General features: G+C 39.3%; 3 protein-coding genes, 2 long non-coding RNA genes and 1 pseudogene across 10 annotated transcripts; 4 read left to right on the plus strand and 2 right to left on the minus strand.

Moving 5' to 3' along the window:
- The first annotated feature begins 4,274 nt into the window (after positions 1-4,274).
- LOC307192066 lies at positions 4,275-24,516 on the plus strand. The gene is made up of 4 exons (XR_013829956.1): positions 4,275-4,579; positions 15,888-15,965; positions 19,171-19,278; positions 21,604-24,516. It is a non-coding gene; the product is annotated as an uncharacterized lncRNA (long non-coding RNA).
- A 92,280-nt stretch (positions 24,517-116,796) lies between these two features.
- Positions 116,797-811,575, minus strand: SUGCT (succinyl-CoA:glutarate-CoA transferase; the record flags this gene model as incomplete). 4 transcript variants are annotated; one of them, XM_079931161.1, is made up of 15 exons in its annotated part: positions 116,797-122,160; positions 171,471-171,608; positions 223,772-223,835; positions 517,208-517,310; positions 569,884-569,981; positions 581,390-581,461; positions 677,954-678,049; positions 720,774-720,917; positions 744,517-744,608; positions 786,380-786,500; positions 794,005-794,055; positions 795,140-795,225; positions 799,018-799,091; positions 799,759-799,810; positions 811,096-811,575. In XM_079931161.1, 15 exons carry the CDS (start codon positions 811,358-811,360, stop codon positions 121,997-121,999), a joined length of 1,620 nt encoding a protein of 539 aa, XP_079787287.1. In that variant the 3' UTR covers positions 116,797-121,996. The 4 variants fall into 4 exon arrangements, with proteins under 4 accessions (XP_079787287.1, XP_079787288.1, XP_079787289.1 ...); XM_079931162.1 differs by lacking the exon at positions 171,471-171,608 and having other exon boundaries at positions 811,096-811,570; XM_079931164.1 differs by lacking the exons at positions 116,797-122,160; positions 171,471-171,608; positions 223,772-223,835 and adding an exon at positions 326,437-326,609 and having other exon boundaries at positions 811,096-811,572.
- Positions 647,055-649,485, plus strand: LOC307191637 (dolichyl-diphosphooligosaccharide--protein glycosyltransferase subunit TMEM258-like; annotated as a pseudogene). Its single transcript has one exon. The product of its transcript is annotated as a dolichyl-diphosphooligosaccharide--protein glycosyltransferase subunit TMEM258-like (transcript).
- Positions 811,576-811,598: 23 nt separating the features above from the next.
- On the plus strand, positions 811,599-816,145 carry MPLKIP (M-phase specific PLK1 interacting protein). The gene is made up of 2 exons (XM_079931165.1): positions 811,599-812,025; positions 813,026-816,145. Exons 1-2 carry the CDS (start codon positions 811,687-811,689, stop codon positions 813,224-813,226), a joined length of 540 nt encoding a protein of 179 aa, XP_079787291.1. The 5' UTR covers positions 811,599-811,686; the 3' UTR covers positions 813,227-816,145.
- Positions 816,146-835,708: 19,563 nt separating this feature from the next.
- Positions 835,709-945,414, minus strand: CDK13 (cyclin dependent kinase 13). 2 transcript variants are annotated; one of them, XM_079931980.1, is made up of 14 exons: positions 944,047-945,414; positions 915,535-916,194; positions 909,769-909,939; positions 908,240-908,379; positions 905,976-906,146; positions 876,108-876,297; positions 874,691-874,747; positions 863,798-863,899; positions 863,627-863,704; positions 848,240-848,356; positions 847,530-847,661; positions 841,470-841,675; positions 837,756-838,028; positions 835,709-837,125 (listed from the first exon to the last, which is right to left on the minus strand). In XM_079931980.1, the coding sequence occupies exons 1-14, from the start codon at positions 945,267-945,269 to the stop codon at positions 836,275-836,277; spliced, it is 4,371 nt and encodes a 1,456-aa protein (XP_079788106.1). In that variant the 5' UTR covers positions 945,270-945,414; the 3' UTR covers positions 835,709-836,274. The 2 variants fall into 2 exon arrangements, with proteins under 2 accessions (XP_079788106.1, XP_079788105.1); XM_079931979.1 differs by having other exon boundaries at positions 837,756-838,208.
- A 24,521-nt stretch (positions 945,415-969,935) lies between these two features.
- Positions 969,936-990,581, plus strand: LOC307191794. The gene is made up of 3 exons (XR_013829835.1): positions 969,936-970,219; positions 988,608-988,704; positions 989,537-990,581. It is a non-coding gene; the product is annotated as an uncharacterized lncRNA (long non-coding RNA).
- The last annotated feature ends 87,426 nt before the right edge of the window (positions 990,582-1,078,007 follow it).

Consider the following 1,078,007-nt stretch of genomic DNA (forward strand, 5'->3'; position numbering starts at 1 on the left):
AAACCAAGCACGGGGCCCTTCTCAGTGCGGGACAGCGTGTGACCATGCAGGTCAGGGGGCCCAGGAAGCCAGCCCTGGCCACACGGGTATGTCAGGCCAAGTTGACAAAAGCAGCGCACAGAGACTGGAGCTTGCTCGCTTCTTGAGACCTTTAAACCCAGATGAAGGCCCAGCCTGGATGTGGTAGGAGGTGGCCTGGCCTGCTGAGGGGTCAGCACTAAAGGGCCCCATCCTCTGCTGCCTTTCTTGGGGTCCACCCCTCCACCGCTACCACCTGCTTGCAGACTTACAAATGCAAACCTGTTCAGAGAGCCTGAGCTCAGCTGCACCTTAGTCTTTGATAACCTGGCAAGGAACTTTTCCAGAAGTTGCGGGCACATAGGTAGACTCAGGGTAGAGACCTAATACATCTTCCTTTCTCGTCCTTCCATTCTAAAACAGAATGCATGTCTTTCTTACAACCATAGTATTAAATGTTTTCACCTTTTTTTATACCTCATTGTATATTTAACTTTTTGTTTATTTTATAGTTTGTTATTAATGTTTCATTTTAAAATTTTTATGCGTTGATTCTCTTAAACATACAAAAGAATTACATTTCAAATAGAATATACAGACCTCCAAGTATATTTAACCTTAGATTGAATAAATGATGGCATCTGACCTATTTCTTTCAGATCCATATCTTTGTTTTAAGAAGGAAATCTTGCAGATATATTTGAAATGTTCCATATACTCCTTTCTCTTTTACCCAGAATTAACCACAGTCTTGAAGTTTTTATAACTTTCCCATCAAAAGTTTTATGTTTTGGGCTTCCCTGGTGGCGCAGTTGTTGAGAGTCCGCCTGCCAATGCAGGGGACATGGGTTCGTGCCCCGGTACGGGAAGATCCCACATGCCGCAGAGCGGCTGGGCCCGTGAGCCATGGCCGCTGAGCCTGCGCGTCCGGAGCCTGTGCTCCTCAACGGGAGAGGCCACAACAGTGAGAGTCCCGCGTACCGCAAAAAAAAAAAAAAAAAAAAAGTTTTATGTTTGGACACTTAAGTAGATGTATAGTATTATTTTCTTTTTCTGTTTAATTTACCAAAATCATATATTTGCAAGTTGTTTCGTTATTCCCTCAACGTAGAATAGATCTATGTTGATACACTAGATCAAGGAGTATTCATTCTAACTGCTGTTTAGTAAGCCCCTATACGTATGAAGGATAATTTATTGATGCCTCATGTATGAGTCTGTCTGTTTCCTTCTGATTTTTTGTTGTTGTGAACAATGTGCAGTGAGGGTCCTGCTCTTTGGGTCTTCGCGCGAGCAGGTACATTTCTCAAGGATCTGTATCTAGTGGTAGAGTCTGAACATCGCCAAGTTGGGAGCAGCTTGGTGATATCCGTCAGAGGCTGTTCCCATTTACTCCCCACATCAGATCTGAGAGTTCCCAAGCCTCACATCCTCGCCCACACTTGTTATGATGAGACGTTATTCTTTGGTCTGGCCAGTGGGTGTGAAGAGACACTTCATTGCTGACTGAGTCTCCATTTCCCTGCCACTGATGGGATTGCTATGTATTTCCATATATTTATTGGTCACTAGGGTTTTCTCTTCTGCTAAACACTTATTTATATCCTTTGTCACTTTTTTAAGAAGTGGATTGTTTTCTCTCTTTTACTACTGTGAGGGAGTTCTTCATATTCTGAATATGGATTCTTTGTTGGTTGTAAGTGTAGCAAATATCTTTTCATGGTCTGTGGTTTGCTTTTTCACTTTGGATTGCCTTGTGTTATACAGAGGATTTTAATTTGAATGTCACTAAATGGATCATTCTTTGTTTTTACCATTTGTGGTTTATGTGTCTTGTTTTGGGAATTCTTCTCTAATTCATGTGTATAAAGATACTCTCCAATGTGTTCTTTTGTTTAAACTTAACTTCATAATTTTATATGGATTATTAAGTATTTGTCCATAAGCATGTATTTTTTTAAAAATTGTGGTAAAGTACACATAGAAAATTTAGCATTTCTCCAATATAGTCTTTGAAATATTTCAAAATTTACTCTCCATATTTATGTCTTTAATCCTCCTGGAGTGTAATTTTCTGTATTACAGAAATAGGTAATATTTCTATTAGGTAGGATGTAATATTCCTGAGTTAGTATTTCTAACTTTTTTTTTTCCAAATGGAGTTTTCTCAGGATTATCTATTTAATCGCGCATTCTGTCTCCACTTACTTGTAATGCCGTTTCTGTCATATATCAATTTCGCATATGTGTATGTTGTCTTTCATTGGTCAACTCGTGTGTTTCTTCACTAGTACGTTGCTGTTTTAATTGTCATAACTTGATCATGGTTACTGATACCAAATAAGGCAAGTTCATCTTTGTATTGTTAGGATGTTTTGGGCTGCACTAATACTGACATAAGAAATGGGGTTTTATAAAATGCCATATAATAATAAGTCTGAAGGGAAATGTCTAGTTCTACTTCCAACCATCACTTTCTCATGAAGTCCCATTCAAAGACAAAACGAGTCCCATTCAAAGACAAAACGACTTAAAAGGCATCCCTTGATTTTTATTAGGAAAAAAACTATCCTTTCCCAGAAGCCCTGGTAGGGATTGCTCTTTACATGCCATTGCTCAGTTGCAGGTGAAATAGACAGCCATCCACCTGTGCCTGGCAAAGAGAAATAAGATTGCAATAACCGACATATTATTGTGGCTTTGTCCATCTCTCCTTGTAATTCTGTTGTCCATTTTGACTTCATATGTTTTGGGGCTGTGCTGTTAGAACTTTAAAGATTCAGGATGATTATCTTCCCGGCAGATTGTTCCTTTTATTCTGATATAAGAATTTATTTTCTACTTTTCTTCTTTCCCCTTAATAATTGTTTGTTGTCTTAAAGACTATTTTACCTAACATTAATATTAATATGCTGGTTTTCTTTTGATTAGTGCTTTCCTCTATCTCTTGTCTCATCTCTTTCCTTTCAAATTATATTTCTTTACATTTTACATCTTTCTCTCACATGTATCAGTGAGGATGGGTTATGTTATGCCGTGGTAATAAACAGTTCTAACATTTCAACAGCTTAAAACAACAAAGATGTATCTCTCTCTTTCAAGCTGCAAGTCTCACAAGGCACCATGGGCAGCTCTGTTCCATTTCATCCTTCCCCTGGGGTTCAGAGCAGTCACTCTCCTAATCAATGCTCATGGTTGTAGCAGAACGGGGGAAAGTGATAACATCACACACTGGATGTGAAGGTTTCCACCCCAGTGTGGCACACATCCCTCCAGCGTATGCTTTACAGGTCGTAACCAGCACCTTCCCCTCATTCCTAGGGAGCAGGCAAATGAAATCCAAACCATGAGTTCAGAAGGAGAGTAAGAAATATTTAGTGAACAGCATTAATAACTATCATAAGTTGTATTTGAATTAAAATTCAGTTTGAGAGTCTGTATCAATTGGTAAGTTTATTTTATATTTACTATGAATGCTGATATATGGGATGATTTGTGTTTTCTATTTATTTCCCTTACCGTTACTTTTTTTTTTTTTTTTTTTTTGCGGTACGTGGGCCTGTCACTGCCGCGGCCCCTCCCGTTGCGGAGCACAGGCTCCGGACGCGCAGGCTCAGCGACCATGGCTCACGGGCCCAGCCGCTCCGCGGCATGTGGGATCTTCCCGGACCGGGGCACGAACCCGCGTCCCCTGCATCGGCAGGCGGACTCTCAACCACTGCGCCACAAGGGAAGCCCTCTTTTTTACTTTCTAGCTATTCTTCAGACCTTCTCCTTGTCTTTGCTGTTCCATAGCTCCACTACAATGTGTCTAAGGGAGGATTTTCTTTTAATCTATCCTGCTTAGGATTCACTGGGATTCTTACATCTGAGAATTGATGTGTTTCACAAATTCTGGGAAATCCTCCGCCATCCTTTTGAATGTTGCCTCTCTTCACTCTATTTTTTCTTTCTGAAATTTTATTTTTATTTTTTAAAACTTTTCCACATTCTAGTATTTTATTTTTATTTTTAATTTTTTGACCATGTCGCACGGCATATGGGATCTTAGTTCCCCAACCGTGGGATCAGACCCACAACCCCTGAATTAGAAGCACGGAGTCTTAACCACTGGACTGCCAGGGAAGTCCCCCATTCTGAAATTTTAATTTGACATATTTTAGACTGCCTACATCTATCCTGCTTATTGCTTAACTTCTCTTTTACCTTTCAGGTATTTCCAGATGCTGCATTACAAGTAATTTCCCAGATTTTATATTTTTGTTTGTTGATTCTCTTTTCTACTATATTTAATGTGGTCTTTAGTCTATCCTTTGAATTTTTTATTGTATTTTTTTCTCTTTGTAGAAAGAAGCTCAGTTAGTTCTTTTGTTTAATTAGATTGTTCTTTTACACAGCGTCATGTCTTTCATCATGTTTTCTATTTCTTTTAAATAAAATATCTAATAATTTTAGGTAATCTTGTTTTCTGGTTTCTTTTCAGATTGTTCTGTTTCTTCTGGTTCTTGGAGGGACGGGAGACATTCATCCTCTTTTGACTGTCCCTGTTGACTTTCCTGTGGTGAGTAATTATTTGTATTATGTGCAGTGTTTTTCTTGCAAGTGCATCTTGACATTTTTCAGATTGGCATGTTTTCTCCTGAATGGTGATTTCTTACATAGAAAGTAACTCATTGTCTGATTCTAGCAACATGTAGACCTAAACTATTGCAGACTCACCTTCAACTACAAACATACAAAAATTTTGGATAAACTATAACAACAGCACAGTTTTAAAAACCTATCTGAGGGGGAAGAATAGAGGGCATCTCTTTTTTTTCTCTGTAAGTCCCTTTAGCCCTGAGTCCTTAATGGTTTTGTGTTTTTAAGATACCCAAGCACTTCACCTGGGTGAGAGAAGCTTTCACGTTAATTTCTGAGTTGAGATTCTGCACTAGCTACAAGTGTTCATTTGATTGTCACTGTGCATGTGGCAGGCTGGACACTTCTTTCTTTCTTTTTCTGTTCTTCCCTGAGCCCTGGGCAGAGCAAGCTAGGTGCAGCATGCCAGGTTGGTCCTGGTGGTTTTTCTGTGAAGGTCTTTCACAGAGTCAGTAACCTTCTAGGGTTCAATGCCAGTCTCAATTCAAGCACCATGCCTCATGGGGCCAAAGTCCACGTTTCCTGTCAAGGTGTGAGCACCAGTATTTCCGCCCATGAATGGTAGGACACCTTTCTAAATCTTATTACCTCACTACCACATCAGGCTGCCTCTTCGTTAGGTCTGTGCTGGCTGGGAGTTCTCTTTTCATTTCTGGCAACTAGAGATTCATTTTAATATTTATTTGCTCCCCTTGATATGTTTTAGAAACTACTGTGTTGTTATAACATCCAGAACTCTTATGTTGTGGCGAAAGGTGCAATAGTTCAGTGCCCCACGTTGCTAGAACCACTCGGTGCTCTATTTTCTGTGTGAGAAATCACTGCTCAGGGAAAAAAATCGCCAACCTATAATTACTTTTATAGGAGCTTATTAAAACATTGAATTTTCATAATGACAAAAACCTGGAAATACATATGTGAGTGTGTCAGAATGGCATCTACACCTCCAGGTAAGAAAAGTGTTCTCCATTGCATCAGTCACTTTTACCTTTTGTGTGTTAGTCCAAGGCCACGTTGTTTTAAACCTGTGTTTCGATAACGAAACTTTTCAAAATTAACATATGGAACCACGCTTTTGCTAAACTATTTACTTCTCATTTCTTGTTTCCAGGTTTAGTTTAATATTATCCTTCACTTCAGCTACCATACTTTGTAGAAAATGCGTTCTCTTGCAGAGCCAAAGAAATGTAAAACAAAAATGACACACACACATGTCCCAAAAGTGTCCATCTGTTCATTCACCCTTCTGGAATTTAGGGATTTTTTCATGTACTAGTATGGAGACTTTTCCCCTTTAAGACTCATGTATTTGATATTCTGTGGGACCTGGTAAATCCATAACATAACCTGAGATAAGTTCCAGGGAGTAAGATAACATTTGTTATTTACAAGCCATTCAATCCCCTTGACAATTGAGTGTTATTTTCTCTCTAAGAGAAATGGTAAAACGAATGAGAATGAAAATTAAGTGCTGGGAGTTGGCAAAATAGGGCTCTCATGTTGGTGAATATTGCACACGGGGAGAATGACAAGTGACAGCCAGCTCGGAATTACATTTCATGGGAAGGTACTGCATAGCCAAATATAGACAGAGGAGATTACTGCTCATTGAAAGCCTGTTTTGAAATATTCCTTAAGATTGTTAAGAGATGTGTTTGTTTTCCTATAGCCAAAGCCCCCAGAAAACCCATAGCAGTTCTATTCCTTGCACCGTTCAAGACGAGAACCGTTACCAATAACACCCCCTCAGCCAGAAGCTACGTTTACCGAATCAGCCCTAATTACAGCTTTAGCTGAGGTTGTGAGGTCAAGAGAAGCAGTCACATCTTTCTCAGAAGGAAAACATGAGGTTGGAAAATTTGATCTGCAGAATTTGTTTTCCCACCCCAAGTATAGGGGATCTATCCAAGATATACAAATGATGGTGCGTTTTCAGTTCTCTCTTGTAATCCTGAAAACTACAAAAACAGCGTTTAGGCAGCTGCTAATACATGAACAGGTTGGATCTCTGAAATGCATTCATAAGTATAGGAACAAGAATGAAGGGAAGACCAGCTCAAAAGCTGGGTGACAGTTTAGTCCTTTGAGAGTCACATTGTAAATCAACCCACAAGGGATCAGGGTCAGGAGAGCAAGGTCACTTTAAGACGGCAGAACTTGAAGGTTCCAATGTATCTATGACAGGTGCATGCATGGATGACACGTAAATTGTTGTGATTCAGCAATTTATTGCTAAAGTTTTCATCGTGAATCTTAACCTCGATCCAGTAACCTGGCAAGTTGTGCTAAAGAGATCCTTAAAGATATACAAAGTAATCACATCAGTGTTGTTTATAGAGAAAAATAAAAAAATAACCAAAGGTCAATGATGTTGGTTAAAGAATTGTTAATACTTGTTCACAATTATTTGTAATTGTTAGTAATTTCAAAATCATGTTACAATATAGTGCACGAAACCCAGGGAAATTCTTCAGTTAGCATCTTTATTTTTGTCTTCCACAGCTTCTTCCGACTTTATTAGGTAGGGGGAATTCTCCAGATGGAAACTTAGGGAGCCCCATGTTTTTTTGTTTGTTTGTTTGTTTGTTTTGCGGTATGTGGGCCTCTCACTGTTGTGGCCTCTCCCGTTGCGGAGCACAGGCTCCGGACGCGCAGGCTCAGCGGCCATGGCTCACGGGCCCAGCCGCTCCACGGCATGTGGGATCTTCCCGGACCAGGGCACGAACCCATGTCCCCTGCATCGGCAGGCGGACTCTCAACCACTGCGCCACCAGAGAAGCCCGGAAGCCCCCATGTTTTGTTTTAACCATTCTTAGCACGTAATTCTCAAATCTTAACACCTGGTTTTTGTTTTTTTTTTTTAGCACCTGGTTTTAATATAAAACTTCTCTATCTAACTCGGACCCTCTGCAGGCAAAAAGTCTGGAAGGGCTGGTGGTTCTTACTCATTCTCCACTCTGTCTCCTCACTTTCCCCCCATTTTCCTGAACTGTTCAGGGTTTTGGTCAGGGAGGGCAGGAGGAGGGAACAGGAAAGCTTTTGACTGGTTCTGTAATGAGAGGAGCCCTTCTCCTGGAGCCTGTTTGGAGGTCGAAGCTCTCTTTCTCTGGTTGGCCCTTTGCTGGCCTTTCCTGAGACCCACCACTGGACTTGCTTAATTGCATTTCTCTTGATTCTGTCATGTGTTCCTACCACTTGGCCACTCTCTTCACAGCAGCCCACTAGACAGAGACTTTATCAAGTCCCAAGGCCCCCAGGAAATCCTCTTGGGCTGCATTAAAGATGGTCTGACCAGCTTTCCCTGACTATGAGGCCGCATCTGGTCCATAAGAAACATGCACCTTCCTTTCCTCTGAGGGCGGGTAGGCTCAGCCAAGTGCCCAGCTCCGCTGTTCAGTTTTCCAAGCAAAAGCCAGACATCAGCCTAGTGTATCTCCCCCACAGAGGAGAACACATACCAGATCAATTCTGAGTGGTCCTTGAAGATTTTCTCTTTTTCTTAAATTTTTTTTCGGTACGCGGGCCTCTCACTGTTGTGGCCTCTCCCGTTGCGGAGCACAGCCTCCGGTCGCACAGGCTCAGCGGCCACGGCTCACGGGCCCAGCCGCTCCGCGGCATGTGGGATCTTCCCGGACCGGGGCACGAACCCGTGTCCCCTGCATCGGCAGGCGGACTCCCAACCACTGTGCCACCAGGGAAGCCCAGAAGCTTTTCTCTTTTAATCAAGAACTTGACGTGGAATGGAAAGCATCCCAGGCCCCATATTGGGATGCAGATTCTTATAGCTCCCTAACTGCTCTCTTCATTGAAGTCTTTCTAAAACCTTTCTCGATCTCCATGCTTGTCTCTTTATATACTTGATGTGAGGAAGGGGCCTAAGAACTATGAAACTCATTTTTTAACATCCCCTTTGAAATCCCCACCATGTGGAATGTCTTATTTTCACTCTCTTGTCTTTGCCATGCGTTGCATATCTGTATCTCAGTGGAAACTTCATGCCACATCTGGGGATGTGAACGGCCCTTATCCAATAACTCCAGCCCCTTTGATAATGTCAGTGTTGAAGTTTTGGGGGAGACGTTGTGTATAGAAAGGGAATTCCTGAAGTTAAGTTTGTGGGAAAGGTCTTTAGTCAACTGAACTGTTTTGTTAGAGGGGAAAAAAAAAAAGTGAAGAATATGATTTCTGTTTGTGAGAGGGAAAAAGCAAAAAGAGATTGGGAAGAGGGGAGAAAGTGCACGGCTGAGTAACATGGCTTAAAGACCGATGGTCCCTAAGGAAAAGGATGTCTGATATTCAAGTGTAATGGCCTTCACATCCTGAACTTGAAGTCAGCTACGCATCAAACAAATCCTTGTTGGGATAATTTGTTGTTACTCACCAGTCAAGCAAAGAGCCTTATTTCCACATTTGGGTCTATGGCCAAAGCAAAATAAAGGAAGAGCTGTAAGCTAAAGAGTGGAGAATGGAATTGAGAAGAAGCAGGAAGTTAGAGTCACAGGTGATCATTAGAATGTGAGACCTCGGGAAGTTGCCAAAATCCCGAGGAAAGCAATGAAATGAAGGACCAAGGCCTCTTATCTAGATCACAAGGAGCAGAGAGACCCTGCTGACACCTGGCTTACGCATACAAGTGTACATATTAAAATGTCTGGAAGATGTTAACTGCGGTTATTGCAGAATGGTGGGATTATAAAAGATCACTATTTTCTTCTTCATTTTTTCCCACTAATATATGTTTCTTAGATTCTTCTACCATATTTTTGTAATTAGAAAAAAAGCAAAGTTGGGTTTAAAGGAAAAATAAGAGAAAAAATATGAATCAGAACCAGGTGAGTCAGGGAGACAGGAATCCATGGGCTCTACCTTGGCAAGTCCATTCTAGATGTAATGACCTGTTGGCCATGACACATTTAAATGTAAAATGGTATATTTCTGTTTTGTTTTATATATGCATCAGTCTCTGAGATTAGGTAACATGCATCCATCCTGAAGGTACCTACCAAACAATAAAAATAAAGACAAATAATAATTTTCAAAAATGTATTTCCCTGAAGAGCCAAGAAAGCTAAGGAACAAACATCAAACTGTAGTGACTTCAATAAGGAAAATGTTCTCTTACAGGGCCTTTGGATAGCCAACCGCAAGCTTTGCCAAGATACATCTTGGTGGGTGTTGGGAAGGTGGGGACATTTTGTCCCCTAAGAAGAAAGCCAGGCATAGTGGTGGGGCTGGTCCTCGGGTTCCAGCCTGGCAATGGCTCTCTGATTTTCACAGAACCTCCCTCCACGTGTCTGCTGTTTCCTAAGGGGTATAGAGGGGGAGGGTGGCTGCTTAGGGGGCAGGTCTTCCAATGGTCATGGCAGCTGGTAGCCGAGGCTGTAGGTGCCAATGGGCAGAATTGTTTGCAAAGCTAGTGCTACTTGCAAACGAGAGTGGTCCCCAGGTAACCACACTTGGAGAGATGAGGTACATCTTGCCTTGTGTATGGAAAGGTCTTACTCTCCACCTCGATCAGAAATATAGGCTTAGCAGGGGACATGCCAGTGTCCTGGCTCCTCCTGGAAAAGGGCCTTGGGTTAGGTGAGTAGACTTTCCTTTACTAGGGCATCCTAACAGATGGAGAGAAAAGGAGGAGGGCGGGAGGAGAGCAGTAGAGAGCTGTCACTGGTTCAGTCTAATAAAAAAAAGTAGGTTGACAGAAGTGACACCCAGATAATACAGTGGTACAAGGTTGGGCTCCAGAGTTTGCTTGAATCTGAATCGTGGCCTTGCCACTTAATGATCAAGAACACATTTCTTTCTTTTTTTTTTCTTTTTTATATTTTTATTAGAGTTAACTTACAATGTTGTGTTACTTTCTGCTGTACAGCAAAGTGAATCAGTTATACATATACATATATCCACTCTTTTTAGATTCTTTTCCCATACAAGTCATTACAGAGTATTGAGTAGAGTTCCCTGTGCTATATAGTAGGTCCTTGTTAGTTATCTATTTTATATATAGTAGTGTGTATATGTCAATCCCAATCTCCCAATTTATCCCTCCCCCCTTCCCCCCTGGATAACCATAGATTGTTTTCTATATCTGTGACTCTATTTCTGTTTTGTAAATAAGTTTATTTGAACCATTTTTTTAGATTCCACATATAAGCAATATCATATATTTGTCCTTCTCTGCCCGACTGACTTCACTCAGTATGAGAATCTCTAGGTCCATCCATGTTGCTGCAAATGGCACTAAATTGTTGCCCTTTATGGCTGAGTAATATTCCACCACACATATGTACCACATCCTCTCGGTCCATTCCTCTGTCGAGGGACCCCTAAGTTGCCCATGACCTGGCCATTGTGAATAGTGCTGCAATGAACATTGGGGTGCATGCATCCCTTCGATTTATGGTTTTCTCTGGCTATGTGCTCAGGAGTGGGATTGCTGGATCGTATGGGAGCTCTATTTTCAGTTTTCTAAGGAACCTCCACACTGTTCTGCCCAGTGGCTGCACCAGTTCACATTAAAGAACACATTTCTTAACCACTCTCATTTGTGAAATGGGGATCATCAGGGGGCCAGTCTAACAGGTTACTATGAACATTAGATACGCTATTGCAGGAAAGCACTTACCAGGGTGCTCAGCACAGAGTCCATGATCAATGAATGTCAGCTCTGAGGACAGGTGTAAAGGCCTGTGGGTGGGTGGTCATAAATCTCTCTCTGCACCCACCCCTCTACCCCACTTCCTAACTTGCTTTCCCTCCTGGGTCCTCCCTTGTTGACCACCAGGCACCAGTCTTCTTGCTTCTTATCTGAGATTGGCGTTCTCGATTTAATGAAAATCATCAGGGTTAGCCTGTTCAGTCAGTACTAAGCTGCCAAGTCACCCAGATGTTTTGCACTGGTCTCCACCAGCCAGGAAGAGGGATAATTATACAGGCTGTTTTTAATTGAATCCACTCAACAAGCTCCTCAAATAAGTATTATTATTAGTCTATTTTTATAAAATGTGTAAACCAAGGCTCAGATAGGATAATTTACCCAAACACACATAGGAAAAATAACCCAAACTAGTTTTTTCTAATTTCAAGATGAGTGTCTAATTTTTGAAAATAAGACTGGAAAAAAGATAGGTTCTTTCTTCTTTTCTCTTCTCTATGAATATGTGAAAAAAAACACCAATATTATTTAACTTACCACTTTTTGAGTGTAACATTATCTAAATGCCGTTGAAGAATCTCTAGTTCCACAAGAAGTTAATGCATAATAGACAAGAAAGGGGAAAAGAAAAATGAAAACAAAACAGATTTCCAGATCAAAGCCGTTTGGGTGATGTTGGATTAAACCAAATGAGAAAAATTGACTTACTGTGGGAGTTCTCAGACTCTTCCACATGTAGATCTCCAGAACTGTGGTATGAAATACTATATTACCCAAACTATTCTGGGGAGTTTTACATAGGAAATCCTTCTTGTTAATGGGAAATCTTTCTGGATTAATATTCCTTTGAAGTTCTAATCTATTACCATTTGGAGAAATTTTCAAATATATTTGACAGGTTCTGTACAGAACATTTTGAGATGACATGGAAAAGGGGCAAAATATGATGAAAATAAGTTTCTGTGTAAGTTACTGTTGTTAATAATAGAGTTCGTGATATGAAAATCTAAAAGTAGTGACCCCAGTGAAAACCAGGTGAGAGGTTTCCTGAATCCTGTGCGTGTGTATGCGTATGCATGTGTGTCTAAGGATATGTTTTTGTGTTTTAGCACAGAGGTATAAGAGCTTTTAATTTTTGCATTATTTATTGTTTTGGTCCATGTTCTTAGAGGAGCATAAAGCATGGTATTAAAAAGGTAATACAAGAATTGTTCTTGAGACATGATCACTCTGAGATGAGGAAAGGTAGAGGGGACAGGTGTAAGTAAAATAAATGAGTGTAAGGGGAAGACCAGAGTAATAATTTCTCAGTAGACAAAGTGGTTTTTCATGGCTATGGCAGGAAAACAGCTGTAGTAGGGTTTCCTGGCACTCACTTTTTAAAAATTTTAAACAAACTTAAAATTTTTTTTTAAAGTTTTAGATTTATAGAAAAGTTATGAAGGTGGTACAGAGAGTCCCCACGTGTCCCAGACCCAGATTCCACTATTACTGGCATCTTACACTCATATGATACACTTGTCACAATTAGTGAACAAATACTGATACCTTGTTATTAACTAGAGCCCACACTGTATTCAAATTCCCTTAGTTTCTATTTAAAGTCCTTTTCCAGGGTCCCACCCAGGACACCACGTTACATTTACCTGTCATATCTCTTTGGGCTCTTCTTGGCTGTGACAGGTCCTCAGACTTGCCTTGTTTTCGATGACTTTGGCAGCTTTGAGGAGTCCTAGTCAGGCATTCTGTAGACTATCCCTCAGTTGGGATTTGTGTGATGTTTTTCTCATGATTAGTCGGGGGTTATGGGTTTGGGGGAGGAAAACCTCACAGATAAATTCATTCTCATCACATCATATTTTTAAAGAGATGGTGGCAAAGACTATGTGTTCACCAAAACCTGTTTCTATTTTTACCTAAGCACATAGCTAGCCTACATTTCTTAGCCTCCTTTGCTAAGCGAGGTCATGAACCTGGGCTCTAGCTAACAGAATCCCCAAGCTTTAACCACAAAAAGCGTCCCATGGATTTTCCATATTATTCCCTCATTCCTCACCTGCTGGTCTAATGCAAAGACTTCAGTGGAGGACTCTGAGACCCTGGGCAATGGCAGAACAGTGAGAATGAAGGATCCTGGGTCCCTGAATGACCCCGTGGAGCACAGCCCCAAGTGGCTTGCAGTACACTGGGATGGGAATAAGAAGTTAACCTTTGTTAAGCCACTGAGGTTTGGCGACTAAGAAACAGAAGTTAACCCTCCCTGAATCATATAGAGTTGATCAGGGTGAAGCTCTATGCTGGTCACAAGGTTGAGAAGAATCCATTTTTGAGTAAAACCCCTTCCCCTTTGTCAATCTGGCCGGTCAGGGTGTTTTCATAAAGAACCAGTCTTATGAGTACCCATTCCCTTTAACAACAAGTCCTTCCAGTCTGGAGGACTCCCTGAAACACAAGATCTTGGAAACCGTTCTAACTGAATGCAGACACCGGGCTGAGAAGGGGTCTGCCCTGAGGGCCTGCCTCCTGGCAGACACACTCCTACTGCCACACACAGCCTGGGGACTTTTTGTGTGGTGAACTGTTGGCATTCAAGGGAGGAAGCAGGAAAGAGATTTGGGGGGATATGTGTAAATGGATTCCTGGGTTAAAATAGACAAATCTAGAAATAAAGTCACTCTGAATGTGTTTCCCACACAGCGGAGAGTTCACACTGGGTCTGCCATTGTCTCTGGGAGTTCATTGTCTGAAAGGCTCCACCAGGAATGGCCCATGGACAGTCTTGTTACCTCAGCGCAGTTGAATAGAAATGGCCTAATGCCAGTGTCACTTGAAGGATGGGAAACTGAAACATCCATTCATTCCTACCTAGTTCTCCAAACCTGAGTGATACTAAGAATCATCTGGGGAGCACTTAAAAATCTAGAATTTAGGGCTCTACTTTCAAAGATTCTGACTCACAAGGTCTGGAGTAGGGCCTGGGAATCTACGCTTTAAAAACACTACAGGAGGTAAGGATCAGCCAAGTTTGAAAATCTCTGATCACAACCGTTTGCAGTAATCATCTACACTAATTTATTTTGCTGCATCAATCGCTTAAAATCAGCATGTGTACACACACACACACACACACACACACACACACACACAAGCGTGCACACGCCATCAAACCATGCAAAGCAAAAAGCCTCCATTCACGCCACTATCAATTAATCAGTCTTCTTTCTGAGACAAGAGGCTCTTATTTGAGTTCCAGCTCTAATTCATTGTCCGTCTTTTCACTCCTGACTCCTTCAATGACCACCAGACTGCTGGGGAGAAAAAGTCTTCTCAGTGTTAGGGATCCACATCAATATCTCCTGCCTGTAACTGTATCTCTCCTTTAATTAAAAAGTTCTGCTTGCAGTAATACTTGTCCTTTTGTTTAAAAAAAAATTCACAATTCTGGGAATTCCCTGGCAGTCCAGTTGTTAGGACTCCGCACTTCCACTGCTGGGGGCCCGGGTTCGATCCCTGGTTGGGGAACTAAGATCCTGCAAGCTGTGCGGCACGGCCAAAAATTTAAAAAAAATTTTTTTTAATTAAAAAAACCCCACAATTCTCAGGTATGTTATTGGGAAATGAATAGATTTCCAGTATATGCCATACGTGGGCTAACCTATGCTCTCCATTTCCATTTGGTCATTCCCAGTTTCTCCAACCTGCTTCTCTGGGTGCTGTGAGTGCTGTGTCAGATCCCTCAGGTATTATGTCTGCCATCTTCCTTCATCTACCAGTAAAAGAAATCTAATGATAAAAACAGAAAGGGAATTCAGAAAGCTGAGTAAAAGTTTTCTTAGGGATCCTGTGTGGCCGTGCAACTCTCCCTAGTTTCATTTTCTGTTGTTTAAAAAAACATCTCTTTAGTCATCAGTTCAAACTGATTCCTGGGATTAACGTCAAGTTTGGTAGCTTTTCCCTTCAGGGATTATCACCTCCAGCCTGGCAGTCACACCCCCAAGCCCTCTCAGTAGCCTGGAAGAAACTGGAACCCACCAGGAGAGGCTGGGATTCTTTTACCGTTTTCAGATCCCTTTTATCGATACTGATCATGGTTTTCCAGTATGAAAATGCTACACATTGAGGTGCAAGTAAAATGCCCCTTCTCACTTCTTAAATCTGATGTGAGACTGATGGGGCGGCCGTGAATTAATTAATAAAAATATCTAAATTTGATGTTTCTTTTTTAAACAGTAGCTAATATACGTAATGATCAAACTTTCATTAAAGAGTCACCGGACGTCCCACCAGAATGTTGGCCATTGCAACTCAATCCATTCACCACATCATCCACCCCAACACACACACACACACACACACAGACACACGTTCTCATATACAGCCACTTATAATTTTTTTGGAAACAATTAGATTCACGTGCAGTTGCAAAACTTCACAGAGAGATCCCGTGTACCCTTCATCCAGTTTGCCCCAATGTTTTCGTTTTATGTAACCACAGTTCAGTAAAACCAGGAAACTGGCATGGGTACAATGTTGTCACACTTTAAAATATATATATTATTATCTGCTTCTCCAGGCAAAGGCTCCTTCTCAGAAGCCGCTGACTTTCGCCAAATCAGCATCAAATCACAACTGCCCTCCCGTGTGAACCCAGGTTGGTGGATTCAGTCACATGTTTTGGTTTGTCTTGGAATTAGATTACGGTTCCCCCAATTTAAAAAAATTCCCCAAAGGGAAAAAAAAATCATCAAGCTAATTTCACATGGTGTGTACTCCAGTTATCCGTTGTTGTGTAAGAAACCACCCCCAAATGGAGTCACTTAACCACATTTATTTTGCTCATAAATCTGCGATTGGGACAGGATTTGGTGGGGACAGTTGATCTCCGCCCATCTGGATGAGTCTGTCTCGACTGGAAGGCTGGCTGCACCTGACATGGGCGAGGGCAGCGTGAGGGTAGGGCGCGGGGTCGTCTGAAAGCTCCCTCAGCCCCGTGCAAGTTTACTGCCTCAGCTGAGAAAAGTCAGAGAGCTGGGAGCTGGACCCCTGCGCTTCTCGGGCACGGCTCCCTCTGCAGTGTGGTCTCTCCTCAGGTTGCCTCCAGCACGGCAGCTTCAGGGAGCGTGTACTTTTTTTTTTTTTAATTTTTATTGGAGTACAGTTGTTTTACAATGTTGTGTTAGTTTCTGCTGTACAGCAAAGTGAATCAGCTATGCATATACATATATCCCCTCTTTTTTAGATCTACTTCTCATTTAGGTCACCACAGAGCACTGAGTAGAGTTCCCTGTGCCATAGAGTAGGGTCTCATTAGTTATCTCTTTTATACATAGTAGTGTGTATAATATAGGTCAATCCCCATCTCCCAGTCCATCCCACCCCGCCATTGTCGCTTGGTATCCATAAGTTTGTTCTCTACATCTGTGTCTCTACCTCTGCTTTGCAAATAAGTTCATCTGTACCACTTTTCTAGATTCCACATATAAGTGATATTATGCGATATTTGTTTTTCTCTGACTTACTTCACTCTGTATGACAGTCTGTAGGGCTGTCCACGTCTCTGCAAATGGCACTATTTCATTCCTTCCTATGGCTGAGTAATAGTCCATTGTATGTATGTACCACATCTTCTTTACCCATTCCTCTGTCGATGGGCATTTAGGTTGCTTCCATGACCTGACTATTGTAAATAGTGCTGCAGTGAACATTGGGGTGCATGTCTCTTTTTGAATTATGGTTTTCTCTGGGTATATGCCCAGGAGTGGCATTTCTGAGTCATCTGGCAACTCTATTTTTAGTTTTTTGAGGAACCTCCATACTGTTCTCCATATCGGCTGTACCAATTTACATTCCCACTCACAGTGTAGGAGGGTTCCCTTTTTCAGGGAGGGTGTACTCCTTACATATCAGCTCAGGGTTCCCAAGACATGTGGGAGAGAGGCTGAAAGAGAGAGAGAGAGACAGAGCGAGCAGCTGTAAGCTCGTAATGGTGCAGCCTCAGAAGTCATGTAGCCTCACATCCATGATATTTTATTCACTGGGGTAGTCACAGAAAGGCACACTTTCAAAGACAGGGGATTTAGGCCTCACCTTTTGTTGAAGCGTTGCAAAGTTTTGGAAGAGCGTGTGAGACCAGAAATGTTGTTGTGAGAGATCAGGAGGATAAACAAACCAGTGGAAAAAAAATCTAAAGAGATGTTTCTCTTTTTTTTCAAAGCAAATAACCTATGTCGTGATCAAAATTTTATTAGGTAGCCCCTTGAAATTCTTTCAGAATTTTTGCCTTCCTCCATTAGCTCATAACTACAGCCACAAACACGCACACGCACACACACGTGTACACACATGTACAGACAGAGCTTGATGATTTCAGAGCAGACAGAGACCAAGAAACCATGGCATTGAGTGTGCTGAGTCCAGACAAATGATATTTACACACACATCCAAATTGGAAGAGAAAGTGTATTTCTTTAGGTTTCAGACACTGTAATAGATATAAAGCAAAAATGAAAACCCGTTGCAAAGTTCTAAAAAACAAAAATACATGCATATGTATACCTATGCACACATGCACACACAGACATCACTTTTTTTCTATTACTGTACTTTTAGCTCTGTCCTCAGCCAAAGCTTCCTTCTCAGAAGTCAGAACTGACTCACTGGCTGTCCATGAATCCAACATCAAGACACTACTGTCGGGACTTCCCTGGTGGTCCAGTGGTTAAGAATCCACCTTCCAATGCAGGGAACGCAGGTTGGATCCCTGGTCAGAGAGCTAAGATCCTACATGCCATGGGGCAACTAAGCCCATGCACTCTAAGGCCGGCGCGCCACAACTGGAGAGCCTGTGCTCTGCGACAGTGACCTGACGCAGCCAAACAAGTGAATAAATATTTTTTAATGTACACTTAAAAAATAAAAAGACACTCTTGTCCCCTGATGTGGGCTCAGGCTGGTGGGTTCAGCCAGATTGTTTTTGGTTTGTCTGTGAACTGGGCTGTGGCTCCCAGGAGAAGGAACTAAAATCATCCAACTAATTTCACGTGATGTACTAAGAACGCAGCACTACATGAAGGAGGTGAGTGATTAGTTTACCAAGCCATCCAGCCCTATGTAAATGACCTGTGATAAATGACTGGTCAGCCGAAAGAGCAGAAATCATGTCATATTTCCAAGTTTGTAGTGAAGTGCCATGTGTGTTTATCATTGTTATGAAACAGCACAGTCGACTGCATGGGACAAAACTTTCTGCAATCACAGAAGTGACTTTTTAGTTAAAAAAACAAAATCACAGTGTAAGATTTTATCAGACATTCTTTACTTGGATTATCAATGGTGGCTTGCAGACGGCCTTAGTGTGCTGACAGCCGTGTAATCCGCTTATACAGATATTGACAAGAGTTCTGAATGTGGAAATACTTAAACAAGGTCGAGCTCTTTTGCCTTTTATTTAGGATTTTCATCGTAGATCCTGAGAGTCAGAAAGTACACCCACAGCTTCATCATGGTACACTTCCTGACTCTGCATTCTTTTACTGGATTTTTCTTTCAGTTTCTCTGCATATAAGAGTAGTGTAGTTGAATAGACAATCTTCTCACCTAAAACCTACATGAATCTTAGGGTAGCCCTGTCCAGAGAGAAGTGAAGTAATCACAGTATAAATGAGGCATTTGGATAGACTAATGCTTCTTGTAAGTCAAGATTATCTAATTTACCATCAAAGGCCCCAGCTAGCTGTCACTTATCATTTTTTGAGCACTTGCCATGGGCAGGTGCTGTGCTGACAGCTTTAGGTAACATTGCCTCTTTGATAATGACGAATTTCTGTGCAGCTGGTATTATTATTACCATTCTACAGGTAAAGAATCTGCAGCTCCTAAAGACTGAGGAACTTGACCAGGGCCACAGACACCTGGAGCCAGGAGGAACTCAGATTCGTCAGACGTGAACTGCTGCCCTAAGTCAGGTTAGTGCCCTGCCCTTGACAGAGACTTAAAAACTACACAGAAAGGCAATAAGGAGCTTTTGAGATGATGGGAAGAGGCACAGTGGAGTGTGAGCTAATCGAGTGTGGACCCTCCTGAGGAGTATAAGAAAATACTTACGAGTGATGGAAAGCTCACTGGAACTAATGTGGGAGGGTCCCTAGGCCCTGGAAAGAGGTTGGTTCTGAGAGATTTCCACACTTGAGAAGCTGGGGAATCATTATTTTTCCAGCTGAACGGCAAATAACTGTGGTTCTAACTGTCTTGATTTGGCTTTGCCAGTTATGGGTTGACCTGGGGCTGCACTCAAGAAAGATTCAAGAGTGGAGTAAGAAGTAAAACAGGGAAAGAACATAAAACATAATTGATGAAAGGAACTGGGTGTAATTCAGGGAAAAGACAGTAGCTCTGAAGTCATACTGTAAAGAAAACAAGCTGATCTGAGGTTGGACACAGCAGAAATTCTCCCACCGATGCATTCCCAGGGACTTCTATCTGTGTGCACAAGTGTACATCTGTGAGTCTTGAGTCTCCATGGTTGGATAGAAGTGGGTGGGTCTGCAGTAATTCTTGTAAACTGTCCAAGTTCCATTGGCAGGGGGGTGGGACTACTTATGCTGCTTCCTGTCCCAGGGGATTACAGTCATTCTCTCACCTCTAATTTTCTCACCTCTAATTTTATCTTATCTACTTTGCTCCAAATCTTCTGACACAGCGCTTCTCAAACTTTAACATGCTTATGAATCATTTGGGAAAGATTGTGAAAGTGCAGCGTGTTCCTTATAAGTCTAGGGTGAGGTCAGAGTCGCTGTATTTCTCAGAAGCCCCTGGGGGTTATGGATGCCCCTGTTGGGGAACCACACTTTGAGTCATGGGGTTCTAAACAGTGAAATCGTCCTAGCACAGGAGGATGAGGACGGTGACTGTCTCAAGAAAACAGCATTTTTCTCTGTCTTCCCACTCTTGTTGGGCCACTACACACCATTTTATAGGTTCTAATTTGTGGCGAGGGCTGAGGAAAGGATGGGCAGTAGGTGCCACAGTCCTAGGCTTGCTCTCTTGCTTTCTCTCCCATCCTCTCTTTGTCTGATCCCATCTGGATGGCTGGCCTTCCTTCCCCTCCAGAGGGAATTCCACTCAAACAGCTGCTTCCTCCTGTGTCTCAAGCAGCGTTCTTACAGAAGAGTTAGACTCTAGAGCTTGGACTCGAGCATGCAAAATCAACTGGCCTAGCCTTCCACCCTCATTAGCGGGATGTCTAAACCATTCAAAGGGAGAGAGATGCCTATTTTCCTCACCCAAACCACCATCTTTTTTTTTTTTTTTTCTTCTTAGCTGTTCATATTTTCAAACATTGGCGTGGGCCTTTGTTCAGCTGGAGACTCGGTCATCAAGACCACATTTGGATTAATTTGGTTCCAGGTCAAACAGTCCAACTTCACACATTTATCCCATGATTTCCTAATGCTATTGAATGACACATCATTTTATTTTTCCCTTTGTTTTTCTCTTTCAACTAATTTATTTAATGGGTCCAAAATGGGGGACTGGACCATAAAAACATGTGGTATTCTAATTGGATTTTGAAAATGTGTAAACATGGCCCTTCAGTGGCTTCGTGTTACCATCTGGACCAAATAGAAACTTCTGACCCTTGATTCCAACTTGCCTCCACTTGCTCCACCTCGGTGTCCCATCTCATGTGTTCCTTCTCTCCAGGGTCTCTCTGCTCCAGCAAAGCTGGGCTTCTGATTTTTCAAAACCCATTTCTCAATTTCTGCCTCAAGGCCTCTGCCTGAATTAGTCTACAGAGGAGCAGCAAGTTTCTACTTTCCATTCTCTACACCTTTCAGAAAGGTTTTCAGATTTCAGCTCAAGATTGATGCCTCTAGGAATATTTCCAAAATCCACCCCAACCACTCTTCAACCTTCTGTGATCCCTAGTCCATTTCAGTGCCTTCTGATTATTTTGGCAAAATTTGTGTTCTACTCATATATATTTATGTGTGGGCTTCCCTGGTGGCGCAGTGGTTGAAAGTCCGCCTGCCGATGCAGGGGGCATGGGTTCGTGCCCCGGTCTGGGAAGATCCCACATGCCGCGGAGCGGCTGGGCCCGTGAGCCATGGCCGCTGAGCCTGCGCGTGCAGAGCCTGTGCTCCGCGACGGGAGAGGCCACAACAGTGAGAGGCCCGCGTACCGAAAAACAAACAAACAAAAACAAAAACATATATTTATGTGGCTCACTGAGTTCTTTTTTTTTTTTTTTGCGGTAACAAAAAATTGTGTTATAACAATTTACTTGATAGCAATCAGGACACGGAGATGGATGAATGGATGGTATAAGGACGGAAGGAAAGATGGATGCGTGGGTGACCCAAAGATCTTTAAGCTGGAAGCTGGAAGCTGAATTCAGGGGGCATGTGATACAACATACGCTCATGACTCTACCTTTATCCGTCCTGTGGCTCTATGCCTGCGATTTGGGAAGGTGAGCTCAATTCAGCCTCTTTTCTCTAATTTTCGTGAAGAAAAAGCTTATTCTTTGAGCCCCAAATATAAAAAAAAAAACTGGTTTAAACAGGGTATGTGAAATGTAATCTTTCATTCAATTGCCCATCACTTACCATAGAACTTGCATTTTTTGGAACCACATTTCCCCCCCAAACAAGTCACTTTTAAGTCATGTCCAATTTTGTTAGTATAACAAGATATTTAATACCATTGGAATCAGAGGTACCTTCATATTCTAACAAGACCCGTAAAGAAACCATCGTGCATTAGGACCGGAAACTACACTTTAGGGTGTCTGAGAGGCAGTAGGATGGTCCCACTGCCACCAAGCACCATCCTACCAGGCCCTCCCCAGTCTAGAGGAGATGGCTTAGTAAGGGCGATGTGGGAATTACAGCGCACTGGTACCAGTCTGTTCTCACCCTAAGCCAGGGGCTGGGAAGAGTATGTTTCCACTTCTGAAACAAAGTGAGGGGGGGCTCCAGAAGAGTCATTTATAACGACTGGGGTACTTGCAATAAAGGGGAATTGACATTTCATTCTTTAATTGGAGGCCTTCCGAACCTCCAAAGGCGTCAGACCTTCCCTTAGGATGTTTCCATTGAAGGGTGGCCACTAGAGCTCTTGGGGGAGCTTGGTGTGCAGCCCTGAGGGGCGGCAAAGCATGTAGGAATATGCAATCTGTGACCCTCTTCTTAAAATAGTTTTAAAGATTTTTTTGATGTGGACCATTTTTTTTAAGTGTTTATTGAATTTGTTACAATATTGTTTCTGCTTTATGTTCTGGCTTCTTGGCTGCCAGTCATGTGGAATCCCAGTTCCCTGACCAGGGGTTCAACCAGCAACGCCCCACAACATTGGAAGGTGAAGTCCTAACCACTGGACCGCCAGGCAAGTCCCTGACCTTCTTTCAGCCTAGAAATTTCTGAAGGCATGAGTATCAGAGCTTGGAGGAACTGTGGTGGAAATGCCTAGGAAGGGCAGGATGGTCCCCAGCCCACCTAGTTTCCTTCCATTCTTGGATGATGTGAAAGAGGCCCCCTGCCTTTCACTGGCTCCACCTGAGGGAGCCCAGATATTAGTGGAGGTGCTGGGTGCAGGAGCCATGGGATTCCTTCAATAGTCACCAAGTCAAGACCTGGGATGGAGAGCTAATGGCAGACATGGCTGAATTGGGGAGGGTGGGGGGAAGCTTAAAAACCCACATACTCCACCTGTGGTGAAACCACTAGTAGTAGATGGAACCAGGAAGAATCAGAACAATGTCCAGAGGTACCTCTCTCCCAAGAATGAGTGGACATTTAAGGAAGGATTCTTGAGTTCCCTAGCCCTGCTTCAGGCTCCCAAGTATCTAGGTCTAGAGGAAGAAGAGGACAGCATTGATCCAGAGCCAGATCTTGCCCCCATCCTCTTTCTAAACAGTCAGAGTCGCAGCTCTAGCTGTAAATTGGATATGCAATTAAGGGTTTAAATTAAGCCACACTAAGTTTTAATTACCAAATGTGACCAGGAAGTTATGGAATACACCCAAGATTTTGTTAAGGGAGGAGAAAATAGTGGCTTCTACATAGCACAATTGAACACAGAGATTTAAAAAAAAAATACATACGGCTATCTCATTTTTTCTTTGGATCTCAGTTGCAATTCCTTCAAGACCCCATTGTCATAGAAGGCTTTGCTGAAAGCAATTTTCATGCTCTCATGGTCAAATAATCCAAGAATGTTTATTTTCTTTTCCTGACTTTTTGCACACTTCTGGGATTGCATAATGCACTTTCACTCATCGATCACCCCATATTAAATCTTTCCTTAAAAGTTCAAAGTCAAGGGCTTCCCTGGTGGCGCAGTGGTTGAGAGTCCGCCTGCCGATGCAGGGGACGCGGGTTCGTGCCCCGGTCCGGGAAGATCCCACATGCCGCGGAGCGGCTGGGCCCGTGAGCCATGGCCACTGAGCCTGCGCGTCCGGAGCCTGTGCTGCGCAACGGGAGAGGCCACAGCAGCGAGAGGCCCGCGTACCGCAAAAAAAAAAAAAAAAGTTCAAAGTCAAGTATTTGGTCATTTGCAAGAGAACCTATCTGGCATTGAAGGCTAGGGCTCCAGAGTGATGGGATTAGAAGACAAGCCACAGCACTGTATCCTAAGGCAGGCACACAGCAGAAATGATGCTCCGGCCAGACTTGGAGAGAAGCGTGTGAGCCCCCATTCTGAGCTCATGCTTGAGTTGACCTTTTGTTTACATTTAGTCACTCTTGTATATACTTAGCTTTATTCTGGATTAAGGAGGCCTTGACTTGATGTAAAATGCTTTTAGAAAAGTCTTTTCAATGAGGGCAATCTCCACTGATCAAACCAGACTGTGCAGACTGATCGGTAGGTTAACAGTAAGTCGGGTTAGTGGACAACTTGAGGCACGAGACCCACCCTTTATTTTTATCTGATGACTCTGCGAAAATCTTTGTTTTATTGTTACCAAGGTTAAAAACAAATACGTTTGAAAATGAAATCGTATTTGTGTTTCTATTCTTTAATTTAAAAAATAAATTGTGAATCTCTAATGCTAATATTTTTCCAGATCAATAAAATAATATTTTTTTTCCCAGGAGCCTCCCCGAGGCCCCTCTTCTTTGAATTTATGTCATCTAACAAACTAATGAAGATGCATGTTATAATGGATCCCTTCACTTCAGGGGGTGATTATGTAACTTTCAGAAATCATTCCACAATCTTAGAACAGTCATTCTTCAATCAGCCAAGATATTCAGTCAATAAATGCCATTCCATGTGATCATTACTATGGCTGCCAAACTGTGCAATCTTAAAATGTAGTGGGGGGGAAGAAAAAAAGCAAGAAGGGTGAATATCTAGGATAAGACCAGGTATTTTGGGGCAGGAGGCTTTTCAGGTAGACTGGTCAGGGTCTACCTAAGTCCATTCCTACCTGGAAGTCTTCATCGTTGTCTTAAGCCTGCAGTCAACGACCATCATCCCCCTGAGAGTCTGAAACCTGAAACAAGCATATTTCTTTAAGCACCTTTGCAAAACTGCTTAATTTTCCATGAGAGCTCATTGCCTTGACCTGGCTCCTGGAATTCAAGAAAAGGGTGGAAAGTCGAGTCCAATAAATGACTAACTTTCAGGAACTTCAAACTTCATTATTTCTGATGGCAACCCAACGCGTTTTCCATTGTAAAAAAGGGGGGGGGGAAGGCCAGGTATTTTGTGCTCAAGTAGCTCTTTCTGAGCGAATGAACGCACGCAGTCCTCTTTACCCTGGTTGAGAGCCTCACATTCTATATCTTGTTGGCTCAGACCGTCTTTGTTTCAAGTCCAGCCCCTGGTTGAGGGTCAGCTAACAAAAGACAGAATGAGGTTCAAATTCTTTAATTAGTTTTGTCAGTGATTCTCTGTGGTTGGCAAATAAAAGAAATACTTTCTGGGAGATCAGGTTCTCACACTGGAACTTTGGACAGGATAAAGCACTTGAAAGGCCAAGATCATTTTCAGCCCATTGTCCTAGCCTGTCTCTGAACTGGGCTTTTGCTAAAGAACTCTGGAGCCAAAATTTTTATGTCATCCCCAAAATCATGGCCCACAGGTACCAATAAGAATCTCTCTTTCAGATATTAAAGCACAGAGACCTGCCGTCTTAGAAGGGCTTCACGAAACAGTGAACTCCGTGAGCCAATTGGGAGAAAAACAGTTTTTCTTGGTGAAGGTTTGTGAATGAGCACCGTCTGGGATACAGATTTCCTGAAATGCTCAGAGGTTGAGTCCTCCAAAGTGAGAGTACTTACAGCAGGATGAGGGCAGCTCACCAAGGATGCTGAAACTCGCTTAGAGGTCAATGTTGAAGGTGGAGGGAAAAAAAAAAAAGGAAAGAAAAACTTTCAAAGAAGCATCTTTGGCATGACCATGCCCTTTCATACCAGAAAGTTCTATTCTTTAAACTCGATGTAGGTCCTTCTACGACTGACCACATACCCTGATACAAAGGCAATAACTAACCTTAAAACTATGCAACTTCGTTGATATGGCCATGTCCCGAGACAGAAATTCTTCGTATAGCACAGGATAAAAACAGGATTCCAGTTTTATCTCAAAAATGGGACACTGCAAATTCAGGCAAAAGCCACAAAGGAGAAGTGACCATGTCTTTCCGGCTTATGCAGCAGCTGGAGCATGTCTGGAAGGAACCACACCCGCTGCCTCTTCTCTGACTCACCCCCTCCTCCCTCCTTAGGGAATACCCGCCTCACTTCCTGAGCAGGAATAGGTTTCATAGGGAGGCACCTATTCTCTGCCCTCTGCGTCGTCGGGGCACGGGGCAGGGAGAAGGTGTCCAATCTTACCCTTTCACAAATGTCTCTCTTGGGCAGTCTGACTTTCCTCTAAAGGCCTCTAACAAACCCAGATCATACATTCAGTTGAGGGGGAAGTACTTGATTTCAGTTGAGGGGGAAGCATTTGATTTTCCTTTGAACTTGACTGTCTAGGAAAAAAAAAAAGTAATTCCTTGGCTAAAATAAGGGTACAAATGAACTTATCTACAATACAGAAATAGAGTCACAGATGTAGAAAACAAACATGGTTAGCAGGGGTAAGGAGGGGAGGGATAAATTGGGAGACTGGGATTGACATAAACACACTACTATATATAAAATAGATAACTAATAAGGACCTACTGTATACACAGGGAACTCTACTCAATACTCTTTACCAATATGGGGGAAGAATCTAAAAAAAAGAGTGGATATTGTAAGGCCAACTGGCCCGAGGCAGGGGAACACAATCAGATTCACAGGTTGCATCAGACCGAAATTCTCCAGACCACCCAGTTCCAGAAACTGCCCTGGAGACATTCCGGACCACCCAGTTCCAGGAACTGATCTGGGGACTTTGAACCCAGCCCAGCCTTCCCGCCTTTCGAGGGGCGGGACTAATGGTCCCCCAGGATACGCGAAAAGACCACCAAATAAGGAATACCCTGCGCCCTCCCAGATTCACCACACCCCTTGCCCTTCTTCCCCTATAAACTCTTGCCCAACCCTCGCCCGGGTGCCACTTCTCTGGCCCCTTTATCTCGGACCAGTGAAGCTCGCCCGGGAGCGCTCCCTAATAAAGCTCACTTGAAGCTTTCCTCTGTTTCACGGTGCCGTTTGTTAAGATCCGACCTTACAGATATATGTATAACTGATTCACTTTGCTGTACACCTGAAACTAATACAACATTATAAATGAACTACACTCCAATAAATTTAAAAAAAAAAGTAATTCCTTGGGAGTATCACTTCAGACTTGAGGCACCAGATGACTCTCAAAACCATCTTGGGACCACATCGTGTTCACTGAATGAGAAATTCAAACATCAAGACAGAAAACAAGAGCAAAGAGAGAATAGAGAAAGTAGGCATTTGTTTACCACTTTTGGAGCAAAGGCTCATCAATACCTGTTTCTCCCACTGGAGATACGTATTTGACGTGACCATCAAGGGCTGCATCCACCGAGGTCACCCACATCATGTCATCCGTAAGTTCCATTCCCAGCCTGCCGTATCTTGGGAGTTTTCTTCCCAGTGGAAGGGATCAGGCACTTGTTTTATATTCAGAGGAACACTGAGATACAGGCGATTTCTTTTCACAAGGGCAAAGCACTACACACGTAACTTGCAGAATATTCAACTGCACGGTGACTTTTCTGTGTTATTATCTGCCTCTTAATCCAACACACTGGACAAATGTTCCCAGAGGGCAGAGAAGACAGAACTTGTAGCTCACTGATGGGCCCTGACAGCTCTCCTCTTTCGTACCCTGCCCGCTGGGCCTCTGGTTATATCCGCAACGGTTACTTTATGAACCCAGTGGTATTTGTGACTCTGCCCACGATGTCACCCGTTACTGATGTCTGCACATCAGGCTGGCCTCTTGGCTGCAACAATTACCTCCCTGTGCCCCAGTTCTGCAGCAGGGTTGGAAGTTTTCGTGCTGGGTCTTTTAAATTATTTCTTCTGCCTCCCCTGCTTTGGATTGCTCGAAAAAATAGCAACTAACAACAGTAAGGCTGTCTTAAATTTGCCCAAAAGAAATTGCCTGGGACTTTTCAGAAGCCACATTCAATTTATGAATAAATGAAATGGATCTTCTCGACCAGCCATGACAATAGGCACTGGCCTACATATTCAGGGCCTGAAAGAAGTTGAGGCAATGGGCCTAATGAGAAGCAGTCAGCGAATCTAATGAGAATCAGACAGAAGGCCTAATGAGACATTTAACATGCTCCCCCTCTCCCTCCTCTTCTGTTCGGTTTTCATGGGAATCTGTGTTTGGGGAGCTCAGTTGCACTGGCTACAACAGATACATATGGCCCTAGTGGGGTGATCCAGGAAACAGTAGAAAGGCATGGAGATGGCCAGGGATGGGGGGAGGGTGAACTTGGAAAATATACCCCCAGGCCATGATAATGTGGCAGGGCGGGGTGGGGGTGGTTAGCTGTTTCTTTTACTTATATTTTAATTGTATCTATGCCTTTTCCAGAATACCATAGAGTCATTGAGCTATTGGTGATGATACAGTAAACAGGCAGAGATTTCAATCTCATTACATCACTGCTTAGAGAGAAATCAAGAGGAAAAGTATGCAGGGCTGTTTCTGCGGCTGACGGTGGCCATTCAGAGAACAACGACTGGAATGTAGGTGCTGCACAAAGGGGGATGCCCGGAATAGAGTCCTGATGAGGCAGCGTTCCTTGGAACACTAGGTATTTTCATTTGTTGACCTTGGATGGAGGTGGCAGCTAGAGAAATAGCAGGAGCACAGACTTTCCTGAGTTACAGCTCTGCGTGTCAGTTACCTGTGCTGGCGGTAGGCAAAGGAAATACGTATGTGTCCGAGCCACCGTTTGAAATGTTGTCTGACCCATGGATCTATCAGTTTTGTAGTATAGCTTGGCTTTGACAGAGTAGGCAAGATTTCTGTCTCATTATTTAGCTTGCAAGCCCAAGAAATTTGCACTGGTCCTTGTTGCCTGCCTATCCCATAACAGTCTCTGTGGATACACATACTCTTTGTTTGATTTGCTTGCCCCAGTACATGATTGAAATGCAACACTGTCCCTCTCTCTAGCCACCTATTTATTTATTTATGACAACTCTTCTTTTGGTTGTCAAGGTCTGACTTCCACTGGCCCACCTATATCTTGAGTTAAGGATCTGAAAGTAAATGAAACAGTCTTGTTCTTTAGTGGCGCCACCTAGTGGCCTCACATGGCAACACAGTCTCAGCAGTTAAATGACTAAGGATTTAGAGATCAGATTATCACCTGGGTTAGTGGGGCGTGGACAGAGCAGATGTGCACCAGCATTAATGTGTTCCAGGTACCAGGCTCAGAATTCACATATTTCAGCTTTTTAAAACTTTACAAAAATTCTATAGAGTAGATGATATTATTCTTGAAATGCGGCTGTTCATATTACCTAAAATTTCCTATGGGCAGAGGACTGTGCCAGATGCTTTACATAACATTGCCTTGTTTTTCCTAATAATGATATTATGAGGTGTGAATTATGTGGTCTTTTGAGTCTAATTGCTTGGATCTGTAATGGGCTCCAGCCCCTACTTGCTGTGTGACCTTGAACAGATTACTTAACTTCTCTGTACCTATAGTAACAGCGATATAGTAATAGTACATATCTCATAAAGTAAGCACTTGTAAAGTGTTTTAAAAAGTGTCTGACACATAGTAAGCATTCAATATATACCAGCTAGTACTATTATTAATAATAGCAGCCACAGCTAGTGCCTCAGTGCAACTAAACATTGCTGGACAAAAACCCCACTATAATGACTGGTCTCATACATTTCATGTCCATAAATCTCAAATGGACACTCAACAGTGCTAGACCATCCTACAGGTATTTCCTTTCCATGTTCACTTTTAAATTCCCCCAAACAACTATTTCCCACTCCTCTATCCTCGTATCATTTACATCATGACCACTTCCACACTCAGCTGATGAACTTGCCTCATTATTGAGAAAACGATTAGCTAGGAGCTTTTTCATTTCTCCCCAGCCATATCTGCTGACCTACCTGTTCTCCGCCCTCTGTCTTTCATAAGGGATGAAGTTCCCATTCCCATCAAATGGTAACGGCTCCAGTCACACACACACCTGGATCTCATGTCCTCTAGTCTTTTCAAAGACTTGGCTCCTGTATTTGCTAAATCATCACAATTTCCCTTTCTCCTGGATCACTGCCATCAGCATACAAACATGCATCCTTAAAATAATCCTGCCTCGAGGTTATAACCCCTCCAGTTAACTCCCATTTTCTGCTCCCCGTTGTTCTAGATACAATGAAGATAAAAAACAATTCATTCTAATAAGACCTCTATTTCCACCAAACCCATTAGTCTGCCTTGGTCAAGGTCAGCCATGACCTCTATGCCACCAAATCCATTGGCGGCCTCTCTCTCCTGGCTTTACCTCTCAGCAGAATTTAATGCATCTTCCCTGAGTTGCTGGGACACCAAGCTCGCTCTCCTGCTTTCACTCCCCACTCACCCGCCTTCTCAGAGGAACCTTCATGTGTGGATGGGCTCACCTGAGAGCTCCATCCTAGCCCTCTTCTACTCTCTATCTGTATCTTTAACTTAGGAAATTCACCCAGATCCATCACCTTAAATATCACTTTCATAAAAGTTGAAACAAGATCTCCCCAGTCCTGCCTTTCCTTGAAACTCCAGATGCAGATGCCTCCTCCTGACTTGTCATTTCCATTGGAAACATACTGGTACCTCAAACTGCCACAACAATAATTTTGATACCATCTTCAAACATGGTCCTTGTCCAGTTGTTTTTTTTTAATCGTTTGATTTTTGGTCTTTTTTGTCAGTAAGCAGCATGACTGTTGACCAGTTCGTCATGTCAAAAGCCTGGGAACGTCTAGGAGGAGACTTCGATGCCGCTTTTCCTTTCTCGGCCTTAAAAACATGCTCTGCTTCTGTCCATGGCTCCCTACGTGGACATTTCCCACTAGCAAAACCCAATCATTCCTTACATGGCGGCCAAAGTGTGTCTCCTAACTTACCCTGATCTCATCCCACACATTTACAACCTACTAGCCATGCAGCAGTTACAGACGTTATCTGAAAATATAAATCAGATCACTTCCATCACTTCTCTCCTTTAAATCTATCCCATGGCTTCCTGTCACATTGTAACTTAGCCCAAATTTCTCACTCTGGCTTTCAAAACACAATAGAGCAGAGTATCTTTAAGAAAAATGACATGAGGCTTTTTCTTAATTCTGAGAGTTCTCCAGTAACTTTCCAACAAATTCCTTTCTTAACCTAAGTTAGCCAGAGTCTTAGTTGCTTACAGTTGAAGAACTATAATTATATAGCCTGGGACTAGAATTCCATTGAATGTCTGGCTCTTCACAGGAAAACGTTTGGGATGTGGGTAAATTATGGACCTATCAAGCAGATTGTGTACGTGCGTGTGTGTGTGTGTGTGTGTGTGTGTGAATGTGATGAGAAGGTATACAGGCACTCACACACATAGTGATACTTAATAAGAACTTGTTGAATTGCTTTGAATTTGACTTATAATTTCTCTATGAAATCTGCCTTCTCCCAAACCTCAAAAACAAAACAAAACAAAACCCTCCCATCTTGTCCTGGAGAGGAAAAGAACTGGCAAATAAAGGCCTTTAGTATGAGACTAGGGGACAAGAGGCACATTGCCGAGGGCCCATGATACTTTTAGGAGCCCTCAAAAATGTTTTACGTTCTTTTTAATCAGAAGAAAAACATAATATAATAATAATGAATATATAATACTGAATACAACTTGTATTATGTTCATCTTTATACTAAAGCAGTCATAAAATGTAATTTTTAATATTTTTTGTGGAGGAAGGGGTCACTGAAGGCAAATATGCTGGCAAGGCCCCCATGAAGGTCGTACTATTGTCCTGTTCCTGGAAGCCTTGCTCTCTGCAGAAAAGACTGGGGAAGGGGCTTCGAGCTTTCTGATCCCACTTGAATTTCAGTGATTGGGGAAGGCCAAATGAAACCCAAATGGACACAGAGAAGCAAAAATAAGAGGCTTTCCGCTACATTTATTTTTTTGTTTGTTTAACAGACACTTATCTAAAGCTCCCTGGATGCAAGACACTATTCTAATTGCTTTGCAATCACTAAGTCACGTAATCTACTGTCTCCTGGGTGAATATGAAGTGAGTGTCAAACACCTTCGCTTAAGCTCTGCTAGGCTACTTCCTTCTTAAGGTGGATGTTCTTCCAGGACCAAAAGGAATGTAAACACAGAATTTCTGAACTTGTAACTGCAATGTAGCAGGCATGAAATAGCTGAAAAACAACCACCAAAAAACTGTTTTTAAGCTTAAGCTATAGTGTCCAGTGTTGACATACTTATAATGTCCTTAGTGATATCCATCTTGTTTCAGGAAAACAGAAAGAAAAGAAAGAAAGAAAGAGAGAAAGGAGAAAGGAAGAAAGAAGGGAAGGAAGGAAGGAAGGAAGGGTGAGCTGTGAGCAATCTGCGAGTGTCTTGTGTCTTTCAAGGAGCTCCCTCACCCTAGAAGATGTCCTCCAACCTACCTTAATGAAGACCAGTCTCCAAGTTTTCCCCAAATATGAGATCAAGTTAAACATGTGTCACTTCAGCAGGTCACAGCACAGCAACGCCTGTCACCCCGCATTCTCTGGAGGTACGCACGTAACGTGTCATACTCACATTGGGTTTATATTTACGTGTGCCAGTGCCCATCAGTGATTAAATTAACTGTTAGAAAAATGTAAATGTGATCCTTCTGTAGTCTTTTTCTTTTCTTTTCAATGAATTCCTCTCAGTGAAATTTCAGGCTGAAGCATCATTTGAAGCTGAGCTTTTGTGAAGCCCACAGTGAACCAGACTTGCTCTGGCTGGAGAATCAGATGGGAAGCAGCTCTGCAGACCATCCCATCTCAATCGTGGATGCTCAACAAACCAGGGGGCTTTCTAGAAGATCCCAACACTCAGGCTCTACCCAGACTGATGAAATCAGAGTCTTCGGGATTGTACCTGGGCATCAGCTTCTCTAAAACCTCCCTAGACTATGCTGGTATGCAGCCAGAATTCAGAAAAAACACTGATTTCTGTTTTGTAAATAAGTTCATTTGTACCATTTGTTTAGATTCCACACATAGGCGATATCACGATACTTGTGTTTCTCCATCTGACTTATTTCACTCAGTATGACAATCTCTAGGTCTGTCTGTGTTGCTGCAAATGGCACTATTTTTCTCTTTTTTATGGCTGAGTAATATTCCATGGTATATATACACCACATCTTCTTTATTCATTCGTCTGTCAATGGATGTTTAGGTTGCTTCCATATTCTCTTTGCAGCATGTAAATAGTGCTGCAAAGAACATTTTTTAAATTATGGTTTTCTCCAGATAGATGCCCCCAAAGAGAAATAGAGTCACAGATGTAGAAAACAAACTTGTGGTTACCAAGAGGGAAAGGGGGGGGGTCGGCAAATTGGGAGATTGGGATTGACACGTATACACTACTGTATGTAAAATAGATAACTAATAAGGACCTACTGTATGGCACAGGGGGAGAAAAAAAAACAAACAAAAAACACTGATTTCATACCAACTGAGTACTAGGACTACTAACGTCCCAGCTCTTTGTATCAACGGGGTGCTCTACAGCTGTGGCCTCTTCCATGTAACCCTACGTTTCTCTGTCTTTATTCTGGGAGGACTTTTTAATTTAAAGTGATTATCTACTCAACTCACTAGTCCTAGTTTCAAAGTCATTTGGGAATTAGATCCTCATTGAAAAAGTGTCTTAGAACCACAGAAAGGCTACTGAGAGCTCAGGGCTGGATCCCAGGACAACTGAGAGGTCCCCTAGGAGTCAGGATTGAAGTGCTCATTCACCAAGACACCAAGAGCAGCATCACCAAAGGGCAGTCTGCACCACTGTCAAGGCAGGGAATAAAGCAAGTCAAGGGATCAATGCAAAGAATACTGGTTTAGGGGGAAAGTGAAGATAATCATTTCTGTCCAACAAAGATTTCTTGAGGACCTACTGTGTTCCAGATATTGCACCAGGCACTGTAGGTACAATCCTACTGTCTAGGAGCTGAGAGTTTAAGGAGGAGATATCATCAAATAATTTCAAAATTACATGGGAAGCTATGAGCAGAGTGAGAAAGGATATTTGGTCCCAAGTGATGCATGTGAGTAGAACTTCTAGAACATACACCCTTACACAATCCTTGAGAAGTGAATGTCAGTGAAGCAAGTTACGGATGCCCAGGAAGTGGACAAAGCAAGGGCCAGGTGAGAGGTGGTGGGACCAGGACAGGACCAGTGCCACTGTGGTAAAGGTTGGTGTGAATGAGCAGTCAAATCATCAGAACTTCAGGACTGATGGGATGTGTGGCTTGAGTGGGAGAGAGTAGACTCTAAACTAAAAAAGTCAGGCGCCGGGAGAATGCTGCTCTCGGGACATGGATTCTGAAATGGGTGGAGACGGGCAGTCTAAGAACCACATGAGGGTCAGGGGTGCCAGCTTTTCATGGGGTGCCAGCTGTGTGGCTCAGGTGGTGCAGCCTTGAGTGGTCAAGCTGGATGCGGCGTCTGCAGAGAGTGAGGTGGAAAGCTAGGTGCCTGCGTCCTTCCCTTTGATTCTGTACTTTACTCATCGCATTGACAGTTGGGATTAGTATTTTCCTAATTCAATTGTTTTTGTAAGTCCCCATTGGTCTGATGATTGATTACAGGTGGCTATAACCTAAGAAATGGTGGAGCGTGGCTTAGCCTCCCCTTTCTCCTTCCCTCAGCAAACCAGAGGCCTGGAAAATCTTGGGGTTGCCTTGGGAAACGAAATGCACTCTAAACAAGGAGCTCAAGGAAGGTGGAACCTTTAAATTAACCTCCAGTGGAAACCCCAGCCTACTTGTTATGGTCATTCTTGGCACCAAAGGCCTCCCATATTGGCTCAAATCCAGTAACACAAAAATGGTAAAGTTGCAGGACAGAAAGTTGGCATGGACCATGTGGTGATTTCCCTGTCCCACTGACTCCCCTGCCTTGGAATTCTGTCTAGACTTGGCTTCAAGGCACATTCCTTCAGCGTTCAGTAGGCAGGGGTGTCCGGCTCTTGCAATGTGTACATGATTTTAAAAGAACTAAGAACAGGCTCTCAACCACTGCTTTCTTTCTTTTTTTTTTTTTTTTCCCAACCACTGCTTTCTAAAGGTCAAATCTCACTGCTCCAAGTGTGAGCGGGAAACACAAATATATTCCAGATCACACAGCCCACAGGTGCAGAAGGGGAGTTCTGCAAATTTCATGTGCAGACTGGCGGGGTCCTTTCTTTGAGTCTCCAGATGCACAGGGAATGTTTTATGTACAGGAAGACAGAGGCTACACAGGGACAGCTGGGCTTTGGAGAAAAAAAGTATGGACATGTAGTTAACTCTACCACAACTCCCCATATTCAAGCCACCAAGATAGGAGGGAGAAAGGAAGCACGCAGGGGGATTTCATCCACACATTCATTCCAAAAATGTGGAGTGTTTACTATATGTCAGACGTTTTCCAAAGATATTTTCCTGCCTGTGACAAAGTTGCTCACACTAGAGAAATGTGTTTCTTGCCACTTAGAAATCACTATGCAATTCAGGGAGTTAGAAGATCGGCATACTGTTTGCCTTTGATTAATGACATCACCAGGAAAGTGATTTTATGACTTTCCTTTTATCTAACTAAGCTAGTCACTTTTCATAAATGCCCTGGAGAGAAACATACCCTGAGAAGTGGGTTTCACGAAGGAAGCAACCTGCCTGAAGGAGGTTGGGAAATGTCTAATTTAAGTGCAATTATTGGTCTCTCTTGTTCTCGATGAACAATTGCCAGGAGGCTCTTGCCATGGACAGCCATGGTCTTCAAATTCTCCACAAATAGAAATGCAAACCATTTTATGTGATGGTTATAGTAATGATGATGATGATGATGATGATGATATGATGATGATGGTAGAATAGGCTAAGGAAAATATTGAAGGAGGTAAGAAGAGTGAGAAAAAAGCACAATAATCTAAAACAATAAGGTGAGGGCAATGTTCATGGACATTGATACCAGGGTATCATTCATTCAGAGGTATTTATTGGGCACCTGTTATTTTCAGGTCATGCTAGGTGGTGGGGATATAATAATAAAGAAATCATGGAACTTGCATTATAGTGATGGAAGAGAGAAAACAGAAACAAAACAAAACATAGGATGCCAATTGCTGAGATAGAGGAAGAGGTACGGGGGAGGCCATGTGTGTACATGTCTAGAGGTGGGTGTTAATTTGTTTAATGGTGTTGGAGAAAGAGACTCCTAGAAGATAACATTTCAGCTGATTCCAGTGGCTAAAGGGAAGAGTCATTCTTTGGGCAAACAGAGCTGATTCTTTGACTTCCTCAGCATTTCTTTTCCTAGACTTGGAGCTGAGCTGGTGTACCCTTCATGTTCAGTATCATCAGTTTCATAGGGAACACCTTTTGATTGTGGGACCGGGTGGACTGAGACACAGGGAGAATTTACAACCAGTGCCTACCTTCTGTGCTCTCCTCCGGCCACGTCCCAGATCTCCTGTTCTGTATGCTACATAGTTTCTGAGCTATTCCCTGCTTCTTCCCAAAATGTCAAGAAACCTATCCAGAGCTTGTGCACCAATCTCTTCAAAATAAGGCCATGGGGTTTGTTAATTCAGGTCAAGGAGCTGGAAAAGAATAATGGTAGGAAGCTGGCAGGCTTCCAGAGTGGGTGTAACTCCTTGGGAGAAGTGGGCCGTGAATACTTTCTTTGTTCTTTTCCCTCCTTACATTGGATTGGGTGTGTGTGGGGGGGGTATTTTCATTTTTAGTATCAATGATACGGAAGAAACTGGACTCCATCCTCTTACTTGGATGTGCCTTGTTAAAGTGGGTAGATGTCTTTACCTTTAAGCTGAGTGCACCCTGCACACAATTTGCAGTCTGGCCTTGGCTGTCCCTGTCCTGATTAGCGTCCCAACCTTGGGGGCAGGAGTGACCACACCATGTGAAAAAGGAGGGTACATGACAGATTTCCTGAGCAGCTTACGCACCTTTCTCTCTGCTTTGCCCCTTCCTCGGGTATATTTAGGTCCCACCTAATAAGATTTGACAGTCTAGGACATAATCCTATAGTCAGGCAATTGGGTAGCTAAGCTGCTTTAGAACCCTTGTCTCAATAATCCTTTATAATTGTATAATGTTTTATTTGTTTGTCAAAGTTCTCTCCTATTTTCTCACCTGTTCTTCACAGTACGGTTGTTAGAAAGCTTGTACTATTTGAAAATCTCTGTTTTACAGATGAAAACTCTGGTCTCAGGGAAGCTGGGTTGCTAGTCCAAGGACATGAGAAGGTCATTTGGGAGCCCTGAGTGACATCTAGTTCTTCCGACTCTGAATCTGTTGCTCTTCAGCTGCATCTTAAATGTGCGGAACCCTGGGATTGGATCTCGGCCACAGGTGAAAATTCTTGCCAGTGGGAAACAAGTCACCTTCTTTCCTACCTTCTACCCGGGGAGTGATTTGATCTCCCTGTACTCATGAAGGAAACTGCAGATGAAGCTGTTTCCTGTGCAGTGAGATGGGAACATCCAACAATGGTGAGAACTGGTGACACCGAGAGCCTCTCGTTTCCCACCTCTCCTCCCCAGAAACCCTCCACCCAGGGCTTGGCCACGATTCCACCAATGCTTTCTGACTCAGGAGCTCAGCTCCAGGCGAAGGAGTTTCCAGTTAAGCTACACAGGATAAGCAGAGGTGATGGGGCATCCCCTTCACCTGCCATGACTAAGCGTTGTCCTCTATGCAGTGAGCAAATATAGCACACAGAATACTGAACACATCCAGGAGTGCCATGTCATGGGTGGCAGGGAGGGCTTCTAGGGAGTGAAAATAAGGGTGATGAGGTCCAGCTTCATTCGTGACCTGACTACCCAAGTGCTCCACAAACCGGCAGGTCAGCATCACCAGGAGGTGGGGACTACAAATGCAGAAACTCAGGCTTCCTCTGCAGCCTCTGGAATTGGAACCTGCATTTTAACAAGATCCCCCAGCCCTGACCCCTCTGTTATCTTGGTGTCTGTCCGTCTAACTCACAACACTTTTGCTCTGGAATATACTTCTGGAATTCCTGCAACTTGCAGACATTTTCTTTTCCCTCTTTATAGACAGAGAGCACTTCACTAGGGTTAAACTGCCAGTAAGCGTGACTGTGCCTTTGTCTGGTTCACTGCAGAGCCAAACCTCTCCCCTCAATGACCAGAACTCTTCCACACAAGGCCTCTCTGGCCCACTCTTTCCAGGGAAGCCTTTTCAGAACAAGGGAAAAGCAGTTTCTTCAACTGTAAATACCTACTTCACAGGGTTGTGGTAATGGCTAGAGATTCTACACATGGAGCATCTAGCCCAGTGCCTGAAAAAACCAGATGTCCTCAATAACTGACGGATTATTGCGGTGGGGATACGGGAATGTGTATCATACCTGGGGTGGACTTTTGCCATAAAGCTACGCGACATCATATCTTCTTAGTATTTTGGAGGAACCATGGGGGACAAGAGGAAGGCTCACCTTCCACTGTGAGGGTTCTAAGGGAGGGTCCCTGTATGTGTGTGTGGGGAGGAGAGGGGGTAGGGGACACGTGGCAGAACTCAACCAATCAGAACCTCTGCCTGGGGCTCTGAATCTGGAAGTGACTGGCTGTAGGGGCACTGCCCAGCACCCATCCCATCGGCCCACAGGAAGAAGCCTTCCTCCATCAGGTCAGGGCTCCCCCTCCGTGATCAAAACATGGCTGAGGGGGGCTTCCCTGGTGGCGCAGTGGTTGAGAATCTGCCTGCTAATGCAGGGAACAGGGGTTCGAGCCCTGGTCTGGGAAGATCCCACATGCCGCGGAGCAACTAAGCCCGTGAGCCATAGCTACTGAGCCTGCGCGTCTGGAGCCTGTGCTCTGCAACGGGAGAGGCCGCGACAGTGAGAGGCCCACATATCGCGATGAAGAGTGGCCCCCACTCACCGCAACTAGAGAAAGCCCTCGCACAGAAACGAAGACCCAACACAGCCATAAATAAATTAATTAATTAATTCAAAAACAAAAACAAAAACATGGCTGAGGGAACTTCACAAACTTCACCACTTCAGACACCATCCAAAGAAAGAAAGGCACTTCTGATATCCCCTTGTCCTGGGATCCGTTATCACTCATTGGCCCAGATTGTTTCATTCCCATTATTATACTGATCACAGGGCTGAAGGTGGAAGCACTGACAGATATAAACCACTTAGGGCACACTCCTAGGACTGCAAGTGGCATCTTTCCACCCAATGTCATGGCTCAACAAGAGGAAATAAGTCCCCCCTCACCCTCACCCCTGACCCCAAATCAATAAGGATACAAAAGGTGAAATGAGGATATATGCTGAGGAGGAAATCAAAAAACCTCTACAAAAATTAAAACTGTGCTAAAAATATTTTTATGGACAAGGTCGTATATTAACTGGAAAAAAAAAATCAAGTCGTAAAAACAGGATTTTCAGCATTCTTCTGTTTCTTTAATTATCTATCTATAAAACAGGATATATAAAAGAATGCTAAGAATAATAGGCTTATGGGGGATTTTTATTCTATTCTTGATGCTTATCTCAATCTTTTACTTTTTTCTCTATAACAAACATATTTTTAAACACGTACTTTATTTCTTTAGCATCATTATTATCCTCAGCATCAGTTTCCACATTTTAGGACCCATCCAGTTCTACACTATTGTATAAAATTAGTTTGGGGGTTTTTTTGGTATCATTTTACTTTTTTTTTTGCCTTTTTAAAAAACATTTATTGGAGTGTAATTGATATACAATGCTGTGCTAGTTTCTGCTGTACAGCAAAGTGAACCAGTTATACATATACCTGTACATATTTCCACTCTTTTAAAGATTTTTTTTCCCAGGTAGGCCATTACAGAGCACTGAGTAGAGTTCCCTGTGCTATACAATAGGTTCTTATTAGTTATCCATTTTATGTATAGTAGTGTGTATATGTCAATCCCAATCTCCCAATTTATCCCTTCCCCGCTCTTACTCCTGGTAACCATAGTTTGTTTTCTATATCTGTAACTCTATTTCTGTTTGGGGGCATATACTGGGAGAAAACCATAACTCAAAAAGATACATGCACCCCAATATTCATTGAAGCATTATTTACAATAGCCAGGACATGGAAGCAACCTAAATGTCCATCGACAGATGAATGGATAAAGAAGATGTGGTATATATATGTACAATGGAATACTACTCAGCCATAAAAAAGAATGGAATAATGCCATTTGCAGCAACTTGGATGGACCTAGAGATTATCATACTGACGGAAGTAAGTCAGACAGAGAAAGACAAATACCATATGATATCGCTTCTACATGGAATCTATAAAAAGGGTACAAATAAAATCAGTTTTGTTGAAACATCTCTTTGCGATGTTATTTTCTCAGTAGCTTAGTCCCTTCTACAAAAGATGCCTTCAAGGAAAGCACATCTTCTTTTAGAAAAACAAAGCCCAGAACCTGTTAGCCCTAGAAGGAGAATCTTCTACATGGCGGAGGGGTGATGAGGCAATTAAGTCTGCCTTCCTTTCCCTGGGATCTGCCCTTCCGTAAGGCCTCAGCCCCACCTACCACATCACATCCACGGCGCTCTTAGACTTTAACACTTGTGCTCACGTTCAAACCAAACAACTTCTCATAGTTGCCTCTTTGCACAGCTGAAAACATGCTGGAAATTTTACAAAGAAAATAAAAGAATTTACCAATGAATGACAAAAAAATGAATAAACCCAAAACACCATGATTCTATTACACATACCCAGCTCTTTAGGGAGCAGAGACGGAGCTCACACAAGTTAAACCATCTAGAACAAGAGGGTGGCATCCTACTCCTTGGATCCACCCCAGCTTTCTCCAAGCTTCCTTTTCTGTTCTTGAGAGAGAGAGAGAGAGAGAGAGAGGTTTCAAAGTGTTTCAATTAACCTCTCAGTTATAAGAATGGCTTCCACATAGGCCTCAGAACATCAACAAAAGTACTTATTTTATTTCTATTGGCTCCTCTGAGGGGATAATATATAAAACGTAGAATTATGGTTCCTGCTCTAAGAAGCTTACCATTTCCAGTGGGACTATCCAGCAAATGCCTGTAATTCTCGTTGGAGCCCCAAGAAGGAAGTATGGAAATGTTCCCCATTTATCACTGGGCTCATGGTTGGACGGTCTGTCTCCTGATCACTGCTTCCTCGACTCATACCTGACCCTTACAAACCAGGTGTAGTGGCATCTCTTCCACGAAGCCTTCTCTGATCCCCTGCTCCAAAATCATAGGATTCCTTTTCTTCTGAACTCCCCACATATACTGTGTTTTCTTGGGAGACATTTCACAGTTTAATGAAACGATTCCTCACTGGGGGAAAGAATGGGGGGGGACACACTCTCTGAGAAGCATAAAATCATAGTGACAAGAACAATAAATGCCCTGTATTGAGAACTTATAACCTGGAATAATATAAGTCTTTTCACAGTATCTCACTTAGTGATAACATCGTATAGGCTTCAAAATGATTATGTAACTCATCAAAATCACACAGAGAGAAGGTCCCATGCTTTAACTCCTGTCTGCTTTATTTATTCCAAAGGCCCTGCTTTGAATCACCAATTCCTCCTGAGAGTTTTCAAACACCTCCCCAGACCTCCTCTCCTTCCACCCCTCCAGCCTAGGCTGTGGCCAGCACGTCAGGTCCGTACACGCTTTGTCAACCAGTGGGTCCCCGGGCTTGGTGGCAGGGGGCTGCCTTCTGCTCAGATGCTGAGCTGAAACAAGACTGAAGACCACGTTTAGATCCTACTCATCTGCCTTGTCCCCCCTGCTGGGTTTGTACCCCTGCAGGGAAGTACCTTTTTTCATCTATCCGCCACCTTCCACATACACCAGCCCTGTGAAGTCTAGAACAATGTCTCACTCCTATTATTTCTGTATGAGTTTTTTAACTAACATATTTGAGTATGGGAAAGAACACAGAATAAACAGATTATGGAAGTGAAAATAATGTCAAGTGCATGTGATAACGTTTACCAGGGATAGAGAGGCTTCCTGGAGGAGGTGATATTTTTCATTTCTTTTGGCTGGGAGGATCCTGACTTAGGAGAGATGAAGATGAATGGCAGCCCAGTTGGGGAGGATTGCATAATGGTCTGATGTAAAACATTTCTCGATGTTGATGAGAAATGATGATGCTGATAGAATTCCTATGACCATAGAACAGATGAGCAAAAACATTTAATTCTGGGAATTTCTGTTTTCCATCCCAGGGATTATTCCTTGGGCCATTATCGCTTCAGTGGACGAAGGTACTGGTTAAAAATAGGCTACTAATGTTTTCCTTAGAATTACAGCACACGTCAGAAGAGACTAATGACCCAACGCTGCACTGTTTTCTTTTCATTTCAGTTGGCCTCAAACAAATAAACCCGATAAATATTATCAGAGTCACATATGCTCATTAAGGGTTATAGTCAGTGGCTGTGTTTGTTTTACTGTGTAATAGATGATGAAACCATGGTGATGAGTGGAGTAAGCTGGGATGGTTTTCATATTTTCCCATCTTAACACTGGAGACTGGCTCATTGTTTTTTTCGCTGGCTTGTATTAGAAATAGAACAGCTTACTAAAACACTTATTCATTTTGACATGTCTTAATGCAGTCCACACTCACATCTTCCAATCTACTTCAATGATACATGATAGATGTTTGAAAGTGGTCCTTAAATATAGCGTTGAATGGGAAATAAGTACTTCCAGGGCGTGGACAACCAGTGTAAAAGCTTTCTGTTAGGAATTAGTATTCTTTAATAACTTATTAATTATCCATAACCAAGGATTTTGTTGTTCATCATTTTATGGGTTAGAGAACAAAATCTGGCTCATGCTATATAAAATTTATGTTCTAAAAAGTCAAGATATACTGGACTGGCTTACTGTCCTTTTTCTTTTTTTTTAAGATTTCAGGCCAGTAAAAGAAAATAAGCACTGCAATTATTTCCTAATGAAAATACTACACATTTTCCTATCAGATCCTTACGGGCTTCATATTTTTAAGGAGACTGTGAAAAACGATGTCTTCTCATTCCTCCATAAATTCTTTCCAAAGTGGTAAAATTGTACCTGTAATCTGGCTATCTGTAAAGTCTCCTGTCCCCTTCTCGCTCTAATTCATTATTCTGTCAACAGAGTGGTCTTTCTAAAATACAATCTGATCACGTCCCTCTCCAGGTGAAAACCTTCAGTGGTTCACTATTAACGTAATCCAAGCCCCTTGCAGGACATATATGACTATTCATATCATTGCCTCTTTTAGCTCCTTTTCAAATTCTCCTTTCACTCTGTTATTACTCCCTTCCTATGTAATTCACAGTCATCCTGAACTCTGTATGTCTTAAAAGTTGCAAACTTTTGCCCTTCAGCCTACAAATAAACTCCCACTTAATGTTCCAGTTAAATTGTTTCATTACAACTCCACTCAAACGCAACTTCTATGATTTTTTTTTCACCTTTACCCCCAAACATCTAGTCATTCCCTTCTCTGTGCTCCTCTAATACATTCTTCAGGCGTTCATAACATATTGCCATCACCCTGCATTTTCATTACGTTTTAATGTCTACTTTCCCCCAGCCACACCCCTACACCCCCTGCTGAGGATTTTGTCTTTTTTGTAAGTAAAAGCTCAACACTGATATACTTGCTGGCCCCAAGCAGGTCCTCCATAAATGTCCACTTACAGCACAATTAAATGAATGAATTACAAACCACCCCTCGTGAGGAAGAAACACACCCAGAGCATATGCGTTTTAATGCCCTGATGCTAGCTGCTGTTCCAGACAGGAGTTCCAGACCAAAGCCAGAGACATGGTTCTGAAAAGTGTCCAGGGAGCTTTAGTTTCTAGTTAAAACCACATGTGCCCGAGACCGCATCAGGGGTGATCACTTGAATGACGCCCACCTCCCAACTTTGTCCACATTAAAGTGGCGTGAACACGTACACTGTCTTCTTTGAAAAAGTTCCTTTGAGTCTCCGCTGAGAAGTATTCATTTAGAAAAAGAAAGGGTGATTATTAGCATGTCACCAACCAGACAGCAGGGACTGTAGGTTCAGCAGCCACTTCCACGGGGATTCAGGCCTGTGGTTAATTTCCAAACAGATTTCAGGGACCTGATTTGGGAGGTGAGGTACGATCTTCTGGGGAAGGCTGCATAAGGCCAGAGAAAATGGTGTCACACTTGACACTGATAAGGGTTCCACCAGCATCATCCAAACCTTCTCTGCAGTTATGCACTCAATGCCACTTTAAAACGGTAACCAACAGAATATAGTTCTAGAAACACAGAATGACACAGATGAAAACCTTAGAGAGAAATCTGTCAATACCCTCTATTATTCAGATGCGGACATAATAGTTTAGAAACAAGTTCTATCTGCATAAACTACTTGGGATATGGAGAAAAGAATTTAGGTGAAAATAATACACAGAGGCGGCAATTTGATGGAGTGGACAGGCCACAAGTTCTGGGGTCAGATCATCCTGGGTTCATCTCTTACCACCCGTCTGGCCACAGGCAAGTTACTTAACCTCTTCAAGCCTCAGTGTCTTCAACTGTAAAAAGTACTTCCTGCTATTTACTTCACAGGGTTGTGGTAACGACTAGAGATTCTGCACATGGAGCATCTAGCCCAGTGCCTGAAAAAAACCAGATGTCCTCAATAACTGACGGATTATTGCAGTGGAGATAGGGGCATGTGAATGATACCTGGGGTGGGCTTTTGCCATAAAGCTACACAACATTCAAATCTTCTTAGTATTTTGGAGGAACCATGGGGGACAAGAGGAAGGCTCACCTTCCACTATGGGGGTTCTACGGGAGGGTCCCTGTGTGGGGGGGGGGGGAGGAGAGGGGGCAGTGGACACGTGGTAGAACTCAACTGATCAGAACCTCTGCCTGGGGCTCTGAATCTGGAAGGGACCGGCCACAGGGGCACCTCCCAGCACCCTCACCAGTCTCCTGCCCTGACCGCATCCTGTATGAGGACCAGCTATCCAGACCCCTTTGGTTCCTACCTATGCTCTGAGTCTGAAAACCCGGGAGCTCTCTGATGTCCTCCAGCAAATTCCTCATTTGTTTAGGTTAAATCAACTTGATTTCTATTTCTGACTAGTAAGACTCTCACTATCGATACAATTCCGATAGGGGCAGACCGATTCTTACCAGTCTATTTACCGCCTGCTGTTAACACACTTTGCACTATATCATTTCCTCAGTTATAACCACGGCTTAATTTTCTGTGTTCATGGAGGAAGAGTAGTCTACAAAAATGAGAAATTGGGAGATTAGGATTGACATATACACTCTACTATATAAAAAATAGATAACTAATAAGGACCTACTGTATAGCACAGGGAACTCTGCTCAATATTCTGTAATGACCTATATGGGAAAATAATCTAAAAAAGAGTGGATATATGTACAGGTATATGTATAATTGGTTCACTTTGGTGTACAGCAGAAACTAACACAACATTGTAAATCACCTACACTCCAACAAAAATTAATTTAAAAAATGAGAAACTGTGAATGAACCACAAAGTTTACCTTGAGTCACAAAATGAAGTCATTATATATACAAACCTAGGCTGAGAGCATCTCTGTATACTCTGAGTTCAAGGGTCTGATTGAAATGGCAGTGGGAGTGGGAAAGGAGAAGCCCAAGATATCCAGTCTCACTGAGTGAGAGCCAGTTACAAAAGAAATGGTCATCTAGGGCAGACATCACTTTGCGCTAAGTAACCGGTGATTCTCCAATGGTTTTAAGTTGGAGGGAAATATATGACAGATGTGTTGGTGCTAGAAACAATAAAAACATCTCCTTAAATCGCCAAGAAGTGGGGGGGGGGGGGGTTGAGAAGGTAACACAATACAGGATAAATCAGGAGGGAGCGGGCAGGGCTGTCTGTTATGGTTGAGGGTAGCAAGGGGATGATGTGGTCGGTAGCAGTAACCAAAGCAGAAAACTGCCCTGAACCCCACCCTGAAGGAAAAAGATATACAACTAGAGGAACACAAGAGGGATAAAACGCTAACAGAAACTCACATGGGGCAATAACATTAAAGCACATACAAATAAATTTAATAAAACATAGGGAGGGAAATAATGACTCAGTATCCTGTGCTGAGTTCCCTGGTGGCGGTGGTTCTCAGCATCTAGGGTACATCAGAATGAGCTGAGTTAAAAATGCAGATTCCCGGGTCTCTTGCCCAATAGGGGCCGCTATAGTGCTTTTTGTGGGGGGCCTCGGATGTGTATTTTTAACTGGTTCAGAAGTGCTTCTAGTGCAGGTAGCATTACTTGCTCCAATCACAGATAAGCCCAGAAAGTTTTCTTGGTTTCCATAGGTACAATGTCAGGTTCATATTGTCCTGGGGTCGGGGGGCAAGGCTGCCTTTACGTCAGTTTCAAAGATCAGGATTGCCACCCAGCTGCACCCTCGCAGACTGCCACGTGTGTGGGCTTACTCCACTGATCCCTGGAGGCGACGCTGCCTCTCCGCCTCTCCCGTGGGCTGGAGTGAAGGATCAAACCAAAGAGGATTATGCTCGAGCTTTAAGAGCTAATGAATTTGCCTTGCTAGGTTTTGAACCTGTTTGGGACCTGCCAGCCACTTCTTCCTTCTAGTTTCTCCCTTTTGAAACGGGAATGTCTATCTTCTTCCTGTCCCACCAATGTATTGTGGATGCATGTAACTTGTCTGGTTTCTCAGGTTCACAATGGAAAATAATTTTTTCTTTTCTTTTTTTTTTTTTCTGGCCTCACCGCACGGCATGTGGGATCTCAGTTCGCTCCCTGACCAGGGATGGAACCTGCACCCCCTGCATTGGAAGTGCAGGGTCTTAACCACTGGACTGCCAGGGAAGTCCCTGGAGAAGAATTTCACCTCAAGATGAATTATGCCTGGGGTCTCACCCTTATCTGGTTTAGGTGACATTTAGGTGAGACTTTGGGCATCAAACTTTAGAGTGGATGCTGGAAGGAGGTAAGACTTTGGGGGCTACTGGGGTGGAAGGAACGTATTTTGCATGTGAAAAGGTTGTGATTTTGAGGAGCTGGGGCAGAATATTACAGACAGAATGTTTATGTCCCCCTGAAATTCATGTGTTAAAGCCCTAACAACCAACGTGATGGTATGTGGTGATGGGGCCTTTGGGAGGTAGTTAGGGTTACGTGAGATCATGAGGATGAGGCCCTTATGGTGGGATTAGTGCCGTTGTAAGAAGAGACACCAGAGCACTAGTTCTCTCCCTCTCTCCCTCTCTCTCTCTGTCTCTCTCTCTCTCTTCCATGTGAGGACACAATGAGAAGACAGCCATCTACAAGCCAGGAAGAAGAACTTCACCAGAACCTGTCCATCTTGATCTCAGAACTGTGAGAAATAAATCTGTTGTTTACCATAAGTTGCCATCCAGTCTATGGTGTCTTCATACGGCAGCTCAAGCAGACTACGACACATACCTAGGAAATGGCTGCGTTGGGATTTGCACCCAGAAGTCTGATTTGAGGACTTTTCCCTCGACCAACGACACTAGACTTTCAATAACCCTTTTTGCCAAACGATATCTAGGAAGCAAGCCTTATCTTTTCTTAGAGTATGTTTCAGTCTACAACATTTCCTTTATACCAAGGGACAGAGAAAAGTGTGACTTGATTGAAGGTTCCAGGTGCTAGGATTTCGTCTTCCTTCTGTAGCTAAGTGGTGGGACAGAAACTCCCCCACCTTTCCCCTCATGAAGCTGTGTAGACAGGCCACCAAGGCAAGGAGCAACTGAATCTCTCACTACAGGACTCGACCATGTCACCAACACCTGTGCCGAAATGAAGTTTCACCAGAGGTAGCCTGGCCCCCAAGGGGACCGCATAGCTGCCGTGAATCCAGGAGGGCCCACGGATGACGCATACTCCAAGCAATGCATCAGACCACTGTGCACTGACCTTCTGTGGTCTGCTAAGTAGGGAGCACTTGGAGAAAACACAAATATACATTTAGGTATAAAGGTAAAGCATTTTGCAACAGCATTCCTGGTCTTTAGATTAACAAGTACAATATATCAGGTTCACAGGTATTTGGGGGCCAGATGTGCATCTTGGTAAAGAGTTGGTGCATGGTTATAGGGTGGTGTGATGAACATCTTGGAAGATGTTCACTGAGTATTTACTGAGTGAATGAATGAGATGAAAGCCTCTGTGACAAGAGCTGAGCTATCCCTGTGCGTGCCAGGATGTGGCAGTCCCCTGACAGGAGTCAAAGGAGCCTGGAGAGTAAGCACTGCCTGACTTGCCCCCTGGCCGACCTCTCGGTGACACTTGGGCTGGAGGGCAAAGAGAAAGGTGTTGCCGCCAATCAGGGCCACGGCGTGCATCCACGTGCAGTGCAGGGGTGCACCTGGGGGCTGAGGACCAGCCTGCGTGCCACGTGCTGGCCGTGTGCCCTGGCTCAGCTGCCTCAGTCCGAAGAGGGATGCTTTCTAGTCGGTCTGCCAAGAGCTGGGAGCCTTCGGTAATTCACACAGAGACACAGTAGGGCCGTCCAGGACCCTGTCAATAACCCAGGGGAGTGCAGACCAGCAAGCCAGGTGGGAGCAGAAAGAACTTGAGTCTCAGGATGGCTGAGGTTTAAGCGTCAAGTGGCCGGCCCATCAGGCTCCAGAGTTAGCCTTTAGAGCACAGAAGGCCAGCAGCCGGATCCAACATGAAAACTTCCCACAGAGGCAAGAGCTGGTGGCACTGAGTAGGAGTTCACTGGTCACGTTAATGCACTCTGGCCCTACCTAATTTGGAGAGAAAAGCAAACACCAAGGGAACCAGAGAAACAAGACAAAGGAGAGTAACCTTGTCTTATTTCTTTATCAAAAACAACATGCTGATTGGAAGGGGTGGTTTCCATTTCTGGTCAGAGTAGCAGCTTCATAAGTTTGGGTCCTCCTCCCCCCTCCCCCATCAACCCTAAGCATCTTGTCACCAAAGCATCCCTCCTTCCTTTATATTCCTTTTCCCATGGGCACAGATGGACCCAGGGAAAATGAGCACATGCAAGTTATGAATTTGCAAAGACTCATGACAGACTTTAAATAATCTACCCCAAGGGAAAACTAAGGGGCTGGAAACATTTGCAAGGACGTTGCCATTCTTTCTAGTGGTGGTGCTGGGTCCGGCCCCTTCAACCCCAGAGCTTCGTTCTCTGGGACACAGATCAGCGGCTCCCTTCTGCAGACGGTCTATGGCGTTTGCTGTTATCAGCGACATTGCAACCTGTTCCCTTTCCCCTCCCTCCCAGCAGCAGCCGGAGTATCGACCAGTCAGCCCTTGAGAGAGGAAAGCTGTCCCAGGCATGAGTCTGCGGCGGGTTGTCTGTGCGTCCAGACCTCCGCCTCGTACTCACTCCATCCTGATGGGGGCAGGAGGTGGAAACATTGCTAGACAGTCTGTTTCTGAAAAGGATCAACCTGCTGCTGAAAGATTTATCGTCGGGGAACTGTGAGGCAGGAGAAGGCCTTTCCTTGAGCCAAAATTGGTCATTCAGAGTTCATTCTGTAACCTGATCATTTATTTATATTTTATGCACCTTCTCCCAAGGAGAAGAGGATGCATGTGGGACCATGACCTCATTGAATGTAGCGTGGTCAAGTGACTATCTCACCGGACAGCCTGTGAGATACTTTTGTGTGCAGCTCCTTGGAACGTTGCTTTAACCCTTTGGGTTCTGTGTGAGCTCCAATGAGCAGGGGAAGATCAGGTTTTGCCTCCTCTACTCACATACACTACAAATGATGACACACAGCTCTTGGTTCCAGCAGACGCACGCTCTAGACACAAATGTATCTCTCCCCATCCACTCCTGAAAGAGGACATGGCTGGTGAGAAGTGACAGAAGGCCTGGAAAAACTGAAGACGGGTTGTGGGAAGGAAGGTTCCTTTTGTAGATATTAATGGCCTGTGTTCTCGTGAGATCACATTCAGTGACATGAAACATATCAATGGCTGGCAAAGGCAGTCACAACTTGGCACTGTTCTGGAAATCATAACAACACCTTCCCTGTCCACAAAGCTTTCGGCCTGTCAGAGGGTGCTTATTCCATTTCTATCCATGGGTATTTCTAGTCTTACTTCATGCAGGAGATAACGGAGGTCTAAGGAATGAGCTGCCCAAAGTCATTGGCCAGAGCTGGGATGTGAGCTTGTTTTTGGATGCTAAGACCAGAGCTCTGTTCTTCAAGATCCCTAAAACCACCTCAGGAGGATACTAGGGGCCATCGGTATCCTCAGGAAGCAATCTTGGAAGAAGCTGCTTGCCATTCCCATTCACCCCCTCAAGGTTAGGTGGGCCCCCTGGCTGGCTCCCTGACTCAAAATGAGCCTCCTTCTCTGAGAATAGCCATCAATTCATCGGGTGACCCCGTGATCCCACGAATGAACCGTCCAACTCTGACCCTCAGCTAGCAGGCCCCCTAATCATGATTAGCTCACGTCGGGACAGACACCTCATCCTGGGTTGGCTGTTTAGGTTGGAACAAGGTGACACAGACTTGGGCTTCCGTGGAACTTAATTTAAAATGGCTGAGAAGGGAATGCCCATAATCTCTTGTTGCTGCATCTCAGATGCCACTCTTATCTCCCTGTCTCCAAGTCTCGTTTGGGATTCTCCAAAAGCTTCCTCTTCTTCCTGGAGATTGTGTGGAAGACAGTGGAGGTTGGTTCAGTTAACACACATTCTCAACCAAGCCCTTCCTTGCATTCTTCTTGTTCTTGCATCTAAGGGGAGCTACACTGTGGAGTTCTTCTTGTTCTTGCATCTGAGGGGAGCTACACTGTGGAGTTCTTCTTGTTCTTGCATCTGAGGGGAGCTACACTGTGGAGTTCTTCTTGTTCTTGCATCTGAGGGGAGCTACACTGTGGAGTTCTTCTTGTTCTTGCATCTGAGGGGAGCTACACTGTGGAGTTCTTCTTGTTCTTGCATCTAAGGGGAGCTACACTGTGGAGTTCTGGCCAAGGAGGTATAGGCCAAAGATGTGCCCTTCCCATTTCTGGCTGACTGGGAAGCAGATGTTATGCCTAGAGGGGCAGAAACCATCTGGAAAACAGCTTTTTAAAGAAGCTGCACAGCTGAAAGATTATTGAATCAGGATATCAGCCCTGGAAAGCCTACCGTAGACTCATAACATATAGAGAAAGGAAAATACAACTATCAGTTTACTACCTTGTGAGTTGGGTATTCTGATATCTGCAAAAAGAAGAAGTAGCTTCTTGAGCTTAGAACAGAGCCTTGCAATCCCTTTTAAACATAGCAAGCTGACTTAAATGATCTGAATATCTCAACTGTGACATGGGGACCAAGGAAGCCATCCATATGTAGAGATCCAGTGGAACCCACTGTGTATTTAAGAAGGATAGCCCCCGAGATGCCTGCTTCTACATTTTCATTCCTTTACAGATTGGAACTCGACGAAGGTATCCTGGTCAGGCATCTTTAGGCTATTTGAAAAGAAATGTATAAAAACCTTGGGTAAAAAAGGTTATTGCGAATATAGAAGAAATGTGGAATGATCTGGAAAACTGACCAGACACTATAGTCAGTTTACATTCCATTTACTGCCCATTCATTCATTCATTCATGGATTTATTCATCTTGCAACTAATGTTTATCAACCACAAATAGTAATGCCAGGTTCAGGGCTTCAAGGTAAATATGATTTATCCCCTTTCCGAAAACTTTAACGTCTAGATCTGAAGGCAGATGACCCAGCAGTTACTTCCTAAAGAGTCTGATGAGCATCTGGGTAGCTGGAGTCTGCATATGTTTCATAGAAAGATGGAAAAATAGCTCAGCACGGCTAAGAACAAAAACTTCGAGCCCGCATCATCACCTTTTTTTGTTGTTTTTTTTGGCTCACCTAGCATTTGTGCTTTCCCAAGAAAAGATTCGAGAGGACTGGTTTGAGACCAGTCAGGGTGAAATGCCAATCTTGGAAAGTGACTGGATTCCCTCCTGCCCAGTCATGGTGGCTGTTTCTGGAGTGTTTACATGACTTTGCCAGGGCTGCTCCGGCTGCCATGACAAAATACCACAACCTGTGTGGCTTCAACAACAGAAACGTCTTTTCTCACAGTTGTGAACATTAGAAGCCCCAGATCAAGATCCGGCAGGTTAAAGTTCTGGCGAGAACTCTCTTTCTGATTTGCAGACAGATGCCTTTTTGCTGTGGTCTTACATGGTGGAGAGAGAAAGCACTGCTATCTCTCCTTCTTATAAAGGCACCAACCTTGTCAGATTAGGGCCCTACCCCGTGACCTCATTTAACCTTTTTCACTTCCTCTCAGGCTCTATCTCCAAATACAGTCACATGGGGAGTTAGGGCTCTAATGTATGAGTATTAGGGGCGGGGGGGGGGGGGGGGACAGAAACAGTCAGTCCATAACAATGACTCTTCCTGCCTGGAGAACATTCTTTATGGACATTACCGCAAGATCAGGAAGGAAGTTAGGGCCAATTTTCTTCAAACGTGGCTCTTTAGGTACTATGGACTTTTCCTTCAAACATTTCAATAGGAAAGGATGTGCTTCCCTGGTGGGCGGACACAAATAAACCACCTGGAGGGCACAGTCCTCAGGGTCTCTTCCCTGCAGAGCATCCAGCTTATCCACATTAAGGAGACACCACATATGGCCAACAGGTATTGCAAATGATGTGTCCTCATGTGCCAGGACGCGCATGGCAAACCATGAAGAGTCACTGCTGGCCGGGGGCCTGGGGGTAGGGGGTGGATTAAGGAGGGGGCACCCTGTGGAATACAAAATGTGCCTGACGATCTACACTTGAGTCTCACACACATAAATAAAAGCCAGGGCTTCTGAGGTGGTTCTCTAATGGAGGTCAGGGTCAGAGATTCGCATGCTCATTTGACAGAAGAGGAAACCAGAAAGAAGTGAATATACCAAAGTCATGGGAAGAGTCTGTGATAACAACAGAATTTCCCATATGGCCCAGACCACTGCAGCCACTACCAGGACGCATGTACCAGAGTCCTCGCCCAGGGGAGGCTTTGATCCAAGGACAAACCTTCCGTCCTGATGTAACTCTCTGATGGTTCAGTCTTGATTTTAGCAGCGTTAGCTACTGCTCCAGGGTCCTCGCCCGAAGTTTTCCTATATATTAAAGACAACACACCCGGAAAAGAGCGAGCACTTTCAGCAATAAAATTCAGATTGGCATAGACCAAGAGCCCCCAGGGAAGGATAGTAAAAAAGTAAGAATTGCGTATTTCCACATCTGTTCCCAATGAGATTTATGTCAAATATTTTTATTATTTGACAAAAGCAATCCAAAGAATTATTTTGTTTTTCAGGATGCCTTGAAATGTCATTAAAATTCACCTACAAGCGCACAGATACAACATACCACCTGTCTGCACTGTTAGATCAAATGAGAAAACAGAGCCCTGGGTCTCCTGAATAGGAAGAGACTTGACCTGCTACAGGCAGGGTAGGCTGTGGGGAGGAGACGCTGTTGCTTATCTTAGCATTTCTGTTCCCACCAACCTGGGGCAAGCAGTCTATTTTCAGCTTGACACCAATCAGGAAATGGCTCTGCTAAAATATCCCCCCTGTTAATACAACGAGACACATCCCTGGAAAAGCGGAGAACACTGACATGGGCCTGAGCGCTCAGCTGAGAGGAAGTCATTCCTGGGCCAACATGGGAAACGCAACAGTCATTTTACAGAACACAACTGAGAAAGCAAACCTGCAAGAGGAAGTTTCTAGAAGGTCATCTGGTAACAAGTACAGAATGTCTACAGCAGTGCAAACTCTTTGGTTGAGTGATTTCATTCCTCTGTATTTACCCTAAAGATATTTTTCCATCCTTTTTTTTTTTGGGGGGGGGGGGTCGTGCTGAGCAGCTTGCGGGATTTTAATTCCCTGACCAGGAATTGAACCCGGGCCCTCGGCAGTGAAAATGCCAAGTCCTAACCACTGGACGACCAGGGAATTCCCTCCTACAGATATTTTTAAATGTATAGGAAAGGATGCTTATTGTTCAGAGACAGTCCTTCACCGTTCTCTCGTGCTCCTGCACACCTTGCTGGGTATGACAAGAATGCAAAATCCTTACCACTCTTTACCCAGGCCATTTCTCAGACCTGCGCTTAAAACAAGTGACCTTGAAGGATGAGGTAATGTCTCCTCCCGGCGCAAAGAGCGGACTTGCTTACTGCTTACCCAGCAGAAGTAGATTCCCTAAGCTCGATATTCCTCAGCTGTAATGCCAACCCACTACAAGCACAGCATCCATCTGGGTCCATGAAATCACTGCTGTGGGGTTTGGGGGCCAATGGAACCAACGCCACGCTGATACTCTTGCTGTATGTTGTGCTGTAGGTAATAAAGTCCCTTGTCTCTGATCCAGGAGTCTTGTGTCATCTGCCAGCATCCACAAGACAGCAACAACTTACTTCTGAGCTGGTAAGTAGGGTAAAATCGAATTCCAAACTTGACACTTAAGACAGTGTTGTTTAGTAAAGAACAATGAAACTAAATGGCCCCAAGGAAAAACTGATGAGGTTAATTATGGTACATATGTACCCAAAGTAGGATGCAGGCATTTAAAGTGACTTCAAGTTGCATATTGATTGACATGGAAATAATATAACTATTTTTGAGTGAAAAAAAACACTCGAGGCATCATGCTAAGTGAAATAATCCAGACAGAGAAAATCAAATTCTGCATTGTATCACCTATATGTGGATTCTAAAAAAAAAACAAAGCTCACAGAAACAGAGAGTAGAAAAGTAGTTGCAGGAGCTGGGAGTTGGCAGGAAATAGGGAGAGGTTGGTACGAGTGCCCAAACTTTCGGCTACAAGATGAATAAGGTCTGAGGATCTAACATAAAACATGGTGACTATGGTTGACAGCACTGTATCATGTTCTCACACGCAAAAAAAGATAAATATGTGAGGTGATGGGTGTGTTCATTACCTAGATGGGGGGAGCGCTTGCCCAATGTATATGTGTAGCAAATCTCCACAACGTACACTTTAAATATCTTATAATTTTATACGTCAATTATCCCTCAGTAAAGCTGAAATTAAAAAAGACGAGATCTGCCACCACTATGAATTATACCATAATTCATCCACAAAGTCTGAGAGTCGGCCCTCAGTCTTGCTGACTCATGGCTACGTGGATCCTTTTAAAATCTCTTAGGTGCCTCCCCTCCAGCTCTGGCCCGATCTAGGTCCTCCCCAGCATCTTCCTGGAGATTACAATCACCTTCGAACTGGTCTCTGTCTCCATTCCACATCTCCCTAGCCCATCTATAACTCTGCTGCCATATTAATTTTTCTTAAAAAAAAAAAAAAAGCCCAGAAATCAGAGCATGTCACTTAAAAAAATTTTTTTTATTGTGGTAAAAGTCACATAATATAAAACATACTATTTTAACCATACATAACTGCACAGTTCAGTGCATGTCCCTCTTTTGCTTCAAATACTTCAGGGCCTCCCAACTACTGACAAAAAGTCCCCCATCATCTGCTCCTGCTGGCCTCACCGAGTTTCTTTGATGTTGTCCCCCTCGCTCGGCCCCCCAGATTCATTCCTTTTTAATTCCTTGCCCCTTCTTTATGGAACGTCCCACCCCGACCCTGTTGGGCAAATGCTTATTTCAAGATTCAGCTCCCCTGGGGAAGTGTGTCAGAACTGCCTCCCCAAGTTGAAATCCCTCCTCCTTGGAGTCCCAACGAGATCATATGCAAATTCATCAAAACACTTACCAGGGGTTTCCCTGGTGGCGCAGTGGTTAAGAATCCACCTGCCAATGCAGGGGACATGGGTTCGAGCCCTGGTCCGGGGAAGATCCCACGTGCCGCGGAGCAACGAAGCGCGTGCGCCACAACTACTGAGCCTGCGCTCCAGAGCCCGTGGTCCGCAACAAGAGAAACCACCGCAATGAGAAGCCCGCGCACTGCAATGAAGAGTAGCCCCTGCTCGCCGCAACTAGAGAAAGCCCGCGCGCAGCAACGAAGACCCAACACAGTCAAAAAAACAAAACAAAACAAAACAAAAGTTACCATCCTGTGTCCTATCTTTCTCTCCTATTGGCTTGTGAGCTCTCTGAGGGCAGAGACCACATCTTATTTATATCATCCACATCTAGTCTACTCTGGGAACAAAAAGACTATACATAAATGAAAAAAATACAGTGAAAACTTCAGAGCCCGAGTTCACTCATACTATCAAATCTTAACTCTGAAAAGTTCTAAGTTGAGGACCCCACCTGATGGACTCACTGTGCTGCCATCAATATTTTGCTGCCCGGAAAGGAATAAAGCAGGTGATTCCCACCTGCAAAGAATGTTGCTCTGGAAGTATTTGTTTCTGTCTGACACAGGGTGGCCCCCTCTGCTGCCATTAGAGGGAGAACAAACACCTTGGCAAAGTCCACAACCCTGGGACAAAAGCCATGGGGAAAAACTGACCCTGGAATGGCGTACTATGCGTCATGAGATTATCTTAGGAACTGAGCATACTAAGATGCTTTAAGCCTTTTCAATAATTTATCATTAATGAAAACATTCAAAGACAGAAACAAATGGCAACCCGGGCAGATCAAAGCAGGTGTGGGAAATAAAACAAGCAAAAGCCTTCAGACAGAATGAGTGATCCAATAGGACGTGAGCCTGAAACTGGACAGCAGGTTTCTAGATTCCATTGAAAACGTATCATTTGGGACTGGACTCTAAAACACGGACCAAATGTAAGCTTGAACTATATTTCTTCAGGATGACCCCTTTATCTGAAGCAGAGCATCACGTACGTAACAGTGCTTCCCAAAAGGTTTTAAAACGTCAAGACGGATCCTGTGATAGGCCTTGACAAGCCATTTCTAGCACGAGGATTTCTGCCAAGAAAGGCTCTCCAACAGCCAGTGGCGTTTACAGAGCTCTCTCTTAAGTTAGGAGCAGGACAAGCCATCCTGACACCCATGTTGACCTGAGCTGGCCTCTCAGCTGGTTAGAGCAGGAGCTGGAAGGAAGGCATAACAGAGGGGCTGCTGGAAGGGACTGAGTCTCTGGGGGTGGCCCAGGACCCACAGGGCTACAAGCAGGCCACCAGAGAAGCTCACGAGGCGAGCTTTAAACTCCCTTAGGCCTCCATATTGGCAGCGCTTAAAGTAGGAGTCTTCCGACAACCTGCGGTGGGTCTGTGGCAGCCAGCCCTTGAAGATGGGGCAGCAGCAGCCTTCTTGCTACTTGAGGTTTTGCTTCTGAAAACGCTTTTGCTCACCCCGCTTTGGATGCCTCCATCCTGGTTTACCAAACATTGAGTCCTGAATCCTCACTCTACCTTTAGCAAGCACAGCCTTTTGTCTTAGGATCAGCAGGACTTCTTTTCCCACAAGCCTTGGAGGACTTCGGTTATCTGAAGTCTCTTTTGGCCTCAGGAGCTGCCCCTCACCTTTGAGGTGGTCTCATCAAGGTTGGAAACTAGTAAGTCTGGACTCCACACTGCATCAGTTCCTCAGCCACCCAGAGCTAGAAGCACCCTCCGAACCACATATACAGAAGTGGCATATTTCACTGATGGTGACTAACGATGCTACCGCGGTCTGAGCTCAGCCATGACAACAGGGGGAGACCGACCTTGAAGCACTTGTCACAGCTGACAACGGCAAGCTCAGTGCCATTCTTTGATCCAGAGTTATGGGCACATGAAGAGGACGGTTCAGTTTGTGACCTAGTCTGTGAGTGTTGTAAATGATTTGTTGTACACGGGTTTATTTCATAAACATGTCAGAGATAGTTAGATTATCTTACCCTATGTCGTTCATTCTAGTTTCACAAAAGTAGGTAAATAAGACTCAGAGATAGGGACAGAAAGAGGAATTTGTTCCAACCCTTATCAGGTCCATTGTTCATAGAATAGCGTGTGTTTCACTTGGAAATTTCCTTAGTTTAAGGAAAGAGGAAAAAAATGGGTGGGTTATAGAAAAATCTATTGAAATTATTAAAATCACGCTCCACAGATTAGAAATAAACATCATATCCATTTTTTCTTCATTTGATTTCAGTCGTAGGCTCTATACTAGGGAAGAAAATGTGGGGGAGTGTCTTTTTATGGTTATTTCATGTATTTCTAGATGAGAAATCACTGTATTTTATTTCCAGAAATTCCCATGATTTGGGAAAGGTTATTCAAAGCTGCACAGCCAGAATTTATACAAGTATATCATCGACTTCATTTTGATTGAGGGTGGGGATGTATGATATCGGGAAATGGGGAGGAGGCTATTTTATTTTAATTGCTTGGGTGGGAGCGGATCTGGTTATCAGTTTCCTATGAGATGCGCTCCGTGCTGAGGGGTTCTTGCTTGTCGCGGTCATTCAATGGAGATTCTGCGCTTCTCTCATGACTTACACATGAACTTGGTGACTTACAATAACACTTTGTGATCCAATCTCAACTTGCTCTTTTCCATCTGTGACAAGGATAACATCCCCGGCTCTGGGGGGGCCTGGCAGCACCTTTTCCCTGCCAGTGAGACTGAGCTCTGACCCGTGCAGAAGCAGCAGCTACAGGAGGGAGAGCACAGGACTCGACAGTAACAGGAGAGATGGCCCAGGGCATGTCCATTCTCACCCCATTTGGGCAACATGTAGCTTGTCTGAGTAACTCCTAAGTTGTGCTCCACGGACATTGAGCTTGGAGAAGGATATGCTCGGTCACGTCCAGGGTCATGGGATGGTAAGCACCAAACTTTCCAAAAGATGGCAGAAGGGAAGTACTACCAGATAGGATGGATCCACAAGTTCATTTTTATAGATAACAGATAAGGAGCTAAGTTAAACACCTCTGGTCTGGTTGAAACAGCTTCTAGAACAGTTTCATATGTTTTCTCTCCATTTGTTCCTTCAGAAACTTTTTCAGCCAAACCACGAATCTCTTTCCAACACAGAGCAGTCCTATTGCTCTATGGTTAAGTTAAACTTCTGATCACTCCTTAATAAAGTCCTTAACTTCTGAAGGGGTGAAAGAGGACAATCCATTACCAGTAAGAAAATATTCCTACCATAGGATCACTAACGGATGCCCAGAGGATGATGCGAAACAGTGTCGCTTGTTTATTAGTTTGTTTTCCATTTTTCCATTAATGCAGAATCCTCCTTGTGAGTCCTTTCTCTCCTGTTCTCTCTTCGGAGCCTTTGTGCTCTGCTTCCTTCTTCCCAGAACCCTGCCTCCCAAGTAGTTGTCCAATTTACTTTTCCACCTGTAAAGTCTCCATCAAAAATTCAGGGTCCTATTCGTCTTTTAGGTTCTTCAAAATTAAAACGCATACGATAAACCTTTGTCTTGTTAATGCTACCCACTTCTTATTGCAGGACCCTGATGTTCTCTGCATCTCTATTCTCTGACTAAAAAGAAAGAAAAGTTTCTGAGTAAGAAAGTGGTGGAAAAGGAAAGGAAAAGCAAAAGGGAAAGGAAAGAAAAAGAAAGGAAAGGAAAGGAAAGGAAAGAAGGAGCGAAGAGAAAAAAGGAAAGAAAAGAAAAAGGGGAGTGACAATAGGGGGAAAACTCTGTTCTGTGACATTTGAAACTAGGCCATTACCGTGACTAAATTCTTACAATTGTTTTGATTTTCAGCCACTGTTTTTTTTCAGTCATAGTATCTGCAAATTAGTGACGTTGAGCTAATATAAATAACTTTTCTTTTTCATTTTTTATTCTTTGTTTTAAAATGAAGGATTCAATCTCTGATAGTAGCTGCATAGATTATCTGATTCTATATCAGTTCTTTCAAAAGGGTGTAATATGTCTTTCAGAAGTAGAATTGACAAATTCCTGAAACTTAAATCTACCAAAACACAAAAGTGTTTTTTTATTTTATCTACTATGTTTTAATGTAAATATATAATACTTTATAAGAAACACGATATGCAGCTCAACTAATATGATTCATAGTGTTGTCATTAGAAATTGGCCAATAATCATGTTGAGGTGAAACAATCTTTACTTTGAAAATTACCAAACATTGTTCTACTTTTTAACAATAGTAATGTATAGGGCTTCCCTGGTGGCACAGTGTTTGAGAGTCTGCCTGCCAATGCAGGGGACGCGGGTTCGTGCCCTGGTCTGGGAAGATCCCACATGCCGTGGAGCGGCTGGGCCCGTGAGCCATGGCCGCTGAGCCTGCGTGTCCGGAGCCTGTGCTCCGCAACGGGAGAGGCCACAACAGTGGGAGGCCCGCGTACCGCAAAAAAAAAAAAAAAAAAAGTAATGTATCTCTGCCTCTTTTCTCACAGTAATTGATGAGGGTAAGACTAAAATAAATAAATTCACGAAGAAAGGAAAAAGAGAAAGAAAAGAAGGAACAATGATAAAAGAATGAAAATACAATGGCCACATGGGCTCATATAGCCACACACATAAAAATTTGGCTTGAAGTCCCCGGGCAGCCAAAGCAAAGAAAGGGAGATACAGTCTTATTATCAGATAAGAAGAAATGTACTAGTTCCTCAGGGAAGCAAATGTATTTTCCTCAAAGGTGAGGGGCAGCTCCTGAGGCCAAAATGTATTAATTTCACAAGGAACTCATGCTGGTGGGGTCTCATCTGGGGAACACTGAGAGATGAGTTCTACAGGCGAGGATGCCACACAGAGTCTCCCCTTAAAAATTGAAAGTACAGCATTAAAACACAACCTAATTTAGGCAGTTTTTAAACCCAAGTGTGAAGCTTTCTGTCCGCCAGCTTGAGTGAAGGCACTAACGGAGTGCTTAACCTTTAGACACTCTTGTTGAGACTAGATCACAGGCGGTTTACTATTGCCTTTTCAGTGCGGGCGTGGAAGGCCAGCAATGTGATGAGATAGTTGAAAGCAGATCCGTGGTCTAGACCAGAGAAACTCAACCAACCACATTCGGGGCTCTTACCACCAACCACATCCGGATCTCCGGCAGCTGTTCCACTCATCCGTGGCTGCCCCACTCCCCCCAGAGTTAGGCCCTAGGGGTAAATACGGACACAACTTCTCACAGGGAGTTATTTCCAGCATATAAAGGATTGAGTATGCGCCTTCTGCAAACAAGGAAGAACATATTCTTGGGGCCTATGCAGTTGGGATCATCCCTGTGGAGTTGCAGAGACTGAGACTGGAACAGCTCTAGGGGACGAAGCATCCTCACCCATGCTGCACACCACTGATGACGCTTTACAAAGGGAGCTTTGTCATGCAGGGTGACTGGGTCCCAACCAGAGGGGGCCCAGTGCCTACGGCATTTGAGGCACTTTTCCCTCCCCAGAATCTGGGTCTCAGAGCCTACCCTCTCACTGGTCAGCACAGCACTGGTCCCCACAAAGATCTGATTTACTTCTGATTTTAGGATGTAATACAGTGTTTAAAATCAAGTTTAAATTTTAGTAAGTTCCTATCTGTTTCCCTTCATATACTGTCCTTTTGACCTAAATGGGGATTTTTGCACCCCAAAAGACCTTCCCAACCAAGAACTAGATAAGCAAAATCCACGTTTATTCAAACATAGTGAGACAAACCTTTTTCAATCTATGGATGGTTCACTGATAGGAAATGAATAATGAATAGGGAAGTTAGTAAGACATTTCAATATCTTCACGACGACAAGAAATACTACATAGAATATGAAAACCTTTCTGAGAATTCCTAAAACCACTTGTTTGATTTGTCATTTAGTGGGCTGAGAGACATTGCTTCAAGGTGAAGGAAAAATAGTTGCTCTGGACAAGTCCAGGAAATCTCTCCTGCTCCTAAGGTCCTAATCAGGATGGATCAGCTTCACGTAAATGTGATCTAAACCTGCATTTGACATCTCTTCAAAGGATCAAAATACTGAACAGCATAAAACGTTGCTGGGTTTGGCCTCACTCATTTTTAACTTCTATCCTGATGCTTTGGAATGGCTTCTAGATCATCTAGATGCACATGCCCTGCCAGAAAGAATGAAGAGAACGGACACACGCTAAGGATCGCATATAACCAGAATGAGCTGTTCTAGACTATTGATATATGCAAGTAATATTTCCCCATATTTATCCCATAGAGTGCCATTTAACATTATTAAATTTTGTACGCAAATGCATTTGGAAAGGAGTGTTCCGTTTAGTTTAACACAGCTCTCCTTAAGGAGAACAACACAACACACAAACATTTTCCCCTACAAATTGGCTCCAGGTAAGGCATGAAAGCGTATCCTACTGTTCAGGCTTCCAGAGACAATTCCAGAGACACATTCTTAAAAGTGGAGGAAAAAAACTGATGTCAAAAAGCTATCTAATTGGAGCCTAATACTGAAGTCAACCATGCATTAGTTGCATTGGAAAAAGTAAAAATCAATGAAGAACATCTCCATCTCATTAGGAAGCTGACTTGGGAGGCTACACGGTCTTGCTCAGTGGGCAGAGGACCTTGGTGACAGCCTGCACTTGGCCAGCCAACACTATATTTATATCTGTTAAAAACATCTCTCACTTCTGGGTACACAAACCGAAATACTTGAAAATGAAACAAGTGTAATACGTACGTGCGGGAATAATTCAAATAATTAAGAACTGGGTACAATTTGAAATCGTATAACTTAGAATAAAGAACTTGTGGAAATTTCCAGCAAAGGTGCCACAGATGCTTAAAGTACAATCCCTTTGGTTTGGTCAGTTTCTTCTTGGCCATTATTAGAAGGGGAGGAAGCTGGAAGTACACTCATCTCCAGATGATCCTCCTGGAAACCTGCCTAAAAGGGCGACATGTAGATTTGAAAATAAACAGGCTGAGGCCGATTAGGGTAGAAAAGTTTCCAGGAGCTGATCTGTGACATTTCTATCTAACAAGAACATTGAACTCTGCCATGTTCCTTATCGAAAGTCAACCTGGAGCTATTGTGTGATCTGCCCAGGAAGGGCCAAGTCACCCACCTATTTCCCATCGAAAAGCATGCTATTTTCATTACATTGATGGTGGACTTTTCAACTTAGAACTCCTCAAGCAGTCATGCAAGTGTGCTGTCACCCAAGCAAAACTCACTATTTTCTTGCGTGCTGCTGTTATTGTTGTTGTAGTTGTGTGTCTTCGTGTATCTTTATGTGTGCGTATGTGTGTGTGTGTGTGTGTGTCTTTGAAGGAATCCACATGGTAGGGGCTGGGAATTCTTGGGGAGGAGCCTATTGAACTGGGTGTCACTCAACTCGAAAGATCTGGAGACACCAACTGGCCACTTGAGGAAAGAGGACGGCAAGCACCCAGCTCGGTTCTATCTTAGGTTTGATTGTATTTGAAGCAAGTATAGAAGAGCTGGAGTCTTCTGGGTCTTCCCCTGACTCTTCATCAATGAAAGGTGGGAGAAGAAGGCCATCCTAGCAGAAGCCAAGGCCAGGGAGTGGAATGACTGATAACAAAGGAGAAAAGCAAGAGACAGACGACAGGGTCCTGGAGGCACCATGGAGTCCTCAGTGAGGGACTTCTTGGTCACACTTCTTCATCTTCTTTGCAGGGCAGGGAGGGGTGTTGTGTATGAACCCAGCTGCCTTCAGAGCCTTCACTGAGAGAGCACCAGTATGTAGACAAGAAGTTTAGCCTTTGAAAAAGAGTTAACTTGGACTTGGTAAACTATTTCAGTTTGAAGCCATTCAAGATTTTTTTTTTTTGGCCTCGCTTTGTGGCTTGCGGGATCTCAGTTCACCCCAGGGATTGAACACAGGTCACGGCAGTGAAAGCCTGGAATCCTAACCACTAGGCAACCAGGGAACTTCCGCCATTCAAGGTTTTTCAAGTATTTCTAAATACTTTTTCACTATGTAATTGAAAGTGACCTGATACGGGGGACGTGGGGAGAACTCACATCCATTTACAGTAAACCCGGATAGCGGTATTTCCTAATATCATCTGTGTGTACACAGTATTTTTCTCTTCTAAGAGAGCATCCAAATCTTGCAAGAATAAACATTCACCTTCAAAAATCCTTAGGGTAAGTTAATACTTTTCAGATGTGCCAGCTCAGATGTCATATCACCATTGATGTGTGTACGACGGCTGCGGAACACTCACTGAAACACATATATATGTGTGCGAACTGATGCGTTAAAGTTAGTACATACATGATGAAATATAATACTGGAAATTTCATTTAAAAAAAGAGAAAGGAATTCCCTCGTGGTCCAGTGGTTAGGACTCTGTGCTTCCACTGCAGGGGGCACGGGTTCCACCCGTGGTTGGGGAACTAAGATAGATCCTATATGCCACATGGCATGGCCAAAAAAAATTAAAATAAAATACAAAAAGAGAAAATATGTAGAGGCATTGGAAAGACTGAAAGAAGCACAAATGGAAAGAGACACTTCAAACTTCTCCAAGTTGATGTACCATACATTTGTAATGTTTCTCTTTAAAATAAGTATTTTTAGTGCCACTAAAGATCAGTCCTCTGAATTTCCAACATCTTTTAGACTCATGGGGCATTTGAAAGTATTTACAGTATCTGGAAAGCTTGTGTATTGTGCAACACTTTCTCTGGTTTCAAACAGCATTGTCTGGGCCTGGAAGCAAAATAGAGTATCTTTCTGATGGCACTAATGGGACCCTCCTTGCAAATACTGATGTCATTATGTACAATGGCTGCAAGAATTAATTTATATGGGAACAAAAGACTGACATGAACACAAAATCTATATATCTCAAGTCTCAGCTCCCAAAGAAATAGCCAAGACCACTATGACAAACAGCCTTTGAAGTGGGGAGTGCAGATGAGGTGCTACGCCCTTTTGTGGGTAGTTGTTTTTCCCCACCACACGAAGGGCTCATAATCTAATGGTTATCACTGGCCGTTGAGCAATGGAACATCAAAGGTTTCTGGGGGAGTAGAGTTACTGCCAGATTTGACACTAAGTCTGTTTGTGGGTCATATTCCAGTGTGAGTGACATGAATAACAGAATGATGGAGAAAGTTATCCATTAAATGTTGCGTTAGTGATCTATCTTGCAACTACCTTGGAACACAATCACGGGTGGCAATTCTTTCAAAAATTATAGCCGTGTTGGTAATTTCATGTGTAGAAGGAATGGCATGACTATAACAAATAGATAAACTATAAAAACTATTTTCTGTTTCACATTCAGACTTGTGCAATGTCACAGTACATGAGGACCTCCAAGATATCCATGGGGTTGCTTTGTAGAAGCAAACTAGCCTAAGGATATGTCTGTACTTTGCCAAACACAGAATGAGAAAGGATTAGCCATTTTTTTGCGGTCTTCAAAATGGCAATGGAGGCTTCACTGGCTAAAGGAGAAGAAGCTGTCTTGCTGCATACTGGATACGATAAAACTCAGACATTCCTGCTGTTATTCTTTATTCTACCAAGACACTGCGAATGAACTTGATGCTCTACAGAAGCAAGAAGAGATATAACAATTATAAACACATGCACATACAATCAGAGCCCTAGAATACATAAAACAAAAACTGACATAGCTAAAGGGAAGAACATACAATTCATCAATAATGGTTGGAGACTTTGATACAACACTTTCAATAATGGTTACAGCAACCAAAAAGAAGAATAACGAGAATATAGAAGATTTCAATAACACTGTAAACTGACTAGATCTAACAGACAACTATAGACGTCACCCAGCAACAGCAGAACACACATTATACTCAATAGCCATGCTTATCAAGAAAAAAAGACAGAAGACTCAAATCAATAGAATTAGAAATGAAAAAGGAGAAGTAACAACTGACACTGCAGAAATACAAAGGATCATGAGAGATTACTACAAGCTACTCTATGCCAATAAAATGGACAACCTGGAAGAAATGGACAAATCCTTAGAAACGCACAAAATTCCGAGACTGAACCAGGAAGAAATAGAAAATATGAACAGACCAATCACAAGCACTGAAATTGAAACTGTGATTAAAAATCTACCAACAAACAAAAGCCCAGGACCAGATGGCTTCACAGGTGAGTTCTATCAAACATTTACAGAAGAGCTAACACCTATCCTTCTCAAACTCTTCCAAAATATAGCAGAGGGAGGAACACTCCCAAACTCATTCTACGAGGCCACCATCACTCTGATACCAAAACCAGACAAAGATGTCACAAAGAAAGAAAACTACAGGCCAATATCACGGATGAACATAGATGCAAAAATCCTCAACAAAATACTAGCAAACAGAATCCAACAACACATTAAAAGGATCATACACTATGATCAAGTGGGGTTTATCCCAGGAACGCAAGGATTCTTCAATATACACAAATCAATCAATGTGATACACCATATTAAGAAACTGAAGGAGAAAAACCATATGATCATCTCAATAGATGCAGAGAAAGCTTTCGACAAAATTCCACACCCATTTATGACAAAAACCCTCCAGAAAGTAGGCATAGAGGGAACTTTCCTCAAAATAATAAAGGCCATATATGACAAACTTAGAGCCAACATCGTCCTCAATGGTGAAAAACTGAAACCATTTCCACTAAGATCAGGAACAAGACAAGGTTGCCCACTCTCACCACTATTATTCAACATAGTTTTGGAAGTTTTAGCCACAGCAGTCAGAGAAGAAAAAGAAAAAAAAGGAATGCAAATTGGAAAAGAAGAAGTAAAGCTGTCACTGTTTGCAGATGACATGATACTATACATAGAGAATCCTAAAGATGCTACCAGAAAACTACTAGAGCTAATCAATGCATTTGGTAAAGTAGCAGGATACAAAATTAATGCACAGAAATCTCTTGCACTCCTATACACTAATGATGAAAAATCTGAAAGTGAAATTAAGAAAACAGTCACATTTAGCACTGCAACAAAAAGAATAAAATACCTAGGAATAATCCTACCTAAGGAGACAAAAGACCTGTATGCAGAAAATTATATGACACTGATGAAAGAAATTAAAGATGATACAAATAGATGGAAGAGATATACCACATTCTTAGATTGGAAGAATCAACATTATGAAAATGACTCTACTACCCAAAGCAATCTACAGATTCAATGCAATCCCTATCAAACTTCCACTGGCATTTTTCACAGAACTAGAACAAAAAATTTCACAATTTGTATGGAAACACAAAAGACCCCTAATAGCCAAAGCAATCTTGAGAAAGAAAAATGGAGCTGGGGGAATCAGGCTCCCTAACTTCAGACTATACTACAAAACTACAGTAATCAAGACAGCATGGTACTGGCACAAAAACAGAAATAAAGATCAATGGAACAGGATAGAAAGCCCAGAGATAAACCCACGCACATATGGTCACCTTATCTTGATAAAGGAGGCAGGAATGTACAGTGGAGAAAGGACAGCCTCTTCAATAAGTGGTGCTGGGAAAACTGGACAGGTACATGTAAAAGAATGAAATTAGAACACTCCCTAACACCACAGACAAAAATAAACTCGAAATGGATTTAAGACCTAAAGGTAAGGCTAGACACCATCAAACTCTTAGAGGAAAACATAGGCAGAACACTCTATGACATAAAACACAGCAAGATCCTTTTTGACCCACCTCCTAGAGAAATGGAAATAAAAACAGAAATAAACAAATGGGACCTAATGAAACTTAAAACCTTTTGCACAGCAAAGGAAACCATAAACAAGTCGAAAAGACAACCCTCAGAATGGGAGAAAATATTTGCAAATGAAGCAACTGACAAAGGATTAATCTCCAAAATTTATAAGCAGCTCAATAACAAAAAAACAAACAACCCAATCCAGAAATGGGCAGAAGACCTAAACAGACATTTCTCCAGAGAAGATATACAGACTGCCAACAAACACATGATAGAATGATCAACATCATTAATCGTTAGAGAAATGCAAATCAAAACTACAATGAGATATCATCTCACAGCAGTCAGAATGGCCATCATCAAAAAATCTACAAACAATAAATGCTGGAGAGGGTGTGGAGAAAAGGGAACCCTCTTGCACTCTTGTGGGAATGTAAATTGGTACAGCCACTATGGAGAACAGTATGGAGGTTCCTTAAAAAACTAAAAATAGAACTACCATACGACCCAGCAATCCCACTACAGGGCATATACCCTGAGAAAACCATAATTCAAAAAGAGTCATGTACCACAATGTTCATTGCAGCTCTAGTTACAATAGCCAGGACATGGAAGCAACCTAAGTGTCCATCAACAGATGAATGGATAAAGAAGATGTGGCACATATATACACTGGAATATTACTCAGCCATAAAAAGGAACGAAACTGAGTTATTTGTACTGAGGTGGATTGACCTAGAGACTGTCATACAGAGTGAAATAAGTCAGAAAGAGAAAAACAAATACCGTATGCAGACACATATATATGGAATCTAAAAAAAAGAAAATGGTCAGAAGAATCTAGGGGCAAGATGGGAATAAAGATGCAGACCTACTAGAGAATGGACTTGAGGATATAGAGATGCGGAAGGGTAAGCTGGGAGAAAGTGAGAGAGTGGCATGGACATATATACACTACCAAACATAAAACAGATAGCTAGTGGGAAGCAGCCGCATAGAACAGAGAGATCAGCTTGGTGCTTTGTGACCACCTAGAGGGGTGCAATAGGGAGGGTGGGAGGGAGGGAGATGCAAGAGGGAAGAGATATGGGGACATATGTATATGTATAACTGATTCACTTTGTTATAAAGCAGAAACTGACACACCATTATAAAGCAATTACACTCTAATAAAGATGTTTAAAAAGAAAAAGAATGCAAAAAAAAAAGAGTGCATAGAAAATTCTACAGGATACATCATGTTAGGCTATAAAAGGAGTCACAAAAAATTTAAAAGGATTGAAATCATATAAAATATAACATTCCATACAATGAAACAAAGTAGAAATCAATAACAAAGAAATTTGAAAAATTAAAAAATATGTGAAAATAAAACAACACGCTCTTAAACAATCAATGGGGCAAAGAAGAAATCACAGGGGAAATTAGAAAATATTTTGAGATGAATGAAAACAAAAATACAACATTTCAAAATATATGAGACGCAGCTAAAACAGTACGTAGAAGAAAATGTATAGTTCTAAATACATATATTTAAAAAGGAGAAAATCTCAAATCAATAGCCTAACTTTCCATCTTAAGAAAGTATCAATGAGACTTCCCTGGCGGTCCAGTGGTTAAGACTCTGCGCTGCCACTGCAGGGGGCACGGGGGTTTGATTGCTGGTTGGGGAACTAAGATCCTGCATGCCACAGGGCGCGGCCAAAAAACAGGACTGAAAGGAGCAAACTAAATCAAAGCAAGAAGGAGGAGGAAAGTATTAAATAAGAGAACCTAAATAAATGAAATGGAAAACAGAAGAATAATAGAAAAACCAACAAAGCTAAAAGTTGGTTTTTTGAAAAGATCAACAAATATGATAAACTTTTAGCTAGACAGGCCAATAATAAAAGAGAAAACTCCAATTACTAAAATCAGGAGTGAGAGAGGGGGCGTTACTACTGATCTTAGAGAAAGAAAAAAGGATTTTAAGGGAGCACTACAAACGACTGTATGACAACATTTTATATAACTTAGATGAAATAAGCAAATTCCTAGAAAGATACAAACTGTCAAAACTGAATCAAGAAGAAATAGCCTAACAGTTCTAGAGGCTGGGAAGTGTAAGAGCAAGGTGCCAGTCAATTCAGCTCCTGGTGAGAGCTCTCTTCTTGACTTGTAAATGGGTGCCTTCTCACTGGGTCCTCACAGGGCAGAGAGGAAACCAGCAAGATCTCTCACGTCTCTTCTTATAAGGACATCAATTTCAACGTGAGGATCTCATCCTCATGAGATCTTATCACTTATCACCTCATCTAACTCTTATCACTTCTCAAAGGTCCCATCTCTAAATGTTATCACATTGGGGGCTAAGCCTACAACACATGAATTTTGCATGGATACAAACATTTAGTCCGTAATGCAAAACAAACTACTTGAACCTAGAAAATTTCTGATTGCCTTTATCCCCGCTTTTCATTGCTGCTCTTTCACATTCTTCTGGTTTCTATCAGCAATTTCAGGAAATCACCTGATCCACTATCTATAAAGAGCCCATAGAGAGGAATTCTGTGGATGTTTGGCAAACACCAAACAAAGAGTCTAAGAAAAAGACAATGTTACTCAATTCTCAAGAGCTCTTTTCTGTTTTCCATTATAAGCTAAGAAGTATAAGCCTCAAGATTCCCATTATTATTATTGAAATATTGAGTAACAGCATGGCCCTGTTTAGAAAGAGTCAAACTGTACTAGATAGTATTTACTCAGCGTTAACTAGCTACTGTTAGTTCTTAATTAGAAAAAGGAGCAATGGAGTGGAAATTTTTAAAGGATAATTCATCCAATGTTCATTTTGTTAGGCTTGAGTATTACGCTCCCTGAGTTCTGTGCTTCAAGGAGAACACCAAAGTTGCACTGTGAAGAGGCCACTTTGAAGGCAGTAAGAAGCCATCCAGTTTCATTACCTTGGTCTCTGGTGCAGCTACTCTGTCCTCTCCACTCTGAACTGGAGGTCTGCCAGTCTCACGCAAAGCACAAACCCCAAAGAGCTATTTTTGCTCATGAGTGCGTGTGTTGAGCTCTATCTGAAGGGCTTTGCAGAACAGAGAATGGTAACACTTGGAATAAATGGTGCTAATATCACAGGAAAGTTGAAAGCATGCCGTGGTTTGTCACAATGGTTGTCTCTGGGAAGATAATATAGATGCGGATAACTGAGGGAGATGAATGCACTGTGATTGCATCTATTAAGTGTATTAAAGGGTAAGTCAAACAAGGCTTATTCCTTTCCCTGAAGCAATTCAAATTGCAGGAGTCATGCAGAAACCAGGCTTTACATGGGGGAATACCAGGTGGGCTCATCCCGTAAGATGAAAAACCATTCTCAGTGCGAAAGTTAAAAAAAAAAAAGGAAGAAAAAAAGCTTTAATAAAAGAGTCAGGATGCACTTAAGAAAAAAATAAAATGATTCCAAGGGAAAGTCTTGGAATCATAAGCTCACTCATAACCCAGAGACATCACCAATTAAGCTTGGCAAGCTGTGGTCTGCTACAGTTCTCTTCTTCCTTGAAACAGAGACCACAAAGAGCTCTGGGCATAAACACTAAACTCAGAGAAACTTACATGCGGCCCACAAGGACTATTCATAGCAGCATACTGTCCATGTGACTGGAGAATGGATAAATAAATTATGATGTTACGATAGAATATTATATAGCAGTAAAAATAAGTGCGCATGTAACACCATGATAGCGTCTTAGAAACTGTGAGTGCAGAAGGTTCACCTTGACTTCACCGAAGTATTGATGGCACAGAATTAATAAGCAACAGGCACTCTCCATGTTTCCTTCCTCTGTTCACATCACCTAGAGAGACTATGCATTTCTTGGGCACGTAGACTGAGTTTTACGCAAGGCTGTGTATTCGAGCCCCAGAGGTGGTCTTCCCTGCTAAATGTGCCCTGTAATGGGCACCGAGGTGAAACAGAGAGCTGAGGTCCTTGGACCTAGGCTGATGGCTGATGGGCTAATCCTCCCATCCAGTCCAGGGGGATTTTCCTGCAGGGTTTAAACTTGGCTGAAGGCCAAGTGAGGAAGTTTATCACCAACAGGGAAAAGCCTCCATTCACAGTTCAGGGAGATCAGGGTCCTCGGCCTCAAGAGTGACTTGACTGAGTGAAGATTAGAAGAGAGACCGGGATTCACTTAAGCAGAGAACGTAACTCAAAATGGGATATGCAATACCAAATGCCAGATTTTTGTTAAGGATGCAAGCGACAGTGCTGGACTGGAGAAAACTGCAGATTTACGGAAGAGATTTATGGTCCCAAAGAAGAACCTTGACCAGTCAATGCTCGTGTCTAGGAAAAGGGCAGATTGAAGAGCCTTTGGGTTCCTTCTGAAGCTAGAAATTATAACACGTATTTTCTTCCTCTTTGGATTAAAGTAAAAGCACATGCTTCTTTTCCATCATTTATTGATGGTAAGTCTCTGGCTAAGTTCTTTATATGTGTATGTGCTGTGGATGAATGAATGAGGCAAAAATGTGGTTCATTATCACCAATGAGCAAACTAAAGTCACTTTTACCTAGAATTTGAGTCAAAACTGCTTAATGACCTTGATTTTCTGATTCTTCAAGGGCATTTTCCAGACCAAATATCTCTTGCATGGAATATCTTCAACATACAAAGCATGCGATTCTCTGATGGCTTCTGGCAGTCACTTTTTGCTAAGCAACTCTCATGTTTTTAATAGATACATGTATAACTGAGTCCATTTGCCATACACCTGAAACTAATACAACATTGTTAACCAACTATATATTCCAATATAAAATAAAAAGTTAAAAAGAAAAAAATCCAGGCATGGGACCAGGGGTTCTGAGTTCCCAGATGGAGACCCCACAGGGTACACATCCTGAAGGAAACATTACTTATCTCTTTCTTTTCCTTCTACACACCCTCAGGCTAAGGAGTTTTCTTAAACTCCTTATATAGAGGCTCCAACTGAATCTCGAGTGTACCTGCCATGCCGTCCACCTCCCACCCTGGCTCACTTTCTGACCTTTCCGAGAGCACGTATGAAATGACCTTGTACCAGAGTGCCTGCTCCGGGTCTATCAGTAGAGCCAAGGGCTGGGGCTTCCATGACAGCTCAGGAAGCAGATCTCCCACTGGTAATTACTTCATGTTGCCCATGCCTGTGTAGAGCAGGCAAAAAGCAGTAAATAGCAATGGGACACACAGGGGACGTAGAGGCCGATAAGGGCAGCTACGTGTTCATTTTCCTGCAAGGTAAATGCTACTCGCTGTTATCAGCAAGTTGCTAACTTGAATCCCGCTCATTTGGGGATGAGATGATACATACCGGCGGGCTCTTTCCAGGGAAGAGACAGTCATGGGGGACTTGGAGACAGTGAGGAAAGCCAGAGTGCTTTGCTTCTTTACAAGCAGGCGTGTGATTTCAGTTTTGCCTGAGGCTCTTGCCTCCGGCTCCTGAGTGAAAACCGAGAACTCTGCCCCAGGAGTCAGCACCCGACCACCAAGGTGTGAACTCGAAGGCAGGCTCCAAAAGCCACCTGACGGAGAAGGAGGGCGTTTCCTTCTGAAGCGCCAGGTCTGCAAAAAGGGCTGAAGGGCTTCCTGATATCTGGGCTGGGGTGCTGGTACTTCCTCCACCAGGGGTGCAGCTGGATGACATCTCTACCGCTGGTCAATTCTACGGAGACGCTGGGGTATGTGGCAATCATTTCACTAAGCCCCAAAGGGATCCCTGGGAGACATATAGTCCAATTCAGAGAAAAGTTAACCTTATTCATCAAAGAGCCCTACACTCCTCTAAACCCTGGCATAAAAATCAAGTGTCTCCCCTCACAGGTGTGGATAACCAAGAGGAAACAATTCAGGTGACAGCAAGATTTTTTTTCTTTTTATCATATCTGAGCTAATACTGGAACACCTCGAGTCTCCTTTGAATTTGCAAATTAACTGGCTCTAGTGGGGTTTATATTAATATTGTGGAAATAGATCACTTCTCCAGGTTGGAGTGGAAAAGACGGTAATATCAGATTTTAATAAATGTCTGGGGCCTATTGTGAAGTTGCTCTTTTCTCCAGTCTAAAATCTTCCTTCGATAATCACACACACACACACACACACACACACACACACACACACACACACACACACACACACACACACACACACACACACACACGTCTCCCTTTCCAGCTGGGGCCCCTGCGAGTCAGGAGGGTACAACCACCACTACTCCTGGAAGCTTCTGGAAACAAAGGCCTCTGCAGCAGATGCTGGCTGGGGAAAGCGGAGGCATTTACTCCTGCTCTTGGGCCCTGACTGGGTCCTTCTTTGCCCCTGGGGAAAGTCTAGTCTCCTCACCTGGCTACAGTGGCAGTTGTTCGAGGTGAAAGCATTCCTGCCCACACTAAACCGGCCTCCAGATGCTGCCTCCTCTCCCCTAGGCCTAGAACCTTCCTTCCCCTAGGGGCTGGTCAGAGCCCCGTGACACCTCAGAACCACTGTTCATGCAGACGTCGGCTCAGGAGAAGGGGCACCGAGCCCAGCCTCTCTCTAGCGCCGTGGAGATTCCATTCCAGAGGCCTTGTAATTCCTCTTCCCCAGGACCTTTTTAACTCAGACAGATGCCAACAACTTTGAACTTTAAAAACACAGGGTTCAGGGCTTCCCTGGTGGCACAGTGGTTGAGAATCTGCCTGCCAATGCAGGGGATACGGGTTCGACCCCTAGTCTGGGAAGATCCCATATGCCGCGGAGCAACTGGGCCCGTGAGCACAACTACTGAGCCTGTGCATCTGGAGCCTGTGCTCCACAACAAGAGAGGCCGAGATAGTGAGAGGCCCGTGCACCGCGATGAAGAGTGGTCCCCGCTCGCCGCAACTAGAGAAAGCCCTCGCACAGAAACGGAGACCCAACACAGCCAAAAATAAATAAATAAATAAATAAATAAATAAATAAATAAATAAATAAATAAACAAACAAAAAAACACAGGGTTCAAGGACCCGTGCCTCCTGGCTCTTAGGAGGGATCTGCTTTCCATGTGCAAATTTACCCACCATTCTTTGTAACAACAACTCCTCTTGGGAGAAAATAAACAAAAATAACAATTCCACCTTGCTAGCACCTACTAAAGCGAGTCTTGCAGGCATTAATGTTTTCGGTTTATGTTAGTGCATTTCCATCCATATCTCTAGAGCGCTGGCATTGGAAGCGCCAATATTGCCAGACCTATGGTGGGAGATGCACAGAGGCTGCCCGAGGTCCCCAACCAGGAACAGTGACCCTGAGGTCCACACCAAGCTGTCCACTTCCGGCCTGGTTCCTTCTTCAGAGCGGCTCAGAGCGGGAGTGCTCATCAGAGAAACACGACTGCAATTCAATTACCATCCGAATGAACGTGTTTGACTTTTCTGTTCTAAATTTCTCTCCAAGACTTTCAGAAAACAAAGCTATTAAGTATTTCAATCTTAAAGCTGCTGATTTTTCATTTACCTCTTGGCCACATCTTCTCACACTCTTTCTCTTTCTCTCTCTAATAACATCTGAAAAGCTGCCATCCTTTCTCTTCCATCTGAGGATTCTGGGACACCCCTGAGATGAAAACAGAAGATCTGCCAGTTCTGGGCCTGATGATTTTCTTGCAGAGACAGGGCAAGAATAGCAGAAGAGGGAGAAGAAACAAGAGTGACCAAGACATGGTTCCTTCCCCTGAAAAAAAAAAATAACCATCTAGCAGGTGAGCTGGACCCATACATCATTTCAATGCCAGGTCATAAGTGGCTGAATTCTAGAACGCCTAGGACACTGTGAGGTCCCATGGAAGGACCTTTAACCCAGAAGAGGAGGTGGGGGAAGGTAGTCGAGGACAAAAGTCAAGCACCAGAGAAGGTGCCCCTAGGCTGAGTTGCACAGGACAAGTAGGGGACATTGTAAGAAAAACCATGGCGGAAGAGAGGAGGAAGACCTGCAGAAGATGAATTCAGAGAATCAGGGGAGGCCAGACTGTGGAGAGCTGAATGCACTCTGGGGCGGGCAGGGCTTTGTGGGTGAGGTAACAGGGAGTCACTGAGAGGTTTTGCATGAGGAAGTGAGATGGTCAGATGGATCCTTCTGGCAGGAATCTGGAAAATGAATCTGGAGGAACGGCCGGTGGTTGAGAACGCTGGGACGAGACCTGTCAATCAGTTATTACAATATTTGTGGCTAAGAGGTAATAAAAAGTGACTTAAGAACCCCTAGGGGTGGGGTTATTTATGAGGCAAAATTAATAGGACTTTTTGAGTGATTACATGGAAAATGGGGGTGATGGAGGATGCAAAAGCAACTCCCGGGTGAGTGACTGGATGGACGATGGCCCCCAGCAATAGCATAGAGAAGGGAGACGGAAGCTGATTGTGAAGGAAATAAGGACATCAGGCAGCTTGTGTTGGAAGTTCCCGGGGACTTCCTGGCGGATGGCTGGTAGGCACGGGGCATAGGAGTGTGGGGCTTGAAGAGAGGTCATAGTGACAGAAATAGATGTGTGAGTCATCTGCACCTAAGAGGGGGATGAGGGCATGCGATTCAATGACTCACTCAGGAATGAGGAGAGGGGAAAGGAAAAACTCTGGAAAACCTCAACAGTGAAGCCCAACGCTTTCCATTCCTCTGAATTACATCAGAGTGTTTAGGGTCACTTTTGTCCCATCGCCAATTTGGGGGGGACTTTTTCATCTATTCAGAACCCCGCCCCCAGGCACCTGATCTTTCTGACAATGCAAAGAAAAAAAAAAGATTTGCACCAAACAATAGTATAAGAGATTAAAAGCATAACCCCTCCTTGTGAAATTTAGACTCTAAGGGACTATGGCTGGTTGAGTATTTTAATGCCAAGGAATGAATCACTAAGAATGAAATTTCAGGGGCAAACAGTTTTGAAGGCAAGGTGGGCAGCAAGGAGTACATTCCCTCTCCTCTCCATTCTTGCCCCATCCTTTTATTCCAACCTTCTCCTTCCAGGATTCTGGTCTCATTCAGGGGATGCTGTGCATTTCACCCTGGAGAACAGCTACAAGGTCTGTCAGAGTGAAGTGTCTCTAATACAAGTACATCATCCTCGTGCTAATTTGGGTCTCTTCTGGTAAGCATAGCCTTGATGCTAAAATAAACTAACAGAGTTTCTATATCATTCCCCTTCTTACTAAAGATTTCAGGAGGGTGGGGTCATGTGGTGGAGACTATTATTTTTCATCCAATTTCATTCTCTTCTCTCTAGGCTCATGGCTGGGCAACACTTCGCACTTCCCCTGGCAATGGCCAACTGACTAGGTTCTCTCCAATGCAAAGAGCCTGACACTCCTGCACATAGCCCTTCCAGGATGTGGACAGGCTTCTCCTGTCCCCACTGCAGGTAGAGCCTGGGCATGGCTGCGCCTCAGACTCTACCATGCAGACGATGACAAGACCCTAAGGAACAGTGTGGTCACAAGATGAAAGGAATCTGGGTGCCTGCTTGGATCCCACCAACCTTGAACTCTCACCTTGAGCTTTAGAGAAAAACAAACTTTCTGTTCTTTGAGTCTCTAAATTTGGAATATCTTTGCCAAAGCAGCCTACCTCCCCTAACTAATGGAAGATAGAAGTAGTGGGTACGATGGGTAATAAAACCAAGATCTCCTCCTTCCTCTCAGGGGAGACTGACCATTAAAAGAAATTATAGAGAACACTGGAAGCCCGTTTAATAATGATTAGATGTCAAAGATATAAAGAAAGTTTACCAGATATTTGATAGCCATGCATTTTTGTCTGAAGTTGTCCCTATGTGGGGCTAATGCTTCTCAACTCAGAGGAAGAGAAACGGAAATTGTATGATGGAGAAGCTCTTGATGTTCCTAAATGAAGCCTTTGAATAACTGTTTGAGTAACTGCTTTGCTTATTGTTGTGTCGGGTATTTCCAGGCTATTCTCAGTACTTGACAAATTCAGTCTCTGAATTTCTCCTGTCTTTTCTGACTCCTTCTGTACTTGAACCGATAGCTTCTGCCTTTTTCATTCTTAGTGATGGTCGATCAAATATGTGTCTTACATCCTACAACTATTCCAGACTCCTTACGGTTTTGTCAATAGCTTCATATATGGATATTTAAAAAGTATATTATCTGTGTATACAACGAAACAAATGAATAATAAATGTTAAAAACCTATACTGTATCACACTCAAAAAGTACCAGTAGCATGTCTCATCTTTGCTGACATATACAGACACCGAGTGGTGGCATGTAATAAAAATGACAGCCCACTGGTTCAGTAACAGAACCATTCCAGGGTGGACGTAGCTTTGGTTTTGAGAGCATGCCATGACTCACATGATGTTAGTAAGATTCAGTTTATTTCTCTTTATCTGCTTGGCTCTATTCTCAAAAGGACTCTTCTCTCATTGTCACAAGATGTCAGAAGCTCATGGGGCTGCATAATCTTAGGTTCGAATCCAGTGTGGTAACGCACAAGGGTCTTCCCTAGCCTTCTCAGAGTCCTGGGATTTACTTTAATTGGACTTGTTCTGCTCATATCCATCCCTCAATCAACCACTGTGAGCAGAATGCAACACAGTGATTGGATCAGGCCTCCATTCCTAGGCATGTAAATGGATCCATGCCCAGACTGTGTGGACTGAGAGAGAGGAAGGAGTGGGCCCCAAACAAAATATTAGGTCTGTTCCTGAAAAAAGCCGAAACAGGTAATAGACAAACAACAACCCTCTACTATGATACACTTCTTAGCTGTCCAACATTCATATACAATCTTAGTACTGCTATTTGTGTATATATATATATTTTTCCTTCTTTAATGTCTACATTAACATACTCAGTCCCCAGAAAAGGAAATTAAAGTCTCATTTGAAGGCCTGAACCCCACTTCAGGTTTGGGATTACTGGGTGATGTGCAGTCCTCACAGCCAGGCACCCAACACACGCAATACAATACTGGAGAAAGAACAGAAAATCAGAGTGGGTGGGAAACGTGAGTAGTCGCTGCTTCATTGCACATATAAACTTCTGTTTTATTTACTCATGTAATTCTATAACATTGGGACCTAGTAGGTAACTAGTGTTGTTGAATGAATGAATGAATGAATACTCAGCTGGACAGGAAGAGAAAGGACTTCCTGTCCCAGCAGTGGGAATGAGTACTTGCTCAGCTGGTCTAGCCATCCCTGTTCTCCTCTCTGAGGGTGACTCCAGTCCTCTGCCTTAGTGGCCAACCTCTCTGCCCTTTGATAGAACCTTCCTGATCTACTGTCCTCTGTGGCCATATCTTGTTATGGCATTGATGAAAATGCCCCCATATAAGCCCACTTTTTTGTTGCCATTTCTCAGATCTGAGGGCTTTCTTAGAAACTAAACATTCATAAACAATGGCTCTGGTTCCTCCTTTAGAAATGTTTCAGGTTTTACCCAGTTCCAAATAGAACTGCCTAGGCTAGTATCCAAAGTCAGAGATCTGGTTGGGTCATGGTCCTTTAAATTGGAACCCCACCGGAGAATTTCTGTTTCTCAGGAATAGGATAGGTGCTCTTTCCACCCTGAAGTCCTTCCTTTAGTAACCTTCATCTTTGTGCTGCCCAGAACAATCTGAAACAATTGTTGAGGTAAGAAGACTCCTCTGGCACTCAGGCAGCAACCACACATGCCTTATCAGTGGGGATCATCCTCCTCTTTGTCATGTAGGAAACATACGACAGGAAGAGCTTGGCAGTGATATGAAAATAGGTTTGCCTCGTATTCTAATAATAACTTCTGATATGGTTTCTACCTTTCTGACTTGCTTTGCACTAACTTTTCGATCAGGGTAGAGAGTAAACTTTACTAACCCCCCCAGAGATCCAGGGTATCCAATTCTCAACTTTCTTTTTTTGTTTATTTTATATGGAGTATAGTTGATTAGTAATGTTGTTAGTTTCAGGTGTACGGCAAAGTGATTCAGTTATACATATACGTGTATCTATTCTTTTTGTAAATTATTATTATTTATTTATTTATTTTTGGCTGTGTTGGGTCTTCGTTGCTGTGCGTGGGCTTCTCATTGCGGTGGCTTCTCTTGTTGCAGAGCACAAGCTCTAGGTGCGTGGGCTTCAGTAGTTGTGGCACATGGGCTCAGTAGTTGTGGCTCACGGGCTCTAGAGCACAGGCTCAGTAGTTGTGGCGCACGGGCTTAGTTGCTCTGTGGCATGTCGGATCTTCCCGGACCAGGGCTCGAACCCGTTTCCCCTGCATTGGTAAGCGGATTCCCAACCACTGCGCCACCAGGAAGTCCCTCTATTTTTTTTTTAAGTTCTTTTCCCATTTAGGTTACTACAGAATATTGAGCAGAGTTCCCTGTGCTATACAGTCGTTCCTTGTTGGTTATCTACTTTAAATACAGCAGTGTGTACATGTCAATCCCAACTTTCTTATTCTACAGCTTTCATGCAGAAGCTCATCTTTCAGCAAAATTGCACTTCCCTTCATTTTTTATTTCAGATGCACCAGCTTCAACATATTTTTTTAAAATTCTGGTGGGACCTTTATTTGTATTTTTTAAAAGGCCACTAAAAGTGGTTCTCGTATTCTAATATCCTGCATTTCTCCTACCAACTCCCCAGTGAAGCACCTGTAGGCATCTGGTCTAAGGTCCAAGATGCAGCAGTTTAAGAGACGGCTCCCCTACGGAATAACTTGGTTCGCCAGTTCCCTGCCGTGAATAAGTTCTCAGTGCTTTACACCGTTGACTCAGCTCAGCATTTTCATACTTTAGGTCTGTTACTTACTATGCCTCACTCCTGGTTTCTGTGTCAGTCAAGATAGTATCTGTGCTTAAGTTCCTAAATATAAAGTATAACAAGTAAACACGTTAATCGACTCACAAAACTTGGGAGTCCAGAAGAAGGTATGGCTTTGCATATGACTTAAAAAAAAGTGAGTCCTTGTCCCAGCTTTAGCAACCTGTCCTAAGACACACCAGTCACTGCGACAAAGGGAAAGCAATGTGCTCTCTGGGTCACGTGCTGGACTCCCACTCTTGGGATGAGGGTGGAATCCTCCCCAGACACTCAGGACTGAAAGGGCGGGAGGGGAGAATCCCTGGATGAAAACTGGATATGTGGAAATAGCAGTGTTGCCTGGGTTAACTCAAGAATGAGCTAAAAAATAATAACCAAAAAAACCCCACAAAACTCTAACAGGTCTTTCAGTCTCTTTTTCAAACGACTTTCTGTGATAGTTTGAATTATTATTATTATTTAATTATTTTGTTCAGCAAGTATTTCTTTCTTTCCCTTTCCTGTGTGGGTGAAGTTTATTTTCCTGCCCCACTGGTGCTTAGCTTGGCCCTATGTTTTTCTGTAGCTAATGGAACGTCGGTGGACAGGTCTTCAATGAGTTTGTGCATTTTGGTTTGGCTCTTCTGCTTTGGGAATCTTCCATGAAAAGAGCCTGCTGCAGATAGAGAGGCCCTTGCAGCCTGGATTCCAGAATAAACACAGGTACAGAGGACCTGAAGCCAACTCACAGTGCCTAGAGGAGCCCGTTTTAGATCAGCAGCCGTCAGCCTGCAGAACTGTGAGCAAAGAGGGCAAAGCCTGGTGTTATCAGCCGCAGAGCCTTGAGAGAATCACGCAGTATTATTTTGGCAACAGCTCATTCAGACATTCTCGCAGTAGATGGACCTGAATTTCTTTCTAAAAGCAGAAATCTGTTAGGAATATGGGACAAAGGAACTTATCTTGAAGTTGCCTTTACAGAGCAAGGACACTGTTCTTATTTAGATTGTATATTTACTTGGGGCAAGCTAGTTGAGATTCGGGGATGGTGTGATGGTCTTAGTTCTAAAGTGTACATTCTTTTCCACTCTAACATTGCTGGACCAGGATGTGTTATAAAATCAACGTGCATGTGGCCTTGTGGTCGATGAGAGAGTTTCTTCATTTCCTCAGCCCCACCCTCGGTGTTGCGTCCTTGAACGGTAGTATCTTGCAGCCCAGCAACTCAGAAGAACAGTAGGGCTGGCAGGGCTGGAGCAGATCAGGGGTGTGCTTCCAGACCAGGGCATCAAGAGTTGAAAAAGCATCATTAAATATTGACAGAGTACAAGTTAACTGAAAGCAATGGAGCATTCTGTTGTGAAAACGAAAGTCCGCATTGGAATATGGTGAAGCCACCTTTTTTGGAGAATACGCTTAATGGCCTGAATGTAGTTTTTCAGAATCCAGGTTACTGTATCATGTAGTAACAGAGCAATTATTTTCAATTTGGAAATGTTTCAGAACAATTCTTACCAATAGGCCATCTTGAGCATAAAAGCAAGCGTGGCCCCACCCAGCATGGGGAATTGCACCGCATCAGTTCATGATAGATGGGGTCACTTAGTTCTTGCCTCATGAAAGTTGGAGACTGTCAACTGAAAATTTTCATTTTAGTTTATCTGATATTAAGCTGCTCTTTTTGATTCTAGCTAGTCAACAGTTTCAGCTGCTGAAGTTTTCCCACGGAACAATGTTATAATTAGTTGGATAATTGGAAGTTGTGTTCCTGACCAAGGACTCAGAAGCAAATAAATCACAGATATAACCAACAATATGTCATACGAGCAAGATACAGTTACCAGAAACCTCCAAAATCATTTGCATTAGTAAAATTATGATCCCAGGCCCATAAAATGGGCAGGAATTTACAAATAACATAAAATACAGGCCTAAAGTATCATAAATTTGGCCAATCTGAAACTAACAGAAAGAGAGCTATTGTAAACTTTGAATTAAGACTTTCGTAGGATAATGTGTATGGCCTGGGTCTTCAAGGAAAGAAAAGCAATTTCTCACAGTAAGTTTAACCGATGCATTCTTTATTCCTCAGTAAATTCTGCTGCTGTAAATATGTCAAATAAAAGCCAATACTGTTTCTTGAAATGCAAGACCTTGGGGAAGACTGCTTAGGACAAAACACCAACAGATCTTAAATTTTAATTATTGATACGCCCATCTATCTCCGTATATAATTAGCTGGCTCGTGGGACATGTGTGAGCACGCGTGCGTACACACACACACACACCCTCCCTCCTCCATAATTCCTTTAGGGTCCATCTCTAAACACTGGAATGTGAGAAACACCACCAAGAAAACTCCTTTTCATGGTTCCTTTACACCAGCGGTTCTTAATTAACATGAATTTTCTTGATATTGAGTATGTCTGGAGACATTTTTGGTTGTCAAAACTGGTTGGTTCTACTGGCATCTAGTTGGTAGAGGCCAGGGATGCTGACAGATAACCGACCACGCACAGGGCAGTCCCCTATAACAAGGACTTGTCTGGCTCTAAATGTCAGTGTTGCCAAAGTTGAAAGACCCTGCTTTACACAAAGGTTCGTATTGTAGAAGAAAGGCGGATTCAGCCAGTCAGCTTCCTTGGATAATTCTTGACCATCTATCTTACTGTTCAGCAGGAAGTGCCGCTCATCAGTAGCCCTACGACAGTTAACGTGCAAAGAGAGCAGGAAACTGGATTATTTTGTTCATGCCCAGTGTCTGGCCTGTTAAGGTGGTTTAATGATTATTTGTTAAGTAAAGGAAGAAAGAGGAAGAAAGAAAGGAAGAAGGGGGAAAAAAGGAAGTGGATGGTGTTAGGACCAAAGTTTGCTCGATTTTGGTGAACTTGCTTCCCTTTCCTTTACCGTCTTCCAGAAAATCAGTAGGCACAGGTTCAGCTCACAATTATTGTTTACTAATTACTGCCATTAACGGCATATCGTATTTAACTTATTGTGTTAGTAGTAATTAAAGGACTGTTACTGACGATCACTATACAAGGGTTCTTGTAGCAGCTCACAAATCGAAGATTTTTAAAAATAATGTCACTGACTTTCAATGGTACTCAAAATTTAGAAGATTATTTTCAAAAGAGCAATCACAGCATCTAAAGAACCTAGGACTTCAAGTTTTTGGCGGGTCGTTTGTTTGTTTGGCATTGTTTTGCTTTGTTGTTTATCCTCTTTGGTCTTCTGGGTTTTCCCCAGCCATAAGCAATATCCTGGCAAAAGAGTCACCCTGGCTACTTTGAGGGAAGTGTACGGGAAAAACTGGAAAGTTATGCCTGCTAGTCATCTCACAGGGAAGCGGCTGGAAAGGGGAGGGGGACACGATGATATATATTAATAAAGTCCAGCCTTATTTTTAACACCTATTATCAGAATGCCTTCCTTCTTTCCCTAAATCACAATCCAGTGTCAGCATGGTCTCTGTCACAAGAAAACAACCAAAAACTAATAAACAAAACCCCACAGGTTTCTCTGTAAAGGCATTTTGACTTTGTTCAGGGCCTACCATAGTTTCTATGTGTAAAAGTCAATCATTAAATAAATGCCAAAATACTGAATGTATTTGGGATCTACCATGTGCTATCGGCTATATTGGGTACTGGACACAGAGAGAGAAAGAATGCTTCTTGAGAAGGGAAACGTGGATTACCATAAATAATGAAGCGCTGATCCATAGCTGGAAGAGCAGAGGAGCAAAATTGGAAGGCAATACAGCAAAGGCTGATTAGAACCGTCAATTTCACCAAAAGAACTGCATCCGTCAGCGCACTAAAATTCTTGGTCAACATTAGGCGCACAGATAGTTATTCTTACTTCCTATCCCTTCTAAATGCCCTTATGTCGCCTCTCAGTTTGCATTCCAACCACACTTTTAAAACATGAATCAACTGTCAAGTTTATATCTCATTATAAAAATGGTCCATATTTTTATAGGCATCTATAGGCAGGCATCTCAATGTCTCTTAAACCCAACACGTGATAAATTAACTCTTTTCTGCAGATAGCAAATAGCAACCTAAGTTTATAATTCTTGCTACCCTCCATTAAAAGTTCATCTTCTCAGACTGGGCATTCTGCCATTCTTCTCATATTTTGACCTAACATCCATCATCCTTGGTCTTAATCTTCCGCCTACAGTTTAAGATATATTTCTGGTTAAGCCTATGATTGCTTCCTGTCTCAGAGGCTTCATCTATTCAATGGGCCCTTTATAGGCCGTGCAAGAGCTCTTTCCATGTTGAACACACACACAAAACCTCGACAACAACAACCAACAAAACCCAAAACACCGGGCATCCAGGTTAATACAAGAGCAGCTGGATTAGATCGGAATTTTCCAACTCTGGTTGCTTCTCTTCTTGTCACGAGCTTCCAACAAGGAAATTGAAAAGTAAGTTAGGCCGTTGAACCCCAAATTAAGGAGGCAGCTGGCAATGTGAGCGCGTCCCTGGAGGGCGCCCTGGGGTGGACTCCTGTCTAACCAGGCTGCTGTTTTTAGACTCAGACACATTGGCTCTAAAAGCCACCACTCTGTAGGAATTTCGCACCGATGAACTGCCTCTTCTGGAAACGTCCCTGACAAAGGCACTAGATGAGTCCAAACTACCTCATAACCTTGGAAGGTGCCAGAATAACCAGGCAAGTGGCCTCGTCAAAACCTCTCATGAAATATCTGGAAGCAGGTAACAAGGAGAAAACGGAATTCCAGGTGAAGTTATACAGAAAGAAAAGCCAAGCAAAGGCAACCACGAGTGCAGGAGACCGAGGATGCTTCAGCATAAATTTCCCTCCCTCCCTCTCCTTCCTGGGATGTTGCGGTGAGATCAGCAGTTCACACCTCTGCCGTCTTCATGTTTCATTGCATCTAGTGACCGGCTCTGACTGTCATAAAATAAAACAACACTCAGCAAGTGCGCACTGGCCCACGGCCCGAGACCAGGAGCTGAGTGAACCCAGGGTGACACGCAGCTGCCCCGTGGGGTAGTAAGTCAGAAGCAGGTGGAGGGACATCCCGTTTGTCCAAGTCACACTCGGAAAGCAAACCCAGTGTCCAGCAGCCTTGCTCCCAAGTGATCTATGGCTTTCCAGACCTCAGCCTGCCCTGGGCAGAGCCCTGGCCCAGGTGACCCGAGGAGGAACTGTTGATTTTGGAAAAGGCTGGGGCCGTATTTCTGCCACAACAAATGATCGGGTCTCCACTCTCTTTGACTTAATAAAAATGTTATTACTATGCTTGCAGTATATGTTCATTTTAGAAAAAACACATGAGAATAAAGAAAAAAGAATAAGTGACCACACAGACATAGTTTTGTGGGATTTTAGGGTATTCCGTTCCAAAGATTTTTTTCTGCATAAGACAGACTGGTGTATATTCTTCAGAATTGGAACCCTACTATCCAGAGTACTGTTTTTAAATGTAAATAAAACATGTATACAGAAGAGTGCACAGAAACGTGAACAACTCAATACAATCCCTATTATGCTGTAAATCCTTCCTTCTTTAATAATTCATTGTGGTTTCTACAGCTACAAACAGTCCGCTGGGTTTTAACAGCCACTTGGTATTTAATTAGAGGGATCTTCCAACATTTGCTTAACCAATTTTTTGGTCCATATTTTTAAAGTGACTTTCCTGATGATGCCTTTCCCATTTTTCTCTTAGACTGAGGTTAAGTGTGAGTCTTTTTCTTACTGATTTACATACATATCTTACAAAAAAATAGTTACTTCTGAACATTTTGAAAATATAATGAAACTAGACTTCTATTTATTAAAGTTAAGAATTAAAAGTAAGAATTGACTCTCCCTCATAAGATAAATTAATTAACAGAGTGTTCTTGCTTTACTCTTTCAGTTGTGGTGAGGATGCCAGACTTATCTCAGGTTATAGCTGTAAAATGCAGTGTGTTTCAAGCATCATCCACATACCTTCTCGTCTTTTACACAATTCCGAGTCAAAGATCCCATCCAGAAATAACATCGTGGTTAACTGAATGGGCTGTGATGTTAAACAACTCTGGATTCGAGCTCTTTCTGTGACCTACTAGCCGTGTGACATGGGCAATATAATGTACTTAATCTCAGTTTCAGTTTTTTCAGCTGTGAAATGGGAAGAGTAATAACGCCGATTTCATAGGGTTTTTGTGAGCATTAGATGAGGCAACTTGCATAAAAATAATAAAAATAATAATAATAAACTACATTTAGGCACAGCTTTAGAGTCATAACGCCTGACACGGAATGATAACTTAATACGCAGTGGCTGTATTACACTCGTATTATTACACCTGTTCTTCACGGGCTCTAATGATTAGAATGAGAAATTCCAAGCCCAGGGAGGTAAAAGCTAGATTAAGCACCACCTGCTATAGAACTTTGTCTCAGTGACACTGATTTCTGTCTGGGAGTGCGACACAGAACATGCTAGTAGGTAGGCTAGGTCAGGGTGCAGAGATTGCATTTCTGAGCTGAGAAAGCATCTAATCTTCAGTGTGCTCAGGACGGAGTGCAGAAGCCAGCAAAGCTCATGATCAACACACCAGAAAGCCAAGTCCCCACTCTCACAAGTCTCTCTCTCTCTCCCTCTCTCTCTCTCACACACACGCACACACTCATACTTAGGACAAATGTTTCTCCTGATGAATAGATCCTTACTTCCAACAAAGAAAATATTTAACAATTGTATTCCCATTAAAGTTTCTTTACAACTGAACTTCTAACTCCACAAATTTACCATTTTACAGAGATTGAAGTTGAAAGTGATGACATTATTTATCCACAAAAAAATACTGTCATCTAGGACTTGGAGGGCATTACCCTCAGTGAAATAAGTCAGACAGAGAAAAACAAATACTGAACGGTCTCACTTCTATGTGGAATCTTTAAAAAACAAAAAAAAACTCATAGAAAATGAGTAGAATGGTGATTGCCAGGGGCTGGGGCATGGGGGAGAGGGGGAGAGGTTGATCAAAGGATAAAAAGTTCTAGTTATATGATGAGTAGATTCTGGGGATCTAATATTCAGCATGGTGACTAGAGTGAATAATATTGTATTATATACTTGGAAGTTGCTGAAAGAGTAGATCTTACATGTTCTCACCACACACAAAAAAGTGTAACTACATGGGCTTATGGATGTGTTAACTAAACTTAATGTGGTAACCATTTCATAATTTATATGTGCAGCAAATCAGCATGTTGTACACCTTAAACTTACAGAATGTTCTATGTCCATTATATTTTTTTAAATTGGAGTATAATTCCATTATATCTTAATAAAGCTGGAAAACACCAAAAAATAAATAAATAAAGCTAACTCACACAGATCTCAAACTTCTCTCCACCCTTTTTATTCCTTTCTGTTATTCTGAGCTTTATTTTCAACACATGGTAGGAATTTTTATTATTTATTTTATTTTGAAATTTTATAGCTGTTCATCGATAGCAATTCATGGGCAGAAAGGACCCCTTTAAAAAATGTAAAGTCTCATTTTTGCTTTTAGGTGAGCAAACTTAGACTGAAACTTACTAAATATCTGGCCCAACTTCTAAGATGAAATACCTGAGCATTTATCTGATTCTGGAATACAGCATAGAAAATTGTTTATGTGCATAGTTAAAATGTTTAGTACTTCTAAATATGTATAATTTTGTTTTTGCCTTTGCTTTTTGGAATAGGCCCACTGAAAAAGATATATCTGTTACATAAAATCATAAATGTTTAAACTCAATAATTCTACTTTTGTTCCATTTTATATTAAACAATTATCCCTATCTACAGATCATTTAACATTGCTTTATTCTACTTTAATTACATTTGTTTAATTATAAATTTTAAAACGAAGTTTAAGTTTAGTTACAGTTATTATTATTTATGTTTAATAATAAGCATTATTGAGGATTGAAAAATAAAATAAAAATAAATAAAAATGCCATCTTCCACTGTTACTCAGGCAAACCTGGCTGAAATGATAAACCTAAAATGTTTTAATTGTCTTATACTAACCCTGGATATCAGTGTTATCAAAGACTAGAACAGGAAGCTAAATATGTGTTTTAAGAAAGGGGTTACTATATATATTGTTTTTTCTCCAATACAAAATCTCTATCCTGTACCTGAAGACAGTAGTATATGTCTTCATCTTCCAAATAAAAAAAATGTGTTGTGGTAATATACATTAACATGAAATTGCTCATTTTTAAGTTCAGTGGCATTCACACTGTCGGGCAGCCATCACCACCGTCCATCTCCAGAATTTACTTTATCTTTCCAGACTGAACGCCATACCCCTTAAACAATACCTCCCCATTCCTCCCTCCCCCGCAGCCCCTGGCAACCACCATCCTACTTTCTGTCTCCATGAATTTGACTATTCTATATACTCTATAGAAGTGGAATCGTACAATAGCAAAGAACTTTTTTAACTGCAGTGGAATTATCTTAATTTTAGTACAGCTAATCAAGCAAATTATGTCCTTTAAACTATAGCATCAACCCATCCTTGGTACATATACGAAGACCTCATGGTTTGGCAATGGAATCTAAGCCTCGGCCCGATGGGGCCCTGCTTCCATCAGGCAAACACAAAGCCCCTTCTTTACCCTATTTAGTTGAACCCTAAACAGTCTGACCGGCGTTCTGGGTTCTGCCTATATGCTTTGTGTTTCTGATGGTGCAAACTCAGTCATAAAAAAACATCTACAGTACTCGCTTTACAAGTACTTGCTGCCACTTAACTGTAAACAGCCTTGTAATTTGGCTGTAAAAATTCACGACTTGCTGAAAGGAGCTGTAATAAAGTCATAATGATTGCTGGTGTGAGCACCGTGGGAGAGGCCGGGAATGGTTGGCTGGCCACGAAGCATGGTATGTCCGCTGGAAGCTGGGCGAAGAGTGGGTGACAGCCACACGGGACTGCCCTTAGAGAGGTTCACCTTTCCCGTGATCTCCAACGCCCAACTATATCAAGTGCTAATGAGTTCACGGTCGTTGGCCAAATGGGTCGACATGATCAGCCTTACTGGGGGGACAGAGGCTCCCTTCGAGACCCTCGAGTCCTTTGAACGCTGATCTTTCTTTTTGACAAAAGGATGTGGAGCAAAATTTGGAAATGAAGGCTAGAGACGGAGGCCATTTCATGCTAAAACCTGTTCTGATCGGGAGTCTAGATGCCGTCCTTCACCTTTTGTGTGACGAAAGAAAGCTTCTCCTTTCTCCAGGGATGGCCAGAGGAAGGTTTAGCCAAGAAAGAAGGTTATTTCTATTTTTTCTGAGGTGGGGGGGATATAACCAAAATGCGAATTGTGTCAGAAGTGACTTCAGGACCGGAAGTGACCTGGTACCAGTGGGCCTGTGTCTGCTGTGCAGGCTCGGTGTCCAAGGAAGTTCTCAGAGTGAACCTCAGTCTCAACAGACCAGAGTCTGAACAGAGCTACAATCTCACCAAGACCACCCCTCTCTTCCTTCCCCGGAGCTCCTTTCTCCCCTTCTCAACTCTCTCTCCCTCACTTTCTGTGAGTCTCTACCCAGGGGACAGTGTGGATGTGGGGTCCCCTGCACTGGGAGCTGTCCCTCAGGTGACACTCGTTCTGGCTGAGGTCCATATAGATTTACTTCTCTCCCCAGAAACAGCTGCACAGCCCTTCAGAGGAGGAGAGTTTGACTAAAGAAAACGGCTGCCTTGGGACTTCCCTGCTGGCGCAGTGGTTAAGAATCCGCCTGCCAATGCAGGGGACACGGGTTCGAGCCCTGGTCCGGGAAGATCCCACATGCCATGGAGCAACTAAGCCCGTGAGCCACAGCTACTATCCATTTCTCACTAGTGACCTCCCCAGCCATTGGTCACTGAAGTCTCTGGGTGACTATCCCAATTCTTTGTAACCAAGCTCTGCTTACAATTCATGTCAGAGCTGGAAGTCATTTGGAATATCTACTCTGTAATGGACTTCAAGCTTCCCAAAGCCAAACGGAGTATGAATCACAAGATGAAACACCTGAAACAGCAAGGTCAGAGTCGGGACACCCTCCCCCATCCCACCCCTGCAAAACACACACACACACACACACACACATCCTTCCAAATGTATTTATTTCTTTATGCCCAATGGACCAAATATAATCTCCGGACTTATTATTATATGTATATTTGCCCTCGTTTATCATGTTGAATTACATGTGCTTTTGAAAACCACCTAAAATCCTTTGAGGAAAAATAATGTACAGACCGATCACCTCCTAAATGAAAAATCGACAAGGTACCATTTTTCTGGCGAAGGCCCCCTCGCCCCTGCCCTGCGGTTCTCACTCCGTCCTGAGTTCCTTCAGCTCTCTTGGAAGCAAGCTTCTCTGCTCCCCATGGTTTCACGCACACAGGTAGTTTCCTGAGAGGACCCCATGCTCTCCGTGGACGAGGCCCCTCGTATTTCTTCTGCATTTTTCTCAGGGTCCCTTGGCACCGACCCAGCCCAGGCCTGGGCCAGGAATATTCCTTTGATAACCAAACAAGCTCTATTGTTTTAGCCAGCCAGATCTGTAGAATGACCTCTGGAGATCAACAGCATCAAAAACTAGTTTTCTTTCACATCTACTAGGCCCACGGTCATGGTTTAAGTAATAGTTGTTGAGAACCAAGTGAGCATCTTTGAAGAAGGTGGTAGTGAGTGAGACAGCACGAGTTGGGCAGCCTGCTTCACAAAGGCCACTTCCCCCCGGAGAAAGCGCTGTTCTTTCCAGTGTCCTGGGCCACCAGGGGACTAGTTAAGTATGGGAATTCCCAGCTCCCCTCAGGGCCTGATGCAGAAGGTCCATGCTGGGTTCAGGAGTCTGCAGTGTTAAGAAGACACCCATCTGATTCTAAGCCGGGTTTTCCCAGCAAAACGGGTTAAGGGTAAAGAGTAGCTTGGAAGGAAAGTCCTGTCCTCCTGGGAAGATGACACCTCCACCCCCAAGCCTGATGCCCTCAGAACTGGGCAGGAGGTGGGTGCTCTAACCAACTCCACTGCCATTGCCCGGTATGAGCTTGGACCCATCACTTCCGCTTCACGGTTGTAAGATGAACAAAAACAACTGTCCACATTAACCTCCAGCAGGGCACACATAAGGCTGGACGTGGAGAAAAACTTAACAGTTTCTTCAGGAAAACCAAAATCTCTCCTTTACCGTGAAAACACACTACTGAAACGCAGGAAAGATGAAAACTCAAATGAGCATTATTCACTCTCATTTCAAGTAGGATGCTAACCAAGCGCACACTCAATAGCCCTGCAATACCTGATGTCTGCAGGATCCAAACTTCTCTATCTGCAAATCGCTGAGAGGCGAGAGTGGGCAGTAGAGGCTGAGGCTTTGGAGACGGATGGACGTGGGGTGACCCCAGCCACAGCTTCTCCTCACTGCAGGACCTTGACAAGCTACTTAACCTCTCAGGGGCCTTGGTTTTCTCACCTGCAAAACGGGAGCGATAAAGCCAACCCTCTTGGGAGGAGAGAGGAGATACGATCCCAGCATAAGAAACAGAGGTGACCAATGCCGAGAAAGAAGTGCAAATAAGCGATGAGCTTCCGCAAGAGGCTGTGAGCTCGTGAAGTCCAGGGCCCCCACAACTGTGTGCATTTTGGTCCTCCCAGTGGCTGACAGGACGCCGGAGATGAGGAAGCAACTCAGGCAGATTGCACTGGCTACAATCATAGGCAATGAGGATTGAAACTCAGCAGGGGCCATGCCCCAGGCTAAGTGTTTCATGGGCACCATCTCACTTAATCCACCCAACTAGTTCACCTTACAGGCAAGGTTCAGTAATCTGTCCAACATGGTGGAACATGGCCGTGAACTCCGAATTCAAAATCTGAACTACAGGTTTGCACGGGGGCAGAGAGGGGCCGGAGGAAGAAAAAGCTGGGGGCTTGAAGATGGCTTCGCGGACACCATGGTGCTTGCCCTGGACCTTGCAGGACAGCAAGATTTGAGATGAGCAGAGATGGGGAGAGGATTTAAGGAGAAGCACAAGCCAACTTGGCAGAGCTAGAAAGCACAGCCTGTCCCGTGAGGGCTCTCTCCTCCTGGTGCACGCGGGGCAGCAGCTCCACAGTGACAGAGGCTGTGGTCCCTGTGCTACTGTGATCCCCAGCCCTGGTGCGCAGCTGATGTGGAAGCTCCTCCTTGACTAGGCTGCCCTTTGTCTTCTGAATCAAGCTTAGTCTCTGCTTTGGAGCACAGCGATATGTAACAGTGCGCACAGCCGGGCTCGGGGAGGGAGGTACCAGGTTAAAGACTCAATTTCCTGGCCTCGCCACTCTGCGTCACCCTTTTTAATGACATTTCAACAGGGAGAGGGCTTCTGGTTTGTTTTTTTCCCTCTTTAAATTAAACATACAGTAGGTGTTTTGTGTTTAATTTCCTTAAGAAAAAAGTGTATTGTGGGGGTGAAACGTTAAAAAAAAAATGTAGCAGGGAGTCTTGGAAGTTTATAAAAACTGTATTGTGTGCTCGAAGGACTGGGGTTACCTTTTGGGAGCCTTTTCATTCTCTCGGGAACGCCCATAATGTAGTCTTATGAGTTTTGTTTGTGGTTGTATTTTTGCCTTCATTCTTTCTCTCCTTTTCGGCCAGTGCGTTTAGTCACGCCCTGAGTCGCTGGTCTTTTTATGTATTTCTCCGAGAGGTGTGCTGCTGACACAATAGCCCGGAGCCAGCAGGCTTTGAGCCACTTCTGTTCCATCACGTCATTACCTTCACACGGTGTATTTATAGCAGCCGGGGTGCCAAGGGGGGCTTGGAGGTGGATGGAGGGCCAGGACGGGTAGGGAGGGCCTCACAGAGCACTTCTGTCCTGCCCATCAGGCTGGGAGGGGGCCGGGGTGCCAGTCTGTCTGCAGAGAGAAGGGCGGAGCTACACACTGTCAAGCTCTCCTGCCCTGCCCCTCAGAGCCCGGGGTGCTGTCAGAGTGGCTGGGAGGCCACAGCTGGGGAGGAGAAGTACTGGGGGGACCTAGTGGAGGGGGCAGGCCTGGCTCTGGACCCCTTCCCCGGCCCCCAGTGAGAGCCACTCCACTTTGATCTGACCCGTCATGGAAGTTCTAATTTTGTTTGCAGAAAGTCTTCTTCAGTTACCTAAAAGGTTTGTCCCTTATCTATGGGAACTCTCCTCTCCTAAGAAATGAACCATCTCAGGGCCCCTTGAGGCATCACCAAGTTTGCTCTCTGGCCCCCCTACTCCATCCCCTTCTCTGCTTCCCGCCCTTGAAATCCTCCAGGCCTTGTCCCTCACTGAAGGCTCTTGGTGACCTGCTGCAACGGTCCCCCATGGGCTCGCTGCTTCTAGGAGATACAACCCACTCTCCCCAGCCACTGGAGTGATCATTCTACAACACAACTTAGATCCTGTCCCCAAACAGGGTGAAGCTCCTCTGTGGCTCAGCCACCTCCTAGAAGGTCAAGACCAACCATATTCACACAGAACCAAGGGCCTGCACACTCTGAGCCTTACTCGCCTCTCCAGCTGCTCCCCTGCTTCCCCTTCATCCCCCAGTATAGCAACCTCACGGACCCTTTATTGACCCAGTGACTGATTCGTATTTATTGAGCAACTATTATGTGCCTGGCATGCTGTCCATGCTGAATGAGAAATGGAAAGATGCCTGCCCACATGGAGCTTGCCTTCCACAGGAGAAAAGGGACAGAAACACGACCACACAAATCATATGGCCGGCAGGTGTTTCACAGAAAGCAAGGTAGGGGAGAAGAGAGGGGCCATTTAGTATAGAGTGTGAGACTAGGACTCTTTGGGCAGGTAACCTGTGAGCAGAGACCTGACAGGTGAGCAGCTAGGACAGGATCTGAGGAGGCAGCATTCTGGGGGCCCAGAAACAGGAGAGGAAGCCAGGGAGGTGGGTGGGGTCAGAGCCAGGGCAGACGGTTAGGACTGGTCTGATTGTGAAAGGAAACCATGGGAGCATTGGAAGCAATTTCCATTTTTTAAAGATGGTCCCCCTCCAAGTTGCTGTGTGGACTAAAGTGATAGAGGGGGATGGGGAAGGGGTGGCCTATTCAGGACCCCAGGCCTGTGCACCAAGGGGAGGGAAGCATGGGGAAGATGCTTCACAGCCCCCCTTCCTTCCCACCCCTGCCCACTGGCAATTTCAGAAGAGAGGAGCTTGGGCCTAGGAACGAATGGGAAGTAAGAACGAGGGGACAGATCTTTCCTGAAGTTTTGCTGGGAAAAGGCCTCGTGAAATAGGACTGTATCCAGCAGGCAATAACAGAGTCAAAGGAGGTCCGTTCACTTATTTTTTGGTTGGAGGAGATGTTGGTGATGGTGGGCTGTACTATGTGTACACGCGGGATTCCACAGCAAGGGATCTGAGTCTGTGAGGGCAAGAGCCCCCTCCCAGGCCCCCAGGAAGTGTGAGGAGTGGGGTGTGAGGCCTGGCCATCGCTCTGTTTCAGCTTCTAAAGACAGCGAGGGCTCGTGTTCAGACAGCGCAAGGGTCCCCAGGAGCCCTCGTGTCAGGACTGCGGCGCTCAGAGACGAGGTATGAGCATCCCAGGGCCCTGTTTCCCAGCCCGCTCCTCTCGGGAAGGCCGGCCCCGCAGAGCACACAGCCCTCAAGTCTGAAACTAGCTGTGCTCCCAGGGAGCCCTGCAGGCCGTGTGCTTCCAGACCACCTGGCCCAGCCAGAAGCCACAGATCGATGGCCCCTGCTTTCCAGATGTCCCCCTGGGGCCACGGTGGCCGGTCAACCCACCTATAGGTCAGGCAGGGCCCGCATCCCTGCCCACTGGGCTCCGCGCTGCCAGCGCGGCCTGCGGACCTGCCTCAGGTCGCAGCTTAACGCCGGGATCTCCCAGCTCCCTCTGTCACAGTGTCACAGTCAAGCTCTAGTGCGACTGCATTTCCTTCCCTGCATTATCTTTGTGCCACAATAAAATCAGTCAAATGAAACAATCATGGGGCATCAGGCCACAGGCTGTTTGTCTCAGCCTAACTCACTCTGACAGCTTGGGGAGGAGGGCAGCAGCCAGGGCTCAGGGTCCGGGAGCAGAATGGCCGCCGCCCTGCCCCAGCTGGATGCGTTCAGTACATGCAGGCTGGGTCACAGGGCTCTGCTCAGGCTTCTGCCGGGCACCTGGCCCCTCCTGGGCCTCCCCAACTCCAGCAGAGGCAGTGAGCAGGCCCATCTGGGCTGTACCTTCTTCCCTCTGAGGTCCGGGAACGCACAGGTCACCCCATCCATCCATCCTTCCATCCATCCATCCATCCATCGGGTCCCCGCTGAGATATTCCCAGCTGCCATCCCCAAAGGGCATCTGGCCCTCAATATTCTGTGACAGGGTTTTCAAGAAACCTATGTCCCTGCTTTAAAGCATAAGGCTGAGAATGTCATTCATCGTTGCATCCTACGCAAATCAAGCTTATCTGGATGGCCCAAAAACACTGCTGCCACCCTCACGTTGGGTGTCTCTCTACTCTGTGGTTCAAACTTCATGGAGAGCCATTTCTGTATCTTCCCAGAGCCTCTCAATCCACACTGTGGGCAGAGGGGGAGAGAAGGGCTGCTGTGGGCCAAGAGACATGGATTTAAGAGCAAGGAAGCCCCCATTTCAACCCCAGCTCTGCCACTTCAGGGATCAAATAGGATGCTTAGTGCCAAACGCTTAGAGCCATGCCTTCCCAGTGAGCACTTAGGGCACCTGGTCCTGTGAGAGGCCGGCCACGTGGGAAGGCACTGACCCCTCCCACTTCCAGATGCCACACCCCCTTGCTTTTCATCCAAACTCTCTGAACGCTTCTTTTCCGTGTCCTTTGCCTCCCCCTCCCAAACATGAAATTTCGGAGGTACTGGGAGTTAGTCCCAGAGCTCTGTCCCTTTCCTCTCCCCTGGGAAGCTCGGCCCTCCCACTTTTGTGTCTCCAGCCCACACCGCTCCTGAGACACCAGAAGGTCCTAGATAAACAAATGCCTCCTTGAGACACTATTGAAATGTCTCAAAAACAGAACTCTTTATTCTCCTGCCAAAGCAGATCCTCAAGCCATATATTCCATTTCAGTCAATAATACCACTCACGGCCTGATGGCTGCATCTAGAAACTTAACAGATTGTGTCGATTCCACCCTCTCTGTCTTCACTACTCTTCTAGTCCATTATTGAACTCTGTGGTTCTATACCTAAAATAAATCTGAATCTAGACTTGTCCACATGACCCCCGCCGCGACCCTCTCAGCAGTCTAGATGATCATCACCTCTTATTCCAACCACCGCAGTAGCTTCCCAGCTCATTTCCAGCTTCCGGTCCTGCTACCACTCAGCCCATCTTCCAAACAAGTGTGGTCTTTCTTTCTCAAAAGTCAGATCATGTCACTCAGCCACTTCAGTCCCCCTGATGACTTCCTCATTATACGCAGAATTCAGTTCACATTACTCTCCAGGACTTGGGATGCTCTATAGCATCCAGCCTTTGCTTTGCTCTTCAACTTCACCCCAAGCCACTCTCCCCACCACTAGCTATGCCCAGTCTCCCCTGGTCCTCTTTCCCACCTCGAGGTGACAATCTGAGCCCACCTCTGCATGACTCTATCATGCACTGTCTTAGCTGTTGCATTATTTTGCCTCATTTACAAGCATGGCTTTCTCTCCCACATCCCTTGAGACTCATCTTCACATATCCTAGGCCTCCACGCCATATGATACACTGACACTTTTTGGACAGTGCACTGTTAATAGGCTGGTTTCTTATTGTGCTTCTGTAAAGTGTTTTAAAAGGGAAAAAAAAAAAAAAAGGTGAGGGTCCTTCCACAACAGCATTCACATTTTGTTGTAATGAGAAAAAGTCGGGAAATTGATATCTAAATGTTCCCAACGCCGACATTAGTTTAAATTCTCATCCACACCCTGGCTGAGGCCGGCCACACCAAGTCAAGTCATCCTGCCCTTTGCAGCCCATTCATTAGAGAAGGGAAGTGTTTACATGGCCTCGGAATGATATAATGATTGCCTTCCCTCCCAGCAGGTCTCACCTTGTCTCAGGAAGACATCAGGGGTCAGCATCAGGCCGGGCTCCAGGCTGATGAGTCACACTGGGAGAAGGCCAATCATCACAGGAGGAAGGTTAGCTCCAGAGGACTGAAGAAAGGAAATGGTACCTTTCCCTTGGAGGACTGAGGTGGAGTCTGACCTCAGTCTGATGCCCTGGAAAACCACCTGGTCTGTCTGGCTGGGGATCCAGGAAGGGGAACGGGGGTCCCCAGAGAGGAAGACTCAAAGGCCAGGCTCTAGCCAGGGCTCTTAGGAAATCTTCACTGCCAGGTCTCTGAGGAGCTCAGGTGAGGCAGGTGTTGGGAATATTGACCCGTCTTACTTTTTTCCATTTGTAGGTCTGGTTGCATGAAAAGCAGGCAGAAGTGGCGGACAAGTGTACTTTGGAGAAGGCAGTAGAGGGGTGAAGCCAACAAGCTCTGGTTCTTCTCCAAGCCAGTACCTCTGCTACGGCACCCTTGAAGGACCATTGAATCAGGTGGTGAAAAATCTAGAGCTTACTTACATTATTGCCTCTTCTTCCTCTGACGCTATGACCATCACCACCACCTGAACACCGTCATCACTGCTCCACACCCCCTCCACTACCATCACTGCCACTGGCTACCCTTTAGTGCCACTGAATTATTTGGCAGGTACCATTCGAGGTGCTTCGTGTTTACTTTTCATTTAATGTATCTTTAATAATGAGGAAACCAAGGTCTAGAGAATTCAGGCAACCTGACCACGGTCTATATCATGCAAGTGCAGAGCTGGAATTCTCACCCAGGTGTGTCTAACACCAGGGCTGTGCTCTCAACAACTGTACCAGATGGAAGATTCCCTTCAGGGCAGAAAAGAAAGGTTCAGATGAACAAGCAAACAACCATAAAGCAAAGGCCAGTCCTACTGCATGCCTCTCTTTCTACTCACTCATATGTTCGGTGACTCCACCGCACTCTTTAGAATGACCAGTTGTCTTCCTGTCCCTTGGAGCCGTCTCTCCCTTGCCCGCTTCTACCAAGCAAAAGGTGCTCACCACGTTTCTACTAGTCTAAATTGCCACGGCCATTCTTGCATCCTCAGCAGGTCACTGTGACCTCTGTTTGAAAATTTCAGGAAAGAATAGTTCCTTTCACAAAAGCTCCCCACCATCTAGCATAGCAGGAAACACGAGCTGAACCTTAAAAGTTGAGGAGTGAACCAAGCTGAAGGGCATCCGCCAGCCTCAGCTGTCCACTGAGCTGGGACTGCACGGTCCGAGGGAAGGCCCATCTCTCCAGGAATCCCAAAGCATTGGTTCCCTCACTGGAAGGTTACAGGCGAGGGAAAAACAGACAAGTCAGGAAGCCTAGAGTTTTATTTTCAATCATGAACTGCAAAGAGTTAATGTTGACACAGACCCTTCCAGGGAGATAAACAGTCTGTGGAAGGTTCCTGAGTGTTTTCTCTGCCTATGCCGGCAATTAAAGAGAGGATCGGCCAGGTAGCAGCTCCTGCTGCTGCCTTGGAAAATTTTCCAGTGGGCTTATCAGGCGTAAACATCTTGCAGTGAGTCTGATCCCAGTTAAAGAACCAAATGTCAGGAAAGACAAACATAAAACTTGCCTCGGGTAGGGATTCCTTGACAGTCAGATTTTTTTTTTTTCACCAGGTTTACAAGAGAGAGGATGTGAAAGGAAAGCCCAGTCTGATCTTATGAGCCATAATCATAGTATTCCTCTCTCTGGAACACAGAACTTTTCTGTTATTGAAGCTCCTGGAAACTGAACGAACTGGAGACCATGTCTGTGGTTGTGTGTCTTGCTTCCCCAGTCGGGTGCCAGGTCAGTGGGACCCTCCCTGGGGTAAGCAGACAAGGTTTTTCTGTCCCTTCAGGGCTGAGGAAGAACTACATCAACTGCCTCAGTTATAGGTAAAACTGACACAGAGAGGTTCAGAAACGTTTCTAAGGTCACACAGAATATATGTCAGAACAAAGGTGTGATCTTAAGGCAGTTGGATTCCAGGGTCTACGCGATTAACTTCCATGTAATGTTGCCTCTGGATCAAAGCAACTGACTCTCAGTGGAACTGCTGATCCCACATCCTTAAGGTCCTCAAGTCACACATGGAGTTGAGGATTAATAGCAGCTGAGTGACTAGAGCCAAGGTCCCAAACCACCAGAGGCATGCTGCTTGGATTCCAAATACACATGGGAAAGGTCTTCTTCACCTCTTGCATCTCATGAGCTGGATGGACACCTAATTAACCAGCCTGTGTTGTTAACGAGCAAGCATGGCGAGGCCTAGTGAACTGACCACACAAACTCAAGTCGGGGACGTCAAGTTCTGATCGCCATGGTGTAAGCTCTTGCTTTCAGTGAGGCAAGACAGCTGAGCCACGAGGAGGAGACTCAGAGAGCCAGTTGTGAAGATAATTCTCACTGGGCACTCTGTTGTCTGAGCTAAGGACTAGGTAGTGAAAAAGCTCTGCTGAGAAGGAGCAAACCAAACGACCTACATAATCCAGGAGGGTGGAAAAGAGCCAGGGAGATACGGGTCCAATTTTTTGAGGCCCCAAACCACAGGGAATCTTTCTAAGAAATAGCCAAGGACAAATGAGTGGTTCTAGAATAAATGAAGTAAGATGAAACTGGTTTTACCTGCTAAAACACCAATTCTGATCACTCCTTTTTCTCCCCTTTAAAATTAGACTAAGAAATCGGCGACTTTATTGTTCCGTTTATGCAACAAAATGGATACAACTTCAAAAAGGCCAATGTTGCCCTGTAGCACCTTTATTATTTTTAAGTCAACTTTAACCCGAATTCAATGGGAAGCAGATTTTACATGCCCTTGGTGTGACTGACCCTCTAAGAGCCTTATTGTTTGTTCTAATAGTGAGCACGTCTATGTTCGTCTTCTGTTTATGACACTGGGGATCTTGAGAGCTCACTCAGACACACACACACACGCACACACACACCCTTGACGTGTGCTACAAATAATATAAATTCTACAGTGATCATTGGGTATTGCCTTCCATAGGAGGAAAGAGGATCTGTTTTCACTGGAGGAAATGGCTAAGGCAGCTAAGATGGTCCATTTATAACCCGACCATAAAGAAATCCCATCAGTTGATTATGCCCCGCAGAACAACTGGGTCATTTTGACTGCTTTGGACTAGGAGTAAATAGAACTTTATGTAAAATTGTTTCTACTGGCCAGACTTCAAGAACTTAAAGTTTAGTGTTTGATATTTCATAATCTTCATAAATTAATGAATCCCCCCCCCCCCCCAGTTTCAGCCTGATGGATCATCCCCTGATGCCTGGAGGGTAACAGGAGAACTTCCTGTTGGTGGCAGGTCTAGCCAGTTGCTTTCGTCTCTACAACGACATTTCATAGCTTCCAAGACTTTGTCTAAAAGGAAACTTGGAAGCAAGCAAAGGTGTGAGAAAAGGAACCTTTCTCAGGGATTGAGACAATAATTAGAACCAGTGTTGGTTTACTTAGCAAACCAAGTGACTCTCTTTCTCTGCTGGCTTTTGCATCTACCTTTTTACTACATTAGCCCTTAATGTTGCCTTAGATTATGCCACTTCCCAAGGCTTCCCAATTCAGTTTTTCCTGCTGCTCTTTCTGCAGTCGGCTTTCCCTAAAGTGGGAGCGAGGACCTCAGAATAAACACAATCCTTTTAACAACAAGGTTCCATCTTGACTCTCTCCAGGACCACCCTATTTGGGAGAAGCCAGTGTCAACTTCCACATGGAAAAGGATGTCTGGAAAAGACATCCGAGGTTATCTCCCAGCCCGCTGCTTTACTTGGCATGACTAGAGTCATGGCAAACTCTCATGTTAAGAAAGGGCGTGACAATATCCTCTTTCATATCGGGACACGGGGCCACCAGCATGTCCAAGCTAAAGCAAGAGAAGGAGCATTTGATAGGCAATAAAGTCGACTGTCATTCAGATGATCCAGTCTCCTAAACCCCATAAACAGGTGCCTGAGTCACAAGAGAGGAAGCAGTGGGTGCAACTGGAGAGGGCTGTTTCACTCAAGTCCCTGTACATCATTGAGTGCCCAACAGAATAGCTTTTCTATTTGTGTAATAAAATGGAACGTAAGTATGGAGGAAAGGAATTCTTCCTACTTAGAAGGAGATCAGAGCAGCACACCAGGGAGTTCAGAGAATACAGCAGAGCTGTGTTCTTCAGGAGTGGCAGGTGATGGTTTCAAAGCAGCCAAGGCTTTGGGTGATGGGTCATGAGTGAATGACGGACACCTCCATGTTTCTGAGAACATGGGAGAGCACGTTATCCCATAAAACATGGGAATAGTTTCAGGGTACTTTAGAGGAAACTAAAGGTCCCATAGTAGACGATGGGAGGAAAAAAAGGGTAGAGGGTATGTTTGCTACGCTTTTTAATCCCAGTGTTATATCTTACATACTTGTACAACTTGGCATAAAAATCATTCTACATGGCTTCTAAGAACTGAAGACTTGAACGTCATTCTCCCTTAGGTCAACAAGAGGCTGATGGCCAGGGGGACCGTCCATGGCTTCATCATAATCCAGTCTCCTCCAGAACAGAGGGAGAATCTAACTGGCCACCTTTGTGCCATCATAACAGAACCTCTATCAGCTGGACTTCTTTGTCCTGTCATGAAACAGTGGTTCAGCACAGGTCATTGAATCATAAACCATTAGCGCTGGAAGGTACCCAAGAGATCCTCTGGCTCAATGATTTCTAAACTGATTTTGGTAAAATTTTTTCAAATGAAATTTTTCTTACACCTAAAAATATAAAATAAATACAGTAGCTATAATTCAATATGGTAGTTTGACCATAACTTTTTATTATTCTTATCTAATAAAGATAGATTTAATTAGGGAAAAAATCATTTTACAGTCACCAATGAAACAATGGATCTAGGCAATAATCATAAATAGATGCTGAAAACGTAAGATGGGAGGTTGATGGGGAACTTTTCAATGGAAGGATTAATTCAACTGAGCCCATGGGTCAAATTTAGCCTTAGTAAAAGTGGGTTAATCAACTATATTGTGACTTCAGAAGGTGGTGTGACAGGAAGTACGTATGAAAAGTATCTATGAAGTACTCTTGCCTAAAAAATATTGAACCCTAATCTAATTAATCCTAAATATCAGTTTCCAGGACATAAAAAATAAATCAAGCAATACCATGAGGAAGCAATCAGCTAACTTCAGACTGTAGGACAGTCTGGCTTAGTCTCTCTGCTTGATCAAAGGCATGTGCAGTGGACTTTATTATTTCCCAAATATTCATTCCCCCTTCCTGTAAGAGGAAAGATTATACATTTGCAAGAGGATCATACATTCATGCCTACTGCCTTTTGGCTGGCCACTCTCCTGGTGGAACTGTATACCTTCCTGCCCCATCAATCTTGACGGGGCCTCATGACTTGCCTTGGCCAATGGCAAATGAGGAAAAGAGACTATGTCATGTCTAATCAAAGCTTTGCCCGTCACTGCATGATCAGCTATGTTGCCCTTTCACAAACAGCCTGGGTCCCAGAATAAGAAGACCCATGGAGAGAGGCTGAGTCACTGCCGACCTCTGAAGACAATGTACAGTGTGAGCCAGAAAGAAAAACTTGTCATCTTTTTTTGTTATAGACATTGAGGTTTGGGGGTCATTTGTAACCATGTGAAGCTGATAAATTTAATACCACACACACACACATACATACACACACACACTCACACACACACACACAAAGAAGAACTGTTACAGAATAAAAGAAGCTTAATAAATGCAGTCATTGAAGACATGTTGTGGACCATGATTGGACCTCAATTAAAACAACTCAATCTATAAAATTATTTGGGGATAACTGAAGCAATTTGGATAATGTTTGTGTACTATGTAGTGTTAAAGAGTTATTGTTAATTTTGTTAGGTGTGAGAATGCTCATATATGCATGTATTTCTCAGGTAGAGATGTATACTGGGGTATTTATGGGTCAAATGGTATGGTGTCTGGGTTTTCTTTTGAATATTCCAAGAAACAATAGTAAGGGAAGAGATATAATGTTCACAAAATACTGATAACTGTTGAAGCTGGGTAATGAGCACATAGAGGTTAATTACACCATTATCTCTAATTTTATGTATATTTTAAAATATTCCTTACAAATAAGTTTTAGATCATATCAAATAATTAAAAGGCATTAACAAACAATGTCAGACAAGACATGATGGGAGTCCCCTGTAGACAAAAAATTCCAAAATTTCTGGACGATGTAGTGTTGGGAAGAGTGGTTATTTAGAAAGTAAAGTTGAGAAAGTGTCATTCATGTGTGTGTGTGTGTGTGTCTGTGTGTGTGTGTGTGTGTGTGTGTGTGTGTGTGTTGGGGTTTGACAGGGAAGAGTATCCCTAAAATGAGTGTGACTTTAAAAAAAAAAAGAGTGTGACAACAATGGGTGTGAGAGTCTACAAAAGCAACAGTTTATAGTATCCACCCAGCCACACACCTACAAACAGAATGAATAATGCCCAATAAAGTGTTTGTCTTCCAGGTGAAAAACAGGCTTCCAAACCAAAACAAAACCTGCTAATGTAGGCACTGATGCCCAAGAGCAAAGCACTCCAAAGTCTGGCATTTTCAGGTCATGGTCAGCTCGCCACATATTCACCCTAAAGTAGAGCCTAACAGTTAGACAGTCATCCCTGCCCAGAGGAGGACCAACCAGGTCACCATTGCTTCATTCATAAATGTGAGCAGACTACTAAGGATCTCACTGTCCAACTAGAGAAAACGTGCAGCGTGACAGAGATAAACACAGAGGAAAAATGACGCAAGAGAAAACAGAAATAATTAGGAAACAGAGGACAATTTGTTTCTAAAAAAGGAAAAACTTTTGGTGAACAGTCTTCAGAGATTTGAAACAAGATGGCATCCAGAAAACAAGAATAGGTTTCGATGAAAAAGGAAAAGTCAGAGACAAAGAAAGTACTGTTAGAAATTAAAGTGCAACTTTAACCCTCACTCTGTCCCATCCAAACAAAGAAGAAAAGATAAAAGAACATAATGTAGGCCCTACCAGAAAAGAAAGAGAAATAGGATACTCTCCATCACTGGGAAGGTGAAGGAAGTATTGGGACACACAGAAGAGGGATAAAACTAAGTGAATAAGAGGAGGGTGGAATAGCCATTTATCTGTGAGAACAATGGACACCAGAGCTTTGTTTAGATATTTGGTGTTTTCACCATGTCTGGTTTGTCACCATGCATTCTCTGAATATATGGCGCACACATGTGCAGAAACAATTTAATGTGATGAGCATATTGCAGAAACGTTAAGCCAAACAAAAGTCAGTGTCATAAGAAGTAAATCCTCGAGTATCTAATAACTCAGCCAGGCTTTTATTTCTAGATCCGAAAATCTCAAAGTCTAGCCTCTATATTAATTGTGAGCACTTGGTATAGAAAGGTTAAGGTTCCAAAACAAATCTAAAATTCTCTCACATTGAAGTCAATTCCCTAGAGAAATTTCTGTGATCTTAGTTTTGAAAGTTGGCCGTTTTCGGAGGAGAGTTATGTTTGAAATTTTTGTAAAACAAAAAAAGTTACATATTGAGAAAAACTCTACTCACACCCTCCGCCACCACCCCCCCGACTCACGGAGTACACATTCATGCCTTCCGTACATTACTGAAAATCCACAAAACATGTCAAAATTACTTTCACACAGGCTTTGTCTAAAAATGCTTATCAAAGTGTTAGAACCCACTTGGTAATGTCTGGGGAGAAAACATCCAGTGATGAACCTTGAAATCGCATGTGATTTCCAGTCAACGCACACAGACCCAGACACACATGTGGATATGACACGGAAGATATTTTCTGGAAGCTCTCGCTAAATTGTTTATTACATTTTATCTGAAGATCATTTCAAGTTTTGATGACAAGCCGTAACTCAAGAGAAACTCTGTTCAACTGAGACCATCCTTTGGCCAAAGGAGGCTTCAAGCTGGTTAAAATGATCAATACACAAAAGGAAGTTATCCCTTAAAAAAGAAATCACAAGTAGCCCTCAACTTTAAACGTTTTTGAACTTCATCCAGGCTCTAATTTAAAAAGGGGGTGGGAATCCCTGTATATATTGAAGAAGAGAATGTTTTTTATGAATTCTGGGGGAGGGTACTGTCAAAAAAGGAATGGCTGACCCAGGGGAAGTTAGAAGGCTGACAACGTGGAATCCTGGAACGGCTCCCCCGCAATGGCTCCAGGAAACACAGGCCCCTCCAGAAGCAGCACAGACAGTGTCTGTTCACAGTGGGGACCCTGGTGCTGAGCAGCATTTGTCAAGCGTGGCAGCCCTGGGAGGGACGCACGCTCACAAATTCATTCCGCGCAATGATTCACTCACCCAACCCAAAGGGCTTTACTATCCCAGCAAACCAAGTCCACCTTCCACGGGCCTGAGACAACCTATATGGAGTTTGCAGAGGAACGTCTGATTTACGGTGGTGAAGCTTTCTTTCCTTCTCAAATAGAGCTCCAGCCTGCTGGGAGGAAAGAAGCCAAATAAAACACTTTCTGTATGTAGACTTCTAAGTCACAGGTGGCATCGGACGCTTAGTTATGTCTTCAGCTTGGTACAGACACATAATCCCCTTCCCTTTAATGTGTTAAAAAAGACTTCCTAGAAATTCAAACATGCCCAGCCTGTACATTTTTCTTGTTTTTTTCCTGTGGAATAAATTGACAGACAGCTTGACTCTAGCATAATGTTTAAGAGAGTGGGGTTCCTGAGTACAAATGACAGCTCCAATGCATAAGTGCTCCATGACTTTTGGAAATTTGCTTCAGCAATCTAATTCTCAGTTTCCTCCCCTGAGAAATGTGGATGAAGGTCGTATCAACGTTGAACAGTTACTATGAGGATTAATTGAGATAATCTTCATAAAGTTAAAATACTCCCCTGCCCAGAGGTATTGTGGCTGCAAACAACGGAAATAGTAACTCAAACTGGCTAAAACAATAACTAAATGTGTGTTTCATACAGGCTGGAATCCAGAAGAGCAGGCTTCCAGCACAAAATGATTGACAACTTGATGGACTGTCAAAAACCTAGGTTCTTTCCCTCTGCCGTATGCTATTCTTGGCATGGGTTCATCCCAAAGCTGCTTCCTCTCCTGGTCACATTTTGGCTTCCTATGGCAACTAGGACTACATTATTTCTGATTCATATTCAATAAAAAAGGGCAAGGTAAACCTTGCAGAAGCTTCCAGTAGGATTCTCTCATCCCATTGGCTAGAATTGGATCACAAGCCCATCCTAAAATACTCAGTGCAAGTAGAACAGGATCACCATAACCAGAATAAAGTCATCTTTGGAGAAGAAAAGGATGTAGGGAAAGATCATTTAAATACCTGTAAAGGTTGCCTCTTATTAGCATTATTGTCCATGTTATGTTGCCCCTACAGTTTTACAGACAGTTTTTCCAAAGATGCAACTGGCTATCGCTTCAAAGGTCTTGAAATAGAAAATGGATTTGTGTGTGTGTGTGTGTCACTTCAGGTTTATTTCTAGTAGTGGTCTACAGTGATGCTTAAGAAAGATTCTGAGATGCCACCTATGCCAGGGAGGGGAAGGTAAAACAATCAGTTATAGGAATTGGCCAAGGGTGCAAGATATGGCTTCATCAATGCCAAGGGTAGAACTGAACAGCTGGGCATGCCCACTTGCATGCTTTCTCTGCCACTTTTTAACCTTTAGAACACACAGGACTACCTCTTCAAGACTTTCAGACTAAAACCAGGAGTGCATCTTCACCGCTGAAGAATGAGTTCGGCAGAATAGCTGGTCGCCCACATTTCTGAGAGTGTGAGCTTTCTCAGCAGACCAATTCAACAATATTCACTGAGCACGAACTCAGCTTCCTATTTTGTGCCAGGTGCTTAGCAGAACCCAAAAGAAGTGCAAGACACAAACTCTGTCCTTAAGAAATGTCCAATCTATCTCGGAAAAGAAAGCATATGGACAGTCAAGTGTTAAATAGTAGAACAAGGCAACCTAGAATTCAGGGTCCAAGGAAATTGCTAGAGCCATTTTAACTGGCCATGACTAAACTAACCAGGGAGAATCCCATAATTAACTGCAGCGCTGTTGTGCAGATTGGCATATGGGCTCGGCCTCAATCTGTACGAGGGACTGGTACTTTCCACGGAGCAGGCAGACAGATGGCCTCAGAGTTTTTCAGACTTTGCGTCAATGTCTCCCATGCGCTAACTGTAATCACAACCTTGACTTTATATAAATACATTTTCTTCCAGAGAAGGATGAATCCTGAAGCCTGATGAGGTGGTAAGTTTCTAGAGCTCTGAAAGTGTGGCAGTGGTTTCTCAAGGCTCTATCTTCCAACAAACCCTCCGGATTCACAGCTTGAATATGATTGATCTGATCTAAATGGCTCTGTACCCTTGGCCCTAGAGAATATATTACATAGAGAATATATTGGAAATCACAAACACTTACGTGATTGCCCATCCCGATGCTGTGTGTTTACAACCTACGCGGAGCAGCTAAGTCTGATAAAAATGTATCGAGTAATAATAACATTTACTCACCAACAGACAACTAATTCTGAGCACTGGATAGACAAGAAGGGACATGCTATAAAACTAGGGAAATGTATTTCTGGTTTACAAGGAATTCATAATCTGATTAAGCTGATATGACATAGATGTATGGAACACTATGTATAAAGCAACATATAAGATTGCCACCTCTGGTCCAGGCCCTTACTGACTCACAGTCAGATCATGGCAGTCAGTCCCTTTGAACCAGTCCTTTTATAATCCGTGTGCTCTATCACATCCACAGGGCCATCTTCCCAAAGTACAGCGGTGGGCAAGTCACTTCCTTGTTGGAACAACTACGTGGCATCCCAGGGCCCACCAAAAAATTACCCTCCTGGCTCTCCAGTCCTCCAGCTACCCTCTAATAGCTGCTCCTCTCCGGTCTTCCAGTCTATTGCCAATCGAGCAGCCCTCTTTCACTAAATTCATTTACTCAAGGTCTCTATTTCCAAATATGTCATGGCTGCCCTGCCTCCAAAGCTTGCTCACCTGTGCATGTAATACTGTTCCTGCCTTTACTTATTTAAGTCTCACTCTTCTTTGAAGAGGAAAATCTGTTTCCTACCTCATGACTTTCCTAAACACACTGGATTACAGAGACCATTCCCTCCGCTGAAGTCCAAGAGAACTGGCATTTCTTAGGTAGCACTGTGAGTCATTCTGCATCAATCTTATATAAGGGTCCTGCCTTCCCATCTAGGTTTCCAGTTCCTGGATGTTTAGGCCCTTGTCCCAAACCTATTTGCCCAAAGCTTAACAAACACAAGATCTTCAACAATGCTGTTGACGGCGACATAGTCAGGCACTGACTATGGAGCAGAGTAATCAGTTACAATCAGAATAGACTAGAATGAATTTTAAAAAGCCTTACTAGGCAGGTGACTTTGCAAACTGCGTTTGGAAGAAAGGACAGGAATGGCAGAAGGGCAAGCAAGAAGAGTGTGGGTTAAAATGGAGATGGTGGACATGGGAAGGAATGGGTGGATCTGAGAGCCTGACCATGTTCTGATAATTGAGTAAAATCAACAGATCGGTACGGAAGTCTGGTGGCCATATGCCCTTCCCTTTGCATATCTTCTAGGTGTAACTTGCTTAGGGCCATAGAGTTGGCAATTAGGGCCAAGGAAAAGTCATCATCTAGGCTTAAATTCTATCTTATGACCTTTAAATGTGCTGCTTCTATTTAATTCTTTGAAATATTATTTCCTTGGGTGAGGTAACTTTTTCCAGTGGGAAACTGGTTCGCGAGTTGTTTGCTCCTCATTTTAACCTTGTCAGAACAACTGGGCAGAACCGCAAATGCTGATTACTCTTTTGCACACATACTTATTCTGCCTTTCATGTCCTTGGGTCCCCCTCGAAAACTCCACGTTGTAGCAAAGACCCCGTGACATTCATATCTAGGTTTTCAGGGGTGTCAGGGGATATCACGGGGCATGTGCTGCTCAAGGGGTCAGCTGGGTTCCACTGAGGCTGAAACTGAGATCCAGTCCACTAGGTCTGACCTGAGATCCTTCCCATGCAGAACACTTCAACCTCAATCTCATCTCAACTCTTCCTCGAGTAGCCATCTACCGGGTCCATACAGCAAAGAGAGGAAGATGTGCTGAGGAATGTGTGGATCATATCCTACTTATTTGTTAACTTTGCAAACTTTCTACTTCTCTACAGTTCTGGATCACCAGATACCCAAAAGGGGTCCTCTTAATTCCTCATTTAAAGTGTCTTTCTTCTTTAAACAGTATTATTCAAACCTGTCCATCAGTTTTGTCTATATGTATGGCATTCTCCGTGCATCCACAGTATGACCCTAAATGAAAGAACCATGGAATGCAAGAACTTGAAATCTCAGAAGGATCTCAGAAATCATCTCATCAAAGCCCCTTCCTCTGTAGAGTCACCTACGGCGCCGGAGGGAAACACGGCCTGGCCCCTCTCACCTGAGCATGTTACAGTTCTCCGATTCTATTAAGGACTAGTACTTTTTTCCTACAATTTGACCTGTGTCCTTAATGCAACTGTCCTTGTGAAGAACAACTGAGTTCCCTCCGTTAACGAGAATGTCTTGCTCCCTCCACTATAGAAGCACACTTACTGCAAGAAGTCAAAACAAGGATTTCACATTTCCATCAAAAAAAAAAAAAAAAAAGAAAACACATGTAGGCTTTATCTGGAGATCGTATTATAGCTCAGTGAGCCCAATTCCCTCCTCTCTTAAACTTACATAATGTAAAAGAAAAAAAAGGACATAGAGGTGATGAGTCAGACACCTGCTCTTCTCTCAAGTATCAGCTTCCTTCAGAACACTGTTTCGCAACAGCATTCCTATTAGTATTTCAGGTGAACAATTCTGTTGGGGGCTGTGCATTGCTTGTGTTTATCACCATCCCTAGCCTCTACTCACTCCCTCACCAGAAGCACACTATCCTTGTGCTGCCCCTGTTATGAGAACCAAAAATGTCTCCAGACATTACCAAATGTCCCATGGCGGAAAAGCTGATCCCATCCTTCTTGAGAACCAGTGGGTCTAGAACACACCATGAATGCGGAGGTGACTCTGAGGGGTCCTTTCAGAAGTTTCTTGTCAGTATTTGTGTTCCACAGGCTCCCACCTGCCAACTCTGACATCACTGCTATCATTTCCACCCTGGACTCCCACAAAGAGGCCAACACACAGCAGGCAACTCAGTCCCTTTTTCTCCATAATGCCTCCTCACAGGGCTGTACAGGTGTATCACACTTAACAGGGGAGATAACTGATGAAAATCATCACTTCAAAAGGTCAAAATTGAACGTCACATATTAAAAAATGACTTTTTGCCATAATCTAATGGGGAACTGTATTTGTGATCTCTCGCTGTGTCACAAGTTGCCCCAAACGAAAGCTAACCTAATCTATTAAAAATAAAGCTGAAACAACAAATATGTATTATTTCACACAGTTTCTGAGGGTTGGGAATCTGGGTTAGCTGCACGGTTCTGAGATGTCGGTACGCTGTTGGCTAGGGTTGCAGTCATTGTCAGGCTGTACTGAGGCTGGAGGATCTGCTTCCAAACTCACTCGTGTGGTTCTTGGATTCACTTCCTCATTGGTTGTTGGACAGAAGCTTTAGTTCTTTGTCATGTGGGACTCTACATAGGGATGCCTCACTCCATGGCAACTGGCTTTCCCCCAAAGTGAGCGACAGAGAGAGACAGGGACAGAGAGAGGCAGACCGAGAGAGACAGAAACAGAGAGAGGCAGAATAGATGCTTCAGTTTTTTATACCCTAATCTGGGAAGTGACGCACCATCCCCTCTGCTCTATGCTGTTGTGTCCACAGACCACCTTTGGTACAACACGGGAAAGCACAGCGCACGAGTGTGAAGCAGGGGTGAGGCTCACTGGGCTGCCAGCTTAGGGGCTGCCTACTGTGGAAACCCCTCAGTAACTTAAATCTTTCTGGAGTTTAAGCTCTTCCCAGATTGAGAACACGACAATTTCTGATCATAAGTGTCCTCAGTTTCACCTGAGGGCGGGAAGGAATTTGCATCTGGTCAGAACGATGACCTGGGGCACAACATCATCCAAAGAAACACATTCCGTTCCTTCCAGGACAATTAGTGGGTCAATTCATTTTAGAAGAATTTTCAACCAAAGCCAGGTTTTTGGTTGCCCTCTTTCAATAGGAAAAAATAATTAAAAAACCATAGCACATATTATTCGCTATTTCAATCAGTGACGGTGCTGTAAGAACATCAGGGTATAAGTAGCAAGGCCTTTCCAGATCCATGGTAAAATAAAGGGCATCAAGCTTAGCCTCCTAGAAGAGATGGTCTCTGATCTGTCTCCTGGCCAAACACAGACTTGTGAGAAGGACTCTGAAAGCACTCAAGTAACAACAGAGGATCCAATGGGCTCTGGTCCCTCATGCCCTCCCTATGTGCTGCTCTGTGGATGGTAACTTGACAGTAAGCTGAGGGGAACATCCCCTAGCCCCGTCTCCCCATCCCTATTGCTGCATGCCCCTCCCCATGGCTCAGCCTCCACTCCAGAAGGAGCTGATGTTCCCAGAGGCTGGGCACAGTGGAAATCATAATAAAAAGATTGTGATGCTAAAAAAAAAAAAAAAAAAAAAATCTCTTCATCAAGCAACATTTAATATTGAGATCCTTCTCTGAGTTAGAACTTTGCTTATAACAAACCACATCACAACAGTGGAATAAAACCACCTTAGTTTATGTGGGTCAGAAATGTGGGTAAGGCTCAGCCGGGCCACTCTTCTGCTCCACGGGGTAGTGGCTGCTTTCGATTACTCAGTTGTATTCATGTGATTGCAGAGGCGGGCTGGAAGTCCGGGAGAGATTCACTCACATATCGGGTGTCTTTGGGCTCCTCGAAGTGGCTCCTCTCTGAAGAGAGTGGCATGGGTATCACGGGATTCCTCAAAGGACAGTGGTCAGAGGCCTTTCATGGTGGTCGATTTCCAAGAGCAAAAGAGGATGACGCTAAGCCTCTTCAAGGCTCAGCCTAGAACTGGCACTGTATCACGTCTACCCCATTCTGTGGGTCAAAATGAGTCACTTCTGAAAAGGTCTCTCATGTCAAACCCCCTTTGTGCTTAAAAATCCCTGGCCTGATGTCTCTGACTTCTAGACTCAGACTTAAAGGACTCATGTGATTAGGTCAGACCACCCCCAGACAATCTACCTATCTTATGGTCAACTGATTTTGGACCTTAATTATAGCTGCAAAATCCTTCCACAGCAGTACTTAGATTAGTGTTTGACTGAATAACTAGGAGAAAGTATGTGTACATCAGGGGCTGGGAATCTTGGGGACTATAGAATTCTGTCTACCAAAGTGAGACAACTGGTAAAATCTGAATAATGTTTGGACATTAATTAAGAGTATTGTATCAACAGCAATTTGCTGGCTTAGCTAATTTTGTACCTTGGTTACATAAAATGTTAATATTAGTGGAAACTAGGTGAGCAGTATATGGGAATTCTAAGTATTAATAGTTTTTGTAAATATAAAATTATTTAAAATAAACAGTTCAAAAAAAAAAAAAAAGCAAGTCACCAGCCCAGCCCAGGTTCCAGGGGAAGGAAAATAAGGTGCATCCTTTGATGGGAAGAGAGGCATGTGCCTACTGGGAGGGAGGAGCTGATGGTGGCCATCTTTGAAAAGTGTTTATTACAGGCACTGTGAGTTAAAAAAAGAATGAACATAACCAGTTCTTATCTCATAGAACATGTAATCTGGTGAGTGAGAGCATGTCTAGTGGGCAGATATTTACTGTGTGTCTCCTACAGAGTAAGCATCATGGTAATCACTGGAGATGCAGTGGTGACTAAGATACCCACAATATTACAGTTAATAGGAAAGAGCAATTGGTGACTAGGAATTATAACTCAGTGTGTGATAACTGTTATGGTCAGATAAACACAGAGGCCTGAGATAGCAAACAAGATGCAGAAATCACTTCCAATTGTGGAGATCAGAAAACGCTTTGTTCGTGGGTGAGGACAAACACCAAGAAGTACTCCCCTCTCCCCTCTACTCCAACCCTTTGAAATTGCTCCAAACGAATCGAGAGGAGTTATCTGTATGGTTCACTGCTGTATCTTTTATTTGGGGGGAATTACATTTTTCACTGAATTTGCTTATAGAGTAGATTTTTACACAAATGAGTATTTTCCTACTAATAAAAACTGTAATTCAAGCTGGAGTCATAATATATCATCCTAGATATCTGTCGTACTTCTTTCATCTGTCCAAGGAGAATCTGAAATTTCATTGGAAATGGGTGTCACTCATTTCCTGACGTTCAGTACCTCTAATAAGTTATCCTTTGTTTACACTGACGTCTCTCTCTCTCTCCAGGTCTAGATTTCAGCAGTGTGCTGGTTGTTCTCTAGGGCACTAAATGGTGCCCCCTACGTGGTTAAGTCCAAGTGTTCTAGGCTCTATCATTTTTCCCAGCAACGGCCTTTGGGAGAGCTGCTTTTGATCCTACTGCATCAGCAACCTTATGGCTCCACTGAACCTTTAAAAAGCTTCACAAATGGCAGGCTATCTCTGTAAATTCATACACAGAAAAATCTTCTGGAGTGGGGGGAACATTTTCAGGTCCTCTTTGGTAGACGTATATGTTCTTAGGATGTTTGACAGTTGAAAAACTGTGATATCTCCCTGAGACGGCAGCCTGAGGAGACTTTCCTGAGGGTTTTGCTGACAGTGTTTCAGTTAAGCTGATCCTTTTGGAAACCCTGTTATTTCTAGAGCATTTGCAAAGGTTGAAATGAATGGATTAGGGTCTTTCTGCTCCTGATATGTCTTGCCCTTTACCCCTTTGAAGATCCCCAAGTCCTGGGGTGCAAGAGGTTTAGGGACACAATCTGAGGGTAGTGTCCGTGGTAATGACGGCAGGGTATCACTTAGTCACACTGAAGGTGATGGAGCAGAGGACCTGTGAGTGTGTCCACTTTAACATGATGACCTCCATCTTTTTCTTTTTTTTCATGGCTATGCCATGCAGTATGTGGGATCCTAGTTCCCCGACCAGGGATCGAACCCGTGCCCCCTGCACTGGAAGCATGGAGTCTTAACTGGACCACCAGGGAAGCCCCGACCTCCATCTCCAGGCAGTAGCCTTCAGGGCTTCCCAGGCACGTTGAATAAGTGCATTAGTACATATAAATCTATTAGGACAGTGCTTTACATATAAGACCTTAACAGATATTGTTGTTGGTGTCATTATTATTATTATTAAGCATCAAATTTAACCCCAGTCACAGAACTCATAAGATCTTCCAGTATTGCTGAACTATATCTATCATGTATCCTAAGAGAGAGAGAGAGAGGAAAAAAAAGAATATAATAAGAGCTCTTATTTCACGCGGATGCAGAGTAAGTCTACTTCAACTTTGCACAGGAAATGAAAGGTACTAACTCTACCAGCAGAATCCTCTTCCTCCCCCAGCTGGGCCTATTCTAGCTCTGACTGTTCATTCTCCCAAGTTAAAAAACCTTCCCCCAGAAATGTACCCACACAGAGGCCCACCAAGCTACTCATTTCACCACATGTCACCTGGGTCGTATGAGTGTAGCTGCACAAACTTATGAGTTTTGATCACTGTCATCTCTGCAGGGTTTTGCCGGTGACTTCAGCTAACTGAGTCACTTAGCGAGGCCTGAACACCACCTCTGCTCGCGTGCTGGGCCCGCAACCTTTCACTTAGGTTTTCCCAGAAAGTAAATTTGGAGAACCAGACAAATGTTTGGGATGCAGAAGATGGGAAACGGGCCCAGAGACGGAAACCCTAGTGACTGGATATTTCCAACTCTGTCATATTTTTTAAGAATGGAACACTCTCCCATTTGCACAGTTCAGCAAATCAAGCTGAGAAGATTCAGGGTCCTGGGTCACTGGGCACTGTTTCCAGAGGTGACCTGTGGGTCACTGCATTTCTGTTCTGCCCCCTCATCTGTGTCAATGCCATTGCAAGCATTTGGCTATCTATAATGACAATCCTGGAAATATAGTTCATTTTCTACCCCCCCCTAAAGAGTGAATCTTTAGCAGTCCCCCCAAAATAGACGCTACAATTTTCTTGACCCTCTGAGAAGAAAGAACACAATAATGTCCATTAGTAGTATATTTCAAAGCTTTGATCAAGAACAGCCAGGAAGTCCTTTGTAAAACCTACAAACATAAATCCAAGTCTACTGGGGTGAATGTGTGTTACACATGTTGCCATGTCCCATACCAAGAGATGCTACGGCAATCTGAATTCTTCTCTAGGGTTCAGAAGGAGGTAAAGGGGAGGACAGAAAGATATTTTCCCGTGGCCGTTTTCCATTAATTTCTCTCCTCTCAGTTGTGTGTTCTGAAGCTATGTCTTGCTTCATGGGCAGCATTTGTGCACAAGTTCTGGGTGACAGCAAGTTGTGCTCATTCTGCAGATGAGCAGCAAGAAAGCTTTGCTCCTCCAATCTCTGTGGTCAGGAGCCAAAGAAACCAATATGAGTTGAACAGACTGTCATGTGGTTCATTTGCAAAGAAAAAGAAAGGGGTGGGGGGAGACAGGAGGGGTGCGTCTGAGTGTTTTTCATCCTGTTGAAAGAAGAAAGCAAAGGGAACTATGAGGACCCAGGCTGCCTGTTTCACAGATGGCAAAACCAAGGTACCGCCTTTCTGGAGGCCGTTTGACAGCAGTGATTAGGGGCAAACTACTAATCCCCCTTGAAGGCGGAGTAGCTGCCTTCTCCAAGAAAAAGCAAGAAACAAAGGGACTTCCCTGGTGGTCCAGTGCTTAAGACTCCACGCATTTCCACTGCAGGGGGCACAGGTTCAATCCCTGGTCGGGGAACATAGATCCCACGTGTGGCAAGGCCAAAAAAACAAAAGAAAAGAAAAAGCAAGAAACAAAGGCCAAGGCTGAGTGCTGGAGCAGAAACATCAAGCTTCATGCCCTCCTTCCCCCTTCTCTGATGAGAACTCAGTCACAACAGCAAGACGCCAGCTGTCACAGAGTCTAGTCTCTGCTCTGTATTACATTTTATTTATTTATGTTTTTCTTAGCACTGGGGGCATGTGACAGGTAGCAAGCCCGAGGGCTCTGCCCCAGACTGGGGTGACATCTGGAACACTCCTTCACTTCGTTCCCTGAGTTTTGAGGGAGAAGGAGAGGGAGCCAGTTATTCAGGGCTCACCCCGCCCATGGATTAAGCCAAAATCGCTTGTGGAGCTGAAGTCATGGCCAGAATTACCACTAGTTATCCTCCAGATCACTGAGCAAGTCCTATTTTTCTCGAGGTCAGTGGTGGCTTTTGGTGTCCATGCTTATGTAACATGGACAAAAAGAGAGAAAGAGAGAAAGAAGCGGAGGAGGAGGGAGAGGAAGATAAAGGAGAGGGAGAAAGAAAACATTATTGTAGAGAAAGGATGGGGAAAAAGTGAAAAGTCAAAAAGGAAGTGGAAATAAAAAAAGAGAAAGTAGAAAAAAATGGACTTACAGGGAGGTGTCAATTAGTCACTTTGCATGGCAACGATTCTCCTGTCACTTTAGACTTTCAAACCAAGGAAGAGCAGCCTCCATATTAGTTTCCTATTGGTGCTGTGACAAAATATCACAAACGCCGTGGCTTAAAACAGCACAAATTTATTAGCTTACAGTTCTGGAGATCAGAAGTCCCAAATGAGTCCAAACTAGGTCTCACTGGGCTAAAATCAAGCAGGACTGCTTTCCTTCTAGAGGCTCTAAGGGAGAGTCCTTTTTTTTTTTTTTTGTATTTTTCATCTCCTAGAAGATGCCTATGTTCCTTCATTCGTTTCCATTCTCAAATCCCATAGCAATCGGAAAAGTCCTTCTCCCGTCATGTCACTCTGACACTGACTCTTCCACACTTAAAGGCCCCTGGGATTGTATCAGGCCCACCACAGGGCCCACAGGCCCCTGTGATTGTATCAGGCCCTCTTGCCATGGAAGGTGGCACTATCCACAGGTTCTGGGAATTAGGATGTGGGCCTCTTTGGTGCATCTATCACAGCCTCTTATTAAAAAAAAAAAAGGATACAAATGACCTTATTTACAAAACAGAAACAGACTCACAGACTTAAAGAATGAACTTATGGTTACCAGGAGGCCAGGAGGGAAAGGTAGGCGGGGAGGGATAGATTGGGACTGACATGTACACACTGGTCTATATAAAACAGATAACCAACAAGGACCTACTGGACAGCACAGGGAGCTATACTCAACATTCTGTGATAACCTATATGAGAAAAGAACCTGAAAAAGAATGGATACATGTGTAACTGAATCACTTGGCTGTACACCTGAAACTGACACGGTTAATCAGCTATGCTCCAATATAAAATAAAAATTAAAAAAAAAAGTTGCAAAGGGTCAAGAGGCTGGGTAGTCCCTTTAATGTTAAGATCTTAAAGAATGGGAAGAAAGAACTATTTCTCCAGAAAAAAAATTTGAGGTGGGTGAGTTCCGTCTCCTGGGTAGCATTTGAGCTCCCCCCAGTGCCTGTCCTCCCTCCCGGCATTCACACGTCAGGTCAGGCTAGGCTCACGCTGCGATGGGCTCGCCAGGGTCCCCAGGGCCAACACACCCTTGGGTCACCCTGACCTGGGCGTGCTCTCTCTTCCCTTCCACCACATCAAATTCACTTATTCCAACTCTCCTCCCTTCAAAACTCACATTCCCTCCCCCTAGTGTGTAGAATAAATATACGGTTTCAAAGTATTTGCATTCATTTGTCAATAATACATTAACTTCCTGGAGTGATACTAAAAGACACGGTTTTGAATCAGCTTTGGGGGAAATGTGTCTGTTGGAGGTGCTTATACTCCACGAATCCCACCACATAAACCTGTCCTGCATAGAGCCAGCTCAGGTCCATTTGTGCCCAGAAGATAGCCTGGTATGTCTACACAGAGAAACCATTTAAGCATCATATGAGAGTAGGAATTTATAAAACACTGAACCCTGGTATTTCTCTACTAAGACTGTAAGAAGTAACACAATTTTATCCTGATGTCTGAGAAAAGTTCTACATTTCCCCTGTGATGTGTTTTTTATTTTCCCAGCAGCTGTTTGAAATGGAATTATGTACCTTTTTTTCCAGAACCTTTTCATCCTCCTTATCAAATAATGATTGTACCACAAAATAGAGAGGGAAAAGAAGTGAGCTTGACATTCTGGCCTCCTAAGTGTCATTGATACTACAATCAAGGTGAACCACCATTTTCTGCTGGCATCCCGTGTCTGAAGAATCTCATGAATTTAAGGACTCACTATAGCGGATATTCTCCCATGAACAGAAGCAAATGCAAGAAAAATCTATTAATCTTTGGGGATGAGTTTGAAAATGAATAGCCCAGGGCCAGGGAATGGAGGGTGAGGACTGTGCCTTTCTTTCCCTCTCGTCTCCTTTGCCACATGAGCTGTCAGAGCAGAGGCAGACGATCTGGACCTAACGTTCTTTCTCAGCACCTGCTGGCCCAGGATCTGGAGAACGGGTCCTGTGGATAAAGGCAGCATTGAGCCACATGGGACAGTGACAAGCAAGACTCACATGCCGACGTCATGGGACCGAAGGGTCAGTGGTGAGCTACCAAATTCAGGTGAGATACAAGCGGGTGTGAATTTCCGTGCAAAAGGCTGAAAGCAGGGGTCTTGAAGTCTTATGCAAAAGCCCCCCACTGTGGGGTTATCTAAGAGGTTAACCCCACATAGTCTAATAGTCTAATGAGCTAGTATGAAATAACCTATGTGAGACCTCCCTTGTTTTTCTGTTTTTTTAAATCATGACTGGGCTTCTAACTCCTAGTAGATGGACTGAACACGAAAGAACACCAAGTAACCCGGGGGAGTCACACAAAACTGGTCAATGTTCATTTCTCTTCTTCTGGGGAAACATTCAGCATATCAGAATGCATGACGGAAAATATGCTTGATTAACCAGAAAATCATGGCAGCAGAAAGTTTAAGAAAAAAATCAAGGGAAGGAAACCAGTTGCTCGTGGACACACATAATGATTAACCCGCGAAGTTTCAAAGAACTTTCTAGGCCAACCTCAGACACAAATCTGCCAGAAGGTAGGCCTTGACACAAAGTGAACTGGAGCATATGGTATCTTAATAGTATGTTTGGCTTTGGAAATGCATAAGATGATAGGTCCTGATAATTAAAACAGCACATTGTTTATAGGTATAACTTGATCTGGGACATGTTGCTAGAAATTGTAGCAAGCACAGTGTTTCTTGCAGGACTAATTATCTATCTGAACTTGAAACATATTCTAAATTACTTCTCTCACCTAATCAGTTGGGTAAGTGCTATCTGTTGGGTAATGAACAGGTTCAAAGTTCTCCTGGATCGTTTTGAGGTGTGTAGGTGGAAATCTGGACAGCTACATACACGATTACACTGGAGACGGTCTCCAATGGCAACTCTGCTAGGGACCAAGACTGCGCAATCAACCAACCGTAATTGATTTCAAGGTTTTAGAGGCATTTTGTGACCCTGTCTAAATGATCAACATCCTGCTACATATGGAGACCCAGATATTTAAGGGTTATTGCTCAGTAACCAAGTAATTTGCATTTCAAGACATCTACTTGGCTCACTAGGAGAAATGGTGGAGAAACGTCTTTCAAGGTATGTGTTTTGCCAATTCTCTGTCATCCAGTCTTTTACCATTTTCATTACTAATTGTATATACATGGAAGAATTTCATTTAGATGTCTGGCCTGAAGTGAATGTCTCCAAATATATATCTACGAATTAGCCACTGGGGGAAAAGTACTGAAGAAGGTATCAAATTACCCTTGCATGATGAAATTCTAACTAGTGGGATAACAGCAGGAGTTCTTCAGAATAAGTTGTCCACAAAGAGGAAAGCAGAGAGGACAATAAGTGTTTCAAGAATTAGTAGGCATTCCTCTAGAAAGTCCCAGGAGGCCTCATGAGAAGACAAACTTCCTTTGGAGTCCTTGATTCTACAAACACATTGGGGCTTACAGCATGCATAAATGGCTTGAATCTTCCCAATAAAAAAGAACACCATAAGAAAACTAGCTCTAGGGGCTTCCCTGGTGGAGCAATGGTTGAGAGTCTGCCTGCCGATGCAGGGGACACGGGTTCGTGCCCCGGTCTGGGAAGATCCCACATGCTGCAGAGCAGCTGGGCCTGTGAGCCACGGCCGCTGAGCCTGTGCTCCGCAACAGGAGAGGCCACAACAGTGAGAGGCCCGCATACCGCAAAAAAAAAAAAAGAAAACTAGCTCTAAATCACAGTTTGAAAAATGAACATCTGTAATTTAACTTTCAATGACCACTTGGCATGTAATGACATGGCTTTAAGATATATGTGCCTAACAGCGTGAATTGTTTTCATATGAGGATACTCATCATGGGGTCATCTGATTCCTTGGTCTGTACCTGGGCTTGGGTGATTGGCAGTCTGAGTGACAATTCATCCTGGAACATATAGGCAAATCAGCTACCACCTTCTGGACAGGAAGATGTTTCTATATTTCGAATTCACTGACAAATACTTAAATGCAAATACTTAATATTAAGGCATGATATATTCTTCTACAGTGGATACTCAGATCACAAAGAAATATTTTCCTTTCATTCTCCAATTTATCATTATTTAGACGTTATTTAATACCGAGATAGTCATCTGACATTCATTTAAAAACCTGTTGCATTTGTACTTGGCTCAAAATAAGGTACCAATTAAAGAACCACTCTTCACCCCCTACATCCCAAAATTCATTGGTGGAGACTGATTTTCTGCCGTGTCTCATGAAATAATCAAAGAAATACAACATAAAGCCATTATTTACCCCCATGGGGGAGAACGGAGCTCAGTTTTATAATGGACATTAACAAATTCCATGGTTTAAATTACAGATTAACAAAGGGTTCATGAGCTCAAAATTAAGTTATTCTGTTTAAAATCAATCACCGAGACTGTCATTCTGCTTATTGCTTTGACTTCCTAACAAAGGTTTAAATGAGGACTTTATGTGCAAGTAAAGAACGTCAAGAGATCTGCTCTTTTTCAGACCTGCGTGGGCTGGAGGGGCAAACGTTTAGGCTATTAACGTAATTAGAATGAGGAATGTATTTTTCCAGAAAAAAAAAAAACTTCACCCAAAAAAAAAAATCCCACAAATCCACAATTTATCTATTATCTGGGGGTAAATGGTAAGGAATCAAAGGTGGGGTGCGTTTAGAAAGCACTCGATTCACTGATACCAGCGCCATTCTGGAGAGGCCAGGCAGGAACTCTGGAATTCCTCTAACTCTTCCGTGGCAGGCACCAGAACTGGGGAGCAGGGTCCGGAAAGGCTACTTTACCTTTGCTAGCAAAACGCATTCCAACTGTGGTTTTGCAAAAAAGCGTATTTCCTTTGTCACTCAACCTCATGTTGGGTCACCACTCCAGCGCTGAGCAGCTCTGTGATGGCCCTGTCATCGTATCTGAGGACCTCCTTCAGGACGTGCGTCGTGTGCTGCCCAAGCAGGGGGGGCGGGCTGGCCTCTGACATCTTTAACTCACTGTATCTCACAGCTGGGCCTGTCAAAGGGGAAGGAAGGCAGGAAACCTGTTAATGACTAACCCTCAGAAATTCATTACCCAAAAAAAAAACAAATTCATTACCCAAGCAGCCTGGGGTGTTTGCGATGAATGCCAGGAACATCACTGCCGGTTACACCCTTGCAGACGGACCATCATTTTGGAAAGAACTGCATTTGCACACATGGCTTTTCTTGACTTAGCTTTATCCAACTGTGCAGTGGTCATCTGACCTGCCCACCACCATGCAGGGGGCCACATGAATATGCCTGGCCTGTCACAAAGACCCACAGGGGTAGGTCACTCAACTGAGTTGACTTTCTGGGTCTCAGAGAACAGTGGCCATGGGTACATAGTGTCTCTCTGAAGCTGGAACTCTGACCCCAGGTGAAGGGAACACAAAGGTTTACTACTCAGCATCTACTGTAGGGTTCCAAGATTCAGTTCAACAGACCACAGATCCACTACACCTCAGCCAGACCCGGGGTGAAGCCTTTAGGTGGTAGAAGAGGTTATGGGTGCAAGCTTCATTGTCAGAGAGACTTCTGTTTGGATATCAGCTCTTCTACTTTCGAGCAGCGCCATCTCGGACTAATTACTTAACGTCTCTGAGCCTCGTGTTCTGCGACTAAACTGGGTATGATAAAGTTTACCACATAGACTTGATGTAAGGATTTAAATGAGATAATGGACAGAAAGCACGAAGTAAGCATCCCCTAACCCACAACAATGCACAAAACCTGCCGGCCACTATGATGACAAAAGCTGCCCCATCACCTCCCTTGATGCTTTGCAGTGCAAGGGGAAAAGGATGTTTATTGTCAGCTCTTTGCTGAGCACTGAGCCACTGCAAACAGGGTAACTCAAGAAATGCTTTCAACACCTGTTGGGAATGGATTTTATCCTCCCCAATCTTCACATAATGACACTAAAGTCCCCAAAGCTAATAAGGTTTTGCTCAAGGTCACATGGCTAATAATTAATAGCACCAGGAAGCAAATCCATGTCCACCTGAGCTGTCTCACATTGAAGACCATGTACTTTCCATAACCTTAGCAGCCTCGTCTTGCTTCTCACTCTTCCATGGACAAGCTGGGGAACATGCTGTTTCAACAGATTTTACTTTTGTTGCCTCATTCAATAAATGGTATTTATGTTGGCTGTCCTTTACGTCTCACTTGATTAGGCTTCGGGAAAACAAATTAGGGAGTCACAAGGAGACTACAAAACAGTACATTTCTATCTCATAAAAATTCTTCCAGCCTCCTCTCGATTTGGGGAGCTCATAGGAAGAACAAATAAAACCAAAGCACATGTGGGTAACAGAATGTCAGTCAGTAAAGCAGCAAATGTGCTCCCGGCTCTTCGGAGAATTCCATTCAGAAAAGGTCATGTTGAGGAAGCCATTGTTGATGGAGAGAGAGGACACAGACCTCCTAAAACCATCAAGCCGCCCCTGTCTGTCACCCATACCATGCACGCCAGATAAACGGCAACTTCCAACTGACTGCACAGTCCTTCTCTGAAGCTCAGGGAAATTCCTTTTTCTTCCCCTTCTCACACTTCCCTTTAAATGCTCCAGTGTATGACTGTTTTTTCACGGGTTGGTCCCTTTTCAGGAAAGGAGCACACATTGGGAAGCAGTGCCCCCTACGCTCCCGGGAAAGCTGATAATTTGGTATTTTAGGGATGTGTTCCATTTTGACATTAACCATGGTTTTCATCTAAAACTTGTCTTTCAAAAGAAGGACTCTGCTGAGCGAATACAAGGCTGAAGTCGAAGTCAGGTATGTGTTCTTTTCCTACTGGAGGACCTGAAGCAAGACGATCAACTGGAAAACAGTCACTTGACTATTCAGGAATCTGGGTTGAAACACAGCTACCATTTACTGCTATTGCTGCTGCTGCCAGGAGTATTAGCAGTGGTAGCTACCGTTTCCTAAGAATCTAGGATGTGCCAGCCACTGTGCCAAAGGTTTTACATACATGATCTCCTATAATCCTCACGGCAATCCTGTATGGATGTTGCCGGAGGTTTAAGGTAAAACGGTTACAGTTAGGATCCAGGTTAGAAAATGAGAATAACTTGCCCAACATCATACAGCTAGGAAGTTGTCAGTTTCCAAGTCCAGGTCTGTTGGGTTTAGGAACTTGGAGTTTTGTTAAAAAAAGAATGGGTTGAGGTGAAATTCACACAACATAAAATTCACCATTTTCAAGTGAACTATTCAGTGGCATTTAATACATTTGCAATGCTGTGTGACTACCACCTCTATCTAGTTCCAAAATATTTCCATCGCTCCTGAAACGGAGCAGGACCCCACCTGTGGTCCTTGGCCCCCATGTCCTCCGCCTGCCTTTTGTCTGTGGAAAAACTTTAACCAAAGAATAAGTTTAATCAGAAAAATGAGAAAATGCAGAAACAAAGGAAAACCGTACAACAAGACTAAATAATAATAGTTTAGTCATTAAGCGCAGTTAAGGACCTTTAGTTCCTTCTCAAGGGCTATAGATAATATTCTGAGCCCTATCCTGTGAGCTGTCTTATAGACGCTGAAACCCCATCAGGTGGAAGAAGTTAACTACGTGATGGCCAGACTGTAGCCGTGACATTAGCTGCCACAATTCCAAGAATTGGCCTCAAGGAAATGGGAACAAACCGACCCTGGAACTGAAGATTAACCGTACTTAAAACAATCAGGATGACGCTGGTCAGACCAGCGATGACCGATTTCAGGATGACTGTCAGAGCTGACTGTGCTGTTTCTGCATGTAGCCCCTTCCTTCAACCTATAAAAGCTCTTGCCCTCTGATTGTGAGGGGTGGAGTCGGCCTTTGGACAGGCATCCGCCCTCCCTCGCATGGCCCCCCCCCCTTCGCCGGCATGCAAAATCAGGCAGACTTTCCTTTCTGCCAACCTTGCCTCTTTACTGGCGAGCAGCCAGACCCCACCTTCAGTTACACTCTCAGCAAAACCCTCATCCCTTAAGCAGTTTCTCTCAATTCTCCCCTCCCCTCACACCCCTGGCAACCACTAACCTTCCTTCTGTCTCTAGGGATTTCTCTATTCTGGATATTCCATATCAATGAGATCATACAGTATGTGACCTTTAAGTGTCTGGTGTCCTCCACTTAGCATAATGTTTTTGAGATTCATCCACATTGGAGTACTGTGGTATTGGTACTTAGAACTTGGACGTTTAACCTCCCTGCAGGGATGATGCATAAGGGAATTCTTCAGGTCCAGCCATAGGAAAGGGCAGTTCAACTTGTGTCACCCTCACTATGCACCATCCTTTCCTGGGAGCTTCCAGATCCACACCGAACACTATGCTACCAAGTCTGGGATGAAGGGCATTTAACACTTTGCACAAAAAAATCTTAGAGAATTTAGGTTGGTGGAATGGTATTACTTGGTAATTTTTAGACTTGCTAGGATAAAGACACCTGGAAGATACTATACATTTGGAAAGCTTAGGCTTCTTTAAATAAATATAAGTTACTAAGTAAGCCATATTGCAGTTTATGAAATTGTATATACTTTTTCATATGCCCCTTCAGAAACCAGGTATTTTGCATATGATTGATTTTAGAAAGATTCTGAAGCTGGGGTTTATCCATGTAATTTAATATCAGAGTATGGTATAGGTATCTGTACTGTACTGGCCGTTTTCACATTGTAATTTTCTATACGTTTCTTAAATACAGCAGTGCTCCCTTATCTGTAGGGGATAGTTTCCAAGACCCCAGGTGGATGCCTAAAACCACAGATAATGTCAAACCCTATGTATACTCTTTTTTCTTATCCACACATACTTATGATAAAGTTTAATTTATAAATGAGGCACAGTAAGTGATGAACAACTATAACTACTGATAACATAGAACAATGATAACAATATACTATAATAATAAGTTATGTATAAGTGGTCTCTCAAAATATCTTACTGTACATATTTAATGCTTTTTCCATCTTAACTAAGCACCTATGACACACTGTGGCCTTAACTTTTGCAGTTTGAGGCGTGACAGCACAACCAGCACCAACTTCTTTTTCCTTCTTCACCATTTCACGGATAGAAGATGCGCTCTTACTGTAGATCTCAGCGACCTCCGCTTACAGTTTATTCTTCTTTCCTTATTAAGTTGAGAACTTTCACCTTTTCACTTAAAAGCAGCTCTTTACAGCTTCTCTTTGGCATATCCGAATTGCCAGCATCACTACTCTTGTGCTTTGGGAACATTATTCAGTAAAATAAGGGTCACTTGAACACACGTGCTGCCACCGACGGACAGTCAGTCTGATAACCTAGAGGGCTACTAAGTGACTAACGGGTGGATACGCTGGACACACGGATGATTCAAGGGACAGAGGGGGATGGCAGGAGAGTTCATCACTCTCCTCAGAATGGCACACAATTTCAAATTTATGAATTATTTTTTTCTAGAATTTTCTGTTTAATATTTTTAGACCACGGTTGACAACAGGTAACTGAATCTTTGGAAAGTGAACCTGGGGATGGGGCAGAGTGAGGAGCTACTGTGGAGGATCATTTTGCCACATGGTTCATAAAACCCAGAAATTTACAGTCCCTTAAAAATATAGACACGCACAGTGAGACAAGGAAGGCAATATCTAGATCCCAGAGAAAGCTAAGTTCTCATGGGTCCATTGAATCCTGTCCTTGTAACCCTGTGCAATAATCCTATGTACCTGGGACGTCCCTCCCAGTCTAGGCTTTGCATGGAGGGTTCTTCAACTATTTGTTTCAAGAAGTAGAACATGTTTGACATAATTATTTACATCTAAGGTCCAGAAAGAATGATCTGATTTTCTGTTTAAAAAAAACGATGAGCAGATAAGTCACATGTTCTTAAATTACTTTTTGGCAAAGCAATATCTACACCCGCATATGCTTTCAAACACTTGAAAGCTGTGTGATCTTGAGAATTCTTAAAAGTCCCTGAGGGCTTCCCTGGTGGTGCAGTGGTTGGGAGTCCGCCTGCCGATGCAGGGGACACGGGTTCGTGCCCCGGTCCGGGAAGATCCCACATGCCGCGGAGCGGCTGGGCCCGTGAGCCATGGCCGCTGAGCCTGTGCGTCCGGAGTCTGTGCTCCGCAACGGGAGAGGCCACAACAGTGAGAGGCCCGCGTACCGCAAAAAAAAAAAAAAAAAAAAGTCTCTGAGTCTCAGTCTATAGATTTCTAAAGTGAGGCTGGCAATACCTACGGAGGATTGGTTTGAGCAGTTGGGTAATACAATATGGGTAATAACATCAGTAATAATCAAATAAATGTGTATGAAGATAATGAGCCCCAATTTTGTTTATAAAACTAGCAAATCATCTTGTGGATGTCATCTTAGCGTGTGTTTAAGACGTCCGTGATTGGGACTTCCCTGGTGGTGCAGTAGTTGGGAGTCTGCCTGCCAATGCAGGGGACCTGGGTTCGAGCCCTGCTCTGGGAACGTCCCACATGCTGTGGACCAGCTAAGGCTGTGCGCCACAACTACTGAAGCCTGTGTGCCTAGAGCCCACGCTCTGCAACGAGAAGCCACCGCAGTGAGAAGCCCGCGCACCGCAACGAAGAGTAGCCCCCACTCGCCGCAACTAGAGAAAGCCCGCGAGCAGCAACGAAGACCCAACGCAGCCAAAAACAATAAATAAAAAAAAAAAGAGGTCTGTGATTGGTAGGAATGCAAATTGGTGCAATCCTTCTGGAGGGAAATTTGTCAACTCAACATCAAGAGTTTTAAAAGTGTTCACACACTTAGATGGAGAAATCCTGCTGAAAAAAATTTTTTTTTCTATGGATGTAATCAGGAATATTGACAAATTTTATTGGCAAGGATCTAAACAAACAACTTTCTAAATCTCCTTAATACTCTTAATACCTCTCTCCTTCCCACAAGGCTTTCTAACACACAGCCTGTGAGGGTTCTTTGTGGGGCATTCTGAACTTAAAAAAAAAAGAAAGAAAGAAAACTTTTCCATCTTTTCGTAGCTTCCAAAGGTTACCTTGTTAAGAGTAGGTGTTTAGCAATCATTCCCTCATGTACTGTCCTCAAAGGCCTATCTCTAACCGCTTCCTTCTAGATAAAGAGGTCAAATAGTTGTAATACTGAAAAAAAATTAGGAAAATATGTCCAAAACTTTGGCACTGGTTCAATAAATTACAGTAACTCTAAATGATGGCAAACTGTACTATAATTTCAAGTTGTGTATTTTGGGGCTTTGAACAGCTGTAACTGCCTTCACTCTCTCCTGATAAGCCACTGAAATAAAAGTACATGAGTTAAACAAACAAACATAAAACTTCATATGAGGAAAAAGGATGGGAGAGAGCATTACTAGTGAATGGGATATTCCAACAAATTTAAGAATGACATGGATGGGATCATGTTGATGGGGAAAAGAGGCAGAGAAAGCTGAAGCACAGAATATTCTACAAGGACACTGAGAGGAAGTCGATGCCAATTGGTCTATTTCACCTCCCCAAAAGCCTCTTTTTTAAAAATTTAATATAATTAATTTTTTTTATATTTTTGGCCACTCTGTGCATGGCTTACGGAATCCTAGTTCCCCGACCAGGGATCGCACCCGCACCCTTGGCAGTGAAATCGCCGAGTCCTAACCACTGGACCGCCAGGGAATTCCTGAGCCTCTTTTCTTAAAATCAATGGTTAAGAGAGAGACAGATCTTAGACTAGAAGTAGGGCTGAAAGCAGAAGGATTAAACACCTCAATATAGACTAGTCTCACTGGTTTCTACTAGAAACTAGAAGAAAGTGAAGCTTGCTTTCAAATTTCTAAACGGAAATGACATTAAACCTAGAATTGTATATCCAGTCAAATGGTTAATCAAATATGAACGTATTTTCGAACTTTCAAAGATTAAACTTACTAAGTATGTTTCTTGAAGTTGACTCCAGTAAAACACTGGAGTAAATGAAATAAGAGGAAAATGTTGGTACGCACAGAGGACCAGCCAGGAAGTGTAGGGAAGGAAGGTCCCAGAACGACAGCTTGGACAAGGCAGAGATGGAGAAGGACAGAGATCTGCAAAAGGGGGAGTCTAAGGAGGCAGAAGAGCCTTAACTGTATAATCAGTATGACTGAGAGGTTGGAAAAAGTAAAATAACCAGATAAGGCTACATACGCAAGAGAAAAAGTAAGAACTAGGAACTCTGGAAAAACACAAAATTTGCCTAAGAAAATCAAGATTCAAATATGAAGCAAATTACAATGTGGCAAGATTTTAAGTAACTGATGGAATATAAGTAAAGAAAATCCATTTGACTTTGATGCCAAGAACATTCAAGAAGCGCTTATTATCTCTGTATCCTCTATAATGGCACAAAGCATAGTGCATTAGATTGTCTATTAGTTGCTGTTTGCCCTATGCCGGCAGGAAAATGCCAACTGTATTTGCTAATTGGCCCTCAATGCCTTTTGTGGTCCTTCTAATGAAGATAACAGCAAGCATCTTCTCTTGAACACTTGTGATGACTGTGGACTCTGCTTTTTATTTGCATTATCTCACTGGACTTTTCAACTTATAAAACAGAGAGCATTATAACTCGCATTTTACAGATCAAGAAATCGAGACCCTTTAAAGGGTTAGTTTGTCTAAGGTTACCCAGTTAAGTAAGAGAGAGAACCAGGACAAAATGTCCTATACGTCAGACTCCGCGGTCCATGCACTGTCATTCAATACAAATGTGGTGAACTAATTATTGCTAACAATTAAAGATATTTGAATAAATACTATTTATATTATTTTATTAATTCATTTATCCACTAATTTATTCTACATATAATTTGTGAGTATCCCTGTGTCAAGATCTGAGCTATATAATCTAGATATATGTTAGCAAACAAAATGTATCTAGACACTCCTTTCATGGAATTTACATTCTGATTCGGAAGACAGACAAATAGGCAAACAAATAAATAGTTTTAATTTGATAGAAATTATTAAATGAGTAGAAACCTAGCTGAAAAGAGGAGAATATTGCAGGCACGGTGGAGAGGGGTCATGGGGTAGTAAAGTCAGTCCCCTACATCCGAACCTTCAATTTGTGAACTTTCAAAGATGTGAACGTGCCCCTGGATGCCAGCTGTTGTACTGGACTACTGTACTTTTCAAGGTACTGTACTGTAAGATTAAAAATGTTTATTTTTGTGCTTGTTTTTTATGTGTTATTTGTGTGAAAAGTATTATAAACCTATTACAGTACTACAGAGCTGACTGTGTTAGTTGGGTACCTAGGCTAACTTGTGTGAACAGGCTTGATGTTCAAGGCACTGAAAAAAGTTCCAGGGTGGCTCAAACATCATTTGGTAGTTTCTAGATGAAGTTGGAGGGAGAGGCACAGGGATTTATAGGCTATGGTAGTAAACTTGGATCCTATTCTGAGTTCACTGGGAAGCAGCTGGGGCTTTAAGCAGAGCAGTGACAAGACTTAAATACTCCCATTGCTGGGCAGAGAATGCGATCAAATGAGCTTGGAGGCTGTTCTGGGGAGATCAGAGGAGACGATGGTGGCCTAGACTAGGATGGTGCCTACAGAATTTAAGAAAAGTGGATGTATTTGAGGGCTATTCGGTGATAGAATGAGAGGGCTTGCTGATGAAGTACAAGGCCCACCCAAGGTAGTTGAGGAGGGAGGGAGAAGGATCAAAGGAGAACTCCCCTTTCTGAGTTGAGTAACTGGTGAGGCCATTTACCAGATGCAGAAGGCTGAATGGATTCACAGACAAGCCTGGGTGGAAGCAGAAGTCAAATTCTTTTTTGAAGATGCTGTTTGACTTGCCAATGAGATATCTGAGGAGAGAAGCCTTTAGCTATGCAAGTCTGGAATTCAGGGAAGAGTTTGGGCCAGGATATGTAAATGTAGAGGTCATTTACCATCTAAATGTCTTCATTCCAAAGCAGTATATTTCCAAGGCAATTGTATTTATTCCAACATCTCTGATGCTGAGGTTTTAAATTCGTTATTCAGGCAGCCTTTCCTCTATTATCTAAGTTCTATATCAAAATCTATTGCATCAAAATGGTTTGTGTCCCCAGGAAGCAAATTAAATGAATGAAAAATTAATTTGTATAGCTCATAAATTCGGAGATAAATGCATTTCTTGCAAAGAGGAATTCTTGGCCTTGAACAGACACATCTCCACTGACTCAAGGGGTAGAAATCAGGGCAGTTTTACTTGTGAAAGAACTGTGGACGCTGTGCTCACAGAAAGAGGCAGAGAAAGAAACGCAGAGTTCTCTGAGGCTGAGTCATAGACACTCAGGGATTCCCAAAGGTGTGGATGTTTTTGATCTGCATTAATAAAGGCAATCAAACCAAAAAATGCTGAAAGAAATGTACACCACAGCAAGCTCCAGCACTTCAGCTGGTACCAAACCTGGAACCGCAAGTGCTGTCCTTGTGAGGAGTCTACCTAGTCTAAGGATTGGTGGGCAAAGCCCTCACCAGGAAGGGGGTTGAGTGGCACAGCTTGTGGGTTAGACCCATTTCTCCATGAGGACTGTGTGTGAACTGCCCTTGGTCCCTCAGGAACAGTGTGTCAGAGTCTAGGAAAGTGACAATGCCTTTGACCTCAACTTCTGCGGATGCCCGTTCTTGGGAGGCGGAACTAAAAAACCTCCAGGAACCCATAGGTCAAGAGCTGGAGGATGACGAAATGCAAAGGTAGATGAGGAGGAACCTGCCCCAGTCTCTAGTCATACACGATGACATTGGCAACTACTACTTAGTGAGCCCTTACTGTATACCAGGCCTGGGGCGAAGAGCTTTGTATTTGTTAATCTAATTTGATCCTCACAATAACCTTAGAGAGTTTTTGCATTTATCAGTGCCTTTTATTCCTATATCACAGAAGAGGAACATGCAGCTCAGAGAGGTTATGAAACGTGTACAAGGGCACACAGCACACAGCAGACGCACATATAGATCTGCTGACTTCATAGCCATTGTTTTCGAGAAGTGACATGGCAAGGGGGTTAAGAGCATGGGTTTGGGGAGCCAGAGGGTCTGGATTCACATCCTGGCTCTGCCACGTACTGAGTGTATCTCCTTGGGTAATTTACTTAAGCACCTGTGCCTCAGCATCTTTCTCTGTACAATGGGGATGAAAATGGTCCCTTCCATATAAAGTTGTGAGGATTTTTAGAACTTCTTAGAACAGAACCGAGCACACAACAAGCACTCAATACATGCTAGCTGCTGTTGTTACCTTTCCTTCTTTGCTGCAGTGCTGACCTTAGCAACCTAGATTCCTTAAGTAGAGCCTTGGTCACCTGTTAATTTCAGACTTCTACTTCCCAGAACATGGACAAGTGAGCTGCATTTCAGATTCATGACAGCAAGTTGGGGATAAAAGCCTTAACTTTTAAAAATCTTTAACAGTCAAGGATAAGATTATTTAAAGGAAAAGGAAAAGGGAGGAAGGAACACTTTAAAAAAAAAAAAATCAATTCTATTCATTCATTTTAGTTAAGGGCAGCTTTTTTTGTCTTCAAATACTAATTTTTAAAAAAGTTTTATTTTATATTGGAGTATAGTTGATTAACAATGTCATGTCAGTTTCAGGTATACAGCAAAGTGATTCAGTTATACATATACATGTATCTATTCTTTTTCAAATTCTTTTCCCATTTAGGTTATTACAGAGTATTGAGCAGAGTGCCCTGTGCTATAAGGAAGGAACCTTTTCTTAAGCAGCACTTTTCAAATGTTTATTTCATGTATTCCTCACTACAACCCCTTGAGATAGGTATGTTTTCCTCTTCCTACAGGTAACAAAAGGGAGGCTAAGGGAGGTTGAATGATTACCTGATCATCTGATAAGTACATACTTACTATCTCCAATGGCATCAGAACATACACCAGAAATTAATTTTATACTCTCTCGAATTTTAACTAGTTATGTTAAAAGGAACTTTGGAAACATGGGACTTACTTAACGAACGCTTACTCTGTGCCAAACACTATTATATGTGCTTTGCACATTTGATTCATTCAGCCCAGAAGGTACTACTATGATCCCCATTTGTAAAATCGGGAAAACTGAGCAACACAGCAGGGAAGTCACAGAGCTAAAAGGGTCGCAGAGCTAAAAGGAGCTGAGCCAGGATTCCAAGCCAGAGAGTCTTGCTCCAAATCCCGAATCTTTGCCAATGGGCCACGCTGCTTCCCAGTAAAGAGGAGAAAGCAAAAGAAGAGAGAATTATCTAAGCTGGAAAATAAACTCGGGGTCTTGGAGTAGAACATGCCAGCTTCACATTCTGTCTTCTGACAGTCGATTCCCTCTGTGTTTCTAGATCACAGTTCTACCAGATTTCTTATGCAATAGGTACTCATTACTACTTCATCTTTTCACATTAATTTGTCATACTCCGCCTATTTCGTTGTAGGAGGTCCTGGAAACACAGCAGCATCGATACGTTCTGATTTCTCATGTTTCTGAGTCAGGCAATGCTCTCCAAAGCTTTCCTCTCTACCCACCCCAAAAGGAATGAAGCCTTCACTGTGTTCTCTGTGGAAAGTTATCTGGTTCAAGACACAGGGAGGGCCCAGTTCCTGGTGTGCCAGAAAATTCCTCAGACTAGCCCTGTGTCGTGTTTTCCATCTGTGGTTTGAGGCCCTTTGGTAACAAGACCCTGACTATTCCGTCTCATCTCCTCTTAGAAACCTTCCACGATTCTCTTAGGCTGAAAAGGGAATCTACCCCATAGATGCAAACATCCCAAGCTACTCTAACTATACACAGAGTTTGAGCTACGTTTCTATAATCCAGACCAACTTAATAATGTAAACAGTTTCAGGAAACAGAGGTAGCCAAAAACATGTGGGAAACCATAATGAATATTCAAGTAATGGGAACATAATATCACATCATCACGAGGGAAGGGACCTCAACGGTCCTTTTTTCCAGAACTCCATGCACCTTCCGTCTTCATGATGCATTTCTAAAGCAATGAAACAACTTATTGCTCAACCTCACAGCAAACTGGCAAAGGATCAGTACTAAGGGTTAAATTAATTAACATAGCTGGCCGTCCAATCATAATGGAAGAGAGAATGAATACAATCAAGTGTGTGGGTCTCTTCATTTGTTGTTGTTTTTTTATGTCTGATATGGGTGTCAACTTTTTTTAAAAAATTAAGAATACTTAAAAGCAAACATCTGTTTCATAATATATGAAATGCTGTATCGAAAGTTTTTATTTTGACTTCTCTGGACTATTGCTAAGATACGTACTATAGATACCATTTAATCTTCAAGGCTTACTAGTGTAATAAGAAGCCAAACTTCATTTCACTGAAAATAATGATAGCTCCAGTACCAAGTTATTCCACAATTTCCCCTCCACTGCTTGAACTCATCATCATAACAATAACAATATTTTTTATATGGTGCCTCTCTGCCATGGCGTCCAGGGCGCCAAAGGGAGCCACACAGTTAGAACACATTAAGCCCATTAGATGTGAGATAAAAACAGATAAGCCATTTCAACTAGCATGGAAGAGTGAGAAAAGGCCATAGAGAATAAAAATGGCTTTGGACACCTTGAACAGAAGGACTCAACTGATGGCACTGCTCATATGGTCCGGCATCCCAGCAACTCGAGGCAACATGTGGTGTGTACCACCAACTTGGATGAGTCACCCACTCTTGCCCAGGGTTCAGAAGCACCATATATCACTACTGCTGTGGCAGACGTTAATTCATTATTCTGAGCTCAATAAAGATGCCTCAAGCCCCACTACCTACGAGGTAAGAGTATATTTTCAACTATGTCTATGGTCCTGTGGTAGGCATCAGTGTTCATCAGATGTCCAGTTTCCACCTTCCAGGGCCACGATAGTGTGACATGTCCTGACCCCTTTGTGTGAGGCCATGGGATTGGTCAACAAATTGTGAATGGGAGGGAAGTGTATGCCCCACCTCCAGGCCAGAACACTCAATGCCGAGGTAAGCCCCTCCAGGTCTCTCTGCTATAACAACTCCACCTTGCAAGCCATAATGAACATGGGATGTGAGCAAGGAATCTACTTGTGTTGTTTTAAGCCAATGTTATTCGGGAACTGTTACTACAGCATGATCTAGCTTATGGAGACTGATTCTATGCCTCAATTTTAAAACAGAGACCTATTTGCCAGAACCAGAGGAGGGACTCATTCATCTAGTCTCTCAGCACTCCTTTCAAAAGCATTCAGTTCAGATGTTCCAAATACTGTGAAACTCTCATTGTGTGTGGAGTCAAATTTGACCAGTGGAATGATGAGAACAGCTATTATTTATTGAGTACTTACATGTGTTAGGCGTTTGGTGGAATGCTTTTCACATATTATCTTGTTTGATAGACTAAATGACTTTTAAAAGTAGGACGATTATTATACCGTTTTATCAACAAAGGAAAGTGGGGTTAAGTAACGTTATCAAAACAACACAGTCAGTCAACTAAAGAATTTTGTTAGAATCGAGGCTGGCTAAATACAAAGTGCATGCTCGTTAACACTAGGATATATTTCCTCTCTGCATAATGTGGAAGAAAATCTGTTCGCATATCAGTGGCTGAATAAATACCATTCTTTGGCAGATGGTGTTATAAAGCAGTACTGTATTATAAATACTTATATATTTCATGATTGCTAATCCATTAAGGCATTTATCTTTCATTTGATAAAGAAACAGGGTAACTTGCATTTGATTTATCTATCTTGTTCCAACCCACTGAAATGTCATAGTAGATTATCCACTTCCTGCTGGAAAAAATATACGGCCCATAAGGAAATGCTATCTATATTCATTAGCGAACACGCCATCTCCCCTCAAAGGGTGCTCCCCCAACTTTCAGCTGAGGTCTTTGAAAAACGTCGGGCTGGAAGAAACTACCCCCGGAGTGCTTCTTTCCAACATTTGTGTTTGCTTCTAATTATTTTCAAATTATTTTCAACACTTCTGAAAACGCTACGAAGGGTGAAGAAACACCTTGCTGACAATGTGCTCTTTGCCAAAATAATCAATCCTCCAGCTTCTTTTGCTTTCTAAAATTCTAATATTCAATACAAGCTCTTTGGGCACATTCCCAAGATTTTGTTTGGTTCGACTTCACCATGGAAAACAAAATTGGTTCAGCTGAAGTCTGTAGCCAGAACGTTTTAAGCTTCATAGACCTTCAAAGTAGTGACCTTCTCCTCACCCCCTCTGCCTCTGTGCTCCATTAAGGAAAATACCGGAAGAAGTTTCCAGGCAGAGAAGCCAGACTGCATTTCGGTTCAATTTTGAGAGGAGGAACTGAACAGAGCTGGAGCAGGTAGTTATTTGTGGCTCTTACCTCAAATGAGCTTTGAAAAGTTCTTCTGTAAACCTTGGAAGGTCTTTTTAAATTTAATAAAAATTGCCTGTGCTTCTTAGCCTTTTATCTTAAAGGAATAAGTCTTATATCTACCATATTCTTTCCTTTTCCAGGACTTTCTTAGATCACACAAATCACAGTCACAGCCCAGGCAAATAGAGGATCAAGCAAATTAGGTCCTCAAACCTGCTGCTGGGAAAATGGGGGTGCTCATTATTTGTCACAAGAATTGATCTTAGTTTTTCTCTTTCACTTTGTCTCTGCAGTCCAGATGGAAAGACTATAGGAGAAGGTCCTTTCCCTCTATGCCCATGTTTCCGTTTTGGCATCACCAGCCTCTCAGTAACAGCACCCTAACCCTCAGCCTTCCCTTTGAGACCTTGTTACGCCAGTGGTCCTGTCTCTGAAACGTCTCTCACACCTCCCCACACTTCTGATCTTTTCTCCCACCTCCTTGGCCCAAAGCACTCTGAAATAGGAGGACCACTTGTCTAATCTTTTTGCCCAGCTGTTCCCTCCAGGCAACCTGTCCTCATTCCGCCTTGGACTGGATGCTGTGCAGGTCCCTGTGCCCACCTAGAAGGCGTCTCAGGTTGGCGATCCTCAAACCCAATTATTCTGAAAGTTCTGTTCAGGCTAACTTGATGCTGAGCCTTTCCTTTTCTTCACAGTGCAAAGGGACAGCTCTTTTCTCTGACTCCCTATAAATCTGATATGCTTCTCCTTTACGGTATATCTCCACGTCTAACAGTATTGCCTCTTGTGATCTTTTTTGAGACCATAATCAATGTTTTGCTCATCTTCCATCCCCCACTGCACCTACCACACGGTGAGTGTTCAGTAAATAATTAGTGGAAGTATTAGACCAAAAAATCCTAACATATTCCTAGATTAGGAAATGAGACTACTAGAAATATGTGAAATACAGAAGGAAAGAGACATGAAGACTTGCAAATTAATATATTTTGCCCTAGGCGTCTAAATGGAGTCACCTTGACTCTTCTCTTCCTCTCACATCCCATTACCAACCCATCGGCAAATCCTTCTGGTTCCACCTTCAAAATATATACAGAATGCAACCACTTTTTACAACCAGCCTATTCCTTGCCACCATCACATCTTGCCTGGATTTCTGTGAGAGCCTCCTACCAGGTCTCCCTGCCTGCATGCTTCCCTGCAGTGTATTCTCAACAGGGCAGCTGCAGTCACCCTTTAAAAACATAATTCAGATCAAGCCACTCCTCTGCTCAAAATTCTGCAAAGTTATACCTTTGTAATTTTTGATGGCTCAGAATTTTGTTGAAGGATAGCCATCTCTCCTCCATAACTGTAAAAAACATTTTCATATTTGGTTTATAAACCCCAAACAGAATGATGGATCCAATTAACTTTTTTCATTTCTGTATCATCTGTTTCCTTGTAAGCACTTTTATATACACACCAGACTTCAGGATTTGTCCACTTATGTACCATATCAAGTGAATTTTGGTGCACAAACATCAAAAAAAAAAAAAATCTGCAAAGCTTTCCCTGTTTGACTCTTGACAATGGGCTCTGAGATTCCAAATAACCTTCTAACCTTCCCACTAAGCAGGTACCCCTGTGACCTCCCCTCCTGCATTCCTGCCCTTACTTACTCTGCTCCACTGTGCTGGTTTTCTTAACCAGGCATACTCATCCTTAAGGGACTTTGCTCCAGCTTTTCTTTCTGCTTGGAACATTCTTCTTTCTGATATCTACATAGATTGTTTCCTCAAATCCACCAAGCCTTCACTCAGTGAGGTCTACCCTAACTAACTACCACCTTTAACATTTCTACTTGCCATTCTGACCCTGTCACTTCCAATCATCCTCACTCTGCTCTACTCCCTCTTTCTTCCATAGTACTTTTCAAATATGTCTGCCATTCTTTGTCTCCCTCTGCTAGAATGTAAGCTTTACAATGTCAGGGAGCTACGACTGTTTTCCTCAACAATATATTTGCTGAATACAAATGTATGAATGAATAAGTGAGTGCTTTAGTCCTAAATTCAGCTCTCCGGTTTCTTAAACAATGAGGTCATACCCTCAGACCTCAAGATTCTAGAAAACGAAATCTTATCAAATAGACCCAAAAATAAGGTGAAGCAGTGTTACTATGAACCAAAATAGTCACATGTAAGCAGAAAAGTGTTCAATGCAATGTGTCTGTTCTCACTGAATCTGGTCTATGCAATTGTGCAACTTGCATGTATGTTACCCATGAGGACAGACACCTGTGACATTCTAAAGATGGAACATTCCAGCAGCTGTGCGGCATTTTTGAGTACAGAGATTCATACCACAGATTGGATGAAAACAGGTGTTCAGGAGAATTATCAAGCTCCGTGAGGGCAGGAATCATATCTGTTCTGTTTGCACTGTCTAGAAGCCAGTAAATTGGGATGCTCAATACATATTCGTTATGTGAGTGTAGGAATAAAGAGAAAGGATCCCTATTATTTTCAGAAATAAACAAGGCAGTAAAAAGTAATTTTGTATTCACACAAAGGAAGTATTCACACAAAGGAAGGTTTTACTACCTGGACGCTGGTACAATGATACCAAATTTTACCTCAATTTAATTTGTTTAGAAGTTAATTTTTTATTATGACAATAATATGGGGGACTCTATGAACAATGTAAAATAGCTCAGAAAACACTGACAGACTTAAAAAATTGTTTATTATTCCTTCTTGGAAAGACAGAAGTTCTTTTGGATTTTTAATGACTGCTTTTCTGTTTCAAAAACGTAAGTCTTGCTTTTATTTATATGAGACTATAATTTTTACAATTGCACGTTAATTTAATTTTGATTCCCATGTTCCTCTTTGTTAGTGGGTGTTGTGAATTTCACATAATAATAATAATACATGTCTGTTGTGGTGTACAAACACTTTCCTATTTATTGTTTCTTTCCTTTCCCACATGCTCCTCATTAGCTATTTAGAGTCTTACTTACAAAATGCCCTGCTGACTCTCTTGCACATGAATTCTGTGGCTATTCTTGCCTGGTATCTTTCGAATTACTTAAAAGCATTTAACAACAGTAAAAAGGGCTAATAACTACTGAATATCTGAAATGTTGTTTTCGTTTTTTACAGTTTCACTGTAAATTTGAAGATAGTCATTGACTTTTTATATATTAATTAAATGCACGAGTAATATTCTTTCCCCTCATGGAGCTCTTTGCACAGTTTCCAAGAACACAAACTTGGTTCTCTTCTTCCGCTAAGGGTAGGGCTGGCTATTGTCTATGAAATATGTTAGGATATCTTCAGTACATGCTGAGTTAGAAGACATTCTTACCACATTGGAACTTCATTAATTTTGCCTGAGTAACAATCCAGCTTAAGTAAATGAAAAATATGAAAACTATCATTTCTTACAAATAAATGAAACTAGGCCAGAGATGTCTTGTAAATCCATAGTAAAACTTCCTTAATAATATACACAAGTGGATTGTAATTAATAAATCAATTCTTTGTCCACAAAAGGTACTTCTTTGTTTCAGCATGCTTATTTTTAGGAGCAGTTGAAACATTTCCTCTGTAATCATAATTAAGCCAATAATTCGTTCAGGAACTTTTTTTAAAAACAAGATAGCACAAAGATAAACCTCAAAATTATCATCTAAATATCTAAATGGTCATATATTCCAAATTAATGAGAACCAAATTTAAAATGTTACTCTTCTTAGGTCTCTAAGTTCACAAGGTCCATAAAACCAGACCTGGTCCCAGATAATAATTTGTAGATTATCATGAATAAGACGGTCCTTGATGAGCAGTGATATAGGAATAATTTATCATCTGTATCCTTAAAAAAATAAATAAGAAATACTCCAGTGAAAAGGTTTCTACGTGACATTCTGAATCCCGGAGAAAAAGTCTAAACAATAATAAGTTTAAGAGTCCTCCCTGGATTAAACTTTCTCTGAAAGTTTTTGTACCTTAAAATTACATGAAGGGGGGTTTCCTGGTGGCACAGTGGTTGAGAGTCCGCCTGCCGATGCAGGGGACACGGGTTCGTGCCCCGGTCTGGGAAGATCCCACATGCCGCAGAGCGGCTGGGCCCGTGAGCCATGGCCGCTGACCCTGCGCGTCCAGAGCCTGTGCTCCGCAACGGGAGAGGCCACGACAGTAAGAGGCCCGCGTACGGCAAAAAAAAAAAAAAAAAATTACATGAAGAGGTATAAAACAGTTTATGTGAGGAAAGAGACTATTTTTGTTCACTAGGAAAGGATTTGGAGGTGAAACTCTACATAAAGAATATTATGGACTTGAAAACATCCAAATACATGATATATATGTTAAGGAGAACCACAATTTTGTTTCCTATGAAACAGAACATTCAAAAAACCTTTAAGTGGCCACTCTAAAGTGAGTCCCATTGCCCAGCCCAGTGGTATGATGGCGAATGTGTAGTAAACTGCACAAAGCATGTCTGAGAACGCTCTGAGCATCTCCTTGGGCAAAATCCAGAAAAGGGGAGCATCTCCAAATTCCTGTTTTCTTTAGAAAGAAGAGGTGTGCTTGTTTACTCCACCCTTTGTTGGTCAAAGCCATCCTACCAGAGACAAGACAGATGCCTCAGTGCCTTGGGGTTTGTCAAAGTGTGAGAAAAGGGCTTCCTCCCTCAATTTTCCAGCTTGACAAGTCAAAAATGCATATTGATGGGCCTGGCCTTATACCTAGTACATCAGAATCTTTGGGAGGAAGGCTTGTTATCTGAAATGGAATGAACATTGAACTTGAATCACTAAACTGGAAAAGCCTTGCTACTTCCTAGCTTTGTGGATTTGGGCAAATTACTCAACCTCTTTCAGCAACAGTGTCCTCATCTATAACATGAGGGTGATAACCGTATCTAGTTCATAGGCTAGTTTGGAGAATTAAATGAGAAAATGCCTGCCAAGCACTTAACCCAAGCACCTATTAAGCCCTTGCAAACTGTTAATTCTTCCAATTCGTCCTGTTGTAATTAACATCACAGGGTCTGAGGGGCAGGGGCAATGAGAATTGAGTTTCTGCTTCATGATGGCTACTAGCAGTGATTCAAACTCATGCTTAGGATCTAGTCTGAATTTTAGTACAAAGAGACTCTTTCTAAAGGGAGGCTGTTGATTTCACCATTAGGAAATGGACAGTGAAATCTTAAAAATGTATTACATAAAAGAAATACCTTAGATTTTCATTTCTGCCCTCTTTCCTCCCAAGTCCTTCCTCTTGCAACTAAAAAACTCTGGACATAAGGCAACAAAAAGTATAGGAAACAAGAATATGACTGCCAAGAGATCTTGAGACTTGAGGAACAACACTGAGGAGATTTTTCTGGGTTTCTTTGTGGCCTCCCATACATCCTGGACGGGACACTACAAAATCCACCAGCCCCAAACCACCAACAGACATAGACTAAATAAACGCCAACAAAAGCCTATTCCTCCTAGCCAGGAGACTAGGAAAAGGGTGGCCTAATGAACCCTAAACATTTTTTGTCAATGTCTGCTGTACTCTGGCCAAACACCAATGAGGGAGACCCCTCTATCACCACTGCTTCATGGTTCCAGTGGAGCCAGGCTGAGAGCTGATCTTCTATCCTACCAGCCTCACCCTAATCCCACAGAAGCAGGCAGTGGCTCTCTGATTTCCCAGCTCTGTAATGTCACCAAGACCAAGGGTGAGCAAATCTCTTATCTCCCATCCAATAGGGCAGATGGTAATCTACTTACTCTGCCAGGATAATGTCATGGAAATCGGGAAGTGAGCTGAGTGGGGTTGAGAAACCCAGTGGGAAACTAACCATACACACCAACTTGGCCTTCACGCTATACCTCAACAGGGGGATAGCCTGCTTAAAAAAGGGAAGGTTGAATAGGATACAAAATCTCAGAATACAATGTCCAAAATGCCCCAGATACAACTGAAAGTAACTCATTATAACCACAACCAGCAAAATCATAACTTGAATGAGAGAAGGCAATCACCAGGTGCCAATGCCAAGATAAACCAGATGTTGGAATTATCTGACAAGGATCATAAAGCAGACATCATAAAAATGCTTCATAAATTATCATGGGTTCTCTTGAAACAAATGAAAAAATATAAAACTCAGCAAAAATAGAAATCATGGAAAAGAACCAAAAGGAAATTGTAGAACTAAAAGACACAATAATCAAAATAAAAAAACTTACTGATGGGCTCAAGAACAGAGCGGAGATGACAGAGGACAGAGTCAGTGAACTTTAAACCAAATCAATAGAATTTATCAATCTAACAACAGAGAGAAAATGTATTTGAAAAAAATGAAGAAAGAATCAGGACAATAACAAAAGAGTTAACATTTCTATCATTGGAGTCTCAGAAGAAGAGAGGGAAAGAGTGGGATGCTTTGAAAAAGTATTCAAACAAATAATGGACAAAACTTTCCAAATTTGGTGAAAAACACAAGTTTATAGCTGTAAGAATTTGAACAAACTTCCAATAGAACAAACCCATAGAAACTCATGCCAAGACACATCATAATTAAACTTCTGAAAACAAAAGACAAAAAAAAAATAAATCTTGAAAGCAATCAGAAAAAAAAAAAGCACATAACCTATAAGGAAAAAACAATTCAAATGATGGGATTTATCATCAGAAACCACAGAGGACAGGAGAAAGTGGCACTTTTAAAAATTACTGAAAGAAAAGAACTGTCTACTGTAAATTCTATATCTGGCAAAAAAATATCCTTAAGAAATGAAGAGGAAATCAAGCCATTCTCAGATGAAGGAAAACTAAAAGAGTTTGTTAGTAACAAACCTACCCTTAAAAAATAGCTAAAGGAAATTCTTTTAACAGAAAGGAAATAATAACAAAAGGAGGCTCTGAGCTTCAGAAAGGAAAGAAGAATATCCGAATGGGTAAAAATAGGGGTAAATATACAGATAGTCCCCAATTTATTGTGGTTTGACTTACTTACAATTTTTCAACTTTACAATGGTGTGAAACTGATACATATTCAGTACAAACCACACTTTGAGTTTTGAATTTTGATCTTTTTCCTGGCTAGCAATACATGACACAATAGTCCTTTGTGATGCCGGGCAGTGGCAGCGAGTCACAGCCCCCAGTCAGCCACACAATCATGAGGGTGAACAATCAAGACATTAACAACCATTCTGTACCCATACAAAATTAAAGGACTTAAATGGAGTGAAGGTCTCTATACCTCACTTGAACTAGTAAAATGTCAACACCAGTAGACTGTGATAAGTTATGTATGTATTACATAATACCTAAAGCAACCAGTTTAAAAATTCTATACAAAGATATACTCTAAGTAAATGAAAGCGGAATTCTGAAGATGCTCAAATAACTCACAGAAAGGCAAGAGAAGAGAAACAGCAAAAACAAACAGAGAAAAAAATTCTTAAGCTGTAACATATCCCTAATTACTTAAATGTAAATGGTCTCAACTCACCAATTAAAAGACAGAGATTGGAAGAAAGGATAAAAAAAAATACTATTAGAAACTCATTTCAAATTTAATAACAGAGGTAAGTTGAAAGTAAAAGGTCAGATATATATCATGAAAATACTCCTTTAAACAAAAGCAGTTGACTATAGTAATATCAGACAAGGTAGACTTTAGAGCAGAGAAAATTACTAGATACAAAAAGGGAAATTACAGTAAAGATGAAAGAATCAATTCAACAGAAATACATAAGAATCCTAAACGTGTATACACCAAACAACAGAGCAGCAATTACACAAAGCAAAAACTGATGCTACTAAAAAGAGAAATGAACAAATACACAATTAGAGTTGAAGACTTCAACATCCCACTCTCATAAATTGATAGAACTAGACAGAAGATCAGCAAGGATACAGAACTGAACAACTCAATCAACCAATGTACCTATATTAACATATATAGAACATGCCACCCAATAGGAGCAGAATATACATTTGAAAATTAGTAGGTTCAGTCCACCATACCAACGGGTTAAAGAAGAAAAATGTTACAATAACATCAATTCACATAGAAAAAAGCATTAGACACCTATTTGTGAAAAAAATTCCTAGCAAAATAGGAATACAGTATACATCCTCAACCTGATAAACAGCATTTGCAAAACCCAACAGCTAACATCATATTTATGGTAAAAGACTGAATACTCTCTTCTAAGATTAGGGACAAGGAAAGATGTCTCATCTTACCACTCTTATTTGACAAAGTACTCTAAGTTCTAACCGTCATAATAAGGCAAGGAAAGGAAGTAAAAAGCATGTGAGTTAGAAAGAAGGAAATAAAATTCTCCCTCTTTGCAGATGACATGGTTGCCTATGTAAAAAATCCCAAGTAATCTACAAACAAACCAAACAAAAACCTCTCAGAACTAATAAGTGAGTTCAGCAATGTTGCAGGATACAACATAAATACACAAAAAGTCATCACATTTCTATGTATTAACAAGGAAAATGTGGAAACTAAAACACAATAATGTTTCCAATCACTCCAAAGAAAATAAACAAGTAAACTCAACTTGTACAGAAGAAGTATGCTGAAAATTACAAAATGCTGATGAAGAAATCATAGAAGAACTAAGTAAAAGGAGAGATATACTGTGTTCGTGAATTGGAAGACTCAATACGGTAAAGATGTCAATTCTCCTTAAATTGACATATGTGTTCCATGCAATTCCTATCAAAATCCAAGAAAGTTTGTTTTTTTTGTTTTGTTTTGTAAACACAGGCAAGCATACTCTAAATTTTATGTGGAAAAGTAAAATATCTAGAATAGCTAAAACAATTTTGAAACAGTGAAGTGAAAGGAATCACTGTACCCACTCTTAAGTATTATATACAGCTATAATAAAGACAGTGTGGTATCAGTGGAGAGATAGAAACATAAGTCAATGGAAATAGAGAATCCAGAAATAGACCCATACAAACATGACCAACTGATGTTTGAAAAAGCTGCACAATGAATTAAATAGGAGAAAGATGGCCTTTTCAACAAATGGTGCTGGAGCAACTGGCTATTATAGGCAGCCTAACCTCAACCTCAACCTAACCTCAACACTCTATAAAAATTAACTTAATGTAAAAAAAAATAAATAAAAAAGTTAACTTAAGTCACAGAAATAAATGTAAAATGTGAAACTATAAAACTCAGAATAAACACTTAAAAAAAGTCTTTGGGACCTAGAACTGGGTGAATAGGTCTTGACACCAAAAGTAAAATTCACAAAAGGAGAAACTGATAAATTGGACCTCATCAAAATTAATTTTTTTTTCCATGAAAGACCATGTTAAGAGGATGAAAAGACAAACTACAGACTTGGAAAAAATAGTTGCAAACCAAATACTGACAAACTGAAAAACAGGAAATATCAAACAATTCAATTAGAAAATGAGCAAAAGACATTTCACGGAAGAAAATATATAGGTGGCTAATAAGCACATGCAAAGATGTTCAATATAATCAGTTATCATGGAGATGTAAATTAAAACTGCATCAGAATGACCAAAATAAAGAATAGTGATAGCATCAAATCCTGGTGATGATGCAGAAAACTTGAATCGCTCATACACTGCTGGCCGAAATGTGAACTGTTAACACTCACTCTGGAAAAAAGTATGACAGGTTTCTTTCAAAAGTATACATACATTTACCATATGATCCAGCTACTGTACTATTGTACTCCTGGACATTTATCCCAGAAAAATTACAATTGGTGTTCATCCAGAAATCTGTTTGCAAATGTTCAAAACAGCTTTATTTGTAATAGCAAAAGCTGAAAATAACCCAAATGTCCTTCAACGGGTGAAGAGTTAAACACTGTTACCATAAAATGAATGAAGTACTGATACAAGCAACAGCTTGGATGGATCTCAAGGAATTTATGCTGAGTAAAAAAAGCCAAAATCAAAAAGTTACATACTGTATGCCTCCATTTATAGAACATTCTTGAAATGACAAAACTATATAGATGGATGGAGCGGGACAAAATTCTTGAAATGACAGAATTATATAGAAGCGGGAAGGGTGGGAAATGGCAGTACCTATAAAGAGTAGCATGAGGGATCCTTGTGATAGAGCTGTTCTGTTTTGGCCTCTGTGGTGGTCACATGAATCTACATGTGTGATAAAACTGCACAGAATTAAACACACACACATACTAACAAGTCATGTAAACTGGTGAAATCTGAATATGATCAGTGAATTGTATTAGTGTTAGTTTCCTGTCTATAATTTTGCCTTATAGTTATGTTAGGTGTTATCATTGGGGGAAACTGGATGAAGGAATTATTTCTTACAATTTCATATAAATCTATAATTATCTTAAAAACATTTTTAAAAGCCGTAAAAAGACAATGAAAACAAACAAAAGCAATAACTTACATTTGATTAGTGATTTTCATTTTTTTTTTTACTACAAATTATTTCCTATATAACTCCACATCTCAAGAAAATGGAAGATACTAATGATTTCTTCCCAATAGAAGATACTGGATATTTCTCTAACCTAACTGGATGGATCCTGAAATTGGGGCATGGAGAAGTAATTTTTCTGGACCAGAGGGCTTAATAATAGGTCAATGAAGATGTACATCAAACCAAGAATAAACTTTGCTTTGAATCCAAAAAGATGTTTTATCTTTTTTAAAAATTTGAAGCCAAATGAGAATATACAATACAACCATCAAATATGTTCTCCTGCTGAATTGTTGGGAAGCCTTGGGCGATGCCTACCATGTCATACAAATCTGTTCATACTGGGTTGGGGGCAGTTAACGCAGGTCCTTTCTTGGAAACACTCTTTCTGAAGATCTGGCAGCAAAATGTGGGTGCAGTCAGAAGGAAGGTACTAACAGAACTTAACATTAAGTTAACTTAATATGGATTGCAGAACTTCTGCAATCAATATTTCAACATGCAAGAAACGAGGGAAGGTGTTTCGAAGCAGATAAAAAAATTTGAAGAACTTAGGAAATATTCAGAAGCAATATAAAAAATAATAGTCCACATTTAATAACCTGAAAATTAGACATTAATTCTGTTACACATTTGCTTTTAAATTTTTCAGTGAATCTGGATGAGACAAAGGACCAAATTCCAAAGCTGTTAGCAAGGATACCACCAAAATAACAAAAACAACAACAACAAAAATTAAATGCATGTTTCAGGTGGTCAGAATATGAAAGATTTGCCTTTTCCCTTATTCTAGATATTATACCTCTATTTTTACAGACTAAAATCATATGGTATCTTTTAGTAACCCCACCAATCAGTTTATTTGCACTGAGTTTTCAGTCAAATAAAACCCTGCAATAGGGTTAATGTGGACATTGCTCTAGCTAATTGAATTTTTTTTGTATCCTAATTCTAATAATGTCTCCATGAAGTGGACCACTTGCATACTTGTGAATACTTCAGGCGCCAAATTCAATTAATGTCATTGGTTTTGTAACAGATGCAAATTTATGGCCTCCTACATCTTTCCTGATGTAACTGATAAAAATGTTGACAACAGGAACGAGGATATATCCTTGGAAAACTCTCACCATCACCCACCCCTAGCCCCCAAATCATCACAGTTTGGATCCAACCATCCTCAACTCAGTTGGACTCTAATGGTATCCAATCCATTCTACTCTGTTTTATCCACAAAGACTTTCCTGGTAATCGAGATTTTTTAATTGAATTTCCTACAACGTATGTTACCTTTTCCAGAAATCTAAAAACAGATGCTGAATTTTTTTTTTTTTTTTTTTTTAGTTTAAGAAAAGTAAGAGGCTTTTACAGCCCAAAAGACAACTCATCAACCCTGGAGAACAGAGGATGCACTTAAGAGTCTTGGCACCCCAGAGCGGGCAACTGTCACATTTTATGTTAAAACAATTCTGAGAACAATGTCTAACGATCCTACTGATTTTCAAACATTAATAAAGGTGAGGTCCTGCTAACCCTCTTGTACAAAACTATCTGAACTGGCAGTAGGAGACTACACACTGCCTTCACCACTGTCCAGCTGGGATGTTTTAGAACCAAATCCCTTATTGACACATTCAATCTAGAGACAAATAGAGCAGCCGATCTCAAAGCAGGCAGCTATACGGTAATGACGTAGCATGTGCCGCCATCCTGAAAGGCATGCTTGTAGAGAAACATTGCAGGACACTATTATTTTTAACATTTCTCCAGCTTGAAAATGGTTTGTGTCCATGACTTCAGTTTTCAAAAGACACAATGCAGTCTGAGACTTTAAGAGAATGTGGCTAATTAACCAATAAGTTTATGAACACATGTTGAAGTGGCCAAGCACTAACGAGGTTGCATTCTCCTACAGAAAACAGTCATTTAAAAGGAGTCAATCAAGTCGATGTTTACTTTCCACATAGAATTTTGCGTCACAAACTGGAGAGAAATAATTCTGCAGGTAGGAAAAAAAATGCTTTCCAAATAGGAAAGCTTCTTGAGTTCTTAATGTTTCTTGCTCTGTCCAGGGTCTTGGAATACAAACTATCTCAATTCAACATTCCTACATTTGGCATTTGGATAAAGATTTGTTTTTCCTCCAAGAATCTGCAACTAAAATGTGATCTGTTTGATTATTGTTTGGAGGATTAAAAGCATAAAGGACTATGTATTAGATTCTCCTCTAGCAGGACAACAAAGAAAAAACAGGCTGTTGGAAAGGGAGATTCTGCTAAAGGAAGAACATGCAGCCAACAGAGCACAACGTTGTGTGTTCTGAGGCAACCTCGGCAAGTAGACGTGGAGGACCAGAGGTAGAGTGGCCGGAAATGGAGATGGTCTGGAACAAATGCGGTGTCTAGGCCGAAATCTTCCTCTTCAGATAATTCTCTGTTGCTAGGCGTGCTTGAAAAAAACCACCGTAGATGGATGGAAGTTTGTGCATGTCCCTCCCTTCTTTGTTTTGTGTCAGGACAAAGAATACTGGAGTTTTGGAGACCGTGTATTCTACTGTGTAATACTAGATATAATACTAATATAGCATTGAACGGGATAGGAAGTGTTTTCACACGCATATCACAACAGATGCTCACAATGACCCTGTGGAGTTAAGGGTGATTATTCTTCCCACTTAACGTTAAAGGAAAATAAGGCTCTGAGAGGCTATGTGTTGCCTAGAGTCCCCAGTTAAGGAAGCAGAGCCAGGACTAGGGCCTTAGGAGGGATACCTGTTCTGGGTACTTTTCGTGACTCTGCACTGCCACCCACATCATCAGAACTTTCCAGAGATGTCAGGACATACACATCGGCCATGCTCCCTACTTACTGTTCACGTTCCGTCATGACTCAGCCTGCTCAGGTCACTGTACCACATTACAGAAGACCCTCCAACACACTCTGGGCCCTGAAACTGGAGCCACTACTACACATGGGTTCTAAGCACAGGCTACTGCCCTGCCAGAGGACCCTACTTTGGGAGTCCTCTTTTGCTCCTGGAGCCCTTTACTCCCCCCTCCTTCAAAAGCCCAGTATCCTCTACCACCCGAGGCTGACGGACAAGCAGCCCTGTTGAATCCAGCTGGGCTGGGGGCAGTGGCAAGGAGCATCTTACCCAGAGACAGGAGCACGAGCTGAACCATGTGAAGAGAAGTGGCCCTGGTGTCCCCATTTGGAACTCAAAAGCCTATTTTCCTGCAGAATCGATGTGACGGATGCTGACTGGCTAGTGAACTTCAATAATTTTGGAGGATCTAGTGGTATCTTGGTTGGACATTACACAGGGTTTCATGGATGACCCCAAGACCCCATCCATCATTGATAATATTGTTTCTAAGGGGAAATGTGTTTCGAGTTTCACATGACAACCCCTCCAAAGAAGTTCTAGCAAACAAACCCATTTGCAAGTCGGGCACCGTCTGTCTTCCAGTACTAGCTGTTCTCCCACTTGTTCCCCTTGACATAACCTGTGTTCTCACGTCCAACTTCTGGGTGGCCCACGAAAACTATTGCTCCTCTGAGACTACAGCAGGTGTAAGCAATGAGTAGAAGGTGAAAGTTCTGGGGAAAGGTCTCCGCAGTAGAGGGAGGGAGTGAGGAGAGGGGAGAAGGCAGAGTTGGACTCATTCACGGGACAGCAACGATGGATCAGTAAGCCTGTGATGTTGACAAGCTACAGGGACGGCCTTTTACGGGAATTAAAATGGAACTTTCAGGCAAGCAGGATGCATGTCATTAAGAAAGCACAGGCTGTGGATGAGGCAGGCCCAGGGTACATCCTGTCACTGAGGAGAATGGTCATTTTAAGCTAAATATTTAACCTCTCAGAAGATTCAATTTTCTCATCTCTAAAATGGAGATAATGTTTGCTTCTCAGAGTGTTCGTGAAGATCATAATAATTTTGTAAACGTGACCAGCACAAGCCCTGGCAGCAGATAGCAGGGATGTTACTTTTTCTAGCTTTCCTTGAGAGATGCAGTGTGATGCAGGGGACGATTAGAGTAAAAAGGAGTGGGTTCGAATTCCACTCTGGAATGGGCACCAGTGAGAGCCTGTGGACATCCTCTGAGTGTCAGTCATCTGTGCTGCTCCAACAGGACTTCCTCAGAGGGCTTTGGTGGCTAGTAAATGAATTAATGTGTGTGTGAATGCCTGCCACCAGCTGGTGCTTGAGAAGGATTATGAGTTCAACATCTCAAGAACTGTGTGTTGACTGCCCAACCATGATCTAGAAAAATGATTCTGGAGTGTGGGAAAGAAAGCCACAGCCTGTTATGTTAGATGGGTGGCAGGGAAGTTTCTCTGAATAGATGAGATTTGAGCAGACACCCAAATGGATAGAAGGAGAAAGAGAGAGAGAGACAGAGGTAAAGAGAAAGAGAGCCGTAAAAATATCTAGGTAAAAGGATTTCCCCGGCCGTCCGGTAGTTCAGACTTCGTGCTTCCAATGCAGGGAGCGCAGGTTTGATCCCACAGTGCAGCGTGGCCAAGAAAGAAAAAACTAAATTAAAAATAAATAAAATTAAAAAAAATATCTAGGTAAAGAGGCGTTCAGGCAGAAGGAAGACCAAGGCTACAGGCCAGGCCCCTGGGGCTTGTGTGGGCCTGATTGAGAATCAGCGAGAAGGTCTCAGAAGGTCATGGTGATGGGGAGCAGGGAGCAGGGAAATGATGGGCATTGGAGGCCCCGGTGGCCCAGAGACTGTGCACTCTGCAGACACAGAAAGGACTCTCTACTCAGTTCTGAGCATAGGGAGGCCCTGGGAAGGTTTCGAAGAAGCCATCTAGAAAGGAGACGGAGTGGCCCAAGCACTGGGAGGTGACGGCCGTCAGTGGTGAAGGTCAGAGGTAGCGGTGCTGGACCAGGGGGGCAGCGGCAGGAGGCCCAGATGTGTTCTGGTCGAATGTGGATTTTGAAATAGAGCCAGTAAGATTTGCCAGTGGGTTGGTTTGGAGAGGGACAGAAAGAAGGGTGCTAAAGACAGAATTGAACTGTTTTCACTCTAAAGGTGATGCTATTTACTGTGACGGGAATAGCTTGCGGGGGATCAGTGTTCTATTTTGAGCAGGTTGCATTTGATGTACCCTTTGGCGGTCTGTGTAGAGAGGTAAGGCAGACCCTGGAGCGTGGGGAAGGGTGCAGGTCTGGAACAGACACTGTGGAAGCCTCAGCAGGGTAATGGTCTGAAAGGCAGGGACCAGACCCGGTTGTCTGAGAAGTGGAAATAGAGAAAAAGGAAGAGGACTGAGCCACCCCGGGGCAGCATTAAAGGTCTGCAGTTGGAGGGGACACACTCCATCAGTGGAAATTAGCAGAAGGGACCCTTTCTAACTAAAGGTCTGCATGTTTCTTTTGGTTATTGCTTTTGTTTTCTTTTAACTAAAAAACAAAAAAAAATGAAGCATTTCAAACATACTGAATACCAAAAATAAAATGACTGACACTCCACCCCAATTTGTAATTTGTGAACACTCTGCTATGTTCGTTTCAAATACAGCAGAAGTCACGCCCTTCCAGCCCCACCCCCTCCTTTCCTTTCCGGAGGCTTCAGTGAGCCAATGAGCCTGGCATGTGGAAAGTGCTCAGTAAAGGTCAGGCACAGTGATGCTGGTGAGGAGTGACGTGGTTGTTACCGTTATGATGACACCGATGTGGATCCTCCTCATGCAATTTCTAGCTTTCATTACATAAATATATCTTCATGACAGTGTAGAGTACAGTTCGGTGTGGTTTTTGAAATTAACATAAATGGTTGATTTTTGGACTATATTGTTTTGTAACTGGCTTTTTTAAACTCAATACTGTGTTCTTGAGATGTCATTTTTTTTTTTTTTTTTTTTTTGGCCGTGCTGTGTAGCATGTAGGATCTTAGTTTCCCAACCAGGGATCGAACCCGTGTCCCCTGCAGTGGAAGTGTGGAGTCTTAACCACTGGACCGCCAGGGAAGTCCCGAGATGTCATTTCTTAATCTATTAAGTCAGACACAGTTTAGGAAATAAGAGGAAGAGGAGGAAACAAACTCTGCAAAGAGAGTAACGTGAGGGAGCTTTGGAAATCCCAACAGACACACCAGCTCCCCAGCACCTTTGTCCATCCCTTCATTCTTTTCCTCCCTCCTTAACTGTGTAGCTATTTCAGGGGAAGGGGGTCTCACTCAATGTTGAAGCCATATTAAATGCTAGCTTCACAAGCACTCAAGCCAGGAAGGAACCCTAAAGACCACGCGGTCCCATAGCCCCCAACTCGCTCCACTGCCCAAGCCCCAACTGTTACCAACTAGAGTTCTTGGCCTTCCCCAATCAACAGAAATTGACTAGAGGCCAGACAAGAAATTCAGGCAAGGCTTTACTGGGGTCCCTGCTGCAGCAGGGGGGAGCGAGAACAAACCACAGGTTCCCCTGCTTGCTCGCTCCCTGAAGTGGGGGCAAGCTTGTTTCTTATATGGGGTGAGGGTAGGGGTGTGTCCAGGGGTCTGGCCAGAGGGGTGGCTTGGGTGTTCTGCCCACCCCTTAGGTGGTGTTGCGTGCGGGGGGCATGCGCAGTACCCTGCTTTTGCTCCTGACACCATTTTTTGCTCCATGTTCTTCAAAAGTGGCAGTTGGGTTTTTTGGTGTCTTTGTATCTTTCGGGTCCAGAATTTGCCCCAGCTGGGCATGCACACAGTTATTTTTAGTCCCATACAGTTTCTTTGTATTTTGTTCTCCAGGAGAGGTGTGTCCAGGTGCAAGTATTTGCAGCAAAGGGTCCCAGATCCCAGCCTGTCTCATGACAAAGAGCCATACAGCGGGTGACAGAGTCCTCACCCCAAGGAGTTTCTCGCGCTAAAGCAGCTTCATTTTACCCATGAATTGACGAGCACACTCACTTCTGCCAGCGAAGTAAAACTGAACATAGAAGCGATACTTGCTGGTTACTGTTATTCTTCTGCTCTCCCATATTCCAATTATGTTTTATTTTTATTTCAGAGTCTTCATGGAACAGGCAATGTTTGGATTTCAGCTCCAAAGAGACATGGGGAGACAGAGGGCACATTCCACATAAGGATCCAGGCATGAACTTCCAAGTGGCAGTTTGACCCTCGTCGTCGTGGAGCTGAAGCTGGAGGACACGACTAGTTTTCAAGCCCCTGCTGCCAACGCGCATTGGAACGGCAACCTCTACGCTGGGGGTATCAAAGCAGCGCGAAGAGACAGGCGAGCCCCTCTGTGGCTGGAGCGTCTCCATGGTGTGGCGGAGTTTTGTTGCTGTTGCTCTTGTGAAGTTCAAGTTCTTGTGGCTTTTTCCCTTTTGCCAGCCTTGCTTGGGCCCCAAGGAGAGTTGGATGGTAAAGACTCCCTTGAGGACAGGCTGGGCATGAGAGCTTTTAACATGTTAACTGATTAGAGAAAAGCCCGGGCGCCCCAAATCAGAATCAGCTTGCGGCTGGTGAGCAGAGAATCAGCACTTTGGCCCCTAAATGGGAGCAGCTCCGTGGGCCCCTAGCCTGTGCCAGCCTGGACTGTACCTGCCTCTTTGCTCCCTCCCTCCTGCCAAGCCACTTAAGGCTTCTCTCCCTTTTCCTGAGGCTCCAATCTTAAAGCAGCAGGTGCCTGATTCCAGTGGGATCTTCCCACCATGGAATGTCTCAGAGCCAAGCAGCACCTGCCTCCCATCCACCCTATCACCTCTGGTCCTTTGCCACACGCACTTGTGGGTTTCATCTGACCTTCAACCCTGACTTTGCTCCAGAATCTGTGTCTTTGTGTTTTTCTTTCCTATGCTTTTCTTTCTCTCCTGTTTACTGTGGCCCAAGCTCTGGAGCTTCTTTCTTTGTTTGTATGAAGGGGGAGTTCCTTTAAGTCCCCTGTTTTGTTTTTTAATTATGTATGACACAAAGATGCGTCCAAAAGGAAAATAAGACAGGAGAATCTAGTAGATTTGGCGGGGGGGAGGTGAAGAAAAGCAAACTTGCATCCCATTTTCCCAAACCTCGACCATATTTCTTTTCTTGGCCACATTCTCAGTTACTCACCAAAGTCCACTTATTTTGTGCCTTAAGGGATAGGCAAAGATGCCTTCCTGCTCAGCACGCACTTAATACTTAAAAGAAATGCCCTTTCTTTGTCTGGTGAGGTACTTGTTGCCAGCAGTGGAAAGTCAGGGCACCCAAGAGGCAAACTCTCTGGAAACCCGGGGCCAATTCCTCTGAAGATGGACGCCTCATGGGTGATTCAAAAACAACCCGAGTCCGAATGAACTGCATTCCCCACATACTGTTCAAAGAATAATTCTTTCTCTTGAGCTGTGTACTTTCTGAAAACCATTTCTCTGGCCCGCAGCAGGCCCGGGCTTTGGTTGTGAGGCCCAGAGGTCTAGCTTCTTCACCCAACGCTTGCAAAATATTTATAGCAAATTCAAATACCTTCCATAGATTACTCTGATTCTCCGACTGATTTCTCCGCCAGCTGTTCTCCGCCTGATTCATTGTGCAGATTTCTTCCTAGTGCAGTGGATATTCCCTAGTCACCTCCCATAATACTAGGTCTTACAGGTGTAGAGCATGTTTGTAATGCTTGTTCATACACTCTCAGGGAAAAAAAACCATAAAATACAATCTTATGTGTAATTTTCCTGAATACTAAGTGCTTTGCCCTAAACTTTAAGATAGTGTATCAGTTGAAGGATGCCAGGAATGACTTCACCTCGTGTACATGTACCTGTTATAAATTATATTCATTTTGAAATTAATTTCAAAGCCAGCTGTTATTGTTGCTAAAAGTAATCTCTGATGGTGTGCTTTAGCAACTACCATTTAAAACTTAGAGACAACTAGCTGAGCAATCTGAGGATTTAAAAATACACAGCCTCTGCATTGCTTATTACGGTTTTACATTTTGAGTGTAAGTTTCCTTCTTAATTATGTTGTCTGCAGCACTTAATAAAATGAACTTTTATGGAAAAGAAGAAAATACATATACATAATGTTGGAACTTTTGAGTGATTTATTTTTCCTTATTTTTTCTACCACACTCATTTAATTATCTCTACAGCAATGCTAAAATCGAAAGGCTGGTTCCTATTCCACGGGAGTTTGTTGGAAGTTCTAACTGGCAATGCAAGTACCTATGCAATCTTAATCCAAGGAGACAGCTCCTCTAACTGGAAGGTTGTCTGTTTTGACCATCAGAAAGCTGGGCAGGATGGGGTACCTTCCCTAACTTACTCAATGAGCCGAGTCAACTCTGACAGTCAGAGCTGGGAGGAAGTATCTCCTTCAAAGTGAACACACATTGAATTCCACCCACCATTTTCCCTTATTCATGGGGAGTGGTAGTACTTTTGAAAAGTCAGGTTTTTCTTTTTTCCTTTTTGAATGTAATTGACACAATGAATATATGTAATATGAAAGATAAGAAAGAAAGGAAGGAAGAAAGGAAGGAAAGAAGGAAAGGAAGGAAGGAAGGAAGGAAGGAAGGAAGGAAGGAAGGAAGGAAGGAAAGGAAGGAAGGAAGGAAGGAAGGAAGGAAGGAAGGAAGGAAGGAAGGAAGGAAGGAAGAGAAAGGTGCTTCCCTGGTGGTGCAGTGGTTAAGAATCTGCCTGCCAATGCAGGGGACACGGGTTCTATCCCTGGTCCAGGAGGATCCCACATGCCACGGAGCAACTGGGCCCATGCGCCACAACTACTGAGCCTGTGCTCTAGAGCCTGCGAGCCACAACTACTGAGCCCGTGTGCCACAACTATTGAAGCCTGCATGCCTAGAGCCCTGCTCCGCAACAAGAGAAGCCACCGCAGTGAGAAGTTCATGAACTACAACGAAGAGTAGCCCCCTCTCACCGCAACTAGAGGAAGCCTGCGTGCAGCAACGAAGACCCAATGCAGCCAAAAATAGAATAAAGTAAATAAATTTTAAAAAAAAAGAAAGAAAGGGAAAGAGGGAGGGAGGGAAGAAAGAGGGAAAGAAGAAGGAATGTTCACCTTATGTTATTCATTTCAAATTAGGTCTCCTCAGAAAATCTGAGGAAACTTTAAAAATGTTCTTCACTCAAGTCATAGAGAGATACAAATAATAAGTATATAGATTCAAACTCTTTTAAGTAATGCTAAAAACAAGGCAGCCGATGCTCCAACAAGGGCAAGACCTCACCCGGCTCTTATCACTGTCCATTTCAGCTTGACAAAAGCATGACCACATGTCAAAGACAATGCCATATGTTCACCAAAAACAATTTCGTTTCCTCCTGGGCATACAGGAAGCTACATTTCCCAGTTTCTTTAGCATTTAGCTTTGGGCCATGAGTCTGAATTCTATCCAATGGAACACAAGTGAGGGTTTTGTATGCCACTTCCAGAGCTGGCCACCAGCCTCTCTCCCCTCTGCCCCTTTAATAGTAACCAGGGGACCACATATTGAAGGTGGATAAGAAGAGCCTAGATTCCTGAAAGACTGCATGAGATGATGTCATTTTCCCCATCACCACATTGGACTATAACAGGGGCAAACAAGAAATAATTATTTGAGATCAGGGTTTGTTTATTATAGCAGCTAGCATTATTGCCCAAATAATGCACACCATATTCTACCACACATGTTCTCTGTGTTGTTTATTTCCTGCCTCGCCCACAGTCATCATTTTATGATAAAAAATATAGGAAAACTACTTCATCCACACAAGTGCTTCTCCCTACCTGATGTTTTTCCTCTTTTTCTTTCCTTCGTCCTTGGCTCCCCAACACACACACACACACACACACACACACACACACACACACACACACATCTTTACCTTTACACACCCCTTTTCAGTTTTGAATTGGTATGCAGGCTTGTCAGCACAGATTTCTTGGGCTTTCAGAACATCAATCAGCTTCATAGCTATAGGCAAAGTTCTTTCCTTAGGGAACACTTTTTATAAAGCAAGGGATATATTTTGCTTTCTCCAGTCAGAGTAAAGTTAAGGATGTAGCTAGCTCCTTGTCATAAGCCTGAATAAGAGGGAGAAATTTTCTGCTCACCGCTCACTGTCATTTTCTCTTTCTGACTTCTACTTCCCCTGAATTATTGATTCATCTAGCAATTACCCAGTGACCACTTTAATGTGAGTTCTTTGAGGAAAAGGACCAATGCTTACTGCCCGTTTATCCTCAGTATTTGGCACCTACTAGGTGCTCAATAAATGTTGGCTATTCTTTAATGATAACATTATAAATCAGGAAACAGATCAGCTTCAACTCTATCAAGAGGAATTAAGACAATTTCATGGGACTAGGACAGCTGTCTGGCCCTTCTCATGGTTATTTGAATCCCAGATCTGAAACTGAAAGGAAATGAAATTTTAAATATAAATACCACTTTTTAATTCATCTTCAAATAACTTCTCTTTCTTTTTCTCTCCTCTCAGAAGAAAAAGAAGGAAGAGGAAAAGAAAGAAAAGGAAAGGAAACTTCTAAGAGGCTCATTTTCTTCTCCAAGCAGAAAATGGAGGTCTCAAATGCTTACAAAATCTGCCGCTTCCATCTCACATTTACAGTCAGCAGTGAAGTAGAGATAGGTGGAGGAAATGAAAAACTACAGGAGTAGAAATTGCGTTTGCCGAGTACAAATGTAAAACTCCAGTTTCCACCCTTCATTCTCCGGTGTTAGTTTTTGAAATCCCCATAGTAGGAAATCCACTTGAAATACGTTTGCCTTTGGATCTATTTTTAAATGAAAAAATCTTAGTGCTTCTGGTATATGTATGTACTAGAGACAGTCTTAACCTAAGACATTAAGAGAGAAGCCTGGGGGCAATTTATCAATGACAGAGCCCAACACCAGAAGAGAAATTCTAATGGCTTTTTAACAAAGGTTCTATTTTTAAGACCTAATTGGCTTATCCACAGGGATTATTTCTGGTATTAAAGTTTTCAAAAAGAGATTGTTCCAAGAAATTCAGACAGGATGTATGGTAAAAATCATCACTAAGGTGATACAACAGCAGTAAATATTTATTGATGCAGAATAAGAAGCTCTGGAATATCTGGGGACTTGCCTGCTATTGTTGTGAGTTATGAGAGACATCACAACCAAGGCCTGCTTTTGTTTTTCTTCTTGCAGCCAGAGAAATAAACGCAACCCTGAGAGTCATCAGAACATCCAAGGGGACTCATGACCTGTCCCTTGGGAATATTTGGTCAAACTCCTGCCTACAGATTCTTCAGCTTCCCAGTCTTCCTCTTTTCCTATTCCCTTTACTCCTCCTAGCTGTCCACTGGCATGGTATTTCTCCATTTCTTTAACACACTCACTTTTACATTTTAGTCCTTCTTCATATTGCTCTCAGAATTTCTCCACACCCAGTAATATCTGGCTGCCTCAGATAGGTGAGTCCACTGGGGAGTGTAAATACGGATCAGGTGAACAATGGTGCTCTGCCAGGTTCCCTTCCAGCTCTTTAGGGACCCTGGACTATTAATCACCTTCTCCCCTGTATATGCACCCTTTGTTTCTCTCTACTCATTTCTTCCTATTACAAGTATCTTCTATTTTAAAAGACAATCTTGTCTTGAAAGCATATATTCTATTAGCTCTGGTACTGTACCTTCCTACCTTCTTTCCCACAAAGACTGGTCTATATTCCCTGTCCCTACTAGCTCACTTCCCATTAACTCCTCAACCTACTAAAATCCAAAACCCGGCTTCTGTCTCCACCATTCCACTGAAGCTAGTCCCCTTGGTAGACCAATACTTCCACGTTACCCATGTCCACGGTACTAAAGAAGAGGCTTTAAAACAGGTAGCATCTTCTGGATCCACTGACGCTTGCTGAAGAAAGCAGTTCTTGGTGGTTCCTTATGAAGAGGTAGTTCATATTGTGGGTACCACATTACCTTGCCTCCTGGCTACAGCTGACCCCAGGGGGTGGGTGTATACCAGTGACCCAAAGACTACCAATCTATAGACTAAGAGGTCCCTGTCTAATTAGAAACATGGGGATGAATTAGCCCAACTGGAATCTGTCCTTGAAAGACTGGTCTAGAGATGGAATATGGCAGTGCAGCCAAAGCACGCAGACCTCCACAGACAGCCAGAGCTAGGCTGATGGTAGGCAGCCTAAAGAGAGATCACGAAGCATCTCCTACACAAAGGGATTGTGGAACCTCCTCTATGTTCCCAGCGTTTTTTTCAGGAGGCAACAAGATATCCTGAGTGCAAGAGTTTATTTGTATCTTGAATGGACTTCTAGTTTCTGGACTGTCTTCCATACTCTACAAGGCCTGACTTTTCTGGAGTTCCTATTCTCCCTAAACCTGGTTGCATAACTAGGGCTCCTGTCTACTTCATTTTCCTGAGTGTGTACTTACAATAAAGCCACTATTGCTTCATAAAACTTGAAGGAACATAGTCTTTGGTAGCAAAAAGCCCACATAAGTAATAGAGACACCCAGCAGACATTATCTTATGTCTGTGATATTTGACTCTGCTGATCACTACCTCCTTCTATAAGTTCTTTTTCCCTTGGCTTATGTACAATTCTTCTTGGTATTCGAATTCTATGGCTCTGTCTTTTCTTTCTTCACTATCTCTATTTCCTCATTTCAACCCTTAAAACTGGTTATTCCTCAGGCATACCATGATCCACTTTTCTTCAATCTATCAATATATACTATCTCTCTTAATAAGTATATACATTATTCAGTCATAAAAAAAGAATGAAATAATGTCATTTTTAGCAACATGGATGGACCTAGAGATTATCATACTAAGTGAAGTAAGTCACACAGAGAAAGACACATACCATATGATACCACTTATATGTGGAATCTAAAATATGACACAGGGACTTCCCTGGTGGGGCAGTGGTTGGGAGGCACGGGTTTGAGCCCTGGTCCAGGAGGATCACACATGCCACAAAGTTAAAAAAAAAAAGAGTACATACATACATAGTCATGGCTCCAACCTCCATTTAAATCCTAATGACAGCTGCTTGCCGGACAACTTATCTTCATGGCATGTCACACAAGATCCTCCAGTTCCACATGGTGAGAACCAAAGTCACCACGATTTTGCACAAAATACCTCTTTGTCTTGAATTCCTTCCATTAACAGATGATACCCTTGTTATCCTAAGAGCCCCAGCCAGTAACACAATTCTAAATACAACACGGGCTCTTTATTTATTTATTTACTGGTTGGCCATGCCACGTGGCATGCGGGATCTTAGTTCCCCAACCAGGGATGGAACCCATGCCCCCTGCAGTAGAAGCGTGGAGTTTTAACCACTGGACCGCCAGGAAGTCCACTCCATGCTTTAATTACTTCCCAATAGATCTTTACCCCGGCCCTCCTCCACTGCTGCCTTGTTCTGGTTCTTCTCCCCTGAGCCCCCCTTGATCATTGCTCCTACTGGGTACTCCCACTGTGCCTTCTGTACACCTTCCACAGCATCAACCTGCTGTACTGACAGCTGCTGGCTTCCCCATCTGCCTCTGTTAAGACTGCAAGCTCCTCATGGGTAAAGATTCAGGTTTAGTCTCATTTGTACTTCTACCACTAAGCACAATGCTGGCATACTACAGGTACACATTAATGTTGAGTAGCTAATAAATAAATGACTAAACAAATAAAAAGTCAGACTTGCCTGCACTGTTTCAGCCTCCTAGCTGCATCAAAACCCATTCAACTAAAACTGGGAAATGTAATATTGAACAACAGAGGGGTTAGTTCTGTCGACTGAAAAAAAATGCATAACCTAAAAGTTGAGAATTAGGTTTTATTTGGTGGTCTTTCTGAGGACTTCAAGCCCGGGAAGCAGCCTCTCAGATAGCTCTGAGGGATTGCTCCAAAGGGGTAACGGAGGAGCCAGGATATACACGGGGTTCTGCAACAAAGACCAGGCAGTGGGAACATCAAAAGATTACTGTTAATTAAAGAAAATCAGACATCTCAAGTTAAGGAATTTAGCGCTTTTCTATGTATGGAAAGATGCAAGAGTCTGGGTTCATTGAAGTCATTCCTTCGGTGTACAGCTTAGGTATCTAGGGCTGGTATCATGTTCCTTCCCATCCTGAGTCCCCTCAGGGCCACTGCTGCAGGTGGCTGCAGTGGCTGAGGGCTTGTGCAGCAGACATATTTCCTCTGTAGTTCATAATCTCCAAACCTCTCCCCTCAAAAGGGCCTCTCTTCTCAAAAGACACTAGAAGACAAACACGTCCTCTTGACTCCCATCCCATCCCCTTCTCAGAGTCTCTCCTTACAAGACCTTCACGCAGCTCTTATTTGACTTATTTGGGGACTCCTACCAAACAGGGCGTGGCTCTGAAGTTAATGGCCATAGCTAGTACTGTAGAGCTGTGATGACCTCACTCGTCAAGGCTCTGTTCATTCCATATGTAGGGAGGACCTTTACTTTTGCACACAATGGGGTTGCTGAAGAATGGCCTTAACAACCTCCTTAGTCTGAAAACTTGAACTGTTGTCTTCATGGGCCATTGGTTCAAAAGGAAGGATTTGTGAAAGAGCTCGAGGAACGAAATACTAGTATGATGCCTCTTTACCTAAGTTAATCCTAGACTCTGTTGATGGTAGGAAATCCAGTTACCTTTTGCTGTGTGTGTGTGTGTGTTTGTGTGTGTTTGTGTGTGTTTGTGTGTGTGTGAGAGAGAGAGAGAGAGAGAGAGAGAGAGAGAAGGAAAGAGAGAAAGGAAGAAAGGAAGGAAGGAGGAAGGAAGGAAGGAAGGGGGAGGGAGAGAGAATACATGTACGAACACAAATGTACTTGTATGCGTAGAATAAAATATAGAGTCACCATTGCCCATTTTGATTTGCCCCCACTAACGGAAAAAGGTATTAGCATATATGGTGGAGAAAAATAGATTTATATAAAATTTTACATGAAAAACTATAGATGGGAAAAATAATATGAGCTAAAATTTATTTAACACTTATAATATTCAGATACTATTAAGAACTTTACAAGCATTATCTTTTAAAAATTCTTATAACAACCTTGTTTATAGATAAGAAAACCGAGCCTCTGATGTAGCTGAGTCACTTGGCAAAGTAACAGAACCAGGATTTAAAATTAGGTGGATTCATCTTCAAATCATGTTTCAACAGCTATAACACGCTGCTGATCAAATTTACCTTATCAAGTCCAACTTGCTAAGTTTCCAGATAACAAAACTGAGGCCCAAAGGTGTGAAGCAGCTTGTCCAAGGTCACACAGTTGGTTAGGGACAGAGTCAGGACCAGCCATGAACTACCTACGGGTAGCTTGCCTAGCCATGGAAACACGTGATTCCTGAAGACCGATAACAATGAATAAGAAAGAAAAGTCTGGAAAGTGAGCAAAATAAAGTCAGATGCTTTCCGCTTCTGCCTGACTTTGGGATGGCCTGCATTCTGTTTCCTATAAAATTGCCAAGAGACAACAAATACACTCGTGGGAAGGAAAAACAGTCTGTTTGAATGACACATACAAGAGATATTTTTGCATAAAAGCAGGGAATTGGGCCACTTACAGCCTCTTAAAGATCAAAAGGCCCTTGGAAGAATGTTCTTCCTCACCACCAGCTCCTTACCCCAACCCACAGCTGACTGACTTCCTTATTAGGCTTGGACAATGGAAGGGCAAAAAATTTAAACCAACTAGGCCTTGTGAAGCTCAGAAGAGTAAGGCTTGGGGAATGGAGGCAATGTCCCCTGGGAGCATGGCTGGAAGTAGACCGTTTGGGCCATGAGGGTGGAGACAGTGCCCAAGCACATGGAGGCCTCTGTATTCAGACCTGGCTGAACACAGCCCTCTCAACTCTAAGGCTTCCTAGTTTTCTAGATAGCTCTTCCCACTTGTCCGAGACCCCAGGCTTCTGCTGCAGGCTATCTGATATCCTCCACTTACAGGTGAGGCTGGGGGCCGGTCTTCAAGAAAGGAGTCCTTCCAATGCTCCCAGCAGCTCTCTGGGACTTGGAATCCACTGCTAAGCCTACTCCAGTGCTTTCCCTTGCTGGCACACAGGGTAAGGACAGGGTGGCCTAGGGACATGTCCAGTATAGCTATATGGCCCTTCCACCCTTTCATCAAAACTCAAACTGCCCCCAAGTTAGCCTCTTCATGGTACGGAGCTTCTGTCTGGCTGTCCAGCTCCCTCCCATAGACCCTTCCTCAAGGGCTATTATCCTTTCCTAAATCTCAGCTCATTGACTAAGTTTTAGTTATATGACCTGGTCCTTGGGCAGTCTGCTTACTTCTGCTGAGAAACTGAGTAATTTCCTCCAGACTCTACCTGCCTTGGCACTGAGCTCTCCATGGATTCCTCCTCCTCAGTGGCCCTGGTTTACTGGAAATCTATCAGGTGAGGCCTCAAATGCTAATAGAACTGGCCTGTGGGTTGCCAGTGATTCTCTCCAATTTGTGAGATTATAAAGAAACAGTTACTGCAACCGCTGCTAAGCTCCCATGACTTCTACTACTACCATTACTAATTACCATCCTTTGGGTGATGGGCATTGTGCTAAGTGCTTTGCATGCATGAACTCATTTAATCTTTACAACTTTAAGAGGGAGGTAGCGGATATCCATCTTATTTCCATTTGGTAGATCAGGAAACTGATATGTAAATGGTGAAGTGGTTCTACATGGAGAATAGCTTAGGAGTCTTCTGAGATATTCATCATCTCATCCCTTAAGGCAGCTGGGCCAGACTCTCTGGCCTCTGCCTCAAGCAGCCCCAATTGTTTACTCCAGGGTTCTCACCCCAGCATCTGTACAAATATTATCATTTTTAAACGTATTCCATGACATTAAAAATGTTGCGAAGCCCTAGCTTAAGCAACTTGGTTAAGTGGTAGAGACGCTCTGAATTCGAATCTGTGGAAATCAGAACCTGAGCTCAAGACAAACATTCATAATGATTTTTTTCCTAGTGAGACAAATAAAAGGGGAGGGAGTAACAAAACCAAGATATAATTCTCCAAGGATGAGTATAAGAGAGCAAGATTAATCAGAATCACCATAGTTTCAGTAATTTTATAAAATTGAGAGAAAAGAGTGACAAAGTCCAGAAAAGAGAGGAAAATCAGGTTGAAGAGGGAGGTTACAATGATGATGGTTGAGAGGAGAAGGCTAAACCTGTCTTGAATAGAATCTCAGGACTCAAAGAGTTCCTCAGGAATAAGTTACACTCAACGTTCATAGAAGCATGGACAGGATAAAATAGATTTAAAACAGGGTGGACTTTGGGGTGAACATCTGTTAAGTCTTGACCACGAGTCTCATGAAACCCTGAAATTGACTCTTCAGGACCACCTGGAATCCTTTGAGAACAAAACCCTGTCAATACTGCAGGGTTTAGACATCCTCCTTCTTAAAAGCTGGAATTTAGTCCAAAATCTCTAGCCCTAGGTACTTATAAACTTGAAATTTCTTTAAGCTTTTAGTTTTATTCTATAGACAAAAGATCTCATTAAACTTAGTGGTTTTCACTTGGATGTTTGATATTTTTGAGGGTTTGGAAGTATATCTACTCATTGCTTCTCAGGAGGTTCCCCAAATGCTTTCCACGATGCATGCGCTGTCTCAAGGAGCCTTTTCTTCTCACTGCTCTACACTTCTGGTGTTTGTCTCTGAGGCTCCTTAGATAACATTACACACACACACACACACACTGATTTTAGACCAAGTCAGAGCAACACCCTCATTTTATGTTACTACAATAGCTTGATAATACACATGGAACCATTTACTATGTTCAAAAGCAAAGCACTAGCATTTTTATATTACAAGCAACCCCAAAGGAATATGTGCTCTTTTCACAAGGACGTGAAACAAATGACAGCTGCCATTAAGTCAACTGCACAGAAGAACTATTGATTCCTGACAGTGGAGGCATTAACAGTTTCCTAGGCTGGATTCACGTTTGGATGATACCAAAGTGATTGCGCCCCAAATGGTTTCCACGAACTTGAACTTTGTAAGAAAAGCTTCGAGAAGGTTCAAACCAGTCTCAGTGTCTTTGTCATACCCTCATGGCCACAAGAGCTTGCATATACCCCTCTCTGCATAAAAGCAAGTCTCGTTGCTTTTAAGGTGTGGTCAGGTTGGGGGTCAGCTTGAGGTGAAGTGGAGAACCCCAAACATATTTTGGCTTCCAGACAGGAAACCAGCAAATGGTTTTCTTTCTAACTGAACCCAAGTAAGAAAAATGTTCACGTCTGTTTTGATGAATGAGTTATTCAGAAGCAGTGAGTTCATCTGTTTTGGCGTCCAGAAATTGGTGAAGACCTACAAAAATAGTAAACAATGCCTTTCTAGATGTGTGCCTCAACCCAAACATGTTGAGGCAGCCAGCCAGAGTCTACCCGTGGACATACCAGGATGAGTCCCACTGTAGCCAATGAAAATTATGTGAGAATTTCTGGGGGGCAGAGTTCAGCTAGGGAGCTATGCACGAGGATCCAAGGACAGGGTTTGAGCCCAGAACTTAGCTCAATGGGTTGGATGCATGGGACTTTCAAGACAATGCCTTTTTTCTTTGCAGTCTATTAACTAGCATGCTTCATGCAGGCATGGGAAAACTGATCCAGGAGCCAGTGAACCCTAAAACTGTCCAACTGTCTGAAGTCATACTATAACAAGACAGAGTCATTTTACTTCTGATGTGTGCTTTCGTGTAGACATATCTAAGCTGACCACAAATAAAAGTGAAAACAGATCCAGGGTAAGTACAGCAAACAATGGAAAACAAATGGATTCTGGAGTTCAGATGACAAGACTGGTTTCGTATGCCCCCATATTTTGCTTTTTTTCCCCTAAAACTGTTTTCTTAGCATTTCTAGCATTATTAATGGAATTAAATTATTCCACATGGGTGCAGAATCAGTCCCACGCTGCCAACATTTGTTCTCTGCACTCCAGCTGGGAGAAACACGGCACTTCCACGACAGCGGCCCTGATCTTTTATTACGGCAATTTAGGACTCGGTGTTTACCCATGGGAAGGTGGGCATCATTCGGAACATATAAATGACAAGGACTTTGTTTGTGAATACCTTATCATGTTTTCTAACAGATGCTTTCACTTAAGATATTCAGTCCTTGAATCCCCACAATGTTGATTACACTGAAAGAATGTGTTTGTTTGTCTGAGAAGGGCAACTGCCTGGACAGTCATGTTCTTAAGAAGAAGAAGGAGGGCAATCCCACTCTTGCCCCCCCCAAATATAGAAACAGATGCAGGGCGAGGTGCAGTATCCCCTAGATTCCTTCTCTTAGAGTTCACATTATCTAAGAAATACTTATGAAGCATCTTTTACGTGCCAGCTACTTTTCTAGATGCTAGAGAGATAGCAATTAATTAAAAAATTACCAAGGGACCTCTCTCACGGAGCCTACATTCTATTTGGTGTGGAGAAGATAAACAAATCTATCAATACTTCATTGCTCAATTCAGCATGTGCTTACATTTTTGCTCAGCATCTCTTCTCCAGCTTTAAGTCCAATGCTAGATTTCTGCACTAGGTGTATAATGCTGCCAAAATGTGTAAGCTTTTGGAAGGCAGGATGAGAGGTCTAGGTGCCTTTCTTTTCCAGGCAATCATCAATTCCTAAACGATTATGATCAGCGTCTTTGAAACAATGAACAAACTACTATTGTCTCAAAATCTCGTGTTCCATTTAGTCACTCTACTATATGGATTAAATTCTGTGCAGTGAAGTGGATCTTTTTAAATGACTAGATGGAAAAAGTCATAGAAATCACTCTTTTCTTCCTCTTCCAAAAGCAAATGTAATCAATGCACCACTCTGCCCACTATGGATTGTCATAATATGCTGTATACTCTCAAATAAAACGAGCATTTGAAAAATACCAAATGCGATAGCATGAATGTGCCAAAAATGGTTTTCAATTTACTATACGATTTTCTTTAGAGCTACTGCTCGATTTCTTTCGGTTCACCTAAAACAAACCTCTCCCTAGGTGCGTGACTATATTGTGTATGTGACTATTTATATAGCTGGCAAAAAAATTAATGATAATAGTGTCTACAGTTTTTAATAGTTCAAAAATCTTATTTTGGAAGATACTCTTGTTTCCTTCTTGAGGATGGAATAAGAAGACACGACGTGAGGGAAGGAAGGACCACAGGAAATGTGATTTCATTAAGATTTAAATGAAAATGTGTCTTTCTGAGGCATATGGCAGGTAGTTAACGACACAGGCTTTGGAGTCAGAAAAAATTGGCTTGACTCCTGCTACACCAGTTGTATAATTTTAGGCATAGATGAACCTCTCTAAGATCAATCTTCCCATCAGTAAAATGAGAACGTTTTTCTTATAGAGATAGCAGTTGTGAGGGTAAAATGGAACAACATCAAATGGAGGACTTGGAGCAAGGTCTGGCATGTCTGTAAGTACTCTATACATGGTAGCTGCTTGTTATTATTACTATCATCAGAAATATTGTTATTTTATTTTACTATTACATGATAGAGAATCTTGCTTGATCTTGACCACGTGCAGCAAGGAGAAGAAAAAGTATAATAGAAAAGTTTTGTCTTCCAAAACAAAATTACAATTGAAAATAAAAATTGATATTTTTATTATATCTCGCTATGATCAACAACCTGGACTAAATATCTTTTTAAGAGAAACATGAACCAATTTCTAACTTCCCATAATCAGGGAGTGAAAGTTAACATGTTTAAATGGAAAACCATAAGTAGTCTTTTAATTTCATTCGAATTTCTTATTGTAGCGGACACGAAATAGAACAAAAAAATAAATGAAATCCAGTCATTTATAGATCTTCTGGTGCAAAGTGGGCTGAACTCTGAATAGGAAGTAGGGCAAATGGTTACACTGAATGTCCCCACTTTGAGCTTCAACTTCACAAGAAGTTGGCTCTTCAATATTGTGCTTTCTACCAGCTAGCCATGAAAGTATGTGCTGCCCAAGGGACGCAAAGGATGCCCAGTGGTTTTATGCTGGGTATTTTTAATGAGCCTGATGAAATGTACAGCTTCTGTATATCCCCACTTGATGGGAGTTGGGTTATCCTCTTGGTTCCCCAGTGGGTCTCAGAGAGGAAGCTCTTCTGCTTACTACTTGGAATCACTAGGACACCTTGGGGGAAGGTGTATACACGGCTTTAAAAATGACAAAGGGGAAGTCGGAAGGATTTTATAGCCTGAACAGAAAACCTAATCCATAATGAAGGAAAAGGGGGATCAGAATAGACAGTAAATGTAGACCCATCAGTAGAAAGAGGCTTTTGAAGTTTTAAAATGCTATTTTGGTGATGATCAAATTGAGAAGGCAGAAAGGAGACAATCTGAAAGTGCGTGACTGTGTGTGTGTGTGTGTGTGTGTGTGTGTGTGTGTGTGTGTGTGTGTGTGTGTGTGTGTGTGTGTGTGTGTGTGTGTGTGTGTGTGTGAGTGCTGACACCACTGAGGAAATTTCCATAGGGGATAGAGAAAAAATTCATTCACCCATTCTCTACAACCCTGCCTCTCACAGCGTATCTTCAAGTCATTTGTCTGGTCTAGTTTGAAATGACTAAGTGATGGGGTTTCCAAAATGTTCCCAGAGAGACTATTCTACAGTCTACAAAATTTCACTGTTTCCTCTTATTTAGCTTAATTTTACTCTACTTCAATTCACTGTTTCTATTCAAGGGGGAAAAAAAGGAAGCCTGTTCTTTAAATTCATGTCATAGGAAACAGTTTCTGTTTTCTTTTCATTTTAATGATTGGGTTTCTCTGAGGCTATGCCTAACGTTTGCTAGAAGGGATACAAGACTATAAGCCAGTTCTTTTCTGGTTCACAAGAGCTGTACTGGCTCACGTGTGAGGTCAAATCCTCATCGAGCTCAACTGTGAGGGCATTTTTAGTTGCATCTACCCTGGCTCATAGGGGCCTGAAGAACATCTGATAAACCATACATTACATAACATCTTTAGGGTTGCTTTTTTCCCCATTCCTATGCCCAAGATACATAAATAAGAGTTTAAAGTTCAGCCCAATTTGAAATGTCCACAAGCTTTCATTTCTAAACTTACTTCCTCAGAGGAGCACACTGACATCTGCTGCGTCTCCCAGAAGAAGGGGCATCCTCTCTTGAAAAAAATCAAGTCTTCATTTTCCTGGTTAAGATCTTAGACTATTGCCAACTTCTTCAAACGCCTTCCCTCACTGCCCAAGTGAAACCTGCCCAGGAAGATGAACTTGAATTCTACCAAGTTTCTTATCTAGGACACCTCCAGAAGACAGGGGAGAGGTTTAGGATAAAATTTTAGTTTCTTTCCATCCTCTCTGAAATAAACCAAGCCTGTGAGTACAAGGCACAGGTCTCTAATGAAATATATCTCAGGCGCCCTCAAGATGCTCTGAATTGATGGGAGTGATTACATTAATGTAGATCCCAGGCTCCAAGACATGCTGGATCAGAAACTCCTGCAAATGGGGGCAAAGCTAGTAAATGCCCTGGGGGATGTGTATGCACACTCAAGCACGAGGACCTTGATGGAATCAAACTTTTTGACTCCACCCAGGAGAGTGTTTAGAAACTTTTGATATTTATGCACTTCCTTACATGTGTTGTCTTTCCCTTTTCCCCTATGTATACTCACAATGGAACCATCCTCCATGCGGACAGCTGATCTGGTTCACATGAAATGCAGACAACCAGAACCGTGGGACTGCTCTAGGTCAGCATAGCAAGGGAGTTGGGAACATGAAGCCAGCTGCCACTTACTGGCTGTGTAACCTGAGCCATGCCGTCTAACTGCCCGTGTCTCGGTTGCCTCATCTCTCGAATAGTAGTAATAATAGCAGCTACCTCATGGGCTAGTGTAAGGACTATATGATTCACTTAATTAGTATTTGTAAAGGGCTTAAAATAAAGCCTGAGATACAGTAAACCACTCTCTATAATTGCAGACACGGTAAATTTAGGACTCTGTGGTTTCAACGTCTGTACACAGTATAGCACCGTCTGTAAACCCTGTACACCTTCTTGGGTAGAAAATAAAGAAATAGAGAAACTTGACTCTATGGTGAGCAGTGGCAGAAAAAAAAAAAAAGCAAGCTTGGTCTCTGTGGAATCTAGAAGGAACAGCAAAGACCTTACAAGGACATGAGTGCAACGCCCCAGACCATAGACACCCTCAGACAAGGCCACCCCTACCGTTCAGGGCAGAGAACATTAGCAAGAGGCTGCCAGACAGCTCAGACCCCACCATCATGTAAAGGAGAGGAGTACGTCCTGCTTTTTGGCTGGGTAGGCAAGAATGAATCTTCGGACACTCAGGACAAAGACTCTTGAATGTCAGAAATGAAAACCAATGTCTGCCTGGAGCACAGTGTCATTTTCGAGGCCCACGGTGACTAAAGCCACCCTCGCACTTGTGCTAACAAAGAATGCCCCTTTAGACAAAAAGATTCTGAAGGAAATCTTGCTGATCTTCCGGAAGAGAGTCCTTCCTAAATTTGTTACCTGGCTTTGTCTGTGACAGGTTCGCGATGGTAATGACTTTTTCGCGGCAGGTATTCAGTATTCTGCTTGTTTCACAAACTTCCATCACTGTGTTTCGCAAGCTACTGCCAAGGGTAAGGCTTCTCCATGCCAGGTTTTCTGAAAAATTAATAAATCTACTGCCATAATCCTTACTGCCTCAACTGACAAATGTAATAAACGACAGGATACAAAACCCAGGTTTCCTAATGGGATTGCTTCCCCCCCCCCCTTTTTTTTTCTGTCTTTGACAAGTTTTACAGAGTAGCACTTCTGAGACGTGGTCAAGTGCTATAAACCTAATCCTTAGCAATTTCCTCCTTAGCTCAAATAATCTAAATATTTTATTAATGGTAAAGGGTTTCACATGTCAACTCTCAACCAACCCACCCTGGTCTATCCCTTGCCTCTGTCTCTTCTTCTGGTTGTTTGGATAATTTTCTTTAAAAAAACATACTTCTGTCAATATTTCAAACAAAACACACAGGGTATTTTTTCATACCCTTTCTTTAGAAGTTTTCAAAAGTAGCACGCTATTCCTAAGCACATCTATCAAAATGTTGCAATAACCTTGATGTCGGTTAAAATGAAAACGTGTTGGTTTAAGTGTGTGGATGTGTCAGAGGGCCAATTCCAGGAGATCCAAAGGGCTTTATGGTACACAAAGGGAAGGGGGCGGGTGGCTCCAGACTCCCTGCGTGGGAGAAGCAGTTCTGGCAATCTTTCGGGACTCTGGAGATGTGACTGGAGATGGGTTTGGGCCCAGGATCTACTCTGCCTTGTAGGAGTCGCTTTGTCCAAGATGGCTGTGGGCACCCTCTAGTACAGCAAAGCTATTCATCCACGTAGGCAACAGCCATCTTCCTATAGCAAAGATCTGCAGAGATTTACAATGGTGCCAGGGTAGTTTGTAATAAGGAATGACAAGTTATTACCTATTTGTGAACCTAACGTTTTGGGGGTAGAGTCCATTTAACAAAAAGATTTTTTTAAACAAAAGAGAAAGCAACATTTATTACTAAGTGCTATGTCAGCCCTGTCTGAGGAACTTAGATATTTTAGCTCCTTGGATCCAATGATAATTATGATAATTCTGTGAGATAAGTTTCATTTCCCTCACTTTAAGGTAAGGATTATGATGCTCGGAGAGATTAAGTAGCGTTCACAAGGCATGTACGATAAAGAGAAAATAAATGGTGGTATTTGAACCCTACAGCATTAGAGAAAACAATGTATGTTCATTTAAAATCCAAGACACCAAAACACTTTGAAATGCTACCCACTAGCACTAGGAGGTATTGTTTCCTAAAACGGATTAAAATTCACTTATTTTGATTAACGCTATGTTAGCAAGTGATGAATGCTGACTTTACCTTTTACTACAGTTAACTTTAAACTATTTTTCCTATATCTTCTCACTATATTAATGTTCTGCCTCAGCAATCCTAAACACATAGTTTTTTTATTTATGTTTAGTCATTTGTACAGATCTCAAAGTAACTCACAAAAAGGAGTGCACCACATAAAACAACAGAATTTGTATCAAAGGTGCCAGAGTCATTCGTCATAATTAATTAATCTTAGCACACTCGTTCATTCGACATATGCATTAATTGATCCAAGCTTTATGCAAGGAGCTCAGGATAAAAGATAAATAGAATACGGGTTTACACGCAAGAAAGTCACTGGGTAGAGAGGAAGACATAATAGCAAGTTATTATTATAACACAGTTTGACAACTGCTAAGAAGTGTGAGGAGTGTAAGGCAGCCTGGCGAATCTGTGTGTGGCTGGGGATTCCGTCAAAGTTGCTGATGCTTGAATTTTGAAGGAGGGATTACAGCTTTCCTGATGTGCACTCCAAGCAGAGGAAATAACATGAAGCCATGCATCTGCACAAGGCTGCAAATATGTCTGAGTGGCTAATGCATGCAGCAAGAGTTTGGGAGTGGGGCAAGACAGGCAAGGAAGGTGGACAGGGTCCTGCTTATGAAGTCTTTGTACTCTAGGCCATGGCATTTGAATTCTGACCTGTAGGTCAAGGGTATACAGGGGGGCAATCTAATATTGAGAGGTCCAGAATCTTACAAGTACCTACCACTTATTTGCATCACTTCTAAGCAAAGCAACCACTGGTCATTCCTTCCGGGATCCATGCTTTTTATCGTGTGATCCTGGGAGCTTGAAAACAATAAACTGGGTTGGGAATCAGTGCCTGACTCAAACCAGTGGACATGAGAAAGTCCATTCGCCTACCAGGTAGATAGGATGGGAAATTTAGGGATGGAGAGGAAGGGATCGATTTGAGAGGTGTATAGGACTTGGAACTGAGGATTCTGTTGACCGGATGGATGTGGGGATTGAGGGGAAAGAAGCAGCTTAGGGTGGCTGCAAAGTTTCTAGTGACAGTGACTGATAGGACCCATAATTCAGAGACTACGCACAGGAAGAGGAAGGGATTTCAGAGGATAGATGACCCGTGTAATCTGAGAAATCTTGAGTTAGGAAACCGAAATAACTGAGTTGTATATTATGAAGAGAGTGGTTATACTTTCCAAATAAAAAACTGGTTTATAAGGACCTGCCTAGGATGCAGGGGATTTTGTGAGAAAACAGGGAGGTACATATTCCAACTTGGGCTATTACGAGAGCCCACTGCTGTGTACTTTAAATTAAATACTGATATCAAAGGTTAGTTTTATAGTTTAAAACATCAGTTCATGTTGTGCTATTTCATAAACACTAGCCTAAAATGCATAGAATTAAGCTGTGCATCACCTACTCTGCTCTCTATCCTATCAGACATAGGAAAAGTTATCACAGGACTTAAATGAGACCCCTCAGTTTGCCCTGTTGGCTACAGATTGAGGAAACTTAGTCATGACCAGCAGAAAATGCTTTTGCAGAAATGTCCTGATCTGCTTACGACTTTGCTCACACCCCAGTCAGCCCTGGCTCTACCGTGCCTTTTGCTCTTCAGATGTTCAGCGTCCAGGCTGCCCCTGGCTCATCCGCAGGGACCAGCCAGGGGCACAACCATTGCTGCTCTCCACTCACCACCATCCTCTCTTTTCAGCACCTGCCTCACGCCCAAACCGCTGGGGTTACCAGTTGGCGCCAGGCTTTCACTGGTTCACTGGTTTCGAGTCACTGAATAAAGTCAAACTCTTTCTCCAAAATGGCAAAGACATAAAAAAAGATATGAACTGTAGCCACACCTGCTGTAGAAGGCAATACAGCTTTGTGATGAAGACCGGGGCTGTGGTGTCAGAAAAAAAAGTTGGGTTCAAATCCCTGATCTGCCATTTATGGTGTAAGATTCTGAACATGTTACTTTAGCTTGGTAGTTCTCTAAGCCTCGTTTATAAAATAGGGATAATGATGATAGAAGCAGCCTCCTAGCTTTTGATGTACAAATACAATAATACGATGATATATGACCACTGCCTAACCTGGTACCTAACAGAGAGTAAAAGTTCAATATCTCTTCTTCTCTTCCTCTTCTGTTTTCTCATTATTATGAATTCTCCAGAATATGCTTCCTGTTAATGCAAAAATCTACCAAGTTGCCATCTTACAAAACACCTTCTCAGAAATGCTGAGGTCACTCCCTACCTTTCAGTTAGAAGTTCTCTCCTTAAAACATCTGTAATGTTTTCATCCCCCTGGAATCTCTTTGTGTATATCCACTTGTTTACATGGGTTTATGGCTAAATGGGACACCAACCAACTGGATTCCAAACCCAATACTCACCCTCACCCTCATTGTCCTATTTCAATGCTATTAGACATCGTTTACTATTTAGGGGACTCAAGGCACCATCTTTTTTTTTTTCCCTGAAAAGTATTTTTGGTACACAGACAAACAGAGAAAGGGAAATTCTGAAAGGAAAGAATTCTGAGGTCTAGGATCCAAAGGGGTTATTATAAACAACTAAGAGTGTTTAAAAAAAAAAAAAAAAAAGAAACATTTAAAAGAAGTCGAAAAATTACCTCGACAGGACCCTTTTCATTTATACTGCTTCAAGGAAAAGATCACATATTCAAAATGTTCCTATTAATTTTCATACGCTGCACTCACTCAGAATGCTTGACTATTTCGCTTCATAATGTTTTGGCACAAAAATGTAAATAACATTGCACTTCACCTTCCCAAGTTCCCAGAGTCTATTTTCTGGGTAATAGAGGGAAGAATACACTAAGAGTCAGAAACTGTGCACATTCTGCTGGTTGGAATCCAAAAGTAGTTTTTAAAAAAGTTTTCTGTCACAACTTGTTCTTGGGAGTTTGCTCCCTGCCAACTAAAAACTATGATTTTCAGGAGAGCACAAACCCTCTTAAAAATCAGACAAGATGACAATATCTCTGCATTGATTTGAATGGGAACCCTATTAAAATATCAATTTTCTACTTCAGGTTTTATTTTCCTTAAGAACTTCTGGAGCATTCCTAGTTAGCTGTTTTCGGGAATGGTGCCAACGTTCCTGTCACTTAGCGAAGGACAGGCTCTAAAGGCATCTCAATTTGAGGATGGGGTACTACTGGAAATAGTAGCTACTTACAGAATGTTCCATTGTCATAATAAAGAGGAAGGGAAAGTTAGAAGAACTGGGTTCTAGTCTTGATTCTGCCATCAACTACTTCTTTGGTCTTAGGGAGGTCATTTTTACTTCGTGCCAGCTTTCCTCAAGTGGCTCCGGAAGCACACCCATCCTATGAGTTACCCTACTCTCAAAGATGCACACGCGTATGACACACAATTTCTTCACTAAGGAAATCTGTAACTTTTTTTAACTCAGTGTTTCCCAAGCTTATTTGACCATGTAATTACAGATTAGTGTTCCATAGAACTCACTTTGGAAAGTAGTATTTTAGGTATACTCGATAGAAAAAAAAAAAATAAGGGTATTAGAAAAGATGTACAGGCATACCTTGTTTTATTGCTCTCTGCCTTACTGCACTTTGAAGATAATGTGTTTTTTACAAATTGAAGTCTGTGGCATCCCTGCATTGTCAGATGATGGTTAGCAATTTTTAGTAATAACGTATGCTTTAATTAAGGTATTTTATTGTTTTTTTAGACATAATGCTATCGCATATTTAATAGACTACTGTATAGTGTAAACATAATTTTGACATGCACTGGGAAACCAAAAAAACCCCGTGTGCTTCACTTTATTGCGATATTTGCTTTACTGCAGTGGTCTGGAATTGAACCTCCAATGTATGTCCATATGTTAAGATTTCTATAAACTTTTGCATTGCCTGATTTCTCAAAATGTCTGTGGCATGAAATGAGAATTGGAGAATGAAAAAAAACTTTTAATTAAATTTTAAAAAGGACATGGAACTTCTGGTTATGGAAATAAGGTGGATTAACTATCATGAAAAAAACCTCTTGATAAAAGATATTTTTAAATGTTAGGATATATTTTTAAAATAGTTTACACGTATGGCTGAGTTAACAAGAAAGGACAAGAAATCCTTTGGTGGGGGGTAGGGAGGGCTTGGGGGAGGTAGGGAGGACCCAATAAACAGAGAACATCATAAAAAGTTAGTTCAGTGAATTCTGAAGCCAGCAGCTGCCCCAAGAACATTTACCATTGCTTACTGTCCTACAGTTGTGGTATAAATGACCACTAAATAATAGAAAACATAGCCTAAGGGTTGTACAAGGTGAGAGGTCATATTTGGGCCCCATATTCCATAAAGCTGAGATCCACCCAAACTGTTATAAGCTCAATAAAATGGTAAATTAGCAATAAAACTCCACCTCACATGGCACAATGGCAAGCAAGATTCTAGGTCTTATACTGATGAAGATTAATAAAATAATTTCCTTGAGAATGTACAACCACAAGTCAGTCCTCATACAGGTTTGAAGCTTGAATTCATACCATTTTGACAGTCACAAAAACTATAAGGTGAAATGTAGCTTAAAGAGTCATTAGGTTTGAAGTACTGTATGTCTACCAGAATCCAATACAAAGGAAAGTGCTCTCAATCTAGGCCTTGGAGAATTCTGACAAAGTCCCTATGAACACAACACACACAACATACCTGAAGATAAGAGAGCAAAACAAGCAAACAAAGAGACATTCAGTTATTTCAGATATTAGATTATCAGGTGCAGTATATAAATACGTTTAAAGGAATAAAAGGAAGAATCAAAGTTATAAGAAAAAAGCAGAAGTCTATAAGAATGATCAGAAGTATTTGAAAACATACCTCCTAAAAGTGAAAAATAAAATCATTAAATTAAAAACTCAGTGGAAAAATTAAACATCATTAGACACAGCTGAAGAGGCATTTAATCAACTGCAAAACAGAACTAAAGATACTACTCAGCATACAATGGAAGGAACAAAGAATTTAAAAATATGAAAGAGAAGTTAAAAGACATGAAAGATAAAGTGTTAAGGGTTAACACACATCTAATTGGAGCTCCAGAAGGAGAGAATATAGAGTCAACACTGGAAGAATTTTCCAGAATTGGTGAAAGACATGACTTCTCAGATTCAGGAAGTCTAACCAATTCCAAGACAATAATGAAAAAAAATCAATAAATCCATATTTAGACACAGCTCAGTAAAACTGAAAGAAAGAAAAAGGCCAAGAAAAAAGTTTAAATTGAGCAATAGAGAGAGAAAGAGAAAAAAATTCCTGCAAAGGAACACAGATAGCCGACTTTTCAAGAGCAAAAAATGAAGCCAATATTTTCCCATGTAGGCCATTACAGAGTATTGAGCAGAGTTCCCTGTGCTATACAGTAGGTCCTTATTAGTTATCTATTTTATATATAGTAGTGTATATATGTCAATCCCAATCTCCCAATTTATCGCTCCCCACCACTTACTCCCAGTAACCATAAGTTTTCTACATCTATGACTCTACTTCTGTTTTGTAAATAAGTTCATTTATACCCTCTTTTAATATACTTATGTGTATAGCTGATTCACTTTGCTGTACACCTGAAACTAACACAATACTGTAAATCAACTCTACTCCAATAAAATTTTTTTTTAAAAGTGAAGCCAAGGTATGCTACTAGTCGGTGCAAATGACCACATAAAATATTCTGCAATCATGAAAACAAAGTAAAGCAAATGAGAAGCTGATCAGTTAAGTGACTAACTACAGATAGGATATCATTAATGTTGCAACCATGGTCACACGGACCAGATAGCTACCTTAAGTCCAGTATATTCCATCAGCATATTTTCTTTTGGGGAATTGATAGGTTGCTCGTGAATGCAGAATCTGGACAAGGGGAGTTAGGTCAATTGAAGAACCCTTGAAATATTTCTCTCACCAAAGGGATGGTTTTCAATACAAGCTCAGAATATTCAAGTCTGTTGACAATGACCAGTGTTGTGGACAAGGTCAATGGCTTCAGGAGCCTCCTGACAATTGGGCTGACGGTACTTGGACGGGATTGTGATGGGCACAGGTGACACTGCCTCTGTAAAACTCCCTAGCTCTCCACCCTAGCCCTGTTTCAGATGAAAACGTTTTTAATATACATTGCTCTTTTCTATTCTAAGACAGGAGCACATGTTCATATTTCTAAAGTCATGATGTGTCTTAAGATAGATGTATAGATTTAATGTGACTTTAAAAAAATCACATCAATGCAGCTCTGGCCACCAGACAAGAACTCTCTCTTCCATTGTAATTGCAAAATTTCATGTATGCCTTCTATTTACCCGTCTCAGGTCAACCCTTAACCAGTCAAGTGTGGCCAGAGGGGCAGGATCAAACTCGTTGTTCACAATCTCCATGTGTGGGGGAGGAATTTCCCCAGAAAAATGAAAGACTAGACCAACAAGACAGAGAAGTAAGATAGAAGTGTGTAAGACCAAACAGGTGCTGTGTTCATAGTATTCTTAATTCCAAAGGGAGCATCTGTCAGAAACAAACCAATTCATTAAAGTAACATGTTTATAAGAACAGGGTGGCAGCCCAGGTGTGATCTTAAATATATTTTTAGATTGTTTTAACAGTAAGAATTTGAACTGAGGTAAGACAAAATGTAAATCCAGGAATAATATTTCCATTTTTTATTCCTTCCTGCCTTTATTAAACATTGGCCTTGGGGCTTCCCTGGTGGCGCAGTGGTTGAGAGTCCGCCTGCCGATGCAGGGGACACGGGTTCGTGCCCCGGTCCGGGAGGATCCCACACGTCGCGGAGCAGCTGGGCCCATGAGCCATGGCTGCTGAGCCTGCGCGTCCAGAGTCTGTGCTCCACAACGGGAGAGGCCACAACAGTGAGAGGCCCACGTACCACAAAAAAACCAAAACAAAACATTGGCCTTGACTGCAAAAACTTGCCAACATTCTACTGTTTGTTTACATGGGACCTATGGAAACAGTATTAAGAAATTTATTCCTTCAAACTACCATCTTGCTCTCAAACAATTCTAATGTGCAACATTATGGTTACTCTTTCAAGCATACCAACTTGACCTAGTTAGCAAGCCTTACAGACCTCTGATCACTAAAGTAAATCCACAGTCCCTGCATTTATGGAATAAAATATCCAGCATGAAATAGTAGTTCCTGGAAACAGATCAGTTAGAACAATGGTTAAGCAAACTAGCCAGTAAAAACATTCTTTAATTTTTAATAATTTTGTTTCCATCTTTAAGCAAAATTACTCCTCTATGTTGTATAGACAGTAAAGAGTTACACAAATAGCTTACAGTAACGGTTATTTGATGAAGACAAATTTATGTTACACTAATTTTAATCCAGTGGTCTTACCTTTATCATAACAACTTTTATTTTCTTAATTGAAAAGATACATTTTATGTAAACAGCAAATGCATTTTCTGTCAAATATAATTAATGTCTTATAAATAAAGTTTATGAATTTTGTAAGAGAAAAGATTTTTGTTTGGCTTTTGAACGATCTTTGCAAAATAGCTTTTTCTGCTCTTTTGACATCTGTTAGCATCTCCATATCCTGGAAGCATTAAGTGTATTATGCTTTCAGCTGGAAACAAATAAGAACAAATCTCAGCCACCTCATTTTATAAATCTTTTCGATCATTCGTAATATTCTTTGACTAGCATATAAAAGGACGGCATCAAAAAAGCAATTTAATTCATTGTTTATAGGTGGAAGTAATGACCATCAGTCATTGTCTGAGGACAGAATACAATGCTCTATTTAAAACAGATCACACTCATACAGTTTTTCATCACCCTATAAGTTGGAGTGCTCCTGAAAAAATCACCGATGATATCTCAAATTTATATTTTTCCAAGGTAAAGTGATCAGAGTTGTGCACATAAGTAAAGATGTAGTGACATAATATTCTTGAATTATTTCACTATTTCAGTGAAATTAATTTTATTTGTCTGAAAATAATTTCTACTGCCCATCCTGTTATTCTATTATCCACTGGAATTGTTCTTTAAATCTGAATTAGAATTTCAGAGCAAAGATATTTTAATAAAATCCTTCTCTTTATATGTTGGCTTTTTACTAAGTATTTGGTTTTTCATATTAGTATATATCTAAAAGTTGTGCAACAAGCAGTGCAAATTCAATGATGGAGAACTTACTTGCAGTACATTTTATCTTCCTCATATATATATATATATATATATATATATACAGATAAATCTTCCTTTGAAGGCAGTCTTTGGGATCAGCCATTCTGACCTTGAATTTTACCTCCGGCATTTACTAATCAAGGGAACTTGAACACTTTCCTAACCTTTCTGAGCATTGTTCTTTACTCATTTGTTCAGTGTGGAAATCACACTCACCACACATTGAGTTTTATGGGGATTAGGTAAGTTGATCAGTATAATACCTAGTGCAGTGCTTTGAAACAAAGGGTACAGGATAAAAATCAGTTTCTTTCTGGGACTTCCCTGGAGGTCCAGTAGTTAAGACTTCGCCTTCCAATGCAGGGGGTGCAGGTTCAATCCCTGGTTGGGGAGCTAAGATCCCACATCCCTCACGGCCAGAAAACCAAAACATAAAACAGAAGCAATACTGTAACACATTCAATAAAGACTTTAAAAAATGGTCCACATCAAAAAAAAAAAAATCTTAAAAAAATCCATTTCTTTCTATATTTTAATCAATAGAATTATAATATAAAATAGATATTTTCTCTTTAGAATTCTCTATTTTGGGGGGGGGCTTTTTAAGAAGCAAGTGACCTAACTCAAAACGTAACTCAAGCCCCTCTCCTCTGGCAACCACCAGTTTGTTCTCTGTTTCTGTGAGTCTGTTTCTGTTTTATTTTGGGAGACAAGCAAAATAGGTGAAGAAGATTAGGAGGTACAAACTTCCAGATGAAAAAGAGGTATCTTTGCCAATAGTTCCAGCAAGAATTCCAGAATTTTCTCTGATTATCTTATCTGGTTATGTGTCTAACCCTGAACTAAATTCTTTGATCAGGAGGCTTCAATAGACTCATGATTTCTCATTGACCAACAGAGAAGGCAGCAGCCCTACCTGAACCACGATGAGAAGGAAGAAACATGAGAGGGACAACTGGGAAGTAAAAGCTGACACAAATGTGAGAAATGTCTGAATTTGAATATATACCCCATCCCACACAGAGATTCATCTGAAGAGAATGGAAACTTTATAGGCTCAATACGTTTTATCATTTCCCTTTGGTCCTTCCTTATATGTTCTGTTTCTTTGCATAGATGTCTATCTCATTGCTAAGATTTTCTACTTTTTCCTTGCTTTCAAGTGTGTTTGCAATTGCTTGTTGAAGCATTTTTACGATGGCTGCTTTAAAACCTATGTTAGACAATTCCAACATCTGTGCCTCTTCAGTGCTGGCGTCTGTTGATTGTCTTATTCAAGTTGAGATTTTCTTCATTCTTGGGATGCAGAGTAATTTTTTATTGTATCCTAGACCATCATGGGTATTACAAGACTCTAGATGTTATTTAAATCTGTTATGGCAGGGGAAAGGAGGTACTGCCTCATTACTTCAAGGTGGTGGTGGAAGCCCATATTCCCCTCTTGGTCTCCATTGACACCTTGTGGTGATGGCGGCAAAAGAGATGGGAGAAATCTCCTCAATACTGCTAAGCAGGGGTGGAAGTTCAAGTTCCCACTAGGCCTCTGCAGATACCACTCTGGCCTATAGAAAAAAGAGTGCCTGGTTACTCCTATCCATGTAGCTTCCAGTGACATGGCAGGTGGAACGGGTGGCTTACCATTACTGGAAGATAATTAAAGTTCAGGCTTTCTACCTGGCCTCCTCTGACACCACTCCAGCATGGATGGGGAAGAATGTCTTGTGACCACTGGGTGGGAATGGAGGTCCATGTTCCTCATGGGTCTCCACTTTCACCATGGGGGCTGTCTTCATTACAGCCAGGCAGGAATGAAGGTCCAGGCACCCTTCCTGGCCTTCTCTGACACCAACCTATTATGGGTGTGTGTTGTGGAAAGGCTCTCATTTCAGCTGGGTAAGGGCAGAACTCTAGGCCTCCTACTTTGTCTTTCCTGACAGAGGCGGGAGTGGGATTGTGTGTGTGTGTGTGTATGTGTATATGTGTGTGTATTTGAGTGAAGTAGGGAGGTTACTGTCGAAAAGCCCGAAAAGCCTTCTGTCGTTCTGGTCTGCACCTTTTCTAGTCCTTTGGCAAGAGAGAACAGGCATTTCTTGGGGCTTGTTTTTTTCGTTTGTGGGATTTTTTTGTCTTAGAATTATTTGGTTGCCAGCTTCTTCAACACCCCACTGGGAATACATGAGGCAAAAAGAAATCCCAGGGAACTCACTGCCATGTCGATCCCTGGGTCCCTAGATCCCTAGCTGGTTTGCCTTCTTTTGGCCACCTTTTAGTCTTCTTATGTTTATCTCTAATATTCACTTTTCTCTGAGATTTTGGCCCCTTAATGCAGACTGCCTTAAGAATCCCTAAACTCAAACCCAGTAAAACTGGTGAAAGCTCTAAGTAACCACTTTCTGGTGGGCTTCTATGCTGTGCATCAAAAATGGTACTTTCTTAGGTGGGCAAAATGATCCAGTGTATAGGTGTCACTTTAGTACATTTCCCTTCCCTTTGAGATGTTGACCCTTGAAGTCCTAGCCTTCTTGGTAGTTCCTCAGTGCTTTTCAAACAGATGTTTTAAATTTACCAAACTTTTTTATTATTTTTATTATTCAACTGAGGGTTGGTAAACTACAAGCTAATCTTCCCATTACCAGAAATGGAACTCTCAGATATGTCCAAAGGGTGTTTATATAGCATTGTACCTGGTATTTTCTTTCTTTGTACCTGCCCTGGGCTAATAAATTAAAACTGATGGCGAAGGCCACAGTTAGACAGATTCCATTTGTAAAGTTCACTGGGAAATGAATAAGACGTTTACTAATGGGTCAGTAGGTATTTCCTTATGGCTGATATTCAGCTCGTGTGCACTGGTACATCCATACTGGTTACTAAAATATCAATATATTCATTACTCAATAATTGCTGCCCTCTATACCTCCTTGGGATCCCACGGAACTTTCTAATGATCCAAAATATAAAGGTCTAACAGCTGATCAGGGTGTACCTTCAACAGTACTGCTCTGATGTCAAGGCTAGCATCCTACCATTTTTGATGAGGGTCCAGGCTTAGCTGTGGTTAAGTATTTTGAATACCACTCCTGCGTACACAAGAGCCATGTTTGTTTTTTCTTTTGTTGTAGGGATTAATTCTATTTTCCTCTTGGTTATTTCCATAGAGAATTGTTTGGCATGGCTTTTTCATTTATTTGAATGATATGCAACAATATAATTAGCAAAAATATTCAGAATTGTTTCTGCTAATGAACTCTGTTTTAATTTCTAGTCTATGAATATCTTTACCTTTCAGTAACATAATTAAAATCAAACCTAATTGCCAGGTTAAGGCAAATAATTCCCGATAAGGCCAGCCTCAGAGCTGAGATAGTTTTTTCTTGTTAATCAAAAATGCTATGCTGAACACATGAAAATAAGAACACTCTGTAACACGTCTTACAGAAAGTAATCGTTGCAAATTCATTAATAGTGGCCATCTTTATTTTTCTATTATTCACAGTAATTACTTCTCAAACTGTGGTCTCAGTGTATTAGTGCCATTATGCTTCTGTGATAACATGCTCAAGTTTCACAAGAACATATGAGAATTTTGTGTTGTGTTTCCTACCAGCCTTAATCAATATTTCACTTATTAACTTTCTATAGGGAGATTCAAGGCATTCATTAAGCTAAATTATTTTGCTTTGAACTAAAATACAAGCAGAAGCCTAAGTAATGATTTTGCTAAATTGTAATTCAGTGGCAAAATCTCTGCTCCCTCATATTTTTTCACGCTGAAACTGACCCATTTAGAGGATATTGCATGCAATATTTTAATGCCTTAACTTTTAAAACTTTTTTCTTCATATGCAACTTTGGAAATGGTGTCGTGCACTGCAAGTGAAAGGGCAAAGTGCTTATATATGTATTACTAGTGCCCACTTTTTTTCACTATTGTGAAAAAAAAAGCCTTGGAGGCTTTTCTTGGATCTACCTCAAGTTCCTGGTTACTAATTGGGTGCAAAGGAATCTCAATATCAAATTTATCCTGTCTAACTAGGACTAAACTTCTTTGTGACTGACATATCTGAAACTACTGTAATGATTGGGTTACTAGATACAGGAAGACTGCCAGCTGGTCAGAATTCATTTCATTGAGCTAATTTAGTCATGCTTCCTACCCCTAAAGAATTAGTGAAAAACAGGTAGTCAGACCAAGTGAACCTGAGAACAGCCCTCTTGTCCGTGGACAGTAAAGCAGTTTATGCTTCCTTACAGACGAAACATTCATATCAATTTTGTACACATTCTGGTTCACTTTGAGAGGCAGTTTTCAGCTGATAAAATGTACACAGAAAATGCAAAATTTATCAGTATCAGGGGGGCCTGGGAAGAATGGCAAGGCAGGAATTGACAGACTAAAACCACCTAGCTGATGGCCATGATTAGAAATGTGAATGTTCCCTTCTAATTGGTCTCTACAAAAATATTTTGCCATCAAGATGTAATATGCACTATTACCTTGTCTTTATGGGATCCTATAGATAGATGTATGTTAATATTATTGGTTTCTTACAGTAAGTAAAGCTTTATTTATTTCAGAGCGAGGAAATGGAAGCTCAGCCTAATTGGTGACTTGTTCAAGGTAACAAAACACGTAAGTAGAAAAGCCAGATTCTAACTCTTACTTCAATGTCCTTTCCATTTGACCACAGTCTGAGTAATAACTGCATATACTCTAATCACGTCTAATAATGCCGTTCCAACAATTAACAAGGCATTTCTAAGTCATTTCAGTATTACATTCATAATTGTTTTAAACTTATTTTTTCCCTCAGTCCTTTTTACAGAAAAGATGAACTAGACAGAGGTCAAAGAAGGGGCACCCTCTGGTCAAAGAGATCAGGAATTCCCAGGGTATTAATAAGGGATTAGTCTATGAGAATTCCTCCCCAAAGCAAGTGAATCTAGTCCTCCGAATTTAATCTTTAGTAATGTAGGATTTTAATGATATAAAAGTGTTAGAAATAGCTGTGAGAAGAGAATGACCTAAGCAGTGCTGAATGGTCCACTTGAAACACTGAAAATGAGAATGACAAGAATGCTGTTAGCCCTGTCCAAGGGAGACATCATCAGAGGAGCTTAAGTCTCAGATAACTATAAAGACACACCGATGAGTGGAGCAGAAATAATCTTTCACAAGGTTCTGAGATCACTCTCGCCCAACAACTGCTCTAAACTATCTGCTTCTATTTGCTCTGAAACCAGGCTAATACCAACTTGCTAATACCAACTTGCCATACTAGGTTTTTAGACTAAGAAGAAGGTGCTAAAGGCATGGATAGAAATATCCAAGCATTGTAAAAGGCTTTTCCTGCTCAACAATTTAATACATATTCATTCAACAAACACTGATTGAATCACACACCCATGCTCAACACTGAGGCATCAAAATAAAATAAAATAAAATAAAGATACCATTGCCCTTTACAAGCTTAGAATCTAACTGGCTTTTTGGTGCAAATTACTTTTATGTGATTTTAAAAGGCATGAATCAATTTTCTCAGGCCCTAAAACCTCCTGTGTGAGTAAATCATAGAGATCCAGGTCGAATAACTGAGGAAAACTCTGAGAAGCTCAGAGGCGAGAGCAAATCTAGCATCCCACCCTAAATATACTGACATTCAGTCATATCCACATCAACACTGGTATGTTTTCTCAATAATTCACCAAGGGCCATTTCCTTTAGTAGGACATAGTCAGGGGCCTTCAGAAGTTAGCACCGAACAGAGAGTACCACAAGGAAGGGGCATCTTACTACTCCTCCTGGGCACCGCTTACTGCCTCTCTCTTTAGTGCCCTAAAATAGACATGAACCAATTAGTTTTGTTCATTAGTTTCAGCTAACACTGGCTGAAAATGTCTGAAGTTTCCTTCTCAATATTAACGAAGAACAAAGGAGAAATAAGAATATTAAACATTCAAAGTTTTTTATTCTTACCATTTTCCTTGGAGAATATTTTATTTTTCATTTTTGTTGTCATTTTGTTATTTTCAGCTTTTTTTCTGTTTTTTTTTTTATTTAATTATAGTTGATACACACAGACAAGCTGATTAGGAAAAGCTTTCTGTGTCAGAGCCAGTTGGCCTGTGGGGTTTGAAAGTCCTATCCCCTTCTATATGGGATTCCCTGAAAAGGGGGTGACTACTTAGACCCCAAGAACTAAAGCAACTCCACCAACAAGGAAGCCCAACGTCCCCTTCCTAACACCAGCTGGCCTCCACACGTAAGCTTCAGAATGTTGTCCCCATCCAGAGTTTTTAACAAAAGACACAATTTCCATTCCAGTTTCTGGCTGGAGGTCTGACTAATCATTGATACCAGGAAGAAACCCCTGATCAAGATGAACTTTCCTCAGGGCAGAAGCAACCAAAACCCGTATCTGACAACAGCATTGTAACCACACAGCCCTGGTGTGGGAAGAGCTACACATGGGAACTTATCCCTTCACTCATTCCTCTTGACTGTTGCCCTTTTCCACAAAGGCATGGTAGGGAAGGAAAAGGCAACTGGTTGTTAGAAAGACTAAATGAAGGAGGAGAATGAAAGTGCTTGAGTTTGCTGGACATCCCAAGCTACTGGGGTAAAAAGAACCTTCATCGTGAAATAACTGTGTTCTTCCAGTCTCCTGTTGCTCTTGCTAAACAAGAATGTGGCAATGTCAGGAGATGGATTTAGTCTGGAAAGGGGCAAAGAATGAGGCCCATGGCACTACTTTTAACCTTGACAACAATGAATTTTTTTCTGGATTCTCCTTATTATTTTCAGACCCAATGAACCTGTGTGCCAATCCAAATACATGCAGCCCTGAAATTTTTTTTTCTAGGCTTTTTCTAGTGCTTTAGTGTGAAATTAAAAGCAATGATCGAAGTTTGGTGGCTGCAGGAGCACTTCTGCTAAAGATTTTATTTGAATCCTTTGGTTAGGAAAGGAAGGAAACTTACAAATCTCATGTATTTACTGTTTAGCTTCTTTATGTCATACACCACAGACAATAACCAAAATAAACTGGTGATGATACCTGAAAGTTTTTGCATAGGTTTATCTTACTAGACTGTCTGAAAGTGAAAAGAAAGGAAACAAAGCAAAAATATTTATACTGGCAATAAAAGTATGAGAAAACTTAAGAATTAGAAGTTATTGATGAATTGGTAAAGCACACTTAAAAAGTATGGATATAAAAAAATAAATATAAGGATATAAAGGATACAGTAGCACTATGTAAAACCCTGATAAATGTGTATTGAGAAAAAATAATACTTTAAACTTTCTAGGAAAAACAATGTTCTATTTATTTATACTGTACTTCTAAAAAAGGTATATACCTTTTTCTCTTGTTTTTCTGGAAATATTTTTTTTCTAAATGTGAAAGTAATATTGTAAATATTTAGAAAAAAATACTGAGTAAACTAAAAAAGTTAAAAATTACCCATAATCTTGCCACCCAGAAAGAGTTGTTATCCTTAACATCATAACACTATTATTCATATTTTGATGTATTTCCTTCTTCTAGACGTTTTTTTGGGGAAGGCATAAACATTATATCAATTATACAAAAGCTTGAATATTACATAACAATCTAAAAATTGAGTTTTAGACAAATAACAAGCTCTAACACCTTGATACGAAAGAAGATTAAAATAAAAGAGAGATAACTACCATTTGATGTTAAAAAGTCAGCTAAGGAAGCTAAGGAAGTAGTCTTGCCTGCGAAGCTGGTAGACTTGCTAATTCAGTGGTAGGGAAACAATTGCTAACTCATTACTGTACGTTCCTCATTACTGTACATTCCACTTGGGCCACATTAGCCCTGAAATTTTAAAGAATTCCATTCATTCTCAGAAAACATTTATTCTTTCTGTTTTGGTCTGAACTCACACAACTACTGGTATGCCAAAGCCTCAACCCATGCTGTACCTCAACACTCCATTACAATACATATATGTGTATATATATACACACAAATATATGTGTGTACCGATGTGTGTATAAGTATATATGCTATGTGTACATATATATGTGTATATATATATGTGTACATATACATATATATATATGTATATATATACACACCCTGTACCAGAAACCAGAACATTTTATTAGAATTTGTTTCTTAGTCCTGGCTCATCCCTAGTGCTGGTGGACAACTGAAGCATTTTTCCTGAGCCTGAAGATTCGATTGTTATGTAAGTTTTATTATGATAACATGGCTATCATTGTATTAAAGGAGGAAAGGTTATCAATTCTGATGATGTCCTTTTAATTCCAAGGGAGTGTAAGATGGAAATGTATTGTCAGAAGCCCAAGGCTAAAAATATGCAGTCAGAAAGCCTTGAGAATAACTATCTTGGGTATATATAAACAACACTGCTACATTATGTGCATAACTAAAGAGAAACAGCTAGCTGATACCACTTCAAGGAGAAGGAGACTATAACTGTACATGGAGAAGAAAAACTGAGATGAGCTCTCTTCAAAAGCCCATGTGCCACCAAAACTAAGTAACAAAGTCTTTAACATGAGGAACCCAATGCCCAAAGAATGCAGAAAGATAAAATCAGTGATGTTGTACTTTCTTTTTTCTTTTGGTGAACTTCATCCTTGGAAATATTTCCCTTCTTCCATTTCGAAGATTTATAATGTAATCCTTTATGCTTTAATGAACTTCAAACTGTTTCCCCAAAATGTTTAAAACTTTTTGACGTTGGTGTTTTTAAATTTTTTAAAGACAAGAAAATTTAAAAAAATAGAAAAGAAAAGAAAAAACCCACACTAGGAACTCCAAGTCCTGCCAATTTTTCCTTCCTGCCAAGTCCTATTAGTATAAATGAAGGGTTTATTTTAAGAAATGCCTGATAAATTACTCTACACAATCAGTAATGAGGGTACTGTCAGTAAAGGAGAATCATTTCCAAAATTTTCCTTGGCATTAAGGAGCTAGAGCCTTCTAAGCTCAAACTGGGTTATGTGGCCCCAGCCCCTGTGGACTCTATAAATCTCTCCCTTCTCCTCAGAGGACAGAGGAGTGGGCTGATATGTGTAACTACCGAGGTTTCTCTGTGTCAGCTTACGGTTTCTGAAAACTGCAACGAAACACGGTCATTTTCAAACTTTCCCCGTCAACAGTTTCTACCACTCTTCAGCGTTCCTTTTCTTCTTGGGCTTTGCCCCAGAGGAAAATATTAAAGACCTTAGGTTTTTATAGTAAAATGAAAAATACAGGCCAGGATGAAACAGAAAACCAGCATGATGTAAAAAGGAAAGGGGCAACGAGCTTCATATTTCTTTTAGGCCATAAACATTCACTCGGTGCACCCGACGTGACTTCGGAGAGATACAAAGGGTAGTGATGTAGAGACCACAAGTCACTACTCAAACGTAAGAGCAAAGGAGGGCAACAAAGGACCACTTCTTTTGGAAAAAGGAAGAAAGAAACATGCATCAGTTAAAGAATCTGTGGATAACGAAAACCACGATGGTTATCATTCAACAATGGGAGTCGAGAATCATCTTCATGGCTTCTCCGCAGCCCCCCCATGGCTCTCTGTTCCTCTTTACTCAGCCAGCGTGTGAAACCCATTGCATTTTTATTAATGAAAACCCTGAACCGAGAGCTCAGAAATAAGAGACATGCAGTGGTATCCTCTATCCCTAAACACTAATGGAAAATTCCCTTGTCCTAAAGTTTTATTTTTCTAAAGGGAGAAATAGGTGGATGTTCTTTTTGATTAATTACGGCAGCAAACCCCTACAAAGCTGTTGGGGGATGAAGAGTTTAAAGTTTGGAGTCTGTTATCTGTAAAGCTTTTTTGTGCTCTTTAGAGGAATAGCATTATAAAAGTTAATGTGCAAATAAAATAAACAAATACCTCCAGGCCTTGCCCACCCATGAGCAGTGCAGACTGGTCCCCCTCAGTTTTGCTTGGCCCACTTATAAATCCCCCAGTGATGGGCTTCCAGTACTTCTGCTGTAAGACTATCTTCCAGCCACCGACTAAAAGACTTCCACTTACTCTTAGCAGCATCTGTATAATGTTTGTGGTGACCTTGCATCAAAATCTTGTTAGGCCTCCAAGTAGGAGACCAAAGTGTTTCACACAATTTATACTACTCATATTTTGTATTTAATACGTTTAAACACTAGGATCGGAGTTCAGCGTTTAATGCAGTGCAGTCTGTACACAAGCTGACTAAATTACAGATGAACAGAGGAGATGCTGCATACTTCCTCCAATCTTCTAGCAAGAGCAAAGATACCAGCTCTTCTTAGGAAATATTTATAAGTTCCAAGCATTCTTAGCATCATTAATAGCAAACCTCACAATGGTCCTTAGAGGTCATCGAGAGGAACTGATTCCCATTTTGCAGATGAGGAAACTGAGACCTGGAAAGAGGTTGGGTGACTTTTTCAAAGGTAAGGTCAGAAACAGAGACAGAACAAGCAGGACCCCGCAGGATCTCAGACCCCTGAGCCATCCTGCCTGATCTGTTTCTTCAAGGATGCTCCTCACAGGCTCACTGTGCTACTTACGTCCTCTTCTCAAGGTAGGGGGTGAGAGTATTGGTCAATGTCCATGTTAACATTTCTTAGGAGGCTGGAAGGAGGCCAGAGGGGCTGGATAAATGGCCTGTAATCATGGCTTGACTTGTACTTGGTAAAAGCCATCCAGAACATAACAGTGGAGTGGAAAATCTCCGCCGTAACCAAGACTCTCAGCCTCATCTTACCTACCACAGAAACATGTTCCTACAAAAAAAGAAAACTGACTTCTCAGGTCTGATCCCTAGTTGCTACTAACATCATGTATCATGAATTAGAAAGGTCAGGGTAAGAAAAGCATAAGCTTTTTACCAAGCAGGTCCACAATATTAATTAATACTCCTCAGCCTCCAAGCCTATGATCCACTGATTATTTTCTGATCTTTGACAGAGTGTACAGCAGAATGCAGAGTCCTTTCTTTGTAGTCTCCCCTTACCTTTGGGTGACAGAGAGCATTCCTAGATCATTAAATTATGAGATAAGCCAATGGCAATACTTACAGGAAAAATGAGTGCTTCTGAAAGGATTCTATCTCAGCCAGAGGAAAAACATAGTGAAGATGGATGTAAATTTCACATGGTCTAAATTTCTAAACATAACTTTAAACCTACTGTCAACCCTCTGGAGCCAGCTTTGGAAGCGGCTGGCTCCTGTACTGTTACACTCTTCCCCAGGCAAATCCAATTTGTTCTTACGATTCTAATTCTGGCCTTGGTCATTCTATCCTCATACCTGTAAGGGTGCTGGGAGCACTGGTATCCTGAAGAGGCTGCAGAGGCAGCTATGATGTGTATGGTCTGATTCTGCAACCTCTGGCCATAGCTGATTAAACCAATAGAGCCCTGACTCAAGGGGAGCTAAGGGGTCTCCGTCTGTGTGACATTATGATCAGTGGGTCGGCTTGGAAAAGATAAGTGGTCTAAGTCCTCTCTGTGGAATCAGAGGTGGGAAGCTAAGCCTTGCAACTAACAGGTAGCGGTAGGCGGAGCTGGGGTGGCCATAGGGGTCAAGCATCTGCTGGATTTATGAGTGGAGAGTGATTACGGATGCACAGAGGAAGCCAGGTGGGAAAGGGAGAGGAGAGTAAGGGCATGATGATTCAGAGAGACAGAGATGCCAGGTTGGTGCAGCTCAGCTTCTGCCCTTGCTGAAGCTGGTCATTCAGCTTCTCCCACGCACAAACTTTCAATAAATCCTGCTTCCCATGAGGCAACTTAAGTGCATGTCTGTTTCTTGTAACCAAAAGAGCCTTGAGAAGAACAAAGGCCCCCAAGGAAATGATTAAAGACCTTCTGGGATAGTCAAACCTTTGCATCCACCAACAGGCACACACAGCTCTCCCCAGGCCCAGGGCAACGTCAGGACTCCTGGAAGAGGGCGCCCCCTAGTGCAGCTCCTGGTTGCTTAGACTACTTCAAGCCATTTGGTCATTCTTCCTCTCAAGTTAACAAGAAGTGTCACTGAAATGTAATACTACTCATACTTAGATTAAAAGATGACAAAAACAAAGCCAATGGATACGAAAAGAAATCCCACCAAGGAGACACAGATAGGGATATAGCTATTCGTTTTGGATCTGATGTCTTTTTACTCTAAGACTTAACAAGAATGTTAAGTGGTTCATTTTACCACTTCCTAAGGAGTACTCCTGATGCTCACGGAAAAGGTAACAGCGCCCCATCTGATGCATCCCTCCATATGTGCCTTTGTGTTCAAGCTCAGGAGAAAAAAAAAAAAATAAGTAGGAACAATCCCTAGAGACTAATATCTGGGTCCAGGCACAAGGATATGAGATCTGTGAGTGTTTGGTGAGTGTGAATCCAAGCAACCTGTCCCGATGAAGTGTAACGAAAAGCCATCTACAGTGGAAAAGCAAATACCTCCTCATCCTTGCCTCTGCTAGTGAGATTTTTAACTCAAAACTTCATTTCTTCACAAGGTATTTTTCATAGATGAGCTCCCCATGACACCCTTCTAGAACTTTTAAGAACTTCAGGGCCTTCTCAGTGGATTTCTACTCTACTACAAAGTATCTTTTCAGTAAGGTTTCAGCGTGCTCCCTGAGGAGAAAAATCTGTTTGTCTTGGTGTTTATTACACAGAGCATGGTTCCACGAATGGCAAATTGATTTTATCCTGCATGCCAACTCCAAATGATTGTTTGAGCCCTGTGCAAAGAAGGGTTCTTTAAAGCCAAATGGTCTCTATGCTTGGTAAGAAAGAACCCAGGATCGATTAGCAATGTCCGGCACAGGCAGGGTATGGAAAAGAGCCAGCATGCTAGAAACTGATCACCTTCAGTTTACACCTTAAATGTATCGGCAAGTGTTTGATTTAGCACACTGCATTTTTAAGCTGAGCCCAAAACTTTTCTGCTTCAACTTTCCCTTCCAGATAGGGGTGCTGACATTCAAAACTAAAATAATATACAGAAAATAACATTGATACAAAATGTTGCCTCTAAGTTCTGAAAAAGTAACAGTAACTAATTAATAACTGAAACTTCCAGAAGAATATGAAAACTCAAATCCAAGAAGGTTTTTCTCATGATTTGAAAGAATCATATGCCAGTTAAAGAGAAATAACCATAAAAATGAGAAAAATAAAAAGTAATGATATAATAAACTTGGGCTTAAGTCCTAAAACAACTCAAAAATTCTCTCACTCCAAGGCTAAGTTCTCCCTTCAGAACATATGTGTTTTTTTTTTCTTTTTTCCTTATTTTGATAATTGAGAAACTGAGGCATAGTGAAAAGGAAAAACTGATTCAACGGTCCCGATGTGAATCAGTAGCAGATTCTGGGCATAGAATATAAGACTTGATTTGGAGCTGACTTGTTTTAGCTCTCAGACACCTGGATTCCACAGCTGACTTTGACAGAACAGGATCAAGGCAACCGCTGGGCACCTCCTTGAAAACTGCAATATGGCCCGGCAGGAGACTGGCAAAGGCTCATGGTGGGCGGGGCTCAGGTGAGTGGTCAGGAAATTACTGGTCTGAAGGACAGTGTATCTCAACTGAATAGAGTCTTCAGAGTAGAAACTTTAGAAACAGGAAGAGAAGTGCAGTAACAATTCCAGAAGCTGAACCATTTCTGAAAGCCTCATCTGTGTTCAAAATATGTATCGAGCCCCTCCCTCTGACATTATATGATGACTTGATTCTATGTTGCTGCTTCTTCAAAGGAACTGGGAAGACTGCACCTATACTGGCTTATTTATACTTTCATGAGAGGGGATAAAGTACAGAAATAATCCACTTACTTTACACTTAAGCCGGAGACAGTTTAATATCTTCGGCTTGCCCTCTGAAAGGATAAAGTGCATCTGTCTAAAATCAGACCAGATTCTCCCCACTGGAAAAGGAAAGCAGAAGGTTGGTACAGTGCAGTGATTACAGAATCAGACTCACTTCAGCTGGAATACTGGTCCTGTAGCTCACCAGCTGTGTGACCTTAAACATATCCTTAATCTGAACCCTGGTTTCCGAATCCCTAAAGCAAAGAAAATAGTATCTACCTTGCAAGATGAAAGAATATTTTTTTTAAATAGTGTATGTTAAGCATCTGATCCAATGTCTGACAGAGTACTCAATGCATAGTAACTATTAGCATATAGATACAACTCTTAGTATTGTCAACTGAGAATGCTTGTGGATGTTCGCTTTCCAGGAAGAAAAACTGGGACTCCATGTCCTGCCAAAGCCTTCAGGTATAAGTCAGTGGTTACACCTACTTGTAAGTCAGGTATGTAACTGGACCAAGGACACCCCACTCATTATGAGCACAGCTCATTAGAATGTGCTGGCCCTTAAGACCACCTCCTTTTAGTACAAGTTACATTAATGGTTATTAATGGTAAAGTAGGTTATTTTCAAAACCTTCAGAGGTATTCGGGCAACTCTTATGGCTCTCAAATAAATATTTTTGTTTTTTGATCTGTTTGTTTTTGCTATCTCTTCCTTGCAGAAACAAACCCCAGTAATACCACAGTTGAAATTGCATGGTATGGGACTTCCCTGGTGGCTCGGTGGTTAAGAATCCACACGCCAGTGCAGGAGACATGGGTTCGAGCCCTGGTCCAGAAAGATCCCACATGCTGCAGAGCAACTAAGCCTGTGCGCCACAACTACAGAGCCTGCGCTCTAGAGCCCGCGAGCCACAACTACTGAGCCCAAGCGCCACAACTACTAAAGCCTGTGCGCCTAGAGCCCATGCTCCGCAACGAGAGAAGCCACCACAATGAGAAGGCCACGCACCGCAACGAAGAGTAGCCCCTGTTCACCACAACTAGAGAAAGCCCGCGCGCAGCAGTGAAGACCCAACACAGCCAAAAATAAAATTAATTAATTAAAAAAAAAAGAAATTGCATGGTATGGCAAGCTGTTACCAAAAATAAGTATCAAATTGTGAAATATGTGAAATAACAAGCATTTGGTCCATTTGAAGCACCAAATTGTCTTGCAATTTAAAAGATGTGAACCATTTTATTTAACTTTTCCTCCCTTCTTTCCTGAATGCTACTAACAGGAGAACACTAATGACCATGAAAATTCAAGATACTTAACATCTTGAGGATCAGGACAAATCTGTGTTTTTTGCCAAAATGCCTTAGTTGTTATATTTCACAATTGCAGTATTTGGGGTAATTGAAAATATGAAATTTGTAGCAAAAAACAACATAAAATCAAAACCCACAAGTCTTTTCAAGGTTTTATAATCTGTATTCAAATACCATCAACACCAGAAATAACTGTTAGGAAATTTAATTGCATTTGGGCAAGACACAGTGTCTTTGACCTACAGGTTCTATGTGAGCATCTTCTAAAAACCAAACTGTAGCAAAAATCCACATGATCAGCTGTCTCCTCATCTCTATAATGAGATGAGAAAATGCCAAATTAATTTCCTGGAACAACTGACATCTGGGAAACTTTTAGGGTTAATGTTTAACATCTATTTCTAAAAGGCAACATATATATATATATATAGAGATAGATAGATAGATATAGATATAGATATATAGATATAGATATATACACAGATATATATTAAATAATCTATATAGTATTTGTGAATCATCTTAACTTCATATAATACTTATATATAAATATGATATTTATAATATGTAATATATTGTACTTACTGAGTTCTCTTTTATATAAATTAGAGCCAATCTTTCAGTTTTTGTTTTGCCTGCTACTTTTGAAGGCATTCTTTTGGCAGCAATAATGTTTGGGCACTCACTAGATAATTTAAATCTACTTTATAGAACTCCTTATGTCCCCTGTGACTTGTAGAAGGATTGTTTTGTGACCTTTGATAAAAGGGAAGCAAGACTGATTTCCAAAACTCTGAAATAATCACAAACTTTACACAATTTTGGTGAGTCTTAAATTAGGGGAAGAAAAAAAAACCCAAGTGTAACAAAAGAAAGATTTTGTTTCCCAGATGGATTAGGCAGTATTGTGGAATCCTAAACTCTAATGTAGTACATTTGCCCTCACTAAAAGTTGTTCAACACATTTCTGTATGAAACAGATTTATAGCATCCATTTTCACTCTGATTTCCTGTTTCTCTGTCCATCCACCAAGCAAGTATTTGGAAGACTACAATGGCTATGTGGAGTGCTTTAAGAGTTGACCTAGGAAGTGAGCACCCCTCTGGGAGCGATTTGATTGGTTAATAGTAGTTCTGAGCCCCATATGTGAATCTTTATGACCGCACAGCTTCAGGAATGAATTACTTGACCTCAACTTTCTCCATAGGGGTGCACACCTTAATTTTCCACACTAATTTTCAAATGGAATTACAAAAACACTTTACTTATCTAGAGGTCAACTATTCTACAAACTTAACTACCTGGAACACAGACAAAAAGCAAGCAAAAATGTCTCCGTGCAGCCAAAAGTGATGTCATAAAAACCCACAGATTTTCCCCATCATAGTTTCATTTACCTGGATTTTATTTACAGTTCCGATCACTATACTGAAGTTGTTTTTGAACCTGCAGCAGATAGCAAGAAACAACTCATAAGGGCAAAAGAGGGACTGTTTGAAGCATTTAAGTAAGAACAATATGCTAATTTTAAAAAGCACTAATTTAAGATTATAGCAAAAGGACAAACAACCGCATATGCCTCCTAAGTCTATGAAGACATCACTTATTTAAAACATAATAATTAGCATTCTTAATGATTATAAAAACAGAAAACTTTTCATTTTATTCAAACCACATTAATTAAGAAAGCCAACCAAGCATTTAAGTCATTTTATAAAATTTCATCGAATAAGAAAAACACTTCAAAAGGATTATCAAAAACGATAAGCTCTGGCGATTTATCTATCGTCCATCGATTGATAAATCAATACAGGATATTCACCTCTGTACAATAACTCATTCCCTCAGGGGGAAAAAAAAAGATTTTTAAAGGCCAAAAGCTAAATTAATTACAGTAGATCGAATTACTGAATTTGGAAAAAGCATATCTATCCAGTGCTGGATGATCTAATAGTAATTTAAAGAAATGTTTTTTTGTGAACTCAAACATGGAAATCTTTTTTTTAAACCAGAAGCACGTTTTCCTCCAAAGAATAAAGGCTTTTATCTACAAACCACAGGAACTTGAAACAATCTGCAAGGCTTGAGTATGGGCTAATACTCAGCAGGTGGTAACAGGAAAATCCGAACCACAGCCAGAAACTGAGCTTTCAGGAAGAGTAAGTTGCCCTCTTTCCTAGTCTTACATGCTTTTGGTGTGGAAAGGGAGGAAGAAGGGAGAAGTGAGGGACGTACATCCTGCTGAGGATGGAGAAGCAGGATATGTACGGCCGACTCCAGGGAGTGAAAGGGGCACTACTAATGATCATGCTGAGACAACAGGTGTACATTGAGACAGTCCCAGGCAAACTAGAACATATGGTCACCCTAATTTTAAGGAGCAAGTTGAAAAATACTCTGCTAATTAACTGTACTCTAACAATTCTTGAGGTAGAGGATCGTGGAAACATATGAACAGGTAATTCACAAAAGAATTCCATAGAATACCCTAAAATATGGTCTCCCAGATTCTTATGGTCATTCAGTCATTCCCTCAGTTAACCTCAGTTGATAGCTACTGTAACACATTACCATTTTAAATAAAATCTCTCTTCCCTACTAGATTACAATTTTTTTTTTTTTAAGATGTTGGGGGTAGGAGTTTATTTATTTATTTTTGCTGTGTTGGGTCTTCATTTCTGTGCAAGGGCTTTCTCTAGTTGTGGCAAGTGGGGGCCACTCTTCATCGCGGTGCGCGGGCCTCTCACTATTACGGCCTCTTTTGTTGCAGAGCACAGGCTCCAGACCCGCAGGCTCAGTAGTTGTGGCTCATGGGCCCAGTTGCTCCGCGGCATGTGGGATCCTCCCAGACCAGGGCTCGAACCCGTGTCCCCTGCATTGGCAGGCAGATTCTCAACCACTGCGCCACCAGGGAAGCCCAAGATTACAAGTTTTTAAGAGCAAGTATCATGTCTTTTTTTTTTTTTTATTACATTGACTTTCAAGTCTGGTGTATTTTATTTCTTCAGTAGATGATAAATATCTGTTAATGATCAAAAGAGTATCCTTAAGAAAAATGAAGACCTGTATACTGAGAACAATAATGACACTTCTACTGTCCCATCTAATCTTAATCTTACTAGGGTCAAACTAGTTGTTTGAACTGAAAGAGTGCTATAGGATTCTAGATTTCTCCAGACCATAGTACCTTTCTAGTATTTATGATCTCATGACACTGTTAAAGCACATTTCAGGAAAGAGGGATATCAGAAGAAAGATCGCTAGAAACAAAATTATGCATTTTTATCACTCAACAGATTTTTACTCAATAAATTTATTAGTCTACCTCTTAACTGGATAGTGTTACAGTTACCTACATAATTTGGTTACATTAATACAGATTAGGGTCCACATGCAATCTGCTGCATTTTAATGGATTAAACTGACATAAACTTCCCTTGATCACATTTTTTTCTAAACTATCTTTACAGGGAAAAGTGAGGTGGGAATGTAAAGGAAATCTAAGTACAGTATCACCATCCCCTTCTCCATGGGGGATAAGTTCCAAGACCCCCAATGGATGCCTCAAACCTCAGACAGTACCAAACCCTATGTATACTGTTTTTTCCCTATACATACATACCTATGATAAAGTTTAATTTATAAATTGGGCACAATAAGAGATTAACAATAATAATAGGGCTTCCCTGGTGGCACAGTGGTTGAGAATCCGCCTGCCAAGGCGGAGGACATGGGTTGGAGCCCTGGTCCGGGAGGATCCCACATGCCGCAGAGGAACTGAGCTTGTGCGCTGCAACTGCTGAGCCTGTGCTCTGGAGCCCGTGAGCCACAACTGCTGAACCTGAGTGCCACGGCTGCCGAGGCCCGCATGTCTGGAGCCCGTGCTCCACAGCAGGAGAGGCCGCCGCGGTGAAAGATCCCCAGTTGCCGCAACTAGAGAAAGGCCCACGCGTGGCAATGAAGACCCAACGCAGCCAAAAATAAAATAGATAATAAATAAATTTTTAAAAAATTCACACTTAAAAAAACCCAATAATGATAAAATAGAACGATTATAACAACATACTCTAATAAAAGTTATGCAAAAGTAGTCTCTCTCAAAATATCTTATTGTACAAATTTAATCCCTTTTCTACCTTAATTGTGGCCATAACTTTTGCAGTTTGAGGTGTGACAGAAAAACTAGCAGGAATTTTTTTCCTGCACAATTTCATGAATAAAAGATTCGTTCTTACTGTAGATCTTAGCAACCTCAAAGAACCTTTTTTTTTCTTATTAATTCGAGAACTTTGAACTTTTCACTTAAAGGAAGCACTTTAGGCTTTCTCTTCGGCATATCCGAATTGTCAGCATCACACGCTTGTGCTTTGGGGCCGTTATTAAGTAAACTAAGGGTCACTTGAACAAAAGCACTGCAATACGAGGACAGTGGATCTGATAACCAAGACGCTACCAAGTATGGAGCAGGATACGCTGGCCAAAGGGGTGAGTCATGTCCCGGGCAGGATGAAGCAGGATGGCACGAGATTTCATCACTCTACTCATAGACTAGCACTCCGTTTAAAACGTATCAATTGTGCAGGGAACTCCCTGGCAGTTCAGTGGTTAAGACTTCATGCTTCCACTGCAGGGGGCACGGGTTCGACCCCAGGTCAGGGAACTAAGATCCCACATGCTGCACGGTGCAGCCAAAAAACAACCAAAAAAAGTATGAATTATTTATTTCTAGAATTTTTCATTTAATATTTATTGACTTCGGTTGACTGCGGGTAACTGAAACTGTGGAAAGTGAAACAGATAAGGGGGTACTACTGTATGTCTTGTCATATGCAGAATTCTAATTTTTAGAACCATAAAATACACACACACGGCTGCATTGGCTACATGTTTGGATGTACACTCTTAAATAATTTCCTAGGAATTGTTGCAAAACTATTTTAAGAGCATAAATTACAGTACAGCTTAAATTAAAGTATCTCCTCAAATCTCAAAATTTCTGGATGCTGCCATCTGAAAACTCTGGGGTTAATCTATTCATTCACTCGATATAAATAAATTTTTATAGCTACTTTGCTAGGTAATACAGTGACAAAAACCGAGTTCCTGCCTCAAATTGTTCACATTCCCATGTAACAGACAGCCAAGGTAATAAAGGCATTTGACACAGGTAAAGTATTCACAGGATGTATGGGAGCACAGAGCAGGGACAACTAACACAGTCGGGGTAAGGAACATCTTCTCAGAACAGGAACCACATAATCTGAGTTTTAAGTGATAGTGTGACAGATAATGGTTCGTTGTCAATTAATATCCCTTTCTTTCCTCCACAAAAATAGAGCATCTGGTTTTTAGTATGGTCGATGCCATCCCTCACCCCAAGATAAAAACCACATTACCCAGCCTCTTTCCAAGTGACTAAGTACTTGTTAATGTATGTGAGTAGAGGTATAATTTGATAGCTTTCAGGAACCTTCCCCCAGAAGACAGCTGGAATGTGCTCCTTTTCCTCTTTGTGCTTTCCTCCATCTTTCTGACTGGAATATAGATGTGATGGCTGGAGCTCTAAACACTATCTTGTACTATGAAGACTAAGACATACTCTAGGGGAGGCAGAGCAATGAGCTGGAAGAAGCCTGATTTCTTGTGGACATCCCAGAGCTGAGATGCCACACCAGTGCCAAACTGTCGTCTTCCGAATTGTCACAGGAGAGAATTAAATTTCTATTTAATAACGTTGTTATCTGGGGTCTCTGATATAGCTAAACATAATCCTGATGGAGACGAGTAGAAGTTATCTAGACAAAACAGAATATAAAAGCCATTCACTACAGACGAAACAACACATGCAAAATAACAGAGGCAAAGTAGCATGGTGCTTTAAGGAAACTTGTGAAGTGCAGCATGACAGGGGTTCAGGAAGGAAATAGATGGGCAAGTAGCAGGCTTGATCGTCATGCTAAGACGTTTGGATTTAATTACACATGCATAGAAGTCATTCCAACACATATGTAAATTAAAAAGGAAAAAATCCATCATAAAGGAGCAACTTTACATAAGGCTCAATCTAAGAACCTATAACTGGTATTGGGGGAGGAGAGTGAGACGGCTATATTTCTTTCACTGACATATGTATTTTGGCCTTGGCTAGCTTGCTTAGGGCTCAAATAAAATTCCAAACACAGTCTAGAGAAAGGTAGGTATATTAGTTTCCTGTTGTCACTGTAACAAACGATCTCAAAATTAGTGGCTTAAAACAACCCAAATTTATTTTCGTACATTTCTGGAGGTCAGAAGTCTGAAATGAGCCTCACCAGGGTAAAGTCAAGGTGTGGGCAGAGCTACATTCTTTCTGGAGGCTCTAGCAGAGCCTTTTTCAGCTTCTAGTGGCTGCCTACATTCCTTGGCTTGTGGCCCATTCCTTCATCTTCAAAGCACATCACTCCCACCTCTGCTTCCACCATCACATCTTCTCCTCTGCCTCCAATCCCTCCTGACTCCCTCTTATAAAATTATCCTGAGGATATTCCAGGATAATCTCCCTAACTCAAGATCCTTAACTGAATCACATCTGCAAAGTCCTTTTTGCCATATAAAGTAACATTCACACGTTCCAGGAATTAGGACATGGGCATGTTTGGGGACAACTGTTCAGCCTACTACACAGCAGGGAATCAGGCAAAAAATTCAGATTACAAAATGGAAAATTCACTCACTTTAAAAGCCATTTAGGTCAATTCTCTACTCTATACTTAAATATAACATTCCCGCTAAGTCCCCACCCACTGTCTACTTTGAACTCTACACTTACTGCCATGTTCACTATCTTTCCAGGAAATCTACACTCCCCTCTCCCCTTTTTCTTTACTGCTCCACAGGTAAAAAGTTTGTCCTTATTTTGAGCCCAATTCCCTACCCTATAACATCTCACAGTCTCAGCTCTGTCCTCCGAAGGCATATGCCTTGCTAAGTTAAACACTGTATCCGAGATGTCTAGTAAACTTGCCCAGGGCAGGACCTGAGTTCCAGGTCCTCACTCTGCTGCCTGCTCTCTCCTTACAGAACAATTTGTCACACATGCCTCCCCCGTCCAGGTACACTGTGCGGGAGTCCGACAGTGCAGGGTGCTGATGCTTGTTTGCATGCATGATCAGGCGTTTACATACAAAAGGAATGTCATAAACAGATCAGGGGTATTATGAATGTGTCACCAGCAGCATAAACCATACTGAACGTGAAGGTGTTTGGATTGTAATATGGCAAACGCAACGTTATTTGAAAGTAAATAAACTGTAGGGCCCCATTGTTAAGCATCCAGCATGGTCTTCACAGCAAATATTCTTTTAAAGAGCACCATTCGGTCTTGTTGAACACTTCCTAGAAATGAGGACAGAAAGATAGGGTGATGTATGGGTTCTTTAAGACATATTCGTTGTTGGCATCTAGCTATCCAAATAAACTGAACAGATTTCTGGGTGGTTTTGCCCTCTGGTCAAAAGGTGACTCCCATAGAGTGGCCTAGGAAAGCTAAAACTTCACCTTGATATCCTGCAGAGAGATCAAGAGTCCAGGTAGCTATTAAGGACCCCGGGAAACTCCTGGGGACTGGTTCAGGGTGCAGGAAACAGCCTTGAACTCCTGCACACTGACTGCCAGGATCCCTCCAGGAGCAGTTACTGCTTCCACTGAAGCTGAGAAAGTTCTGAGAAATAGCTTGTTAAGCAGCTAGAGGCCAGCGCCTCTGAACTCTACTGAACAGAGAGGAAAACGCTCAAGATGAGCTGGAAGCAGGTTCTGGGTGATGCTCTGCTTGGCTTTCTGTCCCTTGATCCTCTTCCCCCACCTCTGCAAACTCTGGGGACTGTGCTCAGAAGATGCGGAGCTGGTCCAGTCCTCACTGCGTGCTGCACCCATCACTTGCTCGACTTTGCCCTGAAGCCAAGTCTTGCCTTTTTTTTTTTTTTTTTTGCGGTACGCAGGCCTCTCACTGTTGTGGCCTCTCCCGTTGCGGAGCACAGGCTCCGGACGTGCAGGCTCAGCGGCCATGGCTCACGGGCCCAGCTGCTCCACGGCATGTGGGATCTTCCCGGACTGGAACACAAACCCGTGTCCCCTGCATTGGCAGGCGGACTCCCAACCACTGCGCCACCAGGGAAGCCCAAGTCTTGCCTTTTGCTCAAGTTTTGAAGAGTAGCTTCTGCCTTCTCCCCGGGAGCTTCGTTCTGTCCTTAAAACCATTCTGGCCACCTTGTCCTTCCAGAATCTGGGAAAATCGATGATTCCATCTTGCTCTTGCCTTCTTCCTTCTTATGCCAGGATTTGACTTCTGCTCCTGAGCTCCAGCCCTGTGGCTGAGGCCTTGCCAAGCAGAAGGATCTACCTGAGGTCCACTGCATACTGTTTGCTTGGATTCTGTGATGTTCCTTGAACCTACAATCTCTGTTTGTGTGTTTTTGTCAGGGCCCCTTGCCATCTCTTGGTAAATCGACACCGTATTTACCAGTTATCATGCCCCTCCTGATGGGCTGGCATTCTCTGCATTGCCCATGGACGGGCTGTCCCCTGCCATTCTGCTGGCCCACCCCACTGAACGTGTCCAGGTCCAAGTTCTTACATCACTGGGCTGCTCCATCCTGCTAGGGTGACCAACCCTGCCACTCCGCTCTGTGGTTTGATGTAAGACCCAGGGATCAATGAACGATCCTTCAGATTAATGGCATTTTTCGAAATGCACCATTAAGATAGTTTTTGGAGTGCTAAGGCTTCGGAATACCATACAATTTTCTTTTATAACACATGATTATATAATTTTCTTTTATAACACATGTGGTGTGATGAACTGGGAGATTGGGATTGACATGTATACACTGATGTGTTTAAATGGATGACTAATAAGACAAAATAAATAAACATAGACAGGTTATTTGTGAGTTAAAAAAACAAAACAAAACACATGATTTACATTCTAGATGCACATCTTATGTGTATGGAAGTATATAAGGAGGGTTTTTTTTTTTCCAAGTAGAGGAATCAATATTATACTTTTTATTAGAAAATTCTATGAAGAGACCATCTATGTTATTAAAAAGAAAAAAGATAGGTTAATTTCTACTAATCTACTTGTTTTTAGCCTACTAATCTACTTGTTTTTAGCCTACTTGTTTTTAGTTCTACTTGTTATTAAAAAGAAAAAAGATAGGTTAATTTCTACTAATCTACTTGTTTTTAGCCTTATTAGTAGCCTTCTACTAATCTACTTGTTTTTAGCCTTATGGTTTAGGTGAACTTTTCTCTTCGCAAAATACAGACTTAAAGGTCTTAACTCACTGAAACATTTTCAAAAGCACCTAATAAGTAAATAAGGCAGACAGTACATATTCAAACATTTCTTACTTTAGTGGTAGAGATGTTGTATTATACAATGATCATTATTAAAATAAGGTCTCCCTTAAGTACAGACTCCAGTTTTCATGCCTACATTACTATGCCCAGTCCGTTGTCTCCAGCTAACATCACTAAATTTTCCCCAGCACAAAGTAGACCTCGCCTATATAACAACAACAATAACTGACATTTGTATAATACTTAAAATATTTAACACAACACTTTCAAATACATCACATAAATACATATACACTTCAAATTGGGTATATTAGCCAGAAGTATAGGATTGGATTACTTCTATTAAAAATATGTATATGTATATCCGATAAAAATATGTATATCCACTAAAGTCTAAAACTGACAGATTTTCCAGACAAAGACAAATATCATAGGGTATCACTTACATGTGAAATCTAAGAAAATGATACAAATGAACTTATTTACAAAACAGAAACAGACTCACAGACATAGAAAACAAACTTATGGTTACCAAAGGGTTGGGGGGAGGGATAAATTAGGAAGTTGGGATTGACATACACACACTACTATATATAAAACAGATAATCAACAAGGAGGTACTGTATAGCACAGGAAACTCTACTTAATACTCTCTAATGACCTATATGGGAAAAGAATCTGAAAAAGAATAGATATATGTATATGTATGACTAAATCACTTTGCTGTACACCTGAAACTAACATAACATTGTAAATCAAACACACTCCAACATAAAATTTTAAAAAATTTTAAAAAGATATTTAAAAAACTGACAGATTTTCAAATAATCCAGTAGTCCTAATAGAGTGTTATAGGGGGAAAAATATGTTTCAAAGGCTTAATTCTCACTAACATATTGAGATATACATTTTTATTAGAAAAACAAAAGTAAATTGACCTTAGGATTCGCAGGAATGTAGATTTAGGGGGAGACAAAAACCCAACAGGCGTTAATACCTATAATATAAAAATATAAAACTGAATTTTGTTGTTAACACCAGGATCGGCACCAGAATTTGTCTGTGGATGGTATAGATTGCTTTTTCTACAGTTTTTGGGGTGTCATGGTTTCAACTGCCTTTTAGATTTCAACCATATATTACACTGCAAAGATACGAAGCTATAACAGAGTTCCATGTGTTTAAGTAGAAGAGTACTGAAATAAACTTCTCCCTTTTTCCCACCTCACACGAAAGTTTAAATGTTGACCTTCCCATTCATATATGTGAAGTATTTAATAAGGGTAAAGAAGAGTGGTCCAAAGAAAATACATGGCTGAAAACTTAGAGGGTGATGCTTGACATTCAGGAAAAGCACTGGAAGAGGCTGGGTTGTCAGAGCATTTCCCTGCATATAAGAGAAGGTGCACTGCTTGACAGAAGTGAAAGATTTAGACCATTTCAGAAACTGTTCAAATATGTGTATCCACTCTATTTTTTCCCTCATGAATTCCAGTTTTTTTTTTCCCCTTTATTTGCCTTTCTTTAGTCTTCTTTGTTATTACCGCCTATGCTCCTTTAAATAAAGACAATGGAAACCAATGGTAAACAGGAGTCAAATGTGCTTTTTACATTGGTTTGGAAATCTCTGATTCTAAAGTTAATTTTTCTTTTGGCTCAAATACTCAAATAGATGATATGAAGGCCTAACAGTAAGTTATTTTCTATTTCAGGGGAGACACACAGTTTTTGTTTTCTTTTTTAAAACATCCTGCCCCTGAAAGCATCTGTATCCAACTCTGGATCCCAGGCAGAGGGTTTGAGGGATGACTGAATGCAAAGAGCCCAAGAATCATCTTCAAGCAAAGTTTGGTTCGGTTTTGTTTGTTTTTTTTTAATGAAAAGAATCCAGTGTCATAGAAAGTATCTTGGTATTTCAACTGGAATGGCTACCTTTGGTTTGGAGTTCCTATAGCTTTGGTTTAAGACCAATGTGTTTAAATGACACGTCTTTTGTTTTTTTGGACTTACTGGAAAATTTCACAACTCAAGATGTAGGAAAATAGAACAGAAAGAAAACTGTCCGTAATTCACTGCAAATGAAGGGACATTAACTAATTAAAACTCATGGATCTCAAATGTCAAATATGGAGTAAGCTGTCACTTACACTTTCTGAGGACTCAGGGACCCTACTGCTATACACAGGCAAAAGATACTGAGGAAAACCTTGGTGCCATTCGGAGTATAACTTGAGCTACCATAAGCACAAAGAATAATATATCTACAAAACAGAAATAGAGCCATACATGTAGAAAACAAACTTACGGTTACCAGGGAGGAAAGGGGGGAGGGATAAATTGGGAGATTGGGACCGACATCTACACACTACTATATGTAAAATAGATAACTAACAAGGACCTACTGTGTAGCACAGGGAACTCTACTTAATACTCTGTAATGACCTATATGGGAAAAGAATCTAAAAAAGAGTGGATATATGTATATGTATAACTGATTCGCTTTGCTGTACAGCAGAAACTAACACAACATTGTAAATCAACTACACTCCAATAAAAGTTTTTAAAAATAAATAAAACTGGAATAATAAGTTCTCTCCTCTGAAAGAGCACGCTGCCACAACCCGTGGTCTGCTTTAAAGAGCTGGGTGAGAGTCCCAGCTGTAATCTTGCTCATGTCCAAGAAACTGACAGCTCACCTTAAACTCCAGGCCACAGAGGGAGGAAATCGGACTGGGGTTACTTCCACGGGAAGCGTTGACAGAGTAAAGGCCTTACCGGTTCAATTCAGTGAAACGGCTCCAATTAAATTTCATTTTAAAATATAATCTTCAGGATTATATTGTCTTGTTTTTAAAGTCTACTCCACCCTACTCTCTTGAATGATTCCAGAAGAATTGTTTAAGTAACTTATTTTTTTTAACCTTCCTGTCAGATCTGGTTTTTCCATCAGTCTTAATATACCGTTCATATTTTTTTTTTTAAGAAAAGAAGAAAGCATTATAAAGATAGCCAAACAAGATGATATATATCATCTCTGCTAAGGTCCTGCTATGGAACTGAATTCCTTAAGTTTGAAATGCGTTCCATGAATGTAAAAGACATAAGCAGTCAGTCCTGATGGCTAAAAAAGGCGAATGAGGTAACAGCAACACGGATGGCTGTTTGTCTCAAATGTCCTATAAATAGGAATGTGAAATTAATTTTTTTTCAATCTACATTCTCTCTATTGAAGGAAAATGCTCTTCAGTGGTAAGCTGAACTTAGGTGTTTAAATTAAAATTTGAGTTGTCATTTCCATGCTTGTCATTTGGGAACTTCTTACTGAAGTAAAAACGATACCAAGGTGCACGTTTCCTAAATTTCCTGTAAAACTCTTGAATGCAGGATGCCACTTTGCATCTTCTAATCGGGTCTACTGGATTTATCTCCCCCTGCTGTATGTGCGCTGCAGGACAGTTGGAAAGAGGGCTTACCCGAGGCCTGCTATTGTGACAGCTGGTGGCTTTGGCATTTTCGTATAAACATGCAAGCCGAAGAGAAATTTCTCCTTTATAATTGGCCCCATTTCCCCCTTCCTGGGACATTCCACAATGCCACCAACAATGAAGTGCTCAGAAAGGAGGAATTGTTTCTGTTTATGTGAAAATCGATCTGAACTCCGCGAGGCAAGGGAAGGAATAACAAAAAGCTTCAAAGACCACAAAGAGAAGTTATAATCAAATCTGGATGCTGTTTCTGAGATCTGACAGAGCTGCTCCATACGCCGCTCTGAATGCGCAGGGAGCTAGGACCAACTGCCTTTTCGTCTAGCCCTGCCTGCTTCGTTCCCTGCATTGCCCTGGCCAAGCTGCTTGGGGAAGCCGAGCCATGGCCCTGCCTGGGTTAAGCGCGGGTAATGCTCTTAGCGACCACCCAACTCTCAATCGCAAGCGAAGCGCCTCACACGCTAAGCCACTGGTCGCCAACTTATAAAAGCGATGACCAAAGAAGCCTTCAGAAGGCAGCAAGAGGACATGGATGTCTGAGTCACTCGGAATTGAATGCAAACTCACCGCCACTTACTGGTCCTGTGACCTCGGTCAGGTTAGGTGATTTCTCCGAGGCTCAGTTTGCTCATCTGTAAAATGGGGATGCTAGCGTCTCTCTCAGAGTGTCCATAGGAAGATCAGCATCTATATAGGTAAAGCACCTAATGCAGAGTCACAAAGAGTTCGCTAGTTTCATCAAGCGCTCTTGATGGTAACTATCCTTACTACGTTTCCCATCATAAGCTATATCTCCACACACAGTGTAACAGAATGCACAGATTTTCTATGATTCTTACCAGCCAGGATATTACTATAATTCAGCTTAAGGGAAAACACATGTAGAGGCTTGAAGCAATCCTAAGTGTTTTTACCATCTCACAACATCCTGGAGCAAATTAAATATTGTGCTCTATTCTTCAATGTCTGCCCCTAAGAAACATGAAATGTATGCATCCTTTTTAAAGGAAAAAAAAAAGGTTGACACCAGGATATAAGAAAGAAAAGTTTCATCTGAATCTTTATCCAAATAACTCCACTGACTTCCGCTGTGATGGCAGTCGAATCACCCTTACGGGTAAATACTGTTTCCCTGATAGGCTTCAATTCAAGCTTCCCTTTTGGTGCTTAAAGCCCATTTCTTCTCATCTGCCACATTAGGCAATTAATTGGGTCTTTATAGGCAGCTATCATACACCCCACTGTCATCGCTACTCAGTCATACATCTTAAATTCTCCACATCTTGCTACTTAAACCCTACCCCTTAATCACCTCATCATCTTTGTCACATTTAAAAAATTTCCTTCCACTTAATCAACTCCATTTTCTAAGCTAGAGTACGAACAATTGTGCAGGATTCTACTAAAGCAGCTTTCCTGAGGCTCAATGAAGAGGAAGCATTTTCTTCTTAAGTGATTTCTTTAGATCCCAGGATAGTTTTTGCTTCTAGTGCAAGAGCATCACCATGTGAGCTGTTCCTGATCTGCACTTCGGTGTTGCCCTCAATCCATTTCCGTTTTTAATGCCTTTGAACAAGGCTCTCACGGGTGGAGGCTGCACCAGCTTGAAGTAAAGGTGCCCCACTCCCACTCCAGCCACTCAGCCACCCAGACAACCCCGTGGCCGTGCTCCTGGCTGACCCTCTCCTGCCCGGTGTTCGTGGGTGTTCAGCCCTCACAGGAGAAAGAAACCTCTCCTGACATTCTTCAGGACCCTTGGTCCCTCGAGCTAAGAAACAAGAAAAACTTCTGATCCTCAGAAGATGGGCAGCTTTCTATTTTGACTTCCCTCCCCTTTTGTTAGTGTCAACTAGCCAATTTCTCCAGTGAATGACCATTACAACCTGTTCCATGTGGCTCCAAGGGACACACGTGCTCAGTGGAGTGACCCACAAAATGCTTTTCCATGGGATCTGAGGAAGAGCTCTGGAAAGAAAAGGGCACCACTGTCAAATAACTTCAGGAAACATGACATCTCCCTCTTGGAGACTCAAAGCTGTCTTAGAACGTTCATGGATCTGAGAAATGCCAAGGTAGAGAAAATCCATGGACCTTTGTTTAAGGCAGTTTCCCAAAGGTGTTGGACAAGAGAGTCATTTCTTGGTGAGACAGCTATGAGGACGTCAAGAAGCTGTAGGTGTGCAGAGTGTATTTTGGAAATGCTGCACCGTTCTGCGGTCTTGCTCTCATTCCCCCTAAACAAGCTGTTACATTCTCATCTGCAGTCTCTGAATCATTTTCACCTGCACGATCTGTCTAGCACAGTGCTGTTTCTGGAGGATGCTCTCACACCGCTGTGGTCTCCACTGACGCTGTGTACAACACATTTATCCAAGAGTTCCAAAGCTGGTTTGGCCCTACACACATATCTGGCAGCGACGGTTCAGGGTTCCCCGGTCCCCACTGCATTTCGTTTGATTGGTCACTGTCAAACGCCCCATTAGACGAGCTCCTTGTCAGTCAGCACTTGGCACAGAGTAGATAAATGTTCAATGAAAGAATGATTTGTTTTACTGTATTTCTTAGAGAAATATGCATGATTATTTCAATGTCCCATGTTTGAAAAATAACTAATAATGTGGCTAGTTTTATTTTCCCCCAAGAGTTGTGGCTACCGTAGACACTGCTGAGAGTTTATTAATTATCTACAACGTGCTTCCACTTACTCCTACGTGCTGGGTCCTTGGCATGAATTGTTATTTAATTATCGTAATTATCTTAAGTGTCTGATCTTTATATTGCAGAGAAGACAGATGTCACTGAGACAGGTCAGGAAGGCTGATCAGGAAGGCCTAGTATCGCCAACCATTTCTGGCAGAGCTGAGTTTGTACTCAGGTCTCCCTGACGGAGCCTAAAGGCACTCCTCTCTACACCACCCATATACGCCCCGTGCACATGGGAAAACAGCATAGAAGTTAGCTGATTTTTTCTAGTAATCATATATTTTATTGCGGTAATATATATAACACAAAATTTATCATTTCAACCTTTTTTCATGTGTGCAATTCAGTGGTATTAAGCACATTCACACTGTTGTGCGACCATCACCACCATCCATCTCCAGAACTTTTCCATCTTCCCCAACTGAGACTTCTCACCCATTAAACCCTAACTCTCCATTCATCCCCCACCCAGACCTGCGGAACCACCCTTCTACTTTCTGTCTCTATGAATTTAACTACTCTAGGTCCCTCATATAAGTGGAATCATACAGAATTTGTCACTAATATATATATATATCTTTTGGCAGCACCATGTGGCATGCAGGATCTTAGTTTCCCAGCCAGGGATCAAACCCGTGCCCACTGCAGTGGAAGCACTGAGTCTTATCTACTGGACCGCCAGGGAAGTCCCTAACTTTTAAATTCCTGCTCTGAGGGGTGGGATAGGGAGGGTGGGAGGGAGGGAGGCGCAAGAGGGAAGACATATGGGAACATATGTTTATGTATGACTGATTCACTTTGTTATAAAGCAGAAACTAACACACCATTGTAAAGCAATTATACCCCAATAACGATGTTAAAAAAAATAAAAAAATAAAAAAATAAATTCCTGCTCTGGCCATAGTATCAACCACTCACTTGGAAAAAATATCACTGTAACGTTCTTGTACCAGCACAACACTGTTTGCAGGTTAATTAAAGTTGCTTGAAGGGAACTGGCTTTAACTTGAAAATAAAACCAGCCCCCAGTGAGCAGGAAGAAATTTGCCCACATAGTACCAGTGCCACAGAAAGGTCACTGCAAAGATGAGAAATCTGGGTAAGTCAGCGTGGCAGCTTAACATCACGGGTCTTTTGATGATTGAAACCTGCATATATGTCCCAAATATTTCCACCCCCCCCCCCTTCAAACTGCTTTTCTGTTAATGTGTGAAAACAGCACAACTTGAGGGAAATGTAATCCACATGTTTTGGTGCATTTACACTTATATGCTCTTGAGAATATCGAAATGGCCTAACAATATATTTTCTGATGGCTTTTTTTTTTTCATAAAAACACAATAATAGACTAAAAACCAAACTTAATCCCCAAAGGACGGAGGCTCAAAGTTTAAATTCTTGAATTTTAACATTCTTAAATAAATTTCCAAGCTCCTCTTTCAATGAAACATTTAAAATATGTTAATCAGCCTTTAGACTAGAGACTAAAGTTGTAAGATAAAAAACTCAATAACTGGCTCAACCTTCCTTTTGGGCTCAACTTTAGGAGACGGTAGGAAATAGGAAAAAGAGGACACATTTCAGAGATACTCAGATCTGGGTTCCCATTGGTGCTGCAACACTTAGCAAGTCTCAATTTTCTCAACTGTAAAATGGACGTAATAATGTATGGCTTACTGAATTTTCCTAGAGGTTAAACAAATCATATGCATAAAGGGCTCAGAGCGAGCGAGCGAGAGAGAGAGAGAGAGAGAGAGAGAGAGAGAGAGAGAACTACTCAACAGATGTTCACTTACATTCCCTTGTTTCAAATTTGAATGTTCCAAGGCAATGAAGCTATTAAAATCTATTCACAAAATACCTTATATGCAGTACTGTAAATTACATTTTTCCTTTAAACTGAAAGAATGCAAAAATCAATGTCATCAAAGCAAGACAAGGCACTAAAAGGTGAAATCAGTTACTTAAGTTCACGTATCAACTTGAAGGCCCAGCAACCAAGAGAATGCAGTTTATGAAGAGTTTATGGGAGGTAAACTGTTGAGGATATTCTGTAAGTCTATGTGGGGTAGTAGTTCTCTAGCTTTTTGTGGCTGCAGCATCTTGTTGATGCTTTTATCTCACTATACTCTCTTCTGAAATCCCCCAAATGTCTTGTACTACCTTATTTTTCATTTTTAATCTAATTAAAATCAGGTTTTCTCTTAATTGCTTGAAAAGCATATGGCTTCTTGCAATAAGCTGGAGTATAGGGTTCATTGGGACACTTTCAACAGACACAGGGTTCTGAGTAGTTTTGACTAATGGGTCACCCACCCTGAGAGTCACATGGCCACCATGACTTACATGATGCTCTGATGAAGGACAAGTTGGGAAGCATTTCAAGGCCCCTCATCCCTCCCCCTCTAGGCAGTGTCCTAATCTTACGCAAAGGATGAGCCCAGGGACACGGTGACTGCTAATGCCATACCAGATAAAGATATGACTACAGGGGGATACGGTCCCAAAAAAGTCGGTACACAGCGAACACAGAGAAGACAGCATTCACTCCTGCTGAAAAGGAGATAAGCAATGAATTTCAAGACCCAGCTCAATGCCAAATAAATCCTTAAGGTTTGGAGGCGATGGCATAAGTGGGATATTGCACATGACCCCTTGGTTAGGTTAAAATATCTGAAGGTTCTTATTTAACCCTTTTACTACCATTTCTTCACCTCCACCAACACTTATTAATATTTACAGTACAGTGTGTGCCTCGTCAAAATTAAACTATAATCCTTTGATATAAGAAGATAGCTAACTCTACTGATATTTTCTCTGGCTAAGTCTTCTTAACAGGAGTAAATCTTGACATCTTACGGAACCATGCTTAAAGAAAACAATTTTCCCCTGGGATGCAGCCCACTTGTCATCTCTTCATGGACCACAGAGTCCCTACCTGGCAATGCTGGAGGACAGCAAAGCCATTCCTCTCTCAGAGAGGACTAAAATGACCCCTTCTCCAACCCTAAATAAACCCGGCAATGAGGTCAAGCAACTCCTCCCGGCTGAAGCCCACTTGGAGGCAAAGTTAATGTCACTTCCTAATTATCCAAGTTAATTCCACAACACGGAAGTCCAAACTGGAAGATAATTTCAAGCCTTTTGTATTTAGCTATTACATAGTATCCGATTCTACTTCTCCAGCCAGTTCACGTGCCTAATTACATTTAATTAATTTATTCTTTAAAGATCTAGCATAAAGTCAGTATTTAAATTAGATCCAGAAAAAGACTTCTCTGGGTACCCAATGAAAGCTGGCAGCAGCGAATACAGCAAGGACTCAAGAATTGATCCCAGAAAATGTCTGATCCACCTTTTAAGACAAAAATGACAAGAAATGCTTTACCATCGTTGAGACTTCCACTCTTCCGGTGCTTCCTGTGGCTTTTTATTTTTGTTTTTATTTTGCTTTGATTTCTATGTTTGGGGTGACATTCAGTGGTCTACTCAGATGATGTCAAATACACCTCTAACCTCAGGGGTCATTCTGCATAGTGATACTTGAGAAAACACCCCAAACAATGTAGAAGTCCAATTAAGTATGCACCCCGGAAAATTCTTTAGCCATATTTAGAAATATGAATTTCTAATAGTGAAAACAACTCTGCACCCCAGAACTTCACTGATAACTCAGGACTGATTTGGAACATGAGTTTCTGGCCTTTTGGACAGATGCACTTATCTTAGCGCCTCGGTTGATGAAGATGGTTGAAGAGGAACAACTGAGATCTTGGCCACCTTCCCAGTCCCGAGTAACAGGAACGTGAATTCCCTGAGCGTGAAAGCCCAGCTCTCACTGAATATTTCTTCCTCATGGCACAGATAAGCATCGTTGATGGAGATCCCTAAGTCATATCAGCGATGGTAACTTGCCTCTTAGGGCTTCTCCAGTTCCTGATGGAAAGACATTCCTGGGGATGCTATTCCCTCCTCCTGTTTCCTCCCTGCTCTCCTAGGAAGGAAAGTCACTCTGGCTATTCATTTCTCACTGAACGGTAACAATGTCTACGACCCCGCCTCATGGGAACGGGATTTCCAAGGAAGGCTGCAGGCACTCTGTCAAATCACCTGAGAATATGCTGATTTATTTAACTCTCAGGGCATTGCCGTGGGTTAAGGGTTTAATCAAGTTAAAAATAATTGAGGACTTTGGGAAGTACCATGGCTAGTCTATTTGAAAATCCACTTCCCTGCCAGCTCTCTCTCATTCTGTTGACAGACTACAGACCCTTCTTTTCATCTCTTTCCTCTTTCTTACCGCTTAGCCTGGTCCCTGAAGGAGTATGCTCTTTCTAGAACATAGATTATGCACTATACACAATGTGAAAACTTTGCACACTCTTCCTGTTGTCATCTGAAAGATTTTTCTACCTGGAAGGAATAACTTATCTCACCTTTCACTCTCAGATTGGTTTCACTTAGAATTCCTTATGAGAACCAACATATTTAAACTTTACAGAGGAAGACAAGCTGAAACTTTTGTGCCTCTTTAATTTGTCTTTTTCCCTAGTAAGATTTGTGACAGCTTTCCCCATTGCTGTTATCCATTATTGAAGTTTAACTAAACTTTGAGGATCTGTGATTTCAGAAGCATCATCTAATTTTCTATGTAAAGGGGAAAAAAAGCTAAAAGTAACAGGGAAAGCTGAAGGCATGTATAGCACAGGGAGGAAGATCTGCAACCATGCCAGAGACTAGGTGGTGACTCCGTCTAGTATATGTACTTCAAACTGGAAACAAACTAAGAAGTAAAACAGATCTCTTTCAGATAGCTTCCACAGGTAGTCAATCTGTTCATAAAAAAATGCATACTGCTTTAAATTGTCACAAATCATCTTTTCAGTTATTTTTCATCTAGTAGCTTTTTTATCCTAATCACCATCCAGAAAACGTCTGTTAGGTACTTCCTTGGTACAGAGGGTGCTGGTTAGAGTTTAAATGACAGCATCTTTGCCCTGCAGGAGCTTTACAAAAGAAAGGTGTCTTAGATCATCACTTATAAAAAGTCTTGCAAAACATCTGGAAATACAGTATGTTAGATAATCAAATAAAGAAGTACATTCAGCTTCTTAGAAAGTCACTATAAAAATCCAAATGTCAATATTCGAATACTTTGGTTTGAGCTACATTAATTCATAGTGGTGACTGTTCTTCCTGTATCCAGCGCTCACTAGCTAAAATTTGTTGCAGGTTCCAAATATTAAAATACTGTGGGGGAAAACTTAAGAAAAGTTTTATTTAAAAGAACTTAGAGCTGCTTTCTGAAAACACAGATCAAGGGACCAGCAGGCAAGGGTAATTCAATTTAAAATCATTTTGCACGATAGAAGACGGCTTCCCTCTCACAGCCCTGACACACTCACCACTCAAATACTTCCCAGAAGTGCTGCTGGAATCAAATGACCACCGTGCACATTTACGGGGAGGTATTGGTAAAAGGTTATGGTGAGAAACTAGAGGTATGCATCAAACTCTATTTCGGTGACATCCTTTGAAGTTTGGAACTCAGCACCAAGGCTGTTCTGGCATCTACACAGTACCCGGAAGGACAACGTGTTCCTTTCTGGCTAAAAGGCCAACAGCCAGCGGTATTATAAGAAGATGCAACTAGTGAATGGCTCAGTGGAAAGTGGCAGTCTTTGGAATGTGATAACTAGTGTAAGATCTTCCCACTAAAATCACAAATAACGTGATGTTTATATGATGGCCCATCTCTTATTGAGGAAATGTGGTATGACCTGTAATGACCTTCTTCACCTCCGTAATTAACAAATGAGAATTTTATCAATTTCACAGTTTAAAATTCAGGACATTAGAAGTTTTATAAAAATTTTCAATGGAGTTAGAAGCATTTTAGAAATTACACCTAAAAGCAGTCAGTGAGAACACCTGCCAAACCACGTTTGAGATTCCTCCCAATTTCCTCCTCTGGGTCCCACTTCACCCCCAGAGAGTAGAGACCTGAGACCTCAGCATAGATCTCCTTTACATTTTGATCTGTTTGTAATGTGACCATTAGCTCTATCTGAGGTCTTATTCTCCTGGCCTCTGGCTACCTCTCCAGGGTCATCTCCATTCCTGCCCTTTCTCAGCTCCTCCAGCACCACGCTCAGCACCTCCCCGTCCCTCCCTCAGCCCACAGCAGTTTGGCCCAGATGACAACTGGTCGTAGGTCACGTGTCTGCTTACATTTCATTCTCAGGGACACCTTTGCTGATCCCACGCTCTAGGTGAGGCCTCCCTCATCTGCGCTTTCAGGCCATCCTGCTGTTGCCTCTGGTTCTCCACGGAAACGCCCATCTCACTTTTCTGAATTTATTATTCAGAACAACAAAAAAATTTCCTGGCAAACTGTAAGCTCCATGAGTGACTGGGCCCGGCCTGGGTACAGCCCTAACACCAGAGCTTCATATAACGTATGGGACACGGTAGGTTTAGTGAGTTAAGTTGTGTGTGTGAGTGTGGGTGTGTTTAAGGTTTTAGCACTCAACCAGGTTACCTTAGTTAATTATGAGCAAATTAGTAGACTGTGCCCACTGTGCTGACACTTCTGTCACTAAACGAATGGTGAGCTGAAACTACTGACTGACTACTCCACTCACCAGGGACTCACAGAACACCAGATTACTTAAGCTGGGCAAAGAGATATGATGCATCTTCTCATTTATACTCCAATTAATAACTAGTTTTCTTTGTATCTTTCTACCTTTAACTGTAAAATAGGATTTAAAGGTCGAATGAGAGAGTAGTTTAATAAACAAGAATGAAAGAATGATAGTATTAGCAGAACTACATTTCATATTTAGAGATAATTCATGACTATTAACTAGTTTGCATGTTTTAACTATGACACGTATATACACAAATGAAATTTCTGTCTTAACTGTTTACTGGAGATTGGAGGTGGTGGGAAACGATATGAAAAGGGAGCATGTTACAATAGATATAAATTAATAAAGGAGATCGTCTGGACTATGCTACTTCATTTATTATTTCAATATTGGTAATGGTTACAAATATTGGAACAACGTATTAAGTGCTGACAATAATTATTTAAGTAGCAGAAAGAAATTCTGAAGAGGTAAATAATTTCCCGTTCCTGTTCAAAGTGTCTTCAACCTTGGTGGACGAGCACCTTTAAGGTTTTAATCAATGAGCACTCGCCTATACAGGAATTCTAATGTGAGAATCTGAGGGGCTGCTGTGGATCTACACATCTCTAAAAAATGTGCCATAAACTCTGTTCTCCAAGAGACAAATTTCTCATAATGACTAAGATGGAAAATCCTTCAGGCAAATTAGTGCGACATGTAGAAAATTCAGTCCTGTTCACAAGAGATTCATTAATAACAAAGGTAATATAAATAAGTAGTTTTAATTATGATTTTCACTGTAAATGTAAAGATGCAGACATACATGTAAATCAGCAGAACTACATTTAATGAATCCCAAAATGTGTGTCCACTGGCTAACTAGGAAACAGTGCAGCATAAACACCACTTTTAACTACAGCCACCTGTCCTGTTTTGGCGGATTCGCCTCACTGAGGCATTGTGGGAGAATCTGAGTTATTTCTACAGCATTCATGAGGTTCCCAATGAGGACATTCCTTACAAAAAAAGGCGGAACTATCATCCGTAAATAATATCAATGAAGAGGACAAAGCACGGGAAAATTTTAAATTATTTACTGATAAATTCTCTTTGCATTTAATATCTCATCCTGTCTGAGTGGTCTCTTACTGGGATACACTGAATTAGGAGATACAATAGCAACTTCTTATCTTATGTCTATGAGCAGAATTGTCTCTCCCCTTCATGGGGAGTCCGGATGTGCTGCCCTCTACAGACACCCAGATACTAATTCCAAAAATAATCTAAACACATCCATTTCATCTCAGATCTGAGACTTCCTTTGTTGGTAATTCTATAGGGAGAATATAAGGTCAGTCAATAAGATAGATATACCAACAAGATGCCTAAGCCCTATAAAAATTAAAGAAACAAAAATAAAAATTTGCAAAAGGAGATTAAAAAGAGATTGCTGTAGACCTGAGGATTATATTGTAGTAAATTGTATTTTGGGCCCTAGTTATTTACCCCTCCCTCTGCCCATGCCTTCACCATGTAACTTTACAGTTTCTCTTAAAAAGAGAGATATATTTTCCCCAACCCCATATAGCCTAACACTTGCTTTGGCCAATGAGTTGTGGGCAGAAGGGTCTGTTAGTCCTGCAAAAGCTCTTAAGTGGCATTGGGGTTTCTGTTTGCCTTCTTGCTCTTCTGGCATTGCCATGAGAAGAAATGAGAGGCACATGGAGCAGAACTGGGCCTAACTCACACTGGAGCCAAGTCCAGCCAGACCTCCATCTAGAAGCAAAGCCACCCAGGCAAGTCCAGCCTAGATCAGTCATCTACCATCCAATCCACATGCACGGAATAAATAAATGCTTATGCTTGAATGTTACTGAGATTTTTGTGGTTATTTGTTACACAGCATTATTGTGAGAATAGCTAACTGATACACATACATTAAAGTGAGCAAAAGAGGTATGCATTCTCCTTTAGGAGTCTGAAAAAATATTTCCTTCTTGATTGATTGTTTATTTATTTACCAAGGAAAGTCAGTAAATGCACATCTGACTGATAGAGAGTTACATCCAATGAGTTCATTCTAGGTTGGCCTCTGACTTACTTTTTTCCTTACTATCATGCTAATAACTGTTATTAACTTTCAAATGTTTATCTTATTCTCTCATGTGTTGGGGATATCAATGTGGTATGACCTCATCTGTAAACTTGTGGAATTAAATTAGCTCGGTGTTTCTTGAATTATTCTTTAGGGACCCATGGTTCCAAAGAGGTGTTTGGAGGAGTATAATATGATGAAAGCAGGGGAAAAAAGGTAAAGAGTTGGAGTGCTAACTTATCAATTGCAAAATTCGACTTTGATCTGTTTTAGATAGTTAGACTTCATTTGAGAAATCAGTTCCACTGTTTAAAAATTAAAGTCAAAAACGACTGGACAAAATGCTTTTTAAAGTCTTCTCATACTGAAAGCACTATGATCACATTTTTTTGCTTTGACTACTCCCTTCTCTTTCTCGCTATTACCACGTCCTTAATTTCAGATGCCGAATGTAACCTGAAGTCTTGTAATAACTTCCTAACTTGACTCCCTGCTTTAAGTTACAAGTTGTGTCATTTCACTCCTCTGCTTAAAACTAGAGTAAAACTAAACCTAGTGGGGCCTTGAGGCTCTGCTTCTCTCTTCAGTCTCCATTCCTGCCCCTCTTTATTCACTACTTATTTATTTATTATTTAATTATTTAATTATTTAATTTTTTTATCTTTATTGGAGTATAATTGCTTTATAATGTTGTGTTAGTTTCTGCTGTACAACAAACAAAGTGAATCAACTATGTGTATACATATATCCCCATATTCCCTCCCTCCTGAGCCTCCCTCCCACCCTCCTTATCCCACCCCTCTAAGGTGGTCACAAAGCATCAAGCTGATCTCCCTGTGCTATGCAACAGCTTCCCACTGTTGCATTTTACATTTTACACTTGGTAGTGTATATATGCCAATGCTACTCTCTCACTTTGTCCCAGCTTCCCCTTCCCCTCCGTGTCCTCAAGCCTGTTCTCTACATCTGCATCTTTATTCCTGCCCTGCCACTAGGTTCATCAGTACCGTTTTTTTAGATTCCATATGTGTGAGTTAGCATACGGTATTTGTTTTTCTCTTTCTGACGTACTTCACTCTGTATGACAGACTCTAGGCCCATCCACCTCATTACAAATAACTCAATTTCGTTCATTTTTTTATGGCTGAGTAATACTCCATTGTATATATGTGCCACATCTTCTTTATCCATTCATCTGTCTATGGACACTTAGGTTGCTTCCATGTCCTGGCTCTTGTACATAGAGCAGCAATGAACATTGGGGTACATGACTCTTTTTGAATTTTGAGAAAATTTGAATTTTCTCAGGGTATATGCCCAGTAGTGGGATTGCTGGGTCATATGGTAGTTCTATTTTTATGTTTTTAAGGAACCTCCAAACTGTTCTCCACAGTGGCTGCACTAATTTACATTCCCACCAACAGTGTAGGAGGGTTCCCTTTTCTCCACACCCTCTCCAGCATTTATTGTTTGTAGATATTTTGATGATGGCCATTGTGACCAGTGAGAGATGATACCTCATTGTGGTTTTGCATGTCTCTGAGTGATGTTGCGCATCTTTTCATGTGTTTGTTGGCCATCTGTATGTCTTCTTTGGAGAAATCTTTCCTCACTTTCCGTTCTCGTTTAAAGCATACCCAGCTCTTTCCCACCTCAGAGCCTTCTCATAAGCTGGTCCCTCTGCTCGAATGCTCTTCCCCTATTCTTCAATGTCAACTTCTAACTCTCCTTCAATTCTCAGTGTCCAAGTCATCCTCTCAGAGAGGCTTTTTCTGATCAACCTAAACGATCACAGGTTCCTCTGTCCCCGTTACTCTCTACGAAGCACACTGTTCATACCCCTTCTTTGCACGTATCATGACTTACAGTTACAGAAACATTTGTTGGTTGCTTCTACTATATGACTTTCCATTGAGTATGAGCTTCATGTGGCCAAGGGCCAAGTTGCCTGGTTTTTTTTTTTGCATTCCCAGGACCCAGAGCCTGGCACATAGTACATACTCAATAATATAAATGAATAAATGACTTTCTTAGCTTTTATCAACATGCTTTTTTCCCACTACTTTTCTATGCCATATAGCATTTCCCTGTAAACATGTGATCCCAGTTTCTGATATGCTTATACCTGCTCTCTCTCTTAGTTACCTCCCTTAATTCATGTATAACGTTCCTTATACTCCTGAATATCAGAACTTTCTCCTTCAATTTGCCTTATTCATCATACTTCCTTCCTCTCATTCTTTTTGTTGGCCAGTGGCCATGATCTGATCTGTTCTAGGACATTATTATCCAGCTGATCCCAAATCTTACAATTAGGTTATACCCACAACCAACTTAACAATAGCAGTTATTCAAGAAATTGAGATCTGATACCTATAGAAGTAAATACTTATGTCGTTTGACAGATGTGACTGAGGGATTTGGGAAATACCCAAATTTCAAGCAAGGCGACCAGGATATAGTTTCAGGAAAACAATGACCAAAGTTATATTCTAACTAATTTCCTTATTCTCTGTCAAAAGAAGAGGAAAAAAAATGTGTATGATTTGTGTATAGCCTACAAAATAGGGATGCGATGGACAAGAATGTGGAGTGTCTTTCTAACAATGCCCAGAGTAGAGACAGCAGATCTGAGGAACGGTAATGTCACGATCACTAGAGAAGCGCAGTCTGTTGGGGCCAATAGGTTGATCATAAGCTCTCACTACAGTTTGGATGCTCTGAGAGTCAGGCCTGAGGTTTCTCCCTAGAAGTGAAAAACCTGGCACTCTGGCTTAAGGCCAAAATGTCTTCAGTGAGTTTGTTTGGTATGAGTCAAGTTACAAAAATTCAATATATTCTGAGTTTACTGAAAACATTCTTGATCGACAAAGCTAAGATCCATACCTTAAACCACAGTTCAGAAAAAAAAAAAAAGAAAAAAAAAAATGCCCTGGCCTGAGCAGTCAGTAGCCTTGCTTGGACATCACCTCTATGGTGCCTGCCTTTCTTTCTCATTCTCATACAAACCAAGCGTAACTTCAGAACATTTTCCATATCTATCGCCATCTATCTGTTGGCCATAAAGCACTTGTGTGAGTACGTGATTCCACAGAATGGAGCTAGGAGTACAAGCATTTTTTTGTCACCCAGACAGAGTGAAGACACAAGTCCACAGCCTCAGCAAACACGCTTGTGGGTGTGATTCTAGGGTTCCCCTTTTACCCAAAATGAAAAGTTTAGATAATGTCTTGACAAGTTGTTTGGAGGGTCATCAACTACTTGCAGTGATCAGCACAAGGGACAAGTTCATGAAGGAAGGAGTTAAGAAAAATAAAAATTTTCAAACCTGGGACTGATATCTTCCCCACAGTCGGATGTTTCATCTCCATAACGAGGCCATTGTGCAACACCTTAAAATGTAAAAACAGAGAGAAAAATAACTTACAAAGTAAAATTATCTTCAATCTCAAGGAATATGCAAAGCCACCTGTTCAATCCATTGAAGAAAGATATTGCAAAACAGATTTGTTTTAACATCTTTATTGGAGTATAATTGCTTTACAATGTTGTGTTAGTTGCTGCTGTATAACAAAGTGAATCAGCTATATGTATACATATATCCCCATAACCCCTCCCTCTTGCTTCTCCCTCCCACCCTCCCTATCCCACCCCTCTAGGTGCTCACAAAGCACCGAGCTGATCTCCCCGTGCAATACAGCTGCTTCCCACTAGCTACCTATTTTTCATTTGGTAGATGTATGTCCATGCTACTCTCTCACTTGAAATGTTACTTTGAAAGTAAGTATTTGAGGTTAAAATGTTTCCATCTTACATTAAACCCAGTGAAGCCAAAAAGAATTAGAAGACTCAAGGGCTAGCAAACTTGACTTTTATAAAGTCTTCCCACCCTTAAAAATGTTATTTGCTCCTAAATATAGGGTATGATTTTCCCCCTTTCATCTATGCTTGATCCTCTGAATATTAAAGGTCAGCCTTTGCCTGCATGACCTCATAGCAGGATTGGGCCAAGGTCAACTGCAGAAAGACAGGATGGGAGGAACCAGGAACTGGAGCCCTGGAAGTTTATTCAGCGGAAGGGGTGGGGAGTCAGTCCAGTTTGAAAGGTGAATCAGAGTATCCAGAAGGCCCAGTGACTGTGGGAAGTAGACAGATCAGAGCTGCTGTGACAAGCAATGAGCAGAGACAGCTGACAGGGAATACAGCGTAGGACCAGGTCAGAGGCCTGAGCAGAAGACTGAAACCAGAGATGTTCTCAGTGGTAACAAGGTCTTACTCATAAGACTAGGTTTCATAACTAGGACTCCACTACCCTGGAGTCAGGGGGATGGAGACAACTGAGAAAACAAAAAGCCAGGAACCCCATCCTAGAGGGCTGATTCGATCTCATACATTGGACCAAGATAGGTATTTGGTGTCCCATCAAGAACACAAGGTAGACTTGACCTCGGGGTTAAGACTCAAGGCAGTTACTAGGACAGGGACATTCTAGCAGAGCCCAACCAAGAGAAATGTGACTTGATGCTGAATTGCTCGGCTACAGAAACAGAGCTACTTAAATCCTTGGCACCGTAGTTTAAATCCTTTAAACTACATAAGTCCTTGGCTGTAGTTTTTCCCAGGGGGTGGGCAGGAAAAGAAAATCTGCCAGAGATCAAGTGCCCTCCAGCTGTAGGTAAAGGATGAGATGAGGGTATGGAACTAGATTCTAGAACATAAAACATGAATTACTGGAGGCAAAGTGTTCTGTCATACGCAAAGGAAAATGCTACGAAGTTGTCTTCTTTTGTTAGTTTAGTTTTTAGCAACTGGAGGCTACCTGAGTATACTGTTTCAAAGAACCCCCCAATTCAGTTTTTTATTACTATTACTGGATCTTCGGTGAGACACATCTGGGTGACTTACATATGAATAGTGCTTCACCTGCACTATCTACCAAATGCAGAGCTTCTCTCTTCCTGTTCCATACAAAGAAGTATTTCAGTGGCCCTGTGAACCTGTGGACCACAATTTCATGCTAATATCCCAAAGAGTAGCAGTAGTAATGGTTCTCTAGCATTCTGAGCCTCAGGTAAAAGCAAGATCTGCACATGCTTATCCTTATCATAATCTTTCCACAGAGCAAAAGAGCACGAAATAAATAAACCAATAAAAATGTTTTCTCACTTGGAATACTCAGGGAGAGAGGACACATTTCTTGGCTTTCATCTATTTCCGGTGAGCTTATTGGTCACGTTACGGAATAAGCCATCCATACGACAACCTCCTGGATGACTTTTTAAGGTTAGAACTATAACTCTGCTATGGCTAAACATCCTGGCTTCCACTGTTTACTTTGGGAATGGTCGCCACTTTGGGGGTGATGCTCTTGACACGACCATGTCAAACCTCCCCATTAAGGGTGATGCCACACCATAAGGAGATCTTTCCGGGGACGCCTTGCCTTTCTCTTGGAATTGCCAGTTTTGCACCCAAGAGCTGGCCAGAGAAGATTCTTGCCGGTGTTCGAGCTGTGCTATGATTTAATTCTGGTGTGCCTCATTCTCAGCACCCGCCCAGCACAGCCTCCTCCTTCGTGGGGGTGAGGGCTAAAAGCCAACGCGAGGTGCTAAATCTCAGTTCTACTGAGGACAGGAACAAAAATACCACGCTAAATTTCACTCGAAACAATTATCTGCACACTGAATCATTCTTCTCTTCTCGTATCTCTGTTGCCCTCCTGACTACCTCTTTGTAATAACGCTGCAGTGCTACTCACAAAAGACAAAAGTGAGTGTTCTCAGCTAAATATAACTTAACTGATAGTGTTAAAATTAATTAACGCTGAATTTTAATCATGTAGCAAACGTTAAGTGTCAAACGTGAAGGGGTAGTTGTTAAAGGTCAAGGGACATACGTCAAAGTTTGTAAAGCAAAAGCTAGCAGTTGATTGAAGTTTTTCATGGAAGCAGCTTAAGGAGTGTAGTTCCTTCAGCTCTAACCCTCACTGCTGTCTATAGGTGACAATCCCAATATGAAACTTTCTTATCTAACTGGATCAATTCCTTTGCATTGACAATTGTTCAGTTTTAAGCAGAAATGCAAATTCTTCTTACGCTTGAAAGGAAGGTAACTGCAGCCTCTCATTTGCTGTAGTATTTTATACAATTACGAGGCAAATGGGCTAGTCTGAGCTCCCTTCTTCAGAAAGAATTGACTTATCTCCCTGCTTGGTTGCCACCCACCTTTATATGTGAAGTCTGAGGTCCAACAAATTCCATTGGCTTTCTTCATGCATCAGGTCAGATTATCTCAGAACAACTGAGGCTGTGGCACTGCTGTCCCTGGAAACCCTGCCTGATGACTCGGAACCTTGGAAAACTCTCCAGCCTTGTTTGTGGGGCAAGTCCTGCTCTGCTTCATAACATATTCAAGAATCTCAGAACCCAGGCAGTCTGTCTGAATTTTCACATAACTCTCTCCCGCTGCACTTCAGGCCTGTGTCGCATCCTAACTTCACCGGAAATGCAGGAACTGCCACTTGTCACCGTTTGTACGACATTTCTTTGGGAATAGTTACTAAATGTTTCCCTTTCCTTTCCTCATCCAGGTGCAACGCCCCATTCTCTACTACCTTAACCAAGAAATTCAAATGCAAAGTGCTTCTTTTTCTGACCACTAACAACGGAATGGGGACCCTCAGCCTTAGGGACCTCAAACTGCCATTTTCCTTGAAGGGAATTTCATGCCTGGATCCGCAGTCTGGCCATTCAGGATATTCTTTGTTTCATAATTAGTTATTTTAAAATAAGGCAAGGGGCCTTCCCAAGAACTCTGATGTGGATTTTGTCCTTCTCTAACTTATTTTATCCTCCTTCGATCTTTCATGGATTGGTAGCTCTTCTAAATTTCATTTCTTCTTGAAATTTCAAAAGCCTATTCTTGACAAGAATAGAATTGTAGACACTGCACCCATCTCTCCAGCACAGTATCAGGCCTATTTAAAATAAGGTCTCTCTTCTTCAAGAGTTTAACAGATTGACAGCCTAATGACAGAGTCAAATGGTAATGTATTAATGATGGGGGGGAAGAGAAAAATGTATACCTTAAAGCAATGTGGGAAGTAAAATTTGAAGTGGAAGTGAGAAAGTCTTTTTATAAAGTCCTGTGGCAGGAATGGCAGCAAAAAGTCTGTAATACAGCAGTAGCAAGAAGAAAAACGTTGAAAAAAACAAAAATCAATACTCACTATATAAGCAGTGAAAATCTCTACGGAAAGCAAGAGATCTGAGTCCAGAGTAGAATTAGCAAGCCATATTCAAATAAAAAGAGTGCCAGCATTAAAAGATGGACACAAATGATATGGGTGAAGACCTCATCAAAAATCAATGGGGACTTCCCTGGTGGCGCAATGGTTAGGAATCCGCCTGCCAGTGCAGGGGACACAGGTTCCACCCCTGGTCCGGGGAGATCCCACATGCCGCGGAGTAACTAAGCCCATGCGCCACAACTACTGAGCCTGCGCTCTAGAGCCCGCGCACCACAACTACTGAGCCCGTGCACCACAACAACTGAAGCCCGCGTGCTCTAGGGCCCGTGCTCTGCAACAAGAGAAGCCACCACAAGTGAGAAGCCCACGCACCACAATGAAGAGTAACAACTAGAGAAAGCCCACGCGCAGCAACAAAGACCCAACATGCCAAAAAAAAAATCAATGTAATACCCTCAATGACATTAACAATGATGCACAAAAGATAATCGATCTACCCATTCACTATGAATAGAGACATGACCTATCCATTCAATTTGACAAACATCATAGAGCACCTACATACTAGACGATATGGAAGGGCTGAGACTAAAAAAGATGAATGAACTGGCATTCAAAGTGCCTATAATTGGAAGGTAGGCAATGAGACTTGAGCCAATTTTTATAACAGTTCCATAATGAAGGAGTAATATCCAATGAGCAAAAAGTAACTAACTCTGTCTACCTTGGAAGGAAGCTGAGGTTGTAGGTCAAGGAGGTCAGTAAAAGTCACAGAACAAAGAAGATACTGAAATAAAACATTAGGTTGACAATTACAATGATAAATATAATAATGGCGGCTATCGCTCAACAAAACTCCTTAAGGGTCAGGCACTGTGTTAGGAGCTAAAGAGTTACCTCTTAGTGAGACGATTAACTAGACTAGGTAGAATTACTATCACCTGCACTTCCACTGATAAAGTGACGGAAGCCTAAAGAGGTTAAATACTTGCCCAAGGTTTCATAATTAATAAGTGGCTGACCTTGGATTATAATTTAGGCGTATCTGATCCTAAACTCTCAGCCAGCTGGACACTTAGTAAAAGAAAAAAGTAGATGAGCGTAATTTGATTTACCATTAAAATAACTAGCTGATGTGGTCAATTCTGTAAAACAAATCAGTCAGTTCATTGTGGGGAGGGGACAGGTAATCCGCCAAATGGCTGGCTTTGCACCATGCAGCCCAATTAATTAATGAACTGAAGTGTTCCCTTCTAGGTAGCCAAGGATAGTCCGGCTCCCACAGAAATAAAGGCTGTGGAAAGAGGAAGGATTTTGGTCCCAGCCTAGCGCAGATGTTGAAGGGGACAGACCTAGAGGGTGACCTTGGGCAAGACACAAGTTCTCTGAGGCTCAGAACCCTCCTCAGTCAAAAGGGGGCAATGATACCTGTATCTCAGGCATTTGTAAGGATTAAGAGAGATGAGGACTGTAGAGCGGTGAGCACGGTGCCTTGGACAGAGTAAGCTCAAAATAAATGGCAACTGTTTATCATTATTGAAAGACCAGGTTAAACTCTGGCTCCACCAAGGATGAGCTGTGTGGCTCTGGGACACATTCACTCATGCAACAAACAAACGTTAAATGTATTAACGGTCATGATTAATAGTAAGTATTAAATGCATATGAATGTGCTGGACATTGTTAAGTGCTGAGGAAAAGAAAAACTGGCTCACAGAACAAGCAAGGTCCTTGCCCTCAAAAAGCTTATAGGCCTGTAAGGGAGACTTCTGAATTAAATGATACACACTGGTCTATTATTATTACATAATATCTGTTTAGTTCTCTGTTATATTTCCAGTGCCTTGAACATTATCTGGCACTATCTGGTAGATGCTCAATAGTATTTCGTAGGATCTATCGAATTAAATTTATTTATTTGTTTGTTTGTTTAATTAAGTAGCAAGTAGCTCCTCCTGGTTTCTTCATTATATGGGTGGGCGCGTTGTAGGGAGTTCTCTGTTTTAAGCTTTTAATAAATACCTAAAGTTCTCAAGACACAGAACTATTTTACTGGGCTTCCAAAATATATTCACTTTTAAGAACTTAGTTTTTAAGTCCCATTGTTGCCCTGCAATTCCCTCAGTTTCCTAAAGCTTTCCAGGTGATGTTGAATCTGTCCTAGATACTGCGCATTCCAGAGGCCATGCTGAAGAAGCTCTGCAAGGATCATGGCCATTAACCATGAAGAAAACCCAAAAAGGGTGACCTATGAATTCAGCAGAAACTACGGGCACGCACATTACACATGTACAGTCCATCTGCCACACTTGAAGACAGTAATCATAGCATTCTTATTCGTTGGGAAAACTCAGAAAACCATTTTCAAAATATGCAATAGCATCTTAGGAAGCAAAAGAAGCACTGGAGTAATCTCATTTATTGTATAGTATATTTTATCAATGTAGTCATTCCTTTAGCTCAATAGAAAATAACCTTGGAATAATACTTGGAAAGTTACATAATCAAAGGCATAACTTACAATTAACAAATTAAAAGTTAATTCAACTGTTACTGAAAACTATGACTACAAAAAATGCAAAAATAACATAAATTCATTAAACAACTGACATGTAATCGCCTAACTTTACTTACATAATGGAAATCAGATTTAAATGCTGACATTTTCGGTTTTCTTATTTCTTTTGAAACAACTGCTGTAACCTTTTTTCTGGTGCTAATGCACACGACTCAGACTTTTCCTTCTTTTCTCTAATTAAAAATATGAATATTAATCACCCAAAGAGGTATTATAATATATATTATTGTTTGAGTGCTAACAAAATGAACACCCATGCACCCAACACCCAGCTTAAGACACAGAACATCACCAAAATGTTTAAAGCCCCAAGTTTGTCCCAGTCCCTCCCTCCTCTATCACCAAATAATCACTCTCCTAAATTTTTTATCATTTCCTTATTTTTAAAATATTTGTACTCCATATTCATTTTCTCTAACAATTTAGTGCTTGTTTCCACCTATTTATAACATGTGTATCAGTGAAATCATGAGTATGTATTCTTCTCTGATTTGCTTTTTCTCTTAACATTGTTAGTGAGATTCATCTATTTCGAAGCTTGTGGCCATGGGCCAATTATGGCCATTAATGTAAAGTATACTATTATACAAATGTATCGTAATGTATTAATTCATTCTGCTCTTACGCTGTTTCCAGTTATTTCACCATGACAAGCAATGCTGCTATTAACCCATCTCTTCATGCAACATACACCTAGAGCTAGAATGGCTAAGACTTAGAGCACATGCATCTCAACTTGTCAGGTAATTTCAACTTATTTTTCTAATTGGTTTACCAACCATTCCCACCAGCAATGAACATTATTTTCAGTTGCTTTACATCCTTAGCAAAACTTGATATCATCAGAGTTTTTAGATTTTGCCAGTCTAATCACTGTGAAATATTATCTTATTGAGGCTTTAGATTTTATTTTCTTGATTACCAATAAGGTTGAGTATATTTTCCCTGCTTAATAGCTATTTATATTTCTTCAGTGAAACGCTTGTTCAAGTCATTTGCATGTTTTTCTATTGGCTTAATTATTTTTTTTCTCATTGATTCATAGAGTTCTTTACATATCCCAGTTATGAATCCCTCATTGGAACATAAATTGAAAATATTACGGCTTTATTTCTCACTCATTTGCTGATGAAAGAAATCAAAGGGGACTTAAATAAATGGAGAAGCATACCATGTTCTTGGACTGGAAGACTCAAGGCAGTAAAGATGTCAGTTCTCCTCAGATTTATCTATAGGTTTATGCAATTCTTACCAAAATCCCAGCAAAGTTTTCTGTGTATATAAAGAAGCTTATTCTAAAATTTATTTGGCAAGACACAGGACCCAGAATAGCTTAAATAAGAATAAAGTGAAAGGGAATCGGTCTACCTGATATTAAGGTATACTATATAGTTGCTATATACTTTAAGAGAGTATGGTATTGGCACAGGGATAAACACATAAATCAATGGAACAGAATAGATGTCAGACATATAACCACACAAATATGCCCAAATAATACCTGACAAAGGTGTAAAGGAAGAAGGATAGACTCCTCAACAAGTGGTATTGGAACAATTAGGAAGAAAAAAAACAAAAAAACACCCCAACCTAAATCTCATCTCATTAACTCATACAAAAGTTAACTCAAAGTGGATCATGGACTTCATTGAATAATTTAAAACTATAAAATTTAGAAAAGAATCTTTGGTATTGCTCTACAAAAGATCATGTTAAGGGGATGAAAAAAGCTAAGACCAGGAGAAATATTTGCAAGCAATATATCTGATAAAGGACTAAAATCTGGTATATATATAAAGAATTCTTACAACCTAAGAGTAAAAAGCAATCTAATTAGAAAACAGGCAAAAGACATAAACAGACATTTCACTAAAGAGGCTATACTGATGGTAAATAAGCACATGAAGAGATGTTCAATCTCATTAACCATTAGAGAGTTGCAAATTAAAAGCACAAGGAGATATTACTATACATCTATCAGAATGGCCACGATTTTTTAAAGTGACAGCAAATATTGGCAAAGAGAAACTGGATCACTCATACATTTCTGGTGAGAATGTAAAATGGGGTAGCCATTGTGGAAAACAGCTTGGCAGTGTTTTAAAAAGTAAACGTGCAGCTGCATACGACCCAGCAGTTGCATTCCTGAGCATTTCTCCTTGATAAAGTCAAAGTTATGTTCATACAAAAAACTGCACTTCAATGTTCATAGAGCTTTATTTGTAATAGCCAAAAATTGGAAACAACACAGATGTCCTTCAACCAGTGAATCATTAAGCCAACTGCAGTACATCCATAGTATGAAATACTCGCAGACGATGAAAAGGAACAGACTATTGACTCATACAGCAACCTGTATGAATCTTGAGGGAATTATGCTGAGTGAAAATGGCCAGCCCCCAAGGGTTACATAGTATATAATTCCATTTACATAGCATTCTTGAAATCATAAAATTCTAGAAATAGAGAATAGATTAGTGGTCAAGGTTAGAGAAGAGATGGGAGTGGAGGAGAGGAAGGTGGGTGTGGCTTTAAAAAGGCAACAAGAGGGATTCTTGTGATGGAACTGTTCTGTATCTTGACTGTATCAATGTCAATATCCTGGTTGGGATGTTGTAAGATAGTTTTGCAAGATGTTACCCTTCCCGGAACCAGGGTAAAAGGTGCATGAGATCTCTCTGTATTATTTCTTACAACTGCGTGAGAATCTACAATTTTCTCAAAATAAAAAGTTTTATTTTCAGATGTTTTAAATTTGGATTTCCATAGTTTGTTTTTTGAAAAACTGAACTGAATTTTGTGTATAACATGAAAAGGAATTTGATTTCGTTTTTTCCCTTAGAACAATTTTGAGCAGTCCTTCTTTTCCTTCTGAATCTGCAATACTAGCTCTGCTGCAGATCATTTCTACACATGTTGGGCTCTTTGTCCTGTCCTAAGGGTCTGTTTGTCTGCCGCACTGCCGACACCACACTGACTAAATCACTGTAGATTTATCGTAAGTACCAGTGTTTCATTTGTCAAGGTCCTCACCCAACCCCTGCCTTATCCTTTGTCTTCAGGGGTTCCTGGCCCTTTACTCTTCTCTATAAATTTTAACGTCAACCTGTCAAATTCCAGGAAAACCCCATTGGGCAGAAATAATAACCTTACAATTTTAATGTTACTGTACTCCCCATTAAACATTTACTTTAATAATTTCCATTTATTTAAGTCGTTTTTAATATTTGTATAAAGTATAAGCATTTTTCCATAAAGGATTTACACATTTTTCGTTAGCTTTATCCCTAACAAAAACAATCTATTTTAGCTGATACGGTAAAATGAATCATTTTTTAATAGAAAACTTTGTTTATTGCTAGCATATAGAAATGAAATTAACTTTAAAATTTTTATTTTATATCTGGCAAACACTCTTTTTTCTTTTTTTTTGCCTGCTTTGGGTCTTCATTGCTACGTGAAGGCTTTCTCTAGTTGCTAAGAGCCGGGGCTACTCTTCGTTGCAGTGTGCAGGCTTCTCATTGCGGTGGCTTCTCTTGTTGCGGAGCACAGGCTCTAGGCACGCGGGCTTCAGTAGCTGCAGCACACGGGCTCAGTAGTTGCGGCACGTGGGCCCTAGAGTGCACGGGCTTCAGTAGTTGTGGCTCACGAGCTCTAGAGCACAGGCTCAGTAGTTGTGGCACACAGGCTTAGTTGCTCTGTGGCACGTGGGATCTTCCCAGACCAGGGATGGAACCCATGTCCCCTGCATTGGCGGGCGGATTCTTAACCACTGCGCCACCAGGGAAGTCCTAAACACTCTTATTAATTTGTAGATTCTGTTAGGTTTTCTATAAAATTAATTATATTATCTCTGAATAATTATAGTTTTGGTTTTCCGTTCTAATTCTTATACCTTTTATTTGATTTTTTTATATTGCTAGCTAGGATTTCCAGTAAATTGGTGGAGTCTTAGTAGAAAGCATTTTTATCTTTTTCCCAGTTTTAAAGGAAATACACTTAATGTTTCATCATTATGTTTGCACCAAGGTATTGTAGGCACACTTTATTAGGTTAAGAAATCTATTCCTAGTTTGTTGAAAACTTGTATCATAGACGTTGACTTTTATAAAATTATCTTAATCCATTTATTAAGAGGATCATATAATTTTTCTCCATTAATCTGTTAACATGAGGAATTAACTAATTTTCTAATATTGAACCAAACTTACATTTCAAGAACAAACTAATTTTTGAGTTCTGTTTGCTAAGGTTTTGTTTAAAATCTTCTTGTATCTATTGCCATGAGACTGGCCTGCAATTTTCCTTCCTTGTATTGACCTTGTTTAATTTTAGTATCAAGAGTAACTTTAATTCATAAAGGGAGCTACAGTAATCCTCCTTTTCCTATTTTCTGAAAGTGTTTATATAAGATTGGAATTAACTGATCCTTCCTTCAATACCTGGTGGAAACTTACCTACAAACCACCTGCAAGTGGTGTTTTATTAGTGAGAGTGTTTTTAATTATCAATGTCTTCTTTTAATCATACAGGGCAATTCAAATGTTCTATTTTTTCTCGAATAAGTTTCAATAATACATATTTTGCAAGCATTTTACCACTCCACTAACTTGTCAAATTTACTGTCTTAAAATTGTTTATTACTTGTCATATAATTTTAGAATTCTTATATCTTCCTGGTGAATTGAAATTTGTATTATTATGCAGTTACTTGTTGCAGAATAATGCATTTTTAATACATCTTTATTGGAGTATAACTGCTTCACAATGCTGTTAGTTTCTGTTGTACAAGGTTAATCAGCCATATGCATACATATATCCCCATATCCCCTCCCTCTTGAGCCTCACTGCCACCCTCCCTATCCCACCCCTCTAGGTCATCGCAGAGCACTGAGCTTATCTTCCTGTGCTATATGCTGCTTCCCACTAGCTATCTACTTTACATTGGGTAGTGTATATATGGCAATGCTACTCTCACTTTCCCCAGCTTCCCCCCTCACCCCCGCCACGTCCTCAAGTCCATTCTCTACATCTGCATCTTTATTCCTGCCCTGCCACTAGGTTCATCAGTACCGTTTTTTTTTTAGATTCCATATAAGTAGTGTTTTTAAGTTATACTAGCTTAAATTTGGTTTCTATTTTCTTCATATATCATTTTATGCCTATACAGTCAACCTTTCTAAGTTCTAAGTTTTAGGTGTGTCTCTTGAAAATAGAAAAATCATAGTCTTTATCTTATTTTTTCTTTGTCTTTTAACTGGAGGATTTCACACATTTACATGAATTGAGATTACTAAAATGTTTGAATTCATTTCTAGCATCTTAGTGCCTCCATCTGTCCCACCGTTAAAAGTAAAGTCCCATTTTGCCTTGTTTGAGATTGATTGAGATTTCCCACATTTGAAGATATATATCTATACTTTCACTATTCTTTTCCTCTAGAAATTTTAACATGCATATTTAACTGAACAAAACAGAAATCTGACCAACACCAATCCAGTTATCCTCATGCCAAATTACATGCCAGTTGTTCTCAGATTTTCGCAGTTCCTGGTATGTCTCAGTAATTTTTTCACAATGCTCCTAGGCAAAAAAGAAGAACCTTTTGTTTTGTTTATTAAGTGATTATGTCAAAACAACTTAACACATATTTGTGTCCTAATAACGTAGCAGCCATTTGAAAAAAGGAATAGACATAAATTGAAAGGAAAGGCATGGCACAACTTCTCAGATCTTGGAATAAAACTGAATACTTTCACTCTCATTTCTTGATTCATATTGATTTTATCTTGGTACTTTTTTTTCACAGAAACATCCATCCAAAAACCCAGTTTCAAAAAGAAATAATGTAATCAAAAGGAACGTAGTACAATTCAACACTGAAACCATAAACTGCCTTGAGCTAGCATTCCATGCTGTACAATAGATATTGCTGTGTCCCTTAGAAAATGTTAACATCTTCTGGTACCCCTGTGCATTTATGGGGATGCCACAGGTGCCTCAGCATATAGATTGGGAACAACAATTATATGCTATTGTTCAAATTTTTGGTTCTATCTTTTTAATTCAAAAATTAGACAGTATTAATATTGTTTTCAATGTTTTTAACTAACATCATGTCTACCAGATTTTTTGCTCATTTTTTTTTTAAATCATAGGACTTCCTTCCATGGTTGCGTTCCCTCTTCCTGTAGGATAGTCATCTGTTTAGAGTAAATTCCCTTGGTTTTATCTTCTTAGAAGTTACATTATTTTGCTCTCATTCTGAAAGACAGCTCTACTGGTTACACATTTCTAAGCTGACAGTTTTTTTCTTTTGGCACCTTGATGATATTATTCCACAGTCATGTGGCTTTCATCATTGTTTCAAGAAGTCGGCTGTTGGTCTAATTGCCACTCCTTTGTACCTACAGATCTACCTCGACTTAACGAGGCAGTTATGTCCTGATAAAGTCACAGTAAGTCACAAATGCATTTAATACACCTAACCTGCCAAGCATCACAGCTGAGCCTCGCCTACCTTAAACATGCTCAGAACGCTTATGTTAGCCTACGGTTGGGCAAAAGCTTCTAACATATTGCCAATTTTATAATATAGGGTTGAATGTTTCACGTAACTTATTGAATACTGAAAGTGAAATACAGAATGGTTGCCTGGGTACAGAATGGTTTTAAGCCTCTTGGTTGTTCACCCTCGAGATCTAGTGGCTGACTGGGAGCTGTTTGCTGCCGTGGCCCTGAATCACAAGAGAGTATCTACTGCACATCACTGGCCCAAGAAAAGTTCAAAAATGCAAAATTCAAAGTACATTTTCTATTGAATGCCTATCACTTTCATACCATCATAAACTGAAAAATCTTAAGTCTAACCCTAGTAAGTTGAAGACAAGTCTGTAATCTGGTTCCCCAGCCCCCGCTCCCCTCCCCCCATGGCTCTGGGTAATTGAAAAATCTTCTCTATGTTTTTGGTTTTCTACCATCTTTCTAGGCCTCAATTGCTTTTTCATTTAATCTAATTTTTATGGAATCAATTGTGCCTTCAATACTTCATGAATCTGAGGAATTAGGTCTTCAAAAGTTCTGGAACACACACATATGGTCACCTTATCTTTGATAAAGGAGGCAGGAATGTACAGTGGAGAAAGGACAGCCTCTTCAATAAGTGGTGCTGGGAAAACTGGACAGGTACATGTAAAAGTATGAGATTAGATCACTCCCTAACACCATACACAAAAATAAGCTCAAAATGGATTAAAGACCTAAATGTAAGGCCAGAGACTATCAAACTCTTAGAGGAAAACATAGGCAGAACACTCTATGACATAAATCACAGCAAGATCCTTTTTGACCCACCTCCTAGAGAAATGGAAACAAAAACAAAAATAAACAAATGGGACCTAATGAAACTTCAAAGCTTTTGCACAGCAAAGGAAACCATAAACAAGACAAAAAGACAACCCTCAGAATGGGAGAAAATATTTGCAAATGAAGCAACTGACAAAGGATTAATTTCCAAAATTTACAAGCAGCTCATGCAGCTCAATAACAAAAAAACAAACAACCCAATCCAAAACTGGGCAGAAGACCTAAATAGACACTTCTCCAAAGAAGATATACAGATTGCCAACAAACACATGAAAGAATGCTCAACGTCATTAATCATTAGGGAAATGCAAATCAAAACTACAATGAGATATCATCTCACACCAGTCAGAATGGCCATCATCAAAAAATCTAGAAACAATAAATGCTGGAGAGGGTGTGGAGAAAAGGGAACACTCTTGCACTGCTGGTGGGAATGTGAGTTGGTTCAGCCACTACGGAGAACAGTATGGAGGTTCCTTAAAAAACTACAATAGAACTACCATATGACCCAGCAATCCCACTACTGGGCATATACCCTGAGAAAACCAAAATTCAAAAAGAGTCATGTACCAAAATGTTCATTGTAGCTCTATTTACAATAGCCCAGAGATGGAAAGAACCTAAGTGCCCATCTTCGGATGAATGGATAAAGAAGATGTGGCACATATATACAATGGAATATTACTCAGCCATAAAAAGAAACGAAATTGAGCTATTTGTAATGAGGTGGATAGACCTAGAGTCTGTCATACAGAGTGAAGTAAGTCAGAAAAAGAAAGACAAATACTAACACATATATATATGGAATTTAAGAAAAAAAAATGTCATGAAGAACCTAGGGGTAAGACAGGAATAAAGACACAGACCTACTGGAGAATGGACTTGAGGATATGGGGAGGGGGAAGGGTGAGCTGTGGCAAAGCGAGAGAGAGGCACGGACATATATACACTAACAAACGTAAGGTAGAAGCTAGTGGGAAGCAGCGCATAGCACAGGGGTATCGGCTCGGTGCTTTGTGACCGCCTGGAGGGGTGGGATAGGGAGGGTGGGAGGGAGGGAGACGCAAGAGGGAAGAGATATGGGAACATATGTATATGTATAACTGATTCACTTTGTTATAAAGCAGAAACTAACACACCATTGTAAAGCAATTATACCCCAATAAAGATGTTTAAAAAAAAAACCTTTATCTTCAATAAATGATTAACTCCCCCCCCCCCAAAAAAAAAGTTCTGGAAAAATCTCAACTATGATCAAATACTGCCTCTACCTATATACTCTCTATCTTCTCCTGGAACTCCAATCAGATATATATTAGCTAGATATCAGACTTGATCACTCTTATACTTGCTCTCTCTTCTTTGTCTCTCTGGGCTGAGTTCTAATTAACCTATTCATATCTATGTACCAGATCACAAATTCTCTCTTATGCTGTGTCTAATCTACCATTTAATGTGTCTGCTGTTCAGCTATGCTTTATCCAGAGATGATTTGCATTTGTTTCATCCAAGTGAAGCACCAGCAAAATGGGACCACATTAAATTAAACTTCATGCTTAGAGATTTAGAGGTCCTGAATGGAATTAATTCCTGCCTTATATGCAGGATGCTACTAGGTATGTGGCTAAGACATCTCATGAGAGATTTTTTTCTCTCCATCTCTCCTGCAGAAGCCAAAGTCAAACAGGCCAGAATCCCTACTGTTTCCCTCTTCAGTCTTCCACACAGGTTTTAAATTTATTTTGTTGTTGTTGTTTTTTTCACCTAGTTCATCCACTGAGAATGCTGACTTTTGCATGTCCAAGTTTTATTCCGAAGTCCAACTCCCCACCTAGTGTGTGATTCAGGATTTCTGTCCTAGCCTCATTTCTTATGACCCAGGAATTTCAAGTTCTAAGCCCACAGGTGTCAGTCAGTGTACACTTCCATGCAGGTGTGTCTTCTAATGACTTCTGTACCAGCAGGTTTTCTCTGCTCACATACTCCTCCACTCTGACAGAAACAGAGTTTCTTATGATGTCATCATGTCTTCTCTAAGCTATACTTTTCAGGCTTAATTTGCTACTCCAAACTTTCCCAATATTAATTAGCCTGGGGAATAAGAAAAATAACTATTAAATGAAAGAGAATATAATAGAATCTAGTGAAATATAAAGGTGATTTATGAACTTTAAAGTCAGGATATTAGAAGTCCAGACTTACGTCATGTATTTTTTATTTTTTGGCTGCACCTCGAGGCATGCAGGGATCTTAGTTCCCCGACCAGGGATCGAACTCGTGCCCCCTGCAATGGAAGCACGGAGTCTTAACCACTGGATCGCCAGGGAAGTCCCCAGACTTACATCCTCCTTGGTACTGGGACGTTTAATGAAATTATCCCAGAACCAGTTGCTATAAACTTTGGTGAAAGCTGAGAAAGTATTCTTTTCCCTCCAGCACAGGGGCCTGCAAAGCCCTATAAAAGGAACCATTCCAAGAGGTGATCAGCAGGGTGATTGTGTGTGCTGTCTTCACTTAGCATGAACCAAATAATTCCTTCTTTTTTAGGAATTATTCAACTGCCCCCTGGGAAAAGTGAGTTTTGATTAGTTCTAAGAACATGTCAGGAGGCTGTGAATGTATCATCTTTCTTGCTGGATGTAGTCCTCTGCTCCCAGGACACTCTAAAGATGCTAGGCAAAGTTCAGGTGTCCAGCCTAGGATACATACATAACCTGATCTACTTTATTTAGTGAAATAGTTCTTGATCTTATTCAATATCGTGCAAGTAAACGTTTTTCTTCTTAATATCCATTAGTTGATCAAGAAATCATCCCTTAAATGTGAATCACTGCCAACCACTCTCCTCTTTCAGAGAACAAAGTAACAAAAGAGTGTGAGAAGGGAAAAAGCCAGTTGGATGAAAATATAGCATGACCATAAAAAATTATGTGGACCCTCTGAGTGGGCAGAGTTTTCTAAGTGACATGTCAAGGTTAGACAGTGTAAGCAGCATGAATGTAAAGAAAGGACAGGGGTGAGTGTGAGGAAATAGCCCTGCCTACCTCATACAGGGCAATGTGCATGCCCTGTCTCATTTTATCCATACAGAAGCCGAGTGACATGGGTGTTATTATCTCCATTTCTTAGATGAAGAGACAGACTTGGGAAGGTAAAATGACTTGATTAAGATCATAAATAAAGCGAAAGAGTGGCACACCCATGTCTCTCTGACGGCAGAGCCTACACTCTTTCTATCACATTATGCTGTCTCTTAAGTGTTCAACACCACTTCCCACTACAGTAAGATTCTAGTGTTCCTGATCTGGGTGCCACACAGATATAAGGGGAAGGAATCATTGGGGACACCAAATATTCCAGATGATTAAGCAATTTGTCATTTCTTCTGTTGGCTTGAGGGCCACCTAGAAGCTTGGATATAGTAAGATGCAAGTAATATTTTATTGGGGGGCTTCCTTTCTGCCTCCCTGATGGTAGTGTGTTGTAAACTCTACTTGGGATCTAGTGACAATAAGACATCTCCTTATTTGGAGTTGTAAAGTGTTCCCTTAGTAAGTCCCCAGGAATAGGAAGGACAGCAGGGTGTAACAAAGCATCGGCATCTGGTTCCTTAATGATCTCTTCTTTAATAAAGTCATGCGTGCCAAATGTGTTTAAGACTCGTTATCACTCTTTACACAGTATGATATAAGTTTAACCAGGAAAGGTTTTCAGCATCAGGAAACCACAGAGGAAATGATGTGGCACACACGATATCTAAACAGCCACAGAGCAGAACACCAGTTGATAAATGTGATTATCCAGTCCTCTACCATGAGGAAGCAATATCATGTGTTTACTTTATGTCAGACGTTCCAGAGAACCACAGCCACCCAAGAGGCAATCAAGGGACAGTCCTATGGCTCCAGAAAGATCATGGGTGCTGCACACCACATCCTCCTTGTACCTGATCCATCAATCACGGAATCAGCTCAGGTTCAGAAAACAACAGAACTGTTACGATAATTAGCATGTCTCTAAGCACAGACCACTGAGGTGGTGGTTCTAAAATTCACTGAATTCTGTGCTTTCATTTTATATTTTGGTTTGGTTTTCGCAGGAACTTGTGTTGGTGGGGAAATATCTTGCTTGCTGCAGGCGGATGCGCGTTTGCTGTAGGGCAAGAGATGAGGAGAACTATTTCAGGAAGGAGCCTGGATGGCTATGGGTGGGGGAGCTGATATTGATCCCTGGAGAAGGGTCACTGATAACTTTGTGGGCAATTGACCCTTGGAATACACCAAGAGATTTTTATCATCCAGAAAGGGCTGAGTCTCTCTCTCTCTCTCACACACACACACACACACACACACACACACACACACACACACACACACACACACACACACACACACACACACACACACACACACACGTATATATATACAATTTTGGCTTGAATTAGCTGGAGCGTAGGATGGAGGGGTAGGGATGGTCATACACAGAAACTAAAACAGAAGAGACATGAACCCATTTGAGAGTTAGGCCTGAGCCCCTTTCAGACACATTTGTTTTCCCAGCTGACTTTTTGCATCCAGTGGCTCCTAATTTCAATCACACATTATCAACCTGCCTCACAGGCACATTTTCCAGCCTGGATAGTCACAGCACTGTCACATCTCAATGGAGCAGCCAGAAAAGTGGTTCTTGCCTCTGCTTTGCTTAACTTGAGTATCATGGGAAACACTGTCTAATAATTCTAGCTGTGTGATCCATCTTCCTATTTATAACCTGGCTTTATCTTTTGGAATTGACACTTGACACTACTATCCCGATTTGGTCATTTTGCTTCTGCTCACAACGAAGACTTTCCTTCAAGCTGAGCCCTGTGGTCAAATACACATCTTGTTTTTAGCCCAGTCCTTGAAACAAACCTTACATTGTATGTAGTAGCCACTCAAAGATATCGAGTCCTAATGCCTGGAACTTGTAAATGTTACCTTATTTGGAAAAAAAGAGTCTTTGCAGATGTGATTAAATGAAGGATTTTAAAATGGCAAGATTACCCTGGATTATCCAGGAGGGCCCCAAATGCTATCACAAGTGTCCTTGTAAGAGAGAGGCAAGAGGAGACAACACCAACACACCTACGAGGAGGTGGCAATGGGACCAGAGAGGCTGAAAATGCAGTGAAGTGGCCGCAAGCCAAAGAACACCTGGAGCCGCCAGAAGCTGGGAGAGGCAGGGGAAGATTCTCCCCTACAGCTGTCAGAGGGCCTGGCCTTTGTGCCAAACACCTTGGACCTAGAACTGTGAAAGAATAAATATCTTGCTTTAAGCCCCCCAGTTTGTGGTAATCTGATACAACAGCCCTAAAATACACAGTACCTATCTCTTGAGTTAATCCAGATACACCGTCAGGAGCTAGAATTCTCAGTTTAGTTCATGCACCCCAATCTAAACATCAAAATTCTGCCTGATCTTTATAAATCTCATTTATAAAGCCAAATGGGACTCAGAGTTTCTACATAAAGGAGACAGGAATATTGTGAGCAGCATGCAGCCATGCTTCGATCAACTAGATGGTATTTGGCTGAAATTATTTTCATGAAGGAGTATTTTTTAATCCTGTTTTTGCACACTTTTGGTGCTAGCTTTGCCACTTTCAATAACCTGGGAGAAACTTAAACCTACGCACTAGTTCCACATAAAGTATTTCTTTCTTCCACTTCAGTGATTTGTTTATGCAAATTACCTGACCTCAGGTACAGGCTGGTGCTTCGTGGGGGAATGTGCACCGTATAAACGAAGATACTTACTATCCTCACTATTTTGGTTCATTTGTAGGACGCAGTTATTTTCCGATGACTCGCAAATATTGACTTCAAGTTTTTCCTCAGTGTGTCAAGGCATGATTTGAGATGACTGTATAAGATATTCATAAAGTCTTAGACAGCTTCTGGCACACCGTAAGCATTAAATACACTTAGCTGTAATTATTATTATTGTTGCTAGTATTTTGTTATATAAAGCCTTCTTAATGAAGCCGTCTCCCTTGGGTAACAAACCCACGAACTGGACGTACAGAACTGCACTCTAGTGAAACAGCTATATTCTGAGGGGTCCTATTTTACTTACATAAGGTAAAAAAATATATATATTCAAAGAAGTTGTAAAGCCCCCTTTTTTCCCATAGGTGAGGCCTTCAGGAAACTCCTCTTTTAAGTTCCATTTAATCCTAAACAAATATACTTAATAGGAGAAAAGCCATGCTAGTTAAACATAAGCAATGAGATACTATATGCCTAAAGCAACAATGAAATACCATATTTTATTGGCAACCTTTGTAAATATGTATATTCTTAAACAAGGAGGTACCTTTCAAGGGTGAAAGGAGACACATAATTTTTACCTTGAAGGTAAAGATCTAAATGTATGTATCTTTTTGAGAAGGTTTTAGTGTATATATATATATATATATATATATATATATATATATATATATATATAAGAAGAACTTTAAAAAATATACCATTTGACCAAGTAATCCTAAATTCTGTGCCTCTGTTCTAAAGAAACAGTTTTTTAAAAGGAAAAAAACCTTACACGTAAAAATGTTCACCTCAGCACATTGTAGCATTATCAAATTGGTAATAACCTAAATCTTCAAATACAGAATAATAAATAACAATACAAATATATAGGCAGCTATTAAAATTATGTTCACAAAATTGTTTAACGACACAGGAAAGTTAAAAATTCAGGATACAAATTTGTATGAAGAGAGTCCCAAATATTAAGGGAAAACAAAGAATGAAAGGAAATATACCTTACTTATTTTGTACGCAAGTGTCTAGAACCTCAGCATTCCTAGGGTATGCAAAATTCTCTCTCTGCCTATTGTAATGAAATATTTCATCTTTATGACTCATGCAGAACTAGATTAAAAGGTTATATTAAATTTATAGTGACATTGTCAAGAATCAGAGTTTGAAAACCTCAGTTCTCACCTGAACAGACTAATTTGGAAGAAACCACACCTATGTGGAAGAATATGGTATTTCTTGCTGAGCCCTAGCACAGCTATCAGATATGAAAGGCATAACTGAATGTTTTCAATGGAATGGTCTACATTTGTCAAAGTACGAGTGTAGGATGAAAAAGAACTCTAAAGGCCCTTGGGACTCACCTAAATGAAAAGTGCTTACGAAAGAGGAGAGCAGTCCAGTGGGCCAGATTCTATTGCTGAAGATGAAGAAGGTTGCCTGGAAAATAGTTTCCAGAATGTTGCAGCTTTATATCCACTGAGACTTTGCATTCTGGGAACTAGATTTTGCATTCAAAAATGAATTCATATCTCTTGGATAAGCCAAAGAATAACTTCCAGGGGACAGCAATAATAAATTTCCTACTAAAGAAATCATGGCATGGAAAAGTATACTTGCGAAAGGCAAAAAGAATCTCAAAGGTCATGAAATCCTCGTATGGAAAGTTACTGCCTTAGCTAACAGTGAGCAAAGGAGTCACTAACAATAACATGATACCATCCTACTAATCTATTATTCAGTATTTGACAGCCCACGGGGGCCTCACCTGTTTCTCCAAACACAATATACACAGTCAGTGCAGCCCTTCAATCACACATACTGCTCTGTCTCAAGAGCTTTGCTTAAGCACCTCATCCATCTTTCACCTGCCATGCAAGTGTTGTGCCTTGTTTATATATCATTCTTTGTTTTCTTAGTGCACAGGCTTTTGGCTGTAAGCATTAAACCCTCCCCTGATGATCAAACTTGTTCCTCGCATGGAAATGCCTATTCCAAGCAGCACCTGTGGAGTCCATTATAGTGTGTACCACCATGGTGGTGGCGAGCCAACCCAACACCAAGGTCCTCCAGAAAAAGACCCTGGCAACTCAGCTGGTAGATTACTGCATGGTTGTGGAGCCTCAGCTTCTCTTTTACCCCGCTCTAAAGGTAATCTCACTCCATGAACTATTATGCTGGAATAAAAGATGTTGACCTTTATAGACATCTAAAAAAGAGTTTAGTACCTGGGGCATGCAGATTAGTCTGTATTAGGTAACAATCGCCAGTATTTAATAAGTGCTTACTGTGTGCCATGCATTTTGCATGGATTATTTCCTTTCACTGTCTGTTAGCCCCATTTTACAGACCAAGGAACTGAGGTACAGAGTCTATGTAATTTGTGAATGTCACCCAGCCAGTTTAAATGGCAGAGCTGGGATATGAATTGAGCACGCCTGGTGCCAGAGCCAAAGCTGCCAACCCCTGTTCTATACTGTCTTCCACTTACTGCCTTCCTGACTATAAAGTTAGCTATTATTTTTCACCAGGAGTTGCTTGCTGCCCCTCTCTGTAAAGTTCTATACTCTCCTTGCTCCCTCTGGTGGGTTCCTTGCCTAAAAAATTTATTGTCACAAATCAACACTGTCAAAGGGTTTGAGGTAGTAGAAAATGGAGGAAAATCCAATTTCTCCATGGAAAGAGTCTGGGACTTCCATCAAGAGCACAGCAATTCTGGGAACTAGAGACCTGGATTAAGTCTGCGGAGAAATGGGATTGTAACGTAGCTATGAACGATTAATTATAGGATTCAAGCGGTTATCTCTAGGAGAGAGCATATCAGCCAAGCACTAGGACAGAAAGTTTTGGTAAATTCTAATAGTTAAAAGAGAGAGAAGAAACAAATGGAAAGGCTTGGAAAGGCTGTGGGAAAGGACACGTCTCTACCCCATCGTCTTCCATGACTCTTAGTGTGTCATACTGGTCACCTACTTAATAGGTAGGATTTTAATCTAGAAGAAAATACTTTTACAAAGAAAAGTCTAAAGAGGCTAGATCTTAATTATTCTCACCACACACACAAAAAGAAATGATAATTATGTGACGTGTTAGAGGTGTTAGCTAACACTACAATGGCAATCATAGTGTCATATATAAATGCACCAAATCAACATGTAGTACATCTTAAATAAATGTTATATGTCAAATATATTTCAATTAAAAATGAAAATAAATAAAACAAGATCAGATTTTTTTAAAAAAGAAAAGAAAAAAGTGAGCAAGCAGGAACTCAAAAGATTAAAAGATTAAAAATGGGTAAGACTTCTAAGCTGGTCCCGCTCTACCAGGACAGAAAATGAATTGTATAATTTAGATATCAGCATTCTAAGAAGAAAGTTTCAGATAATACATAGCTGTAACAGAATACTCTAAAGAAAGGTCTCCCATTTTTCGATCATCCATTCATTCATTTACTCATTCACTCCTTCATCTACTTAGGCTGAAGTGTGCTCTCGATCAGTGCTTCAAACCCTAGCATGCATAAGATCCCCTGGAGAGCTGGTTTAGAAGATTTACATTTCTGAGACTACCTTCCTAACAGGCTCCCAGGTGATGCTGTTGTTGCCAGAACACACCTTGAGTAGCAAAACTCTATATAACTGCATGAGAAGACCACTGGATGTGCACATCCTGGGGGGTGGGAAACAAGGCCAGGCTGCAGTGATTGGGGGAAACCGGAGCTGGAAGGAGTCCACAACAGCTCCCATCCGAGAAGGCACTGCTCTAGTCAAGCACTTTTCTCAACCACTCTAAGTCCTTTTAGAGTTTTAACAGGGCTGTAAAAATGGGCTACTGGCAAATGCAGCCAAAGGCGTTTTTTTTTTTTTTTGTGGTAAGCGGGCCTCTCACTGTTGTGGCCTCTCCCATTGTGGAGCACAGGCTCCGGACGCACCAGCTCAGCGGCCGTGGCTCACGGGTCCAGCCACCCCGCGGCATGTGGGATCCTCCCGGACCGGGGCACGAACCCGTGTCCCCTGCATCGGCAGGCGGACTCTCAACCACTGCGCCACCAGGGAAGCCCCAAAGGCGTTTTTATCATGGCAGAATAGATGTTTAAAAGGATTTTCCTTTTGTTTTCTCAAACCTTAAATAAAATGAGTTTGTTAATGTTTTATCTGTTTCCAATTTGTGTTTTTTATAAATAAAGGATATCAAGTTGATTCCAATAGAAGTCTGGCCTTCATGCATATAAGAGAAACATACATATGTTTTGTATGTATAAATTTATATATATATACATATACTCTGTATAACATGTCACATGCATAATAAACATATATATTACACATCCAATACATATTCAAACTGCATTGTACTAACTTCAGAGGAGAGATTAGTAAACTACTTGCGTAGTTGGATCTCAGATTCCAAGCCATTGCATTCAGCCAGCCCCAGATCTTCTTAATAGGAGAGAGGAAGGACCAAGTATGCCACATACACACAAATAGGCTCAGATGTGGCAAAAGCCATCTGTGTCATGTCCTCCCACTTGCTAGCGCTCCCATGTGAACAAATCCTCCTTGTATGTTTTGGTTTCTCAGGTTAAGAGAACAACATAGTCAATCATGTGCTCATTTTTTTGCCTCAGTTGAGAGTTAAGTCTAGTGCTCAAGTGATCTCATCCCAGGCCCTGGCCCTTGGAATAAATATCTTTTCATTTTCTTTGCATGGTGTCTGGTCTTTTTCTTATTTTAATTTTGTTTTGTTGCCCATGTGTTTTGTTACCAACTGCCTTGAATCCTTTAAGGAAATAGAAAGGAAATACATAAATATTGATGCATTTATTCATTCACCAACAACTGCCAAGTGTCTATTAAGCGATAGGTACTGGGAATGAAGAGGGGGAAGATCTCCTATCATGAAAATGCAAAGAGAAAACAGATGATTGCAATGTGTAGTGGTTAAGGGATCAATATCCTCAATGTATGTCTCAAGTAATGGGATATAGTGTGTTATTCAATAAAAGGAAAATCAGTTATTACATTATTTGCCTGAAGGAACACGGTCAAATAAATGTAGACTTCCACATGTGAGATTTTTAGAACTAGAAGCCAAGCATCTTTTAGGAACACCTAGTTTTCTCTGTCTTCATTGGCATGATAGATCATTGAGCACCATTTTTATAAAGTGCACAAAACTATTAAAATGAATATGCGTATGATCTTTGTAGTTCCCTCTCTGAGCCAAGAAACTTCAAAATGTTGACCTTCTAGGAAAGAGGATTAAATTATCCGTTTGGACCAGTTTCCCAAGTGATAGATGTAAAGTAGTACCTTTCAGCGATTCGCGGTTTGTTTTAGGTCAGCTTGAGGAGGCTTTAAAAATGCTAAGAGGATTTTTGATTGTTTTGTTTTGCTTTTTGTGTCGAGGGCCAACCTAATCACAGCTGGTTTAAGCATGGCCAACTTAATCATTGCTGGTTTAAGTAAGGCTAACTTAATCACCAATGGTTTAAGTAAGGCTAACACCAAAGCCCCTCAGGAACAGACACACTAGCTGTCTCTGTCTGCACTCATCCGCCAGGAATCTTACACGTTTGATTCACACTTGTACTCTGCTGCATTGTTCTCATGCCCAAGCCTGTGCATTCTAGTATGCTGAAAACCGCATGAAGACTCGGATTCACTTTTTCCTTAACTTTCATTTGTCTCATTCATCAGGTGAAGGAATCAATAAATAAATCACTGAGTCTTGCCCATCATTCATTGGCTGTCAATCCAGGAAGAAGCAACTCTATGTGGTTGGTCACTAAGAGTGACATTGTGAGCCCAGGTGTCTCTCCTCTAACGCTACTGGCTGAAATGAAGCCATCATCAAGGTTTATATACAAAATAAAGGGTGAGCCCTCCCCAAATCTGACTTACTTTCCTCATGAAGTTAATTCCTTGTAAGGAGAAACTCTTGCCTTGGCAGGACAGTTGCACATAGCCTGCGTTCCAGACTCACCAGCTGTACAAGGGGTGAAACTTCTGTGCCCAGGGTTGTGGGGAACAGAACACTCTCTGGCCCTTTGCCACACCCTGGCCCAGGACCTTCACAGCACCCATACTACAACTCATCAGATCCAAGAGAGACCTGCTCTGATCCTGCCTCCAGAAGGGGACTGTGAGCATCTTAAGAAAATGCAGATTCATCAGAGCTCTTTCAGGGCCACTACATCTGGAGTGGAGAAACACGTGGTGTTAGAATGGTCCTTCCATCTTCTGTCTCTGTGGATGCGACTCCAAAACAACCAGTGGAAAAGTGAAAATTTCATTTTCATGCAATTGGTTTGACTGCTTGGTTGGAATTGACTATATTTGGTCTAAAACTGACTGTTTTCTCATTGAATGAGCCAACATTCCCAAGGAGCATTTAAATGAGCTCTGTCGTCACAGCATGGGAATGGCTGAGCCCTGCACCAAGGTCTATTTTCACTTGATTATATGTGTACTTATTATACAAAAATAGAGCAAAAGTATGATTCTGCCAAGAGACTCTCCTACATTATAGTATAAGAGTGAGCTACGATTTCTTTAAATTGAAGAGCTGCATGCTTGTTTTCACAGCTGTCAGCCTTCTTTCTGTTTAATTTTTTTCCCAATTGGTGTTATTCATTGTGGTTAATATTTAGGAGAATTTACTGGTAGCAAAATGTGCTTGTTGGCAACCCAAAAAGAGGAAGTCCTCTACTCTGTCAATTTGTGGTGGATGGAACTGTTCATATAAAATAAAAATTGACTGGGAAAATGACCCTGAACACAGGCCAGCTTTCTTTGTATTTAAGTGGATAGGTTTTCTTGGTCATAGGCTTCTACAAGGCCTTGCTTTCATCCTGGAACAGAATTATATATGCAGTTCTAAAATCTCTCATGAAAGGGCAGTCTTGAAATGCTTCCAACTCTAGAAGTCTCATTGGGAATCGTATTTTCTACTTCAAGCTACGCAAAACAAAATTTCAAAAGCTTCCACCCCTTCACAGATTGTACACATATGCCTAAACAGTGATAAGAAACTTGATCCCCACTGTATCAACTGCAAACCAGAGGACACTCCTCTGAGGCAAAGAATGCCCAGGTTATAGGAACGAAATGAAGCCGTTGAAGAAAATGGTCAGTTATGGAATGTTCTGTGCATAAGTATGTCCATTAACTAAGAAATGAACTGAAATTACTAATGGATTTCATAATGGCCACCAAGCAGCTGCCAGTTGGCTGTAGCTTGGTGACAGATGGTAGTGACTGATCTGGACTAGATTTGACCTAGAGATAGTCCATCATTTATTAAATTGTAGTCCCAAATACATTCCCTGCATTGCAGCATTTCACCATTATGTCTCACAGTGAGATGCACTGATAGCATTCCTTATCTGCCACCGCTGTTGCAGACAGCAAACTATTCAAATGACTTCCATGTAACACTCAGTAAAGCAAGTCCATAATGCCTCTCAAGAGATGGAGAGAAAAATGCAGCTTGAATGAGTGCCACTTGAGCGAGGTACAGGATAAAATGAAAGCACCGTTTTGTGCTAATCTGGTTTGTTACCTCCCAGCACCAAGATTTACCCCTCAGCTTTTTTTTTCTTAATCAAAGCGTTCTCATTTACGGAGCAACTGACAGGTAGTGACTGTTTAGGTTCTGCTTTCACCCATCAACACATCCTCAGAGTGAAGAGAGCTGCTGCAGACCGGCTCCAGGACCTGCCTATTTAGGGCTCTTGCATAAACAGTCACTCAAGTGGGCACATCAAAAGCCCCAATTACTGTCACCAGACTCATTGTTGGAGTATTTGGGAAAATGAACCTTAGCTGTGCTTTTGGAAGCTCAAGTTCATAAAGACCAGGAGGGAAAAAATTTCTATTGCTATAAATCCAGGTAGAACCTAGAAAGACACAGAGAAAATACAGGTCTGTTTTAAAATCTTTTATGTAACATGTGATAGACCTTCCTTTGTGTTGTCAAAACACCATGTAGCTCCTTGTGCTATTTCAAAGATGACAGGTAAAAGAAGAGCTTTAATATAAGATAGATGCATTCAAGAAGCAAAATGTAAAATAGGTAAGTGGTATTTGGTCACAGTAAGGTTACGTTTTACTTGTTTCAAAGAAAGAGAATACTACTATTAACAAAGCTTATACTTAACATATTACCCTAATCCTTTTATTAAAAAAAAAACAACAACAAAAACCCTTCTTGTTTAGCTGGAAGAAGGCTGAGTAATAAATGCTATAGTCTCTGTTCTCACATGTGTCCACTGAAAGGCCCCAAATGGTAGAGAGGAATAAACAGGGATCCCTCAAAGATTTGGGGGAAAATCCTACGGCGGCTGACCATGGATAAAATTTCTTTGTAATCTCACACCTTACCCTACAACTGTATTCAAATTTTGCATTTGACTCTACTGCATATCCATTTTTCTATGGATTAAAAAAATACTATTTAACATTGCCTCACTACATAAAATTAATGCTCCAAGCAGCTGTGACATCTTTATCCTATAGCCCTGTGAACCCCTGCCACGTCCTCTTGCACCTCTGGATATTTCTGTGCCAAACTTTGACAGAGATCTAACCCAAGTTGCTCAGTTGATAGATAATAGTTGAGCCCCAAGAGTTTGTGACTTAACCAAGTCACATGACTCGAAAATCACATGAGATTAAGTGACTTGCCCAAGGTCACACATAGCAGTAGAGAGACTGGAATCTAGATTTACGACTGTCACACCAGCATTGCATGTGCCTTGTGTGGTAACCAAAGGCTGCCTCGGACATTTCAACTGAGCTTGCGTGTCCTTGCACTAGAACTCCATGCCTTCCTATTTCAGGAGCTTGATTGCCTCTTGCCTCAACTTGCCCATCAGGTTTTCTTATTTATCCCAATTCTCCCTCTGTATTCACCCAATTCTCAATCTCATTCTGCTTTCAGGTTTTCTGTTGTGGTCTTTGGTAACTCTTTGCCTGACCCAGTTTTCAGCTTTGCTGTTCTTGAATCGGTGGCTTGTAGAGGTCCCATACATCTCGAGGCCCCCTGACACATGGCTCTTCAGGGCTAGCTCCAGCTAGGTATGTTAACAAAGGGACCAAAGCAAGAAGAACAAGAGGAACCAAAAGCTCCCAAGGGAGATCAGAAATGGAGAAATCGCCTGGATGCAAACACCAGACAGCGAGAGCAGCAGAAGAGTTCATGATGATGATGATGATGATGATGATGATGATGATGATGATGATGATGATGATGATGATGACGGTGACAGATGAAGCAAAGAGCCTGGAACAGACTGGGAAATAGACTGGGATACAGAGGACTGGAGAAGAGGGAAGGGAAAGAATAGCCAGACAGTCTCAGAAAGAATAGCATGAGCAAAGGCCCACATGCCAGAGAGCAGGGTACAGCCAATGCCCTAATGGAAGCCCTGCCTGGTAGAAGGCAGAACGGGATGGAGTCAGTGGGGGAAGACGAGCTTAGGAGGCTGACAAGTGCCAGATCATGTATGGCTTTGTAGGCTGTGTTAGGGAGCTTGGACATTATCCTAAGGACGATGAAGGGATATTAAAAAGTTTAAACATGCAGTAACTCAGTAAAATTTGCATTTTAGGAATGCTGCCTAGGAATTCTCAAGATCAACCTTAATTGCTGAAGGAACCATATTCAATCACCTTTCCAAAGTGGTCTCCTTTCATATCAATGGGTTGTTTTTTTCTTTAAAATTTTATATTATATAGTCTTTGAGAAGGAAGGAATATTTTTGTAGTCTCTAATATTATAAGAATTTGTTCCCAGAGTTTGTGGCAATAGTGTGCACAGTGGCTCAAACACAAGTATGTGGAATCCATTTCAGTAAGTATTACTTAAAATACTCAAAGTTCTTTCACCGAAAAAAAATGTCACTGCAGAATCACTTAAAAGTGTTTACGTAGGGCTTCCCTGGTGGCGCAGTGGTTGAGAGTCCGTCTGCCGATGCAGGGGACACGGGTTCGTGCCCGGGTCTGGGAGGATCCCACATGCCACGGAGCGGCTGGGCCTGTAAGCCATGGCCGCTGAGCCTGCACGTCCGGAGCCTGTGCTCCGCAACGGGGGAGGCCACAGCAGTAAGAGGCCCGCGTACCGCAAAAAAAAAAAAAAAAAAAAAAAAAAAGAGTTTACGTATATACCTAAATCTCCAAACTGCAGATAGCAATTTTAAATAAAAGACCAAAAGCTGTACTATTATTAACGAGCCAGGAAACCTAGCAGTTCATTTATCAGAGAAAAGAAGTGTATAATGCTTGACAGATGAAGGCAATAGCCATAATGTTATGACTTTATTTGAATTACATTATATAGACAAAGCATGCTGACCCATCGGCCTCAAGTTACTACCCGGTTACCTATGGTACCAGATATTTTCCTCATTACTTAATAATACCAAATCTCAAATAAGTATCACAACATGAAAAACAGATGTTAAAATGTGACACTCAAAGTCAGGTTACATCAAATACTTGTTAATTTTTAAGTGCCTGGTTACTTCCCAAGAATTGTTTCTGAAAATTTTCACAAGAGTTTGTTGGATTTGGTTGCAGGGGTTAGAGTCTTAATAGGTACAAAAGACACAAATACGAACTTGACTTGTTATTAATCAAAGTAGCAATAAAACAGGGAGAAACTAGTTTTTATCCCAGAAGGCTCACTACTTTGCATGCAATATGATTTTAAACAAATGACTGAAATCAAGGGCACAGTTTATATTTTAGGTTCTATAACTTTCATTTGTATTCTCCCCTTAATATTTCAAATAATTTTAAATTATTAAAGGCATGACTCTCATTTTAAACAGAAAATAACTTTTCATTATTATATAGTTATAGATGAGTTTTCAAAATATATAAATAAAAAGAGGATATAAATAAAATCAAAATATATAAAAAAGAGGAAAATAGAATTCTCCTTATGGCTCCACCCTCAGTAACCACCTCAAATACAAAGTTAGTTTCAGAGTTTTTTTCTCTGTATTCACATATATATACTTTTTTCTTGGAGAAATGGAATCAAACCAGCAAAGATCTTTCTATGCCAATTAATCTTCATCAACAGCATCATTTTTAATGACTGAAACAGTGCCCTGATGTAGATATGCTATAGTTTGTTTAACTAATCACTGATTCCTGAACACAAATCATTCCAGTGTTTTGGTTTTATAAACATTATGGCAATGAACAAATATGTAGCTTAATCTTTCTACACATTCTTGATTATTTCCTCAGCGTAAATTCCAAGAAGTAAAATCTGTGGGTCAAAAGGATGCATGTTTTAAAAACTTTGGTACATAACTGCTAAATTGCAGCCAGAAAGATTGTACTGTTACTTTCCCACTGGAGGTGAGTAAATGACATTTTTCTGTCATGTTGTTTTTTTTCTAGTTTGCTACCATACTTTCTTGATCCCAAGAGGCACATTTTCTCATCCTTAAAAACAAGTCACATTTTACAATTGATGGCATATCATATTTGTTAATTCTGTTTTTTATTTTTTCCCTTTCTGGTGATACTTATAGTGTTGTATCATATTATCAATGTCTTAAGTGTCACAAAATTTAGTATTTGCCTTCATATGTGTGGCTAGGTTTAACAGATACACAGAAGATTTTAGTTTTTGTATAGTCCAATAGTGTCTTCATTAGCTGTCACGCTCATGATTTCTCTGATTTTGTGTAACAGTCACCTGTGTTTCCTCCTGTTATTATATTTTGCATTTAAATCTTTAATAAACTTGAAAATTACTTTTTCACAAATGAATTAGCCAATTACCCCAATGTTTACTGAATAAATCATTTTTGCTCATATATCACCAACCTTTTTCTATTTGAATATTAATAATTCCTATTATTTCACTGTCTCAAACACAACCATTTAATAGATTTTCATTGGTTGATTAATTAAATTTGTAGAAGCAATTTGTAGAGGTTGCTCTAGGTTCAGGTTTTGAGCTCACATTTTAGCGCTTCTGAAGGGACTCTGGTTTTAGGAGTCAAAAGCCAATCGGGGGCTGCCCTGGTGGTGCAGTGGTTGAGAGTCCGCCTGCCGATGCAGGGGACGCGAGTTCGTGCCACGGTCCGGGAAGATCCCACATGGCGCAGAGTGGCTGGGCACGTGAGCCATGGCCACTGAACCTGCGCGTCCAGAGCCTGTGCTCCACAGCGGTGAGAGGCCCGCGTACAGCAAAAAAAAAAAAAAAAAAAAAAAAAAAAAAAAAAAAGGCCAATCGGCCATTTTGACTCCCTGACCTATCACTGCTTCACTCACATAATATATAATAGGATCCAGCAAACTGAAAACTAGTGTTCCTCCTTGTTGGCATCCATTCTTCTGGCCAACCGGAGTCAGTCAGGAGGGCTTACTGTGCAGTGCTGGAAAGTCTCTGCTTTCAGTACTCAACAAAACTCCACAGGAATGGATCGAGAGCCCACCAGGGCAACACGCTAAAGTCAGAACACACCCCTCACCCTGATCAGCAGCTGCATTCACTAGTTCATCTTTTACAATGCCTGCATCCAGGCAGTGCACTCAACTAACCTTTGATGAGCAGCTATTCTGTGCCTCGAATTAATGACAGGCAGATAGGTCTGAAAATGTTTCTCAGAGACCAGCCAGTAAAGTGCTATAAAATCCAGTCCTTAGTTTACTAATGTACAGCAGAACAAAGGAGTAAACAATGGTCCAAGAGGAAGGGAGGAGAACAGAAAAACCACATGGAAGAGGAATCTGAAGAATCAGAGAAATCTGAAGATGTAGAGTGGGGATATGAGAGCTTGGAACACCTTAACATGTAGATATGGGGTCTGTATCAGCAGGCTGTTTGGTTGAGGAAACTGCAAGCAGACCTGTGGGCTTGGGCATTGAAATGACAGTGAGGGTTAGGGTTAAGTTGGGAGAAACTGAAAAAGAATCAGACAGAAGATACTGTGAAGAGGTGAAATTAGGACTTGACAACTGATTGAATATGGAAAGGAAGGGACAGAGAGAAGTCTGGGCAGATTATCCATTTAGTAGCTTGTATGCTTGAGAACATGCTTGTACCCATCCACTGAGACAGAAAACACAGGAGGAGGGGCAAAGGTACACTCAGTTTTAGACGTGTTGAGTTTGAGCCGCTGAGGCAGATATATTGTAGTAGCTACGCTCAGCTCACAGTTGGGTTATCTGGAGCTCAGGAGAAAGTCAATCACATCCAACTGTAAATTACTTTAGCTCATTTGCTTTCCTAGTGGGAGCACCCTTGAGAAATGAGAGTTGAGCTTTTTTGCTTGTTTGTTTGTTTTGTGGGAAGCAGAATCCATGGATGGAGTAGACATTGGGTTCCCAAAAGGCAGGAGAGGGGAGGTCAGAAAACAGGAGAAGGGGCTTTAGGAAGGCAACAAAAGCAAGCCAACTGTTCTTTGCAATTGTGCAAATTAGGCCACAGATGCGAAATTTCCCCATCTCATCCCCCGCAACCATTAACACCTCTGTTGTGTTTGCTGTGCTGTCCATAAACTACTCATTCTTCGCTGTACAAATGAAATAAGTGCTCAAGAATGACCTGTTTGTACTAGGTTAGTCTGTTTTAAGAACAAGAGAGAGATTTTTTAAAAGATACTGTTTCAATAGTATTAAAAGTGTGATTTTCATAATCCAAGTCACACCCCTGTAATTCTTCTTTTTCAAGACAATCTTAGCTCCTGGCAAGTGGAAGGAGGAGGCATCTTCACAACTCAGTAGGTGTACAGACCTGTGATTTGCAACCCGATTTCTGGAATATGATATAACTCCTCTGTGAATTCGATTTTTCTCCCGTTAAAGTAAAGAGTCAGAAGTAACACTATCCAGGGTGGGAGTTTCAATTGATAAGTTGCCTTCACGAAAGGAGGAAAGGATGGATGGGAGCTGTGCAAGTATTAAGTATTTCACATACATATTAGTTTTATATATTATCCTGTGCAGTTTGACTTGTAAAAATTCAAAGATTTTCTCGCTTCCTCCAGGGTGTTACAATCGGCTTTAAACAGGTCCAGAGTTAAATTTGCTTCTGAGAACAAGTGTTAATGTCACTTAATTGATAACAGCCAATGTGAACCTTATTATTTAAGACCTATGCATTACTAAATGGTTTCATTAAATAATGGAGAAGAACTTTAAAAAGAAAAACAAAGAAAACCCACACAAGCACATGGTTTTCATTTGGGGAGTTAGGGCTGGAGAAAGGCTCAGCTCTGAGGCTGACTTCATGGCTTCGGGCAAAACTGGGAGATTAAACAGAAACTACAGCAGAGCCACAGCTCTCGGTTTTCAGAGACACTGAACACAGTATATGACAAATCTCAGGAAATCTTTTGTCTTTTTGGAGTGGGGGGGAGAGTGAGTAGCTGTATTTCTTTTTTGTTTTGTTTTGTTTTCAATAATTAATGTTAGCTAAATAGTTTCACCACGGGAAGTGAAATGAAGTTTAAAATATTTCTTAGTTTAATAACTTTGGAGAGTTTTCTACTGGCAAAAGGGAGGTGGATACCATATTACATCCCCTTATGTGGTCAAAATGCCCCCCTTCCGAACGAGGAAAGAGAATATGAAGAAACACATAAAGCTTGAGGGTCGGGGGAGAGGTAGGGGTTTGAGAAGGTGTGGAGCTGGAGTTTCAAGGAATAAGTGTTTGAAAGAATGATTCAAACATTTCTATACACAACTGATACTTCCCAGAAAAATACTCAGACTGACCACTGCTAGATCCCTAAGTCCAGAGCAGGACCACATGTGCTACAGGATATTAAAGACCAAACAAAGGTGAACACAAAATAAGAGGTTGCTGTGGTTCTAGACCACCTCTGTAGGACCTGCAAGGAGGTAGCAAAAATTAGCTTTGTAACTCTTAATAGCCAGCAATGAAATGCTGGCAAATGATGGCCTTTATTGTAACAATACCCTCTGGCCATGTAAAAGTCCTCTTTCCCTCAAGTTTAATAAGAGAAGTTTAAATAAGACAACTAAGAAAAGAGGAAAGGTTTATTATACCTGCTGGGTTCAGAGGCTGGGGCTGAGGAAGCGCTAACCGATCAGGTGCAGGGAAGGCACTGTCTGAGCTAAGGGACCCGTGGTCAGATTTTCTGGGTGGGAGACTCTGAGAGTAATTCACGACAGCACATCATGAGAGGGTCAGCTGTGAGCTGTCTCCAGGCCCAGAGGGTCTACACCAGATCATCCAACACCAGTCAAGTGAGGCCTTTTCTGCCCTACTCTCTCCTTGGGTCCCTCTCCTGGCAAGAATGAGGGTCAGGGGATAAATGACCGGTGTGGAAAGGCAACCAAAGCCAGCCGTGCGTCCCTCTTCTGTCCCCCACCCCAGCGGACTTCTGAATCAAAGTGGGCCAGGGCTAGGGGGGATATAAGAGTTATCGTTTTAAAATAAGTTCAGAGATATTATTATTCCACTGTCATTGACACAGGAATTACATTTTAGATGAATCTTGTGATTGCAAGCAATGTGGGAGACTTCTTACTAGCAGATCACTGAAAAAGTGATGGGATCTTCCCAAGATGCAATGGCAGGAAAACCCAAGGGTTTAAAAAGCACAGAGGTGTGACACCTGCTCCTAAGTTTAACTCTAGGGAGATGTGAGGCCTGCAAACGCCAAGGGCTCCACTGGGTCAGAGCCTCCATCCTGTGAATGAGGCACATTCGGAGGCTCAGTGTTGAAACTGCGATTCAACATACTTTTTTGCAAGGATACCATATAACTAGAAGTTATAATAAATAGAAGAAAAACAAACATACTTACATTTTAGTATATGGCCAGAATTTCTCTACAAGTAAGAGTTGCATACTCAAACCAAGTTTTATATGATCCTAAATTCTCTATTTTTCTCTACATAGGCAATTGGTAGTTTTCCTTCCACACTGCTTTATGCTATGGGGGCTTTTACATAACATCCTACCACAAATTAGGAGGAGAAATCAACTGACTTAGGCTACATAATGTCAGATACACACTGCTTTCTAGTTCTGGCTGAGGAAAAGCAATATGCTGTATTTGACTAGAAAATATAGCTGATCTGTTCTTATAAAATTACTTGTGGCTAAAAGGAAGTAGGTTATATTTTTCACCAGACCTCACTAACCTCCTTCTCTCTTAGTATCCCCCCTTTATCAAAGAGCATATCCTAAAAGTTACAAGATGACTGTCTAGCAATCAGTATAAAATAATTTGAATACTCCATCATTGATTCATCATGTCAAATCCCTATTTACCAGGCAAAGTAGCTATAGTCTATAAAATTGGCATGGACTTGAATGTTTGTCCCCCCCACCCCACCCCCAAGATTCCCATGTTGAAATCCTAACCTCCGATGTGGTGGTATTAGGAGGTGGCGCCTTTGGGAGATGACTGTGTCATGAGAGTGGAGCCCGCGCGAGGGAGATTAGTGCCCTTATAAGAAGAGATACGGGAGAGCGGCTTCCTTACTCTGCTCTCTCTGCCATGTGAGGATACAAAGAGATGACCCTCTGCAAACTAGGCAGTGAGTCCGACCAGACACAGGATCTGCCAGTACCCTGACCCTGATCTTGGACTTCCAGCCTCCAGAACTGTGAGAAATAAATGCCCGTTGTTTAAGCCACCTAGTCTGTGGCGTTTTCGTTACAGAAGCCTGAGCTAAGACGTTCACATAAGAGGGCAACAAAGTCTAAGTCAATTTCAAGTGCCAGCTCCTCCCCTTGAGACTGGGCCACCTTGGAGGTCAGGCAGGCTTGCTGAGGCTGTGTCCTCCCTTCCATGTGGGCCTCTCTTACTGTAGGGCCATGGTAAGGACCCCTGCCATATGGTGAGGACTACCTATATGTAAACCAGGAACCTCCCCTGCACACGTCAAGGTCTGAGTCCCTTCAGGGTAAGTGAGAAAGACAAGATTGGATATTGTGCCCAAAGGGTTCACAAGCTTCCCATCTCATTGGGGATACAAAGAGACATTTAAACAACATCCAGATAAAAACTGAATTCACAAAACAGTGTCAATTCCAATGAGTGGCTCAAAGAGTTAGTGCCAGGATTCCACAGGAGGAAGTGAAGGATGTGAGCAGAAGTGTTCGGGTTTCAAACGACGCGGGTGCAGAGCTTGGGGAGGGGGTTGACCTGGCAAAGAGGAACAGGCATGGGAAGGTTTAATATGGACGTTGCAAACTGGTGGCTCAGCTGTAAGATTTCACAACAAAATCTGATTTCGAGCTTCTCTTCTAAACACAGAGGCTGAGTCTGAGTTGCCCCCAGGAGAGGAGGTGTGCCACCCTCTAGCTCCCCACAGCAGTCTCCGGCTGAGCTTCTCCCAACCTTCGGCCTTCCCTGACCAGTGGTCCCTGACTGGCCCTTGTAGGTACCTGGGATTGCTATTCTCTGAGTTAGCAATGTCACTGACCTTGTTAAACAGTGATCCTAACCTGACTGAACATCAACCTACCCAGGCAACCACCAGCTACTTCCTCTTCCTTTCTGGACCCCATTCCACTGGCAGGAACTCATATTCTAACACCTCAAGGGGTGCGTTCCGCACTCTGAACATAGAGAAACTATAGGCAAAGCTTGAATTTATTTTAGATAGCATCTTTGCAAACAAAAATTCTTAAAGGAAATTTTCTTAAATTAAGATCCCACCGAAAAAGAGAACCAAATGATAATAAAACCTCTGAGGAGGAGTAGGGCTGAATTTTCAATAAATTGATGATTGTTAGCTAGGCTTCTCCACTCCAATAAAAGTATCTAGTTTCAGAATCTTTTTTTTTTTTCCTGGACTATAAAGTTTTTCTTATCCTTTTTTCTTCAAGCATGATTTTAGAAATCTCTCTTAATCTATCTCTCTCTCTCTCTCTCTCACACACACACACACACACACACACACACACAAATCCCTAAAATCATTCCTTTTATCAAGATCTAGAGGAATGTAGCATAAAACATTGAGCCTCACCCCCTTCGGTGCCCCTTACTCATCAGCTATAAAATAGAGGCTGGCACTGTATCTTATTCTTCCCATAAACTGTGAGATGGATCACAAGTAATTTGTTCCTAAGGCCTGTAGAATAAAAATGTACTAATAACTTGTTTCTATAGAAATAAACAAAAGCAAATTTAAGATTATGTGTGTAGTACTGTGTTTCTGTCTTGCATTCGACAACACTTTCTGGAATGGGAAAGAGGTGTCCCTCCTTACAGCTAACACTCAGAGAGTGTTTTATAACTCACGGAGAGATGGCAGTTAACAGTGAGAAGTAAAACTTTGAAGAGAGGAACAATACCTACAAATTATTTCGTAGGAAGTTTGCTGAATGTGATGTAGTGGACATACATCCCTACCCCTTCTTCAAGAAAATTTCAGTAAAGATTTATATGACTTCCAATGCCTTTTGGAGTTAAGATTTGGGTTTCTTTGTCTCAGGATGACTTCAAGGAAATCTTCAATGTGATACATTCTCAAAGTTGTTCTCCCATCCCTGACTAGCATCAGCAAAACCTGGGAACTTGGCCCCACCCCAGATATGTATCAGAAATTCTTGGATGGGGCCCAGCAGTATGTATGTTAAGTAGCCCTCCAAACGATTTAGATGCATGCTGAAGTCTGAGAACTACTGCTACAACCTACGGCGAGTAGCCATTATGGAGGATCCGTGTGTAGTGGAGACGTTGGTGTCCACCCATACAGACCCCCTTGACCAGCCAGTGCACCCATCCTCTGGCTGCTTTGAGGAGTAAAGCTGAGCACTTACTCCTGTGACTTTTTCCAGGGATTTACCCGTGGCTGACAGAATGAGGAGAGATGGCTGGGAAGCCACCTACCCACCACCCTCACCCCTGGGGCAGCCAGTGACCAACTGACATAAGAAACTGAAGCTGGACCCTTTGAAGGGCAGGACAGCTCATGCCTGTGAGTCCTGTGCTTCAGGCCAAAGCTAGACTTTACCTAAGACCACATCCTTCTCCTCCCCTATCTTGACCTCTTCACTCTCTCACAGGGTTTTCCTAAAGACTACTCCCTCATTAAATCAGTGCACCCAAATCCCTTTCTCACATTCCGCTTCTGGGGAACCAGACTAAGACATTATTAATAGTGTTAATGATTAGAAGTGATTGCAAAGCTTTTCTTAGGGCCATGACAGGTGGGAGTAGTTACCGTTTGGTGAGGAGAGGAATGCCTAAATAGGAGATACCCATAGGAGTCTAAGTATAGTGTTGACTAGACAAGACTGAGATGAAGACTTAACATCTTCCAGGCAAGTTTACTTACCTAATTAATCATTTACTTACTTTTTAAAAAGATTTATTTATTATTTATTTGTTTATTTATTTTTGGCTGCATCGGGTCTTAGTTGCGGCACACGACTTTGTTGTAGCGCACAGGCTTCTCTCTAGTTGTAGCGCACAAGCTTAGTAGTTGTGGCTCGCGGGCTCTAGAGCGCAGGCTCAGTAGTTGTGGCACATGGGCTTAGTTGCCCCGCGGCATGTGGGATCTTAGTTCCCTGACCAGGGATCGAACCCGTGTCCCCTGCACTGGAAGGCGGATTCTTTACCACTGCACCACTGGATCACTAGAGAAGACCCTAATCATTTACCTCTTTAATTCAGTGAGAGCTCTGAATGGCCCTCCAACATGTGCACACTCTAGGCAAATCTCCTTCCTTCTTTACCACAAGCTGGAATGGAAAGGAAGGACTTACGAAGGCATTGAGTCTCAGCCATCCAGACTGAGTTAGGAACAGGACATCATTAAAGTACTTTCTGTGCTTTAATGACCCAGGAAGGGTTTCAGTCCTGGTCCCCCATGATGACATTAGCTTGCTTATATTTCATAAAACAGCTCCCTGGTTCCTATCGTTGTGTGGATACTGTGAAGTTCTGGAAAGTTTCACTGAGTCCAAGTCCTATTCTCTGAAGCCACAATGTAAGGAACAATTTATTTCCATCTCATTTTATTCAAAGTACATAAATATTATTAAACAATACCATGAAAGAAGACATTTGATATCATCTATGCTAAAAGCTAAAAATTTCTACTTCATTTTTTGCTTCCAATAACACCTATTCTTTGCTAAAATTTTACTGTCAGTTTTTAAATGCACGGAAAAAAGATTTCATTTACAATTTATAATCCAGAGAGTTTTAACAGAGGAAGTCAACTCTTCAGAAAGGAACAAAACCCCACCAGAGCTTACTTAGAAACAATATTTAAGGCTTACATCCATGGAGATTTCTAATACTTCTCTTCTAAGTGGAATTCAATTTTCCCATTTGTAAGCATCCTGGTGTCGGTGGTTGTGGAGTATGTGCCTGTGCTCAGGTGGTTTAGGGAAAATGAGAAGAATGAAGGTGCTGGTTTTAAAATTAAACCTGAATCTTTCACATGCCTTGAGGATCGTGTCCAAAAAGAAATTGCTTTCCTTGAGACCAAAGGTACTATCTCACCATTCAAATGCAAAGCACCAGAGGTTTATTTATACCTTCTCCATGATTTGTTTCCCAGATTTAGCTTTCTACAAGCACTTCCTTCAGGAAAACACACACTTTTCCTTTCTTGCAGCCCAATTTCCTGGAGGAGCGCCTCTTTAGGAAATGATAATCACAGCATCATTCCTGTGTTTTATAGGGGCAACTTAGAAGCAAAACACTCATATATGCATATACAAAACACCTCCCAAAACAAAATGAGGATGAAGCAGGAAAAAAGAGAAGATATTTTCTTCTTTTCCCAAACTGCCTCTCTTTTTTTTTTTTGTTTTTAAGAGGAGTTATTGCAGTATTTTCATAGCTTACACTGGGATTTCAAATCTATACCCTTCATTTAAAGACAGATTCTTCCTATAGTGTGAGACAGATTCATGTAATCTGAGTCACTATTAGAGTTTGGTTCAAAGAAGCTCTACCTAAGGCAATTACAGAATACCCAGGGCTGCTCTTGGTGCTGGTGTGTTCCAAGGTGAAGATGAACAATGAGGGTGAGTAGTTTTCTAGGTGTCAGAGCTGTGTCATGACCACAATCTTTGTAACAACTCTCTTAAGGAATAGGACTGCTCATCTGACCTAAGTGAGAGTCTCTGGGGCTGTATCCACAAAAGGAAAAAGAGCGGGCAGCAGGGTTACATAGCCTAGCTTTCTGAACACAAAGCTACCATACAAAGCTATCTTGTAAACCCTGACAGTGCTGTGGTTTCCTCTAGATTAAGCCTTAGCAAGGTCCCAAGAGACAGCTGCCCACTGGGGGTGGTCTCGGGAACAAGGCAAGCTGTCCTGCTGTTGAATGGATATTACTACCAATAGAAGAAGCTACTGCCATGAAAACACCACCCAGGGAGGAAAGAGGAAGTTTCCGATTATTGATTGCTATAGACTGAATGCATGTGTCCCCCCCAAATTCATTTCAAAACCTAATCCTCAGTGTGATGGTATATAGAGGTAGGGCCTTTGGGAGGTGATTAAGTCATGAGGGTGGAGCCCTCAGGAATGGGATTAGTGCCCTTATAAAAGAGGGCCTAAAGAGCTTCTTCTCCCCTTCTGCCCTGTAAGGACAGTGAAACCATGGCAGTCTATGAACCAAGAAGTGGGCCCTCACCAGACACTGAATCTGCTGGTGCCTTGATCTTGGACTTCTTAGCTTCTAGAACTGTGAGAAATAATTTCTGTTATTTATAAGATACCCAGTTTATATTATTTTTGTTACAGCAGCCTAAATGGATTAAGACATTGATCATCAACTTCAACCTCACTCTTATAACAACCATATTTTCCCTCAATTCTAAGACTCTATCATTCTGACCTTTCAAGAGGGAATAGGAAATACCATCAAGATTGAAGGCACTTACCAATATAAATAAATAAAGACATATTTGCCATAAATAAAGAAAATATTATATTGTTGGAAATCATAATGATCATAAAAATATCAGACTACATTGAGCCCTTCCTAGGCTATATATCCAAAGGCAACAAAAGGAAAAATAAACAAGGGGGGCTACATCAAACTAAGAAGGTTTAGCAAAGGAAACTATCAACAAAACGAAAAGGCAACCTATGGAATGGGAGAAAATATTTGCAAGTCACATATCTGATAAGGAGTTAATATCCAAAATATATAAAGAACCCATACAACTCAACAGCAAAACAAACAAAGAAAACAACAATTTGATTCAAAAATGAGCAAAAGATCTGAACAGATATTTTGCCAAAGAAGACATACAGATGGCCAACAGGTACGTGAAAAGATGCTCAACATCACTAATCACCAGGGAAATGCAAATCAAAACCACAATGAGATATCATTTCACATCTGTTAGAATGGCTATTATCAGAAAGATAAGAAATAACAAGTGTTGGCAAGGATGTGAAGAAAAGGGAACCCTTGTGCACTGTTGGGGGGAATGTAAATTGGTGCAGCCACTATGGAAAACATTATGAAAGTTCCTTAAAAAATTAAAAATAGAATGACCATATGATCCAGCAATTTCACTTCTGGGCATTTATCCACAGAAAATGAAAACACTAAATTGAAAAGATATATGCACCTCCACGTTCACTGCAGCATTATTTACAATAGTCAAAATATGGAAACAAGTTAAGTGTTGATGGATAAATGGCTAAAGAAGTTGTGGTATATCTCTTGCACTGCTGGTGGGAATGTAAATTGATACAGCTACTATGGAGAACAGTATGAGGTTCCTTAAAAAACTAAAACTAGAACTACCATGTGACCTAGCAATCCCACTACTGGGCATATACCCTGAGAAAACCATAATTCAAAAAGAGTCATGTACCACAACGTTCATTGCAGCACTATTTACAATAGCCAGGACATGGAAGCAACCTAAGTGTCCATCGACAGATGAATGGATAAAGAAGATATGGCATGTATATACAATGGAATATTACTCAGCCATAAAAAGGAACAAAATTGAGTTATTTGTAGCGAGGTGGATGGACCTAGAGTCTGTCATACAGAGTGAAGTCAGTCAGAAAGAGAACAAAAAATACCATATGCTAACACATATATACGGAATCTAAAAAAAAAAAAGGTTCTGAAGAACATAGGGGCAGGACAGGAATAAAGATGCAGATGCAGACAACGGACTTGAGGACATGGGGAGGGGGAAGGGTAAGCTGGGACGAAGTGAGAGAGTGGCATGGACATATATACACTACCAAACGTAAAATAGATAGCTAGTGGGAAGCAGCCGCATAGCACAGGGAGATCAGCTCGGTACTTTGTGACCGCCTGGAGGGGTGGGATAGGGAGGGTGGGAGGGAGACGCAAGAGGGAGGGGATATGGGGATGTATGTGTAGGTACAGCCGATTCACTTTGTTATAAAGCAGAAACTAACACAACAATGTAAAGCAATTATACTCCAATAAAGATGTTAAAAAAAAAAAGAAGTTGTGGTATATATACAATGGAATATTATTCAGCCATAAGAAAGAGGAAATCCTGCCATTTGCGACAACACAGATGGCCTTTGAGGGCATATGCTAAGTGAAATAAGTCAAACAGAGAAAGACAAATACCATATGATCTCACATGTGGAATCTTAGAAAACAAATGAACAAACAAAAAACAAGCTCATAGATACAGAGAACAGATTGGTGGTTGCCAGAGGTGGGGTGGGCAAAAATGGGTAAAGGGATTCAAAAGGACCAACTTCCGGTTATAAAACAAATGTCATGGGGCTGTAATGTGCAGCGTGGTGACTGTAGTTAACAATACTGTGTTGCATATTTGACAGTTGCTATGAGAATAGATCTTAACAGTTCTCATCACAAGAAAAACAATCTGCAGCTATGTACGGTGACAGATGTTACCTGGACGTATTGTGGTGACCCTCTCACAATATGTACAGATATTGAATCATTATGGGGTACATCTGAAACTAATACAATGTTGTATGTCATTTATACTTCAATAAAAAGAGAGAATAAAAAGAATTACATGTAAATAAATAAATAAATGAAATACATTGCCTCCTTAAACCTTCATAAAAATTAATAGCCCTGAGGCAGATATAAGTTTTCTCATTTTACAGATGGGGAAGCTGAGGCTGAAGAAAAATGAAGGAAATTAAGAAAAGTGATGGAACCTTGAGTTTTGTGACTCTGAACTCATGCCCAGTCCCTTCTGAGTTTCTGAGATGTGCTACCCTAAAAGGAAGACACCAGTAGGTGCAGCAGGTGGTCCAGCCCTCCCCGCTGTACCAATGAGACTCATGGATAAATTCAAAGAAATAAAGGCAATCATTTCACAACAATAGCACAGTTAAGTAGCCCAAGACCCTGATGTGAGCTCTGTTGTTTCTCATGGCATAAAAATCAAATCCCACTTCTGCCATGACCCAAATTTTAGGAGGTAATGTAGTAAATTGGAAGAACAATTGCCCTGAGCTCTGAAAGATCTGGGGTTTATAATCATTCAGTGCTGGAATATAAGGGTGAAATTTCTAATTAGTGTCAAATGATCATCTACAAAATAAATGGTTCTGAGAAAATTTGAAATTAGAAGATAGATTCCCTACCTCTCAATAACACCAAAATAAATTCCAGATGAATCAAAACATTTTGAATAAAAATTAAAGCATAAAAAGCTTTGTGATGATGGAATAATTTTGCATCTTGATTGGAGTGATCATTACATGAATCTGCACATGTGATAAAGTGGCACAGAATTATGCACACACATTGTACCAATTCCTGATGTTAATAGTGTGCTATAATTATGTAAAATGTAACCTTTGGGGGAAATTGGGTGAAGGGTACACAGGACACCTCTGTACTATTTTTAAAACTTCTGGTGAAGCTCTATCTCAAAAAAGAAAACAAAAATAAAAATAAAAATTGAACATAATCATAAAAGAAATAGAATAAGGTAAAACTGAGTGGCTGAACTTGATGTGGGCAAGGAAGAATTCATTTTTTTAATTGATAAATTTAACCATATAAAAATTGGAAATTTCTGAATGTCCAAAAATACGAACTGGAAAGGCAAATATTAAGATGTTTTCCCCATAGCTGACAAATGAGAGTTTAGAAGTATTAATATGATTTGTATAGTGGTTAAAAGTGTGGACTCTGGAGCCAGACCGCTAGGGTTAAAATTATGACTCTTATCACTTGATAGCTGTGTGACTTTAAGAAAGTTACCCTCACTGCCCTTCAACTTTACCATCTGTGAAATAGTATCTGGAACACAGTATCTGAATAGTATCTGGAACATAGTAACACATGCAGTATTAGCTGAGTTAGTTGTTGTTGTTATAATAGATACAATAGATACAAAAAAATGTTATAATAGATACAATTCAGTACAAAAAAAAGATAAATCCTTCTGTGATGCCAGGCTCTCTGCTATTCAGGATCCGGCTGGCTAAACTCATTCTGCATAAGACTGGACAGACTGTCCTGATAGAACGAAATCCTCAGGCTGAGTCAGGCCTGGACATTGATCCCAATAGCTGATGATCTGTATTAAGTGACCTCTCCCCTGTGGTCACCTGTGAGCTGGATCTCTTCTCTCTTCGATGTGTCCACCTCTGTGGTTATGCGCCCACTTCTCTTCTCGTGCTGTGCCTCTAGTCCACTGTAATTTCGTAACAGGATAATTGGAAGAGGCCCCTGGTGTCAATAACCATTGTCGTAACCCGCACACTCCCATACATTAGCTCTGTTAACCCTCACAGTGTCCTTAGGTAGATATTACTACTATCTCCATTTAGAGAAAAGATGGTAACTCACAGAAGTCACTGACTTGACCAAGATCACACAGCCAGCAAGTAGTAGCACCTAAGCTCAAAACCACTTTTTTCTTGCATGGGCTTTTGGACAACCTTCTTGACTCCTGACTTTTTTCTTGCTGTTTCTTGTCAGTGTTCCAAAAAGTAGTACACACCATACAAGTCTCATCTGGACAAGTCAGCTGCTCCTATAGTTGGGTCACACTCTATACAGGAATACACATTGCTTTCCATGCTCTTACGATGTTTTAGAGCTCTGTCTCCCCAGATAGATTGGAGGCTCATAGAATACAGGGACCACGTGTTGACATTATCTGGTACCCACTCAAAACAATTAGTGCCGTGGCCTGTAACTTCAGATCGTCGGCCCCCAAATCTGGAACAGTGTTTTAAAAAGATGATCCATGTTTCTGTTTGAGAAACTCTTGTGTGTATGAATGACCACCTGGGATTATGAGTATGGAAGCCTGAGTGTCAGGTAGCCTGATACCAAGAAAGAGGAAGAGGATTTGCTTTATTGCCAGCTCTTGGGACCAAGAACAAACTTTTGTAAAATCACTATTTAGTGTGACCTTGGGCAAGTGGATAAACTTTACTGGATCTCTCTTTGCGCAATGTAAAAGGAATCTATCACTCTGCAGGAAATCTACTCTATAAGATGGTACCTCCAATCCCTCCAATTGCCAAATAAATTTGAGTATCTATAGAGAGAAAGGGGAACGTGGGAGGAGAAGAGGGCTCAAAAAACACATTCTGAGGGAATGCTATGGACCAATGTAGAGCTTCACCTGTGCTGAGCTCTCCAGGGCAAAATTCTTTGAAAGAACCACGTCACTTGGACCCAGGCAATAACCACCACGCATAGAGGAGACAGGCCGACACAGGTATACGTACACATATTCCCCCCCCCCACACACATACAGAATGTATTCTTCTCCTGTTACAATACTCGATGTGGATATCATTTAGATGCTTTTCCTTGGGATAACAAAAGCGGGTACAGGAATGTTAGAATGGCTGTTATGCGCACAGAACAGAACCAACCTCTAGTCAAAATCTTCTTGCACAGCATGTGGGATGATTTAAGAGTAGCATGGTTTTTGACTGTAAAAGAATTCCATGTTTAGCTCTGGTTTATAAGTGAGGGCCCTGCAGGATAAGAAAGCAGCCTGGAAAAACGCATTTCAGTGGTCTTTTATTGAGCTGGAAATCCCACACTGGAGCTAGCAGGGTATTAATAAGAACGAACACCTCACCCCACAGTTCTCTCAACCCCGAAAGCGGGAAACAAGACTAAATTTGATAAATTACTATGAAACTGAAAGCAGCTTTACAGTAGGCCGACCCTTAAAATAGGAGGTTAAAGTGAGGTGGACTCAGTGCCTTTAAAATACGCATAAATCTACCGTACCAACACCACACGCTCGACACTGCTGATCGCACAGGAGGAAAATGAGGATGGACGCCCGTCAACCAGGAAGCTGAGAAGGTAATCTGAAGCTCTTAGAGGTGATGAATAATGAGTTAACTTGGCTGTCTTGACTTTGATGTTTTTATGGAAAAAGTCACATGAAAATGGGTTTCTACTCCATTATTTCCCTCCTCGGAAACCGTGCCAAGTTTCTTTCACATTAGAAAAAAATACCTCAACAGAATGAAAGGTTAGAAACTTGATTTTAAATTTCTCCTTACTTGTTCTAACAGCCTGCCTGCCCATCCAGCCCAAGTAGTAAGATGCAAAAGAGACCGATCTGGTCATTGATAATTATCTCTTTGTCGCCACCTAGGCAATCAGAGGCAAGCCAGCTGCCTTCTAGCTGCCCTGCGTCCTGCAGAATCCTCAGGCTTTTGGTGGCGGTGAGGGTTATTTGGGGAAGCTAGTCCTTGGCTGGATTTAAAGAAAGGCTAATGACAAAGAGAGAGTCGCATCCTGTGATGATGTAACCCAGGTGGATCTCACACTAATCTCTGAGTTTCTTCTGCATTTTGACTGCTTCACCTTGGCAAGCCTGTGTCAGCTAAGGGTTATAACTGTGCCCAGAGGTACAGCAGGGGCTCTGAACCCGAGGCTGAGTTTCTAGAACATCTCCCACTAACTCACTGTTTGGCTCCAGGCCACACATAAATTCTTCTACAGGTCAGTTTCCTCTGCTGCAAGGTAGAGGGAAGCTCCCACTTACCTACTTCACAGAGCTTCTCAGGGGAGATACAACGAATCGAAGTGGCAGACCACGCTACATTTTTAGAATTGCTCTAAAGATTCTCAAGAGTCGAAAACACACAGCTACTAAACGCAGCTCACGAGATGAAATATGGTAGAATGCAGATCTGGAAATTCACCTTCTACCGATGCTGAAATGGCTCGAGGGCTTTGAAAAGCTCCTTCGATCTCTATGTATCTATTTCCCTAAATAAATTGTGGCATTTTTCAGATGCTCATCTGGAAAATGCTCTGCATACATCAGGCGTATAATCAGTGTTTTCCAGGATACCTGTCTTTCCGAAAGCAGGTAGCAGCTACCTCTCTGAAAAGTGCAGTTCCTCTCTCCGGAGCAGCCAGTCTGCCCCGCAGTGCTCTTCACAGCTGCCCACACCTCTGAACACTGGAGTGAGCGGGGGGTGAGCTCAGCTTTCACAAGTGGCTGGAGTGGCTGAGATACCAGTACCCTGCCACACTCACGTCCCAGGACAAGTTCAGCCAAAGCCGCATTGAAAGGTGGTTGCTTAATGTCGGCAGAACTTTTCAGGAGGCACCAAATGAGGGTGCGTGGGTAGGGGAGTGGGCAACTGTGTCATAAATTGAAAAATCTGAACACATGTTTCCTGTCCTCATATGTAAAATCTCTGAGGGAAGAGGGAGCTGGCCTCAGGGGCCTGGGGCTTTCCTGAAGCAACTATCCAAGGAAAGAATGATAAAAAAGAACCACAGTTTTAGCAGGACCACTACCAACCAAACCAAAGAGGGGCAAGAGAAGGCTCCCCCTCAACCCCAACCTTTGCTTATAATTTTCAGACAGGGTCTGCTCTAGGAAGCTCCTCAGAAGAGACATGAGGTTCGGTGTAGTTTCTGGGATACTTCTTTTCCTCAATAACTGATTACAGTGGTACCTGGTCTTCTCATGCTCCCACGATAGATCCATTTAAGAAGCTCAGTAAGAATCAATGGGGGCTTCCCTGGCAGTCCAGCAGGTAAGGTTTTGCCTTCCAATGCAGGGGGTGCGGGTTCGATCCCTGGTCGGGGAGCTAAGATCCCACATGCCTCGTGGCCAAAAAACCCCCAAAATACAGAAGCAGTATTGTAACAAATTCAATAAAGACTTTAAAACCGGTCCACATTAAAAAAAAAAAATCTTAAAAAAAAAAAGAATCAATGACTTCATTTTGCCTCACACACCTCCTAGTGATTCTAATAAAATGTCCTGCCTGCTCAGCAAGTATCCCTTGCTAAGAAACTGATTCAAACGGAGGCTATAACTTAGACATAAAACCATCAATATAGTCAATGAACACATTTCTTTCACTTGATTTCCAGGACCAGGGAAAGTCATGAAGCATTGCCTCTGAGATCTGTCAATTCTCAGTCACAACAAAAATACGAATAATTGATTTGAAGCAGAACAACTGGAAAATTGTCCAAAATCCTCAGACAGCATGACTGGCCTATTTCCTTCAGCATTCCAACTTACTCAAGCACTAGTCTGTTGGGAAGGTTTCCCACAATGAATACCCTGCATAGATTCAATGCTTCATTTCTCATTTCAAGATCACTTAAGTCCTGCAATATAAGATTCTACTCAAGTAAGGCCTGAAAAACCCATCAGTTAAGAAAAAGCTAAGTTCTCCTTAATGCTTTAAGAGTCTCCAGTCCTAAGATGGGACCGGAGACGTGAGTGCAGGCCCACTTAGCTGAAGCACGCACGCGGCGTAATTTAAAACGCAGCGTGTCAGGAGGCCCTTCAGGAGGCTCCAAGCATCTTCAGAGTCCCAGGAACTGTATTGGACTCACAAAATTTAGAATCGTCCACCCACACCATCTTCTTCTCGTCCTTGTTCCACCCTCCTCTGTGAATCGAGAGACACGTGCAGCTGCCGACAGCAATCACAAAGATTTCTCCAGTGAAGCAAATCCCAGCAAAAAACGAAAAAAAAAAAAAAATTCCAGGAACACTCCCAGAATTTAGTGGTTCAGGGGTTAAATCAAATAGCCTGGGTTCCAATCCTGATTCTGCTGACAATTAAACAACGAAGAGCATGTAACCACCCTTTTATATATTTCCAGTTCAATAACAGGAAGCAACATATGTGACCTTCACAACAAACCTCTGAGCGAGAAGGGGAGTCTCTGGCATCCCGAGCTGACAGATGAGCAAGGTCTGCATGACTTGCCGAAGGTCCTATTTCTATCTCGGAAGAGCTGTTGTCACACACAGCCTTCTTGCTGGGTGTCCGTCCCGTGTGGCCTGAGCTCTCTGTCTCCCCAGGTCACTACTGCTCTCACCTGCACACACATACCTACTCACTCTCCACCCTCCGCACCCCTAGAAGCTGGTCTCACCACACCAAGCGCTGTCACTCAGTCATTTGTGTACTTATCTTGTGTTCCTAAAGGTTGGAAACTTCGTTGAGGACAAGGAAACTGTGAGGCCCATCTCTGATGGTCAGAGGAGGTGGTATCACATCTTATATGCAGCACGTGCCCCATAAATATTTGGCAGATTGAGCCAAATGTAACCAATCTGATAAAATTGCAAAACAGGTCAATTTTGTGCTTCCCATATCCTGTAACCTCTCGTTCTCAACCTCAACTCCTATCTATCAAAACCTACTCAGAGATCTTTCAAACACATTAAAAATACTGTGTGACTGAGAAGAACTTAAAATGTTGTACACCACTGCAGATAATGAACTTGAATATAAATGGATGTGGCTCTACTAATTCCAGGCGTAGCCTGAAAGTCAGGGACGACTTGGAAGTGTTAGGGCTTTCCCAGCAGGCCAGAAATCACACTGAGAGCACAGCGGCACTTCATTCAGCCTGTGCCAAAATCACAGGCATCTACAGTCACCCACCTTGGTTTTCTTCATCTATGAGTTGAAAAGTATGAGTCACAAACTGTTGGAAGTATTTTTAACTCACCAATTATTTGGATAGTAAAATGTAGTGCTTCAACCCTCACTGAATGCTAGAGCCAATCTCAGCAACCAATTAGACAGAGTTGACTTTGAAATCAAAGTAAAAGTCCAAGCAACAAAGAGTAAACTATTTAAAAATATGATGTTGATATCCTGAAATGTGTAACTCAAAGCATCTGTGAACGCTCCACACAAATCATGGGGTGTAACTGCTTCTCTTTTTTTTTTTTTAACATCTTTATTGGAATATAATTGCTTTACAATGGTGTGTTAGTTTCAGCTGTATAACAAAGTGAATCAGCTATACGTATAGATATATCCCCATATCTCCTCCCTCTTGCGTCTAGTCTCCCTCCCACCCTCCCTATTCCACCCCTCTAGTTGGACACAAAGCACTGAGCTGATCTCCCTGTGCTATGCAGCTGCTTCCCACTAGCTATCTATTTGACATTTGGTAGTGTATATATGTCCATGCCACTCTCTCACTTTGTCCCAGCTTACCCTTCCCCCTCCCCATGTCCGTGTTAGCATACGGTATTGGTTTTTCTCTTTCTGACTGACTTCACTCTGTATGACAGACTCTAGGTCCATCCACGTTTTTATGTCTGAGTAATATTCCATTGTATACATGTGCCACATCTTCTTTATCCATTCATCTGTCGATGGACACTCAGGTTGCTTCCATGTCCTGGCTATTGTAAATAGAGCTGCAATGAACACTGTGGTACATGACTCTTTTTGAATTATGGTTTTCTTAGGGTATATGTCCAGTAGTGGGATTGCTGGGTCGTATGGTAGTTCTGTTTTTAGTTTTTTAAGGAATCTCCATACAACATCAACAAAACAAACAACCCAATCCAAAACTGGGCAGAAGACCTAAATAGACATTTCTCCAAAGAAGACATACAGATTGCCAACAAACACATGAAAGGATGCTCAACATCACTAATCATAAGAGAAATGCAAGTCAAAACTACAGTGAGGTATCACCTCACACCAGTCACAATGGCCATCATAAAATGTCTACAAACAATAAATGCTGGAGAGGGTGTGGAGAAGAGGGAACCTTCTTGCACTGTTGCTGGGAATATAAATTGACGCAGCCCCTATGCTTCTTCCTCTTTGATGTGGACCATGTGAACAGGCCCAGTCCTGAAGGAGGCAACACCCTGAGCTCCTTCTCAGCCCTGAGCTTGTGTTCCAGTTACAAATGGACTCGCTAAGGTGTCTGCATACCATCCTGAAGATTCCCAAGACTCAGATCAAGGCAAGTCCACCCTCTAGCCTCAGCCTTTCTGCTTACACTGAGCCATCCATCCTGCCCCTGCCACCTCCTCCCTGGCACCTCCAGCAGCCTCGGTTCAGGCCACCAGAACCTGCGACTCTCATCGCAGCGGCCTCTGAGCCACCAGCACCCGTGCCCCAGCCGTGCCGCACTGGCTGACGTCTCCTCACAGCTCTGTCTCCACCTCCGGGACTCACTCATGCTGCACCTCCCCTGGTACCCCCACCCCAGTAATTCCCACTCCTCCTTCAAGGCTCAGCTCACACAACCTGCAAGTCTCTACTGACGCCACAAGGCTGAGTTGGAATCCCTTCCTCTCTGTTTTCTGAAAATCCTGGACATACACCAAGCACAGCATTTATGACGCTGACTAGTACTTCCTCTTAAGTTCTCTACCTTGTGTCCTCGGAGATCCTGCAAGGGTCCGGCACATTGTGAGCACCAAGGAAAGAACTCGTTGGCTGACTGATTAATCGAATGAATTGACAGCAATAAGGTGCAGTCTGAGCCATCACCTCGGGCCACCAGGAAGAAACGGCCGAAAGTTGTTTGAGATGTTCCTCTTCCTCAGTGCCTAACACAGAGGAAGTGCACGTTATCCGTTAGTTAAATGAGACTGAACCACATAATTCTTGCCTTGCCTTCTTTATTCATTCGACCATCATTACTGATCATCTACTAAATACATGTATTTCACTAGGCAGTGTGGAAGCAACAGCCAGGTCAGCCAAGGGTCTAGAGGTGTGATGGATTCATAGACAGAGAAGTCACAGAGGTCGAAGTGAAATGCCAAGTATTCTCTGCAGGGGAAATACGGATGATTTAGCTACAGAGATGAGTTTTGAGGCAGATCTTAGATGATGAGTACAGGAATATACACTTTTTCTGAGCCTTTTAGCTGTGTGTGTGTGTGTGTGTGTGCGTGTGTGTGTGTGTGTGTGTGTGTGTGTGTGTGTCAGTGTGTGCGCGCACACGCGTGTATTTTGGATATCTGCTACTACCATCTGCAAAGTACCCTGGTATGAATATTTATGCAAATGTTAATTACACGCTATAACCTAAAACTCCCCTTGTTTATCTTCTGCCAACACAATGTCCTTTTGCATGTCTAACATTTTAGCTGTTCTTCGGATGACAGTTGTTTTACATTCCACAGACCCTGGTTCACCATCCCTGAACTGCTTCCTCTCCAGAGCCCTGTTAATCTCTCATGTTTATTATCATTTTTTCAGCTGCAGTCATTGTGGACAGTAGTGTTTTCCCCACAGTAATAAATATTCATGTATTTATGAAGTAATGAAGAGTTGATGTCAAGTCAGCAGCGAATGAAACACAACATGAGATCGATTAGCATTCTCACACCTTCCTAGAGACTCAATTGCTTCAGACAAGAGGCCGAAAGTTTGGAGGCTTTGATAATGACTACAGGATGGGAAGAAAAATAAAAGTTACAGTTGGCTAGTTAATGCTCTGGGTGTCATTTCTATTTCACAATAGGAAATGGGTAGGAAGTCTTTTCATCTTATTTAATTTATCCTTTGGAGACTGAGATGGTCTACTTACCCCAAACACAAGATATAGTCTGGGCTGTGAGAACTAGAGTCCTCCTAGGAAATGAGGAGTTGCCTGCAATGCGGACTCCTAGTTTGAACTCAGACCCATACCTCTGACCTCAGACCTCCACTCAAAGGCACCTACTGGCTCAGAGACAGCTATTGTAGGGACACAAGTGTACGTTTCTGTTTCTACGATTCCTGTCTGATGGTGTGTGAAGATTAATGCCGAGTTTGTTTAAGAGAGCTTTGAAATATTAACAGATATTTGCTGGACATGGGTGCATCCAGGTGTGCACACACAGTGTACTAAGCAGATGTTCATTAGACGTATGATATTAGACAGAAAAAAGAAAAGAAGAATGAGGATGGTTTGATGGAGTAGTGGTGGTATAGGGTGGTAGATAAATACTCTGTACTTGGAAAAGATTTGTAGTCCTAGCTCTGCCACTTACTAGCTGGCTGACCTTTGGAAATCTACTCAACCTCTCCAGGCCTTAGTTTCATCGTGTCCTTAATGCAATGCTTCTTACCTGGGGGCAGTTTTGCGGGGGCCATTTGAGTGCAGATGGCAATTTCAACCCCCTTCAGTAATACCTCATAAGTACTCATCTTATGGCCAATGTTGACCTTAATCTCTCCTGAAACCAAGACTTAGATCATAAGACAAAGGGGTGATCAGCACAAATGTGTGCTGATTTTCAAGCCAAAGCCACTAGAACTGACCACGTGACTCATCAGCGTTGGACCATCCGACCGCACAAAATATTCCTAGGCATATGGTCCAGATTCTTCCTGCTACTGCTTGAGGCCAGGTGCTAATTTTATCTTAGAAAGTGCAGCACCATTTCCTAGGCATATCTTCTGAAAGGAGAGATCTGGCCCCTGAACAATTCTGGTCAAGAATTGCTTTATGTCTTCTTTGGTTTGTTTGTTTACCAAGACCAAAAGAGGACAAATTCTCATCTTTCTCACTGACTTAACCAAGGGCAAGGCTCTAGATAGAGACCAGCAAGAACAATGTGGAAATTGTTCACTCACACTGTGAATCATTTTCAGACAATTCCCAGAAAATCTGGGATAAGTTAGGTGTAAGAGAGATAGATGACAGTATGTGGAAAACTTTATTTATGAATGTTAATAAAATTTCTCTTGCAAAGGAAATACTAGAGACAAAACTGAAAAGCCCTACATTGAGAAGTGAAGCTTATTCCAGCCTGACTCTGAGACGCAAGCAAGCCAAAGACCGATTCATTAAGTGCCAAGTTCAAGAGAGGGATGGCAGGCTACAGCCACAGCTGGAGAAGTTCTCCTCCGCAGGGTTTTGCCAAGAGCCTGATCACATGCTTTGCAAACCACGATAGATATGTAGGGCAGCCCTGACACCCTCGCTGAACTTCCCCCACGTCAGATTTTTGCAGCATGGAAACAAGTTGGTAGGTTTTGGATGAAAGGCAATCTTCCTCATTCACACTTGGGGCCTCTGACAGAAACTTTCAAAAATGCAAAACAACAGTGGCAGCTTGTCAAATTCAAGATTTTAATTCTTACAACATCTGGAGATCCCTTTGGAGGACAATGGCTGATACAACCAGAATGGACTTGAACTTATATAAATATGCGCCCCAAGAAATATCCAGATCCGTGTTGGTTATACGATGGATACTGACGCCTCTGATTTGTTTGAGCTGTGGGAACGTTTTCCAAAAGTATGATGAGAACACAGCAGGATGATGTTTTTGTGATGGTTTGATATACTGACTTCTATTTTCCACAGGTTGGGATAAAATCATTTTAAAACAGTTAACTGAGAGAAGTACCACTCCTTAGAACTTTCCAGGTGATGGAAAGAGTAACTTTTAACTACGTACATGTATCTGGGATTTGTGAAGAAGTGAATATCAGTTAAAGGGGCATCAAGGTTAAGATGAGGGTTTCAAAATTCTAATACTGAGGAATATGCTGAACATGAAAAAGGTTTTCTTTAGCTGGCTAATCTTTATTCCATGATTATACCTTCCAGCAAATGTGCCCAATGCTCTACACTCCTTGGTAATCAAAGAGTATGACTACTGAAGTCCAAAGGTCTGTGTTCAAATCCCAGCTCTGATACTTGTGTGACTTTGGGAAACTTATTTAACCTCTCTGGCCCTCAGCTTCCTCGTTGGCTAAATGGGGACGATAATGGTATCTGCCTTATGTGGTCATTGTTTTAAAAATTAAATGAGTGAATTCATGTAAAGCATTTTGAAAGAGCAGGACCTGATATGTTTTAAGAGTTCTATCAAATCTAGCCCTCGTTATCTAATGTCATCTTCACACAGATTTCATGAGGTAAGTACTATCCACCACTCTCATCTCACAGATGATGAAAGTGAGGATTTGATGGGTAAATAGAGTTGCCCAAGGTCAGACAGCTCAGAAGGGGTAGAGCCAGTTCTTGAAATCTCTCTCTCACAGCTCAAGCTTGCAAGCACTCACTCTATAATATATTTGGGAAAGTAACTGTGAAGAGCAAGGGTTGGTCTTTCCTTCTAAAGGAAATAATAGCTGCTAAGGCAGAGATTAGGAACGTTCTTAGTTCAGAAAGTAGCTCTCCATAACCCTCCGGGGGCATCTACGATGCCTTTCCTCTCCCCAAAGCACTTATAATAGGATTGAAAAGGTTTGATTATAAAGACAAACCCTATCAAAACTCTTCTTCCTTCAATTTAACCAGGTCATTCCTTAACACTTAGCAAAAGCATGAATATCTGAACACCATTCTCCTCTCCTTCCCCAACAAACTTCTCGTCACAATTAAGTCTGTTGTCGGTAGAATTTTGCTGACTGAGTCAACTTCAGCTGACTTCTAGGTGAAGGCAAAGAGGCCTAGCAGGCTCTTGCAGAATTTTTAAATGAAGGTTAGTGTTGGTGCCTGAGCCCTATTTGTACTTGCCCTTCTTCTGGAACCCTCTCTCCTCTATCACTCTCCCTTCCACGCCTCCTCCCTCCCCAATACACAACACCCATCCCCAATACACAACACTCATCCCCAATACACAACACCCATCCCCAATACACAACACCCATTCCCAATACACAACACCTATCCCCAATACACAACACCCATCCCCAATACAAGCTCTATGAATTGTTCTTGGGTTAACGAAAGTGTCCATTGTGGTAGCATAATCACATCGACAAATTTTTCAGCTCTATTTTTCTCATCCAGTTTCCCCTCAGTGAAGGCTCCCATTCTTAGTACACGTTAAAAGAGACCTTCGGCATTTTCCGTGACTGTGCCGTGGAAGTCCATAAATCAGGACCTTCAAGCTTTCAAATTTTTGCTTTTGCTGTTCTTATTTCCTAGACCTGAAATATCTTTTTTTCCCTACCCTATCCTCCAGCTCTTTGCCTTCTTAACCTGGCAAACTCCTACCCCTACTGTAAGGGGAAGACAAACGCCATGCTGTCAGCGCAGTTTTCCTAGACCACGTGAACATCTGTGTCCCCTGCAAGGCAAAACTGTGACCTTCTCTGCATTCTTCAATTACTCACAATCCTATAGCATTAACACACTTTTCATAACCTTTCTCTGTTTAGCACCTAGTATAGTCTTGAGATATAATAAACACTCCGTAGGGTTTATTGAAAAAGACCCTTAAAGTGTGACTAAGATAGATGAGGCAGAGAATGGTATAGCGAGAAAGAGTATAATTTTTCATATCAGAGAGATATAGGTTTAAATTCTGGTTCTACCACCCCCTAGCTATGTGATGGCAAGACCTACCTCTATGAACCTCTGTTTCTTCATCTATGAAACAGACAGTAGAATTAAATAAGAAAGGGATATAAACATTTTTGCTGCATGGTGCCCCCTTAAATTTTTGTGTCTCTCTTGGCTTTTGCGCACATTATCTTCTCTTTGTAATCCTCCTCCCATCCCCGCCCCCACCCCATTTCTTCTTCTTAGAACAGAGGAATGCCACTGTTAAAAGTTTGGATAAAGGGGAATTATAATGACATGTTATAGGAGAGTCCCTCCAAACAGAGTCCAGAAGGGAGAGATCCATCTGACTTGACTACCACAAACCTGATATCAGGGATGGTCCTAGTATGAAGATGAATGTAGTATTCTTAAGCCAGTGGACTTTAATGATTTCTGGCCCCACTGACAAAATCAAAATCATCACCATCATGGAGCAGACATAGCAGGATATCTTGGTTGGGCTCCATGAAATGTAATGCATCTAACATGGTTATTCTGACTCCACACTCACCAGGAATCTGGACCTGCCTTCTGGGGAGAATTATGGATCATAATGACTTTGCCTCTTTCCACACTCCTATGGCTGTGATAGTTCACAATCAGAAAGCAGCATGGCTTCTGATTATGATCTGGCTGTGAGGAGAAAATCTCTGGTCCTATTTCAATCCTAGAGACAAGAAAAAAAGTCTTCCACATAAATTAATCAGTTTTCTGGAGTCTACCACAGAAGCATATACAGTGCCTCTCAGCATGAGACAATACTGATTGACCTTAAACACAAAAATGACTTCTTGCATCTTCAAGGAGAGTCTAGATCACTCTAGGACTTCATTAAACTTTGTTTTATTTCTCCTGTTCCTATGGACTCCATGTGTATTCTTTGAGATCCTTAGCACTCCAACAGAAGAGAGCCCCAAACTCTGTTTTTCCTAGGTCCTCATCTTCTGCCCCCAAGAGGAAAAGTCGGAGAGCCAAATGCAAAAGACCCAAGTATATTTGGTCTTTATGGACTCTTGCCTTTGCCACTGGAGGAGAAACAGACCTTGTCAGTGACTTATGGTCAAAATGTTTAGGTCCTCCTAAAGACTCCAGCTTAAACGTTTATATGAATGAATCTCTCTTACTCGTCCATCAATGTGACTTACAGCAAGACCTATGAAAATGTAGCTTTTCAACAATTAATGTATAACTTAATCAGCCATTAGAAGTCAGCACTTAAGAAAGAGAATATTTGATTTATAGAGCGCATATAAAGGTGACTAGGAAGAAAGTCTAAAGTCTAAAACATTTTCTTGTTCTAAACTTTTTTGAACAGAAGTCAACTCATGTCACAAAAATGTTCATGTTCATATATATGATGAAATTGTAAATACAAGTTTTAAAAAGAGCTGTAAGGCAATAGTTGCAGATAACCAAATTGTAACCATTATGTTTACCATGTTGGCCTAAGTCCCAACCTCTACATGTTTCCGGCATCGTTTTTTTGACTCAACAATAAGGGCACAAACGTGAATATTTTGTTGCTATTCCAAATGCATAAGAGAACAAATCCATTTATCTAAATATGAATTTGAAACTCTTTGGAGTGTGGTGGCCATATGCACCAATCCTTAGAAAGTAAAAGCAAAATATTAATTTCCCTTTCTGTTGGAACACTTGAGGTTTCTGACATGAGGAACTGATCCTATTAAGTGGTAATTTACAGTGGCTACTTATTGCTTAAATGTGGAAAATCCACAGGGGTAAATCATGGGAATTAAGCAAGAGAGCACCGTGAGTAAAATAATATGCACAGCTAATCCTCATCATTCATTCTGTACCATTCTCCCCATCCAATTCCCCAGCCACTTCTTCACCTTCCACTCCATCCATCTGATTCCCTGACTACTCAATTAAATGAGAAATGCCTGGTGAAGTTTGCTACAAGAATTTGAGTTGCACCAACAGACTTGGTCTATTTATAAGAAATGAGCCTTCTGCCATGGTCTCCGAGAAAGAGCCCTGCCTTTGCTATATGAGGCCCTTCACAGAGTGAGAAGGAAAGAGCTATGGATCAAGGGAAAATTTTGTCTTTATGAAAGCCAGCAGGCCAGTAGCAGAAAGGCTCCATCTGAAATTTAAGACAGGTATTCCATTAAGTTTGTTAAATTATCTCATTAGGAAATCACTCATAATAATCTTCCTTGTCCTTTGAGAGTGACATTCTGAACAAACTATGCTGCTCTCTCTTTACTTGGAAATGTATGATTTTTTTTAAAAAAGTTCGGATGTCAAAGATAAAATACTGCCTCCCCATTATCTTCATTTTCCCCAGAACTCGAAGGTTCATCACTTGCCATTAATTGGACAGTTAAATCTTCTCTAGAACAATGAGATGTCTGCTCTAGCAAAGCCTTCTTTTCAATTAATAGGCCTAAAATGAGTAAACAGAGAGAAAAATGCAGGGCAGTGGAAACTGGAATACATATTGATTGATTTGTGGCTTTCTGAGCAAGTCTTAGTTATGTTTTCAAAGAAACACCAAGTTGAGTCATTGCTTCATGGAATTACGTAAGTTTCTTCCTTTCCTTCATTCACTGACAAATTATATACTCAGGCCCCACAGTCCTATAAGTTAGCCTTTAAATAAATCTATTTAATTTCAAAATTCCATAGTGGGACTTCAGAATGTTTATGCCCCCCAAAGTTTCTTTAAAATATGAGTAGAGAATTTAAATAATCTCATCCACAAATATATCATTTTAATTTATTTATATCACATAAATTATTATATGATAATATAATGTATATTATATACTATGTGTTACATATAAATTATTTTTTAACTAAAAAAGAATAAAATTTCATTATAGGAGATTTGGAAAATGCATAAAATTTTTTTAAAAAAGGGAACAGCTACTCATAATCTCTTTCCCAAACACAAAGAGTGTTAATATTTGAGTATATTTCCTTCCAAACTTTTTTATTTTGCATATTAACTTTACTATAATTGTGGTCAAAGTGTGCTAGAAATTTTGTATCTTACTCTCTCCTCTTAAATATTATATACTTTAATGCTTTGATGATAATCTATTATTTAATACAACTATTTTGGGGCTTTGGGAGTTATTTTAAATTTTTTATTATTAATGGTATCTTGGAGACAAACATAATTTCAAGATAAATAGAAGTTCCATAGCAACTATTCCAGTGATTGGGATAGTTGTTGCTGTTTTTTTATTTATTGGGGCAAATCAGAACTCAGAAGCAAAATGGCTAGTAGGTCTTAAATCATCTCACTTTAGATGTCTGGCCACAGTGACCCTTTTTGGACCCTGCAGATTCAGCTGAAATTTTGGTAAAAGAGGGAGATTGGGTCTCTAATGCCATCTATTGCAATACAGATATAAGCAAGAAGCCTCAGTCTATGGGACCAAGATTCATTGTACCATGGAACTCCAAAGGTCTTTACTTACACAGCAGTAATATATACCCACCATAGCCTTAAGAATTCTTCTAAGATTTTTGCATTTCTATGACACCTTCTGGGTTAAGTCTTAACATCTCAAATGTTTAATAAACTTTACTGAGGGACAAAGAGCTCCATATTACCAAATCAGTTCCTCAGTAAATAAGCTGATGGACAAAAACAAAACAAAACAAACAAACAAAAACACTTCTGGGCCTGTAACTCCAAATATACACAAAAGAAATGGATAATTTATCTTCTCCACTTCTAAGTACAGCCACCTCCCCTCTGCTTGAGACTTGTTGACTTGTAGAATCTGGAAGATCCTCTGTGAAGGCCCTCAGAGGATCCTCGTGGGAGAGTGCCAAAGAGCTTGACAAAAGTCTTGTGAAGTATGTGTGGGTAAAAATAACTGAAAGTAGAGGCTGATGCTTGAATCTCATCTAGTGATTACTGAAGGAGGGAGGTCTGTTGCAGTGGCCCATATCAACAGAACATGAAGCTATTGCAGTGTAGTATGGTGTTGGCTGGAAGAAAAAAGTGTAGGCACCCCCATTCCAGTTCCCCATGGGACTCTGAAGCTGTGGAAGAGGAACTCAGTTGTTGCTGAGCTGCTCAAGAAGGAACACAGAGGTTAGAGGAGCTGTGAGAGCTCTGGGGCTCCCAAGAGGACACCAAAAGAGAAACTAGGAGGCAATGCAGGTAGAAAAAGGATTGGGGTGACATCAACTACTGGTACAGCTGGAGGGAAATGAATTTGCCACTGTGAGGGGGAGCTGGAGTAAAGCTGAAAGTCACCACAAGATATCACAACCACTACATGAGCAGAGTCCATCGGTCAGTGAAAGTAAGACAGAGCCAGATATAAGAATACCTGCTCACAACCAACAAGTGTCCACTGATGTCATATCTCTGCTTTCCCATCTCTCCTCCTTCACCAATGGAGCCAGGCCTTGCCTGGAAAGGGACAATTAGACATGGTAGGTGGAACACACACATGTTTACTATTACTCCCTTCTAATTCTCCACAAAAATGATCATAAAGGAATTTTTTAAAGGATAGACTTAGAAGGACAAAGAGAAAAGAAGAAAAGGGACATAAAGTAAGAGATGGTAGCAACACTGAGTAAGCTGAAAATGCAGTGGATGAGTGGTCATTAACTTAGAGATGGGAAAAAGCTAAAACTGTGGATTAGAGGGTGGGGTACAGTGAGAAACAAGCCAGGTTAAGCTGAAAACATCCAAATCCTGGAACTCAAGGCACCAGCAACCTCCAAAGAGTGGGGATGTGGGGTAAAGCTGAAAGCAAGAGCATTTGTAGATGGTTGACTCTTGGCTGCCCCTCCTCGTGCTTTCTGGAAAGGCTGAGCACCATCCACAGCTGAGGACAAAAGAGATAATCCATGCAGCAAACTAGGCAATTCAGAAAAAGGTCTGCACGGCCATCATGAGACTCCCTAGCCTCCTTCCCCCGCTTTGCCCATAGAACACGGACACCCAGGCTTAAACCCCATAGGCAGAGATTTGTAAGATTTCTCTCTAGAGAACTGAACAGACCAAGGATCTAGATCTGTAGATGTTGATATGTGGAGCCCCTCAATGAAAAAGCCTTCTTATCAGCCCATGCGTCAACAAGGCTTCCTCAGCTTTTTACTGTCACATTCTTCAAACTTATGGTTACCATGGGATAAGGGGGAGAAGTGATAAACTGGGAGACTGGGATTGACATATACATACTACTTTATATAAAATAGATAACTAATAAGAACCTGCTGTATAGCACAGGGAACTCTGCTCAGTACTCTGTAATGGCCCATATAGGAAAAGAATCTTTAAAAAAAAAAAAAGAGGGGATACATGTATATGTATAACTGATTCACTTTGCTGTACACCTGAAACTAACACAATATTGTAAATCAACTGTACTCCAATAAAAATTTTTTAAAAAACAGATAGCCAATGCTGTCTTTCTATGCACCAAGCACATTTTAATTTTTTACGCAAATTACTTCATTTAATGCTGTATGCATTTAATGTTTTGCACATATACAGATAAATTTATTTAATCATCATAAAAACTATAAGGTAAGTACCGTTATCACCCTCATTTTTTCAAGTAGGAAACTGAGATATATAAAGACTAAAGTAACTTGCTCAAGGTTACAAGCTACAAGGTAGTATGGCCAGTTTCACAAACTTTCAATATGGACCCAGGGCCCATGCTTCCAATCTCTACAACATACTGCCCCCAAATGAAAGTAGAGACAAAGTCAAGGAAAAAGGAAAAAAGGGAAACAATGCAAACAGGCAACCAGGGACCAGAAGAAAAGGGTAAATCAGTTATAACACACTTACTCAATTTACTCATTGCATACATCAAAAAACAAAAGAAAACAAAACAAAAACCAGAAAACCAAGATGTTCTCTCATTCAATGAACAAGAGAATATGGGAGCAGAAGATTCAATACATGTAAAAGAATTGTAGCATTAAAAGACAAAAATAGAAAACAGGAGAGAAACCGAAGACAATCTATCTAGAAAAGAACTGTGGTGATATAGTTATCAAAGAAATATATAAGAAAACTTCCTGATTGAATGAGTTCATGAATATCCAACTAGCTTAACCAATGATAAAGGATTCACATTAAGAAATATCACTAACGAGACAACCTACTGAATGGGAGAAAATATTTGCAAATGACATGGGTGATAACAGGTTAATACCCAAAATATATAAACGGCTCATACAACTCATTATCAAAAAAACAAAGAACCTGATTTAAAAATGAGCAGAAGAAATGAACAGACATTTTTCCAAAGAAGATATACAGATGGCCAACAGGCACATGGAAAGATACTCAACATCGCTAATCAACAGAGAAAGGCAAATCAAAACCACAATGAGATATACCTCATACCTGTCAGAATGGCTATTATCAAAATGTCTACAAATAACAAATGTTGGAGAGGATGCGGAGAAGAGAGGACCTTCCTACACTGTAGCTGGGAATGTAACTTGGTGCAGCCACTATGGAGAACAGTATGGAGGTTCCTCAAAAAACTAACAATAGAACTACCAGATGATCTAGCAATTCCACTTCTGAGTATATATATGAAGAAAATAAAAACACTAACTCAAAAAGATATATTCATCCTTTATATTCATTATGCTAGTTGTATATCCATGAACTCATTCAATCTGGAATGCATATATCACTGCAGCACTACTTATAATAGCCAAGATATGGAAGCAAGCTAAGTGTCCATCAATAGATAAATGGACGAAGAAAATGTGGTGTGTGTGTGTGTGTGTGTGTGTATATATATATATATATATATATACACACACACACACACACAGTGGAATATTACTCAGCCATAAAAAATATGAAATTCTGCCATTCACAACAACATGGATGGACCTAGAGAGTATTAAGTTAGTGAAATAAGTCAGAGAAAGAAAAATACTCTGTATTATCACTTTTTGTGGAATCTAAAAAATGAAACGAATATATATAATGAAACAGACTTACAGATAGAGAGAACAAACCAGTGAAAGAGGGAAGTGCAGAGGGGCAAATAGGGCTGTGGGATGAAGAGATACAAACTGCTATGTATAAAATAGATAAGGAACAAGGCTATATTGTATAGCACAGGGAAACATGGCCATTGTTTTGTAATAAGGTTAGATGGAGTATAAACTATAAACATACTGAATCACAGAGCTATACACCTGAAACTAATACAGTATTGTAAATCAACTATACTTCAACTAAAATAAATAAATAAATGAAGCATTAAAAAAGAGCAACATGGGAATGCATATATCTTTCCAATATCTTCTTTCATTTCCTTTAGATATATACCCAGAAGTAAAATTGCTAGATTATATGGTAGTTCTACTTTTAATTTTTTGAGGACCCTCCATACTGCTTTTCATAGTGGCTGCACCGCACCAATTTACATTCCCGCTAACCATGCACAAGGGCTCCCTTTTCACCACATCCTCACCAACACTTGTTCTCTCTCATATTCTTGATGATAGCCATCCTAAAAGGTGTGAGGTGATATTTCATCATGGTTTTGATTTACATTTCCCTGAGGATGAGTAATATTGAGCATCTTTTCATGACCTCTTTCTTAACTAAAACATCAAAACCATTTGGAATTTACACGGAGTAACTGGGAAATTGCTTTTGTTAAAATTTCCAATCACTGAAAAAGTCCAGGATTTTTTCTCAAGCAGAAAAATCATCTACAGTAAATTCTGAAAGAATAAATCATTGATATAAACTACTGACAAACTACAAAATAAAAAAGAATCCTATTTCCACCCCTGACATGTTACAAGGTCTAAACTCTGCTGAAATAATAACAGTAACAGAAATGGAATTGATTCTTTCAATTTTCACACTATATATTGACTCTTCATTTTCAGATCTTCTCCTTTTGGAGACATCAAAAAATCAGAATGAAATAATATGAGGTCTACATTCACAAAATGAACAAAGAATAAAAACTATTTCAAGCTAGATTAAAAAACATACAAACAAAAAAACAAAACAAAACAAAACAAAAGTTCTCTTCCTCCTCCCAGGGAGAGTAAAGGGACTTTTTTTTTCTCTTTTGCCTCAGTTTTCTTTTTTTTTTTTTTAAGAGAATTTATTTTTTATTTTATTTATTTATTTATCTTTTGGTCACTCCATATGGCATGTGGGATCTTAGTTCCCTGACGAGGGATCTAACCCGTGCCCCCTGCAGTGGAAGCGTGGAGTCTTAACCACTGGACCACCAGGGAAGTCCCTGCCTCAGTTTCCTATGTAACTCCCTCAAGGTCCCCAGTACGTGGGGTGTACTTATAGAGAGGGATCAGATGTCTTGAGGTTAAAGTCTCAGAGGAAGTCTTCAGTTGTCCTTTGCTAGTGGAAAGGTGCACACACTTAAAGTTTTGCTTAAGTTTAAAGAAAATGCAAGGACTTTTCTCATGTAAGTGTGAATGTTACCTCATGTTGAATGGGTCACGGTAATAAACTGGACATGGTTCTTCATCTCATTAGTCATTACTGTCTCTAGAGCCTCACTTACTGTACTACTACTTTAGTACCAGACTGTCACCCCCAGAAAGAATGACCTTGACTACACTGCCACGCATCCCAGATTTGGATCTGGGCACCACGGCCTCGATAACCAAAGAGAGCACACAAAATGCAGAATGGGAGATATGTGATTCCCGATCATAAATGTCAAAATGCCCTCCAGATCAGTTTACCAATGTGAAATATGGAATTTTTTCCCTATAAAACCTCACGAAACAAGGAGTGGTTATATCCTTTGTTGGAGGTGGGGAATATAATTACCTTTGACAATAGGATGTATCCTGGGGCTTTCAAAGCAGAACTATTATGCCTTTTATTATTCTTTTACGTTTTGTGTGTGTGTGTGTGTGTGTGTGTGTGTGCAATCCTCTCTTAAACATTTGGTCTACAGATGGATAGACCTGTGATTTTAAATGGCCTAATGAGCCTCAGACAGACTTCTAAGTAACACTCATGAATAAGCCAAAGAGAGAGTCTCAGATGCTAACATTTACCGTACTAAGAACTTCTTTTCTGTTTGCAGATCTTTTTCCCTTTTAAAAAGTTAACACTTACTGAACATAATACATCCTGAATCTTTGGCAGGTGTTAAGCAGCTGACTTTAATTTTTTAAAGAACCCAATCCATCTATTACCAAACCAAAAAAAAATTAGCTCTATTTATTTAGGTTATTTTGACAGTAAATCCTTCCTAGGAAAACGATTGCATTTCTCTGTAAAAATAAACTTTCCGTGAAGATTAAGACATGAGCTCATGTGGACTTAACTCCTTAAAACACTGAAGGGTCCAAAATGTGACATTACATTTTCTTTTCTCTAACCCTTTAATTCAGGATGGAGGGACACAAATCAGCAATACTGGCTTAAAAATGAAATAGTATATCTTTCTATAATGGTACGAAATGCTACGGCACGGCAAGTGGCTTTAAGTTAAGGCATTGTCTAGACTGGATGTGAAATCCCCAACATGGGAGAACACTGCAGTAAGAAGGGATCAATCCCAGGAGAGCAAATGAGATTTGGAAAAAGGAGGGGAAAATTAACAAAGACAAACTAAGTTTTAATTCGTGAAAGGTTTGACCTTGGACTCAGGACTCTACCCTAACATCTGGGCTTTTTTTTTTTATCATAAATTTGTCAATGTTTTTGCTATTTTACCAACTGGCTGTCTTCCGCTGTCTATGCCAAAGTGTTCTCTGCCTTCAGTCACCAAAATAGGGACTAAAACAACAAAATAGGAACAGGTGCCTGGAGTACTACTCATTGTTAAAAAGGACCTTGGCTTCATTGAAGGGACTGGCATGATAAAGGCTGGTTGGTGAAGTGGGATGCAGACTTGTCCAGTTTTCCAATGAGTTGCTGCTCTGATATTATAACTTTCTTTTAAAGTATTCCAGCATGGACAGGTGATGTATCCATGTGGGTTCATTTTCATCTATACCCTTGGGCTGGTCATCTGTGCTAATCAGGAGTACACACTCCAGGCTGGTTAGCTAGCATGGGAAAACATCTTAATCAAAAGACAACTCCAGATACAATTATCACAAGAGAGTCCTCAGCTATCTCCAGATCTGATAAATACCAGGGGCTTTGTTCATTAGCATGACGGATATTTTTTTAAAAAATAGAAATATTCTTTAATCAATGAAATTAGAGGCAAGATATGTGATAGAAATACTGTAATGGCATTTCTACCTTCCCATAAATGAGGTTTAGGAATCTGGTAAAAGCTCAACTGTCTAAACTCTTTAGAATGGTGGCCTTGGCTCTCTGAAGAAGTCTTGTGTCCAGCCTCTGATTTGAAAAAGCATTGGTCACCACCTTCTGGAACTACAGGCAGCTACCAGGTCAACCAGAAATCACCTATGATTTATGAATAGCCAAATTGGCTAAGGTCCTTTAACAACAGTGGTCAAGAGACCTTCCTAAAAACCTGGGGCAAGGAAACCAAACTGGTTAGTGTAGGATTAATTGGATCAAAATACCTATATTTTCTTCATGTCAGAAAAAACATTTGTCTGCCCCTGTGTCTCATATAGATATACCATATGAGCAGATCACCCCTGGAAAAAATAAAAATAATTCACACCACTCACTCTGTGCTATTGCAGTGGAAACTTTTCTTATTATTTTGTTAAAAATCACCCAGTGATGTCTGGCTTTTTTCAGTGAATTTACTCAGGAAGGGAAAGAAGGATTTCCCATCGATACCCTGTTTGTAGATTGTTTTCTTTCATTTGGTGACTGGTAGTTCAGAAGGATTTTCCTGGTGAAGTAAGGAGGTATGGAAATGTTTTCTTGACAGCTAAATGTAACTCTAGATCAAGCCTTTTGTTTACTTCATCACACATTCATTCATCCCTGCTCATGGATAGGGAGCAAAGAAAGTGGTAAAAAAAAAACAAAAACAAGGTCTCCATGGTTGCCAATAAAACAGTGTGAAGCGGGAGATGAAATAGGAGCAGTACCTTATATTTTTGCTGCTGTGGCAGCCTGTCTCCAAGATGGCAACCAATGATCCTTGCCTTCTGGTATTCATGCACTTGTGTGGTCTCCTCCCATATTTTGAGGGCTGACCTGCATCATCAATAGAACATTATAGAAATAATGGTGTGTGAACTGAGAGGAGATCATAAAAGATACTGCAGCTTCCGCTTTGACCTCTTGAAGCTTTTTCTCTGGGAAGCCAGTTGCCATGCCCTGGGGAGAGGCCTACTGGAGAGGAACAGAAAGCTACCACGAATAGCCTGCACCAGTTTGCTGGCCGTGTTTCTGGGTCATCTTGAAAGCAGACTATGCAACCCCAGTCAAACTTTCAGATGACTAGAGCCCAGGCCAACAAGTAACCACAAACTCATGAGAGACTCCAAGGCAAAATCGCCCATCTAAGCTGCTCCTGAATTCCTGACCTACAGAAACCATTTATTTTGTTTAAAGTCACTATATTTTGGAGTAATTTGTTACGTAGCAACAGATAACTAATACAGCTGCTAACCCAACAGCATTTTTAACTCTATTTTCTTTTGACTGCCATATACTGTAGAGATTTTAAAAAGCAAGATGCTAATTTTCTTATTAGCCTCCCTTGTAGCTACAAGCAGCCCAGGAACCAATTTTGACCAATGAGACATCAGGAGACGTCTACTAAGGTAGTTTTCTTATAAAAGGAACTGTTACAAAGGGAGAGTCACTTACACAGCTTCCGTCCCCACGCTTCTGCTTTGAAAATAACGTCTTGAAGCTGAGGCAGCTTTCTTATAGCTGGGCTGCAGTAGGCATAAGAATGAAAAACTAATAGCAAAGGCCTGTGGGGCAAACGGGAGAGAGCTGAGGTTCCCGATAACACTGCTGTCCAGGTGAACTAGTGCTGGCTACATCCTATCACCTTGGTAGGTGATTAAAAGAAACCCTATTCTTATAGCACTACTAGCTGGGGTTTCCATTAGTTGCAGCTGACAGCATTCCTAATTGATGCAGACTCTGAATCGAAGAGGGAGGGCTTTAAAGAACAGACCCTAAAATGCTGAATTGGCTGATGAGAAGGGAGAGGACAACAGGCTATGAGATTCCAAGTATTCCTGTTTGGAAAGAGGATTACCTTGGTTATACAGTGATGAAGCATTTGTTTTAACTGTTGCCTGTTGGGATGCATACTGAAGAAAAGAGGTAGTATTAGGGGAAAATGTAGAAAAGCTGGTTGTAATAGCTTATTTTTCCAAGCACCCTATTTCTTCATATTTCAGAATGTTTAGAAAACTCACATGGGGAGGTGAGTAACTTTTCTGGGCACTTTACGGCATGTCAAATAGTAAGAACTTTTACACACATACACACACACACACACTGAGTGGTCAGGTCCTTCTGATGGCTTTGGGTTTGTATGCCTGGTTTACATACAATCTTTGTATGAAACTAAATAGGCAACTTTAAAACATGAGGTATTTTTTTTCCTTTTGGCTTTCCTCTGTTTTGATAAATACCAGTCAAGTAAACTTTTTGTAAATTCTGATTTATACTTTTCCCATTTAGCCCATGAATGGGAAATAAAAATTGGCAGGCATAAGAGCTCATAAGACTTATTTCACTTTTTGATCTACAATAAAATAACAATCATTAGAAGAGTAATAGTGGGCTTCCCTGGTGGCACAGTGGTTAAGAATCCTCCTGCCGATGCAGGGGACGTGGGTTCAAGCCCTGGTCCGGGAAGATCCCACATGCCGCGGAGCAACTAAGCCCGTGAGCCACAACTACTGAGCCTGTGCTCTAGAGCCTGCAAGCCACAACTACAGAAGCCCGCGTGCCTAGAGTCCGTGCTCTGCAACGAGAGAAGCCACTGCAATGAGAAGCCCGTGCACTGCAACGAAGAGTAGCCCCCATTCGCCACAACTAGAGAAAGCCCACGCACAGCAACGAAGAAAAGAAAAGTAATAGTAACCATATATCAATCCTGTACTGTTTTAAAGCACATTATATGCATTATTTTATCCAATCTTCACAACAACTCTGTAAGTTTTAACAGTCCTTTTTGCCAAATGAGAAAACTGAGGATGCTTACAAAGCAAGCCCAGCCATCGTGTGGCTCCAGACTTCTGCTCTTAACATTATGCTCTAATTCCTCCTAATGTTTCTGTTACTGTTAATTCTACTGCTTGAATATTTCTCAAGGTTGTCTCCTTCCCTGATGGCCTCCACCTCCTCACTGGTCTCCCTGGCTCGCCTCCAATCTGACTGCAGCCACAGATGTCTTTCTCGAGTCTATACTTGCTCATGTTTACACACTGTCGTTTAAAGAATTAAGTCAAAGCTCCCTGACAGGGCACTTCTGAGTTCTGTGTCACTCACCCTTTACTTGCCCCCCAGCCTCTACTCTGCATTCCTCCCTGTTTTGACACCTCTTTATACCTCCTCTTAATACTCATTTGATGTCCTATCCATGCTGGGTTTCTCCCACTTACCTAAGCTTTTTCTGTCCCAGACTTTTGCAGTCAATGCCGCCTCTGCCTGGAGCACTTCCTCTGACTCTTTTGGTCTGAACTCTCACAGGCTTTTCCTCTTAGACATCACTTCTGAAGCACCGTGTGCTTCTATAAATTTCAGTCCTCACTGGCTTGTCTCTCTCTTAGCTTGAATGTATAAATAATTTTCACCACTGTGCTCCCGGTGTTCAATATAGGTTCAAGTCATTCATTCTTTAAAAAAAAAAAAAAAATGCTTGTACCCTCATTTAAATAAAAATTGACCAAGACACAGCCCATTCTAAAGAGTGAACAATTGCTAAGGAACAAAAGTGAAGCTGTACTCCATCCATTAATTTATATTACAACTAGCACCATCTTATCAAAGTAAAGCTTTGTTGGCACACTGCGTGCTACCCACACATATAGACAACATTCTGCTAGTTTCACAGATACAGCAAAGATCCCAGGCACCTGGCCTAACTAAACTTGCACATTTAACTAGTCATTCTCCTTGTAAAATATGCCAAATTTTCTACACAGGAGAATGTATGTGTATATAGCCAATGTACATTTTATACATGTATTATGGAACACATGGAATTACACATTAGAATATTCTATATATATAATTATATAGTCTCTCTATATAACTAATTATAATTATCTAACAGAACAGATTCCCTTTCAATGTTAGAGTTATGTCAGCCTAATTCATGTCCTCTATCACCTTCCTAAACTCTCTTGAGTAGACCAGATTCAATCAAAACTTGCTTTCCCAATATTTAGCATCCCACTGCCACCTTCTACTCCATGGGTGAGAGAACACCTCCTCTTTGTCTAATAAATCACCAATTTAATTTTCTATACTTCTTACTATCACCAATACAGATTCTAATACTGCTATGTACTTAAATATTTCTTGAAAACTATCCCTGTATCAACACCCCCCAAAAAAATTAACCTGGATCTCCCCTTATCTATTTTTTAATGATAGTCATTTTTTAAAATTTCCCTGTTTAAGATTTATTTTAATTTTTTATTTCCCATTGGATGAAGCTATTCTTTCTCAGAAATTCAAGTCTGTCCACAGAGGCCAGAATTTTGGGTCTCCATCCAACTTCCTTCCTTCTGTGCTTGATGGACATCCTCTGTGGCTATCAAATGGTTCACTATTATCTTCGGTTTTCGTAAGTGTTTGTCTTTTCTTACATCTTCATGAGTATTTGAGTTAGGAAAGGGCATATCACGAAATGTAAATATGATGCCATTTTGAAATGAAAGGCCCTGCCTGTCCTTCAAGGATCTCTCCTTCTGCCGTAGGTGGCACTAACCAGCTGTATTTCTTGGAAGAGAAGTGACAAATTAGGCAACAGGGCACTTGGCACGGCAAGGTAAACAAAGTTTCCACAGACTAACTCCTGTGGTCAAAGTCTCCATTTTACGCAGTCACTCTGTATAGAACATTCACTCCTCCTAGGAAGAAACAGCATTCAGTACTTTAGTAACAAACTTGTTCTTTCAGAAAAAGAAAGAACAGCCTCACATTTTAAGCCTTTTACATTTCTTCCCTTGATAATACAGTTTAATTTTTAACTACTCTTACTCTCCAAACTAATTTCAGTAGAACTTTTGAAGTTTAAAATCTGTGACTGGTTTTCATTGTCGTTACTATTGTGGTTGTTTTGTTATTGTTGGGTTATTTTTTTGAATTTTATTTTATTTATTCTTTTGTACGGCAGCAGGTCCTTATTAGTGATCAATTTTATACACATCAGTGTATACATGTCAATCCCAATCTCCCAGTTCATCCCACCACCACCCCTCCCCTGCCACTTTCCCCCCTTGGTGTCTATTTCTGCCCTGCAAACTGGTTCATCTGTTGTTGTTTTAAGTGACTTTGGCAGGAAATCAGTTTGGGGAGTAGAAAAGGTATCTAGAAAGATATCTGTAATATCTTCTAAGGTAGCAAAAACTTGTGCAAAATTGGGGGAGGAATTATCTCCAACAGGATTAATAAAATCACAATGCATACAATTTTTGGCACTGAAACATAAAATTGGCTCCAAAGCACAGGTAATTTTGTTTCAAAGACCAGCTACTGTTAATAATATTGCAAGGAATCTGCGTTTGCAAATATTTCATTGAGATAACTGTTTTCAATTATTTTGAATATATGCCCAGAAGTGGGATTGCTGGATCATATCCTATTTTTAATATTTTGAGGAACTGCCATATTATTTTCCAAAACAGCTGCACCATTTTACATTCCCAGCAGCAGTGCATGAAGGTTATAATTTCTCCACATCCTTACCAAAACTGGTTATTTTCTGGTGTTTTGATAGTAGCCATCCTCCTGGGTGTGAGGTGGTACCAGCTGTGGGTTTGATTTGCACTTCCCTGATGTTCAGCATCTTTCATGTGTGTTGACATCTGTATATCTTCTTGGGGAAAGGTCTATTCAAGTCCATTGCCCATTATTTGGTTATCGGGTTACTCGGGTTTTTGCTGTTGAGTTGTAGGAGCTAAAAATGAACGTTTTTCCATGTCATTTGTATATCATCTTAGCTGAAGTATCTGTTCATGTCTTTTGCCCATTTTCTAATCAGATTTTTTTACTGTGGTATTGAGAATTTTTGTGTGTTTGCTTGTTACTAGAGTATTAGTCCTTTGTCAGTTATGTGGATTGCAAATGTTTTCTCCCATTCTGTAGCTTGTCTTTCATCCTCTCAACAGGGTACTTCAGAGAGTACAGTTCCTAATTTTGATGAAATTCATCTTACCATTTTCTCCCTTTATGGATTGTGCCTTTATGTCAAGTCTAAGAACTCTGTGCTGAGTCCTAGATCCCGAAGATTGTCTCCTGTTTTCCTAAAAGTCTTATAGTTTAATGTCTTACATTTAAATCCTGATACATTTCGAGTTAAATTGTTGTTTATTCTGTTTGTTTATTTGCCTATGGATGTCCAATTTATCCAGAACCATTTGTTGAAAAGGTCATCTTTCTTCTATGAATTGATTTTGCATCTTTGTCAAAAATTAGTTCGGCATATTTATGGGGGTCTATTTCTGGGTTCTTTCTTCTGTTCTATTGATGTATGTTGTCCCTCTTCCAATTCCACACAGTGTTTATTACTGTAGCTATATACGTCTTGAAATTGAGTAGATTAACTTCCCCCACTGTATTATTCTTTTTCAAAACTGTTTTAGCTAATCTATATCCTGTGCCTTTAAACTTAAAATTTAAAAGAAGTTTGTCTGTATCTTGCTGGGATTTTGATAGGAATTGCATTTAACCTATACAGTCATCCCTCGGTATCTGCATGGGATTGGTTTTAGGACCCCTCGCAGATACCAAAATCCAAGGATGCTCGAATCCCTTCTATAAAAGGGCATAGTACAATTGGCCCTCCATATCCATGGATGGAACACACAGATACAAAGCGTCGACTATATATCAGTATTGAGACAAGTGACATCTTTTCTATGTTCAGTCTTCTAATCCATGGACATGGCATGTCTCTCCATTTAGTTAAATCTTCTTTGATTTCCTTCAGCAATTTGTAGTTTCAGCATACAAGTCCTATACGCGCGTTGTTAGATTCACATTTAAGTATTTTATTTTTATTTATTTATTTATTTTGCGGTACGCGGGCCTCTCACTGCCGTGGCCTCTCCCGTTGCGGAGCACAGTCTCCGGACGCGCAGGCTCAGCGGCCACGGCTCATGGGCCTAGCCGCTCCGCGGCATGTGGGATCTTCCCGGACCGAGGCACGAACCCGTGTCCCCTGCATCGGCAGGCGGACTCTCAACCACTGCGCCACCAGGGAAGCCCTATTGTTATTTTTGAGAGATTGTAAATGGTACTATATTTTAAATTTTACTGTCCAAAGGTTCATTGTCAGTATATAGAAATACAATTGATTTTAGTATGGTTAACATGCATCCTGTGATCTTACTGAGCTCACTTATTAGTTCTAGTTTTCTGTAGATTTCTGATGATTTTCTATGTAGTCAATTATGTCACCTGCGAACAAAGACCATTTTATTTTCTTCTTTCCAACACTTATGCTTTCTATTTCGTTTTGTTGCCTTATTTCAGTGGCTTGTACGTGCAGAGCTTTGCAGACACTCTTCATTAAGTTGGTAAATTTCTCCTCTATTCCTATATTTCTGAGAGTTTAATTATGAATGTGTTTTAAATTTTTGCCAAGTGTTCTTTCTTCGTTGACTAATATGATCACATGACTGTTCTTCTTTAGCCAGTTAATATGGTGGATCCATGGTAATCCATAGATTGGAGGATTCAACATAGGAAACATGTCAGCTCTCCCCAAATTGATGTATAGGTTTGACCCAATTCCTTTCAAAACTTCAGCAAGACACATATAAGCTTGTATTTTCAAATACTGTACCTTGCATCTCTGGAATAAACCCCACTTTGTCACAGTGTATAACTCTTTCTACATATTGCTGAATTCTATTTACGAATTTTTTTTAAAGATATATTTACTTCTATATTCATGAGCAATATTGATCTGTAGTTTTCTGTACTGTCTTGTCTGGTTTTGGTATCTGAGTAAAACTAGCATCATAAAATGAACTGCAGTGTACACTATCTTCTTTTAATTTCTGAGAGAGATTGTGTAAAATTAGGGTTCTTTTTTAAACACTTCCTTGGGGGAGTTTTAAAATTATGACTTCAGTTTCATTAATAGTTATAGGGCTATTCAAATTATCTATTTGATTATTTAATTATTTTATATTGGGTGAGTTGTGACAGTTTGTGTTTATTGAAGAAGTGGTCCATTCCATCGAACTGTCAAGTTTATATTCATACAGTTGTTCATAGTATTCCTTTATTATCCTTTTGGTGATGTCTGCAGGGTCTGCAGTAATATCCATTCTTGATATTACTCGTTTCTGCCTTCTTTCTTTTTATCTTTGTCTGTTTTGTTGAGGTTTATCAATTTTATTAGTCTTTTAAAGAACCAGCTCTTTGTTTCAATGATTTTCTCTATTGCCTTTTCTATTTTTAATTTCATTGATTTCTGCTCTTACCTTTATTAATTCCTTCTTTCTGCATCTGTTTTATTTTGCTTTTTTCCTAGGTTCTTGAGGTGGGAGTTTACCTTATTGATGTGAGACTTTTTTTTTTCTCATGTTTGCATTTAGTGCTAAAAATTTCCCTCTCAGTGCTGCTTTAGGAGCATCCTGCAAATTTTGATACACTGTATTTTCATTTTCATTGTGTTCAGTTTTTTGTTTGTTCTTTACTTCTCTTGAGATTTCCTCTTTTATCCATGGATGATTTACTTATTTACAAGAGTGTTGCTTAGTCTTCCAGCGTTTGGAGAGTTTTCTATTATCTTCCTGCTATTGATTTCTAGTTTAATTTCAACGTGGTCAGAAAGTACACTCTACGATTTCAATTCTTTTAAATTTGTTGAGGTTTTTCTTGTGTTCCAGGGAATAGTCTATATTGGTATACGTTCTGGGGACACTTGGAAAAAATATGTATTCTGCTACTGTTGGATGTCAGTTACATACTATTGGTTGACGGTGTTGTTGAGTTCTTCTATTTACTTGCTGGTTTTCTGTCCAGTTGTTCTACAGGTTACTGAGAAAGGAGTGTTGAAATCTCCTACTATAATTATAAATTTGAGTATTTCTCTTTTCAGTTCTATCAGTTTTAACTCACGTATTTTGCACTCTGTTGCCTGCTACTTACCCATTTAAATTTGCTATCTCTTCTTGATGTATATACCCTTTTATCATTATATAATACCCCACTGTGCCCTGATAATTTGTTTCGCTCTTAAGTTGACTTTATTTGCATATTAATATAGTCACTCTTGCTTTCTTTCGATTAATGTTTTCAAAATACCTTTTCCCATCCTTTTACTTTCAACTTACAAATTTTATTATATTTGAAGTGAGTTTCTTGTAGTCATGTTTTATAATCTGCTCTGCCAATCTTTATTTTTTAATTGGTATATTTCAAGCATTTATTTACAATGTAGTTTTTTTATATTTTAGGACTTGAGTCTACCCTTTTGTTTTGTGTTCTGTTTTTCTCTATTTCTTTTTCCTGCCTTCCTGTGTATTACTTGTATATTTTTTAAAATTCTATTTTGGTTTAGATATGGTGTTTTTATTTTATCTCTTTATATAGCTTAGGTATAGTGTTTTTGAACTGTATCTCTTTATATAGATATTTAAGTGGTTGCTCTAGGTATTATATATGCCTATTTTTAACTGTCCACAGGTATTGTCATTTTGCCAGTTTAAATGTAGAAACTTACTACCCTTTACATCTCTTTACCCTCTTTTGTTTATAATGGTCTTACTTAGTTCCTCTACATATCGATACATTTAGAACCAGCTCAGTGTCTGAATTTTTGCTTTAACACTCAACCATAATTCAGAAAATTCCAGAGAAATCTCATGTATTTACCCATAGTTTTACTTACCATGTTCTTTCTTCCTTACTTATGTTCCAAGATTTCTCCTCCTCCCTCCTCCAACTTTCATTTTTATTTAGAGAGTTGCCTTTAGTTATTATTTTAGGGTAGGTCTGTTAGTGACAAATTTCTCTTAGGTTTTTTCAGCTGAAAAATGTCTCTATTTTCCCTTCATTCCTGAAGGATTTATAGGAGGTTCTGCATTGACAATTCTTTTCTTTTAGCACTTGAAAATTATTGTGCCAATTCTTTCTTGGCGTCTATGACTTCTGATGAGAAATATTCTGACATTTGAATTGTTTTTTCTCTATAGGTGAGGTGTCATTATTTTATGGTTGCTTTAAAGATTTTTTTCTATGTCTTTAGTTTTCGGAATTATGATGTGTTTGGCATGGATTTCTTTGGTTTTTTTCCTTCAAGATTTGCTTAACTTCTTAAATCTCTACATTTATGTCTCTCACCAAATTTGGGAAGTTTTTAGTTATTATTTCTTCCAGTACTTTTTCAGCCTCACCCTTTTTATTCTGTCCTTCCAGGATGCCAATAACAAAGAGTGTTAAATCCCACAGGTCCCTGAGGCTCTGTTCACTTTTTTTTTTCCAGTCTATTTTCTCTCTGTTCTTCATATGAGGTGATTTCTAACATTCCATCTTAAAGTTTATTGATTTTTTTCTCTGGCCCCTCCACTCTGCTGTTGACTCCATCCGCTGAGGGTTTCTTTAAAAAAATATTTTATTATTTTTAGTTCCAAAATGTCCACTGGGTTTTTTTTTTATATCTTCTATATCTTTGCTGAGACTTTCCATTTCTTTGCTTAGACTTTCTATTTTTTTCTTTTGTTTCAAGCATTTCATAATAGCTAGTTCAAGCATATTAATTATGGCTGCTTTAAAATATTTGTCAGGTAATTCCAGCATCCCTGTCATCTCAGTTTTGGCATCTACTGATTGTCTTTTTTCATTAACCTTGAGATATCCCTAGTTCTTGGTATGATGAGAGTGATTAAAACCTGTGCAATTTGAGTATTATGTTATGAAATTCTGGATCTTATTTAACCCTTCTGTGTTAGCTGGCTTTATTTACTCTCTTTCAGCAAAACCCTTTCCTCTCCTCCCTCCCTTCCTTCTTTCCTTTTTACTGTATTTATTGGCACATGGAACATTAAAATGGATTGAATTATTAAGTCCAAGACATTTCACATAACCCTCTCCTACTCTGCAAAATCCCAGCAGTTTGGAGGGGAATAATCCCACCTTTGGCTTCAGCGGTTAGCCTCCTTTAGCCTAAGCCATTTTCAGGTGCCCCTCTGCCCTCATCAGCATTAAAGATTTGGGGACAGGCACATAAGCCAGGCTTAAACCTTTCAGCACCTAGTGACTCTCAGGCCTTAGCTATAGTTTATTAGAAATGTCCTAATTGGCCCAGTCAAACTAAAGCAAAGCACCCTCCTTCTCCTCTGAAGGTGACTTAGGAAACATGCAGCCATAACTGCTGCCGGCAGCAGCTCTGTGACCTTGTAGAAAGTCTTCTGAGGACAAAACAAACATATGGAGAACAGACTCAAAGTCCGAGCCCTGATTCACCACACCCAGGGCCCACACTATGCAGGATTTTCAGTTACTTAAGTCAATAAATCAGTAGTTCTCATCCCTGGCTGTCCATTAGATTCCTCTGGGAAGCTTATGGATACCTGAGACCCATCCTGTTTAAGTGTTCTGAGCTAAGTCCCTGGCATTTATATTTTTTAAAAGCTCCCCAGATGATTCTAACACTCCTCCAAGGCTGAGAAGCACTACAATCAATCCTCTTTATTGTTGACGACTACTGAGTTAGGTTTTCCCTTACTTGCTCTTGAAAGCATTCTAACTCCATATTTCCAAAATTTAACATGCATACAAAAATCACTTGATGATTTTCTTAAAATGCAGATTCTTATTCATGGCTCTACAGTTAGTATTAGTTTGCCAGGGCTACTATAACAAAGTACTACAGCTGAGTGGCTTTAAAAAAGAAATGTATTCAAATTCTGGTATCTGGAAGTCAAAAATCAAGGTATTGGTAGGGTTGGTTCCTTCCAAGGATTCTGAGGAGAGGATCTGTTCCAGGCCTCTCTGCCTGGCTTGCAGACAGCATCTTTCCTCTATGCATGTCTCTCTGTGTCCAAATCTCCCCTATTATTAGGATACCAGTCATATTAGATTAGGACCTACCTTAATTACCTCATTTGGACTTGATTACCTCTGTAAAGACTCTATTCCAAATAAGGTCACAGTCTGATGTTCTGGGGGTTAGGATTTCATATAAGAATTTTGGTGAGACACAGTTTTCATCCAAAATGGGTGGGGATTGATTATTTGTATTTCTAATGAACCTCCAACTGATGGCCATACTGCTGGCCCATGGATCACACTTTGAATAGCAAGGTCCTACCTGATATGTTTCTTATGCTTAAGACTGAGAGGAATTGAAGCCCTGCTATATTCCAAGATGAATGGCCTTGCATCTACCTGAGGCATAACCAGCTAGTGGGCAGAATGCTAGAAGTGGACTACTGGTCATGGATGTGGTATGGATTAATTTAAGAACACATGTACAAGAGACCACCTCACTCACAGAGGGTCTCCTCTAAGAGAGCTAGTTGGGAGAAGGACCTTTAAGTAACCAAACACATACAAATTCACTGTACCAAAAGGTCAGAAATAATTTTCTCTTGATGCCTTTAAAAATAATACTTTTACATAACTTTCTTTTTTCACAATTTTTTCAATATTTTTGAAATATGTATGTATTATATTAATAAGTGGAAAGAAATGTTAATTTTAGAAGAATTATCCTTAATTAAAAAGTAAACAAACGGAAGCAATAACATCGACCGGGTCTGTATCTTTATGAAACAGGGCAGTGATTCTTTGCTGCAGTATTTGAGAGACCCTGGTATGCTAATGTTTTGCCACTGTTTGGACACGATGCTGAAGTTTTATTAATGTCACTTAAAGTACTAAAGTCTTCCTGTTTTCTATGTATGGAAAGAAACCAAGACTACTGCTCATGTGAGATTTTGGGGCATAAATTTGAAGTGAGTCTGGTCAGTGAAGTTGCACGTTTTTTCACTAGCCATGTTCAGCTTCACAGATACAGGTGTGACATAAGTAGACAGTTGGATTTAACCAGACTTGGGGTTTTGCCAGTCAAATACAAAGAAAGGAGAGAGAAGTAAGGAACATGAGATTGCAAGAAATGTCATACTGCTGGGCAATGGAATCCCGCCAGTAGGCGGAGAAGTGAAGGCACAAGGAGCATAAGGAACAGCTGAAAAGAGACACAGCAGAGATTTTAGTGGGAGAGTCCTCAGGTAGAGCTGAGGGAGTGAGAGCTAGAGACACAGGAGGTGATGGCCATTCTGGGCTGTTTTTATGAAATCAAGTTTTCTGAAGTGGTACAACCTCTAGGATATCACTGCCTGAGGGAGCTGCCAACAGGTGGTGGTAGAGATCATGGAAGCCAAGGAGATCAAGAACAGAGAACCCTGCATGTTGTTCGAATTATCTGCTTGGATGTGGAAACTGCTAAAAATAAAAGGAAAAGTGGTCACGAGTGAGATAATGACCCAAATGCTGACATCTTCAATAGGTAAGAGGGGCCAGGAGGCCAACAGATGACAACAGAAAGGGCTAAGAGTAATAAAGTCTGATGACATGCATGTCAAAGACAGAAGAGGGAAAGACAATTTAGAAGCAGAAGACAGAGAAAGGTGATACCTACCTGGACTTCTAGCCCGGATATATGTGGAGTAGGCAGAAATCAGAGCTATCATTGGACAGGTCTTGGAAGAGAGGCAGTGTGCTCAGGAGACAGCCAGGTTGGGTTATAGTCAGAGCACTTTCCAAGCAAAGGCTGAGACTGTGGGGAAGTTGATGATGAGAGATCACGATGGGGAAGTCAGGAGAGTGAGGGAGCAGAGTGTGGCAAGTGGGACGAGACTGAGACGTCACAGAGCAGTGGCAGAGGTGGAAGGTGGGGAGTTCTGAAGGAGACTGAGGATGTGAGGGCTGATGGGACCGATCTTGGGTGTGTGCACTCAGTGACAGGCAAGCCCGGGAGGCCTTGTGGCTGCTAGATACTACAGCCCAGGGAATGTGGTCCAATACCTACAGGGAGGGGCTCTTTCCCAGAACATCTGGCTGTGCTCTCCTCATGGGTATCCCGCTTCACATGTGTGCCATGTTAGATTTGTGAATGCCGTCCTATGACAGCAATGACTAGCTGTCTACCAAAGGTTCGTACTCTCCTTTCTTACTGTAGGATGAGAAGCAGCTTCCTAACCTGAGACTACATGTCCCAGATACCTCCCCTCACCAACCCTGTGAAATTAGATGGAGGCATGAAATAGGTGCAGCTAAGTTCTGGACAATATGAACAGGAGTGATGCATGTCACTGCAGGCCTGACCCACAAATACTTCTTTCCCGTGCTTTCAGTCTTATCCCATTCACTGGCTGAATGTAAAGGTCATGGTGACACTGCAGGCCTCCTATTAAATACGGCAGAGCCTTTCTCAGCCTGAAGGACTATACACAGCAAGTCTTCTGATCAGGAGACTTTATGTGAGAACAATCTAAACTTATGTTGAATAAGCCCCTAAAATTTCAGGGTTTATTTACTACAGCAGCTATTGTTACTTTGACCCATATGTATCTATCATGTGTCTCATAATTGGACCCAGAGACCTCTTCAAAAATTTACTAAGATGCAGTGTCCCTACCATGCACCAACCATGACCCCATACCCCCTCCCTAGCTCATGTAAGGAGAGGACTAAGAAAAGGCGGGAGGTGAATGCTGGTTTATGAGGAGTACAGCATATGTAGGGAGAAGGAGAGACAGGTATGCCGCACACCCAAAGCCACGCGAGAAAAAAGTAAATATGTGAGGTGATGGATGTGTGAATTAATTCAACGGTGGGAATCCTTCACAATGTGTGTGTGTATATATATCAAATTGTCATGTTGTACACTTTAAATATATTACAAAGTTATTTGTTTATTTATTTGTCAATTATACCCCAATAAAGCTTAAAAAATATAAGATATCTGCCTCTGCTATTCCTCCTGCCTGACCCCAACAGATAAGGATCGAAGTCTAGAAGAGGGTGGGAAGAAGGTAAATCACACCCTTCCACTCTAAAGAAGTCTAGCCTGTGACAGGAGAAAGACAAGGCTTTAAATTGAGTATGGCGTTAGACTAATATTTAAAAAACTGGAAATATTTGGAGTCATTCCAATATGATGTTAAGAGATGGGAAAGTAGGAGAGGGGTCCAACATAACAGCTGGTAAAAATCAAGACCATTTTCTGTTTCCATCTCAATGAGTTGAGATTCCTCAATATAGGGGTGATATACATCATATAGTCACTCTGACTTGTAACTATTCAGAGGTTAATGGAGAAATACCATATAGAAGAAATATGTAGAAGTCAATAGATAGAAATGTATGGGTTAACTGAAGACCTGATACATACTAATAGAGGGACAATGTGGTTGACTGCTTGGGGCTTTAGAGTTTTGAATAGTGGTGCTGCTGTGCAGTAAGTCACTGGGTTTGTTGTTAATAGACCGAGGATCGCATCCCAGCTCTATCACTTAAGAGCTACAAGAGCTTTACAAGTCACCTATCCTCTTTGACCTTAGTTCCTTCCTCTGGAAAATGGGGATTATGAAAATCTACTTCATGAGATTACTAATTAAAATGCACTAGGGCCTAACTGAACACTTGATATAGAATATGCAGTCCTGAGAGACACTTAAATCAGAATTTGATAACTGGACATTTATATAAATGGTAGGATAGTTTTTATTCTGACCTTGTTGTCAATGTCAAATACAGCACAGATACAGTACTGACAGAGTACTACCATGACCAAATTATTCCTGGGCTGACAACAACAAAAGAAATGGTCCCTTCCTGACTCATCAAAGGGGAGAAAAAGCATGATACACACACACACACACACACACAAACACAAAAGTCTATAACAGTTATACGTATACATATAACTATTTTCATGGAAAATTGATTTATAGCTTTAAAGAAAAAAACAGCCTTAAAACCATGTAACCCCTAATGCATCCTTTCCCTAAAGCCATAAACACACCTCTGGTTATCCCGTCCAACAAAAATATACCACAGCAGGTGGAGTCACAAAGAAGTAAATGGTTTCAATCTTTTCATTCATTTTAGTCTATTCCCTCAACAAAAACTTCAACCTGCAGGTGCATGCAGCATACTTCTGCAATGACAAGAGCAGTGTATCTTTGTAACCGGGGCTTTGCCTAATGATGTGTGAACTAAATGTTAACTGCAGCAAAATGACTCCAAGCCAAGAAAGCCCCTGTCGAGGGTCTCGCCTGGAAGAGGGGCTAAGCCACAGGAACACACCAGAGTAGGGTTGGATCTTTGGTCCCTGGGAGATCATCATTACTTTCCTTACCTTCATGTTCTAATGTTTTGAGGGCAGTGTGTGAATTAAATTGGAATTTTCAGTTTGCAGACATTCCTCACTTGAGGGTCCAAATTTGATTTCAGGCTGGAAACGAGCATCTAAATGAGTTTGAGAGAGGAGCAGGTTTTAAGAAAAGTCAAACCAGTCAAAGTAAAACACTAACCAATTATCGTAGGGAAGCAGTTTCACATCTGGAACTGGTTATACGTGGAACAGAAGGAAGAGTTTTCTCAGGACAGTTGGTTTGATTATATTTTTAAAACAAAAGAGAGTAACCTAGGAATGCCAGCTCATCTCAAATGCAAACAGGTCTCCTCGAGCTAGTGAATATATTTGTTTATCATTTCAACGAGAATCATTAGTACTCTATCCATAAGAGGTTTCTATCAGTTGTTGATCAACAAGACAAATTTTCAAATGGCCCTTTGAGGTGCACAATTTGTCTGGGAGTTTTTGTGTATTAGGGTCAAATCTAGGTGTTCAGACATCTTGTCTCTTTGAAAAATGAAAAGATGCTGTGAGCAGAAGCATGGTTTTGGCATCAGACTGACCTAGATTTTAATTTTATTAGCTGTGTGACTTTGGGAATGTTACTTAATCTATCTTTATCTTTTCCTTATCTGGGAAATGGGAATAATTCCTATCTTGAATAGATCTCTGTTCCGGTTATTACATTAAATCATATAGCATATGTAAAATACCTAATGATTATGGGACTACGTGGCTATAAAAAGTATTCCACAAAAGTTAACTCTCTTGACTCTCCCTTTCTCTCTTTCCTCTATCCTTTATTAACTTATTTTTCTAAAAGCAATACATTTTTGGCAAATACAGTGAGACAGGAGGTTACATGTTCCCTATGACTTAAAATTTCAGTAGCATAGCACAAAAGAATAAGAAATGAAACACACACATAGATTTCAAAGTGTTTGCCTTTGGATATCTCAGAAAAGTTTATCACTGTAGTGAAAGGCATTTCATGGAATGTATCTCCTGACATGTATTTTTATGACTGTAGCAAACTGTACCTTTATGCTTTCTCCGCTGTCTACCCCCAACCCACCAAAAATTGTCCACAGTGGCATATTACAATTTTTGATTCATCAAAATCAAGGCAATCACAGGGCCCTGGGGTTACAATACATCTTGGAACTGCCTTTGTAATCCATCTCTTTCGAACATTCGGGGTTACCAGTGGACAAGTTGGCAAACAAATACTTTGCCCAGCGTGGAGGACAAAATTCTGCTTTGCAATGAAGAAGTTTAGTGTAGCTAAGAAAGATGCTGAAAAGCAACGTTTTACTCCCGAGGAGCAGGTTATGACCTTTCAAATGAAACTCAGCCAGAACATTTATATCACATTAACACCAGTGAATGGAAAAGAGAGAAAGGTCAAGGATATAAACTTATTTGTGAAGGCCTCGTGACATGGGTCGTTTGTATTGCCTTTCCCTTACGTTTTTCTGAGGTTGATAATACATTTCATGAAATTAATAGTAATCTTGAATCCTTTCTATTTTCCCCACTTGAGTCCAGGTACAGGAGCAACGAGGATGAGTTCGGGGACTGAGAGTGGCCTGGTGCTGCTGCTGGGACCAAGGAGATCAGGGTGACAAGTAAAGATGATATCAAAAACACCAGATGCTACCGACCCAAAGCGGTGGAACAATGCATCCATGCATCCGAATTATCAAAAGAAAAGAGAGATGTTTGTCCACATTTTTAAACCCCTAAGGACAGTTCTCAGGCACTTAGACTCGGTCTTTGTGTGTATGATGCACAGAGTGCGGGGAGGAGATAGAGTCGATACTTAAATGACATGCGAGAGAAGGGAGCCGCTTGATGTGGTTGAGCATTTGCTCTCCTTACACTCTGTTCTGTTTATAAACATTCCAGCTATGTGAATAATAAAGAGCCAAGCCCAGGCCTTTGTCATCCCTCCATGATCTTTCTGGTACCGAAGGGGCTCCGGAGGAGGTGTTGAGTTTTTGTGTGCTAAAGCTTGTCAAGGGCACATCAAAATGTAATAACGAAATCAACTACCAGACAGATTGGATGGCAGATTTTGGCAGCTAACAGGGAGCTTTCTCGTTATAGGACGTGCAAGCTTGTGGGTTGCACTGCAATTAGAAATGAATTTTTTTCTTCTTTGCCTGAGCTCTTCTTATACTTTTCATTCTCATAAGTGACAACAGCAAAAGACTACTTCTCACTCCCTAATGTACTCTATCCATCTCCGTGTTGCTGAAGTGACTGGTATCTTAGCATCAAATTTTAAAACATCAAATCAGTGTTCTTCAGTGTTTAAGAGACTGTGATACTTCAAGGAAAAGTCAGGGATATACTGCTTAAACTAATTCTCTTGAATTTTTTCTGTGGGTGCAAAATATCCTTTTGGTACTTTTTGTAATTGTGGTGGTGGTGGTTTTAACCATATGTCTCCAGTAGGAAAGCAAGATCTTTGTTTCTTAACAGCTGATGTGTACTTGCTACTGTGTCACACCGGAGTCCATAATACTGTTAGTGACAACTAAATCATTTCCACAGAAGCTAATTATAGCATTCGGGAAGGGAGAAGCAACACTAATTTTCTGCCACTTAATAGTCAGATTTCATGTGAAACAACCGAGTAAACCAGGTCAACCTGTTTTTCAGAGGTTAAAAGTGGGACACCCAAAGTGGTAAAGTGTTTCCCCCCAAGATTTACAGCCTAGCTGGGCCAACATTAGGAATACATGCAACTGATCAGGCGACTCCCAGATTATCCTGGTTGTTGAAACCATAAACAATCCTGGAAAGGAGTGGAATAGGAGCTGAAGGTGAGGGGAAAGGGGAGAAGTGATTGAATTTAGCCTTTTAAATAGACTCAAGGACTGTCCATTCATGAGTCAGCTACCATCTTAAGCCACTGAGCCCAACAGGAAGGTTGATGTATCCAACTGTTACAAAGAGGAGATGTAGAGAACAAATGTACGGACACCAAGTGGGGGGAAGGGGGGGTAGGATGAATTGGGAGATTGGGATGGACATGTATACACTACTGATACTATGTATAAAATAGATAAACTAATGAGAACCTACTATATAGCACAGGGAACTCTACTCAGTGCTCTGTGGTGACCTAAATGGGAAGGAAGTCCAAAAAGGAGGGGATATATGTATACGTATAGCTGATTCACTTTCCTGTACAGTAGAAACTGACACAACATTGTTAAGCAACTGTACTCCAATAAAAATTTAAAAAAAAAAAAAAAACACGAAAGAGGAGGTAATGGACAATAAAGTCACAATGCAGTTTATGGGTTTTTTTTTTAAACAGGATCAGAGGTTTCCATTTTAGTCAACAACAACAATAAAACCTCAAGAACTGGATAGTAAATCCTTAAGAGATAAGAAGAACTAAAGAGAGGAACTAGCCCGTATATTTATCACTCTTTTTATTTTACTGGGAGCGAGAGGGAATTTATTTACACATTCAAGATTTCTTTGAATCAGCAACAATTTTTTAATGCATTTAATATGTACCGGGTGCTATACTAGTTTCTGGGATTACAGAGGTAAACTAGAAACCTCCTCTGCCCAGCCATGATCAAGTAAAAGTAATGAGGAGATAGAGGTGCCGAAACCAACTCATGCACAAAGATGGAATTATCATGTCTCCTCTTCACGGAAACGAATCTGGACCTGAGTCTTGAACAAGCATTTTTAAGACAAACTTGAATGAAAGGACATAATAAGCAGAGGGAAAAACACCAGTCAAAGCAAAGAGGGTTGGAGTACAGCGTGAGGAATGAGGCTGGAGACTCAGGCAGATGTGAGATTTTGAAGAAGATCAAATATTCCATGACAAGGAGTTTGGACAGAAAGAACATTCAGGGGCTTTAGGAAGGGGATGACATGATCTATGCCTTTTATTAAGAGCTTTGGGCAGCACTGTAGCAAACGCATTGAAGAGGCTAGTATTAGTATATCAATACAGATTTTTCTTTCAAAACGATGTTTGGTAGCAGCCACTAGTGCAATTCCCCTAACTTATTTCCATGAAAACACAGCAAAAGTAAAAATACACCTAAAACCAGTATCAAGAGACAATGTCCAAATCTAAGAAAACAGGCAATAATTAGAAGATAGTCGAGCTACAGTGAGATATGCCTATCTCCCTAACATCTCCCCAATATTCTACTGCAGCCAGAGACTGAAAACCAGAAAGCCATGGTAGTAAACATAGGGGGAGAAGGTCTAGAGGTAGAATAGTAAATTCTGGAACACAACTCTGGGATCACAAATGTTATAGTGTTTCATGTATTTAATCAATTCATAAAACCAGAAAAAGAAGGCAGGGAAGAAGCCAGTTGTTCCTTCAATGGGACAGAGGTTCATTATAATTTAAGCCTGTTATGAAATGGGAGACAAATACATAAACCTGCCTTCCATGTGCAGAACTAAGAAATCAACTTGGTCTCAGGGTATATAAAGGAAATTCTAGTTGTCTTGTTCACTGAAAAATACTGAGTCATGACCCTTGTTTGAAAATAAGTGAGAGGAAAACCAATATGGAGAAAATAATTTTCAGAAAAAGGGAAGAAAACAACAGTACCCATGAGATAAGAAAGAAAAAAAACACTTCATAACACTGATTTCTAGGCTGAGAAGAAATTTCAAGAAAATGTTTGATTTCCTCAATGAAAGACAAGAAGACAACTATGAATAGGAACAAATCATCTTAAGGAAACAACAGGCTAAAATAAAAAGATAAAAGGACAAAATTAAAAGGGTAATAACAAAATGAAAAAATATTGCAAGGACACTAAAATCACATACTAAAATTAAAATAATATTTAAATTTGCACTGAGGGTAGGGCAGAAGCAATGACACAAAAAACTCAAATAAATTATGTGGTGGTGGGCATTGAAGTTTTCTTAGTACAAAGGAAAAAACCAAGCAGAAAGAAGGAAATGAGAGCTACAGATGATCAAAATTATAAAGCCAGTTGAGGCTGAAAGGTGTTTCTGAAAAAAAGGATGAAATGAAAGAAAAGCAGCAATAATCAAAGATATAAGAAGATTCGGTTTCCTTGAGATGAAGAAAGACCTGTGTAACCAGACTGCAATGGGTGACAGTTTATAGTTCACAGGAAAACAGATGAAAAATTACATGTCTAGGCACATCCTGATAACATTTTTAAAGTAAAAATTAGGTGACAAAAACTCCAAGTTCAGGAATACAAAGCAACAAATTTTGATCACTCTTAGCAATATCCTTTGCGATGTTAAATACCAAATGACACTGGAGGAACATCTAATTTCTTGCTAATATTTGGTTAAAACATGTCCATGTAATCCCTGCTAACCATTTCTGCCAGAAACAGGTTATAAGAGGAAGCAGAACATTTCCCCCAGAAGCATATGCCCAACAGCAGTCTAAACCTTCAGCTTCCTGTAAAAGATCTCAGGTGATTCAGACTTCCTCAGAAGTATAATTTTAAAACATTATCTATGAGCAGAGAGCTAAAACCAAGATGTGGTAGGAAACCTCTAAGATGGCCTCTGATGATCCCCATCTCCTGATCCCCATCTCCTGGTTTATGTGCTTTTGTGGAATCGCCTCTCCTTGAACATAGATTGAATTTAGTTATGCCTTTCCAAAGCATTAAATGTGACAGAGGTAGCAGAATGATACCTCCAAGATTAAGTTACAAAAGACTTGGCTTCTGTCTTGGGATCTCTCATTTTCTCCCTCCCTGAGGATTCCTGCTGCGACGTTGTAACCTGCGCAGTTGAGAGGACCACTGGCAAGGAACTGAGACAGGCCACCATCCAAGAGCCTGTGAGAAATTCAGACCCTCAATCCAACAATTTATGAGGAAATCAACCCTGACAACAAAACTCAGCTCCCCAGTAGCCTTCAGATGAGAATGCAACCCTGACTAGCATATCAACTGCAGTCTTGTGAAAGTCCTTCAGCTAGAGGCACCAATTAAACCATGCCCAGATTCCTGACACAAGAACTGAAATAAGAAATGATTGTTGTTTTAACACATTTTTCACCACAGATGTATTATGGCCACAGACGTTAGTTTCTGCAAAAGTCCCCTGGTCAATAACGCGTTAAACCACAAAGTATTGGGTAATTTGTTGTGCAGCAGTAGATAACCAATATATAACAAGTTGATACTGAGTAAAGAATAAGGAGATAGAAAGTAAATCTTTGACTGGTCTCTGGGTCACTTCATGTTCTGAAATTTCTACCATATGGCCTGGTTTTAAGTAACAGAAAATGAGTCTTGCTCTTGAGACAGGAGTCACCTCTGATCTCAGCAAGCACTTAATACAAGCCCATCAAGTCTCTGACCATGGGCTACACAGACTAATCCATCAATTAATACATCAATCAACCTATCTTTGATACTAAAATAAAATGTACAATAACATCTTAAAATAGAAGATATAATTAATGTCGAACATCATAATCTAGATCTAATCTAGGTCTAAATCTAATTAGGTCTAAAACCTCAGAATTTATTTGGAAGGCCTGATAGTACAGTGGTAGAGAACATAGCTCCAGGAGTAGAAGACACTTGTTTGAGTGATGGCTCCAGGAAGGATACCTAATTAACCTTGGGAAAATTCCATAATCTCTCAATGCTTCAGTCTCCTCACCTGTAAAGCAGAGATATGCTATTACATGTATAGCACTAGAGCATGTTACTTACTCAGTAAATGTGAGGTATTATCACTATATGTTAAGGGCTAACAATGGAAAAGGGAAAAAGTAAATTTGCTCAACTCCTAATCTCAAGTATAGGCAACTCAAATACTGTTGTTTCAATCTGAATTCTGACAATTTGAAAAATGTAGGTCAAGAATGGTTTGGAAAAATGTAAAGGTAACAGAATATAGATATTTCAAAACACTGGAGAAGATATAAGCAAATAAAAAGACCCCCCCCCCAAAAAATGTAGGACAGGAAGCATATAAAAACATTAAATAAATCAAAGACATGAGACTAAATACATTAATGATAGTAACAAATGAAAATTAGATTAAACTCTCCAACTTTTTTAAGGAAAATGTTTTTCAAATTCAGTCAAAAAACAAAATATTACTACTGTATTCATTTCCTAGGGCTGCTGAAGTAAATTCCCACAAACTGGGTGCCTTACAACAACAGAAGTGCATTCCATCACAGTTCTGGAGGCCAGCACAGGGTGAGCACTGTCTAGAAAGAGTCCACCCTTGCGTCTCTCTAGCTTCTGGTGGTTGCCTGCACTCCTCGGCCTCCCCGTCTTGTAGTTGCAGCTCCCTGATCCCTGCTCCCATCTCCAGGTGGGCATCTTTCCTCTGTGCATGTGACTCTGTCCCTAAATCTCTCTCTCCTTATAAGGACACTAATCATTAGATTTAGGGCCAACCCTAATCTAGTATGACTTCATCTTAACTCTAGTATGTCTAAAGATCTTATTTCCAAAGGAGGTCACATTCACAGGTACCAAGTGTTAGGAATTCAACATATCTTTTAGGGGACAGTTCAACCCAGAGCAGCTATGTGCTATTTACAAAAGCACACCTAAAAGTAATCAGAAACAATTAGAATATGTGACAATAAGGAGATAGTCAAATTAGCATATATTCATATAATAAAATATTTAAAACCTAGTAAATATGCAAATATTTTCTCCCATTCTGGGGGTTGTCTTAGTTACAAAACATAAACAGACTCACAGACTTAGAGAAGGAATTTATGGTTACCAGGGGGTAAGGGTGGGAGAGGAGGGATAGTTAGGGAGTCTGGGATTGACAGGTACACACGGCCATATTTAAAATGGATAACCGACAAGGACCTACTATACAGCACAGGGAACTCTGCTCAATATTATGTAACAACCTAAATGGGAAAAGAATTTGAAAAAGAATAGATACATGTATATGTATAACCGAATCACTTTGCTGTATGTACATCTGAAACTAACACAACATTGTTAATCAACTATACTCCAATATAAAATTAAAAGTTAAAAAAAACCTACTAAAAATCAGATTATGGAAGAATAATTAATATGTGAGAAAATGTTAGTGATATGATATAAAGTATATTAAAATATAAATAGATAGTTAAGTCGGTAAAGAGATATAATAACTTCAAATCATCTACGTACATATATATATATATATATATATATATATATATATATATACACACACACAGAAAATGCACTAAAATATTAATAGTGGTCAACATAGGCTGGTAGGATGAGAGGTAATTTTTTTATCATCTTCATAATTTGCTATACTTTCAATATTTTCTTACAGTTAGAATATTTTTTTTAGACTTTCATAATCTGTTTTTCTTTTTAACAGGAAAAGTAAAGTATATTTCTCATAACCATCTTCAAATGGTTGTGGATATGCCTACGTGTTTTTTGAAGGAATTTAATGAACCTCCAGGACTGGATGGGATGTGGAGTGGTTGTAAATCTACAAGCAATGTTAAGATCACACAGCAAATAACCTGGGTTTACAGTCAGAATATGGTACTTCCTGACAGTATGAACTTGGGCAAATAACCTAACCTCTCTGCGTCTCAGAGTCCTGACCTCTAAGCTGAAAATATAATAGGACGTTATTTAGGACATCAGAACATTATTTTAGCAAAGTTTTTCCTAATATAGTCAACAAAAATGACAGGTCAGTGGCTTTCTATCTACAATCTGGCCAGCAGTTTCATAAGGTATATCTGATAGTGTTAGTAGGAATAGAAGTGGTGGTAGTAATACTGAATCTTCTAAATAGTCCATGTGTATAACCTAATTGAGTGTATTTCCCTAAAATGCAGTATGATGACTTTAATGACACACAAGACATAGAGGTCCTAAAGTGATTGTACAGTTCCCCCTGCCCCTCCCCTAGCAAACACACCAGTTAAGTCGGATACACTTCCCAGTATTATTTGATATCCTTCAAGTGCCTTGATCTTATAATGATTTAATGTTACAGACTTTCAGTTACTTGTCCAGCCCCCAGCGAAACAGGCCACAGAAGGTGCTTGAAGGCCCTGATATTACCAGTTCCTATCTGTTCCTGCCTTGCCCTGTCAAACTGCAGGTGCTGAAGGCCTGGGACCTCGGCCCCGCCCGGCCTGCTGAGCCGTGTGTTCACAGCACTCTCCGCAAGAGCAGGGCAGTCTGGCATTTGCCCACTGCACTAGCAGCCGCGGAGATGCTCAGTTTCTGAGTCAGCACCACCACCTTCCTCACCCTGACCCACACCGGGTTAAATAAGTCAATCATGTAACAAACATTCACGGAATACAAGGACCTGTACTAGATACTGAACAAAATAGCACCTGCCCTCCTGGAGCTGAGTGAAGTAAAGCGCTAAACGAATACAGAGTTATGCATGGTGATTAGCAGCACGAAGGAAATAACAGGGTGCAAAGAAAGGGAAAAAAGGACAGAAAGAGGTGACCCAGTTAGACTGGGGAAGAGGGAAGGCCTCTTGAAGGAGGTGACAATGAAATAAAGACCTCAATGATGAGAGGAACAAGCTAGGCAAAGTGTTGGGGTCGGGAGACGTTAGGGAATGTTGGATCAGGGTCCTGAATGGGAAAGCAACAGACGAGTTCAAATAATAGAAATGAAATCAGCGTAGCGGTGCAGGGGAAGGAGGAAAGATATGGGTATGGGTTAGATAAACAGAGGCCAGATCTAGCAGAGTTTGGTCTCGTGGGGCACAGTAAGAAATACATTTTGATTCTGTTTTGACAGTAAGAAGAAGGCACTGATAGGTTTTAAGCAAAGGAACAACAGTTAAACGGTTATTCAAATTATATTTTTATAGGATTGACTGTTTTCCGGAATATAGAGAGAAAATAGAAAGGAGTGGAAATGAGGGGACCAATAAGGAGACTAAGTTCCGTATGAAGTGTAATTAAGCCTTCAACTAGTGTGGTGGCAAAGAAATGGATGCATTTGAGCTTTAGGCTGGGCAAAAAATGACAGAGCTTGCTACTCCTTTGTATATTGGGAAAAGGAAGGAACCAACGGTCACTGCTGGATTCTTGCTTGAGCAAAGTGGCTGGATGGTAGGGCCACTGACTGAGGGGAGGACAGACTTGGAGAAAATCTTCTTGAGGGGCTGGTGGTGATGGAGTTGAAAACAGGAATGACAGCTGAGTTTTCCAAATGTGATATTTGAAATACCTGGAAACCTAGTATCCACAGGGAAATGAAGGAGGCAGTTAGACATACACATCTAGAACTGAGATGTGGGGTCTGAGCTCAAGATGAAAACGTGAAAGCTGGTCCGTGTCAGAACTGCCCAGACCTTGTGCGACAGTTCCCACCTCGACCAGAGCCTTGGCCTGAATGCCAGCTTGGTGGCCTGGGGGACTGACCTCCCACCCACCGCTCACCGAGGTGGCGGCCTTGCAGCCAACTGAGGTCTACCCTTGGATCCCGCTGGGTTTCCCCTCATGCAGACTGAACTGACCTAGAGACGCCCTGCCAGGATTCCAGACCCCAGATCTGCCTCCTCTGATGTGGATCCAGCCTGGACCGGACCACATGCCTGCACTTTACCAGGGGCTTGCATTTCAAATGAGATGGTGGAAAGGCAGTGCCTCTCGGCAGGAGATAAATCACAGCGTCTGAGGGACGTGAGGGTGGGAAAAATCTTGGGACGGATGGTCTCCTTTGTGTTCCACTGAACAGATGTACGCTCATGCAGTGTGAATGGAGGGGTATACGAGAAACGTAGTCCTGAGAGTATTTCTTTCTTGCCCACATAGTCCCTGGCCCTTTGTGCACAGCTGGCCCTGCCACACCACACAGCAACCAGGAGAGAGAAGAGAGCCACGGTCAACAGCACCAGGCCCTGGAGTTCCTTTAGGACCATCCTCTCCCCTGCCCTCTAGATCAATGACTCCCTGTCTTGCTGACCAGATCCCTGAGGGCGGGAAGGGCATTTGGGGCAGAGCCCCTAGGAGGGAAGGCACAGAGTTCAGACACAGCCTGTGTGGGAGCCTCACACTAAAGTATGTGCTGACTTGGTGACTGAGACGGAAAGGAGCAGGACGTAGCTTGTGGCAGCAACTGCGGCCAGAACAAGGTTGACTCACATCGGTTCCAATGCATTAAAAAGCCCAGTGTCATTCTGACTGGTGTGAGGTGATACCTCATTGTAGTTTTGATTTGCATTTCTCTAATGATTAGTGATGTTGAGCATTCTTTCATGTATTTGTTGGCAATCTGTATATCTTCTTTAGAGAAATGTCTGTTTAGGTCTTCTGCCCATTTTTGGATTGGGTTGTTTGTTTTTTTGATATTGAGCTGCATGAGCTGCTTGTAAATTTTGGAGATTAATCCTTTGTCAGTTGCTTCATTTGCAAATATTTTCTCCCATTCTGACGGTTGTCTTTTTGTCTTGTTTTGGTTTCCTTTGCTGTGCAAAAGCTTTGAAGTTTCATTAGGTCCCATTTGTTTATTTTTGTTTTTATTTCCCTTTCTCTAGGAGGTGGGTCAGAAAGGATCTTGCTGTGATTTATGTCATAGAGTGTTCTGCCTATGTTTTCCTCTAAGAGTTTTATAGTGTCTGGCCTTACATTTAGGTCTTTAATCCATTTTGAGTTTATTTTTGTATATGGTGTTAGGCAGTGTTCTAATTTCATTCTTTTACATGTAGCTGTCCAGATTTCCCAGCACCACTTATCGAAGAGGCTGTCTTTTCTCCACTGTATATTCTTGCCTCCTTTATCAAAGATAAGGTGACCATATGTGCGTGGGTTTATCTCTGGGCTTTCTATTCTGTTCCATTGATCTATATTTCTGTTTTTGTGCCAGTACCATACTGTCTGGATTACTGTAACTACCAACAATAAATGCTGGAGAGGGTGTGGAGAAAAGGGAATCCTCTTGCGCTGATGGTGGGAATATAAATGGACACAGCCACTATGGAGAACAGTATGGAGGTTCCTTAAAAAACTAACAATAGAACTACCATACGACCCAGCAATCCCACTACTGGGCATATACCCTGAGAAAACCATAATTCAAAAAGCGTCATGTACCACAATGTCCACTGCAGCTCTGTTCACAATAGCCAGGACATGGAAGCAACCTAAGTGTCCATCAACCGATGAATGGATAAAGAAGATGTGGCACATATATATGATGGAATATTACTCAGCCACAAAATGAAATGAAATTGAGTTATTTGTAGTCAGGTGGATGGACCTAGAGACTGTCATACACAGTAAAGTTAAGTCAGAAAGAGAAAAACAAATACCGTACGCTAACACATACATATGGAATCTAAAAAAAAAAAAAAAGGTTCTGAAGAACCCAGGAGCAGGTCAGGAATAGAGATGCAGATGTAGAGAATGGACTTGAGAACACGGGGAGGGGGAAGGGTAAGCTGGGATGAAGTGAGAGAGTGTCATGGACATATATACACTACCAAGTGTAAAATAGATAGCTAGTGCGAAGCAGCCACATAGCACAGGGAGATCAGCTTGGTGCTCTGTGACCACCTAGAGGGGTGGGATAGGGAGGGTGGGAGGGAGACGCAAGAGGGAGGAGATATAGGGATATATGAATATGTATAGCTGATTCACTTTGTTATACAGCAGAAACTAACACACCATTGTGAAGCAATTATACTCCAGTAAAGATGTTAAAAAAAAAAAAAAGCCCTGTGTCCACTGGCTCTCTCAGCTGGAGTAAGTTTCACACGCCAGCAGGAATGGGACACTGGAAGGAGGCGGGAAGAGGAGATGGGCAGGGAAGCATTCTGAAATGTATCATGCCACAAGCAGGGGAGACAAGCTAAGACAGCAACGCAGCAGTGCAGCTGAGGAAAGGCGTAGGATCTGCCTTCCCCCTGGACCCAGGTGCAGAGATGAAGATGGACCCACAAAGGGACCCTGGTGGACACCACGAACCAGTCTGAGAAGGGCACATCGCGGTGAGGGCAAGTGCCGCACGGAGTCTGCCCCAGAGGGAAGTAAAGAGACAAAGGAACGAAGGCAGGGGCTTCCTCCTGGAGCTGCAAACTTCATGCCAGGAGGCACAGTTCCCTGACAGCTTGCAACTGGCAGGCACATCTGCTCGTGACGGAACGGAGAGAGGGATCCTGAGATGAAAGGGTTCCGCATGTCTGAGCACAGAACACTGTGCTTGAGCCAGTTGCTCTTGTCAACCAAGACTGAACTCCCTGCTTTCTGGTAAAGACCAGATCCACCTATGACAGTTCACCAGACTGTGAATTAAACTGAACTGCAGGCAATGTGAAGAAAAGCAAGGCACCAGGACAGAAGAGTGCAATCAGTAATGAGATTTGCTTATTAATCCAATGTGCAATTATTGTGCACCAGGTGTAGGCACAGCCCAGAACAAAAGAGGCAGTAAGTAGGGAGGGAAGAGGCACACAGCAGGACAGATTCTTAATCTAGACACGGAAGCCACTGCTCTACAGGTCAAGAGATTGGTGGGGCAGTGGGGAGATGGGCTCTCTACCGGGGAAATCTAGAATTAATGGCCAAGGAATAGGACTTTGTTTGTTGGAGTTTCTCCAAGGAAATTTCCTCCATCTCCCGTCACTCCTACAGTTTCAGAGAAATGGATACAAGGAGTCACACCAGGATCGGTCTGTCAGCTTTATTACCAGTAAAGCTGCGCCAGAAACCGTGGCTAGTACCTGAGGTCGCATCAGGCACCCATCCCAAACTGCAGGTTTTCCCCACACCCATCCCAAACTGCAGGTTTTCCCCAATGCAGGGTCACAGCCTACCCCAACCGGTTGCCACAAGGGGCAAAGAACAAGCCCCGCCTGTAAGCAGACTGGGCTGACGTAAGAAAACCCAGGGGGGCTGAGCCACACGAAGTCAGTGACTCTCCCCCAATCAGGCAATGAAATAAGTCCCCCTCTCCTTTGGGAAGGGTCTGGAAGGAAGGCTGAAAGTTTCCTCCCTTCCCAGTATTTCCAGAAGGACAGATGTTTCTATTTTATGGGCCTCAGTAGGGATGCCTGGAAAAGGAAGAAAATTACTCTCCCTGCAATGTACTGGCATATACTGTCAGATTGTACATTTTGATATTTAGGGGAAAAATTCTAATTCCTCAGTGAGCTAGAAGAGGGCCTAAAGATCATTTGGTCCAGTGGTCTTCAAATTTTTTTTTTTCTTTTAGTTGCTGAACTCTTTCTTTGAATATAAAACACAAAAGACAGAGCTACTCTGGCTGAGAGGTAAGAGGTGTGGAAAACCCAGGCTGGACCAATGAGGATGGCTCACCCTCCCCAGCAGCCATCCAGAGGTAACTCAAGAGGATCCCTAGGACTTCCCGCTATAGTTTCTAAACCTCTGAAATGGTTTACTATGCTAGGAAAATGCTAACCAGAGAAGTTACATGACTGCCCGAACTGTGCAGCTGAGTCAATGGTGGAGGTGGAGCTACTAGAATCCATCATGGTACCCTGCACCTCGACAAGGGCTTGAAAATAACACAGAGAGTTTCGACTCATGTGGAAGCGATCCTTATTAGTACTGGTCTCATTTCTTTTTCTACTACCATACATCTCGTCTACGAATGTCCACTGGTCTTAGCAGAGGCTATACTCAGCAGAGTTCACACTGAACACCGCCATTGCTGCTGACAGAGATCTTTGCCAAAGGGTAAATAATCATCATCAGGATGATTCAACTGAAGGAAAAAAGGATAAAAGGAGCTTCTGGGGTGACCTCCAGCACTATAGCTTGAATGTGTCTTTCTGTCTCTCCTTCCCAGAAGGGACCAGTCAACAAAGATAACAGATGTCTGTCACAATAGACAGCTGCTGGTTAGAACTGACTGTCCCCACTGTAACCCTGGCCCTCCATGAGAAAGGGGTGGTGAAGGGGGTATTTCCAAACCAGAAGGATAAAACCTATTTGGCTAGTGAAGACAGAATTAGGTTGAATCATGAAATCAAGTGAAATGAAAACATTGAATCATATACGCTTTTATAAATTATAAATGGCTAAATATTGGCTCTTTTATGTGTTTCAACCTGTATTTCACTGGCCGGATCCCCAACCCACGTGGACCTCCTCCCAGTATTCCAGGCAATAGGCTCTGGTCCATGTTCATCCCTGATTCTACTTCTTAACTTAGGACCAGGACCAGAAACAATGGCGTGGCCTTTGATGTCAGGTTACATGTGTTCTACCAAGGACAACTGTGCATGTCAGAGGCATTCTCTCATGCCCTTCCTCTCCCTAACACTGGCTCCTGACCATCCCCCTCTTTCCCCTGACCCTCAGTTCATGCCCACACACCTGCATCAGAGACTGCACAGAGACTGCACTGAGACCACCAACTGGTTTCATACTGATTACTGAATGCTTACAATGCAACTTTCACTACTGTTAGAGGTCACAGAAGAGCCAGGAACCAGGGTTAGAATCTCTGCATTTGATCACTTACCCTTCCCAAGAACATTCTCAAAAGTATGTAAGAACATACTTATTTCTATTATCCCTCTCTTAATTATATCCAGGGCATAATCCCTGCAAGGCACATGCACGGTTTAACAAGCCACTCTGTGAGCGTCAGGGGAAATCACATCATCACATGTTAGCAAGCCAGAATATCACTATTACTAAACTTACTTTACAAAACAAAGTGGGGGTAAAAACCAGGGGAAGGGAACTTCGAACATCAAACAGGATTGATGGGCTTATCATCATTGCGCTACATTACAGGGTGACCTCGGCAGACTGGAAATTGGGTTACATCAACAAACCTTTCACTTTAAAGTGTGAGATGAAAGAGTGCCTCCCCTCACATTTGCAGTATTACTGGCTCAGGTTTAAAGAAAGTATGCAGCCAGGTACGCGTGTCACATTTCAATCTGTGATATTGACATGGATGTGAAAACCCAAGCCTTTGAAACTGAGCCTTTCATATGTCGAACAAAAACCTGAAACGCACTCTGCTGCAAAGACCTGAAGGAGAGAGAAGGTAAGATGATAAAGGGGAAACCTTTACACATGAAACATTTCTGAATTCTCCTGCCATGGGCCGTAACTCAAGTCTGCTAATGTAGAGCTTAGTTCAGATAATTGACGTTGGTTTGTTTGGTTTTCCTCAATATCAAGGCTTACCTGCCTTGAAAAGATTCCAAAAAGTCAGCGATGTGTGGCCAAAGTAAGGAAAATTATTTAACAGAACCAGCCTTCCTTAAGATCAATTCAATTATAGTCCCTGAGTGCCACCCACCCAATAGTACCACCTTCTCGTTTATTTGTTTAGTTAAACTGGTTTCTACAGTATTGCCTCAGCAAACCCCAAAGCAAGCAGTGAAGAGCTCATATACTGTATGCAAGCTTCACTAACCCTCTGCCAATGATCTCTGTATTTTTTCTACAGTATTCCAAGAGGAAAACATCTCTGCCTTGTACTTTAAGTGTTTTACTAGTATTGTATTTTTGACCTAGAGGTTAACAGATATCAAGCCATATAGCACATCCTCTGGCTTAATCAATAGGTACATATATAGGAAACAGAGGAAATACAGACAGGGGATGTCTTAACTTCCCATAAATCATTTTAAGCAAGGTCCTAAATTCTGCCCAGTCATGACCTTCAGGTTAAGGTAAAGGAAGGGTTAACAGATATATCACAAAGAGCATTTGAACTCCTTGTAAACAGGAATGAAAGGCGATCTGCTAGTAGGTGATGATGCAAAACAACAGTAAAACACAAAGATGCCCTAATATTTTTAAAACCTTGAAAACATCTCCAGCCCCAGGTCTTTCCTTGGCTTCCGGCCAAGGAAACAGAACCCCAGGATGCATTACCCTTCCTAATTCTTCATAGTCTGCTTCACTTGGCAAAGGGCCTAAACCTAACCACAACAGTTAAAAAGAAAGGCTTACATTCTACTATAAAATATACAAATCATGAAATGTATACAACTAACAAAAACAGTCTCAGCACTACTTGATGAGAGGAATTTCGCGTGGGTTTTTTTTTTTTTTTTAATTCGGCATTCCAGTAATGTGAAACCACTGTTTAAGGTAGAAAATCATTTTTCAATCTCAGGAAACATCGTTACTAACTGCCAAAAGTCAATCCACATAATAAGAACTATTTGCTAATGCTGAACACCTGCATTTTTATAGATAGCCTCTCAGGACAGCTGTAGCCAAGTCTTCAAGTCTACTGATACAGCAGCTGAGCAAAAACACAAAATTTGTAGATAAGAATGCTTGCTGAATTAGCCATGCATGCATCTCTACTAAGTCTGGTGTATTTACTGGTGGACTCTGATAGTCATTAGATACAATAAAGAACATACAAAATATGTCCAGGATAAGGATCCCAGCTGCTAAAAGCTTACATCTTGAGGTGGTAGGATACACAAATCAAAACATACTAAAGGTATAAACATATATCATGCTTATGGAAGCCATGTGTAAATATTTATGTCACTTCCCATGGTTAGTTTTAGCTTTTTTGGTTTCACTGTTTGATTTTCTGACTTACTAGGTATAATGGAAAAAGACAGCCACCAGAAGTTGGAAGGAAGGGTTCATTAAGAAGGTGCAGGGCTTCCCTGGTGGCACAGTGGTTCAGAATCCGCCTGCCAATGCAGGGGACACAGGTTCGAGCCCTGATCCGGGAAGATCCCACATGCTGTGGAGCAACTAAGCCCGTGCGCCACAACTACTGAGCCTGTGCTCTAGAGCCTACAAGTCACAACTACTGAGCCCGTGCGCCACAACTACTGAAGCCCGCGTGCCTAGAGCCCGTGCTCTGCAACAAGAGAAAGCCACCGTGATGAGAAGCCTGCGCACCACAACGAAGAGTATCCCCCGCTCGCCACAACTAGAGAAAGCCGGCGCACAGCAATGAAGACCCAATGCAGCCAAAAATAAATAAATAAAATAAATACATTTATAAAAAAAAAGAAGGTGCACACGTTGCTTTATATTCTTCTGAAATGAGGACTTTCTAGCAAGCATCTTAAGGAGAGTTTACACATTCTCACATACTTGTTCAAACATAGTGATGTTGAATCATCATAGCTTTTTCACTGCAGTGGTCTCTTCTAACCAATAAAACAAGAACCAGAGAAAGAAGATTTTCATGTTATTATTACAAATAATAAAAGCATTTATTCAGCACCTACTAAGAACCAGAAACGGAATGAAGTCCTTTATAAACACTGTCTTTAATTCTTACAGAATCTGTATCATGCTGCTTCTTCTGCCAACATTTAGTTAGCACTGACTTTTTGCCAGGCATTGTACTGGAAATGGAGTAGTTAGTAGAGTAGATGTGGTCCTGCCCTCACAGTTTACAATCTTGCCAGGAAGACATACATACAAGGAGTACTAACAAGGGAAATGGGTTATTAAGGAGGAGTAGAGCATGCCAGGGAACGCAAGCTAAACCTGGCCAAATGGTACCAATTCTGTAAACTGCACCAGAACATTCAGAAAAAAACTTGCTGAGTAATCACATTCATCCCCAGAACTTTAAGTCAGCCCACTGTTCACTCAATTCAATCTCTATATCTTGACATTTCTATTTAAATAGGATACCATGCAATCAGTTTTCTCTGGTTGACTGTGATTTCAGCATGTTAATAAGGTGAGAGGTACTGGAAGAGCTCTTAAATGCAAAGAAAAGAATAACTGACTTTTCTTTCCTTGGATTTCAAGTTTTTCTAATGCCCTCCTCTCTAGCACACGTCCTACCTCTATCGCCAAAGCAATCTGTTACTCCCTCTCCCTTCACCCAGCCATGACACTTTTATCTCCATCACCCTTCTCCAAGGTTCTCTTATACCCCAGGAACTGCATCCCTACTCCATCCTCTTCCTAATACACACCCCATTTCCCCTCCTCCCTTACTGAGCTCTAGAGCACCTCTGCACACTAGGATTGCACAACTCCCAAAGGCAGAAAGGACAAACTCATATAATTCTCTGGTATTCAGTCCTTGCCTCACTTGAAGCAGAAAAGAACTTTTCTGGAAGGACTCTTATGCAGCTTTCACCACTTTGGGACATGTGCTCAGTCATTTTGGTCTTAAGAGTCTTCAAAAGCAGGCGCCAGTAAAGCGCCAAACTAACCAGAGTTCTTCGACGTACACGTGATGGATGATCAATCACATGGGAGTGATCCAGTCACAGCTTCTCCTACTGTCTTCTGTCGAGAAAGCACTGCAGAATACATGTGAGGAATGTTATTAAAGGGAAAACCTTGAATCTGCTTTTTTACATAAACCACTCTAAAATTTCACTTAACTAGTAGTAACAATTATCTAGGCTTACAACACACCTTACAACTAAGGCGTCGTGGTTACAAACCTGCCACCAAAAATAACTGCAAGAGGTTTGAAGACAAGGACTAGTTACCTTGCCTTCTAAAGGCAACTGACTTACTTTTAAGGAAATTTACTATATGATAGAGGTAAACTTCCAAAATAAACAAAATAAAGACACACATCAGCTTTTTTTATGGCACATGATCTGAAGGCACGAGTAGGTCTGATAAAATATAACACATGTGTTCAAGTATTTACCCCGTAGCATTTTCTGAGAAATTCAAGCAGTATCACCACAAATAACAATAATGCTATCAAATACTTCCGAAAACTCCAAAATAGTCAGAAGAAGGAATACTATGAAACAGCCCAAAGTTCTCCTTTCCACATTGGCTGACTGTGTTCAATTGTACATCTACTAAACCTTTCCTTTTAAAGAATCTTCCGACCACTATACTGCATTCTCAAAGGAGTACATTTCATGCTGTTAGCATAATAATCAATTAGTTAGCAGGAGGATGTTATCACCGTTGTAAAACTAAGAAACCACAGAGGTAACATATTAGAACAGTTGTTGAGGTCCTCAATTAGTGGCAAAACAGGAAGAAACCAAGCTCTGGCATTCCTAATAAAGAACCATCCCACTGAAATGGGGACAGCCACTTTTCTAAGGGTAGTGAGCCATGTGCTGCGGTAGCTTACTAACTAAGGTCTGACATTAAGGAATTAACCACAAATATACCAGAAAGTCATTTCTGTTTCTGGGAATGGCCTAGGGTCTAGAGCCATACAAAAGATCCCAGGGCTGACTGCCCACCTCCATTCACTATTAAATACTTTCTTCTATTACTTTTCAGAGATGCTGGTTCCTATATCTCAGCCACGCTTCTCCTTGATACCAGACACTGAACTGAAATGCCTCAGTGGAGGTGCCAGGTGCCACAAGCCAGAAAGGTTCTGGGCCTGCTGCTCACTGCGTGGTCAGTCTTAACACAGTGTTCACGGAGTCCCAGTGCAACTTTGTGAGTCATTGAGTCTATTTGGCTTTTCCTGCCCTTGATGAATAGAAAGAGGAAGCTGGGTTTAAAATGTTGAAAATCTCGGGCTTCCCTGGTGGCGCAGTGGTTGAGAGTCCGCCTGCCAATGCAGGGGACACGGGTTCGTGCCCCGGTCTGGGAAGATCCCACATGCCGCGGAGCGGCTGGGCCCATGAGCCATGGCCGCTGAGCCTGTGCGTCCGGAGCCTGTGCTCCGCAACGGGAGAGGCCACAACAGTGAGAGGCCCGCGTACCGCAAAAAAAAAAAAAAAAAAAAAAAGTTGAAAATCTCCACTATAACTTCCCTGTTAGTGAGTTCTCCCTGGAGTGAAACAAAATTTCACTCATCAAACATAAATGGAAAAACGTGTGCTTCATCAGGCATCCTTACCTATTATAAGTAGCTCCCCTGTTGGGTTGCTCACCAAATAAAATTGGAAATAGCTTATTCCAAACTTTTCTAGATCTTACAGCCCAGTGCTAGCAAAAGTCAGCACTCCTTTCATTAGTAGTATTTGCCTTTGTGAAGTCCCTGCCAGGAAAAGGAGGGGTTAGGAGTTCGTACCTTTCATGAATACTTTGGGGACATACATGCATTCAGAAGGAATATTTAAAATACATTAAGAAGACTTCCGGGAAGATGGCGGAAGAGTAAGACGCGGAGATCACCTTCCTCCCCACAGATACACCAGAAATACATCTACGCGTGGAACAACTCCTACGGAGCACCTACTGAACGCTGGCAGAAGACCTCAGACCTCCCAAAAGGCAAGGAACCCCCCACGTACCTGGTTAGGGCAAAAGAAAAAACTAAACAGAGACAAAAGGATAGGGACGGGTCCTGCACCAGCGGGAGAGAGCTGTGAAGGAGGAAAAGTGTCCACACACTAGGAAGCCCCTTCGCGGGTGGAGACTTCGGGAGGCGGAGTGGGGGAGCTTGGGAGCCGCGGAGGAGAGCACAGCAGCAGGGGTGCGGAGGGCAAAGCGGACAGACTCCAGCGCAGAGGATCGCGCCGACCGGAACTCGCCAGCCGAGAGGCTTGTCTGCTCGCCCGCCGGGGCGGGCGGGACTGGGAGCTGAGGCTCCGGCTTTTGTCGGAGCGCCGGGAGAGGACTGGGGTTGGCGGCGTGAACACAGCCTGCAGGGCGTTAGTGCACCGCGAGAGAGTCCGGGGAAAAGTCTGGACCTGCCGAAGAGGCAAGAGACTTTTACGTCCCTCTTTGTTTCCTGGTGCACGAGGAGAGGGGATTAAGAACGCTGCTTGAGAGAGCTCCAGGGACGGGCGCTAGCCGCGGCTAGAAGTGCGGAGCCCAGAGACAGACATGAGACGTTAGGGCCGCTGCTGCCGCCACCAGGAGGCCTGTGTGCGAACACAGGTCACTAGCCACACGCCCTTCCGGGGAGCCTGTGCAGCCCGCCACTGCCGGGGTCCCGGGATCCAGGGACAACTCCCCCGGGAGAACGCACGGCGCGCCTCAGGCTGCAACGTCACGCCGGCCTCTGCTGCCGCAGGCCCGCCCCACACTCCGTGACCCTCCCTACCCCCCCGGCCTGAGTGAGCCAGAGCCTCCGAATCAGCGGCTCCTTTAACCCCATCCTGTCTGAGCAAAGAACAGACGCCCTCCGGCGACCTACACGCACAGGCGGGGCCAAATCCAAAGCTGAGCCCCTGGGAACTGTGAGAACAAAGAAGAGAAAGGGAAATCTCTCCCAGCAGCCTCAGGAGCAGCGGATTAAAGCTCCACAATCAACTTGATATACCCTGCATCTGTGGAATACCTGAATAGACAACCAATCATCCCAAATTAAGAAGCCCTGTGGATGAAAGGCTCTTGGGGCTGCAGCCAGGAGTCAGTGCTGTGCCTCTGATGTGGGAGAACCAACTTCAGGACACTGGTCCACAAGAGGCCTCCCAGCTGCACATAATATCAAACAGCAAAAATCTCCGAGAGATCTCCATCTCAACGCCAGCACCCAGCTTCACTCAACGACCAGCAAGCCACAGGGCTGGACATCCTATGCCAAACAACTAGCAAGACAGGAACACAACCCCACCCATTAGCAGAGAGGCTGCCCAAAATCATAATAAGTCTACAGACACCCCAAAACACATCACCAGACGTGGACCTGCCCACCAGAAAGACAAGATCCAGCCTCATCCACCAGAACACAGGCCCTAGTCCCCTCCACCAGGAAGCCTACACAACCCACTGAACCAACCTTAGCCACTGGGGACAGACACAAAAAACAACAGGAACTACGAACCTTCAGCCTGCAAAAAAGGAGACCCCAAACACAGTAAGATAAGCAAAATGAAAAGACAGAAAAACACACCGCAGATGAAGGAGCAAGATAAAAACCCACCAGACCTAACAAATGAAGAGGAAATAGGCAGTCTACCTGAAAAAGAATTCAGAATAATGATAGTAAGGTTGATCCGAAATCTTGGAGATAGAATGGACAATAGAATGGACAAAATGCAAGAATCAGTTAACAAGGACCTAGAAGAACTAAAGATGAAACAAGCAATTATGAACAACACAATAAATGAAATTAAAAGTACTCTAGATGGAATCAATAGCAGAATAACTGAGGCAGAAGAACGGATAAGTGACCTGGAAGATAAAATAGTGGAAATAACCAATGCAGAGCAGAATAAAGAAAAAAGAATGAAAAGAACTGAGGACAGTCTCAGAGACCTCTGGGACAACATTAAACGCACCAACATTCGAATTATAGGGGTTCCAGAAGAAGAAGAGAAAAAGAAAGGAACTGAGAAAATATTTGAAGAGATTATAGTTGAAAACTTCCCTAATATGGGAAAGGAAATAGTTAATCAAGTCCAGGAAGCACAGAGAGTCCCATACAGGATAAATCCAAGGAGAAATACGCCAAGACATATATTAATCAAACTGTCAAAAATTAAATACAAAGAAAACATATTAAAAGCAGCAAGGGAAAAACAACAAATAACACATAAGGGAATCCCCATAAGGTTAACAGCTGATCTCTCAGCAGAAACCCTACAAGCCAGAAGGGAGTGGCAGGACATACTGAAACTGATGAAGGAGAAAAACCTGCAGCCAAGACTACTCTACCCAGCAAGGATCTCATTCAGATTTGATGGAGAAATTAAAACCTTTACAGACAAGCAAAAGCTGAGAGAGTTCAGCACCACCAAACCAGCTTTACAACAAATGCTAAAGGATCTTCTCTAGGCAAGAAACACAAGAGAAGGAAAAGACCTATAATAACGAACCCAAAACAGTTTAGAAAATGGGAATAGGAACATACATATCGATAATTACCTTAAATGTAAATGGACTAAATGCTCCCACCAAAAGACACAGATTAGCTGAATGGATACAAAAACAAGACCCTTATATATGCTGTCTACAAGAGACCCACTTCAGACCTAGAGACACATACAGACTGAAAGTAAGGGGATGGAAAAAGATATTCCATGCAAATGGAAACCAAAAGAAAGCTGGAGTAGCAATTCTCATATCAGACAAAATAGACTTTAAAATAAGGACTATTAAAAGAGACAAAGAAGGACACTACATAATGATCAAGGGATCGATCCAAGAAGAAGATATAACAATTGTAAATATTTATGCACCCAACATAGGAGCACCTCAATACATAAGGCAAATACTAACAGCCATAAAAGGGGAAATCGACAGTAACACATTCATAGTAGGGGACTTAAACACCCCACTTTCACCCATGGACAGATCATCCAAAATGAAAATAAATAAGGAAACACAAGCTTTAAATGATACATTAAACAAGATGGACTTAATTGATATTTATAGGACACTCCATCCAAAAACAACAGAATACACATTTTTCTCAAGTGCCCATGGAACATTCTCCAGGATAGATCATATCTTGGGTCACAAATCAAGCCTTGGTAAATTTAAGAAAATTGAAATTGTATCAAGTATCTTTTCTGACCACAACGCCATGAGACTAGATATCAATTACAGGAAAAGATCTGTAAAAAATACAAACACATGGAGGCTAAACAATACACTACTTAATAATGAAGTGATCACTGAAGAAATCAAAGAGGAAATCAAAAAATACCTAGAAACAAATGACAATGGTGACACAACGACCCAAAACCTGTGGGATGCAGCAAAAGCAGTTCTAAGGGGGAAGTTTATAGCAATACAAGCCCACCTTAAGAAGCAGGAAACATCTCGAATAAACAACCTAACCTTGCACCTCAAGCAATTAGAGAAAGAAGAACAAAAAAACCCCAAAGTTAGCAGGAGGAAAGAAATCATAAAAATCAGATCAGAAATAAATGAAAAAGAAATGAAGGAAACGATAGCAAAGATCAATAAAACTAAAAGCTGGTTCTTTGAAAGGATAAACAAAATTGATAAACCATTAGCTAGACTCATCAAGAAAAAAAGGGAGAAGACTCAAATCAATAGAATTAGAAATGAAAAAGGAGAAGTAACAACTGACACTGCAGAAATACAAAAGATCATGAGAGATTACTACAAGCAACTCTATGCCAATAAAATGGACAACCTGGAAGAAATGGACAAATTCTTAGAAAGGCACAACCTGCCAAGACTGAATCAGGAAGAAATAGAAAATATGAACAGACCAATCACAAGCACTGAAATTGAAACTGTGATTAAAAATCTTCCAACAAGCAAAAGCCCAGGACCAGATGGCTTCACAGGCGAATTCTATCAAACATTTAGAGAAGAGCTATCACCTATCCTTCTCAGACTCTTCCAAAATATAGCAGAGGGAGGAACACTCCCCAACTCATTCTACGAGGCCACCATCACCCTGATACCAAAACCAGACAAGGATGTCACAAAGAAAGAAAACTACAGGCCAATATCACTGATGAACATAGATGCAAAGATCCTCAACAAAATACTAGCAAACAGAATCCAACAGCACATTAAACGGATCATACACCATGATCAAGTGGGGTTTATTCCAGGAATGCAAGGATTCTTCAATATACGCAAATCAATCAACGTGATACACCATATTAACAAATTGAAGGAGAAAAACCATATGATCATCTCAATAGATGCAGAGAAAGCTTTTGACAAAATTCAACACCCATTTATGATAAAAACCCTGCAGAAAGTAGGCATAGAGGGAACTTTCCTCAACATAATAAAGGCCATATATGACAAGCCCACAGCAAACATCATCCTCAATGGTGAAAAACTGAAAGCATTTCCACTACGATCAGGAACAAGACAAGGTTGCCCACTCTCACCACTCTTATTCAACATAGTTTTGGAAGTTTTAGCCACAGCAATCAGAGAAGAAAAGGAAATAAAAGGAATCCAAATCGGAAAAGAAGAAGTAAAGCTGTCACTGTTTGCAGATGACATGATCCTATACATAGAGAACCCTAAAGATGCTACCAGAAAACTACTAGAGCTAATCAATGAATTTGGTAAAGTTGCAGGATACAAAATTAATGCACAGAAATCTCTGGCATTCCTATATACTAATGATGAAAAATCTGAAAGTGAAATCAAGAAAACACTCCCATTTACTATTGCAACAAAAAGAATAAAATATCTAGGAATAAACCTACCTAAGGAGACAAAAGACCTGTATGCAGAAAATTATAAGACACTGATGAAAGAAATTAAAGATGATACAAATAGATGGAGAGATATACCATGTTCTTGGATTGGAAGAATCAACATTGTGAAAATGACTCTACTACCCAAAGCAATCTACAGATTCAATGCAATCCCTATGAAACTACCACTGGCATTTTTCACAGAACTAGAACAAAAAATTTCACAATTTGTATGGAAACACAAAAGACCCCGAATAGCCAAAGCAATCTTGAGAACGAAAAATGGAGCTGGAGGAATCAGGCTTCCTGACTTCAGACTATACTACAAAGCTACAGTAATCAAGACAGTATGGTACTGGCACAAAAACAGAAATATAGATCAATGGAACAGGATAGAAAGCCCAGAGATAAACCCACGCACATATGGTCACCTTATCTTTGACAAAGGAGGCAGAAATGTACAGTGGAGAAAGGACAGCCTATTCAATAAGTGGTGCTGGGAAAACTGGACAGCTACATGTAAAAGTATGAGATTAGATCACTCCCTAACACCATACACAAAAATAAGCTCAAAATGGATTAAAGACCTAAATGTAAGGCCAGAAACTATCAAACTCTTAGAGGAAAACATAGGCAGAACACTCTATGACATAAATCACAGCAAGGTTCTTTTTGACCCACCTCCTAGAGAAATGGAAATAAAAACAAAAGTAAACAAATGGGACCTAATGAAACTTAAAAGCTTTTGCACAGCAAAGGAAACCATAAAGAAGACAAAAAGACAACCCTCTGAATGGGAGAAAATATTTGCAAATGAAGCAACTGACAAAGGATTAATCTCCAAAATTTACAAGCAGCTCATGCAGCTTAATAACAAAAAAACAAACAACCCAATCCAAAAATGGGCAGAAGACCTAAATAGACATTTCTCCAAAGAAGATATACAGAGTGCCAACAAACACATGAAAGAATGCTCAACATCACTAATCATTAGAGAAATGCAAATCAAAACGACAATGAGATATCATCTCACACCAGTCAGAATGGCCATCATCAAAAAATCTAGAAACAACAAATGCTGGAGAGGGTGTGGAGAAAAGGGAACCCTCTTACACTGTTGGTGGGAATGTAAATTGATACAGCCACTGTGGAGAACAGTATGGAGGTTCCTTAAAAAGCTACAAATAGAACTACCATATGACCCAGCAATCCCACTACTGGGCATATACCCTGAGAAAACCATAATTCAAAAAGAGTCATGTACCAAAATGTTCATTGCAGCTCTATTTACAATAGCCCAGAGATGGAAACAACCTAAGTGTCCATCATCGGATGAATGGATAAAGAAGATGTGGCACATATATACAATGGAATATTACTCAGCCATAAAAAGAGACGAAATTGAGCTATTTGTAATGAGGTGGATAGACCTAGAGTCTGTCATACAGAGTGAAGTAAGTCAGAAAGAGAGAGACAAATACCGTATGCTAACACATATATATGGAATTTAAGAAAAAAAAAATGTCATGAAAAACCTAGGGGTGAAACAGGAATAAAGACACAGACTTACTAGAGAATGGACTTGAGGCTATGGGGAGGGGGAAGGGTAAACGGTGACAAAGCGATAAAGAGGCATGGACATATATACACTACTAAACGTAAGGTAGATAGCTAGTGGGAAGCAGCCACATAGCACAGGGAGATCAGCTCGGTGCTTTGTGACCGCCTGGAGGGGTGGGATAGGGAGGGTGGGAGGGAGGGAGACGCAAGTGGGAAGAGATATGGGAACATATGTGTATATATAACTGATTCATTTTGTTGTGAAGCTGAAACTAACATACCATTGTAAAGCAATTATACTCCAATAAAGATGTTTAAAAAAAATAAATAAATAAAAAAAAAATAAATAAAAGTATGTATTTTGAATTAAAAAAAAAAATAAAAATAAAATAAAATAAAATACATTAAGACCAAAAGTCAGGCACTGATTCATTAGAATGGGTGCAGACTATGTTATTGTGGTGGTAAAATACACATAACGTAATAGTTACCCCTTTAGCCATTTTAAGTGTACAATTCAGTGGCATTAAGTACATTCACAATGTTGTGCAACTATCACTACTATTACTTCCAGAACTTTTTTAGCATCCCCAAAAGAAACTCTATAGCTCTTATACAAAAACTCCCCATTCTCCCCTCACTCCCAGCCCCTGGTAATCTCTACTTTATTTTGTATCTCTATCAATTTGCCTACTCTATGTACCTCCTATAAGGACGATAGGGGTTTTAATGTCTATCACTCTTTGATACTGCTGCTCATCAAAAGGTGAGTCTAACTTGAATATGGATCTGCCTTAGTGACTCACTTCTAATTAACAGAATGAGTTAAAAGTGGCCTTGAGGAAACCATAATTCGAAACGATACGTGCATCCCAATGTTCACTGCAGCATTATTCACAATAGCCAGGACATGGACGCACCCTAAGTGTCCATCAACAGATGAATGGCTAAAGAAGATGTGGCACATATATACAATGGAATACTACTCAGCCATAAAAATAGAAAAAAATAATGCCATTTGCAGCAACATGGATGGACCTAGAGATTGTCATACTGAGGGAAGTAGGTGAGACACAGAAAGACAAATATCATATGATATCACTTATATGTGGAATCTAAAAAAAAGGGTGCAAATGAACTTATTTACAAAACATAAGTAGAGTCACAGATGTAGCAAACAAACTTATGGTTAACAGGGGATAAAGGGGTGGAGGGATAATTTGGGAGATCGTGATTGACATATACACAGTACTATATATAAAATAGATAACTAATAAGAACCTACTGTATAGCACAGGGAACTCTACGGAATACTCTGTAATGGCCTATATGGGAAAATAATCTAAAAAAAGAGTGGATATATGTATATGTATAACTGATTAACTTTGCTGTACACCTGAAACTAACACAGCATTGTACATCAACCATACTCCAATAAAAATTTAAATAAATAAATAAAAGTGGCCTTGGGTGACTTCAAGGCTAAGTCACAAAGACCATGCAGTTTCCACCTGGCTTCCTCTCTGTCTCTTACCCTTGGAATCCAGCTGCCATCCTCCAAAGAAGCCAAGCAGCCACATGGAAAGATCAAGTATAGGTATTCTGGCCATGGCCCCAGCTGAAGTCCCAGCCAATAGCCATCATCAACCACCAGACATGTGAGCGAGTCTTTAGATAATTCCAGCCCCCAGCTTTGGAGCCACCCCAGCTGACACCAAGTGAAACAGAGATAAGCTGGCCCCATCAAACCCTCCCCAAACTTCAGATTCATGAGAAAGATAAATGTTTTAATCATTCTATGTCACTAAATTTTGAGGTAGTTTGTCATGCAGCAATAGATAATTGAAACACCAACCAATCAGGGTCAGTGCTGGCCAGTAACATCACATAGGTGTGTATCAGCTGAATATCAGTCCTCTAAGTCTCCCGTAAAATAGATCAAGCAAAAAAATCAGAAACTCACTCCAGGAACTCTTGGAGACAAGATGGCTTCGGAATGTTCAATTACATGAGTTCATAGTAACTTAGACCAAAGTTAAGGAAGGAAGGAATCAACAGTCTTGAATGAACTAGCGATACCTGAGTATCTGCACAATAGCTAGTAATATTCAAACCTTGGGAGAAAATTAGAAAATACTTAACTGAGCATTAGATATATTCATATTATTGATGAATACATATAATTATGAGAGAAAACATCAACGATGAGAGAAAACAGTGGATAGAAAACTAATCCACTGGCAAAATCAAAGTATATTTCTCCTTGATAAGAAAACAAAATTCAGATTTTGGCTATTTTAATCACATGCCCCTTAACTTAATAAATACTGTTTACAAAAACAGGTTAATAGATGATCATGGTGGCAGAAAGAGATAATACAAACAAACTCTGTCCTGCCTGGCAACAACATGGCTAAAAAAAAAAAAATAATGTTTCAAAATATTACTTCAACTTAAAGGTTCCATAAAATGTGTTTACAAGTAGACTTTTGTTGTTTTGTGTTAATTTAACCTGATTGGCACTCTGTGCTTTTTCTAGCTATGAACTCATGGCTTTCTTCAGTTCTAGAAAATTCTTAGCTGTTATCATCTGTTGTATATTGTCTTTTCGTCATCCTATCCTTCTGGAACTCCTATTAAAAATATATTTCAATGTCTCAATTCATCCCGACTCTTCTCTTTCATATTTTTCATTTATTCCTTCTTTCTTTTCTTTTCTATCTTCCCTTCCTTCCTTCCTCAATATTCTATGTAACCTACTCAGTTCTATTTCCCATTTCACTAACCATTGCTTCTACTGTGTCCAATCTATTTATTCTCTTCATTGGAGTCTTTTTTTTTTCAGTTTTTAATCTATACAAAAAATTCATTTTCAAGATTTCTAATGGGTTCTTAGATGCATCTATCTACACTAGTTTCAAATTTTTTGATTTTTTTAATTCACAATTTCGAATTACTGTTTAAGTTGGATACTAGTCCTTTTTTTATTCTTTCAAAGATATATAAAATAATTTTATTGAAATCATTTGACAAATGCTTTATTATTTCTTATTCCTCAAGTGTAATTTCTCCCACTCGTTGGGTACACTTGCTATCTTTCATAATCTTGAAAAAATTCATTCATAATGAATTTCCACATAGTCTTAAATTTGGGCTTTGTGAGTTCTCCTTGCCAGGGAAATTTTATTTGTTTTGTTTCTTTGCTTTTATCCTTTCCTAAACTCACATTCGTATAGTGGGCAGTTTCACCACTGCCTCAGCCTGACCCGAGAGTCCACAGCTCAGAACTAGGTCTTATTCTAGAAGCTTGGGACATTGCCCAATGGGGAGCTGACAGTCCCAGTCTGCGTAGTAGCAAATGAAGTCATTATTGGAAAATCCACTGGAATGAGCAACTAGCTCTGCTTCCTCTCCTTGCATGTCATTTCTAATTCAGCCCCTGACATCATGGAGGGCATGGGCCCCTGTGACTCACCATGGTGGGTACATTTCTTAGTACCTCATGGGGCTTGGACTACCGGGCCTGCTCCCACTTTCCAGTTTCAGTGTCCTGGGTACTTCAGCTCCTGCTTACCATGTGGATTTTCTTTCTATTTTTGTTCATCAGAGATTTTTATTTTAAATTCTGCTTTTAGTGAAACTCTGCTTTAAAAAAAAAAGTTGTTTTTTTTTTTTTTGATTTTCTGTGTTCCAAATGAATGGGGAAGTATACCCATTCTGTCATCTTGACCACAGAAGAAACAAATTAGGATAAAAGGAATTCTGTTCTTTTCCTCAATTTTGAATGAAAATCCCTATAATTTTCATAGTTAAAAATTTCATCTTTATCATGAAGAGAAGGTAAAGTGAGTCTACCACTGCATAAAATAATGTATTTGCTCTGAAAATACTACTATTAAGCAAGTGTTCTAGGTAACACAGGGATCTGGCGAATATTTGATTCAGTACTAGTACTACCGAAAGAATACAACTTTTAAATACATGTGCATATTTGTGCAAAAGCAGAGGACATGTAACACACGTTACACCCTCACATGGGAAATAAACCTTTTGCAGATCTCCACAGCTCTGTTTAGGAGCCTTTAAATCTTTTGAATTACTGAGTTTTGGTGTTTTTTTCAATTTAATTTTATTTTTTATTGATTGATTATTTATTTATTTATTTATTTTGGCCGCACTATGAGGCTTGTGAGACCTTAGTTCCCCAGCCAGGGATTGAACCAGGGCCCTCAGCAGTGAAAGCACGGAGTCCTAACCACAGGACCACCAGGGAATTCCCTATTTTTTTAATATAAATTTTAAAGGTTACTTTCCATTTAAAGTTATTACCAAATATTGGCTATATTCCCCGTGTTGCACAATACATCCTTGAGCTTATCTTACACACAAGTTTGTACCTCTCACTCCCCCACTTGTTTATTGGGCCCTCCCATACTGGTAACCACTAGTTTGTTCTCTATATGTGTGAGTCTGCTTCTCTTTTTGTCATATTCACTAGTTTGTTGTATTTTTGAGTGAATTTTGCTTTAGATTCATAGCATAAACAAGCTCATAGGCAAGTGACAACTGGCCCTTCAGCTCTTCTAGTTTTCAAAGACAAGTTCTGATTATCTGATTTTGCACCAAGTATCATTTTCCTGGCTGGAGGTGCAGATGATTCAACACATACACTGACAACAGACTTCATACAAACACTTGTCTACATGTCAGTTCAATGGGAGCAAACTTTAATACATTCAAAAACTCTGAGCTGAGTCAGTCCATTTCGGTGTAGGCTTGTCTTTCTACAAAAAGGTCAGATTCTGCATATGGGACACTGCATTTATAGAAAGTTTGTTTTCTTTAAAAAGGAGAGATTCTCTTTTAATCCTTACTATTAAGTATTAAATAGATTTGAAAGGAAAAAACAGATACTTTTGATTTCAATTTTATTAAAATATGTCTTTATAGGAACTCAGAGGTAAAGTTACTGAGTACCTTCACCGGGTGATACAAAGAATGTGTAAGACACAATTCTTCCTCTAGCTGATTTTATAATATTTACACTATAGTTGTTTTATAATATGTGAAGAAACCCTTATAAATCTGTCTCTCTCTGATTCTCCCCCCTCTCTCCCTCCTCCCCTCCCCTTCATGGTTTTTGAAGATATTCTCCTAGAGATACACTTAAAAAAAGTTCCCTTAGCTGAAGAAAACGCTCTTTACAATGCAGTCTGTATCCAGTTTTATGAAATGTGCAGGTTATTAACAGTAATTTTAGTGGAATTTATAAATACTATTGTCCTTCAATTTCAAGAGAACTCATAAACTAGTCATTGTTGTTTAATATTTATAAATGAGAGATTCTAAATCTCTTTTATGAGGCAGAAAAAAAATCATACTTTCAAAAATTTGTGTGGCACAGTTAACACTCATTAAACGTTTTTTGAATAAATTAACATGATTTTACACAACCTGTGTGGAAACAGCTACATAACTTAATATTTTTCTTCTTGCTCAAGCATAGAAGGGCAAGAAAGAAGAAAAGAATTGGTGGGGGTGGCTCTACACTGTTTTTAAATTTTTATTGGAGTGTAGTTGCTTTACAATGTTGTGTTAGTTTCTGCTGTACAGCAAAGTGAATCAGCTATACATATACATATATCCTCTCACTTTTGGACTTCCTTCCCATTTAGGGCACCACAGAGCATTGAGTAGAGTTCCCTGTGCTATACAGTAGGTTCTCCTTAGTTTTCTATTTTATACACAGTATCAATAGTGTATATATGACAATCCCAATCTCCCAGTTCATCCCACCTCCCCCTTTCCCCCCTTGGTATCCATACGTTTGTTCTCTACATCTGTCTCTATTTCTGCTTTGTAAATAAGATCGAATATGCCAATTTTTTCAGATTCCACATATATGTGTTAATATATGATATTTGTTTTTCTCTGACTTACTTCACACTATTTACAGTAGCCAGGACATGGAAACAACCTAAATGTCCATCAACAGAGGAATGGATAAAGAAGATGTGGTACATATATACAACGGAATATTACTCAGCCATAAAAAGGAACGAAATCGGGTCATTTGTAGAGATACGGATGGACCTAGAGACTGTCACACAGAGTGGAGTAAGCTCCACATTTCTTTTTCATGTTTGCCTAGTTTCTCTTCATGCTGAGTGAGGATGACTAGGAAGTGAAAAGTGAATTGCAGAAGGACAAATGCTTGAACAATAACACCCATGGCCATCTCAGAGCACCTAAGAGGGGACACAGAGGTAGAAGATTCAGCTGAGAAAGTTTGGCATTTACTAGCCATAAGCTTTATGCCAGGCCCAAGACAAAAGGGCATTAATTCTCATCTTTCAGCAAAAGGCAAGCAAAAGAGTATATCAGAGCTTCACTAATAGACGTTTTTCTAAAGAAGATAGTCAAATGGCCAAGAAGTACATGAAAAGGTACTTGACATCACTAATTATTAGGGAAATGCAAATCAACCGCAATGAGATATCACCTCACACCTGTTAGAATGGCCATCATCAAAGAAACAAACAAGAACAAAACAAGAGAATAACAAATGCTGGCGAGAATGTGGAGAAAAGGGAACCCTTGCGCACTGGTGCTGGGAATGCAAATTGGTGCAGCCGCTATAGAAAACAGTATGGAGTTTCCTCAAAAAATTAAAACTAGAACTACCAGATTATCTGGCAATTCCACTTTGGAGATATATCCAAAGGTAACAAAATCACTATCCCAAGGATATCTGCACCTGCACATTCAATGCAGTATTATTTACAATAGCCAAGACATGGAAAGAACCTGAGAGTCCATCAGTGAATAAATGGATAAAGAAAACGTGAATCCAGCCATAAAAAGCAGGAAGAAGTTCTGCCATCTGCGACAACACGTATTGACCTTGAGAACATTATGCTAAGTGAAATAAGTCAGACAGAGAAAGGCAAAAACTGTGTGATCTCACTTATATGTGGAATCTAAAAAACCAAGCTCGTAGAAAAAGAGATGTTTTGGTTGCCGGAAGTGGGAGGTGCTGGATGGGGGAATTGGGTGAAGGCAGCAAAAGTTACAAGCTTCCAGCTATAAGGTTGTATATTTGAAAGCTGCTAAGAGACTAGATCTTAAAAGTTCTCATCACAAAGAAAAAATATTTGTAATTATGTGAGGTGATGGACGTTAACTAAACTTGTGGTAATCATTTCACAATATATATGTGTATCAAAATCATCATGTTGTACACCTTAAACCAATATAATGTTATATATCAAATGTATCTCAGTAAAACTGGGAAAAAAATTCAAGAAAAGGAAAAAAAAAAAGGCTTTGCTGTGATGCTGACATATGGCCAAGAATGGAGGGGGACTTCTATCCCAAGAGGAAATCAGTCTCAGGCTCAGATGGATCGTCCTGAGTGTCTAGTGGTACCAACTTTATTACACACATACTTATGAAAAGCACCATTCCAGGGATACTGTGATGAATGAGGTCCTCCTTCCTTGGAGCTAGCATTCCAGTAAAACAGAAAGGGCTCTGGGCTGTGGGCATCTGCAGGGGGTAAGGTCAGAGTCTAAAGAAAGAAGCCAGTAACTTCAACAACCATGCTGGGTTAAAAGTCAAAGGTGGGTGCAAATGGGGGATAACTCCAAGTTCTCAAAGGAAAAAGTTCAAATCCCTGTAGAAATAAAGCAGACTTCTATTTTCCTAGAGAAAAGAGAAAGGCCTGTCCACGAGCAAGGGAATCTCAACTCAGTGGTCTTCTCGCTATGTCTGTCATACTCTACCTGGAATTTTGAGATAGAACTGGTCTTTGGTCTCAGAAGTGGTGGACATCTACAAGAAGAATCTCATCCAAGAACTCCATGGTATTACCTTCCTGATTACAAAAAGAAAAAGTCTAAAATCGAATCACTTTATCCCTCCCACAGTTACCCAGATGCAAATTCAGGCACAGTGTTTCCGATCGTGAAACAGCTCTTTTGCCAACATGTAGGCCAACTACTGATTTGGTTCTTTGATGAGTAAAAACAACCTCTTGAAGGTTCAATCTGTAAAACTAAATCTAAACAGCTGGTGACAGGACAACAAATGTCCCAGGGTAATCTCATCCAGGATGCACACTACATTAAAAGACCCATTAACATGCATATACGGCCAAAGTTAGGAAGAAAAGGTGTTATTAAACATAAATCAGGAGTGCCTGTTTAAGGCTAAATGGTTTCTTGTTACATAGAAACAGTGCTGAGAGAAACCCGGAGTCATGCAGAGTAAGGCTGCACAAGACATCTATGTTACAACAGAGTGCTCATGATAACAAATACTGTTTCCTAGCTCCACTCCCTTGTTCTTTTCTACCATCCTAGATCATGGGGCTATGAAGACAGGAGACAGTAAAGTGAAATAAAACAACTCTGGACTTTGGACAGAGTTGGGTGTGAATGTCAAGGTAACCACTTGCTAGATAACCTGGGTCAAATTACACAACCACGCTGAGCCTCAATTTTCTAATCTGTAAAAGAGAGATATTAATGACTATCTCAGAGGAGTTTCATGGGAAACAAATGAGATCCCCTCTCTCCCTCTCTCTCAGACACACACATTCACATATCCACACATGCACACCCCAAACAATTAATTCCCATTCTGTTAGCTCTGAATCTTGTGTGTACGCTATTACACAACTTTCAACATATTTGTTATAAATTGGCCTTCTCTACTAAACCAAGAGCTCTTTGGGGACAGAACATATATCTCATGATCTTTCTGTCATGAGGATTCAGAAAGGTCTTAGCATAGAGCAGGTACTCAAAAAAAAGTTCCTTTTTGGCTCTGTTTTTCTAACATTCACTGTGTTCATGTCACAAGAGCCCTCTCCTCCATTTAAGATAGGAAATGAGAACAAGAGAAAGACAGCACCTGAGTTCCAATATCACAATTGTGCACATGCAAGATCCTTTTACCACAAATGATGTTACAGTGAGAGATCTGCTATTTCTACTTTCTGCTTATCCTTGTTTTGTGGTTACTCCTTTCTAAGAAACAGTATCTTGGTTCTCAGATACTGGGTTGAGCAACTGTGGATGGAGAGCAGGTATTTTATCATGCAAACAGAAGCAGGAGATAATGAAGAAGCAGATCTCCTCCCCCACTTCCTGAGTGGAGCAGGATAAGGGGTTTCCTTCTTCAGTGTGACCTGACAGGTTGCTGGCATCAGAGGACTCTAGGTTTGGTCTGAGAAACAGCTACTGGAGAAGCAAAAGGGAAGAGCAAGTGAAGTCGGGGAGTTGCTGGCAGAGCAGGGGCTTCCTGAAAGCACAAAGAAGGGGGCAGAGGAAATTTTGGGAAGCACAAAGTGTAGGACTGAGCTGACCAACTGAGGGGGAGGTAAGGGCCGTTCTGTGCCTAAGTGTAGGTTTAAACGGAGAAGCAGGAAGCTGGAAGTCAGGGGGAATAGAGGCAGGCTGCCCCTGAAATCTTCCTCCCCTGAAGTGCTGGGGTTTTATTTCTCCCATTGAAATTGGCCTCAAAAATTTAGAGATGGTTTTCCCCAAACTCTGTAGCTTCCCATTCTAACTCTGCAGTTCACAAAATGGAGCTCTGCTTGTGGACTGACAGATCTTTTGAAGGGTCATTATGTATTTTACATGTAATATCAATTTTATATTTGGATAAAATATATAATCAGATTTCAAGATTGATAACTCTTGATACATACATAATCTGACAGATGAGGCAGTCGAACTCTGGTCACTACTTCTGAGCAATAACTTTCCTGGCTCATTCTCAAATAAAATAACTTGATTCTCCACTCAGTTACTACAGACTATGTGACTGTGGACAACACAGTCAAGGTCAAGGTCAAGGACAACCTTCTCAAGGTCCTTCAGAATTAACCCTCTCCTCCTTCCACACTCCCATCCCCTTTTCTAGCCACATAGAATTCCTGGTGGTCCCCCAAATCATGTTCATAGCTGGAGTTTTGAAGTCCCTCTACCTCTTGACAAATCGAGTCTACCTTCAAGGCCATCCTCAACGGTCTTCATCTGAGCACTCTGAGGGCCCTCGGGAAGAGAGGAACAGAGAATCTTCTCTCTGCCCTTAGTTTATGACTTACTCTCTATATGAGGGACACTCTGATTTCAAATGATTGGCTGAATTATTTAGATCTCACATGTCCTGAGGGTGGCACACAAGGTTCTTTCTTTCTGGACAAATATATAGTTCACTGATTTAAACCACATAAATTATGCTCAGTAAACATCAGGCTGTGTGTTGGGCTGGGCTTCTGTTCCTGATCTTATGGAGACCACCGTTTAGCAGAAAATGATTAAACAGGTGGGGAAATGGAAAATCATACTGTGATGAGGCGAGTACTACGATAGAGAAAAGCAAAGGGTGCTGAGAGATGATGTGGAAGGAACAAGTCCCAGACAGAGGGGTCAGGAAGGGAGGAGGGAGTGGCTCTGGAGCAGCATCTTCAGGGTGAGGACACCTGGGGCAGCAGGAGCAGGGGGGTGGCAGTCCCTGGGCCACGGATGGAGAGCGTACACTCTGGGACCGGACGTCGATCCATGGGAGCACAGCATGGGCAGTGAGAGGACAAGAGGAGCGAGACGAGGGTTTTCAGTTTTGTTCTGGAATACTGAACTCCATTCCATGTATAGCTGGAAGCTGTTGGGGGATGGCTGTAATTGGAGAGACCTCTTAGGATGCTATTGTTATAAAATGTGAGAAACGATGAAGGCCTAAATGAAGCAGTGACAGTGAGGGTAAAGAAGGGAGGGTGGATTCAAGGAAGCTATTTTAAAAGTTCTCTCTGGGGAATTCCCTGGCATTCCAGTGAGTAGGACTCAGGGCTTTCACTGCCACAGCCCCGGGTTCAATCCCTGGTCGGGAAGCTAAGATCCCACAAGCCGTGTAGCCGTCAAGGTTCTCTCCGTGTAACTTAATGACAGGTTGAATGCGGGGGCTAAGAGAGAGCCAGGTCAAGGGTGACCTCTTTGTTTCTGACCTGAATGTCTGTTATTGGTGAGCTACAGAAAGAAAGGCAGATTCAGGAGGTGAGAGACGGAAAGATTACGAGTTTAGTTTGGCACATGTTTGAGGTCTTGTGGAACAAGGCAGAGTTTCCAGATGACACGGGACTACATGTGTCTGGCCTATAGTAGAGAGACAACTGGACTGAAAACAAGAATATTGGAAATGCTGGCATATATGTGGTTGCTGAGTTCTGTTTAGAAGCAAAAGAAGAATATATAGAATAAGAAGTAGGTCGTGTGTGTTATGACTATGATGGAAATCTATTAAGAGATATTCAGAAGCCAGAATCCTAAACTTTGTCTTGCCACCGAATTCCCAAGCTCTACCCTTTACCCTCAAACTCCCATCACAAGTTCCTCAAGGAAATACAAGCTTAGAGGTCAAGAACTAAGATGAGGCCAAAGTGTATGCTTTCCCACTGTAACACTCCACCACTATACCTTCACCAGTATAGAAAGTCTCTGGGTGAGCGAGACTGGACCATCCATGCTCTAAAATCAGAGGCAGATGCAAAGGATCTACAACACATGCAAGAAGCTGAGAGGCAGCTTAGCCCATTTGCCCTACACTGAAACACAAGTCTCAGTCCTCTGTAACTGACCACTCTGGTGTCAAGGAAAACTGTGTCAAAGGAAAGGCAAACTGAGGTAAACAAGAGGACAAAGCAAGGGGTTTTGCCATGGTCTAGAATAGAGACTGTTTAATCCAGACACCAAGGTATTCTCCGGATAAGGTATTTCCCTAGCAGTAATGGCTCCAAACCTATATTGCTCCCAGTATCATGGGAGGAAGAGAGGGACTGTCTAAGGGTAATAATCAAGAGATAGAGAGTGAGAGACTCCCCTGCACGTGGTTCTAATAAATGTCATTGCCCTTGATCCCACTTAATCATCCCTTTTCCTTGGGGATGAAGTTAGGATTCAGAAGTTACTAAGACTTGCCAAGAGCTCCCATTGAACCCAAAAGACCAAACAAAGGACCCTGATAAATATCTAAATTTTAGGAACTGACAAAACAAAGAGGAACTTTTAAGGAGGTGCCTGAGAAGGAAGACTAAAAGGGCAGAAGGAAAAGTACAAGAGAGTGTACATTTCTAGAAATCATGAGAGGATAGAATTTAGAAAGGACAAGTAGTCAAGAGTATAAAATGCTATTGGATATGACAACTACAAGGGTCATAAGTGGCCTCAGTATAAATGGTTTTCAGTGGAGTAGTATAGGACCAGAACCTCTGACAGTGGCAAACAGGAAGGCACACAATTCTTATATATGCTAAGATCTGCATGGGTTAGAGCATGGATTGAGAATTCCACTTTTACATGACAGCTAGCCAGCAGTCCTCAGAACTGGCTAATGGCCAAGATATAACAGAATTCTCAGCTAAGTTAGAAGGTACCTCAATAACATGGTCTTTGCTTAGTTAGTGCCCAGATGGCTCATTTGAGTTTCTGACCACCAGATGGTGAAGTATCACAAGAGTGTTCTAGTTTTTGATGAGCTGTGAACCTATACATTCTCCTTTCCTGCTTACCATTTGGACAAATGTGGGTTAGTATTTCTTTTGGAGCTGTAGATGAATAAACTTTTTTATCTTAAATTTCATGCTAAACAAAGATGAGAAGATAAAAGAAGGCCCCATAGGACATCAAACTCAACATGTCCAAAACACACACACACACACACACACACACCAGCAAAGAGGCAGAAAGAAACAGAGAAAACAAATTTCACAGTCTGGTATTAGATTAAAATAAAATACCTACACTAAAGTTACACTAATATTAATTTTGTTAGATGATTTGAGTCCTAGATTCAAGTCCTGGCTGTGCCACTTACCAGCGATGGATCTTGGGCAAGTTACTTATTCTCTCTTAGTTTCAGTTTCCTTTTTGGTGAAATGGGCTGATAATAATAATAATATCAAACTCATAGAGTTGTAAGAATTCAGATTAAGAACACATACATATAGCATGACTCCTGGTGCAAAGTAAGGGCTCAATAAATGTTATCTACTCTAATTGTTATGGCACTCAGAATCTGGCTGGGCCTCCAGTGGATCCTTATGGACCTCAATACTAATTATAGCATATGTACGATTCGAGATAATTTGCACTCATAGAATACACATAGCATAAACACCTATACATATGCATATACATGTGTGTAACAAGATAGTTTCTCCAAAAAGGCAGTCTCCACATTATAAAGAGCTTCAATCTAAAAATATATTGATACGAATGTTCTTTGATTCTAGAAATGTTTTTCCCCTCACAGAAACACTGACTATAATAAAATAATCACAGAATTCTAGGACCCAAATTAACTTTATAAACAATGATACTAAGGAAAACGTAATAAAGTGAAGTGAAAATATTCAAGCTTCAAGGGAATTACTGGATGCTGAGAATATATTGGTCCAAGATCTATTCTAACTCTCTTCTAGTTATCAAGAGACTGAAGAGTTAAAACGTGGGGGTAAAAATCCAAGACACTCCTGTAACTAGGGGTCCAGGCAAGACTTAGTTCTTAGTTTTCACCAGTCAGATGAACTTACATGAAATTTTTTAGAGTCTTTATTGAATTTGTTACAATATTGCTTCTGTTTTATGTTTTGTTTTTTCGGCCGCGAGGCATGTGGGATCTTAGCTCCCTGACCACGGATCGAATGCGCACCCCCTGCATTGGAAGGTGAAGTCTTAACCACTGGATCTCCAGGGAAGTCCCTTACATGAAATTTTGATTTTGAATAGTGAGTCATGTGGAGAGAGAAGCAGAGTGTGAAGCATTCCACTTTCTATGTGGTTCCTGAACTGAGTTTTTCCTGGATTAGTGGTCACTGTTGCTTTCCTAAGGGCAGCAGAAGAAGCAGACCTCTGGGAGCAATGGCTTCCTTATCATCAGCTTCCTACAGAGGTGGTGGTGGCCTCCTTGATTGCGCACAGTAGAAGGGTTCTGGGAGCTTGTCTCTAGGACGTCAGCCTTCTAGTCCAGCTCTTCCAACAGTTTTGAAGCACCTAATCCCCTGAATCAAACCTTCATCTACTTAAACTAGCTACAATCGATCCTGCTGTCTGCAGTGGAACTGTCCCTAAACAAGAGAGATGAGCAGAGTAAATACGGCTCTGGATCAGGGACCAGGCACTGCTCATGCAAATCAGACTTTCTGAGATCCCTGCATTAGCGGGATCTAATTACCTAATCAGCATTACCTGTGCTGATTCCCACTGCTGAATTCCCTCCACTTCAGAGCCCACAGAAACTAAGGATATTTGCAAAACAACTTTCTATCAAAAAACCACATGGGATTTCGTTGGAGGAACTGAGGAGAAGGTGGAAGAACAGAGAACAGAGACACTTCAGAGGTAGAAAAGGAGGCATCTGTATGTATTGGTTGTCTGCAATGTAGCTATGTGAAAGATAGGCACTACCTGTAGTGGAAATACTCAAGAAGCAGCTTTGGAAAAGCCAAGCTTCTCGGATTCCACCCCAAGTTAACTCAATCAGAACCGATGAGGGGTGGCACCTAGGAATCTGACAACTGTGCTGGGGAGTAAGGTTTGAGAACCAATACCGTATAGCAAGCATGCTTAAACAGAGAGTAAATGTCAACATTTTTACAACTATTCACTTTCAGAACTAATTTAGAACCTGAAAAGAGAAAGATCACTTTATGTAGGACACACGTTCCCTTCTGGCTTGCAGTTATTGATGCTAAAAGGAGCAGGATTTGCTGTCAGGTGAGATCTCTCATTCACGGTGACACGGTGCCCTTGTGCAAGCCAGAGAGCCTGCGGGCTGTGGATGTCTCACCTGACGGGAACCACCGACTTAAGGAGAAATTAAATGGCATCCTCTGATGATTCAATTCTATCTGCCTGATCAGTGCTTCTAGAGAAGCACAGTGGGGATGTTTTGCGCTTCTGGTTGAGAAAAAACACGTGCACCCCAATGTTCATTGAAGCATAATTTACAATAGCCAGGTCATGGAAGCAACCTAAATGCCCATCGACAGACAAATGGATAAAGAAGATGTGGCACATATATACAAAGGAATATTACTCAGCCATAGAAAGTAATTAAATTGGGTCATTTGTAGAGATGTTGATGGACCTAGAGATTGTCATATAGAGTGAAGGAAGTCAGAAAGAGTATATTAACTCATATATTATATTATACTCTCATATATTAACGCATATATGTGGAATCTAGAAAAATGGTACGGATGAACTGGTTTGCAAGGCAGAAACAGAGACACAGATGTAGAAAACAAACATATGGACACCAAGGGGGGGAAAGGCAGGGGGGGGATGAATTGGGAGATTGGGATTGACATATATATCACTAATATGTATAATATAGATAACTAATGAGAACCTGCTGTATAGCACAGGGAACTCCACTTCGCTGTTCAGTAGAAACTAACACAATACTGTAAAACAACTATACCCCAATTAAAAATAAATAAATACATAAATGAAAAGAAGATATCTGCCAAATTATTGGATCGGTACTAACCACCCAGCCTCACTGTGGTGAGCACCTTGCCTTTGAACGAGCCCATTTAAGCAACAAAGCATAGTACATTTGGATATAAAATCATTCAATATAGTCAATGCTGATAACATAAAAATCCAAAATCTAAAAGTCAGTAAACTGCTATATCCCAATGAACACAGGCACATGATTTCCCTTTGAGGATGTGAGAACCGTGCTCACTCCTTCATACATTTAGAGAGACGATGTACCACCAACCCTCCTCTCATGGGCTTGAAGTCACCTCCATCTCTTGTCTACATGCTTTTCAATCTTCACCAAAAGTAGGAGCTGGAGAACAGGCCTCTTCCTCTTGGCATTTAGAAAGAGCTCTATTTTCATTTCTTTTTTTAATATGTAAATAAATGTTTATTTCATTAAAGTACCCCCAAATTTTTTTCCAGCTCAAAATGGGCCTTCCTAAGTGTGTGGGTTTTAAAAAAATTTTTATTGGAGTATAGTTGATTCACAATGTTGTGTTACTTTCTGCTGTACGGCAAATTGAATCAGCTATACGTATACACATATCCACTCTTTTTTAGATTCTTTTCCCATATAGATCATTACAGAGTATTGAGTTGAGTTCCCTGCCCTATACAGTAGGTCCAAGCAATTATATGCAAATAAAATGGACAACTTAGAAGACAAGGACAAAACTTAGAAAGGTACAACCTTCCAAGACTGAACCAGGAAGAAAGAGAAAATATGAACAGATCAATCACAAGTACTGAAATTGAAACTATGATTTAAAAACTTCCTACAAACAAAAAGCCCAGGACCAGATGGCTTCACAGGCGACTCCTATCAAACATTTAGAGAAGAGTTAATCCTTCTCAAACTATTCCAAAAAACTGCAGAGGAAGGAACACTCCCAAGCTCATTTTATGAGGCCATTACCACCCTGATACCTAAATCAGACACAGATATCACAAAAAAAGGAAATCACAGGCCAATATCACTGACGAACATAGATACAAAAATCCTCAACAAAACACTAGCAAGCCGAATCCAACAACACATTAAAAGGATCATATACCATGAACAAGTAGGATTTATCCCCGGGATGCAAAGATTCTTCAGTATACGTAAATCAATCAGCGAGATACACCATATTAACAAACTGAAGAATGAAAACCATATGATCATTTCATTTCTTATGATAAGAAAAATGTACATAAGAAGCTAAGGAGAACTGGAAAAGTAGAATATATGCATCACATCACCTTCCCTCCACTTCTAATGTTGAAACCATCTGATATTTTGAACAAATACTAAGAAAATCGGCTGATGGGAGAATTTCAACTAGTAATATAAAGGGAAAGAAACTGATATTTATTGAGCATTTTCTGAACACCAAGCACTATGGTAGGGAAGTAGGTATTAAGGGAAGATCAGCAAATGGCCACGGGACACACAAGAAGATGTCGAACCAGGATTAGGCCCATGACTGTCTGGGCCCTTTCCCTATGAGCTCACTCATTATTGTTAAAAAGGGGAAAAAAAGAATGTTTACTTAAGCACATTTCATTTAGAAATACAGATATCCAAACATACACTTAACATGACTTGCAGATTAAGCTCCGTTCTTTGCTGGATACTGGAAAAAACACATATTCCCAGAAGGGAGCTGAAAATAGTTGCATCTCTCAAATTCTATGAAGAGTCTCTCAGGAGGCAGAAATATGACACGGAGCCTGAGGAACTGCCCCAGGGGAGCAAGGATGCCAGAAGGTGGACTAGAACATTTAGGAAGAGAAGTGTTCTTCTGACCACTAGGTGGTTGAGTAGCGCAGTACTGTAGAGAAGAGCTTGGAAGTGCCAGTGCCTGGCCCAAGCAGGACCCACTGCTTTCTAACTCTGTGCCCTTTGGGCAAGTTGCTTAACCTGTTTTATTACTTAAAAGAAAATACAAATATGTACTTCACAGAATGTGAACATTTTTTTCTTTTTTAATTTCTATTGGGGTATAGTTTCAGGTGTACAGCAAAGTGAATCAGCTTATACATATACATATATCCACTCTTTTTTAGATGCTTTCCCTATATAGGTTATTACAGAATATTGAGTAGAGTTCCCTGTGCTATACAGTAGGTTCTTATTAGTTTTCTACACAGGCCCCTGATTCTTCTCCAACAAGGGTGATAGCTAGCCTCTGGTTTGGGTCTGCTGCTCCGCCTGGGTCTATCCCTCCAATAGAGCTATACTGTGTTCATGTAGCTGGGGGGAACCTCAACTCAATAGTGTGCACCAGGGTTCCTCCTGGAGAGAAAACTGTCTTTGTTTAGAAGAATACCCTAATAAGTTGTTTGGGGTAGAAAAGGTGAGGTTCTGGGAGACATGGTTAAGAAAGAGGCAGCAAACAAAGCCTAGCTGAAGAATGGCCAGGGATTCTGAATTGAGGGATGACAAGAAGAAAGGGAGGGGGTTGAATGAGTAGGAGTGGGGGAGGGAGTGGGAGGAGGTAGAGGAGCTGAGAGGGTCTGGACTTGGAGTGGCAAAGGAATGCAGCCAATAGGAACTTTCTGGTGGCAAAGTGGCTTAAGAATGTTTACGAACAAGGATGCCTCATACTCTGCTGAAAGGTTTTGCTGGGATATAAACCCTCTCCTGTTGCCTGCAGGTCTGCCTTATGGAAGAGTGCCATGTGGGCGTGAGCTGGGGATGAAGCGGGGATGCTGGTTCAGGGAAGAGGATGGAGTTCCCCTTGGGGTCAGCCTGGAGCACCGGGAGGGAGCAAGGTGGCTGGGGGAGATAAGATACGGGAGGTCAAGAGTTCACAAGGAATTGGGAGAACTGGGTCGAGAATGTGCAGAAGTCTAGAGGATGGCACTGGAACCTTCCAGGAGATTGAGACAATTTTATTTAAATCTCAAAGGACAGGGCGAACTCAGAGTCAAGGACGACCTCCGCTAACATCTGAGTCATATTAGCAATTCCAGATCAGGGGGCGGGCGGGGTGGGAGATAAAACACTATGATAAGTGGGATTGTAGAAAGCAGTAATTTTCAAGCCTTGTTTGTATTTTACAGAGAAAGTTTTTTCTTCATATGAAACATTACTTGGAAGTCCAGTGTGAAAACAAATAAAAGATCATCTGTTCAGCTTGGTGTGTGTGTGCAGATGCATGCGTGCGTGCCTGTGTGTGTGTGTGTGTGTGTGTTTGTGTGTGTAAGAGAGAGAGAAGAAAGAGGGGAGAGGCAGAGCCATATCTACTTGCTTCCTCCACTTTTCATTTTCCTCACACATATCGCAGTTCTTCCCATGACTGGGGAACATCATGGTTTTAAAACCATATATAAAGGTGCACCTGGCTATTTTTCAAAGAAGGAGTGCATGAGGTAAGCAAGCAGGTCTCAAATCAGACAGCCTTTACTCCCTGTGTGAGTCTAGACAAATTACCTTGACACTTTTTTGTTCTTCATCCACAGAGTGGGTATTTAAAAGACCTCACAGGATGAGTGTGATGATTAAATGCAAAATTATGCATAAAGTATACTAAAAAGTGCTTAACCATTACTGTTACTGTAATACACTTTCTTTGCACAGGAATAAGCAGATGGTTTATCAAACAATTTCCAGGTTGGCAATTACCCAAAAGAGATCTCAGTAGAGAGATGGTCCACAGTGAAAGGAAGCTACCTGGGAGACACACCAGGGGTGGGGGGCTCTGGGGCAGCCTCAAACCAAGGGGAGAGTGAGGGAATCTCCAAGGGGAAGGAAAGTCCTCCGCCCCATAAGAGTAACCACCAGACACCACGCCAAGTCAGAGGGCGTCTGACTTATAGCACACAACCTAAGTTACTCCATTAATTGTTCAACTCAAGTCCACTGGATTGACTTACTAAGAACCCCATGCTGACTCTTCCTAGTATTTTAAAGGACGCTTAATTATCGTTAGCAGAAATAAACTGACTAAAATATCAAAACCCAATGTCCAGTGAGACATGATGTCTTGAGACAGAAGGCAGAACAAAATATCAGTGAGAAAAAAATATTCACGACTCTACTGCTCCAGCCTTATTCTAAAATGCGGAAAGAGCAATCATCAGGAATCTAAAAGTTCCTTACAAAACATAATTTTCTCTCATGCCACCCCACCAAATTCTTGATCACACACTGGGATGTATGTGTGTGTGTTCCCAAAACTTAAAAGACACATACTATCTGAGCAAATAATCTTCTAACAAAGTCCAACAGCTGAAATAGTGCATGTTTCCTACCAAAAAAAAAAAAAAATTCTCGGAATTGTATTGCTTTTAAAAAAATTTATTAATCATTTTCTATAAAAGAAGATGTTAAAAAGTAGATGGAGTATAAAAATGATTTGTGTAGGCTCATAAAACAATAAACTGTACTTTGTAGAATGCAGAAAAATGAGAGAGAAATTTAGCTTTCTTCTACTTACAGTAGCCATGTGAAATCCAGGGCAGAGTCCAGTTCTGCACAGTTCACACTGCCCAGGCAATTTAGTTCTGTGGGGTATGTATTTGGGGACAAAGTTTGGAATCCTGGGGAGGGCTGAAATAGAATAGCACTGCTGATGTGTTTTTGGAAAGAAAAGTAAGACAGTAGTACCACGACTTGGGAAAACAGCCCATAGTAAGACTCTGGAGTCCCTGGTACAGGGAGGTGGGCAAATGGAGAAAGAGAGTTAAAAGCCTGAAGGATAATGAAGTGTAGCCTTCCCTTGTGGAACCAAGGAGTGGTTCCATATGTCTTTATTGGCAGGGAGATTTCTAGAAAATCCTGTTATCAAGCATCAGAGAGTTTGGACAGAGATCAAATGAATTGCCCAAGGTCACACGCTGTGTCAGGGCAGACCCAGAGTTAGAACTCTTAGCCCTGAAGTTTCCAATCTATTGCTTGGCTCCCTAAACCACAAATGCTTGTCAAGGAAAAAGTCTCCCTAGAGCCGAGGCAACACAGCTGGAGAATATTAACCCACAAGTTTAAAACAGACAGGATTTCACTGCATCACAGATCCATAACCTCTTTTGGTGGATACACGGGGAAAGCTGGAGGGCAAGGGGCTGGGGGCACAGGAATGGCTGAGAAAACAGACAAGCTATATGAGGTGATCAGATAGTCCTATATCAAACCATCACCCTTCAAACACACACACACACACACACACACACACACACACACACACACACACACACACACACACACACACACACACACACACACACACACACACACACACACACACACACACACACACACACACGCCACATTCTATTAAACGTTCCCAGTTGAAAAAATTGAAAATACTTGTCTGAGAGAAGAATCATTGCTTTAGAATAAGTCATTGGTGTGTGTGTATGTGTGTGTGTTTTCCTTAAACCCAGAAAAAAGACTCCTATTAGGTCAATAATTAGTTCTGATCGATTAGAAGATGAAAACAAACAAAACGAAACGAAACGTGAAGGCAGTGAAGTCTAAGACCACTGAAAAAAGTACCTTTCACCTTCGTAATGATCTCCTTGTATTTTCTGGCCTATAAGCCTTGGGTTTGCATCCTTTCTTGGCCATTAACTCCACTGAGAACTTGATTAAAGCTATGGTCCTCTCCCAGGGAATAGTTTATGGACTCATACTCAGAAGTTTAATATTAAAATTTTAGAAGTTCAAAGATTCCTTAAGTCAAAGAACCCCCTTATGAGAAGTCCTGTTGTAAGAGGCTTTGCAATGCTCAGAGGAAGATGTGAATAGCATTGACTGGTCCACTGGTTTCCAAAAACTTGTCCATGAGCCAGCTGCCTTGTGTCACATACGTCACTTGTTAAAAATACAGATATCTGAATATCTTCCAGATCCTAATGGATCTGAATGGGGGGGGAGGCTACAGGGGTGGAGCAGGTGCCATAGGAACCAGTGTTTTAACAAACGTTCCAGATGATTCTGATACACAGTCAGACTTGAGAACCACTGCTTTGGACAGTTGTTTAGTGATGCTATTAACTATTTGGAAACTGAATGTGATAAAGGTGACAGAAGTTGGAAGAGAGGTGTGTAAGAACAGTGATCATATTTTCCATTCCTAATTTGGGACTAATGGCCTAACAATGGCAAAAATAGTTGAAATCTGGCCCATCCTAGGAAATCTGGGACATATGGTCATCATGATATAAGATGAAAAATGTCTGAGAAATCACTGCTTTAAAGATAAGATGACCAGATGGTCTACATTAAGACGGAAAGTTCCATCATTTGATTTCACATCCTGCATCTCTGATTTTCCCTTGCCTGTTACCTTCTCCTCAAGCTATCGAGGCACCTTCTTCCTTTCATCACCAGATTTCTCTAACTGCTCCATATGTCAGGAAACCGCACTCTAGCCCCTTCTGATCAGCCTCAGGGCTGATGTGCAGGTCAAGACCAGCCTCCCCTGTTCTCCTTTGCTTTATAAGCAAAAGCCCCAGAGATTTAACCTAGTTCCTTCTCCTTAGGTAGCTACTTCCACCCACTCTACCCTTGAGATTCTGTCCTCTCAAGAAACGAGCAAAAGAGCAAAATGCAGCTCAGCATCTCCAGCTGACTCTCTGAGAGTATTCACACCAGCCCAGTTTTATCACTGATCATCACAAGGAGAAGTCAGGAAAAATGAAAATAACAAACACGGAAAAGCTCTCTCATTCACAGTGATCTTCCTGTTGTACTCACTGGGCTATAATTGCTGATTTCTTTATGTATCTTAAATTTCTTGCTTCCCATTTATTTCTCAACCTGTTACGATAATAAATATTATAATCATAATTATATAGAAAATATATATTATATAAATAAATATAATAAAATTGTCTTAGAAAATAGAATGAATAAAAACACAAAATAAATCGTTGGTGCCTACTTACAGAACTGTTTACTGGGACTTCCCTGGAGGTCCAGTGGTTAAGAGTCCACACTCCCAATGCAGGGGGCCTGGGTTTGATCCCTAGTCAGGGAACTAGATCCTGCATGCATGCTGCAACTAAGAGCCCGCATGCCGTAGCCAAGATCTTACACGCGGCAATGAAGATTCCACGTGCCACAGCCAAGACCAGGCGCAGCCAAATAAATAAATAAATATTAAAAAAAAGAAAAAGAACTGTTTGACTCACTGTTTCAGAAGCAGCAAAAGGAAATGGGCTGCAAAACACAAAACACACTCCTCACTGGACTTACCATGGTGGTTTGCCGTATGATACATACTGAAATTAGATGCTGAATTAAACCAAAAAAGTCAAAGGCTAACACAAGAAAGAGCTTACCAAGAATGTGTCCACCTAAAAATAGACATTTCTCCCAGCATTTTGCCACCTTGTTCCTCGTGCTACTTACTTAGCTAACAGTGACTAAAGCAGTCCTGTAAATTAATGTAAACAATCTATTTGAGTTTGAAATGATTATTTTTATCATTATCATTATTACAGCCATTCATTAGTGCTATGTTAAAAGCTGTAATTATGTTATCTCACGTAATTTTTTCCAAAAAGTTTGTGAGGTAGGTACTAGCTTCCCACATTTTAGAGAAGTGGTAAATGAGGCCCAGAGAGATTAAATATGTGAGCAAAGTCACACAAATTAAGTATGCCTGAACCAGTGTTGTGTTTACCAACCAGCTCTTTGGGGTCAGGGGAGAGTTCTGGTTTGTAATATTTGCTGCTTCCCATGGTGTAAATACTCCCAGCAAGGGATTTCAAACTGCCAAGGTGATGTTACTGAACATGGAGTTGGAAAAAGATGCGCATGGTCCCATCTTGTCAGCTGTGACATCGGCCCCAGCACACCATGGCTTGAATCCAGGACAGCCTTATCCCAAAAGTGCTAATTCATTCGTTGCAGCATTCCTGTGATCATACATGAGTTTGGAAATTGGACACTGGCCATGTCTCTATCCTGGCAGTACCAAACAATCTGTAGAAGATGGCATATTTTTTAATTCACTGAAAAGGTAAAATATAGAAGAAAGCCACCAAATTACCCTGTTGTTACCGTATAAAGACAGAATCAAATGTGAAAACTCTGTGGACAACTTTGAAAACTGAACTGGAAGTAATATAGCCAAGAAGCATCATATAAAGTATGATGAGTCTACTAATGGAAAATATCAGCATTCTTTGCATTTCCTTCCAAAACCAAACGTTATAATCCAATAAAGAGAAGTCATACTACCCAGTGCTCAGCTGCAACACCCAGGGATTTTTTCCTTTGTTTCTTTCATCTGTATACCACATTGTGCTAAGACCATTCAAATGTCTTTTACTGGTTACTTTCCAAAATACCCTAATATTCATCTTCTAGGGCAAAAGTTATAAATCAAGTCAATGTCTACAATTCCAGTCTAACTCACAACTACTAATGAAAGAGAAAGGAGAAAAGCATATCAACCTTTTGAAAGATGAGCCTAAGTCATCCATAAGTGACTTTTCCCAAATAAAAAGACAGAGTAGAGGAAAAGGCAAATCTCCAACATCAACTTTAAAACCAATCATTACCCTGGTGAATTCACAAATTCATCACAAATGAATCTGAGGGAAAGGAATTTTTAAAAGGCTTTGCTTGGCTGAAAAAATCTATGAGATAAAAGGTAAGAATTACTTTATGTATGATTATAAAACTAAAATAAATCTTCCTTCTAGAACAGATTCCATAAAACATATCATGAAAATATGTTCTCTTATATGTTAAAAATTTCAAAAAAAATCATAAACCTGATGGGAAGACCACTTATATCAATGTATAAAGATTGGCAAACACAAAAACAAATCATAAAATTGTCAGAAGTGATTTGCTTTGAGATTTTAATATAAAATGTTGAAGTACTCTAAATGAAGAAAAAACAAGAAAAATTAATAGACGAATATCATTTGGCCATGTGAAATACAGAATTTATTTTCTCAGCCGTTTGTCAGGAAAGTTCTTCCATTTTAAATATACTGGGTGAAATATATAGGATGGAAAAAATAATACAAATATTAAAGAATTAACAGACAAGACAGAAGGAGTTATGACTAATAATTTAGCAGTTTCAATAATTTAACAAAAATTTAGTAGTTTCAGTAATTTAATAAAAAGTAGCTCTATTAAAATGAGAATGCAAGAAGAAGGCCCAGCAGTATCTTTGACATATGGGTTCTTACAGAAGCAAACATGCCCACAGGCCTTTATAAATGACAGAATTTCCTCTCTGAAAGGATATTTGGAAGGCATTCCAAAGACTTACCTAATCAATGTGGAATCTCCACAGGATCCCTGGCCAGGGTGGGCAAGTTGGTGGAGGAGCAGGGGGCTTGGGGGAAGTGGGAAGAGACCCGTGTCTACCCCAACACTGGCCCGGACAGAAAATCTGCCATCTCTGGGACACATTGTGACGTTAAACACTAATTACAAGATGTGTATACGTTCAGACTACTGGTCCTAATTATGCCTCCTAGAAGACAGAAGACAAGCAATGCAAAGAGTATAAGATTTAGAAACAGAACAATCAGACTCAAATTCTGATGTCATCACCATTAACAAGGATAGGCCGAATCATTTAGATGCTGAGCCTCGGTTTCTTCATCGGCAAAGCAGTGACATAAACAGCCACCTAGAAAGATTATGAAGATCAAATGAGATAGCTATGAAAAGTGCTTTATAAACTGGAAGTTGCCGTATAAATGACAGATAATGTGAACTCCAACAATTACTTCTTACTATTTCCATCTATTTGACAGTCCCTAAATTATTTGAAAATAGCTACCAAATGCTGCCAAGGGTATCTGATGGGAGATAATTTCATGTTCGAATCAGAATGTATCAAAACATGCTACCAGCCTAGCTGTCACCTCTTAAGTGTTTCTGTTTGTTAACGATAACAGAGTCATTTGGTCATGTACAATTCTGAGACAGTAGTATGCCTACCACTTCAGTGGTAGCACATGGTTACAGTAAAGGTCTGGTTAGATTCTGATATCTTCTGGCAATAAAGCATTTCCTGTTGGATTAGATGTACCGTGTGAGAGAGTCAAGTGTGGTTCTAAGAATTCTGGCCTGAGCAACTGGAAAGATGAAGTTGTCATTTAACAGAGGAAGTGAGGAAGGAAGCCTGTGCACACAGCAGGTCTAGTGAGAAGATCAGTTAAATTTGAGATGTTAATTAAACAACTACAAAGAGATGTCAAGTAGTGTTCCTACAAAATAGGGATGAAAAGACCTATTAGAAAGACATTAGTGGTATATAATGTCGAAGCCAGCTCAAGAGTTCTTTGAAAATAATTCTTGAGATGTTAGCTTTGCAACAGGCCTTAGGAAACAACTGGTCAAAATTAAAACAGGAAATCAGTGGCAATCTCCAAGAACAATGCCTTCTAGAAAAAGAATGTAAAGGATTACAAGAAATACACGGTGCAATCAAGGAGCAGCGTTACAAAAAGTAGAAATAGGGGCTTCCCTGGTGGCGCAGTGGTTGAGCGTCTGCCTGCAGATGCTAGGGACACGGGTTCGTGCCCCGGTCCGGGAAGATCCCACATGCCGCAGAGTGGCTGGGCCCATGAGCCATGGCCGCTGAGCCTACGCGTCCGGAGCCTGTGCTCCGCAACGGGAGAGGCCGCAACGGTGAAAGGCCCGCGTACCGCAAAAAAAAAAAAAAAAAAAAAAAAAAAGTAGAAATATATTTTTTTTCTCTCAAGTATGTAAAAGAAAGGCAACTAAAAACCGGAAGAAAAATATGATCTGAGACAATCTAATGTAGTAAATACGAAAAACCTGAAGTAAGACATGATTTTGAGCAATTGGTACAATGTAAGAAATAATAATTTATTTGGCATTTTTTGAATAGCACAGAGGGGATGTCAGTGAAACCATCAAGAAGAAAATACAGTCATAGTTCTCCACTAAAAAATATATATGTAGTTATTGATTTTCAATATTTACAATCAATTTATAGGCAGAGACCTAAAGGTTATGAAACTTCTGAGATATTTTGACTGAAGTCTTCCAAGATTTTAAAACTTAACTCTTTAATACCACTAACAGTTATTTTGATATATGGTATCCTTAGAGAGGATCTACAGTTAATTTTTTAAGTAGCCAAGTTTCTTTTTTTCCTTGAAGAGCTGGTCAGTGAATAATAATTTTTTTTTAAAGAACTCTAACCAGTTGAATTTATATCTGAATTTTACTGGACATCTGAGCTCTTTTACCATGAGAATCAAAACTTCTTCTTTAAAAAAATATGTCAAAAGCATACATTTCATGGGCAAACTTCAGATAGCACAAAAGTATAAAGCTTCAAGCTTGAGAGAATCCTTGGAAGAGATCTTATTCAAAGCCCAGGACTAGATGACCTTTCAATGCTTTCATCTAACCTTGATCATCTAAGGGTTTTCATTACGACCCATATGACAAAGGTGTTCTAGACATTAAAATGGTGTTCATCCATCTTTTAAAGACAGAATTCCAGGCTTTAGGAATGACTTCTTCAAAATAGTAAGAAGTGCGTAGACGCAAATGCCTTTGGAATTTTTTTTTTCAAATATTAAGCAAGAAGTTAAAAAGAAGTTGAAAAATAAAGTCTGAGTTAAAAAAAAAAGACATAATATTCATTTGCCTTGTAGCATGATATAAAAAAAGTCATAAATATTCCTGACCTTCAATCCGCTACAGATAGGCTTTTCATATTTGAAGTGGAAGTATTTGCTATCTGGGTTCATTTATATGCAAATGGAAAATCTAGATTTTTGCCATGACAACCAACATTAATCAAATAAAAATGTGTTGCTCCCACGCCCACAACATTCAAAATGGAATGTCACCTGAAGCTTTCAACTCCCCTCAAGGTGAAAGTTGGAAGGGGGGCCACACCCACTTCTACTGAAGACTTTTGCTCAAGGACCATAAGAGCCCTTAGTCCACTGCTACCTTCAGGGTCTTTCCTCTTCCTATTAATTGCACAGTGACATAGTCCACAACATGTTTGAAATGGACTATTTATTCCTGAAATAATTTTCTTCTTCTCTGAGGGTGCCTAGGTTCGTATTCCTATTCCATCATTGACTAGCTCTTGGATCTTGCGCAAATCACTTGAACTTCAGCCTTGATTTTCTCAAAACTAATTTATCATACCTAATTCTTAGGTTTCTTTAAAGAATAAAGAAGATAGCATATGTAAATATATAAACGTATTGTACAGTATCTGGTACATAATAGGTATTTAATAAATATTAACTGCATTCTGCAGTCATATATTTATATTTTTGACATTTTAGATAGTGATCCTGAAATCAAAAGTATACAGAGACGTTTGCAGGAAAAGAAACTGCTCCCGTTTCTAAGAGTTAATTAAGGGCATTAATTAAGCCCTAATGATATTAAGCATTTTAAATGGTATGGGTAACTTTCAAGAAAGCAAATTCTTCTATATCTCCAGCAATAATGATTTGCTTTACTTTCTGTGCAGAGAAGAGCCTCACTCTTTAAATGTGAAAGCATGTCATGTACAATCAAAAGAACAAAGCTGAAGTGGGGAGGAAGACTCAATTTTTAAAATAAAGTTTATATTTGTAATGAGGTGGATAGACCTAGAGTACGTCATACGGAGTGATGTAAGTCAGAAAGAGAAAAACAAATACTGGATGCTAACGCACATATATGGAATCTAAAAAAACCCGGTACTGATGAACCTAGTGGCAGGGCAGGAATAAAGACACAGATGTAGAGAATGGACTTGAGGACACGGCCGGGAAGGGGAAGGATGAAGTGAGAGAGTAGCACTGACATATATACCCTACCAAACGTAAAATAGGTAGCTAGTGGGAAGCAGCTGCATAGCACAGGGAGATCAGCTTGGTGCTTTGTGACCACCTAGAGGGGTGGGATAGGGAGGGTCAAGAGGGAGGGGAAATGGGGATGTATGTATTCGTATAGCTGATCCACTTTGCTGTACAGCAGAAACTAACACAACATTGTAAAGCAATTATACTCCAATAAAGATATAAAAAATAAAGTTTATACTAGGTCTTATTATTATACATAGCAATCTAAAAATTGTATTTGCCCCCAAATGATCTTTACATGTTCCCTAAACAATCAAGAATTACAGAATACCACAGAACCCACATTTCCATGCTCTAAGGAACCTAAGAGGTCATGTATTCTGCCCAACCTCTTTGAACAGATGAGAAGTCAAAGCATAGGCAGATGAAGTTCACTCCACAAACAGGTGTTGGGTACCTGCTCTGTTTCAGTCAGGGAGCCCATCTAGGTCTGAACTTAACAAGGTCACCAAGACCTTCTGATTTCCCGTCCCCTATTCTTCTAGAATACCCATATCCTGAGAGCGAAAATTAAATTTATTCTCACCTAAGAATTAAAGGGTGCAAATTCAAACACCACCATAATAAGTAATCCTGTTTACTACAGTACTAGGATTAAGAGGTTCTGGAAAAATGGTTTTCTGGGTACCTAAGGATGTCCAGAAATAGTTTTGTTTTCATCCCTATTATAAAAAATTATCAGTAATTTACTAATCGATATTGTACTGCCTTGTATTTGTAAAAAGAAAGAGGAGGAGGAAGACTAAGAGGAGGGGGCACAGGTCGGGGAGGGGGAAGAAGAACAGCTTTGAGGATTGAGGAGCTATAGCACCCTTGACAACCTGACTGTAAATAGGGTATGTAAACTATTAGATTAGATTTCTGATGGATGCAGGATTCAGTATAGAATTAGAGAGTGTTTTTAAGCTTATTCTGTTTTTCTTTTTTCTCATTTACCTTTTTCTGTCATCTCCTCAAGTTTGATACAAAGGAAAAACACTCTAGTAAATTCTGAATTTAGGATTTTCTTGTTGTTGATAAGCTGTGGTACGATATTTATTTAATCTTTTAAAAATAACAGCACAATTACCATTAAGCTGTGGCCACCTTTCCTTATTTTTGTCTACGAAAATGACTACTGTATAAACTAGCGTTTCCCAAAGCATGGCCCTCAAACATTAACTGTAAGACGTTGCAGGAAATAAAGATGCCAGTCACATAAACAGAGTTTATGATCATCTCTTGGAGACTGACGTGTTCATTGGGTTAGTAAAGGCTCTACGAAGTCCCGCAGAGGAGAAACCTGGTTATGTTGCATACGCCAGTGCTTCCCAAACTAATGTAAAACATTACACGTTTTCAGCGGAGTATCTATTAACATCCTCTTAAGTGCCATTGTACAAAACAGACCGAGGAAGAAGGCTGTAGCCACGTGGAAACCTGTTGTATTCTTAAATGTAGAATTCAACAAAAGGAAGAGAAAGCAAGAAAAATGAAGCAACATCCCTTAAAGTCAACTGGATAATGGAATGGGTTTTGAAACAAACACTGCCTTGGGTTTGTGTATGGTTTTTGGTTTATCTTTTTCCTTGCTTCCCAGGGATATCCCCTGAAGGAAACTGTAGGCTTTCAGACAGCAGAGACTGTAAAAATCCTAGGCATATGAATTAGCATAGATAAGGTATTCAAAATCCAATGGAAATAACTTAAAAATTAATTAAATCAGAACTATAACCTATAGCATTCACTACTGTACTATTTAGAAATACTGGGTGCATGATAGGACTGGGAGGGAACAGCAAACATGCATGTCAGCTGTTGCAAGAAGCCTACACCACTTGGCTTATCTTCCAAGAACAAAGGAATCAAAGACGACAAAGGCATAGTGTCAAGAAGTCATCGCGTGTGCTTTTTTTAAAAAAATTAATATTTGTTCAGTATAGTTGATTTACAATGTTGTGTTAGTTTCTGCTGTACAGCAAAGTGAATCAGTTATACATATACATATATCCACTGTTTTCTAGATTATTTTCCCATATTACAGAGTATTGAGTAGTGTTCCCTGTGCTATTCAGTAGGTTCTTATTAGTTATCTATTTTATATACAGTCGTGTGTATATGTCAACCCCAATCTCCCAATTTAGTTTGGTAACTTGGTAACTATAGGTTTGATATTTTCTACATCATCTCTGACTCCTTTTCTGTTTCGTAGATAAGTTCATTTGTGTCATATTTTAGTTTCCACGTATAAGCTATATCACATGTATTTGTCTTTGTCTGACCTACTTCACTCACTATGACACTCTCTAGGTGTGCTCTTTGTCACTGTGTGTGTTCTTTGTCATTCTCTCTCTTCTCAGTCTACCCCAGGTCTGGAAAATAGTCATGATGGGGCTAAGTGAACTCTGATGGAAATAAACTGCCTAAACACAATACTAAGGGCCCAAAATAAATGTAGCAATCATTCTGGCATTTTCATCCGGTGCTCCCACTATCAACTCCAGCTGTGTAAGCAGCTTCATCGAGTCCTTCCTAAAGCCCTGTGATAATAGCCCACGCTCTGACTTTCAGTGTAAGACAGTCACACACACAGACTTTCAGTGGGAGTCTGGTATAGCTTATAGAAGTATTCATTGAATTTGGCTCCCAGGATTTAATCTGTGACTCCAAAATTCAAAGTATAATTGTGAATTACAAACGTAATTTTATTTCTAATAGCCATAATAATGTTAGCTAATCTTATTTGAGTGCTACCATATGCCAGGCACTATACAAAGAGCCTTAGATAGGTTTTTCTCCTTCAATCGTCATGGCAACCCTGTAGACATAATCATCCCCATTGTACAGATGAGAAACCCAAAGCACAGAGAGTCCAGGTAGATATCCCAAGATTGCACAGCTATCAATAACTGTTTACAGATTCACGGAGATGATACTCCAATCTAGGCAGACTAACTCCAGATGGTTTCCTCTAAACCCTGATAACATGCTGCTTCCCATAAGTAAAGCAAAAGCTTCAGTTCTGATTGGCAAATGGAGCAAGTAAAAACAAAAGAATAATTCATAAAGGTCCTGATTTTTCTTGGTTGTGTGGTGGTTGAGTGTGTGCTCTGGAGCATGCCTGCCTCGGTTCAAAGCCCTGCTCTGCCTCTAAACAGCTATATGCCTGTGAGCGAGAAGTTAACCTTACTAAAGTCTCAGTCTCCTCATCTGTAACATAAGGATAATAATAACTAGCATTTATAGAGCACTTACTATATGCCATGCATTTCATATACTTTGCATATACTAATATATTTAATTCTATGAAGTAGGAACTGTTATTATCCTTAATGATACTTAGGTAATGGCAGAATTAAATGTTTTAACACATGTAAAGAACTTTGAATGATGCCTGACATACCATAATCGATAAATGTTAGCCATCAAACATATCACCACATACACTGAAACTTCACAACACATTATTACAATCATAATCATCATCATAACAGCATCAAAGGGATGCTGCACAAAACCAGTGGTATATTATTTTTTAAAAGGAGGGGGTAATCTAGGTCTCCAGCAATGCTTTACAATATAAATTCATAAAATAATAACAATAAAAAATGAGAACTGATTATAAGAAGGCGGCTCTATGATAGTGGTTAAAGCAGCAGCTCTGCATACCGGCTGCCCAGATCGGAAGATCACCTTTGCTACTTAACAGCTGTGAAGATCACCTTTGCTACTTAACAGCTGTGTGACTTTGGGCAAGTGGCTTACCCTGTCTGTGCCTCAGTTTATTCACCTGTAAAATGAAGATAATAAAAATACCTGCCCTTAGAGGGTTGCAAAATGAAGATAATAATAATATTTGCTTTCTAAGATTATGAGGTTTAAATGAGATAATATATGTTGCATATTTATAAAAAAGCTTGGCAGACACTCAAAAAACAGCTAGTAGTAGTAGTAGTAGTAGTAGTAGTAGTAGTAGTAGTACTATCACTACTATCATTACAACTACTGCTGTGCAGTTCTACTACATAACTCAGTATATCTTGTGACTGTTTTCCTCATAGGATTATTGCCCCAAGAGAAACAATGGGGCACATATGACATAGGGATAGCATCTGATTTAAAATAAACCCAACACTCTGCATGAAGATCCAATATCTCCATTTCCTGAACTTTGCAAAATGACATCCAGTATGTTTTGGTTCTCTTTCAATCACATCTCAAAATCAGTGATCTAAAATGGAAAACTTCCTAGGGTATTGTTCTTAATAAGTCATTACCAACCACCATGATATAGCACAGGGATATAAATGACACTTTAAAGAAAACTGAATTTACTGATAAATTATGGTAATTGTTTTACTTGAACAAGGGAATAACTGTTCACAGATTCACAGTCTCATAGCCTTTTCATTTTCAATGTTGGAAAAGGAATTATACCTCAAAGCATATGGTCATTCTGGAGTTTAATTACTAAATCTGATGTACCTTGATTATATAAAAGTATGAGAAAACAAGAATGTACAGCAAGTATACATAAAGGTGTCCACGTGTACTGTTAACAACGGGACATCAAGGCCTCGTGGGGAACCAAGCATGCTTAGGGGAAATGTCTAAAAGGCACGGCCTTGCCTAAAGTCTACTTCCTTCCCCAGCCTTCCCAGTTTTGGATCAGGGGAGGAGTGTTGATCCAGACGGTAACTCTGACCTGTACTCAGTTGCTTTGAGAATTACCATAATTAATCTTAAACTGACATGGGGCAACACTGAGGCTGACAATGGAATTTGAAGCCAGGAGCACGAATCAATCCCCTTGGCCCAAAGTGGAGGCACACACACTACGCTGTTAAGTCAGGATTATTCTTCAAACCAGCACTCTGATCCCAAGGGGAGCCCAGAAACCATGGGGATTTGCTGGTCTCTTCTAACAATACCCCATTTCCAAACACTCCGTTTGGGATGTGCCAAAACAAATGCATTTTCCAGGAGAGAGCAGATGAGGTAGGTGTAAACTGACCCAGGTTTTTCTTACCCATTACAAGTCAAATGTCTGGCTCATTTAGGAACTAGATCTCTTCTAACAGAAGAGTTAACTAGATTTTTTTCTTATTTATTTATTTGTTTGTTTGTTTGTTTGTTTATTATATGAATACTCCCCCCTACTCAAAAAACTTTATGAGATCACTAATAAAAACCACATTTTAAAAATCAGGGCCAAAACAACTAAGACCCCAGCTAAAATATCACAAGGTGAACATAATTTGGGCGACAGATTCAGTTTTAAGCTTCCTGATGTTCAATGCAAGAAGGACAAAAGGTCTCCAAGAATTAAGTTAAAGGCGCTGAAGATAAGCAGCCAGATTTAAACGATTATTCCAAAATTACAGGTCAGACTATTCCAGCGAATGTGTGTCTACTGAAGACTCACAGACCTATGCTACATTAATTGTTTCAGAGCAACATCCGGTTGCCCTTTCCCCCAGAAAAACCTCTAGGTTCTATAGAAGGATGGTCTCCACAGACAATATTTCAGTTCTTAAGATAGGTCAATGTTTTGATTTTAAACCAAAGATATGGATTATTACCAAGTAATGGCCACTATATTGCCAATAATGCACTCTTACTTTGCTAAAAACGAAACAAAAACAGAACAAATGAAACAAAAAACTCCCTGTTTTGTACTGTGGACTTATCAAGATTTCAGAAAGAGATCAGTTCTCATTAGTTAGTCCAATGTATTTGCGTGGCAAAAGCTCAGTAAATGTGCTGAGTCAAATTAGGCCCAATTCTTCAGGTATCAGATATATTATTATAAGCCACAGCTGTCCTTTTCATGTTATTTATTAAGGGTTTTAAGTGCAATTTTAGAAGTGTCCATATTTATGTAAAATAAAGTGTATGAAAGAATAAAATCATTGTAATATATATTTTATAAGGAAGAAGGAAAAGAATTTAACATGTAGTGAAAAACTACCCTGTATCTCATTCTAGTCTCTAATACTTACATACATTATCTAATTTACTCCCCACAATACAGGCATAATTTGGAGATATTATGGGTTCAATTCCAGACCAGTACAATAAACTGAATATTGCAATAAAGCGAGTTTCAACTTTTTCGGTTTCTCAATGCACAAAAAATTATGTTTACACTATACTGTAGTCTATTCAGTGTGCAACAGCATTAGTACTTTTAAAATGTACATCCCTTGAGCCCTTGTGGCTGATGAGAGAGTCAGGAAGATGCTCATGGGCATGGACCTGCAGCGGGTCTTTAAAGGACTGGTAAGAAGGGTGATGGCCTGGCAGAAGACCGTTGTCCCCACAATCGTATCTTGTGGCTTATATTAGGCACTTGGTTCCTTCATTGCCAGACACCCTGGGACTTCAGGGAGGCGAGTGGTCCCCTCCTGGAGGGCCACCTCAGCCGTGTGGATGCCGACAGCTCAGGACAGCCAGAGAAGGCATATTTTCTTAGGTCACATACTAAAACATAAGCTATGTGGCTGACAGGGTCCTGGTGCTCCAGCTGGATATCAGGCCCGAGCCTCTGAGGTAAGAGAGCCGAGTTCAGGACACTGGTTCACCAGAGACGTCCTGGCCCCCTGTAATATCAATCAGCGAGAGCTCTCCCGGAGAGCTCCCATCTCAACGCTAAGACCCAGCTCCACCCAACGGCCAGCAAGCTCCAGTGCTGGACGCCCCATGCCAAACAATTAGCAAGGCAGGAACACAACCACACCCATTAGCAGAGAGGCTGCCTAACATCATAATAAGTTCACAGACACCCCCAAACGCACCACTGGATGCAGCCCTGCCCACCAGAAAGACAAGATCCAGCCACACCCACCAGAACATAGGCACCAGTCCCCTCCACCAGGAACCTTACACAACCCACTGAACCAACTTCACCCACTGGGGGCAGACATCGAAAACAATGGGAACTACGAACCTGCAGCCTGTGAAAAGGAGACCCCAAACACAGTAAGTTAAGAAAAATGAGAAGACAGAGAGACACACAGCAGATGAAGGAGCAAGGTAAAAAATCCACCAGACCAAACAAGCGAAGAGGAAATAGGCAGTCTACCTGAAAAAGAATTCAGAGTAATGATAGTAAAGATGATTCAAAATCTTGGAAGTAGAATGGAGAAAATACAAGAAACGTTTAACAAGTACCTAGAAGAACTAAAGAGCGAACAAACAATGATGAACAACACAATAAATGAAATTAAAAATTCTCTAGAAGGAATCAATAGCGGAATAACCGAGGCAAAAGAACGGATAAGTGACCAGGAAGATAAAATAGTGGCAATAACTACTGAAGAGCAGAATGAAGAAAAAAGAATGAAAAGAACTGAGGACAGTCTCAGAGACCTCTGGCACAATGTTAAACGCACCAACATTCGAATTATAGGGGTCCCAGAAGAAGAAGAGAAAAAGAAAGGGTCTGAGAAAATATCTGAAGAAATTAAAGTTGAAAACTTCCATAGTATGGGTAAGGAAATAGTCAATCAAGTCCTGGAAGCACAGGGAGTCCCATACAGGATAAATCCAAGGAGAAAAACGCCAAGACACATATTAATCAAACTATCAGGACAGGAATAAAGACACAGATGTAGAGAATGGAGTTGAGGACACAGGGAGGGGGAAGGATGAGCTGGGATGAAGTGAGAGAGTAACATAGACATATATACACTACCAAATGTAAAATAGATAGCTAGTGGGAAGCAGCTGCATAGCACAGGGAGATCAACTCTGTACTTTGTGACTACCTACAGGGGTGGGATAAAGAGGGTGGGAGGGAGACGAAATAGGGAGGATATAGGTATGCATATAGCTGATTCACTTTGTTACACAGCAGAAACTAACACAACTCTGTAAAGCAATTATACTCCAATAAAGATGTTTTTAAAAATTAAAAACAAAGAAAAAATATTAAAAGCAGCAAGGGAGAAGCAACAAACAACATACAGGGAATCCCCATAAGGTTAACAGCTGATCTTTCAGCAGAAACTCTGCAAGCCACAAGGGAGTGGCAGTACATATTTAAAGTGATGAAAGGGAAAAATCTACAACCAAGATTACTCTACCCAGCAAGGATCTCATTCAGATTCGATGGAGAAATTAAAATCTTTACAGAGAAGCAAAAGCTAAGAGAATTCAGCACCACCAAACCAGCTTTACAACAAATGCTAAAGGAACTTCTCTAGGCAGGAAACACAAGAGAAGATAAAGACCTACAATAACAAACCCCCAAAAATTTAAAAAATGGTAATAGGAACATACATATTGTTAATTACCTTAAATGTAATGGATTAAATGCTCCCACCAAAAGACTGGCTAAATGGATACAAAAACAAGACCAATATATATGCTGTCTACAAGAGACCCACTTCAGACCTAGGGACACATACAGACTGAAAGTGAGGGGATACGATATTCCATGCAAATGGAAATCAAAAGAAAGCTGGAGTAGCAATTCTCATATCAGACAAAATTGACTTCAAAAGAAAGACTATTACAAAAGACAAAGAAGGACACTACATAATGATCAAGGGATCAATCCAAGAAGAAGATATAACAATGGTAAATATTTATGCACCCAACACAGGAGCACATCAATACATAAGGCAAATGCTAACAGCCATAAAAGGGGAAATCAACAGTAACACAATCATAGTAGGGGCCTTTAACACCCCAATTTCACCAATGGGCAGATCATCCAAAATGAAAATAAGTAAGGAATCACAAGCTTTAAATGACATATTACAGAAGATGGACTTAACTGATATTTACAGGACATTCTATCCACAAACAACAGAATACACTTTCTTCTTAAGTGCTCATGGAACATTCTCCAGGATAGATCATATCTTGGGTCACAAATCAAGCACTGGTAAATTTAAGAAAATGGAAATCGCACCAAGTATCTTTTCTGACCACAACGCTATGAAACTAGATATCAATTTCAGGGAAAAAAAATGTGAAAAACAGAAACACATGGAGGCTAAACAATATGCCCATTTATGATAAAAACTCTCCAGAAAGTAGGCATAGAGAGAACTTACCTCAACATAATAAAGGCCATATATGACAAATCCACAGTCAACATCGTTCTCAATGGTGAAAAACTGAAACCATTTCCTCTGAAATCAAGAACAAGACAAGGATGCCCACTCTCACCACTATTATTCAACATAGTTTTGGAAGTTTTAGCCACAGCAATCAGAAAAGAAAACAAATAAAAGGAATACAAATTGGAAAAGAAGAAGTTGTCACTGTTTGCAGATGACATGGTGCTATACATAGAGGATCCTAAAGACGCTACCAGAAAACTACTAGAGCTAATCAATTTGGTAAAGTAGCAGGATCCAAAATTAATGCACAGAAATCTCTTGCATTCCTATACACTAATGATGAAAAATCTGAAAGAGAAATTAAGGAAACACTCCCATTTACCATTACAACAAAAAGAATAAAATACCTAGGAATAAAGCTACCTAAGGAGACAAAAGACCTGTATGCAGAAAACTATAAGAAACGGGTGAAAGAAATTAAAGATGATACAAACAGATGGAGAGATATACCATGTTCTTGGATTGGAAGAATCAACATTGTGAAAATGACTATACTACCCAAAGCAATCTACAGATTCAACACAATCCCTATCAAACTACCAGTGGCATTTTTCACAGAACTAGAACAAAACATTTCACAATTTGTATGGAAACACAAAAGACCTGAAAAGCCAAAGCAATCTTTGGCTGAGAAAGAAAAATGGAGCTGGAGGAATCAGGCTCCCTAACTTCAGACTATACTACAAAGCTACAGTAATCAATACAGTATGGTACTGGCACAAAAACAGAAATATAGATCAATGGAACAGGATAGAAAGCCCAGAGATAAACCCATGCACATATGGTCATCTTATTTTTGATAAAGGAGGCAAGAATATTAAATGGAGAGAAGACAGCCTCTTCAGTAAGTGATGCAGGGAAAACTAGAAAGCTACATGTAAAAGAATGAAATTAGAATAGTTCCTAACATCATACACAAAAATAATCTCAAAATGGATTAAAGACCTAAATGTAAGGCCAGATGCTATAAAATTCTTAGAGGAAAACATAGGAAGAAGATTCTTTGACATAAATCACAGCAAGATCCTTTTTGACCCACCTGCTAGAGAAATGGAAAATAAACAAATGGGACCTAATAAAACTTAAAAGTTTTTGCAAAGCAAAGGAAACCATAAACAAGATGAAAAGACAACCCTCAGATTGGGAGAACATATTTGCAAACGAAGGACAAAGGATTAATCTCCAAACTGTACAAGCAGTTCATGCAGCTCAATATCAAAAAAACGAACAACCCTATCCAAAAATGGGCAGAAGATCTAAATAGACATTTCTCCAAAAGAAGATATACAGACTACCAACAAACACATGAAAGGATGCTCAGCATCACTAATCATTAGAGAAACGCAAATCAAAACTACAATGAGGTATCACCTCACACTAGTCAGAATGGCCATCATCAGAAAATCTACAAACAACAAATGCTCGAGAGGGTGTGGAGAAAAGGGAACCCTCTTGCACCGTTGGTGGGAATGTAAATTGATGCAGCCACTATGGAGAACAGTATGGAGGTTCCTTAAAAAACTAAAAATAGGGCTTCCCCGGTGGCGCAGTGGTTGGGAGTCCGCCTGCCGACGCAGGGGACACGGGTTCGTGCCCCGGTCCAGGAGGGTCCCACATGCCGCGGAGCAGCTGGGCGCGTGAGCCATGGCCGCTGAGCCTGCGCGTCCAGAGCGTGTGCTCCGCAACAGGAGAGGCCACGGCAGTGAGAAGCCCGCGTACTGCAAAAAAAAAAAAAAAAACTAAAACTAGAACTACCATACGACCCAGTAATCCTACTACTGGGCATATACCCATAATTCAAAAAGAGTCATGTACCACAATGTTCATTGCAGCATTATTTACAATAGCCAGCACATGGAAGCAACTTAAGTGTCGTTCAATAGATAAATGGATAAAGGAGATGTGGCACATATATACAACGGAATATTACTCAGCCATAAAAAGAAATGAAATTGAGTTATTTGTAGTGAGGCGGATGGACCTAGAGTCTGTCATACAGAGTGAAGTCAGTCAGAAAGAGAAAAACAAATACCATATGCTAACACACATACATGGAATCTAAAAAAAAAAAAAAGTTCTGAAGAACCTGGGGCAGGACAGGAAGAGAGACACAGACATAGAGAATGGACTTGAGGACACAGGGAGTTGGAAGGGTAAGCTGGGATGAAGTGAGAGAGTGGCATGGACATATATACACTAACAAATGTAAAATAGATAGCTAGTGGGAAGCAGCTGCATCGCATGGGGAGATCAGGTCGGTGCTTTGTCACCACCTAGAGGGGTGTGAGGGAGACGCAAGAGGGAGGGGATATGGGGATATAGGTACACATAGCTGATTCACTTTGTTATACAGCAGAAACTAACACGACATTGTAAAACAATTATACTCCAATAAAGATGTGTAAAAAAAATAAAATAAAACATATATACCTTAATTTTAAAATACTTTACTGCTAAAAAATGCTACCCACCATCTGAGCCTTCAGCAAGTCGTTATCTTTTTGGTGGTGGAGGGAGGGTCTTGCTTTGATGCTGATGACTGATCAAATGGTGGTTGCTGAAGGTTGGTGTGGCTGTGGTCACTTTGGTTTTTTTTAATTAATTTTTTTATTTTATTTATTTTTGGCTGTGTTGAGTCTTCGTTGCTGAGTGCGGGTTTTCTCTAGTTGCGGCGAGCGGGGGCTACTCTCTGTTGTGCTGCACGGGCTTCTCCTTGCGTTGGCTTGTATTGTTATGGAGCACGGGCTCTAGGCACATGGGCTTCAGCAGTTGTGGCACATGGGCTCAGAAGTTGTGGTACACAGTCTCAGTAGTTCTGGCTCGCGGGCTCTAGAGTGCAGGCTCAGTAGCTGTGGTGCATGGGCTTAGTTGCTCTGCGACATGTGGGATCTTCTCGGACCAGGGCTCGGACCCATGTCCCCTGCATTAGCAGGAGGATTCTTAACCACTGCACCACCAGGGAAGCCCCTGCAACTTCTTAAAATAAGACAGCAGTGAAGTCTGCTGCATTAGTGACTCCTCCTTTCACGAATGATTTCTCTGGAGCAGGCAACACTGTTTGACAGCATTTTACTCACAGTAGTACTGCTTTCAAAATTAGAGTCAATCCTCTCAAACCCTGGCTCTGCTTTACAATTAAGTTTATATAATATTCTAAATCTTTCATTGCCATTTCAACCACCTTCACAGCATCTGCATCAGGAATAGATTCCATCTCAAGAAACTGCTTTCTTTGCTCATCCATAAGAAGCAACTCCCCGTCCGTTGAAGTTTTATCCTGAGATTGCAGCAATTCATTCACATCTTCAGGCTCCACTTCTAGTTCTAGTTCTCTTGCTATTTCCACCACATCTACAGTTAAGTCTTGAATCCCTCAAAGTCATCCATGAGGGTTGGAAGCAACTTCTTCCAAATTCCTGTTAATGTTGATATTTTGACCTCTTCCCATGAATCACAAATGCTCTTAACAGCATCTAGAATGGTGAATCCTTCCCAGCAGGTTTTCAATGGACTTTGCCTGGATCCATCAGAGGAATCATTATCTATGGCAGCTATAGCCTTACGAAATGTACTTCTTAAATAATAAGACTTGAAAGTTGAAATTCCTCCTTGGTCCATGGGCTGCAGAATGGTTATTGTGTGCTAAGGCAGGCATGAAAACAACATTAATCTCATTGTTCATCTCCATCCGAGCTCTTGGGTGACCAGATGCACTGTCAACGAGCAGTAATATTTTGAAAGGAATCTTTTTTTTCCAAGCAATAGGTCTCAACAGTGGGCTTAAAATATTCAGCAAAGCATGTCATAAGCAGATGAGCTGTCATCCATGCTTTGCTGCTCCGTTTATAGATCAAGGAGTAGATTTAGCATAATTCTTAAGGACCTTAGAATTTTTGGAATGGTAAATGAGCACTGGCTTCAACTTAAAGTTGCATTAGCCCCAACAGAAGAGTCAGCCTGTCCTTTGAAGCTCTGAAGCCAGGCACAGACTCTTCCTCTCTAGCCATGAAAGTCCTAGATGGCATCTTCTTCCAATAATAAGGCTGTTTTGTCTACACTGAAAATCTGTTGTTTCGTGTGGCCACCTTCATTGATTATCTTAGCAAGTTCTTCTGGATAACTTGCTGTAGCTTCTATATCAGGACTTGCTGCTTCACCTTGTACTTTATGTTACAGAGACAGCTTCTCTCCTTAAGCCTCATGAACCAGCCTCTGCTGCTTTTCTCCTGTAGCTTTCTCACCTCTTCCAGCCTTCACAGAGTTGAAGAGAGTTACGGCCTTGCCTTGGATTAAGCTTTGGCTCAAGGGAATGTTGTGGCTGGTTTGATCTGCTACCTAAACCACTAAAGTTTCTCCACATCAGCAATAATGCTGTTTTACTTTCTAATCATTTGTATGTTCCCTGGAGCAGACATTTTAAATTTCCTTCAAGAACTTTTCCTTTGAGTTCACAACTTGGCTCACTGTATGGGGCAAGAAGCCTAGCTTTCAGTCTATCTCAGCTTTCCATGTACCTTACTCACTAAGCTTTATCATTTCTAGCTGTTGATTTTAAGTGAGGGACGTGAGACTCTTCCTTTCACTTGAAGACTTAGAGGTCACTGTAGGGTCATTAATTGGCCCAATTTCAACGTTGTTGTGTCCTGGGGAATAGGGAGGCCAGAGAAGAGGGAGAGAGACGGGTGCTTGGCCAACTGGGGGAGCAGTCAGAACACACACAACATTTATCAATTAAGTTCACCGTCAGATACGGGCACTGTTCCTGGCACCCAGAAACAGTTACTACAGTAACATCAAAGATTACTGATCAAGGACCACCACAACAAATATAATAATAATGAAAAGGTTTGAAATATTGTGAGAATTACTGAAATGTGACACAGAGACACTAAGTGAACGTATGCTGTTGGAAAAATGGTGCCAGTAGACTTGTTCGATGTAGGGTTGCTGCAAACCTTCAATCTGTGAAAAACACAATACCTGGAAGCACAACAGAGCGTAGTGCAATGAAAGGAGTTATGCCTATGAGTCTACTGTGTAGACACTATCATTATCACTGTTTAACAAATGAGGAACCAATGCTCAGAGATTCGATAGTTTAATCAAGATCACAGAGCCAGCAAGAGAAACTGACTCCATATATATGTCACTGTGAAGCTCATGTTATTCCCAGCATTCTCAAAAGAACCCTCACATAGCAGGGCACAGGACCGTAGGCCCATTTTCTAAGTGAGGAAACCAAAACTCAGAAAGTCAAACTGCCTTTCTAGTGTACGCTGGAGCCGAAACTAGAAGTTACAGTTTTTCTACCACATCACACTTGGCATGATCTAAAGAGAATAATTTGTAATAGTGGTTTCACTGATAGAAAGTCTGCAACATTCTGAAGACAGAGCTTAAGTTCATAAATAAAAATAATGTGTTTTCTTTCTTTCCTTTCTTTTTTTTTCCCTACCCTTTTTGGCTCATTGGTAAATAGACTTTGTAAATTTATTTTATTAGTGAATTCAGCTATTGTACTAAAAGTACAAAGGAATATAATTGAGATAAACTAAAAACATAATAAATGAACTAAAAATATACCATTTTCACAAGGGAAACCACAATTTTCTAGGCTACATTCCCTAGAGCTAGAGAATATACTTTTAATGAGCTTTGAGTAATCACATAAATTGAAAACCTAACCTTGTAATGCCTGATAGTGATCTAAACTACTTAGCTGTGTTTTGTATTATACCACAAAACATTGGTTTGTTCACGAAATGTAACAAAATATCATGTGTTATTCATACTTTGGCCTTAGGCTTACATGTGTTGAAACCATAATCCCCGACGTATTTCAGAGTATGTTTGGACAACCAAAGTTACTCTATGAAAATGACCCAAAAGGAAAACCCTATTCCATTAAAAACACAAATTGCTAAGAGTTAAATGTTTAAGTATTGCCTAGAGTGTATAAAGAAGATTTAAAATATAGTGCTCATTTTTCCCACTTAAAAAAAACAAAAAAGGAACATTCAGGAACCGTACAGGAAAGTTGTAAATTAGCTATATCCTGATCTACTTCATATATGTTGCATTATGTAACGTGGAAGAAACGAGATACTACATCCCAACAAAGAACTGCTTGATAGCAAGAGCTTCAGATTCAGAGAGAAAGGGGTTACCCTGGCTGCTAATCTGGGAGACTTGTCAGGGTAATGTCAAGGGTTAACATTAAACATCACAGTTTGGAGGTTCTCAAGTCAAGATACCTGAAGCCCATCTTGGGGATGTTTGTGGACATTTTTAGGCTGTAAATTCTCCAGGGGCAGTGTTGTCATAGTTAAGAATGTGAACAATGTGATCAGAAACTACATTTGAATCCCAGTTCTGTAATTCACGAGGTCCATGACCTTTGGAAAATCACTTCACCTCTCTGAGCCTTAATTTCCTCATTTCTTATATACTCAATACTCAAATACTACTCACTTCCCTCACTGGGTTGGGAGGATTAAAAGAGATGGCATATGTAAAATACCAAATTTCCTAGCAGCTAGTAAGTACTCAAGTTTTAGCTACTATTATTATTATTATTGATATTTTATGAATAATCATTGTGTTCTTAGTACCTAACACAATGCCCACAAAATATTAAGGAATAAATAATGTCTGCAAACTGAACTGAGCTTTGTGGCCAAGAGTACTCCACTTAATTACAAAGGAAACCTTTAAAGCACCGTTATTCAAAGTCTGGGAAATATTGGGTTGGTCATCAAATAAGACTGGGAAATCTAAGTTAAACAAAATCAGTATTTTCTTTCCCGCAGAACTTCTCAGAGCCTTTAATGTGACGATGTGAGTTATGAATCCTCTAAAGAGGTATAAGATACAGCCTTCAGTGCTTCTTAAATTTACTGTACAGTTTCCTCATCTATAAAACTTAAGATTTTACAGTATGATTTCTAAATTTCTCCCTCCTTGTTGAGAGGTTAGAATTATAGGCATTTTTCAGAACTAGTTATGCATATGAATATGCATAAAAAATGAATGTTGAGTCCTCCTTGAGATCAGAACAAATTGGATCTTTTTCCATTTTCCCATTCCAAAGCCCACCCCAAATGAACACGATCTTTGACACTTTATCACATATATAACTTAATACTGGCTTTAACCTGAATAGATCAAGTTCATGGAGAGTTTATTTTTAAGTCGTTTCTGATTTAATATGATTTTTTGAAAAACACCTTGACATTAAATCCAAGATGTTAAAGCTAACAAACTCCACAATGAAGACTCAATCATGTAGGAGGACATTAAAAAACAAACAAGCTTTACTTCTGAATAGATTTCTCATTAAGATCAACTGTTACCCAAATCCACATCCTTGACAACATTTGACATTTAAGAACCAGGTAATGAAATTGTCACTTTACTGAGTAAAAGAGAAGCATGAGATGCTCCAATTTTGCCTCTCCCCCCTCTCCACACGGAGACTCTTCTTGGCATTCTCACCGATTCCTCGGGCTCCACGTGGTGAGTCCCAAATCTCCCCCATTAGCCATGTTCTCTCTTTAAGCTCAAGACCCATACCCATATTTAGTGCGTATCCTTACATGCAGTCACCTCAAATTCAAAGTGAAACACCTTATTGCTACGAATCATTTTCTGCTCACCCTGGAATCACTGCCGGATCCACTACTCAAGTTTTCCTCCTTCTTCCATCTTCCTCATCCTCCATATCTAATCAGTTTCCACCTCCATTTTCCAGTTAATCCTTCTCCCTGGATCCCCACTCTCATTCTTTTTTCTTTTCTACTCCAATAGTTTGTTAAATAGCCTCCTATTTGTTGGTATTTGGACATTCCCTCACCCACTATCCCTCTTCTACCTTCCCGAGATATTTCTAAAATGAAGAGCAGTCATTATACTCTCCTGCTACAATGCTTCCATGACTTCCCATCTCCAGTTGTACAAAATCCAGTCTGCTTAGCATGCTAGATAAGGCCCTTCACAAGCCGGCTCTAAACAACCACTCTAGCCTCGCTCCACTCTCCTCTCCACTTCTTGGGCTCCAGACTCTCAAGAGACTCTGCCTTTCTCCTTTTTTTTTTTTCTTTCCTTTTTTGCAATTGTAATCGCTGAATAAATGTAAATTTATTTTATGATTTAATGTAGCATTTCAAAACAGTTCCCATTATCTTTAGTCGTCATTATAATTATATATTTTCCCCTAGAACTATTTATTTATTTTTTGAATGAATTCAATTTCTTTTCCTTTTTCTAACTTTCGATTTTATATTGAAGTATACTTGATTAACAATGTTGTGATAGTTTCAGGTGTACAGCAAAGTGATTCAATTATACATATACGTGTATCTATTCTTTTTCAAATTCTTTTCCCATTTAGGTTGTTACATCATACTGAGCAGTTTCCTGTGCTATACAGTAGGTCCTTGTTGGTTATCTAATTTAAATATAGCAGTGTGTATACATGTCAATCCCATGCCTTTCCTGAGTCACACACAGTACCATTCTTTCTCTACCACCTACTATCTGCTATGTCCCACTTTGTCCAATGGGCAAACACACAAACATCTCTCAGTATTCACCTCTCCCATCCTATGAAGTATATCTTAACTTCTGCCCCTTCGAGGTGCTGTGATCCCGACCTTGTTGTTTCCCCAACAACATGCACCTTTTTTTTTTTTTCCCCCGGTACGCAGGTCTCTCACTGTTGTGGCCTTTCCCGCTGCAGAGCACAGGCTCCGGACGCGCAGGCTCAGCGGCCATGGCTCATGGGCCCAGCCGCTCCGCGGCATGTGGGATCTTCCCGGACCGGGGCACGAACCCGTGTCCCCTGCATCGGCAGGCGGACTCCAACCACAGCGCCACCAGGGAAGCCCCCGCGCCTCTTCTTATTAATGTCTTTTTATGTTGAGAGTCTCAAAGTCCCGCTCTAGACTGAGCTTCTCAAGATTCTAGGCATCTCTTTCATCCCCCATCTCCTAATGTCCTACACAACCCTGCACGGTGCCTGGTATAGATAATGTTTGCTGAATGACAAAAATAAATAAACACATGAAATTCAAATACAATTTTAAGCCCTGAAATTGGAATATTAAGGTTAAAAAGAACTATGTTAAACGTAAGGAAAAGTGTTCAAATATGTCAAAAATCTTGTACTCCCCCCACAACGTGACATTTGTTAAATAGAAGGTGTGAGTTAACAGGTGATTCTCCTTGTGATTCCAATCACTCTGAACACAAAGACATACACTTTGGTGTAACAGCGCCGTTGAACTGAATGCCATTAGAACAAGATTAAAGCCACATCGGGCACAGAAAGGAAACGGGTGCGTATGGAGTCGACCGGCGTAGAACATAAAATGAGTTTGTGTCTGTTTACTTGCTCAGATTAGACTTGAAATTACACTAAACAACCCAAGTCTCTGTTTTCATGACCATCATCCTGCACCAGCAGAGCATCACCCCTGAGAAGAAAATCTGCCCCTGCGCTGGCAAAAGCTTGAACTCCACTAGGCCAGGTGCTGCGCGGCGGCCGCAGGTGTTGCTCTGCCCAGCAGAGGGCGCGCAGCCCCCAACACGGAGCAAGGCGGGTCAAGGAAGCCGGCGAAGCCGGGGTGAAGTTCAAGAAACCAAAGCCTCGGAATCCGGGTCAGCGCGCTGACCTCCTGTCCTCGCCTGCTCCCTGGCACTCTGTTCCGTTCTTCCCACTCACAGTGAGGTGTTAGTGAACTTCCAGATCTCAGGCACACCAGTTTTGGAGCAAATGGGGAGAGGGCAAAGGGGAGGCTGTTCACGTAGGGACGTGGAAAAGGAAACTTTAACTCACTTCTACTGAGCATCACAGCTACAGAAAGCATCCCAAACTGGTTCTATCATACATTCGGGTTCCTCCCTCCTAAGAGTGAATAGGGGAGCACAGAAGTGGAGGCTTTCAAAATGCCCCTCCCCCCAACTCGAAGGAAAATGATTTTCTGCCCTTAATGATTTAGTTCGACATTTTAGGCATCAGAAGGATAACATTAAGGTCGTCAGGCTATTAAAAGGCTGAATGGGGGTAAACTCCTTCCCCTAAACATATATTTACATTTTATGAGGTATCCCTAGTATAAGAGGAGAAAAAAATACTACATCCTCTCACATTCTAAAGACAGATGCTTATACCCCTAGTATAAGAGGAGAAAAAAATACTACATCCTCTCACATTCTAAAGACAGATGCTTCTGGTGTCCAACTTAAGAGTAAAGGCCACTGATCTCGAAAGGCAAACTAAAAAATACAAAATAAAACAGATTCATGTGGCTCTCAAGGAACCCACAAGTGTCCTTTCTGTGCTTTATTTGAGGAGAACAAAGGAACATCACAGTCCTTATGGGGAGCTCGTTTGTCTGCTCTGTTAACCCCAAAACGTGTTGAGAGGAAGCAGAGAGCAAGGGCTACTTGTTAACACTCAGAAAGGGCACACGGATTCACTTTGTTATACAGCAGAAACTAACACACCATTGTAAAGCAATTATACTCCAATAAAGACGTTAAAAATAATAAAATAAAATAAAAAGAAAGGGCACACAGAGTATTGTCTTATCCCTTCAAAATACACCTCAGGCAGAGAGAAGTCTTCGTAGAATCTTACCCCTGCATTGAGGAGCCTCCGTCCCCTCCTGGGCAAGGGTCTAGGAGCAGAATGGGAAGTGACTGTTGAAAGGCTGTGGGTGCTTCTGGCTGCCTGGAGGACAGAGTAGGGAGCTGGGGAGCGGTGAAGGTGAAGCCTGGCATAACTCACTGTAAATCACGCTAAGGGGTGTGATTATATCTTGATGCCGTAAGAAGCCATTGAAGAATTTTAAACAGGGAGTGACGTGATTAGATTTGCATGGTGGGAAGATCACTCTAGAAATAGCAGATAGTGGGGCAAGCTTATACAGATCAAATATGAAATGCTCAATCCGATGTCATGCTTATTAATTAGGATAAGGCATAGCAAGATCATGGATTGGTTTTTGAAGAACAAAACATACCAAATAAGAGTGGGGACTTCCCTCCATTTCTAGTCCACTTGCCTTACCCTAGACTCAAGTCCCCATGCTTTGCACAAGCTTAAGGGCCACCATTTATACAGACCACAAGGCCTAGAACCACTTAAACTCAGAATAAAATCACAAGCGAACCGACTTGCAATCCTACTTTCCAATTATAAAAGTATCATTTGTTATACAGGAATTTAATTTAATCTCACAAATATTTTTGGAGCAGCTACTGTGTTGAAACCATCGTACAAGACTCTGCTGGGAACTCTGAGGTTAATAAAATGCAATCTCTTTCTTCTAGAAACTCATAGACTACCTCAAATCAAGTAAAAAGGAAAACACTTTTTTTAAATGTGTTATCTTGGGCAAATAAAAATACTAATGAAAGTACTTTTTGTTATTATGCATTTGTAAAATATATTCATATGTATCTAAGCTTTTTTAGTCTCTAACACCCAATTCTCCAAGCATAAACATACAGTTTGCATTTAGGAAAATCAAATTTAAATCAATATTTTTTCTATATTCTTAGGTTGTATTTCTCCTAAAAATAGAGGCTGGATATTCTAAAAGCACATCACACCAAGTTTGAGAATAACAAAATGAAAAATGTATCTAATTTCTCCTAGAATTTAAATTTCTCCTAGAATTTAAGAAACTCAGACTATAGTTCTTTTCTTTCGGACCCACTTATGCTTAAAATGATGTCAGCCCACTTGCTCTGAAATCCCATCACTACTGCTGGTCTGAAAAGCAGCCACCTGGAGCATTAGGGAGACTCCTGTCATTTCCACCAAGCAACTGGGCAAATCCTAAAGCCACTGTTCTGTTGTGAAGGATGCTGGGACTACTACAAATAATGTCTAGAATGGGATTGCTAATACTATAAGGGAGTGAGAGTATACCTAGAAATAATTGAAGTGCATGACAAAAAGAATGAAATATCTCAGAAGGGAAGGAAATAGTTCTAAGTAGGTTCTCATGAGGCCACTCTGAGTTCCTACTGCTTCAATGACTCAGGCTTTGGGTGTGTTTGTTTGTTTGTTTGTTTGTTCATTATTCCCCATGCCTGGAGTAAGTCTATACCCATAGCTTGAGGGTAGACCTACAATTTAATCCTGTATTATAGCAGACAACACTGAGGGAGAGAGGAAATCTACTTCACTCAACAAAGTTGAGCTGAGACTATTTAAGATGAAACCATGCTTAAAATCCTAAGTATTGTTATACGAAGAGGACTTCAAAATAATGACATAAATTAACGTTTTTAGCTCCAGTACAAAATTCAAATAGTTTGTTTATAAAAGGCCAAAGGAACTATTTCTAATTAGATACGCTAGATGCTTTAAAATGAAAACTTTCAGGCAAAGGGCAATTCTGGATTTTTAAATACACTTTGAATTTGGCCATTTGAATGTTTGATCTTATTTTGTGTGATATTTTATAGGCCAGGGCTTTCTTCAGCAGGGCTGCTGTCATTCAATACTGGAAGGGAAAAGGGTGAGGTTACTGTGATATCATGGAATTTCGTAATAATGAACCACAATGTGAAGCCAGGGTTTTGTGTGGTTAACATCGTTATTTCCGCAACGGACTCAAAACCTTCAGAAAAATGCTTCTAAGTAGTAGTGTTGTGTCACTCAGAAATCCACTGCACTAATAGCACACAGATTTGTGGCAGAGACATATGCGCTTGGCGGTTACACTCCACAAGGGAGCCTGGTGTCTGCAGGTCCATGACTTCTCCTGTGGTTCCTGAGCAGATGAGCTAGGAGCTTCAGTCAGCACAACAAGACAGAAGATAAACTTGAGCGACAAGGAATTTTTAACGTGTACCTCCAGATGTCGAACACTACATATTCCTGATTCGCGTAATTATTACCCTGGAAGCTACGTTCTTCCTTTCATATCATCTGAGTGCAGGACCTTACACATGGCTTGAATGTGCTCGTTTCCCTACTACCATGAGCTGTTTTGAATTTCATGTAAATATGTGACCTAAAAAAAATAGCCCCTTTCTCCTCTTCCTTTCTAGAACTGACATCAGATTCATAGAGTTCCATTTATGTCGCTATATTAGAATGACAGTGGTACATGTCATGTTTCAACCAAAAAATACTGGAACAAAGTATTGAACATAGGTACTGAAAAATGCACTTAAATACCACCTATATCAAAGTAAAAATGGATTTCTTTGAACTGTCTTTGATTAGAGGACTTTGAGCACCATCCTCACCCCGTGGACATACCTTCTGAATGCTACTCAATGGAACCTAATCCACAAGACTTATGAGGAAAAAAACATCTCTAATCTTGATTCTTTAGAAATTCTGAACGTGTACGTCCCCTTGACCAAGAAAAGAAAAGTGGTTTACTCACTTTAATGAATTCTATTTTTTCCCAAAATGTTTGAGGCTTGATTTTTCCAATCACATAGGAAGTCAAGTATTAAGTGTCCTGTGTCTCCGGCCAGAGAAAAAGGAACAAGGATTGTTACAACTTTATCTCCTGAACTGATGGGAAAGCCCTGGAGATTCAGCTGATGCACAGAGGTTCTCTTGTAAAACTTCTGACATTTACAAAATTAATACCTTGGATGACATTCTGCAAATACGTGGTAACATCAGCCTTGATAACTCATTCATCTAGCGACAAGGATGCACTGGATTCTGAGGGAGGGATTTTCAGCACGTGCACTTCAGCTTGGTTAAAAAAAGACTTGCAATGAAGTAACTTTTTTTATATGTGCAGGGATCCAGCTTGAGTCTAAATTGGGGTTTACACACAACTGATGAATGGATGGATAAGAACTCTGGCATTTATACTTTTGTTGGAATTTTTTTGCTTTTATTTGTTTGTTTGGGGGGCAGGTTCCTGAAAATGAATAATAAAATGATTTTGTGTACATGTCCAGCAAGGGACTGTAACCGGCAGAACAGTCTCTAGTCTCTTGCAAGTACAGCTCCCAATACCAGTCCTGCAGAAAGAAGGACTGCAGGTAAAGTTGATAGGGTGCTTTCCTTGATGGGCACAAGGAATTTGCTCCAGGGCCCAACAGACAAAGTATAACTGCAGAGAGGAAGAGAGACATTCTCCTCACTGTGTGCAGCCCAGTATAGCTTCCCCCACAAGGGGACATGCGGGGACCCCAACGCCACAGTCACCTTGAAGAAAGAGTTTGAAGAGTGCGCGGTGCCAGCTCTTGTGATACAGACACCAGTATTCCTACAGCAGCCCTGGCACTGCCTCTAACTGACTTCCTAGGGTTTGGACCCCAACAAGGGGGCCTGGGCTAGAGTGGGAAAAATAAGAAAGGACTGTTTAAGCACTATTTACAACAGCCAAGACATGGAAGCAATTTAAATGTCCATCGAGAGATGAATGGATAGATGATGTGGTGTATACACACACACACACACACACACACACACACACACACACACACACACACACACACACACACACAGAGTGGAATATTACTCAGCTATAAAAAAGAATGACATAATGCCATCTGCAGCAACATGAATGGACCTAGAGATTATCAAGGTAAGTGAAGTAAGCCAGACAAAGATATGATACCACTTATATGTCGAATCAAAAATATGATACAAATGAACTTATTTACAAAACAGAAACAGACTCACTGACATAGAAAACAAACTTATGCTTAACCAAAAGGGAAGGTGTGGGGAGGGATAAATTAGGAGTCTGGGATTAGCAGATACAAACTACTATATATAAAATAAATAAACAACAAGGTCCTACTGTATAGCACAGGGAACTAGATTCAATATCCTGTAATAAGCCATAATGGAAAAGAATATGAAAAAGCACATATACCTATATCTGTATTTATATATAATTGAATTACTTTGCTGTACACCAGAAACTAACACAACATTGTAAATCAACTATACTTCAATTTAAAAAAAAAAAGAAAAAAAAAAGAGAAAGGACTTTTTCTTAAAGTCCTTAAGGGTGGCCCTCTTAAGAAACCTGGAGTTATAACAGTGAGCAGCGACGATACTACATTTCATTAGTTTCATCCACAAGCTGGTAAGCCTAGGGAAACGGTTCAGAAATCAAAAACAATTGGACTTTAAGTTTGTTTCTAGAAGGAACAAGAGAGTCTTGAAGAAGAAAATCAGATGGGCACTTTGGGGGAAGAGAAAGACTTGCAATCAATAAGATTACTTGTATTACTCAGAATCACGCTCATACAGGAAATCTTGTAAAACAAACCCTTCCGGCGGAGACTTAGCTGCCTTCTGAGGGACCGGCTTTGGTGCTGAAGTTAATATGACCCCCAAAGCAAAAGCAAGTAAACCGCTGCAATTTGGTGTAAACAGCATAGCTATCAACTAACCTCCCACGCTTCATTTCCTCAACATTAAATAAAGACACTCCTACCTCTCCAATTTATAGTCAACAATCTAATTTCCTAATTAATGAGAAGGCACAAGCTACCCACAAACTCCTCAGAACATTTCCCCAACCCCGTGGTATCCGGTGGTGAGGAGAACAACTGGTGGCAAGCCAATCTCAAGCACCAGCCTCTGAGGCTTCCCTTAAAGTGCTGGTTTCAACCTCCCTTTCTTGCGTCTGACTGCAAAGCAGGGCTGCTTCCTGTGGCAACTGAAGTGGGCAGCAGGAACCCGAGATGGCATTTTGTTCAGAAGGGAGTGAGGAGGAAGGTGAGCCACTTGGGCTTCTCTTACGATCCCATCTCGACAGCCACCACCATCTTTAGAATTGTGGGTGGAAAAGGATACAGTCCTGGAGATGGAGATGATTCTCTTTAGAAACCACTATTCCTTTATGAGTATTTGCAAAGTCCAACATGCTTCCTCCCTCCAACTCAGTTTAAAGAGAATACTCTCAGTTCTAGAAGTCATGTATCACATGTGAGAGGTTTGAAAATTGGTACCCTATACACAGCAATGCTGGGTTTGGGATGATGGCTGTCATTCACTGGTCGAAGTTACCATCTTACATCACCTTCTTTACCATCTTGTTTTCCAAATAATATCCTACAGTTATTTCTTACTCCCTGCGTATCCCAATAAGCTCCTTCCCAAATGGATGTCTCATCAGAGCCCCACCTGCGACTCTGGGTTCACTACTTCCCTAACACTTTCATGTCTACAAGAACAGTCTCAAAACGCCGATCAGAGAATTCTTAGTGAGATTTATCATTCTTCCTGTATATGACAATTCTATTGAGCATTTTGTTTCTAACTTTTCAAAGTTTCTGAATAGCTTTATACTAATATAGCCATAATTATGATATAATTTCATGAATGTAAGTAAAATTTTCCTTTAGTTAATTCGCCATTTTATTTGTTTGGTGATATTAAATAATAATTTATTTTGGTTTTGCACATTTATGAGATGAGGAAGAACTTTGCATATCACCACTGGTGAGTTTTAACCAGAATTAGAATTTTTAAAACTGAGTGCTAAAATACCCTTTACAAATCATATCATTCAGTAAGTAAAGAACCAAAAGCCTAAAGCTGCACTGTGCAATATCATATTACCAGCTGCAGAGCACCTGAAATACAGCTAGTCCAAACTGAGATGTGTCTTAAGTTTAAAATGCACACTGAGTTTTGAAAACTTAGTACGAACAAAAGAATATAAAACATCTCATTAATAAATTTTATACTGATTACATGTTGAAGTGATAATATTTTGCTCATATTAAATAAAATATATTATCAATATTAAAAAAAAAAAAGTCCCTCTTCCTGTAATGCCTTTCTCCAGTTTTCTACTAGAAAAAAAAAATCACATACTTTGAGGCTCAAATCAATGATCACTTCTATGAAGTGGAAAAATAAGAAAAGTATTTCCTGTATCAGTCAGGATAGGTTAGATTATGCTACAGTAACAACAACCCCAAATCTCAGTGGCTTAAAACAACAAAGATTCCTTTCTTTTCCAGGCTAAATGACAACTTTGGGTCAGGAGTGGACTCTGCTCCATTTAATCACTCAGGGATCCAGGTTGACGGAGGAGCAGCATCTCCAGCATTTAACAGTCCACTGTGCCAAAGAGAATGAGAACTCTGTAGGGTCTCAGACCAGATATTAAATGCTTTGGCCCGAAAATGACAGCCTCTGTTCACACTTTGGTCAGATCTAGTCACACAGTCCCATCCCACTATAAGAAAGCCAGGAAGTACAATTCCACCAATGTCACCAGGAGGCAGAAAGCTTGGAATATTTGGTAAACAGCACAGATGACTACCACATGACCTTATTTGCACCCCAAGCTTGTAAAGTAGTTAATATTTGTTACAATAAATTGAATTATATTTTACTGAAACAGGTTTTCCTATTGATTTAGTTTGAATTAATAAAATGCACATTGTTTATCAATGTTATAGGAGTCTCTGTATCCAGTCTGAAAGATTCTAGAAAAACCTATTTGAACCTGAAGGGACACAATGCACAATTACATCTCTAAGAGCTTCTGCTAGGACAGACCAGTTCTTTGTTTGATAAATATATTGGGAAAAATTAATTCAACTCTTAACAATCATATATTCATAAGTTAATAATTTTTTTCAAAGGAAGCAGAGTCTGATGAAAAATAAAGGTTGATTAGAATAACAAAAAGATATAACATCTAATGCCTCACCTTCTACCTACCTGCTGTTTAACTTAAAAGAGTCTCATAAGCTCACATGCTTCAGTTTTTCTCTCCAGAAACGGATAGCATTAATTCATCCAAGTAACAAATATTCATGTAACATCCACTGGATACAGGCCCTTGGCTGCACTGTTAATACAGCGATTAAGAGGCAAAACTGCATGTTCCTTGACCTCATGAATTTTATAATCTGTTTACCACTAGTGGTCAAACTTGGTTCTAAATAATGGAATGTGGTAATACAGGTGTGGATAAACATAACAGGAAAATTACTAAGACTTTCACTAATCTGTTCAATGCACTGGTATATGAGCCCCCATGAGGAGGTAATGGGAAACGTAAAAGATAGGTAGATGAACACTTTAATAGCTAAATAGAATAGCTGAGAGAAGATCTCAACCATCCCTGACTACTGGACCTCAAGCAGGCAATGAAACATATGTCCAAGTATTAAAAAACAGGCAAAGTTGAAGCTGTCAGTGGGGGGCCCCTTCATGGAGGTGAAGCCTTATGTTTCCTTGTCTAGCCCATAGGGCCTTAAAGAGTTCTCCTTTGACCCCCTAGGTATTTGACTTAGAATAATTTGTGCATATTTAAAGAATTCAATTTCCTAAACAACCTAGGAAAACTTAACACTGGCAGCCACAACATGCGACATTACCAAAATGCTCTTGATACGCTCACAAAAGCCGTTGGAGAATTGTGTCCGTGCCTCTGTGGTCCTTTTACTCTCGGCAGTATACCAACGTGGCTTCCAAGGACGTGGTGTACTCACAATGCCTACTGTAGTTTTATTTTTTAGCTATTTTTATTGGAAAGAGTAAACTATTAAAATACAAAGGATCCTTTTAAAGCCACAAAGGAAATGTGCAAAAAGCCATGAAAAGGATAAGAGATGATTTCTAAATTGAACAGTTGGTTTTATTAACAATAACAAGAAAGTAAGTCACACAGTTCATAAGTCCTCCCAGATGAGACATGTGTGGGATTCTCTGGTCTGAAAAAGAAGCTTAGCTTATAAACATGTCAGCCATGTTCTGAATAAAATGAAGATTTCACACTATGTGGGAATGTGACCATTTGCCCTTAAATGTGTCCAGGATTTAGTGTTATTTTAAGCTGCTTTTCCTTCCAATTATTTGTCCTATTTAGGACATTTTCCCATCAACTTTAGGCAGGGGAAAGGTACCAGTAACTGCTTTTGATGAATATAAATTGTTTAAGCTACTAAGCTTAAGATCATAGGTTATCAACCATTGGTACAAATTCTAAATCCTACCCAGCTCACAAGTATAAATAGTCACAGGTATAAATAGGTATAAATATAAAAATGTTTTAACATTTGTTGGCAAAGACCATCTCTATATTCTGGTTTCCATATTTCACGTTTAATGAGTTGTGGTAGCTAAGTGATTTGGAAGAAGAGAGTGGTGGGTGATATAGCTGTAGCTAGTTCCTAACATTATGTTGAAAATTTACTGTAGTCTTCTTTTTAGGGCAAAAAAAAAAAGAAAAAAGAAAAGAAAAAGTAGAGGGGGTATCTAGTAGCCCATTGAGATACAGAGCATGAAGGGAGTTGCTAAAAGTTCCCAAAGTTTCTCTTTTTCCAGGCCCCTGTCCAAGAAGTACTGTGAGGACTTGTCCTCTCTTTTTTTTTAATTAATTTTTATTGGAGTATAGTTGATTTATGATGTTGTGTTAGTTTCTGCTGTACAGCAAAGTGAATCAGTTATGCATATACATATATCCACTCTTTTTTAGATTTTTTCCCATATAGGCCATTACAGAGTATTGAGTAGAGTTCCCTGTATTAGTTATCTATTTTATATGTAGTAGTGTGTATATGTCCTCTGCTTCTTAAATGTTGTCAGTCTTATCAATCTCAACTTGCCAATTAACTAACTACTCCCCACTTTCTACAAAGTGCTTTTTTCCATAGGCTCTACTCCACTCACTTCTCTGCTCAAGGCATTAATGGATCATAATAATATATTATAGCAGAAATTAAAGAAGCACAATACATTTCCTGAAGCCTCCATAGATGGAAAGGCGGAATGGAAAGAATGCAGCCTATAGCGTCATCCAGATCCATCACTTCATAGCATTATGACGTAGGCCAAATAACTTCACCTTTTTGGGCACTCATTTTCATCAACTATAATATGCAGGATAACAGGTTCATCAGAGAATTGAGGCAGATAATATATATTTAAAAGCACCTGTCTAGCTCACTGTAAGCTTTAAAATTTTTGGTCTCTTCCTTAGAATATTAAATACATGGAGAATAGGGTTTTTTCCCTAATATCTGACAAAAATTCCTTCTTTATTTCATTATCAATGCCAATGGCTGCTCTAAAGCAAAAATGATTCAATGATGAGACAGAAAAAGGAGACTGGCGATAAATTACTCCTAGGGGAAAAGATGCTTTAAACATGTAATCTTCTTTCTAAACCTAGCAGAGTGGCCTGAGGAGTTGCTGAGGTGGACTTGGGGAAGCCCAAGCCAACGAGACTTTGGGTTGCTGACCTGACTTAAACCAACACAGCTGTACTTTGTTCTATTTTATATTGACCACGTATAAACACTGGATTTAAGAAATGCACCAGGTAATTCCCTGGTGGCACAGTGGTTAAGAATCTGCCTTCCAATGCAGGGGACACAGGTTTGATCCCTGGACCGGGAAGATGCCACGGAGCAACTAAGCCCGTGCGCCACAACTACTGAGCCTGTGCTCTAGAGCCCGCGCATCACAACTACTGAAGCCTGCGTACTCTATGGCCTGCATGCTGCAACTACTGAGCCTGCATGCTGCAACTACTGAAGCCCGTGTGCCTAGAGCCCATGCTACGCAACAAGAGAAGCCACCGCAATGAGAAGCCCGCACACCGCAACGAAGAGTAGTCCCCGCTCGCCACAACTAGAGAAAGCCTGCACGCAGCAATGAAGACCCAATGTGGCCAAAAAATAAATAAACTTTAAAAAAAAAAAAAAAAAAAAGAAAGAAAGAAATGCACCAGTGATGGCCTACTTATGATTTTCTCGTTGGTGCCACACAGGTCCTGATTGTAATCCTGTGAACAGAGAAGGGGTTTCCCAGAAGGGGACAGCTGTTCTCACTACGAATAACCCTGGGAAAGTTTCATAGTAGGGCAGGTAAATCTGGGGTCAGTGTTTGACCCAGATTCCCAGCCTGGAGGCCTGAGTGGTTTTGGCGGTGGAGGATTAGCTACCCCTGCCTTGTCGGGGAGGCTGAGAGAGGTCAGCAGCTGGCCTGGAAAGAGTCTCGGCTGGATCTGGATTTGTGCTGCTATCGAGAGTTATTTTCCTGTGTTGTATTCTCCCTCTGTTATCCCCAAATCTTTTACATGTCTCATACAAAGTGATAGGGTAGGCTCTGATGGACTGGGGTGATTTAGCTAAGGACCTGTGTCCACATGTGAGAAAAGGAATACAATGTCTTTCTTTGGAAACTAAAGTGTGGAGTGGTAGTCACTGTCACTGGGAAAAGACACCTAGCCTTGCACACTCTCCCAAGGCAACCATTTGGTGACTTGAAGAGCCTGAACTAGATAAACAGAAAACTAAAGGGGGTGAATAAAAAATGTTGCCTAGAATCACAGTCTTGAGGATACACACACACACACGCGCACACACACACACACACACACACACATATTTAAATAATTCTATGAGATTACTGAACAGAGTGACAAGTCACAATGATACCGATTACTGGTTTTGTATCAGTTCAAAAGCAATTTTATTTATATTATTTTAATTAGATCACTATGAAACTTTGTTATATGTAGATGTAGAAATTTAACTATATATTTCTTTGTAGTGCAACAGAATTATTTCCTAGCTAGCAAAAACATCAGACTTCAGTTTTCTCTGCAAATGTATGCATTGTACTACTCAGGATTCTAGGAAAAAATGGCAGACAAATGACTGAAAGATAAAATCAAGGTAAAAAATAATAACATTCATTCAGTGCTTTAAGGCCAGCAAAGCATCTTCATATTCATTATTTCAGATTTCACATTAGTCAATGCAGTCTATTCTTAGAAAACAAACTTATGATTACCAAAGGGGAAAGATGGGAGGGGGGATAAATTGGGAGTTTGGGATTAACATATACACACTACTATATGTAAAGTAGATAACCAGCAAGGACCTATTGTATAGCACAGGGAACTCCGCTTAATATTCTGAGATAATCTAAATGGGAAAAGAATTTGAAAAAGAATAGATACATATATATGTATAACTGAATCACTTTGCTGTACACCTGAAACTAATGCAACATTGTTAATCAACTATACTCCAATATAAAATAATTTTTTTTAATTATCTATCATATGTTAATAAAATAAAATAATGTGTTCACCAAAAAAAGTAAACGCAGTCTATTCAAAGAATAATACATCCTGTAATTTACACTTTCCCTAATAAGAATATTTTAAGATTAATCAGGATTATTTAACTATTATTATATATGATGCTAATAAAGCTTGAACCTGGAGAAAACCTAACGGCAGAAAACCAAGAAAAATGCTTAAATCGTAATCATTAATTAATCTTGTTTATAGTTCTTTATTAAGATTAATCACTCTTTGAGCATGAAACCCCAAGCATTAGATATGTGACTATGGGAAAGTTACTTAACTACTATGTATATCACCTCTTCAGTTATAAAACAGAGATAACCCCTAATCTGCTCATAGACAACGGAGTGGGCTGTAAAATATTTTGACATCCCCTCTGCCTGAAAATTACACATATCTATGGTTTTATGAACACACAACAAAATGAGTGAAGACAGAGTCACGTAAGCCTTTCAGATGATTAATTCTGCATGACAGTTTTCTTGGAAATATTACAGGAGGAAATAAGTATATGCAAAAAGATATCCATTGTACTATTGTCTCATACAGTGGTTTTACTGTAAAAACAAGAATTACATTATGCATTGGGAAATTTTAAAGTAAGCTTTCAAAAGGGCTGATGACTTCATATGGTAGTTATTTTTCACTTAAATAAAAGGAAAATGGGATAAAGCATATAACATCCTACCATTCAGGTCTAATTAAAATATCTCTTCCTCTTTCACCTCCACCCTCTTTCCCATGCTGATGGCAAATAAACACCAAGGTGAATACACACTTACTGTGTCAACTCATGTTAAATACAAATTTAACTGCTTTAGACAAACACACACACACACACGTTTCTTTTGAGTCTTCAATTCCTACATCGTTTTTCTGTTATATGTGTGTATATACATATCATAAATATGAAGATATGTTTAGACACAAAAAAATTTAGAATTATTTATTTTTCAAAATAGCCTAAGTCAGAATAACCAACCATATTCCCACCTGCCTTTGTGAAAATAAACTTGGACCTACTTGTAAGCCTTTCTTTCCTTTTCAGTCAAGTTTATTGAAGTGCAATTTACATATAGTAAAATTCACCCTTTACAGGTCACAGTTCTATGAGTTTTGACAAATCCATAATCATGTAAGCACCACTACAATCAAAATATAGAATGTTTTCATCACCCCCACCCAAATTCTCTTGTTTCACTGTAGTTAATCCCCCCTTTACCACCAGCCCATGGCAGCCACTGATCTGTCTTCTGTCCCTATAATTTTACCATTTCTGGAACATCATATAAATGGAATCCTACAGTATGTAGCCTTTTACATCTGGCTTCTTTCACTTAGCATTATGCATTAGAGATTCATCCATGCTGTTACATTTATTTCTAGTTCTATTACTTTTTATATTGCTTAGCAGTATTCCATTGATTGGATGTATTCTGTTGTTTACCCATTTACCAGACGAAGGACATTTGGGCTATTTTCCACTTTTAAGTCTTTCTTAACATGTCAGAGCATGAGACAATACAGTATGTCGGTATAAGAGCTTAGGTTTTTAAGCTAGACACACTTTAGCTCAAATCCCAGGTCAGCCATATGTTAAATTGCACCCTTGGGCAAATTACTTATATTTTCTGAGTCATAATATTGTGAAGATTAAATTAGCATGTGACCTGTAGTATCAATAAGTAGCTGCTATTATTATTACTATGATCTCTAGTTCTCAAACTCTGCTTTACTTCAAGTCTTCAAACTGATCCTAAACATAACATCTTTAATTACCTCAGAGCTTCTGCTGTATCCTTTCACTTAAAATACATCCCCCCTTCTTTCTGCGTCCCATCTTAAAGACCCAAGTGCATCTGCCTCCACGAGAACTTTTCCAACTCATAGTCCACACCTACCTTTCCATTCTCCACGTTCCTGTAGCAGGCATTACTCCATCTGGTAGCCACTACCCATACATGGCTTCTTAAATTTTAATTAATTACAGTTAAATAAATTTTTTTTTTTTTTTTTTTTTGCGTTAAGAGGGCCTCTCACTGCTGTGGCCTCTCCCGTTGCAGAGCACAGGTTCCGGATGCGCAGGCTCAGCGGCCATGGCTCACGGGCCCAGCTGCTCTGCGGCATGTGGGATCTTCCCAGACCGGGGCATGAACCCGTGTCCCCTGCATCAGCAGGCAGACTCTCAACCACTGCGCCACCAGGGAAGCCCCAGTTAAATAAATTTAATCCAACTCCTCAGTCACGGTAGCCACATTTCAAGTGCTCAGAAGGAAAATGTGGCTAAAGGCTACCATACTGCGCAATGAAGATAAAGAGTATTTCAATCCTCACAGAAAGTTCTATTGGACAGCACTACTCAACATTCAAAACTGTATAGTTCCATTTAGAACTAGGCTATAGGAAATGGAAGATGGTGGAGGAGTAAGACGTGGAGATTGCCTTCCTTCCCACAAATACATCAGAAATACATCTACATGTGGAACAACTCCTACAGAACACCTACTGAACCCTGGCAGAAGACCAAAGATCTCCAAAAAGGCAAGAAACTCCCCATGTTCCTGGGTAAGGCAAAAGGAAAAAGATAAAACAGAGACAAAAGAATAGGGATGGGACCTGCACCAGTGGGAGGGAGCTGTGAGGGAGAAAAGGTTTCCACACACTAGGAAGCCCCTTCGCGGGCGGAGACTGTGGGTGGTGGAGGGGGAAGCTTCGGAGCCACGGAGGAGAGCACAGCCACAGGGGTGCGGGGGGCAACGCGGAGACATTCCCGCACAGAGGATCGGTGCCGACTGGCACTCACCAGCCAAGAGGCTTGTCTGCTCACCTGCCGGGGTGCGGGGGTGGGGGGCTGGGAGCTGAGGCTCGGGCTTCAGAGGTCAGATCCCAGGGAGAGGACTGGGGTTGGCAGCATGAACACAGCCTGAAGGGGGCTAGTGTGCCACGGCTAGCCGGGAGGGAGTCCTGGAAAAAGTCTGGAGCAGCCGAAGAGGCAACAGACCATTGTTTCGGGGTGCGTGAGGAGAGGGTATTCAGAGCGCTGCTAAACGAGCTCCAGAGACGGGCGCGAGCCGCGGCTAACAGCGCGGACCCCAGAGACGGGCATGGGACGCTAAGGCTGCTGCTGCCGCCACCAAGAAGCCTGTGTGCGAGCACAGGTCACTCTCCACACCTCCCTTCCGGGGAGCCTGTGCAGCCCGCCACTACCAGAGTCCCATGATCCAGGGACAACTTCCCTGGGAGAACGCACGGCACGCCTCAGGCTGTTGCAACATCACGCCGGCCTCTGCCGCCGCAGGAGTGCCCCACATCCATACCCCTCCTTCCCCCTCGGCCTGAGTGAGCCAGAGCCCCCGAATCTGCTGCTCCTTTAACCCCATCCTGTCCAAGCAGGGAACAGACGTCCTCAGGCGACCTACATGCAGAGGCGGGTCCAAATACAAAGCTGAACCCCAGGAGCTGTGCAAACAAAAAAGAGAAAGGGAAATCTCTCCCAGCAGCCTCAGGAGCAGCAGATTATATCTCCACAATCAACTTGATGTACCCTGCCTCTGTGGAATACCTGAATAGACAACGAATCATCCCAAAATTGAGGCGGTAGACTTTGGGAGCAATGATATATATATTTTTTTCCTTTTTCTCTTTTTGTGAGTATGCACGTGTATGCTTCTTTGTGTGATTTTCTCTGTATAGCTTTGCTTTTACCATTTGTCCTAGGGTTCTGTCTGTCCGATTTTTGTTTGTTTGTTTGTTTTTTTAAGTATAGTCTTTAGCACTAGTTACCATTGGTGGATTTGTTTTTTGGTATGGTTGCTATCTTCTTTTTTTCTTTCTTTTTTCTAATAACTTTTTAATTTTTTTAATTTTAAATAATTATTTTTTATTTTAATAACTTATTTTTTTTCTTTCTTTCTTTCTTTTTTTCTCTTTTCTTCCGAGCCGTGTGACTGACACGGTTTTCATGCTCTGGCCGGGTATCAGGCCTGTGCCCCTGAGGTGGGGGTGATGAGTTCAGGACACTAGTCCACCTGAGACCTCCCAGCTCCACATAATATCAAACAGCAAAAGCTCTCCCAGAGATCTCCATCTCAATGCTAAGACCTGGCTCCACTCAACAGCCAGAAAGCTCCAGTGCTGGACGCCCCATGCCAAACAACTAGCAACACAGGAACACAACCCCACCCATTAGCAGAGAGGCTGCCTAAAATCATAATAAGGTCACAGACACCCCAAAACACACCACCAGACGTGGTCCTGCCCACCAGAAAGACAAGATCTGGCTTCATCCACCAGAACACAAGCACTAGTCCCCTCCAGCAGGAAGCCTACAAAACCCACCGAACCGACCTTAGCCACTGGCGGCAGACACCAAAAACAATGGGAACTACGAACACGCGGCCTGCGGAAAGGAGACCCCAAACACAGTGAGTTAAGCAATATGAGAGGAGAGAAAAATATGCAGCAGATGAAGGAGCAAGGTAAAAACCCACCAGACCAAACAAATAAAGAGGAAATAGGCAGCCTACCTGAGAAAGAATTCAGAGTAATGATAGTAAAGATGATCCAAAATCTTGGAAATAGAATGGAGAAAATACAAGAAATGTTTAACAAGGACCTAGAAGACCTAAACAGCAAACAATGATGAACACCACAATAAATGAAATTAAAAATTCTCTAGAAGGAATCAATAGCAGAATAACTGAAGCAGAAAAACGGATAAGTGACCTGGAAGATAAAATAGTGGAAATAACTACTGCAGAGCAGAATAAAGAAAAAGAATGCAAAGAATTGAGGACAGCCTCAGTGACCTCTGGGAAATCATGAAATGCACCAACATTCAAATTACTGGGGTCCCAGAACAAGAAGAGAAAAGAAAGGGACTGAGAAAATATTTGAAGAGATTATAGTTAAAAACTTCCCTAATATGGGAAAGGAAATACTGAATCAAGGCCAGGAATCACAGAGAGTCCCATATAAGATAAATCGAAGGAGAAACACGCCAAGACACATATTAATCAAACTATCAAAAATTGAATACAAAGAAAAAATATTAAAAGCAGCATGGGAAAAACAACAAATAACATACAAGGGAATCCCCATAAGGTTAACAGTTGATCTTTCAGCAGAAATTCTGCAAGCCAGAAGGGATTGGAAGGACATATTTACAGTGATGAAAGGGAAAAACCTACAACCAAGATTACTCTACCCAGCAAGGATCTCATTCAGATTCAATGGAGAAATTAAAACCTTTGCAGACAAGCAAAAGTTAAGAGACTATAGCACCACCAAAGGAGCTTTAAAACAAATGCTAAAGGAACTTCTCTAGGCAGGAAACACAAGAGAAAGAAAAGACCTACAATAACAAACCCAAAACAATTAAGAAAATGGTAATAGGAACATACATGTTGATAATCAGTTTAAATGTAAATGGATTAAATGCTCCAACTAAAAGACACAGACTGGCTGAATGGATACAAAAACAAGACCCTATATATGCTGTCTACGAGAGACCCACTTCAGACCTAGAGACACACACACACTCAAAGTAAAGGGGGGCTTCCCTGGTGGCGCAGTGGTTGAGAGTCCACCTGCCGATGCAGGGGACACGGGTTCGTGCCCTAGTCTGGGAAGATCCCATATGCCGCGGAGTGGCTGGGCCCGTGAGCCATGGCCGCTGAGCCTGCGCGTCCAGAGCCTGTGCTCTGCAACGGGAGAGGCCACAACAGTGAGAGGCCCGCATACCGCAAAAAAAGTAAAGGGAAGGAAAAAGATATCCCATGCAAATGGCAATCAAATGAAAGCTGGAGTAGCAATCCTCATATCAGACAAAATTGACTTTAAAAGAAAGACTATTACAAGAGGCAAAGAAGGACACTACATAATGCTCAAGGGATCAATCCAGAAGAAGATATAACAATTGTAAATATTGATGCACCCAACATAGGAGCACCTCAATACATAAGGCAAATGCTAACAGCCATAAAAGGGGAAATCGACAGTAACACAATCATAGTAGGGAACTTTTAACACTCCACTTTCACCAATGGACAGATCATCCAAAATGAAAATAAATAAGGAAACACAAACTTTATGTGATACATTAAACAAGATGGACTTAATTGACATTTATAGGACATTCCATCCAAAAACAACAGAATACACTTTCTTCTCAAGTGCTCATGAACATTCTCCGGGACGGATCAGATCTTAGGTCACAAATCAAGCCTTGGTAAACTTTAAAAAATTGATATCATACCAAGTATCTTTTCCGACCACAATGCTATGAGACTAGATATCAATTACAGGAAAAAATCTGTAAAAGATACAAATACATGGAGGCTAAACAATACACTACTAAAGAACCAAGAGATCACTGAAGAAATCAAAGAGGAAATCAAAAAATGCCTAGAAACAAATGACAATGAAAACATGACGACCCAAAACCAATGGGATGCAGAAAAAGCAGTTCTAAGAGTGAAGTTTATAGCAATACAATCCTACATCAAGAAACAAGAAAAACCTCAAATAAACAACCTAACCTTACACCTAAAGCAATTAGAGAAGGAAGAACAAAAAAACCCCGAAGTTAGCAGGAAGAAAGAAATCATAAAGATCAGGTCAGAAATAAATGAAACAGAAATGGAGGAAACAAAAGCAAAGATCAATAACACTAAAAGCTGGTTATTTGAGAAGATAATAAAAATTAATAAACCATTAGCAAGACTCATCAAGAAAAAAAGGGAGAAGACTCAAATCAATAGAATTAGAAATGAAAAAGGAGAAGTAACAAGTGACACTGCAGAAACACAAAGGATCATGAGAGATTACTACAAGCAACTCTATGCCAATAAAATGGACAACCTGGAAGAAACGGACAAATTCTTAGAAAAGCACAACCTTCCGAGACTGAACCAGGAAGAAATAGAAAATATGAACAGACCAATCACAAGCACTGAAATTGAAACTGTGATTTAAAATCTTCCAACAAACAAAAGCCCAGGACCTGACGGCTTCACAGGCAAATTCTATCAAACATTTAGAGAACAGCTAACACCTATCCTTCTAAAACTCTTCCAAAATGTAGCAGAGGGAAGAACACTCACAAACTCATTCTACGAGGCCACCATCACTCTGATACCAAAACCAGACAAAGATGTCCCAAAGAAAGAAAGCTACAGGCCAATATCACTGATGAACATCAATGTAAAAATCCTCAACAAAACACCAGCAAACAGAATCCAACAGCACATTAAAAGGATCAAGTGTGGTTTATCCCAGGAATGGAAGGATTCCTCAACATATGCAAATCAATCAAGGTGATACACATTAACAAACTGAACGATAAAAACCATATGATCATCTCAACAGATGCAGAGAAAGCTTTTGACAAATTCAACACCCATTAATGATAAAAACCCTCCAGAAAGTAGCCACAGAGAGAACTTACCTCAACATAATAAAGGCCAAATATGACAAACTCACAGCCAAGATCGTTCTCAATGGTGAAAAACTGAAACCATTTCCACTAAGATCAGGACCAAGACAAGGCTCCCCAATCTCACCACTATTATTCAACATAGTTTTGGAAGTTTTAGCCACAGCAATCAGAGAAGAAAAAGAAATAAAAGGAATCCAGATCAGAAAAGAAGAAGTAAAGCTGTCACTGTTTGCAGATGACATGATACTATATATAGACAATCCTAAAGACGCTACCAGAAAACTGCTAGAGCTAATCAATGAATTTGGTAAAGTAGCAGGATACAAAATTAATGCACAGAAATCTCTTGCATTCCTATACACTAATGATGAAAAACCTGAAAGAGAAATTAAGGAAACACTCCCATTTACCATTACAACAAAAAGAATAAAGTATCTAGGAATAAACCTATCTAAGGAGACAAAAGACGTGTATGCAAAAAACTATAAGGTACTGATGAAAGAAATTAAAGATGATACAAATAGATGGAGAGAGATACAATGTTCTTGGATTGGGGGAATCAACATTGTGAAAATGACTATACTGCCCAAAGCAATCTACAGATTCAATGCAATCCTTATCAAACTACCAATGGCATTTTTCACAGAACTAAAAGAAAAAATTTCACAATTTGTATGGAAACACAAAAGACCCAGAAAACCCAAAGCAATTCTGAGAAAGAAAAATGGAGCTGGAGGAATCAGGCTCCCTGACTTCAGACAATACTACAAAGCTACAGTAATCAAGACAGTATGGTACTGGCACAAAAACAGAAATATAGATCAATGGAACAGGATAGAAAGCCCAGAGATAAACCCACGCACATATGGTCACCTTATCTTTGATAAAGGAGGCAGGAATGTACAGTGGAGAAAGGACAGCCTCTTCAATAAGTGGTGCTGGGAAAACTGGACAGGTACGTGTAAAAGAATGAAATTAGAACACTCCGTAACACCATACACAAAAATAAACTCAAATGGAATAAAGAGCTAAATGTAAGACCAGACACTATAAAACTCTTAGAGGAAAATATAGGTAGAACACTCTATGACATAAATCATAGCAAGATCCTTTTTGACCGACCTCCTATAGAAATGAAAATACAAACAAAAATAAACAAATGGGACCTAATGAAACTTAAAAGCTTTTGCACAGCAAAGGAAACTATAAACAAGATGAAAACACAACCCTCAGAATGGGAGAAAATATTTGCAAACGGAGCAACCGACAAAGGATTAATCTCCAAAATACACAAGCAGCTCATGCAGCTCAATATCAAAAAAACAAACAACCCGCTCAAAAAAATGGGCAGAATATCTAAATAGACATTTCTCCAAAGAAGACATACAGATTGCCAACAAACACATGAAAGGATGCTCAACATCACTAGTCATTAGAGAAATACAAATCAAAACTACAATGAGTGGCTTCTCTGGTGGCGCAGTGGTTGAGAGTCCGCCTGCCAATGTAGGGGACACGGGTTCGTGCCCTGGTCCGGGAAGATCCCACATGCTGCGGAGCAGCTGGGCCCGTGAGCCATGACTGCTGAGCCTGTGCGTCCGGAGCCTGTGCTCCACAATGGGAGGGGCCACAACAGTGAGAGGCCCGCATATTGCAGAAAAAAAAAAAAAAAACTACAATGAGGTATCACCTCACACCAGTCAGAATGGCCATCATCAAAATGTCTACAAACAATAAATGCTGGAGAGGGTGTGGAGAAAAGGGAACCCTCTTGCACTGTTGGTTGGAATGTAAATTGACACAGCCACTATGGAGAACAGTACGGAGGTTCCTTAAAAAACTAACATTAGAACTACCATATGACTCAGCAATCCCACTACTGGGCATATACCCTGAGAAAACCAAAATTCAAAAAGAGTCATGTACCACAATGTTCATTGGAGCTCTATTTACAATAGCCAGGACATGGAAGCAACTTAAATGTCCATCGACAGATGAATGGATAAAGAAGATGTGGCACATACATACAATGGAATATTAGTCAACCATAAAAAGAAATGAAATTGAGTTATTTGTAGTGAGGTGGATGGACCTAGAGTCTGTCATACAGAGTGAAGTAAGTCAGGAAGAGAAAAACGAATACCATATGCTAATACACATATATGGAATCTAAAAAAAAAAAAAAAAAAAAATGGTTCTGAAGAACCTAGGGGCAGGACAGGAATAAAGACGCAGATGTAGAGAATGGACTTGAGGACACGGGGAGGGGGAAGGGTAAGCTGGGATGAAGTGAGAGAGTGGCATGGACTAATATATACTACCAAAATGTAAAATAGATAGCTAGTGGGAAGCAGCCGCATGGCAGAGGGAGATTAGCTTGATGCTTCGTGACCACCTACAGGGGTGGGACAGGGAGGGTGGGAGGGAGACACAAGAGGGAGGAGATATGGGGATATATGTATATGTATAGTGATTCACTTTTTTATAAAGCAGAAACTAACACACCATTGTAAAGCAATTATACTCCAATAAAGATGTAAAAAAACAAAACAGGTTATATAATATAGTCATAGTCTCAGTTTTCCTGTGCACACAGTCTTATATTCCATCCAAAGCTAATTAGGAGCAGCTCTTCTGTGCCAGGCACTCTGCCAAGAACTGAGCATCTTTAGACCTGCCTTCTAAGAGCTTATCATCATATGAACATTAAGCGATGAGGCATCATCTTTCAGGTGATCTTTAGCCACCTGGACAACAAATGCTGAAGGAATTTAAAAGAAGAAATGATTACCAAGGTCTGGCTGGTAGAGAAGTGGATCATTGAACGTTTAGGACATATATGAGAAGGAATATTCCACGTAGGTGGAAGAGTGGGCAGCACCCTGATACTTTTAGTATGCTGCTTTAGATGCTTTCCAGAGCATCAAGTTCAGTGCTAGACACAGAGGGGCATAACTAACACACTGAAAGTGGAGGAACCAAATGACAAGGAACAGGAATAAATGCAGGTATTCAAGCTGCAGAGGGGGACACATGACAGTCATGTGACGAGGATCCAAACAACAGACACTCAAAGCAGATCCAACTAAGGGCAGATTGGCAAAGGTAGGTACAGAGCAAATCCAGAGGCAGGGGCTAAGAAGCAAAGTCAAGTCGAGTTGAAAGAAATGAAATAGATGAATAGAGAATAGGCAATCAAAGTGATCCTGCGATAAACACAGGCTCAAGAAGGACGGCAGTGTCCAAAGGTTAGCACAATGCAGCCAGAAATAACTCATCACCAGAGAGACTGAAGGATGAGAGAGCGAGTGCCCATACAGGAGGCCAGACTGGGGAATGCAGCCAGTTTGGAAACACTGTTCCAGCTATCTTTTATTCCTGATGGCTCCACGTGGGATGGTTTATCTTCCTGTCTCAAATGCTCAACTGACATATGGAAGTCATATAAATCTTTTGGATAGGCTGTGTTTATCGGCTAAAGGCAAGATAGCTGAACTCTTCATATGAATAATTTTAAATTAAGCACAAAGGTAAAAATCTGCAAAAAGTATACTGAAATGTGAGGTAAAAAGTAACATGCTTAGGTTTACTGGCTTTCTGCAAGGCCCTAACTGCCCTAATGGTGTCCGTCCATTTTTCCATTGCCTTAGTTGGGCTTATATTTGGCTTGAGTGATCTGCTCAAGAAGCTGCTTACAGAGACATGGTTTCAATTGCTCGTTGTTGGATTCCACCACATATGTTTTGCCAAAAGATTGAAAGAGTCACAGAACAGTGTTCTTCCTGGCTTTGTCTAAAGTTAAAGGAATATCAAAGAAAGTATGAACTTTTTAAAGACTAAACCTTTGATGAGAAATCAAATGTGTTTTTAGAGGAAGAGGCAATAAAACAACAACAACAAAACTCAGCAGCTGTAGCACAGTCAATTCTGAATGATCTGAACACTGTATGTTTCAAGAATCAATCCACATACTATATCACTTACCCCTCAGGCACAAGGCCATGACTCACTGTCTGAAACCACAATGCTCATAGAATCTTCAGCGCTTCTAGAATAACCACACTTGGTCCAAGTCAGCAAAGGACAGGAAGCCCATAAGAATTCCCCATTTTCCCCACTACAGTCTACAACCAGGAGAAGCTACCTACGCCACTGGCAACTGGTGCCTGGATCATTCCAATCACATCTACTCAGGGAGGATTCTGGGAACTGCTGGAGGGTGACTTGAAAGACAAACCATCAAAGTCAGTTTAAATATCATGAAAGGATTAAGCCGTGATATCATCTGCAATGTACTTGCATTAGAAGACGCTGGTTTTCGAATTTCGCAGTTAGACAAGGACGTCAGCAGTCCCTCCCGAGAGGGAGCAGAATGCCATGTTATCCTGGGAAGCCAGAGTCACTGCTGTTACATCAGAGACAGATCTATAATGGTAGGAGAAAAGCAACCAGCATAAAGATTCTGCCACAGACGCATGGTACTGTAAATAGGACACCAGATTTATATCAAGATCCATATCGAATCCTAGCTTAGAATAATCCCTTAATTTCTCCTGTCATCAGCTTATTCATCTGTAAAATGGGATAACACATCCCTTAATGACTTTGGTGGGGTTTTGCTACAATCAAATGAGGTAATGGCTGGGAAAACGCTTTGTAATCTGCAGATCACTACACGCACACGGGAGCCATTATGTGGTCTTTTTCCCTAAAATGCTGTTCCTTGGAACTCACTTAGCCTGGGGTTTTCCAACTGCACTTCTAAAAGAGCATTTTTGGAGCTACTCAAATGAAGACTTACACAAAATATGAGTATCTGTTTTCTGCTTCTTTTTCTCTGATCCAAGGAACTTGCTTCCTTTCACAGATTTAGCTCTTTATGTCATTAACTAAATTTAAATCATGCCTAAAGACTTACTTGTTTGGCATCACAGTTTCATATCCTGTTTGGTTTAATTTTTTAAATTCTTTTGTAAAGCACTCCAAGATGTTTGCATGAAGATCATTCAACAAACGGAAGCCTCTCTTGAATACACACACAAGGACACACCCACATCGAGGGGAAGAAACATAATACAGATTTTTGTTAACACGGTAAAACAAGTCTACAGAAAACAGTTCCTAAAATTACATTTGCTGCAACACTGTATGGCCATTTCTTGGCTGAGAGATCCTTAACTCACTCAAAACCAACTGGGAAGGATAATGTGATCTTCTAGAACCCAAGTCTACCAAGGCATACAGACAGAAGATATCAGGGTACAGTTCAACATAGACACAGTATTTTCCATGAAGCAGGCATCCTGGCAAGAGAATATTCCCTAGTGTTTCACCATTTATCAAGAGACTAGCCATCAGGTCCTGAACTGTGTTACATAAGCACAATACCCTTATTGTTAGCAGCTGTTCATTGGTCAGCATTACACAACTGACCAGGTGCATGGCAGGATGGAGTTTTGTCTTTATCCAAAGATTCAGGGTAGCTGGGCTCAGGACTTGTTCAATGATGGTGAAACATTGGTTCCAAGCCATCAGGATTATTATAGCCTTTAAGGTACTTTGCCAATGTACACATATGGGGTAGAAATTAAAGCATGCTGCAGATACAAAAAGAGCCATTGGTTTAATTTGGAAACATTCTTTTTGATTTTGTATGTTTAAGACTTGATTTTAAGCTTAATTCTCTGGATGTTTAGGAAAAATCATTGACTCAGTGTCACTAAAGGTCATCAGACAATTCTAGGGAAGGTATATTTTGAATTATCAATGGCAAGGATGTTTGATTTTTAAATGATCACTTTAAGATAAATATATAATGCTAAAATGTGTTTATGAGAAGAATCAAGGAAAGATCTATCCATGTAGAACTGTTTTAGAGCACAAAAAATATCCACCTCCTTCTATAGTCAAGAAAAAAAATTATTTCACTTTAAATTAACCATGAAAGTTCAGGTTTTTATATTAAGACAGGAATTTCCAGGCTATTTTTTTCACCTTTTCTCTTTACTTCGTTTTGAGTTTTTCAAAATATATCTTCCTTTACTGGTATACCTCTTTATTTAATGAACCTGTTTTCGGAAGTTTCAGATAACCAGTTAACTGTTATTTAAGAGTAATATGTTGTAAAGTAAGTTATAGAGCTGCCAATTTTTGTGTTCAATAAATTGTATTTTCCTAGTAAGTTTTTTGTTTTTGTGTTGGTTTAGTTTTCTAGTAAGTTATACCTATCTATAAAATAGAGCTGTAAGTTGATGCAGGCTGTATGGAAAACAGTATGGGGGTTCCTCAGAAAACTAAAAATAGAATTACCATATGATCCAGCAATCCTGCTCCTGGGCATATATCCGGACAAAACCATAATTCAAAAAGATACATGCACCCCTATGTTCATAGTGGCACTATTCACAATAGACAAGTCTTGGAAACAACCTAAATGTCCACCGACAGATGAATGGATAAAGAAGATGTGGTATGTATACACACACACACACACACACACACACACACACACACACACACACACACACACAATGCAATACTACTCAGCCGTAAAAGAATGACATTAATGCCATTTGCAGCAACATGGATGCAACTAGAGATTATCATACTAAGTGAAATAACTCAGAAAGAGAAAGTTGAATATCATGATATCACTTATATGTGGAATCTAAAATATGGCACAAATGAACCTATCTATGTAACAGAAACAGGCTCACAGACATAGAGAACAGACTTGTGGTTGCCAAGAGGGAGAGGGGGTGGGGTAGGGATGAACTGGGAGTTTGGGGCTAGTAGCTGCAGACTATCACATATAGAATGGATAAACAACAAGGTCGTCCTACTGTATAGCACAGGGAACTAGATTCAGTATCCTGGGATAAACCATAATGGAAAAGAATATAAAAAAGAATGTATCTATGTGTATAACTGAGTCAAACCTGCTGTACAGCAGAAATTAACAGAACATTATAAATCAACTGTACTTCAATAAAAAAATAAATTAAATTAAATAGAGCTAACCTAAGGCTCTTTGAGGGAAAAAAATGACAGTATCTAGGAAAGATTAATAATATCAGATTTATTATAGAAAATGCCATATACTGACATCATTAAATCACTGTTCTCCTAACCTTTTTGGATAGAGAGCTAATACATACTAAGCATGTGCTCTGTGACAGGCATGAAACTGAGACATGTGCCCAATGCAAGAGCTGCCATCAGTCTCCCCAACGTAGAGATGAAGGAACTGAGGCAAAGGGTTTAGAGAAAGCTGGAGACACCTGACTGCAGAGACTTGCTCTTACCCAGCAACGTAATTTTGTCTTGGCAGCAATAACTGGCGGGAGAGGAACAGGCCTTCAATAAAAGTCCTTTGCTGTAGCAGTATAAACAGATCCTATCTCAACATCTGGGCCACAGTGGATCTTCAGGACAGATGAAAAACTAGTATCCACAAGAAGAGGACTACCAAATATTCAAATTATGAATTATGTGTGTAGCACTTTTATTAATGAGAAACACTCTTAAGACCCTGTGGCTTGATTATCCTGTTTAGTGGCAAATAGTGACTAAATTTTGGTTCTGGTTGTGAACTATAATAATGGCATTCAAATACATCATTGTTGAGAGACACTAAAACAATTACACAATTTGTTAATATGCCCTCAATTAGGAAGTGACATTTAGATTCTATCAGTGAAGCGTACACTTCACAATCCTGCCAGTGCTGCCATCTTGAAGGGGATGGCTCCATTTTCAGACCAGGCTGTAGGTGTAGCGTTATAGCCTGTGATGATCTATTTTCCATGTAAGGAAAATAAGCATGTTTCTATGTTTGCTTGTTTCCTGAAGGAATCTCTTCTAGTGACTTTTCCCTCTTTATGCTCATAAAGAATGGTGTATGTTTGTTCAGGACTGGAATTTACAGTAGGTTCTGTGAGAGGTTGCGTGTGCATCCCTGTTCAGTACTTTCAGTACCAAAGTGTAAAGAAGAAAGATTATGCTCCCTGAAGTTTTGTTACCCTAAATTAGACATGCAGGAGGAGGAACATTCACTTCTGTGCCCAATGGTTTCTTGTCTTTAGTTTCATGGACTAGTCTTTACAAACATGGAGGTGATTTGGGAAGCTTCAAGATTCTCTCGGCTTACTTTCCAGGTGGACTTCTCCTTCCCCTACTGTAAATGGCAGGCTGAGCAGAACCTCCCTAAATTAGGTCCTATTTGTACTACATCTTGCAGAAATTATTCAAATATTCTAGCCTGTTGGGTTTTCCTATTTCTTATTTCCTGTGCACATACAGTATTTTACTCGATATGCATCAGGAAAAAGATTATACACACACATCATTTGGGAGGCAGGGTATTAAATGTGTGGGATAAAATCACAATTTTGAAACAAAAATAAAGTAGCCCCCTTTTAGGCTTCCTCCACAATTATCATATTTTAGGAGAAAAATTAATTTCTATATCTTTCTCCAAGAATACAATAAAACTAAAACAAGTTACTGTCCATCTTCTTCCTTTAGTTTTGAGAGTAAAACATAAAGTATGAGAGGTTTACAGACTTTCTGGAAACTCTGAAATGTAAAGTACTCTTTGGCTGGCTAACTCCCTCTAGGCTTAAATGTCGTTTAGCTGCCCTGCCCCATCCCCCATTTAAATTATATCCCGACATCAGTCTCTCCTTGCACCCTTTTCAATCAAGTAAGAGCATTCCTGTAATTATAAAGTGTAAAATGCCCGCCTCCTCTACTTAATTGTAAACTTAAAAAAAAACTGTAACCATTATATACCCAGTGCCCATCACAGTACCTGGCACATAATAAATATGGATTAAATTAATGATTAAATAAACAGGAAAATAAACAACAGGTTTTTTTTAACAAGGCTGTTTAAAGAAATAGTCTTAATTGCATTATCCTTTGCTAGTGCAAGTACGATTTCATACAAATCCACAATTACAAATTCATCAAGAAATATCATGTGCCTCCCTCCTGACCCATCACATTTGAATGCCTCTGCTTTGTGGAGTCACAGTGGGCTGAGTTCTTACTTCAGCTCTAAACAAAGCACAGGGCAGGACTAGATACACCTCCTAGGATGTTTTGGGATTCTGGTTGGGCCTTTAGCAGAGTGGCTTGGGTATCTGGCCTACACAGCAATTTAAAAGACAATGTAATGAGGTAGATGTTATACCTGGACAAACTACAAGTCGTCTAGCATTTTCACTGAACTTTTTTCACTAAAACATAAATATTTTAAATGCTTATAGGGCATCTTTTCAAGTAGAATAGTCACTACCTTTTGACAAACCAAGAGTCTGTCATCTCATTTAGACAGAAAACCAACAGACAGATATACGATATACACCATACATGGAAAACTATGTCTTGTTCGCACTCAGGTTTCAATTAACTAATGGATTTCTCTTTATAAGTTTGTATTACAGAAACAAAGCTCTCGACTAAGCTTTTCTAATGGCTTAATAATTAAAGATGTAATAAATCTAGATAAGCGAGTCAAAGCTGAGGTTTGTTCCTTTATGGTGTCGACCATGACTGTAAGTTTGCTTCAAATGGCTGAATAAGTTACCACATATAAGTTATGTATAAAAGTATCCCTTTTGTCTTAACTCAGAGAGGTGAATTCTCTCAGAAGGAAAGATAGCATGAAGAAATGCTAACTCCACCTAATCCCTAAGCCACTCTGCTCCAGTCGGGCAGAACTAAGATCAGCAAAAAGCACCTACGTGCTCTGGCCTTGTGTTAGCTAAAGTCCATTAGACTTTGCACACAGATCATCATCTGGCCTGCAACGCTCTAGTTCTGATCTCCAAACTGAGTTCCCCCTTCACTGCAGTTTCTGCTGTTGAGGTTTAGTCACTGTCTTCTGACTAAACCCTCTAGAATCCAGACACTCCATGTGCTAAGGCATCCCCACACCATTTATGTCTGTTTCCATAAAAATGGATGAGTGTACACTTGTTTATGTGTTTTCTCTGTGTGTGTTCTTGGGCCCTTTCATGTGTCTGTCTGGCTGAACTGAGGGACTGCAGAGTACTTCCTGCGGCCCAACCACAGCAGGAAGGCTCGGCTCTGTTCTCGGACCTCCAGGAGGATGCCACCGAGGACCTGCTGCGCGGGGGAGGAAGCTGCACAGTCTCACGGCTCCCTGGTAGCACTCTGCAGCGAGGGGAGGCTAAAGGAATTGCACAGCCCTGAAACCACAGCTCAGGTTGTTATGAGGCAGGGTTCAAATGTCATTTCAGTTTCTACAAATCACTGAGTCTCTGAAACCATGTAAATGTGTTGCTGATACTACAATGAAAAGAAGAGATGCTAGTGGCAGTCATTATATGGTGAAATGTTTCCCCTTTATTTGTTTAACCATTTACCTCTCTGAGGTTCTAACAGAATAATACAAAATGTTAACAAAAAAATGTAGTCCACTAGGTTGTGAGCTCTATGAAGGCAGAGAGCACTACATTTTGGGGGCAGGGGTCGTTGTTGTTACTGTATTTGTTGTTCATTACTGTACTATCCCTGGGCCCTCACACAGTGCTTGGTACATTGCAGGCCTAAATTGATATTTATCAAGTGCTTACATGTTCTAGGATCCATTCTGAGATCTGAGGATATAGTGAAAAACAAGACAGAGCTCTTGCTTTCATGAAGCTTATATTCTATTTGGGGGTAGGAAATAGAAAATAAACAAATAGAGAATTCAATAAAGAAGAAAATATCAAAAAGTAGTATGTGCTATTAGAAGTTGTTAGAGAGAGGGGCTGAGGAGTGAATTTAGATGGAGTGGGTAGGATGGGTCCTTTTCCCTGAATGACAGCCAGGAGAAGACCACAGTACTTCTCAATCTGTCTGCCCATGAGAATGACTTGGAGAGTTAAGGAATCAGAGACTCTGATTCCACTGGGCTTAGGTGGTGGGCCTGGGCATCGGTATTGTTTAAATGTCCCCAAGCCAACTCCAAATGGTCAGTCAGGAATGAGAGCCACTGAAGAGGAAGCACCTTCCAGGCAAAGAAAGAGCTAATACAAAAGCCTTCCCATGGGACTCAGCAATGACTAATAAACCTCTGATGAGAATCACCTAGGGAACTTTTAAACATCCAGATGCTGTTACCACACCCTAAACCCATTAAATAAAGACTCTAGGGCAGGGAGGGCCAAGCATCAGTGTCTTGGAAAATGTCTCAGGAGATTCCAATGTACAACTAAGTGTGTCTGACTTAGGGTGACCAGTCATGCTGGTTTGCCCAGGACTGAGGGATCTCCAGGGATGTGAGACTTTTAGCGCTTAAAATGGAGCTGTCCCTGGTAAACCAGAATGGTTGATCACTCTAGTTAGACAAGTGGTTCTCAAAGGATGGTCCTAGTGAGTCAGAAACGCTGGGGGTGAGGATGTGCAGGCAACAATCTGTGTTTTAAGAGACCTTCCACATCATGGAGGCTAAAGTTTAAGAACCATTACATTAGGGCAAAAGAAAACTCTGTGTCTACAATACAGATACAGTTAAAGAAGCAGACAATGGTAAGAAGAGTGAATGAAGGAAGGGAGAGATGAATGAATGAATGAACTCACCAGGATATCTTCTAATAATGCCCCTACTATGGGACGAATATTAAAGTCTCTTTGGATTTTATGAACACGTAAGCCAGCTGAAAGGCATACTGTGCTCAAGCAATAAAACAAATGTTCATAGGCTCAAACTGCTGTGAAACGCCTAAGAATACAGTACCTTGTTAATAGAATGCCGAAAGAAAACTACTCACAGTCCGAAAATGCGTACTCGTTACGATCTCCTGAAAGAAATCAGAAATGAGAAGCGCTCTGTCTTGCCATCAAGGCTGCCTTAGTACTAGAAATGCAGTGGCTTAATCCATCGCTCTCCACTCCCAACTCAAGCGTTTGACTTCTGCCAAGCAGGTGGTGAGGCCAGCAGGGGGTGTCACACTATAGATATGTAAAAGGGATTGCTCCTCTTTGGACCCTCTTGCTTCCCTGGAGATCAAACAAGGAGAGTCTCTGGACTTGATTCTGAAAAGCTGGCCCTACTGGGATCCTTGGAGCCCAAGATACTGAGGAGTACTGAACAGGTAGGTCGAAGTGGTCTCCCACTGAGGCTGACAGACAGTGTGGAAACCAGGGAACAGAGAGGCTTTCTGGTGTCTGGACATGAAACTCACCATCTGCTTGTTGCTGCACTGAGATCAGAGGCAACCTGCCCTCTACCGTTCCCACGCCCACAACTACCTGTGTTACCCTAACCAGAGGATTTAAAAAACAAAACCAAAAAGCACCATAATCTCTAAATTTAAAAATTTGTTATGTAAATTGAAGGAGAGGTTGGTCTCTGTTGAGAGTCAAATTAGTAGCCTAGAAAATCAAAGAGAAAACACATGAAGAGATAGAAATTATGAGAGAAGGATAAGTCAACTAAAGATAAATCCAGGGACGCTTAGCATCTGAATAATGGGACTGGGGGTCAGGGGAGGGACAGTAGGAGCAGGAACTAATAGAGGAAAAATAGTTACTAAACAACAACAAAAAAATCCTCCAAGAGGAAGAAAGCCTTGAAAGAGTCCACTGAGTTTTAAATAAAATTGATGATAAAATACATTTAGACATATATTATTAAAAATTCTTTAAATCCAAGACTTAAAAACAAAATTTTATATTCTTCCAGATTGAAACAACAGTTTCTTTAAAAAAAAAAAGAATCAGCCATGTATCAGACTTCTTAAAGTTGGAACTTGGAAGACAATAAAATAATATCTATAGATTATCTAAAGTAATGAATTGCAAGCCAAAGAACCTCCACTTATTATTAGGCTGGAAATAAATTCATATCTTTAGATATGCAAATATTCAGGTAACAAATGACCTATACATCCAACTAAGGAAAATACTCAAAAAAACAAATCCACTGAAACAATAAATATGAACAGAAGCCTCAAGAGAAGATTAAGAAAGGAGGAAACATTAATGAGAAATAAATACACACACACAAATATATATATTTATGCACATATGTTATACACATATAATTAAATCTGTGGATAATGATACATTGACAGACTGTCTAAAAATGTATAAAACACATGCTAAATAAGGACTACTGACTAGGAATGTAATGTACAGTATGATAAACATAATGAGCACTGCTGTATGTCATACATGAAAGCTGTTAAAAGAGTAAATCCTAAGAATTCTCATCACTAGGGGGAAAAATGCTCTTTTTCTTTTATTTTGTATTTATTTGAGATGATATGTGCTCACTAAACTAACTGTGATGATCATTTCATGGTGTACATAAGTTAAATCATTATGCTGTACACCTTAAACTTAGTGCTGTATGTCAATTATGTCTTAATAAAACCGGAAGGGAAAAAGTAATAAACAAACAAAAAATAAGTAAATAAATAAATACTCCTGAGATAAGAGATCTACCATGAGAGAAATTTTAATAAATTCCAGAACTTAAAATATTACATTAGCTCAGTACAACCTAGAGTTCAGGATAAGGATATATGGAAAAGAGGAATAGATAGTAAAGGTTTTCTATAGGCTTTATTCATCTACCTGGAAGAATAGAGTATATTGGTAAAAGAAACTTTGGTATCTTGATTTCATGTGGTAATCAAGGAATACATATAAGATTATGAGTACTGGAAAGTGAAGACAACCATTAGTGGAATAGGAAACTAAGAAAGGGGAATAAAGTAAATAAATTATGACAGAAAATTAGCATAAATTTTTCAAAATGGGGAAAGGAAATAAATATTAAATGTAAAGTAAAATAGGGGGAAAAACTACTAAATATATCAGTGGTAAAATAAATATGAATGGCCATGATTCTCCCAGTTAAAAAGAGACTGACAGATGCGATTATTTTCAAAAAAAATTTTTTTAACATCTTTATTGGAGTATGATTGCTTTACAATGGTGTGTCAGTTTCTGCTTTATAACAAAGTGAATCAGCTATACATATACATATATCCCCATATCTCTTCCCTCTTGCATCTCTCTCCCTCCCACCCTCGCTATTCCACCCCACTAGGTGGTCACAAAGCACCGAGCTGATCTCCTTGTGCTATGCGGCTGCTTCCCACTAGCTATCGATTTTACATTTGGTAGTGTATATATGTCCATGCCACTCTCTCACTTTGTCCCAGCTTACCCTTCCCCCTCCCCGTGTCCTCAAGTCCATTCTCTAGTAGGTCTGTGACTTTATTCCCATCCTGCCCCTAGGTTCTTCATAACCATTTTTTTCTTTAGATTCCATATATATGTGTTAGCATACGGTATTTGTTTTTCTCTTTCTGACTTACTTCACTCTGTATAACAGACTCTAGGTCCATCCACCTCACTACAAATAACTCAATTTTGTTTCTGTTTATGGCTGAGTTCGATTTTTTAAAATTAAAACAAAGTAATAAAGATTTAATATAAATAAATGAACAAAAAGATAGGCAAATGCAAATAAAAAGAAGGAAAAAGTACCAATATTAATACAAAAATATGGTGAACATAATGACAGGAAAATTTAGTTTTAAAAAATATATGAATACCAGTCATGAATCTGGATATATGAAACCACAACATAACTAAATATTTAAAGCAAAAGAACAGAAACAAATAAAAAATGGTCAGATGCATGAGAGGAGGATAAAACTCTCATAGAAAACTTACAGTCTCAGTCTTACTGGCCTGAAGAGCCAGAGGACAGAACACAGGGAAACTACAGCTACTGGAAAGTGAAGGGAGATCCGAGAAAGGAGAGAGCCAGAAAGCGGGAGCCCATAAACCTGATCTCATGGGTGATGACCCTGAGCTATGCATATCGCACTGACAGCTGAGGCTAAGAAGAACTGAACCAAGATTTGAGATGCAAGGGAGACAGGGTTTGCAGTTTGAATCCAGCAAAATTCAGCACCTGTTTTTAAAAATCAGCACTCTTAAAAAAAAAAAAAAATCAGCACTCTTCAGGGAAGTATACCAAAATAGAGTCTCTACTACAGATCATTCACAATGACCAGAAAACAATCCAAATTTACTCAATATACACCTTCTCCCACCCCAAAAAAAATTTTTTTAAGGAAATACAACATTTTTAAGAGAAAGAAACAAACAATGGAAATGACTCAGATATTAGAACTAACATTCTGAGAGGTTCCCGCTCGATCTTCCTTCCTCTCTCCTTTGCTCAGGGTAGACATGCACGAGTCTGAACAGCTCTCCCAGCCTTGCCCGGCTCCTGCTCCATTCTCTCTCACAGGTGCTTTGTCTGCTAGAAGCCTTGTAAATTCAATCTCACCTTGGTGTCTGCTTCTCTGAGGACCCAGTTACACAACTGATCTGAGAAATGTAAACCTCTGAACCGATGCCCTGGTGACGATTCTCAGACTTTGGTGCTCTTGACACTTGCAGGTCTTATGAGAACACAGATTGCTAGGCCCTACCTGAGACATTTTGACACTGAATTTGCATGTCTAATAACTTTCCAGGTGATCCTGATGTCACTGGGGCCACACTTTGAGAACCACTAGACTACATTTCACTCCCCTTCGCCCCAGGGCAACAGGATGACCAGGGAGCTCACCGATGATATTTCCAAATGTGATTGTATGGTTTCCAAACCATGTCCTGAAGAAATCTGATGCTTGGGGATCTGCTATAGGAGGAAAGGTGACGCTTAGGAGGCCGGTGTCCACCCCTCTCCCCTACCTCAACCAAAACAACTCTTAAAACCTGTTTTATATACTGATCCTTCATTTGATAAAAGAGTTCAAATGATGAGAAATATATTTGAAAACAATGGCTCTAACAAAAAAACTCAGCCAAGCCTTTGCCTTTAAAATGAGGACACCACTGACAACTCCTTCCTTCTGGTCTGCCTGGCTACCTGTACTACACTGCCCAGCAGCTATTCTGAACAGCCTTCCCTATGACCTCATTCTAACTTTCACATTCTAGGTCCGCAATAACACTCAGGTCTCCAAGAGCCTTCTGGTTTCCCTGATTCACATGTTCTCTGCTCCCAATGGACTGGAAGTAGCTTTCTTAGAAGCTTTTAAATCCTATCTGAGAAGCATTTTCCTCTGGTGAGGACAGACCTCTTTATCTTCTTTCTCCCTTGCCTTTTCAAAACCTGCCACTCTCATTTGACAGCTGCAAGGCAGAAGACAAAATAAAGTTAATAACCAAAAGCTGCAAAGCTGCTAACATTCAACCTTCAAGCTGCTGCTCTACCAAAGATCAACACTTTTCATTAGTTTTAATCTTTTTAAACACATTCCTGCTCTGCCACTAGAGCCGAGTTGCTCAAAAAGCTAAATGAAATTTATGATCCTTATTTTTTATCTTTATGTAAATAAAAGGGCCCATCTTTTACCGTTAGTACTAATTGACAAACGCTCAACACGTGCAAACAATGAATTATAAAAGGCTGATTGTTCAGCAATATGGTCTAGTTTCCACAACCCAGGACAAGCATTACACATGACATAACTATTCGGGTACAGGTGATTCAACTTGAGGAAACCTAAGAGATTTTTAAGTTCTCTTCCTCTTTACTATTCTATATATGGCCACTTAAAGAACCGACAGGACTTCTGAGATAAAAAGAAGGAAAGAAAACGAGTTGACGTTTATGTTTGATACTGATTAGAAGTTCTGGCAAAGAATTTAGTGGGAAGAAGCGACAGGACAACTTCTATGTTTTGGACCAACTATCAACTCAAATGTCATCTCCTCTTCTCTGTGATCCTTAGATAATTAAGAGCTATCTTCCAGGGGTTAGAATACTGAACTCATTTCTATTATAAAAAAATACCGATGGTAAGAAGTTAACTCAGACAAGTTGTACATGGAAATAAAGGCAGCAATAACAAAGAAGACTGAGGGAGACTTAGTCCCCTTCTTTCAAAAGTACAATAGTTCAGACATTTTTCATATGGATGGCAGTGACTTTTGAACAAATGTATGTGAGGCAGACAATCCAACGAATTACCTGCAAACTTCCAAAATTTCTCCCAACTCCCCCTCAACTACCGACCATTCTTCTACCTTGTTGAAGTATCAGACATACTGAGAAAAAGTGCTTAATGAGATAAGGATGGATGTAATGAGGGGAGAAAAAAACCTTGAACATTAATTCCAACGACTGGGTTTGAATTTCAGATTCAACCACTCAGTAAACTCCAGATGTGCACTCATTGCGTTTCAGTTTCTATATCTATACATAGAGTAGGACAACTTAACTTCCCAGGACTGCTGTGAGGATTTAATGGGATGATATCTATAGGAGTAACTCCTACGGTTATTTGTAATACTAGGTGCTCAATCAGTGTCTGTTAATTGAAAGTAAAAACCGATTCACCCATAATCTGTGGGGAGAGTGAATAGGACCTCCTTCAAGATGACATACATGTTCAGAAACGTAATTAGGAATAAAAGTTAAAGGGGTTTAAAGTTATTTAGAAGTTTGTCCTATAAAGAATTCCATTTTTCTATATTATGGAAATGGGGATAAAGAGATATAAATGAATGAATGAATAAATAAATATAACACAATGTAAAGAGTGCTCATAGCCACACACACACGAACAGTTGCTAGGGTACACAGAAAGAACAAGCTGCCGGGGGTGAGGGGAGGTGACTGTCCGGGGAAGGCTTTACTCGGCACACAGACGTGCAGAGGACTTGAGCCTTGGTTATAAGTGTGAGTTCATCAGACAGATGTAGTGAGAGGAGGCGGCTGGGGGGAGAGCAGTGAGCATACCACACAGAAATCGTGTGTTCATATAACATATGATTTCAGAATTATATAATTTCATAAATTCACCATGAAAAACAAGAAGAAGGAAACATCATAGGTGGATAAGACAAGCCCATTTATTACGTATAATTTTAAGCGGAAGAAAACAGGTGAAGTAAGACATCGGAATAAAGCTCTCAGATCACATGGTCCAGGGGAAAGAGCACCAGGAGTTCAATGGTCTGGTTCAAGTCGAGCCCTACCAGCGATCACCTGTGTGATGTGATCTGGGGTAAATCGCTTCAAACGCTGAGCCTCAGTGTTCTCATCTCTGAAAACTGAGAGTTGGCTTATCAGGTCATTAAAGTATCTGTCATCTCTATAAACCCTAGGACACAATGAAAATTGAAGCCCCATTTTTACATACCTATTAATAAAAAAAGATCAGTAAAGCATTTAGCTCTTATTTTAAAAAAAACTGCTGTTTGAAAACTCCACAGTACAAAAAAAATTCATACACATAAAGTTTATGTGTGTATGTGTGTGTCACGGCTTACTACTTAAGGGAAAAATAGACTGGATTAAGTCACACCTGGTTAAGGTGAAAGGGGTGGGAGAGAAGGGAAGGAAAAGGAATTTGAAATGTCTGCAGACCTCATTAGTGCCCTGATACCAAATGATTCAAGGACATCTTTGGCTTTGATTCAAACAGTTATTCTGTTCCAAGTAACATGACGACAATCTAAAGATCCACAGCTGGACTCTGGAAAATCTTGTCTGATTTTTTCTGTAATAAAAGTAACAAATTTGCTGTATAGGTTGTAGGACACAAGACCATTTCAGAAAGAATCCTGTCAAAGCCCAGGGCTCAGAGGACCTGCTTTACGCAATTTTGGTAAAAGATGTGATTGTTTTTAAGTTGCTCTGGTATTAAGAAAGGCTGAGCAAGCAGTTTGTAGAGGTCACAGCTCAAGTTAAAACAAAAAGTGAACATTTGTGCTCACATATTGTGATGGGACGCATTTTTGTTACTCTAACCTTCCTCAGTCCCGGGGTTTCTCAGACCACTCTCCAAACAACACCGAGGACAGATCTCTTCATCAAGATGAATCACTTACCCACATGGCTTATATCCCGTCTCCTCTTGTTTCACAGAGGTTTGATGCCACAACGGATGCTACCAATGACACCACTTGATTTCGAAATAAGGGGACATGCCAGATCTTTCTCAGATACAGCCTTTACTCTTCATTAATCATAGCATCACTGAAATCTAAAGCCAGCGGGGACCTCACACATCATCAATTTAGCCACTTATTCTTAAGGAAGAGTTAATAATTTAGACACCACAGTAATATGATGAGGTTAAAATCATACATTTCTTCCAGAAGTGTTAAGCGTTTTTCCCACATGCCTTTTTCCCCCACTGCTCTTTAAACTAAAGATAATCCCCATTAAGTTTGGGCACAGATTAATTCAGTAAATAATGCCACTACCTCCTCATGATCTGCAAGGATTGTTGTAACACAAATGTACCTGCAATCCAAACAAGGCCTTCTACTCCAGCTCCCCAACTTTCCTTCTTTGATCCCCACGAAGCTCTCCAGAATCGTCTGACCACTGATGAATGAACCCCAAGCCATTTGAGAACCAGTGATCCCCCAATATTTCTAGGAATAAATTTACTTTTCAAGGCTTCCGGGAAGATGGCGGAAGAGTAAGACGCGGAGATCACCTTCCTCCCCACAGATACACCAGAAATAAAGCTACACATGGAACAACTCCTACAGAACACCTACTGAACCCTGGCAGAAGACCTCAGACCTCCGAAAAGGCAAGAAACCCCCCACGTACCTGGGTAGAGCAAAAGAAAAAAGAAAAAACAGAGACAAAAGAACAGGGACGGGACCTGCACCAGTGGGAGGGAGCCATGAAGGAGGTACGGTTTCCACACACTAGGAAGCCCCTTCGCGGGCGGAGACTGCGGGTGGCAGAGGGGGAAAGCTTCGGAGCCGCGGGGGAGAGCACAGCAACAGGGGTGCGGAGGACAAAGGGGAGAGACTCCCGCACAGAGGATCGGGCCGACCGGCACTCACCAGCCCGAGAGGCTTGTCTGCTCACCCGCCGGGGCGGGCGGGGCTGGGAGCTGAGGCTCGGGTTTCGGTCGGAGCGCAGGGAGAGGGCTGGGGTTGGCGGCGTGAGCACAGCCTGCAGGGGTTAGTGTGCCACGGTTAGCCGGGAGGGAGTCCGGGGAAAAGCCTGAAGCTGCCGAAGAAGCAAGAGACTTTTTCTTACCTCTTTGTTTCCTGGTGCGCGAGGAGAGCGGATTAAGAGCGCTGCTTAAAGGAGCTCCAGAGACGGGCGCGAGCCGCGGCTATCAGCGCGGACCCCGGAGACGGGCATGAGACGCTAAGGCTGCTGCTGCCGCCACCAAGAAGCCTGTGTGCGAGCACAGGTCACTCTCCACACCTCCCTTCCGGGGAGCCTGTGTAGCCCGCCACTGCCAGGGTCCCGGGATCCAGGGCCAACTCCTCCGGGAAAACGCACAGCGCGCCTCAGGCTCGTGCAACGTCACGTAGGCCTCTGCCGCCGCAGGCCCGCCCCGCACGCCGTGCCCCTCCCTCCCCATGGCCTGAGTGAGCCAGAGCCCCTAATCAGCGGCTCCTTTAACCCCGTCCTGTTAAAGGAGAACAGACGCCCTCCGGCGACCTACACGCAGAGGCGGGGCCAAATCCAAAGCTGAGCCCCGGCAGCTGTGAGAACAAAGCGAAAGGGAAATCTCTCCCAGCTGCCTCAGACGCGGCGGATTAAAGCTCCACAATCAACTTGATGTACCTGCATCTGTGTAATACATGAAGAGACAACCAATCATCCCAAATTAACGAGGTGGACTTTGAGAGCAAGATTTATTATTTTTTCCCCTTTTCCTCTTTTGGTGAGTGTGTATGTGTATGCTTCTGTGTGAGATTTTGTTTGTATAGCTTTGCTTCCACCATTTGTCCTAGGGTTCTATCCGTCCGTTTTATTTTTGTTTTTTTAATTTTTTTCTCTTAATATTTTTTATTTTAATAACTTTATTATATTTTATCTTACTTTATTTTATTTTACTTTATCTCCTTTCTTTTTTTCCTTCTTTCCTTCCTTCCTCCCTCCCTCCTTTCTTTCTTTCTTTCTTTCTTTCTTCCTTCCTTCCCTCCTTTCTTCCTTCCTTCCTTTCTTTCTCTCTTTCTACTTCTACTAATTCTTTCTTTCTACTTTTTCTCCCTTTTATTCTGAGCCGTGTGGATGAAAGGCTCTTGGTGCTGCAGCCAGGAGTCAGTGCTGTGTCTGAGGTGGGAGAGCCAACTTCAGAACACTGGTCCCCAAGAGACCTCCCAGCTCCACATAATATCAAATGGCAAAAATCTCCCAGAGATCTCCATCTCAACAGCAGCACCCAGCTTCACTCAACGACCAGCAAGCTACAGTGCTGGACACCCTATGCCAAACAACTAGCAAGACAGGAACACAACCCCACCCATTAGCAGAGAGGCTGCCTAAAATCATAATAAGTCCACAGACACCCCAAAACACACCACCAAACGTGGACCTGCCCACCAGAAAGATAAGATCCAGCCTCATCCACCAGAACACAGGCACTAGTCCCCTCCACCAGGAAGCCTACACAACCCACTGAACCAACCTTAGCCAATGGGGACAGACACCAAAAACAACGGGAACTACGAACCTGCAGCCTGCAAAAAGGAGACCCCAAACACAGTAAGATAAGCAAAATGAGAAGACAGAAAAACACACAGCAGATGAAGGAGCAAGATAAAAACCCACCAGAACTAACAAATGAAGAGGAAAGTCTACCTGAAAAAGAATTCAGAATTATGATAGTAAAGATGATCCAGAATCTTGGAAATAGAATAGAAAAAATGCAAGAAACATTTAACAAGGACCTAGAAGAACGAAAGATGAAACAAACAATGATGAACAATCAATAAATGAAATTAAAAATACTCTAGATGGGATCAATAGCAGAATAACTGAGGCAGAAGAACAGATAAGTGACCTGTAACATAAAATAGTGGAAATAACTACTGCAGAGCAGAATAAAGAAAAAAGAATGAAAAGAACTGAGGACAGTCTCAGAGACCTCTGGGGCAACATCAAACGCACCAACATTCGAATTATAGGGGTTCCAGAAGAAGAAAAAAAGAAAGGGACTGAGAAAATATTTGAAGAGATTATAGTTGAAAACTTCCCTAATATGGGAAAGGAAATAGTTAATCAAGTCCAGGAAGCACAGAGAGTTCCATACAGGATAAATCCAAGGAGAAATATGCCAAGACACATATTAAACAAACTGTCAAAAATTAAATACAAAGAAAACATATTAAAAGCAGCAAGGGAAAAACAACAAATAACACACAAGGGAATCCCCATAAGGTTAACAGCTGATCTTTCAGCAAAGCAATCTAGAGAACAAAAAATGGAGCTGGGGGAATAAGGCCCCCAGACCTCAGACTATACTACAAAGCTACAGTAATCAAGACGGTATGGTACTGGCAAAAAAAAGATCAATGGAACAGGATAGAAAGCTCAGAGATAAACCCACGCACATATGGTCACCTTATCTTTGATAAAGGAGGCAGGAATGTACAATGGAGAAAGGACAGCCTCTTCAATAAGTGGTGCTGGGAAAACTGGACAGGTACATGTAAAAGTATGAGATTAGATCCCTCCCTAATATCATACACAAAAATAAGCTCAAAATGGATTAAAGACCTAAATGTAAGGCCAGAAACTATCATCTCTTAGAGGAAAACATAGGTAGAACACTCTATGACATAAATCACAGCAAGATCCTTTTTGACTCACCTCCTAGAGAAATGCAAATAAAAACAAAAATAAACAAATGGGACCTAATGAAACTTCAAAGCTTTTGCACAGCAAAGGAAACCATAAACAAGACAAAAAGACAACCCTCAGAATGGGAGAAAATATTTGCAAATGAAGCAACTGACAAAGGATTAATCTCCAAAATTTACAAGCAGCTCATGCAGCTCAATAACAAAAAACCAAACAACGCAATCCAAAAATGGGCAGAAGATCTAAATAGACATTTCTCCAAAGAAGATATACAGACTGCCAATAAACACATGAAAGAATGCTCAACATCATTAATCATTAGAGAAATGCAAATCAAAACTGCAATGAGATATCTCACACCAGTCAGAATGGCCATCATCAAAAAATCTAGAAACAACAAATTCTGGAGAGGGTGTGGAGAAAAGGGAACCCTCTTGCACTGCTGGTGGGAATGTAAATTGATACAACCACTGTGGAGAACAGTATGGAGGTTCCTTAAAAAACTACAAATAGAACTACCATATGACCCAGCAATCCCACTACTGGGCATATACCCTGAGAAAACCATAATTCAAAAAGAGTCATGTACCCAAATGTTCATTGCAGCTCTATTTACAATAGCCCAGAGATGGAAACAACCTACGTGTCCATCATCGGATGAATGGATAAAGAAGATGTGGCACATATATACAATGGAATATTACTCAGCCATAAAAAGAAACGAAATTGAGCTATTTGTAATGAGGTGGATAGACCTAGAGTCTGTCATACAGAGTGAAGTAAGTCCGAAAGAGAAGGACAAATACCGTATGCTAACACATATATATGGAATTTAAGAAAAAAAAAATGTCATGAAGAACCTAGGAGTAAGACAGGAATAAAGACACAGACCTACTAGAGAATGGACTTGAGGATATGGGGAGGGGGAAGTGTAAGCTGTGACAAAGCGAGAGAGAGGAATGGACATATATACACTACCAAACGTAAGGTAGATAGCTAGTGGGAAGCAGCCACATAGCACAGGGAGATCAGCTTGGTGCTTTGTGACCGCCTGGAGGGGTGGGATAGGGAGGGTGGGAGGGAGGGAGACGCAAGAGGGAAGAGATATGGGAACATATATATATATGTATAACTGATTCACTTTGTTATAAAGCAGAAACTAACACACCATTGTAAAGCAATTATACTCCAATAAAGATGTAAAAATATATATATATTAAAAAAAGAAAAAGAAAACAGAAATTAAACTCTCTGTTTGCAAATGAAAAATAATAAATAAAATAAATTAATATCATTAATAAAGAAAAAAAATACTTTTCAAATATAGACTATAAACCTTATGGATTTTTTGTTGGGGAGACAAAAGAAATATTTTCGCTGCTGCCCAACCAATAAATGTTCTATAGCCCCCCACACACACACCCTGAATTTTTAGAGGCAATTTTCTACATGAAAATTTGCATGCACAGTGCAAACTTTCGGGCTTTCCTCCTGGAAAGCCGATTTCTCATACACCTTCCAACAAACACTGACCACATCCCGACCAAAGCTTAAGTACTGTGTAATGCTAAGCAGACCTGGGCCTGCAGGAAATAAGATGCCACATTCAGGACAGCTGTCAGCACTTGTGCTGCACCCAGCCTTCCACACATTCCTCCCCTGCAATTAGCCAGAAGTGAGGTTTGGAGGTAAGCAGACAGCTTCTGATCCCCAAAACAAGGGAGAAAGTCACTGGATTGCTGTTTTGCAAATACTTTGCTGAGGTTGACCACTGGCTGAAACTATTTCATTTCTATGTAAGTGTTGCTTACTAACCCATTTCTCCTGAGACATCTGAAGATCATCTTACACATTCCTACATAATCCCAGAGAATTCTAGAATACCACAAATTCACGCCTTATTTTTAAGAAACTGGTGCCTGACAAAAGCTTTTCTGAAGACCAAAAAGCATCTAGATGATGAATCCTGATGCGTTTAGCAAAGGCTCAAGTCCAGATTCAAGCCAATGGATTTTATTCATTTATGCATTCACTCAATGAGCATCTTCTTGATCATCTAATTTGCTCAAAATACTGTGGCAAATGCTGAAGTTGATATGAAAATAGAAGAAACAGCTTCTCCCCTCAAAGAGTTAATAGTTGTGTGTCCATGTACAACTGTGCACTCCTGTGTGCAGGAAGTTTAGTCTAGAATTTTGGGATAGGAAAATAATTACATGCATTTCCAAACTTCAGAAATTATTAGACATGGAGCGCAAAACTCCAGTTTTCACTTGAGCTCCCATTTTCTCACAATGCATTTTGTAGTCAGATGAAGAAAAATGTAATAGAATAGATGATTTATAGTTAAATATTGATCCTCATTTAGACAGTGATCCCCAACACTTTAACTGTTTAGTTTCTCTTAGTCAATATTAATGCATTGGGGGGGCTATTATTTGAAGAAGTAGTTAACACTTCCAGATAATTAAAATGTGGTAAGCTTAACTATGGGAAACACAACAAATGCAATTAATTTTTAAAGATCTTTTATAAAACTATTATAGACTGAATTACCAACTGAAAGGGCATGGACGTGGTGTTCTGGTCATTAACCAGCTTTTATACAGGAGGACACTGAGGTCTAGAAGGAAAGCGGTCCATTTATAAAAGCAGATAGATTTGGCCCAGAGGAGACTGTTTATGCTCCAAATTCATGGCTCTTTTACTCTCACTTTTAGACACAATTCTAATTAGTTTGGTTATGTGATTCTTCAACCCAACAGAAGGCAAATTAGAAAGGAAAGAAGATCAAGTCACCAGAATCAGATGCAATAGTTGCTGCAAAGTCAAAGAATGAACAGCAGTGAAGGAAGAAGTAAGAGGAAATGACGTCAGAACACCACAAAATAAAGACATCACACACATCACAAAATGTACAGCAACCTGGTGACATTAAATTAAGGACAATAGCCCTATGCACATTAAGAACCCCTCAAGTTTAACTGCATTTCAGTCTATCACTTTCGCTCTCTCGTTCCATTCTCCTCCTCCCTCACCAAGGTCTAACCACCCTCTTCTTCAGTTCTGCAAACTTGCCAAGGTCTTTCCCACCTGAGGGCTTTGCTCACGCTGTTCTCTCTGCTTGGAACTCTTTTCTTCCCATCATTCACATCCTCTTTCTTGAAGACTCAGTTTATACAATAACTGTCACTGGATGGGCACTTAGCAAATATGTGTTGAATAAATTAATGAAAGAATAAATATCAATTATGTTAACCCTGTGTCTTTCAGAAAAAGCTATCTTTAGTATATTCTAGCTAAAAAGCAAAGAGTGAAATATATACAGTATGTCCACCAAAAATGTTTACAATGAATCAGTCTCAAGAATAAAAGCAGTAGCAACTCCAGGTAACTAGAAAAGTTCTATTTTCTGAAACGTAATACAATCGCCACTGAGCCACTATTCCAATGCAGTCATTTCTCTTGAAACCTACACTTTCCTTACTATGCAAGCAAGGTTTGATGACAATGTAGTGATGCAGCCTTCATTTTTATGGAAGCAAGCTACACATCATTAACTCTGGATACCATACTTCATATATTGGGGGGAGAATAACTGCATAAGTTTCTGCCTATTAATTTTTCCAAATAATTAAATGAAAAACAATATTAACTTTATGATTTAGGGATTAAAGATTTAATAAGATTAAAAGCTTTCTGATGCCATTTTCTGTTCCGAATAGACCACAAGTCAAAGGGATCAGATGGTTTGATTGTTTTTTATAACGTAACTCTCAACTATCAGTGAATTAATCCAAAGTTCATTTTTTTAATGATCTTTCCACATTCAGGTAATTGAGATCTTACAGAAGAAATTCAAACCCACATTTGTATCCTCTCAATGATCTGTCAGTCCCAGTTGCTCAGTTCACAAGTCTAAGGAAGATTCCTCTCTGCCCTAGCTGTGCCAATTCAACCCAGAATGGGAAACATTGAGTTCTGACACCCTTAAGAGCTACCAAGATTTTGTGATGGAAGTGAAGCTGACAGTTCTGTCAGGGATGTGAGAATCAGAATCAGATCCAGCTCATTCCTGCAGAGATGTGCTGGCTCTAAGGACCTGAAGATAATAAAAGCAAGTTTGGTGGGTAAAGTGAGCAGATACAAGTCAAAGACACACGGGAAGAGATATTGAACAAAAGGGTGATTTTTCACACCTTACTAATTGGGTGAACGGTGACTTTGCCAAAGGTTCTGCAGCCACTGGAAGAAAAGGAAGGGGTGGGCGTCTGCTTAGGGTTCTGCTGCTCCTTTCAAGCTAAACTTCCTGCCCCCTAAATCTCATCTCCCTTATTTGGTATGTCAGGTAATGGAGTTACATGTCCCTGGTGGTATAAATGTCCTACAATGAGGCTTTTCATGATCCAAAGTCCCATTACTCTCATAAATTAAATATATGATTTTTTAAAAGTCATCTTGGGCCAATACATATATTCCCTGCAATCTCTTAAACAACCTTCAAGGTAGATGCTATTATTTATGTTTTGCAGATGAGAAAAACTGAGAATCAAAGAGAAAAGTTAACTTACCCAAGATCACAGAGCTAGTAAGTAGGAGAGTCAGGATATAAACCCACATTCTTCAGAACTACACTACTCTCTTGCTTTCTACTGTTGCTGATAGAATTCCCTCACTGAGAAATTTAAGTGTTTTCTGCTAAAGGAAGACATATTCCTTTTATAAAATGTCAATTAAAGAAAATCTCCACATATGTATGTAAAACACTTCTGTACGCTTGAAATACATAAATAATAACTTTACTTGAGATAATGTCCTGGGTTTCCCAAGAGCCTTATCATGTCTACAATGCCATTGCCCAGCCCATGTCTGAACATGCCACGTCTCATGCTGATGCCCTGCAAAGGCAACATTGCTGGCCTGCAAAGGTGACATTGCTGGCAATGGCGGCATTGAAGCAGCCAACCTCTGGGAGCTGAGAAGCAAATTCTCTTTAAAAGGGTTTTTGAGGCAACTGCTAGAACAGATTTTTATTTTCTTTAAGTTTTGTTCAAGAAAGACCTTTAAGATAAGGAGAGACTCCTTTACAAAAAAAAGTTACAGATTTCTAGTTTTGGGTTTTGCATTTGCTTTTGTCCCTGGCTTGGAGGGGTGTGCGTGTGTGTGTGTGTGTGTGTGCGCGTGTGTAAGACTGATAAGATAAATAAATATATTTACTGATAGATAAATAGTCTTACACATATACTTATTGTGTACCCAGTTGATTAATTTAAAATGAAGAAATGTGGTCCAACATCACAAAACAGCCATTTGACTAACTTTCCACTGAGTTAAAAATGCTAGTTTGTCCATTATACCCAGAGAGACGTGATCTTTCTTCCTGGCGAAATAAAAGAAATACAGATTTTAGGTTCTTCCCTCACCACGTAGCCTCTCTCAGAGGCTGTGTCATCATTTGCAATGCAGAAATCTCTAAAACCCCAACTTCAGAAAGTTACATCGAGGCTCAAATGAAATCATTTGTGTGAAGACCTTTTGTAAATGACAAAGTCCAATAAGCCCTCATATTAGCCAGTGTCTTATCTAACTCAAAACCTACCTTTTTATACTATCATAAGGGAGTCCTCTCAGCAGAAGTCTCTGTACCTTCAAAAGGTTGTCGTGTTGCTGAATTTGACATTTCTTTTGATATTTTACATTTGGGAATATCTTTTTTTCCCCAGGAGTTACCATGATTCTGACCTGAAGACACAAATAATTTGGAGAAGCCTACTTGCAGGTGTGGTGGCTTCTATGCTCCTGCACAAGGGTGAGAAGCTACCTTACAGTGTATTAGAATGTTGGCCAAAGGAAGAAGAGAGAATGAGAATGACTTTGAAAGCAAGACAGACTTAAACTGGATTGATGTTCCCTGAATCACTTCCTTCAAGGCTCTCACGTTAAGATCAGTTGGACAAAAGGCCTAATGACCAGGAGGAGGAAGTATGATGTCCATATTTAAATGCCCAGAGTGCTGGAGGAAAACCCTATTCATGTTGCATTAATATTTTCAGTAACTTTTCAGATAATATCTAGGCCTATAATGATTACAGTGTGGTTAGGAAATGAACAGTAATGAACAGTGTTGAATCATTTCATCTTCTAAGAAAAACATCAAGAACAAAGTCTAATGATTATCCCTAGCAAGTAAAATATTGCAGACCACAAAATAGTTTGCCATTCTAATCCATTTCAGGCATAAACAAACACATACTTGCATGTACACACACATACCCCTACACGGAAACCATCGTCAAAAGCTGAAAGAGTTAATTTAGGCCTTGGAGACAACCGGCTTTAAGTACTGGTTCAAAAGCTCTTAAATAGCAGAAAAATCAATACACTTTTATCAGACTTCAGTGTTTATAGAAGCAATACAAAACAGGATTTTGTTAAATGTATATATTACGCCAGATCAAACTGTAAGTTAAAACATCTGTGTCCAAGTTAATCTCAGATACAGCATGGAGATTATTTGAATTGTGTGTTTCCTTTTGTGACCTTTTTAGATGTGGCTTTTGGGGGGTACAGATGGGGAATAATTTTCTTAAGCTTTTAGTTGCCTGCAACAGTGCCAACAGTTGAACATAACAGTAATACTTTTTTAAGTTACCCAGATGAATAACAAAAAAAGAAAGAAAACCCCTTTAGTAATTTCAAAATAGTGTTGTATGGGGAATCTTAAAAAATAAATTATAGACACATAAATATAGGTATGTGCATCTAAGATTGCTATAGGCTATCCATGACATAAAATTTTCAATTAAAACCACTTTTATGAGCAATAATCACATTCTGAAAATGTGATTATACACAACTTGCTAGTGGATTATACTACTTCCCCGATGAAACAAACCTTGAAACATAGGCAAATAGAATGTACTTAGTTTAACATGCACCAATGTTTTTAACACAATAAAGTCTATGGAAAATGTCTTATACTAAAGTCCTTAGTTCTTGTTTAGAGGAGACAAGGAAACAAGAACTGAAGTTGATGGAAGCTTTCTTTTCTTAGATCTGTTTTTAAGGGATGAGACATCTGTAAATCAAATCCATTTTGACTGAAACAATAAATTTGATTCAATTCTGAAATTTCATTTCAAAAGTGTAAGAGAGATATGCATGGGACCCCTCAAGGTTAATGACAAGCCTGGTCTCTGAAATATGTCAGGAACACATTAGCACCATGTAAAAATAACAGCAGAGCCAAACCAAAGTCACAATGGCCAAATATCCCGAAAACGGGGCTCTAGGACAGGAACTTGCAGATCTAATATTAGTTGTATCTTCGGTAAGTAACTAAGACTTCTTATGATTAAATTCCCTTAATGAGTATTTTTGGTATAGTAATGCTATTCCGTCTTTGTTTAGTTGGACAAAAGACATGAACCCAAGATTAAGAAGCAGAGTCATTCGACAATCTACAGATATTGATTAAATATATATTATGCCCAGGCTCTGTTTTAGGTGCTAATAATATAATGAACAAAATAAAATACCTGACTTTATGGAGTTTATACTTATATTCTAGCAGAGAGAAAGGCCACACTCAGTATTTATATAATACCAGGTGATGATGAGTGCTATGAAAAAAGATGAAGAAAAGGGAACAGAGAATAAAGAAGTACTAGTACCATGTCAGGTAAAGCCTTTCTGTTGAGGTGACGTTTGAGCAGAGCCCTGAATAAAATGAGGGAATAAGCCCCACGGATGTCTACAGAAACAAGTATTCCATACAGACAGAACAGCAAATACAGGATTCCTAAACATGCGCTTGCTTAGTTTGCTTGAGGAACATCAAGCAGGTCAGTGGGGCTGGAGCAGAGTGACAAAGCTGGACAGAGGGAGGAAATAAGGTGAGAGAAGTAACCTGGGTGAGATGCTGTTCAACCCCGGAAACCCCGCTGATGGTGATGGAAAGCCACCGGAGGATCTGAGCAGAGAAGGGGTGTGAGGATCATGGTACGCAAAGACTAGCACAGGCCACATCAGCTTCTACCTAAAGCAGAACTATGAAATCCTCAGCACAATGCCTAGCATATAACAGATGATCAATCAACATTTGTTGAATGAAAGAAAAAAATGAACCAATATAAGATATGGTGGTGACAGCCTATGCCCCAATAAAAACTTATTCACCATTTGACCTTTATTCTTTTAATCAAAACCACGTTCCCAAGCCTGCACTCCAGAGCCCACGAGCCACAACTACTGAGTCCGCGCGCCTAGAGCCCGGGCTCCACAACAAGAGAAGCCACTGCAGTGAGAAGCCCACGCACCGCAACGAAGAGTAGCCCCCGCTCACCGCAACTAGAGAAAGCCCGCACGCAGCAACGAAGACCCAACGCAGCCAAAAAAATAAAATAAAATAAAAACTTTAAAAAATGTGGTAACCCTATTATCTGTATCAATTCTCTAACTCAGGGCTAGCAAACTGCAGTCCTGACATCAAATCCAGCTGCTGCCTGTTTTTGTAAATAACGTTTTATTGGAACCCAGCCACACCCATTTGTTTTGTATTGTCTATAGATGCTTTTGTTCTACTACAACAGAGTTAAGTTGCAACAGAATAACTGAGACAGAGACTATACGGCCTGCAAAGCCTAAAATATTTACAATCTGGCTGAGCCTTTACGGAAGAAGTTTTGCTGACCACTCCCTCCCTCCAATCTAATTTGCAGAAGAAAAGTACTATGTATGTGTCCAACTATCTCTTCTTCCACCTTTATCTTGGCTTGGTTAGGTTTTTAATTGTCATGGTATGAGTTTCCAAACCAATGAGTCCATATTAAATTATTAAAGGTTTAGGAATACACCACAGTTTTGTTTTGTTTTGCATTTTGCTTTATTTAGCCTCAGTTGCAAGGTGGTATCTTCAAGGTGCTGACAGACACGAGAGACAGTAGGTAACTGCAGCCTAGTGGAAATAGTTCTGATTTGGGGAATAATCTAGAAAAGTCTATCCAGTATACCCAGATTCCTACTATGAATTTCTGAGGATGGATACCACCAAGCTTATCTCTTCAGCATCCTGGAGAGAGCACTTTCTAATTTGCTCTAAATACCTGCCAGCAGCTGTCCACAACCCTGCTTCTCGGATCATGTTCTAAAGTAACTGTCAGCTCTTTAATTATCGAAATTGATTCCATGCTTCCACTTGGAATGTAGAAAGCCACAAGAGGTCCTTACCCTCATAATGAGAAAACCCAAAAAACTTACAATGATTTTTCTTGAGCACATCTTAGAGCTGAACTAGCAAGGGAACCAGATGAACCAATTTCCAAAGAATTGACAAGCCCTTCCAAGGAGAAGTGGGTCATAGAAACTATTTCTCCTTTGGCAGAGCATAGGATGAAGGGGTGACGGCCATAAAAGCAGCTAGGAAGAAAACAGCTAAAATTTTAACAAATCCTTCAAGTCCAAGGACAGGACGGAAGCCACAGATAAGGACCAGAGGCTGGAGAGAGCCCTTCCAGTGGCACGTGCATGCAATTGGCATCAGCTGCCAGTAGCGGGCAAGCATTAAACCCCGCTCACTTCCCTGGACCCTTCTCTCATGAGAGGTAAAAGCCTTAAGCTCCCAAGAGAAGGGCAGGAAATGCTTGGGCTACCAGAGCAAAGGCCAAGATGCATACTTCCAATATATTCCACGCTAACCTCAAATTCAACATGTCCAAGCCAGAACTCATTTTCTTTCTCTCAAACCTCTACTATATTCCCTAACAACAAACAGTGCTGCCACCCACCCAGTTAGCACACCACAAACCGTGGAATTCATCAGGACTCCTCTGTGGCCTTCATTCCTTACAGTGAAATTGGTTCTTCTTCCTAAATATCTCTCAGACCTAAAAAGGACAGCCTTTTAATTCCCACTGTTAGGACTTAGTTCCAACTCTCACAATCCTCTCCAAGCCTGTTAAAATAGCTTCTTATCCAATATTGGTATCTTCAGTTTCCTCAGCTTCTGCTCATACAACATTGATCAATTTCTGCCCCTTCTTGAAATTTTTTAGTTTCTCCATATCCTACAAGATGAAGTCCAAACTCCTCAGCATGGCAGAAAACACAGGGCCCATCCTGAATGCCCTGTCCAGCCACACTGAATGAATTACCATCACACCAACATCCTGCACCCTTTACACCGCAGTGCTTTATATGGGTCACTTGCTCATCCTAGAATGTTCTTTCCTGCCTTTCCTACCTGGTAACCTTGCATTCACCTTTTAAGTTGAAGCGTCTACTCCTCTGTGCAATCTTCCCTGTGCTTCCTTGTGGCTGAGCACACCTTCCTCAGCTCTGGTGTGCTACCTGTTACCTCCTCGGCTAAGTTATGATGCTCTCAGAGCAGAACAGTTGATGCCACTGTGTCTCACTCCTGTCAGTAACTTCAGCTCCTTGCACAATTCCTGGCACACAGTAGATGTTCAGTATGTGGGCTGACTAAATTTTAAGCCAAAAGTGAAGACAGAGACAGGACAACTCTTTCCACGTCTCACTTTCTTGCTTTTTTCTTTCTTTTTTTTTTTTAAAGGATTAGATTGATTGACTGGTTTTTGGCTTCGTTGGGTCTTTGTTGCTGCACACAGGCTTTCTCTAGTTGTGGCGAGCGGGGCTACTCTTCATTGCGGTGTGCGGGCTTCTCATTGCGGTGGCTTCTCTTGTTGTGGAGCACGGGCTCTAGGCCCGCGGGCTTCAGTAGTTGTGGCACATGGGCTCAGCAGTTGTGGCTCACAGGCTCTAGAGTGCAGGCTCAGTAGTTGTGGCACATGGGCTTAGGTTGCTCCGCGGCATGCGGGATCTTCCCGGACCAGGGCTCGAACCCGTGTCCTCTGCATTGGCAGGTGGATTCTTAACCACTGTGCCACCAGGGAAGTCCCTCACTTGCAATAAATGATTAACTGTTAATGATTAGTACTACTAATGAGAGGTAACTCAGTTCTCCATATCAAATGAAATATATTCTTCTGTTTCTACTTAGACCTTCTGAAGGAGATTTAAGGAAAAGGGAGCTAAACTTTCTCATTCCATTTAGAGAAGAGAAAACCCCAATAAAGGCTTTTATCGATGGTTTTTGCACTCCAGCCTTTGGTAAAATAGATGTGCTTCCTCATGGTGGCATGGCATTGCTAGAGTTCTGTAGCAAGCTGCTTTTTACCTACTTGGGCAAAAAGGCTTGTATCTAGGTCTTACCCATTTGTGAGTAATTTCTGCAGGATACGTGTTCAGTGACAGCATTCCTGAGTCCGAATACTGGCAATGCTTTAAGGAAAGGACAATGTGGTGATAATCACCATTTAATTTCAAGGGTTGCATATTTGTTTCAACAAATTTCAAAACATTTCCCAAGGGATTTTAAAGAAAGTCACCAAGTATGTTTAACAAACAACATATGGAATGCTAATTTTGTTGTGATGCTATACTCTAATACAGTAAGAAACAGATTTTTCATAAAATCAGCAGATTTGCAAACACTAATTAAGAAACATTGAAAACTATCAAGGTCAATTTAAAAATCCATTTGAAAACAGATATTACTTGTCTTGTTAGTTCTAGTAATTTCTCACTAGGGATTCACTGCACATCAACAAACTTCCACGGTGCAAGTTTTTCAATGAAGGTAAATAAATAAAGGTTTACTTTCAACTGTCAATACAAAGCCAGCCAGTGAGGTTTGGAGGGTTGGGTGGAAATAACCAATTTGCCTCTATCAGTATAATCTCTAATCAGGAATCTAAGATTCTTGGGGTATAGGATTTCCACTTAACTTAAGATACATCACTCCTAAGAGACATTCCACGAGTTCTGTGCCTGCCATAGGGGAGTATGCTCTGATACTGTTAACTCTGTGTGTGAGAATGATTCTCTGCCTTGTGTGAAAAGAGCAAGGAAAAGAGCTAAGAAACCACTTTTACAAGTTACACTTCAATGCTGCCTTTTGCCCTATGGCCATTCCTTTTTCTGTCTCTCTGTCCATTGACCATGTCGTTGTTTGTAAGGTTCTCCACCCAAAAAGTGGAAGGAATATATATATAAGTATACACATATGTATGCATGCATGTATCATGTGTGTGTGTGTGTGTGTGTGTGTGTGTGTGTGTCACTTTCCAAATGCTCAGATTTTAACCAGTGAGTATTGACTGAGCATTCACATGGTCAACCTAGGTATATGTACCACTCATCTCTTGTCAGACTTAACTCCACACACAAGGGACGGACAGATGTATTATATTTACACTCTTCAAGAACAGATCCACCAGTAACATCAACCTGTTTTAAACAGTATAATTTATAACACACCACTCTTTCACCTAAGAACCCTAGACCAACAACAGAAGAAAAGCTGATGTGAATCCAAGTAGCAAATATAATACGACATATCCAAAGGCCAAAACTTTTTGTATTACTTTGACATACTATTGTTCCGTCTCTTTTATACTTGTCTTGTTTCAGAGAAGATTTAAAGTAGTTTTGTGTGAAATAAATGTGAGACTGGCTGAAGTTTGGAAAGTTGTTAAATGGACTTTGGCCTTTTGTTCCCATTACATTCCTTTTGATGAAATTTGACGTAAAATAACGTATATTTGAATGAGTCAGTCCTCTGTCCCACAGACTCCCAACACTGCCTAAATGAAGATCAAAATGTCTTAAGATAAAGATGTAAAAGTATGAGAGGCAAAGGCAAAAATATGTCAGAGTAAATGTTACGGAGATTTGTCAGATGTCATCTGGTTTCCTTGAGGTACAGCACCTCACAAACAAATGCACCTTCTCTTTTTCTTCCTTCTTTCATTTCACTTCACTATTTATGATAAAATGAGGAGAATCTGAGGCTATGGGCTGGGAAGGACCATCTTAACCAATGAGTGATTGAATTTATTCTTGTGTGATTTAATTTATTCTTACATCTAGGGCTTTTGCCTATAGATACAGAGTACAGCAACTAAGACACAGACACTGGAAGTTTTAAAACACTATTTATTGCTAAGTCTAAAACACTCAAATACCATAGTACAGTGATTGCCAAATCTGAATTAGAGTTTGTGGGGTTTTTAAAAGTTACTCTTCAGGGGAACATTCCAGCTCTATGGAGAGGTGTGATACATAAGAAGATGGAGTATCTGGCTGGAGACCAATTTGCCTATGAGCCCAAACCAAGTGGACTCATATGGATAGCTTTTATAAAATCATAAACGGTAAAGCTGAAGAAAACTCTAGGCTCGGACTGCTTTATGGCATCAGTAATTAAACCGGACTCACTGCACTCGTGGGGTTACTGCAAATTCTGACTAAACCTAAAGAATTTTCAAATAATCTAACTATTCCTTTATTTATTCATGTTTATCCACAGTGTTCTTTTGTTTCTCTGCTTTTAATTGGATGTTTAAAATTTTACAGCTCTTCAGAAACTTTGTTTAAATTCTCACAGACAACTTACATGTACTTCTTTTGTGCGAGAGAAAAGAAATGTTAGTGAGACAGATATTAAAGTCCCAGAGGCAGAACAGCAATAACAAAACGAAAGACTAGAATTAATGCATTCTTTTTTACTCTGGTATAATATATATAACATAAAATTTACCATTTTAACCATTTTTAAGTATACAACTGCATTAAGTGCATTCGTCATGTTGTACAAACATCACCACTATTTATTTCCAAAACTTTTTTAATCATTCTAAATAGAAACTCTGTACCCATTAAACAATAACTCTTTGACCATGAAATAAGAACTCCCCACTCCTTCCCCTCCTAACCTCTACTCTACTTTCTGTCTCTAAGAATTTGCCTATTCTAGGTACCTCATAAATGGAATCATACAATATTTATACTTTGGTGTCTGACATTTCACCTGGCATAATGTTTTCAAAGTTCATTCACACTGTAGCATGTTTCAGAGTCTCATTCCTTTTTATGGCTGAATAATATTCTATCATATACAACATTTTGTTCATACATTCATCTGTTGATGGACATGGGTTGTTTCCACCGTTTGGCTATCGTGAATAATGCTGCTATGCTCATTGGTGTGCAAATATCTGAGTGTTTGCTTTCAAGCCTTTGGGATATATAACTAGGAGTGGAATTACTGGATCATATGGTAATTCTATGTTTGGTTTTTTGAAAAAACTGCTATACTGTTTCCATAGCAGCTGTACCATTTTACATTCCCACTTAGCATGAGGGTCCCAATTTCTCCACATGTTCACCAACATTTGTTACTTTCTATTTTGTTTGTTTACAATAGTCATCCTAATGGGTGTGAAGTGGTATCTCATTGTGGTTCTGATTTACATTTCTCTAATGACTAATAATGTTGAGCATGTTTTCATCTGTTTATAGACAATTTGTATATCTTCTTCAGAGAAATGTCTATTCAAGTCCTTTTTTGAATTGGGTTGTTTCTTTGTTGTTGAGTTGTAGGTGTTCTTTATATACTCTGGATGTTAATCCTTGTCCAATATATGATTTTCAAATCAGCATTTACTCTGTGCCAGGGAACATTTTAAGTGCTTGACAAATATTGATATATTGAATCCTCATAACAACCCAGTGAAGTACCATTTTAACTCCATTTTACGGGTAAAGAAACTGAAGCACAAAAAGGTTAAAGCCCAAGGTCTCACAGCCAGTAACTGGTAGAACTGGGACTTACACTCAGACAGTCTGGCTCCAGGGTCCATGCTCCTAACTATGACGCTGTACATCTTTTCAAGCACTCATTCATTCAACAAGCACTTACACAACACCTTCCAAGTGATTTATTAAGGAAGTGCTCCCAGGAGAAACCCTTTAAGGGAATAAGAAAAGCAGGATACAGAAGGGGAAGAAGCCAAACAAGGGTTTGATTTCAGGTGAGGCCCCTGCCTCAGCCTGATCCTGTGAGCGCTGTGGAGCTTCCAAGGCAAGGGAGCTGAGCTTTCATACTGCTGCATCAGTCACTTAGCTACAGGTCACTGTGCTAGGGATGTAAACTCCCAGACAATTCCAGCTCTCCACATGTCTAAGTGAAGCGGCTCTAGTAGTTCAAGTTTAGTCCTCTGAAGAAAGTTACAAGTACAAGTTGGTAGGGACAAAGTGTGCAGAAGCTGGAGGATGGATACACAGAAGTGGTCAAGTGGATCCAAAGGAATCTGGGTAGAGAACCAACAGAACCTTCTGTTTATAAGGCACTGTACTGTACTGAGCATGTGAAGAAGCAAGATAAATGAGACTAATATGTTTGCCTTCAAAGAGTTTATATGTTGGTAGCAAAGCCAAGACATGCACCCTTTATACAGAATTGATGGCAGTAAATACTATAAGAGGGCAAACAAATTGCTAAGAAACTGGAGAGAAGAGACCATACAACCACTGTTTTATGCCCTGGCTGAGGGAATCATAAAAGATCACTGAAGAGGTAGCATTTGACCTGTGTGTTACAAATAGCAAGATCTGGGGAAAGCCTTCAAGATTAATCACACTACATGTGCAGCCACACAGAGGTATGAAGGGACACACAGTGCTCAGCAACACTGTACTTCCAAACATAATGCACTCCCAAAACAGTGTTAGAAATGCAAAACCTCAGGCCCCACCCCAGACCTACTTCATCAGACATTCAGGGATGGGGTCCAGCAGTCTGTTTTTTTTTTTTTTTTTTTTTTGCGGTACACGGGCCTCTCACTGTTGTGGCCTCTCCCGTTGCGGAGCACAGGCTCCGGACGCGCAGTCTCAGCGGCCATGGCTCACGGGCCCAGCCGCTCCGTGGCATGTGGGATCTTTCCGGACCGGGGCACGAACCCGTGTCCCCTGCATCGGCAGGTGGACTCTCAACCACTGCGCCACCAGGGAAGCCCCAGCAGTCTGTTTTAATAAGACCAGCAGGCGACTCTGATGCACGCTCCCACTGGAGAGACACTGTTGTCCCACCCCCTGGACTATAGCCTGGGGAAAGCGCAACTGAGCTGCATGTGCACTAGGCCACCTGTGACCCTGCTGCCTGCCCAAACCATACCCTCTCACTCCCTCTCTGGAGTGAGTAACAGCAAGGCATGAAAGTGGACTCGATGAAGGGACAGCCATGCTGAAGAGCAGCCTTTTGTGATCAACAGGCTTAAGGCCCAGATGATTCAGAGTTCCATGAGGCCCATTCAGTGAGAAAAAACATTACAGAGAGGAGCAATTTCACTGATCAGAGGGCAGAGTGTGGACCACCATGAGAGCCATCTTCCCCATCCATCTCCTGGAAGTTCTAGAAGTTCTTGCTCTTCCTCCTTCCTTGAGGACTGGGCCAGCTCCAGGGGCTCACAAATACCCACCTTACTCCAGAAGATGATAGGCTAACGGTTTATGCCAACGGAGGATGAGGCCAGGCAGCACAACCAAAGTTTGAAATCACATATCAAACAGCATTTAGGAGACCAGGTCATTCCTACAGACATGAGGAAGTGATTCATTCGAAGAGACCGTGAATATGTAATATGTAAAAGTATACTTTATGAAAGAATAGCATAGTTTAGTGGGACAGGACATACAGAAAGGAGTCATGGAAATATGATTTGGGAGGACAGGCATCCTAGGTCAAGGTGAGGAACCATTGGTCCTGGGAGTGAAACGAACAGAGACTGAGCTTTAGGTAAGTTTCCTGGAAGAAGAGAAATCTCTTAGGAGGCTCAGAAGCAGAACTATGGAAAGGTAGAAAAATTTACGAGAAATTGTCAAATATTTGGCTAAAGAAAGATAGGGGACAGTTTTCTGCAGACTGCAGTTATCAATAAATATGATAAACCTCTTCTACTGAAATCTGAATTTTTTTTTTTTTTGGCTGAAACAGAAAATTTATCCTTACCCTCAAAACAATGGTCATGAAAATCATCCACCCACCAAAACACAGTACAGAGAAGCTGTAGCCATACATATGCTGATTAACTCTCATATTTATCATAGAAGAGTTCTAAAACATGGACAAGCTAAATGATTCCAGGTGTCTTTAAGACAAATACATGCAATCACACTTTTAGCTTAAACCTACAAATACACTCATTCCCTCACAAAGTTGGCAGGTTATAAGTCAACAAAATGCTACTTGACATGCCACTAAACTCTCCAGATCTGTTGTTAGGATAGGTTTAGAGAAACCATTCCCCCTCGGAGTTAGACATGGTCTTATTGTTGGCTCATCATAAAAAAGTTAACAACTGCATAGTGTTTATAATTTAACAATAATAGCGAATATTTATTGAGTGCTTACTATGTGCCAGGCCCTATGCTCTTTACATGCTTTACATCATTTATTGCTGAGGCACAGAGAATTAATTGAAATGCCCAAGGTTACACAGCTTTTACACAGGAGAGTCAGAATTCAAATCCACATTTGCTGACTCCAGAGCCAGAGTTCAAAGTACTAAGCAATGTCTCTTTACACGTGATCTCTTTTCATTTAATCTTCCTAAAAATGCTTTACGGTAGTCATTATCACCATTCTACAGGTGAGGAAGATGAGACCCAAAGTAGTTAAGTGTCAAGTTCAACAAGAGTCCACCAGGAAGATCTAACCAGAGTTAGCTATTCCCAGGGCATTCTGCTCTACTACCTGTGAAGGAGTTACTCTGATTGGGGGCGTCCTCAGTATTCCTAAAACATACCAATATTTTCTGAGAAAGAAGTAGAACATTTGAAATACAGCGTAGCTGAGAGCACTGAAGATGGACGTTGCAGACACATACACACACACACAAACACACACACACACACACACACACACAATGTGGCAGCTTAGTAAAGGTAATAGTGGTGTGGGAAGAGTCTACACTTAGCTCTCCACCATCATTAATGTAAATATATATTTGTATAAATATATACAGCTATATATGTATATAGATATAGGTAAATATATAGGTAAATATATGTTTTCAGAAAGAACTGAGTAATCACATGGACTAGCTGTGATTTCTAAAAATCCACGGAGGAATTATTATCTGTTATTATAAAACATAATCATCTTGATAAAGGAAACATTAAGCATTTACAATGGCTTTAAACAAGCGCTGCATCGTTCAGCCTCAGCTTTCCTGGTCTTATTCTATATGATGCAACATCTCAGAGACAACATCAATCTAGAGAACAACCATATAAATTTTGCTAACTAAATAAAGGCCTTTTGTGTTATCTGAATGTAGTTTTTCTAAAAGAATCATTCCTCATAGTTAATTCCGAGTTATTCCCTAACTTGAGGCCATTCCCCCAATCCGTATCTCCCTTTCTTTAAGGCACCAATATTCATTTTGAAGAGAAGTATAACATGCCAATAAACACTGCAAGGTATTCTTTAAAATCTGGAACACAAGCCCAAAGGTATTACCCATCCAATTACTTCCATAAACTATTGTTGCCATTATGAACACTGTTTGTCAATATTGTTTTAAACAAAATGCATTCCGAAAGTAAATTATCTCTGCTTCCCACACAAGCAGAGATACTTCATCCCCACTCTTCAGGAGAAAATCCAGAGCCATCTCAAACCCTGAATACAGAATGACAGATGTGAGCGCAGGCAGGTACAAAGTCTGCAATCACAGCCATAGCTTCGTATAAACAGAAATCAGTATTTCCCAAGTCCTGTGATTAGGTCAGGAAATCTCAAATCCCTGAACCAATTGATTAATACGACTATGATGGGTTCAGGAAACAAAGCAAGGGGGCTGGTTGGATGAGGCTGTGCAACAGAGGTCGTACTTAAACATAATTTGCCCTTTTCCTTCCGTGCCTTCGGGGAAAGTGTAATGGAAGACGTTACCCAGATAGCAGCCTCTGTGTCCGGGCAAAGTTCTAGGTTATCATTTATGTATCCTTCTTGGACTTTGATCTGACAAAGAAAATGAGTGGAGCAAGCCGGGCAAACCCCCAATGCCTGGTAGTCGTGACGGATGAACACAGGGTTGAACAGTTCCATCTGGCCTGGCAGGCCAGCACCAGGCCCCGCGTGATCTATTCGCAGCGTGAGCCCAGGTGTAGGGACCAGGCTCCAGGCTCGCCGCGTGCAAGCCTGGCCGTTAACCGATGTGAGCATCGGGGAACTTATGAGAAAGCATGCAACATGAACGTCAGTCAGGAAATGGTTACAAATTAGAAAAAGAAAGAGGAATCCTGGGCAAAGGGGCCTCTTATGCCACAGTAATAAAAATAACTTCCTCTTTTCCCTAGTTTCAGAACCACAGAGTAGAATTCTCTCCATATGAAATTCCTTACAAGTCACATGCTGCACTAAACCACTGCCTGTCCCCTTCAATGTACTCACAGGATAGTCACATAGAAACAGATGTTCTGGCTTTGCTATCATGCTGTGAAGGGAAACTGTCCCTGTGACATGGGAAACGGTGACCTATGTCCTCTCCAGAACAATTCTCAAGCACCTCAAAGATGCTTTTGGCCTCTAGACAATCTGCATCCTGAATGTTTGATAAAGCTCTCCGAGATCCTGTAGCTCAAGTTTAATGACTCTGATAAAGTGTGTACGTGAGCTGAAAGTGGCCCCTCACAGCTGGCAAACCAGGGGTGACGCTGACCTGTGAAATAACAGTCTTTCTGTCATTCTCAGGCTGGCTAACTGAGCACCACTGCAGTGCATTAGCTTCCTGGGCTGGGTCATAAGTATTCACTCTCTTATCTGTGTTCTCAAGATTATTTGCATGTGCCTATATTATGGCACTCATCCTGTCCCACTGTAATCACCCATATTTATGTTCGTGTCTCCAACTAGACTGTTACTTATTGTGGACAGAACGTATGTCTTCTACTGCCTCGAATCCACAGAACCTAGCACATACAGTATCCCATTCATGTATGTTCAGTGAATGAATGAATATACTTCAGTCTGAATTGTCAATATTTATTATAACCTAGCAAAATATACATTTATTTCTCTTTCTATCTATTTTAGATTGTATACTTCCTTGTGATTTAACGAAACCATTTTTCTGTTTACAAACCTTGTGAGAGAAAACTTAAATATGTTTGAACGTTATATGTGAGTACAGGTTGAATATGTTTATACAGGTGATAGTATTCCTGGTAGCATTCAGCCCAGAAGTCAATTCTTTCCCTCCAAAGAGAGGGAATATTTGGAGGGAAAATAAGAAGGACTTCAAATTCAGCAGAAGCTGTGGGGAACAGGAGAGCAAGAAAGTTGTAATCCATAAAAACAAAAGTGGCCCAAGCGAACAATCAGGAGGGGGTCCTAGGAGTGCCTATTAGCCAAAGAGCATGCCCGCTTGAATGTAGAGGGCCTGAGGCAGCGGAGCGAGGGCCTCCAGGCAGCAAGCCACTGCAGAGACACAGGACACTGCAGCCCGATGAAATGGAGCAGGCTGCCACGGGAGGAAAAAAGCGCAGGGGAGGAAGAAAAGGAAACAGGCCAAATGAGTAAAAGAGAAAGCAAGAGGAAGGGAAATGCCCCAGTGAGACTTTCAAGCCAGATCAGGAGAGCTCTAGTAACACAGTAAATAGGTCCTGAGGAAAAACAGGTGAAATGTATGGCAACCTTGCAAAACATCTAGAGCACCTTGAAGGACAGCAAGAGAGAGCATGAGGGTAACAGGGAACGGGAAAGGAACAACGACTCTTCCGGCTACAGTTGGGTGCCAAAGAGAAGTTATGTTAGTATATGTGTATTCGTCTGTAAGGCTCAAATAATCACTTAGTAAATTTAATGTTTTCTCCATAGCGTAAGATTACATGGTTCTCAACTGAATCTTTATTGGTTACAAGTCTCAGGGTAAGACCGCTGTTAGGATATTGTTATTATAACAAATGCCTCAGTGTGAGGGCCACAATAACCATCCTCTCTCCAAGCAGGAATAAACAGTTCTTGCCTGGATCTGCCTCTGCTCCTGCCTTCCTGTCCAAGAGTAGAAGAGGTGGAATGGAGCAGAATTTGTCCCTCAAAGCAAACGCAACCTCATAAAAGATAGGTATTAAGAGAAGATGAAATCCAGACTGTTAGATATCAGGAATACGTAGTACCACTAGCCACACCTACCATATAAATACTCCCTTCTTATAAAAAGAGATGCAACCAATAGCAGAAGAGAAGATGTAAGACAGTGATATCCCATAAAACTACTGGAAGACCCAAAGTCACAGATGAAATCCAGGACAATGTAAACTCAATTAAAGTGTCCCTTCATCAGGCAATAGAGCCACTATTATAGATAACCATTTTTTCCAGTTTTATTGAGAAATAATTGACATACATCACTGTATAGTTTAAAGTGTACGGCACGAAGGTTTGACTTACATATATTGTGAAATGATTACCACAATAGGTTTGGTAAACATCCATCATCTCATACAGATACAATAAAAAGAAAATTTTTTCCTTGTGATGAGAACTCTTAGGATCGACTCTCTTGGCAACTTTCTTATATATCATTAAGCAATGTTAAACTACAGTCATCAAACTGTACATTACATCCTTAGTATTTATGTATCTATAAATAGAAGTTTGTACGTTTAACTACCTTCCTTCAATGCGCCCCCCTCCATGCCCTGCCTCTGGTAAACGCAAATCTGATCTCTTTTCTATGAGTTTGGTGGCATTGTTTTTGTTTCCTAGGTTCCACATATAAGTGAGATCATATAGTACTTGTCTATCTCTGTCTGACATTTCACTTAGCATAATGTCTTCAAGGTCCATCCATGTTGTCACAAATGGTAGGAGTTCCTTATTTTTTATGACTGAATAATATTCAATCGTATATATATTATATATACATCTCAGAACTTTTTTTTTTTTTTTTTTTTTTTTTTTGCAGTACGCGGGCCTCGCACTGTTGTGGCCTCTCCCGTTGCGGAGCACAGGCTCAGCAGCCGTGGCTCACAGGCCCAGCCACTCCGCGGCATGTGGGATTTTCCCGGACCGGGGCACGAACCCGTGTCCCCTGCATCGGCAGGCAGACTCTCAACCACTGCGCCACCAGGGAAGCCCTCAGAACTTCTTTATCCATTTATCCATTAATGGACACTTAGGTTGCTTCCATGTCTTAGCTATTGTAAATAACGCTGCTATGAACATGGGGGTGCATACATCTTTTCAAGTTAGTATTTTCATTTCCTTTGGATATATTCCCATAAGTGGAACCGCTGGATCGTACGGTAGTTCTATTTTTAATTTTCTGAGGATCCTCCATACTGTTTTTCACAGTGGCTGCACCAATTTACGGCCTCACCAGCAGTGCACAAGGGTTCCCTTTTATCCATATTCATACGATCATTTGTTATCTCTTGTCTTTTTGGTGATGGCCATTCTAACAGGTGTGAAGGGATATCTCATTGTGGTTTTCAGCTGCGTTTCCCTCATGAGTAGTGATGTTGAGCATCTTTTCATGTACCTGTTGGCCATTTGTATATATTCTTTGGAAAAATGTCTATTCAGGTCCTGTGAGCATTTTTAATTGGATTATCTGGGGGGTTTTACTATCGAGTTGTATGAGCTCTTTATTTATTTTGGAAGTTAACCCCTTATCAAATATATGGTTTGGAATTTTTTTTCCCATTCTGTAGGTTGCTTTTTCAATTTATGACTACGGGTAGTCATCCTAAACTATTGTTTATAAAGACTCTCAACCGTTCTCTCACCTCAACTGTCTAGTCCTTGCAGTCTATCTTCTGTGACAAACTCAGAGTACATATCCCAGGAGAAACCCAATTATGCCATCCCCTGCTTAAAATCCTCTCCTCATTGCCTGCAATACCTATAGAATGAATTCTGAGCTACTTAGGGTGGCATTGAACATTCCTCAGAATCAGACTGCAATCTACTTTTCCAGTTTTATCTTCTACCACTTTCCTCCTCCGTCATCCTCTTTTTTTTTTTTTAATACTAAACTAGACTCTTCAACATTGCAGGATCAAATATGTATTTTCAGATGTTCATACTGCCCCTTCATCCCATCTCCACACTTATAATTCACTTCCTACAACTCACACAACAAAATCCTACCTTTCAAGGTCCTGCTTAAATGTCTTTTCCTCAATGAATCTTTCCTCAGTCTTTTTAGTCACAATAATTGTTCTTGCCTATATCTTTGAATAACATTACATTAATGGCTAATTACATCCTCACAGGAAATTGACATACTAGAGAGTGGTGTGTGTCCAAACTTCCAGCTGGATGATAAACTCCTTAGGCAGAAGTACACTAATGATGATCTTTACATTTTTCTCCTAAACAAAATTTCAGCCAGTTGCTTGCAGTTCTTTAATGCTTGCTGTACTTTCATACTCAATTTAAATTTAGAGATCATTCCAAGGCTTATTAGGGTATATTTAGTTAATACAAAAAAGTGCCCTATTTTTATTTATTTATTATTATTATTTTTTTTTGCGGTACGCAGGCCTCTCTGTCGTGGCCTCTCCTGTTGCGGAGCACAGGCTCTGGACACGCAGGCTCAGCGGCCATGGCTCACGGGCGCAGCCGCTCCACGGCATGTGGGATCTTCCCGGACGGGGGCACGAACCTGTGTCCCCTGAATCGGCAGGCGGACTCTCAACCACTGCGCCACCAGGGAAGCCCTAGTGCTCTATTTTTAGAACTCAATATTTTCTATCCATAATTCATTAATCAAGTCTATAGAAAGTCTAGATCAGACCAAATATCGAGTAAAAGCCCAAACAATAAAATGACAGTGAATGTCTTATTTACAAAGGGCCACATCCATGTCATTAATTAAATGGAACAATTTTCTCACAGAACATCATACCAGGGCAAGCACAAGAGTTTCCCAAATAATTTTGTATCTATTGTATATGACCTGGATTGTTAGCTATATGTTTACATGTGAAAATAGTGTCTCCTGGGTTTCATTGCACTTTCAAACATAACGATTGCAATAATCTACACAACTGCTCAATAACATGCGTCAGTTGACAGAAAGATTGAGAACTTTACTATTTACATTTAAATTGTCTTGTGAGCTATCAAATTTTCAAAGCTGATAAAACCTATACAAGATAATTTCTTTAGGTTTTAGACCATGGAACTGAAAATAGTCTAACAATCCACAATAAATTTACTAACAACTCAAATCAATTACTATATATTTGCTTATACATACAAAAAAATATAAAATATGGTTCTTCCCTTTAAGAAGCTGAGAGCTAATTTGAGGACTAAAATTCACACATGAAAAAAGAAAAGAATACAAGGCAATATAAAACTGAGGTCCCTGAAATAGATTTGTTTTAGAAACATGTAGAAATCATAGTTCGGATTAGAAGGTGAAAATGAGGCAAAAGAGTTCAGAGTTAGTAGGATAAAGAAAATTAAAATTCACCAGTAAGGATACAAAATCAATGCACAGAAATCTCTTGCATCCCTATACACTAATGATGAAAAATCTGAAAGTGAAATTAAAAAAACACTCCCATTTACCATTGCAACAAAAAGAATAAAATATCTAGCAATAAACCTACCTAAGGAGACAAAAGAACTCTAGGCAGAAAATTTTAAGACACTGATGAAAGAAATTAAAGATGATACAAATAGATGGAGAGATATACAGTGTTCTTGGATTGGAAGAATGAACATTGTGAAAATGACTATACTACCCAAAGCAATCTACAGATTCAATGCAATCCCTATCAAACTACCACTGGCATTTTTCACAGAACTAGAACAAAACATTTCACAATATGTATGGAAACACAAAAGACCCCGAATAGCCAGAGCAATGTTGAGAAAGAAAAACGGAGCTGGAGGAATCAGGCTCCCTGACTTCAGACTATACTACAAAGCTACAGTAATCAAGACAGTATGGTACTGGCACAAAAACAGAAATATAGATGAACAGAACAGGATAGAAAGCCCAGAGATAAACCCATGCACATATGGTCACCTTATCTTTGATAAAGGAGGCAAAAATACACAATGGAGAAAAGACAGCCTCTTCAATAAGTGGTGCTCGGAACACTGGACAGCTACATGTAAAAGAATGAAATTAGAACACTCCCTAACACCATACACAAAAATAAACTCTAAATGGATTAAAGACCTAAATGTAAGGCCAGACACTATCAAACTCTTAGAGGAAAACATAGGTAGAACACTCTATGACATAAATCACAGCAAGATCTCTCCTAGAGAAATGGAAATAAAAATAAACAAATGGGACCTAATGAAACTTCAAAGCTTTTGCACAGCAAAGGAAACCATAAACAAGACCAACAGACAACCTTCAGAATGGGAGAAAATATTTGCAAATGAAGCAACTGACAAAGGATTAATCTCCAAAATTTACAAGCAGCTCATGCAGCTCAATATCAAAGAAACAAACAACCCAATCCAAAAATGGGCAGAAGACCTAAATAGACATTTCTCCAAAGAAGATATACAGATTGCCAACAAACACATGAAACAATGCTCAACATCATTAATCATTAGAGAAATGCAAATCAAAACTACAATGAGATATCATCTCACAGCAGTCAGAATGGCCATTATCAAAAAATCTAGAAACAATAAATTCTGGAGAGGGTGTGGAGAAAAGGGAACCCTCTTGCACTCTTGGTGGGAATGTAAATTAATACAGCCACTATGGAGAACAGTATGGAGGTTCCTTAAAAAACTAAAAATAGAACTATATGACCCAGCAATCCCACTACTGGGCATATACCCTGAGAAAACCGTAATTCAAAAAGAGTCATGTACCACAACGTTCATTGTAGCTCTAATTACAATAGCCAGGACACGGAAGCAACCTAAGTGTATATCAACAGATGAGTGGATAAAGAAGATGTGGCACATATATACAATGGAACATTACTCAGCCATAAAAAGAAACGAAATTGAGTTATTTGTAGTGAGGTGGATGGACCTAGAGTCTGTCAAACAGAGTGAAGTCAGTCAAAAAGAGAAAAACAAATACCATATGGTAACACATATATATGGAATCTTAAAAAAAAAAAAAAAAAGGTCACCAAGAACCTAGGGGTAAGATGGGAATAAAGACGCAGACCTACTAGAGAATGGACTTGAGGATATGGGGAGGGGGAAGGGTAAGCTTGGACAAAGTGAGAGTGACATGGACATATATACACTACCAAATGTAAAATCGATAGCTAGTGGGAAGCAGCCACATAGCACAGGGAGATCAGCTCAGTGCTTTGTGACCACCTAGAGGGGTTGGATAGGGAGTGTGGGAGACACAAGAGGGAAGAGATATGGGGATATATGTATATGTATAACTGATTCACTATGTTATAAAGCAGAAACTAACACACCATTGTAAAGCAATTATACTCCAATAAAGATGTTTTAAAAAAATTCACCTGTAAGAGTTTTTCCTAAAAGAATAATTACCCATCTGCACAAAGCTGCATGTGCAAAGTTGTATCTCAGCATAAAATGGAAATAATCTTCGTATCCAGGGGCTGAATTACTTCACAAATTATCGGACATCCATAAAACAAATAGAGTTGACACTTCAACAACTCGAGGGTTAGGGGCACCAGCCCACCCGCAATGTAAAATCCACATATAACATTACAGTTTGCCCTCCATGCCTGAGGTTCCACATCCACGGATTCAACTAACCACGGATTGTTTAGTACTGTAGTACATATTTATTGAAAAAAACTTACATGTAAGTGGACTCGTGCAGTTCAAACTGGTGTTTCTCAATGGTCAACTGCACTATGAAATAATCTAAAATAACCCTTTCACAGGCATATGTGTATGTGAATGGAAAATGATAATATATCAGAATAAACATTATATATAACATTTTATAAAGCTAATGACACACATGAAAGCCTAAAAAGCTATAAAAGAGGTTACCTCTGATCCTCGAATTAAGGAAAATATTTATTTCCTTCTTTTGTTGATCTCTATTATCTGCATTTTTATGGTAAACATGTATTTCTTTTATAATAAGAAAAATAAACACCAAAACGGTTTCTTAGTACCTCAGAGCAATCTGGCACTCAAAGTCAGCATTCCCTCCTCTTTCTGTGTCCAAGAGAAGATCTAAAAAGGTTAAAGTCCATGAGAAAGTTTTGAAATGAATTAAAATCCTCTACTAAAAAGAAAAAAGAAGACAGCCATTTTAACTCCTTAAGGAAGGTACAATAGTTAACTTTATGTGTCAACTTGACTGGACCACGAGGTGCCCAAATATTTGTTCAAACATTAATCTGAGCATGTCTGTGAGGAAGTTTTTGGATGATGTTAACCTTTGGATCCATAGACTGAATAAAGCAGATTGCTCTCCTTAATGTGGGTGGCCCTCATCCAATCGAGACCTGAATTAAACAAAAAGGCTCAGCAGGTGGGAACTTCGCCTGCCTGACAGTCTGAGCTGAGACCTTGGTCTTCTCTTGCCCTCAGACTAGAACTTACACTATTGTCTCTCCTGATTCTCAGGCCTTCAGACTCAGGCTGGAACTACACGACTGGACTTCTTGGGTCTCCAGCTTGCCAACTGCAGCCCCTGGGACTTCTCAGCCTCCATAATTATGTGAGTCAATTCCTTATTTATATGTTTATTTATTTATTTATATCCATCTGTCTATCTCCTACTGGTTCTGTTTCTCTGGAGAACCCTGAATAATGAAGATAAGGGATATTTAATTTTTAAATATGCTTAAAGAAGGTTAATCTTACAGTTGTGTGCAGGATGGACTAGAGTTGGGGAAGGCCAGAGGCAAGAATCCAGCTGGAAAGATGACTGCAGAAAGTGGGTAAAAACGATGAGAGGTTGGAAGACGGCCAGGGATGAAGCCAGTGAGAAAGGGAAGCTTTTGGCGCTCAGAGAATCAATAGGACTGAGTTCTAATTCTAGCTGGGCTATTATGCCCTGGAGTAAGTAAGTCACTTCCCCTCTCTAAGACTCTGATTCTCGCCATCTATAAAAGTGATTTGTTTACACCAGAAATCCTCCAGGGTCCTTTTCTGTTCTATAAATCTAAGATTCTACTATGACAGGAAACAATATTTAGATGCTTTTATTCAAACCGTGAATACACTGGCTTAACTTTGTTCTTATACTATACTGAATATTCCATCAGTGCTCAATAAATAATACATTAAGCAAGCTCTTTTGGACATCACGGTTTAATTGTAAGGCCTGGAAATGCCCTGCCTTTTGGCAAAGTCTTTGCAATATCAATTACTTTATTAACTTTGCAAACATATAATGGAAAAATGGGCACATTACTTTGAAACAGGCCTGTTTTAATCCAATCCTCTTTCTTAATCATGGAAAAAGCCAATTTAGAGGAATAACACATTTCATATCAGATAATTTATTTATAATGAAACATTAAGTCACTTTAGGACTTGAGGCAATTTGAAGTTATTGCACAAGCATTAGGTGAGGTTCCAGTAGACCAGACAGTCATGCCAGTTTGATATGTGTGCATTCCCTTCCCATAGGTCTGCTCTGCTTAATGGCCTCCTATATCTGAGTCTAAGCTAGCCTAGGAGGAAAAAGCCTTAACTTTATTCCAAATAGAAATCTCATGTCAAAGTTGAGAAGCACCTGAGTACTGTATCTGAAGATTAACTTCCTCGGATGTTGAAATTCATGTGATCCACATTACATATGAATCTTATATATAAAATAAGATTATATAAAATTCGTATATATAAAATTCTATCTATGAATTTTATAGATACTCATGGTTAAGCCCATCTGATCAAATTAGGACAATCTTACAAACAAATCACTAGGCCACAGAAGAAGTAAGAAACCCACAGAGAGTGTACTGCCTCACCCACATTCACCAACACCACCTTCATCCAAATCATACAGTTTTCTGGGTATTTCCTGAGTCAGAAGTTTGAAAGAACACACCCATGATTCTTCTGTGGCTAGCATACTACTTAGTTATTCTCCGTATGCCTGGAAAAATCAATAGAAAAAAGAAAGATGGAAAAAGGGACAGCACACTAAATCTCTTTTCAGCCTGTTGCCTGATCTCTTAGAACGTGGACAAATGGACCAGTCCTTCCTTTCATAAAGTCCTTTTCCTTCCTTTGTCTTGGGTGCTTTTTTTTTTTTTTTACAACTAAACCTGGATCTAACAGCATTTAATGTCCTGAAGCTTTCAGGTAAGGCCATATTTTACATCATATTTTATTTCTGGTCTTGGCAGAAAACTTGGAATTAAGCTATTAAGTCCGGATTTCTCATCTAGTCAACTCCAGGAAAAAGTACAATAGAGAAAGGAAGAAAGAGCCAGAGACCCTGACCAACAGGAACTATACTAAACCAGAAGAAAAGTATTCTACTTGTGATCCAATAGAAAAGAAAAAAGAGAGCCTCAACATTTCCATCAAATGAGGACTCCTTCCAGGGGAGGGGCTCCGTGGTGAACCTTTCCCTGACTTTTATCCAGTAATACTGAATATGTCATGACTCCTTTCAACTCTATCTCCTCATTCCATGCCATTAATTGAGGTTTATGTGCTCTAACCTATTATTTCTAAAGAGGGAGAAAAAGGAGAATTTCTTCCCAAAATCTCTGGTTCTCCATCCCCACCTGCCTTCATTTATAAAACAAGCCATCTAAATCTCTCAGGCTATTTTTCCACCAGCTTGTTTATAATGTGGTAATGATTATGCTAATACCAGCTGGGAATACATCTATGTGGACCTGCTGTGTGAGTGTGTGGAGTGGGGCAGGGCTCTATAAGCGCCTGAGGAGAACAATTCAATAAAATTATAGTACATGTGTAGCCCTTTTCCCATATTTACTAGTTTGTTGTAAGCTCCTTCTCAAATGGGAAATAGACCATGTTTCCTTTGCAGAGGGATAGTTATTGAATAACTAAGACCATGTGTTCTGCTACATCTTATTCGTCTGAGCATTCTGTAGCTATTTTCTAAACCAAATTAATAACAGTATACTAAAGTTATTTCCCCAGTGAAAACTTCTGGCTACCAACGGTGTCCGTATATGCACCTCACCGTCCCCAGGAGCACAGGTAATCACAATGCGACCAAGTCCATGGTGCACCCAAGCAAGGAGAATGCAGCTTTCATGGTATGCGAGGGAAAACGACACCCTCTAATTAAATAATATCGTTTATACAAGCCATAGAGTATTACATCACTTTCGCTACAAAGAGAAGAGAATGTGAAATTTCAGAAAAGACAGATAGTTATTTAATGTGTAACTTGTCACCACGGTCAGCTTCAGCATAATAAAATGCACATGGAAAAATCGCTTGCAGCAAGCCCCTTGCATAGCAGATTCTTGCTTCGTCTGTGTTCGAGGGTGAGTGTGTGTCTCTGAAGGAAATGATACCTCTCCTTTGCTCACACACACACACTTGCTGCACAGTGAGCTTCAAATAGCATTTCAGAGATGTGTCTGCTGGATGCTGGGGGCACAGAGGCAAGAGGCTGGCAGTGCGCCTCCTGTGTGGCAGGAGAAGCAGCAAATACCTCCTTCCTGCAGATCAAGGAAATGCACATCCACATGACAGTTAAACACTGGAGAAGCCAGTATGCGTACAAACTGCTCTTTTTTGTTTTTACCCCCAAGAGCCAAGTAAATTGTAAGCAAAGACAATACAATTCTGGTAGCGAACTGATCACAAAAGGGATTTCCAATTTTTCTACTACTTTATTCCAAATGACAGTACCTCCTTACCCGGGATGATTTTTGCCACATCAATGCATTTTTCGGCACCCAAGCTTGGAAGAAAACAGAATCCTGTTCTTTCAACAAAACTTTCAATGAATGTTGCCACGGATGGAGGTTTTGTAACATGTTCCTATTTCAAATAGGGTGCTTTTGTTCCCAATCCAATATATAAGCATATATGCTTATTATTCCAATGCACTCTATAAAATCCCAATTGGGGGGATTTTAGTTCCATTTGGACATCACAACTCAAACATTCAATTCATTCCACAGCACGTTCTCTCTCTCCAACTAAAAAATCTTTCTGTTGTTTTGGATGTAAACTTAAAATGTTAATTATAATTCACACATGAGAAATCTTTGTAACAGTTGGAATCAGAAATAGTAAGGGTTAATGGTTTAGTCCAGCAGATAAACTTTTGCAGGTTTCCATCTGAAAGTCATAACATAACCTTTTATTCTGTGTGTCATTGGTACAGAAGGTTTTTCAAGGCAGAGTTCTTCAAACTGCAAGATGTTAAACAGATGTACTGTAGAGTCTTCCAGGTCTAAACTATGAAGAGTCTGTTTTCAGTCTGTGTGTGGAGTCCTCCATTTGTTTTATTCTTTTATAAAGATCTTCAGGTTTGGGTATCTCTTCTGTTATAATGATTTTGTTGTTATTGTTTCTTAAGCTGCATGTTTGTTTAGAACCAGATTTTAAAACATACTCTTTTTGAACTAAATAAGAAATATTAATTTAAATTCTGCCATTTAAGAGCATGTTTTAGCAGGAAAATTCTGCTTCCTATAGCAGGTGCTGGAAGCCCAATCCCAGATGTTGTGATGTGTAAATAGCAAAGGAAGAATTTGAGAAATGGGTAGAGATGCAAGAAAGAGGAAGGCATAAATGAAAAACAGACCTTTTGAAACTTCAGGTCTCATAGGCTATCACTAAAAGCCCCTTCTAAACATTTTGGCTTTTGTTTTCCGTGGGTGGACTTCTATACATAACAGTTTCTCATGCTGCAAATGTCACTTTCCAAAATGTGGGAACAGTCACAGCCACTGGCCTGGCTATTCATTTCCAAAAACCAAATATATCCCTATATCGACCAGAATGAGATGTCCTATATTCCAGTTCAATAAGCTAAGGCAAGGAACCCTGTCTTATAGATGTGGCCATTTCTCCCATCTTTAACTGCATTGAAGTCTGGAGTTTAACAGTATCAAGGCAGCATGATAAATAGGGTTCTCTGTAGCCTAACCCTCTGTCTTTGTAGTTGAAAGGCCGTTTTGCCCCTTCTGTTCTTACCCATTTGTTACTTGGAGGGATTTCAGAAGGCATAGCTCTAACAGGGTTAGCAGGGCGCTTCTAAATGTTCTCTCCTGACGTAGCTTGATGTTGGCACTGGCCCCGCCATCGTTTCAATGAGAGACACATGAGCAGAAAGGCCTTTTTAAAAATACGGGCAGCTTCCTTCTCGAACATCCTTTTGCTATCAAATTAATCAGCAGTAAGGGATAATTAAAGCCATACATAGCATAGGGCTGAGTTTGGACTACTTTAACCACTTCACTACCCAGGCCCCTCTGCATCTACCCTGACGGAGGAATAGAGAGCATGGCCGTGAAAGGAAGTCCAGCATATGGGTTAAGAGCACAGGCTCTGGGGTCAAATATAACTGGCTTTTCGTCATGACCAGCACTTATAGGATGTGTGGCTGGAAGGTTACTTACCTCTTTAAGACATGGTTTCCCCATCTGTAAAGATGGTGATGATGGTGGTGATGATGGTGGTGGTGGTGGTGGTGGTGGTGGTGGTGGTGGTGGTGGTGATGAGTAGATTACAGATGTGATATGGCCATTGTGAGGATTAATTAGGAAAGATGCATAAAGGACTCAGCAAACAGCCTCACACTTAGTCCTACACGTTAGCTATTATTGCATTGCCGCACCTGTACCCTATGTTCCAACCAAAGTGAACCCCTCTCTCCTCACTGAACCCTTGGCCCCCGCCACTGTATTGCCAAGCATTTGCTGGTCCTGATGCTATTCCCTGGAAGGCTCTCATCATACGTCCCAATATGTACTACCTGTAGCAGCATCCCATCTTTTCCAATCTCTGTCCAAATTTACCCATCCTTCAAGACACAGATCAAATGCCACTTCCTCATGAAATATTTCCTGAACTCTTCAAGTTCTGACCTTTTACTGCCTTGAATCCCCATGATTTTTGCTATTTCTGCTGTAGAGGGTTGAATTGAACATAATACTCATTTACTATCACAAATTATAATCATTGCTTCATGAATAGTCCCTGAATTATATTTATTTTCCCTTTTATTCCCAATCCCCATTCCTAGTCTCCTCTTCCCATAGGAAAACATTCTAATATACTAAGTTTGTATCTTTTTATTAATAATTATTCTTGGAAAATATGTATTGTTTTTATGCACACACAAACTTATTTAAATGAATACTGTGATCGATTTCATTCTGGTTCTTCTACTTCTCCGTGCTCTTTTGTGATCCTTCTGTGTTGCTATGGGTATTTCTAACTGCTGCATAATACTCTATGATGTGCATTGCCTACATTTTACCCACACTCTTGACAATGAACTCCTGGCCACCATAAAAGAATATCTTCATACATGACCCCTCATGGACTTGTTTGGGAATTGTTATTGGGATATAACCAAACAGTAGATCATACATGACCCCGCATGGACTTGTTTGGGAATTGTTATTGGGATATAACCAAACAGTAGAATTGCAGGGTCACAGTAGTAAGTCCTCTACATACGAACGAGTTCTGTTCTGAGACCACGTTCATAAGTCCAATTTGTTCGTAAGTCCAGTTAAGTTAGCCTAGGTACCCAACTAACACAATCGGCTATATACTACTGTACTGTAATAGGTTTATAATACTTTTCACACAAATAATATGTAAAAAAACAAACACAAAAAATAAAACATTTTTAATCTTACAGTACAGTACGTTGAAAAGTACAGCAGTGCAGTACAAAGCTGGCTACAGGGGCTGGCACCAAGTGAACAGGAAAGAAGCGTTACTGACTGGAGTGGGGAGAGGAGGTGGGAGATGGTAGAGCTGAAGGATCCTCAGCAATAGGAGATGGAGGGCAAGCTGCAATGTCACTCATGCCTGATGTTGATGGAACGCATGTTCGCATCTTTGAAAGTTTGCAACTTGAAGGTTCATATGTAGGGGACTTACGTAATAGGTAAGTCTTATCGACCAAGTACCGTCAAACCATTCTCCAGAATGTCTGCACTAATACGCACTCTCAACAGAGGTGCACATTGGCCCCTACATACCCACATCTCTGCCAACATGTGGCTCTATCCAGCCTTCTAAGTCTTGCTACGTTATTCAGTGTAAAATGACATCTTATCATTGTTTTCCCTTGCATCTCTCTGCTTACTAATGCATTTACTCTTCATGGTTCTATTTTTCTTGGGCATTTGGCTTACATAGCCTGAAGATTTTTCATCTGAAACTCTTGTCTTTCCTCCTCGCTCTCTGCAGGATCATAAATTCCTTTAGGAGGAGCATAAGGTAGGAGCATAATTATTGTTCTAATTTTTGCACACAATAGAGAGGCTACCATAGCACCTGAAGAAAGACATAAAACATGTACACAACAATAAACTGAAAGCATGGGAGTATGTGTGGATAGGAACAGTTACAGAGAAAAATGAGTGCTTTGAAATCTAAAATAAGAGGGATATGGTTCATCCTCTTCTTGCTAAAACCGTGATTTCCCTTGGTCAGCTGAACTGAAAATGACAGCACCCATTTACTACCTCAAACACCATAGTGAAGGGTGGGAAGAAGCTGCTAATATGCTGATTCTCAAGTGGAGATTCTACTGTGACATCTACAATCAGTCCCCCATGATCAGATGTGCAAGTGCATTCCCTTCATTACTCACTTTAAGGACCTAATGGAAATTACACTGGCAGCTTCATCTTAGGAACCCCCAAAGCCCTGCTCTTAAATACAAGATACAAAATCTGGTTAAGAAGATTCTCCTGTTTGCCAACATTAATTTGCCCTAGAGAGTACGTAGGTATTCACCTAGTAGCCCATGCAGATAGCTATGCTTTCTATAACTTTCCTGATAAGGGTAGAGCAACAGTGGTCTCACACTTAATTAACTCTACCGTCAAGCACACTGGCTTGATTAATATCATGAAAGCTGACAAGCCACACAGCATGATGATCAAGAACAAGGTCTTTGGAGTCGGCCTGACCTGGTTAGAATTCTGACTCTGTCACATGCCAGCTCTGTTACTTTTTTATTTCTTCTGCCATCAGTTTCTTCATTTGCAAAATGTGAACAATGAGACTGGCTTCATAGGTCTATTGTAATAACCAAATGAAATGGTACAGTACTTGATAAATGGAAGTGATTTTATTATGCTTATCATTCCCCCAACCTATTCTACACTATCAAGATGAAAGCAATCGACGAAAATATGCTACTAACATATGAAATAAGTCTTGGAAAGAAAGGTCTATGCGTGTGATAAATGATTAAGTGAGAGGTTTTCCTTGCAAAATTGAATTGTATTTGCTGCAGTGGGGAAAATACACTATCCTAAGAAAGATTTGGTTCTAGTTTGAGTCCCAACTATACCACTTCCATGCTGTGTGAGATTAAGCAAGTAAGTCTCTTGACCTCAAACCAGTATGCAGACTGCTCTCAGTAGGGAAAATACTATCTACGCTGCAGACACACTGTAAAAATCTGATGTGATAATAAATGGGAAAGTACTTTGCAAACTGCAAAACAGCATCCATAAAACATGTTCAGTATCATTGGTTTCCAAAGTCTGACAGAACCTTGGTTATTATTGGCAGTTAGTTGGTGCTCAAAACAATAATCTATTCCATGATTCAAAATGTCAGAAGCATTTTTCTAGGGATTAAATAATGTCGGTAAAATTTTTTATCTTTCACCTTATCGTTGAGAACTTTCATTTAGTACTTTGGAAATCAGAAGATTCTACATAACATTTGAGACAAAAGGAACGAAACCACCATTTCCCTAACTCTATAAGGACCAACAAGAGAAATGTGTCTCTTTAGTGCCAGTGAAGAATTTTGCTTCTCTAGAACAATTGTTTACTTTGGTCTTATGAAAATCCTGATGCTTGTAAGTGATCTGGTTTCCTTCTTTTTGCTGGCTGCTAGAAATCTCAGAATGAAATTTGAGATCACTTCTGAATGTGTCAGGCTACATAGCATTTTACATTTTGTGTTCTCACCTCTTTGCAGACATATTTTAGTATGCCTACACATACTCTTCTTTGCCCAGATTTTCCTACTTGCTCTTTCATCTTCTTGAGCAAGGAAATTAAAAATAAATAAACAGAATAATCTCAGTGACTAGGGAGAAGTGAGTTTCGGGCTTCACTTTAGAGCTTTTTAAAGGAGAGCCATCTTTTATCTGTGTGTCTTGCTCCTACCCCTGGGCAGAACCAAAGCATCTCACTCAATCTTTCTTCATTTGCACACCCACTTTACAGAGACAGGGGTCTTATATATTCAGTCTTTGCTCAAGAAAATGTCCCTGGTGAAATTTTAATGCTTACTGCTCACCGTTCCTTTGTGTCTTCAGCACCTAGCCTTAATCTTTGCTTTGGTTTTTGTGGAGAAGCGTTTCTTGAAAACATTACCCAGACTATTAGCTTTCATATTCTAATCTTTAATATTCTGAACTACCTTTAAAACTAAACCTACCTTGCCTACATGCAGTGCTTATATAACAGTGGTTCTTACTTTGTTTTACAGAGCTTCAACCTCTAACTAGGAACCTAGAGGGGAAAATGCCCTGCTCTAATTAAAAAAACAAAAACAAAAACAACTTTGGTGACCGGAACTGTAACCTTATCTAGTTAAGTGTATTTTAGGAAGGAGGGGAGAGAATATTTTGACTGTGAAGATCAGGTCATAAGCCTGCATTTTCTACTGTAGGCTGTACACAAATGCTAAACTTTTTATATTGTTTTATATCTTCCATACCAGGACATTTATTTGGTAATCAGTAATAATCCTAATGGTTTCATCCTTCAAACTGTTCTCAAACATAGTCTCAAAATCCAAGCATTAAAAATTAATACTAAATGGATAAATATGTTCATTACCTTGATTGTGGTGACGGTTTCTTATGTCAAAATGTCAATGCTAAATGATGCAAAAATAATAATAGTTATCATTGTCATTAATCATAGTGATAAATTTGAACTACCAAAACACAGCATGGTGTGCTTTGCCATGGATGTATTTTCTTACTTGACTTATTATAAGAGCAACATCAATAATACAATTAAATTGATCACCTACAGATGAATGCCGTTGAGGCTGTAAAGGGATTAAAGTAAATCAGGTAAAGGAAACGATATATTTTGTAGGTATCCTTGGTCATTAGTCTAACAACAGGAGGAAAAGACATTCAAATATATGCAATAGGGCACATTAAATGACTCATGATGATTAATCATATAGGACATATATATTATTTTCCAAACTTCCCCAAATAGAAATTCCCTTGTTCATAACATAGTCTGAAGTTAGGCTTATGCTACTGTGTTTTGACTTTTTAAAAATCTCTTTAAGAATATTAAATTTTTACTATCTGGTAGTTTCCCATTTATATTAAACATTATTAGAAAAAGTGTTTAATAGTCATTTGGATTATACTAAATTCAAAATCTTCAAGATCTCTGTTAAGAGGCCAGTACATTTGAATGTTAAAGGTACCCCACAATGAAGAACTTATAATGCTTTATCTATTCAGAGCTGTATAACCACAAAAATTATTTCTCAAACAAGCACATATGATTTAGTCTCCATCCACATCTAACATTCTAATGCATATTTGTTTTCTACTGTTTATAAATTACTCACTCTAAACACCAGAGTTGCACATGGTGTGTACTTAGAATTATATTGAAGTAGTTAGTGACTACTTGGTTAATCACAGTGAAGCTTTCAGAACTAATGAAAAAAGCCTTAAAAGTACTCAACTAATTCACAAGAAAAACTCCTGATAAGTTTTAATTGTAGATTTTATAGTTTTATTCCAAATTTTAACAAAAATATGAAGAATACCAGTTTTTGGTTTTGTTTTGTAATGGTAAGGCAAGTATTTCCCATCAGATTCAGTGGCCAGATTCGATAGGAAATGTAGCTTTCCTGCACCTGGGGCTCAATAGTCTGCCACACTGCTTTGGCAAAAGAAAAGTACTATTCCCAAAGGGACACAGGCTTATAGGTAGGATGGTATGCAACTGCAGGAGAAAGAGGCTCCTTTCTCAAAAATGTAGAAAGACAAGGACCCTGGTGGCATTACTTGAACCCCTAAATGCAACCATTCCTGAAACCAGAGTGACTCCCAGACATTAGCAATGGTGTGAATCTATAGCTTGATTCTTTCTTGTCTTTAATCTATTTTCAATTGGATTTTGGTCACTAACAACTGAAAGAGTCTAAGATGTCAGTGGGGTTTTTTAGGGGTTTCTTTTTTTGGTTTTTTTTTAGCTTTTGTGGTTTATGTCCTATTGTTCTGTCAGATGTCATCTAGTGCATAACTTAGACCTTTAGAATCTTCTGATGTTAATTTGCTTGAAAACTAGATCATCGTGTCTCAAATGCATAAAGTAAAGCTAAAAAGTAAAGTAAAGGTCTAGGAAAGTCTCCTTTAAGAGAAATTTATCAGCTTCTCTCTTCTCCCCAGGCTGAGAAAGACGTCCCTCCTCTCATCTCCCACAGCAGCACCACATGGAAACTAGTGACTTTCATATCTGTAAATTCCTTGGGGACCAGGACCAGGTCTTTCACCTCTGTATCCCCAGAGCCCAACCAGATACTTAACAGGTAGCATGCCTTCAGGAAATGCTAGTTAAATTAATGCGTCTCAGCATCACCCAGCTAACTACCTCCCTGGCCCTAGTTGGCTAGCTCACCTCCAATTCTGAGAACAGCCATCCCAAAACTTCCCATTCTCACATCCCTCACGATTGCCTTGCTTCTCCTCTGACCATTCACAAATAATTTTTCCTCCTACTTAATTGAGAAAATGAACAAAGCAGGAATTCCCTCTGCTTCCTGTCCCTTCACCTTTAATCCACCCCTCTCTCTCCCTTCTTCCTGGCATTCTCAGAGCATAAGGTACCTTTTCTCCTAGGTTCAGAATATAGCTCTTCCTATTTCCTTCATGTTCAAGATCTTACTCAATTTGTTATACTCTTTCTTTCTCTAGAATATGCAACCTCTTCCTCCTCATTGTTAATGCCTTCTCTGAAATGTGCAAGTCTCCCTATCTTTGGTCCAACATCCTCCTTTAATTATCCCTATGACCTTCCATTTACAGCCAAGCTTCTGGAAAGATCAATGCAACTGGTTTCCTCACTCCTATGTACACTTAGACCCATTCCACTAGGGCTCTGCCTCTCCCATTCCATGGACACCCACACAAACAACATTTGTTGGCACTTGTACAATTTTGCAAACTTATCTCCTCCAAGAATTCGATCTTTAGTCAATGATGTGGGGTTCTTATTAACTTTAGTTACTTGGCAATAATGTTAAAATAAAAGTCTGAGTTATAATATTTCACAGAAATGGGAAAGTCAAGCCATAGTGCTAATGGCAATTGGGTGAAACAACTGCGTATCTTCTTCATAGAGATGTGGCGTCAAGGTATTCATAGAGAACACTGTTGTTTTAAGCCTGGATTCTGCATACAGCATGAAATTCAAAAAATTAAGTGATACTATATGTAAGAATTTAGCTCAAATAATTAAAATTTAAAGACAAATATATTTTAAAGCATTTTACTATTTAAATAGATAAATGATAATTGGGATACTACACTTTAAATCAATACAAATGTGTCCTGTCATCAAAAATTTAATCTAGAGGAACATCACTCACAAATCATTGAAAATATTCATTAAGTACACAAAAAAGTATATTTAAAATAACTGCAGTTTTGGAGTGAATTCCTTTGTGATCAACTGTCACCAATAAATTATAAAAATATGTTAAGAAAAACAGAGAGTAGGTGAAACTCATGGTTTGCAAACATCTTATTTCTTGAAAACATGTTTACCATTAACATGGCATAAATAATTTTTCAACTCTGACTAAAAGCTTTCAGAAATTATTGGAAAGAAAGATAAAGAAAATCATTTTAACTTAAGACTTTGTGATTGGATTCTTACAAATATGTCCAAATTCAATATGAAATCATTGGTATAATAAATTCTTATTGAATACTGTTAATGAGATTAATGTCCTTCAGTTTATTCAATATCAGATATGACAAGAGGTAGTCCACCACAAAAACAGAATCTAGTTGTAAGATACATTCAGTCAGCATCAGCAGCCATCTTAAACAGAAATTGTGGAGAACAGTGAAATTGTCTTACATAGTTTTTTTTTTAATTGCACCAATTCAAAATTACTTTTCTAAAAATTTAAATCAGGCTAACATCATGCCATTAACACATGTAGACATTTTGCTGCAAATTTAAGTGTATGTATTCTGTCATACATATCTTTTGGATTTAAAAGTGATAACGTTTTCAGAGGAAATGGTAATTAAAGAACTACAAACTGTCCCCAATATGATCAATTCTTTGTATGCATCTGCAAAATGATTAGCCATTATCAAAATATCGAAAAATAGAGATTAATAATATGCAAGAAACACAGATGCAAAATTCCTCAACAAAATACTAGCAAGCAGAATCCAACAGCACATTAAAAGGATCATACACCATGATCAAGTGGGGTTTATCCCAGGAATGCAAGGATTCTTCAATATACGCAAATCAATCAACGTGATACACCATACTAACAAATTGAAGGAGAAAACCCGTAAGATCACCTCAATAGATGCAGAAAACGCTTTTGACAAAATTCAACACCCATTTATGATAAAAACCCTCCAGAAGGCAGACATAGACGGAACTTTCCTCAACATAATAAAGGCCACATACGACAAACCCACAGCCAACATTGTTCTCAATGGTGAAAAACTGAAACCATTTCCACTAAGATCAGGAACAAGACAAGGCTGCCCACTCTCACCACTATTATTCAACATAGTTTTGGAAGTCTTAGCCACAGCAATCAGAGAAGAAAAAGAAACAAAAGGAATCCAAATCAGAAAAGAAGAAGTAAAACTGTCACTGTTTGATACTATACATAGAGAATCCTAAAGATGCTACCAGAAAACTACTAGAGCTAATCAATGAATTTGGTAAAGTAGCAGGATCCAAAATTAATGCACAGAAATCTCTGACATTCCTATACACTGATGATGAAAAACCTGAAAGAGAAATTAAGAAAACAGTCACATTTAGCACTGCAACAAAAAGAATAAAATACCTAGGAATAAACCTACCTAAGGAGACACAAGATGTGTATGCAGAAAACTATAAGACATGGATGAAAGAAATTAAAGATGATACCAACAGATGGAGAGATATACCATGTTCTTGGATTGGAACAATCAACATTGTGAAAATGACTATACTACCCAAAGCAATCTACAGATTCAATGCAATCCCTATCAAACTACCACTGGCATTTTTCACAGAACTAAAACAAAAATTTCACAATTTGTATGGAAACACAAAAGACCCCGAGTAGCCAAAGCAATCCCGAGAAAGAAAAACGGAGCTGGAGGAATCAGGCTCCCTGACTTCAGACTATACTACAAAGCTACAGTAATCAAGACAGTATAGAACTGGCACAAAAACAGAAATATAGATCAATGGAACAGGATAGAAAGCCCAGAGATAAACCCACGCACATATGGTCACCTTATCTTTGATAAAGGAGGCAAAAATACACAATGGAGAAAAGCCAGCCTCTTCAATAAGTGGTGCTGGGAAATCTGGACAGCTACATGTAAAAGAATGAAATTGGAACACTCCCTAACACCATACACAAAAATAAACTCTAAATGGATTAAAGACCTAAATGTAAGGCCAGACACTATCAAACTCTTAGAGGAAAACATAGGCAGAACACTTTATGACATAAATCACAGCAAGATCCTTTTTGACTCACCTCCTAGAGAAATGGAAATAAAAACAAAAATAAACAAATGGGACCTAATGAAACTTCAAAGCTTTTGCACAGCAAAGGAAACCATAAACGAGACAAAAAGACAACCATCAGAATGGGAGAAAATATTTGCAAATGAAGCAACTGACAAAGGATTAATCTCCAAAATTTACAAGCAGCTCATGCAGCTCAATATCAAAAGAACAAACAACCCAATCCAAAAATGGGCAGAAGACCTAAATAGACATTTCTCCAAAGAAGATATACAGATTGCCAACAAACACATGAAAGAATGCTCAACATCATTAATCATTAGAGAAATGCAAATCAAAACTACAATGAGGTATCACCTCACACCGGTCAGAATGGCCATCATCAAAATGTCTACAAACAATAAATGCTGGAGTGGGTGTGGAGAAAAGGGAACCCTTTTGCACTCTTGGTGGGATTGTAAATTGATACAGCCACTATGGAGAACAGTATGGAGGTTCCTTCAAAAACTAAAAATAGAACTGCCATATGACCCAGCAATCCCACTACTGGGCATATACCCTGAGAAAACCATAATTCAAAAAGAGTCATGTACCACAATGTTCATTGCAGCTCTGTTTACAATAGCCAGGACATGGAAGCAACCTAAGTGTCCATCAACTGATGAATGGATAAAAAAGATGGATATATACAATGGAATATTGCTCAGCCATAAAAAGAAACGAAACTGAGTTATTTGTAGTGAGGTGGATGGACCTAGAGTCTGTCATACAGACTGAAGTAAGTCAGAACAAGAAAAACAAACACCATATACTAACATATATATGGAATCTAAAAAAAAAAAAGAAACAAAATGGTTCTGAAGAACCTAGGTGCAGGACGGGAATAAAGACGCAGATGTAGAAAACGAACTTGAGGACACGAGGAGGGGGAAGGGTAAGCTGGGACGAAGTGAGAGAGTGGCATGGACTAATACATAATACCAAATGTAAGACAGATAGCTAGTAGGAAGCAGCCACATAGCACAGGGAGACCAGCTTGGTGCTTTATGACCACCTAGAGGGGTGGGATAGGGAGGGTGGGAGGGAGATGAAAGAGGGAGGAGATATGGTGATATATGTATACGTATAGCTGATTCACTCTGTTATTAAGCAGAAACTAACATACCATTGTAAAGCAATTATACTCCAATAAAGATGATTTAAAAATAAGTAAATAAATAATGTGCAAGAAGCTACATAATTTTTAAAAACATGTTAGACTTGCACTATGGTGCATTACTGGGTGTGACTGAAATGTTTCCAAAGGTTATCGAAACAATGGATGTTGCAGAAAATGACTTTTCAATCAAATAAATAGGTGGCTGGTAAATCACAGGATTTGATGATACTACTTTGTAAATCTGAATTTACATTTGGTTTAAAAATTTTTTATCATATGCTAAGTTATAAGAATTCTTTCTAAAGAGATTAAACATAGGATTTTAGAATTTTCTTTACTCTTAAAAGTAGAAGTGGTTTCAAAATAGATTTGCCAAAGGGTGGAAAATATATCAAAAAATATTCTCCAAATGCATAAAAATCAATAAAACCTTCAGCTCAGAGAAGTTAAGATTATAAATTTTTTACTTATACCTTTCTCCATATCTTTCATAGAAAGATAAATACTGATATTTAATTACTATTCGAAAACTGTATTGCTTAGATTAGATTCAATATTATTAAATTGAAATTTACATTTTGAGGTCAATAATTTGAGCAAAATAAAAGGAACTTCAGAGCTACTTTTTTGTTTGTTTTGTTTGTTATTTTTTTTGCCACGACACGTGGCTTGCGGGGATATTTGTTTCCCCACCAGGGGTCAAACCGGCCCCGGCCGTGGAAGTGCGGCATCCTAACCACTGGACCACAAGGGAATTCCCCAGAGCTACTCTTTAAAAGAAATAAACACTTAAACAATTGAGGATGTGCAAAAATTTTATGGATCATGCAAACATGATTCCCAGATTTTAATTTTATTGTTCAACATAAAATTAATTAATTTTTTTATGGTTGAATCATCTTTCTATACTCTGACTCTTTATTTAATACAAACTTTATAACAATGCTCCTTGCATTTCATGGCTATTACGTGGTATATTACTTTAGCTTCTAGGGTTATTTAGTAACTCATGTTCTATTCTCAATTACCCAAAAACATTTTTGGAGTGGAAGGAAGGGTTTATCAAGAGATTTAGTAACCCTCACAAATTTTAAAAAGCAGGAACTGCTAACCTTAACCAACTAAACTGAACTAAAATACCACAGTTCTATTCATCTGCACAAGCAGAGAGACTAATGATGTGGTACTGATTTAATTTCATCATAATTAAAATATTGTGTTTAAAATTCACATGTTAAACATTATAGGTCTGAAAGCTTTATTGTTCTGGAACAAAATGCTGATACTACCATTTGGATGACATGATGGAATCAGTATGTTACTTTATGAAAATCCTTCCTTAATATTAAAAATAAAAGTTGTCAAATGTTAACATGAAATGTCTTCTAAAACCTCTTGCATGCTTACTTAGGATCAACTTTGGAGAATTCAACACTACAGATTAAAACTAATCTGAGGCCACCCACAAACACGCATAAATACACACACACATATACACACACACACACACACACTCAGTTTGTGGTGCCACACTGGAAATGTCTGTTAATTTTTCATGCTTTATTGGGTCCCTTTAAATAATCTTGTTACATATTAAAGAAAAAAGAATATAAGGAATCCTATAGGTTCCCTCCCTCCATTTCAGATAAATTACATACACACATACACCTGGCTAAAGCCTAACATGGACCTCTCCTAGGGAGAATGGGCCCTAGGTTAATCAATTTGCCCTTAAAAAAGATTATTCCATATGTGTGGTCCCCAAAGGAGCATAAGACATGGGTGAATTTTGTCTTGTCTTGTTTTGTCTTGAGTTCTAAAATAAATTCTTTTAATGTTTCGCTGTTGTAAAGGCACTGTAAGACATTAAACCATTCAGTAGTATTGGATCCTTATTCCTGAAGAAATTAAGCAGTGATTTTGACCAACCTCATATAATAAAAATCCACATGAGGCCACCCTTCCAGTCTGCCCTATCCTTTAGGCCTGTTCCCTCCGCTATCTGATCTCACCTTCCAGGCTTCTGGACAAGTGGGCATTCAGAAAGACTAAACTAAGTACTGTTCCATACATGTGGTAGAAACAGTTTTAAAATATCTCATGCTCAATACAAACTATAAGCATATGGCTATGGAGGTAGATAGGAACTTCTTACCTGTTACAATAAGAGCAAGAACTATTACTACTATTAATACATTTTTTATACATCTTTATTGGAGTATAATTGTTTCACAATGCTGTGTTAGTTTCTGTTTTATAACCAGGTGAATCACTATACATATACATATATCCCCATATCTCCTCCCTCTTGTGTCTCCCTCCCACCCACCTATCCCACCCCTCTAGGGCTTCGCAAAGCACCGAGCTGATCTCCCCATGCTATGTTGCTGCTTCCCACTAGCTATCTACTTTACATTTGGTAGTGTTTATAGGTCGATGCTACTCTCACTTCACCCCAGCTTTTGAGTAGTTTATCTAAATAGCATTGTTCATAACCACAATGCAATTCTAATTCAATACTCGCTCACATTTTATGACTGATCATATTTTATGACGGATCATACTGTTAAAAACAAAAGTGGCCATTGAGAAGTCCAATAACTCCTTTGCTGTGGTAGTGAGAAAAGCACTGGCTCTGTGGTCAGAAGATCCAACTCTGCTGCTTACTGTGTGGCCATAGGCAAGATGCTTAAGCTCCCCAAGTCTGTTTCCTCATCTATAAAACAGGAATGACACCACCTACCTGACAGAGTTCTTGTGAGGTTAATCTTGAGATAGTTTATGATCTGGCTTCCACCCTACTTTTCAACTCTCATATCTAGCCACTTCCTCAACATGCGTCTTATGTTCTGATCACTTCAAAGTCTTTGAGATTCTCTAAAGGTGTCACCTTCATTCTTCCCCTTTGTTTTGAATGCCTTCTTCCTCTGTTTACTTAGATAATATGGATTAATTCATTAACACTCAAGAAACCCTTCCCTGACCACCTCCAAGTTGAATCAGCTCATCCTCTAGGCCCCAAGATCAACCTGTATAAATCTTTAACCTAATATTTACCTGTTTATTGGTCCAACTCCCTGACTACTCTTTACACTGCTTGAATTCCTAAATTACGCCTTCCATCTCAACATGTGTACCTAGCACATGTAACCCATAGTGGGAAAGAAAACTGAATGATGATTAAATGAATGCATAACATAACACAGCAGAATTGAGCTTAGTTATTTGTGATAGAGTAGGAATCCAGTTTAGGTTAGCTGAGTCTGAAATGTAAGCCCTCAGAGATGATGCGTCCTATGGTTCACCACGATGTAACTTCATTTTCGTGACTTAAACTTCTGAAAAATAACCACCCGTGGTCCTGAGATAGGTTTTATAAAGAAAATGAAAAGCATCATCAAATGAATCCCACATATGGTCAGCACACTCTGTGAAGAATATTTTTTCTTGTTTGTATTAAGTTAGCATCAAGAACTTTCAGCTTACAAATCCCATGAAACAGGCAAACTGACACACAAGACTTCAATATACCACAAAGCTAAATTGTAAGCATGCTTTTCTCAAGTTTCAGTGTGGTCATTGAATTCGACTGCTTAGCAGTAGTAGTTGAAGGGTTATATACACTTCCTGCTTCGGTCAGCTTGATTCTTTATTAAAACAATTATATCTTCATGTCAAAAAATACATATTATGTTTCAAATAACAGTAAAGGCATAGGAAGAAAACTGATTCCAAATAGTCATCTTCTGTGGCTAAAAATTACAGAACAAACTACTCCCAACTTGCTATGTTATAATTAGAACTGTTCAAAAGGAACAAAAATTAGCAAGAAAGCAAGAAACAAATAAACCTTAAGAGTGAATCACAGTCCTTCTAGGTATAAACAAATGCATCTTTGAGCTTCTTGAATTAGGAAACTAGTTGACGAAAGAGGCAGACTGCAGGCAGATGATTATGTGGGCAGAAATATGCAGGATAGGATTTAAAGGAGAGAAATTGGAGTCAGGTGAACAATTAGGTTAAAAATCTCCAGACACTAGGGTTCTGGGGGCATGTGGTCCACACTGGGCTGAATGAACTGTGTTTATAAACTGCCCCATTTCCAGACCTTGGAAAACGCAACCTTTTATGTACTTTTGAACACAGAATGATTATATTAACTAATACTTTCTGTAGTGGGGCTGAAATTTATATTCTACAATCACTTTACTTTCTATCCCTGATTATATTTTCTTTATAAGCCTCATTCTTACTGATGGCAAAACAAAAATTTTTTAACTTGACAATTAAAAGGAAATCATTCTTTTTCCTCTTCCTTCTTCCCCAGACGGTATTGTCTGTGTGAGGAGGAGCAACTGGTTCCTTTATCCTCTGGGTTCTCTCTGGCTTCTGCTGAGATGTCCTGTAATTTGCCCAGTCTACTGGGAATCCTCTGCTAGTGACACTGATTTCCCTGGCTTGGATTTTTATGGTGTCAGGTTGGCACCCACTGTTGTTGACCATGGAACTTGCCACTGTGCCTTGGTGGTGAGGTCTCCACGTTCTGCATCCTCCCTTTGGTCCACTGGTCCTCCCAGGATAGGGATAGTGGAGAGGGAATGGGGAAGAAGAAGCCTTCAGCTGATCTCTCTGCTGCACTGTGCAGGATGCAGGACTCCACCCACGAACCCTCAGCCTCTCCCATCAGTCATTGGTCCTCTACCATTCCAGCGTGATGTTGGACATTTTGCCACGACAAACATTCTGCAACCTCCCAGGCTTTTCCCAAGTAAATGGGAGTACCGACTTTCAATGTTCTTGAACTCAGACACATCTATAAATATTTTACTTCTCCCCTCCCAGTTTCAAGATGCCACCTTAAGGTGGTAGGATACAGAGCTGAAGGTATTCTGTCAGCTTTCTTGAACTTCTTCTCTTGCAATGATTCTCTCCAGTACTGGGAGGTTTTGTCCTTCCCATGTTATGGGAACTTCCCATATGTTCTGACCTGTTCTCTGCTCTGCTCTGTTCTACTCCATGATCCCCACTCCAAATTCTGATTTATAAGAAAATCATAACACACATCCGTTTTTTTTTCTTTCTCAAAAAAGAATGGCTTTTGCAAGCAAACGGTGCTTACTTCAAGACTATCATCTTGCTATGGATGTGACCAATTCTATTTGAAAGTTCAAAGCCGAATGATGACTGTATTGCTCTCAGCTGGGTCATTCCTTCCCCAAAAGTAATGGATATTATTGATTTAATGAGTTGGAAGACCCAAGGAACAAGTAGAAACTTGGGTTTATAAGTAATCTAGACCCACTATTTTAGTCTTTCCAAAATATCTTCCATGTGCAACTCAAGTCCAAATATACAGTTCAGAAAAATTCCTTTATGTGAAGCTATATTTAACTTGAGCCATTCTTAACAGTTTCAATATAATTTAAAAATTATCCTTTTTCATACAAACTTTTCATTCATCAGAGAAAAGAGAACAAAAATAAAAATCACAGATCCTTTCTCATTAAGCAAAAGAATCTAAAATCTACTGGCCTGAAAGAATTTTCTGTTGTTAATGTATGAGGAAATTACTGTGATGGAACGTGGTTTCTAATATGTAGAAATATAACCCATGACCAAAATATCACATACTCAGTTTTCATAAACATGGGTCTGATTTTATAATATTTAAGCCATTTTAGGTCTGAACCATTCCCAAATGATGTTCTAAATAGCAATTTACACTGAAGTTATCATAATCTTCTCTCTTTTGGGGAAATAGTCAATCAAGGAAGTCCACTCAAGGTAAATAGTAAAGGCTAACACTGATTATGCCTATTATGTGCCAGGAACTGTTCTAAGGGCATTAATGTACTATTTCTTCTCTTTCAAGGGAAGTATACTCATTATCTTGATTTTCCAAACTAGGAAATGAAGGCACAGAAAGGCTTAGTAGGTTTCTCAACATCACTCAATGAATAAGCACTAGAGTCAGAATTTGAAGCCAGGCAAACTCACCCCTAGTCTTTACATCCAACCACTATTCTGTGCTGCCTCATACGTAAAGGACATGTGGGGGGCATTGAGTTTAAACTGCAAAAAGGAAAGAACTAGGCACAAAAGACTCTGCTGTCTTTAAAAGGACAAAAGAAGGGACTAAGATTCCATATTTAGAGCTGGCATGCAAAATAACTCCCAGAACCATATGTTTCATATGACCCAATCATTGGGTCTTTCATTTCTGATCATTTGACATTTTTAAGCATGAATCATCTAATGAAAAAATTACAGGGCTTTCTTTTGAACACACTGTTTATTTGTCACCAAGAGATCTCAGATATACTTTAAACAAATTCCTGCTATAAAGGAAAGACTACATACCCTCATGAATGGCACAATCCAAAAAAAGAAATTATTTAAAACAGCTCTAACACCTTTTCTAAATTTCCTACATTGTGAAATGACAGCAGTGTCTCCCTTTCAACACTGCCTTCTAGTCAACGTAAAAAGAAATAAACCATCCCCACATGCTCATATTTGGTGTTTACTTTTCCGTCAGTCATCTAAAATGGGACGCGGGAAAAGGGATGTGTCTGCCTCCGTTAGAAAGAGAAGAAAAGTGAAGGAAAGAAAATCTAACGCAACAAGAGAGTTGCCAGATTTGAAACTGATTGAAAGAGTTTTGTGTCACCAAACATTTTTCAAAGACCTATCAATCTGCAACTCTTTTTATAAACCAACCTGTAATGACTGGTGTTTCCACACATTTTCTTCACACAGTTGCTTCTGCGTTTGGCAGTGCCTTTGATTTGAAAAGAATTTCAAACTTTAGATGATCATACAGAACCTTTTTGGCATCATGGAAAAGAATATTTAGATCATAATGACTTAAAGGAATGTAAGCTAGAGTTCCAAGTAGTTTAAACTTTCATTACAGAGATGCCGAAAGCCACATTGCTGTGCTTACAAGTATAAGTGATGCCACTTGTAACTCTGACTAATTAAATGAGAATTAAAAAGGGTGAGAAAAAAAGCACAGATTAAAATTACTATTAAATGACAAATATACATTCTACAGTATATCAAATACCAAGATAGACCCAAACACCATCATCATGTTCCTATTCACATCTTCTGGCATCAAGGGAAGTCCACCTTGGAAAAACCAACAAATCCTTAAAATAACAGAAAAGTGCCAGCACTAACAGTGGTACACTTAGTAATCCCCGGGAAAATTCAAAGAAAGTGGAGTAATGAAATTTGTCACCTGCTGACTGCTTTCTGCTGCTTCAGAAAACAAAGTGTACAGCAGACTGGGGTTCAGGATGTACAGCCAGAAGAGAATGGAATTCCTAACTGCAAAGTAACTGAATCCATTATGAATACAAATCTCATTCCCCTCTTCCCACCCCCAAAACCACTGGTTCTCAAAAATTCAGCCCGCAACCAGAAGCACCAACATCATCTGAGAACTTGTCAGAGTTCTCAGACCCCAACTAAGATCAACTGAATAAAAAATGCTGGGGATGAGGCCCAGTAACCTGTGTTTTCATAAACCTAAAGATTATTTTAATGCACACTAAAGTTTGAGATCCACTGCCTTAAACATCACAACCTGATCAGTAAAAAAGTAGAGATGCCCTTCTTCAGTCTGAATCCTAATAGTAATAAAAATTACAATTATTGAGAGCTTACTATGAGCAAAGTACGCTTCATGACCCATTACTTGTATCTGCTCATTTAATCCTTATGCAACCCTATTAACTACTATGCCCATGCAACTCATTAGCTAGACAGGACACAGTGAAACTAAGTTACTGAGAAAAGACAGTGCTATTATAAGAAGAATGAGTTTCTTGAATGTACATTTATCAATAGCAAAGGAAGCATAAACACTAGGAAGCCTGAAAAGAAAATTCTTATGTAGCTTTAAAGCAACTCACTGGTAAAAAAATCTTCATAAAAATTTGAAATTTCTCTTGATAGACGAACAGGTTGAGGTCTAGTTTTTTTCATGAATTAACTTCTTGAAACGGTTCCAGTCGGATATCCTTCATTACGGTCCAGAATGGGAACTGGACTGAGTCCAGCTAGCCAGCTGCACTGAATACTTTGGTCACAAGTAAGATGGAAGATATTTCAACCAGATTGTTCTCAGGTCTGACCAGCACAAAGTTCAAACACCATCTTTTATGACCCTGCTCTCATCCTCTCAGCCTTGTATAATCAATGGATATTCTTAGCATCAGCGGACAGGAAATATAAAGGAACTCAAGATATAAAACATGACTGTGTCTAAGTGTTTAAATGACAGCTAAAATCAGGAAATAAACAGCTGCCTCTTTTTTATTTCCTTATTTAGTTCTATTACCTCTTCCAGTAACCCAGGCTTGAATCTTTGTGTGTCTACTTGAGCACTCCTCTTTCTTCACTCTCTCATCCAAATCACTAAAGCCGAAAATTATTTGTTCAGACTCTTCTATATGTCACTTTCCTTCCATTCCAACTTCCCCTACTTTATCTCAGGCTCTTATCACCCTATGCTAGATTACCAAAATGTTCTCTTAATCTCTTTGTCCCTTATATTTATTATGGAGACCACTGTCAAATAAAGGCGCTTTGAACATCATGCTTCCTTCCTCAAAACCCATCAGAAATACTCCATTACTGACAGGGTAAAGTCTAAACTCCTTAAACAGAAATATAAACATCTTCACAGCCTGTCTCCAGCTTTATCTCCAACTGTTTCCTTACGTGAATCCTAAACACGAATCACAGTTCTATGGTCACTGTCTCTAAAACATGTCATGAATGTTCCAGCAACTCTTCTCCAGCCCCGGCCACAGCTTCAGACAAAAGATAATAGATGTAAAATGCCAAAGGGAGAACAGGCATTAAAGCAGAGAATAAAGTCTGTTTACTAGCCAGGATTTAATTATAGATCAGAGCTTCCAATTTGATTATTCTGCTCTATGGAATTTACAACTGTTAGGAAAAAATAATAAGTGTCTAACAGAGGTCTTCGGTTAACCTACATAATAGCATTTGGATTAAATATTAAGCAAGTGCTATTCCAGATGCCAAGGATAAACACATTTATAAGGGAAGAGGCTCCAGAGGCTCACTGAAGCACTCTCCTTTCTCTCTCCATAAAACTGCTGTTGGAACCACAGTTCCTGGGATTTGACCAAATTCACTGCTGACGGAATAGGAATTCCTATTTGCCCTTAGGAAATAACCCTCCAACTATCAAAACCATTCAACTGAGTCCTTCAAATATAACTATTAAAAAACTAGGAAGAGAGGATCTTCAAGATGGTGGAGGAGTAAGACGTGGAGATCACCTTCCTCCCCACAAATACACCAGAAATACATCTACACGTGGAACAACTCCTACAGAACACCTACTGAACGTTGGCAGGAGACCTCAGACCTCCCAAAAGGCAAGAAAGTCCCCACGCACCTGGGTAAGGCAAAAGAAAAAAGGAAAAACAGAGACAAAAGAATAGGGACGGGACCTACACCAATGGGAGGGAGCCGTGAAGGAGGAAAGGTTTCCACACACTAGGAAACCCCTTCGCGGGCGGAGACTGCGGGTGGTGGGGGGGTAAGGTTCGGAGCTGCAGAGAAGAGCGCAGTCACAGGGGTGCGGAGGGCAAAGTGGAGAGATTCCCGCACAGAGGATCGGTGCCGACCGGCACTCACCAGCCCGAGAGGCTTGTCTGCTCACCCGCCGGGGCGGGCGGGGCTGGGAGCTGAGGCACGGGCTTCGGTCGGAGCACAGGGAGAGGACTGGGGTTGGCGGCTTGAACACAGCCTAAAGGGGCTAGTGCGCCACGGCTAGCCGGGAGGGAATCCAGGAAAAGGTCTGGACCTGCCTAAGAGGCAAGAGACCATTGTTTCGGAGAGCATGAGGAGAGGGGATGCAGAGCACCGCCTAAACAAGCTCCAGAGACGGGCGTGAGCCGTGGCTATCAGCACGGACCCCAGAGACGGGTATGAAACACTAAGGCTGCTGCTGCCACCACCAATAAGCCTCTATGCAAGCACAGGTCACTCTGCACACCTCCCCTCCCGGGAGCCTGTGCAGCCTGCCACTGCCAGGGCCCTGTGATCCAGGGACAACTTCCCCAGGAGAACACACAGCACACCTCAGGCTGGTGCAACGTCATGCTGGCCTCTACTGCCGCAGGCTCGCCCCACCTCCATACCCCTCCCTGTCTCGGGCCTGAGTGAGCCAGAGCCCCCGGATCAGCTTCTCCTTTAACGCCCTCCTGTCTGGGTGAAAAACAGATGCCAGAGGGCAACCTACATGCAGAGGCAGGGCCAAATCAAAAGCTGAACCCCAGGAGAGTTGTGGGAACAAAGAAGAGAAAGGGAAATTTATCCGTGCAGCCTCAGGAACAGCAGATTAAAACTCTACAATCAACTCGATGTACCCTGTGCATCTGTGGAATACCTGAATAAACAACAAATCATCCCAAAATTGAGGCAATGGACTTTGGGAGCAACTGTAGACTTGGAGTTTGCTGTATGAGACTGACCAGTTTCTGATTTTTATGTTTATCTTAGTTTAGTTTTTAGCGCTTGTTATCATTAGTGGACTTGATTATTGCTTTGGTTGCTTTCTTCCTTTTCTTTTAAATTACTTTTTTTATTTTAGTATTTTCTTAATATTTATTTTAATAAATTTATTTTATTATTTTCTTACTTGTTTTCTTTTTTTATCCTCCCTTTTCTTCTGAGCCATGTGGCTGACAGGGTCTTGGTGCTCCAGCTGGCTGTCAGGCCTGAGCCTCTGAGGTGGGAGAGCTGAGTTCAGGACATTGGTCCACCAGAGACCTCCAGCTCCACGTAATATCAAATGGCAAAAGCTCTCCCAGAGATCTCCATCTCAACGCTAAGACCCAGCTCCACTCAACGACCAGCAAGTTACAGTGATGGACACCTTGTGCCAAACAACTAGCAAGACAGGAACACAACCACACCCATTAGCAGAGAGGCTGCCTAAAATCATAATAAGTTCACAGACACCCAAAAACACACCACCAGATGTGGTCCTGCCCACCAGAAAGACAAGATCCAGCCTCACCTACCAGAACACAGGCACCAGTCCCCTCCACCAGGAAGCTTACACGACCCACTGAATCAACTTTACCCACTGGGGGCAGACACCATAAACAACAGGAACTACGAACCTTCAGCCTGCTAAAAGGAGAACCCAAACACAGTAAGTTAAGCAAAATGAGAAGACAGAGAAATATGCAGGAGATGAAGAAGCAACATAAAAGCCCACCAGACCAAACAAATGAAGAGGAAATAGGCAGAATCCCTGAAAAAGAATTCAGAGTAATGATAGTAAAGATGATCCAAAATCTTGGAAATAGAATGGAGAAAATAGAAGAAACGTTTAAGAAGGACCTAGAAGAACTAAAGAGCAAACAAACAATGATGAACAACACAATAAATGAAATTAAAAATTCTCTAGAAGGAATCAATAGCAGAATAACTGATGCAGAAGAACAGACAAGTGATCTGGAAGATAAAATAATGGCAATAACCACCGCAAAGCAGAATAAAGAAAAAGAATTAAAAGAATTGAGGAGAGTCTCAGAGACCTCTGGGACAACATAAAACGTACCAACATTCAAAATATGGGGGTCCCAGAAGAAAAAGAGAAAAAGAAAGGAACTGAGAAAATATTTGAAGAGACTATACTTGAAAACTTCCCTAATATAGGAAAGGAAATAGTCTATCAATCCAGGAAGCACAGAGAGTCCCATACAGGATAAATCCAAGGAGAAACAAGCCAAGACACATCTTAATCAAACTATCAAAAATTAAATACAAAGAAAAAATATTGAAAGCAGCAAGGGAAAAGCAACAAATAACATACAAGGGAATCCCCATAAGGTTAACAGCTGATCTTTCAGCAGAAAATCTACAAGCCTGAAGCGAGTGGCAAGAAATATATAAAGTGATGAAAGGGAAAAACCTACAACCAAGAATACTCTACCCAGCAAGGATCTCATTCAGATTCGATGGAGAAATTAAAAACTTTACAGACAAGCAAAAGTTAAGAGAATTCAGCACCACCAAACCAGCTTTACAACAAATTCTAAAGGAACTTCTCTAAGCAGGAAACACAAGAGAAGGAAAGACCTACAATGACAAACCCAATACAATTAAGAAAATGGTAATAGGAACATACATATCGATAATTACCTTAAATGTAGATGGATTAAATGCTCCAACGAAAAGAATAGACTGGCTGAATGGATACAAAAACTAGACTCGTATATATCCTGTCTACAAGAGACCCACTTCAGACCTAGGGACAAATACAGACTGAAAGTGAGGGGATGGAAAAAGATATTCCATGCAAATGGAAATCAAAAGAAAGCTGGAGTAGCAATTCTCATATCAAAAAAAATAGATTCTAAAATAAAGACTATTACAAGAGACAAAGAAGGATACTACATAATGATCAAGGGATCAATCCAAGAAGAAGATAAAAAATTTGTAAATATTTATGCACCCAACATAGGAGCACCTCAATACATAAGGCAAATGCTAACAGCCATAAAAGGGGAAATCGACAGTAACACCATAACAGTAGGGGACTTCAATACCCCACTTTCACCAGAAGACAGATCACCCAAAATGAAAATAAATAAGGAAATACAAGCTTTAAATGACACATTAAACAAGATGGATTTAATTGATATTTATGGGACATTCCACTGCAAAATAGCAGAATACACTTTCTTCTAAAGTGCTCATGGAACATTCTCCAGGATAGATCATATCTTGGATCACAAATCAAGCCTTGGTAAATTTAAGAAAATTGAAATCATATCAAGTATCTTTTCCCACCACGACGCTATGAGACTAGGTATGAATTTCAGGATAAAAACTGTAAAAAATACAAACACATGGAGGCTAAATAATATGCTACTAAATAACCAAGAGATCACTGAAGCAATCAAAGAGGAAATCGAAAAAATCTAGAAACAAATGATAAAGAAAACACAACGACCCAAAACCTATGGGATGCAGCAAAAGTAGTTCTAAGAGGAAAGTTTATAGCAATACAATCCTACCTAAAGAAACAAGAAAAATCTCAAATAAACAACTAACATTACACCTAAAGCAATTAGAGAAAGAAGAACAAAATACCACAAGATTAACAGATGGAAATAAATCATAAAGAACAGATCAAAAATAAATCAAAAAGAAATGAAGGAAACAATAGCAAAGATCAATAAAACTAAAGCTGGTTCTTTGAGTAGATAAACAAAATTGATAAACCATTAGCCAGACTCATCAAGAAAAAAAGGGAGAAGACAGATCAACAGAATTAGAAATGAAAAAGAAGCAACTGACACTGCAGAAATACAAAGGATCTTGAGAGATTACTACAAGCAAATATATGCCAATAAAATGGACAACCTGAAAGAAATGGACAAATTCTTAGAAAAGCACAACCTTCTGAGACTGAATGAGGAAGAAATAGATAATATAAACAGACCATTCACAAGCACTGAAATTGAAACTGTGATTAAAAATCTTCCAGCAAACAAAAACACAGGACCAGATGGCTTCACAGGCGAATTCTATCAAACATTTAAAAAAGAGCTAACACCTATCCTTTTCAAACTCTTCCAAAATATCGCAGAGGGAGGAATACTCGCAAACTCATTCTGTGTGAACACCACCACCCTGATACCCAAACCAGACTAGATGTCACAAAAAAAGAAAACTACAGGCCATTATCACTAATGAACATAGATGCAAAAATCCTCAACAAAATACTAGCAGACAGAATCCAACAGCACATTAAAAGGATCATATAACATGATCAAGTGGGGTTTATCCCAGGAATGCAAGGATTCTTCAATATATGCAAATCAATCAATGTGACACACCATATTAACAAATTGAAGGAGAAAAACCATATGATCATCTCAATAGATGCAGAAAAAGCTTTTGACAAAATTCAACACCCATTTATGATAAAAACCCTCCAGAAAGTAGGCATAGAAGGAACTTACCTCAACATAATAAGGCCATATATGACAAACACACGGCCAACATCGTTCTCAATGGTGAAAAACTGAAACCATTTCCACTAAGATCAGGACCAAGACAAGGTTGCCCACACTCACCACTATTATTCAACTTAGTTTTGGAAGTGTTAGCCACAGCAATCAGAGAAGAAAAAGAAATAAAAGGAATCCAAATAGAAAAAGAAGAAGTAAAACTGTCACTGTTTGCAGATGACATGGTGCTATACATAGAGAATCCTAAAGATGCTACCAGAAAACTACTAGAGCTAATCAATGAATTTGGTAAAGTAGCAGGATACAAAATTAATGCATGGAAATCTCTTGCATTCCTATACACTAATGATGAAAAATCTGAAAGAGAAATTAAGGAAACAGTCAAGAAAAAGAATAAACCTACCTAAGGAGACAAGACAGCTGTATGCAGAAAACTATAAGACATAGATGAAAGAAATTAAGGATGATGCAGACAGATGGAGAGATATACCATGTTCTTGGATTGGAACAATCAACATTGTGAAAATGATTATACTACCCAAAGCAATCTACAGATTCAATGCAATCCCTATCAAACTACCAAAGGCATTTTTCACAGAACTAGAACAAAAAATTTCACAATTTATATGGAAACACAAAAGACCCCAAATAGCCAAAGCAATCCTGAGAAAGAAAAATGGAGTTGGAGGAATCAGGCTCCCTGACTTCAGACTGTACTACAGAGCTACAGTAATCAAGACAGTATGGTACTGGCACAAAAACAGAAATATGGATTAATGGAACAGGATAGAATGCCCAGAGATAAACCCATGCACATATGGTCACCTTATCTTTGATAAAAGAGGTAAGAATGTACAATGGAGAAAAGACAGCCTCTTCAATAAGTGGTGCTGGGAAAACTGGACAGCTACATGTAAAAGAATGAATTTAGAATACTCCCTAACACCATACACAAAAATACACTCAAAATGGATTAAAGACCTTACATAGGCCAGACACTATCAAACTCTTAGAGGAAAACATAGGCAGAACACTTTATGACATAAATCACAGCAAGATCCTTTTTGACCCACCTCCTAGAGAAATGGAAATAAAAACAAAAATAAACAAATGGGACCTAATGAAACTTCAAAGCTTTTGCACAGCAAAGGAAACCATAAACAAGACAAAAAGACAACCCTCAGAATGGGAGAAAATATTTGCAAATGAAACAAGTGACAAAGGATTAATCTCCAAAATTTACAAGCAGCTCATGCAGTTCAATATGATAAAGCAAACAACCCAATCCTAAAATGGGCAGAAGACCTAAATAGACATTTCTCCAAAGAAGATATACAGATTGCCAACAAACACATGAAAGGATGCTCAACATCACTAATCATTAGAGAAATGCAAATCAAAACTACAATGAGGTACCACCTCACACCAGTCAGAATGGCCATCATCAAAAAACTACAAACAATAAAATGCTGGTGAGGGTGTGGAGCAAAGGGAACCCTCTTACAATGCTGGTAGGAATGTAATCTGATACAGCCACTATGGATAACAGTATGGAGGTCCCTTAAAAAACTAAAAATAGAACTATCTAATGACCCAGCAATTCCACTACTGGGCATATACCCTGAGAAAACCATAATTCAAAAAGAGTCATGTACCACAATATTATTGCAGCACTATTTGCAATAGCCAGGACATGGAAGCAACCTAAGTGTCCATCAACAGATGAATGGATAAAGAAAATGTGGCACATATATACAATGGAATATTACTCAGCCATAAAAAAGAAACGAAATTGAGTTATTTGTAGTGAGGTTGGTGGACCTGGAGTCTGTCATACAGAGTGAATGAAGTCAGAAAGCAAAAAACAAATAACTTATTTTAACACATATATATGGAATCAAAAAAAATGGTTCTAAAGAACGTACGGGTAGGACATAAATAAAGATGCAGACGTAAAGAATGGACTTAAGGACATAGGAAGAGGGAAGGGTTAGCTGGGATGAAGTGAGAGAGTGGCATTGACATATATACACTGCTAAATGTAAAATAGATAGCTAGTGGGAAGCAGGTACATAGCACAGAGAGATCAGCTCGGTGCTTTGTGACCACCTAGAGCGGTGGGATAGGGAGGTTGGGAGGCAGATGCAAGAGGGAGGGGATATGGGGATATATGTATATGTATAGCTGATTCACTTTGTTATACAGCAGCAACTAACACAACAATGTAAACAATTATACTCCAATAAAAATGCTAGAAAGAAAACAAAACTAACAAGAATCACCAATATTTTAGGGAAACCAACAGAGTGATAAAAATGTTCCAAACAGAAGTAATCCCTCAGAAATAAGAATTTCTGAAACAGAAAGAACTTTTAAAAGGATTATAATTATTACAATCAGTCAACAAGACTAAAGAAAATATTTGCATGTTTCAAAAAAAACACTGTTAAAAGAAAGAAGCATAGAAAGAAAAGAGGAAGAGAAGGAAGACTAGGAAGAGAAGAAAGGAAAGAAATAATGAGTATTTCTGAAAATTAAAACGACTGTGACTGAAATGAAACAAATCAACAGATGAGTAAACATTAATATAGATATGGATATGGATAAATATTCCATTAGTGATTTGGAAGATCGTTAAGAACCCTCCCAGAGTGTAGTAAAAAGGACAAAAAGTAGGCATTAGCAAATACACTAAAGATAAGAAAAAGACATAAGGAATCAGCATTTGGCATAGAAAACAAAATGAGCATTCTTTACCAACAATTTGATGTCCAGAGAAACACATAGAAAATTATTCAAATAAATGAGTTTAATCATCCATACAGAAACAATATCAACCTATAAAATCACTAGCCATCTTTCATGTCAGCAATCACAAATTAGAAGATGAAACCCTTAAAAATTTCATTCAGAATTCAAATAATACTCCCATGATAACTAAAAGTAATGATAAAGTACATGTACAAAACGTATTTTTAGAAAAACTGTCAGTCTTAAATCCTTGAGAAACACCATACTCCTGGATGGGAAGATTCAATATTGTGAAAGTGTAAATTTGCCCCCAAATTAATCTATAAATTAAAGAAAGTCACTAATGTCATTCTAAAATCTATGTAAAATAGATTCATGAGATGGGCAAGAACATTTTTTAAAAAGAAAAGTTGGTCTAAATACCATGCAAATATAGTAATTAAAAACCAGCAACAAACTAATCCAGGGATTAGTTTATCTTGGCACAAGTAAGCCAAGATAAATATGAAGATGTTCATCTTCTCACTATGTGTACTGTCAAATGTTTCAAGTCACACATGTACCATCTAAAGGAATTTCTCATTTCCATATACCAATGCACATTCTTTGAAAATGATTATTTAAATAATTAGTAAAAATATAATTATAACATATAAATAATAATTTATGATTTTACAACAATTAAACGTAATTCTTTATAAAATGAGAATTGCCTACCATAGCATTGTTTACCACTGCACTATACCCTTAACCATTGCATAATAAATATTTACATGGAAATTTTTTGTCCCTACTTTTAGGTACAAAGTGCAACTTTATTGTGTCCATTGAGTCAACAGAGGAATGAATAAAGAAGATATATACAATGGACTATTACTCAGCCATAAAAAGGAATGAAATTGGGTCATTTGTAGAGACGTGGATGGACCTAGAGGCTGTCATACAGAGTGAAGTAAGTCAGAAAGAGAAAAACTAATATATATTAACGCATATATATGGAATCTAAAAAAATGGTATAGATGATCTTATTTGCCAAGCAGAAATAGAGACACAGACGTAGTGAACAAACATACGGATACCAAGGGGGCGGTGGGAGGAATTGGGAGATTGGGGTTGACATACATATACTATTGATACTATATATAAAATAGATAACTGATGAGAACCTACTGTATAGCACAGGGAACTCTACTCAAGGCTCTGCGGTGACCTAAATGGGAAGGAAATCCAAAAAAGAGGGGATATATGTATATGTATAGCTGATTCACTTTGTTGTACAGTAGAAACTAACACAACACTGTAAAGCCACTATACTCCAATTAAAAATTAAAAAAATAATAATAATAATATTGGTTCTCTGTTTTAGACTAGTACAGCAGGCAGAATAATAACCCCTCAAAGATGTCCACATCCTAATCCCCAGAACCTATGAATGTGTTATTTTACACAGCAAAAGGAGTTTCCATGTGTGATGGGGTCAAGGAGATTAACCTGGATAATCCTGGTGTGATCACAAGGGTCCTTACAAGAGAAAAAGGGAGGCAGCAGAACCAAAGTGATGTAGTATGAGAAAGACCCAACTGGCCATTCCTGGCTTTAAAGATGGAAGGAGGTCGTGAGCCAAGGAATGTGGGCACTTTACAGAAACTGGATAAGGCAAGGAAATGGATTCTCCTTTAGAGCCTCCAACTGATCGGGACCTATTTCAGACTTCAGACCTCCAGGATTATAAGATAATATATTTGTATTGTTTTAAGCCATTATGTGAAAATTTGTTTTAGCAATAATAGAAAACTAATACAATCAGATACTGTATTAGGTTATAAAAATACTAAGATAGCTTTTCGCCTTTGAGATCACAGTTCTTTCAGTGGAGGAAATAGACAGAAATTATAATTCTTATGATAGATGTTAAATGTCAAGGTATAAGACTTTCTGATTCTTTTAAATTATGCATAATTTCATTATATCTGCTGATAGTCTCACGTTAGAAATCTGTAGATGTTCTAGATGTCTGGGTGTTAAATAAAATTGACTTGGGGGGTTTGATGTTATGGATTGAAGGAAATAAAACTTACAACTTTGTTCTAAATATCTCAGTCATTCTATTAGAACATTCTTCATGTCCTTCTGAATTCTACTGATAATGTTATAAATTATTTATTATTGAAATAGGGATAAAAAGGGACATATTTTCTATATTTCATTGTCAGCTTCACTTAACAGTTTGGCAGGCATTAATTATGACACATCACTGAGCATTTATGCATAAAATAGTTTATGTAATAGATTTTGAATCCTGAAATTTTTAGAAGGTAAGCAAAATGTTTGTGTCAGTTGGAATTTCTTAAATGGGATTTAATCAATAAACAACATGGGAATTTACTACTGAGGAAGAGAATTGCTGGCATTGCCCACAGGTGTTTAGAGCCTCACAACAGTAGTGTGAACCAGTAGGCAGTAGAGACAGAAAATTACTTGTAAATATGCAAATAGGAAGAACTGTTTTAGCTTGTAATTTGGGGGTTATTCCTACAGCACCAGCAAGTAGGTCTACTCATCAACCAAAACTAAGAGGGAATAGGGCAGCTCAGTCTAGACACTCCCTTGATGGAAAATTTCAAATATTTATGAGATGTTTTCCTTCGTGGTACATTTAAAATTTCCTACACCAAGTTTTCTCCAAATTAAATTGTTTCCATAAGACTTTCAATATCAGTTAGGGTCAAGTCAGAAGACAGAAATCATACTGTTTCTCTTTTCAGAGAGAATCTAGAAGAATTCTCCACCGAAGTTGTTAGCTAGGTAACTGAACAGATATAAGGGAACTCTAAGGCATTCTAAAGGTAGCAACTACAGGAAGCAGTTACCCACTCCTAGGGCTAGAGGAAACAATAGTTATAAATTGTTAGGGATTGACATATATACACAATTGATACTATGTATAAAACAGATAATTAATGAGACCCTACTCTATAGCACAGGGAACTCTACTCAGTGCTCTGTGGTGACCTAAATGGGAAGGCAATCCAAAAAAGAGGGGATGTATGTACATGTACAGCTGATTCACTTTGCTGTACAGCAGAAACTAACATAACATTGTAAAGCAACTATGCTCCAATAAAATTTCTTTTAAAAAATTAGAAAAAAGAAAAGAAATTGTTAGAATTATCAAACTTAGAACCTGAGAGGATGGGGCCATGGAGCTAAAACTCAGATCTCTGAGCAGTGCTGGCGAATTACAGCTGGTTTCTCTGAGACAGGACATTTTGAAGTTAATTCTGCAAGTGTTGGGAAAACCTCAAGCTTAATTCAGCTGCTGCCACCTGGAAGAACTGCTGCTGCCAGGGTGAAGAAGTGCTGTTGGGGTGATCATGGGGAACCACAAACGAACCGGAGTCCCCGGAAAGAAAGCAGAAAAAAAATAGGAAAGAGAAGGTCTTTCCTTCCTCTCTCTACCTTGCTGACTCCCTCTAGTGTCTCCTCTAAGAGTCCAACAGGGAGTCAGGTTGCAAAGTAGAAATGTGGTTTAGAATCCCAACTCCAGCCTCACCAAGCAGTATAGAAGGGTGGATATGCAGCTGAGAAACGACTTAGTAACTGGTCCACTGCTTTTGACAACTCCTATCCGTGAATACCTTTTCAAAAACAACAACAACTCTACTCAATGTTTCCAGTTAAAAATCTGGATGCAAATGAAGACATGCTTTCTCCAAACTCAGTGGAGACAAAAATCTCAAAAATCATGATATCCATCCCTGTGCAACGTTTATTCCCCAAAATGAGTCAATCCCCTTTGAATTTTCTCTTACCTAGCATTAAATGGAAAATAATCTCTGAAAATCTATAAATTAAGAAAAAGAGACAGAAGAAACTTAATATATACAAATATATATATGTATATTCATACAAACATGAAAAATAAGCAAAGAGGAAAATACACATAGCTGCTACAGTCACATTTATGTAACTGGTCAGGAGCCTGTCACTGATGTTTATAACTTCCTTTTTTCACTATCTATTGAACATGGAAGTACTAAGAGGCTCCTAAGAGAATGCCCTGGGTTTCAGACATAGTTTTCCCTGCCCCCATTCTGTGGTACCAACTCTATTTTCCCTTGGTATTCAGGATCAATTACCCCTGCCAGCACTAACCACATTGGTTCAGTGAAGCCTGTTGCTTCAGTGGGATTCAGAGAATCCCCAAATAGTCAGGTGGAAGTCTCATCTTCCATTCAATGAATTATTACTGCATCACCTGGTAGAGGCATTCTTTCCTTAGGAAACAAGATCATCAAAACAGCAGAGCTTAAAGTGGTGGAGAGAGCAGCAAAAATTCTGAGAATGTATATTATTAGATATTATAGTAATTTATAATGGTATCTACTTACAGAACTCCATGGATTATTCAAAGATATGTGAACTCACCCAGCGACAGTGAGTGGTATATAAGAGACACTAAACAAATAGTAATTAGTAGTAGTGACAAGAGTAGTAAGTATAATAATAGCTTACATTTATTAGGCCTTATTGTGTACCAGATACTGGACTAAGAAATATTTATGTTATCTCATTTAATCATCCCAACAACCCTACGATTGCCAAGATTATAGTCACCATTTTACAAATGAGGAAACCAAGGCTTAGAGAAGAGTGACTTGTTCAAGATTACACAACTAGTGACAGAGACAGCTACTGATTCCAAAAGCCATGTGCTTGATTAGTAAGGAAAGAGACGGGAGAAAGGGAGGGAGGGAAGGAGGGTGAAAACAAGAGACAGAAGTCCTTGAAATTAAATTGTTCAATTAGTAATGGCAACACTTTTGATCTTAAAGACTGTGCGACAATAAATGCACACGTACCCCCCACTTAAATGCAGAACAAGTGAAACAAGAGAATTGCTTCTATCCTGACCACTCCCAGTTTTACTTTTATCATAATTTTCCCTAATCTAGGTTTTTCACCTGTATTCCTCAGAGCATGAGAATTCCAGGTATTTTAAATCCTTTATCCACTCTTGCAACAAAATTATTTACTACTTCTGGGTTGAAATCTTGTTTTAGAACCAAAATATTAGCAATTATAACTGAAGTTATCCAATCTGAAGGATAACTATAAGAGAATGTGTTGCCTTTATACTTTTCCATCCTTTCTCCTGCAATGTAAATTGTGGTAATAAACACCTCCTTCAGCGACTCTGCCGCGGCACAGGATTGAGGTGTCAACTTCTGAAGGCAAAATGATACCCTTGATTCAAGTTATTTTACCTGGGATACTTTGGTCCACAAACCGGAAGTACTACAGAAGTGAGAGCACAGACGTGGTGGCGAGTTCCTCATCTCCAATTTGGTTTGTCTAGGCCAGGAATTTGTTCTGTTCTCCTTCCTACTGAGCAAATGACTTGAAAGAGTCCTAGTTGTTTAAATTTTGTAACATTTTCTTAAAAATATAATGACAGATATCTTCCAGACTGATACTTTCATATCCATTATTTCACTTGAGCTCATGATAACCTTGGGAGATCAATATTATCACCATTTCACAAATCACAAAGCTGAGGTTTACAGGGGTAAACTTACTCAAGATTGTAGGACTGAAACTCAGATTTTCTCACCCACATTTCTTCCAAACCATGAAAGCCCCTGGAAAGTTTAACTTTAATTGGCACCAGAATTTCTTCAACCTGTCTCATCTCTAGCCTTTCTAATTATATCAACACTATATGCTGACAGTTACACGCATTTTAGTGTTGTAAGAATATTATATCTCTTTTTAGTATTTTGTTTTTATTCCACATGTCTAGGAAACTTGCTATTGCTATCCCTCCCTAAATACAAATTGGCTGACAATACTAATTTGGACTTTTCTTTTTCTTCTAGCTCAAGAAAAAAATTCCTTTTGATTATTCTTTCTGTCTATATTAAGTAAGCCGATTTCCCACTTTTTAGTCCCAAACTTTAAAATTAGAAGCTATTCAGCTTCCTTTTCAAAAAATTAGTCTAAATTCTAAAGCATCATATAGTATAACAGAGTCACATGCTATTGGTAACTGTCATTTTCTCAGTACCTGGAATGAATTAACAGTTGAATGAGTTTTTCAACAAAGTTGAAGTTTGTTGGACACCTTTACAAATCATCCTAATTCTGCACTAGAGTTTCATCAAATTCACACTGCCTCTGTCTTGGCAATGTAAACCTCCCCTACTGGAAGGAAAATCCATTTGTATTATTAAGCAAAATAATTTGTTATTATAAGGGAATAAAATTTATCAATAGCCTGTCATCATTTATGGATTGACCCCATTATAACACTTTTTATTATAAATTCTACTCTTCTAACAATTTATTTAAGAGATTTAACTCAGACATATGCTGTCAGGATTTTCTCAACCTTTTCCTATCCTCAGCTCAAAGAATTTTTTGTATCTACTCTCCATATAGCATCTTACGACACGTCTTACACAGTGTCGTTTCATTGTATTTTTGTTTAATTATTTAAATTATCTACTTTGAAATAATTTCAGACATACAGAAGAGTTGTTACAAAGTTACAAAATAGTTACAAAGTTTCTGTGTACTCTTTACCTAGCTCCTTCTAATGCTAACCTCTTACGTAACCATGGTACAATTGTCAAAACTAAGAAACTAATATTGGTACGATACTATTAAGTGAACTATAGACTTTATTCAGATTTCACCAACTTTCCCACTAATGTCTTTTCCTATACCAGAATCTAATTCCACATTACTACATTACTATTACTGTTATTATTACTACTGGTGATGCTACTGGGACTACAGAGTTAACGTGTGTCTTCCAGTTCTTTCTGCTGTGAAGTTATTACTCTTCATATTGTAATTAATGAATATTTGGAGGGGAGAATGGTGATGTATTGCAAATATCATGTTTCTCATTAAACACTTACCCACTAACTTAAGCACTCACTGGTGTATTTTGCCTACAGTAATCATTACTGTGATGTTCTAATGGTGATTTTCTATTTCCTTCATTCCTTCTACACTTATTAACTGGACTACTTTTGTAAAGAAGACTTGTCCCTTATCACCCATTTATTTATTTATTTACTCATTTATTATGCCAATATAAAAAAATGGATATTTATTTTATTATTTGAGTTGTAATTCAAATAATTTTGTGTTTTTTGCTGTTGTTTGAATCATTTCTTGTTCAATTTGTTCTAACTTTGGCTGCTGGGAGTTCTTTCAGGTTAGCTCCTATATCCTTTCGATGTCCCCATACTTTTTTTTTTTTTTTTTAGCATTTCCTTATTTTCTGGCATCACCAGACGTCCAAATTTATCTTAGATTTTTTCCTGTGCAAGCCCTGGAATCAACGGCTACTCCAAGAAGCTCTGATACTTTTTAATAGGAGAATGATATTTAGAAAGCAAGACCTGGAAGTTAAGTATGTTCATGACTACTGGGGAATCACTGCTTCTAGGACATCATGTGTATGCATATTAACCAATGCATGCACACATATCTATAATTACTTCTGTATCTATGTATCTGTGTATATTAAGAACACATGGATTGATACTGATATCTCTGATTTCAATCCAGCACCACATGTCATTCTATTATTCCTACCATGGTTAGTGACAACCTCTTTTACAACATAAAAAATCTGGCTTTCATTATCTACAATATATTTACTTATTTGTTCAACCCTAATATACATGTAAAGGAGTTTGAGAATCGCTAACCCATGCTCATTTGAAAAACAAATTTACCAACTACATAGAGTACATTGTTTGTATGTGATAATTTTTGTCTTTACCCTTACAGTATCCAGTCAAAACACCGTTTCCCAAAGTTTTAGGTCAGCTCCGTTCCTCCCTACTCCTTTCAGTGTAGTTATGTCATTCACTTGTCACAGTCTAGATTGCATCTTGGGTTTTTTTGACATCCTGGTTGATTTTTTATTAACGCACATACTCTTTACAGTGTAGAGTTGAATGGATTTTGACAAATGCATAAAGTCCTGTATTGACCATCGTAGTACCATACAAAACAGTTCAATAACCTCCAAAATTCCCTTGTGCTGCCCCTTTGTAATCAATCTCTACCCCCACTCTTAACCATTAATCTGTTTCCCAAATCTATACTTTTGTTTTTCCTGGGATGCTATATAAGTAGAATTATATAATATGCAGCCTTTTGTGCCTGGCTTCCTTCACATAGCAACACGCACTTAAACTTTGGCAGGTATGTTGGGGAGGGTGGAGGGTGGTATTTGGTGACTTCCAGAATGATGACATGAGGAGCTCCACAGATCCACTCCTCAGTGAAACAACCACAGCTGGTGAAAATCATTACCAAAAACAAGCACTGAAAGTTTCTATAAATTATACTAAAAACATAGAGCAAAGGAAGAAATATTTATTCAATTAAATCTACTAAATCTCAGTAAGAACAGAAAAATTCTGTGGCACTTGAACCACAACTTCACCAACTCCCCTCTCTTAGTGGCTCCTGAAATCAGCAAGATAGAAGCTCTACTCCGAGTGGGTGCATTCAACAATATGGGGTTCCTGATCCACCCACCCAGCTCCCAGTGAAGGGCTAAGGTGTCTCTTCAGAAAAATGCATGCCAACAGCACTTCTCACCTCCTACTCTATCCCCCAGCTCAGTATTGCAGAGTCTCTGCTTCAGGCAAGAACTTTAGAGGTCCAGGGCTGGCTTCTTCCACCCAGCAAAGACCCATAGACCAGAGGCTCTACCTCAAGTATGACAGGCCAAGGATATTGAGATCCCAGTTACTCTTTTCATAGCTTGATCATAGAATAGAGGTTCCACACTGGGAAAGGCAAACAAAGAAGACCAGAAGCTACCACTCCCACCCAGTGCCCCGCTCACAAAGCAGGGGTGTCACTCCGAGAGAAGTGACCACTGTCCCTGTCTCCAACTCCAGAGCAGTGCCTCAGAGACTTTACCTGACGAGAGAAGAAGGCAATAAGAACAGAAAGCTCAAGAGTTCTCCAAAGGAACTGACTATATTTGGCAAGAGAACGGGGAAGTTCATGAGTAAGGATGCTCTCCAAAACAATAGAGATGTGCTGGTAGGCAATTAATAGGAGGCTAGTAGCTACATGAAAGAAAAAAAAAAAAAAGTAAACTGAAAGCCAGATTATTTACCAGCAAGTACCAGGGAAAAAGAAAGCTAAGTAGATCCCTCCTGTGATCAGGACAAACCGCAAAGACTGGCCTCAAAAACCATCCCTGCAAAGGGGGACCAATTTAATTGGATCATACTGTGGAGTTATTTATGCTCAAGGGCATTGCTAAAAACAATACAGAAACAACCTGGAAATTAATGGAGCCTAACAGCAGGCTGGGAATGTGATAGCAACAGAGGCTTTTGAAGAGATTAAGGAGAGGCAAAGAGAGCTCTGTTAAAATCACTGTAATCCCAGGGTGACTCTACACATGTCTGAGGCTATACCTTCTGAATGGAAACATTAGAGGCCAACTCTGTGTGTGGGGGGGGCGGGCAGGGCAGGGGGAAGACCTCAATGAAATCAGTCCAGGAAAGTCATTAAACAACTAAACAAGAAGCATTGCAGAGGGCTGGTGGGGGACTCCATATCCAAAGTTGCTACAATACATTATCTAAAATGTCTAGTTTTCAACAAAAATAATGAGACATGCAAAGAAACATGAAAATATGACTCATACACAAGAAAAAGGGCAGGTAACAGAAACTGCTTGTGAGAGTATTCAATTGTAAAAACTTAATGGATAAAGACTTCAAAATAGCCTTATAAATATATTCAGATGGATAAAGACTTCAAAATAGCCTTATAAGTGTATTCAGAAAACTAAAGGAAACCATGCTTAACGAATTATAGGAAAGAATGATGAAAACATCTTGCCAAATAGAGAATATCAATAAAGAAAAAGAAATTATTTTAAAAGGGCCAAATAAAAATTGTGGAGTTGAAAAGTAAAATAACTAAAATAAAATATTCACTAGAGGGGCTAAAAAGTAAATTTGAACTGGGAGAAGAAAGAATCAGCAAACTTGAAGATAGGTTGATAGAGATTATGCAATCTGAGAAACAGTGAAAAAATAATGGGAAAAAAAAGACAGTAAGAAGTACAATACTATTAAGTTCACTAATTTAAAAAAAAAAATTATACCTATACATATATGAGGCCAACTCATTATATAAGTTTTCAACTCATTATATGAGTATTACCCTGAAACCAACACCAGACAAGACATAACAGGAAAACTACAGACTCTTATGAATATATAAACTACATCTCTTATGAATATAGACAAAACAAATTCTCAACAAAATACTAGCAAACCAAACACAGCAACACATAAAAAGGATTATATACTATGACTAAGTTCAATTTATCCCAGGAATGCACGTTTGGTTTGACAGCTGAAAAATCAATTAATGTGATACCACATGTCAATTAAAAAAAAAAAGATCATTTCGACAGATACAGAAAACCAACACATCTTTATGATAAAAGCATTCAATAACAAATTCAAAGTAACTGCCTCATCCTAATAATAGGCATCTATGAAAAGACCACAGCAAATGTTATACCTAATGGTGAAAGACTGAATGCTTTGCCCCTTAGATCAGGAACAGACAAGGATGCCTGCTCTTGCTACTTCTATTCAACATTGTACCAGAGGTTCCATCCAGGGAATTCTAGCAAAAATTGAGAAGGAAACCATCCAGATTGGACTGGAAGATGACATGATCTCATATATAGAAAAATCCCAAAGAATCCCCATCCTTCCAAAAAGAAATGTTATTAAAACTGATAAATGCATTCAGCAAGATTGGAGGATACAGATCAATATACAAAAGTCTTTTTTATCTCCATGTGATAGTAATTAAAAATACGAAAGTAAAATTAAGAAACCAATTACATTTACAATATCATCAAAAAGAATAGGATACTCAGGTAAAATTTAACAAAGAAATACAAGTCTCATACAACAAAAACTACAAAATATTTTTGAAACAAAGAAGACTAAATAAATGGAAAGACATCCATCTTCATGAATCAGAAGATTTAATATTACTAAAATGGCAATACTACCAAATTGATCTGCAGATTTAACACAATTCCTTTCAAAATCCCAACAGACTAGGAGAAATTGGCAAGATACTCCTAAAATTCATATGAAAGTGCAAAGGGCCTGGAAAAACAAAACAACCTTCTAAAAGAAAACCATAGTTGGAGTACTCACACTTCTTCTTTTCAAAACTATGACAAAACTACAGTTCAAGACAGCGTGGTAACAGCAAAAGGATAGATATACAGACCAATGGAACATAAATAAAGCCTCACATTTACTGTGAAATAATTCTCAACAAGGGTGCCAGAAAATCCAATGAGACAAAGAACAGTCTTTCAACAATTGGTTTTGTACCATTGGTTATCCATATGCAAACGAAAAGAGTTAGACTCCTACCTCACCCCATATGCAAAAATCAACTCAAAATAGATCAGAGAATTAAATATAAAAGGTGAAACTATAAAATTTTTAGAAGAAAATATAATCATAAATCTTTATGTACTTGGATTAGGCAATGTTTCTTTGATATGACACCCAAAATAAAAACAAAAGAAAAAACAGATAAATGACACTTCACCAGAATTAAAAGCATTTGTGCTTTAAAGAACACCATCAAGAAAATAAAAAGACAACTCACAGAATGAAAGAAAATATTTGCAAGTCATATATTTGATTAAGAACTTGTACCCAGAAGATGTAAAGAACTCTTTGAACTCAATAATAATAGACAAATAACCCAATTTTTAAACAGGCAAAATATGTGAATGGACATTTATCCAAAGTAGACATACAAATGGCCAATAATCACTTTAGAGTATTTTTAACATCGTTTTCCTTAGTGAGATGCAAATCAAAACTACAATGAGATACCACTTCATACCCAGTAATGTGGCTGTAAAAAGAAGGAAGGAAGGAACAAAAGAATGAAGGAAGGAAGGGGGGGGGGAGGAAAAGAAGGAAGGAAATAAATAAGGAAAGATAGATAATAAGTGTTGGCAAGAATGTGGAGAAATTGGAACCTTCACACATTGCTTGTGGGATTGTAAAAGAGGGCAGCCACTTTGGAAAAAAGTTTAGCAGTTCCTCAAAAAGCTAAACATAGAGTTACCATATGATCCAGCAATTCCACTACTTGGTATATACCCAATGATATAAAGCCTTATGTCTTCACAAAGCTTATATATGAATTTACAATAAAAGCAATATTCAAATATGGATATAACCCAAATGCCCATCAACTGATGGATGGATAAGTAAAATGTGGTATACCTATACAATGGAATACTATTCAGCCATATAAAGCAATGAAGTACTGACACATACTACAACATGGAAGAACCTTGAAAACATTATGCTAAGTAAAATAAACCACTCAAATAAGGACACATGTCGAATGATTCCATTTATATGAAATGTACAGAAAGGCAAATCCATAGACACAGAAAGTATATTAGTGGTTACCAGGGGCTGGGGGAAGGAAAAATGGGGAGTGAATGCTAATGTGGTTTCTACTAGGGGTTACGAAAATGTCCTGAAATTAAACCCTGGTGATGGTTGCACAATTCTGTGAATGGGCTAAAAAACATGGATTTATACTTTAAAAGGGTAATTTTACAGTATGTGAACAATATTTCAATAAAACTGTCATTTTTTTAAAGTCACATGCTGTATGATTCCATTTATATAACATTCTTGAAAGGACAAAATTATAGTGATGGAAGACAAATTAGGAATGAGGCAGTTGTGGTAGCATAACGGAGATCTTTATGGTTATGGAACAGTTCGGTGTCTTGACTGTGTTCATGGTTACATAAATCTACGTACTTGTGTATTAAAATGGCATAGAACTGTATACATACACTGTACTAAAGTCAGACTCCTGGTTTTGTTATTATACTATAATTATGTAATATGCAATCATTGGGAGAAACTAAGTGAGGAGTCCACAGGACCTCTCTGTACCATCTTTGCAACTCCCTGTGAATCTAACTACTTCAAAATAAAAAGTGGAAAAAAATTCTGAACTCCAGCGATCTTCAAATCTCATCTTTATCAACAATAGCCTAATTATTAACTTAGCTCCCCATGAGTTCCTTAATACCAAAAAATTATACCCTAGGAAGTAGATATAACATATTAAAGGCTTTGAAGCAAATACATTTCTCATAGCAAAGAAATAACTTGGTCTTCCTGTTTATTAATTAGTCTTATATTTGCTTAGAGTCAACCAAGTATTGCTATTCTTTCTCTCCATTGTTTAGCACACTAATTTGCACACAGTTGGCACTCATGAAATATTTGATCATGAATGAATTCTGAATCTTCAGGTCTCAGACAACAAACTGAGCTCCATTTCAATACTATAAAGCCTAGTTTAAAGGTAACATCAACATTGTTTAGGGAATCTTCTTTTTTCCATATTTAAAGGCTTCATTTTTTAGAGTAGTTTTAGGTTTACAGTAAAATTGAGAGGAAAACAGAGTTCCCAGGTACCCCAACTCCCACACACGCATAGTCTCCCCCATTATCAACATCTGCCACCAGAGTCCCACTGCTGCAACTGAAGAACTGACAATGACACATCATCATCATAACCATCTAAGGCATCCTCTTTTCCAAGTCCAAGTTTCTCAGACTCTGAAAAAATATAGTCCTTATTTAATTGTACTTCTAATATAGTTTGTATATACTTCTCTGAGCCTCTATACCTTGCAGCCACCACTATCTGTGTGAGAATTTTCTAATTTAAATAAACCCTAGATGCAGTCATAAACTTTTACGGGATAAAAGTTAACTTTTTCAATGACATGATGGCACTGTGTGCCTTGGGTCAGAGGATCCCAGAGTACAGAATGGCATCACGCTTAGCCTGTGTCTGCCCCTGCATACGGGTGTCCCCACGCAGTCAGGTCCTGGCTTCCCCCTGCTTTAGTGACAATCTGAGGATAAGTAAAATGGAGCTCCATGGGACTAGGAACTGAATCTTATCCTGGGGAAAGCTCTTTAAAACAGATTTCACAATCCAAGATGGTTAGGAGTAGAGCTTAGAATGGGATATGTCAGTCCAGTTGCAGTTCAATAAATACCATTCCCCAACATGCCCGCACACATCTATATATTAACGTAGCTGACTTCCTGTAACCTGGGGCGTACTTCTTCCCAGTGCTCGTTCACTGGTCATATATAGTTTGATTAATACCCGAATTAGAGTTGATGAGAGGTTCAGTCCCAGATTTATGGCTGACAAGGTATAAAACAAAGAATGAATAGCTATGATGATTAAGTTCCCATTAACCTGAAAATGTATTTTTTCTGGTAGGCTGTGTCAAATATGGCTTGGACCTTAGAACTTCTACTTTCTATACTGAAACTCTACTCTGGGACTAATAGACACGACATATGTCGTATATAGGTGTACACAGGCATACCTACATCCTACATTCTCCTGGGCTTCATAGCTACCCAGGATCACCAGAATACACTGCTGCTGGTATGAGTACATCTGCTCTACTTCCAGGAGCTGGCATCATACTACATGTTCTGACAGACAGTTTGGATACAGATCAAACTCTTCAGCATGGCATAAAGTATTCCATAAAACGACTCTTGGGTTCTCCATTTTTACCTCCTACCATATCTCATCCACACTCTATGCTCCAACCATAACACACCACCTGCCCTTCTCACATTTCCCCAGGCATTTTTCACATATCCCATTCCCTTGCTTGGTTGCTGCTTCTGCCTGAAATACCTTCCCTTCCACTATGGCATTTTCCAGAAAACATCTAATCATCTTAAAAAACTAATCAATAAACATTGCCTTCACTTTAAACACTTTATATGCACTATCTTCTCTCATTGAAATATTAAAAAAAAGATGAGGTCAAAATCATTAAAACATCTATTTTATAGAGGAGTAAACTGAGGCATATGAGGGTTGAGTAATGCCCAAAGTCATCCAGTGAGTAAGTGGCAGAGCCCAAATAAAACTCAGGTCTGCTTATCTAACAATATAAACTGCATACACCTTTTTTTCAGTTTGGTAGGCGTTTTCTATCTTATCCTTTGCCCATTTTTGTCATGTTTCTAAATTAAATTCATAATTTATTTGTGGAAAAAAAAAAGTCAGGTCTGTCGCAACTAGAAAGACCATGTTCATAACCATGACAGTCTCCCCTCTCCAAAGCATTCTACATTTCTACAGTACAAGCCTTGGGGAATCTTCTAAAAATCCAGATATCCTTAACTCCATACTGACTTGTGTTATCAGAATCCCTGATGCTAGAGCTCCAGGAACTAGATTTTGGAAAAGTCCCCCAGGTGACTCTAACGCACATCCTGTTTGAGAATCACTGCCTGATGATATAAAAGGGCTTACAACAACTATTGACACTTCGTGTACCACTAAGAAACTGGATAGCTTCTGAAACCAATTGTGAAAATTTAACCATTTTTCATAAAAGTTAAAAGAGACATATCTATTTTGCAAAAATGAGAATCTGTAGAGAAGTATTTCCAAGAGTAACTGCATTCTGGTAACATTTTAATTACATTTTATAAATTAGCAAAAATCTGTTTTCTAAAGAAAAATGAATTTAAATTATCTTTCATTTAAATTCTTGACAGGGGATCAACTACAGTTGTGTGAAAAAGATCTGAACATTTGATTGCGTGTGTTGCTGTCTTAGTGGTCCTCAGGCATCAGAAATAAAATCTCAACTATGATGCAGAAATATCAATAATAGTTCAGGCTTCATACTACTCAGAGTCTCACGTCCCTGTACAGCGAAGAGAGAATTATTATAATCAGTCAATTTGAAATGTGAGAAAAACAAATGCAATGGCATATAAGAGCCCTCTGATATTTTGTAAGCATTGTTTTTAAATGATGGACACCTGAGAAGCAATAAAACTTGAAATTTTATTTTGCATGTTCTATAGAGGACTCCCCTTTGACACTTCACACTTTCATTTTTTTAATGCAAGGCTCTTTACCTCTGTATTTATACAATGTGAGGTGTTTGAAATAAAATTTCTGTGTTCTTTTTTTTTACTTTTTATTTTGAAATAATTTTAGGTGGACAGAAAAGTTGCAAAGCACGGTTCTCAAATATTCATCACCCATCTTCTGCTATTAACATATAAGCTGTTAATAGCAGATGTTTGGTTATCAAAAGCAAAAAATTAAAATCGAAACAATATCACTAACTAATCTCGAGACTTGGAATTTTGACAAGTGTCACACTAATGCCCTTTTCTCTGGACCAGGATACAATCTAGTATCCCACATTGCAAATAACTGTCATATTTTTTTAGCATTCTCCAATCTAGGACAGTTCCTCAGTCTTTGTCTTGCATAACCTTGACACTTTTGAAGAGCACTGGTCAGGCATTTTATAGAATTTCTCAATTTGAGTTGGTCAGATATTTTCCCACAATTAAATTTGGGGCAAGAAAGCGATGCTATGCATCATAACGAAAGATTCATGATGTTGTCAGATCTTATTACTGGTGCTACTAACTTGAATCACTTGGTTAAGCTGATGTCAGTAAGAGTTCCCCATGGTGAAGTTCCTAGTTTTTCTTTATAACTGAGAAGATAAAGAGATACATTGAGATTATACAAAGATCCTCTTGTCCACCATAGTTTTAGTACCCTTCAACAGTTCTTTGTTGCAATAATTATTACTGTGATGTTTACCTAAAGATAATTTCCTATTTCCCTCATGCTTTTATGTTTATTAGTTGAAATTCTACAATCTAAAGAGTTCTTTGCATTCTTCCACATTTACTGACTGATTCAATTATTTATTTATATCAGTATGGAGTCATGGATATTTATTTTATTCTGTGGATTATAGTCCATTACTATAATTATCTTATATTTGTTTTGTTATTCAAATTGTCCTGCGTTGGCTACTGGGGCCTCTCTGAACTTGACTCGTTTGTATTAACGCCTTTGCCACACGTTCCCATCATTTTGTGGGCACTTCCTTACTTCCTAGCACCACAGGAGGTCCCAGCTTTGTATTATATTTGCCGTGAAAATTGGTGAATGATTTAGTACTGCTCAGAAACAAGAAAACAGACTCTTTCTTAAAAAAACTTTTGCCCCGTCTCCCTGACCATTGCAGGCTCTGATACCTTACTCCTCTTTCTGAGAATTCTGTTTTCCTTCAGACTCCAAAACATTGCATTTGCCAGAGAATGCTGAATAAGTGCTAGGTAACTGTCAGATGACCAACATAGAAAATTGACATTTAAGGAAAATAGTTTAAGGACAACCTAACCACTCATTCCCATAGGTCAGAAGACGTTCTTTCTTTCCTGTAGCAGGAAACACTTTACTTTAACAAAAAACTAAACAAAATCCCAATATATGAAGAATTCAAAAGCAATAATGTATTAATCTAAATATATTCATATAAATGTTCAAAACTATAACATCTGCTTACCCGACAATCAGTATAAAAGTTGGAGTCCACGTAGTTCCAGTTATTTATTAACCTCTTCATTCAATTTATTTCTATATTTTGTTTTGATTAGACATTTCCTAAAAATTCTAATTTGCATGAAAAAGTAGTTGCAAAGTACATGAACTTTCTGAGTTACTTTAACTTAACAACTGTGTTAGGATTCTCTTCAAGAAAAATGATCTAGAAACTTTTTTTTAAATATTAAGAAATGTTTGCTTTAAAGTTGAAATGTTCAGGTTCCAGGTACTATGTAACAATAAGTATACTCTACATTGTCTCCCACTGAATGCAGCTATAAAACCTGGACAGAATAAATGAAGCAGCTTTTTAAGGACTCAAAAGTCAACAGCAGCAGACAGAGAGGGGAAGAACAGAATTCAAACACTACCATATAAGTGGAAAGTTTACCAGTTTTTTTTTTACTGTTGTATCCCCAGGTCTGAACCCATCACATAGGAAACAAACTGAGCACTGGGACGCTGCTATAGATAAATGTTTGTGCACCCCTGGCCAAATTCATACATTGAAACCTAGTCCTCCAGTGGGATAGTATTTGGAGATGTAGCCCTGGGGAGGTGAGTAGTTCAAGAGAATGGAGCCCTCAAGAATGGGATTAACATCCTTATAAAAGAGACCTCAGAGAGCTCCCTCACCCCTTCCACCATGAGAGGATCAAGTGAAAAAAATGGCCGCCTATGAACCAAGAAGTGGGTTCAGATAGTGAATATGCCAGTGCCTTGATCTTGGGTTTCCCAGCTTCCAGAAACATGACAAATAAATTTCTGTTGTTTATTAGTAACCCTGTCAATGGTATTTTTGTTATAGCAGCCAGAATGAAAATAGGTGCAGACAAAGAAAGCTCCAGGAGAAGCCTCCTAGTTCTGGCTCAAGGAATAGGAAAGGGAATGCATAACACTCAAAGAGAGCGTGGAAATCTCCTGGTTTTTGCTTTCTTTTATCCATTTCCCTACCCCAGCTCTCAGGCAGTACTGAGGTGACAGTGGTAGCAGCAGCTTTGACTAGAGGAGGCAATGGGAACCAGCAAAAGCCAAAGTCCAAAGAGAGGGGAACGTCCCTTTAAGTTTGATGGAACAGCAGTTTCCAAAAAGTGGAGTTAAATCCATTGTTCTTTTCCTATCTCTGTCCGGCTGCCACCTGGTCCCAAAGACAGGAGCAGTTATGGAAGTGCACAGGAGAACAGGATAACTAAAGCCATAGCATTCTGGCCAGAAGACCAAAAAGAGGCACCCCAGGAAACTGGAAATTACCAAGGAGGTCATGAGAAAGGAGCTTGGGAATATAACTGCATAAGGCTGTTTATGAATTTCTGGGCATACGCACATACTTAATTCAACAAACCACACTTTGAGAACTGAACTAACAGATACAACACCACCCAGATCTCAGGCTGGCTATTAGGTGGTGAATACACATCACAGATTTGGATAGCTCTACAGAAGTTTGGAAAACTGAAGTGACATTAGAACCATGGCCCACAGAAAGCTAATCAGAACACGCAGCCTGAGCCCAATCACCTTGAAACCGTCAAGTGTGATATTCCGACTCAATGGCTTATGCCTGCCCAGGAGTGATCACTAGGTAAAAGATAAAAACAAGTGGAACCAATCTGAGCTGGGACATCAGAAGCTGTGAACTGCAGATAAAAAAGACTTCACAGAATTAGCACAGCCAAATCACTGTTGTTTGACCTAGTAAGCAACAAACAAAACAACCTCTGGGGTAGGGGGATCTAAAACGTCCAGATATCAACCAAAAATTATGACACATGCAAAGAAACAGTAAACTGTGTCCAATACACAGAAAGAAAGAGCTGGCAATAGAAACTGCCTTTGAAGAGGCCCAGATGGTGGACGTAGCAGAAAAAAACTTCAAAGCAGCTATTATATACATGATTGAAGAACAAAAGGAAACCATGCTTAAAGAATTAAAGGAAGATATGAAGACAATGTCTCATCAAAGAGATAATATCAATAAATAGATAGAAATATTCAAATTATTAAAAGGAATCAAATTCATATCAAATGGATTCTGTACAATAACTGAAATGAAAAATTCACTTGAGGGGCTCAATCATATATTTGAATTATCAGAAGAAAGAATCAGCAAACTCAAACTCAGAGGCAGACTAATAGAAATTATTCAATCTGAATTTCAGAAAGAAAAAATAATTAAGAAAACTAAACAAAGTTTCAGAGAAATGTGAGACACCATTAAGTGCACCAACATACACATAATTGGGGTACCAGAAGAAGAAACAGATGAATCAAAGAAATAAAACTTTACAAATTTTATGAAAAACATTAATTTACCATCCAAGAAGCTCAATGAACTCTAAGTAGGATAAATGTAAAGAGATCAACACACACCCAGACACATCATACTCAAAATGCTCAAAGACAAAGAGAAAATCCTGAAAAGAGCAAAAGAAAAATTACATCACATAAAGGGAACCCAATAAGATTAACATATAACATCTCATTAGACACCATGGGAATTAGAAGGCAGTGAAGCAACATACTCAAAATGCTGAAAGTAAAAACTATCAAACAAGAATATTGTATCCAGCAAAACTATCTTTCACAAATGAAGGGAAACTAAAGATAATCCCAGATAAACAAAAGCTGAGAGAATTTGTTGGTAGCAGACTTACATTACACTGAACACCAAAGAAAATTCTTTAGGATGAAAGTAAATGACCCATACAGCACTACAAATCCACACACTGACACACCTAAAGCATACCAGTTAGATAATCATGTAGGCATTTACAAACAACAGTGCAATTGCATATTTCTTCTCCTTTCTTCTCTTGACTTATTCAAAATGCTACTGCAATAAACAACATGTATAAAAGTGTACTGTTGAATGCATAACATACAGAAATGTAATCTATCTGACAATAAAGAGCACAAGGGAGGTGAATAAGAGCAAAACACATGTGTTGGAGTAAGGAAAGGACATCAAATCCAACTTAAATCTAGAACTCAGGTCAATGAGAAGAAATTAAGAGGGCAAAATAGCATATATAAAATTAATATTAAAAATTATATAAATATAAATTAGCTCTCATTTCTTTCATCAGCTTCCTTGAAAGACTTAATATTACATAACATTTATAGAGTAACAATTATAACTGTATTGCTGAGTTTATAATATACATACATATCTATAGGAGTTATATAGGAGTAAAGTTTCCATATTTCACTGTAACTAAGCTGGTATAAAACTGAAGTCAAACCTGATAAGTTAAGATATACATTATAGGCCTAGAGAAACTAATAAGAAAAATTTCAGAAATATCACCAAAAATCACTAAAAGAATTTAAATGTTACATTAGAAAATACCCACTTAATGCAAATGAAAGCAATGAAAAGGAAATAGAAAAATAAACACATGAAACAGAGAGCAAATGTTGGCTGGAAATCCTATCAATAATAAAAGTGAGTGTGAACGGTGTAAACAATTCAATCAGGTTCTTTGAGAAGATAAACAAAACTGATAAACCATTAGCCAGACTCATTAAGAAAAAAAGGGAAAAGACTCAAATCAATAGAATTACAAGTGCAAAAGGAGAAGTAACAACTAACACTACAGAAATACAAAGGATCATGAGAGATTACTACAAGCAACTCTATGCCAATAAAATGGACAACCTGGAAGAAATGGAAAAATTCTTAGAAAAGCACAACCTTCTGAGACTGAACCAGGAAGAAATAGAAAATATAAACAGACCAATCATAAGCAGTGAAATTGAAACTGTGATTAAAAATCTTCCAACAAACAAAAACCCAGGACCAGATGGCTTCACAGGTGAATTCTATCAAACATTTAGAGAAGAGCTAACATCTATCCTTCTCAAACTCTTCCAAAATATAGCAGAGGGAGGAACACTCCCAAACTCATTCTACGAGTCCACCATCACCCTGATACCAAAACCAGACAAAGATGTCACCAAAAAAGAAACCAACAGGCCAATATCACTGATGAAAATAGATACAAAAATACTCAACAAAACACTAGCAAACAGAATCCAACAGCACATAATGGATCATACACCATCATCAAGTGGGGTTTATCCCAGGAATGCAAGCGGATTCTTCAATATATGCAAATCAATCAATGTGATACACCATATTAACAAACTGAGGGAGAAAAACCATATGAGTATCTCAATAGATGCAGAAAAAGCTTTTGACAAAATTCACACCCATTTATGATAAAAAACCTCCAGAAAGAAGGCATAGAGGGAACTTACCTCAACATAATAAAGGCCGTATATGACAAACACACAGCCAACATCATTCTCAATGGTGAAAAACTGAAATCATTTCGACTAAGATCATGAACAAGACAAGGTTGCCCACTCTCACCACTATTATTCAACATAGTTTTGGAAGTTTCAGCCACAGCAATCAGAGAAGAAAAAGAAATAAAAGGAATCTAAATCAGAAAAGAAGAAGTAAAACTGTCACTGTTTGCAGAAGACATGACATTACACATAGAGAATCCTAAAGATGCTACCAGAAAACTACTAGAGCTAATCAATGAATTTGGTAAAGTAGCAGGATACAAAATTAATGCACAGAAATCTCTGGCATTCCTATACACTAATGATGAAAAATCTGAAAGAGAAATTAAGGAAACACTTCCATTTACCACTGCAACAAAAAGAATAAAATACCTAGGAATAAACCTACGTAAGGAGACGAAGACCTGTATGCAGAAAACTATAAGACATGGATGAAAGAAATTAAAGATGATACAAACAGATGGAGAGATATACCATGTTCTTGGATTGGAACAATCAACATTGTGAAAATGACTATACTGCCCAAAGCAATCTACAGATTCAATGCAATCCCTATCAAACTACCACTGGCATTTTTCACAGAACTAGAACAAAAAATTTCACACTGTGTGTGAAAACACAAAAGACCCCGAATAGCCAAAGCAATCTTGAGAAAGAAAAACAGAGCTGGAGAATCAGGCTCCCTGACTTCAGACTATATTACAAAGCTACCATAATCAAGACAGTATGGTAGTGGCACAAAAACAGAAATATAGATGAATGGAACAGGATAGAAAGCCCAGAGATAAACCCATGCATATATGGTCACCTTATCTTTGATAAAGGAGGCAAGAATACACAATGGAGAAAAGACAGCCTCTTCAATAAGTGGTGCTGGGAAATCTGGACAGCTATATGTAAAAGAATGAAATTAGAACTCTCCCTAACACCATACACAAAAATACACTCAAAATGGATTAAAGACCTAAATGTAAGGCCAGACACTATCAAACTCTTAGAGGAAAACATAGGCAGAACACTCTATGACATAAATCACAGCAAGATCCTTTTTGACCCACCTCCTAGAGAAATGGAAATTAAAACAAAAATAAACAAATGGGACCTAATGAAACTTCAAAGCTTTTGCACAGCAAAGGAAACCATAAACAAGACCAATGGGAGAAAATATTTGCAAACGGAGCAACTGACAAAGGATTAATCTCCAAAATATTCAAGCAGCTCAAGATCAAAAAAGCAAACAACCCAATTCAAAAATGGGCAGAATACCTAAATAGACATTTCTCCAAAGAAGATACACAGCTTGCCAACAAACACATGAAAGAATCGTCAATGTCACTAATTATTAGAGAAATGCAAATCAAAACTACAATGAGGTATCACCTCACACCAGTCAGAATGGCCATTATCAAAATGTCTACAAACAGTAAGTGCTGGAGAGGGTGTGGAAAAAAGGGAACCCTCTTGCACTCTTGGTGGGAATGTGAATTGATACAGCCACTATGGAGAGCAGCATAGTGGTTCCTTAAAAAACTAAAAACAGAGCTACCATATGACTTAGCAATTCCACTACTGGGCATATACCCTGAGAAAACCATAATTCAAGAAGAGTCACGTACCACAATGTTCACTGCAGCTCTACTTACAATAGCCAAGACATGGAAGCAACCTAAGTGTCCATCGGCAGATGAATGGATAAAGAAGATGTGGCGCATATATACAATTGAATATTACTCAGCCATAAACAGAAATGAAATTGAGTTATTTGTAGTGAGGTGGATGGACCTAGAGTCTGTCATACAGAGTGAAGTAAGTCAGAAAGAGAAAAACAAATACCGTATGCTGACACATACACAGGTAATCTAAAAAAAAAAAAAGTGGTTCTGAAAAACCTAGGGGTATGACAGGAATAAATACATAGACGTACAGAATGGACTTGAGGACATGGGGAGGGGGAAGGGTAAGCTGGGACGAAGTGAGAGAGTGGCATGGACATATAGACACTACCAAATGTAAAACAGGTAGCTAGTGGGAAGCAGCCGCATAGCACAGGGAGATCAGCTCGGTGCTTTGCGTCCACCTAGAGGGAGGGGATATCGAGATATACGTATACGTATAGTTGATTCACTCTTTTTTTTTTTTTTTTTTTGCGGTACACGGGCCTCTCACTGTTGTGGCCTCTTTCGTTGCGGAGCACAGGCTCCGGACGCGCAGGCTCAGCGGCCGTGGCTCATGGGACTAGCCGCTCCACGGCATGTGGGATCTTCCCAGACCGGGGTACGAACACATGTCCCCTGCATCAGCAGGCGGACTCTCAACCACTGTACCACCAGGGAAGCCCTGATTCACTCTTTTATACTAACACACCATTGGAAAGCAATTATACTCCAATAAAGATGTTAATAAAAATAAAATTCAATCAAAAAGCAGATATTTGCAAATTGGATTTTAAAGAAACAGGACCCAACTATATACTATCTATGTGAGAGATACTTTAGATTCAAATATGCAAACAGGCTGAAAATAAAAGGATGGAAAAAGATGTACAATGCAAACCACAACCATAAAGAGAATGGGTGGTTATATTAATATATATATATAAATATCAGAAATATCAGAAAATAGATATTAAAAGAAAACATGTTATAGAAGTAAAGAGAGAGACATGATGATAAAAGGGACAATCCATCAGGAAGATATAACCATGATAAGGATATATGCACATAACAACAGAGCCCAAAAATACATGAAGTAAAAACTGACTGAAAGGTTACACAGACAATGCAAGAGTATGAGGTGGAGAAGTCAACACCCAACTTTCCATAATGGATATAATGACTAGGCAGAAGATCAGCAAGAAAATACAAGAGTTAAACAATGGTATAAACAAGACCTAACAGACATCTACAGAATACTTCAACAAAATATACATTCTTCTTAAGAACACATGGAACATTCTGCAGATCGATTCTATGCTAGGGCATAACATAAGCCTCCATAAATTTGAAGAAGTTGAAATCACACAAAGTATGTTTTTCAAACACAGTGAATACAATTAGAAATCAAACTTAGAAAGTTTGAGAAATTCACACAAATATGAAAATTAATCAAGACACTCTTAAATAATCAAACTTCTGAAATTAACCTTTCTTTAATAGCCAATGGATTTTGAACAAGAGTGTCAAGAAAATTCAATGGGAAAAGAATAATCTTTTCAACAAACGATGCTGGAACAATGAGATAAATTCATACATACACACACACACACACACACACACTCAAAATGGATCATAGACCTGAATGTAAGACTTAAATATTGTAAAACTCTTATAAGAAAATATAGATGTAAATATTCATGTCCTTAGGTTAGTCAGTGGTTTCTTAGTACAACACCTAAAGCACACTGACAAAAATAAAAGAGATAAATTGCAAATTCAGGGTGCATTTTTAACTGCTGAGTTCTCAAAGAACGTAGAACTCCATTCCAAGCTCCCTTTAGGTGACAAATACACCATTTTGTATCTATTCCTCCTTCATTATTAATCATTTTAGAAAAGTTCTTAAAATATCAATAGTGCTCAGTCCTTGTCAATCATCGTTCATGTTCAGTACTACCAATAGTACAACTAGAATGTTTCTAATGTATGTAAATAACTATAACAAATGATACTTAAAAGCATCTTTATGGGCAAAGGGAGTCAAAAAGTACAAACTTCCAGCTATAAAATAAATAAGTCATGGAGATGTAATGTACAGCATGGGGACTATAGTTAATAAGCTATATATTTGAAAGTTGCTGAGAAAGTAGATCTTAAAAGCTCTCATCATAAGAAAAATTTTTAACTATGGATGGTGATGGATTTTAAATTGATTTATTGTGGTGATCATTTCACGCTATATACAAATATCTAATCATTACGTTGTACACTTGAAACTAATATAATGTTATATGCCAGTTACACCTCAATAAAAAAGTATTTTCATTTGAATACATATGTGAAATCATAGCATTCTGTATTGGCATCTGTTTTAACTATTTAAAAATAACAAAAATTCATTTTAAATTTCCACTTAAGAAACTATTTAAGCTATAGGAATATTTAAACCCTTTATTTTCCTGATTACAAAGTAACATATGATTGTTTTTAAGAGAATAGTTTTACAAAATTGAGGTCATACAATATACACAATTTTGTATGCTGCATTTTTATTTTTATAAATGAACACTTTCCATGTCATTCCTCAAAACCATGAGATAAAGGCAATATATTGTTCTACTGTATTGATAAACTTCAAATTATTTAATGTATACTTCTATTAAAAATGGGCAAAGGACTTGAATAGACATTTTTCCAAAGTAGACACACAAATGGCCAACAGGTACATGAAAAAGTACACATCACTAATCATCAGACAAATGCAAATCAAAACCACAGTGAGATATCACTTCACACCTGTTAGGATGTCTATCATGAAAAAGACAAGAGAGAACAAATGCTGACATGGATGTGGAGAAAAGGGAACCCTGTGCTCTGTTGATGGGAAGGTACATTTGTACAGCCACTATGGAAAACAGTATGGAAGTTCCTCACTGTGATTTTTATTGGCACTTTCCTGAGATTACTCTTTCTTGATTCCTATTTTTTACTCATCAGAATAATAAATTATGTATTTGGCTTGAAAGTTCAAGGCTCAGTAAAAGTCAATGCTTATACTATGAATCTCTACTCTGAAATAGGAGATAAGTGGAGCCTGATGAATAAACTGTGAGAAAGAGGAGAGACAGACAGAGAAAATAACTTTTGCCAAAAATAAAAAAGTCTTCAGACTTTCTCAGATCACAAATATCTTCAAAATTACTGAATAGAGTTGAAACCCTCCATTAAATTCCGCTTAATCATTGAGAAGGAATTTAGTAGTAATATGATAAGCTAATTACAAAGAGTATTTAAAAGGATAAAGAGTTCTTTGGTAAATTTCATGATTAAGACATTTTGCAAGTCTTTGTCAGATTTTAAGCTTTTGTTAATTAATTAAATAGGAGAATCTCATGATGCTTTATACCTATCATTTCTTGCTACTAAAAATACCCAGAGCATTTTTGTGTAACTGTTCTGTGACACTGGACACTTTCTACCTTAAACTGGACTGTACAACCTTCCTGAATGCTTAATAGTTTCATCTTTGTCCTAGTGCTTCACTGTTTTCCTTCATCCCTCCCCTGGCCAAATACCTAATACAAGACCATACAGGACTTCCCTGGTGGCACAGTAGTTAAGAATCCACCTACCAATGCAGGGGACAGGGTTCGATCCCTGGTCCGGGAAGATCCCACATGCCGTGGAGCAACTAAGCCCGTGCACCACAACTACTGAGCCTGTGCTCTAGAACCCACGTGCCACAACTACTGAGCCCACGTGCTGCAACTACTGAAGCCCGCGGGCCTAGAGCCCGTGCTCCGCAACAAGAGAAGCCACCGCAGTGAGAAGCCCGCGCACCGCAAAGAAGAGTAGCCCCCACTCGCCGCAACTAGAGAAAGCCCGTGTGCAGCCACAAGACCCATCGCAGCCAAAAATAAAAAAAATTAAAAGACCATACATATATAGCAGGCCAGAAATTACTACTTGCTGAACAAATAACTGAGTGACTGACAGAATGAAAAAGTGACTAGTCTCCTCTGCCCTGAACCATGCCTTTCATGAAAATAACAAAAAGAGAGACTTTTTTCTTTAACATAAATTCTATTACCTTTTCTCCATCAATGTCAATCAGGTAATGTCCAAGGCATTCCAGTTAGATATCTAAATATGTAAGTGTGATAGCTTAAAAAAACCCGATGCATCCAAATTTCCTAGGTATACATAAAGAATGAACATAAAATGCCAGTAATGTAATACTGAGACCTTAACTTTTATTTGACATTTCAATAGGTTTCCTCTTACATGATAACGCATGAGGTTTTTCTGTATTACGATTCTTTTCAACACAACAAAATAAAATTGGATATCATTGTCTTATATTTTAATATAAAATTGAATCCTTAAACTTTCAATTTTTATTTCATTTGATCACTTACGTATGAAACAGATTATTTTTTCCAAAACTGAAAATATTATACCCAGGTATCACAGAACAAAATGTCTGAATTTGTTCACTATCTGAAATGTGTCATATATACTCAGAGATATACATAAATTTTATTTTTGTATCTCTTTTGTCTACTAGGAATTATTTCCAGACACACTGTTTTACCTCAGATCTTCATCAACTGTTTTCCAGTTACAGGGAGCACTGTATGTATGTATTTCCCAGCAGTATTAGAAACAAGGATATAATTTTGCTTGATTTGTATGACCCTCCCAGGGCTATGCAACTGCATTTCAATAAATATTAACTATTCAAAAGGCAATCTTTAAAATGCATCAGTAGTGCATGTGTGTATGTATGTGTGTGCATGTGTGCACATGTGTGTCTGCATGTATAGGTAGAAAGGACTTGAAAAATAGCTCTGTATTTTGGGGAGCTTCTGACACTTACTATATGAATCCTGAAGGCTTTTTTCCCCCAGATGCTCAGATATTTTGCCAAAATGTGCTAAAACAAAGTCACTTGGAGAATATGAGCTAGCCTAGAGATTAATAAAGCCTCCAACTTCACAGGCTTCCACAAATAATGATATGAAAACAACAGATAATTTTAAGCTATCAAATATTTCAAGACTTCACTCTGTTTCTATGACATATTTATCCCATACGAAAGATTGGCTACAGGAGTTATAATGGCCTTCTGGGACAGGAAGAATAAGGTTTCTGTAGAAAATGTTAAATTAATCTTGATGGTGATGCAAAGTTAAGGAAGGGTTGTTAAGGGCTGGCTTGCTGCCACAGGGTGGGGTTTTATTTTGGTATCCTTTTAGAGTCTGCAGGTGTTTGGCACCAGTTAAAATCAGGGCCAGCTGTGATATTTCAGTTCTGATATTTCCCTCCCAATAGTTCTCAGAAGTGATGCTTCAGGGTGATGTCTTACACCTGATGGATTCAACTTGTGTGGTATAAATGTGAAGACTCTGTTAAATAACACCAGTTTTGCGACATCCTTTGCCCTCTCTTCCCCACCCACAGGTCATGGCATCAAGGAGAAAGAAAAACATTAATCAGAGGTTCAGTCATTCACATACACATATATTTTTTAACTGAGCATTTCATTCAAAAATGGTGATACACTAGAAGCGCCAAATTTACGGTCTTGAGCAAAATAGAAAAAGCAGGATAACACATTCTCTTTTGATTCTCATGGTAGATAATGATGCTTTTAAACCCTCTCAGTGGTGAGATCCATACCTATTTTTGCAGGAATTTGAATAGTTTCTATTAAAAGCTGCATTTTCTTTTAAGTCTGTTTGGGTTGGAAAACCTCAAACCACAATGTATTTCATGCACATGTTCCCAAGGGTATGTTAAATAGGACCATACTGAGGTCATCTAGTAAGTTTTTTAAACTTTTTAAGAATTCCTTTAATGTACTACACAATCTTGGCCTGATTAAAAGAAGATATTTTAAGAAAGCACTTGGAAACATGACTATTAAAATCTATATGCAGATAATCTATATTATACTTCTACAATGCACAGAGTTTTCCACAGATAATTTATCACTGAGGGAGAAAAAACAATAAAACTACCACTAAAAGGGTTTTGGATCAAAATTTCTCAGAGATAGCAGTAAATACAGACCAAAATCTCCTGTAGTATTGCTGATGGACTTAACAGTGGATGCCTGCAGGATCATTTTAACTGTGCAAAGGTCTGTAGCATATAATCAGAGGATAAAAGGTAGACACCCTTGCATCTATCCCAGAAAAAAAAGAATCATTTGTTGTTTCGGTTGAGTCAAAAAGGCAAGTTTTCTCAGAACATGAGACTATGAGGAAATTATTTTGGTTAGGAACAGTTTCGACCATCAAGCCAATTTTTGTTGCCTACCACGTTCAAACCACAGATGAAACATAAATGGTCCACTTGATAAGTAGGCCCACAGAAAATTATCTCCTGCTCTTTGATGCTTCTAATCTTTTTTCTTCTTTCTTTTTTTGGTTAGACATACCCCTTTCCACTTCATCAAAGTCTCACTTCCTGCGCCATGTTCCAGGCCTTGTACTTCACCCAAATCAATTTTCAGTTGAACTAGCAGCTGTGCTGGCACGGCGCACATGGAGAGCTGGGCCACGAGCGCCAGCGGTGCAGTCCCACATCTGAACAGAAGTGGCCGGTTCCATGTACCCAGGGCCAAGAAACTCCACAGCTCATCAGGGGAAAAACAAGGGAGGACACCTTGAATGGAAATCAGACTTTTACGGAAAACAAAAAGATTTTCAGTAATCAGAAAAATTACTGAAGGGCTGAGAACTTCTTGGCACAAAGTCTGCAGACAGATTTTCTTAAAAGGATATTAGTTAGACCTTGATTTTAAGCTAATGATCCCCATCCCTGCAGCTACACTGGATTTGCCTCTATCCACTAAATAATAAGTAAAAGAAAGTGTTTTTTAATAAAAATATAACCATAAAGGGCACCATAACCAGAGCTATTACCATTTACTAAACTTTTACCATCTAGCAATCCCTACTATGTGCCTTTGATAAACATTGTCACATTTAACACTTACAATATAGAGAAAAGATTCTATTTCATCACTTTACCATTGAGGAAACCAAAGCCTAGAAAATATAAAACTGCCCAACACTTCTGACTCCATGGTCTTACTACTGTATTTATTTTATACAAATTTTTTTTAACTCCCTGATTTTTTCAGCTTCTACATTCCTTTCAAAATACATAATGACAGGGAATTCCTTCTAAAAGAGCCAAACACTTCCAGGCATATAAAGATGGTGCCCTTACGTCTTGTGCCAAACAGTCCTACGAACAATTGCCAGAGTCATCTTTGCTTATTTTTACTTTTTTCAACTTTTTATTTCATATTGGAGTACAGTTGATTAACAGTGTTGTGTTACTTTCAGGTGTACAACAAAGTGATTCAGTTATACATACACATGTATCTATTCCTTTTCAAATTCTTTTCCTGATTAGGTTGTTACAGAATATTGAGCAGGGTTCCCTGTGCCATACAGTAGGTCCTTGTACTAATATTACACTGCTCTCTAGTCTTTCTAAAAATCCAGATAATTTCATACACACATTTTGGTGTTTAAATTCCAAAGAAGAATGAAATGGTATATAAGAGACCAACTCTACGCTATTGTCAATAACTATCACTGTATGATTAAGAATTTTTGATATTAGAATTGTAACAATTAGAATCTACTTTTTGGTGGATAAGAAGGCAGTTTTCAAAGACTTTTGGGGTAGTAGGAAAAGTTGGTATCCTGACTTAGAATATCACTATTCTCCATTTGAAAAATTGGTTAAGAACTAAAATAAGCCATAGACCAATAATAGAAACTTCCTGCAGGTCCAAAAGAGTTGAGATACAAAAATTAAAGTAATTAAAGTGAGCTACAAGGGAAAATTGGGAATGAAAATCCTAATTACCCAATATTCAATCCGAACCAGCCCATAAAGTGAACAATTTTAAGGATGGGACCTTGGATCCTTGTTTATCAAAGCCTAAAAAATAAGTAACACTTGAATATATCTAATAATTTTTAAAATAACATTTTTTGCTTTGGTGCCTTTATTCCTGATGAAACACAGATGGAGCCAACAGAAGTGCTGATGGAAAAACCCTCAGGAATTCTCTCTAGAGAAATGTGCCCTCAAACTGAGTTAAATAGGAAGTCCTACACATCTTGGTTCTACTTTTAAGCAGGAAAATAATGGTGAAACCCACCCATTCCCCTACAACAGCTTAAAGCCAAAGCTTGAAGTGAGAAAACTGGCCCTCTGGTCTACATTCAGGGTGCACAAACTGCTACCTCATCACAAGGGATCACCAGCATTAATCACTGATGTAGTGGGGACCCTTTCACAAAGACTCAGCCCATATCAAGTGGGCACCCTTTTCTCCAATTCTTATTGACCATTCTTTCATTAGGAACAAAGTGTTGCCATACTCACAATCTTGGCAGAAAAAAATAGCACAGAGCAGAATTCCTGCATTCATTCACCTTTTTTTCTCCAGTAAACATTATAATCATTGAATTGAACACAGTTCAATTATCCTTTAAACAGATATTCATGTAACATGAAGGTACCAAAGTTAGAATTGAGTCAGTTTGCTCCCTTAAAAAAGTATATTCCATTTTCAACAAATCATTTCAAAGAAAAATCTACCGCTATAAAAAATGAAAAGAATGAAGAGAAAAACTATAATTTTGAAATGACGGAAGCTGACAGATACATGAATAATCACGGCGAAAGTTTCATAGAAAAAAGCAGTTCCTCTACATTGTGGGATTAATATGTGAATCTGAGAAATGGTAAATTGCTTGCAGTGATACTGATTAAAGTAATAAAATCAAAACTTATTATTTTGACATTATCTAAAAAAAATCATTGGAACAATGTTATAGAAGAAATATTTTTTCAGAGGATCCTTATTTCTGTACCCCAAGAAGGAGTCTGTAAGCAATGTACAGCACGAATCTCTATTCAAGTACATTTATTCTCCACGAGTAATGCACATTAATCAAAGCATACAGAAAGCCCCTCATCAGCAGAACTAATGATGACTTGCTTTGTACATTTTAAGACAGCCATACGATGAGAGGGGGACTACAGCTGTGAAGGTCCTCCCATTTCTTTCTGCAGAGAATGATCTCTGCGTGCCTGACTCCAACCTTTCCATTGTCTATATTTCTATTTTTCGGGGAAAACACATGCCCTGACCTTGGATACTTTATGGCTGCTGAAGAAATATGTTCGATCAGATACATATAAAAGTATGATTGTAGGCTGCCAGTGCTAAATTCTGATAATTTTTATTTCAGACCCACACTTTAACGTAAGAGTAAAAAATCACGTGATGTGACTTAAGCTCAAGATCAATGGCTAATGTACACTTACATGGATCAGTCTGGATAGAAAAGAGAGGCAAATTCTTGTGGTTTTAACCGAAACATACTAAAAATTTCAAAAAACAAACCTGGGGTTCTGCAAACACATTCTTCATGTTGTTAATTGGGCCATACGGGACTCCACTGCCTTCGAAGAGGTGTAACCACTTGCTGGTCATTTCTTCTTCAAACCTAGGAAGAGACCAAAAAAGGATGCGCTTTTATACTCTAAAGAATGTACACAACCTGTTTTCTCCTGTGGCCCTCTTTGAAAGCAACTGATAATGACAAAAACATGTTTCTTTAACTTTCCTTGTGCCTAGTTTTGAGAGAATGTTGCCAATATGAAACAACTTGAGTTGCCCTGTAAGTTATAAGAATAGCCACTCCCATCCCCTTGTTTGCAAATCCACCATTAGAGTTGAAATTCCTCCTATTTCTGACCCTATGAACTTTTTGACAGAGAGACCCTTGAAGAAGAGAGATTATGTAGAAAATGGTATTAACTGAGCTTCAAATGTGGTATTGAGCACTTGATGAATTTAATGATGATAATATAATGTTACTGAAGTTTTGAGTATAACGTCATTGTGCAGTGTTTTTTAGGTCTCAGGCAATAGTACATGAGGTTAAGATAGACACAGATATGCTAAATTATTCCTCAAAACAAAAAATAAACTAATGAATTGGTTTTAAAAGAAAGCTGTATGTTTTACCTCCATTACTCTTAAAGCACACCAGAATTAACAGCCACAACCACTGGCCTAAAAAAAAAACTTAATTACTTATTTACTTGCACTGTGGTTTACCAATTAGAACAAATGGAGACATGTAAAGACTAATACCTCAATTTAGCCAACAACCCTCAAATTCATCCAAGTCCTTTACCTCTGTTTTATTTTTACTATAATTTAAAATTGGACTTCACAGACACAAAAGCTTATTTGATTTCCTTTCTTTTCTCTATTAGGTCTTAAGGAAAGGAGACCTAATTCATTAATGAGATTTACTGTTTTTTAGTTCTCTGTTAAGACAGTGAGCCCAGAAACAAAATCTTGGATCCTCAAAGACAAATAAACACTCATAGCTTGTAATATATGAAGAATTTGACAACTGTTAATTGTTAAAATAGCAAACTATTTTTAGTTAAGTAATAATCTAGGTTAAAAGAAATTTTTAAAAAGCGTTAGCTATAGTAAATTATTGGCAGCAAGTAAAATGCTTCACGAATATGGGAGGGCTAGTGGAAGTGTAGTAGAAATAGTTAATATTCATGGGCTTCTATTCAGCTCTCTCAGACATAGCTAAAATTAATTTCAGATCAGCAGATTCTATGGGAATTATGTCAGAGGAATGCACTTTTTCCACTATTTAAAAAAAAGATTAGAAAGTGTCAATACTTTGAGAACACTTCTCTGATTGCCGTCTAATAGATAAAAAGAAAAGAGAAGTTTGAATTAACATACTCTAAAAGACAGACTACTATATGAACAACTATGTTCAATCATGTAAATTTTTTACATAAGAATCTGATAAAAATTTTTAATGAAGGTAGTATACATTTCACTAGGAGTATAATTAATCCTATTCACACATCCACTTATTCTACAACCACCTGAGGAGCGTCTACTCTACACCAGGCATTGATTTTTGTCTTTAAAAATAATGCCTTCCCCCTTTTCTTTCCATTATGATAAAAATTTTTCATTATACACATTAATTATGGCCCAGTAATGTTAACTATCCCTATTTAGTACACAGTAAAAGACTTCACTTCTAAATATTGAAAAATATTCTTTCATGGGAACGCCACAATGCAAGATTATATGTTTTGAATTAGTCAATTCTTCGCATCCACATTTTCTTTTCCATGACTATTAAAGTCGTCTCCTGGCGGAGACTTGCTAAGATATATATAGATATATATCACCAGAATGATATATGTTGAAAGAATAAAAGAGGTGCTTTGAACCTGGAGCCTTTTAAATCAGGGTGTTAATTATTTAAGTTTTCATAAACAGAGTGTTATAATGGTTACTCTGATGAATTTTCAAGACATAAATTTATCACCACTGGACTCACCCAAGCGGCCTGAAAGATCCGCACAGAAAATGTATGTCAATATCTCAACAAACCCAGAGCTGCAGGCTTGCCAACAGGAAACTCAGGGGAATAGTTGAAGTTTTAGTATTTATATAAGCTTTTCACCACTGGGCAAAAGGGAGGGATTTATTTCATGTTATGGAAAACAACGGATGCACTTTGGATATGAGACTGGGGAGAGAGGCAGCGTCTGGAGCTGCAGTTGTGACCACTGTTTGTGTATTTGAGTGGGTGTGGGCGTGGAAGTGTTCACAAATGCCTTAAACTCAATCAGTCAGAGACGAACATCACTGCATTCCGTTACTCCCAGAGGACACATCCATCATTTTCTTCTGAAAATCTATCTCTTGATCTAAATCTGATGTAGAATCCTTTCCTTTATCTACGCAAGAAAATCTGTAAGTGCTTGTTTTTATGAACCACAAAAATTCTGCTAAAAAAAAATGGAAAGAGCTGATTTAACTCACTCAGGGCAACACAATCCTGAAGATAAGACAAGAAGGGTGTCCCTGGATCTACTGTAGTAGGCCTCAAAGCTAGGGCCTCCTCTGGGAAGTTCCTTGGAGACTCATAAAACAATTCAGACTTAATTGTAAACTTACTAAATCAACCCATATATTTAATTCTAGATTTTTGTTGAATTCACTTGATGCCGAATGGTTATTATTAATCAGATTACATCATTTAGGCAGATGAAACACTGCTGCTTAAAGATAGACTTGAGTTTCAATTTCTTAACATGAAAATTTAACTTAGAAAACGAACCAAAGATTCTTCTCTTTTGAGAATGGATTAAAGTTGCAGCCAAATCCAAGGCCAGAGAGCAACTAATAAGAGATCCATGCCATGAAGGTGGGAGTTGAAAATAATTATAACATTAATGATTAATAAATGCTGGTCATTAATTGTTTGATCTATATTTTGTAGATTTTATCCTCATAAGCACATTATAAAGTAAGTATTATCCTCCTTTGACCAATAGGAAACTCAGGTTCGGAGAAATTAACTTGCTCAAATTCATATAGCTTCGCCCACCCCAACTTTTTTGAGGTACGATTGACAAATAAAAGTCATATGTATTTAATTTGTACAACATGATTTTTTAAGGTGAGCAATGTGACGATTTAACGTACATATACATTGTGAAATGATTACCACTATCACAGTTACCATCTGTGTGTGTGTGGTGAGAACACTTAGCAACTCCTCTCAGCAAACTTTAAGTATTTGATACAGTATTATTACCTATAATCACAATACTGTACATTCGATCCTCAGAACTTTTCATCTGACAGCTGAAAGTTTGTACCCTTTGACCAACATCTCCCAATCTCCCGCACACCCTAGCCCCTGGCAACCGCCGTTCTACACTCTCGTTCTATGAGTTTGACTTTTTTTAGATTCCACACGTAAGTGAGATCATGCAGTATCTGTATTCCTGTGTCTGGCTTATTTTGCTTAGCACTAAGATGCTTCTTCACTTTCATCCTATATACCTCATGATATATCTCTTTACATTAATACTCACTCATTCATTCCTGATGCTTTTAGCAAGAGTTTTTTTTTTTTGTGCCAGTCATGGGGATTACAATGATAAAAAAGAGACAGTCATCGTATCCAGAGATCATATAGTCTAATGGAGAACAGAGCTATCGAAATTTATGAATTACAGTGCAGGATGCTGAGACAAAAATATGAATGAACAACTTGCAGTCGAAGCACCAAAGAGGGAGACCTGCACTGGGCCTGGGGAGTCAGGAAAGCATTCAAAAATGAGGTGACATTTGAGCCAGGTGTTGAAGGATGAGTTAGAATTTTCCACGTGAAGGGTGGGAAGAAGGATCTTCCAGGCAGAAAAAGCAATGTGTACAAAGACTCAATCTGGAAAGAATGTGAAATCTCCTGTGCCTTGAGCGGCAAAAGAGGAAATGGAAAAGGGAGGTTAGAACCAAGAGCGTGAGGCATCTGGTGAGCTATGCTAAGGATATTGGATTTCCACTGGCAATGAGGAACCCAGAGAGGTCTTTCAGTAGGGGACTGACATAATCAGCATTGATACAGAGAAGGGAAGGATATCGATGAGACTAGAGAAAAAGAAACTTGACAGGAGGCACCATGCTGTCTCCCTCTGATGCTTCTTAAACCTGCCTCTCCATCAATATCTTCCATATTACTGTCAACCAGAAATAATAAGTTTTTGTTTGAAAAAATAAGTTTTCCAGGCATTCTTACCCTTTTTTGTTACTATCCTATTTATGTTTCCAGTCTATCATTACTGCTTGAGCCTCTGATATATGACTTGGCCACCAACACCTTTTCTTACCCAGTCTCCAAGGGTCTCCAGTGACCACTTGGGTCTGCCAATATTCTGTTCACAGTCCGAATCCCACCTGCTTTCTGTGCAGTATTTGACACTGTTGACTATCTTATCTTTAGGTCCTATGATACCTTCTTGGATTTTTAATACCTCTTTGGCCATTTCTGGTTTTTTTTTAATTAATTCTTTTACCTTTTCCTTCCAGTCCCAATATTCTTCATTTTCTTTTAAGCACTTAAGTAATCCTGTCATCTCTGTGCAGATGATACCCAAATCTATTATTTCTAGCCCTGACCTTTCCTCAGTTCCCCTTTTCTAGTTACCATAGAATATTTCCACTCAGATGTAGTATCATCCTCATAAACACGACTTGCCCATGGATGATTAAAATTTCCATTTGCCCCATAAACCTAATATTCTCCCTTGCCTGAACTCAACCCTTGGCTAAATCTGGAACTCCTTCTTCTCATCATTTATCATTTATACATAATTGCCCTGTAGAATCAACTTTTCAAAAGTTAAGTTTTATTCCTCTATTCCCACTATTACTACCACAGTTCAAGCCCTTGATTCATCACACATGGACTATGGCAATAGTTGATTAAAACCTTACTGCCTCCAATTTTCCCCCTTTCCATAAATCACTCATTTTAGATATGTCTCAAATCTGTCCAACTATTTCCTTCCCCAAGATCATTACCTTCTCTCACACTAGAGAAACAGACGATTTCTTGACTGTTATAGCCCCATAACTTAAAATACAGTTGGCACTCAATATTTGCTAAATGAATGAATATATGACTATTTGGGAAGAATAAGAGAGTCTTGTTTGTTTGCCTGGTGCGTCGCAAGCCAAACGCTGAGACGATGAGGTTTGCAGCACAGAAAGGGTTTATTCCTGAGGCATCCAAGTCAGGAGACGGGAAAAGTCTCAAATCTGTCTCCCTGAAGGTGAGGGGCTGGGGATATTTATGGTATAAAAACTGAGGCAGGGGGAGCATGGAGAAAGGTAATTTGAGATAAGAAAAAGGAGAGGCAATCGTTGCTCTGTGCAGATGCAACCAAGCCACAGGTTTCTGCATGGGAGACATGCTCAGAAAACGGCAGCATTAGCATGCTGTGAGGGTGGAGATTCTGGCCCTCAGACATCAAAAGGTCACCGAATGGACATTTGCACGTGCCCAGATGGAGGGTGGGAGGTCTTAACCAGTCTTAATCATCTCAAGCTCAAACTGGACACAGCTGACTCCAAGTTCCTAAAAAACAACTTGGGCAAACATCCTATTGCCCAGGCTATGTGACCCTTGGAGGACACACAAGCTTTTATAGAAACAATCAAAGTAAGCCTAACCAGTGAAGGCAGGTTACAATTCACCATTTATCAATGGCTAACTGATAACTACCCTTGGTTTCATCTCAGTCACATTAGCTTGAATTAGTGGGGTGGAGTATCTTCTCCTGAAACCTTGCTGAGACTAGTTTTATTCAGATACTGAGGTTGGGAGAAGGAAGACAATTTGAGGCCCTTAGCTTTTTTTTTTTTTTTTTTTTTTTTTTTTTTTTTTTTGCGGTATGCGGGCCTCTCACTGTTGTGGCCTCTCCCGTTGGGGAGCACAGGCTCCGGACGCGCAGGCTCAGCGGCCATGGCTCACGCGCCCAGCCGCTCCGCGGCATGTGGGATCTTCCCGGACCGGGGCACGAACCCGTGTCCCCTGCATCGGCAGGCGGACTCTCAACCACTGCGCCATCAGGGAAGCCCGAGCCCCTTAGCTTTAAATGTAATATCACAGCACCTCCTTTTCCTTCTTTTTCTACACTGGTCTCTAAATTCTGTATAGAAGTATGTCTTATGGAAAATAGATCGCTAGTTCCCAAAGACCAATTTACAAGTAAATGCTTCAGACATAATGTTTCAATTTAGGGACTTCCTATGATCCAGAGAATCATAAGATCCCAGGAATTCAAAAGATCTTAAAAATCATCTATTGTTTTCTATGATCCTACAAAGTCATCATATTATGTATACTGAAAATATTTCTAGTAATAGGGACCATACTGGCAGTTGTTACTGGAAGTATTCAAACACAAGAAGTGTGCTACAATAGAACAGGCATGAGATGTAGATAGATTTGGGATTGAGTCACAGCCCCAGCACCTCCTATCTATATGACCTTAATAAAAACATCAATTAAAAACGTTCACAATTTTTTCAAATCAAAGCAAACATTTACCGATTGCAAGGCTCTGTGCTAAGCAGATTACACACATTATTTCATTTAATTCTCATAACAATCCTGTTAGGTAGGCACCATTATCTTGCTCATTTTAAAGATGGAGCAAACCGAGATTTAGAGAGTTTAAGTAGCCTTTTCAACTCATATCAACATGAAGTAGTCAAGCTAGAAGACTATCCTGAGTCCAAAGCTCATGTGTTAACCACCACTTTCTACTGCCTGACCCTGGGCAGCAGAGTACAGGAGAGCAGATCAGACAAAGTCTTGTGAGTGATGTGCTGCTGAAGACCTGTCCGACAAAGGGCTTGAAAAGGCAGTACAGCATCTTAGTGCTACTGTTAACTGAGAGCCTTTTATAATATGATAATATGTACTGGACACCACAAGAAATACTTGGCATATATTATTTCTTGTCCTCATAATCCCATGAGGTGAGGTTTATGATCCTCATGGTTGAGGAAACTAGGGCACAGAGAAGTTGAGCAGAAGTGTATGGATCAGAAGGCTCGAAGCTATAAGCTGGTGAGGTCTTGAACTGGTCTTTGTCAATGCTCCTTCAGTAGGGTAGACCCAATAGATGTCAGTGTCAATCCAGTCAAATCTAGCACACAGTGCCACCCTTAGGCCATTGGCAATTCAGCTACTGTTTGCCCCAGAGCTGGGGGAGGAAGGGAGGTTAACTCTATACTGGGTAAGTTGTCTGGGTTCCAACTATTCGTGACTTCCTTCCCACCAACAACTGATCAACCCTGTGGTCTGATAAGGTCTCGTAATATTGGCCACCATTTTTTAATCTCAGCCTTTCAAGAACTCTATGAGAAAGGACTCATTACTCTTATTTTGAAGATGAAAAAATTGAGACTCACACTCAAGTCCACATTTCAGGCTCAGAGCTCATCTCACTATAATACACTGTTGCCATTTATAAACGATAATCAATAAATAAAATTTATTGAAAAGACAAGCCTGATTTTTAATCCTAAGCTCACCTAACTTTGTGACCATGAGTAAAGTTGTTTAACTTCTCTGAGCTCCAATTTTCTCTTCTGTTCTAAGGAAATTATAATCAGTTGTAAATTGCTTAGCACATCACCTAGCATGTAGTAAGTACTCAAAGTGGTATTTACTTAGTTGTAAGGTCACATAACAAAAATGAATACAATAATAAAATATGTCTATAACTTCAAATCCAAGGAAGGAATTTTAACAATTTATATAGCAACTCCTACATTTTGCTGATCATAGCTCAAATATTTTCTGATTATAAAGGTCTAAGCATACTAATATCAAATCATTCCTATGTTGTACACCTAAAACTAATAATATATAATATATATCAATAATCTCTCAATTCTAAAAATTTAAGTCTAAGCTTTTGGGAGTTCTAAAATATATTAACATGTTACTTTGTTGTTGTTTATTCATTTCTTATTCTAGAAAATATCAGTGTTTGCACTGAAGCCTCTGGGGAATTGGTGATGATACCAGTGTCAGGAATCCCCATCAGTCTTCATTACACTTAGAGATCCCATAGGAGGGAGTGACAATACAGAGATTTCAAACTAGGCAGGGAGTAATAAAATAAACACATTTTACCAGGCTAACAATCAGCATGGTTGAAACAATTTAAAGAGGTACCAACATCAATATAGCTTGTGGAAAAGCCACAGAAGTTAAAGATCTTGTATTTTTGCCTCATTCTAATGGTTAAGACAAAGTCCAAGGCTTCGGTTCCTATCAGTGATAAAAGAAAATGCCTGCTATGGCTCATGCTGTGTCCTTACCTGGACAAGGCCTCATTTCCCTAAAAGGCCCAGGGTGCTCCCTGGACAAAATCTGGTGCCTTCTTAGAGGGATGGAATGGGGAGGGTGGGAGGGAGACGCAAGAGGGAGGGGATATGGGGATATAGGTACACATATAGCTGATTCACTTTGTTATAGAGCAGCAACTAACACAACATTGTAAAGCAATTATACTCAATAAAGATGTTAAAAAAAAAAAACAGTCAATGACAGCAACTTGGAGCAAATGAAAGGTTTTCTTTACCCTTATCTCTTGCTAGACTTTATGAGATGCTCAATGACACTTTCCTCCATGACTTTTCAAGTTTCCGGAGCAGAAAATAGGGTAAGTGTGGGGCAAAAATGAAATCATATCCCTCTTGGTTTCATGAACTCTTCTCCACTTTTGGGTCAGAACAGAAAAGGATTTCAAGGAGATTCTTTGGTAATATTCTAAATCTTTGAATCCTGGCATTTTACCACATAAAATTTCAGGGCTCCAATTTGGAGTCTAGTTAGTTGTCTTTTCATAGAGGTTTTATAGGAAAATTCAAATGTAACATACTAACATATTAGAATATGACTTTATGTTACAAAAGTATTCTTTAATTCACACAATGATTTCTTCATATAATTGGAAATATGAATCAACTTTCAAAAAAGTTTTGTATATTTATGCATAAGTAGAAAGGTATACCTGTCTTGTTGCTATACTATCTCTACGGTAGAGTTGTGGACTTGCCAACTACAGAGTTCTAAAAATAAGTTTGGATGTTTATACACCCGAAACCCAAAACCCATCAATCTTTTTAAATTTGCACCTATTAGTTCCATCCCCTTAAACAAATAAAATACAACTACAATGGTGGACTCCCCTATTAGACCATGAGGGTGGCTCTCCAGGATAGTGGAGACAAAGCTCTCCTAACACACCACCTTCTTGATATACAGAAACCTAGACCCAGAAAAGTGTGTCTTTAAATTCAAAATAATTTTGTGAAAAACCCAGAAAGCTAAATAAATATCTTGCAGAGACTGAACAAAAGCATTGGAGAATTACAAAATCCATTACTCTGTAAGCCAGTGAGAAGTGAATACAAAACTGTGGAAAGACACACTGTCCATATAACATAAAAGTTTTGGGATGAGTTTATGTCAATATCATAGCAATGCTTCCCAAAGACTTTTTTTTAAAATTATGGTTGTTTCTGAAGTATTCTTCTTCTCCAAGTACTGTCTATTTTACTCAATGTCTCTTTTTTTCTTTTTTGGCCACCCCATGTGGCATGCAGGATCTTAGTTCCCAACCCCAGGGATCAAATCTGGGCGCCCTGCAGTGGAAGTGCAGAGTCCTAACCAGGGAATTTTCCCCAAAGGTTTTTAAAAGGAAATTTAGGAGTATTAGCCACTAGAGTTAGTTTATAGCACAGGGAGATCAGCTCGGTGCTTTGTGACCACCTAGAGGGGTAGGATAGGGAGAGTGGGAGGGAGACGCAAGAGGGAGGAGATATGGGGCTATATGTATATATATATATAGCTGATTCGCTTTGTTATACAGCAGAAACTAACACACCATTGTAAAGCAATTATACTCCAATAAAGATGTTAAAAAGAAAAGAAGAAGGAAGATAGTAAGCAAAAATATAGGTAAATACAAAAAAAAATTATTAAACTTATTTATTTTACTGTTGTGAAATATTTCAAATATGCCAAAAAGTATAGGAATAAAAAGTATAGAGAAGGAAATAACATAAATACTTATGTGCCCTCACCCACTCACATTGTTAATGAGTCTTAGCATATTTGCTTCATATCTTTAAGAAACAAAATGTTACAGATACAGGCAAAGCCCCTTTGGTGCCTCTCCTTGACCTTTTTTCCCGTTTTTCTTCATGTCAGAAGTAACCACCATCCTAGAGATCTTGTGCATCTCTCTGTTCATGCTACTGCACTTATATTACATATCTGTGTATCTGTTTAGATGAATCCATAGGCATTATAAAGTATCATGTTGTGTGTTTTTAACCTTTACCCTGCAACTTGCTATTCTTATTGAACATTTTAATTTCAAGATCTATACATCTGCATGCATATAGATTTGACTCATTTATTTTACCCACTGGGCACATCCCTGTGTGAATATTCCACAATTTATCTTTCCTCCTATTAATGATCAATTGTTTTCAATTTCTTACTATTGCATACAATGCTTCAGTGGAACCTTATACATTTCTCTGTTTGGTCATATGGGATTGATTCCCCAAGGTATATATACAGAGGTAGAACTGCTGAGTCATAAAGCAGGCACATTGTCAGCTGTCTTCGATTTTGCAAAACTGCTCTGCGATGTGGTTGATGTCAATATCTGCTTCTACCATGCTCCATATTCTCACCAACTTTTACGGTCAGAAGGAAGTTTTGCCAATCAGATAGAGGTGGAATGGTATCTCACGGTTACTTTAAGTTGTATTTCTCCCAACTGGAGAAATTAACCATTTTTTCATAAGCTTAAAGGCTATTAGACTTTTGTTTTTCTTTTGTTTCTTTCCTCTTCATATCCTTTGCCCCTTTTTCAGATGAAGTGCTTTTCTTTCCTTATTGACTTATAAGAACATTTGCATAATCTAGATACAAATCCTTTATTAGTTACATGCATTGCAAATTTCTTCTCCTAGACTATAGCTTGTCTTTTGGCTTATCAGTATTTATTTTTTCATGTAGAAAAAATTAACTTTAATGTAGACAAATTATGATTCTTGTCCTTTAAGGTTTTTGGTTTTTGTGTTGGTTTAAGAAACAGTATCTAGCTCTTAACTTTGTCATGAGGAATTAGATGAATTAATACTTTGAAGGTATTTAGAACAGTGTAATTGTACAATTAAGTGGTACATAAGTGTTAAATAAATAATACTACACTAACATTTCTGGGGAGGCAAACTTGGCAGGAAGAGGAAGAAACCAGAATAGAAGTTATAGAAACAAAAATTTGGTACAGGGCTACATTCCATAAATATATTGCCTATAGGAAATGTGTCTGGACAAATCTGAGTAAATCCAAACCAAACCAATGGGATTCCATAACAACCAGGCTGGAGTCTACAATGCAGCAACTATAAATAGGCCTGTGACACTTCTATAACCCACAGAGAAACAGCTGGAATTTGTTGGTCGGCGTTTCTACCGTAAACAGAATCACAGATTTAATATTTCCTGTAATTTCCTTAGACCTTATTTCCTCTTAGGAATTTATCTCTACATATTACTAATAAATTATGGTTAAAGTTATCTTTTTTTTTCCCCGCTAGTATTCACTAGCTCTCTCCTTTGTCTGCATGTCGATTCACAGGCCACACAAAAGATGGTAAAAGAGTCCATCCAGGGACTCCAACCACTGCTTTCTAGAGCAGGGTCATTACGGACTTTTCATACAACTTGCTCTTAAATACAACAGGACACTTACTAAGCTGATGAGCCACTATGTCTTACGAGTCAGACTAATTATTATCACCACATTAATAATTCAGGTCCATACTAATGATCACTCACAGTTCCAAAACATGTTCTGCTTTGCACAGATTTTAAATGAAGAGTGGATCATGTATGATAATGGTTTGGACTGACCAGCATTGCTGTGACTGTCCCTACAGCCTCAGTAGGGGCTCAGCACCACTGCAAATATGATGCGGGAAAGTTGCCCACACTGCCAAGGTCCAGCAATACCTCACACCAGGGCTCCTTATATCAAAAAATAAGCCTCTTGAATCAAGATCTCTTTGTAAAAGACTACTAATAGGGACTTCCCTGGTGGCACAGTGGTTGGGACTCTGCCTGCCAATTCAGGGGACACGGGTTCGAACCCTGGTTCAGGAAGATCCCACATGCCACGAGGCAGCTAAGCCCATGCGCCACAACTACTGAGCCTGCGCTCTAGAGCCCGCGAGCCACAACGACTGAGCCCACATGCCACAACTACTGAAGCCCGCGCGCTCTAGGGCCTGTGCTTCACAACAAGAGAAGCAACCGCAATGAGAAGCCTGCGCACCACAACGAAGAGTAGCCCCCTCTCGCTGCAGCTAGAGAAAGCCCGTGTGCAGCAACGAAGACCCAACACAGCCAAAAAAAAATAAGTAAAAGTAAATAAATTTATTTTAAAAAAAGACTACTAATAAAGCAATACATAATTATTGTAGAAAAATATTTAAATGTCAACAGGCACAAAAGAAGAAACAAAATCAACTATAACCTTACCACACAGAAATAATTTTGATTTATGCATATCGTTTAGCATGTTGTATGAATTTATATTTCTTAAAAATTTAAGAGATCACAATGGTTTTTTCCCCTTTTGACTGTGTTAAAATACGCATAACATAAAATTTACCATCTTAACCGTTTCAAGTGTACAGTTCAGTGGTATACATTCACATTGTTGTGCAGCCATCACCACCATCTGTCCCCATAACTCTTTTCATCTTGTAAAACTGAAATTCTATACCTATTAAACAATAAATCCCCATTCTTCCCTTCCCCCGATCCCTGGCAACCACCATTATACTTTCTGTCTCTATGATTTTGACCACTCTAAGTACCTCTTATAAGTGGAATCATATAATATGTGTCTTAGCATATGTCTTCAAGGTTCATTCACATTGTAGCATATTTTCTTCCTTTTTTTTTTTCTTTTTGCAGTACACAGGCCTCTCACTGTTGTGGCCTCTCCTGTTGCGGAGCACAGGCTCTGGACGCACAGGCTCAGCGGCCATTGCTCACGGGCCCAGCCGCTCCGCGGCATGAGGGATCCTCCCGGACCAGGGTACGAACCCGTGTCCCCTGCATTGGCAGGAGGACTCTCAACCACTGCGCCACCAGGGAAGCCCTATTTTCTTCCTTTTTAAGGCTGAATAAAAATTACAAAACATTGCTGAAAGAAATTAGACATAAGTAAGTGGAAACATGCCATGTTCATGAATTGGAAGACTTAATATTGTTAAGATATCAATTTACGCAAAGCAACCTATAGATTCAATGGAATCCCTAAAACCCCAATGACGATTTTTTGCAGAAATAGAAAAACCAATCCTAAAATTCAATACACAACCTCAAGAGACCCCAAATAGCAAAAACAATCCTGAAAAAAAAGAACAAAACAAAAAATCACACTTTGTGATTTCAAAACTTACCACAAAGCTACAGTAATCAAAAGGGTATGGTATTGGCATAAAGACAGACATATAGACTAATGGAATAGAAGAGGGAGTCCAGAAATGAACCCACACATTTATGGTCAAGTGATTTCTGACAAGAGTGCCAAAGCCATTCAATGGGGAAAAGGACAGTTTTTTCAACAAATGATGGTGGGAAAACTGATATGGTATATCTACATGCAAAAGAATGAAGAAGTTGGACCCTTACCTAACACCATATACAAAAATTAAGGCAAAATGCTAAAACTAATGCTTTTGACTATCTGTTTATCTTGCTTTATAAAATGCCTGATTATATTCTTCCAACAATTATATATTGAGTTTTCCTTTTTCTTATTAATGTGTAAAAGGCCTTTTATATTAAGAATGTTACACCAGTTTTGTATTGATATTTACCTTAAACTTTTATTTATAGTCTACAGAATTCTTAGAATAATTCTGGTTCTCAAGGACATAGGTGATAATAGAATTAGAATATCCCATGATTACTCATTTGCTTTATTCTACAGCACATAAACAATAATCTCGAATAACTATCTTAATCCTACCAAAACCAGTTATGATTCTGTAAAAAATTTTGATTATGCTACCCCACTTCCACCCTCATGCTTAACATACCATATTTATGTTTCTACATGGTCAGAATATATAGCCACTGCATATTATCCTCTTTCCCTATGATTGTCATTTAGTTTTATATATATATATATATATATATATATATATATATATATCTCACCACCAGTCATTAGGTCATTATCTCTCAGTCATTTTCCTTATCTGAAGCTTATCCTTTAGCAGATTAGTCAATGCTTGCATATTAACAACAATTTGTATCCTTTATACTTGAAGGTCAGATTTGGTGGTTATAAAAATTCTTGGTTTTCTTTCTTTGAGTGTCTTAAAAATATTACTCCCTTTTTTTCTGGCATAAAGTGTTGCTCCTGAAAAAAAACCTCATAATTTAATGTTCTTTCCCTTGTAAGTTATGTGTTCTTTTTGCCTAAATGCCTGAAGGATTTTTTTTTCTTTGAAGTCCAATAATTTTACTCTGTCTTACTATGTTTTAGCATTGATTTGGGGGGAGTCAGTTTTCTCAGATACATGGTGGACTATTTCATTTTTATTTTCAGTAGCTTCAAATCCTTTACTTTTTTGTTGTTGTTGTTTTTGCGGTACATGGGCCTCTCACTGTTGTGGCCTCTCCCGTTGCCGAGCACAGGCTCCGGATGCACAGGCTCAGCGGCCATGGTTCACGGGCCTAGCCGCTCCGCGGCATGTGGGATCTTACCGGACCGGGGCACAAACCCCTGTCCCCTGCATCGGCAGGCGGACTCTCAACCACTGTGCCACCAGGGAAGCCCAATCCTTTACTTTTTTTTTTTTTTTTTTTGCGGTACGCGGGCCTCTCACTGTTGTGGCCTCTCCCGTTGCGGAGCACAGGCTCCGGACGCACAGGCTCAGCGGCCATGGCTCACGGGCCCAGCCACTCCACAGCATGTGGGATCTTCCCGGACTGGGGCACGAACCCATGTCCCCTGCATCGGCAGGCGGACTCTCAAACACTGCGCCACCAGGGAAGCCCAATCCTTTACTTTTTTAATTCCATGAAGTTTCCTCAAATTTTAGTGACTATCTTAAAAGTGTGGAAACATAGATAATATTATTATGGTTTTATATACTGAAAATGTCTCTTATAACATTATATATATTAGCTGATGCTTCCAGTAATTATAGACATCCTAGTGTTTCTAGCATTTGTTCTGTTCCCTGCTTTGGTTTTGTTCCTCTGAAACTCCTATTATTCATGTGGTAGATTTTTGTCACTCTCTTCAACATTTGACACTTTTCCTCCAATTCTTGTTTGAAATATATTTTTCCACTACCTTTTAATTTTTTAAATTGTCTTTATTTTCACTCTCTGTTTTCCTGAAGAATTATCTCTTGTTGATTCACTCTTGCGTGCCTTCTAATTTAATCTTGATTTTTTTATCCTTTTGTGTCTTAATATTTTCCTGAGTTCTTTTGCTTAATTTCTGTGTTTTTCTAATTCTGAGTCAAGTTCGTTTTTTTAATGTCCTATATCATTTTTAATTTTTTTGTTCATTTTTATCTATTGCATAGGCATGTCTTTATGGCATGTTTTCATTACCTATAGAAATATTATTCTGTTTATTCCCTTTTTAAATTCTTATAATAACTTTGTGTACGATTTGATCTCAGCACTTTTCTCTTGCTTTTTCTTCTTTATGTAAAATTAGTTTTCCTGAACTTTTAGAAGAAGGCTTGGCTCAAATAGCCTTGCTAACTTCATAGAAATCTTTCTTAGTTGTGTGTGTGTGTGTGTGTGTGTGTGTGTGTGTGTGTGTGTGTGTGGTGTGTGGTGTGTGTGTGTGTAGTGTTAAAGAAATATGTGGTAGGCTTACTTTTACAAATTTCCTGGCTCTATTCGCCTCTGTCACTTTTATCTGTATCTTCTCTGGCCTTATCTCTCTTATCCATACCCTGCTGCAATTTTTACTTCACTCCCTGAAGTTTCTCAATGTGAAGCCCTCTCCTGGAGGGTGGTTTTCAAGAATTCATAGAGGCTATACTGTCCCAGTCTCTTCAGATGTTCCCAGAGACCCCCTGCACTCACCGCCTAGTTTTAGTTGCTATTCTCAGAATTGCCCTGTGCTTTCCAAAGAATATCTGTAGATGATTTTGACACCTCTATTTTTCCTCTTACAAATGCTGATATTGTTCAGATCGCATGGCTTTTGATGGTTTGTTCCCACTCACTTCTACTTTGGAATTCAAGAGGATTCCTTGTCATTTTTTTGTTTTCCATGTTTTTCTCATTTTGTTCACTAAAATGTAGCTCTATTTTTAAGGAGAGATTTGGGAAGATCCAAAAACTATCTACCACAGCCACCACCATCTTCCCAGAAGTTCAAGGCTATTATTTTAAGAAAATTGGACAGGCTTCCTTACAGACACTAATAAGGTGCCATTTTTAGCTCAAAAAACAATCACTTATAATTCAATTTGTATTCCTTTTCCTGGGCCAAGTTTAACCTCTTATCTCCTGACCAACACACACCTTTTCATTACTTCCTTGCAGTCTTGCACTGGATTAAAACGTATCACCCGAGTGATTTATGAGGTCCACCTCTCTAGTTCCCAAAAGCCACTTAAAATGCACATTTAGACCATCAGCATCATATCATACATAATCTAACTCCAAGTATATGGTAATAGAAAGCAACACACCATTAAATGCAAGCCTGCAACTTCTCCTTCATTTTCCTGTTTTTAATATGTCTCCACTGAATGTAATTTAAATATATTAAACAAAGGAAATTTTCAAATGAAGTATGAAAATCTACTGCTTCACAAATCTACCCATTTTCTCATCTGGTGTCTTCATGAATAGCCTTACAAAAAAGAACATTATTTTGTTACTGTACATAATACACTAACATGAAAATGGCATAAAGAAAAAGTTATAGGCTATACAATGCTATTTCTGATTTCAAAGGATCCCAGAGGCGGAATGAATTTTTCTGGCAATTGCCTCCAATCTTTGAAACCCAGAAGAGTGGTCATCCAACCTGCTTTGGCAGGCATACAGTAGAGGAGGTTCTCAGCCAGGGAAGACAGCACTTTCAGAAGCAACTCACCTCATATTTGGGAATCTCTTAATAAGAATTCCAGCTTCCCAATCTTTCTGCGCTTTCTCATTTTCCCTAATTCCACTCACACTAGTCTCCTTGCCCTGTCAGAGATTCTAAGATCCCTTCCAGGTAAGAACCAGTGCTGTAAATGTTAGAGCAAATGTTCACATTCATCCTAGAATCTGCCCCTGGAAACTTCCTACTATTGATCCTTGCTGAGTCCTGAGGAGCCTCATGTTCTTCCCCATAACAGTGCTTCAGTATTTTAAAACAACAGCCATGCCCTTCTAAAAAGTCCTCTCTTATATAATTTAACCAACCCATAGCTCACACATCAACAGAAGAAATATTTCATTCCAAGGGAAAAGATGAAAATAAGTCAAAACAAGAAAACAAGCTCAATCTCACTTATAATTTAAGAAATACAAGCTAAAATATTTGAGGTGTCATTAGATACTGTAAGAAATGGCAAAAATTAATGGTTACATATTACTGAGGTGTTACAAATTAACTCAAATTTTCTTGAAAACAATTGGTTAAGAAGTAATAAGAACTATAAATCTGTTCATTCAGTTTGAATGACTCCATTTGCACATTAATAACCAAATCAAAGACTTCAATAGCAGCAAAAACATTTTATAAACCCTAAATGCCTAGAAAATAGCAAAATACCTTCGTATGCTGCAGAATATTTATACAACAGATTAGTATACAAGCAACTTAAAGTAAATATATAGCCAATATACACTAAACGCTTTATATAATATACACAAAAATACTTTAGCAAATGCAAAAACAGAACTCACAATTATATGTGCATATAATTATATCTAATTGTGTATATACATTAACAAAACTCCAGAAACAATTTGGCAAGATATAAATAGAACTAAATGTTCATCACATTCTCTTTCTTTTCAAGATTTTTCAAACCCTTAACAACAACAACAAAAAAGCAAGCAGATTTGATTAAAGCAGTCTCATGGCTTCATAGAGCATATGGGGATTTCTGTAAGTACTACAGGACAGGAAATGAGTCTGGCTTGTTCCCTGTTGTAGCCTTTTACCAGGACAGAGCCTGACATTTGACAGTTGACATTTATATGGCATATACTATGTGCCAGACACTATTTTAAGCACTTAACATAGATTACACATTGAATACAACAACCCTATATCCATAAATACTATCGTTGTTCCCATCTGCTAGATGAGGAGCCTAAAGCACAGACAGGTTTAAGTGACTTGCCAAGATCACACCTTTAGTAAGAGTTAGAGCCAGGATTAGAACGTAAATAGTATGAGCTCCAAAACCCAAGCTCTTCCCATCCTCCTCCCATGCTACACCACCTCAATAAATGAGGTGAGTAATAAAAGGTGGCTTGAATATATGCATATCTGGATGAATGGATGGATGGCTTGATCGAGCAATGGATAAATGAGTTATTTGGGTTTAGTCTCTTGGAACCTGGGAAAGGACACGGATATATTGAGCACCTTCTCCACTCTGGCACGTGCTAGGTGCTTTCATAAATTACCTCGCTAAATCACAGTAATAACTTTGCAAGGATGCATGATTATTGCCTGTTTTTGAATAAGAGGAAACTGGGTTTTGCTCAGTAGATGTTGAATATTGGAAAAGTAAAACCCTGGGACTCAAAATGATGCTTGACAGAGTGGGAGTTCAATATACATTTGTTGAATGAAGGACTTTAAAGTACCTTTTTTAATACTGAGAAAGGGAAGTAGTATTAGTTAGCCAATATGGTTTTCTTAGAGGAAAATCACACCAAGCCAATCTCCTTTTCTTTTTTGATTAGGTTCTACACAGGCATGTGAGAGAAATACAACGGGCAAAGTGTTCCTTGATTTCAACAAGGCTACTAACAAGGTCATTCAAAATATCTTCATGGATAAGATGGAGAAAATGTAGTTTGTATAATGACGTAATTGTGTGAATTGGAAACCAGTAAAGATATACCCAGAAAGTTCAGCTTCAATCGTGGGGAGTAAGGGTGCTTCCTGTTCTTGAAGCTAAATGAGGGTTTGGATGATGTCACGTTGGTCAGATTTGTGAATAACAAGAAGCTGGTTAAGACAGCTATCAAGTTGGTTTCAACGGAGCCAATTTTGTTTTAAACAAAATTAATTAAAAATATACGTAAGTCCAAAAATAATAAATGCACAAAGAGAAACAAGGCTTAGGAGCCGCCAAGATTTTTTTTTAAAGGACGTTTTTGTGGTTACTTAATACAAGTCAACATGCCACATGGCGGCCAAATAAGAGTGAACACAAACTTCAACAGAACTCTGTTACTCAAATTAACTGCCACCCCACTATACTGGCCCCCAGCGAAATCCCTACACTAAGTAATACTTATCAAGTGTTTGCCATTTGCCAGGTAAAGCTGAGGGCTTTACCTATATTTACTCATTTGCCAGGTAAAGCTGAGGGCTTTACCTATATTTACTCATTTAATTCTCTCAGTAATTCTAGAGGTAAGGATTATTATTACCCCCAATTTACAGATAAAAAAGATATGAAACACAAAAGTCATACAACTTGCCTAATATCTCATAACTAATAAGCCAGGGCAAGTATTGAAAGATGAACAGTCTAATTGGAGCTTCAACTTATCTTAACCACGATTCTATTCAGTCTTTCGGGCCCTCTGACACCAATAGTTGTAGAGGCTGTAGACGGCACACTCCATGTGCCCTTAACCAACATGAATGAGCTCTACAGCAGCTATAGACAGTTTCAGCCTGCTGACAGCTTCCCATATCAAATGCTTGCACCTCTTCTTCATCTGTGAGCTTCTCACTGCCTCACTTTCCTCCTTGCTGATTGTATTTCTTGAGATCATTTCCCTAATAAATTACTTGTACCCAAGTCCCTGGATCAGGGTCTGCTTTTGGGAAAACCCAACCTAAGATACCACTTAGGTTGAATAAGTGGTTAGTGAACCTACTAACTTAACTAAGTATTTACTTAATTTAATTACTTTAAGAATTTAAATAATTTATAAAGTATACCATAGACAGCTCTGGCATTGAATATACATTATTTGATTGTTCTATGTTCTGACCTACACTAGAGCATGACTTGGAGGAAAATAAAAGGTGCTAACATGATTTTCCTGTAAGCCACCAACCAAACCCAAAGGCAGCTGAGAAAGAAAGAAAAGGGAAAATGGCAAAATAATGGGAGAGGAATATGAGACAGGAACTTTGAATTTAACCATTATAACTCAAGTAAAATTTAGGTCTTTGCCCACCCATGGACTCCCAGTGCCAAATTATAAAACTGGCTCATTCTCAAGAATATTTCTGAGAGGGGAAGTCCTTAATTCCTTAATTCATTTTCTTTTTGGATATGCTCAAAGGAAGTTACTGGTACTTAGAAATGTAAATCAAACTGGGCTGGTAATACTGGAAAACCATTTCTTGGTCCTTGGTTAAATTATGCTACCATTTGTTACTACATCTGTAGATCACAGTCCTAGTCTTCTAATTCCAGGAGTACTTTCAGGAGGTGGTAAAAACTGCCATTGATAAGCCAGTAATGCTAGGGTGCTGCTATCTTACAGAATGAACAATTCAGACTTAGAAACACTTTGGAAATGGGAAAAACAAAGGCTACTTAAGGAGGTATCCTAAATGCGATCTTACTTTTTAGCTATTTCATTATATTGGAAAATAGTATTTTAATAATTGAATGTCACATTCAACTGCTATTGTTGCCTGAGAAAATTAAGGTAACCAATTATCATAAAATTATTGACACTTCTCAAATATACAGCTTTTGCATGTACATGTTGCTTTAAGATGCTTCATATGGTTACAGTTAAAATAAGTATGTAAGTTTTATTGAACAATACAGTAAACAACCACAAAAGGCATGCGTAAATTGTTAGTAGATTCCGCTACGTATGGCAGAATTCATTGGTGGACTGTGTTTCATCAAAACATTCTCTTTCCCACTGAAAAATGAAAAGTTTTGTAGCACGCAAACAAAAGACGTGGGCCTTTTTCTTCTTACCAAGTTTACACTTTCCCTCACCGTAAGTCAAAGCAAGAAAATATACAACTTTCTCAATGAATTTATAAAGGAGAAAACTACAACTGAAAACAAGTGAAAAGTATAGGACATTATAATAAAAGTTTAGGTATTTATCCACAATAACATAAAAGTTAGAAAAATATCAGAAATACCTTTGATTTTGATATTCATGCTAAAAGAAATTAAGAATATAAATTAATTGACAAGAAATATTTCCCTAAATAGCATAAACTTCTTACATTTATTTTGACCTCTGTGGTCTGTGTTCTTCTTGGCCCTTAATGACCTAAAGTTTATAATAAAATCTCTTGTATGTCTACCAACTAGGTCAGACCGCAGATTTTTTTTTTATTTTGTGGCTATTTTTGGTATCATGTTGTTTGCGCTCTTAAAAATGGGTGTGTACTGCAAAGTTATTTGTTAGTTTTATCCATTTATTGATCATTAGTATGTTCATATTAGAAAATTTGAAAAACAGAGAGAAATGTAAGGATGTGAAAACAAATCTTACTTATAATTCTACCCAGAGACAACCACAGTTAATATTTAGCTATGCAGCTGATCTTCAAACAATGCAGAGGTTAGGGGCACTGACCTTGTGCGCAGTCAAAAATCCAAGTATAACCTAGAGTGGGCCCTCCCTATAAGCAGTTCCTTCATGTCCTCAGTTCTGCATCTGTGGACTCGACCAACCGTGGATCATGTAGAACTACAGTATTTACTATTGAAAAAATCCACATACAAGTGGACGTGCACAGTTCAAATCTGTGTTGTTCAACAGTGCTTTCTCTTTTGCTGTTATTCCTTCTAGTTGTCATTGTTAATATAGTTTATCACTTTGCCTTTTCAAATTAATATTATATAATAAACATTTTCTTTCCTATGAAAAATTATCAGTAAATTTAATTTTTGGTGAACGTACAATATTCCAAAGTATTTGTTTCCCTAATGCTAGATGTTTATGTGCTTTGCAGTATTTCATTATTGTGTACAACTCTGCAAGTGTATTTATCTTGATTCCTCTAAAGTGTTTTACTAGGACATCATAGATGAATATTTTGAAATAGAATTACTGAGTCAGTAAGAATGAACACTTTAAAGCTCTATATGCCTATTGTCCAATTGCTTTCTCCCCACCAGAGTATGAACCTATATATCTTACCACACATTAGGCAACATTGTTTATATTTACTAAATATTTGAATGATTAAAAAGAGGAAAAACCTATTTGTGCCATTTTTATTTGAATATATTTAATTACTAGTAACACCAAATACTTTTTCATATTTGACACCAGGATTTCAGCTTTTACGAATTATTTCTTCAAGTTAATCTACTGTAGGTTTTTTTCTGATTTATTATTTTTTGTAAAATAGCTACCATTACCTTTAGTTATTGTTGGAAATATTTTCCCTACTTTGTTGGTTTTTTTTTTCAATTTATTTATGGTGTTTTAACACTAGAGTTGTTCTAATATATAGTGGGGATTGTCCTCTCCAGTAGTTTTTAATAATTTATTTAGTCAATTTATTCTCAAGATAAACTTTAGAATTTATTAAGTTGCAAAAATAACCCTGTTAAAATGGTGTTTGGAATTTTGGTAAACTATCAATAATAAGAAAAATTGACATCTTAACAATATTTAGTCTTCCTAGTCAAGAAATTTTTACAGTTTTTTTTCAGGTAAATCCCATACATATCTTGTTACTATTTTCTCTAGTTTCATATTTGATGTTGCTACTTTTAACCATGTATGGAATCTCTCCTTCATTAAATTTTTGGATTAAATAGGAAAGTACTATTTTCTATACACTGACTTTGTATTTGGTCACAAGCTTAATTCTCTTAGTTGTAAATTTTTCTTAAAAATATCACTCTTTTAATTTTATATGCAGTATTATTTTTTAATACTTTCTTTTTTTAGTGAATCATTTTCATAAACAAGCTATACTTGGTAGTACACATTCAGAGACCAACTTTATTCTCTCTCCCAATTTCCAACCCACTCTCTGGATTTAGTATTTCCCAAACCCTGGATAAAATTTGGGAAAGATCCCACAGTCTTTCCAATCTGTCTTAGGTAATGAATGCATAGTCCTTTTGCTCTGGTATTAAAATAATGTAGTCCAGTCCAAGAACTACATAATTCTACTCTAGTGTAATAAAACAGTAAAAGTCAGAACTCCTATGCAAGTTCAAGTCCTAAGTTTTCTATAACTTTAATACCCAAGATAAGCTCTACTTAAATGCAGTGATTTATTCTTTCAATATAATATTATATTCTACCTGATACCACTTTAGTACATATTTCTCTAAATCAGATTAGATTAGATACTCTGATTTCCCAAACTGTGTTCCAAGGCACACTAGGATTCCTTGACATGTTAACAGGAGTTAGGATTCGTGGAGTAGGGAGGAGCAAGAAACTTCCTCTGGCCACATATGCTTGGAAATCACTGCTTGCTACATTTCTCCAAAGAGATTCATAATACACATTAGCAAATTAGTTGTCTTCAGTGTGAATCTGCACTGGGCTCATGACTCATTTTGAGTAACGAAATGTGATGGAAGAGACATTGTGCAAGTTCTAGAGCCAACACCTCAAGAGGCCCTGTCGCTTCTGCCTTTGCCTTTTGAACCAGTGTCCAAAGATCACCGTGTAGGAAAGCCTCTCTAGCCTGACAGGTGAAAAAGTTGAGGAAGGCATCCAAGTCACTCCTTGTGGCCAGGAGCCAACCCCAACCCGTCAAATGAGAGAGGCCATCCTGGGCTTTCCAGCCCGGCTGACCATCTAACTGAAAACAATCACATAAATGGGTTCCTCCAAATCCAGCAGAACCACCCAGTCAACCCTCAGAATCATAAAAAAATAATAAATCACTGTTGTTTCAAAACAGGGGTTGGAAAACTGTGACCCTTGGGCCACATTTTAGTCCACCTCCTTCTGTGAAACCCTTGAGCCAAAAATGAACTTTAGAAGTGATGTCATTAAGAGGGTGATATAGATTGTTCCGGACTTCACTCCCCCTCACTGGAAGAACTAACAACTATTCAAGAACAAGCCACCAATGAGAGAATTCTAGAGTCTGAAGCACTCACCAGTACCACAGAAACCAAGACAGACTGCATGAGAAGAATAAGAGAAGCAGCTGTACACTGACCACACTGCCCCTCTCCCAGGCCAGTGCAGCACCACACAGAGAGGTCTCTCCTGAGCCTCTGGTTCCTTCAGTGGGAAAGAGAGCTGGGGAGACAACCAACCCCGACCCCAGCATTGCTGGTTGCTTTGAAGGAGTCCCTACTTCGATCTCACACCACGGGGATTGCAGGGGAATCTTCAGGGCTCAGCCACTGGGAATCTGACTGTGATGAAGAAGGGGGAGGGTCCTGCAACAACCAGTGCACTGATCTGGGCAGACTGAGCTCATACCTGTGGTGCCCACATAGTACTCCCAACCAGCTGCCTTGCTCATCTGCAGAACCAAGTCAGGGGTGTGCTCTGACCAGGAAATTCAGAGGGGTGCAGATCTGTCTGATTCATATCCTCAAATGAGGAGTTTGGATAGCCCCAGAGCAGTTTGCCCATGCCCAGGCAAGGATCTGAAACACAACCCCATGCACTGTGGAGAGTGTCTTTGGCCCCATCTGACCAGAAGGGCTGGCAACAACTCCTGGAAGCTGTGCAGCAGGCAGAGCTGATCACCCCCAGAGCAAAACCAGTGTGGAGCATCCCCATGTTATGCACAGGCAGGGACATTCATTCATAACTAAAGCTGAGAGTAGCTCCTCCCAGAGGGAGGAGAGCCTGTTTAGGAAATTGAGGGTATCCCAGAGCTATTCCTCCCCTTCCTGCCCAGGCAAGGGAGCTGAGATATAGCCCCACTTGCTGTGGAGTGTCCTCTGTCCCCATCTGACCAGAAGGGATGGCGACAACTCCTGGAAGCTTTGTGGCCCAGCAGCACTCAAGCCAAGAGTGAGGAGATAGAGCTGACAGTTTATAGAAAAAGCCAGTGATCCTGTTCTGTCAAGGAACTTGGGATGTGGGTAGGTTTGAGTTAGATAGCAAAAAGCTTTACCAGCTTAGAGCTTCCCTGGTGGCGCAGTGGTTAAGAATCCACCTGCCAATGCAGGGGACGTAGGTTCGAGCCCTGGTCTGGGAGGATCCTACAGGCCGCGGAGCAACTAGGCCCATGAGCCACAACTACTGAGCCTGCGCGTCTGGAGCCTGTGCTCCGCAACAAGAGAGGCCGCGATAGTGAGAGGCCTGCACACTGTGATGAAGAGTGGCCCCTGCTTGCCACAACTAGAGAAAGCCCTTGCACAGAAACGAAGACCCAACACAGGAAAAATAAATAAAATAAATTAAACTCCTACCCCCAACATCTTCTTTAAAAAAAAAAAAAAAAGGAGAAGCCACCGCAATGAGAAGCCTGCGCACTGAAACAAAGAGCAGCCCCCGCTCACCACAACTAGAGAGAGACCGCACGTAGCAACAAAGACCCAACACGGCCAAAATAAATTAAATAAATAAATAAATAAATTTATTAAAAAAAAAAAAAACTTTACCAGCTTCAGAGTTGCCTCTCTCACTGCACCCGGGAAGGGAATCTAATTCATAGACCTGCTCATTACTGACTACAGCCTTCAGCCTGTCCAACCAGGGAACCTAACCAGAACACATGAGAAGCTGCACAGCCTATTCAACAGCCCTATGTACATTAGTTCTTGAACAGAAAGCACAGTCCGTGGCTTCCCCCATGTGCAGAGCAAAACTGGTGGTCTCACCTGACCAGGGAATTCAGTGCACACTCTGGCCTGATTTGAGTCCTCAAACAACAAGCTTCACAGTCCCTGGGTCCTGTCCTGCTGCCCTGCCAGGGCACAGAAGCTAATTTATACCCCCATTTACTACTGAATATTGTACCCATTCCCAACCAACTAGTAAGCTTTACCAGAGAATCCAGACAACTGCAGAGTCCATCCTACGGCCTCATTTGGGTAGGAAACCAAGCCAGTAGTCCTATCGAACTCTTATGAGCCAGTGGAACACACCACCATCCCCATCCTCAGAAATGGAACAGATGCCTTGCCCCAAAACAGAGCATCATATCAGGTCCCACCTGCCCAAGAACATTACCAGCAACACACCCAGAAAACCAAATTGAGCTAACTGGTGAAGAACTGTCTCTGCCAAAGCAGAACTTTGAAGTCTGGAAGAGAACCCTGATTACTCAAATGCACAGATACCAGCATAAGAAATCAGAGGTCATGAAAAATCAGGTAAACATGACACCACCAAAGGAAATTTAAAAAGCTCTAATAACTGACCCTTAAAAATTGGAGAAATATGAACTGTCAAATAATTCAGAACAGTCCTCTTAAGGAAGTTTAGTAATCTACAAGAAAATACAGACAGACAACTAACCAAAATTAAGAAAACAATGCAGGAACAAAAGACGAAGTTCGACAAGGAAACAGCAAGCATCAAACAACAAAACAAAACACGGAAATACTAGAGTTGCAAAATATAATAACTAAACTGAAGAATTCAACAGAGTTTCAAAAATAGACTTGACCATGCAGAAGAAATAATCAACAACCTGGAGGAAAAGACATTGGAAATTACCCAGTCAAAAAAGCAAAAAGAAAACAAAAATGAAAAAGAGTGACAGAGCAGAGGAGCTTCAAGATGGCGGAAGAGTAAGACGTGGAGATCACCTTCCTCCCCACAAATACATCAAAAATACATCTACATATGGAACAACTCCTACAGAACACCTACTGAACGCTGGCAGAAGACCTCAGACCTCCCGAAAGGCAAGAAACTCCCCCACGTACCTGGGTAGGGCAAAAGAAAAAAGACAAAAGAATAGGGATGGGACCTGCACCAGTGGGAGGGAGCTGTGAAGGAGGAAAAGTTTCCACACACTAAGAAGCCCCTTCGCAGGCGCAGATGGGTGGTGGGCAGGGTTCGGGGGAAGCTTCGGAGCCACAGAGGAGGGTGCAGCAACAGGAGTGCAGAGGGCAAAGCGGAGAGACTCCCGCACACAGGATCGGCGCCGACCTGCACTCACCAGTGCGAGAGGCTCGTCTGATCACCCACCAGGGCGGGCAGGGGCTGGGAGCTGAGGCTCAGGTTTCAGAGGTCAGGTCCCGGGGAGAGGACTGGGGTTGGCGGTGTGAACACAGCCTGAAGGGGGTTAGTGCACCACGGCTAGCCAGGAGGGAGTCTGGGAAAAAGTCTGGAGCTGCCGAAGAGGCAAGAGACCATTGTTTCGGGGCCCGCGAGGAGAGGGGATTCAGAGCGCCACCTAAACGAGCTCCAGAGATGGGCACGAGCCGCAGGTAACAACGTGGACCCCAGAGATGAGCATGTGATGCTCAGGCTGCTGCTGCTGCCACCAAGAAGCCTGTGTGCGAGCACAGGTCACTATCCACACCTCCCTTCCGGGGAGCCTGTGCAGCCCGCCACTGCCAGGGTCCTGGGATCCAGGGACAGCCTCCCCGGGAGAACACACGGCACCTCAGGCTGGTGCAACGTAACACCGGCCTCTGACGGCTCAGGCTCGCCCTGCAACCGTACTCCTCCCTCTCCCCGAATCAGCTGCTCCTTTAACTCCATCTTGTCTGAACCAAGAACAGACGCCCTCAGGCAACCAACATGCAGAGGCGGGTCCAAATACAAAGCTGAACCCCAGGAGCTGTGCGAACAAAGAAGAGAAAGGGAAATCTCTCCCAGCAGCCTCAGGAGCAGCAATTTAAATCTCCACAATCAACTTGATGTACCCTGCATCTGTGCAACACCTAAATAAACAACAAATCATCCGAAATTGAGGAGGTGGATTTTGGGAGCAACAATATATATATTTTTCACTTTTTCTCTTTTGGTGAGTGTGAATGTGTATGCTTCTGTGTGTGATTTTGTCTGTATAGCTTTGCTTTTACCATTTGTCCTAGGGCTCTGTCTGTCCGTTTTTTTAATTTTTGTTTTTTATTACTTAAAAAAGTTCTTTTAATAATTATTTTTAAAATTTTTTATTTTAATAACTTTATTTTATTTTATCTTCTTCTTTCTTTCCTTTTTTTTTCCTCCCTTTTATTCTAAGTCGTGGGGATGACAGGCTCTTGTGCTCCAGCCAGGCGTCAGGGCTGTGCCTGTGAGGTGGGAGAGCCAAGTTCAGGACACTGGTCCACAAGAGACCTACCAGCTCCAAGTAATATCAAATGGCAAAAATCTCCCAGAGATCTCCATCTCAACACCAGCACCCAGCTTCACTCAACGACCAGCAAGCTACAGTGCTGGACATCCTATGCCAAACAACTAGCAAGACAGGAACACAACCCCAACCATTAGCAGAGAGGCTGCCTAAAATCATAATAAGGCCACAGACACCCCAAAACACACCATCAGATGTGGACCTGCCCACCAGAAAGACAAGATCCAGCCTCATCCACCAGAACACAAACACCAGTCCCCTCCACAAGGAATCATACACAACCCACTGAACCAACCTTAGCCACAGGGGACAGACAGAAAAAACAATGGAAACTACGAACCTGCAGCCTGCAAAAAGGAGACCCCAAACACAGTAATTAAGTAAAATGAGAAGACACAGAAACACACAGCAGATGAAGGAGTAAGGCAAAAACCCACCAGACCTAACAAATGAAGAGGAAATAGGCAGTCTAACTGACAAATTTCAGAATAATGAAATTTCCAAAATCTTGGAATAGAATGGAGAATAGAATTTCAGAATAATGAAATTTCCAAAATCTTGGAAATAGAATGGAGAAAATACAAGAAACATTTAAGAAGGACCTAGAAGAACTAAACAGCAAACAAACAGAGATGAACAACACAATGAATGAAATTAAAAATTCTCTACAAGGGATCAATAGCAGAATAACTGAGGCAGAAGAACAGATAAGTGACCTGGAAGATAAAATAGTGGAAATAACTACTGCAGAGCAGAATAAAGAAAAAAGAATGAAGAGAATTGAGGACAGTCTCAGAGACCTCTGGGACAATATTAAATGTACCAACATTTGAATTATAGGGATCCCAGAAGAAGAAGAGAAAAAGAAAGGGACTGAGAAAATATTTGAAGAGATTATAGTTGAAAACTTCCCTAATATGGGAAAGGAAATAGTTAATCAAGTCTAGGAGCACAGAGAGTCCCATACAGGATAAACCCAAGAAGAAACATGCCAAGATACATATTAATCAAATTGTCAAAAATTAAATACAAAGAAAAAATACTGAAAGCAGCAAAGGAAAAACAGCAAATAACTCACAAGTGAATCCCCATAAGGTTAACAGCTGATCTTTCAGCAGAAACTCTGCAAGCTAGAAAGGAGTGGCAGGACATATGTAAAGTGATGAAGGACAAAAACCTACAACCAAGATTACTCTACCCAGCAAGGGTCTCATTCAGATTTGATGGAGAAATTAAAACCTTTACACAGAACCAAAAGCTAAGACAATTCAGCACCACCAAACCAGCTTTACAACAAATGCTAAAGGAATTTCTCTAGGCAGGAAACACAAGAGAAGGAAAAAACCTACAATAACAAACCTAAAACAATGAAGAAAATGGTAATAGGAACATACATATTGATAATTACCTTAAATGTAAATGGTTAAATGCTCCAACCAAAAGACACAGACTGGGTGAATGGATACAAAAACAAGACCCATATATATGCTGTCTACAAGAGACCCACTTCAGACCTAGAGACACATACAGACTGAAAGTGAGGGGGTGGAAAAAGATATTGCATGCAAATAGAAATCAAAAGAAAGCTGGAGTAGCAATTCTCATCTCAGACAAAATAGACTTTAAAACAAAGACTATTACAAGAGACAAAGAAGGACACTACATAATGATCAAGGGATCAATCCAAGAAGAAGATATAACAATTGTAAATATTTATGCACCCAACACAGGAGGACCTCAATACATAAGGCAAATACTAACAGCCATAACAGGGGAAATCAACAGTAACACAATCATGGTAGGGCACGTTAACACCCCACTTTCATCAATGGACATATCATTCAAAATTAAAATAATTAAGGAAACACAAGCTTTAAATGATACATTAAACAAGATGGATTTAATTGATATCTATAGGACATTCCATCCAAAAACAACACAATACACATTTTTCTCAAGTGCTCATGGAACATTCTCCAGGATAGATCATATCTTGGGTCACAGATCAAGCCTTGGTAAATTTAAGAAAATTGAAATCTTAGCAAGTATCTTTTCCGACCATAATGCTATCAGACTAGGTATCAATTACAGGAAAAAATCTATAAAAAATACAAGCACATGGAGGATAAACAATACACTACTTAATAACCAAGAGATCACTGAAGAAATCAAAGAGGAAATCAAAAAGTACCTAGAAACAAATAACAATGAAAACACTATGACCCAAAACCTACGGGATACAGCAAAAGCAGTTCTAAGAGGGAAGTTTATAGCAATACAATCCTATCTTAAGAAACAAGAAACATGTCAAATAAACAACCTAACCTTACAACTAAAGCAATTAGAGAAAGAAGAACAAAAAAACCCCTGAAGTTAGCAGAAGGAAAGAAATCATAAAGATCAGATCAGAAATAAATGAAAAAGAAATGAAGGAAATGAGAGTAAAGATCAATAAAACTAAAAGCTGGTTCTTTGAGGAGGTAAACAAAATTGATAAACCATTAGCCAGACTCATCAGAAAAAAACGGAGAAGACTCAGATCAACAGAATTAGAAATGAAAAAGGAGAAGTAACAACTGACACTGCAGAAATACAAAGGATCATGAGAGATTACTACGAGCAACTATATGCCAATAAAATGGACAACCTGGTAGAAATGGATAAATTCTTAGAAAAGCACAACCTTTCGAGAATGAACCAGGAAGAAATAGAAAATAAGAACAGACCAATCACAAGCAATGAAATTGAAACTGTGATTAAAAATCTTCCAACAGGGGCTTCCCTGGTGGCGCAGTGGTTGAGAGTCCACCTGCCGACGCAGGGGACATGGGTTCGTGCCCCAGACCAGGAAGATCCCACATGCCACGGAGTGGCTAGACCCATGAGCCATGCCACTGAGCCTGTGTGTCTGGAACCGGTGCTCTGCAACGGGAGACGCCAGAAGAGTGAGAGGCCCGCGTACTGGAAAAAAAAATAAATCTTCCAACAAACAAAAGCCCAAGACTAGATGGCTTCACAGGTGAATTCTAACAAACCTTTGAGAAGAGCTAACACCTGTCCTTCTCCAACTCTTCGAAAATATAGCAGAGGGAAGAACACTCCCAAACTCATTCTACAAGGCCATCATCACCCTGATACCAAAACCAGACAAAGATGTCCCAAAGAAAGAAAACTACAGGCCAATATCACTGATGAACATAGATGCAAAAATCCTCAACAAAATACTAGCAAACAGAATCCAACAGCACGTTAAAATGATCATATACTATGATCAAGTGGGGCTTATCCCAGGAATCCAAGGATTCTTCAATATATGCAAATCAATCAATGTGATACACCATATTAACAAATTGAAGGAGAAAAACCATATGATCATCTCAATAGATGCAGAGAAAGCTTTCGACAAACTTCAACACCCATTTATGATAAAAACCCTCCAGAAAGTAGGCATACAGGAAACTTACCTCAACATAGGAAAGGCCATAAATGACAAAACCACAGCCAACATCGTCCTCAATGGTGAAAAACTGAAAGCATTTCCACTAAGATCAGGACCAAGACAAGGCTGCCCACTCTCACCACTATTATTCAACATAGTTTTGGAAGTTTTAGCCACAGCAATCAGAGAAGAAAAAGAAATAAAAGGAATCCAAATTGGAAAAGAAGAAGTAAAACTGTCACTGTTTGCAGATGACATGATACTATACATAGAGAATCCTAAAGCTGCTACCCGAAAAGTACTAGAGCTAATCAATGAACTTGGTGAAGTAGCAGGATACAAAATTAATGCACAGAAATCTCTTGCATTCCTATACACTAATGATGAAAAAGCTGAAAGAAAAATTAAGAAAACACTTCCATTTACCATTGCAATAAAAGGAATAAAATATCTAGGAATAAACCTACCTAAGGAGACAAAAGACCTGTATGCAGAAAATTATAAGACACTGATGAAAGAAATTAAAGATGATACAAACAGATGGAGAGATATACCATGTTCTTGGATTGGAACAATCAACATTGTGAAAATGACTCTACTACCTAAAGCAATCTACAGATTCAATGTAATCCCTATCTAACTACCACTGGCATTTTTCACAGAACTAGAACAAAAAATTTCACAATTTGTATGGAAACACAAAAGACCCCAAATAGCCAAAGCAATCTTGAGAATGAAAAATGGAGCTGGAGGAATCAGGCTCCCTGAGTTCAGACTATACTACAAAGCTACAGTAATCAAGACAATATGGTACTGGCACAAAAACAGAAATATATATCAATGGAACAGGATAGAAAGCCCAGAGATAAAACTACGCACATATGGTCACATTATCTTTAATAAAGGAGGCAAGAATATACAATGGAGAAAAACAGCCTCTTCGATAAGTGGTGCTGGGAAAACTGGACAGCTACATGTCAAAGAGTGAAATTAGAACACTCCCTAACACCATACACAAAAATAAACTCTAAATGGATTAAGGACCTACATGTAGGCCAGACACTATCAAACTCTTAGAGGAAAACATAGGCAGAACACTCTATGACATAAATCACAGCAAGATCCTTTTTGACCCACCTCCTAGAGAAAGGGGAAAAAAAACAAATGGGACCTAATGAAACTTAATAGCTTTTGCACAGCAAAGGAAACCATAAACAAGACCAAAAGACAACCCTCAGAATGGGAGAAAATATTTGTAAATGAAGTAACTGACAAAGGATCAACCTCAAAAATTTACAAGCAGCTTATGCAGCTCAACAGGAAAAGAACAAACAACCCAATCCAAAAATGGGCAGAATACCTAAATAGACATTTCTCCAAAGAAGATATACAGATTGCCAACAAACACATGAAAGAATGCTCAACATCATTAATCATTAGAGAAATGCAAATCAAAACTATAGTGAGATATCATCTCACACCAGTCAGATTCGCCATCATTAAAAAATCTACAAACAATAAATGCTGGAGTGGGTGTGGAGAAAAGGGAACCCTCTTGCACTGTTGATGGGAATGTAAATTGATACAGCCACTATGGAGAACAGTATGGAGGTTCCTTAAAAAACTACAAAGAGAAATACCATACGACCCAGCAATCCCAGTACTGGGCATATACCCTGAGAAAACCATAATTCAAAAAGAGTCATGTACCACAATGTTCATTGCAGCTCTATTTACAATAGCCAGGACATGGAAGCAACCTAAGTGTCCATCAACAGATTAATGGATAAAGAAGATATGGCACATAAATACAATGGAATATTACTCAGCCATAAAAAGAAACAAAATTGAGTTATTTGTAGTGAGGTGGATGGACCTAGAGTCTGTCATACAGAGTGAAGTAAGTCAGAAAGAGAAAAACAAATACCGTATGCTAATGCATATATATGGAATCTAACAAAAAGGTCATGAAGAACCTAGGGGCAAGACTGGAATAAAGACACAGAACTACTAGAGAATAGAGTTGAGGATATGGGGAGGGGGAAGGGTAAGCTGGGATAAAGTGAGAGAGTGGCATGGACATATATACAGTACCAAACGTAAAACAGATAGCTAGTAGAAATCAGCCGCATAGCACAGGGAGATCAGCTCGGTGCTTTGTGTCCACCTAGAGGGGTGGAATAGGGAGGGTGGGAGGGAGAGAGATGCAAGAGGGAAGAGATATAGGAACATATGTATATGTATAACTGATTCACTTTGTTATAAAGCAGAAACTGACACACCATTGTAAAGCAATTATACTCCAATAAAGATGTTAAAAAAAAAAGAGTGACAAAGTCCTGTGGGAATTATGGGACACAATGAAAAGAAACAATATTTGTGTTATGAGAATTCCAGAAGGAGGAAAGAGAGAGAAAGAAACAAAGTATATTTAATGCAAAAGGGTTGAAAACTTCCTGAATCTGGGGAGAGAAATGGACATCCAGATCCACGAGACCCAAAGGACCCCAAATAGGGGTATAGTGAGACGCATTATAATTACATTGTCAAAAGTCAAAGACAAAGACTTTAAAGAGTAGCAAGTGTAAAGAGTGAAGCTACATAAAAGGGAACCCCCATAAGAATATAGGTGGATTGCTCAACTTTCCAGACCAGGAGCGAACGGGATGACATATTCAAAATATTGAAGGAAAAATAACTGCCAACCAAGAATTCTATACCCAGCAAAGCTGTCCTTCTGAAATGAAAGAGGGTAAGGTCTAACCCAAACAAAAGCTGAAGAAGTCCATTATCACCAGACCTTCCTTACAAGAAATACTAATGGGAATTCTTTGGGTGGAAGTAAAAGAACACTAACATCATAAAAGCATAAAAAGGTAGTGTAAATCTCACTGGTAACGGTAAATATATAGTCACAGTTAGAGTCTGCAATATGGTAATAGTGGTGCATAATTCATATATGACTCTAGTTTGAAAAATTTTTTAAAAGAACATAGTAAAGATAACCAAGGCTACAATAATCTGTTATTAGCTACACAATATAAAAGCATGTAAATCATAATAACAATAACCTAAAATGGGAGGAGAAGGAGACGTAAAGTGTAAGGTTTATGAATTCTACTGAAGTTAAGCTGTTATCAGTTTTAAATAAGTTTAAGATATTTTACATAAGCCTCATTGTAACCACAAGAGAAAATTCAGTAGTAGTTGCACAAAATAACACAATGAAGAAGTCAAATAATACTGATATTAAAAGACATCAAAACACAAAGAAAAAGACAGCAGGATAATAAACAAGGAACAACAGATCTACAAACCAACCAGAAAAAAAGAAAATGGCAATAGTAAGTCCTTACATATCAATAATTACTTAAAACATAAAGGGATTACTTTCTCCAATTAAAAGACATAGAATGGTTGAATGGAATTTAAAAAACCATATCCAACAATATGCTGCTTACAAAAAACTCATTTTAGCCTTAAAGGCACACATAGACTTGGGAGTGAAGGGATGGAATACCCCCATTTTAAGCAAATGTAACCAAAAAAAGCAGAGGTAGCTATACTTATATCAGAAAAAATAGACTTTAAACTAAAAATGATAAAAAGAGACAAAGAAGGTCATTATATAATAATGATAATATATCAAGAAGCTATAACAATTGAAAATATTTATGTGGCTAAGACTGGAGCACCTAAATATATAAAGCACAAACTAACAGAGCTAAAAAGAGAAATAAAGAGTAATACAACAATCTCTGGGGACTTTAATATCCCATTCTCAACAATGGATAGATCACCCAGGGAATTAATAAGAAAACAGCAGATTTAAACAGCACTATAGACCAATGGAACTTAGCAGACATATACAGAACATATCCAACAACAGCAGAATACACATTCTTCTCAAGCACATGTGGAACATTTTCTAGGATAGACCATAGGTTAGGCACAAAACAAGTCTTAGCGAATCTAAGAAAACTGAAATCATACCAAATATCTTCTCTGACCACAATGGCATGAAACAAGAAATCAATAACAAGGGGAAAACTGCAAAATTTACCAAGTCATGGAAATTAAATATTAGTCTCCTGAACAACCAATGAATCAAAGAAGTTGTTAAAGGGGAAATAAAAAAGTTTCTTGTAACAAATGAAAATGGGAATACAACAAACCAGAACTTATGGATGCGTCAAATGCGGTTATAAGAGGGAAATTCATAGTAATAGACGTCTACATTAAGCAGCAAGAAAGATCCCAAATAAACAATCTAACTCTATGCCTTTAGAAAGTAGAAAAAGAAGGACAAACTGAGGCCAAAATTAGCAGAAGAAAGAAAATACTAAAGATTAGAGCAGAAGTAAATGAAAGACAAAAAAAAAAAAATAGAAAAAGATGAACCAAAGCACAAGTTGGTTCTTTGAAAAGATAAACAAAATTGAAAAACCCTTAGCTAGACTAACCAAGGCAAAAAGAGAAAGGACCCAAATCAACAAAATTATCAATGAAAAACTGAGACATTACAACTGATGTCACAGAAATTCGAAGGATCATAAGAGACTACTATAGTCAAATATACGCCAACAAACTGGACAACCTGGAAGAAATGGAAAAACATTTCTGAGAAACATATAACTTACCAAGACTAAATCAAGAATAAATAGAAAGTCTGAATAAACCAATTACTACTATGGAGATTGAATTAGTAATAAAAAATCTCTCAACAAACAAAAGCTCAGGACCAGGTGGTTTCACTGGTAAATTTTACCAAACTACAAAGAAGAATTAACACCAATCTTTCCCAAACTCTTCCAAAAAATAAAAGGGGAGGGAACACTCTCAAACTCATTTTATGAGGCCAGCATTACCTTGGTACTAGAACCAGAAACTGATACCACTAGGAAAGAAAACTACAGGGCAATATCCCTCATGAAAACAAATGAAAAACGTCTCAAAAAATACTAGCGAACTGAATTCAGCAGCACATTAAAAGGACCATACACCATGATCAAGTGGGACTTATCCATGGCATGTAAAGATGGTTCAATATATGTAGATCAATCAATGTGATAGAAAAAGAATCATATGATCATCTCAAGAGACGCAGAAAAGCATTTGACAAAATTAACATCCATTTGTGATAAAAACTCCTAACAAATTAGACATAGAAGGAACATATTTCAACATAATAAAGGCCATAAATGACAGGCCCACAGTTAACATCATCTCTTATGGTGAAAAGTTGAACACTTTTCTTCTAAGATCAGGAACAAGACAAGGGCACCCACTCTCACCACTCTTATTCAACAAAGTACTTGAAGTCTTAACTAAAGCAATCAGGCAAGAGAAAGAAATAAAAGGTATTGGAATTGGAAAGGATGTAGTAAAAGTGTCTACCTTTGTAGGTAACATAATTTTACATATAGAAAATCCTAAAGACTCAACCAAAAAACTGTTAGATCTAATCAACCAATTCAGTAATGTTAAAGGATACAAAATTTACAGTCAAAAATCAGTAGTGTTCTCTACACTAACAATGAATTTTTCAAAAAAGAAATAAAGAAATTAATCCCATTTACAACAGGATCAAAAACAATAAAATACTTAGGAATAAATTTAACTGAAGAGGAGAAAGATCTCTACTCTGAAAACTACAAGGCAGTGATGAAAACAATGAAGACACAAATAAATGTAAAGGTATTCCATGTTCGTGAATTGAAAGAATTAATATTGTTAATATTAATTAATGTTAATATTAATTAATATTAATGTCAATACTATCAAAAGCCATCTATAGATTCAATTCAATTCCTATTGATATTTCAGTTGCATTTTTTACAGAAGTAGAAAAACACTTCTAAAATTTACATGGAGCCATAAAAAATGCTGAGTAGCCAAAGAAATCCTGAGAAAGAAGATCAAAGCAGGAGGCATCATACTTCCTGATTTCAGACAATGCTATAAAGCTATAGTTATCAAAGCAATATGGTACTGGCATAAAAACAGAGAAATAGACCAATGGAACAGAATGCAGAGCCCAGAAATAAATCCAAGCACAAACAGTTGACTAATATTTCACAAGAGAGCCAAGAATACTCAGTGAAGAAGAGATAGGTTCTTAAATAAATGAAACTGGGATAACTGGATATTCACATGTAAAAGAATGAACCTGGATCTGTATCTTACACCCACTCACAAAAATTAGCTCAATATGGATTAAAGACTTAAATGTAAGACCTGAAACCATGAAACTTCTAGATAAAAACAGAAATAAAGCTCCTTGACATGAGTCTTGGTAATGATTTTTTTGGATATGACACCTAAAGTACAAGCAACAATATCAAAAATAATAGAAAAAGGTACAGGTGAACCTATTTGCAGGGCAGATACAGAGATGTAGAGAACAAGCATGTGGACACAGGGGGGAAGGGGATGGTCAGACAAATTGGGAGATTAGGACTGACATATATACACTACCATGTGTAAAAGAGACAACTACTGGGAACTTGCTGTATAGCACAGGGAGCTCAGCTCGCTCCTCTGTGATGACCCAGATGGGTGGGATTGGGGGAGGGAGTGTAGGAGGGAGGTCCAAGAAGGAGAGGATATATGTGTACATATATCTGATTCACTTTGTTGTACAGCAGAAACGAACACAACATTGTAAAGCAATTATACTCCAATAAAATAAAATAAACAAGTGGGACTACATCAAATTAAAATGCTTCTGCACTGTAAAAGAAACGATCAACAAAGTGAAAAGACAACCTATGGAATGGGGAAAAAAAATTTGTATACCATATACATGAAAATGGGTCAATACCTAAACTATATAAATAATTAATTAAATTCAACAGCAAAAAACCCCAAATAACCTAATTTATAAACAGGCAAATAGACATTTCTCCAAAGAAGACTCATAGATGGCCTGCAGACACATGAAAGGATACTCAGCATCACTAACCATCAGGGAAATGCAAATCAAAACCACAATGAGATATCACCTCATGCTTGATAGAATGGCCATCATCAAAAAGAAAGAGATAACAAATGCTGGCACAGATGTGGAGAAAAGGGAACTCTTGTGGACTGTTGGTGGGAATGTAAATTGGTACAGCACTATGGAAAACAGTATGGAGGATCCTCAAAAAATTAAAAATAGAACTATCACATTCCAGATCTGGGATTATATCCAAAGGAAATGAAAACATTAACTTGAAAAGATATCTACATCCCCATGTTCATAGCAGCATCATTTGCTATAGCCAAGGCTTGGAAAACATGTGTCCATCAATGGATAAATGGATAAATAAATTGTAGTATACATAGAAAATGGAGTATTATTCAGCCATAAAAAGTGAGAAAGTCTTACCATTTGTGCAAACATGGGTGGACTCTGAAGGCATTATGCTAAGTGAAATAAGTCAGACAGAGAAAGACAAATACCATATGATCTCACGTATATGCAGTACTAAAAAAAAAAAAAAAAACCTCATAGAAGAAGAGATCAGACTTGTGGTTACCAGAAGCAAAGAGGAAGAGGAAGGGAGATTGGAAGAAGGTGGTCAAAAGGTACAAACTTCCAGTTATAAAATAAACAAACACTAGGGATGTAATATACAAGGCAACATGGTGACTATAGCTAACACTGCTATATGATATGTAGGAAAATTGTTAAGAGAGTGAATTCTGTGAGTTTTCAAGAAAAAAATGCATTTTACATTTTTAAATGGTTGAAAGAAATCAAAAGAATAATATCTCGTAATGCATCAAAAATGTATGAAATTCAGCTTTCAATGTCCATAGATAGAGTCCTTTTGGAACACAGTCACACTCACTCATTTAAGTATTGTCTATGGTTGCCATCTCGCTGCAACAGTAGAGTTAAGTAGCTATGATGAAGACCACAAGGTCCGCAAAGCCTAAAGTATTTACTATCTAACTCTTCATAGAAAAAGTTTTCAGACACATTTTAAAACAGTCAGTTTTAGGATGATTTGCTACACCACAACTGTTAACTATGATTTTAAATTTTTCATCCCATATTAAATTTTTTGGCTTACATGCTGTGCTTTATAGTTATATCTATGCTTGTATATTTAAATTTGTTATTAATTTTTAGAATATTTCATTGTGGTTAGTTTTTCTTTCTTGAAGCTTACTAATATTTTCTCTGTAACCTAGTCTGTAATCAGTGTTTTTAAATGTTCCATAGACACTAAAAACGAATATGTGCTCTCTGTTAGCAGGGTATGCAGTGTGACATATGTCTACTACCTCCACCTCATTAAATATGCTAAATAAATCCTCTTTTTATTTACCTATATTAGAAAATAGTTAAATTATTACAAAATGATTATGTCTCTCACCGTTTCTGTTTCTAATAGTTCTGAATTTCTATATTTTAGAATTTATTTCTATATTCTAATGTGTTTAAAAATAGCTTGGAACCACCAATTACTCTTATTTTCCAAATATAGTATATATCAATGGCCACCAAAAAGGGCCAATCCCAGAGCCACAAAGATCCAGGCCAGCATTCTGATTTTCCTTTTTTGTTTCCCTTCATTAAATTGAACAGAGTGCTGAGACTTAAATAAACTCAGACATTCCAATGTCTGGATTTTTCTTTTTCCAAAGTTAGCAAATGAGAAAAGAAAAACAATTCACAATAGAGGGAAGAAAAATCATTAAGAAAGAAAAAATGCAAATTTAAAAATTGAAAGATTAAAAGTTGTGTGTGTGTGTGTTCGGGTTGGGGGGCGTGCAGAATGTTCACTTAACTTCTTTTCCTACCTAGGATTATTCGAAATACAAAATTTCTAGTTAGAGAAAAGGAAAATAAGTGATTGGCCCAGGAGTACGGTGGAAAAAGGAATCAGGAGATTCCAATTTGAGCCTCACACACCAGTGAGCTGTGTGATACTGGGGAAAACATATTAAACCAGAACTAAGGTAGGTCCAGTCTGCCTTTGGAAGCAGTGAGCAGCTTGCCAAAACTACTGTGGATTGTCCAGGTGAAGACGGCCAGGAGCAGCTGGTCGCTAGGGAATGTTCCAGGATGCTGGACAGCTGGTGGAAATCAAGGCTCAGCAGGGATGTCAGCTGTCAGCACTGGGAGAGAGGTGGAGTCAGCTCTCACTAGAAACATCAGTTGATGTCAGATCAAAGGCCCAAGGAAGGCCTACGCTGGAAAGCTGAAGCTAAGAAGAGATAAGAATAGAACCCAAGTGGGGGCAAAGTAGTTGCAGAACAGAACTCAGTCTGAGCCAAAGGCAGGCAGGAAATTGGGCAGGGCAGGAATGAGTCTGGGAGTCTACGGAGCAAACCGAGTGTCAGGAGACCGAGTCAAACTCCAGCTTCTCTATCCAATTCAAAAGTCAAGGGCAAAAGAAGGTCAGCCAGCAAAGTCTGGAGAGCTGTGCCTACACCCTCCCAAAAGGAAGGCCTTTCGAGTTGGCTTTGTGGAATCTCCCATCAGATTTCAAGGGGTCTCTAGACATGATGCTGTTAAATTCTAAGTTCTTACACATAGGAAGGGGTTAAGTTCAATGATATCCCAGGTTCTATCCAGCTCCCCAAGTGTTTAGGGCTCTATCATTCTATAAATCTAAAAATATACATTAAGTTCCAAAGGAGATATGAGGGTATTAAATGTTTTATCCAGGGAAATAGAGTTTACTGGACTCCCTCCCGCCACCATCCTCACCCCCCCTGCACATACATATAAATATCCCACCACTACCACCTAATTCTTTCTACTAAAAGGCAGTGTGGAATGTCTTATAGCCCTTCTGGAAAAAAGGAGGGGGAGAGAAGGAGTGGGATGACATTCCATTCCATCCTGACTCACTTAAAGATATCATTTGATTCTCAGTCACAAAGAATTCTCTTAACAGGGTAGAAAGAGCCCTGGTCACGAGGAGCTTGTTTGGAGTTGCAGTGGTTCCCTTTGCATTCTGTAAGCCAAAAGGGATGCATTCCAGGGCTGTGTTTCTTTCATTCTTTTTCCCTCCAGGCTGATTTTATAGTAACAACAAATAGCCACGTAAATCTATCTCCAAATGACCAACATTCAGAAAATGTACCACATAAAATATAGACATTTTACAAGGGACCATCTATTAGCTGATAATGGCAGAGCTGCCATGGAATGCATAAGAAAACAAATGTGACCCTCACCAAACGTCAGATCCATTTATCCAAATCAGCCCTCTGCAGTGGATCCCAGATAAACCTACAATGATATGATTCAAAGCATTATGAAAGGTTGGGGGGAAGGTTACAATAAACTAAATATGTAGGTTGAGGATATATAAAAATCACGTGAAATGCAGCCTCGTTAGATACGAGCAGTAGGCAGGAAAAAAAAAAAAAAAGGCTGGCAGAAGAGATTTTAAAATGTGATCATATGGGAAAGAGAATATTAGACCAACAAAAAAGTTTCCGTGGGAGAAAACAATAAGTTTCTCTATGTATATTAAAAACATGTAGACATGGGAGAGTCGATGGTTGCCAGGTTTAGAGGGGAGGAATTAATCCGGGTTAAAAGAGACTCCCATAGCCTCCCAGCCCTGGCAAAAGTGTCAGTGAGGGGAACTTAATCTCTGGGGCTCCTGACTGCTCTCAGCCTCCATTCTGCTTTTCACTCACCTTAGGCAGGGCTTTGATGATTTCTCCACTTTCCCCGTATTAAAATCTAGTCTGAGGAAAGGGCCTGGGGAATTTTATTTACTCTAAGGAATATGACTACATGCTTTAACACCCCCCAGCCCTGTGCTGTTTGAAGCTTAAGAGCGGACAAACTTTTAAGCCCCTAAAATCTATAATTGCAGAATTTCTGAAATCAGCAAACTATGTGTAAGGAAGGGTTATATTCCATGGAATAGAGGTTCTGCCCAGTCCTTCTAAATTATATCATATTCGTGGCCACTGATAAAACTCTCCCTCTTCTCTAAGCAAGCCACTTTTTCAATGAAGCCTTCCTGCAAGTAGCTAAAACCCACCTAGGAAAGTGGTAAGTGATATCCATGTATTATTTAATTGTAAAAGAGTTCAAATTGTGAATGACAGGATAAGGACAGGAAGATGGGGGGCGTGGAAGGCAGGCAGGAGGGAGGATTGAAATGGGGATTTAAGATGGGGGGTAGGGGAAGGGGCAAGAGATAGAGGGCTGTCTGAGGTGAAATATGTGGTAGTTTTACTTTCTACTAAAAATGAAAATTAAGGATATTATAGATATTATTTAAGAGAAAAGTAAAGTCAACAGTTTTCAGGAAGGCCAAAGATACCCATTAAAACTTTGAAAAACTTAACCATAAAAATGACAGAGGAGAACTCATGGATGTATTTTATTTCAGAGTTCAAAGACCCTGACTGAAGCTTTTCATAGAGTCTATTAACACAGCATAGCAACTCAGGAACACACGAAAGTGCTTCATTCTTTATGAGGGTACAACCACAAATGCATGGAATAATTTAAGTGGAATGTTCACAAGTTCCAAATTCATTGCCCACACTGAGAAACAGTGTTTCTTGAAAGAGAATAGTATATGAACTATTAAGGTCCACTTTGGGTTTGAAAGAAAAGAAAAAACAAGCACTATTAATAGCCTTTATTAGGAGCACTGTACAAAGTTAAATGTATTCCTGAGTCTTGTAAGCTATTTTTCATTTTTTTAAGAAGTTGAACAGAAATCATTTGTTTAGCTGCAAAAAGGTCATACAGGCCAACTAGAATGTCATGCTTTACGTCTGCTAGAATTAAATCAAATCAGTACAATAACACTAGTTATATCGTCCTAATCAGGATCTGATTGGCAGTTAAATGAAACTTTATTAAATAAAAATTGTGGAAGGTAATTCATATAATAATTACAGTTTGGGAGAGGAAAATCTCTCAAAACTTGGCATCCATGAATAAAAAAATGCCATAGGAGAACTCTGATGGCAAAAAACGTGGGAACTATAATTTCTGATTCTTGAGGATTGAGGTTCTCCTCAAATATACTGAGCACTGTTGTTTGCTGAGGGCTATGCTGGCTGCTTTCATGCCTCTTCTGTTTTTTAATTCTCACAGTGATGCAGGTATTCTTACACGTACCGTATATATGAGAACCGGAGGCTCAGAGAAATCAGAGGATCTGCTCAAGACCACAGAGTTAGTGGAAGGCTCTGGTTTCAAATTCAGGCCTTCTGACATTCTGTGATCATAATACAGGCCTCCTAGGTTAGTTTAGAAAAAGTTCTCATTTCTAGCTACCACTGCTCTCCTCTTTTTATTCTGACCTGACATTGGGTCTCTTCCCTTTGGCCAGTTTCCCAAATTGGGATAGCTTTGCCCCTCACTGGTTCATACATTCACTAACTGAAAGAACATCTAGCACCAGGGAACCAAAGAGGCACCAGAAATAAAAATCAAAAAAGACAGTCTCTTACGATGTGCATAGTCTCTTACGATGTGTCAACGTAGGCTCATCAGTTATAATCAGTGTACCACTCTGGTGAGGGATGTTGCTGGTGGGGAGGCTGGGGGAGAGGGCAGGGGTTGGGGGGTAGCAGAGGGTACGTGGGAACTCTCTGTACCTTCCTCTCAGTTTTGCTATGAGCGTAAAACTGCTCTAAAAGAAACTGTCTCTAAAAACAAAAAGATAGTCTCTGCCTTAAGAAGTTTACTGCTGCGTCAAGGTGGAGGATTAATGACAGCTGAACGCAATAGATGCTTTGATTCAGCAACATAGGAGGGGCCGCTTTAAACAGACAAACGAGACGGGAAGAGCTCCCAAAACTTGTGCTCATTTTAAAAGACTAGTAGCAGCCAGTGAGATGAAGAAGCTTCATCATTTTAGTGAAAAGCAATGAGCCTGTGGGAAGACACAGCAGATTAAAAGACCAGGCCAAATTATAAGATGGTTATAAGGTAAAAGTGGGAGATGCAATTACATGTGTTAAGATAAATAGTTTAAACTTTATCTTCAAAGCTGTGGAGACTCCCTGAAAGACCTAGGCAGGGAAGTGGAATGACCAAATTTGTCTGATGGAACCAAGATGTCTGTTTTTAAAACTTAACATTATATTTAGGCATCTTTGAAGTTACGAGCCCTCCATGAACAGCCCAAAAATGCTCCAGGTCCAGCTCTCCAATATTCTGAACAAGTATATTAAAAATAACTTGACACCAAATTTAAAAAGGTGAAGCCCTTTAATAAGTTCTGGATTCAATTCAACAAATGTCTGTTTAGCATCTCTGTTTAGAAGGCCGTGAACTACAGCATTTAATTTCACAGTATTTTAATACAGTAAACTGTGAAAATAAGTAGATATTCAATTGCATACCAGAAACTTGACTTCAGAAAAACCAGATCATTCAAAACCAAAAATAATTATTTATTTTACTAAAGGTATTGCCACAGTACTTTATTTTTTTTTAAACAGTCCATATGTGGGTTTTTTTCCCACATCTTTATTGGAGTATAAATGCTTTACAATGTTGTGTTAGTTTCTGCTGTACAACAAACTGAATCAGCCATATGTATACATATATCCCCATATCCCCTCCCTCTTGAGCCTCCCTCCCACCCTCCCTATCTCATCCCTCTAGGTCATCACAAAGCACCAAGTTGATCTCCCTGTGCTATGCAGCAGCTTCCCACTAGCCATCCATTTTACATTTGGTTGTGTATATATGTCGATGCTACTCTCTCACTTCATCCCAGCTTCGCCTCACCACCCACCCCCATGCCCTCAAGTCTGTTCTCAACGTCTGCATCCTTATTCCTGCCCTACCACTAGGATCATCAGTACCGCTTTTTAAAATTCCATATATATGCGTTAGCATACGGTATTTGTCTTTCTCTTTCTGACTTACTTCACTCTGTATGACAGACTCTAGGTCCATCCACCTCACTACAAATAACTCAATTTCATTCCTTTTTATAACTGAGTAATATTCCATTGTATATATGTGCCACATCTTCTTTATCCAGTCATCTGTTGATGGACATTTAGGTTACTTCCATGTCCTGGCTATTGTAAATAGAGCTGCAATGAACATTTTGGTACATGACTCTTTTTGAATTATGGTTTTCTCAGGGTATATGCCCAGTAGTGGGATTGCTGGGTCATATGGTAGTTCTATTTTTACTTTTTTAAGGAACCTCCATACTGCTCTCCATAGGGGTTGCATCAATTTACATTCCCACCAACAGTGCAGGAGGGTTCCCTTTTCTCCACACCCTCTCCAGCATTTATTGTTTGTAGATTTTTTGATGATGGCCATTCTGACTAGAGTGAGATGATACCTCATTGTGGTTTTCATTTGCATTTCTCTAATGATTAGTGATGCTGCACATCTTTTCATGTATTTGTTGGCCATCTGCATGTCTTCTTTGGAGAAATGTCTATTTAGGTCTTCTAACCATTTGGTGTTGAATTTTGTCAAAAGCTTTTTCTGCATCTATTGAGATGATCATATGGTTTTTATTCTTTAATTTGTTAATATGGTGTATCACATTGATTGATTTGCATATATTGAAGAATCCTTGCATCCCTGGGATAAATCCCACTTGATCATGGTGTATGATCCTTTTAATGTAATGTTGGATTCTGTTTGCTAGTATTTTGTTGAGGATCTTTGCGACTATATTCATCAGTGATACTGGTCTATGGAGGCTAAACAGTGCGCTGCTAAATAACCAAGAGATCACTGAATAAATCAAAGAGGAAATCAAAAAATACCTAGAGACAAATGACAATGAAAACACGATGATCCAAAACCTATGGGATGTAGCAAAAGCAGTTATAAGAGGGAAGTTCATAGCAATTCAAGCTCACCTCAAGAAACATGAAAAATCTCAAACAATCTAACCTTACACCTAAAGCAAGAAGAACAGAGAAAATCCAAAGTTAGTAGAAGGAAAGAAATCATAAAGATCAGAGCAGAAATAAATGAAATAAAAACAAAGAAAACAACAGCAAAGATCCATAAAACTAAAAGCTGGTTCTTTGAGAAGAAAAACAAAATTGATAAACCTTTAGCCAGACTCATAAATAAAAAAAGGGAGAGGACTCAAATCAATAAAATTAGAAATGAAAAAGGAGAGGTTACAACTGACACCGCAGAAATACAAAAGATCATTAGAGAATACTACAAGCAACTACATGCCAATAAAATGGACAACCTGGATGAAATGGACTAATTCTTGGAAAAGTACAACCTTCCAAGATTGACCCAGGAAGAATTAGAAAATATAAACAGACCAATCAAAAGTAATGAAATTGAAACTGTAATTAAAATCTTCCAACAAATAGAAGTCCGGGACCAGATGGCTTCACAGGTGAATTCTATCACACGTTTAGAGAAGAGTTAACACCTATCCTTCTCAAACTCCTCCAAAAAATTGCGGAGGGAGGAACACCCCCAAACTCATTCTACGAGGCCACCATCACCCTGATACCAAAACCAGACAAAGATATCACAAGAAAATTATAGACCAATATCCTGATGAACATAGATGCCACAGTACTTTAAAAGGTAAATTTGTCTCACACTGTTAGTTTTATTTATGACAACTTAGGGTAACCAACATTTTAGGAATGCCTTCACTAGGACTATACTGATATATGCTTCCCTAACATGTGTAGCATTTTTCAAAAAGCAATTTAAAAGTTGTCATCAGTTTCTCTCCAAGCTACTTTTTTTTCTTCTATGATTTATTTTTTCCTCCGTATAAAATTACACTCAGTTTGGTATTTCCTCCTTTGATGTGAACTATCTTTTTTCCTCACCTGCCTAATTTTATTTGTCCTTTAAGACGCATCTCAACTGGAAAAAAAAAAAAAAAAAGACTCACCTCAGCTGGCACTGTCTGCAGGAAAGTCTTCCCTGACTTGCCCAGATTGAGGTAGTCGCCCCTTCTCTGGGCTCCCACCACCCTGTGTGTATGTGTATAGTGGCACTTCACACACACTACTTAATTCATTGCTTTACTTGTTTGTTGTCCTACTTAGACCAAGAGCCACCTCATCTTTCATCTCTGTATCTGCAGGACAAGGGCACACAGTCAGTGGCCATTAACGCTGATGATGAGAGGAAGCAGGAGGAATAAAATGAATTGTATTTCTATTTTCCCTATTATTTCTCTTTTCCTTCATCCTCATTTCATGCCTTCCTATTATTTCTCCCCAACTACTAAGACATCATCATAATCCTTCTATTCTCAATATCAATACACATCATGATTTTTAGTCTCTCCCGCGAGGTCTGAACTATTGCAAAAATGCTGGTCCCGTGTGTGGGTAGCACAGGTTGAGGAGTTTGTTGCTCCTTAGCTTTGCAAAGGAGGGGTTTGTTGTAACAGACCCTGCATTAGTCTCGATTTTATCTTTTCTTCTGTGTTTTAGCTGGGGTCTTTGAACATGCTTTAGTTTTGCCTCGCTTTTGGTCTTAGCAGCTGGGTAAACAGACTTTCTGAAACACCCTGGATAAAATGGCAAGTTCAAGGGGAAAGTCTTCCACCTTTAAATTAAAAAAAAAAAAAAATTTGCTCACGGCCACAGTTGGGGAATAGTAACACCTGAGAGCACCTGAGAGGGATGGTGTTTGTGCTGGCTATGGAAAACTCCGCTGATGACAAAAACATGCAGCTGCCTTTCCAAGTGAGGCCGACAACTCTCAGGGAGCAGCATCAAACTGCATTTAGCAAGAGTGACAGAAGAGCGAGGTAAATGACTGACATTTCTGGTAGGCACTTTCTGAAGAGTCTATGAATTGCAGAGGAGAATGCGAAGAGAATCACCTGATTCTAAAACACTTAAATGAACGCTTGCCATGGGCAGGAAAGTTACTTTGGGAAATTACTCAGGAAATTAATCAAAACTTAGGAAAAATACTTTGGAAGGAAGATTTTGAAACACAAGAGGGAACCTTTATGTGTATTTAGGAGAGCAAACTTTGTAAAAATCCATAAATGCTTCTGTTTTCACTTTTGGATATCGAATTGGATGAAAGGGGTGCGACGTTTTGTTTTGTTTTGTTTTTAAGGAACACCATGAGTCCATCATCGCTAGAGATTTTTTAAAAGTTGTCTGAAGTGCACATTCTCTCTCACAAACCCCTCTACATTTTTATGTATTTTAAAGATTTTCCAAAATAGAAATATAGGCTGAGGAAAGTGTCTATGAGCATTAAAGGGAAGTTTTATGATGTAATGTTTAATAGCAGACAACAGGGAAAAACATGGTGTATTCACATGGTAATGTAGCTACTGTTACCAAAAATATGCTTTTCTATAGAAATGACAGGAAAACCACACACACACAAAACTGTAGCACGTGCACTGTAATATGCTCACGAAAAGACAAAAAGACAATAAGTTACTAACAGGCACAGACTGTAGCTGCAATACTTTTGTAAAGCAAAATTTACAAAAAGTTTATATGAAAAATACGCACAGCTAACTTCTTAGGCATATCAAAACACATGTTTTTATGGAAGAGGTCTTAAAGAAAAGTCTTCTAGAACGTCTACAAGGTTTACTCTAATGAAAGTCCAGGCAGGCAGGGAGTTTAGCTTTGTTTTGTGTTTGAAGCCATCTTCCTTGTGCCCAGAACAGTCACTGGCACATAGTAGGCAGTCAATAAATACGTGTTAAATAGATGAGTAAGAGAAGGAACAAATGAGAAGCATGTTCCATTGAAACTCTTGAGTCCCTAGGTCTCTTCAGGTGTGGAAGGAAGTTTTTGCTGGTTCTAAGTTGCTGGAAAACTTCGAACTCTACCAGGTAGAGTATTCCCTTCAAGATGTCTTTTCAGGGTCGGGGGGAATGGGTGAAGGTGCTCAAAAGGCACAAACTTGCAGTTATACGATAAATAGGTCCTGAGGATGTTATGTGCAGCATGGTGACTATAGTTAATACTACTGTATTGTATATTTGACAGTTGCTAAGAGAGTAGATCTGAAAAGTTCTCATCACAAGGGAAGAAAAAGATTTGTAACTGTGAGGTGACAGATGTTAACTTACTAGGGTAATCATTTCAGAATATATACATATATCAAATCATTATTTGTGTGCCTTAAACTAATGCAACATTATATGTCAATTATATCTCAATAAAACTGGAAGAAAAAAAAAAAAGACCTATCATCAGGTTACACAGAAAGCAGAAGTTGTTGACAAGCTAACTCATTTTATGGCCAAAAACTTTCCTTTGTTTCACAAGTTTCAGAAACTCCTTTATCATAAACTCTATTATAACTTTTACAGCATGATTTTCCTGCCAACTCCCCCTACTCTCTCCCTCTGGACCCACCTCCCTATATTATTCCTTTATATTGAGAAAAGGTGGAAAGGAAAGGTCATGTCAGATTGTGGAGGGCCATGATGTCAGAATAAAATGACCAGATCTAATCATGTCATTAATATAGAGCCATTAATATTTTGAATATTGGAAAAACATAAAATCATATCATGAAAATGAGACATTTTACAACATTCACAGAGACTTCTGAAAGCCCAACACGTAACAGTACTAATGAATCCAGGGATATTTATTCAGAAAAACAAATGATAAGGTTATCGATGGGACTGAATCAATATCCTAATCTTCCCTGGTCATCATTGTTTGATCCACCACGGAGGAGAAGAGACCTGAGCTGGAAGAGACTGTAGAACTGCATCCCACAAGACACCACCAAAACACGTCCACACACCAGCCCAAGAGAGCAGGGACCCTGGCCTCTGGGCACCCAAGGGCCTCTCTGTGGTCTGTGTTTTAACAGCAGGATGATGATGAAGGCAACTCCCTTATCAAGTTTCCTCTCTTAAGACTACCCTCTAGTCTCTTCTTTACAAGTTTGATTCCTTAAGTCTGAATAAAGACATAAGAACCTATGGGTTCCAAAATGCTGAAACTCCCACTTCTGGGTATATATAAGAGGAGAAAGAAGAAGGTGTTAGGTTATTTAATTCACCCCAAAAAGAGAAATTTGAAATTAAACTGTTACAGATGCTGCTAGAAGTCTGTCCACAATAGAATTCTATAACAGAATTTAGCAAGGAATACAGGTTTTAGGACACAGGAAACCAATAATTTAACTCTGTGGTTCTTAAAGTTAGAAGAGTGCTGGCAACTCAATAACAAGATGACACGTATCTGCCTAGGTTTTGTATTTTCCTTCGGTCCACTCTTCTCACAGCATGGATGTGATTTATTTAGACTCTCCAAGAGCTTTTGATAAGGTTCTCACAAGTGCCTGTTATTGAAACTTGGTAACCGTGGTGTGAAAGGAAAAAGTCATATCAATGAATTAAATGAATCAAAAACTGCTTGAGAGGCAAAGAGGCAAAAAGCAGAGATAAAGGGCCAATTCTCATGGGGTGAAATGTTAATGACTGAGGGCTCTCCGGCTTTGCAGTAGAATCTGAGTTTTATTTAACTAATGACCAAGAAAGGGGAGCCCAATTCTCATTCCCCTCTTCTCTGTATATCAGTCCCACACACAGAGGCCCCATTGGTTGAAGGAGGAGATACAGGCAGCATAGAGAAGAAGTGCTTAAAATCCAGGAAAAAGCAAATAGGTAATGAATGCAGACTCATGCAGAGGTCCCCAAAGGAGAAGGGAGGAGGAATAAACATAACATTAGCAGAAGTTTTTTTCTAAGAACTTTCGCTTGTTTGTTAGTTTTTTAATACAATTTTCAAAGGTTACACTCCATTTCGTTATTACAAAATATTGGCCATATTCCCCGTGTTGTACACTACATCCTTGTAGCCTATCTTACACCCTATAGTTTGTACCTCCCACTCTCCTACCCCTGTATTGTCCCTCCCCCACCTCCCCACTGGTACTCAGTTTGTTCTCAATATCTATGAGTCTAAGAACTTTGACATATCTATGCTACATGGAAACACAAGGGCATTTTCAAAAGACAAGATATTGTATTTGAACAAAAGTTCTTAATTTATTGGTTTGATGACAGCAAATGTTCCATACTGAAGAATGGTTCACATGGGCATTGAGATCCACAAAAACCACAATCTATTCCTATAGATAGAGAACTTAGATGTAAACAAAAGTGAAACTGATAGGAAAGAGTAAGAATTATTAACTTTTTCTGAGGCAAACTTGAAAAATTGATACAGGTTTTAACAAAAGTATAACCTGACATGAATGGAATAATTTGAAAATCAAATACTCTAATTGGTCAGCATTAATCCTTTATGACTCAATCTGCCATTTTCAAAACATCAACATGACAAACTACACAGAGAGGCTCAGAAAAGCCAACAAGCTCTTGACTGAACCTCCCTTATCTCAGTTTCCTTATCTGTAAAATGGAACTAATAGAACTTCCCTCACGGGATGATTATAAGGGTTAAATGAGATCATGTATGTAGAGCGATTCATACAGTAAATGTAAAAAATGATGTTGAATTATTACTGTTAGTATTTATGATAGACTAAACCCAAACACTTACATGCCACAGAGAAGCAACTAATGCAAGCTATTGTGATGTTCTTATTTGTATCATTGTTATGATGCAATACTTAGAAAGACATGTGAAATACTTTCAAACGCTTTCAAACAAAGAAAAACATAGCTTTAAAATATATTTCCACTAACGAATTTTGTAAAATGAAAGATAATTATAAGTTAATCTAAATAAGCCAAAAAGAGCACCACAAAATGCCAGATAAATGCTAATAACATATTAATTCTTAAAGGTACAAACAGTAGAGCCAAGCTTACCGTGTCGATAGTATTTTAATAAGCTCTTTTCTATTCTGTACCCGAAGGTGGTTAGTTCTATACTTGGAATCATCAATCAGTTCAGGCAAATTCAAGATCTAAAAGGGAAAAAGAATTTTAAAGTGTAATTCACAAAATTTTTGTGTACCTGCCTGTGGGTACTAGTGTTCAGGACCTACCACTCCATCCTCAAGACCATTCCTTGCTGGTCTTTATACTTCTTAACACAAGGATATATGGAGGGAAGGATCATGCAGTTAGGATGGGTCATGCTGGTGACTGGTTTTCTCATTTATAAGAAGGTTTTACTACATTTAAGCATGCGCCTACATACAGGAAAACCGAAAAGCAGTTATCAGACCCCCCGTAATATCTTGTACCCATTTATGAGAATATAGGAGAAGAGTTATCAGATTCCCACAGTAAGTCTTATCTAGAGGAAACAGAGATAGAGGTACAAATTGGGTAAAACTGACCTAATTCTAAGAACCAATAACATAAGTGCAAGTCTGCACTTACATCAAGCTCATAATCCACATATATCTTGTAGGTACATTCACTTATTTGTTCCACATGTAAATAAAATAGTATTATCTGTCCCAGTAGTCCTATCCAGGATGTTGTACAAGGTGCTAAAATAAAGGGGAAGCATACACACTTGCCCCAAATGCTTACCGTTAAAACAATGTCAAACTAAAAGATACTCCTCCTATAGAAGTGTCCCTATTTTTCTTTACTATGACTCCCTGAAGGAATAACAAATAGAAGTGCTTTTATATACTTCCTCTTTCGCTCCTCCTCAGTAAAGAGAAAATCTATCCTGGAAGTCCCAGTGGACATCTTGCAATTTTAACAAGACCATAATGAAAGTACCAAGTGGATTTGGAATGGAAAAGAAGTTTTAAGAAGAATGTGTGGAGGCAGTGTTTGGCACTTGTGTTGGAAAGTCAGAAGGAGCATTTATGGGCTAGGGGCAGGCCATGTGGCCTACAGAAAGCTTCACTACCTCTATTAATGTATTTGCCTTAAATATAAACACGTAGTGGTTTCATTTGTTTCCCACAGTTTAAATAAAGTCAATCCATTAATCATCTTACAAAGGAGAGAGAAGTGAAGAAGATTCCCTGAAGTAAAGAGAGCATCTCAATGGTGTAATTTCTCTTTCACATGTTTCACTTATTCATTTCCTTTAGGAATAATAAAGACAGCATTACTCTCTCAGATTTTAAAAAGTGACACCACATACAGTGCCCTTTCTAGAAACCTCCCTGTCACCACACCTGATCCAAGAATTGGCCTCAAGGCTTATCCAGGAATCAAAACACACCCTCCCCCACCAAGAGTGAACAAGTCATTTCAAGAAAAAGCAAGTGCCTTCACTAGATCACATGTTAAATTTATAAATGTGGCCTCGCCCAGAATACAGTGTAAGCTACACAAAAAACTACTCAGTGTTTGCGCTCAATGGTAACTGGGGTGCACTCATGTCTCCTTCTCTGAATATGACTTATTGGACCTCTTTTCTCTTTGAAAGTTGGTGTTAAATAGTGGGTAAAGTAATTATCCTTCTGTCTTCAACTATGCCAGCATTCAAAATGTTTCTAGAGAGACTGCTTCAAGAGCTGTGGTCATAACCATGCTTTAGGTGCTTGAAAGAGAATGCTGCCTGGGACAAAATGAAACAATGTAAGTGAAAGTGCTTGACATATTAAGCATTAAATAAATGTGAAATATTCCAAGTAGGTACTGTTTCTCCCCAAAGAGATAAGAAAGCATGTGTTTGTTCAAAAAAGAAGAATGGGAAAGAAGGGAGAATGTAGGGGAGGTTATCTACTTAACTTTCATTTCTTAAGGATATTCCTATTGGATATAGAATTCTGCAGTTACGGTTCTTTCCTTTCGGCCCTTTAAACATGTTGTGCCACTTCCCTCTGGGTTCTGCCGTTTCTGACAGGAAAGCTGCAGTCAACTGAGTCAGTGTTCCCCCAAATGTATCAACAATACGTCATTCTCTCTGGGTGCTTTCAAATGCTGTTTCTTGGTCTTTAGTTTTCAGCAGTAATATTTTGATGTACTTGGGCATGGATTTATTTGGATTTATCTTATTTGGGGTTTGCTGAAATTATTAAATCTGTATGTTTTTAATCTTTCACCAAATTTGGGAAGTTTTCAGCCATCGTTTCTTCAATGGCTTCAATTTTTTTCAGTCTGTTCTCTTCTCTCCTTCTGGGACTACAGTGACATAAATATTAGATTTTTTTGTTATTGTCCCACAGGTCCCTGAGTATCTGTTCTTTCTTTCATTTTGGGGAGGGGACTATCTTTTTTTCCTTTCTGATGTTCAGACTGAATAATTTCTATTTATCCATCTTCAAGTTCCTTGACTGTTTCCTTTGTCACCTCCATTGTGCTACTGAGCTCATTCAGTGAGGTGTTTGTTCCTGTATTTGGTGGTTGTATTTTTCAGTTCTAAAATGTTCATTTGGTTCTTCTTCAAATCTTCTATTTCTTTTCTGGACATTTCTACTTTTCTATTTATTTTAAGTGTCTGCGATGCTTGTTGGAGTATCTTTATAATGGCTGTTTTAAAGTTTTCATGAGTTAATTCCCACATCTGTATCATCTTGGCATTGGCATTTATTGATTGTCTTTTCTCATGCAGGTTCTGGTTCTTCATACGCTGAGTAATTTGGGATTGTATCCTGGACATTTTGAATATTATGTTATGAGCCTCTGAGTCTTGTTCAAATGCTACAGAAAATTTCTGTTGTTATTGTTTTTAGCAAGCAGTTCACCTGGTTAAGTTCAGTCTGCAAGTCCCAACTCACCTTCTATGTGCTTTGCTTCTACAGTCGGTTCAGTTTCCAAAGCCTTTGCAATTGCTTTTTGAACCTGTGCCCTACTTAATGGTCATGCTGCAACCTGGGAAGCTGTCTATTTGTTAATAGTTCTCAACATCGTCGGTGTCCTGATTAGGACCAGATCAATGCATGTGCAGCCCAGGGGTGAGCGCAGGGGTTCACAAACAACTTCAGGGATCCCTTTCTGAAGCTTTTCCCTCTCTGCAACCTCTTTCCGGTTCCCTAGAGCTCCCTCTAGTTACCCTACTCCCCAGCATACTTCCAGGGCAGAGGCCAGTCAGTGGAAGGGCAGAGGAAAAAGCATCAAGGACTCAGTCCTGTCTTTTGGGATCACAGCTCAGATACAAGAAAGGGCCCCTTCCTCGGAGTCTGGCTGCTGCTCACCCACCGCTGCCGCTACAGGACTGCTTGGAGGCTGGGGGGTGAGAAAACGAGAGGACAAAAAGGGAGGATGTCCACACTCTCTCTGACATTAGACTCCACTTTTATGCTCCCCGCACCAGGAATGAAGGGCATCTCCTGGAACTCAGCTCTGTTCCCTGGGGCCCACTCCCAGGTTTCAGGCTGTGTTCATGTAAAGGAATAATCAGAGGGAAAAACCGGCAAACATACTGCCAGTTTAGAGGTATTTCAAATTCTGGTATTCCTTCCCAATTTTCCTGCTATTACTTACTTTTCACAGTCCTCATACAGATGTTCCGTGCATTCTGTACAGGTTTTATCACTGTGTTCCGTGGGTGGGACAGGGAGAAATGTGCTTACTCCAGTTTACCCAGAAACAGAATCTCCACACCTAATTGCTAGAAAGACCATTTATTAAGTTCATGCTGTGAGCCAGGGACTGAACTAAGTGTTTTACTTATCTAATCTAACTTTTAAAAAACCCCAAAAGTTATATATTAGTATAGTTATGTATTATAACCTTCCTTTCATCATGAGGGCACTGATGCTTAGCAAAGACTAAGTGCCTTTTGCCAGAGATCACCTGACTGGTTCCAAGATTCACAGAATGCCCTAGAATTCAAATGTCCTCAGACCACCTGCTCTAAAATCAACTATAGGGCCTGTTAAAATTGAAGTTTCCCGTGCCCCACCTCACATACTAAGTCAAAATCTTTGGGACAGGGGCTCAAGGAGGTTTCCTATGCATGCTAAAGTTGAGAACCAATGTATATTGCCTCCAATAAAAGAAACTTTCAGTCTATATGACTTTTAAAAGGATGTCAGTGTATTTCAAATAGGAATGCCCATTAGTGTTGGCATCAATCAGCTTAGAATAGCTTACATGTGCTCATGTTCCCTACCCTTCCATATCATGTTAAGGGACATAAAATAGGGTTTGTTATAAGCCAAGGTTCACTTTATGTGCAAGAAGATTTTCTGAAGCCCAAGCCTTGAACCCAAAGCTCTTACTACCACTCTGATCCCTGACAGTAAGAGTATTCTAATAGGGCCCCTCCCAACGAAGGTATTAGTCAACCAGTATATCAAACTCTCTTTTGGAAACAGATTGGGCATAAGTAAATTCTACTCATTTGTCAAACAATACTGCCACATTTCTCCCCAGGAGGTAGAGCAGCCCTGTCTTTCATGATGGACTTTACGTGGCAAAAGAATAATTTTGATACGCTCATTGTCTAACTTGGGGTCCTCCACTTCTACAAGGCCAGCCTGAACTATAATACCCTCCGTAATAGATAGAGCTGAATAAAAAGTACCTAGAAAAAGCTCGCTTGCTATATATGGGAAGGGGGAGAACCTTGCATCAAATAAGGAAACAGATGATTTTTTTCCCTTAGAAAAGGTTTTTAGGACAAGTTTACATGTAAGGGTATAATTATGAAGGTGAAAAACTCAAATCAGATTGCAACGTTTGCTGAAGATGCCTAGTAAATGATGTAGATAACAGTAAAATCCTATACACATAAAACTTTTCTTCTGAGGATCTCAAAGAGTTTTATAGACATTGCCTTAATGGCTCATAACAGGGATTATCATTCCTAACTCACATATGGGAAAAACAAGGTCAAGTATGCCATTCTCCAAGGCCCTCTGCTAGTCTCCTTTTTAAAAAATGTGTCATAACACACCATAACAATAAGTCATATTTTAGTACTAAAACTGATGGCAAATATTCTGCTTTGATATAAAAATCTTTTTCAAAAAAAGTTCTTATGGATATTTATGAGGAAGTTCAAAAGTTTTAAATTGATCAGCAGTAATGAATCAAAAATAAAAAGAATTCAGTGCAGCTATTTTCAACAGTGAAGAATATATCAACCAGTAATTTCTACCCCCTCCCCACCCTGATTCTGGAGAGAGAAAACTCCAAAACATATGGCCCAGGAAGAAAATCTGTCCTTGTTTATAGCAATGAACTGGCTTTTACATCTCTGCAGCTAGAGTACGCAAATGACTTCACAGGCAACAGCTTCCGTATGTTTTATATTTTTAACATTGACCGTTCATAATAAAGGTTCTTTGATCCCAGATCAAATGTTTGAATCAATTTTCTCTACACTTACTCAGAGTCACCATTATAAAAGCTCCCCTCTTTCCCACCTCAGATGTTCCAGCCTTTCCTGCAACTGGAACTATCTCCATTTGTCACCTTCTCTGAGGTACTTCCCACCCCTTTGCTGTGGTTTTTAGCTGTGCTCGTTAACCTCTCATATGAAAGAGGCACAGCAATAAATAATTTTTGTACATAAGTTAACTGCAGTAAATAAGGTTCCTCTAAGGAATTCACAGGCATCTTTATTAAAACTGAAAGCTCATGGTACAAGGAAAAAGAAACCTTTCCCAACCAGTAAAAAATCCTCAACAGGTAAGGCCTTTCTCTACATGTAAGAAAAATAAACTTTTATATATATATATATATATACACACACATTTAAACTAGATTATTTGCCTGGGATTAGAACTCTAAAAAGTGAACTGAAAACTAAAGCCTTAAATAAAAACAAAAGACCAGAGTCTGGATAAATGATAAAAACATCAAATTGAAAAAAAATGTCCAAGCAAGGCTAAAAATTGAGAATATCTTCAACATAAAATTACTTTAAATAATTCCAAGGCCTTTATTTAAGGCCTTGTTTAGGAACAACATTTTTGTTTTCTTGTTTTTTTAGTTTTTGACTGTGTTGGGTCTTCATTGTTGCATGTGGGCTTTCCCTAGTTGCAGCGAGCGGGGCTACTCTTTGTTGTGGTGCCCGGGCTTCTCATTGTGGTGGCTTCTCTTGTTGCAGAGCACGGGCTCTAGGCCCACGGGCTTCAGTAGTTGTGGCACGTGGGCTCAGTAGTTGTGGCTCGCGGGCTCTAGAGTGCAGGCTCAGTAGTTGTGGCACATGGGCTTAGTTGCTCCCCGGCATGTGGGATCTTCCCGGACCAGGGATCCAACCTGTGTCTCCTGCACTGGCAGGTGGATTCTTAACCACCGCATCAGGGAAGTCCCCAGGAACAATATTTTTAACATGACAATTGCTAAAAACTTAAAACATGAATTTTGCAGAAAGGTACTCATTAAACAGACTAATTTGAAGAAAAAAATTAATTTTCTAGTGGTAAGAAAATAAATTTGGTAGTAGAATAACTATATTTGGGCCTAATTATATCTTGTGGGGTTTGAAAAAGGAGAAGAAAAAGAAAGAAGAGAAAAAAATCTTTTTCCTTCCATATCTTGGCTATTATACGTAATGCTGCAGTGAGCATAGGAGTGCATATATCTTTTCAAGTTAAGTGTTTTCATTTTCTTCAGATATATACCTTTAAGTGGAATTGCTGAATTGTATGGTAGTTCTATTTTTAACATTTGAGAAATCTCTATATTGTTTTCCACAGGGGCTATACCAATTTACAATCCCACCCACAGTGCAGAAGTGTTCCCTTTTCTCCACATCCTCACCAACATTTGTTGTTTCTTGTCTTTTTCATAATAGCCATTCTGGACAGGTGTGAGGTGAGATCTCACTGTGGTTTTTATTTGCATTTCCCTGATGATTTGAGATGTTGAGCACCTTTTTTTTTTTAACTTACTACTATTGGTTTATTATAAAGGATACAACTCAGGATTAGCCAAATGGAAGAGATGCACAGGGCAAGGTATGAGGTGGGAGGGTGCAGAGCTTCCATGCTCCACTACCCTCCCATCACCTTGCTGTCTTCACCAGAAGCTCTCTGAATCTTATAGTTCAAAGGTTTTCATAGAGCTCAATCTCCAGTCCCCTTTCCCCTTACTGGAGGTTGGTAGGTGGGGCTAAAATTTCTAACCCTCTAATCACTTGGTCTTCCTGGTGACCAACCCATCCTGGGGCTACCTAGAGACCCCACCCTAAGTCACCTCAGTAGCATAAACACAGGTGTGATTGAAAGGAGCTTGTTGTGAATAACAAAAAACACTTCCATCATTCAGGACATTTCGAGGGTTTTAGGAACTCTGTGTAAGAAATCGGGGACAAAGCCTAAGTATATTTTTGTATTTTACCACTTCATAGAAGGAGAAAGAAAAACCCACTTCTATCCTACCACCCAAATATGGTCTGTATTAGCATTATGGAATACTTCCAGGCTTTTTTGTGAATTTTGAGTACTATATTTATATTAGCATGGCAAACATTTTATGCTAATATTTATATTGAAAAAACGTATTGCTATTGCTTTATGAATGTCACTCAGATCTCATCTTAATGTTATTTCTTCAGAGAGACTTTCCCCTGACAACCCAGCCACTATTTTAACACAGTAGCCTATTTTAATTCTTGGCATGGCACTTACCATGGATCATTTTGGAGTTTTGTTTATTTATTTATTATCACTCTCCCACTGAGCATCTTTCATGTACCCGTTAGCCATCTATACGTCTTCTTTGGAAAACTGTCTATTCAGAACTTCTGCCCATTTTTTAATTGGATTGTGTGGGTTTTTGCTATTGAGTTATATGAATTCTTTACCTATTTTGGGTATTAACCTATAATCAGATATATGATTTACAAATATTTTCTGCCATTCAGTAGGTTGCCTTTTCATTTTGTCAATGATTTCCCTTGCTGTGCAGAATCTTATTACATTGATGTTGTCCCACTTGTTTATTTTTGCTTCTGTTGCCTTTGCTTTTGCCAATAAATCTTCACCAAGACTGATGTCAAGAAGCTTACCACCTATGTTTTCGTCTAAGGGTTTTATGGTTTCAAGTCTTATATTGAAGCCTTTATTCTATTTTGAGTTAATTTTTGTATATGATGTAAGATAGTGGTCCAGTTTAATTCATTTGCGTATGACTGTCCATTTCCCACCACTATTTATGGAAGAGATTGTCCTTTCCCCATTGTATATTCTTGGCTCCTTTGTCATAAATTAACTGACCACATATGAGTGAATTTAGTTTTGGCTCTCTATTCTGTCCCATTGATCTGTGTGTCTGTTTTTATGCTAATGCCATACTGTTTTGATTACTATAGCTTTGTAATATAGTTTGAAATCCAGGAGCATGATGCCTTCTCCCTATTTTTCCTTGTTCTTCTTTCTCAAGATTACTTTGGCTATTTAGGGTCTTTTGTGGTTCCATATAAATTTTATAATTGTTCTATTTCTGTAAAAAATGCCACTGGAATTTTGATAGGGATTGCACAGAATCTATAGATGGCTTTTGATAGTACTGACATTTTAACAGTATTAATTCTTCCAATCCATGAGGACAGAATATCTTTTCATAATATCTTTTCATTTATTTGTGTCTTCTTTAATTTCTTTCATCAATGTCTTACAATTTTCAGTGTATGGGTCTCTCACTTCCATGGCTAAATTTACCCCTAGGTATTTTATTCTTTTTGGTGCAATTGTGAGGTTGTTTTCTTAATTTCCATTTTTTATAGTTTGTTATTAGTGTACAGAAACACAATAGATTTTTGTATATTGACTTTTATATCATGCAACTTTGCTGAATTCATTTACTGTTCCAATAGATTTTTGGTGGAATCTTTAGGATTTTCTAACTATAAAGTCATGTAATCTGCAAGTAGAAGTAATTTTACTTTTTCCTTTCCAATTCTGATAACTTTTCTTTCTTTTCCTTGCCTGATTGCTCTAGCTAGGACTTCCAATTCTATGTTGAATAACTCTGGTGAGAGTGGGTATCCTTGTCTTGTTCCTGATCTTAGAGGAAAAGCTTTCAACCTTTCACCACGGAACATGATGTTAGCTGTAGGCCTGTTATATATGGCCTTTATTATGTTGAAATATGTTCCTTCTATACTTAATCTAAGAGTTTTTTATTATGAATGTTGAATTTTGTCAAATACTTTTTCTATGCCTATTGAGATGATCATGATTCCTTTCTTTCATTCTAATAGTATGATATATCACATTGATTGATTTGTGTGTGTTGAAACATCCTTGCCTCCCAGAAATAAATCCCACTTGATGATGGTGTAAGATCCTTTTAATGTATTGTTGAATTAAGTTTGCTAATATTTTGTTGAGAATTTTTACCTCTGTACTCATTAGGGACATTGGCCTGTAGTTTTCTTTTCTTGTGGTGTCCTTGCTGGGTTTGGTATCACAGTAATGCTGACCTTGTAATATAAATCTGGAAGTGTTCCCTCCTCTTCTTTTTTGGAAGAGTTTGAGAACAACTGGCACTAATTCTTCTTTGAATGTTTGGCAGAATTTACCAATCTGGTCCTATGCTTTTGTTTGTTAGGAGGTTTCTGATTACTAATTCAATCTCCTTACTAGTAATCAGTCTCTTCAGATTTTCTATTTCTTCATAATTCAGTCTTGGAAGGTTGTACATTTCTAGGAATTTATTCATTTCTTCTAGGTTGTCCAATTTGTTGGCATATAATTGTCCATAACAGTCCCTTGCAATCCTTTGTATTTCTGTGGTATCAATTATGACACCTCCTCTTTCATTTCTGATTTTTTTTTTGAACCTAGCTAAAGGCTTGTCAATTTTGTTTACCTTTCAAAGAACCAGCTCTCAGTTTCACTGATCTTTTCTATTGTCTTCTTAGTCTCTATTTCATTTATTTCCGCTCTGATCTTCGTTATTTCCTTCCTTCTACTAACTTTGTTTGTTCTTCTTTCTCTAGTTCCTTGAGGTGTAAATATAGGTTGTTTATTTGAGATTTTTCTTGTTTCTTGAGGTAGCCATCTATCGCTATGAACTTCCCTCTTACAACTGCTTTTACTGCAATCCATAAGGTTTGGTATGTTGTATTTCCATTTTCAGTTGTCTCAAAGTATTTTTTAAATTTCTTTTAATTTCTGCATTGAGCCAGTCATTTTTATAGTTGTATGTTGTTTAATCTCACACATTTGTGATTTTCCAGTTTTTTTCTTGTAATTCGTTTCTAGTTTCATACCATTGTGGTCAGAAAGGATGCTTGGTATGACTTCAATATTCTTAAATTTATTAAGACTTGTTTTGTGGCCTGACACATGATTTATCCTGGAGTATGCTCCATGGGTACTTGAGAAAGAATGTGTATTCTGTTACTTTTGGATGGACTGTTTTTATATATCTGTTTAGTCCATCTGGTCTAACTTAAGACCAATGTTTCCTTATTAATTACCTGTCTGGATGATCTATCCATTCATGTAAGTGGGGTAGTAAAGTCCCATACTATTATTGTATTGATGTTTAGTTCTTCCTTTAGCTCTGTTAATATTTGCTTTCTATATTTATGTGTTCCTATGCTGAGTGCGTAAATATTTACAAATGTTATATACTCTTGTTGGACTGACCCCTTTATCAGTATGCAATGCCCTTCTTTGTCTCTTATCACAGAAGTCTATTTTGTTGGATATAAGTATTGCTACCAGAGCTTTGTTTTGGTTTCCATTTGTATGAAATACTTTTTACATACATCCACTTTCAGTCTGTGTATGTCCTTACATCTGAAGTGAGTCTCCTGTAGGCAGCATACATATGGGTCTTGGGTTTTTATCTATTCATCTACTCCATGTCTTTTGAATGGTGAATTTAGTCCATTTACATTGATAGTAATTATTGATAGATATGTACTTATTGCCATTTTGTTAATTGTATTCTGATTGTTTTCTAGTTCCTCTGTTCCTTTCTTTTTCTCAGAAAAACAATCCTGGTATTAAAAATCCCTTTAAAATGACTTTTCCCTTTTTGTTTAGACTAGTAGACAGGTCAATTTTTAGCATAATTTAAGCTACTATGATTCTTCATTTAAAAATACAGCCAGAGGGCTTCCCTGGTGGCGCAGTGGTTGAGAGTCTGCCTGCCGACGCAGGGGACACGAGTTCGTGTCCCGGTCTGGGAAGGTCCCACATGCCGCGAAGCGGCTGGGCCCGTGAGCCATGGCCGCTGAGCCTGCGCGTCTGGAGCCTGTGCTCCGCAACAGGAGAGGCCAAAACAGTGGGAAGCCTGCGTACGCAAAAAAAAAAAAAAAAAAAAAAATACAGCCAGATACATCAATTTTACAAAACCAGAGTGCTAATTTAGACCCTATCCTTAGGATTTGTAAGCATAGAAAAAGCATACTTTTAGGTGCTAACACAGGGAGCCTTGAGTATAGACTTAGCAACATTGCTCTAAGCAAAACTGAATTTTCCTGGCTTTGTGCAAAATAAGTTGTTGCATATATTATCCACCCATCCCAAATATTATAGATTACCTTGCACACAGTAGCAAACTGTTGGTTATTTCCTGCTCCAACTACGAGATATCCATCCTTGGTTTTAAAAGCCTAAAATAAATACATACATACATAATTATATAATTTTACATATTGAGAATACCACAAAAATTGTCTTTAATTTTTCAAACTTTTATATAGAATCCTTGTTCTAAAGTAATGTTATTAGTTAAATCAATATCAACTAATTAGTATATTTTTCTCTTATATTTGCATAGTTGTCATTTGAGGTTTTCAAAGCACTTCCCATCTCTTCCACTAACTGTTATATCATTGGAAGCAGGGGGGAAAATGTGTGACTTAGAAAAATAAAGAAAATATTGGATTTTCATAACATCAAATTCTATATTCATTATAGTATGGATTAATGTTGGATTTTCCCCAAACTTTGTGTTTTGTTTGTTTCCAGTTTTTCTCATCGGGCAAAAAGAATGACGGTACATTGTTTTCTACAAAGCATACGAAGAATACATGGAAAAAAGGAAGGAAATAAGGGAGGGAGGAGAGAAGGAGGAAAGAAAGGAAAGTGGGGTGGAAGGAAGATGAGTAATGGAGCTATATTTTTCTCTTTGAAAATCTTAGATATAAATTTTTGGGTAATTTTCACTTTCTAGTAAGTGAAAAATGACACACCTGGACCTCGTGTGGCCTTATGTATCTGAGAATGCCTGTTCCTTTTAGGAGACATGGTCATTTGGTAAAAGCCAGAGACATATTAGTGACTGATACCCCCACCTCCCATAGCCTTAGCCCCATGGAGTACTTTGCAGCCTCCCTGATCCACATTTGATCACAGTGATGGTCGGAGGAAACAAATTTTACCCTCAGAAGGCCTCATTCCTGCTTTCTTTAAGTAAATGAGTTGCTTTAGTTTCCTCTCTATGTAAAACTTGCTCTGTATCTTCAACTACTTTTTCTTCACTTACTCCTGCCTCTGAGAAAGATAACTCCTATCTTCCTTGGCACATCTTACTCCTAGGCTAATGACCTTAGTTTTACCTTCACTCACATCCTTCAGAACCCTGCTCAATTAACTTTTATGTCTTCATTTCCACTGGATCCTTTTCTTCTGTTTACATGTAAGCTCGTGCTTACACTAAAAATATTAGAAATAAAATAAAATTTGGGGCTTCCCTGGTGGTGCGATGGTTAAGAATCCACCTGCCAATGCAGGGGACACGTGTTCGAGCCCTGGTCCAGGAAGATCCCACATGCCGCGGAGCAACCAAGCCCGTGCGCCACAACAACTGAGCCTGTGCTCTAGAGCCTGCATGCCAAAACTACTGAGCCCGCAAGCCTGGAGCCCATGCTATGCAACAAGGGAAGCCACTGCAATAAGAAGCCCATGCACCGCAATGAAGAGTAGCCCCCACTCACCGCAACTAGAGAAAGCCCGTGCATAGCAACAAAGACCCAATGCAGCCAAAAATAAATAAATAAAATAAATAAATTTTTTAAATAAATAAATAAAATAAAATAAAATTTGCATCAATCCCGACACCCCTCTCAAGCTATCTTGAAATTTTCTCCCTTCCCTCTATCTCTAAATAATATTAAAGTGCCAGTTCTTCACCAACCACCACATTCCAATGCCCTTTGTCATCAGGATTCTTATCCTAACACTACACTGAAATAATTCTTTCTTGACCCCTCTGTATTATTTGGTACTGTTAACCATACCCTCCTTCAGGAAAGTGTCTTGTCTCTAGGCTTTGTCTGGGTTCATCTCCAATCTCTCTGACATGTTTTCCACATGCCCCTTTTACAGGATTATCTTCTCCTAACCTTCAGCATTACTTAAGCATCTGTATTTGGTCTTTTACTTCACTGGCTTCTTATGGTAGCCACTAGCCACATGTGAGTATTAAATTTAAATAAACTAAAATTAAATCAGCCAGTCACAAAAGACTACAAATTGTGATTCCATTTATACGAAATGTCCCAAATGGGCAAATCAATGGAGACAGAAAGATTAGTGCCTGCCTAGGGCTGAGGAAGTTGGGGAAACTTGGAAAGTGACTGCACTAGTACCGGCTTTCTTACTGAGGCAATGAAAATGTTCTAAAATTCACTGTGGTAATGGCTGCACAACTCTGTGAATGCACTAAAAACCACTGAATTGTACAGCTTCAATGGATGAATTGTATGGTGTGTGAATTATATCTCAATAAAGCTGTTATTAAGAAAAATTAAGTTAACAGTTCAGTTACACTGACATACTAGCTACATGTCAACCATTCAATAGCTATATGTGGCTAGTGGCTGCCATGTGAGACAGTCCAGATAGAAAACATCACAGAAAGTTCTGTAGTACAGTGCAGGTAGACTCAGTTGGTTGACTGTATTTTTTTTCTTTTATTCTTCCTATACACTATGTGGTATCTGAAGAATTGGAGGCAATTAATAAATGGTTATAAAATGTTAACAAATCACTCAAATGGTTGCTTCCGTATAATAGAGTTGTGGCTAAAATGGATCTCAAGCAAAACACTATAATCGGGTTTTATTCTATTTACATTTTTGCTTGATTTGGAAATTAATGCTACTGAGATATTACATGAACCATTTTAAATGTTTGTATTCCCTTATCCACCAGGCAAGGGAATATAAAAGCAAAATTAGTGTTATACCTAATGCATTAGTGTTTCTTAAACTGCAGAAAGGAGGTCTACAACACAGTTATGGCGGAGGACAAGGATTTTGAGCAGAGATGTCTCAACAAACCACTGATAATTACGAAGTTACACGGGTTGTTTGTTGGCTTTCTTTTTTATGGGGAAAGGTGAGTTGGGGAGTGGATAAGTAATGTGAAGTAACAACGTGTGTTGCCAAGTATAACATGAAGAAAGGTTTTCAAAATTTTGGATCAGTGACATGTTCAATGAGTTTACATTTTGGGGGGTGTTCATTTCCTTTTAATTAATAAAGAAGTGCCTGTTTCTTCCTTAAGCCTGAACCATAACATGAAACATATTTTTACCAATATAATTTTTTTTTAAATTTTAAGCAGAGGTAATTAGTTAATGACCATTGGAAAGTAAATACTGAATAGCAGCTCAGCCACCAGGATATAATTAGACTAAGGCTCACCAAGTAGATTTATTAGGATGAAGGTAAGATTATGAGTTCTTTACATGATTATTTGTTCCCTGTTATTATTGCTACAGTGTTTATTTAATAACTATATTTTAAATAAGAATTTTAAAGTACTATATTTTGCTATATACTGAATGTTTATATCCTCCGCAAATTCATATGTTGAAATCCTAACCCCCAGTGAGATGGTATTAGGAGCAAGAACACAGCCATCTCCAAACCAGGGAGTAGAGGCCTCACAAGACATCATATCTGCCAGCACCTTGATCTTGGACTTCCTAGCCTTGAGAACTGTCAAGAAATAATGAAATAAGAAATAAATGTCTGCTGTTTTAGCCACCCAGTCTATGGCATTCTGTTATAGCATCCCAAATGGACTAAGAAATTGGTACTGAGAAATGGAGTGCTGTAGCAAATACCTAAAAATGGGGGAGCAGCTTTAAAACTGGGTAATGGGTAGAAGCTGGAAGAGTTTTGAGGTGCATGCTAGAAAAAGTCTGCATTGCCGTGACTGGACTCTTAGGGGCAATTCTGTTGAAAGCTCAGAAATAAAAGAGAGTTAGTTGTAGAGAAAGCCTCAATCTTCTCAGAGAATACCTAGGTAATCCTGAACAGCATGCTGGGCGTAAAATTCATATTGATGAGGTCACAGAAATGAAGAACATGATACTGGAAACCGGAAGAAAGGTGATCTTTGTTATGAAGTGGCAAAGAACTTAGCTGAATTGTGTTCATGTTCTAGCGTTTTGTAGAAGGTAGAACTTGCAAGTGACGAAACTGGATATTTAACTTAAGCTATTTCTAAGCAAAATATTGAAGGTGCGACTTGGCTCCTCCTGACTGTACAATATAAATAAATATAAATATAGTGCAAGTTAAAGACAAGCAAAGAGGAAGCAGAAATGAAAGATTTGGAAAATTCTCAGCCCATCAATACTGTAAAAAATGAGAAAGTATGGTCAGAAGGAAACACTAAGGGGATGGCCAAGTGACCGTTTAAGGAGATGTCCTTCAGTAGGTGAATGGGTAACGCACTGTTATACGTCCAGAAAATGGAATATTTTTCAGCACTAAAAAGAAGTGAGCTATCAAGCCATGAGAAGACACGGAGGAACCTTAAATGCATATTACTAGGAAGCTAATCTGAAAAGGCTACATACTGTATGATTCTCAACTATATGAAAATCTGGAGAAGGCAAAACTATGGACAGAGTAAAAAGATATCAGTAGTTGTCAGAGACCGTGGGGAGGGAAAGATGAATATGCAGAGTATAGAAAATTTACAGGGCAGTGAAAATACTCTGTATGATACTATAATGGTGGTAAGTGTCATTTGTCTAAATCCATAGAATGGACAACACCAAGTGTGAGCCCTAATGTAAACTATGAATTTTGGATGATTATAGTATGTCAATGCAGTTATACCAATTTTACATGTGGAGGCTGTGCATGTGTAGGGGGAGGAGATATATGGGAAATTTTCTATACTTTCTGTTCAATCTGGAACCTAAAACTGCTCTAAAAAATTAATTTAAAAAAAAAGAAAAGCAAGAAGCATCCTCGTGGTGATGATAACGTTCTGTATCTCAATGTCAATATCCTGGTTGTGATATTGCACTAGAGTTTTGCAAGATGTTACCAATGGGATAAACTGAGTAAAGGGTACACAGGCTCTACCTCTACTATTTCTTAAAATACATGTGAATCTACGATTATTTCAAAGTTTTTCTTAATTAATTTTTTTTAAAAGATGATGGCATATTAGATTAGGGCCCCGACAACAGAGGAGGAAGAAAATGGGTTCAAGAAATATTTAGGTGGTAAAATGTACGCATTTGGTAATGACTTGACTATGATGGTTAAGAGTTGAAGGCTGAGGAAGAAGAAGGTGTCATGGGTAACATTTAGGATTCTGAGGAACTTTTGAGATACTCCAGTGGAAATTTCAAGTGAGCAGGACTTGGGGACCAGATGAAAGGCTGAACTGTAGATAAAACTTGGGAGTCACTGGCTTATAATCTATAAGTGAAGCTATCACGTAGATGAAGTCATTTAGGAAGAGAGTTCAGACTGTAGAGCAGGAAATAAAGGGAGCCAAGGGATAATCTGAAGGTCACCCCCATTTGAAGCCCAGGCAGAAGAGGAGTTAGCCAGGGAATAAGATGAGGACTGAAGAATGCCCACAAGGTGGGCAACTCAGCAAGTGCTGTGCTGGTGTCACAAAGTGGACAGAATGCAGTTTGAAACGGATCAAGGATTAAGGAACAGTTACGGAGATGGAGAGAGAACATGTGAACATCTGTTTGAGAAGTCTGGCTGTGAAGGGGAAGAATAAGCAAAAGACTGAGAACACAGGATGGGCATGGGTGCAGATACAGGTCCCCGTGATGGTCTGGTGATGGGAGGTTGAGGAAGTTCCCAGTGCTTCTATTTGCTTGTGAACTAAGGGGTGAAGTCATCAGCTGAGAGCAGCGTTGGGATAAATGAGACTGGAAGACCAAAAAGAGTGGAGACGTTCTGATGTATCATTGAAGAGAAAGGGACAGAAAACTGGCAAGATAAGCATAACTGGAATGCTGAAGTGCTGAGAGCCCAAATGAGTGACTTTCTCCATCGTCTCTCAGTTTCAGACATAGAATAAATGGATATTTGCATTCTCTAGCGTTTTGTCAGATGGATATGACAAAAGATACAGGTGTAGGAAAAGTAGAAAACTAGCCAGAAGGTTATTGAACCATGAGCTATGGACTATCTAGATACGGAAGAAGGTGGTAGAGATAGGAGGAGGTTATGGATAGGGCAAAGGGAGAGGTGTCAGTGGATAAGAAATCCTGATGAAGTCAAAGACCAACCATAGTGGGAGTAGTTGAACATGCACAGTGGAAGACAGGAGACTATATGGATGGTCAAAATGTAAAACGCTTCATTTAGTGTTTACTGAAGCGAAGCAGTTTCAATGTGAAGTGAGAGCTACAGTGTGAGGCAACTAGAATAGTTGCTGATAAAAGGTTAAGGACTCAATAAATATCATTATTATTAAATAGTTACTAATATGCTGGTTCCTACATAAAAGGAACTCCCTAGTGCATTCTAACCCTTTGGATCTTGATTCCTGGGCCCTTATCCACTCTGCAAACTCTCTTACCTCATTGCCTTGGTCACCTCACTCCCCATACCAGGCAAGATTAGTGACCACATGCTATGCACACACACACCTCTAGCAGGTTTTCCATCACAGGGAGAACTCAAATCAAAAGCATCAGACTGGCCCACAAACACTCAGGGCTGGGATGTTTCTCTTGTAAAGAATTTAAGCCTCTGGGGCTTCCCTGGTGGCGCAGTGGTTGAGAGTCTGCCTGCCGATGCAGGAGACACGGGTTCGTGCCCCGGTCCAGGAGGATCCCACATGCTGCAGAGCGGCTGGGCCCGTGAGCCATGGCCGCTGAGCCTGTGCTCCGCAACGGGAGAGGCCACGGCGGTGACAGGCCCGTGTACCGCAAAAAAAAAAAAAAAAAAAAAAATTTAAGCCTCAAGAGGAAAGAAACAATTGCTTCTGCATGAAATGATGAGAGAAAGGGCAGCAAGTGTCTGTAGTTTTGAAAGGACAGGCCAACACCAAGCCTTTCCTCAGAGGAGACCAGATTTCATTATTCCTGAGAAAATAAACACCTCTCATTGTGAGCTGTGCTTATTCAAGGGTGACAAGTTGCACTGGTAGGGAGACCACACAAATTGCATGGTTCTCTTCACATTCTAGTCATAATCAACCCGGACTTCTAGAAGTTCTGCATCAACTCAATATATTATCAGACGATCAAATGGGAAAAGGAAAACAGGAACTTCCTCCGTCACCCTCTCAAACTACTGTATCGGTGCATCAGTATTCTCTCTGATCTAAAAAAGGTACATACAGTTGGTAGTGTGTCTACTTCAAAAACAAGAGCACCAACTTCAAACCCTCCTGGAGCTACTTAATTTTTAACAAGATTTTCTTCCACAAAAGGTAACCATTGCTAAACGACTTCATCACCCACTGGAAAGAGACATTCCATGAAGTTTAACTCATGGCCATGAGAATGTTTTCTGGAATGTCAAGAAGTTATGACTTTGGGTCTGTGCTAGTACATCGTGACAAATTTAGAGCACTATTTCCTACCACTAACAGTTCAGTTCACCTTATGGCTGAGCCAGATGGCAATGAGACACAAACTGCTTACAGCTCAAGAACAGTGTCATCTATGGGACGGAACTGTGCAAAGTGGTAAAGGAGCCCGGGAGGCCCTAATTTCACCTACTACCTACTTCTCTACACATTTTTTCATGGGGAATAAGCAGTTTTGAACACCCATTTCTGAATACTAAATACAAGCCCTTGTCCTGAATTCTAGAATAGCTTTGAAAGCAATATTATGTACTGATTTCCTGCCACCCCAGATCCAGGTCAGGATTTTCCAATACCATAGGAAGTTTGAATGTTCCTTGAGCTCCTTCAAATCAATTAAATCCCATTTCAAATAAAAAATATTTAGAATTTTCAATCACTCATTATTTGATACTAGGTGTGCAGGCAAGGGCAAGAAAGGAAATGGAAACTGTCCTATTTTGCATCTTCTTCACAAATTATCAGTGGATATTATTTTTCTTAAAAAAGAAGTCCTTTGTGAGGAAAGCCGGCTGTTATTCAAGAAGGCAGCCATCGTGTATCTTGGACACAATGTACAATGGCACACGGGGTTGCTTTTCCTGGAAAGTATGGGTTAGAAACCAGTTTTGATGATTCTGAGTTGACTGTTTTATAAATTGATTGTTTTAAGCCAGATTGTTTGGAAGAGCCTGCCAAAAGCACCTACTATTTAACGGAAAGTAACAAAAATTTCTGGACAAGAGTCCACACTGATTTTTCAGGAGCACTTCAAGGTAAAAATTCCTTGACTGTGTTAAGCATTTTCTAAGTGCTCTTTGTTTTATCTCCAACGTGTTACAACAGTCATAGTTCCGTACTAGTTATGTACCATACATGAGAATATCATTTCTGACAATGAGCCTACATTTATCTAAGACTAGTTAAAAGCATTCATAGGCTAGAACTTTATTCAGGCTGTCACCATAACAGTTCACCTTCAAGCAAAAAATATAGCTAGAACAGAATATTAACCACAGTTACAATAACAATATTATTGTAAAGTGGATTATAGAGTGGATTGCCAATAAGATTTTTGAAACATATTTTAACTCCATCATGTCTCAAGATTTATCAATGACAAAATGTAAGGCACACACGGTGCGACTGGGATTAGGGGAGAGGCCTGACATTAGACCTCCCCACTAGACCTGAAGAGGCACTGGGGTACCGGTCCAGTTGAAAGTGGAATTTCAGCCCAGAGTATAGAAAGTGTGAATAAGCATGGCTTAGGAAGGCATTCAGCCAGATAAAGTATGGGGGTATAGGAAGGGAATGGAGTAAGAAATTTTGACAGACTAATTCTTGAAAGTCTGACAGTAGGCAGTCGGCTCCTGAGATTTATAGGCAGAGGCTGCAGGATCCCAGTTATGGGAATGAGGTTCAGAGACTTGCCTCCAAATTCCCACATGAAGAATTGTGAAAGAAAGCCAAAGGGTGGAGGGATAGTAACCAGGTAGTTAACTAGATGAGAACCTCAGAGAATATAAGCAAAAGCAGAAGCCCAAGCCTTTGAACAAAGACATATGAAGCAATGGCAGTGACATCAGGTGAGCATGGGAGCCTGGCTGGCAGATAAGAACTTAGAGCCTGCTGCAGCTACACCAAGCATCTAGGACAATATCTGGCATAACAGAAGCTTAATACATTTTATTAAATCAAAGCCGATGTATTAATGCTCGATCACAGCAAACCAAGCAATTCAAGAAATACTAGACAGTATACAAAAGGCTTGCTGGCAAAACTAGGAAACGTGAAGTAGGAAAGAGGAGGAAGTGTCAGGGACCCAAAGGTGAGGACTCACTGAGAATGACAAACATGCTCAGAATTGATTCCCACAACAAACTTCCTTATTCACAGGTTATTGCCTAAGTTTAAGGGTGAAGATAAGTTTAAAGGGAGATGGAGACTATAATTCCATTAGGAGTTCCGGATGTATCCTGTAGTTGGAACAATGCAAGACTCAGTCCCCCTAATTAAGCACTTATTCATTCTACCATGGTCAAAATTTTGCCCATTCACAAGACAGCCCTCCCATTTTCAGAAGCCATTTAGTTGGCCTGAAAGATCTCTTCCTTTACCTCCCTAACACTCAAAGCCAAGGGTTTGTTAACCCATTGCGGTGTTTGGAGGCAAGGAAGTTGTTATCCTATAGGATGGTGAGGAGAAATCTCCTAGCATCTCACCACAGGGCAGGACCATCAAAGATGCATTCATACCGCCACCACCTCCAACCATCAATTCCATCATCATCTCCCCAAACCGGTACCCATAGCAGATGTTGCTGTGTAACTCTGGCACTCTGTCTTGAAGCATATAGGATCAGCCTTAGTATTCTTTCCAACAAATAACCCAGATAGCTACTACCAAATAATTGAACATTAACTGGAAGTAAAATTTCTTTTGCATCCAAATATAAAATGGGTTCCTGTACAGAGGCTTGGAATCTAAAGTATACAGGTTCGCAATACATCTTTGGGCTTGGCCCAAAGATCATGGGAAGAACTAATGGCTACTCAACTTATGCAGTGAAGAATAAGTGCTTATGGTAAGGCCCGGCTGACTCACAGGAACAAGTGAAATGTAGTCCTCATGGGATAACCAAGTATCTTAAACAAGTCAACTCCAGGGTCCGAAGAAGCTTAGAGGAAGGCTCCATTTTAAATATTTATAGACATCTCTAACTAAGGAAAGTGATGGAAAAGGTGGTAGGCTGCAAGCAGCTGGCAGGACCTTGATGAGATGGCCACATTCCAGGATCTGAACCAGTTCTTTAAAGGACTCATTCCTTCTTCTGTGTGATCAGGACCTGGGAGCCTAACCCAGGCCATCTGTCATGCATGTGAGATTAAGGAAGAGACCAGAATGATGAATTGCTACTGTAGTGAGAAATAACTATATTAGAGGCCAGAATCTTTGAAGACTAAATGATCAATGAATTCTCTCCCTGGGAAGCTAAAAATCAAAAGGCAAAATTAACAGAATTGAGCATGGATTAATTGTTTCTTGTCTCAAGTCCTTATGAATCTGGAAACAGTGAAGCCTGAATCTGTCGATGGAAAGGTCAGTAGACCCTTCTGTGTGTGCCTCTAAGAAGAAGGGAAAAACGAGCCCAGGCTTTTCAGCAGAGGGAGTCATGCTGAATTGCTAGAGGACTGAAGTCTCAAAATGTACCTCAACTATTTCCATTTCATGACATACAAGAAAAAACAATATGTACTCTGAATATTATTCTGTACATTCCTGTTTCAATCACTGCTGACCCAAAAGCGCTGGACTCACTCACATGGGCACATACACCACAAGTGAGGTCATGGGAGTGTTATGCAAGGTTCTTTTGCATCAAAATTTAGACCAACTAGGAAGTTGTCCCTTCCAAAGTAATTTAACATCAGAGCCATTAGAAGCATTCTTCCAAAACAACCTGAAAAAAATTTTTCAGTAAGTCCTTCCAGTAGGTCAAAAGGTGAAGAAAGCAATAATTCTTTTCTCATCTCCATAACCACTTAAGAAAAGGTATTTGGTATTTCTATGACCCCTGCCAACATTAACAGGTCATATTAGCTAAAAGGTCAGGGGTTACAGGAGATTGTTTTATTTCAGAGTTTATTCTCTGTTTGAATAATTGTTTCATTTCAGTTCCTCTGGGATTCATGCTCTGTAAATAAAGATGGGAGCTAGTTAAGCACTTTTATGCATAATAGAATGTGCTGGAAATAATTTACCATTGCTTGTCTTCTCAAACACTAAAATTCTTCATCCCAATTACGGTAAATGTTTAATTTGCACTCCTCCCTCAACACCCCCGAAGCAGCAGCTCTGTACATGGCGTGACCGACCACTCCTCATCCCTGGTTGACGAGACTCACGTGGGTATTACTCCCAAGCCAGCCAATCGATTCACCGATCAGGAATCAATTATATCAGCTTGACAATTCAAAAGGCCACTTGGGGGTGGGGCTGGAATGACCATATAAGGCTTAAGTAATTAAGTAAGAAAGCCTCAGAAAGACTAAAACTGAGACAAAAGACGAGACTACACCAAAGAAACAGACAAGGACTAAGCAACTGCCGCACGCCCGATGGCATCCTGATTCTCATGAAATGGAACTGTACTTTCCTTTCTGCAAAATCTCTGTAGCTTTACAATAGCCTCCCCTTATCCACCCCCCCCATCCCTGTTTATGAGTTAGTTTGACTGCATTTCTGCTTGTTAGAACCAAAAAAGATTTCATCCTAGATTTCCTAAACTGTGCTATAGGATGCAAATTCAGGGTCGGTATCTGACTGAAGTTCTCCTGCACACTGGAGTTTGGGGGAGTAGTGAACAAGAAGGCTGGGTCTATATCTTATGGACTTATGATCTGTTTGCTCCACACAGGGCCTGACATATAGCAGGATCTCATATTTATTTGAAAATGGATTTTTACAGAAGATTTTAAGCCAGCATTTCCCAAATTAGTTTCACAAAACACTGTTCCGTAGGGTGTTAATAACAATGTTCCCTCTGTTTTTCTCTCTCAGCACCACACACACAAAACTTTTCTTCACTTGAATAAGTTTGAGAAATGCAAGCTCAACAGCTTTTTTACTCTACTCTTCAAAACCCTTAATGTGCTAGCAAATTTATGAATCTCCAAAAGGGGCCTAGAATTTTAAAAAAGGAGTTTGCCAAATTAGTTTGATCATGAAACTCTTTTGGTAAGAATGCCAATTAATTTTTCCCAGAAGAGTGTTCCACAGAAAAGTTTAAAAAGGGCCAGGCAAACTGTCAGGCCTATACAGGAGCAAGGACCCTGCTGACATCCAGAAGAATCTATAGAGTGTGACCTTTCATTTTCTTCAGTGTTGTTTCACAAATTAACTGATATATTTAAAGTGTGATTTAATATTATCCCCTAAAGAATAAACTATGTTTGCAATTTTATATAAGTCCCTAAATGAAGGCTTTGGCTAAACGCCAAGAGAATACTGATTTATTTTGCCTTAATCCATATTTTCCATCCAATAAAGTTCCGTTTTTTAAATATGATAGCTAATTATTTAGACAGGGTGTCTTTTAAAAAATGATCATGAAATCTCATTCATCAGGTGTTCTGAGAAGAAAATGACATTTGCGAAGACCAAATAGTTTAAGTTCTTCAGGAACCTCCCTCCACATGTTGTTCAATTAATACTCAGTTTTTAATTACGTAACTATATATAATAAATTATTCTGCTCTCAGATAGTAGTCCGTCTCTGCTTCCATTCCCTACCATTCATTCATTCCTCCCTTCCTTGCCTGGGATGGCTCCTATTCAGCACTTCACCAAATCTACTCTCAACTGACATCTTAATCACAACATTTTTTTCTCAAAGTCCTCACTTTTTTTGATCTCCTTGCCCTTCCTAACCACCTTCTCCTGTTTTACCCTGGAGAGAAACTATGCAATCTTACTTCCTTCCAATCCAATTCCTCCTACTCTGTGGGATTTCTGTGCTTTTCTCCTCAGTCTCTTTCTTCTCCTTCAGCTCTGTGATTGAACCATGACTTCTACAGGAATTCTCTTTGTAACACTGACCCACTTCCAAATTCTTGTCCTAAATTTTTCAAAGTTGGTAATCAAAACTGAACCACTTAACTACCATCTAAACCAGGACTGTGACAGGTCAGAAAAGCCCCTTGGGAAACCATCATAAAGCTGGAACACATAAAGGGTAAAAGTGTAATGAGAAAGACCCATTCATGAGAAAAGGTGGGAGGAAAAAAGACTTCCCTGAATAATCCGAATCATGGCTTTTCCTTAAAGAGGTTCAAATCTATCACTAGGGTCTGAATAGCGAAAGCCAAAAAAATGGTCCCTGCTTTCCATTAGGTCCCTTAGGGTGTCATGCAAGAAGTAAATACAAACTCTATTCAGAAGAACACCCTCAACCTAAATTGAAAAGGATTTACACTGAGATAGCCCAATTATCTTTGAGCCCACAATCCAACATTACCCAATATACAAGGAAATAAGCTACTATGAGCAGGAGTTGGCAGAAACAATAAAGAGCAGAATCAGAATCACAAGATCTTCAACTAATGGTGTTTCCAGATAGAAAACATAAAATAACCATGGCTAAAATGTTTTTTAAAATGAGGGGTAGATTCAAACATATGAGAAAAGTATAAGTTACTCTCAAAAAAGGTACATTTTTTAAAGAACAAGAAAGAATTTTTAAAAATAAAAATATAATTGATATTTAAAACTCATTGGACAGGTTACAGAGCATATCAGAAAGCTGAAAGGAGAACTGCTGCCTGGAATAGAGGTTTTTAAAAATTAGCTAGAATTCATAAAAAAGAAGAGATCAAAAACATAAAAGTGATATTAAGAGACAAGGAGGTTAAAATTAAAGCATCCAAATGGAGTTATAAATGGAGAGAACAGAGAAAATGAGGGAAATGCTATATATGAAAAGATAATGCCTGAGAATTAATTCTGTAAACTCAATGGATCCCAAGTGGAACAAAGAAGAAGAAACGTACATCTAGATAAACCATAATAAAACTGAAGAATATCAAAGACAAAATAAGAATGTTAAAATCATCCAAATAAAAAGATAATCTGTCCTTTTTAAGAATGTCATTTAGATCGGTAGCAGAAACCTCTATAGCAATAATAGAAGTCAGGTGATAATTCTGAGATATAATAACAGGCAATATAGGATTTCTTTTCCACATAAAAGTTTATACCTAGCTAAAATATTCTTAAAGAATAATCTTGAAATAAAGTCATTTTCAGACTAATAATGTCCGAGAGAGTTTATCACCACCAGATCCTCACCAAAGCAATTTCTAAAAAAATATGCTTTAGAAAGAAGGAAATTAAACCTAGAAAGAATGAGATACAAAAGGGAATGGTGAGAAAATAAAGTAAAATATAGTATTTGAGTGAATCTAAAACACTAATATTAAAATAATAATAATAATTAGTAAGGCAGTAATGGGGATGAACCACTAAGATCTCCCTTCAAGAGAGAACCTGATGTGGGGTGACATCAGCAAGATGGCAGAATAGGAAGCCCCAGATCCTCTTTCCCTCAACAACAGTACATAGACCAATTCCCTTTATGAGAAATCCAGAAAATGGTTAAGAGGCTTCTGCATGTCAGGTCCCCAGGCAAGTGTGAAACCAGTCACATCAAAGCCAGTAGGAAAATTTGTGGCACTCATCTGCCATACCCCCCCCCAACCCCTACTCAGTGCATCATTATTGGGAGAAAACTCCCAGTTGCTGGCTTCTTCCTGGGGAGGGAAAGAGAAGACTGAGACGTACAGCCACTGTGCAGACTTTTTGAGACGCTGCCTGAGGGACAAGGTTTCTGTCTCACTTGTCTCAGAGAACCTACAGGACACAGTATACCCTAGATGCCTGGGGGCTGCTGAGGAAAAAAAAGAGAGAGACAACTGGGTGGCATCTACTATTCCAGAGGATCCACAGTATGACAGACAGAGGTGTACAACGAAGTGGCCTCTCACTCAAACAGGGAAAGAGACGAGTAAAGTATGCATGCACTATTCCAGCTCTTCAGGGGGCTGCTTAAGCAACTGGTTTCTGCCTCTCCAGTCTCAGAGCACTTATGTGACACAACATACACTAGATACCTGGGGGATGCTGAGAATAAAAGAGAGCTGGGAGTTTGCTGCACATCTAGAGAACCTGCAGTACTGCAAACAGACACCAGAGGGAGGAAGAGATTATGAGATCCTGAAAAGAGAAAGTGCAGTCCAGGGAAGATGCGTCCACCAAAAAAGGTTTAACAGGCCTCCAGAATCTCTAGCTAGGCTGATTGGTAAAGGTCTTTCCCTTTACAGAGCCAGCACATAAAGACTGGAAAGGTGGCTGTGGTTTTCCAAATGCATGGATCCCAGCACAAAGTTGTAAGGCACATGAAGAAACAGAAGCATGGCCCAATCAAAGGAACAAAATTATTCTACAGAAAGCGACCCTAAAAAGACAGGTTGCTATGAATTACTTGACAAAGAATTCTAAATAGCCATCATAAAGATGTTTGATGAGCTCACGGAAACTATGCATGAATAAAATGAGACTATCATTAAAGAGACAGAAAATACAAAGAACTAAAATGAAATTTTGGAGCTGAAGAATACAGTAGCTGATTGAAAAAATTCACTAGAGTTTGTTGTTCACTACGTTAACCAACAGCAGACTTAACCAGACAGAAGAAAGAATCAGTGAACTCAAAGATGAGCCATTTTAAATTATCCAGTCACAGGAGCAAAAAGAATAAAGAATGAAGAAAGCATAAGGGACTTACGAGGCATAATAAAGCAGACCAATATACACATGTGGGAGTCCCAGAAAGAAAACAGAGAAAGGTGCAGAAGGACTATTGGGAGAAATAATGGTTAAAAACTTCCCAAATCCAGGGCTTCCCTGGTGGCGCAGTCGTTAAGAATCCGCCTACCAATGCAGGGGACACAGGTTCGAGCCCTGGTCCAGGAAGATCCCACATGCCACAGAGCAACTAAGCCCATGCATCACAACTACTGAGCCTGCACTCTAGAGCCCACGACTCACAACTACTGAAGCCCGTGCACCTAGAGCTCATGCTCCACAACAGTAGAAGCCACCGCAATGAGAAGCCCATGCACCGCAACGAAGAGTAGCCCCTGCTCACTGCAACTAGAGAAATCCTGTGTGCAGCAACAAAGACCCAATGCAGCCAAAACTAAATTAATTTAAGAAAAAAAAACTTCCCAAATCTGGGGGGAGAAATGGATATCTAGATTCAAGAAGCCAAAAAAACCTCAACTAGAATGAACCTAAAGAAGCAAGTCCTTCCCTATCAGTAATTACTCAAAATATAAATGGATTAATCCCTCCCATCAAAGGCATAGAGTGGCTGAATGAATAAATTCCAAACTGAAGTTCAAGATAGAAAAAAAGAATATTATTTATTGACTTCTCTATGAATTCACTAATTCTCTCTTGCTGTGTACCAACTGTGGTTAAATTTATCTAGTGGGTTTGAATGTCAGATATATTTTGGTACTCTTTAATGCCTATTAATTCATTTCATATTTCTGTTGAAATATCCTATCTTTTTATCATCATTTTGTCCATCTTTTCCTCTGTTTTTTTAACATATTAATCACGATTAATTTTGAAGTCCTTGTCTATTAATTCCAGTATCTGGACCATCTCTGTGTCTGCTTCAATTGATTATTTTATACCTTCCTTACCAGTCACTTTTTCCAGCTTTTTCACATGTCTACAAATGTGTCTGTTAAAAATTATAAAGGATATTGCAAAGGTTCTGGATTATGTTAACTTCCTATAATATTCTGGGATGTTTCTGTTAAGTTTTGTTCTGATGGGCAGGTTGAATTACTTAAAAGATCACCTTGATCTCATCAAGAATTGGCTTTAGCCTTTGTTAAGGTTGGTCTATTTCAGTATTGTCCTTACTCCTAGACTTTGGTCCTTACTCAGAGGGTGTAGTCTTTCCAGGTTCCCAAGATAATAGTACAAAGGTATTGACAAAGCCTACTTTTAGCAGAGCACATCACAATTTATAAAGAATTTTCATAGATGTTATTTTATTTGATCAGACAGGTTCTCTTACTAAGAGAACTAAAAGAAAGGATTCAGCACATACCACAAAACATCCAAAAGTTCTCCAGACATAATAAACTATTCCTTGTCCCAGAATACTTATTCAAGTCACCAGTATTCATTCATTCAATACATATCTATTGTTGACCTACTATATCTTCTTCTGGGTAATATATTAGGCACAGGGGGAGACAAATATGAATAATATACTCTCAAAAAGTCCAATATAAAAGCTTATGATCTTGTGGATAAAGGAAGAAATGAGAGGGCTGACAGAACCGAAATGTCTTCTGTCTCATTTGGTTTCAACATTTTCTTTTCATGGTTGTATTTTGGCTTACAAAGAGCATACAAATAACTGTTTCTTATTATTGGTGAATTTATTTGTGTTTTCTCTATTAATCTTTAATGCACAGGCTTGGCATATATCATGCCCATGTGATCTACCCCCTCCAGCTGCTTCAGGTTGCACAGATTTCCCACAAAACTCCATGATCAAAAGACAGAAATTAAGATGTATAAAGAGCTTAGAAAAAAACAAGTATTTCCAAGTCTATTGGAAGACATCAGAAATTTATGGTGGGGACAAATTTCTTGCTCAGGTTTCTGGAATTCAAATGGATTTTCAAATGGCCTTATCGAAACCTGGAGCCACATTTTAGAACTGAACTGTAAATACAGCTGTAGCCAGTCATCGCATCAGTTAAAAACTCATTCTGAAGCAGCAGAAAAAAAAAAAATCTTTAGAAAATGTCATATCTAGGGGCTTCCGTGGTGGCGCAGTGGTTAAGAATCCACCTGCCAATGCAGGGGACATGGGTTCGAGCCCTGGTCCGGGAAGATCCCACATGCTGTGGAGCAACTAAGCCCATGTGCCACAACTACTGAGCCTGCGCACTAGAGCCTGCAAGCCACAACTACTGAGCCCACGTGCCACAACTACTGAAGCTCGTCTGCCTAGAGCCCATGCTCCACAACAAGAGAAGCCACCGCAATGAGAAGCCCGTGCACTACAACGAAGTGTAGCCACCCACTCACTGCAACTAGAGAAAGCCCGCATGCAGCAACAAAGACCCAACAGCCAAAAATAAATAAATAAATAAATTTATTTTTTAAAAAAGGAAAGAAATGTCATATCTAAAAGAAGATGTCTACTGGCCATCAATGATAAGTTTTAAAGTAGCTAATAACAATAGATATTAACTTGGTGTTATTTAACAGTTATCTTTGTATGAGTCCAGGAGGGAAGGCCACCAGTGATCTTTGAATCTAGTCAGGATAAGCTCATTGAAATTTGTCTTACACTCTGAATCTCTTTTGAGTCTGGGATGTACCCAGCTCACTTGTATACACTGGAAAGCGTAATATTCCCTGTGTTGCACTCCTTGAAAATACTAAATACCCACCTTGTTGCCCTGCTCAGCAAACAGGTTTCTGTCTCAATTTCTCTATTACGTACCTCTTTTCTCTGTTCAGACTAGAATGTTATCCTAAATTGTGAGTGACTTTTCCAGGACTCTGAGAACCTAATAAGTTCTCTAAGTACTTCTGTCTCAAGGGATAGAATTTTCTCCCTGTAACAGATCTCCCACCACGAAGAGCCTGATCACTTGGGATTATAGCGATAGCTATTCTTTACTAAGTGGTTATATTCGTGCCGGACTCTATGCTAAATTCATTTCATGAATTACCTTGCTTATCAGCACATCCGTAAGATGTAGATAATATTATTATAAAGTTACTGTAGAGGAAACTGAAGCCCTGAAAGATAAGCAACTTCCTCAAGCTATTAGTTAGCAGAGCCTCCCTGGAGCTAAGGTGCTACTGCTTTTCTGACTTTGAATATACCACCCCACTACTTTGATACCTACCTGATGCTTGCCTTTCTGGTTCAACCTGACATCCTTAGATAATTATTACCTGATCATAACCAAGATCATAATATCCTTTATAAACGGTGTATGGGTCCATTCAGGAAATTTCACGAGGGCCAGCCTCTGCCACCCAGGTAAAGGTCCCTTACTTTAAGCCTTACCCAATCTTTTCTTTCAGCTATATGCTGAATGTCACACAGATGTATGCTGAGGGTCACTTTGTAGAGCCCCAGTGCCACCTCTCCTAAGTAATAAAAGCCTCAATTTTGTCCGGATCCAGTTGTCATTTCTCACCCCTGAATGTTCGGTCTTGGAGACAAAAGACCTAGATTCTGCTACTAACTTACTATACAGCCTTAGGCAATCACTTAAACTTGTCAGGTCACAGCTCCCTCACTTATAAATTTAGGGTGTTGGACTGGTCCCTTCCAGCTATTAAATTCTGTGATTTTAAGATCAAACATGAAATCCTGATAGGAGGACTATAATAAAACAATGAAGAAGAAAGAAAATGGTCTGGTCTAGAAGATCTTGCTTATTTTATTATGAGTGTTTGGGGCTATTTTATACATGTTTACATGCACTTAGAGACATTTAAAATGAGGACATTTTATAAGGTAAGAAACAAGAAAGCCCTCACACACATGAGATTTAAAATGTAGCTTCAGAGTTCACAACACCCTCATCATGTATAAATAGAACATAGAATTTACAACCACTTGCTCTGCAATATATTTCTTTTGGCTGAGAGGTAATGTCAACTACGTGAGCTTCTGAGAACACTAACCTTCATTCTTTATGTTGCTGAGTAAAGTAATACTACTTTGTAAAGACACAGTGTCCTTAGGCACTCAATCTAATTATTACTGTGGGTTGGTTTTTGTTGGTGGTGGTTTGTTTTTGTAAATAATTATAATTGTCCCATTCATCAAGCACCCACTATTGGGTCTGACTCTATGCTTGGTAATTTACAGGCATAATCTCATTCTTCCAACAAGCCTGCAAAACATGTATGACTATCCCACTTTACTCATAAGAAAATCAGGTCTCAGAGAGTACAACAGCTTGGCTAAACACTGTTAAATAAGAAACCAAGACAAGAACCCAAGTGTGTTGGGCTCCGCTCTGCCATTCTTCTCAAAGTAACTTAAATCTGCTTGCTATTTAAATAATAATAGTAGTAAAGTTTTTTGAATCCTTATTGTGGAATAATGCTTGTAAGAGTCCCAGCAATCTTCTCAGTTAGACACTATTATTATCTCCATTTTACAGGTATGGAAACTGAAGCATAGAGAAGTTAAGTAATTCGTCCAGAGTTACACAGTTTTAAAAGATCAGTGCTTTCAAACCCCTTCCTGCAAACCACTTACAATGTGGCAGAGGCTCTAGGTCTAGAGGGAAAGTACTCATTTCTTCTCAAGTTTCACAAATTGATATGTACGATGATTAGACTGATAAGGCAATTATTATAGAGTCTCAAATCACGGAATTCTTCCACATCTACTATTTTTCCACACATCTACACATATATCAAGTATGTATAAAAAGAAATTACCTTCCAGCCTTGCACATGTTCGCACATTCCTGTCACCATCTCAACTGATTCCGTTCCCTACACCTTGCTTCCCTTCTTTATGAAAAGTGCAAAGGCAAGTTTCTCTGCCCATACCAGTAAGGCCAATGATGATGATGATGATGTTATCTTTTTTTTTCATTTGCATTTGATTTTTATTGAAACATAGCTGACTTACAATGTTTCAAGTGTCAGCAAAGTGATTCAGTTTTATATATATATACACACACATATACACACACACATATATGTTCTTTTTCAGATTCTTTTCTATTATAGGTTATTACAAGATATTGAATGTAGTTCCCTGTGCTATACAGTAGAACCTTGTTGCTTATCTATTTTATATAAAGTAGTGTGTATCTGTTAATCCCAAATGCAAATTTATCCCTCCCCACCTTTCCCCTTTGGTAACCATAAGTTTGTTTTCTATGCCTGTGAGTCTATTTCTGTTTTGTAAATAAGTTCGTTTGTATCTTTTTTAAAGATTCCACATATAAGTGATATCATATGATAATTGTCTTTCTCTGTCTGACTTACTTCACTTAGTATAATAATCTCTAGGTCCATCCATGTTGCTGCAAATGGCACTATTTCATTCTTTTTTATAGCTGAATAATATTCTATTGTGTATATATACCTCATCTTTGTCCATTCATCTGTTGATGGACACTTATGTTGCTTCCATGTCTTGGCTATTGTGAATAGTGCTGCCATGAACACTGGGGTGCGTGTATTTTTTCAATTTAGAGTTTTCTCCAGCTATATGCCCAGGAGTGGGATTGCTGGATCATGTGGTAGCTCTATTTTTAGTTTTTTAAGGAGTCTCCATACTGTTCTTCAAAGTGGCTGCACCAATTTACATTCCCACCAACAGTGTAGGAGGGTTCCCTTTCGATGATGATATCTTTTAAATTCTTTCATTATCAGCTATTTCTAACATTTGACACACTACCCCACCATGGCAGAGTATACTTTAAAATTTAAATGTCAAAAAAATAATTTATGAGGGATAGTGTAGGTTGGTCACCTAAGACTTGTTTTTACTTACTGAAAATTGAGTGTAAGTAGTCTGGTACCAGCCCAAAGAGAGACACATAACAAATATGTTGTCCAAGAAATGAGAAAAACTTCAAAATAGGGAGCATAAATAATATATGGCCAGTTGTAAAATATGTTTTAAATATCATTAATTCCAAATAAAATCCTTGATGTTGTAAACATACACTGTGCTAGAGTGTTTAAATATATATACACAGAATCAAATTCTCCACTGCAACATTAATTTTCCATTACCTTTTCAATAGTATCCTATGAAAACATACACATATTCAAGACGGATACTTTATAATAGTAACACATTGGAGCCAGTGTAATGAGGTTTATGTCAGTATTTCCATTTAAGCTACTTTTTTCAGTAGGCTAATGACTGGACCATAAAAATGCAGTTAAATGAAATCTGGCCTGTGTGTTCTTAGTAAGTAACATTTTTAAAAGTGAAAAGAAAAAAAAAGCAACCGTTGACCATTTAGAAGATTTTTTTTTCAATTATTTTGAGGAGCAGGTACTATAAAAGAAAGTTAAACCAAAGCTTTTAGCAATTAGATTTATAAATATATTTTGAAAGTCTGTTGCTAAATATAGTCTTATCTTTTTTTACAAAATAATCTGTGATTTCAAGTACTTTGATATACATGTTCTTACCAGATACGACATGCCTCAGCAGCAACATTAATATTTTTCTACTGTCTCTAGTCACAGTATTTGGGAGTCTAGGTATTCCTAGAAGGGTAGTATGCCAAAGAGTAATAATGGAATTAAATGTGAAATGATACTCCACTTAAATGTTTACCTGGCTATCTGTTGACAGAGTTGCAAATATGGGCCAGGCATCAAAGACATATAGGTTAAGGTGTCAGCTCTGTTGTTTGCTACTTTGTGCGACCCAGGCAAGGTATCTAACCTCTCTGTGCCTCAGGCATCCCATTTTTAATCTGATAATAATAGTACCTATCTCATAGGATTCATTCATTCACAAAATTGAGCACCTACTGGGGCAAATATCTATAAACTAGATTTCTTGGAACTTGCTTTATTCAAACAGAGTTTATGGCCTTCTTAAATCATGGAAAGTTCTCAAAATAAGGACTAGTACTAAGAATTAGTGATTACATGTTCTAGAGAGGCTGTTTGTTTTCACTCTGGTTAGTTCTTTAAGACGGCAGGAATGAAGTGCAATGAACAGTCTTCAATCTCATTGATTATTTGGCTACTGCAGAACATCTGCTTAGTGTAAATGAGATAAGGTAGCAAATCTACCCAAAGCACCTGATGCTTAATATAACTAATATTCACTGAGCATCTACTTTATTTAAGGACAGTGCCAAAGATCATATTCAGTATAAATTGACGGGAGTGTCTTGAAGAGATACAACTCCAAGTGTAGGACTCTTTTTTTTTTTTTTTTTGGAGTGTAATCGCTTTACAATGTTGTGTTAGTTTCTGCCACACAGTGAAGTGAATCAGCCATACGCATACACACATCCCCTCCCTCTTGGGCCTCCCTCCCCCTCCAGCCCACGCAACTAGGCCATCACAGAGCACCGAGCTAAGCTCCCTGTGCTATACAGCAGGTTCCCACTAGCTATCTATTTTACACGTGGTAGTGTATTTATGTCAAACCTAATCTCCCACTTCATCCTACCCTCCCCTTCCCCTGCTGTGTCCACAGATCCATTCTCTCAAGTGTAGGATTTTGATGTGAAGAGAAAAGAATGAATTCTAAGGACTTCCCTCGTGGTCCAGTGGTTAAGAATCCACCTTCCAACGCAGGGGACACGGGTTTGATCCCTGGTCGGGGAACTAAGATCCCATATGCCGCGGGGCAACTAAGCCTGTGCGCCTCAGCTACTGAGCTCGCCTGCTCTGGAGCCTGTGCACCACAACTAGAGAAGCCTGCATGCCACAACGAAGATCCCACATGCTGTAACTAAGACCTGATGCAGCCAAATAAATATTAAAAAAAAAAAAAAGAAAACAAACAGAATGAATTCTACATAAAGGAAAAAAAGACATATGCTAATACAGCACGGAAAACAGCCAGGAACTAACTGTCACAAAGGGTTCAAAGATAGTGGAAAATGAGTCTGAACAAGAAAGTATAGGCCAAATTGTGAAAATCCCAAGAAAGTGCTTATACATGATTCAATGAAAGATGTTGACAGTTTTTCCAAAGGTTTAAATGATTAAATGAGATAATACATATGATAACTTTTAGCACAGTGCCTGCCACGTACTAACCACTAAAAAAAATACTGGCAAATAAATAATTTATTAAAAATTTAATTACACTCCATTCTTAACACTAACAAAATACTACCAACATAAACATGGAATCATGCAACAAATTTCTAACCCCTCCCCACCTGCTCCCACCATCTTGTATGTATATTATAAATTTAAGACTAATTTAGAAGCATTAAAATCCATTTTAATTATATTCCACCAACTTCCAGGAATCAAAAGAAAAGATACAAAGAGTTCTTCAGGTCACCTAGACCTGGTCTTGATAAAGGAACAAATAACACAAGTGGTAGATATTAGAATTCAACTGTTAGGCACCAGATCACCAAAACATGGTCAATATTTTAATATCTAAGGGAGAGAGCTGGGGCAAGATTAAGGGCTCAAGGCTAGAAGAACAGAGCCCTTCTCTGATAACTGCTCAGAAGGACCTGCCACTTTCTGTGAATGAGTCACAACTCAGTGCGAATGCACAGTCTTAGGGATGGTGACAAGTATCAGCTTTGGAGAATTCTCAAGGAAGCACTTCCTGACCTCCTTAGAAAGCAGGATCATACTTAACTGTTTGGCTCAACACTAGGTCTCCAGTGCCTGGCACACAGTAGGTAATCAGTAAATATTTGTTGGAGGGACAGATGATAAAACAAATCAACAGGCACATGGAATTAGGGCCAATCATCCTTCCAGACTGGAGGGCAGGAGGAATGGTGAGCCTGGATTCTGGTAAAGTACCCTGGAGCCTGGTCTGGTCAGGACAAGAGGTAAATTGTCACTTGCCCTTGGGCACTCAATGAGAATGCTGATGATGCTAGAGGTGAGGTATTGGGGAGAAGACAAAGGAAAAGGCAGGCAACAGATCTCCAGGAACTTGACAATAAGATGGAGACTCAGATAATTAGGTGAAGATGGAAAGTAGAAGGTTAAGGCTAGAAAAAAATCCCCAGACCTGCAAAGGATAGCTCCTAAAGATCTTTGAAGGGTCCAGGGGTCTCAGTGGGTTGATATGCATCTACTATTACAGCTCTCTAGCTGGCTGGATAAGATAGACTTTGCAGATGCAAAGATGGGGGAAGATAGAGAAGGGGACTCCATGAGAGAGCATAGGGGGGAAACTGAACTGATCAGATAAGAACAATGGATTGATAAGAACATAGGTTAAATAAAGGAAATACCGAAAATACGGTCAGAAAAAAGTCTTGGATTCTTTAACAGCTTCCGGGTTATGGAAGCTGGATTTTAATCAATAAACCTTACAGAGCCTCTGTAAATTCGTGAGCAGGAGAGAGACCTGATCAAAGCTCTGCTTCCAGGTTCAAGAGAATATATATTAGAAAAAAAGAGGAAAGGGTGTGGCTTGTATAATGGTTCCAGGCAAATGAAAATTAGATAATAAGGTAGGGTTGTGTCCATGGAAATGGTGATGCAAATCACAGCAGCACAAAGAGCCAGTAGAAGAATCTCCCCCATAGTACACTTAGAGACTCAAACGAAATGTGCAGACATCACCTTTGTAAAAAGCAGTTGACATCATTTGATCTGACTCCTGCCCACCTCTCTACCTCCGTTTCCCATCATCGCTCTCGAGAAACTTTTACCACAGAAAGGAGCAGCAATACACCCCATCTAGTTACCTACCCACTTAACTTCACAGAATGCTATTACTTGTCATCAGAATGTCCTATCCCTACCCTCTTCATTTATCCACTCTTTCTCATGTTTCAGAGTTCACCTCAGCATCTGATTTCCCTAAAGTTCTCTGATCTCCCTGCAGTCCATATACTCCCATAGCAGCCCTCCATATCTCTATCGTGGTGCCTACCGCGTGCTAAGTGTTGTTCTCCCTGGTTAGAAGCACAGGCTCCTGTTTCTGCAATATATCAGCTACATAGCATCCTTGGGCCTACTCTCTTCTGTGAAATGCAGAGAATATCTATTGTACCTCACAGGAATACTGCAAGAAGTATATGGAACAATAAATGGGAACTGATTAATACAGTAACTGGCATGGCAGAAGTATTGAATAATACAGCTCTTTCATTAACTCTTCTTGTGCACTGCAGATTAAACAATGAAGCAGACCAGGCTATTTGCCTGAGGTGACCCCCCAAATCAATGACCAGACAGACTTTCTACCAAGACCTCAGTCTCTCCACCCCCTTGCTTCCAGATATGCCTCTTGGCACTGGACCTCCTCAACAGTGGATCCAGACTGTAAATTCACAAGGAGACATGCAAGTTCTTGAATCAATTCATCCTTTCCTCCCACAGATATCACACAAGAAAAAAATGCAATGAGAGAGCTACCTAAAGAACAAACTGAACTTAGCATATCTTTGTGGCCAGAAAAAAAATCAGGGGAAAGTAGCTTTTTACAGACTAATAATTATAACTCTCCTCCCTTCCCTTCTAATTCAAGCCAAAATTACATATTTTCTTTCTGTAATAAAACAGGTGATTCATGAGTATATTGGGGGTTCTGTTGAGGCTTAGAGTTGCCTAAGCAATATACAAAAGTGGACGTGGTTAATTAAGTAAAGGAAAAAAAAATTAAATTCCTGCTATCAGATCTCTCTTTACATTAGTTTTTAGTACCTTTGTCATCAGCCAAAGAAATTCAATCAGCAAAACCCATGAAGAACTATCCATTTACAATATCCATTTGTAATATGTAAACATGAACCTTGCCTTTTGTTCCATGCAATAGGAACTCACTGCTCCGTGAATGACCACATTCCGTTATGATTCTGCTGCATCTCATTACACCAAAAAACTTAGTGAACATACTTTACACTGATGTTCTTCTTTAAAATTATATCTCTTGCCATAATAACTTCCAAATATATTTACAGGACTCTACTGTAGGCAGAGAGTAAGGCAAAGAATTAAGCATCATTTCAGGACCCTGGAGAATGTTAAAAATTCTGGTTAGAAAAGTATTACAGTTTATGGGTTCCAACACTTAATAAGGCATTGTAATTTCTTTTCACTATTTCAGAATTAAGTTGTCCAACACTCAGAGAGCAAATGGAAAAATGTCACTTCCTCTGCTTTACAAATGAGAAAACTAATAAAAAAAGACAATGCTTTTCATTTAAAGAAGCTCTTGGTAACTGACAGATTATACAAGTAATGCTGTCACTACCTATCCAGATCACACCTCACTTACTATAATCTGCCTGCCTATAACACCTGCCCCCAAAGTGGCTTAGTCCTCTACCACGGGATCCCAACCTTACCATAGTTGGTGGGAGTTAGACAATGGCACTCATCCAGAGGCTAGCCAGTGGCCTATGCCTGACCAAAACTTTGAGCTGGTCCAACCTCATTAGTCTCCCAAACACCCGATACTAGGAAAAGAAGAGAGTGAGCCATTTAAGAAGCTGGTAGTAAAAATATGCTATGAAAGTGAGTCAGGGACATGTCAAGGCAACAATACATGCACCCCAAAATAAGAAAGGGGCAAAAAGAATACTGAGTAGTTGGTAAGGAAGCCAATCAGTGGAGATCACAATACCATCCAAAGAGAAGCAGAGAGGCAGAGGGACCAGTTCCCAGAGAAGACCACTCTCCTGAGACTTCCAATCTGTGAATCCTTACAATAAACTTCCTTTTACAGAGTAGCTCTCTGCTTGCAATCAGAAACATAGTGACTTCTGACATAGTGTCTACTGGATAATTAGTACAGCTCTTCCAGAATTAAAAAAAAGAAAAGAAAAGAAAAAAGACTGTTTCACAGGAATGTAAAATTCAAAACCATAACCAAAGGGAAGAATTTGTTCTGTTTAAACATCAAGAATATATACAAATTTAGGGTTAGATTGACAAAAATATATATATATATTTGTCTTAAACCAGTTGATATCACATGAAGCTTGAGGCTCATATGAAATACACAATGCTTATGAGATATATTAATTTTCTCTGCTGCATAATAAATTACTATTAACTTAGTGGCTTAAAACAACACTCACTTATTATTTGATAGTTTCTGTATGGCAAAGGTCTGGGCACGGCTTAGCTGGGTTCTTTGTCCAGGGTCTCAAAAGCTAAAATCAAGAGGTTAGCCAGGCTGTGTTCTCATCTGGAAGCTTGACTAGAGAAAAATCCCCTTCCAAGCTCCCTTAGCTTATTGATTCATTTTCTTGTGGTGGTAGGACTGAGGCCCCCAGCTAGCACTCTCTTCTTTTTAAAATGCATTCTCCACTAAAGTATTTTATAATTCAATAGCTCAACTTGTTAATAAAATTTACTTCTGATTTCGACTAATGCATCAAACCTCCAAAGATTTTTTAAAACTTAAATTTTGTGCCAAATAAGAAATTTATTTGCTTCTTTATATCTGAAATTACTCATACTAGTACAGCTCTATTATAGCAGTTATCACACTTCATTTTAACTATTGTTCTACTTCTCTTTCTAATCTCCTATAGTGTTAATTCTTTCCAGGCCTTATCTGTCATGCATAGCCCTTAGCAAAGCTTTTGGCCCATAATATTCTCTCAGTAAATGTTTATTGAATTGATTTAAACAATACAGAGACCTTGAATTTAAGGGATTTGAAACCATATTCTAAAACTTTTTACCAGGAAGTCATGGCCTAAACAAATATTACTGATGCCGCTTTCCCCCCAGCACCTATTCCATGACTTCTCCAGGGCAAAGAGACAGCCAGAATGGTCGAGCCTGTCAGCTCAGGGCAGTAATTCAAATGCAAGACTACAATGAAATCTCTAAGGGAGAAATTAGGCCTAGGACTTTATTCTACTCTGGGACAGGGGCCAGCAGAAAAGATGCCTGTGGCATCATTGAGGATTCCACAGCTCAAAGGCCGGCCCAGGAGACTTGGGTACCTCATGGAACAGAGATCATCCCTTAAGTATGCTGTCCCAGGAGGACCCACCCAATCTCCTTGATCCCAGAGAAACTGTAGGAAAGTCATGATGAGAGGTTAACGTAGCCCCAACCCACTGTATGTAAGAAAGGTGAAACATATGCAACCAGGGAGACCTGGGAGCAAAGAAACGTGTCATCACAGAGCTTCATCAGAGGACCAGCAGCTGACTAGTACAAGGCTGGTCTCCTCCCTACAACCACATTCAGGTCCACTGTGATCTAAACACTTGACCTGCCCATTGAAAGTGAACAGAGTCATGAGCAGACAAAGAAAAACAATAAAGTTTCCAAGAAGGTATAAGGAACTAGGATTAACACCAAGAACACTAGAACAGACAACTCCTGGAGAAACAAAACGGCTAGAAGAGGCAGATGACAAGTTTTGAAAGAAATAAATATAATAAGAAGACTGAAAGAGATTCAATTATAAGGATTTTCTACACATAAAAAACATAATGGTTGAATCACAAAAGTAAGTAGATGCAGAGTGGTATTGGCAGAGGTATTGATACATAAATCGATGGAACAGAATGGAGAATCCAGAAACAGACCCCCACAAACATATTCAACTGACTTTTGAAAAAAGTACAAAAGCAGTTCAGTGGAGGAATGACAGCTCTTTCAACAAAAGGTCTGGTGCAATTAGACATCCCTAGGTCAAAAAAAGAAAGAAAAAGAATCTCAGACTGTATAAAAATTAACTCAAAATGGATCATGGACTTAAATGCAAAACATAAAATGTAGAAAATAGCATATAATAAAACTTTCAGGATCTAGGGCTTGGCAAAAAGTTCTTAGGCTTGACACCAAAATCACAATCTATAAAAGGAAATATTGACAAATTGGACCTCAAAATTAAAAGTTTTTGCTCCAAGAAAGACCCTGTTAAGAGAATAAAAAGGCAAACTGCAAAGTGTGTGAAAACATTTGCAAACTACATATCTGGGAGCTCTTCAAAATTCAACAGTAAAAATAAATAAGTAAATCACACAATCAAAAGAGAAAATGGGCAAAAGACAAGAGACATTAAAGAAGATCTACATATGCAAATAAGCATATGAAAAGATATTCAACATCATTAGTGACTACAGAAATGCAGATTGAAACCACAATGAGATATCTCTACTTATCTATCAGAATGGCTAAAATTGAAAAATGGTGCTCACAGCAAATGCTGGTAAGGAGGCAGGGATTCTAGACCACTCATGCATTGTTTGTGGGAATGTAAAATGATACAGTCTCTCTGGAAAATAGTTCAGCCACTTTTTAAAAAACTAGGCATGCCACTACCATACATCCTAAAACTGCACTCCTGGACATTTATCCCTGAGGAATGGACACTTAGGTTCACAAAGAAATCTGAATGAATGTTCTCTTAGCAGCTTTATTCATAATACCCAAAAACCAGAAACAACCCAGATGACCTTCCAAGGGTGAATGGTTAAAAAAATTGTAGTATACTCACACCATGGACTACTACTCAGAAATAAAAAGGAGTAAAGTATAGACAGATGTAATAACTTGAATGAATCACCAAGGAATTATTCATAATGAAAAAAGCCAATTCTGAAAGTCACATACCATATGATTCTATTTATATAATATTCTTGAAATGACAAAATGAAGATTAAAAAAGTAAATGTCAGAAATAATAGATGATACAAAATTATATTTTGGGACTTTCGTGGTGCTCCAGCAGTTAAGACTCCACGCTCCCAATGCAGGGGGACCGGGTTCGATCCCTGGTCAGGGAAATAGATCCTGCATGCTGCAACTAAAAGATCTGGCGTGCCGCAACTAAAAGATATGGCATGCCGCAACTAAAAGATCCCACATGCCGCAACTAAGACTGGTGCAGTCAAATAAATAAATAAATTTTTTAAATTATATTTTTAGATAAATATTTTATACCCAGAAAACTCAAAAGACCCTAAAATTAAAGCTACTATAATTCGTAAGTTAATTTGATAAGGTGACTAGATATGTTATACACAGAACCAACATTTTATACCTAACAAACACCACTCAGATATTAAAATAGAAAAAAATTGCTATTCACAGAAGGAAAAAAATACTATGTAGTTATAAAATTTTATTCTTAAATACAAAATCAGATTTGAACAAGTAGATAGGCAAACTATGTCCTTGGAAAGGAAGATTTTATGTCAAAATACTATAAATGTATATCCTTCAAAAAGCATATACTTTGAAAACAATCCATTTGAATTACAATCATTTTGAATTATGTTAAAATGATTTTAATATTCAAATGGAAGAATAAATGTCTAAGAAGAGAAAAAATGTGAAAACAATTTTAAGTTGAGGACTTCCCTAACCATCTACTAAAACTTACTAAAATATCATCTTAAACAAGAAATACACAAATAATTTAGTGGCATGGAAGAGAATCAGTAGTACTTCCCAATATATACAAGAAGTTAATATGACAGAGAATTTTAATTTAGTAAGAAAAATCTATTTATTCATAATGCTGTCAAAACGATCCATTTGTAAGTAAATTAAGTTGGACTTTAGTTCCCATCATAGAAAGAAACGTATTTCAAATGGGGTAAAGATACAATTGTAAAACATAAAACAAAAATAGAGTAAAATTTAGGGAAATAAATGTTGCGTAGAACTTTTAATCAAGGCCTTTTTAATCAAAGGTAGAAAACCCAGAAGTTCTAGGAGAAAAACCAAACACATTTGACTATATAAAAAATAAACACAATCAAAGATGAAAAATGGATTGGAAAAATATTAAATAAAATATTATTAATATAAGAAGATTTCTATATATTGGTAAAGAAAATATGAAAGATGGATTGGAAAATACTACATATTAAAAATTTAATAAAATATTAGTAGTAGTAGTATAAGATTTCTACATACTGACAAAGAAAATATAAAAGCAAACAAAAAGATATATGAGTAGGAAAAGCAAATATCCACTAAACATATAAAAAGAGAGTCAAACTCAATAAGGGTCAGAGGACTAACAATTAAAACAGCAGAGCTCTTCAATTTCTTACCCATTCAGGTGGCAAAAAATTTTAAGGGTGGTAACATCCAGTATTAGAGAAAATTAAAAGTAGGATAAGAGCACTTTCATATACTGTTGGCAAAAATGTGAATTGTGGGACTTCCCTGGTGGTCCAGCGGTTAAGACTCTGTGCTCCCAGTGCAGGGGGCCCAGGTTCTACCCCTGGTCAGGGAGCTAGATCCTGCATGCTGCAACTAAGACCCAATGTAGCCAAATAAATAAATAAATTTTTTTTAATGTGAATTTATTCTTCATTCCCTTAGTTATGACAATACCACTCCTGACAATCTCTCCTGTAGATATAATAGCCATAGTTTATTCATATATAAAAGAATGTTTATTGCAGCATTTATTATAGTAGGGAAAAATGGAAACAATATACTGTACATCAATAGAGGAATAAATCATGTTACATCCAAGCCATGAATTATTAGGCAACTATTAAAAAGAATGTCATGGAAAGAGAAACTTTCATGATGTACCAAATAAGTATTAATACCCTTTCTTTCCATTTATCCATAAAATAAAGAAAATTGTAATTCATTGCTGTGATTTATATTTATTTGATTACTAATGCTACTAAATGGCTTTTTCATGTTCTTATTGGCCATCTGTATTTTCTTTTTTATGAATCACCTCTTAATGTTTTTCATTTTTCTGTTTGAACTTTCATACTTTCCTTATTGGTTTACAAAAATTCTTTATACATAAGGACTCACTCTTTGACCATCAAATCATGTTATAAACATTTTTATTTGCCATATAATGGTATATGGAGTGAGCTTCCTCGCATACAGATGTTATACACATTTTTAAATAGTTAAATCTATCAGTAATTTAATTTGCCCTCACATTGGACTTAAAATGTACATTGCCACCCAAAGTGTACAGAGATATTTTACCATATATTTTTCATAGTTTTATATTTTTTTACATGTAAATCTTTAATCCATCTGGAGTTTATTTTGGTGGATGAAGTGAGTTAGGAATCTGACTCTCCCATTGAAGTAGGGCTTTTGCCTGAAACAGCAGGCAGGAGCTCCAGGAAGGAGGTCAGACATAGCCAAACAGTACTTTTGAGGGGAAGCCAGGAGGTAAAGAACTAGCTATGGAAAGCTGACCCACAGCACAGCAATTTCCCCATGTACAGAGAATAAACCACGCAGAGGAAATTTCCCTGCTTGGATGTCCCTTGCCTCCAACTTCTTCCAGATTGCTAGGCCACTAATATAAATTTACCCTACCCACCATTCAACTGTAGCTTTTAGGAAAGGATCCTAACATCTTACAAGAAAATACTAACAAAACCCAAAAAGAATCCACCCATGCTATTTATTGGCAAAAACAAGATCAGAATAAATCTTTTTCATTTAAGAATGTATAAATAGGACTTCCCTGGTGGCGCAGTGGTTGAGAGTCCGCCTGCCGATGCAGGGGACACGGGTTCGTGTCCCGGCCCGGGAAGATCCCACATGCCGCGGAGCGGCTGGGCCCGTGAGCCATGGCAGCTGAGCCTGCGCGTCCAGAGCCTGTGCTCCGCAACGGGAGAGGCCACAGCAGAGAGAGGCCCGCGTACCGCAAAAAAAAAAAAAGAATGTATAAAGATGAAATGATACCCATAAAGATATTATATCCTACCAAGGGAAATAAATACAGCATGTAAGAGGTAAAGAGAATATTTTAACGTAATTATGACAGGAAACATAAGTAAATTTTAGAAACCATTTATCTATGCTCTCAAGGAAATCAAAGAAAACTGTGCACTCTCTGAACAAAAGGAGTAAAGATGAACTAAGAAAAACACTTATACAAAAAAAGGAAATTGATAGATTCACTAAAAGAATGTAGGGAGGAAATAAAGAATGCCTTTAATAGAATTTAAAATTACACTAAAATTTGTAAAGCTCAGACTCTAAACTGCAGAAAATCTAATAAGTCATGCAGAAGACAAACTTATAAATCTAGCTAACACTGTTCAAAGAAAGGGACAAAAAGAGTAAAATGGTCAAAAATGATAAAAAAAATATGGAAGATATAAAATGGAGATTCAATATATAAATAATGTATTTGATTAAAGAAGAAATCTAAACAAATGATACAAAAGTATCTAATATTGCATGAAAAGGGGCTTTCCTTAAAAGAATAGTTGTTACTGTTTTTATTTTTTATTCTTATCTTGGAAGAATGAAGAGAGGAGAATAAGCATCAGCTAGTTTTACAAACTACAATTTCTCTGGTCAATAACAAGAATTTTGTCTTGGTCAGCACATTCAGCCACTAAAAGATTTTAGTTCCTGCTTAAACTTTGTCTTCCTAACAAGATAAAGTAGATGCACCAGCAAGAATTAAGCACTCTATTTTGAGTCAAACTTAGGAGAAAAAAAAGCCAATGAGGGCTTCCCTGGTGGCGCAGTGGTTGAGAGTCCGCCTGCCGATGCAGGGGACACGGGTTCGTGCCCCGGTCCGGGAGGATCCCACATGCCGCGGAGCGGCTGCGCCCGTGAGCCATGGCCGCTGAACCTGCGCGTCCGGAGCCTGTTGCTCCGCAACCTGTTGCTCCTTAACGGGAGCGCCCACAGCAGTGAGAGGCCCGCGTACCGCAAAAAAAAAAAAAAAAATGCGAGGACAGTGGTTTCTGATGTGATAGTCATGAGGACTTTGGATAACCATCAGAGTCTCTGGTCTAATAGACAAGATTTTGTGGGTTGAGAACACTATAAAAGGAATAATCAGACATGAAACCCTACCGGTGCCCTCTGACTTCCACTTTAGAACAAGAAATCATTTACATCGTATTTGCCATCAACAATGCCCAACCAGAGGAACGGCATTTGAGCACTTGAACAGGGTTAGGAAAAGTGCATGAGGTTGGGGGAAAGGGGGTGGGAAGAATACCTTGCCATATTTTTGTCCATGATACCCAGTAAATTTCCTTCTATAAATGTCTGATTCATTGGCTTATGTCAGTGGGTTAGGGAAGAGTGAGAAGAGCCATTTTGCCCAGTCTACATTTTTGTAGCTTAATCAGCGTTTTTCTGTAACAAAATTACTGAGCTGAATAAAAATCTGTATCTGCTAACCAAAAAACTTCACCCTATATAGGACACAGCTAAATAAACCTAGATGAAACCTGATAAATATTTTTAATAGTCTTAAAAAAAGTATTTTTTAAAACAGAAGATTGGCCTAGATCACGTCTTCACAATACTACATATGGAGTAAAATATATAGCCTTTTAATGGGGAAAGGCTGCTTCTCAAGAATTCTATATCCAGACAAACTTTCACTCACTTATAAAGACAACAGAAATATATTATCAGATATGTAAGGGTTTATAAAATATACCACCCATGTATGCCTGAGGAAAAATAAAATGCTTGGAGGCATATTTCAGTCATGGACAGGTTAAGTAAGACAAAATAACTCATGATATGCAAACAGTGCTATAAAAGAAATGGGAATGAGTATTGCCACCACTTAATCTCAGAATTACATCCAAATAGCTGCTAAAATATAAACAGAAAAATAGAATAATTATTATTGAAATAAAAGATACATGAGTTAAAAATAGCAATTTAAGTAGTAACTGAGATCAAATAAGATATGCAAGCAAAAATCTGCAAGTTGTGGGGTAATGAAAGTAAAAGAGGGCAAATTCTTTCAATTCACATCAAGGGAGACAATATGGTGTTTCGTAATGTGGGTAATTAGAAAAGTATATTTTCAAGTAAGGTTTTTTAAAACAGAAAAACAGTCTTTAGAGCAAATACAGACCCACTAAATTACTAGAAAGAACAAAAAGGCAAAACAGCAATGTTTCAAAAGACACCAAAGAAAGGAAACAGCAGAAAAGATTTTCATAAATTCAAATCACATATGTGAGTAGAATGAAATATATCAGTAATATACAAATAAGTATTCAAAGAAAAAAACGACATCTCTTTGCCTGTATGCAGCTTCAAGTTGATAAAGAAAAATGGTTGTATCGAACTCCTCTACAGATGTGAAGGAATGGAGTACTAGAGTCAAGCAAATTTTCTGCAGATTATCACAAATCCATGAGCTGTGTAACTGCAGCTTGCCAAATCATTCTGTTTCTGGGTCTGATGTAGTTCCTTTCCTGCCTAATTTCGAACTAGTGAAGAGAAATAATAAGTCATCAAATTACGAGTTACTATGTAAAAGAAAAAGGGGGTTTGTGGATGCTGAGGTGATTCAGTTCCTTCTTACAGAAGTATTAATTCACCGCTACACTAGAAACACAGCATCTTAGTGGGTAGGTCTTTTTCTTAAGCCTCCATGGCTCCTTAGATTAGGTTGTTATTAGAAGTACATTAAAACACTGTAGTTTTAAAAATGAAAATAGTTCTATAATCAAGGTGTGTTGATGTATTCTAAAGCTAGTAAACTTACCTAACCTTTTGATTGCCCTTCTTTGGATCCTTCCCTTGTAGTGGGTTTTCTTCCATTAATGGTGAATTTTTCTGTTTAATTAAGATACAATATATTTCACACAAATAACTAACCTTGCCAATACAGTGTTTTTTTCATACCAAAACACGTATTAACAATCTTGGCAATTTGGGGCATTAACTACAAAACATTTTAGCTTACATGCCAGATTTGACATTATTTTTCTTCCTTTGAAAGAAACTCAGCTATTTCAAGTTTTATCTTTATTTCCTTCTCTAAATGTTATTATTAAAGTATCTAGACAGCTCTTTCAGAAGGGCTCCATATTGTTGGAAGACTATATTCAGGGTAGTCCTAGCCTCTTTCAAAATATTCTGAATAACTACGGGCAGAAGAGCCCCAGTGCCAACTAATCAAAAAGCAAAAGGCAAGGCATGTTGGAAATGTAGTACTTGAACTATTCACTATCCTAAGTGTTATCGGTGTATCCTATGTAAATGGAAGCTGAACTTGAAACCTGGTGCTTTTAACTAGGCACAAATGAAATGTCCTCTCACTGCAAGCACAGCATACCTATACCTCTAAAAGTATAATGCAGTGAATAGGCCGTTTTGAACACTTGTTCCTTGGGGTGTTTATTGAAGCTTTATGGAAACTGTTGATGTTTCCTTAGTATCCTTAAAGTTATGTCCAGGCTTTAAAAAGTTTCTCTGTAGGAGAGAAATGGTATTTATACCATGTTTTTAAATTCTCTAAGATGAGACATCTTAGCTGCTTTCCAGGCTTTTAAACTATTAAGGCACTCAACTTGCCTACATGTTACTGGCAATACTTTTAAAGCTTGTGATGTGGTCATCTAGAAAGGCCTTTTGGGGAAACTTCACAGTCCCAGTGTCAGTGCCATACAGCTTCATTAGAATTCCTGAACCACAGCTGAAATGAGGCTATTATTTTTTAGTTCCCCCAGATACCACTTAGAACTTTAAAACTAAAGGCGGTAGGTAAAAACTTAAGGAGTCTTTCCATTAACTTAGGTTGCAGGAAACTTTGTAGTTTTTGAGGTTTAACACGCTGTATCTCCCTAAATTAACATTAATCACTATGCTAATGAGTATGTAAAACATTCATTTGCATTGATGCATTTTGTACCTCCCTCCATTAAAAGTATAACAGCCAAAAAAATAAATTAAATAAAAAGCATATCTAAATCAAAATTATTCTCAAAAATTTAAAATAAATATAAGAATAATAACAATAATAGCAAATACTTATATAGTGCTTAGTATGCTCTAGGCACTATCACAGGCATTTTATATTTAGTTACTCATTTAAATCCTCAAAACATCCCCATTTTATAGATTACAAAACTGAGGCATAAACTGGTTAATCAACTTGCCTATGGTTATATAGGAATTAAGTGCCACAGCCATGATATACATTGATAACCAGGAGCATCTGTCACTTAAAAGAAAGGAGTATTAACAAGTATTTAAAAGTAACTGTATTTAAAAGAAAGCATTTAAAAGAAACTGTAATGGGAAAGTTACTTTCAAGTCAAAGGACTCCTCTAGAAACATTGTCCTATAAAAAAGAAAGACATCACCTTCAATTTACCTCCTAATTTTTTTTTACATAATGACTACCAAAAGATTACAGGAAAGTACATTTGATTTGAATGACTTAGAAAAGTTTCCTAGCATCAAAATCAACAAATCGTTAGTATCCTTCCAAGGAAAATAAGTAAAACAGGACTAAAGAAAACATCTGAACTCAGGGGTAGGTTAATGAGTTATGGTAATAGAAAACTATTCCGGCCTCACTAGGGAACGAATCAGATGGCTCTTATTTCAGAGAATGCTTCCTGTTTTAAGCTAATATAGTCTAGTTTAGAAGAAATACAAATGGAAATGCTCTTCTGGTCTATGTTGCCAATTCTTCTGTGTGCATTGAGAAATAAACTGGGGGGTAGGGGGTGGAGCAAAAAAAGAGCACTCCTATTACCCATATTCCTGTAAAAGCCTTCTAAAAGCTCAGACCTGCCAAATTCTTTTGCTGAAGATTGCCAAAATTGAACGAGGAAAGGTCAAAATCAAAGTATTGTCAATGTTTTCCATTCTTCAGTCCTTATAGACTGAGATCAATGTAACTTTTTAATTCTTTTCTTGGCATGGTCTTCTTAAGTTCTGAAGCTATTTCTATCCTTTTATGACTTAAATTAAACCACTTTTAAAAAATATATCAGATAATAAATAATGACATTCATTTTGTTTTTTAATTTTTGCCACGTTTTAGTACACACAAAATTTTATGTCTTCATTCAACTTAAAAGTTATACGATTAAATGAATGTTCACCTTTATTTCAGATAATATACTGACAAATGCTTTCTGACTTTTATTGTTTTAATAAAACAAAATAACTGGAATAGTTTTTAAACTTTAAAAGCCATTTCATCCAGCCCTTGAAATTATCACATAGCTACATTTATTATATTTTTATTCAGAGCCAAGTAACTCAGGAAAAATGTGGCTTGAATCAACAAAGAGATGTTGACAGCAAAATTTTATCTTATGACATTAAGGTAAATTGTAAGTATTTTTCTATACACTTTTGAATTTGAATTCTCATTTTCATTCATATTTCCTGTTTTCTTTGTTGTCTTTCAAAAGAAGGTCTTAAAGCTCCTTTTGTTCTTTTCTTTCTTCAAAAAAATGTATTTAAGGGCTTCCCTGGTGGCGCAGTGGTTGAGAGTCCGCCTGCCAATGCAGGGGACACAGGTTCATGCCCCGGTCCGGGAAGATCCCACATGCCGCGGAGCGGCTGCTCCCGTGAGCCATGGCCGCTTAGCCTGCGCGTCCGGAGCCTGTGCTCCGCAGCAGGAGAGGCCACAACAGTGAGAGGCCCGCACACAGCAAAAAAAAAAAAAAAAAAAAAAAGTGTATTTAAGTTTTTATTTTTGTGAGGTAGACTTTTTCAACATGTTTTAAACTAAGAACCTAGACTATCATTATATTTCCCAGTTTTCTGTCCATATGTATAATTTAAAGCTCAGTAAAAATAGCAAACGAAAAAGAGAGGGATCCTTTGTTTCTATTCCCAAGCCAAATGATCATTGTAAAAATTCAGAATTCTCTAAGCTGTCATTGAATATGAATGAGCACCTAAAAAATCAGTACATTTTGCTATATTATTTACTCTTTAAAAAACTTCTCAAAAGACTAGGACAGATTTTTGGCATATTTATCCCTGAGCTATATTTTTATGACCAAGTTACAATATTCTGAATAAAAGAGATTTGTATAAATTAACTCAGAATTGAACAAATCCTAAACAGATTAGCTCTCTAGTGAACCTAAATAAACCACTTTATTTTCCTAATGGCATCACAGTTACAATATGCTGTGAGAGCATTACAGGATTTCATAAATTGTAAAGGATATTCCCTGATTGTTAAAAATGCTAATTTTATAAAATATTTTCTATAATAAGACACATCGATATTATAAGAAGCAAAGTAAATGTGCTCTGTAATACTTAAAACATTACATATTCAAATGCTAATTTTAAAGCAGGAAACATATTATCTTAATGGTAATGAAAAAGGAAAAGACATTATCCTCATTATGAAAATGGAGAAATTGAGGTTCATAGTCATATAACACATCTCCTATCACCCTTATATCACCTATCACTTTAAAACCAGCATAAAACACTGAATGCATTGTGTTCACCTGGGGATAAGGTCACTGCATCCTCACAATTGGGACTCTCTTACTCCCTACAGCCCTGTGACTAGGTATCAACAGACTGATGCCACAGCCTTGTCTGAACAGTCCAGGAGGAGGCCCTTCTATTAAACTCTTCTGCTGCTCTTGGGGAAGTGCTGGGGGCACTGAGGGGGGAAGCAGCTCTCTCATATCTTTGATCTCCTACGTGGCTTGCAGAAAGGGGATGAGGTTTAGTGTTGGGTTTTAGGTGATGAAGAGGCCTAGAAATTAAACTACATACCCCAGCTCAGCATACCAGAGAGCTTTGCTATGGTGTTTTAGACTAAAGCCCAGCTAATTCTATAAAGATACCAGAATTGCGAACAGGTACCACTTAGTCCCAGCACTGCTAAGGCACATTCATCTGTCAGCAGTACAGACCTGGCAGAGCATGGGATGATCCTAAAGAGTCTCTGTTGGCCTGGAAAGTATTTTTCTCTATGAGAAGCTATGTTATCAAGACACCAGGACATCAGAATCCCCTTTATGTGCAAAGATAGACCAACAAATGCAACTAGAGACCTCTCCCAAAGGAATGTCTTCCTCAGACCAAGGAGGACAAAGAAGAACAACAAAGATCACTGCTGAGGTACCCAAGAGCCTTGCCTGGCTTCCTAATGAGAAAGACCAACGTCACTTTCCCTCTTTTACATGATTTTTATCATGTCACTTCCCCTCTTTTATCATGGAACAGTAGCTCTGTAAGGAACCTCAATGGCTCTAATTCTTCATCTCTCTGATGAGAAAACTTAGCCCTAGCGAAATTCAGCAACTTGAACAAGGTCACCCAGTCAGAGGTAGAGCTTCCTGAGACACAGGCAGGGGCTCTCCCAAATGCACAGAGCAGTGCTCCTGTGTCTGCCTCAGCTCCTAAGTGACCTGTACCCATGCACTTTGCATTGGGACCCTGAATGAAGCCAGCGCAGTTCCTCACCTGATCCCTGCCTTATCTCCTTTTCCTGTGTTACTAAAACCTGAAAAAGACAGCTCACAAAAGAAAAGAAATAAGTAGCCAAGACCAGAATGCATGATTCCATCTAGATTGATTACCTTTCATCAGCCAGCAAGCTAGTCAAAAAGAATCTCCAGGAGCAGATGCTGCTTCGAAAATTAATCTTCAAAGAGATTAAAAGGGCACGTTCACACTGTAAACTCAACCTGCTTGCCACATAGATAGAGAAAACAGGAAAACATGCTTCCCATCAAACTGTGTCAAGTGAGTTCCATTCCCCTATGAAGAAACTGAGTACAAATAACGTATGAATCATCTAAGCACATCAAAACCAGAGGCAAGGGCACACTCAGATAGAGATTAAAAGTTTTAGCTACTCTGACCTGTGTTCAGGTCACAGTGACCTGTTTGGATTGTGTAAACATTCCTCCTGAATCTTAGAATGGCTCCTGCATTTTTATGACTGTGTAAGTTTTCCCTTTTTTGCTCAACATACTCACAGTTTAAAATACAGTTAATGTTCCTTCTTTGCAAACACTATTCCTCTGTCCCTTTAGGCTTGCAAAAGGGACAAAAGTCAATGTTCCTGAAAGTGTTATCACTGTTTTTAATACAATGAGATAAATAAGTTGTACCACATCCAAATATGTGATGGATAAAACACTATCCAGCTTCACTCAGCATGACAAGTCTTGTCTTATTTATTAGCGAAAAAGACTTGCATGGGACTCTTTACTTACTGACAGAAGGATTTTTATATTAGTTGGCTTATCTATTTCCTTGTTTTTTATGCCAGGTCGGCAGCAAAAGCACTTGCATTTTTGTACAAAACCTAATAAAATTACAGAAAATGACAGCAAAAAGAAAATTATTATGCTTAACATATAGTTTATAGTCCTCTACTTCCCAAAGGGAAAAATAGAAGGAAGGTGGAAAAATACATGTAAGAATGAACATAGGATGTGAGGAATATGGTTACAGTTTAAAATGTAACACAGATATAGAGACCAGATAATGCCTCTATGCATACAACCATGCCTCTAGCCCTTTGGAAATTGCAAAGTACAATGTGAACTTTCCGGTAAACTCTCTGGTGTTCCCACCTAAATCCATGGAAGACAGTAGTCCTCATCACTAAAACCACACATAAATCAGCAAGTTGGCAGTACTTGTTCTGGAGAGTACAAGGCTTATTAGGCTGTTTGGAGACTGAACTTCCTCTCACCCTAAGGAGGGTGGATCCTACCTGATCACGATGAAGCAATGAGACAGAACTTTTTAAAAGCTTAGAAGACAGAGACAGACAGACAGATATTTTACTTCCAGAACCATTTAAAGTATTGTAGCTCTTCATAAAATGCATATATGGATTCCCATCCCAACACAATTAGGCTAGATACATTCTCAAAAGTGGATTTTTAGGAAAGAACAGAAAGAAAGTAGGTGATAAACAATATCTGCAAAACAAAGAAAAATTTCACTGTCTTTGTATGAGTACATTGTTATTGGGCTTTATTTTTCTACCTTATCATCAGTTTTATTTCAGGGAAGTTTATAAAAAGAAAAAAGAAAATATGTTCTTCTCACAACAGAAGTTGCCTGTCTTAATTGAAGCAGGTGATTTCCAGGCCACAGGGTGTCAGAAAGCACAGTAAGAGCTGGCTGCTTGGTCTTCTATGTCAGCCATGAACTGAGCTCCATAACCTTCTCTATTTACTCATCTAAAAAATGAAAACAGATTATACTAAATCATGTCTAATGTCTCAACCAGCTCAACAGAAAGACTGAGGCAGAATCACAGAATGCTTCATAGCACAGGCTCTAGACCCACCCTTCCTAATCATGTGACCTTGGGTAAGATACTTAACTTCCACATGCTTCAGTTTCTTTATTTGAAAAAGGGGGGGCGGGGGGACACGGATAATAATATTTCATAGAGTGGGTGTAGGGTAAAGAAGATAATCCATATAAAACATTTAAAATAGTACCTGGCACACAGTAAATGCTCAATTAATATTAGCTATGTTTATAATGAGTGCTTACTAAAAGTGGTTTTATGAAGCAATTTGGAATGCTCATTTAAAAAAAGAGCTGTTGCAACCAAAAATATTAAAGGGAGCAACCTAGAGCATTTGTGAAAGAGCAGCAGGAAGAAACAGGATCGTGGTTAAGAAGAGAGGAGTCCTCACTAAACTAGAGTACCCTTAGCAGATGAGATGGGCTTGTCCTTAGGGATACTACTTTATTCAAATACTACATACTCACCAAGTTGCTTTCTGCTCTTGATTTATAGCTCTTTTTATTTCTAGTCTTATGTAAACTTCCCTTCTAAGAGGAAGGATTTGCTATTTTAGGTTATTAAACTAGTTTCTAGCTAAAATCAGAATTGAGTCACTATGAGTCCATTTTCCCTAAGACTTAATCACTCCTTAGATTAACTGAATGGCCAATTCCCAGACTGCAAAATTGGAAGAACAAACCCCAAAGAATAAAGAATCCTCAACCTACCTTTCCAGAACTCTTCACAAGTTTAATTGACCATTCTTTGCTTCGGCCCTAACAGTGTCCTGCTTAAGTTAATAAATTAGCAGCCTCTCACATTCCATTACACTTCCATGTTTCCTTGTCCGGTCCTCATTGCCCACCACTTCCACTTTACAGGGTTGTAGAACACCCAGAAGGCAGAGCCCTTGTCTAGATAATCTCAAGGTCTAGCCCTCTTGCTACCTTGTGCATAAAAGACCCTTTAAAAAATTGAAGTGTGGGGCTTCCCTGGTGGCGCAGTGGTTGAGAGTCCGCCTGCCGATGCAGGGGCCGCGAGTTCGTGCCCCGGTCCGGGAAGATCCCACATGCCGCAGAGCGGCTGGGCCCATGAGCCATGGCCGCTGAGCCTGCGCATCCAGAGCCTGTGCTCCGCAACGGGAGAGGCCACAAAAGTGAGAGGCCCGCGTACCGCAAAAAAAAAAAAAAAATTGAAGTGAACTGAGCAAGGCACTACTGTATCCTATGTTGTCACACAATGATTCTTAGAGTAAGTGTAATAAAGCCCAAGTAGGTTTTTTGACCAGCTGGTAATGAGGAAAAATTCCCCTTTTTATGACCAGACATTCTAATTTTTTAAAAACATATCTGAGGCTTGTGAGATATGCGCTAGGCCAAAAGGAAAAAAAAAAAAAAAAAACAGCCAGTTATCTTTTCTTAATCTCAGAATTTAAGAAAAATAATTCAGGATTGACAAGAAGGAGTAAATCATGGTTAAAGATTAACATTAAAATGAAAGAAGGGTGTAAAACAAAAGTACTTTAGCAACTTCAAAGGGATGAATTAGGCTGCCTTTTTATTTTCATTTTATTTTATTTTTTTGGCCACTCCGTGAGGCTTGGGGGATCTCAGTTCCTCGATCAGGGATTAAACCCGGGTCCTGGCAATGACAGCGCCAGGTCCTAACCACTGGACTGCCAGAGAATTCCCTAGGCTGCTTTTTTGATGAATACCTGTATTGGAGAGTTTCATCTGGCTCTGTTCAAACCCATCCAAGTACCTCTCCACCCCCACCACTGCCCTGAAGTACAGCTTCATACCCTTCATCTCTGGGGATTGGGTTGATGTGATGTGTGGTATGTGTAGCAAAGGACACTGAGAAGTGGGTTGCCCACCTAGGTAAGTAGAGCAGGAAGTAAGCAAAATATGGAGGCACAGAAATGCATCACATGACACCAGCTGAAAGTCAAAGGAAGACATGCTGGCAGGAGGTGAGGTTCTCACTAAATGCCAATTAGAAGAGCAATTCATGCAAAGTCCTTGCCACTTCCAACACGTTAATAAATTCTGCTCCGATGGAGACTATAGTTGGCTCCCAAGAGAATCCCATGAGAATGGGTGCTGGGCAACCTCTAGATATAAACTCTGCTCCTGTTCTTGAGCCCTGTCTAAGAGCCCTATCTCCTCATTCTACCCTTTTCCATTTCTCCCACCAACTCAGGGAATCTTATCTAGTTTTGGTGATGAGAAGTCTTGTTCCAGGTTCCATTCTTCTTTCTTGTGGCAAAGGTACCTCAGTTTTTCCTGGGAAACCATCCTTCTCCCACTGTCAATTCAAGCACTTGGGTAAAACTGACTTTACTCCTTGAGAATCAAAGCAAGATCATGAATTACAATAAGTTAATCTTCCTACACAAACTCTTTTCAGAAAATAGAGGCAGAGGGAACACTTCCCAACTAATTTTATGAGGCCAGCTTTACCCTGATACCAAAACCAGATACAGATATTACAAAAAATATATAACAAACGAATATCACTCAAGAACATAGACATAAAAATTAAACATACACACACTAAATTCAGCAACTTATAAAACAAATCCAAAACATCATGACCTTTTAGGGTTTATGCCAAGAATCAAGGTGAAATTCACTAACATAATTCACCATGCTAACAGAATAAAGAAGAAAATTCACATAATATCTTAATTGATGCAGTAAGGAAATTCAGCACCAATTCATGATTTTTTAAAAACTTCTCAGCAAACTAGGAATAGAAGGGGACTTCCTGGATCTGATAGATGAAATCAATGAGAAACCTATAACTAACACCATGCTTTATGGTGAAACACTAAACCATTGTTCTCAGTCATCAGGAAAAAGCCAGGATGCCTGCTCTTACTCTTTCTATTCAGCATTATACTGCTGCGGACCTAGCCACTGCCGTAAATCAAGAAAAAGAAACCAGTGACATACAGATTGGAAAGAAGAAAGTAAAATAAGTTAATGTGCTCACTTATGTTTGGAAATGGACATATGACCCAAATCTGACTAATGAGGTTCAACTCCTGATTTTGAGTATAACTCTCTTTCTGCTGTGCTGTCTTTTATTGTGGTGAAGAGACCCTCAAGCTTCTGGAGCCCATAATACAGTCTGAAAATAGAACCACTCCATTAGGTACAGGGCCTAAGAAGGATCCTAGTGACATCAAGCCATGAATCAAGCTGGTTTGAGAGTACTTCTATCACTGGGTGATTCAGTTATATGAAATAATAAATTCTCTTTTTGACATAAGACAATGTGAGTTATCACCTAAGAGTCATAATTTTTCTCATATCTTCTTTCATACCTTAAATCCCCTCAGGGGTTAGACTTTTGAATTCTTTTGCTGCTATATTTTTCTTGCCTGAAGGTTGACTATAAATCTAACTTGAATAGGTAAAATAACAACACAAAAATCAGTATATATAAATATTACCTGCCACATGTATGATAAATAAATGTAATTGATGAAAACAAATTTTTAAATCAAAGTCAGTCCTCTGTAAACCTCTTCACCAATGTAAAAGAGTGACAATGTAGATTCATCTGTTATACTCCTTCTACGTTCACTTTCCATACTACAATAGCAGTGGAGTGGCAATCAGACATGGCCAATCTGTGCAATGTAGACATATAAGACATTTATTTTATTTTTACTGATTATGACCAAATTCATCAGGAAATATGAGAAGTATGCAGTATAGTACACATTACATTTTAAGCATGAAGGCTCAATGTAATTCTTTTATCTACAACCCAAGATTATCTCTTTATAAGTCCATTCCTCATTCACTGCACAAATTCTTCCCAGACCCCTCCAAAAATCCTTCTCCAAAATCATGCTAACTAAACTACATTTTTCCCACTCTGATTACACTATGCTTGTTTTATCTGTGGCTACTGTCACTATAAAATTATTAATATGAAGATTGAACCTCATAATGGAAGTAATTTATTCTTGCTAAGACCTTAGCTCTACTTGATCAGACTGTCTTAGGATGGGCTAACCCAGAGAAAGACCCTATTTGTTACATGATCCCAGAAAACACAAATTAGGGAGAAATAAAAGTGAGATCGGGATGGGAGAAAAGCAAATAAAGAACATGTTAATGATCAGGTTACTGCTGTGGCCAACTGAGACTCAATCCCACCGGGACTTACTGACAAATCACATGCAATATACCTCAGAGTTACCTTACTGAGGAACCGAGAAGGTGGAATATTTGGAACTGAGAAGGTGGAATATTCACCCACTGACTGTCATCCTTCACTGGTTGAGGGTTACCCACGGGCGCCTTAACTCCATGGCATTTCTGAGCTGCCTTGTGTAAGTTAAGCAAGCATGTATGACATGGAAGTAGGGGCCTGAGGCAAAAAATCAGAGAGACACAGATGCTTGGGCTGGGAAGCTGTCAGTGACTATAGGAACTATCTACCACACACAGAACTCAAAAGTAGATGGAAGGGGCTTCCCTGGTGGTGCAGTGGTTGAGAGTCCGCCTGCCGATGCGGGGGACACAGGTTCGTGCCCCGGTCTGGGAAGATCCCACATGCCGCGGAGCGGCTGAGCCCGTGAGCCATGGCCGCTGAGCCTGTGCGTCCGGAGCCTGTGCTCCGCAGCGGGAGAGGCCACAACAGTGAGAGGCCCGCGTACCGAAAAAAAAAAAAAGTAGATGGAAGAATGGAATGTCAACAGCATCGGTTACACAGTCCAACTGAGCTTGCAAGTTACCTCATCCTGTGATCACAGAAAGACCAACATTCTTCTGTCTCCTCCTCCTTAGTATCTCATGGATTTCTCTACAGTCTCCACATGCCTCTTCATTCACCTTCTTCACATATTATATTTCAACTTCTAACATAGATACAACTCCCACATTAAATATAACATATTCCCCTTTGATCAATATTCTTCAAAAGATAAAAGAAACTTTACTTGATATAAACTGTCCCTTTTTTAACCAGTCTACTTTTAGTCTTCTCAAGAATGATCTTCTTGAGGAAACGGGAGCATTAACTTCCAAGAGTTTCAAGAATAAAGAAGACATGGTTCCAGCTCTCCAGCTGCCTAGCAAAGGAAAGATGTCAAGGTCACAAATAACTAAAACATAAGGCAGAATGAGCTAAGTGCCATAAGAGAGGTACATACAAAGTGCTTTGGGGGCTCAATGGAGATAAATATCGCGTGTAGTTGGCAGAATCAGGAAGGATACGTGAATAAGGGGCCTGTGAGCTGAGCTCTGAAGGACGGATGGGATTTTGTCAGTAAAAGGTGGCTACAGGGCTTTCTAAATATAGAGAATATTATAAGCAAAGCTCCAACCACAGAAAAATGCATGCTCCTTTGAGAAACAGTCCGGTTTGGCTGAAGCATAATGTATACATCACAGAGGTGTACTGGGAGATATGGCTAGAAAAGTCTACTCTGCATGTATTTTTAACCCTTTCAGTAATCTATCGTAAGAGCTTTCAACGCTTAAAAGTGGAATGATGTTAGTACCTCTTGTGGTAAGGTCTACCAGCTGCGTATTATTTTTTAATACCAGGTTACTGTTCATATTTTAAAATTTCTACAAGGTCAAACTTGTTGAAAGCAAATGTAGGAAGTCAGAGGGGGATCATTCCCTTAAGGTCATTTAAGGATAGCATTAAATTTTAAAAGCCTACGATCTTTTTTGTCTTTGTTTGTCCAAATACTGCTCAAAGGACAAAGTGATAGCTTGTATTTTACAAAAGAGGTGGAATGAGGTAATAAAAAAAGATGAATGAATAAAATAAGACAATATTTAATGCTCTCCTCAACAGGTGCCTGAATCTACACATATATGTGAGTTTAAAAGGAAATTAGCCAAAGTAAATAACGTGGGAAATCAATATTAAACACATTTGTATGCATGTGGTTTTTCTCCCACATCCTGGGGGAATTAACATTTTAGACTTGCTACAGTTCCATTATTAATCTTATTCTTACCAGAGTCAAATGGGAAGTAAACCTGCTGAAGTGTAATAACTGAAGCTAAAAGGAAATTCTTTCTTTCTTACAGATAATATTTTAGTTCAGCTTGAGGACTGTTGTAAACAGTCCTAACAGTTGTTTTGTCAACCCACAAATACACAGTCTTAGCCTAGCTCTTATGAACACACAATAGCATGAGTTCATCTACATCAGAATATCAATTAGTACTTTTCAGAGCACACTCCCATATATTTAATCTTTAGAATAATTCTGGAAAGAAAATTGGTCTAAAAAACATTATCCTCATTTTGATTAAAAAGCAAGGTTCAAAAAAAGTTAATAGGCTTCCTCACGTCCAAGTTGTAACGTAGTGTGTTGAGTCCCACTTGAACTTTCTTTCCAACTTAACCTGAGTCTGAGAAGCAAGGCTTTGCTAAATAATTCACTTTTTTAATCTGTGCAATGCAAGAAAAGGTGGGGGTTGCTTCTTTTAGGAATGGGCTCACTAGGAGGGTATGAGCTAGTCTGTAGACATGTAATATTCTTCCACAATTTCCATGACTGTTCTCCCGCAAAGCTAGGCTAAGATGAGCTCTTACACGTTCTTGGTTGTAGTTCTCTGGAGTCTCAAAAAAGTCCTCATTAGAGGCTATTGATTAAATTCAAGGTGTTTCTTAAGAAAAGTTTGGCCCTGCCGCCAAGAACCACAGTTTGCCTGGTCTGTATGAAGACAGATCTCTGCATATGTGCTGGAATATAAATTAAACCTTCCTTTTAATAACAGAATGTCAACGTTCCACTTGTGTCTCTAAGCCCTAAAACCAGTCTATCTGAATTGTTAAGCGATTCAGAACACCTGGACGACAGCTTCTTACCACAGACTTCTCCTTAAATGCTCTCTAACTTTCATTAAAAGGTGACCAAGACAACAGGGAGGGATGAAGAGGATTCCCTATTTTCTGAGCTGAGTGGGAATGAGATAGTATGGTCTACAGCAGATTAATGATTCTAAAAATTGCATACAATTTACTTCAGAATCTTATTAAAATGCAGATTCTGATTCAGCAGAACTCACTCAAGGCTCAAAATTCTGCATGTCTAACTCCCTTTGAGGTGATACCAACGCTGTTGGTTCAGGACCACACTCTGAGCAGCAAAGGTGCTCAGAGGGATCTGAGAACTGCAGGCTATACCTGTATGACCCACGAGCTAATGGAAATCAAAAGAAAAATAATATTTCATGACATGTGAAAATTATACAGAATTCACATTTCAGTGTCCATAAATAAAGTTTTATTGAAACATACCCACGCTCTAATTATGTATTATCTATGGCTCCTTTTTTTGAGCTATGACAGAGTTGAGTAGTTGTAATAGAGACTGTGTAGCCCAAAAAGGCTAAAATATTTCCTATGTGGCCCTTTACAGAAAACATTTCTGACCAATGGTCTAGATCAGTGGTTCTTAACACTGGCTGCATAGTCAAATCACCTGGGAGCTTTAAAAGATATTTATGACCTTCTACCACACAAAATCAGTCAATCCAGAAGCTCATGGGGTGACCCTGGCATCATTTTTTTAAAACTCTCCAAATGATTCCTATGAGCAGTCATATTCAAAAACCATGGATCTAAAGGAAATATCCCCTTCCTACCCCTGTCTCAGCATCTATAAACAAAGTCACCAAAGTCAAAGCTTAAGGTCCAAGTCCTCAACTACTCACAGCTTGTTCCTGCAAAACCACTACGAACTAAGATACAATCCCTAGCACAAGTCTTTGGGGATTTTTTATTGCTCTTCTTAACTCCAGCACTTCAAAACTAGTAAGAACCTTCACTACTCTCTTCATCTCTCACCACATTTATTTTCAAGAATTGTCATTGCTTCCTTCTTCCTCCGGATGACTGAAACCAGCAGGTGTGTTGTCATTGGACTGTCTAATGCATGTGACCTATAAGTGATCTACAAGTGTATCCATCATGATTCCTTTCTTTCTGTAAAGGAATGGCCCTATAAACCCATGCAGGTCCATGTCTCTTTACTCCGGCCCTAGGGCCTCATCTGGGACCTGCACATTGGTCATACCTTCCTCTGTATCTTCAACCTCTCCCTTTCCGTGGCCTCCTTTCCCGCATCCTAGAAACCTGCTAAATTCTACTCACTCCCCTCCACAAAAAAATAAATAAATATTCACCTTTAGCTACTACTCAATCTTTTCCATTTATCAACCAGAATACTTGAAACAGAATTCCTTACTTGCCATCTCAATTCCCAGCCTAACATTTACTTTTAAACCCAATGTGTCATAGTTTCCCTCAACACTATTCTATTAGATCTCTTCTTGCAAAAATCAAGTTATCCATGTTGCCTAATTTAGTGGACATTTTTCAACCTTTATCTCATAACACTGCTCTACAGCACTGCCACCCATTTATCATTTTCCTGAAATTCTGTGTCTCTGATACCACACACTGTTGGTTCACCATCTCTCTGATTACTCTTGTTCTGTCTCCTTGGTAGGCTCCCCTTTCTTCACCCAGGTAACCCAGTGGTCCACCTGCAGCCCACTATTCTCACTTGTACCATGACCTCAGTCACTCTAAAAGTTGCAGCTACCATAAAGGTTTATGATTCCTAAGCCTGACTCCACCTCAAGTCCTTGCCCAGAATGTCAGATTCATATAGTCAACTTCTACTGACTGTCACCACTTGGCTGTACCAAACCCAATATGCCCCAAACAAAACTCATTTTATCCTCTGCCTGCCCCTCTTCCTGTATTTCTCTGTCTTAATTGGTAACTCTACAATCCACCCAGGTATATAGGCTGGAAATCTGGTACTTATTGTTTACTCCTTCAACTCCTCATCACCCAGAGCTAATAAGCACCATCAGATTCTGCAAATTTATCTCTTAATTACAACTCAGATGGGTCCCCTACTACGATGAACCTAATCTAAGTCTTCAGCATCTTTCACATGGAAGACTGAAACTAGCCCCCCTACCACCAGTTTTGTCTCCTAAAAGCATCTCCTTACCCATTCGAGAGGGATTTATCTGCAACACAAATAAACTATGTCAGTTAAATGCCTGAGACCTGTCAGTGTCTCTCTATCTTATAATATCATGCTTAAGCTCCTCAACATAGATTCCCCCAAATTTGGACCTTACCTCTCTGGCATCATCCCCTGTCTCACTTAATACTCTTCGTACACTGCAGGTAACAGCAATAGGATCCCCTATTTGCAGAACCCTCTACCTGAAATTCCTTTCTTCTCCCCCGCTACTCCCCCTACCCCTTCACAAACACCTTTTGCTGATTCATATACTTTAAGACTCAAGTCTCCCAGGTTTGGTTGTGTCCACCTCCGTATGTCCACAATAGCCTGTGTATTTCTATATTATTCATATCATAATGCAGTAGCTAAGAGAACCTGCTAATGATAGAGATCTGGATTCAAACCAATGCTCCAACATTTGTCAACATTCTTACCTAAAAAAATCATATAACGTCTTTAACACCTCATTTCCTTCATGTGTAAAATATTCACTTTACTGCTTTGTCAGTGAATTAGTGAGGTACAATGCTTAAGATATAAACTGGCACAAAGTAAGAACCCAATAAATTAGAATTTTAGTTGTTATTATCAATGTTTTTTGTTGATTTTAAAATCAGAACACCAAACTATGATGTGTGTTCAGTAATTCTTCAAAAGTCTTTCTTTTGCAAAGGAATCTTTATCAACTTAAGTTAGTCTTTTTAGTGTTCACAAATATCTCTCCCTTATAAAAAGAAATCATCTGGATAATTTAATAAAACAATAAAAAGAAAAAAAGTCTGACAATGACTTGCCGATGAAAAGATAGGGGAGCAGTAGTATTTCTCACAATAAATGAATATCTCAAACATATTTTTAAAGTTCTTACTTGGTGAAAACACATACTAAGAACTATAGATGACTTTCTGGGGAAGAAATTATCCCTTTTATTAAATTATTATGAATTATCCACACATGAACTAGGAGATCCTGCTTTTAGTCTACTTCAGAGCATGATAATGTGAAAAAATAAAATGTGATGTTCTAAAAGGACATCTGTTAATTTTTAAAATGTTAAAACATTCTGAATTTTGTTTTTCCAGTGATTTGTATTAAAATGGATTTCAATTCCAAAACCCAAATTTTCTCATTATATCTTAAGCCTGTCCATTACCCTAAGGAACATAAAATGCAATCTATTACTATAGTGCCCACCTGCCTGCTTCATTAAGTAATGCCTGTAATTACAGTATATTTTTCAGGAGTGTGTCAAGGAGGACCCAACAAATATATTCCAGGTGTGGACTCTACTCAGCAAACAACCAGATTCATTTTTAATTCGGTCTTAATATTGTGGTAATTTTTATTAGATTTCTACTTCGTTTTTCTACTTTCAGTTGAAAGCAGTGTGCAGGCATGTAGGGGACGAAACTCGGCACAATACCAACGGAGGCTTTTACAATTAGATGCGCCCAAACCCCTTTCTCCACCACATCTAGGAAGAGGGTACTTCTTTCTGTACCTGCCGCCAATTTCAATTCACCCACTGACAGGCTGTTTCCTTAGGCAATGAAAAAAACTCCTTAAGTCTCCTATTTCTCCTCTGTGAAATGGGGATAATAATATCCACCACAGAACGGTAACTCGCATAGTGCCTGGACACATTAATTTTTTTTTTTTTTTTTAGAACATAGATTTATTTATTTTTTTATTTATTTTTGCTGTGTTGGGTCTTCGTTTCTGTGCGAGGGCTTTCTCTAGTTGTGGCAAGCGGGGGCCACTCTTCATTGAGGTGCGCGGGCCTCTCACTATCGCGGCCCCTTTCCTTGCAGATCAGAGGCTCCAAACGCGCAGGCTCAGTAGTTGTGGCTCACGGGCCTAGCCGCTCCGCGGCACGTGGGATCCTCCCAGACCAGGGCCCGAACCCGTGTCCCCTGCATTAGCAGGCAGACTCCCAACCACTGCGCCACCAGGGAAGCCCTGGACACATTAATATTATCCCCTTCCACAACACTTACTGAGTGCAAGCAGGGTTCTAGGCACTTTATGTATATTAATTCCTCTAATCCTTTAACAGCCCCATGTGATAGGCACTATTATCATCCTCCTGTAGCAGATGAGAAGCCATCTGTCAATCACAGTTCTGATTATTTCACAAGACAACAGGACCAGATAAACAGGGATTAGCACTAACCACTCCAGGGGGTTCAGTAAGGGAAATAAAACCTAATGCCCTAGGACAGCCACTGCATGGAATTAATTAACTTCCCTTCTATCAAACTGGAAAGTACTATCCACAGGAGAATTGACAAAAAATAGTAGCTCAAATAGTTTTTTTGGGTCCCATTGCTTAGTAGAGGAGCCCCAATAGAGAAAAGACAGTACAACCCTCAACCCTGTCAAACTGTTCTCTGCCTTCGCCTCTATGTTACCAATAGCCATATGTCCTATTTGCCCAAATTACAGAGCTCCGATTCCCTGTGGTAAAGAAATCAAACCTTAGAAGTCAGACAGGAACATTTGTTTTTGAAGGAAAAGTGATACAAAATCTATGCTTAGGGACACGGTGTGATAATTTGTTGAGATATTAGTTAGCTTTTTGATTTTGCTGCTACTGAATAACCCAAGAGAGAAGCAACATTGAGTAGTTCTTATTTTCTATTTCTCCTTCTACTCCACCCCTACCTTCTGAGAAGATGGCCAGACTTTCCGCACTCCCTTGCCACAGGTAGGCTGCAAGCCTCAAGCAGAAGTGGCCTGAAGAGAACCTCCCTTCCTTGCTAGAATTTTCCAAAAGGCTTGTGCTATGGAGACAAAAAGAAGCCACTGCATTTGGGGTGAGACTGGAGGATAAAGGTGGGGATAGGTGTGGCACAGCAGCAAGAGGAAGAACAAGATTGCCCCCAGCTTAAGGGAGAGCTGGAGGTCTGTGGGACCTCCAGAGAAGGGACCCACAGCTTCCCCCTTGCAGACTTCCAGGAAGGAAGTTCGGTCTCCATAGGAAACAACAGCAAAGTGGCCCTACAAGCATGGCTCCATTCGGAGCACCTGAGTCCACCTGGGTCCCCACATACTAGGTCACACAATAATCCCAATACCATCAGATTCCAAGGGACTGGCTGGGGAGATAAAAGTAGGTCCATTACGGGCTCAACCAAGGGGCTTTGGAAAGGGCGGGAAGGCTTTATTCACTCCGTGTGACTCTCACTGTCACAGTGAGTGAGAGCCGTGGATGCTAAAAACACTCTGCAGTGTACAGCACCACAAAAGCTGTTCCACCAGATGCTAGTACACTCTGTCGAGAGAAACTGGTAAACAACGGGCATCAAGGGGGAAACGGATTTGGACTAAAAGGCCAAGGACTGCCCTCGAGCACTGTTCTGTGCAACCCCCCGTGATCTCATCCGCACAACTTTGGAAGAGAGGGGGTCCCCGCATGCCTGAGAATGAAATCCCTTCAAGCTGGTGGGATCGGAGCTCAGAGTTGGAATTAGGTTGACTGAAAAGAAATAAGTAATATGGCATTTCTTATACACCGGAGCTTAATGAGAAGACAAATATGACCCACAGATATTTCATTTTTAAGAATACAGTGTCAGGGACTTTCTGAAAGCATGATAAGCTCTCGCTCATCCTGTCTCCTGCACACTCCTGAAGATGCACTGCATTTTGCACTGTAATGGTTCTGAAGGTGACTTTCCAGACTGCATCTGTGTCCTAGTTCAATGAAGAAAAATCCAAGCCATCCTTCTCGTCCCTAAGAGAACATCCATATTTCTTTGTGCTGACTTTTTTATGAAAATGGAAGCAGTGATAATATTTTTAAAGTTTTATTTTTAAGCTATTTTATTTATAATCAATAAAATATGGTTAAGCATCTGTATATGCATCCATCCCACCTAACAATTGTTACATGTCAGGAGAAGATCGGCAAGAAAGGACTTTGGCAACACTATATAAAGTGACAAAAATTATTACTTCATGAGAAATGTCCACACATCACATTAAAAGTGAAGTAAACAGCCACATGCATTTTTTAAAAAATAGAATTAGAAAGAGATGTGAAGCATTTTCAACTTTTGTAGAAAAATTAGTTGGAAGAAAGAAATAAAACATCATTTATGTAGCACCTTCTCTGAAAGTGAAGAAAACCATTACAGGATATAATTAATCTTGAGACCTCTTTGCTAAAAAGAAAGAAGGGGCAACATGATCCCTTTTGGGAGAAGCAGCACAAATTCAGATTACTTGCCTAAGGCAGTGATTGGGGGAGATGGGGTCAAAATCCTACATGAAGATTAAGACGCTTGTGAAATCCCAGTCTCTTACAAGCACTACACCTTTTTAAAAGATAACACGCATTGAACACTATGTACAAGTCACGATGCTTTATTCTTTTTTATTTTTATTTTTATTGGAGTATGGTTGCTTTACAATGTGTTAGCCTCCACTGCACAACAAAATGAATCAGCCATACACATACAGATATCCCCTCCCTTTTGGACTTCCCTCCCATTTAGGTTACCACAGTGCATTAGGCAGAGTTCCCTATGCTATACAGTATGTTTCCATCAGTTGTCTATTTTATACATAGCATCGATAATGTATATGTGTCAATCTGTCTCCCAATTCCTCCCTCCCCACCCCTTTCCCCCTTGGTATCCATACATTTGTTCTCTACGTCTAGGTCTCTATTTCTGCTTTGCCAATAAGATCATCTATACCATTTTTCTAGATTCCACATATATGCATTAGCATACAGTATTTGCTTTTCTCTTTCTGACTTACTTCACTCTGTATGACAGTCTCTAGGTCCATCCATGTCTCTACAAATGACCCAATTTCGTTCCTTTTTATGGCTGAGTAATATTCCATTGTATATATGTGCCACATCTTCTTTATCCATTCATCTGTCGATGGACATTTAGGTTGGTTCCATGTCCTGGCTGTTGTAAATAGTGCTGCTATGAACATTGGGGTACATGTGCTTTCTTGAATCATGGTTTTCTCTGGATATGTGCCCAGTAGTGGGATTGCTGGGTCATATGGTAGTTCTATTTGTAGTTTTTTAAGGAACCTCCATACTGTTCTCCATAGTGGCTGTATCAATTTACATTCCCACCAACACTGTATGAGGATTCCCTTTTCTCCACACCCTCTCCAGCATTTATTGTTTGTAGATTTTTTGATGACAGCCATTTTGACCAGTGTGAGGTGATAACTCATTGTAGTTTTGATTTGCAGCATTTCTCCAATAATTAGTGATGTTGAGCATCTTTTCATACAAATCACTATGCTTTAAATACTCTTCTCACTTAAATCTTGCTGGAATCCAAAGAGACAGAGGTAATTTTCCTCATTTCACAATTGAAGAAACAGAGGGCAGTGACACTAAGTAGTTTACATGGGATCACCCAGCAAACAAGTACTGAGAGAATTCCAACCAGAGCTGCTGGACTCAAAGCCTATGCTCCCAGGCATGAGTCCTCCTTCTCTCTTTACCCCCACACAGTGAAGAGACTGTATGCATTTCAGAACTAATACTGATTATTCCTAGTAGCCATCAAGGACTCCGGCAGTGACCAAGCATGAACTGATAGGACATATTTTCAACTTCCTTGAAATGCTATGATCATGAAAAGAATCCTGGCTTTATCTTCCATGCTACTCAATACCCTTCCCCTATCATTAATACTAATCATGCCTTATTTTAAGGTATTACTTTTTTAACATGTCTTCCCTGTCAGACTATAAGACTCTTGAGGACAGAAAAAGTGTTCATCATCATTTACCGCTGGTCTCAACACCTAAGCACAGTGCCTGGCACAGAGTAGGCTCTCAATAAACTTGGTTGAATGAATGAATGAAGGTGCCAGGGCAGCCTTGTGAACTAAGGGAAGCCCGGCACAGTGGTGGCACCTGCCTCAGTAAGACTTCATTGTCAACTGCTGGATCATGATTGACTTGTAGAGAATCTATGGTCAAAGGAGACAAAGCAAGAGCAGAGGTCAACAGTAACTAAAGCCCCACCTACCTACAAAGCCTTTGAAAACTCTTTACTAATGGCTACCCCTCCAACCTAGGCATGAAACTCTCACACTTGATTTCTCCATGTTTTGAACATCACACTTCCGTCTTTAAGTTGCATATATCCATCTTTGTATCACCAGCACACCATACAGCACCTACATTCTCAACTTTTCTCTATCTTCTACCCAATGTACTTAGCATTGACCGACAGCTACTAATAGTTTATGCCCCTTTTTATAATGGCTCTCTTGTATCCATAGTTTTTATCCACAATCAAGCTGTAACTCATATCCCAAATTTATTTCCCACTATCCCTCCCTTCACCCGTTTTAGTGTCATCTGAAGAGCACTATACCTGCTGATGCCCTGACAACTTTCTTGCCTTTGCTCATGCAGTATATTTTGCACCAAATGCCCTTCATTTTCACACCTGAGCCCAGTTCAACTATCATTTCCTCCAGGAAGGCTTCACAAACTCATTCCAAATGGACATAACCCTTTCCTCATCTCAATTCCCACATTTTATCTGTATTTTTTTGTTGACAGACATAACTTTACTCTGTAAATTCAGATATTGCTTTATATTCTCAACTAGATGGTAAGCTCCCTAAAGGCAAAGGCCAAACATCATTCACTTCTTTATCCTCCACATCAAGTGGAACAGGGCCTTCTACATAGTGGCTACTTTGTAACTATAAGTTGAGTGAATAAAGGAATGAATAAAAGGTTAAGTGCATTTTTTGTTCAGTTATTCTTAAGCCTTGAATCTGGCTTAACGAAAATAGCATTACTCATCCATACATCATAAATCCTAATTCAGTTTTTCTCATAAGCTAGCTACGAAATTCAGGCTGGTTACTCCACGGGTTCGAGTTTCCTCATCTGAAGAAAAGATGAACTACAGCTGATCTCTCAGGCCATTACCAATATGTAAAAATATGACAGTGTAAAATACGTGGATAATTCCAAGCAGAGGAAACACAATTCCCCTTACCTTTGTCTAGTAAATTTCAGTCTTTCTTCAGAGTTCAACTCATCATCACTTCTACAGAGAAGTTTCCCTGATGACCAGGACTACATCAAATCCCGCCACATAACGCTCATACAGCACCATAAACCTCCACTTTGCAGGATTTACCATACTTATCATTTTTGTTTCTATGATTATTTAATTAAAGTCTATACCTACTCATCCCCTGTATGTTCAATAAGATGAATGAATGAGTGTAATCTGTTTTAGATTATAAGGTTTTACAAAGTAAAAACATTTTTATCAGTAGTTCTCTTTGTAGTTATATAATCACATATGTTTCAGCACTTAAATATTTTCCAAAGATGATGGACAAAGCTAGGTGGTCACAACTTCAAAGAGTTAACATAGTTTTCAAAGAACCTAGCTTGTCATTTCATCAAAGTTTGTATGTTCAAAGAATATGGTCTCTGATAGACTTTTTTTTGGCCATGCTGAGTGGCATGTGGGAACTTACTTCCCCAACCAGGGATTGAGCCCGTGTCCCCTGCACTGGAAGCGTGGGGTCTTAACCACTGAACCACCAGGGAAGTCCCTCTGATAGGCTTATTTCTAAGTGGGAAATCTCTTTTGTTTTATTTCAGCTTTTTCTTATTTTTATCTGTACTTTTTTTCTCTATTCAAAAGAAATTTATCTATAAAACAACTCATCCCATGTGTTTTCTTGGATCATTAGTTAGGTAAAAATACCAATTTAGAGATTCTTTTTATGATGTAGAAAGCAAGCCCCCTAATATGAGCAGGAAAAACAAGAATGTTTCTTTGTAAACAGCTACAATTTAATATTTGATTTTTTTAACCACAAACAGAAATTTAAAAGATTTAAGAATTAATAAAATATCAATGACATCATCTTTTTTTAACATCTTTATTGGAGTGTAATTGCTTTACAATGGTGTGTTAGTTTCTGCTTTAAAAACAAAGTGAATCAGCTATACATATACATATGTCCCCACATCTCTTCCCTCTTGCGTCTCCCTCCCTCCCACCCCCTATTCCACCCGTCTAGGTGGAATGACAACATCTTTTAACACTGCAAATCTTCAGTGTGAATAAGGAAAGTCTAAAACTTATCTTAATGATAAAACTAATCCAAGCAGTAGGAAATAAAATCTGAAATGCTTTCCTTGATATAAACATTTGAAACTTACTGGTTTATTTTTCTTTATCCCATGAATACTTTTGAATTAACACAAATACACTTGATTTAACAAGCTGTAACATTTTATACCTCTCTAACTCCACACAAACCATTATAGTTAGTACGATAATTATGAGTTAAAGGTATGACCTTAGACACAAAGCCAAAGCTTTCTATCTTCTTTCATGTGCTCCTTTCTGTACACTTGGGGGGTATTCCTTTCCATAAAAAGGAGAAATTGACTGACACATGACCTCTTCCTATCCAATAAAGTGGAGTGCCAATCCCTGAGAGTGATGTTCCCTGAAGGGATGACACAGTATGAGCCAAGCTCACTTCCACCTTAAAATAGATTTTCACTTTTTTAATCACATGTATAAACATGTGAAGGATAAACGTACAAGCAATAAAATTCTATTCCTGACAACATAATTCTGAAAGTCACTAGATCATGCAAGATTCTGAAAAACATATTCATTCTATCAGAAAAGCCACATGCTCTTAAAACAGGTTATATAGAGACATAGGAAAATAAATATACTAAAGAGCAGTGCTTATTTTTTCAAATAATTTAGGTGTTTTTTGAAAAATAAAAACAACACTATTAAATAAAAATTATCACTGTATGTCTTAATTATCACACTCAAGAAATTTTTAGAGTTATACAGACACCCACCCTTCCCCGATGGTAGGAACTACAATTACACCGGTTCTGCAGTCAGCAGCACTTGGCATGATGGGTTGGATGAGTAAGTTCATTGACTCCTTCTAAAATAACTGGCCAGGGCTTCCCTGGTGGCGCAGTGATTAAGAATCCACCTGCCAATGCAGGGGACACGGGTTCGAGCCCTGGTCCGGGAAGACCCCACATTCCGTGGAGCAACTAAGCCCGTGCACCACAACTACTGAGCCTGCGCTCTAGAGCCCACTAGCCACAACTACTGAGCCTGTGCTCTAGAGTCCACGAGCCACAACTACTGAGCACACGGGCCACAACTACTGAAGCCCACATACCTGAAGCCCATGCTCCACTGCAGGAGAGGCCACTGCAATGAGAGGCCCACGCACCACAACTAAGAGTAGCCCCCGCTCGCCACAACTAGAGAGAGCCTGCGTGCAGCAACGAAGACCCAACACACAGCCAAAAATTTTTAAAAATAAAATGAAATACTATAACTTTCCAATGAAAAAAATATAAAATACATATAAGCACAAATGACTGACATGAAAAAAGACCACTCATTGTTTGGTTACTTAAACAAAACTGACATTTTTCCAGATGTTATGAAGGTATATGGTTTGATGGGGTTTTTGTGTGTCCATTTGTTTGTGATTTTTAATGATTAGGATTTTTAGTACAGTGGGAGAGATGGGGGGATGATATGATATGGACTTGCCAATATATTCCTTATTAAAGTTTGTTTTGTTTTTTTTGGCTGCATCGGGTCTTAGTTGCAGCACGCGGGATCTTCGTTGAGGTGTGTGGGATCTTTCGTTGTGGCATGCAGCTTGCCTCTAGTTGTGGCATGTGGGTCTTCTCTCTCTAGCTGTGGCGCGCGGGCTCCAGGGTGCATGAGAATGTATTAAGTTTTATTATATCCATACTAGCTAGGATGGATCTAGGGTGTCTCCTAAGACATAGAAACAATCTCATCACACTGATTTGGAAATTACTGAATTCTGTATTTTTTTCTGAACAACCAGTCAACAAATATAGGGTTTTTTTTTTTTTACAAAAGCAAAAATGGCAATGCTTTATAGCCGGTTTTCAAAAGAACTGGACTTTTAAAAAACAAAATTGTAAAGGTTTCATAATCACATTTTAATATTTTACCCGTGTGAACAAAAGATCAAAGTATTATAAGACTTGGGCAAAAAAGCCTAAGTAATACAACTCTCTTACAATATCCCTGCAAGAGTGAGCTAAAAATACAATTTACATATTACCAAAAGTTTCTTATTAATATTATTATTACTACTACTATTACTACTATTACTACCACAACTACTACTACTACTATTACAGCCCACCACATTCAGGAGTACACAGACCTGCAGCACAATACTATCATAAAAATCAAATTGACTCTTGGAGAAGCGAAGGATTCAATGAACCTAAAGAGGTAGAAGAAAATGGATTCTATTTCTCACTCTTCTCAACGCATTCTACTGTACTCCACCTACTGAGAATAGATATTAATACATCTTTCATGCAGATAGCACTGTTTCAGTAGCACAAACGAGGTGTGATCACAGTAAGTAACGGGGCTTACTAATTATAAGCCAGAAAAGAAACGCTACACACTCATTTTTCTAAAACCAACATTTTCATTTAATAGACATTTACTAAAGTAAATAATTCTATATCATTTCAGGGGAAGACAGTAAAAAGAAAGAAGCGAGTCATGAAACCTCTACCCCAAAAACCTAATAAAATAAATACAAAAAAGGAAAAGAATCAAAAAAGGGGGAGAGAATGGAGTTGTAGAAACAAAGTTTTTGTATAATACTGAAACTAAGTTACTATTAACATGAACTAGATTTTTATAAGCTAAAATATTCATTGTAGCAGGATAACCACTAAGAAAATAACTCGAAAGAATATAACTTTTTAAGGAAGGAATTTAAATGGTACACTAGAAAGTATCTATTTAACAAAAGCCATATGTTTAGAAAACGCTTGTTCAACTAAGTCATTCAAATTCAGACTTTTTAAAAAAACACTGGAGTTGTCACACCAGACTCATCTGCAGGCTGAATTCAGTCCATGAACCACTCTTTCAGTTTGTGACATCCCTGGTTCTGCGGAACTAGATTTTGCCCTTCCTTTAAGGCTTTCAAGTACTACTTCTCCCATTAAAATTGTGATGATCTCCTCAATCTGTATTAATACTTTGCCTCTGTCTCCACTTGATGGAAAGAAAAAGTAAAGAATATGGAGCCAGAAGATTTGGGATAAATCTATCTGCTCATCTATGATTTAAGGTAATTAATATCTCTGAACCTCAATGTTCTCATCTGTAAAATGAAGATAATAACACCTATCTCACAAGGTCATTTTGAAGGTTGGATCAGAAAATACATGTAAAAAGCACCATACAAATATTAATTCAGACTATAATTGCTGATTTTCCTCATCTTCATCCCAGAAAGTGGCTTTCACTCATGGGCGAGATTAATATTCCTCTTTTCTCAGTCCTATATGAGCACTTGCCCAACAAAGTGCCTGACGCACTATTAGTATTTTGCCTTATGGGTTTATACGCATCTCTAAGTATGGTGCCATGTAACTCTGTTGCTTCACTAAGAATTTCAAGTCTAACTTCACAGCAAAAAAAATAAGAAATGAAAAAATATTAACCAGAACATCTTTGTATTTGACCAGATAACAGATGGGGTCCTAGTTATATATGCCAATAACAGCAGACATAAAAAGAAAAAATTAATATAGCTATTCTGTACCTACCTTTATGAACTCTTTATGATAATTCAACTTGCAAATACTTTTTATCTATGGAGTATGTGAAACACCCTCACAGATTTCTATTATTCCTGTCATTGACTCATTTCTATTAAAACTGAGTTATCTTGTCAAAACTCCTGGAAATACTTTCCAAAATTAATTTGCCACAAACAGAATGAGTCAATCAGAGATAAATCACCTGTTTATCTCCGCTGTTACTTACAAAAATAAACTTGCACTCAACTTCCAATATCAAGGACAATCAGAAATACACATATATAGACAGAATAAAGCCCTCAGTATCTTCCTAATTTGAATTGAAGGACTTCCCTGTATTATATTCCTTCTTTAGGAGTACATACTCTCCCACTGAAAATTCTCACATGTCAAAATGAGCGTCCTAGGGCTTCCCTGGTGGTGCAGTGGTTGAGAGTCCACCTGTCGATGCAGGGGACGCGGGTTCGTGCCCCGGCCCACGAAGATCCCACACGCCGTGGAGCGGCTGGGCCCGTGAGCCATGGCCGCTGAGCCTGCGCGTCCGGAGCCTGTGCTCCGCAACGGGAGAGGCCACGACAGTGAGAGGCCCGCGTACTGCCAAAAAAAAAAAAAAGAGTGTCCTCAAATTATGAGGGTATTATTAACTTAAAAGTAATTTTTAAATATCATAATGCTCTTCAGGGATAAAAAAAATCTATAAAGCTTTAGGGCTACTTTTCACTGCTCTAAAATTGATATAAATCATTCTATTACAGCAAAGTGGAAAACCTATATTTCTAGAATCTTCAACTTCTCCATACAAAGTATAAGAAGGAAAAAAAAATGTAGCTTCCTAATTTAACTTTAAATCCCATCATCTAGGAATTTATACTATCATAGTTTTACTCCTTTGGACTTCACTGGTAGTAATTTTCACCTATGAATTCTCTGAAACTGTTTTGTAATAATTATTGCTATGACATACAATTAAACCACATGATATGTTTTTTATACACAGTATAATTTTTTTTTTTTTTTTTTTTTTTTTTTTGCGGTACACGGGCCTCTTACTGTTGTGGCCTCTCCCGTTGCGGAGCACAAGCTCCGGACGCGCAGGTTCAGCGGCCATGGCTCACGGGCCCAGCCGCTCCGTGGGATGTGGGATCTTCCCGGACCGGGGCACGAACCCATGTCCCCTGCATCAGCAGGCGGACTCTCAACCACTGCGCCACCAGGGAAGCCCCCTCCATATTCTTTATTGGGATCTCTTCTCACTCTAGGCCAGTGCTTAATATTCCTCTTTTCTCAGTCCTATATGAGCACTTGCTCAAACACTGCCCCAGGTCATCCTAGAGCAATTCAGTCAGAATTTCTGGGGACAGTTCTTAGGCATAAGGATTTTTTTTTTTTAAAGTTCTCCAAGTGATTCCAATGTGCAGTCAGGAAAGAAAACCCCTGCTGTTCATCCGCCCCCCCCCAATAATCTCATCCACTCAGTCATTTTAATCATCATGTTTATTCCAATAACTTACAAATCTGTATCTCTAGTTCCCACCACCTTGGTCATTCAAAATAAAACCACCACTAAACCACAAAATAAAATTTCATTTTTTTAATCGACACAAAATTTTAAGATATGTTGAAGTTTAAATTATTTCTTTCTAGATTTTTCTGATTTTCTCTCTCTTTTTTGAGGGGTGAAGAACCTGTACTTTGTTCGTATCCCAAAAAACTGATTAGACTCCCTCCTGGGAAATTGGAACACGTGCTAGCACGCCTTTCCAAAACTGCAGACATCTGGCGGCAGGGGGTGGGGGGGTCTCAATTCAGAGGTCCCGTAAGCACTAAAAAAATCAATATGCCTGCAAAAGAATTCATCATTTTCCCATGCCCCCAGACAAAACCTGCTCTTCCTCTCACCGAATGACTGGCAGCTAAAGTAAAAAACTTGGGAATCAAAATTTAATCCTCCATCTTTCACATCCTCACCCTCAGTTATTGGCCAAGTAATATAATTCTAACCCTTTAATAGATAATGAATCTGTTTGCTTTCTCTCCATCCCCACGGCCACTGTGTTCTGTTGCCTGGGGTACCGCAACACCCTCTGAACTGGTCTCCTTGCCCACAGTCTTTACTTGTTCCGCACTACTACCAAAATCATATTTCTAAACACAAATGTTTTTTGTGTACTTAAAACCTTTCAGAGGCTCCTTCCCACCCTTAGGATAGTGTCTGCATTTCACGACATGGTTTCCAAAGCCCTTAGAAACCTCTCCAGATGCTTTCACTGCTCCTGCTGCTGCTAGAACCATCCCCTCATCACTCATTCACCTCGCTTCAGCAGAGATTTCTTTCTTCGGGGAAATCTTCTCTCGTCTCCCAAAGCCAGGTTAGGTGCCCCTTCCACTCATGGTCATGTCACCACGCAATTACTCTGTTACCGCATCAGGCGCTAACTTGATTGTCTCCCCCGCTACAAGTGAGCGCCTCAGAAGCAGAGGCAATGTCTTATTCTTCATGATTGTCCATGCTTGGCACCTTGTAAGTGCTCAGTATTTGTTGAAATAAACAATGAATGAATAATAGCCCTTGTAGTCCTCGCAAATCTTATTAGTGAAATCTGCATTTACCCTCTCCAAGCAACGTTAGGATTCAAGAAAAATAGTTGTTAAAAAGAAGTCTTGCTCACACATGCACAGCAGACCCACGCGCTATCCTGTGGATATTAAAAGGCTGGAGTTCTGCCCCTAGGTGCAGCAGAGACTAATGCAACACTGTAAAGCAATTATACTCCAATAAAGATGTAAAAAAAAAGGCTGGAGTTCATTCATCCAACATTTGTAAGTAGTTACTTTCACTCTGTCCATAATAAGCTTGTATTACGCAGTGTCAACAGTCACCTAGTCATCTTAAATTAAGAAATATTACAGTATGAAATCTGTCATTTAATATAAATAACAGCTACCATTACCATTCTGTAAGCACTGTGCTCAGCAGCTGACACATACTGTCTCATTTAATCTCCACAATCAAGCTCTGAAGCAGATCATTTTACAACTTCTCAGAGGAAGAAACCAAGGCTTGCGAAGGGTAAGCACCTAGACTACAACAATACGGTTAGGATGTGTTAGCCAGTATCCCACCCTTATAGCAGAAAAATAAACCGAACATGAAACTTGTACTTAATATTGCTATTTCATGTCCAATCTTGCTCTAGTAAGTGACAGAACACAAAGTTAAGGCTGCTGGGGTGAGAAACGCCTCCGAGTTGATAAATCAGTGTGTATCCATGGAACATAGCCCCATGCCAAAGAGGATGCTGAAAAGCTTACTGAGGATCCTGTGCCCAGCAAAATGGAGTTTGAGGCCCTGAGCAGGTACACCAGCCCAGTGAACCCAGCTGTCTTCCCCCATCTGACCGTGGTTGTTGGCCACTGGCATGTTCTTCACTGCCTGGTTCTTAGTTTATGAGGTCACCTCCACCAAATACACTTGCGATATCTACAGAGAGCTCCTCATAATCTTTGGTGGCCTCACTCTTCATGGGCTTTGGAGTCCTCTTCCCGCTGCTCTGGGTCGGCATCTATGTATGAGCTCCCAAGGGTCCCAACCAGGCGGCTTCACTGAATCCCTGCTTTTGTAAATTATTTATTTTACTATGCTGGAAGTGTCCCACCTGCTGCTCACAATAAAGGCAGATTTGTGACAAAAAAAAAAAAAAAAAAAAAAGCTTACTGAGTTCTTTGAGTGCCATGTAAATGAGTTTGAAAATGTAGTATAAAATGTACCTCTGGGGCTTCCCTGGTGGCGCAGTGGTTGAGAGTCCGCCTGCCGATGCAGGAGACACGGGTTCGTGCCCCGGTCCGGGAAGATCCCACATGCCGCGGAGCGGCTGGGCCCGTGAGCCATGACCGCTGAGCCTGCGCGTCCGGAGCTCTGTGCTCCGCAACGGGAGAGGCCACAACAGTGAGAGGCCCGCATACCACAAAAAAAAAAAAAAAAAAAAGTACCTCTGGTTAACAATCATATGTCCTACATTTACCATATCTTAGAGGCAAACCAGATTCCTGAAAGTCCAAATTAATTGGGGAGGGGGGTCTCTGGTTAAATAGTCTAGCATATTAAAATAGCTAAAATACACTGAGTTCACCCTCCTGAAAAATGCAATTAGCTACTAGCTTCTTTGGCTTGAAAACCTTGTCTTGTTGAAAATTCTTTCATTTTCTCCACATAACCTTTTAAAGGAATTTAATTATGAAATCCAACTGTAAAGAAACTTATTGAAATAGCCTGCAGATTGTTTTATTTGCTACACCTCCCTCACACCTTAATTAACCAAAATAATATTAGCTCTCCAGTTATCATTACATAAATTAGTAACCTGGCCAAAATGATTCCCAGCTACTAAACAGTTCATGCTCCTCGAGGCTAGCCTCTCTCTATTTTAATGGCTCTAAGATTAAACAATTCATTTTCATCTCACTGTCTTTAGGATCCCATATATTGTGTAAGATATACAGTAAATCTTTCATTCATCCAATAGACCTTTATAGGCTTATTATATGCCAGAAATTGTCTTCTACTTACTCAAAAAAATACTTATTGAGCATCTATGTGCTGAGGATTTAATGGTAAACAAGATAGCCAGGGTTTCCTAACTTTGTATGCCAAGTCCTAAGGCAGGACCTAGACATCTGTATTTTTTGGTGTCTCTGAGATTTTACTAATTATCATAGATCAGCGATTGTCAGTAGCAAGGGTCAGCAAACAATGGCCTGAAGGCCAAATACAGCCTGCTGCCCATTTTCATAGGACCACAGAGAAGAATTATCTTTACATATTTACATGGTTTTTAAAAATCAAAAGAAAAATATTTCATAATAGATGAAAATTATACGAAACTCAAATTTCAGTGTACATAAGTTTTATTAGAACATGATCATCTGATTACATCTATGTCTGCTTTTGCACTACAAAAGTTTAGTTGTTGTCTAAATGTCCATTGGCAGATGAATGGATAGAGAAGATGTGGTATATATATAATGGAATACTGCTCAGCCATGAAAAAGAATGAAATAATGCCATTTGCAGCAACATGGATGGACCTAGAGATTGTCATACTAAGTGAAGTCAGTCAGACAGAGAAAGACAAATATCATATGATATCACTTATATGTGAAATCTAAAATATGATACAAATGAACTTATTTACAAAACAGAAACAGACTCACAGACATACAAAACAAATTTATGGTTACCAACGGCGAAAGGGGGTGGGAGAAGGATAAATTAGGAGTTTGGGATTAACAGCTACAAACTACTATATACAAACTACTATACATAAACAACAAGGTCCTACTGTATAGAAGAGGGAACTATATTCAATAACTTGTAATAAGCCATAATGAAAAAGAATATATACATATACATATATATATATATATCTGAATCACTTTGTTGTACACCAGAAATTCACACAACATTGTAAATCAACTATACTTCAATAAAAAAATAAAATTAAAAAATTTATTGGTTGTGATAGAGGCCACATGTGGCTCTTTCACTCTCACTGCTTTGCACACCTGCTTGTTGTACTATGAATCACAGTGATGCAGTTATAACTTAACAGCATTTCAAATGTCATATGTATTACCTTACCATAATTTTTTTTATTACCAGTGCATACCCATCATACCAAAACAAGAGAAGTGTGCCATACTTTCAGCACACGCTGGAAGATGGACCATGCTGTTACTGAATTAGATGACAAAGCACTTTATTATTCAATGACACTCTATCTATACTAAAAGAATACAATATATGCCAGATTCATCACAGTATTCCCAACTCACAGAAAATCCAGTGGGCAGAAAATATTACAAAGTCAAAACAGGCTATCTCATCACAGCAGAATTTCTTCATCGAAGTAAAAAATAAATAAATAAATAACAATGAGACTGCAACCAAAGTGAGTTTGTAAGTGGTTCACTTGTTAGCCAAGCAAGGAAGGACATTTACCAATGGTAACTTAAGTCATGTTTGATTGCAGCAGCTGAAGCAAGGGGTCCAGAGAAAATAAACTTGTTTAGTCTTGGTAAGAACAGTTGTTCAAAGAGTTGAAGACACTGGGAGCAATATCAATATAGTCAATTTAAAATTGAGACAAATTATTTTGAGAGGTTTCCCTTGGCTTTGGTGAGATGACAGATGTCATGGGTACTGCTCAGTTGTTCTTTATACCAGGAGTCAATGCCAATTTTGAAGTGACTGAAAAATTAGCCTATATGAAAGGCTGCACAAAACAACTACAAACAAGAATATTCACACGAATTAAAAAAAAAATAATTCAATACAACTTAAGTGGAATCTGCTAAAATGTGTTACAACTTAGGGTGGTAAAAATTATGTGTGGAGCAAAAAAAGACTTGGCTGGACAAAGTTACAGAGCTTGTAAAAATGTATGGTTAAAGCCTATGGTTATTCACTGTATTATTCATCAGGAATTCACTGAGGTTATTCACTGAGGAAAATATTTGAATCTCTCATGTGACATTAAACCAATAGTGTTAATAGTAATCTTCATCTGCTCTGTGAGCTTAACCATTGTTAGCCCTATGAAGTTTTCTCAGAAATAGAAGCTGAATAGCCTGACTCATTCTACCACACAGCAATTCTATGGCTTAACAGTATAAAGTTCTACTGTGACTTTTTTAAGCTCAGGGTCAGGAATGAGTCTTTTCTGAATTAAAAAAAAACAAAAAAACAAAAACCCAACCCCCAACCACTACCATTGACCACTGAATAGCTTTGGAAATTAGCTTTTCCTGTGGACTTGATAATCTTTTTCAATGAATCTACCTAAAATTACAAGGCAAAATAGCACATACATGCCAAATTTTTATAACAGTAAAGTCATTTCAATGACAATTAATGTTAAGTCATTTCAATGAAAACTAATGTTGTTTGAATCAAAAGTAAGGTTGGGCTACTTTACATATTTCCCATGATGGCAAAGGTTAAAACAAATAGTGAGATTTCATCCCCACACAAATTTACAGCAGATATATTTTGTGAGCTCAAACTACAGCAATGTTTTTCAGACTTCGATGCAAGTGCAAAGGAAATTTCCATATTTCAAAATCCTTTTAACTGTGCAATTAAGGAGCTTCCACCTAACTTTCCATTCTACGTGATTAATCTGCAATATAATGACATGTAAAAGGAAAACATCAGGAGAAAAAAATCTAATAAATTCTATAAATGCCTTCCAGGCAATGAATATGCTCAATTAAAATCAGAAGCTTGCGGATTGATAGCACTATTCGGCAACACCTTACTGTGTGAAAAGACATTTTCAAAGATGAAATATGTAAATTCTTATCACAGGTCAGCATTAAGCGATAAACATTTACAATCAATTCTGATGACAGGGAACAATAACTTTGCACCCCAATTAAGTGAAATGTTATCCCCCCAAAATAATTATACTTTTCTCATTCGCAAATCTGTATTACCAAAAATACTGTTCTCAATTAGTATTATTTTAATCAAAATCTTGCGGAAATTTGTTTTCTCCCGTATCGTATAAGTACTTACATAGCATCTTCAACTTCACCTCTTGACCTCCAAAGTCTAAATTTGCTTTTTACCAAAAAAGTTGGCCAACCCTTGCTCAAGAGAGTTAGTGGTAAAGCACCCCACAATCTCCAAGGAGCAGTAACTATTTATATTTTCCAAAAGTAGAATAGGTTACAAAAGTATAAAAATAAAAAATGGTCACAGATTATAACTGCTATAAATTCAAAACTCTAAGTATAACCTTGACTAAAAGAGGAACAAGAGACAATATACCTCCTAAGACTCTTACGAAAAGATTCTGACACAGATTGTGACTTTAGGAATGATGAAGAAAGAACCTACTGAGGTTCAATGGGGCTCACAGCCTCCACAAAGACTCCAGGGTCCCACTCATGGTTGAAAATCCAGGGATTCCAAGTAACAAAGAGAAGTTAAGCAGAATCTAGTGGCCTGGAAATTAGGGTCCTCCCCATTTATGTGGGCACCATGCTCATCTCCTGGATTTATATGGAACTCAAAGGAGAAGGCAGGCACCAAAATAATGACTGAAATACAATTTACCAAGATGGGGTAAAGGTTCAGAGCCAAATCTGAGTTAATGTAAAAAAAAATTACATTTGTGGACAAGAGTCATAACTGCTATGTGGCATGGCCAACTTCCTAACCACGTGAGGATTGAATGGAATAAATTATGTATTTAACAAAGTGCCTGTCCCCAAAAGTCTTAGCTATTTATTAATATTCATCCAGCCTGCTTCTGGATAAATCTCCTGCTTCTACTCTCCTTTCTCATTTCTGCCTCCTGTGCTCCTTGTCATTCCCCAGAGTTGCCAATCATCTTTTACATTTCTGTGCGTCAGTACATAATGTTCCTTCTCCCTGAAATTAACATTTCTCCCTTATCTCCTAGTTATTTTACTTTACCCTTCAACCTCCATCCTTTCTCAGCCTGCTCTGCCCTGCTTGGTGCTCTGGACACTGAGCCAACGGGCTGCAGTCCCAGTTCCCTTGCCAGCTGACTTTTCATTAGGTTTAGCCAATGGGAGGCACCAATGGGAAGAGAAAGAGTTCACAGAATTTCTTCGCAGCTCCCTCATAGCTTAGGCACTGTACCTCTGGAAGTAGCCAGGTGTCTCCACGACTACAGCGTCAACCAGGCAGTGCCTCTTCTGCAGTTTCAGCTCTCACTGGGCTCCAAGAACTCTACTTCCTTCTTGTCCCTTTGGCCCTATGGAGAGATAATGGTCTCCCACTTTTCCTACCGCTTTATCTGTTCTTTGCCCTCTGCCTCACTGTTGTATGTAGTATCTGCATTTGAAGTATCACGGCTGAATTTGTCTTTTGCTGACCCTCTGATTGATAAATCTGCCTAGAGCATTCTTATTCAGCCTTCTGCATTCAGTTTGAATAGATGCACCTCTATGAAACACTATTTGACAACATTTTCCCCAGGATGAGCTGGGTATTCCCTTGTTGGTTTTCTTCTCACACTTCCTTCATCACATTGTGATTGATTTTACATATCCCCAATAGACAGTCAGCTCCTTAAGAAACAGAATCATATCTTGTTTACTGATAAATCTCTGGCACCTTACATGTAGTATGGAGAAAGGATGAGAGGAAAAAACTGTAAATATCCTTATTTATTCTTTGACAGGGATCAAGGCAGAAGAGAGCTGGAAAATGTCCTAAAATAAGAAATATATCTATCAATAGAGCTACCCAGCCTGGTCTTATTTATTTTCCTCAATGTAGCTCTTTTTCTTTTTTTTCTTTTTTCTTTTTTAAAGATCTAATCGGCTCTATTAGGCAATTCATGAACTGGGCAGCATCTTATTTAGTAACTAGAAGGGTGTTCCCAGTGGTTGTACAAAGTGGAAGGTTTTTTTTAAAATTGAGGTATAGCTGATTTACAATAAGTTTCAGGTGTACAACAGAGTGATTCACAATTTTTAAACATTATACTCCATTTATAGTTATTATAAAACATTGGCTATATTCCCTGTGCTGTACAATATATCCTTGTAACTTATTCATTTTATACATAGTACTTTGTACCTTAATTTCCTACCCCTATCCTCCCCTTCCCCCTTTCCTCTCCCCACTGGTAACCACTACTTTGTTTTATATATCTTTGAGTCGGTTTATGTTATGTTATATTCACTAGTTTATTTCATTTCTTAGATTCCACATGTAAGTGATAACATACGGTATTTTTCTTTCTCTGCCTGACTTATTTCACCAAGCATAATGCCCTCCAAGTCCATCCATGTTATTGCAAATGGTAAAATTTCACAGAGTTGTGTATATACACATCTTATAACAGAGTAGTATTATATAACAGAGTATTCCATTGTGTATATACACATCTTATAACAGAGTAGTATTCCATTGTGTATATACACATCTTCTTTATCCATTCATCTACTGATGGATACTTAGGTTGCTTCCATATCTTAGCAATTGTAAATACCGCTGTTCTGAACACTGGGATGTTCATATTAGTGCTTTTGTTTTCTTCAGATATATACCCAGGAGTGGAATTGCTGGATCATACAGTCTATTTTTATTTTTTTGAGGACCCTCCATACTGTTTTCCACAGTGGCTGCACCAATTTACCTTCCTACCAACAGTGTACAAGGGTTCCTTTTCCTCCACATTCTTGCCAACATTTGCAATTTGTGGTCTTTTTGGTGCCTGCCATTCTGACATGTGTGAGGTGATATCTCCTGGTAGTTTTGATTTGTATTTCTCTGATTATTAGTGATGTTGAGCATCTTTTCATGTGCCTGTTGGCCATCTGTATGTTTTCTTTGAGAAAATGTCTATTCAGGTCTTCTGTCCATTTTTTAATTGGGCTGTTCATTTTTTGGATATTGAGTTGTATGAGCTGTTTATATATTTTGGAGATTGATCCCTTGTCGGTTGCATCATTTGCAAATCTTTTTCCCATTCAGCAGGCCGTCTTTTTGTTTTGTCAAAGGTTTCCTTTGCTGTGCAAAAACTTTTAAGTTTAATTAGGTCCTATTTGCTTATTTTTGCTTTTCTTTCCTTTGCCTTAGGAAACAGATCCAAAAAAATATTGCTACGATTTACCTCAGAGTATTCTGCCTATGCTTTCTTCTAGAGGTTTTATGGTTTCCAGTCTTACATTTAGGTCTTTAATCTATTTTGAGTTTATTTTTGTATATGATGTGAGAAAAGGTCCTAATTTCATTCCTCCATGTGTAGCTTCCAGTTTTTCCAGCATGACTTATTGAAGAGACTGTCTTTTCTCCATTGTATACTCTGGCTTCCTTTGTTTGATTAATTGACCATAACTGTGTGGGTTTATTTCTGGGCTCTCTATTCTGTTCCATTGATATATGTGTTTGGTTTTGTGCCAGTATCATACTGTTTTGGTTACTGTAGCTTTGTAATATAATCTGAAGTCAGGAAGAATGATATCTCCAGCTCTGTTTTCTTTCTCAAGATTATTTTGGCTATTTGGGGTCTTTTTTGTTTCCATACAAATCTTTAAATTATTTGTTCTAGTTCTTTGAAAAATGCTATTGATATTTTGATAGGGATTTCACTGAATCTGTAGACTGCCTTGGGTAGTATTGTTATTTTCACAATAATAATTCTTCCGATCCATGAATATGGTATATCTTTCCATCTGTGTGGCACTTTTTTCTAAAAATTCTTTCTCAGGATCTCAAAACAAATATAAAAATGAAAGCAGAAAATAGTGACAGACACCAAAAGAGCTTCAACAGGAGCCTGAGACAAACCTAGTATCTCCAATTTTGTCAGAAGTTAGTGACTGAAGTGGAAAAAAAGAGATGGGGAAAGAAGGATTCAGATGCATTCATGTTTGATATTGATGAAGCTGACGATAGTTATATTTCTTGTACTTAAGATGTTGTAATATTAAGACGAATTGATAGAAAATATCAAATTTTGTATCATATGTGGCAAAAACAAAAAATCCAAGTCTATCAGAAAAAAACCCTAACAAAATATATCTTGAAATGACTAAGATATAAAAGCAGAAAAACTGATACCAGTTTTGCTTAAAAACTGAGTTTATCTTTACTACAAGAGAAATTATCTTTACTATAAGAGTTATTTACTACAAGAATAAATATCTGAACCCAATTTCAGAAAACTGATATGGGTTTTTTGTTGTTGTTGTTTGAGTTTGTGTTTGTGTTTGTTTTGTTTTGTTTTTACCCATTCATTAGGTATCCTTCAAGCTCAGTGTGTACACAAATTACCTAGGGATCTTATTACAATGAAGACTGATTCACTAAGTGTGAGATGGGATCTGAGACCCTGCACGTCCATCAAGCTCCCAGGTGAGACCTATGTTGCTGGTCTGTTAGCACACTTAGACTACTCAGACGAATCCTTATGAAAAAATGATATGTTCCTGTTCTTATGGTTTCATTTTAAAAATGTTTCCCAAGGCTTGGCTGCATCAGAATCACCTGGCAGCTTGGGAAACCATAGATTCTTGTATCTTGACTGTGGTGGTAGTACATATGTGGTAACATTGCGCAGAACTAAAGACATACACATAAGTGCATGTAAAAATAGTGAAATTGGATCTCTGCCTTATTTCTTCCAAGTGCACGTGAATCTACAGTTATCTCATAACAACAACAACAAAAAAAAAACCAGTAAATCCCCCACAAAACACAGATTGCTAGGCTCTATCCCCAGAGTTTCTGATTCAATAGATCTGGGATGGTGCCTGATAATTCACATTTCTAACAAGTTGCCAGGTGATGCAGCAAGTCTAGAGACTACACTTTGAAAACCACTGATGACAAATAATGGTTTTCTTCTCTGGCTGCACATTACAATCACCTGGGGAACTTTTTAAAAACTCTCAACACCCAGTCCTATCATAGAATAATGAAATAATAATTTCTGGGCATGAAACTTGAGTATTAATATTTTAAAAAGTCTTCTTGGATGATTTCAATGTGAAGCTAAGACTGAGAACCACTAATATAAAAATTTAAATCTCCATTTCCTCAATCATAATCCCTGTCATTTCTGAAAGAGGTACAAGTGTAGCAAATTTTTCATAGGTTTAAAAAATAAAGACAGAGGGCTTCCCTGGTGGCGTAGTGGTTGAGAGTCCGCCTGCCGATGCAGGGGACACGGGTTCGTGCCCCGGTCCGGGAAGATCCCACATGCTGCGGAGCGGTTGGGCCTGTGAACCATGGCCGCTGAGCCTGCGCATCCGGAGCCTGTGCTCCGCAACGGGAGAGGCCACAACAGTGAGAAGCCCACGTACCGCAAAAAAATAAATAAATAAATAAATAAATAAAGACAGAAAATAAAAGATGAGTTGACAAAGCTGCCATTAAATAGAACTACGTTTTCATCCCAAACTCTAAATGTGATGTCAGCTAGTCATTAAAAACTGCTTACAAATGTTTTGTTAACAAAATTAAGAGGTTTTCTAAAAACAGCATGTGGAACTCTGATCACAGTTATTACCTAACTCAAAAGGGTGTTATGTGAATTAACAAGATAATGCTTATAAAGGCTTGGAGAATCTCAGAAGGATAGTGAAAAAAATACAATCACACTATTATTAGTACATTATGCTGAATTCCAAAATAAAGCTAATAATCCATTCAAGGAAACAGTAACACAATTTGTTTACTTTTTAAAAGGGGGTAAATAAACATATCTATTTTCATGTGGAATCATAAAAATTTGACCAAAAGAGATAAATTATTGTCATATTTCAGGATGGAAAATACTTTTTAAGCATAAAAATAAAAAAGGTCAAAAAAGAAAAATTATCAAATTTAATATCTATACATAACATTTTGTACATTACAAACCTAAATAGAATTTTAAAACAGACTGGGAAAGAGTAGTTACAACAACTGTAAGATGGACATGATATTGTCAACCTGCAAAAAGCTCATAAGAAGACTCACACCACAACAAAGAACACAGGTAATTCATTACTTATTTAATAAATGAGAAAAACATTCATAATCACTAATAAGGTGACAAATGAAAATAAAACAATAATGAGTATGATTCACCTACCAGATAGGCAAAGATTTTTTTAAACGATGTATAACTTATAAGAAAGAAGTTGACATGAAAAGTATTAGCTGTTACTCTTCCTAGATCCCCATTTAAATGGATTTATTTATTTATTTAGTCATTAATTTTTATATATTAGAAATCATTTTAAAAAGAAGAATAAGGACAGTACTGGAATAAAGGACACTGGAAGAGAAATGTTAAGGATTTTCTGCCAAGTATATTCTAAATGAACCAAAATAAATGAAATCACTGGAGATCCACTGAAAACTCACAACTTGAAAACAACATTGATAAAAATATAAGAAGATCTTGCTAAGGAATGAGATGATGATACAACAGGTGGGGAGCAAGGGGCACAGCTTTCATTTGCAACTAAGAATAAGCAATATTTGAAAGCAGGGCTTGGGGAGGAAGCCCCAGAATTTGTGCACTGACACCATCAAACAAAAAGAAGAAAAGGAACAAGAATGAAATTGAAGAGACATAATAAATAAGGAAGACAGACAGAGACCCAAAATAAAGGTAATTTGGTATTTCTAAAAATAGATAAAAAGATAATGGAAGTTCACCTTCCTAATTTTAAAAAATTGTAAATTTAAAAGACTCAAACACTGATAAATGAAGACCATCCTAAAAATATTCTGCTACAAATTTTAAGAAAAAGAAATCACCATTTTGATAAAGATGAGATTCTTAAAAAAAAAGAACCTGAGTTAAATTGAAGTAAGAAAAAGAGGATCAATCATCAAACACACAAAATTAGAGAGACCTGGTGACAGAGGTGATTCATAAAACAAGAGAAAACATATTTAGAGCAATGATCATTAATTAAGCCAAATACCTGAATAGACAAATAACTATTAGAAACTAAAACTTACCCCCAAGAAAAGGCACTGCAACCAGATAGTTTTTTGAAAAGATTTCTTTTATCAACATTCAAAGAAAATATACTTCTTCTGTTACATAAAGAAGTACAACTTCAACACTGCTAAGAGACTAGCTCTTAATGTACTCACTACAAAAAAGAATGATAATTATGTGACATCATAGAGGTGTTAGCTAACACTAACTATGGTGGTGATCTCATTGCAATACATAAATTCATCAAATCAACACATCATACCCCTTAAACGTACACATTATATGTAAATTATATCTAAATATATAAATAATTTAAAAAGAAGATAAAAAAGAAATTCAAAACAATAAAAATGGAAGAGTGCCTAATTTGATCCCAAAATCTAGCACTGCCCTCATACTACAACCTACTACAACCTAAAACACAATAAAGAAAACTAATGACTCTTAGAAAAACATGTAAAAAATTTAAGCACAACGCTACCAAATTAGATAAGCAGCTTTTAAAAAGAAAAATAAACTGTGATTGAAGACACCTGGTCCCAGAAATATTTGAATAACTCAATATTAAGAAATCTATTATACTAATACATTAATCACTGAGAGAGAAAATTCTTGCAAAACAATGTATATGTTTAATGCAATTCCTAATTAAACATTAAAGGGATTTTTTCACTCGAAAAAAATAATTTTACCTATTTTGAAAGAAGTCACCAACAAAAATATCAAAGTAAAAGATAAAAAGGAAAAACAAAGGGTAGATGTTCGCCACAGAATGTTAGAGCACATTATGAGTCACAGCGTAACACAGATTTGAGAGGAGATAACAGTACAGAGAATAGAGAGGTCAGAAAAAAGTCCAACATATGTAAATTTAATATATGATAAAATTAACACTTTGAGCAGTGGACAAAGAATAAACTGTTTAATTAAATATTCTGAAATAATTAATATATTATTAAGAGAGAAAAAATTGTTAAAATTTACTTCATATTACATACCAAAATAAATTATAGATGAATTTTAAACTCAAAAAATGGGAAAACAAAAGTATATCTGTAATGGGAAAAAATTAATTACTCTAAAAATATAAATTTTAAAGAAAAGTGATAGATTTGATTACATTTTAAAAAATCAAAATATTCTACATAAATTAAACCACCACAAACAAAATTCACATGCAAATAACATCAGAAAAATATTACAACTGTATATCAAAAGATTAATACCCTCAACGTATGAAAAGTTTTACAAATCAATAAGAAATTAACTCCACAAATGGTTAACTGAACAAAAAATGCAAATGAATTCACTAGCCAATCACCAACAGAAAAATCACAGCATAGAGAAAGCAGAGCAGGTAAACCTCTAGGGTTGGGCTAGAGCATGGCACAGTCACAAACAGCAAGTGCTGACAACAGCTAGAAAGAGTGTGACAGGACACTAAGAACTGAAACAGGAAAGATAAGCAGAGGACAAATCCCTTCTATGACATTTTAAGGAGTTTACATTTAAACTCAAGTGATAAAGATGTGCCATTGATGCTTTTCAATGAGATCAGGGACAATAATCAAATACAAAAATCAAATCCATACAAACTTTTAGAAAAACCCATTGGGTAATTTCCATCTTTTATTTTCTAAAAAATCTTTGACAGAGTTATACACATGCCTATTCAACACAGCCTCATTTTTAACACATGGGACATTAAAAATCATGTTTTTGAAGGATCCTTAATATGACAGATGTACCAGATAAAGAAAAACTGAAGATATATTTACATTTATATGCATATACATATATATACATATACACATCTCTACAAATCTAGGAATACAAATAAACACACAGATAGATATACACATTATACAGAAACAGATGCACACATACATAAAAAAGAGAAAGACCTGACTGGAAAAAAATGCACACAAATTTTAGTAGTAGTTATATTATCTCTTGAATGGCGGATTTCAACTAATTTTTCTTCTTTAATTTTATTATCTATAAAAAATTAACGTTATCAAAAGGGTCTACAACATATAATCGAATATTTATAAAAGTCTAAGTACAGCCTATGAGGTAGATGCTATTTTACATCACTCTTACAGCTGAGAAGCTGAGGCACAGAGAAGTTACATAACTTTCTCACTGTCCTACAACCAGAAAATTGTGGAACCTAAATTCAAACCTAGACAATCTGGCTACATAGTCTGCTTTTAACCACTACCCTATCATTCTTTTCTCTATGTTAGGAATGAAAACAAAAAACAAAACAATGGGTACAACAAAGTTGTTCTTTTTTAATTATGAGACAATATGCTTAACTTTATGACAATAAATTAGAGTACTTAGAATACAAGGGCAAAGTTCTAGGAAAAATATAACTCAATAAAACTGACTTAAAAAGAAATAGAAAGTTTGTATAGATCTTTAACCAAAAAATAAGTCTGTAACTTAAAATCCATCCATCCAAAAACCATTAAGCCCATATGGTCTAACAGATTGTTTCCACCAAACTTTTAATACTCAGATAATTCTAACCTTCTAGAGAAAAGAAAAGTAATGGATAGTCCCTATCTCATTTTATGAGACTTACATAATAACATAAAAACCAAAACCAGACAAGAACAATATGAGAGAAGAAAATTCTGAGCCAGCTTACTTATGAAAATTGATGTAAAAATCCTATATGAAACTCTAGAAAAATAAATTGATAAGTGTGGAAAAACAATACATTATTACCAATGGGTTCTCCTGGGAATGCAAAGATGATGTGATATTAGAAAATCTATTTATATAATTCAGTTTCTAGCAATATCAGGCAAAGTTGAAGATACACACACCTATGACCCAGAAATTCTACTCTCAGTTATAGATTTCAGAGAATTTCAGACATATGAACAACAAAAATAATATATAGGAATGCTCATAGCAATGTTACAAAAGTAAAAAAATGGGAAACAATACATGCATCTTTCAACAGGTGAATGGTTAACAAATCATGTCATACTGAAGGAATGGAATAATGCAAGGCATGAAAAATGCATGTATTATAACTACATGTATTAATACAGATAAAACTCATAAAATTAGGTTGAAAGAAAAGAAGGCAATTTTCAGAATGCTGTATCAGTACATTATTTATGTAAGTTTTAAAAATATGTGAAACAGTACTAGATAGTCTATAAAGATGTATACCTATGTAATACAAGGATAAAAGTATTCATGATATTGATAGCACCAGACTTAGGATGGTGTTCATCCCTCTATGGCAGAGGAAAGGGAATGAGAGGTCACCTGGATGCATTCTTCCATCCATGCTTTGTACACACCCAGTCGTGGAATGCTCAAGCCCTCTCCTCCCCATTCTCCCTTCTTCACCTAGCAAACTCTACTCAGTCTTCAAGGTTAAGATCAAATTTTATTTCCTATTGGAAGCCTTTTCTGACTCCCTGCTCTTCTGGGCTCCCACAGTTCTCTGTACAAATCACAATTAAAGCAGTAATCACATAAATTATTTGTATATCAAAATCCTGTCTTCCCTGCTATGGCTCCTTAAATGAATTCTGGAGGATACCACTAAAAGAAATTCAATTAAATTCAGCAAATACCTCGTTAGAGCCAAGTACTATGAGCCTAATCCTTGGCTGGTGCTATGTTGCTAAACACATTATATGGTTCCTGCCTTCAAAAAGGTTACATTTACAAAAGAGGGGGGAAAAAGGACAAAACAATATATATAAAACTTTTAGAGAACTATGCAATCAATCAAACACTACTGTGTATTATGTAAAGAGGAAAGAGAAATTTTGGGGGGTCATGAAGGAAGTGGAATTCAAGCTGGAACTCCGAGAAAGGAAAAGGTCAATTGAGAAATATAGAGTGGTGGTGACTGGGTCTTTGGAGACACTTTACAACCAGGGTCAGCTAATTTTTTCGGTAAAGGGCTCATTGTAAATATTTTCAGCTTTGCAGGGCATACAGTCTCTGCCAAGACTCTTCTGTTATAGGACAATAGCAGACGTAGATAATACATAATCAAAGGAGTGTGACTACGATTTCATAAAACTTTATTTATTAACACTAAAATTTAAGCTTCACATAATTTTCATGAATTACAAAATTTTTTTCTTCATTTGATTTTTCTTAACTATTTCAAAATGTAAAAACTATTCTTGGGTTTCCCTGTGGCCCAGTGGTTAAGAATCTGCCTGCCAATGCAGGGGACATGGGTTACAGCCCTGGTCCAGGAAGATCCCACATGCCGCGGAGCAACTAAACCCATGTGCCACAACTACTTAGCCTGTGCTCTAGAGCCCGCAAGTCACAACTGCTGAAGCCCATGCGCCTAGAGCCCGTGCTCCGCAACAAGAGAAGCAACCGCAGTGAGAAGCCCGTGCACCGCATGGAAGAGTAGCCCCCGCTCGCCACAACTAGAGAAAGCCCGCGTGCAGCAATGAAGACCCAATGCAGCCAAAAATAAATAAATAAAATCAATAAATTTATTTTTTTAAAAAAAACTATGTTTAGCTCACATGCCACATAAAATCAGGCACAGGATGGATTTGGCCCATGGGCCATGGTTTGCCAACCCCTGCTCTAAAGGACTAGCAGCTGCAATACAGAAAATAAAATAAATCAGCCTGAGGGTGGGATCAGTATTAAAAACTGGTAATGGATGCTAAACTCGGGAAGGTGAAGATAGGCCTGAATAGTAAGGGCCTTACAAATATCAAGGTAAAATAAACATACTAATAAATAATGCGAACAGAAATATCAGTGAGGCTAAGTTCTATGAAGTCATGTGGGTAGAAATACATCCCACCTTATATTCCTCATCTTCATCCATAAAATAAGAGGTTCTGAATGAGTGATCTCTCAAGTCCCCTTTCTTCTCTGTTACTCTGTTGCCCACAAATCACAAGAAAGGTAGCTTTCAACTAAGTATAACGTCCTTAGTGACAATTAGAGCTGTTCAGAAATTAAATTGTCTCCCCTGTAAGAAGCTAGTTCCTTGTAGCTGAGTTGGAGAGAAGACAGATCAACATCTTCCTATAACAAGTTAGAGCCTGAATGATTTGGTCCAACCAGGAGACTCTACTTCCATCATGTCCCCCGTGATACTACCTTCAGGGCTTGCCACGGACCACCGTACTAGGCAATTTCACATATATTCAATTTGGTCCTCATAAAAATCCTTTAAAGATTGAGTCAGGATTTGAAACTAGGTCTTTCTCATACAATCAAAACCAAAAGAATGCAGAGGCACAATGGTTTTGCTTCAAGTGCACCTTTGGTTTCACAACCTTCCAACATTCGCTGGCCTATTCAGAAGGATGCAACTATTGATACAAGGACTCCAAATTCCTTTCCTGGTTCCTAAAGGAAAGCAGGTTTCTAAATACTTCAGAGCCCACAGTTTTACAAGTTTAGTTTGGTTTCTTTTTGCCTAAATTGGTAGCACTGCTTACATTACTGAGCCTCCCTGCCACTTTCTTGTCCACTTATATGATCTTTCAAAAGCTTATTTCTGTTGAGCTATCATTTCACTAGCCAAAGGAGCTTAGTCCTGCACCCTCGGGTATTTCATTGTGTACATACTCTTCTAGATGATCTATAAATATGTATAATAACGAAGTCCAGCCGAAATCCCTGGAGGCACCCCACTGTTTACATGTCTCCATCAACAGCAGGCTCATACACCCTACGTTTTGTTCCCTCTGTTGATACCTATGTGTGACAAAATCTTCCTCCTAATACCATGGTAACACAATTTGGAATAGCTTTGTTGTGAAACTTTGTAACGGACTCCTTGAAAGTCTAAACAAATTACATTTGTTGTTTTTTCCCTGGTGCTTATTCCTCTTCAAACAATCCAGCATGTCATGGAAAACAGACTACTTTCCTCCATTCATTACACCAAGTAGTCAATGATCCTACCACTTTTGAAGTCCATCAGTATGAATGAGATTCACCGATAGATTGCAGGGTGTCCTCATTAGAAAGGAAGCAAGAGTGGAATTCACTCATACTGAAGAGTGAGTACAAGACTTATTTTACATTTTGGTCAATTTATTCCCTTGAGTTTCCTTAGCCCTTTATAATGGATGCCATAAAGTTTCAGCAATTTACTTATTTCCAGCATGTCGATCAGGTAGAACATCCTGTTCCCTGACCACTATTTGATCTAATACTATATCTCTCACCTCTTTGCTTCAAAAGACATGATGACAGAGGAAATTTTTATGTTTCAACAAAGACCAAAGCAAAGAGTTCATTGAGCCCCTAGATCTCCTTTCTTCCCCATGAGCACGTCTTTTGCACCCTGATCATCAAGCAGTCCCATGGAGTTTCCAAGTGACCTTCTGCCTTTCATGTATAAAAAAGCTTTTATTTCTGGATTGCAGTCTTTTCTGTGCTGTTTCTTGAATTCCTTTACAGTCTGACTGGCTTCTTATTTACACCTGACCTGTCACACTTTGAGGCATTCCCTGTTCTCACTTGAATAATCTTTTGCCTACTTTTTCCCCTTATATTTGCTTCTTTTACTTTATGAGATGGATGCAAAAGTTTTTATAGGAGCTCCTAATCTTTGGTATGTGACATATTTTCCTGCCCTACCACTAATGTGTTTAAAGCATTTCCAGGTTTCCTATAAGTTACAGACTTCTTAAAATATTACTTTCAATTTTAACTTAAAGCACACATTGATTTGATCATAGTTCCATTTGCTAAAACGGAGTAATAATGTAACGGAATTTTTTTTTTCTTTCACTTCCCTTCAGAAGGTTGAATGTAATTGAGTTGTGAGCATTATTACAATAGTCACAGATAATTTCTTACACCAATCCCTGTCTAATCTTAGGCCCAAGGCCAGTATAATTCCTTTCCCTCCTTAATTCTAAAACTTCTTCCCCTATGAAGCAGACATTTGTGTGAGATCTTTCAGTCTCAGGGTACGATTTCCTTCGTAATTACTATTTGGTCTAAATTTCTGGTGTTATCAATAGAATTTTGATATCCTGACCCTAATTCAGTTGGTCTTTGGCAGCAATCCGGGGATGGGTCCCAAGAGGTCTGAGAAGCTCCTGAAATCATGTGCAAAATCATGCATGTATATGGGTATGTGTACTTTTCTGAGCAAGGATTCCATAGTGCCCATCAGCTTCTCAAAGTAACTCTGAGCAAAAAGAAAGAAAGAAAAAAATGTTTAAAAGCCACTGGTCCTTAATATCTCTAAATATATTCTTATTACTGAGCATGAATTTCTCATCCTCAGTGAATTTCTTTGTCCAGCATTATTTTGTACATTTTCTGTTTTTATTATACTTATTGTGTTTTCATCATTTCTATATATAAAATGTCATAATCCCATCAGCTCATCCATCCCTAAGAGTCCTACAGATTTCCTAACTCTGCAGTACCAGTTTTCACTAGTTTCTAAATTTTCTCCTTCTACCAAGCCTGTGAAAACCAAATGGAATTGTGATCCTTACCTGCCACCAATCATTCTATCCACTCTGTTTTATACTGGAGTTTACATGCATTTAAACACTTGGGGCTTTGCTTTTCTACAAAACTGTCAATTTCCTGTTTACATGGATGGAGAGTTTCGCCATCCCAACCTTCCCCCAGTACACCACAGAACCCCCTTCTCCTCTCCCTCCTCCTTCCAGCCACCACCACCACCCTAGCGAGTCTCTGTCAGATTGGGTCTCATGCTTCCTCTGCACTTATCAACTTTCTCCCAATTTTTAGGTTAAACTGTAAACTGCCACTTAACAGATTCACTATACACAGAGCTCATTTTCTGGCCCCCCATATTAACACAACACCTCAATGCACCATTATATTTGCTGAACAAACCTCAGATTCTTTTGCAATCTACACAGTAACACCATTATAAGTTTTGTTCCCTATCCCCCAGCTTCTTCGAACTGGGACTGACCTTACTGATTTGACTCCTTGAAATGGAAACAAGAATGATATGGTAGGAAGAAAATAATAATCCATACCCCTCTTAAGGTTTTTTTTGAGAAAGTATTTTAAACAATTATCAAAAATATATATTAAAGTTAACTTTGTTAAAACAAACAAAAAAAACCTAACGCAGACTCCAAAGGTCTAGCAAGAAAAATAAGGGTATATTTTTAAGATACAGAGCGCTTCTAATTCTCTAGTATTTTATATCCTCTTCTGTTTGAGGCAGCACACTAATACTACTGCAGTTACATTGAAATCTCCACTGTTCTTCATCAACAGGATATTATCAAATCAAACCATAGGGCAGGTTATGTTGGAACTGCCAAAACTCCTACAAGGGTGTTTTCAGGATGAAAGATCTCTTCAGACTGCCTCACAGTAGCTTTCTGACACTGTTGCTAAACCAGGTAATGTTCCAGTGACCCCCCCAAGATATGAGTTACAGCTATTCGAAGTCTAGAGGTCCTCTCTGAACCAGAAAGGTCATTCCAAAACAGTAAAGGTAATAAAGAGCGGGCAATCCGGAATTTGCATTGCAAAAATCCAATTGAGATCTCACAGTTTGCGTCTTCGAGTTTGTTTCTCTTGAGAAATAATGGTTAAATTGGTGAAAAGGACCATGGTTCAGCCTGTGATATGGCTGTACTGACCATACTCACAGTGCTAACTGTGCTCAGTTCTGATGAACTTGACCACCATTTTATGACAGAGGGGAATTTTCACTGAGGATTCCAGTGTGGGTTGTAAGAACTTCTCTCCTTGTTGCAGTGCTGGGATCAACGTCCTCCCTACCACTCTGCATGGTACTGATCTGCTCCCCATCCACTCATCTCACACACACACACACACACACACACACACACACACACACACACACAAGTATTTGCCAGGCAGAGGGAAAGGACAGCTCCTTGACTTGGATCTGTCCTCTGGTGGAGAAAAAGTGTAGGAACAAGGGCTCCTGCCACAGGAGAAGGACTGTGTTTTAACAACCGAGAGATGGGGACAAAAACTATAGGATTGGGGTCTGTGGGATGGGTACAATATGGGGATAAAAAAAAATGGGGATAACAGCTACCATCTGCTGAATACACACCATGTGCCTGACTCTAGGCCACGTACTTTATATGCACTGTCTCACTAAATCATCACCACTGCCCATGAGGCAGGTAGGATTGTCCCTATTTTACAAATGAAGACACTGAGGCTCGGTGAAATGAAGCAATTTGCCCAAGGTCTGTCTGACTCCAAAGCCCATGCTTTTAAACAATACATCTAAAGTACGCTGCTAGATCTGGTAGCATCTGCAGTCTTAGCAGCAACAGTTAAAAAGGAAATCCAACAGTGATGGGGATGGTGGTGTAAAATCCTATCAACTTGCAGAAGTAGAAATTTAGACCGTGGCTAGGAATGGGAAATGAGCATTTCAAGCTTGTTTTCCATAATTTAGATACTACTTTAAAAAAATGAAATTGATTCTCCATAAAATGCTTGAAAATTAATTCTGCTCCTGGTCATTAGAAATCACCTCATAATAAATGATCTTGCAAAAAGGACTCTAAACAGTCAAAGTAAATACTATGGCCACCTTAATTATTTGGAACAAAGGAAAGTTATATTTAAGCTAAAACCGTGTTGTTTTCACATCAATAAGAATATTTACTAGACTGAAATCAAATTAAACATTTTTTACTCATTTAGTGATATTATAAATTATAAATGCCCCTGCCACACACCAAGAAGAGGAAATACACACAAAAAACAGTCACAAAACACACCCAAGTGCACACACACACACACACACACACACACCTGCTACTTTACTACTTGTTTGCTACCCTTGTTAACTGAAACAGATGAAAAACCACATCAGACTCAGAGGGAGGAGAATTTTGCAAGAGATTGATTTATTTCAAGAACTAACTTTTCTCAAGCTGGGCATCTGGCAAAAAATTGGATAGTCTAAAGCATAGTCCTTAACCTTTTCACCTCTCATTCCTAATATTCAGACCTAACCAGTGGTTAACAGGACTTGTCCTAGGGGCCTCATGTATCTCTGAAAGTCCATCATCTCCCTCTGGACCTTACTTTATCTGTAAATGTCCCTTATATCCATCTTCATGGCTGAAACCAACGCCCTTCAAGGTTACACTTGGGACATTTCTTTCTAAGCAGAAGTGGCCTTTTTTGTAAAACCGCCCCTGAGACACCCCAAGAATTCAAAAAGGGCTGCCCTTCCTCCAACAATCACACAGAGGTTGATGCTAATTTCAGGATACAGCCTTGCTTCCTTTCTGCTCTCAGTCATTTCTACAGAGATCAAACCTGTACGTTTATTCTGCGCCACTGTGCTGAGCAGGCCAGGATGCTGTTCTCTTTGAGTCAGTCAGTCAGAGCGACTGCAGCATAGTCTGTGCTAAGGTTATATAATGACAGAACTAACCCAAGCAACAGGAGGCTTGAAGGACGGAAAAATGGAAGGTACAAGCGCTAATTCCACAAAATGAAAATCATTCCCAGGCATCTCTCTCCAGGACTGTGAACCAGAAACGGTAGTTTCACCTTAAATAATCAACGTGTATATCAGTAGCTCTAAGGATGGGGAGGAAATCACCTAATAACGTGTTCATATTCACGGATTCTTCCAAGTCCTCACTAAAAAAAAAAAAAAAGCCTTTCCATTACCAGGTTACAAGAGTGACATCTAGTGGACCCATAATGCAATGACCAAAGGGATTTCACACGCATACTTGAGAGCAGGGCTTCTCAAAATCTAATGTGAAAACACATCACTTGGGGATCTTGTTAAAATGCAGATTCTGGTTCAGTAGAATAAACAAGACTCTCATTTCCAACAAGCTTCCAGGTAATGCCGATGCCACTGCTCCATGGCGCGGCAAAGACCTAGAGCATTTCACACCAGCTTTTACCCTCAGGAAAGAAGAGAGGAAAGGGACACTTGAGAATCATTTCCAGGTTAAAATTAGGTCAAATTAATTATTAACATGATTTTTCAAAGAAACAAAAAACACGTTCCTATTTCACTAGCCCCACTCAGTATACACACTTAGCATCTCCTGTCTAAGCAGAGTCCTTGCACCAGTACCCCTTTCCCTAAATGCCAGAAACAAAACTAGGATGGAAAAGAGCATACTTCACAGCCATATTTATACATGTGGACATGATGTGCTCAAGTCTCCAACATAGGTTCACTTCAGAACTTAACATCGTATAGTTTTTCTTCCACTGTATGATTTTATTTGCCCAATATTGAATTATATTATAACAGTAATTTGTACCATATCAGAACTCAGTTCTTTTTCCCCCAGGTAGCCTGCACCTGAACAGGGAGCCATCAGGGTATTGTATCAGCGCTAAGCACTCCTCCTCAGAATTTCAACAACACTTGCCCTGGACACCCCTAAGAACGGAACAGGATGTGTGACTACATCCAAGTCCAACTGTTTCCAGAATCCAGTCCCACGTGATTTACCTGAGCCAAAGAGCCTTGAGCTCCAGGCAGAGTCACCAGGCCAGACTCTCAGCTGGGAGGTAATGTGTGTGCTCCCCCACAGAGGAGCTCTGCCAGGCATCACACCAACTCCTGCCAAGGCCTCCAGCTCAGCTGGATTAGACCCTTTAATAAAGGTTCTAGGTCACAGTTCTAGGAACCACCAACATCAAGGAAAACGAGTCTCTCTTTTCCCAAACACACCACAAACATGTACAAAACCTACTGGCTAGTCCTGTAGAATCCTTCAGTACAAGTTGGTTGACCTAGGACAAATAATCATTTTTAACCAGTGGACCCTGTATTTCAAACAAACAAACAAAAAGTGGAGCTGTTCTGGTTGAAATGGGGTTGGAACACTTGGAGATCTGCCTTTTTGGCCTCTCCCCCCACCCCATACCCCTGAATGTCCACTTCTTCCCACCTCGACCTCCAAACTCAGAGATACCATTTGAAAACCAGAAACTAGGAGTCTCACAATAGCTAAGACCATCCCGAGCTCCTAGACTGCTCAAAGACAGTATTGTTCTCATTCATTACATAGATGGAGCTAGAGATAGCTGTTTCACTATGACTTGACTTAATTATGATTCTAATACAATTTTAGCATAGGCAATCAAAGGATTTCTTCAGAAGATGTACAACCTGATTTCCTGAATGAAATTAAGTTATAATTAAGGATCTCAGTAATGAGTAAACAACAGAATTGTTTATACCTCTTCAATTGCTCTTGGCAGTCCTAAAGGGGAAATTATGTAGAGGAAAATGTCACATAATTCTTCCTCAAAAGTGGGATGAAGATAGAAAACGAAACTAAACATATCAGTTTAAGTAAGTAGCATCACATCATCTGCCTATATAGTATAGTTCCCCTGCCTGGGTTAGAATCCCAGCTACACACTTATATGTGACCTTGGGCAAGTTATTTAACCTCTCTGTGCCTCATCTGAAAGTGAGGATAATAGCTTTGCCTATTTCACAGGGTTGCTGTGAGGATGGAATTAATATATATAAAGTACTTAATAACTGACACATAGCAATCATTCAATAAATGTTATCGCTGTGATTATAATGGTTATTATTAATACAATGTTATTAAGTCAATAATATTAATATTCTTAGCTAGCTGATTATTCAAAATGGCATTTTATTCTTTGGGGTAATTTTAGCCAAATTTGATTGGCATAAACAACATACAATCCTATCAATTATCCATATATAACGAGAAGAATATTGAGAATCCCAGAGAAACTGATAAGATCCTAAAGGAGTTTCAGATTTATTCCTTGAGATACATTGTCTTTCCTTGTGCCTCTTTCTATTTTACCTCTTAGTGAAATGCATTAAAAAGACCATATTTGTCAACTGAAGGCAATACTGATTTAAAAATCACAATGGTTTTTGCAGTCATACATGTTTATTCTTTGTGCAATATGCTCTCCTTAAACATCATGTTGCCTAATTTATTTTAAATTTAGGGATTTTATTTGAAATCAAAGAAAGCTGAAGCTTTTCTAGGGAGAAGCAGAGAGGGTGGCAGCTATCATGCCAGTAGCTAGCATGTCTGCTCTAATTTTATGTGCCTGTTGGACTGCCCCATTACCTATATTCTTAGGACTGAGACAAAATCCTAGCCAATTGGTTTCAAAGTAACCAGGATCTTCAAGTAAATGATTTTGTTTTGTTTTAACAAGAATTCCAAATTCATAAGGATTAAGACAAATATAAGCTCTAAAGCAAATAATCAAAAGTTACCTGGACAAAACCTTTAGAACAAAAAGGGCGGGGGAAATTCAGACAATTCATGCCTTAAATTTAAAAACAAAACAAATTAAAAAAAAAACCTTTGAATATTCTAGCTTGTCAGTGCTAAGTAATCCAAAAGTTTGCAGAAACCTCTGAGACAGAATCTAATGTATTTGCTGTCACCTGCACTTTTGTTCCCAATAAAAAATCTTCAGGTATTTTTTTTACTGGTTAGAGATTATCAAAGTTCATTGCAATCTTAAGGTTATAAGAACAGATGTTCAGAATATTCTGTAGTTCTCTCACTTTTAAAAACTGAAAGAGAAATCTCCACAATTTTTGGCTCTCAAAAGGGTAGGTATGTATCTTTAATAGAAATAGGTTCCCATCTTGTGGACTCCTCAGAGAATACTTCTGAAAATCATTTTTGCCATGTTTCATTTAGTTAAGTATGAATTTATGCTAAATCTCAATTTACTAATAAACACATCAGTAAACTAGAAGCCTTATTCCCTTTGACAATTGAGTGGTGGTGCTATATATGATTCTCCTCAAACTGTATTTCTTTCAATAATGCTACATTTGAGCAATGGCTCAATACTACAATTTCTAAAAAATATCTGAGAACAGTTGGTTTTTTTTTTAAATAGAAAAGTAGCACAGTACATTGCCTTTCGTTTTTTGTTTTTTTTTTTTAAAGAAAGAAATTAAAGTGGAAATTCCATTAAGAAAGAAAATCAGCTATGTCTCTTTATTTATTCTGCCCCTAAGCTGCCATGGATAGTTTTCATAGGGACTATTTCATAGTTTCCTAGAAACTGTTTCACAAAGTTATAATTATTACTTCAACTACAGCAATAATAACAGGAGCCACCTTCCACCACGTGCTTACTAGAGTCAGGTACTACACAAAACACTTAGCACGCACTATCTCATTTAACTCCATCAATGAATGTGGAAACAACTATCATCATCACCTTTTTGCATAGGAAGCAGCTAACACTAGGGATATTAAAAGACTTGTCCAAGATTTCACAGCCATGAAGTGGCAAAGCCAAGTTATGAGCCCAGGCCTGTCTGACGCCAAAGCTCAAACCCTCTCAGCTGTGCCTGCTATATGGGCTCTGAGTTCAGTGAAATCAAGGGCCTAGTTTTTCCTCATTTGGAAGCCTTCCGGAACTAAAACAGTGCCTACTCCATAGGGGGCTCAAGAACTGTTGCTTATTTATCAGGAGTCATTTGAAAGCATGAATGAAAACATGGTAGAGGGAAACCTACAGTTGCCGCATAGCTCAGAATTCAAATATAGTTCCACAGCCAGGTCACTTATTAGGTTTGGGACCCTCTAAAATCATAATAAATAGGTCGTTTGTCAAAGAGATGATGGAAACAGATCAGAAGAATTCTATCTGCCAAAGAAACTAAAAGACAGGTAGCTACAATGTGTCAAGCACCAAAAGAACCACTAGTTCGGATATAGTGAGAAAGGAAACAAATTTTGAAAACTTAAAATCATGGTTACAATCCAGGCCCTTTGGCTTTCTAGCTATAGCCATAGGAGAGTTGGTTCACCTCTCTAGACGTCCCTTTCATCCATATAAAATGAGAAGGAAAAATATACATATATGTAGATATATATCCCAGTTACATGATATGTGTTCAATGGAAGCCAGCATGTTTATCATTACTCTTATTATCAATGCAGCAATTAAATATATGCAATGTAATCATATGCTTGTTTAAACTGTACTTGCAAACTTCAGCAAATGAATGCTTTACTGCTACTATGGTACAAAGAAAAAGTCACACAAGAAACAGATGTATATCATTCACATTTTGGCTTTTTAAAACATCCTTAACATGGGTTAAAAGAAAAAGATTCCCAAGGTTACCTAATCTGCTATGATTTAACAGCATTTTGATGTTTTTCTAAGGAATGATAGCAAAGTGCTGTATCTCTTCAAACTTGGAATTTACTGCCTGTCTCAGTCTCTGCTTATGCCAAATTAAATACACAGTATAAGGTCCCTACCAGAAATAACATAGCACAGTTTCCTGCTCTATTCCTTGGTTGAATGAGCCCAAACTGAAGAAAGGGAGACATGGTTTTATTCAATCATCTGAATAATTGTTTTCTTCACTCTCTTGAATTGGAAGCTCTTGGTGGGGGAGGGGAAAGTTTGAAAGAAATCACCATGTGAATTATCAGGCCATTTAAAGGAACAATTCTCTTTGAAGGCCCTACATTTGAAAGGCTCAAGAAAAAGCTTAAGAAGAGTATTCCTATTAATGAACTGACCAGAAAGTCAGCATCCCCTGATAGTCCCCGGCACTCAAACTCCTGAGGTTTCAGAGTGCTGTAAAGTCTCTTTACCTGTGAGGTACAAATGGCACTGCAGAATAGAGGTTGCAGTGTTTCCTTCCAGCAGACACCACCCAAAACTTTCAAGAGTTTTGTCCTATGAAGAAATGGGATGGTAAATGGAATAAGACATGCCCCAGAGTTGGGGGGTTAGGGTATGGGGGGGGCGATGTCCAAGGCTGGGTTTTTTTAAAGTGAAGGACGTGATCATATATTTAACCGATGACAGATAATACAGGTGATGGAAGAGATCGAGTGCAGGAGCAATGCCTTTAAATCGGCAAACTGTGGAAAGGGACAGTTCATTCACTGTGATAGGAGGAAATGAAGTTTGAGAGTTATGGTAGAAAAAAAAATGCAGCAGTTCTCTTCTGGTTGCATCAATTTTTAGTGTCATATGAGACAAAGTCTTTGCCTAAGGATGAGGAGAGAGGAGGAAGACTTGAAGAGACAGAAGATTTGAAATAATCTTATGAGAGAGAGAGGATAAATATGTAGATAAATGTGGCAAGATTGCTGAGTAAGGCTGGGGAGAGACAGCCATGAACATAACATGGTGGTTATGTTTTTCCCCAGCCATATTCACTGCTTCAGTCAGGCACGGAATAGATGGACTATTAAATCCAATCAGCACTGGGATTTGCCAGTGGAATATAAACGACATGGTGCAGTCATCAATAATAAGAAAGTCTAGGTCTACAGTCTTATCATTGTGATGGGCAGCATCAACATCACCTGGAATCAGAATCGGCATCTTAACGGGGTTTCCAAATGATTCATGTGCATGTTTAAGAGAAATAAGTGTGGGGAAGCCAACTGAAATAGGAAAAGATTAACAGCGATAGGAGGCTATGAGCAGCCAGGCTGTTGCTTTGGTCCTCGATGTGTATCATGTTAGTCATATATCTAAAGAGGGGTGGCCACACTGATAACTGCACATATACATAATAAACAAAATATATTCTTTTTGAAGACAAGCTGCTTTCTCTGCACTCTCCTCTCCTGTCCCTAAAACACTCCTGTCTTTACAAATATAATTGTTTGAAGGGTTGAGAAACATTGAACTAATACCAATGCATGAAAAATATTAACATGAGCATTATGTAATGATCAATCCCTTGGGCTAGGTACTTCTCAGGGGCAAAACCCACTGATAATGGGAACAAAAGGAGCAATGAAGTCAAAAATTCCTTTTAAAAATCTGAATTCTCAGAAAAGCCTCCACTAAGATGTTCAAGCAGCAAAATGCTTATCTCAATTCTGTATACTTTGTTTAATTTACTCATTTTCAAAAAGGTGGCAGCCAAAGAGCAGGGAGGAAAGGGCGCAAGTGGATAATCAACCGGAGAAGTTAAGAACTGCATGTATACAGGGACTTCCCTGGCAGTCCAGTGGTTAAGACTCCGTGCTTCCACTGCAGGGGGCACAGGTTCGATCCCGGTTGGGGAACTAAGATCCCACATGCTGCACAGAGCGGCCAAAAAAAAAAAAATTGCATGTATACAAAATAACACACAAATCAAGGAGCACTACTTTTCAAAAATTTTCATTTCATGCATTTGAGGTCCTTGATCCCCAGAATCCTTCAGAGTTCAATAAAATTGAGAAGGGAGAGGGATGGACTGGGAATTTGCGGTTCGTAGATGCAAACTATTACATTTAGAATGGATAAACAAGGTCCTACTGTATAGCACGGGGAACTATATCCAACCTCCTGGGATAAACCATAATGGAAAAGAATATGAAAAAGAATGTCTGTATGTGTAAAACTGAGTCACTTTGCTGTACGGCAGAGACTGGCACAACACTGTAAATCAACTCTACTTCAATTAAAATATAAAAATAAAAGGAAATTTTAAAAAATTGAAGAGAGTGAGGTGGCCACCGTAACTAATTCCTGAGACCATCAGAGTCTTCCATCATAGGCTTTCAGCCCAAACCTCAGACAACTCAAATGAGATGCAACGCTTTAATTATTGTAGAAAACTGAATTATAACTGCCCTGTAATTCACCCATAAAAATATTTCCCAAATCTATTTTAAAAAATTGAAAACAGACCAGGGTCTACAAACATATCTAGGCTCCATCTTGGTATACTAGCTTCATTCAAGCTAAATTTGCATTTGTTCCTTAATCACAGTGCTGAACCCGTTCTCCATCAAGAGGAAACAAATTAATTCTGGGCTTTTGAGGAAAGTCCCTAGTAGATCTTCTTTTATTTCTTACAGATTATAAAGCTGCAATCAACTAGATCAAATAAGCACAGTGTCCATTTTACGTAACTGGGGCAATTCAAGAAGGAAAAGTACAGTTCTGTCTTTAATGAAAAGAAACACACACACATACACACACACACACACACAGAAGTCTCCCATATCTTCTACCTATAATAAAAATAGCCGATGATTCTAAATTTCCTTTCACCTCACAGTGAAATAATTGAGAGCACACCCAAGATGCCAGAGCTCTCGGTGTAAACACCCAGGAGGGATACTGAGGTCTACACAAAACATTTTTAAAGACATTCTGTTTTTTAAAATAAGCAAAAAATAGACTATAAACGTTATACTTGAACATAGCGAATACCTCCCTATGTGACATGATTTGGAACTTTACTGTAAAGCCTTCCGACTCACAGATACTTTCTCCATACACATCAAAAACTGAAGCCTGAACTTTCAACATTTGAGATGGACTCCCATGGTTTCCAACATTGTCCTCTGTTGAAAAGGTTGAAGAGGAGTTTTTGTTTTTATTTTTGAAAAGTCATAGTTTCTTCACATATTCATTCACACTAGCCAAAGTCAAGAATTTCTGAGGACAAGTTTAGACACTTAATAAAGAACAGCAGTTCCTGAACCATCTGCTTTGCTCAAGAACTGAAGATCTGTCACACGCAAATTTTCATTTTTCTCCAACCCTGTGAGAATATTATTGTCAGCTGGGGTAGGTAACATTTGGTTTTTAATTGACATGGTGAACAAACCAGGCTTTATAAAATGGGTACAATCAGTGTGTCTTTTGGGTGAAAAAAATAAAAGCAAACCATTATCTGAGTCTAAAAGTCACTCACTTTCAGCAAGTTCTTTTGATCCATTCAAGTGTCCTGTTACTAATCTTCTGATGAAGAAATGTGCAAAACACAGAATTTGAAGTGAATAACAGAACCTTGTTATAGTCAAACAAAGATATATGACAGAAAACCCTGAAAGTCTTTTTTTAAAAAGGAATCATCTCTCAAACTCATATCGTACAGAACTGCAGATTCTAATAGACTGATCCTATATTGCTGTATTCTTACCTGGTAAGGAACAATACTTCCGTGAGCTGTGCCCCAGCGCCGCGCTTCCTCTTGGCCAATAAGATAATTCACAGCGACGTGAGTCAAACATGCCACCTACCAGAAGAAGAAAAAAAAAAGCTACTTTATCTATACTCATAAACAGAAGGTTATAATAGGAATATTCTCGTTTGATTTCACTTCATGTCATTGTAGAAGAAAAAAGGAGAGAGAAAAAATTGTCTTGCTTGGTTAGAAAATATGCACGCAACCACACTTTCATCATACAAAGAAGAGAAGAGCAGTATTACATTATTGAGCGAGACTAAGTACTGAGTAACATTCAATTGAGAAATAAAAACACGGAAACACTCAGCTCCTGAAAAGATCACCTGAAGGCAGAGGTTAACCCAAGGGATGGAACCCTGGTCCAGCCTTTAGCATCGAAGCCATGGCAGAGTACATCAGCAACTAGTACTTTCCCTTCCCCTTTTACTTTCCATCAAGACGACACAAAAAGAGACTGCATCATCACTGAGCAGGTGAACTAGTCAGGAGCCACATTCCTCTAAACTTCTCATAACACGAAAAAATAGTAATAATAAACCTCTATTTTGTTTAAGTCAGTTTAATCAAGTTTTCTGTTCCTTGTTGCCCAAAGCATTCTTACTGGCACAGAGGATCGAGATTACTTAACTTTTTTTAATTCATTAGTGAATCATTCTCATTTAAACAAAAATGACTGTACTTCTTTCAACTTGGTCCTAGGATCATATCCTCATTATTATACTTGTCTCAGCTTTCAAGAACTACAAATCTATTAAAGGGGTCATCTAAAACTGTAGGGTCAACCTCTGACTCTTGGAGTATTTCATATATAGATCTTAAAAACCTATAATAATTCAATTCCATACAAGGATAATGACTTGATTCCTGGTCATCTGCCCCAAAGGGCTTATGTTCCAATGACTATCCATGCCTCCAAGGGCCCAGAACTATGGAAAGGAGGTGACCAAATAACAACTTTCCATAGTTTCCAGATAAAAGCTTCGGGCCTCACAGCATCATCATGATCTAACAGGAGCTGGCTTTTCTCATTCTATTAACATCAGATGCGATTAGGAATCTACCAAGCCAGCAAGTCAAACATCCCAAATGGAGACTGGCTCCTGGAGCAACTCAAGGGGTGACTCTTCAGGGCTTGGTGCTGCAACCTGTCCTTGCCTTCTACCTGGCATGGCAGATGTGCCTCCTACAAGGGCCGTCAATGGGGCTCAGCCTGGATGAATCTCCTTGCAGCAGCAGTCATTCTCCTTTACTTTTTTCTTGGGATTTACACTCACTTTTATGTTCATTTACTGCTTTGTTGAAATTGGAACTGCCTTATGGCAGCTGGTTTGGCTATACTGCCCAGGTGGCAAAACTAATAAACTTTGAGTCATCCACTTCTGGACCTCCATCTGGTCTTGGGCATTTGAACCATGGAGCATTCCAGGGCTGCCTGGGGCTGCCTGGGGCTAATCATCGTTTCACAGATCACTTCTGTGTCTTTCAAAATGGAAAATCAAATCAACATTTTGTAGTAAAAATGTACTGGATGGAAGTCCAGATTCATGGTTCCTAATTTCTGTCAACCTCTAGTTGTACAACTGTAGGTATTTAATTTAACCACATTGACCTTCAGACACTTTCTCTATAAAATCTTGGGCATTTGACCTAAACCAATTGTTTTCAGACTTTTTTTAAAAAAAAGCATAACTCCTGCATCAAACCAAATAATGCACGAACAATACATAAGAAGATAATACCCCACATGGTCTGGCTGAAGTAGAGGCAAGCCTACAATGCCACCCTAGGAAATGTGAACACAGAACACAATTTGCAGATTAGTAAATGGTCTTAAATTTGCTTCCAAGGTCTATACTTCTGACTCTGTTCTTCTTCTTAACAATATAACAGATAAAAAGCTACCAGGGATGCAATAGTAGTTGTTTTCCCATGAAGGCTCTTCCTGAAACTGAGGAAATTTTCTCAAGTCTGAGGTTTTACTCCAAGAAAGGTGTTTCTTTGATCTAGCCATGTTGGCGAGGGGGGAATTGTCCCTTTCAAAAAGCCTAGTGAAAGTCACTCTAAGGAGCTCTGGTGCTACTGGAGGCCAATAATTCACATTAATAAAGGTAATTCTTTGCAAGCAAAAAGTCACAAGGGGCTTGGTATTTCCACTTTTCTAATTTCAAAGTCAAGTGATAGTCAATAGGCCAACAACAGCAAGGGCTGCAGGAAGTAGTGGGCTGACTGGATGGTTACAGGTTAATGTGTAGCTCCTAGATTGACCTGAAATGGTTTCCAGGGGTGGGCATGGGCTGGATGCTAGGCTAAAAGTCAGCCTAGCTGCCTCATTTCTTGCCCATTACCTCAATCTTTCTTCTCAATGTTGACTTTGGTGTTTCTGACCCTGCCTTGAAAAGCTGTCTTTGACAACCGTTGAATAAAAACAGCCCCATTTAGAGTGAGTCTGAATGAAGGGTCAGAATTCATCTCACAGACTGTTTTCCAAATGGAAGATCATACCCATTTTCTCCACACAACGGTAGCTCATGAAAACAAAAAGCATTTCAGAACTAGCAGGCTCCCACTGGGCAGGAAGGTTAAATAAGATTTTACGCCAGTTGCCATCCATGAAAAAACAAAGTGTGATTTGTCAGTGATGACTCAGAGGCAAAGTTGGGGGGGAATTCTATTTTAAAAAAGAGAGCAACAGGGCTAAACTTAGCAACCCAATGTTTAAAAGGAGCATTACAGATCTGAAAGTAATCTATTTACAAAGACGTACTTTTAAGGCAGGAGAAGGGGAAGAAAGTCAACAGCTATGACATGATTATGTATTAAAAATCAGAGGCTTCCTGGCAATTAATGACAAATCTTCCACAAATCAAAAGAATGCAGGATGTGACTTTTAGGTTAATAACTACATACTGTATACCTATTCTAAATATTGCATTAGATCGTTACTTTCATCCCCTAAACTTAAGCTCATTATTTCATCACGTGGATGCCATATAATTTACTCAGAATGTTGCCTTTATACGGTTTCATCTAAATAAAAAAGCCAACTTTGGTTTAATAGTAATCATTCTGACAGCAAAATTATTATTTTAGATAGCACAGTGGGTCCTGATATTCTTTGTGTCTAACCAGGAAACCAATGGGGCTGTCAAAGTGGATCTCAAAGGGCACAGCCCTAAAAGGCTTGAGAAAGAATATGCCCAATTATTTCCCAAAGCGTCCTCATGGTGTCCATCACCTCGTTTTACCTCTACCTAATGAAGACCAAGCTACAGTAATATAATCTTTCATCTCCAAAAGGACAACCAAGTATCACAGTTAAAATGGGGAAAACAAGATCAGAAGTATGGTCCGTTGCATCAAAATGGGTAATTTTTTCCCTCCTGCTTCTTTGCATATATTCTGGCCTCCAACTAAGCTAGACAAAACACCAATCGTGATCGCTTCTGCACCTGCCCAAATCCGCATCCTCTCTTCAAAGTCCATTTCCACATTGCTGTCTCATTAAGTCCCCACATCACCCAAGCAAAAAAATATTTTCCCTGCCTCTGAACAAATACAACACCTTAATTTGCCTGACTCCTGACTTTTGCACTTTCACAGTCGGCTACATACTACAATAGAATTATAAGATTATTTCCCTTCCCCTGCCCCCGCCTTTCCCCTAAACTAGAAAGACCTAAATCAGTAGTTCCTAAACCTAGTGGTACATCACAATCATCTGGGGAATTCCTGGACCCCACCCAGACCTACTGACTCAGACTGGAGCCTGGGAAGAAATAAATGAACCAATGTACCATTAATTGTACACAGATTTGAGAACCAAAGCCATAGGAAACTCCAGTCAAACTCCTTAATGTTACAGATAGATAAATAAAGGAACAGAGAAGGTAAATAATTTATCTGATGTCACGTTGTTGGCTAGTGGCAGAACTTCACTCCAACTATAGCGCCTTCCTCCATGCTACAACATTATTCAATCACTCCTTTTAAATTGGGAACTATTTCAGGGTCAGAATTATGTATTATAAACCCTTTGTATGTACTCATAGCAGCTAAAATAGAACTTCACACTAATATTGTTTAAAGCGTGAGTGAAAACAGTAATTACTATTTATTTATTCAACAAATACTGAACGTTGCTTTGAGTGAGGCATTATGCTAGGTACTGGCTATACGTAAGTAAATGAAAAAGAGGTAGTCCTGCCCACTCTGGACTTAAGAATAGTGGAGAAGACAACTAAACAAGCAGTCATAGGAACTGCCATGGGGAGAGGAGATGGAGGAGAACTTTGAAAACAAAGAGAATAACATGTGTGAAAGCCCTAAGGCAGGAAAGAGACTGGCATACAGGAAGAAAAAAAAAAAAAAACTGAAAGTAGACCAGCGTAACTGAAGCATGGCAAGAAAGAGACAGGAAATGAAATTGGAGAGGTTTACAGAGGCCAGACCATGCCAGTCCTTGCAGATCACGGTAAGGAATTGTACTTGCACATCTTTCAGATGATCATTTTAAAATCACAAATCATATCATGTCATCCTTCTACTTAAAAATCATCGGGCTTCCCACTTAAAATGATGCAACAGGAGAATACAGTGGGAAAATGTTCACAAATTTTTTAAAAACTTTTTTAGAACAGTTTTAGATTTATAGACAAAATACCAAGATACTACAGAGAGTTTCCATATACAACACACCCAGTTTCCCTATCATTAACATCTTACATCAATGTCATACATATTTTACAATTAAAAAACTAATATTGATGAATTATTATTAAAGTGCCTATGTTCAGATGTCTTTCATTTTAACTTAATGTCCTTTTTCTGTTCCAAGATCCTCATCCACATGATGTTTATGCCTCCTTAGGCTCCTCTTGGCAGTAACAATTTATCATACATTCCTTGTTTTTGATGATCTTGACAGTTTTGAAGACTACTAGACTACTGATCAGGTATTTTGTAGAATATTCCTCACTGGGATTTTTTTTTAATGTTTTTCAAATAATGAGACTGGGGTTATGGGTTTCGAGAAGGAGGACGATAAAAGTAAAGTGCCATTTTCCACACAGCATACAAAGGTACATACTATCAACATGATTTATCACTGTTGGTATTGACCTTGATCACCTGGCGAGGTAATGTTAATAAGATTTCTCCACTGTCAAATCACTCTTTTTTCCTCCCCCTGTCCACGCTGTGCTCTTTGGAAGGAAGTCACCACGCACAGTCCACACTTAAGGCGTGGGGAGTTGTGCTACTCCTTCCTGAGGGCAGTGTCTACATAAACCATCTGGAATTCTTCCGCACAGGAGATTAGTCCCTTCTTTCCTATTTATTCATTCATTCAATCATTTATTTATATCAGCACAGACTCATGGATATTAATTTTATACTCTGGCTTATAATACAATACTACTGTATTTTATTGTTCAAATCATTCCAGTTTTGGCCATTGGGAGCTCTTCAGTTGGCTCCTGTGCCCCTCTGACATACTCCCCATCATTATGTGTTTTTTTGTTTTCAGCACTTCCTTCCTTTGTGGCACTACAAGATGCTCCAGGCTCATCTTTATATTTTCTGTTGCAGTCTTACAGGAAAGCATAAAGAGAAGAGGAGTCATGCAGTTAAAAAAAGGAACTAATATTTATTTCATTGTAGACAAGAATCACATTCATTCACTCAATTATTCAAAAATCTTCATATTGCACCTCCTACATGCCAGGAACTCTTCTAAGGCACAGGGATACGGCAGTGAACAGGACAGATATTGTCACACTTGCATGAAGCTCATATTCTAGTGTAAGATACATTCAGACATAAACAAGAAAATATCAGGAAATGATAATTAATGTGAAGAAAATGAAATGATCACAGAGAGGGCTCTTCTCGACTAGCAGGTTAGTAAAGGCCTCTTCGACAATATTACATCTTATCTGAGACCGGGAGAAGGCATGTGAAAATCTAGGGAAAACCTTTCTAGGCAACAAGATCAACCAATTAAAAGACTGCATTGCGGTAAAAAGCTTACCATATTTAGAAACAGAAGCTCACTGTAGCTGGAACATAGTAAGTAAAAGAGGCAGTAGTATAAAGTGAGGTCAGGTATGTATGCAAGGGCCAGATCATATGGGTCCTTACAGGCCTGGTAAGGACCTGGGATATTATTCTAAGTGTCATGGGAAGCCATTGATTTATATAATTAGATAAACTGGTCCTTATATGGAGTATAAAGAGGCAATGAATGAAACCAAATTATCTCACATGACATAGGTATTATTTGTAATCTATAAAATTATTCCATTTTACAGACAGGAAAACTAAGCCTAGGGAGATTAAGTATCTTGTCTAGATCTCACAGTTGGTGAAGAGCAAACTATGACTCACACTCAGATACTCTACCCTCTAAGCCATCCTTACACCACTGCCTCCTGTCTATTTAACCTCTCTGCTCCCAGCCCCTCTCACCCTAGGAGTGCTCAGCTTTACATCTGTGTCCTATATATATTCTTGACTTCACATTTTATATTCCCTGCAGGGCCCCCCAGATCACTGGAGTAGTCTAGAAGCCCTCCACAATCCCTCAGCTGTCCTCTGCATTTGCTTAGAAAGCATGTCATTAACTGAATCGATTAATTCTCCTCACATTCTTCTGCTCAGCCTCACTCATTTACTAACTGTAAAACATTTTCTGGGAGAAATATGTTAAAAGAGAAATTAAGAGGCTAGCATTCATGGAGAATACACCTTTCAAGATGGAAAATTCTTCAAAAAGAGCCTTCATCAGAGTGTTTAAGATCCTGACATCTCTCTTTTTCATCTTGATTCCATTACTCTGTAGGTCAAACTTCCTATGCAATTTAATCTGCTTTGCTTTGTCCCTCACACCTTAAGGTAGACTAATTTCTTCAGAACCACTAAGGACCAATGAGGAAAAACATTCAGGAGTAGAGAAGGTATTTTGGCTATCTCATGTTGAAAGAAGAATAAGAATTCTAACTATTTATACTACATCTATCATTTTACTTACTAATGATCAAAACTAATACTTACTAAGCACTTATTGTACACTGTTCTAAGCATTTTATGTGAAATATCTCATTTAATCCTCATAGCAACTATATGAGAGACATGTTCTGATGAACCCATTTTACAAATGAGAAAACTGAGGCATGGAGCAGGTTAGTAATCTGCCCAAGGTTATGTACCTAGTAAATGGACAAGCCAGGACCTGAACTCAGCTACTCTGGATTCTGTCATTCTATACTAAATTACGTACAGAATCAGACTCCTTAGGATTTCTGAGTGGCCCTGATCCTGGAAAAGTTTTATAGGACCGGTTTTACTTGGTTTTTAAAAAAAAGTGATTACGCATCCTTTTCAATTAAGTAAACATCTACAGATAAGTTTGATCTTAATTATTACACAATACTTAAAGTAGTACTCATTCAAAGTTTTCTGCTTTGCTACAACTATGCCTTGGCTTCTATTCCAATGTAATTAGAAATAAACTTCAACCTACAAACATTTTACCTGTAAACACCAATAAGCCAGTAGAGCTGTTATGTAAATTTTAAATCTCTACTTTTATTTACTTAGCAAAAAAACCATATTACCATATCCTTCTCTTCATGGCAATTTTTTAACTTAATGGAAGAAACACACACATTTCACATTCCTCTGAATTATCACTAACGATAGTCAAAGCATATTGATGTTTACTTTATATACTGAACTCAAAAGAAAAACATATTTGCATTACACTCAGAATAATTTTGCCAATCCATCTGAATGAAAATCAGACATATGAGGAAACTGGATATCAAATGCCAGAAGGTAAGACCAGACAGCAAAGAGAGACAGAATTTCAAAAGCATGTTTAGGATAATACATCAAACATATTTTTTACCATGAACCACTGACCCAGTCAATCATTTGACTGAAAAAGTGTGATGAGTAAGTGAAAATGTAGAAAAGTAACATTTAGTGACATGATTTACTTATTTATCCCTATGATGGCATGTCTTCAGTTTCAAACATCTTCTTCAAATATGATTCCACATTTTAAATAACTTAGTTCTTTAAATATCTTTTTAGAATAAAATAATACACTGTTCTGCAACACTAGTTTTTAAAAGAAGTTCAAAGAATGAAGTTACTTTTGTTTACTGCTTCCTTCAGGCATTTAACAGATATTTAATAAGTACTTATCACACGCAAAGCACCCTGTCAGGTACAGTGGGAGATCCCCAAATCAATAAAACAGAGTTCCATCTCTCAGTAAGGTTAAAATCTATCATTCAAAATAGAAACATTTAGTTCCACAAGAGACTTTTCTTTAAAAAATCAAGTAGAGATTTAAAAAAGTGACATTTGAACAGTCCCTTCAATAAAGGGAATTTAGCCTTACAAACACAAGGAAAAGGACCTTCCATGTGAAAGAAATACTGTGTCCAATGTCACAGCAGAGAGGACAAGTACTGGGTTTTTTTTTCAGTGAATACATGAATGAATCAACGAATGGAAATAAAAACTGAAAAAAGGCATTAGATTTGATGACCAGGAAATCATAAATGCTCATTAAGATGCAATATCAATAAAGCAGTGGAAACAAAAGCCAGATTCAAGGGGGCTAAGAAAATGAAAAGAATGTGAGAGGCGAAAGAATATTTTAGAGGCTTGTGTAAAGGTCTGGGAAGGAGAGAGACTAGACAGTAGCTCAAACAGGTGTGCAGGAAGACAGAGGTTTTATTTTTGAAGATGGGGGGGAAAAATCCTGAAATTCATTTAATTATGCAAGAAAAAAGAATAACTGAAAGTGTGGAGCCTTAAGCAAGGTGTAAGAGGACAAGAAAGAAAATACATGTGAATGGGTTATGGTTTAAAATACCATCTCCCAGTGAGGTCTTCCCTAGCTCACTCAGATGGGGTCATTTCCTCTTCTCTCTGTCCATTAGTATTAATAGAATGGAAGCTTCTGGAGGGAAAGAACTTGTCCGATGTGTTTGATGCTCTCTCCCCTGCAGCAGAAACATAATCTGAGACACACTATAGGCATGCAGTCATTATTAGTTAAACTGGTAAATAAAGGAAGGAATGATACAGTCTTCCTCTAATTTTGGAGTAGAATCTTCATGAAGAAGGAGAAACCTTTCAAGTGAAAAGGAGGAAAGTTGGATGCAATCCCCACAGAAAAGCAGAACAGTAGGAGGCATCTTCGTAGAATGAGAAAGACACGCTGATATTTGCCTCTTCCTCTAAATCCTACCTCTGCGCACTGGAGTCACACAGAGCAAGTCCATTCATCCTTTTACCATACACCAAATGGATAAACACAGAGGCTGAGTTGCCTGAGGCCTCACATTCAGAGTGAGGAAAGCAATAAAGATGGCTTACTAACAACAACAGAATCCTCAGGGGTTAAGACCTCATTGAGCTAAAAGTGAGTATATAATTATGCAAAAGATTCATGGATGGGTAGAGAAACAAAATAACTCTTCCCTTAAATCACAATTGGCCTAGGAATGGGGGTGGGGTGAGTCTTTAACAGGGGGACCAATAGGTTCTTCGAGGAAGCACTAGGCAATTCAGTTCAGAGGTCAAAACGTTGAATAAAGGTTGACTCCCAAATTTCACAATTTGTATGGAAGCACAAAAGACCCCGGCCACCCAAAGCAATCTTGAGAAAGAAAAACGGAGTTGGAGGAATCAGGCTCCCTGACTTCAGACTATACTACAAAGCTACAGTAATCAAGACAGTATGGTACTGGCACAAAAACAGAAAGATAGATCAATAGAACAGGATAGAAAGCCCAGAGATAAACCCACGCACATATGGTCACCTTATCTTTGATAAAGGAGGCAAGGATATACAATGGAGAAAAGACAGCCTCTTCAATAAGTGGTGCTGGGAAAACTGGACAGCTACATGTAAAAGAATGAAATTAGAACACTCCCTAACACCATAAACAAAGATAAACCTGAAATGGATTAGAGACCTAAATGTAAGGCCAGACACTATAAAACTCTTAGAGGAAAACACAGGCAGAACACTCTTTGACATAAATCACAGCAAGATCCTTTTTGACCCACCTCCTAGAGAAAGGGAAATAAAAACAAAAACAAACAAATGGGACCTAATGAAATTTAAAAGCTTTTGCACAGCAAAGGAGACCATAAACAAGATGAAAGGACAACTCTCAGAATGGGAGAAAATATTTGCAAACGAAGCAACTGACAAAGGATTAAACTCCAAAATAGACAGGCAGCTCATGCAGCTCAATATCAAAAAAACAAACAACCCAATCCAAAAAAGGGCAGAAGACCTAAATAGACATTTCTCCAAGGAAGATATACAGATTGCCAACAAACACATGAAAGGATACTCAACATCACTAATCATTAGAGAAATGCAAATCAAAACTACAGTGAGGTATCACCTCACACCAGTCAGAATGGCCATCATCAAAAATTCTACAAACAATAAATGCTGGAGAGGGTATGGAGAAAACGGAACCCTCTTGCACTGTTGGTGGGAATGTAAATTGGTACAGCCACTACGGAGAACAGTATGGAGGTTCCTTAAAAAACTAAAAATAGAACTACCATACAACCCAGCATTTCCACTACTGGGCATATACCCTGAGAAAACCATAATTCAAAAAGAGTCATGTACCACAATGTTCACTGCAGCTCTATTTACAACAGCCAGGACGTGGAAGCAACCTAAGTGTCCATCGACAGAGGAATGGATAAAGAAGATGTGGCACATATCTACAATGGAATATTACTGAGCCATAAAAAGAAAGGAAATTGAGTTATTTGTAGTGAGGTGGATGGTCCTAGAGTCTGTCATACAGAGTGAAGTAAGTCAGAAAGAGAAAAACAAATACCATATGCTAACACATATATATGGAATCTAAAAAAAATGGTTCTGAAGAACCTAGGGGCAGGACAGGAATAAAGACACAGATGTAGAGAATGGACCCAAGGACATGGGGAGGGGGTAGGGTAAGCTGGGAGAAAGTGAGAGAGTGCCATGGACATATATACACTACCAAATGTAAAATAGATAGCTAGTGGGAAACAGCCACATAGCACAGAGAGATCAGCCCAGTGCCTTGTGACCACCTAGAGGGGTGGGATAGGGAGGCTGGGAGGGAGATGCAAGAGGGAGGGGATATGGGGATATATGTATATGTATAGCTGATTCACTTTGTTATACAGCAGCAACTAACACATTCCAAAGCAATTATACTCCAATGAAGATGTTAAAAAAAAAAAAAGGTTAACTCCCGTGACCCTGTAGATTTCCTTCACTGTTCCCTGGAGCCCAGGATGCTTCCTCTACAGAAAGTTGTGCTCATTTTGGGAAGAGCTCCCTACATTTTGTGTAGTTATGTTAGTTCAGGTTACCTTCTCCAATTCTCTATTTTGTCACATTTTTCCTCTAGTTCTGATAACCTCTGCCTTTATGTCCTGGTGACCTTCTGTCACTGGAACCTGGAGGGTATTATGCTCAGTGAAATAAGTCAGACAAAGAAAGACAAATACTGTATGTTATTACCTATATGTGCAATCTAAGAAATAAAACAAACTAGTGAAGATAACGAAAAAGAAACATACTCACAGATTATAATAGAGAACAAACTAGTGGTTAACAGTGGGGAAAGAGAAAGGGGGAGGGACAAGATAAGAGTAAGGGATTAAGAGGTACAAACTTCTATGCATAAAATAAATAAGCTACAGGATATATTGTACAGCACAGGGAATACAGCCAATATTTTATGATAACTATAAATGGAGTATAATCTATAAAAATTTTGAATCACTGTGCTATACACCTGAAACTAATATAACATTGTAAATAAACTATACCTCAATTAAAAAAAAAAGCCTTCCCCATCTCAATATTAATAGAAAAACCTTTTGCATTTTCTTCTAAATATAGATTTTCTCATATCCAGGAGATGGAAAGGACTACATATCCTTGGGATTATACTTACTTTTATATCCTGATTTTTACATTTAATGAGAATTTCCTCATATTTGTATATATTCCTTAGAGCTTAATTTTAAATGCCAAACGAAAAAAACAGAAATTAGCCATTAAAGGCAATATCAGCAGAGGAACTGGAGTGGACATCGTAATGCAAAGGGTTAGGAGAAGCAGGAAGCAGAAACCTCAAATACAAATAATATGTTAAGTTTGGCAGTGAAAGGGGGAAAGAGATAGAACAATAGCTGGAATGCACAGCCAAATCACCAAAAAGGGTGTAAATGAAGATCGTTCATGATGTTACCTTTTCCAGGGTATACAGACTTTAATAGAAAATTAATGAAGGCCCAAAAGCCTTGGAGCTAAAGGAATGAACCTCTCTTAGTGGAATTTCAAGCATCTTCCCAAGTTCATGGGAGAAAGATTTTATAATCAAGGGAGGCATTTTCCTAGAAACTTTAAGTCATAGAACTATATAAAACAACCCTGAATATAACAGCAGTTTATAAACCAAGCCTCGGCATAAGAACAAAATTAACTAACTTACACACTCTGCCTACATCTGATCATTCCGAGTGACTGAAATCTAAGAATGTCAAAGTGAACCTGATGATGATTTTTGTCTGGCCATGTCACACTGCACTGCTCTCCTGAGCTTCTGTGGAATGGTTCCCAGAATAACAGGGAAGACTCACTAGAATGCAATACATAATTAAGTTCTTTACTGGTGACTCTTCTTAAAGTGACCTCATGGGAGTTCTGGGGAAAGGTGCAAAGCCAGGTGTGGATTAGGACAAGAAATCATGTCGGTTATCAAATGATTCAGCAGGTAAAATATGTATTATGTCACTGCACTTCAAGCAAAAATTCATGCAATGAATACAGATACACAGTGCCAAGGACTGCCCTGTTAATTTACAGAAACCAACTCAGTGATGAAAAACAACAACTCTAAGAACAGCAAAAGAAAGAAAACACATTCTATACTTTATATACTATTTCTGTTTTATTTGGAAGTTTAAAAAATCTTGTATTTACATTCCATTTTCTCATCCAGGAAATATTTATTGTGTGATTACTTTGTTCAGTCAGTGTGTGAGGTGCTGGGTATACGGTGGTGAAAAGGGATGGATTCTCTGCCCTCATGGAACAGAGTCTAGTGAGAAGACACACAGCAAACACACTAAAGCCCAGCGACATGAGGAGTTTAGGGGCAGAAATGTGATTGGAACCAGGCCTAGGGGACTTAGCTCAAAGTGGAGTTTGCAGGACAAGCACATTCTTTTCACACTTTCTCGCCCCTTCCTCCTACCAACACACACAAAATGGTTTGGCAAATATAACAGTCATCTTTACTAATTTGGGAGTCACTTCACAGGAACAGAAACAATGAGAATATTTCACTATATTTACACAAACACTTGGCCAATCTCTCCTCTGTTCTAATACATCTCAGCAAAGATGAAAATCAACTCAACTGATTTCAGAACCTCACTAATTTATATCACAGTCAGAACTCATCAACAACAGCCCACATGGCACAGGCTGGATGGCTTTTAAGATCTAAGCTGCAAACTGTAGATGAGTTTGGGCTTTTCAACATCACCTCTAAGAGACCTCAAAGGTACACCGACATAATCAGCCTTTGATGACACACTGTATCATATATCCGTAGTCTCACATGTCTCTAATTCAGCACATTTGCATATGATCTGCATTCTAACATATCCACAAATATGTTTTTATATGCTAGAAGACTGTAATATGATAGAGCCCTTTAGGAGTCATTCTGCTTTGTTGTGTCAATTCTCATGTCCATCAGACAATGATCATTCTCCCAGCCACATCCTCCACCTACGCCTTAACCACAACTGGAGGGCTAGACACTTCTGAAGAGGGCATAGTCTCTGAGTCTTTTTGACATCCTCGGCAGTCTGGTGGAAAGAAATTTGGATCCTGAGTCAACAGGCCTGAGTCTCAGTCTCAGCTTATTAGCCCCTTACTGCAAAGTCCTGAGTCAAGTTTGCAAAACATCACTAACCTCCTCATAGCTGTTTGTGACTTCAGAACAATACTGTAAAAGTGCTTTGAAAACACTCAAAAGTGTGAATAATGAAAAATTATCATTTAAAAAACATATTATCCAAGCAAATACAAGCCAAACAGCAAACACAGGGTTTTATGACACAACAATTTAGTAATTTCAATTAACTAGATTGGTGTTTTCCATCTTTCACTGATACAAATAATCCATCTAGGAAAAACAACTCCCACAGACTGCAAACCAGGTTAGTCAGCTTTAGAAATTCCAAGTATATTTATTGTTTTTATTAATCAAAGAAGAATTTCTGAACTGCAAATTTTTTACCTTTTACAAATATTAAACACACATTAAAACACAATTGGTGGGCTTCCCTGGTGGCACAGTGGTTGAGAGTCCGCCTGCCAATGCAGGGGACACAGGTTCGTGCCCCAGTCAGGGAAGATCCCACATGCTGCGGAGCGACTGGGCCCGTGGGCCACGGCCGCTGAGCCTACACGTCCAGAGCCTGTGCTCCGCAACGGGAGAGGCCACAACAGTGAGAGGCCCACATACCGTAAAAAAAAAAAAAAAAAAAATTGGTTTAGAAAAATACCAGTGGAACCATTGATTAAACATCTGCAGTTTGACTATAAAGTAGCAAAATTTGATTTCTTTTTTTTTTAATTAATTTGTTTGTTTTTATTTTTGGCTGTGTTGGGGCTCTCATTGCTGCGCGTGGGCTTTCTCTAGTTGCGCGCGGGCTTTCTCCAGTTGCGGTGAGCGAGGGCTACTCTTCATTGTGGTGCGCAGACTTCTCCGTGTTGTGGCTTCTCTTGTTGCGGAACACGGGCTCTAGGCACGCGGGCTCAGTAGTTGTGGCTTGCGGGCTCTTGAGCACAGGCTCAGTAGTTGTGGCACACGGGCTTAGTTGCTCCGCAGCATGTGGGATCTTCCCAGACCAGGGCTCGAACCCGTGTCCCCTGCATTGGCAGGTGGATCCTCAACCACTGCGCCACCAGGGAAGCCCCAAAATTTGATTTCTAATAAGATTTCTAAGACAAGTGCTATCAGTTTACCTCCAAAGGTTGTAGATTGGCAGCTCAATGAGCATGATTCAGTTCATTAATGTGTTTTGTTTGGCTTACACAGTATTTCAAAAATTGAAAGTTTTTATACAAAAATTCAGATTTCTTACATCAAAAAATGCAAATCTGGCTACTCTAGTGGTGGAGAAGGCTTATACTGGCCCATAAGAGCAACTGTTAATATCTCTTCCAAGCATGTTCAGTAACAATCACATTAGAGGCTTGAAATGAGCAATGTAGGAATATTTACACCACGTGAATTGGCAAATGCTATGGATTGCAGCTTTTTTTTTCTTTAAGAAAGCTAGTTAAACACTTACAAGCACACCCTACACTTGGGACCATAATCTCACAGGGCAACAACTGGCTGGACTGAGTAGCAATAACTATGCCCTCAGATAGGATGTGGACTTTTTAGTCCATATCCACCACTATTCCCTATTGTTTTTTGTCTGGCTTAGTTCACTCATTTTAATTACCTGCCCCACATATTTAAGCATTTGATTTTGCAACTCCTGGTTTACAGTCACACTCTTTTCAATAAAACTCTTAGATGATAATAAAGAAAAAAAGCCAAGTCACTGTGCTTGCTTGATAATTAAAAAAAAAGAGCAGGCTTAAATTCAACACTGTTGAACAAACTGAAATACCATCTTTAGATTCCTTTTTCTCCCTTTTCTAACCATTGTGTTATTTAAGTAAAAAAGAACATTGTAACAGATTTCAAGTCATAAATTGAGCAGTTAGCAAAATGAATATTTTTAAAAGATAAAAATATTATTTAATTGTACATTCTTAAACAAAATATGAAAAACTGAGAATTTTTATTTCTAGAGGTAAAATCATCTTTGCTTCTCAAAACTATGAAGTCTTTTTTGGTTTGTCTGAAGACCGTGTATGGATATTTGATGGAAATCTTGAAAACCCGGCCAGAAAAATTCCTACACAAGGCAAACCTTTGATTAAATGACTCTATCAATAAGAATGTCTGAATATGAAACCAGATATGATAGCAGGCAGGAAAATTCCCTTTCATGTCACATTACATGGATTCATACACAGAGGACTGCTGCTTAGCCTGCCCTAATACTAGGTCTGTGCTTCCAAAGACAATAACACTTTCATTTATCACTCCCTTCCCTTGGGGCATGAGTATCATAGTCCTACCCACTACAAGAAAAGCATTTTCCCAAAACCACTTCCAAGGTCCCAAGAACAAAAATAAAAGACAAAAAATTAAGGAAAGAACACAGACCAATGGAAGGTCCTGAAACAGTTCCAATCAACGGGTGTTATATTTCTGGACACTGTCTTAGCAGTAATCACTACCACCAAAAGGAAGGGGCCATGTGAGCATTTGTCAGGAGTCTCTGTCTCAGCACACCACTTTTAAAATTCTATCTTTCCTCCTGGACCTCCCGCTAAATTTGTTTTCAGTCTCAGACCTACCTTAGCTTGGTTACTGGTCTTTTCTTTTTTTCAAGATGCTCAAAAATAACAAATATTTGGACTTCTAGGCTAGCCCCCAAATTATAATAAGGCCATTTTTACAGTGGAGAGAAAACAAGGAGATTAAAGAAATAGAAAGAATGGAAAGAAGGAAGGGAGGGAGGGAGAAAGGGAAGGAAAGAAAAAAAAGGACATAAAGCATGTTTTGAGCTAACATGAGAGAAAGGGACAAAGTTTTAAAAAGAGGAAGAGGAAAGCAACTGTCCTGTGTCCTTTTAGATTGCTCTTAATGTAAATTTTGGGGGTAGAATCCAAATACTGGTATTACTGATCCTCTTGAAAAAATGTTGCCTCGAATCTTTTGCACACTCCTATGTACATTAGACAATCTCAAGTGAACACTGGAAAGCTCAAGAAACGATCCAGATACAGTCAAGGGGAGTTTGTGATAGTACCAAAAACAAAACAAAGGAAAACGATAGCAGAAAGAAAGAGTTTTACCTGTATTCAGTAAAGTACCAGCTACACTGATTTATGTTGAGCCTTTCTTCAGCGTATTGATTTTTACCGATTTAAAGCTAAAGGCCTAGACCTCAGTTACCTCAAGAATAACAGTTCTTTTAGAAGAACTTGAGGTGAACCAGAGTACTTTTACTCAAAATTCTCAGGTTCGTACTGCAGCTGACTAGCAAAGAAGTATTTCCTGGATGTATAACGAATTATCTCAGTTCTCCGCCTAGTCTAAAGCACCAGCCAGCATCCACGGGCCTCACATGCATATTTACAATAAGCAATATGTCATCGGTGTTTTTAACTTAATTTTGGTTGAGGTATTTTAACGTATACATTCCCTCAACTTAAAAAAAAAACAAAACGCAGTAGCAAGTAAGACTTTTATTTTTTAATGTTTACATTCTAAATAATTGCAATAGGTCATCAAAAGTAAAGGCTTTGGGGTAAAAAAAATCAGTCTCTGCTGCAACCAACATGCTTGTCTGTCAGTGTACGAAGGGTTAAGGAATGTAGTAATAAGGTGAGAGTGTGCTGAAAGGGGGCTGAAGGAAAAGGAACAAAAAAGGTGGAGACAATGATAATAATAATATAACAATAACAGCTAACACTTACTTAGTGCTGACTATGTAGTGGGCACTGCTGTAAGCACTTTACATATATAAACCCATTTTAATCTTCATAGCAATCCAGGAGGCAAACACTGCCATCATCCCCATTTAATGAATGAGGAAACTGAGGCACAGAGCCCATTTCAAGATTTGCCCAAGGGCCTCAACTACTTAGTAGCATATTGAGGATTTAAACTAGTCTGAGAGTCCATGTTCCTAACCACTATCCCAGAGGCCTGAAGAGGAAGGTTACCAATGGAAAGAAGTTAATTCAACAATAAGGTTAAAATTAAGTTTAAAAAAAACAACAACTGAGGTTTTACCTTATAGAGAAAAATATATATGTTGCATGCAGATTAAAATGTTCTACCTAATAAACACAATATAAATTTAACAGGTACTTGGCAACAGATAACAAGTGCAATGACAAACATTAGAATGAATATAAGAAGCCTTCTCCAGAAAGATGTGAGCACAGTATTTTAACCACCCAAGAGGTCCTACTTTAGTGCATCTCGTGTGCCCGCAGTGCCACCCAGTGATAGTCGAGGTGAACCACGTGTATATCCTCTTCTGCAAGTTTCCATAATCTTTTCTATAACTAATACAGAACTTTCACATAAAAAAGGAAACTTGGATTAGTAGTAACCTATCTTTTATTTTACTATAACTTTTTCCAAATTGCCCTTACATTTAAATTTCCTCTCCATTATTTCTTAACATATGACTGTGACAAGACCAACCAAAACTATTAACTTGAGGGCTGAGAGAGCTTGCTTGCTGAAAATTTAGAAGAGTATTTCATTTTCCCCAAGAAATCATTCAAAATATTTGTTTACAGCGTTTCATTCACCCAGTGAGTACATAATGCTGTCACCACATAGGGTATTTCAGTGTTTCCTAATATAACCTTTCAGTTACTGGAGTATGGAGTTCATTGCAGCCAGTGAGGAGGGCTGAAAACATCTGCTCCAAACAGCAAAGCAAAATGTGAGCAGGTCCCCCATCAGCAAGCAGTACCTGCACTATGGAACCTCCAAAAAGAAACAGATGCAGCAATTAGGCACGTGGTGGAGGAGGGAAGGGGGTGGGGGTCAGGAGGGAAGCTAGGCAAGCATCGAACAAGACAAAATGTATCTATAGACCTAAATAGACAGGTGATCACTTTAAAAAAATTCTCCTACAGGGAATGGTTACATTATGAAAACTGAATTCTAAAGTTTAGTTTTCATCCAAAACCATAACATTACAACTGATTATACCACTAAGACAAAATAAGACAGGGCTATATACCCCTGGAAGGAATTCAAGAAAGATTCATCAGTGAGTTCTTCTATTAAGATTTTTTTCTGAAATATTCACCAAATATTTAATAGTAGTTATTGCTAAGGAGCAGAATGACAAAAAAACTTTGAGTTACAAAGTTACACATTTGTTTATTTTTGGCATTGTTTTCCAGACATGTATTTCTTTTGTTAAAAGTGTGGAAAAGTCCTGTGCTCCACTGTATTATAATCATTAGGAAGAAACCCTGAACAGTAAGACATTTGTCTCTACTTTCTATATATCCCTTATACATTTCAATCATTGTGCAACCGATATTTTTACATACACTAATAAAACACAGCTTTTGCTTAAATTAAAATAATACCCTTCACCACAGAACTACTTACAAATCTAATTATTTTATAAAGTATATTTGTCAATTAGCAGCTAAGCCAGCTTTTAAATTCTTTCATTTTTAAAATGCCACGATTGATAACATGTCTATGGGAGTAAACATGATTAAAAAGACAAATATGTGAACTTTGATCACCAGTATATGAGAAGTGGAGTCTTGAGGTTCATTTCTGTAGCCCCTGAAATGTCTCTCTGCAACTGTTTCCCTTCAAGTCAAGGGTTGAGGATGACGAGTTCACACACTCCTAGAGACTGCAAGTCCCATTGACAAATCAGCTGCTGACTTGCAGTTAGTCCATATCATCATTGCTAAAGTTGTGTTCAATGTACCATACAGTCATAAAGCTGTAAGGTTCTTTCTAAGCCATTCTTCGTTCTTTTAGTTCCCTGACAAGCTAAAGGTCCCATGGGACCCTGTAGAGCAAAACCTCAAATACAGTGATGCCCATAACTAATCCACAGGAACCAGCCAAGAAAGTTGTTACAAATATGATTTGAGTCTTGAGTAAAAATTATTTGGGGAACTTAAATGCTATTTAATTTTAAGAGTTATCAGGATGACATATGATAGGTATACACCTTACAAGTTTACTCTAAGACACACCTCTTTTCAAATTGCGACCCACAAGTCTACTGCATCAAAGTCACCTGGGATGCTGCTTCCAAGTGGCAGACTCCTGAGTCCTGCCCCAGACCCACTGGATCTGAATGCTTGAGTGTGAGGCCCAGGAATCTGGTTTTTTCCAAAGCTCCCTGGACTCTTACTCACCTATCAGAATGGCCAAAATCCAGAACACTGACAATACCAAATGCTGGTGACCATGTGGAGCTACAGGAACTCTCACTCATTGCTGGCTGGAATGCAAGATGGTGCAGCCACTTGGGAAGTCAGTTCAGTGGTTTCTTACAAAACTAAACATAATCTCACCATATCATCTGGCAATCACACTATTGATATTTACCCAAAAGGAGTTGAAAACTATGCCACTCAAAAACCTACGCATGGATGTTTATAGCAGTTTTTTTCATAGTTGCCAAAACTTTGGTACATACAGACAATGGAATATTATACAGCACTGAAAACCAATAAGCTATCAAGCCATGAAAAGACATGGAGGGAACTTAAATGCATATTACTAAGGGAAAGAAGCCAGTCTGAAAAGACTACATACTGTAATGATTCCAACTATATGACTTCCTAGAAAAGACAAAACTTTGGAGACAGTAGAAAGATTTGTGGTTGCCTGGGTGTTGCATGAAGGGGAAAGCAGAAAGGAATAGGTAAGAACAGAGAATTTTTAGGGCAATGAAAATATTCTGTATGATTCTATAATGATGGATATATGTCATTACACTTTTAAGCAAACCCACAGAATGCACAACACCAAGAGTGAACCCTAAGGGAAACTACAGGCTTTGGGTGATTATGATGTGTCAATGTAGGTTCATCCTTGGTAAAAAATGTACCATTCTGGTGAATGATGCCGATACACTCTGGTGAGTGTAGACTATTCATGTGTGGTGCAGCGGATATATGAGAAATCTCTGTATGTTCCTCTCCATGTTGTTGTAAAGCTAAAACTGCTCTAAAAAATTAAGTTTAAAAAAAAAGCTCACTGGTGACAGTCATACAACGTAAGTTTGGGAATCATATTATCGAACAGCAATTCTTAAACATTGCTGAACATTAGAATCATCTGGAGAGCTTTTAAAAATCCCAGTGCCCAGGCCATGCCCCATACTAATTAAAGCAGAATCGCTTGGGGTGGGACAAGAGCAGCAGTTTTTGAAACTTCCCAGATGATTCCAACGCACAGCCAAGTTTAATCATCAGTGCTATAAGGCCTCAAAGTGCAATTTAGAGAACAAATTCAGACTTCCTGGGTGTCAAGCAACACTCAACTTGAGATTTTTAACAATAACAACAACAACAAAAATGTTTACTACCCAGGTCGTCATGGTGGCAACAAAAAAGACCTAATTAAGATGGCATAAAAAAATAACATTAAGTAAGAATTAAACATGGAAAAATCCTCATTACCAATATGACAACAGACAAAAAACAGGGGGGTGGGCTTCTCTGGTGGCGCAGTGGTTAAAAATCTGCCTGCCAATGCAGGGGACATGGGCTCGAGCCCTGGTCTGGGAAGATCCCACATGCCACGGAGCAACTGAGCCTGTGCACCACAGCTACTGAGCCTGCGCTCTAGAGCCCGTGAGCCACAACTACTGAAGCCTGCGTGCCTAGAGCCTATGCTCCGCAACAAGAGAAGCCACCACAATGAGAAGCCCGCTCACCGCAACGAAGAGTGGCCCCCGCTCACCGCAATTCAATTAGAGAAAGCCTGCGTGCAGCAACGAAGACCCAATGCAGCCAAAAATAAATAAAATAAATAATTTTTTTTAAATAAAAAAGAAAGAAAGAAGAGGGGGGAGGTTTTCAACAGTTAATTTGAGTCAAAGAAGGACACTTATTAAGTCCAGGTTTCACTGACCAACAACTTATACTTGAAATATTGCGAATCAGCTTTATTATATAACATGATGGAAGAAATGAACAATACTATGTGATTTTTTTCATGCTATTACAAATCAATGTGCAACAGTTTGGGGATATTTAGAAGATGCTGAAGGAGAAAGTGTATCAAAACAAACTAAATTTTCAATAAGGTACCAATGTCACAGAAATAAAATGATTCAGCAAGCTGCTTTCTCAAGTCAAAGCCTTTTGTAGTTCAGACTGAAAGATGCATTTTGCTTTCCCTCAGTGGCCTACAAGATAGTACATTATTAAACTTGAGACAACATATCCGAATACAGTGGACTTGAAACTAGAGTCACAGAATTTTAAAAGCATGTCTTTACTGAAAGAAGTACAAATTTCAGACTTAAACTGCACCTAAAAATTGAACAGAAAGCCAAAGGAGAATGTACTCATTTTACTATTGCGGCCTGACTTGAGTTCAATAGAATCAAAAATATAAAAGAATTACAGAGCTGTTTAGTGGAAGGAAAGTCATCATTTCAGAAAAGATTCAATGGTTTGCATGATTTCAAATCAAGTTTTAAGTTTCTGCAGCTTCCTTTAGAAAAAATCTCAGAATGTATATGTATTGTCATCTACCTTATAAGAGTGGTTCAGGGCTTCCCTGGTGGTGCAGTGGTTAAGAATCCACCTGCCAATGCAGGGGGCAGGGGTTTGAACCCTGGTGCGGGAATATCCTGCATGCCACAGAGCAACTAAGCCCGTGGGCCACAACTACTAAGCCTGCGCTCTAGAGTCCACGAGCCACAACTACTGAAGCCCGCGTGCCTAGAGCTCATGCTCCACAACAAGAGAAGCCACTGCAATGAGAAACCCACGCACCGCAACGAAGAGTAGGCCCCGCTCACTGCAGCTAGAGAAAGCCCACACCCAGCAACAAAGACCCAACACAGCTAAAAATAAATAAATAAATTTATAAAGAAAAAAAGAAAAGTGTGGTTCAGTTTTAGGAAGAATTGACTGAACTGAAAACAAACTATCCCACCAAGAAGACACAGTGTTCTTGGAAATTTAGAGATAACTATATGGATTCTAGAGCTGCCCCGAAATTTCTGGCAATTGCCTCTCAACAATGTTTTAATCCTCTGCCCCTATGAAAATCCACCTAAAATGTAAAATTAGTGAAAAATCATTGACGTAAAGCTTGAATCAGAAGTGATATGGACCTTCACTTGTACAGAACATGAATTTTTTTTAATATTAATGAAAATTTATATATAAAACCCAAATTATCGAGATAGCTTCAGCCACCAGAGGGCAGACAGCAAAAGCAAGAACAACTACAGTCCTGCAGTCTGTGCAATGAAAAGCACATTCACAGAAAGATAGACAAGATGAAAAGGCAGAGAACTATGTACCAGATGAAGGAACAAGGTAAAACCCCAGAAAACAACTAAATGATGTAGAGATAGGCAACCTTCCAGAAAAATAATTCAGAGTAATGATAGTGAAGATGATCCAGGACCTCGGAAAAAGAATGGAGGCAGAGATTGAGAAGATGCAAGAAATGTTTAACAAAGACGTAGAAGAATTAAAGAACAAACACCTAGAAGAATTAAAGAACAAACACCTAGAAGAATTAAAGAACAAACAAACAGAGATGAGCAATACAATAACTGAAATGAAAAATACACTAGAAAGAATCAATAGCAGAATAACTGACACAGAAGAACGCATAAGTGACCTGGAAGACAGAACAGTGGAATTCACTGCCGCAGAACAGAATAAAGAAAAAAGAATGAAAAGAAATGAAGACAGCCTAAGAGACATCTGGGACAACATTAAACGCACCAATATTCGCATTATAGAACTCCCAGCAGGAGGAGAGAGAGAAAGGACCCGAGAAAATATTTACAGAGATTATAATACTCAAAAACTTCCCTCACATGGTAAAGGAAATAGCCACTTCCAATTCTAGGAAGCGCAGAGAGTCCCAGGCAGGATAAACCCAAGGAGAAACACGTCCAGACACATAGTAATCAAATTGACAAAAATTAAAGACAAAGAAAAATTATTAAAAGCAGCAAGGAAAAAATGACAAACAACATACGAGAGAACTCCCATAAGGTTAACAGCTGATTTCTCAGCAGAAACTCTACAAGCCAGAAGGGAGTGGCACAATATATTTAAAGTGATGAAAAGGAAGAACCTACACCAAGATTACTCTACCCAGCAAGGATCTTATTCAATTCAACAGAGAAATCAAAAGCTTTACAGACAAGCAAAAGCTAAGAGAATTCAGCACCAACAAACCATCTCTACAACAAATGCTAAAGGAACTTCTCTAAGTGGGAAACACAAGAGAAAAAAAAGACATACAAAAACAAACCCAAAACAAGAAAATAGAAATAGGAACATACATATCAATAATTACCTTAAATGTGAATGGATTAAATGCTCCAACCAAAAGACACAGGCTTGCTGAATGGATACAAAAACAAGACCCATATATATGTTGTCTACAAGAGACCCACTTCAGACCTAGGGACACATACAGACTGAAAGTAAAGGGAAGGAAAAAGATATTCCATGCAAATGGAAATGGAAATCAAAAGAAAGCTGGAGTAGCAATACTCACATCAGATAAAATAGACTTTAAAATCAAGAATGTTACAAGTGACAAGCAAGGACACTACATAATGATGAAGGGATCAATGCAAGAAGAAGATATAACAATTATAAATATATATGCACCCAAGATAGGAGCACCTCAATACATAAGACAACTGCTAACAGCTATAAAAGAGGAAATCGACAGTAACACAATAATAGGGGGGACTTTAACACCTCACTTACACCAACGGACAAAACATACAAACAGAAAATTAATAAGGAAACACAGCTTTAAATGACATAATAGGCCAGATAGATTTAATTGATATTTATAGGACATTCCATCCAAAAACAGCAGATTACACTTTCTTCTCAAGTGCACACGGAACATTCTCCAAGACAGATCACATCTTGGGTTACAAATCAAGCCTCAGTAAATTTAAAAAAATTGAAATCATATCAAGCATCTTTTCTAACCACAATGCTATAAGATTAGAAATCAATTACAGGGAAAAAAACACAAACACATGGAGGCTAAACAATACGTTACTAAATAACCAAGAGATCACTGAAGAACTCAAAGAGGAAATCAAAAAATATGTAGAGGGCTTCCCTGGTGGCGCAGTGGTTGAGAGTCCACCTGCCGATGCAGGGGACACGGGTTCATGCCCCAGTCCAGGAGGATCCCACATGCCGCGGAGTGGCTAAGCCCGTGAGCCATGGCCACTGGGCCTGCGCGTCCGGAGCCTGTGCTCCGCAATGGGAGAGGCCACAGCAGTGAGAGGCCCGTGTACCGCAAAAAAAAACCAACAAAATACGTACAGACAAATGACAATGAAAATATGACGATGCAAAACCTATGGGATGCAGCAAAAGCGGTTCTAAGGGGGAAGTTTATAGCTATACAAGCCTACCTCAAGAAACAAGAAAAACCTCAAATAAAGAATCTAACCTTACACCTAAAGGAACTAGAGAAAGACGAACAAACAAAAGCCAAAGCTAGCAGAAGGAAAGAAATCATCAAGATCAGAGCAGAAATAAATGAAATAGAAACAAAGAAAACAATAGCAAAAATCAATAAAACTAAAAGCTGGTTCCTTAAGAAGATAAACAAAATTGGTAAACCTTTACCCAGACTCATCAAGAAAAAGAGGGAGAGGACTCCAATCAGTAAAATTAGAAATGAAAAAGGAGAAGTTACAACGGACACCACAGAACTACAAAGCATCATAATAGACTACTTCAAGCAACTCTATGCCAATAAAATGGACAACCCAGAAGAAATGGACAAATTCTTAGAAAGGTATAACTTTCCAGGACTGAACCAGGAAGAAATAGAAAATATGAACAGGCCAATCACAAGTAATGAAATTGACACTGTGGTTAAAAATCTTCCAACAAACAGAAGTCCAGGACGAGCTGGCTTCAAGGGTGAATTCTATCAAACATTTAGGGAAGAGCTAACACCCATCCTTCCCAAACTCTTCCACAAAAAATGCAGAGGAAGGAATACTCCCAAACTCACGAGGTCACCATCACCCTGATACCAAAACCAGACAAAGATACTACAAAAAAAGAATATTACAGACCAGTATCGCTGATGAATATAGATGTTAAAATCCTCAACAAAATACTAGCAAACAGGGCTTCCCTGGTGGTGCAGTGGCTGAGAGTCCGCCTGCTGATGCAGGGGACACAGGTTCGTGCCCCGGTCCAGGAAGATGCCACATGCCATGGAGCGGCTGGGCCTGTGAGCCATGGCCACTGAGCCCGCGCATCCGGAGCCTGTGCTCCGCAACGGAAGAGGCCACAACAGTGAGAGGCCCACGTACTGCAAAAAAAAATAATAATAAAATACTAGCAAACAGAATCCAACAACACATTAAAAGAATCATACACCATGATCAAGTGGGATTTATCCCAGAGATATAAGGATCCTTCAATATATGCAAATCAATCAATGTGATACACCATATTAACAAACTGAAGAATAAAAACCATATGATCATCTCAGTAGATGCAGAAAAAGCTTTTGACAAAATTCAACACCCATTTATGATAAAAAACTCTCCAGAAAGTCGGCATAGAGAGAACCTACCTCAACAAAATAAAGGCCATATACGACAAACCCACAGCAAACATCATTGTGAATGGTGAAAAACTGAAAGCATTGCCTCTAAGATCAGGAACAAGACAAGGATGTCCACTCTCGCCACTATTATTCAACAAAGGTTTGGAAATCCTGGCCATGGCAATCAGAAAAGAAAAGGAAATAAAAGGAATACAAATTGGAAAAGAAGTAAAACTGTCACTGTTTGCAGATGACATGATACTATACATAGATAATCCTACAGAGGCCACCAGAAAACTACTAGAGCTAATCAATGAATGTGAAAGTTGCAGGATACAAAATTAGTGCACAGAAATCTCTTGCATTCCTATACACTAACAATGAAAGATCAGAAAGAGAAATTAAGGAAAGAACCCCATTCACCATTGCAACAGAAAGAATGAAATACCTAGGAATAAACCTACCTAAGGAAGTAAAAGACCTGTACTCAGAAAACTATGAGACACTGATGAAAGAAATCAAAAATGACACAAACAGATGGAGCAATATACCATGTTCTTGGATTGGAAAAGTCAATATTGTGAAAATGACTATACTACCCAAAGCAATCTACAGATTCAATACAATCCCTATCAAATTACCAATGGCATTTTTTACAGAACTGGAACAAAAATTCTTAAAATTTGTATGGAGACACAAAAGACCCCGTATAGTCAAAGTAATCTTGAGGGAAAAAAGCAAGAGCTGGAGGAATCAGACTCCTTGACTTCAGACTATACTACAAAACTACAGTAATCAAGACAATACTGGCACAAAAACAGAAATATAGATCAATGGAACAAGAGAGAAAGCCCAGAGATAAACCCATGCACATATGGTCACCTTATTTTTGATAAAGGAGGCAAGAATATACAATGGAGAAAAGACAGCCTCTTCAATAAGTGGTGCTGGGAAAACTGGACAGCTACATGTAATAGAATGAAATCAGAACACTCACTAACACCCTATACAAAAATAAACTCAAAATGGATTAAAGACCTAAATGTAAGGCTGGACACGATAAAATTCTTAGAGGAAAACATAGGCAGAACACTCTTTGGCATAAATCACAGCAAGATATTTTTTGATCCACCTCCTAGAGTAATGGAAATAAAAACAAAAATAAACAAATGGGACTTAATGAAACTTAAAAGCTTTTGCACAGCAAAGGAAACCATAAACAAGACGAAAAGACAACTCTCAGAATGGGAGAAAATATTTGCAAACAAAGCAACTGACAAAGGATTAATCTCCAAAATATATAAATAGCTCATACAGCACAATATTAAAAAAAATAACCCAATCAAAAAATGGGCAGAAGACCTAAATAGACATTTCTCCAAAGAAGACATACAGATGGCCAAAAGGCACATGACAAGCTGCTCAATATCACTAATTCTCCAAGAAATGCAAATCAAAACCACAACGAGGTATCACCTCACACTGGTCAGAATGGCCATCATCAAACACTCTACAAACAATAAATGCTGGAGAGGGTGTGGAGAAAAGGGAACCCTCTTGCACTGTTGGTGGGAATGTAAATTGATACAGCCACTACGGAGAACAGTATGGAGGTTCCTTAAAAAACTAAAAATAGAACTACCATATGACCCAGCAATCCCACTACTGGGTGTATACCCTGAGAAAACCATAATTCAAAAAGACACATGCACCCCAATGTTCATTGCAGCACTATTTACAATAGCCAGGTCATGGAAGCAACCTAAATGCGCATCAACAGATGAATGGATAAAGAAGATGTGGCACATATATACAATGGAATATCACTCAGCCATCAAAAGGAACAAAATTGGGTCATGTATAGAGATGTGGATGGACCTGGAGACTGTCATACAGAGTGAAATAAGTCAGAAAGAGAATATCAAATATCATATATTAATGCATATATGTGCAATCTAGAAAAATGGTACAGATGAACTGGTTTGCAAGGCAGAAATAGACACACAGATGTAGAGAACAAATGTATGGACACCAAGGGGGAAGGGGAGGATGGTGGGATGAATTGGGGGATTGGGATTGACATATATACACTAATATATATAAAATAGATAACTAATAAGAACTTGCTGTATAAAAAATAAAATAAAATTCAAAATAAATAAATAAAACCCAAACTTTCTATAGCCACTTCCACCTGCTAAGGTGGTGAATTAGCTGGCTGAGGTAGAAATACCAACTGGAGCAAACAAGAGGCTAGCCAAAAACTGAAGAGGAAACACTGGGTAAAGAGATGTCCACAGGGAATATTGGAAAGCTCCAACATATTCCTGGGAATCTAGAAGGGCACATGCATGTGCAGAGCTGTGTGCATGCACAAGAACGACCCAAGAAGGCCTAATATTTTACTTATAGCTGACCTTGAGGTTCTGCACAAGCACGAGTGAAAGAAGAGTTGTAAACTCTGTCCCAACACACAGAGTGTCTCAGCAAAGGCGAAGAGATACATTGGTTCAAGGCAGTTAAGAAATTCTATGCCTAATCATCAGCTGACCACTAAGCTAACTGAACACAGTGGCTTCAAAAGACAAAGAATAAAGACTTTATAAAATTCATTCAGAAAAGTCACTAAACAAAAAAACAACAACAATGAATAGCAACAACAACGAACCCTTGAGCACAGGAGAAATCTGAACTCCAAAGTTTCAACACTCTATTATTTAAAATATCCAGTTTTCAACCACAACAAAAAAGTTACGAAACATGCAAAGAAACAGGAAAGTATGACCATTCATAGGGGGAAAAAAGGCAGACAATAGAAACTGTCTGTGAGAAAGCCCGGTGTTGTACCTAATAAAGACTTTATTTTTTTTAATATTTATTTATTTATTTGGCTGCGCTGGGTCTTAGTTGCAGCACGAGAGTTCTTTGTTGCCATGTGCAGGATTTTCGTTGCGGCACACAGGATCTTTAGTTGCAGCATGTGGGATCTAGTTCCCTGACCAGGGATCAAACCCAGGCCCCCTGCATTGGGAGCACGGAGTATTTTTTTTTTAATATATAATTGTCAGTTAACTTTTTTTTTTAACATCTTTATTGGAGTAGAATTGCTTTACAATGGTGTGTTAGTTTCTGCTTTATAACAAAGTGAATCAGCTATACATATACATATATCCCCATGTCTCCTCCCTCTTGCCTCTCCCTCCTACCCTCCCTAACCCACCCCTCTAGTTGGTCACAAAGCACCGAGCTGATCTCCCTGTGCGATGCAGCTGCTTCCCACTAGCTATCTGTTTTACATTTGGTAGTGTATATATGTCCATGCCACTCTCTCACTTCGTCCCAGCTTACCGTTTCCCCTCCCCATGACAGAGACAATCTTGAAAGTAGCAAAATAAATGCAACTCATCACACGCAACAGATCCTCAATAGATTAGCACCTTAATTGTCACAAAAAAATCATAGATGCCAGTCAGCAGTGGAATAACATATACAAAATGCTAGGGGATGGGTGGAAGAACGTCAACCAAGAATTCTATACCTGGCAAAACTATTCTTCAAAAATAAAGATGAAATTAAGACATTCCTAGGTAAACAAAAAAGGAAGGATTTGTTGCAAGCAAACCTGCCCAATAAGAAATACCAAAGAGCTGAAATGAAAAACAAAAAACACCAGACGGTAATACAAATCCACACAAAGAAATAAAGAGCAGCAGTAAAACTAACTAAAATAAGTACGTATAAAAGACAGTATAAATGTACTTTGTTTATAAATATTTTCTTCTCCTACCTGATTTTTAAAAGAACTGAATAGAGCTATAGTGGTAAACCTGTGTTGATGGGCATACAGTGTATAAAGATGTAATTTGTATGACAATAATAGCACAAAGAGGAAGGGAGGGAACAAAGCTATACTATAACAAAGCAAGTTTTTACATGCTGTTCAAATGATGTCGGTATTAATCTAAACTAGACTGCTTTAGATTAAAATGTTAATTGTAACTCCCAGGGCAACACTAAGAAAATATGGAAAATACGTGTCGGCACACATGCACATGTGCACACATAAACACGCAATGGGAATTAAAATAGTACACTAGAACATAACTGTTTAACAATAAAAAGGCATTAATGGAGGGACAGAGAAATACAAAAGACACAGAATTTAGAAAACAATAGCAAAATGGCAAAGAAAAAAAGCAGAGATTGGCAGAATATGTTACAAAAATTGATCCAACTATATTCTGTCTATAAAAGACATATTTTAGATTCAAAGACACAAAGAGATCAAAAGTAAAAATATGAAAAAAATATACCATGTGTAATGGGCTGAATTGCGTCTCTCCCAAAATCCGTATGTTGAAGTCCTAACCCCAGCATCTCAGAATGTGCCAAAATTTGGATAGGGTCTTTCAAGATGTAATTAAGTTAAAAATGACATCACTAGGATGTGCCCTAATCCAGTATGACTGATGTCTTTACAAGAAGAGAAAATCTGTATTCAGATATATACAGAAGGAAGATGATGTGAAAACACAGGGAATGATAGCCATTGACAAGCCAAGGAGAGAGGCCTGGAACAGTTCCTTCCCTCATGGGCCTCAGAAGAAGTTAACCCTGACAGCACCTTGATCTTAAAGTTCTTAGAGTTCAACCCTCCAAAACTGTGAGAAAATATATCCCTGTTGCTTAAGACACCCAGTCTATGGAACTGTGTTATGGCAGCCCTAGCAAATAATATATCATAAAAATAGTAACCAAAAACAGATTGAGAATATCAGAAAAAAGAGACTTTGAGGCAAAAACTGTTACTAGAAGCAAATTACATTTTATACATTTATAATACATTTATATAATTATAATAATAGTTATAATAATAATTATACAATAATATATAATAATTATAATAATAGTACATTTTATAATAATAAAGTGGTCCATTTATCAATAAGACATAACAATTATAAACATATATGTACCTAACAGCAGAGCACCCAAAACATAAAGCAAAACTGACAGAACTGAAGGAAGCAAAAAACAATCCAACAATAAGAGATGGAAACTTACATATACCATTTTCAATAATAGATATAGCAACTAGGCAGAAAATCAACCAAGAAATAGAAGACTTGAAATGCAAAAATGCAAATCAAAACCACTTCAGACCCCCTATAATAGCTAAAGTAAAAATTATGGGGAATAGCAAGTGTTGACAGGAATGTGAAAAAACTGTAAACCTAATGAATTGCTGGTGGGATTGTAAAATAGTGAAGCTGTTTTAGAAAAAAATTGACAGCTCCTCAAATGTTACACAAAACTTTACCATATATACCAACTAGACCAAAGAAACATCTATATAACACTCCACAACATCAGCAGAATACACATTCTTCTCTAGCACACCTGGACCATCCTCCAAGATATACCAAAAACAAGGCTCAGTAAATGTAAAAGGACTGAAACTACATAGTGAATGTTCTCCAACTACAATGGAATGAAGTAAGAAATTAAAAATACAAGGGTATTTGGGAAATTCACAAACAGGTGGAAATTAAACAACACATTCCTAACAACCAATGGATCAAAGAAGAAATCTCAAAGGAAATCAGAAAGTGATTTAAGATGACTGAAACAAAACACAACATACCATAACTTATGAGATGAAGCTAAAACAGTTCTTAAAGGGAAATTTATAACTGAAAACAACTATATTAAAAAAGAAAAAGACCTCAAATCAATAACCTAACACTCCTCCTTAAGATACTACAAAAAGAAAAACAAACTAATCCTGAAACTAGCAAAAGGAATGAACTATTAAAGATAAAAGTGGAATAAATGAAATATAGAGTATAGGAAACCAACAGAGAAAAATCAATGAAATCCAAAGTTGGTTTGTTGGAAAGATCAACAAAATTAACAAACCTTAAGCTAGACTCACCAAGAAAAAAATAAAGAAGACTCATTTACTAAAATCATGAATAAAAGAGGGAATATTTGTACTGACCTTACAGAAACAGAAAGGATTCCATGAGAATACTATGAACAATCATATGCCAATAAATTAAATAACCTAAATGAAATGGATAAATTCCTACAAAGACACAAATTACTGAAACTGACTAAATAATAAATAGAAAAACTGAATAGACATATAACAAGTAGAAAGATTGAATTAATAATCATAAAACTTAACAAAAAAGCAGCAGCCCAGACTTTTTTAGCTTCACTGGTGAATTCTACCAAATAATTAAAGAATTTGTACCAATTCTTCACCAATTCTTCCAAAAACTAGAAAAGGAGAAAACAACTCGTTCTATGAGGTATCTTTCTGATACCAAAAACCAAGAAAACCATCACAAAAAAAGAAAATTATGGAGCAATTCTCCTTTTTGAATACAGACCTCAAAATTCTTAGCAACATACAAGCAAACTAAATATAGCAACTTTACCAAGAATTATAAAACATAACCAAGTGAGATTTTTCCAAGGATTACAAAATTGGTTCAATATACAAAAATCAATATCAATTGTTAATCAATGTTAATCAATAATCAAATAACATATTAATAGGATAAGTGACACAAACCAATTAATGATCTCAATAGTTACAGAAATAGCATTTGCCAAAATCCAACACCCTTTCATCATACTAGTGGTGAAAAACTGAATTTTTTGCCCTGAAATCAGGAAAAAGAAAAGGATGTCTGTTCTTGACACTTCTATTCAACATCGTACTTGGGTTCTTTCTATCCAGGGCAATGAGGCAAGAAAAAGAAATGAAAGGTGTTCATGCCGGAAAGAAAGAAGAAAAACTATCTCTATTCACAGATGACATGACCTTGTATATAGAAAATCCTATAGTATCCACTAAAATATTCTTAGAACTAAAAACACAAGCCCAGCGAGGTTGCAAGATACAGAGCAATATACAGTCATTATGTTAAGCTCCATTGCTCAGTGCTGACCACATTACTTATCAAAATCATCCTCCCAAAAGACAAGTCAAGATTTGTTATATTTGTACACTCTTCTTAAAAGCTAAAACATATTCCCCAGTCATCCTTATTCACCATAACATTGCCAAGAATAACAGCGTGCTTGGCATTGGGCGCTCAATAAACATTTAAGTGAATAAATAAATGAATGAATGAATACTGGGAGCACCTTATACCCTTAAGGATAAGTATAATACAGTTTCTGGATCCAGACTGAGTTCAGGTCCCAACTCTGCTATTTACTGGCTGTGTGACATAGGGCAAGTTACAGTGTTATTCTACGCCTCTGCTTCTTCCTCAGTAAAATGGGAATAATAAAACTGTTGGGGAAATAAATCAGTTAATATATGCAATGTGCTTAGAACTGTGTTTAGTATAAAGTAAATGTTACCTAAGTTTTATGATGTTTTTAAAGTCACTCTCAATGATTCAACTTTGGAGAATATAAACAGCCTATACAATACAGCATCTACTCCAAGGTCAGCAAGTTCATAGCACTCTCTCAATGTTGCACCTTTATATTATTATTGTTAATAATCACAGCACTCCTTTTCCAGAAACTGTCTCAACCTTCTCAATACCAGTCTCCAGTCAGCCCAAGAGGCAGAAAAGACTAACACTGTTTGCCGTTCTGTGTTGCTTCTACTATCATTCTACAAAAACAGCACCAGAACTCAACTTTTGCTCTACAAGCTTGATCTAGTACCCTGACAATAAATTCACTCCCCACAAAAAAGAACAGTCCTCTAACTGACTTCTAACTTCTAACAGGCCTACTAGTCATAGAATATTGGATTATTATTTAAATTAAATGTCACATCTCATGTTTGTTCTCCAGATAAGTATTAATAAATGGCCAGATTTACTGCTAATGCCAACTTCTAAAGAATGTCTTTCACTGGGCTTTTTGTCAGTGCCTAGAACATGCCAAGTTTTGTCCTGCTTCAGGCTTTTGCATTAACTGTTCTCTCCATCTGGAACATCTTGCCCTGGCTAACAGAAGTATCCCTGCTATCTTTATGAAACTGTTGCATATCCTTATGCAAATTTATCACTATTACTTGTTTATTGTCTGTATATACAACTACAATGTAAATTCCATGGGGCAGGAAACTTGCTGGCTTGTTTATCATTTATTGTATAATCTGGCATAAGAAACAAGTGTGGATGGATGGAAAGATGGATAATGGATGGATGGATGGATTCCGTGAGTGCAGATTCAACTTAATTTCTTAGTCCCTAGAGTGAGTATCAATGGGTTTAAAAAATAGAGACCAACATCATAACTTTAAAGTGAAAATATATTTAGTATATGGCATTTACCATAATGGAAAAGTAAACTAAGCATATAAAAATGGCTGAAACCAAAGCAGTTTCCTTTTAGCCCTCAATTAACTAGAAAATGAAATCAACCAGAATATCAAAATTTCTAAGCACTTCAGCTAATCAAGATCTTATTTTACACTGGTGGTATATAATGACTCTAGGCTACGAAAAAATTAAAAATTATTCGGCATTATTCCTCATACACATTCTGTGAAGAACCAAAGTGATTTCCCTGGAAATTAAATCTCAGTCACCATGCTTGCTGCCAATGGTTTACTTATCCTTTAGCTGCAATGATGACATAATAGTTGGGGCCAAATAGATTCCACTGGGAATCAGTTGGTCCATAACTTAGGACAGGTAAAGAGTCACCATTAATTAGCAAATATAGAAGGATGTAATTACTACATTTTATTCTACATAAAATTTTCCGACCCTAGAAAGTACCAAGATGGAGGTGGAAGTGATTAACTTAGCAACAAAAATAAATTGTTCTACTCTAGTAATAGAGAACAGAGGTGATTCTAAGACTGTTAAACCCACCTTTAGGAACAGTCAATTAAGTTCACTATTCTACAAGATCCTTCAAAGACAAAATCTAAATTCGGGGAATATCCATCAACACCAATGGCTCTTTCTCCTCCTACTTCTTTTATATCTTTATCTTAATTATGTTTCTATTTTTCAGAACATTTTGAAAGCACCAAATTGTTTTAAAGTATCTAATGAGAATTAAATTAGATCACAATGAAATTTGTCTTCTGGTTTTATTCTATTCTCCTTTGAGATATTCTCCCACTAGTAATTATCAATTATTACAAGTTAAAACCCCTGGTTTCCCTCATTATGGCTCATGTCATATAAAAATATGACATGTCCACGAATATAACTAAAGATTTCAGTTATATAAAACCAGAGCATCCTCTCAATACTTATATTTTGCTGAATCTTCTTTAAAAAAAAAATAGTGAACCGTGTTTTGTAATGCAGTCAACTTGTATTCAATCCAACCAATAGTATAAAATAATAACAGAAAATAATAGATTTTCTAAAATCTTTGCAGTTTTCTTTGGAAGTCATCTGATTTTTCATTTTTTGTGTGTGTCTTTATCTACCTACTTACTCATCTTAATATTATTTAAATTTTAATATTCATATATCCCCTGAAATTAAATTGATAGAGCAGTGGGAAGCCTTAGAGAATTAAAGAACTGAAGTTAGACGAGGATTAAAAATTGGCCACAAGTAACTAAAGACTGTCAGGCTGGCATGAACCTTCAAGACAGGAGTGCATTAGGAAATTCAAATGCAAATTTGTAGTTCCCAGATTTCTTCAACTTTCTGATATTATCCTTTTTTTTTTTTTTTTTCCCCTCTCCCTACTCCAGTCTCTCAACTTCTTTGGTCACAGACTGCTGCTTCTCCATCTTTCCACCCTCTATTTACCCTTCAGGATAATCTTAACTTTCAGCCGCCACTTCCTTCCTGTATACAGGATTGTCTTTCCTCACAGATTGGGACATTTGAGACTGTTCTCAAGGTAATTCTTCCGGAGCTGACTTATTAATTAGGTAGAGTGCCTAAGGCCCACAATACTTTAGGAGTACACAGAAATGTTTTAATTTTAATTTATTTTAAAATCTGAAGAAAAAAATGAATATGTAATACCAGTAAACACACAATAATTAGTTATATTCATCTTTATATGAATGCAGTTATAAATATAATTCTTAACATTTTTATGGAGGAAAGGACCCATAAAGGCAAAATTTTCTAGGGCTCACAGAAATCTTAATAGTCCTTGAATTCTTCTGAGTCAGCCCAGCCTTACATCCCTCCCCAGTCAAAACTGGTGCATTCTAGCCTCATGGGTAAGACCCAGACCAGAGGTGACTATAAAGTATTTCAAAATCTGATTTATGGTGATGTTTGCAAAATTCACTAAATTCACTAAAAACTGCTAAACGGTCACCCCTGAAATAGGATGAATTTTATGATATGTAAAATATAACTCAATAAATTTTTAAAGGTATAGATTAAATAGGAAAAGCAAAAACACAGGTGTATCTAAAAAACACAAAAGTATCAGATTATTATACTTGTTTGAATTCAAAAGTTTATCCATAAAAATGTGCTATAATAATGAGTTAAAATCTCATCTACCCTAAATATGAACAATCTACAAACAAGGAAAAAAAGGTGAAATAAAAAATTCCAAAACATTCTATATGTGAAAATAATTATAGAAGTTTGGTGCTAAAAAAAACCTAACTCATTGTAGTAGTAATTAGGGGAGCCTGGTTGCAATTAAGTACAGGAAGGATATTAAAACTTTCAAAAGATATTTCTGTAAGCCACAACAGAAGAATAAGAGCAACAGAATAATTGGAACCACATCCAAACCCACTTCCTTGTTATTTACCAATATCATGTAAAGAATACTGTTTAGATGCTGACATTAGACAATCTTCAGTTGACAACTTTAAATCATATTAAGACTAAGAAAAAAAAAATCAAAGAATTTTATGACAAGGGTTAAAAGTTTATAGCCTTGAAACTACAAAAAATTTGGTGCCCACTACAAACCACATCCCGACAATTGTCATGTCTCTATGATGAAATGGTTTTGTTGTGGTTGAGGCAATCATTTCTGAGTTAATTATTAGCTACTATTCAAATCAAGTGCAATTTGTCTATTGTACATTAGATCACTTCTAAGAGACGGGGTACAAAATTTCATTTTTAGCAACTGATACTGAATGTTATAATCATTCATTTGTCATCCTATGCAATGCAATCAAAATGAGTAGAAAACTATGTTTTTTACCACTGCATGAAATGGCAGTCATTTTCCAGGCAGCTGAAATTAAGTTCAAATGTTATCTGCTTAATGCAAGTGAACATTTATATAAAAAAAAGAAAATGAATACATTTTTTAAAAGGTGAAGTTTCCTATTACGTTACTTTGAAAAGTATCTAGAAATAGCACTTCCTATTTACATAAAGCAGATTTTAATCATTTTGTGGTTTGGTTTTTAGATCTAAAATCTACAAATGTTATCTTAAATTGACAAACTAAGTGAAGTTAGTCAAGATTTCTCTAATATGAAAAGATATAATAATTATGATAAAATCATGTCAATAACCATTTTTTAATCTCAGCATATTTCTAACATTGTGAAATATTTTTTCAATAACCTAATAAAATTAATGCTACTCATTAGTAGTATACTTTCTAATAGACAAAGAATTTGCCATATCCTTTGTTGCACTAGAACTTCAAAACAACCCAGTATGTTAGTATAGTGAACATCTGTTGATTGGCTCCCTATCATCCTTTTCCCCTTCCTCTGGCCAAAAAATAACTCCACCATTCTTCAAGGAAATCATCTCTCCCCAGTCAAAGCCATGTGGTTTGGGTGGAGTTAACCCTGTCCCTTGTATCGGGAATGGCTTAAGCCAATCAATATAGTTTATCTTTCAGGACTCATTAATTGGTTCAGGAATATTTCACTTAACCCAGTCATTTAACAGTCACAGTCTTGTGTTCTGGGACTTCTAGGAAAGGGCACTTCCTTTCTCTTCCATGGGAACTACTGAAAAATTCAGAAACTTTCCTGGGTGGTACAGTGGAAGGATGTAAGATCTGGAACAAGAATTGCTAAAACTTTAGCTCTTCACAATGAAGAATGGAGAAAAGGGGAGAGACAAGGAGAAAGCACAGAATAGGAATGAAAACAGGAAAGGAAAGAAAGACAAGCAAAAAAAAAAAAAAAAAAAGACAGAGAAAAGAGATGCCCAAGGCTAGAGAAGCACACATGAGAAGAAAAGAGAGTCCAGAGCCAAAGAATAGGGCAGAGGCAAAGAATCAACGAAAAACGGAGCTTAGGCTGCAGTGGGTTCAGAGAACGAAAAGGCTTTTATCACCCATTGTGTTGCACTTCAGGAAGGCTTCAGCATAAATTATTACCTGTACCACTGCCCTTTGAAACTCTGTAACACTGTTCACAGCTCAGAGGTTATTTTGAATGTGGCAACGGTAGCAGTATCCAAGGAGACATAGTCTTTGGTTGAAAGACCATCACCTAACAGAATTTATAAACAGAAGCCTTGAAAAGTTAAAATCCAGATTCCTAAGCATGATATATGAGGCCCAACCACATTCTGCAACCCCGTAGGGAACCACAGGGAACTATATATCACCTCCAACTCTCCCATACAACTTGGCTGCCTCTACTAGTAAACTTTGAACAGCTATGTCACCTCCCACTCCAAGCTACCTAGCACAGAGCCTGGGATACAGTTACTGCTCAGTGGACTAGAGCTGAAACAAAAAATCCAGTCATCCCATGACTCCAAATGCTATTTTTTCTCAAAATTCTCATATTTCAACAAAAACGCTTGTCCATCAGGTTAAAGTCCATGATGGCTTTCACTCAGTGGATCTAAACATGATTAGATAATGACCCAGAAGAGCCCACTTTGTTGCACTATCTTACTGTAGCTCTCGGCATGCTTTGGGGAGGTGGGGGCAGTCTTACTATGTGTTTCCTTATTACTGAGTGCTCTTTTGCTTCCCCTGCCTCTTACTCAATTTGCCTTCTCCCCTTTAGCTTCACCACAGGAAAGCTGGAGCTTTCCTGTCCCTCAAAGTCAAAGCTTTTCCTTCATTAAGCAGGGGAAAGAGAATGATTCAGGACGTCAGAAACCAGAGGTCTTGCTGTGACTCTGCTGCTCAAGTAGGTCAACCTCTCCTAGCCTCAGTTTTCTTATAAGTAAAATGAGAATAGAAATACCTGATCTACCTACGTACCTCCAATGATAATTATGAGAGCAAAATAAAATAGTAGATGTGTAAGTGCAAAGCTCTAAAATAAGGCATAACAGATTTTTATTGTTAAAAGGTAGTTAATGACAATGGCCAAGATATAGAAACAATGAAATTGTCCATCAATGGGTGGAGAGATAGAGAAAATGTGGTATGTACATACACTGGAATATTATTCATTCATAAAAAAGAAGGAAATCTCGTCATCTGCAACAACATAGATGGATCTTGAGGGCATTATGCTAAGTGAAATAAGTCAGACAGAGAAAGACAAGTACCATGTGATCTCACTTATATATAAAATCTAAAATTTTTTGAAATTTTTATTTAAAAAGTATACCAAATTCATAGCTACAGAGAACAGATTGGTGGTTGCCAGAGGTGAGGGATAGGACATGGGCAAAATGGGTGAAGGGCGTCAAAAGGTATAAACTTGCAATAATACAATAAATGTCATGGCGATGTAATGTACAGCATGGTGACTACAGTTAATAACACTATATTGCATATTTGATAGCTGCTAAAAGAGTAGATCTTAAAAGTTATCACAAGAAAAAAAATTTTTGTAACTATATATGGTGATGGATGCTAACTAGACTCATTGAGGTGACCACTTCACAATACATACAAATACCGGATCATTATGTTTACACCTGAAACTAATATAATGTTATATGTCAATTATAAAAAGGTAGCTAATGAGCCTTAAATACACTAATAATTTTAGCTACCTTTGACTGGGTTAGCTACAGCACAATAGGCTAAATCACTGCTACCATGTTTGCCAAAAGCAAATCATTTCATCATTTGTTGTTTATCAAGGACTTATCCTAAGTCAATGATTTTCTACTTTTTTCTAATTTTCCCTAAGCAAGTTTAAGGGTTATGAGGCATACCCATTGGTAACAGTGGTTCTCTGATTGATCTCCAAAGATTGTTAGACCTGCTATTTGACAAATACTGGGCTGGGCTTTGAGGATACCGCTATAAGCAAGAACAAACATTATTCCTGCACACATGGAACTTAACAGCCTCAAGGAGCAACATGAACAACAAATATAGACACACACCCAAAGTGTGCATGAGTTTGCATTTACTGTACCCTCACTTTGAAACAGCCCTACCAGTGATTCCACCCACCTCCATGCCCACCCCCATGGAACCACACACCTCCAGACTGTGAATCACTGGGTTAGGTGCTAGAGGAGAATTCAACTCTATAATACTCTACAAGAGAATTTTTTCCAAAACTAATTAATTCATCATTGACATATTATAAGAAAAGTAGTCTGGGTAGAGATCTGAAGACCTAAGCAGAGCCCCAAATACAGGACCAGCTACATAATTTGTGAGTACTGGTGCAAAATGAAAAATGCAGGGCCTCTCATTCAAAAAATATTAAGAATTTCAAGGCAGTGACAGCAGAGCATTTAAATTAAGCCTAGTGCCTTCTGTGACTGCATAGGTCACACACCTATGAAATCTTCACGGCTCCCATATTTACTGGATGTGCAATTTTACCCAATCACTTAACCTACCTCGAGTTCCTTACAGCTATAAAATTAGGGGAGGAAGGAAAAAACTCAGCTTCTTCCCAGACCTGACATCTGCTTCTCTGTTAAGAAGAGAGATCATTCATTTGGAGAGAGTTCTTTTACCCTTTTATTATAACCATTAAAACCCCGACTGTGACTCAAAGCTAGTGTTGAAAACTCATAAAAAGTATTTCACTTTCAATCGTATTAATGTTTTTTTACGTCTATGCACTACCTTAATTTTGTCTAAAAGAAAAAAATCTCCAAAGCAGAGTTCCAAGATTTCTATTTTCCCATGTATGCCATTTAAATCTGAAATTCCCAACTGAGGTCTTTGTCTATGAAGTAATTTTTCCCACAGTAAAATGTCTCCTTGTACAAGTTAGATGTTTTCTTTTTTTCCCCTCCTTGAAAAATTACCTATTCAAAATCAACTTCCACATATGGTACAGCATCTAGGTTTGATCCAGTGAAAAGGAGGCAAACATAACTGACAGCTATCTAAACCAAGGGTTCTTAATCTGGAGCTTATGGTAAGAATTTGGAGAAGTAATTAACTTGAATGAAAAAAAAATTATATCTTTATTTTCATCAACCTCTAACTAAAATTTAGCATTTTTTTCAATTATGAAGGTAGACAACAAACCACAGTAGTATTAGCAGTACCTAAGTATGACCTGATCACCAGTAAATATTCTACATATTTTCTTATAGTTGCAGATACCTCAAAATATCATTCATGCTTAACACTACCTCAAAATTGCAACAGTTACTGAATCCACTAACAGATATCCTGTTTTAATGTATTAATAAAACATCATATGTACTATTATAACACAAAATTGGTTTTTACATTGAAATAACTACATCTCAATATAGTTACCTCCCTCTGTAATCCTAAGTATCTTATTCTATGCATTTAAAAACATAATTCTGAGGAAAGGTTCACAGACTTCACCAGATTACCCAAAGGGTCCATAGCACAAAAAAGATGAATAAACTCTGGTAAAAAGAAATTACAGAGCTCGCATGACATGAAATAGAAACAACTGTACTCCTGTCTCAAAAACAGTAATAGACCTATTCTAATAAAAACAGTCTTTAGGGCTTCCCTGGTGGCGCAGTGGTTGGGAGTCCGCCTGCCAATGCAGGGGACACAGGTTCGTGCCCCGGTCTGGGAAGATCCCACATGCCGCGGAGCGGCTGGGCCCATGAGCCATGGCCGCTGAGCCCGCGCGTCCGGAGACTGTGCTCCACAACGGGAGAGGCCACAGCAGTGAGAGGCCCGCATATCACCAAAAAAAAAAAAAAAAACAGTCTTTAAAATTCTGGTTCAACAGCAATGTCTACATTATAACAAAATCTTCGTGGTCCATTTATTTTAATAAGACAATATCAAGGACACCAAAACAGAACAGCTTTTGCTGTTGTTTTGGTTTTTTTGGGGGGTGGGGGAAATTCTGTTGTTTTTTTTGTTTTTGCACATGTGACCACAGGATTTGATATGAAAAAGTGTAACACAGATACATGTTTTTATGCCACTATCTAAAATGCTATTTGGATTGGTACCTGGGATGACAGTAGGTTACAATCAATGAACAGTCCTTTTCCGGTTTTATATCTTTGTATCAATCCAGCCATAATGGCTCCATAAGCATAAAGGCCAGTGGCAAGATCAGTCATGGCCACTCCTGGACGAACTGGATCTCCATCCTGATTTGAGGGTTAGGTTGAGAAAAACAGAGAAACTGAAAATTAAAAACATCATATGAGTTCACAAATATCCTAAGGTCAAATAAAAGAAAGAATTGTGTATCATGTGCACACATACATACACACACAAGAAGTACAACAAATTGCTGTTGGTGGTAAGGATATATTTACATCTGCTGTATATTTATTATTCTTCTGAATCCACCCCCTACCAACAAAACTAAACCAAACCAAATGAAATAAAAGACTTTTAAAAACATGTCTAAAGTTCCTTCTTAATATATTTTACATTATTTATACCAAAAAAAGTGAATAAGTGAATTTGAATTTAAATGAGTTAATCTGTTGGAGAGGAAAGAGTTAAAGTATTTTTTTTTCTTGTTGGGTTAGGAGGTTTTCCCAGGAAAGAAGAGGGCAGAAGACCTGGTCTAATCTCCTTATAAGCATGCTAATAACTGGCAAATACACTAATGGTATTTGCTTTAAAAAAAAAAAAAGAATTTATATATAAAAGGCTTTTAGCAGGATACTCCTGCTTTAGAATTACTACAGTAAAGAAACCTAGCATCTATAGATTTATGGGGCATAAGGCATGAGTTATGCAACTATCTGGATATAAAATGGAAATGTTACAATAGCCCATCAGTTTCGTGTAATATGAGGTGAACCATGTACTCCATTTGAGATCTTATCTACTGCTCTGGGGTTGAGAATTTTGTTATTGTGAGAAAAAAGGCACTGGGGGCCTATCTCAATGTCCAGGAGCTCCTTCTGCTTCTCCTGTGCCTTTTTATTGCTTGAATCCTTAAAATTACAAGTAAAGCTTGATACCGATTCATGTCGGTCTTATTCACAATCCAATTCTTGACCCATATGTAAAGATATTATAACAGTACCAGGCAAACAGTAAGTGCCCTATAAAAATTAGCTATCAAATTATTTGTCAACATTATTATTAATCATTGTTGTATCAGATAGTTCCTATTTTTCACTACCTTGAATTCTGCCAAGTCTTTCATTGCACATAATGCCTAAAAAAACCTATATTTCACCTAGTTGATTTATTCATTCATTCACTTCCTTATTCATTAATTCCAGCTGTTGTTCAGTCATTTTCAGAAGCTAATTTTGCCTTTTCTGAAGCCCATACATAAACTATGTTAATCATCTTACAAGACAGCTAAATTTGTTTAAAGCAAGTGAGACTGTATAGCGACTAAACTATTTTTCCCTGCTTTTCAACACAATTTCAAGGAAGATATTGCCATAAAAATTGGAAGCTTCTGGGGGCCTTCTAACTATTATTATTGGAAAAACTTGTAGTGGCGTGAATCCATAAATTTAAAATTAATACCATCATTTGGATTTAAGATTATTTAATGTATTAAAAGTGAGAGGTAAGTTCAAATTTAAGTTTATAGACATCACCTGCTTTCTTACTATAATATTAATATAATCACATTTCTTGAAAAGTTTTCTATACTTCTCAGAGCAGTAGGAACAAATCATATAATAAATTCTTTATATTACATTTTAAGTCTCCTGAAAAATGGAGACTATACCCAATATTCTAAAAATATCAATACATTATCCAGAATAATAGCATGATATGTATGAACATTAACTAAATATTGTCATCCATACATTAGAGACAACATTGTCACTGTTAAAAATGACCATTTGTGCCAAATAAGTTTAGTGAAATACTAATTTAAAGAGGCTTGCTAACACACTTTAGATTCAAAGATATAAATAGGCTGAAAATAAAAGCATGAGAAAGGATATACCATGCAAACAGCAGCCATAAGAATGCTGGAGTGGCTATACTAATAGCCGACAAATAAACTTAAAACAAAAAAAGCTCTAGAGAAAAAGAGAGATTTTATAATGGAAAAGGGTCAATGCATCAGGAAGATATAACAATTAAAATCATACATGCACCCAAAAATTGAACCACCAAAATACAAAAAGCAAAAGTGACAGATTTGAAGGGAGAAATAAACCCTTCATGAATAACAGTAGGGATGTCAATACTGAAATATGAATAGTGAGCAGCACAACTAGATAGAGGATCAAAAAAGAAATAAAAAATTTAAACAACACCATAAACCAAGTATACCTAATAGATATAAAATGCACATTCTCAAGTGCACATGGAACATTCTCTAGGACAGACCATATCCTAGGCCAGAAAACAAGCTAAAATAAATTTTAAATGAGTGAGTTCATACAAAATATATTCTCAGATCACAATGAAATGAAATTAGAATCAATAACGGGCATATCTGAGAAACTCAAAAATATGTGGACAGTAAACAACGTTACTCCCAAAACACCAATGAGTAACAGAGGAAATTATATAAGAAATTAGAAAATACTTCAAGATGAATGAAAATAAGGGCACAACATACCAATATTTATGGATGCAGCTAAAGCAGTATTTGAGAGAAATTTACAACTGTAAATACCTATATTAAAAAAGAACAAAGATCTCAAATCAATTACCTAGGCTTCCACCTTAAGACATTGAAAACAAGAAGAGTAAACTAAACCCAAAGCAAGCAAAAGGAAGGAAATACATATTGGAGCAAAAAATAATGAAATACAGAATAGAATTCCAATAGAGAAAATCAACAAAACAAAAAGTTGGCTCTTTGAAAAGATCAGTAAAACTGACCAACTTTTAACTGAACTGTCCAGGAAAATGAAAAGAGAAGCATTCAAATTACTAACATCAGGAGTGAAAGAAGGAACATCACTAACAACCTTGCAGAAATAAAAAGTATTACATGGGAATACAATGAAAAATTGTATACCAACAACTTTGATAATCTAGATGAAATGGACAAATTCCTAAAAAGACATAAACTACTGAAACTGACTAAAGAATAAATAGAAAAACTGAACAGACATATAACAACGAGAGAAATTGAATTAGTAATTGAACTTCCAACAACAACAACAAAAAGCTTTTTTTAGCTTTGCTAGGGAATTCCACCTCTTTACAAATATTTCTGAAACCTGGAAGAGAGGAAACACTTCTCTACTCATTCTATAAGAAAAGTAAAAACTGAGGTCAAGCCACACAGAAACATCAAAGGAAAATAAAGCTATAGACCAACATCTCTGATGAATGTGAACACACACCAAAAAATCCCAACAAAATGCTAACAAACTGAATCCAGCAACATATAAAAATGATTATACACCATGACAAATCAGGATTTTTCTCAGGAATGGAAGGTTGGTTTAACACTTGAATATCAATCAACATAAGCATATGATAAAACTCAACACCCTTCATGATAAAATACTCAACACCAACACACTAGGAATAGAAGTGAAATTCTTCAATCTCATAAAAGGCAAATGTGGGGGAAAAAAAAAAAAAAAACAGCTAACCTCATAGTTAAAGGTGAAAAACTGAATGCTTGGCCCCATTAGAAACAAGACAAGGATGTCTGCTCTCATCACTCCAATTAAACATTATACTGGAGGTTTTAACCAGTATAATTAGGAAAGAAAAAGAAATAAAAGGCTGGAAAGAAAGAAATAAAACTACCTTTATTTGCAGGTGACATAATTTTGTATACAGGAAATCCACCAAAAAATCTGTTAGAACTAATAAATGAGTTCAGCAAGTTTGCAAGATACAAGGCATTATACAAAAATCAATCTTATTTCTACACAATAACAATAAATAAACCAAAAATGAAATTAAGAAGCAATTTCGTTTACAACAGCATCAAGAAGAATAAAGTACTTAGGAATAAATTTAACAAAAGAAGTATAAACTTAAACTCTGAAAACTACAAAATATTGTTGAAAGAAATTACAGAAGATCTAAATAAATGGAAAGACATCCCATTGTCATGACTTAAAATTGTTAATACTGCAATACTCCCAAACTGATCTACAGATTCAGTACAGTTTCACTTACTGAAATCCTAGGTGCCTTTTTTGCAGAAATAAAATCTGATCCTAAAATTCATATGGAAACTCCAGGGACAAAGAATAGCCAAAACAATCTAGAAAAAGAACAAAGGTGGACACATACTGCCCAATTTTAAAACTTACTACAAAGCTACTGCAAACAAGGCAGCATGGATGGCACAAGGCAGATATACAGACCACAGAAATTCTCACCTTCAATTCATTTTTGACAAGCATACCAAGATAATTCAATGGGGAAGGAATAGTTCTCAAAAATTGGTGAAAAGAATGAAGCTGGACTCCCTCCTCACACTATATACAAAATTAACTCTAAATGGACCATAGACCTAAACATAAGAGCTAAAACTATAAAACAAAAGAAAATATAGGAGTAAATCCTCATGATCTTCAATTTGGCATTGATTTCTTAGATATGACACCTAATAGCAGCAAAAGAAAAAAGATAAATGGTACATCATGAAAATAAAAATCACATGTGTTTCAAAGTAAATGATCAAGGAAATGAATAGATAAAAAGTGGGAGAAAGTTTTTGCAAATCACATATCTGATAAGGAACTTATAAACAGAATTTATAAAGAATACTTATAACTCAATAAGAAGACAAATAACCATTTTTTAAATGGGCAAAGAATTGAATAGACATTTCTCCAAAGAAGATCTACAAATGGTCATTAAGCATATGAAAAGATGTTCAGCATCATTAGCCATCAGGGAAATGCAAATGAAAACCACAATGTGCTTATAACTCAAAACAATAAAGACAACCCAATTAAAAAATAAGCAGAGGGTTTAAATACACATTTCTCCAAAGAAGAAATACCAATGGCTAATAAGTACATTGAAAGATGCTCAACATCATTAGTCACCGGGGAAATGCAAATCAAAACCACAACGATACCACATCACACCCACTAGAATGGCTATCATGAAAAAGAGAAATAATAACAAGTGTTAGCAGGGATGTGAAAAAAATCGAAACTCATATGCCACTAGTAGGATTGTAAAATGGTGTAGTCACTGTGGAAAAAGACTGGCAGTTCCTCAAAAACTTAGATATAGAGTTACCATATGACCCAGCAACTTCACTTCTAGGTATATACCCAAGAGTATGAAAACATATGTTCTCCCAAGAAACATATGCACAAATTTCCATAGCAGCATTATTCACAATATCCTAAGAGTGGAAGAAACCCAAATGTCCATCAACTGGTAAATGGATAAATAAAGTGTGGTACAGCCAGATGACGGGATATTTCAGGCAATAAAAACGAAGTACTAATACATACTACAACATGGAAGAATTCTGAAAACAGTATGCTAAGAGAAAGAAACCAGTCACAAAATGCCACATATTATGTGATATCATTTTTATGAAACATCCATAACAGGCAAAACCACAGAGAGAAAAAGTAGAACTGTGGGCTGGGGGCAAGTAGGAATAGGGAGTACTGTTAATGGGCCTGGGGTTTCTTCTGGGGATGATGAAAAAGTTCTGAAGTTGACTGCACACCTCTGTGAATATACGAAAAAACACTGAATTGTACACTTTAAATGGGTGAATTATACGGTATATGAATTATATCTCCATAAAGCTGTTTTATTTTTTAAATACCATTATAATGCTGGTAATTAAAGCAGAAAAATAGAAATAAATAAATTTTAAAAATCTTTTTAAAGGCCTGCTAAAGAACATGTATTTAGTGGGAACTCTAGAAGTTACATTTCATTCAAGGCTGCTTGGTAGCAATAATTAAAGAAGATGTACCATTTGTTTTCTAATTCAGAGATAACTATGCTCATACTTTGGAAATCCCTCATAATCATATTCCTGTCATCTAAGAATTGTCAGCATGCCAGAGGAATAAGAAAGTGAAAATAAATTACCATTTAGTAAGCAGAAAATCCCACAGAGAACCACATTGTGGCTGTGAAGTGACTAGGTATTCCCAGGTGCAATCAGGCAGAATCAGAGAAGGGGCTGCGTGTCCTCATGGAATCAAACTCCCCTTCCACATCTGGAGCTCCACAGGAGCCCTAATGCTGTGACAGTACTAACCAATGTGCCTCTTCTCCTCAAATCTGGGATAAATGGGGTGGTACTTTTTATGTCAATGGGTATAGGAATTCATCACTCACAATCTTTAGTAAAAATATATTTCAGGAAAAATGGGTAACTAACTGACCTTGTTAAGCAATATGCCCTAGAATCTCATCATAATTTGGATTTAAACTTATAAGTAGACTTTTGGAAATGAAGTAAAATTTTTATTTTATTAAATTTTAATTCTAGAAATCAATAGTAGAATTTTTTTTTCATGGTCACTTAGAAACTGCTTTAAGTGTATTCGGTTCTTTTGATAAGTTAATGTAACCTTTTTGTAAGAGCAATTTATGATGATTTTCCTATAAAACTAAAATGAGTGTGCCTCTCATCAACAAAACTACAAGAAAAAGAAGATTCTACTTAAGAGTTAAGACATAGAGTTATAGTTAGAGGACAAACTATAATATAAAAATATTAAGAGTCTTCCTGATCATTCACTTTACATATTCATTTGTGTATCTCTCCATTCTCACTGTTTCAATGTTATTTTCATATATTTTCTCATCCCCCATTCATTCATGTATTCAAAAACTCATTACAGGTAAAACCTGAACATTAGTGGAAAAACCAGGGAAGTCTGAAAAAAATGTGGAGTTTAGTTAATAGTATCATACCCGTGTTAATTTTTTAGTTTTGACCATTGTACTATGATTTTGTAAAGTGTTAACATTAGGATGAAGGGTATAGGAACTTTCTGTACTATGTCTACAACTTTTCTGTAAGTACAAAATTGTTTTAAAATTTTAAAGTTGATAAGTAGAACCTGAATTAGTTCTTTAAAAAATAAAGTTTGACAATTTGAAAGTGGTTTTTATTTTTAGAAAATTATGCAATCTAGAGAAGAAGGGGAAAAAAATAGGCAACCACCTATAGAGGTGTTCATTTGTTTCCTTTACATCACAATCTCCTAAATTATAAAATTAAAAATTTAAAAAGATTATTTCCCAAACACAATTTAAGACTGTTTTAACATTTCATTCATTTCTCCATATCTATTCTCACTACTTTCAGAGTTTGCCAAATGAAAAAGAAAAATGATGTGTTTTTCTAAGTTATTCATTAAAACCTTGTCTGGTTAAAAAGTACATAAGAAACTTTAAATCAGTTCTGGCACACGTTCAATAAAGAGGCATGAATTCTCCCACCAAGAATTTTTCTCCTTAGTCATATTACTCAACCTAATTACTTCATAAAACAACAAAAAATGTTAAAACTTTTTTAAAGTAGTTGGCTTCATTTTCAAAATAAGAAGTTATTGTTAAATATGTCCATGTCTCTATGCCATATTTTTATATCAAAATGAGGCATTCATTATATAAATGTGATCTAGAGAAAATTTTGTTTTTACTCTAGGGCACATGAATTTTATAATGATCTATTTTCCGAAATATGAATTCTTCTACTATTTACTAACTGCATAACCTTTGGCAAGTTCTTAGCCTTTGCTAGTTTTTTGGTCAATTGTAAAATCTTGCTAATAACAAAATCTACCTCATCAGTTGGTATGAAGATTAAATAAGAAAAGGTGTATGAAAAAACTTTTTATGAATGTAAAAGGCTGCACAAATGTGACTTTTTTAAGATACTTGGTGTAGTTCTCTAGAAGACCCATCAGAAAGATTTGACAGGGGCTCAGGGGAAAAGGCCAAGATGCGAACCTCAATCAAGGACAGAGGAAAGAGGGAACAGATGTATTCATGAGATACTTAGAAATTTGAATTCATAGACTTGGATTATTGATTGGGTGAGAGAGGGGTTAAATTAAATGAATTGTGGGGAAATCAATAGGAAATTAAGCTTCTTCATATGATGGTAATATTTTGATTATGAAAGCCACCATAAGTATGACTTGCAGCCCTAGTTAGGAAAAGTATCTTTAGTAGAAATAGAAAGAGCAGCACAGAGAACAAAAAGTGGTATATTCAGATCAAACGAGGGTTTTAGCGACTAGGAAGAACACAGTCACCACAGTCACTGCCTTCACACTTTATGAGCACAGACTCTGGAACTACACAGTATCTGAACCTTCTGTTCCAAGCACAAAATCTACTCGAGCCATTCACTGATGCTAAAGAATATGCTCTTAGCACAGTCACATACCAATTTTCACAGAGTAACATTTCCCCTACATGAAGGAAGTTCTGTTGAATGGCTGAAACACGGAACTCAAAGCTGTAAATTCTACTAGTAGGTGCCTTCACTTTTTCACCTATAAATAGGCATAACAAAATCTATCACCTATGTGCCTCAGTGACACTATGGAGTCCTCCAACCTAAATCACATATTTTTAGAACTTGAAAGGATCCTATAGTTAAGTCCCCGTATCAATGGAGGCAGAGAAGCAGGAAAGTATACAGTTGTTAAGAGATCAGTCTCTGCTGCTTACCGGCAAACAGATCCCTGGTAAGACAGAGAAAAGAGAGCATTGTAATGCACTTCATTTAGGCTAACAGTGTTGCACAATACCAACAAGAGAAAGTCTTTAGAATGTTCACCTAGAGCCTGGAAGAGGAAGATCATTTTTCTTAATCATATCCTGAAAGGCTCAAAGTTCCACCCCATCTCCCACCCACACACCTCCTTCTCAGCCTCGACAGAGCACAAGTCAGAAGCCACAAACACAAGAAATTGGGATGCCAGAAGGACGGAAGTAAAGAAAGATTTAAGAAGATGAGGGAGAGAAGAGTTCATCCTCCTGATGCACCTGCCACACCAGATAGGCGATTCAAGAGAAAACGTAACAAACTGACTTGTGCCATTCTCTGGATCCCACGTGGATGCTTGCTGACCTAATACTAAGAATTTCTTTCTAATAATAAATTAAAACTTTCTACCCTTCCAAACATTAAAGGTACAACTTAGAGGAATCGGACTTATAGAAGGCAAAATTCTATACTGCACTTTAAAATCAGTACCTAACTTTTTGCACAACCCTTAGGAGCAAAGCAATCCTTGTTATAGATGAGGAACAGCAAGGTTACCTAAATACCATAAGATGTTACAAGCGTTTAGCAGCTAAGTCGGAAGGAGACTCCAAGTGAACCTGAGTCCACTGCCTCTACCACATTACTGGATTCAATTACCTTCCTTAAGGTTTCATGACCAGGTCTGGATACTTAACTATTTTGTATTTAGTAAACCAGTAAGAAGCTAGCTTCAGGTCTCCTGCATGTTCATAACGTCATGTACAACTTCATGCTCTTCAAAGTGCTTTAACATATGCTGTTACATTTAACTCTCAATAAGAATTCTGTAAGTACCAATAGTATCTCCATCTTACAGATTATGAAAGAAACATTTAGATGATAAATTAACTTGTCAAAGTCACAGAGAGCAAATGGTACAACTAGAACTGGAACTCAGAAATTCTGACCCCAAAGCTTCTGATCTTTTCACTACCACCTTGCCTCCATGTATTATTCTAATTCCAATATTCATCATCTCTCCTTTACAGACCATCACTAGAAAGCAAAAATTTTAAATGAGTGAGTTGATTTGTCATTTCTACAACTACAATTAAGAAATAATCAGTTCTGATGTGGGCTGGTTTGTTCTACAAAATTTAAGTGAATGGCAAGCAACTGAATGCATCTACAGAAAAACATGCTTTTACCACTCTGAAAAATGTAAACCAAAACCTTTTTCAGAAAATAACTGGAAGAATCCATTCACTGGGAGCCTGCTAAATTAAAAAGATAGACAAAACTGGGAATTCCCTGGCGGTCCAGTGGTTAAGACTTCCAATGCATGGAACACAGGTTCGATCCCTGATCAGGGAAATAAGATCGTTCATGCTGCGCAGCACAGCCAAAAACAACAACAGCAACAGCAACATCATAAATAAATAAATAAATATAAAACTTTATTTAAAAATTTAAAAAATTTTTAAAGTAGACAAAACTACAAATTTTCAAAGATCCCTTAACACGCCAAACATACTATTTTCTTGTCCAGAGATTAAATACCATCTAAATTATTCTGAGTTAGCTCCCACAGTGAGATGCCCAAAATATCATCTAGCCTGGCTGTCCTCTTGAGTTTAAATAGGGTTAGACTGAGAGAAAATGGAATGGATGGTTGGGGAATTGTGATATTTTAAGGGATGGCCTAAGAAACTATTTGAAAAGTTATTTTGCTTCTTTCCATGTTGTTCTTCAAGAAAAAGTTTCCTAGTTATACTTTCTGTGCTACAGCTTTCAGTGCTAATGGATCAGAGAAAAGCAAAAACAAATCTAAACATCAATGTCTCTAATTTCTGAGACAAAACAACTTTCACACCCACTAAGATCGGCATATAGTCAATCCTATATTTAACAGGCCTCCTCTGAACTCAGTCTTACATATTCCAGAAGTAGCTCCAGACCTTTATAAGAGTTGTCTATTTCTGGTATGATTTAGGTAAGCCATACCTAGAAGCAACAAAACAGATGAACTCTTGAGGATGTTCCCTGTCCTATAATTTTACCTATTTCATTTAATTTTCATTTCTCACCAATAAATGATGTCTCAAAGAACTACACTATGGATTTTGAATGCAATTACTTTTGAATGAAAAATCTTTCTACACCAGTGTTAAAAGTTATCCAATACAGTGCTTCCTGAACCCTCCAAGATAAACTGGATAGAATCACTCTGTGTAGTTGTGGTGGCCACATGCATGGAGTTGCCAGAATAAGCCACATAAATGCAGCAGATGATCTGGTTTTAAAAATTATTTTAGTCTTATTTAGTTATGACAAAAATTAGATGGAACCAGTGACCTATTAAGGCCAGTCTTGGAACACAATAATAAACCATCAGCACATAGGAGAACATTTAACCTTCTGCTGTCTACGGCAGTACATTTGTTTCATCCAAATGGATTATCAAGTCATTAAGATACAAGTTTTAAAAGGTGGAAAACATCCTTTTTTACTCGCTCAGAATTGCTATCTAATGTATCAAGAGATAGCTTCTCTGTTCCTTTCATTCTGGTTGTCTCTTTGATAATTAGGTTCAGACACTAAGAGTAGAAAATGTTTATATTGAGATCATAAGGCTTAGTCCATAACCAATTTTTGCCACAGGCAAAGCCAAGAAAAGATCATTTAAAGCTACAAAAAGTCTATTGTTACTAGCAGATTTCTCCACCAAGTGGAAAGACTGTGCCTAAATCCCACCTGCTCTTTACGTAGCATTGCAGCATGTTGAGAGACTGTGACAGATTGTATTTTCCAAAGATGGTTTCAATATCCCCTTCCACATGCCCTTTTAGTACCTTAACATTCCCTGCCCCATCAACAGGTGGAGTCTAATTCCTTTCTCCTTCATTCTGGGTGGGTTTGTGACATGCTTGTAACCAATAAAATTTTGCAGAAGGATTACAGCATGACCTCCACAACCATGTCATAGAACATATGTATTGGTGACTTTGCCTTGTTTACTGGAACACTTGTGTTAGTGGAGCCCTGAGCCCCCATACAGACAGTCTGACTGCTCTAAGGCCACATACTGTAAGGAAGCTCAAACTAGCCCATGCAGAGAGATGATGTGAAAAAGTCTTGAGATTAGATGGGGAGATGCCTGGCAGCCCCAAGCTGCTCCAGTCCCCACTGTTCCTGCTTTGACTGCAATTGCTTGAGAAACCCCAAGCCAAAACCACTCAACTGAGCCCTTCCCAAACTCCTGACCCATGGAAACTATGAGAGTTCATAAAATGATTGCTCTTGTTTTACGTCACTAAGTTTCAAGGTGATTTTTTACACAATAATTATTAGCAGAAGAGATCAAGGCTTACAAATGACCAAGAAGAAAACTAGCCTACAATGCAGAAGGAATACCTGGGAAACAAAAGAATATAAACTACAGTTCTTGTCCCAGTTTTAGGTGTTCCAAGATCCCTCTGAAACTACATGCAAAAATTCTGTATGTTAATTTCCTAGAAGACATTTGATAGCTTTCATCAAATTCTCAAAGAAGTCTATGACTCTTTTAAGATATATTAAAAATTGATTCATAATTTTGGAGAAGACTGCAACTAGTTTCGATGACTGAAGCAAACAATGAATGTGAAGGTATGATAAGAAATGAGGCTGATAAGACAGTCTCGTCAATAAGTGGTGCTGGGAAAACTGAACAGCTACATGTAAAAGAATGAAATTAGAACACTCCCTAACACCATACACAAAAATAAACTGAAAATGAATTAGAGACCTAAATGTAAGGCTGGACACTATAAAACTCTTAGAGAAAAACACAAAAGAACACTCTTTGATATAAATCACAGCAAGATCTTTTTTGATCCACCTCCTAGAGTAATGGAAATAAAAACAAAAATAAACAAATGGGCCCTAATGAAACTTAAAAGCTTTTGCAAAGCAAAGGAAACTACAAACAAGACAAAAAGACAACCCTCAGAATGGGAGAAAATATTTGCAAACAAATCAACGGACAAAGGATTAATCTCCAAGATATATAAACAGCTCATGCAGCGCAATATTAAAAAAACAAACAACCCAATCCAAAAATGGGCAGAAGACCTAAACAGACATTTTTCCAAAGAAGACATACAGATAGCCAAGAAGCACATGAAAAGCTGCTCAACATCACTAATTATTAGAGAAATGCAAATCAAAACTACAATGAGGTATATCACCTCACACCAGTTAGAATGGGCATCATCAGAAAATCTACAAACAACAAATACTGGAGAGGGTGTGGAGAAAAGGGAACCCTCTTGCACTGTTGGTGGGAATGTAAATTGAGACAGCCACTATGGAGAACAGTATGGAGGTTCCTTAAAAAACTAAAAATAGAATTACCATACAACCCAGCAATCCCACTACTGGGCATATACCCTGAGTAAACCATAATTCAAAAAGACACATGTACCCCAATGTTCATTGCAGCACTATTTACAATAGCCAGGTCATGGAGGCAACCTAAATGCCCATCGACAGACAAATGGATAAAGAAGATGTGGTACATATATAGAATGGAATATTACTCAACCATAAAAAGGAATGAAATGGGGTTATTTGTAGAGACATGGATGGATCTAGAAACTGTAATACAGAGTGAAGTAAAGTCAGAAGGAGAAAAACAAATATCATATATTAACGCATATATGTGGAACCTAGAAAAATGGTACAGATGAACTGGTTTGCAGGGCAGAAATAGAGACACAGATGTAGAGAACAAATGTATGGACACTAAGGGGGGAAAGTAGCAGGCAGGGATGGTGGTGGTGTGATGAATTGGGAGATTGGGATTGACATGTATACACTAATATGTAGAAAATGGATAACTAATAAGAACCTCATGTATAAAAAAATAAATAAAATAAAATTTAAAAATTAAAAAAAAAAGAAAGAAATGAGGCTGGATAGAAACCAAAGACAAATCATGAAGGCCTGATATTATATATCTAATGAGGTTAGGTTTATTTGTTTATTTGCTTCTCTAACTATGATAGGAAATAACTGAAAGGTTTCCAGAAAAATAAAGTTCCAAGGTCAGTTTTATTGAATACAAATTAAATATCACTGGCATCACTTTGTAGATTAGAGAGGAGTCATAAGAATCATAAGGTTTGAGAGTTGAGGCAGGGAACCAAGTAGAAAATTACTGCAATTATTCATGAAAAAGATCAGAGGCCAAACTAAGTCAACAGCAGTAGGAATGAGAAGACGGAACAAATGGTCACAAGAGTTAGAACACAGAACCCAGACTTAGTGAATGTTTGGACGGAAGTTTAAGTTTCTGGGTTTGGGTTAATAGTTCAATTGAGATAGGACAAAGGAAAAGAAAAATAAGTCTGCTGAACTGGTTTTTTGTTTGTTCAGTTTAAGGAGTATATCCAATCAAGAGTTGAATATACCAACCTAAAACCCAAGGGAAAAAGAACTGGGTGAAAGATATAAATTTGAGAGCCAAAACCTTATGTATGGTAGTTAGAACCACGCTAGGTTTGAGATATTATCTAGGAAGAACATATTGAACAGTGCTACCCAACAGAAATATAAGGTGAGCGAAATAAAAACTACATATGTAATTTTAAAAATTTTACTAGCCATGCTAAAAAAAAAGTAAAAGGAAACCAGTGTAATTTTAGTAATATATTTCATTTAATACAATGTATCTAAAATATTATCATTTCAAAATGTAATCAATTTTTAAAATTATTAATGAGAAATTTTACATGTTCTTTTTCATATGTCTTTGAAATCCATTGTACTTTTTACACTTACAGCACATCTCAATTCAAACTTGACGCATTTCAAATGCTTAACAGTCCCATGTGGCTAATGGCTGCCTTATTAGAGAGTATAAAAGAGTAAAAACAATAGATGAGGTCAAAGCACAGAATTCTGGGCACAATCATTACTTTAAAAGCAGGCTGAGGAAAAGGAGGCCATGAAGAAGACTGAGAAGGAGAGAACAGCTATGTGGGAGGAAAACCAGGAAAGACATATTACGGGAGACAAGGAGGAAAAGAGCATCGAGGAGGGGTAGGTGGCCAACACTGTCTACTGTCACAAAGTGAGATAAGAAAGGAAAAGTGAAGTAAGTCAGACAGAGGAAGACAAATACATGATATCGCTTATATGTGTAATCTAAAAGAAAAATGATACAAATGACCTTATTTACAGAACAGACTCACAGACTTCGAGAATGAACTTATGGTTACTGGCGGGGGAGACGTGGTGGGAGGAATAGATTGGGAGTTTGAGATTGACATGTACACACTGCTATATTTAAAATAGATAACCAATAAGGACCTACTGTAAAAAATAAATAAATAAACAGAAAGGAAAAGTATCCGCTGTAGTTTCCAATTAAGAGGTCACTGGTAACCCTCCCAAGAGCAATTTCATTGGTGAGGGGGCTATGGAAGCCAGAATGCAATGGATGGAGGATAGAAACAGAAACCACATGCCCTTTTTTCACCAAGTATTAACAGTACCTCTTATTACTTAAACCAGTGATTCCAAAACCAGGTGGATTATCAGAATCTCTCAGAAAGCTTTTGAAGAATACAGATATACAAGTAACACCATCCCAGGTTTGTTTCATTAGGTCTAAGACATGGGAATTTATGTATCATTTAGAGTTGTCTAAGCAATTCTAAAGACTTCTGGTATATAGTAAAATCGGAATCAGTGCGCCTAAACCTGAAAATCCTTAATTCAATCAGGCTCTGAACGTTTTGTAGGAGCGCATCCCATAGCTCTGTAGTGGAAAGTTTCTCAACATTTCTTACCCCTCAGGACAGGGATTATGATTTACTAGCACAAACGTAAGCTTTATTAAAAGTTCAAAGTTCTTTTCCAGTGACTATGACTTCAGGCCAAGTATTTATTATTTCTGCACTTGCTTATCCTCAGTCTATAAAAAGAATGACTTAGAGATGACTAAAAGTACGTCTGACTCTACTTAAAGGCATCGTTTTTACACAGATTTAAATATTAATCCTCCTAATATTTTAGAACTTTTCCGGCCAGAAGTGCAGAAGTCTCCTCCTCCTTGAACATGCAATGAAAGACAGAAATTAAACTATTTTCTCAAAAGTTAACGTGGAAACTATTCCTCAGTTACAACTAAACAGGGTTATGGTTCTCGACAGCCAGTCCAGGGGGCAACATGGGTGAGAAGAACATGGTTCAGAACTAAGACTAACTGAGCTAAACCTTATTTCCCTTTATTTCTTCAAAGCTGCACACTGCCCTTTCAGGGACCCCTTTAATCTCCTCCTTTACAGTCCCTTTACCCTGATTTTACTTAGATAAAAATGCTTGAGTGTAGAATACACATTGTGATTTGCCATGCAGTCCAATCTCCTAGAGAAGTTACTAACTCAGAATTTAAGCTCTCATTAACTTTCCATCAAAAGTCTCTGCGGTTCAAACAGCCACTCAAGACACTCTGCATTTTCCTTTTTACTGTGTAAAATGACAGTATGAATTAAACACTACATCCTTGACTAGCCAATCTTTCCTACAAAAGAGCTTTTAAAAAAGAGAAAGAAATTCTATTGTGTTAATTTCCAAAATAAAACAGTACATAAAGACTCCTAAAGCTGAAAAACTCTCTAAGGATCATTTGGTCCAACTTCCTGCCTTTAGGCAGGTAAATTTCTAAATCATCCAGGAAGATGCTTATCCCTCTCTCCTTAAAGATCTCCAGAGGAAACAGAGCAGTTATTGAGTATCTAATACATGCCAGGCATGCACCAGAAAGGGAAAAGGAACTAGCACTATTTCCCAGGTGTTTGCCTACACATTATCTCATTTAATCTGAGTACATTTTCCAAGACGTGTGTTAGTACTCTCATTTTTACAAATGAGAAAAACAAGGTTCAGAGATGTCATGTGGGACTGGGATTTCAAGCCAGGACAGGATCTTTCTCTCCGCCATGCTAACAGAAACCGCATGACCTGTTTCTTCATGCATGGCAAGGTTCAATATCCTGATGGTCAAAAAGCTCTGCATTTAGCTAATTAAAATATCTTCTCTGATATGGGCTCATTTTCTCTTATTCATTGTTCTATGAACAATAAAAACAACTTTCCACATCCTCCCCAAAACAGATGAAAACGGCACTCAAATCATTTCTTTGCCTTATCTATGGCAAACAAATCCAGTCCCTATAGACTTTCTCATTGAAGAAACTATTTATATCCCTGGGATAATTTTGGCCATTCTTTTTAGGATTTTCTCTGATTATAACACTTTTTCAAAGCATGATGACTCAAAACGAACACAATGCTCTCAAAAGTAACCACTTACTGAGATAGAAAAAAAAAAAAAGAGGGGGAGGTATTTTCTTTCATAAGATTCAGAAAGCAAAAACATTAGGAAAAAACTTGTTTAAATGACTTTTAATCATTACCTCAAGCTGAATGTTTTTTCCAAATATTTTTTACCATATTTTTCCAGTCATAACCCAAAAATTCCCTATTCACATTTTCTGAGTATGAGGCTTATATGAAATGTTCCACCCAATAGAAGACTCTCCTTTTATTTTTAAGTATGTCCGTTAAAGAACTCCAAAACGAATCTCAAATGCTATAGCTATTGCTACATGTATCAACCTGTTATTATCAAACTGAAGTTGAATCCTTAAAGATTCCAAATTCATATATAACAAATAATCAATGAGCACCAACTCTGTAGTGGATCTGTGTTATACTCTAGGGATATACAAAAATATCCCAAAGACACTCCCTGAATTCAGGCACTTACATTCCAAAGTCAGAGACAGATCAACATACAATAAGCAACATAATGAAAATTACATTGGCGCATAGAGAAAGAAGTGGCAAATTTTCCCTAAGGAAGCTAAGAAAAAAACCAAGTCATCTACCTTACTGCGTTTGTTACTGTGTATATGCCCATGACTCTCTCTAAGGTAGATAGCTAGTGGGAAGCAGCCGCATGGCACAGGGATATTGGCTCGGTGCTTTGTGACAGCCTGGAGGGGTGGGATGGGGAGGGTGGGAGGGAGGGAGACGCAACAGGGAAGACATATGGGAACATATGTTTATGTATGACTGATTCACTTTGTTATAAAGCAGAAACTAACACACCATTGTAAAGCAATTATACCCCAATAAAGATGTTAAAAAAAAAAAACAAAAACCCAAGTCATAAGAGATGACCAAAAGTCCTGTGTATCTAGTTAAGGCTTTCAATAGGGGCACTACTGGCATTTTGGAGGTGACATTCTAGATTCATGAGCTGTCCCATACCTTAAGGATGTTTACTCATCCCTACCCCAAGCACTAAATACCAGTACAACACGACCATCCCACACATCATTTTAAAACTCCCCTGGAGTGGAGTGAAGATTACTATCCACAGATGAAAACCATTGCTAGAGCACAGGATACCTCAAGCTCAGAAATGACATAAGAAATAAGTAGGTTAGGGACTTCCCTGGTGGTCCAGTGGTTGAGAACCCGCCTTCCAATGCAGGGGATGCAGGTTCAATCCCTGGTCGGGGAACTAAGATCTCACATGCCGCAGAGCAACTAAGCCTGTGCGCCTCAACTACTGAGCAAGTGAGCCACAACTAGAGAGCCTACGTGCCACAGCTACAGAGCCCATGTGCTCTGGATCCCGCACACCACAACTAGACAGCCCGCACGCCACAACTAGAGAGGAGCCCACACACCACAACGAAAGATCCCGCATGCCTCAATAAAGATCCCACGTCCTGCAACTGAGACCCCATGCAGCCAAAAGTAAAATAAATAAATATTTTTTTAAAAAGAACCACTTATTAAAAAAAAAAAGATGGGGGAAGACTATTGTGCTTGTTTTTCAGTAGAACATCTCTGAAAGGATGCAAAAGAAAAGTGATACCACTGACTGTCTCTGAGAAGCAGGTGAATTGAGGACAGAGGGAAGGAGATTTACATTGTAAACTCAGATACAGAGTGACAAAGACAAACCTGGTTATTATATAGAGAGCTCTCTTTCACTCTTAAAAGAGTCCTGATTTGTATGATAAATTATATAGTCAACATACTTGTTTCTTGTAGATTTAGCATTATGTGAATGTATTACCTCTTCAAAAATACAAACTAAATACAATACAGTGCCTTTGGATAGCAATGTAGGACTATTTTCCTTTTGTGTAATTGTTTGTGTGTCCTTAGTTTTTAAAGGGGGAGATAAATATCTAAGAAGCATCGCTTGTAAACTTGATGTAATCCATCCTGCACATATGGACCAAACTAATCTTAGGAAGCACAGCTTTCATCATGTCACTCCCCTTCTGAAAAACCTCCCTAACTTCACTGTGAGCAAATAACATTTCAATTTCTTTGCTTGACCTTGAAGACTTTCCAAAGCATGGCCTTAATCAAGTTTCCCCCAGTACTCTGAAACTTTAACTCTCAGCTCTTCCATGGCTGGCCTATTGCTCTTCTCTAGGTATGCCTGATTCCTTTCTACTTCCCTATCTGTGTTCACTCTGCGATCTCTACTAGGAATGCCTCAATCCATCTGAATCCTATTCACCTTTCCAGGTACCATTCAACTCAAATCCCACCACTTTTCTGAAATCCCACTCTGAGCCACATTTATATTTTACTTGTAGTAAGTTATAGTAATTTCTCTCCAACAGATTCCATGTAGGCCATAAATTAGATTTTGAAGATTTTATTAATTAAATTTTAAAAAAATTTGAAGAGTATCTGTTATACGGGGCACAAGGACATAAAGTTGAATAAGAGGCTTTCCCTACCCTGGAAGTTCTCACAGAAATAGCTGACAACTGGCACCATACCCCCTTGCCCTCACACATCTACCCCTCTTGGCTGCTTGCAAAAAACTTACCTCATTGTCAGCATCACATATGCAGACACACACACACCCAAACACTCACCCACACACATACACACACATTCCCCAGCCCCAGGCCTCTAGGATCATGAAACTCAAGGGCTTTCAAAGGCTGTTTATTCCCAAGAAAGGATTAGAAACTCTTACAGTTCTCTATATTGCCTGCTACATAATGTTCCACTTAATTTTATGCAGTTTTCTATCATTTTCTAACTTTCCATGAGTATGTATCTAATCTAGTCAATCAAATTATTACTTGTAGAGTAACTTATTAAATTCTTTATGGTATGTAAAACAATACTATTCACATATGGTCAATACATCTTTTTCATTGATTGATATAATTCTTGATGTTTAAATGTAAGGTGAATTATTACTTAGAACATGTATTACATATGTGTGAGTCATTTACTTTCCAGAATCTCTCATACTCATTGGTTTCATTCTCAATACCCTCTCCATATTCCCTATGCATTAAAAAAATTAGATAGATGATAGACAGATAGATAGATAGATGATATCCCTTTTGAGTAATAACTGGTTAGCATAGAGCCATGAACATAAAAAATAATGGAACATAATTTTATTTGGAGCACAAGATTCTAATTTAAACATAATATATAGACCTTAACAAGTCATTAACTTCTGTCAGAGTCTATGCAAAGGGATTTTTAACAATAACACCTCTCATAATGTTTCCAAGTGCGATCCGCAACCATCTCCATCAGAAGCGCTTGGGGCCATCATTAAATATGCATATTTGTGGGCTCTACCCACAAATCAGTATCTCTGAGGGTGGAGCTGAGGAATCTACAGATATACCAAGAAACTGCTGACTCTTATGGGTAATACATTACATTATACATGTTTATACTTTTACATTCTATAAAAGACATTTATTTTCTCTTTACAATATCTGGAAGAGGAGCTGTGTGAACATCACTTCCAGATGCACTTCATCGAAAGAGAGAAGCTATACGATATGTTCCAGATCACATAGCACAGTGCCAAGTATTCATTTATTCATTCATTCAGCATTTATTTATTGAGTGCTTAGAAAGTGCCAGGCTCTGTTCTAGGCAATGAGATACCGCAGTGAGCAAGCAAAGACCATGGTCTTATGAGGCTTATGCCCTCCTGGTGCCCCTTTTAGGCAGCCAGGTAAACATTACACAGGAGTGAATGAGATACAGCCAGGCCTCCAGACTCTTAGTTGACTGCTTTCTCACTCCACCAAATGGTCTATTCACTACAGTGCAACATATCGTATCAATAGCAAGCATAAGCAAGATGCAAATACAATAAAAATCAGGCTTCATTCTTCAGGCAGCATGGAGAGTGGCTATAGTACAGAAGGTACTATATATAGCTAGAAGATGTAAAGCAGACTGGGTTCAAAGTATGGCTTTAGCATTTTACATACCTGGGCACCCTGTACAAGTTACCTAAGCCCTTAAGCTTCAGTTACAGAATTTATCAATACCTACACCTGGAAGGATCAATGTAAGAATGAAAACATAAAAGCAGACGGAAAACATCAAGCATGGGTCTAGCACAGTGTAGGTACTCAACGTCAGTTCTCTTTTCTCCGTTATCAAATCTGAATTTTATCCAACAATACCACAGCATTACCTAAAAGGCTAGATTTTAGATTTAGTTGGAGGTAACTGTAACTAGTTTGCTTAAATCTCATCATAAAGACTACTTTCATAGATTTTATCCTATATTACACATTTAGCTGATGCCCCTTTGGGATAAAAATAATATTATGAGTCCACTATAGAAAAACCATGCATTTTGAGTTTTCTCATCATAATAATAGTCTATACTTTGGGAACATCACTCATTTTCCAGGCAGAAATATATTAGATCATCACTAAAAAATATGTATATATGATAATGTATCTTTCCGTCTCTTCAAACTCTTAACTAATATAGTAGGTCCATAAACAATAAGTTCCCTGCATCTCCAACCTCACTCTTCCCCTTCTTTGCTAGCTCACAATAATCCAATGAGACTAGCTCCTCAAACCCACCAGACTCTCCAGCATTTAGATGTCATGCATGGTGTTGCCCTAGAGTCACCAGGTTAGTGCTTAACTGCATCCCACCTTAAATATCTGGCCCCCAGAGAAGCCTTTCCTGACCAACCATCCTGACAACATTAGGCTGCACTGAATAGGGTGAGGAAGCCTGGGTTCCAATCAGTCATCTGACAACATGGAGCTATGCTACAGCACAAATACACAGCTGGGCAGGTAGCTAAAACTTCATACGCAACATGATATAACTCGCAACAGTGCATCTGCATTAGCTGGTTAAAAATATCAGCCAGGGCTCTCAGAAGTGATCCCTCCTGTGGAACTTCTGCTGAGAGGCTTGGTGAACTGTCATATACTGCTGGTATCAGGGGGAAACAACTCCTTAAAGGGGGATTCCCAGCATGGGCTGATTCTCTTCAGGCTGCTTTTATCCTTTGCTGTCAAACCACATTTTGCAGAATCTCTGGAAGTATTAAAATGGCCTGAGGCACACTGTTATATACGTCAGTAGCATCCTGTACTCTTCTTTAGAGCTCTTTTTACTTGTTTAATATTTCTTTTCTGTTAATGTTTGTCTTCCCCATTTAAGGACTGTGCCTACCTGTTGCCTGTTTAATTCCCAGTAACTGCCATAGTAGCCAGCATACAGAGGATTCCCTCTGTATATGTACAATAACCATTCATTGGGTGGATGAATTGAGAAGTGAGAGATGTGTCCGTGTGAAAGAAGCCGAGTTTATTTAATGTAATACACGTGAAGTACCTAAAATAATGCTTGGCACATAGTAAGCATGCAATTAGTGTTGTTGTTATTTGTTAACCAGAACAAAAATCTCCTGAGGATAATACAAGAGGCGAGTTACTGACTGATAAATAATATGGTTGAGCACACGCTGTGTGTGTCCTAAAGGAGTAAGCTTTGACCTCATCTACCTCAGGTGTTTTTGAGTTAATTCATTTTAATATTTGAATATACAAATTTATATATCTTATGAGAAAAGATATCTCATATCTTTTCACATACTCACAATTGAGTACAATGCTATTAAATAAAACCACCCACTCACAAAAATAATGTCTTGACCATATAAGTATCTCTATGGGAAAGAGCAAAGAGATATATCCATGCTTCATTCTCTCAATGGACAGAAAGAAAATTGGTGCCCTTGAATATTGTAAGGAAAAGCCACACACATTCTTTCTAAGACTTGTGAAAATGAAACAAAGAAAGTACAAAAGACCATATATTTTAAGTCACTGAAATCCCAACACCTACTCTAAAATAATAAAAAGAAGTAAAATCTGTAAAAAAAAAAAAAAAAAAAAAAGACTTGAGGTCATTCTGCCTCATTTTATCCCAACACTGCAGCAATATTTCCTGAAGAATTAACTGAAGAAAGTGGTTCAGGGAAGGAATACCTACTGGAAAAAGTGTTTTAAGGCTATCAATCTAATTTGTTTTGGAAGTGGATTTTTTTAGTATTTTTATTTACTAAGCTTTCACACTTTTTTTTTACTTTATTAAACGGCATGCTTAGTTTTCCCCAAGAGTCCATTTTCTAAGAGTCTTTGATCTAACCATCCACATTTTGGTCCTCTATATACTTTTGGGGAACTTCCTATCACCAATGGAGAAGGAATGTGGTTATAAAATCAAATAATTCTTTCACTGTCAGAATCTAACGCATTAACAATCAGACACAACTATGTCCGAGCATTAAGTAACAAATTTTAAAATAAACAACCACTTATAATACTCCAGAGGGAAAAAGAAACCCTCCACTATGTATATACATCAAATGAAAGTCCTCTGGTAGAAATGGACATCCGCGGACTAGTCTAGTCAGCCATTCTACTTCACACGAGGAATATTCCTAAGTCACACAAAGGTGCCTTTACTAAGCTTGAATGATATAATACATATGGAAAATGTGTTCTCCACTTGATCTATTGCTTCTTGCTAAAAAGGTTGTTCTTTTCCATGGGGCCATAATGACATTAAGCCTCAAGTACATTCATAATAAACATTTCCATTTTTAACATCATTCACTTTCCGTGGTTTTTTCCTAAAATTAACTCATGTTTAAGCCTATGGGGTTAGTAAAGATGAAAATCTCTTTGGAATAAATAGGGGGAAAAATATGAATATTCTAAAGAAGGATACCTACCTCAGGCCCTGTGATGTGCATCAGACCAGAAATAGCAGAGGCAACAGCATCGTACCCAGCTCGCTGAGACAGTGGACCTGTCTGACCATACCCTAAGACAACAAGAATAGACATATTCAGCACCACCCAGGGAGAGCAACAGTACAATAGTGTGTTAAAACCATCTGTATCCAGAAATCCTACAGCATTTTCTTACTATTAGGTCTACACTATCCCTTGAAGGAGGCTGTAAAATTTAATTATGGTGTTATACCCCAGAAGGTTGCAAACTGGTGACTCGTGGGCCAGATCCCCATTGTACAAATGTTTTGTCTGGCCTGAAGAGTGTTTTGAAATGTATTTACTTAGTTTCCAACATTTAAAGATCAGGAGATAGCACATAATATACAAATTTCTGGCTTTTCTTGAAAAACCAGAAAATACATTCAAAACTCGGCTCACATCCTCACATGGCAATAATCAATTAGAGTTGAGTAATAGTTCTTCCCTTTACACACGGCATAAATTCTCCAATTTGCCGCACTCTACACCCCTCCTTAATCCTTTATGCTTCAGTCTGATTCAATCATTAACTGACCTTCCAGACTCCAATAGGTACTTGCTACTCCTGCTGTATACAAAACAATATACAAAGTAAAACAAAACAATGTCTCCCTAGGTTCTATTTACATATTTTTTCAAGTATGCAAAGAAAATATAAATGATAACTTAAAATTTGAACATAAATAGAATTAATACATCTCCTGCCAGTGCTTTTTAGGATTACAAAGAGAAGGTGAAGGTGTCACTTTTTGTTGCCATCAGCAAAAATTAAAAGAACACAAAGGGACTTCCCTGGTGGTCCAGTGGTTAAGACTCCATATTCCCAATGTAGGGGGCCCAGGTTCAATCCCTGGTCAGGGAACTAGATCCCGCATGCCGCAACAAAGACCCAGCGCAGCCAAATAAATAAATAAATATTTTTAAAAGAAAAGAAAAGAAAAGAACATAAAAATATTTTATCCTGCTCTCCTCAGTCCTGGTGCTTACTGTTGGATAATAAAGGTTATATGAGGAGCTACATAACTCTGTCTCCAAATCCCATATATTTTGCTTGCTTCTCCAGCAACCTGGAACACTCTATTTCACTCCATATATGTACATACCTCACTCCCTCACATCCTCCAACTCTGCACTGAAATGTCTCCTTATTAGAGAGGTCTTCCCTGAAGAACTTTTATGAAAGATCACTCTCACTTTTCACTCTTAAGCCCCCTTACCTCATTATATTTGACTTCACACCTCTTATCACCAGAAGATATATAATATAGTTTATTTATTTTCTGTATCCTCCCTACTCAAAGGTATGCTCTAGAGAGTTTTTTCTATTGAATTTACTGCTGTACTGCCAGCATCCAGAATAGAATTCAGTAACGGTTACCAAATGAATCAATGAATGAATACTGGTTATATAAAAACAATTACCTTTAAAAAACAAATTAATTAATAAAGAAACTAAAGAGGCTTTTATTCTGTTTTGTTTTCTTTTTGAACAAAATGATGATATAGGAGGCCAATTTCCTCCTCCCATGGACACAGTGCTTGTACAGCTACACACAAAGCACTTCTCTCTGAGAGAAATCTGGGAACTGAGCAACTAGAGAAATCCAGATGAATGACTCCTATACATTGGGCAACAGAGACAATACCCATATTGAAACTGGTAGGAAAGGCTGAGACACTCTCATCATAAACCTCACTCCAGGCACAAAACCATACAATTAGGAGGAAAACCCAAACTCCCAGCTTCTCCCTGAGGAACAGGCAGTACAGACATCTAGTGTCCCAACCTTTAAGTCTCCCACCTGAGAAACAGTCCCCTAAAACTCCTATCTCTTATAGCCAGCATTCATGAGTCCTACAGGACTACAGCAAACAAAGAAGTTACTGATAGCATCATAAGCACTGAACACAACTATCCCCCCAGGTCTCAGGACTGAAGGAGCAGCGAAAACATCCATCTCCCAGTCTTTCCCTGGAAAGGGTTTGACTTCATACTTTACAAGCTGTTGCCTAAGGGTCTAGACACTAATTGACAACATCTAACTGATCCTACCTGGAACCTGAAAGAATCAGTGGGTGCTTACCCCACCTTCTCCATCCAGCTCACTCCAACAATAAAACCAGGTCACCATCATCTCTCCAGAAGGACCTTCTACACATGTCTTGTGCCCCACCTTTTGCAGCTACCGCCTGGGAGATGGGTCCCCAGATCACCTGGCTCTGACTGTCAACAGTGCTTGCAGTTAACAAGTCCCACTGGACTATAGCAAACAAATAAGCAGTTTGTAATGGGCTCAGGGCTCAGTGCAAGGGAGAATACAAAAAGCCTACCTTCCAGTTTCTCCCCAGAAAGTGCCTGATGGCATACTTTCCCAGCTGTTGCCTGAGGGTCTGGCTTCTAATCAGCCTGTATCTAAGTGCTGGCTACAATCATCCCCTTTGGAACTTAGATGCGTCTTCTCATACACTCAACTACTAAAAGGCATGAAGAAGGACAGTGGCTTGGACAGTCACAAAGGTGTGAGAGGCATCCAGGAGTTCAGGCTGTGCTGATTAACAGGATTCATCTCCTACACAAGAACATTCTCTCAAGACTGAAAGAGGTGCTGTTTAGCTAATGCACAAAAACCGACACAAGCATTCAAGGAAAATGAAGAAACAAGGGAATATGTTCCAAACAAGAGAACAATATAAATCTCCAGAAACCAACCTTAATGAAACAGAGAAAAGTGATTTACCTGACAGAGTTCAAAATAATGCTCAGAAAGATGCTCACAGAGGTCAGGAAAGCAATGCATGAACAAAGTGAGAATTTCAACAGAGACTGACGGTATTACAAAGTACCAAACAGAAAGTACAGAGATAAAGAATAAAATAACTGAACTGAAAAATTCAATAGAAAGGTTCAACAGCAGACTAGATCAAGTGGAAGAAAGAGTCAGTGAATTAGAAGACAGAGCAGTGGAATACATCCACTCAGTGAAGAAAAAAGAAAAAAGACTAAAAAAGGAGTGAAGATAGCTTAAGAGACTTATAGTGCACTAAAAAATGGGCCAATATACACATTATAAGGATCCTAGAAGACAGGGGGGACCTTATTCAAAGAAATAATGGCTGAAAACTTCCCTAACCTGGGGGAAAAAAACAGACATCCAAATCTAGGCAGCCCAAGAAGTACCAAATATGATAAATCTAAAGAAATTCACACCCAGACATTATAATTAAATTGTCAAAGACAAAAACCTTAAAAGCAGCAACAGAAAAGCAACTTGTTACATACAAGGGAACCCTCATAAGACTATCAGTGGATTCTACAATAACCTTGCAGGTCAGAAGGCAGTGGGATGAGACATTCAAAGTGCTGAAAGGAAATAAAAAAGACTGCCAAACAAGAATACTCTACCCAACAAAACAGTCCTTCAGAATTGAAAGAGAAATAAAGAGTTTCCAGACAAACAAAAGCTGAAGGAATTTATCACCACTAGTCTTACAAGACATGTTAAAGGGATTTCTTCAAGCTGAAACAAAAGGATGCTAATTAGTAACATTAAAACATATGAAAGTATAAAACTCACTGGTACAGATAAATATGTGGTTAAATTCAGAATACTCGAATATTGTAATGGTGGTGGGTAAATCGCTTATAACGCTGGTATAAAGATTAAAATTAAAAATATTAACACCACCTATAACTACAATAATTTGTTAATGAATACACAATATTAAAAAGATTTAAATTGTGACATCAAAAACATCAAATGTTGGAGAACAGTGTAAAAATGTAGAATCTTCTTATACATTTGAAGTTAGGTTGTTAGGTCAGCTTAAAACAGACTATTTTAGCTATAAGATATTTTATGTAAGCCTCATGGTAACACAGTGCAAAACCTATAGTAGATACACAAAAGAGAAAGAGAAAGAAATCTCAGCATACCACTACAGAAAATCATCAAATCACAAAGGAAGAAGAACACAGGGAAAGAAAGGAACAAAGAAATGACAAAACAACCAGAAAACAATTAACAAAACGGCAACAGTAAATCCATAGCTATCAATAATTACTTTAAATGTACATGGACTAAATTTTCCAATCAGAAGACACAAAGTGGCTAAATGGATAAAATGAACAAGACCCAACTATATGCTGCCTACAAGAGATTCACTTCAGCTTTAAGGACACAGACTGAAAGTGAAGGCATGGAAAAAGATACTCCATGCAAATGGAAACCAAAAGAAAGCAGAGGTATCTATACTTATATCAGATAAGGTAGACTTTAGGACAGAGACTAAAATAACAGACAAAGGTCTTTATATTGATATAATGATAAAAGGGTCAGTCTAACAAGAGGATATAATATTTGTAAATATTTATGCACCCAACAGAGAAGCACCTAGATATATAAAGCAAATATTAACAGACCTGAAGGGAGAAACAGACAGCAATACAATAATAGTAGGGTACTTCAATAACCCACTTTCAACAATGGCTAGATCATCTAAACAGAAAATAATAAGGAAATATTGGACTTAAACTACATGTTAAACCAGATGGATTTAACAAACATTTACAGAACATTCATCCATCAGCAGCAAAATACACATTTCTTCTCAAGCACACATGGAACTTCCTCAGAATAAATCATGTGCCACAAAACAAGTCTTAATAAACTTAATAACACCAAAGTCATGTCAAGCATATTTTCTGACCACAATGGTATGAAACTAGAAATCAATTACAAGGAGAAAAGTAGAAAATTCACAAATATATAGAGATTAAACAACATGTTACTGAACAACCAATGTGCCAAAGAAGGAATCAAAACATAAATCAAAAAATTCTTTCAGTCAAATGAAAATGGAAATACAACATACCTAAATTATGGGATGCAGCAAAAGCAGTTCTAAGGGCAAAGTTCATACGATGAACTCCTACATCAAGAAACAAGTAAGATCTCCAATAAACAACCTAACTTTGTACCTAAAGTAACCAGAAAAACAAGAACAAATGAAGCCCAAAGTTAGTAGAAGGAAGAAAATATCAAAGAACAGAAAAGAAATAAATAAAAGAGAGACTAAAAATACAATAGAAAAGATCAATGAAACTAAGAGCTAGTTCTTTGAAAAGGTAAACAAAATTGGCAAACCTTTAGTTAGACTCACCAAAAAATGAGAGCAAGAACTCAAGTAAATAAAATCAGAAATGAAAGAGATGTTACAACTGACACCATAGAAATACAAAGAATCAAAACAGACTACTATGAACAATTATACACCAACAAATTGGACAACCTAGGAGAAATGGATAGATTTCTAGAAACTCCAAGACTGAATCATGAAGAAACAGAAAATCTGAACAGACCAATTACTGGTAAGGAGATTAAGTCAGTAATCCAAAACCACCCAACAAACAAATGTCTAAGACCAGAGGCTTCACTAGTGAATTCTACGAAATATTTAAAGAATTTCTATTTCAGAGCAGCTAGTTTATAGCTGTAAAGGGCATCCTAGACCACACTTCCAGTCTTGAACACAATGGCTTTTAAACCACCAGTATCCCCAGCATAAAACAGGCCTCCAGGAGCAGAGAGAAGCTCCACTGTAAGGCAGGAACACTAAGTGCTAGTGAACCACCTGCTATCTCAACAGGAAGTCAAGAGAATGAATTAGCTTCAGTCCACTCTAGGTAGAGAATATCAGGAGCTCAGGCTTCTGGCCAGGAGCCCAAATGCCTCAAATGAGACAAAGAGAGGCCCCTCACCCATCAGCAGAGCTCTAAATGAAGTCTTCTAAACAAAGGCCTGCAGGAAAACATGCTCAAAAAAACGAACAGTTTGCTAAATAAAAAGGCACCATAATACTTGCCTTGTGATACAAATTCTCTTGTTCAGCTTACAACAAGGGGGAGGCACAAATATCCTAATTACTTTAAATTACAGCTTCCAAGTATTTCTATTAAAGAGAAATATAAATAGTTACCCTCACGGAGGCAGTATGGCATAGTGAATAAGAGGATGAGTTTTAGGATTGAAAAAAATCTGAATTGAAATTATAGCTCTGCTAACTACTAAATCTTCAACAATTCATTTAATCTCCCTGAGCCTCAATGTGCAGAGTATTCACATTTATCTCATAGATATATTATGAGGATTCAATTTGATAACACAGCATAAGCAAAGTACATTACATTGAGAGCTAAATATACTCAGTTAATAAATATGCACTGATTAATATACTAGTAACATAGTAGCTTGCCCTTTCCACAAAATATTGAGAATAACAAAAATTGCCTTGACGTATGTTTAAATGATGAGGAGAATAAATATTCTAAGCATTGCATTTATGTTGTTTAACAACCCATTAAAATTGAAAGTTTTTGTACTTGGAAACTAGCACATGTTCATTTTAGAAAAGAAACTTGACAATAATAACATATTTTTGGTAATATGAGTCAAAAATTATTCCACCTTTCACCTTACACTTGACTTAACTACTTAAATACTGACAACCAATACCATAATCAACAAATATTTATAACAATAAATTTAAAACAGGAAACTGACATTACCAAAATGGTATTTTGCAAAGATTACTCTGGTGGCAATGTGAAGACTGAATCATTTATTAATAATTTAACAAAGGGCTGAAAAAATGGTAAGCATGGGATCCACATAGTTCTTTTTCATTTTATTTTTAGTTATACAATTCCAAAAAAGACCACGATCAAAATCCAAATTACAGAGGAAAAATTTAAGCATGTTAGTTCTATTTTATATTCAAGTAAGGGAGGTAAGGAAAACCAAGGAGGTTATGGAAAATCAGAGAGGAACATCTTTCTCTCTCTCTCCTCTCTCCTCTATCTCTCTCCACTACCCCACCCCCTTACTCACCCACATTCATTTTAAGGAGCAATCTCGCCATCTTGTGGTTCTTACGAACACTGACTATAAAGCAAAACGAACTTCCAGACATAAGTAAAAAATGCAAGGGAAGGGAAACTAAATGGAAAAGATTTCTTGTCTTTTAATATTTGCCCTGAATACCAGATGCTCTGGCCTGCCCACTCCTGGTTTCACTCATTTTTCTTCTTAATCATGTCTAACTTTTTGTTTCCCTTTTCTCCTTAACCAAAACAGGAGTATGTTTAAAGTTAGTATCATTCCAGCAGCTATAGAAACTCCAAAAATAGATTGTTTATCTGAAAGGAGAACAGAAGCAATAAAATATTTTACAGTAAATAATGTAATCCTTCAAAATGTATACAAATATCTGGACTTCTTTCCCTGATCATTTTCTAGTGTATAGATTGTTTCTGAATTAAAAGATTATGAACTCAATGCATTTTGTTTTTAAAAAATATTTATTTTCTTATCTGTCCACTTAAAAGGCCTAGAAGCAAAGACTAACCCAGCAGCAATGAGCGTCACCAGTATCCAGATGGTGGTCTCTAAATGCCATTTTCCACTAAAAGAAATTAAGATTCCTTGGGGAAATGGTTGATTACAGGATAGGGCAGGAAATGTACAAAATGCACCTGGAATATATTGTTATACCAGAAACCAAAGAAGCTATCAGACTATTAGTCATGTCAAGAGTATGCAGAAGCCAACTTAAAAAGGCGTCCACTGGCCAAAGATGGGACCATTTTGAGTATCAGTGAGGATAACAGCTGCAGTGGATTGAAACACAACAAATATGTTAAATTCTGTGAGTTCCTAATGATATTTTTTTAATCATTAGGAAGATACTAGGGAATAAATTCATTATTATGACAATTGGTAAACAGAAAGAATTTGTATCTATCCTGCCTTTCCTTAATGATCTATACTCAGGGTAATCAGACAGTTGATGAAGGGAACATTATGTTTCTGGAAGTGTTCCAATCAATATATGAAGAAGGAACGGCAGAATCAGGGTGTCATCATTTTGTAACTCCTAATGGATTAACAGATCTAGGCAATCACCATCAATGGCTGCTAACATCACAAACAAGAGCAATAGCCAGCCCATGTGCTCCAGGGCAACTACACACCACCTTCTATGACATATTCTTGACCAAAAAAAAAAAAAAACCTCAAACCAAAACCTGAGCAAACCTATAGATATGTCAATTTGTAAATAATAACGACAAAAATTAAACAACATGGGAATGTAATCAGCAAAATTCAACCTACCCAACAAGACAAAGTGGGTTTTTTTAAACAAATAAATTTTAAGAAAAAAGAGATTGAGAAGCAACTATAAATTAAAGGAGATTTAAGAGACATATCAATCAACTGCAATAATTAGACTTCATTTGGATCCCAATTTAAATTAACAAACTATAAAACGAAAGAGAGAGAATTGGGAAAATCTGAACATCAACTGCATATCTGATATTAAGGAATTACAGGGTTTTTTTAATTTACATGTGATGACACTGGGTGTTTATGCTTTAAAAAGAGTCCTTTTCTTTTAAACATATTCTGAAATATTTAGAAATGAAATGATATTAAGTCTGAGATTTGCTTTTAAGTAATCAGGGGAGGGAGAATAGGTGGGGTTGTAGGCAAAATAAGATTGGCCATGAGTTGATAATTATTAAGCTGGATAATGTGCACCTCAAGAGCCATTATACTATTCATTCTACTTTTATGTAACCTTAAAATTTTCCACCATAAAATGCCAAAAAATAAATAAATTTAAGAATGGCATGCAAATTTCATTTTGTATGTCTAAAAGTACCCCAAGGAATATTAGAGTTGAACGGACCGGGGGCAAAAATTCTTGCTTTACAGATGAGAAAACTGAGGCCCACAGAGGTTAAGTGACTTGTCTAAAGTCATAAAGCCAGTCAATAGCAAAACTAGAACTAACACTGAAGTTTTCAGTTTCCCAACCTGGTTCTCCTTCATCTGAACAGGATGTCTGAAGATTTCAATTGGCATTGTGAAAAACCTTCCTGTTGATCTGAAAGATTTCCCACAATCACACCTTGCGTTTAATAGGGTTTGTCCTTCTGTCACATGCATAATGATTTAGATTCTCACAGTCACACCCTGTTTTGGTGGATTATTTTTTCTTTTTCCCTCAGGTCACAGATACAGTATTTTTAACTGTAAGATACGTACATTTCTACATGCAAGATTACAAAACTAACCTCAGCAGGATTCATTGAGATTCCTGTAAACCTCAATAGGGCAAGAGACCTCACTGCAAACATGCTAACCAATCAAAACTAACACTTAACCAAGGACTCCATAAAGCAAGAGTGGTATTTAGGGTGATGGCGGTAATAATAATGATAATAGTTAACATGTACAGAGCACTTGCTATGTTCCAGGAACTGTGCTGGTGCTTTGTATGTGTTATCTGATTTAAGTCTCACAAGAATTACATGAGGTAAATTTTATTATCCTATTTGAATTACTATTGAGAAAAATGAGGTCCTGAGAGATTAAGTGCCTTACCCAAGGTCACAAAGCTACTTGCTGTGATTCTGTAACTAATTATTGACGTTTTGACACTCATTACAATGTAACCATTTTTGGAAAATATTTCCATGAGTATTAATAGTTCATACATTGTTCAAAGACCAAAAATGTGACTAATATGGTTTGCTACCTCAATAACCTATGAAATTAGATCCCCCAATCTCTATCACAGAGAGGCAGCAAAATTGGCTGATTAATCGTACAGCACCTAAAACATCTGAAATACTAATAAGTATATGTTCCTAGTCAGAAAAGGCAAATAAATCTGTAAATTAAGCAGTATGAGTACAATGCAGCAAAAAGTAGCATACTAAGAAAAAATGCTTATACTGATGATAGCTGGTAATACAGAATTACCACTTTTTTATGATATCCAATTTGATGATACTAATATTTAAAAATATATTTTGTTTGACAATTGCTTCTTATGCATACGTTTCATTTCCCCCAACTAGTTAGTATAACACTAAGCAGGCAGTGGAAACTTAATAAATACTCATCAACTGACTGGTGCATACTTTTGTATTTTGTACTGTTTCACGCATGCCTATGATATTCTTCACATAAACTATCAAAATAAATGTTTTTTTACAGGGCAGACAAGAGTAAGGGGTAACTGGGTGTCAAGATACTATCTTGCTTATAATATACAGTGCGTTTTTTATGGAAAAGAAATAAAAAGTCTTCAAAACTCTCATCATCCAAACAGTCTACAACTGCAAAAGCTTTGGTGATCATGCCAAAGCATCCCACTAAAAGTGACTTTAACTACATGCCCAATCATGTAAGTACACACACACACACACACACACACACACACACACACAGATTATCCTAAATCTCAGAAGACTTATTCAAATAGGAAGGGAAAAAACTATTATAAATCACAATGATATAATGAATATAAATTGCAGAATATGCCCTTAAATTAAGAATTCAAATATATTTTCATGGAATCTATTCGAAAGAAACTACTAGGAGTTATATCTACATTCCAAGAGTCAATATTTTGTACAAGATGAATGCAGCTCACATTCCGACAGATGCCCCATAAAATTATTAAAGAATAAAGAGAATTACCATTTTATATATTTTTCATTTTCAGGAGAAAAATCAAATTTTAAATTACATAAATATAAAACATGAGTAGATAAAATATGAGCAGAAAAGAAAATAAAAACCCAGCCAGACTCTCACATAAAACCAATTCCCTATAGCTGATTCCCACACTCCAAATAGCAGCACTACGTCAGCCTATGAAGGGACATTTTAGGCAAAGAACACAGAAATGTTCAGTACTGACCTCTTTACAGAGACTAAACATCATCTCAAATCAAATCCAGATAAATGGATAAGTCAACTGAGTAACAAATTAACAAGAATCACCTTTAGCCTTGTTCCACTGCCAAGAGAAAAGTACTCAATTAAGCACAGTCTACATCTTTATTTAATAGAGATCAATGAAAAAAAAGAATAAAAGTGACCCAAGTAAGAATGATATCAAACAAAATCCAGTAATCTTTGAACTGCCCAAAGTTGGGAACAAAGTCTTTCCAAAAATGCAGACTTCTGAGTAAGCAGTGCTTCCTGAGTAAGCAAATACACATAGTTACACCAAAGCCAAAAACAGAGAAATAAATAACATGAAGCCAGGAAAAACAGTATAACATGTAATGGTGCTGGGTAAAATAATCACTTGCAGAATAAACTAATGGGTTTTAAAAGTTTGCAGTTATGAGCAGATCTAGTGCTCAGATCTTGGTTCTTAAATACGATTCGCCCCCAATGGAACCAGGGCTCCTTGGAGAAATGGTTAATTCCAGGCTTGGGGGAAGGGGTGTGGGGGAGGACCTAAATAAATGTGGAGTATCTTGTGCCAAAAATTAAGAAAGTGCTCAAAGGATGATGAGGACATATCAAAAATATACAGGGGATAGTTTGAAGGTGTTCCCACTGGCCAAATCTGGACAATTTGAGCATCAAAAATAAATCATGATAGTAAAGGATTGTAACTGATTGAATAACATATGAATAAAAGAGCCCAGACTGACATAAATAAATAAAGGAAAGAGAGAGCTCTCCCTTGTAGTAGAAAAGTCAGTTCATAAATGTAAAAGAAATGGTGGAATTAGAAAATCACTATTTAACATCATCATAATAATAGTAAACTCAGGCAAGAATCATCAATGTATGATAAAAACAGTGGAGATAGTTTGAGCAAGTAAGAGAATATTTACATAGTCTTAAAGTATGACCCCCTTGCCAACACTATATTCTTTTAACTATAACAGGTAAAACAATAACTTTACAGTGGAGAAACCTAGCAGATACCATCTTTAACCCAATCATCAAAGTTACATTGCTAGCAATAGACAGCTTGCATTACCCGATACAATGCACTGAGAAGAACTCAGCATTACTTCTCTGGCATAACTATCAAAAGTACTTAACCTGAATCTACTCATAACGAAACATCAGAAAAATCCAAATTGAGGAGCATTCTACTAAAATAATTGACCTGCACACTTCAAAAAATGTCAAACCGGGCTTCTCTGGTGGCGCAGTGGTTGAGGGTCCGCCTGCAGATGCAGGGGACGCGGGTTCGTGCCCCGGTCTGGGAGGATCCCACATGCTGCGGAGCGGCTGGGCCCGTGAGCCATGGCCGCTGAGCCTGCGCGTCACGAGCCTGTGCTCCGCAGCGGGAGAGGCCGCAGCGGTGAGAGGCCAGCGTACCGCAAAACAAAAACAAAAACAAAAACAAAAACAAAAAATGTCAAACCATGAACTACACAGAAAGACCCAAGAACCACAAAGAAAAACCCAGATTAAAGGAGGCTAACGTGACATGACAATCGAATACAATGCAGAGTTTGGGTTTTCCTTTGCTATAAAGGACTTAACTGAAACAACTGACAAATTATCAATAAGGTCTGTAAATTATATACTAATATTGTTTCAGTATTCATTTACTGATTTTGGTAATTCTACTCTGGCTACATAATAGAATTCCATTTTTTTATAAAATACAAACTGAAAAATGAAGGGGTAAAGAGGCATCACATGTCTGTGTCTTATACAGTACATAAAAAATGTAAGTAAATTAGATAGATGATACAGATGATAGGTAGGTAGGTAGATAGATACATGGCTAGATACACAGATACAAGCAGAAATGATAAAGCAAAACTATTTGTATATCTACATCCATGGAATAACAGACTATACAAGTAATTAGTTAGAACAGGAACCTGAAAACCATTCAACTTGCCCCCATGTTTGAGGAAGAAGAGAAAGAGGATGAGGGGGAGGCAGCAGCAGCAAAGGCAGAATAGCTAACATTTCTTGAATAGTTCCTAAATGCCAATCATGTCACATACATTATCTCATTTAATCCTTACAATAAACCCTAGAATTTGCAGATGAGACCATTGTACTTGGGAAGGTTAAATAACTTATCCAAAGTCACCTAAGTTATAAGTGATAGAGCCAATATTTCAACCAATCTACAGGGGACAATGCCCCCACCTCTCTTTGCCCTGTCTGAATCTGAACAGTTCCACCTTTATCTGTGTTGGGTCTCTATGTAAGATATTTGAAGAAAAAGTGGGATAACCTCAGAACACTAGATTATACTATTCTCCCTCACGCTGTTCCTGGCTGCAGTTAGAAAATCACTTAAGAAGACACAAGACTAAGGTTATAAAGAGATCAGGGCAAGCTAATTAAAGCTGCTCACCAACTCTAGTGCCTTAAAGCAAAACGTGAGGAAGGAAAAGAGCACTTACCACAGTGCTCAAATCCCAAATAGGAACCTGGAGAGTCATTTCATTTTTAATAAATTAGTTACAACATTATGTTCCACTAACATTGATTTGATAAATATCTACTGAATATCAACTATGTGGAAATAGCATTTTCAAGAAAATCAGTAGCACTTGGGAAAAAACATTAGTGCCCAATAGTGACAGAATACAGCTCTCTGTAGCTCCCCATTTGCTCAGTTTCTAATGCCTGCATGGTTGGCCAGAACTGGAGGGATGTGAGGAAAAGAAGAGGCACGGTCAGCAAGAAAGGTCTTACTTAATTGGTACTATCATGGAGAGTTAGTTTGGTTGCTCTCTGGGCTTGACAGGAGTTTAAAGCCTACTTGTCACATGGGGCACTTTACTGGGTTCTTCAAAGACTTCCCCCACCCCATCAGTGGGCATCTCTTACCTCCAGGGTGAATCTATCTTTTTTCCAGCTGATCACTTTTGAGTCCTTCCTCACTCCCAGTTGTCATCAGCACCACCAGCTTCCTCCTGCCCTCTTAGACAGGGTCTTAACCACACAATGTTTTTCTCTTTCTCACCCTGATCCGCAGAACAGCAGTGGCTTCCCAAACCACAGCCCTCCAGACATCCTCTGGCTCTCTAAATATCTCAGGCATGAATCATATATCAATCTACTATCTACCAAGCTCCGGGGAACAAAAACCAAATCCTCCCAGAGGTTCCACTGAAGGCTCCTTCTCTTGGCTTGAAGTTATACATTTTATACAACTATTTCTTTTGAAAATATAAATGTTTAATAAACAATTTTCATTTAAAAATGACTATGGAGAACCAAGATGGCAGAGTAGAAGGACGTGCTCTCACTCCCTCTCGTGAGAACACCAAAATCACAACTAGCTGCTGGACTATCATCGACAGGAAGACACTGGAACTCACCAAAAAAGATACCCCACATCCAAAGACAAAGGAGAAGCCACAAGGAGATGGTAGGAGGGGCGCAATCACAGTAAAATCAAATCCCATGACTGCTGAGTGGGTGACTCACAGACTGGAGAACACTTATACCACAGAAGTCCACCTACTGGAGTGAAGGTTCTGAGACCCACGTCAGGCTTCCCAACCTGGGGGTCTGGCAACGGAAGGAGGAATTCCTAGAGAATCAGACTTTCAAGCTGGTGGGATTTGACTGCAGGACTTCGCCAGGACTGGGGGAAACAAAGACTCCACTCTTGGAGGGCATACACAAAGTAGTGTGCACATCAGGACCCAGGGGAAGGAGCAGTGATGCCAGGGGAGACTGAACCAGACCTACCTGCTAGTGTTGGAGGGTCTCCTGCAGAGGTAGGGGGTGGCTGTGGCTTACTGTGGGGACAAGGACACTGGCAGCAGAAGTTCTGGGAAGTACTCCTTGGTGTGAGCCCTCCCAGAGTCCGCCATTAGCCCCACCAAAGAGCCCAGGTACGCTCCAGTGTTGGGTTGCCTCAGGTCAAACAGCAACAAGGAGGGAACCCAGCCGCACCCATCAGCAGGCAAGCAGATTAAAGTTTTACTGAGCTCTGCCCACCAGAGCAACAGTCAGCTCTACCCACCACCACTCCCTCCCATCAGGAAACTTACACAAGCCTCTTAGCCTCATCCACCAGAGGGCAGACAGCAGAAGAAAGAAGAACTACAATCCTGTAGCCTGTGGAACAAAAACTACATTCACAGGAAGACAGACAAAATGAAAGGGCAGAGAACTATGTACCAGGTGAAGAAACAAGATAAAAGCCCAGAAAAACAACTAAATGAAGTGGAGATAGGCAAACCTTCCAGAAGAAGAATTCAGAATAATGATAGTGAAGATGATCCAGGACCTCGGAAAAAGAATGGAGGCAAAGATTGAGAAGATGCAAGAAATGTTTAACAAAGACCTAGAAGAACTAAAGAACAAATAAACAGAGATGAACAATAAAATAACTGAAATGAAAACTACACTAGAAGGAATCAATAGCAGAATAACTGACGCAGAAGAACGGATAAGTGACCTGAAAGACAGAATGGAGGAATTCACTGCTGCAGACAGAATAAATAAAAAAGAATGAAAAGAAATGCAGACAGCCTAAGAGACCTTTGGGACAACATTAAATGCAACAACATTTGCATTATATAGGTCCCAGAAGGAGAAGAGAGAGAGAAAGGACCAGAGAAAATATCTAGAGAGATTATCGAAAACTTCCCTAACATGGGAAAGGAAATAGCCACCCAAGTCCAGGAAGCACAGAGAGTCCCATACAGGATGAACCCAAGAAGAAACACACCGAGACACATAGTAATCAAATTGGCAAAAATTAAAGACAAAGTAAACTTATTGAAAGCAGCAAGGGAAAAATGACAAATAACATACAAGGGAACTCCCATAAGGTTAACAGCTGATTTCTCAGCAGAAACTCTACAAGCCAGAAGACAGTGGCATGATATACTTAAAGTGATGAAAGGGAAGAACCTACAACCAAGATTATTCTATCCAGCAAGCATCTCATTCAGATTCGATGGAGAAATCAAAAGCTTTACAGACAAGCAAAAGCTAAGAGAATTCAGCACCAGCAAACCAGCTCTACAACAAATGCTAAAGGAACTTCTCTAAGTGGAAAACACAAGAGAAGAAAAGGATCTACCAAAACAAACCCAGAACAATTAAGAAAATGGTCATAGGAACATACATATCGATAATTACCTTAAACGTGAATTAAACGCTCCAACCAAAAGACACAGGCTTACTGAATAGATACAAAAACAAGACCCATATATATGCGGTCTACAAGAGACCCACTTCAGACTTAGGGACATATACAGACTGAAAGCGAGGGGATGGAAAAAGATATTCCACGCAAACGGAAATCAAAAGAAAGCTGGAGTAGCAATCCTCACATCAGATAAAATAGACTTTAAAATCAAGAATGTTACAAGTGACAAGCAAGGACACTACATAATGATGAAGGGATCAATCCAAGAAGATATAACAATTATAAATATATATGCACCCAAGATAGGAGCACCTCAATACATAAGACAACTGCTAACAGCTATAAAAGAGGAAATTGACAGTAACACAACAGTAGTGGGGGACTTTAACATCTCACTAACACCAATGGACAGATCATCCAAAATGAAAATAAATAAGGAAACAGAAGCTTTAAATGACACAATAGGCCAGAGAGACTTAATTGATATTTATAGGACATTCCATCCAAAAACAGCAGATTACATTTTCTTCTCAAGTACGCACAGAACATCCCCAGGATAGATCACATCTTGGGTCACAAATCAAGCCTCAGTAAATTTAACAAAATTGAAATCATATCAAGCATCTTTTCTGACCACAACGCTATGAGATTAGTAATGCATTACAGGGAAAAAAAACGTAAAAAACACAAACACATGGAGGCTAAACAAGACGTTACTAAATAACCAAGAGATCACTGAAGAAATCAAGGAGGAAATCAAAAAATACCTAGAGACAAATAACAATGAAAACACGACAATTCAAAACCTATGGGATGCAGCAAAAGCAGTTCTAAGAAGGAAGTTTATAGCAATACAAGCCTACCTCAAGAAGCAAGAAAAATCTCAAGTAAACAATCTAACGTTACACCTAAAGGAACTAGAGAAAGAAAAAGCAAACAAATCCCGAAGTTAGCAGAAGGAAAGAAATCATAAAGATCAGAGCAGAAATAAATGAAATAGAAACAAAGGAAACAATAGCAAAGATCAATAAAACTAAAAGCTGGTTCTTTGAGAAGATAAACAAAATTGATTAGCCAGACTCATCAAAAAAAGAGGGAGAGGAATCAAATCAATGAAATTAGAAATGAAAAAGGAGAAGTTACAACAGACACTGCAGAAACACAGAGCATCTTAAGAGACTACTACAAGCAGCTCTATGCCAATAAAATGGACAACCTGGAAAAAACAGACAAATTCTTAGAAAGGTATAACCTTCCAAGACTGAACCAGGAAGAAATAGAAAATATGAACAGGCCAATCACAAGTAATGAAATTGAAACTGTGATTAAAAATCTTCCAACAAACAAAAGTCCAGGATCAGATGGCTTCACAGGTGAATTCTATCAAACATTTAGTGAAGAGCTAACACCCATCCTTCTCAAACTCTTCCAAAAAATTGCAGAGGAAGGAACACTCCCAAACTCATTCTATGAGGTCAACACCACCCTGATACCAAAACCAGACAAAGATACTACGAAAAAAGAAAATTACAGACCAATATCACTGATGAATATAGATGCAAAAATCCTCAACAAAATACTAGCAAACAGAATCCAACAACACATTAAAAGGATCATACACTATGATCAAGTGGGATTTATCCCAGGGATGCAAGGATTCTTCAATACATGCAAATCAATCAATGTGATACATCATATTAACAAATTGAAGAATAAAAACTATACGATCATCTCAATAAATACAGAAAAACCTTTGACAAAATTCAACACCCATTTATGATAAAACCTCTCCAGAAAGTGGGCATAGAGGGAACCTACCTCAACATAATAAAGGCCATATACGACAAACCCACAGCAAACATCATTCTCAATGGTGAAAAACTGAAAGCATTTCCTCTAAGTTCAGGAACAAGACAAGGTTGCCCACTCTCACCACTGTTATTCAACATAGTTTTGAAGTCCTAGCCACGGCAATCAGAGAATAAAAAGAAATAAAAGGAATACAAATTGGAAAAGAAGAAGTAAAACTGTCCCTGTTTGCAGATTACATGATACTATACATAGAGAATCCTAAAGATGCCACCAGAAAACTACTAGACCTAATCAGTGAATTTGGTAAAGTTGCAGGAAACAAAATTAATGCACAGAAATCTCTTGCATTCCTATACACTAATGATGAAAAATCTTAAAGAGAAATTAAGGAAACACTCCCATTTACCACTGCAACAAAAAGAATAAAATACCTAGGAATAAACCTACTTAGGGACACAAAAGACCTGTATGCAAAAAACTACAAGACACTGTTGAAAGAAATTAAAGATGATACAAACAGATGGAAAGATATACCATATTCTTGGATTGGAAGAATCAATATTGTGAAAATGACTATACTACCCAAAACAATCTACAGATTCAATGTAATTCCTATCAAATTACTGATGGCATTTTTTACAGAACTAGAACAAAAAATTTTTAAATTTGTATGGAGACACAAAAGACCCCAAATAGCCAAAGCAGTCTTGAGGGAAAAAAACGGAGCTGGAGGAATCAGCCTCCCTTACTTCAGACTATACTACAAAGCTACAGTAATCAAGACAATATGGTACTGGCACAAAAACAGAAATATAGATCAATGGAACAAGATAGAAAGCCCAGAGATAAACCCACACACCTATGGTCAACTGATTTATGACAAAGGAGGCATGGATATACAATGGAGAAAAGACAGTCTCTTCAATAAGTAGTGCTGGGAAAACTGGACAGCTACATGTAAAAAAGTGAAATTAGAACACTCCCTAACATCATACACAAAAATAAACTCAAAATGGATTAGAAACCAAAATGTAAGACTGGACACTATAAAACTCTTAGAGGAAAACATAGGAAGAACACTCTTTGACATAAATCACAGCAAGATCTTTTTTGATCCACCTCCTAGAGTAATGGAAATAAAAACAAAAATAAACAAATGGGACCTAATGAAACTTAGAAGCTTTTTCAAAGCAAAGTAAACTACAAACAAGACAAAAAGACAACCCTCAGAATGGGAGAAAATATTTGCAAACAAATCAACGGACAAAGGATTAATCTCCAAAGTATATAAACAGCTCATGCAGCTCAATATTAAAAAAACAAACAACCCAATCCAAAAATGGGCAGAAGACCTAAACAGACATTTCTCCAAAGAAGACATACAGATGGCCAAGAAGCACATGAAAAGCTGCTCAACACCACTAATTATTAGAGAAACGCAAATCAAAACTACAATGAGGTATCACCTCACACCAGTTAGAATGGGCATCATCAGAAAATCTACAAACAACAAATGCTGGAGAGGGTGTGGAGAAATGAGAACCCTCTTGCACTGTTGGTGGGAATGTAAATTGATACAGCCACTATGGAGAACAGTATGGAGGTTCCTTAAAAAACTAAAAATAGAATTACAATATGATCCAGCAATCCCACTACTGGGCATATACCCAGAGAAAACCAGAATTCAAAAAGACACATGCACCTCAATGTTCACTGCAGCACTATTTACAATAGCCAGGTCATGGAAGCAACCTAAATGCCCATCGACAGACGAATGGATAAAGAAGTTGTGGTACATATATACTATGGAATATTACTCAGCCATAAAAAGGAACGAAATTGGGTCATTTGTTGATACATGGATGGATCTAGAGACTGTAATACAGAGTGAAGTAAGTCAGAAAGAGAAAAACAAATATCGTATATTAACGCATATATGTGGAACCTGGAAAAATGGTACAGATGAACCGGTTTGCAGGGCAGAAATTGAGACACAGATGTAGAGAACAAACGTATGTACACAAAGGGGGGAAAGCCGCAGCGGGGTGGGGTGGTGGTGTGATGAATTGGGTGACTGGGATTGACATGTTTACACTGATGTGTATAAAATTGATGACTAATAAGAACCTGCTGTATAAAAAAAAGAAAAAATTTTTCCAATATATTTATGAATAATTATGAAATTATTCCAATTTATTTCCAATATATTTATTAAATATATTCCATTTATGAATGGAAAAATTTGTTTTTTCAATCCCTATTGTAGTATATGGTAAAGCATTAATTTTGTTTTAGTTTGTTTTAGTTGGGCTCTGTCTTCAAGGTCCCTTGTAAAATATTTTCTGTTAATTTCTTTACTTGAGTCCTTATGCCTCAGTTTTTGTTGAATAATAAATTATGTCATTGTAAAAAAAGAAAAAAATGACTATGGAAGAATGCACCAAATCTTATGTAGTTATCTCAGGGTGGTGCCACTGTATCTCATAATTATTTTTTTTATAGTCCTCTATTTTCAAGGACTTTTCCAAAATGAATGTTTATCACTCTTATAATTAACAAAAGAGCAATTTATGTTTTTAATTTTAAAATATATATATAATGTAAATATCTGGTTTATTCTATAATTAAAACTCCAATAAACGATAATTACAAATATATTTCCCAATATTAAATGAAGACTGCGTTTTTTGTTTACTAAGTGCATTGGAAATGTCAAGAGGAGATCTAACCATACTCATCTTTGGTATCTCCACTGATGGTGAAGACACTGACTCCAAAAAATCAAAACAAAAATTGTCCAGTTAGTGTATCTTCAATACGAAAATGTGGTTTTATTTCAATAAACTTATCTTCCTCGTCGTCTGAGCTAAGCTAACATTAAGATGACTTTACATTTTCTTTCAACAATCCAAACAATAGCAAAGGAAGATAATTCAAAACATTTTGTGTCAGGGAGAGTCAGCCCAGGTTCGAAACTTTTCTATGGTTAATCCAAAAATAAGTAATTTAGAACCTACCACGTTGGAATAAGAAAGTAAGGTGAGGATAGCATTATTCCATAGGAAATGGATAGTTCTACTTATTTGTGGAATTGTGCCAGAATAGCAAACTTCCCACATTATATGAGAAGCTATTGTATAAATAGTACTGTTGCGGCCCTAAATGGAATGGGCTTGATGAAGTGATTAAAGACTCAGATTTTGTCATCTCCACACGCAACTTAGATTAAGCAGTATGTTCCCCCATTATCACTCAGGGACTAGCAATTGGCCTGATGGTCTGATAGCCTGAAAGTACTTGGTTCATGACTTATCACAAAGACTTTGTGATAAGTCGTGAACCAATACTAAGTTTCCTCCTGATACAGTCAAGTTCCAAAGCCAGCTTTACACTTTTAGTTAATACTAACTTTGCACCAGATGTAAATAAATATCTGGAACACTCTGAAAATATCATTAGAGCCAGATGAAATATCAGGCAATATATCAAAAGTGGTTCTTCTAACTTCTGGGTTAACACGGCAGCAGACAGCCATGCCAGTATGCTTTCTCTCAACGTCCCATCAAAATACCTATGGAAAATACCTATGGAGAGATACAATAAAGATCCAAACTGGGGGAAAAAATAGGGGAAAAAAACCTTTAAAGGGAAGATAACATCACATACCATGTTTAGTGGAGAATTTCCACTAAAAGCATCCTTGGTGCAAAGGATTTAGGAGCACATTCCTGAATGATAAATCATATGTGTCCTATTCTAAACCAGAATCATACAGGCCACCTTCAAATGAGTAGAAAAAGATTTTTTTTTTCATATGCTCCTATTCAAAGAAAAACCTGCCAGAGATTTAGGGTAGACTTCCTTATCTTTATGAGGTCCTAATTAACTGATACTTTTTATAAAACACTGAACAAAAGATTTAGAATTTTAAGGGAAAAAACAGGGTCAAAGCGATTTTTTTTAACCAGTCCCTTTTAATTTCTACATTAAGATATTACTTTGCACTTGCTTTTTCAGCCCTTTGCTGATAAGAAGTTTTAAATTTTTTTATTTTTGTTTTATTGTGTCTGTTTGAACTTTGTTCTAGATATCGAAACATCAGAGTCACCCCCTACCATCAGCATACCTGGTGGAGAGAAGTTCATCCATGGAAAATCTCCACAGATACAGCCTGTTCACTACCTCTCAAAGAGACGAGGTGACCTGACTTTCATAATTGAGATGACTTATTATGGTAATATCCAACTACAACCTTTTTTTTCTCATTTGGAGCACTGGGAACCAGGCTACCTCTACTCTTTAATAGAAACATTACTACTACAAAGTAGTATACACACACAGTTCCCCAAAGAGTGAAATAAATAATTTTGCTGAGCATCTCTTGCTTTCATCCCCTTTTTCTTTTGAAGTTTGAAAGGTTGTTATTTATATGTCTTTTCTCCCCCACCCTGCCGCATTCATCTACACTCTACTGGATCTTTTTTTTAACTGAAGTATAGTTGACTTAATATTATATTAGTTACAGGTGTACAACATAGTGATTCAATATTTTAACAGATTAACACCATACAAAGTTATTATATTATATTCTATATTATAGATATACATTATTGTTATATTTTATAATCTATATTCCCTGTGCTGTATATAATATCCCTGTGACTTCTTTATTTTATAACTGGTAGTTTGTAGCTCTTGATCTTTCTTTTTTTCATTTTTTTTTTTGGCTGCATCAGGTCTTAGTTGCGGCACGCAGGATCTTTCGTTGCGGCATACAGGCTCTTCATTGCAGCACATGGACTTCTCTCTAGTTGTGGTGTTCCAGTTTTCTCTCTCTACTCATGGCGCACGGGCTCTAGAGCACGTGGGCTCTGTAATTTGTGGCACATGGGCTCTCTAGTTGAGGCACTCAAGCTCAGTAGTTGTGGCACGCGGGCTTAGTTGCCCCCTGGCATGTGGGATTTTAGTTCCCTGACCAGGGATCGAACCCAAGTCCCCTGCACTAGAAGATGGATTCTTTACCACTGGACCACCAGGGAAGTCCCTCTTAATCTTTCTTTTAAATTGGGTAAATTGTTCTCTTGGAATGGTACTCCCTAACCATGCGTGACCAACTCAAAGGGACACTAATGACAGTTTTTCAAGCCCATCTTTTTCCAGGATTATAACATGGCAAGCGGCCAAATATCTCTGCCCACAAATGTAAGATTTTCCAAGAATACACTGCCACTGTCGTTAATTCTAGAATCAATAAACTGCATGGAAAAATCAACAGACAGCTTTCCAGAACCAGAATTTGGGTCCTCCATCAGCCACATTCACTTTTCTGATTCTACAGCCATTCAGAGACTACAAATTCCAAGTACACAATACAGGAGAAACTGGATGAGGATTGGTAGATGTGCACAGCAGGCTGGGATGCTTTGATACCTATGGAAAAGCACTGTATGTAGGGGTGGAGACAAGAATAATTCCATAAGCAATTCATGCTGAAGTGGTTGGCAGGGGAGGGGGACACACTTCCTATGGTATCTGGGGCCCTAGTTTAATCTTTGTATCAGGAATTTAAAGCAAGAGACTAAAAACCTTGGTGCAGTAAACGTCTCCTAAATTCAGGTATGGATACTATAAACAATTTGCCATTCAATCTTATATTGAGAGAGAGGAAACACCAGCACCCAAGGGGACAGCCAGAGTAAAAAAGAACACTCCCCCAGGAACATCCTTACATATGGCCTGAACCTCCTGATTTCCCTGTAGTCCTTTTGTCCTTCTTACATAGACTACGAATAAATTACAACATTCTTAAGCAAATTTAGCCAGCCATGTCCCTTTATGCTTTCTTTTAAGCTATCTGTACATCTGTACCAAGACAAAATTTTTAATTTTTTTTTTGAACATGAAAATCCTTTTTAAAACACTTCTATTTCCCAAAACAAGTGAAGAAAGTAGAATGGGCTTTCCTGTGGATGGAAGCTGTAGGTAAATTTCATTTTTGATCCGTAATCTCTGTCCTTCTACAGGTAATTAAAGCCAGATATTTCCTAAAAGGTCTGGGCTGTGAGTTGCAGTCATCTACCTCCACTTACTAATGGAGAAATATCAGTTCTAAAATCCAGAACCCTTGATAGCATAGAACTTCTAAACCCTTAGCTATCTCTAAATATTATTTTCATTTGATAAGAAATAAATGACACACTAAACTCTTTGACTGGTCACTGTGGGCTGGTATCCTAAAAGTTCTGCATCATTGTGATTAAAAATATCAAATTATAACATGGCCCTGAAAAAGGAGACTTCATTAATTTTAATAGACCCTAAAATATCTGCTCATGCTAGAAACTTTGGGGATCTTTCTCAGTCCTTTACCTCATTCCCCACCTCATCAAGACCGATCAATTTTACCTCTGGATTATTAGATATAAATATTCCCTCCTCCCTATACAGTCTTTCTACTTTAACTAAGTCTCAGTTTAGACCCACAATGAAATGAAAAACCTTACCATAACCCTAACTCCCTGTTCCTGGTACTTACTTCTGAAACACAAAGAGGTACAGATCATAACCCTATTCAAAATTTCCCAATGAGTTTCCAGTCAGAGATAGTGAGCTCAGGCATTGCAATTCTCTCTCCCAATTCTGACAGAAATAACCAAATAAAAAATGGGGAAAACCTGCATCTGTGCCCTCCAAATGCCTAAAGTTTAGGAATTTCTACTAAATACAAATTCAAATAGAATTTGAGTTTGGACAAAGGTCTGGAAGTGTAGATGAGTAACTCACCTCGTTAAGCTTCACTTCCTCCCAGGAAAACAAACAATAGAGAGCATACAGTGGTAAAGGCAGGGCTGGGCGAGACTGCCAGGTTCGAAGTCAACTGCCTACTAGCAGAGCAATCCCGCACGAGCGACAAATTCTTTGTGCCTCAGCTCTCTCACTCAAAAATTATGAATGGTAACAGAAGTTACGTCATGTAGTTATTGAAAAGATTATATCAATTAACACGTGTAAAGTGATGAACAGTGCCTAACATTTAACGTGTTCAATAAACGCTATTATTATCCCACTACGACGTAGACTGTGATTCCAGTAACAAGCGCTTGAGAGAGCCACACTTAATGTAGGCATCAATAATGCCACATTGCTAACCTAGTGTTTGCTCTAATATAATTTTTATTTCATACAATATATAAACTTGCTTTATTAAGTTAATGGTACTATAAGATTTATAACAGGAAAACCCACAGTCACACTTCCCTACGTTCATCAAATCCTATCACCCAAATGACAACCACTTCCAACACTTTCAGCTATTTCTTCTAGTATATTTACCTTAATACTTTTAAATATTACTATTTCTTGAATGTCAACTTCACGCATTAGATATTAGCTTTCTATCATGGAAGATATGGATTTTGCTATCTTATCTCATTTCCCAGATATAAGTATTTATATTATTATGACTATGAAAATATTGTCCACTTCCAAGCCACATTATCTTTCTTTTCCTCACCATTTGGTGTGCTTAGTTTTCTACGTGCCTATCCCTAAACCCTCCCCCTACCTTTCCAATAGAATTGAATTTCCGATATGATGGCCAAACAGATCAGGTAATTTACTAGTTCCATTTTTTTTAATTGGAGACAACTTCCTGCAGTCCTGTGTCCTCTTGTCCAACCTGGATCAGCTGCTCTCTAGGCCTGCTGCACAACTGGTCAACCAGGGCTCTCCTTCCCCTCTCTCCTCTGTTGAATTCTTTGTTTCCTAGATCCCACATCATCGTTAATATTATTATTATTCCTCTATTTAGGTGGAAAACATCCTTCAGTAGCTTCCTGAGAAAGTATGCAAAAGAAGTAAAATTTCTGAATAAAACTTACATGGCTGAATTCTGGCTCAGATTACAAAGCAAAAATAACAGCACTTTAATACAACATATAATGAAGTAAGCAGAGAAAGCAGCATTGAGCCAGAGAATGTGAGAAACATCATCAGAACATGAGGAATTAACATATTTTGTTCACAGTCTCTGCCCTGAGAAATGGTTGCTTGAGAGCAGTTTCCTCTCATTTTAGAGTATCATGGTACACATGCTGGAGCTGAGGGTACGTGGAAGGTAAGTGTCTGGAGCATTATGGAGGGAGGAGACTAGAAGACTCAAGGTATGAGAATAATACTTCATGTTAAGGTTGCATCACTTCTGTAGATTCCATTTGCGCTCTTATTTAATCCTTACAATAACATTTTAGGGGGAGGCACCAGCATCACTGTCCCCATTTTACAGCCAGCTAACACAGGTTAAAAGAGATTAAATTACTTGACCAAAGCTACATAACCAACAATGACAGGACTGGGACTTCAACCCAGGTCCTCTGACCACCAAGCCTTTGCTTTCCATTATGTAATCTCATGAAAAATAGTTTATGACTAGGATATACCCAATATAAAACTTACATAACACAATCTGAAATATATTTAGTGACTTCATGTCCTTAATATCTATAGAATAACTTGCAGTTCTGAAAGAATTTTTATGAACTACATCTCAGACTCACTAGCAGCCTATGAAGTAAGCAGGACAAATTTATTCGCATTTTAGAGATAAGGACATTTAGGCTCAGATCAGTGTAATGATGCCTCCAAGGTCACGTGGCACTATAATACAAGTCTCATAAAACCTTGTTGAAAGCTTTCAATTATGTTGCATGATATTTTTTATAATTGATAAGCAATTAATATTGATACCATGATTACAAGATTTGCCTATATATAAATTACGCCAATTGTGTATTATTTTATATGAGATAATATATAATAAGTGCTTAGCACCATGTCTCATACATAGTAAACACTCAATAAATATTAGATATTATTTTATATAGCCAGGCCAAATGTAAAGTTTTTCATGATTCCATTTCTGCCTACTTCTGTAAGCCTTTTCATTGTAGAGAATTATTTTCATTCTTGGGAATGTGGGCACAGGACTCAGATTCCTGGCTTTTACATCATAATGTATTTTCTAACCTAAGTATCATACCTCAGGGCCTACACTCAAAAGGGAACAAATAAAGTACTTTTTTTTCTGTCCATTCTGTTGTGTCATCCTGCCTTCCAGCCATGAATACCAAGTGCCCTAAATCTGGGACCTGCAACTTTCTTCCATTAAGGGCCAGATAGAAAATATTTTTTAGACTTTTCAGGGTTTGGGGGTCTCTGTTGGCAACTACTGATCTCTGCTATTGCAATGCAAAAGCAACCATAGACAATATGTAAACAAATGGACGTGGCTGTGTTCCAATAAAACTTTATTTTTTTAAAAGAGACAGCTGGTCATATTTGGCCCACAGGCACTTCCAGCCCCCTGCTCTAGATAAGCGAGTCTGAGAGCTGCAAGGAATCCAATGAAATGTTGGGAGTGCAGAGGTGGAAGAGGTAGGGCCATGAGAGGGAAATGTATTTTAACATACTGCCTCTTCACACCTTGTCTCACAATCTGAGATTCCTCCTGTGCCTTGTCCCACTTTTGCCCCACTACCTATACCTGAGGAGTGTCTAGGCCACATTGTCCTTTGTTCAATGCTTTCCTAATTCGAATTTTATTGTTTTAGATAACTTTGTGACTCAAGATAGTCAAAATAATGGACCAAATAGCTTATGTCCAGTAATCCCCATGACTTTCAGGAGTAATAAGTAGTTCAAGTCCAAATGACAGATCAGATATGTAATGGTGGAGGGATTAGAGGGCATGTATCCCACTCAAAGAAGTAAAAGACCCACAGAAACACTGAAGACAACAACTGAGGACTTTGTTGTTCACAATTGATACTGTGTACCTTCAACTAGACACTGATAGGTAAAAGCTCTAAATGAGGGTATTTTTGTGGACATGTACATATTAGTGTAGTCACTGCCTCCATATGCTGAGTTAGAAACAGAACTGAAGGTATGTGGAAGGCAAGGGCCCAAGTTACTGTGGGAGAAATAGAATAAAGATTCAAAATACAAAGATGGTAACTGAACAAATAAGATTCTGGGTGTATCTAACTGAGGTGAGGGCATGTCCCACACTACCATCGTGGCTTTCCTCAGAGCTGCAAGAAACATGACTGAAGTTTCTGACTGGAGTAGGAGAAATGTGCCCTCCTAGAAATATTTGGGACTGTAAAATTTCATTTCTCAGATTGAAAGTTTTAAAATAACTATAATATTTTTATTTTGAAGTAAAATCAGCAATTCTCATAGAACTCTCATTATTATAACTATTCATCCTAATAGGCAATTCTTCTCTTCAGAAAGAATTCATTTAAATTCCCTTTCCTCAGTCCTTTGAGTATTTCCTAGACAATGTTAGGAATGCGAAATTATTTACAACAGAATGATAAATATAGGGTGAATAGCAATAAGAATCTAAAGATGTAAAATTAGCATATGGAGTAAGATTTTCACCAAAACAACAACAAAAAACCCTGGTATTTTCGTCAATATTTAGTATTAAGCAAATGACAACTATAAGCTAATCCCATCAGATTGAAAAGAAATAAAAGACAAAAAGAGCTTTTAATTTATACATACATGAATCAATTGATTATTAAACAAAGGAGTGTTTTATATATTCAATACCTAGTCATCAAATATTTGTATTTGTAGACCACTATTTAAAACATAGTACAAACAACATTTTCTTGTGGTTGTGACATAGTAATTAGAATTTCACAGTACACTTTGTAGTTTAGACTAGTCTTCTTTTCTTACTTTTTAAATTTTTTATTTTTTAACTTTAATTTTTTTAATCATGATAAAGTATACATAACACAAAATTTACCATTTTAACCATTTTTAAGTGTACAGTCCAGTGGTACTCACACTGTCACTACTATTCATCTCTAAAACTTTTCATCTTCCGAACTGACACTCTGCATCCGTTAAACAGTAACGCCCCATTTTTCTTTCCCCCAAGCCTCTAACAATCATCATTCTATCTTCTATCTCTACGAATCTGACTACTCTAGGTACCTCATAGAAGTAGAGTAATACGGTATTGGTCCTCTTGTGACTGGCTTATTTCACTTGGCATAACGTCTTCAAGGTTCATCCATGTTGCAGCCTGTGTCAGAATTCCCTTCCTTTTCAAGGCTAAATAATATCCCATTGTATGTATACCACATTTTATTTATCCATTTATCCACTGATGGACACTTGGGTTGCTTCCAACTTTTGACTATTTTTGAATAATGCTATTAGGAACATAATGCAAACATCTGTTCAAGTACTTTCTTTCAATTCTTTTGGATATATAATCAAAAGTGGAATTGCTGAATTATATGGTAATTCTATGTTTAATTTTTTGAAGAACCCCCTATGTGGCTCACCATTTCCCATTCCTACCAACAGTGCACAAGGGCTCCAATTTTTCCACATCCTCACCAACACTGTTAACTTTTGTTTTTTTGATAGTAGCTATCCCAGTGGATATGAAGTGGTATGTTACTGTGGTTTTGATTTGCATTTCCCTAATAATTAGTAATGTTGAGTATCTTTTCATGTGCTCATTGGCAATGTGTATATTCTCTCTGGAGAAATGTGTTCACATCCTTGACCCATTTTTTAATCAGACTGTTTGTTAGAGTGTCTTTCTTTTAACCAAATGTTTATCAAATTTTTTAAACTTTGGTATTTTTCACTTGATAACTTTTTGTGAATTTTATGTTCTTTACAAAACGGATTCACTTATTCCACAGTCTGATATTCTATCAACATCCCTTATCTTTCAGGGTGTACAACTGTTACTTACTCAACATACTTTGACCTTTGTGAAGCTACTATGGTTCAAATAAGGGCTGAAAGTTGTAGTACTACACTAATGCTGGCTTGGAAGGCCATCCAAAGAATGAAAAAATTCATTAGCATTCATGAAATAAATGCTATCTAAATTTTATCTAACATTCTTTTTTTTATCCTTTTAAGCATAACATTTCTTCCTATCTAGCATTGCTTCTTTAATTTGTGGATTTATATCCCAGACCTATTACCATAAGGGGAAACAATTTAGTTCTGATGACAGGATTTTTGGACTGTGGCTAAGTCTTGGCATGTTTATCTGGCATGATCTATGAAACATTTGATTTGTGAAGGTTTTGAAATAACTACTGCTTTGACATTAACTAACCTTGTCATCTTTTTCCCTTTTGTTGGCCCCAAGTGGTTCTTTGAACTGGGAACCAATATATCCATATATTAGAAATCAGAGACCAAAGGTGAAACCAACAGATTCTAGATTTACACCATATTTCTAGGCTCAGGTTATCTCTTTGATTTTAGAATTTTAAAGCATTGAGAAAACAACTCAAGTTCATTTTCAAGTCATGGGTTTCTCTTTTATCGATCAATAGTACGAGAGAAATGAAAGTGTCTGAGAACTGAAGAAGCTCAAACACATATTTATGTATAAAATTGTGTCATGAGATGGTGCTCACTGCATATCCCTAATTATACCCAGCAGAGTTCTTTTAAGAGCAGCAATTTTGTCTCTTTCAGCATAATGGGGAATCATTTTATCCATGTTCCAGTCCAGTAAATTTTCTTAATCCCACAGTTTCATAAAAACTTCCCAAGGAAAATTAACTTAATGTTCCTTATACCCAGTAACAATTCAGTATCAGCTTTAAAGTGGGATTTGCTATTGGGAAAAAATATTTATTTAGAAATTATGTATATGGAAATGACTGACCTTTTCATTTGTGTCTAAATAATTTAAAATGTATACAAAACTAATCAAAACACTTTTAGTTTACTAAATATTATCTTTTCGTACTTAAAAATTTCGAACACAGATATCTCAGGTTTACTCTACTTAATGTTATTCTTTACTACCTGAAAAACGTATTTCTTCAACAAACTTTGAGTTAAAGAATGTTCAAACAGGACTCTCTTGCCTCAGTTTCAGCTAAGGCTTCAAACCCAAAAAGAATGCCATAAGTGCCAGAACACCAATGCAGGTCATGCTAACAGACTATGAAACCAGTTTTACTGCTCTTAGCTTACCATCCATTTCAGGGTATGTGAGAAAAGGTGGAAAGATAAACGAGACCTTTAGCATGAATTTCCTTACAAAGAGTTGTTAGCCTTACAGATGGCTAGCAGGCACATGAAAAGATGCTCAACATCACTAATTATTAGAGAAATGAAAATAAAAACTACAATGAGGTACCACGTCACACCAGTCAGAATGTCCATTATTAAAAGTCTACAAGTAACAAATTCTGGAGAGGGTGTGAAAAAAAGGGAACCCTCCTACACTGTTGGTGGGAATGTAAATTGGTGCAGCCACTATGGAAAACAGTATAGAGGTTCCTCAAAAAACTAACAATAGAGATGCCATATGATCCAGCAATCCCACTCCTGGGCATATATGTGGACAAAACTATAATTCAAAAAGTTACATACACCCCTATGTTCACAGCAGCACTATTCACAATGGCCAAGACATGGAAACAAGCTTTATCCAGATGAATGGATAAAGAAGATGTGGTACATATATACACTAGAATACTACTCGGCCATAAAAAAAGAATAAAATAATGCCACTGGGAGGTACATGGATGGACCTAAAGATTATCATACTAAATGAAGTAAATCAGAAAGAGAAAGACAAATACTGTATGATATCACTTGCATGCGGAATCTAAAATATGACACAAAAAGGATCATGCTGTGACTTATGTCAAAGAGTGTTCTGCCTATGTTTTCCTCTAAGAGTTTGATAGTTTCTGGCTTTACATTTAGGTCTTTAATCCATTTTGAGTTTATTTTTCTGTACGGTGTTAGGGAGTGTTCTAACTTCATTCTTTTACATGTGGCTGTCCAGTTTTCCCAGCACCACTTATTGAAGAGACTGTCTTTTCTCCACTGTATATTCTTGCCTCCTTTATCAAAGTTAAGGTGACCATATGTGCATGGGTTTATGCCAACAAACACATGAAAGAATGCTCAACATCATTAATCATTAGAGAAATGCAAATCAAAACTACAGTGAGATATCATCTCACACTGGTCAGAATGGCCATCATCAAAATATCTACAAACAATAAATGCTGGAGAGGGTGGGGAGAAAAGGGAACCCTCTTGCACTGTTGGTGGGAACGTAAATTGATAAAGCCACTATGGAGAACAGTATGGAGGTTCCTTAAAAAACTAAAAATAGAACTACCATACGACCCAGAAATCCCACTACTGGGCATATACCCGGAGAAAACCATAATTCAAAAAGAGTCATGTACCAAAATGTTCATTGCAGCTCTATTTACAATAGCCAGGACATGGAAGCAACCTAAGTGTCCATCAACAGATGAATGGATAAAGAAGATGTGGCACATATATACAATGGAATATTACTCAGCCATAAAAAGAAACGAAATTGAGTTATTTGTAGTGAGGTGGATGGTCCTAGAGTCTGTCATACAGAGTGAAGTCAGTCAGAAAGAGAAAAACAAATACCATGTGCTAACACATATATATGGAATCTAAAAAAAAAAAAAAAAAAAAAATGGTCATGAATAACCTAGGGGTAAGACAGGAATAAAGACACAGACCTACTAGAGAACGGACTTGAGGATATGGGGAGGGGAAGGGTAAGCTGGGACAAAGTGAGGGAGTGGCATGGACATATATACACTACCAAATGTAAAATAGATAGCTAGTGGGAAGCAGCCGCATAGCACAGGGAGATCAGCTCTGTGCTTCGTGAGGACCTAGAGGGATGGGATAGGGAGGGTGGGAGGGAGGGAGACGCAAGAGGGAAGAGATATGGGACATATGTATAGGTATAACTGATACACTTTGTTATAAAGCAGAAACTAACACACCATTGTAAAGCAATTGTACTCCAATAAATATGTTTAAAAAAAAGAGTTATACAGCAGAAACTAACACAATATTGTAAAGCAATTATACTCCAATAAGAATATTAAAAAAGAAGAAATAAAATAAATAAATAAATAAAAAATATGACACAAATGAACTTTCCTACGAAACAGAAACAGACTCACAGACATAGAGAACAGACTTGTGGTTGTCAAGAGGGAGGGGGTGGGGGAGGAAAGGATTGGGAGTTTGGGGTTAGCAGATGTAAAATATTATATAGAGAATGGATAAACAACAAGGTCCTACTGTAATAGCACAGGGAACTATATTCAATATCTTGTGATAAACCGTAACGAAAAAGAATATGAAAAAGAATGTATATATATGTATAACTGAATCACTTTGCTGCTCAGCAGAAATTAACCCAACATTGTAAGACAACTATGCTTCAATAAAATAAATTTTAAAAAATAAAAGAAAGAGTTGTCAGCATGCTGTGCATTTCACCCTGCCATAGGGTAGAGGCAGGCTGCTTCCTCTTTACTTCAAGCCACATGAGGGACACTTCAAAAAAAGCATCTGAGGTCTGGGCCTATAGTTTAGGAATATGAAAGTACATAATGACTGGACACGTGCCTAAAAAAGTACCAAAAGCAAGAGACTATGGTTACATCAGTGAAAGGCAGCAGAACTAAAAGATTTGGGAGTAAACTTCACTCCCAATGCTGAGGAAGAGCAAGGACGAGTTTTCCCCATGGGCTAAGTGGGCCAACAGGAGAGCAGAACTAGTTCATCACAAAAAGAATTCTATTAACATACACACACTACTGTATATAAAATAGATCATCAGCAAGGACCTACTGTAGAGCACAGGGAACTCTACTCAATATCTTGTACTAATAATGGAATGTTCCTATAACAGAAAAGACTGTGAAAAAGAATACATATATATATACACACACACACACACACACACACACACACACAACTGAATCACTTTGCTGTACACCTTACACTAACACAACATGGTAAATCAACTATACTGCAATTAAAAAATTACAAAAATTAAAAAAGGAATTCTATCCATGAGGGCTGCCTATAGGACAAAGTGACCTTGACCTGAACAGGTGGCCTCTGTATACATAAGACTGCACAAAGCCAAGGATTAAAGAGGGAGAACTACAGTCTGAAGTCTCTGAAGAGCCTACAAAGCTCCCCATAGGACAATTTGCCACCAACTGAGCTTCAGCCACACAGTAGGCTGCAATGCAGTGCCCAACTACCCCCATCAAGCAGAAGCTCTTTTATACCCATTAACTCACTCTCTTCCCTATGAGGGCCTAACTCTGAAAGAATCACAAAGAGAAGCTAGCAACAGGGAAGAGATGGATCATGGAGGAATGAAGAAACTGACTATCCTCTTCCAACACACACACACACACACACACACGCACACACACACACTGTTCAAGTTTCCAGGAAGTCAGGACAAGTTGGAGAAAGGGAAAAGTCATAAATTGTACAAGAGTCTGAAGTTTTCTTTTTAGATTGGACTGGAATTTGTAATACTTGAAATAAAATAATCGGAAAAGAAGTCTGTAGGACTTTCCTGGGATTTCACCAGTGAGCAAGGAAAATGAGTCAGGAGTGCAGGTTTGCAGAGGTAGGGTGGGAAAGAGTAAAGTTTCTGCTTACACTCCACTGAGTCCAACTTGTATAACACATCTGTTATATGTGTAAGGGTAAAAAGAAGTGTTTAAAGATAAAAAGATTATGCCCTTGGGGGATAAAATGAAGGCATAAAGTCACTTTCTGGAGTCCATCCATGTCTACAGACAAAATACAATCTCAGTCCTTAGTTTTATGGGCTGTGCTTTGAAATCTTGTATTTATGTGCTAAGTTTCTCTTCTCCTGCAGAGACGGTGTCATTGATTAAACTATGAGTTTGGTACAAAATGGTAAATATGTTAAACCACACTTTTGCTAGGGATCACGGACTATAAAGTTGGACAGATGACCACAACACTCTAAAATTCTGGGCAAAAAAATGTTCTGTTAGAAGGGGAGACAACAGAGACATCTATAATTTAGACCAGTAGTTTCCAGTTATTTTGACTGTGAGGATCTCTTTTAATGTCGTGTCTGTAACCGATTGTTTATTCAATCTAGAAATGATGCTTAATGAACTAAACTGGACTATTATTTTTAGAGGTTAAAAAAACTTGCACATCGTTATTCCATTTGACTTAGTTCTGATTCTTTTCTCTTTCTTCCTTCATCCCTCCCTTCCTTCCTTCCTCACTCCCTCTCTCCCTCCCTTCTTTCCTTCCTTCCTTCTTTCCTTCTTCCCTCCTTCCCTCCCTTTCTTTCTTGTTTTTCTCCCCTTCAAAATTTTTATGGGTTTAGAGTGCAGGCAGACTTCTAATTATTCTTTTTTAAAAGACATGGTTATGTGGTGAATATGTATAAAATGATGAAAATATACATATACACAGACTAACTCACTCCATAAGAATCCAAGTGCAGCAGTGTTTTGTTTTGTATTATCGTTGCCATGATATAGTGTTGGATGCAGTTGCTAGATGATCTGCCATATCCATCTGGGCTCATCACTCTCTGTTATTGACTCTGAAACACCATGGGAGCCTTTAGTAATCTAAAGAAATTTTATCTTAATAGCTACTCTCTCAAACATGAACCTTATGTCAAGACCAATGTTTATAATGAAATTCTTCAATGAGACAATCAGTATTCGACTCCCACCTCTTTCAAAGATCATTTTTGATATAATTTGAATCATATCCCTCTACTGCTCAAACCCCTTTCAGCACACCATGGCACTCGCACACCTCTATGCAGTGTCTTCTCAAGCATGCTGTTCCCAGTTATTGGTATCCTAGGCACACTGGCTTTCTCTTAGGCCTTTAAAGATAGCTAGATCTTTCCTACCTCTGCACGTGGTGTTCTCTCTGCCTGAATCGCTCCTCCCCTTGCTCTTTGCATGGCTGGCTCCTTCTCATACTTTAAGTCTATGAAATGTTACCTCCCCAGAAAGGACTTCCTTGACCATCCCATTTACTTATGCATCCCCTGCTCTACTAATCTCTACCGCAGTACCCTGTTTGATTCTTTCATGACAGCACAATTTGTTAGTACATGCCATACTCTCTTCTTAACCTGTTTATGAAGTCTCTCACACTAGGCTGTAAGCTCCTTAAAGGCAGGAATCATGTCTGCATTGTTCACTCTGTACACTCCACAAAGCCAGGAATCTACAGAAGCTCAAGAAACATGTACTGGAGTGGTGGGGGTGAGGGGCAGACAAAGGAAAGGAATGAGAAAGGAAGGGATAATTTGGGCATTTCTGAATCATTTGCTGCTGTTATTTCAAGCATAAAAGGGTATTCAGAATGGGGCTTCCCTGGTGGATGCAGGGGACACGGGTTTGAGCTCTGGTCCAGGAAGATCCCACATGCCGCGGAGCAACTAAGCCCGTGCGCCACAACTACTGAGCCTGCACTCTAGAGCCTGCGAGCCACAACTACTGAGCCCACGAGCCACAACTACTGAAGCCTGCGCGCTAGAGCCTGCGAGCCACAACTACTGAGCCCGTGTGCCACAACTACTGAGCCCACACTCCGCAACGAGAAGCCACTACAGTGAGAAGCCCACGCACCACAACAAAGAGTAGACCCCTCTCGCCGCAACTAGAGAAAGCCCATGTGCAGCAACAAAGACCCAACACAGCCAAAAATAAATAAATAAATAAGGGTATACAGAATAACATAACAAATACTCATGCATCTGCCAGTTGGCTATTCGGCAAATATAGCTGAAGTCCTGTGTGTATCCCTGTCCCCCTTCCCTCCCTCCCCATGCTCCAGGGGTAATCATTCTCTTGAGTTTAGTATTTTTCATTACTATGAATATTTTTATATTTTAATCACATATGAGTAAACTACCAAAAAATATATATTTTATACAATTTTAATTCTGTATGAATAATATCATTCTGTATATCATCTTTTGTAACTTGTTCTCAAAAATTAAAAAACTGCTTTGCAAACTACTTTCCTTAAAAAAAAGACGAGAAAGTTTATTTAAAGGGTAAACACAATGTTCCTACCACAAAATTAGTTTAGTCAATAACATAATGTAATGTTTATCCTTTTAGAAAGAAAAAGTAATGAAGTTAACATGAAGAAAAAAAGTAACTTCTTTAAAATGTGGTAGCATTCTTATTGCTAAGTGTATATAATTAGTAACATGCACAGAAGACATGAAGGAAAGAAGATAAAAGTTTAAATTAAATTGCTAAGGAAAATATCATTGTACTTCTAAAAGTAGAGAAAGGTAGAGAATGGTCACCTTGAAAAGAATATACTTTGAAAAAATATAGATATGTCCCTTCAGAGATTCTCTCCACCCAGTGGTACACAGGAAACACTACAGTTTTCTCAAAAAGGAATTTGTAGTGAATTCTATTGATAGCTTTTTAAACACTGCCCCCTAACGTTCACACTCAGCTTCTTCTGAAATGACAAGAGGACCGTGCTAATAAAAATAATCAGGTCCTTCCTCCCTTTGTGATCAGTGTAGCAGTTTTGTCCTGTAGACCAGATTTCACAGACTGAGGCAGTCTCAGCCACACAATGGTCAGAATGCATTAAACTCCCAACCACTCCAAGGTTACTCTCATCAGCAGTAAGGGCAACATGTGAGTGAGAACAGACTATTTGGGCTTGGAAAGCACTGACAAGACATCAATACCACTGGGAAACATCAGGAAAGTCTAGGACCCCAATAATAACATGTGCAACTTTAGACTGATCTAATCAGTCTTATTAAAAAAAACAAACATTGATTACCAAGAATATCAAACTTCTAAAAAAGGAGAGATGGCCCTGCTTTAGATACACACAAACTCATGACTCACAAATGACGGCTGCTTCCAAAAGAATCTGTTGAAATTTAGACTCCCTGATGAGCAACTCTGTTCATGACTCCCACCGCTGCCAATATGATCCACAACAAATGAAAGAGAATAACAAAAATATATATTCTCAAGGAGACCTGTTCAGTGTCTTGTAATCACAAAGTCCATGTCATCACTTAACAATGATACATGTCTAAACAGAGAAAGTGTAGAAGCACTTAATACCAAGTCAAGAAGCCTGAGTTTTAAACCCATTTGCCGTTAAATAGCTGTGTGACCTTAGGTCCCTCAGCTGTTCTGGGTCTGTCTCCTTATCAGTCATAAAGAAGAGAGAGCTGTGTGAACGTTTTTCTAACGATTGTCAGGAGGTGGAGATACACAGGATTACAGAATAAAGAGGGCTGCTTTTTCAGACTACATACGCCTCTCCCCATCACCCCTTCATGCCCCATCGCTATTACCAAAAAGCATATGATACTCCCATTTTCCCCTTAGCTGAGAACTATAATCTATCTCTAAGGGCCTTTGCCACACTAAAATGTTAATACAGGATCTGAGAACTGGAAGAAAACTTAAAAGAGATTCTCCAGTCACAAGACAAGGCCCAGAAGAACTTTTAATTCTAACTGTAGTTAGATACAGATGTGAAACTTTGAGGAAGTGTGAGGCTTCCCAAGTGGATTAGCATTTCATTTAGCTGGGTGATGTGATGAAATACATTATTATTCCCAATCTTCACCCTTCCCGGATCCCATGCCCTTTTCAATGAGACTTTGTAGTTCCTGCCACTAGAGTATTATATTTAATCACCTCTTGGTATTAGGCTTGGCCATATGACTTGCCTTGACCAAATGAATACTAGCAGATATGATGTGAGCAGAGAGAGGCTTTAAACGTGCTTGTGAGATTAAGTTTGTTCTCTTGTGCTCTTGCCTTTCACTATGAGGAGAACACGTACTTGGTAGCCACTGGTCCAAGGAGTGTAAGACACGTGCAGAACAGACCTGCAACTTGGAGCCAAACCTAACGAGTCTAGATCAGCTGCATCCCAGCCAATCCACATTTATGACAATGAGAAATAAATACTTACTGTCATGTAAGATTTTGCATTTGTTAGTTATGCAGAATTCTTATGGTTATAGGGTAATTCAGAAGATAATAGTTCACCTATTTTAATATTTTAAACCTCAGCATTTCCATTAGATTGTGAGATTCTAAGGAAAAATCTCTCCCTCTCTCACACACATATAAGTATTTGATACACAGACACAAAAACAAAAGTGTGATTACAGATCTATATAATAGTACATCTGAAAAAGAGTCAGATCTAGTGGCAAAGATCTACTATGTCCAGAACCTATCTCTTGTGCTGTTCAGTAGAGAAGTTAATGATCACTGGGCTCTTTGATCTAAATCTAAAATAATAACAATTGTCCAAATATTGCAATTATAGCTTATTTTATATGAAAATACCACCACAAAGACAATTACACCACGAAAAGCACTACTTATACTAAAGAAATGTGTCGCAGTCAAAGTATTATAATATCTCAATTAACCTGAATGCAAAGAAATAGGAGTATTTTGGTTCTTATAATTTTACAAATAACAAAGATTTTTAAGATAACATTTTTGTGGCTTTTATAGTAAAACAAGATTTTCAGATACCTATTTTAAGATAAATTTACTGAAATATAAGGAGTAAAGTTTTTGTTTGGTTCCCTTTTAAAATATTTTTTAAATGTACTAGTTCCCTTACTGCCTTAGGAAAAAACCTAATGCATAGGGACCTAGTAACAATAAGTGAATATTTACTTCATGGTACGGACTCCTTTGGTACCTTAAAGCAATGATCATTACATTAGTGCTATGGACGGACTACATAAGAAATAACAGATTAGGCCAACTATGCCCTAACCCCAGGCTATCCTCTGAAAGTTTCTTTGGAAAATGTAAACATAACGTTTACCACTTACACTTATCTCTGAAAAGTAGAATGCAAAAAAAAAAAAAAAAAAAAAAAGGCAGCTATTAAAAATTCTTTAGCCAAGTTCTGATTATTCATTCATTGAGGTAAGAAACTCCCTACCATGTGTTCTATACTGTGTGCTGAACAAGAGCCTGAAAGATAGTGAGGGAGACAGACAAGTAAAGAGTAAAATATGGTAGACAACAGCCAACCCAGTCTTCAGGGATCGAGAGAAAAAGTCTGCGCAGAAGCAATGACATCCAAGGCGAGATCTAAAGGACAAAGACAGAGTTACCGGGTATGGCAGGGGATTAGTGTTCCAAGCAATGGGAACATCGTGTGTAAAGGCTCTGCCGTGAGAGCGAGTGTGGTGCATTTAGGAGATGCGAGTAATTCAGGTCCATACGTGCTTTATGCTTTATGCTTTTCTGCTTCAACTGTCTATGAAAATAAACCCTTTCCTCACTTCGCCTCCGGGTTCTCCTCCCACCTCACTGACGATTCCTTCACGACTTCCTTCACTGTGTCATCATTGTCTCCTAAACATCTACTCATGGGAGTGCATCAGGCTCAGCCACTCAGACTCTCCTTTTTCTATCTAAACTCACTCTGTAAAAGATCAAATACAGCCTTCAAATACCATGTATTTGCTCATAACTATAAAATTTTACATCTCCTGACTCTTAGATCCAAGCCCTTACTCTACATTTCAAGCTAGACTTGGACTTGACATTCCAAGTCCAAACGTGATGTTCTCCCTCCCAAAGCTTCTTTCCACAGTGCTACTCGACTCTGTAAACAACAATTCTTCTAATCGCTCAGGCCAAAACCCTAGAGTCATCCTTAACTCTAGTCTTTCTCTGATACCCACATCTCATCCATCTGCAAACCTTACCCCCTTTTCTCGAAAACATTCAGAATTCTATCACTCTTTAACGACCTCGACCACTGCTACTCTAATTCAAGCCCCCATCATCTGTAGCCTGGACTATGTCAATAGCTTCGTAATTGTTCTCCCACTACCCTTGTCCTCGACAGTCTATTCTTAACACAGTAGCTAGAGTGATCCTTTTAAAAATGTCAGGTCGCATCATTCCTCTGCTTAAAACTCTCCATTAGCTTATAACCTTACTCGAAGTAAAAGCCTAATTCCTTAAGAGCAGCCCACAAGCCTTTACTAACCATCATCTTACTAACCATTATCTCCCTGATTTTCTTCCTACTACATTCCCCCTAACTCACTCTGTTTCAGTCATCCTTGCTGGTCCTCAAACAGGCCCAACACAGTCTTGCCCTAGGTCCTTTGCACTTGCTGTTCCCCTTGCCCGAAACCCTCATTGCCAATAATGATACGATTCACTCCTTTACTTCATTCAGGTCTCGGCTTAAATGTCCCCTTTATCAATGAAGACTTGTCTCACCTCCCATTATAAAATGGACCCTCCTAACCTCATCCCCCTTGCCCTGTTTAGTTTTTCTCTTTTGACCTTATCACTACTGCACTCAAATACAAAACACAAAAGAATGTGTTTACTTATTTACTATCTATCTCCCCAACCTAGAATGTAAATCTGCTGAAGAGCATATATATGTGTTATTCATTGCTGTATCTCAGAAGCTTAGAATACTGCCTGGCAGATCACAGGTCTGCAGTAAATATTTGGTGGATGAATTAATAAAATCTGAAAATCTTATAAATTATTCTGACAAAAGCTATTAATGTAACTTTCTATTTTAAGAATAACTTTTTAATACTGTATTCCTAATTAATAGCTAAGTGCTTATAAACTATGTAAAGATAACTAATACAATCACTTTTTTCCCTTTAGCCTAAAGACATACTTATACACACACAAACACACACACAGAGTTCACCATCAAGGGCTGAACAATCTAAAAGACTTCATAGCACTCTTTTCCTTCAGTTGGCTTTAGCACTTTTGAATATATTGAAGCAGTATGTTGAGATCCTATGTTATCTTAAAGCCAATTAATATCTCACCTGTAATTCTACATATAGTTAATAATAGTACCTTGTCAGTATTTGAGAAATATCAGTAGAAAAACTGGCAAAACTACAGGCAGACAATTCACAGAAGAAATATGAAAAATGTTCATTTAGGTTAATGTTCTTTAGTGATTAATTTTCAACAACCTAAAATGGCTCGGCAGGGAGGGAGAGCAGAAGCACCTCAAGCGCGAGGTTTCTTATATACAGAAAGAGACACAGAAACTGGAAAACCTCGCCACTGACGAGGGTGTGGTGCTGAGATACCTGTGATGGAACAGTAGACCATGTGAGGCGCTACCACGTCTATATCTTCATAGCCCAGCCCCATTGCAGACAATTTGCCAGGGACATAGTTTTCCACAAATACATCACAAACAGCTGCAAGCTGAAAGAAGAGGTGAAGATGAGTCAGACTTCTTAAGGGACTTCCCAGCTTTCAACAAATCCCCACATGATAGAATTCTAATTTCAGTAAACACAATTGATCCTCGCTTTGTAAAAGCCCAGAAAAATCACAGGAAAAGTAGAATTACAAAGTATTCTTAGATAAACACGAAGGCTCTGGTCAACTACCTGAGGTATTACTGCCAGTAAAACAATGGGTATTAAAATTTTCAGTTATTACCATGGTATTAAGTGGATTCTGCTTACATTAAATGTAAGAAATTATCTAGGCTATATGGTCTATCTAAATATATTCTCAGAAGTTTAGGTAAAAAAATTAGAATATAAGAACATAAAATATACAAAAAATATCTTTTAACCCCTTTAAAATAAAACTAAATACAATGTCTTTACTACTCCATCCTTATTATGTAATATTCCTCATTACAACATGTACATATAGGCGCTTAATACATGTAAACATGATTCTGAATTGCTTTCACACTTTCCAGATGCTTTCTTTCCAAAGAGTTTTAAATGTATTTAATGAACCATTTAAAAAAAAAAAAAACTGCTAAACTATAACCCAGTAAATCAGTAACTGTCAGAAACAAAACCCCAACTCTGATTCCCAGATCACTGCAACAAGCCATCGTAAACCTTAATCTTAAAATTCTTTTCAAAATTTCAATTGTGACTACATATCTTTTTTTTTTTGCGGTACGTGGGCCTCTCACTGTTGTGGACTCTCCCGTTGTGGAGCACAGGCTCCAGACGCACAGGCTCAGCAGCCATGGCTCACGGGCCTAGCGGCTCCGCGGCATGTGGAGTCTTCCGGGACCGGGGCACAAACCCGTGTCCCCTGCATCAGCAGGCGGACTCTCAACCACTTGCGCCACCAGGGAAGCCCAATTCAATAATTTTTTAATTGCCATGTTGACATAGATATACTCTCACACATCAAACTAATGTAATAGAATAAGACTCTGGACCAGGGGTGGGCAAACTTTTTTCATAAAATGTCAAAAAGTAAATATTTTAGCCTTTTTAGGCCACATACATTCCCTGTCACATGTTCTTTATTTTTCTTTAACAATCTTTAAAACTGTAAAATTTACCATGGGCTATGCAAAAACAAACTTGATTTGGCCCACACAGTCTGCCAACCTCTGCTCTAGATGGAAAATAACTGAATTTACATAAACTTTAGAAGGAAACGTCAATAAATTGAATGCCTGTTTGTTATTGTGTCACCAAATTTGGAGTGTGTTTGACTTAACAAAATTGAGGGGGAGGAGATCTTAGGAGGCATCTCAGGGAAATAAGCTGTTATCCTCCAGAGCTCCTGAAACAGGTAACAGGGGCCCAGGTGACCACCTGTCAGAAGAGGAATGATACATACATTAAGATACAGGACAGAGAGAGAGAAAGGTTTTCAAGTATGCACCCCAAATCTTAAGCCATACAGGCATCCTTTCCAAATTTCAGGTGCCAATTAACATTCGAGCTGCTTCTCACATGGGCAACTCTATGCAGTATGCCCCAGGGACAGCCCAAGTAGAGATGTGTTTATTTTTTGTTAATGGTTCTACCAAGCCTTGCTTGGAAAATGTGGAGGGAGAATGTGTGTTAGTATAAATAAAACACAAAGCTACAGTTACATTGTCATTTATTCCACATATTTTTCTGAGCTTCTGTCTGCTACTTACACAGCGCTCCTGCAGGCACTAAAGAAAACAAGCTGCATTAAACACACCTAGATTCTTACAGCAGTCATCTCTCTGATGCGTATTCTGCATGGTGCACAGTATAGTACCTTATGCAAATGACATTTGATAAATTATTTTTAATGTTAAAACTCTGTGTGGGTTCCTCAAAAAGTTAAACACAGTTAAGATATGACTCAGAGATGCCAATCCTAGGTATATACCCAAAATAATTGAAAGCAGGGACTTGAACAGGTACTTGTATCCAAATGTTCATAGCAGCATTATTCACAACAGCCAAAAGATGGAAACAACCCAAGTATCCATCAACAGACAAATAAATCCCTCCAGTAAAGTAGAATATGATTCAGCCATAAAAAGGAGCAAAGTTCTGATACATGCTACAACATGGATGAACCTTGAAAACATTATGCTAAGTAAAATTAACCAGGCACAAAAGTACAAATATTATATGATTTCACTTATATGAAATATCTAGAATAGGCAAATTCATAAAGACAGAAAGTAAATTAGAGGTTATCAGAGGCTGAGGGGAGAAGGAAGTGGAGAATTATTGGTTAATGGATACAGTTTGTTTGGAATGATTAAACATAAAGGAAATACACAGCAGTGATGGTTGCACACAATTATGAATGTCATTAATGCTACTGAACTGTACAGTAAAAATGGTTAAAATGACATTTTATGTTATATATATTATACCACAATTTTAAAACTTTTAACTATATAGGGTATTTGTATTTTTAGATTTCTATACCATCATAAATCACATTTCAATTCACATAAAGTATTCAGCTGGATCACAAACAAATTCACTGTTTCAATAAGACAAGAAAATAAATATAATGAATAAGTTATATTAATAGAAAAGTATTCAGAATGTATAAACAGAAAACATTAAAAAACAATATACATGGTGTTATCTCATGTTTATTGGAAAAAATGAGTATACAAGGACATAAAGAGATTTGATATGATACACTAAAATATTAATCTTTTTGTCCATGAGCAGATACTACTTGTATAACAACAGAAAAAAAATTTAAGCTAAAAAGAGGTGTGCTCAGAGTACCATGTAGTATAACTCTCCGAAGTTATAAGAAAAATATGGAAAAGTTAAATTTAGAAGCTAAAGGCTTCCACTGATAAAGATGCCCAGTAGCTTTTTATTATTACCCAAGAACTCAATATGTATGCATTATGATACTTATTGATAAAATATCCCTAGAAAAGTGTATAGCACAGAAGTTATTCTTTGCTCCATTTTATAAATATTTATTTTAAATAAACACATACTATCTATTTACTAGATACTGATTCTTAGTGAGTCTGCCATCCAACATATTCTCCCTCCCTCTCTCTTTAGGGATATTTACCCATTTCAAGATCACGTATGTTCCCTAAAGCGTTAACTAATGCATTCGTTAAAATTCTAAGCAGTGCAGTGCTGAAATCAGAGACATCACAAACCTCCCTGAGTTACATGGATCTCCACACTATCTACAAGTAATACACAAGTCAACTGCTTCAGTGGAGACCAAACATTTATCGCATTTCCCTGATACAAGGATCTACTAGGAAATAAAGTGAGGGGGGAAGAAAGACTTGTTCCCAGTTTTGCTGGTGATCACCTCTTCCTCATCTTGGCGCTCACAGATCACCTAATAATCTATTCTAGAATCTTACCCACAATAAGAAACAAGCACAATTTTGCATGTTAGAGAACTCATCATCTTTTTCTTTTCTTCTGGGAAAAAAAATTTAGGAACAGACTGGATGAGCAAGATCAGAAATAGAGGGGAAGTGACAATAAGAATTTAACTACATTTATCAGTAAAAAAAAAAATCATAAAATAATTTTTAAATGTATGTCAAAGAATGTCCTTACTCTTAGATGTATTCTGCAAATGCTCCTCCCCCTGAGCTATACCCCCCAGGAGATATCTCCTGAAGGATTTAAGGACAAAGTTTCATATCTTTCACTTACTTTCAAATAGTTCAAAATCAGACACACACATACCACATATATTCATATGTAAATAAACAAATACAGCAAAATCTTAAAACTGTTGCATCTAGGCATAGGGTAAATAAGAGTTCATTATACTACTCTTTCCATTTTTCTGTATGTTTGAATTTTTCATAATAAGATGTTGGAGGAAAATAAAACCCATGACACTGCTCTATTGGCCATGATTCACACCCACAATACGGATACTGTCACTGTCAACTAATTAACATAGAGAATTATTTGAAATATAGATGATGTGTTAGGAAGTTATCAAATCATATTGCCATGAAAATACATAGACTTTTCTAAGCAGAGCTTTCTTTTCTACACAACCTATTTTTGGTTAGCCTGGTTGACAAAGGAGTCATACTTTTTGGAGCTCTCATGTACCCAGCTGACTGCTTTGTATAATACTCTGGAACTGTATCTATAAACTAGACTCATTATATTAGCAATCATACCCACCAAGGTCTGAATACAAAGGTTGTTTTGCTACTTTTAAGACCAAAAGAGAAATCCATGCCAGAAAGAATAAAAAGACTAGGCAAAAAATAACTTTTCCTCTAGGCAGTAAGATATATAACTTATGAACTGTATAACTAGCTGAAAGCAAAAGATATGCAAAATGACTGAAGACAATCTATTAAAGTTTAATATGAGTTGAAATGTACTTTATCATTATCAGACATGAAGAGAAACCATGCCCATAATGAAACAATTTAAAATTGTTACAATCTGGTGGAGGACACAGGCAGGATCCAAAGAGAGTGAGAAAGATGTCCCAGCAAATTCATTTCTTTTGGTTAGAATTATACATGTAGGCCTAAAATACTCCAATGTACACTGATGTCTTAGGAGCAAGAGTTATGAATTCCACCTAACACTGCCCCATTGAAAAACCCTAATGAACTTGTAAAGTATTTGTTAAATCAAATCTACAACCTTCACTATTCAGGATAAAATATCAAAATGTTCTGAAATGGAAGCAAATAAGCAGGAACTGTGAACATTGAAGGTGGAACTGAGAAACATAAACCAGAAAGAGAAGAATTAAGCACAATCTCCTAGATGATTCATCATCATCACCATCAGCAGCAGCAGCAGCATAACAACCACTGAAAAGATAAAAAGAAGGGCCTGACACTACTGGGCATACACCCTGAGAAAACCATAATTCAAACAGAGTCATGTACCAAAATGTTCACTGCAGCTCTATTTACAATAGCCAGGACATGGAAGCAACCTAACTGTCCATCAACAGATGAATGGATAAAGAAGATGTGGCACATATATACAATGGAATATTACTCAGCCATAAAAAGAAACGAAATTGAGCTATTTGTAATGAGGTGGATGGACCTAGAGTCTGTCATACAGAGTGAAGTAAGTCAGAAAGAGAAAGACAAATACCGTATACTAACATACATATATGGAATTTAAGAAAAAAAAATGTCATGAACCTAGGGGTAAGACAGGAATAAAGACACAGACCTACTAGAGAATGGACTTGAGGATATGGGGAGGGGGAAGGGTAAGCTGTGACAGTGAGAGAGTGGCATGGACATATATACACTACCAAATGTAAAATAGATAGCTAGTGGGAAGCAGCCGCGTAGCACAGGGAGATCAGCTCGGTGCTTTGTGACCACCTAGAGGGGTGGGATAGGGAGGGTGGGAGGGAGGGAGACGCAAGAGGGAAGAGATATGGGAACATATGTATATGTATAACTGATTCACTTTGTTATAAAGCAGAAACTAACACACCATTGTAAAACAATTATACTCCAATAAAGATGTAAAAAAAAAAAAAAAAAGAAGGGCCTGAGAATGAAGACAATGGGAGTTGAGTCCAAGATGAGGGTCGCTGCCATAGACAAACAAGGCAGGGTGGGCTTCCTTGGTGGCACAGTGGTTGAGAATCTGCCTGCCAATGCAGGGGACACGTGTTCGAGCCTTGGTCTGGGAAGATCCCACATGCCGCGGAACAGCTAAGCCCGTGCGCCACAACTACTGAGCCTGCGCTCTAGAGCCTGCAAGCCATAACTGAGCCCACATGCCACAACTACTGAAGCCTGCGTGCCTAGAGCTGGTGCTCCGCAACAAGAAAAGCCACTGCAATGAGAAGTCCATACCGCAACGAAGAGTAGCCCCCGCCTGCCGCAACTAGAGAAAGCCCGGACGCAGAAATGAAGACCCAATGCAGCCAAAAATGAAAAAATAAAATAAATAAATTTATTTAAAAAAAAACAAGGTAAGGCAATAATAACAAAGAACAATTTAGAAAAATCATATTAAGTTGCAACTGAAAAATAAAATAAAAACAAGCAAACAAACCTAAGTTATGCTATAGAAAAGATGTAGGAAAACAGGACAGTGAGATCAGGACAATTATCAAGCTTTGGGTTTAACATATATCTAGTAAAATTCTAAGTTTGTTGGATTGATCCAACAGAACCAGAGCGGATGATCACTGATTCTGATCTTAATAATTAGAAGACGTTATTTTTCAATCAGCCAGATGATAAGGAAAGAAGCATCAGAGCAATGAAGCTAAAATTGATACTTTGATATAAAACAAATTTGGGGATTTGGTTCTCTAATCAAGGAGATTTACATCCATTACATTTGACTTCAAACTTTTTTTTTTAATTTAATGAATTAATTTATTTATGGCTGTGTTGGGTCTTCGCCGCTGCGCACGGGCTCTTTCCAGTTGCGGTGAGCAGGGGCACGGGCCTCTCATGGCAGTGGCCTCCGCTGCTGCGGAGCGCAGGCTCTAAGCACAGGCTCAGTAGTTGTGGTGCACGGGCCCAGCAGCTCCGCGGCATGTGGGATCCTCCTGGGCCAGGGCTCGAACCTGTGTCCCCTGCCCTGGCAGGTGGATTCTTAACCACAGCGCCACCAGGGAAGCCCTAGACTTGAAACTTTAACAAGAATGGCAAACAGGTTTTATCTCACGTGATGAATCCACCTTCATGTGCACCGGGAACAATAGTAATAGTTAATGCTGAATGAGTGCTGACTATGACTATGGCAGGCACCCTTCTTCACATTTTACACAATATTAACTCAATTCTAACATCCCTAAGAAGTAGGTATTATTACTGTCCCCATTTTGCTAATAAGGGAACTGAGGCATAAAGAAGTTAAGTAACCTGCCTGAAGTCACATGGCTAGTAAGTAAAGAAGGCAGAATTTGAATCCCAGCAGAACACTGGGGTATTCCCCTAACCATTGTGCTGGCTCCTCAAGGAAAGATGCCAAGATCAGGTCTGCACACATCAGCCATCTGAATAAGTGTTAGAAAAACCTTGGGCTCTACAGTGATGTAGACCTAGGGTTCAAACTTCAGCTCCTCCCTTTACTAGCTATGTGATCTTTAGACAATCACTCAAGACCCTTGAGACTCATTTCACCTCTTGTGAAAATGAGGATATAATACTTCATTTACAAGGAAAATTCTGAAGATTTGAGAAGGTAATACGAATAAAGTACCCAGGCCTAAGATCTGATGCAGGGCAGGCACTCGGTCAATGGACACTAGTGCCATAACTGAACACTCTGACACGATGGAGAAATGTTAAACACAATATACCAGAAATTATAAAGCAAATTATACTTAGTATAAAAACGAAGTTAAACTCAAATGGCACTTACAGCAAAATTTCAGATTGCCAATGAAATAATGTTTTAAAATATTTTTACTCATATTCAAATCCCTAATTACAACCCAGGTGACAAGATGCCTTCTATAGAGCATACTGTACCTCTTTGATGATTTTCACCCCTTTTGGATCCTTGATATTAACAGCTATACTCTAAAAATTAAAAATATATATATTAAAATAGTATCTTAAAAATTTTTCTTATTGCTCACAGTTCAATAAGAGAGCCATTCATATTACAGATTTCTCCTCTTAAAGTAAATGCATTTTCCTCACGAAGAAACATTTAAATAATTTTTACTGATTTTATTTTCAATTCGGATATGTTAGGATGATAGTAAGGATTATAGTAAAAATTCTTCAAATAATAATACCAAATGTAGGCAATTAGCAATCTCCAAAAGAATAACAAATGTAACAAATCAAGTGATTCCTCACTTTAATAAAATTAGTTCCATTAAAAACCATTATAGGGCTTCCCTGGTGGCGCAGTGCTTGGGAGTCTGCCTGCCGATGCAGGGGACACGGGCTCGTGCCCCGGTCCGGGAAGATCCCACATGCTGCGGAGCGGCTGGGCCCGTGAGCCATGGCCGCTGAGCCTGCGCGTCCAGAGCCTGTGCTCCGCAACGGGAGAGGCCACAGCAGTGAGAGGGCCGCGTACCGGAAAAAAAAAAACAAAAAAAAAAACATTATAAATTCTCAAAAAATGTTTTAAGTTAGTAGAGAAGGAAAATTAATAAAAAGCTCTACTGTTTCTACTTGGTAACTGGTGAATGAATAAAATAAAATAAAATTTCACCTTATTGGGAATATTACAAAATATCTACCAAAAGGGGCAGAAATAAACAAGCCACAATGATATCAAAAGTTTTGTTATTACAAGAGAATTACACAGGGCTTCCCTGGTGGTGCAGTGGTTAACAATCTGCCTGCCAATGCAGGGGACATGGGTTCAAGCCCTGGTCCGGGAAGATCCCACATGCTGTGGAGCAACTAAGCCCCTGAGTCACAACTACTGAGCCCGTGCGCCTAGAGCCCATGCTCCACAACAAGAGAAGCCGCCGCAATGAGAAGCCCGCGCACTGCAACAAAGAGTAGCCCCCGCTCACCGCAACTAGAGAAAGCCCGCGTGCAGCAACGAAGACCCAAGGCAGCCAAAAATAAATTAATTAATTATTTTTTTTAAAAAAAAAGAGAGAATTACACAAAGAAAGCAAAAAGGGGATAATATTCTTACTTTTTTATTTCGGTTAACACTGAGAAAATAAGTACTTTCTGTCCCCACAAAAGGTGGACCCCAAGTTCGTGTATCATCACCAGCTCCTGAAAATAATAGTATGAACTATTTAACCTTGAAACATCATGAGACATTTCAAATCAACAGGCTTACTCATATGTAAGTTCACAGATGCCTAAACAAGATCAGCGGAATTAGCAACCTAAAGTGGTCTTGGGACCTTGTTAGAACTGCCCAAACTCTTTACCTGTTCATGTAAATCACTAAATCCTCCCATAGCTTCTTTCACTAAAATCCATCCCTGAAAATCAGAATCCAGAAGGGAATATCCTACTGGCAGTCTTTAGATTTAATAAATGGCAAGTCTGAGGGGGAAAAAAATTACTCTCCTACTTCAACAAACAAGTCAGCTCTTTCAGTGTTTTTAGCATTAAATGTGCAAACAAAATGTGGGGTCTACACAATATTTTTGTTAAATATAATTTAAATCAGGATAATGATAAGTAAGTCTTTATGATAAAGTGGTATCTGAGGCTAGGTATAAAACAATGATAAATAAATCTATTTTTTAAATTCTGTAGCAATAAATCAGAAAAAGCAAAATAAGCTACTGAATAGCAAATGTCAGTAATTTAAGATGCTATTTAGAATAAAATTTTAGTAGTCTAGGTCTTGCTTCAAAGTAAAAGTTCAAAAACATCAAAAATAGGGTATTTTATTCTAAACATCTACTTCAAATGATTCTGAAAAGTACTTGTGTTTGATTCAAAGATAACACTATCGAGTTACAGAAAAAGAGTTTTCTTTGCACAAAAAGCAAACAATGTAGATGGAGCTCAGAAAGTGAATCAACAATTAATAGGCACAAATTAGTATCACTTAAATTAAGATTTTTATAAGTTCTGATTAAATATTGATATTAGAAACTAATCACTACCTAAGTATTACTAGCCCTCAATAAGAGAGAATTTGTGAATATGGGTTAAAGTTTAAATTCTAATCTCATTTAAATGATATGATTAATTTATTAGCCCATTAGACTTTACCCACTGAAACTGATAAAAAAAAAACAGTCACAGCCTTTTAGAAAACAAAACAGAAGCTAAAGAATAGACTCCTTTACTAAAAACAAAAAACTAAAAACCTCACAAGAGAAAGCGAGAACACAGGACAGAGGAGAAAAGAAGCATTAGTTCTAACTGGGGATGAACTGATAAACAACACAAAGCAATAAATAGTAAGTATCAAACTGAACAGCATGCTCAAAACGTCAGGGGAAAAAATAAACTACAAGAGTCCACAAAGACAATCTCCTAGTAATAAACCGGTTATAGGCTTCACGGAAAAATGTATGTGTGAATCTGGATCTTCAAGATCAGATAGGACCTCCCAGAGGCTGGAGAGAGTCCAGCCACTTCCATTTTTTTGAAGGTCTCAATACATTAAATTAAAAAAAAAAAAATTTGTTTTTAAGAGAGCAATGTCAAGATAAGGCTAAAAGTAGAGAGCTTATTTTAAATGTTTACATTCATCTCTTGGGTGGAAATAATGTCAGAAATCTAAACTGGAGGCCTACATGGCTTTCCTGCCCCACCTGGTCCTGGTGCATAACCTGGGTTTAAGAGACGCAGAAGGATAGGATATGTGCTGACGGCCCATGAAATGAAATAAGGGTTAAAGGTCACAAACTGGTAAAACTGGCAATTTGAGAGGCATGTTTTATTTGACCCACACACAACTTAAAGTTTTTAAATATCTGCCATGATTTCAAAATCTAGAGACAGTACATAAAAATTCAGACTGCCTTTCTTATATGATATTTCAACACATTCATCCATTCAGCAAATAGTTATTGGGTGCCTACTATGTCACAAACACTGCTCTCTGCAGAGCAGACACAGCAGTGAACAAAGATCAACATCTCTGCCCAGGTATGCCTGCCTCTTGGTGACAACCCTGGAATAACAGCAGCATCATTGGCTGCCCAGCCCACTTCATTCATTTAGGTTACCTGCCTGGCCCTGCAGGCATAGCGTTTACACCCACCGAAAGACTCTAAAATGAGAAGAAAAAAATATACTTAAGCTTGATACGCTCTTTGATTACTCAAATAAGAATAATCTAAGTCCCAAGTCAGAAAACTACAACGAAATTTAATTTAAGAACTGAGGAAGTGGACAGTAAAAGAGACTGAAATGTGAAAATACTGCCAAGGGACTTTTCTTCATATCTGTTGAATAACTATCTCGAAAAAACAAAATATATAATATGAACATTAAAACGTACTGAGCAAAAGGGTTAAAGGAGAGAGACCAATTAGTAAGAAAAAGAGCAATGAACATCTGCTAGGAACAAAGCTTGATGCCTAGTGTATGGCTATGGGACATAATAAAGGCCTAGACTAAGGAAAGGGTCCCCCAGTGTGGAAATGAAAAAGTACAAAGGAAAAACAGGACTAAGCAAACAGGGATTAGTGATTTCTAAAATTAATAAAAATAAAGTCATTCCCTCAGTATTCATGAGGGACTGCTTCCAGCACCCGCTGAGGACACCAAAATTGGCAGATGTTCAAGTCCCATAATTGGCCCTCCATATCCACCAGTACAGCATCCGCAGATTCAACCAATCGCAGATCATAAAAGTACCCAATCTGTGGCTGGCTAAATCCATAAATGCAGAACCCGTGGATACGAAGGGCAAACTGTACAAATATTTAACCTAGTGATCAAATGAAGTAGCAACAGAAATCATATTGGCTATTCTATCTAGAAATGGAAGACCCAATGCTTGAAATTAGAAAGTATGTGGTATTAAAACTGGATAGCAATGTGAAAATTAGAAGTTTTGTGGTACCTGTAACAGAAAAAAAAAAGATGTTCAGCTAGAAAGTAAACATTATTCAGCATGTATCCAGCAATGACCAAAAGTGATAAATATCACTGACTGGATAAATGAAGCATTATCTCTGGAAAGCAGGATTCACCAGGCTCTTCTATCACCTGGAGCCTGACAAGCACAGGGCCAGATAAATATAAAATATATAACATTCCCCATGCTGATCAGAGAATCTTCTGCTAACTGCTTTGGCCTCTTAAGAAGATCTATGTAGCAGAAAGTTGAATCTTCTAGATCATGCGTTCTACTTTATAGCGTTTAATCACTTATGGTAAATTAATATGTTGATGTAATTATAAACTAGTTTCTTATGGGTCTTATAGATACATGCACACTATTCAAGGCTAGACCATTTTCACTAATTTGGGAATTCTGTTCCAGATCCATAAGCAACAGATCTTGAAGAATAAATAATAATGCTAATTTCTTGCCTTCCCTTTGTCCCCCAGTGAGGGAAGGTGGCCAGGCCCACTCTAACCTCGGTCTCAGCAGCAAGGCTTGTGTGGGGCTCAGAAGGGCCAGGATCAGAGCTGAGTGTCTGGATATTCCTTACTAGCTGTGTGACCGTGGACAAATCCCTTGACCTCTCTGTGTCTCTGTCTTCTTATTTATAATCTAGGAATAATATCAGCTCACAGGCTGTTGTAAAGACTGAATAAATTAATACAGGCAAAGTGCTTAGAATTGTGCCTGGCACTAACCGTTGTTAGCATCATCATTATTTACGTGTTGCACGTCAGTTTCTACCAGAGGCTTCCAGGTGCATGTGAAGGACCTGGCTTAGGCCTTAGCCCTTGGCACGTATAAAGAGTGGAAAGAGATCTAATATTACTATAGGTTCAGAGGAAAATAAAGGAGAAGGGAAAATAATCGCTTCATTTCAATTCTCTCCTCATCCCACATACAGGTACATGGACATTTAAAGAACTATTAAAAATATTTATTAGCTTGTTTCTATGTTTTAAAGAGAGAAGTAGTTTTACCTGGTCTTTCCACTTTTATAACTTCTGCTCCAAGATCTCCTAAATTCATAGTAGCAAAAGGTCCCGCCAGTACTCTACAATGTTAACAATGATAGATAAATTCATTACCATCTTTAAGATTTTTATATTAATTCTTTTCTTAATACTCCATCAACACAGACAAGCTCATATAATGTGAGTAAGAATTAAAATTGTTAAAACTGTTCAAAAAATTGATTTGGCCATATGTATCAAGAGCTTTAAAAAGTATATTCCCTTTGATGCAGTAATTCTACTTTCAGAATTCTATCCTAAGGAAGAAACTGAAAGATTTCCTGAGGCAAAGATTTATGTACAAGGAAGTCTCATTTATAATATAAAAACACTGGAGGATGACTAGGTAATTATGTGACAACTATATACTATAATAAAATATCTTATATTTTTTGTTGAATTTCGAATGACATGAGAAAATACTCAAAATATAACATTATGTTTAAAATGTGGATAAACCTGTAATTTCAATATGGTTCCAATTTTTATTTTCAAAAGTTATATATAAATATGCAGATTGGAAATAAATGTATAAGTATTATACTAATTGTCTCATAGAATGATGAAATTACAGGAAATTTTCTTGGTTTTTCTTTCCAAAATTTCAATGATAAGCTTATAAACACCTTCTTATAATCCAAGAAATAAATGCCTTTTTAAAGAAGGGGGAAAACTCAATCACCAAAACACAGATAAACCAATGCAAACCTTGTTAGATCCAGAATTCTTACACCCTCCAATGGCTTCATATTGTCAGTATCTGGCAAAGACAGAAAATACTTAAGTTGATTACTAATTGTCGGAAGGAATAATGCAGAATTCTTCATATTCTTAGTAATATCTATTACTACCAAATAAATAAATAAATTTTCCTTCACATTTCTGCTTTATATATAACACAGAAACCTTGACCCAGTCCAACTAAATCAATCTGTAAAAATTAAAGCCTCTAATACCAGATTATTCCCGATTTAATAAAGTCCAAAGCTACACTTAAGATAGTTTGTCTAATGAAAAATTTAAAAGTGGGACAAACTAATGAAAAATTTAAAAATGGGGGGAGGGGGTGCATAGGCTGAGCACAGAGGGTTTTTAGGACACTGAAAATACTCTGTATGATACTGTAATGATGGATACATGTCATTACACATTTGTCCAAACCCAGAATTGAGAAACAGAACTTTCCATTACCTGAAAGTTTTCTCCTGCCCTTTGCAAACTACCTCTCCCTCCATCCCCAACCTCAGGCAACCATTGATCTGCTTTCTGTCATTTTAGTTTGCATTTCCTAGAATTTTATACAAATGAAATCATACACTATGTACCCTGTCTGGCTTCTTTCATTCAGCATTATGATACTGAGACTCATCCATGTTGTTGCATTTCTATGAGTAGTATCCTACTCTATGGATATACCACATTTGTTTATCCATTCAGCTGCTGATGGACACTGGGTTGGTTCCAGTTTTAGGTTACAGTGGATCAAGCTACTATGAACATTTGTGTACAAGTCCGTGTGTGGACACGTTTTCATTTTTCTTGAGTAAATACCTAGTGGAATGGCTGGGTAATATGGTAAGTTTATGCTTAACTTTCTAAGAAACTGCCAAACAGACTTCCAAAGTGTTTGTACAACAGCGCGCGTTCTAGAAACTCCACATCCTCACAACACTAGGTATTGTTCATCTTTTAAAGGTTAGCCATTCTAATGGGTATATGATGTTTCTCTGTGGTTTTAACTGGCATTTCCTTGTTGACTAATGCTGTTGAAAATCTTTTCATGTAATAATAGGCCATTCATACATCTTCTATTGTGAATTGCCTCACTGCTTTTATTTTTTTTAACTTTTAATCTTATATTGGAGTATAGCTGATTAACAATGTTGTGATAGTTTCAGGTGTACAGCAAAGTGACTGAGTTACACATATACATGTATCTATTCTTTTTCATATTCTTTTCCCATTTAGGTTGTTACATAATATTGAGCAGAGTTCCCTGTGCTATACAGTAAGTCCTTGTTGGTTACCCATTTTGAATATTACAGTGTGTACATGTCAATCCCAAACTCCCTAACTACCCCTTCCCCTGCCTCATTGTTTTTAATACTGAAGCAAAATATTCGAAACAGTGCAAAAATCCACCAACAGGTGAAATGTTAAATAAGCACCTGCACATCCATATAAAAAAATACCATACCAATGTTAAGAAAAATGAGACATTTACATACCCTGACATGTAAAGTTCACCAAGATATATTCCTAAGTTAAAAAATAAATCAAGTTGTAGAATAGAATGTATAATATGATCCTATATTTGTAAAGATACATAATAACATTAATAATACATGTTGGTATTTCTAGGAGCATTCATAAAATTCTACTGGTGGTTAAATCCTGGGGTAAGAATTTATGGAGAACTTTCACGAGCTAAGTTATTTATTTCTGTAATTTTGCTTAATTGTGATTAAGTGTATAATCAGCAAAAAAAAAAGAAAAATGAAAAAGTGAAAACATAAAGAACAAAATGAGAGAGAAAACAAGATATTTTAGAGAAAATAAAACATAGAAAAAGACCTCAAATGTGAGAAGATATTTTGACAACATTAGGAATGAATGGACAAGTAATTCTTTATGTTACATAAGACTCCAAAACTACTGGTCTTATGTACTCATCTCTTTTGGGGCCCTTGTTTTATTTCAAATGATGCAGGAAATATATTTAGAGGTCTCTTCAACCCATAAATCTCACTTCATTATAAATCTATAAAGAGAAGTCTATATTTCTCTACCAATATCAACTCACAACCATAATAAATTTTGTTTAATGACACAAAACTTTTCAAATGAATTAATTTAACATCAGGCAATAGAATTTTACTTTTATTTTCTGAGAAGATAACCAGAAAGGACTTCTAGAGCACATTTAAGTCAAAATCAATTAATGAGTTTTAAACAGTTAAGAGCATAAACCCTGGAGACTGACTGAATTTAATTCTCTGCTTCACTACTTACTACCCTAGTGACCTTGACCAAGGTAACTTCACTTCTCTGAGCTTCAGTTTCCTCATTTGAAACACCTATATCATAGAGTTTGCAAGGATTAAATGAAATGTTATATGTAAAGTGCATAGTACACTTCCTGGAACATGGTAAATGCTCACTAAAAATCAACAATTGTTGTTATCATCATCCTCATCATTGTATTATACAGTCACAATACCTATTAAAGTAGATAATCCAGATCTGAAAACAAGAGAAAAACACATGACTCATGATTATTTCAAAGAACAGAAAATAACATATATGATTCTCAATACTCTATACTTTAAAAAGATATCTATAGCCATATTTTGCCTGTTTGTGAAAGACCAGAATAGGCTGATTACGGGGGGAAAAAAACAGTTGAAAAGAGCATCTATTATAACGTAATTTGTTAAGATATATTGAGCAGCTTGTATATTGCTCTAACTTATTTAGCCTCTAGGATGGAAAGCTATTATGATGATCACAGCTGAGTAACCATGCAAAGCAGTATAACTATAATGAAGTTGCCATCAAATCTATGCTTGCCAGAGCTGCTTCTAGGAACTCCCCTGGTATTTGGCCCTAAGGTTTCCATGACACAAAGAAACTTCAGCAGCACCAGAGTAGATATAATTGACAGATGCCCACACAAGTGGCTCATCTGTATGACAGTAATCATGGCATCCCTCCCCCACTGTACTAGTCAACTACTGAGACATTAAAAAAAAAAAAAGTCGTCATAAAACAAACTGATCGAATACCACTATGAAATACAACATGTGATATACACCGAAATGATTTCTTAATTTGATATTTTACAGAGAACTTAACTACCAGAACTTAGGAGTGAGACAGTAGATGGATATCTCTTCAAAGCTTTATTTAGAATAGTTAGCAGGATATTTTCTTTCTAGCACAGGTTAAAAGTCTTGAAAGAAGCTCTGTTCCTAATAGTATAATTTGGCAGGTAATTTTAGGAGTTTAGAGTACTTGGAAAATTAGAATCCACTGGAAAACATTCCAGGGAACCTAAAAATTTTGAGTTGTTAAAAGGTACTGTGGAAGTGATGCCAAAGTTACGAGGCAATTACACCATTTAGAGACAACCAGAGAACAAGAGCTAGAGGGACAGTAACTTATAATAATTTATAATTCACCTTCCATTGACACTCAGTTTCTTGAGAATTGCCCTTCTCTTGCAAGGACTTGGCTACTACTATGGGATTTGCAATCAAACAGGTTTTTAAACTGTTGGATGCTACTATTTTAATGAAAACTTGAGAAATCTACAGGAAGAACAGTGGAAAAAGACCAGATAAAGGGTTTTTCAATGATAGGTAAAGCATGCTACAACCAAAGTACAAATCAGTGCTAATCCCAAATCCCTCTGCTCTTCTACATTTCCCAGCTTCTCTTGCAATTAGGTTGGGCCCAAATGCCGGGGGCCTGGCCAATGAAACATAAGCTAATTCCAGCCCTGATCCTTAAAAACATCCCACAAAATCCTCCAGGCTTCTATACTCCTGCCACAGTGACCTTGGAAGCTACAATTTTCAAATAGTGTAGCTATATGTGCAAGAAAGATGTTTTATTGTATTAAGCCACTGAGATTGTAGGCTAATTTGTACCACCACCCCATCTAGCCTATCCTGACCAATGAAGAAACCAAGCATTGGAGGAGGAAAAATGGTAGCCTCTAAGCGATCGTAGAGCATCAAAGCCAACAACTGGAAAGTCCATTTCAGGGGTAGGTTGTTTCACTGTTAGCAGCAGTCTTCAAACTGAGAATATGTGAAGACTTTTGTAAGAAATGAATCATTTTAAAGAAATCAATTTCCAGGTCTTCAACTTTCATATACATTTTTTCCTAAAAATAAGCCTTCTTTCATGATAAGCCTTCTCCCACTGGGCAGAAGGAAAACATATTCCTTACACATTACAGCTTTTACCCTCATCTTAGTTCTTGTAAAATCTACTTGTGATAAAAACTTTTAAATATGAACTTAATATATGCAATGAATTGCCTTTCAAAAGTCATTTAGGAGAAAAACCACTGCTATAGACTGGCACGTGGAAAGGTAGAAAACAGCACCAACTTATAGACTTTATAAATCAATTTATAGTTATAGGATTCACAACCAAAAGTCAGGAAGCCGGAGAAAAAAACTTCAGTGTTCAGGCCTCCTTAAAGGGCCAGCCTGAAGTGAACTACTCAGAGGATAAGAAGTGGCTGAAGCAGGTACTCACGGAGCAAATGATAGCAATGAATTACCAAATATGAATGCCCACAAACCCAAGAGGCCCCTGGAACTTCTCCGTGTTGGCGTGGTGGCTCTCCTCCCGGAGAAGACTGAGCAAAGGCAAGACCTTTGTGCCAACTAGGGAAAGGCATCCCTTCCAGGGGACAACCAGCAAAACGCCATCACAGGTACTTGAGGGAAATGATAATTATCACGGCAAAGAAGAAAATGTGTGCACGCGACGCGTGGGAGGGTGGAGGTGGGGCACAGCGTGACTGTGAATGTGATGAGCCTCTTTTGACACAAAAAAGGTAGAGAACCCGATTTTACAGACCCACCGCAGATAAACGGAGGAGGAACAGAAGGGAAAGGAAGGGACAGCCTGGAAGAAGTGTGTGGACGGATACATATGTGAGAAAAAATGTCTTATGATTTGATTTGTTTTCGGGACTTCCCTGATGGTCCAGTGATTTAAGAGTCCGCGCTTCCACCGCATGGGTCACAGGTTCAATCCCCAGTGGGGGAACTAAGATCCCGCATGCCGCATGGCAGGGCCAAAACCAATAAAGAAACAAGCCCATGATTTGTTTTCAACAGCTTCCAATGGGTAATTCTGACGAGCAGGAGATGTCTAGAGGGAATTTAGGATGCTTTCTGTGAAGGGCTACAGAACCCTCCCAGGAACTTCTCTTTAAGGAGTAAAGATAAAAATTATTCTCTAAGGCTTTTAGAGTTTTGGGGGATGGAGAAAGGAGAATGAAAAGCATGCTTCCAAGGACAGAGGAAGGTCTTAAGGTGACCTAGCCATGTTCATGTTATAAATTCTTTCAAACTTTTCACACATTTCATCAAACTGTCCACCAGAAAGGCAGTATTAACATATACTGGCACCAGCAGCATATGAAAACAGTGTTCTCCACCATCTTCCGTAACCCCGCATATGATCACTTGGTTTGGGGAGCATATTGTTTACTTGTTTGTTGTAAATTTAACAGTTAAAAATTTGCATGCTACCACCATTTTAATTTGCATTTGTTTAATGACCTCTAAATTACATTGTTTTTAACACTTGCTCTTTTTCTTCTCAAACATAATCTATTCTTCTCGTTGGCCCGTATTTCTACAGGCGTGTTTATCTTTTTTCTTATTGATTTGTATGGATTCTTCGTGTAGTAAGAATATTAACCTTTTATGAGTCATAATTAGTAAAAGTAATTTTTCTTTATCTGCTGTTTGGTTTTTTGGATGGTTTTGGAATTTCACTTTCAAAAAATCATTTCTTTCACTTTCTGCCTTTGCTATTGTTTCAGAGTTCCTTCAGACTACCCACACCTTCAGTGAGTTGCTAAAAGGACTCAGCACATAGCTGTATTCACGGCTAAAGGTTTATTACAGCAAAATGATACATGACCCAATCAGTCAGTGAAAAAGATGGGCAGAGTCTGGAAAAATCCATGCACAGGCTTCTTATGTTCTCTCCCTCCCATGAGGGGCCACGCCAAGCTTCTTTTGTTGCTTCTTTCTCCAGCAACAAAAAAATTCAGTAACACGTGCAATGTTTCTGCTCAGGGAAGTCTATTACGGACCCAGAATCCAAAGGCTTTATTGAGGGCTTTTCACATAGGCACTCTCTGCTCAGCATGCACCAAAATTCTGGACTCCCAGAAGAACAGCAGGTGCTCACCATAGATCCATAAATCACACTGATTGTACAAATCATCTAGGCACCCTTATTAACTAGGAAGCAGTTCGAGTACCAAGTTCCCAGATGCCAAACAAGGGCCACACTTGTAAGAAGGTCTTTCTAAAGATAGCAGCCTGAGGCCTGCTATGTCAACTCTTTTCTGTATAGGTATCATGTTTTTCCAACCCCACATTATATACTCATGTATAGTTGGTTTTCCCTTTTAAAAAGCTTTTATTTTCCAATTTAAAGTATGTGAGGTTTATTTTTTTCTATTTATATATTAAGTATTTGCTTCTTAGATAAGAGACTAATATTTTTTCTTGCCTTCTATTTTCCTAAACATTTCAGGTTTTCTACAAAAGGTACGCATTGTTTTTACAATTGGAAAAATACAAAGATACCAGTTCTGGCGACATTAAAATTTTACTTACTCCTTTTAAAACAAACATTTGTGTCTGGAAAAGAATAATCATACTCTTACATTTTTCTTCATGTCAAAGTATTCTGTCAATAATTTTATTATTTTCAATGAAAACTTTTATAAGTGTGAATTAATGCATTAACACTTGCATTACACACGGGTGAAGAATATTAGTCTAAAAGAAATAAACATGTATAATACGTTTCACCTGTGCTTGACTACTGTGGATGGTGGATACATGCTTAGAATTGAAAAGAAGATCATTAACAGTAGTTTGGCTCTCAGAGGCAAAAACAAGTTACTTCTAATACCTGCTTTATCAATGAGAACATTACATAAGTGATAGTTAAGTGGTCTACTGCATTCAAGGCAGGTCTCACCTTATCAGTAATTGAGCTAATCAATCCCAGAGATGCCTTTACTTTTCTATGACTGACAGTCTTCAACATGGAACAGCTGACAACAGAACCTATATAAGGAAAACTGAGGTAACCTGAAAGGCTTCAGGAAATATTAAGATAAAGCTTATGCTCTAAGTATACATACAGTAGGCCCTCTGTATCTGTGGGTTCCCCAACTGCAGACTCAACCAGCAGTGTACCGAAAATATTTGGGAGAAAAAAATGCCAAGAAATTCCAAAAAGCACGATTTGAATATGCTGCACCTCCCACAACTATTTACATAGCAGTTGCACCATATTGTCAACTATTTACATATCATTTATATTGTATCAGATATTGTAAGTAATATGGATTTGATTTTAGGTATACACAGGTTGTGTAGTTATATGCAAATACTAAACCATTTTATATAGTAAGGGACTTGAGCACCCTCAGTTTTTGGTATCCAAAGGGGGTTCCTGGAACCAATCCCCTGCAGATACCGAGGGATGACTGTACAAACACTTCTAGGGCTCCCTTCAGCAGCACATATACTAAAATCAGAACAAAAATTTCTATACATAGAAACTATTAAATACATTCTTCTGTCCTAAGAAGTGCTTTCATCATCAAAAATACATTTTTGGGGGGACTTCCCTGGTGGTTCAGGGTTAAGACTCTGTGTTTCCAACGCAGGGGGGCGCAGGTTCAATCCCTGGTCAGAGAACTAAGATTCTATAGGCCGTGCGGCATGGAAAAAAAAAATATATATATATATATATAAACTTTTTAATATCTATATGTATTCAAAAACATGAGGTTTTTGAAGCAGAGATCAGAGTTATTATTACTTACATCAAGAAATGCACCATTTTTCCCACACCTAATATGCCACAGGCGTCATAATGAGAGCTGGTGGACTAGGCGTGCACATACAAGGATTGAACCACAGGATAGGTCCCCAAAATTATAAATCTATTAGTTTGTATGGGATAGCTGCCCAGCAGCTACCTTCTCCCAAGAAAAGCAGAGAAAGCTTATCTCCCTAATGTAAGCAAATTCTCCTTCGGAAGAAAAGGGGATGATCCCTGGGTTCTAACCCTTTGGAATATAAATAAATGTCTCCAGGGGGAAAGATAAACTTCCCTGGGTTTACAATCTCAATCTTGGGAATGTCTCCAAGGCTCTGAGTTTTATACCCCTTTGAAATATAAACATAAACTTCCTGAGAGTTCTCTAACAATCATTTCAGTCATCCTTTAACTTCCAAGGCTTGCCCTTTAACCCAGGCTCTAGTTTCCTTGGCTTAGAAAGCCCTGACCATGCAGAAACATGAAAATATTTACTCCTTGGTAATAAGCAGTAAAACTAACCAAAGTATTTACTTTTGCAGCACTCATTAATACCTGACAGCTACCTAAAATATTGGCTTTCAAACCCTTTCTGGAGAGCCCTAGGAATTCCTTAGCAGTGCCCCAGAAGTGTCTTTTCAGGGAGGTAAAGTAGGGGACAGAGGGAGCAGCTACAAGACCCCAATTCCTGCTTCAAACACAAAGCCATCTGCTCTCATAAAGGCTCTACAAAAAAAAAAAAAAATTTGTTTAATCTACTGAAAAAAGACACACCAAAAAATCTTAGGTAACCCGAATAAAGATCCTCAGTCTTATAGAAATAGACAAGGCCCCATTTTCACTTACACTTAAATTTCCTTAGTGGTACTCTTATACAAGTAAAACTTATAAAACATGCACCACCACAAAGTTAACCAATTAATCTGGGGGCTCCCCATATAACTCATGGGTCCTGAGAAAGTTCCTTGACGTTTTGCCTGTTGATGTCCTCTGTGTACAATGCCACTTGAAGACAGCATCTAGCCACTAACAGTGTCTTCAGTAAAAGCACTATCCTACTGAGGATCCTGTTTTCTAATGCTGGTCCTCCCTAAAGAGTGCTGCAATTCTCTTTTTGTGGGAACAATACCTGTGTTACTCACAAAAGTGCTCTTATCTCTCCACAGGACTCAGACTTAGTTCATGGGGCAGCCACCAAACTCTCATATACATCATCCCAATTCACTTTTCTATTTCCAGGTAATGCAACATAAAACTTCCTTCATCTCTCTTCCCCTGAACTCACCACCATATAAATAACGAACACAAGTATGTATCTGGGAACCTCAGACCCACCAGTTCAGGCAGCCAGACTGCAATTCCCAGGTTAATACTCCGGAAGATTCTAGCTACATTCACAAATGTTCAATACTAAGGTTGTATCTACTAATCTCTAAATATCTAAAATAATACGCTACGCAGTACCACTATCAGAATTTTACATGCTTATTTATCTATTGCATTTTTCAAAGGACGGACTGAGTGTCAATTCATATTTCTTTACCTAGGAAAAAAGACAACTGCCTGGGATTCAAGAAGCCTGAGTTCTGGTCCCACATCCATTTGCTATGTGAATTCAAGCAAGTCACTTCACTTTCCTTGGACAATTTCTCATCTGTGAAAAGGCAAGTTGCCTATTCTCAGAAGTGATCCAAGTGGAATCTGGAGTTTTCATATAATTAAGAATGTACTCTCCCTCAATCCTCATATATACCTGAAAACATGATGACAGGCACACTGTCATGTGCAATCTACCTGTCAAAATCTACCTCCCCCGTTTCTAATGCAAGTTCATATGTGTAGAAGATAGCAGTGTATCACTATAGGAAAGAGCATTCCAGGAGTGTAAGGCAAGTAAAATGACAACTTACAGTACTTCACTCAATTCTGCAAAACATTTGCCAGTTATTTAAAAATTAACAAAGGTAATTTTGATCCCTGCCACCCTCATTTTTCTGCTCCCTCCCCCCAAAATGTAGATTAGTTGATGATATTAAAGGGGGTATTATAGGTGAGAATCACTGACCAATATGATGTGACCCACTCATTCATTCAATAAATACCTGACAGCTCAATTACCAGGCATTAAGCTAAGCACCAAAGACAATGTCCAGAAAGGTGCTTAGCTTTGGCCAGGACAAAAGTATATAATAAAGTGAATAATCTGGGATCCCCGGGCCTTAACTGCATCATAAAGCCTTGATGGCATTATTCTGCCTTGATTGATTCTACAACTTGTATCTAAAGGAAAAGCTTGATGAACTGAATTCCCTCAGAACAAACCACCACAGGGAAGTGTGTGTGTGTCTCCATTCATCAAGGACAGAAGCTGAGAAAACATCCCATTCTTCGGCTTTGCCACGTCACAGAACGTGTCAAATGGACAGTGAGGAGTGGCACCTGCAAGAAGGTTCACAGGCTGAAAAGCACAGGTCCAGGCTACCCATTAGGCTATGATTAAATGAGTCCGAAAATTCTTTAAGATTCTGTTTCCTACAAGATGATTTCAAGACTCACAGTGGACTATCATTCCCATATTCGGAGGGTGTAAAGAAAGTTCTAGAAAACTGCAGTAAATCTAAATTTCATCTTCCAAATAAAATTCTGAGACAGGTATTCGGTACAAAGATGGGTTTATACATTAGGGGTCATTCTTGAATGACCACACTTTTCTTTTTAACCAAAAGTCTGTGAAACGATCATTATTTTAACAGCTTTAGCCAAATGTTGCTAATTTTGAAAATCAGGCTCTCTGCTTCCTAACCAATTCGCTTACCCGCTTGCATTTAACAAGAACAAGGAAGGGAGTAAAGTCCAGCCTCTGCGAGCACAGCCTCGCCCCCGAGTTATTTAAAGTGCAGCCGCATAGCACAGGGAGATCAGCTCGGTGCTTTGTGACCGCCTGGAGGGGTGGGATAGGGAGGGGGGAGGGGGGGAGACGCATGAGGGAAGATATATGGGAACATATGTATATGTATAGCTGATTCACTTTGTTACAAAGCAGAGACTAACACACCATTGTAAAGCAATTATACTCCAATAAAGATGTAAAACATAATAATAATAATAAATAAAGTGCAGTCTGAAACCCTTCCTGAAATGTGGCTGGGGGTGCATTTTTCAAGGTATTTAAACTTGGGGGACGAGGGGGGAGGAGTAAGGGAGAGAGGCGAGTCCGCCCAGTAGGACCACGCAGGGGCCGGACCCAGGCCTGGACGCCGGGCAGGGTGACCACGGGGCGACCGCGGAGCCAGGGCAAGGGGAGACGCGAAAGGCCAAAGGGCGGGCGCCGGGGGCAGCGGATACTTCTGGAAAGCGCGGCGCTCTCCTCAGGATGCCTCTGGAGTGGGGAGGCTGGGGCTGGGGTCCCTTTCGCCGCCCGGACCGAGTCTCGGAGGATACCTGACTGCGGGCGGCCGGTCCACAGCCCCCTCCCGCCGCCCCGGCGGGAGAGAAGGCCGGTTCTCCGCAGAGCCGCGACCCTCGCCAGCGTCGCCAGCGTCGCCAGCATCGCGAACCCCTCTGAAATCCTCCTTCCCTGCGTGAGTGGAGAACGAAGTGCGCGCGCGACCCGCAGCCACTGGGGGCGCCCGCGGACACCTCGGTCCCCGCCCCCCACCAGGTGGGAGGGGCCGGGCCCTGCCGAGCTCTCCGGGCCCCCCTCCATCCGTTCTGCAGGCGTCTAGTACGTCAGTCAGTGGCAACCAAAGCCCGCCAGACTGCAAAGGCCATTGCTGGGGCCCGGGATTAGCCCTTTCCTTTATCCTTTTTCTTCCTCTTTCCTTCACTTAAATCAGCTGAATCTGTACCCATTCGATAACCTACTTATCCCGCCGCCCCAGAGGAACCTTTGTGAGGCCGGAACCAATGTGGTCTATGGTGCTGGCGGGCGGAGGACTGTTTTGGTGAAGGACCACGAAGTGTCTGTGAACGGTTGGTCTCGACAGTTCCGGCGGGAGAACGCCATTGAAGTCCTCGTTTTCGTCTTCTGAGATGCACCGACAGAATTTCCGACCCCCGACTCCTCCTTGCCCCAGCCCGGGTGTAGGAGGTTGGGGAAGCGGGAGCAGCTTCCGGGGTACCCCGGGCGGAGGCGGAGCGCGGCCGCCATCCCCGCGGGACGGGTACGGGAGTCCACATCACACGCCGCCGTACGGGCCCAGGTCTAGGCCCTACGGGAGCAGCCACTCTCCGCGACACGGCGGCAGCTTCCCTGGGGGCCGGTTCGGGTCTCCGTCCCCTGGCGGCTACCCTGGCAACTACTCCAAGTCCCCCGCGGGGTCCCAGCAGCAATTCGGCTACTCCCCAGGGCAGCAGCAGACCCACCCCCAGGTAATAATAGCCAGCGTTTGCCGAGCTCTTACTGTATGGCAGGCATGGTACTGATAATCCCTTTGCGTGGATTATTTTGAATCCTCTATGAAGTGAGATACTATCGTTAGCCCCATGTCGCAGATGAATAAACTGAGGCTCAGAGAAGTTAAGTATAACTTTCTTTAGAATGCTGTAAAAAGTTGCAGAGCTGTACTTTGTTTCTATAGTCCTCCTACTTTCAGCCAGTACACTGCCGCTCAAACACAGATATCCCTAATTCCCTCTCCTTCGTCAGGGGCCTAGCCAGTTCGTTGCAGTAAATTATTCTGAGTCCCCGGTCTTCAAGGAGGAAAAAAAGCGAATGAATCCCCAGTATAGGCGTCAGCTCTAGGGTTACAGGCTAGTGCCATCTTCCTACTGATGGCACCTTTTCCCTTTTTTCCTCTTCTTCTTTTTTTTTTTTTTTTTTCTCCTTTTGGCCTTCGTTTTTCAACTACATTGGCTTCTGCTCTAAGGCTTCTTTCTGGTATATCTAGGATTCTGTGGTTTACATCTTAAATATGCTTGGTAGTTTTCCAACTTATGCTAAACCAAACCCATCCCTTTGAGTGTGGAGCTAATGAGATGGGAGGGTTCTAGAAATTTTGAAGCTGTAGGGTTAAAAAAAAAAAAAGTTTAATTTGCTTTCAGAAGCAATAGGGAAATACTGAGGGAAGACTACAGTACAAGTAATTTCTTACTTCATCACCAGTTTATAGTTTGGGAAAGTTATTACATTAGAAACCCAAAAGGATTTGAAGTGACAGTGGGCATAAAACTATCAATAAATTAGTATATCAAATAGGTTTAAATACTTTTTTAAAACACTAGATTAAAGGAAGCATGGACTTTGCAAGTGAACATATTTGGGTTCAAGACACAACTTTTAACTAGCAGTGTGATCCCCTCTAGCCTCTAAAGAAAAAGTACCAGTTACCTCTACTAAATGTCTTTTTAACTGATGATTTTTTTTCTAAAGGGTTCTCCAAGGACATCTACACCATTTGGATCAGGGCGTGGTAGAGAAAAGAGAATGTCTAATGAGTTGGAAAGTTATTTCAAGCCTTCAATGCTTGAAGACCCTTGGGCTGGCCTAGAACCAGTATCTGTAGTGGATATAAGCCAACAATACAGCAATACTCAAACATTCACAGGCAAAAAAGGAAGATACTTTTGTTAACATTTCTGAAATTCAACTGGAAGCTTCATTTGTCAGGAACATCTTGGACAAAACTTTTGCTTGTAATTAAGTTGAACCCTAACGTGGTGACTTTGAATAATTAGTTGTGTCTTCCTTCATCATATCAAGTATTTTTGGTGTTAGAGAAGACATATGGTAGGATAATTTGCAATATTTAGCTCTCTGGAAGTGCCTACCAATTTTAGAAGATTGACAGTTTCCAAATACTTAACATTCTTGGTTATATAATGGACATTTGTCTTTTAATGTTTTTCCAATGTTTCAAAATAAAACGTTTTGTCTTTCTAGCTATATTGTGCTTTGTCATATGCCAAAGAATTATTAAAATAATGCTTTGTAATCACATAGTTAGAATTCGTAAGTATATATTTTGCATACTACTTTTGAAAATGAAATAGACTGTCCTTTGTCCTGTAGACAGTTCTTTATTTGTTCGTAGGGAAAGGGGGTAAAGGAAAAGAATAAAGGAGATTTCTATTCATATTATAACCATTGTTCTGCATGCATATTTTATGTAATGCTTTTGTAAAAATGCATTGAAACTTGATTGAAAGTTACAGAAACCCGCTTAAGCTTAAATTAAAAAAAATATTCATACCCTTTATACTTATTTAACTGCAGAGGACAAGGATAGACCTACTTCTTTCATAGCTATATTAAAGAATTCTGCATCTGAATTTCTCTACTCCACATCTCTCAGTATTGTGGAGTCATTTTCTCTTGAGGCCCAGGAAGATGGCTACCAGCAGTCTTAAGTCACTTCCATTGTGAAGAGAACATTTCCCAGCTCTGTCAATCTCAGTGAAGACAGATTGGCCATGCTTAGGTCAAATTTTAGAGTCTTAATCGAATAACTATGATCAAGGCAGTATGGCATGATTAGCTTGGACATGGATTCACCCCTACAATGAGGCAGGGTCCCATGGTCTTCAGCCCCACCAGGCCTCCCTGGACTAAAGAAAGGCTTTCCAAAGGAAGGAATACTACGTACCTATACCTACAGTAATGGGGAGAAAAATGAAAATGTTGGGGATTTTCATTTTCCCCAACTATTTAAACAAAATCAAGTCTTATAACGTTCAGGCTTTTTAGATATTTTAGGGTCACAATATATGATGAAAGTATAGCTAAAATTTTATTTAAACATTCCCAGAAAGAAAGCTTTAAAAGTGAAAAGGTTACACCACCTATTTGAGCCATAACCACTTCTATTTGTATGTTAGGTCTTTTCACAGAGGCAAAACAAAATGAGAAGGGAAGGATTTTAGATTAATAAAAGCTCCATGACACCCAGGACTACTACTACCAGTTACTAGCTTGGTGAATTATTTAACTTCTCTGTGCCTCAATTTTCTTATATGTAAAATGAAAAACTTAACAGTAGCCATGTCATAGAGGTGTTGTGTTTGAGGATTAAATGGGTTTACATGTGTGAAAACTCTTAGGCCAGAGCCTGGCACATAGTAAGCCCTCTAAATGGTAGCTGTTACTTTCTCACTTACCCCTATATCCTCAGCTCTTAGAATGATGCCTGGAAAATAGTAGGTGCTTAATAAATATTTGGTGAGTGGATGCAGACATTCTGATTATAACTACTATATTGCTCTGCTTTTATCTCCTATATATAAAGAGAATAGTAATTTTTCCCCCAGTGTTCTAAAGGGAATGTCCTTATTTTCTAACGTCTTTCTAGATGATTTGAGGTCATGATGTATGATGAAAATTAGAGCAATACTTTTGCATACCTTTTATTGAACTTAATAGGTAAGAAATATTATCTCTAGGAAGTGACATTTAGAAATAATCATTAAGCCATTGCTTGGAGATCACTGGATTATTGGCAAAAATAAAGGAAGTCAAGAAAGGTTTTATGCTAATGTATTCGTATCATATTTGGAAAACATTCAAATTATAATTGTTCTAATGGCTTATGTGCATTTTATTTTACTACTTTATAAGTGTAATGTTAACTAAATGTAAAATTTCTCTTCTGCCAAGTTACCAACATCTTCCAGAGGTCTGACCTTTCTGATTTTAAGAGAAACATTTTTGTCCTCAGGAAAGATACATTGCTTTACTGCTCTGGTTGGTAGTGTATATAGTTATCAAAGGTCTTTCGACATTGATATTGGTTTGTTTATATTACTAGCCTATTTTTGTTTAGCTGAGTGAAAGGAATTGATCATTCTTTTAAATGAAAAATGATTTTTTAAATTCTTCCAGAATACACGTTTTTACCTCCGCAGAGATGCTAAATAACTGTGTTAGGGAAATTTATAGTTAAGTATGCATCTTAAATATTCATATAATTAAAGAATGGAAGTATAATCTATAGCTGGGTTTTCAAACACGGGTGTTTGTACTTCTGGGAGTATTTAACTGTAAAGGCAAAGATAGCTTTAGGGGGATTTTGATCCAGATCCTCAAATCCCAGATGCACTCTTTAGTTAAAATGATGTGCTTAAAGAACATTTCCATGATCAGTGGATTATGCCAGTTCTCTTTTTTTCCCTTCTGCCTTTTCATAATTACCCTTCTCCCCCTTGACAGAAGAAACCTATGGCAGGTTGTGTTTTTCAAAAATGATGCCAACAATATTTCAGGTCCCTCAGACTCTTCCAGAACCTTGCCTCTACCTCATCAAGATAGAGTTATGTCCCTGCCCTTTGAACTCAAGCAGACCTTTCTGACTGCCCAAGGAAGTACGGTGGAAGTTAATATGTTTTCATCACAGGTGAAGTGTGGTCTTAGAAATGAGTTATGTTGGCCCATGTGGAGATACTCAGAACTCACATGTGTTGTCAATTAGGGAGATAGAGTGATGACAGTTTTTGTTTATAGGCCTTGCCTTTTTTGTCTCCTGACTATTCAAAAAATCATTTTTCCTGTGGGTGAATCATGTGAAAGCAAAGAGAGCATGAACATAATGTGAAGGGAAAGTCACTTTATTTTTAGGAAACAATGAAAAAGTTGCTTGCCTCATTTATCTTAGAATATTTAAGATTGGTATACAGGCATGATGGGTTTTGGTGAATCTGCTGTCAAGCCAACTGTCTTTTCCCCATTTTCAATAATGATAAAGAACCTGATGAATATGTTTCAAACCTGTCTTAATAGCATAATTTGCATGATTTCAAGGAGGAGGAAGTTAAAATTTCCATGTTTCTTTCTGACATATTAACTTTACATCTTAAAAGATCATATTTCAGAGGTAAGTTCATGATTTTTATATTTTCTAGAGCATTTTTCAGACTCTTAGGAGAAACATTTTTATTATCCTTTGCCAGTTCATTATTAGATTCTGTAAATCCATATTAATTTTTTACCTGGCCCAAGTTTCCTGCTTATTGTCTCTGAGCCATTTCTCTGTTTTATTTTTCATTCCTACTATGTGTTTAGTTTAAATTAACAGAAATATATTGTGGATTTTACTGTAAATAAAACACATGATAGTCGTAAGTATACATTGTATAAACCCAGAACTTAGTAATGACCCAACATCTTTTCTTTTTTGCTCTTAATTTCCACAGTCTAATTTTTCATCTAACCTAAGAAACTATTATTTATAATTATATATAATCCATTATATACCACTTAGTAAAAACACTGCCAACTAAACTATAATATGCTGTCAATTATAAGATGCATCCCAATTTCAGAGATGTTAAAATGTACATCTTAGTTTGATAAAATACTATAAACAATACTTTTAAAAGCAGAACACGTATTTACGTATAGGTTTGGGTGTAAATGTCCACAAAACATAGTCGAGGACAGTGCATTTAACTTTGGAAAACCAGCTTTACTTAGGATTAATTCTTCCTTCTCAGGTATTTATATTCTGTAACTTTCCAAGGATACAAGAAAGAAAATGGCCTGAACAACAAGGTCTTCAGTGAGGGTGATTTTTCAATTCTTTGTTTTCAACAAAATTGAAGAAAACTTAATCAGATTGTTAATTAAAGATCATTAAAAATAATTTGATGATCAGTTTATTATTTTTGGCATATAACTTAAAAGGTGTACAAGAATTAAGTGACATCACTATAACAAAAGTCTATCCCTTTTTATTTGTATGCGTAAATGAGTTTTCTCAGCATTTATATCTATAGTTTAAAAATAGTAATAAAATTAATGTCTCATTCTAGCAATTAGCAGTTTTATGGTGTTTTTATTGTTTGAATAGTAATGATAATCCAGATAATAGATAACTTGAACACTTTGAAGTTTATAGCCATTGGAAATGTTTTTTTATTTCCAAAAATATTTTTTAATTTCAATAAATATATTTTTCATACATTTTTGAGAAACAGATGTATGACAGGCTATCAGTAAAGGACTTTCAAGCATTGCACTATTATAATGAGATAAAAATTACGTGGGAAAGTAAAATGGAAATATGAGTTGGGAATAAAATAGTGTACAATTTCCTACTGTGTTAAGGAGTGTTTTTAGATAGCAAATTACTGTGATAATTAGATTCAGTTGGATACTTTAATAATGTAATGGATTTAGCTTAAAACATCAATGTTACCGAAATGACTTCCTTAGCAATTTTTGAAACTTACGATAAAAGTGTATTTATGTTGACTTGAAAGGTATAAAAGGGTACATCACTTTTCAAAATTACTTTAGGGAATATATGACTAAAATTTTTAAAGCTCTCAAATCATCAGAGGAGGGAGAAAGAGGAATATAGTAAACCATAAATCCAAGAGAAGTCAGGAAAAGAAATAAATGACAGCAGTAAGTCCAAATATTCCAGTAATAACAATGAATCTTAAAAAAGTAAAATCTTTTAAAAGGCAGATTTTCAGATTGGATTAGATAGATGGAATCAATCTATTTGTTGGTTTAGAAAAGATAACATCTAAAATAAAAAGCTATAAAAAGATTGAAATTCATAATCACAGTGGGGATTTTAGCACATCTCTACTAGACATGGATATAACAAGCAGATGTAGAATTTGTAGGGATATAAAGAACTGGCATATAAAATAGAAATTATATATTTATATACAATATGTACACATTTTTTCAAGTACACAAGTATATAATTTTTTTTTTTTTTGCGGTATGTGGGCCTCTCACTGTTGTGGCCTCTTACGTTGCGGGGCACAAGCTCCGGATGCGCAGGCTCAGCGGCCATGGCTCATGGGCCTAGCCACTCCGTGGCATGTGGGATCTTCCCGGACTGGGGCACGAACCTGTGTCCCCTGCATCGGCAGGCAGACTCTCAACCACTGCGCCACCAGGGAAGCCCATATAATAAATTTTTTATAAGTTTTCTAAATCACAAAGACTCTGCAGATTTCAAAGATTTGATTGATAGGCAGATCATGTTTTCTGACCAAAATGTTCAATAAATTTAAAAACAAAAAGTACCCTCAAAAAAAATCAATGAAACAAGGCAAAGCTATAGAGATTGTCAACAAAAAAGCCTATTCTATGGATTAACTAAAGTCGATAAAGATTGATGAAAAGGGAGTTCCCTGGTGGCCTAGTGGTTAGGATTCCAGGCTTTCCCTGCTGTGGCCCAGGCTCAATCCCTGTCAGGGAACTGAGATCCCTCAAGTCGCACTGTGGAGCCAAAAAAAAGAAAGAAAAAAAAAAACAGATTGATGAAAAAAAGCACAAAAGGAAAAATATAAACAATGTTAACCTTTGGTGTAACATCAGGAACTATGCTTAGAAAAAGAACTACAGTAAGAAAACAAAGTGATGGAATCACCTAGAAGGATAATGCAAGGATAATCATCACTTGCATCATCCTTCTGTTTTCTTTGCATTGCCCTAAATCCTGCTTCATCTTTAAAGAAGGGATAAAAGAAGTCTAGAGACACAATCTCTGTAAATGTTTTTTTCAGCTTTTATTTGAGCACAATTAAGAATTTGGCATTTTTCATTTTTAACCCATAATGGCAAAGAAAAGAAAATTATTAGGTAATTCATGATTATTAAACTAATCAGCACTCTGGTCTCTTATAAGCAAACTCTCAGAGTATAAATTTTCAGATGACAATATCCTAGAAAGATTTTTCTCAAATTCAAGAATCAATGAGTGAACAATATATTTCTAAGGACGAAAGAATTATGATATTCTTATTTACTCAGTTATCCAAAAGGAAAGACTTCATCACAGAACTTTGTGACAAGAACATCTTTTATGTTTGTTAATCAGAATTGTAAGTAGACAAATACTAAAGGCAGGTGTGTATTCAGAATTGATTAAAAGGAAATAGATGATGTAAAAGTGAAAAATCAGTTGGATTTACCGTTCTGATTGGTGTTTATAAATCTGAAAGTGAAAGTGTTTTGCAATTATGAAGCAAAAAGAAATGACCATCCTTTCCTCAACAAAAATATGACATCAAAGTTCTTAAATGTATTGCATTTTGAAGATGCAAGTGTAAAAAGAACAAGAAGTAATAATAAACTAAAGCCCATTAGAGATACATTTAAACTCTGGAGTCAAGGTTCATAAGATGAATATATTCTAAGTTTGTGACAGTAGATGAATACCTATTTATGTTCGAGATGCTACCCATCTTATGTATTAAATACTTTCAAAACCACGAAAATACTGAATAAAAATTTGGGTTTCCTATGTTTACATTCTTATTAAGATGTCTAACAAACTTCTTTCTATCTCTTTATTCTCTACATTTTGCTAAATAACTTTAAATGTTTTTAAAAATTAAAAGGGCCCATTGGACCCAGATGACAAATGATGACTAGTTTTTTCTGGTATACTGATGATTAAATGAAGAAGTCATATTAGTACCAATAAAGGCTTTGAAAGTCACGCAAACACAGGATGACCAACTTTACACCATAGTATTTGAAAGCATAGATGAAATGTGTTATATTTTAGAAAAATATTGATACATTATCAGTATTGACTCAAAAAGGAATAGAAAGTCAGAATAAACCAATAACCATGAGAGAGACTGAGTTGATAATCATGAGTTCTCCCCACAGATGATCCAGACTTACTAAGCCTTCATGGAATACTTAATTCCTGTATTATAAAAACTTTTAGTTAAAAAGTATCCAAGACATCTTACACCTGTGGTATTAACTGATCTCAAACCAGGCCAAGTACAGTATAAATGGAAATTATAGATCATTTCACTTATGTACATAGTTGCTGAAAATCCTAAACAAGATATGACAATTCAGCAGTTGCTCACAAACCAAGAAAGAACTGATAGGGTTTATCTCAGGATTGCAGTGATGGCTCAGCATCTAGAAATTTATTTCTGTAATACATCTTATTGGTTAAAGGAAAAGATCTATACTAATAACTCGGTAGATGAAGAAAAAGCATTGCTTAAAATTAAATACACAGAAGTCTTCCAGAAGTGGGAAAGGAAGATATCTGAAGTGTGAAAGTTACAAAGGAAGAGATGAAACTGATCTTATGTACAGATAATATTACTGTCTGTACAACTCCAAGGGAGGCAAAATTTTTTGAAAATTCTGGATCCAAGAAAAATATACAATTACAGCATTCCTACACATCAGTCAAAAAAATGCAATAAAATGCCTCAGCCTCCAAATAGCAATCTGCAATAAATCTTGGTGGGAAGGGGGTTGGGGGAGACAACAGAGAAAATTACAAAGCATTTTTGAAGAACTTCTTAAAAAGCACAACTAAATAGGGAGATATTATTCATGGATGGAAAGATACAATATTGTACATATGTCCATTCTCCCTAAATTAATCTATAAATTCAATCGAATCTCAAAATAAGTTTTGTGGACCTTGCAAAATGATTCCAATATTTATATGGAAAAGTGTCAAGATTAGTCATAAAAATGTTGAAGAAAAATGTAAGCAGGCTTGCTCTACCAGATAAAGAAACTTGTAAATCTAATGACTGATTGGTGTAAGAGTATACAGACTAAAGAAACAAAAATAGAGAACTCAGAAACAAATTCACATATATATAAAAACTTGATATTTGGTTAATATAGCACTACAAATGAGTGAGGAAAGGACAGATAATAAGTGGTAATAGGTCAGTTTTTTGTGATTATGAAAAAACTTATAAACCCCAATTAATGCAGTTGAGACTTGTCTAAAATTGTACAGAATAGGATGTAATGAGAAAGCTTTCTAAGACTGTCAGAAGTACTTTGGGGAATGCAAATATGTTTAGAGGTTTTTTTTAAAGGTCAGAGAATATTTACATAGCAGTTACCATAAAATCTAGGTTAAATGTACTTAAGTGTGTGTTTACTCAGAAGGACAAAGACTATTCCTATAAGTATTGTAACCTGTCAACATGAGATTATAGAAAAGGAAACTAAAAAATATTTGTGCATAAAACTTATGTTTACTTAGAGTTGTTATAGTAGGTTGAATTAGTTCATGAACTTTGTATAATAACCTGCTGACCATGACCTCGTTTTTATACTTAACTGTATTAAAAGAATTATACACCATACACAAGTGGGATTTCAGGTGTGCAAGGCTGGGTCAACATTCAAAATTCAACTGCTGTAATCCATCACATCAACAGACTAAAGAAGAAAAATCATATGATCTTATCAATACATGCAGAAAAAGCACTTGACCAAATCCAGCACCCATTCATGATTAAAACTCTCAGCAAACTTGGAATAGAAGGGACCTTTCTTAACTTGATAAAAAACATCTACAAAAAACCTACAGCTAATATCATACTAAATAGTGAGAAACTAAATGCTTTTCCACCAAGATCAGGAACAGGGCATGGATGTCCCCTCTTACCACTGCTTTTCAACATAATACTGCAATATGATGCAATATCATGCTAATGCAATAAGACCAAAAAAAGGAAGTAAAAGATACAGAATGAGAAGGAAGAAATAAAACATTATTTACAGATGACGTGATTGTCTGTGTAGAAAATCACAAAAAAAGAAAGAAAAAAAAACCCTGGAAGCAGGATTAAGCAGTTATAGTTACAGCACGGTTTCAGTATACAAAGTTAATATACAAAAGGCAATCATTTTCTTATGTACTAGCAATGAACAATTTGAATTTGAAACTTAAAACCCAGTACCACTTACATTAGCAAAAGAAAAACAAACCAACCTTAGGTATAAATCTTAACAAAATATGTGTAAGATCTATATAAGGACAACTACAAAACTGGTGAAAGAAATGGTTTTTTAAGAAAATGGAGATATCCCATGTACATGGATAGGAAGACTCAATACTGTCAAGATATTCTTCCCTACTTGCTTTATAGATTCAACACAATTTCAATCAAAACTGCAGGAAGTTATTTTATGGATATTGACAAATTTATTCTAAAGTTTAATTGTAAAGGCAGAAGACCCAAAATAGGCAACACAACATTGAGAAGAACATAGTTGCATGACTGACACTACCAGATGTCAACTTACTATAAAGCTACAGTAACCAGGACCACGTGGTATTAGTGAAAGAACAGACAACTAGGTCAATGGAACAGAATACAGAGACCATAAATAGACCCACAAAAATGTAGTCAACTGATCTTTGACAAAGGATCAAGGCAATTCAATGAAGAAAGGATAGTCTTTTCAACAAATGGTGCTGGAACAACTGGAAATCCACATGCAAAAAATGTGAATCTGGACATAGACCTTACACCTTTCACAAAATAAACTTGAATCAGAGACCTAAATGTAAAACACAAACCTATAAAGAAGATACATAGAAAATTTAGGTAACCTTCAGTTTAGTGATGACTTTTTTAGATACATCACTAAAAGCATGATCCATAAAAGAAAAAATAAGTTGGACTTCATTAAAACTGAAAATTTCTGTTATGCAAAAGATGCTGTTAGGAAAATGAAAAGATAAGCCACAGGTGGCGAGAAAATATTTGCAAAGCAATGAGATACCATTGTTACAATAGTTAAGTCCAAAGGCAAAAATCCAAAACACGGACAACACCAAATGATGGCAGGATATGGAGCAACATGAACTTTCATTGCTGGTGGGAATGCAAGATGGTGTAGCCAATTTGGAAGACAGTTTGGCAGTTTCTTAGAAAACTAAACATACTCTTTCTTACCAAACAACCTAGCAATCTCATTCCTTGTTATTTACCCAGATGAGTCGAAAATGTTTGTCCACACAAAAACCAGCGCACAAATGTTGATAACAGCTTTATTCATAATTGCAAAACTTGGAAGCAGCCAACAAGTCAAGTCCTTCAGTAGGTAAATGGATAAACAAACTGGTAGATCCATACAATGGAATGTTATTCAGCAATAAAAAAAAAAGCTATCAAGTCACAAAAAGTCACGGAAGGCCCTTAAAAGCTTAACACTAAGTGCAAGAAGCCAAACTGAAAAGGCTACATACTATATAATTCCAACATTTGACAGTCGGAAAACACAAAACTACGAAGACAGTAAAAAGATCAGATTGCCAGGAGTTGCGAGGGGTAGAGAAGTGGAGGGAGGGATGAACAGGTAGAACACAGGATTTTTAGGGCAGTGAAACTATTCTCTGATGGTACTGTAATGGTGGATACATGTCATTATACATTTGCCCAAACCCATAGAATGTACAACACACACAGAGTCTACTCTGTGATTTTAGTTAATCATGTGTCAATAATGGTTCATCAATTGTACCAAATGTACAACTAATGCAAGGTGTCTATAACAGAGGAAACTGGAAGTGGGAGGAGAATGAGAGGGTATGGGGGAGCTCTCTGTATTTCCTGCTCATTTTTCTGTAAACACGAACTGCTCAGAAAAATAAAGTCTACTGATTTTTAAAAATTTGTTTTGCTCCAGCTTCTCTGTGGAAAACAGAATAGAAGATTGACAGAGTAGATTCCCAAAGACCATTCAGTAAACTACTGAAATAGTCAGGGTCAGAGATGGTTGTGCATTACATTAACGTAATGACAGTAGAGCTGGAAATGGACGGTTCCAGGCATAAGAAGGTTGAAGGTATTAATCCTGTCGTTTGTCTCTGTGTGAGAGGAAGTATAATTCCTTCTTTGTTTTTCTCTCAGTCCTTATGTATCATCTGTGTTAAATATTTGTATATGCCAATGCCACAGATTGAACTGTCACTATAATAGAAAAAAAAAATTGTTTTTTGAATGCCCTGACTCCCTTGCACTCACAGAGTTCTGAATATAAATTCAGGCTTTCCAATTAGAGGCACTTGCTTAAGATTTGGAGAACAAAAGTGAGTCGGAGGCTGTCTTCACTTGGCTTCTGGCTGTTACCAGTGGTTAGGAAGGTTGCAGTTTTCCTGAGATTCCAGAGATTCCAGTGTTCGTTTGCCAGCTTCCTAGGTGTCTCCAGCTTCTTGATCTAATTCTCTAGTTCCTCCGATGCAGCTTCATTGTCTTCCTGTTGTCTGGATCCTGTTGCTGGTGGTGGGGTCTTCCAGTTTCAGCCCGGCCTTAGATGCAGTAGCCTCTCTAGTGAACTACTTTCTGTATTTTCAGAGAGCATTCCTCTCTCTATATATGAATACCCAAATCTTGATGGGTCACTAACTTTCTGATAGTTAAGAAATAAAAATAAAGAATAATTAAATAAATAATAAAGTAATGAAAGAAATGACATCAAACCCAATGCTTATGAGGCTAGATGATAATAGGAGTTCAAAGGAGACTGCCAGAGTTTTTTCTTTAGGTGAGCACATTATCTGGGATAAATGTATTTGGTTGGGTTTTATGACTCTAGCACTCAAATTTCATTTCCTTTTTTTTTTTACTTTATAATTAGGGTAAGCTTTCATCATAAGAAAATATCAGCATGCCTTTCTTTGGTTTTGTTTTGATTTTATCAAATGACTCTTAAACATATCTGTAATTTGATGATGCAAAAGCAACATTGGAATAAATACTGCATATTACCTTTCCCTTTGGTCTTTAAAATTGTTATTAATCCTTTGAAAGTCAGAATCCCTAATGTTATTGAAGCATCTTCAACATTCAGCTACCAGAGAGGACTGAAGGGGCAAGAGGAAACACTTGTCTTGCCATCTTTTTCCTAGCTCTCATTACATGTGAAAGAAGCTGAGAAATTCGTCACTTTTTACATTTGTACTAACTTAATGCCCAATACAGAAGTGCAGTGTTGCCAGATTTTCCCATTTTTTAAACAACTGGCAGAAATCTGGACTTTTTTACACAGAGGTAAAGTTAGTAGTCCCCTCTGAACCACAAAGACTGAAAGTAGAAGGACGCATAGTTTCCTAATAGAAAGCAGAATATTATTGACAAAGGGGGAATGAATGCTAAGTAAGAAAAGACATTCCACCTCCCAGCAGCCCAAGTTCCATATATAGGCTTCCTTCTATACACATTTTTTTGTATTTTTTTGGTTTTGTTTTGTTTTTACTTTATATTTTGAATGTTAGATTTACAGATAAGTTTTGAAGATAGTACAGAGAGTTCCCATATAGCCTTCACACAACTTTGCCTGGTATTAACATCTTGGATAACCATAGTACATTTGTTAAAACTGAGAATACTAAACTAAAACTAAAATGCAGACTTTATTTAGATTTCATCAGTCTTTCCAACAGTGATCTCTTTTCTGTTCCAGAATCCAACCCAGGATTCCACATTGCATTTAGCATAGATACACTTCTTAAAAATAGTCACACCTCATAAAATGTAACTATCTAATGTATATGTATAACAAAACATCTCCTTATAAAGAAAACTCAGTCTCATTATTCATTCATATTGGAGTTCAGAACTCTGGATGATTTGTATTTCTCTTTTCCATTCTAGATATAGCACAACTCATGGCAAACTATGGCTAAATTACACACTCAATCAGTTCCACCATATTAATATGCAGTGGTAGAAAGAAAACAGGGTAATTGCAGTTGAAAGGAGGAGGAGAAGGACGGGAGGGAGAGGGAGGGAAGAGAGAAAAATGAAGGAAGGAAGAGAAGAAAAAAGGAAGGAGGGAAGGAAGAGAGAAAAGAAAGAAGGCAAAGAAAAGAAAAAAGAAACTTCCATTAGTATGGGAGACAAATGAAAACATACAGTGGTCACCATATACATGTAACATATCCTAATTGAGAAGAATAGCAAAGGCTCCCTGTCTTGGCAGTGGAGTGAGGTTTTTGATCAGCTGTGGTTCTCCTCTCTGAATCCCCTCTGTCCTTGTTATATGCCCATATCTTAGATGCTCACTGAGGAGTCTTTTTCCTTCAAGTGACTGCCTCTCTTTAGCAGCCTACTTCTTGTTCTTATGAAGTGTTCTGCCTTTCTAGAACTGATTGACTTAACTTTGTTCCATTTTATTCTCTTACTTGATATACTCTTACAATTCTGCTTCCAGTGAAGGGTTTCCCTTCTAAGTGCATTCCTTTATCTTGCATATAAAGGGATATATTTATTACATATCTGTACTTGTTCATTAAATATTGAGCTTTTTCTAGGTGCTAGGAGTAGAGAAGAACAGAACAACAAAACTCTGGCCCCCTTAGAACTTATATGGAAGAAAATTGTTAATGCCATAGAGAAAGTTGAGCTGGAAGGAACTTCTTTGTTTGGCAAGAAGAGATTTTTCTAGGAATATGGATAGTTTGTCCATAGTGACAGGAAAGAAGTTAATGATATGAAGACAGCTAGTGAAAGGTGGGGGTGATACAGTAGGGACTTTTGCATTTCTCTCATTTATTTCTATATCTGTGAAAATAGGGAACAAAGTCACCAACTGAACGTGAGAATGGGGGAGTATTATGGGCTGAATTGTGTCCCCTCAAAATTTACATATTTAAATCCTAACCCTCGGTACCTCAGAATGTAACTATATTTGGAGATAAGGTCGTTTAAAAGGTTATTAAGTTAAAATGAGGCCCTTGATGTGGGCCCTAATCCAATGACTGATTTCCTTATAAGAAGAGGAAATTTGGATACACAGACATGAGACATGCACTCACACGGAGGAAAGACTATGTGAGGACACAGCAAGAATGCTGCCTTGGCAGCTCTAGCAAACTAATACAGGAAGGAAATACTGGAGATTTGAGTAGAGAAGAAAAAAGCATTAAATGATCATGTGGGAAAACGAGAGAATGAAAAGTATGAGGTAATTATGCTTTATCAAAGATGCCATTGATTGTAAGACACACTATTTTTTAGGTAACACTAAAAAGGGGAAAACTCTACCAATTAAAGTATGACATACCATAGTGGCATATATAAGACACATCCTCATTTCAGAGATATTAAGTGTGAACATCTATGCTTTAGAACTGATGAACCATGGTAGTATAACTGTTGGGTAGCCTTAAGGGCCCACGTGAGATTAGTGATCATGAAGTAAAGTGAAACTAGTGGGCATGGTTGAGTGTTTTTCCAGCAATGTTCAGCTGCACGGATGCAGACAGAATGGATTTAAACATTGGGGATGTTGGGTCTGAACAGTTTTGGAATTTTCACACGAATACAGGAAAGCAAGAGCGTGACAAGGCAGTTGCAGATGTGTATAAGGGAGTGAGAAAGGTGGTTGGAGTCCGAGTATTAGAGTGGGCTGCAAACTTGGGTGGGGGGAGGGCATTCCAGCGTAGGGTAAGTAGTGTGCTTGAATTGAGATTTGCAGGGGTCATGGAACTTGTGGCCATAAAGTCGAGGGTATGACAGGGACATGAGTAGCTGAGATGAGGTGCAGGATAAGACCATTGGAGGAGCAGCAGAGAAACAGAGAAGCCAAGATTTTAAGGATCATCCACACAGATGCTGAAATCAAGATAGAAACAGGACACAGTGATAGTGACCCAGGAATTAAAATCTTCAAAGAATGGCGGGGAGGGTGAAAGGGGAAGGACAAGTCAGAGGTCAGTAAATAACTGCAGCAGGGAGGCATGAGTGAAGCAGTCTGATGACACAAGGGGCAAATCTCTATAGTTTTAAGGCATCAACAAGAAGAGTCTGAAAGTGAAAATGAGCATCAAAAAGGACACTTAACTAGATTCCAGGCCCAGTGGTCCAAGGAAGAAAAACAGCCATCACTTGAGAAGGCCGCAGGGCAGTCAGTCCCCTCAGGGAAGAGCTAGATTTCAGTCAAAGCAAGAAGGCCGAGGGAACACCACTATTCCCTAACACACTGAGGATGGAATTCTAAGGTCAAAGTTGTTTCCCTTAGACTTTGCAGAAACTTATAGCATCCAGTGTTAATGGTGAGGGGGTGTGGTGCCAGTATGGTTCTCTGTCTTTTGCAGACAATCTGTTTTTATTTTCTCAGTATACAATAAATAAATGTAAAGTTCCAATAAAATTTTAAATTCTGAGATATTATTTTGACGTATATCAAGTGTGACTCTCATCATATACCTTGCTTTGCATTCCATGGACCTCTTCAATACAAGATTCATGTCTTTTTCAACTCTGGAAAGTTTTCTTCTAGTATTTCTTTGTTTATCTCCATTCTACCTGTTCTCTCTTTTTGCAACTCCTATCAGATGAATATTGGGATATCTAGATCTAGCCTCCATTTCTCAATTTTCCCTTTAAACTTTTAATTTTTTAGTAGTGAATTTTAGGGGGGATCATTCCCAGAATCACTCAGCTTGATATTCAGGCTCACTAATTTGATCTTCAGCTGTGGATATTCTATTTTACAGCCCATCCACTTTTTTGTTTGTTTACAATCATGTTTTTAACATCCAAGAACACTGATCCTTACTTTGTCAGCCTTTTTTTTTAGATGAATGCCTAATAATAATTACAAGTGACTCTCCAACATTCCTTCGACCCTGGTCTAAGTCAGTCATGGTAATCCCATTCCTCTTTTTGGTGACTGATTTGGCAACCTTTTTAGAGGAGACAGTCTATAGCAACTCTTATATAACTTCTGAAGTTATTCATTCAAGAAATAGGTGTATGTCTTTGAAATATTTAAAGCTGAGTAGAAAAGTCTGTATACACATTACAAATCAACAGAAAGCCTCAAAATACAAATTTCTAAAAAAGAGAAAAAGAAAACCAGTTTTAGCAAAAGATTAAAAACAAAGCCAGCAAGGTAGCATTAAAAAAAAAGGGGGGGTGAGGTGGGCAAGCAGACAGAGTGTGAAATAAACTCACAGAAAGACCAATTGTAGTAATATTAAAACTGGACCTAGTAGAATTTAAAGTTTGAAAAGCTTGAATAAATGGAACAGAGATTAAGTAGTTATGAACCTGTATGTGGTGAATATAGCACTGAATATATAAAGCAAAAAGAATTAGACATATAAGGAAAAATACATAATAGCAGTATAAGAGTTTATTTTACATTTCTCCTTGAGAAATAAGTAAAGATATAGAGAATCTTACCAGTGTTTAATAATATTGATTTAATGCTTATGTGACAAATTGTATCAAATGACATACTTATCCTAAAGAAATATTTACAAATTTTATTTGCTTGGCAGGCTAAAAAGAAATCCTTAATAAATTCCCCAAAGCAGACTACATACACTGACTATATGTAATAGAAAATCTGTTATTAACAAAAAAATAAAAAATAAAATATATCCAACGACCTGGAAATTGAAACACACTATTCTAAATAATCCTTGGATCAAACAAGCAATCAAATTTGCAGCCACTAAATATTCTGAAAACACAACATTCTTAACCTACTGGATGGAAGCAAAGAAATAATCAGAGAATTCATAGCATTAAAATAGTTTCTTTTAGAATTGGAAGGAAGAAAAACAAATGGACCAATTATTCAACTCAAGAGGTAGGGATAAATAAGGGAAGTAGAAGAAAAGAATCAAAATCCAATTCTTAAAATAAATGAGAAGTAAATGATAGATTTTTATTCCCTGGTGGTGAGAGGACAGAGGTAGAATGGGGCAAATCCTAACTAGTCTAATCAGGGAAAAGAGAAAAAACACACAAAGGATATGTAACAATAGATGAAAATGTTTTTAAAACACTGAGATTATTAAGTACAACTGTATGCTAAAAACATTTTAAATATAAGATGGACTATATGATGAATTTCAGAAAAAATAAAATTACCAACATTTACTCAAGAAAGAGAACCCTGAAAAGATCAAGGACACATGAGGAAATGGAGAAACAGTGAAAGAATCACCTTCAAGAAAAAAGTCAGGTGTATTTGGATATAAATAAAACAGCATCAACTTCAAAAAAAAAATCATTCTCAGGACACATAAGCCATTCTAAATCAAATAAAACGCAAGTTTTCCAGTTTCTTCTGTAACACTATCAAAACCTGTTAATTAAAACCAGACTTACCTCTCATAAATAAACATAACTACAAAATACTAAATACAGGGTTAGTCAATAGAATACAGCAGTATTTCTAATGAATGGCTCAGTATTAGATTCTACTAATATAACTGGTGCCTATCATCAATAGATCAAAGGAGAAAATGCTTTACAATGAAAAAGCATTTAAAAAAATTTAACATCTAATCCTGATAAATAGGCTTCATGAATATTCTTAGCATAATAAACTATTCTATTTCTAATCTATAGCTTAAATTATACATGAGTGAAATACTAAAAAATTAAGACGTTCGTAAAATCAGAAACAAGAATGCCCATTATCATATTCAATCAACTGAAAACTATTAGAAATAATAAAAGTAATGTGGCCAGTTTTTTAAAAATGACAGCTTTCCTATATAAGCAGACTAGTTTAAAATATTATTTATAACAATATGAAGAGCCCATTTCTAGAAGCAACAACAACAAATTTTTGGAAACTCTTAAAAAAACCAACATACCAGAACTACAGTAAGGAAACTTTCAGAACTTTTAATGAGGAACATGCAAAAAACCACCAACCCAAACAAAAACAACAAAAAAACCCCACACTAATTTAAACAATATGTTTCTAGTTAAAATCCTAAAAGGATACTTGGTGAAAGTGATCAAAGTGATTCAGGAAGTCCCAAGGAAAAACAGGCAGAAATAGACAAGCTTTGAAACAATGGACAATTAAATTACGTGCCATCTTAAAACAAATACTGCAGCCTGATATGTGCTACACGTAGTTTATGAAAATATAATACAAATGTACTTCTAACCAGAAGAGAAAGATCAGGGTGGAACATAACTGAAAAGCCCAGAAACAGACCCAAATAAGACAGATGACATTTTAAAACTATGGATAGGATGAACTATTTAACAAATACTGTTGGCATAGTTAGTATAGCCATTCAGAAAAAGTATAAAGTTGGATCCTTACCTCACAACATTTAGCAAAATAAATTCTAGAACAGTTTAGAATTAAGTGTAAAAGCAGAAAGCCAGAGAAGTAAAACAAAATTGTGTAAAAAGTAAAATAACCTTGGGCTACGGAAAACTTTTCTAAGGAGAAACCAGAAGGAAAAGATGAATAGATTCGACTACATGTAACTATTAAATTTTCCTTTATCAAAACACACCACACAGTATTTTTAAGATTATAGTTCACAAAGGGCTACCTACCTTCTATAAAAAGCTCTTCAAAGCAACAGAGAGGAAATACCTAATAACTAAACATATGAATAGTTAATACACAAAAGACACCCAGCTAGCATGTATATAAATTTCACTAGTAATCAGAGAAATATAAAACAAGATGACTTCTCACCTGTCAAAATGGCAAAGATTTAAAATGCTTAAATACCCAGCATAACTAAATGAAAAGGGAAAGTAATAGGAATGTAAAACTTGCAAACCTTTCCTGAGGGCAATATGGATATAGCAAAAGTTTAGATGGGCATTCTTTAGGTCAGCAACTCCAAGGAAATTATGTACATTTGTGTGTTTGTACTTACGCAGATTTTCCTCACATTATAACAGAAAAGTTAGAAATATTTTGTGTCCAGCAACGAGGAATTGTTAAGTTTTGGTTCTTCTATAAAGGAGTAATTTACAATCACTAAAAGAGGATGGAATTTAATTACTGACATAGAAGGATGTTCACAAAATATTATTAAATGAAAAACTCTAATTACAAAGCTATGGGCAGTATAATCCCACTGTTGTAAGAAAAGACATCCAACACATGCAAAATATTAATGGTGGTTATCTCTGGATGTGTTCCTACATTTTTGAATATGTACAAAAAGTAAAAAAGAAGGGTTCCAGGTTTAAAGCATTGTCTATAAAGCATGACACAGCGGTTGTAACAAGTTGCTCATCCTCATCAGATAAGATTATTTCTAAGAGTCTGTTCTGTATATGAGCAAGAAGAAAACAAGGATAAAAATAGCCTGGATTTTTAGGGCAGTTTATTTACAGACTATCAAATACAGTCTTTTTTCTTTTGTTAAACAAATGGCTTATATTAAACACATTAGATTTAGGAGTTATGAGACTTTACTAAAAATTCTTGCAAAAAAGCACACCTTTACAACAAATTAACTTAATTGTGAAAAAAATTAAAGTGTGATTCACTACAGAGCCTCATTTTCAATGTGGCATTTTCAGTAAGAAAATTTTTTTTTAATGGGACATTTGATATGGTGAAAGGAATAAGACCCACAAAGTGTTAGTCTACACAATTCAAAGAGCAAGTTCTTTTCCCATATGATCAAAATTTTGTTTTCCCCACCTTCAACTGGATCCCTTGATAGCTTTTATCTTAATAGCTTTTATTTTTAATTAAACTAGAAACAGTTTAAGAAATTATCTGGAGAGGCCTTTGGTAAATGACAAACCATTGCTCCCCTTATAAAACCGCTTAAAACTATAAGAACTTGAAAGAATTTAAAAGCAGTGTTTGTTTGCAGGCCTGCTGATACGGACCTTCCTCCTACAGACAGAAAAAATGTTTAAGTGAAAGATTCAGTCTTATTATCTAATTGTTAGATATTTAGGTAACCATTGTTTTAAAAAAGAAAATGAGTCACCTCCTTTTTAAAGACTATCCATATATGAAACAAACAGCCTCTACAGGCTCCTAATTAAGTTTTCTAAAATTTTATTTCCCTGTTTTTTTCTGAAGCCTTTTTTTTTTTTTTTTTTTGCGGTACGCGGGCCTCTCACTGTTGTGGCCTTTCCCGTTGCGGAGCACAGGCTCTGGACGCGCAGGCTCAGGGGCCATGGCTCACGGGCCCAGCCGCTCCGCGGCATGTGGGATCTTCCCGGACTGGGGCACGAACCCTTGTCCCCTGCATCGGCAGGCGGACTCTCAACCACTGCGCCACCAGGGAAGCCCTAAAGCACTATCTTAACTCACATTCCACAAACTATTTTAATCAATAAACCCTTAAAATGAGTCTTAAAATTTCATGGGTGACAGCAACTCTCCAACAAATAATGGATTGAAGACTTGGGAAACATGAGTTGCATGCAGAAAAAGCTGCTGTATCAAGAAATACATAAGGGAATTTCACATGGGAGATAATAAATATATTCTTCTTTTGGTAGGTCCAATCTTTTTCTGTTTTCATCTTCTCATTTGCAACCTGACTTACCTGTTTCTTTCAAAAAAAACTTAAGTAACATTTTATGTTCCTTAAATTTCACCCAAGAATACTCAGTGATTACTGCAGTTATTATAACATACAGAATTAGTGATTTCCCAACCCTGTTCTTTTCATTAATCCAAATTTACTTAAGTATTAAATGATATGAAAGGATGCATTAAGAGTTTTACTACCATATTTCATCAATTTTAAGAAACATTCTTTCATATAATAACATCTCTGAACTTGGGAAGTATATTACAATTGATGTATCTTAGCCTTGAGTTGTGGTTTAACTGGCAACACTTTTCCTAACTAGTGCATAAAATACTGTTGTCTCACAATCAATGCTGTCTTAGGGTAATATTAGGAGCTATAGTTCAAATCTTCAATTTCAAGCAACAATTTCCTTGTCCTCCCAGCCACTCTCCCAACATAAATACATAACTTACATGTTAGGAAAAACTATCCAAACACAGTTCAATTTTATATAAAATATTTAATTTTTAAAACACAGGCTATTCATGTCACATAAATATCTTCAATTTTAGGTTAGCTGCTACGGTCAGCAGAATTATCAAGTGTGACTATTAAGAATAACTTAGATACTGTCACTTATAGGAAAGTCTAAAGCTCTAAGACTCACCATATTAAAATTCCAGATACTTGAATACTGTAGCTATTTTGCTAAATTTCAAAATATTTCTTCACTTCCTGCAATGTAGTTTTATTATAAGTTGTTAGTATTCAATATTCAAATAAAAGAAAAATAATTTTTCTTCCATTCATTTCTTTCTCCCCAACAAAAAAAATTCCATCAAAAGACATCAACTCATTTTATAGCAGTAAAATGGTGAATTATTAACTTGAAACTATTCTGTTACCAAACTATAATGCTTCCCATGTACTGTTTTGAAATGAAGGTTCACAAGTCAGATAGTGGGCACAGGATTAAAAGACTGACTTTAGAACTGGAGCCATTTCCATTTGATAACAGTTGTTCCAATTTAAGATTCCAATCAAAAAATAAGTTACCGGGAGAACAGTTAAAACAAACGGTGAGTTGGCACAGCTCTCCTTTCCAGAGTCTGTTTTGCCATTTCATGCTAATGGCAACACTGGTTATTTACCTTTGGTTCCTTTCTAGGATTATTATAATGGTATGTGTGTTTGAGTGCACACACCAAGTTAGTTAAACTTGACACCATTACAGTTGAAATAAGGGTTATCCATCACTCTAAAATGAACTAAAATAAAGTTACTCTAGGTGTGGCAGAAGAAGTTGTAGTAAACCTCGTAGGAAGTGAGAGAAGAGAGAATAAGAGGGTTTTTTTGCACTACTTTTTCTTTTTACTTCAGTAAATTCAACCTAAGCAATGTTTCTAGTTAACGAGTAAAATGAACAGTTAACTTTGTCTTAAAATGGCAACTGTATAACTTAAAATAAGGTGTTCGCCATCCCTCCCCCCATGAACTTTAACAGAATTATGCCAATTCTGTTATTAAGCCTTGTTTCTATGCTACTGCCCTCCAATTATGCATGGCAAAAGGAAACAGGGACAAGGTGGCAGCCTGAAAGAAAGTGGTACTCTGAAATTCTCATTTAGCTATTATTTTCAACCATTTAAATGACACAACTTTTCAGAACTTGTTCTCAGAAGTAACAAAAGGTGCTGTTGGGAGTTGGACTCCCTTTCTTTGCTCTCACTCCCCTATCAAGAGAAGGTGGTAGTGGAAGGTAACACAACCCAAAGAAAAGGAGAAAGTGTGATAGGCAGAGGGAATGAACCTAAGAGGAGCCCAGCAGGCAGCCCCTAGACACTTGAGAGCTCCCTGCCTCTTCAATACAATGCATTGATTCCCTTTAGAAGACAAATGGGTGTAAAGGTTAACTACTTTCTCAGACCTTAGGCTTACCTGTTAAGGCACTTACTTACCCTCCCCACCCCACCCATATTTTTCATATAAAACCCGCTATTTCATTTGAATGCATTTTGCTAGGCTATGATAATCTGCAAAATAAAACAAAAATAACGTTGACCATTTTTTTTTATAAAACTGTTGCATCAAGAGAAAGGTTGTGTTTTATTTTCTGAAATGAGCACAAATTACACCTTTCACAATAACACTGAAAGCAGGTGCAAAGACTGACAGTGACCTTTGACTAAAGGTAGCTTTGTAAAAAGAAAAATACCAAATAAATCAGTGCCCTTTCTGATTGTTGTAAAACTGGAGGCGGGGAGGGGTTGGTTGTTTGTTACATAAAAGTTGGTCCAAACTTACAAAAAAGCACAAATGTGCATAGTTCAGAAGATCTGCAAGAGGGCCATAAAAGACTTTTATGTCCCTAAGATTAGCATCCACTTAAAACTGCAAGAATACAAAATAAAATTGTTAACTAGAATTTGTGAAGATGTACAATCAACAGATCTAGTTTTTTAGAACAGCATGAATTTAAGCAAAGGTTTTTTTTGTCTTTTTTTTTTAAACTATTGTATGCAAGACCCTTTTCCACATAAAAATAAAGCTGTTGTTGAATTAATATTATTCAAGTCTCTTGGATCGCTGCCTTAAACTGCAGCTAGAAAAGTCTTTCCAGATAAAAATGATGTGCCTGAGGAAAAACAGATACTCAGTATGGTAACCCTCTGCCTCGACCTCTGCCAGCTGATGTGCTAATGTGTCCCCTGTATCCTTGTGAATACCCAGGTCCTTGGGCAGGAGAAGTCCAGGTCTGTCCATGCATGAGGCCAGGGCCACCTGGGTTTTCCTGTAAGTTACCACCATAGTTATAGTTGTGCATCTTTGCTGGCAAAGGATGAGTACTCTCTGGCCCTGTGGAAGGGTCACTGCTGTTTGCCAGGACTGCAATGGGGCCATGGCTATATTCAAATCTATGGTCCTTGTCTCCACTAAACAACATGGGACCTGTATTGAGGTAAATGTCTCCATATCCAGCTACTGAACTGGGAAATGACTCGGAAAAGGCAGAAGGCTGAGGTGGACCACCAGAATGAGATGAAGTAGTACTGTAGTTATCCAAGGACTGAATATCTGAGTTTCCAATGAAGCTACGTCGTTCCAATGGTGGAGCAGAGGCGCCTCCTAGACCATCACTGCTCACATAAGGAGCAGAAGAGAAAGAAGAGGATCCAAAATTGTCCTTGTAGTCTGAAGGGGGCATATAAGTGTCTCCTGCTTGGTAGTCAATACCACTTTCTCTTTTGGGATCATCCTGGGGCTGATGCTGAGCAAGCAGCTGTAACAGGGCTGCTTTCACTCCAGCATGAGGGTCAGTTAACGAAGAACTAGTGGTGGGTACATGCTGGTTTTCTGTCCGATAATCTAGATCTTCTTCAGTGACTGGCGGTGGTTCAGGTGGCTCAGGAGGTCGCTGATCAGGAGGCAGAATACGAGGCCGATCTGGTTCTGGCGTGAGCTCCAATATCCTCATGTCTTGGTGCTGGATGAGGTCATCTTGCCCTAAGTGAAACAAGGCAAAAAAAGAGAGTCGAAAGTTACCATAGAAAACAAAAATTTCAAAATAGTTAATGTTTTCTAAAGAGCATTAGAAGTTATATCTCTGGCAAAACACACACACACACACACACACACACACACAAAACAAACAAACAAAAAAACGCAACCAACCAAACAAAAACAACCCAAAAGTCAAATGAAAAAGAAAAAGGTATATGTAACTATTAAAATATCGCCTGCTACCATTTGAGTCTATGGTGACGGAAAAATTTTGTTGTATTTGGCATCTCACATGTACCTATTTACTGCCTGAAGAACAAAAGCTACTGTATACATAAAGTTTCTGCCTTGGTCAATCATCCTGCTGCAACTGGAGTGAAAGATTATTTCTTAACCATAGGTTCACATGAGAAACGTTGACAGCATTCATGAGTTCTATCACCCACAGATAATTCGTTAAAGAATCAACTCCTAGGAGTACACGGACTAAGAAACCAACCTATAACCAGTGACCTGAGAATTTTCAGGACCTCTCCTAGCAAAGCTACTAAACACTACGCGTTATAGCTAATCATCAACAGCAAGAAAACAGTGTGAATGCAGCCGTTTAGTGGTCTGCTACTGTACACTCACCCGACACCGGAGTGCTAGGTTCTGGAGGTGGCCTGAGTTGTAATGACGCTTCATGTCCCGATCCATTTTCCCTCTCTTCCAGTAGCACATCTTTCTGCTTTGACTGCTGAGCCTTTATTAACTGAGTCAACAGAACTGCAAATGCGCTCTGCACAGCCGCCTGGGCAGCATCAGTCTCCACTTTAGGCTGGACGTTCTGAGAAGAAGGCTGAATTCCTCCCAGCGGTTTCGAAGACTCCTGTTGTGGTGTTGATGGATCTGTCTGTTTTTCACCTGTTGCCAAAATTCCAGCAGGAAGGTTTATTTTATTTAGCTGCTGCTGAGTCTCAGAGTTTACCTTAATGTTCAACACTTGGACAAAATCAGTCACACTAACACTTGTTTTAGTTTGTAGTAGGTTTAGTAGGATTGCCAATTCACTGTGGTTTAACTGCTGTCCAGGGCCTGTTTTTACTAAAGACAAAACGTGTATTAATTAGAATTGCCATGATTCACAGCTCTCCCCACCCCACAGAATGGCTCTGTATTACCCTATTAAAATGTACATTCGTGGGACAGTGTTTGAGAAATACTGTGAAAAGGGAATCTCTTTCTAGTTCAATTTCATGTACATTTAAGATGTAACGGCACATAAAACAAAAAAGAAAAAGAACTGCAGTCCCTTTTGAATAAATTATCTTTAAGGGTAAATACTTCGAAAGGAAAACCAAGACCACCATTAGAACCCCATACTATAGACATGACCAGGAAATAGCACCTGAGAATGGGCACTGGATGATGATCATGATGATGATGACGACGATGACGACTATAATTTTAGGTTCCTTTCTGAGCATTTTATATCCTTTATTCCTCACAACAACCTTATACGGCATGCTTTATTATTGGCCCCATTTTTTTTTTCACTGAAGAAGAAACTGACATCCAGAGTGACTAAATAACTTGCTCAAGTCACAAACTCTGTAAGTGGCAGAGGTGAGATTTGAACCCAGGTATTCTGATTCCAGAGTCTGAACTCTTTTTTTTTTTTAAATAAATTTATTTATTTTATTTATTTATTTTTGGTTGTTTGGGGTCTTCACTGCTGCGTGTGGGCTTTCTCTAGTTGCGGTGCGCGGGCTTCTCATTGAGGTGGCTTCTCCTGTTGTGGAGCACGGGCTCTAGGTGTGCAGACTACAGTAGCTGTGGCTCGCGGGCTCTAGAGCGCAGGCTCAGTAGTTGTGGCACACGGGCTTAGTTGCTCTGTGGCACGTGGGATCTTCCCGGACCAGGGCTCGAACCCGTGTCCCCTGCATTGGCAGGCGGATTCTTAACCAATGTGCCACCAGGGAAGTCCCCAGAGTCTGAACTCTTAACCACTCCCTGTACTGCTTATATAAAATAACACGTATTTTCTAAAAACCTAACCTTATCTTTCCAGTAAATTCAAACTGGGATTTTGTAGACTGTCTGATATAATGTCTTTTATTCAAACTTCTTTTTTTTAAAGTTAAGCACTCTTGGTAAATTAGGAACTCCTACAGAAGCATGCTTATCATGTACATATAAGGTGGCATTAACTCATGACCACGAAAACAGTTGTTTTTCTTTTTCTAATTTTCAGTTTAGACTTGTGATGGTTTACGTAGGTTCTTGTGCAAGTTTATCTGAGTCATACGTAACAACAAGGCTCAAATGTACATAGTACTATATATGCTAAGTGATAATACAGATACTGATAAGCAATTTCCATAACCACAGATGACAGACTAATAGTACTCCAAGATGAAAAAGTGATGATTAATGCTTTTTTAAATATATTCTCTCTTTATATATTTTGATATACTTTTTATTACTTCTTAGTATTTTTAGAATAATTCAAAACAAACTCTTGCAAGTTCTCCTTGTGATCCGCAGGTATTAATAAGGAACCATGCTTGTTTGCTACACCCCAAGTGCCAGTTTTCCTCATTTTCCCTTTCATGTCTCTATTAACAGAGGTAGTCTCCATGTGAGCTCAGAGAAGTACACTTTAACTTTGGTGTCTCATCTACACAGAAGGGGCATTTTTATTTCATGGCACTTATTGATGTAGAAAATGGAGCAAAGAGGATTCATTCCTATTTCAAAAAACTAGAAGCCTCACTTCTTAATATTGACAGTTTGAAAAGAGAAGGGAAGGAGGGAGGGAGGGATAAAATGAAATTCTAAAATTAACAGAGTTGTAAATATGCAAAGCTAAGAAACAATAACAAAATGAGCCCAGAATTTTTTTATCAGCTAAAATAGAGTGAAATAACTACCCTCTATTCCACTAGGCTTCCTAGTGGAATAAGGACATCAGTTCCGTGAAGAGAAGCAGAAATAAACACCTGGTAGTCTTATTAAGGAATATGACAACTGTTGCCTGGGACAAGTGACCACCATCCAAATTTCCTGTTACAACCATCTCAAATCCTTTTTCAGTAGTGGATGGTATATAAAACAGGTGATATAAACACAAACCAAGAAAACTTCTTGTTGCTTCTGTCTTTCTCCAAATTTTACATAGTTTTACCATGAAGAGAAATAATACTGAACTTGATATAGATAGCCCTCACTTTGTACAACAAATAAACATTTTTTTCTCCTAAGCTACATATACATAAAATATTTTCATGTACAAAGGGAATTCACTATTTCAAGAAACTCTGAAGAATACTTCTGAACAACAAATAACAATTAATTTTGGTTTTTAAAGTAACATGTATTAGCATTTTAATGTAGTCTGACCAAGGTCAACTCTAAGCTTGTAGACTACATGGGAAAGCATTAAGGTAATCTTTCTCAAGCTTTCTCAGCTAATCTACTCTATATTTATATTTAACCACCAAAAGTTCAATCTGATCCACAGATCTGTTTTAACCAACTAACTGAGCAGTCAATACTTACTCATCTCTTAGTAAGTGCTGGGCTATTTTTCATGTTTAATAAAACACCACCTCCACACATACATGTATTTCTTTCTTATCATCTCTGTCTTCATAAAAATATTAAAGCTGAATGCTTTCTGGATTCATGAGGCAAAATGAAGGAGTGGATTCCATTTTTTTTAAAGTCGTTAACTAAATGAGAGAATGAATTTAACTGTACTTCTGACAACATTGAAGAGGTTGGTTCCTCGTGAAGAAGCTTACTCTTACAACAGATTGAGTCAGACGAAGAAATTTAACTTTCCCCAAAATACCCTTCTTTATCATACTTCAAGTCACTTCTGGCACAATTTCAGATTCCAGTCTGAGATTCTATAATATATTGGGAAATACATTAAAAGTAACCTGAGAACATTACAAACAGTATGAAAGAGCTTCTACTCTGATTCTGGGCTGTTTTCCTTTATCTTTCTTCTTACTCCTGAAAAGCATCCACAGACATTGAATGCTGTGCCTCACAGAATAGTGTCAGTAAAAGACCTACTGACTCTTGCACTAGGGGAAAAAAGAAGGCAGAGAAAGCTGACCCATCACTAATCATATGTAATTTGATGCCTTCTTTATAAATTAATCTCACCTTGAGATTGCTTAATATTGTGGTGCCGGTAGCAGTGAAACATCTGTACTGGCACAATCGAATAACAAGGAAATGTTGAATTCAGTGTTCAACTTTTAGCCACAAGTGCTTTAACACTACAGCAATATAATTAACGCCAGCCACAAAACAATGTGAAGAAGATCAACCCATGGAAGCATTACTGACCAGGTGCTACATTCGAGTTGCCCTGAGATTTCAGTTGTGAAGACGGCAGCACACCCTGAGGCGTGTTAGTTCTGCTGTCATCCATGCCCAGAGACAAGTCTTTTCTGGGGGCTTTAATTGTGGAAACATCATCAGTCATGCCCATCTGCTTCTGTCTTCTTCGCTTTTTACTCCATAACTCATGACAATCTTGCCATAAAGGAAGGCTGGAAAAAAAAGTATTAAACTGTTTATCCATGGCATTTCTTAACAACAACAACAACAAAATGATAATATATTTACTACATAGCCCCAAAGCTGCCACCCCCGCTCCCCCACAAGTTAATCTTGAAGATTTCACACACAGGCTTTGTAAACTCCTCCAACACAAATCACCCTTAATGCCCCCCTCCTTCAGGGCTTCACCTATACAGACAAACTATTTTTCTGTGGCTTCTGGATAATCAATGAATAATAACTTATTAAAACTATGAATGAAGAATATACGTTCACAAAAATAGGTTACTATTAGCCTTGGTGCAATCTTTTAAAGCCAATTTTTATCATAGTACAACATACATTGAATAGGACATGGAAAAAAAAAGTGAAAAATATGCCACTTGCAGAAACTAGACACGGAATTAAAAAGTAGCAAAGGCTAGGACATAAATTTGCGAAAAACCTTCTAGTACAAGCTTTTTACTTTTTGAGACCCTCTTATTTGCTTCTATAGTCAAATGCTCTAAAATTAAACTGATTGCTACAGAGGAGTTTCAAAAATAGATTGTAATCCAGGTTCATCAATCATCATTGAGAGTTCTGAATAACTAGCAACTATCAAAGTTATCCATAATTCTGAAACAATTCTACCTCGTATAATTTCACAAAATTGAAACACTGCAGAATAACTTTTGTTTAAAGAAAGACAAATATTTGATTTATAAATATTTTCTTCTTACCCTAATAAAAAAAATCCAGTGGGAAGTTACTATGATATCTATTTTAAAGATAAGAAAATTGAGGCTTGGAAAGGTTAATAAACTTGCCCAGAATATCTATAAATTCCCTTAAGCAGCCCCAACCTGGTCTTCAACCTGGATATGTTTACCTCTAGGGATACATGAAAACTTTCTGAGGGAGTATACCTGGAATTATTCTAAAAGAAATTCCATATCCATATGTCCTCTTTCCTAAAATTGGTATTTGAGAAGGGCCTGCATGTTCAGAAAGTTCTTTCACACGTCTTCTTTCACAATTAGTTTTACCTCATGTTATAAAATAAAGGCATATGCAACAATATGGTCAAATCTTAGCAATATAATATAATATTAAGTGAAAAAAAAGTCATTCCCAACAGATTACAAACAGCATGACACTCTTTCATAAAATTAAAAGCAACTAAAATTGTAAGATATAACTTTTTATGAGTACATATAGATGGCAACAAAAAGTATATACAAAAGAAAACAGGGATGATGGTTACCTCAGGTGGAGGAAGGCAAGGGGGACAGGTTGTGGGCGGAGAGGGTATGATATGAGTAAAGTAGGTTATTGTCAAGATTCTAGCTTTTATTTGGTAAGGTCATGGCTGCTTATTAACATCATTTAAAATAACTAATTAAATTAAGTAACTAAAAGAAAAAAAGGGAGCCATGCATGGACTAATGATGAGTGACACAAGGATTATGATTAAACCAAGTCTATGCACCTGAGGTCCAAAAACAAAACAAAGGCATACCTCTCAGCCATCTTACTATGGTGCATTGCCTCAGCGTGTAAAAACCTCCTGGAGTAACAAACAAAGGGACAATTTGAAATATTGATACTGGGAAGCTTTAAGCCATCAAAAACCTTTCGTGTGTGTGTGTGTGTGTGTGTGTGTGTGTGTGTGTGTGTGTGTGTGTGTGTGTGTGTGTGTGTGTGTGTTACAAGATGTGTAACCTTAGCTTCTGTTGGGGTTATTCTGAATTCAGACATACTGCAGTACTGCAGAGTGGGGGGACTGAAGTGATTTCATTTTTTTCCCATCTTGATGTTCAAGGAATGCATTGCTCTTGTTGGAGAGTCCCATGAGAATAAAGCAAAGAAATCCACTAAAAAGGGCTTCTGTTCCCTCCCACAATTAAAACGTTAAGAGATTCTTTATGGATGATCTCAACAGTAGGAAAGATAAACATTACCCAACAAATAGCTAAACAAGATAGAGAGGTTAGTGATGCTGACTATTAGACGTACCAGGAATGTTTCCAGGACAACCAAATTTTTAATGTGTGCTTTTCTAAAGGTTCAAATACCGGCTCAGCCACTTACTTATTGTGTCTCATAGGCAAGTAACTTGACCTCGGTGCCTCAGTTTGCTTATCTTTAAAAATGGGGTTAACAAGACAATCTACCTTGTGGAGTTCAGGTAATATATGTTAACATATGTAAGCGCTTGGACAGTGCCTCTCACATAGTAAGAATTATATTCATGTTTCGTCATTCAGCAAGGTAGTTTAAAAGTATTTTTTTATCATATCATATCATGAAATATTTATTCCAATTATAGTTGATCGTATTTATCTTATGAATTGTTTAATGCTTTTAAGAAAAAATAAAATTATAGACAAGCTGCTGGCCTAATTCACTTCTTAGCAATACATACTCTTTTCATTAAGTACATTAAAAAAGTGTGACAGGACAGCTAATAAAATTAATGGAGTTTTTTTTTTATTACCCCACTCATTTGCTTATTCCTAAAAAAACTGATAAATTTAATACACATGGCTATTTCCCAAAGGAATTCCAATGCCTTTCTTCAGAGTCCTTAGTTAAATTTTATAATTTTAACTACCCATTACATATGACAAAGTAACTAGATGTTATATTGTTTATATAATTTTTTATTTAAATATCACATCAATATCACTATAATTTCAACCTGATTGCTTTAGTGATGTACTTAACAAAGATGTACCATAATTTATTGCTGGTTTACAGAATGTTTACCAAAATGTGTACTAACATATTTATTTTTAATGCAAAAGTGCAGTCGGGTGTGTTCTCATAAAAGTTAAGTGAATTTAGGTGATGTGCTTGACAATATGAACAGAATTTCCTATTATGTGGCAAACATTTTCCACAAATTGAATGGGATACATCTACAGTTCCAAGATTTCGACAAAAGCATATATTTTAAAAATGTAATAAGAAACACAATTTAGCAAATGGATTGGTTAAGTAGTACTGAAATTACATGTTGACTTCCTAACCTTTTCTAAGTATACTGGATTAAGAAAGTGCGAATACAAGGAAAAGCAACAAGTATAAGAAGAAGTCATGTAATAAATATTGGTAAAGCTTCTTTGGTTTATTTTCTTAAAATTTGAAAAAAAAATGATTAATGACTGGATAAGAAATCTTTGGCAAGTCATGTGGTTTCCAATTCTTTACTGTCATGAAAATTAGAGAAAGAATCTTAAGTTGACATCTGAAAGGTCATTAAAATAATTTTTGATGACAGAGCACTGTGATTTTGGGGACATAATGTGGAAGAAGTTCAAAGAACTCAGTGATTTAACTATGACAAAACTCCATCCAGTCTCAAATGCTTATTTAAAAGAGTACTTACAGAAAGTTTTAAATCACAATTAATGTGGAACTATATCCTCACTCTAGAATAAGTAATATTAATTAATGGATACGCAAATTGCTTGGGGAAAAAAATCTCAGCACTATTTCATTAAGGTTGCATCTCCAACAAAATTTACTAATTTTTTTCTTTTTTTTAAACTGAAATATGTACTACTAATACATGCAATAATTTAATCAAGAAAAAAAGAGCTTCGTAGTCAGAGGAAATTTTTAAATTAAATTTCCATTTTTATACATATATTTGTTTTAAAGAAGTACTATAGGGTAATCAATAAAATACTTTCAAGCATAAATATATGCTACATTAAAAACGTGCAGAAGCAATGTAAGTTCACACACACACACACACACACACACACACACACACACACCCCCAACAGTGTCCAATTGATGAAGAGTTTGTTCATACATTTTCTGAGTGAATGTTGATGAATATCAAATGCTAAGGTATTTTGATTCCACTAAATACATTTACAAGATGATTTAACTGCTCTATTTTAAAGTGTCTACACTTAGACACTGAAAATTATACCTTTTGCAACTATTTGAACCCTTGATTTTAAAAATTTAGATGTCTATTTAAAATGTGTTCAATACAGTTTTACCAGAATTCTTTCATGTGGACCACTTAAACCAAGATATCAATTTAGTACTACCAATAATGGGAGAAAAATGACATTATATTCCTCTTGATGTGATACAGCAGGAAGCACCTATCACTACCCTAGGTAGCATTCTTGCCAAAAAAAAAAAGAAACACTAATTACTAATCATGAGGTAGTAGTTAAAGTCAGACTGTAGAATGCTTTACAAAACAGCTAGCTCTTCAAAAATGTCAATGTTGTAAGAAGTCTTCCTCAGAGACTGAAGAGACATAACAACTAAATGAAATGTGTGAGCTTGGAGTCAATTGTTTATCCAAAAAAACCAAAACCAAAACAAACAGAAAAACAGACTACAAAGGAAACTATTGTGCCAACTAGAGAAATCTGAATATAAACTATTAGCTAATACAATGTTAAATTTCTTATGCTTTATAATGATATTGTAGTTATACAGAATAAAGTCCCAGTTCTTATAGAGAACATGGTGAATTATTTATAAGTGAAATGTCATTCCCACAATATAATATGCAAATAGTTCAGGAAAAAAAGATATGGAGTGATAAATCAAATGTGTCCAAATTTTAGTTAAGTGTTTGAACCTAGATGAAGAGCATATGACTGTTCATTGTAATATTCTTCCTATTTTTCTGTATAGAGTTGAAATTTTTCCAAACCGAAAGTTTAAAAAAATTCTTTAAAGAGGTACTAAAGCCAAAGTTTCAAGACTGCTGATATATACTGATAAGCAAAAAAATCCATGAAACAATTCAACAGTGAATGATTCAGGTCCCTCAACGTGTCAGATGATAGATCCTTTTTGCCTTCCAAATCATCCCACAAAGGCTATTCACATACAATTCAGTAAAAACTAAAGCCAAATATGATGGTCTCACAGAACTATAATAAGACCAATCTAATTAATTAAGTGGAAGAGCCAGGATTTGAACTCCAAATCCCATGTCTGTTCCTTCACAATATGCTAACTGTTATTACATGGACACATTTTATTGTTATAGGGACAGGTTTGTTTTTGTGACACTCATCATCATTTTTAAAATTACTAAGTAAATCTCTACAAACTTTCTAGATCCTATCAAGGAGAACCAAATGCACTGCTCTGTCCCCTTCCCGAAATCAATCCTAGAGAAATTACAGGAGCCACAGGGAGTGAAGGTTCAAGAACCCAGCCATTCTGACGCCCAGACTCTGTGCATTCCCTGCCTCCCGACACCCACCTCCCACCATCAGACAGTAGACGCATTCCATACAGGCTTTTGACACTAATATTTTTATTCAATGATAAGAATTTTCTACTGTAGAGTCTGCTGAGGAATATTTCAGAACCTCTTTTTGTTATAGAACTAACTTGAATTTCAGAGCTGGCTTCACCCTTTACTAGATTTGTATTCTTGGGCAAGTTTCTTAACCTCTCTGAGCCTGCTTCCTTCTCTGTAAAATGGTGATAATAATACTCACCTGTTAAGATTATAAAGATTAATGTAATACATGAGAAATGCTTAGCATAGCACTCAAAATTTCAGCTAAGCAACTAGTGCTGGCAGAAACAGTACTACAATAGCAGCAGCAATAAACATTTTTTTTTAGGGTAGAAATATATTAATAAAATTAACTAGAGGAAGGCTGCTTCTGCTAGTCCTATGGTTAGCTGACCATAAAGCAAGGCTCTGCATTCTAGATGTGCAAATTATGTACACTATTGCTATTCTATTCCTTTTGATTTATTCTTTCTTTTAACTTAACTAATCATGGAATAGCTTTTGATAGCTACATAATGATGTTATTAATATTGTCCAGATTCTGCATATAGTAAAAAGTCACTTACTCTGGAGGAGGCATTTTTGAGGGTTCCACATCCCGTAGGAACTCACACTGAAGAGCCTGCTCTGCAGTGCAGCGCTTACTAGGATCCAAGGCGAGCATGTAATCAAATAAGTCTAGTGCAGCTGCAGGAATACTGGCATGAGAGGATTATAAAAGTCATGCATGTTCTTAGACTCAAGCTTAATGTTGCTTTAGGAGCTTATTTTAAATATTAGCATTTTATAACATGTTTGTGATACTTTATTCCAGTAAGTTCCAAATATTCCTTAAAAGAAATATTTATTTTTACATAATTTTATAATTATTATTCTAAATAATTTGAAATTTGGCAAACAATAGTATATTTTACTGCTCTATGGGCAATTTGCTGTTTTAACATAAATTAAAAACTTAACAGAATAGTTTCCTACAACAGAGTAAAAAACTCAGTTCAAGTATCTTGTAAGCGGTTTCTTTAAAATTTTAAATGGTATTATTAAACTTCTTTCAGGTAAAGACTAAATCAAACACATAACTCCAAAGCACTGACTTCATAATGATGGTAAAATGGTAATTTGCATGTAGCAAAGGGAACTCAAAATTAAATGACATAGAAGAATTGTGATAGGTCGACCTTAGGTCAACAGAGGCTACAGTGACATTTAGAATTCTCAAGAAATAACTTAAAAAAAAAATCAATGCAATATGGATGTTTAAGCATCCCCTTCTTACAAAACAAATTCTTCTCTTAACTTTCGACGATATTGCTTCTTTGGTTTCATGGTGTTGAAATATGGTAGTTTGATTACATCAGGCCACACTGCAGGACATGGACTTCCACATATACGGCTGAACAACACACAAAAAGAAGTACATCAATATAAACTACACAGAAAAAAATCATACATACAACTGCTATACAAAACATCAACTCATTTTTAAATATACAAATGTTGAAGTCCTGATACAATGTATACTAGTTTCATTAAATATTTTAGTCATCCCAAATCAATTACTTGTTTTAAGAATTCAATTTATTTTCAGTGAATGCTTCTAACACTCCAAACAGTCCAATTCCTAGAAAGAAAACCTTCATATCTGCAAAATCAAATCTTAAAAACACAGGCAACATTCAAAATATGTTGAGCATATTTTGAACCAAAATTTAAAATTTTTATGCTAATAAACTGAGGAACTAGAGTTTAGTATATGTCTTTCTCTGGTTTTATAGGTACCTAATCATCACCTCTTATGAATATAATGAAGTTTGCAATGATAGCAGAAAAGATTTCCTACACTGAAGAAGCTAACTGAACTGTAGACTGCTGCTGAATTCGATCAACAGGAGGACCCTAAAAGTCACATTCCTGAAACATAGAAGTTCTTCGATTTCAGTAGTGCCTCTGATTTCAAGGTATTTAGAAATTTTAACTGCTTTACTCTCTATCTATATCTTGAAATCCCTCATTATTTTTATATTAATTAGTAAGTCTTTGTTATGGTAAACTGAAGAAATGCTATAACAAATAGCTCTAGCTGGTAAACATTTAAAACTAATGTTTTGATAATATGTAGATGAAAAATTGTTTAAATATGCTTGAGTATACTGAATCTCAAGAATAAATGTACATTTTTTTTAAGAAGATGTTGGGGGTAGGAGTTTATTAATTAATTAATTTATTTTTGCTGTGTTGGGTTTTCGTTTCTGTGCGAGGGCTTTCTCTAGTTGTGGCAAGCGGGAGCCACTCTTCATTGCGGTGTGCGGGCCTCTCACTATCGCGGCCTCTCTTGTTGCAGAGCACAGGCTCCAGACGCGCAGGCTCAGTAGTTGTGGCTCACGGGCCTAGTTGCTCCTTGGCATGTGGGATCCTCCCAGACTGGGGCTCGAACCCGTGTCCCCTGCATTAGCAGGCAGATTCTCAACCACTGCGCCACCAGGGAAGCCCCATTTTATATAAAATTATCAGCTAGTCTTCATATAGGAAAAGAAAATGTCCATGCATCACTGACTAAAAGTAAAAATATTCCATATATACATAAATATAAATACATGCACCAATGTACGTAAGCAAGTGACAACTAAAGTTGCCAGACATCCTTTAGCGGAGCTTAAGAAAACTATGTCAAAACCACTCTCTCATTTTTGTATACTACATAATATACCCAAGTAACTAGATGAATATAATCAATCCCTGGCAGATTTATGTGCACCATGACAGAAGTATAAAATATAATGGAATAAAGAAAATGAAAGATACTTTCAACTACAGAAATACAAGAAAACGTACTCAAGTTAGAGAAGAGGTGCAGAATTTTGCCTACAACTCAAAGGATAAGTAAACAATAGACAGGTGGAAAAGGGAATAAGAGAACTATGTTACTGGCAACGATTAGTGCATAGGCAAAGTCACGGAAGTAGCAAAGTCTAAACATTTGTGGGAGGAAGACTAAGGAAATCAGTATAGGTGGAATTTAGGGCTAAGGGAGGTTTAGTTGGAAGCATTAGACAGGGGCCATACAATACAGTTTCAAGAGGCAGTCTGCCTAACTATAATAAAGACAGAGTTTGAAAACGAACTTTAGAACTGAATTCTGTCTGTGATATTGGTAAAATTGCATTGCTTAGAATCTGTTGCTCTTTTGTAAAATGGGGATTAATTTTACTTTGGACCTGTGAAATTAAATGAGCTAGCATCTGGCTCATTAATAGCCTTATAATAAAAATCAGTTTCATTACCTCTTAGCTAAACAGTTTTAATTATTTTATGTGTTCTGGGAAGATAGTTGAGTGGGAAAGTTATCTAACTGGTAGCAGCATACAGGACGAAATAGACATTCTAAGACAGGGAAAAGTTTTAGAAATTAGGGAAGCAGACATGACAGCAGTTGATAACTGCATATTGGCAAAATCAGTGCCTGATGGTCAATTAGCTATCCCCAAATCATTTACTGAAGACATTTTGAAATGCATCATATGCTAAATCCCTAAATATCTGAGGTCTGTTTTGAGAATCTATTTTGACTTACTGATTTATCTACTCTGGTGTCAATATCATATGATACCTTTACATTTTTCATAAGACTTACAGGACAAACCCCTCTATCTACTCATTCCTCTAATTATTCTTTTCAGTATTTCCTTACAGATGAATTGTAGAATCAATACTGTCACACTCCAAAAGTAAGAGAATCCTGTTGGGATTCCACTGCTGCTCTGAATTTATCAATTTAGAACGGATTGCTGTCTTTACAAAGCTTAATATTTCTATTTTTATACTTCCTTTGGTTTTATACAGGCATACCTCATTTTATTGTGCTTTGTAGATTTTTTTTTTTTCAAACTTCAGGTTTGTGGTAACCGTGTGTCAGAAAGTCTATTGGCGCCATTCTGCCAACAGCATTTACTCACTTTGTGTCTCTGTGTCACTTTCTGGTAATTCTCACAGTATTTCAAACCCTCCATCAGTCAAAAGACTACAACTTGCCAAAGACTCAAATGATGGTTAGTATTTTTAGCAATACAGTATTTTAAAATTAGGGTATACACACATAATGCTACTGCACACCTAATAGGCTACAGTATAGTGTAAACATAACTTTATATGCACTGGGAAACCAAAAAATGTGTGTCACTCACTTTATTTTGATATTTGCTTTATTGTGGTAGTCTACAACGAAACCTGCAATATTTCCAAGGTATACTTATAAATTTCTTCAATTAGATCTTGTATATTTCCTTTTATGGGTTTTAGTTTTTGCTTTTTGAATGTGTTCCTATCCCTATTATATTTCCTAAGCAATAACTAGAAGAGTTTTGTTATAGGAAATGGTTGAAATTTGACATAAAAAATTTAGATCGCCATCTGAGAGCCTATGGTTCCTAACATAGTTTTCTTTTAACAGTTGTTTCTTTGAGGCTTTCCAGGTTTATTATCATCACCTATAATCACAATTCATCTATATTTTTTCAAACATGTATTCCTTTTTATCATCATGGTATGCTACATTATGTGGCAATTTCCAAACAATGTTAAAATGCTAATCATGCCACACAATATTAGGTAATTTTGTTTGGTTTCTGATTTTAATGGGAGTACTTTCACTGTTTACCACTGGGAAAGATGATAACTTTTAGCTTGAGAAACACAACACATAGTAAAGATATTCACAGACACATACAAATTCACATATACCTCCTGCTTAGAAAGCATTGATTTATTCCTTTTGACTATGGGTTTTATTTTTGTGGCTTTTAAATTTTAAAAGGATACTTCTTTAGTTCTATCAGTTTGATTTTTAGAAACTCTATTACAATCATCACCTGCATTTTCTTCCCTGAGTTACTAATGTCATGAATTATATTTATGACGTTAGTAAGAGATTTTCGAATTAAGAGATTTTAGAATATTTAGTCATCCATACGTTCAAAAGAGGAATACCACTTGAGCCTAATCAAAGTACTGTTATTTTAGTGTAATGCTGTATTCTACTTTTTAGTTGGTATACATCAGCAGTTTGCAAAAATGGGGTCCAAAGACCACTCGGTGTCCCCTAGACCCTTCAGGGGTCTGGAAGGTCAAAGGTATTATTAAGACATTATTTATACTTTTCAATGTGTTGACTTTGCACTGATGGTATTAAGCCAGTAGTGGGTAAAACTACTGGCACCTTAGCATGACTTGAGGCAGTGGCACCAGACTATTAGCAGTAGATACTCTTCACTACCACATAACCTCGGTGGGGAGAGAGGGGGAGAGTTTCACTTAAGAAGGCACTTGTTGAAGCAGTAAAAATTATTATTATTAAACCCTTATACTTGAGTACGTATCTTTTCAATATTCTTAGTAATGAAATAGAAAATACTCATAAAGCACTTCAGTTGCACAACAAAGTGATAGTTATCTTGAGAAGCACTTGTGCAATTATTTGAGTTGCAAGCTGAAGTAGGTGCTTTTTTCATGAACCACCATTTTTACGTGCAAAAACAACTAAAAAACTATGGTCATTCATACTTGGGTATTTGCCAGGCATTTTCTTAACCAGGAACAAAGTCAGCTTATTACTTCAAGGAAGACAACTGCAGCATTTACTGTCAATTATAAAATTCAAGCTTTCAGGAGAAAATCAGAATACTAGAAGACTTATATCTACACCATGAACTTGACAGCTTCAAAATAAATACCTAAAGGCTTTTCTGATGAGATTAGTGGTCATAACAAATACTATATAATGAAATGCTACACTTTAGAAGATTTGCTCAATTCAGTGATCCAATATTATCAAATGACCAATACATAATGTTATAAAATCATCACAGGTAAAAGATCTATTCAGAATGTAAGATAAACCAATGGATTTCAATATATTAGAGTACAAAATCTGTGGTTACAGACTGCACATTACAACTAACCTGTAAAAAGAACTGCCACTTACTGAAGTTTCAAGGAAGAATATGCACAATTATCTGAAAAGACTATTGAAAACAGCATATCACAGATGTTTATCCAGATGTTTAAGCCAGACATTAAATGATTTATAAAAATGTGAAACAATGCTATTCATTTCACCAACACTTATTTTAGTTTGGGAAATATAAACTTTTTACAATTAAAATGTTATGTTAATATATTGTTTTAAAATGAATTAATAAATATTTTTACTTCTCAGTTTTAAATTTCAATACATACAATCAACATAAACAAGCTCCTGGGATCTTTCACAATGTTTAAGAGTATAAAGAAGAGACTGAAAAGATTAAGAAGTATAAGTCTAAAGAAATTTTTATGCTAATGATTTATGAAGGTATACATGCTTCACTTTTGAAAATATGGGAACTGGGCTTCCCTGGTGGTGCTGTGGTTGAGAGTCCGTCTGCCGATGCAGAGGACACAGGTTTGTGCCCCAGTCCGGGAAGATCCCACATGCCGCGGAGCGGCTGGGCCCGTGAGCCATGGCCGCTGAGCCTGCGCGTTCAGAGCCTGTGCTCCGCAACGGGAGAGCCCACAACAGTGAGAGGCCCATGTATTGCAAAACAAAATAAATAAATTTTAAAAAATTAAAAATAAATAAAATAAAATATGGGAACTTTCCTTCTTTTCCTATATTCTGGAACAACCAAAGCCTATGCCTTTAAAGTTGTAAAAATTTTACCTGTGTAACCTGAGGCTTTGTGTATGTGTGCAGGGAATTCTTCTCATTCCAAATCTACTTTTAATTTCTTCCATGATTGTTTTTTATTCCATAAGCAATACACATTGTGTGATATAAAGGTTCTTTCACTGGCTGCCAGAACACTTAAGAGTTAAAAGTGTTACTCTCATATAAAAACATTTTTGCTCCCATTCATCCCTTTTTTTGTCCCCACCTATGTTTTTCTCTCTCTTTGCCATTACTTTTAATTCATGCTACTTCTTATCACAAAATTTTTGTAATCTGCCTAACATATTTTCTGGAACCAGGTAAAGTACAAATAACTTGACCACTGCAGTGTAAAGCTCTTTAAGACAGATTCTCATTAGGATTACCATCCTTGATCCATTTATATGTACTTGTACAATGTAGACCCTAGAACTCATCATTCCTGAGGCTTTAGACTGGGGAAACATTCCAGCATTACCGCAAATAAGATGAGGGGAAGAAGTAAATATGTACTAGGAAACACATTAATTTTTACAATCCTAAGCACATTATTTGTCCTGTTTTACTTGTGAAGAAAGAAACTTATAGTATTATGGAACTTACCCTAAGTCACAAGAGCAGGAAGTAGCTGAGCTGGCATTAGAACCCAGGCCTGTAAGATCCCAAAGCCTGCCCCTTTCAATATACTCTGCCACCTCCTTCAAACCAAGGAGACGTGTCTCTTTTACCAGAAACGTCCTTTTTTTCTTCATGTTTTAAAAATAATTAATGCTATAAAATCAAAATTGAAGCATCTTTTTTGTATTATTATAAATATTTGATATCTTACCAAAACCCAAAGACGTTTTGAAACATATAAAGCAGAAAGTAAAACAGTCCCTTCCCTAACCCTCTCACAAGTCCATGTTCAGATTAACAATTCCAGACTCTTCTGATGTGTTTAATTTGTCTCACCCATGTGGGATCAAACCAAACACAGCCTTCTGTAAAACTGCTCTTTTCACGTGACAGTGTTGCTTTTGCATATCAACATGTCCAGATCTACCATTTCCTTTTTAGTAACTGTACAGAATGCCACTAACTGGATGGCTTGAGCTTTCTTTTTGTTTCCCATACGGTTCCCTAACTGACTTAGCATGTCCATAAAATAATCCAAACACACTCATGCCTCAGGATCATGACTCTGCTGTTCACTCAGCTCTCTGCTCAGATGGTACTTATGGGAGAGACTTTCCCTGGCTCCATACACAGCACTTCCTGCTATCATCTTCTATCCCCTGTGCTCATCACCACCTGATGTATTTTATTAATTTGTTTTCTCTGTCTCCCCCAACAAGAAAGCAGAAAAAGTTGTGTGCCAGTTACTAGGCACTGGGGATACAATTCCCAACCTCCACTGTATCCTCAGGACTGGTAACAGGTACACAACCAGCAATCAATAAATACTATTCAATTAACTCCCTAATTTGAAATGTCTACTGTATTATATTCTAAGGTCCATACAAACTTTCTTTACTTCTGAATTTCCCATATAATTGCGCTAATTCATCTGTGTATCTTGTGCCAGTACAAATTGGTTTTAGTTACTAAAATTTTGATTTAACATATGATATGCCAAATTGTCCTTCTTTTTAAAGAATTTTCCTAGCTATTTTCAGGTTCAGGCCTCCAGATAAACATTAAAATCAACTGTTGTTTTAAAAAAGTCTTTTGAAATTCTCAATAGGACTATAATGACTAACATACGATGAACTACAATCTTAAAAAAAAAGGGGGCGCAGGCAGAACCCAGGGCACGCAGATCCAATAGTGTCTGGTTCAGGTTCTTCTCCCTAAGAATGGCGGCTTCCACAGCGTCCTGGGTTTTACCCCACTCATCTTGAGAAGGCTTCCGCGCATCCTGGAGGAGGGCATGGCCACAGCACTGGTTTTGCATTTTCAAGAGACACTGGACGCCATCACACTTCTCCTTGGCCAACTGGCGAAAAAAGTGGCTCACACAGTCCAGAGTCACATTGCTGCTGCCGAAATAGAAGCCCAGAGAGAGCCGTGTGGCTGATAGGGTCTTGGTGCTCCAGCTGGGTGTCAGGCCTGCGCCTCTGAGGTGGGAGAGCCGAGTTCAGGACACTGGTCCACCAGAGACCTCCTGGCTCCACGTAATATCAAATGGCAAAAGCTCTCCCAGAGATCTCCATCTCAACGTTAAGACCCAGCTCCACTCAACAACCAGCAAGCTACAGGTGCTGGACATCCTATGCCAAACAACTAGCAGGATAGGAACACATCCCCACCCATTAGCAGAGAGGCTGCCTAAAATCATAATAAGGTCACAGACACCCCAAAACACACCACCGGATGTGGTCCTGCCCATCAGAAAGACAAGATCCAGCCTCATCCACCAGAACACAGATACTAGTCCCCTCCACCAGGAAGACTACACAACCCACTGAACCAACCTTAACCACTGGGGACAGACACCAGAAACAACAGGAACTGCGAACGTGCAGCCGGCGAAAAGGAGACTCCAAACACAGTAAGATAAGCAAAATGAGAGGACAGAGAAACACAAAGCAGATGAAGGAGCAAGGTAAAAATCCACCAGACCTAACAAATGAAGAGGACATAGGCAGTCTACCTGAAAAAGAATTCAGAATAATGATAGTAAAGATGATCCAAAATCTTGGAAGTAGAATGGAGAAAATACAAGAAACGTTTAACAAGGACCTAGAAGAACTAAAGAGCAAACAAACAATGATGAACAACAAATAAATGAAATTAAAAATTCTCTAGAAGGCATCAGTAGCAGAATAACTGAGGAAGAAGAACGGATAAGTGACCTGGAAGATAAAATAGTGGCAATAACCACCGCAAAGCAGAATATAGAAAAAAGAATGATAAGAATTGAAGACAGTCTCAGAGACCTCTGAGACATTAAACACACCAACATTCAAATTAGAGGGGTCCCAGAAGAAGAAGAGAAAAAGGGACTGAGAAAATATTTAAAGAGATTATAGTTGAAAACTTCCCTAATATGGGAAAGGAAATAGTTAATCAAGTCTAGGAAGCACAGAGAGTCCCATACAGGATAAATCTAAGGAGAAACACACCAAGACACATATTAATCAAACTGTCAATAATTAAATACAAAGAAAGGATATTAAAAGCAGCATGGGAAAAACAACAAATAACATACAAGGGAATCCCCAGAAGGTTAACAGCTGATCTTTCAGCAGAAACTGCAAGCCACAAGGGAGTGGCAGGACATATTTAAAGTAATGGAAGGGAAAAACCTACAACCAAGATTATTCTACCCAGCAAGGATCTCATTCAGATTCGACAGAGAAATTAATACCTTTACAGACAAGCAAAAGCTAAGAGAATTCAGCACCACCAAACCAGCTGTACAACAAATGCTAAAGGAACTTCTCTAGGGAGGAAACACAAGAGAAGGAAAAGACCTACAATAAAAAACCCAAAACAATTAAAAAAATGGTAACAGGATGATACATATCGATAATTACCTTAAATGTAAATGGATTAAATGCTCCCACCAAAAGACACAGACTGGCTGAATGGATGCAAAAACAAGACCCATATATATATACTATCTACAAGAGACCCACTTCAGACCTAGGGACACAAAGAGACTGAAAGTGAGGGGATGGAAAAAGATATTGCATGCAAATGGAAATCAAAAGAAAGCTGGAGTAGCAATTCTCATATCAGACAAAACAGACTTTAAAATAAAGACTATTACAAGAGACAAAAAAGAACACTACATAATGATCAAGGGATCAATCCAAGAAGAAGATATAACAATTGTAAATATTTATGCACCCAACATAGGAGCACCTCAATACATAAGGCAAATGCTAACAGCCATAAAAGGGGAAATTGACAGTAACGCAATCACAGTAGGGGAGCGTAACACCCCACTTTCACCAATGGACAGATCATCCGAAATGAAAATAAATAAGGAAACACAAGCTTTAAATGATACATTAAACAAGATGGACTTAATGGATATTTATAGGACATTCCATCCAAAAACAACAGAATACACTTTCTTCTCAAGTGCTCATGGAACATTCTCCAGGATAGATCATATCTTGGGTCACAAATCAAGCCTTGGTAAATTTAAGAAAACTGAAATCGTATCAAGTATCTTTCCCAACCACAATGCTATATGAGACTAGATATCAATTACAGGAAAAAAAATCTGTAAAAAATACAAACACATGGAGGCTAAACAATATACTACTTAATAACCAAGAGGTCACTGAAGGAATCAAAGAGGAAATCAAAAAATACCTAGAAACAAATGACAATGAAAACATGATGACCCAAAACCTATGGGATTCAGCAAAAGCAGTTCTAAGAGGGAAATTTATAGCAATACAATCCTACCTCAAGGAACAAGAAACATCTCAAAAAAACAACCTAACCTTACACCTAAAGCAATTAGAGAAAGAAGAACAAAAAACCCCAAAGTTAGCAAAAGGAAAGAAATCATAAAGATCAGATCAGAAATAAATGAAAAAGAAATGAAGGAAACAATAGCAAAGTCAATAAAATTAAAAGCTGGTTCTTTGAGAACACAAACAAAATTGATAAACCATTAGCCAGACTCATCAAGAAAAAAAGGGAGAAGACTCAAATCAATAGAATTAGAAATGAAAAAGGAGAAGTAACAACTGACACTGCAGAAATAAAAAGGATCATGAGAGATTACTAAGAGCAACTATATGCCAATAAAATGGACAACCTGGTAGGAATGGATACATTTTTAGAAAAGCACAACCTTTTGAAATGAACCAGGAGAAATAGAAAATAAGAACAGATCAATCACAAGCACTGAAATTGAAACTGTGATTTCAAACCTTCCAACAAACAAAAGCCCAGGACCAGATGGCTTCACAGGTGAATTCTATCAAACATTTAAAGAAGAGCTAACACCTATCCTTCTCAAACGCTTCCAAAATACAGAAGAGGGAGGAACACTCCCCAGCTCATTCTACGAGGCCACCATCACCCTGATACCACAACCAGACAAAGATGTCACAAAGAAAGAAAACTATAGGTCAATATCACTGATGAACATAGATGCAAAAATCCTCAACAAAATACTAGCAAGCAGAATCCAACAGCATATTAAAAGGATCATACACCATGATCAAGTGGGGTTTATCCCAGGAATGCAAGGATTCTTCAATATACGCAAATCAATCAGTGTAATACACCGCATTAACAAACTGAAGGATTAAAAACCATATGATCATCTCAATAGATGGAGTAAAAGCTTTCGATAAAATTCAACACCCATTTATGATAAAAACTCTCCAGAAAGTAGGCATAGAGGGAACTTTCCTCAACATAATAAAGGCCATATACGACAAACCCACAGCCAACATCGTTCTCAATGGTGAAAAACTGAAACCATTTCCACTAAGATCAGGAATAAGACAAGGTTGCCCACTCTCACCACTATTATTCAACATAGTTTTGGAAGTTTTAGCCACAGCAATCAGAGAAGAAAAAGAAATAAAAGGTATCCAAATCAGAAAAGAAGTAAAACTGTCACTGTTTGCAGATGACATGATACTATACATAGAGAATCCTAAAGATGCTACCAGAAAACTACTAGAGCCAATCAATGAAGTTGGTAAAGTTGCAGGATACAAAACTAATGCACAGAAATCTCTTGCATTCCTATACACTGATGATGAAAGACCTGAAAGAGAAATTAAGGAAACACTCTCATTTACCACTGCAACAAAAAGAATAAAATACCTAGGAATAAACCGACCTAAGGAGACAAAAGACCTGTATGCAGAAAACTATAAGACACTGATGAAATAAATTAAAGATGACATAAACAGATGGAGAGATATACCGTGTTCTTGGATTGGAAGAATCAACATTGTGAAAATGACTATACTACCCAAAGCAATCTACAGATTCAATGCAATCCCTATCAAACTACCAACGGCATTTTTCACAGAACTAGAACAAAAAATTTCACAATTTATATGGAAACACAAAAGACCCCGACTACCCAAAGCAATCTTGAGAAAGAAAAACGGAGCTGGAGGAATCAGGCTCCCTGACTTCAGACTACACCACAAAGCTACAGTAATCAAGACAGTATGGTACTGGCACAAAAACAGAAATATAGATCAACGGAACAGGATAGAAAGCCCAGAGATAAACCCACACACATAAGGTCACCTTATTTTTGACAAAGGAGGCAAGAATATACAATGGAGAAAAGACAGTCTCTTCAATAAGTGGTGCTGGGAACACTGGACAGCTACATGTAAAAGAATGAAATTAGAACATTCCCTAACACCACACACAAAAATAAACTCTAAATGGATTAAAGACCTAAAATGTAAGGCCAGACACTATCAAACTCTTAGAGGAAAACATAGGCAGAACACTCTATGACATACATCACAGCAAGATCCTTTTTGACCCACCTCCTAGAGAAAGAGAAATAAAAACAAAAATAAACAAACGAGACCTAATGAAACTTAAAAAGCTTTTACACAGCAAAGGAAACCGTAAACAAGACGAAAAGACAACCCTCAGAATGGGAGAAAATATTTGCAAATGAAGCATCTGACGAAGGACTAATCTCCAAAATTTACAAGCAGCTCATGCAGCTCAATATAAAAAAAACAAACAACCCAATCCAAAAATGGGCAGAAGACCTAAACAGACATTTCTCCAAGGAAGATATACAGATTGCCAACAAACACATGAAAGAATGCTCAACATCACTAATCATTAGAGAAATGCAAATCAAAACTACAATGAGGTATCACCTCACACAGTCAGAATGGCCATCATCAAAAAATCTACAAACAATGAATGCTGGAGGGGGTGTAGAGAAAAAGGAACCCTCTTGCACTGTTGGTGGGAATGTAAATTGATACAGCCACTATGGAGAACAGTATGGAGGTTCCTTAAAAAACTACAAAGAGAAATACCATATGACCCAGCAATCCCACTACTGGGCATATACCCTGAGAAAACCATAATTCAAAAAGAGTCATGTACCAAAATGTTCATTGCAGCTCTATTTACAATAGCCAGGACATGGAAGCAACCTAAGTGTCCATCGACAGATGAATGGATAAAGAAGATGTGGCACATATATACAATGGAATATTACTCAGCCATAAAAAGAAACGAAATGGAGCTATTTGTAATGAGGTGGATGGACCTAGAGTCTGTCATACAGAGTGAAATAAGTCAGAAAGAGAAAAACAAATACCATATGGTAACACATATATATGGAATCTACAGGAAAAAAACAGTTATGAAGAACGAAGGGTCAGGACAGGAACAAAGACGCAGATGTAGAGAATGGACTTGAGGGCACAGGGAGGGGAAAGGTATGCTGGGACGAAGTGAGAGAGTGGCATGGACTTATATATACTACCAAAATAGATAGCTAGTGGGAAGCAGCCACATAGCACAGGGAGATCAGCTCGGTGCTTTGTGACCACCTAGAGGGGTAGGATAGGGAGGGTGGGAGTGAGACGCAAGAGGGAGGAGATATGGGGATATATGTATATGCACAGCTGATTCACTTTGTTATAAAGCAGAAACTAACACACAATTGTAAAGCAATTATACTCCAATAAAGATGTTTAAAAAAAAGGCTTCCTAGCCAAAAACAAGATATGCCTCTCCAACACTTATTCAAATCCTCTTTACAATTTTAGGTGAAACATTATAGTTTTCAGTATTCCTAGAGTATATATGGTGGTGGTTTTGTTAAACATGCTCTCCATTCCCTATGTTTCTAACTGGTTATTATTGGTACATAGTCTTTAAAAGCTCTTGCTTTAGAATATATGTATTAGTATATAATATATATTAGTATGCTGTGTGTATATACATACATACTCTCTCTCTCTCTCTCTCTCTCTCTCACACACACACACACACACACACACACGTGTGTATATACACACAGATTCTTAACACTTGCCATTTTACCAAATTTTTTATTCAAGGAATTTCAGGTCATTTCCTTGCACGCTGCATGTATGCAATGCTATCAGATACAAATTATGATAGTATACCTCTTATTGGGTTCACTTTTCTAACACTACTAGTTAACTAGTTAGTGCTTCTAAAACACTTTTAAAATAATGATACTGCTAGTCAATTTTTTCTCATTCTTGCCTTTACTTCCAGTATTTCACCACTAAATATTATCTAGTCCGTTTGTGATACATATTTTATTGTGTTAAAGAAATATGCCTCTACACTTAATTAGCAGTTTATAATTTCAGCAAATGTCTATTTAACACCATCAAGATAGACATATTATTTTACATCTATTAAAATGATGAATTATAATAATGGAATTCCTAAAACTAAAACATTCTTGTATTCTTAGGATGACCCTACTTGACTCTACAAGTTAATTTTTAATAAAACATTACATACTACTGGCTAATCACTCCTTTTAGAAATTTTGTATTAATATTCTGCAGAAATTTTTCATGCTGTCTTTGTTAATTCTTGGTGTTTGTGTCATACCAACTAAAAGTTCCAGGAAGTTTTGTTTACTACATAGTATAGAGAATTGGTTATAAGTTTAGATAGTAAGGTAAAACTATCTAGATTCAAATCTCAATTGTGCCACTTGCTAGTTGTATGACTCTGAACAAATTCTTCACCTCTGTAAGGTTCAGTTTTCTTAACTATAAAAACAACACACAACTTAACTGAAGTAATTCAGGTGAAATTCCTAGAACAATGCTTGTATCATGTATAAACTAAATAAATACTAACATCATTAATAGAAACCCTAGTATTAAATACAATTAGGAACAATAGTTGGCTAACTGAAAAAATGGGTTAGAGAAAATCATTACCAAAAAAAAAAAAAAAGAAAAAGAAAGATACACAGATACATGATTTAAACATTTTATTTTAACTAAAAATGTATAAATGTGCATTTATTTCCCAACTTTCTGACATAGGGCCATGGCCTTCTCTTTCATCAGAGGACTCACTGAATGGAATTCTACATTAGCCAACTCTGTTAAGTCTTTGCAAAGCACTGCATCTGTCTATAGTTAATTAAACAACATATGTACAATAATAAAATGTTTGTATACAAAATGGGAAACAACTACCTCTTGGTCGTCATACTCTTCAACTGGTGGAATAAATACGTAGTCTTACTATAGAGTGGTAATCTACTAGCTGCAAATATTCAGCTTGCTATGTTATCAAGCTAGTATTATTTACAGATGGAATGTAGAGCAACAATTAGTCCAATAAGTCTGCTGAAGGGAAGGTTCACAGTACATGGGTATGTATGTGCCTTATACCAATATCTTCCCTAAAAATTCTCATCCATATTTTGAAACACTCATGCAAATCTTACAAGTTGCAATTTAATATTATTATATATGAAAACCAAAGCTCTTTTATAAAAAAGAAACTTATTTAAAATATTAGATAAAGAGAAAGATGATTAACACGTAAGTCCTATGACCTAGGCCCTATAATAGGCTCCAAATAATGAAGACCTATGCTAGTGAGTACATGGATGTATTTTGGTGTGTCTGCATACACATATACATATAAACACATGTGCATATACATATGTAAAAGAGTATTTCTTTAAAATATCCCCAAACATTAATTCTTCCATACTGCCACACTCCGGAAAAAACAGAATCTACCATTCATCCTCTCCCCCCTCATATTTACTCCTCCTTCCCAGTCTTATCTTTAGGAACTCAAACACATTAATCTAATCACAAAATATCTAGGGACTTTAAGATCCTTAGTTTTACTAGAACAATTATCAAAGTGCCTGCATTCTAGTTTCTCCTCCATTCAGCAATCATCAGCCTTCAACAGAAACATGATGTTCTCCTAGAAACACAAGCGTGAAAAAATTTTAATTTCCTACAGATATTACAAATATTAAAATCACAAGCTTACCTTATTAATTCTAGTTGTGCAAGCTCCTGATTTGCTTGAAATATAGGTTTTTTAGTGAAGAGTTCACCAAGGATACATCTAATGGGAAAAATATCCACCATTACCAAATGGTATGATTTTACTTCACTACCAAGTTTCAAGTAAATTAACCAGTCAATAAGCCTATCTTACCCACAGCTCCATACATCAATAGCTGGTGTGTATCTTTCTTCTCCCAACAGCAGTTCAGGTGGACGGTACCATAAAGTGATGACCTTGTTAGTATATGGACGACTAAAAAACACAGAAAGCACTCTTTAGAGTTAGCATGTGTTAGAATAAGAGAAATTCTTTTAAGAAATATTATTTTGGCTAATCAAAGCAATCCTACAATCCTAACTAAAACTACTTTCATCTGCCTGCAGACATGCTATGACATCTAATACATGATCATAAAATACATCTGAAAGCAATGTGATTACCTGAAAAATTCCCTTAATATATAAAAATTAAAAGTTGTTGGCTTGTTTTAACTGTAATACGGTCAAAGAAAGATCTTTATATCAACTGTTGGCATTGATGATTTTGACCAAATCTGGCAAATCACTAATGTATGGCAAGATACAGTTCAAACTGTAACCACCACCTAACAAAAGTTTTCAACTGGGCATATCTTTCCTTGGCAATATTTCATTGATTTTAACCCACTTTGGTATGTGAATAGAAAGTATAGAAATGTAGACTGTAGTAGTTTGGGTCTACTCTGCCAGGAACCACTAGTGATAGGTAAGATACTTTATCAGATGATTCCTTTGTCACCTTCTAACAATGAGGACATATATATACATATACTGCTACCACTTTGTCATAGAAGATATTATCTAGTAAGCTGTATAAGTGTTCTTATACCCACACACTAAGCCCAGAACAATGTTGGGCATAGGGCAGACCTTTTACTGTATATGGCCCTGCAACTTTAGGTGACATACATGAATTAGCTGGGTGGGGGAACAAAGTCGGAGAAAATTATGATAAGTAGTTTTCTAAAACATTTCAAAGGTCTATGAGCATGTGAAACGTATGGTCTTGCTACTAAGGTACAACTAGGTATCTACAGTCTCAAGAAAAATGTTTAAATTAATGTAAATCTGTCAGTAAATAGTTAATTTTTTTATCTTTTTATGTTTAGAAATTTTTTAAATATATTTTTAAAAAATAAAAGTCTGCTGTATTATGTGGAGAAATTACACAAATTAAGGTTAGTAAATTTTATATTTAAATAAAAGATTATTTTATATGTGCGTTAAAAAGAAACAACAGATCCAAAATGGAGTTACTTGTGTTAACTCCCACACCAGCAAACCAAGACTTACTACCTAACCTAACTGCAGATTCAGCCCCTCCCAGGAAAGGCATCTTAACCAATTGGTCTGGAATTTCCTGGTCAGCACTAGCGAGGTCACCTGCCACACAGACCCCTCCCATCCCTTAAAGGAAAGTGACCTTGCCAATCTGCTTTCTGCTAGTATAACTTTCTTGTCCCTGCCCCCTTCTGCCTTTAAAAACCTTCCATTTTGTATAGCTCCTCAGAGATCCCTTCTACTTACTAGATGGGATGTGGCCTGATTCAGGAAGTGTTTAATAAAACCAATTAGATCTTCGAATTTACTCAGTTGAATTTTGGTTTTTAACCGTATTATATATCAATTTCTAGGCAACATTTAGAACACAGTCATCTTTAGCAGTTAAAATTAGACTAGTTCACGTTTTCATTAACTCTCATCAAATTCAGAAGTGAAAATATTTAGTACATTTTCAAAAATGATTAAACACAGAACTAGATAAACTATACTTCTAGGTGTACAGCAAAAGTACTTAATGTATACCAATTAATAGCTTTTCCAAATATATCCAAATGCTCAGTTTCTGTCAGAAGAAAAGTAAGAACTACGTAAAGACTTGAAACATTCAACAGTAAAATTTGACATAGACAGCTCAATTTTAAAACACTAACATAATCTCTAAATTGTGGAAACTCTTTCATTTATGAAGTAAATAAATATTCAAACTGATATATATTTTTTGTAAAACAAAGTACCATCCCAACATTTCTCTTTACAATCAATGAAATATCAACAGAATAAAGATCAAAGATTATCTGCTCAGTAATAGATTCCAACACTTTGCCCTTCAGGGGAGGTGTGACATGGTTACGGTCTTCCCTACCCTACACACCACAAGCAGTGCTGTATTCCTAACAAAGCGAGCACTGCCTTAAGGGTATATCCCTAGGCTGGCAGGCAGCTCAGCCTCCTGTCTGGTCTGAATAGGTAAAAGGCAAACAGATGATCGGAGCAAGATTTTAGGTCCTTGAAGTATTTGGAGATTCTGGATAAATCCAAATTAAAATTCACAAACCATAGTTGATAACTCTGTTAAAGACCATTCTAAGAAATGAAAAAAAAAAATCATATAATAGGAAGTACCTAAATTAGCTTTAAAATGCTTCACTTTTCCAACAATACATAAAGTCTACACTTACTTCTTTTAGAGCATAACATATTCTTGAGAAAAACATGGGAAGAGTTCAGCTAGCTAAATTCATCGTATGCCCAAATGCCATGTCTCCTTCAGAATCCACTAGGTAAACACCTACCAAAACTACAAAAGAAATTTGGGACCTATTTTTAACACCAACCCAACTTCTAAGGTCAAAAACCCAGGAGTCATCCTTGTTTCCTTTTTCCTTCAAATCTCACATCTAATCTATCAACAACTTCTGTCAACTCTACATCCAAATAGGTCCTAAATGCAACCATTTCCCACGATTTCAAGGAAATCTGAGCCATTACCAACTTTTAGTCGGAGCCACTATTATCTTTTTTTCTGGTACTACTGCAACAGTCTCTTAACTAGTTTCCTGGCCTTGATCTCTAGATTTCCTCCCCCACTTTTAAGTTTTTTAAGCATAAAACCAAGTCATATCAGTTAGTTGCTTAAACTGTCCAGTGATCTCCCACTGCAACTAAATAAAATTTATACTTTACCTCAGGTGATAAGACTATACACTGGAGTATCTCACTTCCTATTTTTACACTGGGCAACATCTTGGCCCCCTTAAACTTTCCAAGTCTGTTTCCAGGGCTTGCAGTTGCTGAGTTCCTTCTACTTGGAATGTTATCTGCCTAGGTCTTCATTAAGTTATCCTCTTCTCATCACTCAGGTCTTAGCTCAATTTTACTTCTCAAAGAATTCTATCCTGGGCTTCCCTGGTGGCGCAGTGGTTGAGAGTCCGCCTGCCGATGCAGGGGACGTGGGTTCGTGCCCCGGTCTGGGAAGATCCCACATGCCGCAGAGCGGCTGGGCCCGTGAGCCATGGCCGCTGAGCCTGCGCGTCCGGAGCCTGTGCTCCGCAACGGGAGAGACCAACAACAGTGAGAGGCCCGCGTACTGCAAAAAAAAAAAAAAAGAGTTCTATCCTAACTGCCTTAGCCAAAATTAGCCAAGCAGCCACCCCCAAGCTCATAGTGTCCCTACAGACACTATTTTATTTGCTTTGTAGCACTTGGTACTTTAAATTCTTTCCTCTATCCAACAGGTTCTCGTTGTCTACCTTCTTTCATGACTATGTAATGAGACCAGGGATTGATCTGTCTTTCTTATCTCTACTACGCAGCCAACAGGTATTATACCTAGGTCAGTGTCTGGCATACAGTAAGTACTTGGCAATATTTTTAATCAACTGATTTATGCCATAACTACATAACAATAAACACAGTCTTTTTCCTCATGCCCTTTCCCCATTCCCTTCTAATTTTACCCTACTTTCCTCCTTTTGATTTTTTTTCAGAAAAATAACTTAAATTTCTGTACCATAACATTGCTACAGAAAAACATAAGTAATTTTTCTCCAATTGACGTTACCTTAGGATCACTTGCACATTCTTATTACACATGCAAATTTAGAAGTCTTAGAAGTACCTGTATTTTAACATATCCAAAAGGAAATTTATTATCTTCTGCCGTAAACCTGCTTCCCGTTTCCTGTCTCAGCAAACGGCATCACAGTTTATGGCAGAGACTGCTAAGCTGTCTTCTAAAATCTGTTCTTCCTTTCTTCAATGGGAGCTGCCCACCTACACTACATTTCCCACCCTCACTGCAGTTAGGTGTGGCCACATGACCAAGTTCTCGCCAATGGAACGTGAACACAGATGCCATTTCTTGGCCTGGCTCATAACACCCCTCCCTCCTCTTTTCTAGCTTCTAGCTGACAGACATGGTGATAGACTTGGAAAGCATGTGAAGAAAGGCAGCAAATCTTCCAATCTGGATCCTTAAATGACTGTATGAAGCAGAGTCACCATTTGATCAAACAATATGGTGAAATATTCTCATTTGTGCAGCAAGGTAAAGTAACAACTGCTCCAGATTACTGAGTGAGAAATATAAACTTCTTATTCTTTAAGCCACTGAATTTTGAGGTTCTCTTTGTTGTAAGTTTAGCTTCTCCTAATTAATAAACCATTTATGCAATTCCTTAAGCAGCAATCTTACTGTAGGGGTAAAGGCAGGATGTGTCTACCAACACAATAGTCAACCATCAAGTTCTAACTATTCTATATCTTATGATATAATTCATCTCCAACTTTCCAACACCTATGCCCATTGCCTAGTTAAAGCCATAATTATCCTACCTAGGTTTTGTTTTGTTTTTTTTAATAATCACTACTTTTTTTTTTGATGTGGACCATTTTTAAAGTCTTTATTGAATTTGCTTCTCTTTTATGTTTTGGTTTTTTGGCCACAAGGCATGTGGGATCTTAGCTCCCCGACCAAGGATCAAACCCGCACCCCCTGCAATAGAAGGCGAAGTCTTAACCGCTAGACTGCCAGGGAAGTAAGTCCTCCATATCCTACCTAGGTTTATTGCAACCCCTGTCTAATTGACTGCCCTTGCTTGCAGACTTACAAGGTCAATCTACTTTCCAAAGTGCAGTCAAAGTGATAGTATAAAATAAAATGCCAATGTTTACACCTTCAATACACACTGCTGCCTCTGGGAGAATATCCACACAAGACTTACAAACTTATTACTTGGTTCTTGCTCTGCCTACACTGAACTATCAGTTCCCTGAGAAGGCTTAGCAAATGCTCATTTTCCAGAGCTAGGACATAGAGCCAGGGAGAGAACAGAGCTGGCAAAAAAACTTTCAAGAAGATAGTTGTGCTGTAATTATGTTTTAAATGTTTTAAATGAACATTTTAAATAAGCTTTTTTTTTTTTTTTGCGGTACGCGGGCCTCTCACTGTTGCGGCCTCTCCTGTTGCGGAGCACAGGCTCCGGACGCGCAGGCTCAGCGGCCATGGCTCACGGGCCCAGCCGCTGTGCGGCACGTGGGATCCTCCCGGATCGGGGCACGAACCCATGTCCCCCGCATCGGCAGGTGGACTCTCAACCAGTGCGCCACCAGGGAAGCCCTAAATAAGCTTTTTAATGTACTTTTCAAAGTTAACACTGACAAAAGACAATGAAAATGATTGTTTTATTAAAGTCAAGGAAAAGCTCATGATAATTTACTCAAAAATTTTACAAAATAGGTGCCATACCTCACTTTTTACCTTAGTGCTTAATGAGGAGAAAGCCAACACTGAGAAAGTATGCAGACAGAAGGACTTTAATCATAAAAGAAAATTCCAAGGTGGGTGGAGTTAGCAGAGAATAAAGCCAATCTCAAACCACCCAATTCAATATTCATTTATAGTATTATGAAGAAAATATTCCATGGTATGATTCGGTTGTTGTGTTTACCAATGTAAAGACAGAAGTGTAAGACACTGAAACTGTTTTTTTTTTTTTAGAAGATGTTGGGGGTAGGAGTTTATTAATTTATTTATTTATTTTTGCTGTGTTGGGTCTTCGGTTCTGTGCAAGGGCTTCCTCTAGTTGTGGCAAGTGGGGGCCACTCTTCATCACGGTGCGTGGGCCTCTCACTATCGCGGCCTCTCTTGTTGCGGAGCACAGGCTCCAGACACGCAGGCTCAGTAGTTGTGGCTCACGGGCCTAGTTGCTCCGTAGCATGTGGGATCCTCCCAGACCAGGGCTCAAACCCATGTCCCCTGCATTAGCAGGCAGATTCTCAACCGCTGCGCCACCAGAGAAGCTCTGAAACTGTTTTGAAACTAGGACATTTAAATCCCAAGAAAACTAAAGTACTGATGTAATAATGAAAATCGATCATCCAAAGTTACACAAATAAATAAAATCCAGAATCCTCAAAATTGAACATTTAGGACTTGGGCTACTAGGTTTGGCTACCCACTGTCAACATGCTAAAGACGGTCTTGTTTACATCACAAAGAGAAAACACAAACTGATGTGATATCACACATGCGAAGTTTTTTTTTCTTTCACGGACTAAAAAAAAAACTACATTATTGAGATATCTACCCAGTCTTTTCACAAAAAAACATTCATCCCTACTAAAAAAGAAACAGGATGGAAAAACATATAGTGAGGTTCTTAGGTGTTACAGAATAAATTAATACTTTAAAAAGAAAACCCTAAAAATAGAAAAAGAACCACTCCAATTTATTCCCACAATTAAAATTAAATCCCAAGCAATAATTCCATAACCTAGCAAAACACACACACATAAAATCCCTCTGACATTAAATTAGAAAAAGAAAACAGTAACTCCAACAAGCTGTTCCTCTTGGACGGCTAGAAACTACCTTTGTAAAAATCCAGAAATAATGGTCTCGATATTAAATATTCTGAATTTCAACTTCTACTGAATATCTTCATCTGTAAATAAGTCTCATTAACAATTTTTGAAAATAAAGCAGACACTATTTCTTTGTCTACTAGGGAAGTGGCACCACCACCAGCAATACTTCTTTTATTTTTCAAACCTCCTACTTTAATGTGGTTAACAAGATATTAAAGTGTAAAGTCATCATAAAACTTTAATGAAATCTCAGGTAATTTTAAATATTTGATGCTATCAAAATATTTCGCATTTATAGACTTTATTAGATACATAAGGAGCTTTAAGGGAGATTGAGAAATGGAAATATCACACAACTTGCTGGAAGACTAAATGAGCATACTTCATTTGGAAAAAATAAAATATAATATTTGAAGGGCCAACAATTAATATTAATATAATTAATATAACATTTGAAGGATCAGAATTAATCAAGCGGTCACTATGAATGTGTTTTATGCTTTAAGGCATATAAAACACAAAAGTTCAAGATAATGATCCCTGTCTTTAAAATAACTACAATTCTAGCTGTAGTGAAAAGACAAGAACAAAAGTAAAAAAACCAGCACCAAGGAGGCAATTTTAATTCTGAATATAATTTCATCTACTCCCTGGACAAGCAGCAAGAGGTAATTCTTCCATTCACACCCTACATAGGTTTGGGAAAATTTAGTTTTGGTTTTAATGGCAATTTTATGAAAAGGCACTAGATGGCGATATTGCCTTCAAAAATGTTTAAAAAGCTATTTTGTTCACTAACTTTCAGAACCACAAAAGAAATGTTTTCCAATACACTATAAATATCTTAGAGATTTGAAATCCTTCATCTTAAAGTTGAGAATAATGACATACAGAGATATTAATTGACTTGTCCAATATTTCACAACTGGTAAAATGGAAATGCCAAGACTAGAGCCAAAGTTTCCTGATTTAGGCCTTAGGATTTTGAGTTCCTTCCATTAAAAAAGTAAACGTGTTAAGTTATAGTTTCTTCTGTAGAAAGTGAAATTAATTTCAACTTACATGTAAAGTGCATATTTTTTCATATGAGATGGTCACATAAAGTGAAAAAGATACTCCATTACTTGGAAAAGCATTGTAGCTAAGACTTGGTAAAATAAAAACTCAGAAGAGGATTTATCATTGTGGCTAAAAGTCTTGGGGAAAGGTGGACTTAAAACAGCTACTAAAAAACTGAACAGATATGAAGAAATGAGGCAAATACCTCTGTTCTCAAGTTCTATATTTTCCAAGGCCAAATAGAGCAAAGCATGAATACTGATGTTCAAAACAAGAAAATGATTCTTCAAGTTTAAAGGAATCATTTTCCCCCCTGATTTTAGCCCAGTGTTTCTGTCCTCTACTGTAGCACACATGACAGAGGAGATCCATACTGGTCACCCACAACCCCATACTCAATTCCTACATACTAGCTGTAGTTCCATCAAGTTTTCCTCATATTCAAAAAAGATATACCGGGACTTCCCTGGTGGTGCAGTGGTGAAGAATCCACCTGCCAATGCGGGGGACACGGGTTCGATCCCTGGCCTGGGAAGATCCCACATGCCGTGGAGCAACTAAGCCTGTGCGCCACAGCTACTGAGCCTGCGTTCTAGAGCCCGCGCTTCAGAACTACTGAGCCCACGTGCCACAACTACTGAAGCTCGTGCACCTAGAGCCCGTGCTCCGCAACGAGAGAAGCCACCACAATGAGAAGCCCACGCACCGCAGTCAAGAGCAGCCCCTGCTCACCACAACTAGAGAAAGCCCGGGCGCAGCAACAAAGACCCAACGTAGCCAAAAATAAAAATTAATTGATTAAAAAAAAAAGATATACCAAATCAAATAAGTGAGAGAGATGTAATTGATGCTACTACAGTGATAAGCTGAAATCTGCTCTATTTTGAAAAAAACAAGAAACCCTACAACAATTTCTTGAACACTTCATTCTACCTGTAATAGCTAATTACTTAGAAAATACTTCAAAAAATATTTGGATGGGGGTATTACGATTTCTTTCTGCTTATGATAACAAAGAAATATGGATGGAAATCTTTTGCTGTATGTTTATTTCAAGAAATATCTAGAAAACTTGGGATAATACAGTGAATATGCTAAAGGCAGTGAATTTCAGTATGTTATTAAAATTTACTAGAATAGTATGTGTATTTTAAAGTCATTCCATTAAATTAAGCCTACTTCTCTAACTGATTTTAAAGAAACTGGAATTATTTGAATCTGAAAAAGAGTAGTTTTAAAGACGTACATAACCCTGAAGGAAAGGATATTTGCTTATAAAACAAAATGATATACCAAGTTTTTAACTTACAAATTTGATTAAGCAGAAAATTTCAGTATACATTACCTGAAGATGCAAAGTTATGGGATTTTAAATTTCCTACTTCCTTAAGTTCAAAATTCTTATATCAATTCAGCAAGGCAATGGGGACCAAGGTTCAGTGAACACGCCACACCCCTGACACTTCATTGAAACCCAACATTCCATTTTAAAAGAGAAAAAAAAAAATCAATGGGAAAATTACGTATAAAATTTGGCTCTATAGTCAGTTCTTCTGGAACATATCTATTCCAATGTGAACAAATATCTGCATAAAAAGAATCTATGAGATGGAAAATGGTAATTTAGCTGTTCTCCATCTCCACTGAAACCTAACACGAAAACAAGAAGAAAGGGATTTATAGTCAAAGTATGACAGACATATACTTCTATTAAGAAAGGATAACCAAACTACAGTGAAATCTCAGTTAAACAGCTAAGCAGGTAGAATCCTTAATTAAGAAGAATTTCCCCCTAAAGAATAGTCATTGAAATTTAGTCATTCAAGAAGTATACTTAAGGACCAATTTATTTTTTTCCTTCAAATTCTATCGAAAGGCACTATTATACACAATGGAAAGAATAAATAATTGGGAGTTGGAAAATTTGAGCTATACACTCTTGATGATACTAACAAATATTTTTGGATCTTTCAAGTCACTCAACCCTTTCTAGGTCTCCGTTTTCTCAAACGCAAAATGAGGGTTAGAGCTGTTAAGCTCTAGAACAACTTCAAACAAACAAACAAGCAAAAACATACCTTTTCTTAAAATAAAATATTAATTAAAAGTGTAGTAAGTTAAATAAAGGCCGAAAAGCTCTGGCTAAAGTAGGTATAGGGGACTGGAGCCCTGTCCATAACAAGCTGTCCATACCACAGTCTGAGTTTAACAGAACTCTAATGTATCCAAAACATACCATTTAAAAACCTCTAAACACTAAAAATAATTTTCAGAATTATGTCACAGGCGCTGCAAGATTAAAAAACAAATTTTTCACTCTTAAAAAAAATTCAAAACGGGAATTTTTTTTTCAACTAACCAGAAACTGGCAAAGATTCAGTGAACATAAATAACTATTGCTAAGAATTCCAATTAACTGATATTTTATTATATCCAATTATGATTACACTAAATAAATTATAGAACTGTCATAAGGAATTTATACATATATGTATATATATTAAAGAAATAATGCTGTCTGACAAGAAAGGAATGGGCTAATAAACTGGAGATATTAAACCCAGTTAATTTCATGGTTTATATAAAATTCCCTACTTCACAAAAATATTTTGAAATCCCATATTATTCTTCTAAGAATAATCCTAATAAGACAAATCAATTTCACTACCATCAGGCACAAAATGAGCCAAGTGGGATACTTGGAATCCCTAACTTTAGCCACAGAAGCTCCACACAAAGAAGTTATACACTGAACTTCCTCACAATAGTTTGTTTAAATAAAAGGTTCTAGGGAGTTTAAAACAAACACACATCTATATATAGATATAACTATAGTTAAAAAAAAAGTTTTAAGTAAGTCCAAAATAATAATTAAAACAAAATATACAAGTTTAAACATGTAACATAAAAAGCATTTACTAAGGTTTTTCATTATACCCCAAAATTACAAACATCTTAACGTCTGGACATGCATTAGAAATTTAAGCATGAATTTTATTTAAAAATTCCTAAGTTCATTTAAGAAACACTTAAAATGGCACATTTGAAAAGAAATTATATTAACCTCTAAGTATGAAAAAATCTATTATTTTTACATTGATTTAATGTATAAAATTTTGTAATTCAAATAGTCAACCCAACATGGTCATGGTATAAAACTTCATTATTTCATGTATTTAAGCATGAAAAGAAAATTTCCTTTTTGTTAAAAAATAAACTATCAATATGGTATTCTTAATATAACTTCTAAAACTGGTCACTAATGTCTATAATATTCAATTGAAAATATTCTTACCTTTCTTCTGAGCTATACAACCGAGCAAGTCCAAAATCTGCAAGTTTTATCTGCCCTCTGGTGGAAGTAAGATAAAATGAAAAAATATTAGTCTACTCTGAATTGATCTTACACATTCATGTTCTATTCCTAGAACTAAGCAAAAATTCACTGATATAACTGAAACTTCGATTATACTGCAGTACCCAAGGTTCTACAGGAAAAGGCAAATAGATAAACTCACAACAATATAAGGCAAAAATTAGTACTTTTCTTCGGATAATTTCAGCTACTATTACACTAGTACTGTTGTTATATTATTATGATATATATATAGTATATTATTATATATAGTAATAATAGTACTAATAGTTTCTCGGTACTATTCAGTTCCTTTTTAGAAAAGTACACTTCAATGAAAATAAAACAAAATGAGGTAATTCATACTACCTTAGTAATAAGACAAATTATTTGTTCAATTCCAGCCAATAATGCGCAAGAAATGAATCACATCATTTTAAATTTATGTTTAATTTTCCACTTCTTAGAGTGACATGGTGCTCTATAGAACACTTGCTACTAACTAAAATCAGGACCAGGCATGCCTCACTTAAACCAACAAATAGTACCAATTACAAGAGAATTATCAGAGTTCAGGTTATGCTGTCAGTGAAATATTTAACATAAGCTTTGAATATGTATGTATGTATGTACGTGCATATACACGTCAAAAAATGTTCACTTTACAACTGTGATGACTGACTGTTTTTTTAAAAAATTCCAAATTAAAAAAGATGCTAAAACCTATTCTTAACCTAAAACTGAAATCACATAATTAATTATTAGAAGAACCATTCACATTATTTGGAAGAATATCAAATGAGAGGGTCAACTAAGTATTTTGGTTGGGGGGAGTGCCTATAATCTTTATTACTTCCCTCCCCCCCACCCCCCCATGGAGGTATGACAGCTGTTATTGACCAACAACAACAAAAGAAAAGGAGTGGTTAAGTAGTCTGCCCAAGGTCACATAAACTACTATATGGTTTATGTATACTAGTATATTGATTCAAACTATTACGTGGATTCAAACTCAGGTCTTTATGACTCGAAAACCCCTATTTATATAAGGTCAAAGGGACTGTAAAGTTCTTTAGAGGTTTGATCCAATTAATCCTATTAAATTCCTTGGATTGAGGGGATGGATGAAACTTCAACAAGTCAACCAAGTATTATTTTACATACATTACAAACTATTATTGGAAGTTAATTAACTAAAGTATATTTAACACAACTTCAGACGTAGCCCAAGCTGTAATATTGATTTTGTTAAAGTAGTCTGAGCAATAAAAACCTAAATTTTAAATCTTTTTAACAGAATCAAGGTACACATTATATAAGACTCATTTTAAACATATATATCAAACTCATATCATACCTATTATTTAGAAGAATATTTGAACACTTAATATCTCGATGCAAAAAGTTCTTCTTATGACAATAATCCAGACCTTCCATAAGCTGTCTCATGAATGACTTTATGTGATTTTCATTAAAATGAACCAAGCCTGATTCCAGTAGTCCCATCAGATCATGGTCCATATATTCAAACACCAGATAAAATGCACCTAAGAACAACAATTAACACATTAAAGATTTTGTTCTTACAACTTTTCTATAGGCTCAGAATTTTTAAAAAATAAAATGCTGGGGAGAAAATTAATCCTTGAAAAGAACTGCTACTTCTGTCATTTAATAATGTTCATGTCCTTCTCTCTGAATTTAATATCAATACCATCCCAAGGAACTATCTAGCCAGTCTTCTTCTCCCAAAGAAAACTGCTATGATATAAAATCAACACTGCTAATTTCCACACTGCATAGTTTCTGGGTATGATTGATGTAAAATAAATTCTTAGCTGTTTTACATATTGAACAAATTGTCTCTCAGCAGAAGCTGAATAAAATCAGTATAGTTCATCAAAGAAAATTTAAAGATGTTGTAAGAATTACTTTTGATAAAAAAAAAAGAGTCTGGGCCCAGTCGGGCTTTAGATGACTTCTATTAAGTTTTCAATAAACATATAATTTAATTCTTTTATACAGCTCCAGAGCATTTGAAAGCATACAAATTACAACTTTATTTTATAATACCAGCTTATTAATCCTGCTACTAAATCCTAAAACAGCACATAGCACATACACAACATACATATGATAGATTCAAAATTCCTAAATGAAACTTGCACAAATTGAATCTAAAGCTGTATCTACAAATATCTCAATCAGGCAGTTTAATTTATCAATTTGAGAATGGAAAAGCTAATAAAATTCAATACATCTATCTTTCAAAGTAAAAAAGTTATCAATATGCCAAAAAAAAGGCATCTGAAGAAAGTTCATGATCAGTTTGTGATTAAAAACAGAGCAAAGGGAATTCCCGGACGGTCCAGTGGTTAGGACATGGTGCTTTCACGGCAGGGCCCAGGTTTGATCCCTGGTCCAGGGATCCTGCAAGCTGTGGGCACGGCCAAAAAAAAAAAAAGAACAGAGCAAAGATTTCACAGTAAACTTGCAATAGAAAGATTCTTTCTTAAAAGTTTATAATGGTACCTCTCTGAAACCAACAACTATTGTCATATTTAATAGTAAAATGTCAGATGCTGTACACAAGACAAGAATGTTCATTATTACTAACTATTCTAGAAGTTAGTAAGTAAAATTAAAAACAAAGTATAAAAACTTAAAGTGACAAAAACATGATTATTGGTAGATGAGATGACGATTCTAAAAGATCCAAAAGAATAAAAAAGTAGCTGTGTTAGAAAAAAATCATACACAAAAAATAAAAGACTTTATATATGCCAGCAACAATTAGAAATTAAAATTAGAAACAATTAGAAAGTAAAATTTAAATGACTTTGCAATAGAAAAAAAATACTACAAACAACTAGGAATAAACTTTAACAATTATACAAATTTATTAAGGATTCACCAAATTGTAAAATTCTGTATTTTAATGCAATTTCAGTAAAAGGACCAATGATTTGTTGTTTCTTTTGCTGAAAGAACACTTGAGAAACTAACTCTAAAGTTCACCTTGAAGAAAACAAAACCAGAGTATCAACCAAAACGTTTCTTAAAATAAACATTTGCCCTACCAGAAATTAATATGACCTACTGTACTACTGGGACACATAGAAAAATGCATATAATATATACCAGAAAAAAAAATCCCAAATACGTATCTACTAACTATGAAAACAGCCATTTTAAATCAGTGAAGGAAAAAGAGAGGCAGAATAGTACTGGGACAAAGGCAGTAACCCCAAAGGCAGATTGGGAATTATACCAAAAATAAACCTATTAAAAAACTGACAAATTTCACTAAATAAAAATTTAGAAACACATATGGTAAGAAATAAATATGAAATAGAGGTAAAAGGCAAATAAACGACAAGCTGAAGAACCTATTTGCAACATAACAGATTAATTTTCTTAATATAAAACAAAGTCTTGGGGCTTCCCTGGTGGCGCAGTGGTTGAAAGTCCACCTGCCGATGCAGGGGACACAGGCTCGTGCCCCGGTCGGGAAGATCCCACTTGCCGCGAAGCGGCTGGGCCCGTGAGCCATGGCCACTGAGCCTGCGCGTCCGGAGCCTGTGCTCCGCAACGGTAGAGGCCACAACAGTGAAAGGCCTGCGTATCGCAAAAAAACAAAACAAACAAACAAAAAAACTTACTACAACAACTAAAAAAAATAAAATATCTTGATAATTTGTTATATTGATTACATACTGGAATAATCTATTGATATACTGGGTTAAATAAAAATATTATTAAAATGAACAGAGCTTTCAAAAATGAGACTAACCGATTATTTTAAATTAAAATATAATGTCTTGCATTCTGTTTCTATTAGACAGTACTGAATTAGAGTAAGAATTGAAACAGAAGAGCTAAAACTATCTCTGCATGCAGATGACCTGAACGTTTGTTCTCTGAAAGGACATATACATTCAATTTAAAAAACTGTTAAAAACAGTGACACAATTTAGAAAAACAGCAGAAATAAAACATACAGTAGTCACTGGGCTTCCCTGGTGGCGCAGTGGTTAAGAAACTGCCTGCCAATGCAAGGGACATGGGTTCGAGCCCTGGTCCGGGAAGATCCCACATGCCATGGAGCAACTAAGTCCGTGAGCCACAACTACTGAGCCTGCGCTCTAGAGCCCGCGAGCCACAACTACTGAAACCCCCATGCCTAGAGCCTGTGCTCCGCAACAAGAGAAGCTGCCGCAATGAGAATCCTGTGCACCTCAATGAAGAGTAGCACCTGCTCTCCACAACTAGAGAAGAGCCCGCGCACAGCAATGAAGACCCAACGCAGCCAAAAATAAAATAAATTTTTAAAAAAAGATCTAAAAAATAAAATAATAAAACATACAGTAGTCATTAACATAGCTACCAGTTAAAAGAAAAACATGGAGGTCCCATTTATAATAAATAATTTTTTTTTAATTTAAGAAATGTGCAAAATACATCAGAGATAAATTACAGAACACTTTTAAAAGGCAAAAAACTATAATTAAAAAAATGGATACATTCTTAGGAAGGCTCAACATGATAAAGATTTTCCCTAAGTAATTTATAAATTAAACAAAGCTCTATTTTTAAAAATACCTTGTTTTCTTCCTACAATCAGATAAGCTGACGTTATATCCACACAGGAAAATAACTAAGTAAGAATAGCAATGAAAATATCTGAAAGAGAAAGGCGGGGTGGGCACTAGGCTCTACCAGCCCAGACAGTTTAAGACAGAACAGTGAATTCCTATAATTAAAAAGTGTGATACTGCGAAAGGAACATGAAATAAAACAAATCCAGAATTATACCCAGGTATATATGGAACTTTAGTAAATGATAAAGATGGCATCATATCAATTCAGTGGGAGAAAAGATCAACTTATTATAAATCAGCAATATTGGGACAACGTGAATAGCCAGATAGAAATAGTTAAAACTGGTCTGTTCCTCACAACATATATACCAGCATAAAAAGCAAATGAACCAGTATTAAAGATAAAAAATAAAACCATGAAAGTATTTTTTTAAACATGAATTCCTTAATAACCTCAGAGTGGGGAAAACTTTCCTAACTAGGAATCAAACCAAGATGCAACAGGGGAAAAGGGGGAAAAGACTGATAATGTGACTATGTAAAAACAAAAATCTACTGAGCAGCTGAAAACACTGTAAGCAAATTTTGAAAAATATAGCAAACTGGCAAAAAACCATTAGCAACTTATTCCAGATAAATTACTTATACCCACTAAAAAAGCCTCTCTAAATTGAAAAGAAAAAGATTAATAACCGCACAGAAAAGTGGGCAAAAGACAGATAACCCAGACCACACACACGAGCAGTAGCCAACTGCCCTTAAACCAATGGAAAGTCGCTTAGCCTTGCTCATAATAAAAATGTATTTCTCAAGCTAAAACTTCACCACAATAACAAATTAACAACAGCTCAAATGTATGACACCAGATTCTAATGGCAAAGCTGTAAGGAACACTCTCATACACTGCTAGGAATTTGGCAATATCTAGCTAGCTTAATCATATTTAGCATTTCCATTTCTGTTTGACCTAACCAGCCCAATTCTACGGGCCTGTCCAACAATTCACTGACAAAAATACAAGATGGTGTAGGCAGACAGCTATTCAAAGCAGCATTATTTCTAATAGCAAAAGACTGGAAACAATGCAAGCATCTATCAGTGGGAGACTAACGGAATAAACTGATACATCCACACAGCAGAGTACTGTGTAGCCATATCTATCTACTGATATGGAGTAATTTTCAGTATATATAATTAAATGAAAAGAACCAGGAACAGTACAGCAGTTATTAATATGACATCTTTTATATAAAAGGGGGAGGGTGAATATGTAGCAAAGAAAAACTGTAAGGATGAACTAAACACTTAAAAAAAAAGGTCGTCCCTGGGTAAGGGAGAGAACTGGAAAAAGGAATGAAAATGAGACTACTCTGAATGTGCCCTGCTTTACAGCTTTGAGTTTGGAACCATGTAAATGTTTCACATGATTAACTATACATCATCACACTGAAAAGGTTAGAAAAACAGTACCTGAAAAATTAGAAACAGATGAACCTACACGTGTATCAAACCGTCTATACTAACATTAACTGATTATGGATTCTGACTATATTATCCCTAGTGGGGCATATGCTAAGGACAAAAAGAACCAATAAGAAATCTTAAACTGCATTCAGTAGTCTTCTTAGTAATTAACATTGTTATCTTGAAATTATTATATGTATATTGTAGGACAATGCTAATTTCTTAGGAACCAAGGTTTTTAGTATTAAAAAAAAGACAAGTATAGGATCAAAAATTTATAAATCCTGCACTTTTAATTTTAAATTAAAATCATTTACAGTAGCCAGCCTCTAAGGTGACCCCAGTAATTTTCATCTGCTGGTATCCATGCCGTCCATTCAAGGATGGCCTGTGTGACCAACAGAATATTGAAGACGTGGTAATGTCACTGACCACCAAGGCTAGGTCATAAAGATATTGCAGCTTCCATCTTATTTTCCTGGATCATTTGCCCCGAGAGAAGCCAGCCACCAAGCTGTCAGAATAGTCAAGCAACACTTTTGAAAGGCCCGTGCTAAGAAGAACTGAGACCTCCCCTCAACAGTGGAACGACAGTTTGCTAGCGATGTGAGGGAGCCACCCTGGAGTAGATTGTCCCAACCCTAGTTACACCTTCTAGTGACTACAGCTCCAGTCAACATCTCACTGCAATCTCATGAGAGAATCCAAGCCAAAACCGCCCAGCCAAGATGCTCCCAAATTCCTGCCCAGAGAAACTGTAAGAGATAATAGCTTCCAGCATCACCTCTGAAGTACAATTGTCAAAGAAGTGAACTTATATCTAAATAATCATCTAGATCTAACTTCCATTTATATGAAATATCAGGGTTAGAAGAACAAGCTACCCGCCACCAAAAGGACGGATACTGTAGATGACAACAGACTTAAGATAATAATTAACCACATACAATGTGCAGATTTCTTGTTTGCATCCTGATTCAAAGAAAGCCAACTATTAAAAATATTTTTGAGACAACTACATGAATATGGACAGTTAGATAATAATATAAAATTGCCAATTTTGTTAGGTAGGCCTCCTTCTTGTCTTTTTTAACATAATAGCAACTTCATTATAGATTACAGGCAGATAATCAAGAATTTATGTTTACAATATAATGCATGGGATTCACTCAAAAATAACCCAGCAAAATAAAAACAAGTCGAGGGAGAGAAATAAACAAGATTAGCAAAATGTGATAACTGCTAAATGTGAGGGATGGGGACAATGGGATTCATCATACCATCTTCTCTACTTTTAAGTATGTTTGAACATTTCAGTAATACTGAATTTTTTAAGTGTCTGAAACAAAACTAAATAAATGAAAATTTTAGAAGGCATTCAAATTATGCTGAATTAAGGGATATATTTATTATTCCCATATTTTTAATTTGTTTTTATTTCTATCGAGGTTGTATATTTACGTAGTTTTAAGCAATGTTTTCAAACTGTGGGTCATGAAATCAGTTTAGTAGGTCACGACCTGCATTTCAAAAAGTTTTTTCTATTGCTTGATATTTTTTCCTATATTGTATTTAAACATTAATAAAATCATATGTAATATTTTTTATATAGCATGCCAAATAAAATTTCACTTTGGTAGGAATTTATATGCATACATATGCTTAGAAAAATGTCCAATATCAAAATTCTAAGAGCAGTTTATCTCTGTGTGAGCAGATGGGTGATTTTTACTTTCTTCTTATGCTGCCATCTTCTGACTTTTCTACAAGGAGCACAAATAATAATTTTTAAATATATTAACAACTGTGCCTAATATACAAATTTATAAGGAAAAAACAAATAACCCAAATGAAAGAAATGGCAATATCACAAATAAATATGCACATAGGAAATCAAAACTGTAAACATATGTAAGATGCTTCAGACCTCACTAGTAATCAGGAAAGTACTAATCAAAGAAACAATGAGAAACCATTTTCACCTGTCAGATTGGCAATATCCAGTGATGTCCAAATGAAAGGAAACTCATACACTGCTACAATTTTTTGGCAAAGTATGCTGACAAAAGAAAATATCCCTTGACTTGAATATCCCACTTTTGGAAGTAACCTAAGGAAATATCAGCACCAGTATGCAAGTATACATGTATAAGCACATTTCTAGCAGTATTGTTTGTAATGGAAAAAAGATGGGGAAAACTGAGTGCCCATCAAGGGAGAATGGCTGAATAAGCCCAGTATATCCATACCACGGCATATTATGCAGCTAGATAAAAGAAAGTTTTATCACCTAGAGATGTGTTGTATTCCTTAATAAGAAAAGTAAAATACAGAATTAAAAAAAAAACCCCACAATTAGCACAGAGGACTTATGGTTTCTCGTCCAACAGTAAGGAGTCTGGAAGTCACCACACCCATCCTCACAATGAGAAAACAGCAAAACAAACTAAAAATCAACAGTTCTTCTTAGATCCATCAGAGACTGAGGTCACAGAGCAAAGCACTGCCCCCAAAATTGGTGAGAGAGACAGGCAGATACAGAGAATCACCAGTTCACCAGAGGAGAGGCCCAGAAGCAGAAGCCTCCACAAGAACCATTACCTTGGTAGGAAAGCCTAAACTATAATTGAAAAATTGCTAGAGGCTCAGTGTGAACAAGTTTAAGAGTTAAAAACTCCAGGGGTTCCAGTCTTAGGGAAGCCCCCACCACCACCTTCTGTGAGTTTTATCACCAGGAACCCTACCAGCTTATCACACTGAAGATCAGAGATAAATCAAGTTGTTCTTCCAGCAAGGGGAGAGGAAAAACAGTCATGATGAAATACACCCTAATCATTCTGTTCTTTACCAAGGTTTGCCCTCAAGAGAAACTATTTTACCAGAGCGTAACCAACTGGGGTTCAATAAGAGCCTTATCAGCCGGGCAAAGAGGAAATATCCAACTCCAGAACACTCTAGCCTTTGACTTAGGGGAAAGAAACACTGACCTCCAGCACCTTTTAGCATTCCTGTCTCACTTCAGAGGGAAAAGAAACAAGAAAACTGATAAACATGTCTGAAGGATATAGGCTCACTAAAAAACTGAGACCAAATCACAGGACTACAGAACACTTCCCCTCCCCCCATAACTTACCATCATATATAATAACAGGGTACAACATCTGAAAGAACTGCATATCTCAGACCTTATTTAAGAAGTCTCCACAGAAACCAAAAGACAACAGGGGAGGAAATCTTAGCCTCTGACACAGCTTCCGCAAACAATAAACACAACCTAACTGCTAGCCAGATAAACATAAAACCTTACACTAAAGGCCGATTTATCTGTTTATTTTATCCAATACCTCTTTATAGTCTGAAGAGAAAAAGCAAGCATCAGGGAGATTCAGATATAGAAGAGAAATTGGAATTATCAAACCAGGAATTTTTAAGTAACTATGATTAATGTTCTAAGGGTTCTAACGGAAAAATTAGACAATATGCAAGAACAGATGGGTATTGTAAGCACAAAAATGGAAATTCTAAGAAACAACCAAAAGAAAATGACAGAAATCAAAAACACTGTAACAGAAATAAAGAATGCCTTTGATGGGCTCATCAATACACCAGACATACAAGAGCAAAGAATCAGTGAGCTTGAAGATATGTCAAAAGGAACTTCGAAAAGCTGAAATGCAAAGGAAAATAAAGAGAAAAAAAGAATATCCAAAATGTGGGACAATTACAATATACATGTAAATGGGAATACTAGAATCAAAGGGGGAAGGGAGGAAGGAAGGAAGGGAAGGAGGAAGGGAGGGAGGGAGAACAGAAAAAATACTAAAAGTAATAATGATTGAAATTTCCCCAAATGATAAATATCAAACCACAGATCCAGGAAATTTAAAGAATATAAAGGAGGATAAATATTAAAACATCTACACCTAAGTATATCACATTCAAACTACTGAGAATCAAAGACAGAAAGAAAATCTTGATAGAAGCCAGAAGGAAAAAAAACAGCTTACCTTTACAATAGCAAAGATAAAATGTATACTGGATTTCTCCTCGGAAACCATACAAGCCAGAAGAGAGTGAAATGAAATATTTAAAGTGTTGAAAGAAAAAACCTAACAACTTAAATGAAGGTAAAATTAAAATCTTTATTTTTCTTATTGATTGACCAAACAGTTAACAGTCTGTTCAAAATAATAATAGCAAAAATGCATTCACTGAGTATAGCTTGTGGATAAGTAAAATGAAAACCAATGTTATAAGGGATGGGATGGAGGAAATGGGAATAGTCTGTTATGAGGTACCTATACAACCTAAAGTAGTATAATGTTATTTTATTTTATTATTTTATTTTTTATTTTTTTGTGGTACGCGGGCCTCTCACTGTTGTGGCCTCTCCCGTTGCGGAGCACAGGCTCTAGATGCTCAGGCTCAGCGGCCATGGCTCACGGGCCCAACCACTCCATGGCATGTGGGATCTTCCCGGACTGGGGCACAAACCCATGTCCCCTGCATCGGCAGGCAGACTCTCAACCACTGTGCCACCAGGGAAGCCCTATTTATTTATTTTAAATTTATTTTATTTATTTTATTTCTGGCCGCGCTGGGTCTTCACTGTTGTGTGTGGGCTTTCTCTAGTTGTGGCGAGCGGGGGTTACTCTTCATTGCGATGCGCAGGCTTCTCATTGCCGTGGCTTCTCTTGTTGCGGAGCAGGGGCTCTAGGCGCACAGGCTTCACTAGTTGTGGCGCACGGGCTCAGTAGTTGTGGCTTGTGGGCTCTAGAGAGCAGGCTCAGTAGTTGTGGCGCATGGGCTTAGTTGCTCTGTGACATGTGGGATCTTCCCAGACCAGGGCTCGAACCCACATCCCCTATACTGGCAGGTGGATTCTTAACCACTGTGCCACCAGGGAAGCCCAAAAGTAGTAAAATGCTATTTTAAAGAGGACTTGGACAAATTGTAAATGTACATTGCAAACACAAGGGCAACAACTAAATAAAAATTTTAAAAGAAGAATAGTTGATATGCTCAGAAAAGAGAAGAAATAGAGTCATATAAAAAGACTAAGACAAAAGAAGGCAGAAAAAGAGTAGAAGAAAAACAAGCAAGGGCAACTAATAGAAAATATAACAAATACAGTAGATAATAATCCAACTATATCGACAAGTACTTTAAATGCCAACAGTCTAAAATACACCAATTAAAACACACAGAATGTTAGAGTGAATTAAAAAGGAAAAGAAAAAAAGACCCAATTGTACGATGCCTACAAGAAATCCACTTTAAATATAAAGACAGAGTAATACTAAGCAAAAGAAAGCAGGAGTAACTATATTAAATTTCAGACAGAGCAGACTTAAGAGCAAAAGAAGTTATCAGGAATAAAGAGGAGCATTACATAATGATAAAGGAGTCGATTTTCCAAGAAGACATAACAAGCTTTAATGTGTATACTCCTCAAAACGAAGTCTCCACTATTACACTTGGAGACTTCAAGACCCCTCTGACATTAATTGACACATGCAATGAGACGAAATCAGTGAGAACATACAGCACCATCAATCAACTGGATCTAACATATCTATATTAATATTTCAACAACAGCAGAATACATCTTCTCAACTTCCCATGAAACATTCACCAAGACAGACCACAGTCACAGGCATAAAACACACCTAACAAATTTAAAAGAACAGAAATCATACAAAGTATGCTAATGGAATTAAACTAGAAATCAGTAACAGAAAGATAGCTGGAAAACTGCAAAATACTTTTTAAATTTTTTTCTAAATAACACGTGGGTTACATAAGAAGTCTAAAATACATTTTTAAATATTTTGAAGTACATAAAAATAAAAACGCAATTTACCAAAGTACGTGGGATACAGCAAAACTATTGCTTAGGGGAAAATTACAGCACTGAATACACGTATTAGAAAAGAAGACCTAAAATCAATAACCTATGCGTCCACTTTAGGAAACCATAAAAACAGCAAAGTAAGCAGAAGAGAATAATAAAAATTGTAACAGAAATCAGAGATATTGAAAATGGGAAATGAAGAGAAAAAAAAAAAAGTCAGTGAAACCGAAAACTGATTCTCTGAGAAGAATAATATAATTGGTAAGCCTCTAGCCAGGTTAACTAAGGAAAAAATTACTAATATCAGACATGAAAGATGGGACATCACTATTGCTCCCCAAAGCATTAAAAGCATAGTAAAGGAATATATGAACAGCTCTATGCCGACAAATTTTATATTCTAGATGAAATGAACCAATAATTTGAAAGACACAATCTACCAAAACTCACACAATGAGAAACAGATAATCTGAATAGGCCCAAATCTATTAAAGAAAAGGATCAATAATAGCCTTCCAAAACAGAAAGCACCAGGCCCAGATGGCTTTACTGGTGAATTCCACCAGACATTTAAGGAAGAAATTGTACCAGTTCTCTACAATCTCTTCCAGAAAATACAAAGAGACAAGACTACTTCCTAACTCATTCTATAAGGCCAGCATTACTCTTAATACCAAAACCAGACAACTGATCTTCAACAACAGAGCAAAGGCACTTTTGTACGAAAGGGAAAGTCTTCAACAAATGCTGCTTAACAAGCGGACACAGACATGCCGGGAAAAAAAAAATTCAAATCTAGATACAGACCTTACACACGTCACAAAAATTAACTCAAAATGGATCATAGACCTAAGGGCAAAATGCAAAACTAAAAAACTCCTGGAAGATAACAAGGAAGAAAACCCAGGTGATCTTGGGCTTGACAATGACACCAAAATCACAATCTGGAAAAAAGAAATGGTGTGCTTGTGAAAGAAGCTGGAGTTGATTAAAATTAAAAACTTCAGCTCTGCAAAAGACACCATTAAGAGAACGAAAAGACAAGCCAGACTGGAGAAAATCTTATAAAACACATCTGATAAAGGACTGGTATACAACATATACAAAGAAACCCTAAAACTCAACAATAAGAAAACAAAAAGCCCAATTAAAAAAATGAGCAAAAGATCTGAACAGATACATCACCAAAGAGAAGACACAGATGGCAAATAAGTATATGAAAAGATTATCAACATCATATTTCAATAGAGAATGGCAAATTAAAACAACCATGGGATACCATACATACTTATCAGAATGAAAAAATCCATAACAATGACAATGCCAAATGCTGGTGAGGATATGGAACAACAAACTCCCATTCATTGCTTGTGGGAATGCAAGATCATACAGCCACTTTTCAAGACACTTTGGAAGTTTCTTACAAAAGCAAACATACTCTTACCATACAATCCAGCAATCACACTCCTTGACATCTACCCAAAGAGGCTGAAAACTTATATTTACACTGAAACTTGCACATGAATGTTTATAGCTGCTTTATTCATAATTGTCAAAACTTGGAAGCAACCAAGATATCCCTCAGCAGGTGAATGGATAAATACACTGTGGTACATCCAGACAATGGAGTATTGATCAGCACTAAAAAGAAATTAGGTATGAAGCCATGAAAATCCATAGAGCAAACTTAAATGCATATTACTAAGTGAAAGAAGCAAATATGAAAAGCCTACATACTGTATGTTTCCAACTTTGATGATATTCTGGAAAAGGTAAAACTATGGAGACAGTTAAAAAATCAAGTGTTTGCTGTGGTTGGGGGTGGGAGTGGGCAATGAATAGGCAGAACACAGGATTTTTAAGACAGTGAAAGTATTGTGTGTGTGTGTGTGTGTGTGTGTGTGTGTGTGTGTGTGTGTTCCTGTCAGATTCTCTGTGGGGCTTTATATGCCTCTCGTCTTTATCCCTCTTTCTCTGTGTCCCCGTCTGTGGGTCTATCAAACTGTGGGGGTTTTTTTTCTTTTTTTTTTTTTGCCGTACGCGGGCCTCTCAATGTTGTGGCCTCTCCCTGTTGTGGCCTCTCCTGTTGTGGAGCACAGGCCCCGGACGCGCAGGCTCAGCAGCCATGGCTCATGGGCCCAGCCGCTCCGCGGCATGTGGGATCTTCCCGGACCCGGGCACGAACCCGTGTCCCCTGCATTGGCAGGCGGACTCTCAACCACTGCGCCACCAGGGACGCCCCAAACTGTGTTTTTGTTGGACTCTGTATCTCTGCTTGACTGACTGCCTGACTGACTCTCTCTCTCTCTCTCAGTTTATATACTTAAATATATATTTTTATTATTTCTATTTCCATTTTTGTGCATAGACAACGGTCTTGAAGGATATATAACAGGCTGTTAACCCTGGCTGGGTTGGGCAAAGTAGCAAGAGAAATGGGAAATTAATTGGTTTTCTTTTTGGCTGTGTTGGGTCTTCGTTTGGGCTTTCTCTAGTTGCAGGGAGCGGGGACTACTCTTTGTTTCGGTGCTCAAGGTGGTTGCTGCAGCAATAGCCCCTTCTTGCTCTCAGGCTCACACCTCACAAGTAAGAGGACCCCACTCAATACATGAGATCTCAGGAAAAGTCTCAGCCTTGCGACAGAAAGACTGTAAGGCTCTAACTGGCCAGACCTGAACGACATGCATCTCGGGAGCTAGAAGTGAAGTCAGTTCCACAGTTACATGGACTAAAAAGAGAAAAAAGCTGGAACCTCAAAAACAAAAACAAAAAGCTCAAGGCTATTATATGAAGTAAATAGGAAGTAGGGTAAATTGGTGGTAGCAGACACCAAAACATGTCCAATACAATACCTACCCCAAAGTATGGCCAATATCAAGCTATATTCATGAAGCTGAGTTTTTCAACTTATATTAAATCTAGAACATAATGTAAAATTCCAATTCCTTTTTAGAAAACTCATGTAAAGCCAGAGACAAATAACAAAAAAGCTTTCTGAAGTACAAAAATCATTCAATTCCTGTTACTACCCCAAGTACCTGTAAAAATGGACAAATCTTATGAGTGTATAACAGTTGTTATTAGAAAATCCCTTTATACACTAAAATGACCCCAAATCCCCAAATCGGAAGTCCGGTACCTGAAAACCTAGAAGTGAAATGAACTTAAATCCTATTAACAAGTCCAATAATGGAAGACAAGTCAGTAAATAACTATTATGTTCACTAAAATAAAACACTGAAGTCAGAACATTAAAAAAAAGAGTATATCAATGCAACTTTCCACATCCTAAATTAAAAATGGTCAATAATTCCATTACCTTTATGACTCAGCATGGTTGGCTGCCAATTCCCACCTGTCCTACAGATACAGACTAACTTAAATGAAAAAAAAAAAATGTGTGTAACCTTTACTTTGCTCAGCAGAGCAGGTATTTCTCAATCTTCTTACATAACACTCTAGTGTCTTCAGATTTCACGTAAAGCCAATGAATCGACCTCTGTATAACTCAGCTATCTCTTTCTTGCCAAATAAGCTCCTGAGTTCTGAAAGTGGTACTTTTCTTAGTTTCTTTCCTTCTTATGATATTCTAATTTGGGTACATTTTATGTTAAGTAGGTTCTTGGCAACCCTCCTGCTGGTGACTGGTTTACAGATATGCAGGCATAAGTACATCTTCAAAGAGCCATGGGAAGCCAGGATGTCTCTCACCAGATACGAACAACTGCCTCTCCAAGCCATACTACGGTGAGAATGAAACAGACAGTATGGATAGCATAACTTGGGTCTTTGGTGACATCCTTAAGCCATTGAACCAACTTACCCTAAAGCCTGCCCAATCTCTGGACCTCTTCCTATGAAAGCTAAGAGACTTCCACACAGTTTAAACCATTCCAATTGGACTTTCTGTTACTCTGCTGAAATCACTCTAATACAAGTGAGATGGCTAATTTTATGTGTCAATTCAGCTGCACTATAGTACCCAGATGATTGGTCAAAACCAGTCTAGATGTTGTGTAAAGGTATTTTTAGATTTAATTAACATTTAAATCAGTAGACTTTGAGGAGAGCTCAAATGTGGGTGGGCTTCATCCAATCATTTGGAGTCTTAACAGAAAGGACTGAGGTCACTTACAGAAGAAGGAATTCTGCTCCAGACTGTCTTTGAACTCAAGACTACAACATCAACTCCTGCCACAATTTCCAGCTTGCCAGTAGGCCTTACAAATGACAGACTTGCCTGCCTCTACAATCATGTGACCCAATTCCTTAAAATCAATCTCTCTGTATATATGTATATACCCTAATGGTTTTACGTCTTGAAGCAATAAGCTCAACAGTTTTCCTTAAGTTTATTACATTTTAAAGAACAAAACTTTTTTTACAGATTTGATATATTAGTTGACAATAATAAATTGCACATATTCAGAAGGTATACTTTAAATAGTTTTCACACAGGTATACACTTGTGAGACTGTGGCTACAATTAAGATACTGAACACATCTATCACCCCAACAGGTTTCCTAGTACTCCCAGAATATATCTATCTGTAAAACAAAAATTGGAATAAACTTTATATATTCCTTTCTAAACTTTTTTCAGTTCATAATATAGAGGGTAAACAATTTTCCTTATTATCATTTAACTTTTACATAATTTTAATAGCTATATGGTATTCCACAGTAATAACATGCCATAATTCTGTTTAATAATCCTTTATTGTTAGATGGTTAAGTTGTTTCTAACATTTTGCAATAAGCAATAAGCAATGCTATGAAGAAGTCTCATAGCTACATCAATGTAAAGTCATGATTACTTCCTTATATGCTTCTAAAAATAGAATTGCTAATTTACAAGACATTACCTTCTAAGAAATAATAATTATAATATCAACGTCAAATATGTACAGAGCATTTAGTATGTGCCACATACCCTACCATGCCCTTAAACACTCTCTGAAAGTTATACCAATTTTCACTCTCAAGCATTACATAAATATACCCATCTATGGTCTATACACTGACCAAGTTTTTTAAAAAATCCTTGCCCTTCTCCAAATAAACCTCAATGTAATTCCAGTCAAATCTCCACTGATAAGTTTTCACAGCTCATATCCATCTAAATGCATGAAAATATGCAAGATCTTCTCTTAAGGGGGGAGAGGAGAGGAGACCCTTACCTACAGAAATTAAAAGGTAATATAAGGTTGCAATAATTGAAACAAAGTGATATGGCAGCAGGACATGCAAAAGGGTCAGTAAAACAGGAGACCCCAGAACGTATGGGAACTTGATTAAAGACAGCATAAGAGAGTAAAATAAAAACAATTTAAATATCTAAAATTTCTGAACTAGAAGAGAAGTTGAAAAAAACACAGAAAAACATTCTTGTAATTTTCCAAACCACTTTCCCTCAAAAAGCCCCAAAACTGACAGAATGACCATATACAAGATTTAAATTAACAAAGAACATAGAAAAAGGGCAAGCAACAGAAAGGAGAAAAATTATCTATGATATGTGAAACACATGAAGCATTAATATCCATATTTTAATAAATCTCTCCAGTTGGTAAGAAAATGCCAAAGGAAGAGGCACTTCACAGAAGAAATGGAAAAAACATGAAAAAAAAATTTAACCTCACAAGTAATAATAAAAAAAAGTATTAATTTCTCTTATGAGTTGGACAAAAACTGTAAAATCAATAATGTACTTTGATTCAGTAAACTAGCCATTCACACAAAATTGTAATAGTATGTAAACTGGTATAAGCTTTCTTATAAGTTAATTGGGCTATAATTAGTAACATAAAAAAGAATTGTATCATTTAACCTAACAACTCCACTTTTAAGAATGTTATCTACAGGGCTTTCCTGGTGGCCCAGTGGTTAAGAATCTGCCTGCCAATGCAGGGGACACAGGTTTAATCCCTGGCCTGGGAAGATCCCACATACCGTGGAGCAACTAAGACCATGCGCCACAACTACTGAGCCTGCACTCTAGACCCCACGAGCCACAACTACTGAAACCCATGTGCCTAGAGCCCGTGCTCCACAATGAGAAGTTATCACAATGAGAAGCCCACACACCGCAATGAAGAGTAGCCCCCGCTCACCACAACTAGAGAAAGCCTGTGTGCAGCAACGAAGACCCAACAAAGCCAAAAATAAAAACAAATAAATTAATTTTTTAAAAAAAGAATGTATCTACAGAAAGACTCAAAGAAATACACACAGATTTACATTTAATGATGTTTGATAAAGCACTGTTAATAAAAGCTAAAAACCAATAACCTAAAGACCCATTTATGGGGAAAGTCTAGTAAAATAAAATATATCCAAATTACAAAACTACAGGGACTTCCTTGATGGTCCAGTGATTAAGAATCCGCCTTCCAATGCAGGGGACACGGGTTCGATCCCTGGTCAGGGAACTAAGACCCCACATGCCACTGGGCAACTAAGCCCACGCGCTCTAGAGCCCACGCACCACAACTAGAGAGAAGGCCCACAAGGCGCAACGGAGAGCCCACACGCCACAATGAAAGATCCCGCATGCCACAACTAAGACCTGATGCAGCCACATAAATAAATAAATATTTAAAATAAGTAAATAAATTCACATTAGAATTTTGAAAAAACAAACTGAAAAACACTATCTTGCTTTTTTTAAATGGTTGCATGATACACAAAATGTCTGTTTTACAGAACATTGCATATTATGTCCTCAACTCTGTAAAAATTAATGATTAAACAAGGTGTATACTTGTTTTTCACAAAAAAATGTCTGAAAAGAAACTAAAGAAGAGGGAGCCACTGGTGTCTCTTCATTGTTGGCCAAATGTCAGAGCATCTATGCATATGTCTCTCATCTACTCATTTATGTTTTTTATTTCTACATGTCCAGGGCTTTATCTCAACCAGATACGTTATTTTTATAATTCTAAAAAGTATCAGGTAAGAGAAGTTCTTTTAAAAACACTCCCAGTTTTTGACAGGTAAAAAATATGTTGTACTTAAATTATGTTTCCTTTAACTACAGTGAGGCTGAATATTTTTGCTAATATTTACTGGAAATTATCAGTTTTTTGTTCCTTGTTCATGTCCTTTTCTGAGCTATAAAGGAGGACTGTGCCTATGTATTAAAAGGGACATTTGTGCCACAGATATTTCTTTTTAACATGAGATATACCTCTAAAGGAATGACACATGGCATAATACCCTCCAAATTCTAACATCTGATTTTTAACAAAATTCTACACACAAACTAAAAGAAATAAGAAATCTGAAAGTCTTACGTAGTAACTGCATGATAGATCAACTATTATATTAAGTCTCTTCTATAACATATCATATTAAGAGTGCTAGTACATAGCACTCTAGAGTACTCTAGTACTCTAGTGCTAGGCTGACTTTATGGTAAGCATAAAGAATGGTAAACTACTACAGAGGTGAAAATACTTCACATATTATCTCATTTAAGCTTCACAATTACTCGGAAAGTATTATTATCTCCTTGTAACACACAAGGCATAGAGACGCTAAATAATTTGCCCATTATCACACACCTACGAAATGGCAAAAGTGAAACAATCCCCCAGCCTGAGTGTCCCATCCTCTTTATGCCATGAAGAAAAAGGTGTTATTCGCTTCCTCAGAGAGGGCTCAAAAACCATAGGGCGATATAACAGCTGTCTTTTATTTCAGTGCCCGAAATGGTAATGATGCCCTAAGTGGTGCTCTGCCACTTCCACCCCTCACCACCTGCCTTTCCCCACCACAGAATTTAGCAGAATTCTTTCTCCTTATTGATGGTCATAGCACTCTATGGCTTCTGCAACTGGCATCTGTCCTACTGTCTGATATTGAGTTTCACTCTTCTGACTTCCTTTTCACTGCCTGGGTTTGATCAACCAATGAACTCACTTTTTAACTTCTGGTGGGTTAACCAATCAATCACAGCTAGTCAGACGTGACAAGTTTTTCACCCTTCTTGACAACTTTTAGAAACAGAGACTACTTGTAGGCTTTCAGGAAAATGTTTCTTTATTTTTAACTTCTGGGTCAGCACCATTCCTGATATATGATATCCACAAAATAAAATTTCACTAAAGAACTAAAACTGAAATATTCATTTCTCCCAAACATCCACCCTTTCTGCTTAATTATAAAAAATTATTATATAATTGATCTATTTCTGCCCTCACAATCAATCAACCACCAAGCTATAATAACAGTAAACTTTACTGTGTGCTTACTATGTGCAATATTCTAACCTAAGTGCTTCACACAGTTTATCTCATTTGATACAACAAACCTATGAGTTAGGTACTGTTATTCCATTTTCCAGATGAGGAAAACAGAGAGTACGTAACAGTGGAAGAAGCAAGAATTCCAACTATACTCTTAACCATTATACATAGTTCCCATTACTATTACCTTATAACATCTGCCCAAAAATAACATATTTCTTGTTCAGCTATTCAGGAAATATTGGCAGGGAAAAGGAACCCCCCTCCCCCTTCCATCTCCACTTACCCCTTACCTACTTCCCTACAGATTCCTTTTAAACTCCTGACAATCCTTTCACCATAGATCATATCTTCCGACAGGCACCTACACATTCTGACCTATGTTCTTTACCTCTAAATTTCAACACATGATGCTAACTCTGTATTTCCTTGTAACCCAAAGGAGGAAGTCATTACTAGTTAAGATTTTAATTTTTTTCCTTTAAAAGCATTATTTGCTATATTTTATTGATGTAACTAAAGCACCTTCCTATAACTTTTACTGATCATGCAAAATTCACAATCATGAAAGGTTCATTTAGTTATTCTGGAACACACTACAATCTGTTTCATAAATATTTTTCTCCTCAATTCAACTCAACAAACACTTTTTGATCAGTAACCTAAGAAACACATGGAGAGCAAGAAAACCAGATGGCAGGATAGTTTTTATGTAAATCACTCAAAAGATGAACATTTGTACTAAGTAAAAAAAAAAACATTTAAAATCAATTAAGAAAAACACTGATACTCTAATTTAAAAATGGGCAGAGGACACAAAAAGGTAATATATGGATAAAGAAATATAAATGGCACAGAAAACAGTTTTCTACACAGAAAACTGTTCAGTCAACCTGCATAGTAATAAAAATAATTACTAAAAAGACTGAATACTATTTTTACTTATCAGATTGCCAAAGATCAAATAAAATCACTATAAACATTGGTCAAAACACAATATTTTTTTTTTTGGAAAAAAGTGGAAGTTAATATTTTGGTTCCTCTGCATAGTATTTAAAGTCAAACATCATTTTTGGTCCTAACCTACCTTTCCAGCCTCATCTTCTATAAAAGACCCTGTCCCTCCCCACAATACTTATCCCTCTCAATTTATATAGCATTTTTATCAAAATTCTTGGGAGCTAGTTGGGGTTTTCTTGTCCTAAGTAACATCTTTAATGTATTCATAGTCATCCAACCATCACCACAATGAATTTTGAAAATTTTCATCACCTCATAACAACTTCATACCCAATTAGCAGTCACTCTCCATTTCCAAGCTCCTCCCCAAGTCTCCTACAACCACCCATCTACTTTCTATCTCTCTCGCTTTGCCAATTCTGGACATCTTATATAAACAGAATCATACATCATCTTTTGTAACTGGCTTCTTTCACTTGGCATAGTATTTTTAAGGTTCATCCATGTTGCAGCATATATCAATCAGTATTTCATTTTTAAAAATCGTGGTAAAATAAAAATAAAATCTACCATCTTAACTATGTTTAAATGTACAGTTTAGTGGCATTAAGCTTATTTACACTGTTGTGCAACCATCACCACCATCTATTTCCAGAATTCTTTTCATCTTGAAAAAATGAAATTCTGCAACCATTAAACAATAAATACCTCCCCATTCTCACCTCCCTCCCTGGTAACCACCATTCAACTTTCTGTCTCCATGAATCTGACTACCTCAGGTACCTCACAGAAGTGAAATCACACAATACTGGTCCTTTTGTGACTGGCTTATTTCACTTAGCATAATGTCCTCAAGCTTCATCCGTGTTTTAGCATATGTCAGAATCCTCTCCCTAAGACTGAATAATACTTTATTACATATAAATATTTTGCTTATCAATACATGAATCCAAGGACACTTGGGTTGCTTTCCCCTTTTCGGGTACTGTGAATAATGCTGCTATAAACATGGGGTACAAAATCTCTTGAAGATGCTGCTTTCAATTCTTTTGAATATAAACCCAAAGGTGGAAATGCTGGATCATATGGTATTGTAATTCTATTTTTTGAGGAATCACCGTTATCATTTTCCATAGCAGCTTTACTGTTGCAGATTCCCACTGGCAAAGAACAAGGGTTCCAACTTCTCCACATCTTGTCACTTGTTATTTTCTGTTTTTATTTTCTGTTGTTTTTATTTTTACTTTTGTGATAATAGCCTAAATTTTTTTTTTGCGTGGGGCTGCACTGGGTCTTTGTTGTTGCACATGGGTTTTGTCTAGTTGCAGCGAGCAGGGGATACTCTTCGTTGCAGTGCGCAGGCTTCTCACTGTGGTGGCTTCTCTTGTTGTGGAGCATGGGCTCCAGGCACGCGGGTTTCAGTACTTGTGGCATGCGGGCTTCAGTAGTTGTGGCTCACGGGCTCTAGAGCGCAGGCTCAGTAGTTGTGGCACACGGGCTTAGTTGCTCTGCAGCATGTGGGATCTTCCCGGACCAGGTCTCGAACCCGTGTCTGCTGCATTGGCAGGCGGATTCTTAACCACTGCACCACCAGGGAAGCCCAAGATTGTAGTTTAGATCACTGTGATATGGGATTATATATAAACAAGATTGGCCATGAGTTGATAATTGTTAAAGGTGGGCAGTGGGTACATGGAATGTTATTTCATTATACCATTTTTAAATTTATGTATATGTTTGATATTTTACATACTTTTAAAATTACATAAAGCAAATAAACCTTTTTCTGCAAAAACCAACGTTGGAATTTTCATAAGAGTTGCACTGAATCTGTAGATCACTTTGAGTAGTAGTGATATCTTAACACTATTAAGTCTTCTAATCCATAAACACAAACATCTGTAATTTATTGGTGTCATCCTTAACTTTTATTTTGTAATTTTCAGTGTACAATACTTTCATTTCCTTGATTAACTTATTCCAAAGTATTTTATTATTTTTGATGCTATTGTAAATGGAAGTTTTCTTCATTTCTTATTCAGATTTTTCACTGTTAAGAGTATAGAAACGCAACTGATTTTTGCATGTTAATTTTGTTTCCTGCTACTTTGCTGAATTCATTTATTAATTCTAACTTTGTGTGTGTGTATGTGAAATCTTTAGGGTTTTTTACGCATAAGACCATTCTGTCTATGAACAGACGTCATTTTATTTCTTCCTTTCTAATCTGGGCATCTATTCTTTGTCTTGCTTATTTGCTCTGAGTAGGACTTCCAGCACTATTGTGAACAGACGCAACAAAAGCAGGTACAGGTATCCCCTATTTCTGGAAAGTCTGCTTTATGCCACTTTGCTTTTATGACAGACCTACATCAGTATCTGTTTTCGCTAATCAAAAGAAATCAGAGGAATTTTGCTTTTACAAAAGAAAGGTAAAAAGCAAAAATAGCATTCAGTGTTGATTTTGCAGTGAGCTGTTATAGAGGCAGCATGTACCCTAAGCAGTGAGAGTGGCACTACCAAGCCCCCTCCCTGGCAACTACACTCAGCATCAAGCCATCATAACTTTGAACTGTGTCTGTGAGCACCTGTGCTTTATTTCAATTTATTTTGTGATTCCATTAGCAAGATATGTCCTAAGGTAATTGCTTCTTCCCTTTATGCCATTTGAGCTTACAAAGGGTTTCACAAGAACACTCTACTTTTGGATAGCTTGGGAAAACTATATCCTTGTCTTCTACCTGACTTTAGAAAAGTTTTTAGTCTTTCACCACTGAGTATGATGTTATTAGCTGTGGACTTTTCATATATGGCCTTTAATATGTTGATGCAGTTTCCTTCTATTCCCAGTTTGTTGAGTGTTTTTATCATGAAAGTGTGTTAAACTTTGTCAAATGCTCTACTGAGATCATCATGTAGATTTTCCCCCTTCACTGTAATAAAGTAGTGTATTACACTGATTGATTTTCATATATTGAATCATCTTTGCATTCCAGGAATAAATCTCACTTGGTCATAATGTATAATCCTTTTAATACACTGCTGAATTTAGTCTGCTGAATAGTCATCAGAAAAATTATTGGTCTATAGATTTCTTGTCTTGTAGTCTTTGCCTAGGTTTGGTACCAGAGTAATGCTGGCCTTACAGAATGAGTTTGAAGTGTTTTGGAATAGTCTGGAGAGGACTGGTGTTAATTCTTCATTAAAAGTTTGGTAGAATTCACCAGTAAGACCATCTGGTACTGGGCTTTTTTTTGTTGGAGATTTTTTATTACAGAGTCATCCCTTTACTGGTCTGTTCAGATTTTCTATTTCTACATGATTCTTGGTAGGTTGTGTGTCTTTACAAATGTGTCCAGTTCATCTAAGTTATCCAATTTGTTGGTGTAAGTACTTCAATCCTTTTAGTGGCAGAATAATATTCAACTGTATAAATATACCAGATTTTGTTTATCTATTCATCAACTGATTGACATTTGGGTTGTTTACACTTTGGGACTACTGTGAATTATCCTGCTATGAACATTGGTATCAAGTTTTTGTGTGGACATGTTTCTATTTCTCTTGGATATATCCTTAAGAGTAGAAGTTTTAGGTCGCATGGTATCTACACATAACATTTTGAGGAAATGTCAGGCTGCTTTCCAAAGTAGCTGTACCATTTTTTACAATCTCACCAGTAATGTATGAGTCTTCCAATCTCTCCACATCTTCCCCAACACTTGTTAATACTTCTCCTTTTTATTATGGCCATCTGACAGTGTGTATAAGATGGTATCTCATTGCGGTTTTGATCTGCATTTCCCTAATGACTATGATACTGAACATCTTTTCATATGCTTATTGGCCATTTGTATATCTTCTTTGGAAAAATGTCTTTTGAGATCCTTTGCTTACTTCTTAAACAGGCTATCTTTTTTATTATATAGTTGTAAGAGTTCTTCATATATTATAGAGACAAGCCCCTTAGATACATGATTTATAAATATTTTCTCCCATTCTGAGTTGTCTTTTCACTTTCCCAACGGTGTCCACCAAAACACAAAAGTTTTAAATTTTGATGAAGTCCAATGTATCTATTTTTTTCCTATAGTTTCTGCTTTTTTTGTCATAACTAAGAAGGCTTTGGAGGGACTTCCCTGGTGGTCCTGTGGTTAAGACACCACACTCCCAATATAGGGGGCCTGAGTTCAATCCTTGGTCAGGGAACTAGATCCCGCATGCCACAACTAAGAGCCCACATGTCGCAACTAGAAGATCCCACATGCCACAACTAAGACCCGGCACAGCCAAATAAATAATAAAATTAATAAATAAATATTTTCAAAAAGAAGAAAAAAAAGAAGGCTTTGGCTAATCCAACATCATGAAAATTTACTCCTACATTTTCTTCTAAGAGTTTTGTGATTTTAGCTCTTATATTTAGATCGTTGATCCATTTTAGTTAATTACTGTGTATGTGAGAAAGGGATCCAATTTCATTCTTTTGCATGTGTATATCCACTTGACCCAGCATTGACTGTTGAAAAGCCTGTTCTTTTCCACTGACTTGTGCTGGTATCTTCATCAAAAATAAACTGACCATAAATATGAGGGTTGGTTTCTAAGCCCTCAATTCTATTCCACTGATCTAAATGTTTTCCTAAAGCCAGTACCACACAGTCTTGATCATTCTAGTTTTGTAGTAAGATTTGAGATCACTATGTGTGAGTCCTCCAATTTTGTTTTTCTAAATTTTTTTGACAATTTTACCTCTTGAATTTTCATATGAATCTTAAGATCAGCTTGTCAGTTTCTGAAAAGAAGCTAGCTGGGATTCTGTGAGAGACTGCATTGAATATGTAGATCAATTTGGGGAATAGTATGCATCTGATCCATGAACCTGTAATGTCTTTCCATTTATTGAGGTTTTCTTTAATTTTTTTTCAATGATATTTTGTAGCTTTCAAGGTACAAAGCCTTACACTTCTTTTGTCAATTTACTCCTAGATATTTTATTCTTTTTAATGCTATTATAAATTAAAGTCTTCTTAATTTCACTTTAGATTGTTCACTGCTAGTGTACAGAACTACAACAGATTTATGTATATTGATTTTGTATCCTGCCACCTTGCTGAACTCATTTATTAGTTCTAAGAGTTTTTTAGTGGATTACATAGAATTTTCTATATTGTGTGTATGTGCACACACACACAGACACACACACAAACTGATTAGAGATAGTTTTACTTCTTCCTTTCCAATTGGTTACCTTTTATTTCATTTTCTTACCTTATTTCCCTGGCAATGTTGAACAGAAGTGGCAAAAGCAGACATCCTTATTTTTCATAGTGGCCCTTTAACAAGTTGAGGCAGTTCCCTTCTATTCCTAGACTGTTCTATTCCTGCTCTACATTTGAGAGTGTAAACCGGCGCATCCCTTCTAGAAAACAACTTGGTAATATGTGTTAAGAAATTGCAAAGTTCAAATCCTTTGACCTAATAATCCCATTTCTATAATCAATTTAAGAGAATAATCAGATGTGAATAAGTTTTATGCAGAAGGACATATTCTAGGAAGGAAATCTGGTTCCAATGTCTATGGACTCACTGACTGCTAGGATTATATATGCTCATTATACAGGACCTTTATCGCTCACTACTTCACTCACTACTTCATTTCTCACCAAACCTATAATTCAGAATTGGTTAGGACTTTTTCTAGCAGATAAAGTCCCTTGTCTGGTTAAAGGTATACGAATAGCTACAAATCACTGCTAGAATTTCCCAGTATAACACTTCAATATAGAAAACAGTAGTTGAAATGCCTGAAAGAACCTAAATATGCAACAATGGAGGAATGAAATATGGTCCATCCAAGTGACATATTATTCCAATAAAAAAGCATGTTATTAATGAAAGAAGCAGAACCTCAGCTTGGGAATAAATAATCATAAATATGAGAGAAGACACATTAGGAAAAATATAGAAAATTTTAATAGTGATAATATCTGGGTCATTTTATTTTCCAAATTTATAACAATAAACATCACTTTTATAATCAAGAAAAGAAAGTCTAACATTTTTCTTTCTCCTTCCCTGCCCCACTCAAAAAAAGTTACTAATTCTAAATAATAGTACTACTGCACAAAAAGAGGGTATAGGATCTTAAAACTACGCATCCCTGGCCTAGAGCCTTAACTGGAAACTTCACATAAAATATCAGATACAAATAAATTGTACAACTGAGACTAAGTTTTATCTTTTACATGACAAAATGAATAACATAATATAGGCAGCCCCCAGTATACAAGAAATTTAAACTTACAAGTGACTTTCCATCCTGCCTCAACATGCTGCTGGAGGCCCCACCATCACAGGAAAATTTTATCTTTAATAAAATAACCTGCAAGTTCATTTCTTTTTTAAGGTAGGAAAAAAAAAAAAGAAGACACAGTACACAGTTGGTAGGTACAGACTCCTTAACAAAGTTCTCTTGCTTATTTGGTAGATCCCACAGCCTGCATTAAATTTTTTCTCTTTTTTTTGAAACTCAACACCTACAACTGAAATCCTGGCAATTACAGATTAACAGAGTTAACAATAAGGGAAAACTTCTGGGCAGAAAAAAGCCTGTCATTCATATATTAGTCTGGTTTAGTTCTAGCAAGTACTGATCCACCTGGTTCCCAGAAACTCGGTTGAGTCGGGGACCAGATTTTTTTTTTTACCTTGTGTATCTCAAGCACTATTTATTAGAACTTGCTGATTTGATGAAAACGTTCCAGCTGCACTATCCAAAATGCAGTCAGTAGTAATGTATAACTACAGAGCTCCTGAAATGTGGCTAATGCAACTAAGGAACTGAACTTTTAATTTTATTTAATTTTAATTAATTTAAATTTAAATAAACATATTGCCTAGTGGCTACTGTATTGGCCAGCCCAAGTCTAGAACTGGCACAATAAACATGTACGGAAAGAACGAACAAATCGATCAACAATGCTCTCATCACAAAACCCACAAAATATTAGCAGTTCTATATTATGGGAATGAATTCAGATTTTTAAGAAAATGAGGCAGGGAAGATAATTTTGAAGCAAGACTTTTTTTTTTAGGGGATATGCCAATTTTTCATTGCCTCATAAAACACGTTATGACAATTATGAATTAGAATGGCCTCCTCCCTACTTATCCAAATCGCACCCGTCTTTAACTTTCTATCTACTCCACAGAACATTCTCAGCTTTGTATTTCATTCATTCATTTATTCAAAATTTAATGATAACCTACTGTGTGCTGCACACTATGAACACAAAGTAGAATAAAACTCAGTCTCTGTCCTCAGGCAGGCACTTCAATAGGAATAAGAGATGAAAACATAATGACTAAGTTGAAATAGAAAATATCGTTATAGAACTGTGTATAACATGGAATGCAAGCATAGGGGAGCACCATGTGAGAATCAAGAGACTACAGAGGAAGTGACATTTAAGACTGCTTCCCTCAACCATATAATGACACTCTACCATAAGCATTACTATAGAAAACTGTTTTATTGATATTTAGAAAAATTCCAAATTAAAAGATTACTCAAATTTCCTCATTAAACAAACACTAGTATTGAGAGCATTACAGCGAACTTAATTTGTACAAAGTAATTTTAATACTGGTTTTCGTTACCCAGGATATTATGTTAATTTTAAGTACCAAAATACTATTTTGTTGTAGTGATACCATTATTTCAGTGTTTGTTTTTCATCTGAGTACTAAATATTTACATTTTGATATGGAGATCAATGACTAACATTTTACTTTATACTGCATATAACTGCCAAACAAAAAGTGTCCTCTACCCAGAGAATTATAAACTGCATTAAAATTTTTCATTGAATATTATTACATTCATTCAGAAATCATTTTTCTGTAAATTCATAATCCTCAGTGGGAAGAAGAAAATAACAAAGCAAAGCTTCTGTTGCAAAATAATTAACAGTCTAGTTCAAAGACCTTATGAACAGGGAAGTATGAACACAAGACTACTGAAATTAATACAAGTAACTGCATCCCACGCAGAAACTAAAGACCTAGAGGTATAGGAAATGTTTTCTTATACCTCACACTAACAGTGAAAAGACTGAGAAACAGACAAAATAGTTCAAAGATTCCCTCAAAGAGAGTAAAAAGAAATGCAACTGCTTGAAGATGAAAACATTAGGAAAAAAATTTAGAATTAGTTTGTCTGTCTCGCCTGCATTCCCTCGATTATTTCAGAGGAAGCTCCTTCAGCATCTATAGGTTTCTGCACAAAAATATACCCATGGTGAAACCACTTAACCATGTTTTCTTAAGGCCACTGTGGTGGAAAGTGGGAAGATTGGTCAGGTAAGACCTCACTAATGAATAAAGCAACATTCAGGCAGAGAGCTAGAGAACGAGAAATTTGCCTTTTAAATCGTGCGCACGCGTGCGTTCGTGCGTGCGTGCGTGCGTGTGTGTTTGTGTGTGTGTTGGGGCTGGAGAGGTGTATGCCCAGTGTAAAGAAAGGCTTCAGGGCAGAGAAGTGCACTGGCATATCTGATGACTCAAACGAGCGATATGAATGGAGTTTGGTGAGCAATGAGAAAAACTGGATTGGGGTTGAGGTTGGAGAAATAAACAGGGATATGATCACACAGATCACGAAAACAGAGGTCCAGGGTATGTGGAGGAAAAGCAACTATATTAATTTGGCTATAGAACAAGATTAATGAAAAACAGTATTTGCACACCACCCTCATGCATAAAATCTTAATTTAATTCTCACTATACAGTAAGAGAAATAATGTTTCCCTTTAATGGGTAAAGAAATAACAGGCTCAGAAGGGCTAAAGGCCTTGCTGAAAAGCTAAGTCTCTAACCCCAGACATTCTAACCCAAGTCAAACAGGTAACCTTTCTACTACACAATAAGAAGTAGTGAAAAATAACATGAAAAAGACAAACCCAGTTCAAAGTCAGACTAAGAAATATGGGCTTTATTGTGGGAAAAAAACTAATGGAAGTTATATCAATTAAAAAGATGATTCTGATGATCTCCATAGGGCATACAGAATACTTTCAAACAGAGGTTCCTTCATAAAAAATGGTTACCATACATAACAACAATCATTTTTCTACTGTGTTCCCCAGAAGAATAAGATTGTGGATGCGTATAGCTGGGGATGGGAGGAGGCTAAGTACCATGTTCAATCAGAACATACCTACTTTTTAATCTGTTTTATGTTAGATTTAGTTTCAAAAAGAATTCTGCTCTTTGAAAACCACTGACTATAAGGGAGTCAACCTTAGTTCCAAAATCTTACTCTAAAGATCTAAAACCTGCTGGAGGTAGAGCATTTCTTTCACCCATCAAATACCCTATGTTAGCTACTTTAAAAAGCACACTAATTTCTTTTCAGCTTTTTTTTGCTAAAAGCCAACAATATACCACTATAGATTATCAAAAGCAATTTCAGGTTAACATTTTTGCCGCCATACTTTTAGAAATAATACATATGCCTACCACAAAGTTTCCTTGTATGTTGAGACATTATAACATTAAAAATGTAAGGTAAATATATTCTAATACTACTATAAACTGCTTCTCAATCACTAAAAAATAAAGACTAAAAATTATATATTGAGGCCCCCCCAAAAAAATATTGCTAGTGAATATTTCATCTGTAATACCAATAAGTATGATGTTACCTAGGAGGATGGAAGGCGGAGCGAGGGATGGATTCAGAATTTGGGATTAGCAGATGCAAACTATTACAAATATAATGGATAAACAACAAGGTCCTACTTTATAGCACAGGGAACTATATTCAATATCCTGTGATAAACCATAATGGAAAAGAATATGAAAAAGAATATATATACGTAAAACTGAATCACTTCGCTGTACAGCAGAAATTAATACAATATTGTAAATCAACTATAGTTTAATAAAATAAATTAAAAAAAATTTTAATAGAGTTTGATATTAAGGCAATATTTTTAATATACCCAATAAATCCTCAAATGGTCAATATCAAAATCTATAAGTTAGCAAAATCATGAATACACAGAATTGGTTATGTAAATATGCACACATACCTTTATCCTTCTTAAAATCCAAAGCATCTTCTTTATCGGTCACTATTTCCTTCATATTGATAATACTCTGGTGGGTAAGCTGCCGGAGAATTTTAATTTCTCGAATTGCTGTAATGGGAAAGCCTTCCTTTTCATTATCCAGGCGTACTTTTTTTAAGGCTACCATTTCTCCTATTAGAAAAGTAAATAAAATCAGGTTACCAGCTGACAAAACTAAGTAACATTTAAAATTTTTATTTTATTTTTTAATATTATTTTTATTTTTTCTTTTCAGCTGCACCAGGTAGTTTGTGGGAATCTTAGTTCCCTGACCACGGATCAAATCCATGCCCCCTGCAGTACAAGCGTGGAGTACTAACCACTGGACCAGCAGGGAATTCCCTAAATTTTTATTTTAATTCATAATTTCAGTTCCTACCTCTTGAAATTACAAACCACAAAATATATTTTAGTTTCCAATATGCCAAATGATAATATTTATGGTTCAAAAAGTCTCTGGTTAAATAAATTAAGGGATATTTATCAAACTATGGAATATTATACAACTGTTAAAAAGGATACAGTAGGTCTATATGCACTGTTATTTTACACTAAGATATATTAAATGAAAAAAGCTAGATAACAAAGAGTAGATATATTACACTGCCATTTTTTAAAAAGTGAAGAGGGGAGGCTAAATATACCTAATATGCTTATACATGCATAAAATCTCTCTGAACAGATGAGAAAACTCTGGACATTGTGCAGATAAGAAAATATGCTCAGATCTATTCCTGTCCAAAGATGCCCAGTTACCCAGTAGTAAAACTGGGATTCAAAATCTGGTTTAGCTCTCTCAAAACTATGTGCTCTTCCCACAACACTAAATGGCCTCATAATTTACATATGAGTGAGTTTTGTATCAGATAATCTAAATATTGAAACACACACAAATCCTATTATAAGAAAAAATTCACTGTAACAGAAGTTTGTTCATTCCACTTCTTTGTAGGGGAAAAAGAAGGAATTCTGTACTTACAAATTTTCCAAAGGAAGGACGTTTTTCCTTTTAATCGTTAAAAATTACTTGATTTTTTAATAGAAATCTAAAATGTATGATTCCTTGTTTTATAATTTAATCTCTTTTGATAATGCAGAATCATCATGATAAATATTACTTTACTGCTGCATGCTATAACTGCCTTCAGAGTTTCTATGCATAAGGTAGCCTCGCTTATACTAAGTGCCCTCAAACACCTATGCTATTTTATCTATTGGTTTACTTCAACAAGAAATTATAAATAAAGATTAAACACTGACTCTAAGCACCATTTATTAGTAAAATACATGGTGTCTAACACAGTTACTTTTTCCTCTGCCCCAAGGCCTTTTAAAACTTTCTCTCAGGGGACTTCCCTGGTGGCCCAGTGGTTAAGAATCAGCCTTCCGGGGCTTCCCTGGTGGCACAGTGGTTAAGAATCCCCCTGCCAATGCAGGGGACATGGGTTCGAGCCCTGCTCTGGGAAGATGCCACATGCCACGGAGCAACTAAGTCCATGCACCACAACTACTGAGCCTGCGCTCTAGGACCCGCGAGCCACGACTCCTGAAGCCCGCGCGCCTACAGCCCATGCTCCGCAACAAGAGAAGGCACCGCAATAAGAAGCCCGCGCACCACAACGAAGAGTAGCCCCTCTCGTTGCAACTAGAGAAAGCCCGCGCACAGCAACCAAGACCCAATGCAGCCAAAAATAAATAAATAAAATAAATAAATTTATTAAATACAAAAAAAAAAGGAGGAGAATCGGTCTTCCAATTGGGGAACTAAGATCCCACATGCCATGGGGCAACTGAGCCGGCATGCCCCAACTACTGAGCCTGTGTGCTCTGGAGCCCGCACACCACAACTAGAGAGCCCGTGTGCCGCAACTACTGAGCTCACACGCTCTGGAGCCTGCGCGCCACAACCAGAGACAAGCCTGCATGCCGCAACAAAGAGCCCACGCGCCACAATAAAAGATCCCATATGCCGCAACGAAGATCCCAATGCAGCCAAAAAAAAAATAAAACAAAAAACCATGTATGTATATACACCCCATTACATGTACTCATATCTTACATAAGTGCATACATAAAATGAAACAAAAAACAAGATGAAACAATACCATGATAAATTCAAATTTAACTTTTTTTTTCTGAAAATTCCTCAAGTTATACATTAGAAGAGAAACATGAATTAAGCACATTCCATAGGCCCAAAGATCCAAAGCATTTGGCATTCTTACCAGTGTCTTTATCCCTGGCCTTGTAAACTTGTCCATAGGTACCTTCTCCAATAATTCCGATGATATCAAATTTATCCACGCAGCGTTTTCCCCAGTCAATGTCTTTTTCTTTGATTTCACCATAGCGAGGCCCACATATTCTATCAAATATAGTTCTGAAGTTTTTATATACAATCAAGCAAAGTGAATAAACTGTTTAATACTCAATATCCACCCTCCATACCCAATCTTAAACCATTTATTTCCCCTCACCCTTGCATACTTGTGATCATCTAAGACAGGCAACACCGTGAGGTGGTATTATAAATTATCTTGAAAGTCAAGGTATTTCTCCATACTGACTCTCCTTCTGTAGACTAACACTTAAAGTGGGAAAGAGAAGTAATGAAGTTTGTATGAAGGACTTTCAGAAATACAATATAATTTTTCAGTGAGGGGACAAAACCAACACCGGTTCGAAGATTCAAAGTTCTCTAAACAACCTCCAGAGTATTTTTTCATTCATTGACAATGTGTATATATTTATCTGCTTTCAAAAACCAGAAGTTTAATAATGAACATTACCAAAAATCTAACCATAAAGCGTATTGACAAATTTAGACTTATGGCTAGATAAAATTATCTTAAAAATGGAAGCATCAGAAAGATTTTCAGTCTAAGAGAGTATAAAAATATTAATATTATCAACCCTTAGGAATTTACACTTTAAGTATGTATTATATATAACAAATATTTGATATTCTTCAAAAAGAATGTAATTTTTAGTATCTTAATATTCGGGCAGGTAAGAGAATTTAAGTAAAGGAATAAAGCTACAATACTCAAGGAGAGACTCTTTTTAAAGTTTTCTAGCTTTCTACTCCACACTAGAAAATCACCTCATATTCTTATACTAGACACTACCTGAAACAGCAATTCTAAAATCAGATCTAACTCAAAGTCTTACTTACACTTTCCCTTGGTTAAGCAGAAATAAAAAAAGGAATCATCATTCTCCCTCTGCCCTTAACTGATGAACAGGTTTCAAGGGAAAGAGTTATCTCTAGGCACTTACTTGAAGCTAATTTAGGATACAGATTTCAAACCTTCTTCCACTCCACCTCTTGCAAAATCAAGAATGCATTTAGTTATGGGAGCAAATAAAAGCAAAGGAAAACATAGCAGCTTGCCCATTACTAATTTTGTCTGGGCTCACTGAATGCTGATTTCCACCTTGCCCAATTTCAATATTTGTTTTTTAAATATCTTAATTATAGAAATTTTCTTCAACATATATAATATCCCAAGAAATTAATACATTACAAACTGAGAGGGAAAATTTAGTTTGGTATTATGAGTCATTTTGAATAAGTACTCAGGCAATTAGGAAAAAAAACTTTTTTCAAAGCTCCAATAAAAGTTATTCATATACTTAAGTTGAAAGAATACACTTTTTATTATTTTAAATCTTAATTTTGGACTTTATAATTTTATGATGATCCAGAATCATCTCTGGCCAATTTAAGAGCAGGTAGAAAGCAAGCACATACTTAGGCCTCCTTTTACTATGTAACTGTGTTGCTGTTTTCTTTTCCTCTGGACTCTTTGAGAGATCATCTCCTCCTGGTAGCTCAGGGGGCAGTGGTAAATCAGCAAGTAAACATCGTAGTTTCTTTTCTACTTCTTTTTTAACTGCTTTTACTGAAATATTTCCTCGTAAGCTAAAAAGAAAGGAGTCAGACAAATAAAACACAAAAATTTATTTCATTGAGAAATAAAAATGCATTTATATAGCACACAATGGCAAAGGCTAAACCGAGTTTCTTTACTTTCCAGCTAAAATAATATACTATATTCAACTGCAAAAATATAAAATTTGGGGGCAAAAATGATACAGAATTAGATAAAAACTAAGGAAATCTGAACAAAGTATGGACTTTAGTTACTAATAATGTATCAATATTGGTTCATTAATTGTAACAAATGTACCATACTAATAATGCTAGATGTTAATAATGAAGAAACTGAGTGGAGGGTATATGGGAACCCTCTGTAATATCATTATAACTTTTTTGTAAATCTAAAACTGTTCTAAAAAATAGGCTATTTTTTAAAAAGATATAGAATTACTATAAAACTGTAAATTAAAACTGAAAGTCAACTAGTCATGCTTTATGGGAAAATTCATTAGTTTTATAATAGCATTTGGTTTGATTCTGGTAGACAGACAAAAAGCTATTTTGTTTTAAGAAATAAATAAACCACATGCTATTATTTATCTGGCCCATTTAAATAACTACAAAGAACAAATTTAGCTTCATCCCTTTTCAGAATTAATTTTTCCTGAATTGGACAATGATTCTTTAAAAAATTTTTTAAGGCTCTAGCTTATCAGAATTACAGGTGAAAATTAAGCTCAGTTAGTTTTATACTTTTTTGAATGTATTAAGACCTCTGATTTTTTTAACTGTATCTTAACCTGGTAATTGATTATTTTAAACCTCTCAGACACTACAAAATCTGTTTAACAATATAACATGTTGAAAGAGAATATTACAATGATAATAAAATTTGGACTTCACATACTTTCATAGCAGTTATGAGTCCCAGAATTAAAAACTTTAGTGAAACTACACTACTGTGGTCAGAAACTACTAATGATGTTAACAATATAAATCATTTCATTTTAATTATAACTTCTGCTACTCATGTTGGACTTTAATATTATTGTACAATATACGGTCTTTTAATACCATCTGATAAAAACTATTTATCAATAAAATTGTGACTTTCCTTCACAACCCCATGTTACTAGAAAGTAATCTTTAATAGGGAAAACAAGCTCAAAAGGAAATTGGATTGCAGTTGTATTTTTATAGTAATGGTGTCATATAGCCCACTTTTCAATTTTCATGTCCCTCCATTCAACAAATATTCATTATACACGTCTATGTGCTAGGTATTACATAGGCACTATAGTTTAACAACAAAACAATTCACAAATACATTAAGATACATACAGTTCCTCTCAGAAAGGAGGTTACAGTCTTTTGGAGGCATCAGAAAGCAGCAGGATAAAGTACTGTACAGACTAATTTCCAGAGTAATATGGTACTAAAGGGTAGCTAACTCAGGACTGAAAGACAGTAAAAGCTTCTTTCTAGAAAAGGTACCACTTGAACTCTGTCTGAAAATAATTCTATTTAAAATAATTTATTTAGAGAACTGTAGTCTCTAACTTGTAATTAGACCTCAGTCCAAAATTTGCATTTGTCCAAAAATTCAAATCAATGGGGGGGAGGGGAGACTAGAAGTCTTAATTTTACTTATAATTTAACATTTAAAAGACTGCCTATATTCAAATATATCATTATATGAACTACCAAATTCAGCAAGGCTCCCAGACTTAAGAGAAATGAGATATTAGTTTCAAAAAATAACACTATATAATTAAACACATTATATTTTCACTGAATACCTGCAATAACCAAATAGGGTATGTGATGAGTTTTTAAAAGTCTCCATATACTACAGAAACAAAAAACAACAAAATGCCTTAACCAGAAATGTATAAGACCAAGAGAAGAAAATTAAAACATATGGCTGATGAACATAAAACTAGACCAGAATGAATGAAAAGAAATGATGTTTTCATATGGGAAACTGTAATCCTATAAATCTGTCAGTCTCCAAATTAATCATTGCATTTAACCAAGCCCCAAACAAAAATCAAGCAAGACAAGCCAAATGATCATAAAATCTGTCTAAGAATAAGGGCAAAAAATGCCAACACTGGGCCCAAGTTCATTTATAACAGTGTTGAAGTTGAGGCTGAATGGCCGGGTTATTCACTAACCAGTAATTTACTCCATCCTTTTACTTTTACATTACCTACCTACTCCTATAATAGAAATCTGACTTTGAGGGCCAACATACTATGCACCTAAGAAGTTAAAACAAAAAAGTATTGGCAAAGAAATAATACAATATGTTAATAGAAAATAGAGTCCAGAAACACACAGATATCTATAAGAATTTTTATATATGGCACCACAAATCAGTGAGATAGATTATTCAGTAAATGCCATTAGCAACAACTGATCTATTAGTCCAGGGGTGATGCGAGAGAGCACATAATCAGACCATGTCTTTCTTCTACATATAATAACCAAAAACAAATTTCTGTGAGATGTGAGTTAACCTTTAAAAATGTTTTAAAACTGTAAGTTTTAAAGGAAAAATTATAGCTCCAACTACATTCAAAATGGAAAACACCCATGTAGCCAAAACCAAAAATAAGTCTCAAAGACAAGCAACAGACTGTGAGAGGCACAGGTCAAGATCCCTAACATAAGCAGTACCTATAAATCAATTAGAAAAAAGATAATAATCTTAAGGAAAAGTCAGTATAAAACATGAACAAGCAATTCACTGAAAAATAAAGCCAACAAGTGTTTAGAAAGATGCTATAGCTCAATAACCAGAAAAATGCAAAATTAATCACATATTTTAAAGATTTTCAACATTTCAAAATTGGCAATATTTAGTGTTAGTTGAAGCAATTTCATAAACTTGGGTGCATAAATTGGTACACAATCTTACTAAGATTCAATTTGGCAGTTTCCATCAAATTTTTAAATGTGGATACTTTGACCTCACAACTATCCTATAAAAATTGCTCACATGTACATAAAATATTAATGTATAAGGAGAACTTAATAGCAAACAATTATAAATCTAAGTATCCATTAATCAACAGAATAGTTAATAAGAGAGTGATGCATCCACTTCCATGTATAGGAATATTGAACCTATCTCTACCAACCTGGAAAGATCTCCAACACATTAAAATAAAAAAAAAAAAGAAGTGAAGGAATATTGTGCATGGTATGATCCTAATTTTTAAAAAAATGATTTATTACATGTAAACATATAGTTAACAGTCTATCTTATGATTTTCGGAGAGTAATGGATTCCAGGGCTGGGAGAGAAGCAAAGTTCAAAGCGAGCCTAAAAGATATTGTTTGGCTAGGAAGCAAGGAAGCACTCAAAAATAAAATGAGTCATATCAAAAGGACAAAGGAGTTAGCATAAAGGAGTTCCCACTGGCCAAATTTCAGACCATCAAATTTGGAGCATCAAAAAGAAGAGTGGCTCAATGTTCATTGCAGCTGTATTTATAAGACAGGACATGGAAGCAACCTAAGTGTTGACAGAGGAATGGATAAAGAAGATGTGGCACATATATACAATGGAATATTACTCAGCCATAGAAAGAAACAAAATTGAGTTATTTGTAGTGAGGTGGATGGACCGAGAGTCTGTCATACAGAGTGAAGTAAGTCAGAAAGAGAAAAATTATCGTATGCCAACACATATATATGGAATCTAAAAAAGAAAAAAAAATGGTTCTGATGAACCTAGGGGCAGGACAGGAATAGAGATGCAGACGTAGAGAGTGGACTTGAGGACACGGGGAGGGGGAAGGGTAAGCTGGGACAAAGTGAGAGAGTGGCACGGACATATATACACTACTAAATGTAAAACAGATGGCTAGTGGGAAGCAGCCACATAGCACAGGGAGATCAGCTCGGTGGTTTGTGACCACCTAGAGGGGTGGGACAGGGAGGGAGGGAGGAAGACGCAAGAGGGAGGAGATATGGGGATATATGTATATGTATAGCTGATTCACTTTGTTATAAAGCAGAAACTGACACACCATTGTAAAGCAATTATACTCCAATAAAGATGTTAAAAATATATACACATAATAAAATTTAAAAAAAAAAGAAGAGTGGCTATAAGTGATGTTGAATCAATCTTTGGCCGCACATGTCAGTAGTAGTACTCAGGAGTCTTAAAAAACTTCAATATGCTTGAAACATACAAACACTTTCAAAGCAAAAAGAGCAAAGACACAATAAAAGAGAAAAGACAGAAAAGAAGGTGGGTCAAAAAAATTTTGTTAATGGCCAAGTATGAAATGTGCCACCATCTTGTTAAAAACAGAGGCACAAAGAATATCCTCCTTAATAAGCAGTCACCTGGGCACATCCTGAATTCTTAAAAACATCACCACTAAAAATTTACCCCTGTAGCACATATGAAAAATAAAGTAGAGAACAACCAGTCTCACTGGTCCAGAATCACTAGATTCTCAGCAACTGGCTTATTCTCACTAATGAAGTGACTCAATTCTGCATTCATGCCTCTCTGTCCTGGACAGCCCATTCCAGGAGTCATCAAAATTACAAATCACTACTCTTATGACCCTTTGGTGTTCCTAGAGAACAGTCAAACCTGCAAATACCACAATTAGTATAGTATAACTGGATAACACCTGATCATATTGGATGGGGTCCCTCAGCAACATTTTTGATTGTAGAAAAAAGATGCCTCAGAGGGCATGAAACACAGAAATTATATTCAATACTTTATTTTCTGTTTGTTTGAAATTATAAAATTGTCATAATGCTGGCCAAAGTGAGCACTTGCAAGACCTGCCCACATGGAATTTCTATCCACTTGTTTTCAAATTCTCAGATGTCAGCTAGGAAAACTGACCATATAGTTGCTTTTTAACAAAAAGGGGAAGGGGAGGGGAACAGCTATAATTTCTTCATAAAAATAAGAATGAAAAAGGTTAATTTAAGTCAATTGGCAAATATCACACAACAGCATAAAGCTTCTATCCTACCATACATTTGAGAAACATTCTTAGAACTGCATTTACATTTACTCTTACCTTCATCCTCTTAAAAATGTTTCAAAATAAAGTACAAGCCACACCCCCAACATTCACAGCAGAAATGTGTAAACAATTTAAAGGAAAGCATAAACACATTTCCGTAATATGTAATTAATCTCTAATTGCAAAAAATTAAGTCAATAAAACACTAAAAAGTGATGTATTCGTAAAGCCACCTAAAGTAATAAATTTATAAGGCCAATGAAAACACTTAGAATAACCAAGACACACGCTATTATCAACCAGGACAGACTCTCTCATAAAATGTCCTATCTCCGGTAGGATCACCAAGGAATACTCAGCCAAAGAAAATACCAACATTTCTAATTCTCAAGCTCAAGCTGAAACATACATTGTATCCCAGGACAATGGCAATTTTTACCTGGAATTCTTAGCATAAGCTATAATTTTGTCATCCTACAAGCCATGTGCTTCATTTTAAGTTGTACACAATAAAGAAAATTAATTCACTTACTAACAGTCATTATAAAATTTTTTTGGTGGGGTCAAATAATTTCAAACTTAGATTTTTCTTTAAACAGTCACTGACAAAATTTTTTGCACTTACCTATCAGCATCTTTATCTTCAGGCAGCATGGGAGGCAAAGGTAAGGGTGGTAAGGTAGAGGTCACTAAAGCCACATGTTGCTCCTTCTCCTTGGCTCCTATGCTTGGTGTAAGTGGTTTGCTTTTCTCTTTAAGAGATACTGGTTCCTCCTTTGTAACAGCAGATTTACCCTCCTTTCCAACTACAACTGCTTTCTTGGTGGCTTTATCTACAATCAAATTATTATCCACCTTTGCTACCTGAAGAGGTGGCTTTGTTTTTGCCTTGTCATTTTTTAAAGTTCCACTGCTTGAGGGAGAAGGTGCATGCTCAATTTTAAGTTTCTTCACATCCTTCACGTGGTTGGTTTGTGATGCACTGGCACCAGTTTCTGTGTTCCCCTTGGTAGGTGTAGAAGTGTTTGAAGCTTTGGCAGCTTTGGCAGCGGCCTCAGCAGCCTTAGCTGCTTCTGCAGCTTTCGCTGCCTCTGCAGCTCGTGCTGCCTCTGCAGCTCGTGCTTTTTTATTCTTGTTCAATTCAGCTGCCAGGCTACTCTTCAGAGTTAGTGTGCTAGGAGAAATGCTAGAATGACGACTTCTGGATCTAGACAATCTGTGCCTGCTACGAGATCTTGAATGCCTAGATGAGTATGGGCTTCTGCTTCGGGATTTGGCAGACCGTCTGGTGGAAAACAATTAAGATTTAGTCAGTAACTCAGAAAAGTTCAGTTTGAAGTGTACAAAAACTCCTAACTTGAGGCTGTGAAATGAAATAGAAATTACTTAATTTCCAAATCATAATATAGTTTTTGTGAGAGAATTTTTTAAAACCAGAAAGTGCTTTTAAGTAGAATATTATCTGCTGGTTATACTTTTCCTGAAAATAGACTCTTGATCTCAGTCTGGCCTACAAATGCTCAAAGGTGGGGCTGGATGAAAGCAGATCTCTATGAAAAGAAATACTGTAAGAATTAGGAGGAAAAACTATGACAAGGCATTACTGCTGTCTCAAGAAAATAGAAGCAGTCAACAAGGACAACACCAATGGTAGAAGTAGCAGGGTGAAGTCTGACCAAACTTTTACCAGGGAGACAATTTCTACAACTCAAAAGCCCCCCATGCATAAGTTCAGGAGTAAGTAGTGCTCTGTCTACACCAAGAGTGAAAAAAATGAAACCTGTCATTAGGCAGTAAGAAAAAGTCTAAATCTTGGGAACTATCTAACAATGACTGTTCATTTCACTTCTCAAAAATCACTGGAAAACACAAAAATTAACGTATATTCAAAAGTATGGTGGCAACCAAAGTTTCTATGAAACAAATGCAGCACAGCACCAACAGAAATGAAGCTGAGCTTTTCAAATCCACACCTTATCAAAACTTTAAAAAAATATAAGACCAAGGCACTATTAGAGTACTTTGACATATTTGATATGGCTCACTTAATGCTCACATCAACCCCAGTAAAGTATCTGCAGTTTGTAGATAAAACTCGAATCTAAAATATTACCTGAAGTCAAATCCCAATCTCATTAGTAGTTGTACTGGTTATTATCTTACTGCCACTACCCCATCCCTCCAATACTCTTCTGCCCTACCCTGGGCCCAAAGGAGGCTGACCTCAACAGATGCATCTTCTGGGTTCCAGTGTTATCCATCACTGGCAGATCAGAAGGCAGTGAAAAGCTGGATTCTTTCTTTCCAGCTCCCTCCTTCCTATTGGTCACATTTTGTGGCAGAAGATCTGTCCCTCTACCACCATGGCTCCTGTCAAACACTGCCTTCTCCACAGCTCTCACCAGGCTCTAATAACACTATATTTTCCTTGCCCCTTCGAGCTTCCCTCTGTAACTAACGAAAACATCCCTTGTCAGTTTTCTCAATCCACCCCTATCTCTGTAGTCCTCCATTAAAGTTTCTTAAACCATCTGAGTTGGATTCTGTTACCTTCTAGAACCTAACTGTATGCCAGGTCTTAAACCCAGATCTTTTGATTCTAAAGTACGCAGAGTCACATTCAACACATTAACACACTACCATGGAGATAGTTCTTATTGAAATTTTGTAGGGGATTTGGTAAATGAAGCAAAGAAATTCCTAAGAACCCATAATTAAAGTGGGAAGAGAAAAGGAAGAACTAGAAATTTTTGTTTATATTTGGCATTAATATATTATGTAATATATTACATATATATTATCCAATACATTTTACAATTCTAGTATGAAGACAAATGATGGTTAGATTTAGGATAAACTCAAATACAAATTCAACTTCTCCCTTATTCTTTCAGAAACATTTCAAAATGTACGTAGGGCCAATTAGTGTTCAGCACTGAGCTAGTGTTTCCAACCCCATACTTTACATAAAGTATTTATGTAACATTATTTTAGGTTAACAGGAACACTGGTTTAGTAAACATTTTAATCTAACACTTGCTTAACAAATATTCATATACATCAATCATAAAAATCATCAATGAGCTTACAGCTATTCATGGAAATGAGAGGAAATGTTTAGCTAAATATAAAGTAATAAGTTGGTTATAAAATATCTTGGATAACTTTAATATAGGAACAAAAAGTGTCATAATATGAAACACTTGGCCACACTTTTAATTTCCTTTGCCTTCAGAATCCTGGACCTCAAAATAAGACTGCTATGTCAAGTTACTATCACCTGATCACAGCAGGCGAAAGCAAAGAGACTGCCGTCTCATCAGAGGTAACAGCACAGAACTTTTCCTAAATTAACTTTCCCACACTAGCAAGATTCTGGTCATCAGCTTCATACAGACACAGAAATAATATTTAACTAAGAAATTTATAATCAGTAAACTTTACTTAAGAAAACAGATACAAAGATAAAATCCCAACACAAGTAACTCCTCTGGCCTATTAAATTCTTATTCTCTTCTGCACAGAATCTAGATAAGAAAGTTATCAGTAAAGACAAAAATTTTTGACCTATAAAATATATTTCAGAAATGACATTTTTATGGTATTTGATCCCTAAACCAACTGAAATTCTTCTAGACACACACTCCATTCTTCTCCAATTTTTCTATTTCTCTTAAAAAGTTCCTTAACTTTTCAAATTTCCTGCCCTAGTAAACTTGTATTCTCTCAGGTATTGCATATTTGCTAATCAATTTCAATTACATATTTACTATTTATAACAAACATATTTTGGGAATCTAAAATTAAATAAAAACACAAAACTCAAGTTTAGGTTATTCTTACTAATGATCTAACACTTCAGCCATACAAAGTTATGAGAGTAAGAGAGAAGTGGATCTCTAAGACTACATAATGAATTATGTCATGTCTTATAAAAAGAACTTAAATGGATGGTAGATAGCACATCCTTGTTTTATAGGTAAGATTTTTCTTCTTTTTAAAAATGTTTTTTCTAATATTTCTGTGCTGTAAAATTTACAGTGACCATATATTAGCTGTTTCTTGTTTGTTTTGAATGTTTTTAAGTTGTTACATAATCACGGGGCTTCCCTGGTGGCGCAGTGGTTAAGAATCTGCCTGCCAATGCAGGGGACACAGGTTCAAGCCCTGGCCTGGGAAGATCCCACATGCTGCAGAGCAACTAAGCCCATGCGCCACAACTACTGAGCCTGCACTCTAGAGCCCGCGAGCCACAACTACTGCAGCCGCATGCCACAACTACTGAAGCCCGCACGCCCAGAGCCCGTGTTCCACAACAAAAGAAGCCACCACAATGAGAAGCCCACACACCGCAATGAAGAGTAGCTCCCACTCGCCACAACTAGAGAAAGCCCGTGCACAGCAACAAAGACCCAACATGGTCATAAATAAATAAATAAAATTTTTAATTAAAAAAAAAAGAAATTACAGAATCTTTTTAGAAGCTTTCGCAAATTCATACAACTCAAAGCAGAACCAGGGGGCTTCCCTGGTGGCACAGTGGTTAAGAATCCACCTGCCAATGCAGGGGACACGGGTTTGAGCCCTGGTCCAGGAAGATCCCACATGCCACAGAGCAACTAAGCCCGTGTGCCAAAACTACCGAGCCTGCGTGCCACAACTACCAAGCCCACGTGCCACAACTACCGAAGCCGGCACACCTAGAGCCCATGCTCCACAACAAGAGAAGCCACCACAATGAGAAGCCTGTGCAGTGCAACGAAGAGTAGCCCCCGCTCACCGCAACTAGAGAAAGCCTGCGGGCAGCAATGAAAACCCAATGCAGCCAAATATAAATAATAAAATAAAATAGATAAATTAAAAAAAAAAAAAAAAAGCAGAACCAGGATAAAAAATCCAGTATCTAAAACCCAACTGGTTAGTGCTCACTGTTAATTCGGTTAGTGTTCCTTAGAGAGAGAGCATGGTGTACTGTTCACTCGACTATATCACACAATCTCTCCAAGAGTCCAGGTCTTCTGCAATTGTGCCTAATTAGCAAACACTGATTCTTAAAATTTTTACTATAATAATATTCAATCCCTCATTATATAAAATAATATGTAAGAGCAGTATCCAATAGAAATTTCTGGGATGGTGGAAACGTTCAATGCATGTGATGTCTCCTATGGTAGTCACTATGCACAATATTTTTTAGCCTGGTTTTTCTACCCTGCTTATTTCACATGCTAATAGTAGCTATGTCCATTCAAATCTTGTTGCTAAGCCCCCATAAAGGTATGAAAGTGATTCCCATGCAAGGATGGTTCAACATACGCAAATCAATAAATGTGATATACCACATTAATAAAATGAAGGATAAAAATCATGTGAGTATCTCAACAAATGCAGAAAAAGCATTTGATAAAATTCAACATCCTTTCACTATAAAAACAAAACATATGGTTACTAGAGGGGAAAGGGGGGGAGGGATAAATTGGGAGATTGGGACTGACATATACACACTAATATATATAAAACAGGTAACTAATAAGGACCTACTGTATAGCACAGGGAACTCTATTCAATACTCTGTAATGACCTATATGGGAAAAGAATCTAAAAAACAGTAGATATATGTGTATGTATAACTGATTCATTTTGCTGTACAGTAGAAACTAACACAACATTGTAAATCAACTATACTCCAATAAAAAAAAATTTAATTAAATAAAAATAAAAACTAAACAGATTGGGCACAGAAGGAACACATCTCAACACAATAAATGCTAGATATGACAAGCCCACAGCTAATATTATACTCAACAGTGAAAAACTGAAAACTTTTCTCTAAGATCAGGAATAAGATAATGATGCCCACCCTTATCACTTTTATCCAACACAGTATTGGAAGTCCTAGACATAGCAATTAGGCAAGAAAAAGAAATAAAAGGCATCAAAATCAAAAAGTGAAAAGGAAAATGTTCTTTGTTTGCAGATGACATGAACTTACAGACAGAAAATCCTTTAAAGACTCCATCAAACACCTGTTAGAATAAACAATTTCAGTAAAGTTACAGGATACAAAATCAGTAGTGTTTCTATACATTAATGACAAACTGTTGGAAAGACAAAATAAGAAAACAATCCCATTTATAAAAGTATCAAAAAGAATAAAGTACTTCGGAATAAATTTAACCAAGGAGATGAAAGAAATTGAAAAAGAAATATACGGAAAGATATTCCATGCTCATGAATTGGAAGAATTATTAAAATGTCCATACTACCCAAAGTAATCTACAAATTCAATGGAATCTCTATCAAAATTCCAATGGCATTTTTCACAAAAATAGGAAAAAAACCCTAAAAATCATATGGAACCACAAAAGACCCTGAACAGCAAGAGCAATCTTGAAAAAGAAGAACAGAGTTAGAAGCATCAACTTTCTGATTTCAAAGTATATTACAAAGTTACAGTAATCAAAACAGTATGAGACATGGACCAATGGAACAAACTGGAGTCCAGAAATAAACCCATGCACATATGGCCAATTAATTTTCTACAAAGGAGTCAAGAATATACAACGAGAAAAGGATGATCTCTTCAATAAATGGCATCGGAAAAGCTGGATAGCCATACGCAAAAGAATAAGACTGGGCCCCTATTTTAAACCACATACAAAAATCAACTCAAAATGGATTAAAGACTTGAACATAAGATTTGAAATCATAAAACTCCTAGAAGAAAAAGAAGGGGGTAAACTCTTTGATACTGATCTTGGCAAAGGTTTATCAAAAGCAAAAATAAACAAGTGGGACTACATCAAACTAAAAAACTTATGCACAGCAAAGGAAACCACCAACAAAACAAAAAATCAACCTATAGAATGGGAGAAAATATTTTTGATAAGGAGTTTATATCCAAAATATACAAAGGGGATTTCCCTGGTGGTCCAGTGGTAAAGAATCCGCCTTACAATGCAGGGGACATGGGTTCGATCCCTGGCCAGGAAGCTGGGATCCCACATGAAGCGGGGCAACTAAGCTCGCGCACCTCAACTAGACAGCCTGTGTGTCGCAAACTACAGAGCCCATGCGCTCTGGAACCCGCGTGCCACAACTACAGAGCCCACGCGCCCTGTAGCCTGTGTGCCACAACTAGAGAAGAGAAAACCCACACGCCACAACTAGTGAGAAGCCCACACGATGCAACAAAGATCCCGCATGCTGCAACTAAGACCGGACGTAGCCAAAAATAAATACATAAATAAATCTCAAAATATACAAGGAACTCATACAACTCAGAGAGCAAAAAAGGCAAATGAACCAATTAAAAAGTGGGCAAAGGGGACTTCCCTGGTGGTCCAGTGGTTGAGACTCTGTACTTCCAATGCAGGGGGTGTGGGTTCAATTCCTGATCAGGGAACTAAGATCCCACATGCCATGCGGCACAGCCAAAAATTAATTAATTAGTTAATTTTAAAAAACATTTGTTTAAAATTAAAAGTGGGCAAAGGACCTGAAGAGACTTTGCAACACATCCAAATGGCTAACAGGTACCTGAAAAGGTGCTCAATATCACTAATCATCAGGGAAATGCAATTCCACAATGAGATACCTCCACATACCTGCTTGAATGTTTATTATCAAAAGGCAAGAGATAACAAATGCTGGTGAGAATGCAGAGAAAAGGGAACCCTGGTACACTGTTGTTAGGAATGTAAATTGACACAGCCACCATAGAAAACCATGTGGAAGCGAATCTAGAAGTCAAAAAATAGAACTATTGGCAATCCACTTCTGGGTATACATCCGGAGGATATGAAATCGCTACCTCAAAGAAATATCTGTACAGGCATACCACCGCAATAAAGCAAATTTGCAATAAAGCAAGTCACACAAAGTTTTTGGTTTCCCAGCACATAAAAAGCTATGTTTACACTATACTATAGTCTATTAAGTGTGCAATAGCATTATGCCTAAAAAAACAGTGTACATACCTTAATTTTAGAAATTAATGCTGTTGGGAAAATGGCACCAACAGACTTGTTCAATGCAGGGTTGCCACAAACCTTCAGTTTGTAAAAAACACAGTGTCTGAGAAGCACAATAAAACGAGATATGCCTGTACCCCCATGTTCACTGCAGTACTATTCATAAGAGCCAAGATATGGAAACAATCTTAAGTGTTTATGAACAGATGAATGGATAAAGAAAATGTGGGCATGTGTTTAATATTATGCAGCCTTAAAAAAAGAAGGAAATCCTGCCATTTGTGACAACACAGATGAACCTGGAGAGTGTTATGCTACGTGAAATAAGCCAGGAAAGACAAATACTGCATGCTATCACTTATATGTAGAATCTTAAAAAAAAAAAAAGTCAAACTCAAAGAAAGATAGAAGAGAAGGGTGATGGCCAGGGGCTAGAGGGTGGGGGAAATGGGGACAGGTTGGTAAAAAGGTACAAATTTCAGTTTTAAGATGAATAAGGTCAGGACTTCCTGGTGGTACAGTGGGTAAGACTCCATGCTCCCAATGCAGGGGGCCTGGCTTCAAGCCCAGGGCAGCGAACTAGATCCCCACATGCATGCTGCAACTAAGAGTTTGAATGCCACAACTAAGTAGCCCACGTGCCGCAACTAAGGAGCTGGCAAGCTGCAACTAAGGAGTCCTGGAGCTGCAACTGAGGAGCCCACCTACCACAACTTAGACCCAGTGCAACCAAATAAATAAATATTAAAAAAAAAAGATGAATAAGGTCTAAGAACCTAATGTATATAACATGGTGACTATAGCTGATAACACAGTGTTGTATAATTAGAAGTAATTTGCTAAGAGAGTTGAACTTAAGTATTCTTACCCCCCCCCAAAAACAGAGGTAAATATGTGAGGTGATGAATGTGTTAACTTGATTGTGAGACGCCTCTCACAATGTATACATATATATCAAGTCATCACTGTTGACACCTGAAATATATTACAATTTTATTTGTCAATTATATCTCAACAAACTGGGGGGTGGGGGGGAATGATTCCCAAAGTGAAAACAAGCACTATATAAATATAACATGGTATTATTTTTCAAAAACCGGTCTCTCTCAATCATCCCTTTAGTCACTGTCTCAGTCAAAACTCTAAATATTCCTGTAAAATTTGCCATGCATTAGTATTATAACAGCTCTATTAAGTTTAACAGTACTATGGCAGCCTCTTAAATTTACCCCTTGTTTCAAAACTAATCTGTATCTAATCCAGACTTACATGCAAAGTGAACACTTTCCTCTAAAATCTGCTCCCTGCCATTCTGTATTTTTAATTTCACCACTCTCCTCTACCCATTTACCCAGCTTAGAAATCTTCCCAGTTTTCTGCTGCCCATACCACATGCCATCAACTGTCTCATTTTATTGATTCTAACTCTACATTCCCTTACATCCATAATTCCTTGTATGTTTCCTATTCCTGCTGTAAAAAATCATCCACAGATTTAGTGGCTTAAACAACACAAATGTATTATCTTACAGTTCTGGAAGTCAAAAGTCCAAAATCAGTCTCACTGGGCTAAGATCAACATGTCACCAGGGCTTTGTTCCTTCTACAGTCTTGGGAAAATCTGTTTCCTTACCCTTTCCAGCTTCTAAAGACTGTTCGTTCCTTGGTTCATGGTCCCACATCATCTGACTTTGGTTCATGGTCCTTCCATCATCACATTTCCTCTCTCCCTCTGCTTCTATCATCACATGGCATTTTCTGACCCTGACTTTCCTGCTTCCTTTTACAAAGACCCTGTGTTTACATAGGACCTACAATCCAGGATAATCTCTCCATCTCCAGGATCCCTATTTTAATCTACAAAGGTCCCTTTTGCCAAGTAAAGTAACATATCACAGGTTCACATGGACATCTTTGAGGGGGCCATTATTCACATCTTCCTCTTCTATTCTCAAGGCCACTGTTCTATTTCAGACCTCATTACCTCTCCTCTAGGTTACCTTATCATCTTAAAAATAACTGATCTCTTTAAATCAAATCTCTCCTTGCCCCAATTATTTCTACAGACACCATAACCACACTAATCCTCACTTTTCAGTGATTATTACATGTCTCAAATTCACTCACTTTCCTTCTCTTTTTAGTAACTATTCTAAACCTTCACACCTTCTTCAAGCTCACAATATTCCCAAAGTCTTTCTTAAAATCACTTTACTTCTTTTTCACAGAAAAAAACAAAGGTTATCGGGTATGTTTCCTGCCTGCAAACTTTTTTTTTTTAATTTTTTTTATTTTGGCTGCATTGAGTCTTTGTTGCTGCACGTGCGAGGGCTTTCTCTAGCTGCGGCGAGCGGGGGCTACTCTTTGTTGCGGTGCGCAGGCCTCTCACTGCAGTAGCTTGTCTTGTTGCGGAGCACGGGCTCTAGGCACACGGGCTTCAATAGTTGTGGCACGTGGGCTCAGTAGTTGTGGCTGGCGGGCTCTAGAGCGCAGGCTCAGTAGCTGTGGCACATGGGCTTAGTTGCTCCGCCCTGCCTGCAAACTTAATCTGTATCTCCATCCACTTTATATTCCACCTGATCTCAGAGCAGAGGTGTTCCTCTTTCTATCTAAGGCTAACTCCTGTAATAATACTTTCAATCCCATATTCTCTAGATCCTTACTTCAGAGTTTGGCCCACAAACCAAAGCAGCATCAGCTTCATCTGGGAGTTTATGAGAAATGCTGTATCTCAGGCCCCAACCCAGACCTTCTGATTCAGAATCTGCATTTCAACAAAATCCCCATTATAGTTTGAGATGCTCTATGCTAGGCTCCTCTAGGGAGGAGGAGATGAGATGCTCTATGCTAGGCTCCTCTAGGGCTACTCCATTACTTGTGACTTCAACCTTTTGCTGTCTATTCACTATTTCCCCTCAGGAAATAAATAACTCAAGACTCTAAGATCTTTAAAAACAGACAAGAAAAAACAAGCAATAAATGGCACCTTGATATTGTATCTTTATGTCTCCTTCCAATTACAGCCAAATTCTCATCCACCCCACATACTCCTCAAACCACTCTAATCTGGCTTATATGTCCTCACTGTAATTATTGAGGTGATCAATGACCTACCTCTGGAGGAAAAATAAAGGGAAAAGGAAAGAAAAATATCAATATCTATGATGACAATGTTGACTATACCCTTAAAAAACACTTTCTAACCACTTCCACTACCGTTTTTTTCCTGATTGTTTTTTTACTTCTATGGCCATTTCTCAGTGCTCCTTAAGGTTCCTCTTCTTCATTATATCCATTCTCCCACATCCCCATGATAACTTAATTCATACATATGTATGGCTTAAATTATCACCTAAACATTGATTACCCCCTGAAGTCATCCTCCACCCCTCCCAAATATCCTAAATGCACTTTCAACACAATACAGCTGAAGCTATTAGGCTTCCTCTCCAAATCCACCCGCTTTCTCCTTAAATATACCCTATCCTCAGGCAATGGTATCTACTGAAGTAGCAGAAATCCAGAAGTCATTCTATATTCCACCTGATCCCTTTCCTCCCTTCTCCCATATCCAACTGATCTCCAAGTCCTGTCAATTCTGCATCTCAAGCATGTCTCCAATTTTCGAGGCTCTTTATCCCCTTAGCTACTATTTCACATGAGGTCCTACCTCATCTTTTACTTTGCCCAGTGTAACAGTCTCCTTACCAGTTTCCCCACCTCGAGTCTCTACCTTTTCCAATTTACTGCCACCTGAATCTTTCAGTTACCCTCTATCAAAATTCTTCATAGCCTTGCACTGCACACAAAACCTTGTCCAGCCATCCCAAAGCACATAAAGTGTCAGGTCTAGAATGTTTCTCTCATGTTTCTCTCTTTCCCTATTTTATCTGCTAAGCAAAGGGATACTTCATAGCAAAGCACAAATGTCTACCACACCTCTATAAAGCCTTCCCTTATTATGCCAGGCAGCTGCAGATGTTCCTTGAACTATGATCCTACAACACTTCATTCACATTTCATTAAAATAGTAATCTGTCTTCCCCAACTAAACTGAGATCACTGAATTCTCATAGCCCTGACTAGCACAGACCTGGCACTGGCAGATGCTCAATAAATATTTGCTGGTAGTATTCCTACTGAATAGAATTCACCTTCCTTAGTCTAGTATTAACGTGCTGCATAATCTGTCTGGTCCTAACCTACCTTTCCTTATCAAGTTCTGAATTTGCCTAATGCTCCACACCGTTACTCCCACAGACTGACCCACTGACATTATCCTCTTCTCCATCTTCTATTGAAGTCCTATCCACCTTTCAAGGCCTAGTTCAAGAGTCCTTCCTTCTTCATAAAGCCGTACCACCAACTCCAAGAAAAAAGCAAGCTCTCCTTTCTTTGAATCCCTATAGCACCTTATCTACATCCTTCTTAAGATCTTTATCATTTGTAACACTGCACTTTAGACGTTACCACATTATCTACTAGACTATATCCTCTTTAAGGTGCAAACACCAGATCTAATTCATTTTTGTATCACTCCACAACCCTTAACGTAAGAACACACAGATGGTAGTCTTTTATTAAATAAACAAGCATACCACACTGACACCCACAGTTTACAAAATACTTTTATAGGCATTTTTCATTTGACTTGCTCTTTGTATCAACCAAGGCATAGAGAAAGAAGATGGAAGAACTAAGATAAAGAGGGTCAAGAAATTTACTTAGAGGCCAGGAGCTATGAAAAGGTAGAGTCAATACTCAAGAGCAAGTCTTCCAGTTTAAAGCCAGGCATTATTTATTGTTACCACACCATACTACACCCTTCCCCTCCATTTATTTAAATCTTATCTGTCTTTATGGGTCAAGGTAAAGTCCCATCTCCTCTGTAACCTTCTCATTTGCTGAAATCATATAACACTTGTTACATACCGCCTTGTATTTTTATGTCTATGTTTTTTAAAAACATAAATTGGATTATACCACACCTTCGCCTAACACTCTCCAATGGCTTCTCAATGCATTTAGAATAAAATAAAAATCTTTTTGTGATCCACAAAACCCAAATTGCCTCTCATCTTTATTATACCCTCCTTCACTCACTAGGTTCCAGCCACACAAGCCTCTTTTCTGTGTCTTCAAAGGGTCATGCTTTGCAACCTAAATGTCCGTCAACAGATGAACTGATAAAGAAGATGAGGTATATACAACAGAATATTACTCAGCCATAAAAAAGAATGAAATAAGGCCATTTGCAGCAGCATGGATGGACCTAGAGCTGATCATACTAAGTGAGGTTAAGTCAGAAAAAGAAGGACAAACATATGATATCACTTATATGCGATCTAAAAAAAAATGATACAAATGAACTTATTTACAGAACAGAAACAGACTCATAGACATTGAAAACAAACTACCAAAGGGGAAAGGGAGGGGAGGGATAAATTGGGAGCTTGGGATTAACAGATACACGCTACTGTATATAAAATAGATAAACAATAAGGACCTACTGTATAGCACAGGGAACTATATTCAATATCTTATAATAAGCTATAATGGAAAAGAAGCTGAATGAGAACAGATATATAGAGATAGAGACAGAGACAGAGATGTATAACAGAATCACTTTGCTGTACACCTGAAACTAACACAGCACTGTAAATAAATTATATTTCAATTTTTTAAAAAATGAGAAAAAAGAAAATGAAAGTCACACTTCTTCTTGATTTGATACCTTAAAACGTTGTTTTTTATCTTCCTGGGATGCTTAGATCATCACATAGCTGACGCTTGTCATTTAGGTCTCCATTTAATTATCAACTTCATAGTGAGGTTGATAAATTAGAAAGACAAATTAGCACATACACACCTCTCTTCTCCACCAATGTCTTATTTACCACTATAACCCCAGTGCCTAAAACTATGTCTGGCATATAATAAGAGGTTAAAAGATATTTACTGAAGTGATTAATAAAAGTAAAGAACAAGTTATCTACTTCTCTGAATGTCTACAAATACTAGCAGAATGCTTTGGGTAACTGATACCCAGCTAGTTAACTAATAGGCATAGGTCCACTGATAAAATTCTACTTAAACTAAGAAGATTTAGGAGACAGAATTACATTTAGTTAACTAGTTTCTTCATATAAACATTGAGATAAATTTATTACTTTTATTAACAACCAAACATTTTACATCCATTATCCCACAGGGACTTAATAAGCAAAACTAATTTTTCTAATGTAAAACTATATTTATTCCTTCTTTTTAATAACTAGAGGGTCTTCTTGATTAAAAAAATAATTCAGTCACAGAAGAAATACAAATGGCCATTTAAGACATTTAAATGTTGTCTCCTCTCTGGTAACCAGAAAAGGCAAAATAAAATGTTGGTAATAAATTTACAACCATCACAATGGCAAAAAGAAAAATTCTGAAAATATCAAGTATTCACCAGAATTTAGAGAAACGGTCACTCATATAAATTATCAGAGGGAATATAAAATTGCTAACTAAGTCTTTTAAAAAAAGGCAATTCGGTAGTACCTATCAAATGCTTTTGATCTGCAATTTCACTTATAAGAACATATCCTACAAAAACATTTCCAAATGTGTCAAAAGTTATCACTCAGATATCCTTTAAAGGACTGTTTGTAATATTAAAAAAAAAAACGAAAAAACAGCTTAGTGCCCAACAGTTGATGGTTAAATAAAGCTTGATAGATTTCACTGTGGAATTCTATGTAGCCATTTGGAAAGATCTTCAAATCATACTGTTAAAAAAAAAAAAGTAAAAAACAACACTTATGGCACAATAACATTCTTAATGTTTATGTGTATATATGTTTGTATGTAAGTATATATGCAGAAAAAGGATGTACACCAATCTATTTACACGGTTATGTATTTGGAAGGAAATGGGAATGAAAAGGGCATAAAGGGTAGCTTTCACATCTTGCTACATCTCTGTACAGTTTTCAAGCATTTCATATGTTTTAAATATAAAAAGAGTATAGGTTAAAAAAAGTCACAAAATTTCGTTGTATAAAACTGAAAAATGCAGAAAAATTTAAGGATAAACACCAACAGAAAACTTTAAAGAGGAACACTACCAGAAATTACTACAAACCAGAATGTATAGTATTTTACAATGTTTTTTACACTGTCACTTTCTTTAATAAAAATGAAAAAAGTTGTATCAATTTATTTACTCCAGTACACCAACTGCTTAACTTCAAAGAATTAAATTTAGAAAATCATGCATGCTTAAGTAACACTAACTAAAGGAAACTATCAATCTTAATGCATATATTTTCCATAATGAAACATTTTTCATACATTTCTTCCAGCAGAGTCTATGAGGAAACTGATGTGGTCAATCACTACGCACATACTACAAAACAGGAGACTTCCTCTTTTCCTAGCCCATAGGACAATAGTGGATAATTACACAGGCTTGTGTGTAAAGGACACCATAGGACAATAGTGGATAATTACACAGGCTTGTGTATAAAGGACAACCAAAGCATCTGGAATTTTTCTGACACCAAAAATTAGACTCTGAGGGAAACAACTTTAATCAAACAATAAAACAAATGCATTTATGAAAATTTCACAGCTAAAATCATTTTGTGGAGAAAGACTAAATGTTTTCCATACCTAATGAGGAACAAGGCAAGGTAGTCCAATTTCACCTCTTCTAATCAACACTGAACTTGAAATTCTAGCTGCTATAATTAGGCAAGAAAAAGAACTAGACCAGGGGAAAATAAAGAAATAAAACATTCTCTATTTGCAGATAACATATCTTGTATATAGAATATCCTAAGGAATCCGCTAAAAAACTATTAGAATTAATAAGTCGGCAAGATGGCAGGATACATGATCAATATAGAAAAATCTTCTGTAGGGAATTCCCTAGCAGTCCAGTGGTTAGGACTCAGCACTTTCACTGCCAGGGCACGAGGTTCAATCCCTGGTCGGGGAACTAAGATCCTGAAAGACGCGCGGAGCAGCCAAAAAAACAAAAAAACAAAACACTACTGTAGTTCTACACAGTAGCAATGGACAATCAAAATTTACTTACAAAACAAGGTCCTACTGTACAGCACAGGGAACTACTAATTCAATATCCTATGATAAACCATAATGGGAAAGAATATGAAAAAGAATATATATAACTAAGTACTCTGCTGTACAGCAGAAATTAACACATTGTAAATCAACTATACTTCAATACAATTTTTTAAATTTACCCCCCAAAATTTAACTTACAATAATAATTCCCATTGCAATAGCCTTAAATACAACACCTAAGAATAAATTTAACAAAAGAAGGGCAAGGATTGTACCTACAACAAAAAAAACCATTGAAAATACTAAGGAAAATCTAAATAAACGGAAAGACATTCCATGTTCAGGTATTAGATGACTTAACATTATTAAGATGGTAATACTCCCAAACTGATCTCCAGATTCAATGCAATCCCTATGAAAATCCTTACCTGCCTTTTTTGCACAAATTGGCAAGCTGAACCTAAAATTTGTAGGGAAATGCAAAGGATATCCCCACCACCCTCCCCTGCTCCCACAAAAAAAAGACAATAAACACAAAGTCAAAGCGATCTAAAAGAGAAAATTTGAAAGTTCATACTTCCTGATTTCAAAAATTACTGCGAAGTTAGAATAATCAAGACTGTGTCGTACTGGCATAAGGATGGACATGTAAATCAATGGAACAGAACTGAGAGTCCACAAAATTAACTGAAAATAGACAGAAGATCAAGATGTAAGAACTAAAACTATAAAACTCTTAGGAGAAAATATAGGAACAAATCTTTGTGACTTTTAATTAGGTAAAGCCTTCTTAGGTAGGATACCAAAGCACAAACAACAAAAAGAAAAATTAACTAGACTTCATCAAAATTTAAAACTTTTGTGCTTAATAGATATCAACAAAGTGATACAACAGGAGAAAATATTTGCAAATCAACTATCTGTACCATAATTTATTTATCTGCCCCCCATTCAGAGTACTTAGGTTGTTTCCAGTTTTCGTTATTAGGTAGGAATTATTCATTCCATTTTACAAGTAGAAAGACTAGGGCTCAAAAAGGATAAGTAAATAAATTGCTTGATATTGCTCTGCTACAAAAGCACCAGAGTTACCACCTAAATTCACATCTGTATTATTTCTAAGTCTTTGCTTTTCCTTTATACTGTATCTCTACCCAGCCAACCCAAGGCACAAGATCTGCCAACCACATAGTAGTCTTTTGGTTGTTCTGTTGACCGCTGCCCTAGGCAAATTCTTTTTTCTTCTTCTTTTGGGTCCATAACCAATGTCTCAAAAGCTAAGTGACTTGTCCAAAGTTACACTGCTACAATAGCCCAAGTGGTTGCCAACAAGTTACTTGCGGAAGACTCCATTTCTTTGTACTAAATTAAAGTTGACTCTCCCAAACACAAGAGTTTGTCTCTCTAGGAGAAGGAGAAATGTTGAAAGTCATATTAAGGGACTTGAATCCAGAATATATAAAGAACTCTTAAGATTCAACAATAAGAAGGCAACCAGCTTTTAAAATGGGTAAAGGATTTGAATAAACATTTCCCCCCAAAAGATATACAAATGGCCAATAAACACATGAAAAAATGCTCAACATTATTAGTCATTAGGGAAATGAAATCAAAAGCACAATAAGATAGCACTTTAAACATAAGGATGTCTATGATTAAAAAAAACAACTATTGTCAAGGATGTGGAAAAACTGGAACCCTAACATACTGCTGGTTGGAATATAAAAACTGATGCTGCCACTCTGAAAAATAGTTTGGCAGTTTCTTAAAATGTTAAACATAAGCTTACCATATGACTCAGAAATTCCACTCTTAGGTATATACTCAAGAGAAATAAAAACATATCTCCATGCAAAAACTGTACACAAGTGTTCAAAGGAGCATTATTCATAACAGACCAAAGTGTAAACAACCCAAGTATCCATCAACTGATGGCAAAATATGGTATATCCATATAATGGAACACTACTTTGCTAAAAATGGAATGAAGTACTGATACATGCTACAACATATATGAGCCTTAGAACATTAAGTTTAATGAAAAAAGCCAGTCACTGAAGACCATAAACTGTATGATTCCATTTATATGGAATGTCCAGAAAAGGCAAGACCATAGAAACAAGAAAGTAGATTGGCGGTTGTCAGAGACTTGGGGAGGTGGGAATGCAGAGTGACTACCACCGAGTTTCTTTCAGGTTTGATTAAAATGTTCTAAAATGAGTGGCAATGGTTGCACAACTCTGTGAATACACTAAAGACCACTGATTGTACTATTTAAAATAAAAGTAAATTGTATAGTTATTTTAAAAACTAGAAAAAGTAAATAACATAACACTGAAATGTTTCGTGTTTATTCTAAAAATGTATTTCCTTTCCTTTATGTTCCTAATGGAACACTGAAAGTTAAAAAAAAAAAAAGACAGATGGCTGACTTTCTGCAGATTTGCTCAGGCAAACAAGTTCTAATCCACTGAGCATAACCCTGTCTTCATGTTTCACTGAATCATGTCTTGAGACGTGTTTTTGAAGAGAGAAAAAGGAAAGATGGTGAGAATAGCACAGGAAGGGCTTAATACTTGATTTGCATGAAGGCACATATTTTTGATTAGTCTAACTCTAGTCATTATGAATTTATTCATAGGCCAATATTAGACTCTGCTAATAGCAAAATTAATTGTAGTTCTAGACACTAGCAATGGACAATCAAAATTAAATTACAAAAACAATACCCATTATAATAGCCTTAAAAAAAATACCTACGAATTTAACAAAGTAGTTCAAGGACTGTACCCTGAAACATTTTTCAAAAATTTAAAAGATTAAGGAAAATCTAAATAAATGGAAAGACATTGCATTTTCACGTATTAGATGACAACATTATTAAGATAGGAATACTCTCAAGTTAATCTCCACATTCAATGCAATCCCTGTGAAATTGTTTATAAATTCTGAGGTGCTGGATATTTTATTATCCAAATCAATTTAATATTATTTGTCAGGTATCTATCACCTATAGATACAACAGGTGGCAGGTGCTTAAGAGACACTAAGATTAAAAAAGAAACTCATGGAACTTAAAAATCCAGTGGCTGGGGCTTCCCCGGTGGCGCAGTGGTTAAGAATCTGCCTGCCAATTCAGGGCACACGGGTTCGAGCCCTGGTCCGGGAAGATCCCACATGCCGCGGAGCAACGAAGCCCGTACACCACATCTACTGAAGCCCGCGTGCGCTAGAGCCTGCGCACCACAACGAAGAGTAGCCCCCGCTCGCCACAACTAGAGAAAGCCCACGCACAACGACGAAGACCCAAAACAGCCAAAAACAATAAATAAAAACAAATAAATTTTTTAAAAAATCCAGCAGCTGATGCAGAAACAAATTATTATGGAAACTCTCGTCAAACTACACAAGCCAGGAGTGAAATAAGTCAAAGTACCCTGGAGGAAAAATACATATATACAGAATTCCATACCTAGCAAAAATATCTTTCACAATGGAGACTTTTTCCGACAGACAAAACAGCAGACCTGCATTAAAAGAAGTGTTCAAAGCCATCCCTCTGGCCAGAGAAAAATATTACATTAAAACTTGGATCTACACAAAGGAAAGAGAAATGTTTGAAAAGTAGGTAAATGACTTTTCTCATTTTAAATTTCATGTCTACACATAACATACATAAGTTATACATATATAGAAATAAAACATATGACAAGAACAGTACAAAAGACAAGAAGAAGAAAATGGAGGCATGCTCTTGTAATGTTATATTATACATGAAGGTAGACTATGATAAATTAAAGATGTATATTACAAAACCAAGGATGTATAAGCACAGGGAACTACCTTCAATATCTCATAATAACCTATAATGAAAAAGTATATATAAATTACTGAATCACTTCAATGTACACCAGAAACACAACACTGTAAATCAACTACACTTCAATTAAAAAAAAAAAAAAGTTAAAAAGAAACCCAAGGAGAAAAAAACCTGTGAACATGAGTTAGGCAAAGTTTGAGGACACAGGCGATGACAAAGAACACAAATCATAAAAGAAAAAATTGCCAAATGAGATTTCATGAAAATTTAAAACTTCTGCTTTTGAAATTACTGTTAAGGAAAGGTGAGCCAGGAAAGGTGAGCCAGTGGCTCACCTTTGCAAAACATGTATCTGATAAAGAGTTTGTATCCAGAATATGTACAGAACTCAATGAGACAAACAACCCAATTCATAAAGAATATGGAGAAAACATTTTAAGACACTTCTCAAAAGACATGAAGAGCAAATAAGCATACAGAAAGATGCTCAACATTATTAGTCATTAGGGAATTGCAAATAAAACCACAATGATATACCACTCTACCTCTACTAGAACAGCTAAAATCAAAGACTGACAAAAACTGAAGTCTCAGTGAGAATGTGAAGCAACTGGAATGCTCATACACAGCTGACTAGAACGCAAAATGGTACAGCCATTTTGGAAAACAGGCTGGCATTTTCTTATGAAGTCAAACATTCACTTAACCATACAACACAGTAGTCCCACCCCTAATTTGCTCACAAATAATAAAAGCAAAAGATCTATATTCAAATGTTCACAGCAGCTTTGTTCATAACAGCTCAAAACTGGAAACAACTCAATTGTTTATCAACTGGGTAATGGGATAATCAAATTGCAGTATATTCATAAATGGAATATGACTCAGCAATAAAAAGGAACAAACCACTGGAACATGCAACAACATCAGTGAATCTCAAAAGCTGGCTAAGTGAAAGGCAGACAACAAAGATTATATACCATATAATTCCATTTATATGACATCAAGAAAGGTAAAACTAATGTGACAGAAAGTAAATTAGTGGTTGCCAAGGACCACAGGTAAGAGTAGGGGACGGACTGCAGAGAGGCACAGGGAACTTTTGGGGGCAATAGGAATGTTCCAGTTATCATGATTGTGGTGATTCATCAAACCCATTTAATTGCACACTTAAAACTGGTGAACTGTACTATATGTAAAGTTATACCTCAATAAAACTAGTTTTTAAAATGAATGAATGAAACATGTCCAATATATGGGGGTGGGGGTGGAGAACTCTAATTAATCCAAGCCTGGATATAATAAGTATTCATAAAAGTGATCTCGGGGCAATAAGCATTAAGAGAAATCACTTTGGGATGAGATTAATGAAGGCTTCATAGATAAGATGACACATGAACTACGGTTGAAAAAATGGACAAGTAGGATTGGCCAATTGAGGGTAGGGCATAAACTAACGTACAGGGGGCTTATAACTCCATGTTTTTAAAATGGTAAGGAGTCCAGTTTGTATTGTCATCAACACATACAGTGAGAAATAAGGTTATTTTGGGTCAGTCTATGGTGGAGAATCTTAAATGCTCAGTTCAAGAATTTGACTCTGTAAAAATGTTTTACAAAAAAATGACAGAATCAAAGTGGCATTTTGAGACTAATTTGAATGCAGAAAACAGGAAGGGCTCAAAGAGAAAAAGCCGAAATGCAATCAGAATCAACAATAAGGATGTAAGTTACAGAGTTTCGAACTAAATAAGAGTAGACCAGGGCTTCCCTGATGGCACAGCAGTTAAGAATCCACCTGTCAATGTAGGGGACACAGGTTCGAGCCCTGGTCCAGGTAGATTCACATGCCATGGAGCAACTAAGCCTGTGCGCCACAACTACTGAACCTGCGCTCTAGAGCCTGTGGGCCACAACTACTGAGCCCACATGCCACAACTACTGAAGCCCACGTGCCTAGAGCCCGTGCTCTGCAATAAGAGATGCCACCGCAACGAGAAGCCCACGCACCGCAACGAAGAGTAGCCCCTGCTCGCCGCAACTAGAGAAAGCCTGAGCACAGCAATGAAGACCCAACACACAGCAATGAAGACCCAATGCAGCCAAAAATAATTAATTAATTAATTTTAAAAAAACAGAGTAGACCAAAGACCATTACAGAAGGACAAATTAGAACAAGCAATTCAGTAGAACTCAGGAGGGAGAGGAGGTAAGTATTACTAAGGTTTTGGCACTGGATGCTTGGGAGAAACTACTGCCACTTAAAACACGTGCACAAGCACACACAAATCAAAAAGTTCTTAAAACTAGACGTTACATAAACAAGGTTAAAAGACTCACAAAAATACTAATACCACAAAAAACACTTAATATCTCTACTACAAAGAGCTCTTATAAATTAGAAAAACATCAAATAATGAATCAAGAAATCAGAACATCCAACATACAGATGAAAAGAAAGGCAGCCTTATTAGATATTAAAGAAACACAAATGAAAAAAAATAACGGGACATCTGACAACTCCAAGCAATGGTGGGACTGAAGAAAGAGGTATTCTCACACTGTTGGGAAATATAAATTGGTAAAAGCCTTCTGAAAGGGCAATATGACAGTGTATCAGAACTATAAACCTGTAAACCATTTTTGACCCCAGCAATTTTATCCCTAGGAAATCCAATCTAGAGGAGATAATGGGCAAATGCACACAAAAATTCTGCGACAGATACATAAACATAGAAAAAAACAAAAAATAAAAAAAATAAGAATCTAGCAAAATGGACTTGGCCAAAGAAGTTATGGTATATCCATACAACAGAATACTAGGAGCCAATATAAAGAATATACTATGGAGTACAGGGTACAAAATAGCATTGTAGTATGTTATGTAAAATCTTATGTCCTTATGCATATACGCATAGAAGTCTAGAAGAATGTTCATCAAAATGTCATGGGGATGATCATCTCAGTTAGCTGGATTCAAAGGGACTTTTAATCTCATACTTTTCTATACTAACAAAATTTCTACCATGAGCCTCTATTATTCTTTGTAGATATGTGAAAAATAATGAAGAGCAATATCAGAAAAAGAAATGACTCCAAGAGAAGTGAAATAATTTAATGGTGGATAAATTAAGTTTGAAGTGTCAATAAAATACTTCAGTGAAAGTATCCCTATACAACTGAAAATGCAAAAAACGGAAAAGAAACAGAAAATGGGCATGCAGCCCATGAACTACTTTCGTTTTCAGTTCCTCTCACCACCTTTTTCATTTCCATTTTATGCAAATTCCAATTTTTAACCTAGACTTTAATCCTCTAACCTACATTTATTTTCCAAATATATTAAGAACACTAGATTCTACCATAATTTGCACGTGCAGAAATTCAAGGAACAAAATCACTGCGAATAAGTAATACTTTTCATAATACTTTTGCTTCCAACACCCACTTTAAAGTTTACAGATATCTACATATGAAACAAAGCCAACCAAAAACAAAAATAACAACAAAAACTTAAATGATATTCATAGAAAGCATACAGAATAAGAGAAAAGATTTAAATGACCATAAATATGAATATTAAGCAACATTAATTTTCAGCTGGTTTCTCAAAAACAGCTATTAATTTTTCAGTCAGGAAATAAAAGCTTGACATACAGTCTACTCAGAAAATTTTCACCAAGAAAAACAGATCATTTATCTTGATCATACAACAGAGTACAAATATAAATACTAAGTATGAATTTATTCTTTTTTTTTTTTTTTTGGCAGCGCTGGGCAGGCAGCATGTGGGATCTTACTTCCCGGACCAGGGATGGAACCCATGCCCCCTGCATTGGAAATGCAGAGTCTTAACCACTGGACTGCCAGGGAAGTCCCTGAATTTATTCTGTTCACACTAAAAGTGACTCCCAGCATCCTTGACTCATTCCAGTAAAGCATGAGCTAGAAGGGGGAGGTTCTTAAATTTTCTCCTTATAAATCAAAACAATTACTCCCCCAATCCTAGAGTATACATAAACCAAAACAGCAAGTAAATTTAGAGATACAACTGGCATTTATGCAAAAGCTGGTTTGCATTAATCTGTGGACAAAAATATTCAAATTAATTCAACCACTAATAAATATACTTTGGAATCTGTCCTCTAGGAGCTTACAATCTAGTAGGAAAAACACAAATTTTTAAAAGCTCTACAGCAAAGATAAAATAAAGTGCCGTAGGAATATAAGGAAAGGAATTAACTTTTTCTGGATGAATGGAGTAAAGGTCTCAACATGGTGGAATTTGAGCTGGGTTTTGAATGCAAAGCTGGAGGCAGAGAAGAGGAAAAAAGGCATTTCAAGCTAAAAGAACAGCAAAAGGAAAAATGTAGAGAAATAAAAGTGCCTCTAAAAATGGAACTCTGATAGAATGGGACCAGATATAAAAGGCATTACCTGACAATGCATTAGAAAATTTGGACTTAATTAATGGAAGTGATACAATCTAACCAAAATTTTCAGCAAACTCTCCTGAATAAAGAATGAATTGGGAAGAAAAGACTAACAGGAAGTCTGATTACAAATGAGGGCCCGAACTAAGGTACTGGAAATGGAATAAATATTAGTGTTAGAACAAAAATGTGAGAGAATGAGTAGATGTAAATGTCAGGCAAGGTTGGGTCAGAGAAGCAGCAAAACACAAGCCCATCTTGGAAATGAAAGGATTACAGTTTGGAGACTTAAGACAGTTCACTTAAATTCCCATTCCTTCTGAGTGTTTCTGCATTTATCCAACTATCCTGTATTTTTAACACTTTTGAAAAGCATTTTAAGAATTCAATTCATCTAAGGATATTCATGACTTATTTCCAGTAAGTACATATCAAATCAGTATTTTATGAGTAATAGCTTTTTTAAAATTCTGGAATGTCTTCATTTCATATATTTTTGCGCACTAGTTTTTAGGACAAAACACTAAATAATCCACAACAAGAAATACTGCATATCATATGCAAATGAATACTAATAAATTCATTTAAATTTCCATCTAGGGTATGCCCATCTTTAGATTCTCAGGGTCTCAATATTATTCCATAACAGTGCTGCTTCTTGGTGGAAGAGAAGTTCCACAGGTTCAGAGAGAGAATCAATTATATATAACAATTTATTGTACTGATTGTAACTGGTCTGACTTGAGTGACTTCAGACCAAGACATCCCATGGCAAAACAACCCTCAATAACTATTATTAGTGTCTTCAAAAAATGTTTTTAGCCTCCTATTCATAAAACCTACAAATTAAAAGACAAAATGAGCTGAAAGAACCTTTAGAAGAATTTGGTTTTTTTAATCTTCAAAATGCTGCAAAGATGGCCAGGAAACAGAAATTAACACATAAATAACCAAACAGGGGGTGAATTTTAGCAAAACAGATCATTAAGTGAGGTGGTCAGCTCCCTTGAACCCCATGTGAGGTTCAATACAGCACAATATCAAGAGCTGGTACTTCAGAATCAGCCCAGGGTTTGAATCCAAGCTGACCTTGGAACAAATCACTTAACTTTTTAGAGCTTCCGTTTCCCAATCTATCAACAGGAATGTTCCAACCCCAACATGGGTTTTGGAGGTGAATATATGTTAAGTATTTATCAATGCCTGGCGTTCAGTAAAACCTCAATGTCAGTACCACTGCCTCTCATTCTGAACAGCCCCTCTCTTCAGTCCACCTGCACATTTATTATAAGGCCTATCAGCAGAATTATATGACTTCTCACACCCCAACAGTCAAGTAGCAAAGGAAATATGGTAACCCGGTTATACAGAGGAAAAAGGAAAGCTAAGAAGGGACTTGATGAAAAGCATGAGCAGCAGAGGGCTGAAGATTCAGATGGTGGCAAAGAGCAGGTTGTGAAGTAGAAGTCAATAGAATAGAGAGGATTTATTCTAGGAACTAACACAGAGAAAATCTTCATTCCATGGTCTCAATACCATTTTGAATGTGCATGCATTTCCTTAAAAATATCTACAGTGACAATTCATTCATATATAAGCTCCACGTGGGCTGGAAAAAGACCACTCTGCTATTTCCTATAGCAAAACACACAGTCTCTATTAAATCCTTATATATCCAGGCCCACAATATTTCACATGCTCAATAAACGCCATCATTCCTTCCTTTACCTATCCAACAATTATTAAGAGTCTACTTGTGCCAGATACTACACTGAGCACTAGGAATACAACGGTCATCAAGACAGGATAATTGCCTTCATGGAGCTCGCAATCCAAGAGTCTATTCGTTAAACAACGTGGGCCACCTATCACAATGACTTAAACAAAACTTTTTGCATTAAGCTGGACAAGATAGTTCAATTAGTTATTCCAAACCAGTAATAACACATTTGTTATATTTAAAAATCAAGTTCTTCAATCAACTATTTTAACTATAAATTCTGGGCCCCATATTTTAAGCAGGACATTTGACAAACTAGGTATAATATAATGTGAAATCAAAAACTGTATGAAAAATGAGTTTTTTGACCCAGAGAAGAAAAGACAAAACAACTGTCTTGGGCTTCCCTGGTGGCGCAGTGGTTGAGAATCTGCCTGCTAAGGCAGGGGACACGGGTTCGAGCCCTGGTCTGGGAAGATCCCACATGCCGCGGAGCAACTGGGCCCGTGAGCCACAACTACTGAGCCTGCGCGTCTGGAGCCTGTGCTTCACAACAAGAGAGGCTGCGATAGTGAGAGGCCCGCATGCCGCGATGAAGAGTGGCCCCCGCTTGCCACAACTAGAGAAAGCCCTCGCACAGAAACGAAGACCCAACACGGCCAAAAATAAATTAAAAAAAAAAAAAAAAAACAACTGTCTTTACATTTTGAAGAGGCAGCATACAGGTTTGCTCTGAACTATTCCAAAAAGTTAAACTTGAAGCAATTAGTAGCAGTTACGTGGAGGCAGATTTCTGTTTCAATATGAAGAATTCTAGCATTTCAAGCTATTCAATAAAAATTCCACCACGTTACATTTCTGTAATAGTCTGTAATATTTCTACACTTTGCAAAACACAAATCTTTTTTTCCCTTTAAAAAAAATCAGCTTTATTGAGATGTAATTTAAGTACAGCAAAATTCACCCATTTTAAGTGTACATAAAACACAAATTTTCATTTAATCCTTGGAATAATAAAACAAAACCAAGTATTTCGCTGTTACAGTTTAGGAAACTGAGTCTCCCAGGGTGTTGCTAAGACACTGGGCAAACCGGAAAGTCCCAAATCTAATGGAATAAGCTGTCTCAAAGTAACATCTTCCCACCTCTAGATGTATACAGGCACACAACCAAAAGGCTGGATGTCAGGAATGTTGGCCAAAATATTCTAAAGCTTCTTCCAAACCCAACCACTTAGAAACACTGGTGGTCAACATAGACACCAGGAAAAGATTCAGTAATGAATGGTCCTCTAGAATGCAAGCCTCATGAGGGCAAGGACCTTGTCTCTCTTCATTGCTATATTCCAGTCCTTAAAACAGTACCTGGCATATAATATGTGCTCAATAAATATTTGCTAAATACAAATAATCCCAAATGCACATACCACTGCTCTGAAATAAATATAAAATACACAGCACTGTCAGATAATAAAGGACCTCACTGAAGTATCCAGCAACTAAAAGGCCTGATAAACAAAAAATCCATTCCTAAAATTGCATCATACACTTAAAATTGCTATCTAAAGCACTGAAACTTTGACCTACTCCGTCAAAAACAAATTCATCTGCAAAAAATGCAAGCCTTTTGGCAAACCTATTTTAATTAAAGTAAAATATAAACTCGTACAAGACACAGAAGCTAGATATGGTGAAATGAGTTTTCAATGTTGATAGTCTTTGCTTAAGGCATCAACTAGCATTGAAAGTGTGCTTGAACCCTGCAAGAATGAAGAGATTTATACAGCTGGTTTGGTTTAAAGACAAACGCACACAAATCTCCACTCGCATCACATCTTTACACTTACTAGGCTGACGCTTCAAAGAGATCTAATTTTACTGGTACACATGTTGTATTGAGATTCAACATAACCGTGCTTAGAGGTACTCAGCAGCTGCTTGGCATTACTGAAAAGTAAAACCAATAGGAAAAAACAACGGATGCAAACAATTCGTAATACCCTAAACTATAAGGCCTAGAGTTTCTAGACATCTAAAAGAATTTAAGAACCTGTAATATCCTCAGAAGTTACTTTTAATTCATTTTGCTTAACAAATAAATGTATATCAATGCACACACCATTTTTGGAGAACAGCATTATATAACAGGCAAGGTATTAACAGCTATATTAAAGAATTACTCCAATTTAACTAAAATATACCTTTCAAAGATATCTGAACAAAGATCCTGACACTTAAAGGTCTAGTTAACTTTAAAGTAAGTGTAAACAGTAATTTAAAGTGCTAGCAGATAGTGTGATAGTTTAAGAAACGTCCAGTACTAAGCCATTCACTCGGTGGCTACACTGGATTACACCAACTAGCTTATGTTTATATTACATTATTAGCAACTGGGTGTCACCACAAACCAACACAGAAACCACAATCTCATCATTTTTTTCTACTTTTTAAAATCATGACTTTGGAAGATCAGGTAAAAAAAAAAAAAACTATTCCACACAAGAATACCATAAAATGAGTATCTTCCTTATCTTACGAATTAAGAACCGTAAGCTTTTTCACATATTTAAAGAATGAACTTGACAGAAAGGCTGCTTTTCCCACCGCTGTACTAATCATATGAAACATTTGCAACCCACATCTAACTCTGACATCAGCACCTGGCGCCGATTCTCCTTTACAAATGCTTACTCCCTAAGCTGCAATCCACTCCTAAGTCTCCAGCAAGGAAACCTCTTCGGAGGGCTTTCAAAACTGTGACAAATCACCCTCCAGGCTGACCCAAAGCAACTGCGCTGGAAAAGCAAAGAGCAGTTTAGAGAAACCCGTTTAAATGGATTAACGCAACACCTTTAAAACGGTGAACCCTTCCTCAGAACCCTTCCCCGCCAGAGCGAGGAGAAACTCTGCCGGACCTGTTGCTTTGTCCCCTCCGAAGCCCCCACAAGGTGCTTGGGGCGCGCGAAAACGCCCCTCCCCACCGGAAGCCCCGTGCCAGGTGAGGTTTTCTCGCCTCGCCGGCCGACTGGAATGCTGCAGCGCCCCATAGCCTCTTGCCCTGCCTCCGGGGCTCTGGCCGGCCCAGCCCGAGACAGACCCCGGGACGCCGGACTCACCTGATCACAGGGCTGTAGGGGCTCCGGGAGCGGCGCCAGCTGCTGCTGCTGTACGGGCTGGGGGACACGTCGCCGCCCCGCTCGTAGGAGCTGTGGCGGCTGTAGCTGGGGGAGCGGCGGCGGCTGTAGGGGCTCGGGGAGCGGGCCAGACGCCGCGAGTAGGGGCTGCTGCCGCCTCCCGCCGGGCTGGGGGACTTGCGGCTCCGCAGGCTCTGCGAAGCCCTGTGGGACACCGGGCTGTCGTCCCGGCCTCCCAGCGGGCTCAGGGACCGCTGCCGCCTCCTGTAGGCCTTGGGCTCGGTCTTGTCCTCCCGGTAGGCCTTGGGCGGCTCCTTGTAGGCCGACGGCGGCTCCTTGGACGACTTAGTCCGGCTCCGGTGGGCCTTCAGGTCTCGGTCCTTGCGGCTGCTACTGCTGCTGGACGTGGCCGAGGCGCTTTTCCGGCGGCCGCCGCTGCTGCTGCTGCTGCCGCTTTTGGCGGCCTCCACCCGCTCCTCGCCGCCGTGCCCGTGGCGGCTGCGGGACTTGGAGGCCTCGCCGCCGCCGCCGCCGCCGCGCTGCCCGTCCCGCCGCCGGTGCTCGCGGTGGCGGTCCTTGCTGCGGCCGCTGCTGCTGCGGCGGTCCCGGCGGGGCCTGCGCTCCGACCCCTCCCCGCGCCGCTGGGTGCCGGAGGAGGAGGCCGGACTCCCGCCGCTGCCCCCCGTTCCCCCGGCAGCCGTCGCCGCCGTTGCCGCGCTGACCCCCCCCAGCAGCAGCCCCTGCTCGGACTGGGAGCTTACATCCTCGTACTCCACCAGCGGGGTCACACCCCCGCCGCTACTAGCACCGCCACCGCCGTCCTGCTGCGGCTGGGGCAGCGAGAAGACCCGACGCTTCTCCGCCTCCTGCCCGGCGCGGGGCCCGCGGCGCCGCTTCTGCCGCCCTCCTGCGCGCCTCTTGCCTCTCGCCAGCCGCTTGACCTCCAGAGGGGGGCCCGGGCTGAAGCAAGAGGAGGAGGCCGCGGCGGCGGCGGCTGCGGCGGCGGCCGTGCCGGGAGCAGCCAGGAAGAGCAGAGGCGGCGGGGGCGGCGGCGGTTGCAGGAGCTGCGGCTGCAGGAGCGGCAACAGCAGCGGCGGCTGCTGAGGGGACAGGAATCGCCTCCGCTTGCGGCGTTCCTCCAACTTCTTCTCCGCCCAGCTCAAGCCCCCGCCTCCCCCCAGCGCCGTGTCCGAGCTGCTCGGCATCGCCTAGAGCCCGCCGCAGAGCGCGGCGCGGGTGCGGCCTCCTCCCGGGTCAGATCCTGGCCATCTCCCCCGCCGGAAACGGGAACGGCGGCGGCGGTGGCGGAGGGACACCGAGCACCAGGGCCGGCCGGGAGACGCGCCACGATAATCCGGGTCGGGACTCGGGTCCCTGGGTTCCAGATCACAGTGGGGTACGCAGCGGCCTCCGGGCCCGAGGGAAGCAGGGAATCCGGGCGGAGGAGCTCCCGATCGTGCTCGTCTTCCTAGCCTCGGCAGCAAAAACACCAGATGCGCCGGGCGCTGACCTGCGGGGGAGTCCGGAGTCCTCCAAGTGCCCCCGGGGGTGGGGGAGAGCGACCTCGGCCGCGCTCTCGGCTCGGGCAGCGCAACGCGGAAGTACCACCTTCGTCTCCGCTTCACTCCATCGGGCCCTGACGTTGGGTGCGAGTTCAGGGGAGGGGAGTGGGCGAGACAACAACACGCCTCCGCCGCCTCCTTCTCCTCGTCGACGTTGTCCTCCTGTGGTGGCGGCGACACACGGCGGGCGCCTCAGAAGTGGCCTGGGCCTGACAACAACTCCCGGCCTAAGGCCTCGCGCACTCTGCGGCCCGCAGGGACGGGCGGCGGGGCGGGGCGAGGCGGGGGCGACCGGGCTGCGGCTCACGGTTGGGGCAGCGAGTGTGCGGGGCTGGGCGGGGGGCTGTTTCCGGGGAGATGGGGGCGGGGGGGGCGTTTCTGAGTCTGTGGGGGTGGGTATGGGCCCTGACTTTCTTCTTCCTTCGGCGCGGCGAGCAGAGGTGGCGGTGCTGCCCCTTTCCTCCGCTCCCCCCCCCCGCCTCCACGAGGAGGCTCCTGGTGTGCGCGGCTGGCCCGGCTCGCTCCTCCCCTTCCCTCTCCGCTCCTCGTCAGGAGGAGGGAGGGAGATGGGACTTGCTGGTTGGGCCCTAACCTCCACAACCCCTCCTTCTAGCCTCCCTCTTTCGGCCTTTCCCCTCTTCGGCCCTGACGCACGGCCGGGGGCGCGCACGCACGTCGCGCTCCGAGAAAGCCCAAGGTGAGTGGTGTCAGGGGCAAAGGAGGCGGGAACAAAGTTGCCGCGCACGGGCGTGCTCGCTCCCGCCAAGCGACGGGCGTCTGGCCCGGAAGTGAGGGAACGTAGAGACGGCTCCACTTCCGATGGGGGTGGGACTCTGTGAAGAAGAGTTAAAGAAAGGAGAGGGTTCGTGCGCCGCCCACTGCTGTCGCTGGAGAGTCTCGGGGTGATGGAGCGCCGGTCGTGCCTGTTGCTTGCGTCCAGCGCGCAGCACCGGCTCTGGATCTTCGCAGGCGCCGCACGGCGAGAGCAAGAATCTGGAGACTCAGGAATAATGCCATTAATGGCCTTCTGGGCTGGATAATCACCCCGTCGTCTCCTCTCAGCCAAGCCCGGACGGAGGTTGGAACAGCTGCGGAAGAGGGAGAGGGCACCCTGCAAAAGAGGGCGGAGATGGCGTTAGCTTAAACTATCTCTTGTACACCCAAGTTCCAGGCCCCATCTTGACCTAAAAACACAGTTGGAAATCCCAGTCTGGCGCTTGCATTAACACTGAAGTTTAAAAAAAAAAGTTAATACGAGGAATAATGAAACGTCGAAAGGAACTCCGGGAAACCCCAAAATTTTTACCGGCGGCCTTGAAGTCAAAACATCTCGCTCAAATGAGAGCTGCCCTCTTGGCACTTGACCCTCTTTCACCTTAACTATCCAAACCTGTGGGGCTGCAAAGCGTAACCATTCGGTGACCTCACGTCTCATTTCTTGCATTACCAGGTTAGCCTTAACTTAAATGGCTTATTGGTTTGGGTTTGTTTTTTTTTTTAATTTTAATTGTATTATAGTTGACTTACAATGTTGTGTTTCAGGTGTACGCGAAGTGAATCAGTTATACATACGCATATACCCACTCTTTTTTAGATTCCTTTCCCATATAGGCCATTACAGAGTATTGAGTAGAGTTCCCTGTGCTACACAGCAGGTCCTTATTAGTGGCTTGTGGTAGTTTAATATGGTTGCAAAGAGAAGCTGAGCAGTGCATTCAATGGCTACATGTAGTCACCCGTTTTCAAGTTTATTTGTTCAGTGCATCGGTTGGTTCTTAGTTCTTAAACACTTGGTACCCATCCATCATTCATGCCTTAATAATTTTAATACACTAACACTGTATCTCAGGCTGGACTCACCTAAGCAGAAATCAGGCTTCACTGAAAGAGTACAAAGGGTGTTTGCTGAAGAATAAAGGAGGAGGCAAAGGAGTAGGTAATCTTGAAGGCAGTTCATTTCCCAGGAGGATAGGCCCCGGGTGGGCCACACAGTGGGACCTACCACGCAGCCAGAAGGATGTGGTAAATGCACTGGGAAACTGAATAGAAAAGTAAGGGACAAGGTGCCTAAAAACGTTTCTCCTTGGCAGTATTGCTGCCTGAAGTTCCTACAACCTAAACCAGTTAGCGAGAGGCTTTTTCCAAAAAATTACGATCAACCTGCCCCATCATCCTACTTTGAAAAGCCTAGAGTAACAGAACAAGGAGAGCAAAATGGATTTATCTAGCAGTTTGTCACATACGACCAACTCCAGGTAAGAATATCATCTTCTGTCCTATACTTGCAAAGAAAACATGTTCCAAAGTAAATGGGTAGCTTCCAGTCCAGGTTGCAAACAGAAAACATATACTAAAATATTTTTAGTGGGGTTCTGCCACCCCATATGTTTCTGCAAAGAGTCTGGGGGGGGGGGTGAGATGGGGAAAAGGGGCAGAAGCGAAGCATTCTGAACTCCCCAAAGATACCTGCCCCCCATGCATTGAAATACTAATGATTAACAGGGTTCAAACTCCAAAAAATGAGAAAGACCTTTAAATTAGAAGCCATCTGTTTCTATAAGCTTGTCTACTTATCTTCGTGTAAAGAGACTTGAAGTTGCCACTTGGGACTGTGTTTTAGTATTTTACTGTTTGTGTGTTATGACATACTGTCTACTGGTTTAAGAGAGAGAGAAGGAGGTGGTAAGTTTTTTGCTTTCTTTGTTTATGTAATGGGTCATAACATACCTAATCAGCTGTTCTTAAAGTGTGGGCTGAGACTAACGCTTTTTCAATGAATCATGCAATCAAAGCTATTTTCATAGTAAGACATGATTTGTCTTTATCATTCTTATTTTTTCACAAATGCACTATGGAGTTTTCCAGAGACAACATGACATGTGATGACATCATTGTTCTGATGGCTAATGGAATGTGTGCTTGTGTGTTCATATGTTTTCTAGAATGTTCTAAGGTATTAAGTTTCTGAAATGTGTAAACATTTGGAATATCTGCCTAAGTCAGTGACCCGATACTTTCCAACTGACTAATGGATGATGTTACAAAATCATGAGTAAAAGATTCATTCAAAGTGCAGGACAGACTGATGTGTTTTAATGTAACCATACAAAAAGTTCATAGATCTGTTCTCAGATTCCACTTTATAACTAACCTTTTAAGAAGCTACTGTGGGGACTTTCCTGGTGGTGCAGTGGTTAAGAATCCGCCTGCCAATGCAGGGGACACGGGTTCGAGCCCTGCTCCGGGAAGATCCCGCATGCCGCGGAGCAGCTAAGCCCGTGTGCCACAACTACTGAAGCCCGTGCTCCTTAACGAGAAGCCACCGCAATGAGAAGCTGGCGCATCACAGTGAAGAGGAGCCCCACGCTGCAGCTAGACAAAGCCCGCACGCAGCAACGAAGACCCAATGCAGCCAAAAATAAATAAATAAATAAATTAAGAAACTACTGTGGAGTTTTGGTGTAGTATCAAAGAATAACCACAGTTGTCTGGAAAAGCTATTAAAATACTCCCTCGCTTTTCCAACAACATGTCTTTTTCATACATTTCCACCAAAATAACATATTGCAACAAATTGCATTAAAAGGCTGATACGAGAATCAGTTTCAGTCCTACTAAACCAGTCGAAAGGAGATCTATAGAAAGGTAAAAACATTAATCCTCTAATATTTTTGTTTTGTAAAGATAGTTTCTTGCATTTAAATGTGTTAGTTGTGTTACTATATGATGAAGTTATTGTTATTTTGAATGACTTTTTTTTTCTTTTTGGTGCCATGCTGCACAGCTTGCAGGATCCTAGCTTGCAGACCAGGGATCGAACCCAGGCCCTCAGCAGTGAAACTGCAGAGTCCTAACCACTGGACCGCCAGGGAATTCCCTAAATGAATATTTTTAAATTGTCTCCATTTTTATTTCTAATATCAACAGATATAACTCATATAAACAAAAACTCTCTTATGGTCCTCAGAAATTTTTTTAAGTGTAAAAGGATCTTCAGACCAAAACCTTTGAGAAATGCCATACAAAATCATTAAAATTCCACTGCTTCTGTTCATGCTTCTAGTGGTACAGACAGTTCACAGATAGATCATGTACTACCATTCCAGAATCTTCCTTATAACTAGGAGTTTCTGTAGTGACTTTCAACATTGCTTCTCCTTTAGAGAAATTGGTTGTTTGAGTTTTTATTAGGTTTTCTCAGTCTTGAAAAAGTTTAAGCTCTCCTTACTTCAGCCCACTATTTTTTATCATAAGGAAGAATATCAAGCATGTTATTGTTAAAAGAGAGAGAAGCAAAGCCAAAACAATGGAACTTTTCAATTTAATTATAAAAACACGTAGTGGCCAGTATTTATGTGCACTTACTATGTGTCAGGCTCTGTGCTAAGTGCTTTATGTTTATCTTCTCATTTAATCCTCTCAACAGTGCCTAAAAATAGGGTGACCATAGTCCTCAGTTTGCCTGCGGTGGTCCTGGTTTATGCCATTTGTTCAAGTATAATTATTAATAATATCCCCCTGCCAGCACATAAGTTTCCCAGTTTGGACATAAATTATCTGATCACCCTCCCTGTAAAAATTACTATCCACAGTTTACAAATTAGGAAACTGAGGCACAGAGAGATTGAGTGTCTTGCCCAAAGTACACTGCTAGTAAATGTGGGTGTGGGATCCTAACCCAGGTCTGTCTAGCTTTGTAGTTCAGGCTTTTAAAGAATTACAAACTGTTTCACAGTGATATCAATGCTCCTGAGATTTATGTTGACCCCAACTGTAGTAATATATTCCAGAATAAAAGAAAGTAGAACACAGAAATTTAAGGTAAAATTTTAAATTCAGTTTCCGTTGTAAAACACTGATGTGATAGATGTGCTGTTCCGACACTCATCTTTTACACAGTTCAGAGGCGCACACTTGCTATCAACAGTTTGCAGAAAACCAATGCTGCTTCTGTGTTGGGGCTTGCGGGGGAGTGCAGTTCTTGCTGGTTCAGTAAAGCTGAAGGATGCCTATTTATAAAACAGGAAAGGTGGACCAAACTGTTAGAGGCCTTCCTAATAGGGATTCTCCCTGATTATAAGTAACAATGCAAGTTTCATTGGGTGTATAAATGTGCCTAGCTTAAAACTACATCTCCCAGCAGTCTCTGCAGATGAAGGACCTGACCATGCTATGCAGTCCTGGCCAACGAAATGTAAGTAGAAGTTGTTGGATGAGGCTTCTGGGAATGCTTTCTTAAAATGGAAGGCCAATTTAGCTGACCTTGCCTTTTACTTTTCTTTACATCTGGAACTCAAATGCAATACTGGAGTTTGAGCAGCCATCTTGTGACTACAAAGGAACAAGCACATGTTAAGGATGGCTAGGTGAAGGGAAGAGAGAAGGACCTGGCTCTCTGAGGACATTGTGGATCTACCAAATCAACCCTGGACTGAAAAAGACATGAAACTGGTAATATGTTTAAGCCACTGTTTTTTTCCATTTTTATTATAGATAAACTAAATTCCTAACTATTGCAGTGTGACCGCATGCTCCCATCCCACTTCAGTGGTGGATATCATTAATGAGAGCATTCTTTCCTGCTCATCCTAAATATAGCCTCAGAATCTGTCTCAACATAAGTGTCTAAAACCCACACTGCAGCAGATCAGCCACATTGTCCAGCAGCTCAGGCTTGAGAAGGACATGGTTCAGGTATGGTGCTGCAACTGTCACCAGAAGGGCAAACAATCACGCAAGTGAATATTCGCACTGAGAGGATTTTGAGGCTATTGGGCAGTCTCCTTTCTCAGGGGAATCAGTACCCTCTTCTCTGGCCCCAGGGCCCTATTTTGTCACCCCAGGCTGTAGTGACGCTTACTTCAGTACGCTGTACTCCTCAGTCTCTTTCCATGAGAGTGAAGCCTTTCCCTCTGTGTCTGTCACCACTCTGGGCTTTCCCATGCCTTCAAACCGAGGAATGGGGGCCAAAGGAAAGGGAAGAGCTAGGGGAAAACCTTGGGGTTTCTACCAGGGCTTTGGGGACTAAGTTCTTTATTCACTAAGAAAAGAATTGGCAGCTGAGAAGGTGTGGGGACAGGGAGTTTGGAGGAGGTGGTTGGAGGGAAGGTGAAGTTCAGGGTTGCTCCTGATTATAATCCCCATGTCATTCATCACTTTGTTCTTAAATAAAGAAGCCTGGGACATAGACACACAGAGCAATATATTCCAGAATAAAAGAAAATATGACACAAAATTTGCAATGAAAACTTAAGATCAATTTCACTAGTAAAACTGAAGCGATCTGTCACTCCCATGCTCATTTTTCACACAGTTTCAGAAGCCTACTACCTCTGAGTCAGAAATGATACCAGTAATGAAATTATTTTTCAGGCTTGTCCTGGAGCAATTTTTGTCATTATTTGGGGAATTGCTTGGTCCAAAAACTCAGGGTTCACACCCTGGCACAAAACTACGTGTCTTAGTTATGTTATATTGTTATGCCTTGTTATAGAGACAAATCAATACATTGAATTATGTCAGGAATTACAGGGTATGTAATTTATTGGAATCAATATTGTGTTAATGTCTAATCTCATAAGAATATTTATGTACTCTTAGGAGATAGTTATTCAGGAATATTTGGAAGTTCGACTGCAGATTACACACCATTGTAAAGCACTTATACTCCAATAAAGGTGTTAAAAACAAACAAAAAAGAAATAGACCTAAAAATGCTGAAATGATAGAATTAGTGCACCAAGACTTTAAAAACAATTATTTAAAAAAGTTTAAGGACTTAAAGGCAAGTGTGAAAATACTTAGGAAAGAAATGGATATAAGATAGAAATAAATAAAAAACTTTTCAAGCTGAAAAAAAAAGAATACTTTAAATTTCTAATTACATCAACTAACAAATTTGATGGAGAAGGGATAAACAAGCAAACAATTCATTTATGTTGTGTTAAAAGTTCTCATTAATAAGGTCATTATAGCCTTAAAATACACTATTGGAGATATAGGTCAAAGGAAATAATTTCTACCAGAACTTTTTAACTGACAATGTGAATCTTATTTTGTGTTCAGAGCATTGCAATAAAATTATTAGAATCAGCATTTAATAATTGATTCACCCTTATATTTATGGTCAGATGATTTTTAACAAGGGTGCCAAGACAATTTGATGGGGAAGAATTGTCTATTCAGCAGATGGTTATGGTGAAGGAGATTGTTGTTGATAGGTGTAAACAACAACTGCTCAGGCCCCTCCTCATTTCCATTTTCCCCATTATCACAATATAAATAATAGCAAAGAAAAAAAAATGGTGCTAGGCCAACTCGACAGCCACATGCAAAAGAGTGAAGTTGGACCCCAACCTCATACAATATACAAAAATTAGCTCAAAATGGATCAGAGGCCTAATATAAGAGCTAAAACTATAAAACTCTGAGAAGTTAAATATAGGAATAAATATTTGCAACCTTGGGTTACACAAAACCTTCTCAGATGAGACACCAAAAGCACAAATGACAAAAGGAAAAATGATAAATTAGACTTATCAAAACTAAAAAGCTTGTGCTGCTTCAAATGACACCATCAAGAAAATGAAAAAGACAGTGCATAAATCTTTACAAATTATGTGGTAAGGGATTTGCACATAGAATATATAAAGAACTCCCACAACTCCACAATGGAAGGATAAATAACCCAATTTTAAAATGGTTAAAAGATCTGAATAGACATTTCTCCAAAGAAGGCATACAAATGACCAGAAAGGAAAGATGCTCAGTATTATTAGCCATTAGGGAAATTCAGATAAAAACCACAATGAGATACCACTTTACACACCAGGATGGCTATAGTCAATAGACAGGTTTTGTCAGAGATGCAGAGAAAATGGAACCCTCATACCTCGCTGGTGGGAATGTAAACGTGATACAACCACTTTGGAAAACAGTTTGGCGGTTCCTCAAAATGTTAGACGCGGAATTACACTATGACCCAGCAGATTCAATCCTAGCTATGTACCCTCAAGATATGTAACCATATCTCCCATGAAAAAACTTGTACACAAATGTTAACAGCATAATTCATAATAGCCCAAAAGTGGAAACAACCCAAATGTCCATTAGCAGATGAATGGATAAACAAAATGTGACACATCCTTACAATACAGTATTTTTTTTCAGCAATAAAAAGGAATGAATTTCTGATACATGCTATTGCATGGAGGACCTTTGAAAATATTATGCTAAGGGAAATAAGCCTTAGTTTCTGTCTTTTAATCATCCCCTAAGGTACAAAGTATACAGTATTATTCCCATTTAATAGTTGAGGAAAGTAAAGCTCAAGGAGATTGAGTTGTCTACAGCCACATAAACAATAATGTGAAACTTGAATTTTCAACCCCAAAACATACCCTAAACACAAATAAAAACACTTTTTAAAAAGTGTTTCTTGATCTATATCCACACAATCCCTTCCTTTTCTTTTATCATGTCCTTAGTGATCACATAAATGCTATCCATCTTTCCTTTTCCCTTTCTGTATTGGTGCCTGGCCTTCTTCCCAGTGTCCTGGGCATAGCTAAAAATTTCCAATGGAAATCAAGGGGTTTTAGAGCTGGAAAGAATCTTTAAATTTTAAGTTCACCCCCCCCCCCAAGTCACTTTATTGATGGAAACTGAGATTTACACAAATCAAATGTCCTGTCTAAGGTCCCAAAGCTATTTTGTAGAAGAAGCCTTGTTTATTTTGTCTCCCATCCAGTACTCTTTACATTTGACTCATGGTTTTCAAACTCGCTGGTGGTACTCAAAGACATTCCAAGGGGTACATAGGCTGGGAAAGTTTTGAGGAAATCCATTTTCGAATGATCAACTTCCATACTTCTAAAATTGATCTGCCTGAGAATGTTCTTGTGGTCAAGGTATCTTGCTGGTTCTCTCTCCCACTTTATAAAACAAAGACGGAACTCTCATTCTCTAATCTTAATGGCACATTGCCCAAAAGTGTAAGAACAAAGACAAACCAAGGCACAACTGAAACATTGTGTCTGGGAAAGACTTGTTTAATCAAGACAACCTGTCTCATTGTAGCAATAAGTAATATTCCTCTCTGAACACATAGAATAGCTTTAATTTTTTTTTTTTTTTTTGCCGGGCACCATGTGGCTGGTGGGATCTCAGTTCCTCCACCAAGTATCGAATCCCAGGCCACAGCAGTGGAACCCCAAAATCCTAACTACTAGGCCACCAGGGAACTCCTTTAACTTTACTAATATTTAAAAATGATTAATCAAAACAAATATATTTGCTGTTTTAATCAATTGTATATTACTGATAATTGAAATTATGACTCAATCTAGAAGAAAAATTTTAACACTCATCAGTTTTCACTTACATACTTTTTTTTCTTATGGCAGGATGTATAATAAGGTGATCAGTAAAAGACTTTAAAGCAAAAAAAGTATGTTAGTATATTACATTAGGATAAAATTATGTGAGAGAAGTGGAATGGAAAAGAGAACAATGTAAAATTCTGGCTGTTGAAGGTTAGGTATAGTTTTTCCAAAAGAATGATAGTCGGTATCAAACAGCCATCGTTTGAGTCTTTTGGATACACACAGGAGTGATATAAGAATCCTAAATGTCAACATAAAAAGGTGCAAAGGTATATATAGGCTTTTCAAATCATTTTAGGAATTATAAGCAAAAAAACCTGAAGGCCACTGTCATAGGTAATCCTTTGTAGAATATTGATAACTCATCATAAGTCCATTGCCATTATAGAAAAAAATTCTCAACAAACCTGTCTGCTAATTTTTAACTCAATATTATCATTTCCACACATAGAGGAAAGCACATTATCATTGTTCTTAAAAAATATATATTTTTAAAGGCATGAAATAGAGATTTTTGTTCCCACTCCTAAACTTTGCAACCTTTTATTTTCTTGCACAATTTCTCCAGGCACCCAGGCACCAGGCTCATGTATACTGAGGCTTCTGCTTAAAACTCTACAGTTGCTCCCAACTGCTTCTAGGAGAAAGTGCTAACACCAGCAGGGGGCTCACATCATTCTGCGTGATCCGAGTCCCACTCATGGCTCCAGACTGCCCTTTCTCTGCTCAAACTCTGCACTTCAGTCATCTGGAACTTCTTTTTAGTTCTTTGAAGGTCCTGTTCGTCTCTCAACGCTGGGCCTTCACATGGGCTGCTCCCTCTGTGTGGAATACTCAACCCACCTCCTACCTCCCAACTAGGTGTAATTTTTACATATTCGAATGTCAGGTTTAGGTACCACTTGAAGCTTTCTCTGACCACCCCCACCACTACCATCACTAAGGTTGGATTAAATGTTCCTCTTTTGTGTTCCTGATGAATAATGTCCTTCCCCATCAAGGATGTACTGCAGTCTTCTCTTTCCTTGTCTGTTTCCTCCAATAGACTGTAGGTTGCAACACGACAGAAACAGTGTCTACTCACCATCATATTAAGCCTCCCCCAATGTACGGTACCTGGTAGTTTCTGAATGACTAATGGGAGAATTAATGAATGGATTGATTTTGCTGATTCATCAATTAAAAGACTTCTGTTGAAAGTAACAGGTACTTTAACAATCTTAAAGGAATTTATTGGAAGGATATAAAGGGCTCATGAATTGACAGGAAGTTGTAATACCAGGCTGGAAAAATAGGTAAAGACCCAGGTAACTCGAGCAGCCAAGAAGCTGGAAAATGTTAGCAGGAATAGCCCAATAGCCTGGGAAGGACACAGTTACCTTTGTTGCAGGGCACTGCTGATGTCTCTTTGGTATTCCACCTCAACTGCCCTTGGAGATAATCTCCCCACCGCTGGGAATTAAATTTCATTGCCCCAAGGAAACCATAAACAAGACAAAAAGACAGCCCTCAGAATGGGAGAAAATATTTGCAAATGAAGCAACTGACAAAGGATTAATCTCCAGAATTTACAAGCAGCTCAGTATCAAAAAAACAACCCAATCCAAAAATGGGCAGAAGACCTAGACATTTCTCCAAAGAAGGTATACAGGTTGCCAACAAACACATGAAAGGATGCTCAACATCACTAATTATTAGAGAAATGCAAATCAAAACTACAATGAGGTATCACCTGACACCAGTCAGAATGGCCATCATCAAAAAATCTACAAACAGTAAATGCTGGAGAGGATGTAGAGAAAAGGAACCCTCTTGCACTGTTGGTGGGAATGTAAATTGATACAGCCACTATGGAGAACAGTATGGAGGTTCCTTAAAAAACTAAAAATAGAACTACCATATGACCCAGCAATCCCACTACTGGGCATATACCCTGAGAAAACCATAATTCAAAAAGAGTCATATACCACAATGTTCATTGCAGCTCTGTTTACAATAGCCAAGGTATGGAAGCAACCTCTGTCCATTGACAGATGAATGGATAAAGATGTGGCACATATATACAGTGGAGTATTACTCAGCCATAAAAAGAAACGAAATTGAGTTATTTGTAGTGAGGTAGATGGACCTAAAGTCTGTCATACAGAGTGAAGTAAGTCAGAAGAAAAAAAATACCGTATGCCAACGCATATATATGGAATCTTAAAAAAAAAAAAAAAAGGTTCTGAAGAACTTAGGGGCAGGACAGGAATAAAGACAGATGTAGAGAGTGGACTTGAGGACGTGGGGGGAAGGGTAAGCTGGGAAGAAGTGAGAGAGTGGCATGGACATATATACACTACCAAATGTAAAGTAGATAGCTAGTGGGAAGCAGCCGCGTAGCACAGGGAGATCAGCTCGGTGCTTTGTGACCACCTAGAGGGGTGGGATAGGGAGGGTGGGATGGAGACGCAAGAGGGAAGGGGATATGGGGATATATGTATACGTATAGCTGATTCACTTTGTTATAAAGCGGAAACTAACACACCATTGTAAAGCAATTATACTCCAATAAAGATGTTAAAAAAAATTTCATTGCCCCTTTGTGTCTCTTGGTCAAGATTTAAATTTCTGGAAAAGTGATCATTGGCTAAAGATCATGTGCCGTGCCCAGGCTGCTAGAGGTGAGGGACATCAGGATAGGGCCTCTCACGCTTTCAGACTGGGAAGGAGGGCATGCGTTTCACCAAGACTGTGGAGGAATTCCTCGAACAGGAAGAAGGGTTGGATACAGTGCAGCTAAGAAAGTACAGCTGTCTGCTACAGCTGTCTAGAACTAGAGCAAAATATGTGTTCCCACACAGAACAGTTTGTTTTGGTGCCATGTGTGTATTTAGGGCCTCTAGAATGGCTTAAAAAATAATAAAAACACATGAATTGAGTGTGATGTTTTTAGAGAAACATAATCTTCATTCTGTAGTCAAATGGAATATTCAGTAATTCAGATATGGTTATGCTAGAAGTTTTACTTAATGAAGTGCTCAGTTAAGGACAGAAAGAGAAATTACAAAGTAGACATTTAAAACATCAAATGAAAAGAACTTAAAATACTTCTAGTTACATTACACAGAAGTTATGTAGGACTCCAATCTCAATTATAGCACACAATTCTACCTTCCTGTGGAAATAGCCATCAAACTAGAAATCCAAAAGACTGAAAATCACTCAACAAATTTGTAAATGTCTGTATGAGTTTTGAGGAGACCTTGTGGTAATTAATGTTTATTGAAAACCCAATAGGAATTTGGAGTCATATAAACAAGATGAAGGGTTTTTCTTACTTGTGGAAGAAATGAGCCATCTAAGAAAAAAGTCCAGTGTAAACTTGAAGAACCAGGGGTGAAAAAGTATGCATCCGCACAAAACCCTGCACATCAATGTTTATAGCAGCTTTATTCATAATTCTCAAAATTTGGAAGCAACCAAAATAGTCTTCAATAAGTGATTGGATAAACAGACTGGTACATTCAGACAATGGAATATTACTCGGCAATAAAAAGAAGTGAGTTACCAAATCACAGAAAAACATGAGGAAAATTAGGTACATTTTGCGAAGTGAAAGAAGCCAGTTCGAAAAGGCTACATACTTATGATTTCAACTATGTGACATTCTGGAAGAGGCAAAACTAGAAATACTAAAAAGATTAGGGGTTCAGGGGCAAGGGCGGGATTAATAGATGGAGCAAAAGATACTTTTAAAGAAGTGAAATTTGTTTTGCATGATATTGTAAAGGTGGATACATGTCATTATACATTTGTCAAAATCCATAGGATGTACAACACAAAGAATAAACCCTAATATAAACTTTAGTTGGATTTTAGTTAATAAAAATGTATCAGTATTGGCTCATTAATTGTAACAAATGTCCTGTGCTAATGCAAGATGTTAATAGAAGAAACGGAGTGGGGTGTATACAGGAACTTCCAGCTCAATTTTTAATACAACGGCTTTTTATAAAAAAAGTATATTAATTTTTTTTAAAGAGAGAATCATGTATCAATACAATTGTAATTTTTAAATAGTATATACTTCTTAGTTACCTTTATCGTAGTATCCATCACACTAATAATGACTGGCATTTTCTTCACAAGTAGCAGGTAAAACGCTCGCTGAGGAATAAAATGAAGTAGATGGACATAAATACACAAGTAAGCATTTACTGACTGTGTATTAGTCAGCCTCCAAGATGATCCCCAGTGATCCTCATTTCCTTTTTATTGTTGCTTTAAGCCACTAAATTTTGTGGTATTTGTTATGCAGTAATAGACAACGAATACACTTTCAACTGGGATTAAATCAATGGATGCACATCAAGAAGTAAAAATCTTGAGAACAAATTAACAATTTTGGATTTGCAGAACTTTGGAGCGGTTCTGGACTCGGGTATAGGAAGTATTACAGAAGGAAAGAAAGAGAATTGGGGCAGAATCCGAATGATTTCAAGGTCTATAGGGAGCAAACCAACCCCACCCGTTCCGTGAAACATAGAATTGTTGGCAGTCAGGCGGTTACACCTGGGTGGGCAGTGGTGGAGGTTAGGGAGGGCAGGAGAATTCCTTTGTAAAGAACTGCCTAGAGAGAACTGGGGGTGCTAGGAAGGACTTGGTATAGCGGAGAAGATCTCTCCACTCTGGCATGAGAGAAGCTTCCTGCATAAAGGGCAGCCCTTGACCTATATAGTCTCGATAAAGGCCTATGAATTGCGAATCTCTTCTCTGCACGAATCATCCAGTCAGTCTTGCCATTGCTTCCTTTTTTTAAAAAAATGCAACTTAATTGATGTATAATTCATGTATAATATAGTGAAAAATATATAAGTCATATAAACACCACACAAAGTAAAACAAAAAAGTTTTTCACAAAAACAAAAAGTTTCCTCCTACCTCTTTGAAATCAATCCCTACCACCACTAGTCCCAGGCAACTAACTATAGATTAATTTTCATGTTCTAGAATTTCTGATGAAATGAATCATAGAGTATGTGGTTCTGGTTCTCTTGCTTAGCATAAAGTTTTTGAGATTCATCTAGTTGTAGTCTGTATCAGTAATTCAGTTCATTTTCTTGCTGAGTAGTACTCCATTTTATGGATATACCACATGGTTTATCCATTCACCTCTGGTTGGACATTCAGGTTGTTTCCAGTTCGGGACTATTATGAATAAGACTGCTATGAAGTTCATGTATCCACCACTGGAGTATCATATAAAATAGTTTTGCTGCCCTAAAAATATCCCGTGTGCTTCTCCTACTTAACCATTTCTCACTCCCCTCAGACCTCTGGCAATTGCTGATCTTTTGAACATTGCTACAGTTTTACTTTTCCAGAATGTAATTGTACTTGTACAGTATTTAGTCTTTTCAGACAGGCATCTTTCACTTAACAATGTGTATTTAAGATTCATCCTCGTCTTTTTGTGGTTTGATAGCTCTTTTCTTTTTATCACTGAAAAATATTCCACTGTACAGATATACTACCATTTGGTTATCTGTTCACCTATTGAAGGATGTCTTGGTTGTTCTGAGTTTTGTGTGATTATGAACAAAGCTGACGATATAACCATTTGTATGCAGGTTTCTGGGTAGACATAAAATTTCAGATCAGTTGGGTAAATACTTAGGAGTGCAACTGCTGAATCATATGGTAAGATTAAGTTTAGACTATTTTTAACTTTGTAAGAAGCTGCCAAATTGTACCATTTTCCATTCCCATCAGTAGTGAATGAGAGTTCCTGTTCTCTACATCCTCACCAGCAACAGGTGTTGGCAACTTTTTCTGGATTTTCGTAATTCTAATAGGTATGTAGTAGTATCTCGTTGTTTTAATTTGAAGTTCCCTAATGACAAATGCTATATATTTTTTAACTTTTTATTTATTTTATTTATTTATTTTTGGCTGTGTTCGGTCTTTGTTGCCGCACGTGGGCTTTCTCTAGTTGTGGCAAGTGGGGGCTACTCTTCATTTTGGTGCACAGGCTTCTCACTGCTCTAGGCACGTGGGCTTCAGTAGTTGCAGCACGTGGGCTCAGTAGTTGTGGCTCACGGGCTCTAGAGCGCAGGCTCAGTAGTTGTGGGGCACAGGCTTAGTTGCTCTGCGGCATGTGGGATCTTCCCAGACCAGGGCTCGAACCTGTGTCCCCCGCACTGGCAGGTGGATTCTTAATCACTCCACCACCAGGGAAGCCCCAAATGCTATATTTTTTAAATATACAGATTATCCAGATAATTAGACTCTTCTCATATATCTTTTGACTACTAGTTTCTAATTTAATTCCATTATGGTCAAAGAACATGCTCGCTATGATTTCTATATGTATAAATTTATCAAAACTTGTTTTATGGTTCAATATATGGCCTATTTTAGTGATTATTTTATAGTCACTTAAAAAATGTGTACTCTTCTGTTGTTGAGGGTAGTGTTCTATAAGGGTCAACAGGATAATTTGGCTTATAGGTGTTCTATATTCTCACAGATTGCTGCTTAATCTGTCATTTACTGAGCTGAGTGAAATCTGCAATTGTGGATTTTTCACTTCTTTAATTCTATCAATTTTTGCTTCATGTATTTTGAAATGCTGTTATTAGGTGCATACACATTGAGAAATTATATCTGCCTGATGAATTTAACCCCCTCCCCTTTTTTTCATACTGAATTTTCCTCCTGGCTAGGGATCATATTTTCACCTTCTTCGCTTGTCTAGCAATTTTTGACTAGAAGTTGAGCATTATGAATGTTATAGTTTTGAAAATTTGAACTTTATTGTCTTATTTAATTAATGTTAATTTGCTTGGCAGAAAATTTAGTCACTTGGGGATCAGCTTGATCACATCAAGGCCTACTTTTCCGCGTTGTTAGAGTAGATCTAAAGTAGCTTTATTCTAATGCTTATTTAGCGTAACTACTAAGACATAACACTTCTGGGTTCTCTGTTGAATGCCCCAGGTTTTTCATATGTTTTCTTCACTCTAGTTAGTAGGAGATCAAATGTCTCTTAGCCCTGTGTGAGCGCTAAGATTCGTTTAGCTCATAGCTCCCAGCTTTCGTTCTTTGCCCAGCCTCATGTAGTTTCATCTTACATAGGTTCAGATTATTATCCCGGCAAATAATCAAGGGACTCCCTATGCATGTCACCCTCCTATTTGGTGTTCTGCCCCACAAACTGCAGCCACCTCAGCCTTCCCCAAGTCCTTATTTCTGGATTTCAACACAGTGATATCTTCCAGGTGATGTCTGGATTTCTCCTCCTGGCCCTATGGTCCAGAAATTGCCCCCAGGGAGAAAGCTGCAACCGTCAAAAGGTGTACCTTATCGGTTTCCTTTCTTCCTTCCTTCCTTTCTTCGGCCGCGCTGCATGGCTTGCAGGATCTTAGTTCACTGACCAGGGATTGAACCCAGGCCCTCAGCAGTGAAAGCACAGAGTCCTAAACACTGGACTGGCAGGGAATTCCCTCCTTTCTTTCCATGGCTAAAAATAAATGGCTTCGAACATTTATTTCATACACTGTGTCCAGTTTTCTAGTTGTTTACAGCAGGTGGCCAGCCCCATACTGGTAACCTCTTCATGAGCAGAAGCAGAAAGTCTATCACCTCATTTTAAATATGAATGGATAAACCAGAATCAGCAGACATTTGAGGGCCATAGAACATAAAGTATACTTAAAATTTTAGAATGTAATATGAGTGCTCTAACATTGAATATGTATAATGAAGTTATATTAATTAATTAGGGCTGCTATAACAAAGTGCCACAGACTGGGGACTGAAAACAATGGAAATTTTATTGTCTCACAGTTCTGGAGGCTAGAAATCCAAGAACTAGGTGCCAGCAGTGTTGGTTCCTTCTAAAGGCTGTGAAGGAGAATCTCTTGCATGCCTCACCCCTAGCTTCTGGAGGTTTGCTGGCAATCTTTGGCATTTCTTGGCTTCTGCTGCATCACCCCAGTCTCTGCCTTTCCCTTGACATGGCATTCTCCCTGTGTGTGTATCTGTCTCCAAATTTCCCCCTCCATTTTTAAGGACATCAGTCATATTGGATTAGGGACCCACCCTACTTCGGTATGACCTCACCTTAACTACTTATATCTGCAGTCACCCTATTTCCAAATAAGGTCACAATCTGAGGTCCTAGGGATTAGAACTTCAACATATGAATTTTGGTGGGGGTGGGGGGGGACACAATTCAACCCATAACAATAATTAAGATGCTACCGACAGAAATCCATGAGGTGGAAAGGAAGCAGAAGAGGTAGAGGGAAACGTGGCAGAAAACCCTAATATCCTGGTACCACAAAACAGGAAGGTGGCCATGAGATATTGACAAAAGTTTATAAAACATGAAATAGGAGTTTTGGTATATTATTTAAAAGTTATAAAGATGACCAATAGCATGGTTAGCAAACTGAAATAGTTATAGGAGAAAAGCAAGCAACATAAATGAGAAACAGGGCTCAGGTCTTGGTGCTTGTGTTTACCTGGTAGATGTGCAGAGAACTTTGGCATACGAGTCAGTGCTTGCCCCATCTGGAGAGTACAGCCACTTAATCAGCTTTGGTGAATTCATGGGAAAGGGGCCATATTTGCCTTGTATTCGGTGAGTGTCCCCCCAGCATTCATGTCCACCTGGAACGTCAGAAAGAGATCTTATTTGGAAAAAGTGTCTCTGCAAATGTAATTCATAAAGGGAAGTTATACTGGATTAGGGTGAGCCCTAAATCCAATGGCTGGTGTCCTTACAAGAAGGGGAGATTTGGACTAAGAGACATGACACACAGAGGGGAAGAAGGCCACATGCAGAGAGAGGAAGAAATTTCAGTGATACAGCTACAAACCAAGGAATGCCAGGAATTGCTGGCAACCACCAGAAGCTCAGAAGAGGCAAGAAAGGATTCTTTCCTAGAGCTTCCAGAGGGAGCATGGTCCTGCTACCAGCCTGATTCCAGACTTCGAGACTCCAGGATAGTGAGAGTTGTTTTAAGTTTTATGCTTCCTGGTTTGTGGTACTTTCTTATGGCAGCCCTAGGAAACTAAAACGTGCAGCATCTGACTTTTTTATTTATTTATTTATTTATTTATTTTTGGCTGCATTGGGTCTTGTTGCTGCACGCAGGCTTTCTCTAGTTGCGGCCAGTGGGGGCCACTCTTCGTTGCGGTGCACGGGCTTCTCATTGCAGTGGCTTCTCGTTGCAGAGCAGGGGCTCTAAGTGCATGGGCTTCAGTAGTTGTGGCTCGCGGGCTCAGTAGTTGTGGCTCACGGGCTTAGTTGCTTCGCGGCATGTGGGATCTTCCCGGACGAGGACTCGAACCCGTGTCCCCTGCCTTGGCAGGCGGATTCTTAACCACTGCACCACCAGGGAAGTCCCCTGCATCTGACTTTTTTGTGGGGCTAAACATTTGGAATTTTTAAATGTTAAATCTTATCATTTTTTCATGTTGGGGTTTTCTGTTTGTTTGTTTTTTGTTTTGTTTTTGAACTCACTGCAATTCAAACAAAACACATCTACAGTCAGATCTGGCCTTCAGGCCATCCATTTGCAACCTCTGCAATAGAGAAACTAAATACAGTGTAGGAAGATGACTAACAGAAATGAGAGGGAAGTAAGTGAACTGAGCTGAGGTATAAGTGTGCTAAATACTCTCCTGTCATAGCAGGAAGTAAAAAGACAATGTCTAAATTAGATTAATAGCAAGAAAATGATTCCAAGTAGTTGCCTCTGGAAAATGGTCCAGGGGTGGGGCAGGTGACTGTTACTTTGAGTTATAAGTTCTTTTATATTCTTTGGTTTTGAAAGGTAGGTAGGTATTACTCTCAGGCTTGCCGGGAAGTTGCTCTCGAAGGTAAGGAACTAAATTTTTCTGCCAGTAATAATAGAAGAGGCCAATGGCTGAGTAAAGTTTTCAGGAGTAGCAGAAGGCACTGCCTGTCTCTGGAGAAAAATAGGTTTTAGTACCTTTCAAAGAACAGACAGAATGTACACGTTTCCACACTTTTATGTTTCCCAGAATTTGTCTTTGTGAAGATCATGATAGTCCTTAATCCTGAGTCTGCATTAAACTATAGAAATGAAGCCATTGAGTTTCATAATATTATGGTTTACAATGTCAAGGAACTAAAAAATTAAGAATTCATTTTAAAATCACTGGTGAATTCATTTTTAAATCACATATGAAAAACCCTGAAAGTGCCATCTGTGTTTCATAGAGGTGCCCTTCAGAGAGGGCGTATATACCCTTAATTATACAATTGTTCATAACATCTGACATGACTAATGATTTTAAATGATAAATCAAAGGAATCCAGCCACTGAGCTTGCACAAGGGGAAAATCATCTCTAGAACTACATCCAGCTTGTCTTGAAATTCTTGTTTGTATAAAAATCTACCAACACATTAGCAGTATATATTTACATGAAGGTTGCAAATTGAATTTATATATTTAGGTAGTTACTCAAGATGTCTGGGTTGGGTCTTCCCTGGTGGCGCAGTGGTTAAGAATCTGCCTGCCAATGCAGGGGGCACGGGTTCGAGCCCTGGTCGAGGAAGATCCCACATGCAGTGGAGCAACTAAGCCTGTGCGCCACAACTACTGAGCCTGCACTCTAGAGCCCACAGGCCACAACTACTGAAGCCCGCGTACCACAACTACTGAAGCCTGCATGCCTAGAGTCCATGCTCTGCGACAAGAGAAGTCACCGCAGTGAGAATCCTGCACACCACAACAAAGAGTAGCCCCTGCTTGCCGCAACTAGGGAAGTCCGCGCGCAGCGAAGAAGACCCAATGCAGCCAAAAATAATTAATTAATTAATTTTTTAAAAAAGATGTCTGGGTTGCTTCTAAGAGCAACACGAGGAAATTAAAATTGGATTAAACTTGAAAAACAGGTTTATTATATGTCACTTTCTTCCCTCTAAGACTTTGATTTTGGCCAATATCTGGACTATCTCCCTCAATCTCTTCTTCACACTAGTCCTGAGGGATCTTACTCAAAGGCAAATCTGCTTAAAGTCTTCGCCTAACCTAAATCCTTTAATGGATCTCTATTGCCTTCATGACAGATTGAAGGTTTTTCTTTGTCTAATCTCTGGTCACCTTTCTGGCCTCACCTCTCAGCATCCCAGTCAATCCAAACGTGTTGCTTGCTGGTCTTTGAACCAGAGCTCCTGGGTGTGGTTCCTTCCTTTTTCAATCCTCTTTCCCATGGCTGACTCCTGTGTGTCTCCTATGTACCCACAAAAGTTCAACTTAAGTCTCCCCTCCTCCAAGGAGGGACTTTCTTCATCTCTCCAAAGCTGAGATGTATGCTATCTTGGGTATTTCCACAGCATCTTACTGGATGAATTCATCCTAGCTTGGCATCTTCACTCATTCTCTCCTGGCCCTAATTTCCCTAGCGGACTTGTAATCTTATGACCATAAAGTTGGTCTTAATGAGAAAGTTTCTCCTTTTGTTTCTAAATAATGACTTTAGTTCTCAGCTCATTTATAAACCAGACAAATTCCAAGCCAGATGAATAATCAAGCCCCTGCCTGTTCTGCCTAGCCTCACCCTCAAATCCCTTTACATTCAATCGCCCTGTTTCTACTCCCCACAAGGGGTGTCCCGGGTAAACACCAAATTACACAAAATCAAGTAGAAAAAACATAAACAAAATTTCTACCAAAGAAAGAGGATTGTTTTCTCATAAAATAATGCACTCACAGTCAACTCTTCTAACTGTCTTTTTGAATGACTTGAATGTTAGTTTCCTGAAAATTTGAAGTATATTCCCATTGCTTAGCGTATTGCATAAAATAGTAGGCAATCACTGTTTATTGCTGATGTTTTTTTAAAAACTTGATTTCCATTTACCTCTCTAGTTATTAGCAGTAACTTATTGTATGAGGTTTTTTGCACAAAATTTTAATTGAGAATGACAAGATTCATGCAAGTTAAATAGTTTTCCCATTTTATAAAAAATTATAAAACATTTGATAAAAATCTATAAATTCCAGGGACTTCCCCTGGTGGTTCAGTGGTTAAGAATCCGCCTGCCAATGCAGGAGACACGGGTTCGATCCCTGGTCCAGGAAGATCCCACATGCTGCGGAGCAACTAAGCCCGTGTGCCACAACTACTGAGCCTGCGCTCTAGAGCCTGCAAGCCACAACTACTGAGCCCACATGCCAGAACTACTGAAGCCCATGCACCTAGAGCCTGTGCTCCGCAACGAGAGAAGCCACCGCAGTGAGAAGCCCGTGCACCACAATGAAGAGTAGCCCCCACTCGCTGCAACTAGAGAAAGCTGACACACAGCAACGAAGACCCAACGCAGCCAAAAATAAATAAATAAATTTTTAAAATCTGTCTAAAAATTTTTTTTAAAGAATCTATAAATTCCAATCCAGATGAAACCAGAAATGCTGCAGGATTTTCTTTTCCTAATTCTTTGTATTTTCTCTGAAAAATCTAGATGTTTAGAGGTCTTTGATTTAAAGAAAATTCCTCAAAATCAAAAGAAAATTCAAACTGACCATATTTCAGGAAAGGTAGAATTGGCCTAAATCTGGAAAAAAAAGTTTGGGCCATATGACATTGATTTTCTTCTGAAGTATTTTCTAAAATATTGACTATTTCCTGCTCCTTTCCCTTTTTCTTCTGATATTCATAGCAGACTCAGAAGAGAAATTTGAAATGTCAGCTAAGTAAAACTTCGTTGTCATTTTTGCCTTTTTTTTTTTTTTTTTAACTTTTGGCCGCACCACGCAGCATGCCAGATCTTAGTTCCCTGACCAGGGATCGAACTCTGCAGTGGAAGTTCGGAGTCCTAACCACTGGACTGCCAGGGAAGTCCCATTTTTGCATGTTTTTTAATCCAATAATCCTATGCATACCTACAGTCCACTAAACATCCTGCTGAAGACACTCACAGATAATAACTCATTTACTTTTCAGAACACCCCTGTGAGATAGCCATTACTATCATCCCTATTAAGCAAATGTAGAAATGTAACATCAAAGAAATTAGATAATTTTCTCAACATCGTATAACTAGCAGAACCTTGAGTGATATCTGTATACTTAAGGAGAAAGGGGGGGGGGTAAAATGAGAACTTCTCTAAAGAAGACATAATAGTATTGAAACATTTTTATGTTCACAGCTGTTCATGAAAGGACAGCTGGTTAATGCCTCACAAGACAATGTGAAGTCAAAACATACGTGTTTTCATCCCCTGACCACTGAAAGTGAAAGGTAAACAAATAATTACTCCAGAAAGCCCAGGAAAAAAAAATTTTTTTTAAATCAAGCCTTGTTACTATCAGCATTGATGACAGAGATTGTCCTATTGTATCCATGGCAGGCACCATTCTGGACACAAGAACACAAACACGTAAAGCAGACATGTATCTTCTCTGACGGCACCATTTCTATCTCTTCTGGTGGAAAGTTTATTTGAAATTCTACCATTCCAGACTATAACATATTTGAGACTCTCTTTCCTTATCATTAAAGATGGCCTTGGATGGACTTCCCTGTAGCACAGTGGTTGGGAATCCGCCTGCCAATGCAGGGGACACAGGAAGATCCCACATGCCGTGGAGCAACGAAACCCATGCACCACAACTACTGAGCCTGCGCCCTAGAGCTTGTGAGCCACAACTACTGAGCCCACGTGCCACAACTATGGAGCCCACGTGCCTAGAGTCCATGCTCTGCAACAAGAGAGGCCACCGCAATGAGAAGCCCACGCACTGCAACAAAGAGTAGCCCCTGCTCACCTCAGCTAGAGAAAGCCAACGTGCAACAATGATGACCCAACGCAGCCAAAAGTAAATAAATAAATTTACTAAAAAAAAAAAAAAAGTGGCCTTGGAGATAGTTCATGGAAGTGTTTACATCAGTAGTAGACGACCTCTTAGCTTCCCATGAAAGGAGCCCATGCTGATCCTCACTGTATCTTGGCACTGCCACCGTCACCTTCTGGTTTAGGACTAGGGGAGCAAGTTTGGAGACGCAGAGCCCCTGTTTGCCTCTCTCTCGATGAGGAGGCCCTGGGTCTCCAGGACACCTGACTCAGTCTAACATTTGGATGACCTTCTCATTCCTTCCACCATTTGCTTCTCAGGGTAAGAACATCAGTCAGTAGGTGCCAGTTTCTGTTTCCATAGCCCTGTGGCGTCCGTGTAATTCACAGGAAATGTCTTCAGTTTTGAAACGGCTCATCTGTGCTGTGTGCTCCCGGGAACTGCCAGGCTTCTTTAAGAGCTCTGTGTCCCTTACTGTCACTCCCATATCGTCTTACTCAGAGAGTTTGAAGGCTACAAGGTAATAACCCTATTTTTAAGAGAGTCTTGATTTCACTCTCTATGTACATGAAGTGCAAAATATTAACAGTTCCCACATCTCATTTTCATCATTAAGTTTTTACTCATACTGTCTGGAGGGTCTTTGCTCCATTAATCCCTCCATCTTGCGTTCTTTTCCTCGGAACTCAGATCGGAAAGAGGTTTGCTGTCAGTGAAAGCTGTGTGGCTTGGGCTCTAACAGTCTTTGACAGGCAGCTGCATCCAAGGGATTAGAGATCATGATAGCTGAGCCTGTTCCTTGGCAGGGGGAAACACGAAGGTAGGTCTTGACAAGTCAGAGCATGTGTGGTCTCAATGATAGCAGCTCTCCTGCTGCGCTCGCCTGGCAAATGAGACTGCGTCCTCTGAAAATTGTTCAGAAGAGTGGGTCTTATGTTTTATGCTTCAACAGATCAGTACGATTCAACAGAAATAACTTCGTTCAAAACAAACATTTTTTTGGAGTGCTTCTAAAGCTATGCTTGCGGGAAGGAAATCCAAAAAAGAGGCGATATATGTATACGTATGGCTGATTCACTTTGCTGTACAGCAGAAACTGACCCAGCAGTGTAAAGCAACTCTATTCCAATTTTAAAAAAATTAAAAATAAATAAAACTATGCTTGTAAACTGATTTCAAAGTACATTTTGCTTTATAAAATCAATGTCGTTGGACACACATTTTACCCTTTATAATATCTGCCCCCGTGTATAACTTTTAACTCACTTTCATGTTTGAATCCTCTCTCTTAGGGTTTTGAAATTCAGTCCTCAGATGAAATCTCAAGGGGACATGTGACAGGGTGGAAAGAGTAAGAAGTTGAGTCAGAGGGACTCTGGCTATAGCATTTGTAAGTATTTTCGTCTACTCTCTCTTTGTTTCCACATCTGTGAAATGGCAAGAATGATGGCTGTCTTACCTATTGTTCAAAGCTCTTGTAAATAATACTGGGTAATGTGTATGAATAATATGAACCAGCATACGAGGTAGGGCCTGTTACCATTGTACAAAAAAGGGAGCTAAGACTTGAAGTACTTAGCTGACCTGCCCAAGGTCACTCACAATATACAAGACTGAGTTCATACACTACTGCAGACTCATTTGGCTCCCCCTGACCCTACCTCCTGACCTTGGCCTCTTACTCAGTGGAGCTCACCTCATCTCCTAATGCCCCAGGTGACTCAGACTCCCTGGGAGTGAAAGCATGGCATTGGCCTGAGGTCCCTCATGCCCACTCAGGAAGCAGCAGCTTCAGCACCCAGGTCCATAGTGACCTACTGACTGGCTCCTCGCACAGCTTCCAGATTAGATGAAGCACTGCTTTCCCAGCACAACCCAGAAGTGTGGAGTAATTAACACCCTGTGGGGCACCCTTGGAGATGAGAAGAAGCCAGCAAACAAGTGTATCTTCCTTCCTGCCCTTGATGGGCTGTTCCCACAGCACTACCACGTGGCACCTCCAGAGATGTCCTGTGTGACCGGTGTGTTTTCCTGTGAGGCTGTGACCAGCTCTGTAATTCACCACATGTATTTGCTTCTGCTCCCTTTTTTCCATCATTCTTTGCTGCCCTTAGATTGCACCTCCCAATAAAGCAGCTGACGTGATCACACTCTAGACCTGTACTATCCAATTCAGCCCCATTTGGCTATCAAAAATAAAATTAATTAATTACAATGAAATAAAATCTAAAATTCATTTTCTCAGTCACACTAGCCACATTTTTTTTTAATGCTTATTTATTTATTTGGCTGTGCCGGGTCTTAGTTGCGGGATCTTCTTTGCCACAGGCAGGATCTTAGTTCCCTGACCAGGGGTTGAAGCTGGGCCCCCTGCATTGGGAGCGTGGAGTCTTAGCCACTGGACCACCAAGGAAGTCCTCACACTAGCCACATTTTAAGTGCTTAATAGCCACATGTGGCGAGTGGCTACAGAACTGGACAGCACAGATATAGATCATGTCCATCATACAGACAGTTGCACTGGACAGGGCTATTCTAAACCTTATCATGACCAGTATTTCACACAAGAGTTTTATTTTAAGCGGTTCCCTTCTCTGACAGACACCTTCTGTCTTCCCAGCTTGCCTTAGTATTCCCACTTAAATACTCTGTAACCCCCATTGGACCTGTAGTTATAAGATCCTGCATCTTTCTCACTGCTGTCCCCCTCGTCCCATGTCCTCATGACTCCCCCTACCCAGCTTAAATGTTATCTTTCACTTCATTTTTTTTTGACTATTTATTTATTCATTTGGCTGTTGCGGCATACGGAATCTTCTTTGCCGCAGGCAGGATCTAGTTCCCTGACCAGGGATTGAACCTGGGTCCCCTGCATTGGGAGCGCGGAGTCTTAACCACTGGATCACCAGGGAAGTCCCTCACTTCATTCTTAATTCCTTTGTGTCTCCCTTTACTATACTCACCCGATGTGCAGGATATCTTCCGTTTGCCTCTCTAGATCCACCGTCCACCCTGCTTTGTGCCCTGGGAGGGTGACCTATATGGTCTACAATCACCAATGAACCCCCTGTTCTCTGGATTCCATTTAGGTTCAGCCCATGACAAACCAAGGAGCTCAGAGAGAGGAAGAAGAGGGAGGTTAGGATATTTATTCCTCCAGCCCCCTTCTAAGAACTCAGCTGCATCCCTCAATGGAAGGACTCAGCTCCTAAAAGGCCATCAACTATTATGTACTGAAAAACAAAACAAAACTCCTGGATAACTAGGCCCTGACAGACACCTGTGACCCAAACTGCCCATAATAAACTCAGCGGTATGTGTTCTACCAAAACATCAAAATTTGGGCGTGCACAGCAGATTTCTTATAAAATAGAAATGATATGCCCGGTCTCATAAGCAGGTCAGGAAGACACAAGGAAACTGCATAAGCAGGTGGCAGGCCTCCCCCCAGCTCCTTCTGCTTTGTCACCTCTTTCTCAATCCACACCAGTGCCTTGCAAGGAGTTCCATACCACCAGTTAACAGAAAAGGGAAAAACATAGGCCAGATTTATTGATGGACCTGCCTGTTGTGCCATTACCCGCCAGAAGTGAGGGCCGCTGCACTAGCAGTCTGCCGCAGGGAACTCTGCTCAATGTATAGATATACTCAGTTGAGTGTGTGTGTATATATATATATATATAGAGAGAGAGAGAGAGAGAGAGAGAGAGAGAGAGGGAGAGAGAGGGTATAGTTCAATATATATAGTGAGAGTATGTGTATATATTCCATTTCAGATTCTTTTCCCTTATAGGTTATTACAAAATACTGAGTATAGTTCCCTGTGCTGTACAGTAGGTTCTTGTTGGACCTACAGTGCGGTACACCTGAAACTAACACGATATTGTAAATCAACTCTACTTCAATAAAGAAAAAAGAAGAGGTAGCCTGAGGTACAAAACTATAGTGACACACGGACAGTGACTCAGTTGGTCAGGAGCTTGGAAAGATAAATCTTGGAAAATCAGTGGCAAGAGCTCAGCGCTTCTGCCAACTCCACTAGCTTTTGTTCTCTCGGAACACCTTATTCACCACCATCGTATCCCACACAGCGTTGCCTGAGACAAGGGGATGCATTTTATGGCAGTGAGTTGAGCACTGCCCTCAGCACCTGTGGACTTCGCTGACCTTACCACGTGCTCCATTACACAGGAGTAGCTTGCTTGACAGAACAGCGGAGTGGCTTGCTGATGGCTCAGTCCAGACACCAGCTGGGAGACACCACCCTGTGAGGTTGGGCTGCCGATTTATAAATCGAGGTATGCTTTTAACCGGTGGTCAATTTCTGGTGCCTTCTTTTTCCTAGCCAGAATGCATGGGCACCAAGGGTCAAAGGTGAGAGTGCTTCTTCTCTCTATCACACCGTACACTTGAAGAATTTTTGCTTTCCGTCTCTGTGACCTTAGCGTCCCTTAGAGATCCTAGTGCCCAAGGGAGGAATGCAGAGAATGAGGCTACTGTGCTGGCTGGGTCATTGATCCTGATTACCAGGGAGAAATTGGGTTGCTGCTACACAAGAAAGGCAGAGAACTATGTTTGGAGCCCAGAGGATTCACTGGAGGCCTCGTAGTACTCAATTGGCCAACTCTCCCAGTCAATGGGAAACTGTAGCGGTACAATAAAGCAAAACCACTAAGAACTGAAACCCCACGGGAAAGAAGGTTTGAGTCACCCTACTGGGTAAAGGATCCCATCCAGCTGACATGGTATCAGAGGATAAGAAAAACATGAAGCTAATCTGGAAGAATGCAGCTATAATTACCACCTGCTTAGACCTCATGACCAGTCACAGAGGCAGGGATGGTCATAGCTATGTTTTACATATCAATTAATTATTTTTCCACATCCCTTTCCCCCTTGTCCTAGCCACCTGATATGAAATATGCTAGAGTCGGGACTTCCCTGGTGGTCCAGTGGTTAAGACTCCACCTTTCCACGGCCAGGGGCATGGGTTCGACCCCTGGTCTGGGAATTAAGATCTTGCATGTCTCACAGCATGGCCAAAAAATAAAATAAAAAGCTCTAGTATTGGCTAATATTTTAGATTCAGTTGGGACTATGACTGAATAAACATTTCCCTATGGTAATATGGAAGCTGAAGGACTTTGAGTATCTCCCATGATGGGGAGACAAAATTTCACCTGCACAGAGATCAAGAGTTGATGCTGCAGGGCACAGGGGGTGAACCCTACTGAATAGCTTCTGTTCGCCTCTCCAGATCCAGTCTCCATTCTTCTCTCCCCTGATCTGTGCCCTGAGAGGCTGACCTTTATGGATAACATCAAAGCTTCCCTTGCCCTCTGCTTCCAATTAGGTTCAATTTATGGGGAGCACCTACAAGGAGATCAGAGGCAGAGAGAAGAGTGAGGTTGAAATGTTTATCCCCAGGCTCCCTCTCTGGGGGCATTGCTGCCTGGTGGCCATTTTAGTTATGTCACAAACCTTAGTGACTTAGAACAACCACCATTTTATTATTTTCCTTGGTTCTGTGAGTTGACTAAAGCTCAGCTGAATGGCTCTTCTGCTGGTCTTATGAACAGTCTCTCATAAAGCTGCAGTCACCTGCCAGCGGGGGCTGGAGTGTCCAAGATGTCCTGACTCTCATGTCTGGCCCCTGGGTGAAGGCAGAGGAAGACTGGGCTCAGCTGAAGTTCTGAGATGAGACTTCTCTCACCCCCCAAGTAGTCCTAGAGCCTCGCCCTCTCCGTGTGGCCCCTCCACAGGGTCTTCCTACGTGGTCCCGCCAGAAGAGTAGCTGGACCTGGTGGCTCGAGGGATCCCCAAATTGCAAAAGCAGAGGCTGCCAGACCTTCTTAAGGTTCAAAGCTTGGAGCTGGCACAGGATCACGTCCATCATCTTTTATATAGTCCCTTTATTAAAGATGGCAAGATGTGTATCCAGTTCTTGCCAAAGAAATGTGAATGTAAGTGATGTGTGTCACTTCTGGATGGAGATATTTAATAGCTGGTGTGCTGTCTCCCTGTACTATATTCCCTGCCATGGTGACCTTGGGAGCCCCAGATTGAGAAGGCAGGCATTTCTGCAGAGAATAAAGCTGGATTCTTGAGTCGCCAGATGGAGAAGAGCTTTCGTCTAACATATGCCAAGTCACTGAGATTTAGGGTTTGTTACTGCATCATATCCTATCCTATCCTGACCAATACAATTATGTACCCTTTGATTTGTGTTGGAAAGGAGAACTGAACAATAGCTGATTCCTGAAATATCCTTTTCAAGTCACATCACCCACATGTCAGATGCTTAATGAAAAGTTGATTTTCAACCAGCAAACAAAATATACAAAAGTAACTTAGGGCTATGAGGAAAGGAATAAGTGGTTAAGTGCAAGACATCTTCCACATTTTGGAGATGTATCATGTGGATGTTTTAAGAGCAAATGTCAGAAAGTCTAAATCAAATGGGCTTAAAAGTAAGAAAATGCATTATCTTGCACTACGAAAGTTTTCAACTAAGATGAGGAGTGCTTCAGCATTGGTCAATTGAACAGTTGAATGTGCCGTCAAGGACCTGGGTTCTTTTCATCTTTCTCTTCTGAAATCCTTGGAGTTGGCTTTGTTCTCAAGCTCATAATAAGATAGCAGCAGCAATTCCAGTATCGACGTTCCCACAGGGAAATAAGAGGAAAAAGGATGACTTCTCTCTTAGGAATGAGGGAAGTTTTCCCAGAAGCCTCCTAATAGACTTCCCCTCATGTCTCCCTGGCTGGAATTCAGTCATGGGATCACTCATAACTGATCGTTGACAAGGGGTAGTGGAATTATCCATGGAAGAATCAGGCTTACTCTTAGAACTGGGGGTACTGTGACTATAAAGAGGATGGGTATTCTTATAAACAAAATCTGGGTGGAGTTAGGAAGGAAAAACTGTGGCTGAAGCCTGAAGAGAAACTGACAGCGTGGCCCACGGTAGGGAATAATGAAGTGAGGCTCACTTGTGGCCCCCTCTAAGATATGCTTTATTAATAATTAAGAGCCATGTGTAGAACTGATACAAAGAAAACAAATACTTAAAGAATTCCTTTTCATGTCACTTCCCCCTTTATGGTGCTCAATTGTATTTAATTTATTTTTCACACACACACACATACACACACACACTGTATTTTATTTTTACACGAGCTTAATAAACTGACACCAAGCATTGTAAATGGATGACCACAACAAAAGCAACAATGATTGCAATTACCAAACACGAAACACACTCACACTTTGTCATAATATTGACATTCAGTCCAGTAATCCTCCACTGTAACAGCTCCGTTACTTTGCAGTGAAAATTGATTTGTATGTTTTTTGCCTCTGAGTCCTTGTGGGATTTTTTTTTTATTCAAACAGAAAGTCACAAAAATTATAATCATCCTCATCAGTTCACTCAGTCCCGTGTAATTAATTTTTTTTCATCTTGACCTTTTGTTAGCACTTTTATGAATTCATCAGTTTTCCATTAGATTTCTGAAAATGCTTATTTATTCAGTTCAGCAGTACAGTCAGTTACCAGAAACCTGTACTTGTCAGAGTCTTTTCCATGAATTCCTTGAAGATGAAACGCTTTTGTTTTTTTTTTTGGTTTTTTTTTTTGCAGTACGCGGGCCCCTCCCTGTTGTGGCGTCTCCCGTTGCGGAGCACAGGCTCTGGACGCGCAGGCTCCGGATGCGCAGGCTCAGCGGCCATGGCTCACGGGCCCAGCCGCTCCGCGGCATGTGGGATCTTCCCGGACCGGGGCACGAACCCGTGTCGCCTGCATGGGCAGGCGGACTCTCCACCACTGCGCCACCAGGGAAGCCCGATGAAACCCTTTTATAGGAACATTTTTGAAAAAGCATCAGAATACACCCAGAACTGTCTGTAATGACAAAAGACTTAAAAATGACCATGGTTAAAGATTTGATGAAAGTTCAAAATAATGCAATTGACAAGGAAATTTAGTTATTTCTGAGATAATACATTTTAAAGTAATAACTTGAATTATGACTTATAACATTATACCAGAACATATAAGAGCTTTAGAAATTTCACGTAATGTCTGAAACATTTATATTAACATATTTCCATACAAATAACCCAAAGAAAAATTAGTACTAGATTTTTTTTGTTTGTTTTTTTATACTGCAGGTTCTTATTAGTCATCAATTTTATACACATCAGTGTATACATGTCAATCCCAATTCCCCAATTCAGCACACCACCATCCCCACCCCACCATGGTTTTCCCCCCTTGGTGTCCATACGTTTCTTTTCTACATCTGTGTCTCAACTTGTGCCCTGCAAACCGGTTCATCTGTACCATTTTTCTAGGTTCCACATACATGCGTTAATATACGATATTTGTTTTTCTCTTTCTAACTTACTTCACTCTGTATGACAGTCTTTAGATCCATCCACATCTCAACAAATGACTCAATTTCATTCCTTTTTATGGCTGAGTAATATTCCATTGTATATATGTACCACAAATTCTTTATCCATTCATCTGTCGATGGGCATTTATGTTGCTTCCATGACCTGGCTATTGTAAAAAGTGCTGCAATGAACATTGGGGTGCATGTGTCTTTTTGAATTATGGTCTTCTCTGGGTATATGCCCAGTAGTGGGATTGCTGGATCATATTGTAATTCTATTTTTAGTTTTTAAGGAACCTCCATACTGTTCTCCATAGTGGCTGTATCAATTTACATTCCCACCAATAGTGCAAAGGGTTCCCTTTTCTCCACACCCTCTCCAGCATTTGTTGTTTGTAGATTTTCTGATGATGCCCATTCTAACTGGTGTGAGGTGATACCTCATTGTAGTTTTGATTTGCATTTCTCTAATAATTAGTAATATTGAGCAGCTTTTCATGTGCTTCTTGGCCATCTGTATGTCTTCTTTGGAGAAATGTCTATTTAGGTCTTCTGCCCATTTTTGGATTGGGTTGTTTGTCTTTTTTAATATTGAGCTGCATGAGCTGTTTATATATTTTGGAGATTAATCCTTTGTCCGTTGAATTGTTTGCAAATATTGTCTCCCATTCTGAGGGTTGTCTTTTCGTTTTGTTTATGGTTTCCTTTGCTGTGCAAAAGCTTTGAAGTTTCATTAGGTCCCATTTGTTTATTTTTGTTTTTATTTCCATTACTCTAGGAGGTGGATCAAAAAAGATCTTTCTGTGATTTATGTCAAAGAGTGTTCTTCCTGTGTTTTCCTCTAAGACTTTTATAGTGTCCAATCTTACATTTAGGTCTCGAATCCATTTTGAGTTTATTTTGGTGTGTGGTGTTAGGGAGTGTTCTAATTTCATTCTTTTACATGTGGCTGTCCAGTTTTCCCAGCACCACTTATTGAAGAGACTGTCTTTTCTCCATTGTATATCTTTGCCTCCTTTGTCATGGATTAGTTGACCATAGGTGCGTGGGTTTAGCTCTGGGCTTTCTATCCTGTTCCATTGATCTATATTTCTGATTTTGTGCCAGTACCATATTGTCTTGATTACTGTAGATTTGTAGTGTAGTCTGAAGTCTGGGAGTCTGATTCCTCCAGCTCCGTTTTTTTCCCTCAAGACTGCTTTGGCTATTCGGGGTCTTTTGTGTCTCCATACAAATTTTAAGACTTTTTGTTCTAGTTCTGTAAAAAATGCCATTGGTAATTTGATAGGGATTGCATTGAATCTGTAGATTGCTTTGGGTAGTAGAGTCATTTTAACAATACTGATTCTTACAATCCAAGAACATGGTATATCTCTCCACCTGTTGGTATCATCTTTAATTTCTTTCATCAGTGTCTTATAGTTTTCTGCATACAGGTCTTTTGTCTCCCTAGGTAGGTTTATTCCTAGGTATTTTATTCTTTTTGTTGCAATGGTAAATGGCACTGTTTCCTTAATTTCTCTTTCAGATTTTTCATCATTAGTGTATAGGAATACAAGAGATTTCTGTGCATTAATTTTTGTATCCTGCAACTTTGCCAAATTCATTGATTAGGTCTAGTAGTTTTCTGGTGGCATTTTTAGGATCCTCTATATATAGTATCATGTCATCTGCAAACAGGGACAGTTTTACTTCTTCTTTTCCAATTTGTATTCCTTTTATTTCTTTTTCTTCTCTGATTGCCGTGGCTAGGACTTCCAAAACTATGTTGAATAATAGTGGTGAGAGTGGACATCCTTGTCTCATTCCTGATCTTACAGGAAATGCTTTCAGTTTTTCACCATTGAGAATGATGTTTGCTGTGGGTTTGTCGTATATGGCCTTTATTATGTTGAGGTAGGTTCCCTCTATGCCCACTTCCTGGAGAGTTTCTATCATAAATGGGTGTTGAATTTTGTCAGAAGCTTTTTCTGCATCTATTGAGATGATCATATGGTTTTTCTCCTTCAGTTTGTTAATATAGTGTATCACATTGATTGATCTGCATATATTGAAGAATCCTTGCATCCGTGGGATAAAGCCCACTTGATCGTGGTGTATGACCCTTTTAATGTGCTGTTGGATTCTGTTTGCTAGTATTTTGTTGAGGACTTTTGCATCTATATTCATCAGTGATATTGGTCTGTACTTTTCTTTTTTTGTAGTATCTTTGTCTGGTTTTGGTATCAGGGTGATGGTGGCCTCATAGAATGAGTTTGGGAGTGTTCCTTCCTCTGCAATTTTTTGGAAGAGTTTGAGAAGGATGGGTGTTAGCTCTTCTCTAAATGTTTGAAAGAATTCACCTGTGAAGCCATCTGGTCCTGGTTTGTTGGAAGATTTTTAATCACAGTTTCAATTTCATTACTTGTGATTGGTCTGTTCATATTTTCTGTTTCTTCCTGGTTCAGTCTTGGAAGGTTATACCTTTCTAAGAATTTGCCCATTTCTTCCAGGTTGTCCTTTTTATTGGCATAGAGCTGCTTGTAGTAGTCTCTTAGGATGCTTTTTATTTCTGCAGTGTCTGTTGTAACTTCTCCTTTTTCATTTCTAATTTTATTGATTTGAGTCCTCTCCCTCTTTCTCTTGATGAGTCTGGCTAATCAATTTTGTTTATCTTCTCAAAGAAACAGCTTTTAGTTTTATTGATCTTTGCTATTGTTTTCTTTGTTTCTATTTCATTTATTTCTGCTCTGATCTTTATGATTTCTTTCCTTCTGCTAACTTTGGGTTTTGTTTGTTTTTCTTTCTCTAGTTCCTTTAGGTGTAAGGTTAGATTGTTTACTTGAGATTTTTCTTGTTTCTTGAGGTAGGCTTGTATAGCTATAAACTTCCCTCTTAGAACTGCTTTTGCTGCATCCCATAGGTTTTGGATCGTTGTGTTTTCATTGTCATTTGTCTCTAGGTATTTTTTGATTTCTTCTTTGATTTCTTCAGTGATCTCTTGGTTATTTAGTAACGTATTGTTTAGCCTTCATGTGTTTGTGTTTTTTACGGTTTTTCCCCTGTAATTCATTTCTAACCTCATAGCGTTGTGGTCAGAAAAGATGCTTGATATGATTTCAATTTTCTTAAGTTTACTGAGGCTTGATTTGTGACCCAAGATTTGGGAGAATGTTCCGGGCACACTTGAGAAGAAAATTTAATCTGCTGTTTTTGGATGGAATGTCCTATAAATATCAATTAAATCTATCTGGTCTATTGTGTCATTTAAAGTTTCTGTTTCCTTATTTATTTTCATTTTGGATGATCTGTCCATTGGTGAAAGTGAGGTGCTAAAGTCCCCCACTATTATTGTGTTACTGTCCATTTCCTCTTTCATAGCTGTTAGCAGTTGCCTTATGTATTGAGGTGCTCCTATGTTGGGTGCATATTTATAATTCTTATATCTTCTTCTTGGATTGATCCCTTGATCATTTTGTAGTGTCCTTCCTTGTCTCTTGTAACATTCTTTATTTTAAAGTCAATTTTATCTGATATGAGTATAGCTACTCCAGCTTTCTTTTGATTTCCATTTGCATGGGATATCTTTTTCCATCCCCTCACTTTCAGTCTGTATGTGTTCCTAGGTCTGAAGTGGGTCTCTTGTAGACAGCATATATATGGGTCCTGTTTTTGTATCCATTGAGCAAGCCTGTGTCTTTTGGTTGGAGCATTTAATCCACTCACGTTTAAGGTAATTATTGATATGTATGTTCCTATGACCATTTTCTTAATTGTTTTGGGTTTGTTTTTGTAGGTCCCTTTCTTCTCTTGTATTTCCCACTTAGAGAAGTTCCTTTAGCATTTGTTGTAGAGCTGGTTTGGTGGTGCTGAATTCTCTTAGCTTTTGCTTGTCTGTAAAGCTTTTGATTTCTCCATCGAATCTGAATGAGATGCTTGCTGGATAGAATAATCTTGGTTGTAGGTTCTTCCCTTTCATCACTTTAAGTATATCATGCCACTCCCTTCTGACTTGTAGAGTTTCTGCTGAGAAATCAGCTGTTAACCTTATGGGAGTTCCCTTGTATATTATTTGTCGTTTTTCCCTTGCTGCTTTCAATAATTTTTCTTTATCTTTAATTTTTGCCAATTTGATTACTATGTGTCTCAGCATGTTTCTCCTTGGGTTTATCCTGTATGGGACTCACTGTGCTTCCTGGAGTTGGGTGGCTGTTTCCTTTCCCATGTTAGGGAAGTTTTCAAATATAATCTCTTCAAATATTTTCTCTGGTCCTTTCTCTCTCTCTTCTCCTTCTAGGACCCCTGTAATGCGAATGTTGTTGTGTTTAACGTTGTCCCAGAGGTTTTCTTAGGCTGTCTTCATTTCTTTTCATTCTTTTTTCTTTATTCTGTTCCACGCAGTGAATTCCACCATTCTGTCTTCCAGGTCGCTTATCCATTCTTCTGCCTCAGTTATTCTGCTATTGATTCCTTCTAGTGTAGTTTTCATTTCAGTTATTGTATTGTTCATCTCTGTTTGTTTGTTCTTTAACTCTCCTAGGTCTTTGTTAAACATTTCTTTCATCTTCTTCTTTTCCTGCATTCTTTTTCCGAGGTCCTGGATCATCTTCACTGTGATTAATCTGGATTCTTTTTCTGGAAGGTTGCCTATCTCCACTTCATTTAGTTGTTTTTCTGGGGTTTTATCTTGTTCCTTCTTCTGGTACATAGCCCTCTGGCTTTTCATCTTGTCTATCTTTCTGTGAATGTGGTTTTTGTTCCACAGGCTGCAGGATTGTAGTTCTTCTTGCTTCTGCTGTCTGCCCTCTGGTGGATGAGGCTATCTAAGAGGCTTGATGGGAGGGACTGGTGGTGGGTAGAGCTGGCTGTTGCTCTGGTGGGCAGAGCTCAGTAAAACTTTAATTCACTTGACTTCTGATGGGTGGGGCTGGGTTCCCTCCCTGTTGGTTGTTTGGCCTGAGGCAACCCAACACTGGAGCCTACCTGGGCTCTTTGCTGGGGCTAATGGCAGACTCTTGGAAGGCTCACACCAAGTACTTCCCAGAACTTCTGCTTCCAGTGTCCTTGTCCCCACGGTGAGCCACAGCCACCCCCCACCTCTGCTGGAGACCCTCCAACACTAGCAGGTAGGCCTGGTTCAGTCTCCCCTGGGGTCACTGCTCTTTCCTCTGGGTACCGATGCGCACACTACTTTGTGTGTGCCCTCCAAGAGTAGAGTCTCTGTTTCTCACAGTCCTGTCAAAGTCCTGCAATCAGTTCCCACTAGGCTTCAAAGTCTGATTCTCTAGGAATTCCTCCTCCCATTGCCGGACCCCCAGGTTGGGAAGCCTGACGTGGGGCTCAGAACCTTCACTCCAGTAGATGGACTTCTGTGGTATAAGTGTTCTCCAGTCTGTGAGTCACCCACCCAGCAGTTATGAGATTTGATTTTACTGTGATTGCGCCCCTCCTACCATCTCCTTGTGGCTTCTCCTTTGTCTTTGGATGTGGGATATCTTTTCTGGTGAGTTCCAGTGTCTTTCGGTCGATGATTATCCAGCAGCTGGTTGTGATTCTGGTGTTCTCACAAGAGGGAGTGGGAGCACGTCCTTCTACTCCGCCATCTTGGTTCCTCCTTGGTGCTCAATTTTAGATCACCCAAAGCTTATATAATACGCTATTCACAGACTAAAAAAGGGATTAGAAAGTTGAGGATTATATGTAGTTATTTTAGGAATGATAGTGGGAATTGAAGAACTACATCAGGTAACATGTTTTGGTTCCAAATTATAGAAACAAGACTTAAACTGGCTTAACAGGAAGGAAGTTTATTATCTAACATAGCAATTAACAGTATACCCTCAGGGACTTCCCTTGTAGCACAGTGGTTAAGAATCCACCTGCCAATGCGGGGAACACTGGTTTGAGCCCTGGCCCGGGAAGATCCCACGTGCCATGGAGTAACTAAGCCTGTGAGCCACAACTACTGAGCCCGCGTGCCACAACTACTGAAGCCCGCGCACCTAGAGCCCGTGCTCCGCAAGAAGAGAAGCCACTGCAATGAGAAGCCCGCGCAACACGATGAAGAGTAGCCCCCACTCGCCGCAGCTAGAGAAAGCCTGCGCATAGCAACGAAGACTCAATGCAGCCAAAAATAAATAAATAAATAAAAATTTAAAAAACCAATATACCCTCATTTGGTAATAAGAATCAGGGTTGGTTAATTCATTTGTTCAGTGATACCTTCATTCCAGGTTTTTCCCATCTTTCTGTCATCCTTGATATTGGCTTCGTTTTCAGGCTTGTGGCAAGATATTTTTAGCACTTGTATACATCAAATTCTGAAATTACAATGTCCAGATGATAAAGGGAGGAGACATCTGTTCTCATGGCTTTTCTTTAGGATGGTGGACAATGTCTCAGAGCTATCTTCCATCCAGCAGGATTCTCCTCACATCTCACTGGCCAGGTTTTGGCCGCAAACCATTTATGAACCCACTGGCACGGAGTATAGAATGTCCATGATTGGCTTGTGTTAATTATCTGGAGTCAAATGGATGTTTGGGAGTCATTTTTTTTTTTTTTTTTTTTTTTTGTGGTACGTGGGCCTCTCACTGTTGTGGCCTCTCCCGTTGCGGAGCACAGGCCCCGGACGCGCAGGCTCAGCGGCCATGGCTCACGGGCCCAGCCGCTCCGCGGCATGTGGGATCTTCCCGGACCGGGGCACGAACCCGCGTCCCCTGCATCGGCAGGCAGACTCTCAACCACTGCGCCACCAGGGAAGCCCTGGGAGTCAATTTTTTAAGTGAGAAGCTGAAGCCAAGATGAGGTATACAATATGTATAGAAGAAAGAGGAGGAATAAAATCAACAAACACTGAAGACTAAGGGTCCTGAGACAGTCTGGTAATATGGGAAGAGTGAAGCTTGTCCCTACACTCTCTTCTGTTTGCAAAGGACTCCTGGTCGTAACGCTACAGGAGGAAATCAGGGGAAGACCATAGTGTCTCACAGCTATGTCACTAACAAAGTCACCTGGAGCAAGGCTGTCATTCATTCATTCAACATTGAGCACTGGGATAAATAATTAAGATAAAAATGAATGATCTGTGGTTCCTTTCCTCAAGGAGCACACAGTCTAATGGGGAAGTCATAGTAAACTGTTCCAGGAGCTATAAAGAGGACTGTGAACTGTGTCCCATGGTAGAGACGATGAAGTGAGGGTGGAAGGATTCACCGGGGAGAATCACAGGTGCCTGTGCTAAGTACTGAATATGAATAAATTGTCAGACACATAAACAGATAGGGAGAAGCCTTCTAGGAAAAGGGAACAGCGGATATGGAGACGCTGAGGCACAAGAGGACATGGCAGAGTAGAGGAACGTGAAGATACCTGGTGTGGCTGGTGAGTCAGAGTTGTCCGAGTTAAAGTTGGCAAAGCAGGCTTTCCACTTAAAGGTCTCATAATCCATGATAAGAAGATTGGGATCTTTAGATCTAGTAGAGCCACCAAAGGGTTTTAAGCAGGGGTGTGACCTAGTCAATTTTGTGTTTTCCGGAGCTTACTCTGGAAGTAGATGGAAGATAGTGCAGGGATGAGGCTAAAATCAAGCAAACTGTTTAGGGAGGTAAATTCAGTGGGCTTCAGTTTCCTTATCTACATTGGCATTGGACTAGGTTAGGCATCACAAGTGCAACCTCTCCCAGGGCCGGACAAGTCCTGTGTGTGTGTCAGGTGCACTGTGTGCAGCTGGGGGCTCCATCGATGAATAGAACGCATCCCATCTAAAATAGGGCAGCAACGGCTCAGCCCAGGGTGTTGTGTGTAGCTACGGACCTAGCAGTGCCAGACATTCCAGTTTAAAACACTTTTTATGAAGTCTTCCAGTATTTATATGTTGGTAACTAATTCCAAGGGGAAAACCAACATCAGCAGCAAGACTACAAGCTAAGTAAATACACCTGCCAGCTAGATTCTGATGGTATTCATCAGTTGGGAACCTTGGGACATGCAAAGCTCAAGGGCCCCTTCCAGCTCTAACAATATGTGATTTTATGATATCCCAATGGTGTTTGTGCTACCCTATCACTGGTCATTCATGGTAAGTCATTCACACAGATGAAAATCTTCGGTGTTGCTTTAACAAGCCTAACCAGATATTTCCAGGGTTAGCATTCACCCATTGATATTTACATTTATTCATTCATTCATTCAACAAGTATTTATATAGTGCCAGTTATATGTAAAGCATTGTTAAACTGAGACAAAGAGATAAAAGAAAGGAATGAACCTGGGGGGTTGAGGAGGAGAGGCTGGGACTTCTCACAAGAAGAATTCAGTCATTTCTTACCTGTTGCCTCCATCAGCAGGTCTTAGTGGAGAGATTCTGCAGCCTGGCCCAGGGCCTTCATGCCCACCGTTTCCAGCTCACAAGATGCAGGGGTGAGCAAACTTGTCCACTGGGGGTTCCGGGACACTCAGGATCTGACTGCTTACTCTTCCATCTGAAGAAAAGACAAGCAGAAATAAAGGAAAGAAGGGTGAAATGAAAAAAAAAAAAAAAAAAGGAAACTGAATTGCTCCTTAAAGTGGATTCCTGTGTTTATTACAAGGCTAAGGTAATCAGTGACATTTGTGAAAGAGGACTTTTTACAAAGTCAGCCTAGGGACTTCCCTGGCGGTCCAGTGGTTAAGACTCTACAGTCCCAACGCAGGGGCCCCGGGTTTGATCCCTGGTCGGGGAACTGGATCCCCAGGCCCTTGAAGATCTTGCACATGGCAACGAAGATCCCTCACGCACAACTAAGACCCGGTGCAGCCAACTAAATATTTTTAAAAAGCCAGCCTAGGATTTTCTTTTTTAAAAACAGAATAAATATGAAAATGAAAGGCATAGAAAAACGTGTATTATATGGTACATTTGTGTAGAAAATGCATAGATCACCTCTAGAAGAAAACATGCACATAGGAACTAGCATTTGAATTCTGTTTAATTTCTACCATCAACAGAAAGGGAGCTTGAGGTGAAATTAAATTCTAAATAAACAAAGAAAGTTAAAATATACTAACACTAAAGCAAAAGAAAACAATAAATTACCATTTTAAACTTATTTTAAACCATTTTAATGTAAAATTTTTAACAAAATTACCATTTTATAAGAATTACAAAGATCTTAAAAATTATAATACCCAATGTTGTTCATGTAATACAGAACAGTGTCAAAAGCTTAAAAGATTGTATTAGTAAGAATTTATCCAAATTATTTAATATGTGTATAAAAATTTAAACATAAGGATGATTATCATAATACACATTTTAGAAACCTGAAAACAAACTAAATAGGGACTCGACTAAATAAATGGCATAAATGTGTTGCTATCAGGTTATTAACCATGGCTCATTTATTCTCATAGAAAGCTGTCTCAGGGAAGCCTGTTTTGGTTGATGTATAAGAAAGAATCTTCTAACAGCTAGAGTCATGTAGCAATGGAGTGGGCAACTTGGGGCACTCCAGCAGGACTTTTTAGCAAGAGCTGGCATGTGTCACACAGCTCCGTGGGCAATAGAATAGGGCTGTCCAGGAGGGAAAGAACTAGGAGAAACCCGAAAGGTCATGTTAGGGAAGTGGTTAAGTTCCAAAGGATTAGAAACAGTGGAAATCGTCAGATAAATACCATGAGCCCAGACCAGTAGCGTCCAAGCCACGTTATATAATTTTAAATTGCCTTGTAGCCAAATTTGAAAACGACAAATAAGTAAAATTAATTTTAGTAATACATTTTATTTAACCCAATAGATCCAGAATATTATCATTTCCGCATGCCATCTATCTATCTATCCATGTGTCTATCTATCTATCTATAACTGTCAAGGAGATATTTTATATTCTTACTGTGTGTCCAGAGTCTGGTGTATGTTTTCACACTTGCAGCACATTCTGCATGAGCCGCATTTCAAGTGCTCAATGACCACATGTGGCTTGTGCTACCACGTTGGACAGCACTGCTCAGCGTCTGAGATGAGTGTCCGCACTCATAGCACTAGTGACCAGTGTTAGTGACCTCCTAGGCTATTTTGTTCACCACCTCTTTTCTGAGCCTTGCTGGGTGAGGAAGGACTTGGGTACTCGGGTGAAAAGTATACCTGAAAATAGGTCCAAGGGCAGGCAGCTGCAGAAGTTGGCATCTAAGACAATGTCCCTTCAGTGAGCGTGAGGGGATGGGATTCCTGCCCTGGCCAACAAATTGGACTTCACTGTCCTTCCCACCACTGAGTCCCTGAACCCTAGGATGGGTTTCAGGCCCCGGACCTCATAGTTTCTGTCTAACAGAAACAGCAGGTGCTCAATTTCATGTTATTCCTGTTAATGTCAAGTGCACAATGGCATGCCATGCCCTCCATAGACAGAAAGACAGACAGACACAGATAGACAAAAGGTGCCTCAGCAAAGCTACCAAAATACCACACAACTGTTTTGGTAGGTAGCTTTTATTTATTTTTATTTATTTTAAACTTTATTTTCTTGAAGTATAGTTGATTTACAATGTTGTGTTAATTTCTGCTGTACAGCAAAGTGATTCAGTTATATATATATATATATATAAAACAATATATATGTATTTTTTTCATATTCTTTTCCATTATGGTTCATTACAGGATACTGAATAGAGTTCCCTGTGCTATACAGTAGGACCTTGTTGTTTATCCATTCTAAATGTAATAGTTTGCACCTACTAACCCCAAATTCCCAGTCCATCCTGCTCCCTCTCCCCCTCCCCCTCGGCAACCACAAGTCTGTTCTCTATGTCTGAGAGTCTGTTTTTGTTTCATAGATAGGTTCATTTGTGCCATATTTTAGATTACACATATAAGTGACATCATATGGTATTTGCCTTTCTCTTTCTGACTTACTTCACTTAGTATGATACTCTCTAGTTGCAACCATGTTGCTGCAAATGGCATTATTTTGTTCTTTTTTATGGCTGAGTAGTATTCCATTGTATATATGTACCACATAGAGGATCAACTTCTTAATCCTTGACATTTTAATGTTGGGGTATAATTTAAGTTTGCTCAGCAAAGAGTCTTGGTCAGAAACACTAACCTGATTGATGATAAAAGGGGTTCAGGAAAGAGATAGAAAACTTACTCTATGATGCGCTTCCTGGGACAGAAGCCAGGAGGTTCATGCTTGTGCACCCTGGCTGATGCTCAGATCTAAGAAGGTGCACAGTCATATTGGCGGTGGGGTGGGGAAGTGGTAGCAGAAATGCAGACACTTGTTATGTGGACAGAGGGTATCGTGATCATCATCATGTCTGTGAAGTCACACGTCTATGAATCAATTTCTAAATCCTGGCTTCCCTAACAATCACCCAGGGATCTTGTTTAAAATGCATAATTCTCATCTCTACTTTCAGAGATTCTAATGCAGCAAGTCCGGGGCTGGACCCAAGGAGTCTGGATGTAAGCAGCATCCCAGGAGATCCTGATGCAGTTGGTCCCTGGAGAAATACGGTATTTCTAGCAACATTTCCAGGCACAAGGATCAGGATCTGGCCCCTCACTAGCCAGGAGCACTAGGATAGAGTCAGAGTTCCAAGAGGGGCCAGCCTGCGAGGAACTGGGTGGCCACCAGGTCATACCACATGAGCCAAGGAGATGGGAGGTAGAGGAAAGGGCAGGGGGATTCCAGAGAGCCAGCTACCTGGACCGTAAGCACCGAAAATATGAGGCTCATCACAGACACTCCCTCTCCCCGCTGGGATTGACAACCATCTCTCCTAAGGCATGTTCTTTTCCTATGAAATGAGCCAACGTCAAAGGCTTGGCACTCCTGCCATGTTAGTTTATTCGTGCTTCCACTCTAAGCTCGCCTGGAGTCTATATTTCTAGCGCGGAATCTCATAACCATACTTGGCGGGGGTGTGGTTCATAGAGTTAGCAGTAAAAGTAATAATCCAGAAGCAGGCTAACATAGGACTCAGAAGGCAAAAACTGGATTATTTGGTATAAGAAGTTGAAAGCAAGGCGTTTTAAGGCGAGTGACGCATTACTTGGGATAAGTCACCAGAGGGCGCCAGAGCATCCTTCTCCAAAAGAAGTTTCAGTTCAACAAAACCCTTTAGGCGTCAATTAAACAAAAACACTTGCTCAAAGCGACAGGCTCCACCGAGGTAACCCTAAAGGCAGAAGAGAGTGGACAGGTGGTCCCTGAAACAGTCTTCTGAGGCATGTAATCTCATTGAAGTAATCCGTTTTACGTTAAAAATTGACACGACTTTCCACGGAATCTCCTGATACATCCTGGTTTGCTTTAACATAGCACACAACGTTTTACATTTCTTAGGCCCTAAACAGGATGCTCCGGAGGGCGTCGTGCTGGTCTCTGGCACACAGTGGCGGGTCCTGGATTCCTGCAGCCAGAAATCACCGGCGACTGTGAACCCACTTGCCTGCTGTGGACACCTCCTACAAACCTGATTCGGAACTTGGAACCCTGGGCTGATGACCGCGGAGGGCCCCTATTCCACTGTCTTAGTTTACACCGGGGGAACTGAGGCTCAGAGTCGCACAGGGAGCTGTTCCGAATTACAAATCAGGTTAGTCTTGCAGTGAAACCCTGTTTTTCTAATCCGTGAATTGACCCTCGAGTCCGCAACAGGAATGGGGCTCGGTCCACGGATGGTCTAAAGCCTAAACAAGGATAAGAAAGGGACCGAGATCCAGGAAGTGGATTTCAGAGTCCAAGAGGGCAGCCTCGTGCAGGGGGTATGCGGGAGGCGACTTTGAGCAATACTACTCTTTTGCAAAATCCCGTGTGGTGCTGCCACCTTGTGGTCAACTAGGAAATTGAACTCAAACTTTGCCATAATGCTACCTTTTCCCTTAAATGATAATGTTTTGTAAAAGAACTGGCATTTGCTATATTTCTCTTTTTTCCTAATGCATTTGCTGGGTATTTCCAAGCTCCGTGATCATTAGAGAAATACTAAGGGACAAGTAGGAAGAGACATAACAATTTCACAACTGATTACTTTTTCTTTTTTTTTAAATCTTTTGGCCCGGTGGCACGTGGGATCTTAGTTCCCCTGACCAGGGATCGAGCCCGAGCCCCCTGCATTGGCAGCACGGAGTCTTAACCACTGGACCGCCAGGGAACTCCACAACCGATTACTTAGAAATGAAATTTAAAACCTCCATTTTTTCTAGACTCAGCCTTTGTGAGTGTAAAAGATCTGTGGATCTGGAATATTTTATAATATGCATTTGCTGTGTAATCACTGACTCACAAAACATTCTGAATTAAAATAATGGCAAATATTTGATATCTACCGTGTGCCGTATCCATATTTTATGTGGATAAAAGTATTTTATAGATGCATAAAGTATCCATACGGACTTCCCTGGTGGCACAGTGGTTAAGAATCTGCCTGCCAATGCAGGGGACACGGGTTCGAGCCCTGGTCCGGGAAGATCCCACATGCCGTGGAGCAACTAAGCCTGCATGCCGCAACTACTGAGCCTGCGCTCTAGAGCCAGCGAGCCACAACTACTGAGCCTGCGTGTCACAACTGCTGAAGCCCACTTGCCTAGAGCCCATGCTCCGCAACAAGAGAAGCCACTGCAATAAGTCCACACACTGCAACAAAGAGTGGCCCCCACTCGCCGCAACTAGAGAAAGCCTGCACACAGCAATGAAGACCCAACACACCCAAAAATAAATAAATTACAAAATAAAAAATAAAGTATCCATATGTTATGTGGATTAATTTATTTAAACCTCACAATAACCCCCAAAGGTAAATGTCATTATTATCCTCATTTCACATATAAAGAAACTGAGGCATGGAGATATTGAGTAATTTGCTCAAGGTCACACAGCAAACAGATGGTGAATTGGGAGTCCAACCCATGATGTCTGGCCTAGAAGCCTGTGATCTTAACCACAAGACCAGTGGTTCTCAAAGTGTGGCCCCTAGACCAGAAGCACCATCATTACCTGAAAACTCAATAGAACTGCAAGTTCCTGGGCCCTACCCCAGACCTTTTTTTTTTTTTTTTTTTTGGCTGCGTTGAGTCTTTGTTGCTGCGCGTGGGCTTTCTCTAGCTGCAGTGAGCGGGGGCTACTCTTTGTTGCGGTGCGAGGGCTTCTCATTGCAGTGGCTTCTCTTGTTGGAGAGCACGGGCTCTAGGCGCGTGGGCTTCAGTAGTTGTGGCATACAGGCTCAGTAGTTGTGGCTCGTGGGCTCTAGAGCACAGGCCCAGTAGTTGTGGCCCACGGGCTTAGTTGCTCCGCGGCATGTGGGATCTTCCCGGACCAGGGCTCGAACCCGTGTCCCCTGCATTGGTAGATGGATTCTTAACCACTGGGCCAGCAGGGAAGCCAACCCCGGACCTTTAGAACCAGAAATTCTGGCGATGGGAACCAGCAGACTTTTAACCAGCCCTCCAGAGGATTCTGCCCCAGGCCAAAGTGTGACAACCACTCACCTAGGCTATGCTACCTCTAATTGTTAGTATATTTAAATAAAAGCAACTCTGTGCCTACACCTACCCTGGAGATCAGTATGGTAGATCATATTACACTGTCGTTTATGTTACTTCATATAATTATGGCATATTCAAAAGACACTTTCTGAGACTTAAATATATATATATTTTTTTCTTTTTTGGAACATAGCAATTATATAATTAAGACCCTAAAAAAATTAGCTTCATTTCCCAAACTCATCAAACCACTGGTGACTCTTTTGATTAGGATAACAACCTACTTTTGGAGAGAAGAGGCCCAAGGGCAGAGGGTGTCGGTGGTTCTGAAGAGAAGCAGATGACACACCCAGGGGTTCAGAGCAGAGGCTGGCAGCAGGGAATAACTCCTCTTTTGCTCTAAAACAAAACATAAAGTAAATGTTAGAAATAGGAAATTGCCTGAGCAGGAGGTATTTTTATTCCCCTCAGCTTGACAGCCAGAGAAAGAATGATGGAGCTTCCCCGGCAAAAGTAGGGTGACCCTCATTGTAGCAATTTAGTTAAACTGGAGCTACGCTTCCCCAAATTCCCTTCCCTGCACAGTTTCAGGTTGGCATGGGCCGCAAGAGACATTCTGGGGTGGAATTTGGAGGGCAGGAGTGAAACAGTAGCCATATTCCTTCTCCGGAGACTGGTTTGGGGTGTGAGGCACCGTCGCAGCCCAAGCTCCTGTCTCAACTCGGTGGTGTGGGCAGCCACTGAGCTCACTGCCCCTCCAATCCCCTCCCCTGTGGGAGCCTCCTTCAGCTTCTGACTCCCGAGCCAGGTGTGTGGTTAATTCCACAGTGGAGGGCTCTGGCTTTTCCTATAGGACACCCACTCCCTTGAACTTGGAGGCTTTTTGAAAGACATATGTGAGTTCCAGTCTGTCCTTTGGTCCCAGCTTCATGCTTGTGCGTTCCAGTTTGTCCTTGATCTCTCCCACTTCATATCCATCTTCATCTTCCCTTCTAGAATGCCTGCCCTGGAGACTTCAGACCCCAGTACATAGGCTGTTCAGCTCACAAAATTATTTAGTGCTTATAATGTTATATATCACTCCTAGTGGTGGTGTTTTTTCCTCTAATTGAACCCTGACTGCTCTACGGGAACGGCGAGGACATCCCATCTGAGCACAGACATCCCATCTGAGAACAGACAATGGACAAGCCAAGAGGAAAAAAAAGAAAAAAGATGCTGGATACTGAAAGTGCCCTGGTTGAGTAAACCAGGGACTGTTAGGGTGACCCAATTTTCAGGGGAAGAAAGATCAACCAAGACGTGACAACCCTGACTTTTGTGCGCCCCTAACACAGGGGTGCACAATCACAATCAGTTTCATGGTTTGGTGGAAGGACATTAAAATAAGCCTACCTGGTGTGACCCAGCCCCGCCACTTACCAGCTGGGGGACCTTAAGCAAGTTACTTAACTGCTCTTTGTCTCAGTTCACGCACATGTAAAATGGAGATGATAATAGTACATACCTCAAAGGTTGCTGAGAGGTTTGCGTGAATTAACATACCTAAAGCACCTTGAATAATCATCGGCATATAATAAGCACTATCTAACTTTCTTCTCTGTTTATAGGAGATGTTCATATTCACAGGTAATGCCAGTCCTCCGTGTGTTCCTTGGAGCATACCCTCCTTTCCCTCACTATTTGCTCCAGGAACTCCCCTTGCCTCTCTTGCAAGCATTCTCCTTCTCATCTCCCTCACCTAAAACCCCACCATCAGCCCTTATGGAGGGTGTCTTTTGAGCAGCCTACCAACCCTTCCCTGGGTCTTCTCTGCCCTGACCTCACCTTACAGAAACCAGTTATCAGCATCTAAAATCCAAGGTGCAAAGAATCCTGTGAGGTCTGAATGGCCATGGTGGGAGAGCAGCTATGAGAGGCTCTTCCTGCCTATATCACTAACTTAAGGAGCATCTGCTGTATACCATGCAGACCACCAGACCCATTCCCTACAATGCTTCAGTCTTCCCAACAGCACGTTGGGTAATACCATCTCTGTTTCACGGGAGAAGCAGTTGATGTTAAGAGAGGTTAAGTCATTGCCCTAAATCACACAGCTTAAGGGTCATGGGGTCAGGATAGGAAAGCAGGTCCTTGTGGGCTGTGTCCAGAGGCGTGTGCCCACAACCATTGCTTCCAATGCTTCCTCTTCCCTCATCCCCTGTTTTGGCCTTGGGCAGAAGCCACCATGTTCAGACAGTGCACAATCAATTGACCAGGACAACAAGAAGGGCAGGCAGTTCATCTCAACCACTTATAAGGTGGGTATTATTATCCCCATTTCACATGTGCATGAGCTGAGGCAAAGAAAGATTAGGTAAGCCCTGACTGTGCCTTCCTGTTTCCTAACGGGGCACTCCCTCTGGATTACGGGTTTTACTTCTCTCTAAAATGTTCTCAGTCGTTGAGGAGGAACCACAGGGACCACGCAGAAATGCTTTGATCTGGTTACGTAGGAGCAAAGTTAATTCATTACATACGCATGCCTTAGCACAAGAAGACCGGTTTCTCTCAGGAAAGAGGCTGTTTACCTTTTGTTACATACAGGGACATAGAAAGACTAGCACAATGTGTGCTGTAACAAACCCCTGAATACAAACCACTCATCTTTAGCAATTAGCAACGATTTGTGAATTTTGTTTCATCTATTGCTTGAGACATCCTGAAATTTCACTCATAAATTCTTCAGTATACATCTCTCACTGGAAAGGACCTTTTACATCGCTAATAAATCACTGTGCCATGATTGCACCTAGCGAAAGTCATAGTAAATTAGTAGCATCTAAAAAAAAAACTAATATTAATAAGATTTTCAATAAATTAATAACATGCAATACTCAAACCCTATTCAAATGTCCTTGATTATCTCAAAAATGACTTTTTGTAGGTTTTTTTTATATGGCTTGCTAAGCCACAAATACAGGCAAATGATCTGGTTATGACAAACATAATCTCCCTCCCTCCCTCCCTCCCTCCCTTCCTTCCTTCCTTCCTTCCTTCCTAAGTATCTGTTGACTGCCTATTATGCCAGACCCTGCTCCAGGCCCTGGTGAAAGGGCTTTTTTTTTTTTTTTTTTTTTTGCGGTACGCGGGCCTCTCACTGTTGTGGCCTCTTCCGTTGCGGAGCACAAGCTTCGGACGCGCAGGCTCAGCGGCCATGGCTCACGGGCGCAGCCGCTCCGCGGCATGTGGGATCTTCCCGGACCGGGGCACGAACCCGTGTCCCCTGCATCGGCAGGTGGACTCTCAACCACTGCGCCACCAGGGAAGCCCCTGAAAGGGCTTTTAAAGGCCACAGATTCTGTCCTCAAGGACTAATATGCTACCTGCTCCCTTCCCTGCCCCCCACCTGTACTCCCACGCACAGTCCTCATTTTTTTTTTTTCCCCTAAGAACTTTCTTTAGGAATTAATTGAGCCCAAATCAGAAACTCCAGTTACCGCATTGTTAAATCTCAGGGTCTTTAGAAAATTTCTAATACAATGTTTCTCAAACTGGTTTCTCCAACTATGAGCTTGGGTTACAAATATTGTGAATATGTTCACTATTAAGAATACAGCTGTGTTGGGACTTCCCTGGCAGTCCAGTGGTTAAGGCTCTATGCTTCCACTGCAGGGGGCACAGGTTCAATATCTGGTCGCAGACCTGAGATCCCACATGCCACACAGCTTGGCCAGCTATATATACAGCTGTACAGAATAAAGCTAAGAGTGTTAGGCTGGAAAACATACAGGTTTAGCTCTATAACTGAATAAAATAATTCTGCCAAAATAACATCACAAATGCAGGGTGATTAGGTGCAATATTTCTTAAAATGAGGTGTGTGGATCCCAGGATGAGGGATGCAATCTATGGACATACTTGGGGTAGATCATGGTTTCTCCAGTTTGAGAAACCAACATAGGGTAGTGGATCCAGAGTCTTCTGAGGATTTCTGTAAAAATATATGTGCCAGGGCTCCATCTCAAACCTGCCAAATTAGAATTTCTATGAGTGAGGCCAAGGAATCTGAACTATAACATGCTCTTCAAGTGTTTCTGATGACTGACTAGTTTGAGAAACCATTGATCAAGGAGTTCCTTTACTTTTCTCCACTAATGCATGTTTAAGTCGGTCCTACAATTTCCTAACAAATACTCAACCCCCACCCCCACCCCCCCAGCTTACTTTCCTCTGATTCTGCCCATTCTGTTGTAGACACTATTGTTGTTGTTTTGGGTTTTGGGGTTCTTTTTTGGTATTTTATTTTATTTTTTGGCCACACCACGCGGCTTGCAGGATCTCAGTTCCCTGACCAGGGATTGAACCTGGATCACGGCAGTGAAAGCCCAGAATCCTAACCGCTAGGCCACCAGGGGACTCCTGACACTCTTGTTGTTGATGTCTTTCTTATACTGAGCTGAGACTCCCTTTCCCTCAAGTTTGACCTAAGGATCCAGTGATCCAGAGAGCACATTTAAATCAGAACCTGTAAAATTATTATTAAACAATAATCTTTGTATTATAACCTCTTAAGACACCCTGGCCTCTAAAAGCCTGGTAATTCTTGGAGAACATTTTTTGATAAAAAATATCTCAGGTTCAGTACATTATGTTACTACATTCAGATTGATTCTTACAGGCTTTCTTTAATTACAGTGATTCATAGACTAGCGTCTGACTAGACTACTAGGAAGTATCCATGACTATCTTTTGAAAATTTGGGGGAAAAGTGTGAAATATATGTGTATAAGGATTGTGTTTGAGGAATGGAATTTGTTAAGCAAGGTAGATTTTATATTTTTCCATGATGCATCCTTTGATTTTATTTTCAAGTTACTGAAAATTTTCCAATATTGTTTTCCTCCCTCTCTTCCTTTCTTCCTTCTGTCCTGCTTTCCTGCTGCTGTAGGCTGTGTTTAGTCTTCCTACTATGGGACAGGCAGAGGCTGAGTGCATTTGGATTCTGTTACAGCAATCTAGGAATGATGAGACAAAGGAGAGTGACCATGGGGATGAGCAGAAGAGATGGAAATGGCAGGGAAGGGACATGCCAGCACCAGACTGCCAAGTGCCTGTTAGGGCAAGGGAGGTGGAGGAGGGAAAATTACTGTGGGATTTGGAGGGAATAGGGGAGCGACTGGCAGAACTGGTAAGGTCTGAAGGAGTGAATTCTGAGGAGAATAAGGTAATACTTTTGAATATGTTGGTTTGAAGAACTGGTGGAAAATGTTGATTAGGCTTTTGTACTGTAGTTCTGAACTTAGGATCATGCTTAGGCCAGAGGGAAAGGCTTTAAGCCAAAGTTATAAACCTCCAAGACTGAAATTTAAGGCATCAGTGAGAAGGTTGCAAGAGTATGTCAGGGGAAGGTAATCTTTCTCCGAATTTCTAGAATAGCAGAGAGGGCCCATGTCTAGTGATGCATATTTAGTAATACTTTTTTTTGTTTTGTTTTGTTTTTGTTTTTATTGAAGTATAGTTGATTTACAGTGCTGTGTTAGTTTCAGGTGTACAGCTGATTCAGATATATATATATATTCCGTTTCAGATTCTTTTCCCTTACAGGTTATTACAAAATACTGAGTATAGTTCCCTGTGCTGTACAGTAGGTCCTTGTTGTTTATTTTATAAATAGTAGTGTGTATATGTTAATCACAAACTCCTAATTTATGCTTTCCCTCCGCTCCCCACCACAATATTTTGTTTTCCTGATTTTCTGCTACATTTTCTGTTTTTGTTTGTTTGTTTGTTTGTTGTTTTTGTGTGGGCATCTCACCGTCGTGGGCTCTCCCGCTGCGGAGCACAGGCTCCGGATGCGCAGGCCCAGCGGCCATGGCTCACGGGCCCAGCCGCTCCGCGGCATGTGGGATCTTCCCGGACCGGGGCACGAACCCACATCCCCTGCATCAGCAGGCGGACTCTCAACCACTGCGCCACCAGGGAAGCCCTCTGCTACATTTTCTACATAAATTTACCTCAGAGTTTTACAATAAATTTTATTTTTCCTCAGGATTTATAAATATTTACTTCCTTTGGGTGATCTATTTTTTTACTCGAGCTGTTCTCTGGCTAAACTATGTAAGTTGTTCAGTCTGTCTGGCAGCAAGTTCTTTGTCCTTGTAACTATTTTTTTTTAATGGTAAAATACACATGATATGACGTTTACCACCTTAACCATTTTTAGATATACAGTTCAGCGTCATTAAGTTTACTGACTTTGGGACTTCCCTGGTGGCGCAGTGGTTAAGAATCCACCTGCCAATGCAGGGGAGATGGGTTCAATCCCTGGTCTGGGAAGGTCCCACCTGCCGTGGAGCAACTAAGCCCGTGCACCACAACTACTGAGCCTGTGCTCTGGAGCCTGCGAGCCACAACTACTGAGCCCGTGTGCCACAACTACTGAAGCCTGCGTGCCTAGAGCCCATGCTCTGCAACAAGAGAAGCCTACTACAATGAGAAGCCCACGCACCACAACAAAGAGTAGCCCCCACTTGCCGCAACTAGAGAAAGCCCACACACAGCAAGGAAGACCCAACTCCGCCAAAAATAGGTAAATAAATTTATTTAAAAAAAAGTTTACTGACTTTGTTGTGCTACCATTACTACCATCCATCCTTAGAACACTTTTCATCATGCAAAACTGAAACCTGTACCTATTAAACACTAACTCCCCATTCTCCCCTCCCCTCCAGGCCCTGGCACCCACCATTTAACTTTCTGTATTTCACTTTCTGTGAATTAGACCCCTCTAGGAACCTCATGTAAGTGGAATCACACAGTGTTTGTCCTTTTGTGATGGGTTTATTTCACTCAGCATAATGTCCTCAAGGTTCATCCATGTTGTAGCAGGTGTCAGAATTTCCTCTATTTTTTTTCTTGATTTTTATGTATTTAGTTACTTATTTTGGGCTGTGTTGGGTCTTCGTTGCTGTGCGCGGGCTTCCTCTAGTTGCAGCGAGCGGGGGCTGCTCTTCATTGCGGTGTGTGGGCTTCTCATTGCGGTGACTTCTCTTGTTGCGGAGCACGGGCTCTAGGCTTCAGCAGTTGTAGTACACGGGCTCTAGAGTGCAGGCTCAGTACTTGTGGCGAACGGGCTTAGTTGCTCTGCGGCATGTGGCATCTTCCTGGACCAGGGCTCGAACCCGTGTCCCCTGCATTGGCAGGCGGATTCTTAACCGCCACCAGGGAAGCCCCAGAATTTCCTTCCTTTTTAAGGCTGAATAATATTTCATTGTATGTATATACCACATTTTCTTTTTCCATTCATCCATCAATGGACACTTGGATTACTTTCATCTTTTGGCTATTGCAAATAATACTTCTGTGACCATGAATGTATAAATATCTCTTTGAGATGCTGGTTCATTTATTTTGGGTATATACTGGATCATACGGTAATTCTATGTTTAATTTTTTGAGGAACTACCATACTATTTTCCACAGTGGCTGCACCATTTTACATTCTCACCACCAGTGCACAAGAATTCCAATTTCTCCACATGCTCACCAGCACTTGTTATTTTCTGTTGTTGTTGTTGTTTTAATAGTAGCCATCCTAATAGGTGTGAGGTGATACCTCATTGTGGTTTTATGTGCATTTCACTAATCATTAGTGATGTTGAGCATCTTTTCATATACCTGTTGGCCACTTGTATGTCTTTTTTGGATAAATACCTATTCAAGTCCTTTCTTCATTTTTAAATCAGGTTGTTTTTTGTTGTTGAGTTGTCCATATAATTCTTTTTTTTTTTTCAGCTGCACTGCATGGCATGTGGAACTTCCCCAACCAGGGCCACCAGGGATTGAACCTGTGCCCCCTGCAGTGGAAGTGCAGAGTTTTAACCACTGGACAACCAGGGAAGTCCTGTCCATGTAATTCTTGATGGTTGTGTTTCAGTAAGTAATTTTTGTCCTTGTCCTCCTTTTCTTCTTACTTTTTCAGCAAAGTGTGTAGCTTCTTAGAACTCTGGTGTGTAGTTTCAGTGTTCATATAGGAATGAAAACAAACAACTGAAAAAAAAAAGAATTAAAGAAAGAAAAAGAAATGTAGTAACTTCTGGAATCTGGTGAATTATATATTTCACAAGCAAGTCTTGTGAAAAGGAATCATTTGACTCATGCAAGCTGAAAAGGACAGAGGTAGAGCAGATTCACTCATTTAAATCTTAACACAGGGTTCCCATAAAGTCACCCTGATCCACTTCTTGCTCTGCTGCTTCTGGGTCTGTTCCATTCTGAGACCGCCTTTCCCAGTGTGCTTTTAAATGGATGCCAACAGCCACCTTCTTCTTTTTCCTCCTCCCTCTCCCGCTCTTCCTCAAGTAAACTTTATTTTGACATAATTACAGATTTATAGAAGCGTTACGAGAATAGCATAAAGGATTTCTGTGTGCCCGTCTGTAAAGGAAAACTCACTTGCTTTGTGTGTCCTTCACTCTTCCACTCACACACTCCACCTCTGACACCAAGTGTGTGGTAGTTTTTTCCACACGTTAAGCAATTCTGCAACACCAGCTGGGTGTCCTATAATTTAACTCAGTTCTGACACTGCCTGGAGATACCGCCGGATCCCACAGGTTAAGGGCTCGGTCCTATAAGACTGCGCCCCCTTCCTCCCCACCCTCGCCTTTTCAGATGCCAGTAGAAACTCCAGGTTGTCACCTGTGCTACTGACCAACTGGCTATAAATTGGAGGTTCTCACAACCCCTTCCTCAAGTTCAATTACCTTGCTAGAGTGACTCACAGAGCTCAGAGAAATATTTATTTCCATTGACCAGTTTATTATAAAGGATACAAATTTACAGCCAGATGAAGAGGTATATAGGGCAAGGTCTGGAAGAGTCCTGAGGAGAGGAGTTTCTGTCCCTGTGGAACTGGGGTGCACCACCTCCCAGTGTGTGGAAGCTTTCACCAACTAGGAAGCTGATCAAATTTTGTTCAGGAGTTTTTTGTTTGTTTTTTTTTTTTTTTTTTTTTGCGGTACGCGGGCCTCTCACTGTTGTGGCCTCTCCCGCTGCGGAGCACAGGCCCCGGACGCGCGGGCTCAGCGGCCACGGCCCACGGGCCCAGCCGCTCTGCGGCATGTGGGATCCTCCCGGACTGGGGCATGAACCCGTGTCCCCTGCATCGGCAGGCGGACTCTCAACCACTGCGCCACCAGGGAAGCCCTGTTCAGGAGTTTTTATAGAGCTTAATCTCCATTCTCCCCACGTTCCCAGAGGTTGGTGAGTCTGGCTGAAACTTCCAGCCTTCTAATCACTTTGCCTTTCTGGCGACCAGCTCCATCCAGAGGTTATCTTGGGGCTCACCCTAAGTCACCTCATTAGCATAAACTCGGGTGTACATGAGAGGGGCTCCTTATGAATGATCAGACCCTCCTATCACTCAGGGAATGGCAAGGGTTTTAGGAGCTCAGAGCCAGGAACTATGACAAAGACCAAATGTATTTCTCATTATACCACACCCCTTAACCAGGTTCCCTAGTTAACTTTTTACCCCATTCGTTTTATCATTCTTTTTCTTGTCCCTTACTTTATACATATACTATCTGCGTGTGTACGTGTATAATGTAATTTTTTGGAACCATGGGCAATGAGTTGCAGATGTGATGACTATCTCTCAATACGTCAGTGTGTAGTATCTAAAAACAAAACTATCAACCACAGTATAGTTACGAAAACACAGTGATAAAAAACAAGATATTAAACTTGATATAATAACTCAGATTTCACTAATTGTTCCAATAACACCTTTTATAGGGGGAAAAATATCGCAGGTTTTGAGTTGCCTTCTATTGTCAGTCTCTTTAGATATTGCTGAATTCTCCTCCGTAAGGTTGTAACATTTTGCATTCCCCCCCGGAATGCAAGGAGTTGCATTCCCCCCCGGAATGCAAGGAGTAGCTCTATTCTCCCCCGGAGTTACAGGAGTAGCTCTATTCTTATTCACATCCAATGAGAAAAAATAGGTCCAGGTCACCCACCAATAAACTCAATTTCTTGGAACTGAATCTTTTATGCCCTGATTGGTCTGATTTGATTCACGTGTTCTTCTCTGAACCAATTACTGTTGTCAGGAGACATAGGCTTGCTGATCAGCTTACCCTGGGTCACATACTTCTTTCCAGGAGCCAGAGTGGATTCAGGTTCACCTGAAGCATGTGGGCTCAGAGTGTGGAGTAAGGGGTGGTTCCCCAAAGCAAAATCAGGGAACAATTACTACAGAGTAGAGCTGGGTAAAAACGACAGCAACAACAACAACTATCCAATACACTCTCCCCTTAACAGATATCCAACCTACACATACGCACCGAAACAACAAATGTCTCCTGAGCCTGGCAAAAGAAAAACAGATATATCAAAACTAGAGCACAGGTAGACTCCAACCTCATTTTTCATTTTCATGCAGTCAATATTTTAATGTCTCTTCTTTTGTTCATAGCACAGAGATATTTTGATCTAGGTACTGCCTCTGTTTAATTTTATTTTGTTTTTCAATTTAATTAATCACAACAGCTCTAGGTAGCAGCAGGAAACGGCATATCGTGTGGTCAGGCCACTCAGGAGGGCTGTCCTCTTGCTCTCTGTACACGCCCCGCCTGACCAGGGCCTGCTTCACCTACACCTACTCACATAACTGACCTTCGTCCTTGCCCCGGCTCCAGCTGGTGATTGTTCTTATCGAAGGGGCCGTGAGGGGCGTGCCTCTCTGCTGGTTTCCCTGGTAACCAGTGAGCCCGTCTGATGTCAATTCCCCTATAACTGGGAATCTCCCCTTCCCCAGGGAGTAAAGCCTGCTGCTGAGTCCTGCCCACTGGGTACACAGAGGGGTGTCACTCCAGGACCGTGCTTCAGAGGTGTAAGCTCCCCATCCATTAAACCATTGGCGTCTCTGTTGCTGACTTGGGACTCTTTCTTTGGTCTTTTTTTTTTGGACACTATGGCGTGGCTTGCTGGATCTTAGTTCCCCGACCAGGGATTAAACCCGGGCCCCCAGCAGTGGAAGTGTGGGGTTCTAACCACTGAACTACCAGGGAAGTCCCTCTTCCTTCAGTCTTAACGCTGGGCAAGTGCAGGCCTTGCAGGCATGCGGGGTGCAGCCCAATACATATTCATCCTACTTTTGAAAAGTATGTCTTAAAAAAATAAAAGTATGTACTTGAAACCATTTTACAAAGTGTTAACTCAAGCAAAAACTTAAAGCCAGGGTTTTTCTGTTCCAAGCCACAAGACTTCTGAAATCGTGATCTTTTTAAAATAACTTAGGTGCTACTTTCCTCTCAGTTTCTCACAAAAAGAAAATCTTAAGAAGTTTCATTGTTAGAATGTTTATTTTTTTGGTTTTTTTTCTTCTTTTTTTTTCTAGAATGTTTATTTTTTCCTGCCTTTTCAAATGACAGAATTTTCATCTTTCATAGAAATCGGAGGGCTCACCGTGTAGGGTGATAGGTTGCTATCCCATGTTTCTTCTCAAGCTCATTTTTCTTCGGATTATAAAGCTTCTGAATGGTCAGTTGCTGTCACAACAGATCTTCAGTCTTGTTTCCGTGCTCTCAGTCCTGTCTCTGGGCAGTTTCTTTTTTTAAATTTATTTATCCATTTAGTTATATTTTTTGGCTGCATTGGGTCTTTGTTGCTGCACGCAGGCTTTCTCTAGTTGTGGCCAGCGGGGGCTACTCTTCGTTGTGGTGTGTGGGCTTCTCTCATTGCGGTGGCTTCTCTTGTTGTGGAGCACGGGCTGTAGGCGCACAGGCTTCAGTAGTTGTGGCTCATGGGCTCTAGACCTCAGGCTCAGTAGTTGTGGCGCACAGGCTTAGTTGCTCTGTGGTATGTGGGATCTTCCTGAACCAGGACTCGAACCTGTGTTCCCTGCATTAGCAGGTGGATTCTTAACCACTGCGCCACCAGGGAAGTCCTCGTGGGCAGTTTCTTGAAGCCCAGTAACGTTAGCTCTGTCAGATGTGTCTGTACCAGGACAAACTGATTTCTTGTTTTAGATGCAAAGAGTATTTGGAAAAGTATTTTCTGAACCTAATTGTTTAGTGTACTTTCAAGCACACACATTTTATTCCCCTAGTCACTGAACCTCAAAAAGTCCTGCTATTCCTTGATATAGGAATGTACTCCTTTTTATTTTCTGTAGTAAACTTTTCACATTCCACTAAGCAGAGACCAGAAATGCCTTTAAAAAAAAAAAGAATTGCATTGAAATGTCTCTCTCCATTTTTAATCAACAACTAGACTAATAATAAACAAAGGAAACCCTGCCTGCATCGTCATGTAGGTTTAAAGGAGGAAAATGCAGGAAAGTGTTTTTGGAAAGCATTGAAGGATGCAGGGAAGAGGAAAGAGCCCTCAGAGATGGAGGCAGGACATCCGGGTCCTAATCTAGCTGTGTGACCACAGCCAAGTTGCTTATACTTTCTGGGAGTTAGACTATGATATCCAAGAAAAAACTTTCAGAATTTAATACAAAAGTGACAGTGACAGTCTTCGTGAGAGAACCACCCTAAGTTTGTAATCTCACAATTCAGATTTTCCAGATAGAAGTCATTTGTATAAATTTCCCTAATGTAATGATAAAACCTGTCCTTTCATGTGGATACTTCTATCTATTTATTTATTTTTTGTTTGTTTTCCTATACTTCTATTTATTTGAGTGGGAAAGGGAAGAGGGCATATTCCTAGTGAACATGCTGTCTTCATCCAGCACAAGGTAAACATGAGGCAATCTGTTTAAAAGACAAACTACAGGGGCTTCCCTGGTGGCACCGTGGTTAACAATCCGCCTGCCAATGCAGGGGACATGGGTTTGAGCCCTGGTCCGGGAAGATCCTGCATGCCGCGGAGCAACTGAGCCCATGCGCCACAACTACTGAGCCTGCGCTCTAGAGCCCACGAGCCACAACTACTGAGCCCGTGTGCCTAGAGCCTGTGCTCCGCAACAAGAGAAACCACTGCACTGAGAAACCTGTGCACCACAACAAAGAGTAGCCCCCACTCGCCACAACTAGAGAAAAGCCCGCGCAGCAGTGAAAACCCAATGCAGCCAAAAATAAAAACAAAACAAAACAAAACAACCCCAGAAAATGACAGAAGACACCACGCCTTTACAAAAGGAGGAAAAGGCAGATGAGTTATTCCTTTACAAACACTGTTCTGACTTCTAATTGGGAGGGCATGGGAAGATCACTTGAGGCTCTTGAGTGATGCTGGCTACTTCTCCAGAAAATTCCTTACCCTAAAGCAAACAGCAATTATGTCTTGAAACCCATTTTTTTTGCCTACATTGTACATCTGTAAAATTGGATTAAAATGTGGAAGAATTTTGAAATAGAAACAGAATGGGACAAAGTAGTCTCTAAAACCTCTTTAAAAAAACAAGTGGTCAAAATTAATTTCTAGAATTCCAGTCAGCAACTCTGGACGTTCTTATTACAAACTAGAGGAGTTGTTTTGATAAATGGCCTCCATGTCTGAAAGCTTTGCCTCCAGTTCTTCTAATTAAAAAAAAATTCTAAAGTGTATGTTCATTATTTTTAAGGCAAACAATATCTCCAGTTTCCTCTGTTCCTATCACTTAGTCTAGAGACTACACTTAGTTACACATGACCCCATGTCCCTCCAAATATAAAAGTAAAATAATTTAGCTACCAGGAAATGTCTTAGGAGGAATTCTTATTAGAGAATATTTATTCATTCATTTAAATGTTAATTAAGAGCATTCTGGGCATGTAGTAATGAACCAAAATAAAGACTCTGATCTCATGAAGCTGGATTCTGATGAGGAGAGACCCATAATTTAAAAATACCTAACATCTACAAAAGATAAGGGCTACAAAGAAAAACAAAGCATCTTAAGGATGCAGAACAGGTCGGGAGGCATCTGTTTCATTTAGGTAGGGTGGTCCAGGAAGACCTCTCTGATAAGGTGAGATCTGAGCAGAGACTTAAATAAAGTGAAAGCATGAAACATGAGGTTACCTAGAGCAGGAGTTGGCAAACTTTTTCTGTAAGGGGCCAGACATGGTTTTTGGCTTTGCAGGCCATACAGTTTCTGTTGCAACTATTTCAACTTTGCCCTTGGGGCAAGAAAGCAGCCATAGACCATATAAATGAACGGGTGAGGCTGTTGTCCCACCAATCCCTTATCTATGGGCAGTGAAATTTGCATTTCCTGTACTTTTCATGCGTCACAAAACATTATTTTTCTTTTGATTTTTTCTAACCCTTTTAAAATGTAAAAAACATTCTTAGCTCAGAGGCTGTACAAATATAGAATGTGGGCTATGTTTGTTGACCTCTGATCTCTGATTCTTGAGCTCAAGTACACACATTCCAGGAGAGGGAACAGTTAGACCCTGAGGTGGGAGCAGCAGTATGACTTGCTGATAGAAAGCAAAGGAAATGTGTCAGCTTCTAACTTTTCTTCCTGACCACAACTTGTTCTATTTTGAACTCCCCATAGAAGACAGACACCACATTTCAGAGGAGTGAATGAATCTGGAAAATTTTCTTAGAGGAAGTAGCTTTTGAACTGGTTTGGCTTTGAAAAACAAACAAGGTTCCAACAGATGGGCCTGGACATGGAGAGAGAAAGTGTTCTAGTTAGAGGAGTAACCTAAATAAAGGCCTGAAAGTCTAACGGGGAAGAACCTTTGTATTCTATTACAAGTTAATCACCAAAGGGATGTTGCCTATAAGCTTAAATTACACATAATGACCCATCTTTGGAACCCCTGCCTCCCAGGTAATGAGCATTAAGCTGAAATACCTTTGTTTAGCTACAGGAAACATCCTGACCATGCAAACCTATGAATGATTGCAGGAAGGAAGAAATTAACATATCCCTTCTGGAGGCTGTCTGGGAAGCAGGAAATGTTTGACTTTATTCCCTCCCCTCTGAGTATAAAAGAAGCCTGAATTCTAACTTGGACAAGATGGTTCTTTGGGACACAAGTCCACCATCTTCTCTGTCCGCTGGCTTTCCTAATAAAGTTGCTATTCCTGCCCCAACACCTCGTCTCTCAATTTATTGGCCTATTGTGCCGAGAGAAGTGTGAGCTTGGACTCAGTGAGGAAAGTAGCAAAGTAACCTGTGAGTTATAGGACCTTGTGATCCTGCTCCAAGTACTGTTTGTTTGTGTTGCATATCCTTATATCTTGACATGGAAACCTGTAAGTCAGGGGTCCCCAACCCCCGGGCCGTGGACTGGTACTGGTCCACAGTAGTACTTCCATGTTAGGAGCCGGGCCGCACAGCAGGAGGTGAGTGGTGGACGAGTAAGTGAAGCTTCATCTGCCTCTGCCCATCACTCCCCATCGCTCGCATTACCTCCTGAACCAGCTGTCGGTGGAAAAATTGTCTTCTAAGAAACCAGTGCCAGAACTGTTGGGGGCCGCTGCTGTAAATGGCGGTTCTCAGATTCTAGCCTGCATCAGAAACCTGGGGGAGCTCGTTAAAACCAAGTGTCAGATCCCACCCCCAGGAGCTCTGATTAGGTAGGTCTAGGGCTGAGCCTGAAGATGTGCTTTCCTGGTAAGTTCCCAGGTGGTGCTGACGCTGCTGGTCCTAGGACCCCACTTGGAAAACCACAGCCCTACAGGGGTGTCTGCTACAGAGGAAGGATGGGGTCTAGCAGTCTTCTACTGAGCTGACCTTCAGAAAGGGTAATACCTGAGAATAGTGCCAAGCCCATGGTAGGTTTTCTTGTGCATGAACTCCCTTCCTCTCCTGCCTTCTTTCCTGCAACTATCCAGAAGGGCTTAAAATTTGTAAACATGCTTCATGTGGTACTTCTGCTTCCAGATTTTTAAAAAAAGTCACAGACACGTTTTGCCATCAGCAACAAACAAAGCAATAACATGGAATGGCACGCAGCCCACAACACACTCAGGGAATCCTAGGGTGTCACTGAAGAGAGACAAAGGAAATTGGAGACCTTTTGGAGCTGACTCTCACAGTGAGTTTGTGTGTCTTTCTCACAAATTAAATTCTCCAGCAGCTAAGAATATTGTAATGAAACTCCTATTTACACATACTATTGATTCTTTTGTCTTAACCACCTTTTTAGAGTGACATCTAGGTGAAACTGAGTAGCACATACTTCTTTGAAATAATTCACCTGCATCAACTTTCCAATGATTAGCAAAAAATCCGGGAGGAATACAATTGGAACATCAGTATGCTCTGAAAGAAACATGTTTTAAAAATAGAAAATACCAAAAACAAAAATTCTCCTTTGTACTTCAAAATTAAACAGTGAAAAGTGAGGTAAACACAAACACACACATACACATACATTTGGAAGCAACACTGCAAAAACATTCAAGTTAAAGTTGAACTAAAATCTAATTAAGAATATAGAGCAAAAACTCAAAGCTTGAATGATCAGAATAACTTCTGTCTGCTGACCAGCCCTTCTAAGGGATAAGGCCCTGTCTACAGATTCTGTGGCCTAACTGGCTAAGGCTTGTATCACCTGGCCCTGTGCCCACACCCCCCGCTGTGGTTTACTGGGCACTTGGTCCAAGGATGGCCTATCTCAGGCTCCCCAGCAGCCTATGGCATGGCCAGACTTGGACCCCTGAGCTGAGCCAATCAGATTGCTCGTCCAGGGGTTGGCAATTTGTAAATCAAGGGAGTAAACCGAGGCAGGCTGGGTCAATGGAGGATGAGAACTAAGTAAGGGCTCACTGTGGACCGTGGAGTTGAGGGTCTGAAGGAGCCCGGTTGTAAAGAGAGGAGGACAGATTCACAAGGAAGAAGCAGAGAGTCCATGGGGCTGCTAAGGGAAAAAGGGACAGACTTGTTCTGGACGGTTCTCAAGTCCCAGTGCACATGTATCCTTAGAATCAACTCCCTTTTCCTTGAAATAAGTAACTCATGTGGGTTTCTTTAAAGGGACCTGACGCAAACAGCAACTGTGTTTCTAATTGCTACCATTGTTTTTAGTTAGGAAAGCAAAGCATTTATTTTAAAACAATCCAGCTTATATACTGGGGGAAAAATGGTTTAGAAGCAGGCATGGATCTAGGTTTGGTGAGGCCTGAAGCTTATACAGATTGGGTGGCCAGCTTTAAAAAAAAATAGGAATGCCAAATTACCCATAAAAAATAGGTACAGGACCCTAGAAGGGGCCTGTGCGCATGAGGAGACGTAAAGCCAAGCTTCATTAACTTCACGGTCTATTCAACTCTGTTTAGAAGTGAGAACCTGATCCTCAGGGGCAATGTGACTTTAGATACTTCCTTCTCCAGCAATAACCAAGTTTAATTTAAGTAAAAAGTGCCCCACAAAGACACTATACTATCCTCATGCCTTACTTGTGTGTTTTCAAGCTGTAGCTAGTGAACCACTTGTGGGCATGAACAGCATTTGTTAGAGGATGAAATAGAAAAGAATAGGGGAGAAAACCGGGTGTATCACATGATAGATGAGTAACTGCCGTCTTGTGAGACTTTTGCTTCAGTTTTACAAATAGATATGCCAATGGGTCTCACACTGTTTGGTCTCAGGATCCCTTCACACCCTTAAAATATAGAGAGGGGGTCAAAAAGTTGTTGTTTATGTGGGATATTTCTACTGACGTTTACTGTATTAGAAATTAAAACTGAGAATTCAAAATTTTATTTTAAAATTAATGATTGATTTGTTTATTTATTTATTTCTGTGTAAATAAATGTTGTGATCACCCCAAGGAGGCAGAGTGAACCCAACCGTTGAGTATCTAGGTGGTGACCACTACCAAGGGTCTTTCTTCTCCTGCTTTGATTCGCTAACTGGTTCTGTTGCCTGCTGGCAGGCATGCATTCTGAGCTGCTGCCTGCTGGCTGGTCAGTGTGCTCTTTGAGCTGTGTTGCTGCCTGCTAGGGAGCTTACACCCTGAGTTGGCTGCTTTATGCTGCATCTGCTGAGTCTGCCCAAGCCTCTGTTACACATGTCATCAACCTCAGTTGAAAGTTTTGATAATTGATGTTTAAGGCCTGGAGAATGTCATTGAGGCCCTCTTTCAAGTAGCCCTGGGTCATTTGTCTCACAACCTTTGCCAGATGCTACCATGCTGGAAGAGGTCACCCCTCTCCAGACCTCATGGCTACTTGGGGAGGCTTGGGGTCGATACAGTGAATAGCAATGGGAGTTTGAATGGTTTACAGACATCATTGCCATCACTATACATGATGGAGCTCTCTGGAGAGCTGCTGCTTTTTATCCCTTTATGGGGTCATCCCTAACTGAGGACAGGACACAGTGTCAGCACAATTAGCTGGACTTCAGGCAGTCATCTTAGCCCTGATCCCTAGCCAACAATCTGCTTCAGCTGCACATGTTTACAGATGCGTGGGTTGTTCATTGCCAATAGTCAGCCATCTGGTCCAGCCAAGTGGCAGCAACAATTCCTTATCCAAGGTTGCATCCTTATGGGTCAAAAACTCTAGGAATCTCTTGCTTCACAGATACCCAAAATATAAACCCAAGGTCACACATATCTCTGCACCTACGAAAGCCACAATACGAGGGCTCACCAAGACCCTTCTTATCTCCTTTGCAGTTCTAAATATTATTGATAGCGACCAATGCACACATTTCACTTTGCAAAATACAGAACACTGGGCTCTTAAGGCATTCAACAGAACTTTCACCTCCCTAACCAGCCTACAGGCTTCATAGAACACCATAATGGTTTGTTTCTTACAAGTTCAAATTCATTTAAATGAAACATGGCCACATTTCAGTCATCAGTCCAATATCAAGGGTGAATTTTAATAAGGAGTCTGACCCCGTTGTTGCTATTTGAGTGTTGACACCTTCCAGCCTCTGTGCCTAACCTGGCCCTCTCACCCCACAGCTGAAGCCAGTGACAAAGCTCAAGGAGCTGCCTGCCTTTGTGCCAAGGAAAAGTTCAGCCCACGCACAATCTGGTCCGCGTGAGGGAGCCCTCACTCCAGCCCCACCCCTAACCACCAGAAGACTCCAGTCGCCTCTCCCTGCTTTCTTCAGCTGTTTTTGGACCTTCTTTGGAGCCTGCCCTGCTCTTCCCAGGAAGCCTGATTATGTGAGTAATAGCATTCTTCATACCCTCTTAGTGTGTGTGGTGTGTCAGTCTCAAAACCGGAGTCAAATTTTGCTTGTGAGATCCATATACTTCCATGGGATGACCAGAGCAATACCAATAATAAACCCATTTCATGTTAGGTAAAACAATAACACTTTAAAACAATAATAGGGCTTCCCTGGTGGCGCAGTGGTTGAGAGTCCGCCTACCGATGCAGGGGACACAGGTTCGTGCCCCGGTTCGAGGGGATCCCGCGTGCCACAGAGCGGCTGGGCCCGCGGGCCACGGCCACTGAGCCTGCGCGTCTGGAGCCTGTGCTCCGCAACGGGAGAGGCCACAGCAGTGAGAGGCCTGCGCACCGCAAAAAAAAAAAAAATAATTTATTTTTGGCTGCATTGGGTCTTCGTTGCTGCACACGGGCTTTCTCTAGTTGTGGCAAGCAGGGCTACTCTTTGTTGCAGTGCACAGGCTTCTCATTGCGGTGGCTTCTCTTGTTGTGGAGCACGGGCTCTAGGCACGTGGGCTTCAGTAGTTGTGGCGCACGGGCTTAGTTGCTCCACGGCATGTGGGATCTTTCCGGACCAGGGCTCGAACCTGTGTCCCCTGCATTGGCAGGCGGATTCTTAACCACTGCGCCACCAGAGAAGTCCCAACACATTTTTAAAAATAAAAAATAATGATCTTCTTCAAAATAGGGAAGCATTTAGTGAGAAGAATGTGGTTTTTTTACATTAAAAATGTTTTATTAAGGCCTCGCCTAATAGAAGACAGTTTGATTCTCACCTTCTTTGCAAGGTGTTGTTCTGGTTAAAGTGTTTGAAGAAAATTCATCCTCACCATTATGTAGTTAGCAAGGGGAAGAAAATTTTGTTTTTAGATGATTATTAGATAATTGTGACTATTGCATGATACTACCCCCAATGCTTGACAAGTTATGGTTTCCTAAGTTGCAATGTGTAATCTAAAACCATATCAATGAACTTTTCCTACTCGGCTACATTAAGATCCATCTTTTGCACTTTTTTTTCTTTTTCATCTTGCACTTTGAATAGATATTTTACCCATGCTTGGTTTTTTAACATCATGGATTGATAATTTGGGAAATATTGATTAACTGAGTTATGCAAGTCTTATAAAAGTTAACACACTTCATTATGTAATATAGAAAAAATTACCTTTGGAATATGACTATAGATCTTATTAGAAAAGTCTTACAATGTTGGGAACCTGTCAAGCTCATGGTGGTAGGCACAAGTTTTCCAAAATTTCACTTGTCACTTGAAGGCTCAAATTTTATCATGGGCAACAAACGCTGTCAGTTGTCTCCACTTTATTCAGTTTCGAAGAAATGCCTACCAAATACTCAGATGTGAATAACTCTAGTTTGGGCAGGTGTTCTTTGACGTATAAATGGTATTTCATGAAAAATGCAACTCGTTCAGTTTGCAAGTCAAGGGCTTTTCGTGGACAACTTCAGGATGCAACAAAAGTGCTTTATGCCTGTTTATGTCGTACACAAGATATTAAGATGTGTATGCAAGGATCAAGATTTGATAAAATTAATGACTTCTTACTGCTTGATCAAGAACATTCTTAAATGATACTGGCTTTTTAAAAAAAAGTACATGGAGATAAAGAATGCAGTAGCTGCTGGTGGTTTGGTGCCACTCCCTTGATTGGTATTGAGGCACCAGCAATTTTAAGAGACTAGGAATCTGGAGTCAAGTGTTCTGTTCTGGCTCCTATGCTACCCAGCATAGAAATTTCCATGTAGCAGAGGCTCAGTAAGTATTTTTTAGGTGATTGATGCACTGTGTGACCTTGGGAAATCACTTAGCTTCCCTGGGTTTCAATTGACTATAAACTGAGGTGAACCTGGTGATCCTTAAGACTGAGAAACAGCGATGATTCCTCATTGTTTCGCTTAAAATAAAAATTCGCCTTTTAGGTCTGCCTGTCACTATCTCATTCCTTCGCTAACTTAGAAAGAGAGCTTTCATTCCTTTCTAGATTCAAGTAAACAGTAGGAGTTTTATTTATTTTTTCCCAACCTTCCTAGAAATAGAAATTCCTTTGTAGGTATACTGTCTCCTACATTTGGAAACACACAAGTGGATACAGATGGTGAAACCCTAAAGGCTGCTCCCCTATAAATGTGCATTTCTGTAAGGAAGCAGAGCACATTGATAATCTGATGGGCTAGTTCACCTGTGGAGAATAGTATCTTCTCATCTTTTAAATTGGTGCTAGATGATTGGCAACATCCATTAAAATCCTTATAAAAGACCCCGGCTTATTTGGAGGTAGGTGAAGAGAATGAATCCAAATCAAATGAAAAACCAAGAGGTGAACAATTTTTTTAAAAATTTATTCGGGAGTTCCCTGACGGTCCAGTGGTTAGGGCTTGGCGCTATCACTGTCGTGGTCTAGGTTCAATCCCTGGTCATGGAACTAAGATCCCGCAAGCTGCGTGGTATAGCCCCCTCCAAAATTTTTTTTTTATTGAAGTATAGTTGATTTATAATGTGTTAATTTCTGCTGTACAGCAAAGTGATTCAGTTATTTACATATATACATGTATATATATATTCTTTTTCATATTCTTTTCCATTATGGTTTATCACAGGAGATTGAATATAGTTCCTTGTGCTATACAGTAGGACCTTGTTGTTTATCCATTCCATATATAATAGTTTGCATCTGCTAATTCCAAACTCCCAATCCTTCCCTCCCCTATGCCCCCTCCCCGTTGGCAACCACAAGTCTGTTCTCTATGTCTGTGAGTCTGTTTCTGTTTCGTAGGAAAGTTCATCAGTGTCATATTTTAGATTCCATATATGTGATATATGATATTTGAAAAACATGGAACCCTTCACGAATTTGCATGTCATCCTTGTGCAGGGGCCATGCCAATCTTCTCTGGACCATTCCGATTTTAGTATATGTGCTGCCGAAGCGAGCACAGGACGGGGTTGAAGTGGGTCCCCCTCCTCCCCTCCAATTCATGTCTATCCATGACCTATGAATGTGACCTTGTTTGGAAATAGGATCTTTGCAGATGCAATCAAGTTAAGATGAGGACACGTTGGATTGGGATAGGCCATCTTATAACGAGGGGGAGACAGAGACACAGACACAGAGAGAAGAAGGTCATTGAGACCGTGGGGGCAGAGACTGGAGTAATGGAACTTCAAGCTGAGGAAACCCAAGGATGGCCAGCAACCCCTGGAAGCTAGAAGAAGCAAGGAGAGATTCTCCCCTACAGGTTTCAGAGGGAGCATGGTCCTGCCAACACCTTGATTTCAGACTTCTGGCCTCCAGAACGGGGTGAGAATAGTTACTCTAAGCTACCTCATTTATGATGCTTTGTTACAGCAACACTAGGAAACTAATACAGCATGTTAAAAATCATCCATTTGAGAAAAGTCAATGTCATTAACTCTAATTAGTTCTTAGACATCTCTAGGTCTGAGATTTAGGTGGAAATATTGCCTTATGCCTGTGACCTTTAAAGATATGAGTTTTTAAAAGATAACAGTGAAAACTCAACGAGTTGCCATGTCAGGAGACCTTATAGGTATAACCTGGGTTTTTCTGACCCTGGTCACTGGTTCCAGCTCCCTGGAAAGACCCATTTTCCTCCACACATTTTTAGAAGCCCCCAGTGCAGGGCCCTGACTGAGTGATGCAAGGGGTGCAGGGCAAGTGCTTCCCTAAATGCTGTGCCCCAGGGTTTGACTTTACTGTACTTATAGCCCCTCCCCAGAGTGCTCACAAGTGTGCATGAACAAAAAGACATTGTCAAAACCATACCGAAGACACCTTGGATGAGACTTCCCCGGTGGGCAGTTAGAATCTGCATTTCATGAAACTTTCCAGGTGACTCTGAGGCTGACCCAGGTTCCCTGGCTCTATTTGTTCCAAGTATTAGGCCTCTTTTTTTTTTTTTGGCCATGCCAAGGGGTTTGCGGGATCTTAGTTCCCTGACCAGGGATTGAACCCAGGGCCTCAGCAGTGAAAGCACCCAGTCCTAACCACTGGATCTCCAGGGTCACAATGAGGCCCAGAAATATGATTAAAAATATCTTTTTGCCTTATACTTGCCATATTCACATGGGTTTAAAGTGCAAATATTCCAAGGAAAGATAACACATTGTCGTGCAGCAGGGGAGCCTGGGGGACCTAGGGCAAAGGAGAGTTTGGAAATGAAGAACAAATGAAAGAAAGACTGTATAAGCTCAATAACAAAAAAACAAACAACCCAATCCAAAAATGGGCAGAAGACCTAAATAGACATTTCTCCAAAGAAGATATACAGACTGCCAACAAACACATGAAAGAATGCTCAACATCATTAATCATTAGAGAAATGCAAATCAAAACTACAATGAGATATCATCTCACACCAGTCAGAATGGCCATCATCAAAAAATCTAGAAACAATAAATGCTGGAGAGGGTGTGGAGAAAAGAGAACCCTCTTGCACTGTTGGTGGGAATGTAAATTGGTACAGCCACTATGGAGAACAGTATGGAGGTTCCTTAAAAAACTACAAATAGAACTACCATACGACCCAGCAATCCCACTACTGGGCATATACCCTGAGAAAACCATAATTCAAAAAGAGTCATGTACCAAAATATTCATTGCAGCTCTATTTACAATAACCAGGACATGGAAGCAACCTAAGTGTCCATCAACAGATGAATGGATAAAGAAGATGTGGCACATATATACAATGGAATATTACTCAGCCATAAAAAGAAACGAAATTGAGTTATTTGTAGTGAGGTGGATGGACCTAGAGTCTGTCATACAGAGTGAAGTAAGTCAGAAAGAGAAAAACAAATACCATATGCTAACACACATATATGGAATCTAAGAAAAAAAAAAGGTCATGAAGAACCTAGGGGTAAGACAGGAATAAAGACACAGACCTACTAGAGAATGGACTTGAGGATATAGGGCAGGGGAAGGGTAAGCTGTGACGAAGTGAGAGAGAGGCATGGACATATATACACCACCAAACATAAGGTAGATAGCTAGTGGGAAGCAGCCGCATAGCACAGGGAGATCAGCTCAGTGCTTTGTGACCAGCTAGAGGGGTGGGATAGGGAGGGTGGGAGGGAGGGAGATGCAAGAGGGAAGATATATGGGAACATATGTATATGTATAACTGATTCACTTTGTTATAAAGCAGAAACTAACACACCATTGTAAAGCAATTATACTCCAATAAAGATGTGGGAAAAAAAAGACTATAGTAAGGAAGGTACAAAGAATTAATGAGATTTCATTTGCATGAAATATCCAGAATAGGCAAATGCACAGAGACTAAAAGTAGATCAGTAGTTGCCAGGGGTTGGGGAGACCAGGGAATGTGGAGTAAGTGTTTGATGCGTTCAGAGCTTCCTTTTTGGGAGATGAAAAATTCTGGAATCTTCAGTAGATGAGTGGATAGGTACAGTGCAGTACATCAGACAATGGAATGTTATTCAGCACTGAAAGGAAATGAGGTATGAAGCCATGAAAAGAAATGGAGGAAGCTTAAGTGCATATGACTAAGTGAAATAAACCAATCTGAGAAGGCTACGTACTATATGATTCCAACTATAAGACATTCTGGAAAAGGCAAAACTGTGGAGACAATAAAAAGATCAATGATTGTTAGTGAGAAGGGAGAGGTTGACTACGTGGGAGCACAGAGGGTTTTTAGGGCAGTGAAAATACTCTGTATAATACTATAATGATGGATGCATGTCATTACACATTTGTCCAAACCCATAGAATGTACAACACCAAGGGTGGACCCTAATGTATATATGGACTAAGGTGACTCAAATGCCTTGGTAGCCTATCTAAGTAAACCAAAACCTAGCCACTCAAATCCCAGAAAATAAAATTTAAGAACAAACGGTCAGGACTTCCCTGGCAATCCAGTGGTTGAGACTCCACGCTTCCAATGCAGGGGGTGTGGGTTTGATCCCTGGTCAGGGAGCTAAGATCCCACGTGCCACGTGCCAAAAAGCAAAAAAAACAAAAAAACACAAAAACAAACAGTCAGCTAGGTTTGCCCCCCAAAAGCAACTGCTCAAGCTATAGCCAATCAAATAATTTCTTCGCTTTCTTTCCAAGTCTCCTCCTATAAAAGCCTTTCTACTAGCTCCTGTAGGTGGAGTGCTTCTAACAGCTTTTGGTTCGGTACTGCCCGATTCAAACTGATGTTTGCTCAGATAAACTCTTCAAAGGTGTAATGTGCCTTAGTTTATCAGTTTATCTTTTAACAATCACTATGTGCTGGGTGTGCACACAGTTGGGAAGAACAGCTCTAGGACACCCTCCAGCTCCAGGATGCTGTGGTGAAAGTGACCAGACAGTCAACAGAAGACTCAGAGGAAGTCTCAGGTTGTTAATTAGATTTTCTGAATCCACGAACACTTTCTCTGCCAGCCTACCGAAATGTGGCTTTTCTTTTTTTTTTTGCACCTTGGTTTTATTCACTCTACAATTTATTTCAGAGGTATTTTCATATCAGCACATCCTTAATGATGCATCACAGTCAGATTTGCTATAAAAGAGCACGAATTTGTGCCAGTACAATTGATACATTAGGGAACTATCTGAGGATAATGGGAATTTTACATTTGCTTATGCATGATTTCTTCTGCAAGAAACGCTAACTGAACACAGAAAACCACACACTGCTGAAATGAAGCCATGGAAGGAAACTGCACACAGGTACACACCTCCAACATCCTCCAGGGACCAAGTTTACTGCTGTGTTATGAGCTACACCCTGGCAGTTGTGGTCCTTTTAAAGAAAAGATTCCACCTACGGAAGGTGGAGTCCACCGCGCCCGCCCCGATCTGATTTCACTTCTGCAAACTAAATGCCTGAACCTCTTTTTTCTGGACAGCTCATTCCAGAACACTGGAACAGTAAAATCACAAGTAGCTGAGACATTTCAAGAGGCTTTCAAACTTCTTAAATGCAAGAGAATCATATTTTCTTCTGACATTAAAAGGATTCTGAACTCATACGTGGGAGGATCAGATTAGCGCCATCGGAGGAAAAGTGACAAAACTATGTGGCCAGGAGGGGGCGCCTGGCGTGCGTGCAGCTGGGAGCCTGGCAACGGAGAAGAAGCTTTCTGGAAAAGTGAATCCCGTGAGCCATGACTTTCCAGAGAAGTGAGGTTCCTCCAGCATTGCTGGCAGCAAGGAGACTGAGGGAGTGCGGGGTTTGGGGCGGGAGGGATCTTACTGGCCCAAGAGCAAACCAGAAAAATGAAGAATGACTTTTTTTTTTTCATCTCCCACTCACTCTTCAAATAAGTTGGAGGTTCTTAAACTCCTTGGGGTGTCCAAGAATCACCCAAGATGCTTTGAAATTGTAAATGTAATGATGGACCCCAACCCAAGATTCAGATCTATGAAGTTCACATTAAAAGAAGCATCCCAGGGGATCCTGATGTAGGTGTGGTCCTTAGGTCACAGCCATAATTATTTTAGGAGAAACAAGCACATTTCACAACTTCAGGTTTGTGATACGCATAGAATAGGATAGTTATACAGGTAGTTGTAGAAGTCCCAGTAGGGGCCTATAGTTAGAGAGGGAAACCTAGGAAACTTAGGGAGACCACTGTAAGTTAATGATGGCTCAAGAAAGCTATTGGAACAAAGCAGCCTTGCTTAACTATAAAGCCATAAATAAAAGTACGAGATATGCCCCAGGCCATTAGATGGAAGAAAAATGTCCCCACCCTTCTACTGATTTGAATAAGTGCTATGATAATCCTAGTTTGACTTCATAGGGTCAGACACTCTCCTGCCTGATATGAAGAAGGAACTAGTGATGTAAGCCTCACATCTACTGGAATAAGGCCGTCTTTTCCCCTCCCCCTTTCCTTTGACCATAAAATTGTAGCCCACTTAATCCTCAAGGCAGAGCTCCCTCGCCTGCCGGCTTGCATCTCTTACAAGCATCCTAAGTTAAGAAATCTACTTCTTTCCTATCACTATGCCTCTCGCTGAATTCCTTCTGCACCGAGACGCAGAACCTGAGCCTCAGTAAGTCCAGACGTCAGGTTAGAGTCCCAAGCAGGGCTTTGGCCCGGTTCAAATCCTGGCCACGTAGGTTGAAGTCCCAATCTGGGTTTTGGCCGGGTTTGAGCCCCGGCTGCGTGGTTTGAGTCCCAATCTGAGTTTTACACGGTTTCAGCTTGGGCATGATAACTGACATTGAATTTCACCTCTCAGTTTACAAAGGGCTTTTATATCACAGGTCTTGTTTGGGACTCAAAATGACCCCTTTCTCTTTTTTTCGGTCATGCTGCGCAGCTTGTGGGATTTATTAGTTGCCCAAGCCCTCGGCAGTGAGAGCACGAAGTCCTAACCACTGGACCGCCAGGATATTCCCCAGAATGACCGTTTTATTGAGGTAGAAACTGAGGAGTCTTACAAGCCAGCCCACAAGCCCAGTTCCCGCTTCCGAATCCCATGTCCTCAGCCCCAGGCAGCCTCACTGGGGGCCCCATCAAAAAGAGACCACGACTGGGTTACCTCAGTGCTTCTCAAAACCTGAGAATATAATCAATAAGCTCCAAGGATATACTATACACTGGGAATATAGCCAATATTTTCTAATAACTATAAATGGAATATAACCTTTAAAAATTGTGAATCACTATGTTGTACACCTGAAATTTGTATACTGTTGTATAATTATACCTCAATGAAAAGCAAATAAACCAAAAAACGCCATGAGAACCAGAGCACCTGAGAACTTGTATACAGTACAGTTTTGGGGTCTCTACCCCAGACCTATGGACTCTGGAGCGGGCCCCAGGCATCTGTGTTTTAACAGGCCTCCCCAGGTGATGCTAAAATGTGAGAACCACTGGGTTACCTCAACCAGACCCTAAAACCTAATGGCATCCTCAGTGGCAAAAATTGCAGAGGGTGGAGGGGTGGGAAGGGTGAGCTGGGGCCAGCCTGTTTCTCAACCTTGCCCTCTAGTCAAGGGGAAACCAGTGCCTTGGGGCCTGCCTATTCTTTCTGCTTCTCGGAATGGCCACACGAGATTTCCACCCTTCTTCCCAGGAGGTTTATCTGATAGCGGATCAGCTTTTTCAGAGCCTGCCTGATTCTAGGCCCACTCTCACCTCCCACAGGCCATCTGGATGCTCTGAACTTCAGCCCCAGACCCGGCTTGGGGCCTGGCACAAGCTGCCCCTAAGGGGAAGGTCTGAAAGGAACACCAGCCCCACCCTCCTGGGACTGCGTCATCCATGGCTTCATCTGCCTGCCTGGGTCCTCCTGCTGGCTCACACACACTTGTAATTCTGGTTGTTTGGCGCTTTTTTTTTTTAAATTTTATTTTATGTTTTTTTTTTTTATACAGCAGGTTCTTATTAGTTATCCATTTTATACATATTAGTGTATATATGTCAATCCCCATTTCCCAATTCATCACACTGGTTGTATGGCTCTTGAAAGCTGAGAACTCCCTGCTCCCACAGGGAGATATCTGGTACCTTGTCTTGTCTGCAGAGCCTGGCTCCAAGAGCTCCTTTGTGACAGCTTTCCTGGTAACTGCGCCCCTCCCTGCCCCCCGCTGGCTTTCCAGGAAAAGTGAGCCAGCTCTTCCTCTGGGCTCCCATGACCCCTTGGGCTTACCTCATAGTGTTTACCTCACTGCACTATAAGTCTAGTGACTTGCCTGAAATCCTCTTTGGATTCCCAGTATCTGTGTCTGTTCCTGGACCAAAGTAGCATGTCAGTAATTGTGTAACAGGGAAGAGCAAAATCTGACTCCATGTTGGATCTGTTGCTTTGACTTTAACCTTTGCTTTTCGTTGCTTTTGTTATTATAATCATCGGTAATGGCCTGCCTCAGGGAACCCTGCCCCTCTGCCTGAATGTTAAACTAAAGTGCCTTTGTTCAGCTCACAGGGAGACAATCTGACCCTGCCCACTGGTGGATGGCTGCAGAAAAGAAGAAACTAACAAATCCCCTCCCTGAGGCTGGCCAGGTGGCCAGGCAAAACTAATGGCCCTTTTTACTTTACTTCCTCACTGCCTCCCCCTCTCTGTTCTATAAAAGAAACTGGCATCCAGACCCTGATAAGATGGTTTTTTGGGGACACTAGTCCACCATCTTCTTGGTCTGTCGTCTTTCTGAATAAAGTCGCTATTCCTTGCCTCAGCACCTCGTTTCCAGATTCATTGGCCTGTTGTGTGGTACACAAAGCGAGCTTGGACTCAGTTTTGTTAGATGGAATGAATGTCTGATTGCCTTTGATCAGTGTACCGTGCTTTATGCATCTAGATTGCTAGTACGCAAGGCAGCAGTGCTGGGGCTCAAACAAATGAGGATGCCTGGGATGGGGAGGTGAACCAGAGCATTATCACTGCCTCCTGGGTCTTTCTTATGTTAGGCTGAACAATTTAGACCCTCCTCTGCTGTCCATTCCTTTTACCTTTTGGGAACAAGTGCAGTATCCCTGGACCCTTGCTCTCCAAACCTAGGCTTCCAAGTCTTGCTGCCTGTTGAGGTAACAGCCTGTAGCTGGGTTCTCAATAAGGAGAACACATAATTTATCACCTATATTGGAGCACTGCGGAGAATGAGAGGGGGAGTATTAGTAATGGCACCAGGACAACAGGCACAAATGGGGAGGGTCACAGGAAAACCAGATGTGTTCACCCCATCTCTGAGCCACATGGGTGCTTGTGAGACAGGAAGGGGGCAGGACACAACCTTTAAAAGAATGACAGCCATTGAGGACACGACATAAATTGGTTAGAACGAACTAGGTCCAAGATGGCTGATGAATTGACTTCCACCAGACCTTGAGCCTCAATATATGCTCATTGTAACACATCAGCATGCTAAATGACACACTCACAGGTGCCATGACAGTTCCAAGGCCGACCATACAAAGTCAAAAAGTGGGCGGTGGTCCAATTCCTGGAAATCCCCACCACTTCCCCCAAATAGCTGGAATATTCCTCCCACTCATTAGCCTATGAAATTACCCACTATAGAAACCCACCCCTATAAAAACTGGCAGCACTATACCTTGGGGCCACTCTCACCTTCTGAGATGGCCCACACTCTGTCTATGGAATATAGATCTCCCTACCTTGGGGCCACTCTCACCTTCCCAGATGGCCCACACTCTGTCTATGGAATATAGATCTCCCTGAATAAACCTTCTTTCACTTTACTGTGGCTCGCTCTTTAATTCTTTCCTGTGCGAAGCTAAGAACCCACACTTGGCGGCCGTCCCAGGGACTCGCCTGAGACGTGGGATGTGACCATCCTCTCTGGCCCCACGCGTTTTCCTGCAACACTTGGGCCCACATGCATTCAGGAGCTGGGTTTGGCTAGGCTGAGCCCAGGTCGAAGCTGGACAGGGTGAGGGTGGAGGGGCAGTGAAAGGTCTCATGGTTGAGGCAACCAGCATTCTTCCGTGGGAACTAGTGCCAAATTTTGAACTGTGGGCAGGCCAGCTTAGAAAAAAAATTAAAGGTCTTATGTGATCTCCAGCTGCCTCAGTTATCTCAGTTTTGGCATTTCCTCTGCTTTTTCAGTGGGTGACCTGTCAGGGCCCCTACCACCCATTTCCCCAGATGCTCAGGGACCCCAGGAAGTCACCCAACCTAATTATAACCCCCAATCTGTCTAGCTCTTCTGTTAAAAAGCCTTTTCACACGCTTTATCTCTTTGGTGCCACACAATGGCTTTCTGGGAGGGGAATGACCGGATGTCTGTCATAGAAACACAGGACACAGCAGAGTGTGAATCAAAGGAATCCTGTGTGTATAAACATACCCTCTCCCTCACTAGGCTGTCTTCTGCATGATCAAACCATTTACTCTCTTACTGCATCCAATTAGAGGGTGATGTTATTCCCATGAGAAAATGCTTGTCCATATTTCAAAAGGGCCCCTTGAAGAAGTAGCTTCTCATGTGTACACTTACAGATGGTTACATGCTTAACAGAGGGAGGAACCCAAAGCTTAACTGTTCCAACTTGCTGCTTATTAAATGTAGTTTAAAAATAAGATAAAGTTAATCTGCAAGGATGATGCTAAAAAATATATTTTTATTTCTTTTTAGGTCACGCCACAGGATGCGGGATCTTAGTTCCCTGACCAAGGATTGAACCCGTGCCACCCGCAGTGGAAGTGTGGAGTCCTAACCACTGGACCGCCAGGGAAGTCCCAAAAGTATTTTTATATGTTGATCTTTAAATGTTAATTTCATTAGTAATCCTTTTTAATTGAAGTATAGTTGATTAACAATGTTGTGTTAATTTCCACTCTACAGCAAAATGACTCGGTTATACATATATGTACATTCTTTTTTATATTCTTTTCCATTATGGCTTATCCTAGGACATTGACTATAATTCCCTGTGCTATACAGTAGGACCTTGTTGTCCATCCATTCTCTATGTAATGTAGCTACAATGCCAGATGTCCAGTTCAGTATGGGGCCCAGGGAGAGTTAGGCCACGGCACTGGCCCTCATTTCCACAGCTAGAAGGAGGCCACCCTGGGGCTGGGACTCAGTCTCCCTGGGCCCACACCACCTTGCAGCCAGGGCCGCCTGACTGCCACCCCCAGCCCATCGCATTTGCTTGGGTCCCCATCAGCCAGAGTGGGAAGAGCATCATCTCAGCAGATAATCCTGCCTGCACTTCCCCAGTCATGACTCATCGCAGGACACACCCCTCACTCAGCACTTCCCAGCCCTGCATTCTTTTCCCTTCTCTGAATGTGCTAAGTCCCTCCCACCTCAGGGCCTTTCCCCATGCGGGTCCCCTGCTGGAAAGTTCTTCAGCCTTACAGGCTGAATCTCTCTCCATAGAGAACTGAAAGCTCTATACATGTTTCTGAGGATCATCTGTCTGTTTTCTCCACATTTAGTAGTAACTGGTACAGAATAAGTACCTAGAAATGGCCCAGGCTTTAGGTGTTCTTTCCCGTCAGCCTGAGTAGAAACTTGTGCAGGGACTCGTGAGCTGGGAAAGCTTCCAACGCTGCCATGCAATTTTGGATTTCTCCAGAAATCCATGTTATCTTTGTACCACCACAGAATGAAAAGCCAAGGGGACACGTTACCAAGCAACTATGAAAGTTCTAAATAGTTGTTTACAAACAAAAGAGACAAGTAGAATTTCTGTAACATACTGAATTTCTGAACAGCACTCATTTATTTCTTTCATACAGTGTCATTGAAAGACCTCCCTGGAAGAAGATCCTATTCACGAAAGCAACCAAAGGTATAAACTACCGAGGAATAAACTTAAAAATAAATGCTTAAAAATGATATGAAGAAAACTGTAAAACTTTGTCAAGAGACATGGGATTTTAATAAACACGGAATGAGAATCAGCAAAATTAAGATATTAAATTAACCTGTGTGTTTTGCACTATCCAAGTCAAAATCCTAACGTTAACTTTTCTAAGATTTTTACCAAATGATACTAAAGTACATCTCTATGAAGAATAATATGCAAAGATAGCCCAAAAATTCTGAAAAAGAAAAATAATGAAAAGGGGGACATGGCCCCCTCCAAACATTAAAGACGTGCACGAGAATGTTCGTAGTAGCATTATTGATGATAGCCAAAAATCATATAAAATCCAAATGCCTATCAACAGTAGAATGGATAAATTACTGCATGTTCGTAAACTGATCTACTATACAATAAAGGACGAACTCCTGCTACACCCAAAAATGTGGGTGAATCCAATAGGTAAAAATATGAGTGAAAAGCCAGTCATCAAAGAGTACTTACTGTATGATCTACTTATATATAAGATTTAAAGGAAGGTAAAACAAATCGAGTGTGATAGAAATCGGAAGAGAGGTCACCTTTCAGGAAAGCAATGACTGGTAGAAGGCACAAGAGATGCTTCTGGTATGATGTTGCCCGTGAGTATTCACTTTCTAAAAATTCAATATTAGAATTAAAAAAAAATACATCAGTGAAAATGAGCTCCCACTATACCCATCAACATAAGTTCACAAAGATAACATTGAGTGAGAGAAATCAGACACAAATGAGTACACACTGGATGATAATGTTTATACGTTAAGAGATAGTCAGAATCAATCTGTGATGTTAAACGTCAGAAGAGTTGTTATGTCTGGAAAGGTGAGAGCAGGAAAGGTTGGGGGGAGGCCTGAGAGGGGGGGAGGGGGATCATAGTTTTCTATTTCTCGATCTGGGTGGTATTTACACAGGTGTGCTCCCTTTGTGATACTTGATCAAACTGTCCACTTATAACTTATGCACTTTCTCTATACATGACATACTTGAATCTAAAAGGTTGTTTTTGGAGCTCTTTCCTTTTGCCTCCTTGCATTCGAGAAAGCAGGATGGGTAGCCAGCAGCTCTTCTGGAGCCATTCGAGAAAATTCAGCCAGGGTTCTTGCTCTGGTTCTTGCTCTACCTCTGCCTAAACCAGCACAGTAGGATCCATCAGTACACAAAGGATATTGGCTTCATTAAACTGGACCAAGTAAACTTCCTTGAATGGGTCATCCAGGACATCCTTACAGCAGAAACAATGCTAGCTGTTTGTACATAAAATTAAAAAAAAAATTTTCAGGGACTTCCCTGGTGGCGCAGTGGTTAAGACTCCACACTCCCAATACAGGGGGCCCAGGTTCAATCCCTGGTCAGGGAACTAGATCCCACATGCATGCTGCAACTAAGAGTTCACATGTCACAACTAAGGAGCCTGTCTGCTGCAACTAAGACCCGGCACAACAAAATAAACAAACAAATAAATAAATATATATTTAAAAACCTTTCAAAAACAAAATAAAATAAAACAAAAGTTTGTTTTTTAAGAAAGTTACGTGCATTCCCTTTGACTTGGCAATTTCACATTTAGGATTTTTTCCCCTAAAGAAACAAAAGCACCCAAAGATGTACAAAGATATGTATTGAACACTGTTTATAATAAATAAAAATTAGAAACAACGTAGATGTCTAATGATAGAGGAACCAGGTGAATAATTTAGGACACGTGTACACTGAGATACTACCCAGCCAACTGTAGATGGTATAGATCTACATTTTTATTTATTTATTACATTTATTTATTTAATTTATTTATTTTTGGCTGCGTTGGGTCTTCATTGCTGAGTGCGGGCTTTTCTCTAGTTGCAGCGAGCAGGGACTACTATTCGTTGAGGTGTGTGGGCTTCTCATTCCAATGGCTTCTCTTGTTGCGGAGCACGGGCTCTAGGCACGCGGGCTTCAGTAGTTGTGGCTCGCGGACTCTAGAGCGCAGGTTCAGCAGTTGTGGCGCATGGGCTTAGTTGCTCTGCGGCATGTGGGATATTCCCAGACCAGGGCTCGAACCTGTATCCCTTGCACTGGCAGGCAGATTCTTAACCACTGTGCCACCAGGGAAGCCCCTATATCTACATTTATTGACCTAGAAATAAAACGTCATTCTAAAGGCTCAGATGAAAAAAGCAGGTAAACATATTAATGTTTTCAAATATAACCCCAAAATGTTTTCTGCAGTAACTTGGATGGGAGATGATGCATGATAATTTTTCCATTTGCTTCTGTATATTTTCTGACTTTTCCATAAAACCCGTATCTTTGAAAAGACATTTCGTCGTTTCATTCATGTTAAGGCAGCCCAGCTGTCTTAGGTAAACAGGTGAATTTCCTCCCCGAGGAGCCAGAGTCTATGGACAGATCTGGAATGGTGTTCTGGCCCCAACCTCGTATTAGATGTGCTACTTTGGAGGTGTTACCTCAATCTAAGAGCTTCCTTTTCCAGACCAATAAAAATGAAGATAATTATGTTAAGAGGATTTTAAATGATTCAACATATGTAAAGTATTTATCCTTGACTGAGACACAAAAGACACCAGTGAATGTCACTGCCCTGCTTTTGGTAGGTACCAGGAACTGGATTTCAGAATTTGGATTTCAGATACAACAAATCCTTTCAAAAGATGCTTACTCTTCCAGGGGATTAGAAAATAGTCTACAGTCTCTCTTGTTCTGATAAAGTATTTTTTTCCCTTGCGTTGATTGCTTTTGATCAAAATTGTTGACACTTCTTGGGCCTTTTTCCTTCAGCTGGGCAAGAGAAATGGGATTGCCCTGTGAGGACAGAATATTCTAGTTTAATCCTGTCAGCAGGTGGAGTTGCTGTGCTTGTGCTCCATGTTTGATACCTGAATAGTCAACACCTCAAGGGAAATAGGAGGAGCTCTGGTGGTAACACAGACCTGACCAGCATAGGTCAGCATCCCTGGAGAATAGCAGGTGGGTGACTTCATCATTATATCTCTCTACTCAGGATAGATAACCTGGGCTTCCCTGGTGGCACAATAGTTGAGACTCCGCCTGCCGATGCTGGGGACACGGGTTCGTGCCCTGGTCCGGGAAGATCCCACATGCTGCGGAGCGGCTGGGCCCGTGAGCCATGGCCGCTGAGCCTGCGCGTCCGGAGCCTATGCTCCGCAACGGGAGAGGCCACAACAGTGAGAGGCCCGCGTACCGCAAAAAAAAAAAAAAAAAAAGAGGATAGATAACCTAGTGACTTTGCACAGACAGGGCCTGCCACTCCCAACTGTCCTGGCCCCAAAGTTTCAGCCTCTTAAGCATCTTTTCTCCAATAAGCTAAACCAGGAGGTCAGGCCACAGATATAAGCACAGCATTTGGTTGGTAGAGAAACCTGGGGTCCCTTCCAAACCCACTCCACGGCCCCAGCGGGTAAGAGCTGCCTTCGCCAACACAGCAAGTCCTAGTATAAACCCCAGTGTCTTGCTGATGCTCCAAAGGAGGAAACTGCAATGATCACAAGCCTGCCAGAACATGAAGCCTGTTAGTATCAATACATGAAAACTACACGACTTATGAAGCCAAATTTCATTTACACTAAGACAGTATGAACATTACAATTTTTTTCATTATGATAGGAACTAAAAACAATGTAAACTGTGAACACCTTCATATGAGGAGACCATACTGGTTGGGGAGGAGATGTATGTAAAAAAATCTTATTTTATCCACTGAAACACTGCCCAATTTCCTCACCTCTCCAAACCACAACAGCAGCTAAGACTTACATACCACTTAGTAACGCTTCATACATGTTAACTTGTTTATTCCCTATAAGTACTTATGAAGCAGGTAGTATTTTTTTTCTTTTCCATTATGGTTTATTACAGGATATTAAGTATAGTTCCCTGTGCTATACAGCAGGACCTGTTGTGTATCCATTCTATATATAATAGTTTGTATCTGCTAATCCCAAGCTCCCAATCCATCCCTCCCCACAATCCCTGCAACCACAGTCTGTTCTCCGTGTCTGTGAATCTGCTTCTGTTTTGTAGGTAAGTTCATTTGTGTCATATCTTAGATTCCATTATGGTATTTGTCTTTCTCTTTCTAACTTACTTTGCCTAGTATGATAATCTCTAGGTCCATCCATGTTGCTGCAAATGGCATTATTTCATTCTTTTTTATGGCTGAGTAGTATTCCATTGTATGTATGTACCACGTCTTCTTTATCCATTCATCTGTCAGTGGACATTTCAGTTGCTTCCATGACTGGGCTATTGTAAACAGTGCTGCTATGAACATTGGGGGGCATGTATCTTTTTGAATTATAGTTTTTTTCTGGATATATGCCCAGGAGGGGGATTGCTGGATCATATGGCCCAATTTTTAGTTTTTTGAGGAACCTCCATACTGGAGGTTTTCCACAGTGGCTGCACCAATTTACATTCCACCAACAGTGTAGGAGGGTTCCCTTTTCCCCACACCCTCTCCAGGGTTTATTATTTGTAGACTTTTTAGTGATGGCCATTCTGACCAGTGTGAGGTGGTACCTCATTGTAGTTTTGATTTGCATTTCTCTAATAATTAGCAATGTTGAACATCTTTTCATGTGCCTATTGGCCATCTGTATGTCTTCTTTGGAGAAATGTCTATTTAGATCTTCTGCCCATTTTTGGATTGGGTTGTTTGTTTTTCTGTTATTGAGCTGTGTAAGCTGTTTGCAACCCTTGTTGGTCACATCACTGGCAAATATTTTCTCCCTGTCCGTAGGTTGTCTTTTCATTTTGTTTATGGTTTCCTTTGCTGTGCAAAAGCTTATAAGTTTGATTAGGTCCCATTTGTTTGTTTTTGCTTTTAATTCTATTGCCTTGGGAGACTGACCTAAGTAAACATTGGTACGATTTATGTCAGAGACTGTTTTGCGTATGTTCTCTTCTAGGAGTTTTATGGTGTTATGTCTTACATTTAAGTCTTTAAGTCATTTTGAGTTTATTTTTGTGTATGGTGTGAGGGTGTGTTCTAACTTCATTGATTTGCTTGCGGCTGTCCAACTTTCCCAACAACACTTGCTGAAGAGACTGTCTTTTCTCCATTGTATATTCTTGCCTCCTTTGTCAAAGATTAATTGACCATAGGTGTGTGGGTTTACTTCTGGGCTCTCTGTTCTGTTCCATTGATCCATATGTCTATTTTTGTTCCAATACCATGCTGTTTTGATTACTATAGTTTTGTAGTATTGTCTGAAGTCTGAGAGGGTTATGAGGCAGGTAGTATTTTTATCACCATTTTATAGATGAGGAAACTGAGATTGACAACTGCACAGACCTGGGTAGCACAAGCCTGCCTACTCCACTTGGTCCTCATCCAGCTCCTTCAGCTGCTTTTGTTGTCTGGCTTAAGATCAGTCTCCCTGTCTGGGCCTCTTGGTGATGAGATCAGACCTGGCTTCCTGCCACCAGTCGAGATTGGTGATGCTGGGTTATCTGTAGTTGTCTAGAGCTGTCTTCACTGAGATTGCTGGCATCACTGCCAGTCAGATTGCCAGTCCCAGTGATGTGCCATCCAAGTGTGCCATCCATTGTCCCACCAAGGATGCTCCCACCAGTCTGCCAGGAGGGAACACTGATGATGTTCTGCTTCGATCTAACAGTGATTCTCAATTTTGGCTGCACACTGGAATCACTTGAGGAACTTTCAAGAATCTGTTGCCCAGGCCACACACTGGATCAACTGCATCCGAATTTCTGGGGCTGGGGCCCAGGCAACAGTATTTTTTAAGACTCCCAGGTGAGCTAAGATTGAGAACCACTGTTAGCTGTCTGTCACTGGAAAAGGGGAGGCCAGATCTCTATGGAAACAGTCTTCAAACTGAACTGTCAGCAAACCCAACACAAGGCTGTGATCTGGCTGCCCTTCTTTTCAATTTGTTTATTAAAAGTATAAAATTTCTAAATGACCTGGGTTCCATTTTCTTGTTACAGAGAACAGAAAGATAAGCATTCTTCAATAAACATTTGGTGTGCATTATTCCCTCAAACTAGGAGGGCCAGAATACAATATTACACTGTCCAGTAGATAGTCGTTACCAGAAAGAACAGTCACAGATTGACCATTTTTATATTAATGTAATTAATTAATTAATTTTATTTATTTTTGGCCATGCTTCATGGCTTTTGGGATCTTGGTTCCCCAAACCAAGGATCAAATCCGGGCCCACAGCAGTGAAAGTGCTGAGTCCGTCACTGGACATTGAAGGAATTCCCCATTTTTATCATGCTGGATACTGGGGAAGACAGACAAGCAGTTACAGTTCAGCATGACATGTATGATGGAGAAGAATTCTATGGAAACCATAGAAGGGACTCCTGTCAAAGACAGTGTGGACAAATAAGGAGACTGATTTTATTCAGTCCATTTCCTCAGGGAGAACCCCACAGTTACAAAGATCAGAGTGCCTAGGCAGGGTGGTTTTGATTCAGACTTTCATAGGGAGGAATAGATAGGTTACAGGTGTGAGGAATTTACAGTTGGGATTGTTCTGCATCAGGGGAAGTCTCAGTCAGCTTAACAGAAAATGTTTATCTCTGTGTCTAGCTAGTTTCAAGGGGATGAGAGTTCTCATCTTAGTTAATCACTCATGAGACAAAGAACAGGACATTGGCCAGAGACACAAAAGTCAAAGGGTCTGTGTCTGACCTTGTCACTTCTAGCCAAGATTTTGTGTATGTGTATATGTGCTTTTCCTCTTTTTTTTTAAATGTTTTTATTTTATTTTATTTATTTTTATTTTTGGCTGTGCTGCACGGCATGTGAGATCTTAGTTCCCAGACCAGGGATCAAATCCATGCCCCCTGCAGTGGAAGTGTGGAGTCTCAACCACTGGACCACCAAGGAAGTCCCTCCTCTTCTTTTTTTTAACTGGTAAAATTTCAAGTATATGCAAAGGTAGAGAGAATAGTATAATGAATCCTCATATAACAGTTCTCCAACTTCAATAAATATAAAAATTTGGCCACCCTTGATAACCAACCTTCCTTCCTTCTCTTTCTTTCTTTCTCTTTCTTTCTTTCATTCACTCTTTCTTTCTCTCTTCCCTCCTTCCTCCCCTCCTTCCTTTCTTCTTTCCTTCCCTTCTTTCTTTCTTCTTTCCTTCCTTCCCTCCTTCCTTCCTTCCTCTCTTTTTTCTCTCTTTCTTTCTTGTATTTTAAACAAATCCTACACATTTTGTCACTGCATTCCTATATCCTTTGATATGCACCTGTGAATAATATTCAACCAATTTTTGAGGTTCAGGAAGCCTTCCTAGAGGATGTGACGTCTAAGCTGAGGTCAGAAAGATGGGTAGCAGCAAATAGCCTGGTGAAAATTCAGGTGGCAGTGCTGGAACAAGGAGCAGGGCAAGTTCGAGGCAGGAGGAAGCTCTCGTGCAAAGACTTCAAGGTACATTTTGAGGAGAAAGGGATCCATGAGAGATGAGTGTGATGACATAAACTGTGGCCCTTTCATGAAAGGTTTTGTGAGCCTTGGGTTCCAGAAGGCCTAAATTAACTAGAGGAGTGAGAAAGGAGAAAACAGCATATGGAAAGATTTCTGTGTTCTACATGGACCACTCTTGGACCAAGCCTTCACTGCTCTGGGGTCTACTTTCAGTTCTTCCCTGGGGTGGGGAACAGAGTCTAGTGGGTCTCAATTCATCATCAGAACAAGCAAAATGGGGCTTCGCTGGTGGCGCAGTGGTTGAGAATCCACCTGCCAATGCAGGGGACACGGACGGGTTCAAGCCCTGGTCCGGGAAGATCCCACATGCCACGGAGCAACCACGGAGCGAGCCACTACTACTGAAGCCTGTGCACCTAGAGCCCGTGCTCCGCAACAAGAGAAGCCACTGCAATGAGAAGCCCGTGCACTGCAACGAAGAGTAGCCCCCGCTCACTGCAACTAGAGAAAGCCTGCGTGCAGCAACAAAGACCCAATGCAGCCAAAAATAAATATATTAAAAAAAAGAACAAGCAAAATGTGTATTTCAGGGGACTTGGTTCTCTCACAGGGCATGGCCTCATTCCTGTTGGCAGAGGTAGGCTGGTTCCTGTCTGGTCCATCCCTCTGCAGGCTGTTAGATCAGAAGTGGGGACAGGTCTTTCACTGGCCTATTCCTCTGGAGACCTACCCAGAGAAGTGGAGAGATCCATGTTCTTGAATGAAAGAATGAGGACGTTATACAATACACAGCTGAGTCCATAGGTCAGGAGAATCTGAGCTGGCAACAGAGATTTGGGGACTATTTGCAGAGATGGCACTTGAGGTGAGAAGTGAGCTTGGGTCAGTACCCAGAGGGATGCTACTATTTAAGTACCTGGCAGAGGAGTCATGTTACATCTTGGTATCATTTCCCTGAGCTTCATAATTGCCCCTGGTTCCTTACTTTTCCTGTCCCCAACTGTGTTCCTATAGTAAAAACTACATAATCCCTAATTATAGCAAAGTTGTGTGGCCTTGCCTTTGGGCATAGTGAGGACAGGAAGAGATAGGGTTTTATTCGACTCTACAGCAGGTTGGAGTACAGATCTCAAGGAGGGGATTGTAAAGTGACCAGGATGAGAGAGAAGCAAGCTGAGTCACTGGGAATTACAGAAATGGGGGCGGGGGTGGGGGAGGAGAAGAGCGGGAGAAGCCAGACTAGCCAAAGGGGAAAAGAGATTTAACAGAATAAACGTGGGAACGCAACAGTGAATACATATTTAATGAGACTGCATTTTCGTTATTAAAAATTAATTAAATCCATTATAATGAGCTTTTATTAAGTACCTTGTGCTTGGCATTTACTCTACGTATTTTTCACATAATTATAGGGACACCCCAGGGAAGAGGGGTTCACAGTCCTCAGTCTACAAATGAGGAAACTGAGGCTCTGAAAGATCACTCAGTGTCTTGCTGTTTAGAAGAGCTGGAAATGACTCAGTCACTTCATAACTGTGGGACCTGGGCCAGGTGCCTTCATCTTGAACCCCTCCAAGACACCTGGCCATTGAGAGCGATCCCAGGCTTACAGCCACAGTCCTGAAAGGGCTCTAGTACCCCTCCACCCCCTCTCCCATGTTCCAAATCGCAACATTCATATTTTACAGATGAGAAAACTGAGGCCAGAGGCAAGGCAGGGTTAGGAATGCAGGCTCCTGGTTAAGAACCACTCATTTTGACGCGGAGCTGCTCGCGGATCAGGGCGGACAGTGCCTTTTCTCCGATTCTACATAAGAAACACCTGCCCAGAGGAGAGACTAATCCAAGGCCATGATGCGAAAAACAAATCTAGAGGCCACCAGACGCTAGTGCTGCTGGAGGCTGGGCGCTCGCCTCACTCGACGCGCCTCCTTTCAGCGCTGTGCTAGGGGTCCCGTCGGGAGGAGGGCGAATCCGGTTTCCGGTTTCCAGGCACAGCGGATGTAGCAGCCTCTGCCCTGGGGGAATCTCGTCCAGTAGAGCGGATTGGGGGAGGCCCACGTGGGCGCTTCCTATGGAGCCAGTTTGCAATCACCACGGAACCCCCCCCCCACTTCCCTGACCCCCAGGGACCATGGCTCGCCCTCCTTCCCACGCACGGGCGGGGAGAGGAAATGTCGACCAATGAGATAGCGGAACCCCGTGACGTCAACGGTATCTGGGCAGGAGTGGAGGAGTTGGAGGTGAGCGGACCCGGACGCTGGGGTAGCTAGCCAGGGGTTGAGAAGAACGGTGCCGGGCGAGGAGTAAGATAGCGTCTGAGAGACGCAGCTTGCTCTCCGCCTGGGTGTCCCACAGGCACCTACTCTCGCGTGGTCCCCCAATTCACCTCTTCTTTACCCCCAGATGCTCCGCCTTCTGAATTCAGTTTTCAGTGCCGGCACCGCCGCCTGTTCCAGGAGTCGTGGCCGTGGGTGGGGCAGGATGGAGGAGAAGGCCTCGCTGAGGAATCCATCTCTGACTTGATTCTGCCTGGGAAGGCTGAGGGAGGTTCAGGCAGCGATGGGAGGGCGGAGGCGGGAAATACCACCCTGGGAATCGAATGTCAGCTCCACAAACTGAGGTGTACATGGCGGGGGGTGGGGGTGGGGAGTTGGCTAGAGCCAAGCTGTAGGGGGCCGGGATGCCAGCTGTGTCCCCTTGGTCCTGCTCCACGAGTTCATCAGATAGTGAAAAATGTGGGTCTGTAGCCACGGAGGCCAGGCTGGATATTCCTGGAGTGCAGGCATCTACTCGCTGGTATTTGCATGTGTGGGTGGGGTGAGGGATGGTATCTTTTGGACCCAAAAGGCCAGGGGGCTATTCCTCACATGGCCATAGAACCTGGTTCAGCCCAGCTTGGGGAGTGTCCCTGGAAGGAGGTCAGTCCTCCTCCTTTCCTTTGTTCAGTGTGTATTAAGGGCCATCTTTGAGCCAAACCCTGTTCCAAGGACTGGGGATACAGTAATGAATAAGACAAGGTTCCAACCCTCCAGGAGTTTGGATTCTCAGATGCGTTAGAACCTCAGTTCTAGACTCTATACCTCAGCCTCTGCTCTGAAGGTGATCATTTGTGCTGAATTCAGTGAATGTCCAGATGTAGCCCTATACCTCAGTTTTATTGAGGTATAATTGACATAAAGTTGTAAGCTTTTTAAAAGTGTACATCATGGTGACTTGCTACATGTGAAATTATATGTTTGCATTGTGAAATGATTCCCCCCATTGGGTTAATTAAAACATCCATCACTTTAAACATTTGTCTTCTTTGGTGAGAACATTTCAGTTCTATTCTCTTAGCAAATTTCAGTTATACAATTGTGTTTTCAACTATAGTAACCAAGTTTTAAGTTAGCTCCTCAGACTGTAATAGGGAAGAACCTTTGTATTCTATATATTACAAGTTAATCACTAAAAGGATGTTGCCTATAAGCTTAAAGTATAGGCCCATCTCTGGGACCCCTGCCTCCCAGGTAATGAACATTAAGCCAAAATAGCCTTGATTAGATCGCAGTAAACATCCTGATCAGGCCCACCTGCGAATGGCGGCAGGCAGGAAGAAATTAACACAGCCCCTACTGAGGCTGACGGGAACCAGGAAGTGTTCGACGTTACTCCCTCCCCTTTTAGTATAAGAGAAGCCTGCATTCTGTCTTGGAACGTGAGTTCACCGTCTTCTCAGTCTGCTGGCTTTCCAGGTAAGGTTACTGTTCTTTGTCCCAACAACTTGTCTCTCAATTTATTGGTCTGTTGTGCGGCAAGCAATATGAGCTTGAGGTAGGTAACAAATTTCGGGGATCCAGCCGAGAGCCTCGATGGTCGTGGCTAGCTAGCCCAGTTGGGGAATTTTCGGTTAAGGCCCTAACAGCTGCCGGGACCACTTGTCCTGAGGATCTTCCCTTCAAAATTCCCCGAAGTGGCACTTGCTGGCCCAGCGCTTGGCAGTTGGAACAAGAAACATTTGGAAGCTGGTGGGCTCCATGTAGTAGGGTAAGTCACTTTGCTGTGTACAGCCAGGAACTTTATTTCCTCTCTGTTTGGGGCTTTTTCTCTGGAGTAAGCCAATTTGTTTGGGGTACCCTGTTGGAGAAAGGAAATAGTTGTTGGTCTTTTATCCGATTTGGGAACCAGTTAGTTTGTTTCTTTGGATGCTAGCATTTGTGTGGGAAGTTTGTGTTTTGTTTGTCTTGAATTTCTGTCTTTAAAAGTGGGAAATGTTTCAACTATCCCTAAAGAAAGTCCTCTGAGGCTCAATTTGGATATGGGATCTGATTACAGCTATGAACCCATGGGTGAGAGGAAGATGGTGTTTTATTGCAACAATGTGTGGCCACAGTACCTGTTAGGATCTCCACAAGGGCTTTATGCAGGGTTATCTTGGGATCCTGTGCACCATGGACTGCTACCCTTACTGTGTTAATTATGCAATTTATGGTCTCCTGTGTTGTTGGTATATGTAAAACCCCAAGACCAAACTTGAGCGTTTATTTAGGATTTTCTGTTTGTCCTTTGGGTTTTTCATTTCATTTTGGTTGGTACTGTTTGTCCATTTACAGCCAAAAGCAGTTTTGTGATTTTAAAACTTTTATTGATATCAAATGGAGGAAAGGAACAGGAAAACAGACAATACAAAAAAAGTGTCTGTTCTTGTCTAAGAGTGGGACATTCTCAGGAAGAAAAGGTTGCACTTTGTTCCTAAAATCACCAAAAGCTATAAATAGAAGTGTCTTTTCCATAAATGTTAGTAAAAAGTGTTTAGTCATCCCGACAGGTGATCTTGATTTGTCCCATCTGCCAGAAACCCAATTTGAATCCAACCTCTTTTGTAACTAATGGGTTTTACCTTGTACCTGATTCATGGCTGAAATTTTGGAATGGGAACTGTGAGGTCCCTGTGTTTGTATTTGTACGTGTGTTATAGATGTGTGGCATTGCCGAAATTAATTTGTAGAAGAGCTCTATTTAACTGGCTTAAAGGAAATTAAGTGCTTATATAAATACTTAAACATAAAAACAACTGGCCAGAATGGATTTCGGGTTCAGGAAATACTCAGTATTGAATTAATATCTGGTATTAAAGTTAGATTAAGCTTGGTGGTTTGATTAATACTTTAAAGTCATCAACATTAAGTATAATACTTTTATTGTACCAAGGTTTACTAGAAATCAAATAAGACCTTATTATTCCTGTTAACAAAGTTTGTCAGCAAGAAAAATAACAATATGACAAAGCTTTTAATTAAATAAAATAGGCAAATGAGGTAAGAGTTTTAGGTGAACTCTATACGAATAATTATGTTTTGGGAACAACTATCTAAAATAACCTCTAGATTTTCGTAACTTGAAGCTAAGTTATAAAGGAAGAGAATTCATTAACTATCTGGGTCATTTCAAATAGGATAAAATATTAGAATATTAATTGCTGGGCAGGTCTAAGTTTACTTACCTTTGCCTTCTTAGGAGAGGAAGACTAAAGCATACGTTTGTCAATCAAAAAATGCTAGTATGGGGCTTCCCTGGTGGCTCAGTGGTTGAGAGTCCGCCTGCCGATGCACGGGACGCGGGTTCGTGCCCCAATCTGGGAGGATCCCGCGTGCCGCGGAGCGGCTGGGCCCGTGAGCCATGGCCGCTGAGCCTGCGCGTCCGGAGCCTGTGCTCCGCAACGGGAGAGGCCGCAACAGTGAGAGGCCCGCGTACCGCAAAAAAAAAAAAAAAAAAAAAATGCTAGTATGCCAGTGAATTACTTGCTTATTGGTTTTCACTAGAGATTAAGGTTTTAAGTTTAAAAATTATAAGTGAAAGATTTCAGTATGCAAAGATGTAAGATGTGTGTTTTCAGCAAAGAAAGTATGAGAAATGAAAATGCATTTTGTTAAAGGGAAAAAGGTGGTTTTGTCCTAGAGCTGATTGTTTCTGAATGGAAAAGATAGTGAGAGACTGATTAATATGGATACAAAAAGTTGTGGAAGGTTTGTGGAGGAGGAACGCTGAAAGAGTTTTGTGCATGGTCAGGATTGGCTAAGGTAAGATGGAACTTATTTAAGAAAATGAATGTTAAAGGTAAAAGGGTACAAAACCTGAATTTGATTCTCTAAGAGGGCAAAGTTTTCTTCAAATATTGACCTGAGTTTGGTAATTGTGAGTTTCTTTGTTTAAATGAACTGTATTTGCCATTGAGATCTTTTATTATCACTGATTAAAACTTTTTGGTATGTTTGACAAAATTCCAAAGATCAAATACTAAATGAATTCATTTCACCTCTAGCTAACTTTGAGGTTGTCTAAAGGGTCCCTGGAACACCTCAAATTATTTGTTTTCTCTCCATCTCAGAGGAATATTAAACTAATTAGGTTTATTTGGTATGTTAAATTACATGGGAAACATTGTCAAATAAGTGACAATAAAACTTCTTAGATTGTATCATATAAGTAAATGTTACTAATATACATGTTCTAGAAATCATATGGAACTTCTAAAATTCTGGTATATTCTGGTAAATGATATCAGTCACAATTTTAATCTTAATTGTATGTCACAGCAGTAACCAATTTCTTCTCAATTGCATTGTAATCCCGATCGGTTGACGCTAAAGCAAAAAGGCAACCTTAACGGTTAGAGATGATCAATTGCTATTTACGGTTTGACAGTGGCTTTTGAATGACTCTGTAGCTATTTTGTGAAGAAGTGGGAAAGACTGATGGAATCCTTTATGTGCAAGCATTTGTGTTATTACATCAGGGAAAATAAAAGGAAGGGAATCAGAATGAGGATATGTTGCTTCAAACCTTAACTCCTCCAGCTGAGCTAGCTGCCCCAGCCACTCTGGCTCTTATGCCAATATATCCACCCCTTCCACCACCTTCCTTTCCTTTCCAACCCCGATTCCTGACACTGGGGCTCAGGACTTCCCCTCCTTCTAGGGATCAATTAGAAAATCCTGTGTTAGTTTCTGGGGCACAGGGACTTGGTCTGGTATCACCATCTAAGGCCCAACAGGGCAGCCATTTTGAGTCAAGAGCCACTCCCAGGGCAGGGCAATTGCCACTGCTGTTATTGTATATAGGGGGCTAAATGCAAATGACCAGCCAGCTGGGTTTCTCAGACTTGTTTAAGTGCAACGATCGATCACAACCCTCCTTTATAGCGAGGATCCTCTACACCTGAAGCCCACTTGGCAGGACCCACAGCTGGACCAAATTGGGACCCCAGAGAGGGAGGAATGCCCTTGTTGGAGCACTACTTATTAGTGCATCTTGGCAGGGCTTTGAAAAGGGGAACCAAAGTAGCAAAAACAAATGAAGACCTCTCTGAATTTTTGGGAAGGATTTATCAGGCCTACAGACATCATCTTTTTTTTTTTTTTTGCGGTACGCGGGCCTCTCACTGTTGTGGCCTCTCCCGTTGCGGACCACAGGCTCCAGACGCGCAGGCTCAGCGGCCATGGCTCACGGGCCCAGCCGCTCCGCGTCATGCAGGATCCTGCCGGACCGGGGCACAAACCTGTGTCCTCTGCATCGGCAGGTGGACTCTCAACCACTGCGCCACCAGGAAAGCCCTAGACATCATCTTAATGCAGATCTTGAGGCCCCTGAGAATATTAGAATGGTAAATTTGACCTTTTTGAGGGGGCAAAGTGCCTCAGGTATCAGGAGAAAGTTGCAAAAATTAGATGGTACATTTGGAATAAACCCTTCTTGATTGGTAGATGTTGCTTTTAAAGTGTTCGACAGGGAACAACAACAGAAGAAAGAAGCTGCAAAAATGAAACGAAATGCCACTCGTTGGCAGTGGCATTGGATCCCCAGAAGGTGAATAACCCAAAGAGAGGTAAGCCACCATTGGGGAAGAACAGTGTGCTTACTGTAATGAGGAAGAATGTTGGAAAACAGGTGGCCGTAGGCGAGAACAGAAGAAAAACAAGATGAGAGCCTCTCCTATGGCAGAAAGAGAGGAACACTCTGATGAATGAGGAGGCCCAGGGGCTCCCTTGGACTTGAGGTGCTTAATTCCCCACAAGAGCCCCAGGTAAAATTGGTAGTGGGGAATGAGCTGATTAACTTGCTGAGAGACCGCACCCTGAAGATTTTCACCAGGACGGCTTGACATCAGAGTCGCTCCAGAACATGCTTTAAGCCAACAGATGGCACCCCAGGGGAGGCCAAAAACACATGGCCAGTACGAATCCCATTAAAAAGGGATGATGGAGGGCTTCCCTGGTGGCGCAGTGGTTGAGAGTCCGCCTGCCGATGCAGGGGACACGGGTTCGTGCCCCGGTCCGGGAAGATCCCACATGCTGCGGAGCCTGCGCGTCCGGAGCCTGTGCTCCGCAACGGGAGAGGCCACGACAGTGAGAGGCCCGCATACCGCAAAAAAAAAAGTCGTGAAGAACCTAGGGGTAAGACAGGAATAAAGACACAGACCTACTAGAGAATGGACTTGAGGATATGGGGAGGGGGAAGGGGAAGCTGTGACAAAGCGAGAGAGAGGCATGGACATATATACAGTACCAAAGGTAAGGTAGATAGCTAGTGGGAAGCAGCCGCATAGCACAGGGAGATCAGCTCGGTGCTTTGTGACCGCCTGGAGGGTTGGGATAGGGAGGTTGGGAGGGAGGGAGACGTAAGAGGGAAGAGATATGGGAACATATGTATATGTATAACTGATTTACTTTGTTATAAAGCAGAAACTAACAAAAAACAAACAAAAAAAAGGGGATGATGGGACACCTAATCTAAAACAATATTCTCTGAGGCAAGAGCATCACTTCTCCCACAGATTGACCTGTCAGAATACCAGCCAGTGTATTCAGAAAAGGACAGAGTGGGGTTTCACTTGGATCACACCTAACCTGGCTGGAAATGCAGTGCACAGTTGTTTCGATCCCTGAGGTACTCTGGACCCTGTGCTGCAGCACATTCACGATAGTACCCATTACAGGAGATTTGCCACCTTACAAGGGATTCAAAAATATATATAGGGGGGCCTAACCTACAAAAAGCCATCCAGCAAGTCACTCAGAATTGCATGATTTGTGCTAAAAGTAACCAAAAACTGCTGTCAGACCTTCCCAGATGGGGAATCAACACAGGAACCTACCCCATCGAGGACCAGAAAATAGACTTTACTCAAATGCCTTGAGCTGCAAGAAATTTCAGATAACCTGCTAGTGTCTGGACACTTTTTCAGGATCGGTGGAAGCATATCCCACCTGCACAGAAAGTCTCAGAAATGGTTAAAGCCCTCCTTAGGGAAATGATCCCCTGATTTGGATTAAGCCATTGAAACTACATTCCTCCTAGAGACCACAATTAACAGGGTAAACCAAGAAAATGAGTCGTACATTAAAAAGAACGTTGTTTATGTCAAGAGGTTAATTTAACTTGGGATAAGGCCTTGCCAGTTGCCCTGCTACCGATCGGTGGCTCCCAGAAGCAGGCTCAAATTTAGCCCCATTGAGAATATTGTATGGTATGCCATTCCAGGTGTCTGCTCAGGCAGGAGAATCTGTAAATGCTCTAAAAGACCTAGCAGTTGCCAATGATGTTAAAAGTTTGGGCTCTGTACTAACTTCTGTTCATGACTTTGCCTCCAGCAAGTCTGCCTGTGCAACTGAAGGAGATGGGAATTTCGTTGCAGCTGGAGAAGGGTCAGCCAATTTGTTTCCAAGTAAATAGCACAGGAATTGAGTATATGTATTGGGACCTGGAACCAAAACCCCAAGTTCAGTTACAAATTGGACCACACAGTGCTAAGGGGTTCCATCAGGTTCAAGTAGTTGCAGATAAAACAGGACTGACTAAAGGTTTTAAGGATACTTGTCTCCAGAAGTAGCCAGAGCGGTCTTCCTCCCTTTTCCCATAAGACTGTGGAATGGACCTTGACAGTGGGGAACTGTAATAGGGAAGAACCTTTGTATTCTATTACAAGTTAGTCACTGAAGGGGTGTTGCCTGTAAGCTTAAATTACACATAATGGCCTGTCTCTGGGAACCTTGCCTCCCAGGTAATGAGCATTAAGCTGAAATACCTTCATTTAGCTCACAGGAAAAATCCTAAGCAAGCCCACCTGTGAATGACCGCAGGCAGGAAGAAATGAACGATCCCCTCTGGGGGATGACGGGAACCAGGAAACGTCTGACTTTCCTCCCTCCCGTTTTAGTATAAGAGAAGCCCGAGCTCTAACTTGGGACATGAATCCACCACCTTCTCTATCTGCTGGTTTTCCGAATGAAGTAGCTACTCGTTGCCCCAACACCTCCTCTCTCGATTTATCGGCCTCTCATGCGGCGAGCAGTACAAGCCTGGACTTGGCAACAAGACTTTATTCACCTTACAGCTGGAAGTTTGTTCCCTTTTACCAGCCCCGCCCTCTTTCCCCCACACCCCAGCCCCTAGCAACCACTTTTCTACACTGTTTCTATGAGTTTGACTTTTTAAAAGATTCCACATAAAAGTGATTCATTGATTCCATGTGGTATTAGTCTTTCTCTGTCTGGCTTATTTCACGAAGAAGGTATCCTTTGTTGATGCATCCTGAAAACAGCCCCTCGGGGCTGTGCAGGGACTGCCTCTCCAGGCCCTTGGGTGGTATCCATCCCATACCCTCTCCTCAGTATGTTCTGTTCCCTCTGGTCTCAGACCAAAGGATTCATCCAGGAAGACTGGGTTCAAGGAGCCGTCCTAAGCCGCAGTCCCTGGAAGCAGTCAGTGGGGCGAGGCCCTGGGACACGATGATGAGATTCAAGGGACTTGGGGGCTGATCAAGGGAAAAAAATAGGACCACGAGGGAAGCAGTTGTGCTGGAACAGGTGTGCACATGTGGAGAAGTTCATTACAATATAGACCATGAGAGGCTTTTGGTGAGTGGGCCACCCTCCAGAAGTGGAAGAGAACAAGGGAAGTCCCAGGGATTTGGGACTGGGAGAGAGGGGTCGTACGTGGCTCAGAGCATGGTGAGGAGTGTCCGGGTCAGAAAACTCCAAAGGTCACTTGGGGGCTTATAACTACCAGGTTCTATCTTATCTACAGCTGGCAGTCGTGAAGGAGCCACGTCTTGCAGGGTATGCAAAGTAGGCAGCCTCTAAATGGCTAGACATCTGCTGGTTTGGGATCTGTTTAAAATAACCGGACTTGTAAAAGTTTGAGTTTCTCTCTGGCAGGCTTTGGGCAGTTCTCAGTCTGCAGTGAAGAAATATACCTCGCGACCCAATACACAGGCTGTCTTTGGCCCATTTATGTAACACATGAACTGAAGGAGGAGAGAAAGGTTTTTCCTGATGGCCTTGCCTTCAGGCACAACCTTGACACAGACTCCTCTCAGATAGTAAATGAGGGCATCTCATTAGGTAATTTCCACCCTCGGAGAACTACTAAGCCTGCCGTTCAAGGTCCTTCATGGTCTGGCCTCTGCTGGCTCTTAAACGGGCTGCTGAGTGTTTAATGGCTCACTGGGTAGACAGTCCCCTTAAAATACAAATTTCCTCCTGCTGTTATCCCACTTGAAAACCTTAATGCCCCCTATTGCCCACTTTGTCCTACAAACTGGGTGGCTTAAAACAACAGAAATGTATCGTCTTACAGTTCTGGAGGCTAGAAGTCCAAAATCAAGGTGTCACAAGACTGCTCCCTGTCTGCGGACTCAGGGAGGAATCCTTCCTTGCCTCTTCTGCCTTCTGATTTTTGCCGACAATCCTTGGGTTCCTTGGCTTGTGTAGGCATCACTTCAGTCTCTGCCTCTCTCACCACATGGCTGACCTCTCCCTGTGTGTGTCTGGGTCTCTTCCCTTCGTACAGGGCACCAGTCACATCAGATCAGGGTCCACCCTTACTGACTTCGTCTTAACCTGATTACATCCGCAAAGGAAGTCACATTCACAGGTACGGCGGGGGTTAGGACTTCCACCTATAGTTTTGAGGAGCTCAACTCAACCCATAATACCAAGTGGCTAACTTCTGGTTAAACATATGTGGTAGAAATATACAGGAGCTTCCGTAGACCTTTCTTAGGAAAGAGCAGGTGGGTTCCTTTGCTCTTTCTCTGTCCCCTCCTCCATCCTGCTGCTCAGGACTTGGACTCGGATGTTGAGGCCACACAAGGCGAAGCAACAACACAGAGGGGCTTGGGTTCTTCATGGTGTGGAGCATGTTTCTGGCCCTAGACAGTCAACCCAGACTTTAAAGAGAAATCAGGGATTTCCCTGGCGGTTCAGTGGTTAGGACTCCGAGCTTTCACTGCTGGGGGCCCGGGTTCGGTCCCTGGTTGGGGAACTAAGATCCCATGAGCCATGGGGCATGGCCAAAAAGAAAGAGAAATCAATGCCTCAGTCTATTGAGGGTTTCTATCCCTTGCGGCGAACACAGTTCTGATCAACACACTTGGTGCTGTCCTGGACTTGTGGCTTCTCCGTGAGGTTTGGTTTCCCCTTGGAGTTACCAAGGGGAAGTGAGCAGGGGTCCTTCTGCTTTTACATCTTCAAACTAACTTGGGGATTCTATCACATGCTACCTTTCTCAGGGACACTCACCTGCACCTGATCTCTCTCTCTCTCCTTTTTTTTCTCCTTTCCTCAATCAGAGGGTCTTAACCTCTCCTACGTCAGGAAAAAAGTATTCTCTTACATTCATCCAAATCTATGATTTCTGCCAGAAACTGCCTGCACTGAGTCCCCTGGGGCTTTGACTTTTGAGATTCAAAACCGTTATTTCATTATGTTGTCTCAAAGATGTAGCTTAAAAGTCAGAAATCTAAAAGACACTTTTGTGTTGCTGTAGCCCTCAGTTTCTGGGGCTGTGAGCCCAGAATGCTGAAGCTGAGGCCCCATTAGGGGAAGGATCACAAGGGACCAGGGATGTCCAGGAATGAGGACACGTTTTCGAATTTATCAGCTATGACCCAGCCATGTGAGCATTTATCTAGATAAGGTGCCAATACTGGAAAAAGTCTTAAAAGAATCTCCCCCCAAAGAAGAGTTCTATGTTCAAAAAGTTTGAGAAATACTCAGAACTTTTTTTTCAATTGAAGTATAGTTAATTTACAATGTTGTGTTAGTTTCAAGTGTACAGCAAAGTGATCGAGCTGTGTATGTGTATATATATTCTTATATTTTCCATTATAGGTTATTACAAGATATTGAGTATAGTTCCCTGTGCTATACAGTAGGTCCTTGTTGTTTATTTTACATATAGTAGTCTGTATATGTTAATCCCAAACTCCTAATTGTCCCTCCCTCTTTCCCCTTTGGTAACCATAAGTTTGTTATCTATGTCTGTGAATCTGTTTCTGTTTTGTAAATAAGTTCATTTGTATTATTTTTTTAGATTCTACATATAAGTGATGTCATATGGTATTTGCCTTTCTCTGTTTGACTTCACTTAGGATGCTAATCTCTAGGTCCATCCATGTTGCTGCAAATATCATTTTTCATTCTTTTTCATGGCTGAGTAATATGCCACTGTGTATTTATATACCACGTCTTCCATCTGTTGATGGACATTTAGGTTGCTTCCATGTTTTGGCTAATGTAAATAGTGCTGCTATGAACATTAGGGTATATATATCTTTTCAAATTAGGGTTTTCATCTTTTCTGGATATGTGCCTAGGAGTGGGATTGCTGGATCATATGACAACTCTAGCTTTAGTTTTTTAAGGAACCTCCATACTGTTCTCCATAGTGGCTGTACCAATTTACATTCCTGCCAACAGAGTAGGAGGGTTCCTTTTTCTCCACACCCTCTCCAGCATTTATTGTTTGTAGAGTTTTTGATGACGGCCATTCTGACCAGTGTGAGGTGATACCTCATTGTGGTTTTGATTTCCATTTCTCTAATGATTAGTGATGTTGAGCATCTTTTCATGTGCTTTTTGGCCATCTGTATGTCTTCTTTGGAGAAATGTCTATTTAGGTCTTCTGCCCATTTTTTTGAGTGGGTTGTTTGGTTTTTTGATATTGAGCTGCATGAGCTGCTTGTATACTTTGGAGATTAATCCCTTGTCGGTTGCTCCATTTGCAAATATTTTCTCCCATCCTGAGGGTTGTCTTTTCATTTTGTGTATGGTTTCCTTTGCTGTGCAAAAGCTTTGAAGTTTCATTAGGTCCCATTTGTTTATTTTTGTTTTTATTTTCATTACTCAAGGAGGTGGGTCAGAAAAGATCTTGCTGCGATTTATGCCAAAGAGTGTTCTGTGTTTTCCTCTAAGAGTTTGATAGTGTCTGGCCGTACATTTAGGTCTTTAATCCATTTTGAGTTTATTTTTGTGTGTGGTGCTTTTACATGTAGCTGTCCAGTTTTCCCAGCACTGCTTATTGATGGCCATTCTGACCAGTGTGAGGTGGTACCTCATTGTAGTTTTGATTTGCGTTTCTGTAATAATTAGTGATATTGAGCCTCTTTTCATGTGCCTATCGGCCATCTGTACATCTTCTTTGGAGAAATGTCTGTTTAGGTCTTCTGCCCATTTTTTGATTGGGTTATTTGGTTTTTTGATGTTGAGCTGCATGAGCTGTTTGTATATTTTGGACATTAATCCCATGTCAGTTGCTTCATTTGCAAATATTTTCTCCCATTCTGAGGGTTGGCTTTTCATTTTGTTTATGGTTTTCTTTTCTGTGCAAAAGCTTTTAAGTTTGATTAAGTCCAGTTTGTTTATTTTTGTTTTTATTTCCATTACTCTAGGAGACAGATGCAAAAAAATACTGCTGTGTACACCCAGAACCTTTAATACGCACTGTGCAGTAGATAGGGTGCAGTATCTGCTAAACGAATCTTGTACCTTTCTCCCCAGAACCCTTTACAAACACATTGAAGCACACGAGGGTCTGTCTTCTAAAACGCATCTCTACATGAGTATATGCGTGTGTGTTGCCGCAGAGTGTTCAGGAGGAAACATCAGCTGATACAAATGGTGGCCTCTGGGGAGCCAGGGTGGGAATTAGACTTTCTTTTCACGGGACAGCTTTTGGTGTTCTAGGCTTATGTTTACTATGTGCATGTGTTAAGATAGATACAATAAATTTGTGGAAGCTTAGATGAGCCCAAAGCTGGATGTGCAGTTGACATCATATTTAACTGAATCTTTCTTAGGAATGACAGCTGCCACCCTCCCCTTGAGAGCCAGAGTAGGAAATAGCCCTCAGAAACTCATCATCCAGCCTGACATAAGAGTAACATTGAGGACGCTATAAAATAGAAAAGCAAAAGCAAAAACGAACACCCAAAACTGATTTAACTGCTCTAGTGTGGAACTGGATCTGCCACATTTTTAAAAGCTCTGATGTGCACCCAGAGTTGAGACCCACGGGGACTGAGTGATATTTTTATTTTTATTTATTTATTTATTTTTTTACGCGGGCCGGTCACTGTTGTGGCCTCTCCCGTTGCGGAGCACAGGCTCCGGACGCGCAGGCTCAGCGGCCATGACTCACGGGCCCAGCCGCTCCTTGGCATGTGGGATCTTCCCGGACCAGGGCACGAACCCGTGTCCCCTGCATCGGCAGGCGGACTCTCAACCACTGCGCCACCAGGGAAGCCCTGAGTGATATTTAAGACGTGCTCCTTTGCGAACCATTCCCCTGCGTTGGGCAAGGCACTTGACACGGGGAATCCAAAAGTGAGTGAGACTCTGTCTCTAACTTCAAGTGGCTCCTGGAGCTGGAAGTTGCTTTTGATCTTAGAGAAGAATTTTCCAGAAACAGCCTCCTCCCAATCCCCTTAGCTTCACTGCTTGTACTGGGGCTGGGTTTGCCCAGAGAGAGCTGAGCTGAGTGTATCAAGTCAGCATCGGAAGATAAAGAGCCTTGGGTCACCTGGAACCCTGAGGGCAGCCGGGCCTGTCCAAGCACTTCTGAGAGCCTCTGCATTCTAGATCCCATTCTCAGGCCTAAGAACTAAAGGGGACGCCCTGGCTTGTATAACAGTCAGATCCAGATTTGGCTGTAGAAAAAAGTCTTTCCAATTGCCACCCCTCTACAGTTTTTAGCATCCCAGATGCAGATTCACCCAGTCCTTTTAAATTTTTAAAATTAATTTAATGTAATTTAATTTTTTTATTGAAGTACAGTTGATTTACAATGTTGTGTTAGTTTCTGATGTACAGCAAAGAATCTATGTATTCTTTTTTGTATTCTTTTTCATTATGGTTTATTACAGGGTATTGAATATAGTTCCCTGTGCTATACAGTAGGACCTTGTTTTTATCTATTTTATACGTAGTGGTCTGTATCTGTGAATCCCAAATTCCTAATTTATCCCTCCCCCAGCCCCTTTCCCATTTGGTAACCATAAGTTTCTTTTCTATGTCTATAAGTCTGTTTTTCTTTTGTAAATAACTTCATTTGTATCATATTTTAGATTCTGCATTATAAGTGGTATCACATGGTGTTTATTTTTCTCTAACTGACTTACTTCACTTAGTATGATAATCTCTAGGTCCATCCATATTGCTGCAAATGGCATTATTTCATTCTTTTATTTTACATCTTTATTGGAGTATAATCGCCCCACAATGGTGTGTTAGTTTCCGCTCTACAACAAAGGGAATCAGCCATACACATACACATGTTCCCACATCTCCTCCCTCCCGTGTCTCCCTCCCTCCCACCCTCCCTATCCCACCCCTCCAGGCGGCCACAAAGCACCAAGCTGACCTCCCTGCGCCACGCGGCCGCCTCCCATCAACTATCCACTTCACTCCTGGTAGTATATATATATGTCCATACCACCCTCCCACCCCGTCACAGCCTACCCCTCCCCCTCCCCACATCCCCAAGTCCATCCTCTAGTAGGTCTGCATCCCTATTCCTGTCTTACCCCTAGGTTCTTCATGACATTTTTTTCCCTTAAATTCCATATATATGTGTTAGCATACGGTATTTGTCTTTCTCTTTCTGACTTACTTCACTCTGTATGACAGACTCTAGGTCCATCCACCTCATTACAAATAGCTCAATTTCATTCTTTTTTATGGCTGAGTAGTATTCCATTGTAGCAATATACCACATCCTCTTTATCCATTCATCTGTCAATGGATAATTTAGGTTGTTTCCGTGTCTTGGCTATTGTTAATAGTGCTTCTGTGAACGTTAAGGTGCATGTATGTTTTTGAATTATGGTTTTGTCCAGATATATGCCCAAGAGTAGGATTGCTAGATCATATGACAACTCTATTTTTTGTTTTTTAGGGAATCTCCATACTGTTCTCCATAATGGTTGTACCAATTCTCATACCCACCAACAGTGTAGGAGGGTTCCCTTTTCTCCATACCCTCTCTAGCATATTTTAATTGTAAATTTTTAAATACTACCCAGTCTTTTTTTAAACTCCGGCAATGGAAAAATCATTTCATGGGTGAGATCATTCCAGCTTTGGACAACTCTAATTCTATCTTAAAATGTTTATCTTGCAATAATTGCAGGCTTGTAGGAAACTGCAAAACTAGTCCAAAGAGCCTCCTGTACCCTTCACCTATCTTCCCCCAGTAGTGACATCTTATATGGGTGTAGTATAGTATCAAAGCCAGGTTACCATTCTGGACTACAGGTCTTATTCAGTTTTTATCACTTAAAACACAAAACCAAACCAAACACTGCATTCATTTTTGTGTGTGTATATTCTATGCAGCTTGATCACCTGTAGAAACTCCCATCACCATCACCACAATTAAGATACAAAACTGTTCCATTGCTGAAAAAAACTCCCTCCTGCTGCCTTTTTGTATTCACGCCCATCCCTCCCCCTCCCCTTCCTGGAAACCACTAATCCATTCTCCATCTCTAGATGGAGAATGTTATATAAATGGAATCATACAGTATGCAATCTTTATTTTAAAGATAATACGTTTATTGACATATAATTCACATACCATGCAACTCATCCATTTACAGTGTTCAGTTCAGTGGTTTTTAATACATTAAAAGAGTTGCACAGCCATCACCACAGGTCAATTTTAGAAACTTTTCATCACACCCAAAAGAAACCTTATACACATTAGCAGTCACTCCCTATTTTTCCCAACCCCCCAGCCCCCCCCCCAACCACTAATCTACTTTCTGTCTTTATAGATTTGCTTATTTGGGACATTTCATATAAATGGAATCATATAATGTGTGGTCTTTTGCAACTGACTTCTTAGCATAATAGTTTCAAGGTTCATCCATGTTGTAGCAACTGCAGGACAAGCTTAAACTGGTCTCACTCTGTCAGTAACAAGATACTGAGTTGTCTTTCAGACAACAGAGCAAAACCATAAATCACGCAAAGTATGCACAGAAAAAATTTTGACCTCAACACCTGGAACCAAAGTCCTCCCCCCCACCCCCCAGAACTCAACTGTGGGGACATGATTGGAACTTGAACACTGGAACCCCTTCGGAAATGAAGGGTCCATTGCCCAAGGAGATCCAGTGCCAAAGCCTCCTACCATATCTTCCCATAAATGCCAAGTTCCAAAGCCCTCTAGTCAAAACCTGCCCTGCCAGCGTTTCTGCTTACCAATCCATCCTCCCCTAACTTATAAGAGTTTGACTGAATCCCAGATTGAGGAGATAAATTTGAACCATGGCTCCTGTCTCCTTGCAGGTTGATGTTGCAATAAAGCCTTTTCTTTCCTCAAAAGCCACTGCCACACTATTGGCCTCTATGCACATCCCACAGCAAGCCTTTTGCTCAGTAACATTGTAGCATGTACTTCATTCCTTTTTATTGCTGAATAATATTCCCTGTATGGATATAGCACTTTGTTTATCCATCACTTGATGGACATTGGGTTGTTCCCACTTTCTGGCTGTGATGAATAATGCTGCTGTGAACATTTAGGTACAAGTTTTTGCATGGATATGTGTTTCCAGTACTCTTGGGTATACACCTAAGAGTGAAATTGTTGGATCATATGATCGCTGCATGTTTGACCTTTTCAAGAACTGCCAAACTGTCTTCCAAAGCAGCTATACTATTTTACATTTTCACTAGCAGTGTCTGAAGATTCTAATTTTTCCACATCCTCACCAATACTTATTATCTGTCGTTTGGATTATAGCCATCCTAGTGGGTGTGAAGTAGAATCTCACTGTAGTTTTGATTTGAATTTCCCTAATGACTAAATATATTGAGCATTGTTTCTTGTTTTTTTTTGGCTTTTATAAAGTCTTTAATTTTATTCCATCAGAAGTATATGAGACTTGCAGATTTGATATAACCTTGCCAAGCCTGCATATTATATATGCATATATATGTATATGTATATATATATATTTTAGTATAGTTGATTTACAGTGTTGTTAGTTTCTGGTGTACAGCAAAGTGATCCAGTTATATAATTTTATTACAGGATATTGAATATATTTCCCTGTGCTATACAATAGGACCCTGTTGTTCATCCATACTATATATATAATAGTTTGCATCTGCTAATCCCAAACTCCCAATCCATCCCTACCCCACCTGACCTCTTGGCAACCACAAGTCCGTTGTCTACGTCTCTGAGTCTGTTTCTGTTTCGTAGATGTTTATTTATTTATTTATTTTGCTTGCTTGCTTGCTCCTTGCTGCAATGGTGGCTTGTAGGATCTTAGTTCCCTGACCAGGGATCGAACCTCAGCCCATGGCAGTGGAAGCGTGGAGTCTTAACCACTGGACCACCAGGAAGTTTTGTATATTTTATTTTTTAATTTAATTTTATTTTCTAATGATTATTTTCTGATAAGTCATCCATTTTTTTCATCTTTATTGGAGTATAATGGCTTTACAATGGTGTGTTAGTTTCTGCTTTATAACAAAGTGAATCAGTTATACATATGTTCCCATATCTCTTCACTCTTGCGTCTCCCTCCCACCCTCCCTATCCCACCCCTCCAGGCGGTCACAAAGCACCGAGCTGATCTCCCTGTGCTATGCGGCTGCTTCCCACTAGCTATCTATTTTACATTTGGTAGTGTATATATGTCCATGCCTCTCTCTCGCTTTGTCACAGCTTCCCCTTCCCCCTCCCCATATCCTCAAGTCCGTTCTCTAGTAGGTCTGTGTCTTTATTCCTGTCTTACTCCTAGGTTCTTCATGACATTTATTTTTCTTAAATTCCATATATATGTGTTGGCATAAGGTGTTTGTCTTTCTCTTTCTGACTTCACTCTGTATGACAGACTCTATGTCTATCCACCTCATTACAAATAGCTCCATTTCATTTCTTTTTATGGCTGAGTAATATTCCATTGTATATATGTGCCACATCTTCTTTATCCATTCATCCGATGATGGACACTTAGGTTGTTTCCATCTCTGGGCTATTGTAAATAGAGCTGCAATGAACATTTTGGTACATGACCCTTTTTTTTTTTTTAACATCTTTATTGGAGTATATTTGCTTTACAATATTGTGTTAGTTTCTGCTATATAACAAAGTGAATCAGCTATATGTATACATATATCCCATATCCCCTCCCTCTTGCATCTCCCTCCCACCCTCCCTATCCCACCCCTCTAGGTGGTCACAAAGCACTGAACTGATCACCTTGTGCTATGCGGCTGCTTCCCACTAGCTAGCTATTTTACATTTGGTAGTGTATATATGTCAATGACACTCTCTCACTTTGTCCCATCTTACCTATCACCCTCCCCATCTCCTCAAGTCCATTCTGTACGTCTACATCTTTATTCCTGTGTTGCCCCTAGGTTCGTCAGAACCTTTTTTTTTAGATTCCGTATATATGTGTTAGCATATGGTATTTGTTTTTCTCCTTCTGACTTACTTCACTCTGAATGACAGACTCTAGGTCCATCCACCTCACTGCAAATAACTCAATTTCATTTCTTTTTATGGCTAATATTCCATGGTATATATGTGCCACATCTTCTCTATCCATTCATCTGTCGATAGACACTTAGGTTGCTTCCATGTCCTGGCTATTGTAAATAGTGCTGCAATGAATATTGTGGTACATGACTCTTTTTGAATTATGGTTTTCTCAGGGTATATGCCCAATAGTGGGATTGCTGGGTCATATGGTAGTTCTATTTTTAGTTTTTAAAGGAACCTCCATACTGTTCTCCATAGTGGCTGTATCAGTTTACATTCCCACCAACAGTGCAACAGGGTTCCCTTTTCGCCACACCCTCTCAAGCATTTGTTTGTAGATTTTTTAATAAGGGCCTTTCTGACTGGTGTGAGGTGATACCTCATTGCAGTTTTGATTTGCATTTCCCTAATGATTTGTGATGCTGAGCATCCTTTCATGTTTGTGGGCAATCTGTATATGTTCTTTGGAGAAATGTCTATTTAGGTCCTCTGCCCGTTTTTGGATTGGGTTTTTTGGTTTTTTGATATTGAGCTGCATGAGCTGCTTGTATATTTTGCAGATTAATCCTTTGTCAGTTGCTTCATTTGCAACTATTTTCTCCCATTCTGAAGGTTGTCTTTTCGTCTTGTTTATGGTTTCCTTTGCTTTGCAAAAGCTTTTAAGTTTCATTAGGTCCCATTTGTTTATTCTTATTTTTATTTCCATTTCTGTAAGAGGTGGGTCAAAAAGGATCTTGCTGTGATTTCTATCATAGAGTGTTCTGCCTATGTTTTCCTTGAAGAGTTTGATAGTTTCTGGCCTTACATTTAGGTCTTTAACCCATTTCAAGCGTATTTTTGTGTTTGGTGTTAGGGAATGATCTAATGTCATACTTTTACATGTACCTGTCCAGTTTTCCCAGCACCACTTATTGAAGAGGCTGTCCTTTCTCCACTGTACATTCCTGCCTCCTTTATCAAAAATAAGGTGGCCATATGGTGCATGGGTTTATCTCTGGGCATTCTATCCTGTACCATTGATCTATATTTCTGTTTTTGTGCAAGTACCATACTCTTTTTTTTTTTTTTTTTTTTGTGGTACGCGGGCCTCTCACTGCTGTGGCCTCTCCTGCTGCGGAGCACAGGCTCCGGACGTGCAGGCTTAGCGGCCATGGCCCACGGGCCCAGCCGCTCCGCGGCATGTGGGATCTTCCCAGACCGGGGCACGAACCCATGTCCCCTGAATCGGCAGGCGGACTCTCAACCACTGCGCCACCGGGGAAGCCCCACCATACTCTTTTATTACTGTAGCTGTGTAATATAGTCTGAAGTCAGGGAGCCTGATTCCTCCAGCTCCATTTTACTTTCTCAAGATTGCTTTGGCTATTTGGGGTCCTTTGTGTTTCGATACAAATTGTGAAACTTTTTGTTCTAATTCTGTGAAAAATGCCATTGGTATTTGATAGGGATTACATTGAATTTGTAGATTGCTTTGAGTAGTATAGTGATTTTCACAATGTTGATTCTTCCAATCCAAGAACATGGTATATCTCTCCATCTGTTTGTATTGTCTTAATTTCTTTTCATCAGTGTCTTATAGTTTTCTGCATACAAGTCTTTTGTCTCCTTAGGTAGGTTTATTCCTAAGTATTTTATTCTTTTTGTTGCAGTGGTATATGGGAGTGTTTCCTTAATTTCTCGTTCAGATATTTCATCTTTAGTGTATAGGAATGCCAGAGATTTCTGTGCATTAATACTGTATCCTGCTACATTACCAAATTCATTGATTAGCTCTACAAATTTTCTGGCAGCATCTTTAGGACTCTCTATGTATAGTATCAGGTCATCTGCAAACAGTGACTGTTTTACATCCTCTTTTCCAATTTGGATTCCTTGTTTTTCTTTTTCTTCTCTGATTTCAGTGGCTAAAACTTCCAAAACTATGTTGAATAAGCGTGGTGAGAGTGGGCAACCTAGTCTTGTTCCTGATCTTAGAGAAATTGTTTCAGTTTTTCACCATTGAGAACGATGTTCGCTGTGGGTTTGTCATATATGGCCTTTATTATGTTGAGGTAGGTTCCCTCTATGCCTACTTTCTGGAGGGTTTTTCTCATAAATAGGTGTTGAATTCCGTCAAAAGCTTTTTCTGCATCTATTGAGATTATCATATGGTTTTTATTCTTCAGTTTGTTAATATGGTGTATCACATTGATTGATTTGCCTATATTGAAGAATCCTTGCATTCCTGGGATAAACCCCACTTGGTCACGGCGTATGATCCTTTTAATGTGCTGTTGGATTCTGTTTGCTAGTATTTTGTTGAGGATTTTTGCATCTATGTTCATCAGTGATATTGGCCTGTAGTTTTCTTTCTTTGTGACATCCTTGTCTGGTTTTGGTATCAGGGTGATGGTGGCCTCGTAGAATGAGTTTGTGAGTGTTCCTCCCTCTGCTATATTTTGGAAGAGTTTGAGAAGGATAGGTGATAGCTCTTCTCTAAATGTTTGATAGAATTCGCCTGTGAAGCCATCTGGTCCTGGGCTTTTGCTTGTTGGAAGATTTTTAATCAGTTTCAATTTCAGTGCTTGTGATTGGTCTCTTCATATTTTCTATTTCTTCCTGATTCAGTCTTGGCAGGTTGTGCCTTTCTAAGAATTTGTCCATTTCTTCCAGGTTGTCTATTTTATTGGCATAGAGTTGCTTGTAGTAATTTCTCACGATCCTTTTTATTTCTGCAGTGTCAGTTGTTACTTCTCCTTTTTCATTTCTAATTCTATTGATTTGAGTCTTCTCCCCTTTTTTCTTGATGAGTCTGGCTAATGGTTTATCAATTTTGTTTATCCTTTCAAAGAACCAGCTTTTAGATTTATTGATCTTTGCTATCGTTTCCTTCATTTCTTTTTCATTTATTTCTGATCTGATCTTTATGACGTCTTTCCTTCTGCTAACTTTGGGTTTTTTTTGTTTTTCTTTCTCTAATTGCTTTAGGTGCAAGGTTAGGTTGTTTATTCGAGATGTTTCCTGTTTCTTAAGGAAGGATTGTATTGCTGTAAACTTCCCTTTTTGAACTGCTTTTGCTGCATCCCATAGATTTTGAATCGTCGTGTCTCCATTGTCATTTGTTTCTAGGTATTTTTTGATTTCCTCTTTGATTTCTTCAGTGATCACTTCGTTATTAAGTAGTGTATTGTTTAGCCTCCATGTGTTTGTATTTTTTACAGATCTTTTCCTGTAATTGATATCTAGTCTCATAGCATTGTGATCGGAAAAGATACTTGATACAATTTCAATTTTCTTAAATTTACCAAGGCTTGATTTGTGACCCAAGATATGATCTATCCTGGAGAATGTTCCATGAGCACTTGAGAAAAATGTGTATTCTGTTGTTTTTGGATGGAATGTCCTATAAATATCAGTTAAGTCCATCCTGTTTAATGTATCATTTAAAGCTTGTGTGTCCTTATTTATTTTCATTTTGGATGATCTGTCCATTGGTGTAAGTGGAGTGTTAAAGTCCCCTACTATGAATGTGTTACTGTCGATTTCCCCTTTTATGGCTGTCAGTATTTGCCTTATGTTTTGAGGTGCTCCTATGTTGGGTGTATAAATGTTTACAATTGTTATATCTTCTTCTTGGATCAATCCCTTGATCATTATGTAGTGTCCTTCTTTGTCTCTTCTAATAGTCTTTATTTTAAAGTCTATTTTGTCTGATATGAGAATTGCTACTCCAGCTTTCTTTTGGTTTCCATTTGCATGGAATATCTTTTTCCATCCCCTTACTTTGTCTGTATGTGTCTCTAGGTCTGAAGTGGGTCTCTTGTAGACAGCAAATACATGCATCTTGTTTTTGTATCCATTCAGCCAATCTGTGTCTTTCGGTGGGAGCATTTAGTCCATTTACATTTAAGGTAATTATTGATATGTGTGTTCCCATTTTCTTAATTGTTTTGGGTTTGTTATTGTAGGTCTTTTCCTTCTTTTGTGTTTCTTGCCTAGAGAAATTCCTTTAGCAGTTGTTGTAGAGCTGGTTTGGTGGTGCTGAACTCTCTCAGCTTTTGCTTGTCTGTAAAGGTTTTAATTTCTCCATCAAATCTGAATGAGATCCTTGCTGGGTAGAGTAATCTTGGTTGCAGGTTTTTCTCCTTCAACACTTTCAATATGTCCTGCCACTTCCTTCTGGCTTGCAGAGTTTCTGCTGAAAGATCAGCTGTTAACCTTATGGGGATTCCCTTGTGTGTTATTTGTTGTTTTTCCCTTGCTGCTTTTAATATGTTTTCCTTGTATTTAATTTTTGACAGTTTGATTAATATGTGTCTTGGCGTATTTCTCCTTGGATTTATCCTGTATGGGACTCTCTGTGCTTCCTGGACTTGATTAACTATTTCCTTTCCCATATTAGGGAAGTTTTCAACTATAATCTCTTCAAATATTTTCTCAGTCCCTTTCTTTTTCTCTTCTTCTTCTGGAACCCCTATAATTTGAATGTTGGTGTGTTTAATGTTGTCCCAGAGGTCTCTGAGACTGTCCTCAGTTCTTTTCATTCTTTTTTCTTTATTCTGCTCTGCAGTAGTTATTTCCACTATTTTATCTTCCAGGTCACTTATCCGTTCTTCTGCCTCAGTTATTCTGATATTGATCCCATCTAGAGTATTTTTCATTTCATTTATTGTGTTGTTCATCATTGTTTGTTTCATCTTTAGTTCTTCTAGGTCCTTGTTAACTGATTCTTGCATTTTGTCTATTCTATTTCCAAGATTTTGGATCATCTTTACTATCATTATTCTGAATTCTTTTTCAGGTAGACTGCCTATTTCCTCTTCATTTGTTAGGTCTGGTGGGTTTTTATCTTGCTCCTTCATCTGCTGTGTGTTTTTGTGTCTTTTCATTTTGCTTATGTTACTGTGTTTGGGGTCTCCGTTTTGCAGGCTGAAGGTTCGTAGTTCCCGTTGTTTTTTGTGTCTGTCCCCAGTGGCTAAGGTTGGTTCAGTGGGTTGTGTAGGCTTCCTGGTGGAGGGTACTAGTGCCCGTGTTCTGGTGGATGAGGCTGGATCTTGTCTTTCTGGTGGGCAGGTCCACGTTTGGTGGTGTGTTTTGGGGTGTCTGTGGACTTATTATGATTTTAGGCAGCCTCTGTGCTAATGGGTGGGGTTGTGTTCCTGTCTTGCTAGTTGTTTGACACAGGATGTCCAGCACTGTAGCTTGCTGGTCGTTGAGTGAAGCTGGATGCTGGTGTTGACATGGAGATCTCTGGGAGATTTTCGCCGTTTGATATTATGTGGAGCTGGGAGGTCTCTTGTGGACCAGTGTCCTGAAGTTGGCTCTCCCACCTCAGAGGCACAGCACTAACTCCTGGCTGCAGCACCAAGAGCCTTTCATCTACACGGCTCCTTAATTTGGGATGATTAGTTGTCTATTGATGTATTCCACAGATGCAGGGTACATCAAGTTTATTGTGGAGCTTTAATCCGCTGCTCCTGAGGCTGCTGGGAGAGATTTCCCTTTCTCTTCTTTGTTCTCACAGCTCCCAGGGGCTCAGCTTTGGATTTGGCCCCGCCTGTGCGTGTAGGTCGCTGGAGGGGTCTGTTCTTTGCTCAGACAGGACGGGGTTAAAGGAGCCGCTGATTCGGAGGCTCTGGCTCACTTAGGCCGGGGGTAGGGAGGGTCACGGAGTGCGGGGCGGGCCTGTGGCGGCAGAGGCCGGCATAACGTTGCTAGCCTGAGGCGCGGCGTGTGTTCTCCCGGGGGAGTTGTCCCTGGATCCCGGGACCCTGGCAGTGGCGGGCTGCACAGGCTCCCCGGAAGGGGGTGTGGATAGTGACCTGTGCTCGCACACAGGCTTCTTGGTGGCGGCAGCAGCGGCCTTAGCGTCTCACGTCTGTCTCCGGGGTCCGCATTTTTAGCTGCGGCTCATGCCCTGGAGCTCCTTTGAGAGGTGCTCTTAATCCCCTCTCCTTGCGCACCACGAAACAAAGAGGGAAGAAAAAGTCTCTTGCCTCTTCAGCAGGTCCAGACTTTTCCCCGGACTCCCTCCCGGCCAGCCGTGGTGCACTAACCCCTGCAGGCTGTGCTGACGCCGCCAACCCCAGTCCTCCCCCTGCGCTCCGACTGAAGCCCAAGCCTCAGCTCCCAGCCCCGCCCGCCCCAGCGGGTGAGCAGACAAGCCTCTCGGCTGGTGAGTGCCGGTCGGCCCCGATCCTCTGTGCTGGAATCTCTCCACTTTGCCCTCCGCACCCGTCTGTTGCTGTGCTCTCTTCCGCGACTCCAAAGCTCCCCCACTCCGCCACCTGCAGTCTCCGCCCGTGAAGGGGCTTCTAGTGTGTGGACACTTTTCCTCCTTCACAGCTCCCTCCCGCTGGTGCAGGACCCGTCCCTATCCTTTTGTCTCTGTTTATTTTTTTCTTTTGCCCTACCCAGGTATGTGGGGAGTTTCTTGCCTTTTGGGAGGGCTGAGGTTTTCTGCCAGCCTTCAGTAGGTGTTCTGTAGGAGTTGTTCCACGTGTAGATGTATTTCTGGTGTATCTGTGGGGAGGAAGGTGATCTCCACGTCTTACTCTTCCGCCATCTTCCCGGAAGTCCCCCATGACCCTTTTTGAATTATGGTTTTCTCAGGGTATATGCCCAGTAGTGGGATTGCTGGGTCATATGGTAGTTCTATTTGTAGTTTTTTAAGGAACCTCCATACTGTTCTCCATAGTGGCTGTGTCAATTCACATTCCCACCAGCAGTGCAAGAGTGTTCCCTTTTCTCCACACCCTCTCCAGCATTTATTGTTTCTAGATTTTTTGATAATGGGCATTCTGACAGGTGTGAGATGATATCTCATTGTAGTTTTGATTTGCATTTCTCTAATTATTAATGATGAGCATTCTATCATGTGTTTGTTGGCAGTCTGTATATCTTCTTTGGAGAAATGTCTGTTTAGGTCTTCTGCCCATTTCTGGATTGGGTTGTTTGTTTTTTTGTTATTGAGCTGCATGAGCTGCTTATAAATTTTGGAGATTAATCCTTTGTCAGTTGCTTCATTTGCAAATATTTTCTCCCATTCTGAGGGTTGTTTTTTGGTCTTCTTTATGGTTTCTTTTGCTGTGCAGAAGTTTTAAGTTTCATTAGGTCCCATTTGTTTATTTTTGTTTTTATTTCCATTTCTCTAGGGGGTGGGTCAAAAAGGATCTTGCTGTGATTTATGTCATAGAGTGTTCTGCCTATGTTTTCCTCTAAGGGTTTGATAGTTTCTGGCCTTACATTTAGGTCTTTAACCCATTTCAAGCGTATTTTTGTGTTTGGTGTTAGGGAATGATCTAATGTCATACTTTTACATGTACCTGTCCAGTTTTCCCAGCACCACTTATTGAAGAGGCTGTCCTTTCTCCACTGTACATTCCTGCCTCCTTTATCAAATATAAGGTGACCATATGTGCGTGGGTTCATCTCTGGGCTTTCTATCCTGTTCCATTGATCTGTCTTTCTGTTTTTGTGCCAGTACCATACTGTCTTGATTACTGTAGCTTTGTAGTATAGTATGAAGACAGGGAGCCTGATTCCTCCAGCTCCGTTTTTCGTTCTCAAGCTTGCTTTGACTATTCGGGTTCTTTTGTGTTTCCATACAAATTGTGAAATTTTTTGTTCTAGTTCTGTGAAAAATGCCAGTGGTAGTTTGATAGGGATTGCATTGAATCTGTAGATTGCTTTGGGTAGTAGAGTCATTTTCACAATGTTGATTCTTCCAATCCAAGAACATGGTATATCTCTCCATCTCTTTGTATCATCTTTAATTTCTTTCATCAGTGTCTTATAATTTTCTGCATACAGGTCTTTTGTCTCCTTAGGTAGGTTTATTCCTAGATATTTTATTCTTTTTGTTGCAGTGGTAAATCGGAGTATTTTCTTGATTTCACTTTCAGATTTTTCATCATTAGTGTATAAGGAATGCCAGAGATTTCTGTGCATTAATTTTGTATCCTGCTACTTTACCAAATTCATTGATTAGCTCCAGTAGTTTTCTGGTAGCATCTTTAGGATTCTCTATGTGTAGTATCATGTCATCTGCAAACAGTGACAGCTTTACTTCTATTCCGATTTGGATTCCTTTTATTTCCTTTTCTTCTCTGATTGCTGTGGGTACAACTTCCAAAACTATGTTGAATAAGAGTGGTGAGAGTGGGCAACCTTGTCTTGTTCCTGATCTTAGTGGAAATGCTTTCAGTTTTTTACCATTGAGGATGATGTTGGCTGTGGGTTTGTTGGATATGGCCTTTATTATGTTGAGGAAAGTTCCCTCTATGCCTACTCTCTGGAGGGTTTTTGTCATAAATGGGTGTTGAATTTTGTCAAAAGCTTTCTCTGCATCTATTGAGATGATCATATGGTTTTTCTCCTTCAATTTGTTAATATGGTGTATCACATTGATTTGCGTATATTGAAGAATCCTTGCATTCCTGGAATAAACCCCACTTGATCATGGTGTATGATCCTTTAATGTGCTGTTAGATTCTGTTTGCTAGTATTTTGTTGAGGATTTTTGCATTTATGTTTATCAGAGATATTGGCCTGTAGTTTTCTTTCTTTGTGACATCCTTGTCTGGTTTTGGTGTCAGGGTGATGATGGCCTCGTAGAATGAGTTTGTGAGTGTTCCTCCCTCTGCTATATTTTGGAAGAGTTTGAGAAGCATAGATGTTGGCTCTTCTCTAAATATTTGATAGAATTCGCCTGTGTAGCCATCAGGTCCTGGGCTTTTGTTTGTTGGAAGATTTTTAATCACAGTTTCAATTTCAGTGCTTGTGATTGGTCTGTTCATATTTTCTATTTCTTCCTGATTCAGCCTTGGCAGGTTGTGCCTTTCTAAGAATTTGTCCATTTCTTCCAGGTTGTCCATTTTATTGGCATAGAGTTGCTTGTAGTAATTTCTCATGATCCTTTTTATTTCTGCAGTGTCAGTTGTTACTTCTCCTTTTTCATTTCTAATTCTATTGATTTGAGTCTTCTCCCTTTTTTTCTTGATGAGTCTGGCTAATGGTTTATCAATTTTGTTTATCCTTTCAAAGAACCAGCTTTTAGATTTATTGAACTTTGCTATAGTTTCCTTCATTTCTTTTTCATTTATTTCTGATCTGATTTTTATGATTTCTTTCCTTCTGCTAACTTTGGGTTTTTTTTTGTTTTTCTTTCTCTAATTGCTTTAGGTGCAACGTTAGGTTGTTTATTCGAGATGTTTCCTGTTTCTTAAGGAAGGATTGTATTGCTGTAAACTTCCCTCTTAGAACTGCTTTTGCTGCATCGCATAGATTTTGGGTCGTCATGTCTCCATTGTCATTTGTTTCTAGGTATTTTTTGATTTCCTCTTTGATTTTATCAGTGATCACTTCGTTATTAAGCAGTGTATTGTTTAGCCTCCATGTGTTTGTATTTTTTTACAGATCTTTCCGTGTAATTGATATCTAGTCTCATAGCGTTGTGGTCCTAAAAGATAACTTGATAAAATTTCAATTTTCTTAAATTTACCAAGGCTTGATTTGTGACCCAAGATATGATCTATCCTGGAGAATGTTCCATGAGCACTTGAGAAAAATGTGTATTCTGTTGTTTTTGGATGGAATGTCCTATAAATATCAGTTAAGTCCATCTTGTTTAATGTATCATTTAAAGCTTGTGTTTCCTTATTCATTTTCATTTTAGATGATCTGTCCATTGGTGAAAGTGGAGTGTTAAAGTCCCCTAATATGAATGTGTTACTTTCAATTTCCCCTTTTATGGCTGTTAGTATTTGCCTTATGTATTGAGGTGCTCCTATGTTGGGTGCATAAATATTTACAATTGTTATATCTTCTTCTTGGATCAATCCCTTGATCATTATGTAGTGTCCTTCTTTGTCTCTTCTAATAGTCTTTATTTTAAAGTCTATTTTGTCTGATATGAGAATTGCTACTCCAGCTTTCTTTTGATTTCCATTTGCATGGAATATCTTTTTCCATCCCCTTACTTTCAGTCTGTATGTGTCTCTAGGTCTGAAGTGGGTGTCTTGTAGACAGCATATATATGGGTCTTGTTTTTGTATCCATTCAGCCAATCTGTGTCTTTTGGTGGGAGCATTCAGTCCATTTACATTAAAAAAAAATTTTTTTTACATCTTTTTTGGAGTATAATTGCTTTACAATGGTGTGTTAGTTTCTGCTTTATAACAAAGTGAATCCGTTATACATATGTTCCCATATCTCGTCCCTCTTGCGTCTCCCTCCTTCCCACCCTCCTTATCCCACCCTTCCAGGCAGTCACAAAGCACTGAGCTGATCTCCCTGTGCTATGCGGCTGCTTCCCACTAGCTATCTACCTTACGTTTCGTAGTGTATATATGTCCATGCCTCTGTCTCGCTTTGTCACAGCTTACCCTTCCCCCTCCCCATATGCTCAAGTCCATTCTTTAGTAGATCTGTGTCTTTATTCCTGTCTTACCCCTAGGTTCCTCATGACTTTTTTTCCTTTAATTCCATATATATGTGTTAGCATACGGTATTTGTCTGTCTCTTTCTGACTTATTTCAGTCTGTATGACAGACTCTAGGTCTATCCACCTCATTACAAATAGCTCCATTTCATTTCTTTTTATGGCTGAGTAATATTCCATTGTATATATGTGCCACATCTTCTTTATCCATTCATCCGATGATGGACACTTAGGTTGTTTCCATCTCCGGGCTATTGTAAATAGAGCTGCAATGAACATTTTGGTACATGACTCTTTTTGAATTATGGTTTTCTCAGGGTATATGCCCAGTAGTGGGATTCCTGGGTCATATGGTAGTTCTATTTGTAGTTTTTTAAGGAACCTCCATACTGTTCTCCATAGTGGCTGTACCTATTCACATTCCCACCAGCAGTGCAAGAGTGTTCCTTTTTTCGACACCCTCTCCAGCATTTATTGTTTCTAGATTTTTTGATGATGGCCATTCTGACTGGTGTGAGATGATACCTCATTGTAGCTTTTATTTTTTTTTTACATGCCAGACCCAGGTCCAAGTGCTTTTATTTTTTATTTATTTATTTTTTATTGGAGTGTAATTGCTTTACAATTGTGTGTTAGTTTCTGCTTTATAGCAAAGTGAATCAGTTGTACATATACATATGTTCCCATATCTCTTCTCTCTTCGTCTCCCTCCCTCCCTCCCCCCCACCCTCCCTATCCCACCCCTCCAGGCGGTCACAAAGCACCGAGCTGATCTCCCTGTGCTATGCGGCTGCTTCCCACTAGCTGTCTACCTTACGTTTGGTAGTGTATATATGTCCATGCCTCTCTCTCGCGTTGTCACAGCTTTCCCTTCCCCCTCCCCATATCCTCAAGTCCATTCTCTAGTAGGTCTGTGTCTTTATTCCTGTCTTACTCCTAGGTTCTTCATGACATTTTTTTCTTAAATTTCATATATATGTGTTGGCATAAGGTGTTTGTCTTTCTCTTTCTGACTTACTTCACTCTGTATGACAGACTCTAGGTCTATCCACCTCATTACAAATAGCTCCATTTCGTTTCTTTTTATGGCTGAGTAATATTCCATTGTATATATGTGCCACATCTTCTTTATCCATTCATCCGATGATGGACACTTAACTTGTTTCCATCTCCGGGCTATTGTAAATAGAGCTGCAATGAACATTTTGGTACATGACTCTTTTTGAATTATGGTTTTCTCAGGGTATATGCCCAGTAGTGGGAATGCTGGGTCATATGGTAGTTCTATTTGTAGTTTTTTAAGGAACCTCCATACTGTTCTCCATAGTGGCTGTATCAATTCACATTCCCACCAGCAGTGCAAGAGTGTTCCCTTTTCTCCACCTCTCCAGCATTTATTGTTTCTAGATTTTTTGATAATGGCCATTCTGACTGGTGTGAGATGATATCTCATTGTAGTTTTGATTTGCATTTCTCTAATGATTAATGATGTTGAGCATTCTATCATGTGTTTGTTGGCAGTCTGTATATCTTCTCTGGAGAAATGTCTGTTTAGGTCTTCTGCCCATTTCTGGATTGGGTTGTTTGTTTTTTTGTTATTGAGCTGCTTATAAATTTTGGAGATTAATCCTTTGTCAGTTGCTTCATTTGCAAATATTTTCTCCCATTCTGAGGGTTGTTTTTTGGTCTTCTTTATGGTTTCTTTTGCTGTGCAGAAGCTTTTAAGTTTCATTAGGTCCCATTTGTTTACTTTTGTTTTTATTTCCATTTCTCTAGGGGGTGGGTCAAAAAGGATCTTGCTGTGATTTATGTCATAGAGTGTTCTGCCTATGTTTTCCTCTAAGGGTTTGATAGTTTCTGGCCTTACATTTAGGTCTTTAACCCATTTTAAGTGTATTTTTGTGTTTGGTGTTAGGGAATGATCTAATGTCATACTTTTACATGTACCTGTCCAGTTTTCCCAGCACCACTTATTGAAGAGGCTGTCCTTTCTCCACTGTACATTCCTGCCTCCTTTATCAAATATAAGGTGACCATATGTGCGTGGATTTATCTCTGGGCTTTCTATCCTGTTCCATTGATCTATCTTTCTGTTTTTGTGCCAGTACCATACTGTCTTGATTACTGTAGCTTTGTAGTATAGTATGAAGACAGGGAGCCTGATTCCTCCAGCTCCGTTTTTCGTTCTCAAGCTTGCTTTGACTATTCGGGTTCTTTTGTGTTTCCATACAAATTGTGAAATTTTTTGTTCTAGTTCTGTGAAAAATGCCAGTGGTAGTTTGATAGGGATTGCATTGAATCTGTAGATTGCTTTGGGTAGTAGAGTCATTTTCACAATGTTGATTCTTCCAATCCAAGAACATGGTATATCTCTCCATCTCTTTGTATCATCTTTAATTTCTTTCATCAGTGTCTTATAATTTTCTGCATACAGGTCTTTTGTCTCCTTAGGTAGGTTTATTCCTAGATATTTTATTCTTTTTGTTGCAGTGGTAAATCGGAGTATTTTCTTGATTTCACTTTCAGATTTTTCATCATTAGTGTATAAGGAATGCCAGAGATTTCTGTGCATTAATTTTGTATCCTGCTACTTTACCAAATTCATTGATTAGCTCCAGTAGTTTTCTGGTAGCATCTTTAGGATTCTCTATGTGTAGTATCATGTCATCTGCAAACAGTGACAGCTTTACTTCTATTCCGATTTGGATTCCTTTTATTTCCTTTTCTTCTCTGATTGCTGTGGGTACAACTTCCAAAACTATGTTGAATAAGAGTGGTGAGAGTGGGCAACCTTGTCTTGTTCCTGATCTTAGTGGAAATGCTTTCAGTTTTTCACCATTGAGGATGATGTTGGCTGTGGGTTTGTTGGATATGGCCTTTATTATGTTGAGGAAAGTTCCCTCTATGCCCACTCTCTGGAGGGTTTTTGTCATAAATGGGTGTTGAATTTTATCAAAAGCTTTCTCTGCATCTATTGAGATGATCATATGGTTTTTCTCCTTCAATTTGTTAATATGGTGTATCACATTGATTGATTTGCGTATATTGAAGAATCCTTGCATTCCTGGAATAAACCCCACTTGATCACGGTGTATGATCCTTTTAATGTGTTGTTGGGGTCTGTTTGCTAGTATTTTGTTGTGGATTTTTGCATCTATATTCGTCAGTGATATTGGTCTGTAATTTTCTTTTTTTGTAGTGTCTTTGGTTTTGGTATCAGGGTGATGGTGGCCTCATAGAATGCGTTTGGGAGTGTTCTTTCCTCTGCAGGTTTTTGGAAGAGTTTGAGAAGGATGGGTGTAAGCTTTTCTCTGAATGTTTCATAGAATTCACCTGTGAAGCCATCTGGTCCTGGACTTCTGTTTGTTGTAAGATTTTTAATCACAGTTTCAATTTCATTACTTGTGATTGGTCTGTTCATATTTTCTATTTCTTCCTGGTTCAGTCTTGGAAGGTTATACCTTTCTAAGAATTTGTCCATTTCTTCCAGGTTGTCCATTTTATTGGCATAGAGTTGCTTGTAGTAGTCTCTCAGGATGCTTTGTATTTCTGCGGTGTCTCTTGTAACTTCTCCTTTTTGTTTCTAATTTTATTGCTTTGAGTCCTCTCCCTCTTTCTCTTGATGAGTCTGGCTAATGGTTTATCAATTTTGTTTATCTTCTCAAAGATCCAGATTTTAGTTTTATTGATCTTTGCTGTTGTTTTCTTTGTTTCTGTTTCTCCTCTGATCTTTATGATTTCTTTCCTTCTGCTTCCTTTGGGTTTTGTTTGTTCTTCCTTCTCTAGTTCCTTTAGGTGTATGTTTCGACTGTTTGAGATTTTTCTTGTTTCTTGAGGTAGGCTTGTATAGCTATAAACTTCCCTCTTAGAACTGCTTTTGATGTATCCTATACATTTTAGATCCGTCGTGTTTTCATTGTCATTTGTCTCTAGGTACTTTTTGATTTCCTCTTTGATTTCTTTAGTGATCTCTTGGTTATTTAGTAACGTATTGTGTAGCCACCATGTGTTTGTGTTTTTTACGTTTATTTCTCTGTAATTGATTTCCAGTCTCATAGCATTGTGGTCAAAAAAGATGTTTGATATAATTTCAGTTTTCTTAAATTTACTGAGGCTTGATTTGTGACCCAAGATGTGATGTATTGTGGAGAATGTTCCGTGCGCACTTGAGAAGAAAGTGTAATCTGCTTTTTTTTGGATGGAATGTCCTATAAATATCAGTTAAATCTATCTGGTGTATTGTGTCATTTAAAGCTTGTGTTTCTTTATTAATTTTCTGTTTGGATGATCTGTACATTGGTTTAAGTAAGGTGTTAATGTCCCCCACTATTTTTTTGTTCCTGTCGATTTCCTCTTTTAGGTCTGTTAGCAGTTCCCTTATGTATTGAGGTGCTCCTATGTTGAGTGCATATGTATTTATAATTGTTATATCTTCTTCTTGGATTGATCCCTTTATCATTATTTAGTGTCCTTCCTTGTCTCTTGTAACATTCTTTATTTTAAAGTCTATTGTATCTAAGTATTGCTACTCCAGCTTTCTTTTGATTTCCGTTTGCATGGAATATCTTTTTCCATCCCCTTAATTTCAGTCTGTATGTGTCCCTAGGTCTGAAGTGGGTCTCTTGTAGACAGCGTATATATGGGTCTTGTCTTATATCCATTCAGCAAGCCTGTATTTTTTGGTTGGAGCATTTAATCCATTCACATTTTAGGTAATTATTGATATGTATGTTCCTATTACCATTTTCTTAATTGTCTTGGGTTTGTTTTTGTAGGTCCCTTTCTTCTCTTGTGTTTCATAGAGAAGTTGCTTTGTTGTAAAGCTGGTTTGGTGGTGCTGAATTCTCTTAGCTTTTGTTTGTCTGTAAAGCTTTTGATTTCTCCATGGAATCTGAATGAGATCCTTGCTGGGTAGGGTAATCTTGGTTGTAGGTTCTTCCCTTTCATGACTTTAAGTATATCATGCCACTCCCTCTGGCTTTTGAATTTCTGCTGAGAAATCAGCTGTTAACCTTATGGGAGTTCCCTTGTATGTTGTCATTTTTCCCTTGCTGCTTTCAATACTTTTTAATTGTTTTAGATTTTTGCCAATTTGATTACTTTGTGTCTCGGCATGTTTCTCCTTGGGTTTATCCTGTATGGGACTCGCTGTGCTTCCTGGTCTCGGGTGGCTATTTCCTTTCTCATGTTAGGGAAGTTTTTGACTATAATCTCTTCAAATATTTTCTCTCTTCTTCTGGGACCCCTGTAGTGCAAATGTTGTTGCGTTTAATGTTTACCCAGAGGTCTCTTAGGCTGTCTTCATTTCTTTTAATTATTTTTTCTTTATTCTGTTCTGCGGCAGTGAATTCCTCCATTCTGTCTTCCAGGTCACTTATCCATTCTTCTGCCTCAGTTAATCTGCTATTGATTCCTTCTAGTGTATCTTTCATTTCAGTTATTGTATTGTTCATCTGTTTGTTTCTTCTTTAATTCTTCTAGGTCTTTGTTAAATATTTTTTGCATCTTCTCGATCTTTGTCTGCATTCTTTTTCCGAGGTCCTGGATCATCTTCACTATCATTATTCTGGATTCTTTTTCTGGAAGGTTGCCTATCTCCACTTCTTGTAGTTGTTTTTCAGGGGATTTATCTTCTTCTTTCATCTGGTACATAGTCCTCTGCCTTTTCATCTTGTCTGTCTTTCTGTGAATATGTGTTTTGTTCCACAGGCTGCAGGATTGTACTTCGTGCTTCTGCTGTCTGCCGTCTGGTGGATGAGGCTATCTAAGAGGCTTGTGGAAGTTTCCTGATGGGAGGGACTGGTGGAGGGTAGAGCTGGCTGTTGCTCTGGTGGGCAGAGCTCAGTAAAACTTTAATCTAGTTGTCTGCTGATGGGTGGGGCTGGGTTCCCTCCCTGTTGGTTGTTTGGCCTGAGGCAACCCAACACTGGAGCCTACCTGGGCTCTTTGGTGGGGCTAATGGCGGACTCTGGGAGGGCTCACGCCAAGGAGTACTTCCCAGAACTTCTGCTGCCACAGAACTTCCTTGTCCCTTGGTGAGCCACAGCTTCCCCCACCTCTGCAGGAGCCCCTCCAACCCTAGCAGGTAGGTCTGGTTCAGTCTCCCCTGGGGTCACTGCTCCTTCCCCTGGGTCCTGATGCGCACACTACTTTGAGCATGCCCTCCAAGAGTGGAGTCTCTGTTTCCCCCAGTGCTGCCGAAGTCCTGCAATCAATTCCCACTAGCCTTCAAAATCTGATTTTCTAGGAATTCATCCTCCCGTTGCCGGACCCCCAGGTTGGGAAGCCTGACTTGGGGCTCAGAACCTTCACTCCAGTGGATGGACTTCTGTGGTATAAGTGTTCTCCAGTTTGTGAGTCACCCACCCAGCAGTTATGGGATTTGATTTTATTGTGATAGCGCCCCTCCTACCGTCTCACTGCGGCTTCTCCTTTGTCTTTGCGTGTGGGGTATCTTTTTTTGGTGAGTTCCGGTGTCTTCCTGTCGATGATCAGCTGTTAGTTGTGATTCCGGTGTTCTTGAAAGAGGGAGTGAGAGCATGTCCTTCTACTCCGCTATCTTGAACCAATCTCTGTGTGTGTCATATTTTCGATTGCACACATGAGTGATATCATATGTATTTGTCTTTCTCATCCTGACTTCACTTAGTATGATAATCTTCAGGTCCATCCATGTTGTTTCAAATGGCATTATTTCATTTTTTTTTATGGCTGAGTAATACTCCATTGTATATACATATACCACATCTTCTTTACCATTCATCTGTCCAGGGACATTTAGGTTGTTTCCATGTCTTGGCTATTGTAAATAGTGCTGCTATGAATGTTGGGGGGCATGTTATCTTTTTGAATTATAGTTTTGTCTGGAGATATGCTCAGGAGTGGGATTGCTGGATCATATGGCAACTCTATTTTTAGTTTTCTTGAGGACCCTCTGTACTGTTTTCCACAGTGGCTGCACCGATTTACATTCCCACCAACAGTGCAGGAGGGTTCCCTTTTCTCCACACCCTCTCCAGCATTTGTTGTTTGTAGACTTTTTAATGATGGCCATTCTGACTGTTGTGAAGTGGTACCTCATTGTAGTTTTGATTTGCATTTCTCTGTTAATTTGTGATGTTGAGCATCTTTTCATGTGACTATTAGGCCATCTGTTGTCTTCTTCGGAGAAATGTCTATTTAGGTCTTCTGCCTTTTGTTTTGTTTGTTTTTTTGATTGGGTTAGTTGTTTTTTTAGTATTGAGCTGCATGAGCTCTTTGTATATTTTGGAGATTAATCCCTTGTTGGTTGCTTCATTTGCAAATATTTTCTCCCTGTCTGTAGGTGGTCCTTTCATTTTCTTTATGGTTTCCTTTGCTGTGCAAAAGCTTGTAAGTTTAAGTCCCATTTGTTTATTTTTGCTTTTTAAAAAAATCTTTATTTTATATTGGAGTATAGTTGATTTATAATGTGTTAGTTTCAGATGCACAGCAAATTGATTCAGCCATACATATACATATGTATGGTTAAAGGACACTTAGATTGAAAGAGAGGAGATGGAAAAAGGTATTTCATGCAGATGGAAATGACAAAGTGGGGGTAGCAATACTCGTATCAGACAAAATAGACTTTAAAACATAGACCACTAAGAAAGATAAAGAAGGACAATGAAACAGAGAAGGAGTCCCTTATAGGCAGCATACTGTAGGCTCTTGTTTTTCATCCAATCTGCCACTCTGTCTTTTGACTGGAGCATGTAGTCCATTGACATTTAAGGTAATTATTGATAGATACGTATTTATTGCCATTTTAAACCTGTTTTCCAGTTGATTTTGTATTTCTTCTTCCTTTCTTTTTCATTTTGTTTCTCCTGTTGCGGCTTGATAGTTTTCTTTTGTATTATGCTTGTGTTCTTTTTGATTTTTGTGAATCTATTGTATGTTTTTGAGTTGTGGTTACCGTGTTTCTCAAGTATGTTAATCCCTTCCTATGGCTACTTGCTTTAGACTGATTGTCATATAGGCTCAAACACATTCTAAAAAAACAAAATCTACATTTTCTTACTCTCCTCCCCAGTGTTTTATGATTTTGATGTCCTCTTTTACATCTTCATGTTTATCTTTTTGCTGTTCATTGTGGTTATCATTGCTTTCACAAAAATATTTTTATTTTTTCAATTTGTGTACTGTCTTATTTGAGTGATTTAGTTTCCAATTGTGATTTTCTCTTTCCCATAGATTCTTGCTTCTTTTCTAGAGAAGACCTTTCAATATTTCTTTTAGGGTAGGTTCAGTACTGCTGTATTTCTTTAGTTTTTGCTTGTCTGAGAAATTCTTTCTCTCTCCTATTCTAAATTATATTCTTGCTGTGTAGAGTATCCTAGGTTGCATATTTTTCCCTTTTAGGACTTTGAATATGTCTTACCACTCCCTTCTGGCCTGCGACGTTTCTGTAAAGAAATCAGCTCATGTCCTTATGAGGGTTCCCTTGTAATTATCTCTTCTTCTCTTGCTGCCTTTAGAATCCTCTCTTAAACTTTTGCCATTTTAATTACAGTGTGCCTTGGTGTAGGTCTGTTTGGGTTCATCTTGTTTGGGACCCTCTGTCCTTCCTGTGCTTGGACATCTGTTTCTTTCTTTAGGTTAGGGAGGTTTTCAGCCATAATTTCTTCAAATACCTTTTTGATCCCCTTTTCTCTTCTCCTTCTGGGCCCCCTATTATACATAGATTGACATGCTTTATATTATCCCATAGGACTCCTATTGCTTTCATTTTTATTCGTCTTTCTTTCTGCTGTTCTGATTGGTTTATTTCCATTATTTTATCTCCCAGATCACTTATTTATTCTGCATTATTCAGTCTTTTGTTCATTGCCTTTAGCATAGCTTTTGTCTTGGCAAATGAGTTCTCTAATTTTTCTTGGCTGTCCTTTATATTTTCTAGTTCCTACAGTAATCTGCATTTCTACTGGGAACCTTTCTTAATTCAGTATTTTCATTATCTCCTTTTTGAACTCAGTATGTATTAGACTGAATAGTTCTGTTTCATTGTTCTTTCAGGAGAATTCTCTTGATCTTTTAGTTGGGAGTGGTTCCTCTGCTTCTTCATTTTACTTATATTTCTCTTACTCTATGAATTTAGGAGAAACAGTGATCTACTGTGGTCTTAAAGTGCTGCTTATATGTGGGAGTGTCCCTGTGTGGCCTCCGCGCGTCTAATATTTTTGTTGCGAGGGCTGTTTTTAGTAGGGGTGTCTGCTGCATCTTTCCTCAGTGTGTGCTAGCCATTATCCCCTTGATAGGGGGTTTGACTGGTGTTTTGATGACCACAGCCTGCACTGGCTGTTGAGCAAGGCCGCCTCTTTGCTCTGTGGTTGTCACAGCCCTGTCAGGGGCAGGATGTGCTTCCCAGCTGTTGGAGTAGAAGCCTCCACATCTGTTTCTGAGCTTCGGTTTGAGGCAGGAAGGATTGGAGTGGTCCTGCTGGGACAGGAGCCCCAAGGATTCCTCCGCTGGAGATTTGCACCCAGGAGTATTTTCTGTGCTGTCACCTGACACCTGTTGTGTGGACTTACACAGGACACTGTTGTTCACACTGCCCTTGGCCTCACCTCTACTGTGGGGATGCAGGCAGTTGGCCTGGGTGTCCCTCGGGTGCTGTGTTCCCAAAGCCACCAGCGCTGATCTGTAGGTGCAGATCCACTGAAGTCCGGTATCAGGACCACAGGAGTCACGCACCTGGATTTGCCGTGGGAGCTGTGGAAACAGCCCAGCCCCCAGCCCAGCCTCCAAGTGTGTGTACCCGCAGAGCCCACAGCTGCTAAGGCCAGACCCGTCCCAGCCGAGGGAGCACCTGTAGTCCACTTGAATGCCCCACAGGCACTGAGCTTACAAAGCTGCTGGTGGTGGCATAAATCCATGGATGGCATGCTGTGGGGAGAGGGCTCAGATTTCAGCCCTGCTTCCTGAGTCCTGCGGCCCCTCAGCTCTGATCTCAGCCCCACCTCCACGTGTGGGCCAGCCCCTGGTGCTTGAGTGATCCCAAAGCTCATAGAGGTGGCACCATGCCAGCTGAGAGCACGCTGAGACATAGGCTGCTGTGGAGGGCCCTGCCCCTCCCTTCGTGTGCCCCTTAACAGCGGTGCTTCGCTTCTGCCGTGGGCCTGGTCGTCTTCCACCTAAGCCGCCAGTTGCAGCCTGTGCCATGCTCTGGCCCCTTCAGGCTGCTTCCATGCAGTCAACCCTGTCCTCTCCCTGGGTCTGTCCTCTGAAGCCAGAGTTTCAGCATCCTGCCCCTGTATGCACCAGCTGATGTGAGTCTCAGGCTGGGGAGTGCAGAGAGGTGGCACGGGCCCTCTGTTCAGGTCTCGCTCTCCTCTGCCTGCCTCAGACCGGCTGTTGCACTCTCCTCCCAGCCTCAGAAGCTCCTTTTCTGTCCTGGCTGATTTCCCTTCCAGTGAAGGGCCTTCCCAGGGTGCAGGAGCATTTCCTCTTTCACACTTCCCTCCCAAGGGTGCAGATCCTGTCCCTGATTCCTTTTCTTTTCTTTTCCTTTCATTCCACCCCTTGTTGTGGAGATTGCTTGCACTTTTGGGTGTCTGAGATACGTTGCCAGTGTTAAATAGCTGTTCTGTGAGAATTGTTCCACATGTAGATGTGTTGGTTTTTTTCTAATTTTTTTTAACTTTAAAAAATATTTTTATTTTTGGTTGCATTGGGTCTTCATTGCTGCACACGGGCTTTTCTGTAGTTGCAGTGAGCAGGGGCTACTCTTTGTAGCCCTTCTCATTGCAGTGGCTTCTCTGGTTGTGGAGCACAGGCTCTAGGTGCACAGGCTTCAGTAGTTGTGGCTCGTGGGCTCTAGAGGGCAGGCTCAGTAGTTGTGGCTCATGGGCTCTAGAGAGCAGGGTCAGTAGTTGTGCACAGGCTTAGTTGCTTCATGGCATGTGGGGTCATCCCGGACCAGGGCTCGAACCCGTGTCCCCTGCACTGGCAGCTGGATTCTTAAGCACTGCGCCATCTACAGGGAAGTCCCTGTAGATGTGTTTTTGATGTATATGTGGGAGGAGGTGAGCTCCACGTCCTTCTAGTCCACCATCTTGATTCTGTCTGTGAGCATCTTTTCATGTGCTTATTGGCTATTTACATTTTTTTTTTTTTTTAGGAAAAAAATGTTTTTGGATCTTCTGTCCATTTTAAATTGGGTTATTTGCCTTTTATTGTTGAGTTTTTAAATATATAGCCTAGATGCAAGTTCCTTATCAGATATATTATTTGCAAATATTTTCTTCCATTCTGTGGGTTGTATTTATGTTTTCTTGGTGGTATTCTTTGAAGCACAAAAGTTTTAAATTTTGATGGTTCAATTTTGTTTTTTTTGGTGTGTGTGTTATAGTGTAGAAGGCTTTGACTAATCTAAGGTTATAAAGATTTACTTCTTTTATTCTAAGAATTTTGTAGTTTAGTTCTCACATTTTAGGTCAGTGATCCATTTTGAGTTAATTTTTGTGTATGATATGAAGAAGGAATACAATTTCTTTCTCTTATTTGTGGCTGTCCTGTTGTCCCAGAACCATTTTGTTGAAAAACTATTCTTTCCCATTGAATTGTCTTGGCACCCTTGTTCAAGAGGGATTGACTATAATGTGAGGATTTGTTTTTGGACTCTCAATTCTATTGTTATCTATTTGTCTGTTCTTATGCCAGTACCACAGACTTGATTACTCTAGCTTTGTAGTAAGTTTTGAAATCAGGACTTTTTTTTTCAAGACTGTTTTGGCTATTCTGAATCCCTTGAATTTATATATAAATTGTTAAATTTTTCTTTATTTTTTTGGCTGCGTCAGGTCTTCGTTGCTGTGCACAACCTTCTCTCTATTGGTGGTGTGTGGGCTCTCTCTCTAGTTGTGGTGCACAGGCTCCAGGGCACGTGGGCTCTGTAGTTGTGGCGCACGGGCTCCAGGGCACGTGGGCTCTGTAGTTGTGGCGCACGGGCTCCAGGGCACGTGGGCTCTGTAGTTGTGGCGCACGGGCTCCAGGGCACGTGGGCTCTGTAGTTGTGGCGCACGGGCTCCAGGGCACGTGGGCTCTGTAGTTGTGGCGCACGGGCTCCAGGGCACGTGGGCTCTGTAGTTGTGGCGCACGGGCTCCAGGGCACGTGGGCTCTGTAGTTGTGGCGTATGGGCTCCAGGGCACGTGGGCTCTGTAGTTTGCGGCACATGGGCTCTCTCATTGAGGCATGCGAGTTCAGTAGTTGTGGCGCGCCAGCTTAGTTGCCCTGTGGCATGTGGGATCTTATTTCTCCAACCAGGGATCGAACCTGCATCCCCTGCATTGGAGGGCGGATTCTTTACCACCACTGGACCACCAGAGAAGTCTCTGTCATCTGTTAATCTTCTTTCGTGAAGTGTCTGTTAGGGTCTTTGGCCCAGTTTTAAAATTGGCTTATTTTCTTATTGTTGAGATTGCAGAGTTCTTTGCATATTTTGGATAACAGTCCTCTAACAGGTGTGTCTTTTGCAAATATTTTCTCTTGGTGGGTGATTTGTCTTCTAACTCTGTTGATAGTGTATTTAACTTGCATTTCCCTAATGGCTAATGATGATGAATATCTTTTCATGTGTTTATTTGCCATTTAATGAAATATCTGTTTATGTCTTTTGTCCATTTTCTAATTGTTTAATGTTGAGTTTTGAGAGTTCTCTATATATTCTAGTTATATGGCCTTTTTTGGCTACATGTAATCATATATTTAAGAAAATTAATTTCAGTTATATGCATAATACATGATTGCACTCTTCATTTAAAAACGAAGATAAAGTTTAAACCCTCAAATCCTTTCCCTTTTCACCAGTCTCTCATGGGTAACCATTATTACGTATTTCAGGTATATCCATCTAGATTAAAAATAGCTTTCTCAAGATAAACTCAGAGCATGTACATGGTGTTGTTTGTATATGGGTTTTGCCAAAAAGTTGTAATGTTTGTATCGTGGTGCAAGATGCATTTTTGACCCAAGAATATTGTAGAGATCTCTCTGTGCTGATAAATATCTCTAGTCTGTTCCTTTGAACTGCTGTATAGCATTGATTGTCTGACTATGTTAGGTTTATTTAGCCATTCCTCAGTTCCTAGACATTTAGGTAGTTCTCAGTGTTCCTTAGTAAATAATGCTACAGTGAACCACCTTGTGCATGACTCTGGGCACATGTGCAATTGTTTCCTTAGAGAGAGAGAAAAAGGGAATTTTGTGAATATTGAGGTATGTGCTTTTTATATTTGAGTAGATCCTGCCATATTGCCCCCCCCCCCAGAATGTGTTTTTCCTCCCACCTTGGCCAACAACCACATACATATCTTTTGACTATAAGACCCACCCATTACTTTGTATCCCAGCTGTCTACCAACTGCAAAGAGGAGGGATACCTGAGGTGGGCCTTGAACAGGAGTGGGATTTAGACATGTTGCTGGTGAGTGTCACATTTATTGAGTGCCTTCTATGTCACAGGGTGTGTACCCAACTCACTTTCGGTCCATCTCTACTTATTAGGAATTGTCACGGACTGGAGGGGACTAAGGAGGCATGGAGACTAAGTTCAAAGCGAATTCTAAGGTCCCCTCTAAGCCGACTTCTAGGGTCCAGGAAAACTATCTAAGTAGCTTTTCCACCGAATTGGCGTCCTTCACAAAGATCAGTCCATAAACAAACAGATTTGGCATGTGACGGTGCAACACTCAGGGCGACAGCCTGCAATTCCTTGCGCTTCCTCCGTAGAGAAGCCCTCTCCCAGCAAAGGCCCAGAAGTTAGCTCTCATACCTGCTCCTTTCTCTTCTAATTCAACAAGGCTTGACTCTTACTTTTTGGCTGTTGTGAACATTTTGCCCTTAGGAGCATTTCCTAACTGCTAGGAGCTTGTGAGCACCTAAACGCTTCAGCTGTTGGCTTTCCTTGGGGCTTTTGACAAAAGTGATCTTGTTTTTCTATCCGATTACTTGTGCAAGTTATCACACGTCTCAGGGCCTCTCTTCAACAGATTGTTTTTGGCCGCGCGGCTGTTGGGATCTTAGTTCCCCGACCAGGGGTCGAACCCATGCCCTCAGCAGTGAAGTGTGGAGTCCTAACCACTGGACTGTCATGGCTTCTCTTAAACAGACGTTAGATGCTCTCTGGGCCCCTCTCTCTCCCCGTAAATGGTGCTTCTGTAAGGACTGAGAATACAGACGGCTGAATGTCCCTCCCCGCCCACCTCCTGTCTATAGGCAGTTGTCCACAACAGCTGCACTCAGGACTGCTTGAGCAAAGGACTGGGAAATTATTTTGTAGTTAAAGAAATACGGGATGAAGGTTTCTGGCCTGCCAAAGAATGCTGCCTCTTTACTGATGTTATGGAAAAAGCACTGTAAGGCTGACTCCAGAGCTGAGCTCTGCACAAGGTTTTCCTTCCCACACTTGATCTTTCTCTTAGCAACCAGGCTGTAAGCGCAAGAGGCCTCTTCTGTTCATAGCAACCTCTGCAAACTCTCTGAAGGCAATCATTGACTAGGTGGCTGCAGCCTTGGGGGAATCCTGGATGTTTCCCACAATAGTACGGGCCACTGAATAATTAATTCTAGTCTCCACTCTACTCCTCTGTGCGGTGATTCAGAGCATGGACTCGGGAGCCAGACTTCTTTGCTTCCAATCCCAGTTAATAATTTTACCAGCTTTGTGGCCCTGGGCAAGTTATTCAACAGCTCTATGCCTCAGTTTTTCCCTCTGCAAAATAGGGGCTAAGGACAGCACCTACCTCACAGGGTTAATATTAGGTTAAAAAATACAGGGAATTCCCTGGCAGTCCAGTGGTTAGGGCTGTGTGCTTCCACTACAGGGGGCCCAGGTTTGATCCCTGGTCAGGGAACTAAGATCCTGCAGGCCGTGCACGGCGCATACAGAATACACTGTGTTTGCTATTATATGAATTTACAAACATAACAAATAGGGGGTCTAGCCCCGTGTAAGGAGACCTAGACTTAATCTCTTATTCTTTAAAAACTTCTTTTCCTTTCCTTATGCATGGAACACATAGGTACTTTCTTCAGTGTGAATGTCTGTCCTTCCATCTGTTGTATTCCCAGCAGTGCCCACAGTAGGTGGTCCATAAAAACCTATCAAAAACTAAGGTCATGAAGGAAGACCTCTATTGACCTGCCACTCTTCACTTCCAAAGTCATTTGCTAAAGGGGACTTTGGTTCTCCATTAGCTTCAGGTGC

This window comes from Stenella coeruleoalba (genome assembly GCF_951394435.1).
Source record: "Stenella coeruleoalba genome assembly, chromosome: 9".
NCBI classification, from domain to species: domain Eukaryota; kingdom Metazoa; phylum Chordata; class Mammalia; order Artiodactyla; family Delphinidae; genus Stenella; species Stenella coeruleoalba.

Bases quoted from the DNA above. Each gene is read 5' to 3' on its own strand.
- MPLKIP (XM_079931165.1), top strand. From the start codon at position 811,687: ATGCACCGACAGAATTTCCGACCCCCGACTCCTCCTTGCCCCAGCCCG. The intron at 812,026-813,025 runs GTAATAATAGCC...TTTTTTCTAAAG, and splicing joins AGCAGCAGACCCACCCCCAG to GGTTCTCCAAGGACATCTAC.
- CDK13 (XM_079931979.1), bottom strand. From the start codon at position 945,269: ATGCCGAGCAGCTCGGACACGGCGCTGGGGGGAGGCGGGGGCTTGAGC. The intron at 847,662-848,239 runs GTAAGAAGGGGA...CTCTCATGCCAG, and splicing joins TTAAGAGAAGAATTTGTTTT to TATTCCTGCAGCTGCACTAG. The intron at 837,126-837,755 runs GTGAGTGTACAG...TGTTTCACTTAG, and splicing joins ACCTAGCACTCCGGTGTCGG to GGCAAGATGACCTCATCCAG.